A 1,114,471-nucleotide genomic window follows, 5' to 3' on the forward strand; every position below is an offset into this window, starting at 1 on the left:
AAACAAGAATTAAACGTAAAAATGTAAATATAGCCTCGAATGAAAGAAAAATACAGATATGCAATTGTTAATTAGGTAGATTAGGCCTCCAGGGGGATACAACTACTCGGGTAGAAGCACTACCTCATGGGTGGTGTGGAGTTCAATGTAAACAAAACAAATTTTCCGATAAACGGTAAACAAACAAGTCCTTCGATAATATACGTGTTAGATGCACTATAATGTTAAAATAAATTATATTTCACAACAATTTTCTTGTATGTTAAATCCAAACTGAACTAAAACTCAGAGTTGATGCGTCAACATTGCAATGTTTCGACATCACAAATATCCACGATGCATTACTATAAAACTTTAAATAGACCATATGTAATATCATGCATGTTCGTTTGCATTTTTTGTATCTTTTATCCTTATCACTGTCACCGGCTGTGCGACCATTGAACTGTAGCATTCATATATTCATGCATCTGTATGCTTCTACATATTTTACTTGTCATTTTACAATATGTACATCTTTATCCTACACATTTAAGTCTAGACTTTATATTCCGACCATGTATTTATATTGTTCTTTGCATTCTATACATGTAGTAACATTGTATACTTTATCTAATGTAAATGTGTTGTATATTGTATATCTGTAAAAAGACCCTAAATAGGTCAGGACGCTGTTGGGTCAATAATACCTAAATAAATAAATAGTCTCTCGGTTAAAGTGGCAAATAGAACGATTGTCCTTTCCTGTCTGATGGCGTAAGTTAATGATTTAATTTATGTACACTGTTGTTATTGAGACATTATCTTGAGATTACCTGCAAATCTTATAGCCTTCCCTTCATTATCACCAACACCAAGCTGATCTTGATTCGTCACCCGCTTCGTATGTGGTTAGTTTCTTTTCGGTGAATCCAAGATTATATTTTTCATTTTCAGATTTTTCAGTGACTGCCCATAATATTATTCAGTGCAGCTACAACACGCTAATAAATATTTTCAATAAAAACCGCAGAAACTTAATATTGAACAGTAAAAATGCTTCTTCCCTCTCCAACGAATATTATGGCATTTAGAGTCGCAATGTATTCTGCCTGGTTTCGGCATTTTCACTTAGAGCACCGATTTGAGATTTATCAAAACAAGCAAAGCGTTAAAACAACCTTTTCCGCTTTTTTCGGTTAATAGCCTGTAGCTATTATAATTAATATTTTGAAGAATTTTGCAGGTTTTTGACATCCGGACGACTTTTGCAGGTTTATTGGTTAACATGTTCGAATGTATCAGACAGTAGACAATAGAATGGGAAGGAAGATATTGTCCGGATTCTAAAACAAATTTAAAAATTGCGATTTGCAATATATTAAACATTCTGATGACGTGAGCTCACTGTTATTTAGAATAGACTATAAATTTTTTTTAGTTTCACTATCTTATATTGTTTTATTTCAAGTACAATAAGTGACTTTTATTGTATTAAATTTTGTTAACCAAATGAAAACAGTTAATATAAATATTAACAAAAATGCAATAACCTGACATATTTTGCGTGATCGAAAGCTTCATTTGGCGACAACGCTGACCCCGAGTGACCCAAACAAGTCATGTCAGGACACAGCTTGGGACAATCCACAATGACTGATAACAGCACCCCTTAAGAGACCCTTCGCAGCCTTGGAACAGGTCAGGGACGAATTTCCACATGGATAGCAAAGATACCGGTGGAGCGACAACCAAAAAAAAACCAAGTGAAAACAATTAATATAAATATTAACAAAAACGCAATAACCTGGCATATTTTACGTGATCGAAAGCTTCATTTGGCGACAACGCTGACCCCGAGTGACCCAAACAAGTCATGTCAGGACACAGCTTGGGACAATCCACAATGACTGATAACAACACCCCTTAAGAGACCCTTCGCAGCCTTGGAACAGGTCAGGGACGAATTTCCACATGGATAGCAAAGATACCGGTGGAGCGACAACCAAAAAAAAACCAAGTGAAAACAATTAATATAAATATTCACAAAAAGCAATAACCTGACATATTTTGCGTGATCGAAAGCTTCATTTGGCGACAACGCTGACCCCGAGTGACCCAAACAAGTCATGTCAGAACACAGCTTGGGACAATCCACAATGACTGATAACAGCAGCCCTTAAGAGACCCTTCGCAGCCTTGGAACAGGTCAGGGACGAATTTCCACATGGATAGCAAAGATACCGGTCGAGCGAAAACAAAAAAAAAACCAAGTGAAAACAATTAATATAAATATTAACAAAAACGCAATAACCTGGCATATTTTACGTGATCGAAAGCTTCATTTGGCGACAACGCTGACCCCGAGTGACCCAAACAAGTCATGTCAGAACACAGCTTGGGACAATCCACAATGACTGATAACAGCAGCCCTTAAGAGACCCTTCGCAGCCTTGGAACAGGTCAGGGACGAATTTCCACATGGATAGCAAAGATACCGGTCGAGCGACAACCAAAAAAAAAACCAAGTGAAAACAATTAATATAAATATTCACAAAAAAGCAATAACCTGACATATTTTGCGTGATCGAAAGCTTCATTTGGCGACAACGCTGACCCCGAGTGACCCAAACAAGTCATGTCAGAACACAGCTTGGGACAATCCACAATGACTGATAACAGCAGCCCTTAAGAGACCCTTCGCAGCCTTGGAACAGGTCAGGGACGAATTTCCACATGGATAGCAAAGATACCGGTCGAGCGACAACCAAAAAAAAACCAAGTGAAAACAATTAATATAAATATTCACAAAAAAGCAATAACCTGACATATTTTGCGTGATCGAAAGCTTCATTTGGCGACAACGCTGACCCCGAGTGACCCAAACAAGTCATGTCAGAACACAGCTTGGGACAATCCACAATGACTGATAACAGCACCCCTTAAGAGACCCTTCGCAGCCTTGGAACAGGTCAGGGACGAATTTCCACATGGATAGCAAAGATACCGGTCGAGCGACAACCAAAAAAAAAACCAAGTGAAAACAATTAATATAAATATTCACAAAAAAGCAATAACCTGACATATTTTGCGTGATCGAAAGCTTCATTTGGCGACAACGCTGACCCCGAGTGACCCAAACAAGTCATGTCAGAACACAGCTAGGGACAATCGACAATGACTGATAACAGCAGCCCTTAAGAGACCCTTCGCAGCCTTGGAACAGGTCAGGGACGAATTTCCACATGGATAGCAAAGATACCGGTCGAGCGAAAACAAAAAAAAAACCAAGTGAAAACAATTAATATAAATATTCACAAAAAAGCAATAACCTGACATATTTTGCGTGATCGAAAGCTTCATTTGGCGACAACGCTGACCCCGAGTGACCCAAACAAGTCATGTCAGAACACAGCTTGGGACAATCCACAATGACTGATAACAGCACCCCTTAAGAGACCCTTCGCAGCCTTGGAACAGGTCAGGGACGAATTTCCACATGGATAGCAAAGATACCGGTCGAGCGACAACCAAAAAAAAACCAAGTGAAAACAATTAATATAAATATTCACAAAAAAGCAATAACCTGACATATTTTGCGTGATCGAAAGCTTCATTTGGCGACAACGCTGACCCCGAGTGACCCAAACAAGTCATGTCAGAACACAGCTTGGGACAATCCACAATGACTGATAACAGCACCCCTTAAGAGACCCTTCGCAGCCTTGGAACAGGTCAGGGACGAATTTCCACATGGATAGCAAAGATACCGGTGGAGCGACAACCAAAAAAAAACCAAGTGAAAACAATTAATATAAATATTCACAAAAAAGCAATAACCTGACATATTTTGCGTGATCGAAAGCTTCATTTGGCGACAACGCTGACCCCGAGTGACCCAAACAAGTCATGTCAGAACACAGCTTGGGACAATCCACAATGACTGATAACAGCACCCCTTAAGAGACCCTTCGCAGCCTTGGAACAGGTCAGGGACGAATTTCCACATGGATAGCAAAGATACCGGTCGAGCGAAAACAAAAAAAAAACCAAGTGAAAACAATTAATATAAATATTAACAAAAACGCAATAACCTGACATATTTTGCGTGATCGAAAGCTTCATTTGGCGACAACGCTGACCCCGAGTGACCCAAACAAGTCATGTCAGAACACAGCTTGGGACAATCCACAATGACTGATAACAGCACCCCTTAAGAGACCCTTCGCAGCCTTGGAACAGGTCAGGGACGAATTTCCACATGGATAGCAAAGATACCGGTCGAGCGAAAACAAAAAAAAACCAAGTGAAAACAATTAATATAAATATTAACAAAAACGCAATAACCTGACATATTTTTCGTGATCGAAAGCTTCATTTGGCGACAACGCTGACCCCGAGTGACCCAAACAAGTCATGTCAGAACACAGCTTGGGACAATCCACAATGACTGATAACAGCACCCCTTAAGAGACCCTTCGTAGCCTTGGAACAGGTCAGGGACGAATTTCCACATGGATAGCAAAGATACCGGTCGAGCGACAACCAAAAAAAAACCAAGTGAAAACAATTAATATAAATATTAACAAAAACGTAATAACCTGACATATTTTGCGTGATCGAAAGCTTCATTTGGCGACAACGCTGACCCCGAGTGACCCAAACAAGTCATGTCAGAACACAGCTTGGGACAATCCACAATGACTGATAACAGCACCCCTTAAGAGACCCTTCGCAGCCTTGGAACAGGTCAGGGACGAATTTCCACATGGATAGCAGAGATACCGGTCGAGCGACAAGCAAAAAAAAGGAACAACAGTATCGTAATTTCGGTCGGAATTAATCAACATTTTAACGAGAGAGAAAGAGTGAGAGCGACAGAGACACGGAGGGGAAAGGGGCGAGAGTCGCTTTTAATTCGGACCGTTTATTGCGGCTGGCAGCCAACTGTTTTCGACGGCCGCCTTTGACTGGTGGCTCGCGAATTATCGGTCGCCGTCTCTCGTTCTCATATTTTGCTTCTTTCGCAAAATTGTTGTATCAAAAGTAATGTTTCACGAGCTTTTGCCTTTGATATCCGTGGCCCGTTTTTTTGTTGTTTCGTTTTTGTTTGTTGTACTTTCGAATCTCCGTATAACTCTAATAACTGAGATGGTCCGCGCTTAAATTCACTGAAACGCTACGGATGGTGGGATCGATTTAAATAATAATTCCTCTTAAAATTTCTTATGTTAATGTAGACGATTCAGTGCCGTCTGAATAATGTAAAATTCTGCTATTTTCAATGTTTTTTTTTTCAAGATTTAGGCAAGAGAATTTGACGATTTATTATTAAAATAACTAAGTTTTATTTATAGTTTTCGAAATTTATTCCTAGAGGTTTTTATCGACAGTCTTTAAGAATTTGAAGCTGAAACACTGAAACACGTAACGAAATCGCCTCAGTAAGACTTTAGCAGAGAACGGAACTAATTATAGTCGGATGGAGCAAAGTCCGGGCTATATGGTGGCTGCATCAAACTTGTTTGCCTAATCACTATTTTTTTTAGTTTACTAAATGTGTGAGTGATTTTCGGTATAAATACCTGTCCTATTGAGCAATTCTGGCGTTCGTTTAGAGTGTCATCATCCTTTTAGCTTCGGTTAATATATTTTCCTTATTTTATTTTTGTTTGTGATCAAATTTTCCAGTAATCGTACAATTTTCCACAATTTAATTTGGCGAGACTAATAAATAGTTCGAGTCAGAAACAGACTGCGGTCTAATCAGTTACTTCGAGCACAACAAAATAACCTTTGGCTAGTAAATTGGCGTTGGAAAGGTATGTATCGATGGTATCGATTAAATATTAAATTCCACACGAATAATTTAAATTCCAATATAAATAATTGGATACAAGATTGGACAATAAAAATTAACGAAAGTGAATCTGTGCATGTGCAGTTCACCTACAATCAGACCCTATAAGCACCAATAACATTAAATAATAATATAATTCTATATAACAACAACGCTAAATATATCGGAATGAATCTCGATGGAAAACTTCGCTGGAAGGAACATATAAAGAAGAAAATAAGAAAGTCCTAAGAAGTATTGTGGGCGCTCCCAAATACTACAGGACTGACTACCTACATCGAGACCTTCAAATACCCACAGTCAGTCAAGATATCAAGATAATTGCAAGAAGCCATGAGGAAAGACTCCATTCTCATGAGAATATTGAAGTATTGCAACTTTTGGTTACCACCAGAGCAGGACACAGATTCAAAAGTATCAAACCATATGATCTTGTGTGGTATTGTTTAGTGAGGTGCAGTTAACAAAAAAAAAAACAGCACTTACATGTATAAACATTATTTCAGCAGAGACTGAGATAGGGCCGATGTGTGATCTTAGTTATATATTTAGATTTATCATTTTATCATTAACACAAGTTGTGGGTTAGTCGGAAACGACAAATAACAATGTAATAATTAAATAATAAGAAAGAAATTAAATAGCTGCGAATAATTTTAGCGAGTTGCAGATTCACTCAATATTAATGTGGACACTGTGACTAAAAGCTTTCAAAAAGTAAATAACAATATAATGTTAGATTAGCTAGAGAGAAAACGGTCAACGTGCGAAGTGGGCGACGAATCAAGATCTCTTTGATGTTGGCTCAGTTCAGAACATATATGTTTCGATATTGTATTTTCGATATAGTCATAATTTAATACATTTATTTCAGAGATAACTATTAATATGGGAATTATTCAATGAAAAACGCAATGCGAAAAACGAATACGCAACTCCTTGAGGGAAAATTATTCAATCTGTCACTTGATAGAAATAAATGAAATGTTTGTGTTTTATTTCATTTACTTCATTTAGAAATAGGCCCGAAAATATGGTCATAGTTTCAGTATGTCGATGCTGTCTCTATTCACAATCAAATATATGAAATGAATTATTATTAATCTTTTTCGGTATTGTATTTTCGATATAGTAATAATTTAATACATTTATTTCAGAGATAACTATTAATCTGGGAACTATTCTAAGAAAACCCAGGAATACGCAGCTCCTTCAGGAAAAATATTTCAATTTGTCACTTGATAGATATGAATTAAATGTTTGTGTTTTATTTCATTTACTTCATGTAGAAATAGGCCAGAATATATTTTCATATGGCCGTAGTGTCAATATGTCGATATTGGCTCTATTCACAATCAAATATATGAAATGAATTATTATAAATCTTTTTTGACATTGTAATTTCGAAATAGTCATAATTTATTACAATTATTTTTGTGCATATTCCTGCATGTCATATATGCGAAATACATATGTTTATTTTTCTTGGACACATTTGACCTATGACACTGCACCGAATGATTCATACGTCCTTTGTGTTGACGCATTGGGTGGCTGTGGTAACATAAGTCCTTTTGACAGCATTGCCAAAGTTCATCTGTGTTTTTCCTTGTTGCTGCTTAGATAAATTTCTGCCCATAAAATATGAAATTGTTTCCTGTACCTTAATTCTTTGTATTAAAAATTTTTCTTTATAAACAGGGCATCCCCTATATCATGGAGAGTGCCCCTGTCCAAAATTTACACAATGAGAGAGAACGGTGGAGAACATTCATTTTCACCATGCGCATTTTTTCCACAGGAGGGACAAGTAGGTGCGTACCTGCAGTTCCTGCAGTACCTGCGTACCTGCAGTCCATCTGTGACACTAGTAACATCTCATTGCATTTGGAATATATTGCCTAACTCTCAGACTGAGATATCCCGATTTGATCCTATCGGTGATACGATCTTTTCTGAAGATAATGATGAACCTGTTGGTTTCTATGTTGTCTCCATTCTTTCTCGAAACAATCCGCTTGACCGATGTTAATCCCTGCGATGTAAGACCTTGCAAAATCTTCATCCGTGCACACAGACAAGTCCCAACTTGATATCACGCCTACAGAAGTTCAGTGTGGTATGTCGGGCAACAGTTACTTCTATATTAGGCAGCTTTTTAGTCTTAAAACTTTCCCTGATTGCCTAGAATTAGCTACTATTACGAGTATAGTTCCATTTCTTAACTTTTTCATGGAGTTCAACTCGTCCACTGCAAATAATACTTCCCTGTGTACAATAAACGGATATAAACATTTCAATAGATCACTCTCTGAAATTATTACAAAGTATCTAGAATATGATCTTCTGAATATGTCTTTTAAGACCTATGTTCTGGGTGCCAGTAGTAGTTACCTGCATTCCGGCATGGTCACCTACGGGAACTGCTGCTCAAACCCCACGGTCTCGACTGGTATTGGGGTTCCGAATCCCTGTACCTTAATTTTGATTTTTATTTTATGTACTTCCATAATTTATAGAAAAAGAGCTGGGGCCACACCACAGAGCTGGTGCCCCGGGGTCGTCACGACCGTACTATGGCTGCGATACATCAAGCTTGGTCAACACCTCGCAACCACAGCCCTCTGGGGGGCTTCAGTCCTCTTTATTTACAAGGTATTTAGATCTTCGCAAGTAGTATTTCATTTAGTTTGATGTCCGGTGCACACAGAACAACTAAGAAAAATTGTTCTTTCTTAAATACTGACACTAATTTAAATGGAGATATGGTATATTTTTTACTAGGTGTAATTCGAAAGGTTATTAAGATTCTTTTCTACATTTTAGTGGTATTAATCAATTTCTTCCTAAAAACCAGAATTGTTAAATATTATGGTATTTTGTCATTTATTTCACTTTAAAATAATTGAGATAACATTATAAATCTTAAAAATTAGCAGTGTGTTGCCGTCCGCCCTAAGCGTAATATTTGGAGTTTCCTGCTAAAAGGTAAAAATAATTATATATTTCGATCACATGCCTTTATTTGCTCAGAATGTAAAAAACTTGATTATATGAAAACACTGATCAGAGTTGATGACATCACTGACTGGTAAATCTGACACTTCTTGCATATGTGTATCGTCTGGCTTTTACAACTCTTGCATCTCTTCCCTTGCATTTTTTCATTGCGGATTATAATATGATCAATTTTATACTTCCTAACTGCTCCTGGCAATCTCTTTCTGCTGAGGAGTCCAATGCTGGTGTTTTTTCTATGAGGTTGGTGGTTTCCTTCCAGTTCAGATTCTTCTTCAGATTTCAATAGACTTAATGTAATATGGGATCTGAAATCGATTGACTAATAGTAAAACCTGTTGCCGGTTGGTATATTTTCCAGGCATTAACAATAACACAGTTTACACCTAAACCCAGATTTTCATTAGTCTTCTGTGAAGCTCCACTCCATTATTTGAATCCAAACGTTGTAAATAAAGAGGACAGACGGTTCTTGTTATTCTCGGATTTTGTTTGTCTATTAGGATCTTTTCTTTCACAGTTGCACATGCATTCATACTGCAACGTAAAATATAATATTACGTGATGATACTATTCCTAAACGTTTTTTATCTATACCTGCCATAACTCTTTAATAGTATCAATAATACCAGAAAGCAACACACACTGATTATAATCATATAACTTCGTTTAATAATGTTTTAGCTCAATAACTTGCGGTGTTAATATAATTCAAAATCTTGGGATTTAAAATTGCTCTGTCGGCATTTTGCGCTACACCACTGCCATATTTTGATTTTAAAAATTACGCATCGTTATTTCTGAACGACAGGAACGACGGATAATCTACCGTATAAGAGTTGGTGCCGGCAACGCGTTGGCTAAGTCCATTGAAAATAGAGGCTAAAACATTAGTTTTTATATGTTTTGTTACCGATCTAAGAGCTATTCCTGGTTGCTTGATTCGGGAGTATTTTGTTGTATGGAATTTACTTATATGTAGCGCATGTTACATAAAAATGTTTCGTCCATATAAGCTGTAACCGTGCTAAATTTCCAGGTGCTTCCATATTTTTCATAAAGGGAGGCACATTTTTTCGAAGCCAATAACAGGTTATTTGAAAAGTCGCCGGCCTACCATAGTAAATTAATTGCACTTCGGAGTGAAATGATGGAACCATGTTTCATCCATTATCGCATATCGACGCACAACTCGGGTTTATTAGGCTTGATCATCTTCAAATACTGCTCCTAATCATCAACTCGTCATTTTTTTTGATCAAAAGTGAGCTCGCGTGGCACCCACTTTGCAGAGAGCTTTTTTATACTCAAATATTCGCGAATAATCTGATATACACGTTCAGCCGATATCTTTAGAGTGTCTGCTACTTCATTCAATTTCAATTTACGGTCATTCAAAATAATTTTGTGGATTTTTTAAGTATTTTCGTCGATAAAAACCTCTTTTTGGCGTCCACTGCGTTCACCGTCTTCGGTGCTTATTTCACCACATCTAAACTTAGCATACCATTCCTTGATGGATTATTTCCCTGGGGCAGTATGTGGAAACTCGGCATCAAGCCAATTTTTTGCTTGAACTGTATTTTTTCCCTTCAAAACGCAATATTTTATCAACACGCGAAATTCCTTTTTATCCATTTTTCTCACAATAACAAAAGTTGCTTCACACAAAATGCTATAATTCACAAACTAATGATCCGACAGCTCTCAAATTTATACGCACATCTTTTGAGGGTTAGGGCTAATTAAGAAACATATGGATTTAATTTAAGAAGCGCCATCTATGTGTCAGGCCGGAGACTTTTCAATTGACTTGTTATATAGAAGGATATATTGGTTAATATTAATTTTGTTCCATCATTTTATATTGAATATATTTTATATGTCAAAGCTAAAATTAACTAAAAGTTAAAGTTGACGCCATAAATATTATTGACATGGGTTGGTTCTTATTTTGGACGGACTATAGTATCCTCCTCCTTCATTGAATCTCATCTGCCATTATAATTAGTTGCAGTTGATTAGTTTTTACTTTAAAATCAGAATGGTTGATGTCGTCGTTTCAACAATTGCATGAAATTACGACTAACATAGATTCGTCAAATAATCGCCTGTCAAACTCAACCAAATAACTGCATTTTGTTTTTGTTCGACCTTGTGTGAAGCCAAATTACATAAGAAAACAACCAAGGCAGCACATTATCTGAAACTTTTACGTAGCCGGCATGCAGAAGATCCTTGTCCTCGGCGTCGGAATATGTGTTTTAAGCCCTCGAAGCGAGGAGAAGGGTTTTTGGTCGGGAGCGCGCCCGCGGCCCGACGGCAAAACGCGAAACTCCATAATTCATGGCGTCGTTCTAACGTAAAATACGACGTTCATTTACATGTTTCGCCTTTCCGAAAACGGGCGAGAAATCTAAACATTGCAGCCGAATTTCGTTTGGCGGCGGCTCTCGCTTTCGCGGCATCCTAAATGCCAAACCAAAACACCCACCTACCTCCAGAACCGCCCCCACCCCTTCCCCACGACCGCCTCCTCTTGCCGCCTTATCAATTCGAACTTTTGCGAACAACACGGAAAGCTGTATATTTATTTTCTTTATTTACGCGAACGGTATGGCAAAATGCGGCGAAGGTTACTGAAGGTGAATTTTCGTACCTTCTCCGATTAGAACTTTGCCATTTTTATAAACCAATTTTTAGCCTTTCATTCAGAGTCCTCTCTCGTTTGAACCACAATAGAACAATCTAACTACTTGGACCAATTATTCAATCTTGACCTTCCATCTTCTGACACTTTTTGTAATAGATTTAGCCTATTTTTGAAAAACTACTTTATTATAATTCTACGTATTTACTTTAACCGGAATAAAAGTTGTTAAGGAAGATTTGTATGTGTACAAGTAGTGTTGGGAACTATTAACCAATTATTCAATCTTGACCTTCCATCTTCTGACACTTTTTGTAATAGATTTAGCCTATTTTTGAAAAACTACTTTAATATAATTCTACGTATTTACTTTAACCGGAATAAAAGTTGTTAAGGAAGATTTGTATGTGTACAAGTAGTGTAGGGAACTATTGACTGTTTAGTAATGGCACTACTTTTTACCATCGACTGTTTCAGTCGTTATTTTTTGTTCGACTGATTTTACTACTTTTTACCAGTGACTGTTTCAGTCGCTATTTTCGGTCCGACTGATTTTGTTACTACTTACTATCGAGTATTTCAATCGTACTTTCAGTTACTATTTTTGGTTCTACTAGTTTCATTCGACTGGTTTATAACGTTCAGGCTCTGTTGTCCTAGCCGAGATCTTGACAAAAATGTACCCAATTTATGCTTACATAGATTTGTATTTAATATATGTAGTTTTATGATTTTTTGATAGTTTGCTTGTTAATAACAATATACTGTATATTGGTATTATAGCATTTTGGTAGGATATTTTTCAAGATCGTTAATGTAATTGGGTAAAAAAATTAAAATTAGAAATGATTAATGATGATTTTTGTTATAAAAAATATTTGCGTTGAATAATAAATAAGGCATTTATATAATTTCATTCAGATCATTTTTAATTATGTCATAGACCAGTTTCTTTCTTTATGATTAGGTATATGTTTAATTTTTATATAGTATTTATGGTTATTGTATATTTTTAATTTTTAGATTTTGTTTAAATTTTATAGTATGGGCCATATTTATTATAGTATATTATTTAAAAATAACAATTAACACATTAAAATATAATAAAACATTAGTGGGGTATTATTTCATTCCATAGAAAAAATCCATTCATTTCTACAGATCCACAGAACATTCAAATATAAAAGTAATTCTTCGTTCAAAATTAAATTATAAATAGCATGTTATTTATTATTATTATTATTATAGTATTCAGTAATTATTTTTCCTTTTCTTTTTTAAAGTTATTTCGTGAAGGAATTTATACATCTCCGTCGCGCTTATACTACCATTGGAAAATATAAGCACATATAATATTAAGTGCCCCAAGCAATTATCTCTCTCCTTTCCTCTCTCACAATTTATACAGCAAAGGATTCGTACATCTTCGTCTGATATCACGAATTGAAAAAACTGTGGAACCCGTGCATTTAACTTTTTTCACTATCGACTGTTTCGACTGTTTTGGCTACTATCGACTGTTTCGACTGTTTTCAGTCGATAGTTCCCAATGCTAAGTACAAGTCTTATTTATACATCGGTAAATACTCCAAACAAGCTATGTATTTTAGTCTAAGTAACATACATTTAATTACGTCTAAAACATATTTAACGTAACATCAAGTCAAATAACACTGCTGATATCATTTGATGTTAGGGCCCATTTGTTTTCTTTATTATGTTTATGGGTCTCATAGTGAACGTCCTCATGCTTCACTCTGAGTGTCTAATTTATAGAAGATTCGAACGCCAATCAGATAGAAGAAAATAGGCTCTTAACTGAACTCGCTGATCACTATTGAGTGATAATTTTTTTTATTACTTTTAGTGGTTCCACAATCTGTCCAATAGGTAATAACTATTTCTCATGTTTATATAATATATATATGGCTTGTAGAAAATCACTTCTCTACAAAGTAACCTTCTGTATAAAATACTATCTCAATTAATTAGTCTTGTTCTAAAGTTTATATACGTTCAATAATCAGATGGAATCAGAATCACACGGTGTTAAACGTTTTGGTCTAGGCACTTCACTATCACGTCGCATATTTAGCAGATTAACGGGTACATTGAGGTGCACTGACACTCTTTCGAAGGACTTCACACAAACACCTTGAATTACACTCGTTATAGGTTCTAGAGGAATATTGCTTTGAATCACTTTATTTGAAACATAGTACGGAGCATCCACAATGGCACGCAACACTTTATGTTGGAACCATTGAATGATGGACATATTAAATTTACTAGTGGTACCCCATAGTTGGATTCCGTATGACCAAATAGGCTTGGATATAGAGTCATACAGCAATACCTTGTTTCCTAATTATAACTTGGATTTGCTTCCGATCAACTAATACATTTGATATAATTTAAGTCAAAGTTATTTTTGTTTAGCGAGTATGTGCTTCCTCCAGGTTAGGCGTCGATCTAAATGCATACCAAGATATTTAACATCCTCTGCTTGGGGAAGTTACCAATGATTGATAATCATTGGTGGATATGTTCTTCTAGGCAGGTTAAAATTTATAAGGGTGGATTTTGTTTCATTGGCTTTAATGCGCCATGCCTTCAACCACAGTTGTATTTGTATCAGGTGGGTTTGTGGATTCAGTGACGCTGTGACTGGATGTGCATGAGATGCTGAGATTGCTGTATCGCCTGCGTATGTTCCCGAAGTAGTTTTTTTTGTGGTGGGTAGATCGTCTGTATACGGAAGATATATTATTGCACCCAGTGGAACTCCTGACTATATTGAATCTAATTCTGTATCGGTAATTTAATTCGGTATGTCAAAAGCCTGAAATATGTCTAGGAAAGCAACCGAACAATATATTTTGACATTTAGGTCCATGTTTATTTTATTTACAACTCTATGCTGTTGTTCTAGAGTTCCATGTTTATTTCGAAACCCAAACTTATGTTCTGGAATAATTTTTATTTGTTCTATTGTATAGTTCAGCTTCTTTATGTATAGTTTCTCAAAAATTTTCGATATTATTGGTAATAAACCCTTAGGCCGATAGGAGGTGACATCTTTTGTATTTTTCCTGGTTTGAGAATTATTAATAATTTAGCTACTTTCTAATTCTCGACATTAAGACCAATTTTTGAAACGATTCTAGAAGACATCCGGTCTTAACTGGAATGGTTACTGGCGTGAGTGAGATGAATTTTCTTTGTCGGGTTTTGCACTCTTGCCTTACAAACAATAACAGTTGCAAACTCATGTTTGTATATTCATATTCACGCCCCAGCAGGACTCGAACCTAGAACGACTGTTAAATAATTTTCTCTAATTCTAGACCTGGCTCACTGGACCAAAAATAAAAAATGTTAACACATTTTCCTTCTTTCATCATTTCATTCGACATCGGAGACCCTTTTCAATATCTCTCCTAATGAAACTGCCTTTAGAGCAGTGTGTGAAGTCCTTCGAAAGAGTGTCAGTGCATCCCAATATATCGGCTAATATGCTAAATTTGCGACGTGATAGCGAAGTGCCTAGACTAAAACGTTTAACACTCTGTGATTCTAATTCCATCTGATTATTGGACATGTATAAACTTTAGAACATCTAATAAATATTTGAAATTGGTAGTTAATTTTACATTTTTATTAAATCTTCGTTCTTTTTAAAATATTTAGGGAATATTGATATGTTTTTCTATATCTTTATCTTCGATATATCGATTCAAATATCAATATATTAAAATACAGATATATTTCTTGGCGGCTGACACCCCTAACTTGAATGTTTCCTAAGATAGTTCCTGGCTGAATTATACTTGGTAGGTATACAACCACAGCATGAGAGAATATTATATTTTCCAATAAACTTCAACGTAAAAATGGATATCCCCAGTAAATACGCATAATACGCCCTGGGATGTCTTTTCCGTGAAATAACTAAGATTCGGCATAAGATGGCAATAGTATAAAATGTCCAAACAAGAGGTACGTTATTCACTAAAGACAAACTTGCAAATAACAGCCGTTGGTCCATTAAAAATTTTAGCTATCGCAACGTTAGGAAGGTCGTTTCGGCTCTCTCGCCTTGACCACTGCGTCAACCAAGCCGACAAAATATAGATGTATTTGATGCGTCTAAACCTTAATTAACAATAAGCTATTATAATATGTTAATCAAAATAACAAGAAAAAATTATGAGAAAAAATCTGTTATTATAAATCAAAATCGCGATAGCCAAAGATCCCCATCATAGAAAACAAGCTGGGGCCCTCTCACGTTCCTTGCCTCGATAAATCTCGAAAAACTGTCCATGAATAATTTCACCTTATCAACAACAGCCATATTTAAAATCGTGTTTCCCCTCCGCCCGCAACCCCAACTCCTAATAGCCTCGCTAAAGGTTGCAACCCCGAATATTTTAATATTAAAACGCGCCAGTCAATATAAATTATTTAAAAGAACGGTACTGATGCCGCTTCCGCTCGAAGGATGGAAGGAGACTTTGAAGACCCGCCGACAACATCGCCCGGTATCGGCACGAGGCGCTTTTAATAAGTCGAAAGATTGTAGCGGAGTGAAAGGGGGAGGGTTGGTCGACCGGTAGGTGTTACTATCGACGCAAGGGGGAACACCGGCACGAAGGGGGCCGCAAAAAACTAATATTTCCCTCGCATGCTACAGAAACAAGGTGGCGGTAAAAAACACGGTCTCGTGCTGATACAATTGCGTCATTTTACTGCCTGTGATTTGCTTTTGTGTCGATGATTATTTTTAATAACCACGAGACGTTCTGACAGAAAACAAAATCGCATTAGCTCTAATACCCCCAATTATTATTCACGAATATAAGCCTAAGAATGTCAACGACTTATATACTTGAACTATAATTTGCTATTGTGATCAAATAAAAGTAACATGTTTTGAAAGAAAACCTAAACAGATTATTTACTTTTCTCTATACTCTCTCTTACTAGCCTATAACTTGGGATTGCTACAGTAGATCCATATTTCAACGTCAGTCACAATCCACTGTCAACAAACAAAACAATCAGCAATAACGCAAAAACTCCACCATCAGAATGGACTACAGTCATTAAAAAAAACGATTGAGAAGCCCAGAAGAAGAAATCGCGAGCAAACAAACAAGAATAAGTGACTATTAGTCACAGAAACTAATAGAGACAAAAAACAGCTTCAGCAACCTGTCGGAAAATACTGAAGAGAATATACAATCAAGCCCTGAAACTGTTGTTCCCAAACCACCACCAATAACAGTCTATAAGGTAGGAGTAATAAAACGCATCCATGACCTATTGAAAACCATTGCTACGAACTACACAATTAAAACAGAGAGCTATGAAATAATAGAAATCCAATTGATCGAAGCGGAGCATTTTAAAGTTCTAGTAAAAGAACTAGATAAAAGAAACACCCAATACCATACATTCAGGCCAAAGTCCCAGAGAACATTTAAATTCGTGTTAACAGGACTACATCACGGGACGGACTTTAACACCATCAAGGTAGCCCTAGATGAAAAAGGCCACGAAGTCGTAAATGTTCACAATATGCGACATCGCACGACAAAAAAACCTCGGCCTATGTTCTATATTGATTTAAAGCCTAATGTAAATAATAAGGCGGCAATAAATCACCAAATTGGAAAATAATATTATTAAATGCGAACCACCAATGCACGAGTTGTTAAGTGCACGGGCACACAAAGACTTTCTGTTGCAAATCCTATGATGCGTAAAATGTGCAGGAGAACACAAGACAGGAGATTGTACTCGTAAAGTTCGCGATGCAAAAGTGAAATGTGCTAACTGTAACGAAAATCACCCAGCGAACTGCAAAGGTTGCGCAGTTCACAAGCAACTACAGTAGAAAGTCTATCCTGCCTAAGAGAAAAAAAGCATCAACAGCAACAAAAAAAAATCCACACCTACCAGTCTACCCACCAGACCAAGTCAACCAGACTTAACTTATGCCCAGATGGTTGAAAATGGTTTAGCACAAAATCAAGAAACCACATCACTACCTACTGAAACTAGTAGCAACATTTCTATATTAGAAAACATGATGGCCAAACCGTCCTCAGAAAACTTTCCTAATGCCTGAAACCCTTAGCTACAAAATCGCCATCTGGAAAGCCAATGAGCTACAACAATATGCCAGGGAACTAAAAATGTTCGTAACTGAACAAAATATTGATGTTGTAGCGACCTTGAGGCATGTCGAATTTTACATCGTGGAATAACGGTCTACAAAATACCCAGGAATATAATCCCATATGTTCAACACGGGCAGGGTGCCAGCAGCGCCAACTACAACCTGATAACGAATAGCTGGCAATCCCGAGACGTTTATTTGGGATGTTATTGAAGGGTATTTCCATTCATTCAGTGCTCAACCATCGTTTGATTAAGAGGTGCCACCATCGATTGCCCAAGCCTCGTCTCCAGGTAACACCGCTGCTTTCCGTTTTATCTAATTGTATTTTTCACATTCTATATATAGCCAATAAATAACGATCACATAATGTAAACACCACTGTTTAATTTCGTTTTACCTCCATTCACCGATCCACATCATTTACCCGAAAACTTTATCGTGGTTTTCGAAACACATTTTACGGACAAACATTATTTGAAAATTACTAAATATAAACTTTATCATACAAATCAACCTGATGATAAAGCACATGGGGCTGATAAAAGCATGATGAAGCACACGTACAGCCATAATCATTCGAGATGATATAAAGCATTTTGAAAAATAGAAATTCCGCAAAGACTATCTGTAAGCCACCAGTATAACAATAGAGGAAGTCTATGGACCATTAAAAATGTCTGCGATTTATTTCCCACCCAAATTTAATAAAAAGGCAGACCATTTTCAAGAATTCTTCAGTACGCTAGGTAATAGATTTATAGCTGGAGGAGTTTAAAATGCAAAACATTTAATGTAGGGTTCAAGAATAATAACCTCAAAAGGTAGAGAACTACTAAAAGCAATAAGGACAGATAACTTACAACATATCTCTACTGGTGAACCAACATATTGGCCTTCAGACAGAAATAAAAATCCAGATACTATAGATTACTGTATTACAAAAAATATTGATACAAAAAAGTGTCATGAAGAATCATGTGTTAATCTGTCTTCTGATCATTCACAATTTATAGTAAAATTGTTTTCAAAAATTACAATCAAAGATAAACCCCCTTCTCTATGTAATAATAGAACTAACTGGTCCTCATTTAGAGAAAACTTAGACCGAAACATCTCCCTAAACTTACCGTTACAAACTGAAATTGACATAGAAATAGCAGCAATAAACATTACAAAAAATATACAGGAGGCAGCATATTCCGCGACTGCTAACAATGAAATATTTCCAAGAAAAAATGAACATATATCATGTGCAATACAGAAAAAGATAGCAAAAAAAAAGAAAGTTACGACGGAATTGGCAACAGCAAAGGACTGAAGAGAATAAAAGAAAATATAATAGGGCAATAAAAGGGCTGAAAGTACTAATTAAAAGTGAACAAAACCAAGGCATTCAAGAATACCTAGAGAATTTGACACCAACTGAGGCTACAGACTATTCGTTGTGGAAATCAACAAGAAAGCTTAAGAGACCCCAGCCGCATAACCCAACTATTAAAACAAGCGAAAATAACTGGGCTAGAAACAATAAAGAAAAGGCGGACATTTTCTCAAAACATTTAAGAAATGTTTTTAAACCTTTCCAGTCTCACTACATAAAGATGACGAAAATAAAATTACTAACTTTATGGATTTGCCATTTCAAATGGACTTAGCGCACGAGAAATTAACGGTCAAAAAAGTTAAACAAACAATAATGAGAGAAATTAATATTAAAAAAGCTCCTGGTTATGACTTAATTACTGCTAAAATATTAAAAGAACTTTCATAAAAGGGTATGAAACTATTAACATTTATATGTAATGCCATGCTACGAATTAATTACTTTCCTTGCTTCCGGAAAGTAGCAAAAATACTAATGATTCTTAAACCAGGAAGAATACCGGCCTATAAGTTTATTACCGATAATCTCGAAAGCTTTCGAGAAACTATACATCAAGAAGCTAAACTATATAATAGAAAAAAGAAAAATTATTCCAGAACATCAGTTTGGGTTTAGCAGTAAGCATGGGACTATAGAACAAGTGCACAGACTTGTAAACCAAATAAACGCTGACCTAAATGCCAAAAGATATTGTTCGGCTGCTTTTCTAAATATACCTCAGGCTTTTGACAAAGTATGGTATACCTGCTTGCAGGTTAAACTAAAGAAACTTCTCGCTCATCCAGAGTATCTAGTCCTAAAATCTAAGTTACCAAAATCGTATCTCATTGATAGACATTTTATTGTAAATCAAGACGATGAACATATCGAATTAAATCTGATATATTCATGAGTTCCGCAAGGTAGTGTACTGGGTCCAGTACTGTATCTTTTGTATACGGCCGATCTGCCAACCACAAAAATAATTACTGTGTCAACATACGCAGACGACACTTGGCATCCCATGAATATCTGGTCACAGCATCAGTAAACCTACAAACCCACCAGGATAAGATACAATTATGGTTGAAGACATGGCGCATTAAAGTTAATGAAGAAAAATCCACCCATGTAACGTTTACCCTGCGTAGAAGAACATGTCCACCAGTGAATATTAATCATCGTCAACTTCTCCAAGCAGAGCAAGTTAAATATCTTGGTATGCACTTACATCGACGCCTAACCTGGAAGAAGCACATACTGTCTAAATGAAAACAAATTCGACTGAAATTAAATCAAATGTATTGCCTCATCGGGCACAAATCCAAGTTATCCTTAGATAACAAGGTGTTGCTGTATGAGTCTATATTCAAGCCTATTTGGTCATATGGAATCCAAATATGGGGTACCGCTAATAAATCTAATATATCCATCATTCTACGGTTCCAAAATAAAGTGTAACGTGCCATTGTTGATGCTCCGTACTATATTTCAAATGAATCCCAATGTACTCGCTGAGCAGCTAAATATGCGACGTGATAGTAATATGCGTAGACTAAAACGTTTAACACCACCTGATCTGATTAATGGACATATGTAGACTTTAGAATAAGCTTTGGAATAATAAGACTAATTAATTAAGATAATATTTCATACGCTTAATGAAGTGATTTTCTGCATGCCATGTAAATATAATATAGACATAAAAAATACTTATTGCCAAGGGCAAATTGTGGAATCAGAAAGAGTATTGCTACTTCAGCTTTTCACCTATAGATATCACTGATCAATATACATGCAAGAACTTAATAAGTTAGATGGATAAAAGGTTGCGGAATAATTCGTGTAGTATTTTTTTTTATTTAAATGTTATAAATGACTCGTTCTGTATGAGGAAGTGAATACTGATGAGTGATCATCCTGATGAAAAAATCAAAAAATAATCTCATCGACTACTTCTAGAACTGTGATGTTTTCAAAGTTTAGTCGCAAAATTATATTTATGTATTTACTTGCCATTCTGGTGAATGCTCAACTGCACAATTTTTTCACTCTAGCGTCGAAGTACCAATGAACGGTGACACTATTTGCGTAGAGCTTCCTGTGTGTTTAGTGTTCCAACTCTACTTTGAATTCAAATTGCTTCGTCAACGATAGTGTGATTATTGGCTATAATGTATTAAAAGTAAAGATTTCAATTTAAGAGATAAAAAATCGCACTGGTCAACTAGAAAGATTATCCGCTGCTGAGGGTAGGTTTTATACTATGGCATCTAGTATAGTTGATAAAAATTGTTCGATAGTCACTGTGTTACTCTAGAAAGTTAAATTCAAAAAATGCCAAGATTTATTCCAAATTCATTTGTGGGAAGGTTCAAATGCTTTGACTGAAAATATTCGAATATGAAATATTGAAAAAAACTAAAATGTTTTATTTCAAATATTTACATTAACACTGTTCAGACTATCTGTCCACCACACTTTAGTTCTTCTATGCTTTAATTCTACCCCAGATGGAACCAGATAGGCTTAATGTTATTGATATGCGAAATAAAAGCCTTTGGTAAAAAGAAGAATGCACCTACTTGGACCAATAGTTTCCAAGTGCGCTACAATAATATACAAGCCAAATAGTAGACACACTACGATTTTCTCTAAATATTCACATTTCCCTCGTATCAATAATTTGTAGTCCTCTAAAGTTCTTAACACTGATGAAGTAAGAAATAATTAAAATAATAAGAAAATTATTATTAAAACAATACGAAATAATTAAGAAACTGTTAATATAATTGTTAGTATGTTAGAATGGAATGTATCTATAGAAAACTTAAGAATATGCAGCTGTTTGAGAGATATAAGTCATCACTTGTATTTAGAGATAGGTATTTTAAATTGAAACAAAATTTAAATTGGGCCAGCCATGGCAAGATTAATAAAAACAAGTGTAAAGAAAAGAAAAGTTGATGGAAAACGTAGATGTTAGACTAATATCTGATTAGGTTTTGTAAAACACAATAGTTTTAATAACCCATTGCGGATATATTGTTCTTCATCTTTTAAACATTAATACCCCAACAAATGATATGCAAAAGCTATAATAAAATATTGGCTTGCGAAACATAAATTAAGTTTTGAATTTGAAATTATCACTTCACTACATAGTGTAAAACAAAGTCGCCTTTTCTGTCCCTATATCCCTATGTGCGCTTAAATCTTTAAAACTACGCAACGGATTTTGATGCGGTTTTTTTCAATAGATAGAGTGATTCAAGAGGAAGGTTTATATGTATAATACATGCATAATGTACTAAGGCAACATTGCTAATTTTAGAGGTTTCTAACGTGATGTCGTAAATTAACCTATTTTTTTAGGCTTATTTAGCAATTAGCAAAAACGCTGCCTAACCCTACGAGTTAGATCAAATTAATGTACTACAGTATTGTACACCATAAAAAGGTCTACAAAAAAGTCTGCGATGGTATATGTTTATCTTTTAGGGATAACCCACATTAATCATTTTTATTGTTTACTTATTGAGAAAATGGCTTATTTACGAAGCTATTTTAAGCAATACGGCATTAATCCTTATCGAATTAAGTACCTTAAATACAGTGTGCAATTAATATAGATCAATATGGTTCCTTACAGCATGTAAATTAAACAAATATTTTCGGAGATATTACAAATTTAAAATTTGCGTTTAAAAATGTGTAATGTAATAAAAATTGTATGAATTTAGATATTCCAAAGATAGCAGGAAATCTTCATAGTAAGTATAGGGGAAGAGGAATTGTTTTACTCCAAATTTAATGCGTGCAGGCCAAGGGCAGTAATGAATGAACCAAAAATACTGGATCGATTTTAATCATGTTTTCATTGAGTGACATAGGCATATATATTTTATGCCCGTGCAAAGTCGGAGCGGGCCGCTATGTTTTTATATACAACGTTCATATTTTTTCTGTAGTGTATTTAATTTAGTATCAGCATTGCACCCGTGCGAAGCCGTGGCGGGTCGCTAGTGGTAAATATAAACGAAATGTTTTATGTAATTTACCTTTTTTTAGAAATAGGCCTGACAAAATACACAGTTGATCATATGACTGTATAATATAGCCACATAGTGCAGCGTCTTTCTTCCTATCACTAAATATTCAATTAAATGGAACTTTCTACAATAACACCCTTCGATTTGGACAGTGACAACTGGTGGGATTCTGAACTAATTATTGGCTGAACTAGCTAATAGTGTCTCAGAATGTGACAGTGAGTGAATGTGCGATTATGATTCAGTGTTGATAATACCAAGACAGAGTGGAAATAACTAATGGTGAGTATATAATTAATATAAGATAACTGTAGAAAGTCATATTGTAGAGTGTGAAAGATGTATGGTTAAAATGTACGAGGAGAGAATAAATACTAACTGTTTTGCAGATGTTGTAAATATATTAGCATTACGCATTTAACTTTATCAAAAAAAAATGTACACAGAGGTAGTAATAGACGAGACTACAGTGATATAATAATGTCGTGACGAGGAACTAACTTGTGACGTGCGGCTGTTTGATTAACTGTAATTTAAGTCCTTCGATAAAAATGCATTAGATGTATCATAATGTTAAAATAACTTATATTTAATTTATATTATAATATTTTTGTTTGATTATTTTATAAATATTAGAAAGTTGTTATGTAAATGAAAGCAAAAATAGAAGAAACTATGCGAGGTGACGGGAGTTTACTGCTACTTTGGATAGACCAGATGTTTGTGAACTGCCTTTGTATAAAATGTTCGGTACTAAACTCAAAAAAAATACTATAACTGTAGTTTAATTCCTTTAATAAATATGCAATAAACGTGCTATAATATTAAAATCAATTCTATTTTATAACGTAATTTTTGTTTTACTACTTTATTTACATTAGTATTTCATTTTCACACTATATATAAACGGCTATCTATAGATGGTTCTTCTACGTAACGCAATTCACATCAGTCAACACCGTTGAACGTATTGCCAAAAGGCCTATACACGAATTCAAACATTTTAACTAAGAATTGTCGAAATTTTCATTTGTAAAGCAGCAAAATTAATTTTTCAATTTACTAACTCGCATTACTCTAGTTAAAACAGAGACAAAATGATGTCCGATGCATCCATACATCATTTCTATAAATTGCAGGAATGTTCGTCTTTGTTCAATGTTATATAAACTTATTAAATGATACATATGGTCGACGGGAGAATGGACACGATATTAGGTTATGTAAAGGAAGTACGGTAGCGTTGTGTATGTGGTACTATTACAAGGGAGTAGAGAAAAGAAAAAAGAGCGAGACGTCGTCGTCGTGGTCTTTTATAGCCGGTAACCGCATGGTGTCAATCCACCAGCGTTGCGAACCTTGACTTTGTTGTAGGTGAAGGTGTGGTGGCCTAAAAGGTTGTGCAGCGCTACATCACTCCCCTCCTAGTGGAGCTGCCGTGGAATGTAGCTCTATGTGGTGCAGGTTCCTGAGTACACACGCAATCACACAATCAATCGCCTAAGGACTGCTTATGAGATGGGGATCCCAACCTTAGTCATGAGTTTTATGAGATCAACTGCCATCGAAGATGTAGCAGGACGTCGTTCGTCTTGGGGCGTTCCGATTTGCTTGTGGTTACCTATAAATGTGGTGCCTTACGTGTCTCGTCTCGTGATGCAAGGGTGTTCATTTGTCGATGTTATACATGTTGGGCTTCCGTGGTTTTTGTTCGTCGCGTTAGTCTCGTGGGATAACGTCGAACATGTAATGTTGGTGGGCTCCGTTCCTCGTGCTATCCTTCCATGCACGTGTCAATCACCTGTCGAGTTTCTTATGTTGTGCTGGTTTATCTATTAGGCACTTCGATCACGTCGGGGTCACCAGTTGTAGGAATGTTCCTCTTGTCGGTCGAAATGTATGGCTGTCGATGCGGTTGTTTATCGGAACACCCACTGCTGTTTGTGGAAGGAATTTGCACGAGAACTCAAAACACTGGTTGAAGAAATACTTGTTTATTTAAATTTACATTTTTTCCTTAATTCGTTTAATTCAATTGTTTAATAGAGGTCAATATTATTACTTGAAATATAATATATATATATATATATATATATATATATATATATATATATATATGTGGTTGATTGATATACATGGAAGCAACTAATGTCATCCGATAAAGTACTCTGGTTCTATTATGAAAAACAACAAAACCATATTAATAGACACATAAAGTGAGATATAATAGATCACTAGAATAAATTAGAACAGTCTTTGGAATAAGTTAGGATAGACTTTAAAATAAGTTAGAATAGTATCTAGAATACGATTTAGATTACAAGTTTGTACAGCAAATCACTTACTAAAGTTCTTCACTTCTACATGTCAGGATAGTTATATTGTATTACGGAAATCATATATTATAAATTTTTATCAATATATATCGTTGATTAGTATACATGGGAGCACCTAATATTATCCAACAAAATACTGCTTAGGTTCTATTTTGAAAAACAACAAAACCTTAATAAGTTGAACACGGAATTCGTAAGTAGAAAGTCATCTATTTCCGATTAATGACATAAACAATTCTTTCTACCAATAAATATTCATTAATTTTTCTCCACCAACAAAAGTACATTTCCCAGCGTCGGTCCTTAAGTGGGTTAAGGATACGTAAAAAAATAATGCTAACGGAAGCGGAACGGCGTAAGAAGACGTAGGCAACAAGAACGGGACCAATTTTTTGCCTCCCTCCCCTCACGCTGAGCTTCGCGTAGCCCCGTGGCAATTCCGACGTCCGAGACTATCCGACGCCAGCCACATATTCGCCGCTAAGTCGACGTTTCTGTTCCGGACAAGGGGAAAATTTATGTTCCGCTCTCCATCCAAGGTAATTCCGGCTGGAGTTTTCCTTCTCGATTTCCAATTAAGCGTTTGTTTAGCGTCGCGCGCGCCCTTTGCCTGTCCGTCCGTCCGAATCGATCGCAACGTCGTCGTCGTCGTCTCCTGCGAGTAAAATATGCAGCCGCGAGAGTTCCGGATTTCAGACGTTTCGACCTCAAAGGCTGAATTTTAGATCGCGGCACATCAATGGGAATTGTTAAGCAGCTGGGAGGCATGCATGTTCAGCCTTCGTACCACCCCCTGCAACGCCTCGTAAAGTCCTAGTCGGTGTCAACCTCGAACGAGCTTTGCCAAGCCGCAGTTTTGAGGATATCAAAAAAATAACTCTGGTCGGTACTTTGATTCATTAATCACGCCGATTTTAATTTAAAGAAATTACCAGGTCATGACTTAATCAGCACAATTGCTGAAAATCTACCAAGAAAGGAAACTATAACAAACACCAACAAAACCAAACAAAACAACAAGTGATCAATGCAGAATTGTGACTAAAATGTGTCCCAGGCGTTTTGGAAATGGTTATCACTTTGCTACCAGTAATATCTAAGGTATTTGAAAAACTCTTGTGGAAAAGAATAAAACCAATTAGAGTGATGTATCCTTATAAATATTTAAAGATTTATCAACAACGTATGACATGAGGTTCATGTGTTGTTACATAAGCTATAAAAATATTACCGAAGAAACACACTAAACTATTAAAATCTTGCATTACAGCCAGCATTATTAAACTCAAACAGGAGAAAGCCTACTCTATAACAAAAGAAGCTAAAGTAGGTGTATCACCAGGAATTTGAAGCAGCTAAATAGGTTCAGAAGGTAACTAAAAATGGTAAAATTTTGGAAATAACAATTTTACTTAAAATAGTATTAAAAAACGAATTAATACAGTATTTTTTAGAATTAACAAAATACTGTGAAGTATAGTAGGTGCACCCAGATACTATAGTATTGATTACTTATAGAAAGACCTTCAAATGTCGAATGTCGGACTTAGGAAATCAAGAGAATCGCAAGAAGTCATGAGGAGATACTCCTTTCTGATGTCAATATTGAAGTAATACAACTCTTGTATAACACCAGAACAGGAGACAACATAATGAGAAGCATTAGATAGACAGAAAGACAGCAGTGTTAATACATAAGCATTATTTGGGATTAAGATAAGACCGATGAGTCCTTATAGATATATAGGTAGATATAAAAAATTATAAAGATAAATTGTAGGTTTTTCTTTAAGTACTTCCTATCGCGTGAAAACATCTGGAATCAGTTTTAAGGATTCAGTCAATGACTCATAAAATTAATTGTCTTCGAACTTTCTTGGTCCTCTGGGTCGGCCATTTGCCACCGACATCAAAACAACCTATTTTAAATTGTTGAAATCAAAACCAAAACCTCCGATTTAACTGAGAAGAATTCCCATAAGTTTCTAGTGTAGCGACCTTGAGGCATGTCGAATTTTACATTGTGGAATAACGGTCTACAAAATATCCAAAAATATAATTCCAGATGTTGAACACGGGCGGGGTACCAGCAGCGCCAACTGGAACAGGATAACGAATAGCTGACAACCCCGAGACGTTTATCTGGGAGAATATTGAAGGGTACTTTGCATCATTCAGTATCTGACCAGCGTTGCCATTATCTGTTTGAAATTTCACTTTTTTTTTATATAGTACTTCAATCAATGACGGTCACATAATGTAAACACCACTGTTTCATTTCGTTTTACCTCCCTTCATTGAGCGATATCATTTACCCTAAATTTAAAATGTTTATGAACTTTGGCAACAGATTTATTCAACGCTAACAAAAAAACAGGGAATGTCTAAAATACAATTTTGAGCGTATATTATCAATCCATCAATGGGAATTCTTAAGCATGTTCAGCCTTCGTATCACCCTCTGCTCGCCCACGTAAGCCTTAGTCGCTGTGAACCTTGAATAAGATTCGCCAAGCCGCTCTTTTGATGATAAGAAAATAACTTTGATCAGTACATCGATCAGATTAAAAAAAAATTCTGTACATTTAATCTATACTTCCACCTTACAATGTTCCGATCAACTGTGGTGTTCGAAATTATGTGTAAGATTGATTTCAGAGCCGAGACGACAATCGTTGATGATGCTTCTTCACTCCTCTTCCACATAGAGATAGATGAAATTATGCGGAAATATTTAAATTTATTTAAGATGCCACCGAGTAATAATATAGGACATGTGATGACACATACATGGATAATATAGGACACGTGATGGTAGTATTATATTTGCTGTTACATATGTTGTGGGTTTAATCGTTCTTCATGATATAGTTTATACTGCATATCATGTGATTTAATAATAACCGAAAAAAGCACCAAGATATTAACAAACAGTCGGAATACCTACAACTATATTTGGTTATAAGTTTGTCTAAAATCATAATAATACCAACGATATTCCGTTAAGGCTAGTACAAATGTCCAAATATTTGGAATCAGTAACAGCTCTCACATTGTCAACAGCATATTTAGTTTTGCAATTGTATAGTTAGTAACGTATTTTGGATGGCATTCCTTCCCTATCCCTTAGCATTAACGTTTAATAAGTTTTGTAATTCACCAAATTCATTAATTATCTCAAGCAATAGCAACACATAATTCATAAGCTATTATAGTAATATATTATATCGTTATGTTTTAGCAATTTTGTTATTAAAATATAACAATTTGTCTCTATTCAAATCTTCTTTCAAGAGGGCATTTAGAATACATTTCTGCGTTTTAAAATGAACTCCAAAAATGCACAACTCACGATAGCTCACTTTATAAGTAGATTATTTCAAGCAGTTTCTGTTTTGAGTAATATCGTCGGAATTAGAATATAACATAAAATAAGCTTGATATACGAGGATTTTCGTTTATATCTCGACATTGGGCCAAATATGTGATGTCATATGGCAATTATTACAGAGCTGGATAATTTTGCGGCATACGTACACAAATAGATGAAAAATATATTTATTTTGCTTACAGTTATATGCAAAAATTATGATTAGATATACTTAAATAAGTAATAAGTGCTATGCTAACTAACAGAGGTATTTTTTAAGTTATGCTTTATGTACTTTATTATTCTGTATTGCAAACAATCCTTTGTCTACCATCTGAATTCAACAAAATATTGATAAAACTAATAGCAGATACTCCGAAACAGCTGTATCAAATTTCCATTGTTACCCAATAAGACCAAGATGAAATTTAGACCCACAATTGTCGTGTTGTTAGAATAATTCGAGAAAAGCTTCAATAAAATCAATATAAGTTTACTAAAACCAAATAATAGTAGCTACAAAGTGTGCCGGCGTCTAAAAGTACATTGGATTGACCAGAAACCAATGCAAACTTATTTTCGAATCGAGTACGAAACAACATTACGGCAGACATAGCTCAATAACAAATAGCTCTGTTTTAATGGCTAAAACCACTAGAAACCTCCAACTTCCTCTTAAAAAAGTCGAATCGCGGTTGAAAACGTGGCGTATCAAAGCAAATGAGACAAAATCTGCCGATGTCAAATTCACCCATTGTAGAAGAACTTCGCTCTCAGTAAAATTTAATAGTCATGAGATTCCGCAAGCAGACAAAGCTAAATATTTGTGAATGCATTTTGATCCACGTTTAACATGGAAAAACATATAGTGACAAAATGCAAACAGCTTGGCAACATTTTTATTTTTAAAAAGTAACAATATCGAAAAATGTTATCACACAATTGAAGAAAATATTAAGTCTTCAAAAAAACCCATTCATGCAGTTTACTCAGCCGAGATTAATCACGACAATATCGATAGCAAAGTCATCTATCGGCGTTACAAGACCAAATTGTTCCGAACAGTAACTATCAGAAATATATAGTTAAAAATCCGATCGTTAACGACGACAAAAAAAAATTTGGCACCCATAACGAGTAAAATTGTAAAGTGTAACTATAATTGATGTTGCCTTCCCAAACAACAACACCCTATATACAAAACAGAGTAAAATAATTATATCCGCACTACCCCAATTAAGATGATATCTATTTACTATGAAACTGCTAGAAAATACTGTGGATCCGACAAGAATATCTATACAGAAAGCGTTTTATTGGCAAGATATCGAATAGTGTAAAAATTCTTATCAGTTTCAGAAACAACACTTAAATATTATATTATATCTTACAGCATGACATTTTAAATCAAACGATTTTACAGTGCTTAAATATTGGCGGTTTCCTTTGTTAAACTTATTTTCAAAGCAATATGTTAATATAGTCTATTCAAAGTTTTTTTTGTACTTACATCATCAAGATGTTCAATCTATTGCAATTTATAAATTCGTTTTACAATCAGACAATATTTTACATCTCGTTTTATTCTAGTTAAAAATGGACACATTAGTTGTTTTGTTGTAGTTTTTAGATATACTATATTGTTAAAATAAATTATATTTGATAACATTTTTGTTCAATTATTTTATTTAGATAAAAATTTTTTTGTATATCAAAGCCAAACTGAACTAAAGCTCTGAGTTGATGCAGCAACATTGCGACGTTTGACGTAACAAATTTAAATGACATGTGCTCAAAATAACTTTGAACAGACTGTATATATTAATGTATCAACTAATTATCAAATGAAAATTCTGATTTCAAATGCCGAAATATTAAAAACACCCCTCGTATTATATTTTTAATATTTTATTCCCATTTTAAATATAAAATACGCCGTTTACTATGTAGATGTAAATGAGTGGTAATGAATGCAAATAGGGAGGAATTTTAGTTTTTAATGGCATAAATGATATGAATATTATTTTTAGCATTTAGTGTCTATGAACCAGCATTTCCTAAAATATACGGCATATTTTGTACGAACTAATGAATTAATAATGTCAATTTGTATTTATATTTTGTATATTAATATTGAACGAAAAGTTTTGTAGTGTTTTATGCAGTATTTGATTAACAATTTTTAAATTAAAACTACATTACCTAACTTAGAAATAAAGTTTCGCTGAAAAATTAATGAAAAGTTGCACTGAATATACTCAAAAGGTAAAAAAAGAACGTGTTTTAGTTTTGATATTTTAGAAGTTGATGTTAGTATACTTAATAGAGAATATCATGATTAAGGAAATGTTTTGAAGATATAATAAATATACATAATAAAACGACACCATCATTGAAGGAAGATATCACTCTTTCTATGTATCTAGACGTGGCAATGTAATTAATATATGTTTTGATTATAACTCTTAAATGTTCAATAATACATGGTATATTAAAATAGTTCTAATTTCAATGAAGATGCTCATAATTAGGTACGCTTTCAGATGGTTAAAAAACACACATCACATTTTTATTACATCTTGTATTAAATACGCTTAATGTAATCTTAATTTATAAATTAATTTCCGTTATGTTTCACACTCTATAAGTTTATGTGGTTTGGTTCGCTCATTTTTCTGATTTCCTGTGTGTTGTCCAACTTCCATACGACAGTGATTTAGTAACCCTGTTTCGTGTTTTACAATAAATTATCGGATAACTTCGAAGACCCATTTAATTTCGATGTCATCATCCAATTCCTCATTGAGTACATAGCGATAAACATTATTAATTGATTATAATGCTAATTTGCTAGTGCAGTTCTTTAATTTTGACTTCTATCTGCTCAGTTTTTGTCAATTAGGCAATCAAATTACATAATAGTTTTCTTTTCGCCTATAGATTTTGTTGACCGTCAACTATACTTTTTCTGTAGCTCTGGACAATCTTTTACCATAATGGCTGTGTCATAGGTAAATGCTCAAAGAAATGTTTCTTTTGCATTCGCGTTATCAGCATTGTAGAGTAGATATAGTAGTGTTCCTAATGCACCACACTGCGAAATTTCAGACGAAATAGGTTTAAATATTGAGAAGGTATGCCCTTCATGCGAAATTATAAATTTTCATCACCTCTGCGAATGTGTGGATGAATACATTAATGCTATGGAAATTAACTTAAGTTTATCATAACCGGTCGAAGACCAAGTCTTACTTTTAATATTTCAAATAATATATCAATATAATATTGTATTTAATATTTTATATGTTTCAAAATCTCCTTTTACCAAGTATGGGTATATCTGGACTGGACTTAAAGTTTAACGTGGATTACGAACCACGATCGTCAGCATTAAGCCTACTGACTGGCGAGTGACCAACTTTATCATCTCAGAAGACATCCGGTCTTACCCAGCCTGATTACTGGCGTGACTGGGATCATTTTCCTTGTCGGATTTTACACTCTTGCCTAGGATAATCACAAACATAAATTTACGACCATGACCCAGCAGGATTCGAACCCGCGGCTATCGCAACAGTAGGAGAACCGTCCTATTGCCTTTACCACTGCGCCATCAAGCCGGCTTGTATTTAATTTATTTTACATATACCAATCGCCATTATTGTGGCGATTATAATAAACATGTCAATCTGATAGATATAGGCCAATTGAAATCAAAAATATATATATAAATTGTTAGAGATTTATTGCAGCCACCTACCGGGTCTAATTGTGACTACAAATATTGGCAAATTCACATAAATAAACGCAAAAAAATTCATCAAAATCGGTACAACCGTTTAGGGTACAACAGTTTAGTTACACAGGGCAGAAGAATTACATATAACATACAAATATTAGCAGTCATTAGTGATTGTTTTTTATTATTTTACTATTTATTATATGTATTTCGTTGTCGTTGCTGCCATGTTAGGTTATACGTTTCAATCAATTAATGGATTGACGTCTTCTAACTAATTTTGATTATTTCTTTTTGGTTTGTGAATTATAGTATTTTTTGGCCTTAATCTCTTAGCTTTCCTTCACATTTCGTTGATTTATTATATAGCTATAAAATAAGAAATAAGCAACAAAGTATATTAACATATAACAAATAATTGTATTATGTATTACTATGTACTATGCGCTATGTATTAAATCGCATCGGATACATTTGTAACCAACTTCACGTGTAATCCACAATAACAGGCTTCACATTTCCCATGTGTCATTTCGTCGTGAACAAAAAAAATGTTGTCGGTTGAAAATATATGAATTTGTACCGATCGTATGTAAGATAAAATTGACATTTGAAATTCAATTTGAAGAAAAAGGCGGCTGAAGGAATATATAATGAAGATAGAATGCTGATTCACACCGATTGACACCGAACACAAATATTCAAAGCATCCTGGACAGCCAAAAAGTCATCAGTCAGTCATTGAAGACCACGACCTTAAGGCATTGATGATTCGTGTAAAATGCAAGAACAATATGCAGAATTGGTGGAAATAACAAAAGAAACAATATTCAATCGCTTGAAGAACATGGGAATGATCCAAAAGGTTAGACAATTTTTGACAAATTAATTGATATCAAGAGACAATGAAAGGTATTTAGTCAAGTGTAAAATGATGCTTCAACGGCAAAATCGTTAGCGTTTTTTGTATCGTATTATCATTGGTGATGAAAGGGGGTCTATTAAAATAATTTAAACTTAAAGAAATTACGGGGTATGATATGAGTTGCTAAAATGTAACGAAATCATAATCGGTATCGCTATTGATTACAGTTGATGAGTTGAAGCTTAGCACTGTGGAAAAAACGACCGGAATTGGAGCAATATATTGCAAATCAAGTGAAAAAATACTTGGAAATGTTGAAATAGGAAGTGATACCTCATCGCCGTATTCTCCAGACCTTGCTTCTTCTGACTACTATTTGTTCCGACACATGAGATAAAAGATACAGCGTTCTTTTAATATGGAATATTGCCTGGCATCATCAGCAGCCTGGTTACTGGTGTGATTGGGATGGTTATATGTGGCGACAGTCGCAACAACAGAAGGACCATGCTGTCACCTTAAACACTGTGGCTATCGAGCAAATTGACCATTTAGAACCAATTGGTCCTTAGCTGATTTCGCTTCGGGTTTAGTATGTTTGGGTTTGCGGGTTATGAATGAGTTGAGTTTGTATTAGTTGGTTTTTGTGTTGAAAGGTTCCAAAGGAGAACATCCCAGTGAGCATGCTCACGAAGGCTTTCACGAACAGGACGCCTGATTCGAGGTGGGTAATCGCCTTTCTCACTAACCATAAAGCATTAACCAGAACCTAGCGAGCCTTTTTGGAACGCTTGAAGTAATGCATGTTGTCTCTTGAAAACCTACTTGCGCCACACCCGTGCTACTGATCGCATCAGTATTTTATACAGAGTCGCTTTCTGGGGGATAGGAAATCTACTTTTTCTAGAGAGGAGTGAAATGTTACAAGGACAGTACAAATATCCTTTAAAATAACGTTTTCTGGTTCAATAATCAGATTGTGGCGACTGTCACGACCCTTTAGGCCACCACGCATTCACCAACAAAAAGTTCAAAGGTTGGAAACGCCGGTGGATTGGTACCCTGCGGTTCCAGGCTATAAAAGACCATCACGACGACGTCTCGCTCATTTTTCTTTCCTCCATCCCCTTGTAACTGTACCGCTTCCACAGCGCTACCGTACTTCCTCTACCTAACCTAATATCCTCTCAATTCTCCCGTCGACCACATGTATCATTCAATAACGAAATAAACAAGTATTTCTCCAAGCAGTGTTTTTAGTTCTCGTGCAAATTCCTTCTAAAAATGGTAGTGAGTGTTTGGACAAACAATCGCATCGACAGCCACACATTTCGACCGATCGACCGACCCGACGAACATTTCTACAATTGGTGACCCCGACGTGATCAAAGTGCCCTAACAGGTAAATCAGCTCAACATAAGCCAATCGACAGGTACTTGACACGTGCATGGAAAGACAGCACGAGGAACTGAACCCATGAACATTACATGGTTGACGACATCCCACGAGACTAGCCTGATGGACGAAAAGCACAGAAGCCCATCATGTATAACATCAACACATGAACACCCTTGCATCACGAAACGGGACACGTAAGGCACCACACTGATAGGTACCCTCAAATAAATCGAAACGCCCGAAGACGAACGACCTCCTGCTACAACTTCGATGCAGGCTGATCCCGGAAAAACTCCTCGCTCAGGTTGGGATACCCATCTCATCAGTAGTCCCTGGGCGTTTGTTTGCGTGATTCCGGGTGCACTCCGGAACCTGCACCACATAGAGGTACGTTCCACTAGGAGGGGAGTTATGTGGCGACCGCCACGACCTTTTAGGCCACCACGCATTCACCAACAACAAGTTCAAAGGTTGGCAACGCCGGTGGATTGATACCATGCCGTTCCAGGCTATAAAAGACCATCACGACGACGTCTCGCTCTTTTTTGTTTTCTCCATCCCCTTGTAACGGTACCGCTTCCACAGCGCTACCGTACTTCCTCTACCTAACCTAATACCCTCTCAATTCTCCCCTTGACCACTTGTATCATTCAATAACGAAATAAACAAGTATTTCTCCAAGCAGTGTTTTTAGTTCTCATGCAAATTCTTTCCAAAAAGAGTAGTGAGTGTTTGGACAAACAATCGCATCGACAGCCACACATTTCGACCGATCGACCGACCCGACCATTTTTCCTACAAGATATAAACAGGAGCTCCACCTATCTCACGGTGGCGTAATTAAATGACGCCAATTCCCCGGAAAAAACATCCCGAAATCGCTGTTAAAGCGGGACGGGCCTGAGTCGAGACGGCGAATTATACAGAACGTCTTGCGCGCCCCGTCGGCTGCGGTATTAGAAAGAAAAAAAAACAATTTTTCGACGGAAATTCGTTTTGTCGAAGCGGAAATGAAATCGAAATTAAATTCGCCGACCATTTTTTCTCTCCCTGCCCCCTTTCGGCGCGCCGTTTACCGAAAACGAAAAAACCTATTTAAAATAATAACAATAATAAGGGCATTTTTGCCTTCTTATCTGTTTATATATTGTTTTCTTCGGAATAACGTTCAAAGCGTCGGTTTAATGGGTTCGCCTTTTTTATTATTCGTTCCCGGCTGTCGGTACGTATCGAGCTCTTTCGTTTTTAATGTGCCGTGCGGAAATGGGGCTTTTTCAATATGATTTCGCGAGGCGTTATTGGGCTGAGTTACAGGCGTATCATGAGCCATCAAGGAATCATTTATGAAAAGAATGGATCAAAATTTTGTTGTATGCCAAAGCCAAAATGAAATAAAACTCCGAGTAGATGCCGCAATATTGTGACGTCATCAATTAAGATGGTGTGAGTTCACTGTTTTATTGAACTCACATTATGTGTATTAAATCATAATATTGCATATATAATGCTAGTACAATGTAACAGAGCAAGTCCCCGGCCTGACATATAGGTTGCGCTTCTCCAACTAAATCCGTAAGATGCATGTATAAAATTAACATCTGTCGTATCATTAGTTAGTGAATTATAGCATTTTGAGTGAAGCAACTTTTGTTATTGTGAAAACAATGGATAAAAAGGAAATCCGCGTGCTGATAAAATGTTGCCTTTTGAAGGGAAAAAATACAGTTGGAGTAATAATTTGGCTTGATGCCGCGTTTCCAGACACTGTACCAAGAAAAATCAACCAGCAAGGATCGGTATGCTAAGTTTAGACTTGGTGAAATGAGCACCGAAGGCGGTGAACGCAGTAGAGGCCCAAAAGAGGTTGTTACCGGCGAAAACATTTAAAAAATCCACAAAATGATTTTGAATAACCGTAAATTGAAATTGATTGAAATAACAGACGCTCTAAAGATATCAACTGAACGTGTACATTATATCATTCACGAATATTTGGCGTGAGAAAGCTCTGTGCAAAGTGGGTGCCGCACAAGCTCATTTTTAACAAAAAACGACGACGATTTGATGATTTGAAGCAGTGTATGAAGATGATCAAGCGTAATAAAACCGAGTTTTTGCGTCGATATGAGACAATAGATGAAACATGGCTCCATCATTTCACTCCGAAGTCCAATCAATAGTCATCCGCGTGGGCTGCACCTGATGAAGCCGCTCCAAAGCGTAGGAAAACGCAACAGTCAGAATAATTTTGCTTGACTACCTTGAAAACGGAAGGACCATCAACAGCGACTATTACATATTCGAAAAACCGCCCCATTTGAAGAAAAAGAAAATGCTGCTTCGCCAAAACAATGCACTGTGTCACAAGTCAGTGAAAACGATGGCTAAAATGCATTAATTGGGCTTCGAATTGCTTCTTCATCCACCGAATTCCCCAGATCTGGCTCCAAACGACTAATTCCTGTTATCGGATCTCAAGACAATGCTCGCTGGGAAGAGATTTTCGTCGAATGAAGGACAAATCGTACTACAAAAATGGTGTCGAAAAGTTGAAGGGTCACTATAATCAGTATATCACCCTTAAACGGATTTATGTTGATTAAAAAAAAATTATTACTGCCAAAAAAACGTCTTTTACTATAGTAGGCCGGGGACGTTTCAATTGACCTGTTATTAACAAAAACCGGGAAGTAACTACCGACACACCTGGAGATGCACCATCAGTCACTGAATTTCATAGTAACTATCACTACCAACATCATTTGAGCGAATAGTTGAATGAAAAATTTGAGTTAATTTTACGCGATAATATCTGGGACACCATACAAAAGGAAATGTTAAAAATGTATCTTGCAGTAGCATATGGATTGATTCATAAGCAAGCTAATATGTAAATAGATTGGTCTAATAGTGATTTTAAAGAAATTCAACACTCCCAGCTTTGCTCTAATTTACAACTACTAATTGGAACAAACCCTATTATTGTTTTCCCGTCGAAATCAAATGCAACAGCAGCAAGGCGCTACTGCTTACCGCGTATCGGCCCGGTTTAATTACTTCCTGGTTCATCATTACACGTTACCATTTTTTTTTTCTACTTCCGCCATGATCCCCATTACTTACCAACGCGTCCCATATCGGGCCCCGTTCGTCGACATAAACGAACCGAAACCATCGAATCCATCAATGTTATTTTGCAAACAGATCGAATGGCGATTTAAATGACAAATTGAACATATGACCACTAAAGTTATTCCCGCATATGACGCTTTCTGTAGTACCGAAGTGCGTCATATAGGCACAACCTTTTATATGGCAGATCGCCATCTAGAGCCCATTCAATAAAACAATGAACTCACGTCATTTAAAATGATGACGTTAATGTGGCCGTATCAACTTCAAATTTTAGTTCGTTTTGGATCTGACATATAACAAATTGTTAAACTAAATAGAATAACGAAACGGAAATAATGTTATCGTCTGATAACATTGATGTCTATCTAAACCATAATTTGTAGAAGAACTTAAACTACAATTAATTATACTGTCATACTAGTTTGTAGGTTAGGTCGTGCTTTATTATATTCATATTTAACTCTTTTGCACATCTCCTATGAGGTAAAGTTTTAGAAGCGTTTTTTTTATGTAGTGGTATCCTCTGTAGACCCAATCGACCTAATTTAAAATTGTATATCCAAGTAATATATTTTACCTTCATTAAAGAGAATATTAACCCTATACTCACTTCTTCTTTCCTTCATTGCAGTATTTCCTTGACAATTCCTGTTATTATCTGTATACGTTTTTCTTGATAAAACAAAATTTAATCTCTGCATCCTCCCTAATGCATTTGCTATAGCTGCATATGCTACTATAGAAATACATTAAACATCTTGAGTTCACTAATAGTTTGTATTGACTTTAGGTCTGTTCTATATACGTAACTTGTTTAGTTTTAAGGTTATTGTCCATAGAATAAAATGACATAATTATCAAGCCACAACACTGCATACTTATGATTAGTTATATCCGTTAACTAAACTGGAAAGTAACTATCAACATATCAGGTAAATGCACTGCAAGCCACTAATTTACTAGTGATTAATGGAATTTAAAAAAATTACTGAATCTTATACGATAACACTAAAAGACTCAATATAAAGGAAATTTATACGAATTTCTATTCTATTACCAAATTATTGATTGATACGTAAGATCATACATAATAGTTATATCCCATAGTGATTTTAAAGAAATTAAACTCTCGTCGCTTTGCTCTAATTTACAGCTACTAATTGGACGAGCCCCATTGTTGTTTTTTTCGTCGAAATCAAATGCAACAGCAGAAACGCGCGACTGTTTACCGCGTTTCGCGACGGACAGTCGGCGCGGTTTAATTACTTCCCCGTTCATCATTACACGTTACCATTTTTTTTCTACTGCCACCATCATCCCCCATTACTTACCAACGCGTCCCATATCGGGCCCCGTTCGTCGACATAAGCGCACCGAAACCATCGAATCCGTCAATGTTATTATGCAAACAGATCGAATGGCGATTTAAATGACAGATTGAACATATGACCACTAAAAATATTCCCGCATATAACGCTTTGTGTAATATCGAAGTGCATCATATAGGCACAATCTTTTATATGGCAGATCGCCATCTATAGCCCATTCAATAAAACAGTGAACTCACATCATTTAAATTGATGACGGTAATGTGACCCTACCGACTTCAAACTTTAGTTCATTTAGGCTCTAACATATAACAAAATTTTAATCCAAATAAGATAATGAAACGAAAATAATATTATCAGACATACTTTATTTAAACATTATGGTACATCTAAAGCATAATTTATAGAATAACTTAAACCACAATTAATTATGCAGTCATAATAATTTGTAGGTTAGGGTTGTGCTTTACTATAATTACATTTAGCACTTTTCCACACCTCCTATGAGGTAAAGTTCTGGAAGCGTTTTTATGTGGTGGTATACTCTGGAGATCCAATAGACCTAATTTAAAATTGCATATCCAAGTAATATGTTTTACTTTCATCACTGAACATATTAACCATATATTTACTTCTTGTTTCCTTCATTGCAATGTTTCCTTGACAAATTAATTTTATATCACTGTATTTCTCTTTAGTTTATTCTGTTTTTACCTGTATACATTTTTCTTGATAAAAGCAGATTTAATCTCTGTATTCTCCCTAATGCATTTGCTATATCTGAATATTCTTAAGACAAACATAGAAATTACAGTACGCAATACATTAAACATTTTGAGTTCACTGAGATAGTTCACTATTATTTTGAACAGCCTTTATGTATATTCTATGAACCTAACTAGTTTAATGTAAAGGTTGTTGTCAATAGAATAAAATGACGTATGTATCATATCAAAATATTGCATGCTTATGGCTAGTACTATGTGTTAACTAAACTGGACATTAACTAACAACATATCTGGTAGGTGCACTGCAAGCCACTAAAATTGATAACAATGATAATTATCAACAACAGTTGAATGATTAATTGAATAAAAAATTTACTGAATCTTATACGATAACGCTCAATATAAAAGCGAAAAGCTCAATATAAAAGAAATTTTTGCTGGTAAATTCAGTTAGAGAGGTAATTATTGATGATATTAAATAAAATAAGTCCCTTCAAGTTTATTGAAAATGTTTTTAACCTGGTTGCTTCTGCGCTAAACATTAGTGTGGGTACTGTGAATAACATCGTTTACAAAATGAAGACTAATCGTCAGATACACCAAACAAAACCCATCTACGTACAAAGTGGGTGACGAGTCTTGACCATCTTGATATTGGCTTTATTTCAGTGCAACAGTAACACAACACAGTAAGTACACAAACTATTTTATCGATATAAACATAATTTAATAAAATTGTTTTAGAAAAATGTCTCTCAAAGTATACATTAAAGAATTGGGACACGTTTTTTGAGTGATGTCAGACATCCTTTCATTCACTCTCGCAGGGTATGGGGTTTAAATGGTGTAAAGATAACCCTCGGAGACGTTTAATAGAACTTCCAGATATTACCTTAAAAAGAATTCAATTTCTAAAGGCATAAAATAATACCAAGGTGGATAAACTATTTGAATTTGTGTATCTTGATGAAACTTGAATAATTCAAAATGGTTTATGGTGGCACTCTTGGCAAGACGGTAACAAAAAAGTGTAAAGAGAACGATAATTGATGGGAAAAGGTAAAAGTTACAATAGCATAAAATTAGGTTTTGTTGGTCATTATATTTTTTAATAATGAATACCAGATATATTGCTGGTTGCGGGGGATATTCCATCAAAAACTGTTTCGATATTTGGAAGGAAGCATTCTCAACCATAACACCTTCGGTTTGGATGAACTTGATAAGACATACAGAGAAAGTACTTAATAAATGGTGGAATCGTAAGCAGGTTTTAGACAGATTAGAAATTAACAGTTTAGTGATTGAATTGTACAGTGAGTCGGAAAGTGAAAGTGACTGAAGGACTTTCAGGATATGTGATGATTCCTTAGACAGAGTGATGAGAGTGGAAACAACTAAAGGTATGAACATAATTAATTGAATATAACTGTAGAAAATGGTATTGTAGGTCGTGAAAGGTTTATGTGCACAGATATGATTGTAATTATTCAAAATTAAACATGAGCATTAGGTTAGAACATATGAGGGGAGAATGAATACTAACTGTTTTGTAGATATGGTAAATGCATTAGACAGAAATCAGTGATTAATTTTATGAAGAATAGTGTACACAGATAGTAGCAGAAGAAATAAAATATACAGTGATACCAAGATAACTTGACAAGTAAATACACCAGCGAAAGAAACAAGAACTAATCAAAAAAGGTAAATATGCTCTTGAATGAAAGTAAAATACGTTTCTCAGATATACAGTAGTGTTCTGAATTGTTGTTTTAAGTCCTTCGATAATATATGTACTAAAAGTACTATAGTGTTAAAATAAATTATATTTGATAGCATTTTTGTCCAATTATTTTATTTAGATTAGAATTTTCTTGTATGTGTAAAATTCAGAGTTGATGCGGCAACATTGCAATATTTCACAAAGATCCATTACGCATTACTAAAAAACTTTGAATAGACTATAATAGTTTTATCCCATAGTGATTTTAAAGAAATTCAACTCTGGTCGCTTTGCTCTAATTTAACTACTAATTGGGACGAGCCCCATTGTTGTTTCCTCGTCGAAATCAAACGCAACAGCAACAACGCGCGAGTGTTTACCGCGTTTCACGACGGACAACCGGCGGGGTTTAATTACTTCCTCGTTCATCATTACACGTTACCATTTTTTCTAACGCCACCATCACCCCCCATCCCTCAGCGTCATTCACGAATAAACTGCAACAAAGTTAACAAATAATAATCCATTTAAAACTCGAACGGGTCCATATCGGGCCCCGTTCGTCGACATAAGCGCACCGAAACCATCGAATCCGTCAATGTTATTATGCAAACAGATCGAATGGCGATTTAAATGACAAATTGAACATATGACCACTAAAATTATTCCCGCATATTACGCTTTCTGTAGTATCGAAGTGCATCATATAGGCACAACCTTTTATATGGCACATCGCCATCTATAGCCCATTCAATAAAACAGTGAACTCACGTCATTTAAATTGATGACTTTAATGTGACCCTACCAACTTTAAATTTTGGTTAATTTTGGCTCTAACATATAAGAAAATTTTAATCTAAATTAGATAATGAAACGAACATAATATTATCAGACATACTTTATTTTAACATTATGGTACATCTAAAGCATAATTTATACAATAACTTAAACCATAATTAATTATGCAGTCATAATAATTTGTAGGTTAGGGTTGTGCTTTACTATATTTACATTTAGCACTTTTCAACACCTCCTATGAGGTAAAGTTCTAGAAGTGTTTTTATGTGGTGGTATACTCTGGAGATCCAATAGACCTAATTTAAAATTGCATATCCAAGTAATATGTTTTACTTTCATTACTGAACATATTAACCATATATTTACTTCTTGTTTCTTTCAGTGCAATGTTTCCTTGACAAATTAATTTTATATCACTGTATTTCTCTTTAGTTTATTCTGTTTTTACCTGTATACATTTTTCTTGATAAATGCTGATTTAATCTCTGCATTCTCCCTAATGCATTTGCTATATCTGCATATTCTTAAGACAAACATAGAAATTACAGTACGCAATACATTAAACATCTCGAGTTCACTGAGATAGTTCACTATTATTTTGAACAGCCTTTATGTATATTCTATGAACCTAACTAGTTTAGTGTAAAGGTTGCTGTCAATAGAATAAAATGACATATGTATCATATCAAAATATTGCATACTTATGGCTAGTAAATGTGTTACCTAAACTGGAAAGTAACTATCAACATATCTGGTAGTTACATTGCAAGCCACTAAAATTGATAACAACGATAATTATCAACAACAGTTGAGTGATTAAATGAATAAAAAATTTACTGAATCTTATACGATAACGCTCAATATAAAAGCGAAAAACTCAATATAAAAGAAATTTTTGCTGGTAAATTCAGTTGGAGAGGTAATTATTGATGATATTAAATAAAATAAGTTCCTACAATTTTATTGAAAATGTTTTTTACCGGGTTGCTTCTGCGCTAAATATTAGTGTGGGTACTGTGAATAACATCGTTTACAAAATGAAGACTAATATGTTAGATTCTCCAAAGAAAACCCATCTACATACAAAGTGGGTGACGAATCTTGACCATCTTGATATTGGCTTTATTTCAGTACAACAGTAACACAACACAGTAAGTACACAAACTATTTTATCGATATAAACATAACGTAATAAAATTATTTTAGAAAATTGTCTCTCTGGAAAGTATACATTAAAGAATTAGGGACATACAGCTTTTTGAGTGATGTAAGACATCATCTCATACATTCTTGCAGGGTATAGGGTTTAAATGGTGTAAATATAACCCTCGGAGACGTTTAATAGAACTTCCAGATATTACCTTAAAAAGAATTCAATTTTTAAAGGCATAATATAATACCAAGGCGGATAAACTATTTGAATCATTCAAAATGGTTTATTGTGACACTCTTGGCAAGACGGTAACAAAAACGTGTAAAGAGAACGAAAATTGATAGAAAAAGGTAAAAGTTACAATAGGATTCAATTAGGTTTTGTTCGTCATTACATTTATTAATAAAAAAACTGTTTCGATATTTGGAAGGAAGCATTCTTAACCATAATACCTTCGGTTTGGATGAACTTGATAAGACATGCAGAGAAAGTAATTAATAAATGGTGGAATCGTAAGCAGGTTTTAGACAGATTAGAAATTAACAGTTTAGTGATTGAATTGGACAGTGAGTCGGAAAGTGAAAGTGACTGAAGGACTTTCAGGATATGTGACGATTCCTTAGACAGAGTGATGCGAGTGGAAACAACTAAAAGTATGGACATAATTAATTGAATATAGCTGTAGAAAATGGTATTGTAGGTCGTGAAAGGTTTATGTGCACGGATATGATTGTAATTGTTCAAAATTAAACATGAGCATTAGGTTAGAACGTATGAGCAGGGAATGAATACTAACTGTTTTGTAGATATGGTAAATGCATTAGACAGAAATCAGTGATTAATTTTATGAAGAATAGTGTACACAGATAGTAGCAGAAGAAATAAAATATACAGTGATACCAAGATAACTTGACAAGTAAATAAACCAGCGAAGGAAACAAAAAAGCATAAAAAATATAAAGAGGTAAATATGCTCTTGAATGAAAGTGAAATACGTTTCTCAGATATACATTTGTTAATTAGGTGTTTTAGGCTTCCAGGGGGATACCACTGCACACAAAAACGTGCCTAGAAGCTCTACCTCATGGATGGTGTTGAAAATAGTTCAACGTAAACAAAACATATTTAACCTATAAACTATTATACCATATATATATATATATATATATATATATATATATATATATATATATATATATATATATATATATATATGTATATACTGTTCTGATTTGTAGTTTTAATTCCTTCGATAATATATGTACTAGATGTACTGTAATGTTAAAATAAATTATATTTGATAACATTTTTATTCAATTATTTTATTTAGATTAGAATTTTCTTGTATGTGTAAAATTCACAGTTGATGCGGCAACATTGCAATATTTCGACGTCACAAAGATCCATTACGCATTACTAAAAAAACTTTGAATAGACTATAATAGTTTTATAACATGGTAATTTTAAAGAAATTCAACACTGGTCGCTTTGCTCTAATTTACAACTACTAATTGGGACGACCCCCATTGTTGTTTCCTCGTCGAAATCAAATGCAACAACGCGCGACTGTTTACCGCGTTTCACGACGGACAATCGGCGCGGTTTAATTACTTCCTCGTTCATCATTACACGTTACCATTTTTTTCTAACGCCACCATCACCCCCCATCCCTCAGCGTCATTCACGCATAAACTGCAACGAAGTTAACAAATAATAATCCATTTAAAACCCGAACGGGTCCATATCGGGCCCCGTTCGTCGGCATAAACGCACCGAAACCATCGAATCCGTCAATGTTATTATGCAAACGGATCGAATGGCGATATAAACGACAGATTGAGCACATGCACACCTACACACGTGCGCCCCGGGCCCGGGCGGCGCTGCAGCCGTGCGTGTCCGTGCGCCACACCGATTTAAATTTAATTTACGGCAAATTATTTATTCTATTAAGTTTTCTAGGCCGCCTTCACAATGCAACATTGCGGGGTCGGGGTTTTTATGTAACAGTCGGTTGTACGTGCAACGGATCGGTCATTAATATTCCATCCAACCCGTTGTTCGGTATCATGCGCTGTTTTTTCGAGAGGTGCTACCAAGGGATGCCGAAAAAATATCGATATTATTTTCATGTTAGTATCGATAGTTGTAAATCAGAATATCGAACTTTTATTTACCACGCGAAATATCGATATGAAAAACCTGGGGTGTTCGAAGTAGAGTATCAGACTTTTGTTTCGATATCTCTCTCTCCAGGTCATCAAGGTGACTTTGATCCGTCACCCAGCTTCGTTTGAGGGAGGTGTCACTTCCGTGAGTGCAAAATTATACTGTTTTTCATTTTTTGGGATATTTTAGTCACAGGGCATCTATATGTGTCACATTATATATAATTAGGGATGCAAGGGATCCTCCTGTAAGTCAGGAGTCAAAAGTCGACCACAAGTACGAGCGGTGCACCCTTAGAATTTATAGCAATTAGCCATTTTTATGGCAGTAATGAATTATAATTTGTTTATAATTATGCAGGCTTAAAAACATTACAATCTATTGTTTTGCGGTAAAGTATATTAATCATTGGTCGTTAATTAGTTCTAAATATATCTAGTAGAAGGAAACAAAGGTTACTTGATTCGTCGCCCCGCTTCGTTTGAGCGGGTGGCAGTTCCGTGAATGTAAAATTATATTGTTTTTCATTTTTTGAGATATTGTGGCCACAGTGCATGTATATGTGTCACACAGTATATATAATTCGGGATGTAAGGGCTCTTCCTGCAAATCGGGAGTGAAAAGTCGACCTCATCTACGCGCGGTGCACGCTACACTATGCTATGTCACGCACTGGCTCTGTTAACGATGCTCAGGCGACCGACCAAGGGCGGGATAACCCGAGAGAACGGGTACCGGGCCTAAATCTCTGGTACTGCAGGTCAGGAAGGGTCGTGCATTTAATAGGGTCTGACCAAAACGCTCGACATTGCATAATAGGGGAACAGTTATTTAGTAAATGAGGTTTGTACTATTAGGGTATGAAGCATAGTGGAAATGAAATATTAGTGGTAATTAATCAACAGTGGTAAATAGGGAGAAATAGCCTGAGGGAGTCGAGCGGGTGGGATAAGGGCATCTGCTACATGCGATCGTACACGAGACGACAAACTTCAGGTCCCTGTAAACTGAAAACACGAGCTCAGCTCATTCGGGGGAAAAAACCTGTCCTTTTAGATCAAGCACGAGGGCAGCAATATCAAGACGTCCAATATCAGACAAAAATCCGAGTGACGATCAAAGCAAGTAGCGTATGAAGCAAAAAGACCTTGTAGACTATTAAGCTAGTTTAAGCAAAATACGAAACCCTCCTTAGGGACGTTCTACTTTTTCTTCTTAGAGTCGTATTGAGGCAACTTGAGATGACAAAGACGGAGGGCAGGAAGATTTGTGTGGCAACACTCGAATCTTCACGTGGGAAAACACTTGGCGAACAACAAATCAAGGTGGACAATCTAAGAACACGAGGATTCTGATGAACACAGGGTCTAGCTTATCTAAAAATTAATTAAATGTGGTAAAGATCTAAGGGGAAAGGCAAGCTAAGACCAACACGAACTGTACCAACGTGCTACGCTTCGCTCGTGGCTCTGAGGAGCGCTGAGTGGTGGCAATGTATTGTACTTGCAATGCCGGAAGGTTTTCGTGACATTGGGTAAGCCAAGTGTTAGTTTAGAAGGCCAATGTAAAGCCGAAAATTAATCGGACAAATAGCCGAAATTGTAAAATAAGTATTTATACGCATTTACACGTTTTTCACGCATTTTATTGGCAATAGGGGGTCCTCACTATCTCATTCCTGTTCGAAGTAACTGATTAGAGACAGAATCCGTTTTTGAATCAGACTATCTAATGGCTTTGGTACTTTCAATCTGAGTAATAATAAGCAGCGATTAATTATAAAATTTATCAAAACAAGCAAAGCGCACAAACAACGTTTGCATTTTATAACTTGTAATTATCACTAATATTTTGAAGAAATTTGCAGAAATTTGACACCCGGATGACATTTGTAGGCTGCCTCGGTTACATGTTCGAACCTTTCAGACAATATTGTATCTCTTTTTAACTAGAATAAAATAACAAGGAAAATATTGTTTAATTTTAATACGAACTATAGCGATAGGCAATACATTAAACATCTTGATGACATGACTTCAATGATATTTTGCTAACAGTAAATATTATATATATAAATTATATATTTATATATATATATATATATATATATATATATATATATGTGTGTGACGCGGTGCTAAGCACCCAGCATGTCGACCAGCTCGCGAACAAGCGCGTTTTCAGAAGAACTTGAGCTGAGTTGTTGTTTGTGGAATTATTGAGATATGAAGTGCTTGATATCTGGAATGTCAGTTTCCCTATGAATTTGATTATTTCTGACAAACCATGGAGCGTTTAATATTCTCCTGAGCAGCTTATTTTGAAAAACCGGAAGCCATTTGACCTGGTTGGATGTAACAAACTTGAAGTAGACATTAGATCTGTAGAGGAGTACGGACCGAATTAATTAATTAATTTTGTAAAATAAGCATTTGATCGAGATAGGAAGTCTGCTAGAAGGGCTGATCAGAGAAGATAGCAGGTTTGCTATCCCCGAAACTTTTTGGATTGCTTTCTGGATTTGGGAATGTCAACCGAACCGCCGGTTGAGGTGGAGACCTAGGTACGTGACGTTATTCAGCCATGGAATTATTGCGGTGTCGATCTTAAGTTGTGAGACGCGCCGTGCGTAACGCTTCTTTTGGAAAATGATGGCCTGGGTTTTCAGGGGGTTGATTTGTAACCTCCAGAATTTGAACCACTTGACCGCATTATCGAGCTGCTTCTGTAAACGTTCATGAATTGTATCTTCGAACCTGGCGGCCGTGAAGAAAGTAGTGTCGACAGCGTAAATGTGCTTTTTTCTCGGCAGATCTGAAATAACGAGGTTAAATAAGGCCGGAGCCAGCGGAGAACCTTGAGGTACGCCAGCATCGATTTGCTGGTGACTGGAAAGTGATTCCCTGATCTTGACCTGGAAAGATCTGTCCGAGAGATAGGACTTGAGAGCGGTTAGGTCTCCTGGGAGGCCTAACCGCACGCACTTTGCGATCAATCCGTCGTGCCAGACCTTGTCGAAGGCTTTGGTTAGGTCCAGAAGAACTGCCCTAAGTTTTTTACATTGGTCAAGAGCGTGATGGATGGATTTGACAAATGTTCTAAATAAACAACAACAAAAAGTTATTGTCCTCGCTGGGAATCGAACCCGCGACATCCGCTTGCCAGCTAAACGCTTTAACAATTACACCATATAAGCAGTTGTCTACAATGTTTTTACGGGGTCTTATGTGTTATAGTTAGTGCTTAAAAGCAAACTGAATGGCTTTTTCACTGAAGGACATCCGATTTTCCATCACATCAGCACAGCGATAACATTATACACTAATATATGATTATTTTAGATAAAAAGTATTTGAAAACTTTGTACATGCCTTTGAGATTTGAGCGTTTCCCTCGATTTTCCCCCTTTTCCACAAACAGATCCTGATTTGGTTCCTATATTTGGTTCCTTTCAATATACTTTTAAATAAGAAAATAATTATGCCTCTTTTTCAGTATAGTAATACTAATTAGCAAAACGCGGAAGAAAAACGGTTCGAGTTTAAAAGGGATTTTACGTTTTTATAATCAGACGCGTTTGATGACGTGCATTAACTGTTTTATTGTAAGAATTATACATAACTAGTTATAATATGTGTACAATGTACTTTTAAATAAAAAAATATTTATATTGACCCTTGAAAGAACCCTTGAAAGGCCCTTCCAGTCTCAGCTACATAAACATATTCTAGATTCGCAGTTTCAAATGCACTGGAAAGTAGCTAAAGTATTAATGATTATCAAACCAGGAAAAATACCAGAAGATATAACCTCCTACCGGCCTATAGGTTTATTACTGATAATCTCGAAAGTTTTCGAGAAACTATACATAAAGAAGCTAAACTATATAATAGAAAAAAGAAAAAAAAAACCAGAATATCAGTTTGGCTTTCGCAATAAGCATGGGAGTATAGAACAAGTTAATAGACTTGTAAACAAAATAAAAACTGGCCTAAATGCCAAAAGATATTGTTCGGCTGCTTTTCTAGATATATCTCAGGCTATACGGGCTTGCAGGTTAAAATAAAGAAACTTCTTCCTCATCCGGACTATCAGTTACTAAAATCGTATCTCACTAATAGATATTTTCTTTGTAAATAAAGGCTATGAACATACCGATAATTGAATCCCATATATTCAGGAGTTCCGCAAGGTAGTGTACTGGGTCCAGAACTGTATCTTCAGTATACGGACGATCTGCCAAGTACAAAAATATCTACTGTGGCAACATACGCAGATGATACAGCAATCTTGGCATCTCATGAAGATCCAGTTACAGCATCACTAAATCTACAAACCCACCTGGAGCATGTATAATTATGGTTGAAGACATGGCTCATTAAAGCCAATGAAACAAACTCCATCCATGTAACGTTTCCCTGCGAAGAAGAAGATGTCCACCAATGAATATCAATCATCGTTAACTACCCCAAGAAGAGCATGATAAAAATATATAATGATGATATAAATATATTGGTATGCACTTAGATCGACGCGTAACCTGGAAAAAGCACATACTCTCTAAACGAAAACAACTTGGACTTAAATTATGTCAAATATATTGGCTCACCAGGTGCAAATCCAAGTCATCATTAGAAAATAAGATATTGCTGTATGAGTCTATACTCAAGACTATTTGGTCATATGGAATCCAACTATGGGGTACCACTAGCAAATCTAATATATCCATCATCCAACGGTTCCAAAATAAAGTGTTGCGTATCATTGTTGATGCTCGGTACTATAGTTCAAATAAAGTGATACCACGCGATGCTCCTCTAGAACATATAATGAGTGCAATTCAACGTACTCGTTAATTAGCTAAATATGCGACGTGATAGTGAAGTGCGTAGACTAAAACGTTTAATACCACCTGATTTAATTACTGGACATATGTAGACTTTAGAATAAGCTTTAGAATAAGACTAATTAATTAAGATAATATTTTATATAGAAGATCGCTTTATAAAGTGATTTTTTGCATGCCATGTAAATATAATATAGATATAAGAAATACTTATTGCCTATAGGGCAGATTGTGGAATCACAAATAGTAAAAAAAATGACTTTTGTAATTATTTGCATAATATGTCAAATATTTTTGGATTGTTTTATTTAAATATAATTTTCATATTACACACGAATTGAAATTGTACCCTTCAGTTAAAGTTTTTGCATACATTCTATATTGACCACCTAATCTAATAGCTGATACTTGATTTTTCCATATAACGCAGCAGGCCGATGGATTAAAAATAAACGGTCAAATTATTAACGGGTAATGTCAGGACAGAGAAAGACAATTCCATCGGCGAACGATCCTAACGAAGCCGCTCTTAAAACGACCGATAAAAACGCACAACCGGCCACCGAAAGAGGATAACTCAATAAATCCATCGCGCCGGATATTCAAACGCTGAAAACAAAACCGTGTCCGCTCAGGAGTCGAACGGAACGGAAACCTAATTTGGGAGCGCGGGAGGTAGAGGAGGAGGAGGTGGGCTCCCGGCGCCCCCGTTCAACAAAGTCCATTTGTCAACGTGCCAATACAGAAAACCGCTTTACAAGGGCTAAACAGGGCCCTGTCGGTATTTAAGCGGACCCATTTAGAAGGCGTTGGGGATCGGGATAGGGCGGAGGGTTTCGGGCCCGGCGCGTCGACAAATTGCCTAAATTTAAGGCCGATATGTTACGGACCGCTAACAAATGTGCTGATTATCTGGTTTTTCAAATTGAAATATTGGGTAGCGGATACTCGCGCGTATATCGCTCGCCCGTTCGCTGGACGAGGTCAGGGTGAGAACGTTGCATCGGATATTCACGCTTGTGCTCTCGTATAAAATAACTATCAACCATCCAAAGAGGTTTACGAAGCTTTATCTTCTATAGTATTATACGCGATATACGTGCAGTCTCTACGTTACACGTGGTCTATACAAAACAGCAGTTAACTAGCGTGGGTTGAATTGATGACGAAATGTTGAGTACATTTTATCTTTGACATATAACGAAATTATAGTTTAAATAAAATAATAAAATATGAATGTTATCAAATATAGTTTATTTTAACATTATAGTACAACTAATACATAAATTATCGAAGAAATTAAAACTACAATTAATTATACAGCACAATGATTTATAGGTTAGAGTTGTTTTATTATATTTACATTTAACTTTTTTCCAAACCACCCACGAAATAGTGTTCTAGGCGCGTTTTTTACGTAGCGATATCCCCAGAAGGCCTAACCCACTTATTTAACAATTGTATATCTTAGTAATCTATTTTGCTTCCATTAGAAAGCATATTTACCTTTTACGTTACGCTTAGTTCTTGTTTCCTTGGATCAATTTGATATTTCTGTATTTCTCTTTAGTTTGTTCTGTTACTACATGTAGACATTCTTCTTGATAAAACTAGCTCTAATTACCTCATTATCCTTAATGCGCTTGCCGTAACTGCAAAACATTTAGTATTATTTCTCTCCTTATACAGTTTAAACAAATGTTCATGTATAGCCTGAACAATAACACACATGCACATAAAGATTTTACACTCTATAATACGATTTACTACAGTGAAAATATATTAATTATATACTGAACTTTAGTTGTTTCCCTTGTTGTTGTTCCTTCCAACATCCTGTCTTGGAATTGTCAGCATAAAATCATAAACCAACAGTCACAAAGTTTAATTCAATCACTGTCACTTTCTGAACCACTACTCAAGCGAATAATTAAGCTGTTTATTTCCAATCCATCAAAAACTCGCTCACGATTGTCAATTTTTTCTTCATTGTGTCTGATCGAGATCATCAAAACCGAAGGTGTTATTTTCGACAATGCTACTTTCCATAAATCCAGTCAGTTCTGGTTTGAATATCCTTCCCGACCTCAATGTTTATTGTAATAATACTTTGCAGTACCCCATACAAACTCTATTGGATTAAATATGCAGTGATAAGAGTTCAGCAATCTTATGTAACATATATCTTTCCCAGGCTGATTTCTAAAAAAGTAAATTACATAAAACGTAATTAAATATTTCATTTATATTTACAGAGTAACAATATGAAGTAGTTCATTCTTTAACATGGTTTCTTCAAAACTTATTTTATGTACTTTAAGCCATTCCTTAATTACAGCCTTTATTGATGCACTTGTTGGGATCTTCTACACCAGTGTACTATGATATGGTGCATTGTCCATAACAATAACAGATGGTTCCTCCAAATTCTTTAAAAGCTGATTTTTAAACTACTGTAAAACCAAGTTATGGTTCATTTCTCCATAGTAGTCACCCTTGGACTTATATTAAGAGGAAAATATTAATTCTACACCAGAAATTAAACCATCGCTGTTTCCAGCATGGATACATCTGCAATCAATTATTAATAAATGTTAGGACTATCAAAACCTAATCGATATTTATTCCATCGTTTAGCCTTTTCCATCAACTTTCATTGTGTTTACATTATATTTATTAACATCTTGCCATGAGAAACTCAATATAACATTCTACATCACTCAAAAAGCTACAAATCTTTCAGCATTTCGTGGATACTTTCCAGAATAACAATTTCCTCTGAAGTAATAGTTTAAATTATGTTTCGATTGAAAAAACTACTTAGTGTCAGGAGTGTGCAACTCCAATGGTAAGTAGTGGGTAAAAGTTTTGCTTAGTTCAATCATTGGCGGCGCTGACAACGTGAATTTGATTGGTTAGTTTAAAATAGTTATGTAGAAACCTGTAAGGAAAATACTTTGCTTTGATTGGTCTGCCATTTCGCTTGATTGCTTTGTGACATTTATTGGCCAATAGTATTTAAATGAAAATCAAATTTAATTTTAAAAATTAATTTATTAAAATAAAATCCTATACAAATATACATAAGTGTAAATAATATAAATATATATAAACAAAAAGCAAAAAAAAACAATTATGAACTCTATTCTAGGCAAAATTAAAATTTCTATAATTCTTCTATAACGCCTTCCCATATATGTTTAGTGCCATCAATTTTATGGGATCTGTTAGAGTTCTAACTTATCTTGATATATTGAAGGTAAACTTTAAATCCTTCCCTGTCGATATTGCATTAACTTCATTAAACCAAAAATACAATCACACCTCATAATAACTTTTAAAATTTGGTCTTGAAAATCATTATGGATTGGAGAGTTGAAACACTAAAACTGTATGTGATTTTTAAAGATATTTAGATTTTAGAGTATTTAATCTGTGTAACTACTTAATATAGAATGTAGACAAATATTGCATTTTGTCTCTTTTTCAGAAGTTTTGTTAAATAGCCTGAAATAAGACTAAAATACAATATTAGACTCTTATTTTTCTCAGAGCAAAGTTGTCTAGAACTGAAAATATAGACTCAACTGGTGATTTAACAACCTCAACTGGTAGTAGATCTTCCGTTAAAAAAGAATATAAGTTATCTAACATGTTCATCTCCTTCACAATTTTCTCCGGGAGAATGATGTGAAAAAATTGAAGTGATGATGTGCCCTTTTAAAGATTTCTCGAACATACTAGGGGAAGGATGCTGTTTCTACCTCCATGACCTCTAATAGATCCAACAAAATTATTTAAGCAATCTTGGTTAAAATTTGTTAAACAAATGTAGTTATTTGTAAATTTAGCCAAAATAGATTTCTTTAAGGTAATAAATCCCCTAAAAGTAGCAATTAAATTTTCAATTGATGGCACCGTAACAAATATTTTCTTAACATCTCAATCAAATTTAAATATACAATAGCTCTACTATAAAATTATTGAACACTGATTGTTCTAAAAATTAAAGTATTACAAATATTTTAGGAATATTTTACAATTAAAAATAGTATTTATTACAACTAATTATCCAGTTATCTTAATTATTACTTTCTTGTAAGGCTTCTTTATGTAGAGACATCACACTGACAGCATACGAACAACTTGGTAGACTAATTGAATTTTATTACTACTAATATCTTCATAAGTAGGTTCTGATTTTCTGTAAGCAAACAATATATAAACAGACATGTAGTAGATAGATAATTTTATATGTACCTGATAAAAACAATGTTGAATATATGCATTGATCCTAATACCTGTTTGTGAAGGAAGGTTATTTCTAAATTTTTCACTAAAATATCCGTGACAGACACCATGACGTTAATATATTTGCATTGTGGTTTATCCAGGTAACTTACTACTATTTACTTGATCAACCTATTTTTGGAAAGGAGCGAGATCATTCTTTGGGAAACGATGTCTAATTTCCGTAGTAGATTTTTACCCCGGTACACTACATCTTTACTACACTGACGCATTGTCATCAGTTTTTATATAATTACTCCATAATAATTAATGTAAAACAGAAAATATGCGCAACGTAAAACGAAGATTTCTTGATCTAAACAAAAACCAAAACCTTCAAACAACAAACTTAAAAATGGACGCCCATAGAAAATGCTGACTTCACACAATTTGATCGACCAATCACGTTCCATGTTAGTGGCGGCACCAGGAATTTAAACTAGCCAATCACAATTTGCGATCGCAGCGCTACCGTTGATTGAACTTAAAAAAAACATTTCCCCAAGGTCGCCTATACCTTGAAATTTCTATTTTTTCTATGCTTACTGCTCATTCCGTATATTTGATCTCTGATACAGCTAACGTCAAGCTGATATTTATTGGTAACCCGTTTCGCATAAAAACGGTTTCAATGCAGCTATAACACGCTGAAAAAAGTTTCAATAAAAACCGTAGCAATTAATGTTTAACAGTAAAGACGCTTACCTTTCTAACACATTGTACTGGCTGCAGGGGGCCTCCATTATCTTGTTCCTGCTCGAAATAATATATTAGACACGCAATCACTTTTGACTCTGACTGCGTAACGGCTTCGGCATTTTAAACCGCAGTAATATTAAGCGACGTTGAAATATATCAAAACAACGCGTTAAAACAACGTTTGACGGTTTATAACCCATAATCATACTATTTTGAAGAATTTTGCGGATGTTTGATAACCGGATGAATTTCGCAGACTTATTCGGTCACATGTTCGAACTTGTCAACAGTATTCTCTCTCTTTTTAAATAGAATAAAATGAGAAGGAAAATATTGTCTGATTGTAAAACAAATTTACAACTTTCGACAGGCGACATATTGATGACGTGCGTCACTACTGCTTTCAATAGACTATAGTTCTTATATCCGTTGATAATTTTATTAATTTAGATAAATTATTTGAATGTTCTAAGCAACCTGGGAGAAAAATTTATAATTGGAAGTGATTTTAATGCAAAAAATACAAGATGGGGGTCCAGAATGACATCAACTAAAGGCAATGAACTGCCTAAAGCAGCTACTAAACTAAGATGTGGTTATATGTCAACAGGAAAACCAACTTATTGGCTGGCTGATCAAGAGAAAACCCCAGACCTGTTAGATTTCTTCATAGTAAGAAACATAACATCCAATTATATAAAAGTCGAAGAAAATTTTGAGCTAAGTTCAGATCATACGCCAGTTATTCTGACGTTGAACGAAAATATAATAAGAAAAGAAAGAAACTCAACGTTAATAAACAAAAGAACAGACTGGGAAGGATTTGCTGAAGAATTGAACAAACGAATTCAACTAAATGTACCCCTCAAGACAACTGAACAATCAAATCTTGAAGAAGAAAAATTCGCAGTAGATATTCAACAAGCTGCCTGGAACAACACTCCAGAAATTAAGAGTAAAAGTAAAGGAATTAATTATCCAAAATAAGTGAAGGAAAGGGTAGCTGAAAAACGTAAATTACGAAAAAAATGGCAGCAAAACAGAACACCTGAAAATAAAAATAGTTTAAACAATATAACCTAGAGACTGAAAAGAGAAATACTGGAAATAAAAAACAAAACCATAAATGACTATCTTAGAAATTGAACAGATAACAAAGAAACTGATTACTCACTCTGGAAAGCCACAAAATATCTAAAACGCTCATGTCTACACAGTCCACCTATAGAGATCTATATGGGAATTGGGCAAGTGACAATCGCCGAAAAGCAGAAGCATTTGCTGAATATCTATAAAAAACTTTCATACCAAACGAAGCTAATATTGAACATAATTTACCCAACATTGAAGCTGAAAATTCGATGATTGAATTAGTCACTCCGAAAGAGCTAACCAAAGTTATTAAAACCATGACATTAACCCCAGTAAATCACCAGGCTACGATTTAATAACAGGAGAATTACTGCAAACACTACCAAGAAAGGGAATTATAAAACTCACCAACTTGATAAATACAGCATTTAGATTAAAACATGTCCCAGACATTTGGAAGATGGCGGAAATTATAATGATCCCAAAACCTAGGAAGCACCAAACGAAATAAGATCCTATAGACCTATATCACTGCTGCCAGTAATATCTAAGGTTTTTGAAAAACTCCTGTTGAAAAGAATAAAACCGATCATGGAGAGAAAAAACCTAATACCAACACACAAGTTTGGGTTTGTTAACAAAGACTCAACAATTGACCAGGTCCACAGAATAACAGATGTTATTGAAAAAACGAAAGTTAAAAAATATGCTATATTCTTAGATGTAGCACAAGCCTTCGATAAGGTTTGGCATGAAGGCCTTGTTTATAAACTACAGAAAATGCCACCAAAACAACACACCGAACTATTAAAATCTTGCATTACAACCAGAATGTTTAGAGTCAAGCAAAAAGAAGCTTACTCTACAATAAAAGATGCTAAAGCAGGGGTACCACAAGGAAGTGTACTGGGACCAATGCTTTATCTACTTTACACTTGTGATATACCACAAATGGAAAATATCACGATGGCACGCAAGTGACAATATAAATAATTGGACACAAGCTTGGAGAATAAGAATTAATTAAAGTAAATCTGTACATGTGCAGTTTACCTATAAACAGACCGTACAAGCACCAATAACTTTAAATAACACTATCATAAATATAAATATAATAATTATAATAATAAATATCTCGGAATGAATCTCGATGCAAAACTTCGCTGGAAGGAACATATAAAGAAGAAAAGAAAAGAACTGGAATTGAAATATAGGAAAATGTACTGCTAAACTGGAAGAAAATCACAATTATCAGTACATAATAAATTGCTATTATATAAGCAAATATTGAAACCTATATGGACATACCGAGTTCAATTATGGGGATGTTCTGCAAAGAGAAACATTAATAAAATACAAATTTTTCAGAACAATGACCTGAGAGGTATTGTGGGTGCACCCAAATACTATAGGACTGATTACCTACATCGAGACCTTCAGATACCCACAGTCAGTCAAGAAATCAAGAGAATTGCAAGGGGGCATGAGGAAAGACTCCATTCTCATACTAATATTGAAATATTGCACCTTTTGTATACCACCAGAACAGGACACAGGCTCAAAAGAATCAGACCATCTGATCTAGTGTAGTGCTGTGTAATGAGGTGCATATATTAAAAAATTCAGCAGTGACATGTATAACATTATTTCACCAGAGACTGAGTTAGGGCCGATGGGTCCTAATAGTTATATACCTAGATTTAAGTTAGCATAAAGACAAATTGTAGGTTAGAGGAAAACGATTAGTAACAATATATTAATTAAATAATTTTAAAAAAATTAGATAAATTTAGCAAAACAGCAATGAATACAATAACATGGACCTTTAACAATAATACACTCAGCCGGTTTCAAAGTGGCTTCCACCCGCGGTGATACACAGGTTTATTTTTTGTCGTTTTAACGGATATCCTAATATCGCCACTATAAATCAGTACGGGGATGATTTAATGGGGACGGGGACGGACTTAAAATGTATATATAAAATAATATATTAATAAATAAAACTTGATCACAAAATGACTAAAAGTATAAATTGTGTAAAACGATTTAAAACTCAATATAAGTACAAGTCAATAAACACAATTATAATGAAGTAAAGACTCTATACAGATAGCAGACCCCGAGGCCCATACCGAAATGTTAATGGTTATTTGGTCATCGACACTTATCTATGAAGATAACTGAGTTTTCGTAGAAATCCTAGAAGACTGTCTGTAACTTTTCCTGTTAAGAAGGAACTTCTAAAACTTTACAGCCCATACATAGCTCTAATCTGGGTGAGTCGAGGACAATCGTCCAGTATGAAGTAAAAACAAGGTGACAAAACTCACAGTGTGCAGGCGGGTTCGAAGTCATTAAGTGACCAGGGGAACGTAAAGAGAGGAGAAAAAAATCAGTTTTAATTTCATCGAGCTTGCTATCGTTGAACTGCTGGACCCATCTACGTTGTATCTCGGTCTTGGTGAAACACAAAACGAATGGAATAAAGCCAGTATGGAGACAAAAATTTATTATGGGAAGGGGAGAGGGGGCTGTCGGTTTAATTGTAGTATACGTGCGCTCGTTTCTAGGTATGCCAACGTAAGAAGGGATCCACACTAAGGTTGTCTTGTAGCCATTCAAATAGAGGGTATTGATTAGTCACAGTGAGTAGGTGACCAGGGAATAGCTGAACTTATGTATCAGGAAGCATTCCAGGGTTTTTCTGGAATCAGTGCTGAGCAGCCATTCTTTAACCACATGCTGTAGTCCATCGTGTTGAGATTCGGCGAGTAGGGAGACCATTCTACCGACGTAAAAGTATAAATTGTGTAAAACGATTTAAAACTCAACATAAATGTAAGTCAATAAACACAATTATAATGAAGTAAAGACTCTATACATATAGCAGACACTAGTACCCATACTGAGGTGGTAATGGTTATTTGGTCATCTCAGCATAAGCCAGATTCTACGAAAATAACTGATTTTTCCTAGAAATTCGAGGAGACTGTCTGCAATTTTTCCTGTTAAGAAGGAAGTTCTAAAACTTTACAGCCCATACATAGCTCTAATCTTTGTGAGTCGAGGATAGTCGTCCAGTATGTGGTAGATTGAAGCAAGGACAAGGTGACAAAACTGACAATGTGCAGGCGTGCTCGAAGTCATGAAGTGACCGGGGGAACGTAAAGAGAAGAGAAAAAAATCAGTTTTAATTTCATAGAGCTTGTTATCGTTGACCTGCTGGACCCATCGACGTTGTACCTCGGTATTGGTGAAACACAAAACGAATGGAGTTAAGTCAGTATGGATACAAAAATGTGTTATGGGAAGGGGAGAGGAGGCTGTCGGTTTAATTGTAGTATATGCGCGCTCGTTTCTAGGTATGCCAACGTAAGAAGGGATCCACACTAAGGTTGTCTTGTAGCCATTCAGATAGAGGGTATTGATAAGTCACAGTGAGTAGGTGACCAGGCAATGGCTGAACTTCGGTCTCAGGAAACATTCCAGAGCATTTCCAGAATCAGTGCGAAGTAGCCGTTCTTTAACCACATGCTGTAATCCATCGTGTTGAGATCCGGCGAGTAGGGAGACCATTCTACCGACGTAGTGACGTCCTGAAAACCTCATTCAGAGCGTTTTGTCAGTTATTTGAAAATTGTCTCGCATAGTAATTGTAGGTATAAAGTACTTTATTATATTTGATATTCCGAAGTTTCCGACATATAAAACTGAGAAATATGTTTATATAGAATAATATCACCGAACTAAAAAAAAATAGTGAGCGTTAGAACCGATTGTGTCCGAGTGGGACCGAATTGGAAAACCATTATCATTTTTCTGTAACACTTCTTTTAATAATATGTTCTTGGGGTTAATGTTTATTTTATTAATACGCTCTCAACGCTTGTGTTATGTGCAGAAGTTTTATTGATTGCTAAGTATGGGCACTTTTGGAATGCGTTTACATTGCTTCATAAAATATTATTGTTTCACGAATGTATATTGTTTATTATTATTACTTTTAACCGACTTCAAAAAAAGGGGGGATGTTCGACTGTATATTACTGTATATTTTATATATGTTCTTCGACTTCTCCGTCAATTGTTAACCAATTTTCAATTCTCTTTTTATTCGAAAGAGTGAACTTCCGTGGAGGCCCCTTTGGGAAACCCTCAAATTTCAAAAACACGTACAATGTTTTCACATATTTTCTTATCTAAAGTAATCAGATGTTTGTGTATAATGTTATAGCTGAGATAATGTGACAGAAGACACAACTCCTCAACGGTCGGATAGGCAATTTCTTAAAATATTACTTGGAGTTATTTAAGTTAACCAAATAATAAAAGAATAATAATATAATTTTGTGTCTTATATTTAAAATTAAATCACGAACAAAAAGTCTCTAGTTTCTTGCTCGTGCCGACTTCAGACTGATCAGTTGGTAAGGGTTAAAATAATATTGTAAATAGATAGTTAGGTTAAGGTAGGGATTAAGCTAAATTGTGTGTATATAGTTGAATATAAAATACGTGTAGTAGATAGGTTAAGTAAAGTTTTTGTTTATTTTTATTTAGTTATTATGACGATTATTATGTACATTTATGTTGTGTTAAAAATCTAATTTTGGTTATTTTATAATTTTTAGTGAGTTCCTTATTTATTTTTTGAAGTCGGTTAAATTTTGGTTATCGTAAGAATTTCGAGGTAATTTTTAAATTATAGTTGTATAGTTGTAATTTATGCTTATATTTTGTTACCAAACGAAATAGTTACATAAAGTAGAATTTAAAGGTGTGACCTTATAAAACAAGCACATTACAAATATTTTATATCTACAGGAAACTTGAAATCCTAAAGCATAATTTCTATTGACCTTAGTTTCATCTGATAATTTCTATCCATTTATTTAAAACAAATTCAGATTATGAGAGTAATATTTTGTGAGTGTGAGTATTTTTATTACTTAAAATATTACATTTTGCTACCGACCTCTGTGTTATCGAACCCATGATGTAATATAATATAAAATTATATAAAACTTTGGATATAATCGATTGCAAATTAGTCTTAAATTTCGAGAGCAAGTAGTAAAAAATGGAGTTAATTTGCATTACAATATATAGACAAAGCTTTATATATGTAGACATGTATAAAATCAATAAACAAAGATTGGATTTTAAATAATAAAATATAATATTATTGTCTTTCATGTCTAGACAACAAAATAATCTAGGATCATGATATATAAAATTAAGATTGCAGTAACTACCTAAGTTTAGAAAATATATCAATAACTGGCAACAAAGCTTAAGTAAAAGGAAATAATAGGCTATAATCCTCATATAATTTGCTTATTTGTGATACTGAGAGAACAAATTCAACCATACAGCAGCAACAAAAACTGCGTCTTATTCGTCGTAGTTATTATCCTCTTTATGAAAAGTAAAAATAAATTACTTATAACAGAATTGACGTTCGTTAAAATTTCATATAAATAACAGTAATATATCAAGTTTCTGAACATAAGCTTTTCACTAAGTATCGAAAAAAAATCATCAGTACTTTTTACCCCGCATTTCACTGCTTAATTTAGATCTAATACATTTTCATGCAGACGTTATACAGGCGGCGAAGACAAAAAATACATTCTAATCTTAGTATATCGAACGTACGTAAAAAGTGATATTGTCTGCGTTATAACCATATTAGGTATTATTTATAGCTTCCAAGAGCTTTAAACCTTATAAAGCTTGAATGGGTATATTAGAAATGTATTAATATTCGTTCGATATTTATATTAAAGCAATGTATTACTCAAATCATTTATGTACGTAATTAAAAACAGCACAGAACTTCAAAAATCAGTTGTACATTAACGTTAATTATCTGATCCGAATATTATTTAACCCTATGTATGCAAGAAAAGAACCAAAATTAGTAAGACTGGATTAATTTTGAAAAATTTACGACAAAATGGAAATGATATTCGCATGAACATTCTTTCTTAATATTTGGTTGTTTCAATTATTCGTTGAAAAGTAAACACGATTTATAGCAAGGGCTTCTATTTAGTTCAAAGACAATTGCTAAACCAAAACTTAGTGGCAACGTCGCACGAGAATAGTTCGGCTCGGTCATTGGTCATGACTTACATTTTACATAAAATAATATGAAAGTCTCATAAGGGGCCGATTTTTTGTATTATTAATTTGTATCATTCCGTACATAAATTGATACATTATTATTTTGAACTTTATTATAATGTGATAAGTGGTATATAAAATAGAGCTAATTAACGTAGTTGTCATGCAGATTGCTAGCTTATAATAGTAATTTCCATACTTGCAATTTTTTAATATATAAGATTTTATGATATGGTAAAAATAAACTGAAAATAAAACAGAAACAAAACGAGCAAGCAAGATCTAATGTCTACTTCAAGTTTGTTACACCCAACCAGGTCAAACGGCTTTGAATTTTCCAAAATAAGCTCCTCAGGAGAATATTAAACGCTCCATGGTTTGTCAGAAATAATCAAATTCATAGGGAGACTGACACTCCAGAAATCAAGCACTTCATATCTCAATCATTTTACAAACAACAACTCAGCTCAAGTTCTTCTGAAAACGCGCTTGTTCGCGAGCTGGTCGATATGCTGGGAGCTTAGCACCGCGTCACCGCCAAGCTCCCCCCCTTTTCCAGGCTGAAACGACATCATCCGTCGCTACAGTCATAACTTTTGCCCCCATACAACAGTACTCAGTTGTGTGTTAACTCAGGTTTGCGAATCAATAGAATCGCCGGGCCCTCGTGCCCAATAACGGCTGCCTGATCAGCAGGTGCCATATTCCCAAATTTAATGCAGTAGCAGTAGTGATCCACAGGGGTCAACTGTGAGGCGGTTTCAGTTTAGTGTATTAGTAAGCCCAGAGGCAGTCCCACATAACCCGGTCCAACTTGTCACTCCAGGACAAGTCTCCGCGACCAGATATGCGTCATGCATTCCACCGCATGGTTTTTAGGCCAGAACAAAAAAAAATCGACAATATACAGAAGATACAATTTTGGACCTAGCCACTAGCTTTTGAACTGAATATAATTGTTTTAGATAAGTTCATATATTGTATTGTAAACTATCTATCTGTAAGATAAGATTTCAGTAGATGAAAGTCCGTATGGGGAAGAAGTTCATTGAAGAAAGTGGAAGAAGTGTCATGAATCATTAAAATCTTGATATAGTATGATGTATTAAATATCTGGAGCTAGAAAGTAGGAGATCCCGATAAGAGGTCGCAAAGGCTGCAATTAAGGATTGGCTTGCAAAACATAAATTAAGTTTTGATGATACCATGTTAAAGGGAGAAGTATTTTAAATTGTCACTTGGTAAATATAAATTAAACATTTAGTTGTTTTATGTAATAGACTATTTTAGAAATAGGCCTGAAGAAAGGATGCACAGTAGATCAGATGACTGTATAATATGGCCACAAAGTGTAAAATCTTCCTCCCTATCACTGCATACTCAATCAAATCACAGAGAAAGATACACAGGCAAGAACTATTTGGATATATGGAAAGCTATACATTCTCTACAATTACCCTTTTGCATTTGGATGACCTCCATAAAATCATAAGATCATAAGAAGGCATTGAGACATGGGGGCATTGTCAATTAGTACTAGATTTGAAATTAACAGATTAGTTAGTGACTTGAATAGTGGCTCAGTTTGTGAATGTATGAAACTTTCTGGATGTAGGATTATGATTCAATGCTGACAATACCCAGAGGTTATATAATTATAATATAATTAGTATAGCATGACTGCAGTATTGTAAAGTGTCAAATATTCCTGTAGATAGGTATGTGTAAAATTGTTCAATCTATATATGAGCATTTAATTAAAATGTACGAGGAGATAATGAATACTAACTCTTTTGCAGATGTGGAAAATGCATTAGGAGGATTGCAGCAATTAAACCTAATTTTATCAAGAAAAATGCCCACAGGCAGTAAAATGAGACATTAAGAACAAATACGGTGATACCAGTATGATTTGACAAGAAAACACAACAACGAAGGAAACAAAAATAAAAAATAAAAAAGGTAAATATATTTTTATTGTTTTTAATGGATTAGTTGGGTAGACTAAGCCTCCAGGTAGTTTAAAAAAGAATTCAATATATATGGAACAAAATAACTCTAACTTACAAACTATTGAGGCTGCTTAATTAACTGTAGTTTAAGCCCTTCGATAATATATACATTAGATGTACTGTAAGTTTAAAATAAATTATATTTTATAACAATTTCATTTGATTATTTTCTTTATGGTAGAATATACTAAAGCTAAAAGGCGTAAAATGTCAACATTGCACCGTTTTGACGTCATATATTGAGATGACGCGACTTCGCTGCTACATTGGATTGACTATATTATCATAACAGTATTTGTGGTAATATTTTATTCATTTTAGGCTCATTTAGTATAAAATACTTTCACATAAAACAAACGTCCAGGAGATCCGCATTAAACCGTTAAAACATCCCCTTTCTCCGTGTTAAAAATGAACCCGCTCTCTATACACCTGAAACATTCAAAACCACATCCAACAATGTAAATGTTACGGCCTTTTAAGAGCCAATTCCGCTAAAATAACAGTAGGCTTCTTAGTTCTCTCTCTCGTTCTTTCTCGTTCTCGCTCCCACCCGCCCCCTCCTCAGAGCCCGATAAATATTTAACAATTTTTGACACCGGAGCAAATTCACGGACTTAATATTCAACGAATTTATCGCCGGCGAAGACGTAGCTGGATGCAGCGACGGCGAGCGTCCCCCTCCCCCGCTCCGGCGTCGCCGCTGCTCGCGCGTTTGAGCATTCACGTCGTGTGTCCGGAACGCGACACATTTTTCTGAAAAATGGAGAAATATATACGCCGGTAACAACGGCAGCAGGAGGAGAACGGCAGAAGTCCGCCGAAACGGACCGTTTGCTTTATTTTCCCGTATTAGAATATCCGAAACACGCGTCTCTCGATGGCCGCCCGTCGATGGGAGACGTCGAGGAAAATCTGCGTGAAAAATTCCCGGACGTATCCGTTGTTTCTCCAATTTCCAGAACGATATGGATACCGATAGGGGGCGGGCGTGGGGACGGAGGGCCCCGTTGCCTGTGTTTGATGGACGTGGAACTTATTTCCTAGCATTTTTCCCTTTTGGTTTATTTATCGCGTGTATACAGGGTCGCGCTAGAAGGAATAAGTTTAAAAAGAAAATTGATTAAATTAGTAATAACATCTTAGATACAGGGTGATCTTCAAATTTTAAAGTTTTAGTACACAAATGCTGCTACATACGGTGGGAACTTGATAAATACTTGAATTTTGAACTTTCCTCGCAGTAACTTCTAATGCTTCACTGTTAGTTTTAACTGTGATCTATCGATAGGCTACATAGAGTATTATATGGAGTGTTAACTTATAATTTCAGAATTGTTTTGCGTAGTTTTATCAGGACGGCCCTGAAAACGCCACTTCGCTGCATTTCATTGATTAGTTTAAATTACCGTTACATACATATATACATAATGAAAATATTTTAATCGGAAGACATTTCGTTGGTTGAAGATTTCATACGCTTTACATCACTAACACCTGACTTTACATTTTACTGACCAATTAAATTTAAGGTACAATCCAAATGTAATGTAAATATAATAAAAAAATATATTGAAATAAAATTGTACATAAATAACAAAATCAAAAATACTAATGTGCTCTCATTAGGGAAAATAAGCTTAACGCATACCTGGTTGCGGGGACTTGTCCTGGAGTGACCAGTTACAGGGTTATGTGGGACTGCCTCTGGGCTTACCAATACACTAAACCGAAACCGCCTCACAGTTGACCCCTGTGGATCGCTACTGCTGCTGCATTAAATTTGGGGATATGGCACCCGCTGATCAAGCAGCCGTTATTGGGCACGAGGACACGGCGATTCTATTGCTTTGCGAACTGAATGATTGAAATATGAAGTGCTTTATTTCTGCAGTCTCAGTGTCCCTATGAATTTGATTATTTCTGATAAACAATGGAACGTTTAAGATTCTCCTGAGGAGCTTATTTTGGAAGCCGTTTAACCTGGTTAGGTGTAACAAACTTGAAGTAGACATTAGATCCGTAGAGGAGTACGGACCGAAATAACATACTCTAAAATAAGCATTTGATGGAGATGGGAAGTTTGCTAGAAGGGCAGATCAGGGAACTATCCCCTAACCTTTCTCGATTGCTTTCTGGATTTGGGAATGTCAACCGAATCGTCGGTCGAAGTGGAGACCTAGGTACGTTATCCAGTCAATCTTAAGTTGCGAGACGCGCAGTGCGTAACGCTTCTTATGGAAAATGATGGACTGGGTTTTTAGAGTTGATTTGCAACCTCCAGAATTTGAACCACTTGACCGCTTGATTGAGCTGCTCCTGTAAACGTTCATAAATTGTAAGTTCGAACCTGGCAGCGTGAAGAAAGCAGTGTCGTCAGCATAAAACACGACGTCAATGTGCTCCTTTCTCGGCAGATCTAAAATATAGAGGTTAAATAAGGCTGGCGCCAACGGGGAACCTTGAGGAACACCAGCATCGATAAGTTTTCGACTGGAAAGTGTTAGACTGATCTTGGCCTTGAAAAATATGTCCGATAGATAGGATTTGATGAGAGCGGTTAGGTCTGGGAGGCACAACCGCGCGCATTTTGCGATCAAACCGTCGTGTCAGACCTTGTCGAAGGTTTTGGTTAGGCCCAGAAGGGCTGCTCCAAGCTTTTTACGTTAGTCAGGAGCGTGATGGATATGTGCGGCCAGACGGGTAGCCTGATGGACAGATGAGTGGTGAGATGCATTTAATAAAAAAACAGCAGCTATTAAAAACAAACAAAACAACCATTATTATACCAGATAATGAAATAGGGCCGACGGGTTCTCTCTAGGTTTAAGTTATTGTAAAGATAAATTATAGGTTAGTCGGCAACGACCAGTAAAAATGTAACAAACAAATAAATAAACAATTTGTGTTTGACAGCAACTTACAGCGGACAACCGCTCATATAAAATGGAAGAAAGTGATTTTTAAAGAACAGAAATGAATTTGTAATGCCCTTGGCGACAACCTTGGGTATTATTTTTCTTTCAACTTTGATCCCAAAGATTTTGGAATTATTCAATGAACATTAAAGTGGAATGCAACAAGAGCGTTTACACCATATAGGAAAATATTATAAATTTGAAAAGTGTGACCTTTAAATCACCAAAATGTGCGAACACGAACTAAGTCAAGATAGGAATATGTCCCTTTAACTGATCACGTTTTTACAACTGTACAGAAAACTGAGAATATACTAGGCAACCATAGACCATCGATGTCAAAGGAGTATATCCACCTAAAGATAAACCTAAAAATCCCCTTTGTTTTATTCAAAAATTTTAACTTTGATGTAATATAACCAAAAAGGAGAGAAGCCAATGAGTTACGATTTATTGGACGTAAACCAATCTGGAACTCCCAAAAAACGTTCAGACAGCTTACCGCTTGATGAATCAAGTATTTTCAGACGTTTTCATACTATGGAAACCCCCTGCCTTCGGTGATTAACTGAATTTTACGTGAGAAAGCAGGACTGGAGCGGAAAATTAAACTTTTGTTTTAAGATCTTCATTCCTCCCCCGAATATCAAGTAAAATTTGCGTGGTTTTTGGATATTTTTTTATTATCGAAATATATTCCACGTCCCACGTATTGGGATTAGCGATGAGAAGTAGCTCCAGTAGTATAATATTAAGCGTTGGTTAGATGTTGCAGGACTTGTGAATGATACAGTGTTGCAGTTCGAGTCGTAAATTCTCTCACACCCAGCCTACTTACCAAAAATAACATATCAGCTACTACATCCACTAAAATCGTTTTATCGACACAATATTGCCATGATGCCGGAAAGATGGGAAAAGTGGTAGCAATTATGAGATATTTGTTTAATATATTAAATTTAATATTATAATTAATTATTTAATATTTAATATTTAATATTTTATAACATAATTATTATAAATTTCCAATCTTCTTAAAGTGAAAATAGGATCTGAGTAAATACGATCACCAAAGAGCATTTTTCGGTATTTAAATGACCCTATTACACTACCAAATTTTTAGGTTAATACGTTTTCTAGTGGGATGCTTATACATTCGATGATGACTAAAAACTATTCATATGTTAAAAAAGAGGTAGAGCGAAACAGGCAATATTTCCAAGATTAGGTTTGTTATTTTTATATAAAACGAGTGAGAAAAATTGAAAAATTAAGTCACATCCGTAATATTACTTTTTAGACTGACAAGCCTGATAGGTTCCACTCGTCAGACGCGATGTTTCCTTTTTCCATTCATTTCGACGATTCCCGGCCGGCATTCAGTTTAATCTCGCAGCATCGAAAGACATTTCCAGACACAAAAATATCATTACTTATACATTCCGATGCAGACCGAAAAAAATCCACATTAAAAATCCCTTTTTGCCGATCCCTTTCATGGGTTCGAGTCAGCAGCACGCCGTGCAAAAAAAACCTGCCGTTTGGCTTTACCTGGCCAGTCCTTTATACCCCTCGCCTCCTCCGAAGAAAAGAAACGGGGGGGCCCCGGGTCCGATAAATCATTTTTTTTCTCGGGGCGTCCAGAGAGAGGGAGATAGAGAGCAAAGAGAGAGAGAGGAGAGACGGTGTTCCGCGGCAAGCAACAGCCGGTGCGCATCGCGTTCGAAATTCCGTCTCCAAGTCGATCCGGAATCGATGGGGGCGGCGAGGACGGTGGCGGCGGTCGGCCGCCAGTCAGTCTACGGTCGTCGCGTGTTCGGCTCGTAGGAGGGTGGAAGAGACGCGCGATCTAGACAGGGTGCCGTCGTCAAATACGACGAGCGCGGGACTTTGACGTCGTGCGAGGAATCCCCCGGAACAAAACAAACCAGTGAAGTTTTCGAGTTCTCGACGCGGTGGTGGCTGTTTTCTGTTCAAGAGTGATACCACCGGTAAGTTACCGTATTTATTTTAAAATAATGATCTGTCAATTTCAATTTATTTGACAAATGTTTATATAATAGTATAAATAATTACAAGTAAGTTTATAACTTGTTGAAGTAACATATAATATTTTGGGAAGTAAGTTTGCCTGATGCAAAAGATGATAATTTGTCGATGATGTTATTTTTAGTATTTGATTCTACTTCTTGGATAACAAATGTTAATTACACCGAATCGTTGTAAAACGTTTTTTCAATATTTTATTAAGACCTTAAAGGATTAATAAATTTATTAAAGGATATAGGCCATTACAGTAATTAAAGATATTTGAAAGTATCTCTGAATATAAAAACTCTGGTAATAAAAAAATAATAGTTACTTAACACACAAAAATAATTGTAGTGATAAAATAATAAAAAATATTATATATTATTATATTATACAAAAAACGTGTATTTTATGCATAACTTTTCAAAATAACATATTTTGGCATATTTTGACATATATGGCAGTTAAAAATGTTTGAAAGTTATTATTTAGGCTATAAAAACTCTAATAGTTACTTAAATCACATAACTGCTAGTATAATTATTAAATAAAAATTTTTATTATGCAATTATAATTGTGTAATAACAAATATTTTTTTGAAAGTTTTACTAGTTAAACTGAAATTTGACCAACCAATACGAATTAATCGAAAACTGGTAAAAGTTGTTCTCATTTTTTAAGCATTAATTAAGTTTAACAAAATTCAAAAATAATATATATATATATATATATATATATATATATATCGGTACTTTATTAAAATCATTATACGAAAATTGTATATTTTATGTATTAGAAACACGACTTGATATCAATAAATAACAAATAATAGAACATAAAACTGGTAAATTTTTTTCCAATTTTTTAAAAATTAATATAATTTAACAGAAGTCTTAAAAATGTTATATATATTTGCTATAACACATAAGTGTTTTAATAAATGAATTATCAATGCAAAAACAACAAAACAAGAAGTAATTATCTATGATGTCGCTTTCTATCGTTTGATATTTAGCTCACAAATTAAATTATATTATTGTAACATTTTTTGAATATTTTGCCAACTTTTGTATTTTGCTAGAGGAAGAATTAAGCTATTAGAATAATTAAATATATTGGAAAGTCTATTTGAAAAATATATTTAGGCTATAAAAAAATATAACTTACTTATGAATATATATAACTTATAAACAAGTACAGTTATTAAATAAACAGTAATACTATATAACTTATGACAAACCTTAGTTTGTAATTTTATATGAATATTGACAAATTCTGATTTGAAAACTTTATTAACCAAACTAGGGGTTCATCAGTCAATAAAAGATAACTGATGACTAAATGACTGATGACAACAATTCCTACAATGCACACAATTTGAATATGAATTAACAGTTGTAATTTTAATTGTAAAATGACATTTCTTAGATATTTTGATTATTTTAAAACTGATTACAAAAGGTAAACACAGTGTAAACATCACTTATATTATACACAGCCTTTCAAAATAAAAAAAGTTAAAAGAAGAATTACATATGTGTCAGTTTATAATGTTAACCTTTTAATTTCACTTTTTTACATTCAACTAATTTAATAACAACTTTTTTCAATATTTGATTAAAAATTACATTATTTATATATATATATATATATATATATATATATATCATATAAAATTACTTTTATATTTACTATTTTAAATTATTTTGATATTTGAAAGTCTGAGTCTGGGTTTGACTTTTGATATTTGAAAGACACTTAGACTACAAAAATCTATAACAATTAGTTAGAACATACTAATGACTATTAGTATAATTATTAAACAATAAGCAGTGGTATATATATGACAACAATTCCTACAATGCACACAATTTGAATATGAAATAACAGTTGTAATTTTAATTGTACAATGACATTTTTTCAACAGTTTTATTAATAAATTACGACTTGATCAATCAATAAAAAATAATCTGTAATAAGACTGGAAACAATTGTTCTGATTTTTTAAACATTAATAAGTTTATAAACAAGTCTAACTAAGTAAATATATATCATCCTGAAGTAAAAACCTTCTTTAAATTTACCTTATCCATGAGATGAGAAATTGTAAATATTAATGTTAGTGAATAGATAGTGCTGCAATAGATATGATAATATTTCCCAGTAACCAGACATCTTGAACTTGACAATTTGAAATAACAGTTGTTATTTCAATTATCAAATGACAAGTATTTTTCAGAAAGCGTTAAAAAGAAAACTAAGACTTACTAAGGTATACTAGTTTTTAACAGGCATATTACAGCGAGTTTATTTCACCGTAAGTTTAGCTTTAAATTATATCATTCCCAAAACTATATTATTTTAACGACATAAATATAGTGTTTGTTGTATTTTAAAGATATAAATATTACAAAGGAATATAAATGGGATACGTAATCAACAAAGTATCTAAATAAAGTTAAATGTAAACTGTTGAAATAGTTAAAGTAACAACATAGTAGTTTAAAGAGAACGGCTATAAATATATTTTAAAAACTATTGTTCATTGTAACTATTTTTAATAATATTTGATAAGTTTTATGAGAAGAATATAATGTACATTTATGTTAGTAAATTGTGTTAGTTAGTAAATCCTAATTTCGATGTAATTAACAACAAACAGTATACTTAAACCACAATCAAGTAATGTTAAATTATTATAAATATTAAAAGTTATTAATGTGACATGAGAATTGTGAATTAGTTTTGAGGGATAAGGAATGGTTGATGTAGCTTGCTAGGTAGGTTGTGTAAAAACGATACATATTGTATGTTTTACTATTTGGAGTATAAATAAAAATTTCTCTTGTTTAATTTTTTCTTTTATTGATTGCTCCACTGTGACAGCTTAAAAGAAATGATGTGCAGTTATTTGGATACTTGGATAACTCCACCTGAATACCACATATTGAGACTATTGATTTTTGTTGATAAAACAGTATATGCTAATACACACACGTGCTAAAGTAGATACTTTGAGATACCAAAATTAGATTGTAGGTCTGGAACCAAAAGTTAGTGTTTCAATAAACATGTTACTCTTCATATATGAAACCCAAATGCTGCCAAAAACAAAGAAATTAGACATGAACTATAACTTAAAAATGATAATGTGCATAATTTTTGTCGGAGTATTAATTTCACAATAAAAAATCCTTGAAAACGGGGTGCCGAAAAACAACCTACACAAAACTTTGACTAAAGATTACAATACGTTTTGAAAATATTTAAATATAATAGGAGAATAGTTAAATTTAAAACAAATGAGACAAAAAGCTGCTGTTATTTTAGCAGAAACTATACGTCCTTTACAGAAAAATAAATATGTTATAAAATACTGAATAACTGAATAACTGAATGTTATCTTTAAAATGATACGTCAAGTATGTTTTCATAGCTAGAAAAAAACTATAGAATGTTTCAATCGCAAAAGTTTTTTATAGGTCATATTTCGACAGGAATAAAATATTTGTGTAATTATAGTTACAGTTTAGTTCTTAATAAAAAAAACACAAAAAACTATCCATACATTAGTTTATTTTTTAAGAACTATAACTAGGGTAACTAACTAGCGTAACTACTAACTTAGATTTATTTAGGCTGGGTCTAGTCCTTAAGGTGAATTACGAATATGACCGATTAAATTTCGCTGATTCATATGTTGACTATCGCCATCTCACATCACGTCGGTATCAACAAATATACTGAAGTATCTCCTTATGGTATAGTGCGCATACCGACCTGATGTGAGATGACGATTGTCATCTATCATCATATATAATATCACCTTAAGGAATAAACTTTATATTTAGTACGGTCTCAAAGACAATATACAATTTATTTGTATATATATATATATATATATATATATATATATATATATATATATATAGCAGCGGGTCTTTTGCCCCACGTTGTATATTGTCTTTGAGACCTTACTAAATATAAAGTTTTTCGAAAGTGAAGTGACAGTCTGGGTATATTTAGGTACAAATTCAGATAAACAGATTATAGTGTCTTGGATAATGGTCAACATGATCTTCCAAATAGAAAGTGATCAACTTATAGACCATCAGAGATTTCCTGTTGATTCAGCATAATTATTGGAATATCTGGGATTATTTTTCGTTATCGAATATTACATAACTGTTCAACAAAAATTAAATACAACCCTAACCTGAGCGAGTTTTTTTTATTGCCTTTTTTTTAATTTAAAAGCTTCAAAATTATTTCACAGGGATTCAATTGATTTATGATGTTGAGTTTATGATAGTTTTCGATATATTTTTCCTTATTTTCATCACTCATGCGCTATTACTGAACTGCTCTTAAGCGTTTACCCCAAGGTTCTCATAATACTTGTCCTTAAGTGTTATTTTTTGATTAGTAACGTTTACCTAATGCACGTGAACAAGTGTAAGAATTGAAGTTTTTCTTTGGGACAATTTCCAGTCAATTTCATATGCCACGTAATCCTTATCATCCATATCACATTGACTAGGTCGCTCAATAACAGCAAAACTGATATTAACAATGTATTGATTTACTCTATTTACCCGACCGTATGTCTGGTATATGAAACTCGTAGTCTTGTTTAAACTCTTCCTCTAATGTTTATAGTTGTAAACGAAAGTATCTTTGTCAGATATAATTCAGATAACTTTCGATATTGATTGAAATGAACCGTTTTAAAGAAAATTATTATTATCTTTGTTATATAGTTACTTTAAAATGTATATTTATAAATTAACTGTTAGGATTGAATATTGGTAATTTTCAAACAAGTAAACTAATTGTCGTCTTGGTTGGCGCAGTGGTTAAGGTGACAGGACCGTTGTAGTGGCCAATTTGAATGATGCTGGGGAATGGATGTACCTAATTTTAAATATCTTTATAGACAACAATGAAATATCCCACACGGAATAACCATCCTAGTCACCGCAGTAACTTCGGCTGGGTAAGACCGGATGTCTTATGGGATGATCTCTAAACTGGCCACGGGTCAGTCGGTAGATTTAATGCCGAGGACCGTGATTCGGAGCTCACTTTACGCAAAAGGTCCAGCCCAGATAAAACCTTGTTGATATAAAGGAGACCCTATCCAGACCGAAGTTAAAAATAGAACTTTTATCAATATATATACGTCGGGTTAAAATAAAAATAAAAACTTATGCAAATATTCTACAATAAAATAATAGCAACATTTTTAACTCAAACACGGACAAAATTCAACTTACACTCGCAGCTAAATTTAAATAACAATAAAATTCTCGAAAAATATCGCGCAGTCCGATAGACCATACATTCGTGTGCCATATTCGAATATATTTTCGCCCAAATTCCGACGAATAAAATCATATAAATAACATTCGGTTCCAAAAATTCCCGTAGAAATAATATAAAAACGTATATAAAAAATAACACCCAATAAATTCACAAATAAAAGTCATGAACGTACAAATAAGTTCTAATTTTTTATTAAAGAAAATAAAACGTTGCAAAAATATTCCAGTATTTTAAGACGGGATATATTTTAAAATGTTTTCGTTTATCACTACATAGTATAAAACAAAGTCGCCTTTTCTGTCCCTATATCCCTATGTGCGCTTAAATCTTTAAAACTACGCAACGGATTTTGATGCGGTTTTTTTCAATAGATAGAGTTATTCAAGAGGAAGGTTTATATGTATAATACATGCATAATATACTAAGGCAACATTGCTAATTTTAGAGGTTTCTAACGTGATGTCGTAAATTAACCTATTTTTTTAGGCTTATTTAGCAATTAGCAAAAACGCTGCCTAACCCTACGAGTTAGATCAAATTAATGTACTACAGTATTGTACACCATAAAAAGGTCTACAAAAAAGTCCGCGATGGTATATGTTTATCTTTTAGGGATAACCCACATTAACCATTTTTATTGTTTACTTTTTACGTGAGAAAATGGCTTATTTACGAAGCTATTTTAAGCAATACGGCATTAATCCTTATCGAATTAAGTACCTTAAATACAGTGTGCAATTAATATAGATCAATATGGTTCCTTACAGCATGTAAATTAAACAAATATTTTCGGAGATATTACAAATTTAAAATTTGCGTTTAAAAATGTGTAATGTAATAAAAATTTTATGAATTTAGATATTCCAAAGATAGCAGAAAATCTTCATAGTAAGTATAGGGGAAGAGGAATTGTTTTACTCCAAATTTAATGCGTACAGGCCAAGGGCAGTAATGAATGAACCAAAAATACTGGATCGATTTTAATCATGTTTTCATTGAGTGACATAGGCATATATATTTTATGCCCGTGCAAAATCGGAACAGGCCGCTATGTTTTTATATACAACGTTCATATTTTTTCTGTAGTGTATTTAATTTAGTATCAGCATTGCACCCGTGCGAAGCCGGGGCGGGTCGCTAGTATAAAATATATCTTAGAGTTAGTTAGATTTAATCCACCAGAGATGTGAATGAATTCTGAGGATATGCAAGAGGAGGTCCCACATATGACATTACCTTTACTCGGAGCTTCTTTCGAACGCTCATCTTGCTAATTATCCTGTATAATTCCATATTACTATTGCATATTAGTACTATTCTCTACAACAGAAACTTCGACACTGTTATATTCTGGCAACCGCAAGTTTGAGGCCTTTCAATTTTGCTGGTTAAGACAAATTCTACATGTTTCTCGCCGAAATCGTATTGTAAATCAAGTTATTCGTTTAAGATGCGGCTATAAGAGCACAGTTGACAAACAAATTCAGACATGGATTACAGTGGTTTGGGTATGTCTACCGAATGAAACGTGAAGGAATTCGCCACAGACTTATATGGCGAAATGAACTGGGTGGCACACTAGACAACACAACAGCTCCCAAAAAGATATGGATGAAGGTCATTAAAAAGGATTCTAAAATTAGGAGCTTGGTAATAGGCTAGGACATGATCATAGAGAAATAGATATTTAACACTATAGGAAATTTTGGAGAAATATATCGCGACGTCCAATATGTAGATGCCGCTACTTTTGACTTATTACTTGTTTTAATCGCTATGCCATGAACCGCAACGGGATCTAATTGGTTCCCTTCGTCTTTACAGTACCTTTATTGTTTATCTGTTTCGGGTTCTATTTTCAGTGTGCCTAACTTAAGGAGCAATGCATTTAGATTTTTAAAACCTTTAGAGATTAAGTGAATAGTTCACTAGTATAAATAAGACGGTAGTAAAATAAGTAAAGTGAATTCTCGATCTAGAAAACATTGTTTACCCGAATGCTTAGATAGAAAAAATGCAAAATCGTTCATTCGAAAGAGTCATTGGCTGTTTTCAAGAAATGTTGATGGTGTTAAAAATCCCAGACCGACTGGACTAACCATCAAAGAAATTTATAATCGTTACAGCGTGTTTTGTTGTAAGTTGAGGTACGTTTATTCATATTAATAATTATATAAAATATCAAATATTTATTTTTTAATATCTGAAATCAATCCCTTTCGAAAGAAACTACACAAACGGTCATATATTTTTATTCTTGGATCAATTATTTGATAGTTGAATCTCCACTAAAATAATAGCTCCGGAATGCAAACCTTTTAAGAGAGAACCAAACATCAATACACTAGGAATAAAATAGTGCTTAAATTTTCTTGCCCAAGTAAGAACAAGTTTGTTAAAGTTAATTAAAAATTTAATAATCACCTTGAGGGGGTTCATTTAATTTATGAAAAGAAAAGTGTAATTATCTTAAAAAATATATTGGCTTAAGGCTACCTAATCCAGATAATTTGAAACTTTTTGGGTCTATTAGTGTTCATGGATTGAAGAATATACATTCTTAGGCTAGAATATTTGACAAATTATTTAAAGTGCTCATAAACTTTTTTTTTCAATTCATTTGCCTTTAGGAAATTGTGAAGAGGCTTAATTACATACTAACGGGGGGTGTATTGCCAGGAGTTGAGAAATTGCAACTTCACTTTATATCTTCAATTGCAGATGTTCCTATATGAACAAACGAGGCAAAGCAATATAACATGCCTCAGAAAATTGTTTTATTATACTGTCAGTTTTTGTTCTTTGGCCTATCTTTTGTTTTTATCGATATTGCGAGGATATCGCCACGTCGATAATATAACATTATTTGTCAAACATCTTTAAAAAGATGTGATATTAAAACCTTATGATTGTACATTATTTAATGACCTTCCAGATAGTATGTGAAAAATAATATGCACCATATTCTTTTAGGACAAAATTTTAACAGAGAAAAAATCAAAGTTTGCTTTGCTAAAGGAAACAAAAATCCAGAACTCTAATAGATCCTACTAAATTGCTGGCCCTATACAATACGAAAAAGGGAAAAAACGAAAGATAATTTTGATTTGTTTATGATTATATTTTATAGATATATTTATTTTTATACTATATTTATATTTTATTCATAATTTGCAGTTTTACAGATTATATTTATTTCATTCATTGAATTTTATTTAATAAATTTATTTTAGAATTTTTTTATATATATTTTAAAGTCTCCTTTTACCAACTATGGGTTTATCTGGACTGGATCTAAAGTTTAACGTGGGCTCCGAACCACGGTCCTCAGCATTAAGTCTACCGACTGGCGAGCGACCAACTTTAAAAATCATCCCAGAAGACATTACCCAGCTTGTTTACTGGCGTGACTGGGATCATTTTCCTTGTCGGATTTTACACTCTTGCCTAGAACATTCACAAAATTTAAACAATCACGAACATATATTTACGACCATGCCCCAGCAGGATTCGAACCCGCGGCTATCGCAACAGTAGGAGGACCGTCCCATCGCCTTTACCACCAAACCGGCTATTTTAGAAATTTAATAGTTTATTGTTGAAATTTTATTGGTCAGTTAAACGTGACATCAGGGAAGTCACGTGCCAAAATTTGTTACCAAAATGTATTGCCTATAATGGAGATTTAAATTGACCAATCAAATTACTTGAATGACCGATTTAACCTCATTTGGATTTTGGGCAAAGCAAGACTTTTCTCCAGAGCCATTGAGTTGTCTCTCTATTACTCTATCATCAGTATAGCTTCGGCGATAACGTGGCGAATATTCGAGTTCCTGAGACACCGACGGCAGCGTAATACTTGAGAGGTAGACGTTTTCTTCAAACGCTGGCTATGGATTCATAATGACACGTCATCAAAACTCTAGCTTCATAAAATAACTTAAAAAGTATAAGTAAAAAGTTGAAAAGTGGTTATCGAAATTTAAATTAATTTAACCACAAAAAAGTTTCTACTAATAACCAGTACTTTTAAAAATAAAAAAACATCATTGAGGGTTTTTTACAACACTGAAATAATATCATAATATGCAATTTCTAAGTTATTATTAATTAAAAAGATAATTATTTTTGAGCTTTTAATCTTTTTATTCGACGGTTTTATTTTTAACTGCTTCAAGTTTTATAGGCGTCGAAATGAAAAGTCTGTCGAAGTGCGCTAGCTAAGGTTCATATCGATTCGGCTGATATCGTTTTTTATTATTTTTTTATTATATCGTGTTTGATCAATGCTTATTGATTTCTTTAAATACCCTTAATGACGTAGGATTATTCACAGCCCAAGAATATTTAGCGTTTTGTTTTAACTGCTAAGAAAGTTTTTGTGGTGCAGGATTTTTATCTTTTATAATACTTTATATATTTTCTATAGATATTACGTTCACAATTTCGTAAAATGGACAGCAAAAACACAGGACTGCAAAAAATGTTCTATGTACTGATTTAGAATTTGTGAAATAATCTGTATGTGTGCTCTATCCAAAAATATCTTCCTTTTTGTGATAGAACGACAAGTTAAAGTTATTAACTATGTCAAACTATGTTAAAGGAGTTAATATGTCAATATTTCTACTTAGATTTCAAACCAATAGAGATACGTGTTTTTAAAATCTAATAGATGTTCGCTAGTACATACTAAAACATCTTCCTTTTCCCGGTAAGACTCCCCTTTATACATTTTCGCGTATGAAAAATATCCGGAAGTTCTCTCTGAAACGTCCATTCTTCTCCATCTCTCTATTGTCTTAGTGAAATCGTTTACTTTTACAAATTTTCTGGCAGTAGTCGAATTGAGAATGAAGAAAATGTACTTTTTACTCTTGAAACAGATAACTTAAAGCTATAAATGTTTTTAGAATTTTTTTTTGACGATTTTTTTTTGTAGTTATGATCTCCACGATTGTGTTAAAATGTATCTAAGCCCTTTTTAAAAGTTATACACCACTAGTTTTCAAGATATGTCGTGGTCATGAACATTCCAATGTGTGCTCTGATAAAAACACCATCCTTCACCTTCACATTTTTGACAGGCATGGAAACTTTGAAACTATGTATTTAAAGCAATATTCGTATTTGAAGTGATTCTACAAGTTGCCTCATCAATCCCAACTATATATATTATAGTGTTGGCGAAAGAGGATTGTGTGGATGTATCAATATTTCTTGGACTATACTTTTTTTCATCAGACTTGTGTAATTGTTGATGTTGAAGTATGAATTATTGGTCCATAATTGGTCCGTGGTTTTTTACAAATTAAGAAGGTAACATTATCTGTTAATATTAGGTTCTTGAATCAACCAATAATTTACATCCTATGACTCTTAAAATACGCTTTCTTGCAATAATTGTATATAGGTTTGTTAATTATTTAAACTTTCATTTGCGTGATGCGTGTTCTTAAATACTAATCACTTTCCACACTCTGCCCTCTTTGATTTCCCAGAAATGCAGCATATACTGTATTTCTCGGCTCCATTTCGGTCAGGAGATCGTTGTGGGCCAGATCCGAAAATACGGTAGATAAGGAAGCAATTCGAAGCCCAATTCATGGATTTTTGCCATCGTTTTCACTGACCTGTGGCACGGTACATTGTCTTGGTGAAGCTGCGATTTCTTTCTCTTCAAAAGCGGTCGTTTTCGGCGATTTCTTCAAACGATTCAATAACGCCATGTAATAGTTGCTGTTGACAGTCCTTCCTTTTTCAAGGTAGTTAATGAAAATTATTTCATGCACATCGCAAAATACAGACCATAACCTTGCCAGCCGGCTGTTGCGTTTTCCCATGCTTTGGATTGGATTGGATTTCCCATGATTGGATTTCGGAATGAAATTATGGAGCCATGTTTCATCGATTGTCACATATCCACGCAAAAGCTCGGGTTTATTACGCTTAATCATCTTCAAACACTGCTCCGAATCATCAATTTGTCGTTGTTTTTGGTCAAAAGTGAGCTCGCGTAGCACCCACTTTACACAAAGCTTCCTCTATACCCAAATATTCGTGAATAATATGATGTATACGGTCAGCTGATATCTTTAGAGTGTCTATTATTTCATTAAATTTCAATTTACGGTCATTCAAAATCATTTTGTGGACATTTTAATGTTCTCTTCGGTAACAACCTCTTTTGGGCATCCACTGCGTTTACCGTCTTCGGTGCTCATTTCACCATATCTAAACTTAGCATTCCAATCCTTGATGGTTGATTTTCCTGGAGCAGTGCCCGGAAACTAGGCATCAAGCCAAGTTTTTGCTTCAACTGTATTTTTTCCCCTCAAAAAGCAATATTTTATCAACACGCGAAAAAACTTTTTATCAATTTTTTTCACAATAACAAAAATTGCTTCACTCAAAATCCTATAATTCACAAACTAATGATCCCACAGCTTTCAAATTTATACATACATCTTTTGAGGGTTAGAGCTAACTAAAGAACATATGGATATAATTCTAATATAGTATCTATGTTTTTCAATTGATCTGTTATTTAATTTTTTTTCCAATATAGCATAAAAATGTCATAATAAATCCACTTTTCATTTTTAGTCACAATATGCTTGAGAAAAGTATTTTTCTCTTACATGGAAAGTAATGAATCCACATTTTTGAAACAGTTTGAAATAGAATTTTCAGTTTCAGATTCAGAAATTCGTCATTAATAGTTTCAGTTATTATGCAATCAAAATTTTGTTTCATTTTGAATGGACTGACCAACTGTTAAGCTGCCTTATGTTGTTTGATAGTCTGAGCTGGATTTTCATTCAATAAATTTTGCCACTTATAAGCCGAAATATATAAATATGGACCTCATAGACCCAACTCAAACTCTCCAAGAACTTTCAGACAGTTTAACAATTAATTAACTGAATAAACCAAATGTTTACATATGATTTTTTAATTATCTAATTATTACATTCCTACTAGTCGTTCCGAATAACCTACAACTTGTCTTTATGATAACTTAAATATAGGTATATAGGTATATAACTAGGAGGACCCATTGGCCCTATTTCAGTCTGTGATAAAATAATGTTTATACATGTCACTGCTGTATTTTTTATTACTATATGCACCTCACTACATAATACTACAGAAGATCCGATTGTTTGGTTCTTTTGAGTCTGTGTCCTATTCTGGTGGTATCCAAAAGCCGTAAAACTTCAATATTCTCATGAGAATGGAGTCTTTCCTCATGCCCCCTAGCAATTATCTTGATTTCTGGACTGACTGTGGGTATCTGATATAGGTAATCAGTGTTCTCCTCTCAGTAACACCTCTCAGGACTTTGTTCTAAAAAATTTGTATTTTATTTTTGTTACTCTTTGCAGAACATCCCCATAATAAAACTCCGTATGTCTATATAGGTTTCAGTTTTTGCTTATATAACAGCAATTTATTATGTAATGATAATTGTAATTTTCTTCCAATTAGCCAGTACATTTTCTTATATTTCAGTTCCAGTTCTTTTCTTTTCTCCTTTATAGATTCCTTCCAACGATGTTTTGCATCAAGATTCATTCCCAGATATTTAACGTTGTTGCTGCATGAAATGATTATTATTTAATGTTATTGGTGCTTTACGGTCTGTTTATATGTGAACTGTACACGCACAGATTTATTTTAATTAATTTTTATTTTCCAAGCTTGTGTCCAATGATTTATATTGTCATTTGCCTGTTGTAATTTTCGTGAATATTCTTCGCTATTGTCTTCGGCAACTATAATCGCAGCATTATCAGCAAATGTAGCCATCGTAATATTTTCCATTTGTGGTATATCACAAGTGTAGAGTAGATAAAGCATTGGTCCCAGTACACTTCCTTGTGGAACACCTGCTTTAGTTGTATAACAATTTTCTGTGGCCTACTGTTACTGAAAATGAAAAGTGATTCTATTGCTACATTCCCTACTAGTTTAACCTAAAAGATACTGGCTATAAAGTATTGCTGTATACATGGTGGAATCAGAGTAATGGAATACCAGCTGCTAAAATCGAACTAAACTATCCCTACAAGGACACTTTCTGCAACACGTTGCAAAGGTTGTGAAGGATACATTGTTGGAACTTGAAAGGAAAGTTTTGTCGCACCTATCGTGCTGATTAGATATAAAGCTTTCTTATTGGCACATGACTATGTTGATGTAGCATTAATTGGCTGGTACACGGTTTCGGAATTTTGGAAAAGAGCGAAAGAATTTCGATGATTTGATCAAAAGCAAACCAACATCGTTCAACATTCGATACGGTAGCACCATATTGTCAGAAAATTATAGAAAATAACGAAAAATATTTTTATTTTTATCTACTGTATTATATATATTATTATTACACTATTATATTTTGTTCAATAACTGCCTTTTTAAAAAGAAAAAAATTATCAGAGTAAAACTAAACGATTTAAATAACTAATCATAACTCTCGTATTATGTTACTATTCGAAACAAACATTATTATGTTTCACCAACTTTATATAACCAGAACAGATTCTTGAAAATTAACGTTAAGTTATATGTTTTCGTTCCTATTTAATGGTATAAAATTACACAATTAGTAAACATAATTTAACTTACATAAAAAAAACTAACCAAAAAGTCTCATACAATTCGGCCCTAGAGATGATCATCTGCGATAAACGTGTAAAGAAAATCTCGCCATTTATCTGGCGTCGATCTTTTTACGTGTAGATTGCCTCGCAGGGCCGTAGACACACATGTACACACACACACACACACAAAATAAAATTGTTGAAAAGCGCCGGGACATAATGGAAAGCCGCACGGATTGTAATCAAAGGGCAAAAAACACAATTTTCTGCTTTACGCCAACCTACAACTTTTAATTAGAGGTAGCAATCCAGAATTCCCGTTATTGTTTAACAACGTTCGTCAGATAAAAGAGTAGCGGCAAAGAGGTAGAATAGAAAGGGCTTATAATCACTCGAAACATTTTGTGTCATGTTATATATGTATGCAAGGGTTGAGATCACCTCTTTAGTGTTCTCTAAAACTAAATAATATTAAAGTATCCGAAATGATTAATTCACGCTAGAGGAATTAAAGAAAATATGTAATTATTTGAAGTTTGAAGTTGTTCCACTATAGTTTGCTACACTGTTGAATTCTATCGCCAAATATAACCCAGTAAATTCACCACTATATTTTAATGGCTTACAACATTGACAAACGATTTTCACATTGTCGGGACACTACGTCTGCATAATAGCTCAATTTCATTGCGTCATGCATGCTGTAGTTGTGATAGATGTGCAAAAAATGCATTGCATTCTAAGCCTATTCACTCAATTTCTAATCACATTTCTCTCTCTCTCCCCATTCCCTCTCTATCTCCCTCTGTCAATTGTTAGAGAGACGAATCAGAACTTCGACGATGTACGTTGGGTCTTATCCTTGGCCTTAGTTGATAACAAAAGTAAAGAAGTTCCCGTGTACTAAATTTGTGGCTAAGTAATAAGAAATGTGAAATACATGAAGTATATCTGATCATAAAAAGTTACTTCATATATCAACTCTATTTTTGACTTGCCTGAAATTATGACTGACGATTATCGTATCGAATACGACAATTACGGTTATCGAATCGATATACCTATCAAAAAATACTCGAAAAAAATCAAGTTGAATTTAAAATTGTTTCCTCTGCTTAATACTTTATAAATTATAAAATCTGTTAGATAATAGTGGCCGGTAGTTTTAGCAAGCATACATTCAAAATATATTTCCGAAAGCAATCATAAATATTTGATAACAAACGAGAGTGTCGATCCTCTGCGACAGTGAAACTATTGATGACAATTACAGTAACACTTTGTATAAGAAAATTACTATTTTTAATATTTTTATCGCAAATATTGCTCCCGTGCATTTCTTGATATGTTTCAGGGTTTCGAAAAGGTGTGGCACACAGGACTGCATGCTAAATTGAAAAAATTTTTGCCCCATATGAACTTTCAACCGCTAAATTATTGTCAAACAGGGTGACGAATACACTGACCTACACTCAATATATTCGGATGTTGCGCTGGGCAGTGTTCTTGGCCCATAGTTGCATTGTATAAAGCTGACCTACCAACCTCAAGAAACACTACTGATATAACATATGCTGACGATACAACGGTTTTTTCATCTTACGAGGATGCAATATCAACGATAAGAAACCTACAACTGCATCTTAATAAAGCCGAGTTTTGGTTGAAAACGTGGCGTATTAAAGTAAATGAGACAAAATCTACTTATGTGACACCCTTTGTAAAAGAAATTGTTCCTCAGTAAAATTTAATAATTATAAACTTCCGCAAGTGGATAACGTTAAATATCTCAGAATGTATTTTGATCGTTTGACATGGAAAAAACGTATAGTGACAAAACCCAAACAGCTTGGGCTTAAACGAAACAGAGTATATTTGCTGATAGGGCGTAAATCTAAATTATCATTAGATAACAAGGTAGTACTCTATAAGTCTATACTTAAACCCTTTTGGACATATAGTATTGAACTGTGGGGTACAACTAGTAAATCTAATATAGCTATCCTCGAGAGGTTCCAGAATAAAGAGTTGCGAGTCATCGTCTATGCCCCATATTACGTCGCCAACAAACTGATTCAGCGCGATATCCCCTTAGAACCCATAACGAGCGTGATTCGAAGTGTTAGTGCGAAGTACTCTGAAAAACTATTAGCCAAACAGTTAGAAGTGCACGATAACATTGTCGTGCATAGGCTTAAATGCAAACTGCCATACGAACTGATTAATAGACACATAGAGTGGGATTTAATAATCTCTAGAATAAGTTAGAATCGTCTTTAGAATAAGATTTAGATTATAGATTATTATAAGTTGTACAGCAGATCCTTAACTGAAGCTATCTTCTACGTATCAGGATAGTTATATTATATAAAGGAAATCATATAATAATACATAATTGCCCACGGGCAGCTTATTGAAGTTCTAAGAGATTAAAAAAGAAATATCGGAATTATTCCACATTTTTTTATCATATGAACCTTTCTAGAAATGCCACTGTTATTTTGAAACCAATATTAGCCAAATCGGTTCAGCCGTTTTCGAGTTTTTGCGAAACTAACAAACAGAAATTCATTTTTAACTACTCATATTCATATACTCAAAGTACATAATGGTAAAACATCTATTACTAATGACAAATATAAATTATTTATGTTGCATCTTGAGAAAAAAAACAGAAAAAAGGTTATATTAGCCCTCCAAAATTAATTAATATTTTAGGTCATTTTCTGCAAATGTGTTCTTATTTGTAAAAGGGAAGTTAGTAAGTACGGCGATTAGTAGCTTATCATCTAACTATATATTGTAACATAAAAATAAAAAGCAAAATTAGACTAATTAAGGGGCATCATATTAGACTCTGTCCCATTTTTCATTATCTTGTAGATACATTGTCCTTTCTTTTAATACCTTCTATATTTCCTCTTCGATCAATGTGATTTCCAGAAATGTATGTACCAGTTCATCTAATCATCTGAATCTTGGTTTTCCTTTTTTTGTTCTTCCTACTGGCAGCCAATTTGTTATTATTAGCTATTTCATTCCCGTTGCTTCTCATCAGTTGTCCTAACCAATTTACTGTCTATTGCGACGTTTTTGTTTATTAGTTTTAGACTGGCTTTTAACATTTTACGTCCTAATATTCTTAGATTTGTTCGATATATAGTACAATTTTTATCTTCTTCTGTACGAAAGGTCTTATTTTTTATATAATTATATCTTTGTTTTATTATTCCCAGATGTATAAATATCTATCTCTTTTTATTATTATTTTTCATATTTATATAGGTGAATTCAGTCCTTATTTTTGTTCTTCTGTTACTACTTCTGTCTAATTTGCAGTACTTGTCAACCTTGTGATTATTGTAATTGTATTTATCTTACTGGTTATATATTCTACGTATATTTTAAATAGTGTGGCCGAGAGGGAGTATACCCCTGTTTTATTCCTTTATTTATTATAAATTCTCCCTTTTCTCCCTGTGCTATAACATTGGTATTGGTTTGGCTTATTGTGACCTATAAAAGTCTTTTAAATTTCTAACAGAATCAAATAATTGTTCAACATCAATTGATAATATTTTTGCTTTTATTTTATTCCAACAGTTGTTTGTTTGGTTATTTTAATTAATATGAACAAACACATTTTAGCGTATATATAATAATGAGGAAGCAGACACAATCTCTAACGGAGAAAATCGGTTACTTGTTTAGTGAATAAACTAGTCTTCCTCACAGTTATTTGTATCATTTTTCGAAACTAGAATATATCCAATATAGTTCAAATTCTTCCGAATGAACATATTGCATTTGAAGTATTGCTCTAAATGAATTCAGCATCTGTCATATTGTAGATGAGTTAAAAATTCTCATCGGTTACTTTCCAAATATATTTTAATAGGTAAATAATTCAGCTCTAATAACAATGCAGTATAATTTCTTTTGAATAACAATTAGGATTTTGGGTATCTTGGCCTCAATTTTACTTGCTATTGGATCAGTTTAATAACTTTAAAACGTCTAAAAATTATTAGTTATGTAGTAGTTCCGAAAGTTATTCTTGTATACGACATAGTTCCTGTATGGTTTGCAGTTTCTGATCTTATTATTTTTGTAGGCAGACGGTCATTGTCTTGATCATCTACAGGAGGTCTCAGACAGAACATATCTTTTGCAAATTATAAGATAACAGTATTCTTCATAAAAGAATAATGGGGTGAAGTTACATGTAAGCTTTCAGGAAATCTAATTAAACACGTTTAATGCAGGAAAAGGTTGTAAAACTGAAAAGTAGTCTTGACTAAACTATATATATACTTGTTATATATAATATATATATATATATATATATATATATATATATATATATATTACTTTTGCCAGTAAATCTATTGGCATCAAATATTGAGAACTTATGCATATATATTATTAGGTGTTTGCAAAAACTATGTCATTTTGCTCAAAAAAAAAACATTTACTCGCCAAAAAATTGTACAATATATATTAATAAAAATACTTTTTAGTATTTACTACAACATTTTCCCATCATTCTGCCTTTTGCCAACACGTCAGCATGCTACTACAAAAAAAACCATCATGGTTTGACAGCTAGTCAACCATCCATTATTCAACCATTTTCGCACTTTTAAAATTGTGTGCTAGCCAAGCCATGTTGAATTAACATGAACAAGTGGTAATCAGAAAGTTGTTTGTCTTCTAACAACGCTGGGTGTTGTGGAACGTTTGGGCTGCATCAGATATATTATTGCTTTAATTTTGAATAATATATCATTCAGTTTGTTGCATTAACGTCGCTACTGGACATCTGCGGCAATAATTTTGTTCGGTTTTAGTAGCTCCTAATACGCCACCTTGCTGATCTACACCACTATACGAGAAGCAAGACTTTGTGGCCATAAATATTGTGGTTCGGTGTTGCTGAGAATGTTCATTCGGAAACACATGACTTCGTGCACTTAATATAATAGTAGTAGGTCGACTTTTCATAGCTAGTTGTAAAATGTGTTTGGAAACTGCTATGTTCAAACTGTTTAAAATTGTATTTTCTCTCATTTCATGTTGTAACAATTTTCCTTCCTTTTGAATCTTCTTCATGGCATATAAAACTCTGCAAGCAGTTAATTGAAAACTGAAAGTAAGTTTATGAGACTTTAAACTGGGGTTTCCATCCAGGAAGTCATGTAATTTATTTCCTACAAACTATTTTGGTTCTCCAGGCTGTTCTTTATCATTGACGTTAGGATCAGGACTTAAATAGTTAAAAGTTAAAATAGTTTAATAATTAAACATTAATTAAAAAAATAGTTAAATAGTTAAAAGTAATACTGAGAAGCGTCTTCTTTGGGTTTTGGTAAAAGATTTCTTCAAATTAATCAACAAAATAAATGAATGTCGAAAATATAATTTGGCGTGTTCTATGATTGGATTCTAAAGACACTAAATAACTCAGTAATGCTAAATATAAAACTGTTATTTTATGTAAAAAAATGTCAAAACCATCAAATATAATATTGCTGATTTACACCACTATATGATAGGCAAGACTTTATGGCCCTAAATATTGCGATTCAGTGTCGATTAGAATGTTACTTCGGGAATTACACATGCATTCTTGCACTTAATAAAATCGTAGTAGATCGACTTTTCATCGCCAGTCACAATTCTTTACAGAAAACTGTCTTTATTTGCCTTGCACTGAAAACATATTTGGAAACTGCGATGTTCAAACTGTTTAAAGTTATATTTTCTCTCATTTCATGTGGTACATATTTTCCTTCCATTTGGATCTTGCTCATGGTATACAAAAGTCTGCAAGCAGTTAATTCATCAGATGCTAAGCTGTCTGAAAGTTCTTTGAGACTTTAAGCGGGGTTTCCATCCAACAAGTCATGTAATTTATTGCCTACATACTATTTTGTTTCTTCAGGCTATTCTTTATCATTGACCTTAGGATCAGGACTTAAATAGATAAAAGGAATACACAGAAAAGTCTTCTTTGGGTTTTGGCAAAAGATTTCTTCAAATTAATCAACAAAAGTAATGAATGTCGAAAATATAATTTGTCGTGTTCTATGATTGTCTTCTGAAGACACTAAATAACTCAATAATGCTAAGTAAAAAACTAACTGTCATTTTATGTAGAGAACTGTCAAAACCATCGAATATAACATTTATTTTATTCATATTTCGCATTCATCAGTAGTTATAGCTGATCAATATACATGCTTAGCATCTTATATTACAAATGATAAGAATTTAATATTATTACACAATTATCTCTCTTTAATTTAAATCTGTGTCCCAAATAACCGGAATAAATATTACAGCAAAAGTAACAAAAGGAAAAAGGGAAAAAATCTCTAAAACAATATGTTATTTTTTTCTTGGAGTAAAGTTTGCGAGCCCGTCAAACCGGGAGATCGGAAAGAGGGGGCGCTAAGAAAAAGATTTCGAAAGCATAATCGGCTATCTGGCGTCGAGTTTCTTATTATGAGATTATTTTTTACGGAGGCAAGCTTAGGAAAGTATTCGGTAGGCTAGCGAACGCGAGAGGAAAAAAACGAGACGAAGTAAAGGCGCCGGGATAGGATGGCGAATTCCACTAGGTAATTGAAGGAGAAAAATCCTTTTATAACGCCTTGCAAATTAGCGGCCCGAAAGAACGAGTACTAAAAGATTTTTTTTTAGCTCAGTATCGAATTATATATAAATATATAAGATAACGTTTTTAATTTTTAAGAACTTTTTAAAACACTTATTTTAAGGTATTATAAATAAATATTTTTCCACATGTTCCAAGCTTATAACTTTGAGAATATGTTTTTGAGAGAATTTTTTTTAAATAAATTATTTTCGGAGATATAACTGTTTTAGTTACGCGACATCTAAATCGGCTTTTAATTAACTCGAAACCTTGGTGGTATATTAGACTAAAAATGTGGAAAAAAACGAGATTTTTATTATTTGGAATTATTTTTTAATAACGCATCATGTAAAAATAAAACTTAAAAAAAAACTTTACGAAACTTTTTTCGAGACGGTTGATATGACAGTGTTACTGAACCCCCTTACATTATTTTACATTATTATATTAGATACATTATTTTTTATCGTATCAAATTAAGTTAAATGTTATTAGTTTCTTTAGAAAATATTATGATTATACGATATTATTTTTTTAACATATATATATATATATATATATATATATATATACAAATTGAAAAAAGACCTATTCACCCAACTTCTGGTTAATCTCTAAACTCAAAAGATCTATTTGAATTAAGGCTTTCGATCATAGAGAGAAAATACCCAACACCAAGACGTTTGGGTTTATTAACACGCATTCAACAATTGACCAGGTCCAAAGAATAACAGATGTTAGTGGAAAAGCCTACGAAAGTAAAAAAGTATGCTCAACTAGATTCTTAGATGTAGCACAAGCCTTCGATAAGGTCTGGCATGAAGAATTGAAAACAACACACCGAACTACTAAAATCGTACATTATAGCCAGAATGTCTAGAGTTAAACAAGAAGAAGCCTACTCTACAGTAAAAGAAGCTAAAGCAGGTGTGCCACAAGGAAGTTTACTGTGGCCAATGCTTTAACATATCAACTCTACACTTCTAATTTATCACAAATGGAGAATATTACGATGGCTACATTTGCTGATTATACTGCGATTATAGCTGTCGGAGACAATACTGAAAAAGTCACACGGAAATTACCACAGGCAAGTGACCATATAAATAATAGGACACAAGCTTGGAAAATAAAAATTAACGAAAGTAAATCTGTGCATGTGCAGTTCACCTACAACTAAACCGTACTAAAAATCCGTATATCACCGTATATATATATATATATATATATATATATATATATATATATATATATATATATATATATATATATATATATATATATATATATATATATATATATATATATATATATATATTGCGAGATATTTAGCGTTGTTGCTACATGGAATGATAATATTATTTAATATTATCGATATATTAATATTATATATATATATATATATATATATATATATATATATATATTACAGAAGAGAACAAATGTCAAAAGCTTACCTGAAATTCTTGTTATCTTTACGTTGCTAACAGGACAATTGAAAAGTCCCCGGCCTACCATAGTAAAACATATTTTTTGGGAAAAATTATTTTTTTGTATTCATTATAATTCCCTTCAAGGGTGACACACTGATTACAGCGACCATCCAAATTTTCGATATCATTTCTATAGTACGATTTGTCCTTTGCTTCAAAATAGGCCTCAGTTTCGGAGATCACTTCGTCATTAGACGAATATTTCTTCCCAGCGAGCATTCTTTTGAGATCTGAGAACAGGAAATAGTCACTGGTTGCCAGATCTGGAAAATACGGTGGATGAGGAAGCAATTCGAAGCCCAATTCATTGATTTTTGCCGTCACTTCCACCGACTTGTGACACTGTGCATTATCTTGGTGAAGCAGCACTTGTAAATAACGCTATGTAATAGTTGCTGTTGATGGTTCTTCTTTTTCCACGGTAATCAATGAACATTATTTCATGCGCATCCCAAAATATAGATGCCATAACTTTGCCAGCCGACTGTTGCGTTTTTTCACGCTTTGGAGCAAGTTCATCGTGTGCAGTCCACGAGTGCCGATGAATGTCGATTGGACTTCGGAGTGAAATGATGGAGCCATGTTTCATCCATTGTTTCATGTCGGCGTAAAATCTCGTGTTCATTTCGCTTGATCACCTTCAAACACTGCTCCGAAACATCAACTTGTCTTTGTTTTTGGTCAAAAGTGAGCTCGCGCGCCACCGTCCTTGCACAGGGCTTTCTCATACACAAATATTCGTGAATGATATGGTGTACACGTTCAGTTGATATCTTTAGAGTGTCTGCTATTTCATTCAATTTCAATTTAGGATGATTCAAAATTATTTTGTGGGTTTTGTTAATGTTTTCGTCAGCAACAACCTCTTTTGGGCGTCCACTGCGTTCACAGTCTTCGATGCTCATTTCACCATGTCTAAACTTAGCATACCAATCCTTGATGGTTGATTTTGCTGGGGCAGTGTCCGGAAATTCCGCATCAAGCCAAGTTTTTGCTTCAACTGTATTTTATCCATTCAGGAAACAATATTTTATCAACTCGCGAAATTCCTTTTTATCCATTATTTTCATAATAACAAAAGCTGCTTCACTCAAAATGCTATAATTCGCAAACTAGTGATCCGATAGATGTCAAATTTATACACGCATCTTTTGAGGGTTAGGGCTAACTAAAAGAACATATGGATTTGTGGGTTCTATGCGATGCAACCCACACAATAACTTAGTAAAAACAAGGACCACGTGGAATTCTTTGTTGACAGATAATGGTCCGGCACGACACAAGGGGCACTTCTTCTGACAGAGGAAAAATGAGAAAGAGGGTTTTTCGAGGGTTGCAATTTGGATTTATACCTGGCCGAATGCGATGGTGCCAATTACACCAGTTGGCAATCGGCCAGTGTAAAATATAAGAAGAAGAAATACCCTTCGCTGTTGTCGGTTTTATTTTTGGGCTTTGCGCGTTGTGCAGTATGTCTGGTTATCTAAGCCGCCACATCACTCCCCCCCTAGCGACCTAGATTGGGAACGAATGTGACGCGCTTTGTTTTGGGTCCTGGATACGTTCTAATACATGATTCCGATTCTTTGTTGTTCGTTTCTTCAGCCTCTATGAATGCAGGTTTCAGTCGGTCTATGTTGATCTCTGTGTCTTTGCCGTTGATGTTTAACCTATAACAATGTTCATTAATTCTGTTTATTATCTTATACGGCCCTTCATATGGCTGTTCTAAAGGTTTCTTGACACGGTCGACTCGAACAAAAACGTGAGTGCATTCGTGGAGCGCCTTGTGTGTGAAAATTCGCGGCTTGATATGGTGTGCTGTGCCTTGAGGTCTGATTTTTCGCATGGTGGTCCGAAGATGCTCAAGGAAAATTCTGGGATCTTGATGTGGTTCCTCCTCGGTGAAATATTCACCGGGTAATCGTAGCGTGGTCCCGTATGTCATTTCTGCTGCTGAGGTTTGCAAATCTTCCTTGAAACTGTTTCTCAGTCCCAACATTATCACGGGAAGTACCTTGACCCAATCATTTGTTTGATGGGCTTTTATAGCTGATTTGAATGTGCGATGCCAGCGTTCGATCAGTCCGTTTCCCTCCGGATGGTAGCTTGTTGTCCTGATGGTCTGAGTTCCTATCATTTTAGCAAGTGCATCGAACAATCGAGATCCTCGATCTGTAGTTATCTTCTTTGGCGTTCCAAATCTGGCTACCCATGTTCCAAAGAATGCGTCGACTATGGTGCTTGCAGATATGTCCTTAATTGGTGTTGCTTCAGGCCACCGTGTTAGTCTGTCGATCATTGTAAGACAGTATCGATAACCTTGAGATGTCGGCATCGGTCCTACAATGTCGATGTTAACGTGGCTGAATCTCTCGTCCGGTATGGCAATATGAAGAGGCTCTCTGCGTACGTGTCTGCCAATCTTCGATCGCTGGCACGGCAGACAAGTGCGAGACCAGTGCTTGATTTGCTTGTTCATACCGGGCCATATAAATTTGTCGGCAATGCTCTTCAGGGTTGCGCGGCTACTTCCGTGTGCGGTGTTATGGACGACGTCGAATATTTTCTTTCGGAGAGTCTGCGGGATATATGGTCTAATGGTGGCATTCGACACGTCGCAATATATTGTTGCTTCTGTATTGTCCAATCGGAGTGATTTCAACGTCAACGACATCGGTTCTTGCAACAGTTTGTGTAATTCGGCATCTCGTTCTTGTTCACGTGCGATATCTGCAGTAGAAACTATGACGGGCATGGTGATGTCGTTAATACGGGACAATGTGTCGGCGACATTATTCTTAAGTCCCTCGATGTGTCGGATGTCTGTTGTGAATTGTCCGATCAAATCTAAATGTCTCTGCTGCCGTGGTGATGCCTTGTCTGGATTTTGGTCGAAAGCGTAGGTTAACGGTTTGTGATCTGTGAATATCACCGTCTCCCTGCCTTCGATCATGTGTTTGAAGAATTTGATGGAGTCGTATATCGCCAGTAGTTCTCGGTCGTAGGTGCTGTATCTCGCTTGTGTCTGCGAGAACTTTCTAGAAAAAAGCCAAGTGGTTGTCTGTTACCATTTGATATTTGTTCTAGTGCGGCGCCCATCGCTGAATCAGATGCGTCGGTGATGAGGAAAAGTTTACTTTGTTCCATTGGGTGTGCCAGTAAGGTTGCCTTGGTGAGTTGTTGTTTGCATTCTGCAAATGCGGCTTCTGTTTGCGGGGTCCATTTAACGGGTCTTTTGTCTTTCTTTTTGGCGCCTGCCGTGAGCCCATGAAGTGATGCTTGCGGTTCTGCTGCATGTGGAATGAATCTTCTATAATAATTGATCATACCCAGGAACCGTCGGAGCTCTGTGACTGTTTGAGGCTTCGGGAAATCCTGGATTGACCTGACTCTATCCTTCAATGGTTTGGTACCGCTGGCGTTCACTTCGTGTCCAAGATATTCTACTGATAGTTTACCTAGGACGCATTTTTCGGTCTTCAGCGTCAAACCGTGGAGCTTCAGCCTATCCAGCAACTGGTTCAGGTGGTCTCGATGTTCTTCTTCGGTCTTGGATGCTACAAGTATGTCGTCTATATAACAAAACGCAAAATCCAGTCCCCGGAGTATGTTGTCCATAAATCGTTGAAAGGACTGTCCTGCATTTGTTAGACCGAATGGCATCACGTTGAATTGGAAAAGGCCGAATGGCGTGATTATAGCAGTCTTCTCACGGTCCTCTTTGGCCATTGGAATGTTAAAATAGGCTCTTTGAAGGTCCAACGTCGAAAAAACGGTACAGCCGTGGAGTTTGTATGCAAAATCTTGAATATTAGGAACTGGGTACTTATCCGGAATCGTTGTATTATTCAAGTTCCTGTAATCACCACATATTCGCCAGCTACCGTCTTTCTTTTTCCGTAGCAGAATTGCGCTGGAATATGGGCTCTTGGATGGACTGACAATCCCATCTTCGATCCATTCTTCGATTTCCTTTTTAGCTGCTTTGTATCTTCCGGGTGACAACCGTCGTGCCTTAGCGGTGCATGGGGGCCCGCGTGTTATAATGTGGTGCTTGACGCTGTGCTTCGGTTCCCGGATCTTGGCTGGTCGCGTTACTTCCACGTGTTGTTCGAGAACTTTATGAAAATCGGCTTCGCCATTCACGGTTTTAATGGTCGGCGTCCGTGTATCTTGCGAGATTTGTCCGATGGAGGTGAGGCTGGTTTTACGGTCGATGAGTCGCTGGTTTCGCAGATCGGGTAATAGGTCGAATTCGTGAAGAAAATCGCTTCCCACGATCGGTTGGGCCACGTTAGCTATAACGAACGTCCAAAGGAATGGTCTTCTTAGATTGAAATCCAACGTCATCCGTTTTTCTCCATATCTTTTAATCGCAGTTTTGTTGGCAGCATAGAGAGTTTTTTTCGTTGGGCTCGCATAACTCGAATATGATTTGGGGAGCACTGAAATGTCGGCACCGGTGTCTATAAGGAATCGCTTGCCAGTTTTGATGTCCTTGATTAGGAGGCGTTTCGTAGCGGAAACCCCAGCGGCTGCCTCGACACGCGCTGGAGTATTTAGTTTTCCGACTGCTTCTGCGATTGTTTCTAGCTGCATGGGAGTGTGCAACGATACGCTTCGGAACCGAATCTTTGATGGTAGAAACATATCGTTTGATCCGCGTTTCGTCGTGGTGTCCGTTCTCGACTACTGGCCCTGCGTCTGTTCTGATATTGTCGTAGATTGTGTTGACGCCGTTGTGGTTGTGCTTTCATTTCCTTCACTTCCTGCCGTAGTTCTTGCACCATTCTCGTAAGTTCATTTATTTGTTGGCTATTGTTATCCGGTTGTGAATACGCTTGCGGTGTTGGCATCGTCGCCGGCGTTGCTCGTACTTGGGATATAGTCGGTTCCAACGATTCCATTATGCGGTCGGCCATTGCAGCAAGCGCGATCAGACTGGTCCCATCGTTTATCGCCAAAATTGTCTTCACTTGTTCGGGCAATTGTTCCAGAAAAATGCGTTTGACTATTGCATCTGGGAATTGTTTCCCGCCTAGACTGCGTATCCGTTGTAGGTAAACCGACGGTTTCATGTCATCCATGGGTAGCCCGCGTAGTAATTTCTTAATTCGCACGTCTTCGGAGTCCGAATGGAGGCTGATCAGTCTATCTTTCAGGGCCTCGTATTTCCCGGTCTTGGGTGGGTCATCCAGAATATCTCCCACGAGGTCCACCAAATCAGGTTCTAAATTTGATAGCACGTATCGGTATTTTGCAATATCGGAACTGATGTGATGTAACGCAAACATGTTCTCGGCCATGTCGAAATACCTGACGGGGTTATACTTTCCGAATGGGTGCAACGTTATTTTCGTCAACGCTTGGATCTCCAAACGTTCACGTTCTGCCATTCCGCTGGACAACGGTACGGATGTTGCTGCTTCTTTCTCCATGTTCTCTTCTTAGGCTGTTGTGGCTTTTCTTGTGTAATAATGTAGCCGACTGGCGTCGTGTCGGTAATCACGTGGACTAGCACAGTGCTCGGAAAAACAGAAAATGTTTTGCCGAAAAATGCTCCTACCTTGCTTTCCAATCACGTCGGGGTCACCAATTTGTGGATTCTATGCGATGCAACCCACACAATAACTTAGTAAAAACAAGGACCACGTGGAATTCTTTGTTTACAGATAATGGTCCGGCACGACACAAGGGGCACTTCTTCTGACAGCGGAAAAATGAGAAAGAGGGTTTTTCGAGGGTTGCAATTTGGATTTATACCTGGCCGAATGCGATGGTGCCAATTACACCAGTTGGCAATCGGCCAGTGTAAAATATAAGAAGAAGAAATACCCTTCGCTGTTGTCGGTTTTATTTTTGGGCTTTGCGCGTTGTGCAGTATGTCTGGTTATCTAAGCCGCCACAGATTTAATTCAAGTAGCGCCATCTATGTGTCCGGCCGGGGACTTTTCAATTGACCTGTTAGTTCCCGTACTACTTTGGGCAATATGATGCTTTACTGTTGGATTGTAAGTTTTGGATTGTCAGCGACAATAAGTGAATATAATCAATTTCAAGATTATAAGATCCATTTGTTTTTTTTTAAGAATTTGTCAACTTCTTTCTGATTCAAACTTGAATATTACTAAAACAATTATGATATAAAAACTTGAAAGTGGCCATGTACTTGTAGAATAGAATAAACGTTGCACCAAACGACATCATTTAGCAACAACTATTACAGGTTAGAATGTTGGTTGGGAAGAAGCGGTTAGAATAATTTCCCATTTCAGAAGCTAATGAGCCTAATGGAACTGGTGGTAATATCAATGTGACCACAACCTAATTCATCTCTTAGCATCTAATCTCCTTAGCATTATTAATAGTAAAAGCAAAGAAAGGTCTCGCGTAAATTTGGAACAAAACAATAACAAATGTAAAATATATTTAGAAAATAAGCCTTAAAATACATTTTTACTGCATTCTTGGAAAATGTTTTTTCAACCGCAAGTAGAATGAAATTTTAAATTAGCTTTAGCACGTAGTTATGTCATGTTTGACATATCTCAATGTTTCTTACTTATTCGAATCGTCGTACCTATTAATATATACCTATATTTGAATGAAACATAAATCATAGTAAGGTATTAAACGGCCGGTATCGGGAAATGATCTTCAATGTTTAATATATTATATATTCTAATCGCGGTTGTTAGTTTTGTTCAATATTTTCCAGTCAAAAAAAAATATCCCGTAAATATTTAAAATCCAACAAAAATACCTATCATTTGTGACGGTGACATTTTGTAAGGGTAAGGAAATTAAAGTTTTTATCATTTTCCTCAAAATTTTTCCATATTTTCTCATAATAAAAACCTTCCCAATACTTCAACAAATATTTTAAAATCAAAATTAGCTAAATAGATCCAGCGGTTTTTGAATTTTAGGCGAGACTAACGAACATGAATTAATTTTTTAACCGACTTCAACAAAAAGAAGAGGTTCTATTCGTTCGTTCGTATATATTTCTTGATGTATGTTCACCGATTTTGCCGTTAATTGTGGGCCGATTTCAAAACTTCTTTTTTTATTCGAAAGAGTGCACTTCCGAGGTAGTCTCATTGGAACCAAATTAGGATCTGTTGGTGGCAAGGGGGCGTTAGTAAATCGAGGAAAATTTTGAAGGCACGTACAAAGTATTCACATGTTTTTATCTAAAATAATCAGATATTTGGGTATAATGTTATTGCTGAACTGACGTGACGGAAAATCAGAAGTCGTCCAGTGCAAAAGCCATTCAGTTTGCTTTTTAAGCACAAATAATATCATATAAGACATAAGACCTCGTAGAAATATAGAGACCTAGACAAATGTAGACAACTTCTTTCGTAAAATGGTTAACGCGTTTAGCTCCCAAACAGAGGTCGCGGGTTTAATTCCCGACGGGGAGAACAATTTATTATTGTTGTTTTGTTAAAATATTTTTCAAATCACCTAGGCTAGGTAGCAGACCCCGGATCCTGAAGCGTTCCTTATTTTCAATCATTGTTTTTTATTCCTAGTTTTCCTCATACGGGCCGCACCTTTACTTGGTCTATCCATTGTAATATTAAATAAAATAACTACGCATTTTATTGAGTAAATATCTAAAACTAAAAGGGAAAATAAAATGTAAAAAAAAAATTAACCGATTTCAGAAAATAAAGAAGAAACTCTTTAAAAATTAAAAAACAAAAACATTTAGATATTTAACACACTAAAAGAACATTTTAAAATAAAATATGTGCATAATAATCATTGTATTAACTAAATAAAAACGAACAAAAACCTTATTTAACCTCTCTACTACACGTATTTTATATTCTACTATATACACACAATTTAGCTTAATACCTACCTAAACATATTTGTCTATTTACAATATTATTTCAACTACTACCAAAACGTTTTTTCTTGGTGTATTATATATTTAAGTATGATTATTTTTTAATTTTTAATGAGTTTTTTATTCATTTTCTGAAGTCGGGTCAATTTTTTTGTTAAAACTATTTTATAAATATATCGATTACTGTGATTACCTCAGTATCTTATAGCTAATTTGAGATGAAGTTCTATTATGAGTGTCCTTTCATCTATAGCTTTGAATAAAATAATTATTGAAATTTATCTCAAAAAAAAATTCAGATTTACAATGAATGATTCAAATCCTTTAGGTTAATTGACAGTCCTTTATTAAAAAAATCTTTAAAATAAAACGAAAAACATGGATAATGATGTTATCATCTGATACTTTACGAGTAAACAAACCGGTTCTAAGCTAACGACTCTAATAATATTTCGTATATTTTCCCGGCTATGGGTATTCGATAAAAATATAATAGAGAAATATTTTAGAGAACAGCGGCGCCGAATACCGCCTTTGAGACCAACAAATTAGATAGTGCGCGCGACGACTTCGAGAGGACGGCATCGTAGTAAATTAGTTTGAATTTTTTATAAGCCCCTTCCCGTCGTTTCCCTTTGATTTACTCTTCCGTTCTGCGAGCGAACGTTGTTTAACAATAACTACGACAACAAAAGCCCCTTTTAATTAAAAGCTGCAGTTTTACGCGACGCTGGCGACGAGAGAAAGATTGTTGCGCTTTTTATTACGAAGCGCTACGGACGAATTCCAAAGGGTGTTCCGTTACGAACAGGAGACGCGGGCACCTTGAGCGATTTTTCCTCCTTTAAAAATCGCCGTGCGACGGAAAGAGTTCGACGCCAGATAACCGATGATGCCCTCGAAATGTTTTCCTTTGTGCTCTCCGGTCTCTTTCCCGCTCTTTCGCCGGTTCCCTCGCTCCGACGCCTTCGCGAAAACTTGGAAAGACGGAAGGAATTGTATTATGAAACTTTTGTGTTTTCTGTTCGGTTTTTTTTTGTTTGTTTTTTATTGTGTTTATCGCATAACTTTAGTTTTGCGATTTTTTACAATGCCTCTCCTTTATCTAACCATTAATATGGATTTAAGAGGTCTATTGAAACGTCACCGGCCTAACATAGTAAAACACATTTTTTTGTCATAATTACTTCTCTTTATTCAACATAATTACCTTCAACGGTGATACACTGATTATAGCGACCGTCCAACTTTATCGATCATTTTTGTAGTACGATTTGTCCTTTGCTTCAAAATAGGTCTCAGTTTCGGCGATCACCTCTTAATTCGAAAATTTCTTCCCAGTGAGCACACTTTTGAGATCTGAGAACAAAAAATGCTAGCTAGTGGTCAGATCTGGAGAATACGGTGGATGAGGAAGCAATTCGAAGCCCAATTCATGGATTTTTGCCATCATATTCACTGACTTGTGACACGATGCATTGTCTTGGTGAAGCAGCACGTTCTTTTTCTTCAAATGCGTTTTTCGGCGATTGCGCCTTTCAAAAGGTCCAATAACGCTATGGTATGTAATAGTCTCTGTTGACGGTCCTTCCTTTTTTATAGTAGTCATAGAAAGGTAATCATAGGTAGTCAATGAAAATTATTCCATGCGCATCCAAAAATATAGACGCCATAATCTTGCCAGCTGACTGTTGCGTTTTCCCACGCTTTGGAGCGGGTTCATCGTGTGCAATCCACTCGGATGACTGTTGATTGGACTTCGGATTAAAATGATGGAGCCATGTTTCATCCATTGTCACATATCAATGCAAAAACTCGTGTTTATTACGCTTGATCATCTTCAAACGCTGCTCCGAATCATCAACTTGTCGCTGTTTTTGGTCAAAAGTGAGCTCGTGCGGCACTCACTTTGCGCAGAGCTTTCTCATACCCAAATATTAGTGAATGACATAATGTACACATTCAGTTGATATCCTTAGAGCCTCTGCTGTTTTATTCAATTTCAATTTAGAGTCATTCAAAATCATTTTGAGGATTTTTTAAAAGTTTTCGTCGGTAACAATCTTTTTGGGTGTGTCCACCGCGTTCACCGTCTTCGGTGCTCATTTCACCATGTCTAAACTTAGCATACCAATCTCTGATGGTTGATTTTCCTGGGGCAGTGTCAAGAAACTCGCCATCAAGCCAAGTTCCTGCTTCAATATTTTTTCCATTCAAAAAACATTTTTTTTATTAACACGCGAAATTCTTTTTATCCATTTTTTTTCACAATAACAAAAGTTGCTTAACTCAAAATGCTATAATTCACAAACTAATTATCCGACATATGTCAAATGTATACACGCATTTTTAAGGGTTAAGGCTTATAAAAAACATATGGATTTAATTCTACAACGAATTTAACCCGAGATATGTAAAAATTTCATCTCAACATACATCAACAAAATTCGAGAATAATTTTCTTACAAGGTTTTTAGATTATCAAAATCACATTATTGATTTGATTGGATGTCAGATGAAGTAAAAGAAAAAAAGCTTGTTCTTGCTTAAGGACTGCTATTAATTAATATGTTTCTGGAGACATAGTAAATCAGTGGTAAATGTAAAGGCACTTGATTAATTTCAAGTTTCAACAGCAAATGTGTTTCCTAACAAAGCGCTAACCGCATATTGCAGGTAATAAATACCTTAATTTGTAAATCTAGAGTTAAAAGGAATATTCCATAGAATACTAGCAGTTATAAAATAGTTTCATAGAATTTTAATTGAAACATATAGGAAATAAGATAAAATAGAAAGTAATAGACTTGGTGAATTTGGTGGCCTTAAACCTTGAACTCTGATGCATGCGGCAGGAATCCACGAACTGGGATTGTTGACAAATGCTGAATGATTCTAACTTGGAATAGTTTATGGGTAGGGGTCTTTGGGCATGTTGGCCACTCTTTCTGACCTTACAGCTTCCACTGCGATAATTTGATCCAAACTCTACTTAACTATACCTTTGAATAATTGCAGAACAATTGCCAATCCAACGTCAACCTGTCTTCAATTCTTGGTAGTTAATTTAATTCCGATTAACTGAATGAGTTTGAAAGAGAACAACCTTATGATGTCTCCAAAATCCTATCGACTGCGCGTTTTATTCGTAAAAAAACTATTAGGCTTCCATGAAAACTGTTTTATTATACGAAAAGAAAAGGTGACTAATAAACCGGCAACGCAAAGCAACACTATGATGCCACTGTTGCCACATCAACTCTGCGTTTTAGTTCAGTTTAGCTTCAACATACAAAAAAATTCTAATTTAAATTACTCCATTCTTGGAAACTGATTAGTCAACCGCTAGTAGAATGAAATTCGGAATTAGCTTTAGTACGTAGTTATGTCATATTTGACTTATCTCAATGTTTTTCACTTATTCGAATTGTCGTACCTATCAATATATACCTATATTTGAATGAAACATAAATCATAGTAAGGTATTAAACGGCCGGTGTCGAGAAATGATCTTCAATGTATAATACATTATATATTTTAATCGCGGTTGTTAAAATATAGTCACATAAAAACTTTAAAATTAGTGAAAGTTTACTAATGTACTATTAATAATTCATAATATCTTCTATTTGTCCTATGTGTTCCACATACGTCATCAATATGTTTAATGTATTACCTGCCGCAATTTGTAATTTCGTTTTAGAATCAGACAATATTTTCCTTCTCATTTTATACTAGTTAAAAAGAGACACATTGCTGTGTGATTACTTCGAACACGTAAACGAATGAGCCTGTTATGTTGTTAGAATGTTAAAATAAATTATATTTGATAACATTTTTATTCAATTATTTTATATTGGTTGGAATTGTGTTGTATGTCAAAGCCATGTATAATTATATAAGGGTTTTGGCAAGTTTGGAAAATAAAAACGATTAAGAATAGCATGGTTAGGCTTATCTTAAACTTTTAACTTTAATGCATGCGGCAGGAATTCACAAACTGCGGTTGTGAGCAAAGGCTGAATGTTTCTAACTTGGAATAGTTTATGGCTAGGGGTCTTTGGGCATGTTGGGTATCTTTAATCCACTCTTTCTGACTTTATAGCTTCTACTGCGATAATTTTACCTGAACTCTACTTAACTACACCTTCGAATAATTGCAGAACAATTGCCAATCCAACGTCAACCTGTCTTCAAATCTTGGTAGTTAATTTGATTCCGATTAATTGAATGAGTTTGAAAGAGAACAGCCTTATGATGTCTCCAAAATCCTATCGACTGCGCTAGTTATAAAATGAGAAAGGGTTTTATTCACAAAAAAACTATTAGGCTTCCTTGAAAACTGTTTTATTATACGAAAAGAAGAAGTGACTTATGAACTGGCCACGCAAAGCAACATTATGATGCAACTGTTGCCACATGAACTCTGACTTTTAGTTCAGTTTAGTTTTAACATAAAACAATATTCTAATCTAAATAAAATAATGAAACAAAAATATTATTAAAATATATAGTTTAGTTAAAAACCTTTTAGTACCTCTAATGAATGTTTTATCGAAGGACTTAAAATTACAATTAAGAACACAGATCTAATTATGTGTATGTTAGAGTTGGGTTATAATGTTTAATATTATAATAAGTAGGTTATAATAATTATATTGAACTCTTTTCGACACCACCCTTGAGGTAGAGTCTAGACACAGAATTTTAAGATATTTAAGTTTTCATTCGAGAGCATATTTACCTTATTACATTTGGTTCTTATTTCCTTCGATTGTTCGTGTGTTTACTTGTCAAGTCATCTTGACATCACTTTTTTTTATTTCTTCTGCTACTACCTGTGGACACTATTCTTAATAAAATTGATTACAATCATATATGTGCACACAAATCATTCACGTCTTACACTACCATTTTCTACAGTTATATTCTATTAATTATGTGCATACCTTTAGTTGTCTCCACTCTCATCACTGAAAATATATCCTGAAAAGTTTCCTTTAGTTACTTTCATTTTCCGAGTCACTGTCCAAGTCAATCACTAAGCTGTCAATTTCCTATCTATCTGAAACCTGCTCACGATTCCACCATTTATTATTTACTTCCTCTGTATGTCTTATCGAGTTCATACAAACCGAAAGTGTTATGGTCGACAATACTTCCTTCCACATATCCAAACAATTCTTGATGGAATATATGGCCCCCATATCGACTCGACTGGATATATATTCAATACAGTGAAAGGGGGAAGTCATAATAATATGTAACAATATTGTGCAGCCGTCTAATCTACTCTATAACTTTTTTCGGGCTTATTTCTAAAAAAAAGTAAATTTCAAAAAACACAATGAAACATTTCACTTATATTTACATAGTAACAATTTAAAATAGTTAAGGTTTTAGCATAGTCTCTTCAAAACTCAATTCATGTTTTAATAGCCATTCCTTTATTACAGCCTTTGTTGATGCTATTATCTCTGTCCAAAATAATAACTGATGGTTCTTCCAGGTTTTTTAACAGTGGATTTTCAAACAATAACAAAAACATGTTATGGTGTATTTCTCCATGGTAGTCACTTTTGGACACAGAGGAAAACACTAATTCTGCACCAGGTATAAAACTATTTATGAATAACAATATATCTGCAATTAATTACTAATAAATATTATGATCAAAAAAACTTAATCAAATGCTATTGTAACTTTTACCTCTTTCCATCAATTAAAAATTATTGTGGGTTGTCCTTTCTTTTATTTCGACTTATTTCAGTTGACTTATTCCCTTGGGTGCCAGCTGGCTAAAATTACCATTGATTTCAGGCAAAATTGTACCCAATACACCTATTATTATAGGGTAGAATTTAATGGAATTATTTTAGAATCGTGTTATTTCAATTCGTTCTTTTCTTGTTACTTTTGAATTACTTGTGAATCACCGGGGTCGATGTCAATAAGGGTGAGGTAAATAATTATAAAATACATAGAGTACGTTTCAAAATGTATTAAATTTTCGTACCGCTAATAAAGTCTTGAACATAAATTATTAATACATAGATTAGTTCTTATAGGCATCTGTTGAAGCAACAATAAGAGTAAGAGAAGAAATATAAATTGGTTTTCTTCAATTTTATTATATATTTGACATATTTAAGAAGATATCGATCATCGGAGTAAAATAAATATCGATTTTTTTTGTAAAAGGAGCGATATTTTTAAGATTCTTTTAAAATTGAGTACCAAAATAAACTAAACATTTAAAATTAAGCACCAATTTTATAATGTTTTGATAATGTCTACAAAATATCTTTAAAATTTTTTTAGATATCGAAAAATATCGACTGGAAAAATATCGGTGTATCGATATATCGGTTAAGAAAATATCGACCAAAAATTTTTGAAATAAATATCGATTTTCATTCGGCATCATTACCTCCTCAACGATATCGAAGCGAAATATAAATGGCTATAAAGTATTCATCAAATATATTCATCAGCAAAGTAGAATGCATTCTGTTTCTGCAGATGTCCTCCATTGTTAATTGAATAAATTGATTGATCTACTGTTGCAAAAAAAGACCAGTAATATCCAGTAACAGACGCATAGTTGAATACCTCGTACCAATATGCATTTATAAATGTCTTTTAAAATGCATCCAATAATTAGTTGCAATAGATTAGTTTCTGATGACACATAAGTGTCGTTGTTATCATTGTTGATCACATGGGTTAGAAGTATTTTAAATCTAATTATTTTGAATATAATGAATAGTGAGCTCGCTTTTTCATTAGTTTAACTATAATGTGTCACAAAAACGCACGACTGAGTACAGCGACTATAAAAATATTACAACGGTCTACAGAATTTTTGCGCATGGGATCAGTGTACCTAATTTTTATTGCTTTTATGCATAGAAATGAGAATAAGAAGAAAAAAGTATTCTGAATTTGATTTTATGTGTGAAAAAATAAAAACCAAATCAATAAAAATACTAAAATTTGTACATAAAGATGATTTATTAAAATATAACAAACTTCTATTTATTATCTATTTGTCTTTAAATAGGGTCCAAATGTTTAAAAATTAACAGTTTTATATTTTCTGTCATGTCACTGTCAAGTTCCTCTTATCAACTTCCACATATAATCCTCCATCATCCTTTCAGTATACCTTCAGTGACATTCAGTGGACATTCGAACATCAGAATTAAGTATTTCATTATTTTAACCGTGATGCCTATAAGCCTGCTTTATATTCTCTTATAAATTCCAAAATCCAAATGTTTAAAAATTAACAGTTTTATATTTTCTGTCATGTCACTGTCAAGTTCCTCTTATCAACTTCCACATATAATCCTCCATCATCCTTTCAGTATACCTTCAATGACATTCAGTGGACATTCGAACATCAGAATTAAGTATTTCATTATTTTAACCGTGATGCCTATAAGCCTGCTTTATATTCTCTTATAAATTCCAAAATCCAAATGTTTAAAAATTAACAGTTTTATATTTTCCGTCATGTCACTGTCAAGTTCCTCTTATCAACTTCCACATATAATCCTCCATCATCCTTTCAGTGTACATTCAGTGACATTCAGTGGACATTCGAACATCAGAATTAAGTATTTCATTATTTTAACCGTGATGCCTATAAGCCTGCTTTATATTCTCTTATAATTTCCAAAATCCAAATGTTTAAAAATTGGCAGTTTTATATTTTCTGTCATGTCACTGTCAAGTTCCTCTTATCAACTTCCACATATAATCCTCCATCATCCTTTCAGTATACCTTCAGTGACATTCAGTGGACATTCGAACATCAGAATTAAGTATTTCATTATTTTAACCGTGATGCCTATAAGCCTGCTTTATATTCTCTTATAAATTCCAAAATCCAAATGTTTAAAAATTGGCAGTTTTATATTTTCTGTCATGTCACTGTCAAGTTCCTCTTATCAACTTCCACATATAATCCTCCATCATCCTTTCAGTATACCTTCAGTGACATTCAGTGGACATTCGAACATCAGAATTAAGTATTTTATTGTTTTAACCGTGATGCCATAAGCCTGCTTTATATTCTCTTATAAATTCCAAAATCCAAATGTTTAAAAATTAACAGTTTTATATTTTCTGTCATGTCACTGTCAAGTTCCTCTTATCAACTTCCACATATAATCCTTCATCATCCTTTCAGTATACCTTCAGTGACATTCAGTGATATTCGAACATCAGAATTAAGTATTTCATTGTTTTAACCGTGATGCCTATAAGCCTGCTTTATATTCTCTTATAAATTCCAAAATCCAAATGTTTAAAAATTAACAGTTTTATATTTTCTGTCATGTCACTGTCAAGTTCCTCTTATCAACTTCCACATATAATCCTCCATCATCCTTTCAGTGTACATTCAGTGACATTCAGTGGACATTCGAACATCAGAATTAAGTATTTCATTGTTTTAACCGTGATGCCTATAAGCCTGCTTTATATTCTCTTATAAATTCCAAAATCCAAATGTTTAAAAATTAACAGTTTTATATTTTCTGTCATGTCACTGTCAAGTTCCTCTTATCAACTTAAACATATAATCCTCCATCATCCTTTCAGTATATCTTCAGTGACATTCAGTGGACATTCGAACATCAGAATTAAGTATTTCATTGTTTTAACTGTGATGCCTATAAGCCTGCTTTATATTCTCTTATAAATTCCAAAATCCAAATGTTTAAAAATTAACAGTTTTATATTTTCCGTCATGTCACTGTCAAGTTCCTCTTATCAACTTCCACATATAATCCTCCATCATCCTTTCAGTGTACATTCAGTGACATTCAGTGGACATTCGAACATCAGAATTAAGTATTTCATTATTTTAACCGTGATGCCTATAAGCCTGCTTTATATTCTCTTATAAATTCCAAAATCCAAATGTTTAAAAATTGGCAGTTTTATATTTTCTGTCATGTCACTGTCAAGTTCCTCTTATCAACTTCCACATATAATCCTCCATCATCCTTTCAGTATACCTTCAGTGACATTCAGTGGACATTCGAACATCAGAATTAAGTATTTCATTATTTTAACCGTGATGCCTATAAGCCTGCTTTATATTCTCTTATAAATTCCAAAATCCAAATGTTTAAAAATTGGCAGTTTTATATTTTCTGTCATGTCACTGTCAAGTTCCTCTTATCAACTTCCACATATAATCCTCCATCATCCTTTCAGTATACCTTCAGTGACATTCAGTGGACATTCGAACATCAGAATTAAGTATTTTATTGTTTTAACCGTGATGCCTATAAGCCTGCTTTATATTCTCTTATAAATTCTAAAATCCAAATGTTTAAAAATTAACAGTTTTATATTTTCTGTCATGTCACTGTCAAGTTCCTCTTATCAACTTCCACATATAATCCTCCATCATCCTTTCAGTGTACATTCAGTGACATTCAGTGGACATTCGAACATCAGAATCAAGTATTTTATTGTTTTAACCGTGATGCCTATAAGCCTGCTTTATATTCTCTTATAAATTCCAAAATCCAAATGTTTGAAAATTAACAGTTTTATATTTTCTGTCATGTCACTGTCAAGTTCCTCTTATCAACTTCCACATATAATCCTTCATCATCCTTTCAGTATACCTTCAGTGACATTCAGTGATATTCGAACATCAGAATTAAGTATTTCATTGTTTTAACTCTGATGCCTATAAGCCTGCTTTATATTCTCTTATAAATTCCAAAATCCAAATGTTTAAAAATTAACAGTTTTATATTTTCTGTCATGTCACTGTCAAGTTCCTCTTATCAACTTCCACATATAATCCTCCATCATCCTTTCAGTGTACATTCAGTGACATTCAGTGGACATTCGAACATCAGAATTAAGTATTTCATTGTTTTAACCGTGATGCCTATAAGCCTGCTTTATACTCTCTTATAAATTCCAAAATCCAAATGTTTAAAAATTAACAGTTTTATATTTTCTGTCATGTCACTGTCAAGTTCCTCTTATCAACTTAAACATATAATCCTCCATCATCCTTTCAGTATATCTTCAGTGACATTCAGTGGACATTCGAACATCAGAATTAAGTATTTCATTGTTTTAACTGTGATGCCTATAAGCCTGCTTTATATTCTCTTATAAATTCCAAAATCCAAATGTTTAAAAATTAACAGTTTTATATTTTCCGTCATGTCACTGTCAAGTTCCTCTTATCAACTTCCACATATAATCCTCCATCATCCTTTCAGTGTAGATTCAGTGACATTCAGTGGACATTCGAACATCAGAATTAAGTATTTCATTATTTTAACCGTGATGCCTATAAGCCTGCTTTATATTCTCTTATAAATTCCAAAATCCAAATGTTTAAAAATTGGCAGTTTTATATTTTCTGTCATGTCACTGTCAAGTTCCTCTTATCAACTTCCACATATAATCCTCCATCATCCTTTCAGTATACCTTCAGTGACATTCAGTGGACATTCGAACATCAGAATTAAGTATTTCATTATTTTAACCGTGATGCCTATAAGCCTGCTTTATATTCTCTTATAAATTCCAAAATCCAAATGTTTAAAAATTGGCAGTTTTATATTTTCTGTCATGTCACTGTCAAGTTCCTCTTATCAACTTCCACATATAATCCTCCATCATCCTTTCAGTATACCTTCAGTGACATTCAGTGGACATTCGAACATCAGAATTAAGTATTTTATTGTTTTAACCGTGATGCCTATAAGCCTGCTTTATATTCTCTTATAAATTCCAAAATCCAAATGTTTAAAAATTAACAGTTTTATATTTTCTGTCATGTCACTGTCAAGTTCCTCTTATCAACTTCCACATATAATCCTCCATCATCCTTTCAGTGTACATTCAGTGACATTCAGTGGACATTCGAACATCAGAATCAAGTATTTTATTGTTTTAACCGTGATGCCTATAAGCCTGCTTTATATTCTCTTATAAATTCCAAAATCCAAATGTTTAAAAATTAACAGTTTTATATTTTCTGTCATGTCACTGTCAAGTTCCTCTTATCAACTTCCACATATAATCCTTCATCATCCTTTCAGTATACCTTCAGTGACATTCAGTGGATATTCGAACATCAGAATTAAGTATTTCATTGTTTTAACCGTGATGCCTATAAGCCTGCTTTATATTCTCTTATAAATTCCAAAATCCAAATGTTTAAAAATTAACAGTTTTATATTTTCTGTCATGTCACTGTCAAGTTCCTCTTATCAACTTCCACATATAATCCTCCATCATCCTTTCAGTGTACATTCAGTGACATTCAGTGGACATTCGAACATCAGAATTAAGTATTTCATTGTTTTAACCGTGATGCCTATAAGCCTGCTTTATATTCTCTTATAAATTCCAAAATCCAAATGTTTAAAAATTAACAGTTTTATATTTTCTGTCATGTCACTGTCAAGTTCCTCTTATCAACTTCCACATATAATCCTCCATCATCCTTTCAGTGTACATTCAGTGACATTCAGTGGACATTCGAACATCAGAACCAAGTATTTCATTGTTTTAACCGTGATGCCTATAAGCCTGCTTTATATTCTCTTATAAATTCCAAAATTAAAATGTTTAAAAATTAACAGTTTTATATTTTCTGTCATGTCACTGTCAAGTTCCTCTTATCAACTTCAACATATAATCCTCCATCATCCTTTCAGTGTACATTCAGTGACATTCAGTGGACATTCGAACATCAGAACCAAGTATTCTATTGTTTTAACCGCGATGCCCATAAGCCTGCTTTATATTCTCTTATAAATTCAGAGTTGACGTGGTGTGGTATTGTTGGTTCAGATTCAATGCCGAATTCGAAATGTACAGACATAGATGAACTCCGTATTGGATGGCTACCTTGAGAGTGTAGTTGATTCTCCAATACAGGAGGAGTGGGTACGGAACTTTTTATATGGGTTTAAAAGCGTTTTCTTTGCCCTTTTTACGTTTAGGTGTATTTACAATGCAAAAATAACCATCACATGGTCACTTGGTTCCCTCCAAATTCTTGGCATAGCAAATTTTATTGCTTTGTTTTTCACCTCCGTACCATCCTGCAATTAGACGTAATACATAACTTAATGAATGGTTCCATACAACGAAAAAAAGAAAAGAAAGTAAAGTCATCCTCTAGAACATATCTGCAAGAGTTACATGACACATGTAGAGCCCATATTTGTCTTGAGATTGATTGAAATAAGCTTCATAGGCTTCGCAAATATTAAATACATAATATAAATAAATAAATAATATAAATACATATATTATATAAATAATTTTGTACTTAAATCCTACCTTTTTCCTTTTATATTAATAAATTCGCCGCAAATATAGCAAAACGAGCCAGCGTCTCCAAGGCGTTTTCGCCTGGTAAAAAATATTTTAAACACGTTATATCTTTGTAATACCCAAAAATAACTATTATATACATATAGTCTGCTCTTGCGAAAGCGTGAGCGTCCAAATACCGAGCTCAAATGGGCGCGAAAATCAAAAATGGTTAAATCGCCATGACTTTTTTGAAAGTAAATATTTTCGATGTCTTGTAGCACTTTTCATATAATTTTACTTATATAACATATATCAGAACATATTAAGTAAAACCCATAAGTGATTTTTTGTAGATCGGTGCTATAATTCCTTGATGAAATTCACATATGGCTGCTCCTGTACGCACTTACTTAACTACTAATTTAACCACACAAAAACATCCACTTTTGCTTGATAAAATACCGTGCATTATGCCCATTCGAAATCCAAACAATACAAAGCGAGGGATACCGTAACAACCCTTAGTGACTTAATGGGATTAATTCTAATTTCCTTGTATGAAATCAGAAGGGAGTGCATCAAAAACGCCACCGCCTTACCCCTTCGGGCATTTAGCTAATCAAACTTCCGCCACAGCGCACCGTGATGCATATACATGACGATTCCTGACTAACCCCTGGGCCTAACAACAATAACTAACAAAAAAAAAACAATCTTCACCGTCGAGTCTCTGGTGACTCAGGTTCCCGTCGCCTCACCCACCCCGCGTTAAATAATTCACCATTATTACATCCAGCTGGGATGGGGGAGTCCCGGTCTCAGGTGATAAATGTTTAGTTTCTTCCCACACACCCTGGGGAATGCCGAACTATTAAATTAAAAGTAGTAGGAGATCGGGAGGGTGGGGTACGACTAAATCTATTAGTTGGGCTGCTCGAGAAAAACTGTTCGGTATTTTTTATTTCAATTTCGGACGGGATGAAGCTGGAGAGATTTATAATGTCCATAATGATGCTGGGGTAGTTGCATAAAATGTGTCTAAAGTGATAAAAATTTTACTAAGTGATTGATTAATGATTTTATATTAATAAGAGTGATATAATACCCCGACGGTGAATTCATTTTGAGAGATTTACAATAGATGCACTTGTATTATAGCGCATCGAATATCTCTGTGAATATACTCTTTCATGTCGTACTTAATTTATGATGCTTGACTATAAATGCAACTGTGACAATAATCTATTCTCGTGTCTGCTTTCGTCAAAATCACCAATATAAAATAACTAATTAGCTCTAGTTTTAGAAATGCTATATTTTATATTTTCTATAATCTACATCTTTTGTTTGAAAGCGAAAGAAGAGAAAGTTTAGGAAGCTTTCAAGGTAGTAATTTCAAGGTGCAAAAGAGGTCATAACTATATTCAGTTTGTCACAGTCAAGAGTCATACACAGTAACAGGCATGGAAAAAGATTTCATCACGATACTTAGGTGATGAAACTAAGAGTATTCACTGTGGGTCCCATATACTCGATTCAAAATTTCTGCTCAAATTTAGGTGAACTTTTAGAATGAAACCAACCAAATATTTTTATTTTAACATTTTTAGCAACATTGGAAAGCTTGGGCGGGGGGAATTTGTAAATAATAGACGTACGAACAATTACTGTTGTATTCCTAAAAATATTGAGCTATTTTTTACCTTATTCCTTTTCGTTGGCCAAAAATTCAGGGACTCGAGCGGTGAAGAAAGCATTCAGTTGCTTTTTGGTAAACATATTATGAATTCTGCTGTAGTAGAAAATGGAGCGTCCGAATGATATCAGACTGCTGATCTCTAGGTTTTCTGAGAAACCTTCCAGATAGTCCCCACAAGCGAAATTGTACAAAAAGAAGCTTCGGTGGGAAAAAGTAAAGGTTTTAGTGCACGCTGATGGTCGCTTTTTTTCTATTATTTTATTTTAGCATAATATCTTTTATCTCTTTTTTAAAAATATAACTTGCTTAATATAGTTACTCAAATTGTTAAGAGAAGTGTCGTCCAATAACGAAACGAAAGTCATCTTCACACTCAATACACCCAAAAATATAAAGATTATCTCACAAAACCGAAATATTTCTTAGAATTTTTGCAGGCACGGGTAATGAAAGAAACAAATGTTCTCACATTAATTTTAATTAATATATTTATTACATAAACTTAAGTTAAATTTGAATTGTTTGAAGTGTTCCTTCTATTTGAACTAACATTAAAACAAAAAAAAACGATTACTTTTTTCAATCAAAATAGTAAAAATAAAAATTTGTTGTTTCTAGATCACAGACAGACAGACTATAATATTAGCTATCCCAGCACCATATTGCAGTCCTTCATCAGCTTCATATGTGTCATTTCCGGCTTGCTGCTGTTCTTTTCGAGTTTTTCGAGCTTCTTTACTGTCCAGAAAGCTGCACCGATATTGTCGGATTATGCGTCCCTGGTCAATTTCTTGGGCATAATTGAAACTTCTGCTATCAATGGTAACATTAAACTCATTCAGAATGGGTAATATGGTGAAAGTTCTTTCATTAAATAAGCAGCGAACACATGCCGAGACCTCAAAGATTTTTAAACCAGACTGAAAATGTTTTGGTGCCAATCGCCAAACTGTTGAATTGAAGTTTCCACGTACATTTATGTATGATCGTCTATCGCTGAATCTTCATTTTCTTCTTCTTTCTTTTTTTCTTTTCTGTCTCTTCTTTCTTTTCTTCTTCTTCTTTCACTTTATTTTCTTTCTCATTTTCACTGAAATTATTTGAGTGTCGATTCGTTTACCGATTTCCGTGAAATGATCTTTTATGACGGCTAGTACTACGGCTTGAAGCACCATGTTGGTTGATTGGATACGAAGACATTTTTGGTATACATGATATGCACGCTACGAAAGTTAAGATAGAATTGATTTTAAAATGTAAATATCCTTGCTAGGTCACTGGTACTATATACATATATATACTATAAAAATACTATATATATACACACATATGTAATACAAGATGAGCTACATGTCATAACCATAACAACCCGAGATCCACCCGGTGAGATAACAATAATTTGATTAATATTAGCTTTTTAGCAATAAAAAGAGAACAACTTTTAAGGGGAAAACCGAGGGGTAAGGGGTAATCAATTTTTATATACTTAAAATACAAGGTGGGGTCCAACGTGTACATATTAAATTTTTCTGGCACTATATCGACAACTCGAAATCAGGCACTGTTGCCGGGTTTATGCATCGTTCTGCTCATAGAATAAAGAAATTTAGAAGTGAAAGTTATAAGGAAAAATCTGGGTCCCACGTTTAAGCTTTTCGGAATTCCCGTTACGCGGCCAAATGTAAATGAAAATGCAAATGCAAAATGCATATTGAGTTATATGTGTGTTTCTCTCTGGTTCGGCCTCGGTATTAATAATTCTAACCTGAACAGTTTGTATTGTTATAATTTGTATTGTTTATTTACGTCAAGTTTTTCGATATGTGTTTTTATATATATTTGACAATTACTTTAAATTATTCTGTGTATTTTAATTTATTATTGTAATAAAAAGAAAGCCTTAAGGGGATTTCTTATGATCTCCTATGTAGGTCCAGGAAAGTTTGTAATCATTTTAAAGATGAAGACTATAGACGAAAATGTGGAAAGCCATGGCTGAAACAAGATGTAATTCCTACTAGTAATTTAAATAGTAAAAAAAGTCGTTAATTAGTTGTAAATATATATAGTAGAAGAAAACAAAGATTACTTATGGTATGACATTTAAGGGAGATATCTAACTGTATTTCAGTCAAGAGTTAAAGGACCCTATCTCGCCATTTAAAATTAATCAACAAATTAGGGGTGACTGATATATTTGGATTAAAATGTTTTAAACAGTTAAATAGTTAAGAATGAATACATTCTTCATACTTAATTATGACATAATTAATTTAAAATAATATATAAATGTCTTTATTGACATTGTCAGAATTTAAATTATATATATATATATATATATATATATATATATATATATATATATACAGTTACAATAACAAATATAAATTACATCCATGCCCTATCCCAACAGTAGGAGCTGTTGAACTGAACAGCACTGCGCCAATCAAGCCGGCTATTATTAAATACTTCGGAATTTTACTCTGACATTTCAATAGACAGTATAGTATATTCTTGAATAGTTGTACTATCGATTTATGAAACAAAAAAAAAATTAAATTTTTGAAGCCTCTACATTTATTTCCCCCCTTAACGTAATTTTAACGACAAACTTATTTTTCATTATCAACTTTCAGGGTCACCAACTTTAAACTCTCAAGTTATATACGCGAATTTTTCTGTTCCCCAAACCATCAGATCGAAAAGAAATCCCTAATACAAAATTCAATTCCGAAGAATAACTTCCGGGATACTTTTTCGTCCCTCCGACTAACTTAATTCCCTTTAATTTATATGGCAATTATTATTCATGTAAATTTTCATAATTTCCTGGCGTCAGAACTCGCTCGATTTCTTGGACAAACATTTTAATTATTAAAACAATACTTCGGTTTGGAAGCCTGAACGAAAAAGGGGGATGGACCGCTTCAACGGGGGAGGGTGGGGGGTTAGAGGCGGGAGGATAGAACACGGGCAGGTATTATCAAACTTCTGATCTTGTAATAAATAATCAGAGAATATACAGCGAGAGTTAAGGTCGGCTCGGTCATAAATTTATGGTAAACAATAATGCGGCAATAAAGACAATTACTGAGCGATATCTATGTGTCCCTCGATTAATTAACTGATAATTACCGCTGATATATTACATTTTAACTGTATCAGTTGCTGGGATCTTCTACGGAGCATCTAACTGGTGCTATTGAATCTTCAGTCATTCGTTTTGAAATATTTTTGTTCTGTTTCTATTTAAACAGAGTACAATAACATGTGCTTGTTTACTAATATACTTATTCTTTCATACTTTTTCTACTTTGTATTATTATAGTTTATATTATTTGCAAAAAAATACCATAAAATTGTAATTCAGAAAATGATCAAAGGCAAACTGTTGAAGACATGACGACCATCTACATCCCTTTTCTCACTTCTTTAGGAGGGAGCTATATTGCACTACTAATAATACACTAACAGCATAGTGTATGATCCCTGTTCAATAAGCTGAAACTTCTTTCTATAAATTGAAATATATGACTTTTTCATGCTGTTCTTAAAATCACGACTCACCTCAGGGGTTAGCAACTCTGCCAGAAAAGGAGACTCCAGATGTAATTAATTACCTGATGATGAGCCAACAATGAAATAATTGTGATCGGCCATAAAATAATTAGAGGGCCGTAAGACCGCAATTATGACGCTCAGACATCAGGAGAAGGACATTATAAAAGTCATATGATAAATAAAACTTGATAAAAATGTTTTGATAACATAGCAAAAATACAAAGTACTAAGAATTAGCAAAACTATTGAAGATAAATTTATTATAAGATAACTATATAAACCAGTGACCGCCCTGTATTCAAAATTCGAAAACTATTTATTAAAATAATCATGGTTCTCCCATAATGGAATAAAGAGAACAATATAAAAATTATACGTTAATATCATAAAACTTGACAACATTTTCAATATATGATCAGAAAATTATTTAATGTATAATAATATGTAAATATCTGTCAGTAAATTCTGTCATAATGATCAATGACGGTAGGGAAATATTGTTTCAACAGCTTCATGTGCTGGTCACACAAATTTAGCTATCGGAGACAGTACCGTTAGCATGGAAAAAGCGACAAGTGTTTCTGAACTGACAGAAAGAGTTAGTAAACAGTATAGAAACTATCGATTCATATTGTCTCTAAATTGGCGGAAGGTGTTATTTTCGCTCTGATATCAACTTTATATACTGGCCCTCACTTTGGGTGGCTTCGAAAGTTGAATAAATTCCACTAAAAATTATAGTAGTTTAAAAAACAGACATTTTTCAATATGAAACTCCTTGACGGATCTGATGTTCGCTGATGATACCGCCATATTCGCTGATGCTATTTTATTGAGACTTCTAGCATTATTCATAATATAGTTTGAACTGTAGAACTATATGGCTTAATAATTAATGAAAAAGGTTAAATGGTGTGTATGAATCAGAGGAAATATTATATTTTGCCTTGGTTAAAAGTCTTTTGAAAGCTTATTTTTCCGAAACTTATTTTATGGCTCTTACATAATCTCACAGTACGATATCTGTAGACTAACTTCTTTCAAGTGATCAATTTGAAGATATCTATGTATCCCTCGATTAATTAACTGATAATTACAGCTGATATATTACGTTTTAACTGTTTCAGTTGCTGGGATCTTCTACGGGGCATCTAACTAGTGCTATTGAATCTTTAGCCATTCGTTTTGAAATATTTTTATTCTTTCTCTATTTAATCAGAGTACAATAACTTGTGCTTGTTTGTTTTTATGCTTATTCTTTTATATTTTTTCTACTTTGTATTATTTTAGTTTGTATTATTTGCAAAAAAATACCATAAAATTGTAATTCAGAAAGTGATCAAAGGCAAACTGTTGGAGGCATGACGACCATCTACATCCCTTTTCTCACTTCTTTAGGAGGGAGCTATATTACACTACTAACAACGGTAACAGCATAGTGTATGTTCCCTGTTCAATAAGCTGTTCAAATTATTTCTATAAAATGAAATATTTTCAAAATAATATAAATATTGGGGTTTTTAAACCCTACATATTTGATAACTTCGCAAAATTACACAATGACAGTCTCGAACAAAACAGGGACTTTTTCATGCTGTTCTCAAAATCACGACTCATCTCAGGGTTTAGCAACTCTGCCAGAAAAGGAGACTCCAGATACAATTAATTACCTGATGATGAGCCAACAATGAAATAATTGTGATCGGCCATAAAATAATTAAAGGGCCGTAAGACCGCTGGAGTCAAGTAAATTCTGTCAAAATGATCAATGACGGTAGGGAAATATTGTTTCAACAGCTTCATGTGCTGGTCACACAAATTTAGCTATCGGAAACAGTACTTTTGGCATGGAAAAAGCGTGATTCTAAACTGACAGAAGGAGTTAGTAAACAGTATAAAAACTATCGATTCATATTGTCTTTAAATTGGTGGAAGGTGTTATTTTTGCTCTGATTTCATCTTTATATACTGGCCCTCACTTTGGGTGGCTTTGAAAGTTGAATAAATTCCACTAAAAATTATAGTAGTTTAAAAAATAGACATAGTTTTCGATATGAAACTCCTTGACGGATCTGACGTTCGCTGATGATAGCGCCATATTCGCTGATACTGTTTTATTGAGATTTCTAGCATTATTCATAATATAGTTTGAACTGTAGAACTATATGGCTTAGTAATTAATGAAAAAGGTTAGATGGTGTATATGAATCAGATGAAATATTATATTTTGCCTTGGTTAAAACTCTTTCGAAAGCTTATTTTATGGCTCTTGCATAATTTCACAGTACGATATCTGTAGACTGACTTCTTTCAAGTGCGATGTTTAAGGTAAATTCTACATATTTCTCTTTTTTCTAAATATATTTTGAAGTCTCCTTTTAAAAACTATGGATTTATCTGGACTGGGCTTAAAGTTTAACGTGGGCTCCGAACCACGGTCCTCAGCATTAAGCCTGCCGACTGGCGAGTGACCAACTTTAGAAATCATCCCAGAAGACATCCGGTCTTACCCAGCCTGGTTACTGGCCTGACTGGGATCAGTTTCCTTGACGGATTTTGCACTCTTGTCTAGAACAATCATAAATTTTAAACAACCACAACCATAAATTTACGACCATGCCCCAGCACGATTCGAACCCGCGTCTATCGCAACTGTAGGAGGACTGTCCTAATATATTTCTCTTAGATGCCATATTAGAAATGAAGCCAATCGTCTAAGATGCGATAGTGGACACAGAGTGTGAGGAATTTTATGTGAGGGAATCGATCATTTGAGTCGAAACAGATTTGGTCAGAATAGATTTACTGGATAATATTTTAATTTATACAGCACCAACGGCAGCATATTGGTTAAGAAGTAAAAAATCTCCCAGAGCGCCGGCTACATATTAATAACGATGACGGTGTTGAACTTTCCACCTACTCCTATTTGTCTTCTTCTTAAGGTTGTTTGTTTTTTACTAGCGCAATTTTGATCTAAAGGAAACAATTTACTACGCTATATACATTCCAACTACGCCCTTTCGTAAAGTAAAGTCTCAATTAGAAAAATTACGTAATATTTTAGGACAGTAATAATATTAATTATAAGTCAGTTATCGATACAAATATATTAGTCTTTATATCAGGCCTATAAATTAATTTTGAAACTTTTTTTTTTAAATTTGAAACATTATTGTGAAGATTCCAACGCGATAGAATCATGTATCTTTGAGACTATCCACGTGTCGATACATTTTTGTTATCTTTATAAGAAGTCAGGCGATGCTCACACAAGTCGTGACTTATATTTCAAAACAAGTACTAATCGGAAGGAGTAAGGTCTAATACTGGGGTGTCTATTAAAACGTTTTCAAGCATTTTTTCACCGGTCCTGTCTTTGGTCTTATTAAGGTCATTTCCCTTGCAGTGCTCGGCTCTAAAGTATCAATTGTAGTGGAAAGCAATCCCTACTGATAGTTTCATTAGGTTTTAGCATCTCATAGTATACTACATCAAGCTGATCCCACCAAATACAGAGCATTAGCTCGAAGCCGTTTGGTATTGTCGTTGATGATACGACCAGGTGATCCCCATGATTTTTTGCTTTCGATTATTGTAAAAAGTATTTCCGATTTGTCGTTGAAGCAGCATGTGCGAGTCATGTGCGAGTCATGTGCGAGATGACAAAACGCATTTAAATAATACCTATAAGTTTAGGATACATTTCTTAACAAACATCTCCGGATTTGGCACATGCACACATTGAGCTCTATTTATTTTTCAAATAAGGTATATACAGCTTCATTTGCTTACTCTTATATATTATATGTCCAGCCTTTCTACTTTAATAAAAACGCCATATTTAAATTAATTTACATATTTGAATAATTAAAGTGAACTTCGAGAGAACCATATACATAAATGTTATAAGACCAAAATAGTTTAGATCAAATCCAGCCAATATAGTTAAAACCAAACGAAAAAGCCACCACCATATATGAAAGCAGTTAAATTATCCTAAATATATCCAAATATAATCAACTCTGATCCCCACTGTAATTTTTTCTACTATTCTTGATCCACAAACCCCATTAATGAATTGACTACCTTGAGCTTTCGGTTGATATATTGTATATTTGTTAGCCTAAAACAAATGGATAATCATGGTTTTAAGCTGAAAGAAATTTCCAGTCAACATATTATTATAAAACAATAATTTATTTAGCTATACTCTTATATAAAAATGCGTTCTCTTTTTCTTATTTGTCATTAGGTCGTTAGGGTGTCGTCGATAGCTTTCATATTTTGTTTATTTGATAGAGCCCTACTTTTGTTAGCAAATTTAATTATTTCATAGCCTACTTGTTCAGTTTCTTGTGTAACAGTTCTTGCATCCTAGCAAAATCATGTCTAATGATACTTGTTCTCTGATTTTCTGAATTTTACATTCTTCGACTATCACTCTCAAAGTCGGTGCTAAAGTATATCATATTTAAAATAAATGTCTAATTATTTCCGGTTGCTACAATTTTTGCTACCATTCTTAGTGGACAAACCTCATCTTTGCGCTTACCTTTGCTCTTCCATATTTTAAAACCATTGTATATTAAACCACCAAGAATAACATAAATATGCAATTCTCTAAACATTGTAGAAAAAAGCTCTAAACATTGTAGATTTATTTGTACTCTTTTTCTTTGGACTCGAAAAGAATGTACCGTCTTTAGAAAAGGAAGGCAATATAGTATATTCGTTTCCATGGTTAATTATGTGCTGGATAGTCCGCAAGAATCAAATCCGGAGATCTTTGTTAAGTAAAGTATGCTTATAACCGTCGACCAAAATATTTTTGGCTGTCCAGAACACCTCTTGTCTTCGGTTACAAAATCATCACTTTCAAAACATCAAAACCTTTATTCAAATGTTGAAATAGATGGAACCTTGTGGCCACAAGTTTTAACAAGCATTCGATGACCTTTTTCTTCAAACTGAAGTAAGAGATGCAACTTTCCGCTAATATTATTTACTCGGTATCAAATTGGACACTTTTATCGCAGTGAAAAAATTGTTGTCGACGAAATGATACATCTGAAAGGTGAAACTTCTACAAGGAGCTAGTTACAAATGTACCCATTGTGATATCACCTATTGGAAATACTTTAAAAGTAATTTGTAGACCTACATTTTTCTAAATAATTATTATTTTCGATGATAATATTTGAAGCATTCATTTTGCTTCTGAAATAAATACATACAACAGATAATAATTTGTACTAAACTGAATATCTGGATTATATCTTGTGTTTAAAGCAAGTATACAAATAATTCTACTCATTATTCTATAAAGACTGAAAATATATGTCACCTTTCCAGACGAAATCCGTTTTTCTTTAATATTGGTACTCGCGTATTCGTAGACAAACCATGACATTATGAAAGAGTGCTTGATGTTTATTTAGGCGAGAGTGTAAAATATGGTTAAATCATATCTCAACAGTATTATTCGGAAATATTAAAAGTATTTTAAATTAGGTCATCTGAAAAATAATGAAAAGTACATCAAGACTAAAAGAAATTGAATCTCTATGATTGTGTGAATCTCGTGACAAAATTGACGTGACCTTCTTCTCTCTTTTGAAATAAATATATTTACTTAAAAAGATACTTACTAAGAGGTTCTGCTCAGTACTCTATAAAGATTGTGTATTTTAAATATATTGGCCACCTTTTCGACGGAAATTTGTTTTTTTTTAAGACTAGTACCATAAGCAAAACAAAATGTTCGATGATGCCGACTTAGTTGAAGCAGTAATCAAAGCGACAGGACGATCCTCCTACTGTTGCGACAGTCGCGGGTTCAAGTCCTGCTGGGCCTTGTCCGTAGTCGTTCTGTAGGCAAGAGTGCAAAATCCGACATGTAAATTAATTCCAATCGCGTTTGTAACCAGGCTTGGTAAGACCTGATTTCTTCTGAGATGATACGAGTATATAAGTTGGTATATAAGTCCATATAAACCCTAGTTGGTAACAAGGAGACTCTAAAATTTAACAAAAACATGTTTGATGTTTGTTTAGTTAAGAGTGTAAAATATGAATAAACGCTATCAATATTCTTCAAAGCCGGCTTGCTTCGCGCAGTGGTAAAGGCGACAGGATGGCCATCCTACTGTTGCGATAGCTGCTGGTTCGAATCCTGCTGGGGCATGATTGTAAATTTATGTTTGTTATTGTCCTTAGGCAAGAGTGCAAAATCCGACAAGAAAAATGATCCCAGTCACGCCAGTAACCAGGTTGGGTAAGACCGGATGTCTTCTGGGATGATTTCTAAAGTTGGTTGATTTTAAAATAAATAAAAAATATTCTTCAAAACATATTTTAAGTAAGACAAGTAACATAAAACTACAAGCAAAATGAATCTCTATGCTTTGATTCTGTGAACTGAACGTGTCTCCTGACGAAGTTGACGTGCCCTTCTTTCGTTCCATTTCTTGAATAACCTCACCCGCGTCCCCCGCCCTCTAATAAACAACCATTTAATAATGAAAGAGGGGGGGGCCGACCCGAAAAGGTGAAAATAAAGAAGCTGGGCCGTGAATTAATTTTATAGGCAACGTTTCGCAACCGTGCCCTTTTTTCGCTGGTTCTCGCCCTTCCAGGGCGCTGCCAACTACCTCCCCCCTCCAGCACGTCCGCGCTCTTTTGCTGCCGGCTGTCGAGAGAGTTTTTTCTTCTGTTTTCATTTTGCCCAGTTGTCGTTAATTGTCAGTGGAAAATGTAACGAAATTAACGCGGAGCGAAGGAGTAAGGGAGTGAGAGAGTGAGGCGGGGGGGTGGTTCGGAAGGGAAACGCCGGAGAGGGAATTGTTTACGTAGCCGCGGAGAGTTCCTTTTTTAAAAAATATAACAGTGATTATATATTTTTTTTTAATTCCGCCTTCCGTCTAATTATGAAAAATAAATTTTTCGGTTTGGGGCCGCGTGCGAATTCTCCCGCGCGATGAATTACGTTGTTTTTTTATGTTTCAGGTGATTTTTCGTGCCGTATTCGAGCGCGGGTAAATTGATGCTTCGAGTAATGTTTAGGTAAATTGTTTCAGTTTTTGTTTTTGGCTCGGATTTGCAGAATATAACAGTTTATTCGTGTCGCTTTAATGAGGGTTTCGGGCTTCATACGAAAAAAATAGATAAAACAATATTTGGAGTTTTAATCTTTACAGTGGAGTCTTCCCCACTGTAATTCATGTTATTAGTTTCGTTTTTTTACCCACAATTTATGAAAAAAACAATAGCAAAGTCTAAAACATTCCTTCGTTGAATTTTATTAATTTTTTATAAAAATATTATATCTATATATTATTATCTTTAGTATCTATATATCATTATTATCTATATATTATTATTATCTATATATTATTATTATTATCTATATATTATTATTATTATTATCTATATATTATTATTATTATTATCTATATATTATTATTATTATTATCTATATATTATAGCGACCCTCCAACTTTTCGATACCATTTTTGTAGTACGAGATGACCTTTGCTTCAAAATAAGCGTCAGTTTCGGCGATCACCTCTACATTCGATGAAATTTTCTTTCCAGCGAGCATTCTTTTGAGATCTGAGATCAGGAAATAGTCATTGGGGGCCAGATCAGGAGAATACGGTGGATGAAGGGGCAATTTGAAGTCCAATTCATGGATTTTTGCCATCGTTTTCACTGACTTGTGACACGGTGCATTGTCTTGGTAATGCAGCACTTTCTTTTTCTTCAAATACGGCCGTTTTTCGGCGAAATCAATCTTCAATCGGTCCAATAACGCTACGTAATAGTCGCTGTTGATGGTCCTTCCTTTTTCAAGGTAGTGAATAAAAATTATTCAATGCGCATCCCAAAATACAGACGCCATAACCTTGCCAGCCGACTGTTGCGTTTTCCCATGCTTTGGAACGGGTTCATCGTATGCAGTCCACTCAGATGACTGTTGATTGAACTTCGGAGTGAAATGATGGAGCCATGTATCATGCATTGTCACATATCGACATAAAAACTCGGATTTATTACGCTTAATCATCTTCAAACACTGCTCCAAATCATCAATCCATCGTGGTTTTTGATCAAAAGTGAGCTCGAGCGGCACCCACTTTGCACAGAGCTTCCTCATTCCGAAATATTCGTGAATGACTTGATGTACACGTTCAGTTGATATCTTTAGGGTGTCTGCTATTTTACTCAATGTCAATTTAGGGTTATTCAAAATCATTTAGTAGATTTTTTAAATGTTTTCGTCGGTAACAACCTCTTTGGCCGAACACTACGTCCACCGTCTTCGGTGCTCATTTTACCACGTCTAAACTTAGCATAACAATCCTTGATGGTTGATATTCCTGGGGCAGTGTCCGAAAACTTGGCATCAAGCCAAGTTTTTGCTTCAATTGTATTTTTTCCCTTCAAAAAGCCGTATTTTATCAACACGCGAAATTCCTTCTTATCCATTTTTCTCACAATAACAAAAGTTTCTTCACCCAAAATGTTATAATTCACAAACTAATGATCCGACAGCTGTCAAATTTATACACGCATCTTTTGAGGGTGCTACTTAATTCTAGTGGCGCCATCTATGTGTCAGGATTTTTCAGTTGACCAGCCGGGGATTTTTCAATTGACCTGTTATTTGTAAAATGAAATTTCTTACGAAGAAGCTTATTTGACCTTCAAAAACGTGGACTACTTTTCGTACATCTAACTGAAACTAAAAAGCTTATAACTGATTAAATGCGCAAATAAATGAGGTTTTAAATCAAGATGATATCGAATAACGAATTGTGCTCGAACGTCGATATTGAAGGTCGGCTTTGGGGCCTTAGCGTGCGAACGGCGGCATGAATATGCCGTGGTAACAGTAATAAAATGGTCATTATTCGCAAAATTAACTAGCGCGTAAATTATCTGGATGTAAAACCCTGGAATAACGTATACCTGATATAAATTATTAAGAGCTCTGATACAGTTCATATATAATCATTTCGTGTTCCGCGTTGATAAATAATTTCTTGACATAATAGCAGTTGAACGGGAACCATTACATCGATGGCCTAAATGATCTTATATAGTGAACACGCTGTTGAATATCGATGATTCGATTAAATATATAAGATCAAGGAAAAGTAATATAAGATTTTTCCAGTAGCGTCTAATTCTAGAGAATTCTAGTCTAATTTGCGCTTGATTTTGCGACGTTACAATTTATAATCCATCGGGAGTCCAACGAACTACAACAGCCATTTTGGATTTGACCCTGGCATCGGTTTCATTCCATCCAGATGTGTAACCATTCAATTTTTATTTTAATTTTGTAAATCGGATTTTAGTCTATAGCAAATTGATTATATTTTAGTCACAGTTAACCCTGCGAATATGACACGAGTAATGAGATAAATATGACTCTATGTCCTCTTTGTGAGTATGTCTCATTAAAATTACAGTTCTTTGATCATATTAATCATTCCACAACATTGAAATTGAACAAGATACCTTGAAGTTTAACTCGAAAATTTTCAAGGTTGGAGATTAATATTTTAATAAAAATATTACCACTTCTATATTTGAACGTAAATTCAGAATTTCATAAAAATATATCAAATGGTGAGAGGTGAGAATTATTAGACCAAAAATAGACGATGTGTATTATTATATAAGCCACAATATAAGTTTCTGGATACCTACTATAAAGTAATAAGTAAGAAGTAATAAAGTAATAAAGCAAAAAGATTTTATGTTAATCATAATAAACTAACGACAATATAAAATGTTAAAAGAATACAGCCATTAAATGAATAGGAATAATGAATATCGATTTGAATAGTATTCTTTGCTTGCATTGAATGAATTAACGAGAGGTTTCCGTGCTGTTTTTGCATATCGAACAGATACGTCGAGGAAACAATGAAGACGTTATTTGGTGCTGTGCAAGATATATTATTGAGTAATTTAATAAAATACTAAGGTAACTAGATGCTTGTGTTTTGTATAGATAATTTATATATGTTATTTTGTGTTGTTTTTAAAAAATATGTTCATAAAACGTTAAATAACTTAGACGAAATATATAAACTTTAAATAATAGACAGTAAACTTAGTTAAACTTGAACTTGAGTTTCTAGTGAGATTTCAAGTTAATTAGGGATTTCGATAACATATTTAATATATAATAATAGATAGTCTTCAAGTATACAAATAATATACAAAGACTAAACAACAAAATACTAAACAACAAAAATACAAAAACTTTGGTTTGTTATTGTAATGTTTACATGTTGATAAATAACACACTGTTTTATTTTGCAATGACAAAATAAAACAATATGTAATTATTTACAATTTAGATACAATATTAGTTACAATTTTTTAACAGTGACAATTCATTGTAAAAAAATTGTATCTCGACTCTGAACTTAAAAAAAAGTTAATTTGTGAATTCAAGATAAATTAATATATTTATATTACATAGATTATAGTCATTTTAGTACCGTCTATATTATATTCTTCAAATGTACGTATAATTCCACTGGCAATATTGCAAATCGTTCAATTCGTTTCGTTGTACGCATGCCAGGATTCTCCAGAAGTAGACTCTTGTAGTTTTTCTTAATAGATAGCTTTAAAGTCACATAACCTCTGTAATTCTTTGGTCAGTGAATTTTTCAATAAAAGAACATCATTACATTTTATTCACCCAAAAACGTAGGTTTGATGACCGCGTAATTCGACCTAAATCTCTCACCATCCAGCCATTTCTTCAGGTCCAAAAATAGTAAATTGCCGCAAGGGAATAAATTTGGAGATTATGCTGGATGGAATAGCAATTAATAGATCAATTAATGCATTTTTCCACGGTGACTACACACGTGTGCACTCGTGCGCTGTCTTGCTGAAAAAATACATTTCGCTTCTCCAAATACGGTAATTCATTTTCTGTTACTAAAATCTTGTCTCATGATAGACATTTCACTACAAAACAAGATGATGAACTCACTAGAATGCATCCATTATATTTATTAGTTGCTCAAGGCAGTATACTGGATCCCATGTTAAATATCCTATATAAAGTCGATCGACCGATCAAAATAATCACTAATTTGGCAACATATGCAGAAGGTATAGATATCTTAGCATCAGCTCACGATGATCAAGTTGCAACATCAAATAACGTCCAAATATACCTTGATAAAATTACAACTGTGGCTGAAGGCGTAGCATGTTAAAGCAACTGAAATAAACTCTACCCATGCAAAATCCACTCTGAAGAATACATTTCTGTAGAAACACATATTTACAAGTAATTATCAAGGCTTATCAGCTTCCTCAAGCAACTCAGGATGCTAATTATCTTGGTATGCATCTATATAGAAGCCTAACTTAGAAGAAGCACATACACATAAGTGGTCGTTGATTGTGACCGTTTAACCTTATTCAAAATAATCCATATAAATAACAATATACAATTCGATATTAATCTGTATTATATTAAGACATTTTTTGAGAGTTATTTTGATAAGAGATGTCTCTGTTGAACCTATCTCTCCGCGATTTAGAGAGAACACCATTTCTCCTGGACTCTGCAAAGGTCCAGGACAAATACTTTTCGGATAAAGATCCAGGCTACACGATTGATCATTCTCAATTTTTGCCCCGTTCACTAAAAATATTTGCGGTCTAGATACTTTTCGTAAATGATTGTCGTAGGCGGTCAATATTCATCGGCCGTAATCATTCGTTTCAAAAATATTCCAATTTCGTTTCCTTTTGGCAGCGTTTTAGAAATTGAAACTAGGTTTATTACATCTTTTATTCATTTTAGCTCAAGTATCGCAGCTGACTTTGAGTTTCAAATCTGTTTTACGTTTTTTTTTATTATTACTTTTATACTGTCAACCACTAACAATCTGATCAGTGGAAAATAGGTATTTCCTATGATTATTACAAGTTATCTGTGAAAAATGTTATGTCAATTTAGTTAGTCTCATAAAAACGTCGCACAGTTATCTCATTAGCGTGTACAATGCGGTGCACTAACCCTTTGTTAAAGTGTTTAACACACACATTTTGAAATATACTCGTTACGGATTCTGGATATATATCGCGTTGTAGCACTTCATTAGATATATGGTACGGCGTATCGACAATAGTACATAGTACATCCTCTAGCAATATCCAATAAGATTGGATTCAATTGACCATGAATTGGAAGGTGGACTCCATAAGACTACATAGGCTTAAGTATTTATTCGTATAACAATAATTTTTTAACTAAAAATAAATTTGATTTGCGCCCAATAAGCCAATATATTTAATAGAGTTTAAGTCCAAAGTTGTATTTATTTATGTATATGTTAGGCGTCTAAATTAGGCGTCTATATAGATGCATACCAAGATAATTAGCATCCTGAGTTGCTTGAGGAAGTTGATAAACCTTGATAATTACTTGTAAATATGTGTCTCTACAGATATGTGTTCTTCAGAGTGGATTCTGCATGGGTAGATTTTATTTTAGTTGCTTTAACATGCTACGCCTTCAGCCACAGTTGTAATTTTATCAAGGTATATTTGGGCGTTATTTGATGTTACAACTGGATCATCGTGAGCTAATGCTAAGATATTTATGCCTTCCGCATATGTTGCCATATTGGTGAATTTTTTGATCGGTGGATCGTCTTTATATAGGATATTTAACATGGGACCCAGTACACTGTTCATCATCTTGTTTTGTAGTGAAATGTCTATCATGAGACAAGATTTTAGTAACAGAAAATGAAGATGAGGGAGGAGTTACTTTAATTCATCCTGCAACCTTGTGTCTTATTTTGTTAAAAGCCTTAGATATGCAGAGGAATGCACCGAGCAACACCCTATGGCATTTAAGTATGATTGTCGATAATGAAAATTAATTGGACGGTTGGTAGAGGAATCTCATTTGTTTTTATTGTTTGGAATAACATCGATAGAAAGCGAGTGTTTCCAGTGAAAAGGAAATTGCCTATAGTTTAAAACTTTAATTCTAAACCTATTGTTTTAATAATTTTAAATCAAACCATCTCAAAAATTCTTACTATTAGTTCCAATTTTCATAAACAGCATAAATAGACCTATAGAGCCTCCTGCCGAGTCAAAAACTAGCCCGCAGTATCGCCACCGCAGTTTTCCAACGATTCAAATCGAATTTTCCGCCACAGTTCACCATCAGGGGAATCAATTTCTGGACCGTTCGCCCGGCCAGAATGGGTCGGAATTGGCAGCGAGAACGAAAAAAAAAGAACGGCACAATTGTCAATTAGAATCGGAAATCGGATGATTGGTCCGTAGGTTTTGCCGATCTGGAAGCGCGCTGCCGCGAGGGAAGATACGCGTGCCCCAATCGGCACTAATTAAGGCCATGGACGCGGTGGAAAAGCCATCCGACATTACTCGGAATTAATTCGTCAACAAAAACTGACTCACCGATTAACCGTTGGTGTTGAGACCGCGCTATTCTGAACGAATTGGTATGTCGGTAACTTATGATGCTCAGACATCAGGAGAAGGACATTATAAAAGTCGTATGATAAATAAAACTTGATAAAAATGTTTTGATAACATAACAAAAATACAAACTGCTAACAATTAGCAAAACTATTGAAGATAAATTTATTATAAGATAACTATATAAACCAGTGACCGCCCTGTTACCAAATTTGAAAACTATTTATTAAAATAATCATGGTTCTCGCATAATGGAATAAAGAGAACAATACAAAAATTATATGTTAATATGATAAAACTTGACAGCATTTTCAATAAATGATCAGAAAATTATTTAATGTATAATAATATGTAAATATCTGTCAGTAAATTCTGTCATAATGATCAATGACGGTAGGGAAATATTGTTTCAACAGCTTCATGTGCTGGTCACACAAATTTAGCTATCAGAAATAGTACCGTTGGCATGGAAAAAGCGACAAGTGTTTCTAAACTGACAAAAGGAGTTAGTAAACAGTATAAAAACTATCGATTCATATTGTCTCTAAATTGGTGGAAGGTGTTATTTTCGCTCTGATTCCAACTTTATATACTGGCCCTCACTTTAGGTGGCTTTGAAAGTTGAATAAATTCCACTAAAAATTATAGTAGTTTAAAAAATAGACATAGTTTTCAATATGAAACTCCTTGACGGATCTGATGTTCGCTGATGATAGCGCCATATTCGCTGATGCTGTTTTATTGAGACTTCTAGCATTATTCATAATATAGTTTGAACTGTAGAACTATATGGCTTAGTAATTAATGAAAAAAGTTAGATGGTGTGTATGAATCAGAGGAAACTTATTTTATTATATTAAAATATATTTTAAGATTCACTACTATTTTGTTGACTACATTTAATTAAAGGTAATTTTCATTAAGTTTTAATAATTAACAACGTATTGGTGAACTAAAATTACTACACTAATTAACATAAGTATCATGAGTAAGATTATTTTCAGAGTTGTAACAACTTCAGGGCATCAAACTAAAAAAAAACAAAATAAGTATATATATGATTTTTTTACATTTATGTTATGAACATAAACATCTAATTTTAAATGAAGTAATACATATATTTGTATATTAACTAAAACAATAACGAACTGAATTAGGTACTTTTTGAAATATAGAAATTACATTAAAGTAATGTATTAAAATATAGTATAATCAAAAATAATTAATTAGTATAATCATTAAATGCTCTACTGACCACTCAAAAAATAGGTCTATAAACTAATTAACTAAAATTATTCATAAATATTGAAGGAATAAAATGTCATGTAGAGTCAATTCAAAACAGCAGTGAACCCACGTGACCTAACAAAACGTCCCAATGTTCCCGCAGCAATGTTCCCGCAGCAACTCTGAATTTTATTACATTTTCACTTTGGCATATAACAAAATTCTGGTCTAAATAAACTAATGAAACGCATAATGAAGTGCATATATTATCGAAGAACTTAAAACTATATTAATTATACAGCCACAATAAATTTTAGGTGAGAGTTCTTTTATTATATTTATATTGAACTTACACACACTAGTATAGGTAGAGTTCTAGGCGCGTTTTTTATATAGTGGTATCTCCCGAAGGCTTAGTCCACCTAATTAACAATTGTATATCTGAGTAATGTATTTTACTTTCATTAGACAGCATATTTACATTTTGCGCTTAGTTCTTCTTTCCTTCGACGCAATATTTCCTCGTAAAGTAATTTTGATATTACTATATTTCTTCCTAGTTTGTCCTTTTACTACCTGTATACATTTAATCACTGCATTCTCCTTAACACATGTACCAAATATGCAAACGGGTTAGTATTATATCTCGTCATACATTTTAACCAAACGTTCATGTATATTCTGAACAATAACACACATGCTCATAAAAATTTCATACTCTATAAAACAATTTCCTACAGCTAAAGCATATTCATTGTATATTGGCCTTTAGTTGTTTCCTCTTTCATCACTCTGCCTTGGTAATTTCAGCATTGAATCATAAACCAACGTACATAAAATTTTATTCAATCAACGTCATTTTCAGAATCACTACTAAGCTGTTTATTTCCAATGTATCAAAAACTTGCTTACGATTCTACCATTTGCCAATTTCTCCATCAATGTGTCTGATTGAGCTCACCGAAATCGAGACTGTTATTTTCGACATTGCCTCTTTCCTTAAATCCAGATACTTCTGGTTTGAAAATCCTTCTCGACTTGAATCTGTATTGTAATAGTTATTTGCAATACCCCATATGGACTCTATTCGATTAAATAGTGATAGGAGGGAAACATGTATCTTTTCTCAAGCTTATTTCTGAAAAAAGTAAGTTACATAAAATACAATTAATTCTTTAACAACGGTTTCTTGACAACTTATATTATGTGCTTTAAGGCATTCCTTAAATGCAGTCTTTGTTAATACTGTTGTGGGCATCTTCTCCACCAGTGCACTATGATATGGTTTATTGTCCATAACAATAACTGATGGTTGCTCCAAGTTCTTTAAAAGCTAATTTCAAGCCACTTGAAAAAGAATTTAAAGTTCATTTCGCTGTGGTGCACCCTTGGAGTAAGAGGAAAACATTAATTCTGCAGCAGAAATTAAACCATTTCTGTTTCCAGCAAATCAAAATTAAAACCTATATTACCCAACAGTATATGAAGGGATCTTCTACATCACTCAAACAGTTGCATATCTTTTGGATTTTCCTAAATATTTTGCTGGCTACCAATTTTCTCTGAAATAATTATATTAAATGATGTTTCGATTGAAAAAACTACTTACTTTTTTTACACATTTCGTATATTTGTTATCTGCTACAGCTAACATCAAGCTGATCTTGATTCGTCCCCTGTTTAACCTAAAGACGGTTTTTTGGTGAATTCAAGGTTAATTGTTTTTTTTTTTAGATATTTTAGTGACCGTGCCCGTACACTTTAAAACCTTTAAAACACCCTGATTTCCACATCAAAAAGCACTTTGTTTTTTGATATGAGACTTCATGAAAAATATCGTTATATCTTCGGTTTAAAATTTTTTCAAAGGCCTTTACAGATCTCATTGAAATATCATTTTAAATCTGCATCTGTGCATATCGATTCCAATATTTTTTGTAGGATTTAATGAGCTTCCTCTGTACTGATCAATTTCTTGCTTGGTTATCCAATTAAAATTCATATGATCTATATTATATATATATATATTAACGAATCTGTGTAAATTGTTGGCTCATAGCCTTTCCATTTAAACATTGTAGTCACATCTATAACGTGATGTACAGCTCGAAGATATAGTTTTGTTTCTTTCCTATATATTCTTACAGTATATAAGCAAGAAGTTGCTTTATTAACGTTTAAGCGTTTTTATTGAAAAAAAACTTATCGGGAACTAATGTTTCAGCAATACTGTAATTAAAACAAACACTGAAATAAAACAAAACACGAATAATATAAATTGTTTGATAATTTTTCTAATTTAAAAATGAATAAATCGAACGCGCTAACACCCATTCGAAAAACTCGAATGATACTATTAATAGACGTTCTAATTCACCAAAGCCGACATTTTATTAATAAGCGACGTTTCTGAACGCGGTGTCAATTAAAAAGCTATTAAACGGCCCCTACGAATAAATCTTTTCCCCTTTAAATGTGTTTCTTCCCCTTGTTGCGAAACCGAATAGAATTAGATTGCAAAGTAATCGCGTTACCGGCGGTGAAGAAGATCCACCCTCATAATCAGTTCTCGGCATCCAATGCCGGCCCCCTGCCCCCCGGGCCACAGTCCCTCCTAAACATGTTCCCTATATTTTTTACTATCTTGTTACGCTGTCCTTCCGCCTTGATGTTTTCGAAAATTGACTCCATCTCCGATATAATCACCTACCTGAAAAATAAAAAAAAACATTTATTTAAATAGATTACTTTCTTCAATTTCTTCGTCGTAATTGCTTCATATCAGAATCTGTATAACATTTAGTAAAAATGTATTGTTATTGTTGTGATATAATAACGGTCCTCCAATAGTAATGTTATAATATTTGCCTATTTAATATTATGAAAATCAATTGTAGGTGCTTTATTTATTTATATACAAAATTCACTGAACTAAATAAGTTCTAATAAGTTGTATTGACTAAAAAAGGCTAAAGAATTTTAGAACATCATATATTAAAACCAATATACCCATTTGGTACACAACTATAGCGTTGTACTGGCTGGGGGTATACATATAAAAAATGCTCAAATATTTTTAAGTACGTCATTATGATCTATATAGAGAATCAGGAATCTCTATAGTAAAAGAACAAATGAACAAGATCACCGAAAGCCACGAATCCAGGCTGTACCTCTTCACAAATCATATAGACAGTACATAATTTGCAGACTGAAGGAAACCAAACAAGATCAAATACTTGTAAATATTCACCGAAAACAATTTCAGAAAAGAATGTCAGTTCATTATGTTAAGGCAGTTTAATTTTTTTGATTGTTCCTCATTAGGTTTCAATGATATCAAAACGTCCCAAGACAATGAATTGCAATAAAGCAAAGTGAAGTTTTCTATCAAGCAAGCAGCATGAGTCCAAAAAGAGATGAAGAGATAGCATAGAGCATAGGCACATCTTAAGGCCAGAACCTTCTCTTAATTATATTGCAAGCATTTCCCTATTTACTGATTTTTGATTTTGATTTTCACCACCTGAGGCAAATGTTTAATATCAGTAGGAACCTGTCAACTATCTGCTAAAGTACTTTAGATTGCCAATATATATATTTTAATAGCATGTAAATGATTTAGTTTGAATGTCTAATATATCAAGAAATTATACATGTATACTTTTGTTAGTCTGGTTGTTTTGTCTCTACATATTTTATACTACAATATTTTACACTTAGTAAATGTAGTGATATATTAGTCCTATATTAATATTATGGATTCTTACAAAACTTTGCGCTAATCTTACTATAATTCCCCATCAAAAATCAGGACAGGTATATAATTGATGCTGATACAAATAGTTAAGAGTATACATTCTCGCATAGTGTGACCAACTGGCGTCAATAAAACACCTAATTATTTTTTAAATTTTATATACTTTCCAAGTTTAACGAAATAGAAGAGTCATTATATATATATATATATATATATATATATATATATATATATATATATATATATATATATATATATACCTATATATATATATATATATATATATATATATATATACATATATATATATATACCTATATATATATACACCTATATATATATATATATATATACCTATGTATATATATATATATATATATATATATATATATATATATATATACATATATATATATATATATATATCAATCGATCACAACTATTCTGGTCTCAATGGTCAGTGGATATTTTTTCTGAAGCTGTTGCATCTTCTATCTAAAAATTCGATTTACGCACCGAAATCTAGTAGCAGAGAGAGTAAATCAACCAATCTATCATTCGAAAAAAATATTAGAACAATTTTCATTTGTATCTCTAATTATCTTAATTATCTTAATCTCTTAAACAAGTTCGGAACCATATAGAAAAGGAGCGGATTGCAATATTCCTCTGTTCCATACGCGCCAACTTAGAGAACTAAAAGCTCTTGTAGCTTGACAGGTTCTATTTATTCATTCAGTAGTAGATGCTACTTATTTCTCCTGCATTAATAATCCCTATTACAAGATCTCCTGTAGCTGCTCTAAATTACAGACAATAATCAATAGTCACTACTTTGGTCTTTTGCTAATTAATTCTGAGGCCATATGGCTCTGCAATACCAACTATATTGTGAAAACTAGTCGAAACCTATAACAGTGTTCATCATATCATATCATCCAAAAAATATGCAGCATCCTTTTTAAAATACTTTTCGCGTAATTAGCGTCCACTATTCTGTTAAAATGCACCTAACGTAATGAACGTTACTAATGGAATCATCGTAAAATGACGAAAGATGTTCAGCTTCTAAAGCTGTTCGAAGTGAGGGCCAGTGTGTAGAGTGAAAAACAGAACGAAAATCAACAAGAAGTACACTTTTTACATCTAATACATTCCTTCATAAACTAGTGGAGTGTAGAAATCTTATATATACAACTTTGATTCGGTCTAAATCCTGATTCCTCTTGTTTGTCGATTTGTTTCTTTGCGAGCACTATGAAGTGTTTGAGGTTTTAAAGCTATTATACTGACATTAATCTTACTAATCTCAAAACGACATATTAATCCGAAGACATCGAAAATTTCATGAGGTTTATACAAGGATCAGCACACAATAATTTATTAAAAACGTAACTGTCGAAATATAGTAACAATAGTTGATATATCATAATCTTATCTATAGGATTCAGAAAAGACCATATTTAACAATATAAAATAGTTATAACAAAAAAATTGGACCGACTTAAAAAAATAAATAAGGAACTCACTAAGGATTAAAAAATAACCAAACTTTGATTTATAACACAAATATTTTAATATATATTATGTACATAATAATAGTTGTTACAACTAAATAAACATAAACAAAAACCTTATTTAATCTATTACACCTATCTTATATTATTACTTATAAATACTTGGATACTTAAAAATCCAAGACAGTTCCTAATTAATTTTTTGTTCGTTTAATTGTTTTGTTAAAACTATTTTATTTTTCTCCCTTTAGTGTTAGATATTTACTAAATAAATGACGCAGTTATTTTATTAAGTATTAAGTATTAAGAAAGTAAAGGTGCAGCCTATATGAGGAAAAATAGGAATAAAAAAACAATGACTGAAAATAAGGAACGCCTAAGGGTCTGCTACCCAAAAGTTTGGTGATTTGAAAAATGTTCTAACCAAACAACAAAACAAAGTCGTTGCCCTTGCCAGGAATCGAACCCGCGACCTCCACGTGTGAGCTAAACGCTCTAACCACTACGCCATAGAAACAGTTGCCTGCAATGTTTCTACTGCTTCTCATATGATATGATTAGTGTTTAAAAAACAAATCGAACAGCTTTTGCGCTGAACAACTTCCGGTCTTCCGTTGTATCACTTCAGCAATAATATTACACCCAAATATCTGATTATTTTAGATAAAATTTGATGGTTTCTCTCGATTTCATAGATCCTGACTAGGTTCCAGTGGGACCACCTCAAAGTGCACTCTTTCGAATAAGAAAAGAATTTTGAAAATCGGTCCAGAATTAACGAAGAAATCGGCGAATATAGACCTTATTCTTTTGTGAAGTCGATTAAAAATAAAACCATTGTTAGAAAGAATAGTTGCTTCACCACATTTAATATGAAATTAGTGTTTTAAAAATCTACAATTCTGCTTATGCATACTATTGCTTATATTGGTTTTTTGATTAGGTTTATTATTGCGAAACACTAATACACATTAGGTATATTTAAATGAAATGTGATGTAAAACTTTCATCAATTGTAAAATAAATGGACATCTTTTAGTCATCCACTCAAAGATTTAATTCGAGTTATGTGGTCTTTGTCATAACAAAAGTAACAGACTTCCTTTCTTCTCACTATAGTGTAAGTATAAAAAAATCTAAATAGGTTAATTATATTTAACAGTCTATTAGGTATATCAACAAAGAAATAACAAATATAATACTTAATTACATTATTACAGTTATAACATATCTTTACCTAATACTGAGACAATATCTTGAAATTATAAAGCTAAATAAGGAATCAACTCTATGTTTCGTTGTGAATTAACTGTGCTAATATAACGTAAATTGGTTCATGATGAGAGCGAGACAATGGAAATAGAAATTATGATAACCTTTGTTTGTTTCGCTGGCAAATTGACAGAGATAGAGGGTGTCGAAAGGGGTAGCGGTAAACTATCAACTATCAGTAAACAACATGTGTTGGGCTGGGCCAGCGAATTTCCTCCAGTTTCGGTACCGACTGATGTATATTTAGGCTCAACACCTTCCTTCGAGCTGACCCTAATCTTCGGCGAGGATAATCATAGGATGTATCGCGCGTTCGGGACCCTTGTTGCTTGCAGTTTAACACAACCTGATAGAGAGTAGTCGTACTATCGATACTTTTTTGCGCGCTTTTATTTGTTTTACTATTGTTGACACATTAATTTAGATAAATAATTTACATTTTACAAAAGTCACTACAATTTTATAAGGTTTGATAAAAATATATATTACCGCATAATATTAAGTGCTTGCATGTATTCTGATCATTATTCCCTTAAAAAGGCATTTATCTAGATAAATTGGTACAATATATATTAAGCAAATCATTTTCTAAAATTTTCTCTCATCTCACTGATAACATGGCAATACCGCCTCGAAAGAAGGATGATGTGTTGCCAGCGATCTAATCATCGATACATTTTCTCGCTTCTTCAGTATTTCGTAACTATGTATGAGCTAAGCCACATTGCAACGATCTGAACAAATGGCGCCTGAGGAATACTCGACTTTTTGTAACGATGCGTCATTCATTTTGTTCAGTTGACGTTGATAGACGTCTGCAGTAACAGTTTTATTCCGTTTTACCAACTCGTTATACACCATAAACTCAGTAAGACTGTATAGCCATAAATATTCCGTTTTGATATCCTTGTGGATGACTTTCCTGGACTAATCCATTTTTCGACACCTTTTGTCTTCTCTCATAAACTTCTAAACTGTCTAAAGATTTAGCGAATGTTTAGCGGAGTTTACGTCCAATGCTCCAATGTGCGCTTTTTTGGCTTCGAAAGAACGCTCTATGTCATTGATATCAAAATCACCTCTCGTTGAAGTCAAAACCAATAATTGAGATGTGATTGAGCAGCATCACCATAACAGAAAGCGTTTTATGAGTGTTGACTGCGGATTTCTTCAAATCAAACAACAAAAATCTCTATAATACAATTTTAAGAGGTTGCATGATCAGTGTTGGTATACAATGAATAACTCAATATTGCTTTACTTAAAAAAAGTATATACCAGGTTTTGGATATTAGCAAACAAAAATAGTGAATCCAAATCAACAGCTCGTTTATTAAAATTGGTTCAGTTCTCTAGATATTCAATAAATTATTTATTTAAATATCTTTGAAAATTAACGGGAATTTATTGAATTAAAAAGTATTAACTAGAAATATACAGTTAGAAGTAGAATTAGTTCTCAAATATCAGGTTTTAAATCGCTTTTGATCAAGACGAAGTTCCTTAGCTATTTTTGCACTTTTATCTGAACAAATTGGCAATGCATTTGTCCGTACGTGGAACTGGCTTCAGCACTGATGATACGATGATATTTTTGTACTATTTTTCTTGATTTATACCAACGACACTCATCGAGTAAAAGTAGCAGTCTACGTGATATTTCTGTTCTCGCCATAACGTTGGCACAGAAAATGAAAAAATCCCAAGTACTAGGGTGATTCAAATATGATGGACAAGTTGTAGATGGTGGGGACGCATGTTTCGAAGGTCGTGGCTTGAGTATGTGATAGCTGAGGCACTTACGAACAGTGTGGCATAGTTTTCGTCCGGAGCGCATGTTTCACGCGCGTGCTACGACTATGAGTGAATGTCAAGTGCCGACCGCCGTAGCGCAATATATTGTCATTCGGTTTTTAGTATGGGAAGGCGTAGAAGGAAAAGACTGAATAGGGCTGCTGTATTTAAATGGGCCAAAGCATTCAAGAATAGCCGCGAAACCGCCAAGAATTAGCCACATGATCGTCGACCGCGAACCAGCATCTCACCAGACAACATTCACCGCGTAGAACAACTCATTTTGGCATTAGGATGAATTTTCAAGACATTTCGGCTGAACTCAGCATCACTATTGGTACTTTAGTGTCTATCATCCGCGAACACCTTTAATATCGCAAAATAACGGCGCAAAGGGTCCTCATACCGTGCCTCTCACGCTCGATACAATATAGAAATTAAGGTGATACTGCAACACGCCTTCTGCAGTCCGGATTTATCACCTTGCGACTACCAAATGTTTAGACTACAGAAGGGAGCCCTCGGAGGTCAAATATTCAACACCGACGACGAGGTTCGTAAGCAAATGGCTGTCCGAGTTGCCCAAGGAATTCTTCGATACCGGCATTACCACTCAACCAATACGCTGTTGTTGATGCTACAGAGCTTCGAATGTATATGTCACTAAACTTCACCAATAAGTCGCAAATAATCCGACCTTAGATGTGAGTGAATTTCACTGACTTCAAACTACAATTGTGTTCTTCGCATTGCTCTCTACAGATTCATTATATTGCTGCTAAAATTTGTATGACTATGTCAAGAATATATCAAGCGCTGTATATTATAGTGCTCTGTAAAAATAAATGAGAAAATCTATCAATTTTGTATGATATGATGGCTTTAATTATTTCTTTAGAATTATAAATATTGAATATATTTTATTTCGAATTTAGACAGCTGTTAAACCCTTCTTAGAAGAAAAGTAAATAACCAAAATATAATTACAAATAACAGGAAACATTATATATTCTCTCTTCTCTTGTATTAGGGCGCGTTGTAATTTAGGATTATTAGCATAGTTAATTTCTGGTTAAATGGATGGAATGAGTACATTGTTGGTCTTACTTTTGAAGCAATACATTACGCATATTGCGATATTTACTGTTCAGTGGCTTAGGAAGGCTTACGTAATTACCACTACAAACAATAGTCTCTCTGTTATAAGGATCAGGACACACATATACACATTTGAATGGTTACTTAGTCATGCCAATCAGGAGAAGGTACAGCGTTTGGATGGAATTCATTGTTTGAGTTAAAATAATGATATTCTATTACATGTTTTAATGTTATTTTTATTTCAAAAGAATTTAAGAACTTTTTGTTTAATTCTTAGTTTTAAACTAGCGTTGGGAACTATCGACTATCGACTGTTTCAGTTCATTTGGCCTAAAAATAACTGTTTCAGTTATTTTTGGTTCGACTGATTTTACTACTTTTTATTAGTGACTGTTTCAGTCGACTGTTTTCAGTCGGTATTTTCGGTCCGATTGATTTTGTTACTATTTACTATCGACTATTTCAGTCGTGAACTTTTAGTTACTATTTTTGGTTCTGCTAGTTTCATTCGGCTGATATTTAACGTTCTGGCTCTGTCGTCCTAGCCTAGATTTATATGTAATATAAATCTTATGAAAAATCTTATGATTTTTTTTGGTCGTTTCCTTGCAAATAACAATATATCGTATACTGATATAGCACCATTTTAGAACGATATTTTTCAAGATTGTTAAGGTAATAGGGTAAAAAGATTAAAATTGTGAATGATAAATAGTAAAATACTTTTGACTGGTTTTATGGCAATAATAGGTAATATTTCGTTTACTCTCTTGATTTTTGTTAAAAAACCATTTCCTTTAAATAATAAATAAAGCATTTACTTTATTTAAAAAAGCTTTAGTAGTTATGGTGCGATCATTTTTAATTATGTCATAGATTAGTTTTTTTTTATGGTTAGTTATATGTTTCGTTTTTATTTAGTATTTATGGTTATTGTACATATTTAGTTTTTAGGTTTTGTTTCAGTTCTATAGTATTCTTTAAATTCATTATAGTAAATTATTTAGAAATAGCAATTAATATATTAATATAGGATAAAACATTTTTGGAGTATTATTCCATTCCATAGAAAAATTCCATTCCTTCTTACAGATCCACAGAACATTCAAATATAAAAGAAACTACTTTGTTTAAAATGAAATTATAAAATGTATGTTAATTGCATTCAGTAACTATTTTATTCCTTTTCTTTTAAAAGGTAAGTTTTTTAAAGTTAGTAAGTGAAGGAATATGTACTTCTCCGTCTTGCTTATACTACCGTTGGAAAATATAAGCACATATAACATTAAGTGCTCCAAGCAATTGTCTCCGTCCTTTCCTCTCTCATAGTTTATGTATGACTGTTTGGACTGTTTTGCAGCAATCGTTAGTCTGCAGATCCTGTGCTTTCGGGTATAATCGTAATTGCACTTCGGGTATAATCATGTACTCATGGCTGATCAATTTTTTTACCATATGTCCTGCATTCACGATGCAGCATCCAAAAGAAGTAGATCGTTGAGGTTAGACTTCTGATGATAAAATCAGCTGTTTCATTTTTTTTTCTCTGTTCATTGGATATTGCTTGTTTACTAGTGATTATTAGATTAATAATTGAATATTAATCATGTTTGAGGAAGGAAAGAAGGACATATTTAAACTAATTGCTTGATTAGTTGATTTTTAATTAAAAAATATGAAAATTTTATAGAAGAATGATTTTGTTGGAATATTTGAGGTTAACCTTGTCTTTATATCAGTTGCGAACTAATTCAGTTGTTAAAATCACTTATTGATAGTGACTAAATTGGTACACTTAAATATAAATAAATGTAATGTAATGTATATAAATATAAAACAGTGAATTTGAAGGTAGTGTCAAAAGTAACTTAATTTCACGACTTGATCGTTATTTTAACTAAAGAATGATATATACACTTTTTATAGTTTACAAGAGTAGAATTACAAAACCAAAGGAATAATAAAGATAAAAACACATATTGAATTGTAAAATTTTGTTGGGATTTAAGAAATATTCGTGGAAAGTCTTATAGTAGAAGGAATTTTTTTTTCAATTTGCTTATTAGAATGACTTTACGAATATTTTTAATTGCATCTAATCTATAAAAGTAATTAAAATTTTCATCAAGACATCACTGTACAGAACATTAACTTATTACCTTTTTTTTTAATGGAGATGCTCTTTGTTCCATTATTCTACCTTGAGAGTAGTAGCCGTCAGATCATTAGAGTGTCGTTATAATATTATGGGTTTTTATGAAACGATTTCTCAACTTTTGTCAGCACATTTATCTTTAGAGTATTATTCTCTACCACTCTAGCATTCTGCAAAATCCTATCAACAGCTACACCTGTAGTCAATTGATATTTGAGTTTATTCCCCTCGGCTTTTGTCAGTATTTTTTAACTAATCTCATATTTATGCCCTACATCTGTCTCAGTATATTCAAGGGATACTTCACCTAAAATAAATATTCTTAATAAAACATATAACGACTAAAATATAGTTCTAATTGTTAGCAGTCAATGCAATTTTTGTTATTATCCTTGAAGGACAAAGTCCATTAATGAATGAAAATAATAGATTATACCCAGGAATGTTTTCTTGCAGAATTGACACACTAAATTCTCTCTATAACTGTTATATTTATTTTGATAAATGTATTCAAAATTATTTAAATAAAATCAATCAAAAAATCAAAGGATACTTACTTTTGTACCTCCATTTTTGAAACCAATTATTATGGCTTTTATTATTAAAAATATGCTCTCAGCCACCTATACCAGTCGCAGGCAGAGTCAAAACTGGCGATCGTCCGGCGATTATTCCCGATTGCAATTTCCGATTTTACCCGAACGCACAGGGTCTACAGGTTAACGAATACTCTGACGTCTCGACTATTTTTAGTCGATAGTTCCCAGCACTAGTTTAAACCAAATAATATAACTGAGTTGCAGATATCACAGAGCGGTAACTAGATATGAATAGTTAGCTATAAAATACATCTCCTTCCACCACGAGTTCGCACCACAAACACAATTTTTGGAAAGGTTTCTGTTAAAAGTTATTAATATTGTAGGGCTAATTTTAAACCGAAACAGTTTAACATATTTAACATTTTCAATAGTTTTAAGTGTATAATCCCCAGTGTAGAACGAATTTTTTATATACTTGATAAAATATGAACAAGGCACTCCATTAATAACCGAACAAACCCACGTTGAATACAAGCTGGTCGTTAAATAGCTTTGTTAAAAGTTTAGTACCAAAAATATAATTTAATTTAAAACAACTCGCTCATACGTAACTATAACTATCTGCGGTATATCCTTCGGGCTTGTTATTATATGAGCTTTACTGATTCAGTGAAGCATAAATATTGCAATATGCGCGTTACGGCACAGGCTCAAAGGTAAAAGTTATAGTTACTTCCCTGTGTTGTATTTGCCGATCTAATTGTTGCAAATTAAGTTTTAATCAAAAAGAGACAAAAAGTGAAATCTTCTAAGGTTAGAACGTGTTGTTTACACATTTTTGTTGAGTAAGGACTTTTTACATGTTAACATTTATTAATAATAGTAAGAGTAAGTTAATTTTTAGAGATTTATAATGGATGGTTTAACTTTTATAATGTTTCATTATTCGGTATTTCTAATACAATTAGTTCTTCTTAAAATATAATTTGTAATAGGCTTTCGAAATAGCCGACGCTGAAGTATTTTTTTGGTATCTCAAATACTTTCACGAAATTTCTGTGTATTAATTACGTTTATTAGCAGAAATTTCATGATGGATAATCAAATTCACTTTACATACACGTAGAGAATTTAAAAGTAAGTTATGCAACGAGTTACGTTGTTATTTGTTTCGTAGCTTATGAAATGATTCCACTAATACATGGTTTAACTTTTATAATGTTTCATTATTCGGTATTTGTAATACAATTAGTTCTTCTTAAAATATAATTTGTAATAGGCTTTCGAAATAGCCGACGCTGAAGTATTTCTTTGGTATCTCAAATACTTTCACGAAATTTCTGTGTATTACTTACGTTTATTAGCAGAAATTTCATGATGGATAATCAAATTCACTTTACATACACGTAGAGAATTTAAAAGTAAGTTATGCAACGAGTTACGTTGTTATTTGTTTCGTAGCTTATGAAATGATTCCACTAATACATGGTTTAACTTTTATAATGTTTCATTATTCGGTATTTGTAATACAATTAGTTCTTCTTAAAATATAATTTGTAATAGGCTTTCGAAATAGCCGACGCTGAAGTATTTCTTTGGTATCTCAAATACTTTCACGAAATTTCTGTGTATTACTTACGTTTATTAGCAGAAATTTCATGATGGATAATCAAATTCACTTTACATACACGTAGAGAATTTAAAAGTAAGTTATGCAACGAGTTACGTTGTTATTTGTTTCGTAGCTTATGAAATGATTCCACTAATACATGGTTTAACTTTTATAATGTTTCATTATTCGGTATTTGTAATACAATTAGTTCTTCTTAAAATATAATTTGTAATAGGCTTTCGAAATAGCCGACGCTGAAGTATTTCTTTGGTATCTCAAATACTTTCACGAAATTTCTGTGTATTACTTACGTTTATTAGCAGAAATTTCATGATGGATAATCAAATTCACTTTACATACACGTAGAGAATTTAAAAGTAAGTTATGCAACGAGTTACGTTGTTATTTGTTTCGTAGCTTATGAAATGATTCCACTAATACATGGTTTAACTTTTATAATGTTTCATTATTCGGTATTTGTAATACAATTAGTTCTTCTTAAAATATAATTTGTAATAGGCTTTCGAAATAGCCGACGCTGAAGTATTTTTTTGGTATCTCAAATACTTTCACGAAATTTCTGTGTATTACTTACGTTTATTAGCAGAAATTTCATGATGGATAATCAAATTCACTTTACATACACGTAGAGAATTTAAAAGTAAGTTATGCAACGAGTTACGTTGTTATTTGTTTCGTAGCTTATGAAATGATTCCACTAATACATGGTTTAACTTTTATAATGTTTCATTATTCGGTATTTGTAATACAATTAGTTCTTCTTAAAATATAATTTGTAATATGCTTTTGAAATACCTGACGCTGAGGTATTTTTTTGGTATCTCAAATACTTTCACGAAATTTCTGTGTATGAATTACGTTTATTAGTAGAAATTTCATGATGGATAATCAAATTCACTTTACATACACGTAGAGAATTTAAAAGTAAGTTATGCAACGAGTTACGTTGTTATTTGTTTCGTAGCTTATGAAATGATTCCACTAATACATGGTTTAACTTTTATAATGTTTCATTATTCGGTATTTGTAATACAATTAGTTCTTCTTAAAATATAATTTGTAATAGGCTTTCGAAATAGCCGACGCTGAAGTATTTCTTTGGTATCTCAAATACTTTCACGAAATTTCTGTGTATTACTTACGTTTATTAGCAGAAATTTCATGATGGATAATCAAATTCACTTTACATACACGTAGAGAATTTAAAAGTAAGTTATGCAACGAGTTACGTTGTTATTTGTTTCGTAGCTTATGAAATGATTCCACTAATACATGGTTTAACTTTTATAATGTTTCATTATTCGGTATTTGTAATACAATTAGTTCTTCTTAAAATATAATTTGTAATAGGCTTTCGAAATAGCCGACGCTGAAGTATTTCTTTGGTATCTCAAATACTTTCACGAAATTTCTGTGTATTACTTACGTTTATTAGCAGAAATTTCATGATGGATAATCAAATTCACTTTACATACACGTAGAGAATTTAAAAGTAAGTTATGCAACGAGTTACGTTGTTATTTGTTTCGTAGCTTATGAAATGATTCCACTAATACATGGTTTAACTTTTATAATGTTTCATTATTCGGTATTTGTAATACAATTAGTTCTTCTTAAAATATAATTTGTAATATGCTTTTGAAATACCTGACGCTGAGGTATTTTTTTGGTATCTCAAATACTTTCACGAAATTTCTGTGTATGAATTACGTTTATTAGTAGAAATTTCATGATGGACAATCAAATTCACTTTACATGCACGTAGAGAACTTAAAAGTAAGTTATGCAATGAGTTATGTTGTTATTAGTTTCGTGGCTTATGAAATCGTTGCACAAATGCTTAGAGCAAGTTACAAAAAATGCTAATTAATGCCTCGTAGTAACAGAGGTAGCAGTACTAGTAAAAATGATTTTATTATTTTTGTGAACAGGAACAGTGATCACAGTGATTCAATAGATATTAAAAATATAGTTAGATTTAGTTTTCTAAATGATAAAAGCACAAAGCTTACCGTGACTGAAGGGTATCCAAATACAACAACATTGTGTTCGACACAATATAGCACAAGCTTGTCAGAATTTGTAGAAAGATAACTTCTGAGCAGGTTTTAATCATCAAGTTTCAATCGACCTCCGCATTTTTCGATTTTGTGATATAGAAACCTTCCTTCATGTCTTACAAGCGAAATTTTCGTAAATACATCATCGTGCATCACAGTCATCGTGCAGTTCTTCGTTGGTTATTAGCGATACGCATTAAAAATTAATTGAAGAACTTGATTTTTCCACTGTTGCAGTGGTTTTATATTTAAACCAATACTTATTTTTATTAAGTACTGTATGTATTTTGATCAACCTTTTGGTAAAATATACGCCCTGTTAAACACCCTAACCTAACTGTTAATTTCAATATATTTGACATTTCTCCACAAAATAACAACTTGTGTTAGTATTATTGGGTTACACAGGGTATACGTATACTAATCAGGGTATTATTTCGTTGTCTGATTATATAGATATATCGATATTTTTGGGCCGACATTTAAAAAAAGATCGATAGTTTTAAATGAAAGTATCGAAATTCTGATTGGTATTAACATTCACGATTCGACAATATATCTATATATCTTTAATCATATAATATATATTATTACTTATATTAGGAGCTGCTGAGACCGACTTAAGTTGTTTTCGTGGCAACTTCTACTGGTGAAATCGGATTTACGGCTACATCGGACTGATAAACAAGATTTGTATCTATTTGGATTCTACATCATTCGTTTGGTATACGTTCCCTAAATGTGCTACGAATAATTCAGCTATTTCGTCGTTGCGTCGAACCCATTCATTTTAATCATTTTTAATAAGCGGTACCCTATTAATAGGTCTTTTAAATCTCCGAATTACTTTCGATATCGATCAGTTTTTGTCTGCTTCCGGGCTTAACTCTCTTGCATATTTTCCGGAGTAAATTTGTATTTTCTCGATAAATGACTTTTTGAAGTGAAACAATCATCGGAATAAATGGAAGCACCATTAAGAACAATAGAATAATTATATATAATATATATTATACTCATATTAGGAGCTTCTGAGACCGACTTAAGTTGTTTTTTCAGATGGCTACTGGCGCCAAAGAGCAGAAACAGGAAGTAAGAGATGAAAAGTCATGATCTCAAGAGTACGTTAATCGTGGATTGCTTAATGAGGCTCGTATTTGAAATATAGACCATTTGTCTATGGCTCTGGTGCTTGTTAAAGCTCTGAGCTGGTCTTTCCTACGTAAGTCTCGAGAACGGTTCACGAACGGGTCTCCGAGGGCCTGTTCTGCACCGTTGCGACGCTATTGCGCACTTCATTCGCTAATTCTCTATCGTGTTTCCTCCTTGATCTCTAACTGGCCGCTTTATTGCGCGCCAGCATTCGTCTCCTCTTGGCTGCCATCCTGGGTATAACTTTCCTCATAGTTAATTACCGTATCGGACCAGGCGTTGATCCTTGTGACGGTTTCCTTGTTGACTATTCCCTCTGCGTTCCTTATCTGGTAGTTCCCGTCGGATGTTGAGGCTCGTATTGGAATAAGTCGAAAAAATAGCCGATGATAAAAATTATCAGAGTACATGGAAGCACATAACCTTGAAAATCCCTAAATACCAATATTCATGTTTTATATATACTAGTTATTTTTAAATATCACATCATTTTTTTAGTGATTTAGACAGGTGAAAATAAGTATTTATTCATAAACTAGCGAGTTATGAAAACAAAAATTACTTCACCGACCTAAAAAATCAATTGAAAAGGAAAAGTGCATACAGACAGTCAGGTATGTATTTCCCAAATTAAAATAAAACTTGTACTTCATTAATACACAGAATTTTCGCGAAAGTATTTAAGGTACTCAAAAATCCCTCAGCGTCAGGTATCAAAATTGTATTACAAATAACTGTCTTCTGATATCATGTGTGTTGTCCAGTAGCTCTACAGCTTTTGATTTGCCGTGATTGAGTAACGTTATTTCATGTTATAAGGCGAAATCTTGGATCACCTAGGAAGTCCATTTGATTGTCGTCATCGTGCAGCTCTGTTTTGGTTACGTAGTGATGAGCATTGGTAATTAATCGTAGAATTTTGCTTTGATTAGATTACTAGTTGGTTTGATGTATTAGTGCGACCACATATTTGCAACCTATAGGTCCAAAATAGCTTTAGCATTAGTTACCAAACCAATGTATTTAATATTAGATCAACATGAGAATATTTGTTGACTAACCAGTACAGTTGCTTGATTGTGAGTCTAATCTACTCTGTATTTTGTCTAACATAATGTGTTCGAGAACAATGAACTGCAAGACTTACCGGACTAAGATCCAACTCAAACTCTCAAGCAATTTTCAGACAGTTTAGCTGTGAAAAAATCAACAATTTCCAGACGTTTACCGGCGATGGGAGATATCTAAAAAGATGGAAAATTGATAACAGACAATTACATCTTTTGCGACTCAACGCATTTTGGGTTGAAGAGTGGATCTAAGTCATCGACTAACCCAGAAGATCCATCCAGATCAAGGGCTAAGTAAAATCTTCATGGTCATATAGTTTTGCCGAGCATATGGTGGGATCAGAAAGGTGTAGTGTATTACGAACTCCTAAAGCCGAGCAAATATGTTACTGCAAATGTCTACTGACGCCAGTTGAAGAATATGACCGACGTTTAACCAGTCTATGTACATAGTTTCGAAATTCTAATGACGGGCAAATATACAGTGATGATTGGATAGCTACCAAACCAACATCGTTTTTTCGACACGTTATCAGCATGTTGCCAGAAGGACGAGGAAGCGTCATAGCTTCTCTCGATATGTTTTTAATTAATTACATCTTACATCAGATATTTGCGTAGTGCAATCATAATTTACAAATTAATTAATTTTTTTATGTTCTGCTGTAATTAGTGTTCTGTTATACTTACCAAATTAAAATAAAACTATTCTACTTAAACGAAAGTTAAGAATACACTTTTACTTAAAACAAGTTCTTTTGGTTTGTATGCTGTCAGTAGCCGTGATTTACCAACCGTATTTCATGTTTTACGGCTAAATCTTCGTTGGTTACGTACCGATAAACGTCGGTGATTAATCGTAGAACATTATTTTGTGTGCGTCGGATTAACAGCTCGGCTGATGTTTTAGTGCAGCGCAATATTTGCATATAATAGGTCCAAGTTGGCTTTAAGATTGACTGATATACCAATTTCTTCGATTTTAGATCAAGCTGATTCAGTATCTTCTGGCTAGAAGTATAGTTGCTTAATATCGAGTCTGCTTTGCATATTGTCTAACATGAGGTTTTCGATTTGACCTACCATCCAGATGTATTCTGAGATATTTAGCTGATTCTGCTTGGGGAACGGGAGTTCTTCAATTGATCAAAATAAACATGGATAGATTTTGGAGCTATAATTTTCCAGTCTCTAAACCAGACCTATACTTGTACTTTTTCGATGGCTTTAGACAGAGTTACAACTTTTGCCATGAAAAGTATGTCATTGGAAAATGTTCCAAGTACTGACTCTTTTGTTGTTGGGATATCAACTGTATAGAGCAGATACAGGAGTAGTCAAAACACTACTCTGTGGAACTCCAGCCGAAATAGGTCAGGAAGTGGCGAGAATGCTCCTTCATCCGAGAGTCTAAATTTTCTTTCGAAATTATATGATTCCAGCAGTCGACAGTAAATTCGCGTTAGCAATTCGCTTATTTTTAAGAATAGTCGCAAATGCCATACCCAGTCAAAAGATTCTAAAACGTCCAAGGATATTGCGTGGCAGCATTTCTTTTCTTCGAGTGCCTTTTCGAAAAGTGTAATCGACCAAGTGCACAGACTTATCTAGTAATGATTTCGAAAACCAAACTGGAAATCTGGTACTTCTATAAATGCTTTAATAAGTTTTAACAGCAGTATCTCAAATAATTTTGATATTGCAGGTAGCAGCGAAATATTCCTGTAATTTAGGATTGAGATTTTTTTCAATTTCTGTGGCAACTTCTAGTGGAGAAATCGGATTTACGGCTATATCGGACTGATAAATAAGATTTGTATCTATTTGGATTCTACATCATTCGTTTGGTATACGTTCGCTAAATGTGCTATGAATAAGTCAGCTATTTCATCGTTGTGTCGAACCCATTCATTTTAATCATTTTTAATAAGCGGTACACTATTAATAGGTCTTTTAAATGTCCGAATTACTTTCGATATCGACTAGTTTTTGTCTGCTTCCGGGCTTAACTATCTTGCATATTTTCGGAAGTAAATTTGTATTTTCTCCGTAAAAGACTTTTTGAAGTGAAACAATCATCGGAATAAATGGAAACACCATTAAGAACAATAGAATAATTATAACTTTTGTATACAATCGACAGCTTTAAATATATTTTCACAGACACAAACTTTCTGGTGACTTTGGCACGTAAAAATGAATTTTCATCCAAAAACTATTGAGTTATGAAAACAAATATTACCTATCCGACCTGAAATATAAATCGAAAACGAAAAGTGCATGGAGCATCAGTTCGATTCCGGGCGAACGACGTACATAAGTCCGTGAAAGTAGGTCAGATGAGTCGTCCTCGATGTGCAAAAAAACACCACCCCCGGGTTTCGATATTAAAATGTAGTTCGGATAAAGTACATAAAGAAAAAGCGCCGGTAAAACGTTATCGTTGGGCGTCGTCGGGCCTCTTTATGGGCCATCCCGACGACAGATCGAACCGATTGCGTCCCGATGCCGATGCCGGGATTTTTGCCGAAGGAAACGACAAAAAGAGGGCCGAGGGAAGAACGCCCGGCTCTTGGTGTGCTAATACGCGACGATGCGTACTTTGGATTGGTTATTAAGGTGAAATTGACGTGCACAAAGAAGGGGTGGGGGCGAAAATTACATTTTCTTTCGTTTACATATAGCGATAATGATCTTCAATGGCGTATATGTATCGGGCCTTCGCCATCTACGACCATAATTTAACTTTAAAACAAACTCAAATATTTCCCATTAAAGCTGCGAGACACGGAGCCACCAACCAATTTTGTTTTCATCATAAAATCGATGTTATGAAATTACTCTCGGATCAGTCATTGCAAATAATAAAGCAGCATCAATCGCTCTTAATAGCGAGTGTAGCGACGTAATTACATTTTGTCTGTACCTAAAAAAGATTGTTTTCATTTTTTTATAATTACATCTTACATTTATTATATAGTAGTATTACTTAGTATAATCTAAATATATAAATTAATATACTACTGCTGTTCTGTTGTACTTACATTAATACACAAGCAAGGAAAATGCTGGATCAATACATGAATATGTATATTCCAAATTAAAATAAAAAAATTAAGTATTTTTTACAAATAAATAGAACCGACTTCAAAAATAAATAAGGAACTCACTAAAAAATGATCAAACATAGATTTTTAATACAAATATTTTAATATAATTAAATAAAAATAAACAAAAACTTTATTTACCTTATCTACTACACCTATTTTATATTCTACTCTATATACACATTCCGGGCATCCGTCAATTGATATAATTAACTTTACGCAAAATTAACATGTACAGAATTGGATCCACTAAGCTTTATTTTCCAGTCTCTAGTCGATTTGCAGATCTTGTTGACCGCTACTTGCACTTTTTCTACTGCTTTAGACAAAGATAGGTTACATCTTCTGTCATGATAACTGTGTCGTCGGCAAAAGTACTGTTTCTTTTTTTGTTGGAATATCAGCAATAGAGAGCAAATACAGAAGTTGTCCCTGAAGACTACACTGTGAAACTCCAGCCGAAACAGGTTTAAATATTCGACTGGTCTCTTTATTGACGTGACCACTGAGAAAAAAATGGGCTTCATCACCCATTATCAACTTAGACGAAAAATCTTCACTTTCATCAGAAAACCTTAGGATTGGCACTACTGTCCTCAACTCGTTGTTCAGGATCTCTCGGTAATAATATTTGGACAAATTGAATTTTGTACGGCAACATTTTCAACTCAGTGTCGCCTTAAACTGCGTGCAATAGGTAACTGGGAACCACGTCCCGAATTCATGTTGTTAGAGATTCTGCAACACTATCGCGAACCAGAGTCACATTTTCAGCGTTACAAGACGTTCGTTGTCTTCCAGAACAAGGCCTGTCTACGGTACGACAGCCGTACTGTCGAAAATTCGCATGTAAACGATAAATTATGGTTTTGTATATATTTATCCATAACAAAATTTAGATGCCTACACAACCCAATGGCTAAAGCTACAATGAGCTAAACGTCACATAACCAAGATAGCTCGCAATCAAAATTGTATAGCGGAACTTTCGCTGTACAAGTAAGTTGGCGACTAAATTAAATGTTGATTTTAATAACATATACCATTATAAAATATTAATATGTTAATATTTTGTTTGTCATATTATCTGGATGTGAGACACGGAGATATATTAATTTTTGTATGCGATTTAAAAAAACAATAACAAGAATAACGTCCAAAATTGTTTATCATAAAGCCTTAAGTTTATATCTAGAACCATCGAAATTAATTCGCGATCTGTATATAATATGGCAGTAATTTGCTTTAAGTGTATAAATAGAATTAACGAGATGCAAATATTAAAAACAGAAAGGACAAGAAACAACTCACTGTGGAAATATCACCACGCTTTGTGCTCAAGTTTTAACTTCCGGGGTAAGAGTAATGTCCAACAATTACTAAGATGTAGGATACCCTCAATCTTCCATTTAGTAAAAATGCAATTATAGTCGCCATGAAATATAACTTGTCCCAACATTGTAAGAAATTACGTAAAATAATAAAAAAACATACTCGTTTAGGACCATCTCCTGTAATTTACATTATTTTTTATTGCTACTTTTGTGATATTAACATTAACTTACAAATCACCGCCCAAGTTATGCTTTTTTATGCTTGATTATAATACAGACTTTGTGTAGATATTAAAGACATTTCCATTAATAATTTTTTTAATTAATTTCTAAGAACTTCAACAATCTGCCAGCGGACAATAAGTATTATTATATGATTTCCGTTATATAATATACAACTTATAATCTAAATCTTATTCTAGATACTGCTCTAACTTATTTTAAAGTATATCCTAACTTATTCTAAAAACTATTCTAACTTATTCTAGAGATTAACAATCTGCCAGCGGACAATAAGTATTATTATATGATTTCCGTTATATAATATACAACTTATAATCTAAATCTTATTCTAGATACTGCTCTAACTTATTTTAAAGTATATCCTAACTTATTCTAAAGACTGTTCTAACTTATTCTAGAGATTATTAAATCTAACTCTATGTGTCTATTAATCAGTTCGTATGGTAGTTTGCGTTTGAGCCTATGCCCTACACTCTCATCAAGCATATTTAACGGTTTAACGAGTGCATTGAGATGCACTAATAGCCTGTAGACGACAGTAAAAAAGCTATACATCCTTGTCTATACAAGTTTCGATTGGCTAGAACTGCACATGCGTACTTCATATAATCTAACCTGAGAATTTTAACTAATTTTGTAGATTGTCATGGAACAAATGTTATTTTTATGCTATTAATCAGTTCGTATGGTAGTTTGCGTTTGAGCCTATGCCCTACACTCTCATCAAGCATATTTATGTTATTTTAGTTATTTTTATGTTAAATAATATGAAAACCGAACTTATTTGAAGATTATAATAAAAGTAAAAATGAAATATCATCATGTTTGTAAACTTTTACTGTCTATTTGATATTATATTTGATTGATTTTATAGATATTTTAAAAGATAATTCGAAGCAATACAAATATGGCAATAAAATATTTGAGCTTTAGCATTGAAAGACCAAACTCTAATACCTATCAGGATCGTATAATTATTAGGACACATAAGAGAGCAGAACATACAAAAAATAAGTATAAAATACATACAGTTCAAAAAAATTCAGGCAAATTTGAAATCGAATCGAGAGAGAATGAAAAGACGGAAGAGAAAGGAAAGACGCTAATTTTAAATATGTTCTGTTCAAACCACCGACGAGTGCAGACGTACCTTTGAGAACGCTCTTTTGTGAGAAAACATCTGAGTTACTATTGGTGTCATAAAAGTGCCGGTCAAAAAAAGTGTAAACTTAGTCTCAACCATTATAGGGTGAGAACGTGATTTAAAACGTGAACTGTGAACATGAAATAAAAAATTTAAGAAAACGGTAAATCGAGCGGGTAAAATATGAGGCGCGTAAACTTAGAAATTTAAATTAAATATTTAATAAATATTAAGTAATCTGTACGCTTAATTTCAATACATAATGGCTAATCCACAACATCTTTCTCTCGATTTATCAATTGAATCACCAATCAATATCAATATCATATTGAATTTCGAAATAGCGATCAACGGCCAATAACTGAAACCCTTGAAATGCCAGAATGGAACATACAAAAAACAAACAAAAAACGCTTGAGAAGTCCGGAAGAGCAATTCGTCCGAAAGCAAACGAAAATCAGCCATTGTGATATTAACATTGAATAATAATGAAGATTTAATTCAATTTTATTAATAGTTAAAGTGTTATGTATGATACTCGTATTTAAACACGAAAAACACTCTAGCTAAATGACTATTTATTGTAGCTTCATTTATATTATTATTTTATTAAAATGATAAGCATAACATCTAGGAATACCTGGAAATAAATAATTAGTATAATATTTTAGTTGATTCTTAACCAACTATTAATTTTGTATAGCATAACGATAACAAATCACATGATCCTGTCAAGAAACTAACGTATCTTTATCAAGTAATAAGTTCAAGACTTTTTATTATTACATGAGCAATATTCAGCCTAATTATCGTTATTTATATTTTATTCATAATATTAAAATTAATCTGAACAAAAATTCACGTCTGAATATAAAAATTGACTGTTCAAACTACAGAACAAGAAATATTCTGAAATACAGAAGGCGTTCGTGATAATATAGGGGATTTCATTTTATTTCTCTTGGAATATAGATACCTATAAACACCACTGAATATAAGAACAAACTTAATATTTGTTTTTGTGAAGCTATTAAAATATTTCTATTCTTGTCTGTCTCAACTTGCATTCAAAGTACTTAGTTATTAATAGAATTGACTAAAAATATATTGTAACACCAATCGAAATGTTCATATTCTGCTCTATGTAACATAATGTTCTAAAAAGGTAACATTTATGGTCCATACCACAAGGAAGTGTACTGGGACTAATGCTTTATCTACTTTACACTTTTGATATACCACAAATGGACAATATTACAATGGCTACATTTGCTGATGATACTGCGATTATAGCTGTCGGAGACAATAGCGAAGAAGCCTCACGAAAATTACAACAGGCAAGTGACAATATAAATAATTGGACACAAGCTTGGAAAATAAGAATTAATGAAAGTAAATCTGTACATGTGCAGTTCACCTATGAACAGACCGTACAAGCACCAATAACATTAAACAACACTATCATTCCATATAGCAACAACGCTAAATATCTCGGAATGAATCTCGATGCAAAACTTCGCTGGAAGGAACATATAAAGAAGAAAAGAAAAAAACTGGAATTGAAATATAGGAAATTATACTGGCTAACTGGAAGAAAATCACAATTATCAGTACATAATAAATTGCTATTATATAAGCAAATATTGAAACCTATATGGACATACGGAATTCAATTATGGGGATGTTCTCCAAAGAGTTACATTAATATAATACAAATTTTTCAGAACAAGTCCTGAGAGATATTGTGGGTGCACCCAAATACTATAGGACTGATTACCTACATCGAGACCTTCAGATACCCACAATCAGTCAAGAAATCAAGAGAATTGCAAGGGGGCATGAGGAAAGACTCCAATCTTATACTAATATTGAAAAATTGCAACTTTTGGATACCACCAGAACAGGACACAGACTCAAAAGAATCAAACCATCTGACCTTGTGTAGTGTTGTGTAGTGAGGTGCACATATTAAATAATTCAGCAGTGACATGTATAAACATTATTTCACCAGAGACTGAGTTAGGGCCGAAGGGTCCTCCTAGTTATATACCTAGATTTAAGTTAACATAAAGACAAATTGTAGGTTAGACGGAAACGACTAGTAACAATGTATTAATTAAATAATAATAAAAAAAAGTTTATGGTCTATATCAAAACAATAATAATATCAATAAACTATAATATAATAAACTCAATCACAGTCCAACAAGATTATGCTTCATTATTCAAATACTAAAAAGCATACATAAAACAAGATTAAAAATAGAATCATAACTATGGTGTTATTTCTATAAAATGACGTCTATAGAAATATATTTAAATTTGCTAATTGCACGAAACTTCTGAATCTGATTCTCAAGTTTTTCAGAGGCTCAAATTTGATATCGCGACACTGACAAAACCGAAGGAGAACACAAAAAATTACAGGAAAAATACAAAATTGGGGATTACAGCAGTTTGGTTAAGCTTCAAGCAAAATGCACGAATAGCAAATTCTGAACAGGTCGTTCCGAGGAACTCTTCGGTGGAAAATCCGAAGGAAAACTATTGAAAAATATGTCATGGATGGATGAATCTCTCCCTACTTCACTTTCATAGTTGTGCTTACAATACGCAGTGTTCAAAAATTTATTAAAGCATCAGCATAATGGAATTTTAAATAATTTAATAACCCTGTAAATTATTTACACCAAATCTTTATTAGTATTACGAATAAAAATATAAAATATGATTTATCATTTTGTAAAAAACTAAAGAATGACATGTATCTTAGATTTAAGGGTTTCGCATTACGAGCAAAATGAAACATTATTTATAAGAACCTTTACTCTTACTTTCTGCACGATTCAATAAATAAGTATAATTTATTAAGTGCTGCTGATGATGCTGATGATAATCATTTAGAAATATTGACTTTGGCATTTTATAAACAGTATAATTTATTCATATACATTTTAAAAATCGTTTAAATTCCAATTATAATATTTAAATGATTTATTTGATTTATTGGGAGCTTAACTATGAAAAATTAAGTTAAGCAACACGCTACAGAAAATTACTTCTTTCATTCATGAGTCATCGACAGTTAATAGATCACATGTAGAGTCTCCTGTAGAACTGTCTGAACTGCATAAAATAACAGATTCTTTAAAGATATCGACTGAACGTGTACATCAAATCATTCACAAATTATGAGAAAATTCTGTGCAAAGAGGGTGCCGCGAGAGCCCACATTTGACCAAAAACAGCGACGAGCTGATTATTCGGAGCAGTGTTTGAAGATGATCACGCGTAATAAACCCGAGTTTTTTCATCGATATGTGACAACGGATGAAACATGGCTCCATCATTTCACTCCGAAGTCCAGTTGACAGTCATCAGAGTGGACTGCACACGATGAAACCGCTCCAAAGCGTGGGAAAACGCAACAGTCGGCTTGCAAGGTTATGGAGTCTGTATTTTGGGATGCGCATGGAATAATTTTCATTGACTATATTGAAAAAGGAAGGACCATCAACAGCGACTATTACATAGCGTTTTTCGGCCATTTGAAGGACAAAATCGCCGAAAAACGGCCGCATTTGAAGAAAAAGTAAGTGCTGCTTCACTAACACAATGCACCCTGTCACAAGTCAGTGAAAACGATGGCAAAAATCCAGGAATTGGGCTTCGAATTGCTTCCTTATCCACCATGTTCTCCATATCTGGCCACTAACGATTATTTTCTGTTCTCAGATCTCAAAAGAATGCTCGCTGGGAAGAAATTTTCGTCGAGTGAAGAGGTGATCGCCGAAACTGAGGCCTACTTTGAAGCAAAGGACAAATCGTACTACAAAAATGGTATCGAAAAGTTGAAGGGTCGCTATGATCAGAGTATCGCTATAATATTTGAAGGGAATTATGTTGCATAAAAAAAAACTAACTTTCCCAAAAAAAGTGTGTTTTACTATAGTAGGCCGGGGACCTTTCAATTGACCTGTTATGTTACCTTGTTTAAAAGTAGACCGAGGGTTTGACCCAATTCACTCTCAAATCAAAAAATAGAAATAAGAAATATCAGAAATTTAAAGCGTCATTGTGTACTCAACATTACTAAACGAGAAACTATTCTTTTACGCAGAGCTAGAACCATCGAATTTTAACAATTAAGTTAGTTGTTTAGCACTTCTTTCAATCATTTTCACTGATACTTCACATTTTCACGATTCACGATTACTGATCAAAATATATGCAAGCATTTAATAATTAATATCATAATTAATTAATTAATATTATTGAAAAGTTTATCAGAACAAGTCGTCATCCACATTGATACAAATTGAAATCACGTAAAGAGTTTCAATTAGTGGACTTTGTTTGTAAACCCGAAAACACTTTACGAATGTTTAAATTTTCGTGGAAAATTGAAGACCATATCGTGATTCTAATTAAGATTGAAAATATAAGTGAACATGCATATTCTTCTGCCATTTTAAGATACCAGGTATTTTAAGCTAATTTATAATGGTTTTCCAAAACTATTTTGTGGAACAAAGATTTATGTATTCTTTATATATTTACAACTGGATTTAAATACCAAAAAATAATATTGATGTAAGTCAAAAATAATGAATGCTATAAAATTAATGAAATGTTCTTTCTATTCACGATTTTTGAAAATAATAAACATTTGGCCATTAAAACATATAAGTCATGAGATCTGCATAGTTATTAAAAGAAAAGTTTAGTAACAAGGAAAAAAATATCTACGCTTAAAATTAGATAGCACTTAGATTACCATATATAGACAAGTGACAACTCTTTATATTTTTATCCTAAATTATAAAATTAAAACTAGACAAAAAAAAAAGACTACGATCTTCCACAGTAACAATATTTCAAATATTTTAGCCCTAACATTAAGGTATAAAATGGAATCCAGCGGTTTACAAAATATGTTGCTAGCTGAAAATGGCCAACGCGAATTTGATATATTAAGGTAAATTATGTATTCACAGTTCGTCATCACGTGTGTGAACTAGACACAGTGACATATAAATATAAGAGAATGAACTATTTTTGGTGTTAATTAAAAAAACTGCAGCTGAAATGAGTAGAATAATAACGAGACATATGATGAGGATACATTAAAAATCATCGTATTCCGGTAGATTGAATATACTGCGCCAGAGCGTGTGTCCTCGATGTTAAGAATATTTGAATATTCTCATTATTGCTTGCAATGTTATAGGTTATACTGTGTTTTATTTATAACCTAAATTCTGATATCCGCATAGTATTAGTAAAGACTTAAAGAAACGTAAACTTAAAATACTAAACCGCGTAAAATATACTCTGTATTATTTTTTTAAATAATAGATAATATTCATAAGTTTTATATTGACCTATATATACCATACATATAGTGAAGGATATCACTACATAGTATAAAACAAAGTCGCCTTTTCTGTCCCTATATCCCTATGTGCGCTTAAATCTTTAAAACTACGCAACGGATTTTGATGCGGTTTTTTTCAATGGATAGAGTGATTCAAGAGGAAGGTTTATATGTATAATACATGCATAATATACTATGGCAACATTGCTAATTTTAGAGGTTTCTAACGTGATGTCGTAAATTAACCTATTTTTTTAGGCTTATTTAGCAATTAGCAAAAACGCTGCCTAACCCTACGAGTTAGATCAAATTAATGTACTACAGTATTGTACACCATAAAAAGGTCTACAAAAAAGTCCACGATGGTATATGTTTATCTTTTAGGGATAACCCACATTAACCATTTTTATTGTTTACTTTTTACGTGAGAAAATGGCTTATTTACGAAGCTATTTTAAGCAATACGGCATTAATCCTTATCGAATTAAGTACCTTAAATACAGTGTGCAATTAATATAGATCAATATGGTTCCTTACAGCATGTAAATTAAACAAATATTTTCGGAGATATTACAAATTTAAAATTTGCGTTTAAAAATGTGTAATGTAATAAAAATTGTATGAATTTAGATATTCCAAAGATAGCAGGAAATCTTCATAGTAAGTATAGGCGAAAAGGAATTGTTTTACTCCAAATTTAATGCGTGCAGGCCAAGGGCAGTAATGAATGAACCAAAAATACTGGATCGATTTTAATCATGTTTTCATTGAGTGACATAGGCATATATATTTTATGCCCGTGCAAAGTCGGAGCGGGCCGCTATGTTTTTATATACAACGTTCATATTTCTTCTGTAGTGTATTTAATTTAGTATCAGCATTGCACCCGTGCGAAGCCGGGGCGGGTCGCTAGTAAAACAATAAACCTTAAGTATGCCGTTTACTAAACTACCATATAATTGGATATATAATATTGCAAATATATTAAATATAAATAAAATTTAATAAAAACTTTCTTGTAGATAAATTCCTTTATAGTCCTCACCCTAATAACTAATTAATTACAATATAATAAAACTCGCATTAGAAAATTTTTCCCAATTAAGGCAAAGTTAATATATTTCATGGTAAAAGGACCTACCCACTAAAAAACCAGCACCATATTTAATGAAATCAAGGACTCTAGTATCTATAAAGTCAATGATGTTAATATTTTGTGTTTTTTTATAGTATATCTAATAATAATTTTAGTGTTTTATGTGCATTTCATATATATTCTGTTATTTCTTCTTAGGTCTGCCTTTCCCTTTGATATTTTGGAGGATTACTCTTCCTTATCAACAAATCATACAGCTGTAGCACGTACAATACTTTCCCAAATATTTACCTTTTTAGGATTAACGGTATGAAATATTTTTCTTGCACTTCTGCAACACCTAGAAACTGGACGATTAAGTGAAATTTCTTAAATATATAATTTCCTAATTACCTTGTCAAAATTCAATTGTAGTATCTTATTATGTGATTCATGTTGGCTACTTGTATTTGCACCAATATTGAGTTTTACAGCATTCTTAACAAAAAACTTATATAGAAAGGCTCTAATAAATGTTTTGCTTGTAACTCTTCTGGCCTTATCATACCCTATCGAATATAATAATCGAAATAATAAAGATAATAATCACATCGACAGTTTTATGGAAAATTCTACCTTGACGATTACTCCTCATACAGTTGTATATAAGCTTCTTGACTTCTTGAAACTTCTCATTTTCAAAATTCTTTAAGCAATAATTATTTTTTCTCTATCGTCCTGTAGCTTCCCACCTGCAACGCCTTACAAATTCTTGTTTAACATCTATATTATGGATCCGTCAAAGATGTTGCCGAAATTATATATGTATGGATACTAAAATCATTAAGTTGAGGATACTGAGGCGGCAGATCTCTTTCTTTTTGTCATCGGCTTTAGTTGTGCAGCAAGCTCATGGTGAAATATTTCTCCTTTTCTTGCTACTAAGCATTTCTTATTACAAACTTGACATATTAATTGATTTTCGCTGCAAAATTTAAGTCAATTAATTAATTTATCCTATTTATAACAACTGGAAGTAAACTTACCTTTTACTCTCCATATTTGTAATTCTTTTAAAATGCTGAAATGTTAAATTAAAAGGCCTTCTGAGTAACTTCTTAAATAAAAAGGAACGTCAAATTATAACTTTATAAAAAGCCATATCAAACGCTTTAAGAATTAAACAAATAAATGTCCAAAATTAAATCACAGCAATACAGTTTATTGTCATTTCTTTTGAGGAATACTTTAGCTAAATGCAAGAACTATATATACTATTAGGTAGTAAAAAGCGTATCTACTCCATTATTATTTTTGATTGGAAACAAAATATAAAAGTTAATTTCAGAAAGTTTTGTTAAATAAATTATTTTTTTAAAATAAATTACATCGATAAAGCAAATAGCCTAACGGTAAACTGGGTAACATCGACTTCTAGTATTTCATTGCGGCGAGTATATTACGCCGACCAATATACGAATAGCTCCGAAAGTAGCCGAATCTCTGAACCGCGATGATTTTTAATGCATCCTCATATGATGACGGTTGTATTAGTGGAAATAAGTATTGCGAGTGGTTCCAGAAGTTCAAACGGTTCAATAGAACCTATAGCCTAGAAGATAATATCGGCGAAAACTTGCCCACTAGTTGAGGGTTAATCAAGAAGCCAGTTCCTCTTCGTTTAAACCTTTTAGAAAGGGTTTATATCAATTAAAGCATAAACATATTAACTTTTTGGGTCGCAGAGCTTCATCACTTGAATTATCTTGAATATGACACATCAAAGTTGGCGATCGATGCAGCTGTTCTAATCCCAGACTATGTTATTTTACCTACCTAGCCGGACATTTAAAGAAACGCGGACATTACTTCAAAAAAGGCGTAACAAAGTAATCTTGTTACATAACACTGACCATCATCATATAGCTCAAAAGGTTTAACTTTATCTTGTAACGCTAGAATGGAACACCCCGCTCGATACTCCATATTCTCCATATATTACAGCTTGGAATTATCTTTGACACGATTTGGCTCAACAGCAGATTCGTTCATTTGAGGATATTCTAAATGCAGTTGAGATCTGTAAAAGTTTTTGCGCAATAAAGCTTTAAAATTCCAAAAATAACGGCGATTTCTAATTTGTTCATCTTGTGTTATAAGCAATACAACAAACACCATATTTCAATAAAGTAGTAAATGTGTAATAATTAAATCACTATGACTTAAAATGCAATAATCCGTAGCGTTAACTACCATCATTAACTAATACAAGCCACTGTAATGGAAATTAAGCGTCGAAACCTTTATAAAGCAAGACTCTTTTACATTCTAGCTCACTATAGACAACATTTTTAACTCGTAATTGGACCGCTTCCACTGCATGACTGTCGAAGATCGAAAAACTCAAAAAAGATACAAACGAAAGGGATCGAAATAGTGCAGTTACGAGTTGTTCTCCTCTTTGTTGTCGGCGTTTCACAAGATGCCCTGCAATCGTGTGGCGGGGTGTATCTCGCGCCGGCAAGAATTGCATTTTTCTTGTAGCGGAGCGGACCGGAAGCGACCTACATTCCATTAATTGTCGCGCATCCGTCTTGCTGAACAAGCAAAATCCGGACTGCAAAACGTCGGAAAAAACAAAGGCTAATTTTACGGCAGACACTCGTTTTGTTGTGCTTTTTAATCTTTACGTCGTTCTAATACTGTTTGTTTTTACGAAAGAAATATTACTCCGGCATATTTTAAAGTTATGTAATCTTTTTGTTTACAGTTTGTTGTATACTGACAAATCACATAATAAGACATTGAATAAGTTTTAAAAAACCTAGTGTTTTTTAAATTAAATTAATAATTTTAATAGACACATAAATAAAGAACCTTTGATGACTTGATCTTCTAGACACGCGAACGGAATTTATTTAAATTAATCCTTGTTAGACGCTAATACCTCTCAATACTGATTGAAGCATATATGATGTCCATATATGTCCAATTGCACCCATATCACCACCATCATCATCACATCAGTCAAACCGACGCTAATCACAAAACCAGATAAATTCAAGTGTAAATGCAGCGGTTGCGTAGGATATTTAAGTGTTTCGATAGTTTTAGCGCTTGTCTTCGTAATAAGCTAAACCCAACTCATCATCAATCCCTATCCGATTCTGGAAGAGAGCCTCAACTAACGCAGCTATCATTGCCATAGAATTTCTTCACATTCTTCACTAAATCTAGCCGCAGTTGATGATCTGCCGAAACAGTCGATAGTCAATAGTCAATAGTCAACAAGCGACTGAAAATAGTAATTAACATTTCCAGTCAAATGCACGGTTGCACTATTTTTTTCAATTCGTGATTTCAGATGAAAATGTTCGAATTTCTTCCTGTATCAATTGTGAGAAAGGAAAGGACGGAGATAATTGCTAGGAGCAGTTAATTTTTTGTACTTATATTTTCCAACGGTAGTATAAGCGAGACGAAGATGTACACATTCCTTCACGAACTAACTTTAAAAAAGTAAAGGAAAGAAATAACCACTGAATGCTACTAACATGAAATTAATAGTTTCTCTGGATCTGTAAAAAGGAATGGAATTTTTCTATGGAATAGAATAATACCCCACAAATGTTTTATGGTATTTTAATATGTTAATTGCTATTTTTAAATGATATACTATAATAAATATACACAATAAAATAGAACTTAAACAACACCTAAAAACTAAAGATGTACAATAACCATAAATACTAAATAAAAACTAAACATATACCTAATCATATAAAAACTCATAACATAATTATAAATGATCACACAGTCACTACTAGAGCTTTTTTAAGTAAACTAAATGCTTTATTTATTATTGAACGGAAATATATTTCAACAAAAATCGACAGAGTAACCGAAATATTACATATTATTGCCATAAAAAGAGTTAAAAAGTAAAAGTATTTTACTTTTTAACATTCACAATTTTGATCTTTTCACGCTGTTACATTAACAATCTTGAAATATATAGTTTCAAAATGCTACTACATTAATATAAAATATATTGTAATTTAGAAGCAAACTACCAACATATATAAACACATACTATTTTAAAACTATATATATTACATATAAATCTATATAAGCGTAAATTGGGTACATTTTTGTGAAGATCGCGACTAAGACGATACAGCCTGAACGTTAAAAATTAGTCCAATGAAACTAGTAGAACCAAAAATTGTAGCTAAAAGTACACGACTGCAACAGTCGATAGTAAATAGTAACAAAATCAGTGTGACCGAAAATAGCGACTGAAAACTGTCGACTGAAACAGTCACCGGTAAAAAGTAGTAATTCAGTCGATTTCAATCGATGGTTCCCAACACTAATCATGAGGGATTGGTTTACTTTTATTCCATTTTAATGTATTCAAACCGTTATAATATCTCAACTTGTTGCTTAACTCTGCACTGACTATCGCATTTCAAACGAAGTACTACATTTCAAGATCTCAAGTTAAAAAGGTCCAAGTCTCGGAGCTATTTAGAAAGATTAGACAATGAATGTTAGAAAGATGCGCATTTTAGTCTTAGTAATTTCTTGTACTGTTTTTTTTTGCTGTTTGCCCGATTCTGGAGTGGATTAGTTCCTTAACTTGCCTTAATTTTCATCTCGTTACGGCGAACCCTAAGTTATCTATTCTTGGTATTCTCTTCGTTGATGTTCAAGAAATTTTTGAATCAATATCAGGGAATCATCAGCAAATATCAGATCAATCAATTTGTTGTAGTATCATATTGATTTATTTCTACCATGTGCCCTTTGTTTAAATTAATATGATTCAAACCATACCATGTTAAAATGAGCGTTATTGGCATTGTATTTCTACTCAAACTGCAACCTATATCCATGTTTTTAATTGGTTCATAATAACTTTAAATATTTAAAAACTATTGTGTAGTCAAGTGAAAAATCTACATCTTCAATCAAATATTTAAAATCAACATATTGGTCTTCATCAACAAATATCCTTCGAAGATATCAATCATCTTCAGACCTTTCAATGTACCACAATAGTATTTACTTCTATTTATTAAAGTAATAAGTGTTGCGAACCAATATCTATATGTTGTTTCCAATACAGCATGATTAATATTATAAAATTCAAGTTAATCAAGTTAACATGTAGTTGTACTTATAGTGCATGCGTACTGTAGAAATTCTTTTGTTTCCCATATCACTTCCACCTGTGCAATTCTTATTAGCTTTATGCTACATCTGCCCAAAATCTACCGGATAGTGACTTAGTTCATAGTAGTCCGCCTTTAGTGATCTAATACCCTGAACTGTTACGCTTACACCATATCCACGGAGTATGGATATTTTTCTAATCATAAGTGTTTCATAATTCTAAAATTGATGGCTAGAAGTCTTTGAGTACCTTCAACCCACCTTCGGTAATCATCACCTTCAATAAATTAAGTTGCCTAAACTCCACTTAAATATGTAAAAGAATTATTCCAGTCCGTTTGTCTTTATTTGTTCTTGATAATCTGTTTTTGTCTTCATTCCAGTTAACTGAAGGAATATCTTAGTGTCTCACTGAAGTTCTATGCTAGTTTCGAAACGCTTAGGATTTAAAGCATATAAATATTATTATTAAACCGCTATATTTTCATAAAAACAAATGGCGACTTATTGAAACGACTGTATGAATGATACTGTCATCACCATACCATTTTATTATAAAATAGACCTTAAATCTTCTAGGTTATGCTTCAATGTATCATACAGATTGTTCTACGATGAATGAACCAAGCGACAGGTAAAATGTCTGAGACCTCTAAAGAGAGCAAATCGTTGGTACTACGTTAAAGAGGGCGACTGTGATAAAAAACAGCTGAATTATTTAGCGTTTCATAGCCGACATGACAAGGTACAAAACGTGGTAAAATATTACCAAGAACATAAACATTCGCTTAGGAAATAGAAAACAAAACTCACAGTTGACGGAGTCCGACAAACATTAAAATGGAATGTGGAATGTGCAGAGAGAACATGAAACTAATGCCATAAATGGGCCAGCAGAACTCAACACTCTCTTGAGTAGTAGTACTGAGGTGTCTACATACAGTAACATTCAACGTAGGGTTAAGATTGCAATTACCATTATAACAGAAACCAACGCTAGGCTGCGAAAGAAGTGGTGCAACAATCATAAAACCTCAGTAAAAGCACAGTGATCTGTTGAATACATTGTTTCCCTATAGACTACTGCGAATGAATATCTCGATATTCCCAATGATGAAGTTCTTATAATGATAAGCATATTGCTGCCAAACACTTCATATTTCGAGATGATAAGATGCCCATGGACATAGCAAAAATGATTCAGTCTTAATATGAAGAGAATCAGAATGTTATCAAATATTTTCTCTGGCTAAAACAATAGCCAGACCTGTACATAATTAAACTATTATGGGAAGAATTAGAGAAGAGAGTGAAGAGTAGATTTCCACCTCTAACATCATTGAATCAATTGGCGAATGATTAGGTATGAGAATGGAACAGTATTGCCTCTGAAACTATTCGGATACTACAGTATATAATTTTCACGGTTAACTTATATACCGTCATAAAACCATTTAAAATAATAAGCGAGATCTTATTCAAAAGCTCATTTCTCCTAACTAATACATTATTTTTGGTGTATTTATTTACTCAAATGCCAATTTTTCTAGAAGTTTGATTAGCTGAATTAATTCTTATAAATATTTTAAATGTTCTAAATATAATATACATTGTTAATATATTTTTCTCTCTACATATGACATGACACACAATATCTTGAAATACGAACTCGAGATATATTCCCCTTGACCTAATAAGTATACATTATTTATAGAAAACCCCCATTAATACTATATACAAATCCGTTACAATAATAGGAGTTAAAATCTGCCCTTTTTCATGTTAAAAAGCAGATTATATATCGACAATAGAAATATACGACGTAATTATTCAGGGATTCTGTCAAAGACATTACGGAGAAAAGAAACGAAGAACATAATCCTCCTATAGTAATCCTAATGCCATTTAGGTAGTATTCTTGGAGGATTTTCCGTTTCGTGGCGCTTACAGAAATAATACCATAAAAACATTAATAGTCTCTTTTTAGAGTAAGTATATAAACAGATACAAGGCTTAGTACGAAATCATTAATAATATATATATATCAAAAGGGTATTAAAATGTATCTAGGTCAGGTCTAACGACTTATATATAGCAAGCGCTTGCATGTATTTTGATCCGAGGTATCTATTGGTATAACTATAACAATCAAGTATTAACCTCTTTAAATTAGATGATTTTAACGTTTCACCACTTAGAGTACATAAAATAATGGTTTTCCACTTATTATTATTGAGTTATTCGGTGTTCACAGACACTTATCATGGAACGATCAACGTTATATTAACGTCAATCATTATTTTGGTTGTCTTCCGAAGACCATCAAACAATGTAAAAACTTATGGTAATGCTGTTCGGTCAGCGTCATTGTGGCATTTGGTTTCAATGATTTAGAAGTGGTAATTTTTGTAATTTAGAACCCTTTCAATATCGAGCCTTCATTAGTGGGTAAATAAAGAAGCTATACAATTTTCTATAGCGTATTTTGATTAGCAACGACAGGTTGACAGGTGGGTATTGGTATAACTATAACAATCAAGTATTAACCTCTTTAAATTAGATGATTTTAACGTTTCACCACTTAGAGTACATAAAATAATGGTTTTCCACTTATTATTATTGAGTTATTCGGTGTTCACAGACACTTATCATGGAACGATCAACGTTAGATTAACATCAATCATTACTTTGATTGTCTTCCGACGACCATCAAACAATTTAAAAACTTATGGTAATGCTGTTCGGTCAGCATCATTGTGGCATTTGGTTTCAATGATTTAGAAGTGGTAATTTTTATGCTGATTGCAAGAAAACGGTCTGGATGTCCAAATAAAATGCAAGGCAATAAATTACAAGATTTATTAGACCAAAATTTAGCTCAAGCTCTCAGGAAACTTTTAGAAAGCTTAGAGGTTGATGGCTTAACTGTTGTCAGATGTCTAAATATTATGGGAAAGATCCAAAAGAAGGCGCTTGTCGCACGAATTGACTGAAAATGCAATTTAGAACCGTTTCAGTATCGAGGTTTCGTTAGAGGGCAAATAAAGAAGCTATACAATTTTCTATAGCGTATTTTGATTAGGAACGACAGGCTCACAGGTGGGTAGTAGATACGATAATCAAATCATATTCAAAATGTTGTGGGTGAAAGAATGAAAGTGCAAATATCTAGCGATGCCAATTGAACAAAATGAATAACGTATTGTTGCAAAAGGGATCTAAAGTGAGCATCCTCTTGATGAGTATCTCTTCATCATCTTGATGGCAATGCTCGGCTCTACGTCATAAGAGTTGCGAAGGATACACTGCTACAGCCCAAATGGAAAGTTACAATTTATTCACCAGAAATTGAGATATATGTTATGACAGGAAGGACAGGAAAATCGAAAAATCGTCTTTGAAACAAGCAAACGTATGATCTGAATTCATTACTGCATCGATTAGTGACGGGCGATGAAAAGTGGATTTATTTTTTATATCACAAGAAATCATGGGTACGGAAAAGCCGGCCGATCGACTCTAAGAGAGTGACGACAGATAGACCAGAGCGGCGTTGGTGTGTTACGAAATTTTGAAACCTGGTGAAACAGTTGATAGTGATCGCTATCGACAACAATTGATCAATTTGAACTATGCATTGAACGAAAAATGTCCGGAATGGCCCCAAAGACACGGCAAAGTGATATTATCAACCGTGTATTCCTGACCTTGCCCCTACCGACTATCAGCTGTTCGCATCAATGGGACACGCGCTTGCAGAGCAACACTTCGCCAATTTCGAAGAAGAAAGAAAACGCCTCGATGAATGACTTCAACTGATGACTGAAAATTAAATTTCAGACCCTGTGAGGTAACTATAATACCCCACTGTAACACTTCGACAGCCGGCTTGGTTGGCGCAATAGTAAAGGCGACAGGATGATCCACCTACTGTTGCGATATGCGGGTTTCGAATCCTACTGGGGCATGGTCGTAAATGTTTATTTGGGATTGTTTAATATTTGTGACTGTCCTAGGCAAGAGTGTAAAATCCGACAAGGAAAATGACCCCCGTCACGCCAGTAACCAGGCTTGGAAAGGTCAGATGTCTTCTGGGATAATTTCCCAGGAAGTTCGTCACTCGCAAATCTGTAGGCTTAATTCCGAGGACCCTGGTTCGGAGCCCACGTTAACCAATAGGTCCAGTCCAAATAAACCTTTGTTGGTAAAAAGGAGACTTTATAATATACTATATTATATTAAATATATTAAAAAAAAACAATTTCATAACATATGTAAATTATACATTATTTTTTAAAAAGTGATAAAACAAAACTGTTAGTGAATATGTTTTAGTTTAGTCTTAGTTGACGTTGCAAATGGGTTTTTACATGTACTGCACGATATTTCAATCTTTCTATCTCGTGAAGGCACAAAAGCGGCATCTTCGATTTGCAAAATATTGAATCCCTCCAGCAGGATTTTCTTGAATCGTGACATTGCTGTTCGCTGCTGCAGTTGTTACAGTTTTGTGAAAATGATTGCTATTTTGTTTCTTGTTTAGAACGTTTGGGAGTGAAAACTTTTGTGTCAAGTTTTGTAAAGAAATTGTCGTGTACTTCAGCCTTATCTATAATTTCCATAAAAATCCTGAATGGTCTTCTTCAGGATGATACATGCATTGTGCGCGTAGGATGTCGATACACTGCAGGCTGTGCAGAGAAACGAAGGTAACCCACGTAATTAAATTCAGTTTTTCGTCGCAAATTCCAACTAAACTCAATAAATTGTTTAAAAATGGGCTTATTAATATATTTTAAAAGATTATCTGGGAGGAAAAAACAATCAGAATTAAACGTTCAGAAAGATATTAATAAGAAACCGTTTATGGGGTACCTAAATTACCCCGCAGGATCACGGAAATGTTAATGGGTTGAAAGATGGACAAGATGTATATAATCAAATGGACAGTACTTTTAATAAATAATTCGTTTATTTCTTTGAAAACTACCTAGTTTTTGTCCGAAAAACCGATTCATATATTCATATTCATATTCCGATGAATATACTTGTTTGCTCCGACGTGAGATATGACTGTTTAAAGCCGACAATTGAAGACCGACTAATATAAATGAAAATTAAAACACATCCGCGCCGCAAAATATTAGAATAAACCGAACGAATCGGCCCGATGCGAAATTGCGTGCATATTTTTCCGGCTAAATATCAACAATAGAGACGAGGCAATTAAAAGTTGGTCGATGGGGCCCCATCGACGGGCCGGTCCGCGTCCCCGCCGCGCACATATTTCAGCGGATTTCGTCGACTTTGCGCCAGTTTTTGCCGAACGTTTTCACCGGGGACGATGTTTGTTATAATTAGTTTGAATAATTATTCGCTTTTGTGGCATCCGCACCCACCCCAACTTTATAAAACTCGTTTTAGTTTTGAATTGGGGCCTCGCGCCGAATCGCATAAACTTTTGACGATATGGATGTGTTTCTCGGCGATTCGGCCAACAAACCAACCAACTACAGTTTGAGAGATACTATAAATGTCTGCTCATTTACTCTGCGAAATCTTTGTAATGCATTGTCTGTATTGCGAGAGCGAGCTTATTTTATTTATATTTCCTCTATGAATCTTTGTCAAACCCAATGAAGAACACGTATGTTACCATTCAAAGAAATCCATAAATCGTCATTCGATTATATATGGGGTTTTCAATAGCATCAACGATCATCCGGTTATTTCATATCTGGTTCACAATTTATAAAGTTAATGATGTTTCTCTCATACTAGTCTAAAGGGAATATAATATATTCAAAGTTTTTTTCTGTATATACGTTATCAAGATGTTTAAGGTGTTGCCTGCCGCAATCTATAAATTCGCTTATTAGTGAGACAGTATTTTCCTTCTCAGTATTTTATCTTAATTAAAAAGAGATACAATACTGTCTGATTAGTTCGAACACGTAAATGAATGAGCCTGTCAAAGTCGTCCGGTTCTCAGACATATGTAAAATTCTTGAAAGCAATAGTGATAAGAGGTTATAACTCTAACTTATAAAGTATTGTGGCTGTATAATTAACTGTTGTTTTTAAATATACTATAGTGTTAAAATAAATTATATTTGATAACATTTTTGTTCAATCATTTTATTTAGATTAGAATTTTGTTGAATGTCAAATCCAAACTGAAATAAAACTCAGAGTTCATGCGGCAACATCGCTACGTTTCGACGTCAGAAATTTAGATGACGTATATACAAAATAACTTTGAATATACTCTAACTTCTAAATAGTACGTTAACAATTCTAAAACTTGTTACCACAATATTTTTATTATAAGATCGGAAATAGATTTGATATTATAGTTATATTAATTATAGTAACAGTAACAAATGTTTAGAATGAAACATGAAACAATAGCTGAAGTAGTACATATTTCTATATTAACTAAAACAATAACGAACACAATTGAGCACTTTATTTTTTACAATATAGAAATTATATTAGAATAAGTAGTTTAAAATGTTTAACAAATTACTGATTATTAATCCATAATTTTCTCTATTTGTCTCATGTGATTGATTGATGGATAAGATTTTTATTTTTTGTATTTTTTTTTCATCTAAAATATATATTGAAAAACAATAAATTAAATAAAATACCAGACTTTTTTGATAAAAGAACAATTTCTTTACCTACTTTTTCAAATAAAATTTTATTGTTCAGGTAGATTACGACTCATATTTAGGAACAAGTTGTAATTAGATGGAGCAAGGTATGGAGAAAGGGCAAGTGGGGTAGTGCTATCTATAGATGCAGAAAGAAATATCGATATTTTTAGCCGATATATCGACATTTTTTGATTCTTAAAATTGTTACTTAATTATTAGAAAGAAAGAGAGAAGAGTTTTAAGAAATTTTAAGAAATTATATATATATATATATATATATATATATATATATATATATATATATATATATGTATATATATTTGGCTAATAATTTACTATTTTAATTTTTTCTTAAAAATATTGATATATTTTTATACTTGTTACAAAAATTATCGAAAGGATATATCAATATTTTTTTTCTGTGGCCAACACCCCTATTTAAATGTTTAATGTGTATCTATTGTTTTAATTTTTAAGTTTTCACCGGTTTTGCAGGATGTGGTAAAGCGATGTCATACTGAAAAATAAGTAACATAAGTATTTACTTCTTGAAATCGACGGAGCGTTATTGACATAAGACGCAGACAACATTCTAGGAATTTTTAATAAAATTGAAGTTAAAAAAGTAAGGCTCCCCGCAAAACTGTTAACCCGATACAAAATCAGAAAGTTTCAACGGCCTGAAAAAAAATGAAATCACACATCCACAAAATGCCATATACAGATTTTTTTTCATTTACTAGAATGGCCAGCTAGAACCAAATGGTCTTCGGCTGAAGTCGCGTCAGGTTCGCGATATGATTGTTTTGCAGGCGACAGGGACTCTGGGTTACGACTGGGACTACCGTAGTTTGTTTACTACCGGGATTTGTGGACGGGTAGGGATTTTATTAAGATGTAATCGCGTTTTAAGGTTCCTATGGAGAACCTCATACTGAGCATGTTTATGAAATTTTTCACAAACGGGATGCCTGATTCGAGGTGAGTATTGACGTTCCTCATAAACCATGGGGCTCTGAGTACCGCACGGACTTTTTTGGATTAAAACACTTAGTAGTTCAAGTTGTCTCTCCGAGACATACCTGTACCACACCTGTGCTCCATTGAGGCAGATTAGATGGACTAGCATTTTATACAGAGTCTCTTTCTGTGGGATTGGGAGTTTGCTTTTTCTGTAGAGTAGAGGAAATAAGAGACTGTACACGCCATTTCCTTTGCAAATAGCGTGCTGAATTTGGGCAGACCATTGGAATCTGCGGTTTCGTCGTAGAAGGGGATAAGGACTTTATCGATTTGGAAGAGATAGGCGCTAAACTCCTTCTTGCGGTGCAACAGAATTGCCTGAGTTTTGCTCGGGTTTATCTGACGCCAGGATTGTACCACACTATCGCTTGGTTTAGTTGTACTTGTAGTCTATTGCGCACTGCGTCGGGATAGTAACCGGTTGTGAAGAAAGCGGTATCATCTCCATAAAATGATGTGTTAGAAAGTTTGTAGAGCGGGAAATTAGCCATATAAAGGTTGAATAGGGGGGGGGGGGCTAAAGGAGCACCTCGCGGGACTCCTGCCGAGATTTGTTTACGAGAGAAAACTACGTCACCGATTCTCACCTGAAAGGACCTACCATCCAAGTATGAATCTATCAGGGATATTAGGTCATTCGGTAGACCTAGTTGTTTTGCTTTAAATATTAGACCCTGGTGCCATACTTGGTCGAAAGCTTTGGAGACATCTAAGAAGATGGCTCCTATTTTTCGACCTTTTATCATTGCCTGGTGGATAGTTGCTGCGACGCGGGCAGCTTGATGGAGGCATGAATGTTTAGCACGGAAACCGAATTGTTCGTTCGGTATTAGGTGATGTGCGTTTGTGAAATCGTTTAATGTGTTTAATATCGCTTTTTCGGCCACTTTGGAGGGGGACTAATCAGGCTGATAGGCCTGTAGTCTGAAGAGTTAAACTTGACATTTTTTTAGGAATGACAGCAACAAGCGCATGTTTGCAGGACTTTGGAAAATGCGTTAACCTCAGGATGGAGTTGATAATGTTGGCAAGTTCAGATAGTTGCTTGATAGTGAGATTTTTTAGATGGTTAATTATTATACCATTTGGGCCTGGAGCTTTTTTAGAGGACAGGCGTTTTATGGAGAGCTGAATAACTCTTGGAGAGACTATGCTCTTCAGAAGATGAACTAACTGGAAATATTTCATTATTAGCCTTTAGAGTGGGGATTGCGTTCCCTATTACGCTTTTGGCGGCGCGCCAGAGATCATTTGGGGAAGAGGTGGTTGCCTACTTTTTGTATAAATGATTCCCATTTCTTCTCATTCCAGGCTCTAACCCTGTCCCTGACTTCTCTGATTGCGCGCTGCGCCGTGCGTTCGTTCCTCTGGGTGCAGTGTGGCGCGAGCTCTTCTCGCTAATTGGTTTTTGTGCCTGATTACTTCTTTTAAATCTCTATGGAGGTTAAATTGAAACGGTTCAGGGCTACTTGTTTTAGTTGCTCTGCCTGCGGCTGTCTGAATATCTAAAGTGAGTTTCGACACGATAAGTCCCGTCGGTTGAAGCTCGAGTTGTAATAAACTCCAGTCATTAGTTTTCATGGGTTTAGGGACAATGGAACTTAATGGAAATTCGCTGATGGTGAGGGGGATTGGCCTGTGGTTGGAATCGAGATCTTGGAGTACTTGCAGGTCAGAGTCTTGATTCGAATTTTGATAGATGAAAAAGTCAATTTCTGTTGGTCGATTGGAGGAGTAGTGAGTTGGTTTGCTTGGAGCAATTAGCCCAAGTTGACATATACTGAAGAATGCGGCTACAATATTAACTTAGTTACAAATATACCCGATTTGATTTCCTAAACAGTAACGCCATCTATTGTAAATCTTTTAATAATTTATATTTTAGCTTGAGATAAAATATAAACTATAACTATTTCTTTGTTAGACATTGAAACCATAGCAAATAATAAATTATATTCTTTCTTGTCTAATGGTGGTACATTCTTTTCGAGTCGAAAAAAATCTAGAATATTTAGATTTTGTCTTACATTAATTAATAATAAAATAAATAATTAAATTGTTGTGTTATTCTTGGTGGTTTAACATAAATTGGTTTTAAAATATGGAGGAACAATGGTAAGTGCAAAATGTAATTAAATTTTTAAAAGATATGAAATCCAAACAACATCAATTTTATGTATATTGGGAATGCGAGCTGCCGAATTTATAATACATTATTTTCAACAACATTGAATAGGTATCAACATATGCTAAATATTAATGATAACAAGAACAGAGAACAAAATTATTGTTGTTCTTTTGGAAGTCGTCAAGTCATTAATGAGGTTTGCCCATCAAGAATAGTAGCAGAAAAACTGGTCATAATTAGACATTTATTTTAAACATAATATACTTTTGTATTGATTTAAATTTTATTTTATAGGTAAGGTGTAGCTAGAATTGGTTGAAAGTAAAAGTCGAAAAATGTGAAATTCAGAGAATCAGAGAAGAAGAAATTAGAGAACATTTTGCTAATATGTAAGAACTGTGTACAGTGATACTATGAAATAATTAGTATTTGAAAGTACGATAGTCCATCCATTTTAATGTAGTAAATGTACAATATGTTAATCGAAAGCTCGAGGTAGTCAATTCATTAATGGTGTTTGTGGATCAAGAATAGTAGCGATCATAGTTTATCAAATTTGGAGAATTTCACTGCTTTCATATATAGTGGTGCCTTTTTCGTTTGGTTTTAACAATATTGGCTGAGTTTGATCTAAACGATTTTGGTCTTTTTGATGGTAATGTTTATTTATATGGTTCTTGGAGCTCTTGTTAATTGTACAAATATGTAAATTAATTTAAATATGTTGTTTTTATACACATAAAAAGGCATATAGTAATTATATTTACTATTTAATTTTATTCAATCATTTTTTAAATAAAATGTGTTATATCCAAAATTGTATAATTTTTATTTACCTCCTGAACCTGCTTATATATTTTTTGATATACAAATGTAATAATCACGATAAAAAAAATGTAAGTAAATATGGCTATTTGTAAGCATGCGCCAAACTCGGATTTTTCTCTGTTTAAAATTAAATGGTGATCAATATGCGCATGTACCAAATCCGGAGGTATTTGTGGAGTAATGTATTCTGCACAAATTTCACGTTCACTATACTTGGGGAAGTAATTTTAGAAGTTTATTATTTAATATTTTTGCTTTGACTTAGTGGGGCTTGATCATTCTAGTGGCAACATATCTCGCGTGCCTTGATCGAGTGGCACGTTGACTATATTAGTCTTAGTGTCACGTCAGTCACGTTAAGCACTTTTTGAAGTATGGCATGTACCTTGTGTACGAAACAGAGGCATTAGGGAAGGAGAAGTTTCGGTACTTTAGAAGTGTTATTTTTGAGCATACGACTTCCCAACTATACCGTAAAAATTCATGGTAAAGAAACCATGATGTATCTGAATCGTTGGAAACCGATCGCAAAATAATATTCAACAGGATTTAAAAGCAGGATAATTGGATGCCGTACAAATTGAAACAACGCATGACCTTATCCCTCCCCAAAGGGTTTTAAAATTAATTAAAAATCAACGTTAATTGAATTAAATCGGATAAAAAGCACCCGTGGGCGTAAGGGCACGACCGACGATCCTCAGCGCCGCCGTCTTCAGCGTCGCCATCATCATACGGAGCCGCCTCACTCAAGCGGCGTGCATTATTAAAAGCCAACCGAAAAGTTTCCGGCTCCGAAACGCACAAAAGAGGTTTCGGCGGGAATCCGAGCAATTTACCTGTATTATTAAGCCGTCGACGGGACCGAGATGCCAACCACCCCCCCTCCCGGCATCGCCGCCCGAAGACGTTACCGTCGATGCCGCCCTTTTCCTCCACCTCCAGCTCTTCGGGAACAAAGCGTCCTATAATATGAAGGTTGGGAAATATCGACTGTTTAGTAATTGGCTACATTTTATTATTAATCCATTCATATAAGCTAAAAAGGAGCGTCAACATCGGAATGAGAAAGTTAGAGAGCTGTAAGTACTTTTAGAACCTTTATTGTTTCATAACATTTCAAAAGTTGTCTCATAAATCACATAAAATCTCTCGTCCGAAGATATCAAAGGTCAAACATTACAAAAATCAATTATTGAACAATTATAAACAGTTAAATGTGCATGATAAAAGTGAAATGCGAAGGTTCAAACGCAAACTACCATACAAACTGATTAATAGACACATAGAGTGAGATTTAATAATCTCTAGAATAAGCTACAAAAGTTTTTAGAATAAGTTGGGATAGACTTTAGAAAATTAGTTAGAGTTGCTACTCTTAGTGTATAATGCTATAATATATAGAAGTAATAATGCTAAATATAGATGCTTCTAGAATAATATTTAGATTACATACTGAATGTAGAAGATTCTTCTACATGTCAGGATAATTTTACTATATAACTGAAATCATATAATAATACTTATTGACCACGGGTAGATCGTTGACGTTCTAGGAGATTAATAAAAAAAATCTTTTGTTTCGAGTTTTTTATATATTCAACCGTTTTTTAGATAGAAGGTGGAAACCACGCAGCTCTAATCTATTTACAACATAGTGCATGATCAACCGTTGGTCCCCATTAATAATACACTGTATAAAGTCCATAAAACGTTAAAAAATATCTATAATTGCAAATAATTTTCATATTATGTTAACTACTGCAATATCTATCTGAACATTTTGCCTCCCTTTCTGAGAAAAACGGGTACACTTGGAGGCATGAAATTTAGCACGGTTAAAGCTTATATCGAGGAAGAATTTTTAGTCCTAACAAGTTGTGCAAATTGCGCTACAAATAACTAAATTCCAGTAAAACAAAACACGCTGAAATCAATCAACCAGGTATATCCGTCAAATCGGCAACCCTAAATATATAAACAAGTATTTTATTCAGGATACATTACTCCGCAACATCTCCGGATTTGGCGCATGCGCATATTGGTTCTATTTAATTTTAAAACAGAGAATAATCCGAGTTTGGCACATTTCTATATACAGATTTATTTACTTATATTTTATTGTGATTATTAAATTTAATATCTAATATATTAAGCAGGTAAATAGGTTCAGGATGTAAATAAAAATGGTAAAATTTTGGAAATAATACATATTATTTAAAAAACTATTGAATAAAACTAAATAATATAAATATAATTAATATATGTCCAACCATTCTACTTTATAAAACATCATATTACACATTGTCATTAATTTTTATAAATAAAAATTCACAAATATGGTAAATAATTGCTTAAATGTTGAAACTATATATAAAGAGATAAATGAACATTGAAAACTTTTATGAAATAGCACATTTTATTTAAAAAATTATTGAATAATATAAAATAATAAACATAAATTGTATATGCCTTTCTATTTTTATAAAAACAACTTATTTAAATAAATTTACATATTTGAACAATTAACAAGAACTCTAAGAACCATATAAATAAACATTACCATAAAAAAGACCTAAATCGTTTAGATCAAATACAGATAATATAGTTAAAACCGAACGAAACAGCCACCACCATATATGAAAGCAGTAAAATTTTCCTAAAAATCTCCGAGTAACATATTATCTCTATTATATATAACTATTCATGATCCACAAACCATATTAATGAATTGATTACCTCGAACTTTCGACTAACATATTGTACATTTACTAGTCCAAAACGAATCTATGATCGTAGTCTAAAGCTGAAAGATATCTCAGTCAATACATCATAAAATTTACAAAACAATAATTGATTTACCTATACTCTTATATAGTAATGCATTGTATTATCCTTGTCATTAAATCATTAGGATGTCGTTGATAGTTTTATATTTTGTTTATTTGATCCAGATCTACTTTTGTTAGCAAATTTAATTATTTTAAAGTATCACTGTACACTGTTCTTATTTCATAGAAAAATGCTATCTAATTTTCTTCTCAGAATTTCACATTCTTCGACTTTTACTCTCAAGAAATTCTAGCTACATCTTAGCTAAAAAATAAAATTTAAATAATTACTAAAATATATTATGTTTAATTATTATCAGTTAATACAGTGTTTGCTATTATTCTTGATGGACAAACCTCATTAATGACTTGACTACTTCCAACTCAACAAGAATCATTTTCTTCTATGTTCTTGTTATCAACACATTTTGGCATATATTGATAACTATTTGATGTTGTTGAAAATGATGTGTTATAAATTCGGCCGCTAGCATTCCCACTATAAATAAAATTGATGCTGTTTGGATTTTATATCTTTTAAAAATTACCTTTCATTCTGCACTTACCCTTGTTCCATATTTTAAAACCAATATATGTTAGACCACCAAGAATAACACAATAATTTAATTATTATTAGTATGGAATTATTAATGTTACATAAAATCTAAATAACCTAGTTTTTTTTGTTATTTTGTTCTGATCGAGCGTACCAATCGACTAATAAAGAGAAACCCGACATATGCCATAATTTCACCCGAACATAAATTAATAAAGTTCGAGAATAATAAGAATCGTCTGTCCTCTTTGTTTCTAAGATATTTTGAATTTCGAAATCAGCTTTTTATTTAACTTGATGTCTGGTAAACAGAGAAACGCTAAGAAAAATTGTTCTGTCTTAAGGATTGATAATAATTGATATGGTTCTTGATATTATTGTATTAACTTTTGATACATTTTAAAGTTCTTTAGTAAATGTATTTCTTAACAAAGCACTGACAGGTAATATTGCAGGTAATAAATAGGCAAAATTGTTCATAAACTTAAAATGAATCTTGCCAAAAATGTTAATGCCAAATTTATTATATTATTATTCATAGAAATCCTCAAATTACAAAGGCAGGTACAATATATCCACATATTTTTTATCTCAATAATCAGATATTTGCATATAAGGTTATTGCAGAAATGATATGATGGACGACACAACTCTTCAAAGGTTAGAAGTTACAAGATATTTCTTTAAATAGTATGGGGGCGTACAGACTAATTGCAAACTTTGGAGTTACTTAGATAAGCTGACGATGAAAGCAGGGACCGGATCGCTACATCTATAAGGGTTTTTTGAGTAGTTTTTAGTAAGGGTTTGCTTACCAAAGTCGTCCAATGCAAAAGCCGTCTAGTTTGCTATTTAAACATTAATCACATCACATGGGACACCGTAGAAACATTGCAGTAGGCAATTACCTTTATGGTGTAACGATTAAAGTATTCAGTTCGCACGCCGGCGTCACGGGTTCGATTCCCGGCGGCGGCAACGACTTTTTATTGTTCCAGTTTGATTAGAACGTTTGTGAGATCATCTAGGCTAGGTAGCGGTGCTCGGGTCCTGAAGGGTCCCTTATTTTCAACAACGTTTTCTTTATTCATGTTTTTCCTCATACCTGCACCTCACCAGGTGACAACCTTTACTTGACCTACCCATTATAATACTTATAAATTATAATAATGAATTTGAAGTTGGTACCGAGCCCAAACAATATAAAAATAATTGCTTAATCTTGTGACATATATACAAAATTAAATTACTAACTAAACGATTTTAATTTGTTGCTTTTAGATAAAAAGGTTTAGGTAGGTTTTAAGCTCAATTGTGTGTATATAGTATATATGTTATTTTAAAATGTTTTTTCTTTGACTTCGAAAAAGGAGGAGGTTCCATGTTCGGCTGTATATATTTTTTTAATGTATTTTCGCCGATTTCTCCGTCAATTGTGGGCCGATTTTCAAAATTATTTTTTATTCGAAAGAGTGCACTTCCGAGGTGGTTCCATCAGATCAATATCATGATCTGTTGGAGGGGAAGGGGTTTAAATCGAGCAAAACGATCAAATTTAAAAGACGCGTAAACATTTCACATATTTTTTATCTAATCAGATTTGCAGTATATAATGTTGTTGCTGAGCTAACGTGATAGAAAATCCGAACTGGTTCAGTGCAAAAGCCATTCAGTTTGCTTTTGATTGCTAGCTATAGAATATAAGACTTCGCACAAATACTGTAGACACCTGCTTCTATGATGTAATGGCTAAAGCATTTAGCTGTCAAACGGGGGTTGCAGGTTCGATCCTGGTTCGATCGAGGTTCAATTTCCGGCGGGGAAAATAACTTTTTGTTGTTGTTTAGTCATAATATTTGTCAAATCTCCTAGGCAAGATAGCGGACCACGGGGCATGAAGCGTTCCTTATTTTCAGTCATTGTTCCTTTAATAATAAACAATCCTTTAATAATAATGTTAATAGATAAATAGGTTTAGGTAGGTATTATAGTACAGAAAAATGTAAGTTTGATTATTTTTTAATTTTTAGTTCGGTTAAATTTCTTTACTAAAAATATGTTATAGCTATCGACTAGTTCGACTATTTTGCGACTATAAACCGCATTCAGTGGTAACAGGTCAATTCAAGTCCACGGCCTATCATAGCAAAACACAATTTTTTGGCAAAATTAGTTTCTTTTATTCAACATAATTCCCTTCAAAGTTGATACACTGATAATAGTGACCCTCGAACTTTTCGATACCATATTTGTAATACGATTTGTATTTTGCTTCAAAATAGACCTCAGTTTCGGCGATCACCTCTGCATTCGACGGAAATTTCTTCCCAGTGAGCATTCTTTTGAGATCTTAGAACAGGAAACAGTCGCTGGGGGCCAGATCTGGAGAATACGGTGGATAAAGAAGCAACTCGAAGCCCAATTCATGGATTTTTGCCATCGTTATCACTGACTTGTGACACTATTGGTAAAACAACACTTTCCTTTTCTTCAAATGCGGCCGTTTTCGGCAATTCCGTCCTTCAAACGATCCAATAACGCTATGTAATAGTCGCTGTTGATGGTCATTCCTTTTTTAAGGTAGTCAGTGAAAATTATTCCATGCGAATCCCAAAATACAAACACCATAACCTTGTCAGTCGACTATTGCGTTTTCCCACGATTTGGAGCGGGTTCATCATATGCACCCGGGTAACTGTCGATTGGACTTCGGAGTGAAATGATGGAGATTGATCATCTTCAAACACTGCTCCTAATTATCAATTCGTCGTTGTTTTTGGTCAAAAGTGAGCTCTCGCGGCACCCACTTTGCGCAAAGCTTTCTGATACACAAGTATCCGTAAATGATATGATGTACACGTTCAGTTGATATCTTTGGTATCTACTATTTCATTCAATTTCAATTTATGGCCATTCAAATTTATTTTGTGGATTTTAAAAATATTTTCGTTGGTAACAACCTCTTTTGAACGTCCATTGCTTTCATCGCCTTCGGTGCTCATTTCACCACGTCTAAACATAGCATACCACTCCTTGATGGTTAATTTTCCTTGGGCACTGTCCGGAAACGCGGCATTAAGCCAAGTTTTTGCTTCAACTGTATTTTTTCCCTTCAAAAAGCAATATTTTATCAAGACGGAAAAATCACATCAGAAAAGTTGCTTCATTCAAAATGCTATAATTCACAAACTAATGATCTGGCAGTTATCAAATATATATACGCATCTTTTGAAGGTTAGGTCTATAGGGTTAAAAAAACATATAATTCTAGTAGCGCCATCTATGCGTCAGGTCGGGAACTATTCAATTTTCTGATGAAGCAAAGAGAGGGACGCGGGTGTTGCGGTGGGAGGATGAGGAAGAAGCGCTTTGTTCGACAGTTAATTTATTAATTTCCCCTCAAAATCTGTCCGGGCGAAGAACGAAAACTTTTCCTTTTTTTCCGGGGCCAATTCTGGGCACCGACGCTTTTATGACGACCCCAACTCCTCTCCCCCTCCATCCCGCTGCGTGCTGCCTACCGCTACCGTCAGGCCGTAGTTCTCGTATTGTTCGCGGAACACAAGGTGAAATGGAGCCGAAAACCTCGATTGTTCTCTGATTTTATTGGGGCTGTTAGTTGTTTTGACCTCATTGCTACAGATAATGCGGGTCGTAGATCATCGAGCCAACGAGGTTCGAAGCGTATCCTACGTAAATATTGTAGGAGGTTTATCTTGTAGATTATTACTCACTTGTGAGATGTAATGGAGCTTTCAGTCAAGTGAATAAATAAGAGGTAACAATATATCTAACGACCGGGGAAAATTATCTTAGAGATATAAAATAAATGTATATAAAATGTATTTATATATGAAAGACATTTATATTTTATATAATTCTTTTGTGATGTCATCAGGTTAACATGACAATAACATGTCGAAAGAAAAATGTTGATTTGTTCATTTTCGCACATCTTCGGCATTTCAAAATGGTCTACCAGCTGCACCATCATATGTGTAGGTATATCATCATCATCAAGGTATAATTATATGTGTTCTACACTTGCTATACATGTAACATATTATATTTTATTTTAATTTCATATATTTTATATTACATGTAATATCATTTTATATTTATATCGCTCAGATGCAGAAATTAAGAGGAGAGTTAACACGATGAACTTTTGCATTAGAATTTGTTGGTGATATTTAAGCTGGATTATTAGCTGAGAGATTTTCTTTAGTTTTTTCAAAATTGAAATTAACCAAGAATAATTTAAAATTAACAATGGGTAAGGCTAACCCGTCTGACTATTCCGTTTACTAAACAGACAATGACTAAGAAATAATATTTTGTTCACAAAAAATTTTAATTAATTATCTTTTTATTGCGCAAGCTCCGAAATTAAGAAGAAAGTTAACGCCATGAACTTTTTAACTACAATAGATGATCCGTGTCAAGCAAGATAATAAGATCTCCGATGTCGATCAATACATTATTGACATGTGTACAAAAATTAGTACACGATAGATTAAGATTAATTAAGCAAAGCTATCAACAGTAACGCAGAAGTATTAACTGATATCGATAGCGATACTGCTATGTTACTGCATATGTTATTCTGTTATGATATACTGGTAATCGGCATTATATTCAAGAATAAATCAAGAATTTCGTTTACAAATACGGTCGATCAAATTATGTTCATCGCATTTAAGTGCAAGTCAAGCGCATATGAAATTAAAATGTTACTGGTGCTACATCAGAGCACTAAAACATTGCCACGATATCACTGCACGCGTGATCAAACCAAACTTAAAATCATTGATAAACTTGAGTACATAATAATCGGTATGAAAATTGACGTTATATATAAAATTTGTAACATGAACAACACGCATTAAAAATTGTTCTTGCCAAAAAGTTCTTTAGAATTACTATATATTATAATCATTTGAATTGAAATAACTATATAAGAATCACACTTCGATACTATTTGGCCACATGATTCTTCAAATCATATTGCAAAAATAAAAAATGTCAAAAATGTAATTTTGAAAGTTGCATATTTAGCAACTTTATACACTGAATAGCTCAATAATAGTAAAAATAGAAAATAGATCGAATTTAACAGTCCGGTCACTGACAAAACTTTCACCATTCGTTCAATAAACGGGTACCGGGGTACCCACCTGTAGCGTGGCAGAAGTGCAAGTCATTAGTGTACTGAATAAAAATGTTTTTTCTGTGTAAACTGGCTATGTGGCATATGAAATAGCTATAGGGACACAGTTTATAGTCCTCATAGAAATAACAATAGCGGAATGCCAAGCCAATCGATATTTAGGTACCTGAGATGTTCCTTTCTCCTTCTCATGTCGTACGAAAAGAAAGAAACGTGTTCATTCTTGGCTATTTTGATAACTTTTGGCGCTAATAACTCCAATACTGACAATGCAAGGGAAATGTGGCGGCAGTATTCATATCCATTGTATCGTACAGCAATGGGGATCAATCGCTTCCAGAATATTATTCGTTTTATTCGATTTGATGATGCCAATACTCGAGCTCAGCGCTTGGAGAATGATAAAGCTGCTCCAATATGAGACATTTGGACAATGTTGAATAGTAATTTAGCAAAACGTTGGCAAAATAAGCCAACAGAATACCTGATAAATGACGAGCAACTATATCCATACCGAGGTAGAACTTCATTCACTCAGTATATTCCGTCAAAGCCAGCTAAATATGGAATTAAAGTATGGTGGATATGTGATGCTGAAAACTAGTATCCACTTACTGGACAGCTTTACACTGGAAAATCGAAAGGTGGTCGTGAGAGAAACGTTAGTGAAAGAGTTGTCAAAGACTTGGTGGCACCGTATAGAGAATCCGGTAGAAACATTACAATGGATAATTTCTTCACTACTATTCCACTGGCAAAATTTTTACTATCCTGGAACTTGACAATTGTTGGCACCTTGAAGAAAAATAAAGCATACATTCCACCAGCAATGGCTGTATCAAAAACGCGAGAAGAATTATCCACTGTGCTTGGCTTTCATGAAAATGTTCCCTATGTAGTTATGTGGCAAAAAAAAACAAGTTAGTAGTTATGCTATCATCAATGCATCATGAAACTAAAATTAGTGATAGCGCAAAAAAAAACACGAAATTATTGATTTAACTGGTCTAAAACTAGAGTAGACACGATGGATAAAATGCTTAGTAGATATACTACAAAAAGATCAACTCAATCAACTCAAAGGTGGCCTTTAGCATTTTTTTACAATATTCTCGATATTGTCTGCCCTGCATCATATATTCTGTATTATGGGAATAATACGATTATTTTATCGGCAATTGGGCAGAGAGCTATGTACTCCATTCGTTGAAAGTCGTTCTAATAATGCACAAATTATGAGGCATCTCTCAACGAAAGTGGCGATTGAATCTCTTCTTGGTCGAGCTATTAATCCTAATGCGCATCAGAGAACATCATCTATATCATTGACACCTCAGACGCAGCTCGATTCAACTGGGAGGAAAAAGATTACTGGTTTATGCTACGAATGTCTCCAACGTAAATTTAAAAAACGTTGCAAAACTAGAAAAATATGTTCGGTATGTGAGAATCTTATTTGTGACGAACACTGTATTACAACCACGACATGTGAAGGATGTACGAAATAATTTAATGTATTTCAATTTTTATATGGCACTGCATCATAATAAATAAAATAATGTAAATAAATAAATAGTAAAAGAATGGAAAACGATATTAATAAAATAAAATAAAATAAAACGGAGTTATGTATTTCCTAATTACTATTTTTGTTATTGTTCATAATAAGAATTATTGTTTAATTATTGTTTAAATAAAAAAATGTATAAACTATATTATCTATTCTCAATTTAAAAGTCAAATTAACTAAATACTTTAATAAGCAGTCTCTTAAGTGTGTATATACCCGTCCTTTATATACATTAATCGTACCTGGATATTGAACGGGCGGGGTATCAAGTTTGATAGTTAATAACTTTTATTAATTAGTTGATTGTTAAAAAATTTGACGAAAAATGGATGTCAAATTACTTCAATTTTGGGGATCCAGACGGCCATAAAATTTTTTTAAGGAGAAGTTAATATATTTTACCTGCAGATTGAAATGGATACCTGGGTGCTCGGTCATTGACCTGACGGGTTTCAAAGTGAAATTAGGTGATTTAACATTTGTTATATTGATACTTTGCATTCATGGATATCGTTGATGAAAATTCCGGCAAGCATTTATCGCGATACAATATTATCGCTTATATCATATGTTAGAGTGATTAGTAAATTCACTAAGCGACATTTATTCATTGACGCAGAAATAAAAACTCGATACAATTTTAATAAACCATCATTTTTTGCAAAAAGGTAATAAAGGAAATTTAATTTCGATCTACTACTCCAATTTTTAGTGTAAAAAACAGTTAATGTTCACATGTCAGTGCGTTTTTAATAACGGAAATGCTTCAATTTGAATTGTATGATCGAGTAGATTCTTCACAAAAACAGGTCTAAAGTGGCGACTATCCCATAATTAGTAATTAACTGTATTTTACCGTAGAGTGAAACACTTTCATTTCAATTTAAATAGTTCCATTGACAACCAGTTCAATCAAATTTTTCATTCCTTACTAGTTTTATACTCAATGGTTTTTGCAGTTCTTGCTTTGTCGTCTCATCCACGACTTTGATTATATAAATATATAGATATATATATTTTTTGTATATTGTGTTTACTTATTATTATAGTTTTAAGTTTTATTATATTATTATATTATTATTATAGTTTTAAGTTTTATTATATTATTATATAGTTTTATTATAGTTTTAAGAATTATTCATTAAAAAGAAACAAATTTTAATAGATATATATTAAAATATATTTTCATTGTGTAGAGTGCATGCTTGAAGTTCTTCATGAACAAATAATTGAGGAAATTAATTTTTTTGCGATCACGGCGAACGAAACTAATGTTACTGCAAAAGCTTAACTAGTAGTTATTTTTATATATATTCGCAATGGTGGGCCAATTAAGACTTTTTAAAACTAAATTTTTTTATTAATCTCCTAGAACGTCAACAATCTGCCTGTAGGCAATAAGTATTATTATATCATTTCAGTTATATAATATAACTATCCTGACATGTAGTAGATCACTTCTACTGTACAACTTATAATTTAAATATTTTTCTAGATACTATTCTAACTTATTTTTAAATCAATCCTGACTTATTCTAAAACTATTCCAGCATATTCTAGAGATTATTAAATCTCACTCTAAATGTCTATTAATCAGTTCGTATGGTAGTTTGCGTTTGAGCCTACGCACTTCACTATCGTCACATTTAACTGTTTGGCGAGTGCGTTGGGATGCACTAATAGTCTTTCTGAGTACTTCGCAATAGCACTTCAAATCACACTCGTTATGGATTCTATGTGGATATCGCGTTGAATCAGTTTGTAGGACACGTAATATGGGGCATCGACGATGACTCACAACACTTTATTCTAGAACCTCTGGAGGATATCTATGTTAGATTTGCTAGCAGTACCCCGCAGTTCAATTCCATAATTCCAAATGGGCATAAGTATCGACTTATACAGCAAAATTTTATTATCTAATGATAATTTAGATTTACGCCCTATCAGCCAATATATTTGGTTTAGTTTAAGCCCAAACTATTTTTTTTTCGTTTTCTGTATATCAAGCATTTGCTGTATATCAAATGATCCGATCTTCAATTTTGGTAACTTTTTTCTATTATGTGATGCACTACGTAGATATCCTTTTAAACTAACTGCAGCAAATAAAATCGATCGAAAAAATATATCGATAATTTTAAATGCAGTATTATTCCAGTTCGAAATATTATTGATAACATCATTAGTGAAGCATCAGATGTAATAGGTAATGAGCTACCAGAAAATAAACGCAAGCGTCCTGGCAACAGTTTATTTGGTCATCGAATTTCTGCGTGAGAGGTCTGTGATGTTATAATAAATTGTGCAAAATGATCGGTTTCATTTTAAACAGCATCTACTAGTTAAATCAGTTTTCTTAAAAGTTCGGAAAAATGTAGATAGAATTGGGGTAAATTTTCTGAGGATTAACACAGAAATTCCTTATGTCCTTTTTGTCCAATACTTGCTAAAGAACAATTATTAATTGAACTGTCAGTTCAAGAAACCATTGTATGACATTAAACGGTGTACTACCACTTCTAGAAATTTTAATAGCAAAAAATCTAGGAGAGAAGTTGAAGGAGACTAGACAATTATTAGAAATCGTGGTAACCACTTCCATGATAACATCAGAGGCGGAAAGGTGTTTCTCAATAGTAAAGCGCATCAAAAAGTCTCTTAGAAATGCAATGGCCGAAAATCGTTTAACAGCTCTTCAGATGCTATCTATTGAAAAACAGTTTATCTCCAAAATAGGTAATTTTAATGACAAAATAAATCAACAAAAAAACGTAGGACGGACTTTTTTATGCAAAAATTGAAGAACACCGTAAAGTTCAAAGGTAAGGTGCCGCCACTGCATTGAGGAACCGCGCACCATTGATGTCATAAAATATTGATAACACAAAACTATTACAATAATGCACCAATAAGGCTTGTAACCATACAAATTTTTCAGGGTAAGGTAAATACATTGAATTATTGTTAAATAATTTGTCAAAATTAGTCATCATGCCTAGTGTGGACGTTTGAGACAGGCCTAAAGAAAATCCTTAAAAATTGATTCACAATTATTTAAAAACTGTAAAATGTATGGATTGGAATTAATCGGAGATACTAGACGACTGAAAGTTGCTACGAATCAAAAAATAATTGAAATCGATAGCTAAAATGCAAAAAATAATCATTAAAAATTTGATTTTATATCTAGAAAAATAAATTGTAGTAAATTTTATTATTTACGCTATTACTTCGGCCGACCTCATCGATTCCTCAAACAACCCCTTTCCGTTCGATGAAATAATTCGACGTGAGCGCCTAACAGCAAAAAAACCGAAACAAATATCTGCGTATCCGCTCGGAAACCGTTTGGTGAACCTCCCGACCACCCTCCACTCATCCCGCGACACGGGAGGAGACGCCTAATTGAAAACGAGAGCCGTGCGGACCGCTCTCCCGCGAACGATCCACTTAATTTTTTTATTTTGCCGGGAGAGCGCCGAAAAAAATCCGTCCAGCTCAACAAATAGGACGAGATTTATGATGGGCTTTAATTCCACCGGTAGGTCCCTTTCGGATGGCTTTTAGCGCACCAAGACCCCCCTCCAATGCCACCCTCGCCCATTTTCACCACCCGAAAAGATGGAAAAACATTCATGTCATGCACTACCTTTCCCTCCAGGCAACTTGGCTTTTATCCGAGGGCCGAGTCGGTGGTCGGAGACGTGGGGGACGATTATGTGATTCGCGCCACTTCCGGGACAGGTGGTCGGATTCCCTTAGCGTTGCCGCGAGAGAGGGAGAACGGGGAGAGGGTGGAGTGAAGTGCTAGTTGGGGGGCTTTTCGGCCGCCTTTGATTTTTTCTCCGGTCGGGGGTTTTTGTCGGGCTAAAAGCTGCCGACCTAAGATCGAATCGATCACTGTGTGTGTGTTGGGGTACGATGAAGAAAAGACGAGTTTATCTTCCTGTTGAATGTCGGAGTCCGACCATTAGCGGTGGGATGTATTGAAGGTTTGTGTGCGTCTCGGACGGGAAGGATGGGACAAAATGTCGACATAAAAGTCTTATGCTCCTTGCAGAGTTCGTAAATCATATACAAGAGATATACGAGGGTGATATAATACCATCGTGATCCTTTTCAAGGTAACCTTCCTGGGATACAATACAGTTATGGTACCTTTTAAAAAAACACAGTTTCTGTAGTAACATTTAGGTCTATTTTCTCAAAATAGTTAAAAAAAATTACAATAAATGTTTATTAATCAATGAAGTTCTTTATCGTGATGAATATAACCAGACCCTTGAGACCGGTATATCAGGACAAGATCAGGTCTACACCAACAAATCCCGGATATATTTAGGTTTTGTGACATCATCAATCACTTTATTAAATTACTTAGTTATTGTCAAGATAAAAGAAACTAAACTTGAAAATATTGTGCTACTTAGAAACTACTAACGATACATATCTTTTTATGTAATATACGTTAAGCACATGGTAAATGTTTTTCCTTTTTCCCACTGTTTTTTCGGTTTCTAAATATTCGCTTATGGAGGAAACCTGAAAGGTCTCACAGAAGTGTCCAATATTACTCTCATATCATCGAAACTCATCATTTTCCTTGATATATTTTCTCTATCTCTTTAATGACCTGGTGAAATAGTTCATCTTGGTGTTCATTCATATCTTTTAAATTTTCTAGAAATTAGTCGAGGTAAGAATGATAAAATTGTACGATTTAGTTACTCTTTACTTAATTCAGTTGCTCTTTTTAGATTTTTTCCGGTTTGTTTATAGTTTCTAAAAATTTCGTTTAATCCTAAGTCAAAAACCGTCTAATTTCTGGTCTGATGAAAACACCTTCCTTCAGCTTTGTTTATAAGATACCTGGAAACTCTGGAACTATGTATTTGAAGCAGTCTCAAAGTAAGTTCAAGGTAATCATTGTATTAGTCAATGAGATGCTTTATCATGATGAACATAACCAAACTGTTGAGACCATTACATCAGGATTAGATCAGAAATACACAAAAAAATTCTAGGAACTGTTGAGGCTTTTATGACGTGATATCTTTCTGATTTATCTATAGATATATTGAATACGAACATTAGTTAGTTATTGTAAAAGGACGACCCGTCCCTCGATAATTTTGGGTATAGGTTGAAAGAGTAGTTATATCAAAATAAAAGATTAACTATTTAGGAACTATTAACGATATATAATTTTTTTATCTGATATACGTTAGTGTTTTATCTAATATACGAGTAAGTGTCCAATAGTAGTCTCATATCATAGAAACGCATCATTTTCCTTGGTATATTTTCTCCATCACTATAAAAACTTCTTCAAATCGTTTCGAAACGATGCAATTTCTGGAATCTTTCGAATCTACCTTTAGATTTCAAGATTTTCAAAGAAAGAAGTTTAGATAATCAAAAGACTCGAACAAAAATCGAGACAAATTGAGACGAAAAAGTCGATCAAAAAAATATTACCTATTATTTTACTAATTATCGCTAAAATTTTTTTTGTTTTTGCCCTACTACATTAATAATATTGAAGAACAGTGCTCGAATATAGTGCTATATTAATAGACAATATATTGTTATTTGCAAGCAAACTACTAAACAAAACACAGAACCATATAAATTACATATAAATTTACTTAAGCCTAAATTCGTCATATTTTTGTGAAGGTCGCGGCTATGACGACAGAGCCGAACCGAAAATAGTAACTAAAAGTACACGACTGAAACAGTCGATAGTAAATAGTATGTTAATAAAATCAGTCCAAAAATAGTGACTGCAGGTAGTCGACTGAAACAGTCACTAGTAAAATGTAGTCAAATCAATCGAACCAAAAATAGCAAGTGAACCAGTCGACAGTAAAAAATAGTCGATTACTAAATAGTCGATAGTCGTTTTTAGTAGCTAGTTCCCAACGCTAGTTATATATAAGAGTTGTACATTAAGTGACTGATGTTGAAACATTTTGATTTATTTTTATTCTACTTATTTATCTTTCGTATTTCATCTTTTTATTACAATTGATACATTTGAAGGCAATTTGGGTGGTGCGTTGATAGTCAATTTCAGTCGAAAGTTCCCAACGTTAGTTAAAACCATCGAATTTAATAGTCACGACAGGTTATTTTAATAATATTAAACTAAGTTCGATAACATTATCGACCTACTGTTGCGATAGTCGCGTGTGTGAATCCTGCTGGGGCCTGGTCGTAAATGTATGTTTGTCATTATTTAATATTTGTGATTTTCCTAGGCAAGAGTATAAAATCAAGGAAAATAATCCCATTCACGCCAGTAACCAGGCTGGGTAAGACCGGATAACTTCTGGGATGATTTTTATGATGAAGTCGGTCACTCGCCAGTCGGTAGGCTTAATTCCGAGGACCGTGGTTCAGAGCCCACGTTAAACTGTAGGTCCAGTTCAGACAAACCCATACAAATTGGTAAAAGGAGACATTAAAATATATAAAAAAACATTATCTAAAAAATGCCACCAGATATTCCACCTTCTACTAACACAGATAATAATAAAGAACAATATTGTCGATGCGCAAGAAGCATGCGCCAGCCAGCCAGGGAGTTTCCATAACATTGACCATGTAAGGCGGCCATTGCAGCTAATTAAAAATGGCATCATTAACAGTAACCCCGTGGCAGTAGAGAAATTAAAAAATTCACCCCACCGAGGCCCGGTATGCCATTTTAAAACGGGAATATAAAGAAAATAGATGGAGAACATTCCGGCGCGAGGAACGGGTTCAAGAAAAATGCAGGGCGGCTGGTAATTCGTCAGCGGGTCTCTAACCGAAAGGACCACCCCGGCTCGGGGGCTGTTATTTCAAATTTACGAGGAACAATATTGTGCCGGAGCTCCGTGGCCCAAAGTTAAATATCGAACGTTTATTGTAATAACAGGGACCGCTTGCGTCCTGGCCTTCTGGCCATTAAAATATTAATTCTGATTTTTCTTAACCGCCGTGTTTCGCCTAATTTATGAGCTCGGATTATTCTCGAACGAGAACTAGAACTTTCGGGCTTAACGATTGCCAGGGCTTCGTTATGTGGATTTGAAAAAAATCTTAATTCATTATCCGACTTCAATAAAAAAATATATATATATATATATATATATATATATATATATATATGAGCTCCATGTCATAACTATGACAATACGAGATCGACTCCATCCGCTAACAATAATTTGATTTAAATTAGCTTTTTAGCAAACAAAAGAGAAACACTTTTAAAGAGAAAACCGAGGGGCAAGTTATTTTCAAAAATTTATATACATGCATTATTATATATTTGCAATACAAGATGGGGCCCAACGTGTATATATTAAATTTTTCAGACACTCTATCGACAAGTCGAAATCCGGCACTGTTGTCGGGCTTATGCATCATTCTGTATATGCTTCCAAGGTGCAGTGACTTAATTACAACGTAAATGATATATCTTAAATATACATCGATTCGATATTATCAGATTTGAATTAACGCCTAATAAGCGTTCACTGAATAAAATTAACTGTAATTATTTATTAACTTAGTATTTTAACAACCTTTATTCTACATATAATGTAGTAATTTCAAATTCTCTTCCGTAATAATTAAGCCAAATTAATTAATTTTGCGACAGACTGTGTTTAATATTTTATTTTTAAAAATTGTATTATCGTTATTGTTAAAAATTGGCAATATTCTCAGTTTCATAAGCATAGTCGTTTCGAAGAAATCATATTGTAGAATTTTATTTTATAATAAGCCCATTATGAATTATTAATTTAGTTCTATTATATGATTGTAAATAGTTACCACTGACATGTTTATAAAACTTTTTTAAACAACTAAGAGGTATTACATTATATGTGTATAGTTCATATTTCTGTTATAATTAAAAACAAATTATATGACATTTTGATTTTCACCATTTAACAATAAGGTAACAAAAGAAAACAAGAAAAGAAAACATAATAACTATGCATTATAGGTACTTGAATTTTTGTATTAAAAAAATGTGATTGAAATGCGTTGAAAGAATTAGTTGCCAAAAGGAATATATCGAAATATATATTATATATATCGAATATATAGGAACATATTTGGTGTAAACGAAAGCGTTTTAACAGGGATTCGGCAGAATTAATTCTTAGAATATATAATTGCATTAATATATTATAAATTATGATATACTTAATAATAAAATATTATAGTACAATTGGTCGATACTATAAATAATATATTTTGTGTATTACATATACCTAATATATTATGGCAATAATGAATTATAATTTATATTTAATTATGCATTATATATAAAAAAACATTATAATCTATTGTTTTGTAGTAATGTAAATTAATCGTTGGCGGTTAATTAGTTGTAAATATATCTAGTAGAAGAAAACAAAGATTACTTAAGGTATAAAATTTACGCGAGATATCGAACTGTATTTCAGTCAAGAGTTAAAGGACCATATCTCGTCATATCTGATCTACACGATTATCGACAGAGACCGACGAAGATTGAAAAGGATTGTGGTCATCGAGACATTATATAACACTTTTCTAAATTGTATTTAAATGAAATTTATGTATTGAGTTCTTTAGGACAATTCAGATCTACAACGAAACTATAGAAAATATTATTAAGTGGACCAAAACTGTTCATTCTAAATCTCAATCTAGTATATATCAAAATAAGGAATTGAATTAACATATGTAGAGTGGAAAGGAAGTTACCGTGAAAATAACAGTTTGGTCGCTCTGATCTCATCTTCGTCAGTCAGACGTAAATGAGAGAAAGAACATTGTAATCAAATCAGTCAATCATAAACCGAGTAGTCCTTGTCTTTGGATGGTTTGTTCTTTCTCACAGGTTAGTCTTTGATATTTTTATTTAGATGGTTTTGTGATGTTCTAGTTCGACCAACTATAACCAAAAATCAATCAGATTTGAAGCTAACTTAATAACAACAGTAGCCAAACAATTTAAATCCATATTCAGTATATAGTGTATTTGTGTCGCAAGCTTAGAAAATGCAACTTAATGTAAATATTGCTTCCTCACTTAGGTGGGTTTTCTCATTCAACATGGCGATATCATAACGAAAAACAATGTTGGTTTGGCCACAATCCAATCGTCGAGCCATTCTCGTATATCTTCAGCATCTCGAGACCGTGTGCTAGTCAAAATATGCTGGACAAGCGATGATCACGAAGCACTATGTCTGCTGAGTACGCTGACGCTGAGTGGGGGAGAACTTCCCATTCGAGATGTAACAGTGTGTCCTCTTTAAGCCTTGCAAATGTTGTGGCCAAGCATTGACATGTAAGAATATTGCTAGTCCATTTTAGAACAATACGTCTTTCAACTCATCCAATTAACGTCGGTAGATACCTGCAGTAACAATTTTAGTCGATTCTAGTAGTTCGTAATACACAGAAACTCAGTGATGCCACCATATACACAGCAAGACTTTACAGTCATGGTTTTTGTGCTCGCTGTCGCTGTGGGTGGATCCCTTAGACTAATCCATGGCTTTTTACGCTTAGATTTGTCGTAGTAGATCAACTTTTCCAATTGCCAATCACAATACTTTACAGAAGACTGTTGTATCTCCTTTCTTTGGCTAGCAAATAATGAAACGACAATGTCGAAAATACAAATTTGAGAGTTTCATAATTAATTTATATACACACTGAACAACACACTTTTTATATTTTAAAGTTTCCCGACGAGGTTTTATTTGGACTGAACATACTGGCATTAAGCCTACCGACTGGCGAGTGACCAACAAGAAGACATCGAGTAAGAAGCCTGGCCCGAGTAACTGGCGTGACTGGGATCATTTTCCTGGTCGGATTTTGCACTCTTGCCTTGGATAATCACCAATAATAGACAATCACAAACATAAATTTACGACCATGCCCCAGCAGATTTCGAACCCGCGACTGTCGCAACAGTAGGAAAACCTTCCTGCCGCCTTTACCATTGCGTTAACCAAGGCAGCACCAAATAACATTGAATAGAAAACTGTTATTTTATATAAAAATATTTAAAAAAATGTTAAATTTAATAGATAAGCTAAGTTGTTTAACAGATGTTTTTATTGATATTTCCTGCTAAAAATACACGACAACACCTTATATGTATAGAAAAATTCGACGCTTTTGAAACAGAATATAGGAAGTTTCGACTATCAAGTAACGTAAAGAGTATTTTATATCAATGGGGGATATTTTTTCAGAGTTTTATTACATATATTTAAAACAGTCCGAACCTGCATTTATAACCGGATATAGAGCGCCGAAAAAATAAATATATTTTTATATTAATGGTTTCGCATGCTGGCCCGCTTCCCATCCGACATGATGATGGAACCGAGGGCGCGGACCATTGCCGGGCGAGGGTTGCGTGTGCCATTGACGGGCCGGTATCGGGCGGCGGGTGAAGTGCGGCATTTGTAACGGTAATTAGTCCATTTGTAACCGGTCCTTCGAGCCGGCGCAAATTTATTAAAGATGCTTAAAAGCGCCAACTTTGCCCATAAATCGCGAGCGGCAGCGTCGCCTAATGAGCATCGGAATTTTCGACGAAAGACTCGGGGGCTGGGGTGGAAAGATCACGCCGGACAAACCCTTATCTTTAACACTTCTTTTTTAAACACGTGTCGCATAAGAGAATCCATAGTGATCCAATTCGAAGCTTCAATGTGAAAAACCCCTACAATGTATTTTATACAAAGTATCGTCCATCGACAGCCGTTAGTCTTCTCCAACTTTCAGAAATTTAGTCTATCTTGCAATTCCATCTGGAACATGACGTATTTTGAAGGTATCAGCGATTGACCCATAATTTGGTGTCTTTATAAGAAGTGAAGTGCTCAGATAGTTATGATCAAGTAATAATTAGAAGAATTAGGGGATAATAATAATAATTTTTAATCGACTTCGAAAAAGGAGAAGGTTCTGTGTTCGGCTGTATATATATATATATATATATATATATTTTTTTAATGTATGTTTGCCTATTTCTCCGTCAATTGTAGACCGAAAGAATACACTTTTGAGTCACATTGGAACTAAATCAGGATCTGCTGAGGGAAGGGGGGAAAATCGAGAGAAACCCTCAAATTTTAAAGACACGTACAAAGTTTTGACATACTTTTTATCTAAAATGATTAGATATATGTATATAATGTTATTACTGAGCTGATACTACGGAAAATCGGAAGTCGTTCAGTGCAAAGGCCATTCAGTTCGCTTTTTAAGCATTAACTATATCATATAAGACCTGGTATAAATATTGTAGACAACTGCTTCTATGGTGTAATCGTTAAAAATTTAACTCCTAAACGGAGGTCGCGGGCTCTATCCTGGTTCGATCGAGGTTCGATTCCGGGCGGGGACAATAACATTTTGTGTTTAGCTAAAATATTTGTCAAATCACCTAGGCTAGGTAGCGGCACCGGGGCCTGAAGCGCTCCTTATTTTCAATCATTGTTTCTTTATTCCTATTTCTCCTCATACGGACTGCATCTTTACTTGGTCTACCCATTGTCATATTAAATAAAATAACTGCGTAATTTATTGAGTAAATATTTAACACTACAAAGAGAAAAATACAATATTTTTAACAAACAAATCGAACCGACTTCAAAATTAAATAAGGAACTCATTAAAAATTAAAAAATAACCGAACTGAGATTTTTTATACAAAAACAAATTAAAATAAAATATGTACATCATAATCGTTGTAATAACTAGATAAAAATAATCAAAAACCTTATTTAGCCCATTTACTACACCTATTTTATATGCTACTATATACACACAATTTAACTTAATTTAACAAACAATACAAAAATAATAGTATAATACTGTGACAAATCTAAATTAATGTAACTGTTTGGATTCGATCGAATACTAGCTAAGCAAAATACTGCCTTGAGATTTGATATATAAAATTTTTGTACTGCACTAGTTTAAAGTATATACATATCAAAAGCTCACAGTTTAAATCGATCAATATTATTTGGATCGCAATCTATAACACAAAAGGCGTACAAAAAACATTTAATAAGTAATAATAAGCGGTAATATACTTTGAGTTGAGCGAAATGTTAATACTTTGAGTTGAGCGAAATGTTAACGGAAAACCATAAAATATACAAGAAAAGCATATAAAGCGTATAAAGATTGGTATACCAACAAGAAAACATGGATACAATTTGGGAAAAGAATGAACATATACAGCAAAAGGAACCAAAGATATTTAAAATATTTCATAATATATAAGCTATAGGTATATAAAACATAAGAAAGGAGGCTGACGTCGGTCACTGACGATCATAAAATAATAGAGGGATGAACAGAATACATTCAGAAATTACTTTGTAAGCAAGGGTCGACATATACAAATATGTTGCGAACGATACAAAAGGAAAATGCGGACACAGAGGGGAGAGAAATGCAGAAACAACAAAACCAGAAAAACAGGCCACGGTAAAATAGCACAGAAAACGTTTTAAAAAATGAGATAGAAAGCATCAGAGGTAATATAAGAAAATTACAGTAGAGTATGGGAATAAGAACGAACTCAATAAAGAATAACGATAATAAACGAATAAAGAACAAATAAAGAACGAAGAATAAAATTGGTAACGGGCACTCACAAGTCTTGACACATAAAAAATATCATATAAGGAACTGCAATAAGGATAAAGGGATTACTCTGTTGTGCACCGCTATAAAAATGTATGATCAGTTAGAGGGAACCATCTAAACTCAGCAATTTATAAGACACTAACAAATTAATGTAATACTGTAACTCAGCATAAGACAAACAATAAAAAAAATATATCTAGCATTCTTAAATTTAGAAAAAAGCATCGAACAGAGCGGGAAAAGAAATATGATGGGTTGTATTGGAACAGACAAGAGTAAATGATAAAATAGTATACTAATATAGTAATACAAATAATGTAATAACCTACAATAAGATACTAAACAACACCTACAGAATTTAAGCAAAACTGAGACAAGGATGGCTTTATTCGCAAATAATATAAATTAATTAAATAAAAGGTTTAGATAAAAGACACTCACTCAACTCAAAATTGTATATTTTCGCGAGAAAAAAACACAATGTCAGATATTTCGATATTGTCTTTTATGCTAGATCATTTAACAATTCTTGAGTGATTACTTTTGATGTAACAGATATAATTAAGAAAGCTTCTGACAGAAAAAATTGTTCAGCTATATTTGTAGGTGTAGTCCTTGATAAAGTATGGCATAAGGGCTTCTAATACAAATTGGTAAATAACTTGCCTAGTTAAATAAGCCAGATTCTCAAGGCCTACTTTCCAAATCATCACTTCAGAATAAAATGGGATGACGAATATTCAGATTTAAAATCCATCTCTGTGGATATACAACATGATATTGTCCTGTGCCAATATGGCCCTTACTCTACACCAGTGATATCCTTAATATGATGCAATGAAGTAATAATGGCCACATTTGCTGATGATACTGCACTATTCGCTAGAAGTAATAACGGACAAAAAAGTGCCGAATAAAATTGAACTGCTACGAGAAATACACTTGCGGATTTCACTTACAAAAAATAGACTACATTCCAGTGATAATTAATTTCAGAATAGTTCTGTAAATTCTGTGTCTACCGCCTAGTAGCAGTTTAAATTCCCCGTCACTAAAACAGCTATATCTCCGAAATTATGTTCTGAAAAATTCTTTGAAAGGAATATTCCTAAAGGGTTAAGTTTTGAAAGTACGGAAAGAATCGTATCTAGCATAAAATAATATATCCCTCAATGATCAGGGCTCCGTAGATTATAGATCAGGATAATTAACAACCAACTATGTTGATAGTATAGTGTAATCAAGTGATTCATAATTGTCTAAATTGCATTAATATACTTAAAATATTGTTCCATAATATATTTATTTCAATTATTCATCTATCGAATAATTATTTACCTAATAAGTAGAAATTAAAAGATATATATCATATTAATGATATTAATATATGTGTGTGTAGTGACACGATACATTAAACATTATTTCATACAAAAATAGGGTCTTATTACTTTATGGTCTTATATGGAACGACTAAAGGTAAAGCGGCAGCCCTCGCCCAAAGTGCCTCCGGCTCTATTTAGTGCCATCAGTTTCTGGCCCATTCATCTAAATTACCAACTATGGTGTAAATTGCTTGATGGATTCTGGGTAAAGACCACCCTCGAAGGTCGATGTCAAAGGGTCGCGGTGGTTTTAGAGGGTCCCAGGCAGTTACACCGTCAATTTTTTCTTGAGTGCTATACGATGGAGTGGCTGATAATTGTCAAAATTATTGAGGAAGCTCATAAGTCGATAGCCATGAATCATCGAATATGATTACTCCTATTTTTATATGTATTTCTAGAAGGGTTCTAAGTGTGGCCATTGGAAAAAAGTTGTTTTCTTAAATAATGTATTGGTCTAAAAATTAATAAAAATTTTAAAGGATTTACAATACATGATGTTCATGTTGAAGCTTCACTTTTCTGTATGTATCATTCCGCCGAGGAGTGAACAAAAAATATCATCAGTTCATTGAAAATCAAGCAATTGAAATTCATACATCAATTTTAAGAAAAAGGCGACTGATGGTCATTAATGTTATGTGAAGCTTACGACAACCATTCTCCATCGACTTTACTATGTGAATACTGATTTTGACCTATTGAAAGTGAAGATTTCGACACCAAAGGCAAATAATGTTTTGGAGAAGAAAACAAAAATTAAGACGAGGATTTGAAGGAATTACTCCACAATGAAACAATTTAAAACGTAAGATAGCAATACAAAAAATTATTTCCATTCACCTGAAGAATATGCGCATTTTTCTGCCCGTGGGCAATAAGTATTATTATATGATTTCCGTTTCATAATATAACTATCCTGACATGTAGTAGATGACTTCAGTAAGTGGTCAACTTTACAACTTATAATCTAAATATTATTCTAGATTCTATTCTAACTTCTTTTAAAGTCTATCCTAACTTATTCCAAAAACTATTCTAGCTTATTCTAGATATTATTAAATCTCATTTTATGTGTCTATTAATCAATTCGTATGACAGTTTGCGTTTGAGCCTACGCAGTTCACTATCATCGTGCACATTTAACTGTCTCGCATGGGTATTGGGATGTACTAATAAACTTTCAGAGTACTTCGCATTAACACTCCGAATAACACTCGTTATGAGTTCTATGGGGATATCACGCTGAACCAGTTTAATGGACACGTAATATAGGGCATCGACGATGACTCGTAATAGTTTATTTTGGAACCTCTGGAGAATATCTATGTTAGATTTATTAGTAGTACCCTAGTATCCACAACAGTTCAATACCATATGTGCAAATGGGCCTAACTGTTGACCTATACAACAAATTCTTATTATCTAATGATAATTTAGATTTACGCCCTATCAGACGGTACATTTGATTTAGTTTAAGCCCAAGCGTTTGATAACTATATGTTTTTTCCATGTCAAACGTTGATCGAAATGCATCCCAGATATTTAACGTTGTCTGCTTACGGAAGTTAATGATTATTCAATTTTCCTAGGGGACATTTTCTTGTACAAAGGGTGAATGTCACATGGGTAGATTTTGTCTCATTTGCTTTGGTACGCCACGTTCTCAACCACAATTCGACTTTATTAACAGGAAGCTAGAGGTTTCTTGTGGCTGATATTGGATCCTCATGTGATGATAAAACCGTTATATCGTCAGCATATGTTGCAAAAGTAGTGTTTCTTGAGGTCGGTAGGTCAGCTTTATACAATAGATATAACAATGGGCCAAGAACACTGCCCTGCGGAACACCCGAATGTATGGGCTGTAGGTCAGTGTATTCGTCACCCTGTTTGAAAATAAAATATCTGTCTGTGAGGTACGATTTCAGCAGTTGAAAGTGCGTAGGGGGAAAAAGCTTTTTTAATTTAACACGCAAGAATATGGGTATGATTAAAAAGGCAAGAGACATCGAAAGTGTTTTATTCATATGTAAAATGCTGCTTCAGCGGCAAAATCGAAAATGCATAGTACTGTTACTGGTAATGAAAAGAAGATCATTTACGATAATTCAACTACTATTCGAGAGTGACAGCACTTCGGTGTTCACATGCAGGGAGTCTTTCCTCATGTCTTCTTGCGAATTTCTAAATTTCTTCTACTAGAGCTGGAATCCAGAGGACTCGGTGTAAGTATTTGTTCCTATAGTATCTGGATACATCCACAAATCTTCTCAGGACTTTATTATAAAGTAATTTTTAAGTGAAGTGCCGTGAAGTAATATTAATTCTCACAGAGCCCATATTCTCCAGAGGTCCTCCTATAAGCTTTGGTATTTCCTCTTATTGCAGTAATTTATTAACTAAAGAAAATCTAAATTCTCTTTCTTAATGAGATAATTTATTTTATATACCAATATCTTATACCCTTATTTTATATAGTTATCAACTATATGTATTTTATCTTATTAAATTTGACGTTTCCACTATTAAAGCATTTTATGTTACCACACAAAACATATACTGTAATGAAAAAAATTACATCACACACAGACTTTGAGGCAGGTCAAAATGTACTCCAAATCCATGTTTTTTTTCCAGAGAGAAAATTCATATCGGATAAAGTAAAAACATAGAATTATTATTATAGAATATTATATAAGTATTTTTTTTAAATACTCATGTTATTTCCTTATTCACGCCAGTAACGTAATAAAAACTTTCCTTACAATAAAATATTTTTAACAAAAAATTAAACCGACTTAAAAAAATTCATGAGAAGCTTACTAAATAGTAAAAAGTAACAACAAAAAAAATAAAACACGTACATAATAATCGTTGTAATAACTAAATAAAAATAAACAAAAACTTTATTTAACCTATCCAACTGCATGTATTTTATATTCAACTATATACACACACAATTTATCTTAATGCCTGCCCAAACCTATTTATCTATTTAGAAAATTATTTTAAGTACTACCAAGAGATCGCATTGAAGTTGGTACGAGCAACAACTTAAACTCATTTTGCTTGTGATTCAATTTTGTGTATATGTTACAAATTTATATTATTATTTTTGTATTGTTTGGACTTGGCCCCAACTTCATAGTTCAACACTATAGAAGCAGTTACCTGCAATATTTTACGGCTTCCAATAAGATATGGTGAGTGCTTAAAAAGCAAACTGAACGGTTTTTGCATTGAACGACTTCCTGTGTTCAGTCACCTTAATTCAGAAATAACCCAAATATATGATTATTTTCGATAAAAAATAGGTGAAAACTTTGTGCGGGCCTTTGAAATTTTAGGTTTTCCCTCGATTTCCCCGGATTCTACCATCATATCCTTGATTAGCTCAAATGAGACCACCTCGGAAGAGTACTCTTTCGAGTTTAAAATGAATTTTGAAAATCGGTCCATAACTGACGGAGATATGAAGACATAATGAGAATGAACATGATTATTTTGAACATATATTAAGACATATTAATTAATATGATAACATTCTCCAATGTAAATAAAATTAACATTATCTACATCATCCTCTCTATTCGGAAAAAGAACTATTTAACACTCCGATGAACTGAAGACCTACCGCGACCGTTTTATTTCCAGCTTTCCACAATTTCCAGAATCCATCAAGTAATTTACGTCGACGTATGTAATTTAGATAAATGGGTTCGGAATAGATGGGCGCTAAGTAAAGTCGGAGGTGCTTTGGACGTCGGCTGATGCCTTCTGGCCTCTTTACCTCCATATTAGCGCCGCGATCTCCACAAAACCATAAGCTTAATAACATCTCACGTCGGTGTATCTGTTTCAGGTCAATGTGTGTAACATGGGGTTTCGCAGGATTGCATTTATGATGCTAGCTAGCATCAGTCATCTGGTAAACACCTTCGATCTAAGTAAGTAATATTGCCACTTAATTAAATACATGTACATTTTATATATAAATATATAAATAATAATTATTTATATATATATATATATATATATATATATATATATATATATATATATATACTATAATGAAGAATTCATACTATAGTATCTAATTTTATAATAAGCCTATTCTGAATTATTAATTTAATTCTGTTACGTGTTTATAAATAGTTACCACTGATCTTTTACAAAACTTTTTAAAACAATTAAGTATTACATATGCCTAATATATTATGGCAATAATGAATTATAATTTGTATGTAATTAAGGAAGCTCAAAAAAAATTACAATCTATTGTTTTACAGCAATGCAAATTAATCGTTGGTCGCTAATTAGTTGTAAATATATTTAGTAGAAGAAAACTAAGATTACTTAAGGTAAAAAATTTAAGCGAGATATCTAGCTGTATTTCAGTCAAGAGTTAAAGGACCCTATCTCGCCATTTAAAATTAATTAACAAATTAGAGGTTACTAACGTTTTTAACGTTCTGTAAATAGTTCTTTCTCCTTGTCAATTGCTTGTCTTTTTAATTTACAATAATACAGGCTTATAACATAATATAAAAATTTACAAATATACAAATACACATAATTGTAATTACTATATGAACCAAATACATTTCACGGCATTATAAAGAAGAAGAACTGTAAAAAGAATTGTATATTAAGATATATGTTTATGAAAAAAATTAGCTCGTTGGCTATGGATGCATTCGCTATTGAGTCCCTATAAGCAGAGTAATATATAATTAAGAAAAATCCAAAAACGTTGGTATATTTTTTGTTAAAATATTGCGTAGTTGTCACTGAATTTTAAAAGTAATAATATATAAATTAGTAAATAAATAAATGCATGTAATGTAAAATTCGTTAAAATATATTCTTATTTGCATTTAAGGTCATCGACACATAAAGAACCGCTATCGAAGTTTGTTTACACCTCTAGATTCGAACATTTTACTTGAGACTCATAATTGTGTGAACTAAAAAGTTATTAGAAGTGCTGACAGATTAGAACTAAACTAGGGCTCACTAGACATTACGGCTGTTGGAATAGGTCGCCAAGCCGTCAAGGGAAACAAAATATAATTATTGAATAGTTTCGACTTATAATTTCTGGTAAATCAAAGATGACTAACAAAAATTAAATTAGTTCTAAAACAAAAATAAAATATTAATTTTAGAGCGGCCTATATTACGGCCGTTTATATTGGCAACAAATAGTTTAACTTGGGATAGTCAACAATTTATATAGTCACAAATTACATAAAAATAAATAACAGCAAAATCTTAACAATCATCACAAATAATTATGATATCACAAATAATGATATGATTTTTTTAAACATATACATTATATTTAATTAATATATTATAACAATAACTAAATATTGTAAAAGGAACACCTTGACATATTTGTATTAAAATATTTTAAGTTAAATAATATATATATATATATATATATATATATATATATATATATATATATATATATATATATATATGTCTTTATTGACATTGTCAGATTCTAAATTAATAATGTATTTAATCAAAACTTATTTTATATGCAACTTTAATATTCTCTTTCCAAACAAATATGCTCTAAAATTAAATTACTAATTGTTTGTAAAGGTTTTATTCTTATAGGTTTATATACTCGATTATTCGTTTTCGTTTCTGTTTTATTTTCAGTTTGTATTTACCATAACATAAAAATTTTTATATTCAAAAATTGGAAGTATGGAAATTACTATTATAGTAACTATGTTAATTAATTATATTATATATACGACTTAAATTTAATGATCACTACTAATAAGATATAATATTACATAATCACATTATAATAAAGTTCGAAATACTATAAAATATAATTTAACCTAATGGGTTTTATTAGTATCCCTTTCTATATATAAGTTATAACAATTTAATAAAAAAATATGCTTCGAGTATCTTATAATACATTTAAAATATTTCAAGATTTTACAATTAACTTCAGCTACACAGTTCAGTTACACTATTTATTAATGATCATATAATCTTGATGGATGAGATGAATCAGTTAAGTTTTTCACTGATAATTCATGTAGGAAAAGAGCAATAGCTTCAGATTACGTAACCAAATGACACTACATTTATATCAAAAATTTTCTAGAACTATGGAGGCTTAGATCTTATAGGCCACCTGTTGAAATAAACCGAAATTATGTATTATGCGTATATCAAAATAACATTAATGAGTTGAGGAAGATACAATTGAAATATTTTAGAGTTTTTGCGACCTGCAAAGCGACAGGAAAGTCCTCCTACAGTTTCGATAGTAGCTGGTTCGAACTTAAATATTCCTTTATAAAGATTATAGTGATTATCCATAAAATTCCGATAAGGAAACAACTCCAGTCACGCCAGTAACTAGGTTCAGAGTCCATGTTAAAGAGTAGATCCATTCCAGATACACCCTAGTTGGTGAAAAGGAAAAACTCAAAAATATAACAAAAACAAAAAAGAAACGACGAATTCTTCTGATAAATTCATAATTCACTCACTATAGATCTACTGAGATATTTGTGCGAAGGTCAACTATGACTGTTGGCTTATTCTTCTTCAGAAGCTTCAGGCTTTGTTGGCATTTATTATTGACAGTATCAAGCAAAATGTTTATGATCATAAAGTATCGCTGCGGATATGGTGAGATCAGCAAGGCGTAGTGTTTTAAAAGTTACTAAATCGAACTAAAATTTTACAGCATATATCTACTGATGGTAATTCAAAAAAAATTGAACAACATTTTGCTAAAATGGGTCAGCAATGGCAAGTAACAGAGACGAAGTGGTCCTGTTGTATCAAAACGCTCAACCATACGTTGCAAGAGTTGCACAGGCAACCATACGAGTTACAAAGTATTCCTGTTGCACCTGAAATTACAAAAAACACGCAAGCATATGGTTTCAACATGCAGAAGAAGTGCAAAAATAACCGATGATACTCATTTTACATACTATAAGAAAGACATATTTTAAGTGAAAAAATGATCAGAATATATGCAAGCATCCAAAGCTACCTATGATTAAATAAGCTTAGATGGGAAAGTGTGTAATGTTTTTTTATAGTAAGCAATACAACGACCAAGTATCTAGATATTCTCTGAGAATATCTACATTCTAACTGCCAGAATGAAAACTTATCATCCATCAAAACCGAAAAAATTTTATCCGTCATCGACTGGTCATTTTTGGTTCGAGTTTCACAAAACACGCCCTTTATTTGATCCATTTATTTATTTATTTATCAAATTCGATTTGAACAACGGGCCCGTTATTTATGAATTTTTATATCGGACTTTTATTTTGCACCGATAATTTTTTCAGTTTTTTTCGCTTGTTCGCGAAAAACCCTTGTGTACGCTCGGATTAATTGTGATTTTTGTTCGACGTACTTTTTTTTTAAACGATATTATTCCAATTAGAAACTGGCTTTATTTAATTTAACAATTCGCCCATTGTTTGTATTAAATTCGTTCGGTTTCGCGTTATTTAGTTAGTGTTTGAATGGATTTCGAATCTATTATTCGGAAAATGGTTTTTGTTTTTTTGTCCGAATTTATTGATCGCATTATTATTATGCTTATAAATAATTAATTATTAACTTTAGTGCAAAATATGCTCTGCTCGCTCTCAGAAGGGAATTTCGATTATGCGGGGGCAGTTTGATAAGTCAGTGACTTTTTGATTTTCCCGCGTTGGTATTTTATATGCATGACCACCGCCCCCAGCTGTCATCTATTAATAGACTACTGTGACATTGAGTATGCTGCGATATTTAGTTTGTATTTGACAGCCATTGGGAATATGCAACCTGTCGAAATTTAACAAAAATGGGAAAAATTCATGTACTGATTAGGCATTATAATCGCATAAAAGCGAACAAAGCTTAATAAATACTATGACGACTTTGAACCATCAACTTCAATGATTAAGAAGTGGTTTACTGGGTTCCGTTGTGGTCGTAACAGCGTAAGTGATGCTCAAGGTCACCAAAAGACGTCGTCGCATCAGAAATCGTGAATATGGAATAATCTATGGAAAGTACATGAGTTAGCTGAGGCTGTAGGCGTCTCAACTGAATGGGTACATCTCACTTATATTATTATTGCAATATGAAAAAGCTATATTTTTTTGTTCTGGCCTGAAACCAGGCGGTGGAATGCATGACGCATACCTGGTCGCGGAGACTTGCCCTGGAGTGACAAGAGGGACCGGGTTATGTGGGACTGCCTCTGGGCTTACCATTACACTAAACCTAAGCCGCATCACAGTGGACCCCTGTGGGTTGCTACTGCTACTGAATTAAATTTTGGGATATGGCACCAGTCAACCGGGCAGCCGTTATTGTCCATGAGGACCCGGCGAAAAAACGGATAACGAAACTAATTATAGATTCTAGAACTTAAGTTAACACACGACTGGATGCCGTCGCATGGGGGCAAAACTTATGACTGCAGCGACGGATGAGGTCATTTCTGCCTGGAAAAGGGAGAGGTTAGCGGTGACGCGATGCTAAGCCCCAGAATGTCCACCAGCTCGCGAACAAGCGCGTTTTCAGAAGAACTTGAGCTGAGTTGGGATTTGTGGAAGGATTGAGATAAGTGTTTGATTTCTGGAGCGTCAGTTTCCCTGTGAATTTGATTATTTCTGAATAACCATGGAGCGCTTGAGATTTTCCTGATGAGCTTATTTTGGAAAACCTGACGCCGTTTCACTTTGGTGGGTGTATCAAACTTGAAGTAGACATTAGACCCGTAGAGGAGTACGGATCGAATTAGCATCTTGTAAAATAAGCATTTGGTGGAGATGAGAAGTCTGCTAGAAGGGCAGATCAGATAAGATAGCAGGTTTGCTATCCCCGAACCTTTCTGGATTTGGGAATGCCGACCGAATTGTCGGTCGACGTGGAGACGTAGGTAGGTGATATTATCCAGCCATGGAATTGTGGCGATATCGATCTTAAGTTGCGAGACGCGCAGTGCGGAATTCTTCTTATGGAGAATGATCGCCTGGATGTTCAGGGGGTTGATTTGCAACCTCCCGCAATTGAACCACTTGACCTCATGATCGAGCTGCTTTTGTAATCTTTGGTAACCTCGAGCCTGGAGGTCGTGAAGAAAGCAATGTCGCCGGCGTAAAACGCGACGTCAGTGTGCTCTTTTCTCGGCAGATTTTTAAGAAAGAGGTTAAATAAGACTGGCACCAACAGGGAAACTTAAGGTACGCCAGCGTTGATTTATTTTCTAGCAGAAAGTGTTTTTTTTCCTGATCTTGGCCATGAAAGATCTGTCCGATAGATAGAACTTGATAAAAGCGGTTAGGTCTTCTGGGAGGCCTAACTGCACGCATTTTCAAACCGTCGTACCAGACCTTGTCGAAAGCTTTGGTTAGGACCAGAAGGACAAGATGGGTGGTTTGGTTAACTCATGATTTCGACGTCTCGAAACACCAGAGACAAAGGAATAAGAAAATTAAAGAACAAAATAGCTAAAATAAAATGTTCATTCCAGTAGGTGTATTTGCGCAGTTTTCAATGTTACTTTGCAGTAGTCAGCACATCGAAGAGTTGTCTTTTGGTAGTTTATATTCCGGGTCTGATTTTTTAACGAGTCTTTGACAAGATGTGTAGCTTTATTTTTACGAATAATTGTAGCAGTAAAATGTCAAAAAATAATTTTGTCACATCACAAATAATTACGCTTATAAAACCTTACTACCAGGCATAAAGAATCACATTTTACAAGTCTATCTCACTGGTACCAGCCAGATATAAATGATTAGATAATCTGATAATGCTAGATTTTCAGTTTGAGGCTCGAAACTATCACACAGAAATCGACCAGATTCGTAGAATAACAGCGATTATTGAAAATGCGCTTGGAAAAAATGTTTTCCTGAACGTCTTAAATCCTTTTGACATGTTATGGTATTTCGGGCTAATCCACAAGATGAGATATTTTTTATTAATTTTTTTTCAACCACAATCAGCTGAAGATCTCTGCATCCATCCCAATGATATGTTAAATTGAAAACATCACGGTTGTCAATAAGCTCAAATATCGAAACCTAAAATTAAAAAAATGTATTCGTTATATTCGGTAGATTCTCGCAACTTGACCTAGATTGATTGAGACTCTTTGATCAGTCAATTATAAAGCTAAGTAAGGAAATTCAGCTGTTTTAGAAGCAAAATAGGTGATCGTACTAAAACAACATGTCAGCTAGGAATCAAATGCTGTCAAAACAAATCTTTTCAACAACGTACGAGCGCCCACTCGGCAACATCCGACATTCCGAAATACGTCCGAAGATTAAAACCAATCAAAATACACGCACTAGTATAGTTTTAAACACTTTTAACCTTGACTTATGTAGCATGCAATATGCAAATTAAGATTCAAATAAGCATAATGTAAGATTTATTATAAAAAAGTCTACATGTTTGGTGAATTAAATTTAAAATTGTTGATAAAATACAATAGCTGTTTGGGATAAAATAACTTTCCAACTTTACTTTAGAATCAATAAAAGATACAAAACATAGGATACCAAAAATATGTTGTAGTAACTTATCAAAAACTAAGAGGAAGACATTTAAGATATTCTCCCAAGGCAACTGGGCATATTGAACGAAGTGCTATTGCAAGGAAGACCAGAATTAGTAAGTAGTAGTTAACATGTAACAGGATTTGTAATTTCGCCGCGAAGCATCGTTCTTTCGACAGATTATCACTATATTGTCAGAAATATGGGGAAAAGATTAACGATTTTAAGTCACTATTGTATCAATTTTTCTCAGTAAATGGATTTTCAAAGTAAAACAATAATTAACTTATGTTGAGATGCGGGAGAAAAAACGAGGACGTAAGTTAAATACAATTTATTTTTCTCTTCCTTCGGTAAATTAGTACCCAAAGACTAGTCATTTATTTGAAAATAAAGAATACATACATATATATACATACATATATACATAAATATATATATATATATATATATATATATATATATATATATATATATTTATATATACAGTTAAAAAATATTAATTAATACGTCATGGGATTCAATAAGGATATTTCGACAGAGTACCACTATATTGTCAGAAATATGGGGAAAAGATTAACGATTTTAAGTCACTATTGTATCAATTTTTCTCAGTAAATGGATTTTCAAAGTAAAACAATGATTAACTTATGTTGAGATGCGGGAGAAAAAACGAGGGTGTAAATTAAATACAATTTATTTTTTCTCTGGTGGACATGTCCACCAGTAAATATCAATCATCGTCAACTCCCCCAAGCAGAACATGTTAAATATCTTGGTATGCATTTAGATCGACGCCTAACCTGGAAGAAGCACATACTCTCTAAACGGAAACAACTAGGACTAAAATTATATCAAATGTATTGGCTCATTGGGCGCAAATCCAAGTTATCATTAGATAACAAGGTATTGCTGTATGAGTCTATACTCAAGCCCATTTGGACATATGGAATTCAACTATGGGGTACCGCTAGCAAATCTTATTTATCCATCATTCAACGGTTCCAAAATAAGGTGTTGCGTGCCATTGTTGATGCTCCGTACTATATTTCAAATAAAGTGATACAACGCGATATTCCTCTAGAACCTATAACGAGTGTAATCCAACGTGTTTGTGTGAAGTACTTCGAAAGAGTGTCAGTGCATCCCACTGTACTCGCTAATCAGCTAAATATGCGACGTGATAGTGAAGTGCGTAGACTAAAACGTTTAACACCACTTGATCTGATTACTGGACATATGTAGACTTTAGAATAAGCATTAGAATAAGACTAATTAATTATGATAATATTTTATACCGAAGATTCCTTAATGAAGTGATTTTCTACATGCCATGTATATATAATATAGACAGAAGAAATACTTATTGCCAATAGGGCAGATTGCGGACTCACGAAGAGTAATTAAAAAAAATGTTTCTCTTCCTTGGGTAAATTAGTACCCAAAGACGAGTTATTTAATTGAAAATAAAGAATACATATATATACATTTAAAAGATATTAAATAATACGCCATGGGAAAAGGATTTTGATTCAAATCGCGTGTACTTACTATTAACGAAATGTGTAGATTGGGTAAAACAGAAATTCTATGATTTCAATAGTTTCTTCTCCAAACCATTCAATATTTTCTCTCAGCAATGCTTTATTGTTCTCAGTTTCAATAACACTCTTTTCCTCGGTGTTCAAGCAAATTACTGTCAGACTGTCTTCTGGTTGTAGATGCACAGTGTTTTATCGCTGAAGCTCCTCCCTCGGGTTCTTGGTGGTGGACAAGTCTAGTCCAAGAAACCCTTTTCTGTAACCCTATTGGCTGAGAATATGTGGGTGGGAAACACCCTTCCAGCTAGGAGCTTCTCACGCTGTTAAACATGTGCATTTTGGACTCTTAAGGAATTCCCAAAAATTCCATGATTTCGGGTCTTCTTGATATTTATGGTTAGGTGCCATAAAGAGTCCTCTACCAGGTCTAACATCCGACAGGTTTCGTCTAGCCTCGGTACCTGAACCCTCGTTTTCCGAAACACTCGAGCTGATGGGAATCATCCTTGTTGAACACGTATGTTCTGTTTACTTGTTATGTTTTTGCCTGTCTATATTTACCGGACGTTCAATATACTGCGAACGTTATGTTTTTTTATCAGGTCATAATTCTTTTCAATGTCATATATATATTAAAAACTTCAATTAAAAGATCTAATAAATTAGACTCCCTAACAATAGAACCGAAAGAATTCTACAATTAGCGTAACTTACATTTTACAGGGCTGTCCCAACCATTCATAATAAATTTGCATCCCAACAGCTTACATGCATACTCCCCATAATGCACCGAATATACCCAATATTAGCGAACAACTGGTTTATTTACATTCATCTTCATAAAACGTTGAAAAATTGCCCTTAAAAATACATAAAAATGTCCCATCCTAAATTATTGATTTGATTAATTAATTATTATGATTATTTTGACGAATATAGATGATATTATGGCAGAATATAATGAAGCAACATAAGCGGATTGACATTTTTCAAGTTTTATACCATCAAATAAATAATGAATTTGTAATTCCAATGACCCTGATTAAAAGCTCCATTCGCTTCTCATAAATGATTATTAATTAATCAATATTATCTTTATATACGAGTTTTATAAACAAATATCGTCTCATTTTTTAAATTCTGCATCAATTTTCGACTTAATCCGTGACGTATCCTGATTTTTTTAAATGTCAGCTTCGAATGGAATTGAGAGAATGGTTTTGTAGCTATAGTATATATAACACAGAGGACAGACAAAATAATATGAACACCATGTAATGTAGTATATCTTGTTGTATGTTAGCAACACTGTGCACGTGTAAAAAATGCGATGATATGTTTTTCTCGAACATATGTAGACTTTAGAATAAGCTTTAGAATAAGACTAATTAATTAAGATAATATTTTAAACAGAAGATAGCTTAATAAAGTGATTTTCTACATCTCATGTATATATAATATAGACATAAGAAATACTTATCGCCTACAGGGCAGATTGCGGAATGACAAAGAGTAAAAAAAAATGTTTTGCTCAGTTTACATGTTAAGTCTTGAATGTAGGATTAATTTTCAATATATTGTACGGGCGGTCGTGAAAATCAGCTAATTTGTTTTGAATTGCCACTTCACGAGCGACCATATACACGGTAACGGCAGCATACACAAAATCGTCGTAAAATATCATCGGCGAAATGCCATAGAGGGCAAAACCAAAAGTTAACTCACAGAGAGCGACGAACATTAAAAATAATTTTGGCGGGACAACATTAAACTACCCTGGCAAAAGTTTTAGCAACACAACTTAACACTGACTTGAGTAATGCCAAATAATTAACAAAAACTATACAGCGAAAGTGACACAAAGCTAATATTCATGGAATGTTGGCGATTGTAAACTCCTAGATTACGCAAGCCACATTAGCTGCTAATGAAGTGGAATAACAATATCAAAACTCGACACTAGATGATTGGAAGAAGGTATAGTCTGATAAATCATTGTTTACATTCTTCTCTATAAACGTTTATACATGGAGAACCCCAAAAGAAGCGTAGAATCCGGAGTGCCCCCTTCCTACAGTCAGTCATATAACATATATATTCATAAAGTCAATATCGTGGTATAAAGCTGGTCCCCAAATTCACATCACTGGCCGGATTACTGCCAATGAATATCTAATTATCCTAATGAATGATCAGCTTATTACTTCCAAAGGCTGCCATATTTAAAGATACACACATCGAAAAAGTTCGGTCTTTCGTCATCGTTTCGTCATCGAAAAAGAGCATCAACATTAATGAAGCAATTAGTATGCTTTGATAGAACAATGTGACAACAATCCGTTGGAGACTATTGAGACACTATTCCGAGAAGAATTGCAGCTCTTTCAACAGCAAATGGTACCCCAACATATTATTAAAAAATGAGACTAGTGTATATGTCAAATATTCATATTATTTTGTCCATCCGCTGTGGATGTTTTTGAATAACGTTAGTCTTAGCGAGGATACATTACTCCACAACCATCTTCGGATTTGGAGCATGCGCATATTGAGCTCCATTTAATTTTAAAACAGAGAATAATCCGAGCTTGGCGCATGCGTACATACAGATTTATTTACTTACATGTTTATATATAAGCAGATAGATATAAGCAGGTAAATATATTCAAATGGTAAATAAAAATGGTAAAATTTTGGAAATAACAAATTTTATTTCAAAAAGTATTGAATAAAACGAAATAATAAAATTATAATATAAAGTCCAGTTATTTTATTTTTATAAAAAAATATACACAAATTTGATAAAAAATTGATTTAATGTTGAAACTATATATAAGAAGGGAAATAAACATGGAAATTTTTTTTTAAGTAACACATTTTATTTAAAACATTAATGAATAAAATGAAATAATAAAAATAATTTCTATATGCCTTTCTATTTTTATAAAAACACCATATTTAAATTAATGTACATATTTGAACAATTAGCAAGATCTCCAAGAATCATATAAATAAACATTACCATCAAAAAGACCAAAATTGTTTAGATCAAACCCATCAAATATGATCAACTATGATCGCTACTATTCTTGATCCATAAACCCCATTAATGAATTAACTACCTTGAGCTTTCTATTAACATATTATATATTTACTAGCCTAAAATGAATGGATTACCGTACTTTTAAGTTCAGAGAAATCTCAATCAATACATCATTATTTTTACAAAACAATAATTTATTTACATATACTGTTATATAATATTGCATTGTATTTTCCTTGCCATTACATCATTAACGTGGCGTTGATAGTTTACTTGATTCAGGTCTACTTTTGTTAACAAATTTAATTATTTCGTAGTACGAATTCGTATACTGCTTGTCGTATACTGCTCTTACATCTTAGCAAAATGCTGTGTAATTTCTTTTTCTCTGAAGTTCACACTCCTCGACATTCACTCTCAACAAATTCCAGCATCTTACCTATACATTTGGTGTTCGACCTCATTTGTTTTGTTTATTGTGCATATTATTCCCTATTAATTTTATTCTTTCTTCAGTTACTACATAATATACAAGACTATATTCAATATAGTACAACTGGTTTAGCTATACAAGTCTGCATGAGTCAGTATAAGTTTCTGCAAGATTCGAATGCCAACTATGTAAAAGCAAATAGGTTTCTAATTGAACTCAATGAAGAATCTCTATTTTTCACTGCTGGCCATATCTTCTCCAAATACAAAGCAAAATATTAATTAAGTTCAAGCCTTGAACAAATGTCAATTAAATAAATAACTCATCGCTTCTTATAAACCAAATATTTCAATGGGCTCTGCACAAGATTAAGGGCAGGTTACACATATTTGATTTTATAAAGATAATATAATTTTATACCCTGATATGTGTATTATGCCAATCAGAAATTTCAAACTTTTTGAATAATACTTACGTAGTGACAATGTATGAACCAAATGATGTTAGTGAAGTCAAGTAAAGTAAAGAAACTAAACAGATATCTAGTTGAAGAATTTATAAGAAAATTGATATGCCAAAGCATATCTGAACACAAATTTTATAAAGTACTTGATACTGTAGATGCACATGCAAGATTGTTAGGCGATTATTAAAATAGACCACAAAATTACAATTTGTGCATTTTATATGCCCAAATGTTACAAGGTAATTTGATACACTACAGAGCTGCATCATCAAATATATATAATTTAAAACTTTATTTGTGTTGGGTGAATAACACTGTTGATAATCTCATAACTTGTTGATAACTTGAGATTGGATTTGTTTTGTTTTGTTTATTATGTACATGACTCCCTGATAATTTTGTTCAGCTATGTCAAATGGAAATTTTATTAACCCTGCCATCTACATTTGTATCTGTATTTTTCATCAAAAAAGTTTTCAGTAGATTTTCCATTGAAACAATTTTGATCGGACTTAGCAAATGTAGAGTACTTCATTTCAATAATATGATCTCATAGTTCCCAAGTGGCGATTGTGCTATTATTGCCTACTCTTTAGAGTTATTACTATTATTTATTAATTTTCTTGCCAAATATTATACTCATACTATTTCTAATTAATATTCCTCAATATTTCACTATATTTCTTGGTTAATGTGCCTAGAATACTCATTCACTTTAATTCTATTAAGGTTTTAGTATTATTTTCAAAATTATTATTTCAGGTACGCTCCCAAATAATGGCTCCATATCGACGAATCATTTATTGGCAAATTTGTGTTATTTGCCTTGATTAATAATGGTTGAATTATTTCATTTATCTTTTACTTCCGTTGGTTTCACAAAACCATTTTTTAACTGCAAAATACAAGATAGATAATTTAAATAAAACCAAGGAGCGATAAAATGTTAAAAGGTTGGATTGCGTAGATGATGGCTTGGAAACGATATATGACGACCAAGTTTCGTAGCGCTTCTGATTATTTCTGATAAAATCTTCTTCAATCAAAGCAATCCCACGTTTAATTTTAAAATAAATGTATTTTTAGTAATCTCTCTGTAGTATTTCATTATCATACATCAACATTTTTGTGATTCTTTATTACAGTTATCTAGCCTATTAATATTACTCTTCAGTGCCAAGTTTTATCTTTATATAACACTTTTATACCTTTTATCGTTAAAATTTTCGTATTATTGAAGCATAATCGGGAAAATGTTAAGGACTTAACCGAGATTATGCCAACAAGGACACGAAACGCATCAACATCCACTAATATAGATAACAAAAACTTTTCTGAAACTTATTATGAAGCAACAACAACGCACGCACCCCTGGAACGATAAAATAATTTCGAAAAACGCATAAAACACGCCCTAATTTGGAAACTCCTTCGGTCGGCCGTGTATCTTTTCGCGTGAATTGATGCCGAACACAAAAAAAAATCGGCAACGACTTCCCGAGCGTGAGAATTGCCGCCGAGCGAGTGAATGGAGGAAGTGGCTGTTAACGTTATCGGGCGCATTTTTGGGACCATGCCAGGCGTTAATGACGAGACTATTGGGGACCTATCTGACGATTTTCGAGCCCATAGGAAGTTAGTATGGTATCTAATGTCCTGCTAATGGCTGACAACCTTTGGTTACGATGGTCGAACAACACATCCTGCTGCTATTCACATTTTATTTTACGCGAGTACCTCTAAATAGATAATTTTAAACATGTCTTGTATATGTATATATATATATATATATATATATATATATATATAATATATATATATATATATATATATATATATATATATATATATATATATATATATATATATATATATATATATATACAGCTTTTGATTTTATTGACTGATGTATGCCTAAATTTATGGTTTATATATTATATAATATGTCACATGCATTTGGAAGATGGCGAAAATTATAATGATCAAGAAACCTGGGATGTCACCAAACGAAATAAAAGCCTATAGACCTATATCACTGCTGCTAAAGATTTTGAAATACTCCTGTTGAAGATAATAAAACCGATCATATAACCGAAAGGAAAACCTAATACCAACTTACAGTTTGGGTTTATTAACAAGCATCCAACAATTGACCAGGTCCACAGAATAATAGATGTTATTGAAAAAGCCTACGAAAGTAAAACGTATGCTCAGCTATATTCCTAGATGTACCACAAGCCTTCGATTAGATTTGGCATGGCCTTTTTCATAAACTACAGAAAATATTACCAAAACAACACACTGAACTATTAAAATCGTACATTACAATCAGAATGGTCACAGTCAAATAAGAAGAAGCTTACTCAACAATAAAAGAAGTTAAAGCAGATGTACCACAAGGAAGTATACTGGGACCAATGCCTTTTCTACTTTACACTTGCGAATACCAAAAATGGAGAATATTACGACGCCTACATTTGCTGAAGATACTGCGATTATAGCTGTCGGAGACAATAGTGAAGAAGCCTCACGAAAATTACAAGTGACAATATAAATTGAATACAAGCTTGGAAAATAAAAATTAATGAAAGTAAATCTGTACATGTGTAGTTCACCTATATACAGACCGTACAAGCACCAATAATATTAAATAATACCATATAGCAACAACGCAAAAGATCTCGGAATGCATTTTAATGCAAAACTTCGCTGGAAGGAACGTGTAAAGAAAAAAAGAAAAGAACTGGAATTGAAATATAGCAAATACTAAAACCTATATCTACATACGAAGTTCAATTATGGGGATGTTCTGCAAACAGTAACATAAATAAAATACAAAATTTTTCAGAACAAAGTCCTAAGAGTTATTGTGGGCGCACCCAAATACTATGGGACTGTTTACCTACATCGAGACCTTCAGACACCAGTCAGTCAAGAAGTCAAGAGAATTGCAAGTATTGTAGCTTTTGGATACCAACGGAACAGGATGCAGACTCAAAAGAATCAAACCATCTGATCTTTTGTAGTGTTCTGTAGTGAGGTGCATAAAATAAAAAATACAGCAGTGACATGTATAAACATTATTTCACCAGAGACTGAGATAGGGCCGATGGGTCATCCTAGTTATATATCTAGATTTAAGTTATCAGTGACAAATTGTAGGTTAGTCGGAAACGACTCGTAACAATGTAATAATTAAATAATAATAAAAATACATTAGATCATTTCATACATTTTGAGCAGCATAAAATAAAAATAAAATAATAATAATCCTTTTTTAAGGTAGTCAATGAAAGTTATTCCATGCTCATCCCAAAATACAGATGCCATAACCTTGCCAGCCGACTGTTGCGCTTTCCCACGCTTTGGAGCGGGTTCATCGTGTGCAGTCCACTCGGATGACTGTCGATTATACTTTGGAGTGAGATGATGGTGCCATAATTCATCCGCTGTCACATATCGACGCAAAAACCCGGGTTTATTACGCTTAGTAATGTTCGTAATTCGTCATTGTTTTTGGTCAAAAGTGACCTCGCGCGGCACCTACTTTGCACGGAGCTTTCTCATACCCAAATATTCATGAATGATATGATGTACCCGTTGAGTTAATATCTTTAGAGTGTCTATGTTTTCGTCGGTAACAACCTATTTTGGGCGTCCACTGCATTCACCGTCTTCGGTGCTCATATCACCACGTCTAAACTAAGCATACCAATTCTTGATGGTTGATTTTCCAGGGGCAGTGCTCGGAAACTCAGCATCAAATCAAGTTTTTGCTTCAACTGGATTTTTTTCCTTCAAATTCATTTCATTTTCATTTTTTTTTCATTTTTTTCACTATAAAAAAGTTGCTTCACTCAAAATTCTATAATTCACAAACTAATGATCTGACAACTGTCAAATTTATACCCGCATCTTTTGAGGGTTAGTGCTAACTAAAAAACATATGGATTTAATTCTAGTAACGCTATCTATTTGTCAAGCCGGGGACTTTTCAATTGACATGTTATGTACTGTTATACTAATATAATCAGAAAGATATTATCGCATGAATTTCTTTATGGTAACAATAAAATAAAAATAAAATAATAATAATCATGAAAAATTTGTAAAGATATTTTACCTTGTTTTGATATGTATAAAAATATGTAAAATGTTTTATACATCAATAGAATTACCAATATTATTTTTTCAGATTTTTTTCCAACAACGTAATTGTTCCAAACATTAAATGTATTAATTTCATAATTAATGTCATCAATCTGGCAAAAGTTATGGCTGCCAAAACAATTAGTATCCTAACTTGGTAATAATAGCGTACAGGCGTAGGCGTCACTCTCTTAATGAAGAATATTGTTTCAATATTCGTCAACAGTGGATTTTTTCGAATAAAGTATAGTTTAAAAGGCTCAAGCTTTCCGGGTAAAAGATACTGATGATGATAGCTGAAAAATTAAGTTTTTGTTGAGAGCTAAACGAGTTCCTCGAAAACTACTTGATGATTGATGGTGAAAATGATAAGTTAATTCCATAAAAATCACTTAAGACTCGAACGATGGTAGCTAAAGCCTAGAAATATTAACAGAGTCAAAGAAGCAACCCAGTTCAATACTGATGTTACAATGTATAATATTAAAACAATAATACAATGACATTAATTTAATGGTCTTAAAAAATAAAGTAAGAAAAATACACTTCGTATACCTATATAAAGAAAAAGGCATTATTTTTATGAATTACTTCCTAACATATTCAGTAAAAAAATAAAAAACTCTAAAATAAAACTAGAAAGTTTATATTGTAAATATTTAGTTGTTACCCAATATAGTAAAAACACATCTAAGTTTGCATTGCAAAAATATTTTTGAGTTATTCTGTCTTATTTAGATTTATTCTATCGCTAAAATAAAACAACAATCAATATTTCTGCTGTATTGAGGCTTTTTTAGATTGGCATAACCCTACTCAAAGTCAATCAACTAAAAATACGAGCAGAAGCCTAGGGTCTTATAAATTTAAATAACATAAATATGCATGAGTGTTTTTAAAAGTATTGTTCGCAACGAAGAAACGTGGCGCCTTGCAATTTTTAGAGCAACAAGATCTATGGCGATGAAATATTGAATATTCTATTACTATAGCTATTCGTAATATGATGCTTTCGCTCTCTTGTATTAATATTTTTAAGAAGAAGAAGAAGCTTAGTCTACAATAAAAGAAGCCAAAGCCGGTATACTACAAGGAAGTGTACTGAGACCAATGCTTTATCTACTTATGATATACCACAAATGGAAAATATTACGATGGCTACAATTGCTGATTACACTGTCATTATAGCTGTCGGAGACAATAGTGAAGAAGCCTCACGAAAATTACAGTAAGCAAATGACAATATAAATAATTGGACACAAGCTTGGAAAATGAGAATTAATGAAAGTAAATCTCTACATGCGCAGTTCACCTATAAACAGACCGTACAAGCACCAATAACATTAAATAACACTATCATTCCGTATAGCAACAACGCTAAATATCTTGGAATGAATCTCGATGCAAAACTTCACGGAAGGAGCATATAAAGAAGAAAAGAAAAGAACTGGAATTGAAATATAGGAAAATGTACTGGCTAATTGGAAGAAAATCACAATTATCAGTGCATAATAAATTGCTATTAAATAAGCAAATACTAAAACCTATATGGACATACGGAGTTCAATTATGGGAATTACTTCCTAACATATTCAGTAATAAAAATAAAAAACTCTAAAATAAATCTAGAAAGTTTAGATTGTAAATATTTAATTGTTACCCAATATAGTAAAAACACATCTAAGTTTGCATTGCAAAAATATTTTTGAGTTATTCTGTCTTATTTAGATTTATTCTATCGTTAAAATAAAAACAACAATCAATATTTCTGCTGTATTGAGGCTTTTTTAGATTGGCATAACCCTACTCAAAGTCAATCAACTAAAAATACGGGCAGAAGCCTAGGGTCTTATCAATTTAAATAACATAAATATGCATGAGTGTTTTTAAAAGTATTGTTCGCAACGAAGAAACGTGGCGCCTTGCAATTTTTAGAGCAACGAGATCTATGGCGATGAAATATTGAATATTCTATTACTATAGCTATTCGTAATATGATGCTTACGCTCTCTTGTATTAATATTTTTACTTGTCTTTTTCTAAACGGACAAGAATTTAGATTGAGTAATTGTTTTAGTTCATATACTTGATTTTACTGAGATTATTAATAGTAGTATTTTTCAGTTATAACAAAAGACATATCTCTGCTTAAAATTACAAAGAAACTACAAATAGCTGTCAAGAAGATGCGGAAATGTATATTAAAAAAATGTATTATTAATCTCTTGGAACGTCAACAATCTGCCCGTTGGCAATAAGTATTATTGTTTGATTTCCGTTATGTAATTTAACCATCCTAACATGTAGAAGTTCACTTCAATAAGTGATCTGCTGTACAACTTATAATCTAAATCTTATTCTAGATACTATTCTAACCTATTTTAAACTTTATCCTAACTTATTCTAATGACCATCCTAACTTATCCTAGAAATTATTAAATTTCACTCTATGTGTCTATTAACCAGTTCGTATGATAGTTTGCGTTTGAGACTACGCACTTCACTGTCATCGCGCACATTTAACTGTTTGGCGAGTGGTCTTTCAGTGGAATAGTCTTTCAGGGTACTTCGCACTAGCACTTCGAATCACACTCGTTATGGGTTCTATGTGGATATCGCGTTGAATCAGTTTGTTAACAAATATATAAGATAACAAAATACAGGTTAATGGTTCGAAATCCCTATATTTCATTTTAGCCTAGCGGTGAAAAGGCGGAAACCTATATACATAAGTTAAAGGACGTCCAATTCCTCGAACAGAATCAGAGAAATACTTCGCTCATCATTCTCGATGATAGCTCAGATTAGAAACATCGCACTAGAGAAAAATCAGAGCTGATCAAGCTAAAAAATCAAAAAAACTGTACTGGTTGATTGGTCAGTCAAGACACGCAGCTTGACCTAATATCAAGAAAACTGATTTATAGGGCACAAATATGAGATTGCAATAAGACAAGGATATGTTTCTCGTTCGTCATCTTCGGATTTGACGTATGCACATATTGAGCTCCATGCATGTGTATAAGCACGTAAATATGTTCAGGAGGTAAATAAAAAGGGTAAAATTTTGGAAATAACAAATTTTATTTAAAAAAGTATAATATAAAACGAAATAATAAAAATATAATTAATGTGCCCAGCCATTCTATTTTTATAAAATCATACTACACGTCATTATCTTTTATAAATAAATATACACAAATTTGCTAAATAATTGATTTAATGTTAAAACTATATACAAGTAGGGAAATAAACATTAAACACGTTTTGAAATAAGACATTTTATTTAAAAAATTAATGAATAAAATGAAACAAGAAAAATAATTTCTATATGCCTTTATATTTTTATATAAACACCATATTTAATTTAATCTACATATGTGGACAATTAACAGAATCTCCAAGAACCATACCAATAAACATAACCATAAAAAAGACCAAAATCGCTTAGATCAAACCCAGTCAATATAGTTAAAACCAAACGAAAAAGCCATCACTATATACGAAAGCAGTAAACTTCTCTTAAAAATCTCCAAATATGATCAACTATGACTGCTACTATTCTCTTGATCCACAAATCTCATTAATGAATTGCTACCTCCAGCTTTCGATTAACGTATTGTACATTTACTAGCCTAAAATGAATGGATTATCGTACTTCTCGCCTATATCGTAAATCTCAGTCAATACATCATTATTTTTATAAAACAATAATTTATTTATTTCCTTGTCATTAGATCATTAGGGTGTCGTTGATAGTTTCATATTTTGTTTATATGATCCAGGTCTACTTTTGTTAGCAAATTTAATTATCCTTACATCTTAGTAAAATGCGGTCTAGTTTCTTCTTCTCTGAATTTCACATTCTTCGACTTTCACAATCAACAAATTCCACAATTACCTCGAAATAAATGAATCAACGAAGTTATTCAAGATTTAGCAATAAATGCTAGTAACCGTCACACTTGTTAATTGATTCACGTGGACAATAAAAGTAATAATAAATTTTAACTTAATCTTAACTTAGAGAGCGCAGAGTTAGATTTAGAATTTATTTTGTCTGTTTCATAATATTTTATAAGATATAGTTCCTCTATCAATATAGCAAAATATTTATATAAAATAAGACGTGTAGTACAAAAAAATGTATTATTATTGCATGAGATTGAAAAGTTTACCACTTAGAGTTCCATTATATCGCCTTTATAGAAGCTGTCGTCCTTATTCTCTAAAAACCTGGACAGTCAATGTTCACATACCTATCTTGAGGCAATACCTTTTTTGACCAGCAAAATAGTTCATTACAAACCGTAACAGGCGGTAATCAATCAATCATTTTTAAGAATTATCGATGTGTATAGCCTGACGTTGTCTTGGTTCCACTCTTAGTGACTAAAGGTAACAAGTTGAAACAAATTAAAGGTTTAGTCATAGGGATGCAGCTTATAGAATATGATACCTTGTCAATCCCGCGTTTGACGATGTAGTAAGTTATCCACTTTTCATCGCCAGTTATCATTCACTTCATAGATGGGCCGATGTTGTTGCGGTTCATAGATGCAAATTCGGTACATGATGTTGTCTTCGTATTAATTAATGTGGAACCCAAACATCCTACTTTTTCTTGTATCCAGCCTCCTCCAAACAGTTCGAAACAATGTTTTGGGTTCCTGGACAACATGAACAGTTTTTATCAGAACCCAGCCCGAAATTTCCGATGCTTTTGTACAAATTTTCGACATTCTCATCCATATTTGACCTTCCACAATATAACGCAAATTGGACAATTTGACGGCAACATAGATGTCCTAATAATAAATAATGTCAGTTAAAGTTTCTGAATTTTGAAAATAAATTTACGGTTCCTGTTTGAAATATTATGAAAATAACATTTGTAAGAGCAATTGTCCAAATAATATTTGAACACTCCCCTAGCATCAACACCAAAAATTTGAGGCAACTAACCAAACATCATTTTCAATCTAAACTGTCCGTGTAGGATTGGTCGAAGTAATAATCGGGATGAACAAGATCTGGAAAATACGGTGAGTGAAATATAAATCGATTATTGACCTGCCATGAAGGTTTGATAATTATTTAATTCGTTTTCAGTTTTCAAATTAGCGATTTTCGGTTCAGATCAACCTAATTAAAATCACCACTTATAATATCAAAACCAATACTTGCCTATGTATAATTTCAATAATTTCATACGTTTCTGAATCAGCACTTGTATTATTAATCCCGTTATCAACGACAGTTTTTCAGAAACTCTAAACAGTTAATACATTCAAGCAAACGCATAAGAAAATGAAGAAGTTCCAATGTCGATTCTGCTATTTTACGATATCAGTCAACAAGAGAATTGAAGAAAATAAAACTTGAGTGAGTTTTATTTACGTGAGTAGTTTGTTGTAACTCATTAACACAACTAAGCTGATATATCAACATTATTTCGTCTTTCCTCTCTCTATATATTTTGCGTTTCACTGTCGTGCAATACACTTGTTACGAAACTAACTTTCAAAGTGTTTTCTGAATTACCAGTACCATTTCTGCGATGACGTAATTTTGCTAGACAAGACAAATAAGCGAAAAGTTAAAGATGCAGTATAATCAACTAGCTGGAGAGTTGACGAGACAAACACAAGACGCGAAACAGTCAAACAAATTCGACTGAATCATGATAGTTTCGTTTGGATGAATTTTAAAACTAACTAAATTGATTTGGCAAATTTACAAGAACTAGTCAGAATTATATTCTTATTGTTTGAGAATTATATTCTTATCAAAACATTTGTTAACTGATAACAAATGTTTTGATAAGAATATAATTTAGAATAACAAAAAGGCTGTTTAAGAAAATATAACCAGTTCAAAGAGGATTACAGAGAAATCAAGGATAACGTGAAAATTTCTTCTTCAAATGCCGAAAAGCATTTACCACACAATATATTCTTGATATGAGGGAATAAAAAAGTAATTTTTGAAGTATTTCTGGTGAACAAACGTTCTGCGATATTCCCAAGCATAGTTGCCACATGTCCAGTAATTTCAAGGAAACAAGTAGTCATTTGCTTCGAAGCGTTTCACGCACTAATCATATTTGTCTAATTGGGCTCATCTTGAAAAACCATAGAGTTGGTTGTTATTTTCTTAGCGGCTCATACACATGTATCCACAGTTCATCCCCTGCATAGATACTATGTACGTTTCAGATGCAGCGTGATTGTATTTCTGGATCATTTATTTACACCATTTGACACATATCTTGAACATTCCTGAGTTTTGTCAAATTATACGGGATTCAACGTGAACAAATACTCTTGACAACTAAATGTTCATCCAATATGTTATTGATGATTATCATAGTAATACTCAAGAATGACCCAATCTCACCGTAAGTCACATGATGATCTTATAATCTCGTTTTACGAGTTTCATCCCTGAGTGAACTACGGGCTCGATTAAATTCGTTATGACAACGTTTCACAGTGGCCAATGATGGGACTTCAGTGTTAAAAATCGAACTACGTTGATCTATTCACCCCGTTTTGATAATTCATGTCGAAACTTGTAAACAATCACAGCACGAAAATGTTCTCGAATTAAATTTTTAACTAACACAAAATGTTTAAGTCAAACAACACAAGTTGTACGCAAAGAACAAAACGTTCTGAAGAAGGTTATAATTATAATGGTCACTTTTCCAATTGGAGACGCCATATGGAGCCTAATAATACTTAGCATTGCAAAGGCTCAAAATATTAATAGTAACCATTGTATTAATCACTCACGACTTCATTCATGTATATTTTTCAACAACATTTTCAACATATTTTAACTAAATTCATATATGAATAGTAGAGTACTTAAGGATGAATTATGTTTATATATAGAAAGTTAAGAAGTTGTGCCTGAAGAAGCTGAGTAATCTGAGGAGATGAAATATTATTTAATTTTTATATTAACTACAATGAACAATTTGTTTATTTGATAATTCTAAGTATGAAAGATTAAAGAAGTGGTTTTATAACCTATTTTTTAACTAAAAAGTATAAGTAACTAGTATAAAAACTAATAAGTAACAATCATTGCATATATATATATATATATATATATATATATATATATATATATATATATATGATCTATTACGTTTGCTGGGAACATACATATATACATATAGCATATAAAATTATATTATACCGTATACCTACTTGCTTCATATATATCAGCTTGTATTGCTTGTCTTAATTTCTTGTAGACCTATCAAATTAAAATAATAAGGATACATTTGAAAATTTATAATTAATAAATCATATTTTCATTTTACCGCCTAATTCATTGTCAGTTTTATTTTAATTATTAGATAAATAAACATTCGATATCTTTAGTACGTACAATATTTAGTTGCTGCTGTCAGCATTTACGTGCAAACTCTGAGATAAATTAATCTGAAATGAATCCAAAAATTTACCGAAAAATCCTAAATAATAACCTCAAATTGAAGGTACACTTTATGTCATAATGTGTAACCAGAACCATTTCTTGAGCAAGAAAAATTTTCTCTTCACTGTTTTATGTCTACTAAATATTACACCAACAAATTTGTTAAAATTCAATATATATATATATATATATATATATATATATATATATATATATATATATATATATATATATATATATATATGTTAGTTCGTTATGCACGTACTTCAAAACAATTATTGATTGGCATTGGCAGAAAAATATCTTAGAATATTAAACCAACAAATTTGTTAAAATTCAATTCAGATTAATTAACTCAACTGAGTTTAGCAATACTGGAATAGTCAAAAGTAACACAAACATAACAGGTATTTAATTTTCATATAAAAACTCAATGTTGTGTCATTTCATGTTTACGTTAGAGCGTTCCTAGGTTTCAGAAACTATACGTTGGTACTCGTAATACGCCCAACAGAAAGAATGAAAGGAGCGTAAAATAGGCGACCGGAGTGGATGGTTGCCGGTTTATTATTTTATTATATAGCCTGTTCAATAAAACAGTGAAGTAACGTCTTTTAAATATGTGACGTCAAAACGTCGCAATGTTGCTGGATCAACATTGATTTTCAATCGATTTTTGCTTAAATATAACAACATTCTAAACTAAATAGAATAATGCAATAAAAATAACGTCTTCAAATATAATTTATCTTAACTTTATAGTATCTAAAATACAAATATTATAGAAGGAATTGTTTTGAGATATTTTAGTCACAGTGCAATACGCTAAGAACATTTCCAATAAAAACCGAAACTACTTAGTATTTAGCAGCATCAATATTTTCCTCTCTAACACATTTTTTTGCAAGCTCCATTATCTCGTTAGTGATAAGTGATAAAAGTTACTAACAAGCAACGACTCAAAATTTATCAAGATAAGCAAAACGCCAAAACAGCCTTTGCCGTCTTATCGCCTATAGTTTATTCAAAGTTACTTTGTACATATGTCATCTGAATGTCTGCCCTTAAAACGTCGCAATGTTGCCGCATCAACTCTGAGTTTTACTTCAGTTGGGCTTAGACATACAACCAAATCCTAATCTAATTAATATAATGGAGCCGGCTTGGAGCGATGGGACGGTCCTCCTACTGTTGCGATAGCCGTAGGTTCGATTCCTGCTGGGGCATGGTCGTAAATTTATGTTACCGCTTGTTTAAAATTTGTGAATGTTCTAGGTAAGAGTGTAAAATCCGACAAGGAAAATGACCCCAGTCACGCCGGTAACCAGGCTGGGTAAGACCGGATGTCTTCTGGGATGATTTCTAAAGTTGGTCACTCGCCAGTCGGTAGGCTTAATGCTGAGGACCATGGTTCGGAGCCTACGTTAAACTTTAGGCCCAGTCCAGATAAACCCATAGCTGGTAAAAGGAGACTTTAAAATATATGTATAAAATAATATAATTAAACAAAAATATTATCACATATAATCTATTTTATTTTAGCATTATAGTACATCTAAAATATACAGTTAATTATAAAGCCACAATAGTTTACAGGTTAGAGTTATAACGTCTTATCACTATTGCGTTCAAGAATTTTTTTGCATACGTCTCACAACCTGACGACTTTGGCAGACTCATTCGTTTATCTGTTCGAACTAACCAGACAGCATTGTGTTTCTGTTAACTAGAATAAATTACGAAGGAAAATATTGTCTGACCTTATATATATATATATATATATATATATATATATATATATATATATATATATATATATATATATATATTGAATTTTAACAAATTTGTTGGTTTAATATGTATTAGACATAAAACAGTGAAGAGAAAATTTTTTCTGCTCAAGAAATGGTTCCGGTTACACATTATGACATAAGTGTATCTTCAATTTGAGGTTATTATTTAGGATTTTTTGTCAACTTTTTGGATTCATTTCAGATTAATTTATCTCAGAGTTTGCACGTAAATGCTCACAGTAGCAACTAAATATTGTACGTACTAAAGATATCGAATGTTTATTGATCTAAAAATAATTCAAATAAGACTGACAATGAATTAGGCGGTAAAAAAAAATATGATTTATTAATTGTAAATTTTCAAATGTTTCCTTATTATTTTAATTTGATAGGTCTACAAGAAATTAAGACAAGCAATACAAGCTGATATATATGAAGCAAGTAGGTATACGGTATAATATAATGGTATATACTTTATGTATATATATATATATATATATATATATATATATATATATATATATATGTATGTTCCCAGCAAACGTAATAGATCAAATTAAAGATTATTACTTACTTATTATTATTATTTTGTTATTTGATTGTTACTTATTATTTTTATATATTATATTATATTTTTATACTAGTTACTTATTCTTTTTAGTTAAAAAATATGTTATAAAACCGCTTCTTTAATCTTTCATACTTAGAATTATCAAATAAACAAATTGTTCATTGTAGTTCATATAAAAATTAAATAATATCTCAACTCCTCAGATTACTCAGTTTCTTCAGACACAACTTCTTAACTTTCTATATATAAAAATAATTCATCTTTAAGTACTGTACTATTCATATATGAATTTAGTTAAAATATTTTGAAAATGTTGTTGAAAAATATGCATGAATGAAATCATGAGTGCTTAATACAATGGTAACTATTAATATTTTGAGCCTTTGCAATGCTATGTGTTATTAGGCTCCATATGGCGTCTTCAATTGGAAATGTGACCATTACAACTACAACCTTCTTCAGAAAGTTTTGTTCTTTGCGTACAACTTGTGTTGTTTGACTTAAACATTTTGTGTTAGTTAAAAATTTAATTCGAGAACATTTTCGTGCTGTGATTATCTACAAGTTTCGAAATGAATTATCAAAACGGAGTGAATAGATCAACCTAGTTCGACTTTTAGCACTGAAGCCCCATCATTGGCCACTGTGAAACGTTGTCATAAAGAATTTAATCGCGGCCGTAGTTCATTCAGGGATGAAACTCGTAAAATGAGATTATAAGATCATCATGTGACTTGCGGTGAGATTGGGTCATTCTTGAGTATTACTATGACAAGCATCAATAACATATTGGATGAACATTTAGTTGTCAAGAGTATTTGTTCACGTTGAATCCCGTATAATTTGACAAAACTCCAGATAAACCCATAGCTGCTAAAAGGAGACTTTAATATATATATATATATATATATATATATATATATATATATATGTATATATATATATATATATAAAATAATATAATTGAACAAAAATGTTATCAAATATAATCTATTTTATTTTAACACGTCTGACAACCGGACGACTTTGGCAGACTCATTCGTATATATATAGTTCGTTATGCACGAACTTCAAAACAATTATTGACTGGCATTTAGAAAAATATCTCTAAAGAAAACTCTACCGAACTGTCTAATTATAAACTCAGTTATATAACTTATAAAATAATTAAAATCTCTTTAAACATTGAATACCGTACTTAATATTTTATTTTAATAGAATAAAAGTCTAACATTGCCGAAAATCAACCGTCACGGATAGCGTAGCTTGCAGAAAATACATTAAATCATGCACATTTAAATAATGAAATTGGCGAAGTTCTCCGATTTAGTCAGTTTTTCGGAGTGATTGACTTTGATTAGGGTTACGTCGCTCGGAAAAAGCATCAATTCGCTAAAATCAGTTATCGCTATAGGTATTTTAATGGAAAATAAAAATGTCAAAGGCCAGCAGAAATTAAATACGAAAAGTATCACTTTTAAATACTTTTAAATTTATCCATTAAATAAATCAGGTTTGCGAATGAATGTTAATGCTACTTTCAACGCTTTTAACGACATTACTTATTTTATATTGTTTTGCATATTTCTGAAGCTATATTCATGCGATTTCGTGGCCATTATTTTATTTTTTACTCTAGGCGATATTATTGTAATTTATTATTTTATTGACGTTGCTACTAATCTATATAAAATGCTATGAAAATTTGTTAATATCAACAATCAACATCTGGCTTGGCTTTTGTTTAAAAGATTAAAAGTTGCAACGGGCTGTACAACATAAAATAAACGTCATTATCCTGGATCTCTGCTTCTGCATCTTAAACAATTTTAATCATAGAAAAAAACTAATACATGACATAATCGAAAATGTCGACACAGTAACTTACAGAGCTCTTTTAAATAAAATAAATGTTTCATTTATTACTGAACAGAAAAATGTTTTATTCTCTATTCAGAAATATAATATACATGTTCAGTTTCTCTCCCGTGATGTGATTTCTTCGATTGTTAATAATTCGGCCAGTTTTTGAAAATACTTGTTCCGAGGGGATAGATGTTGCGGGTATAGCAGAATATTTTAAATGTACTGATATAATTCAAGAAGTATCATTTTATGAGCTATAATGGTGGATAGAATTGCATTTTCAGGTACATAGCTAAAGTGTAAAGGAAGTATAAACATTTTTCTCCACCTTTGAAGAATTCCTTTGCTTGGAAACAAAACAGGAAATGCTAACCAAACAATAAATTCGCTGCCTTAATAGTTCCTTAATAGATAAAAATGGATCAATAACAATTTCGAGGCTACGGAAGTATCCATTTTGAAACATTCTACAAAAAAGTTGACCAGCCGAGAAAACCCGAAAGTAAAGGATTGAATGCTCTGACAGAAAGAAATTATCATGCATGGTTACAATTGAATACAATTGATCTATTCGGGAAAATGTTGAAAGATACATAAGACATAAGAGTACTCAGCCGAAAGATTCATAAAATCACACAGAGAAAGATGTAATGAAAAGCGCTACTCCACTGTACTCACAGCGGAGATGTGACTCACATCAAATAATCACATGTATTAATCTAAAACATTTCTTTGCGATAAAACTGAAATAGCGTTATACAGAAACAAACTATAGTCTGCTCAAAGTTATCTTGTATATACGTCATTTAAATTTGTCACATTAACACGTCGTAATGTTGCCGCAACAACTCTGAGTTTTAGTTCAGTTTGGCTTTGATAAACAGCAAAATTCTAATCTAAATAAAATAATTGAACAAGAATGTTATCAAAAATCATTTATATTAACATTATAGCACATCTAAAAACTACAGTTAATTATACAGCCACAATAGTATATAGTAGCGTTGGAAACTATCGACTGAAAATAATCGAAACATTTGATAGTAGCAAAAGAGTCGAAACAGTCGAGACTCAAGAAATTAGCGACTAAAAATAGTAATTACTATTTTCAGTCAAATACAGAGTGCGACTGTTTTTTTTTATTCGTGATGTCAAACCAATGTTCTAATTATTTCCTGTATAAATTGTGAGAGAGGAAAGGACGAAGATAGTTACTTGGAGTAGTTAATTTAATATGCGGTTATTATTTAAAACAACAGTATAAGCGAGACGGATTCACGTATTAATTTTGAAAAAGAATAGGAAGGAAATAATTGCCATGCAATGAATAATTTCAATTTAAAGGAAATAGAAATACTTTTATATATAAATGTTCTCCGGACCTGTAAAAAGGAATATAATAATAACCGGCGGCTTGGTGGCGCAGTGGTAAACGCGATAGGACGGTCCTCCTATTGTTGCGATAGCCGCGGGTTCGAATCCTGCTGGGACATGCTCGTAAAGTTATGTTTGTGATTATTTAAAATTTGTGATTTTCCCAGGCAAGAGTGTAAAATCCGACAAGGAAAATGATCCCAGTCACGCCAATAACCAGGCTGGGTAAGACCGGATGATTTCAAGTTAAACTGTAGGTCTAGTCCAGATAAACCCATAGTTGGTAAAAGGAGACTTTAAAATATATTAAAAAAAGAATAATAACCCCACAAATATTTCATTCTATTTTAATAATATGTTAATTGCTATTTTTCAATAACATACTATAATCAGGATAATACAATAGAACATAAACAAAACCTAAAAACTAAAGATGTACAATAACAATAAATACTAAATAAAAATTAAACATATACCCATTCATAGACAAAATCTAAGCTTGTCTATCGTGATGCGATTTCTTCTACTGTTAATAATTTGGCCAGATTTTGAGAAACTCGCTCCGTGGGGATAGATGTGGCAATATTATTTTTTGCTAAAGTTGCTGTAGTACTTCGTGTAATTATTCTTTTCACTCTAGCTAGTTTTTTTTATCAAAATGTCTTCAGATGTAATACATTTTTCCTCAGTATTTGTGCACTGAATTTCGAGTTGTATTACTGTATTTGTATTTTTTTTTTAGTTAGAAGGGAAGATAACTCTTTTGTGATAATTTCTTGTATCGCCTTAGTATTGTTTATAATACCAAATACTAATTTTTTAAATTAAGGATTGCATATAGCAGAAGTTGAGAAACTAGTTGAAAGAAGTTGAAAAAAATAGAAAAATTTTTTTTTTAGTAAATTATCCTCAATTTACATTATGGCCTACAAAATTTATTATTTAATTAAAGAACTACTTTTTCCGATTCTATTACACCATCTATAAACTAATCGTCATGCTGAATGCAGAAACATAACAATTTCGACGTTTTTTAATAACTTTATTTTGAAATTTATCTATTAAATAAAATATCGGATGTGTCTGTAATTCATTTCCGGTTTTCTCGCTAAAGATAACCCCTTAATTAAAATGGAAAGTTAACATTTATTAATTATTGGCCATCTGGCTCTAAAAATTTTTACCATCTCTCAGGAAATGTATAAATACCATTTCAAAAGAAAACTTGTTTTTGCAGTTCTGCACTTTCACAAAATCTAGGCCTACCAGGATGTACTTCTTCTTTGTCCTGAACGTTAAAATCGCCACATTTAAATTATCGAAAGCACATTTCGCATTTTTTATGCTTGAAGAACGCCCACCCTAAGTTTATACCAGCAAACGACGACTTTCAACGGTTTATAATGTCGGCCGTAAAGACACGTTTTTAATCACATATCTCGACCTTTTCAAAATATTACAAATCTTTGACCCATGTTTGGATAACTAGAACAACATTTCAACGAAAATAACACTAAATAATTTGATTTGTTAAAATTTTAGTATCAGCACAAGTCTATGAATGATTTTGTATAAGTTACTATAATGAACTGTTACTCTAATTATTATTTAATTGTTGTACAATATCACTTAGTTAATTATTTGAATCTATTTATAATTCAACGGTTCTCTTTGATAACTCACGGAGTAGAAAAGACAATAGATACTTCCTTCGGATGAAATAAACATTTACCTTAAAATAATTACAATATGACAACCATAATCCTTACTTTGGTTTTGCGAAAGTTGTACGGAAACAGTACTAAAAATTTTACAACAAAATCATTCTTTAATGCTTAAGTAAAATGGCTCAAACACCTTCTGCAACTGACTAAGAATTGTTTTCATTGTTCTTAAATGTTTGCACGATAGCACTCAATCCACACCAGACGGCATCCACAGCAAGTTACATCAAATAAATGAAAGTAAAATAGAAGCTTACTGAGGTTTCACTGGGGTTTAATCTACCCAAATTTCGAATAGAGAAAAAATTATGATAATATACACCTAAATCGACCTTTTCACAATTTTACAAATCTTTGACCCATGTTTGGATAAATTGAACAACATTTCAACTAAAATAACACTAAATAATTTTATTTGTTAACATTTAAGTATCAGCACGATGGTTCATAATTCAACGGTTCTCTTTGTTAACTCGCGAAGCAGAAAAGACAATAGATACTTCCTTCGGATGTAATAAATATTTATTACGTACGGAAAAAATACTAAAACTTTTACAAGAAAATCATTATTTAATGCTTGTGTAATATGGCTCAAACACCTTCTGCAACTGATTAAGAATTGTTTTGATTACTCTTAAATGTTTGCACGATAGCACTCAATCCACACCAGACGGCATCCACAGCAAGTAACATCAAATAAATGAAAGTAAAATAGAAGCTTTCTGAGGTTTCACTGGGGTTTAATCTACCCATATTTGGAATAGAGAGAAAAATTATGATAATATACACATAAATCGACCTTTTCACAATTTTACAAATATTTGACCCATGTTTGGACAACTAGAACAACATATCAACGAATATAACAATAAATAATTTGATTTGTTAACATTTAAGTATCAGCACCAGTTTATGAATGATTTTGTATCCGTTATTATAATGAATTATTACTCTAATTATTATTGCTTGTTGTACAAAATCACTTAGTTAATAATTTGAATCTTTTTATACTTCAACGGTTCTCTTTGTTAACTCGCGAAGCAGAAAAGACAATAGATACTTCCTTCGGATGTAATTAATATTTATTACGTACGGAAAAAATACTAAAATTTGTACAAGAAAATCATTCTTTAATGCTTGAGTAACATCTCAACACAAACACCTTCTGCAATTGACTAAGAATTGTTTTCATTGTTCTTAAATGGTTGCACGATAGCACTCAATCCAGACCAGACGGTATCCGCAGCAAGTTACATTAAATAAATTGGTTACATCAAAAAGGTTTCACTGGGGTTTAATCTACCCAAATTTCGAATAGAGAAAAAAATTATGATAATATACACATATAAATCGACCTTTTCACAATTTTACAAATCCATAACCCGGTTATTTTAAAAGAATTTGTGTAGATTTGAGATTAATATCGGTAAAATTAACTGAGAGAAAAACCAGAAAGTAATTACCGACACACCTAGTAAAAGTAAACAATATTATAAAAGTGAGAAAACACTAAAAATAGAATTTTACCAAACACAATAGAGCAATTTGATTCCGAAACCAATTAAGTGGTCGAAAGCAATTCCCAGTATCCCTAATTAATTACAGCCCTTATATGACAACGGCAGCAACGTTTTAAATCATCAAAATTGCATAACCTAATTATAGTCGGCGTCGGAGCGTTCCAGTCTGGATACGTATGGGCGAAGTTTTCGTAAAGTTTCTACTCGTGTAATTAGGTAAAGGTTTCGTGTAGCTCCGCCGTGAACCGACAACTTTTTCTCCGGCGACCTTGTTGTTGTTGTACCCCCGCGTCCTTATAAAAACGCTTACAATCCACAACGACGTTGTCTGATTTATTCCGACTAGTTCATGTAAATTTGTCGATCCAATTCGGCTAGTTTGGAATTTCGTGGAAGCGAACCGAGAAGTTTTCATTGAATTCGTTTTCCTTTTTGTATTTAGTTCGTCAACTTTCCGCTTATTTAATTAAATCATACCCTTAAGTTCTTTGTTTGTCTTTCAGTATACAAACATTGTGTAAAGCAAATTTAAAAACACTTTAAAAAATTTTTTCATCACTATCTATCTACCTTCTATCACCATTTAGTCTGATGAAACGATTAATTCAATCAAGTGACATGGACGTTACAAACGATAATTAAAGAAAATCTTTGTCTGATTCGGTAGGCAGTGTCCACTTATTATGACCTTCGCAAAATGGTTGAACACTTAAGACTTACACTTTATTAGAACTTTAGGGTAAATTTATATGGCTCGGTGAATGGAGGTAAGATGAAATGAAACAGTTATGGTTTACATGGTGTGACCGTTATGTATTGGCAATATAAAAATATGGAAACTGCAAATAGATAAAAGGTTTCGGCGCTGGATTTACCTGGAGGCTTGGGCAGTTAATGGGGGCACGTCTGACCTCAAATATGACCAGTGACTGAATTATCTAAAAAATCTTCAATAATGTCCGAGATAAACGGGGTTGCCAGATATTCGTTATCGTGTAATAGTTGTCGCTGCTGGCACTCCGCCCATGTTCAACATCTGGGTTTATATTTCTGGGTATTTCGTAGACCGTTAATCCACGATGTAAAATTCGACGTGCCTCAAGGTCGCTACAGAACTATGTAGCAATGAACTTTTAATACATTTACAACTCAACGAAGGAGACATTAAAACTAAGTACCAGGACGGCTTTATGCTTAAAGATATGTTAAAAACCATTTAAAAATATCATCAGACCACAATACATTATTATTATATAGTCAAAGCCCACGTCAATATGATCCAAACTTATCACTCCATTTTTTGGTATTCACAAGTGTAAAATAGATAAAGCATTGGTCTCAGTACACTTCCTTGTGGTACACCTGTGGCTTCTTTTAATGTAGCCTAAGCTTCTTTTTGGTTGACCCTAAACATTCTGGTTGTAATGTATAATTTTAATAGTTCGGTGTGTTGTTTTGGTAACATTTTCTGTAGTTTATGAATAAGGCCTTCATGCCAATTTTATGTTTAATTTCCAGTATTTCCCATTTCAGTCTTTGGGTTATAAATATTTGATGAACCGAAAACGAGAGTTAAAAGCCCCAACAAATACCATATATAGAAGATAATAATCGGTTCCAAATTATGTCTTTTGATGCAACGAAAATTGTACCGCATTTGTATTTTTTTCTGACTGTCATCGTGCCGATTAACTTAAATTCTAACATAAAGAAAAAATTGTTTAATTTTTTTGATAACATCTTTATTAGATATGCTTAATATAATCTTAATTATACATTATTTTATTACAACATTTCATTTTTACCTGGATTAATTCACAAGTAAGACGAGTGCGAGAAAATACATCAATATGTATTCCTCAATTACAAAATTATAATAACTTATAGCTATAGTTTACACTAAAGGTATAGACTTTATATAAGTCCGCATGGTTTGGTTCGCTTCAATCTCCTGACATCCTGCGCGTTGTCCAGCAGTTGTATTGCTTCCACGTTAATATTGTTTAGTAATCTTTTTTCGTGTTTCAAGGCGAAACCTTGGATAACTTCGCAAATCCATTTGATTTCCAGGTCATCCTGCAGTTCGTCCTTGGTTACGTAGCGATGGGCATTGGTAATTAATACAAGAATTTTGTTTTGAGAGCGTTGGAAGGCCAGTTGATTTGAATTTTTAATGCAGCGCCATATTTGCCCAAATTGGCTTTATGATTGTCTGATAAATCAATCCCTTGGAATTTTCGATCAAGTTGAGAGTATCTTCTGACTATCGAGCATAGTTGTTTTATTTTGGTTCTCATGTTTTGCTTTTTGTCTATATGTCGATATTTCCAATGTAATCTACCGTCAAGATCGTTATCGAGGTATTTGGTTGATTCTGTTTGAGTAATCGGGTACCCATCGGGTAATTGGGTAATTGTTTAAATAAAAATACATGTTTAAAGTGGAAATAGATTGCAGAATAACGGTTATTCTAATAATAGCTAACATTATTCCGTCCGAAATGGAAAGGTTCACAGCCCGAAAACTCTCAACAATTACGTCCAACATTTCAATATAAAAGGAGCGCAGGCAAATGATCAGAAACACGACCCGAAGCCCGAGCGAGAAGAGAGGAAAAAAAAACGCTCACCAAAGGAAAGGAACGATCCGGAAAGGGCAAGTGGACACAAATCAGTAAAAAAGGGGACGAACGAGAACGGGGAAGATGGGACGACGTTTCGAACCGTCGCCGGCACCGCCGCCCGGTCGGGACCTTAAAATATAATGGCGGATTTATGGCGGCGGTCCGCCGGATATATTTATTCGAAATAAAAATGTCAGCGGCGCGGTCACGACTAATTTATGCCAATAAAATAATGTCATGCGACGGAGATATAGGGCCCGAACACGAAAATAATTCAACGGACGGACCCCGCCCTCCATCTTACCCTCGCAGAAGTTGCGGTCTGTTTGGAAGGTTAACTTTTTAGCACATATATATTTTTTTGGAATGGATTTAGACGCCTGTATTATCGAGAAATCCTCAGTATATAAATAAAACACTTTAACTTAAAAATTAAAATAAGTTATCAATAATTTCGCGAAAATTAAATAAAAATTAACAAACAATCAATTCATTCATTACACCATATTTACGTTCAATACATTTATTACACCAATCATTAGCAGCTATTACATCTTCGTTTAGTGAAAATTCCTTTCAACGATATATGTTTTCAGGGCATCAGAGAGCTAAAAATCAAAGAATTAAACCAAGTTGATATGGTGAATAATATAGTTGTTGAGATAATCATTGCATTGATTAACTGCCTTTAGCCATCTTTTTTTTTTGAGCTGGTGTTACAAAAATATTGAAAAAGAGTGATGTTTATAAAGTTAATAGTATATTTTATGAATACAATTTTACATCCAATTGGTTCAAGAACTTACAATAATAATCAATAATAAGATTTACCAGATAGGAAGTATTTTATAAAAAATTCTCCTTACATCTCAAAAAAACTGAATCGTTGCTTTTCTGAACGTGATTTCTCTTCGAAGTTGAAGAGTCGGAATTACAGCACTTTTTAGCCTCTTGTCTTGATTCAGGGAAATAATACTGTTTGTAATGAAATTCTTGACACTTATTAGACTGTTAATCGACTGATTTTGAAAATCATGCCTTTTACGACGAATGTTGGATCAACAAATGAAACTTGTAAACGTCCTTTAAGTGAATCACCTTCAACACCAGTTTTAAATGTTAAACACATTAAACAATAATCTACCAGGGAATTAAATAATTTCTCAATGTAAAATTTTCTTCTTTTGTAAAAAGTGCATTTTTTTCTTGAATTCCTACTTTAAATTACTTCTAAGTAAAGAATAAATTGAAGTTATAAAGACTAAGTCATTGTTAGACCTTCCACCGCCTCCAGATAGTGAACCCCTGATATTCATCTTCGGTTTCGCAGAAGAACATCCAAATAATCGATTGGAATGTCACGAGCACCACTTGGCACGAGCATCATCATGATATAGCTGACGTTTTTCTGAATGTAATCATCGTGAAGGAGTTCTTAGGATATTAAAGATAAAGGACAAAGACAATAGAGAGTCTTAAGACAATAGAGGATGAGGCAAAACCATCCGCAGAAAGAAATATTTTGTCGTGGGAGGGGGATGAGACAGTTTGTGTAAACAAATATTTAAATTTCTGAAGATATTGGTATATATATAATCACGGACCTACAAAACTATCCGCTTACCATGAATTTACAATTTGCATATTGATTATATCTACTAAAATTGAACATTTAATTTACATACAACTTTATAAAAGGTAAAATGTTTAACCATTGTTTAAAAATGTTGTTTTTAAGAAACTGGAGTTGAATTATCGGAAAATATATTGGCTATTTGGAATATAATCACAATTATCAGTACATAATAAATTGCCATCATATAAGCAAATACTGAAACCTATATGTACATACGAAGTTCAATTATGGGGCTGTTCTGCAAAGAGAAACATAAACAAAATACAAATTTTTCTGAACAAAGTCCTGAGAAGTATTGTCGGCGTACCCAAATACTACAGCACTGACTACCTACATCGAGATCTTCAGATGCCCACAGTCAGTCAAGAAAAGGACATGAGAAAAGAATCAGCTCTCATGAGAATATTGAAGTATTGCAACTTTTGGATACCATCAGAGTAGTGTTGTGTAGTGAGGTGCATATAATAAAAAATACAGCAGTGGCATGTAACTATTATTTCACCAGAAGCCGATGGGTCCTCCCAAGTTATATACCTAGATTTTAAGTTATCATAAACGCAAATTCTAGGTTAGTACGAAACTATTAGTAACAATGTAATAAATAAATAATAAAAAAATAACCAATTGATTCAGTTGTCCAACATTGTGTCCAATAGATACAAAACGTGTCCAATAAGTAACAACTACGTTATTATCATCAACCAAAGTACCATATAGAGGTCACGTTAAAATTGCGAGAAAATTCACGCAAATCACCGTTCTTACGATTTTTTGCAATGCCCATTGGTATTTTAGAAAAGAGAAGATATTATTAGGTAATATTTAAATATCAAACAAATTTTATATATTTTAGATATTTTTTCCGAAAATATCAATATATCAGTAGCAAATTTCACTAGGTTTATTAAAAGTTATATCTAATTTATTTTGAAATAATATCGATATTTTTTCTGCATCTCTACTATGACTTTCGTTTTGCTTTTATTCATTATCATTCTGTTCTCCCTTAGTATCATATTACATTTATCCGAGATTTTCTATAGTTTTTCTTTAATATGGAAAAGCTTCTACCGATATTTCTCCATCTTTTCTACCTTCTTATAACATTTGTTTGAAGGTAATACGGTATATAATGTTGAGTTATGGGTAATACATTTTAAAACTAATAATAACTTAATATAATTCAATGTATACGTAGTTTTTGCATGTGATATATTGGAGAATAAAAAATATCTATATTTTTTCGGCATTCCTGATATTAAGATGTATTTAAGATGTTTTTAAGTGCCAAAAACTTAATTTTAAAGGTATACGTTTAAAACTAAATACCAAATACTTAGTAGAGAGGCTTTTGATATTAAATCATCAGGCTAGATGTACTTTGGGTTTGGTATTAAAGATAAACGCCAACCCAAAATTGCTAGTAATTTCCGGTATATATTCTGATGTTATCATTACAAATTGATTATATTATCTTAACTAATCCCTTTTTTATTACTAACTAATATATTTTTGTTTTGACAACAGTTACTGTTACTGTGACAATTACAACATATATACAACATACATATAAATTATATAATTCTTAGTGTAGCTCTGTTAGGTTGTGTGTCATTACTGTATGACACATTTCCTAAACGGATGTACCGATTCCGATTAAATGTTTTTGTGGGCTTCCAGAATTATTTAAATTAACAAACGGACCCGGTAGATGGCGTTGCGATGTGATATCAGATGTTTTAGTCTTTTAAACATTTTTCAATTATAAGAACACATTACAACGGAATCACTAACTGAATGCGATTGTGATGATTTAATACTATTTACATTATAGTAAAATCAAATTACGAGGGTGGTTCAAATATGATGGAGACAAACCTGTAGATGGCGCGCATGTTTGTTTTTAAGGTCATGGCTTGAGTATGTGATAGCTGGGTCTCTTACAAACAGTGTGGCATAGTTTTCGTCGGGAGAGCATGTTTCACGCGCGTGCTACCACCATGAGTGAACGTCAAATGTTATAGCGTTATAATATTTCAGCGTTTGCGAAATCAGTTCAGTAGTGAGTGCCTGAGTAGGGCTGCCGTGTTTAAATGGGTCCAAACATTCAAGGATAGCCGCGAAACCGTCAAGAATGGATAAATGTTCGAGACACTTTGGCTGAACTCGACATCATTATTGATAATGCAAAGTCTAACATCAGGAATATCTTCAATATCGCAAGATAACGGCGCGATGGTTTCCTAAACTGTTGAACTTGCGATACGAAGAGGAAGGGGACGGTTTTTAACGCGAATTTTTACTACAGACGAGACATGAATACATTATTATACTCCGGAAAGCAAGATGTCGTCTAAAGAGTGGAAGAAGAAGGAAAAAAGGGCGCCAGTCAAAGCGAAGACAACCAGGTCCTCGGGTAAGGTTCTGTGTACGGTGTTCTGGGACCGACGGGGCATCGATTTCCTGCACACCCAACGTACCATTAATGCAATATTTAATATTAAGGTTGGAGGTACCGAAACACCCCCCCTAGAGTCCGGATTTATCACCCTGCGACTACCAAACGTTTGGACCACTGAAAGAAGCCCTCGGAGGTCAAGGATTCAACACTGACGAAGAGGTAGAGGAGTTCGTGCGCACATGGCTGTCCGAGTTTCCTTCCGAGGAATTCTTCGCTACCGGCATCAAAAAACTTCCAGAAAGATGGACAAAACGCGTAACTAGTGAGGGAAAAAACCTAGAAAAACTATAATTATTTTCAATAGTAAGTAAACGTGTCAGAGTATTTGTCTCGATCATATTTGCACCACCCTCATATTCTTTCTAAAGAAAAAGCTAATGCTCATACGGGACATCTATTATTTGCATATAATTCCATATAAACATAAATTCGACACAGTATTTTCAAGGTCACAGCTAGTATGGCAGTATGGCAAAGCCAGAAAGTTGAAAACTAGTTAGCATAAAACTATCGAATCATACTTCAACTATTCAATAAGAAAATTCACTTAAAAGACAAAAAAAGCAAGATTAAAATATACCAAAATAAAACTCCCCGAAGACACACTCGACGACAGATTGATACAGTTCCGGCATTAACACGCATAAAAAATATACATTAAAGCAAACGACGTCCCCGGCGAACCGTTAAACCGTATCAGCGTCTTCAGATATTCCACGAGGCGTCAACCGCAAATTTATTCGCACATTAAAAATCACGATCGTCGTAAAAAAAATAATATCCCCCCGTCATTAACGACAAACAACCGAGGCCGCCAAATCGACCATCGCCTACTCCCCCCAGCCGGATGCCAGCGCAACTGTAACGCGTTCCTCTCCCCCGACGGGCGGCCCGGACCAAATATACTTCGATTCCCGGCTAATCTCGCACTCGATTTTATCACCGCCCTTCCCCCCTGCCGTCTATCCTCCCGGTATTAAGAGCTAAAAATAGCGCCACCCATCCATCTCCCCTGTCCCCCTCTCGCAAAATCCAAAATTTGGGGTAAACGAACAGCAAACGGGACAAGAAGAAAAAAAACCGAGGGCGGCGGGTGTAGGGGGTGATGAGGGACGTCGATGGCGGGTCGCTCGATTTGCCCAGTGGCCGATTGCACTTTTCGCGCGTAATTAAAAACCCATCTTGTCGGAAATAATCGCGAGATTATATTTGCCATCTGGAAAAAAAACGAGAAAGAGAGTGGGACGAGAACGGAATTGGCAATCTTTTTCAGGGGGGAAAACGGAAAATTAAAAAGTGTTTGCGTTGGGCCCCGGACGATATTGGACCGACCTACCTAGAGCCCCAGAAAACTAATATTTCCCTTTACGAGTTCTGTCTCTCTGTTGATAGAGAGAAATTAATTACTGGGTATTATCGGTGTTAATTTTATTCCGTCCAAAGAATAACATTAACATAATTAGCAACTCATCGTTCTTTTTAAACTGTTCTTTAATCGACTAAAAAATATTTTAAAAAAGTACTTAGATATATATATTATAATTAGTTTATCGGATAAATATTCATGAACTTAACAACCCATAATTTATTTAAAATTGTATCTCTACCAAATACCGTTCTATTGACACGTTATTAGATTGTGGTAAATATTTTTATTATTGGATTCAATACTTCGATAAATTCCTCCAATATTCTAACTCTATGACCTAGAAAGTGTTGTCATACCCTGGGCTTGGTAGTTCAGAATGTTGGATCTATTGGCCTTTCTATTACCCGATTTGTTAACATTTCTGAAGAAGGAAAGACACCCAGATGTCGTTTTCTTTCTTAAATAGAAACGTGCTCTAGTAAATAATAATGTAGAATTCTTAGGATATTCGAATGCGGCCCCAACGGCACATAGTTAAGAGTGTTGAGTGGGTTGATATTGCATTCGAACTACGACGACATTCGGCCTTTCTTAATCTCATTATAAATGGATAAATAAATCTGTAGATGACTAAAAATTGTCAGAGTTGTACACGAAAAATTCACTAATCGTTAAATCATTGTAGTCCGGGACACGCCAATAAGCTAGATGAAAAATTTAATAGCGTAACAGCCAAGGCTATGTCGAAGGAAACAGGTAACTTGAGCAGATTGAAAAGTAAACATTTACAGCTATTTATTTATAGCTACCTATCCCAGTTTAAATTTAAACTCGGTATCTTTTTAACTAAAACTCACTGAAAATTGTGTGCAGCCTTATCGTTCTATTGACACGGTATTAGGTTGTAGTAAATACTTTTATTATTGGATTCAATACTTCGATAAATTCCTCCAATATTCTAACTCTATGACCTAGAAAGTGTTGTCATACCCTAGGCTTGGTAGTTCAGAATGTTGGATCTATTGGCCTTTCTACTACCCGATTTGTTAACATTTCTGAAGAGGGAAAGACACCCAGATGTCGTTTTGTTTCTTAAATAGAAACGTGCTCTAGTAAATAATAATGTAGAATACTCAGGATAATCGAATGCGGCCCCAATGACACCTAGTTAAGAGTGTTGAGTGGGTTGATATTGCATTTGAACTACGACAACATTCGGCCTTTCTTAATCTCATTGTAAATGGATAAATAAACCTGTAGATGACCAAAAATAGTCAGAATATTACATGAAAAATTCACTAATCATTAAATCATTTTAGTCCGGGACAAGCCAATAAGCTGGATGAAAAATTTAATAGCGTAACAGCTAAGGCTATGACGAAGGAAACAGGTAACTTGAGCAGATTGAAAAGTAAACATTTACCGCTATTTATTTATAGCTAACAGATATCCCAGTTTAAATTTAAACTCGGTATATTTTTAAATGAAACTCACTGAAAATTGTGTTATTTAATATTTGCAGCCTTACACTAAGCAAAATTCTCTGTGTAACAACAAAGGATGAACCCTCTTCAACTATGCACATTGATAAAGTATACCCTGATTTTAATATGTTATGGTAACCAATTTAAAAAATGATTTTGTTAATATATGAAATATTTTATTCTTTTGAGACATATGTAACCGGATTGTCATTCATAGTAACTTTTACAAGGTGGACTTCGCTTGGTTCGTTTCGTTTATAATTAGTTTTGATTCAAGTCTTTTCATTTTATACGAAAACCTCAATACTCAATTACAATGAAGTATGGTTTAAAAGGTACGACAATCAAAGCTATACAGCTAGAGGTTTAACGCGACTTTCTACCGAATCGACACGACATTATAAATTTCGTATCTCAGGGTAGGTTTGGTAGGTAAGTATCTTGGTTTGGAAAAAAGTGGTACAGCTAATCATGTGACGCTTAAAATTGATTTTTCGACATCAATTAAATTCTTTGTCCGATTTGAACATATTTGTTGGTGAAGCTCATCACACAATTTTAGAAAAGGTGAGCAGCATCATCATACCCTATTTGTTGGTTTTTAATTGGAAATATTTGAAAGTTGTAATTTTGATGTCAATCACAAAGAACAGTCTAGAGGAACTGAAGGAGAGAAAATGACCACACGAATTTATTAAAAATAAAATTTCATTGCTTGCCAGGTTCAGAAAAAAAAACCTTTCATTAGTGCGATTGTAATTAGCGATGCAGAGTGTATCTAATATATCAAGAGCAAAAAGCCCCAGATTAGTTCAGAAATCATAGATATAGAAGCACAAACATCGATATTATGAGCTGTTAAAAGATAATGAAACTGTCACTGCAGATGTCCACCGACATCTATTAAACAAATTGAACGATGTATTATTGTAAAAAAAAACAATCAATAATGCAATAGAGGCAAATTAATGCTGTTACAGGATGGCTCAATGATACATTGCAAAACTTATGAAGAATATAGCTGTTGCATCTGGAATAGGAAGTTCTGCCGTACCCAACGTACTTACCAGACATAGCGCCTTTTGAATATCACGGATTTGATGTTCGGATCGATACAGCAGGACTCTGCAGACACACGGTATCGAAATGCAACCAATATCGTTCATTTGAAATGGTATCACAATGCCGCAAGATCTATAGGAAAGGTTGTAGAAAAATATGGAAAACATTTTTCTTTCTATATGTGAAAAAAATTGATATATATATATATATATATATATATATATATATATATATATATATATATTCTTGTTAATATTTCATAATTAAATTATATTCATAAGACTATAAAAAACCCAGTCTTTGGCCATATTATATGACATTATCAGAGGGACAATACTAGAGAGGAAAATATGTTGTAACATTAGATCAAGTAGAGCTTCTTAGTTAGGTGTTTCAGTGTTCATACATTCATCGCATATAAAAACGTATAAAGCAATAATGACATGTATTTGCCAATGTTGTTTATACAGTGTGAGATTTTCAAAATAATATTGCTGAATTCAGTCGAATGTTACTTAAATAAAAAATTAAACTTAAAATTTTTAGCAGTTGATGTTTTTAGCTCTCGATTAGTCAAATTCGAAACAAAATAGTATGTTTAAAAAAATATTTAAATTCGTCTTTAAAATGAAACACCATAAAATACGTTCTCTGTTGCAATTTTATCAATATTATTAATGAAATATATGATATGTTACTAATTAATTATTTTTCCGTCACTCAAATACCAATTAGATCTAGATTTATTTACTATTAATTAACGACCCAACAGCCTCTCGCATTTTTTTGGGGTCGGGGTTTACATAATTTCGTTACAATTTTTTTAGTGCTGGCAAAGTACAATAATTATAGACTAGATCTTAAGTGTATAAGTATATAGACATATATATCTTAACAGTATACAATATCAGGGCCCGCCCTAACAGTAAGAGTTATATTCCTGTATAGAAATCGCCTTAGGAATGACATCAATCTATCCAATTTTCACAGTGTAAGATTGTCCTAATCTCTAAATTCTAAATCAAACCTCAGTTTTTATTTTGCGCATTCCCTTCATTTAGTTAAAATATATTTTACTGAGAGTGCTATGTTACACTCAGTGCAAACCGGAGGAGGTTAACCCTTCAAAAGAAACTCATGTATGTATATATGAGAGACAGCTACATGAACGAAGCATTTCTAATTTAGTGATTTAATTATATCAATAGTGACCTCGGCTCATGGAATCCGTGGCAATAATGTAAAATTTGTAGTATTCTTTTTCTAATGCCTTAAAATTGGCAAATAGTTCCGCAGTCAGAATACCAGTCACTATGGGTAGAATACATTTATACACCAAGTTTGTAAATGCCGATCCAACATAATCACCTCTCTTGGAACCATCAGTAAATATGAAGTGATGATTCTGGTAATTATATACAAAATTACACTAAATATCTCTATCGTATCAATTAACACATGTCATTTAAAAATGTCATCCAAATATTCGTATTCGGTAATTAAAATAATGGTAACTGAATGTTGTAATCAATACACACAGTAAGTAACCCTTAATTATCGAAAATCGAGAAAAATAAAATAAATACTAAATTAGTTAATTAACCCCGTTGTCGAGCGTTTCGTTCGTGTTTCCAGGGTGGAATTGAGCGAAATAAAAATTAATTAACTTTTTAAATCGTATTCCGGATACGATCGTAAAGGTCCTTTTGCGTCTGCGAGAAAAAAAAAGGAGAGAATAAACGAAAAACAAATCGCCACGGACTGGCAATTTTTCTAAGCGAACAATTAAAAACCGTGTACGCCGGCGGGGAGCAGATATTGGAAATGACCTACTCCCACATCGTTTTAGACTCCCGACCCACCCGAATTTGTCCCTCCTACCCTCGATTCTGGCGATCGTTATCATAACTTAATAATATGAACGTATTCGATTTTTTACTTAAAACTCATGTTGAAGGCAGTAATTGTACTTTTATATATAAAATGTAATAGTTCGAACAATTGTTTTCTGCTAGTGAATTTTTAACCACCCATTATTAGTATAACTTTCGATTTTAGATGCCGCACATGATGCTATTAAATGTATTACAAAAAAAGAATTTAGATCTTCAAAAAACATCTCAAAGGCATACACTTAAAGGTTTTTGCCCTAAAATTATGAAAAATTGATTTTTAAAATTTTTTAAACTAGAATGTATTACGCAATTTGGATCATGTAACAAGTCAATGGAATAGTCCCCGACCTAACACATAGATGGCGCTATTAGAATTAAATCCATATGTATCATAGTTAGCCCTAACCCTCAAAAGATGCGTGTATAAATTTGACAGCTGTCGGATCAATAGTTTGTGAATTACAGCATTTTGAGTGAAGCAACTTTTGTTATTGCGAAAAAAAGTGGATAAAAAGGAATTTCGAGTGTTGATAAAATATTGCTTTTTAAAGGGAAAATATACAGTTGAAGCAAAAACTTGGCTTGATGCTGAATTTCCGGACACTGCCCCACGAAAATCAACCATCAAGGATTGGTATGCTAAGTTTAGATGAAGAAAAAGAACGAGTATCAACAGCGACACTTAAATAGCGTTATTGGAAAGTTGGAAGGACGAAATCGCCGATAAACGACCACATTTCAAGAAAAATAAAATGCTGCTTCAGCAAGATAATGCACCGTGTCACAAGCCAATGAAAACGATGGCAAAAATCCATGAATTGGGCTTCGAATCGCTTCCTCATCCACCGTATTCCCCAGATCTGGCCCCCAATAACTATTTTCTGTCCTCAGATCTCAAAAGAATGCTCGCTGGGAAGAAATTTTCGTCGAATGAAGAGGTGATTGCCGAAACTGAGGCCAAACTTCAAAATATGAAGCAAAGGACAAATCGTACTACAAAAATGGTATTCAAAAGTTGGAGGGTCGCTATAATTAGTGTATCACACTTTAAGGGAATTATGTTGACTAGAAAAAACTAATATTGCCAGAAAAATGTGTTTTACTATGGTAGGACGGGGACTTTTCAATTGACTTGTTAAGGTGTCATATTCATCTGCAAAATGAAAATAGAAACAAATTGTTAAGTACAAAGATCATTTATAATAGTAGTTCATAATAGATGCTATTTAAGCTTTCGATAAAATTTGGTATAAGGGTGTCAAGCATAAGACTAAAATACTTCTTCCTAACCAAGAGTAATATTTAACTGAAGTTACTTCGAAATGAAACTAAAATATGCCTATTACGACTTGAGGAAAATATAAGTAGGTGTGCCAGAGGGAAGTGTATTGCGACCAGTCCTTTACCTGCTGTACACTCGGGACTTGCTTATATTCAATGAAAAATCTGTTGCTATATTTGAAGACGATACTGCAATTCTTGACATTGGAGAGTTATAAACGGCTATTGCCGAAATAAAATGCTGGACCGAACAATGGTGGAGAAATGCAACAAAAGCATCAGACACAAGCCGATATATATATATATATATATATATATATATATATATATATATATATATATATATATATATACATCCTAAAAAAATACTGATTATTATGTAGATATTCGTCCTTGTAGGTATATAACGATATTTTGATTTATTAGCAAGTGTTGAAACCAGTGTGGATTTATGGCATTCAACTCTCGGGTTATACCAGCCATAGCAATAGAAATATCATAAAAAAATTCCATAACAAAATACTGCGATGTAGTGTATATGCTCCATGGTTCGTCCGACAATCTTCATAAAAATCCGAAGATAGATACTGAATGTATCGTTATCAATGACTATGCCCAAAGATTATGATCAGAGGCTCCATCAGCACATTAATATTGACGTTTTCCAGGACTTGGATAATGATTGCTCAGAAGATTAAAAATAGTAAAGCCATTTGATCTACAAGTGAAATTATAAAAAAAGTTCAGTGCACATTAAAAATCGTAACAACTATACTAGGACAAAAGTGTCTATCGCAGAATATCGCAGAACTCGTATTTTGTAATTTTAATACCATAGCAAATTAGGATGAAAACATATTGAATTGAATTGTGTGAATATATTGTGAATTTAGTACATTACTACACTAAATAACAACTTCAATTCGAGACTTTCATGCCATACTTGGACTACGCCTAGAAATCTGACTAAATAATTTTTGTTTTGTTTTAATTTTTCAAAATCCAAAGTGAAGAGCCGGAATTAGTTAACTATCTTCGATAATTGGTTTGAGGCAACTATTAAATCATACCCAGTTTTGTAATATTAAAATGTTTCTGTATTTCGTTCACTTATAGTTACTGGATTTATAATAACTACCTTTATTTATATTTGCATTAGGATAACACCCGTCCGAATAATGAAGTTGGAAAATATTTTCTAAGTACTCAGCATATTAATTCCGCCTTCTACTTATCTTTGTTTGTCCACTCTCCATTTCCTATACGGATCGGCGAATATTAGTGTTTTGGCCTTTTAAATGTTTTAACCGCCTTCCAAATTGTTAACCGTGTGCAATAGGTATATCTGTACAAGGAATACATACAAAGAGTGTGAAGTAAAGGAATAATAGTAAAAGTACACCTCAAAAAGTAGTTTTCTGAGCCATATAAACCAATATTCCTTAATCTATTAATAGCTATAAACGTCCATTACTACTTCAATTACTTTAGAAAGCTTTAAAACACCACAGCGAAGAGATAATAAAAACGCCACTTATTATAAACCGAAGGAAAAAATGAAAAATCCCATACGCCAACTCCATCGGGAATCATCAGCGCCCGAAACTTTTAATTGCCACCGTCAACTCTTCCCAATGGCAATAAAGAAGAGAACTGTCCTCATCGGCGAAAAGTTAGGTGTCGTTTCGACGACAACGAAAAATCGGTCTGGGCAACGGAAACTGCGGAGTGATCTGGCCGACCGCCGACGCTTTTTGCAGGGCCCCTTTTTGCCGCGGCCCCGGGTTGATCTCTCGAGTGGAAAATCGGCCTCGCCGAATCGGAGAAAAGGCCGAATCGGAACGACGCCAAGCACAAAGGGACCTAACTCGACGAGTGAAAACGGTTGAAAAGTTGTATACATCAAATATCATTTTGTTCCTACGCTAGCTACGTCCGACTCTCATATATTCACCAATACAATCGCGAAAGGCCCGTATTCAGAGGGAAATTTTCCGTTATGGATAACTTGATATATGTATCAGGCTTTTATGTTACACGTGTTTTAATTTTATTGGTCAGTAATTAATTAAAGGGAATATACGTCTGAATTCTTTGAATGGTATTTTGTCATACAATCCTCCACATTCTTCTGTTTTGCCCTTTTTCTCTTCTATTCCTTTCCTCTATTCCCCTTTCTCTCTTTCTCTCTAGTTCTTCTTATATCCATAATTGTTGATTGATTTCCACGTTCTTTGACTTCGACTACTATTGTATTAAATAGAATATTAATGATGCAGTAACCTTAGATCTGTAACTCCTTTTGAATTCTCATTTATATTCATTGACCTTTGTTACTTTAATTCTCTTTATTTTTGTTGTTATTACTATCTGGATTTGTTTCACTAGTAAGCTTAACAGATATGGATATGATACATTCTGTATTACATCTATGTATTACTTACTATAATTGGTAGCGTGTTATTTTTAAAAGATAGACAATACAAAAAAAATGACCGTTTGTGCCTTTTTGGCATCAGTTTATATCTTAATTTTTAATTATTATGTAGGAATATTCGTCTGGTCGGTCGAAATGTGTGGCTGTCGATGCGATGTTTGTCCAAACACTCACTACTATTTTGTGGAATGAATTCGTACGGGAACTGAAAATACTGGTTGAATAAATGCTTGTTTATTCCGATATTGAGTGATACATGTGGTCGACGGGAGAATGGACAAGATATTAGGTTAGGTAGAGGAAGTACGGTAGCGCCGTGGAAATGGTACTGTTACAAGGGGGTACAGAAATATAATACAAGTTGCAATATAAAAAGTGTAAAATACGTTCTAAACCCGGAGCAGATTATTCCTTTTCATTTTGTTGTAATTAAAAAAATGGAAATCTGCCTGACACTGTTCGAACAAGTAACCGCATCAATTTATAAGATTCGATTTGGGTTGGTATTGGTGGGTCATGTTGCCAAATTTTTATAAATTTCTTCAAAACATTAGTAGTAATACCAAATTAATCAAGTTTGATGCGGCAACATTACATCGTAAATTTTAACTAGGTACCTAGGCAAACATAATATATATTACAAAGCAAATAAAGTTTAAAAGCTCTTATATATTGTTATAATTTTTGACATTAAATAAGGATATCCCAAAACTTCTTTTTTATCTATGTACTTCCATCCTTTTTCTTCCTTGATTATTCAAATATTATGTCCTCGGGAATCATAAGTATTGGTGTCTATGTATGTAATATCTTCAACTGGCATACTATTTTTAGAAGATGGGAAGAGGCAAACGATGGACAATACTAAAAATCTGAATTTATTAGAACTCAAAATTACTTAACAACTTAACTTAATTAAATGGAATAGGTCACTTGATTTTTTCCATCGTCGCTGTCGTCTAGCACCGTAGATATACATTTTTTTCTATTAATTACATGTTACATTAAATATGCAAATTAATTTATTATCATTAATATACAAGCAAGGCGAGTACGGGATTAATATATCAATACGTACTTCCTAAATTAAAATAAACTAAACTACTTAAGCTAAAGTTAAAAATACATTTATGTACTAAATAAGCCCATGCGGTTTCGTTCGCTTCAATCTTCTGATTTCCTACCTTTTGTTTAGTAGTGTATTGCTTCCACGTTACCGTGATTTAGCTACTTTATTTCATATCTTAAGGCGAAATCTTGGATCACTTCGTGTATCCATTTGATTCCGTGGTCATCGTACAGTCATTCGTTGGTTACGTGGCGATAGGCACTGGTAATTAATCGCAGAAATTTGTTTTGGGTGCGTTGGATTACTAATTGGTTTGATGTTTTATTGCAACCCCATATTTGCACCCCAAAAGTCCAAATTGACTTTATAATTGTCTGATAAATCATTCTCTTTGATTTTAGATCAAGTTGAAACTATCTTCCGACTAACCAGTATTGTTGTTTTACATTGCTTCTAAAGTGTTATGCTTTTGTCTAACATGATGTTTCCAATTTAATCTACCGTCAAGATGAATGCCGAGGTATTTAGCTGATTCTGCTTGAGGAATCGGGCATCTATTGAGTGATATAATTAAGCGTTTATTATTTCGCTGCAATGCAAAATTAACATGTATAGATTTAGAGCTATTGTGCTTTAATTTCCAGTCTCTAGTCCATTTGAAGATCTCGTTGGCCGCTACTTGTATTTTTTCTACAGTCTTAGGTGGAAATACATCTTTTGCCATTGTGTATGTGTGGTCGGAAAATATTCCAAGTACTGTTTCTTTTGTTGTTGGGATGTACGTAGTTGTGGGTATGTCATCTGTTGTGACTTTCGTATTAACCTTCAATCCCTCGTATGGGGCTTTTCAAAGACGAGGTTTTAGAAAATTAAAAACATATACATTTGTTATCCGTCTTGCCGTCGACATCGGTGGTTCTTACGAGACTATTTGCAAATAGAACAAGACTCCTTATCCACAAGGTGTAAAAACACGTCAACATAATATAGTGACTAAACCTATAGGTCTACAAAGTGCAGCCTGAGAGAATAATACAGAAATGTTTCACATAGTAGCTTGAAAATTGCGGTCTTACAAATTTAATTGAATATAGAGCCTTGTTGGGTGTTTTGTACATAGGGGGCCACATCGTGGTCTACATAAGCCGTCGTCGAAAAACACATTTTCTTCGATTATAACAATATAGCAGCTATTTCGTCAATTCTCGGTGAATTAAACCTCCTCGTGTATTCACGCAATGTTTTGTCAGGTCTGATGAATTTATTATGGATATCAGATGGCATCTGACTCAATGCTATTTCGAATGTTCATAACCAAAGCGTAGACCGATGAAAGAACGTTTGTAGTTCTTGAACAATGGAATTAAATTGAAATTTTTAAGAATTGATGACCTAAATCAATATTTGACAACCCACAAAAACGTCGATCCTTTGTGACAGTGGCACTTTGTATGGGTAAACAAAATTGATGTTTTTACTATTTTCTTCGCCGTATTCATATTTTCCATATTCTCTCAACATATAAACCTTCCCTGGACGTTTGCAATTATTGCAAATCTAAAATCGTGCAAAAGCTAAATCGGTTCAGTGTCTCTCGAGTTTAAACGAGACCAACGAATAGTAATTCAATTTATACATAGTCTATTCAAAGTTATTTTGTACATACGTCATGTAAATTTATGACGTCAGAACATGGCAATGTTAACTATGAGTTTTAGTTCAGTTCAGTCGAGTTCACAAAATGCTAATCTAAATAAAATAACTGAACAAAAATGTTATCATATATAAATTATTTTAGCATTATAGTATAGTAAAATCACTATTGCTTTCAAGAACTTTGCATACGTCTGACAACCGGTCGACTTTGACAGTCTCATTCGTTTCCGCTTTCGAACAAATCAGACAGCATTATGGCTGTTTTTAGCTAGAATAAAATTAAAAGAGAAATATTGTCTTATTCGGAAACGAATTTACAAATTGCGGCAGGCAATACATTAAACATCTTGATGACGTATGTACAATAAACCTTTGAATAGGCTATACAAACAGATTTAATATGGAATAGAGGAGAAATGATTTATCATAGCTAACTGTTGTTATTTGTCACCTTACGTATACAATACACATGTAAGTGACCATTTTTCACCGACGGAATTTCTCCCACCCCATCGAAGAATGAAAAATGATGAGGAATATATGCATTACATCACGTCGCCGCTTACGTTCGGAGCAAATTTCCATTTCCTACGCCGTTGCCCGAGCCAACGTTTTTATTATTCCTATGACAGGCTTCGATGGGGAATCCTTTCGTCGGTTAGCCTATGGCGCCGCCAGATCGGACTTTCTCATCGAAAACGAAACTGTCACGAGGATTTACAGCACGTCCTCGGAAAGGGACGAGGTGCACGGTGGCGGCGACGGCGGCGGGCGGCAATCTGTCGCCGGTCGTTCTACGCATCCCCGTAGAAAATTGCGTGTCACTCGCCCAAGACGAATTGGCCGACGAGGAATTCGTCCGGAACGTGGAGGATTCCGGAGCGGCCGGTAATTACACGACATTTGCATTTCGATCGAGGAGGCCACCGAGTTCGTTTTTCTTCTTTTTCCTTTGTCGTCGGTAGCGCCGTATCTGGGGATATCGTTCGGTACGGTTTTCGCATGACCGAGGCCATATTCCAGATATAGTTTATTGAAATTACATCGTCACACAAAACCTTTATTTCTACCATATTTGTTATATCATGTGAATGTTAATGGGCCTCACTACAATTATTCGAAGACAAAGCGCTTATGTGAATCATGGTGATGAGTTAGTCGTCCGGGCTGCACATGCCTGCCAACATTAATTGATCAGTTGATTAATTAAATGGCGTACTGTTGAAAAAAAACGACCAGCATTCGTGAGCAATAGGTGCAAACCCATCTCCTGGATTGAGCTGGATAAAACTATATGTATCAATTTTTCTCAGTTATTAAACTGTGACTTTTTCAAGTGAAAAAATGATCAGAATACATGCAAGCACTTGATATGTTGAATGACACCCAATTGTTAAGTATTAACCCTATATTAAAGAGCACTCAGAAGTAAATACTTGAAACTAATCTTTTTAATAATTGTACCACTATTTATTAGTGTGAAGAACTATCGACTAGTGGATAGTCGCAAAACAGTCGAACTAGTCGAATATAAAAAAACTAACCACTGAAAATAGTAATAACTATTTCAGTCAAATGGAGAGTTCGGCTATTTTTGAGACAGGAAAGGACTGAGATAATTGTTTTATTCTATATGCTGTGTCAGATCAGTTAATTTTAAATAAATTGAAATTAGCAAATGGCAGTGTAAAAAAAGGAATGGAATAGTGATCCAAATATATATAATCCTACTTTAATATTCGGAAAGTAACAATAACATGATATAATAAAAGTAATTGGTTTATTTCTATTTCATTCCAACGTGAGCTTACTATTTTTTTTTTAACCGTGACATAATTAAAATGCTGTAATTTATTAGCTTCAAAACAACCGTTTCATTTTGAATGAAGTAAAATTATTTTTACATATTTAACTTGATTGTAAAGAGGAATGAACCAATGACCACTAAATTTTTGTATCGTATTTTCTCAATCAATCTTTATCAACTGTTTAATAGTTGATATAATAATATTAATAGACTAGATTTTAAATTAAATGAATGATGGTTTTAACTTTCAAAGGGCTTGAACTAACAATGCGAGATTTAGAGAATCGAAAAAGTCTATCAAATAAAGTTCCGATAGTTGTCAAAATAACATTAATGCAATAAGAATTTTTTTCTATTCATCAATCTTCAATCAATTATATTTATCTTATTACAATAATAAATAATCTTCAAAAGTAGAGTGCTAAAATGCTTCTTTATTAATGTACAATATGTTGTTATTTAGACCACAATTAGACTACAAAGAAAGCATAAATTCGTTCACATTATTTTCAAGGTCTTAGCTAGAATGGCAAAGCCAGAGCGTTAAAATCAGTCGAACTAAACTAATATGTCCGAAAACAGTAACTGAAAGTACACGACAGAAACAGTAAAAAGTAGTCAAATCAGTCGAACCGAAAATAGCGACTGAAAGTAGTTGACTAAAACAGTCACTAGTAAAAAATAATAAAGTCAGTCGAACCAAAAATATCGACTGAAACAGTCGATAGTAAAAAGTAGTCAATTACTTAACAGTCGATAGTCGTTTTCAGTCGATAGTTCCCAACGCTAGTATTTACATTGCTAGTTAAGTATAACCCTTTTGAGCTGTAAATAGCTTAATTCCTTTGTAATTCTACTACCATTTTAAGTATTTATAAGTTTGGGTATGAAGAGAAAGTCAATGCGATATTATTAGTAAAATTCAGCTGAATGTCAATTTAAGTAAAAGAACGAATAAAAAAATAGTTTGCTCTAATAAATTAAACGGTAAATGTTAATTAGATATTTGAACAGCACCTAAAATGCGATTGTCCTTTTTTAAGGCACGTATACTTCACGGTCTCTTCTTTCTCCGGGCACCCTCGAGTAGCCGTGTTATCAACAGTAAATTGTTAATCACTCGAATAAATCACTACATAGTATAAAACAAAGTCGCCTTTTCTGTCCCTATATCCTTATGTGCGCTTAAATCTTTAAAACTACGCAACGGATTTTGATGCGGTTTTTTTCAATAGATAGAGTGATTCAAGAGGAAGGTTTATATGTATAATACATGCATAATATACTAAGGCAACATTGCTAATTTTAGAGGTTTCTAACGTAATGTCGTAAATTAACCTATTTTTTTAGGCTTATTTAGCAACTAGCAAAAAGTTAACCCTACGAGTTAGATCAAATTAATGTACTACAGTATTGTACACCATAAAAAGATCTACAAAAAAGTCCGCGATGGTATCTTTTAGGGATAACCCACATGAACCATTTTTATTGTTTATTTTTTACGTGAGAAAATGGCTTATTTACGAAGCTATTTTAAGCAATACGGCATTAATCCTTATCGAATTAAGTACCTTAAATACAGTGTGCAATTAATATAGATCAATATGGTTCCTTAGAGCATGTAAATTAAACAAATATTTTGGAGATATTACAAATTTAAAATTTGCGTTTAAAAATGTGTAATGTAATAAAAATTGTATGAATTTAGATATTCCAAAGATAGCAGGAAATCTTCATAGTAAGTAGAGGGGAAGAGGAATTGTTTTACTCCAAATTTAATGCGTGCAGGCCAAGGGCAGTAACGAATGAACCATAACGAAAATACTGGATCGATTTTAAATATGTTTTCATTGAGTGACATAGGCATATATATTTTATGCCCGTGCAAAGTCGGAGCGGGCCGCTATGTTTTTATATACAACGTTCATATTTTTTCTGTAGTGTATTTAATTTAGTATCAGCATTGCACCCGTGCGAAGCCGGAGCGGGTCGCTAGTGATAAATAATCCCGTTAGTTTCTATCACTTCACCACCTGCCCATACTCATATATACCATTATACTATTAAGTATTTTATATACTGCCATTTTCATATATACTGGCTTTACAGCTTGAAAAATTGTAAGCATTTTTTAACGTAAATGTATAAATGAAATCCTAACTCAGGCAAATAAACGAGACGTACACGTAAACGATATAATAATTGCTAATTGAACATAATATAATTGTATTGGCAGATTATAAGATGAGTTATCCTTATAAAGAGTTTTCTCTTCTAGAGTTACATTTTTTGTTGTTGCTAAGTAATATTAGTTATACAATTGTACTGACAATTTAACTTTCCAGAAGCTTACTAAGATGTATATGTTTAGATTATTCTTTTGTATATTATTCTTGTATAACATCCAAAATTCAAACGCTAGTCAATGATATATTAATTTTAATTTTTACCGGCTTCTATGAGTTCTTCGGTATAATCATAATTCGGTCACCGATACCCCAGATATTTCTGGGCCAAAAAACAGAACCAAGACATTGTAGTAAATATAACATAACCATCATTCATCATCATAATCATCAATTCATTGCGGGCGTTTACCACCCCCCACCCCCCCAAATGCCTACTTCTCTTAGTTAAGCTTACGGATGTCAGAGTGTAATAATGTCCAAACCGTGGAGTCACACAAAAGAATTAACAATCATTTGAAAGAAATGGATTTAAGTCTTAATTGTAATATTTAATTAACATGAATTAGCCATCATTCAACGATTCCATGACAAAATGTTGCATACTATACTCTATTATTCATACTCTATCTCTAATGAAGTAAAATAGAGTAATATAAGAAGTAAGTTACAGTCTAATATCCCAATAGAACCTATAGGTTCGAACGAATACTGCAATTTCAGAAAGATATATACATTATTAGAAACATGTCAAGCGATTCAAACATTTCATTTCATTGTGGCTTTTCATGGCTTTAAATGAGTATATATCACATGTATATGTACATGTCAAAGCTAGCTAATTGCTTTCTATCTAATACAAGAACTCATTGCATAAAAATCTACGGAAAATTTTTATTTTGAGCTAAAAATGTTGATCAAGGATATTTAGAACAAAGCGTCGCAAAATACTCCAGAAATCAGACCGAAAAGATAGTGATTACCCCAAAGGAATCTTAGAATTAATATCAGAAAACGGGAAACAAGTAGGAAATGGCATTATTCCAGGTTTAAGCAAGACAAAACTAACCTGAATAATCTTATATCTCAAATATCAAATTAAGCAATTGGATAGGAAAGAATGAAGCAAAATTCTATTTATCGTTCTAATTCATTGCAGGAGCTGAGCCACAAATAATCAGGAGGCTAGAAGATTTACAGACTACCTCGTGAGAATATTTCAATCCCGTACTCCCCAGTACGTTAAATCATTACCCAAATGCCTACTTCTCTTAGTTAAGCTTACGGATGTCAGAGTGTAATAATGTCCAAACCGTGGAGTCACACAAAAGAATTAACAATCATTTGAAAGAAATGGATTTAAGTCTTAATTGTAATATTTAATTAACATGAATTAGCCATCATTCAACGATTCCATGACAAAATGTTGCATACTATACTCTATTATTCATACTCTATCTCTAATGAAGTAAAATAGAGTAATATAAGAAGTAAGTTACAGTCTAATATCCCAATAGAACCTATAGGTTCGAACGAATACTGCAATTTCAGAAAGATATATACATTATTAGAAACATGTCAAGCGATTCAAACATTTCATTTCATTGTGGCTTTTCATGGCTTTAAATGAGTATATATCACATGTATATGTACATGTCAAAGCTAGCTAATTGCTTTCTATCTAATACAAGAACTCATTGCATAAAAATCTACGGAAAATTTTTATTTTGAGCTAAAAATGTTGATCAAGGATATTTAGAACAAAGCGTCGCAAAATACTCCAGAAATCAGACCGAAAAGATAGTGATTACCCCAAAGGAATCTTAGAATTAATATCAGAAAACGGGAAACAAGTAGGAAATGGCATTATTCCAGGTTTAAGCAAGACAAAACTAACCTGAATAATCTTATATCTCAAATATCAAATTAAGCAATTGGATAGGAAAGAATGAAGCAAAATTCTATTTATCGTTCTAATTCATTGCAGGAGCTGAGCCACAAATAATCAGGAGGCTAGAAGATTTACAGACTACCTCGTGAGAATATTTCAATCCCGTACTCCCCAGTACGTTAAATCATTACCCTGCGTCATTAGATATGAAAGGAAAGTTTGTCACTCTGAATGAAGTTAAAAGAGAAATAATATTAGAGCAGAAGTGGCTCACGGTTTTGATCTTATTACCAAGATAGTATAAAAGGAATTTTCAATAAAAGCACTAATTAAGATCATCAACCACTCACATATAACAGGTCAATTGAAAAGTCCCCGGCTTACCTACTTTTCGTCCGTAACAGTCTCTTTTGGGCGTCCACTGCGTTCGTCGTCTTCGGTGCTAATTTCACCACGCCTAAACTTAGCAAACCAATCCTTGATGGTTGATTTTCCTGGAGCAGTGTCCGGAAACTCGGCTTGATGTCAAGGTTTTGCTTCAACTGTATTTTTCCCTTCAAAAAGCAATATTTTATCAAGACGCGAAATTCTTTTTATCCATTTTTTTCACAATAACAAACGTTGCTTCACTCAAAATGCTATGATTCACAAACTAATGATTCGACAGCTGTCAAATTTATACACGCATCTTTTGAAGGTTAAGGCTAACTAAAAAACATATGGATTTAATTCTAGTAGCGCCATCTATGTGTCAGGTCGTTGACCTGTTAACTAACCTATATTTCAGAGTCAAACAAGGAGACATCTATTCCGGCTTGATCAAAATACAAGCAGCCATAGAAAAGTATATTGGGACCAGTTCTTTATCTGCTGTATACTCTGGACTTGCTTACATTCAATGAAAATGTTGTTGCTACATTTACAGGTGACACTGTAATAGAATTTATTGAAATTAACAACACTGAATCAACCGAAAAGTTAGAAACAGATATTGCCGAAATACAATACTAGATAGAAAAATAGTGCATCAAAATTAATCAAAATAAATCAGTCTATATTGACTGCACCAACAAAAGAATCAAATACTAACCAATATGTATAAATCACCAACTAGTCCCTTAGAGAAATACGGCCAAATATCTTGGGATGAGCCTTGATGTTAAACGCAAGTGTACGCCATGGTATTATCACAGGATTCAGCAAGGTAAATTAAGCTGAATAATCTTAAATCCCAGCTGAGATATCAAATTAAGGAATTGGACAGGAAATAATGAATGAAAATTCTATTTGTCCCTCTAATTAATTTTAAATAGCAACAGTTTGTAATAGTTTTTCATAAATTGCAATAATTGAACAATTAAGCTGACACAAAAAGTACAAAAAGTGTACTCGTTATTAGGTGGATATTTAGACCTGTCAGTATATATTAAGATTTTGCCTTGCCGTCAAATATTGAAACCACTATAGCCAAAACAATAGAAATATCATATAAGATTCCAAAATAAGGTACTGCGAGATAATGTTGCTGCACGATGGTACATTTGTAACGACAATCTGCGAAAGGATCTGAAGGTAGAAACTATCGATAATATTAACAAGGACTATTCCCAAAGACATGGACACTGTCTCCATCAGCACATCAATGTTGATGTTCTCCCTCTTTCAGACAATGGCTTATTGTGTTGAATTACTATGTTAAAAATACTGAAGAGACAAATTTAATTAAATTTTTTAATTTAACAAATCAATGCACACCCACAGTCAGCGTAGTATGAAGAAGTTGATAGTTTTAACTTTACTTATTTTAACTAGCACCTTGACAATCCACACAACATTCTGAATATTCTCAAAAAACTACGCTGCTTTTCAACAATAAAATTACAGAGAAGCGCGACATAATTTTCAAAGGTAATAAAACTTTTCAAGCAACAATAATTAAAAAACATTTTTTAAGCCAATTCTTGATAACACTGAAAAACGTATGTGTACTTTGATCAGGCATTTCTAAAACTAATGTTCTAAAAGTTAAGTAACAGAAATATAAAGGGGATGGATGTATCCCCTCCGCAGAAGAACACGGGGTTTCGCGAGATATCGACGAACAATCGCACAGATTTCTATTAGAACAAAAAAGGTTCCTCTGTTGTGTTTCCCCAACAGCGACCACTAACAATCGACGTTAAATAAATAACCTCCAGAACAATCAAGAACTTTTATTGTATCCTTTCATTTGGCCCGGACCCGACCTGGCCGGAGACCTAACAATATAACGAGATCCATCCGCCCCCGCAGCCACGGTCTTCCACGTAAGCCCCCCTTCCCGTGGCCCAGAACCGCAAAACTCCTAAATTAATACGCCCCAGGACCGAGGGGGCCCTGGTTCTTACGTGATGAGAACGCGAGAGCGTGATCTCGTGGCTGCGCCGCACCAGGAGGCTTTTACCGATAACCGACCGGCGGGGTCGGGTGGTGTAGGGCGGTGGTGCTACACAACAACATCTCCGCCGCCCCGTATTTGCCGCGACTAGATTTTTACGAGCTCGCTCGCGTACCCGCTATCATAATCAATCTGGGCCCGTGTCAGAATTTATCCTTCGACGGCGGGTGATTGATTTACCGGGAGGAAGCGTGTTCTTTAAACCGAGGAGAATGGTTCAGGACCGGACTTGAACGGGGAATATTTAGTTTGCGCTTCTAACTGTACGAACTCGTCGGTTTTTCGTAAAATTTCGTCTCGTAAAATTTTTGCATTTTAAACACACTTATTACCTTCGCACAATGTCAATTCATTATTATGACAAATACTCCTATGAGTGATTATTGTGATTTATTATACACAGAATTACAGAATATACAAACTAACGGGACAAAGAAAGAATACGTATAGGGGATGAAGAAAATAATACGAATACCTGACAATATATATTTATTTATAAATAAGGTTTCGAACCAAAATTTACTTTTAAAATATTTTGAACAAAAAAATTGAACCGCCTTAATATAATAAATAAATTAGGAACTTAATAAAAATTAAAAATAATCAAACTTTTTAATATAAAATAATTTTTAATATAATTTAATATAACATTTTTTAATGTAAAATATCTACATAATAATCGTTCTAATAACTAAATAAAAATAAACAAAAATCTTATTTAATCTATCTACTACACTTATTTTATATTCTATTATATACAGGCAATTTAACTTAATACCTACCCTGAACCTATTTATCTATTTAGAATATTCTTTTAACTACTACCAACTGATTACTTTGAAGTCGATGCCGACCCAAACAGTAATATTAATTTAGATTTGTTTTGCTGGTAATTTAATTTTTTGTATACATCACAAAGTTATATTATTATTTTTGTAATGTTTGGGCTCGCGCCGACTTCAAAGTAACTTCCCCTTGGGATAATTGATCATATCCATCCTATAAATATTCAAATATTTCTTGCTAGCTTTTGTCTCTAAGTATTTTGTTTTTATTATTTTCATTAGTCTGCAATTTCTGATTGCTGCCCGCCGACATATCGTTGCCGGCAACGACACTGTACCGATATATCGGCGAGAGTGTGAAAGGGTTCCGTTTGTTTACGTGAGATTACGGGTTCACCGACATCGTTGTCGGTGTCGTGCCGGCAGATGTGAAAACGCCTTATGTTGGAATATGGTAGTGTTTGGCAGTGATATGCTAGTCATAGTAAGAACTTCATCAAAATCTTCATTTAAAATAATCTGGCTAGTGATGTGAATGAGAGGACCAGCTGGAAACTACGATATTGCCGCCCTAATCATAAAAGAACCTTCACACGCTTCACTTACCGTGGTGACTCTCGTTAGCTAAACGTTAAACAATTAAGCTGTTTTCACACATTTCACCAATGCTTGTTTCAAGCATCGCATAACAAAGCATATAATACACTGAAATATAAGTTACAAAACTTGGCATGTACGATTTACATTTTAAACCATCACTCAGTAATAATACATACTCGTCACATTATTTTTATAGAAGCATGGAATAATATGGAAGCGGAAAGATAATACGAGATCGATAAGCAAATAAGTAATAAGTAAGTTAGTAAGTAACGTAAATAAACTGCATAACTTTAAAGATGATTGAATCCGAATAATTTTATTTATAATTAATAACTGCCAAACTTTGTAGGTGTCGTTGTAAAACTATGAATGTTAAATTAACGTCGGTTTGATGTTCGGTTTTTATAAGTTGAAAGAAAAAAACCTTTAACAATAGGTATATCTAGATATTATTAAGTTTTTGCAGTTGGTTGATGATATTTTTTGCTTAAGACACGAAGAATAGCATATATTCCCTAAATAAAATTAATTTTCCACGTACTATTATCTGCACGTATTTAGTTATGTTTTAAATAGACACCACAATCATGGAACTCTTAAAATTGTACGCCAAACTCCAGCTCAAGTTATTAAAGAACTTTTAGGCAGTTTTAAAATTGTTTATCTCTAGAAGTTATTAGGCGATAGGGAAAAATCCAAAATGGTACAAGCTGGTTGCCAAACGTATTGAGTGAAAATGCCACTTCAAGCAATTTCAATATCGCAGTTTTATTGCTCTCCAAACAAGAAATGTTTTTCGTTACCATTAAGTCTTGGTATGCATATATCTTGAGCTGAACAAACTATACCAAACCAAACTATAGATACTACCATGTGTTTGCTTATTTCTGATAGTTTAAAGATAAGTTCAAATATTCCTTTTTGTTCCTAGTCCAATAGTGTCATTATTATTAGCAATAAAGCTGAAGCATATACCGGTAATTTAGAAGACATTTTCTAATCATATGAAATTGAGTTTGAAGATAATCTCTCTGAACTACAGTGCGTGAAATTTCTCCGATTAAACTTGTTGCACCAATTGAAGTTTCCAACGATAAAAAAGTGATATCAATCCAAAAGAAGTACCAGACGATGTAAAGGCTGAAAAATATAGCAATGAATGTAATAATAAAATTGACCAGCTGAAGTACATAGATTAGCCGACATTACTATTTACTAATATCTGACTCAAAAACGCAAGGCTTAGATAAAGTAAGAACATACGGGAGTCATGTATAAAATACTAAACTACTACTACTCCAAGGCAGTGTTTTGCGTCCTATTCTGTACCTACTTTATACATGTGACCTGTCAGAAATAGAAAATGTTGTTATGACTACATTCGCTGATGACAACGTGATACTTCCTATTGGAGACGATGGCGAGGAAGTAACTAGAAAACTACAATACGCAAGTAATAATATAATTAACTGGACCCAAACATGTAGAATAAAAGTCAAGGACGGTAATCAGTGCATTGAATCCACTTACAACTAAACTGTTCATATACCAATACATACAAATAATACTATTGTCCCATAAAAACCTTTGGATGAAATTTGATTCACAATTTCTTTGGAAGGAAAAAAGAAAAGAACTGGAATTAAAATACAATTATTTTAAAAATTATTTGGAGGAAAATCAAAATTATCCGTACATAATATATTAAATTTCTGCTATGAAAGCAAATAGTTTATGGAGTTCAATTATGGAGATATTCTACTAGAAATAATTTAAATACAATGCAAGTACTTCAGAAAATATTATGGATTCACCCAGATCCTAGTGGAACAATCAGTTGTTCCAGACATTCGGATTCCAACTGTCTAGAAGAAACTAAGAGAATGGAAACAAGACACAAGGAATAACTCTATTCCCTTGTCGATACCGAAGCGTTGCAAATCTTGGACAATGCTAAACTAGGTCGTAGAGAACCAAACGATGTGATATTGTGTAGTTGTATAGTTATATGCATTAAATGGTTAAAACAATGAAAGATGCTATTAACTTTTTATTTACTTTAATTTTATAGAGACCAAGTAACGGCCAATGGGTACCTAGTTATAAGCCACTGTAGCGATTCGTTACAAGTTAAACGGCAATAAATATGTCAATAAATTTAAAAACTGTAACGGTTGGTTACGCTGTTACCTTTTGGGCTTCCTGGTTACTTTCCTTAGTGAATATACTGTAATAGAGATAATAATGTAATAAAGAAATAGATCATTAAATTTGTTGTAAATACTAGCACAAATTAGTAGCTAGTAAACTAGTTTACCATAGGCTAAAGATACTTAATAAAAACTATTTTTATATACCATTTTTCACTCGAATCTGTAATTAGTTAATTAATTAAACGTAAGCCGAGATCATAATAGTGACAAGTGGATAGTAATTAATTAGCAATTATACTAAGAAAGGGTTCGCGAAGGCCAGAACCGATGAGGATGGTTTAAACCTGTAAACTAACCCGACCCTGTAGCCCGTCCTGCGTTTGGCATCTGGGTACAGGGGCGTCACTTAATCTCGCGTAATTATCGTTCAGCGTCCTCGTCGCGTCCCTAAACGGCAGCCACCTGGGGCTCGTCTGCTCGTCTTTGGTAAGTTGCGCGCGTAAAACGAACGCCCTCCATCCCGGATAGCTCCGGCGTACCTCGATCCCGCCAGGAGGAAAAAACGTCGTCAGCTACTTTGTTAACGTCATAAACCGGTTTCAATTTTCATAATATTGTCTCGTCGAATGAATCTCTCATCTTATGTGTCTATCCATAAATTTACATGGTTTTTTTTGCTTGCGACATAATTTTTGTGCGTCGGCTGTCATCAATCTTTCTTAGCCGTTTCTTATTTATTAACTTTATCATATAGTTTAACTTTTTATCAAGCACGAATATATAATAAGAATTGTTGATACGCCTTTCACACATCAGTCAGAAAACACTGAGTGTTATCTTAGGATACTGTAAACTGAAGGTAATTTCAATTTAGCACATGCGCACTTTCATTTATTTGAATTAATAGTCTGAGTGAAGAAGCGCTCTCGTGACAAACTCGCATATACCTTGGCCTATACCTTGGCCTATATACCTAGACGCAAGCGCATATACCTTGTTTTGTAACTGGTGTTTAAAATTTTACTCTAATATATTTTTCTTTGCGTATCGTTCCGCAAAGGAGAAATTTAGCCCTATGAAATTAAAAAATAATCAAACATGTTACAATAGTAAACGAAATACTGGGGATTCATTTAAAGTTTAAAGGGGACTAGTTTTTAAGTCCATAAACTATATTAATATAAAGCCTTGATATTATCTAATATTATTTAATATTATTTACCAAAATTGTATAAACCAAATTTGTATATGTAATTCGTCTATCTCAAAGTAAAATCTTCATCTTGCACACCATCGTACTTTTTACCTGAAAGAAATCACCAGTCATTATTCACTCTTCCACCTGCAGAGTAGTAGTCATTAGATCGTTAGGGTGTCATTGATGATTAATGTTATATGTTTTGTTTATTCGACTCAACTCAACTGGTAAATTTGATCTTTTCAAATTGTCGTTCTCCACTACTCTTGCATTTTACAAAATTCCACAATTTTTGCTACTATGATGAATGATGAAAATTGTTGTAATATTGTCTAGCAAGTAAATAACAATTGGGAGATATTTGGAAGAAATAAGATATTATCTCGCCTCGTTTGTTAATATACGAAAATCTGGAATTGAAGCTATAGAGTCGAGTTGCAATTTATCAACTCCTGGTAATACATATGCCGTTAGTATGGAATGTGAATTATTTAAAAGGCCCTTTATAATTTCCTAAAGGCGAATGAGGAGAAAAAAAACTTATGATGAACTCTTTAAATGATTTCTCAAAGATACTAGCCGAAGTATGTATATTACTGAATCAATGAGCTCTAATGGATTAAAAAAAGAAAATTCCAAACTATATTGGTTAAATAGCCTTAAACCAATATATGCGGATAATTACACATTTTTTCTTTTAATGAAATGAACCCCCTCGTGGTAGTTATTAAATTTTTAATTAATGACACTTTTACAAATTTCTTTTTACTTGAGCAATAATATTTAAGCACTATTTAAATCCTGAATCGCTTTACACCAACATTACTAGTGTATTGAACTTCGGTTAATCATTTCTTGAAAGGTTTGCATGAGTAGCTATCATTTTAGTGGAGTTGCAACTATCAAATAATAAATTCAAATAAAGAAACAAGGAAGAAGCCGCGGGTTGGAATCCGACTGGGATATGGTCTTAAATTTATTGTAATTGTTTAAAATGTATGATTGTCCTTGGCAAGAGTGTAAAATCCGACAAGGAAAATGATAGCAGTCACTCTAGTAACCAGGCGGGGTAAGACCGGATGTCTTCTGGGATGATTTCTAAAGTTGGTCACTCGCCAGTTGGTAGGCTTAATGCTGAAGACCGTGGTTCGGAGCCCACGTTATACTGTAGGTCCAGTCCAGATAAACACCAAGTGGGTAAAAAGAGACTTTAAAATATATTTTAAAAAATCCAAGAATACAACTATAACGCCGTTTATGGAGCTTCTTTTGGAAAAGGATTAATTTCTAAAATTAAAAAATAAATATTTGATATTTTATATGATTATTAATATGAAAAAAACTTAATACGCTGTAATGATCATACATTTCTTAAATACTTAATCTAGATAGTTTGGGATTTTGAACATTACCACTCATTTTTACGATATACGATTCTATATTTCTTTACCGTCGCGGCTCTTAGCATAGCGATTAAAACAAGTAATGAGTTAAAGGTAGCGAAATCGCTACCTTTAAGAGGTTGGACGTCGCGAAACATTTCCCCAAAATTTCCTATAAATCTAAATCCCAGTCAATCAAACCATCAGTGCCGAGAAATTATCTTCAATGTTTAATACTTTTTATAATATAATCGCAGTTTGATAATAGTCGGCCATAAGTTTTAATCAGTATACAACTTTTATAGCCACATAATAAATTTTCAAACGCATCCTTAAATATTTGGTAGCCAGCAACAGGGTGAATCTTTTGTGGCGGTGAAACTATGGATGACAGTGACACATTGTATGGGAAAACAAAATAGTTAACAAGTCAATTGAAAAGTCCCCGGCCTGACACATAGATGGTGCTACCAGATATAAGCCCATATGTTTTTTAGTTGGTTAACTCTCAAAAATGCGGGTAAAAATTTGACAGATGTGGGATCATTAGTTTGTGAATTATAGCATTTTGAGTCAATCAACTTTTGTTATTGTGAACAAAATGAATAAAAATGAATTTCGCCTGTTGATAAAATATTGATTTTTGAAGGGAAAAAATACAGTTAAACCAAAAATGTGGCTTGATGCCGAGTTTCCGCAAACTGCCCCAGGAAAATAAGCCACCAATGATTGGTATGCTAAGTTTAGACGTGGTGAAATGAGCACCGAAGACGATGAACGCGGTGGACGCCCAGGTTGTTATCGACGAAAACATAAAAAAATCCACAAAATGATTTTGAATGACTGAAAATTGAAATTGAATGAAATAGCAGACACTAAATATATCAACTGAACGTGTACGTCATATTATTCACGAATATTTGGGTATGAGAAAGCTCTGTGCAAAGTGGGTGCCGCGCGAGCTCACTTTTGACCAAAACCAACGAAGAGTTGATGATTCGGAGCAGTGAAGATGATCGAGCGTAATAAACCCGAGTTTTTGCGTCGATATATGACAATGGATGAAACATGTCTCCGTCATTTCACTTCTATGTCCACTCGACAGTCATCCGATTGTCGGATTGTCAATTGCTTCCTCATTCACCGTATTCTCCAAATTTGGCCTCTAGCGACTATTTTCTGTTCTCATATATAAAATGGATGTTCGCTAGGAGTAAATTTTTGTCGAGTGAAGAGATGATCGCCAATAGTGAGGCTTATTTTGAAGCAGAGGACAAATCGTACTGCAAAAATGGTATCGAAATGTTGGAGGGTCGCTATAATCAGTGTATCATCCTGAAGGGAATTATGTTGAATAAAAAAATTATTTTGGCCAAAAAAATTATTTACTATGGTAGGCTGGGGACTTTTCAATTCACCTGTTATTTTCACTATTTTCTTCGCATATTTCATACATTCTCCCCTCTCACAAATATGTTAAGTTATCCAAATAGACAAAGAGACGTTTTCAAAAGCCTAACGAACAGCCATTCATTTTGATACTCATATATAGAATCATTTTATCTTGTTGGAGTTCATAGATCATGTTGTTATTGTGAACTCTATTATTCTGGGAGATTACACGTACCTCACGCACAAAAATATTCTTATTTTAAACATAAGCACATAAAGTCGCAGAACAAGAGCTGTACACAAATTACAAATTAATTCACACGCCGAATATATGAGCTATCGAATCTTATTTTACACCTGAATATCGACAAATCACGCGTAAACCCCCGGCACGGACGATCGCGACAACTTTAATTTCTGCTCCATTTCCAATTTTGCCGGATCGAAGCCAAATTACGTACCACACTCGGCAACGGGGCAACATTAACTCGAAAGAAAAGGGACGAATTTATCGTTCCTACGTATGGCCGCCTTATTTATGACGAGTTTCATTTTTTTCCTCTCTGTCGCAGCGCCGACCGAAATAGCACCGGCACCGGCGAACGGCCAAAAATGCAGAAACAAGCGAAGAGGAAAGGGGCGGGGGGCGACGAGGCGGAACACAAATCGGAATTATAAAATATCTGGAGGCGGCTTTATATATCACCTTGTGACATTCGGGCGGCCGATATTGCCCCTAACATATGTTACTTTACTGGTGCTCATGCCGGGGAAATATCGCTGATTTATGCCTTTCCGATTTTAAAATTGCTTCTGTTCGAACCGAAATTCGAAACAGATAGGAGATTAAACCCCGGGACGGGAAAAAAAGAAATGGTGCGTCGGTACAGTGGCGGACGCGGGCAGATTTATAACCGACTGTTTATAACCGATCGCGATGTTTTATCGCGCCTAATCGACATCAAATCGTTTTATTTTATTTTTTCATGAAAACAACATTTTGTACGAATTTGTTCTGGAGCTAAAAGATTTCCCACTGTTGTAGTTAATATTATTATAACAAAAACAGAAAATATTAATTCATTTTAGACGCCTCACTCATATCAATCAGTCCTTACAAAATCGTGGGGCCTTCGTATTCAGAACATTATTAGTCGTGAGCTGTAACATATAGTCTATTGAAAATAACAGTGAACTCACGTCATAAATAGGTGCCCGTCGCAAATTCTAAATTTGTTTTAGAGTCAGACAATATTTTCGTTTTCATTTTATTCTATTTAAAAAGAGTATGTATATATGTTTTAACCCTCCGGTCACTGACCAAACTTTCACTATTCGTCCAATTACCCGGAACCCGGGTACCCACCTATTACACAATAGTGTGGTGAATAAATTTTTTTTTCTGTGTAAACTGGCTATATGGCATATGAAATAGCTATAGGGACACAGTTTATAGTCCTCATAGAAATAACAATAGCGGAATGCCAACGCAATCGATATTTAGGTATCTGAGATGTCCCTTTCCCCTTCTCATGTCGTAAAGTAATGGTAATGTCGTAAAAGTATGGTGGATATGTGATACTGAAAACGCGTATCCACTTGCTGGACAGCTTTACACTGGAAAATCGAAAGATGGTCGGGAAAAAAACGTTGGTGAAAGAGTTGTTAAAGACTTGGTGGCACCGTATAGAGGATCCGGTAGAAACATTACAAAAAATAATGTCTTCACTACTCTTCCACTGGCAAAATTTTTACTATCTTGGAAATTGACAATTATTGGTACCTTAAAGAAAAATAAAACATACATTCCACCAGCAATGGCTGTATCAAAAACGCGAGAAGAATTATCCATTGTGTTTGGCTTTCATGAAAAAGTTACCCTATGTAGTTATGTGCAAAAAAAACCAGGTAGTAATTATGCTATCATAAATGCATCATGAAGCCTAAAATTAGTGATAGTGAAAAGAAAAAACCCGAAATTATTGACTTTAATAACTGGTCTAAAGCTGGAGTAGACACGATGGATAAAATGCTTGGTAGATATACTACAATATTTTCGATATTACCTGCGTTGCCGATCCTTTTTCGAGGAATGATTATATTTTTAATTTTGACATTCGCGTAAACTAATGTCAATTTTTTAACACAAGATAGTTTTAGTTAAAAATTGTAGTTGTACTAATGCCTCAAAATGTTTTTGACTCAAAATCCTAGTAATCAACAATTGTTTTATAGAAGCATATGTTAACGAATAAAAGAACATAATGTTTTATCATATATGAACGAAAATTTAATAAACTGATATTATTTCAAACATTAGTGTTTAACAAAAATATATTAATTATTTGGCAATATAACTTCTTACAAAAACTGATAACCGAAGATCAGTGAGCGATAGACTTATTTAGGTATAGTCAGTTCAAAATAGCAGTGACACGAGTCTCAATATGTATCTGTCTAAAGTTGAAAATTCGTTTTACAGTCAGACAATATTATCCTCGTCATTTTATTCTATTTAAAAAGATATAGAATGCTGTTAGAGAAGTTCGAACATGTAACGGAATGAGCCTGCAAATGTTGTCCGTTTGCCAAACGTCTGAGAATTTTAAAAATATTATAATTACGGATTATTAACCGGCAAACGTTGTTTTAACGCTTTGTTTTAATAAATTTGAAATCGCCACAGTTTTATTGAAAATATTTTTGCGCCTTGCAGCTGCACTGTACATTAGTATGGACAGGGTCACTAAAATATCTCAAAAAATAAAAAAACGATATAACCTTAAATTCCCAAAAACAGAAACCCTGTTTATGCGAAACAGGTGACGAATCAAGATCAATCTTGGTGTTTCAGAGGTCAAATATACGAAATGTATAAAACAGTAAGTAGTTTTTTCAATCGAAATATAATTTAATACAATTATTTCACAGAAAATTGTCAGTCTGGAACGTATCCACAAAAATCCAAAAGATATACAGCTATTTGAGAGACGTAGAACATCGGTTCATACATTGTTGGATAATGTAGGATTTAAATGGTGTAAATATGTGTGGAGATTGATTTTAAAAAAATACAATTTTTAAAAACATATAACAAAATCAAGGAAGAGTATCAATTTATATATTTAAAAGAGACATGAATATTTCAGAATCGTTGGCTTGGTCATGGCAAGATGATAATAAATAGAGTGTAAAGACAACAAAGGTTCAAGGAAAAAGGTAAACGTTGGAATAATTATCAATTAGGTTTTCTTATTCATAACATTTATTCATTGCAGACACACAGTTCTTCATGCTGGAATCAGGAATGGTTTTATTGTAGGTATAGAATGAGTGTTTCTCTAAGTCCAAGGGTGACTACCATGATGACATGAACCATAACTTGTCTTTGCAGCAGTTTGAAAATCAGCTTTTAAAGAACTTGAAGGAACCATTATTTATTGTTATCTACAACGCAACATATATACCATATATGGTGGGAATACACTGGTGGAGAAAATCCTAACAATTTCATCGACAAAGGCTGCAATTAAGGAATAGCTTAAAGTACATAAAAGAAATTTCGAGGAAATCATGTTGAAGATTGAACAATTTCAAATTATTGCTCGGTACATATAAATAAAATATTTAATTGCATTTTATGCTATTTACTTTTTTTGAATAAAGCCTGAGAAAACATATATAGAAGATAGATTACTGAATGTTATGGCCACAGAGTATTACGTCTTCCACACTATGACTGCATTTTTAATCCAATTGAGTTGACATGGGGTATTGCGAAGAATTATTACAATAGGTATTCAGTTCGAGGTTATTAACTTGACTAGTATTTCTGAAAGTGACTGTGATTGAATGAAACTTTATGAATGTTAGTTTATGATTCAATGCTGACCGTTACTAAGACAGGGTGATGGAAAAGGAAATCACTAAAGGTCAGTATACAATTAATATAATTTAATTGTAGGGAATTGTATTATAGAGTGTGAAAGCTTTATGAGTATGTGTGTTATTATTCAGAATATACATGAACGTTTGGTTAACATGTATGAGGAGAGAAATAACACTAATTGTTTTGCAGATATGGTAAATGCATTAAGGAGAATGCAGTGATTAAATGTAGTTTTATCAAGAAAAATTTATACAGATAGTAACAGGACAAACTAAAGAAAATATATTAATATCATAATGAATTTACAAGGATACATTGCATCGGAAGAAACAAGAACTGAGTGTGAAACATAAATGCTCTCTAATGAAAGTAAAATACATTACTCAGATATACATTTGTTAATTAAATGGATTAGGCCTTCGGGGGATACCACTACATACAAAACGCGTCTAGAGCAATACCGATACTAGTGTGGAAAAAAGCTAAATGATATATATATATATATACAACTCTAACCTATAAATTATTGTGGCAGTAAAATTAATTATAGTTTCAAGCTCTTCGATAATAAATGCATTTGATGTATTATAATGATAAAATAAATTATATTTAATAGAATATTTGTTCAATTATTTTCTTTATATTAAAATGTTGTTATAATTCACAGCCTAAATGTACTAAAACTCAGAGTTGTCACTGCTATTTTGAATTGACTATATGTGTTTATTCTTATGCTAAAACATTCGTAGGATGACAAACTTTCGGAGGAACTTTTAAAGAACCTTTATATGTGTCACTTAAGCAACAATTTGAGGCTGTTTCTTAAGCAACCAGAAACTTTAGGGGGATCTTATATATATATATATATATATATATATATATATATATATATATATATATATATATATATATATATATATTTGATCTAGCATAATAAAAATAGTATTTTAATATACTTTAAAGAGGTTAGATACTTCCCACTATATAAAGTACGTGGCTGTTGAGGACGTAAATTATCATACTACGTCGTATACAATATTATTTTTTCGCTTTAACATTTGATATATCTTGTTTGTTTCTGTCTAGTTTCATGGATGTAATTTCCACTTTCATAAGGTGCCAAAAATGTAACGTTCACGGGCGTTTGAAGTTTTAATAAAAATTCAACAAAAATATTCAGACGTCAATAAATATTCGTCTAAATATTTTTCATCCAATGTATGGTGATTTCAATACATATTTAAATAGAAATACGAATATATATCTAAACGTATCTCTTCTGTCAGTTTTCTTACTATACTGGATTATTTTTTCTACTTCTTAGATCAGCTCTAGTTCGAACAACTTTGCTTTCCTCCCACTGACACCCAAGTAAAAGAACAAAAGGTACAGAAAAATGAACAAGCCTTGTTAGTCAAGAATAAAATATTTTTGTCAACCTAGTTAAGAAATATTTTTTTATTGAAAAAGAACAATTCTTTGATCACTCTAAACAAAAATCAGCATAAAAACTCTTAAAAGGGGCTCTTTGTATCATGTTTTTATGTACAACATTTAATATACATAAAAATATATATTAGAAAGAATATTATTTATTATAATTCCAAAAAGTCAAGTCAAGAACGAAAAATATTTTCATCAATATATATATATATATATATATATATATATATATATATATATATATATATATATATATATATATATTAACTTAAATTATTAATTTGATGAATAATTCACACTTCCTAATTAGCTTCCATGTGAAAAATTAAACATGATGGAACAGTTTCCTACTCTTCTTAAACCTATTGCTGTGGTCAGTTTTGTGTTTAGGGCAGAAAATACCCTAACGCCGTTTTAAATACATGAAAACTGTAACAGGTCATTTGAAAAGTCCCTGGCCTGACACATAGATGGCGCTACTAGAATTAAATCCATATGATTTTAGTTACTCTAACCTACAAAAGATGCGTCTATAAATTTGACAGCTGTCGGATTTTGAGTAAAGCAACTTTTGTTATTGTGAAAAAATGCTTTTTGAAGGAAAAAGTATGTTGACGCAAAAAGTTGGCTCGACGCCGAATTTCGGGACACTGCCCCAGGAAAATCAACCATCAAGGATTGGTATGTTAAGTTAGACGTGGTGAAATGAGCACCGAAGACGGTGAACGCAGTGGACGCCCAAAGAGGTTGTTACCGACGACAATATTAAAAAAATCCACTAAATCATTTTGAATTAATTGTAAATTGAAATTGGATGAAATAGCAGACTCCAAAGATATGAACTGAAAAGTGGGTGCCACTTTTGAACAAAAACAACGACGGGTTTATGATTCGGAGCAGTGTTTGAAGATGATCAAGCACAGTACTCCAGTTTTTGCATCTATATGTGACAACGGATGAAACATGACTTGACATCAATCGACAGTCACACGAGTGGACTGCACATGATGAACCTGCTCCAAAGCGTGGGAAAACGCAATAGTCGGCTGGCAAGGTTATGGCTTCTGTATTTTGGAATGCGCATGGAATAATTCTCATTGACTACTTTCAAAAGGAAGAACCATCAACAGCGACTATTACATAGCGTTAATGGACCGTTTGAAGGACGAAATCGCCGAAAACGACCGCATTTGAAGAAAAAGAAAGTGCTGCTTCACCAAGACAATGCACCGTCTCACAAATTAGTGAAAACGATGGCAAAAATCCACCAATTGGGATTCGAATTGCTTCCTCATCCACTATATTCTCCAGATCCAGCCCCCAGCGATTATTTCCTGTTCTCAGATCTCAAAAGAATGCTCGCTGGAAAGATATTTTCGTCAAATGAAAAGGTGATCGCCGAAACTGAGACCTATTTTGAAGCAAAGGACAAATCCTATCTTTGAAGAGAATTATGTTGAATAAAAAAAACTAATTTTGCCAAAAAATACGACAGAATATACGAATACGATAAAACAAACCTGTGTCACAAGACACAATTTTAAATATTTTATAAATTATTTCCACAAAGATTATTAATCTATTTTTTAATGAAAACGAGAGTTTATATTATATTCTTTATAAATATAAAAGAGGTTCACTTGTTTTGTTGAGTATAGTTTTATAGTTTTAGGATAGGGTATATATTTCACAATTACACATTCACACTCACACGTCCTTACATTCACGAATTGACAGTTAGCCAACTTTTAGAGTCATATATCCCACCAGTTATAACATAACTTGAATAATCAATAAACAACATAAAAAATAGTATGGATTATATTTTTGTAACTAATGCTGAGGGCTATAAAAAGAACTAGAAAAAAACTTCAACAACTAAATCGAAAATATTTAATATATGTTCAACAAATCAAATGAAGTGTTCCGAGTAGACAAAACAAACAAAAAGTAGATAAAAAAACAGGTAACAGTAATAGAATACAACAATGGCCATCAAAATAAGAATAACCGAAACAAGACTGAACCTTCTCAAGAAATAAGTTTCGATATAAAAAAGTTTTCCACTATTATTTGTTCTGCTATCATAAACGATAGATAGCAAAAAGCAGTTTTTTTTTGTTGAAATAGCTTTCTATTCGAATAACATCTCGTTTATTTTAATATCAACATATTCAGTCTTAAATGTTTTATATTTTGCGATAAAATTTCAATACATAATGTTTTATATGACATATTAAAATTACTTAAAAACAGATAATACGTTGGTAGCAGCGTACCAAGCCGACATATTTTTCTATAGAGAATGTGGAGATTGATTTATTTCCTCTCGCTAATGACCAAATATCAAAGTATTATAATACTACGTCAACTACTACTTCAAAACCCCGTGAATTACTGGGATTTCAAAGTGGTATAATTGGGAACAAAACCATCACAATTATATCCGTAGATTATTTCAGTTTGAGAATTTCAAAACTTATTGTTTTAAATAAATTGGGTTATCATAAAACAAATAAAAACTATATCTATTTTTACGATTCTACATATATCGAACCACAAGTTTTGTTACACTCTTTTCCTACAGTTTTTTCATTGCTAACCTCTAAATAAAACAGAATCGATCAGTGCCATACAATAATAGCTCTGGCTGATTAAAATTTTCTACAATAAAATAATCTATGCATTGATAAAATCGAATAAAATAAATAAATGCAAAAAACTTAATTAAACATCAAAAAAAATTTTTTTTGATAACATCTTTATTAGACATGCTTAGTACAATGTTAATTATAAATTAATTTATAAATACTTTTCATTTGTACTTGGATTAATTCACAAGCAAGACGAGTGCGATAAAATACATCAATATGTATTCCTCAATTATAAAATTATAATAACATAAGCTATAGTTTACGCTAAAGGTATACACTTTATATAAGTTCGTATGGTTTTGTTCGCTTCAAATTCCTGACATCCTGCGCGCTGTCCAGCAGTTGAATTGCTTCCACGTTAGTATGATTTAGTAATCTTCTTTCGTATTGTAACTTCGAAAATCCATTTGATTTCCAGGTCATCGTGCAGTTACTTGTTGGTTACGTAGCGATAGGCATTGGTAATTAATCCATAGGTCCCAATTGGCTTTATTATTGCCTGATAAATCTATCTCTTTCGAAATCGATTTTAGATCAAGTTGAGAGTATCTTCCGACTAACCAGTATAGTTGTTTTATTTTGGTTCTAATGTGTTTTGCTTTTTGTCTAACATGATGTTTCCAATTTAATCTACCGTCAAGATAGATGCCGAAGTGTTTAGCTGATTCTACTTGAGGAATCGGGAAAGTTGATTTTTCCATTCTTTAGTCCATTTGTAGATTTTGTTGACTGCCACTTGTACTTTTGCTACTGTCCCAGGCAGAGATAAATCGTTTACCATAATAATCGTATGGTCAGCAAAGGTTCCAAGTAGTGTTTCCTTTGTTGTTGGGATTTCAGTGGTGTAGAGCAGATACAGGAGAGGCCCTAAGACGCTACCTTGTAGAATTCCAGCCGAAATAGTTTTAAATATCGAGAACGCCATTTCGTACGATACTCTAAATTTTCTTCCGACTAAATATGACTCCAGCAGTTGACAATAGTTACGCGGTAACAATTTGCTCATCTTACAGATTAATCCCAAATGCCAAACCCGATCAAAAGCTTGTGAGACATCCAGGAATATTGACAATCAATCTTCAACAGCCGCAGATACTCTGTGCACTTGATCGATTGTTGAATGATGATTTCAAAAACCAAACTGGAGATCTGGTATTATTACAATATATTTAAGACGTTTAAATATTATTTTCTCAAATAGTTTTGATATTACAGGTAGCAGCGAAATAGGCCTGTAATATTCGCCTTTTCCTGCAGGTTTTGTACCACCTTAGAGCATTCCGGAACATGCTTCAGTATGAAAAAATGTAAAAATTGTTTTTCAGAATAAATTAAAAAATTACTCTCGAACATATAGTAATATACCAATCATATATTATAGAGAAATAAAAAATCTTAAGTGAATAAACAAACAAAAAATTAATATGTTCCCCGAAATCAATAGAATAACATCAAAGAATATAAAAAAATGCATTAAAAAAGCTAACGGACAAAGCACGGTAAACAACAAAAAAATATAATAGAGGGTGTCAAAACAAGGATAATTGAAGTCGAACCGTCCCTTTCTCGACTTATACAAAAGTTTTCTATCGATATTCGTTCAGTTATAAGCGATAAAAACATTACCAAAAAAGCCTCTTTCTACTGAAATAAGTTTGTATTGGGATCGTATTTCGCCCATTTTAATATTAATATACTAGATATCAAACCCTTCAAGTTTAATGTATTTTGAAGACCTTCATTTTTAATTGGTACGTATAAAGGCAACGATTTAAAAATATTCTTCTAATGATATTGGGCAATTTATTAAAACTAGTGATCGCCTTGTAGTTGATATTCGACCCCGATGTATTAAGTCAATTCAAGTTTCTCTCAAAATGGAGTCAAACATGAGTCGAAGAATGTGAAATTCAGAGAATCAGAGACGGAGAAATTAGATAGCATTTTGCTGCTACAGACTATTAATAACACCCTAATGATCTAATGACAAAGAAAGTACAATGCATTATGTAGATCAATAATTGTTTGTGGATCAAGAGTAGTAGCCATCAGAGACAATAAATTTAATTTTGCGTGATTGCACTATCCACTGCCCTGCAATATAGCTCTGCCTAAAATTAAATAACTTCGTTTGACAAGATTTTAGCACACTAAATTCACCTCTTAATATTATTTCAGATGTAAATTGCAGGGATTTGCCTTCCGATTCAAAATTGCCTGTCGGCATTTTCAAGTACAACGTTGCCAAATATTGCTATTTTAAAGCTTACGCGTCCGTAGCTGATTTACGTACAACCAAAACGACGAATAATCGAAGAATACTGTATAAGGGTTGACGCTAGCAGAGCGTTGTCCAGAGCCTAAAATAATTGTTTGAAACTTTTAAATTTGTCACCGATCTTACGGCTATTCCTTGTTGCTTGATTTGGGCGTATATTGTTAAACTGAAATTTATGTATTAATAGGGCATATTACATAAAAATTTTAGATCTAAACATTATTCTGCGATATAAGATTTAACCGTATTAAATTAAAGGCTTGAGCCTTTAGGTCCCCCACTTTTTCTTAAAAAGGGAGGCAACATTGTCGCTAAGTTGGTTAATATATAGAAAATATATAGCGCACGTTTATCTAACATATTTCTTATCATCGCTGAACTAACCAATAGCAATTTGTAAATAAATCTCTTGTGACTACTAAAATTGAAAATAGGGATCATCCGTAATATCTTCTCGTATTGGTTTACCACCGGAGACACCTAGTTGTACTTTTAAGAACGGACCTGCAAGTAAATAGTTTGAGCACCAGAACCGTCGTTATTTAAGTTAAAATAAAACAAATGGTGTGATTTTTCTTTAAAATACCCTTTTATTTTTACAAAAAGAAACTAGTTTAAACTTTAACCGTAACTGAATTCACACTCGGATACCCAGAACTGTATTGTATAGAACTGTATGCTTTTCTGTAAAATAAAAAAAAATAGCAGTAAGCTTGTATTTACTATAAATTTCATTCCAAACATTTCTTAATATTAGTTGAATATTCATCACACATTTTTGTTTGTTTATAATTACGTTAGTTTATAATAGATTTTTTTTATTTGTTAATATATTATTGCAATTATCGGACAAACGCTGACTGGTAAAATATGTGAAGTAAAGTTTAAGGGAGTAATATCGGAACACTTCGAAATTAAAACAGGAGGGAGGAAAGGTGTTATACTTCCCCATTACTTACTTACTTACTAGAGTGCCGCAAAAATGGTCTGATCTTGAAATTGACTAACCAACCAAAAGAAAAACCTAAATTACAATAGACTGTTTGGCTCTTGCTGATGAGCTGGCGATTGTAACTCAGACCGCCCAAACAACTCAAAAACAAATAGAAATTCTAAAGAAACAGCAGAAAATGTAGGGTTTAAAATTGTATTAACTAATTAATATCCGAATTTTTAGCAACTAAATACGGCAAAATCTAAAAAGTTTCAAATATTTGGGCGAATCTATTCAAGAAACTGGGTTGGAAGGGATCGCTAATATGGTTTGTCATTAAGGAGCTGAAGCTCTCATTCAGAACAGAAAGAGGAACATTGCAGAAATTCAAAAGATAGAAAAATTGTTAGAAGAATTTTAGGTCTAAAAGACACCGAAGAAGGCACTTTTATGGGCATGTTAAAAGAATGAAACCAATCAGATTGACCAGACATTTGGGGGAATTCTAAACTCGCAGTAAGGCCAAGGTTAAAATAACGAAATGGATGTTTGCAATTGAGGAGTTTCTTTAAGAAGTCGAAATAACACAAGAAGAAATACCGGATAGAATGGATTTTAGACGGAAATTTTGCGGCTAGTAATCGAATCAGGCAGAGAAACCTAGGAATCCTGGAAATAAGGGGTCAGATGAACCAAAAGGAGAATTCGGAGAGAATAAGACCAATATGGACTGGAAAAAAACAGAAAAATATACTGAAGTATTCTGTATGTATTATGCTTCGCGTGGTTCGGTAATCTACGGTGACTAAAATCTAGACACCGAAGACCGATTTGCCCTAGCTCAGCCTCTAATAAAATATAATATAATATAATTTGGTAACTGTTGTAACTGTTTTTACCATTTAGTACACTTTCGTAAAGTACCACGCAAGATCACACAGTTTTGTTCTATTTAGTCTGCGTCCTAGTTCATTTTTGCACAAGAGTTGCAGCATTTCATTATTAACATGGGAGCTGTGTGTATCTCGAGAGTCGCATTCGAATTATTTTTATATGCTCTTTTTATTTGAATTTTTGTACCAAGATTCATCCCAAGGTACTTCTGTCGCCTTAGCCCGTTAACCAATGACAATTTTAGCCATATCATTTCGCATTATTTGAGTATTTGTTAAACATGCTTCAATCATTAGCTTGACAAGATCTCTCCTCCTGACAAGAACCCTTTCCATCGTTTTCTCCTTTCGCCTTATTATTTTAATTTCAAATGATTTTCCATCTTTCTGGAAACCGTATCGAAAAAGTTACGATAATTTGGCAACTATACAGTCATGCAACTATTTTTGACTGAGTACGCTACGTCCTGCAACCGTGTATCCTGTAAAACTCTTGCAGCGTGTAGCCCAGTGTTGTCGTGCAAGAAGTTAACTTGTGTTTCGTAACTCGGTGTTTCTTATCTTTTTTGAAATAATACGTCGTTCAGTTCATTCAACTTACATCGATAGATATATAACAGGTCAATTGAAAAGTCCCTGGCCTGACACATAGATGGCGAAAACCCACAAAAGATGCGTGTAATAATTTCACAGCTGTCGGTCATTAGTGTGAATTATAGCATTTTGAGTGAAGCAACTTTTGTTATTGTAAAAAAATGGATAAAAAAGTATTTCGCGTGTGGATAAAATATTGCTTTTTGAAGGGAAAAAATACAGTTGAAGCAAAAACTTGGCTTGATGCCGAGTTTCCTGGGACACTGCCCCACGAAAATCAACCATCAAGAATTGGTATGCTAAGTTTAGACGTGGTGAAATGAGCAGCGAGACGGTGAAAGACGGCAAATAGCAGACACCCTAGGTCCTGCATATTCCTCTTTGATGTGAATATGGATGGCTTTCCTGAATCAGTCTATTGCTTCTCGTACTCGCGCTTATCGTGCTAGATCCTTTTTTCATCGCATTTTAAGCCTTTTCAAAGAGATATTGTCAGTCGCTAAGCTGTTTAATGGTTCTTTTAGAATATGAGTGTGAGCTTCATCCGATAAGTCTTCTTTTCAGGCAGTTATTCGTCATTAGCATCAAAATCACCACTTTTAAAACGTTGAAAACCAAACCGACAATTGGTGGTTACCAAAGTGTTTATTTATAGCCTTTATCAGAAGATTTCTTCAAATAAATTGACAGATAATTTGACCATTGCGGAGCAGCATGATCCTGAGTTCTTAAAAGTGTTCATGAACTTCATCAACAAATAAAACAGTAAAAGTAAGGAGTGTCGAAAATGTTGTTTCGAGCATTCCATGATTAGTATGTGTTACACTGAATAATTGAATAAATTTAGCAGTTATTTATATTGGTATTTCACATTTACATCGCCAATAAATAAACATTCAAGCACCTACTACAGTATTGTTTATATCAATACAATAATATACTATAAAACACTATAAAAGTATAGAAACAGGTAATCGAGTCAAAGCCAAGTAAAAAACTAATCGAAAACATAACAAAGTAAACAATAAAAGGTGTTAAAACAAGGGTAATTGAAATCGAACGGTTTCCTTCTCGAATATAACTTTTATAACGAAAAAAACTTACACAAAAGTTTTCCATCGATGTTCGTTCGGTTGTCATAAGCGTTCGGAAAAGTGGCTTTTTTCTATCCATACGGCTCTCTATTCGAATCGCATTCCAACCATTTCAATATTAATGTACTCAACGCCGTACCCTTCAAATATAATAACAGTTCCGACCTTCCGTTCAGATAGTAACGATTTTCCTACAATATTGTATTCGCTTTCACTCACCGATAGGTGGCAATTAATCATAGGATGTCTTTGAATAAAAAAGCTGTTATACATACAAAGTCATTGACACATGACACGGAAATGGCGATTAATTATTTCAAAAATTCGAGCCCGTCCAACAGACCAAGATATTTCCGGTTTGTCGAACACTAATGGCGTGGAACATTCGAGTCAATTATTGAGGTTTCCACAAAATTCGGTCGATGAATTATGTGATTTTTTATATAATAACTCAGGAGCAAAGCAAATTTATTTGACAACTAAATGGTATAGGAAGATTATTTTAGAGACTAGGTAGCCTAAGTTGGGAAAAAAATTGTTATGTACAAAAAAAAATGAATACAATATTCTTTCCTGTTAGACAAAGGGCATAACAGGTCAATTGAAAATTCCCCGGCCTACCATAGTAAAAGACATTTTTTTGGCAATTTTTTTTTATTCAATATAATTCCCTTCACTGATTATAGCGACCCTCCACCTTTTCGATACCATTTATGTAGTACGATTTGTTTTTCGCTTCAAAATAGGCCTCAGTTTCGGCGATCACCTCTTCATTCGACGAAAATTTCTTCCCAGTAAGCTTTCTTTTGAGATCTGAGAACAGGAAATAATCGCTGGTGGCCATATCTGGATAATACGGTGGATAAGGAATCAATTCGAAGCCCAATTCATGGATTTTTGCCATCGTTTTCACTGACTTGTGACACGGTGCATTGTCTTGGTGAAGCAACACTTCTTTTTTCTTCAAATGCGGCCGTTTTTCGACTATTTAGTCCTTCAAACGGTCCAATAACGCTATATAATAGTCGCTGTTGATGGTCCTTCCTTTTTCAAGGTAGTCAGTAAAAATTACACCATGCGCATCCCAAAATAGAGACACCATAACCCTGCCAGCCGACTGTTATGTCTTCCCATGCTTTGGAGCGGGTTTATCGTGTGCAGTCCACTTGGATGACAGTCGATTGGACTTAGGAGTAAAATGATGGAGCCATGTTTCATCCGTTGTCACATATCGAAGTAAAAACTCGGATTTATTACGCTTGATCATTTTCAAACACTGCTCCGAATCATCAACTCGTCGTTGTTTTTGGTCAAAAGTGAGCTCACGCGGCACCCACTTTGCACATACCTAGCATTTACCATCTTTCTCATACCCAAATATTCGTGAATGATATGTTGTACACGTTCAGTTGATATCTTTAGAGCGTCTGCTATTCCATTCAATTTCAATTTACGATCATTCAAAATCATTTTGTGGGTTTTTTTAATGTTTTCGTCGGTAACAACCTCTTTTGGTCGTTCACTGCGTTCACCGTCTTCGGTGTTCATTTCACCACGTCTAAACGTAGCATACCAATCCATGATGGTTGATTTTCCTGGGGCAGTATCCGGAAACTCGGCATCAAGCCAAGTTTTTGCGTCCACTGTATGTTTTCCCATCAAAAAGCAATATTTTATCAACACGCGAGATTCCTTTTTATCTATTTTTGTTTAGAATAACAAAAGATGTTTTACTCAAAATGTTATAATTCACAAACTAATGATCGAACAGCTTCTAAATTTATACACGCATCTTTTGAGGGTTAGAGCTAACTAAAAACATATGAATTTAATTCTACTAGCGCCATCTATGTGTCACGACGGGGCCTTTTCAATTGACCTTTTTGCATTTCAGGTTCAAAATCAAACAACTGTACTGGTTTGTCGGAAAATACTTTCAACGTAGCCCAAGATCATATATATTGGTTTATCAGTCAGTTATAGAGCCTTTTATTATTTTAATTATTGGTCAATTATTTGGAGTTACGGGGTATAAATATGGGGTTGGACATCAAACCGACTAGCAAACTAAAACCAAAAAAACAAAGTTCTTGAGTTAATTACCGATGATTATCGCTGCGTACCGACGAATTGTATGATGACCTCGAAATCAAATAGATTTACGAAGTTATCCAAGATTTCGCTATGGAATATGAAGTAAGGTTGCTAAATTATAACACCATGGAAGAATAGAGCGAAGAAATGCGCACGAAAGTATACACGTTCTTGATGCTATTGCTGCTATTGTGACGATTGAGACTCTTTTTTACTGAATTTCGCTGTGAGATTGCTGGCTCTGCCATCTTAGACTAACTTACTGTTGGAGTCATTCGCCTATTCTGAGACATCCTATCCTGTATCATTGCGAGCCTTCTTTCCAATATTAGAAATAACTTGCTATGTCCCACCTATACAATCACATCTATTCCCTTTGGCCTTCATCAAACCCTTTATCACCCCTTCCCCTTCACGTTTCCTTAAGCAGATCCCTATGTCAATTCTCTAAGAGACACCACTGTTTTGTCTACTTGTTCGAAACTTCTCACCACCTACACTCCAGAAAGAAATTCCGCCCTTTTTAAATAGTCGTCGCTTTTCATACTCATTTTACATATTGTAAAAGCAAATGATCTCACATTCAAGAAAACAAATCGCATCCAATAAATAATATCACATACAATGTATAATTGATTATCGATCAAAAATACAACTTTCAGGTATTAGCAATTTTATATTAGCATCAAATATATTTTATTTTCTTCCAGTTTTGAACAGGGTAACCATAATTTTCAGTAAATTCTTCTTACACTTCCGTCAGTAAAGATACTAAGCCATTTAAAGTTTATATGAAGATATGCATATAACCATAATGTATTTATAATATAAACCGAAAATTCCTCTTTCTCCCTCTACCGACCTATATATCGTCTGTTGACCTATATTGAGATCTGGAAGCGATCTAATGTAAAAAGCTGCGAAAACAAAAAAAACGTCGTATACGAAAACTTCATACTAATATATATTAACAAATTCGAAGATACATAGTATCATCGTCTGCCATCTAAGTTTACAGCATAACATTCTCACCCCTTTGGGTGTCCGCAAACTTCTCTTTTAGATTTATTTTATAAATTTAATTAATCTTGATATTTTTGATGAATTGGAACATTTAGATATACAGGACCGAGAAAAATATCAACAATTACTCACTTAAGAAATAATTCTAGAGAGAGTATATTGTTGTATTAGAAATAATTGTAAACGCTGCTAAACTTTTTCTATGTATATTTTGTTGCGATTAATTTAAAATGAATCTTAGATTTCTTAAGTATTTTGAAAGTATGACGAAAACAATAAATATATTGCATTTTCCTCTAGACGCCAAAAGTAAAAATTAATGTCGAAAAGACTATTAACAATAAAAAAGGAACATATTATAAATTAGAAGAAAAAATTAATAGGGCGACATCCTGACAATATGGTAACTAATTTACCTCATGCGATAAAAGTAGAGGAATGAATAAGGAAAGAACAATGCATATTTTCAAGAAAATAAGTAAATAAATTGTTCTTTTATTAAAATAAGAAAAAACAAATTATTATTAAATTAAAGACATTTACAACATACTAATAATAATATGAATTGATGCAATATATAACCAATAGAATTGATACCAATGGAATAAATAATATGATTATTATTGTAATTTAGAAGTTTATTTTTTATCAGTAAATGTAAATAATTAATAAATTAATAAATCATTAATTAATAATTAATTTATGTAGTTATATGATTTTTTCTTCCTTCAATATCTTATTACTTATTATTTTAGTTATTTACGTGATAAATGATAATTATATTAAATTTAATAGTTTTCATAATTGTCAATGGTGTTTTGTTTTGAACCTATTTCTTTCACTATTAGAAATTGTTGCAAAGCTTATCTTCAGCTATCAGAAATACACGTTTTCTTATTAAAACGACTGATATACCGATGCAGTCGAAAAATAACACTAAAAACATGCTTGTACGTAGAAATATCACTCAAAAAGTATTAGTGCTTGCGATACAGAGCAGATCATATCCGACTGAAATCATTCATTGGTTTCTATGTAACACTAGTAGTAATTCCATAATAATTTATGTAATAGTAATTATATTCATAGTTCTCACTATTAACAATTATATTTTATATTGTACTAGTTATTAGTAGTATATGGTAAGTTGCGTTTCTGCACTGATTGATATTTTAATGTTTATTTATATAGATAATTGTGGTGCCAAACAATTAAATTAAATAATTTAAAAAATATTTTGGAAGCGTTGCTATAATTTAAAGTTATTTGAAACGTTTAATATTGGAAAAACCAATTGTATAACACAAACAGCTTGGGCTTAAATCAAATGCACTGGCTGATAGGGTGTAAATATAAATTATCCTTAGATAACTAGTTTTTGTTGTATAAATGAATACTTACGCTCATTCGAACCTATGGCATTGATCTGTGGGATACTACTAGTAAATCAAAAAGCTATCCTTCAGAGGTTCTAGAATAAAGTGTTGTGAGCCATCGTCGACTTCCGTACGTGTCCTGATTCAGCGCGAACTCCCCTTAGAACTCATAACGAGTGTGATTCGAAGGGTTAGTGCGAAGTACTCAGAAAGACTATTAATGTAACTCAAACACAAACTACCATACGAACTGATTAATAGACACATAGAGTGAGATTAAATAATCTCTAGAATAAGTTAGAATAGTATCTAGAATAAGATTGAGATTATAAGTTTTTACAGCGGATCCCTTACTGAAGCTGTAAGCTTATGTAGAAGACATGTTAGTATAGTTCTATTATACAACGGAAAACATATTATAATACCTATTGCCCACGGGCAGATTGTTGAAGTTTTAAGAGACTAATTAAAAAATTATTAGATTAATAAATAATATAATTTAGAGTTATTTAAAACAATATTATATTAACACACCTTTAAAATCAAACACCAAATGTAGTATTATATTTCACAAATATTCATTGATCTATTGCTCATCAAAAAGAACGATTCCACGTTGCAAAATGTTTTATTTCAACCACATATTATTCCCTTTGATGGACCCACAAATGTGGAGAATCAGTCAATAGGTTTACACCGCGTAAACAGCAACGAATTGGTGTATATCGCGGAAAAGTCAAATAATTGATATTATTTATGCGCGTTGTGCGTCATAATTTATTTGTAATTATAATTGGAAACTAAACCTATTATACTTCCAGTGTTATTGTAACTAAACTTATTAAATAATTAAAACAATACACCGAGCTACGGTTCTAATTCCTATTTTCAATTAAATAATCGGCTACATACCGGTAAACCGTTGTTTAATATATTGTAATCACCGATATATATGAATATCTGTATGACTGAGCAGATTATTGATTAATTTCAACGAATTCTTTTAATTTATATTTTGTGCTTAAATTAATTTGCACTTACTTTCAAAGTAAAAATATATACATAAAATAATAAAATATACATAAAAGTAAAGGAAAATAAATACACAAATATTAATTTGGCTTGTTAATGATGCTTTTTCAGTCTAATTGGCTTTTATGAATTTGAAAATTGAGAAATACAGGAATATAGGAAAAATTATCATCCCTTAAGAAATTATTCTATTCTAGAGAAACAGTGTGTCATCATATTAATTAATTGGTAACTAAAATCGTTCTGTGTATATTTTGTTGAGATTAATTTCAAATTAATCTCAGGTTTCATAAGTAATATTGAAGTTAAATTAACTAACATCAAAAAACTGAAAATGGCCATGTTGTGATGCTGCATGATTTGCACTAGAATACCTACTATTACTAATCAAAAAAGGTCCTCATACTATTTCGAAGTTATCCTATACACAACATTTTTTTTTATGGATTTTATGAAAAAACGAATTTTTATGATAATCATACTTAACAAAAGAATGACAAAAACAAACTTTTTAATTACACCATTATGCCTAATTATTATAACATTGAAATAATAGTTAATTATTTTAATAATAATTTTTTAACAGTTGGATATCTGTTTACGCATCACTGACCGAAAATGAAACATTATTATTAGACATATCAGTAATAAAAAATCACAGATTCAATGTTACTGAATGTTTGTTAAAATTTTGATAATTACAACCGTAAATTATTCCCTTTATCTAATCTATTCAACATACTCCAAATTTCATAACAAAATTTAAGGTAGTTTAAGAGGAAATAACTTTGATCGACCCTTAACGAATTATATCAATATGATCATTTTTAACAAGGTTTTTTTGAATTATATATTACAAATATATAATATATTACATATATTACAAAACCAAGATCTATGAATGACTTCTGGCTCCTATCACGCCTCAAAGTAATCATATTCAAAAATTATTGATAAAAAAATTATTAGCAACACTAAATTCACGTATAAGATATATACATTTGAAGATCACCAATATATACGCGTTAGAAAGTGAATGGATTGAACAGCCTACCACGAGATGTGGTCGAAAAGTAATACTTGAAGAGAGATCAGCAGTGACATCCGCTATTATCATTGAGCATTTATAGAAATAAATGTTAGTTTACTATAGTTCAAACAATTCACGTGCTCATAGAGAGAAAAAACTAATACTAACACACCAGTTTGGGTTTATTAACAAGCATTCAACAATTGACCAGGTCCACAGAATAACACATGCTATTGAAAAAGCCTACGAAAGTAAAAAAGTATGCTCAGCTATATTCTTAGATGTAACACAAGCCTTCGATAAAGATTGGCATAAAGGCCTTGTTCCTAAACTATAGGAAATGTTACCACAACAACACATTAAACTACTTAAATAGTACAGCCAGAATGTTTGGAGTTAAAAAAGAAGAAGCTTACTCTACAATAAAGGAATCTAAAGCGGGTGTACAAATGTATTGAGGCCAATGCTTTATCTACTCTATACTTGTGATATACCACAAATGGAGAATATTACGATAGCTACATTTGCTGATGATACAGCGATTATAGTTGTCTTAGACAATAGTGAAGAAAATACACGAAAATTATAACAGTCAAGTGATAATATAAATAACTGGACACAAGCCTGGAAAATAAAAATTAACGAAAGTAAATCTACAATCAAACCGTACAAGCAAAAATAACTTAAATAATACCATCATTTCATATAGCAACAACGCTAAATAATTGGGAATATATCTTGATGCAAAACTTTGCTAGAAGGACCATATAAAGATGAAATAGAAAAGAACTGGAATTGATATATAGGAAAATGTATTGGCTAACAGGAACAAAATCACAATTATCAGTACATAATAAATTACTATTATATAAGCAAATACTGAAACCTGTATGGACATACGGAGTTCAATTATGGGGATTTTCTTCAAAGAGTAACATAAACAAAATACAATTTTCTCAGAACAAAGTCCTGAGAAGTATTGTGGGCGCACCCAAATTCTACAGGACTGACTACATACATCGAGTGATGTAATAAAAAATACAGCAGTGATATGTATAAACATTATTTCATCAGAGACTGCGATAGGGCCGATGGGTCCTCCTAGTTATATACCTAGATTTAAGTTAGCATAAAGACAAATTGTAAGTTAGACGGAAACGACTAGTAATAATGTATATTATTATGTATGGTGATAATTATATATTATAGATTGCTAACGGTTGTTTTATAAACATAAACAATTTATTTGCAGGTGTAATAAAAAAATAATAGTTAAATTAATCATGACATGATGTTAAATATACGTAATAGGTGATATAATATTTTAAATGGGAATGATGTTTATGTTTACTAATTATTCAAAATTTGTTACAATTCAGTTGTAAGAAGCTTAACCAGATTAATGAAATCATTCTTAAAATGATTTTTATTAATATTAATGAACTATAATAGTCTCTAACGACAGTATATGTTTTGATCTAGTTGAGACTTGAAGGAAAAAACTCCTTTTCTGTACCCTTTTTGGAAATATTAAAAAAAAAAACTCGCCGTGTAATCTCTCTTACACGTTTATTTGTATTTAACAAATATTTATCTTCTTATGTTGCGTTTAAGAATGTTTATTAGAATCCATAGCAGTACTATGGAGTATCGCTGTAAATCATAGGATATGTATTACCATAGGATAGTTTTGCATGATCTCAATAAAAAATTATCCTTTTTGAAGATAATAACTTTCCAGACCAAGAACTGTATTTGACAAACAACATTTCCAACTCTTTCTGCTCTATAATGTTCATCGTTATATACGTTCATCTAATTTTGGACTTTAGTTGTACTTTCTATATATATATATATATATATATATATATATATATATATATATATATATATATATATAATCTGACAAGGAATAACCATCCTAGTCACGCCAGTAACCAGGCTGGATAAGACTGGATGTTTTCTGGGATGATTTCTAAGTTGGTCACTCGCTACTTGGTAGGCTTAACTGTCGAGGACCATGGTTCGGAGACCACATGAAACTTTAGGTCCAGTCCAGATAGACCCTCATTGGTAAAAAGGAGTCTTTAAAATATAACGAAAAATCGAATAACACATTTTAGCATTACTTGAGTTCCTGTATCCGTGATTCTGTACATATTATGTATAAATTTGGGCGAATTTTGGACGTATTCACTTTATGCGGGATGACTCGAACAAATATTTCTCACGGACTGACGACCATCCAATCTCATTGATATTTGTTATGCTAATTTTCAATAATGCGTCAATCTATGAATTTTTTGAAAAATATTATGTTCAACAATTCCAAATTTCCAATGAAAACGAGAGATGACGCCCTATGACACTTGATGATGATAAGGCCAGAAATATAAATAGCGACCCTCGATATAGCAAATAATGTGCCAATTATTTTAACCATTTCGGTATAATAAGCTTTTTACTAAATTTAATTAATCATTTTTGGTGTTTCAATATTCGCTGAGTCAATTCAATTTAAATTAATGAAAAAACAACAATTTCCAAATCGCATATAATTAAACCTCGAATCCTTTGTTTTCCTTTTTTATTTATATATAATAGTATCCGTAATATCTGGTATCACTATTAAATAAATATAATTCATGGTCCAATTCGGTGATTATTTATTAATATGTCTATACGGTAAGCACGCCCGTTAAATCAATAGAATCAGTTTACCCAATTGCGATCGGTTCTATTTTCGATTTAGTATTATATGTGCGAAGATAAAGCGTTGTTTTGATATATTGTGGAGTTTTCAATAATACATAATAATGCTAATATAACCGTAAATAGAATTAACTGTGGTCGAAATTATACAGATATCAAGCTACAGTTATTAAAAATAGATATATAGACGTAAGTTTTAAAAAAATTTTTTGTCAAATATATTTAAAGTAATTTAATCATTACATTCTCTCCTAGTTTGAGAGTGTTCAGCAAACTTCTCTCTCTCTCTCTCTCTCTCTTTCTCTATATATATATATATATATATACATATATATATATATATATATATATATATATATATATATATATATATATATATATATATATATATATACCGCGACCCGCCCCCGCTTCGCACGGGTGCAATGCTGATACTAAATTAAATACACTACAGAAAAAATATGAACTTTGTATATAAAAACATAGCGGCCCGCTCCGACTTTGTACGGGCATAAAATATATATGCCTATGTCACTCAATGAAGACATGATTAAAATCGATCCAGTATTTTTGGTTCATTCATTACTGCCCTTGGCCTGCACGCATTAAATTTGGAGTAAAACAATTCCTCTTCCCCTATACTTACTATGAAGATTTCCTGCTATCTTTGGAATATCTAAATTCATACAATTTTTATTACATTACACATTTTTAAACGCAAATTTTAAATTTGTAATATCGTATGTTACATATTGATCTATATTAATTGCACACTGTATTTAAGGTACTTAATTCGATAAGGATTAATGCCGTATTGCTTAAAATAGCTTCGTAAATAAGCCATTTTCTCACGTAAAAAGTAAACAATAAAAATGGTTAATGTGGGTTATCCCTAAAAGATAAACATATACCATCGTGGACTTTTTTGTAGACCTTTTTATGGTGTACAATACTGTAGTGCATTAATTTGATCTAACTCGTAGGGTTAGGCAGCGTTTTTGCTAATTGCTAAATAAGCCTAAAAAATAGGTTAATTTACGACATCACGTTAGAAACCTCTAAAATTAGCAATGTTGCCTTAGTATATTATGCATGTATTATACATATAAGCCTTCCTCTTGAATCACTCTATCTATTGAAAAAAACCGCATCAAAATCCGTTGCGTAGTTTTAAAGATTTAAGCGCACATAGGGATATACGGACAGAAAAGGCGACTTTGTTTTATACTATGTAGTGATAGTGATATATATATATATATATATATATATATATATATATATATATATATATATATATATATATATATATATATATACCAGACTAATATCACCAGATTCTTTATATTAATCGCTTTCTAAAAATATTACTTTCTTTTAATATTAATAGATCATTCCAGATTATTAATTTCTAAGAATTAGTTAAATATAGTTTATATTATTAATTAGAAGAAAATAGTGGCAGCGTTCAAGAAATTCATTAATTTGATAGCGGAATATTAAAATGAATTAGTTAAATTAAATTAGCATGTAATGATATCAGTATTTGGAAAATATAAATAATAAAAGAGTTAAATAAATTATCAAACGCAAAGACGGGTAGGAGTTTCAAACTGACTCATAACATACAACATACAACCGAAACAAATATATGAAAAAAAAAAGAATACGATTTTACCATTTATTAATATTATTTATTATTTACTATTTATTATATATCATTTAATGTTATTATTTACACGAAGCAAGTATTTTTAGGTCAAAAATGTCCGTGCAATATGCGCTTCAAGTATATTTTTACTAATTTTAAAAATAAGGGAAGAACAAGAGTTTACCACAGAGAAAAGTACAAACAATTTGAACGTTAAACAAAGAAGAATTTTTTAGATTAGAGAGAACTCCAGATTCTACTGCAAAAATGGAGTTTGACCGAATTGTTTCTGACAAAAAATAAAAAGTAATTTCTTAAAAGTAAGTGCATTTTGTTATTTAAAATGCTAAACTCTGATAAGGGGCATTTTAACACACATAACAACAGGATAGTGACAAATTTTAATACTCTATATACCATTCCTCAGCTATACTTGTATTATATACGCAATATATTATATACAATCTTGACTAACCTAACTTGTGAAAAACACTAGCGTAAAAGATAATAAATGGTTTTGTTATATTAATGTGAATTTCTATTGATTAAGTTAGTGTTAAATTAAAACTTTAAAACATATCAAATTTTAAATGATTAAATTTAGCAATTCATGAAAGAGTTTACACAACAGACATTATTAAGGTATTCCTTTTTATGATGATTTATTTTTACAATGTCTATTCAAGCCTTTTGCTGTTAAAATTTCTTTCATTAAAATTTTAATGAATAACAATTTAAGTCAATGTTCTCTCGATTAACGATAAATAAACCCGTATTTCATAGAGGTGTTTGTAGATAAAGAGTTTATAGAGGTTGAACGAGTTGATGAAAGTAATATGAGATATAAATAATAAACAACTTGTATATTTGTATATATATATATATATATATATATATATATATATATATATATATATATATATATAACACACAATTTGTAAATTCGTCACATAAGGCAGACTAAAATAGCACTATGTTTTTCTAGCTAGAAAATAATTATCGCTATTGAAATATTTATATACATTGTTTTAACATAATGCTATTTTAGTCTGTCTTAAGTGACGGATTTACAAATTGTGTGTTTATATTACCGCAATAATTTCCTTATTCAGGGATATTTCATCAAAAACTGTTTGGATATGTGGAAGGAAGCATTGTCAACCATAACATCTTCTGTTTGGATGAAATCGATGAAACATACAGAGGAAGCATTATGTCTTTCTAGCTAAAAAACTAATTATCGTTGCTGAAATATTTATTTACATTGCAAAATGTTTGTTTTACATAATGCTATTTTAGTCTGTCTTAAGTGACGAATTTACAAATTGTGAGTTTATTTTATCGCAATAATTTCCTTATTCAGTATTTACTCTATATATAATGAGTAGAAATTCAAATATTATTAAAATACCATGAAATACTTGAGGCCATTATTCCATCCTGTGTTTATGAATCCTAAGTATAACTAAAAGATAAAATTAATTCAAATTTATATTGATCTTTGTAAAATAGTAAAATCCAGCACTTATAGTCTATTCAAAGTTTTTTTTAATAATGCATCGTGGATGTTTGTGACGTCGAAACATTACAATGTTGCCGCATCAAGTCGGAGTTTTAATTCAGTTGGCTTTGACCTACAAAAATATTCTAATCTAAATAAAATAATTGACCAAAGATTTTTTTTTATTACTCTTCGTGAGTCCACAATCTGCCCTATTGGCAATAAGTATTTCTTCTGTTTATATTATATATACATGGCATGTAGAAAATCACTTCAATAAGCAATCTTCTGTATAAAATATTATCTTAATTAATTAGACTTATTCTAATGCTTATTCTAAACTCTACATATGTCCAGTAATCAGATCAGGTGGTGTTAAACGTTTTAGTCTACGCACTTCACTATCACGTCGCATATTTAGCTGATTAGCGAGTACATTGGGATGCACTGACACTCTTTCGAAGTACTTCACACAAACACGTTGGATTACACTCGTTATAGGTTCTAGAGGAATATCGCGTTGTATCACTTTATTTGAAATATAGTACGGAGCATCAACAATGGCACGCAACACCTGATTTTGGAACCGTTGAATGATGGATATATTAGATTTGCTAGCGGTACCCCATAGTTGAATTCCATATGTCCAAATGGGCTTGAGTATAGACTCATACAGCAATACCTTGTTATCTAATGATAACTTGGATTTGCGCCCAATGAGCCAATACATTTGATATAATTTTAGTCCTAGTTGTTTCCGTTTAGAGAGTATGTGCTTCTTCCAGGTTAGGCGTCGATCTAAATGCATACCAAGATATTTAACATGCTCTGCTTGGGGGAGTTGACGATGATTGATATTTACTGGTGGACATGTTCTTCTACGCAGGGTAAACGTTATATGCGTGGATTTTGATTCATTGGCTTTAATGCGCCATGTCTTCAACCATAATTGTATTTGATCCAGGTGGGTTTGTAGGTTTATTGATGCTGTGACTGGATCTTCATGGGATGCTAAGATTGCTATATCGTCTGCATGTGTTGCCACAGTAGTTATTTTTGTGGTGGGCAGATCAGCCGTATACAGAAGATACAGTACTGGACCCAGTACACTACCTTGCGGAACTCCTGAATATATGGGATTTAATTCGGTATGTTCATCGCCTTGATTTACAATAAAATGTCTGTCAGTGAGATACGATTTTAATAGCTGATAGTCCGGATGAGGGAGAAGTTTCTTTAGTTTAACCTGCAAGCCCGTATGCCATACTTTGTCAAAAGCCTGAGATATGTCTAGGAAAGCAGCCGAACAATATCTTTTGGCATTTAGGTCAGCGTTTATTTGGTTTACAAGTCTATGCACTTGTTCTATAGTCCCATGCTTATTGCGAAAGCCAAACTGATGTTCTGGAATAATTTTTCTTTTTTCTATTATATAGTTTAGTTTTTTTATATATAATTTCTCGAAAACTTTCGAGATTATTGGTAATAAACTTATAGGTCGGTAGGAGGTCACATCTTCTGGTATTTTTCCTGGTTTAAGTATCATTAATATTTTAGCTACTTTCCAGATACTAGGGAAATAATTAATTCGTAGCATAGCATTAAATATATATGTTAATAGTTTTATAGCCTTTTCTGATAGTTCTTTTAAAATTTTGCCAGTAATTAAGTCATAACCAGGAGCTTTTTTAATATTAATCTCTTTCATTATTGTATGTTTAACTTTTTTGACCGTTAATTTCTCGTGCGGTAAATCCATTTGAAATGGCGAATCTAGAAAACTAGTAATTTTATTTTCATCATCTTTATGTAGCTGAGACTGGAAAGGTTTAAAAACATTTTTTAAGTGTTTTGAGAAAATGTCGGCCTTCTCTTTATTGCTTCTCGCCCAATTATTTTCGCTTGTTTTAATAGGTGGGTTATGCTGCTGGGATCTCCTAAGCTTTTTTGTTGCTTTCCACAACGAATAGTCTGTAGCCTCAGTTGATGTCAAGTTTTCTAGGTATTCTTGAATGCCTTGGTTTTGTTCAATTTGAATTAGATCTCTCAGCTCTTTTATGGCCCTATTAAATTTTCTTTTATTCTCTTCAGTCCTTTGCTGTTGCCAATTTCGTCGTAACTTTCTTTTTTCTGCTATCTTTTTCTGTATTGTACATGATATATGTGTATTTTTTATTGGAAATGTTTCACTGTTGGGAGTCGCGGAATATGCTGCCTCCTGTATATTTTTTATAAGATTTATTGCTGCTATTTCTATATCCATTTCAGTTTGTAACGGTAAGTTTAGAGAGATATTTTGATCTAAGTTTTCTCTAAATGAGGGCCAGTTAGTTCTATTATTGCACAGAGAAGGGGGTTTATCTTTGATGGTAATTTTTGAAGAAATTGTTACTATTATTGATGAATGATCAGAAGACAGGTCGAAACATGATTCTGCCTGACACTTTTTTGGATCAATATTTTTTGTAATACAGAAATCTATTGTATCTGGTTTTTTATTTCTGTCTGAAGGCCAATATGTTGGTTCACCAGTAGAGATATGTTGTAAGTTATCTTTCCTTATGGCTTTGAGCAGTTCTCTACCTTTTGAGGTTATTATTCTTGAACCCCACATTAAATGTTTTGCATTATAATCTCCTCCTGCTATAAATCTATTACCTAGCGTACTGAAGAATTCTTGAAATTGTTCTGCCTTGTTGTTATGTTTGGGTGGGCAATAAATCGCAGAAATTGTTAATGGTCCATGGGCTTCCTCTATGGTTATACTGGTGGCTTGCAGGTAGTCTTTGCGGAATTTTTCTTTTTCGAAATGCTTTATATCATCTCGAATTATTATGGCTGTACCTCCATGTGCTTTATCATCAGGGTGATTTGTATGATAAATCTTATATTTAGGAACTTTCAGATAATTCTTGTCCGTAAAGTGTGTTTCGGAAACCATCATAATGTCAATATTTTGTTCATTTACGAACATTTTTAGTTCCCTGGCGTGTTGTTGGAGCCCATTGGCATTCCAGACGGCGATTTTGTAGCTATTGGTTTCAGGCATTAGGTAAGTTTGCTTACGACGGTTGTGAGTAGACCAAGCATCGTACTCATTTGATCCATTAGTTTGGCCATCATATTTTCTAATTTTGAGATGTTGCTAGTTTCAGTAGGTTGAGATATTGTCTCTCGTTTTTGTGCTGAACCATTTTCAACTATTTGGGCATAAGTTATGTCTGGTTGACTTGTTCTGGTGGGTAGTGGTAGATTGGTAGTAGTGGATTGTTTTTGTTGATGCCTTTTTTCCCTTAAGGCAGGATAGAGTTTCTGCTGTAGTTGCTTGTGAACTGCGCAACCCTTGTAGTTCGCTGGATGATTTCCGTTACAGTTAACACATTTCACTTTTTCATCGCGAACTTTACGAGTACAATCTCCTGTCTTATGTTCTCCTGCACATTTTACGCATCTATATGATTTGCGACAGTAAGCCTTTGTGTGCCCGTGCGCTTGACATCTTGTGCATTGTGGTATAATTCTTTTTATATGTGGTGGTTCGCATTTAATAATATTATTTTCCAATTTGGTGATTTCATACACCGCCTTTTTATTTCCATTAGGTTTTATGTCTATATAAAACATAGGCAGAGGTTTTTTTGTCGTGTGATGTCGTATATTGTGAATATTTACGACCTCGTGGCCTTTTTCAGCTAGTGCTACCTTGATGGTGTTAAAGTCCGTCCCGTGATGTAATCCTTTTAATACGAATTTAAATGTTCTCTCGGATTTTGGCCTGAATGTATGGTATTGGGTGTTTCTTTCATCTAATTCTTTTATAAGAACTTTAAAGTGATCCGCTTCGAACAATTGGATTTTAATTGTTTCATAGCTCACTGTTTTAATTTTGTAGTTCGTAGTAATGGTTTTCAATAAGTCATGGATGTTTTTTATTATTCCTACCTTATAGACTGTTATTGGTGGTGGTTTGGGAACAACTTTTTCAGGGCTTGGTTGTATGTTCTCTTCAATTTCTTCCGACAGGTTGCTAAAACTGTTTTTTGTCTCTATCGGTTTCTGCAACCAATAGTCACTGATTCTTGTTTGTTTCCTCGCGATTTCTTCTTCTGGACTTCTCAATCGTTTTTTGTTAATGACTGTAGTCCATTCTGATGGTGGAGTTTGCGTTATTGCTGTTTGTTCTAATCTTATATCAAAGTGTGCAGGTGATTTGGTTGAATCGCTATGGTTTACCATTTTTTAATATTTTAATATTTTATTTAATTTACTTCCAGATGATAAAAAAAATAAAATAAATACATTGTTTATTTCACGCACTTCATTTTTCACTTACGTTATTTTAGCACTAGTTTTTTACTATAAATACTATAAATGAATTTCAAAAGGACTGTTGTAAAATAAGATGAAATAATTTTAAACACTAATAAAAATGAGATGCAGTCCTTTTGTCTGGTCACGTAAACACGTATTCACTACACTTTAGGTCCACTGAGAGACGGATAGCACCATCTGTTATGCGTTTTTAACACTCAATTAAATAACCGTAATAAAATACTGGGTTTTTTTAAAGAACGGTATCTTTTTATAGCTTGGACCGTATTGAAAATACGTCTTCACCCTACGAAGGTTGGGACTGAACTATATTGACCAAAGATGTTACCAAATATAATTATTTTAACATTATACTATATCTAAAAACTGCAGTTAATTATATAGCCACAATAATTTATAGGTATACGAATTTTGCATACGTCTGACAGCTGGTCGCCGTCCGGTTGTTAGATGTACACTAAATTATTCGAAATGTTAGTTATAATTATTACATGTGATAAACCGGCAAACATTTTAGCGCTTTATTTTGATAAATTTTAAGTCGCTCCGTAATATATCATATTACTTTGTTGGAAAATGCCGAAAACAATAGATATTCAGGGTCACAAACTGATTGCGGCTTTAATAGGTTATTTCGAAAAGGAACGAGATAAAGGAAGCCCTCTATTGCCGGTAAATTCCGTTGGAGAGGTAATTATTATATTAAATAATAATAGAGAGAATAGAGAGATATTAAATAATATCAGTCCCTACAATTTTATGGAAAATATTTTTAGCGGGTGGCTGCCGTGCTAAATATTACTGTGTCTACTATAAATAACATCGCTTACTAAATGAAGAATAATACGTTAAATACACCCAAGAAAACCCGTCTACATACAAAGTGGGTGACGAATCTGGACCATCTTAATATTGGTTCTATTCGAGACCAAATATACGAAATGTATTAGAACAGTAAGTACACAAACTATTTCATTGATATAAACATAATTTATTTTAGAGAAAATTGTCTCTTTGGAAAGTATGCATAATATAATTAGGGAGAGGCAGCATTTTGAATTTTAGTGGAACTTCTAGACATTACCTTAAAAAGAATTCAATTAAAGGCACAAATTAATATAAGAAACTTGAATATTAAAAAATGGTTCATTGTGGCACTCTTGGCAAGACAGTAACAAAAAAAGTGTAAAGGCAATAAAAACTGAAGGAAAAAGTTAAAAGTTATAAGAGCATTCAATTGAATTTTGATGGTCATTATATTTATTAATAGTTAATTGCAGATATATTGTTGATTGAGACGGATATTTAATCAAAAACTGTTGTGGATATGTGGAAGGAAGGGCGTGAAAGATTTGTGTGCACAAATATGATTGGAATTGTTCAAAAACAAATATGAGCATAACATTAGGTTAGAACGTACGAGGAGAGAATGAATATTAACTGTTTTGTAGATATGGTAAATGCATTAAACAGAATTCAGTGATTAATTTTATGAAGAATGGTGTACACAGATTGTAGCAGAAGAAGTAAAAAATACGCTGATACCAAGATGACTTGACTGGTAAACACACCATCGAAGGACACAAGAACTAAACGTAAAATGGTAAATATGCTCTCGAATGAAAGTAAAATACGTTTCTCAGATATACAGTTGTTAATTAGGTGGTTTAAGCCTACAGGGAGATATCACTACATAAAAAAACGCGCCTAGAGACTCTACCCCATGGATGGTGTGGAAAAGAGATCAATGTAAACAAAACAAATGTAACATACAAACTATTATACCTGTATTCTTAGTTGTGGTTTTAAGTCCTTCGATAACATATGTATTGGATGTACTATAATGTTAAAATTAATTACTTTATTTAGATTAGAATTTTTTTGTAGGTCAAAGCCAACTGTATTAAAACTCAAGAGTTGTTGCGGCAATATTGTAGTGTTTCAACGTCACAAATATCCACGACGCATTGCTAATAAAACTTTGAATATACTATATAACACATTTATCAACCTAACAAATATCTTCTTTCATTTATTTATCATAATTCTCCGTCTTGGTTATGACACGATTAGAAAAAATAAAAATATTCGTAAAAATACTTTCGATTGAAACACTGATAAGCAACTATATTTAATATAATATTATTACTTCCCATTTAATAAAAAAACAAGATAAAACATATGTGAGATCCATTCTTTTTCTGGTCTCTATTAAACAGATATCCAATTAATTATCCCTGTCGTTTTCTGTCCCAAATTAGTACGAGAAGGAATTAATACATATCCGCCTTACATTTGTCATGATTCTAAATAAAGTACAACTTCATTTTTTTTATTATCGACTGTCTTGATTCTGTAGTTCCAAATGATTCGAAAGACCATGGTTCGAATCCCATGTTAAATCACTACATAGTATAAAACAAAGTCGCCTTTTCTGTCCCTATATCCCTATGTGCGTTTAAATCTTTAAAACTACACAACGGATTTTGATGCGGTTTTTTTTCAATAGATAGAGTGATTCAAGAAGGAAGGAAGGTTTATATGTATAATACATGCATAATATACTAAGGCAACATTGCTAATTTTAGAGGTTTCTAACGTGATGTCGTAAATTAACCTATTTTTTAGGCTTATTTAGCAATTAGCAAAAACGCTGCCTAACCCTACGAGTTAGATCAAATTAATGCACTACAGTATTGTACACCATAAAAAGGTCTACAAAAAAGTCCACGATGGTATATGTTTATCTTTTAGGGATAACCCACATTAACCATTTTTATTGTTTACTTTTTACGTGAGAAAATGGCTTATTTACGAAGCTATTTTAAGCAATACGGCATTAATCCTTATCGAATTAAGTACCTTAAATACAGTGTGCAATTAATATAGATCAATATGTAACATACGATATTACAAATTTAAAATTTGCGTTTAAAAATGTGTAATGTAATAAAAATTGTATGAATTTAGATATTCCAAAGATAGCAGGAAATCTTCATAGTAAGTATAGGGGAAGAGGAATTGTTTTACTCCAAATTTAATGCGTGCAGGCCAAGGGCAGTAATGAATGAACCAAAAATACTGGATCGATTTTAATCATGTTTTCATTGAGTGACATAGGCATATATATTTTATGCCCGTGCAAAGTCGGAGCGGGCCGTTATGTTTTTATATACAACGTTCATATTTTTTCTGTAGTGTATTTAATTTAGTATCAGCATTGCACCCGTGCGAAGCCGGGGCGGGTCGCTAGTAGTATATATTACCAAAAGATTAAAAACAATGTATAACAAATCAAAAAAATTAAACCAGCAACAAAAATAATCATAAAAGTCAATAAATACGTTTACATGGAATTAAATCTAAAAATTAATAACCGACTACAACCCGAAAACTGCATATTTACAGATTATCGTATATTTATTTAATTTATTTGTTCGTAAACTGTAAAGTTTAATACGAAATATAGGAACCCATACGGAAATTATATTTATTTAATTATATCGCCAGGCTGAAACCCGAAAAAACGGTTGTTTACCGGGTTGTTTTTCAATTAACGTTCGAAAGGAAATCGAATTAATTAAAGCGCCATTCTAAACGATACGGGCGTAAGTAATTAATATTGTAATAATAACGAATCTGTTTGAAAATGAAACTAGCGAGATTATTGGTGCGACATATTTAATATTTTAGTTAAGAGAAATGGTGCTTGTTGCAGGTTAATTTTGCTGATTTTTGACCTAACGTTGAGTTTTAACCTAGAGTGTATTTAAATTTTTTTTTAGTAATGCGTCATGGATACTTGTGACGTCGAAACATTGCAATGTTGCCGCAACGACTCTGAGTTTTATTTCAGTTTGGCTTTGACATAATATTTGGCTCTAAACTACATAAAATAATTGAACAAAAATGTTATCAAATATAATTTATTTTAACATTATTTTATATCTAATATATATATATATATATATATATATATATATATATATATATATATATATATATATATATATATATATTATCAAAGTACTTAAAACTGCAATTAAGAACACAGGTATAATAGTTTGTATGTTAGATTTGTATTGTTTACATTTAACTCTTTTTCACACCTTCCATGTGGTAGAGTTTCTAGAAATGTTTTTTTTATGTAGTGGTATCCCCCTGGATGCCTAATCGACCCAATTAACAATTGTATATCTGAGAAGCGTATTTTACTTTCATTCGAGAACATATTTACCTTTTTACGTTTAGTTCTTGTTTCCTTCGATAGTGTGTTTACTTGGCAAGTCATCTTGGTATCACTGTATAGCTTGTTTCTTCTGCTTCTATCTGTATACACTAATCTTCACAAAATTAATCAGTGAATTATGTCTAATGCATTTGCCATATCTACAAAACAGTTAATATTCATTCGCTCCTCATACATTCTAACCTAATGCTCATGTTTAATTTTGAACAATTGCAATCATATATGTGCACACACATGGTTCACGCCCTATAATACCATTTTCTACAGTTATATTCAATTGATTAGATGCATACTTTTACTTGTTGCCATTCTCATCACTCTGCCTCAAGAATTTTCAGCAATGCACATCATTATCACATATCCTGAAAGTTTTCTTCAGTCACTTTCACTTTTTCACTCACTGCCCAATTCAATAACTAAACTGTTAATTTCTAATCTATCTAAAACCTGTTCACGATTCCACCATTTATCGCTTACTTTCTCTGTATGGATTCTTCTTATCGAGTTCATCCAAATTGAAGGTGTTATGGTTGACAATGCTTCCTTTCACATATCCACACAGTTTTTTATGGAATATACTTCTCGACCAGCAATATATCAGCAGCAATTAATTATTAACAAATATAATGGCCAACAAAACCTAAGCGAATTTTATTGTAACTTTAACCTTTTTCCATCAAATTTTGTTGTCTTTACACTTTTTTTTGTTACTGTCTTGCCAAAAGTGAACATATATATATATATACATATATATATATATATATATATATATATATATATATATATATATATATATAACACGGGACTTTTCAGGCCATGTGTTAAATTATATAGACTATACAATAATGTATAAAATACATAAAATGAAGTAATAAAAATATGCAGCAGTTAATATAAAACTAATTACATAATTTGCATAAGACGGTATGGAACAATTAGATTCAATTATTAACTATTAACAGTAAATTTGTAAACATTTTGATATACTGACATACTTCAAGGTATTTAACCATTAATGTCATATTATATGTTACTATATGACATCTTATTATTTGCACCTTGTGTCAATTATTTTCATTATTTACTTTAGAGACCTAAGTTTTAAAAAATCTATAGTTAATTTAATGATTGTAAATTCATTCCTTTAATATACATTTCTAAACTGTAAAAACTGTAAAAATTTAATTTCCTGGCGTCCGTAATTGTTTTAACATAAATACAAAATTCAAATATCAATTTCAAAATTGCTTTATTGAAGTATGTATTTAAATATACAAACATGTATTACGTCATTTATTATCCATATTTATGTTCATAATATAAAATATATTTGATGGATACTTATATTTGATGATGTTACAGTTCTGAAAATAATCTTACTTATGATATATTTTATAATGTTCAGTGGTATAGTAATTTATACTTAATGGAAATTAAATTTAATTAAATGCCATATAAAAAAATGTAGAGAGTATTGTTTCTTGAGATAATTTGCACGAAATTTAATATAGACATATATTATTGTAATTAATGTTATATATCAAATATATTTCTGATATTTTATCGAAAATATGAAATGAGAAAAACATGATTAACTTAGTAAATTGTGATTTAATTTAGACCACAGAACGATTACTAGAAATATTAAAAGTTGTACCTACTGCATATAATATTAATTTCAAAATTGTTTTTTTCAAGTATTTTGTGTTTAAATATACAAACATGTATTACGTCCTTTATTATCCATATTTATGTTCATAATATAAAATATATTTGATGGATACTTATATTTGATGATGTTACAGTTCTAAAAATAATCTTAATTATGATATATTTTATAATGTTCAGTGGTGTAGTTATTTAAACTTAATGGAAATTAAATTAAATGCCATTTAAAAAAATTTAGAGAGTATTATTTCTTGAGATGATTTGCATGTAATTTAATATACAGATATATATTATTGTAATTAATGTTATATATCAAATATATTTCTGATATTTTATCGAAAATATGAAATGAGAAAAACATGATTAACTTAGTAAATTGTGATTTAATTTAGACCACAGAGCGATTACTAGAAATATTAAAAGTTGTACCTACTGCATATAATATTAATTTCAAAATTGTTTTTTTCAAGTATTTTGTGTTTAAATATACAAACATATATTACGTCATTTATTATCCATATTTATATTCATAATATAAAATATATTTGATGGATACTTATATTCGATGATGTTACAGTTCTGAAAATAATCTTACTTATGATATATTTTATAATGTTCAGTGGTGTAGTTATTTAAACTTAATGGAAATTAAATTAAATGCCATTTAAAAAAATTTAGAGAGTATTATTTCTTGAGATGATTTGCATGTAATTTAATATACAGATATATATTATTGTAATTAATGTTATATATCAAATATATTTCTGATATTTTATAGAAAATATGAAATGAGAAAAACATGATTAACTTGCTAAATTGTGATTTAATTTAGACCACAGAACGATTACTAGAAATATTAAAAGTTGTGTCTACTGCATATAATATTAATTTCAAAATTGTTTTTTTCAAGTATTTTGTGTTTAAATATACAAACATGTATTACGTCCTTTATTATCCATATTTATGTTCATAATATAAAATATATTTGATGGATACTTATATTTGATGATGTTACAGTTCTAAAAATAATCTTAATTATGATATATTTTATAATGTTCAGTGGTGTAGTTATTTATACTTAATGGAAAATAAATTAAATTTAATGCCATTTAAAAAAATTTAGAGAGTATTGTTTCTTGAGATGATTTGCATGTAATTTAATATACAGACATATGTTATTGTAATTAATGTTATATATCAAATATATTTCTGATATTTTATCGAAAATATGAAATGAGAAAAACATGATCAACTTACTAAATTGTGATTTAATTTAGACCACAGAGCGATTACTAGAAATATTAAAAGTTGTACCTACTGCATATAATATTAATTTCAAAATTGTTTTTTTCAAGTATTTTGTGTTTAAATATACAAGCATGTATTACGTCATTTATTATCCATATTTATGTTCATAATATAAAATATATTTGATGGATACTTATATTTAATGATGTAAAAGTTCTGAAAATAACCTTACTTATGATATAATTTATAATATTCAGTGGTGCAGTTATTTATACTTAATGGAAATTAAATTTAATTAAATGAAATTTTAAAAAATGTAGAGAGTATTGTTTCTTGAGATAATTTGCATGTAATTTAATATAGACATATATTGTTGTAATTAATGTTATATATCATATATATGTCTGATACTTTATCGAAAATATGAAATGAGAAAAACATGATTAACTTAGGATATGGTGATCTAATTTAGATCAGAACGTTTACTAGAGATATTAAAAGTTGTATCTCCTACATATGTTATTATTATAGTTAAGTTCAACACATTTTTACATCTTGAATTATTAATTTTATTGTGCTTAGTTAATATTTTTAAGAGTTTTAAAATTACTTCTATTATCAATATTGTTTCTTTTATTTTCTAAATGATCGCCGCCTTATTGCCATGAGCTGTGATAATCTAATAACGTTTCTCAGTGAGATTGCAAAACTTATAAAGCGTTCTTTCTGCCTCCGTCTTCATAACGTTCAATTTAGACAAGCCCGTACATCTCGCTGAGAGGATTGATGGTCACGAGACTTATAATAAAAGTTTCCGCTGCCGGAACATTCCATGATGAAACACTATTTAAGTGCAACACCATACCTTCAAATCGCAGCTGCATTTTCCGGACACACCGACGAGAATAGATAATAGTCCGTCATAATCTGGCTGGTTTTGAATCAAATTAATTATTATTAGAATGTTAATTACTCGAGTCCGTGTCGTTTAAAACGATGTTTTAATTAACAAAACAGAACTCAAAGTTGTATAGAAAATAAAAAAAATAGTTTCAGTGATTCAGCGACGTTACTTGAGTGTTTTTTCTTGAAAGTTTACTTTTAAATTTAAACAAATCATAAATATTACCATGGATGGAATATAAAATACGTGTGATAGAATGATTGTTTTGTACATATTTTGTTTCAAAAATTTTTTTTGTGTCAAAATTTTAAGTTTGATTATTCTTTACTTTTTAGTGAGTTGTTTATTTATTATTAGTCGGTTCAATTGTTTTGTTAAAAATGTTTTATTTTTCTCTTTTTAGTATTAGATATTTACTCGAAGGAAAGGTACAGCCCAAGAAGATGAGGAAGAATAGGAATAAAGAAACAATGATTGGAAATAAAGAACGCTTCAGGCCCAGGGGTCCGCTACCTAGCCTAGGTGATTTGACAAATGTTCGAACCAAACTAGAACAACAAGAAGTCGTTACACACACCCCCCCACCAGAAACCAAACCCATGACATCCGCATGAGAACCGAACGTTCTAATCACTACATCATAGAAGTAGTTGCCTGCAATATTTCTACAGCTTCACATATGCTAGTGCTTAAAATGCAAACCGATCGGTTTTTGCGCTGAATGACTTCCGGTATTCCATCATATCAGTTCAGTAATTACATTACACAAATATCAGATTATTTTAGATAAAAAAATGTGTTAAAACTTTATAACTGCCTTTGAAATTTAAGATCTTCCCCAGATTTCCGCCCTTGCCCCATTCTGATCTTGACTTGGTTCCAATGGGACCACCTCGAAAGTTCACCCCACTCTTTGGAATGAAAAAAGAATTTTGAAAATCGGTCCATAATTGACGGAGAAATCGATGGACAAACATTTTAAAAATATATACACTCGAACATGTAACCTCCTCTTTTATCGAAGTCGATTAAAAATGTTATCAATGCAGCGCACTGAATTCCTAAACCATTACGCCACAGCCAGAATGTTTATATTTTCGTGTCACCGATCTAACATCTCTTTCGGATAGCTTGATTTGTGTGTATTTTGATGTATTGGAATTTATTTATTTTCAGCGCATATTACACGAAATTGTTAGGCCTATAAATTCTCCCTCGATATGGGCTTCAACCGTGCCAAATTATATATATATATATATACATATATATATATATATATATATATATATATATATATATATATATATATATATCTTATCCAGCCTGGCTACTGGCGTGACTGGGATCATTTTCCTTGTCGGATTTTATACTATTGCCTAAGACAATCACAAATATGACAAAATAATGTACCTGCGTGATAAAATATAAACTTCATTTAAATTTATTTTTTAATATATTTTAGATATCTCTTATATGTATCTCCTTTTTACCTACTATGTTTTGTTGGGCTCCAAATCATGGTCCTCGGCCTTAAGCTACAGACTGTCGAGTGATCAATTTTCGACATCCTCGTTATTGACGTGACTGTAATCATATTCCTTGTCGGATATTACACTCAAGCCTAAAGATAATAAAAAATGTGAATCAATCACAAACATAACGGCCATGCCCCAGCTAGATTCGAACCCGCAACTATTGCAACAGCAGGAGCTCCTATCGTCTTTACTACTGCGCCACCAAGCCGGCTCTATTTTCTTGGTTTTGAGCATTAATTAACCTTCCTGATTAATATACTACATAATTTGGGAGAAACGGGATGTTTTTAGGACGTTTTCCCACAAATACACAACGTCTACTGTTAATTAAACAGCGGGACAAATCTGGATCCTGGATCATAGGAGCACTGCACTTCTGGTATCGCTCAATTTTCTCCAGTTTGCTATTGTATTTTATGAGCACGAAGTCGTTCACTCTAAGCTTATCCACTTCATTTCCAGTCCATACCAAACAACTATTATCATTTTTTGTCTCTTTTCTTGTCGGCAACTATAATACGATACGAAATTATCGTTAGAAGATAATTACATCATATTTAACATATAAGTCATTGTTTTTCACTTGATTTTCACGTTACCGAAACGATAAACCGCCTGGGCCGAGAAATTACCTTCAATAATACATTATATATTCTTCAAAACAATAATCAACATTTTAGCCACAAAATAGATTTTCGAACCTACCCATATATATTTGACAACCAACAGCATATGAATATACTTTGTGATATTTTCCTCGAAATTATTTAATATTCTTTCATCATATAAACCTTGCTTGGACTTTCGTAGATATCGTAAAATTAAAATTAGCCAATTCAGTGTTGCTGTTCTCGAGTTATAGCGAGAGTAACGAGTTGCAATTAATTTATATATATATATATATATATATATATATATATATATATATATATAAACCTGTCATAAAAAAGCCACCACATTAATTATAAGTGTATTAAAATTAATCATATTTCTCTAATAATAGAGTATTTCGTAAATAATATTTCACTAAAATTGTTTTCACAGTATTTTCAATATAAGATTAGAAATGTATTTAATATATATAATTAATAAAAATAATAAATGTCTGTATATTAAAACATATTAAAACGTATACAACATTCAGTAACATTTTTTAAATTGGATTCCATTAAATTTAGTTTCCATTAACTTTCAATAGTCAACAAAGTATTAATAAATGTAAATTACTACGCCATTGAACATTATAACAAAGTACCGTAAGATTATTTTCAGAACTTCAGAGCATTAAATAATAGTATGCATGATATTTCTTGTATAAGTATGGTATAATAATGAAGTATACTAAAACTAAAAGTATACTAAAAAATATTTGTATACTAAAACAGAGAATATGTGAATAAAACAATTGAAATTTCATATTTTACTCTAGCATCTATATCAAAACAACGACAAATACATGTTAATTGTTTTTAAAATCTGAAAATCTATATTAATGGAATGTATTTACAATCATTATAATAACTATTTGCAGAACGATTTTGCAAAACTTAGGTCTATAAAGTAGGTATATAATCAAAATAACTGATACAAGGTCCAAAGCATAAAATGTCGTACAGACGCATGTTCTATTGCATTGATAATTAATATAACACCTTAATATGTATCAATACTTTAAACTGTCTGCAAATGTGCTGTTAATAATTTGTTATTTATGCTATTTGTCTTATGTATTCCATCCATGTAAATTATGTAGTTAGTTTCATTTTAAATCTTGCATATATTCATATTTATCATACACATATTTTATCCATATTTATCCATATTCTAAAATATATGGCCAAAAACAATAAATAGATCAGGATGATTAAAAGATAAAATTGTATTTTTCTTTGCTTATTTATTTCACTCTTCGATCTCACCTTGCAGAGATCACATATTTTGTTTGTCTTCTATGGCTTTCATTTGTCTGATGTTTTTTAATTTTTCTTATATTCTATGTGTCCCAATTAAACTATTTTATAACTGTTGATTTTCTATGGAATATTTATTTTACCTCTTGGTGCCCAAATTAACGTATTTATTACCTGCAATATTCGATTAGTGCTCCGCAAAAATGTAAAATATAATTTTACGTGACCATAATATTCTTAATCGCATTTTTATCCCAATATCCCATAATTCTTTAAAAGTTTCAACACCACGGCAATAACCGAAAGTAACACAAAACCTTAGATAACACTGTTTAAAATTAAATAATTTCGTTTAACAAGTCAATTGTAAAGTCCCCGGCCTACCATAGTAAAATATATTTTTTGGAAAAATTAGTTTTTTTATTCAATCAGTATATCACCCTTCAAGGGTGATATACTGATTATAGCGACCCTCCAACTTTTCGATACCATTTTTGTAATACGATTTGTCCTTCGCTTCAAAATAAGCCTCAGTTTCGGCGATCACCTCTTCATTCGACGAAAATTTCTTCCCAGCGAGCATTCTTTTGAGATCTGTGAACAGGAAATGTCGCTGGGAGCCATATCTGGAGAAAACGGTGGATGAGGAAACAATTCGAAGCCCAATTCATGGATTTTTGCCATCGGTTTCACTGACTTGTGATACGGTGCATGGTTTTGGTGAAGCAGCACTTTATTTTTCTTCAAATGAGGCCATTTTTCTGGGAATTCGTCCTTTAAACTGTTGATGGCCCTTTATTAATCAATGAAAATTATTCCATGTGCATCCTAAAGTACACACGCCATAATATTGCCAGCTGACTGTTCCGTTTCCTCACGCTTTAGAGCGGATTCATCGTGTGCAGTCCACTCGGATGACTGTCGATTGGACTTCGAAGTGAAATAATGGAGATATGTTTCATCCATTGTCATATATCGATGCAAAAACTCGGGTTTATTACGATCGACCGGCTCCGAATCATCAACTCGTCGTTGTTTTTGATCAAAAGTGAGCTCGCGCGACACCCACTTTGCATAGAGCTTTCTGATACCCAAATGTTCGTGAATGATATGATGTACACGCTCAGTTTATATCTTCACGGTAATTCAAAATCATTTTGTGGATGTTTTCGTCGGTAATAACCTCTTTTGGGCGTCCACTGCGTTCACCTTCTCCGGTGCTCACAGTGTCCAAAAACTCGCCATCAAGCCAATTTTTTGCTTCAATTGTATTTTTTTACTTCAAAAAGCAATATTTTATTAACACGCGAGATTTCTTTTTATCCATTTTTTCACAATAACAAAAGTTGCTTCACTCAAGATGCTATAATTCACAAACTAATGATCCGACGGCTGTCAAATTTCTACACGAATCTTTTGAGGGTTAGAGCTAACTAAAACATTTATGTATTTAATTCTAGTAGCGCCATCTATGTGCCAGGCCGGGGACTTGTTAATAATGCTTTAATTAGTTATTTTCCGTTTTTTTATCATTTCAAACCTAAAAAACAAGTATTCACTTAATTCTAACAAACTCCGTCCTTCATTTTATTTCATAACCTTAAAAGAAACCTTTATCAGCAGCGTGATTGTCTGGGAGCTAAACTCTTAGACCGTATGGTTAAACTTTGGCATTATTTATATAATTTGTATCACCGATCTGACAGTTATTCCAGGTTGCTTGATTCGAGCGTTTTTTGTTTTATTTGAATATATTTAAATTTAAAATAAATATTATTAAACAAAAATATTAGGCATAAAAATTATCCGCGATTCAAGTTTTAATTGTGTCATATTTCGGGCCTGCAAGTGCTCTCGATTTTTTCAAAAAGGGAGATAAAATTTTCGCTAATCACATTAATTATATATTAAAAAATAGAAGATTCAACATTTTTTACCACAAAATATATTTTCGAACGTACCCATACATATTTGACAACCACCAACAATGCCGACCCATTTTAACGAATAAATATTCTTTGTTATATTCTCCTCGAAATTATTCCATATGTTCTCATCACATAAACCTTACCTGTACTTTCGCAGATATTGTAATTCTGATTTAGCGAGACTAACGAATGACGAATTTATAGATATTGAGTATAAACCTATCATAAGAAAGCAACTACACTATTTATTTTTATTTAATTTAAAAATATAATGTAACTGTGTGAAATGTAAAATTCATTGAAAATAAATTTCTTTGTTTCAAGTACCCATTCCGATTCTACCTTACTGAATAAAACACTACATAATTTGGCAGATACGGGCTGTTTTCAACACGTTTTTTCATAAATACACAACGCATACTGTTGATTATTTTTTAAAGCAGTGGGACAAAAAATTGTTTATCCGCTTTATATGCCAATTAAACGGCTTGTTTGATGACAAAATCGTGTTAATTCGCGTCCGAGCATTATCGCATTCCCCTTAAATATATTTTTTGCCCGTCTGGTTTCCATGGGAATTTGTACCAGTTTCATGCTCTCTTTTTTTTTCGATCCAAACGATCAACGCCATACATCGGTGAGCGTTCGGCCGCTGCAGCCGGACTCTCGATTGGTCAATATTTAAAATTTAATTCCCTACCAAATTGATTGTAGAATTTAATAATGCGCCGACGTTGTCGGGCTGCAGCGTCGATTTTATCATCGTCCCTGTTTTGAATTATTTCCAGACCTATCGGATACTGATTGATTAGTAGGGTGTTGGTTGCTGCTTGTGCATTTCCAACGAGCTGTTGAATAAAACGCAGTATATTTTTTTCCTGCTATTGATTGGTCTGTTATTTTCATTATTTCTGTGAAGTTTTCTGTTATAAAGTATTTGACGTGCTTAGGATCATCATCATTGTATTCTTCCACCGATATTAGAGCTCTTCAAGCCTCTTCGATAGCTTTCGTAGTGTAACTTACATGTGACTCACGAACTGACGCTACTAACTTTAATTTGTTATTCTTGCTCACAAATTGCTCACAGCTGCCGATTTCGGCTAGTCCAAACATTGAATGTAAGAGGTCACTAAAATTGGACACGGCCAAAAATTCATTCGTTTACACAGCACATGCGTACCCTCAAAATTCTTATTAATCCGTAAGAGCGGAAACAATTGACAGAACACCACCTGATTGAAATTTTCACGTGATTTGAATAATCGCATATTTCTTTCCTGTGGTGGTGCTTACGATTGGTGTACGGACTGATAATTTTGATTAGTAATAGAAAAATAACATATATGGATAACTATGAATCTAATAAGTTGATACGGTTTTTATTTGTGAATTATGCATATAGGGATAATAATACAATTTTGTAAGTTTAAATTAACATTTTGAGGTTAAGTTACTCTCTATATTGTCATTTTATAGCTAGGAGAATTATCCTATTAAAACAATTTACTAGCAGACAATATAAAAGGAAATTTATTATTTGAAACATGTCTGAAGGCTATTAGGAAGTCTGTATAAAAATATCAGTTAGAATTAAATAACTCTAATAGGATAAGATAAAAAAGATAATATTTAACAATGTTTTTACTTAAGTATGTTTATTTTTTTACTATAATTGTAGATATCGCAAATAAATTAAGCAAATAGTTAAATAGCGTTATATCTCTTTGGTAGACTTATATGAAAATCCAGTAAAGAAATGCCGAAAGAAAAGAAAACAGCAAAGTATTTTGTATAAAAATAACATCACAATAACAAATCTTTGAAATTACTATTATATTATTAATAAAACATTATATTATAAATTAAAAAATAGTAATTAGTAATTAGTAATGATTTTACTATCATTTTATATTGCATATATTAGTTAAATTTTATTAAAATCAAATGAAAATAACTTACTAAAGGGAAACAAAAAAACAATTTGTATTTAGTTTGAAGAAACCTGTGACAAATATTGAAAAATAACACATTTTACCAGCAATTATAAAAAGTTTTACATTATAAAATACATGCTACTTCTTTTATCTCACTTTTATTTGAATATTCAGCATGTAGACTTGATCTATTCTTAATGTAAATGTAATGTGATGATTGCTCAAAACTTAATGAACGAGTCTCTATTTTTAAACTCTATCTAGACAAATTCAAGCAAAATATTGAGCGACCATTTCCGAATAAGTATCGACACTGTATTCCAACCACTTGGCTGTTTTGTTAGTTATTGGCGCTCCAATGGATTTAAACAAATTTCGAAAGTGCGCATGTGCAGTGTAAAGCAATGAGTTTTTAGCCGTGTTGAATTTTAGTGTCGTCTTTGAAAGTACCACAGTTATCTTTTCAGTGTACTGGGGTGTCATATTTACTTGAATTATGGGCAATGATTTAATTTTGTAGCCTTGATAATATTTGAGGTAATTTAGATTTTATCTTAACTTTAGGCATACCTAATATATCAAATAGAGAGAATTGACAAAATAATATGAACACTTCACATATAGTCAATTCAAAACAGCAATGACATACGTGACCTAAATTTTTGACGCAATGTTACCGCATCAACTCATGTTTTTTTACATTTTTTCTTTGGCATATAACAAAATTCTAATCTAATTAAAATAATAAAACAAAAATATTATCAAATATAATTTATTTTAATGTTATTGCACATCTTGTTTTTTATGCAGTGGTATTCTTTTGGAGGCATAAACCGCCTATTTAACAATTGTATATCTGAGTAGTGTATTTTACCTTCATTAGAAAGCTTATTTACCTTTTACGTTTGGTTCTTGTTTCCTTCGATGCAGTATTTCCTTGTAAAGTCAGTATTTCCCCTTAGTTTGTTCTGTTACTATTGTTTGTTCTATACATCTGTCTTGATAAAACTACTTTTAATTACTGCATTATCTTTAATACATTTGCCATAGCTGCAAAAGAGTTAGTATTATTTCTCTCCTCATACATTTTAACCAAACGTTCATGTGTATAATGAACAGTTACACACATTTTCATATAGCTATCACACTGTATAACATAATTTCCTACATTGAAAATATATTAATTATATACTAACTTTTAGTTGCTTCTCTTCTGTCACCCTGTCTTGGTAATTCCCAGCATTATATTTGTATTTGTCTTGATAATTACCATAAACCAACATTCACGAAGTTTCATTCAATCACTGTCACTTTCGGAATCACTACTCAAGTGAATAACTAAACGGCTTATTTGCAATCTATCAATAACTTGCTGACGATTCCACCATTTGTTTATTTCATCTTCAACGTGTTTTATCGAGCTCAGCCAAACCGAAGGTGTTATTGTCGACAATGATTATTTCCATAAATCTACACGGTTCTGGTTTGAATATTCTTCTCAACCTGATTGTCTATTATAATAATTCTTTGCAATGCCCCATATAAACTCAATTGATATAAATATGCAGTGATAAGGAGGAAGACGTATTACTTTGTGGCCATAAAGTTCTGCAATCTGACCTACCACATACCTGCCCTCACGCTTATTTCTAAAATTGTTAATTACATAAAATACAATTGAATATTTCATTTATATTAACGGATTAACAATTTGAAATAGTTCATTCTTTAACACAGTTGCTTCGAAACTTATATTATGCACTTTAAGACTTTCCTCAATTGCAGCCTTTGTTGATGCACTTGTTGGGATCTTCTCCACCAGTTTACTATGATATGATGCGTTGTCCATAAGAATAACTTGTGGTTCCTCCAAGTTCTTTAAAATCTGGGTTTCAAATCAACTTAAAAATAAGTTATGGTTCATTTCTCCATGGTAGTCACACTTAGATTTAGAGGAAACCCCTAGTTCTGCACCAGGAATAAAACCATGCCTGTTTCCAGCATGAAGAATAATGCTTCAAATAATAAAACACATGTTCCTTCAACTACTTTTGAAAGAACTCTTAACGCCTAAAATGATGTCACATCCTAATATAATACATAATCACCTCAAGTAACTTACTCAAAATGCAATGGTTTTAGAATATAATAAATTTCCAATAATCTTTTCTATGGTATCATTAAAACAATCGATTCTTGTCTGCTATTTTGAAAATTATAGCATGAGATAGAGCAGTCGTGGCAAACAAAACCATTATAGCTAAAGCACAGCCCCATCAATCATTACGACGAAATATACGAAGATGTCGCGACTCAAGTATTAGGAAGATTATTAAACCGAGAACATTGCTATATATGAAACTTTTATTATCTTATGAAATATTGCTCAATCAGTTAATGTAACAATTTCTGGACCAATTCATCATGTTCAACACGCAGATATCGTTTATGTTGGTCTACAAGCGTAAGATAAATAAGACCGTATATTTAAATACACACCAAGAAACCTTATTGTGGCTCTATTAAACTGTTGTCTTTTTTGTTTACCTTTTATTCGTTTCTTTTTCTTTTATTGAAGATGGAACACTTTATCTTTTTCTATACTTGTGGTTAATTACATCTCATATTGGAAAATATATGAACGTAGTATATTTTTAAACTTATCATATATGATAATACTTATCACATATCACATACTATTAGGTGTTTACATGTATCCTAAAATGCATTTAGTGGAAAAAATGGTTCAATTTATATTAACCGTGGATCCATTTTAGCACTTCTTCAGCATTTCACAACCGTATACCAGCCAAACCTCGCTGCATTGATCTGAACAAGTAGTAATCAGAAATATATAAATCAAGGAAAAAATTACGAAAACAGAGGATGTTATCTGGAAGGTATATTCATTTGACTAAGTACATAATACTAATTAGTAGACTCTTATCGTTTATTTATTTATCTCTGCTTAGGCCTAGTTCGATTAAGTTTATCAATATCCACACAAACATGTAAATCCAATAAAATTTAGAATTGTAAAGGAAAAGGGAATCATACAATGTTAAATTAAGATAAACATTTATGTTGCTGTTGACTGTTTACTACCATTTTATTGGAGTAATATTTACCGAAAAAATATGTTTCTCAAATAAACATCCAATGCACGTGATCAAAATGTATGATGTAAGCACGTCGCAATGTTGACACATCAAATTGGACTTTCGATCTGCAACATTCATAACCTCTAGTTATCAATAAATCACTAAGGTTTTGAAGAATTTTGTAGACATTTGACAACAGGATTGACCAATATCAGCGCGAAACGAATTTTATGGATTGGTCCAGTTACATCTTGCAACGCACGAGACAGTCTCCATTCTGTCTCTTTTTAACTTGAGTAAAATAAGAAGGAGATATCCACTCCGATTTTAAAACGAATTTTACATTCACAAGTTCCTACTAGCAATAAATTTGACGTCATTTATGTGCGTTTGCTGTTTTATTGGAAGAGACATATATTTTTTAAAGGTGAAAACTAATAGTTAAAAAAATAGTATAATTAAATTCTATTATTTGTGTAGCAATCAGATTTTATCATAACTACGTATTTCATAGGCGGACGTTTTTTTGGTACAATATATGACAATTCATGTGAATGTGAAAAGGGTTCTACCCAATATTGGTTTTAGTAATGTAGAATCTCAATCGTGGAAATTTTTTGGTCCAATAGACCTCAATATCATCTTAAGCAATAGCTTTGCTGATGCGAAAATTAATATGTATGATCTAGATAAATTCAAACAAAACTATTAACCAAACGTAGCTTTGTAGATTCATAGAATAGGTGTCTGCTTCGAAAAACACCTTTTACTTGCACGCTTCACTGTTATCGCCATTCAAGTAAGAGTACATAAAGGATAAATTGGAAAATATTCCGCATCCACCATATTTCTTAGAAACAAAACAAAAAAATATTTCCTTGTTTTCAATAATGTGATTATTGCCAAATGATTTAATAAGAAGGTAAGTGTAGCGACCTTGAGGCATGTCGAAATTTACATAGTGGTATCTACAAAATATCCAGAAATATAATCCCAGATGTTGAACGGGTGGGGTGTCAGCAGCACCAACTAGAACCCGATAACGAATAGCTGGCAACTCCGAGACGTTTATCTGGAATGCTGTAGAAGGGTATTTCCCAGCATTCAGTAACGGACCATCGTTTGGTTTAGACGTGCCATCATCGACTGCCCAAGCCTCGTCTCCAGGTAAAACCACTGTCATACGTTTTATCTATTTTATATTTACTACATTTTTTATATTTCCAATAAATAACGGTCACATAATATAAACACCACTGTTTCATTTCGTTTACCTCCATTCACCGAGCCATATTATAAACTCTAAAGTGGTGACCCCGACGTGATCTTTCGCAAAATTGGGTTTGGACTCATGCATAGAGGGTACGTGCAACATGGTCTATTTTACGTGGCCGTTATATTTTTTTTTCAATATTTTTATTCGATTTTACTTTTGTTCTTTCAATATTACAAATATTCAACATTTGTTCCTCATTAAATTTTATTTAGGTGTTTTAACAATGAACCTTAAATTTCATTTCATTGTTTCCATTTAATTTTTTATAATTGTTTGTCCAAATTTTATTTTTTTTCACAATCTTTTGAACTCTTAGATTAATCATTAGCGTCTCGACTAAACATTTCTTTCGGCACTATGTTTAAATCATAATGTCTTCCCTCGCTCGTCGTCTCCGTTATATTGGCAGACATTTTGATTTGAAATGCTTTTGGGCAGCTTCGGTCGGATACCGTCGTTACTTGTTTTTTTCTGAATTACCGTAACGTATGTGACTACAGATTAGTCATAGAGCAGCTCCAGAAGCTAGGTACCGATTGCAGTCACCGTAGACTCGTCAGTCTTCGCCGAGATACCATAATTGCCAACGTCTCGTTTTCGAACAAAATAAGTTACCACGTCGTCGAACATTCGATTCTCCCACAGCGTCAATTACGGGAGGCCTGTCCGAAAAATAGCTTGTTTTCAACGTCGTCGATGGACCACATTCAAGTGCCAAAGCGACGATGAAGCAACGGTATCTCTAGGACCGAAAGATATTAATAGCCGTACCAGATCGCAACCGTAGCAACCACAACTGTTTTGATTTATCATATGTTTCAAAGCCCTTTTCATACAGCACATTTTGTTTGGTATATCAGTATTTTGTATTTGATTTTCCGTACATTTTTGTATTTTTATTTGTTTAAAATAATTGTATGTAAAATTCTGGCTGGGGAGTTTTGTAGCGACCTTGAGGCATGTCGAATTTTACATCGTGGAATAACGGTCTACAAAATACCTAGAAATATAATCCCAGATGTTGAACACGGGCGGGGTGCCAGCAGCGCCAACTAGAACCCGATAGCGAATAGCTGGCAACCCCGGGACGTTTATCTGGGATGTTATTGAAGGGTATTTCCCAGCATTCAGTAGCCGCCGATCGTTTGGTTTAGACGTGCCACCATCCACGGCCCAAGCCTCGTCTCCAGGTAATACCGATATCATACGTTTTATCTATTTTATATTTACTACATTTTTTATATTGCCAATAAATAACGGTCACATAATGTAAACACCACTGTTTCATTATATCTTACCGAAACACTAAATAAGAATAATCATATTGTTTAGATGCTGGAAAATAACTGTGGGAATTATAAAAATAATTCGTTACATAAAAATCTATATCAATTTTACATCCAAAAATATTTTTAAACGCCAAAAACAGATATTTATGTTGCAACCCTTGTATCAAGTATATCACGAACAGCATAACATTTTTAGAATTTACTCATCAAGTTTTTATTTACGAATTTCGGATGTAATTTAATCCGACGACCGCTGTCACTGTTTCAGATTGTTTCAAACAACTACAAAAACTTGCATCTATCAGTTTTGCATGTCAATTAAGTAACTTATTTGGTGCCAAACAGAATTATCAGCGAGCTTCGAAAATAATCGTATTTTCTATAAATGTTTTCGCGTTTTTCAGTTTTAATTTTTAATTATTCCTGATGGTAGTGTTTTTGTGTATTTGAATATTTGATATAAGCTAATTCTTCAGCTAGTATAGTTCCGAATAGATATATTAACTGGATATGCTGGTCATAAATATTCAATATTTTTAAATATATCGAATTATTTAGCCATCCGTAAAATTTATTATGTTGTATATTTAAAATGTGTTTGTCATATTTCTCCATTTTTTTCTTCTAGGTTCCTATTATTGCAGGAACAACAAAAGTAAATATTCACATACTTGGATATATATTGCTTCTAGCTCTTCCATCTTCACAAAATTTCTCTTGTTTTTATCAATTACCATTTTATGTTTCCATATAATCACATTCTATTTATTCAGATTGTGTGTAAATTTTTATTCGTAAAAAATATGCAAGAAGCACCATATTTCGCGAAACCTATCAATGAAATATTTCCAAAAAGAAAGATACCCATATTATGTACAATTCGGGAAAAAATTGCAAAAAAAATGCGAATAAAATGGCGTCCTCTGAGGTCTGAAGGAATTAAAAGAAAATTTAATAATGCAATAATAGAGCTGAGATAGTTGAAATAACAAGAGAGTCAATAAAAATGAACAAAACCAAGGAATTCACAGTTCAACACTGTAGAAAAATACGCAGACGACACGGCAGTTTCAGCCTCTAATGAAGATCCAGCCATAGCATCAATTAATCTACAAACACACCTAAATAAAATACAAATGTGACTGAAAAGATGGCGTATAAAAGCCAGCTAAACAAAATCCAGTCATATAATTTTACGCGCCGTAGAAGCACATGTCCACCAGTCCAATGTATTGACTTATCAGGCCCAAATCCAAGTTACCATTAGATAACAAGATATTATTATTATTATAAGTCTATTCTTAAGCCTATTTCATCATATGGAATCCAACCTTGGGGAACCGCTAGCAATTCTAATATATCCATCATACAACGCTTCCAAAATAAATTGTTGCGTGTCATTGTCAATGCAATGTGAAGTGATACCACGGAATATTATTTCCCAAAGAGTGTCAGTGCATCCCAATGTACTCGCTAATCAGCTAAATATGCGAAGTGACAGTGAAGCGCGTAGACTAAAATGTCTAACAACATCTGATCTGATTATTAGACATATATAGACTTTATAAAATAAGACTTATTAATCATAATAGTATTCTATACAGGAGATCACTAAAAAGAGATTTCCTACATGGAATGTATGTATAATATAAACATAACAAATACTTATTGCCTTCTGGGCAGATTCTGGAACTACTAAGAGTAATAAAAAAAATTCTTTTATTTTTTTAGTGCAATAATTTTAAACCTAAAATAATGTTTAGCTTACTCCAATAGTTAGCATCTATATTTTAGTATAAATTAATAGTTGGATGTTTTAAAGAATGTTATTGAAAGATTTATCTATAAAAGTTGTGATATTTTAAGTTTAGGAAGTCTGTATTAAATTATCAAACTTTTAAGAATAGATGTTTTATTTGTAGAAATATTAGACGAAATATTAAAGTCCTTGTTTACCAAAAATTTTACGAAACGGATCCTAGAATTACAAGTTAACATGATGTTGATGTGGCATCAATATTTTTTTCATAACTTTATAAAAGAATGGTGAATCATATAATGCTAAATTAAGATAAACTAAAAAACATACTTTTATATTCACTCTATATACGATAAGGCTTTTAACATTTCATTTCAAAAATTAGGGATTAGTAACACCACAATCCAACATCGCGAATAAAATGACATACGGTAGTCAGACGGTTTTAACACGCCCACTGCCAGCCGACATAGGCCGCATGCTGTTGTAATGGTTCTAAGAAAACTACCCTTTGTAATACAGCTGTACAGCCGCATCTCAAGCGCAAATGGTATAACAACTGTTCAAATGGGTTGCAGACAAACACATTTCGCGTGTTCGCCTATTCGCATCCTCGGTTGTGAACGTATTAAAATGATGTGCGAAAGTAGATCTGACAATCCAACATAGTTCTTTTGACATGGTATCCTCAGATTACCAAAAAGGTGGGAACAAGTTGTGGAAAATGATCAAAAATATTTTAATTAATGTATACCAGTGATCGCACTGTGGTCAAAGCTCAACCGCAATTTAAATTACTACACCATAACTACATAAAATATACTGATTATTATTATAATACTAGATCATAATTAAGATAATTTTCAGAATTGTGACAACTCCAGGTTATTAAGTATTATAAATATAAACATAGTTGAGTTAAGTTAAATGAAGTGATAATGATGATAATAATTCATAAAAGATTCAAGGAATAAATTATGCTATAGTCACATATTTTATTGCATTAATCATAAAACATCTTAATATTTAACAGCAGTTTAAAATATTTATCAACTGGATCTTAATAATTCATAATTTCTTCAATTCCTTTCATGTGTTCCATCTAGGCAAATTGTATAATTGGTTTAATCTCATCTACATATTTTCATTACTTCATTCTTGTATTAATGTAATTCTTATCTTTTATACATATCTTTCAACCAAAATATATATTGATAAATATTAAATTGAAACATATATCAGTATTATTTGATAAGAAAAATATTTTTCTATATATATTTGAAAGTCTCCTTGTTACCAACGAGGGTTGATCTAGACTGGAGCTACTGTTTAGGGTCGCCTCCGAAGCACGGTCCTCGGCATGAAGCTTACGGACTGGCGAGTGACCAACTTAGAAATCATTCCAGAAGGTATCCGGTCTTTCGCAGCCAGGTTACTGGCGTGACTGGGATCACCATGGACCTTGTCGGATTTTACATTCTTGCCTAAGGAACAATCACAAATGTAAACAATTACAAACATAAATTTACGACCATGCCCCAGCAGGATTAGAACCCGAAACTATCGCAACAATAGGAGGACCCGACAGGACGGCCCTCCTTCACCACTGCGCCAGCCAAGCCGGAAAAGTAATTTATGTACCTAGATTTTTAAATAAACCATTCCACCATTCAATCTTTAAAGCTTTATATACATTTTTCGTATCATTTTATGGAATTATGGATAATCAATATTATGGAATCTCACGATTGCATATAGCTTATCTTTAATTTGTCCTTTATGGCTGTAATATCATTAATCTACTGCATTCGGCTTTGCTTACAAATATGAAATAAAAATTCACCAACAAATAAGGAATTGAAATTCTACAGAGTATTTTACGATCACTAATACCCTTTACAGCATTCATTAATTAAATTAATATATTTATTACTTGAGATATTTGTTTACTGCTTTGTTATGATATCCATTACTAATGAAACTTGAAATGGATTAGGAGTGAATACCAATAAAATTTACATAAACTACTTTTTAATACATTTTACAATTACCTTTAACATAATGATATATAATGCTTTTAAAATGCTATCAATTACTGTCAGTTCTTAAGCAATAACAATTTTTGTTGTTCGAGTTTATTAGATATCAAATTAAATAAAGTTTCTTAAAGTTGAAAATAGATTGATTAATGTTTATATGATTAAAATCAAAATGCTGCCTGCAAAAAACTACATATATTCTAAATAGAGGACAGACGAAATTCTGGGTTTTTGTTAATTTATATTAAGATGAAACTTTCATATATGTCGTGTTTTTCGTTCACAGCTGAATAAACCTTACGATAAAACGGACTTATTAATTTTGTTGTTCCTACAAAGGATGTAAAATGTCACTTTATATGATCATTCTTTTCTTGATATTTTTATCTTAATCTATTAGTCATAATCACTATATCTATTTAATAGTTCCAACAATACGGTAATAACCACATGGAATACAAAATATTAAATAACAATGCTTAAAATTATATAAAATCATTTAACGCGCTCACTTTCCCTGATAATGTCTCTTTCAAATACAAAACGTGACGGCTTTTCTTTCGATTAAAAATTGCCCTGTCGGCATTTTACAGTAGAGAGCTGCCATGTTTACGTCGCAATATAAAATAACACGTCTATAGTCGATTTTCGTAACCATAGATGAACAGAAACGGCGAATCGTCGAGGCTGGCTGCGGGTCGGCTAGGTCCAATGAAAGTAGAGTCCAAAATTTTGTTTTATTTGTCACCGATCTGACGACTATACCTGGTTGCTTGATTTGGGCGTATTTCGTTTTATTCAAACTTACTTATTCGTAGCAAGGTAAAAATTTCGCTAAGCCGATTAATATATAACAAGTCAATTGAAAAGTCCCCGGTCTACTATAGTAAAACACATTTTTTTGGTAAAATTAGTTTGTTTTATTCAACATAACTCCCTCCAAAGGTAGGTGATACACTGATTTAAGCGATCCTCCAAATTTTTAATACCATTTTTGTAGTAAGATTTGTCCTTTGCTTCAAAATAGCCCTCAGTTTCGTCGAACACCTCTTCACTCAACAAAAATTTATTCCCAGCGAGCATTCTTTTGAGATCTGAGAACTTGTTTTTTGACACGGTGCATTGTCTTGATGAAGCAGCACTTTCTTTTTCTTCAAATGCAGCCGTTTTCGGCGATTTCATCCTTCAAACGGCCCAATAACGCTATGTAAAAGTCGCTGTTGATGGTCCTTCCTTTTTCAAGATAGTTAATGAAAATTATTCCATGTGCATTCCAAAATACAGACGCCATAAACTTGCCAGCCTACTGTTACGTTTTCCTACGCTTTGGAGTGGGTTCATCGTGTGCAGTCCACTCGGATGACTGTCGATTGGACTTTGAAGTGAAATGATGGAAGCATGTTTCATCTATTGTCAGATATTGACGTAAAAACTCTTATTTTATTGGTTCATTATGCTTGATCATCTGCAAACACTACTCATAATCATCAACTCGTCGTTGTTTTTGGTCAAAAGTTTGCTTTCGCGGCACCCACTTTGCACAGAGTTTTCTCATACCCAAATATTCGTGAATGATAGGATATACACGTTCAGTTGATATCTTTAGAGTATCTGATATTTTAGTCAGTTTCAATTTACGGTCATTCAAAATCATTTTGTGAATTTTTTTAACGTTTTCGTCGGTAATAATCTCTTTTGGGCTTCCACTGCGTACGCCGTCTTCGATGCTCAATTCACAACGTCTAAACTTAGCATACCAATCCTTGTTGGTTGATTTTCCTGGGTCAGTGTCCAGAAATTTGGCATCAATCCAAGTTTTTGCTTCAACTGTATTTTTTCCGTTCAAAAACCAATATTTTATCAACATGCGAAATTCCTTTTTATCCATTTTTTTCAAAATAACAAAAGTTGCTTCACTCAAAATGTTATAATTCACAAACTAATAATGTGACAGCTGTCAAATTATACACGCCAAATTCTAGTAGCGCCATCTATGGGTCAGATCGGGGACTTTTCAATTGACCTGTTAAAGTCTTCTTAAGTTTGTCAGTTTTTTTGCCTCTATAATCACGAAGAAAAATACACGCAACAAAAGCAAAGAATGGTCAGAAAACACGCAGATAGTAAGTGTCTTTCTCGAATAATCGACGATGTGATCAAAATCCAGTGGTACCATCTTTATCGAACACAAAACATATTGGATATAATGTTTCTGGTTCGTAGTAATACGTTTTATGATTGAGCTTTTATTATATATATAAAAAACGAACACCGAGAGACACGTAAAGACAATACAAATACCATAACCAAACCGATTCTTAAGTTTATAAAGCCGAGGTCGGCCCCCGGGCCTACCTTGACGCGAACGATATCAGACATTTCGTGGTAGTTTTTTTTCTCTCTATCTCTACGCCGAACTCATATCGCGTTAGGAAATTGGATCGGTCCATTTGACGTTAATACAAAAGGCCGACGAGGTAAAAAAGAAGAGCGAGACAGGCGAGCGCGAGCGCGACGAGGACGGCGGCATCGAGACGGAAAAAATTACATCACACCCGGCTAATCCGTTTCTTTCCCAATTTCCCGGCCGTGTCCGTGCGGGATTTCCGTTTTTCCCGGGCCCCGATATTTATGGTTTTTTAATAAGGGCCCTTTGTGCGATGGAAATGGGTCGTCGCGACAACGGGCCCGTTTTTGATCTGGCCGCTCGCCGATCTACCTATTCGGTTTTTCCCGGATGCCGTCCTTGTCCGCGCGTGTGTCTGTCTCGCTCCCGCGCTCGTAGTCGCTAATTCGATCTTTTAATTGATATTTCCCCTTCAATTTTCCGCGTCGTTTGTTTTTATTCGCCGCGGCGTATTGATAGATGGCGGAGCTGGTGGGGAATCATGATTTTTTTGATCGACGGTTGATTTGCTTACCGGCAATATCAACAATATGCGGTAGTAGACAAAGGAAATGTTTTATTAGCTAGGGCCGAAAGACCTTAGAACTAATAGTGAAATTGTCCTCATGATGATATCAGAACAATAGTTTATACTACCCCATACTGACCATTACCAGGAGGATGATAATAGACCGGAAAGTCCAATAAATTTTGTATTCGACAAAAACGGCACCACTGGATTTCGATCACATCGTCGATTATTCGAGAAAGATTTACTAGCTGCGTGTATTCTGATCACTTTTCTTCTTCTGTTGCGCGTTTTTCCTTCCCGATTATGAAGGAAGAAAAAAATGGTGAACTTAAAAAGGCTTTATTTACACCATAATTAAATATTCTGCATTACGAAGAGTATATAGTTACTATTCAAAGATTGTTAAGATTGTGCGTTTAGTTATATGAAGTCTGCCTGAAGATTGTGTCTAACTAGAAGCGCATTTTATCCCTTCTTGCTCCTCCCTTAGGTACCTCGTACCGAGAAAATAGGCTTGAAACATTCGCTTCGTTCAACTCTGTACTCACCTTTATAGGATACATTAAAAATCATCGTGGTCCGGTAGATTGAATATAGTGCGCTGGCGCGTGCATCCTTATTGTTAGAAATGTTCGAATATTCTCGAGTCCTGCTTGGGACGTCGTGGGTCACTCTGTGACTTATTTATAACCAAACAGTATTAGTCTTCACACTCTGTGACTTATTTATAACCAAACAGTATTAGTCTTCAAGGCGTAAAATATCCTCTGTATTGTTTTTTTTAAATAAATGGTAATGATCATAAATTTTATATCAACTTATATATACTATAAATATATCAATATATAGTAAAAATTGCCTTTAAAAAACACTAAGATACATATTAATTTGCGAAATATTTTAAAGGAGATAAAAAGAAAAATACAGCATAATATTAAATTTTTAATTACAAACACAAGTATATAAAACATTGAACTTTAACTATGAAATAAATAACTTACAAATCCACCACATATTTGAATATACAATACTACAAATGTATTATATATAAATATAATTTTATAACAACTTCCTTAAAGATACATTTTTATACTTAATTTTTTATATTTAATATTTACTAATTAATTACAATACAATAAAAGTTGCAATAGAACATTTTTCCAAATAAAAGTAACCACCACGATATTTAAAGGAATCAAGGACCCATGTACCTAAAAACTCAATAATGTTAATATATTGTGTTAGTTTTTAGTGTATATAACCATATACCTTTCAACTATTTTCTTTTATTTCTTCTCAGATATGCTTTTCTCTTCTTTAATACTTTGGCAGATTACTCTTCCTTATCAACAAATTATACAGCTGTAACAAGTACAATACTTTCACAAATAGCTTCTCTTTTGAAGACTAAAGGTATGTATTGTTTTCCTGCACTTCTACGATGCCTATAAACTGAACTATTAATGGAAATTACTTAAATATATAATTCCCTATTACCTTGTCAAAATTCAATTGTAGTATACCATTCTGAGATTCATATTGGCTATTTGTACTTGCTTCAATATTGAGTATTATAGCATTCGTAACAAAAAAAAACTTCATCGACATTCTCCAATTATTTTTTTGCCCATAACTCTTCTTGCCTCATCGTAGTCTACCTAAAGTTCATTCGTAAGATAATATCACATCGAAACTTTTTTGGAAATTACTACCTTGACAATTACTCCTTGTACAGCTTCTGGACTTCTTGAAACTTCTTGTTCCCTGAAAAAGTCTTTCTTTATCGTCCTGTGGTAGATTGGGCCTTCCTCCAATAACTAAGTTACTGAGTTTTTAAATTTCTTGCAGTTTTGAATCTTCGAAGTGGAACGAAGACTGTGAACAGGTCAAATCTCGAGGAGTTCGAGGCATTCACAGCATGGAACAGTAACAAGTAGCATACGGCATATAACACATTTCTGACAGCTAGAAGAGACGCATCAAAACTATTAAGACAAATAAAAAGGCAGTATGAGAACAGCCGACTCTTGCAAATTGAAGAAGACTTTCAAAATGACCTCGAATTGAAAGGTTACCATAAAAAATGATTTAAGGGAGGCCATAAACCTTATCTGGTCACAAAGGAGAATGACTATAATTAAGCTATGGCATACCTGGGTAGGTTCCGATGGGGAGTTTCCGACGACAATCTGTTTCACCGTCGCTGTTCCGGACTTCACAATAGTATGACTAATTGTGGAGCCAATGTTTTACAAAAGCGACCAATCTTCTTTTCAAGAAAGGTTAATTAAATTCAATCTCTTTTATCCTCAATCAATTCAAAAGAGAATAACTTATCTCGCCAGAAACTTATGTACTACCGCATTTATGAAACAAACATTTTACTTGAAAATTATTATTTAATATTTTAAGTTTGGATCGAGAGCTCAGACAGTACCTCGGATTCAATACTTATCCTGATCTAAACGAAATCCTTTTATAGTAAACACATTCCATCACCTGATACCGAACCGGATTCTGGACACGATCGTAGAAATTTTCCTTATTAAACGCGCTATATAATATAAATATATACAAGAAGATAGATAGTTAGGGACACATTTATTAATCAGAAATGTTTTAAGTTTATTCTATCCCACAGAACAAACCCCACAGATGAAATCAATCTTTTAAATACCAACACACTATACCCCGACCGCCACGTCTCCGTCCCCCTCTTCTATCCTTCCACCGCCGGTACGTACAACGACTTCGTGCAGTGTAAATACGTCCGAAGCGAGCGGCTAATCTTTTAAGCAAAATTGCAAAACTTAAAGTGATTACACGATCTTATTTTAGTTTGCGGTAGGTGAAGGGGCCCGAAGGGCGAGGGGGACGAGGTTGTTTGAGGAAACATTAGAGTCGCGGGCGCCCAGATACGGCCGCAACGGTATGCATCTCGCTAATGACGTCGCCGCCACCATTTGAAGTACCGCGGACGCGGATCGATCTGTTTTCGATGAACGTGAAAATAAAGAAAACGATGTAGGGAATAAAACAGAAATAATCTGAGATATAAAGTTAGAGAAAAGTAATTTCAGTTTCTTCTAATCAATTCATGAAAATTCGCGTAGAATTGTTTAAAATATGACAGTCGATGTAATCTAGTTATTGTTAGGAATCACTTATTATGAAAAACACCAGTTATGGTTTTAGAACAAAAGAGAAACTCATGGCTGATCTTTTATATAATTTTTAAACAGTCTCCATACAAATTACAGCGCCCTCTACTAATTCTTCTTCTTCTTTTCTACACTGACCCTTCGATATAAATCATATATTTAACACCCCATCTCAATTTAAATGTAACTAACTACTTAACCTAATTAACATTATAAATAAAAATTTATAAATAAAAATTTTTCGTTTATTCTGTTACTATCTGTGTACATGTTTCTTAATAAAATTTGGTTTAAACACTGCATTCTCCCCAATAGACTTTACTGTTAATAATTCGTCTCTTCTCATACAATTCAAGCAAATACTTATGTATTTTCCGAATAACTCCAAACATATTTATGCACATACACCCCCTCTTAGATCATAATCTCACATCAGGAAATTTTTTTCCAAATTTCAGCCGATAAAAAATTCAAGTCAATAAATAAACTGTTAATTTCCAATTTATTTAATGCTTTTTGTCCAATCTATGGCAAAAAATTCCACCATTTGTGAATTTCTTCTTCAGTACGTCTGATAAAAATCATATAAACAAAAGGTGTTATTGTAGACAATACTTCTTTCTATATATCGTTCTCGACCTGCATTTTTATTGTAATAATTCATTGCCTCATCCCATATCAATTCTATTGGATTGAAAATACGGTGATACGAAGGAAAATATAATACTCTGTGGCTTTCATTTATATTTATCGAGTAACAATTCTTTTACCAGAGAATAATTTTCATTGACTACCTTGAAAAAGGAAGGACCATCACGACTATTACGTAGCGTTATTGGACCGTTTGAAGGACGAAATCGCCGAAAAACGGCCGCATTTTAAGAAAAAGATAGTGGTGCTTCACCAAGACAATGCACCGTGTCAAAAATCCATGAAATGGGCTTCGAATTGCTTCTTCATCCACCGTATTGTCCAGATCTCACCCTTAGCGACTATTTTCTGTTCTCAGGTCTTAAAAAATGCTCGCTAGGAAAAAATTTTCGTCGAATGAAGAGGTGATCGACGAAACTGAAGCCTATTTTGAAGCAAAGGACATATCGTACTACAAAAATGATATCGAAAATTGGGAGGGTCGCTATAATCAGTGTATCACCCTTAAAGGGAATTATGTTGAATAAAAAAAAATTGCCAAAAAATGTGTTTTACTATGGTAGGCCGGGGACTTTTCAATTGAACTGTTAAGTATATTTTAAATCTTAGATTAAGTAGATTAGTTTTATTCTAATTTTATGAAATACATACTGATGCATTAATCCCGCACTCGCCATGCTCGTATATTAATGAAAGCAAAACAGAATAGTAGTAATAAATTAATTTGTGAATTAAGATTATAATAAGCATATCGAATGTAAGATGTAATTAATACAAAAAATTTTCTCAGATGGTGCAAGTCAAAGAGAGGAGATATTGCAATTAAGATTAAAATTCTATTCTTCCAAACGTTTGTTGTGCTAACTATTCTGTCTGGCGGGAGACTTGTACACTTACAATCTGCGACGTGTTATGTTGAAGTACTTCAAATATGCCAGTAATACTTTCAAGTGTATCAAATGCTCCAGATGTTATTTTGTATAGTTCCCCTGATATAATATTAGAAGTTATTCGATCATGTTGTGTAAACCAGTGCACAGTCAGGGAACAAAATCCAGAGACGCGGATTTCAGAAGTTTGGACATGCCTGTCAAAAAAAAAAAACGAATTCTTCGCATATTTCTGTGGCGAAATCTAACTTCATGCAGCTCCAAGAAAACAATCATTTGACAGATTAATTGTCATTTGTCAGAAGCCTAGGTTAACGCGCACCAACAGCACCAGAGTACCAAGTATACATTAATGATCAATACTTAATCAAGAAGTTTCCAATCTACAATCTTAGAAAATCTAGACCTGCCGCATTTTCACCTAAACCAAATACAGTAAATCAGACATCACACAAAAAAGTTAATTTAACGAATCAATAAAAGCTAAATGGCATTTTTTTACGCTCCAATAGAAAAACTAAATAACAGAAAAAATGCATGGAATGAAGTTATACCGAAATTATAACGATTCGAAGCCGAAAAATTTGATCGAATTTTCTCTAGCGAGGACGAAGAATTTAAAACTAATTTTTACACCTAATAAAACTTCGATCAGCTTCGGAATGGGAGTCGGACAAATCGAATTTAGCGCTGTCGCCCTAAAGGAACTCCCCGACGCCGAAAGCGCCGACCTTGTGCCATTAACGAAGACAAAGACGATGACTGACCGAAAAAAAATAACGGACTCTACTTTTCATCATCCTTCGCGCTAGCTCTGAAATCAATTCAAGAAATCGAAAGCAACAACGCCATTCAGCGCGTAATTCTCAAAGCTAAAGCTAAAGCGGCCCTTAGTAGACAATACGCCACTATTGTTTTATAATAATTGATACTACTGATCGCACAGCAGTCGAAATTCAACCAGAATTTATTAACTTAATATCAAATTTCTCCCAAGATCAGAAATATATAAATATATAATATTAATTAAAGTAATATACGTACGTATGTTAAAACATATTGATGTAATAACAAAGAAAAACACAATTTAAGAAGAAACAAAATTAGTAAATGGAAGTAATTTATAACCATTAGATCATATATTAACTTACTATTTGATGAGCAATTGATAATGTTAAAACAGTAAAGAGATAAAATAGTAAAAATGATATTAAATACCATTAAATAAATAAGGATTATTAAGGATCATTATTAAGGATTAAAATAATAAGGGAGATAATTAGGCACTTCTTACAATTTAGATATGTATAATTAACCTTTTTATAAGACCATTATTAGATGTACCTAGTACAATCTTAATTATAAATTAATTTATTACTATATTTCATTTGTACATGGATTAATTCACAAGCAAGACGAGTTCGAGATAATACAAGTATTCGTTAAATTGTAGACCCCCTGCGTTCGGGTAAAATCGGATTTTGCAATCGGACATAATCGCCGGACGATAGCCATTTTTGACGCTGCCTGCGAGTGGAGTAGATCGCTGAGCATATTTTTAGTAATAAAAGCCGTAACAATTGGTTTTAAAAATGGAATCCGAAAAGTAAGCATCCTTTGATTTTTTGATTGATTTTATTTAAATTATTTTCAATAAATTTATTAAAATAAATATTACGCTTATAAAGAAAATTTAGGGCGTCAATTCTTCAAGAAAACATTCCTGGATATAACCAATTATTTTAACTAACATTATGAAAACACATCTACAATATGTCAGCCACCAGTTAGAAGTAGTCAATTTATTAATGGAGTTTGTTAGTTGAAGTATCCCTTGAATATACTGAGACACATGCGGGGCATAAATATGAGTTTTGTTAGAAAAATGGACAAAAGCCGAATAGAATAAACAGAAAGATCAATTAACTGCAGGTTTAACTCTTAGGATTTTACAGAATGCTAGAGTGGTAGAAAATAATAAATAATAAGTATAAATGTGCTGACAAGAGTTGACAAATCGTGTCATGAAAACACATAATATTAATTGTTAACGACTGCCTAATGATCTAATAGCTACTACTCTAAAGGAAGAGTGGAAGAAAGAGCCTATCTATTTAAAATAAAATTGGTAACGAGTTCATGTTTGGTACAGTGATATCTTTAATAATAATTTAAATACTTTTATAGATTAGATACAACTAAAAGGATTCGTAGAGTCATTCTAACAAGCAAATTGGAAATAACTTTTCCATTTCCATATTATTTTTGCAGATTACTCTAAAACTTTCCATGTATATTTGTTAAATCCTAATAAAATTTTAAAAGTTAAATATGTGTTTTTATCCTTGTTATTCATTTACTTTGTTAATTCTATTATTGTGAACTATAAAGAGTGTATATATCATTCTTTAATTAAAATAACAATCAAGTCAACATACATTCATCTCTACAATTTGACAAATTTATTGACCTTTATGTCAATGTCTAAATCAAAAACATATAATTATAATTACTATTTATTCTACCAATTTTAGTATCAATAAGTTATTTTTACAACTAAATTAGTTCATAACCGATATAAACACAAGGTTAAGTTCAAATATTCTAACAAAATTGTTCATTAACATTCTTTAATAAAATTATCACACTTTATAATTAAAAATTAACTACCCAACTGGTCAATTTAAAATATCCTTCTATCCTTCTTCAAACATGGTTAATATTCAATCATTAATCTAGTACCCACTAGTAAACACGCAACATCCAATAATGAACATAGAAAAAAATTATGAAACAGCAGACAACTTGAATTACCAGAAGTCTAACCTCAACGATCTACTTCTCTTGGATGCTGCATCGTAAATGCCGACAATATGACAAAAAATTGATCGGCTATGAGTACACGATTATACCCGAACACACAGGGTCTGCAGACTAACGATTGCTATCAGTACGTCAATATATATTTCTGAATTATAAAATTATAATAACTTAAGCTATAGTTTACAGTAGTTGTATTCCTTCCACGTTAGTATGATTTAGTAATCGTCTTTCGTGTTTCAAAGCGAAGTCTTGGATAATTTCGCAAATCAATTTGATTTCCAGGTCATCGTGGTTACATAGCGATAGGTATTGGTAATCAATCCAAGAATTTTGTATTGACAACTTTGGATGACTAGTTGAATTGCATTTTTAGTGCAACCCCATATTTCGACCCCATAGGTTCAAATTCGCTTTATGATTTTCTGATAAATCAATCTCTTTGATTTTAAATCAAGTTGAGAGTATCTTCCGACTAACCAGTGTAGTTGTATTATTTTGATTATAATGTGTCTTGCTTTTGACTCTAATGTTATGTGTAATTAAATGAATATATTTACAATCATTAAATGAACTATTCATTTTTCAAAACTTAGGTTTATTGATTTAGAGAATTTTCTTGATTTCTTGACTGACTGTGGCTATCTGAAGGTCTCGATCTAGATAATCAGTCCTATAGTATTTGGGTGCAACCATAATACCTCTTAGGACTTTGTTCTGAAAAATTTGTATTTTATTTATGTTACTATTTGCAGAACATCCCCATAATTGGGCTCCGTATGTCCATATAGGTTTCAATATTTGCTTATATAATAGAAATTTATTATGTACTGATAATGTGATTTTCTTCCAATTAGGCAGTATATTTTCCTATATTTCAATTCCAGTCCTGTTCTTTTCTTCTTTATATGTTGCTTCCAGCGAAGATTTGCATCGAGATTCATTCTGAGATATTTAGCGTTGTTGCTATATGGAATGATAGTATTATTTATTGTTATGGGTACTTGTACGGTCTGTTTTTACATGAACTGCACATGTACATATTTACTTTTATTAATTCTTATTTTCCAAGCTTGTGACCAATTAATTATATTGTCACTTGCCTGTTGTAATTTTCGTGAGGCTTCTTCACTATTGTCTCCGACAGTTATATTCTCAGTATTATCAGCAAATGTAGCCATCGTAATATTTTCCGTTTGTGGTATATTACGAGTGTAGAGTAGATAAAACACTCGTCCCAGTACTAGTAATAACATGAAATTGGCTTTATTGATGATAAGCTAATGACTTCAATGACTCAATAGTTTTAAATAATAATTTTATAATCATTAAAGACATAACCATAAATAATTAAAGCGATTGATAATAGGTTTAAAGAAAGAATGTACATATAGTTACATATTTTATTGCAATAATCGTCAAATTTGTCGAGGGTTTAAAATGTTAACCAAATTGCTGTTATTAATTCATAAATTCTTCTATTTGTTCTATGTGTTCCACCTAAGCTGATTATATGGGTAATTTAATTCCTGTATCTCAGATTCCGCCTAATTTTATTACTTCATTTATGTATTCATATAATCTTCACCATTTATTCATATTTCTCACCTAAAATATGTATGGAAAAATAATTAATACACCAGGCTTATCTGATAAAATAATAATTTTTACCTAAATTTTTAAATAAAGTAGCATCGTTTTACGCTTATTTATATCAAAGTGTGCGATGTTAATAAAGCAATAGCAGTAATTTTTTCTTGTCGGTAAATTTACTTATTTTAAGCTGTATTTTTTTTTTAATTAATCTGTTAGAACGTCAACAATCTGTTCAACAAATTTCCGTTATATAATATAACCATACTGACATGTAGAACTGTACAACTTATAACCTAAATCTTATTCTAGATATTATTCTGACTTATTTTAAAGTCAATTTTAACTTATTCTAAAACTATTCTAGCTTATTCTAGATATTATTAAATCTCACTTGGGATGATACTAATAGTATTTCAGAATACCTCGCACTAACATTTCGAATCACACTCGTTATGGGTTCTAAGGGGATATCGCGCTGAATCAGCGTGTTGGACACGTAATATGGGGCATCGACGATGACTCGCAACACTTAATTCTAGAACCTCTGGAGGATATCTATATCAGATTTGCTAGTAGTATCCCACAGTTCAATACCATAGGTCCAAATGGGCCTAAGTATTGATTTATATAGCAAAAACTTGTTATCTTATGATAATTTAGATTTACGTCCTATCAGCCAATACATTTGGTTTAGTTTAAGACCAAGCTGTTTGCGTTTTGTTATTATATGGTTTTTGCCTTTGACATGGATCAAAATGCAAAGAAATAATTTAATGTAACACTCTGAAATCTCCCTCTAGCAGGTAGCTCATCTTTTCTATGGCTTTCGTTATTATACGCCTTCTATTTCGTCATGTGCCCCATATGGGAACTAACAACTCATCAATAATTGAGGAATTAAAAGTCTTACGAAGCCCTTTTATAATTGTTAATATTCTGCACAATATACTAATCTTAATATACTAATTACTGTACTTATTATGCAGTATTCGCTTAGTAGTTTGTTGTCAAATTCATTTATTAATGAAACTTGTGGAATGAATGAGGAACTACTAACAAAATTTGCGGAAAATTCTTAATAATATTTACAAATACCTCTAGTGCAATGATATATTATGTCTACCGAACCATATCGACTACTATTAGTTCTTAAGCGAGTTAAGCAAACAAATAAATAATATTCAAAATTTGAATTTTTATATTATGGATTTGAAAAAGCTGCCTACGAAAATCGAAGTAGCTTGTGAACAGTGAACAAAGGATTCATGTTATTCGCGAGAATTTCAATCACTGTGTATATTAAATGAAGTTTGGCATGTCATGATTTTCTTTTTTAATTGAATATACCTTCCAGTAAAGTGGAACCATATAATATGTTGTCTCTATAATCTAAAATGTAACTGTATATTACGATATATTTAAATATTATTTGTAATAGTTTTTTATTCCAACTTTCTACTAAATTTAATAGCTTCAACAATATCAAAAATAATATATTTAATTTAATATAGCCAGTTAATAATATGGCTTAAAATTAAATAATATCGTTTAAAAATTCTTTAAATAACTGACTTTTCGTTCCAAATACAAAACGTATTGATTTACTTCCCGTTTTTAAATTGCTTTGCCGCAACTTTGCGATACAAATTTTGATTTTGAAAATTACGCGACCCTGGCTGGATAATCTATCGTGTAAGAGTAGGAGCTTACAGCGCGTTAGCCAGGTTCTATGAAAATAGCGCCTAAATATTCAAACTTAGAGTTTTAACACAAAAAAAAAGTTTTAAAATAAGATATGGGCATAACAATCATTGTAAAAATAAACAAAAAAGTTATTTAACCTATTTATTAGATTTATACTATATTCTACAATATACATACAATATAGCTCAATACGTACCTAAACATATGTATCTATTTACAATATTATATTAACTAATATACTAACAACTGATCAATTTGAGGTCAACAAATTATATTTACTTTGTTCGTAACTTAGTTTTCTGTATATGTCTCAAACATTTTATTATTATTTTTGTAATGTTTCGGTCGATTTTAGTCGGTTCAATTGCTAAAATATTTTAGTTTTCTCTTTTTAGTGTTAGATATTTATTAAGATTCATTACAATGGATATCGCAAGTAAAACTACATTCCGTATGAGGAAAAACAGTATTAAAGAAACAATGATTGAAAATAAAATATGTTATGTAACATATGGGTCCGCTACATAAGCTAGATAATTTGACAAATGTCAGTCAAATTAAAACAAAAAATGTTGCTGCCCTGTTAGGAATCCACGTCCTCCGCGTATGAACTCAATATTCTAACCATTACATCATAGAAACAGTTATGCACAACGTTTCTTCAAACTGATTGAGTTTCACACCGAACTACTTCCGATTTCTCGTCACATCAGTTCAGCAATAATACTTTACACCAATATCTGATTTGATTTAGATAAAAAATACGTAAAAACATTATACATGACTTTGAAATTTCTGCCGATATCCTCCCTTCCCCCATCAGATCCTAACTCGGTTCCAATGGGACCACCCCAGAAGTGCGCCGCTCTTTCGAATAAAAGAAGAATTTCGAAAATCGGCCCATAATTAACGAAGAAATCGGCGAACATACACTAAAGATATATATACAGCCCAACATAGAACCTCCTCCTTTTTTGATGTCGGTTGAATACTTCTGGTTGCTTAATTTGGGCACATTTTATTTTGTTGATATTTACTTATTTGTAGCGCATATTATACAAACATTTTGAGCCTAAAGATTTTTGTATTAGCTTAGCAAGTTTTACAAAATGGAAGACAAGATCTTTGCTAAGCCGACGGATTTATAGAACATGTAAAGGCAGCGTCATTCATTTATATCATCAGAAGCTCATTTTTTCTATGGTGATATGTGCTTAAGTGAACCAGAGCTAGATGTGATTTCTGGACTTCAGTAGAGAAAATGTGAAAATAATAATATAATTAAGAGATTTCAAATATTCCAACGTGGTATGTTTAAAAATCGTATGTATTGTCTCACCATAGATATTCCCATCAGCGAATTGGTCTTTATTTGCAAACACCGGGCGTCAAGAAACCAGACGTCGCAACGGAATCAAAGCCCCAGTTACCTATCCTCTCATTCCCCCCAACTCCGCGCCTTCACTGAACTAAAATAAGACCGTGTAATCACTTTAAGTTTCGGCTTTTCACTTAAAAGATTAGCCGCTCGCTTCGGATATATTTGCAGTGTGGGGAACCTCGCGTACCGACGGGATTTTCGCTTTTATGGGATGCAGTTTCGACAGGTTTCGATGGCGAACAGATTTCGCGAGGTAAAAATAAATTTTGCTGAACGTTAGAGATATTTAGAATGGTTATTTGTCAGTTTTGAGTTGGTAGAAGAAGTCGGTTTATACAGGTCTATCTCACTGTTTCCTGCCGTATCGAAATTGTTTGAAAAACTACTGTTAAAACATGTTAATCATTTATAAACATAGCTAACTTCTGGTTTGAAATTATTCGAGATCGCCATTCAACACCAAAGTGCATGTAGTAACAGTGACTATTCAAAACGCGTTTTTAAAAATAAATAGTCTATAGAATAGTCCTGGACCGAGCATGATATTTGGGCATCTAGTTTTCACTGGCCATTTCATTACTTGGAAAATATCTTCATTTCGTTATTCTGAAAAAAATCCTAACATAATATAGGCGAATATTTGTCGTTTTTAAACTTTTTGAATCATATTTCCTTGAAGTATTTTGTGATCACTTTCTTAATTAACTTTTCTATCGATTTCAATCAGAACACATAAAGTGTGTATGTAAAATAATAAATTAATAAATAAATAAAATTAATAACATAAACAAGGGGGCTAAAAGAATATACAGTGTATATATAATTTAAAAATTAACACAAATACAGGACTACAAACACAACTACAACGAAGTAGAGGTTCTATCCAGACAGCAATAAATATAACAGTCTGTTTTTGGGAAGACAGAATCCTCAATTAATTCACGAAACATGATCGCATCCACTAAAAACAACTGTATGGTGTGATATTCATGCTGAAAACATCGTTGGTCCCTATTTTTTTGAAAATGGCCAAGGTGTTGCAGTTGCTGTTACAATCACAAAGTTCGTACCACTTTGTCAGTGCGATGGTGGTCACTATATATCATTGTACCTATATATATATATATATATATATATATATATATATATATATATATATATATATATCTATATATATATATATATATATATATATATATATATATATATCTATATATATATATATATATATATGCGAGATATATATATATATATATATATATATATATATATATATATATATATATATCTATATATATATATATATATATATATATATATATATATATATATATATATATATCTATATATATATATATATATATATATATATATATATATATATATATATATATATATATATATATATATATATATATATATATATATATATCTATATATATATATATATATATATATATATATATATCTATATATATATATATATATATATATATATATATATATATATATATCATAGTGCCGTCTATTCATTATAGTTTTCGTAAATAAAAGCATTTTAAGCTTGAAAGCTTTTTTTGCTTTACAATCGGGAATAAAAATATGCGATACATTTATCGCTAAGCCGATTAAAACATAGAAGATTCTTGCTACAATCTTCAAATGGGTTGGTTTTTAATTTTATTGTTGTTTTCTTCCTTATGATGACTTTATTTATTATATTACTGACCATACTTACAATAATGTAATACTGGTTAAAGTAAGCATGTACTATGGTACTTATTCTTATAGCAATACAAAGTACTCTTCGTGAAAGAATATCCACATACCGTCGAAAAGTTATTCAAAAGACATTGTCAAAGATTGTGAAGGTTGTAAACAAGAAATTACATTTCTCTCGGTCAGTGATGAAAACCACCAAATTATCCTACGATCCAGGCTTTTCAATTGGACTCCTATGATATCGAGTTTTATCTTAAACAATATTTTTGTTGAACAGAATATACTTCTTTTTATACCTAACATAACAGGTAGTGAGTGGTTCTCCCTAGATTATAACATCGTTCCATACACTATTCGGTGCGACCTCATAATTTCTGTCCTCCTCTCCTTCGCCACCACCACCTCCCCATAATTTTTCTCGAAACGGTCCCGTGATTATCTCGTTCCGGAGGCGGCACCTCCGTGCGACCGACGTCGTAGTCTTCACCAGCAACTCCAGACCACTCCTGACAGTCAACAGCCGGCCAATTATCGCGCGAAATTAATTAGGGCCGCACAAATTCAATTAGGACTCGGTCGTTGGAGTGGGGCGGACCGTCCGCTCGCCGAGCTGTCAGAAACGTCTGAGGCTCAGGCCGGTGCCGCTAATTTAGCTCGCAACGGCGACGCTTCTGGGTTTATCTTGGGCCGATTTTAATTAGCCCCAGGGGTCGTGGGGCTTAGCGATTAAGCGGTATTGGTTTCCGCGTTTCCGGCTGTCCGCTCACCGCGCGGACGGACGACTGCTAGTTCCTGTTCAAGATCCGTTGTGATGCCGACAAATTGGATTTTGATTATTACTATGGGTGGTATTTTTTTCTATTATTTTGAGGACTACTGTTTTATCATCATTAGCTTTGTCGAATTTGGTATGCTGGCTTTTCTTTCCGAAAAATAATAGCATTTTGAGTGAAGCAACTTTTCTTATTGTAAAAAAATGGATGAAAAGGAATTTCGCGTTTTGATAAAATATGGCTTTTTGAAGAGGAAGAATACAGTTGAAGCAAAACCTTGGCTTGATGCCGAGTTTCCGAACAGTGCCCCATCAAAACCAACCATCAAGCATTGATATGCTAAGTTTAGACGTAGTGAAATGAGCGGCGCAGACGGTGAACGCAGTCGACACACAAAAGAGATTGTTACCGACGAATACATTAAAAAAATCCAAAAAATGATTTTCAATGACCGTAAATTGAAATTGAATGTAATACCAGACACTCTAAAGATATCAGTTGAACGTGTACATCATATCATTCACGAATATTTGGGTATGAGAAAGCTCTGTGTAAAGTGAGTATCGCGCGAGCTCACTTTTGACCACGAATTGATGATTCGGAGCAGTGTTTGAAGATGCTCAAGTGTAATAAACCCGAGTTTTTTGCGTTGATATGTGACAATGGATGAAACATGGCTCCATCATTTCACTCCAAGTCCAATCAACAGTCATCCGAGTGGACTGCACACGATCAACCCGCTCCAAAGCGTGGAAAAATGTAACAGTCGGCTGGAAAGTTTCTGGACCTTGAAATTTATTACCTTGAAAAAGGAAGGATCATCAACAGCGACTATTACATAGTATTATTGGATCGATTGAAGGACAAAATCGTCGAAAAATCAGCCGCATTTGAAGAAAAAGAAAGTGCTGCTTCATCAAGACAATGTATCGTGTCACAAATCAGTGAGAAAGATGACAAATTGCTTCCTCATCCACCGTATTCTCTAGATATGGCTCCAGCGACTATTTTCTAATCTCAGATCTCAAAAAAATGCTGACTGGGAAGAGGTTTTCGTCGAATGAAGAGGTGATTGGCGAAACTGAGGCCTATTTTGAAGCAAAGGACAAATCGTACTACAAAAATGGTATCGAGTTAGAGTTAGAGGATCGCTAAATGCATTGTATCGCCTTTAAAGGGAATTATGTTGAATTAAAAAAATAATTTTGCCAAAAAAATGGTAGGCCGGAGACTTTTCAATTGACTTGTTAGTGGCGTGTTCGAATCCTGTGGGGGTATGTTTGTATATTTATGTTTGTAATTGTTTAACATTTATGACCATCCTTAGGTATGAGTTGAAAATTCGACATAGAAAATATTCCCAGTCGCGCTAGTAACCAGGGTGCGTAAGATCGGATGTCTTCTGGGATGATCTACAAGTTGCTTACTCTCCGGTAGGTAGGCCTAATACCAAAGACCGTAGTTCAAAACCCACATTAAGCATCAGCTTCGGTCCAGATAAACCTTAGTTAGTAAAAAGGAGACTCTAAAATATAACACGAAAAAACATTCTAAAAAATAATGAGATGACGGCTTCGATTCTTAAAATATGTCGATATTTTTTTAAACATTTACCTAATACCACAAATACCCAACAATAAGAGTAGACATTTTTAATAAACATTAATAGACTTAATTTTAAGTAATTAGAAAATCTCAATATTAAAGGCTTCCAGAAATGTTTTCAAAATTTTTAAAACAAAATCTAAAAAAAATCCATATATAAACCTAAAATATCAAAACTTTTTTCGCATCCCTGTCAACCGCTAATTTCTCACGTCTTAATATTTTGTTGCAATATCAAAAAAAAAATAGAAATATTAGGTGCTTGTACTTATTTTGTATTTTGATCAGCTATAGTATATTCAAAATAGCAATGAACTCACGTCATCAATATGTTCCTGGCGCAAATTCGTTTTAGAGTGAGACAATATTATCCTTCTCATTTTATTATATTTAAAAAGAGATAGAGTGTTTTTTTAAAGTTCGGACATCTAGTCGAATCAGCTAAAGTCGTCCGGTTGTCAAACGTCTGCAAAATTCTTCAAAATATTAATTATAATAACTATAGGGTATAAACCACAATATATCGAAATTTTCCTTTTTTGAGTTACACCAACAGTATTAATTATTCTGTGGTTATAATCCGGCAAACGTTATCCAAACACTTTGCTTGTTTTTATAAATTTTAGATCGCTGCTTATTATTATTCTGATTCAAAATGCCGAAGCCAGACATTATAGATGTAAGCATTTTTAGTGATAATTATTAAGTTTCTACGGATTTTTATTGAAAATATTTTTGGCGTGTTGCAGCAGCACTGAATATTAGTATGGACAGAGTCAAGTGAAATATCCCAAAGAATTAAAAATATAATCTTAGGTTCACGGCAACGGGACTGTCCTTATACTAAGGGGGCGACGAATCAAGTTCGGGTTAAGGTTAATTCTACTGGAGATCAAGTATATGACGTATGAAAACCGTGAGTAGTTTTTTAAACCTAAACTAAATATAATATAATTATTTCAGATGAAACTGTTAATCCTCCGAAGAGTACCCATCCTTTTATAAACTGATAGGTCATATTTAGAGGGTGTAAAGATAATCTACGAAGAGGTCAAATACAACAACATTCAAACATTGCTTTTAAAAGAAGGAAGTTTTTAAAAACATATAATAAAATCAAGAAACACTTATTATTTCAATATGTATATTTAGATGAGATATGCATATTTCAGAAGAGGACTAATATACCCAATGGTCCCTCATGATAAGATGATAATAAAAATTGTGTTAAGACAACAACAGTTAATGGAAAAAAGTAAACGTTATAATAAAAATAAATCAAATTTTGTCAGTCATTAGATTTTTTAAAAGTTCATTGCAGTTATATTGTTCCTTATACTGGAAAGAGGAATACAAAATTAACACTAAAATTCTTAAAAGTGCTTACCTTTTTAAATAATTTTACTGACAATTTCTAACTCTATTATTTCATTCTTGTTCGAAGTAATTCATTATAAATGCAATCTGTGCTGTCTTAGCTTCGGCATTTTGAACCAGAGTAACAATAGGCTGCGATTTAAAATTTATCAGAACAAGGAAAACGTTCAGATAACGTTTGCCGATTTATAACCTGTAGTTATTATAATTAATATTTTTAGGAATTTTGCGGACGTTTGACAACCTGACGACTTTGGCAGTTTGATTCGGTTAGATGTTCGAACTTGTCAACCAACACTCTATCTCTTTTTAAATAGAATAAAATGAGAAAGGAAAATATTTTCTGAATCTAAAAGGAATTCACAGTTGGCGGCAGGCACGTATTGATGACGTGAGTTCATTGTTATTTTGAATAGACTATATATTGATGTACTGATGTACTGATGTAATAATATTGCTTAGTATTCAAATCATATTGAATTCTTCATTGAATCTTAATATAAACACACCCTCTTGTTTTTCCGAATACACAGTCGTGTGATACAACATAACCTAAAAAAACCAAGGGTATGGTCATTGGTCGTATTGATATCCTAAAGTTGTATTAAAATTATTTATGAGTATCGTCTGTACCTTTGCCATCATTTACCCTATACAGAACGTTTTTTAAAATGTCGTTGACTCCAATAATCAACGATCGAGTAACTAAAATGCTACAAAACGCTTTCAGTGGCCGTACACTGGTGACCGTCTGTACGTACACGTGGACTATAAGCTTCTGTACAAATTATAGCACAAATTATATGCTTTCACAGAAACTTCAGTCCGTCTTTGGTGACCTTAGACATTGACTTGCTCTGCTTGTGTCAAGAATACATCAACTAGGGGACTTTTTCAAAGCTTGGATGCTTCCCTATCGGAATAATTTATGGTTAGCGGTCTGTGGGTGCTTCAAATCTACCTTTTGTGGCCTTACCCCCTAGCCTATTTATGGCCCTAATTACACTTAAATACATCAAGGGATGCTGATAATAACCGCGGCACAATTTTACACTATTTTGGACATTTCACTCATCACACCATTCATTGGTAAATTATATCAAGCTTCTGGTTCCTTCGAACTCACAGTCTCCACCAGAGTCGTATCAATCGGGCGATATAACATAAACACCTGAGTGCATAAGTGTGATTTTTTTTAATTTCCATAAGACGTAACTTTTTGTTATTAGATAAATTTCTATTAATATCTTATATATACAATTCTCATGTCACAATGTTCGTTCCCATATTCCTGCTTTTTAATAGTGCTTTTAATAATTTTATCATTCTTTATTCCGCTCGATAATATCAATTATTATCACCTGGTAAGTTATTCCCTCCTTTTGTCAACCGGTGTCACTTCTCACCAAGTAAACAGCACGGAGTAGAAATGACAACGAAGATGGTCTCTTATTTCTCTCACACAATAAGTCTTGTCTCACTCACACACTAGTATTTAAGCGTCAAGCGTAGTAGTTAAACATTCTTGCTATCTCAGTGTAACTCTGATATCAAATAATTTTATCAAGTAACTTTATTATTTATTTATTAATAACCAATATTATTGAATATAATTTATTATTAATAACTAATAAAATTATTAATTTTGAGTTTAATTCGCACGATCAGTTAATTATTTCATTTCTGCACAATTATTGCATCGCAAGATGGTCTCATTGAACAAATATCTCCCGATGTACACAGGAATTACATAAATCTCGAGTGGCTTGCACAAAGAGAAATTTTAGCGGCAAAAAATGTGGATGTTGACGTTTGGAACCTGAAGATACAACAATTATTGCCGGGGGACTCGGTATCATATAAATCTATTGATACAGTTTGCAATGCTACTGAAGCTCTAAATTTTCCAACAGATTTTTTGAACACACTGGATTTGCCAGGAATGCCACCGCAAAACTTACAACTAAAGATTGGATCTCCAATTATTTTGCTTCGTAATTTGAACCCGCCACAGCTGTGTTACGGTACGCGATTATTCATTAGAAAATGGACGAAAAACGTTACCGAAACCACCATTTCAAATGGCAAGTTTCGAGGTGAAAATATAGTAATACCACGAATACCATACCTATTATAACCACAGATGTGCCAATTTAATTTAAACGTATTCAATTTCTGATTAGATTGGCATTTGCAATGACTATTAATAAAGCCCAAGGTCAAACAATGTCTGTTTGTGGCTTAGATTTGAGAACATCATGTCTTTCACACGAAAAATTATACGTTGCATGCTCTCGAGTGGGTAAACCATCAAGTTTGTTTGTATTAGCTAAAGACGGGCTAACAAAAATATTATTCACGCCGTTGCATTAAGAGATTAGTATTATGTAATGAATTAATGATATAAATAATTACTACTTAAAATACATTATAATAAAAAAAAAAAATTATATTCCCTCATCGTTCACAGCGCTCCATGCCTTTTTCAATCATATACCACATCCTTACACACTTTCAATAAGTTAGTTATATTTTTTCAACACTAGAAATTCTCTAGAAATTATTTACAGGGCAAAACAACGTTTGTCGGATCAGCGAGTTATCTAATAAATAAGAAAGGACAAACAATTTATTTTTAGAAGGAATAATTGAATCCATTCACAAAAATGTCCAACGTTCAATACAAAAAACACCCGAATAAAAAATCGACTGTGTTTATTATTTAATGCTGGAAATCATTTATGTTTAATTTCAGCGCTTTCTAAAAATAGTAACATCAATTTACATATTCAATCAACACGCCTATTTTGGTCGAGAAAAAAAGGGATGAAAAAATGACCGGAACTCGGCCAGGAAATAACATTGAAACGAAAGGGCCCGGAAAGTTTTCGAATTAGTTGGCTGTTTAGCATTAAAAAAAGAGCTAATTACGTCAAATTCGACAGACGGGAAACTTGGTAAATAAACGCCGATCTATAAAAAAACCGCTCGTATCCAGTACCTCCTGCTCTTTTATCTGCTTTTTGTGCTTCTCGTTTTTTACGATGGGTACACAACAATGGTCGTTGATAGCCCTCCTAGATTAACAAAGTTCATTCACAACAATAAAAGGGTGTTTTTAGTCATACAAAAAATATGGTAATTTGCTTTTAGTAAAATATTATAAAGTGAAAAAGTAATCGACGTTTTTATTAGCTGTTCAATTTTTTGTTTATAAAAATCACCTCAAATTTAACATAAATATATTTGTATGGTATATATGTAATTAAAAAGCACTTTTTATCAATATAGGTTTAATGTTAGGTTTATTGTTTATTCTTCTTATGTCCATGTATAAACTTCTTTAATTTTTTTTCTGTCTTTGCTCAGTTTTCTTGCTTGATCTGGAATTTTACACTGTTTTAAAGTATTTTTCTGGTACATGCTCATTTCATCATGCTCCAATTTTTTTCCTCTCGGTTCTGGCCCCCCATATTCTCTTTATCTGTCTTGTATCCTTCATGAGTTATCAGCTTTCTATGTATTCTTAACTCAAAGTGTGGATATTGAGGTATTTTCTTCTTTATTTAGTTTCCATACTCTTAATCTTTATTATACTTCTAACTCATCTGAGGTTCTATATTCTGCTGCTTGTTTCTTACCTTTAGCTTTATTTGGACCAACTTCTAATACAATTATTCATTTCCATCTACTGCCTTCCACTATTTTCTATTTCTACACCCAAATACTATACTAATATATACTAATATGTACTTATTCTCTTTACATTCTGAATTTGGATATTTGCTACTTCTGATCACCCTACTACTGCTAATATAATTTTATTTGTTCCCTTAGTATAATATTTAATCTGTTAAAAATATTCTAGTAAAGTGTTCTAGTCTCTTAGTCAATATTGTTACATCATCTGCAAAAGCTCCTATCGACGTTTTGGCTAATTTTTCCATAATTATATATTCTACATGTATTTTGTCGAATTAATGTTATAAAAAAATTCGCAATGCATTAATCCTGCTTGGTCTTGAATGAAGGTGTTTGATTTCTTGGCCATTCGGTTGTCTGCAATGACGGCATGGTATTTACACTCTATATTTCTTGAACTGTTATTATAATTTTATAACTTATATCTCATTGTTCTAATATAACCCTTAGTGTGCCTCTTCTTACTCTATAAAATGTCCTTTGGAAATCTATATATGCAGGTATATCTGTTTTTTTATTTTTTCCCCCATTTTTCTTATACCAAATAGATGGTCTGCATTCGGAATCAGACCTGTGATTCTGTTGACGTCTGATATATAATTTGCTCATACATCTACATTTTATGCTATATATTTATTCATCAACATACTTCTTTGTTGTTGTATATATAGTATTATAAATTTTACTATATTCTACCTTGAGTACTGAGACCAAAATCACTACAAGGAGGATGATTAGATAATGAATATTCCTTTGGAAATGACAAAAACTTAGAAGATTAATTACTTGCTTGACGGCCAAGGATTTGTTGTAATCACCAAATAAGTCTGTATATTTTTCATTATTATTATTCTCCATAATAACTTTCGTCTTCGCCAGATTTTCTATGACGATCTTCTATATTGCGGCGTTTTACACAAATTTGCGCGAAATTTTATCCCAATTCTTAATGTCCCCTCCACAAAGCTCAATAACCTACGTCAAAACAACTGAAATACTGCAGTCCACATTTGGCAACCTTACATTCAAGATATTACCCAAATTCCTTAGACAATGTTAGTTCACAGTGACTTTAATCTGTCTCTGGTGGATTTGTACACTGAACTACGATACTTATATCAGAAATCCACATACTAGCTATGTTTGCCAAAGCTTGGAGGTTTCCTGATTCATTTGAATCATTAACATCAATTTATTTTAAAAAGTAACAACCTCATGATCTCTCCGATATCCTAGCGATTATTTCAATTACGAAACGTGCATAGTTTAAACATTTTTTTAATCTACGTAAATGGTACGACTACGACTACGATTCAGGGTATTATACGACTTGGCAACAACTGTATATTCATTGAGATATCATAAGGTTGTTATTTTTTAGAATACATTGATGCGAATGATTTGAAATGAATGAATGAATGAAAACATCCCTAGTGTGTGGATTTCTGACATAAATATGGCAGTTCAGTGTATAAATCCACCAGAGACAGATTAAGGTCGCTGTAAACTAACATTGTCTAGAGGAATTTGGGTTTTGCAATTTCAATATGGACTGGTCCTGTCCTACTCTAAGATAAACGAGACCTTTATAATATAAACATATCGCTTGTTACGTCACGTCACCAGACACCAGACACCATTTCTTATTACCATTAATAACCAATGCCAGATTAGTTAGCACGACTGGCCAGGTCATATAAAAATAACAGGTTAATTGAAAAGTCCCCGGCCTACCATCGTAAAACACATTTTTTTTAGCAAAATTAGTTTATTTTTATTTAACATAATTCCCTTCAAGTGTGATACACTGATTATAGCGATCTTCCAAATTTTCGATACCATTTTTGTAGTACGATTTGTCCTTTGCTTCAAAATAGGCCTCAGTTTCGGCGATCACCTCTTCATTGGACGAAATTTTTTTCCCAGCGAGCATTCTTTTGAGGTCTGAGAACAGGAAATAGTCGTTGGAGGTCAGATTTAGAGAATACGGTGGATGAGGAAGCAATTCGACGCCCAATTCATGGATTTATGTCATCGTTTTCACTGACTTGTGACATGGTGCATTGTCTTGGTGAAGCAGCACTTTTTTTTCTTCAAATGCGGCCGTCCTTTGGCGATTTCGTCCTTCAGACGGTCCAATGATTTTATGTAATAGTCGGTGTTGACGGTTCAAGGTAGTCAATGAAAATTATTTCATGGGCATCCCAAAATACAGACACCATAAACTTGCTAGCCGACTTTAGTCTTTACGCCTTTGGAACGGATTCATCGTGTGCAGCCTACTGGGATGACTGTCGAATGGACTTCGGAGTGAGACGATGGAGCCATGTTTCATCCATTGTCACATATCGACCCAAAAACTCGGGTTTATTATGCTTGATCATCTTCAAACACTGCTCCGAATCATCAACTCGTCATTGTTTTTGGTCAAAAGTGAGCTCGCGCGGCACCCACTTTGCACAGAGCTTTCTCATACACAAATTTTCGTGAATGATATGATGTACAAGTTCAGTTGATATCTCTAAAGTATTTGCTATTTCAATCAATTTCAATTTACAGTCATTCAAAATCATTTTGTGGATTTTTTAAATGCTTTCGTCGGTAACAATCTCTTTTGGGCGTCCACTGCGTTCACCGTCTTCGGTACTAATTTCACCGCGTCTAAACTTAGCATACCAATCCTTGATGTTTGATTTTCCCGGGGCAGTGTCCGGAAAATGGCATCAAGCTAAGTTTTTACTTCAACTAAGTTTTTTCCTTCAAAAAGCAATATTTTATCAACACCCGAAATTCCTGTTTATCCATTTTTTTTTTCACAGTAATAAAAGTTGCTTCGCACAAAATACAATAGTTCACAAACTAATGATTCGACAGCTGTTCAATTTATACACGCATCTTTTGAGGGTTAGTGCTAACAAAAAATATATGGATGTAATTTTAGTAACCTGAGAAATGACCAAAGCCGTATTCGTGATGACGCGTGTAAAGAAAAATGAATAAATGAAAGTAATTCAATAAGGTCTGAACTATAAATAAGCTTACCAGAGCAATAATTAAAACTTCATCCTAAAAGACATTTCACGGCATTTATACATGATAGATGCACGTATATTGTATCTGTAGTTTTACCTCACGGTTAAAACATTAATCTACAACGTTTTTAAAACCAAAATTAGTGCCCCCCCGATACAATTTTACCAAAATGTTGCATAATTTGTAAGGATGATACATAAAACTACTATTTTATTTAATATAATCACACGAATTATTCATCGATTCGAAACGTAATATTAATTTCACGCTGAACTGTCATTGTGGTGATATATACAAGATAAAGATGTATTTGGCCACAAAATAATCAATAGGAACCAAACAGTTATTGTGGATTATATTAGTTCACAAGACCACAAGTATCACACGACCAAATAATGTCATAAAACTCGCGAAAACAAACTTTGAATCAATTAAATAAGTGCAGGTTTGATGGCGCAGAGGTTAAGGCGACGGGATGGTCCTGTTGCGATAGTCGCGGGATCGAATCCTGCTGCGTCATGGATGTACTTCATATTTGTGATCGTAATTGTAGATGTATTTATAGGCAACAATGGAAAACACAGCAGAATAACCATCCGAATCACGCCAGTAACCAGGCTGGATAAGACCGAATGTCTTCTGGGATGGTCTCTAAGTTGGTCACTGGTCAGTCCACGTTAAACAGTAGGTCCAGTTCAGATAAACTCTCGTTGGTAAAAAGGAGATTTCCTGACGTAAATAGAAAGTATATTAATATCATCATCATCATCAATCCATAGCAAAAAATGGGTGAGACTGTTAACTTCTTAACAAATACGCTAAAGTTGGTGCCGCAGGATTTCGAAAATTCTTCACTAAATCTCGCCACAACTGTCTCCACATCTCTTATTTCTAATAGCGCTTTTTAGGTTCATATTTTCTTTTATCATAGCTGTTTTATACTCAAAATCCCTTATTACCAATTACCATATCACCTATGAGAAAAGCATTCACCTTTCAACTAAGAGACCACAATATCTAATATTCACGTTTTGATGTAGCAACTTCCTAATCAGCGGTAACACGACATCATTCTAATTGGTTTGATTAATTGATTAAATGAATATTATATAAATGATTATCATTACTTGATTCCGCCATAAATGTTTGCAAAACATACAATCCAAACAATACTGCTACAAAGACTAATATTTTTCAATCCGACATTAATACAATATAAACTAAGATTTTCGCATTAAGATCTCTTAGGTTACATCAACTTGTTTATACTAATATTAACGTGTACACTAGCACTGTGCATTGTTTTTGCACTAACATGACACTACACTAGCTCAAAGGAACTATTGAGTCGTCTTATCTATATATTATTACGACAGGGCAGAATTTCTTCTAAATAACCAATATACTGCTCTAAATTTAATTATTCTTGACATGAGCCTTCTTGTGCAACTTCGTGCCCATTTTGCTGTATTAACATATGACACTCATATCTCTTATAATATAGCTTATACGTAAAACTGATGTGGTCTCATTCGCACTAATTCTTCACTGTTTGGTCCAAATTTAAATTTTGTATACTGAAATTTACAATTTCATTGTCGCTTCCTCAATTTCACTGAATATAAAATCAAGAAAAAAAAAACAACCCAATAATTACATTTAAATATAGACCTGGATATATCCATACTTTTATTTTCAATCAACTTCCTATTTAGAAAACGTTAATTAAAAACTTCACTAGCACGCCATTAAAAATAGAATTATCTTGAAAGGAACGTCTGTAGTACAGAAAAAAACTCGTTAAAATATAAATAATCTCCATTCTGCCTCTCATGCTATCGAATGAAATAAAGAGGAATATTGAAAAAGAAAATTAATAGCACAAAAATAACAACGTAATGTTTCCTTAATTAACCTTAGATAAAATAAATCGAATCGTTTTTGTTTAAATAAACATATCGGCTGAATTAAATTGGAAAAATTAACTGTGGATAAAAAAGCAAATCAAACGGTCCATCAGATATATTGTTGGTAATTAAAAAACAAATGCCTATAAATATATTTGAAATAAAAAATTGTTCGGATATATAATTAAATATCGCATATATTTAGTATAATGGTACTCGTATTTAGTATCATTAAAAAACTACTTCGAAATGTATATTGTTAACTAAGTACCTTAATTAACAGATACAAAAGATAACAAAGTGATTATTTATACAGTTCAGCAACAAAAGCTGTTTTCCAGTATTTTCAATTAATTGATATGTATTTTTATATGACGACAACTAAAATAATATAAAAAATACAGAATTTTTCAGGATACATTTTCAAAATACAGGATTTTTCGTAATATGCAATAAGCGATTTTTAGTTTTTTAATTGTGGCCATGGTTTAGACATCGTGAGAAAGGGTAAAGGGTACTCACTACTTAGCTCAAGAGAACGAATTGGTTTATTGGGCTAATATTGAAGGTTTAATAGATACATTTAAGATTTAGCGGGATAAAACATCATAGCGTCTTTTCATAGGTTCATCGAAAAGAAGCCTTAAAGTAGTTCTGCTTCACAACAGCGGTTTTAATGCTTATATTACTGTAGGTCATTCTATAGACGTCAGAGAAATCTACAATAACTTGTACTAGATTTTTCTCAAATTAAAATATGATGAAGGACTAGCGAATTACCGTGCTTTTTGTGTCTATGGGATAGCATAGGGCGAGCGAAACACTAGACCAAAAAGAGTTAGCCGCCAGGGATCTTAAAGTTGTTCGAAAGGACGGCTTCCAAGAGATGTTGGTATCTCCACATAAACCACTTTTACCACCGCTGCACATATTGTGGGGATAGATGAAGCAATTTTTCATATAACTTCTTAAAGAACGAAACTGCTTCAAATAGATGGTATCAAAGCTTCTAGACGTCTCAAAAGCAAAGGTGAATCAGAATGTTTTCGCCGGACCAGATATTAAACCAAATTCATCACGACCATGACAGATCTTGAAGGCGAATGATGGATTATTTTTAAGGTCACAAAGAAACTTTTAGGCAATTGTAAAAAACCTAACAATAAACAAATCGTCAAAAGAAGCCTTAGGTGGCCTAGTGAGTCTGAAAGCTAATTTTCTTCATTCCCACCAAGCGGTCGACACTTTCTCGAATTTCGCGGGATATGAGTGCAGGAGGTTTCACTAAAACATTAAAAATATAGAGAAAACATACCAAAAAAATGGAGTATTTTAATGATATCAGGCTACTGTTGGAAGCTTCGAAGATACGTTTTAGATTCGTTCCATAGGCAAAAATTTATAAAAATATGTGCTAGTGACTATATATTAAATTGAAATAAAAATTATCCTGAATTATTTGTAAATAAAATAATATTTAACAAGTTTATTATCTTGTAACTGAACGTAACAACTCCTTTAATATAGTTACCCAAATTGGAAGAAAAACATGGATAATAAGGATGCAATTTTTAGATTCAACATACCCATAAATATAGATATTACATCACAAAACCCAAACAGCTCTTAGAATGTTTTTTGCAGACTTCTGTTAATTAATTAATTTTAAAGGATTTACATAAGATTGACATTGATCAAGGGGAATTGGTTGATGGCTTAGGTGGTTGGAGATTGGCTTTTGTTAAGTTTATAAGATAAATCGGAACGGTATAAGACTTTTATTATTAGCTTGCGGATATTATGTTGAAAAGAATAAAACCAATCATAGAGAGAAAAAACCTAGTACCAACACACCAGTTTGGGTTTATTAACAAGCACTCAACAATTAACCAGGTCCACAGAATAACAGACGTTATTGAAAGAGCCTACGAAAGTCAAAAAGTATGCTCAGCTATATTCTTAGATGTAGCACAAGCTTTCGATAAGGTTTGGCACGAAGGCCTTGTTCATAAACTACAGAAAATGCTACCAAAACAAAACACCGAACTATTAAAATCATACATCACAACCAGAATGTTTAGAGTCAAAGAAGAAGAAGCTTAGACTACAATCAAAGAAGCCAAAGCAGGTGTACCACAAGGAAGTGTACTGAGACCAACTTTATCTACTCTATACTTGTGATACACTACAAATAGAAATTATTACGATGGCTACATGTGCTGATGATACTGCGATTATAGCTGTCGGAGACAATAGTGAAGAAGCTTTACGAAAATTACAACAGGCAAGTGACAATATAAATAATTGGATACAAGCTTGGAAAATAAGAATTAATTAAAGTAAATCTGTACATGTGCAGTTCACCTATAAACAGACCGTACAAGTACCAATAACATTAAATAACACTATCATTCCATATAGCAACAACGCTAAATATCTCGGAATAAATCTCGATGCAGAACTTCGCTGGAAGGAAAATATAAAGAAGAAAAGAAAACAACTGGAATTGAAGTATAAGAAAATGTACTGGTTAATTGGAAGAAAATCACAATTATCAGTAAAAAATAAATTGTTATCATATAAGCAAATACTGAAACCTATATGGACAGACATAGTCCAATTATGGGGATGTTCTGCAAAGAATAACATAAATAAAATTTAAGTATTTCAGAACAAAGTCCCGAGAGCCATTGTGGGTGCCCCCAAATATTATAGGACTGATTACCTACATCGAGATCTTCAGGTAGCCACAATGAGTCAAAAAATCAAGAGAATTGCAACGGGGCATGAGGAAAGACTCCATTCTCATACGAATATTAAAATATTGCAACTTTTGGATACCACCAGAACAGGACACAGACTCAAAAGAATCAAACCATCTGATCTTGTGTAATGAGGTGCACATATTAAAAAATTCGGCAGTGACATGTATAAACATTATTTCACCAGACACTGAGTTAGGGCCGATGGGTGCTCCTAATTTTATACTTAGATTTAAGTTATCATAATGACAAATTGTAGGTTAGACGGAAACGACTAGTAACAATGCATTAATAAATAATCAAAAAAATATATTTGCTTGTTTCCTACATACCATGTGACATTCAGAAACATTCTCTACATATTAATCGGTTTGAGTAAATGAAAAACATAACACACCTGGACATGATACACAAGTATTTTAATTGGGACAAGTAGTTTTCTTGATCTAAATAGGTTCTCGATGCACCTTTGTGGCTAATCTTACTATTTCTTCTTCAAGGTTCTGCTCAAGTTTACTATATTTTATAGATAAAATATGGCAGCAATTTTTAATAGTCATACGGATTTAAATATAGTAGAAAAACATCAAACACAAGGATTGGATGAAGTATTGGAATTCAATACGTTGGGGTTTGGCTATCACTTCTCCCACGATCGCTGGAATCAAGTGGAGGGAAATGATATTTAAAAACAAATCCTTTAATAAATACATCTATATTCAGTAGTGTAGTATATTAGGTTAGAACCGATTTAATGACAATCGGTCAGTGTTAGGCAATTAAAACACTGGATTCAACTGGGTCGCTATGTATTTATACTTTAAAAACTACACGTTAAAAGCCACGCCATAGAATTAATCAAAATGGCGGGATCTAAATACTGCCTGGGTGGATTGAACACGAACATGCGCCATAGCGTTCATACAATTTTATATCTCGAGGCCACTACTTTAACATGTTTTTATGCAACTACATATACATCAGGCATGGTGACCACATGGCACCTCCACCGAATTATTTATATGTCCGACAATTAATAAATTAAGAATTAGAATAGGAATATGTAACCAGTAATAATATAACAACTCTTTTTTTTAAAGGAAACTGTAATAAGCCTCTCGGCATGGAGTCTGGACAAATTCCAGACGACGCCATTTCAGCTAGTTCTTCATACGTACCCAACGTAGGGCCACGGAATGGACGGTAAGTTCCATATTATAAGAATTTCAATTTTTTTCTTGTAAATGTTCAATGTAGAGTAACCAAAAAAATTACAGAATTTAGGATTTTATACATAGATCTTACGTGATAGATACGTGATCTTTAAAGTTAATAATGTTAAAATAATGTTGGGAACTATCGAATGAAATTACCTCTTTAGATATCAACTGTTTAGTAATTGACTACTTTTTACCATCGACTCAGTCGCTATTTTAGGTCCGACTGATTTTGTTACTATTTATTATCGACTGTTTCAGTCGTACTTTTAGTTACTATTTTTGGTCCTACTTGTTTCATTCGACTGATTTTTAACATTCTGGCTATGTCGTCCATAGATTTATATGTAATATATGTAGTTTTATGAGTTTTTTTGTAGCTTGTAAATAGCAATATATAGTATATTACTATTATAACATTTTTAATATATATTTTAAAGTCTCCTTTTACCAACTATGGGTTTATCTAGACTGGGCCTAAACTTTAACGTGGGCCTACCGACTAGCGAGTGACCAACTTTAGAAATCATCACAGAAGATATCCGGTCTTACCCAGCCTGGTTACTGGTGTGACTGGGATCATTTTCCTTGTCGGATTTTACACTCTTGCCTAGAACATTCACAAATTTTAAACAATCACAAACATAAATTTACGACCATGCCCCAACAGGATTCGAACCCGCGGCTATCGCAACAGTAGGAGGACCGTCCCATCGCCTTTACCACTGCGCCACCAAGCCGGCTATAGCATCTTAATACGATATTTTTCAAGATTGTTAATGTAATAGGGTAAAAATATTGAAAGAGGGAATAGGAATTATAAAATATTTTGACTGTTTTTATAGCAATAATTGGAAATATTTCGATTTTTGTTAAAAAATATTTCTGTTCAATAATAAATAAAATATCTGAATGAAATATCATTTCATTCAGACCATTTTTAATTATGACATTTATTAGTTTTTTTTTTCCTATGATTAGGTATATGTTTAATTTTTATATGATCTTAAGTTTTTAGGTTTTGTTCAAGCTCTATTGTATTGTCTATATTTATTACAATATAATATTTAAAAATAGCAATTAATACATTAAAATACAACAAAACATTTGTGGGGCATTATTCCATTCCACAGAAAAATTCCATTTCTTTTTACGAATCCACATAACATTCAAATATTAAAGTAATTCTACTTCGTTTGAAATTAAATTATAAATTGCATGTTATATATAATTATTATAATAGTTTTCAGTAATTACTTTTTTCCTTCTCTTTTTTAAAGTTAGTTCGTGAAGGAATTTATATATCTCCGTCTCGCTCATACTACCGTTGGAAAATATAAACAGTTATAAAATTAACTGCACCAAGCAATTGTCTCCTTCCTTTCCTCATTCACAATTTATACAGGAAAGAGTTCGTACATCTTCGTCTGACATCACAAATTGAAAAAAACAGCCGAACCGTGCATCTGACTGAAAATACTAATTACTATTTTCAGTCGCTAATTTTTGTTTTTTTTGACTATCGATTGTTTCGACTTTTTTAAGTAGATAGTTCCCAACGCTATTCCCAACGCAATTTAACTAATTTATAATTAAATATAATAAATTAAATAATGAATAATTTGGAGTCTAACATCTTCACTCTTGTGAAGAGTGTCTGAATCTAGTAGTGTGAAATCTAGTAGTTCTAGAGTTATATTTGGAAAACACTATATAAAATTAAAGTGGATATACACTATTTACCTTATTGGATTTTGAATACATATATATCCTGAAAAATATTTCAGCTAAATCTAACATATAGTTTTGCTTTTGTTTCATACTAAGGCAATAAAAAGGTTTTGTAGTTTATTTCCTTATTTAAACTCCGTTTTGGTTACAGATTTTTTTCTCGCAACACACTCAGAGGTACCAGTTTGTCAACAAGCACTATACAGACATCTTGTGTACCCAGAAAAATGTATACAGAATTTTCAATTAATATTACATCGTAGAATAGACAAACTCAATAAGTTTCTAATTCGCCTTAATTCACGAAATCAAAACATCTACGATATCGAAACCGAATAATCAAGATATCGTTCTCGTTAAGATACTAAGTTTATAAAAAATTTACATGAGAAATAAAATCTTTAGTAATAAAGCCAAAAGAGCTTCGCCAAATTCAACAAAATATACGAAGTCTTCAGTGTATATATAATATCTACTATTGGTCAAATCTTTCGGTTCAACAAAGTCGAGTTGTAGTTATCCCGCAAAAATATCTCAAACAATTACGAAGAAGATCAATAGAATCGGTTAGTATCGTCCCTGAAGATGTAATATGTAAGGGTTGCAAAACCTCAGCTAATTATATTTAATCAACACAATCAATATTTTTTTGAACATTTCATAATAGGACATGTATTAAAAAATGTTAAATTTCACAAATTCAGTGATGAGTTCTCTTAGACACATATTAGGACCTTGCTTATACGCTAATCGTTTTTTCGCTGTAAGAATGTTTTTATTGATATCGATATATTATACATTATATTGAATTTTTATAATATCTGTTTAAATATATTTTACCATAATAGATTCCCATTTTTGGCAATATAGTGATAGCGTGCTGGAAGAATGATGTTATTTCGATAGCCATCCAGTCATTCATCCGTTCAATCGCTTTTGCAGAATTTCAGAGATAGTGTACCATACGATGCATCGACATAAACAACTGATAATCAGAAAGAGCTATGTCTGGTGAATACGCTAGATGCGGCAGAACTTCCCATTCGACCTGCCACATCCTTCCCTGTGGTAGTAATTTTCCTTCTTTTTGGATATTTTCCACCATCTGTAGACGCCTGGAAATAGCTGATTAAACTGCTTTCATGCATCAGCTGTTAAGATGTCTGTAAGTTCTTTGAGAGTTTGAACTGAGTTCTCATCCAATAAGACTTGCAATTTATTGTATTTTAAATCGTTGAAATGTAAACCTGCAATATGAGGGAGCAACATCACCATTAGTTTCTAACACTATTGGATAGGCGTCGGCAGCAGATTTCTTTTAATCGCATGATAAAAGTAATTAATTTAGAGAAGGCAATTACGAACGTTCTCTGATTAGCGTCCTTATACACTGAGTAACTCAAAAGTACTAAATAGAAAACTATTGGGCGACTGAATTTACCAGTTAGGTTAGGCTGTCTAATAGTTGTTTATAATGATGCTTCGCATTTTTATAAAAAAATATCGCTGATTCTAGGAATGAATTCTAGGTATATAAATAAATTTTCATGCCAAATGCCGATTATGCCAAATTTGCCTGACATTAAAAGTAACATCCTAATAATAAACTATCGATAATATAACTCTAAGTTATTACCGATTTTGTATCAGAATATATGTTCATCCCTTTGGTGCCAAATGCCATGTCTTATAGAGGGTAAAAAAGAAATATACATTGGGTATTTCTCTTCTTTGCGCAAATTAATCCGCAGAGACTTATTTAGTTTTAAGACATTTATTTATCAATAAATTAACCTACAATTGCAAACTTGAAATAAAGAGGAATCTAGCATTCCGAATTGGTTTATAAATGCTTGATTCCGTTCGAAAGCTTCCGCTTCAGCTCTGTTTCAAAAGTCCTGCCAATTCCATACGATCCTGACGAGAACCTCTTGCTTTAATATGACTTAACTACTGGCTTTCGTCTGAACATCGACTCTGCTAGATTACTCCTTTATCATTATAATCGACCACCTAAATGCAAGAAGTTGTTGATGATCTATGTATCATTGAAAAGTAGACTATGCTTGATTCAGTGGATAACATCTTGCTTTACCCTGAAGCTCCTCCCACAGGTTTTTGATGTTGTATAAGAAAGCTGACTCAAGAAACCCCTTTCTGCAGCCGATTCGTTGAGATTCTCACGTGGAGAAATACACTTTCAACTTTGACTTTTCCACTTGTTGTTATGGATCACAGATCACAGTAAGATCACAATTTCCATCAAGTCTAAATTGATTCGTTTGGCACGTTGCGCATGCACCAGCGTTACCCCTGCAGCATTTTTCGTCAGCTATGGGTTTTATGCTTTGCTTGGTGCCTTTCGTGTTATAGATTGGCTCTAAGAAGTTGTTTTTAAATATTATCTAAATGGGCCATACATTGGTCCTCTAAATTATATACGCTTAAAAAATGGATGCAGGTAAAGAACGAATTACAAATAGCAAAACAAATAAAACAGTATTGCTCCGCAACTTCTGAGTTGGCTTACGTGGAAAAGCTTAAATGAGATGTTTTACTATACTCCCTAATTCACCAGACGTTACTCCTTCCAATAACAGCTTATTTCCTAAGAAAGCTCATAATTTGCCTGAGGAGAATATCATGTCCGTCAGAAGAATGTGTGAATAAAACCTAAGATCGATTTTTAATCACAAATACTCAATACTTGATTTATAATAATCCGTATAACTAATTTGTACTCCCGATATTTATTTATTTTACCGAGTGGATACTGAGAAAATCACTTTTGACGTCATGTAACAACAATTAGTAAATTGTCGTAGAAGAGTACGCGCCGCCACTGGTTCGCTCATCAGATAAAACGTCACCACTTATGAATAGTAAATAATTTGGCTTAATTTTGACGTAGCAAACAACAAACGAACAAAACTAAATCCGTTAAATAGTAGCTATCGGTGCGCGAACATTTAGTTATGCGCATACATTTCACCGTCGTCCAAAATTACATTTGAATCTTCCCAATCCCCCGCCGATCCTCTCCCCCTCGGCCACCGCTCCAGTCGACGGAGCCGGCCCTCTCCCCCGAAACCTCCGCGCTCTGCCTATTCTGCGGAAGCAACACGGAAAACGCGTTAGCGAACAAATCCGTTTTATTTCCATGGAACTGTGGCGCGCCGGCAACAATAACAAAAAAAATTAGTTCAGAAAACTATTCGTCGAAGAGCGAGGCTGGGGAAGTAACAGAACGACGGATGGGGCGAGGATACGGAAATGGTCTGCAAAAAAATTTATAACTATTGATTTGCGGTATTAAAGGTTCCAAATTAATACAGGTAATTACAACGATTGTACTCCGATGAAAGGTTAACATATTTGATCATAACCTTCTTCACAATATTTTATCACTTAGCACGTTCGCTGTCGTTCTGGGATCAAATACTTTCCCTAGAAGCCCACTTTTTTTTCTGATTACAACAACAAAATATATGTATATATATATATATACATATATATATATATATATATAACTACTAAAATAAGATAAAAAAATATTCAGCAGGAAAACGAGAAAAAAATAGCTAAGTAAGTGTTACTTCAAAGAACCAAAATATTCTTTCAAGTAAATTGAGAAGTCAGTAGAAATAAATGAACGACCATAAGCTAATACGAATTTTAATTAAAACTCATAAAATAAATAAAAACCCTATTCAGATAAACATGAGAGGTCACACATGACTCATTTTTGCTTTCTCATTATCTTTCCAGCTTTCTTCTCCTCTCATATTTTCAAAATATGTTCGCTGATTACCGCTCTGGAAGTAGGTTTGGACGGAGCTTTTAGTAACATTTTTATGATAGACAAACGAAAGTCAATTGGAATACGATTGCCTGAATATTTATTGTAATGTTAAGGCACGTTTCATATCCACTTTTAGGACGAGAGGGTCCTGAGATATCGATATTTTCCCGCCATATGCAATTCTGTAATACATAGGAATCAAAAAGGAAAAAATCGAAACTAACCAAGTAAATCACTCACCTATAGTCATCAGATAATGCCGATACAACTCTACGGGTGCTACTCTACACTGCTAATGCTGAACTAAATACAAGGTTTAGAAAAAACATCGCACAAATAACGCGCGGCGGATGGAGCGTAATTGGCGTCCAATTAAAGTTAATGTTACGCGCTATTGGCTGTGAATGTATTAAGCAGAGTTTTTGTAGGTTGATTTCCTATACTGTTGTCATTTTTTCAATTTGAAAATACTTTTACTAAAAAAAATTTCGTCATTTTCCATAACTTACTTCCATCTTTATTCAATACTAGCGACCCGCCCCGGCTTTGCACGGGTGCAATACTGATAGTAAATTAAATACACTACAGAAAAAATATGAACGTTGTATATAAAAACATAGCGGCCCGCTCCGACTTTGCACGGACATGAAATATGTATGCCTATGTCACTCAATGAAAACATGATTAAAATCGATCCAGTATTTTTGGTTCATTCATTACTGCCCTTGGCCTGCACGCATTAAATTTGGAGTAAAACAATTCCTCTTCCCCTATACTTACTATGAAGATTTCCTGCTATCTTTGGAATATCTAAATTCATACAATTTTTATTACATTACACATTTTTAAACGCAAATTTTAAATCTGTAATATCTCCGAAAATATTTGTTTAATTTACATTCTGTAAGGAACCATATTGATCTATATTAATTGCATACTATATTTAAGGTACTTAATTCGATAAGGATTAATGCCGTATTGCTTAAAATAGCTTCGTAAATAAGCCATTTTCTCACGTAAAAAGTAAACAATAAAAATGGTTAATGTGGGTTATCCCTAAAATATAAACATATACCATCGCGGACTTTTTTGTAGACCTTTTTATGATGTACAATACTGTAGTACATTAATTTGATTTAACTCGTAGGGTTAGGCAGCGTTTCTGCTAATTTCTAAATAAGCCTAAAAAATAGGTTAATTTACGACATCACGTTAGAAACCTCTAAAATTAGCAATGTTGCCTTAGTATATTATGCATGTATTATACATATAAACCTTCCTCTTGAATCACTCTATCTATTGAAAAAAACCGCATCAAAATCCGTTGCGTAGTTTTAAAGATTTAAGCGCACATAGGGATATAGGGACAGAAAAGGCGACTTTGTTTTATACTATGTAGTGATATCAATACCATCTCGAAATAACGATCTTGATTTCGTAGCTATTCAAGCATCGATCTATTTTCGCACTTGATCATCATTTCGAAATCGTGTGCTTGCTAATCCGTACTGCTTCAGTCTCAACAAGTCGTAATCAAGAGTCGCTATATCTGTATGCTGGCAAAATGTCCCACTCGAACGACATCTATTTGCGAATTTTAAATAGTAAATAAGAATTCCAAAATTCATACTCCCGTAAACACCATTACAAGTATTTCTAGTAATTAATTTTAGTACAGCTTCAAACGTTGATTAGACCAAAAAGTAGTTTCGACAAAAAAACCTTGGAGGTCTTTCGAGCCTTGGAGCTTAACATTCAGTAAAGATTATTTAAAAATTTCCTTTTTCTGAAGTTATTTCATGCCAAGATATTTGACTGAATTTTCTTGTTTATTTTGTCGGTGAAATTGATATGCACTTTTATTTTAATCTTTATTCATATTGATGCATTGTTTTTCTGTCCAGCATTGTATTTGGGCAATGTTTATTTGTAACTTTTCAGATGATTCAAGTGCTGTTAGAAATATAGCAATAACATTTTCATGTAATGTAGGAAAGTCACTAGTTTATAACATATGAGGGACTGGTCGCAATACACTTCCCGATGTCTCAACTGCTTGTATTTCTCTCAAATTAGAATAAACATCCTATTGTTTGAATAAGTATAGATGACTCTAACATTCTTGAATATTCGTTATCGACAAGCATTTTAATGTAATGTTTTAAACCCTGATGTTAAACTTTACAGTTTTACAAACAAATTTTATCAGTTTGAGCAACATCTAGAATTATTGCACCATAATTTGTATATTCTTCTAGTAATATTTCAATGACATTGGCGATTCTGTAAACCTGATTTATAGTGGAATGTTGTTTCCACTATACAAAATTGACGATACGGAATAAGATAGTTTTCCTTAACAACTAGTTTTATCATTTTTATTAGAAGCTTTTCAAATAATTTAGACATTGTCAGTAATAGTGATAATGACATAAAAGCTGTTTAATAAGGTGGCTTTCTTGATTTCAGAATTATAATCACCTTGTAGTACATATTGTAATCTGAATGTAGTTTTTTTTAGGTTAATAATCTTAATTGTTCTTCTCTCTTAGTTTCTTGAATATGTCATCGCTAATAAGGTCAAAACCAGGAGTCCTTTTTGGGCTAATATTTGTTTTTTTTTTAATTTCATTTAGAGTGATAGTAGGATTTTAGTATTTTCAACCGACTTCGAAAAAGAAGGAGGTTCTATGTTCGGCTGTATATGTTGTTTTAATGTACGTTCGCCGATTTCTCCGCCAATTGTAGGCTTTTTATTCAGAAGAGTACACTTCCGAGGTGGTCCCATGGGAACTAAATAAGGTTTGTCGGAGGAAAGGGGGAAATTCGAAGGAAATTCTTAAGTAGATAACCTTTTTATCTATTTACAATATTAATTTAAGTACTACTAACTGATCACTTTGATGATCACAAACGGTTCAAAAAATAATATAATTTTACATATACAACATGACATATACAATAAATTAAATTATAAACAAAACAATTCAAAATTAATGTAAATGTTTGGGTTCGGTACCTATTTTAAAATAGTCAGTTGACAGTAGTTAAAATAATATTGTAAACAGATAAATACGTTTAGGTTGGTATTAAGCTAAGTTGTGTCTATATAGTAGAATATAAATTATATGTAGTAGATAGGTAAAATAACGTATTTTATTATTTTTATTTAGTTATAACGATTATTATGTACATATTTTATTTCAAAATGTTTTTCTTGTGTTAAAAATCCAAGTTTGATTATTTTTTTAATATTTAGTGAGTTCCTCTTTATTTTTTAAATCGATTAATTTTTTTCGTTAAAAATATTTTTACTGTGCAATGGTGTACAATAATTATTTATCGTTATCCATTATATGGGGTTGAAACATTATCTTCGAGGTGGACTACAAATCATGTGCTTTCTACTGATTATTTGTGGTCCACGTCCTATACCCATTTTAAGTCGGATGCGTTTGCATAATAGGTCTTTTTAAGTTCCTCACACCGAATACTCAGCATTAGCTCTATTATGAAGTCCACGCAGAAATTCACCCATGGTATTATTTTTTAATTGTTCTGATGTAAAATTATTGAAGTATTAGCTTGCTGAGTACTGGGGTAATTCCATTTCCTTATCGCTGTTTTTTTTTCTAGAATTAATAGTCTAGAATATCTTTATGATAGTTGTTACCATTTACTATCCCCTTTATTTCTTGGGCATTTCAAAATATGAAGTAAATTACGTCCTGTAAATTAAAGGTATAATAAAGAATGAAGTAAAGCTAGAAAAGCATATCGAAGAACGACAGACCAATATTAATAAGTTGGTAAAGTAACGGAGGATACAATGAATATAATATTTTTTCACTTTCTGAACTGAAATTGATGTTATTAATAATTTGACGAGTATTTTTTATACATCAGATTAATTATTGTTAGTACACTATTCTGAAGAGGAATATCTTTGAACAATATTTTAAAAAATGTCATCTGGTTTACTGATGTAGTTGCGGGTTAAATAGTCTCTTTATAAAAATATATACCCTTTATATTAACAGGTTAAGTCCCCGGCGTATAATATGAAAACACATTTCTTTGGCAGAACCTTCACAGGTGATACACCAACTTTTCGATACCATTTTTGATGGAGCCATGTTTCATCCATTGTCACATATCGACGCAAAAACTCGAGTTTATCTTCAAACACTGCTCCGAATCATTAACTCGTCGTTGTTTTTGATCAAAAGTGAGCTCACGGGGCACCTACTTTGCACAAAGCTTTCTCATACCCAAATATTCCTGAATTACATGATGTATACCTTCTGTTGGTATCTTTAAAGTTCAATTCAATTTCAATTTATGGTCATTCAAAATCATTTTGTCGATTTTTTAAATGTTTTCGTCGGTAATAACATCTTTTGGCCGTCTACGTACCAATCCTTGTTGGTTGGTTTTCCTGGCGCAGTGTCCGGAAGCACGGAATCAAGCCAAGTTTTTGCTTCAACTGTATTTTTTCCTTTGAAAAAGCAATATTTTATTAACACGCGAAATTCCTTTTTATCCATTATTATTTTCACAATAACAAAATTAACAAAAGCTAATAATCCGAAGCTGTCCAATTTATACACGCATCTTTGGAGGGTCAGGTCTAACTAAAAAACATATGCATTTAATTCTAGTAGCTCCATCTATGTCTCAGGCCGGGGACTTTTCAATTGACCTATTAAGATAAAGAAGATGTCAAAATATTTTCGAAAGTATAGTATGAATCGATTCTTATTTTGCGAGTGAGATACATGTTATCAACTAGTGGCGCTATCTAGAGCGTAACCTTGTTATCGTCAGAGCGTAATTTGTACAGGATATAGTGGCGCCGTTGTGTGTTAGTAAACTTATTAAATATAATGGCGGATGATGGCGAAGAAGACCCGGTAACTCGTAAATTTGTTTAAATAAAATACTGGGTCGTTCGTTTTGATAACGTAAGCAGCCGGCAAACCCGAACAATCCCTGTCTATAGGCCCCGAACATTTATCGTCGACGGAATAGTTGAAATTCATGACCGGTCGTAAATCGGTCGGTTTTAGGGTCCTCGGGGCCCCGCGCGTAAAGGCATTACCTCGAGCCGAGTGCGTGCGTGTGTACCTGTATCCCAATTTTTTGCCAAAGGCGAACCTAAACAACAAATATTAGAGGTTTCCCGGCCGGGCTGGGACTGGGGGAATCGATGACGATGATAAAGGACAACGAGGGTCGGACGCCGCCCGATTTTTCGATGATACTCTCAAAGAAACCGATCCGGACCGGGGAGATAATCCTTTTGGAGACGATGGTAAGGATATTAATTTAAAGAAATTACTGCATGTTCCAGATTCCGATGGAAAAAAGCTTAAAAAAAGGTTTAGCGAATGAAGAAAAGCAGTAGACTGTACGCAATCAAAAATATTCACAATTTAGTTATTTGTTTGTATCGTCTATCTTATTTCGAAAGAGATAACTTAAATAAAGAACGCCAGTAGGTCTCCGTATGTATTATGATAATTTTTTGAATTTAATAAGGCATTTTATTTTTTGAAAGAAGAAGGTCAATGTTTTCGAACGTTTTTGGTTCTTTGCGCTGTTCTTTATGATCGACATCAAAATTCCCACTTCTAAATCGTTAAAATCAAAATCGAAAATTGGGAAGTTTATAAAAGTCTTTGATGCGTTTCGGCAACAGATTTCTTCAAATCAAACTTTCACAATAAGCGTATATAACTAATAAGAAAACCATTATATTATGTAACTGAATTAATACGTCGAATTTTCGCCTACGTATACCTCTGATTAAAATACATGCAATCTCATCATGCATGCAAGTTGATTGTCGACTAAAAGAAAATTCGTTCCAATTTTGTCGTAAGTTAGTAGCAGTTAAAATAATATTGTAAATAGATAAATAGGTTTAGGTAGGTATTAAGCTAAATTGTGTGTTTATAGTAGAATATAAAATACGTGTAGTACGTATATACGTATACGATAGGTGAAATGGTTTTGGATTATTTTTATTTAGTTATTACAAGGATTATTATGTATATATTTTATTTTGAAACGATTTTTTTTTGTTTTTAATTTAGATTTAGCAGCTCGTATACAGCTATTCTCGAATTATAAACAGCAAGGTTTATGGACATGAACATTCTGCTTCCCTGGTAATCGATGCCATTTTAGGCCCATAAAATATTCATATTTCACCACAGAAAACTACTATTCTATTTCTTTGCCTGCCAAGCAATAAAACTGCTATATTGAAACAGTTCCAAATACTATTTTCAGTTAACTCATGTGCTCGGAGGAAGTTAATTTATCATTCGCCAAGCTTGCTGAAAGTCTAAGAGTTTGAGCTGCTTTTTGGTTCAATAAGTCCTGCAATTATTTGTCTTGTTATTGAACTTGTTTGGTCGGCTACGTCATTTATCACTGACATCAAAATCGCCACTTTAAATCGTTGATACCAAAAGCGACAATTGGGATATAATAGGACAAAACAAGCATAAGTTCTAAAAGTGTTTGATGGGTTTGGGCAAAAGAATTCTTCAAATTAAACAACAAAAATACTGAACGTCGAAAACGCAATTCAAAAAAGCATTCTGTGATTAGCCTTTGTACGATCTGAATAACTTAATAATATTAATTAAATACTGTTATTTTAATATATGTAGAAATATGCCAAAACTATCGAATCCTACAGTTAGCTTAGGTTATTTAACAATCTTTTACATTGAGATTTTGCATGTTAAGAAGAAGATAATAAGATTATTTATTTGTTTTATTTTATTAAAATGGTAATGTTTAACCTTTTTAATAAGATAAATGGGTAAAATATGTATTTGTATACTTTATTTCTGTAAGTTCCTACAATTTTCTTTCATCTTTCTAATAATCTGACGATATTGTGTCGAAAGAACGTTGGTTTGGTAGCGATTCAATCATCAATTCACTTTCGCTCTTCATTAGCATCTTGAAACCGTGTGTCAACTAAGCTATGCTGTCAGGTGAGTACGTTGGGTGCGGCAAATTTCCTATTCGAACTGCAACAGTGTATCTTTCATAACTCTTGCAACATACGGCCGAGCATTGTTATACAAGATGGTGCCTTTGTGTCTGCTACTTGCTATTTTTGGTCTTTTCTGCAACGGTGGCTCTCAACTGATATTGATATAAATCTATAGTAGCAGTTTCAGTCGATTTTTTCCAGCTGTTCGTAATACACTATATATAACTGATACCACCATACGCAGAGTAAGATTTTATGACCATCCTTCAGTGTCCATATCTTCACCGTTCCTGAACTAACCTAAGCCTGTCATCTTTTTGTCGATTGAATAAATAACATTCCAATTTTTGAAGTAATTTGTATTTCAAAATTCCACATCAAATATGCAGAGACTTTTTAATTTAAATGCCTTTTGTTGTATGTCAAAGGTTACCAAGTTCCTTTATTATCATTAATGGTTTAACACCCTGCCCAATGGGCAACAAATACTTCTTATGTTAATTATTATTTACATAATATATAGAAGTATCTGATCATAAACTATCTTATTTTAGATATTGCTGTATATACTACGGTTTAAAATGGCATATTCAGTCCATTACGTGGTAGTTAATTTAATTTATTTGAGATTTTGCATGTTAAGAAGAAGATAAAAAGATATCGCTGATCAAAATACAAACAAGCATCTAATATAACCACTTTAAGTCTAGTGCTATATCCCAGCAAAGATGAAAATGTAGCAATTTTTATTCGCCAAACAAGAAACTGCTGGAACAGCTCATAAGAATATGGGAAAGTTATCGATAAAGATTCTGAATTATAAAGGGCTGTAAGAATTATCTAAATAAGAGGAAGTTTTCATCGATACTTTCAAGGGAACCGATCCGAATCGAAAAGATAATTCTTGGCGACGATGTTAGAGATATTAATATAAAGTAATTACTAAATATTCCAGATTCCGAAAGAAAAAACTTAAAAGGAGATTTATTAAAAAATCCCTAGGAAATCCAAAATATTCGCAGTTTAGTTACTTTTTTATACCGTCCATTATATTTAAAAATAGATTATTTATATTACAGGACACTAATAGATGCTTTACTTTACTTTAAAATTGTAATTTTTAACCTTTTTAATAAGAAAAATGGGTAAAATATGTATTTATATACTTTGTTTCCGTAAGTTCTCACAATTTTCTTTCATTATTCTGATAATATGACGATATTGTGTCGAAAGAATGTTGGTTTGGCAGCAATTCAATCATCAATCTACTTTCGCTCTTCATTAGCATCTTGGAACCGTGTGCTCAACTAAGCTATACTGTCAGGTGAGTACGTTGGATGTGGCAAATTACTTATTCGAACTGCAACAGTGTATCTTTCACAACTCTTGCAACATACGGACGAACGTAGTTATACAAGATAGCCTTTGTGTCTGTTACTCGCTATTTTTGGTCTTTTCTGCAACACTGGCTCTCAAGTGATATCGGCACAAATCTGTAGTAGCAGTTTTAGTCGATTTTTTCCAGCTGTTCGTAACACATTATACCTAACTGATACCACCATACGCAGAGTAAGATTGTATAACCATGTTTCTGTGTCCACCATTCCTGAATTAACCTATGACTTTTGCATTTGGCATGTCATTTGGAATTATTGTAATAGATCTACCTTTCTCCTTTTTTTCGATTGAATATATAACATACCAATTTTTTAAGTAATTTGTATTTCAGAATTCCACATCAAATATGCAGAGAGTTTTTAATTTAAATGCTCTTCGTTGTATGTCAAAGGTTACCAAGTTGTTTTATTACCATTAATTATTTAACAGCCTGTCCAATGAGCAATAAGTACTTCTTGTGTTAATTATTATTTACATAACATGTATAAGTATCTGATCATAAAGTATCTTATTCTAAATATTGATGTATATACAACGGTTTAAAATGGCATATTCACTCCATTACGTGGTAGTTTTGATTTTTGTTGTTTGTTGTAGTTTGACATTTGATTTATGAACCGCTCAGTTTTCTGAAAATTATTTGATCTGAGAGTTACTCAATTGGATTGTCGTCCACTAAGTCTTGCAGCTCATTATATTCGAACGGTTTTGGTTATGTAGGCCATTCGTTGTGACCAAGATCAAAATAACCATTTTTAAATCGTTCAATTATTATGATTAGGGTCTCTATACATAAAGTAAAACAACGATACTAAATGAAAAAAAACTGTTTTATGTAGAATAATGCTAAAATTATCGAATTTAGCAGTTGAATTGATGTTTAACAATTCCATAGAATGGTACTTCGTATTTTCGTCAATATATATCGCTATCGCACCTAATTATCAGGAGTACTATATTGTAAGAAATTTTGATACGAGGTTGGAAATATGGCATTGATCCCAACTCCTTCATTTTATGAATTCCATCACTGCTGTGATTTTCCCGAGATCCAAGAACTCTTGCTTCTTCGTTTAGTTCCATAAAATATCAACTTCCTAAAAGATTATGACATACAATAGTCAGAAGTTTAGATGGTTTTATCGTCGTATAAGCCTTATTCATTTATAAAGTTGATCGTTGTACGATTTTTTCCTTTCAATCGGCCCATAAAGTTTAAATAATATTTTAATTTATTATAGCAGCATAATTCCGATCATAAAAATTGCAGGTCATGTACAAAATTGCTTTTAAAGTGATATTTTTTGGCTGATAGTTAATGGACGTAGATCAATTTTACACTCAGAAAGCATTATTTTTAAAAATGTTAATTTTAATTTAATTTAACAATAAAATATATACAATAGTTATATTATGAACAATATTATTAACAGTAATCTAAAATGCGCATGGCACACATATTAATATTAGTTAATCAACAAATAACACTAGCTATTTAACTACAACTATATATTAATTTTTTTTTCGTGTTGTCCTTACTGTCCAGATCTAAAATTTCAGAGTTAAACTTAATGAGCGTTTGATAAATGTATTTCCGCTGATGAACTCCAGATAAGTTAAAAACACAATATAGTTTTTACACTAATTCGCTCTACTAATTCAAAGAGTTTTTGGTCTCATCAACCTCTAGGTAACACCGTTGTTGTCGAGCAGTGGTAGTGCTTCGGCGTTTTACCCTTAGACCTTTGCAGACGCCCTCATCTCTAGTGTACCATGGATCGTTGACAATACTGGCAACAATTTCCGTTTCATAAGTTTGAATCGTGTTGATATCGAATTCCTTTGTGCAACCTCATATCTAACCTTCATCCAGAGTAGGTTCACATTAGTGTCGAAACTTCTTTATATCACAACCATTTGTCGTATAGTTATTGTCCAAGCTTCTTCCACTCATCCACACTTTTTTGAGCCACATACAAAGTTCTGCTCGTTTCTATTTTAACCGACTTCAAGAAATGAAGAGGTTTTACGTTCGATTGTATATTTTGTATGGGTTTTCACCGATTTCTCCTTCAATAGTGCACCGATTTTCAAAATTATTTCAAAATTTTTTCGAAAGAGTGCACTTCCGAGGGTAGTCCCATTGGAACCAAAACAGGATGTTATGATGAAATTCGTGGAAATCTAGGGAATTAATACGTCATGGGGAAAGGATTATGATTCAGATCGAATATACTTACTGAGAACTGGTCTGGGCTTGGCTATTATAGACAGGAATTCTACTGGTTGCACTTGGTTGGGGTTAACATTACTCTCTTCAATTATTCTGACCATATTGCTCTCAACTGTTCTAACAATATGATTTTAATGCTGTCTTCAATGCTTAATACTTTTAACAATGCTTAATTTTAAATTCAATACTTTTTCAACGAATTCAACTCAATAATGTCTTTCAATACTTCTTTCAATTCTCTTTCTTTCAGTTCTCAACAATACTTTCTTCTTCTCATTTCAACTCTTTACTTCGTTGTCGATGCAAATCCTTTCTTCATTGTCGATTCAAAAATCTGTGGTCTCGTCGTCGTTACACAGTGTTTCTTAATGGTGGTGGACAAGGCTGGTTCAAGAAACCCTTTTCTCTACCGAGATGCGCTGAGAATATCGTGGTGGGAAACACTCTTCCAGCTAGGAACTTCTCACGCTGATAAAACATGTGCGTTTCGGACTCTTAAGGAATTTCCGAAAATTAGACGATTTGGGATCTTCTTGATATTTATGGTTATAGGCACCATAAGGAGTCCTCTACCAGGTCTAACTTCTGAGACGTTTAGTCTAGCCTCGGTACGTGAGGCCCCGTTATCCGAAAGACTCGTCAACGAGCCGATGGGATTCCTCTTTGTTGAACATGTATGCTCTCTTTACTCTATACTAGTAATAATACTAATAAGAATTGCTAATTCTAAAACAACACAGTTTTCTCAAACTTATTGAAATGTAATTACGTTGCAACAGTCCTCCTACTATTGCTATAGTGGCGAGTTTGAATCCTGCTGGGGCATGGTCGTAAATTTGTGTTTGTGGTTGTTCTAGGCAAGAGTGTAAAATCCGATAAGGAAAATGATACTAGTCACGCCAGTAACCAGGCTGGGTAAAATCGGATGTCTTCTAGGATAATGTTTAAAGTTCGTCACTCGCCAGTCGGTAGCTTAATTCCGAGGACCGTGGTTCAGAGCACACGTTAAGCTCTAGGTCCAGTCACTAAAAAATCCAAGAGGTTGACGTGACTAAAAGCAATATAACATTTAACGTTTTTTTTTTTATTAAAATAAAGGAAAAAGAACCTTTTTCCGTATTCTTCTAATTATATTAATGCCTCAAAGCTTCATCGCCAACCTCTTTATCACCGAAAAAACCGGAATAAGAATGAGGCGGTCACATTTCCATAAACCAGAAACGCGTAACAGAATAACTGCCCCACACGAGCAAACGGCCAAAAGGAAAATGGAAAAACTAATGCGTGAGGGAGCGAGAGCATGAGCCACGATCCAGAAGGCTGGCGCCATCAATTTAAAAAGCTGCCCAGTCATTGTTTCGCCATAAATCTTGGCCTCTCGGACCGAGCCGCAGGCCGCGGGAAAAAATGACCATCGGTCATCGGCAGGAAGGGAAACGGGTTAGGGGTCGAATTTTCAGGGAGGTTTTAAAGCCACGGTGGGAAATACTTGACGGGAGTGGCTTTTTTTTCGACGGAAGAAGGAAAATATACGTAGCGTATTAAAGCAGTCGAAAACAAAAAGAAAGGTCAGCGCACAGTGTTCAGGTTAGGAAAACAGTTTACGTATTTGTCTGTACAGATGCCGTTAGAGTTCCACGTTTCCCAGAAAACTTGTTCTTTATATATTTATCTATAGTATCAAAGACAAGAAAACTCCACATTATTTTGCTATTCGAAAAAATAAGAATTTTTTAGATATTTTTGTTATCTTATAATTGTAAAGGTCCAGATGATGTTATAGTTTTACTTTGATATGATAGAAGAATGTATAAAGAATGTACAGAAATTTAATACAAAATTAGTTTCGGGACAGCCGCCTTTAAAATTTTGGACCAAACATGCCACAATATCCACTGAAACAACTATTATATCTCCGAAAATAATTTTAATAATTAAATAAAAATAATAGATTAAAGAAAATTAAGATATATAAATGTTAGGATTTAGAAATATGAAAGAAAATCGATTGATTAAAATTTCTAGACTAGAATGTCCACTGAAACTGTAAAATTCTACAACTAATTCTTATTTCTTCAGAAGATGCTCCATAGTATGTTTTCTATAAAGTGATACTGCGCGATCATATCCCTGGCCTGAAACCGGGTATGGGATTCCTGTTACGGATATCCCTTTAGGACACATAACGAGTGAAATTCAAAGTATAAAGACTTCAAAAACATATAAAGTGGCCCGCTACCATTTTGATTGCCCGCCACCTTGGTTATGTGACGTTTAACTCAGTTTTACTTTAACCATTGTGTTGTGTAGGCGTCTAAATTTTATTATCGATAAATATTCGCCACAAGAACCAACACAACACAAATAGTGACAATATTTATTGAAAATAATCGTTCCATTATTTCACTCAGCGGAAATGTCAAAAATATCCTAATCGTCCAGTGCCTCACACCTGAAACACTAATTCGGAGACGTGATTCACAGTTACACATTTCTGCAAGCAGTTTAAGGTGAATTTTGAAAACTGATTTGAAAATGTTCCCATACAAAATTCAATTAGTCCAAAAATTGCTACCGAGAGATCCTGATCAACGAGTTGAATACAGCAATGCAATCCTAAGGCTGTCTGATAAAATTAAAGATTTTTCGTCTAAATTTATAATGAGCATGAAGCCCATTTTCTCCTCAGTGGCCACGTCTATAAACAGAACAGTCAGTTTTGGGAAACACAGAATCCTAAATTAATTCATGAAACATCATTGGATCCACTAAAACAACTCTATGGTGTGGTGTTAATGCTGAAAAAAATATTGGTCCCTATTTTTTGAAAATTGCCAAGGTATTACAGTTACTGTTACTGCTAAATAGTACCAAGACATGATTCGATTTTTTTGTGAGAATGTCTGAAATGGAAGAGCAAGGACTACAGGACATGTGGTTTCAACAAAATGGGGTCACAGCACAGACAGCTCGTTCAATAATTCAATTACTGAATGACGTTGTTCCACGATGTCTAATTTCGCAAAATAGCGATTTATATCTCCGGATTTAACAGCACCAGACTTTTTCATATGGGGGTTTTTAAAATCAAAAGCGTATGTGAATAATCCCCAAACGATTCAACATCTTAAGGACAATATTCGTCAGGAAATTGAAGAAATTCAGCCCCAGATGTTGCAGGATATCGTGAAAAATGCCTAAAAAGAGCCAAGAGTTGCATAATGAATCGCGGTCAGCATTTAGCCGATATAATTTTTCAATTATAATGAAAAAAATGTAAAGACCATATAAACTTTTCATGAAAGCCAAACTTACTTACCTTTTCTTTGAGTAATGTCATAAGCAATCAAAATGGCAGCGATACTTTTGCCCCACGTTGTACCAGTGTACCCCAATGTACTGTCCCTACCACCAGTAAATTACGTATAATGACAGTGAAGTTCATAGACTAAAACATTTTCTACCTTTCGATGCTCTTAATGAAATTTAGAGCAAGATTTAGAATAAGTTATTTTAGACAGGTGCTCTATTATTGAAATTATTTTCTACACATTATGTATAGGAAATAGACACATAATATAAAAACTATCCAATGTAGTATATCATGTTGCAATACTTCCCTGCAAAACAATGCGATTCGCATGTACAGCTCAGTTTACGTGTCAAGTCATCTAGGATATATTTCAGTATATTATAAGTGTTTCCTGCGACCGTTGGAATAAGCGACCAGTGAAATGTATGTCAACTCAAGTATTACTTAACGTTCGAGAAGCGAGAGTATCCACGGGAATTTGTATAATAACATGCACAAAACATGCTAAAATATCATTGACGGAGAGGAATAGTGGACGAGAGCCAAGGCTATCTGACAGAGACCGACGAACATTAAAAAGTATTATTCTGGCCCAATTCCATCGTTTCCCCCTCCTCATAAACCAAAAAACTGTCGAGCATCGAATCATCTAGATCGGAAATACGTTCTAAGCTAAATAGTACAGTTACCGTTTCTATTTGATTCCTTCTCGTATTTAACAATTTTTAAAGAGAAAAATGATCAGAATACATGCAAGGACCCAATATATATTTACGTACATAAACCTTTGTTAAGATCCTCCCTAATAAGATGTTCCCTAATGTTTAATCTCTCGTATTTTTTTGAAAAGTTTAATCTTTTTTCCCGGTTCCTTTGTTCCAAGTAAAAAGTTTCCAGTGGTGTCAAGAGCGCGAGGGAGAAATGGGACGGGAGACACGGAATAATTTGTTTTAATTAGTTCGTCGATTGGTTATTTAAGGCGTTGTTGATTCCGTAAGAGCGCAGTTTATTGAGGACTTGTCGATGATACGGCTCGAGGGGGCGCCCTTCTCGAATTTATTCGGACGCCTTTAATCCCTCTTCGATTCCCGATTGTTGCATAATGCTAAATAATGGATGATTTCGTCGGTGATTTGTGTGGTTTTGCATAAAATCGCGAGTCTCGAATCGGTACGGACGGCTTCCTAAATTAACGCTGGTGGGTTTATGATAATAAGGGATGTGTTTGTGACCCTATAATTTCGTTTTCAGCATCGTATTTTCGTTTGAATAGTCACCAGAATATTCAATTAATTGGTAGATCAACCTTTGTATGTCAAAGGATTGTGTTAAAATGTTGTGAATTATATTTTATTTCATTAAATATTATCAATTAAACACAATCTACAATTATTATCCCCATCAATGCTCAATACTTACTGCAGAACAATTTTGCATAAATACGTAAATTATATAAAAACTTGCTTATTTCCACATTCCCTCAAATTTTTTAGGACACATTAAAGATCATCGTGGTCTAAAAATTCGGCTAGTTTCGGCACTATTCATAAAGCGGTCGGCGCAATATATTTTGGAGCGAACCAAAACGCTAAGTCGATGTCGTCAAATGTACCGCTATGTAATTTTAGGAGAACAATTTATTTATCTGGTTTAACAAATTGGTTTCCTGAAATTAACATATATTTTGTTTTGAAACAAAACAATAATAGAGCAGATGTGTTCTTTTAACTATATAGTATATAATATATAGTTCCCACTTTTAGATTTGGCAACACTGCAAAGTACCGCAAGCTAAACATTCCGCCAAAGAAATGACGATAAATAGCATTGGTCTGATTTAATGTTGGGTATCTATTTGTTTAATTATTAAAGCGTTTGATACAGCTTTCTATAAAATTATTTTTTTGATGTTCCTTTTTATATAAAAACAAAGCCTTTTAATTTTACATTTTAGCATTTTAACATGATTAACAAATGCGGAGGGTCAGGCGTAAGTTTAGTAGGATACATTAAGAAACATCTTGGTTTTGTAGATTGAATATACTGCGCCGCCCGCGCGTCTCCACTGTTAGGAATATTTGAATATTTTCAGTGTTGCTTAGTACGTCATGGGTGACTCTGTGTACTAATTATAACCAAACTCCTGATATCGACATAGCATTAGTCTTCAAGACGTAAAATATCCTCTGTATTATTTATTAAATTAAATGGTAATGTTCATAAGTTTTATATTAATCTATATATACCATACATACCATACTAAACCACCACATAACAGATCAATTGCAAAGTCCCCAGCCTACCGTAGTAAAACACATTTTTTTGACAAAATTAGTTTTTTTATTCTGCATAATTCCCTTCAAGGATAATACATTGGTTTTACCGACCCTCCAACTTTTCGATACCATTTTTGTAGTACGATTTGTCGTTTGCTTCAAAATAGACCTCAGTTTCGGTGATCACCTATTCGTTCGACGAAAATTTCTTCCCAGCGAGCATTCTTTTGAGATATGACCACTGGAAATAGTTGCTGGGGGCAGATCTGGAGAATACGGTGGATGAAGAAGTAATTCGAAGCTCAATTCATGGATTTTTGGCATCGTTTTCACTGACTTGTGACACGGTACATTGTCTTGGTGAAGCAACACATTATTTTTCTTAAAATGCGGCCGTTTTTCCACGATTTCGTCCTTCAAACGGTCCAATAACGCTATATAATAATCGCTGTTGATGGTTCTTCCTTTTTCAAGGTAGTTAATGAAAATTATTCCATGCGCATCCCAAAATACAGACGCTATAACCGTGCCAGCCGACTGTTGCGTTTTCCTAGGCTCTGGAGCGGGTTCATCGTATGCAGTACACTCGGATGACTGTCGATTGGACTTCGGAGTGAAATAGTTCATCCATTGTCACATATCGAAGCAAAAACTCAGGCTTATTACGCTCGATTATCTTTAAACACTGCTCCGAATCATCAACTCCTTATTGTTTTTGGTCAAAAGTGAGCCCTCGCGGCACCCACTTTGCACAGAACTTTCTCATACCCAAATATTCGTGAATGATATGATGTCCACGTTCAGAATGTCTGCTATTTTATTCAATTTCAATTCGCGGTCATTCAAAATCATTTTATGGATTTTTTAAATGTTTTTGTCGGTAACAACCTCTTTTAGGAGTCCACTCCGTTCACCGTCTTCGATGCTCATTTCACCACGCCTAAACTTAACGTATCAATCCTTGATGATTGATTTCGCTGGGGCAGTGTCCAGAAATTCGGCATCAATCTAAGTTTTTGCTTCAACTGTATTTTTCCCTTCAAAAATAATTATTTTATCAACACGCGATATTCCTTATTATCCATTTTTTTTTCACAATTACAAAAGTTGCTTCACTCAAAATGCTATATTTCGCAAACTAATGATCCGACTGCCGTAAAATTTATGCACGCATCTTTTGAGGGCCAGGGCTACCTAAAAAACATATGGATTTAATTCTAGTAGCGCTATCTATGTGCCAAGCCGGGGACCTTTGAATTGACCTGTTATTTGGATAATACAATTGTATTACATATAAATAATAGTTTATAACAACCTCCTTGTAGATACATTCACTTATACCTCTCACACTATTTACTAATTAATTATTTATCATTTCTATAATATTAATTATCATAAAAAAAGGGCTTACCCACTAAAAAACACAACCATATTTAATGATATCAACACTCAAGCATCTGAAAATTCAATGATATTAATATTTTGGTCTTTTTAGTACCTTTCAAGTATTTTCTTTTATTTCTTATTAGAAGAGAAGAAAAATGTACTTATATAGACAAACTATTTTTTTGCCCGTAACTCTTCCTGCCTTATCATAGTTTCCCTTAAATCAATTCGTAAGATAATAATCACATCGATACTTTTATGGAAATTACTACCTTGACAATTACTCCTTATATATGTAAGCTTCTTGACTTCTTGAAACTTCTTGTTCTCTGAAAATTTGTTCTTGATCGTCCTGTGGTTTCTTAATTTCAAAGCCTTTTTACGGATCCGACAAAGGTGCTGCCGAAGTTCGGTATGTCTGGATACTAAAATCACTAAGTTGAGAACACAGAGAGGGCAAATGATCCTTTTTGTCATTGGCTTTAGTTGTGCAGCAGGCTCATAGTAAAATTTTCGCATATGTCAGCTTCCTTCTCTTACTCCTAAGTATGACTTATTACAAACTTTACATTTTAATTTATTTTCGCTGCAAAATGTAAGTCGTTTAATACATTCTATTTGTAACAACTAAAACTAAATTTATGTAAAAAGTAAGGTCAGAAAATAATTTTATAAAGCCATATTATATGCTTTAACAATTAAACAAATAAATTCCCAACATTAGATCAGAGCAATACGGTTTATCGCCATTTTTTTTAAGTTTTCGGTACTCCGCAGTGTCTAGAGGCAAGAACTATATATTATTTTAAATAATACAAATCGTATAACAAACATAAACAAAAATATAACAAAATATAAAAGTTAATTTCAGAAAGTCTTGTTAAATAAATGATTTCTCTAATTTTAATTACATGCATAAAGCAAATAACCTAACGCCAAATTTGGCAACATGGACTTTTAGCGTAGCGATTTAAAGTAGACGAATTTCTGGACCACGATGATTTTTACTGTATATTAAGTTTAGTTTGTTATTACAAATGGGATAAATTAATTAGATGGCTTTAATTTTGCCGTGACAGTAAATTAATATGTCAAGTTTCTAATAATACATACTGAGCAGCAAGAGAAAGAAAGCGACATATGCAAAATTTTTCCCCCGAACTTGATGCACAAGCAAAGCCGATGACAAAAACGATGATCTGACCTCTGTGTCCTCAACTTCATGATTTTAGTACCCATACTAACTTTCAGCAGTATCTGGAGTCTTTGTCATATCCATCACATCCATGAAAAATGTGGAAGACTTTGAAATTTGGAGGTCGAAGGACGATAAAGAAGAAAGATATTATTAGTTAAATAATTCTTCGCAAAACGATGTTAGAAGTTTAATATATAGCTGTATAAGGAGTAATTATCAAGGTAGTAAATTCCATAAAAGTATCCATGTGATCACAATTTTATGAATGAATTTTAAGAGTATGAGAAGAAAGTATAATTTACGTATTGAAGACAAATTAATACTATGCAGATATCAGTCAGAGGTAAGAATGAGGATAATCAAATATTTCACTTGGGACACTCGGGCCGGCGTTGTATGTCTAATCTACCGAAACACGATGATTTTTAATGTATCCTAAATTAGTTGAGGGTTTAATCTGAAATTTCGGTTCACCAACTATGAAACTATGTTCTTAACTGTTCATGGACTTAAATCACTAACTTTATTTATGTTACTATACATACTATAGTCCTTCCAATAAAATAGCCAATGCACGTTAATTTAAGTTTTGGTTTATTTTGACTCTGACAACAAAATAATAATGTATATAAAACAAAGAAACAAAAATAACGTTATAATATAAAATTAATTTTAACGTTTCAGTACATCTACTTTATATATTTCCGAAGGATTTAAACTAGAGTAAATTAAACAACCCCAATAGTTTGTAGGTTAAAATTGTTTTATTATATTTACATTGAACTCTTTTTCGACGCCACCCTTGAGGTACAATTTCAAGCACTTTTTATATAGTGGTAACTTCTGGAAGCGTCATCTACATTATTAACAATTATATACCCACGTAATGTATTTTACTTTTATTAAAGAGCATATTTATTTTTTTACGTTTAGTTCTTGTTTCATTCGTTCCTGTGTTTCCTCGTTAAGTCGTTTTGATGTCTCTGAATTTCTCGTGAGTTTTTTTCTGCTACTGCCTCTGTACGGTTTCCTATACAAAATTAGATTTAGTCACTATATTTTCCCTAATGCATTTGCCATATCTGCAAAAGAGTTTATATTGATTTTCTCCTCATAATTTCTAACCTTTTGCTCATGCATATTCTTAAACAATTACATAAATATCTATGCACATAAATATTTCACACTCTACAATATAATTTTCTATAGTAATCCTGTTATAAGTATACACTCATCATTAGTTGTTTCTGCTCTTATCACTCTGGGATGGTATATTGCCAGCGTTGTCAGCCCAGAGCAAAAAAGCTTCATTCAGCCTCTTTCAGAATCACTATTCAAAGCAATTACCAAATGGTTAATTTCAAATCAAACACTTGTTAACGATACCAGCATCTGTCCATTTCATTTTCTGTATGTCTGATGGAGTTTATACAAAGCCAAAGTGTAACTGTAAACCAACCATACTTCTTTCTACAGTGTACCTTCTTCAGTCTTCTAAATAAGAAAATTACATGAACACAAATATTTAATTTATACTTAACGAATTACGAAATACTAACTCAGCTTTAGTCATAAAGCCATTCTGGTTTCCACTATGAAAAACAACTGTAATTAGTTATTAAAAAAAAACATTATAAGTAATAATATCTATATTAATATAAATTTTACCTTTTCTGTCAACTTTTCTGGTCTTTATTATCATTTTGCCAAGAGTGACTCAATTTTCTATTTTAAAATATACATTTCTCGGCTAGATACATAAATTCAGGTAGTACTTAATTTTGAATAGTTACTATATTTTATTATATGACGTTCCTTGCCTTGAACGTTGAAATTACCATATTTGAATTATCTAAACCACGTTTCATATATTTTTATGATTGTGAAATGATGACTTTCAATGGCTTTCCTTTATTGAATCGAATAAATTAATTAAATGTTAATATAAACAAAACTGCTACCTAATCGGGAACACAACATATATCCTATCAAATAGAATAAAAAATCTATGTTGCCTATTTCCTTTTTCATATTTCATTAGTGCTACCAATTTAAATAAGATGTTTTAAATTACCTATCTTTAAATAATACACTGTTCTAAAATTACTGCTGTCTTCTTGTTATGGCAAAATAGTTGGGTTAAAGAGACAGTTTAAAGTATTATTAACAATACAATAAAACAGTCATGAGATACTGTCTTCTCTATAAAATCAGTCTCAACTTGTTGGTCTACGAATTGTATTATTTTATTTTGTATTAATGTATTTTTTTAAATATACTTGTTATAGAATTATTCTTTCTGATTTCATGGCCATCCCAAATTATCTCGGTTAGATAATCTTAACCCATAATATTAATTATAATTATCTTCAACAAAATAAATTTGTTTAGGTAAATACGTTAAAAATAGTTTTTAATTGATGACACTTTACAAACATCTTTTTAAAGGGAAAAAATCGCTCATATATATAAGTCTATACACACATCCTTAATCTAGTTAACTTTGGTAGTTTCTTCCAAGGAATAGGACTTCGGCTTTTTATTATTTCTGAACATACACTGGATACTCAATACTTTTGCTACTGAAGATACATTATAATCAAATACTAGTAATCATAATTACGCCACAAGCATGCTGAACGTACTCTATATCTTTCACAAAAGAAATGATGTCATAAACAAACTGAAACAAACAATGGCTTTATAGAAATGAACCAATCAAATTCCTTTGTAGGGCAATTCAAACGAATCAATGAAAAGAGTATAAGAAGTAAAAATATATTGATATTTTACAAAAAATTATATCGATATATCTAATAAAAAATAAAAATAGCGAAATATTAGCCTAAAATATATATATATATATATATATATATATATATATATATATATATATATATATATATATATATATATATATATATATATTTATATCGATATTTTTTCTGCATCCCTAAGCAAAATATTTCCTCGGTTTCACCTATTTAAGTTAGACCACTGTATAAAACTCTATAGCTCATGTCAGTAAAATGTAAAATGTAGGAACGACTGCTCCGTAATTACCGATACATCTGGTATATTATAAATCTTGCAAAGTTCATTTTCAGTTCTGGTAAAACACTGATATTTTTTGGGAAGATAATGTACTAAATTAATCTAAGCCCTTAACCATATTGTTTATAACAGTATGTATATTCCCTCGACTATATTAATCGCTCTGGACCGATGGAAATAGCCAAGTACCGAACCCAACGGATGCGCTCTAAGCCAAAATCTACTCAGGGACATGCATAATGGTTAGCGGCTGCTGCACAATTACCTCCCTTATTAATTACTGATGCTCATTAGCGTTGTAGTGGCGGTCGCAGCGCCAAGGGGATGACGCCCGGCCCGAAAACAGGCATTACTATTCCGACGGAGAATCGACCCCCTATCCTCTCGCATCTCTCGCGGGACCGTCTCAGCCTGCAGGATGTTTTTAATCGCCGTCTTTTTTTATTACCGTTATTCGTTTGTTTTCTATCTATCTGCAGTACTTTCTTCTATACGATGTCAAAGTTTTTATGATACCGAAGCAGAATATTACAAAAACCAAGAGAGTGAGAGCTATAGTTAGTTTATTTTGAGTTCGACCTATAACAGAATTCTAGTGCAAATACAATAATGAAAAAAAAATGCTATCAGTTATTAATTATAATTTATTTTAACACACATACCTCGTTGTTTTCCAATCCCTCGGCGATTTTTATTAACTTAATCGGCGATCCTTAACTGGCGATCACCTTCAATATGCTCTCGAACTGCACGGATGTTACCATTTGTGACACTTGTTCGTGGATATCGCACACGACTTTCATTTTTCAAATTCTCTCACCCATGTGTACACTCGATTCTGAGATAATATAGCATACCCAAATTCTATCTTCGAACGAGTGACAATTTCCGATGGTTTAACGCCTTCATTAATTAAAACTCTATGATGATGCGTTGTGCCACAGACGAAGATACCTGGCGTTCAGTCATAGCTGCACTGTGGACAGAACTCATCAGTTTCCCCCTCCTGATAAACCAAAGAACACTCGAGCATCGAATCCTCCAGATCGGAATTACGTTCTAAGCTAGATAGTAAAATATATTTGATTCCACTTGTATTTACCCTTTTGAATAAGTGAAAAGTGATCAGAATACACGCAAGCACCTAATATATACACGCACATAAAACTTTGTTAAGATCCTCTCTAATAAGATGTTCCCTAATGTTTAATCTTTCGTATTTTTCGAAAAGTTTAGTCTTTTTTCCCGGTTTCTTTGTTCCATGTAAAAAGTTTCCAGTTGTGTCAAGAGGGCGATGGAGGAATGGGACGGGAGACGGGGAATAATTTGTTTTAATTAGTTCGTCGATTGGTTACTTAAGGTGTTAGTCTAATTCAAATAAAATAATGAAACAAAAATGTTATCAGTTATAATTTATTTTAACACTATAGTATATCAGACATATTATCGAAGGACTTAAACTGCAGATAATTATACGGATACAATAGTTTGAAGATTAAAGTTGTTTTATTGTGTTTAGATTGAATTCTTTTCCACGACACCTGTGAGGTAGTTGTTTTTATAAATTTTTTGTACGTAGTGGTGACCAGTAGAGCCCTAATTGACCTCACAAGTGTATATTGAAGTCGACATCGGCGAGTGTGAAAGGGTTCCATTTGTTTACGTGAGATTACGGGTCCGATATGGGTGTCGTGTTGGTGTCGTGTGGGTGCCAGCAGATGTGAGAACGCCCATAGAAGGATCGATTTCCCTTAAACATAGTTACTGTTATTTTATTTATCGATTATTGATAATTAATGAGTTCTTTTATCGGTTTTACATGGAATAAATTATATTTAAAATATATGTTTTTAAAAAATGGGTATTTCTTTATATTTTGTAGCTTTGATCATCTTAAATTCATATTAGGGGACCTTACAGCTTAAATTATGATAATTTTGTCCGAACTCCACTAAACTGAATCAAGGAATTCCTCGAATAACTATGGAACGATTGCTAATGCATGGCTAACTTGTCTTATTTTCTTGATAATCTGTTTCTTTACCTGATATTCCAGTTGATTCCTCTGATATATTGAATTAATTCAAAAGTGATCAGCCTTATGATCTCTCCGAAATCCTACCAATTACACCAGTTACGCAATATTTAGACTTAGAAACGCAAAGCGTAAAAACAAAAACTTTTCATTTTTATATATTGGTATAACGAAAAATACATTGTCTTTTATCTCTAAGGCTTCTCTCTCGGTTTCCTAGTGAGAGCTGAAAAGATTGTATCGAAAACCATTTTCTGCAGAAAGACGACTTAATCAATAGAATGCTGGTTCTTTCGCTAAAAAGTACGTCTTTAAATTCTCAGACATACACAATTTCCAGGGTTTTCATGATCATCATCCTGTGTCTATTGTTACAATGGGTGATATAAGGGTTATAAAACCCGCAATATTATATGGCGCAGAAATATGGGGATACAGAGCCTCGATGGGAAGGGCCAGGACAGCGCTAGCAGCAGCACAAAGGACTGCACTGTTAGCAATCACAGGTGTCTATCGAACCACATCCCTGCAGGTAACAGTAGGCACACCTCTCCTAACCTGGAAGCCGAGATCCAGGGGTGGGCGGCAGAAAAGTATGGATACCCAATGAGCCAAAAGATTTGGAACCGAAGTAAATGTCATGGGAAGAAACGTGGGAAAATCGGATGAATAGCGTCGAATCCACTAAGATATGGACAGACGCTAGTGCCAAAGTAGGGAAAACAGGCATAGGTAATGTGATCCAGACAGTAACAGCCGCGAAGGAAGAAATGAGTCTTAGAATAAAAGGCGAATCGAACTCTAGAGCGACAGAATCCGTGGCGGTACAGAAAGCCATTGAACTGGTACGGGACAGAAGTCTCCCGAGACCTATCACCTTACGAACGGACACACGAAATAAGGACATAATGCAAATCAAAGCAACCTTTCTAGATTTGCAGAAAACCGACAGGTAAATATCGCTGAGATCGTGCCGGAGGATGACAACGGAAGAAATGGTAACCGCGGACAGACTCGTGAAAGAAACCACCGAAAAGGAAGAAATAGGGCTGGAAAACCACGGATGCATCAGCACCAGAACCATCAAAAGGATCAAAGAACGGGAGGTAAAAAAAGGTGGCAGATATATTGGGAAAAGCCTATTAAAGGAAGAACCCTTCATAAATACTGCCAACAAGTGGGGATAGGAAACACAGAAATGAGCAGGAAAGCCGTGCAACTGATGACAGGCCACGGGAATATGTAAGCTTACCTGCACAGATTCAAATTGAAGGAGACCGATGGACTCTGCGAATGTCGCACAGGACCAGAAGACACTACGCATATCTTGGGGACATGCGTAATTGAAAAAAGGGTAGAGACTCGAAACAGACACCGGACAGCCGACGGAAACTACCAGTTAAGACACGAAGACAGGCTAGTCGATGAGGAAACTGTTGCAAAGATCAACGTTTGGGCCGAAACGGTGATCGAATTTGAAAATAGGGAAACCTAGAACAGCAGTCAAAGGATGCACATGCAGGCGCGCAAGAAAGCGGCCAAGCTAGAGATCAGGGTGTGAACATGAGAGGAAACTAAAGGGAAGAAAAAGTGCAGTAATGGCGCGACGGTACCCAACAGGTTCTCGAAGACTGATTCGTAAACTTTTCCGGATTTTTATGTAGGAATAACCAGCTCAGAGCTTTAACAAGAACCAGAACCAATGACAAATGGTTTACATTTCCAATGGGTGATATTTCATCTGGTCATACATGCGACATAGTTTGTCTGATTCCTGATGTCTGCATTCCATTCAACTCGAAAACTTACTGGATAATAATTCAAGCCTGTTTGTTTTTCCCGCCTGCCAGGTTCTTCATCTTGTCTTGTTCTTGTACCAATTAATAATTCGTTCAAAACTGTATTTATTTAATGAGACCTAATAATTTACTTAAAAAATTAAACCCTAAAAACTGTCTCTACTTATATAATTAGAAATAATTAACCATAAAGAAAGATATTAAATATAACAATAAATAAATAGAAAAATTTTCAGGGGCAACACTTCGATCAAACTAGCACAATGTTGAAAATTTTTTAAATTATTAGTGTCATCAAAAAGTTCTCGATGAGCTATTTTTTATGAAAATATATGCTTTTTATAAAATTAAAATAAAAGGCCTATAGTTTTCCATCATTCGCCATTAGTTTATACCATTTTCGGTTAGCACCTAAATTATATGTTGAAAACTATGTTTCGAGGCCATTAATTAACCTATATTGACATAAATACGCTAATAAGGATATGATTCAGGTTCAAGTACGTTTCCACAAGCTTTGGATCATGAGTACGAAATTTCTCATGCAGCGAAGTTACTTTGTCGTATGCGTGTCGGTCAGCTGGAGTTGAATGTTACAAAATAACCATAAAAATATAAAAATACATGATATGAATGTGCAGGTTCAATAGATAAAACCTAATTCACCTAATTAAAATTGTACATTAATTACATTTTCTGCATAATGTGAAATAATAGGTGCACCGGAAAGTCATTACCGGTTTTTCAAACAGATGTCGCTCGGCTTAAGTATGCTCTGTTATGATTTGACACATATGTCACCTTATTCTACTAATATCAAGCTTTGAAGCTATGTATGTTATACTTTGTGAAAGTAATACTGCGATAGATTTGTATATCTTTAAAAATGTCAAGATTCGTGCCTGAAAACGTTGAGTGGCGGCACGCATGACTTTTCTTATTTAATGAAAAGAAAAAGTCCGCTGAAAGTTATCTTTTGCTGGTGGAATCTTATGGTGATCAAGCTCTCAACTTACAAACATGTGCAGCGTTGAATAAAAAAGAATAATTTTGCCAAAAAATGTGTTTTACTATTGTAGACCGAGGACTTTTCAATTAACCTGTTATTATATTAATTATATGCTCAGTTGTTTTCATTTTCATCATCCTATCTTAATAATTGTCAGCAATGAATCAAAATTGCACGCCCAAAACTGTCATTCACTGTTAATTTCTATGGCATTGCTCTGTCATTGTCATTGCTATGCTATGGATATCATGTCAACCTGTCCATTGTGCTAGTTCTTTACCACATTCGATATCAATTCGATAAGAGTGAAAATGCAGTGTTAGCGAGGAAAATGTAATACACGTAATATTCTAGTGTGTATGTCATTTAAGGCCTCTTTTAAAGAAGTAAATTACTTAAACCAAACGTACCAAATAACAATCTGAAATAGTTCGCATTTTAAATGGTATCTTCAGAACTTAACTTAGTTTGTGTTGCAGACCATTCCTTAATTACGGCCAATTTTCCAATTCCACCATACAATTTTTGTTATATTTACTCTATTTTTATTATCGTCATAATACATACACTTTTTTTTATTACTCTTCGTGAGTCCTCAATCTGCCCTATTGGCAATAAGTATTTCTTATGTCTATATTATATATACATGGCATGCAGAAAATCACTTCATCAAAGCAGCAAATCGTCTGTATAAAATATTATCTTAATTAATTAGTTTTATTCTGAAGCTTATTCTAAAGTCTACATATGTCCAGTAATCAGATCAGGTGGTGTTAAACGTTTTAGTCTACGCACTTCACTATCACGTCGCATATTTAGCTGATTGGCGAGTATATTGGGATGCACTGACACTCTTTCGAAGTACTTCACACAAACACGTTGAATTACACTCGTTATAGGAATATGGCGTTGTATCACTTTATTTGAAATATAGTACGGAGCATCAACAATAGCACGCAACATCTTATTTTGGAACCGTTGAATGATGGATATATTAGATTTGCTAGCGGTACCCCATAGTTGGATTCCATATGCCCAAATGGGCTTGAGTATAGACTCATACAGCAATATCTAATTATCTAATAATAACTTGGATTTGCGCCCGATGAGCCAATACATTTTATATAATTTTAGTCCCAGTTGTTTCCGTTTAGAGAGTATGTGCTTCTTCCATGCTAGGCGTCGATCTAAGTGCATACCAAGATATTTAACATGCTCTGATTGGGGAAGTTGACGATGATTGATATTTACTGGTGGACATGTTCTTCTACGCAGGGTAAACATTATATGCGTGGATTTTGTTTCATTGGCTTTAATGCGCCATGTCTTCAACCATAATTCTATTTGCTCCAGGTGGGTTTGTAGGTTTATTGATGCTGTGACTGGATCTTCATGGGATGTTAAGATTGCTGTATCGTCTGCATATGTTGCCACAGTAGTTATTTTTGTGGTGGGCAGATCAGCCGTATATAGAAGATACAGCACTGGACCCAGTACACTACCTTGCGGAATTCCTGAATATATGGGATTTAATTCGGTATATTCATCGCTTTGATTTACAATAAAATGTCTATCAGTGAGATACGATTTTAGTAACTGATAGTCCGGATGAGGGAGAAGTTTCTTTAGTTTAACCTGCAAGCCCGTATGCCATACTTTGTCAAAAGCCTGAGATGTGTCTAGAAAAGCAGCCGAACAATATCTTTTGGCATTTAGGTCAGCGTTTATTTTGTTTACAAGCCTATGCACTTGTTTTATAGTTCCATGCTTATTGCGAAAGCCAAACTGATGTTCTGGAATAATTTTTCTTATTTCTATTATATAGTTTAGCTTTTTCATGTATAATTTCTCGAAAACTTTCGAGATTATCGGTAATAAACTTATAGGCCGGTAGGAGGTCACATCTTCTGGTATTTTTCCTGGTTTAAGAATCATTAATATTTTAGCTACTTTCCAGATACTAGGGAAGTAATTAATTCGTAGCGTAGCATTAAATATAAATGTTAATAATTTTATACTCTTTTCTGAGAGTTCTTTTAAAATTTTGCCAGTAATTTTATATTATTTAAGTCATAACCAGGAGCTTTTTTAATATTAATCTCTCTCATTATTGTTTGTTTAACTTTTTTGACCGTTAATTTCTCGGACGGTAAATCCATTGGAAATGGCGAATCTAGAAAGCTAGTAATTTTATTTTCCTCATCTTTATGTAGCTGAGACTGGAAAGGTTTAAAAACATTTTTTAAGTGTTTTGAGAAAATGTCGGCCTTCTTTTAATTGCTTCTCGCCCAATTATTTTCGCTTGTTTTAATAGGTGGGTTATGCTGCTGGGATCTCCTAAGCTTTTTTGTTGTTTTCCACAACGAACAGCCTGTAGCCTCAGTTGATGCCAAGTTTTCTAGGTATTCTTGAATGCCTTGGGTTTGTTCAATTTGGATTAGTTCTTTCAGCTCTTTTATTGCCCTATTAAATTTTCTTTTATCCTCTTTCAGTCCTTTGCTGTTGCCAATTTCGTCGTAACTTTCTTTTTTCTGCCATCTTTTTCTGTATTGTACATGATATATGTGGATTTTTTCTTGGAAATGTTTCACTGTTAGGAGTCGCGGTATATGCTGCCTCCTGTATATTATTTGTAAGATTTATTGCTGCTATTTCTATATCCATTTCAGTTTGTAACGGTAAGTTTAGAGAGATGTTTCGGTCTAAGTTTTCTCTAAATGCGGGCCAGTTAGTTCTATTATTTCACAGAGAAGGGTGTTTATCTTTGATGGTAATTTTTGAAAAAAGTAGACATTTTATAAAAGAAGACATTAAATATAACAACAAATAAATAAAATATTTTTCAGGGACAACGCTTCGACCAAACTAGAACAATGTTGAATTTTTTTTTAAATTATTAGTATCATCAAAAAGTTCTCGCTGGACTATTTTTTGTAAAAATATATGTTTTTTATAAAATTAAAATAAAAGGCCTATCATTAAAAGCATTATACTTTTCCATCATTCGCCATTAGTTTGTACCATTTTCGGCTACCATCTAAATTATATGTTGAAAATTATTTTTCAAGGCCATGAATTAACTTATTTTGACATAAATACGCTAATGGGGATAGGAATCAGGTTCGAGTACGTTTAATACTTTAATGTCACAAAATAACGATGTATAAATCTGCGATAATCATATATAAATACAAGTTAGAAATGTGCAGGTTCAATAGATACAACCTAATTCACCTAATTAATATTGTACATTAATTACATTATCTGCATAATGTGAAATACTAGGTGCACCGGAAAGTCATTACCGGTTTTTCAAATAGATGTCGCTCGGCTTAAGTATGCTCTGTTATGATTTGGCACATATGTCACCTTATTCTACTAACACCAAGCTTTGAAGCTATGCATGTTATACTTTGTGAAAGTAATACTCCCATAGATTTATACCTCCTTGAAAAACATCTTTGAAAATATTAAGTTTCGTGCCTGAAAGCGTGTTACTTTTCTTATTTAATCAAAAGAAAAAGGCCGGTGAAAGTTATCGTTTGCTGGTACTTACAACTTACAAACATGTGCAGCGTGGTTCCCAATATTCAAAAGTGGTGAAATCCATGTGCAAGACAAAGAACGTGCTGGTAGATCGAAAAGGTTTAAAAATGCGAAACTGCAAGAGTTACTCGATGAATACCCAACCTACACTCAAAAACAATTGGCACAATTATTAAATGTGGTCCAAGAAACAATTGGCAAATGGCAAATCGAAAAATCTGCTTCAGAGGTATGATGGGAAGTCATTTTTGTATGGAAGAGTGTGACGGGCGATGAAAAGTGGATTTATCTTCAAAACTAAGCGCAATGAATTTCATGCTTATCACCAGGCGAAACCAGCCGATAGAGTTCAAGGCCAAATAGATTTGGTCGGAAGATGCTCTGTGTTTGGTGGGACCAGAGTGCCGTGGTGTATTACGAACTGTTGAAATCTGACGAAATAGTTAATAGTAATCCCTACCGACAACAAATGATCAATTTGAACCATATATTGATCGAAGAACGTCCAGAATGGATCTGGATACTTCCTGTCATAAAGCAAAAACCGTACAGAAAACGTCGAAAGCCCTTAGTTGGGATACACTACCCGCCGTACTCTCCAGACCTTGCCCCGTCCGACTATCAGCTTTTTGCATCAATGGAACACGCGTTTGCAGAGCAGTACTTCGCCAATTTCGAAGAGTTTATAAAATGACTTGATGAATGCTTTTGCTCAATGGACAAAGAGTAATGGATTTTAACAGTGAAGCTAGAAATTATGGAACGAGAACTGCTTAAAAACCAATTATTGAAATATTTTAACGTTAAATTGTATAAAACTACCAGCACAGACTATACTGCAGTATTTTAAAGAGTGAATGAGGAAATGGTATCAAATTCGAAAAAGAACAAGTAAAATAATGAATATAAAAATGTAAATAAATTTTTCACTCACCAGTATACTGATATATTTAAACCCAGAGTGTAAAATACAAATTATATTTAATAAAACAATATAAAATAATATAACATCTTAATTATATAAAAACAAAGATCAAAATAAATGATATGACAACTACTTACTCAATAAATGGCAAAATAAATAAAGCAAATACGGCACTGACAGTTAAAATACAGGCAGCTAAATGTACGGATAATTATTTTGGCAGACTAGTAATCGTGACTTGTGGAGATGAATAAGAGAATGTCCTCCTTTTTATTTCGGGTGCTAATGTCGATTGATTGTGCCTTTGAGATTCCAATGAGGTCCATAAACCTCTTCTTGTCACGGAGCACTATAGGTGGTAGTTTTCCTTTTGAGTGAGTTTGAGAAGCGGTCGCCGAAGTGGTTGGCATTATTTTTGTTCTAGAGGTTAGGATTTGGTTAGTGGCCTGGCTACTTATTTACGCAGGCTGGGTTGGTCCGGTGGTGATTTGTTTCGGTGGTGACTGTGGGACTATCCTGGTTATCGGCTTGGTTTGCACTAGTCTGGAGGCGAATTTAGTTTTCGAAGGCTGTACGTTAGTCTTGGATTTCGACTGAGTGGATTGAATGGCCGGTTTGCGTTCTGGTTTGGAAATAGTTGTCTGTTTCGCCTTGTTGGCGGCCTTCGGCAGCTGGCTTTCCTGAGATGAAATGGTGGGCCCTCTCTTCCCTTTTCCCACTAAGATGAAACCATCATCTGGGTCTTCAGTTTCGTCTGACCTTTGTGCGGGTTTATGTCTGCGGTTGGTGTCTGGGTCTGGATGTCTGTGGCAGCGGCAGTCTTCATTTCCATGGCTTCATTCTTCTGTTACGGTGGCGGTGACGATTTTTATTTCTGTTTGCAGGTCTGCGGACGCCTTTTTGCTCTTTTACAGCTTTTCCATCTGTTTATTCAGGGTGTCTGTCTGGGCGTGAGCGAATATTTTCACTTCGATCTGTTTTCGTAGGCCTTCATTTTGACTTTATAAGTCTTCGATGAGCAATGCTAGGCTGTCGTCGGAAGATGATCCATCTATGTTAAGAAAACTGGGATAGTACGTGCATGACGCCATTACCTTGTCTGTAAATACTTCTCGGCTTTTTTAAGTATCTTGGCTTAGGTGTTTTTACTGATAAATAATAGTATCAACAAATACTAGTAAGGGATGGTATTAATAATCTCAATAGAAGAATATGACAATGGTAGACCATAACAATGAAGGAATAACCACGATTAATAACAACAATCTTAGTCCATTGTAGTCAAAAACATTGGCGGACAGTCATTATCACACAGACAATAGCGATAATTAATAGCAATGGGAGACTGTGCTGGGATGAAGTATGACATGTGCACATGGTACGAAGGGAAGGTAATGCATGACGTACCAGCTCATATCCTTACACTAACAACAATGGACATGCAATGAGATCTCTGGAGGTAATACGCGAGATCCTGCCACTAGGTTAGTAGGCCTCGCTAGGAGTAAGCTAAATTATCAATTAAAGTAAATAAACAGTATTGGTGCTATTGAGCACTCACTTCTCTAGCTCCAGTTATGACAAACGTACAATACGTATGGGGAAAAACCAAAAGCCACACGCTAGATACTCTGTCACCAAGAACTAACAGAAACCACTTTCGGTGGCGTTTAGGTATGCTTGCGTTATCCATAGATCATAACTACACATCAGTAACTTTAGCAGCATGCTCTATGAATAAACTCACCATTTGATGAAACTCAGCTTAGGCGGTACAAAACATAGTAAAATCAACTCAATACAGAAAAGGTATTGACTCTCAGCGTCGCGTCTTCAAAATTGACGCCAAATTCTAACGCCTTTTGGACGTTTTAAGATATCGCATCTGGCAAATACAGCCTTTAAAGAAACATCAACAATGTTGCCATTCATGGTGGTTGCAAAGTATTCGCAAAGGCGACAAATTCTATAATTAAAAAGAAGCGGCAATCCCGCCTAGTTCCTTTACATTATTGTTCAAACCTATTTTTCAAAGAACATAAACGACCTAAAATTAAGAGGTCTAAAATATCGAACTGCAAGATGGTATTCTATGTACCGAAGATATTCGGAACCATCTATGATTTCAGTGATGGTACATGTCTTTGTTTATGTTTTGAGAAAAAATTATAGAGAAAATATAAAGAATACAATTTTTAGGCGCTCTAATTGGTCCTAAGAACCGTGATTCGGAACCAAACACTAAAAATGGTTGGAAATAATATTAAATAATTGTTATCATCCTTTACAAAACTCACAACATGTACGTAGATATCTAGATCAGAATATCCTTTCAACAATAATTGAATTAAATAAAAAATTAATGAATTTTAATAAAACTGATAAAGAACCACAGTATTAAAAAATCAATTAAATTTAATGTAATAGAAACAAAGGGGATAACGTTATCTCTCCAACAATGCAGCGGCGTCGAATCGTTCGCCAGCGAAAACCCCATTCCGTTCGTCTCTTTGATCAAATTAATTACCGGACCGTCTTCATCGTCCACCAAGAACAATTTTCAATCGTCAATGTTTACGCTCGGGACGTGGATACGTGTAACGAAACCATTTCCAACCTCAATTAACGTCACTCCTTCAGTTTCCCGTTCGAGCGATGGGACATAGGGGGGCCGGTGCGGGGGAAGGAAGTCGGGCAGTGTTAAAAAACGTCTTCCGAATGACGCCGTTCAACAGGTTTCTTTCTGTTGCAGGTTAAAAGTCGAAAGAGCAGGTGGTGGATGGTGTCCGAAGCAGCAGATCGAGAAAGGGGTACGGGAGTATATTCAAGTAGACCTGCAGGAGGTGCACGTGATCAGCGGCATCGAAACACAGGGCCGTTATGACCGAGGACGAGGTCAGGAGTACGTGGAGGAGTACTTGTTGGAGTACTGGAGGCCGGGATTGGAAGAATGGAAAGAGTACAAGAGATGGGATGGTAAACATGTAAGTACTATTTTCTCATAAATTTAAAGTAAATAATAGAGTTTAATATATTGGATCTGTAAACTAGTGAAGATATTTGACTTATTGACAATGGCGGCTAAAATCATTATGGTGATGATAAACTACGTGCAATATCTAGATGGAACTATAATAACCCATTGAAATAATTTGATTGAACAGTTTAAGAATAAGTTATAGGCATCTGAAAAGAATAAATTTGATCGGTTCTTTGAAAATATTTGCATGTATAGCATGCATGCAGATATAACCATGCGGCACATGACACACAATTCATCGACCAACACAATTTAAATAAAAAACAATTTAATTTCTGAAAAAAAATTAAATAGAATTCTATAAAAATTCTATTAAGACAAAAATAAAACAGATAGTTTAGAGACCTACACACATGATAATAAAACTAATAATAAGTCTTGACGAAGTTGCTAAGTGTGGCTTGATATATTTGTTTTGCCTCTATATATCTCCTCTTTATCTCTATATCTATAAAAATCTTCTTGTAAAGTAGCCACACTCACCTTCATGTATTTGGCATTGTTCCATTAGAACTCATTTTGGGTTTATACCCTGACCATTATTTTAAAACTACAGCGCATTGGTAGGTAACAAAATGAAAAATAGGTTAAATTTCTAAAAACAACAGTATATCTTTATATAGTCATTTTAAAATAGCAGTGACACGAGTGTCAATATGTGTCTGTCTAAAGTTGTAAATTCGTTTCACAGTCAGACAATATTATACTTGTTATTTTATTCTAGTTAAAAAGAGATAGAATGCTGTTAGAGAAGTTCGAACCTCTAACGGAATGAGCCTGCAAAAGTTGTCTGTTTGCCAAACTTCTGAAAATTCTTCAAAATATTATAATTACGGGTTATAAACCGGCGTACGTTGTTTTAACTCTTTGTTATAATACATTTGAAATCGCCGCGGTTTTGATTGAAATAATTTTTTTGCGTCTTGCAACTGCACTGTATATTAGTACAGATACAGTCACTAACATAACTCAAGAAATAATAAACAATATAACTTTAAATTCGCTAAAAATAAATCGTGTTTATGCGAAACAGATGACGAATCAAGATCAGCTTGATGTTTCAGAGACCAAATATACGAAATGTATAAAACAGTAAGTAGTTTTTTCAATAGAAACATAATTTAATACAATTATTTCAGAGAAAATTGTTAGTCTGGAAAGTATCCGTAAAAATACCAAAGATATACAGCTATTTGAGAGGTGTAGAACATCCGTTCGTACATTGTTGGATACTATAGGTTTTAAGTGGTGGGTTATCTTTACACGAAGGGGTTTAATGGAACTTCCAGAGATTGCTTTAAAAAGAATACAATTTTTAAGAACATACAACAAAATCAAGGAAGAAATATATCAATTTATATATTTAAATGAGACATGAATATTTCAGAATGGTACATTGGGCTGCTCATGGTACGATGATAATAAATATTTTAAACACAACGATAGCTGATGGAAAAAGGTAAATGCTGGAATAACTATCGATTAGGTTTTGTTAGTGATAACTATTATTCACTGCAAACATATAGTTCTTCATGCTGTTACTTGGTAAATATAAATGAAATATTTCATTGCATTTTATGCAATTTACTTTTTTAGAAATAAGCCTGAGAAAAAATACATAGTAGATCAGATTACTGAATGTTATGGCCACAGAGTATTACTTCTTCCGCCCTATCACTGAATTTTTAATCCAGTTGAGTTGATACGGGATGGCAAAGAATTATTACAATAGATATTCAGGTCGAGGAGGTTATTCAAACCAGAACTGTCTGGATTTATGGAAAGATACATTGTTGAAAACAGCATCTTCAGTTTGTGTGAGCTCAATGAGACACAATGAAGAAGAAATTGACAAATGGTAGAATCTTGGGCAAGTTTTTGATAGATTGGAAATAAACAGCTCAGTTATTTACTTGACTAGTATTTCTGAAATTGAGAGTGATTGAATAAATCCTTATGAATGTTGGTTTATCATTCAATGCAGACGATTACCAGGACAGGGTGGATGAGAGAAGAAACCACTAAAGGTCACTATAGAATTAATATACTTTAGTTGTAGGGAATTGTATTATAGAGTGTGAAAGTTTTATGAGCATTTGTGTTGTTATTCACAATATACATGAACATTTGATTAACATGTATTAGGAGAGAAATAACATTAACTGTTAAGAAGAATGCTATGATTAAATGTAGTCAAGAAAGATGTATACAGATAGTAATAGGACAAGCTAAAGAGAAATATAGTAATATCATAATGATTTTACAATGATACATTGCATCGGAAGAAACAAAAACTAAGCGTAAAATATAAATATGCTCTCTAATGAAAGCAAAATACATTCTAACTTCGGGGGATACCACTATATACAAAAACATGTCTAGAACCCTACTGTTATTAGTGTGGAAAAAAGCTCAATGTATATATAACAAAACAAGTCTGATCTATAAATTATTGCGGCTGTAAAATTAATTGTAGTTTTAAGTTCTTCGATAATAAATGCATTTGATGTAATATGATGTTAGAATAAATTATATTTAATAAAATATTTGTTCAATTATTTTATTTATATTAAAATGTTGTTATATGTCAGAACCAAAATGTACTAAAACTCAGAGTTGATGCGTCAACATTGCGACGTTTTGACAGTTCTCCCATTTCACTGCTATTTTGAATTGACTATATATACAAAAGTGTTACAAAACTTTTTACCATGAGTTTAATTAAAAGCAGACTCCTTACAATTTAATATTTTAATTATATATAAAAACAAATAAGAGACACAACTATGTGTTGAGTGCGAGACGGTACATTAAATTCTGAAATATTTCTATTTCAAATTACATACCCAGCCAAGAGTGCGATGTCAACACTACGTGATATTCGACCGATGGTCAACCCTGGTCAGTGCGTGGGCTTGAAATAATTTGTCGCATGACATAATACCTTCCTCTGAAGAAGATAACCATGGAGTTGGCATGAGCTTCATTCAGCATCGTCTTGGTGGCCTTCGTACTTGTAATATGTGGAGCGACTGAAGTCTCGTCCGGTCAGTTTGGTTTTTCTTCCCTTCGTCTTCTTCGTCGGTTTTTCTGGTGGCCTTACACTTTTGATCTACAATATTTCTCTTCCAAATTCTAACAGTACACACGGCTAGGGAGTCTTCTTGAAGTGTCTTCAGTATAGCCTCAAATTACACTGGTTCACGGCTAGGGACAACTTCTTGTCCAAATTCCAGTGGTTCACGACCAGGATAACTTCTCGAAGCGTCTTCGATGTATTCCCAAAATACGGAGGTCCATGGCTAGAGACGATGTACAATCAATTGTACAACTATTTCTATTACAAATTTCATACGTAGCGAAAAGTGCGATGTCAACACTACGTGATATTCGGCCGATGGTCGACGCTGGCCGGTGCGTGGCTTGTTATTAGCTTGAGCTAATTTGTCGCATTCCATAACATGAACATATCGAATGCCTTTGTCACTCTCAAAACAGAGATTAAGACAAGTAGTATGTTAGTTAAAGTAGTACATCTAGGTATTAGACTTCACGAAACTTTTCTCCGAAATTGCCTATAGAGATGAATCTTTATTTTCTCTGTTATTAATTTATTTATATGTGAATTTTATCATTCTTTAATAATATGTGGTTTTTTAACTGGAGGGTCCAACAATTCTAGTTATGTTGGTGAAAATCACGATTCCAGTTAAAGGTTAAGTTTAGAATTACTAATGTGTAGTGACCAAATCAATTATTATACAGAATAAAAAGAAAAAGAAAACAAGAAAACATGGCTGATCTAAAGCTTTTTATATTTAACTTATATTTTCACTATTTAAAAAACATATCTACGATATATTTCTTTACGCTTTTATTAAAGATGTCTCGCCGAAGTTTTAAATAATACCGAAATCCTGCCGCACACGTATTATAGCGCCATATCCGACCGGTTGGTTCTAAAAGCCTCCTAGGAAAAATGTAATTGGAATTGTATTATAGAGTGTGAAAGTTTTATGAGCATTTGTGTTGTTATTCACAATATACATGAACATTTGATTAACATGTATTAGGAGAGAAATAACATTAACTGTTAAGAAGAATGCTATGATTAAATGTAGTCAAGGAAGATGTATACAGATAGTAATAGGACATTGAGCTAATTTGTCACATTCCATAACATGAACATATCGAATGCCTTTGTGACTCTCAGAACAGAGATTCAGACAAGTAGTATGTTAGTTAAAGTAGTACATCTAGGTATTAGATTTCACAAAACTTTTCTCCGAAATTGCCTATAGAGATGAATCTTTATTTTCTCTGTTATTAATTTATTTATATGTGAATTTTATCATTCTTTAATAATATGTGGTTTTTTAACTGGAGGGTCCAACAATTCTAGTTATGTTGGTGACAATCACGATTCCAGTTTAAGGTTAAGTTTAGAATTACTAATGTGTAGTGACCAAATCAATTATTATACAGAATAAAAAGAAAAAGAAAACAAGAAAACATGGCTGATCTAAAGCTTTTTATATTTAACTTACATTTTCACTATTTAAAAAAGATAGCTACGATATGTTTCTTTACGCTTTTATTAATGAGATCTCGTCGAAGTTTTAAATAATACCGAAATCCTGCCGCACACGTATTATAGCGCCATATCCGACCGGTTGGTTCTAAAAGCCTCCCAGGAAAAATGCATACGAAATAAAAGCGCCACGCTGGAAATCTTAAGTCGTTATCGGCAGACGGATGTTGCACGTATTCACTTAGATATTCTGACGAGGGTACGTGAGCCACGGCGACGGTACGCGACGCCTGACAAATTTCCACAGTTTCCCGCGTGTTTGTCTCCGGCGAAAATTATGATACTCACGTGTTTCCCGCTCGCCGTCGTCGTCGTTTGTTCCCCGTTGCTCCCGTTCCATCCTCGCAACTATGCCCGAAGAGATAACGGTAATCGTAACGGGAGTTTTCGTGTATCGCGACAGTTGTTGTTGGTTGAACGTTTTCATCATCTTTATTTTTACAAAAATGAAAATTATTACTTTTAGAGTAGAACAGGTAGTATATAATTGAGGAGAACATTATTCGTTTATTTACGGACCGTTTAATTTAAAAATCACTCTCCAAACAGGGCTGAGAAGCATTTCAATTATTTGTTAAAATACGTAACTGAAATGCAAATACATAATAAAATACAATACAAAATCTTTATTTGTATTTAAATTAATTTAAAAAACGTAATTTGTACATCAAATATTATACACGATATATTTTTAGTCAGTATATCAAATACTTATAAGCTGGCTTCGTTGGCGCAGTGGCCAAGGCGACAAGACGGTCCTCCTGCAATTGCGACAGTCTCGGGTTCGAATCATGCTGGAGCAGTTGGTGCAGTGGGGAAGTTTATGTTTCTGATTGTAATTGTAAATGTCTTTATGGGTAACAAGTCCGCCAAGGAATAACCATCCCAGTCACGCCAGTAATCAGACTAGACACGACCGGATTTAACAGGTCAATTGAAAAGTCCCCTGCCTACCAGAGTAAAACATATTTTTTTGGCAAAATTAATTTTTCTTTTATTCAACATAATTCTCTTCAAGGGTGATTCACTGATTATAGCGACCGTCCAACTTTTCATTTTTGTAGTACGATTTATCTTTTGCTTCAAAATAGACCTCAGTTTCGGCGATCACCTCTCCATTCGACGAAAATTTCTTCCCAGCGAGCATTCTTTTGAGATCTGAGAACAGAAAATAATCGCTGCAGGCCAGATCTGGAGAATACGATGGATGAGGAAACAATTCGAAACCCAATTCATGGATTTTTTCCATCATTTTCACTCACTTGAGACACAGTGCATTGTCTTGGTGAAGCAGCACTTTGTTTTTCTTCAAATGCGGCCATTTTTGGACGATTTCGTCCTTCAAACGGTTCAATAACGGTATATAATAGTCGCTGTTGATGGTATAATAGTCCTTTTTCGGGATAGTTAATGAAAATTATTCCATGCGCATCCCAAAATACAGACGCCATAAACTTTCCAGCCGACTGTTGCGTTTTTCCACGCTTTGGAGAGGGTTCATCGTATGCAGTCCACTCGGATAACTATCGATTGGAATTCGGAGTAAAATGATGGAGCCATGTTTCATCCATTCTCACATATCGACACAAAAACTCGAGTTGATTACGCTTGATCATCTTTAAACATTGCTCCGAATTATCAACTCTTCGTTGTTTTTGGTCAAAAGTGAGCTCGCGCGGTACCCACTTTGCACAGAACTTTCTCATACCCAAATATTCGTAAATGATATGATGTATGCATTCAGTTGATACCCTTAGAATTTCTGCTATTTCATTCGATTTCAATTTACGGTCATTCAAAATCATTTTGTGGATTTTTTCAATGGTTTCTTCGGTGACAACCTCTTTTCAGCGTGTCCACTGCGTTCGCCGTCTTCGGTGCTCATTTCACCACGTCTAAACTTAGCATACCAATCTTTGGTGGTTGATTTTCCTGGGGCAGTGTCCGGAAACTCGGCATCGAGCCTAGTTTTTACTTCAACTGTATTTTTTCCCTTCAAAAAGCGATATTATATCAACATGCGAAATTCCTTTTTGCTATAATTAAACAAATTAATAATCCGACAGCTGTCAAATTTATACACGCATCTTTTGAGGGCTAGGGCTAACTAAAAAACATATGGATTTAATTCTAGAGGCGCCATCAATGTGTCAGGCCGGGAACTTTTCAATTGACCTGTTATTCTGGGATGGTGTCTAAGTTGGTCACTGGCCAGCCTTAACGCCAAGGACATTTTATAAGTATCAGCAAAGTGTCCTCAGCTTTAGACTGGCCTTTCGAACCAACACTTGGCTTCGCCAATGCCACGAAAACCCTCCAATATAGCAAGTACAATACACTTCCTCCACTCAGCTCTGCTCGGAGCTATTTGCCAGGTGAAGCACGTTGGTACAGACCGTGATCGTCTTGGCTTACCTTTCCCCTTAACCTTTACCATATTTTCAAATCTAGATAAGTTCCTTGTTTGTCGTACCTCCGTGTCTTACGACTCATTACCCTAGAAGGCGTTTGGCCAAGTGTCTCTCGCGCAAGATTTGAGTGCTGTCACTGAAATCTTCTCTCATTCGCCTCTTTTCCCTCGATTTTCTTTAAACTATCTTGACGGTCAAGAAGGTGTTTCATCATCATCCAGTACTTGCATTGATCACCGCTCGGTTATTTGCCTGAGATTGGATATTTGATGATGATTACCGCTTTCTGTCCTAACGGACAGGTTTTCCCTCGAAACTAGCTAAAAAGCTAGCTTGTTTCCAGTTTACTAAGGGAGACCTGAGGATTGTTCCTCGCGTGCGATCGCATGTAGTAGATACCCTTATCCTACCCCTCAGCTTCTTCAGGCCATTTATACCCTAAAATTTAATTTCAACTAATATCATTACCGCATTTTATTATTTATCTCCTCTATTTATTTCATCCACTATTAAAGAAAACACCCCTTTCCAAAATGACTATTACTCTTAATTTAGTGCGTTGAGATTTCGGTCAGGCCTTAGTAAAGGTAGGATCCTTCCTGGCCTGCGATACCAGGGATTAAAGCCTGATGCCCATATTCTCTCGGGTTATCCCGCCACTAGTCGGTCACCAGATCCTCGTTGCAGAATTATTGCATAATATAGCACCGCGCAGGGAGCACTGCGCGCAGTTGGAGTTAACTTTTGATTTCAGCTTTGCAGGAAAAGCCCTTGCACCCCTATGCCAAGGAGTGTGCTACAAAGCCCACGTGAATCCGTAGGTAGAGGGCAAACAAAGAAAAATCCTTATTGCTAAGAAGAAGACTTTAAATTTGTAATTTTAAAAGCAGTGTTGAACAGTATTTGTAATTTTAAAAAAAATTGAAGCAGCAATGTGGAAGCTTGAATTTAATTAAATCTCCTTTTAGATCAAAATATGTATCTAAAATATGGAAAACGCAAAAATGATCATCTAAATATTGTGCACGTTCACTTAGTCTAAAAGGTTACAATGTTAATTTTGGTTAATTTTTTAAATAGTCTCCAGCTAAACCAAAAATTCCTACTATTAGAAAGCCAATATCTCAACCCTAACTTGTCTGGGACTGGGTTCACCACTTTTCTTCACCTATGATTTTGATTATAAATTATCCGATTATAAATATCAGTAGTACGAACGTGAATAATTTTAGAGATTTCATCATCTGTACGTTATTGTATTATAATGAACTCTGTCCAACTACATAATCTATTGATTATTGAAGACGTAATATATTTTACCGACTTATACGAGCAATGTTAGCTACATTTGAAAAAACGTATGTTGCATAAAATATTGTCGAAAAAAAACACGACTATATCAAAAGGCTATATCGCTGCTTCAGCTTGAAAATTAATATTACCTGATAGGCGGAGGGAATGATTAGCGGGAGATATCGCATTACAAAACAATAATTTCCGTTCGTTTTTTTCAATAAAGTCTTAAAATCACTTATAAGGACAGGGCATTTCTCCTAAAAGTAGCAAGGACAGTTCGAATTTCGACAAGGCATAGATGTAATTTATGTTTATGTTTGTGGGTAATTATTCAAATAAAAACCTTATTAATCACGCCAATAACCATCTCTAAGGTGGGACGACTTCTGGAATATTCTCTAAATTTTAGTGAAGTAAATACATAGTCCTTGTAGCCTTCTATTCACTAGTTTGCCTTTGATTGTATTCTGAATAACAGTCTTTTTATTCATATGCTCAGAATATACCCCGTGGAATGGTCTCTTAACTTTTTGATGAATACAAATGCCAATAGTCTACAGGTGAAAAACTGAGTTTCTGCAATCTGCAATCGTTTAGCAGTTACTCGAACCTTTCCTTTACATAGTGCAATGAAGTTAGAGCAAAAGCATTGTAATTCATGCTATAAGATCAACAAAGGTCAATGGGTGTTCATAATCCTCCATCTATGAACTATTGGAATTAACAGACATTAATGTTTATTGTTTTATTTGTTTTTCAGCACAGTAAATACAGTAAATACGTAGCACATAATAGAAAACCAACAGTTTAGAGTATATATAAAATGTAAGATAAATTAAAGACAACACATTTAGAATAATAAATAAATTAGTGTGTAAAAGGATACAATATCTAATTTCTGAGTGGATGTTATACGTGCTGGACCAGGTCAATACAGTAAATACGTAACACATAATAGAAAACCAACAGTTTAGAGTATATATAAAATGTCAGATAAATTACAGACAACACATTTAGAATAATAAGTAAATTAGTATGTAAAAGGACACAATATCTAATTTCTCAGTGGATGTTATACGTGCTGGACCAGGTCAATACATTAAATACGTAACACATAATAGAAAACCAACAGTTTAGAGTATATATAAAATGTAAGATAAATTAAAGACAACACATTTAGAATAATAAATAAATTAGTGTGTAAAAGGACACAATATCTAATTTCTCAGTGGATGTTATACGTGCTGGACCAGGTCAATACAGTAAATACGTAACACATAATAGAAAACCAACAGTTTAGAGTATATATAAAATGTCAGATAAATTACAGACAACACATTTAGAATAATAAATAAATTAGTATGTAAAAGGACACAATATCTAATTTCTGAGTAGATATTATAAGTGCTGGAGCAGGTCCGCGGCTGTCTAAAAGTTAATCAGCAGGTCTAGTCGCTCGGGTTGGACCAATTGCTTCAATAACTTCGACGTCCCGAGTTGCTACCTTAGAATCCTCCATGCTTCCGACAATCTAGCTGAGTCCAACGCTGGTCACACAGAAGTCAGCCTCGTCCTTTCAACAAGTCTTCGTGGGAAAGTCTGCAGTGCCCCATCCGCAGTCGAGCCAGGATAATCAATTTAAATCTTCTAATGTTACTTATGCTGGGAAGCTGGTGAAAGACTCTCTTTATCTCCCATAACTTATTATTCTTCGTAAAGAGGTCCCATTTTAGTTGGTGCAATTGTTTATAGAGTGCTTTCATGTATATTTTAGCGTCATCCTTGCAAAACAGCACATTTAGTTTGGTCGAGTCTTCTTTCCTATTCGCCAAAAATCGGCTATTTCATTTCCGGGTATTCCCCTATGGGAAGTGACCCAGAGATATGTAATCCTTACTTCGTTCTTTTGTAATGTTATGTACAGCTCTCTAATATATATAACTGGAGGGTGATCTCAGTCTTTGCTGATCTCAGGATCTCCAACGAACTCTTTCAATCTGTTATTATCGGTATTGGTCCTCTTATCAATGATTTTCCGCATACGGCCATATAGATAGCCAGCAGCAAAGCAGAGAAAATACTGATCATAGATGGAAGCCAAAAGTGCCAAAAGGCAGTCGTGTTTAAAAGACTCTTAGATGCAATTTTATATCTATATAGGACCGACTATAGCACAAAAATTTAAAAATAAACAGTTAATTTCAGAAAGTAAATCTGTGCATGTGCAGTTTACCTACAAACAAACATTAAATAATACTATAATTCCATATAGTAACAACGCTAAATATTTCGGAATGAATTTTGATGCAAAACTTCGCTGGAAGGAACATATAAAGAAGAAAATAAGAGAACTGGAATTGAAATATAGGAAAATATACTGGCTAATTAAAAGAAAATCACAATTATCAGTACGTAATAAATTGCTATTATATAAGCAAATATTGAAACCTATATTGACATACGGAGTTCAATTATGGGGATGTTCTGCAAAGAGTAACATAAATAAAATACAAATTTTTCAGAACAGATTCCTGAGAGATATTATGAGCGTACCCAAATACTATAGGGCTGATTACCTACATCGAGACCTTCAGATACCCACAGTCAGTTAAGATATCAAGAGAATTGCAAGGGGACATGAGGAAATACTCCATTCTCATCAGAACCACCAGAACAGGACACAGACTCAAAATAATCAAACCATCTGATCATGTGTGGTGTTGTGTAGTGAGGTGCAGTTAATAAAAAATACAGCAATGACATGTATAAGTATTATTTCACCAGACACTGAGATAGGGCCGATGGGTCCTCCCCTTAAATCTAGGTATATACCTAGATTTAAGTTATCATAAAAACAAATTGTAGGTTAATCGAAAACGACTAGTAACAATACAATAATTAAATAATAAAAAAATTCATTTACGAGATGTGTTTAGTAAAGTGTTTAAAACTAAGTGCTTCGTCTATACTAAAATAGAATTAGATAGGCAGTCTCGTTTATATAGTAGTTTTAATAAATTGTACTACTTATCTCTGATAAAATAAAATAGTTTTCAAATAAAATAATGTAAACTCTACCCCTAAATTAACAACAATCAGACAACACAAAATACATAACACTTCATCCTCGTGCCATATAATCAAACCCAGCCGAACCGTCGGTTCTATATTAAATTAAATCCCCCCCTCCCCCTCCATCACAATAAAGCAACTAAAGCAATTTGCCAGAAAACTACTTTATTACCCCAACAATTTCTTCGACCGAGTATCCGTGTCTCTATCTCGGCCCGAATAAAATCGACCTTCAATACTCCTCAAACAAATGAAACCTAATAAAGGTATCAATCGAAAGGGCGTTCGGGGAGCCCAGGCCCGATAGAAAAGGGTTAGGCGGCCGCCCCGTCGCCCCTCACCGCGCCCGATACCCAGAGCCCCCTCGCCTCGGCCCCCTCCTATCCGGTAGCACGCGAGCACCTCACTCGATCTATCGATTGGCGAAAAAGATTACGAAGATTTATATTAGAAACGGAATTAAGTCGGACTGATGAAGATATATAGTTTCTGGATAGTTTTCCGTGCCGTACGTACTTTTATCCAGTCGGATTGGCGTCAAAAACTACGGGAAATCGCAGGGATCGTACCGAGGGGCTTAGAACGTTCGCCAGGTGAAAGTTATGGACTTTCGGGGGCGAGTTTCTTGGCTTGGGATTGATTAAAATCGGTTCAAAACTTAGGAGAGTTTGATTTTAATTGAAGTTTCGACGAGCAATGCTGCAGTAATTTACATATCTGCAAATACGAATTAGTGAATCTACGGTCAGCTTTAAATCCTAACAATTTTAATACAAAAATATTAAAAAAAAAAGAAATTCACTAAAAATTAAAAAATAATCAAACATACATTTTTAATACCAAAAAAATATTTTAAAATAAAATATGTACAAAATAATCATTTTAATAACTAAATGAAAATAAACAAAAACATAATTTAACCTCTCTACTACACTTGTTTTATACTATAATATATATACATACAATTTAGCTTAATATCTACCTAAAGGTGCATATTAAAATATTATAAAGACTATATTATATGTAACATAAGATTGCAGAAGGTTAAAGAAACAAAAGCGACAAATGGGTCAATTTCATAATGTTTTATCAATATTAAAAAATAAGAAGGATAATCTGCTCCCTCTATAGACTATAGAAGAAAATTTTCATCCATACATGTTAGATTTCCACAAATATTTACTAACTTGAGTTTTCAGATTTTAAAATTTTGATGACCTTGAAAATTGGAAAATACTGATCAGAACCAAAACATCATAAAATATTTTTATCAAAAAATTGAACGGACTTCAAATAATAAAAAACAAACTCACTAAAAATTGAAAAATCAAACTTACATTTTTAACACAAAAAAAAATTAAAGAAAATATGTAAATAATAATAACTAAATAAAAATACCTTTTTTATATATTTTAAAGTATCCTTTTACCAGCTATGTGTTTATCTGGAATGGACCTACAGTTTAACGTGGGCTCCGAACCACGGTCCTCGGCATTAAGCCTACCGGCTGGCGAGTGACCAAATTTAGAAATCATCCCACAAGACATCCGGTCTTACCCAGCCTGGTTACTGGCGTAACTGGGATTATTTTCCTTGTCGGATTTTACACTCTTGCCTAGAACATTCACAAATTTTAAACAATCACAAACATAAATTTACGACCATGCCCCAGCAGGATTCCAACTCGCGGCTATCGCAACAGTATGAGGACTGTCCTATCTACTACATTTATTTTATATTCTAATAGATACACAGAGTTTAGCTTAATACCTACCTAAACCTGTTTATCTATTTACAATATTATTTTAATTACTACCAACTGACCAGTTTGAAGTCGGTGCCGAGCCTGAACAATACAAAAATAATAATATAATTTTGTGATATAAACAAAAAATTAAATTACCAACAAAACAAATCTATATTAATATAACTATTATTAACTGTTGTAACTTATTTAATTATGACAACGATTATTATGTGAATAATTAATTTCATTTTTTTTGTGTTAAAAATATAAGTTTGATTATTTTTTAATTTTTGTTGCATTCCTTATTTATTTTTGGAAATCTGTTCAATTTTTTATACTATATATATTTATATATAATACAAGTCAGTTGAAAAGTTACCGACCTAATACATAGATGGCTCTACTATAATTGAATCCATATGTTTTTTAGTTATTTCTAACCCTCAAAAGATGCGTGTATAAATTTGACATCTGTTGGATCATCGGTTTTTGAATTATAGCATTTTGAGTGAAGTAACTTTTATTATTGTGAAAAAAATTGATAAAAGGGAGTTTCGCGTGTTGATAAAATATTTCGTTTTGAAGGGAAAAAATGCAGTTGAAGCAAAAAAAATAGCTTGATGACGAGTTTCCGGATACTGCCGTAGGAAAATCAACCACCAAAGATTGGCATGCTAAGTTTAGACGTGGTAAAAGGAGCACTGAAGGCGGTGAACGCAGTGGATGCCCAAAAGAGGTTGTTACCGACGAAAATATAAAATCCACAAATGAATGACCGTAAATAGAAATTGAATGAAATAGAAGATACTCTCAAAACATCAACTGCACGTGTACATCATATCATTCACGAATATTGGGGTATGAGAAAGCTTTGTGCAAAGTGGATGCCGCGCGAGCTCATTTTTGACCAATGACCAAAAAATAACGACGAGTTGATGATTCGGAATTGTATTTGAAGATGATCAAGCGCAATAAACCCGAGTTTTTGCATCGATATGAGACAATGGATGAAACATGGCTCCATCATTTCACTCCGAAGTCCAATCGACATTCAACCGAGTGGACTGCACACGATGAACCCGCTCCAAAACGCGGGAAAACGCAGCAGTCGACAGGCCAGGGTTATAGCGTCTGTATTTTGGGATGGGCATGGAATAATTTTCATTGGCTATCTTGAAAAAGGAAGGAGCATCAACAGCGAGTATTACATAGCGTTATTGGACCATTTGAAGGACGAAATCGCCGAAAAACTGCTTCACCAAGACAATACATAGTATCACAAATCAGTGAAAACGACGACAAAAATTCATGAATTGGGCTCCGAATTGCTTTCTCATCCAACGTATTCTCCAGATCTGTATCGCAACGACTATTTCCTGCTCTCAGATCTCAAAACAACACTCGCTGGGAAAAAATGTTCGTCGAATGAAGAGGTTATCGCCAAAACTGATGCCTCTTTTGAAGCAATGAACAAATTGTAATACAAAAATGGTATTGAGAAGTTAAAGAATCGTTACAATCAGTGTATCACCCTTGAAACCAATTATGTTGAATAAAAATAACTAATTTTGTCAAAATAATGTGTTTTACTATGGTACGCCGGGGACTTTTCAATTAGATTGTTATATACAGCCGAACATAGAACCTCTTCCTTTTTCGAAGTCGGTTAATAATTAATAATAAGTTAATTTTGGATTTAATTAAAAAGCCGACGTGTTAGTTCTTCCCTCCCTTGATTATTATTACAGGGTGTACCAAAAAAGCTGCATGAAACATTTTAACTGATAACTTTATCAGCTTTAACCAGATAAATTTAATAAAACAATAATGAATAACAGTAACGTGGACCGTAAAGCAATAATATACTCAACCGGTTTCACAGTGGCCTCCTACAGCGGTACACGGGTGATTTGAAATTGATTATGGTGACTGAATCTTTGAAATTGATCCACAAATACGAGGGGGTCTTGCAGGCCATGATAGATTGTGGATTCTGACGGTGATCGACGACGACCGATGTGGTAGGAACCTCAGCAAAACAGCTCCTGTAATTGTGGTGGCTTGCGCATGCCTAACGGTAAACAGCTTCCCGTGCTCCCATCGCTCAACAAAGGCCCTACGCTTGAGTTGACAACATCTTTCGAGCCGTACCCACTTGTTCTCATCTGTGAGGAGCTTATATTTTTGAAGCTTGTACACCTTGAGGTTGAGCTCTCTTTTGGCCATTCGATAAATCGACGATTTCCATACGCCAGTCTCACAGGCGAAGTTTCTCGAATTTCAGTGCACTCGCTTCTTTATGGTCTTACGGTTAGCAAAAGTATTGACGGTGCACTTTCTTCCACTTCCTTCGATGGCGCGAGAAACAATCCACTATGTAATATTGAGCAAACGGACAAATTTATGCTTACGTTTTCCTTGGAAAAATAGCTCCAAAATAAAAACTACGCTTGTTTGACATCCCAGAAACACAACAAAAAGAGAGAGAGTCAAAGTCTTATCATAGAGTCGAAACTTAACACAAAGGTACATAAATATATAGAGAATCGAACTAAAAATTAGTTTATTACGGCACAATTACCTCTATATTAGGATAAATTAAACTTTCATGAAATTTTGGGACACTGTAATATATATAACTATAAAAGTAATCGAGCTTAAACTTTTAATTTACTTAGAAACTATTTTAATTTTAAATAAAGAGATGCAGACTTGGTCAATCGATATCATAGCCAATACTGCCGGTCCAATCCTACTCTAAGGTAAAAGAAACCCTTATAGTATAAACATATCGTTTACCACATTACTTCACTAAACACTTAATTAGTAACCAGTGTAACTAGTTTAACTACTGTAACTACTGTAACTAGTATAACCCAGTGGTCTCTCAAATTTGATTATAATTTATTCTAGTTGATTATGACTTTTTTGTAAGCTCTCCTACCAGTACCTAACAATAATTAATTAATTAATTAATTAAATGTATGTTCGTACACTAAAACTTGCTACCAATTCCAAACAACAAAAAGGGCCTTTGGTCTTGACCAAAGTTCAATATTTCAATTAATAAAATGCACTCAATCTCACCAGTTAAATATTAAAATGATGATGATAATAATAATAATAATAATAAGGCAAAAAATTATTACTACATATTTTATTGCTTTATTTAATTACTTATTCTCTTGATCATGTATTGAAATAACATGGTTCTTAATTCTTTAATATTTTAAAATTATTTTATTCATCCGAAAACTGTTCATAACTATTAACTTGCAATAAATAATTTAATTTTAAACGAAGTAGAATTACTTTTATATTTGAATGGTCTGTGGATCTGTAAAAAAGAATGGAATTGTGGAGACCGCCATGACCCTTTAGGCCACCACGAATTCACCACCAGCAAGTACAAAGGTTGGCAACGCCGGTGGATTGGTATCATGCAGTTCCAGGCGATAAAAGACCATCACGACGACGTCTCGTTCTCTTTTCTTTTCTCCATCCCCTTGTAATAGTACCACTTCCACAGCGCTACCGTACTTCCTTTACCTAACCTAGTATCCTGTCAATTCTCCCGTCGACTACATGTATCATTTAATATTAAAATAAACTGTATTGCTTCAACCAGTGTCTTTCAGTTCTTGTGCAAATTCCTTCCAAAGATAGTAGTGAGTGTTCTGACAAATAATCGACTGGTCGGTCAATCGGTCAAAATTTGTGGTCGATGAACATTCCTACAATTGGTGACCCCGACGTGATCAAAGTGTCTAACACGTGCATGGAAGGATAGCACGAGGAACGGAACCCACCAACATCACATGGTCGACGACATGCCACGAGACTAACCTGATGGACGAAAATCACAGAAGCCCATCATGTATACCATCAACACATGAACACCCTGGCATCACGAAACCGGACACGTATCACACTTATAGGTACCCTCAAACAAAGCTAAATGCCCCAAGACGAACGACGCCCTGCTACAACTCCGATGGCAGCTGATCCCGTAAAACTCCTCGCTCAGGTTGGGATCCCCATCCCATCAGCAGTCCCCGTGCGTTTGTTTGCGTGATTGCGGGTGCACTTCGTAACCTGGACCACATAGAGGTACGTTCCACGACAGTTCGACTAGGAGGGGAGTTATGTGGCGACCGCCACGACCCTTTAGGCCACCACGAATTCACCACCAGCAAGCAAAAAGGTTGGCAACACCGGTGGATTGGTACCATGCAGTTCCAGGCGATAAAAGACCATCACTACGACATCTAGTTCTCTTTTCTTTTCTCCATCCCTTTGTAATAGCGCAACAGCGCTACCGTACTTCCTCTACCTAGCCTAATATCCTGTCAATTCTCCCGTCGACCACATGTATCATTTAATATTAAAATAAACAGTATTGCTTCAACCAGTGTTTTTCAGTTCTCGTGCAAATTCCTTCCAAAAATAGTAGTGAGTGTTCTGACAAATAATCGCAGCGGCAGCCACACATTTCGACCGACTGAACGCCCCGACGAACATTCCTACAGAATAATAACCCCACAAATTTTTTATGGTATTTTAATAATATGTTATTTGCTATTTTTAAATAACATACTATAATAAATATAGATAATGTAATAGAATTTGAACAAAACCTGAAAACTAAAGATGTATATTAACCATAAATAATAAATAAAAATTAAACATATACCTAATCATATCAAAAAATAATCCATGTTATAATTAAAAATGATCGCACAATAACTACTAGAGCTTTTTTAAATAAAGTAAATGCTTTATTTACTATCGAACGGAAATATTTTTTAACAAAAATCCAGAGAGTAGTCGAAATATTGCATATTATTGACATAAAAACAGTCAAAAGTATTTTACTATTTATCATTCTCAATTTTAATCTTTTTACCCAATTACACTAACAGTCCTGAAAAATATCGTTCCAGAATACTATATTAATATGCAACATTTTGTTATTTATAAGCAAATTACCAAAAAAATCATAAAACTACATATATTACATATAAATCTATGTAAACATCATTGAGTACATTTTACGTCGCGGCTAGGACGATAGAACCAGAACATTAAAAATTAGCCAAATGAAACTAGTAGTTCCAAAAATAGTAACTAAAAGTACACGACTAGGACAGTCCATAGTAAATATTAATAAAATCAGTCGGACCGAAAATAGCGACTGAAAACAGTCACTAGTAAAAAGTAGTAAAATCAGTCGGACCGAAAATAGCTACTGAAACAGTCGATTGTAAAAACTATTACTATTACTAAACAGTCGATAGTCAATTTCAGTCGATTGTTCCTAACGCTACTTACGATACTTTAAAGTAAAATCATACGATAAGGACGTAATTTATTAATATTCTCAAAAATGTTAGATTGGACCTCGTATTACTATTTAAATACTCTAAACACACTTTTAGTGTCACTGCTAACACCACAATTTCAACATAACCCGAACGTCACGACACCTGCCCCTTGAAACCGCCATCCTAACAATACCATCAACCAGAAATCGGTAATTGCAGCGGGTAAACAATTTTACTTAACTACTACGCCACCAACTATTTGAACCCAGTTATTTGTTCAGTCTATTTCAGACGGGCATCAATTAGCTCCGTGGTTACGATTAAAGGAATTAATTTCTTGTTTGGTGAGGAACTATGGGGGTTAAGGGGGTGGCGGCGAGAGGCGGAAGGGACCGTGCTGCCTCGCATACACACAGAGGAATCAGTCGAATAGCACAAATACAGCACTTTAGTTTCGTGTGCGTTGAGCCGGCGGGCTAATTAACACGACCATTTTTCCGTTTTATTCTTCGTTCTTTTAACGAAGTCTCGTAATTATACAAACGATGATTACAGTTTTGTTTTATTTGGTTGGTTGTTGTTAATTGTATGGATAAGATCAAAGTGTTGATGACGGGGGGAATGGGCGCAAGTTTTACTAAGGGTATTAACTTTTTTGTGATATCTCTTATCTCATTGAATTTAACATTGAGAAATCTACATTAATTGAACATTAAATTATATAACTAGAGTGCGAGTCTTATATGGAGAAACTTTTAATATATTTGTAGAAAAGTAACACAAATAAAAAAATGTATCGATTAAATATTCCTTTCTAAATACGCCGACGGATATTCTAAGAATATTCTAAAAAATAAACCACCTTACTCATCAAGAAAAGTGGTTTGTTTAGATGAGTCTGATTATCTTAGTTCGGACTTCAAGATCGCCAAATGCGATAAGCCACAACTTATTACAATTAGGAAGCATCCATGTTTTGTAAAACTCCTAGTCCATAGATTCTTGCGTCAAGCACAAGCAGATCATGACGTCAGGCCATCAAAAGGTTGATTGAACTGTCTTTAAATTAAATTAGTTTACTGGAATTTTAAGAAAGAGTTCTGTAATTCAGGGTGTACGGCCATCAAAAACAGAAATTAGAGATCCGAAAACTAGAAATACTGTTCCATGTTACAATTTCGTGGATATCTGATGTAGTGTAACACCCCGACATCAAAGGAGAAATCAGAATGTAAGGTAAATTACCTTAACATTAGAGTATTGATAAAAGAAAGACAAAAAGCTAGAAGAATATGACACAAAACCAGAAATGCTGTGGATAAAATAATATTTAGTAAGATTAGAAATCAGACAAATCAAAATATTAAAGAGTATAAACAGAGTTTCTTCAAGAAATACGTAAGTGAATTAAGCCCGGAAGCGGACAAAGATTACTCGCTATGGAAGGCAACTTGGAGATTTAAAATGCCAATTATTAGAGTACCGCCTGTTAAAAATGATCAAAATGAATAGGTTCGACGCAACGATGAAAAGTTATTTAGCTAATGCATTCCAACCGAATGATATGGAATCTACAATAGACACAAATCCAGTTCATCAGCCCGATGAAGCTGTAAATCTGATTTCTCCTACGGAAATTACCACAGAAATTGATAACAACCTCAATCCTAAAAAGGCGAATGGAATTGACGATATTTCACCTGAGTTATTAAAAAAGCTGCTGCGAAAAGCAATAATCATGTTGACATATAACATAAATTTAATGCCTGTGTGCATAAGAAACTGACAAACCGGCAGAACAAGCTTGATCTTACACGCCTGTTTCGCTGTTAAGCATTATATCAAAATTATTTGTGAAACTGATGTTGACAGGCATTAAACCTTTTATAGAAATGCTAGATTTCCAGTTTGGATCTCGGAATCGCGATTCGACAATCAACCAAGTGCACAGAATAGCAGCGGTTGTTGAAAAGGCACCCGAAGAACCTAATTACTGCCCTGCAATTTTCCTGTAAGTCTCGCGAACTTGACTGGGTATGGCATTTGGGATTAATTTACAAAATTCGAAAATTGCTGCCACAGAATTACTCTCGACTACTGGAGTAATATATTTTCGAAAGAAAATTTAGAGTCTTACATGAAGATGCATTCTCAACACTTAAACAAGGTAGTGTCTTGGGACCATTTATATGTCTGTTCTATACTGCTGATATCCTAACAACAAAAGAAACAATACTTGGAACATTTGCTTGAACGACATAGTCATAATGGCAAAAGATGTATCTCTGTCTAAAGTTATAGAAATGAACAAATGAACTAGAGACTGGAAAATACAGCTTAATAGCACCAAATTGGTTCATGTTAATTTTGCGTTGCGGCGAATTCACAAAAACTTAATTATATTACTTGACGGATGCCCGATTACTCAAGAAGAATCAGCTAGACCTCGGAATATATCTCGATGGTAGGTAAAACTGGAAGCATCATGTCAGACAAAAGAAGAGCAGATTAGACTCAAAGTCAAGCAAGTGTACTGGTTAGTCGGGAGATATTCTAAACTTGACATAAAATGAAAGAGATCAGTTTATCAATCAATCATAAAGCCTATTTGGAACAATGGGGTGTAAATATGAGGTTGCACTAAATCATCAAACCAACTAATAATCCAACGCACCCAAAACAAAGTTCTACGATTATTTATCAATGCTTATCGCTACGTAACCAGCGAAGAGCTGCAACTTGACCTTAGAATCAAATTGATACACGAAGTGATCCATGATTTCGCCTTAGAACATAAAATAAGATTGCTAAATCACAACAACGTGGAAGCAACACAGCTACTGGACAAAACGCAGAAAATCAGAATATTGAAGCGAACAAAACCACACGAATTTGTTTAGTGTATAAGTGTATTCTTAACTTTAGCTTAAGTAGATTAGTTTTATTTTAATTTGGGAAATACATACTGAATAAATTAATTTGTAAATTATGAATATACTAAGTATATCTAACAAGTCAATTGAAAAGTTCCCGGCCTGACACATATATAGCGCTACTAGAACTAAAATATGTTTTTTAGCTAGCCCTAACCCTCAAAAGATGCGTATATAAATTTGACAGCAGTCTCATCATTAGTATGTGAATTATTGCATTTTGAGTGAAGCAACTTTCGTTATTGTGAAAAAAATTGATGAAAAGGAATTTCGCGTGTTGATAAAATATTGCTTTTTGAAGGGAAAAAATACAGTTGAATTAAAAACATGGCTTGATGCCGAGTTTCCGGACACAGCCCCAGGAAAATCAGCCATCAAGGGTTGGTATGCTAAGTTTAGACTTGATGAAATGAGCACCGAAAACGGTGAACGCAGTGGACGCCCAAAAGAGGATGTTACGGACGTAAACATTTAAAAAATTCACAAAGTGATTTTGAATGACCGTAAATTGAAATTGAATGAAATAGCAGACACTCTAGAGATATCAACTGAACGTGTACATCATATCATTCACAAATATTTGAGTATGAGAAAGCTCTATGCAAAGTGGGTGCCAAAAACAACGACGAGTTGATGATTCGGAGCAGTATTTGAAGATGATCAAGCGTAATAAAGCCGAGTTTGGCGTGGATATGTGACAACGGATGAAACATGTTTCCACTGTTTCACTTTAAAGTCCAATCGACAATCAACTGAGTGGACTGCACGCGATAAACCCGCTCCAAAGCGTGGGAAAATGCAGTAGTCGATTGGAAAGGTTATGGCGTCTGTATTTTTGGATGCGGATGGAGTAATTTTCATTGTCTACCTTGAAAAAGGAAGGACCATCAACAGCGACTGTTACATAGCGTTATTGGACCGTTTAAAAGACGAAATCGCCGAAAAACGGCCGCATTTGAAGCAAAAGAAAGTTTTAATTCACCAAGACAATTAACTGAGGCCTATTTTGAAGAAGAAGGACAAATCATACTACAAAAATGGTATCGAAAACTTGGTGGGTCGCTATAATCAGTGTCACTATAATCACCTTTGAAGGGAAATATGTTGAATAAAAAAAAGTCATTTTGCTAAAAAGTATGTTTTACTATGGTAGGCCGGGTACTTTTTAATTGACCTGTTAATGTAAGATGTAATTAATTAAAGAAATATATAACAGATTATATACTCTAATAGCGATTTAATTTTAGCTGCCAATAATTTTAATCAGTATTCAATATTTTTAGTTAACTAAAATGTCGATCCTTTATGACGGTTAATTGATTATTATTATTATTGTCCATCTAAATATGAAAATATTAGTAATGATAATCGGATTATTGATTCCATAAATACAGTATTTTTATTGTTACCTGTTCAAGCTTAATCGTGGATTGATATATAAGAAAACCTAAAAAAAAATCAACCTCTTGTGAACTCCAACTTTATCGTTAAACCTTGTTATTATTTCCAAGAATTCGCGAATAAAATTAAATGAGCTCAGTAAGTATATATATATATATATATATATATATATATATATATATATATATATATATATATATATATATATATATATATATATATATATATATATAGTGAATAATGTCCAATTAAATACATACATTATACATTTACTTTATAATATTGACGGCAACAACAGCGGACAATTATAAAGTAGTATAATTATTATAAAGTAGATAGTATCATATATTTTATTAAAATTCTATTTTTTTGGTTTCCCTCTGTAATATAAATATGTTTAATCTTATCTTTTAATTTTTCTCCATAGTAAATAAACCTGCTCGGCGCGCCCTCAGGTGACGTCTCAGAGAAACAAGACTTAAATACCACTCTGTACGTGGGAGATCGGATTCTACGTCTGTCTATTCTATGTTTGTTATTCGACTGGTGGGATTTATGAGCGATGTCTGTTCTAGCGGCACGTAAAACAAAGTAGGGACTTTTTGCCGTTAAAACTCGGATTTTTATCGTTTTCGAAACGATTTAGTCGGCGTCTGGAGGTGATTTGTCAATTTCCAGACGGCGCGCGCTATCAGATTTCATTATTCTTATGACGCTGAGCTCATTTAATTTTATTCGCGAAGTCTTGGAAATAATAACAAGGTTTAACGATAAAGTTGGAGTTCACAAGAGGTTGATTTTGTATTTTTTTTTAGGTTTTCTTATATATCATTCTACGTTTAAGCTTGAACAGGTAACAATAAAAATACTGTATTTATGGAATCAATAATCCGATTATCATTACTAATATTTTCATATTTAGATGGACAATAATAATAATAATCAATTAACTGTTTTAAAGGATCGACATTTTAGTTAACTAAAAATATTGAATACTGATTAAAACTACTGGCAGCTAAAATTAAATCGCTATTAGAGTATATAATCTATAATATATTTCTTTAATTAATTACATCTTACATTAACAGGTCAATTGAAAATAACCCGGCCTACCATAGTAAAATACACTTTTTCACAAAATGAGTTTTTTTCATTCAACATAATTCCCTTCAAGGGTGATACACAGATTATAGCGTCCCTCCAACTTTTCGATACCATTTTTGTAGTATGATTTGTCCTTTGCTTCAAAATAGGCCTCAGTTTCGGCGATCATCTCTTCATTTGACGAAAATCTCTTTCCAGGGAGCATTACCTTGATATCTGGGAACAGAAAATAGTCGCTGGGGGCCAGATCTGGAGAATACGGTGGATGAAGAAGCAATTCGAACCCCAATTCAAGGATTTTTGCCATCGTTTTCACTGACTTGCGACACGATGCATTGTTTTGGTGAATTATAACTTTCTTTTTCATCAAATGCGGCCGTTTTTAACCGCCATAACCTTGCCAGCCGACTGTTGCATTTTCCCACGCTTTGGAGCGGGTTTATCGTGTACAGTCCACTCAGTTGATTGGACTTTAGAGTTAAACGATGGAACCATGTTTCATCCATTGTCACATATCCACGCAAAAACTCGGGTTTATTACGCTTGATCATCTTCAAACACTGTTTCGAATCATCAACTCGTCGTTGTTTTTGGTCAAAAGTGAGCTCGCGCGGGAACCACTTTGCATAGAGCTTCCTCATACTCAAATATTCGTGAATGATATGATGTACACGTTCAGCTGATATCACTAGAGTGTCTGCTGTTTCATTCAATTTCAATTTACGGTCATTCAAAATCACTTTGTGAATTTTTTAAATGCATTCGTCCGTAACAACCATTTTTGGTCGTTCACTGCGTTCACCGTTTTCGTTGCTCATTTCACCACGTCTAAACTTAGCATACCAACCCTTGATGGCTGATTTTCCTGGAGCTGTGTCCGGAAACTCCGCATCAAGCCATGTTTTTAATTTAACTGTATTTTTTCCCTTCAAAAAGCAATATTTTATAAACACGCGAAATTCCTTTTTATCCATTTTTTTCACATTAACAAAAGTTGCTTCACTCAAAAGCTATAATTCACAAACTAATGATCTGACATTATTTGTTTCATTCGTGAATTTAAGCAACACCTAATATTTTTTTTCTTCTTGCATTGCCTCAGGGCATACACAATTAATCCTTTTAAGAAAGATCTTCATTTGCTGACATAATACATTCTTTTGTCAATAAATACAAATTCTAGAGATAGCTTCGCGCATAAACGAATTAAATTAGGTGCCTTGTGTCGTTAGGTAATATTTAAACAATATAGCATAATAGAAAAATCATTAATATATATATATATATATATATATATATATATATATATATATATATAAAATTCTTGCTTGCAATAGTATCGCATATACACTTAGGTCTTAGTATTTTTTGATACAGATTCGTCTGTTTCAAAAACATCTGCTGAGAAACAGATGTCATAATTTTCAGTTTTCAAACGTCACAATTTCTTTCTTTTCTTTAAAAACATTTAGACTAAAATTGACAAAACCTCTAACCAAATGTTATTTTAACTTTTACCTTTTTCCGTCAACTTTTATCGTCTTCACTCTATTTGTTAGCATCTTGCCAAGGGTGGCCTAATGTTCCATTTTGTAATATCTACGTCTATACGTAAATTGAAATAAGAAATCTTCCTTAACTTTATTATATGCTTTTCAAAATTGCTACATCCTGTTTTTACACATTTCATAAATTTAATCTTGAATAAAAGTGATATCAAATCATGATATCATCATCACTGATATAGATGCCTTATTTTCGACTAATCCAACATTATATTGTTTTTTTTAGATATTTATCACAGTGTTCGTACTAATACTCACTGCAGCTACAACACAAATAATATTTCCAATATAAACTCCAGCAACATCAAATATTTAACAGTATATATCTCTCTACTTACCTCTCTAACGCATTTTAGACTACAGTTGCAATCTATTTCTGACTGCCTATTTATTGTCTTCGGCGTTTTCATTAAGAATAATCACTAATATGAAGCAGCGATTTGAAATTTATCAAAAGATTTGAATTCTTTTCCATTTCTTTTGCCACGACTCTAAGATCTAAGTGATAACCAAACCGGCCATTTCGTATGTTAATTGCCAGTAACAAAAAGGTAACATAAACTAATTAGTATAGATAAATAAATAGAGGTCCCCTAAGAGCGAAATCATTATTCTTAAACATATTACCCTGTCAACTTTTATCGTCTTCACTCTATTTCTTAGCATCTTGCCAAGGGTGGCTTAATGTTCCATATTGTAATATCTATGTCTATACGTAAATTGAAATAAGAAATCTTCCTTAACTTTATTATATGCTTTTCAAAATTGCTACATCCTGTTTTTACACATTTCATAAATTTAATCTCGAATAAAACTGATATCAAGGTATATAGATGCCTTATTTTCGACTAATCAAACATTATATTGTTTTTTTTAGATATTTATCACAGTGTTCGTACTAATACTCACTGCAGCTGCAACACAAAAAATATTTCCAATAAAAACCCCAGCAACAACAAATATTTAACAGTATATATCTCTCTACTTACCCCTCTAACGCATTTTAGACTACAGTTGCAATCTATTTCTGACTGCCTATTTATTGTCTTCGGCGTTTTCATTCAGAATAATCACTAATATGAAGCAGCGATTTGAAATTTATCAAAAGATTTGAATTCTTTTCCATTTCTTTTGCCATGACTCTAAGATTTAAGTGATAACCAAACCGGCCATTTCGTATGTTAATTGCCAGTAACAAAAAGGTAACATAAACTAATTAGTATAGATAAATAAATAGAGGTCCCCTAAGAGCGAAATCATTATTCTTAAACATATTACCCTGTCAACTTTTATCGTCTTCACTCTATTTCTTAGCATCTTGCCAAGGGTGGCTTAATGTTCCACATTGTAATATCTATGTCTATACGTAAATTGAAATAAGAAATCTTCCTTAACTTTATTATATGCTTTTCAAAATTGCTACATCCTGTTTTTACACATTTCATAAATTTAATTTCGAATAAAACTGATATCAAGGTATATAGATGCCTTATTTTCTACTAATCAAACATTATATTGTTTTATTTAGATATTTATCACAGTGTTCGTACTAATACTCACTGCAGCTGCAACACAAAAAATATTTCCAATAAAAACCCCAGCAACAACAAATATTTAACAGTAGATATCTCTCTATTTACCTCTCTAACGCATTTTAGACTACAGTTGCAATATATTTCTGACTGCCTATTTATTGGCTTCGGCGTTTTCATTCAGAATAATCACTAATATTGAGCAGCGATTTGAAATTTATCAAAAGATTTGAATTTTCTTTTGCCACGACTCTAAGATCTAAGTGATAATCTTAATTGCCAGTAAAAAAGGTACCATAAACTAATTAGTATAGATAAATAAATAGAGGTCCCCTAAGAGCGAAATGATTATTCTTAAACATATTACCCTGGTGTCTAGTTAGAAGTGTGCTAGCGGGCAAATAAAAGCTCAAATATTCAAAAATCTCGCTAAACGCCGAGAAGCCTTGCGAATTATCGATTTATTTGCCATCCGGTATCTAGCCAAATTGAGGATTCACTTGATAGGCTCCATAGAGAGGAATATTCTATATATGGTACCCCTTCATGTTCATTAACCCCAATTATCACAGTCAACGTAGAAATCTTAAAAGATGCAGATGCAAGAAAGCAGAGAAACGGTACTATAAGAACCCGTTGAGACAGTTGGAGAGGCCTCGGCATGTAAAAGTAAATTATTCTCCGCTGCTAAGATAATTAAATTAGCTGAAGAGCGATACGAAGATATAAATATACAAAACCCGTAAAAACTATAGAAAATATAGAAACCTATAATAACCGCCATCTGTCGGCTTGGTGGCGCAGTGGTAAAGCCGAGGGAACAGTCCTCTTACTGTTGCGATAGCTGCAGGTTCGAATCATGTTAGGGCATGGTCGTACATTTATGTTTGTGATTGTTTAAAATTTATGAGTGTTCTAGAAAAGAGTGTACAATCCGGCAAAGAAAATGATCCCAGTCACGCCAGTAACCAGGCTGGGTAAGACCGGATGTCTTCTGGGATTATTTTTAAAGTTGGTCACTCGCCAGTCGGTAGGCTTAATGCCGACAAATTTTAGGCCCAGTCCAGATAAACCCATAGTTGGTGAAAGGAGACTTTAAAACGTATTTAAAAAAATAATGGCAATCAGCATTGCTGATATTTTCTTTATAATGGTGAAACAATGGTCTCCACCAAAATTCAACACTGTCAGAAATTTGGTAAATTCACCAATATTTTTATAGCTAAATTGGCCAGACTAATTTCAATGTTTTGTGAATAAAAGTCGTATTTAAAGGATGTACGATAGAAAGCGGGCAGCGTACTCCACGTCGCGGCATCTCCCCCTCCGCCTCCCGCCAAACCCCGTCGCCGCGACCACCGAAAAACTAATTAAATGGTCGTGGAAAAGACGAGGCCGCTGCGACCGAAAGAAATTAGCCCGCGCTCCGAGAGGTCCATTGTTATTATTAAAAATACCGAGAAATTTCGAGACAAAAAGGGCTTTTGTGTCGCGATCGCGATAACGACTGGCGCTCGCATCTTTTTGTGCGGAAGATTATTCGCGAATCGGCCGAGAGACCGGCGAAGGAACGGCCGGTGCCGCTGAAAAATACCAACTTTGCATAAAGGGCTCGGGTGGTTTTCATTATTCTCGATATGTTCGCGCTCAACTAGGCCCCAAGTCGGCGGTCGGTCCCTTCATTACTCGTACATCTCGGTCCTGTTTATCCGGCATCAGACAGGGGACTTTTATCGAAATTGGTCTGGTCTGGCTATTGTTCGCGGTCTTATTCGCTTGTGCTGTTGTTTCGGAGCAATGACGATTATAAAAAAGTTTGTTTTCTCACGACTAAATACTCGAATAAAAGCTTAATCACTGAAGCATGGAAGATTTTATATCAGAATATTCTACAGGCACTGTACCTAGAATTGATTCATAATTCTTTGAAAATAATTTGTAGAAATTAGTTAATGTTTGGATACAACAAAATTACGCTTGTTTTTTCTATATAAACTATTCAAGCCGAATGAAACCACCTATTGAAATAAGAACATTTAAGTTAAGCATTGAGTATAATTAGCCATGTAAAAAAAGTATAGTTCACTAAATAGTACTTGCTGTTACCTGTTTATGCTAATGCTTAAATTTATTCGGGTAATTTTTTTATTTTAAAGGCATTTATTGCGAAAAGTAGGTACAATATATATTAACCAAAATATTTTTCATATTTTTTCAAGTTTAAAAACTGTGTGCCGTCAACCATACATTATCGATTTGAACAAGTGACAGTCAGATGGCTGAGTGCAACTGATATTTCCATTCAATCTGCGACAGTGTATCTTTCACTGTAACTCTAGCAACGCGATCAAGCATGCAAAAAATGTTTTTCGAAGTTTATGATATGTTAATGACTTGTTATTTTCTTTTGCAGCAATACGTTACTTAGTTCATTTAATTGATGTCGGTATACATCTGTAGTAGCTGCGGTTTTAGCAACTCGTAATATTCTACATCTGGCGAGCATTATGACTATGATCATTCCATTTCGATTTTGGTGATGTGGATGAATCTCTTGCACTGACCTATGACTGCTAGCACTTGAGAATGTCACAGTAAAACCATATTGTTACGACCGTTTGAAAGAGCAATTTATTTTGAATTAGAATGCTAGTCATTTTTCTCCCATCACTTCCAACCTAATAATATACAATCCAAAATCCAAATTACACAATCAGTTACTAAGTTGTTTATGTGTTCTGGATATATATTTTCATATCGCATTTAGTTTTTTTGTTCTGACCTAAAACCAGACAGTGGAATGCATGACGCATACCTGGTCGCGGAGATTACCTGACCAGGTTATGTGGGACTGCCGCTGGGGCTACCAATACACTAAATCGAAACCGTCTCACAGTTGATCCCTGTAGGTTGCTTCTGCTACTGCATGAAATTTGATGATATGTCACCTGCTAATAGGGCAGCCGTTATTGGGCACGAGGACCCAGTGAAATAACAAATAGTGAATATGACTTTTGATTCGCGAACTTGAGTTTACATACAACCGAATACTGTCGTATGGGGCCAAAAAGTTATAACTACATCAACGGATGAGGTCGTTTTGACCTGGAAAAGGGGCAGGTTAGCGGTGAGGGGGTGCTAAGCTACCAGCAGGTCGACCAGCTCGTGAACAAGCGCGTTTTCAGTAGAACGTGAGTTGATTTGTTGTTTGTGGAATGATTGAGATATGAAGTGCTTGATTTCTGTAGTGTCAGTTTCCCAGAATTTGATTATTTCTAACAAACCATGGAGAATTTAGGACTCTCCTGAAGACCTTATCTTCGAAAACTTGTAGCCGCTTCACCTGGTTGGGTGTAACAAACTTGAAGTAGACATTAGATCCATAGAGGAGTACGGACCGAATTAACATCTTATAAAATAAAAATTTGATGAAAATGGGAAGTCTGCTAGAAGGGCAGATCAGAGAATATAGCAGGTTTGCTATCCCCGAACCTCTCTGGGTTGCTTTCTGGACTTGAGAATGCCAACCGAACCATCGAAGTGGAGACCTATGTACGTGACGTTATCCAGCCATGGAATGGTTGCAGTGTCGATCTCAAGTTGCGAGCCGCGCAGTGCGTAACGCTTCTTATGGAAAATGATGGCCTGGGTTCTCAAGGGGTTGATTTGCAACTTCCGGCACGCATTTAATAATTAAGTTAGATTAGTTAAACGTTGTAAGTCCGTCCAGTCTGCCTCTACGGAGCACAGGTGTGGTACAGGTACGTCTCTGAGAAACAACTTGCACTACTCCAAGTATTCCAATCCAAAAAAGTCTACGCGTCACTCAACGCCCGATGGTTTATGTAATGGTAATGGTAAATAATGCGAATACACAGTTACAATCAGTTACCCTGTTCGTAAAAAGCTTCACGAACATACACAGTTTGAGGTTCTCCCTAGGCGCCTTGGAACATGAAAAGTATCTCATGGGTAGCGATCAAATCCCTACCCATCCATAAACCTCGGTAGTTAAACCAAATAATATAATCCCAGTCGTAACCCAGGGTATCTGTTATCCGCAAAGCATTTCTATCCTGAACCCGAAGCATCCTGACATCAGCAAAAGACGATTTGGAAAATAAGAGTTAACGCTATTGTCAGAACTAGTTTGTTGCTTTCGATCTACGAACTTCACGTCGATGAACATATTTTTCATGTTCCATGTTGAACATGAACTGTAGAAAAAGTGCGACATCTCATCAGAATCTCATGATATTTTCAATGTTAATCCATGCGAAATACAAATGTCAAACTTCTTTTAATATCCAATTTTATGTAAATTATTCTATGGTCACTGTTTAGTTCCGTAACTAACAGGTCAATTGAAAAGTCCCCGGACTACACTTCATTCACCTCTTCATTCGACGAAAATTTCTTCCCAGCGAGCATTCTTTTGACACCTGAGAACAGGAAATAGTCGCTGGGGGCCATATCTGGAGAATACGGTGAATGGATGGATTTTTGCTATTATTTTCACTGACTCGTGACACGGTACATTGTCTTGGTAAAGCAGCACTTTCTTTTTCCTCAAAAGCGGCCGTTTTTCGGCTATTTAGTCCTTCAAACGGTCCAATAACACCATGTCATAGTCGCTGTTGATGGTCCTTGCTTTTTCAACGTAGTCAATGAAAATTATTCCATGCGCATCCCAAAATAGAGACGCCATAACCTGCCAGCCGACTGTTGCGTTTTCCCACGCTTTGGAGCGGGTTCATTGAGACAGTCCACTCGGATGACTGTCGATTAAACTTTGGAGTGAAATGATGGAACCATCTTCCATTGTCACATATTGACGCAAAAATTGGGGTTTATTACGCTTGATCATTTTCAAACACTGCTCCGAATCATCAACTCGATTGTTTTTGGTCAAAAGTGAGATCGCAAGGCACCCACTTTGCACAGAGCTTTCTCATACACAAATATTCGTAAATGGTATGATGTACACATTCAGTTGATATCTTTAGAGTTGTCTGCTATTTCATTCAGTTTCAATTTACGGTCATTCAAAATCATTTTGTGGATTTTTTAATGTTTTCGTCGGTAACAACGTCTTTTGGGCGTCCACTGCGTTCACCGTCTTCGGTGCTCATTGCACCACGTCTAAACTTAGCATGCCAATCCTTGATGGTTGATGTTGCTGGGACAGTGTCCGGAAACTCAGCATCAAGCCAAGTTTTTGCCTCAACTGTATTTTCCTCCAAAAAGCAATAAGTTCAGTAGAAAAAATCAATTATTTTTGCTTAAAATTATAGAGTTTATTTAACATACTTCAAATGATTCGATTTACGTCAAATTTGTGCCGCTTTTTTCCATAATTTATGGTCGTTTTGAAAGCAATTCCATTAAGCCTCTCTCATAGAAATTCTTGATTATAGGAATCGATTTTCACAAGCCTCTTTTGAGGAAACACCAAAAATATAGCTCTCCATAGGCAAAAACAACTAGTAATCTCTTAGTCGTGCCGAGCTAGGATTGTAAGGTAAATCCATAAAAATCTTGGTCAAGGCCCCTTCTAGTCAAGCAGAAGAACTTGGAAATAGAAAAGTAGAATTTAAACTAATTTACAGACTTTAGGCTATAAATTAATAAGTTATGTTCGCTAGTCCCTCTAAAACTCGAGAAAGACTGGATCGATTTGGCTAATTTCGATATTAAAATATTTGTCTAAGTCTAGAAAAGGTTTATATGCTGAGAAAATATGTAACAACTGCGACGAAAATAGTAAAAAAACAATTTTGTTTTCCAATATAAAGCGCTATTATCTTTGTAGTGTTATTTTCAGGAAGAACCGACATTTTTGATAGTTATCAAATATTTCTGGCAACATTTTTGAAAAATTTAAATACTGATGAAAAGTTCCATTCACTATTATCAAACCCGATTAAAATATATAATGTCTTAAATTAATATATCGGCAGTGATCGTTTAATATTTTACCACGATTTATATCGCATACAAATGTAGGTTGTTGATTGATTGATCTATTGGATAACGTAAAAATCAAATGAGAAATAATGACACCTATGTAAGATATGATACAACTATGTACCGAAATGTTCGTTAGAATTTCGAATTTATGATAAAGCACACTTTGTAAATGTATTTCGTATTTGTTATTATTTAGTCAAAAATATAGAGTATGAAAACTTTCTTCACTTTTATCATTAACATACTAAAGAGAAAAATAAGACTTGGTTGAAGTTAATCAAATGTACAACAAGCTACCTTACGTTTTAACAGCACTGGTGATCTGCGAGAGACAGAAAATTATAATAATTATTTTGGTATGTCACAGTTGCACTCGAGAGTGACTGGAAATGAAGCGGATGGACGTAGAGTGCAATGAGTATGCGCACGACTCAATAGAATTGAATGATCCTCAGACGCAGGCCATGTGATCCATGAACAAGCATCTCACTACAATCTGGCCATAAATTATTGTTACATGGTCAATTTGAAAATATTATACTATAACAGTCTCTTGATGCCACCCAAATTTATATCATAAATAAGTTAACAAAACCTTAAACAAATGCAGATATAACGACAATATAGTGCTAAATATTGTACTATATTAATTTATACTTACCGAGCAACAAAACTTAATTTACGATTTGCAAGTCATTCCTTAATTACGGCCTTTATAATGTACTTATTAGGACCGCCAGTGTACTATGGTATGGTGTATTGTCTATAACAATATCTGATAGTTTTTCCAAGTGCAGCTAGTATGCAGCAGCTGATTTTCAAACGATAACAAATACGTCTTATTGAAAAACATGGTTCTGCCTTAAGAATAAAATTATTCACCTTTCTCCTTCAACTTTTCTTTTCTTTACACTCTTTTATTAGCATCTTGCGAAAAGTGGGACAATATTTCATTCTGAAATTTCCATAATTGATCTATATACACAAATTGAAATAACAATTATAATTTTATTATATGCTTTAACAAATTATCGTCTGATGGATGTGATAGATAAAGTGTATGGGTATCTGGAACCTTTTCTTGGGTTATCTTTACACCATTTATATCCTATGATTTCTAACATAGTATGAACGGATGAGTTACATCTTTCAAAGAGCTGCGTATCCTCAGGTTTTATATGGATATTTCTGAAAATAACAGTTTCCTCTGAAATATGTGTATTAAATTATGTTTATATCGAAAAAAACTCCTGATCCTGATTCGTCACCCGCTTCGTATGTAGCCGCTTCATTTTCGGTAACTCCATCCTTATATTGTTTGTCATTTTGTGAGAGGTATTAGTCACAGTATCCATTGATATTTCACGCAGCTGCAGCACGCTGAAAATATTTTAAATAAATCAAACAGATAAGACAAAATAATAAGACAATCAAAAATACAAAAATGCAAATACAAATAAAATAAGTTTGAATTTAAAACGAATTTACAAACTGCAATTCACAATAAATTCGTCATTATGATGAGAGTTCTCTGTTATTTTGGACGGGCTGCGTGGCCAAGGCGCAGAATGAAAACATGGTTACGATTGTATGTATTAAAGTATGATTTAAAATGCTGATTATTTACATTCATTTATTTTATAGTAGTGTAGGGTTTGAATCTCCATCAATACGGTTCCGTCAATCCGTCCTCCTGGCATTGTCGTGCCGTGTACGTCCCCACGAAAGATCGCTCGGTTTTCGATGATCAATAGCGTGTGACATTTGCATAGCATCCGTATTATGTCGGCAAATTGTCGACGTTTAAAGCGAAGAACGGGATGTTCCTATAAATAGCGTGTCCTAGACGCGGACCCACTCTGTCGTGGCTTTCTACCCGAAGGTTGTGACATGCCGCGACTCGCGCCGCTTATAAATCAAAACCATTCCATCAATACGGACCCGAAACACTCTATTAGGACATGTTTAAAAGGTCACGCATAACTAAATCGTTCCGCATTCCGTGTAAAAATTGTCTGTGGTCACGACAGGTCGTCAATTTCGACGACTCCCATACGAAATCGCTGGGTAATAAATCAGGAGTTCGTGATGGATATTGTTGGCTTATGTCTTGATTACGTTTGTATGGATTTTTTGTGATAATTCATTTTAATAATGAGCTCTTTATTATAGGGAGAATACTACTGGTAGCACCTGTAGTAGCATAGTAATATTGGCTATTGTGTCATAATAAATTATTTCTTTGTAAGAATTGCCCTTGTGGCTTCGAAATAATTGTACTAAGAATATATATTAATAATATTACATGATTAATTTTTATTGTTGCATGTTTATTGATAATTTTTGATTTTCGAGAAAAATTATTGTTTATTTATAAAAATTAAAATAAAAATGTTTAGTTATAGATGTTCTAATACTAGTTATATCAGAGAAACTATAGTGCACATATGCAGGGGATAGATAACAGTTGAATTGAAAACTCCCCAGCCTGACGGGCTAGAATAAATGGCGATACTAGAATTAAATCCGTATGTTTTTTAGTTAGCCCTAACCCCTAAAAGATGTATAAATTTGACAGCTGTTGGATCATTAGTTTGTGAATTATAGCATTTTGAGCGAAGCAACTTTTGTTATTGTGAAAAAAATGGATATTAAGGAATTTCGCGTGTTGATAAAATATTGCTTTTTCAAAAGAAACAATACAGTTGAAGCAAAAACTTGGCTTGATGCCGAGCTTCCGGACACTGCCCCAGGAAAATCAACCATCGACGACTGGTATGCTAAGTTTAGACGTGGTGAAATGAGCACCGAAAACGGTGAACGCAGTGAACGCCCAAAAGAGATTGTTATCGACTAAAACATTTAAAAAATCTACAAAATGATTTTGAATTACCGTAAATTGAAATTGAATGAAATATCAGACACTCTAAAGATATCAAATGAGCGTGTGCATCATATCATTCACGAATATTTGGGTATGTAAAAGCAATGTGCAAAGTGGGAACCGCGCGAGCTCCCTTTTGACCAAAAAGAACGACGTGTTGATAATTCGAAGCAGTGTTTGAAGATGATCAAGCGTAATAAACCCGAGTTTTTGCGTCGATACAATGGATGAAACATGCTTCCATCATTTCACTTCCGAAGTCTAATCGACAGTCATCCGGGTGGACTGCATACGATGAACCCGCTCCAAAACTTGGGAAAACACAACAGTCGGCTGGCAAGTTTATGGCATCTGTACTTTGGGATGCGCATGGAATAATTTTCATTAACTACCTTGGAAAAGGAAGGACCATCAACAGCGACTATTACATAGCGTTATTGGACCGTTTGAAGGACTAAATCGCCGAAAAACGACCGCATTTGAGGAAAAAGAAAGTGCTGCTTCACCAAAACAATGCACCATGTCAAAAATCCATAATTTGGGCTTTGAATTGCTTTCTCATCCACCGTATTCTCCAGATGTGGCCTTCAGCGACTCCTTCCGCATTTCCTGTTTTCAGCTCTCCAAAGAATGCTTGCTGGGAAGAAATTTTCGTCGAATGAAGAGGTGATCGCCGAAACTGAGGCTTATTTTCAAACAGAGGACAAAATCATACTACAAAGGGAAATCGTGAAGGGAATTATGTTGAATAAAAAAAAAATTGCCGAAAAGTGTGTTTTGCTATGGTAGGCCGGTGGCTCTTGAATTGACCTCTTATATACACACAATTTAGCTTAATAGAGCTAAAGAGCTTTTAGCTACCTAAACCTATTGATCTATTTACAATATTATTTTAACTACTCCATCTGATCAGTTTGAAGTCGGTGCCTAGCCCAAACAAAACAAAAATAATAATATAATTTTGTGTCAAATACACATAATTAAATTATGAACAAAACAAATCTTAATTAATATAATATCCGAGAAGCAGAATTGAGAAGAGCTAGAAAAGCCATCGCCTTCACTTCAGTGTAAATAGTAATAAAGTAGTAAAAAGTACAGTGAGTGCTTATGACATCCAAGTCTAGCTGACATCGCCAAAAATGAGCAATTAAGACAAATTTAAATTAGCGTCAGTCTGTGAATCGATGGTGTTAATAATACAAATAAAACAAGGCTTCAAGGCTTACTTCAAGTTACACTAAGGAGTTATCAAAGACATTCATCAATATCGGTAGAAGAACAATTTTATTAACACAGCCATCAATCAAAACGTCACATCTACTATTGATTAGTGTGAAAAATAATTAAAACACTAAATCATCTTACGTAACCTTTTATATTAATATGCATAAATATATATAATTCAATATTTAAAAACAAATCAAAGAAATAACTGTTTAATATACAGATATCATATATTCAAACATAAAAATATATAAAAACAATGTTGTTGATACAGGATTGTTTCGCTACAGTTACTTTCACGGTAATATTTTACGATAGGGATGCGTGGGAGGGTGGGAAGGTCGCAAATCTTCCCCAACTCGTTACCAGCCAGGAAAGGCACATCCTCGCGCCTCGCGGACAATTAATCCTCGTTAGGGGAGTATTGTACGGCTTTTTATCGGGAAACAATGAGTTCAAATCTGATGGGAATCGATCAGCATTACGCGAGATTTAGCACAATTAGCCTCCGTTCCGATTCGGTAATTTAACCGCGCCTTGATTTGTTGACTCTAAATAAGCAACCTCGTTAGACCGCATTTGGGGTTATATCTAACCAGATAAAATAAATCCATGTTTATTACTAATAATTCGATAACAAATCGATATATTTGAAAATGTGGGTTTGCTTTCAGAACAACTATGGTTATCGAAACATTTTAAAAAATTCGTAATATCTTAATTTAATATTTAACATTTAAAATAAACACAATATATCTGGCTATACAATAATGACAAAGAATTAAACTGAAATTAAGCATAAATATAACTTAGGTAATAATACTAAGGAAACTGATAGTTGTATAAAATATATTTATTTTTTTATATTTTAAAGTATCCTTTTTACCAACGAGGATTTATGTGGACTGAACCTACAATTTAACGTGGGTTCCGAACCACGGTCTTCGGCATTAAGCCTACCGATTGGCGAGAGACCAACTTTGGAAATCATTCCAGAAAAAGTCAACCTGGTTACTGGAGTGACTAGAATCATTTTCCTTGTCGGATTTTACACTCTTGTCTAAGGACAATTACAAATGTTAAAACACAAATGTTTATATCAAGCCCTGCCAAACTTTATCGAAGACTTATACTGCGTTTAGGAAAACTACAGAGCATATTTGTTTTCCTTTTTCCCTCCAAAAAACGCTCAATGTTATACGTTATTCTATGGATCTGGTCGATTGTTGAGTGTTTTTGTTGGAGTCCAATCTGGTGGTTCGGAATTAGGTTGCTTTGTTTTGCTATTCGATTAAATAGAGAAAGGGGTCTATACGATTTGACATCATTAGGTTTTAATATTATAATTACTTCCGCTACTTTCCTTATATAAATATTAGTAAGCTTTACCATTGCAGTTGTTTTAGGATTTTTCCAGTAATTATATCCAGTTGCGTTGACTTTTTTGAGTTCATGTTTATTCTCATTGGTTAGTTCTCTTGGAGTTACTGGTGTGATAAGTGTTGATGTTAATTTATCAGTACTATTTATGATGTGGTTCGTCTGTTCGCTATTGGGAGAATAGGCTTTAGCTAAATGTTCAGCAAATAGCTCTGCTTTTGGTTTATTGTCTCAGGCCCATGGTCTGTTGTTGCTTCTTAGTGGTGATGTAGATTATATATGCCTCTTAATCCTATTGATTGAGTTTATTGAATTTTCCTTTAGTTTTTTGGATTTCTCGCATAAACATTTGAGTTTTATTATTAAGTATTATCTTATCTGTAAGATACCAAGTTTGTTGACACCTTCTTCTTCTTCTGGCTTATTTTTTCTTTAACTAGTTCTCGAATTTCTGCTGTGTAATTTATACCTTTAGTTAGTGTTTTGGTAAGCTGCTCCTTGAATAACCCTAGTAAAATTTTGAAATTATTCCTCTAGTTGCTCTATAATTTTAAGACTAGTTTTCAGATTGATGTAGCTCTAGAAGCCCATCCTAAAGCATTACTAATCGGCGATCTTATTAAGAAAGTTGGCATTTAGTGTCATTTTTATTATATTTAGGTTTAGGGTTAACACAATGGCTGTATGATCAGAATTGAGGACAAAGTTCCCTTCTAGTTGTATAAAATTGGAAGACACTCTTTTTGTTATGAAAAAATCTAACATATCAGAAATGTTATCAAAAATAAGAAAGCCAATAGGTAGACTTATCTATTGAGTAATACTTACAGCTGGTTTCTTGAATTGCTTATCTTTACTATTTGCCTTTGTTTGTGGTTAATCTTGAATCCAAAACTGTATGTTCAGAATGAATGTCTCCTCCAACAACAAATCTTTCTCCCAGGTGCTTAAATATTTCTAAATATTGTCCTTTCTTAATGTTATATTTAGGTGGACAGTAAACTGCTCAAATTCTTATTTCTTGTGTAGTTGCTTTATTCTAACTACTGTTAACTGTATCGTATATTCAAAGTTATTTTGTACATACATCATCTAAATTTGTGAGGTCGAAACGTCGCAATGTTGCCGCAACTCTGAGTTTTAATTCAGTTTGGCTTTGTAAATATAATTTATTTTAACATTATAGTACATCTGAAAGTTACAATTAATTATACAGCTACAATAGATTATAGGATAGAGTAATAGCCTGTTATCACTATTGCTTTCAAGAATTTTTCAAACGTCTGACGACAGGACGACTTTGTCAGGCTCATTCGTTTACGTGTTCGAATTAATCAGCCAGAATTATGTCTCTTTTTAACTAGAATATAATGAGAAGGAAAATATTCTCTGATTCTAAAACGAATTTACAAATTGCGACAGTCAATACAAATAAGCATCTTGATGACGTATGTAACAGGTGAAATGAAAAGTCCCCGGCCTACCAAACGAAAACACGTTTTTTTGGCAAAATTATTTTTAATCAACCTAATTCCCTTCAAGGATGACAACTTCTCGATACCATTTTTGTAGTACGATTTGTCATTTGATTCAAAATAGGCCTCAGTTTCGGCTATCATCTCTTCATTCGACGAAAATTTATTCCCAGCGAGCATTATTTTGAGAACAGGAAATAGTCGCTGGAGGCCACATCTGGAGAATACGGTGGATGAGAAAGCCATTCGAAGCCCAATTCATGGATTTTTGCCATCGTTTTCACTGACTTTTGACACCGTGCATTCTCTTGATTAAGCAGCACATTCTTTTTCTCAAATGCCGTCATTTTTCGGCGATTTCGTCCTATAAACGGTCCAGTAACGTTATGTAATAGTCGCTATTGATGGTTCTTCCTTTTCCTTTTTCAAGAAGATGATGTGCGATTTGAGATGCGCCTGAAAATTATTCTATGCGCATCTCAAAACACAGACGCCATAATCTTGCTAGCCGACTGATTCGTTTTCCCACGCTTTGGAGCGGGTTCATCGTGTGCAGTCCACTCAGATGTCTGTCGATAGGACTTCGCAGTGAAACGATGGAGCCATGTTTCATCCATTGTCACATATCGAGTCAAAAACCCGGGTCTTTTACGCTTGATCATCTTCAAACACTGCTCCGAATCATCAACTCGTCGTTGTTTTTGGCCAAAAGTGATCTCGTGCGGCACCCACTTTGCACAGAGCTTTCTCATACCAAAATAATAGTAAATGATATGATGTACACGATCAGTTAATATCTTTAGAGTGTCTGCTATTTCATTCAATTTCAATTTACGGTCATTCAAAATCATTTTGTGGATTTTTTAAATGTTTTCGTCGGTAACAACCTCTTTTGAGCGGCCACTGCGTTCACCGTCTTCGGTGTTCATTTCACTACGTCTAAACTTAGCATACCAATCCTTGATGTTTGATTTTCCTGGGGCAGTATCCGAAAACTAGGCATCAAGCCAAGTTTTTGCTTCAACTGTATTTTTTTCCTTCAAAAAGCAATATTTTATCACCACGCGAAATTGCTTTTTATCCTTTTTTTTTCATACTAAGAAAAGTTGCTTCATTCAAAATGCTATAAATTACAAACTCATAATCCGACAGCTGTCAAATTAATACACACATCTTTTGAAGGTTAGTGTTAATTAAAAAAACATATGGATTTAATTCTAGTAGCGCCATCTATGTGTCACGCCGGGGACTTTTCAATTGACCTGTTACATAAAAATTTTGAATAGACTACATATACACTTCCTTAAGGCGTATTTCTTCGTAGTGCTTTAGTGTCTTTCCGATTACAATTTCACTAACCCCTTTAGCCTTTTTATCCGAATGTAAGATATAAAATGTTTTCTAGCCTGTTATTTGAAGGATTATTTCAATATAAAAATTATTTTCTTAGATAAACCTGAATAATAGTATTATTTTCAACAAAGCTAAACACATAGAGTTAACAAAGTAAATTTAGAAAAAAAAATTTGTAATATGAATTCAAGGCAGAAAATTTTGCGAATAAAGACAGAAATCACCGGAGCATTGAGATAAACAACGCGGCGTTACTGCACCGCTAACGAAATGAGAATTTCCTCCGTCCTTAGCGTTACGGCTGTTTGTAATTCCACCCGTGTCGCGAGCGTCGTTTCTTTTCCGGCGTCTTCCTTCCCTCGGCCGCGGCAGACTATAGTTCCGATTACAAACGGCATCGCCGCCGCGTTGGTACGGCGATGGCGTCGCCAGAAGTCGCTGAGGTTGGTCGTTTAGGTTAATTGCGGATCGCTTTCGAAGTCCGTAGAAAAGATTTTAACAAGCTCTCTTATTTGTTCCTTCACAATAACCTTTACGATAAGGTTACGTTGGGGGGATGAGGGGAGAACTAGAGATTATTACCACTAAATAATCCATTAGAGATAGTCAGTTACTCTTATTTAAAGCTTTAAACGGTTTTGGGGTCAATAACTGTCATAATATTAGATACACCAAAGCCAATATAAAATAATTCAAAATAAAAGAAATATAGATAACCACGTAATTTAAAAAAAATATTTATTACATTGTTACTACTCGTTACCGACTAACCTACAATTTGTTCTTACATTAACTTCGTTCTAGGTATATATCTAAGAGGAACCCTCGGTCCTATCTAAATATTTGATATAATATAAACATTATTATTATATTTATTATATGTATTTTGTTAACACTTCTGTTTTTATGTTAAATGCGTCTCATTACATACACTGAGCCTGTGTCCAGCTCTGATACTATACAAGAGTTGTATTAGTTCAATATTGACATGAGAATGAAGTCTGTCCTTATATCTCCATGCAATTATTTTGATTTCCTGGGTGACAATGGGTATCTGAAGGTCTCAATGTAAGTAATCAGTCCTATAATATCTCGGTGTACCTACAATACTTCTCAGGAGTTTGTTTCGGAAAATTTGTGTTATATTTATGTTAGTTTTCACTTAAAATCATAATTGTATTCCGTATGTCCATGGATCTATCTATTAATTATTAAATTAATTAATTCATTAGTATATATTTCCCAAATTAAAATAAAACTAAACTACTTAAACTAAAGTTAAGAATACACAACTTATACACTAAAGAAGTTCTTGTGGCTTGGTTCGCTTCAATCTTCTGATTTCCTGCGTGTTCTCCAGTAACTGTATTGTTTCAATGTTGCTATGACTTAACTATTTTGTTTCATGTTTTAAGGCGAAATCTTGGATCTCTTGGTATATCCATTTAATTTCGAGGCCACCGTGCAGCCCTTCGTTGGTTGCGTAGCGTTAAACATCGATAAATAATCGTAGAACTTTGTTTTGGGTGCGTTGGATTACTAGTTGGTTTAATGTTTTAGTGCAACCCCATATTTGTACAGCCTGGACCAAATAGGCTTTATTATTGACTGATAAAACAATCTCTTTGATTTTAGATCAAACTGAGAGTATATTTCGACTAACGAGTACAGTTGCTTGACTTTGAGTCTAATCTGCTCTGCTTTTTGTCTGACATGCTCTTTTCAATTTAACCATCGATATGGATCGGCTGAGGTATTTAGATGATTCTACTCGAGGAATCGGGCATCCCTCAAGTGATATAATGAGGTTTTGGTCATTTTGCCGCAACGCAAAATTAACATGGACAGATTAATATATATTAACCGAACTACTTTCTAAAAATGACAACAAAGTGTTTAAATATAAAATAAGCAACAGGAACTGTCTCTCATTTAATGCACGTGACCTCTCTTTCTGTATTTTGGATCTTTTCCATCGCTTGTAACCATCCAAAAATTGCCACTCGGCTCACATTCAACTTCTCTATCAATTATTTTTGATATTGTGCTGGGTTTTCAGCAATAACTTCCGTAACTCCTCATCTGCAAACGTTTTTGGCCTACCAGAACGCTCTTTGTCGCGAACGTTGAAATTGCCACGTTTTAATCGCCAAAATCACATTTCAGATATTCTGATAGTTGGAGAATATTCACCGTAAGTCTCTACCAACACCAAGAGTTTCATCAGCTTTTTTTCTTTAATCTAACAAGAAAAATAATACGTGCCACAAATGTACATTCTCAGCATTTCCATAACAAAAACATGACTTATAATTTTGAAGTTAATATCAGTAGAATAAAATGAGATCTGTATCAGTGATAACATGGCTTATGGCATCTTGCGTATAGTCAGCGACATCTATTATAAAAATCGGAAAGTAATTACCGGTACACCTGGTATTTGTTTATATCTGTACTTGACGATATTTTTCAAACAGGGTTTTTGGTAACTTAACTAAAAATAAAAAGTAACTATCAACAAACAATATTTTCAATAATATATTTTTATTTCATTTTATATTAACTATCTTTACTCTACGAATGAACTACAAAGCTTCATGCAAAGAATATGTCAACAATATATGTCATACCTGCTGAATATCACTAAGTCTAAAAAAGTTCCGGTCAGATGATTCAGTCAAAAAAGATTAAATCCATTTGCAGTGTTCCTAAATACTACTAGCTAAACACTTTTAAAATATGAAACATATTGTGAACATAAAATGTAAAATATAACAAGTTGTTTGGAAAGACAACTTTTACTGTTACTTATACTGTGACAAGACTATATATTATATTTACTATTCTGAATATCTATTTGTACTATTGTATCTTCCAAAATTAACATTTTGTAGAAAAACGAAATGTTTCATGCATAATTTCATGTAGTTAACACCCCAAAAGTACGATATTAGAATCTGTGAAATGTCTGAATGTATAGTATCTCATTAATGTAATTTTCTACAATATTTTACTATTCCGTAAGAATGAGTGTAATTTATATATAAACATAAAATATATAGAGTTTTAACTTTACAGGGGAACTCTATGGTAGAGATGACATCTATGGCATTGTAGTGGCCCTTTCTGGTGGTTTTTTTATTTGTTTTGAATCATTATATCAAGACCAACTCAAATGTATTTCATTCGTTTATTTCATTTATATATTTTCTTAAAATGTCCAACGCTCATGAAAAGTAAAAATTTTAAATAATTTAAAGAATTTAAAAAATACAAATAAAAAAACTATTTAAGTACTAGAACACACGTAGAAGTATATACTAATCTCGTACCAAAACCAGTCAAAAATATTTGAGAACACTCAACTAGGAATCCAACCTCACAAGTTTTATTTCTCAGATGTTCGTCCGCTCGACTATCTTTGTTAGGGCAATAATCCACCTCTTATAACTCCTAAAGATAGCATTATTATTTAAAATCCAAGTTGATAGACACCCAACAATATATCAGTAATTCTAGTTTTAGTATTATACACAATAGAACACATTATTTTGAGAACAGGAAATAGTCGCTGGGGGCCACATCTCGAGAATACGGTGGATGAGAAAGCCATTCGAAGCCCAATTCATGCCCATTCATGATTTTTGCCATCGTTTTCACTGACTTGTGACACCGTGCATTTTCTTGATGAAGCAGTACATTCTTTTTCTCAAATGCCGCCATTTTTCGGCGATTTTGTCCTACAAACGGTCCAATAACGCTATGTAATAGTCGCTATTGATGGTTCTTCCTTTTTCAAGAAGATGATGTGCGATTTGAGATGCGCCTGAAAATTATTCCATGCGCATCCCTAAACACAGACGCCATAATCTTGCCAGCCGACTGATTCTTTTTTACACGCTTTAGAGCGAGTTCACCGTGTGCAGTCCACTCAAATGACTGTCGATTGGACTTCGGAGTGAAATGATGGGGCCATGTTTCACCCATTGTCACATATCGAGGCAAAAACTCGGGTTTATTACGCTTGATCATCTTCAAGCACTGCTCCGAATCATCAACTTGTCGTTGTTTTTGGTCAAAAGTGAGCTCGCGCGGCACCCACTTTGCACACAGCTTTCTCATACCAGAATAATCGTGAATGATATGATGTACACGATCAGTTAATATCTTTGGCGAGCCTGCTATTGCATTCAATTTCAATTTACGGTCATTCAAAATCATTTTGTGGATTTTTTTAATGTTTTCGTCGGTAACAACCTCTTTTAGGCCTCCACTGCGTTCACCGTCTTCGGTGCTCATTTCACTACGTTTAAACTTAGCATACCAATCCTTGATATTTGATTTTCCTGGAGCAGTATCCGAAAACTAGGCATCAAGTCAAGTTTGTGCTTCAACTGTATTTTTCCCTTCAAAAAGCAATATTTTATCAACACGCGAAATTGCTTTTTTTTTTCATATTAAGAAAAGTTGCTTCACTCAAAATGCTATAATTTACAAACTAATAATCCGACAGCTGTCAAATTGATACACACATCTTTTGAAGGTTAGTGTTAACTGAAAAACATATGGATTTAATTCTAGTAGCGCCATCTATGAGTCACGCCGGGGACTTTTCAATTGACCTGTTACATAAAAATTTTGAATTGACTACATATACACTTCCTTAAGGCGTATTTCTTCGTAGTGCTTTAGTGTCTTTTCGATTACAATTTCACTAACCCCTTTAGCCTTTTTATCCGAATGTATGATATAAAATATTTTCTAGCCTGTTATTTGAAGGATTATTTCAATATAAAAATTATTTTCTTAGATTAACCTGAATAATAGTATTATTTTCAACAAAGTTAAACACATAGAGTTAACAAAGTTAATTTAGAAAAAAAATTGTAATATGAATTTATTATTATTTAAAATCCAAGTTGATAGACATCCAACAATATAACAGTAATTCTAGTTTTAGTATTATACACAATAGAACACAGTGTAATACACATTTAACTGAATCATACATATCAAAAGTTTAATTATACTTATATTTCATCTACAACTAAACAAAAAAATTCTGAAAATAAAAAACTGCGAAAAACCTGGCAACAAATCAGAATAGAAGAAATCAAGAAAAAATTCAACAAGGTCACAAAAGAGCTCAAGGTCACAAAAGAGCTGAAAGAGCTAATAAATAAGGAACAAAATCAAGGAATTCAAAACTATTTAGAAAACTTAACGCCAACTGACGCAACGGAATATTATCTGTGGAAAGTAACAAAAAAGATTTAAAAAATAAACCTCAACAACATAATCCACCCATTAAAATTGACATCAATACCTGGGCTAGGAATGATAAAGATAAAGAGGAAGTTTTCCCAAAACACTTAAAAACCGTATTTAATCCGTACCCATCTGAAATACCCGCAACAGAAGAAAACAACATAATTGACTTTCTTAACACTCTGGGTGGTTAACTAAATGGGTCTGCCACATAAGAAATTTACTGTTAAGGAAGTAAAACAAACAATACTTAAAGAAATCAATGATAAAAAAGCTCCCCCTAATTACTGGAAGAATCTTGATAGAGCTCTCAGGAAAGTGTATCAAATGCATAAAATTCATATTTAATACCAAGACTTAATTATTTTCCTAGCACTTGGAAAATGGCTCAAATCATTATGATTCTTAAACCTGGGAAAAAATCAGAAGACGTCTCCTCTTATCGTCCTATAAGCCTGTTAGCTGTCATCTCAGAAATTTTCGAAAAACTATACATTAAGTGATTAAAATGAATTGCAGAGGAGAGAAATGTTATTCCAGACCATCAATTTGGCTTCTGTAATAAACACGGAACAACAGAACAAATACATAGATTAATCAACCAAAGCTTTTGCCCCATAAGCACTTTCAGTTGCTGAAATCGTACTTCTCAGACAGACATTTTATTGTCAAACAGGGAGATGAATACACCGACCTACAGCCCATATATTCGGGTGTTCCGCGGGGCAGTGTTCTCGGCCAATTGTTATATCATATGTATACAGCTGACCTACCGACCTCAACGAAACACTACTGTTGCAGCATATGCTGACGATACAGCAGTTTTATCATCACACGAGGATCCAATATCAGCCACAAAAAACCTCCAACTCCATCGTAACAAAGTCGAATTGTGGTTGAAAACGTGGCGTATCAAAGCAAACGAGACAAAATCTACCAATATGACATTCACCCTTTGCAGAAGTACATGTCGCTCACTAAAATTGAATAATCATGAACTTCCTCAAGCAGACAGCGTTAAATATCTGGGAACGAAATATCTTATCGACGTCTGACTTGAAAAAAGCTTATAGTGACAAAACGCAACAGCTTGGGCTTAAACTAAACCAAATGTATTGGCTGATCTGGACCTATGGTATTGAACTGTGGGGTACTACTAGCAAATCTAACATAGATATCCTCCAGAAGTTCCAGAATAAAGTGTTGCGAGTTATCGTTGATGCCCCATATTACGTGTCCAACAAACTGATTCAACGCGATATCCACATAGAACCCATAACGAGTATAATTCAAAGTGCTAGTCCGAAGTACTCTGAAAGACTATTAATGCATCCTAATGCACTCGCCAAACAGTTAAATGTGCGCGATGACAGTGAAGTGCGTAGGCTCAAACGCAAACTACCATACGAACTGCTTAACAGACACATAGAGTGAAATTTAATAATTTCCAGAATAAGTTAGAATAGTCATTAGAATAAGTTAAGATAGACTTTAAAATACGTTAGAATAGTATCCAGAATAAGATTTAGATTATAAATTGTACAGCAGATCATTTACTGAAGTTATCTTCTACATGTTAAGATGGTTATAATATATCAGATAACAGAAATCAAACAATAATACTTATTGCCCACGGGAATATTGTTGACGTTCCAAGAGATTAATAAAACAAAGAATATATTTTGCCGAAAACAATATAAATTTTCAGTAAAGGACTCTTAGAATACTTAAAATATACTAAAATACCATGCAGTTACTAAAACAACCTAGCTCCAACTTACGCTACTAAACAGTCGATTATATAGAGTCAATTACTGATATCTGAACCTCTAAACGTTTATTGAGCCAGAACTCTATCAAACGACTGTTTTAAATATTATTATTCTAGATGGTATCTTCTTAAGTACACCCGACGATATCGTATATATAGAGATATTAAAGTGAAATATAAACCTATTAAAACGAAAATAATTGAAGAGAAGAATGTTATTAGGGCGCGGCGTTATCATGGCTGTGTTATTATGCCGTTGCAGTCAGTTTAATGCATATTCTCGTTGGTAAATAATTCGAAATATTATCAAATACTGCTTAGTAATAATATCAAACTTGCGAAATGGTCTAAATTACTTCGTATATGCCATATAGTGTATGAAACTCAAACTAAAAATTCTATTTATTATTTTAAATATCTTACAATAAAAGTTTTAACCTTTTTATAATAAATACATAGAAAATAAAGTATTTATTAGGACCTTTAAAGCAGAAAAATATTATCAATTGATGCTTTAATATATTACAATTATTTTTTTACTTTAAAATAATTGATGCACTACATTTCATTTCCTGCAAATGTTTCCCATGTTTCCGGCAACATGGTGATATCGCTTCGAAAGAATAATGTTGGTTTGACAGCGATTCATTCAGGGCTGAAGAAAGAAACAGAAATCAGAAGAAATCAGAAGAAACTATGCCTGGTGAGTACGCTGGGTGCGGCAAAATGTCTCCTTGAAGCTAACTTTATCATACGTCTTTCAACGTCTTTCCAAACAAAGTCATGCAAGAAGATGACTTATATGTCGATAGGATGACTTTTCTAAACATACTCGGAAACATACGATGTTTTCTATTGGAAACATCGCTGATATCATACCGATATTAGTTGATAATTACGTTATAATTGTCATATTACTGTTATATTCGTTGAGATACGAAGAAAATACATACCTAACAATTGACACCAAACGAGCTACCAGTCATTGCAAATATAAAATATATATAAATACAGTAATTGTTAGCACTAGTGATCGCCCTGCGATCGAAATTCGACTAACATTTGTTAAGTTAATCATGTTTCCCTTATAATAAAATAAAAAGAATAATAAAATAATACGTTAATTTTAACGTTACTAAAACTTATTTTCAATATAATATCAGAAATATATTTGATGTATAATTTTTATTAAGGTAACAAACGTTTGTTAACTAAAACATGTTAAAATATATACAAACAATATCAAGAGCTGACACTCACTAACCTTTCCTAAATGGCAATCAGTCAAATCTAACTTCCACTAAGTTTCAATAACCAAAAAAGTATTGATAAGTTTAAATTATTATACCAATCAGCATTATAACAAAAGTATGATAAGTAAGATTATTTTCAAAACTGTAACAACTTCAAGGCATCGTGTATAAGTATATACGATTTTCTGTACATATATATTTTAAACTTAATTATAGAATATTAAATGAAGTAATACATGGTAATACATTAATAATAACAATCACAATTAGACACTTTTTTACAATTTAGAAGTTATATTTATGTATTTTATATTATATATTCATGTATAATTATTAAATGAATTATTGATATTCTGAAACTTCTATAAAATAAATTATTAAAATACTTCATAAAATGTTCAAAGAATAAATTGTATTATAGTTACATATATGTTTATATTAATCGTTAAATATCTTAATATTTATCAGCGGTTTCAAATATTTACCTAATTACTTTTAATAATTCAAGATTTCTTCTATTTTTCCCATGTGTACAATCTATGCAAATTATGTATTTAATTTCATTTTATTTCATTCATACAGTCCATATTTAATCCATATTTTTCGCTTAAAATATATATTGAAAAACAATAAATATGCCTGGCGATCTGATAAATAAATAATTTATTTACCAACATTTACATCATTTTTCACTTATGTATTTCACTATTCATAGCTACCATATATTTTCCTATCAGCAAATATATTTATTTCAGGCTATTATTCTATGGAATATTCTAGAACCTTACCATTGTATATAGATCATCTTTAATTTGTTTTCTACGGCTTTAATTAGTCTACTGCATTCTTGTTAATCTTCTGTTCCACATGGGGACTAACAACGTACCTACAAATAGGGAAATAATTTCCAACCAAACGAAACGGAAATAACTAAAATCCTACCTTAAATGAATGAAGTAACAACCAATGAGATAGAAACAGTTACACCAGAGAACTGACAAAAGTATTAAAGACAAATATTAACCGGAAAAAACACCTGGGCATGATCTGATTAGAGGAAATTCTTAAACACTTGCCAAGAAAAGCCATAGTAAAACTAGTTTACGTATTTAATGCAACCCTTAGAATAAAATATGTGTCTGCCTGCTAGTAAGTGGCGGAGCTCATCATGATTCCTAACTGGGGAAAATCTGTAAATGCGGTTCCATCATATAGACCAATATCTTCGTTATCGGTCATATGAAAACATTTTCACAAAATATTTATGAAAGGACTTAAACCTATTATTGAAGAAAAATTCTTAATTCCCCTGCACAAAGCTAATGAAAAACTCCAAGAAGCAATAAGTCAAGTCAATGGATGAACGAAAAACTGGCCCAATAGACTAATCAAAGTAACTTAGTGCAGTGTTTAAATTCCATTAATAATTAAAATAAAACCGTATTATTCTATATGCAAACATAGGTAAGTACCTAGTCATGAACCTAGATGCCAAGTTAGGATAGAAATAACATATTAAAATGAAAAGAGAAGAGCTGCATCTCCAATATAAAAAATTATATTATACAAGCTATTATATATAGGTATTAGCTATGGTTATTAGGTAGACACTCTGAACTATCAATTCGAAACAAGTTAATCATATACAAACAGGTACTAAATCCTGCATGAACATATGGCATAAAACTTTAGGGCTCTTCCTGTGCAAGCAATAGAGAAGTCATACAAAGATTCCAAAACAAGGTACTAAGAGGTAGTGTCAATGCTCCTTGGTAGTGAAAAAACAACAACCTACACAAAGGCCTGAGCAAGTACCTAGGCATGAACCTAAATACGAAGTTACTATAGAAATAACATACTAAAATGAAAAGAGAAGAGCTGAATCTCAAATATAAAAAATTATATTGGCTATTAGGTACACTCTGAACTATCAATTAGAAATAAGCTGATCATAAACAACCAAGTACTAAAGCCTGCATGTACATACGGCATACAACTTCGGGGCTCTTCCTTTGCAAGCAATAGAGAAGTCCTAGAAAGATTCCAGAACAAGGTACTAAGAGGTATTGTCAATGCCCCTTGACATTTAAGAAACAACACCTACACAGAGACCTGGGAATGGATGGATAGTGGCAGACAAGATAAGAAATGAAGTACGAGGAACGGCTTAATAACGAAGAAAACGCTCAAGCAATCTCGTTGCTAACCCAAAGTGGAATAGTGAGAATACTTAAAAGGACCAAAGCTTTTGAGCTAGTACAATACAGTGGTTCAAAAGCAGAGCAGAATGCGAGTTGCGTAGTTTAACCAAGAGTGAACAAAACTGAGGAAACGCCAGTGGGTCAACCTCGGTAAAAACACCTTAGCTTTCAGATATTAATCGGAAAATATAGCTCGTTGATCTTATTCTATATTAGTTGTAATTGAAAATTAATTTAAAAAATGTAAAAATAATTATCAACTTATAGCGCAAGCTCTATATTCCATATTCTATCGTCTACTTTAATATGAATATTTTGCGATAAAGTTGATGTAGCACGACAGCATAAAATGAGAATATAAAATGTAAAAAAGGAACAAGAACGAGCGTTCTCTGGTCCCTTATCCATCTTGCGCGCAATTTAAGTCCATCGCTGTGGCATATCCGGTCGCCCCACATGCTGATTATGGCGGGCCCCAGTCATCGCACACGTTATTTTGACTCGGTCGATTTCATCCCGGACCTTCCATTAATTTATAACGTAACGTGAATCGACTTTTTTAAATTCCCGCGTCCAGTTCGTTAGTTATTCATATCGCGTTAGACTGAATTTTGATTAGATATATTATTTTTAATAATACAATAGATTGAGTTTTACTTTTAACATATTTATCTCCAAATATAATTTAAAAAGGTTTTTTTTATAACATCATTATTACATACGCTTAGTACAATCTTAATTATAAATTAATTTATTACTATATTTCATTTGTACCTCGACTAATTCACAAGCAAGGCGATTGCGAGAAAATACATCAGTATGTATTCCTCAATTATAAGAAGTATAATAACTTATAGCTACAGTTTACATTAAATGTAAGCACTTTATATAAGTTCGTATGGTTTGGTTCGCTTCAATCTCCTGACATCCTGCGCGCTGTCCAGCAATTTTATTGCTTCCACGTCAATATAATTTAATATTCTTCTTTCGTGTTTCAAGGCGAAATCTTGGATAACGTCGCAAATCCATTTGATTTCCAGGTCATTGTGCAGTTCTTCGTTGGTGACGTAGCGATAAGCATTGGTAATCAATCGAAGAACCTTGTTTTGACAGCGTTAAATCACTAGTTGATTTGAATTTTTAGACAAGATAAGAAATGAAGCACGAGGAACGGCTTAATAACGAAGAAAACGCTCAAGCAATCCATTTGCTAACCCAAAGTGGAATAGTGAGAATACTTAAAAAGACCAAACCTTTTGAGCTAGTACAGTGGTTCAAAAGCAGAGCAGAGTGCGTGTTATGTGGTTTAACCAAGAGTGAACAAAACTGAGGAAACGCCATTTTGTCAACCTCGATAAAAACACCTTAGCTTTCAGATATTAATGGGAAAATATAGCTCGTTAATCTTATTATATATTAGTTGTAATTGAAAATTAATTTTAAATATGTCCAAATAATTATCAACTTATAGTGCAAGCTCTATATTCCGTATTCTATCGTCTACTTTAATATGAATATTTTGCGATAAAGTTGATGTAGCACGACAGCATAAAATGAGAATATAAAATGTAAAAAAGGAACAAGAACGAGCGTTGTCTGGTCCCTTATCCATCTCGCGCGCAATTTAAGTCCATCGCTGTGGCATATCCGGTTGCCCCACATGCCATATTTGCACCCCATAGGTCCAAATTGGCTTTATAATTGTCTTATAGATCAATCTTTTTTAATTTAAAAACGTATATAGAATAGTATCAATACTTTATGTATATACTAGCGACCCGCCCCGGCTTCGCACGGGTGCAATGCTGATACTAAATTAAATACACTACAGAAAAAATATGAACGTTGTATATAAAAACATAGCGGCCCGCTCCGACTTTGCACGGGCATAAAATATATATGCCTATGTCACTCAATGAAAACATGATTAAAATCGATCCAGTATTTTTGGTTCATTCATTACTGTCCTTGGCCTGCACGCATTAAATTTGGAGTAAAACAATTCCTCTTCCCCTATACTTACTATGAAGATTTCCTGCTATCTTTGGAATATCTAAATTCATACAATTTTTATTACATTACACATTTTTAAACGCAAATTTTAAATTTGTAATATCTCCGAAAATATTTGTTTAATTTACATGCTATAAGGAACCATATTGATCTATATTAATTGCACACTGTATTTAAGGTACTTAATTCGATAAGGATTAATGCCGTATTGCTTAAAATAGCTTCGTAAATAAGCCATTTTCTCCCGTAAAAAGTAAACAATAAAAATGGTTAATGTGGGTTATCCCTAAAAGATAAACATATACCATCGCGGACTTTTTTGTAGACCTTTTTATGGTGTACAATACTGTAGTACATTAATTTGATCTAACTCGTAGGGTTAGGCAGCGTTTTTGCTAATTGCTAAATAAGCCTAAAAAAATAGGTTAATTTACGACATCACGTTAGAAACCTCTAAAATTAGCAATGTTGCCTTAGTATATTATGCATGTATTATACATATAAACCTTCCTCTTGAATCACTCTATCTATTGAAAAAAACCGCATCAAAATCCGTTGCGTAGTTTTAAAGATTTAAGCGCACATAGGGATATAGGGACAGAAAAGGCGACTTTGTTTTATACTATGTAGTGATAATAACTTATGGCTACAGTTTACACTAAATGTATACATTTTATATAAGTTCGTATGGTTTGGTTCGCTTCAATCTCCTGACATCCTGCGCGCTGTCCAGCAATTTTATTGCTTCCACGTCAATATAATTTAATAATCTTCTTTCGTGTTTCAAGGCGAAATCTTAGATAACTTCGCAAATCCATTTGATTTCCAGGTCATCGTGCAGTTCTTCGTTGGTTACGTAGCGATAGGCATTGGCAATCAATCGAAGAACCTTGTTTTGACAGCGTTGAATCACTAGTTGATTTGAATTTTTAGACAAGATAAGAAATGAAGCACGAGGAACGACTTAATAACGATGAAATCGCTTAAGCAATCCAGTTGCTAACCCAAAGTGGAATAGTGAGAATACTTAAAAGGACCAAACCTTTTGAGCTAGTACAGTACAGTGGTTCAAAAGCAGAGCAGAGTGCGTATTATATGGTTTAACCAAGAGTGAACAAAACTGAGGAGACGCCGGTGGGTCAACCTCGGTAAAAACACCTTAGCTTTCAGATATTACTCGGAAAATATAGCTCGTTAATCTTCTTCTATATTAGTTGTAATTGAAAATTAATTTTAAGAATGTCCAAATAATTATCAACATATAGTGCAAGCTCTATATTCCGTATTCTATCGTCTACTTTAATATGAGTATTTTGCGATGAAGTTGATGTAGCACGACAGCACATGAGAATATGAAATGTAAAAAAGGAACAAGAACGAGCATTGTCTGGTCCCTTATCCATCTAGCGCGCAATTTAAGTCCATCGCTGTGGCATATCCGGTCGCCCCACATGCCATATTTGCACCCCATAGGTCCAAATTGGCTTTATAATTGTCTTATAGATCAATCTTTTTTAATTTAAAAACGTATATAGAATAGTATCAATACTTTATGTATATACTAGCGACCCGCCCCGGCTTCGCACGGGTGCAATGCTGATACTAAATTAAATACACTACAGAAAAAATATGAACGTTGTATATAAAAACATAGCGGCCCGTTCCGACTTTGCACGGGCATTAAATATATATGCCTATGTCACTCAATGAAAACATGATTAAAATCGATCCAGTATTTTTGGTTCATTCATTACTGCCCTTGGCCTGCACGCATTAAATTTGGAGTAAAACAATTCCTCTTCCCCTATACTTACTATGAAGATTTCCTGCTATCTTTGGAATATCTAAATTCATACAATTTTTATTACATTACACATTTTTAAACGCAAATTTTAAATTTGTAATATCTCCGAAAATATTTGTTTAATTTACATGCTGTAAGGAACCATATTGATCTATATTAATTGCACACTGTATTTAAGGTACTTAATTCGATAAGGATTAATGCCGTATTGCTTAAAATAGCTTCGTAAATAAGCGATTTTCTCACGTAAAAAGTAAACAATAAAAATGGTTAATATGGGTTATCCCTAAAAGATAAACATATACCATCGCGGACTTTTTTGTAGACCTTTTTATGGTGTACAATACCGTAGTACATTAATTTGATCTAACTCGTAGGGTTAGGCAGCGTTTTTGCTAATTGCTAAATAAGCCTAAAAAATAGGTTAATTTACGACATCACGTTAGAAACCTCTAAAATTAGCAATGTTGCCTTAGTATATTATGCATGTATTATACATATAAACCTTCCTCTTGAATCACTCTATCTATTGAAAAACCGCATCAAAATCCGTTGCGTAGTTTTAAAGATTTAAGCGCACATAGGGATATAGGGACAGAAAAGGCGACTTTGTTTTATACTATGTAGTGAAGATGGAGTTTTTAACTTGGAAGTTGCTACTAGCTCTCACTTTTTACATTATATACATTAATATCTTAAGTATGTTTAAACAGATAGCGACCAATTGATTCAGTTTTTCTTTAAGAAATGTGAGTTTCAGAAGTCTCTTCATATTCTTCAGGCATCGAAAAATTAATGCTTTAAGCTTTTTTTATATTGTTAATAATTAAATTCTTTGACGGAAAGAATGTTTAGCTTCCTCGCCACTGTTCGTGTCCTAGATTTAGTATCTCGTTTCTATTGCAAGTTTTATATAGTATTTTGAAAGATATTAGAAATATAAACAAAATATTTAGAGATCAACTAAGCAAAAAAAACATTTTTACTTTCCGTAGAAGTCAAAGGTTGCTCAGTTACCGAATCAACGCAGAATTAATAGTTGAAACCGAGGTTCTTTCTGGAAGTAACTAATTAGGTTCAGAAATTTACGAGGCATATCTTAAGAATGTCTAAATATTGATCGTCAGGGAACACGCTATAGTTTAATTAATAAATATCAACCTTCCAAAACCATTAATAAGAGATGAAGAAAGTTTTGACCTTTTTTGTGAAAACAGTACGAAATTCATTATAAAATCAGTACATCAATAAAATCAATAAATTTCAGAAAAAAACCTTCAAAATTACACAAAATTTCATAGTTATTGCTGGTGATTCATGGTTGGATGAATTTTGATTAATTGTGAGAATTCTCAAAATTATTTCTGCTTGAAATAACTGATATACATATCAATTAATTGTTTTTCTAATGCATTTTTATTATTAGACGGTTATTGGCAGCAGCAGTTCAGGCAATGATAGTTTTATATTTTTCAAATTGTATTCCATAATTATGTTAGAAATTCATGGATTATTACATTAAACGACTTCGTCAATCTTAGAGAGAAATAGCTAAAATGTGCCTTAATAATCCCATTTGAGAGCCCTGAATTGGTAATAATAAACAACAATAAACTCCAAATGATGTTTGCAACAAACAATGTAACGTCGTCGACTGGGAGTCGTTAGAAGAGCCCAGTGTTGTCATCATGCGCGAACTCAAATACTAGAATCAATTTTGACAGGCGGAATGATTACCTTTGTTCAGGGTATCAAATTGCGTCAAGAATCATTCTCATTTACTCGGATTAAGAAGTTGATCCGAATTTGCAAACTAGTGTTCCTAGTCAAAATATTTAGCGTTGGGGACTATTGGGGACGCCTTAGTCGTGACTAGATTTCAAAGTTCTGGCTTTGCCGTCCTAGACACGATCTTGAAAATAATGTGCCGAATGTATGCTTACATATTTCGTAATTTTTTTTATTACTCTTCGTGAGTCCACAATCTACCCTATTGGCAATAAGTATTTCTTCTGTTTATATTATATATACATGGCATGTAGAAAATCACTTCATTAAGCAATCTTCTGTATAAAATATTATCTTAATTAATTAGTCTTATTCTAATGCTTATTTTAAACTCTACATATGTCCAGTAATCAGATCAGGTGGTGTTAAACGTTTTAGTCTACGCACTTCACTATCACGTCGCATATTTAGCTGATTAGCGAGTAAATTGGGATGCACTGACACTCTTTCGAAGTACTTCACACAAACACGTTGGATTACACTCGTTATAGGTTCTAGAGGAATATCGCGTTGTATCACTTTATTTGAAATATAGTACGGAGCATCAACAATGGCACGCAACACCTTATTTTGGAACCGTTGAATGATGGATATACTAGATTTGCTAGCGGTACCCCATAGTTGAATTCCATATGTCCAAATGGGCTTCAGTATAGACTCATACAACAATACCTTGTTATCTAATGATAACTTGGATTTGCGCCCAATGAGCCAATACATTTAATATAATTTTAGTCCCAATTGTTTCCGTTTGGAGAGTATGTGCTTCTTCCAGGTTAGGCGTCGATCTAAATGCATACCAAGATATTTAACATGCTCTGCTTGGGGGAGTTGACGATGATTGATATTTACTGGTGGACATGTTTTTCTACGCAGGGTAAACGTTATATGCGTGGATTTTGATTCATTGGCTTTAATGCGCCATGTCTTCAACCATAATTATATTTGCTCCAGGTGGGTTTGTAGGTTTATTGATGCTGTGACTGGATCTTCATGGGATGCTAAGATTGCTGTATCGTCTGCATATGTTGCCACAGTAGTTATTTCTGTGGTGGGCAGATCAGCCGTATACAGAAGATACAGTACTGGACCCAGTACACTACCTTGCGGAACTCCTGAATATATGGGATTTAATTCGGTATGTTCATCGCCTTGATTTACAATAAAATGTCTGTCAGTGAGATACGATTTTAGTAGCTGATAGTCCGGATGAGGGAGAAGTTTCTTTAGTTTAACCTGCAAGCCCGTATGCCATACTTTGTCCTCGCGATTTCTTCTTCTGAACTTCTCAATCGTTTTTTATTAATGACTGTAGTCCATTCTGATGGTGGAGTTTGCGTTATTGCTGTTTGTTCTAATCTTATATCAAAGTGTGCAGGTGATTTGGTTGAATCGCTATGGTTTGCCATTTTTTAATTTTTAATATTTTATTTAATTTACTTCCAGAGGATAAAAAAATAAAATAACTCCATTGTTTATTTCACGCACTTCACTTTTCACTTACGTTATTTTAGCACTAGTTTTTGACCAAAAATACTATAAATGAATTTCAAAAGGACTGTTGTAAAATAAGATAAAATAATTTTTTAAAGAAAGGAATCTTTTTATAGCTTGAACCGTATTGAAAATACGTCTTCACCCTACGAAGGTTTGAACTGAACATATTTCGTAATGTGATTATAAATAATAATGTATAGTAATTCAATAGGGTAAAAAGAAGAATATTTTGATTGATAAAATAATATGAAAGTACCTTTGATTGTGCTTTCATTTTATACTGGCTTATACTAGATCTTTTCTGAATGGCTTTTTTTAATTTTCTAGCGTTTTCGCTAGCTTGAACGTTTTGAATGTTAAAACTTCCTTCACTGAAGTTTCAACAAATAGTGATATTAAAATATTCATAATTAACGATAAATAAAATCATTATTTTATTTAACGAGGTTATGGTAGTTAAACAATTGATAAATATTGATTCAGAAAATACAATACAAATATTTGGGGGTCATTATCCCATTCCTATTTACAATCTAATCAGGTACATAAAATATAAAAATAAATTTACATAATTCAAAATGAAAATGCTCTTTTGAACATAATAGAATCCAACAATTATCTCTTTCCCTTTTTTGTCTTTTCCAAAAAATTTTTTCCATTAATATTTAAAGTCTTCGTTTTACCAACTAGGGTTTTTCTGGACTGGACCTAGTATTTTACGTGGGCTTTGAACCACGGTCCTCGGTATTAAGTCTAGCGACTGGCGTATAACCAACTTAACGATCATCCCATAAGACACCCGATCTTGCTCACCCTGATTACTGGCCTACCTGGGATCACTTTTCTTGCTCTCTTTTGCACTCTTGAGTAAGGAAAATCATAAATTTTAAGAATAAAAACGAACACAAATTCAGGGCCATGTCCCAGCGAGATTCGAATCCGCGAGTATCGTAACAACAAATCTTTTATCGCCTTTACCACTGCGCCCACCAAGCCACTACCTTATGGCATGGTTAAAATAAAGAACATTTGTAAACACACGTTGGATACGATGAAATATACTGGGGATCATTATTAAATTTATTTTATCCACTTGCTATTTTAGCCATCTAAAATGAATTGATCTATACAGCACGAAGAATCAAACAAATATCTCCATCCTTTTCTGTCTCAAAATTAACATGAGAAGGAATTCGTATAGAAAAACAGTCGAAGCATGCATTTGACAGAAATGGTAATTAGTATGTTTAGTCTCTACTTTCTGACGACGACTATTTCATGGCTATCGACTGTTTTCGGTCGATAGTTTCCAACGCTGATAATATTAATAACGCCTCTAATATAAAGCTGTTTATATATTTATAAGGAAATCCGTCACCATCCCGTACACTATCTTGCACTCTATTTAGAGCTCGTTGGCGCGAACATTTTGGGGTCGCCCCCCACACGCTGTTTATCGTCGGCTCGCCGGACGCCGCGCGCGCTTTTTTTTTCCGTCCCCACCTCGCCCCCCACCTTTCCCTCTCTCGCTGACCATAAACAAATTTCATTTAGATAACGGGCGATCGTAAACGGGCGTCCCATAACGGCGCTAAACTGTCATAATACTTTGTACTGCGGACGGCGAACGGCCCGATAAGCCCGGTTTTATGATGGGAAATTTCCTCCGCCGCCGTTTCGCGATATGTAAAAATCCCCGAGCCCGATTCGTGTTTGTTTTGCGAGGCGCGCGGTACGCGACCGGCGGTAAACAGAGCCATCTGTCGGTCCCGGAGCTCATCCGGCGTATATAAAACCGGCTTTTTACGACGTCCGTTTATTGGAGTGGGACACGTATGACGGGAATGTAAATATGGCGCGGGGGGGAGAGCGGTTCCCGGAAAGAGATCCCGGAAAAATTGCTATCGTCGTCGGTTTTAACTTTTTCGGGGTGGTGAAAAAACGAGAGCTCTAATCCCTTTTAAATGAATGTTTTTTTTTTGTTAATATTCGTGTAAAAGTGAACTGAAATCCCTCTGACATAAGCAAACATTATTAATATTTCGTCAGTTTCTGTGGACTTTTACCGTTCCAACACTCTCTACTATGGCTTCGTTGAATAAGTATTGTGAGAGAGAATGATACATTCTATATATCCTCCAACTTTATTGATAGAAAGTCCTACCTTTCCTACCGTTTTTACCATAAGGACATACGAGGGTTACTATTTATATTTCGGGAATTGGCATCACTGCTGTTTAACATTTTTGACGATATACGTACTCAGAACAATTTGTCGCATGGACGCTACTTGTTTATTTTATATTTAGTTGAAAGTTTCGTCTCAGCAAAAAATGGAATTGAATCGTGAAAAATTTCGTGCGGGGATTTTTTACGATTTTCGATGCGGATTATCACAACAAAAGTGCATCAATCAACTTGATTTGACTTTTGGCGATGAAGCTCCACCGAAAACCACCGTGTATCGTTGATTTAGTGAACTCAATCGTGATCGTAGTTCGCTGTCCGACGAGTTTTGTGAAAGTCATCCATAATCGGCTGTTATGCCAGAAAACATGGATGCTGTTTGCGAAATGAGTAAGCAAGATCATCGTGTCACCTATTGTTATATTTTAGATTTTACATGAACACTTAGCTGTGCAAAAGTTATATTCGCGTCGGATCCCACACAATTTGAGAATCGCTCAAAAAAGCTCGTATCGATTGGTGCAAAGAAATGCTTAAGAAATTCAATCGCAGTGTTTCGAAAGACGTTTACAAAATTGTGAAAGGTGACGAATCATGGATATATTGACTTGACATTGACTGTATGGGTGTTCCAAAATGAACCAAATCCAACAAAAGTTGTTCGCGCACGAAGCACTTTAGAGAAAATGGTGGCCTGTTTCTTCGGGAAAACTGGTCAAATTGCTACAATGCCTCTAAAGGATTGTCGAACAGTAAATTCTGATTGGTGTACAATGATTTTTTTGCCAAAAATCTTCGATGAAATAAGGAAAACAAACAAGAGACGCCGAATTGTTCTTCATCACGACAATGCGAGCACTCACACATCGGCTCAAACAAGAGACTACTTGAGCACTCAAAACATCGAATTGATGGGTTATCTGCCGTACAGCCCTGATTTAGCACCCAATGACTACTTTTTGTTCCCATCCGTAAAGAATAAACTGCATGGTCAACGATTTTCATCGCCCGAAGAAGCTATTCAAGCTTTCAAAATTTATGTTTTGAATATACCTCATTCGGAATGGAATAAATGCTTTGAAAATTGGTTTAAGCGTATGACAAAGTGTATCGATCATCGTGGCGAATACTTTGAAAAATAATAAAAATATATTCGCAACTTAACTATTTGTTTTTTCCTATTCCCGGAATATAAATAGTCACTCTCGTAGTCCCTATTCAAATCACCCAGATTGAAGGTGCTATGGTAGACCATCCTTCTATCGACGTATATATAGTCTATTCAAAATTTGTTTGTATATGCGTCATCAAAATTCAAAACGTTGCAATGTTGCCGCTTCAACCCTGAGTTTAGTTTAGTTTGACTTTGACACACAACAAAATTCTAATCGAAATAAAATAACTTAACAAAAATGTTATCAAATATAGTTTATTTTATCATTACAGTACATCTAAAAACTACAGTTAATTATGCAGCTACAATATCAGTTTATAGATTAGAGTTATAAACTCTTACCACTATTGCTTTCAAAAATTTTGCATACGTCTGACAACTGAACGATATTGACAGGCTTATTCGTTTACGTGTTCGAAATAATCAGACAGCATTGTGTCTCTTTTTAAAATAAAATGAGAAGGAAAATATTGTCTGATTCTGAATACAAATAAACTTTGAATAGATATATGTAGACTATATGTAGACATATCTAAACAGTTCTTGCTTGTATATTCTTCTCTTTTTTAACATACTCCATATCAATTCGATGGAATTGTATATCCATTGATAGCAAGATGTTATACTGTATAGCCATGTAACCGAACCATGTCATCTGGTTTACAGAATAGATGAAATAGTTTACTCTTTAACATGATATCTCCAAAACTTTATTTATTTTTTGCAAGCCATTCCTTTATTAGAGCTTTCCTCGATCTATTTGTTAGTATCTATCTGTTTGAAGCAATAACTGATGGTTTCTCCAAGTTCCTTAATAGTTCATATTCAAACCAGAATAAAACTTTGTTATGGTTTAATTCTCCATGGTAATTATCCATAGACTTGGTGGAAAATACTAACTCTCTTCTCGTATTAAAACAATTCCTGTTTCCAACATGAAAAACAGTAATCTGCAATGACTTATTAAAAAAGTATTATGATCAACAAAACCAAATCATATTTTATTCTATCTTTATTTATCAACTTCTGCTGTCTTTACACCCATTTTATTAACGACTTGACAAGATCCATTCCATTTTGAAATATCTGTGTTTTTTCTACATTTTATTTCTTAATTTTATTGTATGCTTGTAAAAATTTTGTTTATTTAAATGCAATCTCTGAAAGTTCCATTAGATCTCTTCGCGGTTTATCTTTATACAATTTAAACTCAATGGTTACTAACAGCATATGAAGGAGTGATTTACATCCATCAAAGAGCTGCATATCGCATCTTAATGGAAGAAATAAATTATTCGTTGAGCTTCGAATTTGGAAAATTTAGTTGACATATGTTTGATTGTAAAGGTCTTGGAGCGATACTTTTGATCTATTCCTTAAGCATCATCTTTAAGAAACAAAAATTCCTGCAACTTGGCTAATTCTGCTTATATTCAGCTGTAGATGCTTTTTCTTCTATACTACTACTGTCAAGTACATGAGCTCCGCTACTTTGCTTGTTAAGGTTGTAAGTGGACGAGTAAGTGTATATAAGATTTGCCAAATTCATGTTCTAACAAATCAGTTTAAACGCCAAAATATTTCCTACAACAACTTCTTTCGTACGCTCGTATCTACATTTCCGATAGAAACTTAAACTAATGACGATGCCCAACAATCAGAGCGGTAATTATGGCTTTCCTGTAAAGTTGTACGTTTTCTTAAGAACGTTTTAACATTGAAGTAGTTAAAGCAGCAGCATAATGGGTATTCTCAGAATTTTTCAGTTTTTAAATTCTGTATAAATTTCGACCATGCCGCATATCTTCTGGACCTTTTATTGGAGTGGAAAACATATGATAGGAATGTAAAAGAGGCATGGTAAATCTATTTTAAACCAATGTTTTCCTGTTAATATTCATGTAAAATATTACTACTATTTCCTCACATTCTATGGACTGTTACGTTTTCAACAAGCTCTACACTACCATTGAATAAGTATTACAAGAGAATGCTACTTCCTATATGATCTCCAATCTTATTGACGAAAGTCCTGGCTTTCCCACTTTTTCGACCAGACGTAACAAAGCCCCACGTACTATAATCACTTTCTGAATTAGTATTCAAATCAATAACTAAACTGTTAATATCCAATTTATCGACCGCTTGTTCGCGTTTCCACCATTTGTCAACAACTTCCTCTCTGTGTCTGATGAAGTTCATCTAAACAGTTCTTGCTTATATATTATTCTCTTCTTTGTCATACCCTGTATCAATTCCGATAATTATCATTATCCGCTGATAGAAAAATTTAATACTCTATGACCATAATGTTTAGTGATAGAGTTCAGTACAGTCATGTTAGTCATCTGATCTAGAATGTATTTTTTCAGGCGCATTTTTAAACAACTGAATTACATAAAATGCAGTTAAACATTTCATTTATATTTACCCAGTTACAGTTTGGAATAGTTTATTCTTTAACATGATATCTTCAAAATTTAATTTATTTTTGTTTGTGTCTTGCTCCACTTGTTGGGATCTATTCCACCAGCATATTACGGTATTTTGTATTGCCCATAGCAATAACTGATGGTTCCTATAAGTTCTTTAACAAATCATTTTCAAACCAAAGTAAAAATATATTATAGCTCATTTCTTCATGATAGTCTTCCTTGGACTTGGAGGAAAATACTGACTCTGTATTAGGAATAGAATCATTCCTATTTCCAGCATGAAGAACAATATATCTGGAATGAGTTATTAAAAAATTATTATGATCATCAAAATCAAATCAGGTTTTATTATTTAACCTTTTCCATCAACTTTTGTTGTCCTTCCACTCATATTATTAGAGTCTTTTGTTTGCTGTTAACTAACTATTGTTTTAACTGTTTATGGACTTTATGCAATAATTTTAACTATCACACATTATGCTAGATGAATTATATTCTTATTTTGTATACACGACTGCTTCTTTGCCACGCTTCTTAAGACTCTATCTTAACCCTAGTTTTTTATAGATGTATCAAAACATTATATAGAGAGATGTTATATGGGAGCATCTGAACTAATTTCAACCATAGATGAAAGAAATATTGTCTATCGACGTTTTACACCACAAATAATAAGAGCGTCCTTAAATATAAAAACGCAACAGAGTGTCTACTTATTAGTCAATACGCTGCTGTTGATACAGCAACGAAATCTCCCACTAAGCAGTCGCAGCCGTTAAAAACTCTGACAACACGCTGTTTATAATTTGATATCGGTAAAAAAACGCTCACTTTTCATTCAGCAGACGTGTCTTAATCATTAAATTCTAAATCTTTGAATTTCTTAGTCAATTGTGTTGCTCGTCAATTCTTAATGGAATAGCGTCATTTCTAACACGACCTCGAAGAAAAATATATAGATTACTCGTTAAGCATCATGTTTAGAAGATACCAAGCTGACATATATCTGAGTGTAACGGTCTCCCAGCTTCAGAGACATAATTGATTGTGACTTTTCCGCTTTTTCATGAATACCATATCAGAAAAGCGAAAATTCATGAAGCTTGGCCAAGCCTCTGCCCTTGGCCTGTTAAGATTGTAATATAGCGGAGCTTACAAAGATAATTTTTTAATCCCACAGTTGATGAGATGAGAGCTCAAACAGGATGAAAATTATAGCCTTCCTGTTGTAAAATTTCTTTAAAAAGTTTTAACACTGAAGAAATTAAAGTGGCAATACCGCGGTCCGCATTTTCGGAATTCCTTAATGTTTAAATAATGTTCAATATCATCAATATAACCGTTTATGCGTGTGAGGCACGAATGACAGGAATATAAATATGCCGTGGGGGAAGCGCCTCCCGAAAATATTGTTATCGTCATCGGTTTAACATTTCTTGAAGTGGCGAAAAAAAGGAAGCTCTAATCCGTTTTAAATGAATGTTTTTTTGTGAATATTCGTGTAAAAGTGAACGGAATTCCCTCTAACATAAGCAAACATTATTAATATTTCCTTGCGTGACTGGAAGAACGACCAGTGCAAACAACCATTTATTATTTGTAGCATTTTTAAGCAGAAAGTCAAAGATGGTAATTTATTTTTTCTCTAACAACGTGAATTAATTTTGAAGTATTTGGTAGAACATACATCTGGTTTATAACATTGACTGCACAAATTAATTCTGTCAGTTTGTTTGAGGGCTGAAATGAGGAAATTTAGAAATATATAAGGGTATTAACGGCCAGAGAAGAAATTATTAGAAAGGACTATAACTGCGGAAGTTTAAGAGACAAAAACCCTGATTATGTGTAAAAACTGTGCCGCATTTTAAAACTATATGGACTGCACTATGGTGTTAGATCTAGACTGGATCAAAACAATATGAACAAAAACTAATAGATAGTTGTATTCAGTAAATAGTTGTGGTATGTACGACATGTACTTTTGAATAAAAAAAGTTTTTCCATAGTCGTGAACATATTTATTAATTGTACTATATAATTTTATTATAATTAAAATACAAATATTTTCAGGATCTTTTAAAGAACTGAAAGGATCGAACACAATATTTCAACACTCATTTTTGTGAAAGTAAAGTAATATAAGTAAAACATCAAACAAGAGAAAAATAGAACGAAAGTAAAATGGAAAAATATAACCTTCTGATGTCTACATTTTCAACGCACAATAACGTTTTGCTATGTAAGTGAATGGACACTACGTCTCTATTTAGAATTTTCTATTGACTATTATCTCTAATACCAAAAAATCTTACCATGGCATCATTGAATATGTGCTACAAGAAATATTCGATTGTTTATATCTCTCCCTATTTTATTACTAGAAAGTCCTGCCTAGCCTACACATCGTTGTCGCCATTGCTAACATAGGGCCAAACAGTATACCTGAAATATACTGTTTCAGAAAATACTCAAGTAGACTAGCGATGTTTGGAAATGTTTCAAAAAGTCATGTAAACAAAATATCACTAAAAAGCCTTGACTGTATAGGAAAATCCTTCAATGCCGTTGGTGTTTCAAAATATAAAGAAAAGAAATAATGCAAACAAGCTTTGCCCTTATTAAACATAAAAATTCATTTAATTTAAATAACTTCATACTTATTATCGGTAAATCATAGCTCGACGAATTGTGATTAATTTTAAGAATTAGTACAATTCTTTAAATATTTATCTATTATTGTTCTAACCTATTTAATTTTGTATTTTTAATACAAATGTTAGTGATTTAAATTTTTAAATTATATCAACTTAAATAATACTCAAATTTGATGAAAAATAAAAACCAATCCATAAATTAATCCATATTAAAATCAAGTAATCCATTCCAAATAAAACTGTCCTTAAATTATATCATATTGTCTTAGAGCATAAATAAATTTGTCTAGAATAAAAATGGACAATTAATTAATCATTTCTAAATGAGGCTTTTTTATTAATATACGTGTAAAAATTCACTTAAATCTCTACGACATAAGCAAACGTTATTAATATTTCCTCGCGTGACTCAAGGAATGACTACTACAAACAACTATTTATTATGTGTAGCAATTTTTCCGAGAGAAGGTCAAACGACAGTTGACAGTTTCTCTTTTAGTATGAAAATACATTCTAAATACTTCGCGACGTACAACAATACTTAATGTAGACGAGAACGTTGAGGTTACAAAGAAATAATTTTGGTTCTAAATTAAAAATGCAGACTCATTTTGGTATATAAAGAATTAAAGCAAATTTAATATAATAATTGACAAAACTTAATTCCAATTTGCATTATACTTTTTGTTAATTATCTTGAATCATATTTAAATGACTCGTTATAAAATACACAATTTAATAAGTGTCAGTTTCTAATTTATTGTTAAAACGTTTTACCGTTAGAGACTAAATAAAAGAACGCAGTTACAGAACCCTTTTAATTGTCCTAGAATCTAGATAAAACTACGTTGAATTATTACCAACTACTCCTGTTATATCTGTCATTTCCTATTGATAAATTTCGTTTTTTTTTTCATAAACTAAGTCATTTCTCACGATTTTCTATTTCTATATTTGTTGACTGGTGGATATTAACTTGCTTTAGAGCTTAATAAATGCCTTTTCAATCCCTCCAAATATTTTTACTTTGCAAATATTTATAAAGATACTCCTGGTTATAACTACGATCTTCTTCGCACGTCATTATCATACGTGATCTCCTTTAAACCACAAATTACTATTTATTTATAGTAAATAATTAATAAATCTTCTATTCGTCATATATGTTCCATCTGTGAAAATTATATAGTCAGTTTAAATTTTTCTGCATATTTTTAGTACTTAATTCATGTAGTTCAACTCAAGCATAATCATAAATTTTGTAAAAAATATTAAAACCCCATCCTAAAGACTTTCGTTCATCGGGTCGGTCGGTGGGAATGAATGGCTGTCGACTCGATCGCTTGTCCGAACACTCACTACTGTTTTTGGAAGGAATTTGCACGGGAACTAAAAACACTGGATGAATCAAACTTCTTTATTCTAACTTATAATTTATACATGTGGTCGACGTTAGAATTGACAGGATATTAGATTAGGTAGAGGAAGTACGGTAGCGCTGTGGAAGTGGTACTGTTATAAGGGGATGGAGAAAAAAAAGAGGGCGAGACGTCGTCGTGATGGTCTTTTATCGCGTGGAACCTTATGGTACCAATCCACCGGCGTTACCAACCTTTGTAGTTGTTGTTGATGAATTCATGATGGCCTAAAGGGTCGTGGCCGTCGCCAAATAACACCCCTTCTAGTGGAACGGCCGAACGGTTCCGGATTGCACCCGCAAATACGCAAACAAAAACCCAGGGACCGCTGATGAGATGGGGATTCCAACATGAGCAAGGATTTTTACGGGATCAGCTGCCATCGAAGTTGTAGCAGGACATCGTTCGTCTTGGGGCGTTTCGATTTGTTTGAGGGTACCTATAAGTGTGGTGCCTTACGTGTCCCGTTTCGTGATGCGAGGATGTTCATGTGTTGATGGTATACATGATGGGCTTCTTTGGTTTTCGTCCATTGGTCTCGTGGGATGTCTTCGACCATGTGAACTAAAGGATCGTGGCGCTCGCCACACACATAGAAAAGCAATAAATAAACCAGACTTGATAGAAGAGTATTTTTTACTTAAATTTTAAAATAAAACTGCACAGTTCTTTATTTATTTCTGCCACTCATCGGCACTCGGTTTTAGAAGAGTCGCTATTATATTTTATTATTATATTTTACAGGTAGCGCATTTTTAATGTACCTTCGTTAATCTACTTACTACCTTCGTTTTCGTTAATCTGCTTTGTCGGTACTTTCTACTTTGTCGTATTTGCACCTCATAGGAACTAAAATATTATCAGCAAATGAGGAATTAAGATTCTAAGAAGCTATTTTACAATTGTTAATAATATTTACATTCAACATTCATCTTAAATCATTTTTTTTATTATTATTTAATTAATATATTGTTACTAGTCGTTTCCGTCTAACCTACAATTTGTCTTTATGCTAACTTAAATCTAGGTATATAACTACGAGGACTCATCAGCCCTAACTCAGTCTCTGGTGAATTAATGTTTTATACATGTCACTGCTGAATTTTTTAATATATGCACCTAACTACCCAACACTACAAAAGATCAGATAGTACCCAACACTACAAAAGATCAGATAGTCTGATTATTTTAAGTTTGTGTCCTGTTCTGGCGGTATCCAAAAGTTGCAATATTTCAATTTTAGTATGAGAATGGAATCTTTCCTCATGCCCCCTTGCAATTTTCTTGATTTCTTGACTGATTTTTAAATCTTGATCACACACTAATGCATTTATTATCTGCCGTATTAGGTTAGTGCTTTATTACAAAAATATTTATTGACAAAACATGAAATGGTCTATTAATACCGATATTGCTAATGTCAAAGATATGACCATATATATTCAGAACCATAACAATTACGATCTTCTTAAGCAGAAACAATTTTTCTTAGCTTTTCTGTGATCATCACAGATCAAATTAATTAAAATTATTAATATTTTTATATTTATGAATGTGAAAAACTTGTTTTTCTCGAATATTGTTAATCTATATTAAAATGTCCTATAGCTGAACATATCTTCCAATAAAGCAGACATATTAATATCTCTCCACAAAAAATGTAAAATATAATTTTACGTGATTGTACTGTTCTTAATGGTTTTTATACAAACTTACCATAACTGTTAAAAACAAGTAAAATATAACTGTACATGATTGTACCATTCTTAACTATGTTTTATCCGAACTCACCACCCAATCAACAATAACGGAATAATGAAAAGTAAAACAGAATCTTAAGTAACACTGTCGAAAATTAAATAAAATTGGTTAATAATGTTTTAATTAACCCACTTTTCAAACGTAAAAAAGTATAGATTTTCTTTTCCAATTAAAATTGCTCGACGTACATTTTGCGGTACAACGCTGCCAGATTTTACAAAATTATACATCCGCAGTAGATTTACGTACTACTTACGTACAGAAATGGCGAATAATTTAGCATTCAAGAGCAGGAACTGCCAGCGTATCGGCCAGATCCAATGAAACTAGAGCAGAAATTTGTATTTATATATTTCGTATCATCGGCCTGACAGCTATTTCTGGTTTCTTGAGCCCATTTTGTTTTATCGGAATGTACTTGCTTGTAGCGTATATTACAGAAACATTTTAGGCCTACGTATTCTTCCTCCGTATAAAATTTAATCCGGTGACCCCGTTTTCCTAAAAAAAGAAAAGCTAAGTCAATTAAAAAATAGAGACGTTACTTTCGTGGGTGATATATGATAAGGTCGTAATCCGGACATTCATTCAATGGAAGATAAAAAGCAAAACGTGAAGATAACTGATAAGGTTCTACCGAAATTGTTTCAAAAAACTGTAGGTTCTTCTCACAGTAGATACAGTACCTCAACATATATAAGTCTACCAAATGAAGCTACGTCAATTAATAAATAGAGACATTACTTTCGTGGGTGATATATGATAAGGTCGTAATCCGGACATCCATTCAATGGAAGATAAAAAGCAAAACGTGAAGATAACTGATAAGGTTCTACCGAAATTGTGTAAAAAAACTGTAGGTTCTTCTTACCGTAGATACAATACCTCAACATATATAAGCCTACCAAATGACCAGTGTCCAACTTGGAGATCATTCCAGAAGGCGTCCGATCTTACCCAGAGACGTTTACAATTACAATCACTAACTTTTTTATCATTATTCTCTTAGCGTTTTATCTACCCAATGGGCAATAAGTATTTGGTGAGTTTCTTATAATAAGATGAAATGTAGAAGATTGCTGCAAATAAGTAATCTCTTGTAGAAACTTATAAACTAGTACTTATTTTATTTACTAACCTATGTTTTTCTAAAAACTATTCTATGTCTACTAATTAAGTAGTAACTATTTTAGCTTTCAGTGGTATCGCTCACACTCCTATGTTTGGCGAGTGTCTTCAGGTGTACAGACACACTCTTTCACAATACTTTACACGACCACTTCGAATCACATTCGTTATGGTTTCCAGGGAAATATCGCGCATAATTAATTTGTTATTTAGAATTGAATAGATTAGAATCGTTGGAGGATGGCTATGTAGGATAATAGTACTCTACAATTCGATAGCATAAGTCCGTATAAGTCTAAGAACCACAAACATAAGATAAAACCTGGTCCTGTGGGAATTCAATCCACCACTATTGCAGCAGTGGTAGGAGCAAGTAGAACCTTCATAACCATTTAATACATTTTGGAAAGGTTTGTTCCCTCTCTAGAATATTAAAATTAGTTTAGTAAAACAACTATTCCGTTTAACAAAAAAATCGCCCTCGTTCTAACTTATTCTTACTTAAACCAGTCCGTATAAAACATTACTTTGATTCATTTGGCACTTAGGGATACTTTTTTTGTAATAAACTTTTCTACCGATCGACGTATTTTCGAAGACAACGGTAAAAACAAAGGTCTGGAACTTGTTTGCCCTCTCCTAATAATCTTTTTGCCGATTCTCCAATTTGGCTGCTTTAAAAAGTTACTTAATTAACGATAGTACGGCCGCCAGTTTGTCTTGCATCGACAGGAAACCATTCTTTCAAGCAGATTTCCCAACGGGATCGGCCACGATTCCACCAGCCAAGCACGTCTTTCCGAAAGCGCTTCGGAATTCTGTATTTACACTGGTCTTTTTTGCTCGCAGATACTCCGAGGTAACAGCGATACCGCATCGGTGGAGAGTCACAAGCTGATGCCGGTCATTTTCGCAAGCAAGATACGCCTGCTGCCGTACAGCATCCATCGCAGGACGGTCTGTCTCCGAATGGAACTGTTAGGATGTTCATATACAGGTCAGTATTAAATTTTTTTTATTACTCTTCATGAGTCCACAATCTGCCCTATTGGCAATAAGTATTTCTTATATCTATATTATATATACATGGCATGTAAAAAACCACTTCATTAAGCAATCTTCGGTATAAAATATTATCTTAATTAATTAGTCTTATTCTAAAGCTTATTCTAAAGTCTACATATGTCCAGTTATCAGATCAGGTGGTGTTAAAGGATTTAGTCTACGCACTTCACTATCACGTCGCATATTTAGCTGATTAGCGAGTACATTGGGATGCACTGACACTCTTTCGAAGAACTTCACACAAACATGTTGAATTACACTCGTTATAGGTTCTGGAGGAATATCGCGTTGTATCACTTTATTTGAAATATAGTACGGAGCATCAACAATGGCACGCAACCCTTATTTTGGAACCATTGAATGATGGATATATTAGATTTGCTAACGGTACCCCATAGTTGAATTCCATATGTCCAAATGCGCTTGAGTATAGACTCATACAGCAATAGCTTGTTATCTAATGATAACTTGGATCTGCGCCCGATGATCCAATACATTTGATATAATTTTAGTCCCAGTTGTTTCCGTTTACAGATTATGTGCTTCTTCCAGGTTAGGCAACGATCTAAGTGCATACCAAGATATTTAACATGCTCTGCTTGGGGGAGTTGACGATGATTGATATTCACTGGTGGACATGTTCTTCTACGCAGCGTAAACGTTATATGCGTGGATTTTGTTTCATTGGCTTTAATGCGCCATGTCTTCAACCATAATTGTATTTACTCCAGGTGGGTTTGTAGGTTTATTGATGCTGTGACTGGATCTTTATGGGATCCTAAGATTAGTGTATCGTCTGCATATGTTGCCACAGTAGTTATTTTTGTGTTGGGCAGATCAGCCATATACAGAAGATACAGTAGTGGACCCAGTACACTACCTTGTGGAACTCCTGAATATATGGGATTTAATTCGGTATGTTCATCGCCTTGATTTACAATAAAATGTCTGTCAGTGAGATACGATTCTGATACGTAACTGATAGTTTGTTTTAGAAAGTTTCTTTAGTTTAACCTGCAAGCCCGTATGCCATACTTTGTCAAAAACCTGAGATATGTCCAGAAAAGCAGCAGAACAATATCTTTTGTCATTTAGGTAGTATTTTAATAAGACTATTTAGTTACATTAGTGATCTCCCTGTATGTATTATGTATGACCACAATGGATTAAGTTAATCATCTTTCTCTCCGAGTAAAAAAAGTAATTTAAAAATGATATTTCTAAAACTTGTTTTTACAGTATTTTGAATATAAAACCATAAATTTATTTGATATTTTATTAAAAGTCTCTATATTAAAACACACTGTTAATAATTCATATTTTTTTATTATTTGTCCTATGTGTTCCCTCTGTGCAAATTATGTAGTTACTTTCATTTTAACACCTGCATATTTTCATTACATTATTTATGTATTCATATAGTCCTTAACTTTTATCCATATTTCCCACCTGAAATTTGACAAATACATCGACCTGATTAAAACAATAATTTCTTTATCGACATTTTTAAATTAAACTCCATTGTTTTAGGGATTTCATTTATGCATTGCTTTCTACTTGGTCTTATGTCCCACGTGGGAACTAACAACTTACCAACAAATAAGGAATTAAAATTCTATGAAACTATCTTTTAACTGTTAGTACTCCGTCGAATATTCATTTTAACTCTTGATGCACAACTTAAGGTATTTATTACCTGCAATATTCGGTTAATGCTTTGTCAAGAAATGTATTTACTAAAGAAACCTGAAATTAATCAAAAGTTAATACCACTAAAATTTTCAGAAATGTGTTAACCTTTAGAATTACCTCTACCTCAATAATATATCTTCAGAACCATATCAAATAATAACAGTGCTTAAGCAACAACAATTTTTCTTCACCAGATATCAAATTAAATCAAAAGCTGATTTCGAAGATCTAAATTTTTTTGTTAATCTATTTTCATATATATCGGGTTTTCTTTCACAGCTATATATACGTTCCAATAAAGCCGACACATTCATTAGTTTTCTTTGCAAAAAATGTAAGATATAACTTTAGGTGACCATACTATTTTTAATAATTTTTATCCAATATCGACTTGGGCGCAATTCGTTTTATTTGAACTTACTTATTTTTAATTCATATTGCTCTAATATTTTAGGCCTATAAATTATTCCTCTGTATATGCTTTTATAGTATATAGATAAAAATAATATTTATTTGTAAATAAGGTGTTGAGCCACTATTTGTTTTCTTTAATCGTAAGTTCTTTTAGAACAGGTTGAATCCTTCGCTATTAATTTTAAGGGCGATTAAGATTTCAGAGAATACAGTTGGTATATATATATATATATATATATATATATTGTATTATATGCAAATTAATACATTTACGACACATACACAATATTTATTTATAAATAAGGTGTTGAGCCACTATTTCTTTTCTTTAATCGTCAGTTATTTTAGAACAGGTTGAATCCTGGAAGAAGCATAAAATAGAATTAAATTATATAAAATGTATTGGCTCATCGGGCATAAATCCAAGTTATCATTAGATAAAAAGATATTGCTGTTTGAGTCTATACTCAAGCCTATTTGGTCATATGAAATCCAACCATGGAGTACCGCCAGCAAATCTAATAAGTCCATCATTCAATAGTTCCAAAATAAAGTGATACAACGAGATAATCCTCTAGAACCTGTAAGGAGTGTAATTCAGCGTGTTTGTGTGAAGTACTTAGAAAGAGCGTCAGTACCTCCCAATGTACTCACTAATCAGCTAAATATGCGACGTGAGAGTGAAGTGCGTAAAATAAAACATTTAGCATCATCTGACCTGATTATTGGACATATATAGAGTTTAGAATAAGACTAATTAATTAAGAGTATTTTATACAGGAGATCACTTATATATATATATATATATATATATATATATATATATATATATATATATATATATATGTATATAATACAATATATATATATATATATATATATATATATATATATATATATATATATATGTATATAATACAATATATATATATATATATATATATATATATATATATATATATATGTATATAATACAATATATATATATATATATATATATATATATATATGATCACCAGATATATAGATTTCGAAGTTGAACCACTTTCTGTCAAAACCTAATCAATAGTAATATGTTTAAAAATAGACATGAATATTTTTTAACAATTCATTAATACAAAAAATAAGAATAAATAGAAAAAGGAAAAAAAAAGAAGTAGGAATAAATATAAATAAAAAAATTTCAATTTGTTTTATTTTCGTATGTATAAAAATTGAAGACCATGATTACCATTTTAAATAATATTCTACATATGCTTGTCAAATAAGGATTTATTTATTTCATAAAAACCACTTCATCAAGCCACTGTTATTAGAGAGCAGTTTTACTGTAATGTAAGTTTAGCATCCTAGTTGAAAGATCTTATGGGACAGTTTGTAAATATCTGGTGATCATTTGCAATTGAAACAAAAGAACAAGCCTACGCAATAGCCACTATCGTTAATAACATTGCTAATTTGCAGATATTTTAAATTACGATAAGAGAGGAATGAAATAAAAAGCTGTGTGAGTCTTTTCAACTGATTTATATGTATGTTTGAATGGTGAAAACGAAACTAATATGGAAAAGATATGAAATTAGCATCCTTAGATCAGGCCAATAATATGCAGCATCTCTTTATAGGTTCATTAAAAAGAAGCCTTATAACAGTCCTGCTTCACAATGGCGGCTTTTACGTTTCCATTCCTGTAGATCAACGATTTCATAAGGACATTAAAGAGAAGTGGAGCGTCTCAATGATATCAGTCTAATGTTGGACACCTCAGAGAGACCTTCCGAATTCTTCCTACAGGTGAAAATGTACAAACAAGGGCATCACTGGGAAAAAAAGAAAGCTGAAAGGCTTTGTTTGTGCTAATGACCGTATATTACATTTAAAATATATATATCGTTAATGGAAATATAGATTGCCTACAAACCTTAAACGGCTCATAGAAATTGATTTCAGTCCTGCTCAATATCATATAATTTATTATTTTTATTGAAGCAATTCATGGAACTAATATCGTATCCCAGACGATGGTACTAGTTGTTCATCAACGTTATTAAATGAAAAATGAACTGGCGGACGCAATATGCGACCGAAAACCGTCAGCCGTCAGTTTCCGACCGAAAACGTAAACAAGTGTTTGTGAAATATCGTCCGTCGTCTCTGGAAATTTCACTAATTACGAAAAAATAAACGCCGCCGACTCTAAATGAAAACGTCCCGAGACACGACTACGTCGGTCTTCGGTCCGCGTCGGTTCTCCCGAACCGATACCGTCCCGAGATTAATCACCACCGCGTCTTCGGCGCTTTTAATAAAGGATCCACGACCACGAAACCGAACCGCCCTTTTGATTAATCGACTCGTTTGTCAGAAATAATAGCGGAATATACAAAAACTCCGGTCGTATCGAGTGACTGACTCTCCAGGACCGCAACCGTGCCTGCGATGTGATCCATCATGTTCCTCCACCTGATGACGACTTTCTTTACCATAATAATCCATTATCGATAGAATTACCTTCTACGTTTGATACCTGGAGCTTGCGTAAAATTCAGTGCAGTATATGAGCCTTGAAAAATAAAAATGAATGTTATTTTAAGAAAAACAATTTATAACTCTTAGTGGTTAAACAATCAGCCCAATAGGCAATAAATATTATTTATGTTTATATTATATATATACATGGCATGTAGAAAATCACTTCTTTAAATGATCTCCTGTATAAAATACTCTTAATTAATTAGTCTTATTCTAAACTCCATATATGTTCAATAATCAGGTCAAATGATGCTAAACCTTTTAGTCTACGCACTTCACTCTTACGTCGCATATTTAGCTGATTAGCGAGTACATTGGGAGGTACTGACGCTCTTTCTAACTACTTCGCACAAAAACGCTGAATTACACTCCTTACAGGTTCTAGAGGATTATCACATTGTATCACTTCATTTTAAACATAGTACGGAGCAACAACAATGGCACACAACACTTTATTTTGAAACCGTTGAATGATGGACATATTATGGATTTATATTTTTATATTTTTTATAACTTTTTTTATGGATTTACGCCCGATGAGCCAATACATTTTATATAATTTAATTCCAAATTGCTTTCGCTTAGAGAATTTATGCTTCTTCCAGGTTAGGCGTCGATCAAAATGCATAACAAGATATTTCACATCCTCTGCTTGGGGAAGTTGACAATTATTGATATGTACTGGTGGAGATGACGCAGAGTAAAAGTTATATGGGTGGATTTTGTTTCATTGGCTTTAATGCGCCATGTCTTCAACCATAATTGTATTTGCTCCAGGTGGGTTTGTAGGTTCATTAATGTTATGACTGGATCTTCATGAGATGCTAAGATTGCTGTGTCTTCTGCGTATGTTGCCTCAGCAATTAGTTTTGTTGTGAGTAGATCGGCTGTATATAGAAGATATAGCATTGGACTCAGTACACTACCTTGTCGAACTCCTAGATATATTGGATGTAATTCGGTATGTTCTTCGCCTTGTGTTACAGTAAAATGTCGTGTAAAATCAGTGAGATACGACTTTAGTAACTGATAGTTCGGATGAGGGACAAGTTTCTTTAATTTAACCTGCAATCCCGTATATCATACTATGTCAAAACAAGGGATATGTCTAGGAAAGCAGCTGAACAATATCTTTTGACATTTTGATCCATGTTTATTTTGATTACAAGTCTATGCACTATGCACCCAAATTGATGTTCTGGATAACTTTGAAGATTATCGGTAATAAAATTATAGGCAGGTAGGAGGTGACATCTTCTGGTAATTTTCCTGGTTTGAGGAATATTAATATTTTAGCTACTATCCAGATTTTGAGGAAAATGAAGATTTCGTTGATTACAGGAAAATTAAAGGTACGATAATAACATGAGGAATAAATATTTTCGCATTTACTCGTGTTTATTAAGTCTTAAGTATGGAAAAAAATTCCTGGCCTCATATAAACTATAAATTTTGAATGAATAAGTTATATTTCCGTTTTTAATGAGTAAATGGCTCTAACTTTATGTCTAAAATATTATATTAATCTGTACCCCTCAAACGAATATACAGCTTCATTGAATCATTATTTCTACCGACTTGTGAGAGTAGATATCCAATAGGAAAAAACCGAAACTTTTTTTCTTCCAACCTGTTATTAAAACATATGCAAAATATGTTGTATAATTATCACAGGCAATTTTGGACGTTTCATAATTAGCCTCAACCAAAATCCACAGAAAATATCTAACTAAGTGTTCCAATGAAGACAACAACATAACAACAAAACCGCCCATTAATTATATGATGCAAGTTGTAGTTCACGATAAGAAATCCATAGCCGGAGCTTGGGAAGAGTGTCTACTTCTCAAACTCAACTTTAGGTAAAGATCAGGAACACCATTTCTAATCATTAATTAGTCAAAGCCGGTGTCTCTCAAGGTTCCCCACTAGTACCAGCATTATTTTTATTCATGTCGGATATTCCCATGAAGAAAAACCGCAGCACTGGAATCCGAACAATACGACACCATCAGTGGACGTTCAGTACATACCTTTCAGAGAATAATACAAGTAAAATGTGCGGCCAACTGTTTCAATTTGTGGAGGTTAGAAATCAACCCCAGAAAAACACAGTCACAAAGACATTCGCGTTGACCAGCTAACTGCAGGCAAAGTGCCATTCACCTCGGCCTCAACTTCAACCGCCGATTTACATTGGCGACCCACATTAATAAGGCAATTATTATGCAAATTAATCAAAAGAATCATTAATCTATAATATATTATATTCATGTTATCATTATCTTTCATCTATGTTGAATCTCTATGGAAATCTCTGTGGGCCCCATTGTTTGTCAGATATACCCTCTCAGATACATCCTGAAACTGGCACACACGGGGTTCGAGAATTAGTTAAAATCCTTGTATACTCCCATATCCGTAAAACTACATCAAATCCCTGCAGGAAGCGTTAGTGTCCAATTAACTCCTCAGCACTCCCACCAAAGGCGGCGAATTCCATTTACCACCTAGGACACTCGCACCCCCAGCAGACCTCCTTTATGACGCAACAGACAACAGACTCCTCGCAAAAACAGACAACGTTAGTCTCGTATTTCGGATCCCTTTCAATAATATTAGTTCATGTCTTTTTCGGAGCTGTTATTCATAAGCTAGGTCGTCAATCCAAAAGGTCAACTTCGCCACAGAAGCCTGTCAGGAATTCGTTCACTTTTCATCCAACAGGCATGTCCAAACCATTGCAATCTGCTTCTCTGAATTTATTTTTTAATTGTGCATTGATTGTTGTATCTTAAACTAATAAGCCTATTTATAATACATGTAGAATATGCTTTAGGCATCGCATTTGAAACAACTCAGCCAGCTTACACGTATGGGAATGTAACAGTATATTGGAGCCAAGCTGGAGAATTGGGAAGATAAGCGTTCGAAAGGAGAGTATCTTTGCCTTGGCTGTAACATTTCCTGCCCTCTACACGCACCATTTTTTGAGAAGCAAACGTCCTGTAGCTTGGCCATTATGGCTTATTACTTCGGCAGTATGGTAAATGCCAATTTATTTTCCCATATTACTGATCCCCAATATCTGAACTGCTGCACTTGGTCTAAAGAGATCCCGTTGAGATTTACAATATTAGGCCATCCGTCAGTTGTCAATACTTTGATTTTGTCTTCATTCGTTCGCAAACCATATAGTTATACAGTACGAGCTATATCAGGAAGTTTGTGTTTGTAACAACATATCCAAAACCATGTCTGTCCTTAAAAATATTTCATATTACTGCATCCACTACTATGTTGAAAAGCAGTGGAGAGACTCCTTGACGAACACCGACTGAAACCTCATATGAGCATTGCGACCACCCCTACTAGAGATAGACTCATTCTCCAACAATATGGAAGTTTACTTTCTAGAGTTATTACCTGCGCTTATTAATTTACTTGCTGTTGGTGTGTTATACTGATAGTGTATCTAAAATATCATTCTCTAAAATTTTATAAAAGGTCTAAAATTTGGTAGTGTTCTTTTTATATTCATCATTTCAGTCACTCAAATTTTGGTATTTACCTTAATAAATCTCAGTTCAATTTTTTATTTATGTTTGCTTTCCGTTGATTGCACAAAACCAAATTAACTATTTGCTACTTTTATTGCATTCACTGCTTTTTCAGTTAATACTAACCTTCAAAAGATAGCTGTTAAAATTTAATAATATTCTACTTATAAGTTGGTTAGTTATTTTGCTACGAGCGACACTAATTTTGTTATTTTCAAAACAATGAATCAAACATCATTTCGTGTTTTAATTTCACACTGCTTCTTGATGAGAAAAAATACCGAGAAGCGAAGCAATGGCTTGGAAAGTGTTATAAGGACTCATGATCAGAAACAACAATGAAATGTTAGTTTGCTGACTTCAAACGTGATTGTAGAGACACCGTTGATGCAGAATGAAGTGGACGTTCCAACGAGGTGGACCAGAAAACATCAAAAAATCCACAAAATCCTTTTGAATGATCGAAAAGTGAAGTTGCGTGAGTTTGATAGCATCTTAAATATATATAAAAAAAAGTGTTGGTTTTATATTGCATGAGCATCAGACTATGAGAAAGCTATATTCAAAGCGTTTGCTTACTGTCAACCGAAAACAAGAACGTGTCGATGATTCTGAGCAGTGTATGGACATGATTAAACGTAACAAACTGGAATGTTTGCATCGATATGTGACAAGGGATGAAACGTGGATTCATCACTTCACACCGAAATCAAAACGATTATCATCTGTGTGGACAGCAACTAGTGACAAGCCTATTTTGATCCAAAAGATAAATCGTTCTACAAAAGTGATATCTAAATGTTGGAGCGGCACTGAAAGGATTGTGTGAATTTTAATGGAGATTACGTTGGTGAATAAAGCCAATTTTGAACAAAAAATAGCGCGTTTTCTTTGTTACGCCCGGGACTTTTCAGGCCATGAGTTAAATGTATTTTTATTACTGTCTCTATAGTATATTATTATTATAAATCCATATTTTTGTAATTCTTCATTACAGTCAACTTATTTATCGCTACAAATTAAGTGTTAAAAAAGCTCTTTTTTGTCAATTGATGCTGTCAAGTTTCCACTATTATCTTTAACGAATAAAAAACCGCAAAACTCCCATCGCGACCTAGTTTACAAACGCCAGCAGGATCGAAACAAGTCAAAGGGTAAATAAACTTTCGCAGTATTTGTTGCTTTGTTTGTTCGTTATTAAGACGTAGAGAAACGCTTTCCACTATTGTTGGCCCAAATTCTGCCTTAATGGTAATTAACAAGAGTAAAAGGAACAATTTAACGCGGTGCTATTCCGTTTGGTTTTCCATCACTTTCCGAATGTGGTGCGACTCGGGGTTGAGAGTCCGTATTGTGGGAGGAACATCTGGAAGACATGGGGGATTAATCGTAATTTACCCTTATCTCGGATTATAATGATACTACGGCAAAAGGCTCTTAGTCAAATTATGTACGTTTGTTCCGTGAAATATGTCTATTATTCGAGATTAAGGGTTAAACGCGGCCTTTCCAACTTGCCTCGGTTATCAATCCCCGACGAGTTTTATTAAATATCAACGTCTTCGCCCCCCAACTCCCTCCGCGACCCTCCCCCCTTTCCTTATTTCAGCAGAGGCCTCGTCTCTTGTTTTCGAACGGGCAACATTCCGAAAACTTACATTAAATTCCGCACCGTGTCAATTAGAACACCATTCAGAAGCGAAATTAATTTTAACACATCTTGGAAAACTGAACGGTGAGTGGGACTAGCGATTATAGTCAATCTGGTTGGTGAAAATATTTAAATTGTATATTTATTATTTCTGGAATATAATGGCGTCGTAATCACGTTTAATAACTAGTTAAAATGAACCAAAATGTGTTTTATTTATTTAATTGAATTGTCATTTAACTTTAATCCAATTCGAATTTGACAAAGACCAACCCTTCATAACTTTATTGATAATTGTCTTCATCTGGCATATGTACTTTTAATTTACATATAATATTAATATATCCTTTGGTAACAAGGATATATTAATGCTATTATATACTGTAATAAAGGAATTATTTTCATTAGAATACGGTATATATTACATGCGAATTCGCAAATCAGCGATATATGTTGGTGAAAATCCAAATCTTCAATATAAACAACTATTAAATACTTAACCAAACTTCATCATCTTTATTTTTAACGATATCCGGAAGGATAATTTAGTGTCAATGCAAAGAATGGATTAGACAACCAAAAACGTTCGAAGACAATTAATTGCAGGACTTATTGGACGAAAATCCAGCGGATACTCCTGAACAGTAGCAACAAACAGTATATGAATCGAAGATTGAATGATGATTGACTCTCGGTGCCAAACCAACATCGTTCTTTTTACACAGCATCGCCATATTTCCAAACAGATGAGAAAAAGTTGTAGAAAATGGTGGAAAATATATTAATTCATATTTTATTCAATACATATTGTACCCATTCTTCATTCATTATTCAAATGAAAAAATTATTATAATAAACGCGTTAATATCCCTCCGTTTGTGATCAGCCAAATCTCAATGAATGAGATAATTCTTGAAATATTATATTTAACATGACTCCATTATGCAATATGTAAAAATACTAGATAATTGAACTTTACCGACTATCCAGCTACTTTCCAGTTTATCTGAAACTTGGTCACTATTCCACCATTTGTCAATTTCTTATTCAGTATGTCAGATGCAGTTCGTTCATAAACCCGAGGTGTTATTGTAGACAATGCTTCTTTCCATATATCCAAATAGTTCTTGGTTTTATACACTTCTCGACCTGCATGTCTATTATATTAATTCTTTACCACACTACATATTGATTGGATTAGATTGAATACGCAGTGATCGAGAGGAACACGAATATTCTATGGCAATATTGATCAACCATCTGATCTATTGTGTATTGTTCTTCTACTCGATTTCTAAAAAAGTAAATTATTTAAAACGCTATTACATATTTCACTTATATTAATAATTTGAAATACTTCACTGTTTAAGATACCTTCTTCTTAATTACATTTTAATTAGTGCCTTTGACGATTCATTATGGTATAGTATATTGAATCAACTGTTGCCAAACAAATCAAATGTTGAAATGTTGAAGAACTTCGAAAATTAACTGATAACTGAATCACTGCCACACCAACATCGTTCTTTTTACACAGCATCGCCATATTTCCGAAGAGATGAGAAAAAGTTGTAGAAAATGGTGCAAAATATATTAATTCATATTTTTTTCATTACATATTGTACGCATTATTCCTCATTCATTATTCAAATGAAAAAATTATTATAATAAACGCGTTAATATCCCTCCGTTTTTGATCAGCCAAATCTCAATGAATGAGATAATTTTTGAAATATTATATTTAACATGACTCCTTTATGTAATTTGTAAAAATACTAGATAATTGAACTTTACCAGCTATCCAGCTTGTTACTTGATTTGCGTAGTAAAATAACTTTTAACAATACGATTTTCTACAGTTATTCTACATTAATTGTATGGTCAGCTTTAATTGTTTCCACTTTCATCAGCCTGTCTCGGTAATTGTCAGCATTAGATCATAATTCCACATCCAGAAAGTTTCATTCAGTGAGTGTCACTATATGAGTAACTATTCAAGTCAAAAAACTAAGCTGTTACTTTCCAGTTTATCTGAAACTTGGTCACTATTCCACCATTTGTCAATTTCTTCTTCAGTATGTCAGATGCAGTTCGTTCATAAACCCGAGGTGTTATTGTAGACAATGCTTCTTTCCATATATCCAAATGGTTCTTGGTTTTATACACTTCTCGACCTGCATGTCTATTATATTAATATTCTCCATCTCTTCTAATCTATTATATTAATTCGTTACCACACTCCATATTGATTGGATCAGATTGAATACGCAGTGATCGAGAGGAACACGGATATTCTGTGGCAATATTGATCAACCATCTGATCTATTGTGTATTGTTCTTCTAGTCGATTTCTAAAAAGTAAATTATTTAAAACGCTATTACATATTTCATTTATATTAACAATTTGAAATACTTCACTGTTTAAGATACCCTCTTCTTAATTACATTTTAATTAGTGCCTTTGACGATTCATTATGGTATAGTATATTGAATCAACTGTTGCCAAACAAATCAAATGTTGAAATGTTGAAGAAGTTCGAAAATTAACTGATGACTGAATCACTGCCAAACCAACATCGTTCTTTTTACACAGCGTCGCCATATTTCCGAACAGATGAGAAAAAGTTGTAGAAAATTGTGAAAAATATATTGATTCATATTGTATTCAATACATATTGTATCCAATACTGTACCAATTCTTCTCAGTATATGTATTTTTAAAATGAAAATGTGATGACAAGTGTAGCACTAATATCCCTCAGTTTTAATCTGCAATTAATAAATCAGCAAGTTCTAAGAATGTGCAAGTTTGTGATCAGCTAAATCTCAATGAATGAGAAAATTCTGGAAGTATTATGTTTAACATGACTTCATTAAGTATTTTATAAAAAAAATAATTGAACCTTACCTGCTATCCAGCTTGTTGCTTGATTTGCATAGCAAAATAACTTCTAGATCACATTGTTTTAATTACAAAATATCATTTACTAAAATACGATGACCTTCGAGAACACATTTTTAAACTAAAATGTTACAGTTCTTTAAAAAAAACGTTATTTCGTACAAAATCCAACAAATTTGATATAAAAGTTTATATCATTTACATATAAACTAAATAAAATATATTTTTTATAAATATTAAATAAGGAAGTATTGTTTATTGATGGAAATCACATAATGCTATATTAGACAATTTTTTAAAACGCTATTAACGAATTTCAACCCCTAATACTATCCGTATGCCACAATATTTTTATTAATTATTTCTGATATAAACTAATTCCATATATAAAAATACAAAATAACAAGTGCCAATATGCAACTGCTCGGCATGGTAGGAAAATGTATCACTAAAGCACCTGTAATATCACATTACTGTATGAATTCAGTTTTTTTCCAGAAATAACAATAAACACCTATTATACTTTTCAAAAATATTTTCATTGTTAAAGTAACCATAATGTCTTGCCGTCAGCCTCATATGACCAGTTCCAAGCATCTCTGAATATATGGTATGAAAAGTCACAGGAATAGGTCACAATCAATATATGTTGAGATGTTATTTATAATACTGCTAATGGTAGGTTTGTTTTCTTTTTATTTTGCCTAAAATGGAATGGTTTAAGCTTCTTTTTTCCATACAGGAATTTTCTAAACTACCTTGTCTTATTGAGATAACTTGACAAGTTAACACAGCGGAACCTGGTTTGTCTTGGAGAAAAAGAGGAAAGGAAAGATATCTCAAAGAAAACCAAAAAGTGGAACAAAAAATCCAGAGATAAAAATGGATGCTATGCTGAGAAAAATAGGAAAAAAAGAAAATAATTGAAAGAAACAGATAAAAGAAGGAAAAAAAATTAAAAATATATTAGAAGTACAAAAGACAGTTGTGTCTGATTGGATTAAATCTGGATACTGAAGAATCTCCGATTTTATCTTCGTGCTTCCAAAAGCGGACTCGGGCCGAGTTGGTTGTCAAGTCAATTTTTCCTTTTCTTCTAAAATATATGTTCCAAGCTAGCGTTGTCACTGAAGCCTAACAATAACGATAAAGAATATATTTAAAATGTGACTGGTGTCTGCTGGTGTAATCTTTGAGGTGAGTTCGAACAACACTTGATATATATATACAATATTTGTTTATTGAAGGTGTTAAAATTTAGGATAAAACTTAAGGGTAAAATATACTGTAGCAATATTGATCAACCATGTGATCTATTGTATATTGTTCTTCAAACCGATTTCTAAAAAAGTAAATTAATTAAAACGCTATTAAATATTTCATTTATATTAACAATTTGAAATATTGCTCTGTTCAAGATACCCTCTTCTTAATTACATTTTAATTAGTGCCTGTGACGATTCACTATGGTATAGTATACTGAATCAACTATTTCCAAACAAATCAAATGTTGAAATGTTGAAGAACTTCGAAAATTAACTCATAACTGAGTCACTGCCAAACCAACATCGTTCTTTTTACACAGCATCGCCATATTTCCGAACAGATGAGAAAAAGTTGTAAAAAATGGCGGAAAATATATTGATTCATATTTTATTCAATGCATATTGTATCCAATATTGTACCAAAGAATACATTTCAAATGTGACTGGTGTCTGCTGGTGTAATCTTTGACGTGGGTTCGAACCACAATATATATATATATATATATATATATATATATATATATATATATATATATATATATATACAATATTTGTTTATTGAAAGTGTTAAAATTTAGGGTAAAACTTAAGGGTAAAATATTTGCAATTCTTTGTAGAATATACTAGAAGACTATCTGAATAGTTTCCAACCAAATTTTGTCCATTTTTGTAACAAAACATACGCTAATTCCTTCAATGATGTTGAAGATGGAACTCCAGTACTGATTTTCAGCTCTAAAACTGACTATAACGGTTTAATTATGTTGAGGTCTAATGGTCATGTTAACCAGGAAAAATGTTGATGATATTCTCATGCCCCTCAAACTAAGAGTGAACATTTTTGGCTATGTGTATGTGAGCACTATTATTTTAGAATAAGGAAGTGTTTGACCACTATGCTAATCATTGTAGAAATTATCATTGAGGCTGTCGAGATATTCCTTTGCAATAATTCGTCCAGTGGTGTGAATGGGAGAATGAACAAAATACCACGTTATTCATTCATATTCTATAGCAACTCTCTTTACATATCTCGATCGTGTGTAGGAAATGAGACAATGATTCATTGGATCATGCCATATTGATTGAAAATCGCGAAGTGTACAGATTGCTTTTATCGAAACAGTGTCAGTCAAGTGAATGTTTAATTATGCTTACAAGACTTGAATGCAAAGATAAATGCGCGTCACATTTATTTAAACGAAAGCAGTGCTGTCAACATTTAAAAAGATGTACTATACTGTAAATTACTTTGACTTTGTAATCGATAAGTTGCATTAGTCTTTAAGAGCTGAAGATAAAATATTGTGTCACAAGTCACAATTTTATACAATAATATATGCTGTTAAATTGTTAATTATGTAAATCTAAATTACCGAAAGAGGTTTTACTGATATTCAATGCTAATTTCTATAACGCGTATCAATTCCATTTACACATCCAACGTTTCATTTTATGACACGCTCCTAAATCGCATTACAATGCACGAATAACGCCATCATTTAAATAAAATCCGCCGCATAATTGAATTATTTAAAACAAAACCAGACACGCCACACACGATCGACTGCGAATAAAATTTAAAGTGTCCGCATTTTGAGCGAGCATCAAGATCGAATATCCACAGGTCATCGTGGGACTTCATCGCCCACACTTCACTTTATGTAAATTCATCTTCCGTACATTATCCGAACGCTCGACGTCGGAAAATGGAGTTTTCCACCAGACAAAGATAAGTTTTAGTTCCATAATTTCGCGGAAAATTAGATTTTTCCGACGGACTGGAAGTTCGGGTTTGTTCTAAGTTCTCGACTAAATGAGACGGGTGCGGCGCCAGTCCGTACGACTGGAGAAATAAGTCTTTACTCGAGATATGACAAGTTTATATATCTTGTTAGATAAAGTTCCGTTCGTAGTGGGAACTAATTTTGAAATGCGATGTCACTTAAATAGTAAATTCTGATGTTGCGGTTTATTCAGGTCTTATAATAACGGAAATATTATATAATCTATGAACAAAGTATATTTATAAAAATTAACATTTAGTATACTGGTATATAACGAACATTTAATATAGTGGTACCAAATAAACAACTGAAACAGATATATGGTTTTAGGGCTCCCACTCCAACTCACGTCATCAAAATGTTTGACGTCAAAACCTCGCAATATTACTCTCATCAACTTTGACTTGTTCAGAACTCTGGTAGATCTCTAATAGATTAAATTGATGGCACTAAACAAATATGAAAAAGGAAAAGACGGAAGAGATAATTTTGATTTGCAATGTACTAAACTTTTTTGTTAATGATTTTATATATATAATATTTATATTTTGTAGATATTTTTATTTTTATTTTTATTCTCATTCAATAGAAAAGCTAACTAAAGTCATCAAAATATTTGATGTCAAAACATTGCAATATTATTCTCATCAACTTTGACTTTTAGCTCATTTTGGCTCTAACATATAACAAAACTCTAAGGTAAATAAAATAATGAAATAATAAAATATCTTTAAAAAAATTGAACCGTCTTCAAAAAATAAAAAAACAAAGGAACTCATTAAGTAGTAAAACATAATCAAACTTCAATATTTTAATACAAGAAAAAACGTTTTAAAATAAAATATGTGCATAATAATCGCTGTAATAACTAAATCAAAATAAACGAAAACCTTATTTAATCCATCAACTACACATATTTTATATTCTACTATATACACACAATTCAGCTTAATCCCTACCTAAACCTATTTATCTATTTGCAATATTATTTTAACTACTACTATCTGTTCAGTTTGAAGTCAGAACGAGCAACAAATTAGACTTATTAGAATTATATCACTTATATTTTATTTATATTTTTATATTGTTTAGGTTCGGCACTGCAAAACTCTTCAGACCTCGGGATCCGCTACCTAGCCTAGGTGGTTTCACAAATATTCCAACTAACAATAAAAAAAGTCATATACCCCGCCAGGAAGCAAACCCGCGACAAACAAACCGAACGGCTTTTGTATCCATCAACTTTCTAAAAACGCTTAAGTATACATTTTCTAAAAACTTTTCAAAACCCCTGAAGAGTATAGCGGTTCGGTCCCTGCTTCTATCATCAGCTTACCTAAATAACTTCAAAGTATACAATTACTTGTCTGTACACCCCCATAATATTTAAAGAAATATCCTCTCACTTCTAACCGTTGAGGAGTTGTCTCTTCCGTCTTTGAAATTTGCAGGGTTCCGTCGATTTCCCCAGATTCCACCATCCGATCCTGACTTGGTTCCAACGGAACCGCCTCGGAAATGCACACTTTCGAATAAAAAAGAATTTTGAAAATCGGTCCACAATTAACAGAGAAATCGCTGAAAATAAATAAAAATATATTACAGGTCAATAAAAAAGTTAGCCCTAACCCTCAAAAGATGCGTGTATAAATTTGACAGCTGTCGGATCATTAGATTGTGAATTATAGCATTTTGAGTGAAGCAACTTTAGTTATTATGAAAAAAATTGATGAAAAGGAATTTCGCGTGTTGAAAGAATATTGCTTTTTGAAAGCGAAAAATACAGCTGAAGCAAAAACTTGGCTTGATGTCAAGTTTTCGGACACTGCTCCAGAAAAATCAACAATTAAGGATTGATATGCTAAGATTAGACATGGTAAAATAAGCACCGAAGACGGTGAAGGCAGTGGATTCCCAAAAGAGGTTGTTACCGAAGAAAACATTTAAAAATCCATAAAATGATTTTGAAATAGCAGACACTCTAAAGATATCAACTGAACGTGTACATCATATTATTCACGAATATTTAGGTATGAGAAAGCTCTGTGCAAAGTGGGTGCCGCGCGAGCTCACTTTTGACCAAAAACAACGACGAGTTGATGATTCGGAGCAGTGTTTGAAGATGATCAAACGTAATAGACCCGGGATTTGCGTCGATATGTGGCATGGCTGGAATGGATGGAACATGGCTCCAGCATTTCACTCCGAAGTCCAATCGACAGTCATCCGAGTGGACTGCACACGATGAACCCGCTTGGGACGCGCATGGAATAATTTTCATTGACTACCTTGAAAAAGCAAGGACCATCAACAGCGACTATTACATAACGTTATTGAACAGTTTGAAGAACGAAATTGCCGAAAAATGGCCGCATTTGAAGAAAAAGAAATTGCTGCTTTACCAAGACAATGCACCGTGTCACAAGTCAGTGAAAACTATGACAAAAATCCATGAATTGGGCTTCGAATTGCTTCTTCATCCGTAATCTCCAGATCTGGTCCCCAGCGACTATTTTCTGTTCTCAGACCTCAAAAGCATGCTCGCTGGGAAGAAATTTTCGTTGAATGAAGCGGTGATCGCCAAAACTGAGGCCTATTTTGAATCAAAGGACAAATCGTACAGAAAAAATGCTATCGAAAAGTTGGAGGGTCGCTATAATCAGTGTATGGAATTATGTTGAATAAAAAAAACTAATTTTGTCAAAAAAAATGTGTATTACTTTGGTAGGCCGGGGACTTTTCAATTGAACTGTTACATTCGAACATAGAACATCCTCCTTTTTTGAAGTTAGTTAAAAAATAATTTATTTTAACATTCTTGTATATTTAATGCATATTTTATCGAAAGACATTTAATTATACCACTACAATAGTATGTATTTTAGAGTTCTTTTATTATATTTATGTTGAATTCTTTTCCAAACCTCCTACCTGAGGTAGTATTCTAAACGGTTTTTTTATGTAGTGGTATTCCCTGGAGGACTACGTTTAGTTTCTGTTTCCTTTATTGGAGTGTTTTCTAGTCAACTTATTTTGATATCACTGTATTGGTTTCTAACTAATATATTTGACATATCTGTAAAACAGGTAGTTCTCTCTTGATACGTTCTAAACTAATGGTCATGTAAATTCTAAATAACTACACACAAATATTTCACATTCTACAATATGATTTTCTTCAGTTATTCTATATTAATTATATACCAATATAAGCTTTATTTCTTTCTACTTTCACCACCCTGTCTCGGTAACGCATCATCATCAATAACTAAGAATGGATAATTTTTTTAATAACTATTCATAGGCTTACAGAGATATTTACTTCATTGCAAGACATTTTTATTTTTCATTATTCTTTATAATGTGCCAGACGCTTGTTAAATAATAAGCAACACTGATCAAGGAGTCCTGAAATATATATATATATATATATATATATATATATATATATATATATATATATATATATATCGATGTGGAGCCTATCAAAAGTCGTTCAAAAAAAATATCCATTTTTAATTTAAAAATTGAGTATTTTACCTGTACGGGTTCCATGCGCACTGATAAACGCAACCTCTGCGGCCAGCCAGATTTCCGAGTGCGGACCGAGAGACTGAAAGAGATGATATATCAAAAGACTAACTTACCTAAAACTCTCTCTCAAAAACGTTGCCACCTCTTAGACTAGAAAATAGAAGAAAATATATTTAAAAATCGAACGTAGTACAAGCCCTCAAAATGATTCTTAGGGCTGAAATTATTATATTAAATAAAGCATTGCCTTAAAATTGTCTTTTTGGTAATTTTGATTCCTGAATTTGAAGGCCAGATTTCCGAGTGCGGACCGAGAGACTGAAAAAGATGATATGTTAAAAGATTAACTTACCTGAAATTCTCTCTCAAAAACGTTGCCACCTCTTAGACTATAAATAGAAGAAAATATATTTAAAAATCGAACGTAGTACAAGCCCTCAACATGATTCTTAGGGTTGAATTTATTATATTAAATAAAGCATTGCCTTAAAATTGTGTTTTTTTGGTAATTTCGATTCCTGAATTTGAAGGCAATCACATCGAATGTTATTGTCCCGACCGTTGTCTTAAACAGAACAACAAATAAAAGAAAGCAAGAACGAGAATAGGAAATTCAACATCTCATTCACGAGATAAAATTAAATCTCGGAACGTTCGAATGCGAAAGATTGGCGTGATTGCTTCATAAAAATGAAACATCGTCGCCGGAAAACCTCCCGGACCAAAAAGCGCGCATCGGGCTCCTCGGGCGTACCGAACGCGAAGAATCAAACACACTCCAGTAGATTGGTTTTCGATTTCAATAAGTCCGGGCCCTACACCGGCAGCGGGGACTAATTCGTCGTCGTCGACACCTCCACGGAAACCGCCGCCGCCATAGAATGCTCAGACAAGTAACCCGTTCAATAACCCAGTCAACTTACGTCATCTAAATTTACAAATAATAATTAATAATAATCTAATACATATATTATCGATGGACTTAATTTACAGTTAATTACACAGCCACAATAACTTATAGGTTACAGTTCTAGGCACGTTTTTACGTAATGGTATTCTCTGGATGCCTAGTTCACCTAATTAACAAATGCGTATCCAAGTAATATATTGTAATTTTAATGGAGATCATATTTACCTTTCTACGTTTACCTTGTCACGTCATTTGGATAACACTATATTTCTCCTTACTTTCTGTTATCTGTGTTTCTAGCTGTGTGCATTTTTTTTATTAATTACATCTTAAATTCGATATGCTTAGTACGATCTTAATTCACAAAAAAATATATGATTCCAGCAATCGATAGTAATTCCGCACTCATTTTGTAGATTAATCCCAAATACCATAACCGGTCAAAAGCTTGTGAGACATCCAGGAATATTGCAGGGCAGTATTACTTCTCTTCGAGTGCCTTTTCAACGACCGCTGTTACTCTGAGCACTTGGTCGAATGTCGAATGGTCATTCCGAAATCCAAACTGGAAATATGGTATTTCTATAAATAGTTTAATGCGTTTTAACAGTAGCTTCTCAAATTATTTTGATATCAAAGTTAGCACCGAAATAGGCCTATAAGAACCAACTTATTCGGCCGGTTTGTCAGGTTTTTTATGCATAATTATTCGAGCAACATTAAGACATTGTGGAACATGGTTCAGTCTCAAACAGGCATTGAATGTATATGTCAACATGATGACCCACGTGAAATATCATCAATTCCAGGATCCTTTTTAGGATTGAGGTTGTTATCAATTTCTGTGGCAACTTCTATTGGAGAAATCAGATTTACAGCTACACCAGGCTGATAAACAGGATTTATATCTATTGTAAATGTTGTAAATGTTCTGCAAATACTTCAGCTTTTTCATCGTTGCGTCGAACCCATTCATTTTGATCATTTTTAATAGGCGGTACTCTAATAATTGGTCTTTTAAATCTTAGTTACTCTTCATAGCGAGTAATATTCGTCTGCTTCCGGACTTAATTAACTTACATATTTCTAGAAGCAACTCTGTCTATATTCTTTAATCTTTTAATTTGTCTGATTAATCACTACATAGTATAAAACAAAGTCGCCTTTTCTGTCCCTATATCCTTATGTGCGCTTAAATCTTTAAAACTACGCAACGGATTTTGATGCGGTTTTTTTCAATAGATAGAGTAATTCAAGAGGAAGGTTTATGTGTATAATACATGCATAATATACTAAGGCAACATTGCTAATTTTAGAGGTTTCTAACGTGATGTCGTAAATTAACCTATTTTTTTAGGCTTATTTAGCAATTAGCAAAAACGCTGCCTAACCCTACGAGTTAGATCAAATTAATGTACTACAGTATTGTACACCATAAAAAGGTCTACAAAAAAGTCCGCGATGGTATATGTTTATCTTTTAGGGATAACCCACATTAGCCATTTTTATTGTTTACTTTTTACGTGAGAAAATGGCTTATTTACGAAGCTATTTTAAGCAATACGGCATTAATCCTTATCGAATTAAGTACCTTAAATACAGTGTGTAATCAATATAGATCAATATGGTTCCTTACAGCCTGTAAATTAAACAAATATTTTCGGAAATATTACAAATTTAAAATTTGCGTTTAAAAATGTGTAATGTAATAAAAATTGTATGAATTTAGATATTCCAAAGATACCAGGAAATCTTCATAGTAAGTATAGGGGAAGAGGAATTGTTTTACTCCAAATTTAATGCGTGCAGGCCAAGGGCAGTAATGAATGAACCAAAAATACTGGATCGATTTTAATCATGTTTTCATTGAGTGACATAGGCATATATATTTTATGCCCGTGCAAAGTCGGAGCGGGCCGCTATGTTTTTATATACAACGTTCATATTTTTTCTGTAGTGTATTTAATTTAGTATCAGCGTTGCACCCGTGCGAAGCTGGGGCGGGTCGCTAGTGATTCTATAAAATATTGCTTTATCTATAGCATTTCTGGTTCTGTGCCATATTCTTCTAGCTTCTTGTCTTTCTTTTACCAATTCCCTAATTTCAAGGGGGTTATTTACCTCATATTCTGATTTATCTCTTGATGTTGGGATAGCTTCTTTTGCAGCAGATCGAATTTGTTGAGTTATATTTCAGGCTTGTAGCTCAAGATCGTCTATAGTTTTGAGTCCTAGGTTTAAACTGATTTGTTCCTGCATTATAAGCCCAAACGTATCCCAGTTAGTAAATTGATTAGTAATATTAGGCTTCTTTGCTTTTTCGGAATTATCGCGCCTAGTGTTACCAATACTGGAGTATGATTAGATAGTTCGCACAAGCTCTCGATTTGTATTTGGTTTGATGAGATGCCTTTCGTAATGTAAGAGTCCAGTGGTACTTATTACTGTCGGTGGGCCAGTAAGTGGGTTTACGCCCTCACATTTTTCTTGATAAGATTAAATTTAATCAGTACATTTTCCCCAATGCATTTATCAAATCTGCAAAATCATTAGTATTCCTTCTCTCCTGATATATTATAACCAAATACTCAGATATATTTTGAACAATTACACACATATGTTTGCACAGAGTTATTATATATTAATTATATACTTACCTTTAGTTTTTTACACTCTCATCACTCTATCTCGGCAATCGTCAGCATTAAACCATTATCTCACCAGAAAAGTTTCATTCAGTCACAGTTATATTCTGAGTCTCTATTCTAGCCAATAACTAACCTGTTTCATAGCCTGTTGTAATTTCCAATCTGTCTAACCTTTGTTCACTATTCCACCATTTTTCAATTTCTTCTTCTGCATGAAATTCATCCAAACCCAGGGTGTTATTGGAGATAATGCTTCTTTCTTAAACGTTCTTCCTTGTATGTCCTCCACGACCGACATGTCCATTGTAATAATTTTTGTAACCTTATCTTTTTTTGTTACAGTTGTTACATAAAACAGAATTAAACATTTCATTTATGATTACGGAGTAACAATTTGAAATAGTTCACACTTTGGCGTTGTTTTATTCAAAACTTACATATTCCAAGTCGTTCCTTTATTACAAACTTTGTCGATGTACTTGTTGGAATATTAGCGAACTACGGTATGACATTTCTGTATGTTTTTATACATTTCGTCAATTCAATCTGCGATAGAGCTAACAGCAAGTTGATCTTAATTTACTACTCGCTTCGTATGAGGACGGGTTCTATTATTTGGTTTATTCAAGCTTATATTGTTTTTCATTTTTTGAAATATTTTAGTCACAGTGAGCATACAATTATCCAGTGCAGCTGTAAGATACTAAAAATATTCCCAATAGAAATCACAGCAACTTAGTATTTAACAGTACCAGTACTTACCTCTCTAACGCATTTTATTGGCAAGATAGAGCCTCCATTATTTCGTCCCTGTTGGATGTAACTGATTAGAGATGTACTAACTATCTCGTGGCTTCGGTATTTTCAATCAGAGTAAAAATAAGCACGAATTTCAAATATATCAAAATATTTGTCGGTTGTATAACCTGTAATTGTTAACGTTTAAAAACCAGACGACTTTTGTAGGTTGATTCGGTTATATGTCGAACGTATCAGACAACATTGTACCATGTTCGGTAAACGTAGGTAAATCTTGGCAAATACACTCAACGATGCATATTTGAAGTTCTTTGCTGTTGCTGTAATATACACTGACAAGCAATAAATATCAAAAAAATTTTATGTAATGCATGTAGAACAGATCTGTACAAATTGTCACTAGATAAAAATGTATACTTTTTGCTTTACGTACCAATATTGCGGAGAGAATATAAAAATCTATTTTGCTATTTTTATTATGTATATAATCGGTATAAATGCATAAGGTTTGAAGAATGTATAAGTTTTATGATTATTATTTATTTTAGTTTATTAACAGTCCGGGGCAGTTAAATAACCCAGAAAAATGGAATAACATAAACAAAGAACAAGTAATCTAAGTAAGACATAGTGGAATAATAAATAACACATTTATATTTCCTACGAAAAACCAAGCGTATAATATAGAGGATTAACAGCATAAAGCACCAAGTTTTTCCACAATTGTAATAACAAAATGCCGTAATTTTGCTATTGAGACCTATCTACTAAAAAAACACTACCTTATATATTTTTATTGTTTAACCTCATTTTTCAAATCGAAGTTAGTAGGGTTATTTTCTTGTTGATTACTTACTAGTTGGTCAACAAAATGCACAACATCATGGATGTATTTGTCTTTCCTTCATTTTCCATTGCAATTTTTTAAAAATTTATTTATTACATTGTTACTAGTCGTTTCCGACTAACCTACAATTGCTCTCTACAATGACTTAAATCAAACGTACCTTAACCAAATGTACCTAGGAGAAAACATCGTACCTATCATAGTATCTGGTGTAATAATGTTTGTGTGTGTATTAACACTGATGTTGTGATTAAGTTATTTTGTATCTGTTCTGGTGTTATCTAAAAGTAGTATTTCTTCGATATTGTCCCTATCCTATTGTAATTTTCATATGGCTTCTTGGCTTTCGTCGCGAGCAACAAAAATTGCAGTGACATCAGCAAATTTAGCTATAGTTTCCACTTTTGGAATATCACATGTGTACAGTAGATAAAGAATTGGCACAGTACACTTCCTTGTAGTACAGGTGCTTTATCTTCTTTTCTTGTGGAGTAGATTTCCTCCTGTTTTATTTTATTCTAGCAATTTTTGTAGCTTATGAACAAAGCCGTTAAGTCAAACCTTATCGAAGGCTTGTGCCACATCTAAGAATTTTGGCATCATTAGATTTTTCAGTTACATCTGTTGCAGGCACCTGATCAATTGTTGAATGTTTATTAATAAAAACAAAATTGTGTGTCGATAATTTTCTTCTAAAAAATGGGAGTTCATTAGGAAATAAAATGTCATCGTCATCTTCAGCTGTTGTGGCTTTGATAGACTTCTCTTCTTGAAAAGGCATACAGCATGAATGTGTTTACATCTAGACAAACATTTAATTACCTACATCTTGCTTTTACACTTTATTAAATATTCATGACACCTTTCTTTATATATCTTCTACATTTTTCCAACCTTCTCATAGATCTGTAATATTAGAAATTTATAAATATGAACGTCTACAAATATAACCATTTTTCATTCTTATCTTTACAATAATCTAAATATTTGCTACATAGCAATACACAAAAATCGGGTGACTATATTATAAGATTTTGCTAATAATTCATACATTATACGGGTCTCGTATTGTCAGCTACTAATTTTCATTATTACGTAACAAATATTTATATAAACTTATTGAAAAATAATAGAGTAGAAGTGTTGACAGGAGTTATTCGAAATATTTGAGCATGAGCAAAAGAGTATGGAAGCGGTAAACTCTCGTATATACCACCTCCGCCACCATCGTATAATTCAGCTCATCTCCGGTGCAATCGGAACCGAGATTCGGCTCCGCAACTCCTCTCTCCCCTGCAGATAAATCATCGTCGTCGGAGCTCGATTGTTGCTCCACGTACGGAGAATACGTGACTTGAAAATCGACGTCGTATCAATCGATTTGCCGTCCTTAAATCTGGTTTTATTGGAGTTTCGTTTCGTTTTTGTTGCAGATGGCGTGCTCTCTTATAGCGCCCCGGCAGCCTACGACACCGCCCAGGGACTGTACGATAGCAGTTACGACGGACACCGGTCCCAGGGGGTGCTCTTCAACGGTCTGGGCAGGCTGGTGGACGGAGAAGTCGGGCTGGACAATTACCGACTGGACATCGGTTACGGCAAAGGTGTGTATGTTATGATATTTGAAAGAAATACTATTCTACCTCTAAGTTACGGAATGTTACCATAAGAATGCTGTTTGTTAATTAACAAATAGTTTTGATGGGTTCTCTTCGAAAGTATATATCATTACGACGAGTATTCATTATTTTATGACCATTTCTACAAAAATGTAATAAATAACTACTTATTTATCATTAAGATGCGAGGAAGTAAAAAAAAAACAGAAGTTACCTGAGCTTGTACATAAGCAAGCATTCGGTTTGTTAGAAAAAAATCAACTGGAAAGCCAGCATTTTTCTATCATTCTAACAAAAATGTTATAAAATATAATTTATTTTAACATTATCAGCCCACCCGAGCTTGCTTATTTTTACATCTAATGCATATATTATTGAAGAACTTAAACTACAATTAATTAAGCAGCCACAAGAATTAATAGGTTATGTATATTCAACTCTTTTCTAAACCACTTGGTATCCCTTGGAGGCTTATTCACCTAATTAGTAAATGTACTTCTAAGTGATGTGTTTTAATTTAAATAGAGAACATATTTACCTTTTTATGTTTAGTTCTTGTTTCTTTCGTTGGCAAATCATTCTGATATCATTGCATTTCTCCTTAGTTCCTTATATTACTACCTCTATAATATTTTTCTTGACAAAATTAAACTTAAATATTTCTGCCTAATGCATTTGCCATATCTGAAAAACAGTTGGTATTTTCTCTCTTCACACATTTTACCCAAATCATCATGGATGTTCTAAACCATAAATCTTTCACACTCTACAATACGATTTCCTACAGTTATCATAAATTAATTCTCTTCAAGTCTTAAGCTGTTAACACTAGTAATATTTGTTCACAATTCCACCTTTTGATAATTTCTCTGATGGGAGTTTATCGAAACCGAATTGTTCAAGGATCTGAATTACTGCGTATCTTTTGGTACCCATTACTAAGAAGCACATTACATAAAACACAATTGTTTAATTATTAACAATAATGTTTTAATTTATATTGGGATCTTTTTGTTGGATTCCTTTTTCTAGCGTGAAGAACAATATATCTGCAATGATATATTAAAAAATATTATAATTTTTAAAACATTTCGTAAATTTATTAATGAATAGAATAACATTAAGGTATATAGAAACTTCCTTTTCGGTAAATCCTAAACTGAATTATTTTTTTTTTAGAAATTTTAGTTATATTGTCCACTCTAATATTCAGTACGGCTGCAACATAATAAAAATATTTCCAATAAAAAACCCAGCAGCTTAATATCTAATAGCGTCAATATTTACCTCCTTAATGCTTTCTACTGGCAAAAACTGACCCCCATTACCTCGTTCTTGTTCAAAGTTATTGATTGGAAACATAATCTGTTTCTGAGTGACTATTTATTTCGCATCAGCCCGAATAATCACAAATATCAAACGTTTTCCAGTTTATAACCTCTTATCATTATTAATGTTTTGAAGAAACTTGTAGACATTTGACAACCGAAGGACTTTTGCAAGCTGGTTCGGTTTTGTTCGAATGTTCGACCGTTTCAGACAGTATTGTATCTCGTTTCAAGTGGAATAAAATGAGAAGAGAATTACTGCCTGATATTAAAACGAATTTACAAACAGCAATACGTAATACATTATGCATCTTGATGACGTTAGTTAACTACTATTTTGGATAGACTATACATAATTTGACCAAACATGTACACATATATATATAATACTATGATATTATTACCTTCTATTACAGTTGCAAATTATATAATATTAAAGATAAATTGTGGCTTATTAATGTTCTACAATTAAGGTCAAAACACTAAGAAAATTATATTTTTTCTATCAGTCATAAATAAAATCATCAATATTATACTTTTTTAATATCTTTCAGTTCATCTTGGTGAAATGCGCATGCTCGATTCCATCCAATCCCAGCTACTATAACCTATGTCCATATGAATCTATCCAAATGTCCGCTATTAGAACAGTTCAATTGTTGAAGTTTTTTTCAAAGCACCGTATGCTCCCTTTTGAATAGCGCAGTACCTTCGTATAATCATCTAATAAAATATTGACCCTCTTGCCGTTGAAAATTTGAACAATATGAAAATCATACAGCGATGAATCAACATCGTCATAAAATAGCAACATCAACAATAATGCATAGCATTAGCTGATCATGTTAGCTGCATAAAAATAGGAAAAGGAAGCGTCTCTGTCTCTTTTCTCTTCCAACATTCCACTGATTTGTTCAAACTGCATATTATTGTATTTGATTTTTATTGTATTGACTTACATGAATTCTGATTATTTTTTTCTATAACTTTATCCCATCTTTTTGGAAACACGGCGATACCATGTCGACATCACTATGAATTCAACATTTCAGAAGGCTGCCAGTCAAGTCAAGCTATGCTGCCGATTCGATCAACTAGTACTGAGTAGGCGCTATGTCTGACAACTACGCTGGGTGCAGTAAAACTTCTCATTCGAGTTTCAATAATGTGTCCTTCCCAACTCTTACAACGTATGGCCAAACATTGTCATGGAAAAGAGCAACAACTATAATAGTCACAAAGTCAGATTTTATTTCAACAACGCATCCATCGTCGATAGATATCTGCAATAAAAATTTCATTCAATTTTAGCAACTCTTAGCATATTACACAGAAATGGAAAGACAGAGAAAGACTTCATGACCATGAATATAGCACTTAAGTATCGATATAAATGATTCCCCCGAACTAAGCCATCACTTTTTAGTCCTAGGGTTGTTATAAATCCACTTTTCATTACCATACACAAGTCGTTCATTGTCAAGTGCACATGCTGAATGAATAGTGAATTAAGACAACAGGGATATAATGGATCAACATCGCTATAAGTTTCTAAAAATGTTTAATGGGCCTCGGTAGCATATATCTTCAAATAAAATAATGAAATAATGTATGTCGAAATTGCAATTTCGGGCATTCCATGATTACCATCTGCACATATATAATAAATCCATAACACAAAATGGAATACTGTTATCTTGCGGAAGGGTATTTCAAAATCATTGAATTTAACAGATAGGTTACGTTGTTTAAATTGATGCTTCGCATTTTTATCGATAGATATAGCTGATCAAAATACATGCAGGCAACATCAATGTTCTTTAGTCCTTATATCGATAAGAACTAAATAATTTGACCTCGTAAATATGGGGACGCGTGGTGAAATCTTCTAAGAAATATTGATAACAATAATAATAAATAGTTTAATGCAAGATCTCTAATGAATAAATATTCTCTAAACACAAATTAAAACTTCAATATATTTAGTTACAACGTAATTTTCGCGAAACTTCTGACAAATAAATGACTAATACAAATTTGACTAGGGACACAATGACAACTATTTCCTTTGTAATTACCGATCGTAAATTGATATACAATTATTCTAGTACATTCTCAAAGTTTAGATGATAGCTATATTACGACGACATTCAGATACACCGTTATATTCCATCATAAACTACATAGTGTACATAAATCTTGATAACAATAAATTATCATTTGAAATGGCATAACGATATACACAACAATATATGCAATATACAGCATAAAGCTTTTCAAATAAAATTAACAAATATATTGATATCTTAAAATCTGAAATAATATGACATAATATTACAACTGACAAAAATGTGCATAATTTTCAATAGTGATTTCAAATTTTTAAGTAAATTTAGTTGACATTAATATCAAATTCAATTCTTGTCTCTTCCATAGCGTCCCCAGCAACTAACTTGCCTCCTTTATATATATTCTTCTAATGGTACTAATTGAGGTATCTTCTTGCCTCTGTCTTTTCTGCTATTTGAATTTTGTTTTTATCTTGATTTTGCAGTATTCATGTCTCGCAACCGAACGTTAGAATTAATTTATATATCGTTTTGTATATTTCCGTTTTCATTTTATTCGATATATCGTTTTTGATAATATAATCATGAATAAATATTAATAATCAATAAATATAAATATCAATAAGTAATAATATATAACAATAAATTCATAATTGTTCCAGTTATGATACACATTTCCTTCTGCTAGTTCCCATAAATTTAAATTTATATTCTACTCTCTTTTATTCTACTTTACTAACTATATATTTGCATATGTTTTCTACCTTTATTTATATCTCAATGTAATATTTAGTAATTTATGTTTCCCCAGTACCGTAACTTCAATTGTAGTTTTGTTCAGTATTATTGTATATACCCATAGTACAAGATTCCATCTGCTTAAAATTTTCTAATAATGTTAAACTATCAGTTATTATTATTGATGTTTTTAAATATAATACTGTAAGAAATTTGGTAAATAGTCTAGAGCCGAGTAGAGTTTGTTTACTGGGTATTTTGCCTTTATATTTATTTTTAAGGCCTATATAAGTGGATGATGTTATTGTTGGTTGCAAATGAATATTTATATTCATATTTAATATCTATATATCGTTTTATATATTTCGGTTTTCATTTTATTCGATATCTCGTTTTTGATAATATATTTATTTTTCATTGTAAAATTGGAATGTAATATAAAACTTGTTGAATTGTTCTAACAATAGATTCATAATTGCTCCAGTTATGATACACATTTCCTTCTACTAGTTCCCATAAATTTAATTTTATATTCTACTCTCTTTTACTTTACTTTACTTACTATATATTTCCATATGTTTTCTACCTTTATTTATATCTCAATTTAATTTTTAATAATTTAGGTTTCCCCAATACCGTAACTTCAGTTTTAGTTTTGTTCAGTATTATTGTATATACCCATAGTACAAGATTCCATCTGCTTAAGGTTTTCTATTAATGTTAAACTATCAGTTATTATTATTGATGTTTTTAAATATAATACTGTAAGAAATTTGGTAAATAGTCTAGAGCCGAGTAGAGTTTGTTTACTGGGTATTTTGCCTTTATATTTATTTTTAAGGCCTATATAAGTGGATGATGTTATTGTTGGTTGCAAATGAATATTTATATTCATATTTAATATCTATATATCGTTTTATATATTTCGGTTTTCATTTTATTCGATATCTCGTTTTTGATAATATATTTATTTTTCATTGTAAAATTGGAATGTAATATAAAACTTGTTGAATTGTTCTAACAATAGATTCATAATTGCTCCAGTTATGATACACATTTCCTTCTACTAGTTCGCATAAATTTAATTTTATATTCTACTCTCTTTTACTTTACTTTACTTACTATATATTTCCATATGTTTTCTACCTTTATTTATATCTCAATTTAATTTTTAATAATTTAGGTTTCCCCAATACCGTAACTTCAGTTTTAGTTTTGTTCAGTATTATTGTATATACCCATAGTACAAGATTCCATCTGCTTAAGGTTTTCTATTAATGTTAAACTATCAGTTATTATTATTGATGTTTTTAAATATAATACTGTAAGAAATTTGGTAAATAGTCTAGAGCCGAGTAGAGTTTGTTTACTGGGTATTTTGCCTTTATATTTATTTTTAAGGCCTATATAAGTGGATGATGTTATTGTTGGTTGCAAATGAATATTTATATTCATATTTAATATCTATATATCATTTTATATATTTCGGTTTTCATTTTATTCGATATCTCGTTTTTGATAATATATTTATTTTTCATTGTGAAATTGGAATGTAATATAAAACTTGTTGAATTGTTCTAACAATAGATTCATAATTGCTCCAGTTATGATACACATTTCCTTCTACTAGTTCCCATAAATTTAAATTTATATTCTACTCTCTTTTATTCTACTTTACTAACTATATATTTGCATATGTTTTCTACCTTTATTTATATCTCAATGTAATATTTAGTAATTTATGTTTCCCCAGTACCGTAACTTCAATTGTAGTTTTGTTCAGTATTATTGTATATACCCATAGTATAAGATTCCATCTGCTTAAGGTTTTCTATTAATGTTAAACTATCAGTTATTATTATTGATGTTTTTAAATATATTACTGTAAGAAATTTGGTAAATAGTCTAGAGCCGAGTAGAGTTTGTTTACTGGGTATTTTGCCTTTATATTTATTTTTAAGGCCTATATAAGTGGATGATGTTATTGTTGGTTGCAAATGAATATTTATATTCATATTTAATATCTATATATCGTTTTATATATTTCGGTTTTCATTTTATTCGATATCTCGTTTTTGATAATATATTTATTTTTCATTGTAAAATTGGAATGTAATATAAAACTTGTTGAATTGTTCTAACAATAGATTCATAATTGCTCCAGTTATGATACACATTTCCTTCTACTAGTTCCCATAAATTTAATTTTATATTCTACTCTCTTTTACTTTACTTTACTTACTATATATTTCCATATGTTTTCTACCTTTATTTATATCTCAATTTAATTTTTAATAATTTAGGTTTCCCCAATACCGTAACTTCAGTTTTAGTTTTGTTCAGTATTATTGTATATACCCATAGTACAAGATTCCATCTGCTTAAGGTTTTCTATTAATGTTAAACTATCAGTTATTATTATTGATGTTTTTAAATATAATACTGTAAGAAATTTGGTAAATAGTCTAGAGCCGAGTAGAGTTTGTTTACTGGGTATTTTGCCTTTATATTTATTTTTAAGGCCTATATAAGTGGATGATGTTATTGTTGGTTGCAAATGAATATTTATATTCATATTTAATATCTATATATCGTTTTATATATTTCGGTTTTCATTTTATTCGATATCTCGTTTTTGATAATATATTTATTTTTCATTGTAAAATTGGAATGTAATATAAAACTTGTTGAATTGTTCTAACAATAGATTCATAATTGCTCCAGTTATGATACACATTTCCTTCTACTAGTTCCCATAAATTTAAATTTATATTCTACTCTCTTTTATTCTACTTTACTAACTATATATTTGCATATGTTTTCTACCTTTATTTATATCTCAATGTAATATTTAGTAATTTATGTTTCCCCAGTACCGTAACTTCAATTGTAGTTTTGTTCAGTATTATTGTATATACCCATAGTACAAGATTCCATCTGCTTAAGGTTTTCTATTAATGTTAAACTATCAGTTATTATTATTGATGTTTTTAAATATATTACTGTAAGAAATTTGGTAAATAGTCTAGAGCCGAGTAGAGTTTGTTTACTGGGTATTTTGCCTTTATATTTATTTTTAAGGCCTATATAAGTGGATGATGTTATTGTTGGTTGCAAATGAATATTTATATTCATATTTAATATCTATATATCGTTTTATATATTTCGGTTTTCATTTTATTCGATATCTCGTTTTTGATAATATATTTATTTTTCATTGTAAAATTGGAATGTAATATAAAACTTGTTGAATTGTTCTAACAATAGATTCATAATTGCTCCAGTTATGATACACATTTCCTTCTACTAGTTCCCATAAATTTAATTTTATATTCTACTCTCTTTTACTTTACTTTACTTACTATATATTTCCATATGTTTTCTACCTTTATTTATATCTCAATTTAATTTTTAATAATTTAGGTTTCCCCAATACCGTAACTTCAGTTTTAGTTTTGTTCAGTATTATTGTATATACCCATAGTACAAGATTCCATCTGCTTAAGGTTTTCTATTAATGTTAAAGTATCAGTTATTATTATTGATGTTTTTAAATATAATACTGTAAGAAATTTGGTAAATAGTCTAGAGCCGAGTAGAGTTTGTTTACTGGGTATTTTGCCTTTATATTTATTTTTAAGGCCTAGATAAGTGGATGATGTTATTGTTGGTTGCATATGAATCAGTAAAGATTGATGTTTTGGTTCATCATCGTACAGATAATTTTACATATATATTAATATAATTCATTCTTACTAATATATTTTTTAATTTATTAATATACTTTTACTAGTCGTTGCCGACTAATTTACAATTTGTTTGTACAGTGGCTTGTATGAAAAAGTCAATAAAACTTTACAATGCTTTTATTCTTTTGTGCAATTCACTACATAACCATAGATGTCCTCGATATAATACGAGTAATCGTAAAGTTTGACATACGTATAAAGAAAAGTTAGATTTTTTATCTAGCCTTTTGGTAGTATTAAGAAATATGTTAAGAGAAACAAGTTGTGTGTGTACAAATACGAATATAAGTAATTTATAATAATATATAATAACTAATTATAATGAATAAAGTCTATAAACAGTTAAGAACATTGTTTATTCGAGCTTGACGAACGTGTAATTTCTATGTAATTAAATATTTGGTAACCTCAAATCGCGGGTTAAAAGCCCCAACAACTATACAGATCACACTGTTTGGTGGTCTGTCTCTTAAGAGATCTCTTAAATTTGCGTCCCAGTTCAGTGCTCTCCAAGAGTTGCAAAATTTCGTTGTTAACATGGGAATGGAGTGTTTCCTCATATTTTATTGCATATCTTTTAATTTCGTCAATGACAGTTGGATTCTGTCTGTCTGGGTCTGCTGGGGCATTAATATACTTTATCTTAGTGATTGTAATTGTAAATATATTTATATGAAACCGTGAAAAATCCGACAAGGAATAACCATCCCATTCAGGCCAGTAACCAGGCTGAGTAAGGGCGGATGTCTTCTGGGATGCTCCCTAAATTTGTAAATAGTCAGTCGGTAGGCTTAATGCCGACGACCGTGGTTCGGAGCCCACGTTATACAGTTTAGATAAACTCTCAATGGTAAAAAGGAGACTAAAATACTAAAAATTATATTAATATATAATATCAAGTTTCTTCATTAATTTGGTTTCACTTCAAGTTAATCTCAATTATCTACAGTTGTTTTCAATTTTAAATAAATTTAGTTAATATTAGTACCAAAACACCTGTTGTGCCACCAAGTAATTTAAGTATGTTATATTTGGTGGCTGCGTATATGTTCCCTGTACAAATAAGTTATATCCCGTTTTATCTTTTAGGCATTCTCTTCTCACTTTGGCCGGGATTTTTCTCCTCTTCTGCAGAATCTTCCTAATATTTTTGTTCCAAGTTTGCGGATATCGTCCTCTCTTCTAACCTTGCTTCCCAAACGCTGTTAAACTGTCTTGTCTCTTTCATATAATGCGAGTAGTGCCACCTTTCTTGTTATCACCAAGTTGCTTCCTTTCTATATCTACTTTTCTAATGGTTTTATATCGATGCATTTTTGTCACCTGTGTATCTTATCCCCTCCATTCTTGTTACTCTCTGGCTCTTGTAAGATACACCATTTTCGCTGTTTGGACCTTCGCTCTGTCATTATCTGTTCATTCATTTGTTCATTCATTTCTTGTTCATCATTTTGTTCTCTATTCTGTTAATACATTCATTTTTCAATGCGAAATAAATTCATAATTGTTCCAATTGTGATACTCATTTTCTTTTCTTGGTTCCCATTAATTTCAATTTATTTTTTAAATATTTCAATGAATTTTCCTTGCTTTTTAAATTTTAATATTTATTTCTTCAAACTCTCCCATTACCATACCCTTTTGCTTCCTTTTACTTTAGTTTTTAACATATTCCATCTGTTTAGGGTTTTCTCTAAGTTGTCTGAATTATCAATTGTTATCGGTGCTATTTTTAACTGTAATATTGATATGAAAATACCCTTCCGTATAAAAAATATTTTCAAAAATTAAACATTAAAAATCAATACGAGCTTTGCATTTGATAAGAAATTATATCAATTGTACATACCCGTAATTAATTATACGAAAACAATTATCCAGGCAGAATAATTATTTGACAGTATAAAATTTGACCATCAGTTAACTCAGAACATTAATTGACTCCGCGCAGCAGTAATAATTGCTGTTATAACTATCAATTAATTAGGCCCATATTTTATTTATTGTTCGTTTACGACAGATATATATTTTAACTGATATTATGTCGTATAAATTATTCTCCGTATTATTTTTAATTAAAATATGTTAGAATTATTTTTAAATATATCATGTTGTTTTGAATAAAACGCATTCGCATTTACTCGACAATTATGTTCGACTGGCGGTAGGCTTAATGCCGACGACCGTGGTTCGGAGCCCCATTATAAAGTTTAGACAAACTCTCATTGGTAAAATACTAACAATTATATTAATATATAATATCAAGTTTCTTTATTAATTTGGTTTCACTTCAAGTTAATCTCAAATATCTACAATTGTTTTCAATTTTAAATAAATTTAGTTAATATCACTACCAAAACACCTGTTGTGCCACCAAGTAGTTTAAGTATGTTATATTTGGTGGCTGCGAATAGGTTCCCTGTACAAATAAGTTATATCCCGTTTTATCTTTTAGGTATTCTCTTCTCACTTTGGCCGGGATTTTTCTCCTCTTCAGCAGAATCTTCCTAATATCTTTGTTCCAAGTTTGCAGGATGTCATCCTCTCTTCTAACCTTGCTTCCCAAACGCTGTTAAACTGTATTGTCTCTTTCATATACGGCGAGTGGCGCCACCGTCCTTATTACCAAGTTACTCCCTTTCTATATATATTTTTCTAATAGTTTTATATCGACGTATTTTTCTCATCTCTGTGTATCTTATCCTCTCCATTGTTGTTACTTTCTCACTCTTGTAAGATATATCATTTTCGCTGTTTTGACTTTCGCTGTCATTTTCTATTCATTCATTTGTTCATTCATTTCTTGTTCATAATTTTGTTCTCTATTTTGTTAATACATTCATTTTTCAATGCGAAATATAAATTCATAATTGTTCCAATTATAATGCGCATTTTCTTTTCTTGGTTCCCATTAATTTCAATTTATTTTTTGAAATATTTCAATGAATTTTCTTTGCTTTTCAAATTTTAATATTTATTTCTTCAAACTCTCCCATGACCATACCCTTTTGCTTCCTTTTACTTTAGTTTCATATCATTACATATTCCCTTAGTAACATATTCCATCTGTTTAGGGTTTTCTCTAAGTTGTCTGAATTATTAATTATTATCGGTGCTATTTTTAACTATAATATTGATACGAAAATTCGAAAACGACAGTTATAGTGAATATAAAAAATATTTTCGAAAATTAAACATTAAAAATCAATACGAGCTTTGCATTTGATAAGAAATTATATCAACTATACATACCCGTAATTAATTATACGAAAACAATTATCCAGGCAGAATAATTATTTGACAGTATAAAATTTGACCATCCATTAACTCAGAACATTAATTGACTCGCAGCAGTAATAATTGCTGTTATAACCATCAATTAATTAGGCCCATATTTTATTTATTGTTCGTTTACGACAGATATATATTTTAACTGATATTATGTCGTATAAATTATTCTCCGTATAATTTTTAATTAAAATATGTTAAAATTATTTTTACATATACCATATTGTTTTGGATAAAGCGCATTCGTCATTTACTCGGCAATTATGTTCGACTGGCGCCTACGCCTTTTGATAAAGCTCACAAATTAATCTTAGTAACATAACATAAAATTTTATGATATTATGGTCTCTTTTATAGGTAACGGATGGGTGTCCTGGAGGAACGACTCATTTACTAGCGGCTACGTCGAATTATCATTCGAATTCGATCAAGTCCGAAACTTTTCTAGGATGAATATATTCACTAACAACCTATTTTCAAGAAATGTACAGGTAAGCATGTAAATTTAACTTATACAACGTGGGGCAAAAGTCCCGCTACCATTTCGATTGCCTATAACTTTGTTCGAAGAAAAGAGAAGTTAGTTTGGTTTTCATAAGAATTTTATTTGGCCATAATATTTTTCTCACTATGATTGAAAAATTATATTGGCTAAAGGGTGACCGCGATTCACTATGCAAAGTTCGGCTCTTTTTAAGACACTTTTCATGACTTCCCACAACATCTGAGGCTCAATTTCTCCAATTTTATGACGAATATTTTCTTTAAGATGCTGAAACCTTTGGACCAGATCTGGCTGGCCATGCTAAATCATGTCAAATCATGAAAAATGTCATTCAATAATTGAATTGTTGAACGAGCTGTGTGTTCTGTGGCCCTATCTTGCTGAAACCACATAACCTCTAGTCATTGCTCTTCCATTTTGGGTACGAGAAAATTTTAAAAATAGGGACCAATAATGTTTCCAGCATAAACACCACACCACGCAGTTGTTTCTAGTAGATGCAATGATGTTTCATGAATTAATTGAGGATTCTGTGTTCTCCAAAACCGACTGTTCTGTTTATTAACATGTCCATTAAAAGGGAAACGGGCTTCATCGCTCATAATCAATTTAGAGGAAAAATCTTCAATTTCACCAAACAGCCCTAAGATTGCATCACTGTACTAAATTCGTTGATCAGGATCTCCCGGTAGAAATTTTTGGACTAATTGAATTTTATGCTGGAACATTTTCTTCCAGAACGAGGCCTGTCTGCTGTTGTACCGTACTGTCAAAAATTCACATGTTATTGTGATTTTGTGAGGCACTGAATTATTAGGATATTTTTGACGCAACTTCCGCAAAGTGGTAATAATAGAACGATTATTTTCAATAAACATTGTCACTATTTTTGCTCGTTCTTGTGACGTATATTTATTCGTAATAAAATTTGAACGTCTGTACAACATAATGGTTAAAGCGAAACTGAGCTAAACGTCAAATAACCAACATGGAGCTCAATCGAAATGGTATCGGGACCTTTTCCCTATCTGTTACTTTGTTACTTATTAATATTATGACTAAACACATTTTTTAGGTAATTGCATGTATTCTAAGCATATTTACATTTGAAAAAGTTTCTTTATTGAAATCAATTCGTACAATATATCAAATATGTCATCTTGGCAGCTATCCAATCACCGATTAATTTCCACACTTCGGCATTTTAAAACCCTGTGCTACGTAGGCTATGCAGCACAGATCTAGACAAGCGGTAGTCAAAAAGTGCGTGTTTGGTGTGTACCGTGGATGTGGTAGAACTTTCTTTTTGAGCTGTTGAAGTGTATCCTTCATAACTCTTCACTACATAGTATAAAACAAAGTCGCCTTTTCTGTCCCTATATCCCTATGTGCGCTTAAATCTTTAAAACTACTCAACGGATTTTGATGCGGTTTTTTTCAATAGATAGAGTGATTCAAGAGGAAGGTTTATATGTATAATACATGCATAATATACTAAGGCAACATTGCTAATTTTAGAGGTTTCTAACGTGATGTCGTAAATTAACCTATTTTTTTAGGATTATTTAGCAATTAGCAAAAACGCTGCCTAACCCTACGAGTTAGATCAAATTAATGTACTACAGTATTGTACACCATAAAAAGGTCTACAAAAAAGTCCGCGATGGTATATGTTTATCTTTTAGGGATAACCCACATTAACCATTTTTATTGTTTACTTTTTACGTGAGAAAATGGCTTATTTACGAAGCTATTTTAAGCAATACGGCATTAATCCTTATCGAATTAAGTACCTTAAATACAGTGTGCAATTAATATAGATCAATATGGTTCCTTACAGCATGTAAATTAAACAAATATTTTCGGAGATATTAAAATTTAAAATTTGCGTTTAAAAATGTGTAATGTAATAAAAATTGTATGAATTTAGATATTCCAAAGATAGCAGGAAATCTTCATAGTAAGTATAGGGGAAGAGGAATTGTTTTACTCCAAATTTAATGCGTGCAGGCCAAGGGCAGTAATGAATGAACCAAAAATACTGGATCGATTTTAATCATGTTTTCATTGAGTGACATAGGCATATATATTTTATGCCCGTGCAAAGTCGGGGCGGGCCGCTATGTTTTTATATACAACGTTCATATTTTTTCTGTAGTGTATTTAATTTAGTATCAGCATTGCACCCGTGCGAAGCCGGGGCAGGTCGCTAGTGAAACATATTGCAAACTGCCATGGAATTGAATGACACACTATTGCTAATTTGCAACAATCGGTCGTTCGATTTGTTCAATTTAATCGATTTTAGCCGCTTATAACACAGTACCCTTGTTTAACATTTGACCTGAATTCTCATCCAATAAGTATTGCAATTCATTGTATTTTTTTCTAAAAGTATTTTATGGCATGCTGAGTTAGGAAGCAGATTTTTTCAAATCAAACAAAAGTAATTAATAGCGAAAATGCAGTTTTGATCATTCATTTGAGTCTATATATGCTTATTTTGCTTTGTAAAATACGTTATTTTGTGTAGTCAAAACTCTAAAACTTAGCACTTAGGTTACGTTTTCCAACAGTTGTATACATTGATATATTTTCAGCAATAGATATTGCATAACAAAATAATGGCAAGCTCCTAATATATCAGTAAGAGTCTTTAAAAAAATCTGACAGAACTACGAAAGAAAGAAACAATTGTTGAGTGTACCTCATATACCTAAGTTTGCCCAACAGCTCGATATAAACAGTTCTAGATAATTCACAAACGTTTTGATTTATGAAGTATTGTTAATTAACTCGAAATTTTACGTTTATACGTAATATAATATGTAATCAATTCAAAATAGCAGTGACACGAGTGTCAATATATGTCTGTTTAAAGTTGTAAATTGATTTTAGAGTCAGACAATATTATCCTTGTCATTTTATTATTTTAAATCGAGATAGAATTATGTTAGAGATGTTCATACATGTAACGAAATGAGCCTGTAAACGTTGTCCATTTGCCAAATGTTTGAAAATTCTTCAAAATATCATTACGGGTTATAAACCGACCAACCTTGTTTTAACGCTTTGTTTTAATAAATTTGAAATCGCCGCGGTTTTTATTGAAAACATTTTTTGCGCCTTGCAGCTGCACTGTATATTAGTAAGGACACAGTCACTAAAATATCTAAAAAAAACAATATAATCTTAAATTCGCCAAAAAGAAACCATGTTTATGCGAAACAGGTGACGAAACAAGATCAAATATACGAAACGTATAAAACAGTAAGTAATTTTTTCAATCTAAATATAAATTAATGCAATTATTTCAGAGAAAATTGTTAGTCCGGAAAATATCCACAAAAGTCCAAAAGAAATACCTCTATTTGAGAGATGTAAAACATCCGTTCGTGCATTGTTGGATAATATATTGGATTGTTTTTAATAGAATACAATTTTTAAAAACATATAACAAAATCAAAGAAGAATTATATCAATTTATATATTTAAAAGAGACATGAATATTTCAGAATCGTACATTGGCTTGCTCATGGGAAGATTATAATAAAGAGAGTGTAAAGACAACAAAGGTTCATGGAAAAAGGTAAAAATTGGAATAACTATCGATTAAGTTTTGTTAGTCGTAACATTTATTTATCGCAGACATATAGTTCTTCATGCTGGAAATAGGAATGGTTTTATTCCTGGTGCAGACTTAGTGTTTCTCTAAGTCCAAGGGTGACTACCACGAAGAAATGAACCATAACTTGTCTTTGCAGTAGTTTGAAAATCAGCTTTTAAAGAACTTGGAGGAACCAACTGTTATTGTTATGTACAATGCACCATATCTATCTTATGTATATAGTACACTGGTGAAGAAAATCCAAACAAGTTCATCAACAAAGGCTGCAATTAAGGAATGGCTTGTACTTAACTTGGCTATTACATAAAATAAGTTTCGAGGAAATCATGTTAAAAATTAACTATTTAAAATTATTACTAGGTAAATATAAATGAAATAATTAATTGCATTTTATGTAATTTACTTTTTTATAATTAAGCCTGAGGAAGGATATTGCAAAGAATTATTACAATAAATATTCAGGTCGAGGAGAATATTCAAACCAGAACGGTCTGGATTTATGGAAAGAGACATTGTCAAAAATAACACCTTCGGCTTGTATGAGCTCGATCAGACACATTGAAGAAGAAATTGTCAAATCGTATTAACTGGACTAGTATTTCTGAAAGTGACTGTGATTGAATCAAACTTTATGAATGTTGGTTTATGATTCAATGTGACGATTGCCAAGACAGGGCGATGAAGGAGGAAACCACTAAAAATCAGTATACAATTAATATACTTTAATTGTAGAGTTTGAAGGCCTTATGAGCATGTGTATTATTGTTCAGAATATACATGAACGTTTGGTTATCATGTATGAGTAGAGAAATAACACTAACTGTTTTGCAGATATGGCAAATGCATTAAAGATAATGCAGTGACTAAATATAGTTTCATCAAGAAAGTTGTATACAGATTGTAACAGGACAAACTAAAGAGAAATATAATAATATCATAATGACTTTACAAGGATACATTGCATCGAAAGAAACAAGAACTAATCGTAAAACATAAATATGCTCTAACCTATAAATTATTGTGGCTGTAAAATTAATTGTAATTTTCAGTTCTTTGATAATAAATGCATTTGATGTACTATAATGTTACAATAAATTATATTTAATAGAATATTTGTTCAATTATTTTATTTATATTAAAATTTTGTTATAAAACTTTGCTACGTTTTGACAAGTCTCCCGTGTCACTGATGGTTTTGAATTGACTATATATTATAATTTTATTTTATAATAAAGCATAGGCCATACAAACTTGCGGAAATGGTGTAACCTCCGAATAAAAGTAAATTTACGGTGACCAATGACAATATTAAAAAGTGAATGGAAATACCATCATGGCATATCACAGGAATTCGTAAATATGTTAGAAGTTAGAAGGTGTTATGGTAGACAATGCTTCTTTCCACATATCCAGGCAGCTTTTGCTTATATATCTTCCTCGACCTGTATGTCTATTGTAATAATTCTGTGCCATATCCCATATCAATTGGATTGAATTGAATATCCAGTGAAATAGAGGAAGACGTAATACTATGTGGTCATATCGTTCAGTCACCTGATGTAACATGTAAATATTTTTAGACCTATTTCTCTTAAATAAATTATATAAAACGCAATTAAAAATTTCATTTATATTTACCGAGTAACAATTTGAAACAGTTCACTCTTAAGTATGGTTTCTTCAAAACTCTATTTAAATATTGCAAGGCTTAATTAACAGCTCCTTAATTACAACCTTAATCTATGTACTTGTTTGAATATGTTCCGCTAGTATACTATGACATGGTGCATAGTCCAGAACAATAACTGATGGTTCCAAGATATTTGAAAGCTGATTTTCAAACCAAAAATCAAAAACTTATGGTTCATTTGTCCATGGTAATCGCCTCGGACTTGGAGGAACACTAACTGTACTATAGAATATATATATATATATATATATATATATATAAAACACTAGAATAAAACCATTCCTCCTTCCAGCATGAGAACCATATATCTGCAACGAATTATAAAAAAATGTTACGATTTATAAACCTAATCAAATGTTATTCTAATGTCTATCTTTTTCCATCAAGTTTTGTTGTCTTTAATAACAAAAAGCTACTCAGTGTTTTTAGATATATCATAAATTTGATCTCTGATGGAGCTAACGTCAAGATGATTTCGATTCGTCACCCGCCTCGTATGAAGACAATGTTATGATTTCAATAAACCCAAGCTTATAATGTTTTCCATTTTCAAGATACCTTAGTCAGAATTTCTATGCCAATATTCAATTTAGCTGCAACATGTTAAAACATTTCCAATGAAAACCGAAGCAACTTGGCATTTAACAATATCAATGCCTACCTCTCTAACACATTTTACTGGTTAAAGGTACTCCCCATTATCTCGTTCCTGTTTGAAGTATCGAATTAGAAACGCAATCTGTTTTTGACTAATTATTTGTTGGTTGGACATTTTCAGTGTAATCACAAATATTAAGTACCAGTTTATCAAAACAAACAAAGCGTCCAATAGAACGTTTTGAAAAATTTTGCTAATTTTTTAACTAGAATAAAATGAGGTAGAAAATGGTGTGTGATTTTAAGACGAATTTATAATCTAGGATAGGCAGTCGTGAGGACGTGCGTTCACTATTATTTTAAACAGACTATAGAAGACTCTTCTGAACAGCAACGGGCACCAGTAGTGCAACTTTAATTTATAAAATATATACTTAATAACAATATAAATACTAATTAACGTTTAAATACTGAATAAAATTTAAAAAAATATATTTAGAAACTTCACAAAAACCTTACCACTGTTACGCATTTTATTGGCAAGAGGGGGCCTCTACTATTTCGTACCTGTTCAAAGTAATTGATTACAGACGCAATATGTTTGTCTAACTCTGACTATTTAATGAAATGACTGAAATAATTTGAAATTCATCAAAACAAACAAAGTTCCATACACGGTTAACCGGTTTATAACCAGTAATTATTATCACCAATGTTTGGAAGAATATTGCGGGCGTTTTACAACCAGACAAGTTTTGTAGGCCGATTCGGTTACATGTTCGAACATATCAGACCGCATTGTATCTCTTTTTTTAACCGGAATAAAATGAGAAGGAAAATATAGTCTGATTTTAAAACAATTTTACAAATTGCAATAGCCAATACATTAAACATCTTGATGACGTGAGTTCACCATTATTTTTAATAGACTATATATCTAATAAACTGACGAATTCAATATTTTGACTGTGTAAATACTAGAATTACAATATTCCTGCGTCTGACGGTTCACTGCTTCTGTACGTACGATCGATAAACAATAAACAATTAAAATCCTTCAGATAAAATCGAGTTCTTCGTAAAATATTAAACGGTCGACTTGAGCTGGAAATTCAAAATTTTATTAGAATTCGAACGATCTATTGAATCGAAACGCGTCAACGTCGATCGAGAACCATAGCTGGAGGAGTTCTGTCCGACCTAAACCGAGGCAGCTCTGGAGAAGCAGCTTGTCGTCGACCAGAAAGGTCCAATTAACGGCTGCCACTTCGGAATTAGGTCGGAAACGGGACGTTTTTTTCTCGGTTACCGATAATTATTCCGGTAATCCGGCGAGGATTCCGATTCCTCCCCGACTGATTGAACATTGTCGAGGCATTTTCCTCTGCGAAAGTTACGGTTCTCTCTTCGAGATTCCGCATTGCAAATCGTAACCAAATTAGCTGCAATCTGTCTTTGTTCGGAGTCGAGTGATCTTTCGTAGGAATCGATCTGTTTATTTTGAATTGAAATAAGCACGAAACATGTTTATTGTACCTGGATTTCTTGGGTTTAGTGTCGAAATCGGCACTTCAATGTACTATATGCTTTATTCTGGTTAAATGTAAGCGTCTGTTAATGGTAAATCGTTTGTGCTCGGTTAGCAGAACAGTCGACATAGACTTGGACAGAAAACAGCTAAATTATTTAAGGTCTCACGTGCGATAATATCCAAGGTAACGACAGAATACACAAAATATGGTAAAACGCTAATTGCGAAGAGGAATAGTGGACGAAACCCAAAGTTAACTAACAGAATTACAGTCTTTGTTGATTCACTTGTTTGGATCTTTTCCAAACTATGGTAAAAATATGTTATGGTTCATTTCTCCATGGTAGTCGTCTTTGGACTTAGAGAAAAACATTACCTCTGCACTAGGAATAACATAGTTGCTGTTTCAATGAAGAACAATATAACTTCAAGGAATTATTAATAAATATTCTGACCTACAGAACCTAATAAAACGTTATTCTAATTTTTGACTTTTTCCATTAACTTTTCTTGTCTTTACACTACTTTTATTATCACCTTGCCATCAGTGACCTAATGTTCCATTGCGAAATATCCATGTGTCATCTAAATAGACAAAAGGAAATAACAAGTCTTCTTTGATTTTATTATCTGCTTTCCAAATTTTATTGTTTTAAAGGCAATGCATGGAATTTCTATTAGAATTCCTCGTGAGTTATCTTTACACCTTTTAAAATCCATGTTTCCCAACAGTGTATGAAAAGATGTTCTACATCCCTCAAAGAGCTGCATGTCTCTAAGTTTTCTATGGATATTTTCCAGACTAACAGTTTTCTCTGAAATAATCGTATAGAATTATATTTATATTGAAAAAACTACTCTCTGATTCTATTCATTTTATAAATTTAATCTCTGATAAAGCTAATATCACGATGATATTAATTCGTTACTATTTTAGTCATAGTATCCATACTAATATTCAGTGTAGCCGCAATACACAATGATTTTTCTAATAAATACCGCAGCAACTTTAACAGAATCAATACTTACCTCTCTAATACATTTCACTGGTAAGAGGGAGCACCCATTACATCGCTCCTGTCTGAAGTATCTGATTATAGACGCAATCTGATTCTGACTGATTATTTTTGGTTTAACAATTCCATAGTAATCACAAATATTAAGCAGCAATTTGAAACTTATCAAAATAAGCAAAGCACCCAAAACAACGTGTGCAACCATTATTGTCATTAATGTTTTGAAGAATGTTTCTAACTCTTTAACTATAATAAACTAGAATAAAATGATATGGAAAATACAGTCTTATTTAAAACGAATTTACAATCTACCATAGGAAGTATATTCGACATCTTGATGATAAACCGAGTAGTCTGTGTTATTTTGAATAGATTATAGAAATAATATATAGACTATACAATATAAAAAAATTACTAAAATATATGTTTCAGAACCACATAGCATTACAAGCGGAGGAATTTTTAAGACAAACATAAAAACACCAAAAATCTTTCCACTCTAACGTATTTTATTGGCAAGAGGGGACGTCGATTATCTTACTCCTATTAGAAGTAACCGATTATAAACGAAGTCTGTTTCTGACTCTAACTATTTAAAGGCTTCGGTGTTTTCAACCCGAATAAGAATAAGCAACGATTTGCGATCTATTAAAACAATAAAAGCGTCAAAACATTTTCCATTTTATAATCTGTAATTATTACCAGTATTATTTTGAAGAATTTTTCGGATTTTGACAAGCAGATTAGCTTTGTAAGTTACATGTTCGAACGCATTAGAGAGCACCGTATCTCTTTTTAAGTAGAATAATTTTTTTAATACTGTTAGTAGATCTACCATCCGTCCAGAGGGAAATAAGTATTTGTTACGTTTATATTATCTATACATGGCCTGTGGAAAATAATTTTATTAAGTGATGTCCTATATAAAATACTATTTTAATTAATTATTCTTATTTTTAAGCTTATTCTAAGGTCTATATATGTCCAACAATCAGATCGGATGGTGTTAGACGTTTTAGTCTACGCACTTCGCTATCACTTCGTATATTTAGCTGATTAGCGAGTACATTGACATGCACTGACACCGTTTTGAAGTACTTCACACAAACACGTTGAATTACTCTCGCTATTGGTTCTAGAGGAATATCACGTTGTATCGCTTCATTTGAAACATAGTACGGAGCATCGAAAATGGCACGTAATACATTATTTTGGAACCGTTGTTTCATGAATATGTTATACTTGCTAGAGGTTCCCCATAGTACGATTCTATATGAATGATAACTTGGAATTGAGCCCGATAAGCCACATTTGATAGAATTTAAGTTCAAGTTGTTTTCGTTTGGCGAGTATATGCTTCTTCCCGGTTAGGCGTCGATCTAGGTGCATACCAAGATATTTAGCATACTCTGCTTGCGATAGTTGGCAATTATTGATATAGACTGGCGGACGAGTTCTTCTACAGAGCGTAAAAATTATATAATATAAGAATTACATGATTTGGTTGGCTTTTATACGCTATCTTTTCAGTCACATCTGAGTTTGATTTAGGTGTGTTTGTAGGTTAATTGATACTATAACTGTATCTTAGAATAAAATAAGAAGGAAAAGTTTGTCTCATTATAAAAGGATTTTACAATTAATATGGCGATATGCAATATATTCGACATCGTGATGACGTAAGTTTAGTGTTCTTTTTCAAAATGACTATAAATGACTTTAAAGTGACTATAAATTTAGTAAAATGACAGATTGAATATTTGACTGTGTAAATACTGGAATTACAATATTCTTGCGTCTGACGTTTCATTGCTTCGGTAAGTACAATCGAATCTAATGAACAATTAAAATCCTTCCGATGAAATCGGGTTCATCGTAAAATATTAAACGGCCGACTTGAACTGTAAATTCAAAATTTTATTAGAATTCGAACAATCTATTGAATCGAAACGCGTCAGCGTCGATCGAGAACCATAACTGGAGGAGTCCTGTCCAAGCGAAACCGAGGCAGCTCTGGACAAGCAGCTCGTCGTCGACCAGAAAGGTCCAATTAACGGCTGCCACTTCGGAATTAGGTCGGAAGAGGAACGTTTTTTTCTCGGTTCCCGATAATTATTCCAGTAATCCAGCGAAGATTCCGATTCCTCCCCTACTGATTGAACATTGTCGGGGCATTTGCCTCCGCGAAAGTTACGCTTCTCTCTTCGAGATTCCGCATTGCAAATCGTAACCAAATCAGCTGCAATCTGTCTTTGTTCGGAGTCGAGTGATCTTTCGTAGGAATCGATCTGTTTATTTTAAATTGAAATAAGCACGAAACCTGTTTATTGTACCTGGATTTCTTGGGTTTAGTGTCGAAATCGGCACTTCAATGTTATCATCACACACACATCTGGTTAAATGGTCAAAACAAGCAATCGGTGGAATGTGTGGTACGTAAGACTTTGCAGGAGAGTAAATCGTTTGTGCTCGGTTGGCAGGACAGTCGACATAGACTTCGACAGAAAACAACTAAATTATTTAAGGTTTCACGTGCGGCAATATCCAAGGTAACGACAGAATACACAAAATATGGTAAAACGCTAATTGCGAAGAGGAATAGTGGACGAAACCCAAAGTTAACTAACAGAATTACAGTCTTTGTTGATTCACTTGTTGGGATCATTTCCAAACTGCGGTAAAAATATATTATGGTTTATTTCTCCATGGTAGTCGTCCTTGGACTTAGAGAAAAACATTACCTCTGTGCTAGGAATAATATAGTTGCTGTTTCCATGAAGAACAATATAACTTCAAGGAATTATTAATAAATATTCTAACCTACAGAACCTAATAAAACGTTATTCTAATTTTTGACTTTTTCCATTAACTTTTCTTATCTTTACACTACTTTTATTATCACCTTGCCATCAGTGAGCTAATATTCCATTGCGAAATATCCATGTGTCATCTAAATACACAAAAAGAAATAACAAGTCTTCTTTCATTTTATTATCTGCTTTCCGAATTTTATTATTTTAAAGGCAATATATAGAATTCTATTAGAATTCCTCGTGAGTTATCTTTACACCTTTTAAAATCCATGTTTCCCAACAGTGTATGAAAAGATGTTCTACATCACTCAAAGAGCTGCATGTCTCTAAGTTTTCTATGGATATTTTCCAGACTAACAGTTTCCTCTGAAATAATCGTATAGAATTATATTTATATTGAAAAAACTACTCTCTGTTTCTATTCATTTTATAAATTTAATCTCTGATAAAGCTAATATCACGATGATATTAATTCGTTAATATTTTAGTCATAGTATCCATACTAATATTCAGTGTAGCCGCAATACACTAATGATTTTTCTAATAAATACCGCAGCAATTTTAAGAGCATCAATACTAACCTCTCTAATACATTTCACTGGTAAGAGGGAGCCCCCATTATATCGCTCCTGTCCAAAGTATCTGATTATAGACGCAATCTGTTTCTGACTGATTATTTTTGGTTGGACAATTCAATAGTAATCACAAATATTAAGCAGCCATTTGAAACTTATCAAAATAAGCAAAGCACCTAAAACAACGTGTGCAACCATTATTGTCATTAATGTTGTGAAGAATGTTTCTAACCCTTTAACTATAATAAACTAGAATAAAATGATATGGAAAATACAGTCTTATTTAAAACGAATTTACAATCTACCATAGGAAGTATATTCGACATCTTGATGATAAACCGAGTAGTCTGTGTTATTTTGAATAGATTATAGAAATAATATATAGACTATACAATATAAAAAAAATACTAAATGATATGTTTCAGAACCACATAGCATCACAAGCGTGAGAATTTTTAAGACAAACATAAAAAACACCAACAGAACTTTCCACTCTAACGCACTTTATTGACAAGAGGGGACGTCGATTATCTTGCTCCTATTCGAAGTAACTGATTATAAACGAAATCTGTTTCATTTCCCATTTTATAATCTGTAATTATTACCAGTATTGTTTTGAAGAATTTTTCGGATTTTGACAAGCAGACTAGCTTTGTAAGTTAACGTTCGAACGTATCAGAGAGCACTGTATCTCTTTTTAAGTAGAATTATTTTTAATACCGTTTACGTTTATATTATCTATACAAGGCATGTGGAAAACAATTTTATTAAGTAATGTTCTATATAAAATACTATTTTAATTAATTATTCTTATTTTCAAGCTTATTGTAAAGCCTATATATGTCCAACAATCAGATGGGATGGTGTTACACGTTTTAGTCTACGCACTTCATTGTCACTTCGCATATTTAGCTGATTAGCGAGTACATTGAGATACACTGACACCCTTTTGAAGTACTTCAAACAAACATGTTACATTACTCTCGCTATTGGTTCTAAAGTAATATCGCGTTGTATTTGAAACATAGTACGGAGTATCACAATGGCACACAATACGTTATTTTGAAACCATTGTTTCACGGACATATTAGACTTGCTATCGGTTCCCCGTAGTTGGATTCGACATGAACGATAACTTGGATTTGCGCCCGATAAGCCAATACATATGGCAGAATTTAAGTCAAAGTTGTTTCCGTTTGGCGAGTATGTGCTTCTTCCTAGTTAGGCGTCGATTTAGGTACATACCAAGATATTTAGCATCCTCTGCTTGCGATAGTTGACAATTATTTATAGAGTTGGATATGTTCTTCTGCAGAGTGTAAAAGTTACATGACTGAATTTTGTTTTGTTGTCTTTTATACGCCATGATTTCAGTCACATCTGTATTTGATTTAAGTGTGTTTGTAGGTAATTGATACCATAACTGGATCTTAGTATAAAATAAGAAGAAAAACTTTGATTATAAAAGAATTTTACAATTAGCTATATGCAATATATTCGCCATCGTGATGATTTAAGTTTACTATTATTTTCAATACACTATATATTTAATAAAATGACAGATTGAATATTTGACTCTGTAAATACTGGAATTTCAATATTCTTGCGTCTGACGGTTCTCTGCTTCTGTACGTACGATCGAATCTAATACACAATTAAAATCCTTGCGATGAAATCGAGTTCATCCAGTAAAATATTAACCGGTCGACTTGAGCTGGAAATTCAAAATTTTATTAGAATTCGAACAATCTATTAAATCGAAACGCGTCAGCGTCGACCAAAAACCATAACTGGAGGAGTCCTGTACAAGCGAAACCGAGGCAGCTCTGGGCAAGCAGCTCGTCGTCGACCAGAAACGTCCAATTAACGGCTGCCACTTCGGAATTAGGTCGGAAGAGGAACATTTTTTTCTCGGTTCTCGATAATTATTCCAGTAATCCAGCGAGGATTCCGATTCCTCCCCGACTGATTGAACATTGTCGGGGCATTTGCCTCCGCGAAAGTTACGGTTCTCTCTTCGAGATTCCGAATTGCAAATCGTAACCAAATTAGCTGCAATCTGTCTTTGTTCAGAGTTGGCAGTCGAGTGATCTTTCGTAGGAATCGATCTGTTTATTTTAAATTGAAATAAGCACGAAACCTGTTTATTGTACCTGTATTTCTTGGGTTCAGTGTCGAAATTGCCCGTGGGATATAGAGGGTTTTTCAACTTGAGAAGGAATAGAACTCTTCCTGTCTCCAGTATGCAGAACAGTATGTCTGCAATAAATTATTAATACATGTTATGACTGACAAAACCTAATCAAAAGTTATTCTGATATGTATCTTCTTCCATCAAATGTTGATATCTTTGCACTATTATTATTAGCATTTTTCTGCTGAATCACCCAATTTTCCAAATTTTCATGTGTCATATAAATATGGAAAATGAAATAACAAGAATTGCTTAATTGAATTACAGGCTTTTAAAAATTATATTATTTTCAAAACAATATCTTAAAGTTCCATTGGACCTCTTCGTGGGTTATATTTGAACCATTTAAACCCTATGGTTTCATAACATCACGGTCGTTCGCCCCCTGATTTGTTTTGTATAGCACTTCATATTCAAGCGCTATTAATTCTTGTATTAATATTGACTGCATCTGCAATATACTAAAAATACCTTTAATAATACTGCATAAATTTAATATTTAATAGTATAAATACTTGTCTCTGTAATGCATTTTACTGGCAAGAAGGGCCCAGGTACCAGAGGGGTACATTTCTACACTTTTCGAACAAGCACTAAAAGAACGCTTGCCGGTTTAAGCTTTATTTATTATCATCAATGTATTGAATAATTTTGCAGACATATAACAACAGAGTTGACTAGTACCAACAAAAATCGAATTTTATAGACTGATACGGTTACATTTTCGGACGCATGAGACTCCATTCTGTATTCTTCAGATATCTCTCTATTGTCTATCCGGAGTAGTGCTAATTAATAATAATTAATAAGAATGTTACGTGTTCATAAACCGGATTTTGGATTTGGCATTACATTGATGACGTGCATTGACTGTTTTGTTGGAAGGGCTATACATCTACGCCGAAGTGGAATATTCATGCCTATAAACTCTAGATGTAGAAATAGTGTGATCAGCAAGATGGAGCTAAAGTAAGAGAGAATGAAACTTTTGAACAAATTGAACGATGTATTGTAACAATAAAGGCCAACAGTAGCGAGTAACGGGCGCTATTGCTGATTCGCATATATAAGAACATTCAACCACAACTGAAAACATAACTGTGAAAGATACACTATTGCATATCGAATGGGAAGTTCTATTGCACTATCCATGTGTGTTATCCCCCTGGAGGCCTAATCCACCTAATTAACAATTATATATCTGAGAAACGTATTTTACTCTCATTCGAGAGCATATTTACTTTTTACGTTTAGGTCTTGTTTCCTTCGATGTTGTGTCTACTTGTCAAGCCATCTTGGTATCACTGTATTTTTATTTCTTCCGCTACTACCTATGTACACCATTCTTGATAAAATTAATCACTGAATTCTGTCTAATGCATTTACCGTATCCACAAAACAGTTAGTATTCATTCTCTCCTCATACGTTCTAATCTTATGTTTAATTTTGAACAATTACAATCATATCTGTTCACACAAATCTTTCACGCCCTACAGTACCATTTTCCGCAGTTATATTCAATTAATTATGTGCATACCTTTAATTGTTTCCACTCTCATCATTCTGTCTCAGGAATTTCCATCATTGCACAGCATTATTACGTGTCCTGAAAGTTTCCTTCAGTCACTTTCACTTTACGAGTCACTGTCCAATTAAATCACTAAACTGTTAATTTCTTAACTGTCTAAAACATGTTCACGATTCCACCATTGATCAATTAGTTCCTTTGTATGTCTTATCGAGTTCATTCAAACCTTTTATGCATACTTTCTAGATAGGCAATTTTCTCTAAAATAATTGTTTTAAATTATGTTTATATCGATAAAATAGTTTGTGTACTTACTGTTCTTATACATTTCGTATATTTGGTCTCGAATAGAGCTAATATCAAGATGGTCAAAATTCGTCACCCACATTGTATGTAGACGGGTTTTCTTGGGTGAATCTAACGTATTATTCTTCATTTTGTAAGCGATGTTATTTACAGTACCCGCAGTAATATTTGGCACGGCAACTAAAAAACATTTTCAATAAAATTGTAGAGACTTATATTATTTAATATCATCAATAATTACCTCTCTAACGGAATTTACCGGCAATAGGGAGCCTCCGTTATCTCGTTCCTTTTCGAAATAACCTATTAAAGCCGCTATCAATTTGTGACCCTGAATATCTATTGTTTTCGGCATTTTCAAACAAAGTAATATGATATATTATGGAACGACTTAAAATTTATCAAAATAAAGAGCTAAAATAATGGTTGCCGGTTTATAACCTGTAGTAATTGTAACTAATATTTTGAATAATTTTGCATACATCTGACAATCGCACGGTTGCCAGCTGTCAGAAGTATGCAATATACTTAAAAGCAATAGTGATAAGAGATTTTAACTCTTACCTATAAATTATTGTGGCTGTATAATTTACTGTAGTTTTTAGAAATAGTAAAATATTAAAATAAATTATATTTGGTAACATTTTTCTTCAATTATTTTATTTAGATTAGAATTTTTTTGTATGTCAAAGACAAACTGAATTAAAACTCCGAGTTGATGCGGCAACATTGTAATGTTTCGACGTCAGAAATATCCGCGGCGCATTACTAAAAAAAAACTTTGAATAGACTATAGATGTTCTTAGCATCACAGTAAATAATTAGCGGGTGCCACCGTGCCTCGAGACTCATCGAAGGTGTGCCTTTTAAAAGTGCAAGATGATCAGAATACAAGCAAAACCCTATTTTTTACCTAACAAACGATATTGTTAAAACACGATATGCAAAACTTAAATCTGGATTAATTGTAATATTTTTATTTTTTCTCTTTTACAGATATTCTCCAAAGCCAAAGTATTGTTCAGCATTGGCGGCAGATTCTACAATGGGCCGACATTGTCCTACGTCCACCCACCGGACAGAGTTCAGGAAAATGCTAGAAACGTATCCATTGGCCTACATAATCGCGTAGGCCGGTTTGTCAAAGTAAGACTCTATTTTGCTGATCAGCAGCTGATGCTGAGCGAGATCGTTTTCGATTCAGGTAAATCAATTTTATTTTATTCAAAAAACATCAGTTACTCTTATGCTGCGTACAGACCGCGCCAACGAAGGACAATGAATAAGATTCGGCGTTGGATACCGAACATTCGTTAGCCTTCGATGAATTGCCTAATGGCCTTCCGTACATTAGGAGCAAACGTTCGTTGGGCGTGAATTCATAATTTTTCAACGGCGGCGGCCATTATAGTACGTCTGCCGCCCACACCGCATTCATGAATTCTATTAATTTATTTTAATATTACCGATACTCTATGGATTGCAAGCAAATGCCAACAAACCTTCATTAGCCGTCGTAAAACCGTCCAAACAGAACTAAAAATATCCCAACAAACCCATTCGTTGTCTTTCGTTGGTCCGGTCTGTACGCAGCATTATAATGAAATATTTAGAACGATTTTTATCGATATTTTCGTTAAAAAGTTTAAAAATTTGATTGAGACTATTTTGGCATGATGTTTTGCGTCGTTATATTTAAAACACCATCAACAATAATTATTTATGAATATTTTCCAGGCATCAATGATGATCGTAGCTAAATTGAAATAAAATTATTATTTTATATTGTATGTAGTCTACCTAATGTCCAAGTGAAGTCACTATAAAAACATATTGACCATCAAAACTGAGAATAATTAATCACGACTTTGCTTTATAAACACTCAATACATCAATAACATGTCCGCCTTTATACATTCTTATAATCAATGAATGCAAATACTATTTCTATCACTAAATACTATCACTACATAGTATAAAACAAAGTCGCCTTTTCTGTCCCTATATCCCTATGTCTTAAATTAAATCTTTAAAACTACGCAATGGATTTTGATGCGGTTTTTTTCAATAGATAGAGTGATTCAAGAGGAAGGTTTATATGTATAATACATGCATAATATACTAAGGCAACATTGCTAATTTTAGAGGTTTCTAACGTGATGTCGTAAATTAACCTATTTTTTTAGGATTATTTAGCAATTAGCAAAAACGCTGCCTAACCCTATGAGTTAGATCAAATTAATGTACTACAGTATTGCACACCATAAAAAGGTCTACAAAAAAGTCCGCGATGGTATATGTTTATCTTTTAGGGATAACCCACATTAACCATTTTTATTGTTTACTTTTTACGTGAGAAAATGACTTATTTACGAAGCTATTTTAAGCAATACGGCACTAATCCTTATCAAATTAAGTACCTTAAATACAGTGTGCAATTAATATAGATCAATATGGTTCCTTACAGCATGTAAATTAAACAAATATTACAAATTTAAAATTTGCGTTTAAAAATGTGTAATGTAATAAAAATTGTATGAATTTAGATATTTCAAAGATAGCAGGAAATCTTCATAGTAAGTATAGGAGAAGAGGAATTGTTTTACTCCAAATTTAATGCGTGTAGGCCAAGGGCAGTAATGAATGAACCAAAAATACTGGATCGATTTTAATCATGTTTTCATTGAGTGACATAGGCATATATATTTTATACCCGTGCAAAGTCGGAGCGGGCCGCTATGTTTTTATATACAACGTTCATATTTTTTCTGTAGTGTATTTAATTTAGTATCAGCATTGCACCCATGCGAAGCCAGGGCGGGTCGCTAGTTAAATATATACTATAAAAATAAAACAATGGAACCAATATAAACTTCAAATTGAACTTTTTTGAGGTAGACTTCTCGACGCATATTTTGTACAATCGCGTCCCCTGGGGCTAATCCACATAATTAACAAATCTTTTAATGTATTTTATTTTCATTGCAAATAAAATGTACCCTATTATGTTTAGTTCTTATTTCGTTATTCGTTGCGCTATCGTCAAGTCATTTAGATATCACGGTATTTCTATTTAGTACATAGTATTACTACCTGGATACGTTTCTCTTGATAAAATTAGATTTAGTCACATCATTCTCTTAATGCAGTTAGTATCCATTCTTTATTTATAGACTCTAACATACAACATAGCAATTACAGACAAATTTTTCACAATGTACAATACGATTTTAGTTATCCGCAGTCATCCTAAATTAATTATATACTCACTTTTTTGAGTCATAAACCGGCATCACGAAAGTCTCATTCGGTTACTGCCACTTTAACTATCTGAGTCATTGTTCTACTCAATCAGTAGTTAGTTGCTCTTGGAGTTAGAGACAGAGGACAATATCAACTCTATACTACTAATAAAACCATTATTATTTCCATCATGAAAAATGATATATCTGCAATGAATTATTTAAAAAATATTATAACTAACAAAACCTAATCAAATGTTAACCTAATATTTACATTTTCTCCATCAACTTTTGTGGTTTCACCTTACTAAGGTCTGGGAATGAGTGGCCAAATGTTTCATTTTGGAATATCTATGTTTCGTCTACATATACAAATTTAAATTATAAATTTTCCTTATTCTTGTCATATGTTCTTAAAAATTGTATTCTTATGATATATGTAACAAATCAATCGAAAAGTCTCCGGCATAACACATAGATGGCGCTACTAGAACTAAATCCATATGTTTTTTAGTTAGCCCTAACCCTCAAAAGATGCGTGTATAAATTTGGCACCTATCGGATCATTAGTTTGTGAATTAAGGCATTTTAAGTGAAGCAACTTCCGTTATTGTGAAAAAATGGATGTAAAGGAATTTGTCGTGTTGATAAAATATGTCTTTTTAAAGGTAAAAATACAGTTGAAGCAAAAACTTGGCGTGATGCCGAGTTTCTGGATACTGCCCCAGGAAAATCAACCATCAATGATTGGTATGCTAAGTTTAGACGTGGTAAAATGAGCACAGAAGACCAAAATCCATAAAATGATTTTTAATGACCGTAAATTAATTGAATTAAATAGCAGACTCTCTGAAGATATCAACTGAACGTGTACATTATCATTCGCAAATATTTGGGTATGAGAGAGCTCTATGCAAAGTGGGCACAGCGCGAGCTCACTTTTGACCAAATATACCGACGAGTTGATGATTAGGAGCAGTTTTTGAAGATGATCAAGCGCAATAAACCAGTTTTTGTTTCCATATATGACAATGGATGAAACATGGCTCCATCATTTCACTCCGAAGTCTAACTCGCTCCGAGTGGACTGCACACGATGAAGCCGCTCCAAAGCGTGGGAAAGCGCAACAGTCGGCTGACAAGGTTATGGCGTCTGTATTTTGGGATGCGCATGGAATAATTTTCATTGACTACCTTGAAAAAGTAAATACCATCAACAGCGACTATTACATAGCGTTTTTGGTTCGTTTGAGGATGAAATCGCCGACCAACGGCCGCATTTGAAGACAAAGAAAGTGCTGCTTCACCGTATTCTTCATATCTGGAAACTGATGCCTATTTTGAAGCAAAGAACAAATCCTACTATAAAAATTGTATCGAAAAGTTGGGGGGTCGCTAAAACAGTGTATCACCCTTGAAGGGAATTATGTTGAATAATATAACTAATTTTGCCAAAAAAATGCGTTTTACTATATTAGGCCAGGGACTTTTCAATTGACCTGTTATAGTTATAGTTAGACCTGTTATAGTTTTTGAAACTCTACTAGCCCTTTTGATTGGTCTAATATATTTTTACTCCTTTCAAAGCCTATATTTCCTAACAGATACACATAAAATACAACTATAAAAAAGATGAAAGGATGATTTAGTTCCTTCAAAGACCTCCATATTCTTATGAATTGTAAGAGTAATTCGCAGACTACCAGTTTTCTCTGAAATAATTGTATTAAACCATGTTTATTCGAAAAAAACTACCTTACTTTTATCATACATGTCATAAATTTGATTGCCAATAAATCTGACATCAATATGATTTTAATCCATCGCCTACTTCATATGTGGACGCATTCTATTTGGTGAATCCAAAATGAAATTGTTCTTAATTTTGTTGGGGAATTTTAGCCACAATGCCACATACTGATATTCAGTGCAGATATTCAATAAAATCCACATCAACTTAATATTTCATAGGATCAGTACTTATGTCTTCAACGAAGTTAAAATAAAGGGACGAGATTCTGCTCAAAGTAACTGATTGGAGTCGCTGGCTTATAACCTCTAATTATCAGTAATGTATCGAATATTTTTGTGGATATTGCCAACCAGTGCCAACTTAAATCGAGTGTATATCAGACAGCATTCTATTTCATTTTAACTAGAATAAAACGTAAAGGCGGTGGGCTTTGTGGGCACAGTGGCCAAGGCCACAGGATTGTACTCCTACTGTTGCGATAGTCGCGGGTTCGAATCCTGCCAGGGCATGGATGTAATTTATGTTTATAATTGTAATTTTAAATATCCTTATAGACAACAGTGGAAAATCTGACAAGGAATAACCATCCCAGTCACGCTAGTAACCAGACTGAATAAGACCGGATGTTTTCTGGTATGGTCTCTAAGTTGGTCACTGACCAATCGGTAGGCTCAATGCCGAGGACCGTGGTTCGAAGCCTACGTTAAACTGTAGGTCCAATCCAGATAAACCCTCGTTCGTAAAAAGCAAACTTAAATATTCATTATAAAAAAAACCTAAAGGCAAACTCCACTGCGGGTTCAAAATTACATTTTTACAAATTGCATTTCGCATTATATTTGACATCATCTATATCGACGTGTATCAGCTGTTTTATTGAACCAGCCATAATTATACTAGTGCCTGATGTAACATAGCATAAGTTTCCCCATCTCTAAGTTTCCGTAAATCCCTAAAAATTAATTTACGAACTTGGTATTATATTTCGCATTAAATAGTAAAATCACGAGGTAACCAGACTGAGTAAGACCGGATGTCTTCTGGGATGGTCTCTAAGTTGGTCACTGACCAGTCGGTAGGCTTAATGCCGAGGACCGTGGTTCGAAGCCTACGTTAAACTGTAGGTCCAATCCAGATAAACCCTCGTTCGTAAAAAGGAAACCTAAATATTCATTATAAAAAAAGCCTAAAGGCAAACTTCACTGCGGGTTCAAAATTACATTTTTGCATACTGCAATTCGCATAATATTCGACATCATCTATATCCACGTGCATCAGCTGTTTTATTGAACTGGCCATAATTATACCAGTGCCTGATGCAACATAGCATAAGTTTCCCCATCTCTAAGTTTCTGTAAATCCCTAAAAATTTACAAACTTGGTATTATATTTCGCATTAAATAGTAAAATCACGAGGTAACCAGACTGAGTAAGACCGGATGTCTTCTGGGATGGTCTCTAAGTTGGTCACTGACCAGTCGGTAGGCTTAATGCCGAGGACTGCGGTTCGGAGCTCACGTTAAACTGTAGGTCCAGTCGAGATAAACCCTCGTTGGTAAAAAGGAGACTTAAAATATTAAATATTGAAAAAACGTAAAAGTAAATCGACTTCGGATTCAAAACAAAATTTACATTTTTACAAACTGCATTACGCGTTATATTCGACATCATCTATATCAACGTACATCAGCTGTTTTATTGAACTGGCCATAATTATACTAGTGCCTGATGCAACATAGCATAAGTTTCCCCATCTCTAAGTTTATATAAATCCCTAAAAATTTACAAACTTGGTATTATATTTCGCATTAAATAGTAAAATCACGAGGTAACCAGACTGAGTAAGACGGATGTCTTCTGGGATGGTCTCTAAGTTGGTCACTGACCAGTCGGTAGGCTTAATGCCGAGGACCGTGGTTCGAAGCCTACGTTAAACTGTAGGTCCAATCCAGATAAACCCTCGTTCGTAAAAAGGAAACCTAAATATTCATTATAAAAAAAGCCTAAAGGCAAACTTCACTGCGGGTTCAAAATTACATTTTTGCATACTGCAATTCGCATAATATTCGACATCATCTATATCAACGTGCATCAGCTGTTTTATTGAACTGGCCATAATTATACCAGTGCCTGATGCAACATAGCATAAGTTTCCCCATCTCTAAGTTTCTGTAAATCCCTAAAAATTTACAAACTTGGTATTATATTTCGCATTAAATAGTAAAATCACGAGGTAACCAGACTGAGTAAGACCGGATGTCTTCTGGGATGGTCTCTAAGTTGGTCACTGACCAGTCGGTAGGCTTAATGCCGAGGACCGTGGTTCGAAGCCTACGTTAAACTGTAGGTCCAATCCAGATAAACCCTCGTTCGTAAAAAGGAAACCTAAATATTCATTATAAAAAAAGCCTAAAGGCAAACTTCACTGCGGGTTCAAAATTACATTTTTGCATACTGCAATTCGCATGATATTCGACATCATCTATATCCACGTGCATCAGCTGTTTTATTGAACTGGCCATAATTATACCAGTGCCTGATGCAACATAGCATAAGTTTCCCCATCTCTAAGTTTCCGTAAATCCCTAAAAATTAATTTACGAACTTGGTATTATATTTCGCATTAAATAGTAAAATCACGAGGTAACCAGACTGAGTAAGACCGGATGTCTTCTGGGATGGTCTCTAAGTTGGTCACTGACCAGTCGGTAGGCTTAATGCCGAGGACCGTGGTTCGAAGCCTACGTTAAACTGTAGGTCCAATCCAGATAAACCCTCGTTCGTAAAAAGGAAACCTAAATATTCATTATAAAAAAAGCCTAAAGGCAAACTTCACTGCGGGTTCAAAATTACATTTTTGCATACTGCAATTCGCATAATATTCGACATCATCTATATCAACGTGCATCAGCTGTTTTATTGAACTGGCCATAATTATACCAGTGCCTGATGCAACATAGCATAAGTTTCCCCATCTCTAAGTTTCTGTAAATCCCTAAAAATTTACAAACTTGGTATTATATTTCGCATTAAATAGTAAAATCACGAGGTAACCAGACTGAGTAAGACCGGATGTCTTCTGGGATGGTCTCTAAGTTGGTCACTGACCAGTCGGTAGGCTTAATGCCGAGGACCGTGGTTCGAAGCCTACGTTAAACTGTAGGTCCAATCCAGATAAACCCTCGTTCGTAAAAAGGAAACCTAAATATTCATTATAAAAAAAGCCTAAAGGCAAACTTCACTGCGGGTTCAAAATTACATTTTTGCATACTGCAATTCGCATGATATTCGACATCATCTATATCCACGTGCATCAGCTGTTTTATTGAACTGGCCATAATTATACCAGTGCCTGATGCAACATAGCATAAGTTTCCCCATCTCTAAGTTTCTGTAAATCCCTAAAAATTTACAAACTTGGTATTATATTTCGCATTAAATAGTAAAATCACGAGGTAACCAGACTGAGTAAGACCGGATGTCTTCTGGGATGGTCTCTAAGTTGGTCACTGACCAGTCGGTAGGCTTAATGCCGAGGACCGTGGTTCGAAGCCTACGTTAAACTGTAGGTCCAATCCAGATAAACCCTCGTTCGTAAAAAGGAAACCTAAATATTCATTATAAAAAAAGCCTAAAGGCAAACTTCACTGCGGGTTCAAAATTACATTTTTGCATACTGCAATTCGCATGATATTCGACATCATCTATATCCACGTGCATCAGCTGTTTTATTGAACTGGCCATAATTATACCAGTGCCTGATGCAACATAGCATAAGTTTCCCCATCTCTAAGTTTCTATAAATCCCTAAAAATTTACAAACTTGGTATTATATTTCGCATTAAATAGTAAAATCACGAGGTAACCAGACTGAGTAAGACGGATGTCTTCTGGGATGGTCTCTAAGTTGGTCACTGACCAGTCGGTAGGCTTAATGCCGAGGACCGTGGTTCGAAGCCTACGTTAAACTGTAGGTCCAATCCAGATAAACCCTCGTTCGTAAAAAGGAAACCTAAATATTCATTATAAAAAAAGCCTAAAGGCAAACTTCACTGCGGGTTCAAAATTACATTTTTGCATACTGCAATTCGCATAATATTCGACATCATCTATATCAACGTGCATCAGCTGTTTTATTGAACTGGCCATAATTATACCAGTGCCTGATGCAACATAGCATAAGTTTCCCCATCTCTAAGTTTCTGTAAATCCCTAAAAATTTACAAACTTGGTATTATATTTCGCATTAAATAGTAAAATCACGAGGTAACCAGACTGAGTAAGACCGGATGTCTTCTGGGATGGTCTCTAAGTTGGTCACTGACCAGTCGGTAGGCTTAATGCCGAGGACCGTGGTTCGAAGCCTACGTTAAACTGTAGGTCCAATCCAGATAAACCCTCGTTCGTAAAAAGGAAACCTAAATATTCATTATAAAAAAAGCCTAAAGGCAAACTTCACTGCGGGTTCAAAATTACATTTTTGCATACTGCAATTCGCATGATATTCGACATCATCTATATCCACGTGCATCAGCTGTTTTATTGAACTGGCCATAATTATACCAGTGCCTGATGCAACATAGCATAAGTTTCCCCATCTCTAAGTTTCCGTAAATCCCTAAAAATTAATTTACGAACTTGGTATTATATTTCGCATTAAATAGTAAAATCACGAGGTAACCAGACTGAGTAAGACCGGATGTCTTCTGGGATGGTCTCTAAGTTGGTCACTGACCAGTCGGTAGGCTTAATGCCGAGGACCGTGGTTCGAAGCCTACGTTAAACTGTAGGTCCAATCCAGATAAACCCTCGTTCGTAAAAAGGAAACCTAAATATTCATTATAAAAAAAGCCTAAAGGCAAACTTCACTGCGGGTTCAAAATTACATTTTTGCATACTGCAATTCGCATAATATTCGACATCATCTATATCCACGTGCATCAGCTGTTTTATTGAACTGGCCATAATTATACCAGTGCCTGATGCAACATAGCATAAGTTTCCCCATCTCTAAGTTTCTATAAATCCCTAAAAATTTACAAACTTGGTATTATATTTCGCATTAAATAGTAAAATCACGAGGTAACCAGACTGAGTAAGACGGATGTCTTCTGGGATGGTCTCTAAGTTGGTCACTGACCAGTCGGTAGGCTTAATGCCGAGGACCGTGGTTCGAAGCCTACGTTAAACTGTAGGTCCAATCCAGATAAACCCTCGTTCGTAAAAAGGAAACCTAAATATTCATTATAAAAAAAGCCTAAAGGCAAACTTCACTGCGGGTTCAAAATTACATTTTTGCATACTGCAATTCGCATAATATTCGACATCATCTATATCAACGTGCATCAGCTGTTTTATTGAACTGGCCATAATTATACCAGTGCCTGATGCAACATAGCATAAGTTTCCCCATCTCTAAGTTTCTGTAAATCCCTAAAAATTTACAAACTTGGTATTATATTTCGCATTAAATAGTAAAATCACGAGGTAACCAGACTGAGTAAGACCGGATGTCTTCTGGGATGGTCTCTAAGTTGGTCACTGACCAGTCGGTAGGCTTAATGCCGAGGACCGTGGTTCGAAGCCTACGTTAAACTGTAGGTCCAATCCAGATAAACCCTCGTTCGTAAAAAGGAAACCTAAATATTCATTATAAAAAAAGCCTAAAGGCAAACTTCACTGCGGGTTCAAAATTACATTTTTGCATACTGCAATTCGCATAATATTCGACATCATCTATATCAACGTGCATCAGCTGTTTTATTGAACTGGCCATAATTATACCAGTGCCTGATGCAACATAGCATAAGTTTCCCCATCTCTAAGTTTCTGTAAATCCCTAAAAATTTACAAACTTGGTATTATATTTCGCATTAAATAGTAAAATCACGAGGTAACCAGACTGAGTAAGACCGGATGTCTTCTGGGATGGTCTCTAAGTTGGTCACTGACCAGTCGGTAGGCTTAATGCCGAGGACTGCGGTTCGGAGCTCACGTTAAACTGTAGGTCCAGTCGAGATAAACCCTCGTTGGTAAAAAGGAGACTTAAAATATTAAATATTGAAAAAACGTAAAAGTAAATCGACTTCGGATTCAAAACAAAATTTACATTTTTACAAACTGCATTACGCGTTATATTCGACATCATCTATATCAACGTACATCAGCTGTTTTATTGAACTGGCCATAATTATACTAGTGCCTGATGCAACATAGCATAAGTTTCCCCATCTCTAAGTTTCCGTAAATCCCTAAAAATTAATTTACGAACTTGGTATTATATTTCGCATTAAATAGTAAAATCACGAGGTAACCAGACTGAGTAAGACCGGATGTCTTCTGGGATGGTCTCTAAGTTGGTCACTGACCAATCGGTAGGCTTAATGCCGAGGACTGCGGTTGGGAGCTCACGTTAAACTGTAGGTCCAGTCGAGATAAACCCTCGTTGGTAAAAAGGAGACTTAAAATATTAAATATTGAAAAAACGTAAAAGTAAATCGACTTCGGGTTCAAAACAAAATTTACATTTTTACAAACTGCATTACGCGTTATATTCGACATCATCTATATCAACGTGCATCAGCTGTTTTATTGAACTGGCCATAATTATACTAGTGCCTGATGTAACATAGCATAAGTTTCCCCATCTCTAAGTTTCCGTAAATCCCTAAAAATTAATTTACGATCTTGGTATTATATTTCGCATTAAATAGTAAAATCACGAGGTAACCAGACTGAGTAAGACCGGATGTCTTCTGGGATGGTCTCTAAGTTGGTCACTGATCAGTCTGTAGGCTTAATGCCGAGGACTGCGGTTCGGAGCTCACGTTAAACTGTAGGTCCAGTCGAGATAAACCCTCGTTGGTAAAAAGGAGACTTAAAATATTAAATATTGAAAAAACGTAAAAGTAAATCGACTTCGGGTTCAAAACAAAATTTACATTTTTACAAACTGCATTACGCGTTATATTCGACATCATCTATATCAACGTGCATCAGCTGTTTTATTGAACTGGCCATAATTATACTAGTGCCTGATGTAACATAGCATAAGTTTCCCCATCTCTAAGTTTCCGTAAATCCCTAAAAATTAATTTACGAACTTGGTATTATATTTCGCATTAAATAGTAAAATCACGAGGTAACCAGACTGAGTAAGACCGGATGTCTTCTGGGATGGTCTCTAAGTTGGTCACTGACCAATCGGTAGGCTTAATGCCGAGGACTGCGGTTCGGAGCTCACGTTAAACTGTAGGTCCAGTCGAGATAAACCCTCGTTGGTAAAAAGGAGACTTAAAATATTAAATATTGAAAAAACGTAAAAGTAAATCGACTTCGGGTTCAAAACAAAATTTACATTTTTACAAACTGCATTACGCGTTATATTCGACATCATCTATATCAACGTGATCAGCTGTTTTATTGAACTGGCCATAATTATACTAGTGCCTGATGTAACATAGCATAAGTTTCCCCATCTCTAAGTTTCCGTAAATCCCTAAAAATTAATTTACGAACTTGGTATTATATTTCGCATTAAATAGTAAAATCACGAGGTAACCAGACTGAGTAAGACCGGATGTCTTCTGGGATGGTCTCTAAGTTGGTCACTGACCAATCGGTAGGCTTAATGCCGAGGACTGCGGTTCGGAGCTCACGTCAAACTGTAGGTCCAGTCCAGATAAACCCTCGTTGGTAAAAAGGAGACTTAAAATATTAAATATTGAAAAAACGTAAAAGTAAATCGACTTCGGGTTCAAAACAAAATTTACATTTTTACAAACTGCATTACGCGTTATATTCGACATCATCTATATCAACGTGCATCAGCTGTTTTATTGAACTGGCCATAATTATACTAGTGCCTGATGTAACATAGCATAAGTTTCCCCATCTCTAAGTTTCCGTAAATCCCTAAAAATTAATTTACGAACTTGGTATTATATTTCGCATTAAATAGTAAAATCACGAGGTAACCAGACTGAGTAAGACCGGATGTCTTCTGGGATGGTCTCTAAGTTGGTCACTGACCAATCGGTAGGCTTAATGCCGAGGACTGCGGTTCGGAGCTCACGTTAAACTGTAGGTCCAGTCGAGATAAACCCTCGTTGGTAAAAAGGAGACTTAAAATATTAAATATTGAAAAAACGTAAAAGTAAATCGACTTCGGGTTCAAAACAAAATTTACATTTTTACAAACTGCATTACGCGTTATATTCGACATCATCTATATCAACGTGATCAGCTGTTTTATTGAACTGGCCATAATTATACTAGTGCCTGATGTAACATAGCATAAGTTTCCCCATCTCTAAGTTTCCGTAAATCCCTAAAAATTAATTTACGAACTTGGTATTATATTTCGCATTAAATAGTAAAATCACGAGGTAACCAGACTGAGTAAGACCGGATGTCTTCTGGGATGGTCTCTAAGTTGGTCACTGACCAATCGGTAGGCTTAATGCCGAGGACTGCGGTTCGGAGCTCACGTCAAACTGTAGGTCCAGTCCAGATAAACCCTCGTTGGTAAAAAGGAGACTTAAAATATTAAATATTGAAAAAACGTAAAAGTAAATCGACTTCGGGTTCAAAACAAAATTTACATTTTTACAAACTGCATTACGCGTTATATTCGACATCATCTATATCAACGTGCATCAGCTGTTTTATTGAACTGGCCATAATTATACTAGTGCCTGATGTAACATAGCATAAGTTTCCCCATCTCTAAGTTTCCGTAAATCCCTAAAAATTAATTTACGAACTTGGTATTATATTTCGCATTAAATAGTAAAATCACGAGGTAACCAGACTGAGTAAGACCGGATGTCTTCTGGGATGGTCTCTAAGTTGGTCACTGACCAATCGGTAGGCTTAATGCCGAGGACTGCGGTTCGGAGCTCACGTCAAACTGTAGGTCCAGTCCAGATAAACCCTCGTTGGTAAAAAGGAGACTTAAAATATTAAATATTGAAAAAACGTAAAAGTAAATCGACTTCGGGTTCAAAACAAAATTTACATTTTTACAAACTGCATTACGCGTTATATTCGACATCATCTATATCAACGTGCATCAGCTGTTTTATTGAACTGGCCATAATTATACTAGTGCCTGATGTAACATAGCATAAGTTCCATCTCTAAGTTTCCGTAAATCTTTAATAATTAATTTACAAACTTGGTATTATATGTCGCATTAAATAGTAAAATCACGAATCCTTTATTCCGGACGTGTAGTTGTAAATTGTATTTACTACTTCATCGCAATGCCTGAGTAGCTAGCGAGGAAAAATGCAAATTGTAGCTAGCCAACTTGTTCGGCTTATTTAAGTTTCGTGAAGTGCAGATCCAATTGTCGAAACGTTGGATGTATACGAGGAGGAAAAGAGATCTTTCCTCGCGGACGTCGTCGGTTTAAGAATTATTTCCGGTTCGGAACTTTCGAATTAAAAAGTTTCCGAGTTTTTGATTCAATTAAATTTTCTAGTAGTGGAGACGCTAAACTACAATGAATAACTAAGGCGTTTCAGTTTCCAATTTTACGTTATGAAATTAAACGAAAACAAAACAAACTATTAAGACTCGAAATAGTAAACATTATGACATTAAGCGAATTGCTTATATACCTATAGCGTCTATATTTTGGCAAGTAAGTGAGTTGCTATAGTCAATTCAAAACAGCAGTGAATCCACGCCACCTGTTAGAACGTCGCAATGTTGCCGGATCAACTCTGAGTTTTAGTACGATTTGACTTTGGCATATATCAACATTATATTCTAAATAAAATAATTAAACAAAATGTTATCTAATATAATTTATTTAAATATTATGGTACATCTAATGCTTATGTTATGGAAGAACTTAAAACTACGATTAAATATAGCCACATTAATTTATAGATTAAAGTTGTTTTTTATATTTACAGTGAACTTTTTTCCACAGTGATGTAGGTAGAGTTCTAGGCGCGTTTTTTTATGTAGTGGTAACCACCGAAGGCTTAATCCACCTAATTAGCAACTGTATATCTGAGTAATATATTTTACTTTCATGAGAGAGCATATTTATCTTTTACACTTAGTTCTTGTTTCCTTCGATACAATATTTCCTTGCAAAGTAATTTTGACATTACTCTATTTCTCCTTAGTTTGTTCTGTTACTACATGTATACATCTTTCTTGATAAAACTAGATTAAATAGCATTCATTATTCTTAATGCATCTGCCATATATTCAAAACAGTTAGTATTATTTCTCTTGTCATACATTTTAAGCAAACGTTCACATATATTCTGAACAATGAAACACATGAATATAAATCTTGCACACTCTAAATTACAATTTCCCATAGTTAATGTATATTAATATATACTGATCTTTAGTTGTTTCCTCTTTCATCGCCCTGTCTTGGTAATTGTCAGCTTTGAATCATAAACCAAAATTCATAAAGTTTTTTTCAATCACTGTCACTTTCAGAATCACAACTCAGGTGAATAACTAAGCTGCCTATTTTCAATCTATTAAAAACGTGTTCACGATTCCACCGTTTGTCAATTTCTTATCAATGTGTCTGATCGAGCTCGTTCAAACCGAAAGTGCTATTGTTGACAATGTTTCTTTTCATAAATCTAGACAGTTCTGGTGTGAACAGCCTTCTCGACTTGAATGTCTAACATATTGTAATAATTATTTGCAATATCAATAATTAAATATAAACAAAAGAAATACAAATAATATGCAGTGATAGGGAGGAAGATGTATTACTCTGTGGCCATACTGTTTAGCAATCTGATCTACCATGTATCTTTCCTCAGGCTTATTTCTAAAAAAGTAAATTACATAAAATACAATTAAATGTTTCATTTGTATTTACCCAGTAACAATTGCAATTAGTTTGTTCTTTACATGGTTTCTTCAAAACTTATCTTATGTATTTTAAACCATTCCTTAATTGCAGCCTTTGTTGATGAACTTTTTGGTGTCTTCTCCACCAATGTACTATGATATGGTGCATTGTCAACATTGTCATTGTATGTGCATTTCAAACCATTGCAAAAACAAGTTAAGATTCATTTCTCCGTAGTAGTCACCCTTAGACTTAGAGAAAAACACTAATTCTGCACCAAGAATAAAACCATGTTTTCAACATGAAGAACTATACGTCTGCAATGAATTATTAATAAATATTATGATTATCAGAAACTAATCGATAATATTCCATGTATATCTTTTTCCAACAACTTTTCTTGTCTCTACACTATATTTATTATCATCTTGCCATGAGTGACCCAATGCACCATTCTGAAATATCTCATGTCTCATCTAAATATACAAATTGATATAATAATACTTCCTTGATTTTGTTGTATATTCTTAAAAATATATTATTTTAAAAGCCTAGAAGTTCTATTTAATGTTATCTTATACCACTCATATCTTTCAAACAACAGTGTTTGAAGGAATGTTCTATATCCCTCAAATAGCTGCATATATTTTGGATTTTTATGGATATTTTCTAAACTAAGAATTTTCTCTGAAATATTTTTTTAATTATGTTTCGATTGAAAAACTACTTATTGTCTTTGTATATTTGATCTCTGATACAGCTAGTATCAAACTGAACTTAATTCGTTTCCTGTTTCACAGAAACACGGTTTCTTTATTATGAATTTAAGGTTATATTGTTTTTCATTTTAGTGACCTTGCCCGTACTAATATTCAGTGCAGCTACAACGAGAAAAAAGATTTTCATGTCGATTAAGTTAAACAACCTTTGCCAGTTTTAAACCTGTAGTTATAATTAATATTTTGAAGAATTTTGCAGACGTTTGACAAACGAATAACTTTTGCAGGCTCATTCGTTTACATATTCGAACTTCTCAAACAGCATTATATCTCTTTCTAAAAAGAATAAAATGAGAAGGAAACTATTGTCTGACTGTAAAATGAATTTACAACTTTCGAGAGGCACATGTTGATGACGTGAGTCACTATTGTTTTGAATAGACTATATATATATATATATATATATATATATATATATATATATATATATATATATATATATATATATATATATATATATATATATATAGTATATATATATATATATATATATATATATATATACATATATATATATATATATATATATATATATATATATATATATATATATATATACATATATATATATATATATATATATATATATATATATATATATATATATATATAGTGCGTATAAACAGAAAAATGTGTATAGAAATCGACCTGAGTCTTTTTCCTTGTCTCCAAGTTGGAAATAGAATTTAAAAAAATGTTTACATATTACATCGTTACTAGCCGTTGCTGACTAACCTTCAAACTTAACCTAAATCTATGTATATATTTAGGAAAACCCATCAGACGTTAGTATTTGTTGTAATAATGTTTATGTATTAATACTGCTGTTTTTATATTAAACGCATCTCACTACACTACACTACACAAGATCAAATGGTTTGATTCTTTTAAGTGTGTCCTGTTCTGATGTTATCCAAAAGTAATTATTCGGTGTTGACATGAGGATGAAGTCTGTCCTCAATCTCCTTGCAATTCTCTTGATTTCTGAAGTAACCGTCAGTATCTAACAGTTTCGGTGTAAGTACTGAGTCCTGTAGTATCTACGTCTACGGTATTTCTTGGGACTTTCTACTGGAAAACTTGTATTTATATTATTTGTAACGGAACATATGTACTTGCTCATATATACATACTTGAACATATATACTTGATGTTTCCATACTTGCTTGTATAACAGCAATTTGTTATATACTGATATTCATGATATTCTTTCAATTAACTCATACGTTTTCCTATATCCCTTTTATATGCCTTTATTATATGAAATGATAATATTATTTATTGTTGTTGGTGCTTGTACGCTCTGATTATATGTAAACTACACATGCACAAATTCACTTTCGTTGATTTATATTTTCCAGGTTTGGGTCCAATTATTTATTCCAATTGTCACTTGCCTGTTGTAACTTTTGTGTGGCTTCTTCGCTATTGTCAATACACTTCCTTGTGGTACACCAGCACCAGCTTATTTTATTGTAGATTATGCTTCCTCTTATTTAACTTTAAATATTCTGGCTGTAATTTAAGATTTTAATAGTTCGATATGTTATTTCCGTGAGTTTTCTGTAGCTTATGATCCGAACCGTCATACTATACCTTGTCAAATGCTCGATCTACATGTAAGAATATAACTAAATGTACATTTTCACCTTCATAGTTATTTTATGCACCTGGTCAATTATTTAATGCTTGTTAATACGCCTGAACTTGTGTGTAGTTAGCCCATCTTAGGGATGCCGAAAAATATCCATATATATTTTTTGAAAAAATTATCAATATATTTAGTCGATATCTTATTTAGCGACATATCGATATTTTTGGATAGTTTTTCAAAAAAAATTAAATGTATTTCTTAAACATTATAAAAAACCTGTTAATTATTTTTAATAAATCTTTCTACAATATCTAGAAAATATCGATATTTATTATTTTATATCGATATTTTTTGAAATATCAATATATCGATATATCGATATTTTTCTCGGCGGCAGACATCCCTAGTCTCTCTGTCGAAGTAAACATCTTAATTATATTTTTTATTATTCGTAATCTAGAAGTAAGCATCTTAGTTATATTTTTTATTATTCTTAATTATTTATTGGTCAGTTAGCCCATGTTATCAAGCAATATTATACGAGTTTTAAGAGAACGCAAGTAAGTTACGCGTAAAGAAATACTCAAAATTGGGAAAAGAGAACATACTCGTACAAACATCGTATGACCAAAAAAACTAACTTGCAACGTCAGCGGTATTTGTAGGAAGGAAAACATGCTCGAACAAACATCGTATGACCAAAAAAAACTAGTGTGCAGCATCACCGGCATTTGTAGGAAGGAAAACATGGTCGAACAAACATCGTATGACCAAAAAAAAACTAGCGTGCAACGTCACCGGCATTTGTAGGAAGGAAAACATGCTCGAACAAACATCGTATGACCAAAAAAACTAGCGTGCAACGTCACCGGCATTTAGAACAAAGAAAATGTAAACTAAACCTTCTCACTAACTTAGTGTCTCAGTTTAAATCTCTATAATTTATCAAAACAGTCACAGTAGTATGTCCTTAATATTTGTAGGAAGGAAAACAATTTCGCTTTACTTAAACAATTTTATATCAAACAGAAAATATTGTCACTTACTGAATACCGAGACCAATTTACTTTTCCCGAAATATTCGGCCAATATTAAAAGCCAATCAGAAAATAAGATGGTTCTATGGCTTAAGTAATAGGTAATAATAATATGCCTGTCAAAGTGTAGACGCTTTTTCTTCTCTAAGATGGTGCTTGTGAGTTATCACCCTATCGGAAGTGTTAATTAGTTTAATAAATACTAAAATACGACTTCTTCAATATTTAGCATGACAGGACAAGTAATTCTAAAATCTGACAAATATATCCGATTTATGTGTCTCTCTATAGTTAACTGAACGAATGTCCCACGTTGCGAAACTGACCCTTTGAGTGGAAGCAGCTTCGAAAGAGGCATGAGATGTTTTGGCTGAGAGGCTGATAATGTTTTTGATGATGATGTTTTATTTTACGGAAGAAGAGGCGACTTGCTGACACTGAGGATTTTTATCTATTAGAAAACAGACTAACCCGTCTCCTCTTTTACCATTCAGTTATATTTAGAACGGATGGCCCTTGCATATGGTCATGATGGTCAGGACCGTACCAAGCCTTACATAACATATATAGTTAAGTTTAACTAGTGAACTAAATATGTAAAATACACAAAAATCAACCACTCAAGAACACGAAATAAAAGACAATTAACGAAAATATGCCGCTGTAATAAGACACAAATACCTGAGTTGATTGAAAATACTCCTGGGTTTGTTAGACTACTTACGTAAGTTTGGCGAACGGCAGATCTAATTGTCGAATCGCAGAAAGGCTCCCGTTTCGTAAACGTCGGGCCGGTGAAGTTTTCCGAGACGCCGAGTTCGCCGGAAGTTTCCCCCCAGTTTTATTAGTTCGCAATACATCGATGTAAAACTCGAATCTTTCCTTATTTATTATTTCCTCAAGGAAATTACGGATAATTGACTGGGTCAATCAAATAACATCCGAAATCCCGACCAGTTCTGATATATTTCATCAGTAACATGATGAAGAAGTGAAAGATGTATCAAGTGGATTTAATAACGTTCTATTATTATATCATGACTCATCACAAGGATCATGAAACTGAAATTTCAAACGCTCCTGATCACGAACCAACAATCGATGCTAAGAACATGCATAATTGAGTCATTAAAATATTACTAAACCAAGACAAAAATTATCAATGTTAACAGGGAAACATTGTTTCAAGATTATTTTGTATGAAACTCCCAACAAACAAAGATTTAAAACAACAAAAATCTTTATTTTACTTCAATAACTATTTTATTTAACAGAAAGTGGCGACTTGAACGGCTATGCCAAACGAGACAGAGAGTTTTATATATATTTATATATATATATATATATATATATTCCAAAGCATAAACCTATGTCTAAACATCTCACTCATCACACCATTCTATCTTAACATAAACACGCCACCTCGTCTTCGAATGCAGAGTTTCCAGCCAGGACCGTATAAGTCAGGTGATATAACGACTCCTCCTAATGAAAGAATCAAAAAGTAGAACTAAGTATAAATTAGAAGTACGTACGTATCAAGTATCACGTGAAAACGTCAATTGGTAAAGAACTTTCAGTTTTGGTATATTTAGTTTTGATATATAACAAAAACCTAATTTAAATGAAATAACGAAACAGAAATAATGTTACCAAAAATAATTGTTTTAAACAGTATAGTACGCACCTAATACTTCTGTTATAGAAGGACTTAAACCACAGTTATACAGCCACAATATATTATATTTAATTATATATTATAGACCAATCAGTCTGTGGGACTACTCAAGGTCTATTTATAGTATCACCTATCAGTTAAAGTATACAATGTTATTACAAATATGTTGCAAGATGACAAGTAAAATATGCAAGAGTATACAGTTGCATAAATATATGAATGCTACAGTATATTGGTCGCACAACCCATAACAGTAATAAGGATACAAGACGCAAAAAATTTAAACGCACATGCATGATGTTACATGGATGTACACTATTATATTTCCAGTAGTAGTCCTCTTACCGTTAGAAAATTAATCGGCTTGTCCAGGTTCTCCACCCTAAGATACTGGTCCATTTTCTCTCCTAGGTTAACCAACCGTATTTACGTGTTGTATATTCGGCATTCGATTAGTATATATTTGGTAGACAGTGAGGAACCACATTCGACGTACAGTGGTGGACTCCTTCCTCTAATGAGGAACTCATGGGTCAGTTTGCAGTAACCAATTCTGAGACGCGAGAATAAGCTTATGTTGCGCCTGCTGATGTTAGTGGTGTTAAGGCCCTGATAATACTCTTTTTTCACCTACAGAAGTTTGTTGTTTGCTGTTATAGATCCCATCTGAGTTGGTCTAGATGTCTAAAGATTCTAGTAGAGTGGTGCTTCATATCTCTACACAAGAAGAGGAAATTTTCAGTAAGGGATCCCTCCCTTTTCTTGTCTAAGTAATCCGCTCTTTCATTTTCAATGACCCCACAGTGAAAAGGGAGATAAAAGTGATAAAAGTCATAGTTTTTCCGCAACTTTCGAATTTAGAGGTTAGTTCACGGTTAAGCACTCCTAGCGGGTGTAGAGGTAGATATGGTTGGAGGCAGTTTAAGGAGCTCATTGAATCGGAGGCCATAACGAATCGTTTGTCTTGCACATGTTGTACTGAGGTACGGAAACAGTTCAACCATCGATACACTAAATGAAACATCAAATTCCCGATGTATTCTTCCGGCATCACCGACGTAAATGCTGCCCCCACGTAGTCATTGCTCTTGAAACCGTTCGAGAATATGAAAAAGGGTTCAGGATATTTCTCAGATTAATACTGATTGAATTCGGTGCTGATGTTGCTAGAGTCAGAACTATCCTTTGGTAGACTCCTCATGGAAAGATCGACAGTCCCTTGCGACAGTTGCCATGGAGGATATTTATCCGCGGATATGTACATCCGTGGAAAAGCCAGCGCTAAGCGACTACAAATAGCATGGAATCTATGGCAAGGGCACCTGTGTTGATCTCTAGCGGGGTTGAGTTTGGTTAAAGCCACAATAGTTTCTAGGTTAGGGTGGTTTTATTATATTTACATTTAACTCTTTTCCATGCCACCTATGATTCTGTATATTTTTAGACGCACGTTTTAAGTAATAGTATCCCTTGGAGACCTCTTCTACCTAATTAACAATCGTATATTCGAGTAAAATATTTTTTTGCTTTCATTAAAGAAAATATTTACCTTTCTACTTTTAGTTCTTGTTTCCTTCGTTGCTATGTTTCCATCTCACGTTCTCTTATCAAGTTCATATATTCTAACTAAATACTTATGTATATTCTGAACAATTAAGCATATATCTTTCAGACCCTACAATATGATTTTCTTTACTTTCCTATGTTAATTTTATATTCATCTTTAGTTGTTAACACTATGGTCGCCCAGTCTTAGTAATTGCCAGCTTTTCATCATAATCAGACATCCTTAAAGTTTCATTAAGTCACTATCACTTTCTGTGTGGCTAATGGAGTTTTTCCAGACTAAAAGTGTTATTGTAGACAATGCTTCTTTCCAAATATCCATACATTTACTTGTTTTATATTCGTCTTCGCCTACATGTTCATTGTAGTAATTCTTCACTCCATATCAAATCAATTGTATTAAATATGCAGTGATGATGCAGGGTGGAAGATGTAACACTCTCTGGTGATATTATTCATCAATCCGATTTACAGTAAATCATTGCAAGTCTATTTCTCAAAAAGTTTACAAATTACATAAAACGCAATTAAACATTTCATTTATATTTAGCATTTATGTGTGGCAATGTGAAATAATTCACTATTCAATATGGTATAAACGCAACTTAATTTATGTTCTACAAGTCATTCCTTAATTACAGCCTTTGTACATCCACTTACTGGTTTCTTTTCCACCAGTGTGCTATGGTATGATGATTTTTCCATAACAAAAATTGATGGTTCCTCCAAGTTCTTTAACAGCTGGTTTTCAAGGCAAAGCAACAAAATGTTATGGGTCATTATTCCATGGCAGTCGCCCTTGGACTTGGAAGAGCTTTGCTCCAAGAATAATTCGGCAATGGATTATTAAAAATTATTATGACAAACAAAACCTAATCAACTTTTACCTTTTTCTTTCAACTTCTGTCGTCCTTACACACTTTTATTAATATCTTGCGAAGAGTGGCCCAATGTACTATTTTGAAATATACATGTCTCGTATAGATACACAAATTGAAATATATGCTTTCAAAAATTGTATTATTTTAAAAGCAGTGTCTGCAAGTTCAATTAGATCTCTTCGTGGAAAATACTTACACTACTTAGATTCTTTGTTTCCTAATATTGCATGAAGAGATGACTTACATCCCTCAAACAGCTATATCTCTAAGTTCTCTATGGGTACTTCACAGACTAACATAACAGTTCTCTCAATAATTTCATTAAATTATTTTTATGTCGAAAAACATGTGTCACTATTTTCATAAATTTCATCTCGAATAACACTAACATCAAGGTGATTCGTCGCCCACTTCGTATGTGGACACTTTCTTTTCGGGAATTCAACCTTATATTGTTTTTCATATTTTGATAAATTTTAGTCACATTCCCGTACTAATATTCAGTACAACTGCAACATGCTAACAAATATTCCTTACCTCTCTAACGCATTTTACTAGCAGGAGTGGGGGGCCATTATCGTTCCTATTGTAAGTAACTAATTAGAGAAGCAGTCTGATTCTAACTATTAATGTATTGGCTTCGGCATTTTCACATCAGAGTGTTCACAATCTCTAATTATTAGCAAACCTCTAATTATTATCATTAATTTTTCAAGAAATTTGTTAATAGACATTTAACAATCAGGATAATTTTATAGACTGATTTATTATATCAGACAGCATTATATTTCTTTATAGCTAGAATAAAATAAATAGGAAATATACTATCTGATTTTAAAACGAATTTACAAACTTCGATACGCAACAAATTCGATATCGCGATGACGTGAGTTCACTGTTATTTTGAACAGACTATAGTTGTAAAATTATTTTTGAGTATCGCCTATACGTTCGACCGCCAGTTTGGTTTTGTTGATCTTCTGAATAACACTTATTCTACCGAAATTTGTATATTATAATCTGTATGGAATGGTTTCTCGAAAGTCTCTTCGAAAGTTTTAGTGACTCCAATTTCCAATAGATTACATTAATTCAGAGAAACTTCAATTCGTCTTTGGTGACCTTGCACCCTAAACTGTGAAGCTTGTGTCCGGTATCCGCGAATTAGGGCTGTTTTTCAAAGTTTGACTGTTTCCTAATTGGAATAACCTATGCCTAGGGGTCTTTGAGCATCTTCAGTCAACGTTTTGCAACGGTAAGATGCAATAATTTTCCTGAACTCAACTACACCAAGTATTGCTTCGAGTAACTATGGAACGATTGGCAATCCAACATCAACATGTTGGAGGAACGTTCGTCTTGTCGGTCGGAATGTATGGCTGTCGACACGATTGTTTATCGAAATACGCACAACTATTTTTGTGGAAGGAATTTGCACGGGAACAGAAAACACCGGCTGAATAGAAACTTGTTTATTTCGGTATTAAATATTACATGTAATCAACGGTAGGATGGACAGAATATTAGGTTAGGTTAAGGAAGTACGGAAGCGCTATGGAAGTGGTACTGTTACAAGGGGTAGAGAAAAGGGAAAAATACGTCGTCGTGGTGGTCGTTTATAGCCGGGAACCGCATGATATCAATCCACCGGCGTTGTCAACCTTTGAACTTAATATAGATGTAATAGTGGTGTCCTAAAGGGTTATAGCAGTCGCCACAATGTCTTCTGTTGATCAATAATTTGATTCCGGTTTCGGAATTGAGTTCATTTTTCCGCTATATTAATTACTATCTGTTATGAAATATTCCTGGTTTAAAATAACATAAACTTATATCCAAGTTTGTGTTATTACTTCAAAATATATTTTATTTCACAGAGCAGCGGTATACAACGACTGGGGCTTTAAATCTATTTTAACATAAACACGTTACCTCGTATTCGTAGCCAGGATCGTATTAGTCGCGCCATATAACATACATTCATTCATATCACATTCCGTTAGTTTACAGAAAATTATTGAATGTAGAAAGAGTAAGATTATTTTTTTAATGAAAATTATCATATTGATCGTCCAGTACAATTTCTTCGCCATTTCACATGTTAAGGCTTTAAGTATTCTTTGCGATGTAGTTCCATTTCAGAACCAAATGGCTACGAATAAATGAAGAAACGATAATATAAAATTTATCGCTATTTTGTAAAATGAAGTGAATACAAAAAAGTTATTAGAAAAAAAGTAGATTCTGAACGTCGTATATTTACAAATGAACTCTTATGAAGCTCTAACATCCTTTGGGCGTGTTAAGATATCACATATGACAAATACATCACCCGAAGAAACATCAACAATGTTACCATCCATAGTAATTGTCAAGTATTCACAAAGGCAACAAATTTTACAATTAAAAAGAAGCGACAATCCCACCTACTTCCTCTACGTTATCGTTCCAAACATTTCATTTCATTACACAAAATTAAATGATCTAAAATATGTAATTACCGAATGGAATTCTAAGTACCATGGATATTCGCAACGATTTATGATTTCCTTGAATGGTACGTATTTTATGCAATGAAGAAAAATATAGAGAAAATATATAATTAAAATAAATAAAACACGCTTTTACAAATATACTAATAACACTATATTAAATTTATAAAACTTTTAGGCAATTTGACATTTTTTAACAAAAAATCTTGCTAGATATTAATGGATTTGATAATTTTTTTACGAACGAAGGCCCAATTTGTTTACCTTTGAACATAAATAACGCCGACAGTAAAAAAAGGGGTTAAAATTACTTGTTGCCATCGATAAACACGTCGAAATCGACTTTACGCTGGCTCGTTGTTTACCTTTCAAAATATTTTGAAGAAGGGAAAAAAACACGATCTAGTTTCGAGCTCGAACGAGTTGTATACGAAGTTGAATTCCTTTTTTTATAGGGTACGTGCATCGATACTTGTTTTTAGAGTCTAAAATGAGAGAATAGGGATGAAATTGTAACGAAAAATGAAATAAAAACTTTTCAGATGGAACATTTTCAAATTCGCTCAGAGATAGATTTAATTGAGAAACAGAAATATAGGGTGAACTACGTAACATTGTTTTTTAATACTTTAACTTGAAACTATACCCGTTTTCGACTAATTGTTACTTTTTCCAAAAAGATACATATCAAAATATGGAAGTGTTTTTCTGTAATAGTCGTTAGATATTAAGGAAATTTTGATTATACAGTATGCATGTTTTTACTGTATACAAAAGAATGGTGTACGATGACTTCTCCTTCGATGGCGATAGGCAATAATTGTTTTAACGAGTTTTAACGAGATTGTACTCGGTTTGGCAGACCGCCAATTGAATGTGCTCGAAATATATGAGACAGTAGGTACCTCAAAAGATGTGGGTCATATCCTGCATGAAATGTTGGGTACGAGAAAGCTGTGGGCGCGATTGATGCTGTTTAAGTCCAATCCGAAGGAGTTTCCTTTCGTAGCTTTAGATGACTTTTCTCGTACCAGTGGATCCATTTATCGTCAACAAACTTGGATCCACTGATACACACCAGAGATAGTCGTAACAGTGAACTTCACCCGGCGAAAGTACTCCGAAGAAAGCAAATACTGTCCTATCAACCGGAAAGGTGATACCATCGCTTTCTGAAATTCACAATGTATGATGGACCAGCTATATGAAAAAAGACAAAAAGGTCACAAGATTGTAGTATGTCGAATTATTATAGTCGCCTCGGAGACCCACTTTGGCCCAGACATCGCGAAAACGTGTTTTTTTTTTCAGACACTTGGAGCATCACTGGATCAAGTGTGTCGAGCTAAACAACAGGTTAATTGAAAAGTTCCCGGCCTGACACATAGATGGCGCTACTAGAATTAAATCCATATGTTTTTTAGTTAGCCCTAACCCTCAAAAGATGCGGGTATAAATTTGAAGGCTGTCGGATCATTAATTCGTGAATTATAACTTTTTGAGTGAAACAATTTTTGTTTCGTGGAAAAAATGAATAAAAAAAAATTTCGCGTGTTGATAATATATTGCTTTTTGAAGGGAAAAAATACAGTTGAAGCAAAAACTGGGACTGATGCCCAGTTTCCGGACACTGCTCCAAGAAAATAAACCATCAAGGTTTGGTATGCTAAGCTTAGACGTGGTGAAATGAGCACCAAAGTCGGTGAAAGCAGTGGACGCCCAAGAGAGGTTGTTACCGATGAAAACATTTAAAAAATACACTCACAAAATTATCTTGAATGACCGTAAATTGAAATTGAATGAAATACTCTAAAAATATCAACTAAACGTGTAGATCATGTCATTCACAAATATTTGGATATGACAAAGATCTGTGTAAAGTGACAAAGACAAATCGTGCTACAAAAATGTTGGAGGGTGACTATAATCAGTGTATCACCCTTGAATGGAATTATGTTGAATAAAAAAAACTAATTTTGGCAAAAAAATGTGTTTTACTATGGTAGGCCGGGGACTTTTCTATTGACCTGTTAAAAGAGGCTATATTGAGAAGTGAATCGCCAATTTACCAAAATTGTTTATATTCTTTTGTAGGCAAGTACTTATCGAACCACCTTCATACATAACCTAACACCTGACTGTATTTTATAATTCGTATTTTGTTATTAACATTGAAGCATTATTAGTATTAAATGGATGGGAGATAATATTTTGTAATTTGTATTTTAATTAATGTAAAGCATTTATTTTGGCCAGCTCTGTATACATGTTACATAACTGGACTGATATGAGACTGGATGTTCTAAGAAATCGGTGGTGTCTAATGACGTCACATGATCAGTGTTGTATTCATAGTCTATCCAAAGTTTTTTTATATATAAGCCATCTAAATTTTTGATGTCAATGCCATATCAACTCTGAGTTTAAAAAAAAAAATTATTTTAACATTATAGTACATCTAATACATATATTATCGAAGGACTTAAAACTACAATTAAGAACACAAGTATATAATAGTTTGTAGGTTAAATTTGTTTGGTTTACACTGAACTCTTTTCCACACCATCCATGAGGTAGAGCTTCTAGGCGCATTTTTTATGTAGTGTTATCTCCCTGGAGGCCTAATCCACCTAACTAACAATTGTATTTCTAAGAAACGTATTTTACTTTCATTCGAGAGCATATTTACTTTTTACGTTTAGTTCCTGTTTCCTTCGATGGTGTGTTTACTTGGCAAGTCATCTTGGTATCACTGTATTTTTATTTCTTATGCTACTACCTGTGAACACCACTCTTGATAAAATTAATCACTGAATTCTCTCTAATGCATTTACCATATCTACAAAACAGTTAGTATTCATTCTCTCCTCATCCGTTCTAACCTAATGCTTATGTTTAATTTTGAACAATTACAATCATATCTGTGCACACACATTTTTCACGCCCAACAATACCATTTTCTATAGTTATATTTAATTAATGATGTGCAAACATTTAGTTGTTTCCACTCTCATCACTCTGTATTAAGAATTTCCAGCACTGCACAGAATTATCACATATCCCGAAAGTTTACTTCAGTAACTTTCATTTTACTACTCACTGTCTAATTCAATCTGTCTAAAATATGCCTACGATTCCACCATTTATCAATTACTTCCTTCGTATGTCTTATCAAGTTTATCCAAACCGAAGGTGTCATGGTTGACAATGCTTCCTTCCACATATCTAAACAGTTTTTGATCGAATATACTTCAGTAATATATCTGTAATTAACTATTAATAAATATAATGACCAACAAAACCCAATTGAATGCTATTCTAACTTTTACCTTTTTCCATTAATTTTTAGTGTCTTTACACTTTTTTTGTTACTGTCTTGCCAAGAGTACCACAATGAACTATCTTGAAATATTCAAGTTTCTTATATTATTTTATGCAATTAATTGAATTATTTTTAAGGTAATGTCTGGAAGTTACATTAAACCTCCCAAAGGGTTATCTTTACACCACTTAAACCCTATGCCCTGTAAGAGTGTATGAAAGTATGTCTTACATCCTTCAAAAATCTACATGTCTCTAATTTTTTTATAATTTTTTTGTTTGCCTGGATAGTATATTTTCCACAGAGACAAACAATTTAGAATTTTCTTTAAAATAATTTTATTAAATTATATTTATATCGAAAAAACAGTTTGTGTACTTACTGTTCTTATACATTTCGTATATTTGGTCTCGAATAGAGCCAATATCAGGATAATCAAGATTCGTCACCCTCTTTATAGGTAGAGGGGTTTTCTTGGGTGAATCTAACGTATTATTCTTCATTTTGTCAGCGATGCTATTCACAGTACCGACAGTAATATTTAGCATGCCAGCAACCCGCTAAAAAACATCACTACATATTATAAAACAAAGTCACCTTTTCTGTCCCTATATCCCTATGTGCGCTTAAATCTTTAAAACTACGCAACGGATTTTGATGCGGTTTTTTTCAATAGATAGAGTGATTCAAGACGAAAGTTTATATGTATAATACATGCATAATATACTAAGGCAACATTGCTAATTTTAGAGGTTTCTAACGTGATGTCGTAAATTAACCTATTTTTTTAGGCTTATTTTATATTATTTTATTATTACGCTGCCTAACCCTACGAGTTAGATCAAATTAATGTACTACAGTATTTTACACCATAAAAAGGTCTACAAAAAAGTCCGCGATGGTATATGTTTATCTTTTAGGGATAACCCACATTAACCATTTTTATTGTTTACTTTTTACGTGAGAAAATGGCTTATTTACGAAGCTATTTTAAGCAATACGGCATTAATCCTTATCGAATTAAGTACCTTAAATACAGTGTGCAATTAATATAGATCAATATGGTTCCTTACAGCATGTAAATTAAACAAATATTTTCGGAGATATTACAAATTTAAAATTTGCGTTTAAAAATGTGTAATGTAATAAAAATTGTATGAATTTAGATATTCCAAAGATAGCAGGAAATCTTCATAGTAAGTATACGGAAAGAGGAATTGTTTTACTCCAAATTTAATGCGTGCAGGCCAAGGGCAGTAATGAATGAACCAAAAATACTGGATCGATTTTAATCATGTTTTCATTGAGTGACATAGGCATATATATTTTATGCCCGTGCAAAGTCGGAGCGAGCCGCTATGTTTTTATATACAACGTTCATATTTTTTCTGTAGTGTATTTAATTTAGTATCAGCATTGCACCCGTGCGAAGCCGGGGCGGGTCGCTAGTTTCCTATAAAATTGTAGGGAATTATATCATTTAATATCATCAATAATTACCTCTCTAACGGAATTTACCGGCAAAAGAGGGCCTCTGTTATCTCGTTCCTTTTCGAAATAATCTATTAAAGCCGCAATCAATTTGTGACCCTGAATATCTGTGTTCTCGGCATTTTCAAACAATGTAATATGATATATTACGGAGCGACTTAAAATTTATCAAAATAAAGGGCTAAAATAATGTTTGCCGGTTTATAACCTGTAATAATTATAACTAGTATTTTGAATAATTTCGCATACATCTGACAACCGGACGGCGACCAGCTTTCAGATGTATGCAAAATTCTTGAAAGCAATAGTGATAAGAGAGTTAACTTTAACCTATAAATTATTGTGGCTATATAATTAACTGTATTTTTTAGATATAGTATAATGTTAAAATAAGTTATATTTGGCATCTTTGTTCAATTAGTTTATTTAGATTAGAATTTTTTTGTATGTCAAAGCCAAACTGAATTAAAACTCAGAGTTGATGCAGCAACATTGTAATGTTTCGACGTCACAAATATCCACGACGCATTACTAAAAAAACTTTGAATAAACTATATATACTAGAATATAAAATACGTGTAATAGATAGGTTAAATAAGTTTGATTTTAAAACGTTTTTCATGATTTTTTTAGTGAGTTCTTTATTTATTTTTTGAACACGACTCAATTTTCTTGTTTAATGTACACTGTCCAAAAGGATAACTTTGCGTCTGTTACTCGCTATTTCTGTCCTTTTTGCAATAATACATCATTAAGTTTGTTCAATTGACATCAATAGATAACAGTAACAGGTTATATCATTATAATAAAATACAGCTGGCTGATAGATCGATATGCAAGAAAAATTTTATAGCCATGACTATTTCGATGAATTCTTTGATGTCACCCACATGAACTAACCCATGCTTGTTCGTTGCACTTGGGATTTTTATAGCATATCTACTTTTGATTGCCTGCCTAGCTGACAGTTCTTTGAGAGTTTGAAGTCGCTTTTCACCGGTAGATATCGCTTATCCAATCACATGGAAGCACCTAATATTTCTCGCATCAACAATCAATATCCATCGACATTTCTTCAAATTTAAACAAAAAAACAACGCTCTCTGTGCAACGCTTTTTGTGGTGCCGCTAATATTGGCAATGTCATAGGACGAGTAATATATGATTGTACATATTTAGAAGGAAGTGATAAATGTAGACAAAAGATGGTGCAATATGATTTGTACACACTGGGCACTCGTTCTTATAGTTTCGTTTAGCCATAAAAATATGTAAAGCAAATATATTCATTCAAACATCAACCATAAACTCACATTATCCATCCAGTGAAACCCAGTGCACCACTTTCGACGCATACATTATTAACGCGACGATCTGCGACCCTGCGGAAGAAGATAATAGAGAAGAACAGAGCCGCAGAGCCCGGCCAGATGGAAAAAAATGATTTACCGCCGTTCGAAGGGCCGTTATTCGACAAGAAACACATTCCGGGCAACGCGGCCGGTTATGAGCGGCGCGGAAGGGCACGCATCGTGAATGGAAAACGGTCACTAGGACGGCCGGAGAGCTCCGTCGGGCCATAAAAATAAATTCCCGAGTCGCAGGTGTTTTATTTTTATGGCGGGAGATCCGCGATTTATTCGGACGGGCCGTTATTGATGCCGCGATCTCCTGATTTATTCGCGACGATCGTTTTCGCGTTCGAGATAAATCCGCGGGACGGTATGTGCCGCCCCTAGCGTCGCCGTAGCGATCGCTATCGAGAAGGATGGGACAGGTTCTAGCTATCTCTACGACTATTTCTATTTTCACCAACTATTTCCATCCGTATCCTGTTAACCGAAAATGATATAGTTTCCTATTTTATATAAAGCGACTAGTTTTAAAATGAAAGAATATCCGAAAATAATAAAAATACGATTTGTCGAAGTCGGTCATTCTTTTTGCGATGGGGGTAAATATACTACGTTCAATAAAACAGTGAACTTGCGTCGTCTAAATTTATGATGCCAGAACGTCGCAATGTCGCCACATAAGATATTTAATTCATTTAGGGTTCGACATACAATAATATTCTAATCTAAATAAAATAACTAAACGAAAATACTAATACCACATATAATTTATTTTAAAATTATAATACATCTAATGCATATATTCGAGAGACTTGAAAATATAATTAATTATACAGTTATAACAGTTTATAGGTTAAGGTTGTGTTTTAACAAGTTAATTGAAAAGTCCCCGGTCCGACACATAGATGGCGCTACTATAATTAAATCCATATATTTTTTAGTTTGTTCTAACACTCAAAAGATGCGTGTATAAATTTGACAGCTGTCGTATCATTAGTTTGCGAATTATATCATTTTGAGTGAAGCAACTTTTGTTATTGTGGAAAGAATGGATAAAAAGGAATTTCGCGTGTTGATAAAATATTGCATTTGAAGGGAAAAAATACAGTTGAAACAAACACTGGCTTGATGCCGAGTTTCCGGACACCGCCCCAGGAAAATCAACAATCAAGGATTGGTATGCTAAGTTTATACATGATGAAGCGAGCACCGAAGACGGTGAACGCAGTGGACGCCCAAAAGAGGTTGTTACCGACAAAAACATTTAAAAAAATCCACATAATAATTTTGAATGAATAAAGATATCAACTGAATGTATACATGATATCATTCACGATTATTTGGGTATGAGAAAGTTCTGTGCAAAGTGGGTACGAGTTGATGATTCGGAGCAGTGTTTGAAGATGATCAAGACTAATAAACCCGAGTATTTGCGTCGATATGTGACAATGGATGAAATTCACTCCGAAGTCCAATCGACAGTCATCCGAGAAGACTGCACATTTTGAATGCACTTCAAAGCGTGGGAAAACGCAACAGTCGCCTCGCAAGGTTATGGCGTCTGTATTTTGGAATGCGCATGGAATAATTTTCATTGACTACCTTGAAAAAGGAAGGTCCATCAACAGCGACTATTACATAGCGTTATTGGACCGTTTGAAGGACGAAATCGGCGAAAATAGCCGTATTTGAAGAAAAAGCTTCCTCATCTACCGTATTCTATATTTCTGGCCCCCAGCGTCTATTTCCTGTTCTCAGATATCAAAAGAATGCTCGCTGGGAAGAAATTTTCGTCGAATCAAGAGGTGATCGCCGAAACTGAGGCCTATTTTGAAGCAAAGAACAAATAGTACTACAAAAATGGTATCGAAAATCTGGAGGGTCGCTATAATCAGTGTAATAAAATGTGTTTTACTATGGTAGGCCGGGGACTTTTCAATTTACCTGTTATACTACATTCAATAAAACAGTGAACTTACGTCGTCTAAATGTATGATGCCAAAACGTTGCAATGTCGCTTACTTAAAACTACAATTAATTAAACAGTTATAATAGTTTCTAGGTTAGAGTTGTGTTATATTATATTTACATTTAAGTCTCTTCCACGCCAACTATGAAGTAAACTTCTAGGTGCTTTTTTTATGTAGTGATATCCCCTGAAAGCACAATCTACCTAATTAACAATTGTATATTCAATAGTAAGCAGATTTACATTTTACGCGTACTTCTTGTTTTACTCGGTACAGTGTTTCGTTGTAAAGTCATTTTGTTATCACTATATTTTCAAACCAACAACATAGAATGGACATTAGAGATAATAGCGGTAAGTGATAGCAATTATAAACTGTGCCAGGATGAAGTACGACATGTGCACATGGTACGAAGGGAAGGTAATGCACTACGTACCAGCTTATTTGTACTACATTTGTACCATATATATTCAGAAGGATCTATAATTTTTTTAAATGGTAAATGTCTTTAACTGTGTCTTAGGAAAAAAAATATATGGAGAAAATAGAAACAAATAAAACTTACCTACTAGATATCTAACAACATCAACTCTCTTCAATCAATACCTTTTGTTCAACCAATTGTTACATAATTTTTTACATTTTTTTAATCACTCGTGATCCCCAAAATTTGCCCAATAGGCATTAAGTATTTATTATGTATATATATATATATATATATATATATATATATATATATATATATATATATATATATATATACATGATATGCATACAATAACTTCATTAAGTGATCTGTATAAAATGCTATCTTAATTAATTAGTCTTATTCTAAAGTGTATATAGGTCCAATAATCAGATCAGATGGTGCTAAAAGTTTTAGTCCACTCAATTCACTATCACGTCACATATTTAGCTGATTAGCGAGTACATTGGGATGCACTGACACTCTTTCGAAATATTTCACACAAACACGTTAAGTTACATTCGTTATAGGTTCTAGAAGAATATCGCGTTGTATCACTTCATTTGAAACATAGTACGGAGCATCAACAATGACACGCAATACTTTATTTTTGAACCGTTGATTGACGGATATATTAGACTTACTAGCGGTACCCATATGACCTGTCATTGGATTCCATATGACCAAATAGGCTTGAGAATAGACTCATACAGCAATACCTTATTATCTAATGATAACTTGGATTTGCGCCCGATAAGCCAATACATTTGATATAATTCAAGTCCAAGTTGTTTTCGCTTAACGAGTATGTGCTTCTTCCAGCTTAGACGTCGATCTAAATGCATACAATTATATTTAACATCCTCTCCTTGGGGAAGTGACCAATGATTGATATTCACTGGCGGTGGGTGGATTTTGTTTCATTGGCTTTAATGCGCCATGTCTTCAACCACATTTGCATTTGCTCCAGGTAGGTTTGTTGGTTCATTGATGCTGTGACTGCATCTTCGTGAGATGCTGAGATGCCTGTGTCGTCTGTGTATGTTGCCACAGTAGTTATTTTTGTGGTGGGTAGATCGGCGGTATATAGAAGATATAGTACTGGACCCAGTACACTATATTGCGGATCTCCTGAATATATTGGATGTACTCTTTCACAATAAAGTCTGGAATTTCGATAATAAAAAAAAATAATTCACAATCCTTCCAGGCGAAAAAAAAATCAGACTAACAGAAACAAATAGACCTGCGACACAGTCACATCCGTCAAACCGACCCCATAAATCCCGCCGTTAAAACTTCCGAATCGTCGAGGGCAGAAAAAAAAGAACGCGAAAAGATAAAGTCCCCGTGGGGTGACAAAAACAGACGCGGAGACCCCACAGGATAGAACGGCACAGGGCTCGTCACTTTGTACGTGTCCTATCGCCGATCGGGATCTGCCGCCTCGACATATTCCCGCACGCTCGACAGCGTTTTACATGCCGCCACATCCTCAAACATGGCGAAACGAATTAAATCTAATATTTCGCAACGTGTGTGTGTGTATGTGTGTTGATTTTGGCGCCCGGTCCTCATTCCCCACCTGTCTTCGGTCGACGCTGCTGACGAGGAAGGAAGAGGGACATTGTACGGTGGCGGGAACATGCGCCAGTCTCTGTCGCTTGAATACTAATGGATACTAGAACGGTTCGTGCTTAATGGCGGGGTTTGTTACTGATATGTAACCCGGTATTAGTATTAGCCAGGGGGCGGTGAATGTAAATTTTCGGAAAATTTCATTTTTCTAAATATACCCAAAGCAAACGTGACCCTTTTAATTAATTTAATTGTTAGAGTATGTATTTTGTGTTATTGCGAATCTTGCTGAAATATAATTACACACAATGGAATATAACCGGGGATATTTCAAGATAACTAAATATAATTTAGCTTCAGTTACCACGGTTGGGTGTACTTAAATATAGCAAGTTAAACGAGTATTATTACTCCAGAATTGAATTCATTATTACGTAGAAAACGTAGTTAATTCATAATATATCAGAGATTTGTCGTCACGCTGGCGATTTTATTTTCTCAGACGTTATACAGGGGATAGACACCATGTAATATAGTGCAATTTGTTACATGTTGGCAACACTGCCTCCGTGTAACGCATCACATTACACTCGCATGTACTGCTCAGTTTACATGTAAAGTCTTGTAGGTTATATTTCGGTGTATTAAACACTTTGCTCTGCAACTGTTAAAACAAGCAATCGGTGAAATTCGTGATCTTTCAGACTTCGAAAGATGGCAAATCATCAATGTTCGGTTAACAGGAGCGCCTGTGACGAAAATTGTTCACTTATTTAACAGCATAAATAAAACAAGGTAAAGAAACATCAGCAGCAAAGAAGAATAGTGAGCGAAACCCAAAATGAACTGACAGAAAACGACAAACATTAAAAAGAATAGGATACAGCAAAAACCATCGTGGTCCAGAGATTCTGTTACTTTCGGCACTATTCGTATATCGGTCGGCGCAATATACTCGCGGCAAGCCGAAATACTAAAAGTCGATGTTGCCAAATTTACCGTTAGATTATTTGCTTTATGCATGTAGTTTATTTTAGGAAAAATCATTTATTTAACAAGACTTTCTGACATTAACTTTTATATTTTTTTTTTCAACCAAAAATAAAATCAGAGTAGATACTTTTTTACTATTTAGTACAATAAATAGTTCTTACCTTTAGATTTGGCAACACTGCAGAATACTGCAAGCTAATCACATAGAAGACAGAAATAGTCTCTCTATAAAAGAAATGGCGATAAACGGTATGGCTCTGATTTAATGTTAGTAAATTTTAATTTGTTTAACTATTAAACCGTTTGATATGGCTTTTTAAAAAATAATTGATTGACGTTCTTTCTTACTTAAAATGAAAGTCTTTTAAGAATTTATAGCATTCTCAATATTCTAGCAAGTATATGTAGCCAATATGAATCTCAGAATAGTATAAAACAAACCAATTTTAACAAAGTAATAGGAACAGTCGTATGATTTGTTGATAAGGAAGAGTAATCTGCTAAAATATAAATGAAGAGAAAATCAGATCTAAAAAGATATAATAGAAAATACTTGAAAAGAATATCTGTAATATACTAAAAAAACACAAAATATTAACATCATTGAGTTTTGGTACTTGAGTCCTTGATTTCATTAAATGAGTAATTGAGTAATTTATAATATATGAGTATACATACATATATATATATATATATATATATATATATATTACCATTTATTTTAAAAAAATAATACAGAGTAATACAATACTGAGTATATTCAAATATTCACATCCTAACCCATGCGACGCGCGCACCTGTTCTGTATATGCAATCTACCGGACCACGATGATTTTTGATATATCCTAAAAAGAATTGTGAAATAGCGGACCCCGGGGCCAGAAGCGTTCCCTATTTTCAATCATTGTTTCTTTATTCCTATTCTTCGTCAAACGGACTGCACTTTTATTTGGCCTACCAATTGTAATATTTAGTAAAATAACTACTTAATTTATTGAGTAATTATCTTTATTTAACCTATCTACTACATGTAATTTATATTCTACTATATACACACAATTTAGCTTAATACCTACTTAAACCTATTTATCGATTTACAATATTATTTTAACTACTACCAAGTGGTCAGTGGGTAGTAGTCGTTGGTAGTAGTAAGTCGGTGAAGAACTCAAACAATACAAAAATAATAACACAATTTTGTTTCTTATAAACAAAATTAAATTGCAAACAAAACAAATTAAATTTAATATAACTTTTACTCGTCGACTAATTTACTTTGAATCGGCAACAAAGCAATCTAATTTGTTGCTCGTACCGACTTCAAACTGATCAGTTGACAGTAGTTAAAATAATATTGTAAATAGATAAATAAGTTTAAGTAGGTATTAAGCTAAATTGTGTGTATATAGTAGAATATAAATTACATGTAGTAGATAGGTTAAATAAAGATAATTACTCAATAAACTAAGTAGTTATTTTACTAAATATAACAATTGGTATATTGGTAGGCCAAATAAAAGTGCAGTCCGTACAACGAAAAATAGGAATAAAGAAACAGTGAATGAAAATAGGGAAGGCTTCGGGCCCCGGGGTGCGCTATTTAGCCTAGGTAATTTGACAACTGTTCTAACCAAACTAGAGGAACAACTGAAGGACGTTGCCCCCGCCGGAAATATAACCCGCGGTCTCCGAGTATGAGCTGAACGTTATAAATACTAGATCATTGAAGCAGTTGCCGGCAACATTCTAAGACTTTCCATATGTGAAATGTATAAAAAAGTCAGTAGTTTTTTCAATCCAAACATAATTTAATACAATTATTTCAGAGAAAACTGTTAGTCTGAAAAGTATTCATAGAAAACTTAGATAAATGCAGCTCATTGAGATGTAGAACATCTCTTCATACATTTGTGGGTAATATGATTTAAATGGTATAAATATATAAACTACGAAGAGCTCTATATAATATATGAGTATATATATATATATATATATATATATACAGATATATATATATATATATATATATATATATATAGATATATATATATATATAGATATATATATATATATATATATAATATAAAACTTATGAACATTACCATTTATTTTTAAAAAATAATACAGAGTAATACAATACTGAGTATATTCAAATATTCACATCCTAACCCATGCGACGCGCGCGCCTGTTCTGTATATGCAATCTACCGGACCACGATGATTTTTGATATATCCTAAAAAGAATTGTGGCTAGATAACATAAAACTGCCGCAACAAAAGTGACAGCAAAGCTCAACTCCAGAATGATATGAGTAATACCGTTTCGACAAAAAGAATATGCCGAGGGCTTACGAAGCCAACGGTAAACTGCGAAAGAAGTGGTACAACGATCATAAAACCTGGACACTTCATGATTGGAAGAATGTGGTATAGTCCGATGAATAATTGTTTACGCTAGTGATTGCCCACAATTTATAAAGTTAATCATATTTTTCTCATAATAGAGTAAAAGGAATAATTTTAAAATGATATAGTTCTAAAAATTGTTTTCATAGTATTTTCAATGTAAGACCAGAAATTTATTTGGTACAAAACATTTATTATAATAATAAATGGCTGTATATTATAACATATTAAATGTATGCAAACTATATCAATAACTAATACTCTCTAAACTTTTTTAAATTACATCTAATTAAATCTAATTCCCATGAAGTTTCACTAATCAACAAAATGTTGATAAGTTTAAATTACTGCACCACTGAACATTATAACATAAGTATTATAAGTAAGATTATTTTCAGAACTATAATATCTGCAGTCCATCAAATATAAGTATAATGAATAAAAGATAAATGAAGAAATACATGTTTGTATGTCAAAATAGAGAATACATAAATAAAACTATTAATCGAAATCGATTAATTGTTTTATTTATAATAGAATAAATCGAAATTAATATTTGATTTTAGCATATAAATTAAAACAATAACGAACACAATTATGTAATTCAGTTTTTACAATTTGAAAATATATATTAAAGGAATAAATTTACAGTCATTAAATTAACTATTGAACCTAAGGTCTATAAAATAAATAATCAAAATAATTGCCATAGAGTTCAAAGAAAAAAATGTGTAAATCTATCTAATCTCTGTCTAAAATCTTTTAAATAGCTTGAAATGTATCAATACTTTGAAATATTTAAAAATTTACTGTTAATAACTCATAATTTCATCAATTTGTCTTATCTATTATCCATATTTCGCACCTAAAATATATATTACGAAAACAATAAATACACCAGGCTAAATAAAAGAATAATTTCTTTACCTAAATAATATAGTAATAATCATAAAAAATGTATATTACTTGAAGATTGTTAAATCATTAAAAATGCAAGCGGTATTTTATTAACCGACTTGATTTACATTGAAAAAAAGGAGGAGATTATCATGGCGGAATCCGGGGAAATCGAGGGAAATCCTCAAATTTCGTACAATATTTTCAAATATTTTTTGTCTAAAATAATTAGATATTTGTGTATAATGTTATTGCTGCCCTGATGTGACGGAAGACCCGGATGTCGTTCAGTTCAAAAGCTGTTCAGTTTGCTTTTTAAGCACTAACTATGTCATATGGGAAATCTTAGAATGTTGCGGGCAACTACTCTTTGGTGTAGTAGTTAAAGCGTTCACCTCATACTCGGAGGACGCGTGTTCGATTCCAGGCGGGGCAAGGTCTTTTGGTTGATATTCTAGTCAATCACCTAGTCTAAGTAGGGGACCACGGAGCCTGAAGCGTTCGTTATTTTCATTCACTGTTTCTTTATTCCTATTTTTCGTCGTACGGGCTGCACTTTTATTTGGCCTACCCATTGTAATATTTAGCAAAATAAATGCGTAATTTATTGAGTAATTAACCTTATTTAGCCTATGTACTACAAGTAATTTATATTCTACTATATGCACACAATTTAGCTTAATACCTACATAAACCTATTTTTCTATTCACAGTATTATTTTAACTACTACCAACTGGTCAGTTTGAAGTCGGTGCCGAACCCAAACAATACAAAAATAATAACATAATTTTGTTTTTTATACACAAAATTAAATTACAAACAAAACAAATTAAAATTATTATAACTTTTAATCCGTATCTGTGGACAATAGACAGCTCCTATGTTTATTTCAATACTTACTATCGTAGCTTGTATTTATTCTTGTTTTATCTCATCTTATTGGAAATGCTGTATATTTTTATATGCTTTATTATTAGAGCTGTTTCGCCTCGAGTACGTTCTTTACAAATTTTTGAGCTTTATCGAGTTGTCTTAATATACGCTACTGCAAAACAAAAAAAAGAAAAATATATCGCTAGATATATAAATAATAAATTCAATTTTTATTATAGCATCGACCATAGTTTGATACTGACTTCTGTTCATAACATACTAAGACCACATTACTTAACAGCAGTTACTTAAAATAAATAAGTACATACGCAAATTGAAATAATAAGTCTTTGATTTTCTATTAGATCTCTTCGTAGATTATATTTATACCATTTAAATCCCATATTACCCATAAATGTATGATGAGATGTTCTACATCCGTCAATGAGCTGCATTTATCTAAGTTTTCTATGAATACTTTTCAGACTAACAGTTTTCTCTGAAATAATTGTATTAAATTATGTTTACATTGAAAACTACTGACTGTTTATATACATTTCATATATTTGATCTCTGATCAAGGTGATCTTGATTCGTCACGGGCTGCGTATGAGTACGGTTTCTTTTCCGTGAATCCAAGATTATATCGTTTTTCATTTTTTGAGATATTTTAGTGACTGTGTATGTATTATCTCGTTGTTGTTCGAAGTAACTGATTAGAGACGCAATCTGCTTCTGACTCTGACTATCATATGAATGGCTGCGGCATTTTCAATCAATGTAATTGTAAGCGGCAATTTGAAATTTATGAAAACAAGTGGAAGAGTAAAACAATGTTTGTCGGTTTATAACCCGTAGTTATTATAACTAATATTTGAGAGAACTTGGACAGATAGCATCGTATTTTTTTGTTAACTTGAATAAATTTAGATTATGATAGCGGAATCCGAGGAAATCGAGGGGAATCCTCAAATTTCAAATGCACGTACAATGTTATCAAATATTTTTTGTCCAAAATAATTAGATATTTGTGTATAATATTATTGCTACCCTGATGTGACGGAAGACCCGGATGTCCTTCAGTTCAAAAGCTGTTCAGTTTGTTATTTAAGCACTAACTATGTCGTATGGGAAATCTTAGAATGTTGCGGGCAACTGCTTCTTTGGTGTAGTAGTTAGAGCGTTCACCTCATACTCGGAGGCTGCGGGTTCGATTCCCGGCGCGGGCAACGTCTTTTGGTTGATATTATAGTCAATCACCTAACCTAAGTAGGGGACCACGGAGCCTGAAGCGTTCGTTATTTTCATTCACTGTTTATTCCTATTTTTCGTCGTACGGGCTGCACTTTTATTTGGCCTACCCATTGTAATATTTAGGAAAATAACTGCGTAATTTATTGAGCAATTAACCTTATTTAGCCAATCTACTACAAGTAATTTATATTCGACTATATGCACACAATTTAGCTTAATACCTACATAAACCTATTTTTCTATTCACAATATTATTTTAACTACTACCAACTGGTCAGTTTGAAGTCAGTGCGGAACAATTTTCTCTGAAATAATTGTATTAAATTATGTTTCGATTGAAAAAACTACTGACTGTTTTTATACATTTCATATATTTGATCTTTGATCAAGGTGATCTTGATTCGTCGTGGGCTTCGTTTGAGTACGGTTTCTTTTCCGTGAATCCAGGATTATATCGTTTTTAATTTTTTGAGATATTTTAGAGACTGTGTATGTATTATCTCGTTGTTGTTCGAAGTAACTGATTAGAGACGCAATTTGCTTCTATCAAATGAATGGCTGAGGCATGTTCAATCAATGTAATCAGCAATTTAAAATTTATGAAAACAAGTGGAAGGGTAAAATAGTGTTAATCGGTTTATAACCCGTAGTTATTATAACTAATATTTGGGAGAACTTGAACAGATAGCATCGTATCATTTTTTTAACTTGAATAAATTTAGGTTATGGTGGCGGAATCCGAATAAATCGAGGCAAATCCTCAAATTTCAAATGCACGTACAATGTTTTCAAATATTTTTTGTCTAAAATTATTAGATATTTAGGTATAATGTTATTGCTGCCCTGATGTGACGGAAGACCCGGATGTCGTTCAGTGCAAAAGCTGTTCAGTTTGCTTTTTCAGCACTAACCATGTCATATGGACAGTCTTAGAATGTTGCGGGCAACTGCTTCAATGGTGTACTATTTAGAACGTTATTTATATTCCCGGCGGGCAGTCTTTTGGTTGTTCTTCTAGTTTGGTTAAAACATTTGTCAATTTATCTAGGCTAAATAGCGGACCCCGGGGCCAGAAGCGTTCCCTATTTTCAATCATTGTTTCTTTATTCCTATTTTTCATCATACGGATTGCACTTTTATTTGGCCTACCAATTGTAATATTTAGTAAAATAACTACTTAATTTATTGAGTCATTATCTTTATTTAACCTACCTACTACATGTAATTTATATTCTATTATATACACACAATTTAGCTTAATACCTACTTGAACCTATTTATCTATTTACAATATTATTTTAACTACTGCCAACTGGTCAGTTGGTAGTAGTCGTTGGTAGTAGTAAGTCGGTGCCGATCCCAAACAATACAAAAATAATAACATAATTTTGTTTCTTAAAAACAAAATTAAATTGCAAACAAAACAAATCAAATTTAATATAACTTTTAATCGTCGGCTAATTTACTTTGAATCGGCAACCAAGCAATCTAATTTGTTGCTCCTACCGACTTCAAACTGATCAGTTGGCAGTAGCTAAAATAATACTCTAAATAGATAAATAGGTTTAGGTAGGTATTAAGCTAAATTGTGTGTATATAGTAGAATATAAAATACGTGTAGTAGATAGGTTAAATAAAGTTTTTGTTTATTTTTATTTAGCTATTACAAAGATTATTATGAACATATTTTATTTTAAAACGTTTTTTGTGTTAAAAATCTAAATTTGATTATTATTTACTTTCTAGTGAGTTCCTTATTTAGTTTTCGAAGTCAGTTCAATTTTTTTGTTAAAAATATTTTATGTTAAAAATAATAATTTCATTTATATGAAAGAAACTTCCTCGATGTTTTATGTTAGTAAAAAGTTATAGCTTTAAAAATATTATTTATTTCAGAACCGGTGCCGCTGAATATTACAGAAGAGGATTCAATGGATCCACAAGAGAACGAACTAATCATCACCCCTGATGGAGAAAGAACACTTCAAGCTTTCGAAACAAGTAAGTTGTAATATATACCAGTCCCAAAAAAATTTTTTTTCGTTATCTGCAACGATATGGAAAAGCATAAATGCCATTTTTATAATTTATGGCATCACAAATCATCTGGATATCAGTAAAACATCCACCACTGTCAGAGCAGTAAAGTCGTTATTGATAAAAATCAATATTTCTATTTTAAAATGGTCCAAAAGCATTTGTGACAATTTATACTTTTTTTTTAATTAATTACCTCTTATATTAGATATTCTTAGTACAATCTTAATTTACAAATTACTTTATTACTACTGCTCTGTTGTACTTGCATTAATACACCAGCGAACATGGGATTAATACATCAGTATGCAACTAAACTGCCTAAGCTAAAGTTTTTTTTCACTCTTCGTGATTCCATAATCAACTTTCTTTATAGCAATTTCTTATGTCTATATTATATATACATGGCATGTAGAAAATCACATCATTAAGCGATCTCCTGTATAAAATATTATCTTAATTAATTAGTCTTATTCTAAAGCTTTTTCTAAAGTCTACATATGTCCAGTAATCAGATCAAGTGGTGTTAAACGTTTTAGTCTACGCACTTCACTATCACGTCGCATATTTAGCTTATTAGCGAGTACATTGAGATGCACTGATACTCTTTCGAAGTACTTCACACAAACACGTTGAATTACACTCGTTATAGGTTCAAGAGGAATATCGCATTGTATCACTTTATTTGAAATATAGTACGGGGCATCAACAATGGCACGCAACACTTTATTTTAGAACCGTTGAATGATGGATATGTTAGATTTTCTAGCGGTACCCGATAGTTGGATTCCATATGACCAAATAGGCTTGAGTATAAACTCATACAGCAATAACTTATTATCTAATGATAACTTGGATTTGCTCCCGATGAGACAATACATTTGATATAATTTAAGTCCAAGTTGTTTTCGTTTAAAGAGTATGTGCTTCTTCTAGGTTAGGCGTCGATCTAAGTGCATACCAAGATATCTAACATGCTCTGCTTGGGGGAGTTGACGATGATTGATATTCACTGGTGGACATGTTCGTCTACGCAGAGTAAACGTTATATGGGTGGTTTCATTGGCTTTAATGCGCCATGTCTTCAACCATAATTGTATTTGCTCCAGATGAGTTTGTAGGTTTATTGATGCTGTGACTCGATGTTCATGGGAAGCTAAAGTTAAGAACACACTGATATACTAAACAAGATCGTGTTGTCATGGTCGCTTGAATCTTCTGATTTCCTGCGCGTTGTCCAGTAAGTGTATTGCTTCCACGTTGTTGTGAGTGAGCAACTTTATTTCATGTTTCAAGGCTAAATCTAGGATAACTTCGTGTATCCATTTGATTCCGAGGTCACCGTGCAGCCGTTTCTTGGTTACGTAACGATAGGCATTGGTAATTAATCGTAGAACTTTGTTTTAGGTGCGTTGGATTACTATTTTATATTTAATATGTTAGTGCAACCTTATATTTGCACTCCATAGGTCCAAATTTACTTATGAGTTACTAGTAAACCAACCTCTATGATTTTAGGTCAAGTTGAGGGTATCTTCCGACTAACTGCTACAGTTGCTTAACTTTGAGCCTAATCTGCACTGATTTTTGTCTACCATGACGTTTCCGCTTTAACTTATCAGCTAGATATATTCTAAGGTATTTAGCTAATTCTGCTTGAAGAATCGGGCATCTTTCAAGTGATATAATTAGGTTCTTGTCATTTCGTAGCAGCGCAAAATTAATATGGGCAGATTTGGAGCTATTCAGCTGTATTTTCTAGTCTTTAGTCCATTTGAAGATCTTGTTACTTGTACTTTTTCTACAGCCTTATACACAGATACATCTATTGCCATTATAACTGTGCCCTCGGCAAATGTTTCAAGTATTGTTTCTTTTTTTTTTGTTCGGATATCAGCAGTGTAGCACAGATGTAGGTGTAGTCCCAAGACACTACCCTGCGGAACTCCAGCCGGAATAAGTGTTGAGAATGACCCTTCATGCGAGACGCTAAAATGTGTTTCGAATAGATATGATTCTAGTAGTCGACAATAATGCGGTAGCAACTTGCTCATTTTGTAGATTCATCCCAAATTCTATACCAGGTCAAAAGCTTGTGAGACGTTCAGATATATTGCACGGCGGTATTTCTTTTCTTCAAATGCCAAATGCCAACAACAGCTGTTACTTTGTTTACTTAATCGATTGTCGAGTAGTGATTTCGAAATCCAAACTGGAGATCTGGTATTTCTATAAATGGTTTAATACGTTTTAACAGCAGTTTCTCAAATAATTTTTATATCGCAGGTATCAGAGAAATAGGTCTGTAAGATCCAACTTGTTCTGTTGTTTGTCAGGTTTTTAAGAAAAATTATTGGAGCAACCTTAAGAATTCTGCAACATGCTTCAGTCTCAAACAGGCATTGAATATATATGTCAACATTATTATTGCCTTTCGTAACATTTCTTTTAATAACCCATGTGAAATGTCATCAATTTCAGAAGCCTTCTTAGGATTGAGGTTGTTGTCAATTTCTGTGGCATCTTCCATTGGAGAAATCAGATTTACAGCTACATGGGGCTGATAAACAGGATTTATATCTATTGTAGATTCTATATCGGGAATATTATGTTGGAATGCGTTAGCTAAATGTTCTGCGAAAAATTCAGCATTCTTGTCGTTGCGTCGAACCCGTTGCGTCTTTTAAATCTCCGAGTTGCTTTCCATAGCGGGTAACCTTTGACTGCTTCCGGGCTTAGTTCACTTGTACATTTTTCGAAACAACTCTGTTTATATAGTTTAATCTTTTGATTTTTCTGATTACCAATTCTAATAAATATTGTTTTGTCTACAGTATTTCTAGTCCTCTGCCATACTCTTCTAGTTTTTCATCTTTCATTTTTCAATTTCCTAATTTCAAGGGGCTATTTTACCTCATATTCTGATTTCTCTCTTGATGACAGGGTTAGACTTCTTTTGCAGCAGACCGAATTTTTGTTCAATTATATTTCGGATTTGCAGCTCAAGATCGTCCATAGTTTTCGATCTTACGTTTAAACTGATTTGTTCCTGCATTATAAGTCTGAACGTGTCCCGGTGAGTAAATTTGTTAGTAAGATTAGACTTCTTTATTTGTTTTAGAATTGTCAGATGATATTTCGAACAAGCTCCCGATTTGTATTTGATTTATTTTGATGAGATGCCTTTCGAAGTGTAGAAGTCCAGTAGGTCTGTTGGTTTATTATTGTCGCTGAGCCAGTAAATGGGTTCGCGCCCAGAGAGATAGTTATAATTAGTAATATTTCTTACTGTGAGTAATTCGTTCTCTTTTCCAGGTGTTCTAATAATAAACCTTGGCCTTAATTTAAAAAATAAATATATATTGTCGTTGAGTTATTTTGTATCTTGGTGGGCGGTACATAGCTCCTATGTTTATTTCAATGCTAACTATCGTAGCTTGTACTTCTTCTTGTTTTATCTCATCTTATTGGAAATGCTGTATATTTTATTTTATTATTAGAGCTGTTCCACCTCGAGCACGTTCTTTTCAAAGTTTTGAGCTTTATATACGTTGACTTTACTTATATAGTCTTTACTTATATATAGAGCTTATATAGTTGTCTTAATATACACTACTGCAAAACAAAAAAAGAAAAATATGAGTATTCAGTCAATTAATATATCGCTAGATTTCTAAATTATAAATTAAATTTTTGTTATAGCATCGACTATAGTTCGATAGTGACTTTTGTTCATAACATACTAAGACCACATTACTTAAGAGCAGTTATTTAAAATCCATGACTGATCCAATATCCCATTTTGAAATATCCATGTCTCATCTAAATACTCAAATTGAAATAATAAGTCTTTGATTTTCTATTTTAAACTCTTCGTAGATTATATATTTTACAATTCAAATCCCATATTACCCATTAATGTATGAAGAGATCTTCTGCAACCCTCAAAGAGTTGCGTATATCTAAGTTTTCTATGAATACTTTTCAGACTAACAGTTTTCTCTGAAATAATTGTATTAAATTATGTTTGGATTGAAAAAACTACTGACTGTTTTTATACATTTCATATATTTAATCTTTGATCAAGGTGATCTTGATTCGTCACGGGCTTCGTATGAGTACGGTTTCTTTTCCGTGAATCCAAGATTCAATCGCTTTTCATTTTTTGAGATATTTTAGTGACTGTGTCCCTCACTATCTCGTTCCTGTTCGAAGTATTGGTTAGAAATTAGAGACACAATCTACTTCTGACTCTGACTATCAAATGAATGGCTGTAACATGTTCAATCAATGTAATTGTAAGCAGCAATTTGAAATTTATCATAACAAGTGGAAGGATAAAACAATGTAACCCGTAGTTTTTATGACTAATATTTGGGAGAACTTGAACAGATAGCATCGTATCCCTTTTTAACTTGAATAAAATTAGAAGGAAAATATTGTCTGATCTTGAAACAAATTTACAAACTGCAATAGACATCTTGATAACGTGATTTCACTGTTATTCTGAATAGACTATATTTAGAAAATCAATAAATAACGGCCATATCATGTAACCATCACTGTTTTATTTGGTCCTACCTCTACATTCACCGAGCCATGAAGCCTCCAAATAAGGAACTGTATAAAATGAAATCAAAAACAGTTTAGGGAAACGAATACATTAATTTTCATAATAATAAATCAGTTACTTTTAATACTCAATTTACAAACAGAACGCCGTGTTTTACTGAAAAACAAAACTGTAGCGAGAGTAGTGCTTCAATATTATCGTTAGCGACGACCCAACTTTTTAGCGGTGCCAGCAACGTCAATGTTGATTTTTTGACGGGGAACGCCCCCGAAAAAAGTTCGCTACGGGACCCGAAAGTCCCCAAATTCCCTAAAGCCGCACATCTGCCCCGGCGGACGCATTGTTTTCACTGAACACAAAAATTAAAAGTGTCGAACTTTTTCCATTTTAAAAGCCCCACGATTTGTCAGTTGCAAATAGAAACACGACTCCGATGGAAAAAAAACATGCCGTCGTCGATGGAGAAACAAACAGGGACGCACAAAAGCTTTTCAGAGAAATTCTGAACAATCGCTGCATTAGAACTAAATAAACTGGAACTGGAACCGCATTTCATCTGCAGCACTCAACACGAAGTAAACATAAATGGATTAACTAAATTAAACAATCCAATAAATCTGAATTAATTATGCAGTTATCATCATCATACATACTCTTGAACAAGTTCTTTAGCAAATTTCAGCATTACTGACGATCAGCTGTAACTGTCATGGAATCATAAAGTATCAATTTTCATCAATTTCTATAATTTTAATCCACTTTTGTTAGGGTCTGAATGCTTTTAAAACTATACCAATGTATATTTTGCTAATATAATAAGCTGTGTGAGGGTTATTTAAGCTTTTGTGCTGGATTGTCCTCTATAAATATCTTAATTTATTGTCTTCAAGCTTGTTTGGTACTCCAAGTCGTTCTTTATTATTGATATCAAAATGACCAGTTTTAAATCATTGAAACCAAAACCGACAGTTAATATACGACGGAACAGTATCACCATGAGCTTTTAAAAGTGTACGATGGACTTCGGCAGCTAATTTATTGAAATCAAACAACAAAAGTAAGGAGTGTTTAATACCTTTTTTAGACGTTCTATGATTATCGCCTGTGTACACTAAATAACTCAATAGCAGGTCTACCGGAAAGTCATTACCGGTATTTCTAAAAAATATCGCTAGACTTAAGTATTCAATGTTATGATTTGACACATCTGTCATTTTATTCACCTGACATCAAACTTCAAAGTTATTGTATGTGTGAAAACACAGACAAAAACACACCAAATACAGTAGAGTTCAGCATTCTACACTCACGCATTCAACAATCAAACATTCAAACATTTTCATTAGTTAATTAATTATATAATAGTTAGTCTTAGTAAAACAGTTTTAAAGGAAAAATAGTTTCGTTCAACCAATTACCCCAAGACATCCACAAGTGGTGACCCGAAACCAGCCACGAGAGAGTTTTTTTTTAACAGAACCGGAAACGTGGTTCTACAGAATAGAGGCTCGGTTCAGGGCGGCTGGGATGAAAACAGGCGCAACCAAATTTAACTATAGTATCGCAAGCTTAAATCACGATGTCTTGAATGAGGTAATAGAAATAATTCGAAAACCACCAGACGACCCATGAAAACATATAAAGATAAAACGGTTTTTCGGCTCGCAAACTAACAAGATACGCAAGCTGATGGGGGGCATCCACCAGGTAGCCAAAGAACCTCATAATTGTTACACAAAATGTAAATTTTAAAAGAAGAGAATATCCTGAAAATGCTCTGGTTGGAACAATTGCCACAAAAAAATAACGAGAGGCGAAGATCTTAAACGTTAGCAGAACCTAGCAGACAGAACTCAAGAAACTAACGAACTATCAACAATCCAAACCATACGGGAACAAGCATCACCATAAAACGAATTACAAGAGTAAATCTCCTAATTAACAGAACAAATACAAAAGCTAACAGAAAGTCCTAACAATCAAATAAATAAGAAAACATACACCAAATGATCAATTAGATATTTGTTGGTATCAAAAACATATAAACAAAAATACAGGAAATGTGTTCAGCCCTGTAGGAAAACACAAGGGGACCTCAGTAAATGCGGCGTACAGGGTTCCCTGAACACCGCGCCGCCTAAACATTATCAACAGAAACCAAAATAAAAAGTCTTAGTAAAGTTTTTAGGCAATGCAAGAGCAGAACTCAGCCTTGTACCAAGAAATAATTACAGTGGGGCATATAACACCAATTTTAACCTTTTTCTGATAATGGCTCGAAGATCGCATCTTATGGCACAATTAAACTACCATTAGAATTTGATCTGGGAAGAACATTCGAATGGGTTTTCATAATAGCTGATGTGATGGATCCCATATTGGGAACAGACTTCTTATCCTATTATGAAATACAGATGGATGTCACTAAGAGCAAAAGAAAAACTAGTAAAACATGTGTAGTCATCATAATGGAAAGGGAGGCTGCGTTCAGTAAAATCATCTTCAAATTTCCAAACGTCATCCGACCATTAAAAGATTGTGTAAATACACATACAGTGCATCACATCGAGACAAAAGAACCACCAACGCCCGCAAGAACGAGAAGACTAGCACCCCACAAACTAAATTGTTTGAGAGAAGAAACAAAAACACTTGAGAATGAAGGAATAATTAGACAAGCATCATGGTCTGAGTCATCAATCTGGTCGAGTCCGGTCCATTTCGTAGAGAAGAAGGATGGTTCATAGATAATATGCGGAGACTATCGAACATTAAATGCAAACACCAAACCAGACTTTACTTCAAATTTACATAACAAATGGGTATTTACAACAATTGATCTAGAGAAAGCAGGTCAGATGATATAGAGAAGACAACCATCACAATACCGCTAGGGTTATCGAATATATCCGCATGTCATTTGGACTACGAAACGTTGCTCAAACATTAGAGCGATTATTGGATAAATTGTTCTAAGGCTTAGCTTACGTATAAGTCTACATTGATGGTATTCTCATCACTTCAAGCAACCGTCAAGAACATTTTCAACACGTGGAGGAGGTTTTAAAGAGACTATCGCAACAAGGGCTAACAATAAACTACGGAATTTCACCACTACCTCAAAAAGTAAAAGCCATAGAAAATATCTGAAAACCTCGAACAGTTCAAGAGCTGCAAAGGTTTTTAGGAATGGTAAACTTCTATCGAAGATAGTTACCTAAAGCAGCTAACATCATGATTCCATTAACAAACGCCTTAACAAATAATAAGTTCAAATTACAAAAAATGAAATGGGACAGTGCCCAAGGCAAATTATACATATCAGTTTCATTGGGGAATTCACAACGGATATCAGACACATTGAAGGTTCAAAAAATATAGTTGCAGATCTCCTTTCAAGACCAAACATAAATAAAATTGAACAATCATTGGATAAAGCACAAAAGGAAGTATAGGAATTGGAAAACATCCTCAACGGAGCAATGAAAACTGACCTACAGCTGGAACAACTACAACTACTAGATCTAGATGACCTTCTGTATTGCCACTCATTAAACGGTAAAATAAGGCAATATATTCCAGTAGAATACAGGCATCAAGTGTTTCAGAAATTACATCATTTAGCAGACCCATTACACTTTTAGCAGTAGAAGGTTGATAACCGCAAGATTCGTGTGGGATAATATGAATCAAGACATCAATAAATGGACAAAATAATGCATTCATTGCCAAAAATCCAAGATAACAAAACAAAATAAAACCCCTTATAAACAAATAGATATGCCAGATAACAGATTCGAACATGTGCATATGCACATTGTGGGACCATTACCATAATCCAATAATTGCAGGTATATCCTCACAATTATAGATCGATACCCTAGGTGGCCTGAAGCAATACCTATTAAAGATATTGAAGCCGAAACAGTTGCACACATATTTATAGAGCACTGTGTTGCAAGATTTGGTGTACCAACAAAAATAACAAGATATGGACGTAGACAATTTGAATCACATCTATTCAGACACCTCACGAACGCTCTAGGAATTGATCATTTACGAACTGCAGCGTATGATCCACAAAGCAATGGAATGGTTCAACTAGATTTCATCGGACCTTAAAGAACGCAAGACCGTCTGGCAACCACAGACAATATAACAGGTCAATTGAAAAGTCCACGGCGTACCATAGTAAAACACATTTTTTGGCAAAAATGTTTTTTATACAACATAATTCCCTTCAAAGGTGATACACTGATTATAGCGACGCTCCAACTGTTCGATACCATTTTTGTTGTAGGATTAGTCATTTGCTTCAAAATAGGCCTCAGTTTCGTCGATCACCTCTACATTCGATGAAAACTTCTTCCCAGCGAGCATTCTTTTGAGATCTGAGAAAAGGAAATAGTCGCTGGGTGCCAGATCTGGAGAATACGGTGGATAGGGAAGCAATTCGAAGCCCAATTCATGGATTTTTGCCATCGTTTTCATTAACTTGTGACACGGTGCATTGTCTTGGTGAAGTAGCATTTTCTTTTTCGTCAAATGCGGCCGTTCTTCGGCAATTTTGTCCCTCAAACGGTCCAATAACGCTATGTAATAGTCGCTGTTGATAGTCCTTCCTTTTCCAAGGTAGTCAATGAGAATTATTATATGCGCATTTCAATATACAGACGCCATAACCTTGCCCAGCCGACTATTGAGTTTTTTCACGCTTTGGAGCAGGTTCATCGTGTACAGTCCACTCGGATGACTGTCGATTGGACTTCGGAGTGAAATCATGGCGTCATGTTTCATCAGTTGTCACATATAGATGCAAAAACTCGTGTTTATTACGCTTGATCATCTTCAAACACTGCTCCGAATCATCAACTCGTCGTTGTTTTAGGTCAAAAGTGAGCTCGCGCGGCACCCACTTTGCACAGAGCTTTCTCATACCCAAATATTCATGAATGATATGATGTACACGTTCAGTTGACATCTTTAGAGTGTCTGCTATTTCATTCAGATTCAATTTACGGTCATTCAAAATCATTTTGTGGATTTGTTTTCGTTTTGTAACAACCTTCCTTGGGCGCCCACTGCGTTCACCCTCTTCGGTATTCATTTCATCACGTCTAAACTTAGCATACCAAACCTTGATAGTCCGGAAACTCGGCATCAAGCCAAGTTTTTGCTTTAACTGTATTTTTTCCTTTCAAAAAGCAATATCTTATCAACCCGCAAAATTCCTTTTTATAAATTATGGTAGCGCAATCTGTGTGTCAAGCTGGGGAATTTTCAATAGCACCAAATGTATGCCACTACACTGAAACTACCGCGAGAGATATCCCGGGCAACAGAAAGTAAAATCGACGAAGCAGAGTTCGTAAGGAAACTGAAGTCAACCATGAGACAATCAAAACTAATAGAAGCAATCAACCATGCTAAAGAGAAACCACATGTCAATGCAAACCTTCTGGAACTACCATTTGTTTTCGTAAGAGGAGACCAAACAAAAACACCGCTAAGCCGAATAGGAAGGACCTTTCAGAGGAGTATTGCACAGAGAAGAAAAATATTTCAAAATCGATAAAAATTGAAAAAATGATAACATTTTGGTCGATCGTTTAAAACCTGCATATATCTTTCAGGAGTTCCAGATATATTAAGAAGACTCCTACAGTCAACTGGCTATAAGACCCATCTATAGGATTCAAAATTTCCCACGACCAGCTCGCTAGAGTGGAGGGGGGCACTATGGTGACGTCAGGTCTCTTCTTCTTATCGTGAACTGACCATAGAGACAATCGACCAAATCATCAAAGACACGCGAAAAAACAGACAGCATCTGTTTCGGAGTTCAGCATTCGACACTCACGCAACATACATTCAATCAACAATCATCCATTCAAAAATCAAACGTTCATTCATTTTGATTAGTGAATTAGTTGTATAATAGTTAGTGTTAGTAATAAAGTATTAAAGGAAATATAATTTCGTTCAATCAATTACCCGAAGATATTATGTTATATTTTACAAAAGTAACACGGTCATAGATTTATACCCCTATACCTCTTTGAAAATATCAAGATTCATATCTGAAAACGTGTATTTGCATTATTGTTCTTATTTAATCAAAAGAAAAAAGTCGTTGAAAGTCATCGTTTGCTGGTAGAAACTTACGGTGAGAGTGCTCTAACCTTAAAAACATGTGAGGTGTGGTTTTCAAAATTCAGAAGTGGTTTTTTCGATAGACCAAGAATGCTCCAGTAGACCGAAAAAGTTTAAAGATGCGTAACTGTAAAATTTATTGGATGAAGACCCAACCCGACCTAAAAAACAATTGACAGAAAAGATAAATGTGGCCCAAGAAACGATTAGCGACCGATTACGAGTAAATGGAAAATAAAAGAGTCGTCTGTGAAATTCTGCTTCAGAGGTATGATCGGAAGTCATTTTTGTATCGAATAGCGATGGGTGATGAAAAGTCTATTTATTTTGAAAACTTTAAGCGCAAAAAAGCATGGTTATCACCTGGCGAAACCGGCCAATCGACTCCAAGGCCAAATCGTTTTGGTCACAAGACATTATGTGTTTGGTGAATCCAGAGTGGCGTGGGATATTACAAACTATTGAAGCCTGGTGAGACAATTAATGGAATACAATAAAGTGATTATACAGCATGATAACGTCTCAAAAAAGCAAAACTGGTCAAGGAATCGTTGAATGCACTTGGATGGGACATATTAGCGACTTACCCCCCAGACCTTGTCCCGTCCAACAATCAATTGTTCGCATCAATGGGACACACGCTTACATAGCAGCACTTCGCCAATTTCGATGAAGTTACAAAATGACTTAATGAATGGTTTTTCTCAAAAGACAAACAGTGTTTTTGGGATGTCATCCATAAATTGCCTGAAAGCTGGGCAAGATGCATAGAATAAAATGGACAATACTTTAAATAAATTCATTTTTCCATTATTCTTTAAAAATATGTAGTTTTTCCGAAGAAAACGGTAATATAATTAGTTTCCGGTACACCTGGTAATACTAATTGGAGAACTCTTATTTTATCTAAAGGAATGTCGAAACTATCTACTTTAACAATTACGTTAAGTTGTTTAAAAGTAATTTATATTGATACTTCGCATTTCCACCAGTAGATATCGCTGATCAAAACAAGCACCTAATTATAAATTATATAATGACAACAGGTGATAAGTAAAAAGCGTCCCGCTTGAGTTAATTAAATTTTAAGTAGGGACTAAAGGGACTTAACGAATTTCTTTTCGAAAATCCACCCCCGTATTTCTCCAAGGGCCGTTAATAGTAATCGTCTATGTGAAAATTTAATTAACAACAACCGCGGCAATCCCGATTAGCGCGAACTGTACCGACCCCCCTAGCGTCACCCCGCCCTTCGGGGCCGCAAAAAGTCCAACTTCGAAACGTGTAATGTCACGCCGACGTTTCCTCCCGTTTACCGACCCCCCTCCCAAGATCCCCGCCGCTATCTGGCTGCTAATTTTCGCGGAAATAATCGTCGAGGGGGCGCACACATCGATTCCCATCCCGAACAATGATCCCGCCCGACGCTTAAATAAAGATTGATGAATATTGAGGAAGTTGGATTCATTATGGCTCTGACCTCGCCGAGGCCAACAATGGCCCCGTCGTTTCGCAGAAACAATGGGGCGCCCGTATCCCCCCTCCTCCTCGTCCCCCCGTCCGCCCGCTCTACTCCAGCCGCCCCATCCTCCTCGCCCGAAAGACAACTCGCCTCTTTTTTCGCGGATTAATTAAATTTTATGCGTTGCTGGTTACACGTGCTTTTTTTCCGCCCGATTCTCCCCCGCAGACCGAAGGGGGAGGTGGAGGCGAACGCTCGCTCGACAGTCTATTAATCAACAGTTGACTTTTAATATGCAGATTTTCTGATTTCGGAGATAAACAACTCATTTATTCATGTACAATTACTAAATTAATAATGGAAATACATAAAAGAAAAATTAATGAAAACGTAATTAATGATCCAATAATATTTTGCCAATCATATCATTATATTAGGTGCCTGCAAGTATTTTTATGCTGTTATCAAATATAACTTATTTTGACATTAAAATACATCTAATGCATATATTGTCGAAGGACTTAGTACACAGTTATAATAGTTTGTAGGTTAGGGTTGTGTTTAATTATATTTACATTGAACTCTTTTCTAGTTGTATCCTCTGGTGGCCTTATCCACCTAATTAACAACTGTATATCTAAGTAATATATTTTACTTTCATTAGAGAACAAATTTACGTTTTACGCTTAGTTCTTGTGTTCTTCGGTACAGTGTTTCCTTGTAAAGACATTTTGATATCACTGTATTTCTCCTTCGTCTGTTCTGTTAACTCCTGTATACATGTTTCTTGGTAAAACTAGATTTAATCACTGCATTGTCCTTAATGTATTTGCCATATCGGCAAAACAATTACTATTATTTCTCTCCTGGCATATTTTAACCAAATGCTTATGTTTATTCTGAACAATTACAGACATATCTGTACACATAAATGTTTTACACTCTACAAGAACATTTCTTACAATTCATCACCCTGTCTTAGAAATTGGCAGCATTGAATCATAACAAATTCAGAGTTTCATTCAAGCGAATAACTAAGTCGTTAATTTCCAATCTGTGTAATTTATTATATATCTAATTTATTATATCTATTTATCTAATAACATTTCTTCACAATTCCATCATTTGTTACTTTCTTCTTCTGTGTTCATCAAGTTCATCCAAACCGAAGATATATTAACCATTCCTGTGTCCAGCATGAAGTACAATATATCTGCAATTATCAAAAAATGTTATGACTAATAAACCTAATCAATTGTTATTCAAACGATTACCTTTTTTCCATCAACTTTTGTTGTTATAACACTATTGTTGTTATTATCTTGCCATGATGACAACAATACATGCCATGACCATTGGCTATATTGGTCCCATTCTGAAATATCAATGTATCACTAAATATAAAAATTTAAATAATAAGTCATCCCTCATTTTATCGTATGCTTTTAAAATTGTATAATTTTAAAAGCAGTATCCGAATTTCCTTTAGACCCCTTCGATACTTTTCAGACTAACAATTTCTTTTGAAATAATTGTTTTGAATTATGTTTGTATTGAAAAACTTCTCACTGTTTTTATACATTTCATATATTTAATATCTGATAGGGCTAACATCAAGCTGATCTTGTTTGAATTTTTCATTATGTCAGATATTTCAGTAACCGTGTCCATACTAATATTTAAAGCAGGTCAAACATGTTAAAAATATTTTCAGTAAAAATTGCAGCAAATTAATATTTAACAGTATAAATGCTACATCCCTAACGAATATTACTGGCAAGGGGGGGTCTCCATTACCTCATTCATGTCCAAAGTAACTGATTAGAGACGCAATCTGTATTATCTAGTAAAAAACCCTTGCCGATTTATTATAACCTCTTATCACTATTTATTTGACGTTACTGAACGTATAACTGTACTTATTACACAACATTGTCTCTCTTTTTAACTAGAATAAAGTGAAAAGGAAAATATTGCCTGACTCTAAAACGAATTTACAAATTGCGGCAGTCATTACATTAATGTGTTATGTATAAAATTATACCCAAATATCTGATTATTTTAGATAAAAAATAATACAAAAGTCAAACCCCCCTCGCCCCATCATATCCTAATTTGGTTCCATTGGGATCACCTCGGAAGTACACTCTTTCGAATAAAAAAGGAATTTTGAAAATCGGAACATACATAAAAAGAATGTATACAGTGGAACATAACATAGAACCTCCTCCTTTTTTGAAGTCGGTTGAAAGTGAACGTACATCATTACATGAATTAATAAATCGACAAAAATTAAATGAATCGTTAATGTTTCAGTTGCAGCGCGTAAAGACGGAGACACCTACATCGAAATCATCATCGGTGTACTAACGGCCATCATGCTCCTCCTATTCGTCGTCTTTCTGGTGATCCTCATCATCAACAAACGCCATAAACTGCAAGGATCACCGACTCTCTTTCGAAATCCATTCGGCGTTAAAATGAACATGAAGGTAAGTTCGTTTGTAAAACAGAGAGGCGGTACGTACAGCAATTAGTACTTGCAGGACTTGCTGATGAATTTCTCCAACGGCAATGCTCAGCCTAGCGTGGCTCACAGCGTCCCGATTACACCGGTCAGTCATCCAGACAGTTATATCGAGTCAGCAACACCGATGACATATGAGGAATATCGTTCTTCCTTGGCTGGAAACTATTACCCAGGAAACTATGCAACTTTAAGGTAAAAATAATAAATAAAATTACTTTTGTCAGCTTAAATAATTAGTTGATTGCCTATTAAAAACGTCAAATTAATTACTGTTAATCACGGACAATACTGAAATCAAGAAACCACCCACAAACAGTGGCTTTCGAATAGATAAAAATCGCACAATTATTAAAAATAATAATATACAACTGTTAACCTGTCATATACAACTACCACATGACCACATAGCATGTTAGTCCAATCCCGAAATATAAAAGGCAACCCTCGACTACGAACATTGAAACTAATAGAAGGAAATCGCATAATTAATTATAAATAGCGATTATACAATTCAAAATAAAATCAAAAGTAATTGAAATTATTCAAGGGAAGACGTTAGTTTTGTTAATAAGAGGCTTCGAATCTTATATCTATTACTTACTAAAATTTGATAACAGTTTTATTATTCATAATACAAAGGCCGTATTCTCATTTTTTTTATATTTTAAAGTCTCCTTTTACCAACTAGGGGTTTATCTGGACCGGACCTACAGTTTAACGTGGGCTCCGAACCACGGTCCTCGGCATTAAGTCTACCGACTGGCGAGTTAACAACTTAGAAAGCATCCCAGAAGACATCCGGTCTTAACCAGTCTGGTTGCTAGCGTAACTGGGATCATTTTCCGTGTCGAATTTTGCACTCTTGCCTAAGGACATAAATTTACGACCATGCCCCAACAGGATTCGAACCCGCGACTATCGCAACAGTAGGAGAACCGTCTTGTCGCCTTTACCACTGCGCCAACCGAGCCCGCTTTTTTACATTAAAAGACAATTTACGGAGATAAATTAGTATATTATTTATCAATGAAAATATTATCATTTTCGACACCTTCTTTCCATCTTTCTGCTAACTGCTATTAATATCATGTCGAAATGACAATATTATGTGATGTGCATTTACGCGCTTCTTTAGTATTTCAAAACCATATACTAGGCACGTCATGTTGTATCCACCTGAATAAAAGGCACTTAGAAGGCGCTGAAGATGTATGCTGAGTACTCTGTTGTGAAGATGTCTTTACGTCCTCTTGTCATTGTCTGACTTTTTATCGCTAGTTACAATAAGCCACGTGTTGAAACTTTTTAATTCAAAATAACATTTTCTAACTATTTTCTCTCTTTTTAAATATTTCCTATAGTATTTAAATGTGTGTGTGTTAATTGATTAACTTATATTAACCGCTAAACTGTCACAAAATTTTTTGACAGTTTGTGCTTTGAGGTTTTCATGCATTAACTCTTGCAATTCAGTGTCGATTCTTTTTGTCCTCCAAGCTGTTCCCTACCTTTGACATTAAATTATTGACTATTGGGATTGATAGAGCAGCATCACCAATAAAATTATTTGATGGATTCGGTAACAGATTTTTTCAAATCAATTTTAGTTCCGAGATTAGCATTTCTATACACTGCATAACTCAATAATGCTAAACGAAAAACCAAAATGCATGGTCAAAACTATGGAATTTAATAGTTAGGTTAGGTTGTTACAGTTGTTTCCATTAATATTTCACATTTTCACCAATAAACATCACTGATCAAAATGCATGCAAGTAGCTAATAGCTGGTTTTACAAAAAAAAAGAAAAATGAATATATAACGGTGTTTAATAAACAAACTTCCAAAGTTTGAGTGCAAATAACCATATTAAAATAACAGCCCCAACATTTCACGGAATTTATAACCTCAGTTTCTTAAATATCATGTCAACTTATTGGACTGTTTCAATCACACATCAAGAGAAGAAAAACGTTAATATAATAAGAAACAGAATAACGGATGCAATTGGAAAACCCTTTGTTCGTAAGCTACAGTAAATATTATCGAAGCAACACACTATAACTATTAAAAGCTTACATGATAGCCAGAATGTTTTAAGCCAAAATAAGAAATTGTGTTGATGCCAGTTCCTTACCTACATTATAAATGTACTATACTATCAATGGAAAATAACATGACGGTTAAATTTGCTGATGCTACTGCGATTCTTGCTGTCCGATACAATAGCAAATAAGCAACCTGAAAATTACAACAGACCAGTAACAATACTAATAATTATACCCAAATGTGGAAAATTAAAGTTTTGTTGGAAAATTAAACTAAAGTAAATCTGTTTATGTACATTTTTTAACTATAATCAGACCACACAAACACCAATAACAATAAAATATCATATAGCAACAACGCTAAGCATCTCGGAATGACTCTCGATTGAAATATAAAGCTATAAAGCATAATAATTAGTTAATTGGAAGAAAATCACAATTATCAGTACATTCTGCGAAAACTAATGTAAATATAACACAAGTTTTCCAGAAGAGAGTCCTAAAAAGTGATAGTCCATATTGAGTGCACCCAAATACTATAGGCCTAATTATTTACACCCAGACATTCAAACACCGACTGCCACTTAGAAAATCAAGAGAATTGCAAGGAGGCATGGAGAGAGACTCCATTCTCATATCAATATCGAAGTATTACGACCCTTGGATGATACTACAACAAGACACGGACTCAAAACAATAAAACCCCTTTATTGTTGGAACTGGTGTAGTGTAGTGTAGTGAGGTGCATTTAAAAGAAAAACAGCAATGTTAATATATAAACATTATTACACCAAAGACTAACAGCCGATGACTACCCCTAGATAAATACCTAAATTTACGTAACGTTATTTAACAATGTAATAAACAATTGTTCTAATTGATAAACAAAAGTTTCTCTATCAAAGCAAGGCATCATTCACTAGATATAAGTGCAGTGAATTTCCAATGATGAAAAAATAACTGCCCAAAAATGTATACATTCTAACCCCGAAATTACTAATAAATCAAGCACATATTCACATATACACACATTAAGAGTTAAAATAACCATAATTCCAAAAGGAATAGAAAAGATAGATAGGATAAGATTGGTAGTTGGAAAAAATAATGGTGACCAAAAAATGAGATATATTTTAAACAGAAAAACATTATTCATTACGAAGACTTAAAAATTATCAAACAACCCTCGTATCTCAAAACATTTAAAGAACCTTAAAACATTTACAGTACAAAATTAATTAAACTACACTATCAAAGCCCAAGATAGACACATAATTCTAGTTAATTAGCGTGGGTAGAACTATAAAAAGCACAAGATAATTTTTAATTGTTGCCCGAGAATGAAACTATGAAACTTTAATTAATTTTCCTTGTTAATCACTGTTTAATAACTATGTGTCGAAATACAGCGGCTTCAAATACGTTTGGTAAATCCACAATACATATTAAATTATACTTGGCGAAACTGTTATTTAACTTTAGCCGCGTATCTGTGAAATACTTGTCAGAAGATTACTAACTGACTTAAATATAATTTAAACATCGACTGAATTGTAACATCAAATAAATCATATTAGTACACAATAAATAGAGATGGCAAAATTAATTAGCAACAAAAGTCGGGAGATATTGTTAACTTTGTCTGGGGTAAATTTGCATTTAACTAATGAACGACACTATACCTCTGGAATAATTTTCGATACTCTCTACAAAACTACTTTGATTAAAATATAATTACGTGATGTTTATTTAATTATTTAGTTGACGATAAAGGTATAACTAATAAATAGAATTTACAAAAAGAATTCTCATTATAATACGAACAAATATTTGCCTTTTGTATCATCTGTATGGTTATTCAATAATTTTTACGCTTAATTTAATAAAAAAATCTTTCATATGTTAAATTAATAATTTTATGGCTGATAGTTGTAGTATTCTGATGTCTCTTTCGCTTTAAGAAAAAACAGTGCAACATATAATAAAAATATTTTCTTTCCTTTTTTCTCTTTCTCTCTTTCTTTTTTTTTTTCCTTTTTTCTGGCAATATGGCGATGCCATGTCGCAAGAACAATGTTGATTTGGTAGCAGCCCAATCATCGAACTATTTTTGTATTTTTTCAACATTTCAAGACCGTGTACCAGCCAAACCATACTGCATCAACCAAGAAAAATGGCAATCAGAAGGCCCTATGTCTCGTAAATAACTAAATATGGTAGAGCTTTCTATTCGATCTGCAATAGTGTTTCTTTCACAACTCTTGTAACGAACATTGTCATGCAAGGAGGTAACTTTGCGTCTGTAATTGTTGTTGCCGATGTTGTTGTCTGTTACTATTGTTGGTCTTTTTGCAACAATTCTTTGCAGTTGGCGTCAGTGAACATTTACAGTGGAAGTTCCATTCGGTTTTAGCATCTCGTAATACACTAGATCTTTCTGATCCCACCGCATGCACAGCAAAACTTTATGGTCATGAATGGTATTAGGTGTCGACGTGATGACTCTCCTGTACTAACACATATTTTTTTGCGCTTCCAGTTTGCGTTTGCTTGCTTGCTTTTTTTGAATTTATTTTAATAGTGGTTTACATTATTACTTCACATTTTCACCAGTAGATATCGCTGATCGTATGTAGTCTAGTTAACAAAACTAATCCTCAGTATAATTCGAAGAGATTATTTCCTCTTGTATTTACTGTACGGTTAATATATAACGAAGTTGTCGTTTGATAAGACCAACACGATTTTATGGTTTGAAATATATTACAAAAATATTTGATTGTATTCCAAGATTCTTGTTCCAATGATCTTTTAATTTATAGATTGTATCTCTGAGAATTCAGAGAACCATCGAAGTACACTTGGCACACTTCAAAATTTCACTTTAAACATTAAATACTAGTGTTGGGAACTATCGACTGAAAGAGTCGAAACAGTCGATAATCGCAAAACAATCGAAACAGTCGATACTCAAAAAATTAGCGATTACTATTTTCAGTCAAATGCACGGTTCGATTTTTGTTTTCAATTTATAAAAACAGTAAAAAGTATTTTACTATTTATCATTCACAATTTTAATCTTTTTACCCTATTACATAACAATCTTGAAAAATATTGTAACAAAATGCTGTAATATTAATATACAATATATTGTTATTTACAAGCAAACTACCAAAAAACCATAAAACTACATATATTACATATAAATCTATATAAGCATAAATTGGGTACATTTTTGTCGCGGCTAGAACGACAAAACCAGAACGTTAAAAGTACGACTGCAACAGTCGATAGTAAATCAGTTCGGCCCAAAATAGCAACTGAAAACAGTAGACTAAAACAGTCAGTAGTAAAAAGTAGTCAAATCAGACAAACCGAAAATAGCGACTGAGACAGTCGATAGAACGACAGAACCAGAACGTTAAAAGTACGACTGAAACAGTCGATAGTAAATAGTAACAAAATCAGTTCGATCCAAAATAACAACTGAAAACAGTCGACTAAAACAGGCAGTGGTAAAAAGTAGTAAAATCAGATAAACCGAGACAGTCGATAGTAAAAAGTAGTCAATTACCAAACAGTCGATAGTCAGTTTCAGCCGATAGTTCCCAACACTATTAAATACTTTAGAAACTTAGGGTGATGCTGCTCCGTTATATCATAATGGGAAGTAGTGATTCTGTTATTAGTGACAAATAAAAAATGGATTAAAAAAGGCAGAAGATAGCGAATTGCAAGATTTACAAAGGAAAATAGCGCGTAAACATTCAGACAGCTTAGCAGTTGATCAATAAACATTTTCCAGACATTGACTATGTGATGAAAAAGATCCAAAAAGAGGAAAAATTATTTCCAGTTGAATTATGAAAAGTATTTATCTAATTGACAGACAAGAAGAGAAGAGTTGTCTGTGGTGTATTGTGGTGACCAAAAGTGGATTTACTACGACAATCCCAAATACAAAAAATCACGGATAAGTCCAGGAGACCCATCTTTCATTAACTCTGAACCGAAATATTCATGGCCATAAAGATTTACTGTGTATTTATGGTAGGCAAGCTGCGAAGTGTAATATATTAGGAATTGAACGACGATGTATTGCTCAACTGCAGCTCGAATAAGAAGTCCTGCCGCAACCAGGTTGCCCACCAGACAGAGCGTCTTCTGATTACTACTTGTTCAGGTCTTTGCAGTATGACTCTAGTACATGATTTCCAACATCATTACATTTTGCTAGAATGATTGGAAAAATTGTAAAAAATTATAGAATATAATTTGATTAATACATGTTAATAAATAAGCCTTCTAGCCATAGTCCTGTTAAATAAGCTTAATTTCGTCCATATTCAGATTATTTATCCTAATTATTATTTTCTTCTTCTTTAGATGTACAACGTCCGTCGAACCACCCCTGGACCATCCCGACGACGAAACACCACCAGAGGTACCACCGCTGCCCAGCTCGCCGGACCTGCACTCGCCCCTCAACTATCGCAGCCTCCAAAACACCCCCACCGTCAGCACCACGAAAACGGTCAGTCTGGTGAACCACTACCCCAAACCGAACAACGAAAGATCGACTACGAAGTTCTACACGGCACCCAGGGAGAAGCATCGGGTAAGGGCCGCTCCGAAGCGTAAAACGGCAGAAAAAATTCCGACACTTTTTGCCACCCCCCAGCTTCCGGTGAGCGGAGGGGAAACACGCCGCGAAATGGGCATTAACGCGCGAGCAGGCGGAAGAGGAGGACGGGAGACGACCGAAGGGGGTCAGAATTTATTATTGCCCCTCTATTTTTCATTACTTAACATCTCAAGAGTCGAGTTTTCATTTCTCCAACCTCGCGCTAATGCCCGTTAATTTATCGGGGGACTTTTGTGATTTATCTCGCCTGAAATTGCGATAATTTATGGGCGGATTTCGTCGGTTATTCATTCGTTCGGTCCCCCATCCACCACCCGCCCGCCGCTTATTAACTGGTGCGAATTTTTCCTCGTTCCTAACGGGCTGCCTTGGCGAGGGTCCGAGCGAGAGACGGCGGCCGCGGCGATAAGAGACCGGGCTGACGTCGGTTTTGGTTTTTGTCGATAGGTGGCGCCCCCGCTTATCAGCTGGAACGTCGTGCCCAGCATGGGACATCCATACGGCGGTAAGGAGGTCGAGCTGGTGCCGATACCAAGATATTCGCTGAGACCTGTCGAGAAAGTTGGATCTTGCCATGCTGGAGAGGTGAGTATTAAAAAATTATACATAGCCCGTCTAATAAAACAGCCAGTGTACATGGTAATGTACAATATATTTCACCAATATTTATGTCATCAGCAATTAACCACACTAGTTTGTAGATTACAGTTATTTTATTATATTTACATCGAACTCTTTTTCACATCAGCTATGAGGTAGAGTTCTGTACTACTGTCACTGTACTACCACTTAGTTTCTTCAATTACTACTTGTGTACACCTTTTTTGATAAAATTAGATTTAATCAATGTATTCTCCCTAATACATTTGTCATATATGTAAAGCAGTCAGTATTCATTCTCTCCTCGTACATTTTAACAAAATGTTCATATATATTCTGAACAATTATACACATATCTAACAGGTCAACCGAAAAGTCCCCGGCCTACCATAGTAAAACACATTTTTTGGCAAAAATGAAATTTTTATATTCAACATAATTCTCTTCAAGGGTTATACACTGATTACAGCGACCCTCCAACTTTTTGATACCATTTTTGTAGTGCGATTTGTCCTTTGCTTCAAAATAGGCCTCAATTTCAGCGATCACCTCTTCATTCGATGAAAATTACTTCCCAGCGAATATTCTCTTGAGATCTCAGAACAGGAAATAGTCGCTGGTGGCCAGATCTGGAGAATATGGTGGATGAGGAAGCAATTCGAAGCCCAATTCATGGATTTTTGCCATCGTTTTCACTGACTTGTGACACGGTGCATTGTCTTGGTGGAGCATCACTTTATTTTTCTTCAAATGCGGCCGTTTCTCGGCGATTTCGTCCTTCAAACGGTCCAATAACGCTATGTAATAGTCGCTACGGATGGTCCTTTCTTTTTAAAGGTAGTCAATGAAAATTATTCCACGCGCATCCCAAAATACAAATAATCTTGAGAGCCGACTGTTGTCTTTTCCCACGCTTTGGAGCGGGTTCATCATATGCAGTCCACTCGGATGGGACTTCAGATACTGCTCCGAACCATCAACTCGTCGTTATTTTTGGTCAAAAGTGAGCTCGCGTGGCACCCACTTTGCACAGAGCTTTCTCATACCCAAATATTCGTGAATGATTGGATGTACACGTTCAGTTGATACTTTTACAGTGTCTGCTATTTCATTGAATTTCAATTTACGCTCATTCAATATCATTCTTTCCCTTCAAAAAGCAATATTTTACCAACACGCGAAATTCCTTTTTATCCATTTTTTTCAGAATAACAAAAGTTGCTTCACTCAAAATACTATAATTCACAAACTAATGATCCTACAGCTGTCAAATTTATACACGCATCTTTTGAGGGTTAGGGCTAACTAAAAAACATATGGATTTAATTCCAATGGCGCCATCTATGTGTCAGGCCGGGGACTTTCATATCTTTCACACTCTATAATACGATTTCACACAATTATCCTATATTAATTATATACTTACCTTTAGTTGTTTCCACTCTTATCACCCTGTCTTGGTAATTGTCAGCATTGGACTATAATCTCACATCTCATTCACCAGTCACTGTTATTTTCTGATTCACTATTCAAGACAATAACCAATCTTTTAACTTCTAATCCATCTAATACTTGTACACAATTCCACGTCTTACAAATTTCTGCTTATGTGTCTTTGATGAAGTTCATCCAAACCGAAGATTTTATTATAGACATGCCTCTTTCCACATGTCCAGGATGTTCTTGCTTGTATATCCTCCGCAACTTTCATGTCCATTGCACTAATTCTTTGCCACGCATTTTATCAATTCGTTTGGATTAAATATAGACAGTAAAACGCAATACTGTGTGACCATATTGTTCAGCAATCTTATCTAGTCCGTATCTTTTTTCAGTGCTGTTTCGGTACAGTAAATTGCATAAAAGTTAATTAAATATTTCATAGGCGTTCATAAACGCAGAAAATGACAAAAAGGAAACAGATTTCTATATATGTAAGGTAACATACATATATAAATAATATATATATATATATATATATATATATATATATATATATATAACTAGCGACCCGCCCCGGCTTCGCACGGGTGCAATGCTGATACTAAATTAAATACACTACAGAAAAAATATGAACGTTGTATATAAAAACATAGCGGCCCGCTCCGACTTTGCACGGGCATAAAATATATATGCCTATGTCACTCAATGAAAACATGATTAAAATCGATCCAGTATTTTTGGTTTATTCATTACTGCCCTTGGCCTGCACGCATTAAATTTGGAGTAAAACAATTCCTCTTCAACTATACTTACTATGAAGATTTCCTGCTATTTTTGGAATATCTAAATTCATACAATTTTTATTACATTACACATTTTTAAACGCAAATTTTAAATTTGTAATATCTCCGAAAATATTTGTTTAATTTACATGCTGTAAGGAACCATATTGATCTATATTAATTGCACACTGTATTTAAGGTACTTAATTCGATAAGGATTAATGTCGTATTGCTTAAAATAGCTTCGTAAATAAGCCATTTTCTCACGTAAAAAGTAAACAATAAAAATGGTTAATGTGGGTTATCCCTAAAAGATAAACATATACCATCGCGGACTTTTTTGTAGACCTTTTTATGGTGTACAATACTGTAGTACATTAATTTGATCTAACTTGTAGGGTTAGGCAGCGTTTTTGCTAATTGCTAAATAAGCCTAAAAAATAGGTTAATTTACGACATCACGTTAGAAAACTCTAAAATTAGCAATGTTGCCTTAGTATATTATGCATGTATTATACATATAAACCTTCCTCTTGAATCACTCTATCTATTGAAAAAAACCGCATCAAAATCCGTTGCGTAGTTTTAAAGATTTAAGCGCACATAGGGATATAGGGACAGAAAAGGCGACTTTGTTTTATACTACGTAGTGATGAAGAAAGTATAAGTGTGCTGTGAGATTAATCAGAAAGGAGGGAAACTTTAAAAAAACACAGAAAACGCGCTTGAGAATCTGATATTTTGGCTTTGCTGTTCAAACCGCGATCTTGAAAATAATGTACCAAATTTATGGTTACATTTATATGTAATATATATGGTTTTATGTTTTGTTTGTTATATGATTGTAAATAACAATATATTGTACTTTATAATAGCAGCATTTTGGAACTCTGTTTTTCAAGATTATTTATAACAATATAAGGTCAAAAGAACAATATTTTGTTTTATAGAAAGAAAAATAATTTTGCTGCTTTTATGTTGTCTTGGCAACTATTGGATTTTTTTTGATTGGACTTTTTTCATTTTCATTATTCAAGCCTTTTGAGGATATTCCGCGTTAACGATAAATAAAATTATTATTGTATTTAAAAACAGTGAGATGGTTAATTAGATGACTAATTAGTTAATTAAAAGATTAATTAAAAACATACGATAATTTAGTTACAATCAAGTCAAATATATAAAATATAAAAATAATTTCAAAATTACACATTAAGATCATTCAAAATGAAAGTGTTATGTTGAATCTGACTCTTTTATTTTAATTTCCAATAAAACAATCGAAAAAATATAGTCTATTTATAGATATTTTATACATACGTCATCTAAATTTGTGACGTCAAAATGACGCAATGTTGTCGCATCAATTCTAAGTTTTAGTTCAGTTTGGCTTTAACATACAACAAAATTCTAATTGAAATTAAATAATTGAACAAGAATGTTATCAAATATAATTTATTTTAACATTATAGTACATCTAAAAACTACAGTTAATTATACAGCCACAGTAGTTCATAGGTTAGAGTGACAACCGGATGACTTTGACAGGCTCATTCGTTTACGCGTTGGAGCTAATCAGATAGCACTGTGTGGCTTTTTAGCTAGAATAAAATGAGAGGGAAAATATTGTCTGATACTGAAACGAATTTACAAATTGCGGCATGTAATACATTAAACATCTTGATGATATATGTACAAAAAAACTTTGAAAAGGCTATATGTACATCACAATCTTACTAACGGCATGGTTGAAAAAAATGTACATGTTGGAATGAGATAGAAATATACCAATTACTTCTATTATATTATGTCATTGTTAGTTTCCGAATATTAAAATGCGATTAAATATATTTGGGATCATTATTCCAAACCTTTTTTCACACTGTCCCTTGCCAATTAAAAATTATTTAAAAGTAACTGATCTGTACAGCATAGAGAATCAAACTATTATCTCCGTCCTCACCTCTAACAGAATTAGTACGGGAAGAAATTCGTACATCCCCGTCTGTTTTCACGAATAGGAAAACAACCGAAGTGTACATTTGTCTGAAATAGTTTTTTTTTATTAATCTCTTGTAACTTCAAAAATGTGCCCGTGGGCAATAAGTATTATAATATGATTTCCGTTATACAATATAACTCTACTGACATGTAGAATGTCGCTTCAGTAAGTGATCTGCTGTACAAACTTATAATCTTATTATAAGTCTTATTCTAGATACTATTCTAAACTCTATCCTAACTTATTCTAACTTACCCTATAGATTATTATATCTCACTCTATGTGTCTGTTAATCAGTTCGTATGGTAGTTTGCGTTTGAGCCTACGCTTCACTGTCTTTAGTCTTTCAGATTACTTCGCACTAACACTCCGAATCACACTCGTTGTTCTAAGGGGATATCGCGCTGAATTAGTTTGTTGGAGACTTAATATGAGGAATGGACGATGATTCGCAACACTTTATTCTAGGACCTCTGAAGGATATGTATGTTAGATTTGCTAGTAGTACCCCATAGTTCAATACCATAGGTCCAAATGGACCTAAGTATTGACTTATACAGCAAAACCTTGTTATCTAGGGATAATTGAGATTTACGCCAATACATTTGGTTTAGTTTAACCCCAAGCTGTTTGCATTTTGTCACTATATTTTTCCTTGTTAAACATCGATCAAAATGCATTCCCAGATATTAAACGTTATCTGCTTGCGGGACTAGTTCTTCTACGAAAGGCGAATGTCACATGGGTAGATCTTGTTTCATTTGCTCTAATACGCCATGTTTTCAACTAAAATTCGACTTTATTAAGATGAAGTTGGAGATTTCTTGTGGCTGATATTGGATCCTTGTGTGATGAAAAAACCGCTATATCGTCAGCATATGTTGCAACAGTAGTGTTTTTTTGTCGATAGTCGAAGTCGGTAGGTCAGCTGTATACAGTAGATGTAACAGTGAACCAAGAACACTGTTCTGCGTTTCACAGCAAAATGTCTGTCTGTGAGGTATGATTTGAGTAGTTGGGGCAAAAGCTTTTTCAATCTAATATGCAGACCTGTATGCCACACCTTGTCGAAGGCTTGAAATATATCGAAAAATGCAGCGGAGTCATATTTTTTGTCGTCTAAGTTTTTGTTAATTTGGCTGACTAATCTATGTATTTGTTCTGTTGTTCCGAGTTTACTACGGGATCCAAATTGATGGCCCGGAATAATATTTCTTTCTTCTATTATTATTTTGAGATTTTAATGTATAGTTTTTCAAAAATGTTAGAGATTACGGGTAAGAGATTTATAGGGCGATAAGAGGAGACTGATATTTCTCATCGTCTCACGATGATTTGATCCACTTTCCAAATGGAAAGTAATTTAGTTTTAACATGGCATTAAATGTAAACATTATTAATTTCAAGTACTTTTCTGAGATCTCTTTTAAGGTTTTTCCAGTAATTAGGTCAAAACCATGAGCTTTTTAGCATTGATTTCTTTATGTATAGTTTGTTTTACTTCCTTAACAGTAAATTTCTCATGTGGCAAATCTATCTGAAACATTAAGAAAGTAGTTGACTATATTATCTTCTTCTGTTGTGGATATTTCAGACAGGTACGGATCAAATAGTTTTACTAAGTGTTTAGAGAAAACTTCCGCTTTATCTTTATCATTCCTAGACTAGGTATTAATATCAATTTTAATGGGTGGATTATGCTGTTTATGTTTTTTAATCTTTTTTGTTAGTTTTCATAGAGAATATTCCTTTGCATCAGTTGGCGTTAAGTTTTGTAAATATTTTTTGTTTGCTTTGTTGCCTTGTTGAATTTTTTCTTGTTTTTTTCTGTTCTTATTTGTTGCCATATCTTTCGTAGTTTTCTCTTTTCAGCAATTTTTTATTTAATTGTAGATGATATACAATTAATAACCTCTTGTATAATTTTTGTAATATTTATTGCTGCTATTTCTGTATATCTTTCAGTTTTGAGAGGTAAATTTAGGGATATTAGACTATCTAGTTTATCTCTAAATAATTGCCAGTTGGTTTTAGAGTCATGAAAAAAAGGTGGTTTTGTTTTCTTGATAATAGTTGAGTTGACTGTTATAATAATGTGTGAGTGATCAGATGATAGATCAAAGCATGTTTCAGCTTTACACTTTTTGATGTCAATATTTTTTTTAACACAATAGTCTATAATATCGGCAATTTTGTTTCTCTCTGACGGCTAATATGTTGGCTCACCAGTAGAGTTTTGCTGTCACTTATGTGCCTTCATTGCTTTGGCCAATTCTCTACCTTTTGGTATTATTAATCTTATTATTAATTTATTACCTAGTGCGTTAAAGAAACCGTGGTATTGCTCTGCCTTGTTATGTTTAGGTGGACAATAGATAGTACTCATTGTTAATGGCCCGTGTACTTCTTCAATGGTTATACTGGTGGCTTGTAAATGACTGAAATAGTAATTACTAATTTCAGTTGCTAGCTTTCTCACTATCGACTTTTTCATTATCTGTTTTACTATCGACTCTTTCTGCTGATTTTCAGTCGATATTTCCCGATTTATTACTAATTTAAACCAATTTTTTAAAATAAAAAATACTTATACCTTTAAGTTTGAAATAAATTATGGATTAAGCCCAATATTAAAATATCTGAATTCAAACAATTATACGATTGTTAGGGAGGAAATATGCTGTCGAACGCTGTACTTGGGGCAAGTTGGCGCACCCAATATAATTCGGCCTCGCCGGCCCATAATGCATGTATCACGAACTTCGCAAAGTTACCCGACCTTATATAACTTAACTTGGGGCCGAACGGCAGAGAGAGTCAGCACAATGGTCCTTTCTTGTAGCCAAATTGCCTATTGATTTACGGCGAATGCCCTTTTCCTTCCGGGCCAGGAATTCACCAGCCCAGAACGGGCAGTCCATTCGTTGAAGGCAAAAAGAAATTAAACGCGTTATAGTTCGCCTTACAACATGATCCCTTTCCGTTTCTGGTCCAGCCCTTTCGCTTGGAGAACGCTTAATTTTCGGTTAATAACGATATTGTTATGGCGGAAAGTTATCCACGGCTTGGATATATGCCGTTAGGCGCTTAATAAACGAATTCGCTTCGTAACTAAGCAAATTATGATATTCCTAAGATCTATTGTTATCAATATTTCTCTAATTGTTATTGTCTTAAAGAATGGAAAATTGGAGACAAAATATACCGCTTCATTTAATCCTTTCTGAGTGACCGTTCATTTAGGGTTAGATTGACTGGAGTCCTGTCATCCTCATATTCCCAGACTAACAGAGTATGGTAAGGCTCAAGCATTAGCCCAACTCTATTCCCTTTAATTCGATCAATATGATGATACCAAAGCAGATCAAGATCCGACTTTTTGCGGATGACATTGCCTACCACACTGCCAAGACCATAAGTTAAGTTAAAGGTTACTGCAAAAATGTCTCGATACTCCACCACCATGGGCCAAAACAAAGGGATTATCGTTCTCGTACGGAAAATGTGCCAGTGTCCATTTCTGCAGAATAAGAAATTTCCCCAAAGCGAGCACCCCGACGATTGGCGGATGTTCCATGAACAATAAGCTTGACCATACATTTTTGGGACTGTCGTCTCAGCGTCTCACTATTTGACAGATATCAGTCTCCTAGGTACTTTGACCAACTTTCATTGGGCGCCCATAGGGTCGCATTACTAAATATTTATAAAGCATGAACGCTAAGCAAATTGGACTATGGCTGCCAATGTTTCATATCCGCTGCCCCCTCTTACTTAAATATATTGAACCCAATCCACAACTCAGCTCTTACTCCACTCTTACTCTTAACTCCACACTAGCCCAGTAAACAACTTGGCTCTGCGAAGCAGAAGTCCTTCCCGTAGAAACCAGACGCGAATTGCTTTGGAAAAAATATGCCAGGGATACCAAGGGATACTTCCGACCCTAGCAGTATCAGCACCCAACTCAATCAATATAAAACTGAGAAATATCCTGAAAAACTTTTCATATTCTCGGACGGTTCCAAGAGACTATGTGGAGGTATTTACATCGATGATGTCAGAAGAACATTTTAGGCTCCCCGTTTCATCGAGTGTATTGACGGCTGAACTGTTTGCCATGTATAGGGCCCTGACCTCAGTACAAGATATTGCAAGGCAAACAACTAGTTATCGCCTTCGATATTTGCCCCCTCTTACTTGAATATATTGAAATCTCTCATTACAGACATTCCTTTCCATCAAGCACCAAACTCAACCCCTCTAGGGAGCACCACAGGGATTATTGTCATAGATTCCAACCAATTTGTAGTCGCTTATCGCTGGCTTTTCCACAGATATACACCTCCGAGGATAGATTGCCTCCATGGCAACTATCCCAGGTGATTGCCGATCTCTCCATGAGGATTTCACCAAGGTATATTTCTGACCCTGGCAGTATCAGCACCCAATTCAATCAATATAAAACTGAGAAATATCCTGAAAAACTTTTCATATTCTCGGACGGTTCCAAGAGCGATGACTATGTGGAGGCATTTACATCGATGATGTCGGAAGAACATTTTAGGCTCCCCGTTTCATCGAGTGTATTGACGGCTGAACTGTTTGCCATGTATAGGGCCCTGACCTCAGTACAAGATATTGCAAAACAAACAACTAGTTATCGCCTCCGATTCAATGAGCTCCTTAAAGTGCCTCCAACCATATCTATCTCTACATCCGCTAGGAGTGTTTAACCGCGAACTAACCTCTAAATTCGAAAGGAGCGGCAAAACTATCACCTTTATCACTTTTATCTCCCTTCTTACTCTGGTATTATTGAAAATGAAAGAGCGAATTACTTAGCCAAGAAAGGGGAGGGATCACTTACTGAAAATTTCCTCTTCTTGAGTAGAGATATGAAGCACCACTCTACTAGAATCTTTAGACATCTAGACCAACTCAGATAGGATCTAACAGAAAACAACAAACTGTTGGAGGTGAAAAAAGAGTTTTATCAGGGCCTTAACACCACTAACATTTAAGCTTATTCTCGCGTCTCAGAATTGGTCACTGCAAACTGATCCAAGAGTTTCTCATTAAGGGAAAAAGTCCACCACTGTGCATCGAATGTGGTTCCTTACTGTCAACCAAACCAAACACGTACTAATCGAATGCCGAATATACAACTCGCAAAGGCGGTTGGTTAACCTGGGAGATGGACCAGTGTCTTAGGCTGGAGAACTTAAACAAGCTGATTAATTTTCTAACCGTAACAGGACTACTACTGGAAATATAATAGTGTGCATCTATGTAATATCATGCATGTTCATTTAAATTTTTGTGTCTTGTATCTTTATCACTGTTTTGGGTTGTGCGACCATTATACTGTAGCGTTCATATATTCATGCATCTGTATGCTTTTAGATATTTTACTTATCACCTTGCAACATACTTGAAATTACATTATATACTTCAACTGATAACTGATGCTGTAAATGTGTTGTATATTGTATATCTGTAAATAGACCCTAAATATTCCCGAAGGCTAATGGGTCTATAATATACAAAGAAATAAAAATAATTGTTTGTAGTTAAAATATTCAAGTATTAGGTGGTTTCATGAATTTTGATTAACGATATCTGTTGGTAAAAATGAGAAGTGTCAATGTTACATAACCTAACTCTTAAATTCCATGAATTTGACATTTCTCTAAATCGAATAACAATTTTCCATTTAATACTACTGAGTCAGTATCTAATCATGGAACTGCATGGAGCTGTTAATCATGGAATGCTCAAAATTACATTTTCGACATTCATTATTTATTATTTCGAATTGTTATATTTGAAAAAATCTGCGTTAAGAAGATTAACAAATACTTTTAAAACATTATAATGGTGCTGTACCCAATTCATATCCCCCAAATTTGTCAGTTTTGGTTCAAAGGATTTTCAAATTGCTAATTTTAATGTAAATGATAAGAACGGCCTGGAGAACAAAATAAGTTCGAAAAATAACACTGCCTGACAACTATTGTTTTCTATAACATTAAATAAAACGACTTTTTTTCCAAAGTATAGTTATTAAACACAAAATCTTAAACTGATTTTTGTAACACGTACCGTTATAAAACTATGACTCATTAATATACTATAAATAAATAAAGACAATATGAAAATATTAAATCATATTTAGTTATTTGTATTATTAATTTTATAAAAAAAAATGTAATATATAATAATTTACAAACTGACAATAAATTAAAATAGCTCAGGCTTAAGTGGTCAATATAAAAATGAGCCATATATTCTGAAAGAACATAACGAAATATTAACTACTAATCTGCTAAAATTTTAACATTCCACTTCCTTAATGACACTCATTTATCTGTCACTCACCAATTCAAGATTAAGAGGGGATCGAAATGGGAATACAAGAAATGTATTTTTAAGGACATTCTACACCCCATCGTTTTACGTTTTTGTAACAAGTTATTCACTAAGAACTCGGCACTTTCAGCTTTAAGATTGCCTAAGAATCCATCAATTAGAGATAACAAAGCTACTAACTCCTTCGCGGTAAGATTTTAATCGAAATCAAATTTTCTTAGTTATGGGACAACAAAAATGTCTTATTTTAATTTAGCATCACTTAGTTTAGAGAAAACAGTTCTCAAATACGGCCATATTTAACCATTTCAATCCATGACCTTAACACAATTTTTCATTAAACCAAGTTTTATACGTAAGGGTAGAAGAATCCCACTTTCTTGTGGAATAAGAGGTTCATGTTTAACATTTGATTTAACACAAGCAAAGTTAGTTCTTTTCAGTCAATCTTTAACTTCATAGTGGTTTCTTGGAGTCTTTGCTGTCACACAAACAAAGGAAACAACAACTTTTCAAAAAACCTACCTGTAGTCCAAGTAATATAGCAACAACTTTTTAATCAGCACAAACTTTCCAGTTGTATTCTTTATATTTGATTAAGTCTAAAATTAATTTCATGTTTTTTAATACGTTTCTTTTTTTTTCATTGTGGAGTAATGCAGCTTTTAAGAATAAATAGTATTCGCACTATTACTAAGGAACATGACGTGTTAGGCAACCATATCAACAGGCAATGTTTTTAACAATGGAGTAGGGAATTCAAAACACGTAAAAGACTTACTTATGCTAAATAGATTGTGTCACACAGTGTAATTAATTAATTGTTAGTTCATTCCATGAAAAAGCTTTCAGAGAGCTTCGCAGTTGATGAATCAACTATTTCCGGGCATTAACAAGCGATGGGCATATCCAAAAGAGGTAAATGGCACAAAAATTGTAACCAATACAGCATTTTAAACTTTTTTGAAACAAATGGTCGTCGGATGGAACTAAATCTGGTGAATCTCGCAGAAGAACTTCCCAACTCAAGAGGAGTAATCTTATGAATCGAGGCAACAGAAGCAGAGTGTTATTATGCAGTAATATGACATCCTTGCCCAGTAAATGACATTTTCTATGAGGCAGATACTCAAACCCTTAATTCCAATCGTCCTTTCGGAATAAGATAAGGTAATAAATATTCAAAATTAAGACCCATCTAGGCAACTGTACCATAAGGAATATATTTGAACCAACATAGAATTTATTCTATACTAGTGATATTCCTGAATGTGAAGGAGTAACAAGTTACAATATTGAGACAACAGTAAATACAGTATAAACAGCTGTCAATAAAATTACTGAATGAGCTACGAAATGGAGAATAAATTTTAATGCAACACATACCAAAAAATCGACTATCAGACAATTATAATTGATTCTAGACTAATTCCCTATGAAAACATAGCTATATAATACATGGTCATGACACTGAACGGCAAGCTTAGTAGAGAAGAAACGTTCTGTTTTTTATGAGGCCCATAAGATCAGACCATTAACTGACTAATCAGACTGTTAGTAAATTCGCAGAAAGCCATGATGATGTGGCCTATGGTGTGCAATTGTCACGTTGTATGAAGAAATCTAACGTTAGCAGGATCCAAACTTGCCAAAACAAAGTAAGTTACTTTATCGCCTAATGGTATATTGGAAATGGGGACATCCACAAATGGTAACAACGATCAGGGAAGAAATTAATAGGTTTGCAAACGATTTCGTGATCATAAATAATGTAAAGATATTACAGCTGCTCAGTGTAGTTACATGGACTTACATGGAAGTTGAAGAGACAGAAACCCTTTGAACAAATATAGTGATTAGCGAAAACTGTGCCTTGTTTTAAAAGTACAGGGTTGTTTAAGAGTACATCCATCAAATGTTAATTAAGTTTAGATATTCGATATGGACTTAGAAAACAATATAAAGGAAAAAATACTAGGCAGTTGTAGTAAATAGTTGGTCGTAATATACGAACCATATGCATTTAAATTAAAAAAAAAACTTCAAAGATGTCAAATTATAAAATAACAACCTAACAATATATCGTTAGAGTTGGCAAAGTTAACCGAGAGCTCAGTAATTTGGGTACCACCTTACCCGCATTATTCAGTGTTCAATTATATATATATATATATATATATATATATATATATATATATATACTATTAAAATCTCCTTTTTAGCAACGAGGGTTTATCTGGACTGGACCTAATGTTTAACGTGGACTCCAAACCACGGTTCTCAGTATTAAGAACGGAACCCACAACTAATGCAACAGGTGGACCGTCCAGTCGCCTTTACCACTGCGCCAACCAAGGCGGTAGTATTTCTTCTGGTTATAACTTTTTCTAACACTCAGTCTAGATTGACTGAACATTAATTTTGATGAAGATCTAATGAACCTAAATGTCAATGCTTAAGATTAAATTTGAATCCTACCAAAAAATATAGACTATAAAAATACATAGCGACGAGCAATGTATAATATATTTTTGAAATAATATACATAATTTCCCATAGTATAACAAGTGAACATCCGAACAGAATTAACTAATTACCAAAACCGTATTAAATTTTGCAGGTACAAGATGACCAACAAGTTTATTAAAGGACAAAAGGTTATTTGCCAAGGATCAGAAACTAAATTAGTAAAACAATTAGTAAAACGCAGCCTTACAAATAAATTTTAATTACTCGTAATACCGCTGGAGAAATAACTCCTTATTAAATATTGACTGAAATGTCTACGATAGTCTCGGTGAGTTTATTAAATTCCCAAAAAACTAATCATAATTATGTAGATATGAAGATACTTTACAATCAAAGTATTTAGGTAGAGATCATTATATTTAAATTCAAATTAATACCAAAAACAATGCAAAAACAAAACAATAAAAAAGTCAAACCTGGAATTAGTTCTCGCCTTTTTATAATCATATAATTATAATATGTTAAAATTATTAGGAATATAAGAATCTACAGTCCGTTCAATAAAGCAGTGAACTCACATCATCTGAACTGATAATATCAATTATAATTTATTTCAACATTATAGTATATCTGATGCATATATTATCGAAGAACTTACAACTAAAACTAATTATATAGTTATTGTAGTTTCTAGTATTTATTGTAGTTAGGGTTGTGTTTTATTATATTTACATTGGACTCTTTTCCATACCACTTATAAGTTAGAATTCTAGGCACGTTTTTATGTACTGATATCTCCTGGATATCTAATCCACCTAACTAAAAATTGTATATCCAAGTAATTATTTTACTTTCATTAGAGAACATATTTACCTATTACGCTTAGTTCTTGTATCCTTCGGTACAGTGTTTCCTTGAAAAGATATTTGATATCACTGTATTTCTCCTTAGTTTGTTCTGTTAATATCCTAGAGGCCTTAGATTTTCACTAAAAACGGATCAAATATAAGAACTACATGTGTGTCAGATATTAACGAAATTATAATTTTCTTATTTGGAATGCTTGTTTGTGTAATTATGTATGGAACATAACATCCTTGAAATGCGGGTCTGGGTGATCAAATTTTCAATGTCATATAAGTGAATTTAAGTCAGTTTAACTTGGACGATATATTGACTTTAAGGACTTCAGACAATTGTGGATTAGTGTCATGGACTTGGGAGTTTCGAAAATCTTATCGAGAAAAAGATCCAGTGGGCTCGAACGACATAAAATTGATTGTCAATTCACGTCAATCCCGCAATATATAACTATTCTCTCAAATTATTTACGCAGAATATCCATCGAGGCATCTTTCTTGATATAATCATTGTATTTCTCCTTAATACATTTGCCATATTTGCAAAACAGTTACTATTCTTTCTCTCCTAACACATTTTCATCAAATGGTAATGTACATTCTGAATAATTACACACACATCTGTGCACCTAAATTTTTACATTCTACAATAACATTTCCTACAGTTATTATAAAGTTAATTACATTCTCATCTTTCTTTATTCACCCTGTCTTAGAAATTAGCAGCATTGAATCATATTATATTCAGAAAGTTTCGTTCAAGTGAATAAATAAGCTGTTCATATCGAATCTATGTGTCATTTGTTCACAATTCCATCATTTGTCAATTTCATCTTCAATGCATCTGATCAAGTATATCCAAACCGAAGGTGTTATTAACCATTCCTATTTCCAGCATGAAGTACAATATATCTAGTATGAATTATTAATAAATGTTATAAGCAATAAAACCTAATCAATTTTTATTACAACGTTTACCTTTTTCCATCAACTTTTGTTATCATAACACTATTTTTATTATCATCTTCATATCAATATAAAGTACTTTTCCTCTAAAATAATTGTATTAAATTATGTTTGTATTGAAAAACTACTCACTGTTTTTATATATTTTATATATTTAATCTCTGATAGAGCTAACATCAAGCTGATCTTGATTCGTCACCCGCTTCATATTAGGACGGTTTTTTTACGGTGAATTCAGAATTATATTTTTCATTTTTTGAGATATTTCAATGACCGTGTCCATACAAATATTCAGTGCAGCTGCAACACGTTAAAAATATTTTCAGTAAAAATCGCAGGAAATTAATATTTAACAGTAAAACTTCTTACTTCCCTAATGAATCTCGTTCCTGTTCAAAGTAACTGATTAAAGACGCAATCTGTTCTGTCCGGCTTCGGAATTTTCAATCACAGTAATAATAAGCAGCTATTTTAAATTTATCAAAACAAGCAAAGCATTAGAACAACATTTTCCGGTACACAACCTCTCATCACTATTGCTTTCAAGTATTTTGCATCAAACAGCATTATGTCACTTTTTAATTAGAATAAAATGGGGAGGAAAATATTGTCTGATTCTAAAACGAATTTACAAATTGCGGTCTGAAATACTGAAACATCTTGATGACGTATGTTCAAAACTTCTTTGGATAGACTATATCTACTATACTCTGCTGGTAACCCAACAAAAAAAAAAAGAAACAGTACTTGGAACATTTTTTGACACATCTAGTTATGTTAGACAAAAAGCAAAGCAGATCAGACTTGACATACTATCAAAGGCATTAGTTTATGAGTCAATCATAAAGCCTAATTAGAACTACGGAGTACAAATATAGAGTTGCACTAAAACATCAATCTAACTAGTAATCCAACGCAGCCAAAACCATATCGCTACGTGACCAACGAAGTACTGCACGATGATATTTCGGCTAATAAAGCATGAAATATGGTTACTAAATAAACGTACAAGCAATGCAGCTACTGGAGAATACGCAAGAAACCAGAAGATTGGAATGAACCAAACTACATAAACTTGCCCAGTACGAGGGGAAAGTAAAAAATGAGGTTCCTACATTTTTCCTTTCAACGTTTCTTTTTACTTTAAACTATTTTTCTACATAGTCACCAATTTTTCTACCCAGTTTTCCTGACGAGCTATTATCCACTTCTGAAAATCCGCTTCAAGAACCCCGCCTCTATGCCGCTGATGAACTTGTTGACAGCTTCCTTCACCTCTTCATCTTTACTGAATCGTTGTCCATCCAAGTGCTGTTTCAATTTCGAAAACAAGTGGAAGTCGCTGGGACGCGATTGTCTTTGTGAGTTTCTGAAAGCATGTGGGGGATCCATCGCGCACACACCTTGCGATAACCGAGATTATAGGTCAAAATGTTGTCGATGGTTTTTTCACAAACCTCAGGAACCTGATCAACCGGTTCCCGAAGCGTTACTCTTCAATCCTCGAGGAGGATGCGCTCGATCTTCGCCACGACTTCGTCGGACACCGATGGCCTCCCGCTTGTTCGCTCGTTGTGAACGTCTGTGTGTCCTTTGGCGAACTCCCTACTCTATTTGCGGACGTATTAGACGCTGATGCAAGCTTTGCCATAAACTTCTTTCAACTGTCTATGAATTTCAACAGGTTCAAGCTCCTTCGCGTTTAAAAATCGAATCACTGAACGGATTTCACACTTGGCGGTGACGGCGGTAGCGGGCTCCGTCGCGAATTGCTAGTAGGACGGCACTGGGCATCGCAGCGATCGCTCATACAAAAATCAGCAAAAATAAATGCTGTGTTGCCATATTTCGCCTAGCATCTCGCACGGAGAGTGTACAGTATTGGGAACCTTATTTTTTATGGCCCCTCGTATATAGGTACTAAGTTACTACATACTGATGTATTTATTCAGCACTCGCCTTGCTTGTGTGTTGATACAAGTACAACAGGACAGTAATAATAAATTAAAATAGCTTAGTACAGCATATCTAAGATGTGATTGATTTAAAAATGTCTACAACTTTATCATTTTCTAATGGTTTTCTTTTTATCTTAGTTATCTTTATACGAAACCGAAAACCTAGACGACATCATACCAGACGTTTGCCGTCTGGTAGCTGTACGAACATCGAACCCGGAAAGATTCAAAGGCGACGCCGTGGAAATGTTGCGAGAAATTCGCTTCTTAGCCGGGCTAACGGACCCGAATCTTTGCAGAGTTCTTGGGGTCAGTTTCAGTGACATTTACATCGACACATGAATCTAAAACCATCCGGTTACAGGTATGCACTGCTGAACAACCACCGCTAACTATCATCGAGTACGGAGAGATGGGTGACTTGGCTCAGTATCTTCAGTTTCTGGTCAACAGGAATGGTAGCATAAGACCATCGGAGAATCAACCAATCAGGTAATATATTTTAATAGTTAATGTACTCAATATTACTTGACTATTCTCTAACTAGCTAAATATATTATTTGAAATTTTGTAGTAAAATTTAATAAACTTCACCAATAAATAACACTGTAAGTCAAAATTACCAGGAGTGTAGATAAAATTTCACTAATATAACGAAGGACATTGGGAATAGCACTAGCACTGAAATAATATTAATAAATCCTTTGAAATAGTATATGTCCAGACTAGTTCATATAGAACAAAACGTATAAATTTTGCTGTAGGCAGTAATCAAGGCAATGGGACAGACCCCCTATTGATGTGATAGTGGCGGATTTTAATTACATTCAGATAATGAGCAAAATTTTTAATTTACGTCTGTGGTTATGATATTGCTAATGATTTCTAAATAAGTAGAACAACAGAACAAAAGAACATAAACACGCAAGAAGAACATTTAAATCAAAGAAATAGTTCTTGCGTTATTTTACTTTTATTGATTATGTAAATTGTATTTTATGATCAAATGTAAAAATATTTAAATAATCCTTTTGTAGGGGGATATTCCACAATTATTAAAAATAGGAAAATCTAGTTTAGCGCAAAACTAACTATATTTCTTTTTTTTTTTTAAGGCAAAGACATGAGAAAAATTGGTACAATATATTTTAATCAAAAATATTGTTCATCATTTTTTCCAACTTTTTTTACATCATTTTTGTCATATTTCTGGTAATATGACAATACCGTATCGAACGAGTGATGTTGTTTTGAGAGCAGTCAAATTGTCTATACATTTTGCGCACTTCTTAGTATTTATAGGCCGTATTTCTAGCCAAGCCATGCTGCATCAATCTAAGCAGGTGGTAATCAGAATCAGATCAGTATCTTTGATGATTATTTCGAGTGCAGCACAACTTCCTAATTGAGCTGCAGCAATATACCATTTAGAATTTTTGAAATGCCTTGCCCAGCAACTCGTTATTGATCTTTTTACAACAATATGTAGTTCAATGTATTCAATTGACGTCGGTAAACATCTGCAGTAGCAGTTTCATTCGATTTTAACAGTTCGTAATAGACTACACATTCCTCCCGCCGAAAACACCAAACCTAAAGACAACGACACTGTCATCGACAAATCTCCATCAACTCTAAGAGACCAGTCACCCCAATCTTTCATATCAACCATCTCGTGTCTACAAAGTCTCTACAGACTATGATCGACAAACTTCAAACCAAAAAATATCCGGGTTTCCGCAATTTAACAAATCCCACATAAGCAGCTCGCGAAACTTGCACTTCATTAACACCATCATGAGGTTACAACATTTCCCGGCGTCTTGAAAAGATGCATATATAGCGGTTATTCCCAAGAAAAGATCAAAATCATCTCCATCTGACTACAGACCCATCAGCCTTCTCAATGCCATTTCAAAACCTGCCGAGAAAACAATACTCTACGCTTCCAACTTTCTCACAAAGGAAAACAACATAATTCCTGACAAACAATTCTACTTTCGCGTTTACTATTCATCCGCCCATCTGGTCGCACACATCCATCACGCTCTTGACCAACATAAAAAAACTTGGAGCAGTCCTCCTGGACCTAATTAAAGCTTTGGACAAAGTCTGACATGACGATTTGATCGCAAAATGTGCACGGTTAGGCCTCCCAAAATACCTAACCGCTTTCATCCTATGTATCGGACAGATTTCTCCAGCTCAAGTTCAGGAAAACACTTTCCAGTAGAAAATTAATCGACGCTGGCGTATCTCAAGGTCCCCCACGGGCTCCAGCCTTATTTAAGTTCTTTATTTAAGATCTGTCGAGAAAAGATCACACTGACGTCGCGTTTTACACTGACAACCCTGCTTTCTTCAGGGCCTTCAGGCTCGAGGATATCATTCAAGGACGTTACAGAAACAGCTTGATAATGCGGTCAAGTGGTTCAAATTCTCTAGGTTGAAAATCAACCCCCTGAAAACCCAGGCCATCATTTTCCATAAGAAGAGTCACTAACTGGGCGTCTCGCAACTCAAGATCGACATCGCAACAAATCCATGGCTGGATAACGTCACGTACCTAGGTCTTCACATCGACCGACGGTTCGGTTGGCATTCCCAAAATCCAGCAAGCCTGCTGATAACAAACCTGCTATATTTTCTGACCTACCATTCTAGCAGACTTCCCATCTCCATCAAATGCTTATTTTACAAGATTTGAATTCGGTCCGTATACCTCTACGGATCTAAAGTCTACTTGAATTTTATTACATCCAACCATGTGAAAACGACTTCAAGTTTTCCAAAACAAGCTCCTCGGGAAAATCTTAAACGCTCCATGATTTTTTCAGAAATAATCAAATTCATAGAGAAACTGGTACTCCAGAAATCAAGCACTTCATATCTCAATCCTTTTACAAACAACAACTCAGATTCTTCAGAAAACCCGCTTGTTCGCGAGCTAGTCGACATGCTGGGAGCTCAGCACCACGTCGCCGATAATCTCCCTTTTTTCAGGCTGAAACGACCTCATCCGTAACTGCAGTCATAATTTTTACTCCCATACGACAGCACCCACTCGTCTGTTAAACTAAAGTTCGCGAATCTATAGTTAGTTTCACTATCTGTTCTTTCATCGGGTCCTCGTGCCCAATAACAGCTGCCTGGTTAGCGGCTGTCATATCCCCAAATTTAATGCAGTAGCGACCCATAGGGGTAGATTGTCAGGCGGTTTCAGTTTAGTCTATTGGTAAGCCTAGAGGCAGTCCCACATAATCCGGTCCAACTTGTCAGTACAGGGCAAGTCTCCGCGATCAGATATGCGTCACGCATTCCGTCGCCTGGTTTTAGACCAGAAGAAAAAAAAAACACGACAGCTTGCCGATCCCCCCATATACGCAGTAAAATTTCAGTATCAATGGAAGTGGCACTTGTTTAAATATAGGAGTTGAATTATAAAATACAAGCATATTCTTTCTCATTTGTGTAAATTAATGCACAAAGATGAATGAACAACTTACTTACTATTACAAATTCTTAAGTTACATCAAGAGACATAAGATTGAAACAGTTATAAAATTACACAAAATTATAAAAGGTGGTACAGATTTTTTTTATTATTTAATTATTACTTTGTTACTAGTCGTCTCCGACTAACCTACAATTTGTCTTTATGATAACTTAAATCTAGGTATATAACCAAGAGGACCCATCGGCCCTATCTCAGTCTCTAATGAAATATTATTTATACATGTCACTGCTTAATTTTTTATTAACTGCACCTCACTACACAACACTACACAAGATCAGATGGTTAGATTCTTTTGAGCCTGTGTCCTGGCTCTGGTGGTATCCAAAAGTTGCAATACTTCAATATTCTCATGAGAAGGGAGCCTTTCCTCATGCCCCCTTGCAATTCTCTTGATTTCTTGACTGACTGGATATCTGAAGGTCTCGATGTAGATAGTCAGTCATTTAGTATTTGTGTACCCCCATAATACTTCTCAGGACCTTGTTCTGAAAAATTTGTATTTTGTTCGTGTTACTTTTTGCAGGACATCCCCATAATTGAACTCCATATGTCCATATAGGTTTCAGTATTTGCTTATATAATAACAATTCCTTGTATACTAATAATCGTGATTTTCTTCCAATTAACCAAAACATTTTCCAATATTTCAATTCCAGTTCATTTATATGTTCCTTCCAGCGATGTTCTGCATCAAGATTAATTCCGAGATACTTAGCTTTGTTGTGGTAAAAAATGATGAAGTATTATGATATGTACTTTAAGATATATTACTGGTAAAAGTTTGAACAATGATTATCAAAAATCACTGTTACTGTTTAGTTGGATATATGGCACAGACGTGTGCTAGTAAATAAAAATTTAAAATTTTCACATTTAGTTAAAAGTGTTTATTAGATTAGTTAAGTTAAATTCAAAGTGAACAAATGTTTATAATTATTTAAATTAATTCCCTACAAATCATTTTCTGTGATTTACTAAATAGATCGTAAATATAACTTTTACAAAAAATAAATATATTCCGCTTCATTGTAGGTGTACTAGTGGACTAACCTGTGACTTTTCGCACTTAAGATTGTCGTAGTCGATTTGCTTAGTCGTCTCAGAAAACTCTTCTTTTGGACTGACAAGCAATAAAACCGCGATGTTCGATTCGAAATGGCATATTCTGAGTCAAAACCGTGGAATTTATCAGTTGTTTACACTAATACATTTTTCATAAAAAGATATCGCTGATCAAGAGACGCGTAAATATCCCATTAAACGTGTGAAATCACAAGTAATTAAAGAAAACGACTCTTTTAAGCTTTATTTATGTTACAACATAGTCATAATTGAAAATTGAATTAATATTACTTAAATAATCTGCAAATTATGTTTCTTCTAAGAAGAACAATGAAGTTATTAAAATAAATTTAATCTAAATATAAAAAAAATCCTTTTAAATTAATGCCGGTAAAGTTTTCATCTTTTATTACCGGGAAACAATGCCTTTGACAGATTTAATAGTCGTTATTTCGCCCCTTTTTGTGATTTTATTTACTTTATCATTACTAATTTAATTATAACTTCTATTTTCATTTTTATAAACAATAGAGCTGAGCTCTATTTACTCCTGGATTCTTTAGAAAGTTTCTTTGAAAACTCGGAGAATTTTTAAAACAACTACGCTAATATTTTATGACTATTTGCAGTCGGAGTTATCTAATCTTTTACTGACTTAATGCAGGTAAATTAAGGGATGTTCGAAGACTAATTCCAGAATATTTAATCTAATTTATAATTAATTAGTAATTAAATACACAATCAGAAAATTATGTATAATTGATAATGGATGTTTGATTCTCTTGAAATTATAACAGTTGAAAAGTCCCCGGCCTGACACATAGATGGCGATACTAGAATTAAATCCATATGCGTGTATAAATTTGACAGCTGTCGGATCGTTAGTTTGTGAATTATAGCATCTTGAGTGAAGCAACTTTTGTTATTGTGAAAAAGAAGTGTGATTCTTGAAGGGAAAAAATACAGTTGAAGCAAAAAAAACTTGGCTTGATGCCGAGTTTCCGGATACCGTCCCAGAAAAATCCACCATCAAGGATTGGTGTGCTAAGTTTAGATATGGTGAAATGAGCATCGAAGACAGTGAACGCCCAAAAGAGGTTGTTACCGACGAAAACATTTTTAAAATCCACAAAATGATTTTGAATGACCGTAAATTGAAATTAAATGAAATAGCAGACACTCTAAAGATATCAACTGAACGTGTACATCATATCATTCACGAATATTTGGGTATGGAAAGCTCTGTGCAAAGAGGGTACCGCGCTAGTTCAGTTTTGACCAAAAACAACGACGAGTTGATGATTCGGAGCAGTGTTTGAAGATGATCAAGCGTAATAAACCCGAGTTTTTGCATCGATATGTGACAATGGATGAAACATGACTCCATCATTTCACTTCGAAGTCCAATCAACAGTCATCCGAGTGGACTGCACACGATGTACCCGCTCCAAATCGTGGGAAAACGCAACAGTCGGCTGACAAGGTTACGGCGTCTGTATGTTAGAATGCGCATGGAATAATTTTCATTGACTACCTTGAAGAAAAAAGGACCATCAACAGCGACTATTACATAGCGTTATTGGGCCGTTTGAAGGAAGAAATCGCCAGAAAACGGCCGCATTTGAAGAAAAAAAATGTACTGCTTCACGAAGGCAATGCACCGTTGCTTCCTCATCCACCGTATTCTCCAGATCTGGCCCCCAGCGACTATTTCCTGTTCTCAGATCTCAAAAGAATGATCGCTGGGAAGAAATGTTTGTCAAATGAAGAGGTGATTGCCGAAACTGAGGCCCATTTTGAAGCAACGGACTACAAAATTTTTTTTGAAAAGTTGCAACCCTATATAAGGGTTGCTATAATCAGCATATCACCCTTGAAGGTTCCCACAAGGTTCCCTCCTGGCACCCGCTTTATTTAATATTTTCTATCCAGATATCCCTAGAGATACCACAAGTTAGGCCAGCTTTTTACGCAGAAGATACTGTTTACTTTACTTTTTCAAGACCAAGACCAAAACAACCCAAAAAAAACCAGGCCATCTTCTTCCACAAGAGCGTTGCGTTTTGCACCGAGTATTTCGCGTCTTAAAATCCAGAACGTTCAAGTTCCGTAATCAGAAGAAGTCACCCATGTTACCTCAATCGCAAGTTTAAGTGGAATTCCCGGGTTCAAAGGTCCCTCCAGAAAGGTTAAGATATTGTCATTCTGCTGTTCCCACTCATCAACCGGCCCAGCAGGCTTCTTCTTTTAATAAAATCTCTCCTCTACAAGATGCTGTTATTCGATCGATCAGTTATTCTATGCGGCCAGTGTTTATATCACCTAGTCAGGTGGAACGGTTCGGTTCCGGTTCCTCAGGAATGATCAAATTAATAGAGAAACAGATGTCCCCTAAGTTCACGATTTTATATCCGAGCTCTACTCGAGATATTCCTCCACTCTTCGTCTCTCGGATAATAGATGTATTATCGAGCTGGCCGATATTTTAGGCCAATAATTCATCGAGCTCTTCGTGAATTTATTCTATCATTGGAACAACTAATATTTTATATACGTAAATGTTAAAACTATGGAATTAAACAAATTAGGTCAGATAGTTTATATTGACACTTCGCATTTTCATCAATTATCAAAATACAACCAAGCACCTGATATATTAACCGCAACTATTCGTCCCTGTCCCCCAAACCCCATAGGGACGAAGCCAGCCGGTTTCACAAAAGAGCTCTCCTTTTTTTCGCCCACTTTAAACCCGCCAATATCGCGAATTGATTTATTATTTGTGACCGGCGCAAGCTCATAAACGAAAGAACAATGGAAACGTTGTCGGGGCCATTTCGCCGATAAATACATGTTGCTGATGTTTTAACCAACTCTATGGGTCGTAAAATCAAAGAGAACCCCCATTCTAGGTTTCTGTGCGTGCATGCGAATGCGCTAAATAGGGGTAACAGACAAATAGACACAGTATTAGCTAAATTACATTGATGTTAAGGTTAGTTGCTCTTCAATTAACTAACAATACAACTAATAGACCATGTTTTGTTGCTATTTATCACAACAACTTAATTTAAAGGGATTTACAACAGATGGTATTACTTTCAGATGGTACAGATGGTAAAATTTCCGTATTCATTAAAATATTTGGAGCAAATCAACTGTAACAACTCAAAAATTTTAAATGTGTTGATACACCGATGCTATTCCAAAGGAAAAATTTGCGTGATTTCGCTTAAATCTAGGTATATAACTAGGAGGACCCATCGGCCCTAACTCAGTCTCTGGTGAAATAATGTTTATACATGTCATTGCTGAATTTTTTAATATATGCACCTCACTACACAACACTACACAAGATCAGATGGTTAGATTCTTTTGAGCCTGTGTCCTGGCTTTATAATAACAATTCCTTGTGTTCTAATAATCGTTATTTTCTTCCAATTAACCAAAACATTTTCCTATATTTCAATTCCAGTTCATTTATATGTTCCTTCCAGCAAAGTTCTGCATCAAAATTAATTCCGAGATATTTAGCGTTGTTGTGGTAAAAAAATGATGAAGTATTATGATATGTACTTTAAGATACATTACTGGTAAAAGTTTGAACAATGATTATTGAAAAATCACTGTTACTATTTAGTTGGATATATGGCATTATATTCTATAAATATATGGTTTATATAGTCTTTTTCTTAGATAGAGACGTGCGCTAGTATTAGCCTATAAATAGTGCTAGTAGTGCCTATAAATTAATTTAAAGGCATTTACAACAGATGGTATTACTTCTATTAAATCGAATCGGCTACATTTGTAACCAACTTCATGTTGAAGCCCCATCGTCAAGCTACATTTTTCAATGTGCCATTTCGTGTAAGTATGAACAAAAAATGTTTTCAGTGCATTAGAAAAATTACTGGTTTCAGAGTTTTAGAAGTGGTGATTTTCACACCGAATACAAAGAGCGTTCTAGACAGAGAAAAAAAATTGAAGGCGAGGATGGAAAAGCAGATCTCTTACTTAGTTATCTGTCTAGGAAAACTTTCAACATTGTATCGACGTAATTTTGTCGTAAATCGTAATAATTTTACACTTCCACTAGGCTATATATCATGTATCTCTCAATAAAATTTTCCTATTCATTAAAATATTTGGAGCAAATCAACTGTAACAACTCAAAAATTTTAAATGTGTTGATACACCGATGCTATTCCAAAGGAAAAATTTACGTGATTTCGCTTAAATCTAGGTATGTAACTAGGAGGACCCATCGGCCCTAACTCAGTCTCTGGTGAAATAATGTTTATATATACGTGTCACTGCTGAATTTTTTAATATAGGCACCTCACTACAAAACACTACACAAGATCAGATGGTTAGATTCTTTTGAGCCTGTGTCCTGGCTTTATAATAACAATTCCTTGTGTTCTAATAATCGTTATTTTCTTCCAATTAACCAAAACATTTTCCTATATTTCAATTCCAGTTCATTTATATGTTCCTTCCAGCAAAGTTCTGCATCAAAATTAATTCCGAGATATTTAGCGTTGTTGTGGTAAAAAAATGATGAAGTATTATGATATGTACTTTAAGATACATTACTGGTAAAAGTTTGAACAATGATTATTGAAAAATCACTGTTACTATTTAGTTGGATATATGGCATTATATTCTATAAATATATGGTTTATATAGTCTTTTTCTTAGATAGAGACGTGCGCTAGTATTAGCCTATAAATAGTGCTAGTAGTGCCTATAAATTAATTTAAAGGCATTTACAACAGATGGTATTACTTCTATTAAATCGAATCGGCTACATTTGTAACCAACTTCATGTTGAAGCCCCATCGTCAAGCTACATTTTTCAATGTGCCATTTCGTTTAAGTATGAACAAAAAATGTTTTCAGTGCATTAGAAAAATTACTGGTTTCAGCGTTTTAGAAGTGGTGATTTTCACACCGAATACAAAGAGCGTTCTAGACAGAGAAAAAAAATTGAAGGCGAGGATGGAAAAGCAGATCTCTTACTTAGTTATCTGTCTAGGAAAACTTCCAACATTGTATCGACGTAATTTTGTCGTAAATCGTAATAATTTTACACTTCCACTAGGCTATATATCATGTATCTCTCAATAAAATTTTCCTATTCATTAAAATATTTGGAGCAAATCAACTGTAACAACTCAAAAATTTTAAATGTGTTGATACACCGATGCTATTCCAAAGGAAAAATTTACGTGATTTCGCTTAAATCTAGGTATATAACTATAGGACCCATCGGCCCTAACTCAGTCTCTGGTGAAATAATGTTTATATATACGAGTCACTACTGAATTTTTTAATATAGGCACCTCACTACAAAACACTACACAAGATCAGATGGTTAGATTCTTTTGAGCCTGTGTCCTGGCTTTATAATAACAATTCCTTGTGTTCTAATAATCGTTATTTTCTTCCAATTAACCAAAACATTTTCCTATATTTCAATTCCAGTTCATTTATATGTTCCTTCCAGCGAAGTTCTGCATCAAGATTAATTCCGAGATATTTAGCGTTGTTGTGGTAAAAAATGATGAAGTATTATGACATGTACTTTAAGATACATTACTGGTAAAAGTTTGAACAATGATTATTGAAAAATCACTGTTACTATTTAGTTGGATATATGGCATTATATTCTATAAATATATGGTTTATATAGTCTTTTTCTTAGATAGAGACGTGCGCTAGTATTAGCCTATAAATAGTGCTAGTAGTGCCTATAAATTAATTTAAAGGCATTTACAACAGATGGTATTACTTCTATTAAATCGCATCGGCTACATTTGTAATCAACTTCATATTGAAGCCCCACCGTCAAGCTACATTTTTCAATGTACCATTTCGTGTAAGTATGAACAAAAAATGTTTTCAGTGCATTAGAAAAATTACTGGTTTCAACGTTTTAGAAGTGGTGATTTTGACACCGAATACAAAGAGCGTTCTAGAAAGAGAAAAAAGAAATTGAAGGCGAGGATGGAAAAGCAGATCTCTTACTTAGTTATCTGTCTAGGAAAACCTCCAACATTGTATCGACGTAATTTTGTCGTAAATCGTAATAATTTTACACTTCCACTAGGCTATATATCACGTATCTCTCAACAAAATTTTCCTATTCATTAAAATATTTGGGGCAAATTAACTGTAACAACACAAAATTTTTAAATGTGTTGACACATCGATGCTCCTCCAAAGAAAAAATTTGCGTGATTTCGCTGAAGAGCCTCAAACAATACCTTTTTCACCCTCAAGTGTTGAAATATAAAGGTGAAAGGAGGAAGATAACTCAGCTGATATACCAGCCCATAAAAACCATTCATCCTTTAGAAAATCAGTAACAAACAAAAGAACAAGCCACGGTAAAAAAACACTGTAAAAATTATAAGCAGATCGACAAATTACAACAAACTATCTAACTAATTCTACAAACACCAACATGGTTTTGCATGGTTTTCGTTGATCTAAATTAATAGTAACTAAAACATTGCCGACAATGTTAATATCAACTCATAACAAGCATCATAAAAACACTATAGAGCCTTAAAAATAAATTAAAGTGTTTCATCCGTCACATAATGTACAATTATTATATATAACGACTCAAAATAACATCATCAATGACTAAAAATAAATAAATATATAGATTAAAACTTAAGTGAAAGAAATATGCTAATATTCAAAGAATGTATATAACAAGAAATAACAGTTTAAAATAACAATGAATATATAACCTATAATAGACAAAGCATAATGAGTGACAAAAATATATTTTACACTAATATGTTATATCAAATTATCCAATTATCCGTGAATTTAATGAATGTGGATATTATACCAGTTGAACTGGGCAAAATGCATACTTTGCTTTAATTAAAATAAAAATTACAAAATAGAGTGTTTTAACAATTTTTATTTAAAATTCAAATTACATAATACGGTCTGGTATTCTGTGTCAATAGAATAGTACTAATCCAGTCCAGCCTATTAATCAGTAAAACAAAAATTTTGTTTGGTGAACACTAGATTTTTAAACATGCTAAACAGCCAGATATGAACTGAAAATACAACAAAATGTTGAGGTTGAAAAGTTTACTAAAATAAATATCAGCTTATAAAAAATTATATAACAAGAATATATTCAATAGATTTTTGAATAACAACAATAAAATATGTAACAAAAATGATAAAAATGATATACTTTCCACCGTACAATGAATACAAATATGTTTTTTTTTTTCAGAACAATAGAACTAAAACATTGCTCAACAAGTATTGTATTACCTAAAGTAATCAATAAATAAAACAATAATATACTTACATTCATTAGAAAAACAAGTATGCTAAGATACTGGAACTGTCTAAGGTACTCAGAATATTAGAAGAATTAAAACAAAAGCCTTATAATTAAAATAAATATGTTTTGGATCATTTAAATTCATTAAGACCTAAGAAATAATGATATAGCGAAACCTCATAATTATTTGATTAATTATAAGCCACAAAAAAAACAATAAACAATTAGATATAAAACAATTGAATGTAGTTTCATAAAATAATTATATCTACATATAACTATATAGCATCAATACATTTACAATATACTTACACTGGCATTATACTAAACTCTGACTGTTTTTTTTTTAGTAGTGGCAGCTTGATATACATGGCCACCCAAATAGCTTCAGCCATGAAATACCTAGAATCCAAACATGTTGTACACAAAGACTTAGCCGCCCGAAACTGTCTAGTAGGCCGTGGTTACATAGTTAAAGTGACCGACATCGCCATGTCCAAACCCCAATATCGCAAGGAATACGCCGAAATCGGTGGTCGACCACCAGCACCCATCCGATGGTTACCCTGGGAAAGCATCCTTCTGGTAAATACCTAAAATCTATTGTTAACCCAGCACCTTCGCCATAATTGTCTTTCTTTAACATGGCACTAAAAAGATATAAAATTAAGTAAAAAAGAAGGGTGGAAGTTTTTACGATAACCCTTCCCCAGTTCGGGCCGCTCTCAACAGAAAGACTCGTAAAACTTCTCGCGAGTCTTAGCAGCTGATTGGACGGTTGTTTTTTTCAGGATAGATATTCCTGCTTTAGCGCTGTCTGGGCCTTCGCTGTCACCCTTTGGGAGATACTAAACTTTTGCTGCGAAAGACCGTTCGCCAACTTGTCTAACGAAAAAGTTATCCAGAACTCCGAACACATGTACTATGGGGGAGAACTACAGGTATTTTAATCAGTATTTATACAGTTATTCCGTGATTTCTACTTTAAGAAATATCAAGTCCAAAATACGCCTGAAAATATATTAACACAATTTTTTCAGGTCGTCCTTAACAAGCCACCTCACTGTTCCACCGAAGTCTACGATCTGATGTGTTCCTGTTGGCGTAGAGACGACACGAACAGACCTACATTCAAGAATATCTGCTCATTCCTGAAACGTATCAACAAAGACTACGTCCCGACGGAGTGAAACCCGTTCTCAAACGCATAAAAATTAGATTTAAGATTAAGTGCTCATAAATAGGTGTGATATTAATGATAATTCGTACTGAAAAATGACGAAAAGGGTTGCGAAAATCGGACAATGCGAAATAAAATCAAATATCGTTTAAATCAACCTACATCACATTATGGATCATTAATATTCGTAAATTGTCTCTCACCCCAACCACTTTTCAGACAAAAATCACTAAAATTATCCTCAAAACATTTTAACTATTATAACTAAACTAATTTGAATAAATGAAGACTGGCGGTCGAAATCTACTATTTACGCCTCGAAAAGTAGGTATCTGTAAAAATAAGGTTATGTTTCTTCTAGTTGAACAATAATAAACAAATTAGGTGTAAGATTTTTTGGAAATCCCAGTATCGACAGTCAAATGAATTATCACGTAACCGCTGAAAATTTTTGAAACAGTGCACCATGTCTGAGAAACCTCAAATGTACATTTACCATTTGCCTTATGAAGAAAGGCGAAAATTATCACTTTTGTTAGATCAGGAGGGAAAGTGGATAGAATTAGGACTTAAACATATGCAATTTGATGAATACACCATAGAAGGGTTAAAACGAGAAGTAATGAAAGGAAATTCACCTTCATGCGAGTTGTTAACGCTTTGGGGTCAACAAAATCACACAGTATTAGGTGAGTTGTGACATAAGAATGAACAATTATAAAGTTACACACACAATGTTTTAGAATTATTCATACTGTTAAATCGGATGGGACTTTATCAAGGCATGAGCATTATAAAAAATTTTATTGATGAGAAATACCATGTCCTTCTAAAAGAAGACAACTTAAATAAAGCTGTTCGAAAGCTAAGAATTGCAGATAGTAAATTGCCTAGTGAAAACTTTGATAATGGCATCAAAATATTGACAAAGGATGTTAAACTGCCAGAATATACAGGGGACAGCCACGACACGACTAACATAAACCAAAAGGTAGACCGAGAAGTACTTGCACCTATAAAAAATGTAAAATCTCCTCAGGTACAGTTGAAGATAGATTCAAACAAAGTACTCACGGCGTGTGTAGTGGAAAGCGCGGGAGCCACTCCTCAAATACCATATGAAGAGCTGCAAATGGCCACTGATAAATGGAGCAAAACGCGAATTTTGGGACAAGGGGGTTTCGGTACTGTATTTAGGGGAACTTGGAAATGTACCCAAGTTGCTATAAAACGCCTTGAAACTAAGGATAACAGCAAGAAGGACCTGACAGAACAAATAAGGCAATCAATAACAGAATTACATTGTTTAAATGCATACAGACATGATAATATTTTGCCTCTTTATGGATATAGTATCGGTAGGTTTGTATCTCATTTTCAAATACAGAGAATATATAAATTAGTTTATTCTTAGGAGGGCCATATCCATGTCTTGTTTACCAGTACATGTCTGGAGGGTCATTGGATAGTAGAATTCGGACTAAAGATCAGAGGAGATTATTGAACTGGCCAAAGCGACTCACTGTAGGGATAGGTACGAATACAGAACCTGCAGGAAAAAAACTATTGTGACACCTATTTAAATTAACAGGTACAGCTCGAGGCTTACAATTCCTGCACACCACCTTGCATAATAATAAACCTTTGATCCACGGGGATATCAAAAGCGCGAATATCCTCCTGGACCCCATGGACCAGCCTCGCATTGGAGACTTCGGGCTGGCGAGAGAGGGTCCGGAACGGCACTACACCCACATCAAGGTCAGCAGGATCCAAGGCACGCTGCCTTACCTTCCCGACGAATTCCTGCGCTCCAAGGAGTTCAGTACCAAGGTTGACACCTACAGCTTCGGCATGGTGCTCTTCGAGTTGGCGACGGCTCTGAACGCCATCGACAAGCGAATGAAGTTCCTCAAGGACCACGTGCTGAACTACCCACCGGAGAAAATCCTGGAATTGAAAGACCCCAAAGTACCGGGGCACGATTTCCTGTACGGCGAGCTAATCAGGATAGGGAAGATGTGCGTGGCCAAGCGAGCGAAAGACCGACCGAACATGATACAGGTGTTGTTGATGTTGGAGGAAGTGGCGGAAAAAAATTGGGAACAGATGGTGGGATAATCAATGATAGGTTCTGAGGTTCTCAGCGTAATTATTAATGATAATCATGGTAATGGTAGGCTGTGAAGAGTACTTTGGCAACGACGTTACTGAGCATTAGTCGATTTTTGTCTGCAAAGGTTACCCGTTCTTATAATCATCTCTAGTGCTTCCATTCTTCTTAATTAGTAGAAAAAAATCATTTAAAGCAGAGATTCCTAAACCTATTACAAGTACTAAATATAATAATACAAGTAAAACTAATACAAGTAATATTTATAGATCGAATACATATATGCTTTTATAAAATTGCGTTGCAATCGTATCAGTATAGGAGTTCATCTTCAATATTTTTCTCTATTTTAAATAAATATAAGCAATAATAATTTCGCGAAACCTTGGTGAATTTTCCATGAGACCTATTTAAGGAATCTTTGCTTTAAAACATATATTATTATCTTTACACTTCTTGACAATCATCAAATCATCTCATTGTTAAACCATTAATCAATGTAGATAGTAATACAATGACTGCTTGTACAGGAACATGCATAGTTTTAAGGAATTCATTATCATTTAGTGGTGTTACTGTTTAAATATACTCTACAGGGTGAACAATGAAATATGGAATTGTTCAAATCAACGATGGATAATATAACCAGTTATAATTATTTCACATGAAGTAACATATCATTTATGGTTTACTCTACAGGCAACATGTGTGTGTTCTAATATATTTCGCTTACATTTAAATTATATACATAGCTGTAAAAAGAATAAATACTATGTAAGTTTAGGCTAAATTTTTGCCAATTGACATGTTGGCAATTTGTATATATATAATCAATGGTGTTTTGATCTCTACTAATTCTAAATGTATATAAGATAGCATCGTTAACTCCTAAGTATTTTTTAGATGGACCAACGAGACAGAAAAGAGAAAGAGCTATTTCATAAGAATATATGAATATATATATTATATATAAATGAAAACTAGTTGCTAAACTTTTTAGTTTTAAAGTCCTGTTATCTAGAGATAAATATAAATGCATATTGTATATATAGCCCTTTAATGACTTTCTACTCAAATTCTTGTGCAGACCTAGATGAAAAAAAACGAAAAGAACTAACTATTGTTACTTAAAGCTTCAAGATTGTAATGTATAGAATTAATCTTTATAAAAATAAATTCTATAGAAAAATACGCTTGTTTTATTTGATTACAAAAACAACAGAGTTGGTATAATAATTAGAAGCTGATCTATATATAAAAATGTCTTAGTAGGGTAATATCAAGGGGGGTTTAGAGAGGAAAGATCTATAATAAAATATATGTTTACACTGTAGATCCATAGTCCAAGTTTTGAATAAAATATACGCCTCCACATCTTATTTGTTGACTTTTTGAAGACTCAATAAAAGGTGTTGTATAAAGTGATAGATAGGCTAGGAATTTCAGTAAAAACTAATCAATTATAACACACAACAAAATAGTGACAGAAAACTATCTTCAAGTCCACAGGTAATTTTTTGAATTCGTTTTTAGAGAATGATTTAGAAAATACATTTTGTAAAATAAAAAGAGTAACAAAGATTTAGCATTCAATATTAAATAAGGAAAAAATAAGACAGACTTAGGATAGACTAATGGATGAGGGAAGCAGAACAATGAACTATATAAATTCTTATTAGATCTACGAAAATCTAGGTATACAGAGTAGTAATTAGGCCATTGATAGGGTGTAGCTATGAAATATGGACATAGGAGAGAAAATGTCCTAACAATATTTGGGGGATATAGATATGGAACTCACCTGAATATATTAGGACGAGTTTGGGATAAATACATCAATATGAACTGAATATTCATCCAATAACAATTTTGTTGGTGAAATCAATATGCACTGATTTTTTATGCATTTTGATGCGCCATTTATCTATCTAGAATTCTAGCTAAGTCCCGAGTGGAAGTTTCTTTAATATTTTCTCGGTAATACTGTTTGACTACATCTCTGACAGAAAATTTCAAAAGAATTAATCTTTGAATGAAAAATAGAAAACATATTCTCCACAAATGTTTTTATTAAATGATGCTTTTTAATACACTTCTTTAAACTTCGTTTAGTCATTAACTGAATTATCTTGTCTACCATTTACTTATTAAGTGTCCCATGATAATGAGGAAATTCGGACTTTCAATAAAGGGGAAATAATAATACAAACTGCTTTTAATCGATTTATTTCAAAAATATCTTTTAAAATTAACTTATACAAACCCTTAAAATTAATTATAAACTGGAATATTAATAGTTCTATACGACCTACTAATATAGCAGCATACCATACTATATATATGATATGATTGGTATTATATATACAGTAAAACATTTGTGTTCTCAAAATCAACTAAGAACTTTCTGATTTCCCTTCATTAAGCGACAGATACAAAACAGAACCAATGTTGTGGGAAATGATATTATTTCAATTAACATATATTGTACCAATATTTCCAATAAATAATTCTGAAGTATTCCTATTCTGGTTTCTATTAACTCAGTTTATGCTACATCCTGTATTAGTCTAAAGGAAATATTTCTCTATGAAACCAATAGTTTTTAGTGTTATATAATAACACTAATATAAATAATATAACATTATTCAAGTTGTAAAAGTTGATTATTTAATAAATGTATCAAAGACATATACTATATTAAAGCAGACTGTCAAGAAAATATCTTTCTTTTAATGTTTTCTGTGAATCTTATCTGTAGCTTCTAAATCTCTTTATAGCCTGTCATAAAGTCACTTGTCAAAGTTAAGTTTTATCCTTTAAGAAAGACTTGTTTAGTTTCAAGATTGACTTACGTGAGCAAATCTTGAATTATGATAACTGTAGGCTATCTTGTCATCCTAAGAAAAAGTTAAAACTACCTTCTTCAGAAGTTGTTTGATTACTTCTCCAATAGAGAATTTCAAAAATATCGAACTTTGAATGAAACATATAAATCATCTATACAAATAGGGTTTTTAATGCACTTTTTAAAATCATTAGCAAAGTTCCCAGCATTTGGAAGATGAAATCATTCATTAGGCGAAAATTATAATGATCCCCAAAAACCTGGGAAGTCACCAAACGAAATAAAAGCCTATATACCTATATCACTGCTGCCAGTAATATCTAAGGTTATTGAAAAATTCCTGTTGAAAAGAATAAAACCGATCATACAGAGAAAAAAAAACTAATACCAACACACCAGTTTGGGTTTATTAACAAGCATTCAACAATTGACCAGGTCCACAGAATAACAGATGTTATTGAAAAAGCACAAGAGCACAAGATTAGACAAGTCTTCGATAAGGTTTGGCATGAAGGCCTTGTTCATAAACTACTGACAATGTTACCAAAACAACACACCGAACTACCAAAATACATTACAGATGTTTAGTGTTAAACAAGAAGCAGTTTACCCTACAATAAAAGAAGCTAAAGCAGGTGTACCACAAAGAAGTGTACTGGGGCCAATGCTTTAACATATCTACTCTACATTTGTGATATATCACAAATGGAGAATATTACGATGGCTACATTTGCTGATGATACTGCGATTATAGCTATCGGAGATAATAGTGAAGGAGCCACACGAAAATTACAACAGGCAAGTGACAATATAAATAATTAGACACGAGCTTGGAAAATAAAAATTAACGAAAGTAAATCTGTGCATGTGCAGTTCACCTACAATCAGACCATACAAGAACCAATAATATTAAATAATACTATCATTCCATATAGCAACAACGCTAAATATCTCGAAATGAATCTTGATGCAAAACTTCACTGGAAGGAACATATAAAGGAGAAAAGAACTGGAATTGAAATATAGGAAAATGTATTGGCTAATTGGAAGAAAATCACAATTATCAGTACATAATAAATTACTATTATATAAGCAAATACTGAAACCTATATGGATATACGGAATTCAATTGTGGGGACGTTGCAAAGAGTAACATAAATAAAATACAAATTTTTCAGAACAAAGTCCTGAGAAGTATTATGGGCGCACCCAAATACTATTGGACTGACTATCTGCATCGAGACCTTCAGATACTCACAGTCAGCCAAGAAATCAAGAGAATTGCAAGGGAACATGAGAAAAGACTTCATTCTCATGAGAATATTGAAGTATTGCAACTTTTGGATACCACCAGAGCAGGACGCAGATTCAAAAGGATCAAACCATCTTATGTAGTGGGGTGCATATAATAAATAATAGTGACACGTGTAAACATTATTTCACCGCAGACTGAGGTAGGGTCGATGAGTCCTCTTAGTTATATACCTAGATTTAAGTTATCATAAGGACAAATTGTAGGTTAGTCGGAAACGACTAGTAACAATGTAATAATTAAATAATAATAAAAAATTAGCTAAATTCATTCCTCTACCATTTACTTATTATTAAGAGTATAAATATGTTATCTTGTAAGGATAGTTGGAGTTTTAATAAAATGGAAGTAATGAAAAACCTGTTTTTCAATGGATTTATTTCAAAAATATCCCAGTTCTTTTAAAATGAACTTATACAAACCCTAAAAATTAATTATATACAGGAATATTGATAGTTCTATATGAGCTACTAATATAGTAGCACAGGATACATGCATATGTAAATGTACATGATAGCTACTATATATACAGTAAAAAATCACAGTGTCCTTGAAACCAACAACAAATTTCACGTTTTCCCTTCATTAAAAAAGAATAATAACCAGTAAAGTAAAAATTAATGTCAATGATTAAAACCTAACGTTCAAAATTCTAATGTTTAGAAGAGCGGCATTATTTAAAAAAATCTAACGAATGTTTACTCTAAACTTGCTTCAAGTAAATGATTCTGTCCCAAATCTTTTTCCCCCTGAGATCTCTGACTGCTCTGAAAGCATCGTCCGGACTATGGAAACCCACCTTGGCCTCGGCGCTGGGAGTGTTGTTAGCATTGTATCTTCTGCTCACGTTCTTCGTGCAGTTGTAACCATCAAAGAAGTCGAGGATTTCGTCGGTACCTGCCTTGTAGGGCACGTTGTCCATGTAGACCGTACATCCGGGCGGCGCGTCCTCGAAATTATGCTCCTTCATGTGGGGGTTGAACCTGGGTCCTCCTCCGCGCCCCCTCCCCATGAACCTACCACCTCGCCCTCCTCTTCCCCTCATCATTGGCGGCCGCATGAACAACGGCTGGGGCATATTAAAAGGCATGTTCATATTCTGGTTCATCGTATAGTTGTCGTTTTCGTTCGTTAACATCGGAGGTCCGATAGCGACCACATCATCGTCCTCAGGGTTGTCTTCTGGGACGGTGGGGGTCTGAGATAACGCTTTCTTCATTTTTTGTCGAGTCACGGGTGCGACGGTGATATTGTTCGGCCCCAGGGAGGCGTTGTTCTTCGCCAGGGCCTTCTGAGCCTGTTCGGGCGACTCGAATTCGCAGTAAACATTGCCGGTAAAACCTAGATTATTACTGACAAGATGGATTCCGGTGGGAACGATGCCGATATCCGAGAAAAAGTCCGACACGTCCCGATCGGTGGTTTTCGTCGGAAGATTGGACAGACTCAGGCAATCGGTGTTGAGCGGAGCTTCGTGCGACGCGTCCAGCAACGCTGATTGTTCCTTGCTGATCCTTTCGAACTCGTCGTCCTTGCACGGCCTTACCGTCACCGATTTGCCGGCGATGACGTGATTCGCGCGTTCCTCCAGGGCCTCCCGCGCCACCTGCTCCGCTCCGAACTTAACGTAGGCCACCGATCCTCCCCTAGGTTTCGTGTTCAGATGGAGCGATATCAAAGGATGCTGTGAGAAGATGTGTAGGATGTCCTGCTCCTTGACGTAGGTGGGCAGGTCCTCGATCTTCAAGCAGGTGAATTCTTTGATGGGAGATTCGCCGGAACCGCCGTTGTTGAAGTACTTGGAGATGTTCTTGAACTTGGGTGCATTCTCCTCGCCTCGCCCTCCGTAGTTGTCCATGCGAGGGTGGTAGCGGTCTACCGCCTCCTCGAACGCCTGGTCCGAGATGGGTTCTATCTTGACCTCGATGTTGTTCAGTTTCTGGCCGTTCATCTTCAGCGCGGCCACTTTTGAGGGCGCCTCGCGGAACTGCACGAAGCAGATGCCAGTCTTGTGGCCGAACTCGTCGTTGATTACCTTGATGCCCTTGTAGTTGATGCTGAGCCCGTTGAAAAAGCGTCTGAGGTCCCCGTAGGATCCGTAGAATGGCTCCATCGAGATACACGTGTTGACTGGCAGGTCGCTGGGGTCGTCGTTGGCGAAATGGGGTTTCCTGGGCGGGCCGCCTTGCTGGTTCTTGTTCTCAAAGAAGTTCATCTGGTTGCGTTTGAACAGGTTGGATCTGGGACCGGAGGACTGGGACATGGGGGCCTTGTCACTAGTTTGCGAATTGTTGGCCTGCGGATTCGCCGAGCTGGACCAGTCGGGTTCCCGCAATCCGAAAGCTTGGTTCTGTTGGAACCCGTTCGAAATGGGAGTTCGCGGGGCCGCGTTCGTAAGATGGTCGATCATGTTATGCTTGGGCAAGGCGATGCCGTAGGCCCCCAACAGCGCCCTATCGTTTACCGGGGAGACGTTGAATGGGGCGGGTGCGGCCTGATTTCTTGACCACACGTCGGCTACGGATCCTCTCTGCGGGCCATTGTCGTCGTTGCGCTCCCTCTTGGGGGATCTAAAAAATAATCCTCTATATTAAAAAATCTAGGAGCGGTGTTAGTAATAGGGCTAAGAAAAATATTGCGGTTATTAATACGCAGATGATTATTGAAAGCCATCTTTAATTTTGCATATTTTCAGCTTAGATCTTAAGCATATGCCCGTAAGAGAATTTTTCAAATTTTAAGAAGTACACGATGCATGATAATCCGTTCGATATAACGGTGAACTCACTATATCACGATGTCAAATGTATCGCCTATCTCAGTATCGGGTGTAGAATTTGGGATAAATATACAAAATTAGCAAATCGCTTCCCAGTCTCGCATGAAAGGGGTATATTCAATATTTAAACCAATTTCGGCTGGAGTTCCACGGGGTAGTGCCCTGGGATCACTCCTGTAATTGCTCTATAATACTGATATCCCAACAAAAGAAACAATACATGGAACATTTGCCGATAACACAGTTATCATGGCAAAAGATATATATCCGCCTAAGGCTATAGAAAAACTACAAGTAGCAGTCAATAAGATCTACAAATGAACTAGATACTGGAAAATACAGCTTAATGGCTCCAAATCTGTCTATTTGCTGCACTGTTAATTTTGCGTTGTGGCAAAAATTACAAATATCCAATTATCACTTGACGGATACCAGATTGCTCAAGCAGAATCAGCAAAATACATCGGCATACATCTAGATGCTAGGTTAAATTGGTAACATCATGTTAAACAAAAACAGAGCAGATTAGACTCAAAGTCAGGCAACTGTACTGGTTAGTCGGAAAATTATCTCATCTTGATCTAAAATCAAAGAGATTGGTTTATCAGTCAATTATAAAGTCAATTGGGACCCATGGTGTGCAAATATGGGATTGCACCAAGACATCAAACTAACTAGCAAGCCAACGCACCCAAAACAAAGTTCTATGATTAATTACCAATGCTTATCACTAAGTAACCAAAGAAGAACTGCACAATGGCCTCGAAATCAAATGGATATACGAAGTGATTTAAGATTTCACCTTAAAACATGAAACAAGGTTGTTAAATACAGCTGGACTACACGCAGAAAATCAGAAGATTGAAGCGAACTAAACCACATGAACTTGTTTAGTGCATAAGTGTATTCTTAACTTTAGCTTAAGTACTTTATTATTATTTTAATTTGGGAAATACATACTGATGTATTAATCTCGTATTCACTTTGTATATTAATGCAAGTACAACAGAACAGTAGTAATAAATTAATTTGTAAATTAGGATTGTATTAAGTATATCTAATGTAAGATGAATTGATTAAAAAATATATTCTAGTTAAAAAGAGATATTCATTTATATGTCTGATATGTCTCAACATGTAACCGAATTAGCTTATAAAGGTCGCCCATGGTTAACTGTTTGCCAAATTATTCAAAATACTAGTGATGATCATTAGCGGTTGTAAACCGGCAAGCATCGCTTTGACGTTTTTCCTGTTTTGATAAATTTCAAATCGTTGCTTAATATGTGTGATTACTCTATCAGAAAATGCCGAAATCTAGAACTCTACCTTATAGATGGTGTGGAAAAGAGTTAAATGTAAATATAATAAAACAACTATCAGTTCCTTGTTTAATTATTTTAGTTATTAATATAATTAATAAATATATTATAAAACTCAAAGTTGATGTGGCAATATTGCGATGTTTTGACGTCACAAATTTAGATGACGTGAATTAATTATTTTTATTGATCCGACTATTCTCGGATTCTGATTCTTGATTAAAGTCATAAATCGTTTGTGTTCAAGAATGATTGAATATGCATATGCAAATGGTGTCGCATACAAAACAATTTCATGGCCACCTTGATGAGAGTTATACCATAAACGTTTTTGGTTAACATTTAAATGTGTATCAGAAATAAGTTAACAAAATCTTGAACAATTAAATAAAGCTACCAGAACACATTTATTACTTACTGGGAGTGCTGTTACCACTACCATATACAGATCATCGATTCTAACAAGTTGATATTAAGGGCATTCCGGATACGGAAATCGAAAATCGTTGTGATCACAATCTAATATGAAGCAAACCATTGTCCAAGAACTACAAAGGTTTTTTGATAGATAAGTAGATGTAGACATAGAAAAAAATAGAAAGACCTCCTAAAGTAGTGGAAATGGAACGAACATTTTTCTGAAGAGTAGCGGCAATTGATGGAACTGACTAGTGTAACAGGTCAATTGAAAAGTTCTCGGCCTGACACACAGATGGCGCTACTAGAATTAAATCCATATGTTTTTCAGTTAGACCTAACCCTCAAAAGATGCGTGTATAAATTTGGCAGCCGTCGGATCATTAGTTTGTGAATTATAGCATTTTGAGTGAAGAAACTTTTGTTATTGTGAAAAAAATGGATAAAAAGGAATTTCGTGTGATAATAAAATATTACTTTTTGAAGGGAAAAGTAATATTTTACAACAGTTGAAGCAAAAAATTGATGAAGCTTGGCTTGATTGAAGCACAAATCGTACTACAAAAATGGTATCGGAAAGTTGGAGGGTCACTATAATCAGTGTATCACGCTTGAAGGGAATTGTGTTGAATAAAAAAACTAATTTTGTTAAAAAATGTGTTTTACTATGGTAGGCCGGGGACTTTTTAATTGACCATAAAAGGATCATAGACTAACATTGAGCGTTAATAGAACGAGTTAAATGAACACAAATCTGCGCTTAAAAAAATATAACTTAAAACCTTAATATTCTTCATCGAACGCCACATCTTCCAGAACAACTTACCGATCTCTGCGCCGTTCCCTGCTGCGACTCCTGTTCCTGCTCCTGCTGCGCTCTCGCCTCCTTCGATCGCGCCTATCTCTGCTTCGGGAACGGCTCCGGTCCCTGTGTTTCCTGTCTTTGCGGTCTCGCGACCGATCCTTCTTCTCCCTGTCGCGGGATTTGCTCCTCGACCTGGAGTGTCTCCTGCCCCGTTTACGATCGCTCCTGTCGCTGTCCCGCGAGTCTCTGATATCGGGAACGGGAGCGGGAGCCACCTGGGGCACCGCGGCTGGAAGAGGCGTCTGGGCGGCGGAAGGCAACATGAAGGCGGCCATGCTCTGATTACGGGCTTGCTCTATAACCCTCTGCATCTCTTGTCTAGAGCTGAGCATCAGCTTGATCTGGATGCCTTTGATCTGTCCATCGTTGCGATTGAAGGCTTGTCGGGCGTCTTCATCCGTGCTATATATAACAACAAAATGAAATATTAGTGAATAATGTTTCGGTTAGATCAAACTTATATTAAAATGCTAATCGTCAATAGAGATTCGATACGAATTTACATTTTTTGCACATTGGCAACACATGATGTTACTGTGTATTAAATATCATCGGGTACATTTGTAACCAACTTCATGTTGTAGCTTCACTGACACGCTTCACTTTTCAGTATCTGTCACTTCATCGAAGTGTGAACAACAATGTTTTTAGTGCGTTTAAAATGTCTGAATTTGTACCAAGTATATAGCATTTGCGGGAAGTGTTACCTTTTTACATCAATTTTAAGAAAAATGTGGGTAAAAGTCAGCGAATGCTCTATAAAGCTTATGGCAATCATGCTTCATCGATTTCAAGATGTGAATACTGGTTTCGACGTTTTAAAAGTTGTGATTTTGACACGGAAAATAAAGAGCGTTCTGGAACGTCAAAAATTTTTGAAGACATTGGTGATCCAATCCATTGGCGATGGATCACATCTAAAACGCAAGAAGAATATACATAATTGCTGGAAGTAATACAAGAAACCATTTCTAATCCCTTGAACATTGGAATATTCGAAAAGCTTGGATATTTTGTGCCGTATGAATTGAAGTCAAGAGACATCGAAAGGAGTTTGGATGTTGCTTCAACGGAAAAATCGGAAAGGTTTCATCATATTGTTACTGGTGATGAAAATTACCCACTTTTCCATCCATTACGATAATTTAAAACGAAAAAAAACATGGAGGACCCATGCTCATTCATCAACATCAACGAAAAAGTCAATACTATGAGCTGCTAAAACTTAATGAAACCATCATTGGGGATCGCTGTCAACGATAATTGACGCGTTTGAGTTGAGCACTGAGATAAAAACGACCGGAATACGAACGAAGACACATCACTGTTATTACTCAGCATGACTCGACAGCAACCCTCGACCACATGTTTCAAAACCGGTGAAAACATACTTGGAAACATTAAAATGGAAAGTGATATCTCATCCACCGTATTCTCTAGACTTCACTCCTTCTGATTACTACCATTTTCGACATACGAATCATAACCTCTCTGAACACGGTGTTACTGTGTATTAAATCGCATATATTAAGATACCAAAAAATGGGTCGAGTCCTGAATAGTCTCAAAAAATACACCGTTCTTTCAAGATTGAATTCCTACCTGAAAGATGGGAAAAAGTAGCGGCTATCGATGGACAATACTTTGAATAAAATCCATTGTACAGATTTTTTAGAATAAAGCTTCAAATTTTAAAAAAATAATTTATAGGCCTAATAAAATAAATATATATTTTTATAGACAATGCCGGGTAAAAATAGTTTGCATATTAATGAGAGAAGAACTAAAAAGAACCAACATAGATCAACATAATCTTTATCGAGCCATTGGTCAATTTCAACTGAGGAGGCTAAAAAGGAGAGTATGACATTCTAAAAAAAAATAAGAGTTTAACAAACATTTTTCGATATGATTAGAAAACTAAAAAACGTGGATCCAACTTGGAATTGTTATGCGGAAGTAGATTTCGAAATAGTAATAGAATATTATAGTAAAATAGTATATTATAGGCAACCCCATATGCAATACCGAGAAACTAGGAACGGTAGTACCCTCGGACCATGCTTCTCTATATATCACAAATTTAACCTTAAACTCTTTTATTGTCTATTTTTTCATCGACTATGTATAACATCAATATCAACAAATATGTGAAACAAATTACTGTTTTTGTGTTACTTACGCTTCAACAATAAGTAAACTCGACTAACCTTTATATAAAGATTAATCTATAAAAACACAACGCCCTAACTGATGAGATTTTAATTAAAAACAAAACAGCCTGGCTTAAACATATTTATATAAAATATTATATAGTCTGTTCAAAGTTATTTTGTACATACGCCATCAAAATGTTTAATGTATTGCATGCCGAAATTTATAAATTCGTTTCAGAACCTGACTATATTTCTTTCTCATTTTGTTCTAGTTAAAGAGACACAATATTGTTTGATTATTTCGAACACGTAAACGAATGAGTCTGTCAAAGTCGTCCGGTTGTCAGACGTTTACAAAATGCTTAATAGCAATAGTTGTAAGAGGTTATAACTCTAACATATAAACTATTGTGGCTGTACAATTAACTAAAGTTTTAAGATGGCCTATAATGTTAAAATAAATTATATTTGATAACATTTTTGTTTAATTATTTTATTTAGATTAGAATTTTGTTGTATGTCAAAGCCAAACTGAACTAAAACTCAGAGTTGATGCGGCATTGCCATTGATATTGCGACGTTTTGACGTCACAAATTTAGGTGACACATGTGCAAAATAACGTTAAATAGACTAAAGATAAAACAGGCATTCCAATAAAACATGCACGTCATCAACACCATCGAAAGTATTGTCAAATTCAGTTCATAAAAAAGTAAAATCCCTTTTAAACTCGGAGCATTTTTCTTTCTCATTTTACTAATTAGCATTAATCGAACATGTAACCAAATCGGTCTATACAATGTTATTTGTGTTGGTACTGGTCGACACCGTTGTCATATGTCAATATAAATATAATAAAACAACTCTAACCTACAAACTATTGTGACTGTTTAATTAAATGTAGTTTAAGACCTTTACTAAATATGCATTAGCTGTACTATAATGTTAAAATAAATCATATTTTATAATATTATTTCTGATTCGTTATTTTATTTACATTAGTATTTTATCGTCAGAGTTAAAATAAGCGAAAACTTAAATTTGGTGCGCCAATGTTGCATTACAAATTTTGATGACGTGCATTAGCTGTTTTATTGGAAGGACTATAATATTATATTATAGTGTTTTTATATTTGTCTTTTTTATATGCGTATAGGTGACTTTTATACTTCTCAACAAATAGTGAAAGACAATACAATTATTACAAATTAATCAGAACGAATTTAAAATGATAGTCCATATTTTTCTAGTATTTTGCTAATTAAATTTAAATTAGTTCAAATAGATACTCTTGGAGGCAATTTACTAAAATATACTTCCTTCCGTAACAAAAAAGGTAGCTCAATCCAGAAATATATTAGATACTTATTTAATTTAAAGTGAATTGAGTGAATTAAAAAAAAACTCAATCACATGCTAAATTAATTCAATACTTAAAAATTATAGAAGTAATTAAAATTTAGAACATAATAATTAAAATTATGAAACAGACTGACGGAGAGATATAGAGAGAAAATTGAACTTTTGAATGTGTGGTAACATTTTTGTCATTATTATAGTAAATGGCTTTTTTTTGGACTGGAACCGGGAAACCGGACCGGAAATAGAATGACTGATCGAACCAGCATCTTGTACAGGAGAGATTTTATAGAGAGAAGAAGCCTGCTGGCGCGGTTGATAAGGGGGAACAGCAAATTAACAATACCTTGACCTTTATGGAGGGACCTTTGAATGTGGGAATTCCACCTAAACTTGCAATCGAAGACAAGACCGAGATAGGTAGCTTCTTCTGACCATGGGAATTCGGCATTCTGGCTTTTTAAGACGCGAAATGCTCGGTGCAGGACGCTTCTTGTGGAAGAAGATGGCCTGGGTTTTCTGTCTGACCTGCAACCTCTAGAAATGCAACCACTGGACCGTCTCATCGAGTTGTTTTTGGAGTCCGCTTCGGAAGCGCGGTGCTACTCTTGAAGAAGCAAAGCAGTGTCGTCTGCGTAACAAGCTGTCTCAACTTGTGGTCTCCTAGGGATATATTAATTCCTAGAAGACCTAGATTATATTAAATGGACTGTGATGCGAACAATAATACCGTTTTCTCTACGTAGGATGTGTCGTCTATATATAATTACAGTTTCTGTGTATTTTTGGCGAAAATTCCTTAAAGTATTTTTCTCGATTTCATTTAATTCTCGTGGAAGTTTATAACAGTCATGATGACAAGTCAATGATATTAAATTCTATAAAATTCCTTTCGAAGCAGGTGCCGCGTTTGCTTACACCGAACCAAAAAGAACAATAGATCAACGATTCGGATTGGTTCTTAGAGCTGTTTAAAAATAAATGAATAAATAAAAAGGTAACTTCGTGTATTTTAAATACACGCAAATCGAGTGGGCAGCAACCAATTTAGGGATCTAGTACAAGTCGTTAAGTTAAAAAAACAACATCCAAAAATTAAGAAACCCTTGAACTAACGACTGAAGGAAATTATGCTGATGAACGAAGTCAACTTTCTTAAATAATAAAAAAAATTTTTTGGTTAAATCTGATATAATCCGTTTAAGCTCAAATATAATAGATCATTACATAGAATTAATCTTATTAAATATTAGACCATTTAAAACTCAATATAAATTTCGAAAAATTTGTCATTAAATTCAAACCGTCAAACATGTAACCGTACAGTTACAACTATTATGTCTCAAATATGTGTACCATGGATTTTCTCAAAATCATAAATGAAGGTTTTCATCAAGATTTAAATAGTAAAATAACGCTTATTTAGATAATAAAAAAATTAACTAATTTAGAGTTTAACAATTGTTTAATATAAATGAGGTTATGATGTTAACCAAATGAGAGGTTATATATTTTATATTAGGATTTTTTCCAAACAAAATTTGAGTATTGGATTTTTTCAGTTTTCCAATAAATAAGAGTTCCAATAAATTATAAAACGTATAATTAATATTGCTAGTAATTATGTCTAATGTAACCAGTTAGGAAGAATTTAAAATGTAATTAAATATAGTCTACATATAATTTTATATGGTTTATAACGTTTGCTAGCCTATTGTCTCTAATTATTATCAGTAACTTTTTGAAGCATTTTGTATACATTTAACAACAGTGTCGACCGAGCACTATTTGGAGCTATTAAATTGTATTTCCTGTCTCTAGTTCATTTGTGGGTCTTATTGACCGCCATTTGTACTTTTTCTGCAGCCCTAGGCAGAAGAACGTCTTATGCCATAACGGTTGTGTCGTTGGCTTCTTTTGTTAATGAAATATCAACAGTGTCGATCGAATATAGGAAGGGCCCCAGATTTAAATGTTGAGAATGCCCCCTCATTCGAAAAAATACAACAAAAATACTCCAACATTGTCAACTGTTCTGCGGTAACAATTTACTCTTCTTGTAGATTAGTTCCGAATACCATACCCGATCAAAAGTTTGTTATTGCAAAATGTAAACGGAATATTATAAGGCTGTGTTTCTTTAAACACCTTTTCAATGGCCTTGTCACGATTCAATGTCACTTGGTCGATTGTTGAGTTGATTGTTGAAAAATAATGGCGGTTTTCAATTTGTACTTCTAATTTATTAAATTAATTTCATTTTAACTAAACGAAAATTACAACAGGCAAGGGACAATATATAAATAATTGGACACAAGCTTGGAAAATAAGAATTAATGAAAGTAAATCTGTACATGTGCAGTTCACCTATAAACAGACCGTAGTACCAATAACATTAAATAATACTATCATTCCATATAGCAACAACGCTAAATATCTCGGAATGAATCTCGATGCAAAACTTCGCTGGAAGGAACATATAAAGAAGAAAAGAAAATAACTGGAATTGAAATATAAGAAAATGTACTAGCTAATTGGAAGAAAATCCAATGTATATCCATCCGTATGTCCATACGGAGTTCAATTATGGGGATGTTCTGCAAAGAGAACATAAGTAAAACACAAATTTTTCAGAACAAAGTCCTGAGAGGTATTGTGGGTGCACCCAAATACTATAGGACTGATTATCTACATCGAGACCTTCAGACACCCACAGTCAGTCAAGAAATCAAGAGAATTGCAAGGGGGCATGAGGAAAGACTCCATTCTCATACGAATATTGAAATACTTCAACTATTGGATACCACCAGAACAGGACACAGAGTCAAAAGAATCAAACCATCTGATCTTGTGTAGTGTTGTGTAGTGAGGTGCATATATTAAAAAATTCAGCAGTGACATGTATATATAAACATTATTTCACCAGAGACTGAGATAGGGCCGATGAGTCCTCCTAGTTATATACCTAGATTTAAGTTATAATAAAGACAAATGGTAGGTTAGACGGAAACGACTAGTAACAATGTGTTAATTAAATAGTAAAAAAAATTAAATAAACTATATTTAAATAATTAAAATTGACAATTGGAATATAATGTAGCAGTATCACCGTAAGTTTCTAAAAGTGTTTGATGGGTTACGACAGCAGATTTCTTCGAACCAAATAACGAAATAAAGTAATGAATATGGAAAACAGAATTTTCACAGTTCTATAACTAGAGTGTGTATACACTGAATAACTTAATAATATTTAAGGACAAAATACCACAAATTTTATCAATATATATCGCGATATCGCTCAACTGTTGACATAAAGAATATTTTGTATACGAAAAAAAATTAAACGTAAATTAAAGCAACTGTTATTATGATTAATATTAATAATCAATTAGAAATAAAAACCGGAAAACATGCAATATATTTGTGTAATGGTGAATTAAGAATTTTTAAAATTAACCACAAACTGCTACTATTACTGAGTATTTCTGGAGAATTTTAACCGGTATTCGGTAAACTTCTGTAGTTTCCGCCTGATTTTGCCACGTTGCCATTTACAAGCAATCCAGCGCTAGAATTCGACGAACTATAATAGCTATATAATATAATATAATAGTTGATCCTGGCACTGGTACGGACTCTATTTTGTAAAGTTAAGGATTTTGTTGTTTATAGTTTATTTGTTCTTGTACTGTTCATAGTTTGAGAATATAAATGGTAGGCGGTAGTAGATAAGTCATCGATTTGTGAATATTTCGAAAAAAGCTATTATAACACTTAATCTGAACAAGCATATGAGGACATTCCATCCAGGTGCGTATCCATTCAATTTTTTAATCTTACAAATTGAATTCAATTCCATGCCAAATTCATTATATTTTAGACAAATTAGCCCTGCGAAAGTAAAATTAATATGACTCGATGTTCTTTATGTCAGTATATCTCAATCAAAATCACAACTCGTTGATCATATAGCATTAAAATTGAATAATGAACGTTGAAGTCTGTCTCGCTTGTAGAGTTTTACGGTTGAGGGTTTCTATTTTGGCACAGAAATTGCTACTTCTAAATTTGAGCGTAATCGATTAGGAATTTATAAGAGTGCATCCAAGAGGTAATAGTTATGTTATATAGATGAGAGGTGAGAGTTATTAAAATCAGATAAAAATATGATTGCAGTAAAAATAGCTGCTAAAATACCAATGGATATTATATGGGATGAAACAAACACCAACTACTTTAAGTAATGACTATTTGAAAAGACTAGATTTATTGACTCATAAAGATTTATATAATATTCAGCAAGCAAACCAAGTGAATTCCATAGGTACAAAACATAAAAGTGACGCTATAAGTGTTGAAGCAGGGGTAAATGAGGTCAAAAATACAGGATGTGTGTTTTATAAGCCACCTACCCTACGTTACAGAAAAAAGACTTTATGTTGGTCATAATAAATGAAGGGCAATATAAAATATTAAAAGAATATAGCCATGATGCATACGCGCATATTCTACATATAGGCTTAATGCAATATCGAATAGAACAACATTGCTTGCTTTTATTGAATGAATTGAGGGAGGGGTTTCCATACTGTTTTTTAATATAGAAGAAATTCGATGAGGAAACAATGATGGTATTTTTAGTGCCATGTAATATATATTATTGAGAAATTTTAGAGATAAATATAAATATATAACACAAAGAACCCACATAAACATAAAATAATAGACACTAAACTTAGCTAAAGTTAAACTTGAGTATCAAGTGAGGTTTTAGGCTACTTCATAAATTCCAGAATATATTCATATATTCATATTCTCTTCTAGTATACGAACGTAAAAATAGCTGCTAAAATACCAATGGATATTATATGGGATGAAACAAACACTAACTACTTTAAGTAGTGACTATTTGAAAAGACTAGATTTATTGACTCATAAAGATTTATATAATATTCAGCAAGCAACCCAAGTGAATTCCATAGGTACAAAACATAAAAGTGACGCTATAAGTGTTGAAGCAGGAGTAAATGAGGTCAAAAGTACAGGATGTGTGTTTTATAAGCCACCTACCCTACGTTACAGAAAAAAGACTTTATGTTGGTCATAATAAATGAAGGGCAATATAAAATATTAAAAGAATATAGCCATGATGCATACGCGCATATTCTACATATAGGCTTAATGCAATATCGAATAGAACAACATTGCTTGCTTTTATTGAATGAATTGAGGGAGGGGTTTCCATACTGTTTTTTAATATAGAAGAAATTCGATGAGGAAACAATGATGGTATTTTTAGTGCCATGTAATATATATTATTGAGAAATTTTAGAGATAAATATAAATATATAAAACAAAGAACACACATAAACATAAAATAATCGACACTAAACTTAGCTAAAATTAAACTTGAGTATCAAGTGAGGTTTTAGGTTACTTCATAAATTCCAGAATATATTCATATATTCATTATACTCTTCTAATATACCAACGTAAAAATAGCTGCTAAAATACCAATGGATATTATATGGGATGAAACAAACACTAACTACTTTAAGTAGTGACTATTCGAAAAGACTCGATTTATTGACTCATAAAGATTTATATAATATTCAGCAAGCAAACCAAGTGAATTCCATAGGTACAAAACATAAAAGTGACGCTATAAGTGTTAAAGCAGGGGTAAATGAGGTCAAAAGTACAGGATGTGTGTTTTATAAGCCACCTACCCTACGTTACAGAAAAAACACTTATAGCCATGATGTATACGCGCATATTCTACATATAGGCTTAATGAAATATCGAATAGAACAACATTGCTTGCTTTTATTGAATGAATTGAGGGAGGGGTTTCCATGCTGTTTTTTAATATAGAAGAAATTCGATGAGGAAACAATGATGGTATTTTTTAGTGCCATGTATTATATATTATTGAGTAATTTTAGAGATAAATATAAATATATAACACAAAGAACACACATAAACATAAAATAATCGACACTAAACTTAGCTAAAATTAAACTTGAGTATCAAGTGAGGTTTTAGGTTACTTCATAAATTCCAGAATATATTCATATATTCATTATACTCTTCTAATATACCAACGTAAAAATAGCTGCTAAAATACCAATGGATATTATATGGGATGAAACAAACACTAACTACTTTAAGTAGTGACTATTCGAAAAGACTCGATTTATTGACTCATAAAGATTTATATAATATTCAGCAAGCAAACCAAGTGAATTCCATAGGTACAAAACATAAAAGTGACGCTATAAGTGTTAAAGCAGGGGTAAATGAGGTCAAAAGTACAGGATGTGTGTTTTATAAGCCACCTACCCTACGTTACAGAAAAAAGACTTATAGCCATGATGTATACGCGCATATTCTACATATAGGCTTAATGAAATATCGAATAGAACAACATTGCTTGCTTTTATTGAATGAATTGAGGGAGGGGTTTCCATGCTGTTTTTTAATATAGAAGAAATTCGATGAGGAAACAATGATGGTATTTTTTAGTGCCATGTATTATATATTATTGAGTAATTTTAGAGATAAATATAAATATATAACACAAAGAACACACATAAACATAAAATAATCGACACTAAACTTAGCTAAAATTAAACTTGAGTATCAAGTGAGGTTTTAGGTTACTTCATAAATTCCAGAATATATTCATATATTCATTATACTCTTCTAATATACCAACGTAAAAATAGCTGCTAAAATACCAATGGATATTATATGGGATGAAACAAACACTAACTACTTTAAGTAGTGACTATTCGAAAAGACTCGATTTATTGACTCATAAAGATTTATATAATATTCAGCAAGCAAACCAAGTGAATTCCATAGGTACAAAACATAAAAGTGACGCTATAAGTGTTAAAGCAGGGGTAAATGAGGTCAAAAGTACAGGATGTGTGTTTTATAAGCCACCTACCCTACGTTACACCAAAAATACTTTATGTTGGTCATAATAAATGAAGGGCAATATAAAATATTAAAAGAATATAGCCACGAATGTATACGCGCATATTCTACATATAGGCTTAATGAAATATCGAATAGAACAACATTGCTTGCTTTTATTGAATGAATTGAGGGAGGGGTTTCCATGCTGTTTTTTAATATAGAAGAAATTCGATGAGGAAACAATGATGGTATTTTTTAGTGCCATGTATTATATATTATTGAGTAATTTTAGAGATAAATATAAATATATAACACAAAGAACACACATAAACATAAAATAATCGACACTAAACTTAGCTAAAATTAAACTTGAGTATCAAGTGAGGTTTTAGGTTACTTCATAAATTCCAGAATATATTCATATATTCATTATACTCTTCTAGTATACGAACGTAAAAATAGCTGCTAAAATACCAATGGATATTATATGGGATGAAACAAACACTAACTACTTTAAGTAGTGACTATTCGAAAAGACTCGATTTATTGACTCATAAAGATTTATATAATATTCAGCAAGCAAACCAAGTGAATTCCATAGGTACAAAACATAAAAGTGACGCTATAAGTGTTGAAGCAGGGGTAAATGAGGTCAAAAGTACAGGATGTGTGTTTTATAAGCCACCTACCCTACGTTACACCAAAAAGATTTTATGTTGGTCATAATAAATGAAAAAAGACTTATAGCCATGATGTATACGCGCATATTCTACATATAGGCTTAATGAAATATCGAATAGAACAACATTGCTTGCTTTTATTGAATGAATTGAGGGAGGGGTTTCCATGCTGTTTTTTAATATAGAAGAAATTCGATGAGGATACAATGATGGTATTTTTTAGTGCCATGTATTATATATTATTGAGTAATTTTAGAGATAAATATAAATATATAACACAAAGAACACACATAAACATAAAATAATCGACACTAAACTTAGCTAAAATTAAACTTGAGTATCAAGTGAGGTTTTAGGTTACTTCATAAATTCCAGAATATATTCATATATTCATTATACTCTTCTAGTATACGAACGTAAAAATAGCTGCTAAAATACCAATGGATATTATATGGGATGAAACAAACACTAACTACTTTAAGTAGTGACTATTCGAAAAGACTAGATTTATTGACTCATAAAGATTTATATAATATTCAGCAAGCAACCCAAGTGAATTCCATAGGTACAAAACATAAAAGTGACGCTATAAGTGTTAAAGCAGGGGTAAATGAGGTCAAAAGTACAGGATGTGTGTTTTATAAGCCACCTACCCTACGTTACAGAAAAAAGACTTTATGTTGGTCATAATAAATGAAGGGCAATATAAAATATTAAAAGAATATAGCCATGATGTATACGCGCATATTCTACATATAGGCTTAATGAAATATCGAATAGAACAACATTGCTTGCTTTTATTGAATGAATTGAGGGAGGGGTTTCCATGCTGTTTTTTAATATAGAAGAAATTCGATGAGGAAACAATGATGGTATTTTTTAGTGCCATGTATTATATATTATTGAGTAATTTTAGAGATAAATATAAATATATAACACAAAGAACACACATAAACATAAAATAATCGACACTAAACTTAGCTAAAATTAAACTTGAGTATCAAGTGAGGTTTTAGGTTACTTCATAAATTCCAGAATATATTCATATATTCATTATACTCTTCTAGTATACGAACGTAAAAATAGCTGCTAAAATACCAATGGATATTATATGGGATGAAACAAACACCAACTACTTTAAGTAATGACTATTTGAAAAGACTAGATTTATTGACTCATAAAGATTTATATAATATTCAGCAAGCAAACCAAGTGAATTCCATAGGTACAAAACATAAAAGTGACGCTATAAGTGTTGAAGCAGGGGTAAATGAGGTCAAAAATACAGGATGTGTGTTTTATAAGCCACCTACCCTACGTTACAGAAAAAAGACTTATAGCCATGATGCATACGCGCATATTCTACATATAGGCTTAATGAAATATCGAATAGAATAGCATTGCTTCCTTTTATTGAATGAATTGAGGGAGGGGTTTCCATACTGTTTTTTAATATAGAAGAAATTCGATGAGAAAACAATGATGGTATTTTTTAGTGCCATGTAATATATATTATTGAGTAATTTTAGAGATAAATATAAAAATATAACACAAAGAACACACATAAACACAAAATAATTGACACTAAACTTAGCTAAATTTAAACTTGAGTATCAAGTGAGGTTTTAGGTTACTACAAAAATTCCAGAATATATTCTTATATTCATCATACTCTTCTAGTATACGAACGAATTAAGTTAAAGCAACTGTTATGATGTAATGTTAATAATTGATTAAAAAAGAATATTACTAAATAAAAACCGGAAACGTCCCTAATAACAGACATGCAATATATTTGTGCGACGGTGTATTCAGAAGAAGAATAATATTAACCACAAGCTGTTACTAATCTGACAAATTACCTTATAAAAAAACTGTTTCGAAACGAAATTAGTTTGCTCTAGATCACGTTTAATTAGATTTTGGCATTTGAAATTCGTTCGTCCTTGGTTAATTATTGATTAAATAGACATATTTGTTGAGCAAAAATCGCCTAATAAAAACATCTATTGAATAATACATCGGTGTTTCACTAATTTGATCCGGTTGTCTCGAATTATAGCGACGCAACCGCTGGATATCCGAGTATATCTATTTATAGCCGGTGTTAGAATTAGGACAATAATATTTTGATATTTTAGAAGTGTGTTTACCCACAAATTTTGATTTGTAGCAAGAATATTTTGAAATGTATCTTCACTCAGATTGCTTAATTAAAGTCTAATGGTGGTAATGTTATTTTATACAGAATTGCTAGATAGAATGTTTAGTTGGGTTGTAGATATCCTATAAATAGCACGTTGCATTTATTTATAACTTCTAGAGGGTGACCTTGTGTCTGTTGCTCGCTATTTCCGATCTTTTTGCAACAATACGTCGTTCATTTTGTTTAATTGACGTTGTTAGACAGCTGCAGCAACAATTTCAATTGTTTTAACACCTTTAATGTACTATACCTTGCTGAAGACTATATGCACAGCAAGGTTTTATGTCGATGTCGTAACGGCTCGAATTTAGAATAAATTCGTGTGCTAGTCATTTATCTTACTTTAGGATGTTTCAATAAGATATAAGATAACTTGAGAATTTTCTAAAAGTGAGAACTGGATATTCGTCCAATAAATCTTGCAACTCATTGTTTTCGAACTTGTTTGGTCCTCCAGGCTATTACTTGCAATTGCCATAAAAATAACTACTTTTAAATCGTTGAAAGCAAAACAGACAATTGGGATATGACGTAACAGCATCAACATAAATTTATAAAAAAGGCAGCAGATTTCTTCGGCCAAAACAACAAAAGTAATGAATTTAAAAAAATAATTTTGAGCATTATGTAGACATGTAGCACGTCTGTAGACACTAATCAAATGGAAAAATATTGTTTTATGCAAAGAAACTACTGAGTTTAATAGTGAGGTTAGATTATTTGCATTGACACTTCGCACTTTCACCAATAGATACCACGATATCATAAAAATGAAATGATGAATATTTTAATGACTTGTTTGAATACAAATACAATGTTCTGTAAGTTAAGACAACAGTTATTAGTATTTTGAGAAGCACACAAGCATAATTATCTTAAAAGAGGCAAAACAACTCATGGAATTTATTTGAATGTTTCAGTTTTGTTATAAAAAAAGACTGTTGGTTAGAATGTTGGTACATTGACACCGCATTTTTACCAATAGATATCACTATCGGTATATATCCTCTTCGGGGATAGTTTCTTATGTGGCAATGTGAAAATATAATATATTTTCGGTACCTATATTACGGGGATTGCATGTGTGACCTTGACAGATGTCAAATGTTTGAAAAATAGTTCGTTGAACAGACTTTGTTAGAATGAAGAGAATTTATATGTTTTTAGAGAACTTTCCTAAAAACGATGAGTAAAAAATGCTGAGTGCCGGAGCCAATGCTAAAAGCTCACCAAGACTTTAAGATTTTAATTTTTGCTTGTTTTTTTTTAACAAAGCGAATAGTTTCGTACATTCAATTCCTTGATGCAGATATACCAATAATGTGTGAACGAAACTTTATTTCCGAAGCTTGTTGCTATTTCAAGTCTGCTTTCCCTAAAAATCGTGGGAAATCCTATTTTTATAATCAGATCTGTTGTAAAAAGGCTCGATTACGTGTTAACTACATGAAGATGTCCACTGTTTCAATAATGTTATCTATCCGATGGATAACAGATGTTGACAACCCAAATTGTGGTGGAAAAAAAAGCAAAAAATATGGCTTAAGGCCATATTAAGATTTTAATATTGTCATCAATAATACTAGTAGATAGGACGAATAGAGAATGTTATTTCTACAAATGTTATTTCAGTGTAGATTTAGTTTGGTGTATATCCAAATGAGTTTAGTAGGAATTTTGTGTCGTCCTTTTTAATATATTTTTTGCAGCTATTATATATTTGCTGATATATTAAAAATATAACGTTTTTTATGAACTAATTATATTTTTTGAGAACTTTTTATTGTAGCTACAGTTACAATGGTTTATTTAAAAGTAGTCATGAGATGTTAAATTGATGTAAAAATATTGTTCAAATCGTTGTTAAGATGGCTACATCCAAATGAGAAAGAAATAGTAAAGACTGAAGTCCACACTGAATTGAAGAACGTAACATTTATTTCTATAGACATTTTTTAGAAACGGTCAAATCTATTGTTTCTGATACATAACAGCTTCTTCTAACAAGAAGGAAAAAAGAAAGGAAATATGGTTTTACCCCCAAGTTTTACAGTAGAAACAGTAGACAGTTTTACAGTATATATATATATATATATATATATATATATATATATATATATATATATATATATATATAATGATATTATAATCAATGAAACAAAAATAGGAAATAAGTTTCCACTAAGAATATTTCAGTACATTCTTCTTTTAGTTTATTCATGAATAACATTAAAAATAGTAACGTTTTATTATATTGCTTAAATATTTTTGAAAAAATTAGATAGACACTTAATATAAGCATAAGTAATAAGTGAATCAGAGTGAATTTTAGTTTCTAGAATGCTAGTTTCCCTTCTAAGTTCCCTAATTCAGTTTATAGAAAATTAGTCATTCAAACCCAACCTCACTCTCTCTAATGTGTATATAACATACACGTTCTTTTAAAAAAACGTTAATTTTTTTATTAACTCCTACTTAGTATATGTATAATCGATAAATTTTTAGACTACTGAACTACCTGAAGGCTATAAAGGCATCCCCAAGTTCGCCACCCACGATGTGCACGCCGCCCTCCGGGATACTGAGGCCCTGGAAGTACTGTCTGATGTCCAGAGCGTTCGCCGACCAGGGCAGGTTTTGTAGTCTTATGATGATGCTCATCTTGCTGACCTACAAAGAACAAGGTAACGTTCGATAATGTTCGTGTTTTTTCGCCCGGTCTTCGGGAATCGGGAACGGGTATATCAATAAAACAACGTCATTTTACTACAAAGCGTATTTTATTTAATCACTACCCTTACCAGTTCGTAGGTGAAACAGTGAAAACAGTTCCGAAAAATTAATAAAAAGAAAGAAAAATTGTGTATAATAACGACAGGGCATTCTTGAAAAGTTATTCCCAAAACTAATATTTATAACTATAGATATCCAATAAAACAGCCAATTTATAACGTCAGCACCTAGTCTGTCTCCTTGTAACTAAAGTAAAATGAGAAGGAAAAATCCACTTCAAGTTCAAAAGAAATTTTACATTTTTACAAACTGCATTTGGCAGTACATTTTTTGACGTCATCTAAAAGGTGTATTGGCTGTTTTACTGAAAGGTCTACACAAAGTATATTTTAATTACAAACACTAAATCAGTTTGGTTTGGTACTTTGATCATGGATATAAAAAAATAAAGAAACCAAAATGTGTAATAGAAACCGTAAATTGCAAGACAGAATAGTTCTAAAATAGGGAGGATCAGGATTAAGACTACATGATATCCGTAAATAAACTAGTATCGTTTTTTTAACGCGATGCCCTAAGTAATTGCTTAATTTGTTAATCTGGCACACTTAATAGAAGACTGAAATATATAAAATAACCAATTAACATAAAGAAATAATTAATAATTTTCAAAATATTAGGTTATGTTTTTAAAGTTAACAACATTAAGAGTTGCCTAAACTTATATAATAATTAGTAATTAATTTTAATAAATATTAATTATAATAATCAATAATAATTAATATTAATTACTGAGTGTTATAATAATATATAGATGATGAGGCTACTTAAGTCTAACCTCCAAACATTAAGTCATAACTCAAGTTTCGTTACTTCCAAGGCAAATTGCCGTTAGTGGATAAAAATAAATTGTCTTGCCACTCACCAGTGGTAACTGGCTATTTGCACAGTTCGGGGGAAAAAGGGGAAAGAGATTTGGTTTATATGAAGCAATGAGAGCCAAAGTTAATAGTATTTTGAAAGCAAATACAAATTATACCAAATAGGCATAGCAACATTCGGAGAGAGCCGAGTGAATGTATCACAACTGAGGGTTCTTGACAAATCAAGTTAAATTTTATCTAAAAGTTGTTTTACTGGTTGGAATCGGAACTTGTTAAGCAATGTCTTATTGCTTAGAACAATATTTAATAGTTTTTGAAAAAAAAAGTGTCGAGATTAATACGAAACTCTATGGGGATTCCACACTTTCCTGGTTAGAACGCGACAATATATAGCCTCTTCAAGACGTTTGATGTATTGCCTGCCGCAATTTGAAAATTCGTCTTAGAATCAGGCAATATTTTTCTTCTTTTTCATATTATTCTAGTTAGAAAGAGACAAAATGCTGTCTGATTACTTGGAACATGAAACGAATGAGTCTGTTAAAGTCGTCGGGTTATCAAACGTATGCAAAATTCTTGAAAGCAATAGTGACAAGAGGTTATAATTCTAACCTATAAACTGTTGTGGCTGTATAATTAACTGTAGTTTTTAGATGTACTGTCATGTTAAAATAAATTTTATTTTATAACATTTTTGTTCAATTATTTTACTTAGATTAGAATTTTGTTGTATGTCAAAACCAAAGTGAACTAAAACTCAGAATTGATGTAGTAACATTGCGATGTTTGGATGTCACAAATTTAAATAACGTATGTACAAAATAACTTTGAACAGACTATAAGTATTTTCGATGAAGATCAGCTAAATAGTTCAAAACAAGAAGAGAAAGAGATGGAGAAATGGATGAAAATACCAATATAAAAAGGACATTTTGCTGGACTGCATGCCTCTCATATGAACTGATAAAGAATATTTTTCGTGCTTGCATGTATCCTGACCATTTTCTCTTGTTATAAACTTCTACATCTTTCAAGCAACATGGTTAGACCGTGTCGAAAGAACGAATGAATGAATAAGAGAATGTTGATTTGTCTAGCGGTCCATTTTCTTATTTTAACAGCACCAAATATTTCGAAACCAGGTGCCAATCAAGCCATGCTGCATCGATCTAAAGTGTGTGAACAGTAGTAACAGACACCAATACTGTATTCTTCAGAACTCTTGCAAGGTGTGGTAGAGCATTGTCATGAAAGAAAATCGCTTTGCGTCATTTTTTCATTTCATCGTTCCATTAATTTTCTCGTCTTTTTTTCAATATTACATTTTTCAATTTATTTAATGACCATAAATATTTCACTTCAGTGTTTCTAACCCAGTTTTTGCACTTAGTATTATAGTGGATGCATTTTTCATAAGCAGTCGCATTACGCAACAGAAAAAACTTCTTTTTTGCTTGGCAACCAATGAAATCACAATGTTAAAAAAGCATTTTCAGTCAATTCGTGCGGTAGCCATAATGAATAATTTCCTGTCAAATAAAAAACTACTACTTTATGTAGAGAAATGTCAAAACCAACGAATAGTTAGGTTAGGTTACTAAAAAAAATCAATTTTCACATCCCATGAATGGTAGCCATAATGAATAATTTCCTGTCAAATGAAAAACTACTACTTTATGTAGAGAAATGTCAAAACCAACGAATAGCTAGGTTAGGTTATTAAAAAAAATCAATTTTCACATCGGCTCATCGGGCGCAAATCCAAGTTATCATTAGATAACAAGGTATTGCTGTATGAGTCTATACTCAAGCCCATTTGGACATATGGAATCCAACTATGGGGTACCGTTAGCAAATCTAATATATCCATCATTCAACTGTTCCAAAATAAGGTGTTGCGTGCCATTGTTGATGCTCCGTACTATATTTCAAATAAAGTGATACAACGCGATATTCCTATAGAACCTATAACGAGTGTAATTCAACGTGTTTGTGTGAAGTACTTCGAAAGAGTGTTAGTGCATCCCAATGTACTCGCTAATCTGCTAAATATGCGACGTGATAGTAAAGTGCGTAGATTAAAACGTTTAACACCACCTGATCTGATTATTGGACATATGTAGACTTTAGAATAAGACTAATTAATTAAGATAATATTTTATGCAGAAGATTGCTTAATGAAGTGATTTTCTACATGCCATGTATATATAATATAGACATAAGAAATACTTATTGCCAATAGGGCAGATTGTGGACTCACGAAGAGTAATAATTTTTTTTTATTTTACTACAAAAACATTTTACACGTCATCAGAATTTTTGACAACAGCACGTGGCAACTTTGTTTCGAAGAATTTTGCAGAAACTTGGCAACATGGCCCACCAGTACGAACCCAAGTCGAATTTTATAGACTGATTCGGTTACCCGTTCCGATAAATCACACAGCATTCTGTTTATTTTTAATCAGGATAAAATTAGAGTTTAATTCGAATGTAAAAGAAATTTTATTGAACGAGTTATATTCCAATAAAACAGCCAATGCACGTCATCAACACCGCCGAACGTCTTGCCACATTCAGTTTATAAGAACATAAAATCTCTTTTAAACTCGCAGCATCTTTTCTTTCTCTTTTTACTTATTAGCATTAATCCAGTTAAAAAGACAGAATGAAGTCTGATGCGTCCTAACATGTAATCGAATCGGTCTATAAAATTGTAAATTTGTGTTAGTAGTCGTCGGCACCGTTGTCATATGTCAACGTAAATATAATAAAACAGCTCTAACCTATAAAATATTGTGACTGTTTAGTTAACTGTAGTTTAAGTCCTTCAAAACGTATACATTAGATATGCTATAATTTTAAAATAAATTATATATAATAACGTTATTTTTGTTTCATTATTTTATTTACATTAGGATTGTTTTTGTCAGAATCAAAATATATGAAAACTTAAATTTGGTGCGGCAACGTTGCATTATAAATTTTGAGGACGTGCATTGGCTGTTTTACTGTATGGACTATATATTAATTGTAACATATAAATATTTAATAATTGAAGATAAGATTATTTACTTAATTCAAAATTATATAGATTTAGATAATTGTGTTTCCTAAAAATAATGTAAAATAAATCATGATATAATATAAAGTATATTTTATATGTTGTGCATGGGAAGTTGCATATTCCCATATCGATTACCCCTAACCTAAAATAATTGTCTGACAATTGAGGACTACTGTATAAAGAGACACCCTGGTAAGTCGTACTGTTTTTAAATCCAGATCGTATATCGAAATTAATACCCCTGTTAATTAGTTAGTTCAGGAATTAGAACTTACTAAGTACTGAATTTTTAGCCAACCCCAAAACGTGTTGAAGAATTGTTTCTGAATAATTTATTAGAAATTTAATAGAAACATGTAATATTGATAGAGCACATATAGCCGATATCCTCAAGAAACCGATTCAACTAGTGATTTATTAATTTTTTTAACAAATCCTAAATACTGCAATAAATTAATTTTAAATTAATAATCTTGGGTTGTAAATTTGTTAGCTCATGCTTTGTCCAACCGATGGCTTCAACTAATTATACAGACCTTCAATTAAATATAAATACCTATCAATTAACTGTGTTATTAGTTATATCGACGGGATAATTTTTGTGTAAAAATTATAGCTGTTTTTGGGATAATCATCATGTTGAAATTTCCAAACCAAAGATATTTAGGCTAATTATTTTAACACTACTTCTTAGAATATCAAAGATACTCAAAACTTTCAGTTTTTACAATTGGCCACAATCTAATTTCAGAGAAGCAATATCAAACCATAATCTCGCCACTACCATGTTAAAAGTTGATTTTGTTAATTTAAGAGTAAGCATTCCGTTGGTGGATATTCCATTTTTATTCTTTATTTTCATTTCTTTATTCCATTCGGTTAGCAAAATCTAAAGTTATTTTCATCCGGTTGTAAAACTTGTTTCATATGATGATAATTCCTTATATATTCTTTCTTCTACAAGTAACAACATTGAGTCAGCTGCAAATAGATTATAAAATGCTGTCAATAACATTAGTGAGTGAGTGCGAATAAAATTAAATCTAACTAAGTGTAAGTGAAGTTGCGTGAACATAAAAATGTCGAAGTAGTAGACAACAGTAAACTTGGAGACAACTTTTATGGAGTGCACCAGTGGGAGAAGAAAAATCTGAAATCTGAAACTTTAGATCTGCGCTTACAGAATATTTAAAAAAATTAAATAGCAACTAGTTCTAATATATGAGCCATGTGATTTAAAAACGCTGTTTTTAATGATGTTTTTTTGTATCGAATAGAGTAATAGTAATTGAGTGTCACAGTCTTAATTGAGTGTAACAGTAACAGTATAAATATGTCTAGGATATTTTCTTCGAATATCGGTTAATCGAGGTAAAAGGGTTGGGACTTGGGAATTAATTTTTTTTCAAAACTATATATTTGAAGTCGCTGAACAAAGTTTCTCCTTCTCACACAAGTGTATCGATCCAACTGAAATTTTGCACACATCGTGAAGCAATTAAACTTTGTGATTTTTCTAAACTGTGCTAAAGGTTTGAAATTAATTTTTTAATATTTCGTGAAAACACAAACGAGTAATAAACATGGAAAACCCAAATCCATCAATTATCTAGACCTTTCCCGGAGAAATGTCTTTTAATGAAATCTATAATTATTATATGAAAAACAACTTCCCGGGAGCGCCAAAAGTTTCTAAATCACTATTTTTCTCCTAATAGCAGTATTTAAAAGTAAAAACAAAAGATGTTTTCCAATTTCTACTTTCCACAATCTACGTTTTAGCATGATAGAAATATCATTTCTGAGGGGCAAGTAGCTTAATCGATATTATAAACGCAAAGATCATCTCTTGGAATATTTTAAAACAACTAAATAACTAAACGACTCATACTTGTAAATTTGTTCGTGGAGATTCTAATATTTTCTAATACTGGACGAGTCACTACTGTGGATGTCAATTGATTCGAGATTTCCTTCAGAGCACGTCTCAACTTTAGATGGTCCATTGTATTGATATTATATATAACATATGAATCTCCTTGGACAAGTTTCAATCCATATCCGACGTATCTATCAGATATTGAATTTTCTCACTTCTTGATACCATATCTGATATTGTTATTCTTTAAAAACAAACAACATTTAACGTAGTTTCCTTCTTTCACGATGAATGTTTAATTCTTGACAAAAGAGAGGTGAAGATTCCTGCTATGAGCCTGTGAGGCATAATTAATCGCGCATGGTTTATTGGAACTGGGCTGCACCTAAAATTTCGGGATTCGCCTTTTGTTTAATTGAATGGGTAAAAATAGCAACTAGCTATAAGACACCCAATGTTATATAACAAGTTTAAAGTTATCTGTATATTATAATAAACCAAATTCTATAATATTAGTTTAGAACAAGATATTATAATAATAGGTAGAGAAAAGGTGACAAGAGAGATAATTAAATTCCTATTTACTGTAGACAATATCGCCAGTTTGGTCAAGCTGACATATTCCTCCTGTAGCTGCAATAAAAAGTTAACGATTTTAATCCCACAAGGGCATTGATCTGCTTTTGATGTTAATAGACGGTTGTAATTGGGATTATCAATTGTTATCCTTGTCTAGTGATCACCAGGTTTCTCACTAGTCAATATGTTGAAGGCTAAGGTAGTCGCAACCTAGCTCAAGCAATAAGTTCAGTGACCACCTAGTTCAAGAAGTTAACGTGATCAATTTAACAATTATCGATTGCGTTGACAAAAAAAATCTATAGGTAGAAATAATACAACTGTATGCACCTACGGTAACTAATTAAATCAGTCTGAAAGCAATATATATTTATAAAGTAGTACCACCAACATGTAATTTAGGAGTTTTAGAGTTTTAGTTCCCAATTTTTCATATTAGTCTCTGTAATTTCTATAGTCGATCACTTTAACGTAGACAGAAGTCCGGTTATGACTTATAATTTGAAAAACCACATCCAAACCATTGAGATCTCCTCAAAATATTATAATTCTGCAATGCTTATCTCATTCGATCCACCAACTTCGTTACTAAAAGTTTTGTTCTGAAGTCCAAGTCTTGTCTGGTTGTACACACATTACTTTACTACCAAACACATACATTACTTATATTACCAAAATTACTTTTATCAGTTCATAACGTGGAATTACTGTTTTAATTTAAAGTGGATCGTATGGAGACAAAATAACTGAACAATATGAGTACCTTTAGCAAGAAATTTAGTTTAAAACACAGGAGATAATAAATATTTTTTACTATATAAATTGTGTCTAACATTATGCAATAAACTTACTGAAGAGGCAGAACCTCAACAATAAATTTAAGAATTAATTAATCATTCAACATCTATGACAAAAGATATATTTATGCCTAGGGCAATAGAAAAAGTGTAAGTGGCAGTCAACAAAATCTACAAAGGGACGAAAGATTGTAAAATTCAACTTAATAGCTCGAAATCTGTCCGAGTTAATTTTACATTGAGGCGAAATAAAAAAAACTTGCCCGAGTCCTCAAGCAAAATCAGCTAAATACCATGGAATCCATCTTAACGGTAGATTAAATTGGAAACATCACGTTAGAAAAAAAGCAAAACACATTAGAACCAAAATAAAACAACTATACTGGTTAGTCAGAAGATACTCTCAACTTGATCTAAAATCAAAGAGGTTGATCTATAATACTATTATAAAGCCAATTTGGACCTATGGGGTGCAAATATGGGGTTGCACTAAAAATTCAAATCAACTAGTCATACAACGCTGTCAAAACAAGGTTCTTCGATTGATTACCAATGCCTATCGCTATGTAACCAACGAAGAACTGCACGATGACCTGGAAATCAAATGGATTTGCGAAGTTATCCAAGACTTTGCCTTGAAACACGAAAGAAGATTACTAGATCATACTAACGTGGAAGCAGTACAACTGCTGGACAACGCACAGGATGTCAGGAGACTGAAGCGAACAAAACCATACGAACTTATATAAAGTGTATATATTTAGTGAAAACATAAGTGTAAGTTAATAATTAAATAAATAATTATAATTTTATAATTGAGGAATACATATTGATGTATTTTCTCGTACTCGTCTTGCTTGTTAATTAATCCAAGTACATAGGAAAAGTAGTAATAATAATACTAAGCGTATCTAATAAAGATGTTATAAAAAAAATTCAACATCTAATACAATAATATCGGAGCTAAACATACAAAAATGTTGTAAAATCAAACAAAATAGATATTACAAGAACAAGCAACATATACCATATTTTATAAACAAATGTAAAACTATGTTTATATTTGCAAAAGTTTATAAAATAGTATAAACTCGGGAAACGAGTTATTCAAGATATGTAAATTTTATGTCATATTAATTGTTGCATTGAATAAATAATATCTTAGTGTGGATATACTAGATTTGGTTCATTCAACAGTCTTGCATATTAAAAGAATTTAACACTAATCTGGACAATTAGACGTAGATCTAGATGTTGTCTATATTCTATTTTATATAATTTAATTCACGATTTAAAACAAAATACTAAAAGCGTATCATAGAGTAAATATAAAGGTTTTACTTAAATAGGCGAAACCGAAGAAATTTTTTGCGTGGTCCATTCAATGGCGGCTCTGAGACCACTTTTTTGATTGGTTCATTTGAATTGGTCCACGAAGGCATTTGATTTGTTCATTTCTATAACGCGATTGTTTGTTTTAGTTTGTTTACGGCGTCATTTTTGTGTGTCTGATATAAAGTACTGTCAGCATTCTTGTGTCTTAAATGCAATCACTATTATTCAATTCTAATGTATTTTCATTCTCAAAAGTGTTGTGTATCCAGTGCATGTGCGGAAATAAAAACCAGACGTAGTTTTCGTGGGAAGAAACACCCCAAGTTAGCAAGATTAAGGATGTATGTGACTTAACATTGCTTTTACCTGGTACGTATACAATTATATATATAAAGCATTTGTGTTCATGTATATTATTATTTACAGCAATATAAGAAAAGAAATTATGAACATATTACCCACACTCTAAATCCAAAATGTTTCCAAATGGTAAAATTATATTGAATGTAAATATAATTATATCATAAGGTCACAGCAGTAATTTTGAAAATTTGAAATACATCATGTTTTAATTTTTTATTGCTGTTCTTTAAAGTATTACTTTTTGGTATGTTTTCTCCATTCTGACGTATATCATATGATTATTTAACTGTTTTAATTATCCATTCCATAATTTTCGCAACAGCATTATAAAAATAATAATAACTTGCCTCAATACATTTTTGTGTAAACAAGTAGGTAAAATATTAACAGACACAGATTTTCAGCTGTGTTGCTTTGCTTTCAGTATGAGGGAACGAAAAGATACTAGACTTTAATACATCTTATCTGAATTGATAGCACTAAAAAATATAAAAAAGGAAAATGAGCTATAGACAATTTTGATTATGTTTCCCACGCGATATGTTATGTTTTCAATTAAATTTCAGCCATTTTTATATCCACATTTAATTATATATATATATATATATATATATATACACAATAATATATATATATATATATATATATAATAATATATATATTGACGTCAGAGGTTAGTCACGTGATCGTATGAAATCGTCGACCAATGAAATGCTCTCCTTATAAAATTTTTTCATTATTCACATTTTCATAACCACTGAAATTCAGCGAAATTACGTTCTCAGCGCCTTCCTGCTGAGACCACGCAAAACAATTCTAAAATTATTTGTATTAACACTCTATATATTACTTCTATGAAGCGTATCAGATAGAAACAGATGACAAATAACCAACAATGTCAATTGACAGGCTAATTAACAAATCGGGCGACAAGCTGAATGTAGCAATCGAATACTTGACGAGTAAAATTCGAAGAATCTTTCACAGAAAAAAACAGTTATAAGTAAACGTGTTAGTCCTAACAGCGTTATGTTGAAAATACATATATAATTTTGAGGTTAAGAATTCTACTTCATTGCAAGTTAATGTTTGTTAAAGTAATTAAATCCAAAGCGTTCGCCTCCTCAAACATCATAAAAATAAATTACCCATTTCTAACGAGGAACAGTGAAATGAACCTAAGAAACCATAATCTTCTGTTAAACTTGGCCAGAAAGATGAAAGTTTAATTAGAACAAATGTTAAAAAACTGAAATACTAATACGTATTCATGTCTTCGAGTTATATTTAGTGTTTATGTAGCGTGACTATCGTTCTTTCTATTAAGCACCCAAAAAAAAAATATTGTGTTAAGTGTAGAATTGTGTAAAATGAATTACACAAGTACACTGGATACTTCATTATTCAGATTTTTAGCCTGAAATTTGAATAATTCAATAACCTAATGTAATAATCTCCAAGACACTGATTCAATTAATTATCTTAAGAATTAAGAAATGACCCAATCGGCCGAATATTTACAGATAAATCATGTGTAAACATTATTTTAATAGTAGGGTGTATGTTTGAACTACCATGTTGAAATTTCCAAACCAATGATTAAGTTGTCTTCAGTATATTACCATTTTATTCCAGATATGGTAATTTAAACCTCTAAAATCTTCAATTGTTCACCACCACCTAGTTTAAGGTTTCATTTAGTATATTAAATAAAAGTTATTTTATGGAATTAATAAAGTAAATTTAAATTACTTTAAGTCATCTGATTCACACAATTTAAACCTGCCTTCATCCAGTCATGACATTTGTTTTTGGTAATCCCGGCTCCAACTTGAAATTAAAGTTTGTTATAAGCAATCCAATCGAATCAGTGAAACGATTTGTTTTCTTAGATCTTCCAGGCTTTGGCTAAAAATCTTCGATGATGAAACAACTGTAATTATTTCCAACACCCAGTCCACTTTAATTGCATGCAATAATTCAGTTGTATCCTTTAAACTTACTTCCAGTCGCCAAATATTCACAAAAAAAAATGTATTCGTACGATACTCAAACAATTTCAACAGTTTAACGCAACATCTTTACTATTAATAATAAAAATTCAAATTGATTTATCCATTTATGTCTGTGTAAAATTATGGATTGCATAATAATATCGAAGAACAAGTAATTGAATCAATAAAAATTAATAAATATCCGTGATTTAAATGTAATACCTATTAAACATTAAAAGTATTTAACAGAAAAGTTGAAATACCTTTTACATTATGAATATCTTATTTTTGTTTATTTTTTTTATAATGGATCATAATTAGTTTTCTGTTTAATTATTATCACTAATACTTTGAAGAATTATGTAGGCATCATGTCATATAGAACAGTATCAAAACAAATCAAGTTTTATAGACTGATTATCTGTCTATCTAAGACTCTCTATCTAAAATGTATCTACGTTATAATATGGTAATCAATTTAAATTTCCATTGTAAATTTGATGCTATTTATTTGGTAATCCAGAAATATTATTAATATTTACATTTGAGATGATGTTATTCACAATGTGGTACTGTTCAATTCAGATCTTTTAAATACAAATGTATACAGGAAAAAAACATAAAATACCCAAAAAAAGCATTCTTTTATGAGTGATATACTAGATTGAAGATATTTGAATTCACAATAAGCCGTTATATAAATGAACATTAATAAAACCTGAACATTCAATAATTTAATATCCGAATATTTCGATGATATTGATTGAATTAATTAACTTTAAAGTTATTAATCAAAAAATTACCTCAGCTCAGCCATGTCTTTACAGATATCTTTTGTATAAACATTACACTACTATAATGGCTACATGTTTGAATGGTTATGTTGAAATTTCCAAACCAATGGCAACTTGTCTTCAGCATAGCGCACCATTGTACTCCTCAGGATGTTATAGAACACGAGGGTGTAGCCTCTTTTGGAATTCAAGTTTATGATCTCAGTTACAACAGATTTCAAGTGAGCTTGCTTGTTTGAAATAAACGATTTATTGGCTGGTCATCTAGCATATAATTTCTATTCAGCCAAAAAGTAATGTTAATGGATTTTCATTTTTATGTTAACAGCAGAAAATAACGGAAAAAATTATTAAAAAAATTTGGTATCACATTTAAACATTTAATTTTGTTTAGCAATGTCAATTTATTTGTCGAATTAACTTATTAACTATCATTTAGCTGTATTAATGAATTTACTTCATGAGACAATTTTTTTCAAGAAACAAGCTCTCCAAATGTATTTATATATATATATATATATATATATATATATATATATATATATATATATATATATATATATATATGTATATATAATTTATTTATCTCCACATATAAAATAACAATTAACATTTTATGACATGTATGCAGAAAAATATGTTCTGCTTATGGATTTCTTGATTTAAATATAAGACTATAAAAATTCAAAGTATAAAATTATTAATTACAAATGAGGTTTTAAAAAAATTGTAACGTCGTAAATGTATGATTGTGATTGTCCAAAAGGCGAGAGTTCAAAATCCGACAAGGAAAATGATCCCAGTCATGCCAGTAACCAGGCTGGGCAAAGCCGAATGTCTTCTAGGTCGATTTCTAAGTTGGTCACTCGAGAGTCGGTAAGCCCAATGTCGGAGCCCGCGTTAAGCAGTACGTTTAGTCCAGATAAACCCAAGTTGTTAAAAAAGAGACTTTAAAATATAAAAAACTAAAATATATCGTAATGCAGAACATTTAGATTTGAGATGCTATTCATAATACTGATACTGTAACTGACAATGCAAAAAATAGAGATTTTCTCACTAGATAAATAGACAAATGATATTGGAACTAAAGTGCTCCTGAGGAGCAAATATTTTCAAGATGTTTGATATTCAGAATTCCATTTCAGTAGTCATAGAATCATATTTTCATGGGTACATTGTTTCATTGCGTAGGTATGTGGAATGGCCATTAAAATATAAAGCTCACACAGACAAACGACTCTTGAAGCTCTTTCTGAAACCAAAACGCGCAAAATCGCAAGAATTGCTCAAGGAATGCTTGAAAAGAGTATCATTCTGCTACCTGTCTGAATACCTTCGACAAAAATTGGCACCACTTAACTGAGGGTAATTATTTACACCTCACTAATATACAAAAGCTTTTTTCTCAAGAACACCATATCTACCTATATATTAAGAATTTCAAATTTGAGTGATTTGCTATTAGATATAAATTATGGTACATCTCATTGCAACGACATTCATGTCAAGGTTTTGCCATTAGATTTTATCTTTTATTATGTATAACCTTACTAAAAAGTAAACAAGATATTTTTAACAGCTCGCAAGCCGCTACAAACCAACAAGATATGACTAAATCACGAAACACAATTTTATTTCATTAAATTAAATTGTTCTTGGCAGTTTTAAAAACACAGTAAGTTGTATGCATATTCAATTGCGACTTTTAAAAGGGTTAAGATGACTTTGTGCATCGTTTCATCGCTATGAATGAGTCTTGGATTTACACGCATAATCCTGAATCAAAAACAAGAGGTCAAAGAATGGTGTGATTTCATTTTCAGAAATCAATCATATGTTAGAGTCAGTTTTTTGGGGTGCCCAAGGATTTTTTTGTGGATTACCTCCAAACTGGTAAAACAATAAATTTGGATTACCACAGTAACCATTTAGACCCAATAGGATGCAAAAATTCGTGAAGAATTATTTAGTTTGTAAGAAAGAAATTATTTTCCATAAGACAATGTTCAGATAACTCAAAAACTATCCCAAAATCGGTGAATTAAGGTATGCATTGTTTATGCAAAGACGTTTAGTTTGTTCGCCAGATCTAGCTCTTGACTTCTAGTTCTTCTTGCACTACAAAATTGTTTTGGAATCGAAATAATGGTAGAATACAATAGTTTTTCCATTTCTGTGAACTTATTGAACAGTTCGTTTTTATTCAAATGGGTTTGCTGTGATCGATGGAACAACACCTCCAATATAAAATAAGATACTGCTCTACAGCATCAAAACCGATCTTTTCAGTTGTGTTCTATCGATCACACGCTAGTAAAAAAGCAATTAACCAAGAAAAATGCTTTTAAAATGTACACCTCATTTACACTCATATCACAGAAAAGTCACAACTCATTCAATGCAGACATTTTAAAAATAAATTAGTCCTTTTCAAGAGTAAAATTGATTACGGCGTTGATGATTTAACATCCAGCCCCACATAATTATTTTTCTTTTCTATACTTTTCAGAATAAACTGCAATTTGCCGAAAAAAATGCAAGAAAGAAACGATCGAAGAAAAGGCCGAAGTTAAATAGACAATCGCATTTATGCCGGCCAAAGTATCTTTAATCATACAATAAACTTCAACAGTATCTTTAATCCTACATAAAAAAAATACTTTAATTTAGTCATAGATAAACTAATATGCAAAATTACAGCTATTCCCACAGAACAAGCACAGAAAAAGAATGCATAAACAGAAGACAAAACACATGTTTGAAAAACAGGACAAATAAATTCAGATATAGAAAATTACATTCAGTTATATAGATTCGCCAGGAAATTTAGGGATGCTAAATTAACTATTATAAACTTATTAAAAAATTATCTCAAACTTGTGCTATTTATAAAAAAAAAGACATAAACGTAAGACGTAAACGAATTGCGATCAGGATAATTAAAACATGTGGAATTCAAACATGTAAACACACTATTGATTTTCAAGACTAAAACCCGCTATAGTTTAGAAAAAAATGCCAATATTTGTATTTTATTGGCATTCGGTTGTCTTCACTTAATTTCACTCGGACAGCTGGCCCTGGAAGCTGAACAAATTCCTATAAAAATCCTCCTTCACGTAGCTTAGAATAGCTATATCGTGCATATAAACAAGTGCGAAAAGATGTGTTGGATTCATTTGCTGTCAAAGTCGATATTCGCCAAGGGAATCTACTATTTTTTAATATAGTTACGAATGCTAGTGCAAAAAACATATAAACTTCTTAAATGATATAGTCTTGAAGTATTTGACATTGCAAAGCCACGCTGTTTAAGAATAAATGAAGAGCAAAGAGCAGGATCAACTACAATTGTAAATGCCAACAGCATCCAAGCAGGCGCAGGTATAAGTATTTACTCAGTAATGCAAGAGAAGAAAGTAGCACCCACTTATTTAAGACGAACAAGCGTGAAAGATAAATGTCAATATTAAAACTTAAGACACTGCAGTCTGATATCTGTCAGTAATCCAAATCTGACACATAACGCAAACGCATGTTTCTTTTCAAGAACGTATTAACAATGACGTTATTCGGTTATAAAAGATGAAAATCGACACAATGATCACTTCCAAAAAAAAAGTTAAGGATTAAAATCATAGAGAACGATCTGAAGAATAAAAGGTCAACAGTATTCGATTTCCAACAGTGATGAGACTTAGTAAATAACGTCCAAAGCCCTGCAGCATCAACAGCAGCGTATAGGTATAAAAGTAGTAATCACTCTGCCAGCTATGGATATACATAGATGGATATGGTGATGATGATATTTTATCAGGAGTCAATGTAGAGGGTCCCTGTAGAGCTTCTATAAAAAAATATTGATATAGTATAAAATAGTATTACTGTCACACATTTGTCAAAGTAATAAATATTTAATACTAAATAAAGTAATAAATAATATAATATATAAATATTATTTAAATAACGTAGACTTATTAATACTTTTAGGTAGAACTAAAATAATATTTATGTAGAAACAAAAGATAATCTATTTTTTGTAATATCATGCATTATCATAAAGGATGTAATTTATGATTGCAACATGTCGTACTTTATAGAATAATTCATACAAAAACGCGCGATCAATTAGACTGTTAATAATTAATAACATAGAAACAGGTGAAAATATCAATTTCTTATTTATTTCCCACATGTACTTTAATAAAAAAAAATAATTTAATTATTCAAAAACATTCATAAAGAGAATTCACTGACATTTTAAAATAAATGGTATATTAAATCTATTATTCTTAACAATATTTGAAAATGAAATTTCACTGTTAAAAAAACCTTTGCAAATTGATTAACAATGTAGTACTTTACTTCTTACTTAACACTTCTAAAGATGTGTATTTGACGTTAGAGAAGCTAAGTAATATTTAGCAATTATTAAGAAACATATTTCTATCGATATAAAAGAAATGTTATAAAATCAAAAAAAATTTAATTGCAAACCTAGTAAATTTAATCAAAAGAGAAACTTATTAAACTTAGACGTATTATGAGACTACAATTCTCATTTGTAGAAGCATGGCTTCTTCGAGACTAAAAACATTTAATTGGAAATTATGATAGTCGTTTATTCAATTCGCCTGATTAAAAAAAAAGTTTCCCGAAGGATATCAAAAGATTTAAGGTGATTTTTAGAAATCATAGTTCAAAGATAATTAAGGTACGAAATTGCAGTTAATAACAAAAAAGAAGCTATAAATGGAAGCTCTCCAAACCAAACGAAAGCCCCAAACATCATAGTCATCTTTAGGATGTTGTAACTTCCATTAGTACATGACTATAAATCAACAATGCAGCATAATACTTGTGAAAATATTCTATTCATCAAATATGAAAACGTATATAACGAAGAGAAAAATAATAGCAAGTTAATAGTATACAACAATATTTTAGCAATTAATTAAAATTTTAGTACCTTTACAATCATCATTACATTATTTAACAATTATTTTACAATTATGTAAGTACATTTCTCAAAATAATTTAAAATTAGTACGTGAACGTGTTATTATTTATAAGAACAAAAGATAAAACTTCTACACAATGATAATTAATCACTAAAGAATGTTTATAAATAATTCCAATATTTATAATAAAGTAAAATAAAGAAAATCTTTTCAGAGAAGTTTCTGTTAATCCACGAACTATATAATGAATGATGATAAAGGTTGGTTATTTTATTGTTTTGCTAATATCAATTATAATGGCTATGAATAGATCACAATAAAAAAAATCCAAGGCCGCTTACATGACCATGACCAAACACACCACTAATTTTTAAGAATAGTTCATTCGACCTTAGTGTACTGCGCGTATTACTAGTTATATTGCAGCTATTGGTCATTGATAAAATTATCCGTTTTCATAAAAAACTACAGCATCTCTGCCAAGAATGTAAAAAATAAACATGTCTCACGATATAAACGAATATATATATATATATATATATATATATATATATATATATATATATATATATATATATATATAGATAGAAATCCACATACAAAAGAGTTTAAGCACTATATTTCCCACTAATATGGATGAGTCAAAGTTCACGAATTTTAATTATCACTGAATCAGATGTACTTGAAATAATGTGGTAAAAATGCCTAACTCCTAATGCCAAAACCAAACTATTTTGCAGATACCTGCTGTAATATTTAAATTCTTTAAAACAACATATTTTATGCTGTCCAACATAATAGCATAAATTCCACCCTATATAAATAATTTCCAGTTAAATTTAGCAATAATCCCCATGTTATGGCAGGCAGCTATAACCTGTATCATATCTTCTTTTTTCATATAAGCATCCAATAAAATAACATTATTCTGAAAGTACAACGTCCGAGGAAAGAGTTCATATAGATATATACATTACATGACAAAAAGACACCATCTAGCCAAGGAGTTCAATAACATATTCAATGTAACACACTTGAAAACAGAAAAAGATACATGAACCATGATTATCATTCATAAAAGAAGAATTTTTAAGTCTGATACAAGAGCTAATCTAACATATCCATAACCAATAAATCAACAATGAACAAATTTGATATTCAATGTAGCTTTAAAAATATATATTTTTATCATTGTTCAACTTTATATTCCCATGAAACACATAATTTATATTAATTACTCATTAAGGAAAATGATAAAAAGAATATTTGCTGAAATTTTGTAATTTTAAAGGATGAAAATTTGATGTTATATACATTATGCTTGAAAGAGTTCAAGATAGGTTAAAAAAGTATAAACATAATGATGAAGAAATACCATGAATTAAAAAAGAAATAAAGAATATTAGCTCAGTTCACTTATAAATCTCTTAAAAAATAATGCATAAGAATTACAGATTAGCTATAGAAAATCTATTCCACAAATCGAATATAATATTCCACACGTTTGCATCCATTACTGACAGTTATAGTTCTTTACAAAATCAAACACTTCATTATATATGTATACCTGTAGCTAAGTAACACCTCTTAAAGGTTTGTTAAGAATATTTATGTATGCAAAGTGTATGAATATCCAAAGATGTATTTGTATCAGCTCCATCTTCCTTTCCTGTCAGCATCAGTAGTATGTAGCTGCATTTCCTGAGTTCTAAATGAATTCCAATCATAAACCAACTAAGTTTAATCTATATGTGTTTTTGGTTGCTGCTAATCTTTAATCCATATTCATGGTTAACTCATGATTGAAATATGAATTGTATGTTGATTTATCAATTGTTATGCCATATAGTTATTATAAGTTTTATTGCACTTCTGATACTTGCTCCACTCAACAGGATGAACTTGTCATAATATACCGGGTCAGCTTACAATAATAAGAAATGCTATATTGCCGTTTCTCCACCTATATGTCAAGAAAATAAGAGATGCATAAATTCATTTGAGCACTGTTTTTAAGTACCAAATTACTAGTCTAGTACACAGTCTAAATATGGCCATATCACAATCTGAGTTAGAAAAAGCATTTAGTAATTAATGTTAGAAAAAATAAATAGCCGGAACTATAGGAATATTTTTAAAATAGTCAACAGGTGAATAATACACTTATTATTTTTCAATGTTCAACCTGTTTTAGTTTATATTAGAATAAAAGTACTTTAATTGACAAATAATTTATCATATAATGAAGTGATTCAAAATAACCACTCCAATAAATAATAAAAAGTATTGTTTTGTTAAATCAAACAAAGACGTTGCTTGATGTAACATTAACACTTTCAACTAAGTAGCCTTATTTAATGTGTTTATAAAAAATATGTATGCAACTGTCCAAATCCCAGATGTTTCCAAGAAGAATGGACACATAGCCAGACATTTGACCAGCTGACATCAAAAATGTCATTGAATAGATATCACCTGAAACATTTCAAGAATAAAAAAACAAATATTTTATAGTGAAATATAGTTGTGTAATTATTCAGTCACACAAAAAATATTAATTACTCTTCCTTGAGTAGAATTAAAACATCTAAATGTTTTTCCGTATACCACACATACTTATTAAATAATATATATTTAAGTATTCACAACCATGTGGTATAACATTATACTAGAAGAGAAAGTACACATTTTCATGTAATATTATAAAACCATCAACAGAAAATGGTACCAGCTATAAAAAATCTTGAGAAAGTTTACTAGTAAAACAATATTCTATCACTATCACTTCTGATTACTGTTTATGCCTAGATCAGGATATATCATCATGGTTATGTCATCAATGGTAGAGAAAGTTGTGTGGTATGAAGTGCACCTTGTCCGTAAAAGAAAATAATATTTAATAACCAGCATTAGTAGTTTCACTTTAAGCTATTTCATATTAAACAATAAATTTCTACAGATGCCTTCTTAACATCATTTTATAGTATTTTTAAAGCTTAGCTGAAAGGAATGTTATTGCAAATTCACATTGCCCACATTCTACAATGATCCACTTAAGTCAGGTCATTGACCCATACACATTCCATATAATATGAATCACTATAGTAATGTTGGTGTTGTTATTATTACTCTACATAATAATCTTTAAATATATCAAATTATTTGATTATAAAGCATTTGGCATAGATCCGCTTTGTAATAAAAAAAATATCGGTTTACAGTGCATACATTTAAAGTATAACCTTTCTAAAAATTACTTATCTTTGTTTACAAAATTATTTTTAAAAAAGCACAAAATTTACCATATTACAATACAATGGAATCGTTGCTTCATACAAATTACATCACGAGATGTTTACAAAGAAAATGAAATAATTTATTTTACCTTATTCTGTCTCACACTTAAAAATCAATACTTGCATAAAAGAGCCACGAGCTGTTCAATTCTGCTTCTAGACGTAATAGTTACGGATTTCCGTCATTTCTAAACGTCCACGATCAAAATAGATTCAAGACTTCCCTGTACGTCAGATGCACAAGCACAATTTTCCACGTTAATTTCGCCAAGCATCAGCCAAAATGACGAACGTCCATCAAGTGTTTCGTAACTTTATTTCGAGATAACTCCAACTTACCTCGTTATACACTAAGGAAAAGTTTCACGATTGAAATAATAATCTTGTAAATATTATTTCGAACAATTTCAGCATAGGAAATAACGGAAATTAGGATGAAAAATCACAAATATTTGAATTGAAATATATGGGCGTGATGCTCTCTTCACAACGCTGTCAACATATCTGACATTTTAAACAATATGGCCGAATTGAATCTACGACACGATCAGTTAGCAACAGTTGGCATAATGAATATAAAAACTAAATATTTTCCAATAGTATAGAAAAATATTTTAAGATAATCAATACTTTATACTTCTACTCAAAACACTTGAAAAAAATTATTTATAATTGCAGCTCTAAGGAAAGTATATTTGGAACATGCTAAAATACATTCGACAAGTGGCGCCATCGGGTTTAAAAAATGTTAACTGCTAAGGATGACGTGTATTTTAAAAAATTGAATTATAATTAACAGGTAAATACTTACTGATTTTAACGCGTATATAAACGAGCTATACATAAAAGAGTTTACATGTTCTTAATATAGAACTACTGTTTTGAAAAGGAGAAGTATAACCAAAGAACGATGAGAATACGATTATAAACCGTCATATATTGACAGATCCAAATTCACAATTACTCCCCGCCACCGTTAGTCTAGCCACTCCATGCTTGGCTAGGTCACGTAGAATATTAAGAGTGATTGCAGTGTATTTTTGATTGTGATTATCGTGGTTTTCTCCGGATTTTTTCCGCTATCAATCATTTATCGTGTTATGACTTGATTCGATTGACAGTAAACGTTAAGCAATAGTTTTGTGTAGTGAAATAAACACATTTTTCCAAGTGTCATTATCGACTTACAGTTCGATTTCGACCGTGTTTCCAAATGAAAAGGGATTTTAAAATGAGGCTCACAAAGACCGACCGCAAGGATTTGGATAAATTCACAAAATTCTTGGCACTGAAGGCCACAGAAGTGATTGTCCAATCTCGATTGGGCGAAAAAATTTCAACACCATGTAAACCGCATACTAGCGGGCCAGACTGGGTAAGTTTATTTTGTAACACAAATATCAACAATGGACGAGGAAAGGTTTATTATTGGTTTTAGTTTAACCTCAACATAAACGAACCCGAAGTCGTTATCGAAGCGAAAAAAGTTCTCAATAGTGAACTGTTATTGTCAAAGAAATTTCCGTTTTGCGTCGAGATATCTTTGAAAACCGCCGAGGGTGACAATATGGTTCTGGAAACTTGGTGTGCGAGGTTGTTGCCAGAACAGTGTGATCCCAGCACAACAAATAGTCAAAGCATATATAATCGAATGGGGATTTTATTGAAATCTTTAGTGTCTGTTACCCGGGTAACACCTGCTTACAAATTATCCCGTAGACAAGGTATGGTGATTTAAATATACAGTTTGACAGTTTTAGTTGACTTGATTTATTGACCATTAGGACCAGATTCATATGTGATGTGCTACAGAATGTATATGGACGAACCCCTACAGCATTGTTTGGGAGAAGGTTACAAACATATTAATGTGGGACAAATCTGCACTCCAATAGGTACAGTGCAACTGTCATGTTCCTACAGAACAAAAATGACCATTTCGCCTACACAAACTACAAGAGATAATTCGATAATGCTTAAGAGTGACCATTTCAACACCAATCTCAGTCCAAAAAGCAGACGTTACAGCCAATGGTAAGTGCTTACTTTATTCCTGTGTGTTGAAATACATAAACTTATCCAAACGCGTGGACTTTCTATTAAGTAAAATTTAATTTAAATATCAGAATCTGACCTTAAAAGCTACCAGCTAGCTAATGACTAAGATCTCATGCTTCCTTTTAAGGGTACCCCTACACTTGCTTTGTCTTATTTCTCAGTTTCGAGATTTTTTAATCTATTCTCAGTTTACTTGAAATACTATATGGTGCAATTTAATACCAACAAGGATATTTTGCGTGCATATTCTGAAATTTCTGGTTGGATACATCTGAAAAGTGTTTTTTTGTGGTTTGTATGACCTAAATTTTCTTGCTTGGTTTCATCACGTCGAAATTTTAAATAATTTAAATTTTCGATAATAGTAAAACAAATGATTCATTCACAATGTATACAAAATAAAACAAAATATAATACAAATAATAATGGAAACTTGCAGGATTATAAGACATATAAAAATACTTTTTATTCGGAAAACTAAAAGGTCATGAAATCAATTTCCTGTGCGAACTGATTGAGTAAAATACTTATTATTATTGCTGAATTCAATAATTACTTGTTTCACTCAAAGATTCATCCCTCTAAAAGTGGTTTTAGCTTATCTGTGGACAGTGAAGTCTTGAAGAAACATAAAAGTAAAGTTTTCATGCTGTTAGAGGCTCTTCTGATTTCTTCTAGAGTCGTGTTGGCTTTGTAGCATCACATTACCAGAAGACGAAGCATATAGAAGAGGATCAGGTTGTTCAGAGCTGCGAGGCTGTTTCTTTATTATATATTTGTGTTCTATCTATATGATACTCTTGTTAGACAGTTGGAAGGTTTCGTTGCACTTCATTAATTCCAAATTATCTTGATAACTACCATGTTTATTCGATGGTTAAATGGACTAGTTTTTACGACAGTATAGTTTTGGACACTAAATTGTAAACCATAAAATTCAAAGTATGTTCTGCACTAAAAAGTATTTTTTTGTGGTTTATGACCTAAATTTTTTTGCTTGGTTTCCTCGCATTGGAATGTTAAGTAACAATTTAAATTTTCGGTAATAATAGTAAAATCAATGATTCATTCACTATGTATGCTCAGTAAAAAATAGTAGAGAGTAAATAACAAAGTAAACCCGTCAGTTTTTTTGGGTACTCGTGATTTATTAAATATTTAACAGCCCCATTAACATATTATTATAATTAACTATGTTTAATTGCAACATATAAGTGGAAAGTGAATGTTCGGAATAATTAAGACGTTTCTGAAAGTTGTTGGTCGAATGTTAGCGTACAGAAAGGAATTTTAACCGGGAGATTTTTCCTAAACCGGTTGTGAAACTCATCATGCGGCCGTTTATGTACAGAAGGCTGATCTGAGAGAGCAGGAATCGATTATATCCACCCGTAAAATGCGCTCGTCGAATCCGCGTGGGTGACCGGCGTGGGCGTGCGAGATCTCGTTTTGCATCCTGACTGAAGTGACCCACGCGTTTTCCTTTATTTTCTCCGGGGAGGTCGCGACTATTTCTGTCCCGTCGAACTCTCGAACGATAATAAACGCCAGCCGTGAACTTCGCCGGTTATTTTCGCAAATCCGCCATCGACGTAACGGTTCGCCAGCTCTCAGGTATGCAGTCGTCGCGCTTGGGATACCTTTTTTTCCTGTTTCGTTACACCGCTGCTGCAACTGCAAGCTCGTTCGCGATTCCGACCATTCGCCGAGCCTATCACTTCTACCGACGACTCTTGCCGGTGTTAAATTTGTCTGCGTTTCTATTTATAATCGATATTCAGCTCTGAATTAATTAAAAGCATTCGGTTTCGTTTCTTGTTACTAGTATTAGCTTTTATAACAAATGATTTATTTCTTTTAAGAAGTCATACAAAATGTTGGCAATTATTTTTGTTTTTTATTTAATTTCATTTTTAAGTTTAATTTATATATAGTTCTTCTGCCAGTGTGCATGTAATTGAACTCCCCGTAAACTGTTTCGATTTCTCGACTCGGCGATTTTAATAATTTTTTTATCTGTTTTTATATGAATTCGTGAGTGGTTTAGAATTACAATCGGGTTGCGATAGTGTTACGGTATTTTTATACATTTTCAAAATTTTTCAATTATAAGAACAAATCACAAGGAAATCAGTATTTTTTTATAATCATTTTGTAGTATTTGTGTTACTATAAGGATAACGTCTGTTGGGTACGCTAGTATCCTATAAGTTTATTAAGAAATTATTTAGAAGATGCAATGAAATGGAAACTATTAACACATTGTCCCAAGCAAAGAGCCAAACAAATAAAATCAGTTAAACTTAATCTGGCTATGGTCGTTGGTAAAGACTAAAAACTAAGAAAACTATCTATATTTTAAATAACGATACGGTGCATAAGTCGAACGAACAAACAATGGAAAATTGTTCATAAAAAGTGATTTATTAAAAAAACTTATAGGTACCGAAAGTAATAATTTTAATTTCAAGTAGTTCTTAGGCTAAAAAAATATTGAATTTTATACCTTTTTAATACTGGTAAATTTAGATTGGTGTTGTTTAGGTGAAGAACCCTAGATATCTCAAAGACAGTGCTTTTCAGTTTAAATTACAAATACTAACTGAAAACATACCGCTAATTAAGTTTGAAACTCAGAATGTCTTTAAAAAAAACAAACTTTATTTCAAAAATAATAATGAAGAGGTTTACAACAATTGTTACAATACAATACAATGATTAAGATTACAATAAGCGAGACTTATTATGCTTAAACACGTACAGTACAAACGGATAGGCGAGACTGGAGTACTTAACAACAGTCTTTACAAATGGATAGGCGAGACTGAAATCTAGGCATTCTGCCTTTACATTTATAGTAAAATTATGCTGTGTTAGCTATTCTTAAGTCTAAAGGTTAGTAAGTTGTTTGGGTGGACATAAATGACCATATAACTCCTCCCTCCTTAAGTATGAGAGAATGGGGTGGCATTCTCGAGTGGGTCTAGTTTTATGCTCATTTTTACATCGTCCTTTTTAATATATTTAAAGTACATATATATTCCTAAAGTTACAAATACAATACATATAATAATTATAGTTAAAATTGAAATTCCTTCTCCTACATTAAAAGAGTGGAGAGGATGAATTGATAGGGAATCAACAGCTTTTATATCATTATGCAGTGTTTCTAAATTTATTGATTTTAATTTTACAGGTTTATTTTGTTGGAATAAACCAGTGTTAATTTTTATGGATGGCAATTTAAGCCGTAGATTAATTACATTGATTTTTTGAGAATCGTAATGTTCATTTTTAACATTAACCTTACATGTTTTTGGGAAAATAATTGAAGGTTCTTTGACTATTTCAATAGAATTTTGTTTCGGACAAAATAGTGATATTCTTTCTTCAAGTGCTGGTATAATTATGATGGAGTTATCTTGCAGTTGTCTTACACTAGTTTGATTATATAATATGGGTATCATGGGACAATGATCGAATTCAGCATTAATAGTTTGGACTATACATTTTTCATCTTTATTCAAGTTAAATTTTGAGCATAATATTATTTCTTCGATTTTAATGCAATTTTCTGGGGTATTAAAATAATCATTCTTATTTAATAAAAGGAAAGGATTTTTAATAGATACAATATGATTTTGAATCGGTATAGCAAAAAGGTGGTATAATGTATATGGTATGTCCGAGATTAACGGGATCGCAACATGAAATATGATTAAACTATTTTTTATTAGAACGTCAGCGTGTGCTGTTTCATAATATTTGATTATGTTATCGAATGGGATTCGCGCCTTGGGATTTATCTGTAAGATAATTTTATTTAGGTCTGTGATTTTTATTATGCTGTGATGTAGGGTACCGGTCTCAGCAAAGTTGATTGCGGTTTGTATATTGTTGCATAAATCTGATATGATACGCAAATTACTTTCTATATTGTCCATTGTTAGGATAAAGTGTGTAGTAAGCGTTGTCATTGACATAGTTACAGAAAGATTACCCATCATAGTTAATATATTATCTTGATTTGTCTTAATTTTTGTTATGGTTTTATCGAAAGATTTAGAAATGTTTTTGAGAATCGTTTGTGTTGCCATGGTGTCGTGTTGAAGTATTTCTTGATTCGTTTGTAATATTTTAATATAATTATCATATCTTTCACCATCGCTAGCATCTAGTGTTCCGAATAAATATTTATCAATAGTTCCGACTACATTGATAAGTCCTCGTTTATGTCTTTTTGTTATAGTATAATGTCTTAAGAATTGTTCTTGGACAAGGACTTGATTTAAAAGATTTTTAGTTCTAGTTAACAGAAGTTCCTTAAATGATGTTGTTATATTTGTTATAGTATGGTTAATGTTAAGTAATGTTGTTTTAATTTGTCTTACACAGGTTTTTATTTTTGTTAAATTAACATGGTAATATGCATGGTGATTTCCAGTTACTATAAAGCTGGTTCCTTGAACAATTGGTAATATTGGGTTTGTTAGAGTTTCTATTTTGTATTGTCCATACGTATATGTTATAAAGAGGAGGATTGTCCATAGGGATTTCATCTGGAAATGATTGGTTAATTAACTCTTTTAACGTCTTTTGGATGTCGTTGATTAGTAAACTTAGTTTTGATAAATTTTGGATTGAGAGTTTTCGTGGGTAGCCTATGGGGAGTTTGAATTAATTGTTCTGTGCCTTCTGGTATTTCGGGGTCGTTTTCTCGATTTTTATTTAATTTTGCTAAAGTGGTTGCTTTTCTTGCATTTAATTTAGAGTGTATATGTTCGTTCAGTTCTTTGAAAATATTTGATAGATCAAATATGTAATCTGTCTGCATTTGATTTAGACTTCTATTGAAATTTAATTGGTAATTCAAATTTCCTTTAATTATTTGAAACGGTGTGTAATCATGCGATGAATGTATACTATTGTTATAGTTTAAGAGGGCAATGTCTACTAATTCTTGGATTGTTTTAGAACGATGTTCGTCCTTTAATGCAACTAAGCTTTCTTTTAATGTGGAATGAAATCGTTCAATTGGTGAGTTTGAATTCGGATTATAGGGAGTAGTAAAGTGAAGTTCTATCTGGTAAAGTTTACATAATTCTTGTAGGAGGTTATTTTTGAAAGAAGTGCCATTGTCGGTGGTAATAATATTTGGAGTGCCATGTTGAGAAAAGAATTTGATTAGATTTTGACATATCTCTATCGAGTTATCGTTTAGAGGAAAAGCAGAGGCAAATTTGGAAAAGTTATCTATAATCGTTAGGAATTTTTGAGATGATATGGTATATATATCCATGTATATATGTTCAAAGGGTTTAGAACCGATAGGTGTAGGTTTGTAAATTACTTTGTACGGATGTCTTTCGTATTTACTCTTCTGGCATGTTTCACATGTTTTTATATAGTCTATTACATCTCGTTCTAAGCTTGGCCAATAATATGTTTGCTTTATATTTTTTATATTTTCTGTAATACCTCTGTGAGATGTCTTTGTCTTGTGGTATTTTTCGATAATTTCCTTTTGTTTATCAGGGTTGGTTACATCTTCTAATAGAGTGTTTGATATAGTTAATTTGTAAGCATTATTTTTGAAAGTTTCTGCGAATACTCGAAGAATGAGTGGTTCCAATTCTTTAAATGGGAAGTGTAGACAATATGTATCTGGAGGTAGATAACTGATAATTAAATTTTGAATTTCTTCCGTAGTGGGATTTTCATTTACAAATATAAATGTTCTTTTCTTTTCGTTAAACAAGTTTTGTTTTACCACGTATGGTTTAATTTTATTTGTCCATTTAAAAACGATTTGGTTTTTGAAAGTGTTGATGCTTTTATTCACATACGGAGCACCAAGTATAGGATTTTCCAAAGAGGTGTGTATCGTATCGGATTCTGAAATATTATCTTGAGCATTTTCAGGGATATTTGATTCATTGGAGTTTTGCGATTTCTCTTGAATATTTGATTTACTGTAGGGTGGTCTAATTTGTATGTCTGAAATGATTTTGATCTTAGGCTTTTCTTTTATCGATATCATTGGTTCTTCCAAATTACATACAAGTATGTCAATGCTTATATTTTTAAATATGTATTCTATCATAGATTTTACTTTTTTCCAATCTAGATGGTCAAGGCCACATCCTAATCTTGGGATGGCTAATTTTCGAATGTGATTTTCTTTTATATGTTCGCTCATAAGGACTAATGTTTTCCATAGAAGTTCATACGTTGGTTTGTCTTCCGATTTTCGTTTTGTAATTAGATAATATATGTTACGGGATTCTTTTTGATCTGGCCATATAAGTATTTCTCCTTCTTTGGCCTTTTTCTCTAATAGTTCCTTCTGATTTTTATATTTGTGCTTAAATATGCACGCTATTCCTTTATTCATTCGAAGGTCAGCTGCAACACAGTGCGCTAATGAGTAATCTGTTGATTGTTCGAAGAGATTTCCTTTAATTTCTTGAATTTTTTCTGAATATTCTATATTCATCCAGTTTTTGTTCCAAATTTCATATTCACTATTATTATTGTTTATCTTTTTTGGTTTCTCAAAGACTGGCATGTGTTCTTGCGTTTCGAAAAAGTGTTTTACTCGATCAAGCCATAGGTATTGATCTTCAGTATTTACATCTGGTCTATCACTTATTTCTGAGATATGAGTTAAAGGAGGTTTGGGTATTTCTACAGGATGTATTTCAATTGAATGTTTAAGAGGAGGACGGGAAAGAGCGTCAGCGTTTAGATTTTGCTTTCCTTTTTTATAATGTATGGTAAAGTCGAATTCTTGGAGTTTCAATCTCCATCGTACTAATTTTGAGTTAGGTTCTTTAATAGAAAATAGCCATTGAAGAGGTTTGTGATCAGTTACTATTGAGAATTTTCTACCGAAAAGATAAGGGCGGAAGTATTTGGTTGCCCAAACTATGGCTAATAGTTCTTTCTCTATAGTGGAGTAATTGCATTCCGTAGTGCTTAAGGTTCGACTAGCGTATGCAATAGGTAAATCGTTTCCAATTGTGCCTTGAGATAATACAGCACCGATAGCAAAGTTCGAAGCATCTGTTGTTAAGATAAAGGGTTTTTGAAAATCTGGGTGTTGAAGAATAGGATCATTCATAAGGATATTTTTACATGTTTCGAATGCTTCTATAAAAGCTCTATCGTGATTAACTTTGGAGTTTTTCTTTAAACATTGTGTGAGAGGTTTTGTGATTTTTGCAAAATTCTTAATAAATTTTCGATAGTATCCTATTAATCCGAGGAAAGATTTTATTTCTTTAGGAGTTTTCGGGATTTCAAAATTTTTTATTGCGGATACCTTTTTAGGATTTGGTTTAATTCCTTCTGGAGTAATTACATGTCCAAGAAATTCTACTGATTTCTTTAAAAATTCAGATTTGTCTAACTGTATTTTTAGATTATAGGAGGTTAAGCGATCGAAGACTTTTCTTAAAGATTCCAAATGTTCTTGTAGGGAAGTTGAGAAGATAATTATGTCGTCCATGTATACTAAACATATTTTTCCTTGTAGACCACGTAATACGTTATCCATTGTACGCTGGAAAGTAGCGGGTGCGTTTTTTAGACCAAATGGCATTCGTAAATATTCGTAATGACCATGTTCTACGTTAAAAGCAGTTTTTTGAATTGATTCTGGGTCCATTTCGATTTGGTGAAAACCGCTAGCAAGATCTAAAGTTGTAAAATATTGTGCTCGTCCTAACTTATCGAGAATGTCGGAAATGTTCGGGATGGGGTATCGATCGTCTATGGTCTTTTCGTTAAGTTTTCTATAATCAATTACCAAGCGCCATTTTCTTTGTCCTGATGCGTCTAGTTTTTTAGGCACTATCCATACGGGAGAACTCCAAGGTGAGCTTGATGGTTGTATGATTTTATTTTCAAGCATTTCTGCGATTTGTTTTTCTATTTCATTCTTATGGACATAGGGATATCTGTATGTCTTGGCATGCACTGGAATTTCGTCAGTGGTTTTGATCTTATGTTTTACTTCGTTCGTGAATGTCAGTTTATCTCCAGTTTTATGTAAAACGTGACGGTACTTTTGTAATAATTTGAATAGACTATTTTGTTCTTCGTGGTTTAAATGAGAATGTCTAATTAGTTCCTTTAAATTTAATTTGTCGCCAATTACGTTTGATTTATAATAATTATTATTAGTTCCAATATCAAAGTTATAAATTTCAAAGTTATTTTCGTTAAATGGACTCATTTGGGGATGTTCTGTTATCGAGTACCTAATTGATTGATGTTTATTAGTTGGATTTTTAATATCCACGCAGAAAGAGTTATTTTTAATTGTTACGATAGTAGGTTGAATTGTTAGTTGGTCAGTTTTATATTCATGAATATACCAAGAAGATTCTTCAGGAAGATCGGTGAACAATCTTGTGTTTTTTATTGTATTAGGAGGAATTTCTACAATGAATGTACTGAAGTCTTCGCGAAAATAGAATGGTATTCTGAGATAGTCATTATATAATAGGTTTTCTTCTAGATTAATATTTAGGTTTAATCTTTTGAGGTCTTTGATTCCTAATATTCCATCAAAGTAATCATGGAAAGAATATAATACGAAATTGACTGATTGGGATATTCCTAAACTAAGAAATAGAGGAATTCTGGCTTTTGAAAATGCTTTTTGACTGCCTGTACAAGTGTGGAGTGTTGTTATATGAGGTTTGATTGTTTCTGGGAAATAATGTTCGGCTATAGAAGGTCTAAGCAGAGAGGCATGAGAACCTGTGTCAATTAATAATTTTAAATCTAAATTTGGGATATAGATATAAGGAAGTTGGTTGACTTGAAAAGTATTTAATTGGAGACATGATTTTCCGAAGCTTGTGAACAAAAATTTTCGTTATCTTCTAATTCTGTGGGAAAGTTTACGTAGTAATTTTGTTCTTCTTCATTTGGATATAAAAATTCTGGATTTTGGTCATCATAAGGGAAAGGATAATCATTAGGTGGATCATTCATTTCAGAGTCGTTTGATTCTGAGGATGACTCTGGTAAGTTTCTTTCGATGTGAGTTAATTCTTCTATCTTAAATCTTTGTTGACCTGGAGGGTATTGATTTTTGAAATGATTTTGATTGGTATTAAAATGTTGTGGTTGGTTTCGATATTGACGTTGAAAGTTTGATTGTTGGGGTTGTCGTGGAGTTATACTAACACCTGACATGGGTTTTGGATATTGACTTTTAACGTGAGGAGTTTGAGTTTTTTGAAAGTTTTTGCCAAATGTTGCATAGGCTGGGGGAAAATATGTTTTAACCGGTTGTGGTCTAATGGGTATTGGTTGACTAGGGAATTGATTTTTTGGATATGTTGTCATATTTTGTTTAAGGAACAAGTTACGTTTTAAATTAATGTTTTGACTTTTTGACTCAAAATTCTGTGTAAAATTATTCTTAAATCTGTCTTGACTTGACAATATTTCGTAATTAGTAATAATATCAATCGCGGAATCTAAATTTTGCGGATTTTGTACGATCAATAAAGTTCTTAACTCGTTCGATATATTAGCAAGTAAATTTTGTGTAGCTGTTAATTCGTTTTGTTTAATTAAGATGTTTCGTGCTTCTAAGTTTTGTACTTCTGTACAAATCTTAGTATTAATTTGGGTATTAATGGATTTCAATCTTTGAATATAATCTAAGCATGGTTCGTTTTTGTTTCTCACCAAGAAGATGAGCTGTTGTTGTAAGTTACATCTAGTTATTGGGTCACTGAATTTTTGTTGAAGAGCAATTTTAATTTGATCCCAAGAAATTAGATCGGGACGTGTAAGTATGAAATCTTCAGCTTCACCAATTATTTTTGATTTGATTGCTAACAGCACATATTCTTGTTGGGATTGATCATTCGTATAATATCGAGCATAAAATGTGTCTATTTGGTTAATAAAGCTATCTAATTTAGATGAAGTTCCGTCGAATGTTTTCAATAACTGAACAGTTGATCTTAATGATTCTGCCATATTGGTATCAAAAAAGTTAATTAGGTGTGAATAAATATTTTCTAAACTTTCGTCGGAGCTTTCTCTATTTCTGTTTCTAATAGTTGGGTATGTTATTCCCTCTAATTTTTTTCGTAAATCTTTTCATACAACTAGTTTATAAAAATAATGAAATTACAATATATATATGGAATGTACCAATAGGATATAACTTAATTATTATATTATATTATCTATAATTATCAAACTAAGTTATCCTTGGATTTCCTTTTACAATATTTGTTATATAAAAATAGTATATAAATATCAATGAAATTATATGGAATGCACCAATGGGATACAACTTTTATTGAATAAGTTGTCCTTGGATTTCCTTTTTTTTTTTTTTTACAATAATTGTTATATAAATCGTATATAAATATCAATGAAATTATATGGAATGCACCAATGGGATACAACTTTTAATGAATAAGTTGTCCTTGGATTTCCTTTTTTACAATAATTGTTATATAAATAGTATATAAATATCAAGATTTTCAATTCAATAATTATTATTCTTCTTGTTTCTTAATTAATCAGGATTATACCAATAAGTGACTTACAGTAATGTATTCGTCTCTGGATTGCTCCTGATGTCGTAATAGTAGAAGCCGTCTGCGAGGAGAATTCACTTCTCGACTGGTCTGCTATACGCCTTGGACACTAGCTACGCCAAGTTGTCCTGGTTCCTTATGCTAACTGCTAATGGTTGGGATTCTTTGTCCAGATCCAAAGCAGGAGTCCGCCTTCCAATTGAAGTAACAACGTTGAGTGGTGGTTCTTTCTTCTTAATTGTAGATACAAACGGTGATCACAATTCACAGCGAACTATATGATATTCCGGAAGTATCCTACCGACTGCGCCAATTAAGTTTGAAACTCAGAATGTCTTTAAAAAAAACAAACTTTATTTCAAAAATAATAATGAAGAGGTTTACAACAATTGTTACAATACAATACAATGATTAAGATTACAATAAGCGAGACTTATTATGCTTAAACACGTACAGTACAAACGGATAGGCGAGACTGGAGTACTTAACAACAGTCTTTACAAATGGATAGGCGAGACTGAAATCTAGGCATTCTGCCTTTACATTTATAGTAAAATTATGCTGTGTTAGCTATTCTTAAGTCTAAAGGTTAGTAAGTTGTTTGGGTGGACATAAATGACCATATAACTCGCTTTATGCCTTTTTTTTGGTACTGCGAATTTTATATCGATATTGTTTAGGTGGGCAACACTAGATATCTCAAAGATAGGGCGTTTCATTTTAAATTACAAATAATATGTCTAAGAAAGTAATATTTTTAATTTCGAAAAATTGGACTGAAAAAATATTTCTTTTTATGCCTTTTTGTTATATCAATATTATTTAGGTGAACACCCCTAAATATCTCAAAGACAGCATTGCATTTCAATTTAAATTACTAATAATAAGCCCGAGAAAGTAATATTTTTTATTTTGAAAAGTTCTTGACTGAAAAAATATCGCTTTCTATGCCGTTTTGGTACTAGGAATTTTATATCGATATTTCTAACCGAACAAGTCTTTATCTGTGGTAGATAGGGCATTTAATTTTGCGTTACAAATAGTATGTCTAATATTTTTCGAAGATCAAGTCAAGAAAATCCATTTGACGCCATTAAATGAGGAATTTTAAAGGTTTTTTAAGGTGACAAAACGATCGTATCATTTTAAATACTTAAATTATTGCACTAGAACATATTTTTAGCGATATACAGGTTGTGTAGAATATATTCTTTGGTGTCTTTGACGCGGAATGAAATGAAATACTGCTTCTAGATTTGTCATAATTCTTCTATTGAACCAAACATGTTTAAATATCTGGTATTTGCACTTACCTAGTTTTTCAACAATTTTCATTTTTTAATAAAGATTTTGATATATTTTTTTAATATAACATATACCTAAACCTCAGAATTTCTTCCATTTTCTCCCATTTCTTCCCACGAACGAGCACTATTTATAAATATAATTTCATAATAATCGCATGCTAAGTTCCAGTACCTAGAATTTATTTCAGGCACTTCAGCTTACTTGAAAAGCTGGACTCCTCCAATTCTGTCTTGCGCTTCATGGGCGTTTTCGCCTAAATTTAGTTTAATTTAAGACAGATGGCCTTAATTGTGCCCAATTTATTCATTGTTCGAATTTTTTAAAATATATTTAACACTGTGGTACAGTTAACAGTAATATTTTGTAGGATTTTTTAAAAAATTTCCGGTCAGCTTCGTTTTTCCCCAAGGTTTTTCGGACACAATTCTCTTTTCCACTTGGACAATAGTGCAAAGGGACAAAAAAATTATGAAAAAGTATTGTGAATGAAGGGTTGTTACACCCTAAGCACTCTGGCTACCTGATTTGCTAGTTTGGGCATGTTAATTTCAATGTTCTCGGTTAGGTACCATACTCTATACATATTTAATATTTAAATTATTTCCTTTCACCAGTATTTCTTTTTAATTATTTTTTTATTATTCAAAATTGTTGGAAACATTCTAAAAGTAGCAGTGAACATTTTATATATAGTAATAAAATGGATGGTATAATATCGTTTTAATTTTTTTTTTATGAATCTTTAATATATATGTGGTCGGGCGATATGGTAGAGTGACAACGTATTATCTCACCAAATGTATGTATGTATGAGACGACATATTTGTGTTAATTGTAATGAGTAAGATGTCTAGACATAGGGGTTTGCTTTATACTAGAATAGATTTAAACCCTCGGTGTCGTTTTGTATCGATAATCAACAAGTCGCTCTTCTTCTCGTAAAATAAAATAGTTTTTTTACAGTAAATTAAAGGCTTTTATTGTTTTAAACTCTTTATATTTCATAACTTGTTTAGTCGGTAGTATTCCGGGAATATCATAAGGTAGTTCTCTTTTGAATTTATTGAGTTAATCGAGATCAAATTAGTTATCAACAAAATAAAACGGGTTAACGTTGGATTGGCAATCGTTCCGCCTTTACTCGAAGCGTTTTTTGGCGTTGTTAAGTGGAGTTTGGGCAAAAGTATCGCAGCCTGTGAGTCTGTAAGGTTACAAAAGGTGAATTGAAGGTACTTAAAGATCCCTAGCAAAAAATAATTCCAATTAGCAAACATTCAAGCTTTGAGACCCGTTACACAAGTCGCCTTTTCTATTCATAAATAAAATAAAATAGTATTCTCAAGCAAATTAAAAGTTTTTGTTATTTTAGACCTTTCACATTTCAAAACTGATATTGCTGGCACCAAATTAATATTTTTTAAATAAACATATACTTTTTAGATGGTGTTACAGTCGGTTTGTCATGCTCTTGTCCTCTGTCCAGAGCTTTTAGAGTTAATGTAATCAATACGTTTATTTTTGCATTTAACAAATGAGATGAGTTTGGCATTTACTCTTATTTTTGCTATTTTATAATCTAAAATAATTAATTGCATTTATAGCAATTAGAAATTTTCTTGTCCTTGACCTATCACTATTTTAATACTGAAGTCTCATTTGATAGTTGAGGTAAGCTACAGGACTTCCAACGCCTTGTTGGTCTCCATCCTCTAGGTCTTTTATCAATGAAAGCATCTAATAAAATCTAGCACTATTAATCACAACATTTTCCTTAAATGCATTTGTAATAACTTCGAAAAAATTTTCTTAAAGAAAAAATTAGATTCACTTTAACAAAACGCACATTTAAAAGAAAAACAGATGGTTTATTTCCACCTACTTATTATTTATAATCCATATGTCATTGTAAACTGTGTAAATATTTTGTAGTTAATGATTGTTATTTAATTTTAAACATACATAAATGAAATCATATTATGATCTATTCGTATACTCTGTCGAGTATTTTTTACATTGTTTTCATTGACTTTATTCAAATATTCCCAGAATAATTCATCGAAATTAAGGCATCTGAGATAATAGAAAAAAGGAATTCCACAAACAATGTGGCATTTAGCAAAAGTTGTCTTCATGACTAAGCGATTTCTCGTTGTTGAACCTTCGAATGTTTCTTTCGTTCGATATTTAGCATTTGTCGATATCATTGTTGTGTTGCCATGACTTAATAGATTTTTGTGTTGTCCTACTTTTGATATTGTATTGGAGGACAATTCCTCAATGTTGTCTGAAATACTTATGAAAAAAATATTTTGACTGGGTCAAAACTAAATGATCAATATATAACTGGACTGCCAAAATGGTGAAATGGTGTTACATGGTCTCATTACTTGTTATCTGTCTGTTAACACTAGAGTTATTGTTAGATGTATATAAATAGTGATGTCGCCTTCAAATTCTTACCAGAAATGGTGGATAGTTTTAGATAAACTGCAAGGTTTGTTTGATTTTTTCCTTTAAAATGATCATGAGTTACATAATTTTTTGTGGTTTTATTTAAAAACAGTTTTAGATGTGGATGGTTCAGAAACAGTGTCATTTTTAGGTTGTTTTGTTTAATTTACTCTACTGCTAATAAATAAATCATTTTATATATTGATTATTGGCCTAATAGTTATGGGTTGTTTGCAGTTATCTTGAAATATATATGTTAGTACAATCTTAATTTATTACTATTGTTCAATTATGTTATTGTTAAATATATCAGTACGTATTTCCCAAATTAACTGGTTTGGTTTGTTACAGTGATTCTTGCTAATAAAAACATGTTTTATATATTGATTATTGGCCTAATAGTTGTGGACTTGAAGTAGTCGGGTAAATTGTCTTTTAAATATTTGAAGAGGTAATTCGAACAAAAACTTTGCTATCTTGTATTAGTTATCTTGCTTTATATATGCTTAGTACAATCTGAATTTATAAAATTTATTACTATTGCTCAGTTGTACTTGCATCAGTATATAAGTAGGATGAGTGTGGAATAAATACATCAATATGTATTTCCCAAATTAAAATTAAATTAGACTAATTACGCCAAAGTTAAGATTAAACACTTATACACTATAAGAGTTCATGTGGTTTGATTCGTTTCAATCTTCTGATGTCCTGCGTGCTCTCCAGTAGCTGTACTGCTTCCACGTTGCTGTAATTTAGCAACCTTATTTCATGTTTTAAGGTGAAATGTTTTATAACGTGAATCCATTTGACTTCGAGATCATAGTTCTTCGTTGGTTACGTAGCGATAAGCATTGGTAATTAGTACATTGGCATTAGTAATTATATTACTAGTAGGATTTATGTTTTAGTGCACCCCATATGTCCAAGTTGGCTTTATAACAGACTGATACACTATCACTTTGATTTTACGTGAGAAGATGGGAATATCTTCCGACTAAGCAGTACAGTTCTTTGATTTTCAATCTGATCTGCTTATTTCATGTTTTAAGGTGAAATGTTGTATAACGTGAATCCATTTGACTTTGAGATCATCGTGTAGTTCTTCGTTGGTTACGTAGCAATAAGCGTTGGTAATTAATAGAAACATTTTGTTTTGTCAGCGTTGCATTACTAGTAGGATTGATGTTTTAGGGCAACCCCATATGTCCAAGTTGACTTTATAACAGATTGATAAACTATCACTTTGATTTTCAATCTGATCTGCTTTGCTTTTAGTCTAATGTGATGTTCTAGTTAATAATAATAATATAGTTTTAGATTTCCTCAAGAATTCGATCACAGATTGGGGGAAGGATGTGAAAGAATTTAGAAAGGGTAGTATTAAAGCGTTAGTAATGGTTTTGGATTATGTGAATTCACTTCCAAAAATTTCACCCATAAGGCTTATATCGGCTCAAAAGATTTGGTACTTGATATTATTTCCTACTAATCAATTCTTTGGACATTGACATGATTATAGAGGTTTCTTTATACGTTGGTGTGCTTTATTTAATGTCTTCAGGAATTAAGAATCCCATGGTATTATGTTAATGTTCCTTTCATCGAAGCCGCTATACTTGAGTAATATACATGTTCTTGTAATAGTATATGTCCGGGTTCTGTGAAAATTTCTAATTTAAATGAAAATTGTTCTCAAGACGCTCTCCAGCGCTTCTTGTTAAAATATTACGGTTTTACTCATTACGGATTAGTGATAATTGTTAACCTGTCAAAGAAGTCGATGGATACATGTGCAAAAAGTGTGACAATCTTGTTGCACTTGCCGGCTTCTATGTTCTATATATTGTTAACGACAGAAAATGTCTTTTTTATTGTGCTTAAATCTTGGGTGATCGGCTACAGCTGTTCTGGCCTCGAACAATGTTGGTCTCCCATTTTCAGATCGCTTTCTATGATTTTGGCCCATTTTTTTTTCGGAGTTATTAGATTAACTAGAGCAGCTTAAATAAAGCCAATCAACTTGCCAGTACCTGATAAAGTTCCCATACCCAAAATTTTCAGGTAGAATATGACTAATGCATATTTTGTTCGTATTCATTGTGGGACCTTTTATATAGGGGATCTTGATAGTACAATATAAACATTAAATTTGGTTTCCTTTAGGTTCTTACGTAATAAATATCGTAATAATAGTTCGGTGTATTCTTATTTTTTCTTACATTAAGGGTGAAGGGGATCAATAACTGGAAAAAATGTTTATCAGTCTGTGATTTGCTTTAAGCATTAACAAAGAATTGTTAAAATTCTTGTTTTTTCTCTAAACAACATATCTTTTCTTCGTTATTTTGAAAATATTGTTATTATCATTATTATTGAGTAGTCATATATATATATATATATATATATATATATATATATATATACCATCTAGGGGTTTATTTGGACTGGACCTACAGTTTAATGTGGGCTTCAAACCGCGGTCCTCGACGTTGAGTCTTTGAACTTTGAACTTTAGAAATCATCCCAGAAGACATCCGGTCTTACCCAGCCTAGTTACTGGCGTGACTGGGATCATTTTCCTTTTGGGATTAAAATTGCTGTTATTCATCAATGTAATCTCCATCAAGAGCAGCACAATCATTCCAGCGCCGCTCTAACACCACTCTTGGAGAACGATTTCTCTTTTGTCTCAAAATAGGACTATCACCAGTTGCTGTCCACTCAGATGTCGATCGTTTTGATTCCGGAGTGAAATGATGAATCCATGTTTCATCCATTGTCACATATCGACGCAAATATTCCGGTTTGTTACGTTTAAGTATGGCCAAACACTGCTCAGAATCATCAACTCGTCGTTGTTTTTGGTCAAAAGTAAACTCGCGCGGCACCCACTTTGCACGGAGCTTTCTCATACCCATTCGTGAATGATATAATGTACATACGGTACGATCATTCAAAATCATTTTGTAGATTTTTTAAATGTTTTCGTCGGTAACAGCCTCTTTTGGGCGTCCACTCCGTTCACCGTCTTCGATGATCATTTCACTACGTCTAAACTTAACATACCAGCCCTTGACGGTTGATTTTCCTGGGACGGCGTTCGGAAATTTGGCATCAAGCCAAGTTTTTGCTTCAACTGTATTTTTTCCCTTCAAAAAGCAATATTTTATCTATACGCGAAATTCCTTTTCATCCATTTTTTTCACAATGACAAAAGTTGTCAGTGTTGTCTGTCACTCAAGTTGGCTGTCAAATTTATACACGCATTTTTTGAGGGTTAGGGCTTTTGATATTGATATTTCAACTGGTGTTAGAAATCCTACTTGTGGTGAATAGAGTCTTAAAATTTGTTTTAGGTGGCAGTTAAGATTCTACCAACTAACGAAAAAATAATATTACAGATGGTAACCATGTTAATTATAATTTGGCGAACGCAATCCCATGCAAAAATAAAGCTAAGCTAAACACGGACAATTAATTATCGCATTGTTAATTCGAGATCATGTGAAGGCTAAACCGATGACACCGAGAACCATTTACTGTTGTTTACTGAGTGTATTTATATCCCGGCATATTTATATCGGTGTTGTGTTTTCGTCTGCCAAGGATTTCCCGAAAAAGTTCTTGAAATGATATTATTTAACAAATCAACAGCGATGATGCATTCATGCGGCTTCGGTTTTGCTTTGAGATGTGTATGTGTACGTGTGTTTATCACGGACGTGAACTGTCGGTCGAAGACGACCGATATATCCGGCAGTTGTTACAAAATAGGTTATTGTGGCATCTGTTCCTTCCGCGTATACGAAGGTGATAATTATAGAATAAAGTCACATAAAATAGGTCTCCTATTGTTGAATTACTTGGTTTAATTCGCTAAGTAATAGTAGGAATGCTGGTTTAAGTCAATAAATGAGCCATAACCCGCCCATCCAGCTCGAAGGACCATGAATGTCACTTTTGCCGGTTATTTCTATCTATCCATCTTGTTGAATTACCCTGTGTAATTCATAAAACACTGGTTCATTAGGGTTAATTATCTTCTAAACATAATAATAAATCTATAATCTAAAAGTCTTCCTGAAGGATATCAGTGATTCACGAAAGTGATATAAACTAGTGCCTGTGTATTCACTATTTTTCTTGAAATAAGAGTAAATTGTATTTAATTACTTATATTATAATTATTCTGACAGTTATATTGAAATACCCGAACTATCTTCGGTCGTACGGATTGATCTTACTTGTTTAATAACTTGAAACTTTACTAACCTGAAAGTAGGGATTTTTCCCTTATTCAAATGGGCTTTACTAAACACTGACCAACAATCTGTCCGAGAGACCCAAAATACCACCATAAAGCTGTAGAAATTCAGCTATTCAAAAAAAGGGATTTTGGAAAACATTTTAGAATTTTACGAATTTATCTGTCTGACATTTTGAACATCCATATATGTTTATATTTTGGGTCTAATGGTAAAAATAAATTACTTATTAACAAAAATTATTATTAACATTAACGACAGTTGTCACTATTTTCTCTCCTACTAGTTTCATTTGACTGCTATTTAACATTCTGATTTTTCGTCTTATCCGAGACCTTGAATGTGCCGAAAATAATGTATGCTTACATAGATTTATATGATTTTATGTTCTGTTTGTAGTAAGATTGTAAATAACAATATATTGTACATTAATATAGCAGTATTTTTGAACTCTTATTTTTCAAGATCATTCAAAAAGAACAATATTTTAATTGATAAGATAGAAAAATAATTTTGACGATATTTGTGTTATTTTGGCAACTTTTATTATGCCTTCTTCTGAATGACTTTTTCGATTTTCTCTGAAGTCTCCCGATGTTTGCTCAAGCTTTCTGAATGTTAAAACTTCTTTCATTCAAGTTTCAACGAATAATAATCATAATATATTTCTGATTAACGATCAATAAAATTATTATTATATTTAAAAAGGGCGCTTAAATAGTTGATAAAGTTTGATTGAAAAAATACGATACAAATATTTAATGGTCATTACTCCATTCCTTTTTTTTTGTTCTGGCCTATAACCAGGCGGTGGAATGCATGAACCTGGTCGCGGAGACTTGCCCTGGAGTGACAAGTTGGACCGGGTTATGTGGGACTGCCTCTGGGCTTACCAATACACTAAATCGAAACCGTCTCATAGTTGATCCCTGTGGATCGCTACTGCTACTACATTAAATTTGGGGATATAGCACCCGCTTATCGGGCAGCCGTTATTGGGCCCGGCGATTCTATTGATTCGCGAACATGAGTTAACACACAACTGGATACTGTTGTATCGGGCAAAAGTTATGACTGTAGCGACGGATGAGGTCGTTTCAGCCTGGAAAAAGGAGAGAGCTTGGCGGTGACGTGGTGCTAAGCTCCCAGTATGTCGACCAGCTCACTAACAAGCGCGTTCTCAGAAGAACTTGAGCTGAGTTGTTGTTTGTGGAATGATTGAGATATGAAGTGCTTGATTTCGGTAGTATCAGTTTCCCTATGAATTTGATTATTTCTGACAAACATGGATGGACATGGAGCATTTAATATTCTCCTGAGGAGCTTATTTTGGAAAACTTGAAGCCGTTTGACCTGGTTGGGTGTAACAAACTTGAAGTAGACATTAGATCCGTAGAGGAGTACGGACCGAATTAACATCTTGTAAAATAAGTATTTGATGGAGATGGGAAGTCTGCTAAAAGAGTAGATCAGAGAAGATAGCAGGTTTGCTATCCCCGAACCTTTTTGGATTGCTTTCTGGATTTGGGAATGCCAACCGAACCGCCGGTCGAAGTGAAGACCTAGGTACGTGACGTTATCCAGCCATGGAATTATTGCGGTGTCGATCTTAAGTTGCGAGACGCGCAGTGCGTAACGCTTCTTATGGAAAATGATGGCCTGGGTTTTCAGGGGGTTGATTTGCAACCTCCAGAATTTGAAACACTGACGTAAACGTTCATGAATTGTAACTTCGAACCTGGCGGCCGTGAAGAGAGCAGTGTCGTCAACGTAAAACGCGACGTCAATGTGCTCTTTTCTTGGCAGATCTGAAATAAAGAGATTAAATAAGGCTGGGGCCAGCGGGGAACCTTGAGGTATGCCAGCATCGATTTGTTTACGACTGGAAAGTGATTCCCTGATCTTGACCTGGAAAGATCTGTCCGAGAGATAGGACTTGATGAGAGCGGTTAGGTCTTGTCCATTCCTCTTTACAATCAAGTTAAATATATAGAATATAAAAATAATATTACATTATTCAAAATCATACCGTTATTTTGAACCTGATAAATTTTGGCAATTATCTCTTTCCTTTTCTCTCTCAAAGAAAATTCTAAAAGGGATACGTACATATCATTGTCTATGGCACGGTTAAAAAAAATCGTAAGCACATGTTGTAAAGAAATCAAAATAAACCTATTACCTTTATTATATTACGTCATTGTTACTTTCCTAATATTAAAATACAATTAAATATATTTGGGATCATTATTCCATTCCATTTTTCACACTCACATCACTTGCCAATTTAAAATTATTTAAAATGAACTAACCTGTACAGCACAGATAATCAACCAATTATATCTGTCCTTTCCTCTCTTAAAATACGGGAAGGCATTCATACATTTCCGTTTGTTATCATGAATAAAAAAACAGTCGATGCCTGCGTTTACCTGAAATAATAATTACTCTGTTCAGTCGCTAGTTTTTTGACTATCGGACTGTTTCGACTATTTTTAGTCGATAATTCCCAAAGATAATTATTATCAGTACTCTTTGCATACACTTGAACCAATCTTCGTAACATTTTGCTACTCTAGTTGAAGTACCTCCAAAATATAGTTTCTGAATGCGGCAATAGCGTCTGGCGCCGAAAAACGTTGGCCATGCAATGTCTTCTTTGAAAAAGGTCTTTTGATGCCAAATCAGGGCTGTACGGAGGATGGCCCATGAATTCAGTCAAATAGGTGGTTCCTTCAGCCGATGTGTGTGAGAGTTTGCCTTGTCATGGTGAAGAATGTTCCTTCTTTGCCGCTTCTTTTTTAGTATTTCACGAAGTACTTCTGGCAAGCAAATGGTTGTGTGCCATTCAGAATTGACCAGTCTACGTTGGTCTAACGACATGGTTGCCACGTGTCCAGTCATCCCGAAGAAACAGGCAACCGTTGGCTTCGAGGTGCTTCCATAGGCATAGAAAGACCCATACAGTAAATTGTTGTTTTGTTTTGGAATCAGACGCGTAGATTTGTCACCTGTGCTGATGTTATACACAGCTTTTGACGTACCGCGATTGAATTTCTTGACCATTTTCTTGAACCAATTGACGCGAACATCTTTTTGTGTCTTTGTTAAATGTTGTGAGATCCAAGGCGAACAAACATTTTTCTCGATCTCTTGTGAACGAGATCTTTCCATTAACGCGCACAGCATCAATCTTTTCTGCTGTAACAATTGATATTTAGCTTTATTTACCATTTTGAAGTCTACATATTATGCTATACGTCTTATATTCATATTTCCTATGCACTACTTGGTTCTTGTTAACATATTTTTTAATATTCTATTTTTAACCTTATAACTTCTCTTTATTTACACGTTAATGTAATGTAATATATATTATTTTACTTTATATGTAATTATATTGAAGACTCCTGAGTTATTTTCAAACCATAGAAGAAAGAAATATTGCCCATCGACGTATAACAAATAATAAAGCATCTGAACATATAAACACGCAATACTCTTTGGAGCTTTTATTTTGTTTTTATTGTTTCTTAATATTAATTGTTTATTAATAATTGTTTTCTTAATATTCTTATTAGTTTATGAACTTTGTTTAACGATTATACGTATACCACTTCTTTCTTACTACATTTCTCGCTATTTACTTAATCTAACTTCGCCATATAAAGACCTAAAACTAATTGTGTCAATAATATGAGACTTTGCAAACCAGGAAGATTGAAATATTGAAATTCTGTATCTAACTTCAGTAATAATACTTTGTTATATCTAAAGACAAAACATTTACATTTAAACAAGTCAGTTTTGCCGTAAAGGATATGAAAATTTCGATATAATAACAGATTTTGTTAAAATTATACAAAATAGAACCAAAGATGTCCTTCAAAAGTTAGACCAAAGTATATAACTAAAAACAGTAAACCTCAATTTTTGCTTCTATACCTCCTGGGCCTGGTGTTTCCGAAGTAGCTCAGGAGCAACATCGTTTTGATTGCTTCCATTTAAGTTCCCTTTCTATGTCTTTGTGTTGAATGGTATGCGTTTGTTATGGATGTGAATTGTCGGTCGAAGACGGTCGAGATATCCGGCAGCTGTTACGAAATAGGTTACAATGGCGTCGGTTCCTTCGTCGAAGATGATAGCGAGAGGTTCCGTTCGGTTTCGACGCGCATCTCGCCAGATCCCGCCGTGACGGAAAACAGCGCGCTCTCCCATAAAATAGAACACGGGTCAAAGACTCCGCGTCAATAGGTCACCCGACGTGCTATTTCGGTCCCGCGTATTTTTGATACATCGTCGCGGAGGGCGATCGAAATATACCTGGTTGTTTTTATCGACGGGGCCGTGGGGAAATCACCAGGTACGACGGGACCGGGTATTTTTTCTCGGGTCGATTTTGTACCTGGGTTTTAATCTCAACGTATGCTGGCTGAATATTTTTTTATTCAGTTTCTTGTATCGTTCATTTTTCGACGTTATATTTTAGAGTCTCATTTTTACCAACTATGGTTTATCTGAACTGGGGCTACTGCTTAACGTGAGCTGCGAACCACGGTCCTCGATATTAAGACTACCGACTGGTCAGTGGCCAATTTAGAAATCATCCCAGAAGATATCCGGTCTTATCCTGCTATGAAATAAAAATTATTCATCCAGGTTGCTGGCGTAACTGGGATCATTCTCCTTGTCGAATCTTGCACTGTTGCCTAAGGACAATCATATATGTTATATAATCACAAACATAAATTTATGACAGTGTCCCCCAGCAGGGTTAGTTTACTTGGGAAAGAAGAGACCCTTATAAGTGGGCTATTGGTTCCAAGAAAAGGTGATTTTCGTATAGTTTCAGCGTGGGTGTGACATACACACTACCTTAAATAGGGCGAACCAAGATGTTGATTTCGGCGACAGTTGGTGTCGGTGCTGAAGCAATCTCCAGTGCTTCATGAATCTGTGAGAGCACAAAAATTAGATGACGAGTGACGAGCTCATGCTATGTTGGATTTTGATCAACATGTTCTTGAAATTCATGAAGATAACATTGATGATGAATGCTACTGGTCTGGAGTATTTTGCCTTAAAAACACTGCTGGAGAATATTTGTTCCCAAACATGAAAACTGTCCTTACTATTTAAAAAATAAATTTAGTGCCGTTAAAAGTTTAAAAACAGAGAACTAAACACAGATAACGAGATCCAAGGTGAACAAACATTTTTCTCGATCTCTTGTGAACGAGATCTTTCCATTAATACTCGTCATACTAATGCTCAATAATGACTCAGTCTCAACGTACTTCATTTGACGATCTTGCAATATCATTTCGCGCACAGCATCAATCTTTTCTGACGTAACAACTGATAGTTAGCTTTATTTACCATTTTGAAGTCTACATATTATGCTAGACGTCTTATATTTATATTTCTTATGCACTACTTGTTTCTTTTAACATATTTTTTAATATTCTGTTTTTAATCTTATAACTTCCCTTATTTACACGTTAAACTTTATATGTAATTATATTGAAGACTCCTGAGTTAGTTTCAAACCAGAGAAAAAAGAAATATTGCCCATCGACGTATAACAAATAATAAAGCATCTGAACATATAAACACGCAATACTCTTTGTTGAATGTTGATTTCGGTGACAGTTGGTGTCGGTGCTGAAGCAATCTCCAGTGCTTCATATATCTGTGACAGCACAACAATTAGATGACGAGTGACGAGCTCATGCTGTGTTGGATTTTGATCAACATGTTCTTGAAATTCATGAAGATAACATTGATGATGAATGCTACTGGTGTAGAGTATTTTGCCTTAATAACACTGCTGTAGAATATTTGTTCACAAAACATGAAAACAGTCCTTACTATTTAAAAAATAAATTTAGTGCCGTTAAAAGTTTAAAAACAGAGAACTAAACACAGATAACGTAGTCTCAGGGGAGGAATTAAGACATTGGGCGCCAGTATCGAGTTTAACCCACCAAACAAAATTATTGCAAGAAAAATATGTAAAAAAGACTAACTTTATAATTATAACATAAAAATTAATTTTATTTAGACGGTTGTTTCATTTTGTAATATAATTTTGTAGGGAGTCAGCTAATGTTTCTTCCCAATTTGGGGAATTTGATAAATTGGCATTGTAAACCCTGGTGTCTATTTCTCAACGAACTGTCAACTTTGCTGTTGGTGCAGCAGGACTTCTTCACGCGGAATATTCTTCACCAAATCTCCATTCTGCTCTCGGATATTAGTTTCTTATATTTTAGATCGCCTTCGGCCACCCAAATGGCCCATTTCCTTGGAAACCTATGAAAAAATCGTTCACTTTTCATTCGACAGGCGCGTTCGAATCATTGTAATCTGAATTTGTTCCTCAAGTGTGCTCTGATATGTTAAACGAATAACATTATTTCTAATGCGATCACAGAAAGAAATATGTAGAATTAGTCTTAAGCATCGTATTTAAAAGACTTCAACCTTCCATATGTTAGATGGTAACCCAGCCTAAGTTTTGAAACAATCTCCATTATCCGTTATGTTGCCATAGCTGCTTCTTGGTCGATTCGTCTTATTACTTCAGGGTTAGTTACCATTTTCTTTTCCTGTATTGCTGATTCCAAGTACTGGTACCCGTTGGGTTTTACAATGCAATGCGAACTTAGAGAAAGATGGGAGTTTTTAGTATCATATTGAACGCCATGTCCTTTTTTTTGAGTTTAGAGCTTATCAACATCTTCTGAGGATGAAGAAAAGTGAATTCGACTTCTGGAAATATCACAAATCCCTTACACACACTCAAATAAAAAGAAAAAAATCGATAACGATGAAATGCAAGAGATGAATTCCCAATCTATTTAAAGTGGCAATGAGTCTGTCCCAGGGACCTTCAGCTCTCCATAAAACGTCTGTCGTTCAAATAAGCTCCTGGCCCAGATGGTATAACAATAAACCATCTAAAAAACCTCACTAACAAGCAACTATCTAAACTTGCCATCCCAAAGTCCTGGAAACAGGCGCTTGTCGCTGTTATTCCTAAAAAAAACGCCAAGTCTAACCCTTCTGACTACAGGCCTATCAGCCTGATTAGTTCACTCCCCAAACTTGCCGAAAAAGCGATATTAAACGCATTAAGCGATTTCACAGACGCACATCACATAATCCCGAACGAACAATTCGGTTTCCGTGCTAAACATTCATGCCTCCATCAAGTTGCCCGCATCGCAGCAACTATTCACCAGGCAATGATAAAAGGCCGAAAAACAGGAGCCATCTTCTTAGATGTCTCCAAAGCTGTCGACCAAGTATAAAGCTAAACAACTAGGTCTACCGTATAACCTAATATCCCTGATATATTCATACTTGGATGGTAGGTCCGTTCAGGTGAGTATCGGTGACGCAGTCTCCTCTCGTAAACAAATCTCCGATGGAGTCCCGCAAGGCGCTCCATTAGCCCCAGTCCTATTCAACCTTTATATGGCTGATTTCCCGCTCTACAGACTTCTACAAAGCTTTCTTCACAACCGGATACTGTCCCGACGCAATACGCAATAGACTCCAAGTACAACTGAACCAAACGATAGCGTGGTACAAATTCTGGCGGCTTCAGATTAACCCGAGCAAAACTCAGGCTATTCTGTTCCACCGCAAGAAGGAGTTCCGCGCCTATCGCCTCCAAATCGATAAAGTCCCTATCCCATGGCTCGAGAAAGTTTCATACCTCGGTCTCCAGTTCAACCGCAGATTCCAATGGTCAGACCAAATTCAGCACGCCATTTGCAAAGGAAATGGCGTGTACAGCCCGTTATTTCCTCTACTCTCCTAAAATGCTAGTCCGTCCAATCTGCCTCAGTGGAGCACAGGTGTGGTACAGGTATGTCTCGGTGAGACAAAATGAACTACTCCAAGTGTTCCAATCCAAGAAAATCCGTGCGTTACTCAGAGCCCCATGGTTTATGAGGAACGTCAAGACTCACCTCGAATCAGGCATTCCGTTTGTGAAAAATTTCATAAATATGCTCAGTGTGAGGTTCTCCATCGGAACCTTAGAACACGATAACACCTTAATAAAATCAATACCCGTCCACAAATCCCGGTAGTAAACAAACTACGACAATCTCAGGTCCTTTCCCCCGAGGAAAGATTTCAAAATTCAAAGGCACGTACGATGTTTTCACATATTTTGTATCTAAAATAATCAGATATTTGGGTATAATGTTATTGCTGAACTGATGTGATGAAAAATCGGTAGTAGTTCAGTGTAAAAGCCATTCAGTTTGCTTTTTAAGCATTCACAATATCATATGAGAAGTGTTAGGAACATTGTAGACAACTTTTTCTATGATGTAATGATTAGAACGTTAAGCTCACAGGCGGAGGTCACAGGTTCGATTCCCAACAAGGCGGCAACTTTTTTTCTAGTTTGGTTGGAACATCTGTCGAATCACCTAGACTAGGTAGCGGACTCCAGGGCCTAAGACATTTCTTATTTTCAATCATTGTTAGTAAATTAACTGCGTAATTTATTGAGTAAATATCTAACACTAAAAAGTGAAAAATAAAATAATTTTACAAAAAAATAAATAAATAAAACGTTTTAAAATACAATATGTACGTAATAATCGTTGTAACAACTAAATAAAAATCAGTTTTAAGTCGGTAGCCCTCAAGGAATACAAAAATAATAACATAATTTTATGTGATAAACATAAAATTAAATTAGGAACAAAACAAATATAATTTAATATAACTGTTGGCACCGTACCGACTTCAGACAGATTTTTATTTAGTTGTTACAACGATTATTATGTACATATTTTTTAGTTTACTTTTTTTCTTGTGTTAAAAATCTAAGATTGGTTGTTTTTTACTTTTTAAGGAGTTCCTTATTTATTTTTTGAAGTCGGTTCAATTTTTTTTTTAATATTTTATCGTTTTGGCCTAGCATCTCTATTTAATTTTAGTTGTTTCTGAAGGCCGAAAAGCTTTCTCGTTGGTGTTTTTTCCATATATTCACATCTAAATGAACCTTTCTAAGAAGGTAAAACCTCCACTGAAAAAATAATCATCGGGTATATGTGTCAGGCTTTTCGTCTTTGGTGTTCCTTCTTATATTTGAGATTTTAATCTTCATGCCCTGAATACCTGCGAAATACCTTTTCTTGATCTCTTGTATATGTAAGAATTCTCATTGGGGCGTCGCCACAGATGCAATAGAAATAATTTATGTGTCTGGCATAAATAATAAGTGCTTTCAATACAATGGACTTTCAGTAGTCGTCGAAGAGCGTTTATAAAACATTTTCCTGTTTAGTAATTTAATATACGATAATTATTTCTTATATTTATGACAGGATATATTTTTTATCTAAAAGAAGTGTTTTTTATAAGAGAGATTTTTTTAATAGTATGGTAGCCGACATTAGAAACCAGAGAACACATTTAATTTCATTTTAAGTAGTAATTTTAACAGTGGCCTTTTCAACGAAGCTGTTACACTGTTATCACACTATTTTTTTTTTTAATTTTAGCACAAGATATATTTATATCAATCAAGAAATATGTTTCTTTTGAAAAAGATATAGCCAAAGGCACAAAAATAATTACCGAGTAAATGTATGTAAGTATTTAAATAATATCAAAATTCCTTCTTACATTTGCATTATCTCAATTTCCTGATTTATTCCTACTCAGATCATTCTGCTGAAAGTCCTTGTTTTTAAATATAAAAGATTTATTATTATCATTGTATTTGTTAAGTTGGGTATAAAATCTCAATATCTTTATCTCTGTTAGTTTAGAGGGAAGGTGCGTTATTTTTGCTATTTTTTAAAAGTATGATTCAACATATTTATTCTGTCTTAAGAAGTAAGGTTAAGTTAACGATCTTAGAACAGTAGTAATTATAAACATAACGGTAATTTGGTACATTTACCTTTTAGTTTGTTTGATTTCTTGTTAGAAAGTATTGCTTTGTTTCTATCTTGTATTTCCTCTTAATTTGAATTTTCTATTCTATTTTCCCAGATAATCTGTTAGTTCACTATCTTTTAGTATATATTGGGGTTCCAGTGATTCCAAACGATTGAAAATTAATGTATTTTTAGAATTCCCATACTGTTATCATTATTTATTTCTTCTAGCACTAATTGTGTACATTTTTCTTGGAAAAGTTAACTAGTTACAAATACATTTTTCGTAACACAGTTGTTATTTATATAACATAAATAAATCTGCAACAAAATTAGTATGAATTATCTTATCTTATATTTTAGTCAAATACACATGTTTATTTAATGTATATTGTACATGGAATAATTTACATCTCCCCATATATTTTACTCAGATTCACATTATGTGTGTTGTCTTATGCTTTTTTATTATTTGAGGACATAAGACTATGAAAGCATCTAGCCGAAAACCTAGAGTATTATTTCAGTTTTGACGTACTATGAAATTTTAAATCACTTGTATGAAGAGTTAACCTTAATCATCATGCCACTTCTTCAAGTTAGGGACAGAAGTCTAGTTACAAAACTAAAAAGGTTAATAACTCAGAGCTAACATTCAAGCTGAATATTTTAAAAGGCTCAGATTAGTTAATACAAAGTATCTTCTCCTATATGTCTTAGGATTGTTATAATAACCTTTTTCCTATATAAGATGTATATTCTCAAAGAAATCTACAAAAATGTTACAATACAACAAACCTTCACTTTCTATCATCTGCATGTGACCCAACCATCCGTGTTTAGATTTTAATTTTATTTTTAATCGAGATATTTTTCTACTGAGTTATTACAAAATACAAAAAACAACTTTAAATTTTCTTTTCTAAAATAATATTTTCAATCCATAAGCAGCAGTGAGAGAGTGTGTGTACTTCTCAACCTATACGCTGCTGTTAGTACTATAGGACTTTGAACGTTCTTCGCCAAACCATTCTAGCCTAGAACCTTGGACCTGTGTCTCTATTTCTCTTATTTCCCGCAAGTCTTCTTCTAACATAAAGAGAACCATGTTCAATAAGTATCAAATTTGGCGGATGTGTTGCTGCTCCCGCTTATTCATTCAGCTTTGCCGATTTGGCTTATTGCTTAAATAACAACGCTAATTTAGAACAATCGCGAAATAGAAAAGACAACACCAGCATAAATATAAATACTAAATACTGTATCTGAAATATCATTTCTTCTCAATCTTCAAAATTATTCTCTTACTTATGGTTTTAACATCTTATCTGTATAAATACGAACATGTTACATGTATTAGTTGAAATTTGCTAAAAATTTGAAAAATGTTTTATAAACGCTCTTCGACGACTACTGGAAGTCCATTGTATTGAAAGCACTTATTATTTATGCCAGACACATAAATTATTTCTATTGCATCTGTGGCGACGCCCCAATGAGAATTCTTACATATACAAGAGATCAAGAAAAGGTATTTCGCAGGTATTCAGGGCATGAAGCATGGCATTCATCTCAAATATAAGAAGGAACACCAAAGACGAAAAGCCTGACACATATACCAGATGATTATTTTTTCAGTGGAGGTTTTACCTTCTTAGAAAGGTTCATTTAGATGCGAATACATGGAAAAAACACCAACGAGTGATTTCGAGTATTTCCCGTGATTCTCCCAGTTATTAATGTAGCTGATGAAATTCAAATACTGAATAATAGGAAAAATAATGGTTAGACATGGACAGTATTTTGAAAAATAATAAATTCACTATAAAGTCGTAAATTTACTTTAAAAATCTAACTTAATAAAATTAAATGAAATATATTCAACATATTTACACCTTAGTGCTATTGTGAAATTAAATATTTACTATAATATAGTTTGGAAATATAAGCGAACAAGAATACATTTTGGTCTCCGAATTATCCGTATATTTTATCTTCACATCATTTGCAAATACAAGTGTTAATGAGAAAAAATACGTAGCATGTGTATTTGTGCAATATAATACGATAAATGACCCTCTGATGCGTGTTAGTCATACGAGTCACAAGTTTTTCAAACCCTGTTTCCCTTCCTGCTGTTTCCATTTTAAGCATATGGTGCGTGTCATCATGATTCACTTTGTTTCGTTTTGTTTTTAGAACGATCCGTTTCATTGAAAAGATATTTGATATCATTAACTTTGATGGGTAATAAATATTTATTTATTTGAGCCAGTTGAGCAGCTGCAATGCAGGCTCTAATGGTTTTTCCCCCAGTATAGTTATAAAATGTTGAGTCTCTCTTAGTTTTATAGCAAAGTAGTTAATGTATTTCGTCGAGACTCTACTAATAAAGCGATTTATTAATTACTTTCAATGATGAATTATTTTATATTGGCGTATATGATATATAAATGGACATACAACACAGCTAAAAAGACATCAAAAGTTGTTTTGACATTTTAGATCAACGTGGCCTTTACGTGAACACCCATGTTTATATAAGTTTATTATATAGGTATTCATCTTCGGAATTGTATGATACATAGACAGTTATACAAGATTTTTTACTGACTATAAGCCAAAAATAAATATATTGTTAGTTCAAATTTAAGGTCTCAAGAACTTTTCCCTCCAGTAATCTTTGTACTTAATTTTTTGCAGTTTTATTTATTTTTTTAAGTTATAAAAGGATCCATCAGTGCGGTGCAAAAATTATCTTACTAAAACAAAAACAATTCAGCGCGTTTTAAAAAATATCGATATGTCGCAACACTATTAAAAGAAAATTGATAGTTCTTTTTAACAATATCTATATTTCGTCACTCCAGCCCTACTTTTCCACGCAAAATTATTTTGGCAGATGGAGGGGAGAAATCTCAAAACAACCTTAGGTTTTAATATCGATGTTTTTCTTTGAAACTGAAAGTTCGAAATACTCTTTCACAACTATCTATGTTTTTCGGCATCCCTAATGCAGTCATCAAGCTGATTCCGATGGTGTTCAAAGTATTTGAGAAATTATACATATAGAGGCTTAATAATAAATCTCCTTTTATAAAAAGTGGCATATAGGATTGCAGGTGAAATGAACAATCTTCCCTTTAATCCTAACTTCCAGTTACTTAAATCTGACCTCATAAAGACCTTTTACCACGAAACAAGACGATCAACACACTGTTATATTATATGAGTTATATCCAATATATTCAGGAACTTTTACTTTCAGGCTCAGTAAATCTACCCATGTAAGTTTTACTCATCATAGAAGAACATGCCCACGAGTGAATATCAATAAATAATTCTCAGCACAGATTCTCCCTTCCCGCCTCATTATATCTTTTAGAAAATATCGATATTTTTATATCCTTTTAGAACCTAGAAGGAGTTAAATTCAAAGTATTTATATTAAGTACTTTGAAAAAGTGTTAGTGCATCCCCATGTGCTTTAGCTGATTAGCAGCTAAACGTGCGACATGATAGTGAGGTACGTACAATAAAAGGTTTAGTACCATCCGTCTGATTAATAGTCATATATAGGCTTTAGAGTAATATTTGGAATAAGATATTTTACACAGGAAATCACTTAATTTTATTCATTATTTAATAGTGTAAGAAATACTGTAATGTTGATAATTAAAATACTAACATCAATAAAACTTTATAATGGCCACTATCTTGACAATTTTTAGCAAAAGGTTTTACAATGGTGATTACAATAACATTCGTCTATAAACAACCTCAACACTCTTCAAAAGGCTCTAAGAAACTATAACATATGGGCTGAAACGTCCCGGGCGTAACAAAGAAAACGCTGTTTTTTGTTCAAAATTGGCTTTATTCACCTACATAATCTCCATCAAGAGCCACACCAGCGAGGCCTGTCACCAGTTGCTGTCCACTCACTGACATCGTTTTGATTCCAGAATGAAGTGATGGATCCATATTTCATCCATTGTCACATATCGACGCAAAAATTCCGGTTTGTTTCATTTAAACATGGCCAAACACTGCTCAGAATCATCAACACGTTCCTGTTTTTGATCTACATTGAGCAAACGTCGCACCCACTTTGAACAGAGCTTTCTCATAATCAAGTGCTCATGCAGTATAAAACGAACGCGTTCCTTTAATATCTTTACGGTGTTAGCTAACCCACGCAACTGCGTTCTGCATCATCGGTGTCTCTACGACCACGTTTGAAGTTAGCAAACCAACGTTTTATTATTGTTTCTGATGGAGCGGAGTCCTTATAACACTTTTCAAGCCATTGCTTCTCTTGAACGGTATTCCATCAAGAAGCAAGTGTAAAATTAAAACACGAAATTGTTTTTGATATTTTTTTTTTTTGAAAATATCAAAAAGTAGAGTCAGTCTTAGCACAATAATTCATGAGTAGAATATCATGATATTTTAGCTTTTTTTTTAATGTTGATACTAACTGAAAAAGCGGCGAATGCAATAAAGCTAGCTCCATCTATGCCCGGGACTTTTTAGTGCATGTGTTATATCAATTCGGTCATTTCGGTATTTGAAATTTAACAAGCTGTCGGCCGTTTCTTCGACAGGAATAGCAAGTCAATCAGTCGTAACAAATCTCAGCTTCACTGCGTATTTTCTTGGTACAGCAACTCGAACAATGGCAACTCCACTAGTAGAAGGAATCAGTCTCTCTGGCTTTGCGTAAAACATCAAACCGGACAGTCGGTCCAGACTTAGCATCAATAGATATTGATAATTTATATAGTTTATGGTATAGGTATAGTTTCTTAGAGTCTCTCGAAGAGTATCTTGTGGACATAATTTATAGACAAATGAAGCCACATCGACAGCCACAGATTCCGACCGACCAGACGAACATTCCTACACAAATATTATTATTTTGCTATAATCACCGTTGTATTTTTTGTATTTTATTTACCAAGAAATAAAAGTATTTCTTACCATAGTATCAGAAGAATTACTTAGTGTCCACAGGGCAGATTGTTGATTCACTACGGATAATAATAAAAAGTATATTTTTCAAAACGTTATATTACATCGTATCTTTTACTAAAATTACCGCTCTGAATCAGAATTGATAGATGATATCTACAAAATTTCGTATTACCATTATGATGCTTTAATATGTCACATAAACTGTTGATATGTGTTGACCGTGATTCATTCATTATTGCTCTCAATTTGAGTAATGTAACTACTTAAAGTAAGCGAGTGAAATCGATTCAACCATCCCATAATGGTTGTCTCTCCATTCATTGACCCGACTCGTTAAACAATTACCTTTATCGAAATGTCACGTTAACATTCTTCGAGATAAATAACGTGCTTACGTTCGTTTGTGTCCGGTCTAGAGTTGAACAAACACCGTAAACATATCGGGTAATTGTTATCGTCCTCGATCGCTCTTTAAACAGGACCGCAGAAGTAGTTTATCGGGTCTAAGACACGCTCCGATCTGTGATATATATATCAGATATCCCCGGTTTCGATAAGTTTATGCTGGGTGAATAGGGCAGATGTTGTGCGTCATATATTACGTGGTTAACACCGAAAACATGTTGACTGAGATAAATAAGATAATGTTCTGATTTTGTGTATATAAGTTATGCAACGTACGAGTTTAAAAATAAATTTTAATTTATTAGAAAACTATTCTATTTTCACAGAAGCAAGCAGTAACTTGTACAGGCAATACTGATGCCCCAATTCTATTCTAATATAAAAGAAAACACTTAATTCTAAACACTTCACTTATCACATCGCACAATTCGCACACACAGTTTTGTTTTTCCAATAATCAGTGTTATATCCAACACTTTCATCTTAAAGAAACGGCCAAAGGAATGTTTGTGGTCTGGTCAGCTTACGATTATTTGTTCATCACCAGTTTGTCTTACCCAAATTTCCATGGCAGAGCGTGTATTTCCAAGTAATTTCAGTAGTCTGCGATTGAACAATTAAATTACTTCATTCCACCTTTGATGGCCGTGCACACTGACCTGTGATACTAGTGCGGATAATCCACTGACTAGGGATGTTTTTCAAAGCTTGACTGTTTACTAATTGTCCTATGAGTTAAGTAGTAGAATAATTGTACAACTCCAATAACAGTGGCCTTTAATAGAAAGTGCTACCAGAAATAAAACATGCTGCCGGTTAGAAAACCAGAAAAACAACGAATAACGTTACTAGTTTGTAACAATGCTAATGTTTCACACAAAAAGCTGAGAGCGAGAATGGATCAATTTTTATGATGTATCTGTGCCGACCGAACGTAACAACAATATCAACAATATCAAAATTGCATTCTGGTGTATTGAGTAACATCTCTATTAAATTATAAAATTGAAAATGCCGAATAATTTTAAATTTCGTACTATACATTAAGGGTGTCGATAGTGAAGAAAATTATTGATATATCCGAGAATAAAGAAATATCGAAGCTTTTAAATATATCCACATTTTTTCAATAATGATATTAAATATTTTTTCGTATAGATCTTTAGGGTAAATGATGTGGCTCGGTGAATGGAGGTAAAACGAAATGAAACAGTGGTGTTTACATGATGTGACCGTTATTTATTGACAATATAAAAAAATGTGAAAAATACAAATAATAAAACGGATGGCAGCGGAGTTACCTGAAGACGAGGCTTGGGTAGTCGATGGTGGCACGTCTAAACCAAATGAGGGTTGAGCACTGAAATGACCGAAATACCCTTCAATAACATTCCAGATAAACGTCTCGGGGTTGCCGCCAGCTATTCGTTGTCGGGTTCCAGTTGGCACCCCGCCCGTGTTCAACATCTGGGATTATATTTCTGGGTATTTTGCAGACCGTTATTCCGCGATGTAAAATTCGACATGCCTCAAGCCTTAACCGACCTCAAAAAAGGAGGAGGTTCTATGTTCGGCTGTATATATATTTTTAATGTATGTTGGTCGATTTCTCCGTCAATTATGGACCGATTTTCAAAACTGTTTTTTTATTAGAAAGAGTGCACTTCCGAGATGGTCCCATTGGAACCAAATCAGGACCTTTTAGGGGATGGGGGGAAATCGATGGAATCGCTCAAAGTTCAAAGGCACGTACAAAGTTTTCACATATTTTTTACCTAAAATAATCAGATATTTGTTTATAATGTTATTGCTGAGCTGATATGATGAGAAATCGGATGTAGCTTTTTAAGCACTAACCTTATGATGTGAGACGTCGTAAAAACGTTACTGTTTGTATGGTGTAACGATTAGAACTTATTTTCACACGCGAAGGTCACGGCTTCGATTCTTAATGGAGACAGCAGCTTTTTTTTGTTCTAGTTTGGTTGAAAAAATTGTCAGATCACCTAGAATGCTTATTTTCAATCATTATTTCTTTATTCCTATTTTTCCTCATATGGGATGCATTTTCAATTGGGCTATCCATTGTAATACTTATTACGTAATACTTAACAAGTGCTTAATTTATTGAGTAAATATCTAGCACTAAAAAGGGAAAAATAAAATATTTTTAACAAAAAAATTCCGAGCAGGAAATGAAATTTGTTTTGTTCGTAATTTAATATTGTGTATATGTCACAAATTCTTCGATTCTTCGAAAAGTCGATTCATTTTTTTTTGTTGAAAATATTTTTAAAGATATATAAATCTATCGATACTGTACATTTTGCCATATAAAAACAATAAATAAAAGATCAATAATGGTGGATAAGGATTCCCGGAATATATACATATTATCGTTAGATTTTACATTTTGAGTTTACAGCCAGGATATGATAATACAACAACAACATAATTATAAATAAGCAGTCCAGCTTATAGTAACTTCACATGTGTTAATGTTGTGGTCGACACGTATGTAATATACAAAACCAATCGCTACGTTTCTCCAGGAACGAAAAGTTAACTTGCATCAAAATACTATGTTGTGATAAAACGAAAAACATTCCCAAAAAGTATCTTTCAGAGCGTCCAATATACGATTCGGATCTTTGTTCCTCAGAAGTAATGGAAAGAGCCACCATATCAGGCTAGGCCAGCGTGTTTAAAGGTTCAATAAGATGACTCGGCTAATTTAGGTCATCATAATTAGACAATGTTTGCGTCGGCGGGTTTTGGTAAACTTTAAATTAAACGATAGTTTATTGGCGCCAGTTCAGTTTGTTAAGTGATATGTTAGATAATTCAATAATTTTCCAATAATTATAACATTTTTGATATATATTCCTGGATTTAGTATTAGATATGATCGTTTAAAATACGAAATATAAAAGTAAAATATTCGTTCGTAAATCTAGTTACCTCATCATTTCATGTACGAATTAGACACAGCGTGATATACGTCTGAGTGACAGCGAGGCTATCCGTATTTGTGCATCACCAAAAGAGCCAGCCATGCAAAACATATCAATCTATCTGTTCTTATTGGCCTGAATAACACCCACGTCCCATATACTAACATAGTAAAGTTTGTGGATATGACCAGGTTTGGGCAGTATTTGAATTACTTGTAATGAAATTGGTATTTTCAATTACTTCTTAGAAATGTAATTTGTAATTAATATTTGAAATACGTATGCCTTGAAAATACATTTAAACATAAGTATATTTAGAGATTTTATGAATTGGGTGCGTTGTACCGAAAATAACGGTCGTAGTTTTTTTTTTCTAAATAAAATGTTGACCGCTGATGGTGTCAAGTATCTTGTTAATTGTCACATTCATTCTTAAACAGTTTTTTTCACGAAACTTAACTCCATGTGTACCTCTACGATGTCTGACGTCGTCAGGATTACTGCATCCCAATTAAAAAATCTTAGAAAGGAAATTTTACTGAAATAAATGGAGCAATATTGGCATCATGCTACACTAGTATCGTAGGCGCTAGTTACAAAATGCGTTGTTTGCTAGAAAGCTTCACAGCAGAAGAGGGCCAAAGAATAGAAAATCTTGCAATTCATGCTTTAGAGGCAAATTACAAAACATGAAACAATGCTTGGAAGTAACAGGAATGGTAGCACTAGTAAAGATGATAATTTTATGATGATTTTGCGATGAGGGTAGTGACCAGTGACAGACATTACAAATTGATTTAAGCAATTAGAGCTAGTCGGATTCCTAAATGATAAAAGTAAATGGGTTATCATCCTTAAGTTATAGAGATGATATCTATATATCGATATTTTTAGAAAAAAAATTGGATCGATTAACAGTTGTAAACGAGGCTATCGAATTTTTAGTTCCTAAGTAAAATATTCATGTTATAAACCTATAGTTTCGAAGGAAAGTGTCGAACTTTTATTTTGAAATATCGATCAAGGTAGAGATGCATGAACTCTATTTAAATATAAAAAGGTCATGCAATCGTCAGTTGTATCGGTCAAACACAAGTTTCTGCTTATCAAGACCTGTAGAATTCTTTAGCAGTTTTTATTCATTCACATCAACAAGACTTCAAAGAACTTCATCCACTCTGGAGCACCAACAGGCCAACAACCGCCGATGCAGGCATGGCCTGGGGAATAGACGAGATGAAACTTGGACTAATAGCTTCAAACGATTCAACTCACTATTCCTCCGATGTCACTAAACAGTCAACAATTATTGACTGCTTCATTTCACAAAATACGAATCAAGCTTCCGACGAAGTTCCGAAGTTCTCAAAGACCTCGTTTCTGACCACAGGCCTATCCTCCTCACGATCAGCGACTTTCTTCCATAAAATCCAAACCCCAGAATACCACCGATTGGAAATTGTTTCATTCCGAACTGCAACGAACAAGACCTATCCCAAGTATCAATTCTCCAGACGATCTAAAAAGAGCAGCCTCCAAGCTCACTCTAGACATCCAATCAACCGCAGACAGAGCTACAAAAACTCGCACCTCTGAACCCATTCAATTTAACCTTCCAAGAGAAATTAAAGAGCTAATCAGGTACAACAAGCGATTAGCGAGAAGAGCTCGTGCCGCACTGGACTCTGAATATTTTCTTCAGTCTAGGCAACCCCACTGCTCCTTATGACAATATAGAGAAATATACCCCCCCCCCCCCAAGGCCGATTCCTCCACAGATATAACAAATCCGGAAGAGGCCGAGCTCCTCGCTAAAACGTTCGAGAACCAAATGAAATGCAACCCTTCACTTGGCTCACTACAACATACGTTAACCTTCATAACTGACACTATCCCCTCTTTGAAGAGGAAAAACTTCGTGTCAGATCATCTTCTAAAGAAATAAATCTTCCCGATAAAACGTCTATCCTCGAAAAAAGCTCCAGGCCCAGATAGAATCATGAATATCATAAACTCCATCCTGAGGTTAAGACATTTCCCAAAAATTGGAAACATGCGCTTGTCGCTGTTATTCCCAAGAAAAAAGTTTAGTCAAATCCTTTCGAGTACAGGCCCATCAGCCTGATTACTTCACTCTCTAAACTTGTCGTAAAAAAGATTTTACACAGTCTAAACAGTTTCACTGACGCGCACCACATAATCCCGGACGAACAGTTCGGTTTCCGTGCCAAACACTCAAGCCTTCATCTAACTGTCCGCGTCGCAGCAACCATCCATCAGGCACTTATAAAAATAATTTTCCTGATTCACTCATACTTGGAAAATTGATCCTTTCAAGTAAAGTCTCCTCTCGGAAACAAATCTCTGCAGGAGTCATGCAAGGTGCTCCACTAGCCCCAATCTTGTTCCATCTGTACATGGCTGATTTCTCACTTCCCAAACAATCACATACAGCGTTTTATGCAGCCGACACAACTTTCTCCATCACCGGTTACAGTCCCGACTCCATCCGCGACAGGCTCCAGGTCCAACTCAATTAGGCGATGGCGTGGTATAAATTCTGGTGACTGCAGATTAACCTGAGCAAAACTCGGGCTATTCTGTTCTATCGCAAGTAGTTCTATCGCATACCGCCTCCAAATTGAAAAAGTCTCTATCTCCTGGCTCCAGTTCCAGTGGTCAGCCCAAATTCAGTACGCTATTTGTAAAGACAATGTTGTATACAGCCTACTATTTCCACTCCTCTGCAGAAAAAGCAAGTTCCAAATCCTCCAGAAAGCGACTCTGTACAAAATGCTGATCCGTCCAGTTTGGCTTTACGGAGCACACGTCTCCGAGACACAACTTGCATTACTCCAAGTGTTCTAATCCAAAAACTTACTCAGTGCCCCATGGTTTATGAGGAACGGGAATACCATACGTGAAAGCTTCACGAATATGCTCAGTGTGGGGTTCTCCACAGGCGCATCCTTACAACCCCGGTAGTTAAACCAAATACGATAACGTGGTCTATGGTCTATGTCGCTTGCAAAACATAACTATCCTGAACCCGAAGCAACATCAGCAAAAGACCATTTGATTCTAGCTGGTTATCCTGGAAAAAGGAAAAAGACATCAACAAGAGGCTATTTATGTGATACAGATTTATGAGTACATTCAAACATCTTGATGAGAGGAAATTCTCCTTTTACCAAGTAATGGCTGGACGGATAATAGCTGAGCTGGATTAGTTCTATTTACATAACCTGATCTGTAATCTGTAACATCTGACTGTATTTTTAAAAGCTAAATTATGTGTATATAGTGGAATATAAAATACTACATGTATTTTATAGGTTATACTTTTTTTGTTTATTTTTATTTAGTTATTACAACGATAAAAATGTTCATATGTTAGAGTAAAACCTATTTTGTTGTGTTAAAAATCTAAGTTTGATTATTTTTCACTTTTTAGTGAGTTCCTTGTTTATTTTACGAAGTCAGTTCAATTATTTTTGTTAAAAATATTTTATTTATTTTATATTTTCATTAAAGCAGAGCAGTTGTTTTTCCCCAGCTCTGGGTATGACTTTGAACGCTAAGCTGTGTCAAGGATTTACAGAAAGAAAAGAACTAGACAAACTAGACACTCAATAAACAATAAATTACCCATTACATTAAATTAATAAAAAGTATAAGTAAAATCTGAAGCTCGTGTGATAAACATCCTATGATTTCTCCATATTTTATTCCGTTATTGATGACAAAAGAGTTCTTGAAGGTGAAATTTTAACTACCCGCTACAATGGCAAAAATGCTGATTAATTTCTATAAATACCAAGTATCCTATTCATTAGTTGCTGTTCGAAATTACTGTTGTTCGGTGCTTATGTTTTCGACCTTCGGGTTTCGTGGAACGAGCGTATAGTACATGCATTACAGGTTATTTATACCCGTATATTTTAAGTAGTCACTGATCCTGGTGTATCTTAGCCCGCACTCAACTTAACGGCTTCTTTATTAATATAATCCCCTAGGAGCCTAATCCCTTGATGCCAGACGTAATTTTTAAATCAAGAGTCATATTGTATTCGTCTAGAAATCGTTTAGTTTTGGAGGTTAAAGTAGAATCGATAGAGCTGATGGTAAAACGTTTTTCTTTGTAGCAGTCTTAACATGTTGCAATGCAGTCTTAGCAATGTTGAACAAAAAAACGTGCCCAGCATTCGTGTGTTGGCAATATTATTTTTCTTCTCTGTATATTTTACTTAAGGGGATATTATAAGTATAAGAGCTTTTTTCATATGCTCAAAGCTAACCCGATTTTTTTTATAAACCCGTAAAATTAAGTTTTTGTTACTTAATTTTTAATATTTATTAAAGATAAGGCTACTTTTTAAAATGTTAATATGTTTTTTGATCCGAGACATCAATATTTTTGTTTTAGGATATATTTTTTTTATTCTCCGATATTTTTCTCCACAACTGACATGGCTAATCGCAATTTCTGCGGAACCGATTTAATTAAATATATATAAATGGTATAGTAAATTTAGCGAAAAACTTTTTTACCTTCATACGAAAATTATTTAATTTTTCAGTAATCCTCTTAACTGTGGATAATTAAACTTTGGAAATATTAAAAAAGAAACGATCTGTTTAAAATTCTAAACTAGTTTTAAGGTTTCGGTGAATTGAGGTAAAAAGAAATGAAACAGTGGTGTTTACATTATGTGACCGTTATTTATTGACGATATTAAATAAAACGTGGAAAATACAAGTGATGAAAGAATCAGCGCTGGGTGTACCTTGCCTGTAGACTAGACGAGGCTTGGGCAGTCGATGGTGGCACGTCTAAACCAAACGAGGGTTGAGCACTGAATGAATCGAAATACCCTTCAATAATCGACCAGATAATCGCCAACTATTCGTTATCGTTTCCAGTTGGCGCTGCTGCTGTGTTCCACCTCTGGGATTATTTTTCTGGGTACTTTGTTGACCGTTATTCCATCCACGATGTAAAATTCGACATGCCACAACGTCGCTACACTAGAATATCCTATTAAGTAAGTTTACTAGTATACTATATATAGGTACTGTACGCCGAATCAGACAATCACTACATAGTATAAAATAAAGTCGCCTTTTCTGTCCCTATATCCCTATGTGCGCTTAAATCTTTAAAACTACGCAACGGATTTTGATGCGGTTTTTTTCAATAGATAGACTGATTCAAGAGGAAGGTTTATATGTATAATACATGCATAATATACTAAGGCAACATTGCTAATTTTAGAGGTTTCTAACGTGATGTCGTAAATTAACCTATTTTTTTAGGCTTATTTAGCAATTAGCAAAAACGCTGCCTAACGCTACGAGTTAGATCAAATTAATATACTACAGTATTGTACACCATAAAAAGGTTACAAAAAAGTCCGCGATGGTATATGTTTATCTTTTAGGGATAACCCACATTAACCATTTTTATTGTTTACTTTTTACGTGGGAAAATGGCTTATTTACGAAGCTATTTTAAGCAATACAGCATTAATCCTTATCGAATTAAGTACCTTAAATACAGTGTGCAATTAATATAGATCAATATGGTTCCTTACAGCATGCAAATTAAACAAATCTTTTCGGAGATATTACAAATTTAAAATTTGCGTTTAAAAATGTGTAATGTAATAAAAATTGTATGAATTTAGATATTCCAAAGATAGCAGGAAATCTTCATAGTAAGTATAGGGGAAGAGGAATTGTTTTACTCCAAATTTAATGCGTGCAGGCCAAGGGCAGTAATGAATGAACCAAAAATACTGGATCGATTTTAATCATGTTTTCATTGAGTGACATAGGCATATATATTTTATGCCCGTGCAAAGTCGGAGCGGGCCGCTATATTTTTATATACAACGTTCATATTTTTTCTGTAGTGTATTTAATTTAGTATCAGCATTGCACCCGTGCGAAGCCGGTGCGGGTCGCTAGTATTAATATAAATTAACGGATGCTGATGAACAGAGTAGTGTAATATGACAAACAAGAACAATGCACTAAATTAATCAACACTGTTCTTTTATTTTTAATTTGTCGTGAAATCGAATATACGACTTTTGCACGACCGGCTTAAAATTTCCAGTACTCAAAATTCAAAATTATTACAGAAAAGCAAGAATTACGTTGCGTAACTGATAACCGGCAAAAGAATCACTATACCAAGGTGCACTACAATAATTATTAAATACTCAATTCAGATTGAACTTTGAACTTTGCTAGTTTAGCAACACAGTTGTGGAAGCGATGGTGAATTGTTGCTTTGATGTTTAATAACAAAAGCTTAAAACCCCACAAGCAATACGAACTCATTTTGATAAATTAGTGACTTTTTGAATTTCCCGCGCTGCCTTAACCTCCGTCTATTAATAGACTTCTGCGAGATTTTAAGAACGTTATTTAGTTCATGTTTTAATAGCTCTTGAGTTTTAACAAAAATAAAAGAAAAAAAAACATAAATTTATTTCCTCCATTTATAAGCTCGAGCTTTAGCCCCCTGTGACTATTTCTTGTTTCCTAACCAAAAGAAATGACTGAATGGTAAGAGATTTGGGTCGAATGAGGAGATCATCACTGAAACAAACACGTATTTTAAGGAAGTAGCCTGCCATAAGATAACCTATTATTTGGAAGGAATAATGACTGAACTAGATATAATTTTTTTTGCTAAAAAACTATCTTTCATTTATTCAAAAATTCAAGTCACTGATCCTCGTTCAACATTAGGTCCGATTAAGTTAAGTTCTAACTGGTAAAAAGAATTTTCTTATTTTTTATTTTAAATATATTTTAAAGTCTCCTTCTACAACTATGGGTTTATCTGGACTGGACCTACATTAGAAGCCTACCGACTGGCGAGTGAGCAACTTTAGAAATCATCCCAGAAGACATCCGGTCTTACCCAGCCTGGTTACTGGCGTGACTGGCATCATTTTCCTTGTCGGATTTATTACAAACATAAATTTACGACCGTCCTTTTGTCTTTACCACTGTGCCACCAAGCCGACTATTATATTCTTATTAGGAGCACGTATTAAAAACCGCAGTTATTATTCGAGTTATAAAAATTTATTACGCAAAACCTTGTACATATTCATTCGAGGAAATATTTAAAATAATAGATCATACATACCCGATGGCACAGCAACAGTGTTCATTCATTAAGATTCTGACACTACTTGATGCTGAATTCTTCTTAAGTTAAACATTAATAGAGCTATCAGTGGTACCATCACTGATTTCAGATATTCTACTCCATGAATTGCCAGCTATCACTTCACTGTTAAATTAACCAGTTTTGTTCGCGTTTATATATATATATATATATATATATATATATATATATATATATATATTAAAGTCTTCTTTTACCAACTGTGGGTTTATCTGGGCTGGACCTAAAGTTTAACGTGGGCTCCGAACCACGGTCCTCAGCATTGAGCCTACCGACTGGCGAGTGACCAACTTTAGAAATCATCCCAGAAGACATCCGGTCTTACCCAGCCTGGTGGTTACCTGGCCTGGTTACTGGTGTGACTGGGATCATTTTCCTTGTCGGATTTTACACTCTTGTCTAGAACATTCGCAAATTTTAAAGAACCACAAACATAAATTTACGACCATGCCCCAGCAGGATTCGAACCCGCGGCTATCGCAACAGTAGGAGGACAGTTCCATTTTGTTGGCATTAAAATAATTTTCATATTTGTTTGAAAGAGAAATCAACAATATTTGTTCAATAAACAAAGAAAGAAACAGTTTACACTGCGGATGATTAGTATTTTAGGTATTTCTTCTACATGCCATAATCTTTGAACAACGGCTTTTGTTTTGTTTCGTCTGAATATTTCCATTGTGCTTAGTTTATGAAATAATGTTTCTGGCTATTGTGATGTTCTAATTAATATCTGTGATAAAGTATTTGATGATTATATTTTACAATATTCCATTTTAAATGTTTATTAATATTAATTTATTATAGTAAGGCTTGTTTAAAAAGAAATATATTTCAGAAAATTGCTTTATGCTATGGTTCAATTAACAGGTGCCATACATACGCGATTTTTACGATTATAATTGTAAATAGCAATTAAAAATTACGCCTTAGTTCGTTAAAAATATTATCGTACATCAAGACCTAAAGTTAACGACACCACAAGAAGAACAGGAAACACATGATGCGAATACATAATTGACACAATGAGATACTAGAAGATTCGAGAGAAAGAATTAACATTAAAATTACAAAAGGCAAAGTAGGAAGAATACACCCAGTATATATTAAGTATTATACGCTACTACGGTATACTATATACTATCAGACACATACACATCGTAACATAAAGAATTTCAAAGTCTTTTATTAAGTTTTTGTTTACCCTTATTGCAATATTTGTTTGTCTATTTATATGGTTTTTTTGCGTCAATTTTTCGTTTGTTAATATTTATCTGTATAAATACGAATATATATTTCAAACTAAGCTCGGTATTACACAGTTTGTCCATACAAAATTCGATAATGGTTGCATTTTACGAACTTTGTTCAGTATTTGTTGCACAATACTCACATTGTATGGATTCTTTTGTGCAAAATGTTTGTTATTTTGCTATACTCTTGATAAATCGACCGTAACAATATGTGTTGAGGATTTATTGTATTAAAATAACAATTTTCAACAAACAACAATGGATTCTTTATTGAATTAAAACTTATAGGTAATAAATAGGAGTTACTCCTGTCGATAGTTGTTACAGAAATAGGAATAATTAAGCCTTTTTCAAGATATAAATATTTTTTGTTTTTTTTTTTGAATATTTTTTTGTCTATACAATATTCTGTAATTGTCACATTTTAAATTTTATGTACTCATATTTCTCATTAGAATATATTTTGTTTTTGTTTTTTTCCAAAAGAATTTCTTCCTGTCAATTTCAAGCACTAATCAATGATAAGTGTGCTATTTTTATCATTGATATTTTACTACTTTTTTGCTGAACCAAGAATTTCATTACTGTAGAATTTATGACCTTTTTGAGCAAAAATCTGCACTGATTCTGAGCCAATCTTTTAATTTTTACCGTATCATTGCAGATGTGTGTGTCCAAGCGTTCCTGCTACTAAACGTTACTAGATTTCGCACTTTTACTATTGATAAATTCTGTTCAGTTTTTCAAAATCAGCTGCTTCAATCTCAGTATATTTTGACAGTAAAGAGTGGGATTAAATATTTGACCCTGTTGAAACAGCTCATTCATCATGAGCTTTCCACCAAATGCTTAGCATTGCTTTGCTTTGCGCCAATGTGAGCATTGCAAAATTATAATCTTTTTGTAGCAGATATTCACAATTGGACATTCGATCCATTGAATTTTTCAATGTAAATTCGTGCGAATCCAGTCTTATATAAATGGTTTTATATTGTTTTATGTTTAATCTTTAGATCCGTAATGTTGTCACAACAGAAGTTTGTGTTTCATTAATAATTTTACATCGAATTTTCCAAAACCAAATCCAGCAAACCAATTGTTACACTGGCTAAGTGCCAGGTATTCATATAAATTATTTTCTCTGGCAAAAATACAATGAATATGATCTTTTGGAGATATATTAGTATTTTTATTTTTTATTAAGAATATCGATATAACTTTTGTAAAATATCGATATTTTTGTCGTAACCTCGTGAATCTTAATTTTCTAAGCGTAATAATATTTGACTATGTATATGAATTATGGTACATTTATATTTATAATGTTCTTTAGAAATCATCCTATAAGACATCCGGTCTTACCCAGCCTGGTTACTGGCGTGACTGGGATCATTTTCCTTGTCGGATTTTACAATCTTGCCTAGAACATTCACAATTGTTAAACAATCACAAACATAAATTTACCACCATGCTCAAGCAGGATTCGAAACCGCGGCTATCGCTACAGTAAGAGGACCGTCTCATCCCCTTTACCACTGCGCCACCAAGCCGGCTTTATAAGGTTCTATGCACTGTTACCATTCAAAGGCGCTGTTGTTTGGGTTATTTGAATAAGTTTTATAAGAATTATACGACTTCAAATGCTTCTATTAGGATAACTGTCTATTTCATTTGACGCTATTTTTCAATTATCATCAAAATAACTTTACGTTTACATGTTAAGGTATATAAGTATTTCTGAATTAACGTCCTATTCGCTAAACTTACAGTTACGTTTTCTCAATTTTTTATTAGTGAGTTTTATGGGCAATTAATATTAAGAAATTTGGAATGAGGAGCGGACTCCTCTGGAAATTAACCAGGCACCAATTTAGTTTCGAAAATATACTTTGTACTGTGGTTTACTGGAATAGGTTAGGTTAATTCAGATTTCCTTATATTTGCTTCTCGTTTTTACAACTAGAACTAAGCTGTGGTGTGTTTTTTTTTTTTGTTCTGGCCTAAAAACCAGGCGGTGGAATGCATGACGCATACCTGGTCGCGCGGAGACTTGTCCTGGAGTGACAAGTTGGACCGGGTTATGTGGGACTGCCTCTGGGCTTACCAATACACTAAACCGAAACCGCCTCACAGTTGACCCCTATGGATCACTACTTCTACTGCATTAAATTTGGGGATATGGCACCCGCTGATCGGGTAGCCGTTATTGGGCACGAGGGCCCGGCGATTCTATTGAACCGATTCAACACACAACTGGGTACTGTTGTATGGGGGCAAAAGTTATGACTGTAGCGACGGATGAGGTCATTTCAGCTTGGAAAAGGGGGAGAGCTTAGCGGTGACGCGGTGCTAAGCTCCCAGCATGTCGACCAGCTCGCGAACAAGCGCGTTTTCAGAAGAACTTGAGCTGAGTTGTTGTTTGTGGAATGATTGAGATATGAAGTGCTTGATTTCTGGAGTGTCAGTTTCCCTATGAATTTGATTATTTCTGACAAACCATGGAGCGTTTAATATTCTCCTGAGGAGCTTATTTTGGAAAACTTGAAGCCGTTTGACCTGGTTGGGTGTAACAAACTTGAAGTAGACATTAGATCCGTAGAGAAGTACGGACCGAATTAACATCTTGTAAAATAAGCATTTGATGGAGATGGGAAGTCTGCTAGAAGGGCAGATCAGAGAAGATAGCAGGTTTGCTATCCCCGAACCTTTTTGGATTCCATTTTGGATTTGGGAATGCCAACCGAACCGCCGGTCGAAGTGAAGACCTAGGTACGTGACGTTATCCAGCCATGGAATTATTGCGGTGTCGATCTTAAGTTGCGAGACGCGCACTGTGTAACGCTTCTTGTGGAAAATGATGGCCTGGGTTTTCAGGGGGTTGATTTGCAACCTTCAGAATTTGAACCACTTGACCGCATGATCGAGCTGCTTCTGTAAACGTTCATGAATTGTAACTTCGAACCTGGCGGCCGTGAAGAAAGCAGTGTCGTCAGCGTAAAAGGCGACGTCAATATGCTCTTTTCTCGGCATATATGGAATAAAGAGGTTAAATAAGGCTGGGGCCAGCGGGGAACCTTGAGGTACGCCAGCATCGATTTGTTTACGACTGGAACGTGATGCCCTGATCTTGAAAAGATCTGGAAAGATCTGTCCGAGAGATAGGACTTGATGAGAACGGTTAGGTTTTCTGGGAGGCCTAACCGCACGCACTTTGCGAACAATCCGTCGTGCCAGGCCTTGTCGAAGGCTTTGGTTAGGTCCAGAAGAACTGCTTCAAGCTTTTTACGTTGGTCAAGAGCATGATGGATGTGTGCAGCCAGACGGGAAGCTTGATGGACGGATGAGTGGTGATGTGGTGTGTTTTATAACATGGCCGATTCTGTAGATCCATTAATCGATTTAACTTGACTGGCCGACTGTTTTCCAACTCGTAATAAATACATAACTAAATCGATCGAAAATAACTTATATAATTTTCAGTATTATTTCTTATATAAATAATAAATTCCCCAATAAAAATCCCGAACATTCTTTTTACTTATTTGTCTGTCGTGTCTAATAACAAATGGCGTGTTTACAGTTTCAGGTCATGAAAAACAAAACTATTCTACACGATAGAAATTATTTCTGGGCAAATATTTACCGAGTAAAAACTGAACAGTAGTTCGTTTTGATAGCAACGAAATGATTAATGATCAAGAATATAACCTTCTATTCTATTTATACCGAGTAATATTGTAAATCATTCAATCGCTTGCGTACTATTCGTATTTTCGTAAGTATATGAACATATTTAGCGTTAATGCTATCAAGGATACCAAGAATTTTGATGTATCGAATGTTTAAAGACGTGTTAAGTAATTTTGTGCGTTTTTTTCTGTAATAGTAAACTCAAGGTTGCCTTATGAAATATTACGTATGTACATCATTGCAATCACTGTTTCTCCTTGTTCTGACAGAATTTAAACTGATAAAACTGGTACTGTTTCGCCAAATCATGGGGTATCAATCTGAACAGGTGATGTCTGGTTGGGACAATATCTAGTGAATGCTGTGTGTTGTATCAACAATGGTTTTCCTTCTAATGCCAGAATCACCAGAACAGATAAACTAATAGCTAGATTTAACCTTAAAATTATTTATTTATAAACTTTTTTGGGTAATAAAAAAAACTTTTAAAACACCCATACTACTCCAAGGCTACTATAGTATTCAACAATATTCGTTATTTACCTAAATGTGTTTTGCTTCTAATTTTTTATTATTATTGCTAGCGTTGGGAACTATCGACCGAAAACAGTCGAAACAGTCGATAGTCGTAAAAGAGTCGAAACAGTTTATAGTCAAAAAAATAGCGACTGGTAATAGTAATTACTATTTTCAGTAAAATGCACGATTCGACTGTTTTTTCCCATTCATGATGACAGACGAAGATGTAGGAATTCTTGTCTGTATAAATTGTGATATAGGAAAGGAGGGAGATAATTGCTTGGATCAGTTAATTTTATAGGTGCTAACTTTAAAAAAGAAAAGTAAAAGAATATATTACTAATTTCTATTAACATCTAATACATAGTATAATTTTAAAGGAAGTAGGATTATTTTTATACTGAGTGTTCTGTAGATGTGTAAAAAGGAATAGAATAATAACACCACAAATGTTTTATCGTCTTTTAATACATTAATTGCTATTTTTAAATAACATAGTATAATAAATATAAATAGTATAATTCAACTTAAACAAAACCTAAAAACTAAAGATGTTCAATAACCATAAATACTAAATAATTGAAAAATTTAATCCATGAGGAACCTAAAAATGATCGTACAATAACTACCAGACCCTTTTTAAATAAAAGTTTTATTTATTTTTAAACGGAAATATTTTTAACTGTACAGGAATATTATCGTGTTCAACTTTTCTCCTGTGAGGCGATTTCTTCGATCGTTAATTATTTGCCCAGATTTTGAAAAAATTCGTTCCGAGGGGACAGATGTTGCGGGTATAGACAAATATTTTACGTGTAACTGATATAATTCAGGTAGTGTCATTTTATGGACTTGCCAAAAATCCAGTGGGTTTTCTAAACGCCCAATAAATGGCATTTCCAAATACTGCTTAATCTATAAAATTGCTGCAGTACGTGAAGTAATTACTTCTTTCATTCTAGCCATTTTTTTATCAAAATATCTTCAGATATCAATATATTCTTGATCAGTAGTTGTGACTTGAATTTTGAGTTGTGGAACTATATTTGTATTTTTTGAAGTTAGAATGGAAGAAAGAGGTATTGTGATAACTTTTTATATAGCCTCAGCATTATTTGCAATACCAAATGCTGCTTTTTTAAATCTAGGATCTAAAAATTTACATTTTCCGCATATCGTGTTCATTTCTGAAATTGCCAGTCTTTTATTGATGACATCTAATAGACAATTTTGTAATTTTTTTCCTCACTAACTTGTTAAAATCCTGGATTTGATGGGATGTTGCAGTCCTCTTATTAACGGTATAATTAAAGACATCGTGGGATATCTTTCTCCAGATAACTCGGTGGTCATTATTTCAATGGGCTTTAAATGTCGAACACATTCTGTTAAGATAGTCCATTCGTCAACAAATAAAATCTGGCGATATTCTTAATAGCCATCAAAATATTAAAATTTAAATTGAATATTAAAGTAGAGTTTTCCTATCAGAAAATGTATTTATTACAAATATTTAATATACTTTATTCACCTCTTTACCGTTAATATTTTTGAAAGAAATTTAACAACTGCTACTGCAAAAACTACTTTAAATCTTTCGGAATCGATGCAATTTCTGAAACCTTTGGGACCTATTTTTAGTTTTCAAGATTTTTAGGAAAAAAGTTTTGACAAACAAAAGGCTTGGCCAAAAATCGTGAAAGTTTATCAAAAAAGTATCTTACTATTTATCATTTACAATTTAATTTTTTTGCCCTCAAAAATTACCTTTCCAAAACGCTGCTATATTAATTTACAATATATAGTTATTCACAAGCAAACTACAAAAACATAAAACCACATATATTACATATAAATCTATACAAGCATAAATTCGGAGCATTATTTTCAAGGTCTCGCCTAGGACGGCACAGCCACTTTGTTAAAAATCAGTCGAATGAACTAGTAGAACCGAAAATAATAACTAAAAGTAATCGACTATAACATTCGATAGTAAATAGTAATAAAATCAGTCCGACCGAAAATAGCGACTGAAAACAGTCGAACCAAAAATAGCGACTGAAACAGTCGATTTCAGTCGATTGTTCCCAGCACTAATTATTACACTTAGTGGTCCCACAATCTGACCAGTGGACAATAAGCATTTCTTAGGATAACTGTTGCGTACATGACATGTAGAAAATCGTTTTATTAAGTGATTAAGGCTATTTTGTTATGAAACCAGATTTCACTATCATGTCGCGCATTTAGCTGATTCGCAAGTACATTCGAATACAGTAAAACTCTTTCGAAATACTCCTCTAGAACGGTTCTTATTTCATTAAAGACAGTACTGATGATCGACAATGACATGCAACACTTTATTTTGAATCCGTTTAATGATAGCTGTATTCTACACTTGCAAGTGGTACGCCATGATTAGATTCCATATGTTGAAATAGGTCATAGCTTGTTAACATCTAACATATAATTATAACTTGAATTTGCGTCCGATACGATACATTTGATATAGTTTAAGCCCAAGTATTCGTTTACCAATTATGTGCTTCTTCCATGTAGGCGTCAGTTGACAACTGTTGATATTCTCAAGTGGCAAATTCTTCTACGCAGAGTAAAAGTTTATTTTATTTGCCTTAATGGGCCATGTTTTCTACCACCGATTGTTGAAATGCATTTGGAGGTTCTTTGATGCTGTTATTGGATCTTCGTGTTATGCTAATACTGCCGCATATGTTGCCACAGCAGTGATTTAGGTGGTCCGTAGATCTAACTAAAAGATGCAATATCGCACCAAGTGCACTACCTTGTGGAATCTCTGTCATGTATTATGTTATTATATTTAAATAAAATAAGACTTTTATCGATATACATTTTGACCTAAAAACATTTTAGGAATAATATTGATAAAGATGCTCCAAAGATATGCCATAATTGGACAGGTGTTTTACAACAAGCAACTCGAATGTAGCTTGATTAACAATTTGATTTTTCTCAAAACAAATGTTTGATAGTTTCCTTCAAAAACCCTAGGTTTTTATTATCGATATTTTCATTTGAAGCTCAAAATTCAATACACTCTTTTACTATTCGTATTTAAAAAAAAGATTTTTATTAAAAGTTCCGAAATTACTACTATCAGTCTACCACTATCTATCGCTATCACTATCACTACTATCAAAAACAGTTGTTTCTACGAGTACCGGTTCCTCTAGGTTTTACCCCTGCAAAATATCGTTTTTTTTTTTTAAAATTATCGATATTTTTTCGAACAATAAAAAATATATATTTCTTTATGATAAAATATGTTAAATAAAAATCATTCGGATAAAATATCGCCCAAAGCTATTGATATGTCTATAGATTTTGGATAAACCTAGTCTATAGGTTTAATGTCGAGAACCATGGTTCGATACATTGGCAGAAGAAACCAGATCATTACTAGCTCGTAAAATGGAGACTGAAATATTATGTGTGTGTGCAAAATATTTTGATCAGCGACATATTTTAGTAAATATGCGAAGTGGGGTTGTCTACCGCTGAGAAAAGTGTCGATATATCGATTTCAATGTTTTAAAAAAACATCGATATATCAGCCAACAAAAAAATATCGATACTTATTATCGATACTTTTAGTATCGATATTTCTGCACTCCAGCATTAGTTTTCCACGTAAAATTCCATTGATGGCTGCGGGGAGAAATCTCAAACAAAAGTTCGATACACCCTTGGTTGATTATTTTAATTGATATTTTATTTTACAACTCAAAAGTTCAATACTAAAAAAATCGATATTTTTTCAGAGAAGTGCCAATGTAAACAACTATTAAATTCGATGGTTTTGACATTTATCTTTATTAAATAACAGTTTTTCCTTTAATATCATTGAGTTGATTCAGTGTATCATGTTGCTCGGTCAAAATTGCATATTCGGAATTCATTATTTTTGTTTAATTTGAAAAAGTCTCGTGCCAAAGCGCATTGAACACTTTTAGGGTCTTATGGCGATGTTGTTTGATGATATCCCAATTATCGGTTGTCGGTATCAACGATTTAAAAGTAGAAGTTTTGATGCCAATAACAGAGAATTGCCTAGAGGAGCAAATAAGTTCAGACAATGAATTTTAACATTTATTGGATAATCACCCAAAAAACTTTCAATAATTGACGACATTTACTCAATAGTTTCGACAATATCCAGATATTTACGTGCGAAACGAGGGAGAATAATTCTTGAATTAACTAAAAATTACATTTTGAATTGTTTCAACATTGTCTGTTCAATGATGGCCAGCAAAAGGGTTTTCTGTGGCGATACCTAGCGCAAAATGTCATGAATTAGTCTAGCAGAGCAGTCCACATCGGCAATTAATGAAGTTACGAAATCCTTATAAGAAATAATATAAATCAGAGCTTATTTATTACGATAATCATTTTATTATGATTTTTGTCATATTATAATAAAACATTTTCGAACTGAAATGTTTCAATTTTCATTGTTTCCTAGTATTTTTGTCAGATCTGACGCAATGGCCATTGAAAAATGTTTTTTTCGTTCACATTGGCCTTATTATGATCGAAAAATATAAATAAAAACCTTAGAAACATATTGATGTAGTAAAACATCGCAAGCACGATCGGCCTTTATTTTTAACGAAGTAAACAGCGTAGATATTTTCGTCAGAGATTACGACTTTGTTATTCAGGCGGCCGTTGGCTGTTTTGTTTTTTTGGCGATCCGACCGTAGAGGCCTACGTGTCGTTCTGCAAGCCCGGGACGAGACAACCTTGCTCCACGATGGGGACCTCTACGAGCCTTGAAACGCGTCTCTACCGTAGAATGCATAAACTTAAAATAGTACCGGTCTGAGTTATCGTTCTGCTGGGCTCTTATCGCCAATAACGAGAACGAGGTTGTTTGGTGAATATTTACGGCTAATATTTTTTCACTTTCTAGTCGAATATACATAGTTCCATATCGGTTTCGTTTGTTCTTTTATTGTCGTGATATCATCCGTTTGACCCTGATAATGAGAACGAATTTCTTGTTTTTGTTGTCGGATTTGTGTTACAAAATAATATTTAGGATTATAACCTGGACCTGTTGGTTCTTGAGGCCTTAGTTTGGGGCAGTATTTAGGACATAATTGTTGACGAATTACGTCAAGAACAGGAAGTATCTTGTTGACACGATTTAGAGACCAATGTTCTAGTATACATTATATTAGGTGCTCCGTACTCTGATCATTTCCCCCATCTTTCTGGCAATATAGCAATATCACGTCGGATGGTATTGGTTTCGTGGTAACGATTCAATCATCTCTTCAGATTTTCGAAACCGTGTGCCAGCCAAGCCATGCTGCATAGATCTAAGCAATTGATCATCAAAAGACGCTATGTCTGGTGATGGACACTGAACCCGTTGGAACTGCAACAATGTATCCTTCACAACTTTTGCAACCCGTGGTCGAGAGATGTTATCCAAGAAGATGAGTATGTTATCACTGTTGCTAGCCTTGTTGCAGCAATACGTTGTTCAATTGAATCCGGTCGAAATTTGAAATAACAGTTTCATTCGGTTTTAGGAAATCATAATAAACTACACCTTACTGATTTATTCATATACAGCGTAAAATGTTATGGACATAATATTCCGATGGAATTAAATGATAAATTGGCGTAGCATACACAGATTTACAAATTCGAGTCAACTTTTGAATCCGAGCAAATGAGAACGATCATAACATTATTTGATGCCATGAATTCAGATTGGTTCTAGTTTTCAAGTTAGTACATGATGTCAGCTGACGACGTTGCATAAAACATCATTTGGAACTTGGGCTATGAGAGTGCTTCGGAACGTGTGAAAATTCAAATACATTCAGTTGTAAAGTCGATTCTAAAAAATTCACTTATAAATGCATATTTGCAGTACTTCGGTTTTGCTGTAGTAAGCACTGACAAGGCCATGGCTACCAAAATTGTTTTGCAACGCATGCAGAACAAAGTTATACCACTGATCACATGGTGAAAATGTACACTGTTCATTTTCTGTGACTGAATGTGGTGATTTGAATTTATCGAAACAAAAATCGGAATTGCAGGTTGATAGATCATTTCTAGGTGTTTACAACTTTCTTAACTACAAGCACCTAATCGTCAGTTAGTTACAAAATTACTACAAGATTGGAATGTCTCTCAAAATACATTTTCTGCATTGACATCTTGATTTTTTCAAGCGCAGTAAAGAGACCGGCCACACTAAGATATAGCAAAAATTGAAAGAGATACAAAGGATTTTGGAACGAAGGCATGAGCGTTTACTGTTGGACCTAATGAGACAGAATGAAACCCAATCAGTATGAAAGATTCAGTTCAACCTGTGTTCATTTCCGATTTATACTTTTTAATTCAATAAATGGTGGTTAATAGTGAAAAATAGTAAAACAATTATTTTATTGAAGGTTTCGAAAACTAGAACGAATTTTAAAAACGGATTTGGATGATTTGGATTCAGCCGCCCAATTTATCTTCTACACTTTGGTTGCTCAGGTCCAAAACTGTATATACTTGTAATATCGTTATTTTCCATTGTCGTTAATGACATTTACAGTCAATTCGTCTGGGAACCATTTTCCGTCCTTTTCCAACAGTTTATTGGCTATCTAGTAAACTGTCTGAAATTTCTTTGAGAATTTGAACTGGGTTGGCGTACAATAAGTGTTGCAATTAATTTATCCAAGAATTTGTTTGGTCCTATTTTTTCCATTGACATCAAAATCGCCACTTTTATATCGTTGAAACCAAAACCAAACGAATGATTGAGATATAATAATAAGAGCAGCATCACGCTAAGTTTCTAAAAGCTTTGGGTGGGCTTCGACAGCATTATTAACGCACAGTATGATTAGCTTGTATAGAGACGCTCAGAAGAACTTACATTTTAGACATTTTACGTAGAGAAATGTCAAAATTATCGAATTTAACATTGATATTCATGGTTTTATTCACTAATAAATATCGCGAATCAAAATACATGCAAGCACCTAATATAATTAACAAAAGGTCAGATTTTAATGCACCAGATAAAGAAATTTGTAGTACTTAACCTGATAAATACTGCATTATATAATGAAAAATCATTTAATTTGTTAACTATATTTGCCTCTTCTCTATAATTGTTTTAACTAGACCCTCGTATATGAAACTATACATAAACTATATGGTATAATCGTATTTCCAACTATACCATATAGTTTGAATTGAATGAACGGTCCGAAATGTAGTTTGGTTTAAAGCTGAACAAAAACCTGCAATGAATGAGTAATTTTACGATCAAGGTCATAGAAAACTTTTCCATGGTCACTTGTACACGCGGTAAAGTCACCGTGGACTAGCTGATGTTTACGCAAACTGATCACGTAATCGCCAGTCGAAATTGGACCGCCTGTTTTGGTTGTTTCTAATCGGAATTCTCCTTTTAATTGGAGGTACTTTCGACGACAAATATATTAATATGCATTCGATATAAAATAAAAATAGTTTCCAGTATGTTTTTATTGCAGATAACTATATTATTAGTAACGCTTAACCGACAAATTTCTTTTTGTTGATATAATATGGAAAGTATACTTCGATACACCTGATTTGTTGGTTCTATATTGTTTTCTGTATCTTCCTACATTAAATTTGTTGATCGCATATCTACCTTGAATTGCTATTATCTAACCATTCATATGATTATTGTTATCTTTTTGTCTTATTAATATTGCAGCTACACTGCATTATGGTGCACTTGCTTTAGCTTCTTCTTTGTGGAGTAGGCTTTCTCTTGTTTGACTCTAAAACATTCTGGCTGATATATAAGAGTTTAGGAATTCATGGCAAATCTTTTTAGGGTAAAATGATGTGGCTGGGTGAATGGAGGTAAAACGAAATAAAACAGTGGTGTTTACATGATGTGACCGTTATTTATTGACAATATAAAAAAGATGTGAAAAATACAAATAAATAAAAACGGATGGCAGCGGAGTTACCTGTTGACGAGGCTTGGGCAGTCGATCGTGGCACGTCTAAACCAAACGAGGGTTGAGCACTGAATGACCGAAATACCCTTCAATAATATCCCAGATAAACGTCTCGGGGTTGCCGCCAACTATTCGTTGTCGGGTTCCAGTTGGCACCCCGCCCGTGTTCAACATCTGGGATTATATTTCTGGGTATTTTGTAGACCGTTATTCCACGATGTAAAATTCGACATGCTCAAGGTCGCTACAATACTCCCCTGCCAGAATTTTACATAAAATTATTTCAAGCAACAAAAATACAAAAATGTTTGAAAAAAATATCAATACAAAAAAATATATACAAAACAAAATGTGCTGTGTAAAATGGGCTTTGAAAAATATGATAGTTCGAAACGGTTGTGGTTGGTACGGTTGCGATCTGGTACGGCTGTTGATATCTTCCGGTCCTACAGATACCGTTGCATCATCGTCGCTTTGGCACTTGAATGTGGTTCATCGACGACGTTGAAAACAAGCTATTCTTCAGACAGGGCTCCCGTAATCGACGCTGTGGGAGGATCGACTGTTCGACGACGAGACGTTAGCAATTCTGGTACTTCGGCGAAGACATAACGAGTCTACGGTGACTGCAATCGGTACCTAGCTTCTGGAGCTGCTCTGTGACTAATCCGTAGTCACATACGTTAGGTTAATTCAGAAAAAACAAATAACGACGGTATGCGACCGAAGCTGCCCAAAGCCTTTTAAATCAAAATATCTGCCATTATGACGGAGACGGCGAGCGAAGGAAGACATTATGATTTAAACTTAGCGCCGAAAGAAATGTTTAGCCGAGACGCTGATGATTAAGCAGTGATGTAAAAATATTCAAAAGATTGTGAAATAAAAATTTTGACAAAAAAAAATTTAAAAAATTAATTGGAAATAATGAAATTAATCGGAATAAAATGAAAATGAACCTTGAAGGTAAAATTGAAGACGAATCGAATTAAAAATATTTAAAATTTTGAAACAAAAAAAAATATAACGGTCACGTAATTTATTGACAATATAAAAAAGATGTGAAAAATACAAATAAATAAAAACGGATGGCAGCGGAGTTACCTGTTGACGAGGCTTGGGACGACGAGACTCAAGGTCGCTACAGACTCTAAAGCATTCTGGCTGATATATAAGAGTTTAGGAATTCATTGCAAATCTTTTTAGGGTAAATTGATATGACTCGGTGAATGGAGGTAAAATCAAATGAAACAATGGTATTTACATTATGTGACCGTTAGTTATTGGCAACATAAAAAATATAGAAAATACAAAATAGATAAAACGGATGGTAGTGGTGTTACCTGGAGACGAGGCTTGGGCAGTCGATGGTGGCACGTCTAAATCAAACGATGGTCGATTACTCAATGATTGGAAATACCCTTCAATAACATCCCAGATAAACGTTTCGGGGTTGCCAGCTATTCGTTATCGTGTTCTAGTTGGCACTGCTGGCACCCCGCCCGTGTTCAACATCTGGGATTATATTTCTGGGTATTTTGTAGACCGTTATTCCACGATGTAAAATTCGACATGCCTCAAAGTCACTACATCTTGTTGAAGGTTTTGGATTACATTTAAGTGTATAGCTGAGCGAACCTTTTTTTAATCTTCGTAAATCACTAAAAAATTATTCAAAAATTAAATTACAATCTTTCCAACGACGTATGTGATTGGCCTATTGTCGGTTAGTTATTCATTAAGCCAAGTTCATTGGCAGGTATTAGATTTTTTTCTATAATTGCTTTTATTTTTTTCAACAGGAGTTAAATATAATAACCTATTTTCGGTAGCAGTCATATAAATAGGTTTGTAATTTTCTTGATTTTAGGTTAGCAACACATGTTTAGAAATTCAGATCCACTTTAGCATCTGAGAAAATAAGAACGAAACTTAACGTTATTTAATACCCTGAACTCAGATCTTCAATACGTGTGTCAAGATGGGTTCTAGTTTTCCAGTTCGTCCATGGGGACAGCACTAGACTCTTATAATGGATGTCAGCTGACCACGTTGCACTAAACATGATTTGGAACTTGTTTTTGTGTTGTGATTGTGCTTCGGAACATGCGGAAATTCAGAGACAGCATTGCAAAGTCGATTCAAAGAGTTTTTGTTACGTTTGCGGATGTTATATGTTCGGTAAACGTGGAAAAATCGTGACAAATGCTTTCAAAGAGGCGTATTTGCAGTACTGCGGTTTTGCTGTAATAAACAATGACATGGTTATCAAAATTGTTTTCTAACGCATGCAGAACAAAACTGTTGTGGTAACTTGGGAAACACGAGCGACGAACAAGGAGAGCGGCTACATTAAGATATAGCGAAAATCGAAAGGCGTTACCAAGGATTTTCGAACGGAGGCAGGATAAGCGATTATTGTTGGATCCTAATAAGTGAAACAGATCCCAAACAGTATAAAAGACTTCAACCGGTGTTCATTTCTGATTTATACTTTTTAATTCAACAAATGCTCATTAATGGCCAAAAATAATGATTTTATTGAATATTTCGTAATATAGAACCAATTTTTAAAAACAGGCCGCCGATTTGAATTCAGCCTCACAATATACCTTAAACAGTTTTTAGTTGCTCAGGTCCAAAACCATGTATGTAAACCTTGTGTAATTTCAACCTTCTTCGAACCATCTGCTGGGACATGTTTTAATCGAAATGCATACGTCGAAATCCCTTTTTTGGTAGATTTTGCAGCACATGTCCATTTATTGGATCATAAACAGTTTCTACAACTTCGGCGTAACAAGAGGAAAAAAGATCTACGATCTAATAACTATATTTGTAAACATATTGATATATTGTCGTTTATTGTCGAGTTTTTGTTACCGAATAAATCTTATTATACAAACCACAGAGTCGTATGTCAATTTGAGTTAGTAACAGGTCAATTGAAAAGACTCCGGCCTACCATAGTAAAACACATTTTTAGGCAAAATTAGTTTTTTTTATTCAACATAATTCCCTTCAAGAGTGATACACTAATTATAGCAATCCTCCAACTTTTCGATACCATTTTTGTAGTACGATTTGTCCCTCTTCATTCGAAGAAAATTTCTTCCCAGCGAGCATTCTTTTGCGATCTGAGAATAGGAAATAGTCGCTGGTGACCAGACCTAGAGAATGCGTCCTTCCTTTTTCAAGGTAGTCAATGAAAATTATTCCATGCGCATCCCAAAATACAGACGCCATAAACTTGTCAGTCGACTGTTGCGTTTTCCCACATTTTGGGGCGGATTCATCGTGTGCAGTCCACTCGGATGACTGTCGATTGGACTTGGGAGTGAAATGATGAAGCCATGTTTCATCTATTGTGACATATCAACGCAAAACAAGGGTTTATTACGCTTGTTTTTGGTCAAAAGTGAGCTCGCGCGACACCCACATTGTACAGATTTTCTCATACCCAAATATTCGTGAATGATATGATGTACACGTTCAATTGATGTTAGAGTATTTTATTCAATTTCAATTTACGGTCATTCAAAATCATTTTGTGAATTTTTTAAATATTTTTGTCGGTAAGAACCTCTTTTGGGCGTCCACTGCGTTCGCCGTCTTCGGTGCTTATTTCACCATGTCTAAACTTAGTATACCAATCCTTGATGGTTGATTTTCCTGGGGCAGTTTCCGGAAACTCAGCCAACTCAAATCAAACCAACTTTTTGCTTCAACTGTATTTTTTCCCTTCAAAAAGCAATATTTAATCAACTAGGAAATTCCTTTTTATCCATTTTTTTTTACAATAGCAGAAGTTGCTTTACTCAAAATTCTATATTTCACAAACTAATGATCCGACAGCTGTCAAATTTATACACGCATCTTCTGAGGGTTAGGGCTAACTAAAAAACATATGAATTTAATTCTAGTAGCGCCATCTATGTGTCAGGCCGTGGACTTTACAATTGACTTGTTATTGCAATAAATACGAGTATCGTAGACGTACACACACACAAAGAAACAGATTTACCTAAAAAATTTACAGTATCCTGTTTCCGTGAGACCCATTCAACTTAATGGAGAGCCTCCGGGCCAAATTGGTCTGTTGTTGTTCTTTTCACTTATCCGCCAATTCAGTCCGAATCACCAAACCAACGAACAATCTGGTTTCAACGGTTCGTTACGTGATGCTGTTGCGTAACCATCTGGCGCTTTGTGGCAAGTGGCTCTTAGTATACAGCGCCTACCGGTGATCGTAGACAAGTTTTCTACGACCTTGATGGTGAAATCGCCCGTTTATTGCGGGTTTTTTTTTTCGACGCTACGCTAACGATTACCACTGTCCTAGAATAATGTTGTTTTTCACAAAATTGTATTACTATATAATCGATTTTTATCGTTTTGTTTATAGGCGTGTTGTTTGCAGTCTTACTTCTTTGCATACTTTAACTAAATATTAAGTTGTTTATCGCTTTTTTTTTAAAAGAAATACCATAAAGATGACGAGAATTGAAACTAGATATAGTGTATACGAGGGTTGTTATTTGCATATTTGGTGTTGGTAACATCAAGTGCTACTATTAGACACCATCTGAAGATTTTATTAGAAACTTGGTATTGTTAGACATAACCTTTGGAACATTTTGTAATTTGACTGCGATTAGTATGGTTTCACTCAAAAAGTGAAATAAATTGAAGTTTGTATCTATTCTTCCATAACTTTTCAACATGTATTATCAAGACAACAGCATGTTAGTACGAATGTATAGCATCTGCGCAGTTGACGATTCGTGAATATATTCCTGTGATCACGAAAATAGAAATCGACTATATGATGGGCTTTTTAACCGAAGTTGTGAAAACGGATGAAACGCATCGCAACCACAAAATATAGAGATAGAAGGGAATTCTCAAGCATTACCAGAGACTGACTATATGAGTAGCGGTAAATTTAAAATGTTTTAATAATAATAATATCAGTAATAATAATAATAATAATAGTAAAAATAAAAATGTAATAAGTTTAAAAATACATTTTATTTAAGTATGTATAAAATTAACATTAGTAATATTATTTGAAAGGATAATTCATATAATTTTCTACGTTTAAATGACAATATATTATACTACCAATATATTAAAACGTACTATAAATAAATTGACAAAAAACAATTTATACTTTTAAATATACAAAGTTTAATAAAATATTGAATATGGAACATTTTTTATTATCTGATCCAAATACATACAATCCATAACTGATCCAAATATAGAGTACAGTACAATATATATGTTGAAGACTATTTATTTTGGAATCTTTTGAGTTATTTTTCTTTTGACAAATATTTATTGTAAATATATAATTGTAACTCATCCTTATAAGTTGTGTTATATTTAGATGTTGCAATAAGAAAAATTAATTTTTGCCTTTTGATATTCTGTTCACTTTCCTCGTCCACCAAAACAAACACCTAACTATTAGCTTTGTAATCACATCTCGTTGAGAATGCTCAATGCAGTTGATTGTGTTGAAAAATACAGGCCTTTGCTGGTATGAAATATTGGACACACTGCTTGTTAAGATAACTTTTGCATAATAATAATGGAATTAAATAGAACAGTCGAGACATCATTTATCAAAAAAGTAAAAAAAGTCCCTGGCTTACCTGTGAACAAGTTTAGCATTCATATGCAACCAGAGACTGACTATATGAGTAGCGGTAAATTCAAAATGTTTTAATAATAATAATAGCAGTAATAATAATAATAATAGTAAAAATAAAAATGCAATAAAAGTTTAAAAATACATTTTATTTAAGTATGTATAATAGTAAAAATAATTCATATAGTTTTCTACGTTTAAATGACAATATATTATACTACCAATATATTAAAACGTACTATAAAAAAATTGACAAAAAACAATTTATACTTTTAAATATACAAAGTTTAATAAAATATTGAATATGGAAAATTTTTTATTATCTCAAATATAACTGATCCAAACATAGAGTACAGTAAATACATATGTTGAAGACTATTTATATTGGAATCTTTTAAAATATTTTTCTTTTGACAAATATTTATTTAAGTATATAATTGTAACTCATCCTTATAAGCTGTGTTATATTTAGATGTTGCAATAAGAAAAATTAATTTTTGCCTTTTGCTATTCTGTTCACTTTTCTCGTCCACCAAAACAAACACCTAACTATTAGCTTTCTAATCACATCTCGTTGAGAACGCTCAATACAACAGTGGATTGTTTTGAAAAATACACGCCTTTGCTGATATAAAATATTGGACACACTGTTTGTTAAGATGAATTTTGCATAATAATAATGGAATTAAATAGAACAGTCGAAACATCATTTATCAAAAAAGTTTAAAAAGTCCCTGGCTTTGTCAAATTGCATGTATCATACTGCCGGCCTTCAATAAATTCCTTTTCCTATGCCACAGCTAAAATAGGGGCATGTTATATTTTTCAAATCAATTACACACCGTTAACATTATAAAAGACTTAACATTTTAAAAAACTGGCAACCGCATCCCTGTTGAGCAATGCTCTTCCATTTTTCGGTTTGTAGTCAGCCTGTATAAAATGTACGCCTTTTGCTCTTATCTAAGACCTCACAAGAGATTCCCATCAGTTTTTTATTATTTGTTACTAAAAGCCATTTCTGATATAGAGCAGAATTCCTGCGGAAAGCTGTGCATTCTATTTGAAACGGTACCACATCATGGGACGTAATATCTAAAATGTCTTCAGATTTAAGCAAATCACTTTAACTAAAAAAGAACCATAAAACACAGTTAACAAAATAAGAATATTAAACAGGTAAGTTTTTCAAGTTTGCTTTGTCAGCCGTGTTGAGATGCATCTAATTCCAAAGAGACGCTCTCGACAAAAGTTTTGTCGAAAAAAATTAAACCGAAATTATTTGTATATAAATCAAATTGTTTCTATAGGAAGTATATAATTACCAAAAAAGTCTAAAAGATCCAGTAACTAACTAAACACATGTACTCTACGTCTTATCTTCTAGAACAGTCTTCTGAAGGTTGAATATGTCAAATTTAACTTTGCTTTGCAATTAAAACACTGTTTCACACGCGCCCATTTAAGATCTTTTTCTAAATTCTCTGTATTTTGTAATCTAAACAAATGATTGTTTGTCTCTTCGACATTGGCATTAACGAACAGTTAGTTCTGACAACGAATCGAATTATTCCCGATCACAGCAATCTATTGGCTTTTTTATTTCCACGCATTAAAAGCACATTAAGTTATCACTTATTTTCGAAACTCCAAGAAACGGTTGATGTGTTTAAAACACGTATTTTAAAATTACCTCTATCGAAGTGGAAGAAGTGCTACGAAAACTCCTTTCAGCACTTGGACAAATGCCACGATTTACACGAAGAAAATGTTAAAAAGCAGTAAATGCAGTTTCCTCTATATTTATTTTTTGTTAAAACTGTTAGACCTGAACCTGAAATATAAGTAACAACCCTTGTATAACTAATGTGCTAATTGAAGGTTGCTAATTGCAGGTGAATTAGAAGCTGGACTTCAAATTTGTGTACATCATTTAAAAATATCCCTCCCATATGCGTTCGATGAAATTTAGCTGCAGTTGCAACGGATTGTAATGACGGTACAGTCAAGACTACCCTCCAATCCAATCTTTTAATATAAACGAAATCTTTAATTATAAACACTTCACTCATGATATCCGAAAGCTAGATTAAACACAATTTGACAACAACCATAGCTATATAACATATATATGCTAATATAATCGTTCATTAGCAAATATGCGTCATATTCAATAAAAACTCTAGGTATTACTGGTTTCATTTACTACATTTAAGTAATTTCTCATAGATGTTGTAGTTCTTCCCCAAATTCTCATTGTGAAAAAACTTGCGTGTGACACTTTCACCATCGTAAAACGTTAAAGAGATTTACTCATATTAACAAATCACTAACCACCCTCTAACCTCAAAATTCCCGTGTCTTCATAATTCCGCTAATATTATTTCTCGCAGAACATCTTCATAACTGAATTCCATAGGTCCATATAGGTTTTAGTATTTGTACAACTTATTATGTACGGATAATTTAGATTTTCTTCCAAATAACCAATAATTTTTTTTATATTTTGCGACGAAGTTTTGCATGGAGTGTCATCCTAAGATACTTAGCACTGTGAAGTACTTAGAAGTGTATGAAATAATAGAGCTATTCATTTTTATTGGTATGTGAATAATTTGGTTGAAGGTAAATTCAATATGCACTGATTTACTCTCATTGACATTTTTTCTCCATGCCTCGGTCCACTTATTGTTATTATTACTCTGTATGTTCCAGTTTTCTGGTTGCTTCTTCGCTATTATCTCAAGCAGCGAATATCGAGGTGTCATCAGCAAATGTAGCCATACATTTTCTATTTGTGATATGTCACATGTATAGAGTAAGTAAAGAGCAAAACCCAAAACACTACTCTGCAGTACTCCTACTTATATTTCACTCATTGTTGAGTAATCCTCTTTTTTGTTTTACTATAAACATCCTGGCTGAGATGTAGTTGTCAGAGTTTAATATATTGCTTGATATTCCATTAACAATTATATATACCTTTAGTAATAGTCACTCCAAACAAAATTGTAGCGAAAAATCATCCAAAAGACCTGCTTGTAATTACTTTTGAGGAATTCATTATTGTATCGCATTCTTTCCTGATTTTTGTTTTAGTTTGTTATGGGGTTTAATGCCAAGGTATTTTCAAAAAGAAATTATATAAAATTTCCAACCAACCATAAGCGAAGAAAATAATCTATAAAATATTGAAGTACTACAACTAATCGACAACAGTAGATTTACACCAAGGTTGAACGTTCAAAATTTCTTGAATTAGTTTAGTTAAATCATTTATAAAAAATGTGTCTTGTTTTAAACTTATGTGGAGTGTACTACTTAGAGTACCCCTATCAAATGCTAATTAAGTCTAGATCTGAACTTGAAGAACATTATAAAGGAATCATTACTAGATCGTGAATAACTAGTTGTAATAGGAGTGCCGTGTACTTTTTAAATTAAAAAAGTCTACTTTTACCTCGCTTCACTTCTAATCGATCTAACGAGACTGTCAATATAAGCATCACTAAGACATAACTTCTCTTGATATCGGCAGATCTTTTACTATCTAGTCGGTTTTTCAAGTTTGGAAAGAGAAATTAAGACCGAGGAGGTTAAATCTAGCCGAGAAAGTGGCGCATTAATTTTAGCCACGCGATGTGTGGACGAGTGTATTATCGTGCTGAAAACAAACTCTCTTTTTTGCCAAATACGGCTGTGTGTTTTCATTTCATTTCATTTATTCAGTTGCTGCGATAAGATAATCAGATAATCCATGATATTTTTTCCACGCTTTTATCAGACAAACAGGCATCATAATAGTGATTACGGAAAAGTGACCTTCTTTGCATATTCCAAGTTCGCTTTCGGTACAATGTTTTTTTTGTTTCTTATCTTCAGGTTTAAAGTTCTTGCTATTGGCCAAGTGTATTGCTTTTTTTTATAGTGAGTAGATACGCCCCCATTTGATCACTACCTTCCCAACGTCCAAATTGCAGCCAATATGCAAAATAAATAAACTGTTTTAATGTCTACTGTTATTTTGTTGATTTTTTCATCATCTTTGTGAACAAAGAAGCAGACAGTCTCAGAGAAGATACTAGTAAGGAAAATAAATACAAGCTTACGCTTTATAGAATTAGTACTTTTAGTGGCATTTCATTTTCATTGTTTTCCTTTCGATAAAGGGAGACAAACCACCTCCAACTACTGCGCAATCAACGTTCTTTTCGGTTCATTATCAGGAAATCTCCTCATTGAAACTGAGAAAATGAGAAACATCATCGAAGATGAGCAGTTAGGGTTCGAGTCATATTAAAACGTTCTTTTTGATCAGATTAAACAGAAGAGAAAAATTTACTAATTCCAAGTTCCCTTCAGATGTCATTTTATAATGTCTTTTCAAAATATTGAGCAACGTGTAATTTTATGAATTATAACACTTTTTTCCATTTCTTTCTTGCAAGCATTTTGCTTGATGGGTTAAATTTAACACCGCCGCCCAATGTCTTAATTCCTTCCGTTGTTGATTACGCTACAGAAACACATGGGCTGAAAAATCGGGGATAACTCATAGATGACGCTGATTTTATTATATTCAAAAGTAAGCTGTTCAAATTTCATTATATTCCACTCATAAGTTTGTGAGTTATTGTGCTAAGAGTAACACTAATGGATCAAAAACAATTTCGTGTTTTAATTTTACACTGCTTCTTGATGGGAAGAATAAGTTTCAGCGAGGCGATGGCTTGAAAAGTTGAAGAGGACTTCGCTCCATCAGAAACAACAATAAAACATTAGGTTGCTGACTTCAAACATGGCCATAGAGATACCGATGATGCAGAACACAGTGGGCGTCCAAATTAGGTGGTAACACCAGAAAACATCAAAAAGGTTCACAAAATCGTTTTGAATGACCAAAAAGCGAAGTTGCGTCATCTAACATAGTAAAGATATCAAAAGAACGTCTTGGTTTTATATTGCATGAGTATTTGACTATTAGAAAGCTCTTTTCAAAATGGATGCCGAATTTGCTGACTGTTGACCAAAATCAAAAACATGTTGATGATTCTGACCGGTGTTTGGCCATGTTTAAATGTAACAAACTGGAATTTTTGCATCGATATGTAACAATTGATGAAACATGGATCCATCACTTCACTTTGGAATCAGAACGATCGTCATCTGAGTGGACAGCAACTGGTGACAGGCCTATTTTAAGGCAAAAGATAAATTGTTCTACAAAAGTGATATTGAAATGTTAGAACGGCGCTTAAATAATTGTGTGGTTCTTAATGGAGATTACGTTAATGAATGGCGTCAATTTTGTACAAAAAAATCCGCGGTTTCTTTGTTAAGCCCATGTGTTATGGTATTGACTTATGGGGAGTATTGAAATATGGAAAGTCGTTTGATATCTATAAATAACCTAGGAAACGTTTAGAAATAATTGTGCAGATATTTGGCCTTCTTGCACCAATGTTCCGACATGGACTATAGATATTGTATTTACGATGATATGTCAAAATACCCGCATTCTCCTTGCATAATGTCAATCACCAATTAACATGAGATTTCGCGTAGATTGGGAAATTCGTCGTAAGTTGACAACGCTCCACTTGTTGTACTTACTGAATAAAGCTAAAAATCTAGTGTAGCGACCTTTAGACATGTCGAATTTTACATCGTGGATGGAATAACGGTCAACAAAGTACCCAGAAATATAATCCCAGATGTTGAACACGGGCTGGCACCCCCAGACGTTTATCTGGGAGATTATTGAAGGGTATTTTGGATCATTCAGTAACCGACCATCGTTTGGTTTAGATGTGCTACCATCGACTGCCCAAGCCTCGTCACCACGTAACACCGCTGCGATCCGTTTTATCTATTTTGTATTTTCCACATTTTATTTTAATCGTCAATAAATAACGGTCACATAATGTAGACACCACTGTTTCATTTCGTTTTACCTCCATTCACTGAGCCATATAAATTACCCTAAACTAGAAATCCCTTTTTTCTGTATAAATTTAACTAACGGTTACAAAGAACAAAAAACACTTGTCACCCTAATACTATATTATAGACCACAAAAAAAAAAAACACTTTCAATTTCGTCGAACAATATTGTACACTGGTTACTGGAAGAATATTGTATCGCGAAAAAAACACTCCAGGCCAGTAAAAACCTTGGAGATTGTTTTTTTTTCTTCCTTCGACCTGATCACATGCTAGGTAATAGTCTAATTGACCTTCCCAGTTTGTTTTCTATCCGCCTTTAACGTTTAATTGTGGTTACGGCAAAGTGCCATTGGCAAAATGAATTTTCTCATTACCGTGAGCAACAGACGACCAAAACACCTCTTGGTTGGCGTGTGACCAAAATCAGCGAATTAAAGAGTTCTTCGAAATTTCTCAGTTTGCTTTTTATGAACGCGTATTTGTTTCGTCCATTTCTGGGAAGCACGTGATGGTCTTATGTGGTTAAGGTTTTTTTTATAGCCAAACATACGTCAAGAGTCTGCAGATGGTCCTTTATGTTGTAGCATACTAGTTCTGGAATTTAGAATAAAGTTAGTCCAAAGACCGACGAACATTTCATTTTTTTAATGATTTTGTTGATCTGTCATATACGAAATGCTGCTTACCGTAAGAAGTTCTCAGAATTTTACTGCTCATAACACTACCATGAATATTGCTTTTTAACTTTACTTTTTTCAATAAAGTTTTCTTATAATTCAAGCATCACTTCCTAATACTAAACCAAGTTTACATCGCATTAGTGATCAAATGAACCCAACGAACACAAAAATAATAATATAATTTTGTGACATATACAAAAAATTAAATTACGAACAAAACAAATCTAATTTTTTGCTCGTACCGACTTCAAAGTGATCTGTTGGTAGTACCAAAAATGATGTTGCAAATAGATAAATAAGTTTAGGTAGGTATTAAGCTAAATTGCGTTTATATAGTAGAGTATAAAATACGTGAATTTGATAGGTTAAACATTTTGTACAAACTTTTTGTTTATTTTTATTTAGTTATTACAACGATTATTATACACATATTTTATTTGAAAACGTCTTTTTTTGTGTTAAAAATCTAAGTTTGATTATTTTTTAATTTGTAGTGAGTTCCTTATTTATTTTTTTGATGTCGGTTCAATTTTTTGTTAAAATTTTGTTTTGACTTCCTATAGCTTACAGTTTTGTTGGTTTGGTCAGCACTATTATTTTTTATCAAAATATACAACGTAAAGAAATACCATCGAAAATGTTAATATTTTTTAACATTTGAAACCATCACATAGTCAAATGTCAATTTTTATTTATTACAAAAGAAAAGCGGAGGGAAATTAATAGAATTTTTCTGTTTTCCCTCATATTTTTTAAATTTGGAAATAAAAGTCGCTAGGGGTTAAATCCGGCGATGATTGATGAATGATTGTTATATTGATGTTAATGATACGGACATTATTTCAAAATATATTCTCCCCACTTATTGTTTTTCTTATACTTAAAAATATTAGTTATGACACAAAATTAAAATCACTGTTCTTTGTCATATGCCTCTTGCTTCTACTGGACTTTCCGAATGACATCCATCTTTTGAGATGTAAGGCTATATACTCGTTTACCTAATTGTAAACAATCGGATAGCAGCAGATGTGTACCGGTGAACCTCATCTTAACTTTTACTAACTTTAACTTGAACTCTTTCTTTGTGTCGTTTCTTAAAATAATTGTAAATATTTTTCATGTTTCTAAATAAACAAAACTGTCTTTAATTGACAATAAAAACGAAACTATACGATGGAACCGACCTCTGATCTCGCATAATGTTAGTCTCCTATTTATGAAGTCGCTCTTTTTTATTTCGCCACAAAAATCTATGAAGAATTCGTTCATCTCTCTCTCTGGATTTGTTGACCAACTGTACACTCATTTCCACATTGTTTTAGTATATTAACTAATATAAAATAAAACCAATATAACCAATATATTACATATCACTTCATAAGTCTCCGATCTGAGGCGGATAAAATAAAAAATGTTAAGAGGTTTAGAACACAATAAAACTTTCAATTTCCTTTAAAAAGCTGTTTTATTCAAGGCGAGTTGTTGAACGGCGATAGAAACCGACCCTAAGATTCTTTTATCTATTACAAAATAGACCTAATTCATCTCACTCGTTCACCATCCAAGAAGTCTTTATCCTTGAAGATGGTCCTTGCCCGTGACTGCTATACGTTGCATTATATATAACCTATCTATACTATCGCAGTCACAAGACCATCGTCAAGGATAAAGACTTCTTGGATGGCGAACGAGTGAGATAAATTAAGTCTATATAATCTCATCTATATATATTACATATATATATATATATATATATATATATATATATATATATATATATATATATATATATATATATATATATATATATATATATATATATATATATATATATATATATTATTTATTATATTTAAAGCAAACTATTTATTGAACGTTTTTTATAACTGATGTATTAGAATGTATTAGAAATGTTATATTATGTAGCACTAAATCCCACAACGTTCATTTCAGTTCTCAGGTTATAAATTTGCGTGTAATAAAGTTAAATCGTTAAACAAATTATGCTACCTGACGTTTTTTGCATTTTTAACAATAGGAATTTCAACTTAAATAAAATCAATACGACTAACACACCCTGGTACTCTATGATAATGTATTATTTGAGTAAGATTCCTTTGTTCCCAAACGTTACTAACTGAATAAATAATGAATAGGGGTTATCAAATGAATAATAACAAATTATGGTGACGTAAAACTATTTATATTTGCGAAAAAATATTTAATTCATGTATTCAGCACGCAGACATCACTGTTTTTTTAATAGTTTTTCGTACGTCTCTTGATAATTTCTTTTAATGACACGATCATGGTTCACTGATCTAAAGGGAGAATCTTTCACCAATCACGCACATGGGAACACGTGTTCGATGACGTTCAAACATGTCTTGGTCCTCAATGACGATGACCTTGAGAAGTTCTTTTTTTCAGTATGACAGCAAGTAATATACGCCTTCCTCATAGAACTTGACCTAAACCAGATGTGACGTGAATATTGACATTCTGGGATTATTGTTCAGTTATGATTAGCGTTAATTTGTTAATTGAGTTCTATTGTTGCCTAATATTATTTCCGAGAATGTTAATCTATTGTTTTTCATATCTCTATCAATTATACATACGCCTGTGATGTTGCATCTTTCAAACAAAAAGTCAGTTTTATCAAACAGTGGGGAGGACCTTTCGTTTAACAGATATGGCCAAGCCATTTTACGTTTCTGGATTTGTTCCTCTATTGTTGTATTGTTTTCGAATATTACAACTAAATATCTACATGCATTGGCCTAGAATTATTAGGTTAAACTAGCATAGATAAAGTGGTGCATAACCATATATTCCAGGTGTGTTGCATAGCTCATATCACATCACTTGAACAGCTTTAAACAGTATCAAATGCATCAAAGCTGTTGACTTTTTTAGGTTTTCCTAAATAACTACCAATGACTGCAACATTCAGCATCATCAATTTTTAAAATTTCTCCGCAACGCTTGACAAGTAACTGTTTAGCTTAAAATATCAAACATCTATGTAATCTATGTGCCGACACCAGATATTTATTGAGTGATATATTATGTGTATGTTTCATGATGATGTAATACAACATAAATCAGTCCAGAAGACCTGTCTCTAAACATAGAAAATGAAGAATTAGTTCTATTGCTACCTTATGGGTCATTTTATTAGATTCGTATGGAAGACAATTTGTACTACTTTTTACCTTCTATCTAACCTGTATGTATAAAAAAGGTTTCTATTGTAGCGACCTTCCCTAAACTATGTTAAATAATCGGGATGCTATTGTTATTGCGAAATAATTTCTCCTCCAGGTGGAGGATGCTAAATATCTTGGAGTGCATCTAGAACGACGTCTATCTTGGAAGAAGCGCATACTTGCTAAACGAAAACAACTTTGACTTGGAATCCTATTATGGGGTACTTCTAGCATATCTAATATAGTCATCATTCAACGGTTCCAAAACAGTGCTGCATAGTATATGTTAGTCGATGCTCTGTATTATGTCTTTAATGAAGTGCTACAGTGTAATATCCCTCTGGAACACATAACGAATATAATTCAAAGTGTTAGTATTGTGTACTTCGAAATAATGTTAGTACTACCATCCTATCTAATTAATGAAGATTTTAGACCAAGATTTAAAATAAAATATCTCAATACTGTACCCATTGGTTAACACCACTGACGCTACACATACTCAAATCGTTTTGACGTAAGATTGCTATTTGTGTCGCTTATAGTAATTTGAAACAAATATTTCCTCGACTAAAAATAACGATTAATTAAATTACTTAAATAACTTGTGGAATTCGAAATGAAAGCGACACTTTTAAATGATTATATTTGCAGCCTTCCATGAAAATGAATTGCATTGTATCGTATAATTTGACTATTAATGATTGTTTCAATCGTGGCTTCTATCGCGATAATGTAAACCCTGGCGTATACGTTTTTGAGCACTCTCTATATTGATATGGTGTATCATTATCAACCGGACCCTCTCAACTTCATGGAGAATACCTGAAACCAAGTTAATAAATGATTACCTGAAACCCCCAAATATAAAGGGCAACTAAAATTATAATATAATAATGCCTATATTTTAGAATTTTACTTTTGCCAGCTGGGGTTTATCTGAACTGAACCTGCTTCACTGCGAAACTGGAGTTGCTTAACATGGGCTCCAAACCACAGTCGTCGGCGTTAAGCCTACCGACTGGCGAGTGACGAACTGTGAGGTGACGCAGCATGAGCCACGGCGAGATTTTGTGGGTTTGCTTCGCTGCGTGTCGTGGCGCAGTTTTAGCTAAGGTGATCTTGCGGAACGCAGAGTTCTTGTCGCAGTTTCGCGCCTAAAGTCACTGTGTTTAAAAATGGAAGAGGAATTAATTAGTTTTGTACGATACAAGAGGATTAAGTTCTTTAATTAAAGTAAATTCTATTCTCCGTAAGTCTTTTCTTTTTAGATACAACTTCTCACTTAGCTTTTATTACCCATCGGGGAGTTAAATAGGAACAGTCGTTATTAGCGCAGTATCATTTGTCATTCTATCAACCCTACTACTGTGTACAGCTTTACTGCGATGCGAGAACTGTAATCGCATTTGCGCGGTTTCGGCACCTGGTAGTTCTATATCCCGCGTACACTCGCCGTGACCCTCACTGCGTCACCGCACCAAGCTGCGTCCCATTTTATGTCTAGCCTTACTGGCGTGACTGGGACTGTTTTCCTTATCGCATTTTACACTCTTGCTTTTCGGACAATCACAAACATAAATTTACTACCATGCCAGCGCAGGATTCAAACCCGCGACTAACTGTAGGAGGACTGTCCTGTCACCTTGACCACTCACGCCACCAAAACCGGCATGTGTTTTGTTGAATTTTGTAATATATCGGATCTAATCTCTTTCGTTTACTGGTCTCTCACGTTTTTATGATGTCAAGGTATTCTGCCAAGTTTGCGTAAGATCATAGGTCCACGCTAATCATTTTTATTCGTGAAACTGATGCAGACAGATATAGAGAAAGTAAAACCCACTATGTTAAGTTGTGTAAAACGCAAAACGAAGAACACATCTTCCATGATATTTTAAATGAAATGAGGAAGTACGGATTATATATTTGCACTTCCGTCTGTCCCACATCGACCAACATAATCTAGTAAACAAACACGAACCTACAATGTATCGCTTAATTATTAATATTTATAAGTCATTATAATATGCATTCAAAACAAAATAAACTTCTTCGGCCTTCCTCAGAAGAATGCATCATTGAAAATATTTAAATCATCACCGAACAAATAAATATACAAAAAATCCCCGTCCTTTTCACCAGCATTGATATTTGACATTTCAAATGTAGAAATTAATATTCTGAAACGGAATAAAGATGCTTTGCTAAAGATAGTTTCTGTTACGAAATGAACGGAATATTTCATCTGATTTTGCAATATGCAAAAGAAACAGTTAACTTTGTGTAAACTGAAGAATAACTGAATGTTAAATTTAATAAGCTCATATTAAGAACATCAGTTTTTAATATTTAAAATAAATTGGGATGTAGACATAATATTAACAAGTACATTAGAATTTTGCAAAATGGTTTTTTTTTTAATTTTTTTTAGGAATTCAAAACATCGCCTTATATTCGTACATTGTTCTTCGTTCTACTTCGGCCTTGCAGGGCCAATGTGTCAATTATGTATGGATCTTCATTGAATTCAGTGCTCTAGAAAAGTATAAGTTTATTTAACCTCCCGAGAGTTGAGATACATTTATAAAGTACTATAAACGATCCCGAAATATTACAACTCTATTCTTTATAAATGGTTACTCAGCAGCAATTAGAAGACGATTTGGAATTACCATTGGCGCATAATTATATCTTATTTGACATATATGCCATATTTAGGCTTAATTCTCGAATCGTTATCGAATGGATGAACCTACCAAAAAAACCTATGTATTCAGCACGCAGACATCACTGTTTTTATTTGACCTAAACCAGATATGACGTGAATATTGACATTCTGAGATTATTGTTCAGTTATGATTAGCGTTAATTTGTTCATTGAGTTCTATTGTTACCTAATATTGTTTCCGAGAATGTTAATCTATTGTTTCTCATATCTCTATCAATTATACATGCGTCTGTGATGTTGCATCTTTTAAGCAGGAAGTCAGTTTCATCAGAGGATGGGGAGGACCTTTCCTTTAACAGATATGACCAAACCATTTTACGTTTCTGGATTTGGTCCTCTATTGTTGTATTGTTTTGAATATTAGAACTAAATATTTACATGCATGGGCCTAGAATTATTAGGTTAAACTAGCATAGATAAGTGGTGCATAGCCATATATTCAAGGTGTGTTGCATAGCTCATATCACTTGAACAGCTCTAAACAGTATCAAATGCATCAAAGCTGTTGACTTTTTTAGGTTTTCCTAAATAACTACCAATGACTGCAACATTCAGCATCATCAATTTTTAAAATTTCCCCGTAACGCTTGACAAGTAACTGTTTAGCTTAAAATATCAAACAACTATGTAATCTATGTGCCCAGACCAGATATTTATTGAGTGATATATTACGTGTATGTTTCATGATGATGTAATACAACATACATCAGTCCAGAAGACCTGTCTCTAAACATAGAAAAGGAAGAATTAGTTCGATTGCTACCTTATGGGTCATTTTATTGGATTCGTATGGAAGACAGTAAACGATTCCTAAATTTTTTAACTCTATTCTTTATAAATGTTTACTCAGCGGCAATTAGCAAACGATTTGGAATTACCATTGGCGCATAATTATATCTTATTTGACATATATGTCAATATTTAGGCAATATTTATTAATTCTCCAATCGTTATCGGATGGATGAACCTACCAAAAAAACCTACATTATTATGAAATATATATAGTCGTAGAGTATTAAAGGCCCAGTGCCGATAAATGACCTCCTGTTCGACATAGAAATACATCATATATTCTAATCACGATTTGTCAGTAGTAACCGGTAGTTTTAATCGACATTTTAGGCAGAAATTAAAATAATTTTTTGGAACATACCCATAAATATTTGATAACAAACAACAGTGCCAATTCTCTATGACATTAAAACTATTGATAGCAGTGCAGGGCACTTTATATGAGAAAACAAAATTTTTGTTTTTACTATTTTCGCCGCAACTATTCCATATTTTCTCATTATATAAGCCTTCCGGCGACTTCTACAAATGTTACAAAACCAAAATTAGCCAAATCGGACAGACTGTTCTCGAGTTTTACAAGACCAGGGAACAGCAATTAATTTATGTATTTATATAATGGATCAACATCTGTAAAATTCGAAATACGTATACACGAAGTCAGGATATATTTTTACTATATTTGAATATCAGCTAGACAGAAAAAAAGGATCTCTCACACTATCGAACGGTCATATGTTCTCAAAAAACAGCGATAAATATGATAATTGACATACAATTTTGCAAAAAGCCTCCGTCATACTTTATCAAGTCTTGATTACAAAGGCCAATGAGCAGTTATTCAAGTCAAATATTTGGTATCTTGTACATCAAATTGTTTGATTAATTATATTTTACAATGAATATGTAGTCTCTTCAAAGTGTATTTATATATGCGTCATCGAAATTTGTGACGTTAAAACGTCGCAATGTTGCCGCATCAACTCTGAGTTTCAGTTTGGACATACAACAAAATTCTAATTTAAATAAAATAATTGAACAAAAATGTTATCAAATATAATTTATTTTAACATTATAATGCATCTAAAAACTACAGTTAATTATACAGCCACAACAGTTTATAGGTTAAGAGTTATAACCTCTTATAATTATTGCTTTCAAGAATTTTACATACTTCTGACAACTGGACGACTTTGACAGGCTCATTCGCTTACGTGTCCAGCTAATCAGACAGCATCGTGTCTCTTTTTAACTAGAACAAAATGAGAAGGAAAATATTGTCTGATTCTAAGACGAATTCACAAATTGCGGCAGGCAATACATTAGACATCTTGATGACGCATATACAAATAAACTTTGAATAGACTATATGCATGTGTTTGGTAGTAAAACTCGCTTTTACACTGGGATACTTCAGAATCTCAATATATTTTTTTTATAACATCTTTATTAGATACGCTTAGTACAATCTTAATTATTATTATTACAATTAATTTATTATTACTTTTCCTATGTGCTTGGATTAATTAACAAGCAAGACGAGTAGGAAAATACATCAGTATGTATTCCTCAATTATAAAATTATAATTATTTATTAATTATTAACTTATAGCTATAGTTTACACTAACAATACACACTAAATGTTCACACAAGTTCGTATGGTTTTGTTCGTTTCAGTCTCCTGACATCCTGTGCGCTGTCCAGCAGTTGTATTGCTTCCACGTTAGAATGATTTAGTAATCTTCTTTCGTGTTTCAAGGCGAAATCCTGCACAACTTCGCAAATCCATTTGATTTCCAGGTCATCGTGCAGTTCTTCATTGGTTACATAGCGATAGGCATTGGTAATCAATCGAAGAATCTTGTTTTGACAGCGCTGTATGACTAACTGATTTGAATATTTAGTGCAACCCCATATTTGCACCCCATAGGTCCAAATTGGCTTTATAATTGTATTATAGATCAACCTCTTTGATTTTAGATCAAGTTGGGAGTATCTTCCGACTAACCAGTATAGTTTTTTTATTTTGGTTCTAATATGTTTTGATTTTTGTCTAACGTGATGTTTCCAATTTAATCTACCGTCAAGATGGATTCCAAGGTATTTTGCTGATTCTGCTTGAGGAATCGGGAATCCATTGAGTGATATAATTAAGTTTTTATTATTTCGCCTTAATGCAAAATTGACGTGGACAGATTTGGAGCTATTAAGTTGAATTTTCCAATCTTTTGTCCATTTATAGATTTTGTTGACTGCCACTTGTACTTTTTCTATTGCCCTAGGCAGAGATATATCTTTTGCCATAATAACTGTGTCATCAGCAAAGGTTCCAAGAAGTGTTAACAATTTAATGAATGTTGTTCATTTATCGCCAGATTGTAGCATTTCTTGGAGCACGTATCGCGCGAGAAGTGACACAGCGATTGATAAGCCGTCTCGTGATCCGAACTGGTACCAAGAATCGGCGGGTACGACACATACATAGCGCGAGCACCACGAAAACTCCTCGCCGAATCGCTAATCTGTTTGTCGCGTTCAAAGTCCCGACGCGTTGCCCCTCCGCAACTTTTCAACGGTCGCTGCAGTTCAGCATCGGTCGGCCTTCGTAGTGGTCGCGATCCCGGTGACAGGAAACGAACGGTTCGTCGCGTACGGGGGCAGGAATGCGAAGTATTTCGTTTCAGACTGTGTACAATCCACCCGTTAAAGCTAGAACAATGGTCGGCACCAGGTTGAGATACGCTTTTCGGTAAGGATTCACAATCTAGTAGTAAGCCGCACAGACCGGATCTAGCGCCGCGCGAATTTTTCACCCATTCGTCACTGCCCGCTTGATGCATGACATTAGCATGATTTCATTCGAATACGTCTGAATCTCATTCGACGACGTTGAGTAACGTGCGGCTGTTTGATTAGTATGGATCTTGTCTTTTATGGTTACAGAAGAAATGCGCGGTTCGAGAACTCTTTGGAATGTCACTGTCTTTTATATTCACATAACGTTTGCATAACATTTATCAGCAACACACAGTATCAGTTATTTTTAATATTCGCCATCGACCAGATTTAGTATCAGGTGATTTTTTCGACTATTATACTATTGAGATTATTGATAAACGTGCTTGGACGATACACAGTGGAATTCAGTCAAATACATTGTCGTGTAATCGCTCTGTCAATACTACTGTGATCGAAAAATCATTATTATGATCTTCCTGCCAAAAGAAACGAGCTTACAGGCTGATTAGCTATTTCTTAAACCAAGAAAAACGACCTCGAAGGCATTTATTTGTAGTGAAATGGTATCGAATTCAACTATTGTTCTCAACACTAGACAAAATGTTGGTATAAATAACAACATACGTGTACATTTTATTTCAAAGGTCTTATTATTTTTTGATCACAGTAGTATATTTGCTTGTTGAATTATTGTTCTTACTCGATGTTCTGTTAACATTTTAGGATTGCTATAATTGATTTTAATCAGATTTTGCATCCGATGATTTTTTAAGTACCAATTTGCCAGTTTGAACCCTTTACGATGGAATTGAGAACATTATCGTGTAATAAACAAAACGTTTTCAGACTTTATTATTGTATTCGGTGTCTGGTGATTTATTTATTGATATAATAGCGTTAACTTGGCTGATTTCTATTCAGTCCTATTGAATGAAGCGATTTCATTCAAATTAAAGAATTACACGTAGTGCTCGTATGACCATCAATGTACTTTACAGAGAACGGTTTCTATTGCCAAATTTCAACTCGTTTACAATCTGTTACATAATAAATTATAATGATTAGCCTGTATATTACCCATTGTTTATGTCATAAATAAACATGATCATTAGTTGAAAATGATAAATTCGAAAAACAACAATAATCGCTTTTGAAGTATGCCCATTGTTTATTAAATAGATAAACGATAAGACAGAAAATAATTAATAACATGAATTATCTACAATTACATTTATTTGATATTTTCAATCTTATAAACCCAAAACAATAACATTAAAATCTATTTTCGATATTTTTATTTTATGGGTTAATAAAACCTTATATGGGCATTTACTAACGTTAGCTCGTTTCGTATCCATGCTTTTACGTGTTTCGTACCAAACAATTGAGGCGACAGGACGGTTCTCCTACTGCTGCGATAATGGCGTGTTCGAATCCAGCACTGCGTGGATCTACTTTATGTTTGTAATCGTCATCGTAAATGAATCCAGGTAATAGTAGTAAAATCCAACAATGAATAATCGTTCCAGTCAAGCCACTAATCAGGCTGGGTAAGACACAACTTGGTCACTGGGAAATTGGCAGGCTTAATGTTGAGGACCGTGGTCCACGTTAAACCTTTGGTCCAATCAAGATACACCGTAAAGGGCAAAAACGAGAACTTAATATACATATACGAGGACTGTTTGATAAGTCAGTGACGTTTTGAATTTACCGCACAATAACTTTCAATCACTGCTACCTTCATCTGCAGGTAAAAAGGAGACTTCATAATATAATTAAAATTTCTTATATTGTTCAGTTACTGGGTGGTTCGTTGAAATTGAATATATTCTTTCATAATTCCAGCGCTGGGATTCTGGAGCTTTGTGTCAACATCATGAGTCTTTGTTTATCCTGTAAAAGTTTCTAGATAAAAGAATAAATGGTCATATGTAGACTGTTGTTAGCTAAGCCTGACTTATTAAAATCACTCCAAAATATCTTTAAGATAGCCAAATTCAATCACGTAGTTCATTGATCGATTATTGATACAGAGTGAGATATATAGTAGAAAATAACGGAAATGGATATTATGCACCGTTGGATACTGTGCACTTGTGTCATCTTCTTCTAGTTCTAAAAGCACTTCTGGAAGTCATTATGTTGCGACAACCTTAAGAGTTTTCAGCGATACACTTTTATCATCATTGGGCACAGAGAAAACTCATACGGGGCCATCTCTGACGAATACAGAGGCTTGTTTTTTTGTTTTTTGTATTGAAGTTCTAAACATTCAATATCTAAATCGACAACCCAACTAAAATAAACGTTACAATATCCACAGGCGATAGAAATTACCAATTTAGAGATTATGGATTATGGATACATGATGTGACAGTGATTTATTGGTGTTATAAAATATTATATAATAAAGAAAAAAGGAATGGCAACGCAATGTTACTCTAAGAGATGCTTGGGCAGTCGACGGTGGCACGTCTGACTGAACGATGGTCAGTGACCGGATGATATAAAATACGTTTCAATGATATCCGAGATCAACGTCTCGGGGATCTTCGTTGTGCCTACTGGTCATCGTTGCTGGCACCCCGCTTGTTAAAACTTCTAGGATAATATTTCTGGGTATTTTGTAGGACGTTATTGAATGATGCATAACTCGACATACCTCAAGGTCGTTACACCAATATAGTTGAAAATATTGCGTGCACTTTTTAAACACGCCTCGTATACATAGATGCAAAGATCAGTTATCGATAATATTGATCGTATAAAATAAACCAGGCGCACTGGCTTGAAACATTTAATTATACAATGATATTTCAACCGATGAATTTACTTTCATGTATGTTATTTACCTTCGCTGAATTATTGTAATAACAATAGACTCATGAATGGACCATGAAGAAAAAACCGGGAAAATCCTCAGTTCGTATTACCATTTGATTTGCACAATATAATCATTAATTCGTCACGTTGTTTTGAACGGTATTTACTCAATGACATTGACACGAACAAAATTGATTTTGATTGCATTTAAAATGCTTAGTGGAAGAGAATCGTTCCCATATATTTTATTGTGTAATTTAGCAGGCTAAATATAGTCTTCGGGGAACTACCTTGGTCAACATATTAGATAACGTGAACAAGATAAACGTGTCATCTTTGTTTTTTATTAGTGAAACGTGATTGTTAAAACTGGAAAACCTTTTTTAATAAAAAAGACCAAAACTGTGATACACAACTAAATAAAAAAATAAAAACTAAGCAAATTAAATAAATAAATGACATTGAAAACCTGACAACCTTTTCTTCACTCTTGGCTCTTCACCAGCATTTCTACCCACATATAGCAGCAAGGTAACGCTCTTGTAATCATTCCTCTCTATCCTCCAACGATGACTTCACGTTTCTCTTCACTCTTTAAATATTCTCTTTCAAAACCCTACCTTTCTTGCTATTTGTTTATAACCTTATTTTCTCACTCTTTACATCAGTGATGGTAGTTTTATTTAACTTTTTTAGATTACACGATATACCGTTGGAAGTGATTGATATTTATTTAATATTTATCATTTGTTCAGTTCAGATAAAGTGATAAAAATACCATTTCGTGAATTGTAAAAATGTTTTGATCTTTATATATATATATATATATATATATATATATATATATATATATATATATATATATATATATGTATATCACTACATAGTATAAAACAAAGTCGCCTTTTCTGTCCCTATATCCCTATGTGCGCTTAAATCTTTAAAACTACGCAACGGATTTTGATGCGGTTTTTTTCAATAGATAGAGTGATTCAAGAGGAAGGTTTATATGTATAATACATGCATAATATACTAAGGCAACATTGCTAATTTTAGAGGTTTCTAACGTGATGTCGTAAATTAACCTATTTTTTTAGGCTTATTTAGCAATTAGCAAAAACGCTGCCTAACCCTACGAGTTAGATCAAATTAATGTACTACAGTATTGTACACCATAAAAAGGTCTACAAAAAAGTCCGCGATGGTATATGTTTATCTTTTAGGGATAACCCACATTAACCATTTTTATTGTTTACTTTTTACGTGAGAAAATGGCTTATTTACGAAGCTATTTTAAGCAATACGGCATTAATCCTTATCGAATTAAGTACCTTAAATACAGTGTGCAATTAATATAGATCAATATGGTTCCTTACAGCATGTAAATTAAACAAATATTTTCGGAGATATTACAAATTTAAAATTTTCGTTTAAAAATGTGTAATGTAATAAAAATTGTATGAATTTAGATATTCCAAAGATAGCAGGAAATCTTCATAGTAAGTATAGGGGAAGAGGAATTGTTTTAGTCCAAATTTAATGCATGCAGGCCAAGGGCAGTAATGAATGAACCAAAAATACTGGATCGATTTTAATCATGTTTTCATTGAGTGACATAGGCATATATATTTTATGCCCGTGCAAAGTCGGAGCGGGCCGCTATGTTTTTATATACAACGTTCATATTTTTTCTGTAGTGTATTTAATTTAGTATCAGCATTGAACCCGTGCGAAGCCGGGGCGGATCGCTAGTGTTATATATAAAATATTAAAAAGTAATTTGTGCATATATCTTAAAGATACGTCAATAAAATAAAAAGCGAAAATATATAAATTACCCGACATGCATTGCATATTTAGTATAATTCGTTAGGTGAATAAATTAGATATTTTCATCTTGGCAAAGCACTGCAATAATAAAATAATATTAAGATGCAACCCATCTAATGCCAACAACCGCTATATTGAGTTCAACTCAATAAGTATTATATCTTCCAGTTTTGAGCCACTGTAAATTTTGTGTATTAGAGACAAGACATTATTTTCAGCGTAAAAGTCGTATTGAAAAGCTAATAATAAATCATTGGAAGAATCAACATTAGATAACTTGGAAGAAGTTACATTAACAGATAATATAGTAAACATCGTATTATTAAATAATAATAATTCAATCATTAGTTCCCCAGATGTTGAGCTCATATCGCAAATTCAATGGCCTGACAAAGGTTTACAAAGGACTAGTGAATTTGTTACATTTGTTTGCGTAATTATAAAATTGTGATTAGCTAATGAATAGTAAAGAGGGTCTAATGTGGGTAAAGTAAGAAATTATTCATAATATACTATTTTATTATACAACTAGCGATCCGCCCCGGCTTCGCACGGGTGCAATGCTGATACTAAATTAGATACACTACAGAAAAAATATGAACGTTGTATATAAAAACATAGCGGCCCGCTCCGACTTTGCACGGGCATAAAATATATATGCCTATGTCACTCAATGAAAACATGATTAAAATCGATCCAGTATTTTTGGTTCATTCATTACTGCCCTTGGCCTGCACGCATTAAATTTGGAGTAAAACAATTCCTCTTCCCCTATACTTACTATGAAGATTTCCTGCTATCTTTGGAATATCTAAATTCATACAATTTTTATTACATTACACATTTTTAAACGAAAATTTTAAATTTGTAATATCTCCGAAAATATTTGTTTAATTTACATGCTGTAAGGAACCATATTGATCTATATTAATTGCACACTGTATTTAAGGTACTTAATTCGATAAGGATTAATGCCGTATTGCTTAAAATAGCTTCGTAAATAAGCCATTTTCTCACGTAAAAAGTAAACAATAAAAATGGTTAATGTGGGTTATCCCTAAAAGATAAACATATACCATCGCGGACTTTTTTGTAGACCTTTTTATGGTGTACAATACTGTAGTACATTAATTTGATCTAACTCGTAGGGTTAGGCAGCGTTTTTGCTAATTGCTAAATAAGCCTAAAAAATAGGTTAATTTACGACATCACGTTAGAAACCTCTAAAATTAGCAATGTTGCCTTAGTATATTATGCATGTATTATACATACAAACCTTCCTCTTGAATCACTCTATCTATTGAAAAAAACCGCATCAAAATCCGTTGCGTAGTTTTAAAGATTTAAGCGCACATAGGGATATAGGGACAGAAAAGGCGACTTTGTTTTATACTATGTAGTGATTTAGTGTTGTTTATTTATTTTTGTAATGTTGGTGATTCATGAAACAGAATTATACGAAATGGTAAAGTATATCATGGATAGTAATATCTAAAAAAATGTTCTTTCCTTTGACATTTTTAATGTCAATAAAATATATATATAGTAACTACACAAGAATTACCCACTATCGATATGATTGAACAAACTACTAGATTACTGCCAGAACAATTAGTTCATGTTTGCAACCAAAAAAATATATTTTTCTTTTAAAATTATCTTCAAGTAGCTCGGTAGTATGTAATGGCTTCAAATAATATAGTTTTATCGACTAAAGTCTTTGTAAAACATGTAAGAAAGCTCTAAAATCACAGTAACCTGGAAGCAAGAAAGTCAGTGGACAACATGCAGGAAAGTAGAAGGTTGAAGCGAACCAAACCACACGAACTTGTTTAGTGTATAAGTTTATTTTTTACTTTAGATTAAGTACTTTATTATTATTTTAATTTGGGAAATACATCCCATACTCGCCTTGATTATGAATTGTATGAATCAAAGTATAAAAGCAAAATAACAACAAATTAACTATAATAATTAAGACTGTAATAAGAGTATCTAATGAGAGAAGTTATATTAAAAGTATCGTAATTGTAACAAGTAACAAATATTATTGATTGTATTTATGTATGATGTCGCGGTGTCATATTCATCGACTATCGTGAGAAGGGGAATACTATTAACAGTGAATATTATATAGGGAGAATTATATTGCAAAGAAATGGCCGCATAGTGCAAAGAAAAAAAAATGTTTCATGAGGACAACGCACCGTGTCCCAAGTCAATCAAAACAATAGCAAAACTTCAAATTGCTGCCACGTCCACCGTATTCGCCACATATGCTCACCGAAGAAATTTCGCTTGAATGAAGAGGTTATCGCTGAAATTGAGGCGTATTTTGAGACAAAAGTGGTATTGAGATGTTAGAGCCGCGCTGGAATGATTGTGTTGCTCTTAATGGAGATTATGTTAAAGCCAATTTAAAAAAAAAAGGCGTTTTTTTTTTGTTACGCCCGAGTTTTTCCAGTCTTGTGTTAATTATATTTCAACCTACAAAATTGGAATAAAGTTGTCAACTCTGACATCGTTGTCATGGTCAAAGCTCCACGACTGTCATGTTATGTACAGACAAAAAACGCAATGTCTAGAACTATTATAACATTAAAAAATAGAAGAAAATACGTCAACCGACCTACGTCAGCTAGCATTGCGGTAAACAACGCCACCCGATGGATACATCAATGCGATATTATTTTTATTAGCACTCATTCCCGGAATGGCCAGCTGTGCGTGTCATAGATCAAAAATATTATTCCTCTCGTCTAGATTTCTGGTAACTTTTTAATACACGAGTCCCACGCGGTTAAATAGAACGGCGAAAATTGATTTCTATGCGCGAAAAAAGTCGAAATATTGCCCGAAGCCAATTACTATTCATCTCCCTCTAACCATCGAATGCTTTTTCGAATTCCGCTAATACCCGTCGAGGGATAAAATTTCGGTTGCTCCCATCTCGCCGAGTTTGAATAGAAAAGGAATAAAATGACGTTTGTATTGTATTAGATCCCTGCGGCCTTTATCCTGCAACGGATCGATAATGACCAGGACGAATGGTATTTTATGATGTCACCGATTCACCTGGTTTTGGGTCTCTTTCGTGGGCGGTTTTGATTCGTTCCTTTTACGCTCGATCCTTGATTTTTCACTTCTATTCTTGTTACCGTGGCAAAAGTAAGTTTCTGAAAAAAACTAAAAATTTAAAAGTAGACTGCGTATATATTGGATAAAACAATAAACTCACTTCATCAAAATGTATGACGTCAAAACGTCGCAATGTTGCTTCGTCAACTTTGACTAAGTTTATTTTGGTTTTGACAAATATCAAATTCTTGTGTAATTAAAATAATAAAACTTCTATTTTCATTCTACGTGATGTTACCTTGACTGGAAGCTATTCGTGTCCACTACCCCTACGCATTGTCTAATAACTGCACTTCTATAGACACATTTTTATATAGTCCTTCCAAAATAACAGTGAACTCACATCATCAAAATTTACGATGTTGCAATGCTATCGCATAATCTTTGACTTTTTAATTATTTTGGCTTAGACATATAACATTGTATTCTAAAAAATAATAAAACTTCTATTTTTATTCTACGTGAAGACACTTATCCAACGTAGTGTCCAATAACTGCACTTCTATAGGGCCATTTTTATATAGTCCCTTCAAAATAACAGTGAACTCACATTAAAATTTACGATGTTACAATGTTACCGCATAATCTTTGACTTTTAGTTTATTTTTGCTTTGACATATAACAAAATTCTATCGTAAATAAAATAATAAAACTTCTATTTTTATTCTACGTGAAGTTCCATTGACTAAAAGCTAGTCGTGCCCACTAATCCTACGTAATGTCCAATAACTGCACTTCTGTTAGAGCATTTTTAAATAGTCCTTCCAAAGTAACAGTGAACTCACATCATCAAAATTTACTTTTGTTTATTTTGACTTTGACATATAATAAAATTCTATTGTCATTAAAATAATAAAACAAATTTTATTTTACGTGAAGTTCCATTGACTAGAAACTAGTCGTACCCACTCTTAAAGGAAAATACTGATAAAATATTTCCAAAATAACAGTGAATTCATGTTATCAACATTTATGATGTTGCAATGTTGTCGCATAATCTTTGACATTTAGTTTGTTTTGGCTTTGGCATATAACAAAATTCTAATGAAATAAATATAATGTTATCAAATATAATTTATTTGAACATTATAGTACATCTAATCTATATATTATCGAAAGACTTAAACCACGGTTAATTATACAGCCATAATAGTTTGTAGTTTGTCTTCTTTTCTTTCTTCCACACCACCTATCCCCTGGAGGCCTAATCCACCTATGCATGTTTACATCTTGTACGTCCAGTTCATGTGTTTCCAAATTTCCAAAAATTGTCAAACCATTTTAATATCCCTGTATATCTCCTTTGCAGTTTCTTTTGTAGATTTAATTACTGCATTCTTCCTAATGCCTTTTCCTTTAATCTACAAAATAGGTAGTATTCATATCTTCTCATAGATTCTAACCAAATGGTCCTTTATACTCCGAGGAATTACACACAAATCTTTCATACTCCACAATACGATTTTCTACAGTTATCTTACATTAATTATATACTCACCTTTAGTTGTTTCCGCTCTAATCACCATGTTTTAGTAATTTTCAGTGTTGGATACTTTTTTAGGGTACATGATGTGGCCCGGTGAATGGAGGTAAATCGAAATGAAACAGCGGTGTTTACATTATGTGACCGTTATTTATTGGCTATATAAAAAAATGTGAAAAATACAATTAGATAAAACGGAAGGCAGCGGTGTTACCTGGAGACGAGGCTTGGGTAGTCGATGGTGGCACGTCTAAACCAAAGGAGGGTTGAGCACTGAATGAATCGAAATACCCTTCAATAATATCCCAGATAAACGTCTCGGGGTTGCCGCCAGCTATTCGTTGTCGGGTTCTAGATGGCGCTGCTGGCACCCCGCCCTTGTTGAACATCTGGGATTATATTTCTGGGTATTTTGTAGACCGTTATTCCACGATGTAAAATTCGACATGCCTCAAGGTCGCTACACTACTCCCCTGCCAGAATTTTACATAAAATTACTCCAAGCAACAAAAATACGAAAATGTATGAAAAAATATCAAATATAAAAATATATATATATATATATACCAAAGAAAATGTGCTGTGTGAAAAGGGCTTTGAAAACTATGGTAAATCGAAACAATTGTAGTTGGTACGGTCGCGATCTGGTACGGCCGTTAATATCTTCCGGTCCGACAGATACCGTTGCTTCATCGTTGCTTTGGCACTTGAATGTGGTCCATCGACGACGTTGAGAACAAACTATTTTTCGGACAGGGTTCCCGTAATCGACGCTGTGGGAGGATCGATTATTCGACGACGTGGTAGCTTATTTTCTTCGACGACGAGACGTTGGCAATTCTGGTACCTCGGTGAAAACATGACGAGTCTACGGTGACTGCAATCGGTACCTAGCTGCTCTGTGACTAATCCGTAGTCACATACGTTACAGTAATTCAGCAAAGACAAATAACTACGGTATCCGACCGAAGCTGCCCAAAGCCTTTCAAATCAAAATGTCTGCCATTATGACAGAGACGGCGAGTGAAGGAAGACATTATGATTTAAACATAGCGCCGAAAGAAATGTTTAGACGAGACGCTGATGATTAAACAGTGATCTAAAAATGTATATGAGTTCAAAAGATTGTGAAAGAAAATTTAAAAAAAATTAATTGGAAATAATGAAATGAATAGGAATAAAATGAAAAGGAATATTGAAGGTAAAATCGAAAACGAATCGAATTAAAAATATTTAAAATTCTGAAACAGAAAATATAACGGCCACGTAAAATACACCATGTTCCACGTACCCTCCATTCACGAGTCCAAACCCAATTTTGCGAAAGATCACGTCGCGGTCACCACTCTTTCAATAACTGGAAACAATTGATTCACCAACTCTAATCGTAAACATCAACATTATTTGGTTTATTTTCTTCTAATTAAACCGAAAAAATAACTTCCCATAAATATTGTTTTATTTTCAGTCCGAGAAAAGCGGAATTACAAAAATATCCGATAAAATATAGCACATCATTCAAATTCATTCAAATCGTAGTATATCTGTGAAGTGAAACGAAATAAAAATCGTCTATCTTGTTTCCTGCATGCTTAAGTAAGACATTAAAATAATTTAGTATTCATTTTTGAGTTTTTTTTAAATCGTTTCGCAATATCCACAATGAGGCGCCGAAAATGCGAACTGCCTCGAACCAGTATATTTGGTCATGGATCATCAGATGGTCGGGAACTTTGTAACCGAGCCACCGAAGCTAAATATACACGCCAACAGACAATAGTCACAGCACGGCTGTGTGCACGGAGCGTAATGTCATAACAATTAATGAATCCGAATAAACGATGATTGGACAAATACGAGATAGGCGGCGATGTGAACGACATTGAGATTATCAGTTATCGCAATATGTGAGTTAAACAGATGCAATCTGAATTGTATCGTACCAAACCGTACATAAAAGGAAACCACAACAATAAGCGAAGCGATAAGGAGAAGACTAAAAACAATTCTCTCAAGGATTACGAATTTTTTTTTATAACACTCATCTGATAATATTATCGGATTTTTTTTAAATAAATAATACAATCTGCTTTTGTTGCTATGTTCGTTATGACCTGTGTGCAAATATCCAAAAAAATACTAGCTTTTTTTTTTGGTGTCTTGTAAATATTAGGTTATAGTTCTTATAAAAATTATACAACAGAAAAATATTTCTAATAAATATTTAAATCTAGGTCATAGAGTAATGGAGAGTAAACTCGATAGGGGTCTCTGGCGAAGAGTTTTGCTTTGCCCAACATCCAGATGGGGTTAAATCGGCTAGTCAAGTAATTTGAAAAAAATCGTTGTGAAGACATTTGATTAGTTCACCAATAAAATTTTAATAAAAAAGAATTTAATTTCTGAAATAAATTTATTAATTCAATCAATAAAATAAATATAATCTGGAAAAATTAAAATATCTATACAATATAAATGTTATATATATAAAATCGTAAATAAAGATCTTTGTAACTAATCAAAATTATTTCTTCAGACTTTTCCATTTTTAGATTAAGGATTTTAGATTAAGGATTTTAGATTAAGGATTTGTCTTTTTGTTTTCTTATACTGAAAATAAACTTTTGAGTCTTTCTCTGTTAAAATTCTGTTTACCTATTTTATCCAAAAGTATATTTTTTTTATATAACATCATTATTAGATACGCTTTGTACAATCTTAATTATAAATTAATGTATTACTACTTTTTATTTGTACTTGGATTAATTCATAGGCAAGACGAGTGCGAGCAAATATATCAATATGTATACCTCAATTATAAAGTTATAACTTATAGCTAGAGTTTACACTAAAGGTATACACTTTATATAAGTTCGTATGGTTTGGTTCGCTTCAATCTCCTGACATCCTGCGCGCTGTCCAGCGGTTGTATTGCTTCCACGTTAGTATGATTTAGTACTCTTCTTTCGTGTTTCAAGGCGGAATCTTGGATAACTTTGCAAATCCATTTGATTTCCAGGTCATCGTGCAATTCTTCGTTGGTTACTTAGCGATAGGCATTGGTAATCAATCGAAGAACCTTGTTTTGACAGTGCTGGATGACTAGTTGATTAGAGTTTTTAGTGCAACCCCATATTTGCACCCCATCCAGGTCCAAATTGGTTTTTTAATTGTCTTATAAATCAACCTCTTTGATTTTAGATCAAGTTGAGAGTATCTTCCAACTAACCAGTATAGTTATTTTATTTTGATTTCTTTTTGTCTAACATGATGTTCAAAAAGTGTATAGCATACCTTATTATTGTTAATATTCTATCTGGAAAATAATTATATTATTTACAATTACAATAAAGATATTTGACAAAAATATGTTATATTATCGGCGTAACAATATCGCGGAATAAAATGAAAGAGAGCTGAAAGACCTACTAACAGTATAATAAAACAATGGGACATGAGATATTGCCTTGACATTTTTGTTCGTACAGGAACATCTGGAATTAAAGTTTAGAGTCGTCCCGTGTTAGTATGGAATGTAAGTTATCTTAGTGTGCTTCAAATGATTTTTCAAACATACTAGCCGAAGGATGTATATTCCTGAATCCAGGAGCTCTAATAGATAAAAAAAATTCCAACCTATCTTGGTTAAGTAGCCTTAAGCTAATATATTTATTCGGGTAATTATACTTTTTTCTTTAATGAAATGAACCCCTCAAGGTAAAATTTTGTGCTGAGTCGCTTTACACCAAAATTCCTCGTTGTTTTGAATTTCGGTTAATCCTTTTTTAATAGGTTTGCATTTAGGAGCTATTATTTTAGTTGCAACTATTGAGCCAAGAAAAAAAGTAAAGTAGTAATCCAATCGGTTTGGGATTTTTAAGATTCTCAACCATTTTTTAATGACAGCCAAATAGTTATTCGAAGGATGGGTCGATAATTCACTTTACTTATTGTACTACCCACTTATATATCTTATATATACTAATGAATCGATAATTTAATCTCTAAACTTTATAAAAATCTAAACGCACTATTCCTTACGTCAGATATACTGAAAATTGCGCACTATAGAAACGATGTGAGCCAATCAGATCCCGTTGCGGCTCATAGCATAGAGATTTAAACAAGTAATTAGTTAAAAGTAGCGACCTCTAGATGTTAGACGTCGCGAAACATTTCTCCTAAATTTCCTATAAAGTTAGATCTCTATTTCTCTATGATCTAGGTATAAATTTAGCAAAACCCATCGGTCCTAACTTAGTCTTTAGTCCAATCATATTTAGATGTATGAACACTGCGCTTATTTTAAGTCTGTATCCTTTTAATCTGTAATACTTCGATATTGTCCTGAGAATGGAGTTTCTCATCATGTCTCCTTGCACTTCTTTTGATTTCCTGAGTGATAGTCGGTATCTAAAGATCTCGGTGTAAGTAATCAGTCCTATATTATCTTGGTACACTTACTATGCTTCTAAGGACTTTGTTCTGGAAAACTGGTATTATATTTGCTATGCTATGTCGAATAGATAGTATTATTTATTATTATTTATATTGTCACTGGTGGCCTGTTGTAATTCATTGTTGTCTCTCTACTATTGTCTTTGACAGCAAAAATCGCAGTATCGTCAGCAAATATAGCCATCGTGATATTTTCCATTTGTGGTATATCATATGTGTAGAGAAGGTAAAGAATTGGCCCCAAGGCACTTCCCTGTAGTGGACTTGTTATAGCCTCTTTTATTATAGAAGTAGACTTCCTCTTGTTTGACTGTGAACGTTCTGGCTGTGATGTAAGATTTCATAGTTGAGTGTGTTGCCTCGATAACACTTTCTGTAGCTCAAAAACAAAACCGCCATCGAAGGCTTGTTACATCTTAAAATATAGCTTAAAATTTTTTTAAAAGTATTTTTGATTTTTGATCAGTTGAATGTTTGTTAATAAACCAAAACTGATGTATTGGTATTAGGCTTTCCTCTCTATGCAGATGAAATAATGAGGTTATCAGGAATGTTTTACCTTATTATATCAAATATATAAATATATTAATCGTATATAAACTAAATTCAGGATTATATGCATCTATATTATTATATGCATATAAATATACATCAAAAATGATCTATTATACGGTTTAAACCGATAATGCACAATATTCACTTGTGATAAACGAATATTATGATAAATGAGATTTTATGTTTATCAAAAATATATTTTTGCACCATTTTGGTGCCAGCCAAGTGCAGTACAAAAGTTTTAAAACAATAAGATAATTGTTTTTAAAAAACTTCTATAAAATAGATAAGTTATGATTAATCATACCTTAGACTAACATTTAGTTAAAGTTAGTTAAATGTATTTACTACAAATTAAAAATAGTAAATATATTTTTCGTTAAATTTTGGTCTCGTTAAAGCGGTCTTATTTGTACTTACTTGTTAACCAATTTTACTCATTCTTTTTATTGAGTCGTTATTCGTAAGTGTTTAGTGATCAATAACAGTCGATTATAATAACAATCGATCGGGCATCGATTCATCGCTTTTCGATCAAGTTCATCCCGTATAAATTCCATAGGAGAGTGGTTTTGTGGCAAAAATGTTTCGTTTCGTTTTTGCTCCAGGAACCCTTAATACCATTTTGGTGAATGTTTGGCGTCATTGTCTTGCTGACATAATGTTTACCAATTAGATTCACTCCAGATGGAATTGTGTTTTCGTGAAGTATTTTCAAATAGCCTCGCTTATACCGAGACATCCTCAAATAATCACCCCACGACCACCATACTTAACAGTCTGCACATTGCACGGTTTTAACGCCCGTTCGCCTTTTGATCGGTGCACAAAAACACGTTCTTTTGAAGATACCAAAAGTGTTACCCGGAAATGGGCCAAGGTTTTGACTAATTGTGGACAATATTTCTCCGAATAAATATATTGCTTTTCGTTAAAAAAGCTTAAAAATTTTAAAAATAGGGGCGGTTTTCAATTTTTATTCCTAATCTAAAATTAAATCATATATTAATAATATATATGTAAATATATTTGTCAGAGAAATATGGAAAACAATACGCTATCATTTTAACCTTATATTGAATAATATATCGAAAGACGGATGTTTATTTATAATTAAGTATGACACATCAAATATATCAATATTTAATGCAATAAATATTAATAAGTCTATTAAGGGGTTATACTATCTTGGCGCCTGAAAAAATTATTGAAAAATTGTTTTAGTTTTTAAGGAAATTGATTTGAATTTACGAAATTTTAAGGTTAAATGAAAATATCTTAATAGGTCAATTGAAGAGTTCCCGGCCTACCATAGTAAAACAAATTTTTTTGGAAATTTTTTTTATTCAACATAATTCCCTTAAAGGGTGATACACTGATTATAACAACCCTTCAACTTTTCGATGCCATATTTATAATACGATTTGTCCTTTGCTTCAAAATAGGCCTCAGTTTCTGCGATCACCTCTTCATTCGACGAAAATTTTTTCCCAGGGAACATTCTTTTGAGATCTGAGAACAGGAAAGTCTCTGGGGGCCAGATCTGAAGAATACGGTGGATGAGGAAGCAATTCGAAGATCAATTCATGGATTTTTGCCATCGTTTTCACTGACTTGTGACATGGTACATTGTCGTGGTGAAGCAGCAGTTTCTTTTTCTTTAAATGCGGCCGTTTTTCGGCGATTTCGTCCTTCAAACGGTCCAGTAACACTATGTAATAGTCGCTATTGATGATCCTTTCTTTTTCAAGGTAGTCAATGAAAATTATTTCATGCGCATCCTAAAATACAGACGCCATAACCTTGCCAGCCGACTGTTGCGTTTTCCCACGCTTTGGAGCGGGTTCATCGTGTGCAGTCCACTCGATTAACTGTTGATTGGACTTAAAGCCAAATTTGATGTGATAACATAGCAACCTACTGACATCATACATTTCGATGACGTATATTGGCTGTTTTATTTTATATAGATATTATAATAAAATACCAAAATAAGTACCAATTTAAATGGTTTATATAAGAAGTATTTTTATGTCTTATGTCTTAAATTATATTGATTGAATAATATCTCAAAATATAAATAATATCGGGATTTCATCAATATTGTAACGTTTATATACAGTTATAAGTATACTATATCGTATATATCAATCTAAATTTATTGACTTCTTAGTAAAAGAGTTAAAACATCAACTAATCAGATAATATTAATCCAAATCAATCATATATGATATATGATAAGAAATAAAAACGCATTTCCTGGAAATAAACATAAACCCAGTTATTTGAATTAATTTTATTTGAAAACTGATAAAACGTATTTGAATTTCTGAAGATTAAACGCACTTCTGCATATTAAACGCACTTCTGCATATATTTATATTAATGTATATATTTTGTTGTTTAATTAGTAATTTTTTAGATCTTTGTCGGTGTTATATGGTTGATATTCTCGTTCTGGGACTTTTTTCAAAGTTTTCAATACAGATAATAACATACAGACATAGATCCTCTAATACGAGGGTTGCCTTTTATACTTTGGGATTATGTTAAAATGGTTAAAATATCAGTTAAACAGTGTTATATATGTATGATAAATATAAAATATATAAATATAATAATAAATATATAAATATAATATATAATAAAAAATATAAATATATCAAATCAAATAAAGAACTAAATAAGAACTAAATAAAGAACAAATTTTTAGACATCACACGAACATTTGGTCAGAAATTTGAAGATGTGGTTTTGCAATCGATCGAATATTGATCTTTTCTACATCAAGCTTGCGATTTTTGAAATATATCTCGTGTTCATTTAGCGCCCAATAACGCTGACAAGCTGATGGTTGGGTGGATATGGGTGAGACCCCTGAACTCCCAGGTAATCCGTTTTGATTAAAACTAAGTAACAATCTACAAGTTATAAAAGTGTTAACTACATCCTACATTTTTCTGTTATAGAAAATACGCTACTAATAAATGTATAAAAGCGCCACAAAAACTAACTATACCATATATTCGGCCTTTTAAAATGAATATGTTTAACATTGAAACTCTTACCCCATAGGACAAAATGCTACATAACAGGTCAATTGAAAAGTTCCCGGCCTACCGTAGTAAAACACATTTTTTTTTGACAAACTTAGTTTTTTTTATTCAACACAATTCCCTTCAAGGGCGATACACTGATTATATCGATCATCCAACTTCAAAATAGGCCTCAATTTCGGCGATCACCTCTTCATTCAACAAAAAGTTTTTGCCAGCGAGTATTATTTTATCTGGAGAATACGGTGGATGAGGAAGCAATTCGTAGCCCAATTCATGGATTTTTGCCTTCGTTTTCACTGACTTGTGACACGGTGCATTGTCTTGGTGAAGCAGCACTTTCTTTTTTTTTTCAAATGCGGTTTTTAAGATTTTAAGTCTATATCCGACATTTTTCCGTATTCATATTGTTGTAATCAAAATATATTTTTTGAAGGTCAGTCAAATTGATATAAGGACTTCGAAAATTAATTCAAACATATGTAAACTAGATATTCATTCGACCAAAATATATTCCTGGCATAGATATTTCATATTATTCTGCTCAAGCAGTCAATTTCCTTCTCCTTGAATCTTTAGAATCGAAGCAGTGGGGTATTTTAAAAAATCGCTCCTGTCGTGTCCGTAGCACTCGCTATCTCGACATTTTTCTCCAGCGATTTCAGGATATTACTTTTTAATTAATTACTTAATTACTTTTTTAAATAAAATTTATTTCTTTATTGCAAGCAAGGCGAGTGTGATATAAATACATTAGTATGTATTTCTCTATATGTTTTATGACGAGATCTTGGATAACTTCGTAAATCCATTTGATTTCGAGATAATTGTCTTGTTCTTTGTTGGGTATATAGCGATAAGAGTTAGTAGTTAATCGAAAAATGTTGTTTGGATTATAAGTTGGATTGATATTTTAGTGCAACCCCATAAGTCCAAATAGACTAGTCAGATAAACCTATCTCTTTGTTTTTAAGTCAAGTTGGAAGTATCTTCCGACTAACCAGTATAGTTCTTTGATTTTGCATTAAGTAGAGCTGAATTTTTGATGACATAAATCAAATAATGTCGACGATTTATTTTCTTTTCTCTACAAAGTCTTGGATAATGCCTAACTTTTTGCTGTTTTCTACAGCAGATAGCGGTCTTGGAATGACAGTACTGATTGATAAGGCATATAATTTATACAGGCATTTTACATAGGTCATTTTTGAAACAATACTCATGTTCTTATCTATAAAAGTTGACGTCTGTATTCAATATACTGTAATGTTTTATGATCAAATAACTGCTTCCATAAAATTCAGATTTACCACTTATGTTTACTCGTTATTATAACAAAGATAATTGCAAACCAATGATGTACGTGTGTTACAAAAGTAATCTAAAGAATGTGGTCTGTTATTAATTAATACAAAAGTAAATATGCATATATTTAGTGGTATTTACTGATATATTTGTGGGTTATGTTTCACAGAAAGGAATTGTATGTCTGTTCGAGGTAGCACTACGTTCCTTCTTTGTTCCCCATACGGGGTTTGGGGGCGTTTAATAAACAGGTGCTAGACGGCACAGGTAAATGGATTTGGACTACCTAGACGTTTAATGATCATGTTTCGTTAGAAAAAGCAATATAAGAAGCTTCAGCTCTTTTCAAGGGCACAAAAACGTCCATCGGTTCGAGATTTCGGTCGTGACGTTCAGCTGGCTTTCGAAGAATCTGACCTTTCGTAACAGTACGCCGGTTGTAATTTTCCCGTGTTGTCGGGTGAGCGAGCCTACGTTGTGATCGCTCTAGAAAATTCCAAGAGATTATTTGCTTATTTATTTTAGCTCTCGAAAAATTTTAACCATGTTTGTGTCTATACGTTTAATTTCATTAATGGTAGATTCAACGAAAAGATAAATGTCCATCAACTTTTAAAATAATTTTAAGTGTTTCAGAATAGGGAACGACGAGTAGGGAATATTAGGAATAAGAAATGTTACGAAATAGAGAAAAAATATCGATATTTATTAAAACAAACCTTTGAAATTATATTTCTGGTACTTTTGCGTTTTTGTTACATAATTTTAAAGGTCTAGTATATACAGTACCTAATTTTAAAGGTTCCGAAGCAATATGAGGGTTGAATTAATGTTTTTCACGTTGGCCTCCATCTGACTATTCCAACTAAAAGTTTCACTTTTATAAGGTTCTTCAGAACGTTTTGTCATTTGTGCAATGGTGTTATTGACTGATTGACCCATATTATTTGACGGATTTATTTAATGATTTGGAAAAAGTTACCTCAATTGAGTGAAATAAGTGGTGCGAAGATTGACTCAAGCGCATGCAATAGTGTGATCATCAAGAAGGATATTTCGAAAAAACGTAAAATCATTTTCCTTAATAAATTATTGTCTCTTCATTATTAGGTTGGTATTAAGAGCAAGTGGCTATCTTAACAATAAGAAAACTAAAGCAGATGTACTAAAATTATTATATTGGTGTAAGTTTTTTATTTATTTTACACATGTTATGGAAATGGAAAATGTCATCATGACTATATTTGTTGATGATACATGCTGTTATTATAGACAGAAAACTCCAACGCGCAACTAACAATCCAAATACATGGACCTAGACATGGATAATAGAAATAAAAAGGTTAAGATCTGTATTAAATGCATATACTATCAACACTAACTGTCTTGAGATGAATGTTTATGATATATTAAAATCAGCACATCAGAATGAGAGGGAATCAACACCAATTCAAATGACAGGTTGCTGTTGAATAAAAAAGTTTTAAAACCTATATGGCCCTGATAATTCCAGTTATCAGGAGATCCTTTGCAGTTACATAAATTTAGTATTAGTACTTTAGAATAAGTCCTTAAGAAGTATTATCAACCCACCCATATACTACACAAATAACTAGACAGGCACTATAGGTACTTACACCCAGTACAAAACCTTCGGATTCCAATTGTTACTCTGGAAGACACAACTCCTTTTTTAACATCGAACTATTGCAATTTTTGAATTAAACTGAAATAGAGCGCAGACCGAACACAATCAAAACGATTGATTGCAAGAACATGTATCCCTCCTTCTATTAATTAATAATAAGCAATTATCCGGCAGCAACTAGTAGAAGTTTTTATGGTTTTAATATAATTGCCCTAGAATGTTTTAAAGGTTAAGATATTGAACTATACATTCCAGTCACTTGTAGAAGATACAGGAAAGATCTTCATGTAATATACAGACACTGGGTGAATTGAGGTATTAATCTGAATGAATGAAGGCTTTAATTAAGTAAGTTAAATATTCTGCTATTTTATGTTATTATTTTTCAGGGTATTGTTGTTTGGCATTGGTCAGTTTTTCCCATTTTTCTGGTATCATTGGAATTCCATGTCGCAAAAGGAATATGAAATGTGAAAGGTCAAATTGTAGAGAAAGTTTGGAAAATATCAGTGTTAAAAAGTAATTTGCCTTTGATAGCATTAGTTGCACTGATACCATATTTTAGTGCAACATTCGTAATATATTCAACAGTCATAATTATACAGCCAACCCAATTAGTACACTTCGATAATTGTAAAAATAATAACCGGATGCTACACAAAGAGCGCTTCTACGTCATAACATCGTTAATACATACACCGACTTCATCATAAAATATGTTTTATCAGATAGCAAAACTAGTTTCGCATAATCGCGAAATATAAAGCACTACCCTATTTATCGTTTTTGGACGGATTAAAATCTTAATAGAATAAACGTAATTAGATCAACAATTCTTTGAAATATTTGTTTGTTTTAAAAGGCATATACTAGCAAATAACGGAGATGCATACATCGCTAGAAATGATAAGAATTAAGTAAACACTATGATTTTATAGAGTAATATACAAACGGACGGTTCGGATACAGTTGGAAGAAGGACCTTCATACTGAACTTGATAATATGAATATAGAAAATACCTAACAGACCATAAACAAACAATCTTTGACGGAACAGCGATTAAATTGTAAACAATATACATTTATAGCAGTTGTTTACTTAGGGATCTAATTATCTTACGGCCGAATAGATTAGACGCCATAAACAATATAATTTTGAATGGAAATTTGTCGTTTTCGTGACCTCTATGTGTCACATTAACCTTCTACTTTGAGCTTGCCCGAAATTTGAACGCCCCCATAAGCCAAAAACAAGCAAAAATTGACGTACAGAACAGGGTAAATACATTCCAGGACTTATGCTACTTAATACATAGTTGTATTATCAAACAAGAGTATCTTTATCTTCATTATGTCAAATGGTGCTGAAATAATCAAATTTAAATTTCCTTATCGCAAATTAGTTCATCGCCTTTAAACGTTTAGGGACGAGTAGGAAGATGCGAGAAGATGATGATTTTCTATTTAATGATATCGATTTATTCAATGTATATAGACGCTAATCATGTATTGCTTAAAAATTTACTATCGAGATTCATAATTTTTGTTTTAATTTGAAGAAATATGATGCCGGAGATCATCAAACACTTCTAGAAACTTCAGCTGCATAAAGTATTGCTATACATATAATAAGATCAGCAACTGCTACAAGAATATATTACTACAAATGTCTACCAACTTATATATCACTACATAGTATAAAACAAAGTCGCCTTTTCTGTCCCTATATCCCTATATGCGCTTAAATCTTTAAAACAAAAACGCTGCCTAACCCTACGAGTTAGATCAAATTAATGTACTATAGTATTGTACACCATAAAAAGGTCTACAAAAAAGTCCGCGATGGTATATGTTTATCTTTTAGGGATAACCCACATTAACCATTTTTATTGTTTACTTTTTACGTGAGAAAATGGCTTATTTACGAAGCTATTTTAAGCAATACGGCATTAATCCTTATCGAATTAAGTACCTTAAATACAGTGTGCAATTAATATAGATCAATATGGTTCCTTACAGCATGTAAATTAAACAAATATTTTCGGAGATATTACAAATTTAAAATTTGCGTTTAAAAATGTGTAATGTAATAAAAATTGTATGAATTTAGATATTCCAAAGATAGCCGGAAATCTTCATAGTAAGTATAGGGGAAGAGGAATTGTTTTACTCCAAATTTAATGCGTGCAGGCCAAGGGCAGTAATGAATGAACCAAAAATACTGGATCGATTTTAATCATGTTTTCATTGAGTGACATAGGCATATATATTTTATGCCCGTGCAAAGTCGGAGCGGGCTGCTATGTTTTTATATACAACGTTCATATTTTTTCTGTAGTGTATTTAATTTAGTATCAGCATTGCACCCGTGAGAAGCCGGGGCGGGTCGCTAGTATTGAACAAATTACACGTTTTGTTGCAAAAAATGTCAGCAATAGCAAATAAGTCATGCTTTTGCATGACAACACTCGACCGCTCATTACTAAAGTTGTGAAAGAAGCAGCACCCAGCGTACTCACCCGATATTGCTTTTTCCGATTACCACTTATTCAGGTCAATGCAGTATGGCTTGTCTGGCACATGGTTTAGAAATGCAGCAGTAGTGCGAAAATAGGCGATGGTTTAAACCAGTATCCATATTTCGACACAATACGACCATATTGCCAGAAAGATTGAAGAAATTAGACTTAAAAAATGATGGCAAACATTTTAAATAAAATGTATTTTACGAATTTTTGTTCATAAACACCTTTTTAAAATGAAAAATTATCATAATCTACGCAATTACCTAGTAAGTCATCTCCGATACAATTACAAGAACTGTTCCAACTGCTGCAGGATTTGATTTTCACAGAAGCGTTTACTCACATGTATCAATTTCAATATGTAGCAGCCATTCATGATTATCTAATCCACTTTTGGTTTCTACTACGTTTTTCATTCAACTCACGACAACTTGTTTCACTTAACTCTTCATTTTCGCCTTCAGTACCTTTTGCTTGAAAATTAATCATTGTGTATTATCTACAGATCTTCGATTCATATTAAAGAAACTTGTATAGGAGCAAAGAAAAAATATGGGTATATCAATTTCAAGTAATCAAGCAGTTCTTAATTATATAACTGCTAGAGTCCCGTATTGTTGAACGTAAGAGACTTATTTGTACTCCTAATAGTTTTGTGACATCAAAACATATATTTGATCAATTCGATTTTCAATGAGTTGAATATACAGAAATTTGTCTGATAAACATGAAGATTAATTGGTAACATTTGTTCAGTACATGTTGCCTGTTGATAAACAATTAATTACTACAGAAGTAAAATATTTTTAACAAAAAAAAATTAACCGACTTCAAAAAATAATTAAGGAATTCACTAAAAATTAAAAATAATCAACCATAGATTTTTAACACAAAGAAAAACATTTTAAAATAAAATATATACGTAATAATAATGTATTAATAATTGTAATAACTAAATAAATATAATCAAAAACCTTATTTAATCTATCTACCACACGTATTTTATATTCTACAATATACACTCAATTTGGCTTAATATCTACATAAACCTATGTATCTATTTACAATATTATTTTAACTACTGCCAACTGATCACTTTGAAGTCGGTACTAGCAACAAATTAGATTTGTTTTTCTTGTTGTTTCATTCTTGTATTGTTTGGGCTCGATTTTCCCCTCTTCCCCCAATCAGATCCTGACCTTGTTCCAATGGGACGACCTCGAAAGTGCACTCATTCAAATAAAAAAAGAATTTTGAAAATTGATTCATAATGACGGAAAAATCGGTGAAAAAATATACAGTCGAATATAGAGGTCTTCCTCTAAAGCATAGAGCATTGTAAGAACATCTAAGCTAGAGGAAACCATTGTTATTACTTTTACTGAGGAATACAAATTTATTTTTAATGATCCCTAAACTTTCAAAGATTATTGACGGTATTTAAGATCTGATCGAAGAATAATGACTCGTCAAGTTCATGAAGGTGAATCAGTCATGGTCTGGGGCGTTATCACCGGGTATCTAAAGACAAAATTGCCAATTTGTGGTGGTCGATGAACACTACTAATTATTAAAAGCTATTACACGGTTATCTTTTACCGTTAAATACCTCGACTTGTCTGTAGAAGATGTTTTTTTCCTACACATATTACCAACCAACTGTAAGATATATTGGGAATCAAACTATTGTACAATATTTGGGGTTAACGCGGTTCTTTACAATAGCAAAGCCTTGATGCAATGTTGAGTCATATATCACACCACAATAAATTTATCAGTAAGATTAGATTGGTCTGAGTTGCACTGACATTAAGACGTAAATATAGATACCATTCAATATTGGGAGTCAATAAAGTATATATTTATATAGTATATATTTATTTATTTCTTTCACAGATTGCATAAATAATATGCATCTAAATTCTAAAAAAACTGCAATAACTAATTTTTGGATGTTTCTAATTAATGTTATTTAGATTTGTATTTAAAAATAGACGTAAATTATAACTACAGTTATAAATTTTGTACAAAATATCCGATATAAAACAGACAAGACCTGAAGATGAAAGAGAAGATCCTCTCGAGACGTGGTCAACTGAGAAACATTAAATATTTCTCAGAATCTAATGATGAGAAAACCTGGAAAATATCGCCATGTTACATTGTCAATTGCTGAAGTCATATACTTCCGAAAGAAATATCCACTGGTACTATTCCTGTATTAACTCTACACTGTCGATATTCCAACAAGAAATGGAACAGTAACTGAAAAATTTGCCGACATAACAGTCATTACTGCAAGTGACATAACTCCACCCAGAACTATACAAAAACTATAAAATATTTTTAAGAAAAAAATTGAACCGACTTAGCTTTTAATGCAAAAAACATTTTATAATAAAATATATACAAAATAATCGTTGTAACAACTAAATAAATAGAAACAAAAACCTTATACTTCTCTACTACACGTATTTTATATTCTCCTATATACACACACTTTAGCTTAATACCTACCTAAACCTATTTATCTATTTCAAATATTATTTTAACTACTACTAACAGATCACTTTGAAGTCGGTGCCAAACCCAAACAGTTTTATTAATTTAGATTTGTTTTGTTGGTAATTTAATTTTTTGTATATGTCACAAAATTATTTTATTATTTTTGTATTGTTTGGGCTCGGCACGGACTTCAAAATATCAATGTTTGACAGTATATTACCATGAAAGAAATGTAGAGTGACATCCTGCAGAGTCCGTTTCTTAAAAGAGTTCTAAAATAAAGAGCTTATTACTGTTAACAATAAGCATATCGAAGTCTCTTGGTGGACATTTTTAACATCCTCCAGCAGTTTATTTCTGCTCGCCTGATCAAAAGGAAAACAAATAACTAATGTGTCTCTAATTATTATGAATAGGTTTAGTTTGTTTTGAGTTATATTAACATGCAAAAAATTGTTATGAAATAATACGTTCCCAGCTTACCCAGAAATTATAACCAGTTTTACAAGGTATTTGACATCAATTATCAAAATAATTGAGGTTCAGGGTATTTTAAAAAGCTCATATTCTTTAAAGGAGGTTCGAAGAATTATTTTAACGAGTTTTGGGACTTTTCCTATGGTCTACTCCCAATACGTTTGATTAGTTTTATCCACAGGTAGCCATTGTTGGCCCGAAATATTTCAAACGCTAAATTATTAACTTTATTTACTACTTTTTACATGTAACCTCATCCTTACCGCACTTTTTACTCGTAGCACCTTACTTTTTATGACTAACGTATGAAACTGTAAAAATATTTAGGATAGCCCTAACTTGGGTGTTTACATGGGAATGGAGTATTTCCTTAGATCTTGTTGCGAATCTCTTAATTTCCGCTGTGACAGTTGGAATCCGAAGGTTTCAGTGTAAATAATTATTCCTGCAGTATCTGGGTGTATCCACAATACTTCTGAAATACTTGTATTATGTTGATGTTACTTTTCGCAGAACATGGCCATTTTCATTCTTAGAATTCATAGGTCCATATAGGTTTGAGTATCGGTTATGTACGGATAATTTAGATTTTCTGCCAGATAACCAATACATTTTTTGTATATTTTAATTCCCGTTCTTTTCTTTTTGATATGGTTCTTTTAGAGAAGTTTTCTATCAAGAATCATCCCAAGGTAATTTGACCAAGGTATATTGGTATATGAACAGTTTGGTTCTAGGTGAATTCAATATGTCTGGGTCCACTTACTTATTTTATTACTTGCTTGTTGCAATTTTATAGTTGCTTCTTCGCTATTATTTACAAAAGCAAGTATCGCAGGTACACCTACTTTCGTTTCATTCAATGTTGAGTAAGTTTCTTCTTGTTTAACTCTAAACATCCTGGCTGAGATTGATAGGCATTTAAGAGTCCAACGTATTTCTTTGGTAACATTTTATAGAGTTTATACATCCCTTATGCCTGACTTTATCGAAGACTTGCACCTCAAGAATTTAGCCGAGCAAAATATGTTTGTGTGATACTATGTATCTGGTCAATTCTTGAATATCTTTTAGTAAAACCATACTGATACGAGTTTTCGAATAAAAAACTATATTATAAAACGAACGCGCTTGATAGAATATTTTATTACACAGATACTGTACGTGTTGATCAAATTGTACAATTGAATTTCGGCATTACATGGCGGAAATTCCTTCGAACATAAAAAAATAAAAGCGCCAACATCTATTAATAGCGCGAATGAACAATCGCCAGCCAGCCAGCAAAGCAAGGTCGTACATTGGCGACCTTTCCATCCGTTCTCTCCCATTTCCCCCATCGCCGGCACGATCCGTCCGCTGCACCGGATTTGACTCCGCGCGATGTCGTACTGCCGACGTCGTCGAACCGAGCGCAGAAAAAATAGAACGTCCTTCGAATTTAGCGACTCGTATTAGAGAAAAAAAAAATGAACTAGAATGCGTTTTCGCTCGAACTGGGTTAGTTTTTTCTGAAACAAAAACATCTACTTGTAATGTGTGTATAGCAACAGTTACATTCGAAAAGTGTTCTAATGAAATGCACTCGTAATGTTGAAATGGTTTTAATTGTCTCGGTGCTTGTTTTAAGAGTGGAATTCTACTACTTTCACTTCTTTATATGAACGACAGCTAAGGCGGGTTTTAATTACCACTTGCTGCTGGTTCGTGACGTGATCAGAAATTATCGACGCTTTTCAATAATGTCGTACGTTTATTGGGAGCGTGTTTGTTTTTACTCGTTGATCAAAACTGTCTCAGAGATATGTTTTGGACGTGAGGGTGTTTGGTCTTCTCTATAAGGTCGTTAAAACAAATCAAGTAACAGTTATCAAAACTATATTAAAATAATCTCCTAATTATTATTATATTAAAATGCAATGAAGGCATCTCCAGTTGTAGTTTTTTTACTCCTAAAGTCCGAGTCTCCGAGCTTTTACGTTTTTCTGGATAGATCTGTTTTTCATTGCCACTCACCAGGTTTTCTTTTACTGCTTGTTAAGCAATGAAACAGCCAAATGGCATTTTCAGTCAATTTGTGTAGTAACCATTTTCAAACATCAACTGCTAAACTATCTGAATGAGTTAGACCCCAGGATACATTACTCAACAAATATCTCCGGATTTGGCGCATGCATATATACAGCTTCATTTACTTACTCCTTTTTGATATATAAAATATTTTGTATAAATATATATACACAAATTTAATAAATAATTGATTTACTATTTAAGACTATATATAAGGAGGAAAATAAACATAGAATTTTTCTGAAATAACACATTTTATTTAAAAAAATATTGAATAAAATGAAAGATCCATAATAATAAACATTACTATAGAAAGACCAAAGTCGTTTAGATCAAATCCAGCCAATATCGATGAAACCAAAGGAAAAAGCCAGCACTATATATAAAAGCAAAATTCTCCAATATGATCAACTATGATCGCTACTGCAATTTTTGCTACTATTCTTGATCCATGAACCATGAACATTAATGACTTGACTACATCCAACACAACAAAAATCATTTTCTTCTTTATTCTTGTTATAATTAAATTTCGGCATATATTGATACATATTAGGTGTCGTTGAAAATGTTGTTATTAATTTGACAGCTAACATTCTCACTATAAATAAAATTGATGCTGTTTGGATTTGACTTAATCAACAACAACAAGAATTTACCACCATTAGAAAGGGAAGACAATTTAGTTTATTCTTTTCTATGGTTTTCTAAACGTACAGGATGGTACACATGTTCCTAATCTGGATATATTTGTTGAGTAATGTATTCTGTTTGACCAGAGTTTTTGTCCGATATATGTTTTTCTTTTCATTGTTTTGGAACTTCTTTGGTCCTTCAGGTCCTTTTCTGTTCGAATGAAAACTAACAAATGGCGTGTAAGGAATCGGCACCAGCATACATTTATGAGAGTCTTTTATGTAATTCGGCAGCAGATTTCTTCAAATCGAACGGCAAAAAGTAATGAATGTCCTCAGTTCAATTTTGGGCACTCCATGATCATATATGCATCTGTATACATATTACATAACTTAATACCACCGTCAAGACCATCGAATTTTACATTTAGTTTGTTTACATTGATACTTGACATTTGGTGAGACCGATAACGCTGATCAGTTGTTGTTGTTCGTTCGATATCTATAAGTAGCCTAAAAAATCCTTGAAATAGTTATGTAGATATTTGGAGTTCTTGTAGAAGACCGCAGATATGTCAAAATCTCTACATTCTCTCCGCATTATCTCGATCCTCATGAGAATGAGGATCAACATGAGATTTCCCGCAGAATGGGGAATTCCCTACAAGTTGACAACGCTGTGTTGCCCTAAAATAATAATTGTGCAGTGTAAATAAATAACCTTCTTAAGTCACATCTAAAATCATGAATTATAATAATAAAAGGTAAACATCAGACTGATTGTGTTTTTTTTTTGTTACAGTGACGACAGAACATCGTCGTTGTCCGAAACGATGAAGATCGGCGCCTTCGTCGATCGCAAGAAGAAGCACTTCGAGGACCCGCAACTGGATATGCCGTTCTGCACCTTCTTCGCGGACAAAGTTTCCCTGAACGACCACAACGTGGAGAGCGAGACCAACAGCCTGGCCACGTCGCCGGACAACGAGCGCGTCAACGGCAGCAGCCCCGCGGACGAGCCCGTCACCCCGCTGCGCGAGGAGGCCGAGAAGAACGGCAACGGGGTCGAGCAGCAGGACATGTCGATGGTATCCACCGGCGACGACTTTATCATGCTAGACTTGGTAATTTTATTTTTATTAGACTGTAACTTAAGCGCGAGACAGAGAGATCTGACAGAGAATATCTCATCGATGTTAAACGAAAAAGTACAGAAAATTGGCCGATAAAACACAAAATGTTTATTATTTATCCAAATTTATTGTTCATCGAACAGGACAGTGGTTTTGGCCAAAAAATAATTCACGATAGTCTTATGAGATGGTATGCTGTCTTGTTTCACGATTCACGCTAAGCCTTCTGCGATATTTTCAAAATCTCAGCACACCCAATTTCATTAGCAATGCAATATTTAAAACAATTTCCGGAGACATTGTTTTGTCCATTGCAAAAATTGAAAACACCAGTTAAAGAAAGCCACATTTCTCTTAGAAAAACACCAGGAAATTGATCATTTCAACACAAGAAGTTTATTATGTGTTCACAATAATCTTATGAGTTGGTTCGTTGTCCTGACTCATGATCTAATGGTTGTATTTCCATAAAGTTGTTTTTTTTTTCTACGCCATAAACTGATGCCTTAAATGATGATTTCACAGCGATGTTAACTTCAGTTGAAGGCGTTGAGATTCGACCAGAGCGAGCTAAATATTTCACCACATGTGGACCACTAATACACCTATTTTTCATAAACTCTATTATCAAGAATCTTCCGCAATATTTTCAACGACTCAGTAGCATTTGCTAAACTATATTCCAAATAAATTCTGACACAGACAAAATCGAATGACTTAAACAAATTCCTCCTAACTCAGCGTAAACATAGAGAAAAGTCATATAAACAGTAACTGTTTAAGCGAACTTTTCAAATGATCAATTTTTGATTTTTTTTTTGACAGAATGTTTGTTATCAACTCCTGGTATTGCTGTTGTCTGTTCGTACCACCATCTTTTTCCTTTAACAACCTTTAAATGGTTACTTCTAGGCTACTGATATCAGTTAAAGAAAGAGGAGTCTTATCTATATTCATCATTTTCAACATCATCATCATCATCATCAAAAATCATTATTCCCAAAAATATTTATAATCTTCAATTCATAAAGTATACTATATTATCTTAATAATGTGTTTACTTTAAAAGGACATTTATTTAGAAACATTAGTACAATGTGTATATTGCTGAAAATATGTCCATCATTTTCTACAATTTGGCGATACCGTGTCAAAATAACGATATTGCTTTGACATCGAAACCGTAACGCAGCCAAGTCATGCTGCATCGATCTGAACAGGTGATAAACAGAACTTTCCGTTCGAGCTGCAACAGATACACTATTACAGTTCACAACTCTTACAACGTGTAGCCAACTGTTGTCATACAAGAGCATGACCTAGCGTCTGTTACTCACAATTACTATTTTTGCAACAATAACTCGTTTAATTTGTTGACAATTGACATCGATAGAAATCTGTAACAGCATCATTCGGTTCTAGTAGCTCGTAAGACACTACGCCTTGCTGATCCCCACCATATGCACTGCAATATTGGCCATAAATACTCCGATTCGGTGTAGATGCAGATGGTTCCCCTGGACTAACTCAAGTCTTTTTGGCTTGGGATTGACCTAGTAAATCCATTTTTCATCGCCAGTAGCAATATCCCACAGAAACCTCTTCTTTTTGTCTAGCAAGCTATGAAACCACAATGTTGAAATGGGTAAAAATTATATTTTCAGTTAATCTAGTTAATATCACGCCTCCTTTTGGATATTTCCCATCCCATATAGACATATGGGAACAGTTGCACAGAAGCTAATGAATAGCTGCTAAAATACCTGAAAGTTCTTTGAACTTTGAACTGAGTTTTCATCCAATAAGTTTTGTAATTCATTATCTTCGATCTTTTTTGATATCCAGGCCGTTCTTTGTCATTACTTTTGCCAAACAACAAAAATTTCATGATTAGAGCGTGTATGTACTGGATAACTCAGTAATACTAAATGGTGAATTCTTATTTTATGTAAATAAATGTCAAAACCTTCGGATTTAACAATTAAGTTAAATTGTTTAGCAGTTGTTTACACTGACACTTCGCATTTTCATCAACAGATATCGCTGATCAAAATACATGCTAGCACCTATATGTAATATTATCAGTCATTTCGATTATTTGATACAACATTTATTTCTGAATTAATTTTTTTTTGTTCTTTGTGATTCCACAATCTGCCCTATAGGTAATAAGTATTTCTTATGTCTATATTATTTACATGGCATGCAGAAAATCACTTCATTAAGCGATCTTCTGTATAAAATATTATCTTAATTAATTAGTCTTATTCTAAAGCTTATTCTAAAGTCTACATATGTCCAGCAATCAGATCAGGTGGTGTTAAACGTTTTACTCTACGCATTTCACTATCACGTCGCATATTATCTAATTAGCGAGTACATTGGGATGCACTGACACTCTTTCGAAATACTTCATACAAACACGTTGAATTACACTCCTTATAGGATCTAGAGGAATATCGCGTTGTATCACTTTATTTGAAATATAGTACGGAGCATCAACAATGGCACGCAACACCTTATTTTGGAACCGTTGAATGATGGATATATTAGATTTGCTAGCGGTACCCCATAGTTGGATTCCATATGACCAAATAGGCTTGAGTATAGACTCATACAGCAATACATCTGCTTCTTTCAGGTTAGGCGTCGATCTAAGTGCATACCAAGATATTTAACATGCTCTGCTTGGGGGAGTTGACGATGATTTATATTCACTGGTGGACATGTTCTTCTACGCAGGGTAAACGTTACAGGGGTGGATTTTGTTTCATTGACTTTAATGCGCCATGTCTTCAACCATATTTGTATTTGATCCAGGTGGGTTTATAGGTTTATTGGTGCTGTGACTGGATCTTCATGGGATGCCAAGATTGCTGTGTCACCTGCGTATGTTGCCACAGTAGTTATTTTTGTGGTGGGCAGATCGGCCGTATACAGATATATGGGATTTAATTCGGTATGTTCATCGCCTTGATTTACAATGAAATGTCTATGAGTGAGATACGATTTAAGTAACTGATAGTCCGGATGAGGAAGAAGTTTCTTTAGTTTAACCTGCGAGCCCGTATGCTATACTTTGTCAAAAGCCTGAGATATATCTAAAATAACAGCCGAAAAATATCTTTTAGCATTTAGGTCAGTGTTTATTTTGTTTACAAGTCTGTGCACTCGTTCTATAGTCCCAAGCTTATTGCGAAACCCAAACTGATGTTCTGGAATAATTTTTCTTTTTTCTATTATGTAGTTTAGCTTCTTGATGTATAGTTTTTCAAAAACTTTCGAGATTATCGGTAATAAACTTATAGGCCGGTAGGAGGTTACATCTTCTGATATTTTTCCTGGTTTAAGAATCATTAGTGTTTTAGCTACTTTCCAGATGCTAGGGAAGTAATTAATTCGTAGCATAGCATTAAATGTAAATGTTAATAGTTTCATACCCTTTTCTGATAGTTCTTTTGAAATTTTACCAGTAATTAAGTCATAACCAGGAGCTTTTTTAATATTAATTTCTCTCATTATTGTTTGTTTAACTTTTTTGACCGTTAATTTCTTGTGCGGTAAATCCATTTGAAATAGCGAATCTAGAAAGCTAGTAATTTTATTTTCCTCATCTTTATGTAGCTGAAACTGGAAAGGTTTAAAAATATTTTTTAAGTGTTTTGATAAAATGTCGGCCTTCTTTTTATTGCTTCTAGCCCAATTATTTTCTTTCAGCTCTTTTATTGCTCTATTAAATTTTCTTTTATTCTCTTCAGTCCTTTGCTGTTACCAATTGCCAAACCGTCGTAATTTTCTTTTTTCTGCTATCTTTTTCTGTATTGTACATGATATATGTGTATTTTTTCTTGTAAATGTTTCACTGTTAGGAGTCGCGGAATATGCTGCCTCCTGTATATTTTTTGTAATATTTATTGCTGCCATTTCTATGTCAATTTCAGTTTGTAACGGTAAGTTTAGAGAGATGTTTCGGTCTAAGTTTTCTCTAAATGAGGACCAGTTAGTTCTATTATTGCACAGAGAAGGGGGTTTATCTTTGATGGCAATTTTTGAAAAGACTGTTACTATTATTGCTGAATGATCAGAAGACAGGTCAAAACATGATTCTGCATGACACTTTTTTCTATCAATATTTTTTGTAGTACAGAAATCTATAGTATCTAGATTTTTATTTCTGTCTGAAGGCCAATATGTTGGTTCACCAGTAGATATATGTTCTGAGATATGATATGAGAAATTATCTGTCTTTATTGCTTTTAGTAGTTCTCTACCTTTTGAGGTTATTATTCTTGGACCCCACATTAAATGTTTTGCATTGCAATCTCCTACAACTATAAATCTATTACCTAGCGTACTGAAGAATTCTTGAAAGTGTTCTGTCTTGTTATGTTTGGGTGGTCAATAAATTGCAGACATTGTTAATGGTCCATGGACTTCCTCTATGGTTATACTGGTTGCTTGCAGGTAGTCTTTGCGGAATTTTTCTTTTTCGAAATGCTTTTTATCATCTCGAATGATTATGGCTGTGCCCCCATGTGCTTTATCATCAGGATGATTTGTATGATAAAGTTTATATTTGGGAATTTTCAAGTAATGTTTGTCCGTAAAATGTGTTTTGGAAACCATCATAACGTCAATATTTTATTCAGTTACGAACATTTTTAGTTCCCTGGTGTGTTGTTGAAGCCCACTGGCATTCTAGGCGGCGATTTTGTAGCTAATGATTTCAGGCATTAGGCAAATTTGCTGACGACTATTGTGAGTAGATCAAGCATCGTACTCATTTGATCCATTAGTTTGGCCATCATGTTTTCTAATCTAGAGATTTTGCTGCTAGTAGTTTCAATAGGTTGTGATGTGGTTTCTCGATTTTGTGCTGAACCGTTTTCATCCATTTGGGCATAAGTTATGTCTGGTGGGTAGACTGGTAGGTGTGGATTGTTTTTGTTGCTGTTGATGCCTTTTTTTCTCTTAAGGCAGGATAAAGTTTCTGCTGTAGTTGCTTGTGAACTGCGCAACCCTTGTAGTTCGCTGGATGATTTCCGTTACAGTTAGCACATTAATGAATTAATAGTAATAGAATTGTTCATTTTCTGTATTTCTATTCCTCTTTACTTAATTATTACTGTTGTCTATATAATACCTTTCGTATTTTTGTGACTGTTTCCTTGTGATATAGTTTTTACCAAGATTTAGGTTTTATTTCATTAGTCTAATTGCTGCTATGTAACTGACGAGTGGAATTTATTATTTTGTTGCATCTTTTATTGGAATCTCGAATAAATTATTAGCATTTACCGTATGTTTAAAAGATTATACTTTGTTGTGCTTATAACTTGTTAACAAGTTTTTTGCTTCATCTCTACGTCTTCAAATAACTATTTTTGATGCAAAACTTACAAAAAAATCTCTTTCAGGTTTCACGTAACTGAATTATTAAACTGGCTTGTAGAAGCATTGCCGTCATAAGATACACAAATTCTTTTCAAGCATGAAATTATTGTACCAAAAATCAAGTTACCAGCAAAATATACGTATTTTTTTACAATTAAAATATGTGTTTTTATTGCTATCGATTATATCAACTTCTGAAATAATAGAAATTAAACTATAAAAAAGCAAGATATATACCCAATTTATGACCTAGTCGCTTATTTACTATTTACTATAACACCTCATGATTTTATGCATTTATTCGAGATATTTATGAGTGCAAAGGCCTTGGAAATAGTTATCAATTAAAATCTTATATATTTTCGACGACTATAAAGATCCGTGAATGAATTTACGGCAATTTAATAACGATTGACATAATTAAGACATTGCTGATTAATTTATCATTTACATTATGATTGACATTTATTGTTTTGTAGTTGACACGAAATGCATATATGGGAATCACATGTAAATGTGAAAAAAATTATAACAGTGGGTTATTCGAACTACTGATCTATAATTAATTTATATATAAACTCTTTCGGATCAAATCTAGTGTAAACCAATCAGATTTTTACAGCGGGAGATACAATTTATTAGAGCACCCTATTGGAGAAATACTGAATTTTTTCTACTATAGCTAATATTTACAATCTACATATATTTTTATTAGCATGTTTGTTTATTGTCAATAACTTGGTCTCTTGGGGATTTATTATTGCAAGGAATTATTGTTGGTCGAATTCTCACAGCTGAATGGATAGAATAGTTTAATAGAAGGCCAGCAAAAGAACACATAAATCAACAAACTGAAGAGGATATGACGTATCAACGTTGCCAAGACCAGAACCACGGCCGTTATTCGGAAATAAGAGCCGCGTTATTTACGGAATCCTCATTGGTACCCACAAAAGCGTACTGACTTCCTGGCCAAGTGGCGACATTAGTTTATAATTAAAAGTGTTTCATTAAGGAATATTCAGAGCTCTGAAAAAAAATATAAACTCCTATATTTTGTTACTGTTTAGGCATTTAAGTGTAAAAATGAAGCCGCAAGGTTGTTTTGCTCTAGTGGCCGAGTGAGATTGGCGCCATTGGTAGAGTCACCAGAGTCACTACATAGAATAGTTCGCATAATTTTTTTATTCTGTGTTAGAACTGGTCACCTAGCTTAACCATTAATGTCACTAATTATCCATTCATTAACCATTGTCAGTCAGAATGTCAAGTTTCGTTAATTTTGCATGTTCAACGGCAACTTGAGTGTTAAATGAATTGTTCAACCGCCCTCCAATAATGTAGCATATGTAATGTGGTTCCTGCAATACCTGCTGAAGCAAGTGCAAGTTCAATTCTAATATTTTCCGATCGAATAGTCGCCAAAATCATTAATGTCAAAATCCTTTTCTGAGTAACTCAGAGAGCATCTGATAAAAATATTCGTTTACTGTCTTCATGAGCGTTTCGTAGGCATATTTTTGTTACTGATCGAAAAGGGACATATCTTTGAACGGTTTTTCTCGATGCCTCGGAATCATATTGGGTTTCACATCTAAATTCTTGCTTAAATGCGTTGTATATTGGATGTTGTCATTAATACTATACTTGTATTAATTAAAGGATAGAAAACCGTCGATGTGTCCGCATCAGAAAACAAAACCAACATTATTGTGCGTCAAAAAGCATTCAAATTGTAATTGCAAAGAGCATTATGTATTCAACTTCGAACTGAATATTCATAACTCAAACAATACATCTATGTGGTCAGCTAATCAACTTGACAACATTTTAGCACACCACACATTTTACATTACAACTCTTAATAAAAATAAATTCTTAATTTTTCAATTCCACGATTAAAGACGGTTAGTCATAGTGATTATGTAAATATTACTACGAGATAGCCGTTGTTTACTTATAGGTTCCATTATAGTAAAATCGTGCAGCTCGAAATACGCGACAAAACTATAGCACAGTTATATTAAAATAACTGATTACATTTTATAAATGACATTTTTATTTCAGCAATTGATACATCCTCCAATATTTTTCACAAATTCGATCAGTCCGAGGTAGGTTTCTAACATAACAGGTCAATTTAAAAATCCCCGGCTTTACACATAGATGGCGCTACTAGAATTAAATCCATATGTTTTTTTAGTTAGCCTTAACCCTCAAAAGATGCGTGTATAACTTTGATAGCTGTCGGATCATTGGTTTGTGAATTATAACATTTTGAGTGAAGCAATTTTTGGTATTGTGGAAAAAATGGACAAAAAGAAATTTCGCGTGTTGATAAAATATTGCTTTTTGAAGGGAAAAAGAACAGTTGAAGAAAAAACTTGGCTTGATGTCGAGTTTCCGGACCTATCCCAGGAAAATCAACCATCAAGGATTGGTATGCTAAATTTAGACGTGGTGAAATGAGCACCGAAGACGGTGAACGCAGTGGACGTCCAAAATAGGTTATTACCGACGAAAACATTTAAAAAATCCTCAAAATGACTTTGAATTACCGTAAATTGAAATAGCAGGCACTCTAAAGATATCAACTGAAAATGTACATCATATCATTCATGAATATTTGGCTATGAGAGAGCTCTGTGCAAAGTGGCTGTGACGAGTTGATGATTCTGAGCAGTGTTTGAAGATGATCAAGAAAAAGGAAGGACCATCAACAGCGCCTATTATATAGCGTAATTGGATCGTTTGAATGACGAAATCGCCGGAAAACGGCCGCATTTGAAGAAAAATAAAGTGCTGCTTCACCAAGACAATGCACCGTGTTAAAAATCCACGAATTGTGTTTCGAATTGCTTCCCCACCCACCGTATTCTCCAGATCTGGCCACCAGCGACTATTTCCTGTTCTCGGATCTCAATAGAATGCTTGCTGGACAGAAATTTTCGTCGAATGAAGAGGTGATCGACGAAACTGAGGCCTATTTTGAAACAAAGGACAAATCGTACTGCAGAAATGGTACCGGAAATTGATAACAAAAAAAGGAATAAAATTAACAATATAATTAAAATAACGTTGCATCCCAAGTATCAATATATATTTTTAAAAGTGTACAAATTAGTATTTACTAATTCATATGTTCTTTCAAAATAATTTGGAATATTTGATAGGCGTGAATAACTATAAACTCATTGCCACTTACCACAGCTTTTTAAATGTATTTTCTAACAGTTTTTGTCCGCCTGAAGTGAGGCATAATGAATTGAGGTAATAATAGTTAATCCCAACAATGAAAGTCGTCAATTAATGTACATTTCTATATATGTTTCCGAGGTTTTAGTGCAACTGGGTTTATAAATATTTACTTATTATTATTTTTATTTTATAAATATGCACAGTTCAGTGTATTTTAAACAAAACATTTATGTTCTAACGTCGAGGTGAAATATTTTGTACAAAAACTATCACTCTGTGCCATATTTGGTTTAGTTAAACTTTTAAAACACTATAATAATTTTGTCCATTACACTGTAAAGAATAATATTCGCATTCTACCAACAAAGTTTAAATTATTTCCGCCGGATTTAAGAGCTCGATGGAGAACCAGAATCTGCGCGCTCGTGTGGTATTTCGATTTACTCTCAAATCGTACTTCTTTTTAGCCGCATGCATTTCTGCCTTTGGCTGCAGCGGCATCTGAACCGGTCGAATACCTCCAGAGCGAGTTTATTTCTTTCTTATATTGAATTAATCAAATAGCGCCCAGACCCCTCGTATAGATCGATAAGCTCTCGCAGAAGTGGTATTTAATTTCTAGGGTTATATCTTGTAATTGTTTTATCAATTATTATATTCATTTATATATATATATATATATATATATATATATATATATATATATATATATATATATATATATATATATATATATATATAAATGAAGCGCTGAAAGGTATATACGCGCATAACTTTCAGTTGCCGGTTTGGTGGGGGAAAAGTCGATAGGACGGTCCTCCTACTGTTTCGATAGTCACGGGTTCGAATCTCGCTGGGGCATGGTTGTTAAATTTATGTTTGTGACGGTTTAACATTTGTGATTTTCCATAGGCAAGCGTGTAAAATCCGACAAGGAAAATGATCCCAGTCACGCCAGTAACCAAGACCGGGCGTTCTCTGGGATGATTTCTAAAGCTGGTCACTCGCCAGTCGGTAGGCTTAATGCCGAAGACCGTGATTCGGAGCCCACGCTAATCTGCAGGTCCACTCACTAAATTAAAGAGGGTGGCGTTATATGTGCAGTTAAATTAATTTATTCAGCTAAGATCAAAAAGGAAGGAAGGCATTTTTAACTGCAGTTAGGAATAGACAATTAAAACAAGCTAATTCAAAATGTTATTCCACCGAAGAACGTAGGGAAGCTGCTTGAAGGTATACCCTATAGAGTCATCATGCAGTGCATAGAGAAGCTCTTAGTCAAAGTGATCCTGATCCTGAGAAGCATATAAAAAGGTTATTAACCATTCAATGACAAAATTATAAATATGTTATGGGAATTCGGTTACCTGAACCTGTAATTATCTCTCTACCCATCAGGATATACTCTCAGAATATTTTCTATCTACGATTCGTAAATATAATACAATTTTTCAAATGACATCTAAAAAAATTTATTCTGATTTTGATATCAGTGACAAAGAACGTCCTGGAAGACCAAACAAAAGAAGTAAATAATTTTAAATTCTCTAGTAACATTGAAATTTTCAATCTATCTTTATTATATCAATTACAAATACTTATTATGTATTCGCATTTCAATAATTTTGCCCAACCCAACTGTGTTTATGAAGAAATTCGATATGAAATTAGGGTGACCAATCTGCAATCTATATTTATGCTTAACCATTATATATTTATTTATTACCTGAAATATGTCGAATTACATTACAGCAAGTGATATTTAAAGAACACGTTATTGTTATGCTTTAATAAAAAGAAAGCTAAAGTTGGGTATTTAAAGATTCCCACTTATATATTGAAAATTGAACCATGTTGAATAAGCTCTATCGATAATAAATTTTAAACGCTGCTTTTCGAGATATGGATATGAATATTTTAATGCCTAAATATAATTAGTGTATATAAGCGATGAAGTTGGATGAAGGTCCAGGTTAAACACACGCAAGTTGTTCAACTTGCAACGATATTAAATATCACTCTGAGGCCATACGAGTGATTTTCAAGGAAGAAGAATGGAAGCCGCGTCATCTGACCGAAAAAAATATCAAAAGCTAAAAAGTTATTAAATTTCGTATGAAATCTGTACAAATTTCTACTGAAAACTGTTGTGAGGAGTTCGAATTCCTTATCTTCGTACATGTTCAGTTAACCAAAGTGTACTTCGTCAACTATATTTTCGCCTTTAGAACTTCGAAACCAACAATCACACAGGGCAGTGACTTTTTCTTGATTAAAATATGATAAGTAAAACCGCAATTGATGGCTTCGAATCTGAGAAAATATATTGAGTCTGTTTCTTAAAATAACATATATGTTAATGCAATAAGATATAAATTATGCAATAAAACATAATATCCCTTTAAAAGCAATTTACGCTTATAGCAAAAACTAAGTGCTTGCATATATCTTGATCAGAGATATCTTTGGTAAAAATGTCAAGTATTAATGTAAACAACTGTTAATTTCGATGGTTTTGACGTTTCTCTACATAAAATAGCTATTTTTCATTTAGTATTAATTTAATTATTCAGTGTATACATAGGCAAACCTATTTGATTTGAAGAAATATATTGTCAAAACCCATAAAAAATAACCACCAAAAGGCCTAACAAAGAATAAAGAGTCTTTTTTTTTATTCAAAATTGGCTTTATTCATCTCCATTAAAAGCTACAGAATCAATCCAGCGCCGCTCTAATATTTCAATGCCACTTTTGTAGAACGATTTATCTTCTTCCGCAAAATAGACCTGTCACCAGTTGCTGTCCACTTAGATGGCGATCGTTTTGATTCTGGAGTGAAATGATGAATCCATGTTTAATCAATTGTTACATACACTCTAAACACCGCTCAGAATCATCAACACATTGTTGTTTTTTGGACAGCAGTGAGCAAGCGCGGCAAGCACTTTGAACAAAGTTTTCTCATAGTCAAATGCTCGTGCAATATAAAACCAACACGTTCTTTTGATATCTTTAGGATATTACCTAAATCACGCAACTTCACTTTTCGATCATTCAAAACGATATTGTGGATTTTTAAAATGTTTTCTGGTGTTAGCACCGCATTTGGACGTCCACTGCGTTCTGCATTATCAGTGTCTCCACGGCCACGTTTGAAGTCAGCAAACCAACGTTTTATTGTTGTTTCTGATACAGTGGAGTCTTTATAACATTTTTCAAGCCGTTGCTTCGCTTGAACGGTATTTTTTCCCATCGAGAGGCAGTGTAAAATTAAAACACGAAATTGTTTTTGATCCATTGTTTTGAAAATAACGAAAGTAATGTCACTCTTAGCACTATAACTCACAAACTTATGAGTAGAATATCATGAAATTTTAACAGCTTTCTTTTGTGGTGAAAGCGGTGAAAAAGTGGTGAATGCAATAAAACTATTGCCATCTATGTGTTAGGCCCGGGTCTTTTCAGCCCTTGTCTTATTATTGCTGTAGGAATGTTCGTCGGATCGCTCAGTCGGTCGAAATGTGTGGCTGCCGCTGCAATTATTTGTCAGAACACTCACTACTATTTTTGTGGAAGGGATGTGCACGAGAACTAAAAACACTGGTTGAAGAAATACTGTTTATTTCAATGTTAAATTATACATGTAGTCGACGGGAGAATCGAAAGGATGTTAGGTTAGGTAGAGGAAGTACGGTAGCGTTGTGGAAGTGGTACTATTACAAGGGGACGGAGAAAAGAAAAGAGAGCGAGACGTCGTCGTGATGGTCTTTTATCGCCTGGAACTGTATGGTACCAATCCGCCGGCGTTGACAACCTTTGTGCTTGCTGGTCGTGAATTCGTGGTGGCCTAAAGGGTCTTGGCGGTCGCCATATTGCAATAGCGAATAACAGGCATCAATTATATCCTTAATTGAATAACAAAATCATCACCTTGTAATGCAAGGCTCGACCGCACGTTCCAGCTATTTCAGCTCTACATAGACAGTTCTTCTGCACCCACCATACTAACCAGGCATAGCACCTTCTGATTATCATATGTTCAGATAGTGGTAGTCTTCGAAATACTGAAAAGTGCGAAAATGGCTCGATGTAAGGTAAAAAAAAATGTTGATCAATATATATCGTACCAATTTCTCTCAATAAATCCCTTTTTAAAGTGGAAAAACGATCAGAATAAATACGAGCTCCTAATATATTGGGACTGTCAGTCAGATCGGAATCTTTTCAATCGATATTTTATTTCTACAACTGAAGTAGTTCTTATTTTTCTGCAGCTTATGAATATGTTATAAGTACGGTATTGTTTTGTGAATTTTTTCACACAGATACATTCCTTAAAATAAATAAGTTGATATATTTAGCAACAGTAGCACTCGTAATATGTAATTTCACTGAAGGTCGCTGATAAATACGTGAACTGCGATTTGGCAAATTGCATAATTTTGCACAGTTCCACATTCCTTCGTGACACTATTGTTTTACGGTGGAGCGTGTTAAATAAACGTCGTCCTAAGCGAACAATACATAGTTAAGCCAACATTTCATTAAACCGTATTAATTATGAACAGGTTTGCTTTGAAACTCAGTTCAATTATCAAGTTAATAAACACGGTGATGGTAAGCACCGGTATTGAAAGTGGTACCAGCACACACCTGTGGTATACAACATCAGCAATCCCAATATTTTTCTGACGATGTATTACTAAAACTATTCATTACTCTGAAATGTTGGAATATTAATTATTACATAATTTTTTAAAAATATTATTTCGAAAATAACAGGTCAATTGAATAGTTTCCGGCCTGACATATAGATGGCGCTACTAGAATTAAGTTAGTTAGCCCTAACCCTCAAAAATTCGTGTATAAATTTGGCAGATGTTTGATCATTAGTTTGTGAATTATAGCATTTTGAGTGAAGCAACTTTTGTTATTCTGAAAGGAATGGATAAAAAGGAATTTCGCGTGTTGATGAAATATTGCTTCCTGAAGAGAAAAAATACAGTTGAAGCAAAAACTTGGCTTGGTGCCGAGTTTCCGGACACTGCCCCTGGAAAATCAACCATCAAGCATTGGACTAACTTTAGACGTGGTGAAATGAGCACCGAAGGCGGTGAACGCAGTGGACGCCCAAAAGAGGTTGTTACCGACGAATACATTTAAAAAATCTACAAAATTATTTTGAATGACCGTAAATTGAAATTGAATGAAACAGCAGACACTCTAAAGATATCAACCGAACGTGTACATCATATCATTCACGAATATTTGGGTATGAGAAAGCTCTGTGCAAAGTGAGTGCTTCACCAAGACAATGCACCGTGTCACAAGTCAGTGAAAACGATGGCAAAAATCCATGAATTGGGCTTCGAATTGCTTCCTCGTCCACTCCAGATCTGGCCCGCAGCGGCTTTTTCCTGTTCTCAGATCTCAAAATAATACTCGCCGAATGGAGAGGTGATCACCGAAACTGAGGCCTATTTTGAAGCAAAGGACAAATCATACGAAAATAGTATCGAAAAATTGGAAGGTCGCTATAATCAGTGTATCACCCTTGAAGGGAATTGTGTTGAATAAAAAAAACTAATTTTGCCATGCTGCGCTTTTGCCAAAATGTGTTTTACTATCGTAGGCCAGGGACTTTTCAATTGAGCTGTTAAGTTCTTTCGGAAAAGTTATGAAGTGTTGAAACACTTTTAATATACTTTAATATACTATTTTATTTACTGGAAAGAAGTGGCGATACAGAACAACAACAACACTGAGGGTCTTAATCTATTACAAAACAAACCAAACCTCAGTCTCTATGCCTATTTTTTAAACATCTCAATCATTACCCCATTCACTCTTAACATAAGCATCCCCCCTTATCTTTGAATACACAGTATAGAATTATTTTCATTTTTTTTGAAAAATATAGATATATCAAATAGAATATTTATATCAGAATTACTTGGAGAAATATAGCTTTTAACATTTTTTCGATAATCCTATATATTGTAGATTACTACTAAAATAACCAAAGAGAGTTTAAATGTGGATATTGATAGTTTTTGGAATTATTATGTTGACGATCAAAAAAAAAACGATGACATATAATTAAATAGATTTGTTTTATCAGTATAAAAGCCTATTTAGACTTGTGGGTTCAAATATGTGATCAAAATATATCCAAAACACAAGGAAGAAATCAGGGTTCGCTTACTAAACCATATGAACTTGTACAGGTTTAAGTATTTAATCTAAACTTTATCTTAAGTAGTCTAATTTAATTTTAATTTGTGAAGCAAATACTTATGTATTTATCACACATTTATCCTGGTTATATATTGATAATTGATAAACAACATAACAATAGTAATACATTAATTTTATAAATTCAGATTGTCCTAGGCAAGATATGTTTTTTAAAAATACGAATTTTGATAATAAAATACCTGTTTGTTGATATTATGGAAAACTATCGGTTTGTTGATATTGACGAAAAAATATCGATATCAACAAACCTAAAATATATCTACTTGAACTATGGTTATCTATCTGTTTCCACTTTGAGGATTGGAGAAATTAATAAATAGAGAAAATATGCTAATAAGTTCATGTCCGTGTATCTAATTCGTTAATTTCGCGCCTGGCCTAAATGTAATTAGTTATTACTATTTTATTTGAATGTGTTAGAATTTAAAAAAAAAGATAGATAATGTATCCATCAATCTTTATCAATTATTTAGCTGCCACTCATTCTTTAAATAATATTATACTTATATTTATCGCTAATAGTTATAGTAACATTTATTTATTTTATTTTTATTTTAAAGTCACGACTAGTAGGGATGTCGCCCGTGGAGAAAATCGGTATTTTAAATAATATCTTTTAATTTCGAAGATTACTTTCAATAGTTGCCAACGTTAATTACCATCATAAATTACAAACGCACAGTACGTTGTGTTGGAAAACAGCGAGAACTTTTTCATCTATAATAATTTTTAATTATATACTCATGTGTTACATGGTTTTCGTTTCATCCGAATCACCGAATTATTTATAGAATGTCAGAAAAAAATGTTTTACTTGATAACACAAAATAATTATATGTTAGTTTATGTATGTCTGTGTGCGTATGATGATCAAGCATCGATTACGACCACCAAAAACTTGTTGACCAACCGCCAAACTGATACGTTATCGCAAATAGAAACATTACGAATTTTTCCTTCAATAACTTATAATAATTTTCGTAATTGTTTTGCCAAATCGTTTACATAACATAACAGCAACAATTAATTGGTGTTTTTGCTAAAGTGTTATCTGACCTTAGATCGCATTTTCGAGGATGTTTATAATTGCAACGGTTTCAATCGATAATATTTTGTGTTGGAGAGAGAAACGATGTCTTTGAAAAATAAACAATACCTGCCCACCAAGTATGGCGACCGACGACGTACAGTGATAACGGTGGCGCCTATCATTATCGTGCTATTCAAATTACAATTTCTAATGATTAAAAACAACTGCTTGCGTCATGACGTGTGTTATCGTCGACAATAGCGAGAAATTAAAATCGAACAAAACATAAAAATCGTCGGTAATTTTACACAACTCGTAATGGTGTTTGTTATAAAATTCTCTATTAATATCGTGTTTGTATAAGAACTCATCTCAAAATAACATTGTTTTTATTCAGTGGGTCTTACATTAATCAACAATATTATTATTTAAGTCACCTCAATCCTGTTATGCTATTTAATGACTATAATAATAGTATTTTTATGCATCAAAATACACAGTTGACGTTATATATTTACATATTCTGAACATTTTTCCACTTTAAACAAGCCTTTATTGAGTCAAATTAGTACTGTAGATAAATATAAATCTTTTCCATCGTTTTCTACAACTTATTACCATATTTGTAGTACTGTGGTACAGACCATACCGTGTGGAAAGAACGAAAGAATAAAGTATGTATGAAAAGTATGTTTGTTGATATTTAACAAGAAATATCGATATCTTCTAAATTTGTTTCTGAAAATGTGATTATTTTAAAAAATCACTTTATTGGAAGAAATATCGATATTTTTTCAACAAACATAATTGATGCGTACTTAAACTTAAACAATGGTCATCTATCCATTTTCGCTCTGAAGATTGGATAATTTGGACTGATTTTGAGCCTAATCTGCCCTGCTTTTTGTCTAACATGACATTTCCAATTTTATTTATCGTTAATAAGGAGTATTTTATCGTTAATAATATTATTATTCGGTAAAACTTGGATGAAAGAAGTTTTAAGATCCAAGAAGCAAAAACGAGAGACTTAGAAAATCGAATAGGGCAATAAAAAAGACCCAATAGTTGCCAAGTACAAAATTATTTTTCTGTTTATCAATCAAAATGTTCTATTTGCCTTATATATATATATATATATATATATATATATATATATATATATATATATATATATATATGGTTTTAGCTTATATATATATATATATATATATATATATGTGTGTGTGTTACATGTGAATCTATGTAAGCATAAATTTCACACATTATTTTCGAGATTACGGCTAGGACGGCAAAGCCAGAACGTTTAAAATTAGTCGAATGTAAAATGTAAAAAATAGTCAACGAGAAATGTAGTCGAACCGAACATAGCGACGGAAAGTAGTCGACTGAAACAGTCGATAGTTCCCAACGCTAAATAATACTTTAAATAAAATACATTGTACCTAATTTTCACAATAAAGCTTCAAATTTAAAAAAATATATCATTTAAAATTAATTTATAGGTCTAATATGAATAACATTAACAAAATACGTGTACATTCTTAAAAATAACTTTTATTTTCTTTCTTTGCAGAAAACACCATTCGCTAAACCATCCGGCGAGAAGATCGAGCTCACCAAGTTCTTCCGCGAGTGGCAGCAGGCGCCCCTCCTCGAGACCTTCAAGGACCTGCCTCCAGTCCAGGTCACAGATCTACAAAAACAGCTGGAGACCTACGAGTCCGACATGCAGGAATTCGACAGCATCGTCTCCAGCTTCTGCCAGGGTTCGCCGAACAACAACTGAACCCTCGCCCCACGATTGCCCTACGATGCTAAGGCCCTATAATCTCTATGCGATTGGTTAGCGAGCAGTGCGATCGTTTTAGATCGGGCGTCATCGGCCCGTCGTCGTCCCGGACCGTTGGTGTTCGCGCGCCCTCGGGTCGAAGTCGACGACGGGCGGGGGGTAACGCGCGAAATTCGAATGTGCGTGGTATAATATCGGTTGATTGTATGTGTGTGGTCTGGATGGGTCTGCGTTTTGTTGTTACGTTTTTCTTTTGCCGCTTTAAGGGGATAAATTTAGAATTGTTGGTATTAAAAACGGGGTGATTGCGGTGAAGAGGGGGTGAATACGGTTGGCCGGGCGTTTTTTCTAGATGAATACTATAAATAAATTTGTTACCTAGTGAATTGTTCCTAGATGTTTCTATTTTATTTTAGAGATATAAAGAGCCGGGGATCGTTGACGTAGTGAAATTATTATTAGCTCGGGTAATAACTCGGATCCCACCGTCTCTGCTGACGTGGGGCCGGTAGGGACGACGGAGGAATTCTCTACCACTGTGTACCTCTTTGTGATACTAAATTGTAGTAGGTAACCAAATCGGGGAAGAAATTGCGAACCCATATTCCAAAACTGTTTAAGCTAGGTGTATTATATTTATTTATTTATTGGTTTTTCGAAAGAGATAAAATCGAAAAAAATCGTTTAATATAAAATTGAGAATAAAAAGAACGGTAATACGAGGACCGTGATTAGGGATCGACGGACCAGACGTCCGTCGTTGATCGGACCGTATTATCAGAGCCCTCTCCCCAATGGATTCGTTTATACGCGTTTGACGTATATTCCGATCGACACCTTTTGCCAAAGACTGACTGAACAGGCGTGAAAAACAGTTACTAATACCTATTGTATATAGTTGTATAAATGCCATGGAGGAGTAGATCGTCAACTCAATGGATGACGTTGAAAAATTATTTTTTGTCATGGTCCGAGCACTAGAGGCACTGCGATCGTTTTTTTTTCAGACTTTGTTGGCTTATGTATATTATTACGACAGATATATGTAAAGAAAAATATCAATACATTTGATTGGTTCTTCTGATTATTTAATTAAATTAGTAAATGTTAAAAATTCATTCTCAAAACTGCAAAAAATATCAGATAACATTCAATAATTAAAAAAATATACATGTAAAATGGATAATAGGAAAAGAGAAACAAATGCAAAAAGTGTGGCATATTTTTCAAAATACATTACTCTATTTTGACACAATAAACTAGTGTTTCGCTATGCTTCATTTTTATCTGAAACCTAAAAATATAAAAATAATGATGTAGTATAAGAATCAACATATATCATAATACTACCTAGTTTGGCTATGATTTTTCATTTGTTTTTTCAATTTGCAAGAAGCAAAAAGGCTTCTATGTGTTTCGTTTTTCTCTTTGTCTTAATAACATTTCAAGATATTTCATAACTTTTCTATTAATTCTTTCAATTTTCAAAATGCATCACAATTAAAATGATGTAATAAACAACATATAAAAAGTATCAGCTTTACAAATGTACAGGTAAATATGCCTACCATAATACATATTATGAAAAGGCAGACAAATGCAAAAATGTGCAGTTCTTCGTTTATATTACTCTATTTGAACACAATAAGCTAAAACGCTTTTGTCTTAATGATATTTCATAACATACAAGGATACATAATATAAAAAGACAAATAAATGTAAAAATGTACCTGTTCTTCAATATACATTATTCTACTTCAACACAATAAGACTAGAGACTTATTTATTTTATGGCGTTGAAATAGTGAAGTCGGATAATTTCAAATAAACCACTTAAATGTTACTTCGGTCTTTTGGCGAATGTGCAAACCAATCAGTTAAAAACTTCGAAAATGCGACCGCAGCGCCTCTAGTGGCCGGACCGCGCTGGACAGCACTCCACGGTCATCCATGGGGTTGACGGTCTGGTTCTCCATTATAAACGTCTACTCATCATACTCTTCGGAGACGAAATTCGGGATTTATTTGGCGTGTATGCGAAGGTGAGATTGGCGCGCGCGCGCAGTGTTAATGAGCGAGAATTGAGGTATCTGCTTGTAACGAGCTCGGTATTAACGTTTTTTAGGTGACGAACGGGAAACGGCCAAAATTTCATTCGTTATACAGTACCGTACCTAAACTAGCCTCTATTGAATTTGTGAAATTTTAACGCGGTTAATATTGACTTTACGAATGTTATGACGCGACGGTGGGGAGGCGATCGACGGTCCTGGTCGTCGCGTGCGACCAATTAAAATACTTTTCATACTTTCAAAGGTTGTACGATTACCTCGGCAGAGCTCGACGCCAATACGGATACGCCACGAGGTGGCGACGCCGAAAGTCGAGCTCTGGCGATCGCGCCGACGGTGGTACGACCTTGTACCGGCGACTTCGACCGCGCGGACGCTCCCCCACCGAATCGCCGCCTATCGTGTGTGGAAAATTGTGTTGTTTTATCCGTTTCCGATTTTTTTTTTCTCTAATTATTTACTATTCTGCTATTGCTTACGTAAAATCCCCAATTTTGTTATGTAATGTTTATTTAAGGTAACGCCCTTTTCTATACATGTGTTTTTTTTGCTCAAATTCCAAATTTCGATATGTATTTTTGTAGCTTTTCAGATATTATTTTTTATTTATAAATATGTTCGAAAAAATGTATTTTATTTATATAATAAAATATATACATAATCACCGTTTGGTTGTTGATTTATCCCACCCTTACCATTTTCAGACTGAGGGCATTTTCAACATTATTCATTAGCACATATTATGCCATGAAAATTGTATAACAGTAGTAACTGTTAAATCAAGCAGATACGGGGTTACATTAGTTACAATATATCGTCCCTCAAGATAGAAAGAATTGTCCCAAATAACCTAGGTGAAAAATGTATAATTGGTGTTGATTTCAATGAAGAAATACATGATGGATATCTAGAATGACGGCAACTAAAGACAATAAACGTCACAAAGCACCTGCCGAGCTAAGATATAGTACATGTCAACCGGAAAACCAACTTATTAGCTGACGGATCCAGAGAAAACATCAGACCTTCAATTTAACATTTCTTCATAGAAACATAACATCCAGCTATATGGAAGTCGAAGAAAACTTTGGCCTAAGATCAGATCACACACTAATGATTCTGACATTTAGTGAAAATATAATAAGAAAATAACAAACAAGAGAATGGACTGGAAAATATTTGCTGAAGAAATTAACAATCGTATTCAACTAAATGTACCCCTTAAGACAGCCGAACAATTAGATTTTGAGGCAGAAAAATTCGTTTTAAATATCCAACAAGCTACATGGAATAATACCCCAGAAATTAAGTGTACAATTAAAGAAATTAATTATCCTAAAAGAAATCAAGGTAATGGTAGCTGAAAAAGGAAAGCTACGAAAAAAAGAAATCCGCAATTTTGTTATGTAATGTTTATTTAAGGTAACGCCCTTTTCTATACATACGTGTTTTTTTTGCTCAAATTCCAAATTTCGATATGTATTTTTGTAGCTTTTCAGATATTATTTTTTATTTATAAATATGTTCGAAAAAATGTATTTTATTTATATAATAAAATATATACATAATCACCGTTTGGTTGTTGATTTATCCCACCCTTACCATTTTCAGAGTGAAGGCATTTTCAACATTAAGCACATATTATGCCATGAAAATTGGATAACAGTAGTAACTGTTAAATCAAGCAGATACGGGGTTACATTACTTACAGTATATTGTCCCTCAAGATAGAAAGAATTGTCCCAAATAACCTAGGTGAAAAATGTATAATTGGTGTTGATTTCAATGAAGAAATACATGATGGATATCTAGAATGACGGCAACTAAGGACAATAAACGTCACAAAGCACCTGCCGAGTTAAGATATAGTACATGTCAACCGGAAAACCAACTTATTAGCTGACGGATCCAGAGAAAACATCAGACCTTCATTTTAACATTTCTTCATAGAAACATAACATCCAACTATATGGAAGTCAAAGAAAACTTTGGCCTAAGTTCAGATCACACACTAATGATTCTGACATTAAGTGAAAATATAATAAGAAAATAACAAACAAGAGAATAGAAGAAATGAAGAAATTAACAATCGTATTCAACTAAATGTACCCCTTAAGACAGCCGAACAATTAGATTTTGAGGCAGAAAAAATCGTTTTAAATATCCAACAAGCTGCTTGGAATAATACTCCAGAAATTAAGTGTACAATTAAAGAAATTAATTATCCTAAAAGAAATCAAGGTAATGGTAGCTGAAAAAGGAAAGTTCCAAAAAAAGAAATCCGCAATTTTGTTATGTAATGTTTGGAATGCCCTTTTCTATACAGAGTTTTTTTTGCTGAAAATTCCAAATTTCATTATAAATTTTTGTAGCTTTTTAGATATGTGTTATTATAACTACGCTCAAAAAAAATTATCTTATTTATATAACATACATAATCGCCGTTTGGTTGTTGATTTACCCCCAACCCCATCCTTTTCAGAATGAAGATATTTTCAGATCAGGTAACAGCAGTAACTATTAAATGAAGCAGATACAGGGTTACGTTAGCTGCAATTTACTGCCCTCCAAGATATAATCAAAAAAAAGGAAAATTATTGGAATGTCCTAAGCAACCTGAGAGAAAAAATTATAATTTGAGGTGATTTCAATGCAAAAAATAAAAGATGGGGATCCAGAATGACCACAACTAAAGGCAATGAACTGCATAAAGCAGTTGCTGAACTAAGATGTAGTTACACATGTCAACTGGAAAACCAACTTAGTGGTCGACTGATCAAGAGAAAACGCCAGAGCTGTTAGATTTCTTCATAGTAAGAATCATAACATCCAACTATATAAAAATCGAAGGAAATTTTGAGCTAAGTTCAGATCGTACGCCAGTGATTCTGACGTTGTGCGAAACTATAATAAGAAGAGAAAGAAACCCAACGGTGAACAAACGAATTCAACTAAATGTACCCCTCAAGACAATTAAATTTTGAAGCAGAAAAATTCGTAGTAGATATTCAACAAGCTGCTTGAGATAATACTCCAGAAATTAAGAGAACAAATGAATGAATTAATTATCCAAAAGAAGTGAAGGAAATGGTAGCTGAAAAACGTAAACAAACAAAACAGAACACCTGAATATAAAAATAGTTTAAACAATATAACCCAAAGACTGAAAAGGGAAATGCTGGAAATTAAAAACAAAACCTTAAATGACTATCTGAGAACTTTAACAGATGATAGAGAAACTGATTACTCACTCTGGAGAGTCACAAAATATCTAAAGCGCTTATGTCTCACACAGTCCCCCTATAAGAGACCTATGTGGGATTGGGCACGTGACAATCACCAAAAAGCAGAAGCATTTGCTGAATATCTATAAAAAAAACTTTTAAAACGAACGAAATTAATATTGAACATAATTTGTCGGACATAAAAGCTGAAAATTCGATGATTGAATTAGTCACGCCGAAAGAGCTAACCAAAGTTATTAAAACTGACATTAACCCCAGAAAATCAGCAGGCTACGATTTAACATAACAGGAGAATTACTACAAAAACTACCAAGAAAGGGTATAAAACTCACCACCTTGATCAACACAGCATTTAAATTAAAACATGTCCCAGGCATTTGGAAGATGGCGGAAATTATAATGATCTCAAAACCTGGGAAGTCACCAAACGAAATAAAAACCTATAGACCTATATCACTGCTGCCAGTAATATCTAAGGTTTTTGAAAAACTCTTGCTGAAAATAATAAAACCGATCATAGAGAAAAAAACTTAATACCAACACACCAGTGTGAAAAGAAAACTCCAAACCTTTTAGAATTCTTCATAGTTAGAAACATAACATCCAATAGTATGAAAGTCGAAAAAAACTTTGACCTAAGTTCAGATCACACGCCAGTGATTCTGAGTGATACAGAGTGAAAACATAATAAGAAAAGAACAAAATCCAACGTAGACAAGCAAGAGTATAGACTGGGAAGGATTTGCTGAAAAATTGAAAAATCAAATTCAACTAAATAACCCCAACTAGGTACCCCTTAAGACAGCCGAACATTTTGAATTACATTATGAAGCAGAAAATTGTGTTGTAAATATCCAACTTCTTGGAATAATACCCCAGGAATCAAAAGTACAATTTAATAAATTAATTATCCCAAAGAAATCAAGGAAATGGTAGCTGAAAATAGAAAGCTACGGAAGAAATGGCAACAAAATAGAAAGCCTAAAAATAAAAATATTGTAACAATATAACTCAAATTATTAGATGCAAAAATTATTAGACTCAGTACACATGGCAGTGTACTGGGTCTAGTATTGTAACTCCTGTATACTGCTACGCAGACGGCACCGCATTAGCATTTCACGAAGACTCAGTGATAGCTCCAAACATACCTTAATAAAAATACAACGGTGGCTTAAAATTTGACCTATTAAAGTCAACCAAATCCACCCATGTAACTTTTATCTTACGTAGGAGAACATAACCACCAGTGAATATATATAATTGCCAACTCTATCAGGAAGAGGATGTTATATCTTTACTTGCATCTAGACCGACGTCTAACTTGGAAGAAATACCGAATGTATTAGTTTACGGAACACATATCGAAATTATTATTGGACAACAAAATATTGCTGTAGAAGTCAATATTTAAACCCATTTGGTCCCATGGAATCCAACTATGAAGTGAGATACTTCTAACAGTTCTTCTTTATCATCAACCATTATTCAACGGTTCCAAAACAAAACTATAGTGGATGCCCCGCATTGTCTTTAATGAAGTGGCACAGCGTAGTATCCACTACTTCGATAGTATCAGTACTGATGTACTGCTCAATTGGCTATATGTGAATGATAACAGTGAAGTACATAAACTAAAACATTTAGTAACATTCGATATGATTGACAATAGAGAGTGAACTGACAGATATAGACTTTCGAATAAGATATTTTACGCAAATAACTTACTGAAGTGAAGTTTTTATAAGAAATACTAATTGCTGACTGGGGACATTGTTAAATTAATAAGGGTAATAAAAAATTTAATATCATTTATTTGTGATCGATGATTATCCGCAATGTGGGCAAGAGATATAAAAGTACCGCCTTTTTCTTGTCTTCTTAAAGTCTTTTTAACCTGCTATTTTTTAATCAATAGCTGATGCCAAATTACAATGGCAAGTTACACAATTGAATTACATCCAAATTATAAAATTTTATTATCAAAATCAGTTAATCAAAGACGAGATGACTTTTTGAAGAAATAACTGTGTTAACAGGCATATTCAGGGTGCACATTTGTTACAATTCCATGCATATTATTACATTTTTTTGTCCTATCAATGTAACGCTAGCATATATTGATAACTGCTCCCTTTTGGTCCGAATTAAAGTAAGTATAGTATTTCATGCCTTTCGCGTAAATTGGCAAACAAGATTGTACGTATTAACCCCTCTAGGCATTTTCTTTTCGGATTTTCTAGTGCCATTGATCTATGCCATTTATTATGTAAGATGATATTTGCCAGTTAGTGATCGATGATTATCCGCAATGTGGGCAAAAGATATGAAAGTACCGCCTTTTTCTTGTTTCCTTAAAGTCTTTTTAACCTGCTATTTTTTAATCAATAGCTGATGCCAAATTACAATGGCAAGTTACACAATTGAATTGCATCCAAATTATAAAATTTTATTATCAAAATCAGTTAATCAAAGACGAGATGACTTTTTGAAGAAATAACTGTGTTAACAGGCATATTCAGGGTACACATTTGTTACAATTCCACGCATATTATTACATTTTTTGTCCTATCAATGTAACGCTAGCATATATTGATAACTGCTCCCTTTTGGTCCGAATTAAAGTAAGTATAGTATTTCATGCCTTTCGCGTAAATTGGCGAATAAGATTGTACGTATTAACCCCTCTAGGCATTTTCTTTCATTTTCTAGTGCCATTGATCTATGCCATTTATTCTGTAAGATGATATTTGCCAGTTAGTGATCCCCCTCCCCACTATGGAAGAAAAAGTAGGAATAGGCCGACCCCTCCTTCTTATTTAATATACATTAAGATTTTGTAATTTTATTTATGTTTTATTAATATTACTAGTCGTTGCCGACTAACTTACAATTTGTCTTCACAGTGACTTAAAACTATGTTAGGAAGACCCATTGGCCTTTAATTAGTCTCTAATATAATAAAAAATTAGTGGCCCTTTTCACGATTTTTACCATTTAGTACACTTCACTTCAGAATTACACAAGATCACACGGTTTAGTCCTTTTGAGTCTGCGCCCTAGTTGCATCACTTCAGTATTAACATGGAAGTGGAGTCTTTCCTAAAGTCTTGTAGCGAATCTCTTAATTCACCCTTTGTCAGTTGGAATCCGAAGATCTCCGTTCCTATAGTTTCTAAGTGAATCCAGAATGCTTCTCAGAACTTTATTCTGAAATACTGGTATTATATTGATGTTACATCTCGCAGAATACCTCCATAATTGCGTTCCATAGGTCCACATAAGTTTTAGTATTTGATTGCACATCAGCAACTTATTATGTACCAATAATTTAGATTTTCTTCTAAAGAACATTTTGATTCCAACGAAGTTGTGCATCAACAATCATCCTTAGGTACTTAGTATTATTACTGTATGAGACAATACAGTTATTCATATTTATTGGTATGTGAGTTTGGTTTGGTTTAGTATCTGCTTTTGTTTCCTTCATCATTGAACAAGCTTCCTTCTGTTTAACTAATTTCTAACAATTTAGTGGCTGATTATAGTTTTATAAGAGACTAGCTGACCCGGCAGTCTTCGTACTGCCTCAATCGATAAATAAAAGACCTAATAATCTGTAATTAATAAAAAAATGCTCGGTATGAATGAATTTTTATCATTATTTTCGATTAATTACACATGATGTTTCTTACTTAAAAAAACAGAGTTTTCTTGAAATACTGGCTATTTATAAGGTTTCAATTAGATATTTACAGACACATACAGTTATGATACAGTTTGTTAATCAATTTAAAGCTTTCTGATAAACTATATTTTTGGTTTTGTTTTGTGGTCCGTAAATAAATAAAGATGACGGTTTTCCGACGCGCGAACACGCTACGTATAATTGTCCATGCGCGAAACAGGGAAACTCCAAGTTGGTTCTACAAACTTCCAACGACTGGCTTTGAGATTTATTTATGGTCATCGCAAAAGCCAAACGTACTGGAAATTGTAAACGTTTAAAATCGAATGGTAAATTCGTTGGAATCATCGGTATAAAAGGAATCAAGACATCCTCTCCTTTGTATTTTCCCTTTATAAATATTGCCTCAATGACGTTATTCATCATCTTTTTCACAGCCAGTCGAGGTTGATTAATGTTACGCAGCATGAAGACAACTGATCCTACTTTTACTGCAAATTGTGATGTGGTAATCCAGGTAATTCCAGTGAATTTAAAAACTCCGTGGTATAGTTGACTACATCGTCCTGGTTCATAACGGTGTCGACTGATTGGAAGGAAACCAAGAGAGAGATATCCTCGACTTTTTTCCTCCAATAAATGGACTACCAAATAGACTACTGCAGGGTGTCTTTCATGGATCGCAAGTGTAAAGATACGCCAAACTGCTTCATTGTTACTTACATAGCGACCCATCTGGTACTGTGATATTTCATCATTTTCATTGGATACAGCGAAGACGGCCATATCACCTTTGTTAACATATTTACATATGAACTTTATCGACTTCACAGAGTTACAATATTCCACATTGATGTGAGTCTCAAAAGCTTTGGATAATATTGGCGAGTATGGCATGATCCAACGATTGTCTACATCAACATTTTGTCCTTTTACCTTCACAACTACCGATCGCCCATTGTCCGCAACTGATCGCCAACGATACAATGGGTATCCATCATTTCCCGTTATGGTTTCAGCAATCAGGTCTCTTGGGTATCGCTTGGAACACTTGCCGTCAACCATACAGGGTGAATTGTAGTTGAAAACTTCGCAAGGTCCATGTATCATGTGTTTGGTAATTACTGCATGCAATTTTGGGTCAACTCTGAGAAAGTGGGCATGAAATTGTCCTGTATAATATGTTTAGCGACAAATGATGTCATTTGGAAACAGCTGTTATATTTCTGAATCTTCGCCAAGAAGTGCTTAGAATCATTTCCAATCTCAGAAACTAAAGAGCGTAAAGGATCTGGTGGTGGGACCAATTGTGACAATTTTACTTTGCCTCCAGCACAACATAACCCAGTAGATTCACCACTGTATTTTAACGCCTTGCAATATTTACAAAATATTGTCATATCCCCAATTGTTACCGAATTGTCGACACAATAATCTATTGCCGCATATTTTTATATATTCATAGTGGAATGCAGCTCGTTCCAGGATCACAGGAGCACTGTGTCTGCGGAATCGCTCAATTTCATTATGTCGTGCTTGCTGTTCCTGTGTTTGATGTGCACGAACTCGTTGCATTCTAAGCATATCTACTTCATTGTCACTCTCTAAAGAATGCAATTCTGACATAGCAATACGACTATTTTCTTGATTTGTCTCTCTCTCTGGTCATCAGTGCGGTTAGCACGTGAGGTAGCTCTTCGCACATTTGATTGACTGCGACGACCTAAGTCAGGTCGTCTTCTCGGCGTCGTAAATTGTAATTAATCAAAGTGAGAAAAGTTCTCGCGCACTTAGCAGCAAAGTGTCACTATCACAAAAAATCAACAAAAAAAGAGCACATAATTTCAAATGACACTATCACAAAGGATCACCGAAGTTAAGAAAGTTCTCGCGCACGTAGATTGTCGGATTCAATCCTCGACATCAAAGAAAAAACAAAATTGTTGTTTTTATTTAATTTCGAGCATTTTCATATTTATTCACCTTTTAAACCTTTCCTGGACTTCCACAAATAATTCAAGACCAAAATTATCCAAATCGGCCTCGACGTCCTCGAGTTTTAGCGAGACTAACGAATAACGATTCATTTTTATATACATAGATAATACATATTCTTAAAAGTCGCGGGTGTAATAAAGAAAATTCGTTTTTTGTTCAAAATTGGCCTTATTCATCAACGTAATCTCCATCAAGAGCCACACAATCATTCCAGCGCCGCTCTAACATTTCAATACCACTTTTGTAGAACGATTTATATTTTGCCTCAAAATAGACCTCGCAACCAGTTGCTGTCGTGGGTAATAAGTATTATTATATGATTTCAGTTATATAATAAAACCATCCTGACAGGTAGAAGATCACTTCAGTAAGGGATTTACAGTACAACTTATAATCTAAATCTTATTCTAGATACTATTCTAACTTATTTTAACGTCTATTCTAGCTTATTCCAGAGATAATTAAATTTCACTCTATGTGTCTATTAATTAGTTCGTATGGTAGTTTGCGTTTGGGTCTAGACACTACACGCATTCTAGATCGCGTGCATTTAACTGTTTGGCGAGTGCATTTGGATGCAGTAAGAGTCTTTCAGAGTACTTCTATGGGGATATCGCGCTGAATCAGTTTATTGGACACCTAATATGGGGCATCGACGATGACTTGCAACACTTTTTTCTGGAACCTCTGAAGGATATCTGTTAGATTTGCTAGTAGTACCCCACAGTTTAATACCATAGGTCCAAATGGGCCTAAGTATTGACTTATGTAGTAAAACCTTGTTATCTAATGATAATTTGGATTTACACCCTATCAGCCAGTACATTATATGTTTGTGTTTGTTTTATCACTATATGTTTTTTCCATGTCCTGTTTTAACGTTGTTTGCTTGCGGAAATTCATGAATATTCAATTTTACTGAGGGACATATTCTTCTACAAAGGGTTAATGTCACATGGGTAGATTTTGTCTCATTTACTTTGACACGCCACGTTTTCAACCACAATTCGACTTTATTAAGATGAAGTTGGAGGTTTCTTGTGGCTGATATTGGACCCTCATGTGATGATAAAACCGCTGTATCGTCAGCATATGTTACACAGTAGTCTTTCTTGAGGTCGGTAGGTCAGCTGTATAGGATAGATATAACAATGGGCCAAGAACACTGCCCTGCGGAACACCCGAATATATTGGGTGTAGATCAGTGTCAACCTGTGTGACAATAAAATGTTTGTCTGAGAGTTACGATTTCAGCAATTGAAAGTGCGTATGGGACAAAAGCTTTTTCAATTTAACATGCAGTCCAGTGTGCAGCATCTTGTCGGAGGCCTGAGAAATATCGAGAAATGCAGCGGAGCAATATTTTTTATCGTAAGATTTTGTCAATTTGGTTGACTAATCTATGTGTTTGTTCCATTGTTCCGTGTTTATTACGAAAGCCAAATTGATGGTCTCTGAGTCTCCTAAAAAAAGGTAGTTTTGTTTTGTTGAGAATATTTGAGTTCACTGTTATAATAATTGGTGAGTGATCAGATGATAGATCGAAGCATGATTCAGCTCTGCACGTTTTGGAGTCAATATTTTTTGTAACACAAAAGTTTATGGTATCGGGAATTTTATTTCTATCTGACGGCCAATATGTTGGTTCGCTAGTAAAGATATGCTGTAAGTTATGTGCCTTCATTGCTTTGACCAATTCTCTGCCTTTTGCTGCTATTAATCTAGAACCCCACATTACATATTTTGCATTGTAGTCTCCTCCGGCAATGAATCTACTACTCAGCGTGTTAAAGAAACCGTGGTATTGTTCTGCCTAGTTGTTGTGTTTGGGTGGACAATAGGTAGCACTCATTGTTAATGGCCGTGCACTTTTTCAATGGTTACACTGGTGGCTTGTAAATATTCCTCGCTGAATTTCTTTCTTTCACAGTGTTTCATGTTTTCAGATGGCTCTTTTGTATTTGCTGTTAGTTATTTTTGGTTAGTTGGGTCTGACTGTTGGATACTCCGTATGCGTATGAGATATGAGGATGTTGTATTGGTGCTTTAGACGAATTAAATGGTATGTCTTGGTATTTAAGTTTTTTTTTTCTCAGTGCTGGATAAAATTTTTGTTGCAACGCTTTATGGACTAGGCATACCCTATAATTTGCAGGATAGTCACCGTTACAGTTACTTTATCGTCACGTGTTTTGCGCGTGCAATAATTGGTCGCATACTTTCCTGCACATTTTATACATCTATACAACTTGCGACAGTATGTTTTGGTATGCCCATATTCTTGGCATCTGGCGCATTGTGGAATGATTCTTTTTGTGTATGGTGGCTCACATTTAATGACATTTTTAGCTTCAAATCACTATAAAACATTGGCAGTAGCTCCTTTGTTGCATGATGTTTAATATTGTGTATATTTACAAATTCGTGGCCTTGTTCAGCTCGGGCTGTTTTAATTGTGTTTAAATCTATAGCGTGATCTAGTCCTTTTTTGACGAATTTAAACGTTTTTTCGGACTTTGATCAAAAAGTATGGTATTGCGTGTTTCTATTGTCCAATTCTATTATTAAAACTTTGAAATGTTCAGGGCCAAACATTTGAATCTTCATTGTCTCAGATCCGATTGTTTTTATTGTGTAATTATTACATAATGTCTTGAGTTATACAGATGTTTAACAACACCTACCTATATTGTTACTGGGGGTAGTCGGGGAATTGCTTTTGGTTGGTTTTCTTCTGTCTCTTCTGTCAGGGCACTGAAACGGTAGTATATTTGGGTGGGTTTTTGAAGCCAGCAACTATTGGCTTGGGTTTTCGCCTGTTTTCCGGCGACTTGTTCTTCCGGACTTCTCAAGCGTTTTTTGTTTGTAACGATGATCCATTCTGGCATTTGAGAGGCTTCAATTATCGGCAGTTAATCGTTATTTCGAATAATTCAATTGATAAATCGACAAAAAGGTGTTGTGGATTAGCCATTACGTATTGAAATTAACAATACAGATCACTTAATAGTTATTAAATGTTTAATTTAATTTTTTTTACGCGCGTCATATGTTATTCGTTCGATTTACCTCTCCGAAAATATGTCCGGCACTTTTATGAAACCAATAGTAACTCAGATATTTTTTTTACAACAGAGCGTTCTGAAACGTGCGTCTGCACTCCGCGGTGGTTTGAACACAATTTAGTACAAACTGAAAAAGCGATGAATGCAATAAAACTAGCGCCATCTATGTGTTAGGTCCGGAACTTTTCAGCTCATGTTATTTATGTAAGAAAAAGTAAGATTATCGAACCCCTCCCCTAAACCGCCTTACGTAATAAATCAATGACGCGACAAAGTCGTTATAAACTTTTCTTCCGTAAACAAGAATATATAAAAAAAAATCTCAGAAAAAAAAGCTATATTTCTACACTAAAACAGTAACTAGTTAAATTTAACATACATGGTGATGAAAATATTGTGATTACACGGTACTTTAAAATATAATCAAATGTAAATCCTATGAGTCCTTTAAATCGTTTAGTTACTAACCTTCAATATGAATAATGTAACTCAGAATTATTTCTGAATAAATTAAACAATCTCTATATACATATAAGCATAAAACATAGGGCACTAATATGTTAAATATACATATAAATAGATAAATCATTGAAAAATAATATACAAAGGAAAAAAATCACATTTGTTCGCTGGAAGACCATTAAACATAATTTTTGCGTTTTTAAGGCCACGTGTTTATTTTGCGATGCAATGATAACTACGAATGAGCCAACGTTATTGACAAAAAGTCATATGACTTGGTCAAACTGCAGTTGGCATACTTATTTTTAAACAAACTCATAAGGCATCCGACAGCCTCACTATTTCCGCCCGTAATCTTTATAATTGTTTCGCTGAAATAATCGTTTTTGATGTTTATGGCCCAGTCAATTTCGTCCCCTGGCTTGAAGTACTTCCATATATTGCTGCAGCACGTCAGGTTCAAGTACACCAAGTTCTTTCGTTCTAATAACCTACGTAAACTGATCGAGGTCAGATCGGAATTGTAGGACAGATTCAAAGACGACAAATTCGGAGCGATTCTGCAATAGAAATGTACCTAGAGCTTCAGGGCTTTCATTAGTTATCGTGATTTTACCTTAAGAGCTGAAATATTTCAGAATCGGTTACAGAACACCGCGCCAAGCCGATTGTTTCCATTGCCGTTGTAAAACTGTTTTGTTGACCGACAACTTCTGCAATACCTTTGAGTGAATTGTTGGATATGTTCAGCTCTCTCAAAACTGCGCCGTCGGTAAAAGACAGAAGCTTCCCGATATCCCGGCTATCTAAATCGTTATCGCTCACGTCTAAACTGACCAAAGTCTTCAAACAAAATTGATCGGACATAGTAGCAATACCCTTGAGCTTTATACCTCGTAACTTCAAGGTTTCTATATTTATAGCTCTCGTGATGGACGCCACGTCCTTTAAACAACCAATACCCAGATGTAAATTGTCGCTGAGGTCCAACGATTTCAAATTACGGAAAACTGAAGAATGGTTGACGATGGCGTTGGTGAGTACGGTAAAATCATGCATATGGAGACCGGTACAACTAAGATTAAGTGACCGTAAATTTGGTAATGTAAGAATACTATTGGACAGCATCGTCAAACAGGAAGCGGTTAAGAAATTTCCAGAAAGATTGATTTCCGTTAAAGACTTCTGATGATTTATGGCCTTCAACAACGGACAGAGCTGGGGTCCGGTTATACCACGGTTGAATAGATCTAAATTAACCGATAACGCTTCGATGATTTGACACAGATCCTGGACGATATCTGGAACATAAGAAACCAATGTAATAATCCAAACAATATCGAGACACGCCTTACTACTAACCTACTGCCAACTGATTACAGGTTTCCTTGTATCTCTCGATTAAGGGTGGTAAGCTCCATTCTATTACTTTTGCAATAACTTTTTCCGCTTGAGTACTGCTCATAGGAAACAACAGACTAAGGAGGTCATCGTCGGCAAGTACAGCTCCGTTTGCTGTTTCAAGTTCTAGAGTCGGTTTCATGTATTCTTTGCTGAAACATGAGTATAAATTAACTTTAGATTAGTAGTGGTCAAATATTGTAATTTTATTGGACAATCAAATGTTTCGTATTTATTTTCATCAACGATATTTAATGTTGAAAATGCGAAAGGTAACAATGTAAACCTAACTGTTAAACAATTTTCCGTAAAAAATTCCGTAAACAAATGCGTAAAATAACGGAAAATTATTGAATTATTAGTGTATATAGACCCTAAAGATGGAATTTTCGACATTTATTAATGTTATTGTTTGATTTGAAGAAATCTGCTGCCAAAGCCCATCAAAGAATATTAGAAATTTATGGTGATGCTACTCCGTCATATCTGAATTGTTGGTTCTAGTTTCAATGATTTAAATGTGATGATTTTCATATCAATGACAACGAACGACCTGAAGGATAAAAAAAGTTCGTTTCTATATGTAGCTGTCTATCTTGTAAAACAGTGGGCACTGAGATTTACACTTTGGTACCTGTTTGAATAGCAGTATAAGTCATAGAGAAATAGATATTTAACTTTGGAAATTTTGGGGAAATGTTTCGCGACGTCCAATATCTAGAAGTTGCTACCTTTAACTTATTACTTGCTTTAATCGCTATGCTATAAGCCGCGACGGGATCTGATTGGCTCACTTCGTTTCTATGGTACGTTTGTTGTTTATTTATTTTGAGCACTATTTTCAGTATGACTGACATAAGGAATAGTGCGTTTAGAGATTAAATTATTAGTTCATTAGTATATTTAAGTCGGTAGTACAAAAAGTAATGCGAATTATCGATCTAGGAAGTGTTGTGTACCCGGATGCACAGATGGTAAAGAAATGCAGAATCGTTTTCGTTCGAAGAAGTATTTGGCTGTCATTAAAAAAAGATTGATAATGTTCAAAATCACAAACCGGTTAGATTAAGTATCAAGGAAATTTATTATCGTTACAGCATGTTTTGTTGTTGTAAGTTGGGGTAAGTTTATGCATATAAATATTATTTATTAATAAATATAATTAATATATATAAATATCAAATATTTACTTTTTAATTTTAGAAATAAATCTCCTTCCGAAAGAATCTATGCAAACGGCTATATACTTTTCTTCTTGGATCAATAGTTGCAACTCCAATAAAACAATAGCTCCTGAATGCAAATCTATTAAGAGAGGGATTAACCGATATTCAATACACGAGGAATTTTGGTGTAAAATGTATTGCCCAAGTAAGAACAAATTTGTTAGTGTCATCAATTTAATAACTACCTTGAGGGGTTCATTTCATTTAAGGAAAAATAGTGTAATTATCCAAATGTTTATATATATGTTTTTACAGATGCCTATAATGTAGATTTGAACTGGCCAATCAAATTATTTGAATAGAAGTACTTGAATTACTCTATGGTATAAGTTCGTTATTATAAAAAAGTATTTCTCTTTTTTAGAATTAAATTTTGTTGGGGATGATTTTCAAATATATCAATAATTTTTTTTTATAAATGGTATCGTTCTGCAAAGTTTGCTTTTAAATTTAAAAACCAATGGAAGGCAATGTAAATTTCACTCTAGATTGTCTGAACAATGGACAATAATAATACTATTGCAATTTTCTGTTATATAATCAACTTGTCATTTAGTTTCGTGAAATATTTAGAATTTGTAAGTTTTGTAAAGAACTTATCTCCATCCTATAATTTAAAGTCGGTATTTCACTTCCATTATGTTGGATGAAATATAAGACACTTGGGTCAGAAAATCCTTGAATTTCTGAGGGCCTTCATCACTTATTAGTGAAACTTGTTCCTGTTCTGAGGTTTCTGCTACTGACTTTGACATGTAGAGGAATAACAGAATATTTGAACGAAAAACGAAAGTGCTAAAGGCACATGTATATAAATACAACCATGCCAGACAAAATATTGTTAATGAATTTGAAGGCATATTGCCGTTAAGGATATAAGGTTTAATATCTGGAATGTGCTTCATGCAAAAATAAAAATGCATTAAACAATGGCTGAAAGCTCAAAACATTTTTGCAAGAATTGAGTAACAATTGTTACTATAAGAATTTAAATATACCATCCTTTTAAACACATTTTCTTGAAATAATGAAAAATTGAAAATTCGTTTTTATTTTTCCTATTATTACCATCCTATTATTCCATTAGCTTCGTGAGTTGAGATCCGACTCTTGAGTTTGGATGCTTCTCCACTATTTTACAACATAATAGTGGATGTAATTATGTGAAAAGTTTTTAAAAATAGATATGGCGTTCGGCACAATGTTACAATACAATATTAGTATACAGATGTTCAAGCTTCAAGAATTCGTCTGCTACTGTAAATGTTAATAGAATCTAGTTAAAGCAGCAAGTGTAGGAGTTCAAGTTCTTGGGATCCGCGTAATACCAAAGAAAAGTGGCATCCGTCTCTTCTGAACGTTTATCGAGTCAATCATTCTGCATGCAATTCTAATATTTACAAATTTGAGATTTTAAGGCAAATTCTACATGTTTATTTCCAAAATCATCTTATAAATAAAGTGAACACAGTTGAAGAACAAATTCAATTACAATGGTTTAAACAAGTCTGTGATTTTGTGGTAAAATCACCTCTTCGGTGGAAAATAACACGAATATCGAAGAAAAGAATTGGATAGAGATAATAGAAAGCAATTTGTAAAATAGAAGACTTACATCGCCCAGGCCAGATCTCTTTCGGCCGATGGATCGACAACTGTTGCGAGATTTAGTGAAGAATATTCACTAAATGAATGTGGCCTCAATAGCAACGTATTGGTTGAGAAATATATACTCCCCGAATACCGGCTATGGTTATTGATGATAATGATGGTGGGAATGGGAATATGAATATTTGTTATATTATGTATTCTCAAATGGAAGGAACATGAGTAAAAAGAAACAAACAGAAATGTGTATGAAGCTCAAAAAATATGGTGGTTACTTAGACGACAATCCGAACTAATACTCCACAAACTTTTATTATACAAACAAATTTAAAGTCAATTAATTGAGGTTGCATGAAGAAATCCAATGTTACGATCCAAACTTATCCAAAACAAAGTTCCTCGCAACATTGTTAACGCCCTATAGTACATTAGAAATGGACATTGACAAAGGTCTAGGGATACCAATGGTCAGCAAACAAATTAAAAGGTTAGTGAAAAAACATCAATAAATATTGCGTAATCACAAAAATATCGTGTGCTACAACTGCTCGACAACAGTGGATTTAACCTCTTTAAACTAATATAGTAAATCAGCGTGAGGCTTATGGCACCCATGTTCCATCGATTTCAACATGTGAATACTGATTTCCACGTTTTAAAAGTGGTGGTTTGACACCGGAGAGAAAGGCAGTTCGGGACAGCCAAAGAAATTTGAAGACGAAGATTTGAAAGCTTTACTCGATGGTGATACGTGTAAAACGCATGAAAAATATGCGGGATTATTGAGAGTAACACAAGAAACGATTTAAAACCATCAAAAATCATTTTCATGATGATTGTTTGATGAAATACTGCTTCAACGGCTAAATCGGAAAGGTGCTTTTGCACCGTATTTGTTACTGGGGATGAAAAGTTGATCCATTACGATAATCGAAAACTAAAAAAATCATGGGGGCTACCTGGTCATGCCTCAACATCAACAGTACAGCCGAATATCTATTGTTTCAAGCTGATGCTTCGTATTTGGTGGGATCAGCTTGGTGTGGTATACTATGAGCTGTTAAAACCTAGTGAAGCTATCAATAGGAATCGCTGTCGACTACGATCTATGTGTTTGAGCTGAGCATTGAGACACAACAATGCTATTCTTCAGCAGGACAATGATCGACCACCGATTTCCGAAATCGGATAAAATACCTTACGACGGCAATAACATTTGTTGGCATTATTAAAAACAATGTGCCCTTTTAACATCATGGATACAATTGTTAATTTATCCAAACAGCTAACTGAGGAGGACCAATTTGTAACGATTTAGTGGTTGAATTTTACCTGGCATAACGCAGCGCTGCTTCCTCGGCTAGCCACTTTATAGTCTTATTATGTATTTGTGACAGTAACACTGGTACTCGGAACAATCTGCCCTCGATTTGAACATCGACGAACAGAGTTGGCTCCAAAACGCTCTGGCTTGACTCCATAGATAAGTTGTTCGGCATTCCTTCAATCGACGACGAAGCGATTTGATTGGATCCGGGAGTCCTCGTCTGACTACAAAGCGAATAATTAAAAAAATAACTTTACTCGGCCATATTACATACCCCTCCACACTAGATCGTTTCATATTGGTTTTCATAAGTCTAGGCGAGGTGCTATTCCTTTGCCTACTGAAACCCGCGTCCAGTAATGTAGCTTGAGTCTTCCTCCTCGAACTGTTAGAACTTCCCGTAGTGTCATCCGATATGTTTCTGGCAACCGGAGAGGTCTTTGATACGAAATCGTTGTTGGATATACTAGCCGGACCGGCTTCTTCATCATCTAAGAATACAATGGTCTCCACAGTTTTTTGCGGCGAATTTTTCGAATTATTATCCGTTCCAAATGATGAGCTTCTTCTAGCAAATTGAGGACTGTCGCTGGTTTTTCTCCGCTTACTTTTACTGGGTCTGATGTCATTTTCAAGCCAATCGTCGTCCTCGACATAATCTTCGGCATCGACGTAGGCCGTCCTTTTTGGTGTCGGCTGAGATTTAACTGGCGTTGTGTGATTTTTATGACGTAAAGATTTCATCACGAACTGGTATTCGCTAGAGGCATCCTTATCGTCTTGAGTGCTAGCTGAGCTTGGTTGGAGGTTGTCATCTTCTAAAATATAATATACGTTTTAATTAAAGACAATATCTAAATAAATCTTGATTTAAAAAAATTAACACCAAATGAGCTAAAATTGCCAGATTGTTAACAAATTCGAGAAAAATGAACGTAATGTTTTGCGAAAACGTTTCTAATAAAACCAATATCAAGACCACCTGACTACCACTTGAAAATATTACAGAAGCTTCCAAGAAAAGCACATCATTACGATCATCACACCTACCTAATCTACAAACACACCCAAATCAAATACAAATGAGGCTGAAAAGATGGCGTATAAATGCCAACGAAACAAAATCCAGTCATATAACTTTTACACTGCGTAGAAGAACATGTCCATCAGTCTATATCAATAATTGTCAACTCCCGCAAGCAGAGGATGCTAAATATTTTGGTATACACCTAGATCGACTCCTAACTTGGAAGAAGCACATACTCGCCAAACGGAAACAACTTGGACTTAATCACTACCTATATATTGGCTTATGGGGCGCAAATCCAACTAATCATTAAATAACAAAATATTATTGTATAAATCTATACTCAAGCCTATTTGGTTATATGGAATCCATCTATGGGGAAGTGCTAACAAATCTAATAAATGCATCATGCAACGGTTCCAAAATAAAGTGTTGCGTGCCATTGTCGATGGTCCGCACTAGGTTTCTAATGAAATGATAGTACGCGATATTCCTCTGTAACCAATAACGACTGTAATTCAACGTGTTTGTGAACACCATCCGATCTGATTATTGGACATATATAGACTTTAGAATAAATTTTAAAATAAGACTAATTAATTAATTAAAATAGTATTTGGTACAGGAGATCATTTACTGAAATGATTTTCTACATGCCATGTATATATATAATATAAACATAACACTTATTGCCCTCTGGGCAGATTGTGGAACTACTAACAGTAATAAAAAAAACCTAATAAATGCTTTATTCAGACTACATTATGTACCTTAACTGTGGAAAGTGACTCAAGTAATTGTGATTCGTAAACTAGCAGTCACTTCATGAAACAGCATCATATCGGCCACTACACTATTGCCGACAATGTCCAAATTATTTGGAAAACTTCTATTGAAAAGGGTAAAATAAATTATTGAGGAAAGAATCTTATTCCGGACCACCAATTTGGTTTCAAAAAGCAACATTCTATTCGATAAAGTTTGACATTAGGGTTTAAAGAACAATATTAAAATGCTTCTCCCTGATCAATATTCAAAAATGTTAGAGTCATATGTAACTGACCAATACTTCAGAGACGGACAAGAAGATGCCTATTAACATTCTAACTTGAGAAAAATACAAGGAGATGTTTCACAGGGAAGTAACAGGTTAATTAAAAAAACCCCGGCCTGACACATAGAGGCGCTACTAAAATTAAATCCACATGATTTTTAGTTAGCCCTAACCCTCAAAAGATGCGTGTATAAATTTGACAGCTGTCGGATCATTATTTTGTAAATTATAGCATTTTGAGTGAAGCAACTTTTGTTATTGTGAAAAAAATGGAGAAAAAGGAATTTCGCGTGTTGATAAAATATTGCATTTTGAAGGGCAAAAAACAGTTGAAGCAAAAACTTGGCTTGGTGAAATAAGCACCGATGACAGTGAACGCAGTGGACGCCCAAAAGAGATTGTTACCGACGAAAACATTTCGACAAAATGATTTTGAATGACCGTAAATTGAAACTGAATGAAGTAGCAGATACTCTAAAGATATCAACTGAACGTGTACATCATATCATTCACGAATATTTGGGCATGAAAAAGCTCTGTGCAAAGTGTTATCTTATCGGCCATAAATCGAAGCAATCTCTTCAATAACAAGATATTGCCCCACAAATCAATAAATTAGACCAATTCATAAGCATCATTCAATGGTTCAAAAATAAAGTATTATGTACCATTGTCAATGGTGTGACAGGGATGCAGTATATCAGTGCGATATGTCTCTAAAACCCATAATGAATGTATTACGAAGTATTAATGTTAAGTGCTTCCAAACAGTGTTAGTGCACCACTATGTACTTAACAATCAGCTTTTGTGCGTGATGACAGTGAAGTGGGTAGACTAAAACATATTCACATATTATATAAAAACATTCGAGCATGATTTAGAATTAGATTTTTCGCACAGGAGATAACTAATGGAAATCATTTTCTGTATGTCATGTGTACAATAGTGATCGGATTGTTTTGAAATTAGGGCTTTGCCAGCAATTCGATACTCTTATGGGAAACTTTATCAGAGCCTACTTACCATCATATGAAAGCCGCGGATTTCGCCGTAGACGTCCAATAGGAGATATACCGGACGTGCTAGCTTTCACTGGACTCCCCATCGGACTATCCGTGCTACACATGCTTGTTCTTTCAATCCTTATGTTGTTTTGGCCAGCACGACTTACAGTTTCTGATAAACGTATAATCAAGTCCTGGTACAGGGCCGTTTGTTCTGAAGTAAATGCCGGCCGAGTTCTCGCATACCTAAAATGACAATACGGCCCGTCACACAAAATTCGCTACCACCAAAAGTGTCTTACCAACGTTGTAACTCGATCAGCGGGGTATTTCCGTTGTCAGTTTTTACCAAAGCTGACGCTCCTCGATCTAGCAATAATTTCACGATGTCCAGATGGCCATTACTGGCCGCATCGTGTAGGGGAGTAATACCATTGCATACGGTTCCACCCCGGTCATTGATAGCCGCCTTGTGATCGAGCAATAAACGTACGATCTCAGCGTGTCCGTGAATGCATGCCTCGTGCAACGGCAACCAACCAGCGTTGTCCCGAACGTTAACAGGATGATCCACTTTTAGCCAATATTCTACCTGATAAGAAATGTTTGTACATTTGGTTTGGAGTTAAGTTAGTTTATATAAGGAATTTTTTTAATTTGAAGCTTTATTGTGAAATATGGGTACAATATGTTTTATTCAAAGTATTATCCATCGATAGCCGCTATATTTTCCCACCTTTCAGTCTATTTACTAGCGTTGGGTTTCAGTCTATTTACTATAACTATCGACTGAAAACGACTATCGATTGTTTAATAATTGACTACTTTTTAGTATCGACTGTTTCAGTCGCCATTTTCGGTCCGATTGATTTTTTTACTATTTACTATCGTCTATTTCAGTCGTGTACTTTTAGTTACTGTTTTTGGTTCTACTAGTTTCATTCGACTGATTTTTAACGTTCTGGCTCTGTCGTCCTAATCGCGACCTTGACAAAAATGTGTCCAGTTTATGTACATATATTTTTATGTCATATATATAGTTTTATGATTTTTTTGGTAGTTTGCTTATAAATAACAATATATATAATAGTATAACAGCATTTTAGAACTATATTTTTTAAGACTGTTAATGTAATAGAGTATAAGGATAAAAATTGTAAATGATAAATAGTAAAATAATTTTGACTATTTTTATGGCAATAATAAGCAATATTTCGATTGCTCTCTGGATTTTTGTTAAAAAATATTTCCATTCAATAGTAAATAAAGCGTTTAGTTTATTTAAAAAAGCTTTAGTAATTATTGTGCGATCATTTTTAATTATGTTATGTTTTTTTGTATGATTAGACATATGTTTAATTTTTATTCAGTATTTATGGTTATTGTACATCTTTAGTATTTAGGTCTTGTTTAAGTTCTATTGTACTGTCTATATTTATTATAGTATATTACTTAAAAATAGCAATTAACATATTAAAATACGATAAAACATTTGTGGGGTATTATTCCATTCCATAGCAAAATTCCATTCCTTTTTACAAATGCACGGAACATTCAAATATAAAAGTAATTCTACTTCGTTTAAAATGAAATAGTAAATTGTAAATAATTCCTTTCCTTTTTTAAAGTTAGTACGTGAAGGAATATGTACATCTCCGTCTTGCTTATACAATCGTTGAAAAATATATAAAATTAACTGCTCCTAGCAATTATCTCCGTCCTTTCCTCTCTCACAATTTATACTGACATCACGAATTGAAAAAAATTGTTTTTAGTTCCCAACGCTACTATTTACGGATTCTATCTCGAAAGAACGATCTTTTTTAAGCTATCCACAAATCGAACCTTTTTTTGGTATCTTCATAAGAAGTGAAGCGCTGCTCAGACAAGTCAGGACCCATATGTGGAAACCAGTTAACAATCAGAAGGAGCAGGGCCTAGAGGATACGACGGGCACGGTAGGACTTCTCATCGGGTTTGAAACATGTGGTCGAGCGTTGTACTTCTGAAGAATAACAATGTTGTGTATTTGCTCGGATTACAGCCATTTTTCTCACAGTGCTCGGCTCAAACGCATCAATGATAGTCGATAGCGATCCCAATTGATGGTTTCATTAGGTTTTAGTAGCTCATAATATACCACACCAAGCTGATCCAACTGAATACAGAGCATTAGTTCAGAGCCGTGGATGTTCAATTGTGGTTGATGTTGATACATGACCAGATAACGGATCACTTTTCATCACCAGTAATAATGCGATACAAAAAACCTTTCTGATTTTGCCGCTAAAACAGCATTTCACACATGACCAAACGCCTTTCAATGTCTCTTGGCTTCAATTCATACGACATAAAATATCTAAACTTTTGGATCCTTCCCATGTTCTTCAAGCTATTGGAAATGTTTTCTTGTGTTACTCCCAACAATTCTGAATATTCTTCTTGCGTTTTACATGAATCATCATCGAGTAGTGCCTTCAGACTTTTTTGACTGCGCAAAGGGCCTTTGTCTTCGGTGTCAAAATCACCACTTTTAAAACGTGGAAACGGAAACCAGTATTCAGATGTTGAAATCGACAGTTCATAGTTGCTATAACATTCAGCGGCATTTTTTCTTCAAATTGAAGTAGAAAAGCTTACTTCCCCGCAAATGCGATTTACTCGGTACAAATTCAGATATTTCCATCGCGCTGAAATTTTTTTGTTCACACTTCGACGAAGTGACATACTGAAAACTGAAACATACCCCTGAGGCTATCATATGAAGTTGGTTACAAATGTACGCGATGCGATTTCATATGCACTAACGCTATCTATCGTAATCCTTTAGAATTAATTTTATATAATATATTTATATATTAATTTATACAATAATTCTAATTACCATACACTAAATTAGAGGTGTTGGCCATCGAAAAAATATCGATATTTCGATATTTTTTTAAATATATAATATTTAATATATATAGAAATATCGATATATCGTTTTCGATATTATTTAAAAAATATCAATATTTTACAAAAAATATACCGATATTTTTAAGAAAACATAAAAATAGTGAAATATTTTTTCTGCATCTCTAGACTAAATACCATTTTTTGATCCCCTTTAATACAAGCAACGTGCAAAGGCCATTCTCCGTTATAGTTTCTCTTAAATTTATCCACCGCTTTATTTGGTATGCGGCGCTTAGAAGTCAGGATCGTGTTCGACTCGGGTACCTCATAATCCGAATCTTCGGATAAATCTGAAACAATTCGTCACATCGTCATGAACGACATACATATTATACAAATTAAATACCGGTGATGTCACTGAGGACAATGTCGTGCCCCACGTGAACTTTAGTCTCAAAGTCTTCACTTTCGTATTCCGAGGATGAACTTGTATCATCATCTCCAATTTGTTCGCTCAACACACCCAGACGTCGTTCAACCTTAAAAGCCTCCGCATAACACAGGGATCTCTTCAAATAATACATATATCTGCAAAAGGTAAAAGTTAGAATAACATAGGTTTTGTTATTTATGTTTTTTTTTAATAATTTACTGCAGATATATTATTGTTCATAGAGGAAACAGGTTTGGCTTTATTCCTGGAGCTGAATTAGTGTTTTGTCACTCGTTAAATATAAATTAAATGTTTGTGTTTCATGTAATTTACTTTTTTTAGAAATAAGCCTGAGACAAGATGTACTATGGAAAGAAGTGTTGTCTACAATAACACCCTCTCGTTGTATAAACTCCATCAGGCACACATAAAAAGAAATTGACAGATAGTGGGATCGTTACAAAGTGTTCGATAGAATTAGAAATTAATAATTTGGTAATTGACTTGAATAGTGATTCTGACAGTGAAATAGACTGGATGACCGAGGAAAAAATGAGTACATATTAATTAATATAAGATAACTGTAGAAAATTATATTGTTGAGTGTGAACACGCATGAGCATTAAGTTAGACCCAGGCAGTAACAGAAGAAGTTCGGGAAAAATTCAGAGATATTAAAATGACTTAACAAGGAAACAAAGAAATCAGAACTAAACGTAAAAAAGGAAATGTGCTCTCCAATGAAAGTAAAATATATTACTTGTATATACAATTGTTAATTAGCTACGACTTAGAGGGGATACTACTACGGTAAAAATGTGCTGAAAACTGTACCTCATAGTTGGCGTGGAAAAGAGTTCAATGTAAATATAATAAAACAGCTTTAACTTACAAACTATTATGGCTGTTTAATTAACTGTAGTTAAAGTCTTTCGGAAATATATGCATTAGATGTACCACAATGTTAAATTATATTTGATAACGTTATTTTTGTTTAATTACATTGTTTACATTAGTATTTGGTTCATCGTGTGCAGTCCACTCGGATGACTGTTGATTGGACTTCGGAGTGAAATTATGCAGCTATGTTTCATCCATTGTTACATATCGACGTAAAAACTCGAGTTTATTACGCGTGATCACCTTCAAACACTGCTCCGAATCACCAACTTGTTGTTTTTGGTCAAAAGTGAATTCGCGCGGAACCCAATTTGCACAGAGCTTTCTCATACCCAAATATTCGTGAATGATATGATGTACACGTTCAGTTGATATCTTTAGAGTGTCTGCTATTTCATTCAGTTTCAATTTACAGTCATTCATAATCATTTTGCGGATTTTTTTAATGTTTTCGTCGGTAACAACCTCTTTTGAGCGTTCACTGCGCATTCACCGTCTTCGGTGCTCATTTCACCACGTCTAAACTTAGCATACCATCCTTGATAGTTGACTTTCCTGAGGCAGTGTCCGAAAACTAGGCATCAAGCCAAGTTTTTGCTTCAACTGTATTTTTTCCCTTCAAAAAGCAATATTTTATCAACATAAAGTTGTCTAACTCAAAATGCTATAATTCACAAAATAATGATCCGACAGCTGTCAAATTTATACACGCATCTTTTGAGGCTTAGGGCTAACTAAAAAACATATGGATTTAATACTAGTAGCGCCATCTATGGCCATCTAGGCTGGGGACTTTTCAAATAACCTGTTACGTTCGAATATTCTGGAAATTTTAAAGAAGCGATTCTTGAGTATAATGCGTTTAATGGGTGCTTATTTTTACATGTTGATGTGTTCATCACATTTTAAAATGTTTGCATTGTTGTATGAATTAAATAAAATTAGTTGGCAAACTTAATATGTTCATGTTGTTAATAATTATTTTATATGAGATTACTATTAAACATCTTTTCTCTCACCAGTTGTGAAATACTTTTTTCATATTATTTCACAAATTTTGTACTATGGAGAGTATCAATAAATGCAATTCCCTTCAATGAAAGATAACAAAAACAATTCATAATTTTGACACGTTTTTTAGTAATTATCATTTGCAAAATAGAAATCAAAATTAAATATTATTTCAGATATCATAATAAGATTCCTACAAGTAAAATATAAATGTTTTAATTTTTCGTGGTTTTTTATGAGGTTTTTATATAATTATATGTATTGTTATTAATCAATAATAGATATAAAACACATATTTATCAGTCAGACATCTTTATAATAATAATTAAATTACAAGGGAAAATAGGGTTATTTTATCGAAACCAAAACATATGTCTTCATAATATCGCCAATTTTTCCCACGTTCGATCAAATTTGTTGGCCAGATCCGCGGCTACTGGAACTGCGTTCTGTTCGTCGCCAAGCGCTGAAAATTATTGTGGCGAACACTGGAACTAAGCAAAGTGCATGCGCCCTACGACCGAACCAATTTTGAAACCTGTTGCTCATGCGCATTTTCGGTTTGTGAAGGTTCAAATAGAGTGTATTATTTTCCTGGTGTATTATTTCAAGGATTCTGATCTGGCTCAGAAATGATTTTTAAAAGTAAACAATGATCAACTTAAGATAATCTCTTGTGAAGTCCTACATAAATACAGGAAGACTTGTTCTCCGCATTTCAAATCGGATGATTATAGACCCAAACGTGAAAAAGAACTGCTTAACCAAAATTAAATTCCTAATTGTAATTTAGATAATAAGAATTCCGATATGTCGGATGCACATAATTAAATAGAAACAAATAACGTTTTTATTCAGACCCTTTACCCTAACCTCTTGAAAAAGCTAAGTTCAATGTCAATCAGCAGAAGTTGATGTTTTCAAATGAAGTAAAAGTTTGATAACTGAAAATTGTAGTATATATCCTCAATAGATTCTTTTGAAATAAACGAAACTGTGCCTTAAACTTCATGAATGAAATGAAACAAGCATGAATTGTTACCTATATTTGTACATACTACAGCTTTTGATTGTTACACTTTAATGCTATTGTTATTACGTTGTGTTATTATCTACTCTATTTAACGGCAGCAGGGAATACGAATATATTCTGATTTTGTTATCAAAATTATGTACCTAAACACCTAATTTAACTAAAATAATAGTGCAATAAGAAAAATAATAATTGTTTTTGTGGCTGAGAAAAGTCACTTGAATTCATATATTATGTATTTTCATATTAAATGTTGTGGAAGTGAATTTATTTTACTTACTATTAATGTTATTCATAAGTGATCGAAATTAATGCGTTCAACGCAATGACGAAAAAGCTGAATAATTACTCTGTGTAATCTAGCATCTAATACATTTAGTTCACTCTACAGATATGCAATCTATAGGTGATATACAACACCTATTTATCACGGAAATTCACAACAGACTCAAGTGCAAAAAGGCTCCTGGATTGAATGATATTTCACCTGGTTTAATGAGAGAACTGCCATGAAAAGCAATCGTCATGTTGACATATATATAGAGGTTTACTTAAAAAGGCGAAATCGAGGAAATGTTTTGGGTGGTCAAACCAATGCTGGCTCAGAGACCACTTTTTTTTATTGGTTCATTTGAATTTCCTTATAAAAGCATTTGATTGGCCAATTTCTGTAACCCGATTGTTTATTTCTGTGGTTTGTTTAGGACGCCATTTTTGTGTGTCTGACATTGAGTACGATCAGCATTTTTGTACATTATTTGTGTATGTATTATTTTTGTATATTAGTTGTGTATCCAATATATGTGCGGAAATAAAAAAACCAGACGTCGTTTTCCTAGGAAGAAACAAACTAAGTTAGCTAGATTATCGATGTGTGTGTGATTTAGCATTGCCTTTACCTGGTACGTATACAAATATTCATACAGAGCATTTGTACTCATATACATTTTTATTTACAGAAATACAACAGAAGAAATCATGAAAATATTACCCACCCTTTAAAACCAAAATGTGCCCAAATTGGGCGGTTGCAAAATTACATTGAATGTAAATGTGATTATAATACATGAAAAGTTTTAATTATCCTTAAAAAAGTTGCTTGTAAAGCCATCAATTAAAAACTTAATTATTTTTAAGGGGTTCATTTACTTGAAATAAATGGATGTTGTTTAGGATACCTATAATTAATATTTTGGCTTAAGGCTCCTTAACCGAGATAACCTTTTCAACAAAGATGTTAAAAAAATACATCAATACAAAATAAAATAATACAATTTGTAGATCAACAAGATGAGCTTGTTTTTATAGACAAGAGGCTATCATGCTTGTTTTATTTTATTGTTAATAAATCATTAAACTGTCTCTTTAACTCCTCAATTTTACCATAAGAGCACAGTAGTAATTTCGATTTATATCATACTTTTTAATTGTTTGTTGTTCTTTAAAGTATTACTTTTTGATACGTTTTCTCCATTCTGACGCATATCATACAATTTAACGGTTTTAATGGTCCGTTCCACAATTTTCACAATAACATTGTAAACATAATTATAACTTGTCTCAATACATTTTTGTCTTAAACAAGTAAGTAAAATATAAACAGACACAGACTTTCAGCTGTGCTGCTCTGTTTTCAGAATGAGGGAACAAAAAGATAGAACATTTATTACATCTTATTTAAATTGATAGCACTAAAGATATATGAAAAAGGAAAAAAACCCTATAGAGAATTTTGATTATATTTGCCAGGAGATATCTTATGTATCAGTTAGATTGCAGCCTCTCTTTATATTCACATTTAATTATTTTTTATTTATATATTTATATTTCATTATTTTTTATTTATGTTCATTATATACTTATATTTTAGCTTTATGATATTTTATAATATTTGTATTTACATAGAACTTTATTTGAATAAATTATTTTGAAAAATTACAGTTGGGTTTTATTTGAAATTTAATTCAGGTCAGTAGAATGTGACGTCAGAAGTTAGTCACGTGATGCATATGAAGTCCTCGACCAATGAAATGCTTTCCTATTAAAATATCTTCCTTACAAGTGCATGTAATGGTAATTTAAACCAACCAATGAAATTCAGCGAAATAACGTTCTCAGCGCCTTTCTGCTGAGACCACGCAAAACAATTCTGAAATTATTTGTATTGAGTTATATTAATCTATGATATATATTTAATGCCTGTTTGAGACTGAAGCATGTTCCGTCATATTTTAAAGTGACGCAAATAATTACCCCTAGAAAACCAGGCAAACCGGCTGAGCAAATCGGATGCAGGCTCATTTCGCTATTACCTGCGATACACAAATTATTTGAAAAACCGCTATTAAAAGTATCCAAAAAAATATAGAATTGAATATTTTAGATGAAGTTGACACACTTACCTAATAATTATTCGTTTTTCCTCCTTCAAATTTTCTTTAATTCTACAGTTTTCCAAAGCTCGTTCATATACGTTTTTCACTTCACTAATAGGACTTTTGGCTAGTTCCTTTAAGTCTGCAATTTTGCACAGAGTATTCAGACTATCTTTCAAGCTATTTTTGCACAAGTCATATTCCTTCTCGAAATAGGCTTCGGCTTCTTCATATTGGCCATTATCCTTGTATGTCTCACCTAAGCTATAATAACATACTCCAAGTTCTTTGTCACTTACTCCTATCCTCTCCGCAGTTTGTAGCATTTTCTTATAGTATTCAATAGCTTTAGAAAATATCCCTAAGTCACATGAACCATCACCCATTTTTTCATATAATAATTTCAATTCCATGTTATCAGTAGTTGTTATAATTCGATCTTCAAGTTTACACAAAGCAGCGACTATGGTAATATTATAAGTAATTACATGAAGCATAAAACATTAACTTTACTTAAAATGATAACTTACCAACTCTTAATTTTTTTTCAATGGAAATCTTGTCTTTTTTATTAGGTGTTATAAATTTATATGCCTTTCTCAAATAAAGCTTAGCACCACTGAAATCTGCTAACTTGATCAAGGTTTCTGATTTAGCTAATAGTGCAGCGCAAACTAGTTCTACCCTATCAGAACTTAGTTTCTCTACAAATGTTTCTCTAGAATTTTTCGAACAAATCCACATTCAGCCTAAGTACTTACTAGCAACTTCAATGGCCAAATTATAATGTTGCAAAGTCTGTTGATATTGTTCTTGTTTCTCAAATAAAGTAGATATAGATATATATCCTCGATATAATTGTTCATACAGCTCATTATTTTTACAAATTTTAATGCTTTTATCAAAGAGGCTATGAGCTGTTTTGTATTCTCCTAATGATTCTTTCACTAAACCTAAATTTGAAAATAGCCTAGCTAACATGTCCTGCTTTTCTATACCATCTGGAAGCATTTCACATTTTTTTAGACTTTTCATAAAATATTCATAAGCCTTGTTCAAGTGAGTTTTATCCGCTACACTTGCTAACTCTAAATACCATGTTAAATACATATGCCCTAATTGGGCAAAAGCTCTTTGTTGTTCTAGTAAATTATTTTCTTGCTTAGACATATCTAAAACATAATCTTATTAATGACATAAGGTATATTATCATTTTAAGTACCTACCTAAATATATTCCAAAATGTTTAAGGGCCTTTTCATATTCATGTAATTCCATATAAGCTTCACCAATGCCCCTGTTAGCTTGTCCATATAAAAGCATTTTATCTTCGGATTTGTAAATTTTACTCACAACCTGATATTCTCTTATAGCTTCTGGAAATTTTTGTTCCGAAAAATAGTACTGGGCCAAATCGGTACAAACAGACACCAAAGCATTATTGTTTCCAGTAACTTTTTCCTTTTTCTTTAATAATTCTAGGGATAAACATATGACATTATCAGTAATCAACATTCAATATATATGTCCTTACTTCTCTCCTCCATTGTAACAATAAAAAAGCAAATTTATATATTATATATAGAAATAAACCACTAGTACTACGCCTCTTCCAAACAAAGCAAATATAAAGAAAATACGTCAGGTTATGGTTCGATCATTGGCGGTAAATTATTTAAAACATTATGATAGGTTATGTTTTACTAAAAATACGTCTTAAATATACAGACATGTAGAAATAACTAAATATCAATCTCGGTAGGACAAAAATTATGAATTGAGACTCATTATTATGTGTATTGATTAACATCTAGTGATCAAAATATGTAGGTCTTATTAGTAAAGATAAATTAAACATATTTCAAACCCGAGCTTCTGCTAAAATAAAGTAAAACATTTTTATTTACAACATGTAAAATTGGCAAGAAAACAACTTAATTAGAAAAAAGTTTCTATTTTAAAAGTTTCTATTGGAAACATATTCACGGAAATCAATATCAACCTTATTAAATTAAAGTAACCAGATACTTTAGGCATTATTTGCACAGCGAAAATAAAATGTAATATATAAGGCATCCAAGCTGCAGCCTGAAAAAACATATTTAGACTCTATGTATTAATTTTCAAATTATAAACTTGAATGGGACAGAAAAATTACATGTATTATCTCGGAATTTATTAGATTTAATCCCGAAATCGTCGGAACTATTATTTATAGTACAATCATATTTTATAAAATTAATTTTTTACTAAGAACATCAAGTAACCTTGTAAATCCATTTGATTTTGAGGCCACCGTGTTATACATTAAATTAAAGCATTCAAACATTGGTTATTAATCGAAGAACTTTGTTTCGGCAGCATTGGATTATTGACATTACAGACTGGTTGATGTTTTAGTGCAACCCCAAGTTCATATAATCAACCTCTTTGATTTTAGGTCCAATTGGGAGTATCTTCCGACTAACCAGTACAGTTCTTCGAGTTTTGATCTGCTTTGCTTTAGGTCTAGCGTAAAATGCCTAGCAGAGTATTTTCAAACATATCATTGTTCCAACTTTCGATAAGGTCTGGTATGAATGACTACTATCAAATGCTATAAAACTGGAAATACACCTCGAGTTCTAACTAGATAACAGATCGTTTCATGGCATGAAGAATTGCTCACCAAGAAAGAACCCAAGGCTTGTGACCGGCAATGACTCTCCTCCTGCTCAATGTGGAATAAGATGAAAACAGATCCAGTTAAATGACACAAATTAACTGCCTCAGATTCTTCAAGACTATAGGTGATTTTATTTAAAATCCAAGCTCTGAATCTGTTATTGACAAAGTACTCATATGTTGACTTCAGAAGATCATGTATATCTGTTTATACCTCGGCTGGCTATTGTAATGGTCTCTGAAACATCATCAGGATTTTCACACAGGAATCAGAGAAGCGCAGACCGATCATACCCTCGATCTTATTGCAGCCCTTCCAATTTGCCAATCCAGCGGAATTCGTTCTTCTTCCCATACTCTATTGTAAATTTCCAAAAATGTCATACTTTCTTAATACACGCTATGAAATAAGTTCAAAATATTTAAAATAATGCCTCGTTGCCTTCTGCTCCCTTTTACTAAAATAATTCCTCAATTTTCATCTTTTCTGTGCCTTCATTTTGTTCTCTTATTAGATATGTTCTCATTATTTGATATATAACACTGTTTATTAATTTTCTCGTTAATTATATCTCTACTTAAATTATATATTTAATTTTTTGCTCTTCTGCGAGATTTTAAGACTTTTAAGCTTCTGGTTTCCTTTACTGTTTGATTCTTCTTTTCTTAATACCAACGGTCCATTTTGGAATAATTCTAAAGTTATTTGTCCTTGATCTCTCTTTTGAATTTCTAAGTTAATATTTCTGCATATTTTTACTTGCAACTGCTCACTTTATAACTTGTACATTCTTATAGTTTTTATGTACCTTTTCTTGATTGATTGTTTATATTGTGAGCCTGCAGTGTGTTGTTTTTTCGTTGTCTCTAGTAGGATCACTTCCAATTTCAGGATCAGATCTTACTCTTGTGTCCATTACCTCCTTCTACCAATACATAATCTATTGGGGATTGTCGGTTCCTGCTTTTTATTTCTCTTTAATGATGGAATTTCTTGGTAATTTTTCTTAGATACCAATTTGTTATTATGCTATTCTTATGGAAGCTTAACATACATTAAACGGATTCTGATCTGGCTCAGAAATGATTTTTATAAGTAAACAATGATCAACTTAAGATAATCTCTTGTGAAGTCCTACATAAATACAGGAAGACTTGTTCTCCGCATTTCAAATCGGATGATTGTAGACCCAAACGTGGAAAAGAACTGCTTAACCAAAATTAAATTCCTAATTGTAATTTAGATAATAAGTATTCCGATATGTCGGATTCACATAGTTCAATGTCAGTCAGCAGAAATTGATGTTTTCAGATGAAGTAAAAGTTTGATAACTGAAAATTGTATCCTCAATAGATTCTTTTGAAATAAACGAAACTGTGCCTTAAACTTCCGGCAATACAGCAACAAAAAGACCAAGAACTAAGTACATATGTGGTAATATTCAAGCATGAATTGTTAACTATATTTGTACATACAACAGCTTTTGATTGTTACACTTTAATGTTATTGTTACTACGTTGTGTTATTATCTACTTTATTTAACGGCACCAGGGAATACGAATATATTCTGATTTTGTTATCAAAATTATGTACCTAAACACGTAATTTAACTAAAATAAGTGCAATAAGAAAAATAATAATGTGTATAATTAAAATAATAATAATTTTTGTGGCTGAGAAAAGTCACTTGAATTTCAAAGTGTAATTTTACATGTATTATTACATTAAATGTTGTGGAAGTGAATTTATTTTACTTACTATTAATGTTATTCATACTATTATAAGTGATCGAAATTAATGCGTTCAACGCAATGACGAAAAAGCTGAATAATTACTCTGTGTAATCTAGCATCTAATACATTTAGTTCAGTCTACAGATATGCAATCTACAGGTGATATACAACACCTATTTATCACGGATTTATTCAGTGTGTTGTTTTTTCGTTGTCTCTAGTAGGATCACTTCCAATTTCAGGATCAGATCTTACTCTTGTGTCCACTACCTCCTTGTACCAATACATAATCTAATGGGGATTGTCAGTTCCTGCTTTTTATTTCTCTTTAATGATAGAATTTCTTAGTTATTTTTCTTAGATACCAATTTGTTTTTATGTTATTCTTATGGAAACTTAACATACATTAAACCTGATTTACAGAGAATAAAAGTCACACAGGATTTTTTTACAAGGTATATTATGCAGTATAATATTGCACTAGCTTATAAGTAATAGTAGCACCGGTTAAAATAAAGAATAATAAAAAGGAGGTAAATAAGATGATATACCAAAATACTTTTAGAATAATACTTAATAAGAATGGAAATAATATTGCTTCTAGGAAGCGCTAAACTTATAACGTTTGAACATTTGTACTATATCGACGGTTTTTGAACGGTTGGGCTAAGCGACTCCCGATGGTCTCCACGTGGAATCCGATTCTGAGGAGGTTGTTGTGGTCCAGGATCTTTCTCCCGTCGAATATGTGCGCTGGTTTCATCATTTGATCATAAATTTGTTCGTAGTCCAATGTCTGAAACATTCATTGATATTATTTGTATTCTGTTGAAAAGGTACTAATAAAAAAAACTTACTATAAATTCGTCCCACTCTGTACAAATCACTATGGCATGGCACTCTTTGGTTGCTGTATAAGCATCCCTGAATAAAGACACGTGGCTTGCTATACGTTCCGATGAAACACCCACGTATTTCAAGTCTTCGTAGATTTGAGCATCTTCAACCTTTATAACAGTATTTGTTAAGAAATTAATGATTTTCAGTCACACTTTCGTACTGACCTTCGGATCATAGATGCTAATGGTAGCACCCTCGTCCAATAGAGTTTTGGCAACGTATATGGCAGCACTCTCTCTAGTATCCCCGGTATTCTTTTTGAAGGCAAATCCCAAAATGCCAATTTTCTTCCCGCTGACGGTGTTGAAGAGCGACTCGATCACTTTGGCGGTGAAGCGGTGCTTCTGATGCTCGTTCATGTCGATCACGCTTTGCCAATACGCGGCTTGCTGGATTAAATAACAAGAGTTTAGTACCATCGATGAGAGGAAGTACGGACTTACCTGAGGCAGATTCAGGCATTCGCAGATGTAGACCAAGTTCAAAATATCCTTTTGGAAACAGCTCCCGCCAAAACCCGTAAGTTGAAATAAATCACTTTAGTTCACAACGTTCTCGATAATAATAACACAAATTAAATTTACAAAGATGTGTGTTAGTCAATGAAAGAGCAACGATGTTAGTTTTTGTATTATTATTATCATTTTTTTCTACAGGGAAGAATAGATTGCACACTTGATTGAATTAAATATCCTTCTCGATTAAAAAAATAACAGTAAATTTTTTATAAGAGAAAAGCTTAATCATCATCAATATAACGTTATTTTATAAAAGACATGTTTATATATTATAGAAAAAAAAAGGTTCTTTGGCTGGAAGATATATCTTATTAGATATATTTCTCGTCAATTATGTCTGCTTAAATTTTATATGGACGTGTGATGTTTTTTGTTTTCAGCGAGATTTTAAGACTTTGTTGTGAAAAAGCTTATGGTTTTCTTTACTGTTTGTCTACAAGCTCTCCCCAAATTATATTCATGTTTTCTTCATTGGCTCTTGCTCTACTAAATCTATTTTATGATATTAGGATTTTTTAAAATTACATATTATATTAAATATGATTGATACAATTTTAATTAATAAATTAATTTATCACTCTTGTTCTGTTTTGGGAAATACATACTGATATAATTATTCCACACTCGTCTTGTTTATAATAAATAATAATAAATTATTTAATATTCTGATATCATGTACGTTGTCTAGGATCCGTATTGCTGCCACATTATTGTGACTTAGTAACCTTATTTCCTTTTTTTAATTTGTCATCTTGTAGTTCTTCGTGGGTGACGTAGCGACAAGTACTCGTTCAAGAACTTTGGCAGCCTTGGATTACGAGTCGGTTTGATATTTTAGTGAAAACCTATTAGCAAATTGGTTTGGATTGACTGATCAACCAATCTCTATGATATTAGGTCAAGTTGAGAATATCTTCCGACTAACCAGTACAGTTGCTTAACTTTAAGTCTAATCTGCTCTGCTTTTTGTCTAACATGATGTTTCTAATTTCACTAGCCGACACACTACTTTCAATTCATGATTCCACCAGTTGACAGTAATTCCGCGGTAGCAATTTGCTCATTTTGTGGATTAATCCTAAATGCCATATCCAGTAAAAGCTTATGAGACGTCCAGGAATATTGCAGGGCAATATTTCTTTTTTTCGAATGCCTTTTGAACAACCTCTTTACTTTGATCACAGTTAAGTGGTGATTTCCAGTTGAAAATCTGGCATTTCTATAAATGGTTTAATATATGTTAATATATGGATTGTCAGGTTTTTGAACAACCTTACAACATTCCGATTATTGCTTTTCGTGGCAGCTCTTTCAATAACCCAGGTGAAATTTTATTTCAACTCCAAGAGCCTTTTTAAGAGAGGTTGTCAATTTGTATGACCAGTTTTATAGTTATTTCAGATTGATAAACAGGTGTTGTATACGTTTTTTTTATCATTTTATCTGCGTTTATCATGTAGTGCCATGTATCACTTAAACACGTTATAATTCATAATTAATACGCACATTAATGTTCATGCTTTCACGTCCAATTTATTTATTACCACTTATATTATTATTTACTACCATATATCTTCAGGAAAATAATACTAATTTTTCAATGTTAGTCATTATCCAAATATACTCTATGTCCAAATATTACTGGGTCCATATTTTAACAAGTTCTCTGCCAATTCTTGACGGACATTGTCTAAAAAGCCAATCTCTAAACGTTCTTGGTTGAATTTATTCTCAAGCAAAACAAGCGTGGGGTAAATACATTAGGACTTATTATCCAAGAATTAACATTAAAGTAGAATCACAAATATATAAAGCATAGAAGGTGATCTCAAACAAGCTAATCAAAGTTAAATTATTTTGTTTTGCCGCTAGGCGATAATAGAAATCCAGGACGCCTACAAAAAGGTCATGGTATAGCCAGCTTTCTGCATCCTCTCATTTGCAGAGGCAGCAGGCTATCCACACCAGTCAAGTATGTATGACGGTCGATAATCTATTTCAAGTTCGCACATACAGCACAATTTAATTTTGTTGTCTCTCTTTGTTTTTTTTTGCTATTTCTTATCTTTCTTTGGCCTGGCGTTTATATAACAAACTATTGGCGGTTTGTATAAAAGCATATTAACATGTCAATTCAAAAGTCCCTGACCTGACACATAGATGGCGCTACTAGAATTAAATCCATATTTTTTATAGTTGGCCCTAACCCTCAAAAGATGCGTGTATAAATTTGACAGCTGTCATTAGTTTGTGAATTATAGCATTTTAAGTGAAGCAACTTTTGTTATTATGAAAAAATGGATAAAAAGGAATTTCGCGTGTTGATAAAATATTGCTTTTTGAAGGGAAAAAATACAGTTGAAGCGAAAATTTGGCTTGATGTCGCCTTGATGGCCCCAGGAAAATCAACCATCAGGGATTGGTATGCTAAGTTTAAACGTGGTGAAATGAACACTGCAGACGGTGAATGCAGTGGATGCCCAAAAGAGGTTGTTACTGACGAAAACATTAAACAAATTCACAAAATGATTTTAAATGACCGTAAATTGTAACTGAATGAAATAACAGACAGTTTAAAGATATCCACTGAACGATATCTTTAGAGTGTAAAAGATAATCATATTATACACGAATATTTGAGTATGAGAAAGCTCTATGCAAAGTGGGTGCCGCGCGAGCTTACTTTGGCCAAAAACAACGACAAGTTGATGATTCGAAGCAGTGTTTGAAGATGATCTCCAGTTTTTGCGTCGATATGTGACAATGGATGAAACAAGGCTCCATCATTTCACTCCGAAGTCCAATCGACAGTCAACCGAGTGGACTGCACAGGATGAACCCGCTCCAAAGCGTGGGAAAACGCAACAATCGGCTGGCAAGGTTATGATGTCTGTATTTTGGGATGCGCATGGAATAATTTTAATTGACTACCTTGGAAAACGAAGGACCATCAACCGCGACTATTACATAGCGTTATTGGTTCGGACGAAATCGCCGAACAACGGCCGCATTTGAAGAAAAAGAAAGTGCTGCTTCACCAAGACAATGCACCGCGTCAAAAATCCATGAATTAGGTTTCTTTGCTTGAATGAACTGCTTCATCATCCACCGTATTCTCCAGATCTGGCCCCCAGCAACTATTTCCTGTTCTCAGATCTCAAAAGAATGCTCCCTGGGAAGAAATTTTCGTCGAATGCAGTGGTGATCGACGAAACTGATGCCTATTTTGAAGCAAACGGCAAATCGTACTACAAAAATGGTATCTAAAAGTTAATCAGTGTATTACCCTTGAAGGGTATTATGTTGAAAAAAAACTAATTTTGCCAAAAAAATATGTTTTACTATAGTAGGCCGGGGACTTTCCAATTGATCTGTTAAAGGGATATAAAAGTAAAATCTATAAAAAAAAAGTTAAGAATGCCGGAGACGTTACTCAGCATTTAAAAATAATTATGGAAAATGTCAATGAAGTGAAATTGATGAATAGGATGACTGTCCCAGCAACAGTAGAAACCACTGTATATAACAGAAAACGATTGTATTTTGGTTCGGTTGTGTTTTGGTTGTATATGACGAAAGGTTCCTGAATTTAAGTAGATATTAGTTAGTTAAAAATAGTTCTACTCTAACTATATAAGTTTTTCAGGACTATCTTGCTAACGTGCAAGAGAGCATAAAGTAATTAAAACATGCAAATTCATTAAACCATTATGTTAATGTATTTATGGTCAAGGAAGTTTATCAATAGCGGAAACAATCACTTGGTTATACATTTAGCGTTGATCTGATAAAGGTAATGGATTTATAAAACATTTAATTAAGAACATAATTCTGATAAATGTACCAAAAAATGTTAATTTGAGTCTTAACTTTTTGTAAATTCATTTGAATAAAAAAGAGGATTTCCTTGTACGCAGGCCATGATTCTCCAGAATTAAATTTTTGTTAAGCATTCAGATATTTCTATTTTAATTGATTTGTTAAATATGCCAAATATCACAATGGAAAATGTTAAAGTGATTAAATCGTCTGTTTTTGAAAAAACATATTAGAGTAAGAACTTTTTAAGGGTAAGGAGAACTGGCAGATGAGTAAAAACAACAAGAAAGTCTTACGAGTAAAAGCGGGAAGAAGAGCAGCACATTAGCCTGAACAACGGCAAGAATAAAAAGATCGACGGCTAAGATCCACGCGGAAGCAATATCTGAATAACTAAGCTACGTATGATTGAATTGCTTTTTCATACGAACCGGATATCCTATACTATATCTCATTCAAATTTTTTAAATGCAAAAACTAGACAAAATTTATTTTCAACAGCCTACGGCACCACTGAAAATTTTGTTAAAGGGAATGACTGCCAGTCAAAAAAACTTTATACAATATAGTTCATGTTTTCCTGTGACTTAATTTGGTGCTAACGTTATAGAAATGCATTTTGACTGACACTTAAAAAACTGGCTCTCTACTACCTCTTCACACCAACAATAACAAATTTTTCCAAATGCAGATCTAGGGAATCGAATCATTTTTTAAACGAATGATAATGGACCATTTGGTACAGTCCATAAGAGACCTAAGTGGAGATTGGGTGGGCAACAGTTAACAAAAAGTTAAAGTATTCACTGGCCATTTAAAACCTACCTTCAAACTAAACAAAAGTGAATATGAATAGAATCAAACTCTAGACACAACAATGATGACATTGAATAATACTACTATCGCTTATAGCAACAAATCTCGATGCAGATCTTGGAAGGAGCACATTAAAGAGAAAATAACTGGATCTCTGGATTCTATCTCCAATAAAAAATCGACAAATTATATTTCCAAATAGAACAAATTATTAGTTGAGTGTAAATCTCTACTGCAGTTTGTACGATGGAGAGAATACAGACAGGTTCCTGAATTTAAGTAGATATTAGTTAGTTAAAAAATAGTTCTACTCTAACTATATAAGTTTTTCAGGACTATCTTGCTAATGTGCAAGAGAGCATAAAGTAATTAAAACATGCAAATTCATTAAACCATTATGTTAATGTATTTATGGTCAAGGAAGTTTATTAATAGCGGAAACAATCACTTGGTTATACATTAAGCGTTGATCCGATAAAGGTAATGGATTTATAAAACATTTAATTAAGAAGATAATTCTGATATAACAAGAATGTGGTTGCCATAGTCCTTGATTAAGGGAGTGTTATAAAAAATTGTTAGGAGGAACAAAACAAAATATTTTATCAGAAGAAAAAAAGGGAAAAAGGGAATTCTGGACTAATTAATTAATTAGTTAATCAAGAGGAAATAGCCCCAAAAGGAAAAAATGGGACCATATTGGACAACTCTCCGTTCCAACATTATTCTCTGCAACTTTAATACTAGTCCCTATTCATATTTTAAAATATAAAAAAAAGTATATTGCAAAGAAATTTTAGAACATATATTTCTGGATTTATTTCTGTTTTCTGAAAGTATTAAATATTAACGGATTGTAGGGTTGTTTTTTAATGTGTTGATAAATGAAGTAATATCTCACCTTTTCTATTATTCGTTACAAAATTGTGCATATTTAATATAACATTTTTTACACACACTTTAGTAATATTTTAATCAGTGAATATGTGCAATTTTTTAAACAATAATGTTCCACGCGATATTTTGTATCAGTAAATATGTGCATTTTTTCGAAGAATAATATTCCACCCGACATTTGCCAAGTATTGTTTGTTTTGATCGAATAGAAAGGTCAATAAAATTGCAGAGGACAAAATAGAAAGCAACTTATATGGATAATGTTCAATTATTAACTTATAATAAACATTTATCACAGAACATCCAAAAGTAAACACTCTTTGTGAATAATTTTTTTTTAATTTCAAATTGCCGTACTTAAAATGTATGGTATTATGTTATATTTAAGTCCGTTATGTACTAATAAGAAAATAAGTTATCACCGTTATCAGGGAGCCTATTTTGTTTAATTAAAAATAGAATATAATCTATAAATTTCCTTTTAAATTGTAATAAATATTTTTTCATATTTACATAAGATATTACATGAGATTATTTTTACATGCGATGTCAGTCATACAGATAAAATTATATAGTATTTTATTACTTATATTGCATGTTTATTACTAATATTATTTTATTATCGGTTTTTAAATTTCCGGGTATGAATATTTGGCAACTGTCGCTCTAATACTAAATAACACTTTCTTAACATCTCCTGTATTTATAATACACTATTTTATATTTATATTTTTGTGCTGCAATATTCTGATATTGTTAATAGTGTATCAAAACAAAAAAAATGTTGAAAAACACTAGTCTCAGCCAATGCAGGGTCTTAAAGACGAAAGAAAATTAAAGACGTTTCCATACAGCCAACATTTAGGCTTTCATTCGTGGTTTTTACTGGTTGAATAATAAAACCAGCAAATAATCTTTATTTGGTTTGAGAATCCACATTACACTATCGAAATCATTAAATTAGCAAAAGAAAAATTAACAGTGTTGCGAGAATCTACGGCTTGACAATAAAATGAACGACATTGACGTTAAATATTAAATTATAAAGGGACTTGTTTTCAGTGCCACCTGTCAATAAAATTAAAAATTATTATCTCCCACACCTAGTAGAAGGAAAAGGCTGTATTGAAAAGAATGTAGATAGAGAAGACGTAATTAATTTGAATAAATAATACGTGCGCTTATTTTTTTAACGTACAACGATTCATAGTAAAAATGTCTTAACTATATTTGTTTAAATACAGACTTTTTCCAAAAATCTAGTATTTTATAATCTCAGATAAAGTATGCAAATATTGTAGTATGTTATTGGATTATATGTTAATATGACAATAAATTATATTTTTATTGTTTCGTGCTGATGATCAAGTACATTTTTCATTCAGGAACTAAATTCAATTAACACCGAGTTTTGAACATTACAATTCAATCGCGTGTATAATTTTTCAAGGTTTTTCTAAATTATCAAGACTAATTACCTATTGACGCCTGCAAAAATTTCGGTCCTATCCGAGAGTCCAGTCCTACAGCTCTGGCCACTTCGGTTATATCAGCACCAGTTGCTTCACACACAGCAGATAACGAATTTATGCTTGATATTCTCTGAGCTAACATGGCATTGGCGGCCTGAAAATAATTTCTAATATAATCTTTATATAAAAAAATCAGTTTCCATATGTTTATGTCCACAAAACTGGGGAAAGTAGTGGATGGATAAAGTTGAAAATTTCATATAATTTTGCATTTTACTAGAATAGTGTTTCATCCACTTTTCAGTCCAATGGAGACAGAAAATTAAAAGCCTTTTAAGTTGGGTTCATAGAGAAATAGAGATTTAACTTCATAGGAAATTTTGAGGAAATGTTTCGCGACGTCCAACATCTAGATGTCGCTACTTTTAAGCCGCTACGCTATAAGCCCCAATGGGATCTGATTGGCTCGTTTCGTTTCTATGGTACGTTTGTTGTTTATTTATTTTGAATACCATTTTCCGTATGGCTGACATATGGAATAGTGCGTTTAATGATTAAATTATTAGTTCATTAGTATATATAAGTTGGTAGTACAAAAAGTAAAGTGAATTATCGATCTAGGAAGTGTGTACCCGGATACACATATTGGATGCACCGATTGAATTCAGTCTTTATAAGTACATATATGATTGTTACAGTATATTTTGTTGTTGTTGTACGTTTATTCATATATATATATGTATATATATATATATATATATATATATATATATATATATATATATATATATATATAATATTTATTTTTAGCCGGCTTGGTGGCGCAGTGGTAAAGGTGCTGGGGCATGGTCGTAAGTTTATGTTTGTGATTGTTTAAAATTTGTGAATGTTCTAGGCAAGAGTGTAAAATCCGACAAGGAAAATGATCCCAGTCACGCCAGTAACCAGGCTGGGTAAGACCGGTTTTCTGGAATGATTTCTAAAGTTGGTCACTCAGTAGGCTTAATGCTGAGGACCGTGGTTCGGAGCCCACGTTAAACTTTAGGCCCAGACCAGATAAACCCATAGTTGGTAAAAGGAGACTTTAAATATATATATATATATATATATATATATATATATATATATATATCTATTAATTTTTTTAATTTTAGAAATTAATCCCCTTCCGAAAGGCTCTATGCAAATGGTTATATACTTTTCTTCTTGGATCAATAGTTGCAGCTCCAATAAAATAATAGCTTCTGAATACAAATCTATTAAGAGGCGATTAACCGATATTGAACACACGAGGAATTTTGGCGTAAAATGTTTGCCCAAGTAAGAACAAATTTGTGATTTGTCAAATAGTGTCATCAATTTAATAATTACCTTGAGGGGTTCATTTCATTAAAGAAAAATTTAAGTGTAATTATCCAAATAAATATATTGGCTTAGGGCTACTTAACCCAGATGGTTTGTTTTGAATCTAGCTCATGGATTCGGGAATATATATCCTTAGCTAGTATGTTTTAGAAATCATTTAAAGCGCTCAACATAAGTTAATTTTTTTCATCTCATTGGCCTTTAGGTAATTGTGAAGAGGATGAATATGAGGGCTATACATATTTACATTCTATACTAACTGGGGATGAAATGAAAATACGTAATGAAAGTAAGTCTTTAAGCTGTCTCTTTTATTTTATTTAGCGATTTTGCCACGTCGATAATATAACAAAATGTTGTCAAATGTTTAAAAAAATTGTCAATTGTACACTCCATAATGATCTTTCAGATAAAATATTAAAAGTAATAACAAGGTGCGCTATATACTCGTAAGTGAAACAGGTGAATAGAATTTTAACAAGGGAAGACTCACAGCTTGCTTTCAGTATAAGAAAATAAGAAGACAAAACTCTGATAGATCTTATTAAATTGATCGCAATAAACAAACATGAAAAAGGAAAAATACGGAAGAGATAATTTTGATTTGCAATGTACCAAAGTTTTTTGTTTATGCTTTTATATATATGTGTATATAATATTTATATTTTATAGATAAATTTACATTAAATAATTATGTTTATATATTGTTATAGATTATATTTATATTAATTTATTTTTACATATATTTTTATTTATATTTTATTTAATAAATTTATTTAAGAAAAAATTGATTTGTATTTAAATTTCATTGGTCAATTATACATGACGTCAACGCTGTCACGTGCCAAATATTACTAATAAGCCAATCAAATGTTTTCACAGTAAAACATTTCTCTTATAGGTGCCTATAATGGAGATTGAAATTGACCAATCAAATTACTTGAACGGCCAATTATGGCGTCCTCTGGATGTTGGGCAAAGAAAACTTTGCGCCAGAGTCCCTTATTGAGTTAAATCTCTATTACTCTATGGTTGGGTTATAATTTGTCATATTTACATCACTACAGTAGCCGTTATTATGTTAACTGTAGTTATGGAAATTATAAGTATAAATAGTGGCTAATTTTGGAGAATCACAGCCGGCATATACATCAAGCAAACCCCTTGAATTCCACAAGTAGGAAGCATAAAAGTGACGCTACAAGTATCTGCATTTCATTGGTTATATTGAATGAACTGAAGAGGAGTTGGTGATGCAGTTTGGCTGGAACCATCTAGAATTTGCCACTACTTACATACATTATTGAGTAATTGTAAAGATAAATGAATGCGTGTGTTTTTCTTTATTGATAAATACATTTTATATTTGTTATATTACATTTATTATATTATAAACATTGTACGCCAATATGCTTAGTTAAATTTGATGTTGAGTATCAAGGGAAAATATAGGTTAATTTTTGAATTCGAGAATATATATTATACGAAAAGTTACAAGATCTATAACTTTAGTCTGTTATTGCAATATTTATATATTGATAAATATATAACAATTACATGTTGTTTTATTTTCTCTTTTTCCCCTTTAGAATGAAATATATTGATAAAAAGTTCTTCATATTAATTTTTTTTATATTACAAAAGGAGATGAAAAATGTACCAAAAAATGTTACTTTGAGTCTTAACTTTTTGTGAATTCATTTGAATTAAATTTTTGTTAAGCATTCAGATATTTCTATTTTAACTGATTTGTCAAATATGCTAAATATCACAATGGCCAATGTTAAAGTGATTGAATCGTCTGTTTTTGAAAAATAGTGAACATATTAGAGTAAGAACTTTTTAAGGGTAAGCAGAACTGGCAGATGAGTAAAAACAACAAGAAAGGCTTACGAGTAAAAGCGGGAAGAAGAGCAGCACATTAGCCTGAACAACGGCAGGAATAAAAAGATCGACGGTTAAGACCCACGCGGAAGCAATATCTGAATAACTAAGCTACGTATGATTGAATTGCTTTTTCATACGAACCGGATATTCTATATTATATCTAACCTACATTTTTTTACATGCAAAAACTAGACAAAATTTATCTTCAACAGCCTACGGCACCACTGAAAATTTTGTTAAAGGAAATTACTGTCAGTCAAAAAAACTTTATACATTATAGTTCATGTTTTCCTATGACTTACTTTGGTGCTAACGTTATAGAAATGCATTTTGACTGACACTTAAAAAACTGGCTCTCTACTACCTCTTCACAACAACAATAACAAATGTTTCCAAATGCAGATATAGGGAATCGAATAATTTTTTAAATGAATGATAATGGGCCATTTGGTACAGTCCATAAGAGACCTAAGTGGAGATTGGGTGGGCAACAGTTAACAAAAAATTAAAGTATTCACTAGTCATTTAGAACCTACCTTCAAACTAAACAAAAGTGAATTTGAATAGAATCAAACTGTAGACACAACAATGTTGACATTGAATAATACTACCATCGCTTATAGCAACAACACTAAACATTTTGGGATGAATCTCGATACAGATCTTGGAAGGTGCACATTAAAGAGAAAAGAACTGGATCTCTGGATTCTATCTCCAATAAAAAATCGACAAATTATATTTCAAAATAGAATAAATTATTAGTTGAGTGCAAATCTTTACTGCAGTTTGTACGATGGAGAGAATACGATGATCAATTTTTTTTGATAAATGTACCTAGTATGTCGGTAATTACTTGCCGGTTTTTGTAGCTTATACAGTGTTATGATTTTATATACATTCATTTTATTCTACTGACAACCTCAAAGCTCCACAAGTTACGTTCGGTCAAAATAACAGAGTTAGTTTTATAATTTTTTGAAAATGTCGAAATGTTGAAAGTATTGAACCTGAAAATGCAAAACGTGTAATGTGGGATTCTAGATTAATAACATCGAAAGGAAGAGAATTGGTCAAAGCAATGAAGACACATAACTTAAAGTATATTTCTACTGGTGGCCAACATATTGGCCGTCAGATAGAAATAAAATTCCCAATACCATAGATTTTGTGTTGCAAAAAATATTGACACCAAAACGTGTAAAGCTGAATCATGCTTCGATCTATCGTCTGATCACTCACCAGTTATTATAACAGTGAACTCAAATATTCTCAACAAAACAAAACCACTTTCTTTGCATAACACCAAAACTAACTAGCCATTATTTAGAGAGAAATTAGACAGTTTAATATCTCTAATTTTATCTCTCAAAACAGAAAGAGATACAGAAATAGCAGCAAAAAATATAACAAAACCTATACAAGAGGTCGCATGGTACGCAACACCTAATAGCGAGACATATCGAAAGTTTAATTATACATCATTATTCATTCATCTACAATTAAACAAACAATTGCCAAAAGGAGAAAATTCAACAAGGCCACAAGAGAGTTGAAAAAGCTAATAAATAATGAACAAAATAATGAGGAATTCAAAAAACTATTAAGAAAACTTAACGCCAACTGATGCAACGGAATATTCTCCCTGGAAAGTAACAAAACATATTAAAAAACCTCAACAACATAATCCACTCATTAAAATTGACAACAATACTTGGGCTAGGAATGAAAAAGATAAAGCGGAAGTTTTCTCTAAACATTTAAAAACAGTATTTAATCTGTACCCGTCTGAAATATCCGCAACAGAAGAAAATAACATAGTTGACTTTCGTAACACTCCGTTTCAAATGGATCTGCCACATGAGAAATTTACTGTTAAGGAAGTAAAACAAACAATACATAAAGAAATCAATTCTAAAAAGCTGCTGGTTTTGACCTAATAACTTAGGAAGAATCTTAAAAGAGCTGTCAGGCCTACATCAAATTAATAACATTCATATTTAATGCCATGTGACTTAATTACTTTCGTAGCACTTGGAAAGTGGCTCAAATCATTATGATTCTTAAACCTTGGAAAAAATTAGAAGACGTCTCCTCTTATCGTCCTATAAGCTTGTTACTTGTGATCTCTACACCATTCGAAAAACTATACAATAAGAGATTCAAAATTATTGCAGAGGAGATAAATATTATTCCAGACCATCAATTTGGCTTCCTTAATAAACCCGGAACAATAGAACAAATACATAGATTGGTCAATCAAATTAACAAAAACTTAAACAATAAAAAAAGAAGAAAATGTCTCTCAGTAATATTGAATAAACATGAACTTCCGCAAGCAGACAACGTTAAATATTTGGCAATGCATTTCGATCGACGTTTGACATGGAAGAAACATATAGTGACAAAATGTAAACAGCTTGGAGTTGTATTGGCTGATAGGACGTAAATCTAAAGTTTCACTAGATAACAAGGTTTTGCTGTATAAGTCAATACTTAGGCCCATTTGGACCTATGGTATTGAACTGTGGGGTACTACTAGCAAATCTAACATAGAAATCCTCCAGAGGTTCCAGAATAAAGTGTTGCGAGTCATCGTCGATGCCCCATATTACGTGTCCAACAAATTGATTTAGCGCGATATCCCCATAGGGCCCATAACGAATGTGATTCGGAGTGTTAGTGCGAAGTACTCTGAAAGACTGTTAGTGCATCCCAATGCACTCGCTAAACAGTTAAATGTGCGCGATGACAGTGTAGTCTCAAACTCAAACTACCATACGAACTAATTAATAGACACATAGAGTGAGATTTAATAATCTCTAGAATAAGCTAGAATAGCTTTTAGAATAAGTTAGGATAGACTTTCAAATAAGCTAGAATAGCATCTAGAATAAGATTTATATTATAAGTTGTACAGTAGATCAATTACTGAAGTGATCTTCTACATGTCAGGATGGTTATATTATATAACTGAAATCATATAATAATACTTATTGGCCACAGGCAGATTGTTGACGTTCTAGGAGATTAATAAATAAAAATTTAATGATATTTAAATATTTTAGGTCGAAAATATGGTAGTATTTTTGAAAAGAAGCTAAAAACCAATTATTGACTATTGCGAGTATTTTTCTTCCCGATTGTAAAGGAAGAAAAAATCGGCAAACTTAAAATTATTTTACTCACTATAAATTTAAACTACAATGAATAGATGGGTACAATGATAAGTAGTGACAACCTTCACATTGACAAACTGTTTAGTTAGTTTAGTTATGTGGAGACTATAAAGGCCGTGTATGGAAATTGTGAAGATTGTTTTTAATTAGACACATCGCATTTTATTGCTCCTCCTTTGGGTATCTCGTACCAAGAAAGTGGCTTAACTGTTCTTCTCGCCACCTGATTAACAGTTATTTCTAGGGAGGGAAAGACCTATCCAATGACGATTCTCTCGTTTCAATGAGAAATATATACCCAAAATAGTTTTCAAGGTCAATACACTTCTCGGAATATATTGGTTTATTTACAACATCGGATGTTTTTAGAGGGGATGAAATGTTAACGTACTCCGCACTCACCTTATCTTAAGTGTTATGCGATTCTAAATATGCCTGGTTTCCCACCTGATTTTTTACATTCTTAAGAATCGAAATTTTAGAAATTAGCTTATCTGAATGTTCCGAATTAATGTATGTGGGTTTCGAGTATTTTTTGTTGTCGAAAAATAATTCCGTCATAGATAAACTTCACACAAACAAATACCAAACACAAATACATTAGATGATTGATACATTGTTTGATACATTTTAAAATGTTTGTATTGTTCTATGAATTAAATAAAATTAGTAGTAATATGACATTATTGTATTTTTTCAATCTTTTTCCAATTACTATTTATAGTATTTGCACAACATTCATATATGTTCTGAACAGTATTATATTAAAGAATAATGTCCCAACCACCCTTGGTAAATTTAACTTTTTATGTTATTAATAATTATTTTATATGAGATTATTATTAAACGTCTTTCCTCTCACCAGGTGTGCAATAGTTTTTCCATATTATTTGACGAGTTTTGTACTATAGAGAGTGTTAATAAATGTAATTCCCTTCGATTCACTGAAAAATTAAAAAACCATTAACTCATAACTCAAGATATTATTTTATTTTTATGACACGTTTTTGATATAACTGACATTTGCAAGATAGAAATAGAGTTAAATATTATTTCAGATTTCACAAGATTCTTGCAAGGAAAATACAAATATTTTAATGTTTCATGCTTTTATATAATTATATGTATTATTATTATTAATCATTAATACATATTTTTATAACATCTTTATTAGATACACTTAGTACAATCTTAATTATAAATTAATTTACTACATTTCATTTGTACTTGGATTAATTCACAAGCAAGACGAGTGCGAGAAAATACAACAATATGTATTCCTCAATTATAAAAACTTATAGCTATAGTTTACACTAAAGGTATACACTTTATATAAGTTCGTATGGTTTGGTTCGCTTCAATCTCCTGACATCCAGCGCACTGTGCAGCAGCTTCCGCGTTAGTATGATTTAGTAATCTTCTTTCGTGTTTCAATGCGAAATCTTGGATAACTTCGCAAATTCATTTTATTTCCTCCAGGTCATCGTGCAGTTCCTCGTTGGTTACATAGCGATAGGCATTGGTAATCAATCAAAGAACCTTCTTTCGACAGCGTTGTATGACTATTTGATTTGTACTTTTTGCGCAACCCCATGTTTGCACTCCGTAGGTCCAAATTGGCTTTATAATTGTCTTATAAACCAACCTCTTTGATTTTAGATCAAGTTGAGAGTATCTTCCGACTAACCAGTATAGTAATTTTATTTTGGTTCTAATGTGTTTTGCTTTTTGTCTAACATGATGTTTCCAATGTAATCTACCATCAATATGGATTCCAGGGTATTTAGCTGATTCTGCTTGAGGAATCGGGTATCCATTGAGTGATACAATTAAGTTTTTATTATTTCGCCGCAATGCAAAATTAACGTGGACAGATTTGGAGCTATTAAGTTGAATTTTCCAATCTTTCGCCCATTTGTAGATTTTGTTGACTGTCACTTGTACTTTTTCTACTGCCCTAGGCAGAGAGATATGTCGTTTGCCATAATAATTGTGTCGTCAGCAAAGGTTCCAAGTAGTGTTTCTTTTGTTGTTGGAATGTCAGCAGTGTAGAGCAGATATACGAGAGGTCCTAAGACGCTACCTTGTGGAACTCCAGCCGAAATAGTTTTAAATGCCGAAAACGCCATTTCGTGCGATACTCTAAATTTTCTTCCGATTGACAACCGTTACGCGGTAAAAATTTGCTCATCTTACAGATTAATGCCAAATGCCAAACCCGATCAAAAGCTTGTGAGACATCCAGGAATAATGCAGAGCAGTATTTCAAACGCTTTTTCAATAGCAGCAGTTATTCTGTGCATTTGATCGATTGTTGAATGGTGATTTCGAAAAACAAACTGGAAATCTGGTATTATTACAAAATTTTTAACACGTTTAAATATTAGTTTCTCAAATAGTTTTGATATACACACATGGTATGGCTAAATAGGTAAGATTCAACTTGCTCTGCAGGTTTGTCATCATTTTTTGAGCATAATTATATGTACCACCTTAAAGCATTCCGGAACATGCTTCAGTCGTAAACAGGCATTAAATATAAATGTCAACATGATGATTGCTTTTCGTGGCAGTTCTTTCAATAATCCAGGTGAAATGTCATCTATACTAGGTGCCTTTTAAGGATTGAGGTTATCAATTTCAGTGGCAACTTCCAATGGAGAAATTAGCTTTAGATCTACACCGGGTTGATTCATAAATATTAAGAACATACTTATCATTCAAAATCATCTTTATAGTAATAATTAAATTGCAAGGAAATAAACAGGGTTATTTTCTCGAGGCCAAAACCTACGTCAATTGCTATTTCTAGTATCTGCACAACTTTCATATATTCTCCGAACAATAATATATCGGAAAATAATATTCCAACAACCTGGCAAACTTAATATTTTTATGTTATTTATAATTATTTTTTTACCATTTGCAAAATACAAATCAAAGTTAAATATTATTTCAGATTTCATAACAAGGTTCGTGCAAGTAAAATATAAATATTTTAATTTTTCGTGCTTTTTTATGAAATTGTTAAATTATATGTATTATTATTAATCATTAATATATATTAAACATATATGTATCATTCAAAAACATCTTTATAGTAATAATTAAATTACAAGGAAATACTGGATTCTCGAAACCAAAACATATGTCATCCATAATCCCGCCAATTTTTCCGATGTTCGCTCAAATTTGTTGGCCCGATCCGCGGCACCCAGAACTACGTTCTATTCGTCGCCAAGCGCTGAAAGTCATGCGGCGAACACTGGACCTAAGCAAAGTGCATGCGCACTACGACTTTGAACCAATTTTTAAACCTGTTCGGCACGAATTCAGTTCTGCTCAAGCGCATTTTCAATTTTCTCACGAAATTCGCGCCGAATGCTCAGGTCTGTACCCACCATTAGGCGGTACGAAGTTCGCCGGGTCAGATGGTTAATAATAATTGGCAACGTCGCAAGAATTAGACTCTTGTATATAAAGTATTTTCTGTAGCGAAAAAAAAATGGAAAGGAATCACCGACACACCTGGTGCATTCGCTTAAATAACTTTTATTTACTCCACCAGTAATTAACCTGAAATGTTTAACACTCACCAACTTCGATAATTCGCTGGACCAAGTGTTTGTGGTTAATATCTTCTTACGCGGTATCCAGTGCTCGTAGATCTGGCATAATTCCTCTATGGCCGCTTCGCCCGCGGGGGATTCCTCGCCGCCAATAAGGACCCTGTCGGCGTTCAGCAGGTCGTTGATGGCCGTGCCCTCGGCCAAGAACTCCGGATTGCTGAGAATCTGATACGAAACGCCGGGCCTCTGGTTGGCTTTCAGGATCTTCATGATGCTCTCGGCGGCGTTTACGGGGACGGTGCTCTTCTCCACCACGATTTTGTTGCTCTGCGCGATGTCGGCGATCATCCTGGCGGCGCCCTCTACGAATTTCAGGTCGGGAGCTCTTCCCTAGAGGGAAATAAAAGAATTTAAGAAACATGAGATCAAAGGTTCCTAACGTGAGTTCCGCGAAATCACTTATTGTTATTTCGAAATAGTGGACAATATTTAATGAGTACGATACATTACTGTCATTTATGGAGGTAGATAATAACGTTATTCAAAGAAAAAGAATATATGACGGCTCTTATTTGTCCTTTGGGTTTATATCCGTTAGAAGTACTGATGTATTATTTGCAAAAATCTATAGTTAATTGAAAATAACAGTGAACTCACGTCATCAATATATTTAATGTATTGCCGGTCGCAATTTGTAAATTGGTTTTAGAATCAGACAATACTTTCCTTCTCATTTTATTCTAGTTAAAGTGACACAATGGTGTCTGATAAGTTCGAACCTGTAACCGAACCACCCAGCAAAAGTCGTCCGACTGTCAAACGTCTGCAATATTCTTCAAAATATTAATTAGAATTACAGGTTATAAATCGGCAAAGGTTTGCTTGTTTTGATAAATATTAAATCACTGATTACTACTACTCTGATTGAAAATGCCGAAGCCAGACAGAACAGATTGCGTCTCTAACAGTTTTATTGAAAATATTTTTAGCATGTTGCAGCTGCACTAAATATTGGTATGGACACACTCACTGAAATATCTCAAAAATGAAATATATAATCTTGGATTCAATGGAAGAACTGATTTTGATGAAACAGTATGAAATGTATAAAAACAGTGAGTAGTTTTTTCAATATAAACATAATTTAATAAAAATTGTTTTAGAGAAAACTGTTAGTCTGAAAAGTATAGAAGAGGTCTAATTGACCTTCCAGGCATTGATTTTAAAGAATACAATTTTAAAAAGCATGTAATAAAATCGAGAAAGACTTATGATTTTAATTTGTGTATTTAGATGAGACATGGACATTTCAGAATTGGACCAATATACACAATGCTTACTCATGACAAGATCATAATAAAAATAAATAAGAAAAATTGATGAAAAAAGGTAAACGTTGGAATAACAATTGATTATGTTTTATTAGTCACAACATTGATTAATAATTCATTGCAGATATTGTCTTCTTCGTGGTAGAAATACGAATGGTTTGGATGAACTTGATTAGACACATTGAAGAAAAAATTGATAAATGATGAAATTGAGAACAAATGTTAGATAGATTGGAAATTAGCAGCTTAGTTGTTCACTTGAATGAGACTTTCTGAATATGGGATTATGATTTAATGCTTAAGGAAATCTTATTGTAGGGTGTGAAATATCTATGTGCACAGATATGTGTATATTTCAGAATATACAAGAGCATTTAGTTAAAATGTGTGAGCAGAGAAAAAATACTGAAACTATTTTGCAGATATGGCAAATGCCTTAGGGAGAATGCAGTGATTAAATCTAATTTTATCAAGAAAGATGTATACAGGTAATAACAGAACAAACTAAGGAGAAATAATGTAATATCAAAATGTTAAGGCAACACTGTACCGAAGGAAACGAGAAATAAACGTAAAAGATAAATATGCTCTCTAAAGAATGTAAAATATATTACTTGGATATACAATTGTTAACTAGGTGGACAAGGCCTTTATTGGATACCACTACATAAAAACGCGCCTAGAACTCTAACTAATACTCTAGTAAAATACGACTCTAACCTACGAACTATTATAATTGTATGATTAATAGTAGTTTTAAGTCCTTCCAATTCTAAGTCCTAAGTCCTATAATATATGCATTAGATATAGTATAATGGCAAAATAAATTTTATTTGATAAAAATATTTTTGGTTATTTTACTTAGATTAGAATTTTGTTGTAGGTTAAAGTCTAAATGAACTATAGTCTATTCAAAGTTTATTTGTATATATCATCAAGATGTTTAATGTATTGCCTGTCGCAATTTGTAAATTCGCTTTAGAATCAGACAATATTTTCCCTCATTTTATTCTAATTAAAAAAAGAGACAATGCTGTCTGATTAGTTCAAACACGTAAACGAATGAGCCTGTCAAAGTCGTCCAGTTGTCAAACGTATGCAAAATTCTTGAAAGCAATAGTGATAAGAGGTTATAACTCTAACCTATACACTATTGTGGCTGTATAATTAACTGTAGCTTTTAGATGTACTATAATGTTAAAATAATTTATATTTGATAACATTTTTGTTCAATTATTTTATTTAGATTAGAATTGTGTTGTATGTCAAAGCCAAACTAAACTAAAACTCAGAGTTGAAGCGGCAACATTGGGACGTTTTGACTCCACAAATTTCAATGAAACATGTACAAATAAACTTTGAATGGACTATATAACCCAGAGTTAATGCGGCAACATTGCGACTTTTTGATGTCATCAATTGAGATGACGTGAGTTCTGATCAGTCTTTTTGATGAAAACGGCAGAACCGTGAGGCCTGAAATTTGGCAGAATTTTTAGACCTAATATTTTTGTGTAATATGCGCTACAAATAAATGTATTCCAATAAAATGGAAAACACCCAAATCAAGCAACTAGGAATAGTAGTCGGATATGCCACTCAAAATATATAAACAAACCCAGCGGGTAGCCGTGCGGGCTAAGAGTTTGGCTCGTCGACAATAACGTCCTAGGGCTGAATCTCGTTGGGACTAAAGGTTTTTAAAAAAAAGTTTATAAAATAAAATAAAGGATAGGGTTCGTTAAAATTAAATGAGTTTGTCAAATCGCTAGATAACGCAAGTGTGTTGGGGCGATTATAAATAAATAAATTTAAAAAAATATACTTGAACAAATATTTTGGGCTCTCAACGCGCTGCCAGCTCCAACTCTTATGGTGAGTACAGAGAACGAAGCGAATGTTCGAGGTCCGCGTGAAGATTGGGCGAAAATCTCTCTGTTCGCGGTGATCGAAATCAATTTGTGGGGCTTCGTTTCTTCTCGGAAAGTTTCGGTCGGAACTTATCGGAAGGTATAATAAAGAAAAACTTGGCATATGTAAAAATTTCATCCTAACATAGATATCCTCCAGAAGTTCCAGAATAAAGTGTTGCGAGTCATTGTCGAAGCCCTATATTACGTGTCCAACAAACTAATTCAGTGCGATATCCATGATATGCGATATTTCAGATCCTTAAAACCCATAACGAGTGTGATTCGGAGTGTTAGTGCGAAGTACTCTAAAAGACTATTAGTGCATCTCAATGCACTCGCCACAGTTAAATATGCACGATGACAGTGTAGTGCGTAGTCTCAAATGCGAACTACCATACGAACTAATTAATAGACACAGAGCGAAATTTAATAATCTCTACAATAAGTTAGAATAGTTTTTAGAATAAGTTAGGATACACTTTAAAATAAGCTAGAATAGTATCTAGCAGAGCACTTACTGAAGTGATCTACATGTCAGTATGGTTATATTACATAACGGAAACCATATAATAATACTTATATGAACTTGTATGAAGCCGCAGAATCAAATTTGCATGAAATTATAAAAACTAACAAGAAAAATAGATGAAACATAGAATAGATAATAGAATCTCGATCTAGTAAACGAAGTACTGTTATCAAGAAACCGGGTATGTTAAAAATAGTTGACTACATATTCGGAGAAGGCGAAACAAAAAAGTTTGGACAGTGAATTCACAAAATATCTGGCCACATTCAAGACAAAACTCATACACCGATTGAATTCTTTCGATGTTTGAAAAGCAATTTGATGAAAGTGATGCCTGTCTATCGAAGACAATTTATTATTCTGCAGACAAAGTTTCAAATGAATTACTTGGAAAATGGTTGAAATCATTATAATTTTAAAACTTGGAAAACAACCTGAAGAAATCACCTTCTAGCGGCCCTTAATTGTGTGATATATAATCCTAAAGTTGTTGAGAAACCATATCAAGAGGCTTAATACAATAATTGAAAATAAAATTATTTTTCCTGAACATTAATTTAACTAAGGAACAAATACATAGTGGTAAAATAGGCAAAAAGGTACTGTTTAGTTGCAATCTTGGATATATCTCACGTTTTTGACAAAGTATGGGTGCAGGTTAATAATCCTATAAAATACGACGAATGCGCTGAATTATATCCAATCTATTGGCGTTCCACAAGGCTGCTGATCTACCAACCCCAAAAATCAATAGTGTAGCAATATATTCAGATACAATTCTTTTACATACTTTTAAACTAAAGCAAATGTATTGGCTTATCAAAAGCAAATTGAAGTATTGATAACAAAATATTACTATACAAATCAATATTTAGACGCATTTGGACTTACAAAATACAATGGAACACTTATAGCCATCATTCAATGGTTTCAAAACAAACTATAGTGTGCTGTAGCCGATGTACTCCATCAAACACTACGTTGATAATGAAACAATAGAGCTTGATATATATACCAGCGACCCAATATCCACAATATCTTTTCAATGCTTATTAGTTATTTGTTGTCAAAGAAAAATATATTTAAACATTATTTTTTTCTCTTGGTTTTTCCTCCTGAATTTCTGACAGCCAGTGTAACAACAATTATTCATGGAATTCAAGGTTTGCTATTTTATTTATATATAAGTCGAAAACTGCGGTTTCCATATTACTATGTCTAATAATATATTGCATCATAGTTGGCTGTTCGTTATCTCTATATTAAAAAATAAAGTAAGACACGAGTTTCACTTTTGAAATATTTTAAATAAACTTTTTGTTCTTGCTTAAATTATAGTATTATTGAATTGTAATTTTTTGATGTGGGGTTTCATAATTAATTTATTTCGTATTTGATGAATGTTTCATTACCTTAAAACTTTAAGAAGCCTCATATCAACTATTAGACAAGGTGAAATACCTGGAGGCAATCTCAATCAAGGATGACTAACAAATTACATAATTTAAAATGAATGATTAATCCCCAATATAAACAGAGGATGAGGTAATTCTCATAAAAATAGATTTATATACCTTGCCATTCCCAAATGTTTTTGTAGGTGTGTTAACAGAAATAAATATTAAATCTGCCTCTAAAATAGCTGCATTACAATCATCGGAGAAGAAGAGGTTTTTGCCTCTACATGCTTTTACCACCTCATCTAAACCTGGCTAAAATTATGATTTCAATTAGACATTTAATAGGGTTTATATCAACTCATAACTTTACCTCATAAATAGGCAATTTATCACTGTTCCATTGAGCTATCCTCTCTTTGCTTTTATCAACTACAGTTACTTTGATCTCTGGGCATTTTAATGCAATCACACTACATGTCGGACCTCCTACATAACCAGCTCCAAGACAACAAATATTCTTAACAACCATCCTGCTTCAAGAGTATTACAGTAAAGTATCAAAATTTTTGTTCTAAAATTATTATATAAAAAATATTTAAATAACAAGATTAAAATAAATAAACTCGTAGATTATATTAAAATGAAACTTGCCGTATACAGTAAATATTAAAATTCGCCAGGTCCTCAATATTATCTCCCGAAATTCCACACCAAATAATATTCCACGTAGATTTACCAATGTTTTAAATGAAACTAACGAGCCTGCATATGTGGCATTGAAGATAATCACGTCTTTAACCAGTAGACACTAACAGATTATTTTTTTGCTGCGAGAAAAGCTTTTAATCTTTTCTGCAAATTCTGTTTACGTGTACAGCATATAATGTACATAAAACATCGGTAAAGGAAAACGGCATTTTGAAGGTTATGTATTGTTTGACAACTTTAAGGGGTATTCACAATTTAACCCATACTATTTTAGAAGCATAACGTTTCAGTTGTTAAAGAATTATTTCGTATTCTAAAGCTAATTCTATTGGTTTAAAATATAAATATATATAAAATATTCAAAATTTATATGTGTAAACAAACCAAATTAGACAATGACAGTTTAAGTAAAACATAACCTTAATATTCGAACGTTTCCTGCTATAACAAATACATTTTAAAATGAGTCCTTTTAAGCTTAATTTGGGCAATTCCGAATTTGCAGATAGACAGAATAAAATTTTTGGCCAAATTGAAGCATTGGAAAGTAATAGAAATACAATTATTTCAGATGACGGTAAAAAAGAAACCCCATATGTGGTTAAAAGAGGTGTACAAAAGCACGAAATGAAACACTTTAGAGGAAAGGAAAGTATTTTTAAGAAGCCTTTAAAAACTGCACCTCGTAATTATATCAACAGGTTAGTAAGTCATTAAGTACTAATTCAGATTTAACTAATATTTTTATTTACTTAGAATGCCAGATTTTAAGAAAAATCCTCACAAATGGACTAAATACTCTTTGGAGGATGTGCAAGATATGACTGAAGAGAGTAACAAAAAATCGGCTATGGATTTTTTAAAAGATTTGGAAAAAAGAAGAAAGTCAGAACAGGACATTGCTGATAAAGAGTTTGAAGAAACACCAACGAAAATTGTATTTAACAAACACATTAAAAGGACAGAAGGACTGTTGGAAGGTAAGTTGGGTATGTTAACACATCTTTCACTCAGTTACCCTTGTAGGAGATATTTCAACAGCTGACAAGCCTGTAGATTTCAAAACCTCATTTAGGAACTCTACTTTGATAATGCCGGAGTATAATATTGGTGATAGAACCATGAAAAAAGTTAAGGGCCCCAAAAGATCTAAACCAGAGAAAGGTAGGGAATTGAAACTTGATCACTTGACTTTTGATGATGACAATGAATAAAAGACAGATTTATATATAGAATATAAGTTTTATTCTAAAAATGTAACTAGTTTTAAATACATAATGGGATAAAAACAGGTATTTTCTTCTTTTACCTTTAAAAAATTTAACAGGAAACAAAACATTTATCAAATTAAAAAAACTTAAATATCACTAATGTTTTTCATTTGTTGAACTTTTATGTTCAAAAGAAAATATATTAAGTCTTTTATTAATACAGTAAAAAGAATCATGCATTTTTTAAGTGCATGTCTCAACTATTCATGAACAGTGCCTATATATAAAGTCAAAATAAAGGTCTCTCCAAGAACAAAGAGATGTTTGTCATTTGCAAATAAACCCAGTATATCTTCGTTAGGTAAATTAAATACCTTTTGCTGGGCCATGCTTCCAATATGCCTACCAGTGGAGCGGTGTCTTAGTTCAGTGGAAGAAACGGGCTTGTTTTGGTGGTATATGAAAATATGTCCCGAAGATTCGCTGATTGCTGCATATTCTAAATTGGGCGAGCACGTGGTAAATTTTCTGTTCTGTTTTGAAGCCTAAAATAGCCAAGTGTGATTTGAATATTAGTCTAGGAGCTATTCGAGTAGAACTAACGTTGGGAACCATCGAACGTTATTTGTCTATAATGTTTAGCGTTTTTAACTCACTATACTTTTAATCTATGGTTTTATGTTTTATTTGGAATTAAGAAATAATAAATTACATCAACATAGTGGCTTTTGAATTCAGAATTTTTATTTTTTTTGTTTATTTGTAAGTGTAATTGTATAGTTAGTGTTAGTGGTAGAAATAAAATATCAATAGGCGAAGTAAAAAATAAATAAATTATCAATTAATACAGACCGCTCTGCGGTTTAATAAAGCCTAGTAACGACATAAGTGATAAATATTTAAGTATCTGAAGATTATTGTTAACTTGGTAAGTAGGTAATGCTCTTTTTTTAATATGTATTTTTAATATAAAAACAAAAATCTTTCTATTTTTACCATCTTAAAGAAACAGTAATACATAAAATTAATTTTACACTCATATGCATATATGACTGATTGTGAATAAAAGAGTTATTACTATTTTCATTGAACTTGTTTTATAACTATCGAATGTTTCGGTAGTCCCCATCGCTAACTACGACTTAGTAGATTAAAATATACCATCAACCTGAACATATCCAAATGCTAGCAAGGTTCCCTGATGTTTAATTGTAAAATCATCATTTTCTACACTCGGTTGCCATAAACACACATCTACGTCATGCCTGATTCCCATGGCAGGAGACTGGTTGGTAGCCAAATATGGGCTTAATACAATATTGTAAGAACCCAAGTAAGCCTTGTGAGTGGTAGTATTCACTATTCCACTTATTCTTCGGAATGTTTCTGATTTTTCCTGTTCATAATCACATTCTTCGATTTGCTGTGAGTTAAAAACCGCACCTCCTTGGGGTACTGCCTTAAAATTAAAACAAAAATGATTACTGTGTAATTAAATATTAATGAATAAAAAACAATACATCTCTATCGGTCGAATAATTTCCTAAGATATCATTAGCTGTGGTGATTGCATAGGAGTCCAGCACATGTTCTCCCCCTTTATCTGTCTCAACTAAGTCAGACCAATAAGAATTTTCAGATTTATTTAAAACTACTTCAAGAACATCACCCGTTAGGGTCCAAACGGTCAGATTTGAATCAATTGTCTTGAATAACTTTCCAGTGAGAAGGACCTGCGTTTCATACTGAACTGTAATATGGTTTGATTCCGTTGCTACAATAATTAAATCCTTTTCAACCTCTGCTGGTAGTTTGAATTTGACTGTAATGTCATCAATACTCTGATACCAACTATAAACTTTCCTTGGGTCAGTCGTGCGTTGCCTTATAGGATGTTCAGAATTTACTTCAAACCTCACCTCATTGTCCGAAACAATATAAATGTTATTACAGTTTTGCTCTAGCTTTAAGTATTGTACTTCTCCTTTAATTTTTAATCTTCTCAATGCTGTTTGACCCCAAATAGAGTCTTCGCGCATTCGTTTGAATGTTAACCAATGTATAACAGACACGAAATGATCGACAGTGTCATCTTGTATGTGTAGCAGTAAAACATGCAATTCACCTCTTTCCTCGTGATAAAGCGAATCAGTTATTATAAAACCTTGATCATCGATATCGAGAGGCTTTGTGGAAAACACACTTTCAAAATAGTCGTCATCCTTTTTATCTCTGGTTTCCAAGATGTACAGCATACCCATTCCATCGGAGAGTACTGCATATGTCAGATTAGCAAAATGTAAAGTAACGTTATAATCACCAGACTGTGGTTCTCTGCAGGGTGGAACGTTAAATACTGTTACCGGAGCTACAAGCTCATTTGTAAGCGTATCAACGTAGGTTTTCTGAACGTTGCGATTTTTGTCAACAAAATAAACAGAGTTAAAATCGTCATACCGATCTGCAAACAAGTGGTTATGTAAACCAAATAACTTGGCGTGCAAAAAACTGTACTGAGTTGAGTTCAGTAAAATTTTTTCGACGGGCGCCTGGAGTTCTTTTCGAGAAATCCGAATTTCTTCCAAAGACAGCCTGTATCCGTCGAAATTAGAATCCAATAATAGCCGATCCGGTTTTAATTCCAACACAGTAGAACTCATCTTAACACCCTCTACGTAACACTGTTATTACAAAGTATGTAACGCAATCTGGTACAAATCAACACTTTAGGGCTATTGTTATTGAGGTTATGTTTGAAAAAATTATCTATTCAAACCATTTGACTAAACACGACATTGCCAGATCGCTCAAATATTTCACTGTTTTATTATGTTAATATAAATAATATTTTATAACAATATATCAATCTCATTTATATCAATTTCTTTCTAGATAATTAACAATTACCAATAAAGACTAATTTGTATAAATTGGTAATGATACTATTTAGATTATATTGTTAGTAATATTATTATGTTATTACTGCAACCAATTTTAAAAAAGTATAAAACAAAAGATTTAATAGAGCATTAGTAAATTACTCATTTTCTTTTCCTAAAGATTAAACTGATTGTAAGTGAGTTAATTGAATTTCGATTAATTTTATCAAACAGATTCGCTGCAATCAAGACTCGATCAATTGAACTTCGATAAAATTTTATATATATATATATATATATATATATATAAAATATATATTGACAACCATAGAAAAAATTGACAATATTTAAATTTAAATGCACAAAATACGAGAGCATTAATTAATCTGTGCATAAATTGCTTTATTCCATATAAATGGCTGACATCACAATATAGGGAGAAGATAAAGAGATTATTACATATAATAGACAATATTCTCAATGGTTTGTGACTCTTTTGAAAATTAGAAATGAATTAGTTAAATATTAAATAAAACATTATCTTTTTGTTTAATTTTATTTTTGAAAAATGAACATTCTTAATACTATTTATTTCACGATATTTAAGCAAGCTTCTGACACAGTAGGGTACTGAAATTTAAACCCTAATTCTTGGGCTCGTTGAGGTAATACCTTTTGGCCTTCGGTAACCATTTTGGCTCTATCATTTCCCAACATAATATTAAAAACTAATTTGGGCACTGGTATGCAGGCTGGACGTCTCAGTGCTTTGGCGAAGGCCTATAGAAAAATATTTAATATATATTTATACAATAATCACTAGGTTTCTTACATTTGAAAACTCTTTATTAGTACATGGACTTGGAGCTACACCGTTAATTATACCCTTCACTTTATTATTTTCTATTGCAAAAATAATAAGATTCACTAAGTCAGCTATGTGTATCCATGGTAAGAATTGTGAACCGTCTCCAATAGGACCACCCAATCCCAGAAAGAAGGGCAAATATAACTGTTTGATCATACCTCCATCTCTCCCCAACACAACTCCACTGCGTATTGACACGACTCTGCACTGTTTCTGAGCTTCATTATTTAACGATGTTGCCTTTTCCCATTCCAAAACCAACTTTGAAAAAAAATCAAAATTCGATACATGACTGCTTTCTGTATATTGTGTACTTTTGTCAGGTTTATAGGCTCCCACACCTTATAATAATACCGATAATGGAAATATTCAGTAATTATCATAATGACTTGCCTGACATTGATATAAAAGCTTGTGGTTTAACTGATGCTTCATTTATCGCTTTGGCTAAAGCACTGGTTGTATTTATTCTTGAATTGAATACATTCTGTTTAAAGCCCGCAGACCAACGCTGTTTAAAGTCCATCACATTTTGTCCTTAAAAATTAAATGGTTAGTCCTGCAAACAGAAATTTAATTTATTCATTACCTGCTAAATTAACAACTGCAAAGGTGCCTTGGGGAAGACCTGACTTATTCAAATCATTCCACGATATATGTTGAGGACCTGGCATACGAGATATCACAGTAATAGCATAATTTTTATTTTTAAGGGCATTAATTAAATGTTTCCCGACAAAACCTGTTCCACCTCCTAAAAACAATATGAAAAGCGTTAGAATTAAACAAATGGCGTATTTAGATTACTATACCAATGACAATGTTTCCAGACATTTTCAAAATATTTTGTTAAATTATATATTTATATAATATTGTATATAAATATACAACATATTCTGGGTCTGACAATGCATTCTACAAAATTTTGACACATTAAGTACGTTTGTTATGCAACCAAATTTTTTTTTTTTTAGTTTTTTAAAGAGTTTTGGAATTTTAAAGAAATAAGACTATTAAGTGTTACTATGAAGTTTCTTTCTTTTAATACTCTAAGTTTATTCATTATTAAATGAATATGTTTATGTTACCATTAAAACATATCACTGTCAAAACAACCCAAACATTGTGGAGTTAAAAACGTAGTGAATAATTGTTGTACAGATCATTTTCTTTTTTTGTTGTCCAGATGTCTGAAGATAAAGAATTTATTGTTAAACATATTTTGCATGCTGGTAGAGCTCCTATAGATTTCAAAGATGGAACCAAAGTGAGTTTTCCTGTTAATGTTTTTTTGACCTGTTTAATGTATTCTCTGGTTTTAGATATTTTTTCATTTTCAAACTAAATTGTGCGATAAGACACAAACAATTATTGATGATTCAAGGAAATTAGGAAAAAAAGAACCAATGCAGCTGGTTTTAGGAAAAAAGTTTAAACTGGAAGTTTGGGAAGCTATATTACAAAAAATGGCTTTAGGAGAAGTTGCACAATTTACTGTGGATAAAAGTGTATGAGTATTGCTAAATACTAAATTTTTTTTAACACACTTTATTCTGTAGCTTGTAATGGAATACCCATTTGTATCAAAAACCCTTAGAGATATAAATAATCCTAATAAACATAAGCATGTCCATACATGCTCTATGACTTTACAAACTGAGGGTATCGGCTATGATGACTTAAATATGCTTATAAAGAAACCCCAGAATTTGGAATTTATCATGGGTATGGATTATATAAATATTTATTTAAACTAGGATTTAAATTGGAGTTTTTGTATTCAAGAAATTGTAAATGTGGAACAACCTGGGCAATATGAAAAAGAGACATGGCAAATGGATACAGAGGAACGTATAGAAATGATACCCAAGTTGAAAGCTGAAGGTAATGAAGAGTATCACAAAAAGGACTATAAAAAAGCAGGTGAACTGTATGCAAAAGCTATTGGCCTTTTGGATCAACTAATGCTTAAGTAAATATTACTTTGATTTTGTTGATTTGAATATTGTGTTGTACCATCTTTTAGAGAGAAACCTCATGATGTTGAATGGAGTCAGTTAAATCAGCAACGTCTCCCCATTTTATTGAACTTTGCACAGTGTAAACTAAATGAGGGAGATTATTATGCTACAATTACCCATTGTACTGAAGTGTTAAAATATGACAAGGGTATGTTGATATGTATTGAACTTTAAAAAAGATACATCTTGATAATTCTTTCTAGATAATGTAAAAGCTTACTTTCGTCGAGCAAAAGCGCATATAGAAGCGTGGGACCCTAAAGAAGCAAGGGCTGACTTGGAGAAAGTTATGGAATTAGATAAAAGTCTCATTGCCTTGGCTAACAAAGAATTGACCAGATTGGAAGCACTACAGAAAAGTAAAGACCTTCACGATAAAAAGAAATTAGAAAAATTATTTATGTAAGTTAATATGCATATGTATTTATAGTTATTGACTTTTTACAAAGAGTTATTGTGTTAATTAATCTTAATGTTATTTGGTTATTCGCATTATATACACAAAATATACAGATATCAATGTTTTGTGATTATATATACATATGACACATAAATATTAGGTTATGATCTCTGTTAGATGTAAACAATAAAGGTTATGTTATTTTGTCATAGTGGTTTGTTAATATAATGTAAGAATGGCTCCTGTGTTTAAACAACTGGATTTTTTTAAACTATCTGGCAGGGGTTATACTAATTTTGCGTGTACATTATCTGATGATGATCGTGTTGTCATTTTATCCGAAATCGGCCTTTATGTGGTGGCCATCAAACCAAACTTGGATAATTCCTTCACAGAGCTTTCTTGCCAGAAGACTTTCATACCTATTTCCAAATACTCTATATGTGACAACGTAGAACTGGATCTAAATACATTTGTTCATGAACTTCCAAGGGAATCAATATATGAGAGCATAGCTCGTATTGAGTTGTCTTCCAATATGAACGGTACGGCACTCGTTGAACCACTGGCGTTAACTGCTATATGGTCTAACAGCGGTATGGTAGAAGGTACAGATTGTCTTTTGGGTGTATTAACTCAATTATATAGTTTAGACATATATATGAGATATGTCAATGAAAGTGAAATGACTGAATATCGCATTGTTTTAAATATAACAGAAGAAATTTTAAAACGAAAGAAAAGCGATTTTATATATAGCAATCGATTTCCGGTGATACAAAAGTACATTGAGTTTAAAAATCGTGTCGACTCTGTGGCTCCTGTGGGTAAGAAAATTTTTAATTTGTTTTCTAGCATGACTCTAATGTATTTTAGCTTTTTGTTGGAGCCATACCTATAACGTAGATAATCATGCAAACACAGTTATTTTTGCTGGACATTTACATGGTTTTATTAGTATTTGGAAGGTTTTCTGTTCACACACTAATAGTAAAGAGTTAGAATGTGCATTTTTAGGTGAATATAAAACTACATTAGGAGACATTAGCTGTGTACATTGGTATAAAACTCAGGAGTTTGGTAACACAGATTGTTATGGTTAAAGTTAAAAAAATAAAGCTTTATTGCGTTTTAGGAGGTGCACTATGTGTAGGTGATATCGACGGAAGAATTGTAATACTGCAAATAATAGATCTTGATAAGAGTCAATGTGTTTGTGACAATGAGGTACAATTTTGTCAAGACAAAGATCACATGGTGGATAAACTTACTTTGTTTAATATTAACGAATATACTGTGTTGGTCGCGGTAAAACAATGTTATTTATTTTTTTATGTAATTAATGGCTCTGGAAGTGTTACAGATTTTTCCGTGCACAGCGTAGAAAATTTATACATCACAGGTTAAAAAAAATCATGGTTTTATTAAAATTATGTTGTAAATTTATTGGTGGATTTTTCAGGTATTTCATATTATGATAAGAAACTCCAGGTACTTACTTTCACTGGTTCATTTAAAGAATTGACATTATCTATACACTATGGTAAGATTTCCATAGAGGAAAAGGTAATTCCACTCAAAATAGAACCAGGTATGTAACTATTGCAATATGCATTACCAGTTTTTTTGTGTCCTCTAAACTCTCTCTTTCTAGGATTCAGAACTCATGGATTCATAGTAACAAAGCAGAGAATTTTAACTGGCATCTTTTTAAGTCCTTATAAATTAACCAATTCCATTAAGGGCAAACAATTTGTGTATTTTAACTTATTTTACGACTCCAATATAAATCCCCTACAAAAATTAATGGATAATGAGAGTGGCACATTGGCAAAGCACTGGGACTGTATAGAAACCCTCAGGTACATTTTGCTGCTATTAAAAATGCTTTGTTTTGTGAAAAATTAATTTTAGGTTACTCTGCCTCAAAGAACAGAGATTCCCTTGGCTCGGTATAGATCCATTGATGGATTATGACAGTTTATCATTGCATAAGCTGAAAGTCATGAGAATAATTGCAAAATTGTCGGAGACTGTGTTTGTGGCTGTTAAAGAAGTTAGAAACTACGACATAAAACCGTTTATTCTTCTGCAGTACCTCGTTGATATTAAGCTAATAGTTGAGCGATTAGTTTACTTGTTTGACCTTATGTATTCGGGGAAGAAGTTGAGCCCATTCCAACTAACAAGTATGGAACTGCAAGTAGGTGTATTGTTCAATGTTATTTTTGATGCGTTGATACATGTTTGGCTCTTGTACTGTAGGTATTTTTCCTAAAAGAAATCGTAGTGAGTGGGATTTTATTGCGAGCCGAGGTTGGAAAACATTTTATTGAAGAAATAACAAAAGTCCTTCAGGTGGCCAATGAACTGACATTTCCAGATATGATTCGGTGTAGGTTGTGTGGTGAGAAAGTAAGAACTAAATATGTTACACTTAAAGAAACCATTTTTATTGCATATTTGTATCTCTAGCTAATCGGTGCTACGTGTTTACCACCACACTCTGACGCTCGCTGCTGTTTAACTATGCATCCCATTTTCTTAATGCCTACTTATAAATGTTACATTTGTGGTTCTCTTGCCCACCACGAAGCATTTCTGGAAAGGAAAGACACCAGTTGTCCATATTGCGATATCCCCATGCAGAAAATTTCCATTGAACCGTCCATAAAAAATGCGATCAAACTTGATAGTGACAAAGACGTTAAATCGCCCTGTTTTACCGATTGTTTGACAGATGGTGTGGACTATGAAGAGTTGGAAGATAACGACATTGAGGTGCTGTTTGTTAGCGACGATGAGGTCGAGGAAGAGGGTGAAGCTCTGATTGATGTCTACTCGCGAATATCCAAATTAAATTTAGATGACACTAGTGATAATTGGCATGTAGAACCCGTTTCCAATTAGCCAAATAAAATTATTGTACAGAAAACTATGTTTTATTTCCTCCGACAATATTAACCATTTCGAATGAACATATGAAACGTCCAAAAACTAATAAGTTACATGGAACTTTGCTAGGGAAATAACACTTCATTGTTTTTTTGACTTGTTTTTAATTAATTCGAAATAAATACAACACAAAATGTTAATAAAAAATAGGACTAAAAATATAATGGCAGTCTTGTGTATCGCGCGTCAATCAGGATCGCGCGATAAGTATATGAAATGTCAAAAATTATAATATAAAGGTGTGAAAATCGAAGTAGGTGTTGGAAAAGTTAAAAAATGAATGTATAACATCGGCCGATCTCGCCCGGACGCGTGCCTATCCGATAGTTTAAACGTGGAAACAGTTAAGATCGAGTGTTTCGACTAGGCGGGTTGTTCGACTTTATGCTCGACGACTTCTATTTCCTCTTTAACCCCGTTCAACGGTTTCTTCAGGTGTTTCTTGGCGTGCGACATCATGGTTGATCTGGTGACGAACGTTTTGCCGCAGGTTTCGCATGGGTACGGTCGCTCGCCCGTGTGATTCCTCCGATGATTGGCCATGGGCGTGAACTGTGTAAAAGTTTTCCCACAAACATCGCACCTGTGAATACAATTTAATGAAAAGTTCGCAAGTGAAAACAAACAATATTTACCCGTAGGGTCGTTCGCCCGTGTGGGACCGTCTATGACACTTGAGTGCGTCTCTTCTGGCAAAAGCCTTTCCACACATCTCGCAAACGTACGACTTTTCGCCGGTGTGCATAGTTAAGTGTATTTTCAGATCCACTCTTGTCAGGAACCCTTTACCGCAAACCTGGGTAAGTACTGCATTTAAATACCGTAGCAAAAATTGGTTTAGCGCGATTCTTACCTCACACATGAACGGTTTTTCGCCCGTATGAATCCTCGAATGCGTTTGCAGATAACTTTTGGACACGAATCGTTTTTGGCAAATTTTACAAGAGTATTTTCGGTTATCCACGCCGGTGTGGGTTTTTTCGTGTGCTCGACACAAAGCTAAAGATAAAACATGATTAGTTTTAGGATATACGATTCACTATAATCGGGATAAAGTTTGTTACGAAGCAACAATGTTTTTGGCTGTTGATTTTTGTTCTTTTTTGTGTTTAATAGTTCTCAATATGTGTCTTGTATGACTGATATATTCGGTCTGTTTTTTTAACACATAAAAACCTTAAGTGTCGTTTTTTTATCGTCGTTTTAAGGTTCCTTTTCTTTCTATAAAATAATTTTTTTTAAGTGAATTACTAGTTTTTGTGTTTTAAACCCTTTAACATTTCACAATTAGCGCAGTCAGGATTATAGCAGCAACAAAAGGCTTTTCAATTCATTTAATTAACAGGAATCAAATTAGTTATCAAGAAAACAAGACAGGTTGGCGTTGGATTGGCTATCATTCCCCAATTACTCGAAGAATTTCCTGATGTAGCTTAGTAGAAATCGGGCAAAAGTATTGCAACAGAGGCTGTAAGGGCACAAAAGGTTGATTGAAAGTGATCAAATACTTCTAGCCATAAACTATTACTATCAGGAAAAATTATATGCGTTCTCATCATCCACGATTATAAGGAGGCGTATGGCCTGTACCACAAAGAAACGTACAGCATCAGACGTACTTCAGAATATCCTTTCATGAAGCAACGCAATCAGTATCAAACCGAGCGGGGTAGACTCTTGCCAGGATGCCTTCATCAATTTTACACCAAACTGGCAGAACAAGTCGGATCTTATAGGCCTATTTCGCTGCTAACTGCGATATCAAAATTATTTGAGAAACTGGTGTTAAAACGTATTAAACCATTTATAGAAATACCAGATTTCCACTTTGGATTTCGAAATCACCACTCCACAATCGACTGCAAGAAATACTGCCCTGCAATATTCTTGGACGTCTACAAAATGAGCAAATTGCTACCGCGAAATTACTGTCTTTTTTTTTTATTGCTCTTCGTGAGTCCACAATCTGCCTTATTGGCAATAAGTATTTCTTCTGTCTATATTATATATACATGGCATGTAGAAAATCACTTCATTAAGCAATCTTCTGTATAAAATATTATCTTAATTAATTAGTCTTATTCTAATGCTTATTCTAAAGTCTACATATGTCCAGTAATCAGATCAAGTGGTGTTAAACGTTTTAGTCTACGCACTTCACTATCACGTCGCATATTTAGCTGATTAGCGAGTACATTGGGATGCACTGACACTCTTTCGAAGTACTTCACACAAACACGTTGAATTACACTCGTTATAGGTTCTAGAGGAATATCGCGTTGTATCACTTTATTTGAAATATAGTACGGAGCATCAACAATGGCACGCAACACCTTATTTTGGAACCGTTGAATGATGGATATATTAGATTTGCTAGCGGTACCCCATAGTTGAATTCCATATGTCCAAATGGGCTTGAGTATAGACTCATACAGCAATACCTTGTTATCTAATGATAACATGGATTTGCGCCCAATGAGCCAATACATTTGATATAATTTTAGTCCCAGTTGTTTCCGTTTAGAGAGTATGTGCTTCTTCCAGGTTAGGCGTCGATCTAAATGCATACCAAGATATTTAACATGCTCTGCTTGGGGGAGTTGACGATGATTGATGTTCACTGGTGGACATGTTCTTCTACGCAGGGTAAACGTTATATGCGTGGATTTTGATTCATTGGCTTTAATACGCCATGTCTTCAATCATAATTGTATTTGCTCCAGGTGGGTTTGTAGGTTTATTGATGCTGTGACTGGATCTTTATGGGATGCTAAGATTGCTGTATCGTCTGCATATGTTGCCACAGTAGTTATTTTTGTGGTGGGCAGATCAGCCCTATACAGAAGATACAGTACTGGACCCAGTACACTACCTTGCGGAACTCCTGTATATATGGGATTTAGTTCGGTATGTTCATCGCCTTGATTTACAATAAAATGTCTGTCAGTGAGATACGATTTTAGTAGCTGATAGTCCGGATGAGGGAGAAGTTTCTTTAGTTTAATCTGCAAGCCCGTATGCCATACTTTGTCAAAAGCCTGAGATATGTCTAGGAAAGCAGCCGAACAATATCTTTTGGCATTTAGGTCAGCGTTTATTTTGTTTACAAGTCTATGCGAATAATTTTTCTTTTTTCTATTATATAGTTTAGTTTTTTTACGTATAATTTCTCGAAAACTTTCGAGATTATTGGTAATAAACTTATAGGTCGGTAGGAGGTCACATCTTCTGGTATTTTTCCTGGTTTAAGTATCATTAATATTTTAGCTACTTTCCAGATACTAGGGAAGTAATTAATTCGTAGCATAGCATTAAATATATATGTTAATAGTTTTATAGCCTTTTCTGATAGTTCTTTTAAAATTTTGCCAGTAATTAAGTCATAACCAGGAGCTTTTTAATATTAATCTCTCTCATTATTGTATGTTTAACTTTTTTGACCGTTAATTTCTCGTGCGGTAAATCCATTTGAAATGGCGAATCTAGAAAGCTAGTAATTTTATTTTCGTCATCTTTATGTAGCTGAGACTGGAAAGGTTTAAAAACATTTTTTAAGTGTTTTGAGAAAATGTCGGCCTTCTCTTTGTTGCTTCTTGCCCAATTATTTTCGCTTGTTTTAATAGGTGGGTTATGCTGCTGGGATCTCCTAAGCTTTTTTGTTGCTTTCCACAACGAATAGTCTGTAGCCTCAGCTGATGTCAAGTTTTCTAGGTATTTTTGAATGCTTTGGTTTTGTTCAATTTGGATTAGATCTCTCAGCTCTTTTATGACCCTATTAAATTTTCTTTTATTCTCTTCAGTCCTTTGCTGTTGCCAATTTCGTCGTAACTTTCTTTTTTCTGCTATCTTTTTCTGTATTGTACATGATATATGTGTATTTTTTCTTGGAAATGTTTCACTGTTAGGAGTCGCGGAATATGCTGCCTCCTGTATATTTTTGTAAGATTTATCGCTGCTATTTCTATATCCATTTCAGTTTGTAACGGTAATTTTAGAGAGATATTTTGGTCTAAGTTTTCTCTAAATGAGGGCCAGTTAGTTCTATTATTGCACAGAGAAGGGGGTTTATCTTTGATGGTAATTTTTGAAGAAATTGTTACTATTATTGGCGAATGATCAGAAGACAGGTCGAAACATGATTCTGCCTGACACTTTTTTGGATTAATATTTTTTGTAATACAGAAATCTATTGTATCTGGTTTTTTATTTCTGTCTGAAGGCCAATATGTTAGTTCACCAGTAGAGATATGTTGTAAGTTATCTTTCCTTATGGTTTTGAGCAGTTCTCTACCTTTTGAGGTTATTATTCTTGAACCCCACATTAAATGTTTTGCATTATAATCTCCTCCTGCTATAAACCTATTACCTAGCGTACTAAAGAATTCTTGAAATTGTTCTGCCTTGTTGTTATGTTTGGGTGGGCAATAAATCGCAGAAACTGTTAATGGTCCATGGGCTTCCTCTATGGTTATACTGGTAGCTTGCAGGTAGTCTTTGCGGAATTTTTCTTTTTCGAAATGCTTTATATCATCTCGAATTATTATGGCTGTACCTCCATGTGCTTTATCATCAGGGTGATTTGTATGATAAAGCTTATATTTAGGAACTTTCAGATAATTCTTGTCCGTAAAGTGTGTTTCGGAAACCATCATAACGTCAATATTTTGTTCAATTACGAACATTTTTAGTTCCCTGGCGTGTTGTTGGAGCCCATTGGCATTCCAGACGGCGATTTTGTAGTTATTGATTTCAGGCATTAGGCAAGTTTGCTGACGACGGTTGTGAGTAGACCAAGCATCGTACTCATTTGATCCATTAGTTTGGCCATCATGTTTTCTAATCCTGAGATGTTGCTAGTTTCAGTAGGTTGAGATATTGTCTCTCGTTTTTGTGCTGAACCATTTTCAACCATTTGGGCATAAGTTATGTCTGGTTGACTTGTTCTGGTGGGTAGTGGTAGATTGGTAGTAGTGGATTGTTTTTGTTGATGCCTTTTTTCCCTTAAGGCAGGATAGAGTTTCTGCTATAGTTGCTTGTGAACTGCGCAACCCTTGTAGTTCGCTGGATGATTTCCGTTACAGTTAACACATTTCACTTTTTCATCGCGAACTTTACGAGTACAATCTCCTGTCTTATGTTCTCCTGCACATTTTACGCATCTATATGATTTGCGACAGTAAGTCTTTGTGTGCCCGTGGGCTTGACACCTTGTGCATTGTGGTATAATTCTTTTTATATGTGGTGGTTCGCATTTAATAATATTATTCTCCAATTTGGTGATTTCATACACCGCCTTATTACTTCCATTAGGTTTTATGTCTATATAAAACATAGGCAGAGGTTTTTTTGTCGTGTGATGTCGTATATTGTGAATATTTACGACGTGACCTTTTTCAGCTAGTGCTGCTTTGATGGTGTTAAAGTCCGTCCCGTAATGTAATCCTTTTAACACGAATTTAAATGTTCTCTCGGATTTTGGCCTGAATGTATGGTATTGAGTGTTTCTTTCATCTAATTCTTTTACAAGAACTTTAAAGTGACCCGCTTCGAACAATTGGATTTTAATTGTTTCATAGCTCACTGTTTTAATTGTGTAGTTCGTAGTAATGGTTTTCAATAGGTCATGGATGTTTTTTATTATTCCTACCTTATAGACTGTTATTGGTGGCGGTTTTGAAACAACTTTTTCAGGGCTTGGTTGTATGTTCTCTTCAATTTCTTCCGACAGGTTGCTAAAACTGTTTTTTGTCTCTATCGGTTTCTGTAACCAATAGTCACTGATTCTTGTTTGTTTCCTCGTGATTTCTTCTTCTGGACTTCTCAATCGTTTTTTGTTAATAACTGTAGTCCATTCTGATGGTGGAGTTTGCGTTATTGCTGTTTGTTCTAATCTTATATCAAAGTGTGCAGGTGATTTGGTTGAATCGCTATGGTTTGCCATTTTTAGATTTCTAATATTTTATTTAATTTACTTCCAGAGGATAAAAAAAAATAAATACATTGTTTATTTCAGGCACTTCATTTTTCACTTACGTTATTTTAGCACTAGTTTTTGACTATATATACTATAAATGAATTTCAAAAGGACCGTTGTAAAATAAGATGAAATAATTTTAAACACTAATAAAAATGAGATGCAGTCCTTTTGTCTGGTCACGTAAACACGTATTCACTACACTTTAGGTCCACTGAGAGACGGATAGCCGCATCTGTTATGTGTTTTTAACCCTCAATTAAATAACCGTAATAAAATACTGTGTTTTTTTAAAGAAAGGTATCTTTTTGTAGCTTGGACCGTATTGAAAATACGTTTTCACCCTACGAAGGTTGGAACTGAACTGAAATTACTGTCGACTACTGGAATCATATCTTTTCGAAAGAAAATTAGAGTGTCGCATGAAGAGGCATTCTCAACACTTAAATCTATTTCGGCTAGAGTTCCCCAGAGTAGTGTCTTGGGACCACTCTTCTATCTGCTCTATATTGCTGATATTCCGACAATAAAAGAAACAGAACTTGGAACATCTGCTGACGACACAGTTATATTTCGATGGTAGGTTAACTTAAAAACATCATATTAGACAAAAAACAGAGCAGCTTAGACTCAAAGTCAAGAAACTGTACTGGTTAGTCGGAAGATACTCTCAACTTGACCTAAAATCTAAGAGATTGGTTTAGCAGTCAATCATAAAGCCAATTTGGACCTATGGAGTGTAAATATGGGGTTGCACTAAAACATCAAATCAACTAATAATCCAACGCACCCAAAACAAAGTTATACGATGCTTATCGCTATGTAAGCAACGCAGGAAATTGAAGTCACCTAGAAAGTCTTGCGGAGAGTTTTGAAATGAAATAATATTTTAGATTTCGATATGCTCATCCCAAACTTCAGCTTTGCCACTTTGCATATGTACCGCTCGCGCCGCCATATTGAAAGATGGTGTCTAAAAGCTGTTTTTGGATAATACCTACCCACTTAACAGATCAATTGAAAAGTCCCCGACCTGACACATAGAAGGCGCTACTAGCATTAAATCCATGTTTTTTAATTAGCCCTAACCCTCAAAAGATGCGTGTATAAATTTGACAGCTGTCGAGTCATTAGTTTGTGAATTATAGCAATTTGAGTGAAGTAACTTTTGTTATTGTGAAAAAAATGGATAAAAAGGAATTTTGCGTGTTGATAAAATATTGTTTTTTTAAGGGAAAAAAATACATTTGAAGCAAAAACTTGGCTTTGAAGATGATCAAGCGTAATAAACCCGAGTTTTTGCGTCAATATGTAACAATGAATGAAACATGACTCCATCATTTTACTCCGAAGTCCAATCGACAGTCATCCGAGAGGACTGCACACGATGAATCCGGTCCAAAGCGTGGTAAAACGCAACAATCGACTGGCAAGGTTATGGCGTCTGTATTTTGGAATGCGCATGGAATAATTTTCATTGACTACCTTGAAAAAGGAAGGACCATCAACAGCGACTATTACATAGCGTTATTGAACCGTTTGAAGGACGAATTTGTTTCACCAAGACAATGCACCGTGTCACAAGTCAGTGAAAACGATGGCAAAAATCCATGAATTGGGATTCGAATTCCTTCCTCATCCGTATTCTCCAGATCTGAACCCCAGCGACTATTTCCTGTTCTCAGATCTCAAAAGAATGCTCGCTGGGAAGAAATGTTCGCCGAATGAAGAGGACAAATCGTACTACAAAAATGGTATCGAAAAGTTGGAGGGTCGCTATTATCAGTGTATCACCCTTGAAGGGAATTATGTTGAATAAAAAATATAATTTTGCCAAAAAAATGTTTTACTATGGTAGGCTCAGTACTTTTCAATTGACCCGTTATTTTACAATAAACAAATTTATATACAGAATGAAACCAGAATAAACTTTATGTAACATTTTTTTTTTGAAAAAATGAATGGTTAACCATTAATGATAATAGTAAACTATTATACAAGGGACAGATAAAATAATATGAACATGCGATATAATACATCTTCTTGCATGCTCTTGAGCATATATTGCTTAGTCAAGTCGATCGGTGAACTATAGTCTATTTGAAATAACAGTGAACTCACGTCATCAAGATGTTTTATGTAGTGCCTATCGTAATTTCTAAATTTGTTTCAACACCAGACTAGTTTTTTCTTTCTTATTTTGTTTTAGTTAATAAGAGAAATCAAGCTGTCTGATACGTTCGAACACGCATGTAACCGAATCAATCAGCCTACAGAAGTCGTACGGTTGTCAAACGTCTGCAGAATTCTTTAAAACATTAGTGATGATAATTATGGGTTATAAACCGAGAAACGTTGTTTTGGTGTTTTGAAACATCTCAAAAAATAATTTTAAAATTACTTGACAAGAAAACAAGAACTTAGGTCAATTAGGCCTCCAAAAACGCTCTTCGAACTCTATCTCCAAGGTGGCGAATTGGATTTTTTCATCTTATTTCCCTTCTCATTCTATCTCAGATAAAAAGAGATGGAATGATATCTGATACGTTGGAACATCGGATCATATTACATTCTACCTATCCAAAGTGTCCAAATTATGTGACATTTGGCAACATGGTCCACTAGTACCAATAGAATTTTATAGGCCGATTCGATTATATGTTGCGATGTATCTGTACCACTTAACATTTCAATACGACTTTTATAGAACGATTTATCTTTTGCCTCAAAATAGGCCTGTCACCAATTGCTATTCACTCAGATGACGATCATTTTGATTCCGGAGTGAAGTGATGGATTCATGTTTCATCCGCTGTCACATATCGACGCAAAAATTCCGATTTGTTATGTTTAAACATGGCCAAACACTGCTCAAAATCAACACTTTTCTTGTTTTTGATCAACAGTGAGCAAACGCGGCCAGTTTGAACAGAGCTTTCTCATAGTCAAATACTCATGCAATATAAAAACAACCACGTTCTTTTGATTGTGAAATATATGACTTGTCTCGATACAAGAGCTAGTATAGAAAAAAGGAAGAAGAGTAAGATTTGTGGCACAGACGATTAGGACATGCAGGTAACGACTCGCTTTATCAACTGGGACTTAAGAAGATGGATAAACATTGTTCTATATGCGTAGAAACTAAAGCAATCAGGAGTCCTTTCTACAGCAAGGAGAGGAGAACAAATGCAATCGGAGAGTTAATTCATTAGGATATTTGTGGGCCAATAAGCCCAATATCTGAAGATGGAGGAAAATATTTCCAGACAATACTAGATGATTTCTCCCATATTACCAGAGTAAAAATCCTGAAGACAAAAAATGAAGCTGAAGAGAATCTGAAACAATACATTAATGAATTAGAAATGCAGCATGGGGTAAAGGTAAAAGCATTCAGATTAGATAATGGCGGTGAATTTAGCTCAAAATTATTTCAGCAATTTTGTAAGAAAAAGGGGATTCGCTTAGAATATACAATTCACCGCAAAGTAATGGAAAGGCGGAAAGATTAAATAGGACCTTATTAAATATGATTAGAACAAAAATACTTGAGTCAGGGATTCCAAAATATCTCTGAGGAGAAGCACTTAAATGTTTTGTATACGAACTAAATAGGAGACCAACCGCAGCATTGCCAAGAGGAAAAACACCATCAGGAATATGGAACCGGCGAAATGATCTAAATAAACTTAGAATCTTTGGATGCCGAGCATGGTACACTATCTTACCAAAAGGCAACAAGCAGGAAAAAGCAGCTCAGCAGCCCAAAAGCAGGAAAAGCCGTGACGGTGAGCTATACAGGAGATTACACTATACCTGAGAAACAAATGGTCATAAAGTGGCGAGAAGCAAGGTTTGATGAAAGTACATTTTATAAGACGTGCATAGAAAATTCCAAAGAAGAATCTGTGAGTTAACCGACGCAGGCAGTTTTGCAAGAGGAAGAAAACAAGAATGTGAATGATGATGAAGAAAGCATTCAAGAGCAGACAACAGACAGTGATGACGAACCTGATGAAAATGATATCTTGTCTAAATTGGAGGAAACTAATTCGGGAAGAAAAACCTCGAGACCAAGCAAACTAGACGACTATGAGCTATATGTCGCCTATTGTCTGCTTACTTCAACAGAACAGAATACCAACAATATTTAATGAGGCTTACGAAAAAGAATGGATAGAAGCAATAAATAATGAAATAAAATCACATGAAAGATTAAGAACATGGAGCCCGACAGAGTTGCCAGAAGGAAGTAAAGCCATTGAAACAAAGTGGCTATTCAAGCTAAAAGACGATGATACAAACAAGGCAAGATTAGTAGCTAATGGATTCCAAGTACCATTTAATGGTGAAGAATTCAGTTATGCCCCAGTGTGGAGGCTACAAACAATAAGAATTTTAATATCAGTGTCTATTCAAAAGGACTGGAAGATACAGCAAATCGACGTTCCAACAGCATTCTCGATTGGTACAATAGATAAGGACATGAGGGCTAAGATACAGAAACAAAATATTTCAAGTTAAATCGAGCATTGTATGGTTTGAGAAATGCACCTAAATGTTAGAACATTAAATTTAATGAGGTAATGAACAAGCTAATGTTCATCTTGTTGTATTTGTTGATGATGCCCTAATAACAGGACCTGGAGATCAAACAGCAAACTTGATGCAACATCTGTATGAAATATTTAAAATTAGAAGGATAACCGAAGGTAAACGATTTCGCGGAATGGAAATGGAGAAGACAACCGATGGACATGAAGATATGCAAGACGGTAATACAATTGCTATACCAATGGAAGTCAACTTTCATGTTGATGAAAGTGAAGAAGTTATTAAAGATGTACCGTTTAGAAAATTAGTATGCAGCCTCATGTATATATCTTTAGTTAGATATTGCATACAGTGTTTCGTATTTAAGCACATTTTCAGATAGACCAACAAAAGGAGCATGGAAAGCTGCAAAAAGGGTACTACGATACTTCAGTGGTACAAAGGACTATGGATTGTTATATAGTAAGGGCAACAGTGGATTACAAGGTATGAGCGAGGCAGATTGGGGAGGTGATCGCACAACATGGAAGAGTGTTAGTGGTTTTATAGCTTTTCATAACAGTAACCCAGTGGCGCGGCATTCTCGGAAACAGAACTGTGTAGCGTTGAGTTCAAAGAAAGCAGAATACATATCTGCAGGTTTAGCAGCACAAGAATTATTGAATCTCAAAGGACTTCTAAGAGACTTAAATGAAAGTAAAGAGGTGAGGTTATTTGTTGATAACCAGAGTGCTATTTCCATGATCAAAAATTTTTAAAACTCCAAAAGAAGCAAACACATCAATATAAAATATCATTTTATAAAGGAACTCTGTTTAAAGAAAGAACTAGTAATTAAATATGTTTGTTCATCTGATAATTGTGCCCTAAAGTCATTAAGTAAAATTTAGTTTACACAATTCAAAGAGAATTGTCTAAAGTAGGAAATTGATTGTTACCTTTGTTTATTATACAATTGTGTAAAGTTTATTCGATTAAATCATTAAGTAAAGTTAAAATTCTCACAATATAGAAATAGAACAGTTCTAAGTTAAAACAAATTTATATGTACAATGTAATAGTTTGTTCAGGCAATTTAAATGTATTTCTGTAATTTTTGTTTACAATCTCAATTAGGTTAAGTTATTTAGTACATTTAAATTGAAGGGGAGTGTTAAATATATGACTTGTCTCGATACAAGAGCTAGTATAGAAAAAAGGAAGAAGAGGGCGCGAAAACTTGTATCTAGTCGGTAGAAAATACCAGGGTTAAATTAAATCTTTTATCTTTTGTTTCAAGGTAATAAGTAGTGTATTAATTCCGTCCCGAATCATAAGTGATTCGTAAAATTGATATCCTTACGCTCTTAGCTAAATCACGCAAATTCACTTTTCGATCATTCAAAACGATTTTTTTGATTTTTTTTATGTTTTCTGGTGTTACCACTTCATTTGGACGTCCAAATCGTCTGCGTTCTGCATCGTCGCTGTCCCTACGACCACGTTTGAAGTCAGCAAATAAGTTTTAATGTTATTTCTGATGGAGCGGAGTCCATATAACACTTTTAAAGCCATTGCTTCGCTTGAACGTTATTTTTTCCCATTAAGAAGTAGTATAAAATTAAAACACGAAATTGTTTTTAATCCATTGATTTTAAAATAACGAAAGTAGTGTTACTCTTACACAATAACTCACAAATTCATGAGCTAGAATATCATGAAATTTTAAGTTTTCTTTTGATGGTTAGTACTAAGTGAAAAAGTGGCGAATGAAATAAAACTAGTGCGATCTATATGTTTAGGTGTTAATATTTTTCCCATGTGTCATGCGAAGTGGCAAGGTTGCAATTCTATAAAAATCGCCCATTTTCAAATCTCCCGGGAAACTCTCGAAGTAAAACTATGAAATAACTCTACTATTAACTTATTTTATGTTGTGGTTTAAATTGTGGCGTCAACAAATGTTAAGAATAAACGTTTCCTAAAACTATACATTACACTAACTCTTACACTTCAACAGTGTGTTTGGCAAGAGTGCGAACGACAAAACTGGAAAATATGTGATTGCTACGCCGCTTGTAACTCATATAACAAATGTTGATATCTTTCTATTCTTTAGATATATTTTTAAGTAAAGTAACTACCCTAGCACAAGCTAAAACTGGCACTGCACAGTTTAGAAGATAGGTTGCCATTTGAACGTCAGTCTTCTCGAAATTACCCAAAGTCCCTCTTATTTTACATACACAATTGACCGATTAAGGAAGAAGTTGTTCAGCCGTTGACTAAAGAATCTAAGTATCGAAGACTGAAAAATACTTCTACTTAGTGAACTAATGGAATTAGGAAAAGTACCCTCTAATTTTGGTTTGAGAGCATTTGGATAATAAAACGATCATAGTTTACAATTTACGGCCACCAAAATCACACTAGAGTATTGGAATATTGGCTTGTGGAACATTTATTAACCTAGTCTACTTGAATTTATGAAGAACCTGGTAATTCAAAATTAATAGCCACTAAATTCGGACTAAAGGACGAAAATACAGAAAACCTCATAACATGAATATTAATTATAGTGAATAATAATAGAAACTTATTTTTATATTATATTGAGAACTTTGGAACACATAAAATTGCTAAAATTCTGCTTCTCCAATGTCCGGTAAACCATTCTGTTATCTTCACAATGCCACAATTTGGCAGATTATCGCTATTTTACTTCAGAATGGTATTTTATCTATTTACTAATAAAACGCTCTCCTATTAACTCAATCCATTGACCATAGAGTAAACCTCTTTTTAATGGAAATTATTTTTAATCATTAATATTGAAGAAATTACCTCCTGAAATTACATTGCTTACACTATGTCTTCTTGAAACGAACTTTTCGTTCGCGAAGGAATTTATTTCGTTTCATTTTTCAATCTACTACCATTACCGCGTTTTTCGAGTATTTATTCAAATTTTTTCATTCCAAAAACAAGGGAAACTCCTGTATAAGGGTATAACATATTGTCAACAATCGTGGTTCGAAAAAACTAGGACAAGGAATTAATTGTTATCATTTGTTTCGCATTTAGACATTTGTCGAGAAAAACTGGAAAAAGATAGGTTCAATCAAAATGTTTTTTGTCGCGATTTTGTAGGACCATGTTTTCGTTAAGATAGTGATAGTGTTGGTTTTAAAGGGGGATAGCAAATCAGGATCCCAGATTTCGAAAATATCGGATCAAATGAAAGACTTGAAATCCTTGCAACAGCCTGAGTAGGAATATGAAAAGAAAGTTGTTAGTTGTTTCAACGTTAAATTATCTGCACCATTTGAAAACACATTTTTATTTAGGGAATTAATCGCTGCCAGTAAGTTGATTTTGTTGAAGATCTTAAAAGTGGGTCCTGTGGGTACTCTCATAATGTGATATACTCCAGTGATTGATTAGTGGGATAATGGGCTGAAACTAGATTTTAAAAATACTGCTTAATGCATATTTCTAATGATGGCTATTTTGATATTTTGACTCTTAATAAGAAACAATATTTTTTGTAATAGTTATAAAATGCTAAACTATTATAAACGTTCTTTTACGTCAAATTAGTCTTGATAGATCGCAGTAATCACTGTTTCATTTTGTTTGTGACCTCATTACTTAATATACAGCTTGAGTTTGTGCTTCTTATTTTTGATTATCATTGGATTATATCTAGTGAATTTTAAAATTTGAATTGTTTTCTTTAAATTATCAGTTAAACTTGATTGGATATTCGATGTGTGTAAAAAATAAATGACATAATCAAATTATGACTGATAATAATTTATTGGCCTGGGCTGGCCGTTATATGTTGTGTTTGGTTGTTGGATGCGCAAATTGACATTTATTTCCAAGGCAAATCAAAGATCCGTGATTAGAGACAGATCTCGTCATTTTTAAATTGCTTTACCTTTGGTAATGAACCCTCTTCCACATATGCTGCATAAGTGAGGCTTTACTCCCAGGTGCCTGTTTGTGTGATCTAATAAACTCTGTTTTGTCTTGAAATTTTGGCCGCAAGTGGTGCATGGGTAGGGCTTTACATCTGAATGTACCTGGTGGTAAAAGTATATATATATAAAACAGGAACCGGAAATACTTATTCAAACTAACTTACTCTTTGGTGAACCATTAGATAACTTTTGCATTGGAATCCTTTTCCACAGGTTGGACATGAAAAGTCATATTGTCCTGTGTGGGAGAAATTAGTAGTACTTATCGTGCCTGAATAGTAAGGCGGTATTCTGGCCTAGAGTTTTGATTGTTTATTTTTTAGTTTAGATTCTTTCAACTTTCAAACTTTTCAGAATTATGTTTAAACGGATTTTTAAAAATTTTAATTATTTTCGGAGATATAGCTAATTTAGCAATCCGGCATTATAAAGATCTCCCGACTACATGACCTCAGGTTCTGCATCAAAACTTCCATTTAAAAGGCGATTAACGGAACGTGTATATGCATATACAGTCTACTCAAAGATTATTTACGTTTGCATACGTCATCAAGATGTTAATGTATTGCCTGTCGCCATTTATAAATTCCTTTCAGAATCAGACGATATTTTCCTTCTCATTTTATTATAGTTAAAAAGAGACACAATGCGGTCGATCAAATTAATGCGAACACGTAAACGAATGAGCCTGTCAAAAGAAAGCAGTAGCGATCGGGCAGAGTTAGACTTGAGTTTTAGACTGTAGACATGTTATCTCTAGTTCTATTGCGATGTAGTTTAAATTTGGTGGGAAACTTCTCCATACATGTCTATATAATCTATATAGGATTTGTAACAAACCTTAAAATTTGCGCTGAAGTTAAAAATATACTTTAGAAAAATCCAAGTAGTTGGGGTTCATAAACACAAATTATCGATTTATATACTCGACTGAGAATGGGACATAGTAAACTGACCCACTATCTTTTGTAAGGTGAACATGAAATCTAAGCTACACTACAACCCTAATCATCAAGCATTTATTGGCGAAGTGTAGCAAGTTGGGGTAGCGAGATAATAATTTAACATTGGTGATAGCTTGCAGAAATGTTACCTCCATATGAAAAATGTTATCAATTTGTTGAACTTATATGTAATGTTGCTATTGTCTAATAAAAATGATACTATTGACTAATAAAAAAACAATTAATTGAAAATGGAGATTCCAAATGGCCATTTTCACTGCACTCTTACTATCGAAAATGGAAAAACGCAGTACAGGCTCATCGAGGCGGTATGGCGATGGCAAATAATGGAGCCATCGTAAGATACCTGCAGAACTTTCATCATTTTTAGGGGAACATGTTTAGCTTCCCAAGTTGCCCAAAATGAAGTCAAGTGTATACAGATGAAAGTAGACAAAAAATCAATAAAAACGACAATCGTACGCTTTCCACATCTAAAACGCTCCTCCATAAATTGGCGAAGTGTGAAAAAGCTGGTCTAAATCCCTCCTGCTCCATTCAGCTATCTCTGCAAGGTCTCTCAAGTCTCATTTTTATGATTCTCATAAATACTTTTATGACAATTGATAGGAGTTATACCGTGATATATCTTGATTTAGGCGACTCCATCTTTCTTATTTTCCAATATTTTCTGGAATGAATCCCACTTTTTCCTTTGGATACGTCCACTGTGATATTTTTAACAATTTTTTAAATCTCACCACTATCACTAATTTATTCATATCCCAATCTAATTACTTTATGAAGTATTGTAATTACATTAGTGTAAAATCACTGAAGTGACCTCAAAAAGTCCATAAGGCTAATGGGTCGTTAATAAACATATGTATCTGGACCAGAATGCCCGCTATATATAAGTATGGTTTTACCTGTATGCTTCGCTTCATGTTGGGCTAATCCGATTTTCGACCTGAAAGCTTTCTCGCAGCTTTTACATTTGTACGGACGCTCTCCCGTGTGTTTCTTCATGTGTTGCGCCAACTTATAATTAGTAGAATAACTCTTGCCGCACTCTTTACACACTTTCGCACCTTTTTTGGCTTTTGGCTGGATGCTCTCAGTCAGTTCGGGTACATAGGCAACATCTAAACTATTACTATCATCGTTCGGCCAACTGACGAGTAACAAATAAGTTATTTTCACTATAACACCTTGCGCTTGTGTGTACCCACCTTTTAACACTATCAAATGTTGGCCCTTCATCAGTTCGAGTTACATCAACTTCAGCATCATTACTCTTTGAATTATCCTCGTTGCTTGAAATTAGATGGCTATCGTCCAATTTCTTATTGTTCTCTATGTCTAGTTCAGGCATAAATCTGTACTTAAGTAGATGGTTTTGACAATGACTTTCTAAGGTCGTCCTGTTATCGAATGATTTCCCACACATGTCGCAGCTGTAGAAATTAGAAGGTAAATCTGTAAAATCTGAAAGATGAACGTGTCGTAGTGAAAGCATATAAATGTAGAAGACTTAACTCTAAAATACCTCAATACTCTATACAAAAACGTACCATCTGTTTGATTATGATTGTTCATACCATCATTATCTAGTAGATAGCTTTCCTTTCCTATAACCGCACTGACATTACTAATATCCTGTTCAGCCAGTATATTAGGATTGCTATCACTTTCATCGTGCTGATGTAACTGATCGATTTGGCTATCACTTGAGTATGAAATTATATGATTCAAGTGAGTATCAACTTCAACACCTAAAGTAGTGAAACAGAGATAAATATAAATGAAAGATTCAGAAAATAAAATTAGAAGCCTACCTAAACTATTATCACTTAAATTTGAATCTACTGCTAATGAGGTTTTGGAGTTTGAATAATCTAAAGTATCATCCTCTTTCACATAATCATTATTTGGTGGTACATTGTGTTTTATCTAAAAAAACAAACTGTATAACATGAATTTAATTTTTTATCTGTAATTACATTTTCTGTATAGAGTGAATGAGGTCCAGCCATTGGCATGTTATTAACAAATTTGAATTCTTGATGCAATCGAAATTGGGCTTCATTTAATATTTGCTGTTGCATCTGATTTAGGTTTACTTCATTGAACCTCTGATCAATCTGTGTAGGCATCACTGATAAACTATCATGACCACCATGTAAACTTTGGTTCGATAAATCTTGACCTTCAAAAAAATCAGATGCATTTACATATTAGATTTACCACAATACAAATACCTGGTAGATCATGATTGTTTAACTCTAAGTTTTCCAAACCATGAGAGTTCAAGTCATGATGATTATGCAGAATTATTGCATAATTTTCTGTATTCTCCCGATGCCCCAATTGGGAAATATCTATATTAGGAACATCTTGTATATTTTCTGTTAATATCTGATGATGAGGAACTAAAATATAGTAAGACAAACCATGATGAGTCTTTACTGAACATAAAGCTTACTTTGAACTATTAAACTATTGGAATCTATGGAAACAACACATTGTTCCTGCGAATTTTGTCCTCCGTCATTGACAGCATCTTTGAATTGTTTATATAAGCCATGCAATAACTGTTCAGTTCTAAAAGATTTATCCTTAAAATCCCAAAACATTTCAAGCTTAAATAGGCAATTTTCACAAATAATTTTTGGCAGTTCATCTTGCTGGTGAACCTAGAAGGTAGTAATATAAATGTTTTTTTGTATTATTGTAGACAGATTTTATAATATTGTTGGTAAATTGAGAACACTTATATTTACCTGAATTTGAAGGCAATTGTCGATTTTTTTATTTAATTGTCTTATGGGACCCTCACCCTCAAATATATGCACTGAAAGCATCAATTCGGTTTTAGCGGCACACAAACGGCACAATTCATGAAATTTTGTGTTTTGTAAAAAGGAGGTTGAGGCCATTTTTAATTTTTCTCACTGCTCACCACCCTATTTTAGGCAACTTATGTAGTTTACGCCATTCGCACTATATTAAATATTAATTTCTAATACATGAATATTGTGTAAAATTTAATTGACAAAAAAGTTTTATTAAACAAGTTTTATTATGAAAATATTTTCCCATAGTTCCATTGACATTGATAAGTATGAAATTTAATTGACATTTGGAAGCTAGTTATGTAACTCAACATACGTTTTGTGTACGTTTATGCAATTTTTATATTTTTTGGCACAAAATAGATAATTTTCCATGTTCTGTGTTTTTAGGTTTATATCTATTTCTTATATTCCATGTAAATTATGAGTGATAATTTAGAAGATTCTGTTATTGAAGCTACTCCGGTCCGAAAGAAAGTGAAAAAGATGAAATATCACCCAAAGCGTGAAAAGAAAACAAATGATCTTCCAGTAGAAAATTACCCTACAGCACAATTAGGTCAAAAAACATGTACTTTGAGTGAGAATAAAAATCAGAGTGACATTAACTATGTTTGTAGCGATATAACTGAGCCGATAGATAGGACGAAATCAAAAAACCTTTATAATCATTATGTTTTCTATAGTATAGAGGAAATTTTAAAATTTACTTTAAAATCTTTTCCAGTTAATAATTGGGTTCATTTGATGGGTGTCCACAGCCTTTCTACTGATTTAAATTGTTCAGTTTTATGCAGCACCATGACAGTTTATAATAAACAAGCTGAAGTTAAATTGCTCTTTTCTTCTATTACTACAGTACCTAAGGAAGGTGAACATATTATAGTTTATGGCTTTTTAAATATTGATTCTGATTTACCTGGTGTATATGTAAATTTCTTCCAAGTTTGTGACATCAACTATAAAATATATATCAAACTAATGCTAGAATTAAGATCTACAGTGCCTTTACACAATTTTGCTACACAGGATATTTCAAATGATGCTTTATCAATCGATCAGAGTTTATTAGCATGTAGTAGAAATGATTTTTGTGACAGATTTGAAGGACTGGAAGAGACTTTCAAAGATACTTCTATTTCTGACTCACAGTTATGTTTATATGCTGATGATATTATATAGATTGTCTGTGTAACTTATACATGATGTAATATACTTTTTGAATATATTTGTTGTTGTTTTAAAAAAGAACCAATAGACATGTAAAATATAACAATAACTCCGAGAATTTTGGAAAGGGACGAAATCAAATGAAAGTGTAATAGGTATAAAGTATATAGTAAAAAATACATTTATTTTATTCTCTAAATAATTATAGTATTTTATATAACAATAATTTAAAATATTTCTATTCTAAACTGGGCAAGAGGTTTTCTTGAGTTACTAATGGGTCACATTTTGTTGGCTTATCTGTTAAACATAAGCTGCTTAGAAGAGTTAAATTATCCATCTCGTCATAATTGAGCTCGACAACACTATTTCCAGCCAAATCAGGTAATAGTAGATTGGGATCAGCTTTATTCGAATTATCTTCATTTTCAGTGATGTTCTGATTGTGTCCGATGATTAAGTCATCGTCAAATAACAAGTTTTGGTCCTCATTAATTTCTTTGGCTAGTTCAACATCGGCGTCGTCATCTTCAACGAAATCCTGAAAAACAATGATTTGAATTCATGGATCCACAATGCGTTTAAGTCCGCTTACTGGTACTACAGGAGTGGTGCTTTTGTATTGAAACGCGCTGTTGGAGAGGTCGACTTCTACAGGAAACAACGGTTGACCGGATAAAGCTTCCAAATGCTGGTTATGCATGTCGCTTAGAGATTTTACAATTCGTACGAGTTGACCACCCAATTGTTGAACATGTTTACTATCAAGAAGTTCCATTTTAACCAAAACGTCCGCTCTTAGTTTCGCAAAACGAGTTCTGGCCAGCTGTCGACAACGCAAGATCAATCTAGAAGCATCAGAATTATTTTTTTATGGTTTTGTAAAAGTTAGATTTAATTAGTTATTATTAATATGTTCTTAATCTTTGAATATAAAGTGTTTTAGACTTGAGACTCTACTGTCGCTGATAATTGAATTGTCGCTTCCGGACTGTAGCCACGTTTCTTAACTAAAACTAGCCGACGTTTCGCAATTCTTACAGATTACACCTTCAAGGTCGAAGCTCTCCCAATAAGGTTATTCTACTCCTATTAACCAACTCCCTGTCATAATTGAGTAAGGTACAAATGATGCGTTTTTATGGTTTGTTAAATAATTAAAAAACTTGGAGGATGGTTCAGTCTCAGTTTCGATGTTTTTTTCTCAATATAGTATTATAGAATGGCTAAATGATTTAAGGAAGATTATTCTATCGGATTTGCAACACTGTATCCATTGTGTCCAGACCTTCTAGGGCGATTGTATGTATTCTGATCATTTGATATTGAGAACAATTGGTATAATATATGATAATCAAAGTATTTTTAATAAATTTTCACCAACTTTTACTCTTTTTCTGAAAACATGACGATACTGTTTTGAAAGAACGTTATTGGTTTAACAGCGATCATAGAGTAAACAGCGATCCAGCTGATCATCGATCCATTTTCGCATTTTTTTAGCATATTGATATCGTGTGCCAACCGTTCGTGTGCATCGAGTCCGAGCTATGTTGCATGGATCTCAACAAGTGATAATTAGAAGGAGCTATGTCTGATGAGTACTCTTGGTTCGGTAAAACTTCACATTTCAGCTTCAGTAGTTGATCAATGTCATACAAGAGGATCACTTTGCATTTGTTATTGTCGCTTTTTCAACAATATATCCACAAATCAAATCGAATTTTATAGATGGATTCGGTTACATTTTCCAACGCATAACTGCATTTGGCAGTTTTTTAAAGGTCATCTATTATGTGTATGGACTGTTTTAGTGGAACGACTATTTGTCTGACTATTATATTATCTTCGTGACTTACCTGTATTCGTAATTTCCGGTCTCTACCCTGTATATCGGTTCTTGTAGAGCAGCATAGCTGCATTCCTCGTCGTCCATTTCTTTGACCTTCAAACAGTACGCCAGATATTCAAATTTTGCGTCCGCGTATTTCTTCACCGTTAGCCTGGTATCCGGTATGGCCTTGTGTAGGTAGGTTCCCATGTCGGACAGTACCGGTTTCACCTTCTTGATCATTTCGTGGCCGGCTTTCTCCATGGCCCTGTGACGTTCGCCGAACAGTCTGAAAGCCTCGCTGGCCCTGGGCTGTGGTTCTCGCACCGCCAGCGAGGCGAACACGTCTCCCATGGCTTTCATGGTTTGGATCAGTTCCAGATGAGCCTACCGAGGATACAACGCGTGATCAAAAGACCAAATTAAAACTAAGAAGCCTAGTCTTACTAATAAATTTACTAACTATTAGACTTTAGACTTCTAATACAGGAAAAAATCAGTTTAAATGTAAGACTCAAAAGTATAGAGAATCTTGAGCAGCAATCCCGAAATATAATTGAACAAATTCGGTCTGCTACAACGGAAGCTACCCCGACGTCAAGAGAGAAATCAGAATAGGAGGTAAATTATCCTTTTGAATTTAGGGAATTGATAAAGATAGGCGAAAAGTTAGACTGTAGTAATGCTGTAGATAAAACAATATTTAATAGAATTAGTAATCAGAAAAGTGAATTAAGCCCGGAAGCAGAGAAAGATTAGTCGCTATGGAAAGCAACTCGGGGATTGAAAAGACCAATTATTAAAATACCGCCTATTAAAAATGATCGAAATGAATGGGTTCGACGCAACGATGAAACTTCTGAATTATTCGCAGAACATTTAGCTAAAGTGTTCCAACCTAATGATATAGAATCTACAATAGACATAACTCCTGTTTATCAGTCCAATGTAGCTGATTTCTGATTTATTTAATGGAAGTTGCCACAGAAATTGACAAGAAACTTAATCCTAAAAAGGGAAGCGATGATATTTCACCCGGGTTATTAAAAGAGCTGCCACGAAAAGCAATAATCATGTTGACATATATATTCAATACCTATTTGAGACTGGAACGTGTTCGGGAATGTCTTAAGGTTGCTCGAATAATCAAAACCTGACAAACCTGCAGAACAAGTTGGATCTTACAGGCTTATTTCGCGGCTACCTGCGATATTAAAATTATTTGAGAAACTGCTGTCAAAACGTATTAAACTATTCATAGAAATACCAGATTTCCAGTTTGGATTTCGAAATCATCCCTCGACAATCGACCAAGTGCATTGAGTAACACTGGTCGTTGAAAAAGTATTTGAAGAAAAGAAATAATGCCCTGAAATATTCCTGGACGTCTCACAAGCTCTTGATTGGGTATGCCATTTGGGATTAATATACAAAATGAGCCAATTGCTGTCGACTGTTGGAATCATATCTTTTCGAAAAAAAATTTAGAGTCTCGCATAAAGGGGCATTCTCAACAGTTAAACTTATTTCGGCTGAAGTTCCACAGGGTAGTGTTTCAGAACCACTTCTGTATCTGCTGATATCAATAACCAACAACAAAAGAAACAGTACTTGGAACATTTGCCGACGACATAGTTATCATGGCAAAAGATGTTTCTCTATCTAAGGCTGTAGAAAAAGTACAAGTAGCGGTCAACAAGATCCAAACATGGATTAGAGTCTGGAAAATACAGCTTAATAGCTCCAAATCTGTCCATGTGAAGTTTGAGTTGCGGTGAAAAGACAAAAATCTAATTATATCACTTGGCGGATGCCCGATTCCTCTAGCAGAATCAGCCAAATACCTTGGCATACATCTTGAAGGTAGGTTAAATCGGAAACATCATGTTAGACAAAAAGCAGAGCAGATTAGACTCAAAGTCAAGCGACTGTACCGGCTAGTCGGAAGATACTCTCATCTTGACCTAAAATCAAAGAGACTAGTTTATCAATCAATCATAAAGACAATTTGGATCTATGAAGTGCAAATATGGGGTTGCTCTAAGACGTATTTTTTACGTAACCAACGAAATGATGCACGATGACCTCGAAATCAAATGGATATACGAGGCGATTCAGGATTTCACCTTAAAACATACAATAAGGTTGCTAAATTGAAGCTACATGGAAGCAATACTGGACAACACGAAGCAAATCAGATGATTGAAGCGAATTAAATCACACGAACTTGTTTAGTGTATAAGTGTATTCTTAACTTTAGCTTAAGTAGATTAGTCTCCTTTTAATTTAATCCCATACTCGCCTTGCTTGTGTATTAAAACAAGTTAAACAACAGGATAGTAGTAACATATTAATTGTTTGTACTAAGCATATCTAATGTAAGATGTAATTAATAAAAAAGTCTTACATGTAAGACTCGTTTGCAGTGCTCGACAAGGCCGCGATACATCAGCTCGGTGTCTTGGAGTTCTTGCATTTTTTTCACCAGGGTGTCATTGCACAGAATCGCTCTGTTGAAACACATTTCAAATATAAATAATAAAAAGTTATAGTGGAGGAACGAACCGAGAGAGACCCAGGGCGTCCGCGGTTGATGAGCTCATGTTCTCCACCAGGCGGTGTTTCATCTTCTTCAGCACTATGTCGAGACTCTTGCCTTGCTGAGGGTCGGCGTGTAGCTTGTTGTAGTTTATGACTACTTCCTCCTGAAAATAATGTCGTATTTGGTTAAAATATATCTAGACGTTATCCATTCCAGTATCACAGCGTGGAAACCTGATGATAAAACCTGATGACTCAACCTGGGACAAGCAAATCGCTTTATTGTGAGACCGAATAACCATCAGACTTGTTGGTGTCTATTATAATAATGTATATACTCTTAGATATCTATATTCACAGAGTTAATAACGCAACATATACACTATTATATGTAATAGTAACAGGTCATTTGAAAAGTTCCCGGCCTGACACATAGATGGCGCTACTTGAATTAAATCCATATGTTTTTTAGTTAGCCCTAACCCTCAGAAGATGCGTGTATAAATTTGATAGCTGTCGGATCATTAGTTTGTGAATTATAGTATTCTGAGTGAAGCAACTTTTGTTATTGCGAAAAAAAATGGATGAAAAGGAACTTCGCTTATTGGTAACATATTGCTTTTTAAAGGACAAAAACTTGGCTTGATGCCAAGTTTACGGACACTGCCCCGGAAAATCAACCATCAACGATTAGTATGCTAAGTTTAGACGTGGTGAAATAAGCGGTGAACGCAGTGGACGCCAAAAAGAGGTTGTTACCGACGAAAATATTTAAAAAATCCACAAAATGATTTTGAATGACCGTAAATTGAAATTGAATCAAATAGCAGACACTCTAAAGATATCAAATGAACGTGTACATCATATCATTCACAAATATTTGGGTATGAGAAAGCTATGTGCAAAGTGGGTGCCGCGCAAGGTCACTTTTGACCAAAAACAATGAGTTGATGATTCGGAGCAGTGTTTGAAGATGATTAAGCGTAATAAACCCGAGTTTTTGCGTCGATATGTGGCAACGGATGAAACATGGCTCCATCATTTCACTCCGAAATCCAATCGACAGTCATCCAAGTGGACTGTACACGATGAACCTGCTCCAAAGCGTGGGAAAACGCAACAGTCGGCTGACAAGGTTATGGCGTCTGTATTTTGGAATTGCTTCCTCATCCACCGTATTCTCCAGATCTGGCTCACAGCGACTATTTCCTATTCTCAGATCTCAGAAGAATGCTCGCTGCGAAGAAATTTTCATCGAATGAAGAGGTGATCGCCGAAACTGAGGTCTATTTTGAAGCAAAGGACAAATCGTACTACAAAAATGGTATCGAAAAGTTGGAGGGTCGCTATAATCAGTGTATCACCCTTGAAGGGAATTATGTTGAATAAAAAAAACTAATTTTGCCAAAAAAATGTGTTTTACTATGGTAGGCTGGAGACTTTTCAATTGACCTCTTAACCTTAGACGCAACATTGCAGACATATTTCGCAACGTCCAATGTTTAGATGCTACTACAATCGCCTTTTGGAACCATTTTGTTGGTTAAAAACCTTTCAAACCGGCAGAACATGTCGGATCTTACAGGCCAATTTTGCTGCTATATGCGATTTGAAAATTATTTGAGAAACTGCTGTTAAAACGTACTAAACGATCTATAGAAATACCATTTTCAGGTTTGCGGTTTAACAGAAATCACTCTCACAGAAATCAATTTTTTAACTCGATGAATGGTTTTGCTCAAAGAACAGTTTTATTTTGGGATACTATTCATAAATTGCCTGGATGGTAAGAAGGTGTATATACAAAAACCGCAACTTATTGTTCCCGGTATACCTGGTATGTTGGTTTTATTCGTCTAAAGAATTCCACATAATGACGTAATTTTCGTTTCTATTACATCTTCAATTGGTGAATGTATTGCCTACAAAATATAATTTACAATTATAAAATGGTGAATGCCCGTGTACATAACATGGTGAAGTTGTCAATTATGAAAAAATGGCGAATGCGCTGTATATATATTCTAAATTAAAATTGATTAAAAACTCACTTTGGTGGCTTGGATCATTTTAGCTACCTCCACTTTCGTTTTTCCCTTTACGGACTGTCCATTAACCGACACCAGCTCATCGCCAGACTGCAGGGTCCCCTCTCTGCTGGCGGCGGTATTGTCGAAGATTTGAACGATGTAGAGACAGGGACAGTGGGGCGCACCACCACCGATGCTGATTCCTATGAGATTGTTCTCGTCCTTCCTGATGGTGACGCTGCCCGACGTCACGGTCATCCCCCTAGAAACACATCTCCGTTGCGGTCAGTTTCGACACGATACCAACCAACTATTTACATTTTGTCTTCGTAACGGATAGGAATGTAGCCCGTGTAAACGGGCACGGATTGATAGTAATAATACGGAAATGCCATGTTCGGAACAAAATCGAGCACGTACTAACAAATACGGGCAAGGCAGGCGAATAAATATATAACATTATCTCTCGCCCACAAACGTACATAAATATTCCCGATAATTCTTTCGCCGGTTTAAAATTAATTTACATCGACGGCGATGCGGGCCGTTAGAACTCTTTTGAGGAATATTTACATATTTTTGTCGGCGTTTGTACATAAATCGGCATACATTCACACACAATAGAAATATGGAATGGGAACTTAAGTAGGTATGCCCGTAACCATGTTCTTAATCTGCGTTTAAGCCACTAGAGGGTCGAAGATTGGCCACCAATAAAAGTATCGATATATCAGAGAAAAAATATCGAAATCTTTTAGCAACAACTAGGAAAAATATCGATGTTTTACCAAAGATATATCAATGTTTTTAAGAAATGAAATAAATGAAATAAAATGATAGATATATCGGTCAAAAAAAAAAATAGATATTCTCTAAACATTTTAAAAATAGGCATATTTTAAATACATATTTGAAATTAAATATTAAAAATCACTAAGTTTTTTAAATTAAGTATTAAAAATCTTATAATAATTAAAAGGTTTTGTAATTTTAATAATGTTTTTCATTAAAATCTACTTCGATAAATTAATTTAGCGTTGGGAACTATCGAGTGAAAACAGTCAAAAAAAGTCATCGACTGAAAATCGTAATTAATATTTCAAGCCAAATTCACACTTTGACAGTCTCTCCAATCGTAATAATACATGGAGATGTAGGAATTCCTTCTTTGAGAGAGAAAAAGATGGAGATAATTGCTTGGATCTGCATGCCATATAGCCGTTTCAGTTTATTTTAAATAATTTTGAGCCGGTTTAGTTGGCGCAGTGGTAAAGTCCCTACTGTTGCGATAGTCGCGGGTTCGACTCCTGCTGGAGCGTGGTTGTAATTATGTTTGTGATTGTCCTAGGCAAGAGTGTAAAATTCGACAAAGAAAATGATGACTTCTGGGATGATTTCTAAGTTGGTCACTTGGCAGTCAGTAGGCTTAATGCCGAGACCGTGGTTCGGAGCCCACGTTAAACAGTAGGTCCAGTCCAGATAAACCCTTGCTGGTAAAATGAGACTAAAAATATAAAAAAATATCTAAGAGAACACATCGTGTCTTACTGTAATATCCTTACTGTAATCTGTAATAGTTAAAAACTAACTATTAAATAATTTTGTTGCATTACTACTTACTAATATATTTCATATTATTTTAATATTTGGAAAGTAACAATGTCATAATATAATTGGTTTATTATTCCCTCTTCCTTAAGTATTTCTTCCCCTTACTATCATCAGTTTCATTTTGAATTATGTAAAATTATTTTTATATTTTATATATTTTATTTCATTGTAAAAAGGAATGGAAAAATGTCTACCAGATATTTTTAACGTATTTTCTCTATCACTCTTTTTATCACATTTTTAAACAAAATAATAATTTTGTTTATCGTTAATTAGGAATATTTTTAAATTATTATTCATTGAAACCTCAATGAATGAAGTTTTAGCATTTAAAAGACTTGAACAAATATCGAGATACTTAGATTATCTTACTTTAGAAAAAGTCAATAAAAAAGACCTAATAATATCCTAATACTTTTTACTTCTTTTTATTAGTAAATAATATTGATCTAATTTTCCCAAAGTCTACTATATTACTGTATATTGTTTTTTGTTGCAATTACATTATAAACAAAGCATAAAATCAAATATTTACATATAAGCATAAATTGGGTACATCACTTTCAAGGCTAGGGATAGGATGGCAAAGACATAATGTTAAAAACTAGTAACAAGTCTATTCACATTTTTTTCGTAACTACGTCATAAAAATGTTTAATTTAATGCCTTGCGCTATTTGTAAATTCGTTTCAGAATCGTATAATATATTCTTTCTCATTTTATTCTAGTTAAAAAGAGACACAATGTTGTCAAAGTAGTCCGGCTCTAAGACGTATGCAAAATTATTGAAAGCAATAGTGATAACAGGTTATAACTCTAACTTATAAACTATTGCGGCTATCTAATTAACTATAGCTTTTAAATGTACTATAATATAAACTATATTTGAAAACATTTTTGTTCAATTATTTTATTTGGATTAGAATTTTGTTGTATATCAAAGCTCAACTGAACTAAAACTCAGAGTTACTGCGCCAACATTGCGACGTTTTGATGTCACAAATTTAGATGACGTACGTACAAGATAACTTTGAATAAACTATATGTTTATATTCACAAATCTTTTCTGTTAAAGTTAATCTCTTCCGTTTTCTGAAAAGAATTGCAATCCGTGCGTTCAACTTCATGCTGATAAGAACCAGCCAGTATAGTAACACCAAAAAGATTAAGAATGAAATGTATATATGGTAGTATTGCAAGCAAGAGTTGTTATGTATATTTTTATGACTCGGCTATTATATTATATAATCTAAATGTGATTTAATGGTGTCAGGAACCTATTTTAATTAATTTATGTGCGAGCTCTCACTAGACTTTTTTATTTGTTGGTAAAAAAGCAAAGAGTGATCAGTTTTAAAAAGATTAATTTTTAACTACATTCTGAGGAAAGGCAATATAACGAGAAAAATAATAATTAGTTGTTCCTTGTTCTGATAATACAAAAATAAATAAGATTATAAAGGTCGAAAAAGTAGTGTTCAATTAAAGTAAGTATCTTAATGTAAAGTAACTAAATAGTCATTCAGATAATATCTCAGTCAGAAATTGGTGACAGTATCCTAAGCAAAGCAATATAATGAGACAGATAATAATTAGACCTTGCTCGTCTGGTGGATAAAAAAAATAGGATTGACAAAGAGTGATCATTTTTAAAAAGATTAATTTTGAACTACATCCTGAGGAAAGGCAATATAATGAGAAAAATAATAATTAGTTGTTCCTTGTTCTAGTAATGAAAAAATAAATAAGATTATAAAGGTCGAAAAAGTAGTGTTCAATTAAAGTAGGAATCTTAATGTAAAGTAAGTAAATTTTCATTCAGATAGTATCTCAGTCAGAAATTGGTGACAATATCCTAAGCAAAGCAATATAATGAGACAGATAATAATTAAAACTTGCTCGTCTGGTGGATAAAAAAATAGGATTGACAAAGAGTGATCATTTTTAAAAAGATTAATTTTGAACTACATTCTGAGGAAAGGCAATATAACGAGAAAAATAATAATTAGTTGTTCCTTGTTCTGGTAATGAAAAAATAAATAAGATTATAAAGGTCGAAAAAGTAGTGTTCAATTAAAGTAGGAATCTTAATGTAAAGTAAATAAATTTTCATTCAGATAGTATCTCAGTCAGAAATTGGTGACAATATCCTAAGCAAAGCAATATAATGAGACAGATAATAATTAAAACTTGCTCGTCTGGTGGATAAAAAAAATAGGATTGACAAAGAGTGATCATTTTTAAAAAGATTAATTTTGAACTACATCCTGAGGAAAGGCAATATAACGAGAAAAATAATAATTAGTTGTTCCTTGTTCTGGTAATGAAAAAATAAATAAGATTATAAAGGTCGAAAAAGTAGTGTTCAATTAAAGTAGGAATCTTAATGTAAAGTAAGTAAATTTTCATTCAGATAGTATCTCAGTCAGAAATTGGTGACAATATCCTAAGCAAAGCAATATAATGAGACAGATAATAATTAAAACTTGCTCGTCTGGTGGATAAAAAAATAGGATTGACAAAGAGTGATCATTTTTAAAAAGATTAATTTTGAACTACATCCTGAGGAAAGGCAATATAACGAGAAAAATAATAATTAGTTGTTCCTTGTTCTGGTAATGAAAAAATAAATAAGATTATAAAGGTCGAAAAAGTAATGTTCAATTAAAGTAAGAATCTTAATGTAAAGTAAGTAAATTTTCATTCAGATAGTATCTCAATCAGAAATTGGTGACAATATCCTAAGCAAAGCAATATAATGAGACAGATAATAATTAGACCTTGCTCGTCTGGTGGATAAAAAAAAAATAGGATTGACAAAGAGTGATCATTTTTAAAAATATTAATTTTGGACTACATCCTGAGGAAAGGCAATATAACGAGAAAAATAATAATTAGTTGTTCCTTGTCCTGGTAATGAAAAAATAAATAAGATTATAAAGGTCGAAAAAGTAGTGTTCAATTAAAGTAAGAATCTTAATGTAAAGTAAGTAAATTTTCATTCAGATAATATCTCAGTCAGAAATTGGTGACAATATCCTAAGCAAAGCAATATAATGAGACAGATAATAATTAGACTTTGCTTGTTCTGGAGGATAAAAAAATAGGATTGACAAAGAGTGATCATTTTTCAAAAGATTAATTTTGAACTACATCCTGAGGAAAGGCAATATAACGAGAAAAATAATAATTATTTGTTCCTTGTTCTGGTAATAAAAAAAAAAGATTATAAAGGTCGAAAAAGTGGTGTTCAATTAAAGTAAGTATCTTAATGTAAAGTAAGTAAATTTTCATTCAGATAATATCTCAGTCAGAAATTGGTGACAATATCCTAAGCAAAGCAATATGATGAGACAGATAATAATTAGACTTTGCTTGTTCTGGAGGATAAAAAAATAGAATTGCAAAGAGCAAAAAGAAAAATCTTGCATGGTTACATATAATACGGATAGTGTCCAATTAAGTACCTATAAAAAATGTATGAAACGTAAAAGGAGGTTTCATAATCAAAATTGTAATTTGTAATTACATATTCAGTACATTCACTACAAATATCGTACTGTTAAGTATATTTAGGTCAAATTATCTTTTAATTTATAGTTTTCTACTTTATAATATTTGAGACAATAACAATGTGTAATTAGGAAATAAGTTATCAGTTGTCAAATTAGACATTGTCTTTTTATATATACCATTTAACTCATCTAATGAATCAACACCAACATTCTCATATATTACACACACACTCAGTAATCAACAGTTAGGTTCAACCTAATACGCAGACACCACTGAACCTGTAAGTACTATTAATATATTAGATGAAATGATGTGTAAACTTATGGAGCAAATCAGTACAATGCTGAATTTACTCACTGTCGTTGTTAGCAAACTAGCCTAATGACGATAGCCATTGCAGCAATTACAAAAAAGCCGCCTGGAATGCTAATGGACTCCAGCAACATGCCAGGGAGCTTAAAATGTTCTTACACGAACAATATATTGATATTATGATGGTATTCGAACATTTATAATTATCCGTGAGAACATAAAACACCATGAAAGAGAGAAATTCAGCGAGGACTATTTACAAGCCACCAGTACCAGTAAACCACTGAAGAATTACACGGGCCATTAACAATGAGTGCTATCTATTGCTTACCTAAACAAAAAAAGAAGGCAGAACAATAACACGGTTTCCTTAATACGGAGGAGGCTAAAATGCAAAACATGTAATGAAGGCACAAAATCTACAGCATATCTCTATTGGTGAGTCAACATATTGGCCGTCTTTTGTGTTACAAAAAATATTGACACCAAAACATCCCGAGGAATGTTCCTTGTTGTGGTAATGAAAAAATAAATAGGATTACAAAGGGCAAAAAGTAGTATTCAATTAAAGTAAGTACCTTAAGGTAAAGTAAGTAAATTTTCATTCAGACATTATGTCGGAAAATGCTTGTTCTGGTGGATGAAAAAAATAATTAGGATTGCAAAGAGCAAAAAGAAAAATCTTACATGGTGACATATAATACGAATGGTGTCCAAATAAGTACACTTGAAAATATATCAAAAGAAAAGGAGGTTTCATAATGAAAATTGTAACATGTAATTACTCTCTTCAGTACATTCAAATATCGTATTTTTAAGCAGCAATTTTGAACAAATGACTTTTTAATTTATAGTTTTTTACTTTATAATATCTGAGACAATAACAATATACAATTAGAATACAAGTTATCAGTTGTCAGATTAGATATTGTTTCTTTATGTATATTGAAAATGTTTTATAGAAATGTTAACTAGTATTTAAATAAAATAATTTATTAAAATCTATTTTTTAATTTTCCCATGATCGTGTGTAAATAAACCTGGCACGCCCTCTGGTGGTTTAGACGAACGAAACTTGGTTACAATTTCATACCTGGGAGATTCAGTTCTACGTCTATCTTTTCTAGGCATACATTCATACGATTTAACGTAATACAGGAGACATGTACTGTTACATTTGCATATGCGACAATTTCACTGTGAAAACAAAGATTACCTGCGATATTTAGTTATCTATCAAATCGAGAACGTCTACATGCACAGGACAAGCGGATAAACAAAAAAATCGATAAGCGGTGGCATACGGCTACAGTAAGGACCTACTCACATTTTGTCTTCTTCTAAAAAGTAATCGTACTCTAGGTCCAGCATGCTAGCAAAATCTGGCTAGTTTACCATCTAATTTAATGGGTAAAAGTGGGTTTATACTTAGTTTTCTTGTATTCCCTTCGTAGAGAGCCGCCGCCGTGTTTTTACGCTGCGCGCTGTTGCCGGCTGACAGACGGTGACATTTGGGCGGCAGCTGATCGCGTCGCCGCTCATGCCCCTTTTCGTTCTCTGGCCTCCTGGATTTTACAGTGGATGATTATTAGATTATTATTAGGTCATTGATATATATTTTAACTTTGGGTATCGTTATTTTATGGCAGAAGAATTGTTTCTGTAATATTACAACATACATATACAACAGAAAACATATATATATATATATATATATATATATATATATATATATATATATATATATATATATATATATATATATATATATATATATTTTTTTTTTTTAATGTATGTTCGCCGATTTCTCCGTTAATTGTGGGTCGATTTTCAAAACTATTGTTTTATTCGAAAGAGTGCACTTCCGAGGTGGTCTTGTTGGAGCCAAATCAGAATGTTCTCTATATATTACATTCTATTACCAAGATCTTTGTCCTCATTTGCTTCTTCCACTATGACAAGAGTATACTTTTCTTGTAATATTCTTTTAATTTCTTCCTTATTTTGATTATCAATTCCATCATTTTCTCCTAAAGCACCTGCTACCTCTTGGATAAAAGAATTAGTGTCCGTTCTTTCCTCAAGAATATATACAAAATGCACATCTTACACAGAGTATTCTTTATCGTCTACTCTAGAGAGCTACTGACAGATCTAGACACACAATTCTTACATACTCTACTATATAGTATTTTATAATTATTCTCAAGTAACTTTTATAACTATTTTAGTTTGATTTACCTTTATATTATGTTTTATTTTGACATTTTATTTAAAATTTTTCTGAATGTTGTAACATACATTGTTTTCTTATTAGCTGTTTCTAATTTTCTCTATAAAATAGTAAATAATTATTTTACCTCAACAAACTTTTGTCAAAATAAAATTAACCTAAAAATACCTTTTAACCATAACTCTCGCCTGTAAACAACAACGCCTACTTTGGAAATTTGTCAAGTTGGTTTCGAATGAATGCGCAGCCCACACACCTTTCTGACTTTTGCTGTCAAGATTCGTCGTCTGTCAAGATTCGATTCGGTTCGATCTGTCGTCTGTCAAGATTTAATAAGAATTAAGAAGAAAGTACAATTATCAAGAATGTAAGTCAATAATCAGGACCAGTAGAATTCTTATATGTCATGTATATAATCATCAGTTGGGTCATCATCAGTATTATCTTAAACCAGACAGACGATTTACGAGTAATAAGTCATTTCAATCTAATTCATAATTCTTTCACTATTACGTATAAATTTAATATATTTAATTGTATATATTTTTATATTATTAATTTAAATAAACAAAGTCGTCTTGATGCATTATTTTACGCAAAGAAGGGAGAAAATAATTGGTATTTTATTTACAAAATATTTGTCTCACCTTAACGAGTCAACAAGCTCTTTATATCAAGAATTGTCTTTTTGTTTGTTTTCAAAGACTGTACCATTTTTTTGAAACCCGCACTTCAACACCCTGTAACTTTTTGGATTATTATTTTTTATGTGGTCTTTTAAACTTTAATAAATATCCAGTTAAAAATGGATAGTAAAATATTTAATATATTCATTTTTAGAATTAAATTTAAAATACCCAAGAAATGGTTTAAAATAATATTGGATGTTGTTTCTTTACGGGCGGATTTTAGTTAATAGTAATCTACATGATAACTGACAAAAATGATATTTATTAAATAAAAAAGCCTTAAAGCAACGAACTGGTGTGCATGCGGGATGATGTCGCATCATACTCGAGAGATGTGTTCGCAAAAGCTCAAAAGAAACCATTAAAAAAGCAATTTTTAGGAACAAAAGTGGCATGAGTAGATTTTGTCTCGTTTGCTTTGATACGCCATGTTTTCAACCACAATTCGACTTTGTTTAGATGAAGTTGGAGGTTTCTTCTGGCTGATATTGGATCATCGTGTGATGATAAGACCGCTGTATCGTCAGCATATGTTGCAACCGTAGTGTTTCTTGAGGTCGGTAGGACAGCTCTATATAATAGATATAACAATGGACAAAGAGCACTACCCTGTGGAATACCTGAATATTTTGGGTATAGGTCAGTGTATTCTTTATCCTGTTTTATAATAGAATGTCTGTTTGTGAGGTATGATTTCAGTAGTTGAAAGTGCGTATGAGGCAAAAGCTTTTTCAACTTAACTTGTAGTCCAATGTGCCACACTTTGTGTAAGGCTTGAGATATATCGAGAAATGCAGCGGACCAATATTTTTTATCACTTGAATCTATTATATTTTTTTGAAACCCCCTCTTCAACAGCCTGTAACTTTTTGGATTATTATTTTTTATATCGTCTTTAAACTTTAATAAATATCTAGTTAAAAATGGACAGTAAAATATTTAATATTTTCATTTTTAGAATTAAAATTTTAATACCCAATAAATGGTTTAAAATAATATTGGATGTTGTTTCCTTACAGGCGGATTTTAGTTAATAATAATCTACATGGTAACTGACAAAAATGATATTTATTAACTAAAAAAACCTTAAAACAACGAACCTGTGTGCATGCCGGATGATGTCGCATCATACTCGAGAGATGTGTTCGCGAAAGCTCAAAAGAAACCAATAAAAAAACAATTTTCAGGAACAAAAGTGACATGAGTAGATTTTGTCTCATTTGCTTTAATATGCCATGTTTTCAACCACAATTCGACTTTATTTAGATGAAGTTGGGGGTTTCTTCTGGCTGATATTGGATCTTCATGTGATGATTAGACCGCTGTATTTTCAGCATATGTTGCAACAGTAGTGTTTCTTGAGGTTGGTAGGACAGCTCTATATAATAGATATAACAATGGACCAAGAACACTACCCTGTGGAATACCTGAATATTTTGGATGTAGGTCAGTGTATTCTTTATCCTGTTTTATAATGAAATGTCTGTTTGTGAGATATGATTTCAGTAGTTGAAAGTGCGTATGAGGCAAAAGCTTTTTCAACTTAACTTGTAGTCCAATGTGCCACATTTTATGTAAGGCTTGAGATATATCGAAAAATGCAGCGGACCAATATTTTTTATCACTTGAATCTATTATATTTTTTTGAAACCCCCACTTCAACCGCCTGTAACTTTTTGGATTATTATTTTTTATGTGGTCTTTTAAACTTTTAATAAATATCTAGTTAAAAATGGACAGTAAAATATTTAATAATTTCATTTTTAGAATTAAAATTTAAATACCCAAGAAATGGTTTAAAATAATATTGGATGTTGTTTCTTTACAGGCGGATTTTAGTTAATAGTAATCTACACGATAACTGACAAAAATGATATTTATTAACTAAAAAAACCTTAAAACAACGAACCTGTGTGCATGCCGGATGATGTCGCATCATACTCGAGAGATGTGTTCGCGAAAGCTCAAAAGAAACCATTAAAAAAGCAATTTTCAAGAACAAAAGTCCCGGAAAATAATTAATGTTCGTCTCACTTCGGCGGTTTCTTTGCGGATTGGTTCGTTTTCGATTGTTTTAATCGCGTGGCGGTCGAGAAACAACGTTTAGAATTACCATTAGAATTGTCCATTCGTATATTTCAATCTTATAAATAGAATTAGGATTTTTATTAACAGTGAGGTTGGTTATGTTGTTTATGCGTGGATTGAATGTGTTTTTTTTTGGGTTTGGTTGTGTGATGGTTTACAAATATATGTCACTATTAGAATAATATAATTATACATTACGATTTCATCAGAAATTGGCAATAACGTCAATCCTATAAAGGTTCCTGGAATTGATGATACCTCACCTAGGTTATTAAAAAACATACGTATTTAATACCTTATATATAATAATATTTTATTGTATTAATATTTTAAGGTTACTTGAATAATTATGCTTAAAAACATGACAAACTGGCAGAACAAGTTGGTTCTTACAGCATATTTCGTTGCTACCGGCGATATCAAAATTATATGAGAAACTGCTGTTAAAACGTATCAAATCATTCATAGAAATACCAGATTTCCAGTTTGGATTTCGAAATCACCACTCGAAAGTCGATCAAGTGCACAGAGGTTTTTGAAAAGGTATTCGACGAAAAAAAAAATTACTCTGCACTATTCCTGGACGTTTCACAAGCTTTTGACCGCGTTTGGAATTTATAATATGTCTCGATGGTAGGTTAAACTGGAAACATCATCTTAGACAAAAAGCAGAGCAGATTAGACTCAAAGCCAAGCAACTGTACTAGTTAGTCGGAATATACTCTCAACTTGACCTAAAATCAAAGAGATTGGTTTATCAGTCAATCATAAAGCCAATTTGGACCTATGGAGTACAAATATGGGGTTACACTAGTACTCTAAAGTACCCAAAACAATATTGTACTACTAATTAAAAATGCTTATCGCTACGTAACCAATGAAGAGCTGCACGATTACCTCGAATCAAATGGATATACAAAGTAATACATGAAGATTTCGTCTTAAAACTTGAAATAAGATTGCTAAATCACAGGAACATGGCAGAAATATAGGTACGTGACAACACGCAGGAAATTATAAGACTAAAGCGAACCAAACCACACGAGCTAAACAAGCAGGTGTATAAGTGTATTCTTAAATTTAGCTTAAGTTGATTAGTTTTATGTTAATTTGTGAAATACATATTGATGTATTAATCATATACACACCTAGCTGGTATATTAATGCAAGTACAACAGAGCAGTAGTAATAATTAAGATTAAGATTGTACTAAGCATATCCAATGTAAGATATAATTAATAAAAAAAAATTCTGTAAATGGAATACATGCTAATGGAATGTTAAGCTGTAAATAATATTCTTTGTATTGTCCCTACACGATTTTTTGTCTATAAAATTAAAATTACTGTAGATTAGTTCAATTTTATTTTTTGTTTGATTTAATAAATAGTTTTTATCTCCTATATTTCGGAGTATATTTTTGTTTATGCGCCAATTTTGTCGATTGTTTTTTGCACCGATTATTGATACCATCGTCATTTATTTAAAGAAATTTAAGAACAATGAGGTTAAGCCCTGAATAATGTTTATTTTAATTGTTTGTTCAATTGATTGTTTAATTCAATTGACTGTTTGTTTAATTGATTAGTTTTAAAGGATTTGAAGCTTCATTATTAAAAATTGGTAAAATATATTTTATTCCATCGATTACCGCTTTTATATCCGTTCTCTCAGGTATTTTACGGATTTCATCTCGAAAGAACGATGTATATTTTGAAACTATTCGCGAATCGGCCATTTTTTGGGGGTAGCATAGTATGTTTTTACCGATTTTGTAACAGATAACACACATAAAACTGTTGTGTCGTTGCTCCTATTCGAAGGCAAATCATACTCAAAGGCGTCAACTATAGTCTATGCCAATTCCTATCGATGGTTTCATTAGGTCTTAGCAAGTTGTAGTATACTACATCAAGCTGATCCCACCATATACATTAGTTTGGAGCTATGAATATCCGGTTTTCTCTCTGATGTTGATGGGTGAAAACGTTGAACTCTTTTCTACACCACCCATGATGTAGAGTTCTAGACGCACTTTTTTTAGGTAGTGGTATTCCCTGGAGGCCTAATTTACGTAATTAACAATTGTATATTCAAGTAATATATTTTAATTTAATTAGATATCATATTTACCTATTTACGTTTAGTTCTTGTCACCTTCGATCTGTTTGCGTTTTGTCACTATATGTTTCTCCATGTTAAACGTCGATCAAAACGAATTCCTAGATATTTAACATTGTCTGCTTGCGGGAGTTCATAATTATTCAATTTTACTGAGAGAGTTCTCCTTTTTTTTTGTTCTGGCCTAAAAACAGGCGGTGGAATGCATGACGCATACCTGGTCGCGCAGACTTGCCCTGGAGTGACAAGTTGGACCGGGTTATGTGGGACTGCCTCTGGGCTTACCAATACACTAAACTGAAACCGCCTCACAGTTGACCCCTGTGGATCACTACTGCTACTGCATTAAATTTGGGGATATGGCACCCACTGATCGGGCAGCCGTTATTGGGCACGAGGGCCCGGCGATTCTATTGATTCGCGAACCTGAGTTAACACACAATTGGGTACTGTTGTCTGGGGCAAAAGTTATGACTGTAGCGACGATGAGGTCATTTCAGCCTGGAAAAGGGAGGAGCTTGGCGGTGACGCGGTGCTAAGCTCCCAGCATGTCGACCAGCTCGCGAACAAGCGCGTTTTCAGAAGAACTTGAGCTGAGTTGTTGTTTGCGGAATGATTGAGATATGAAGTGCTTGATTTCTGGAGTGTCAATTTCCCCATGAATTTGATTATTTCTGACAAACCATGGAGCGTTTAATATTCTCCTGAGGAGCTTATTTTGGAAAACTTGAAGCCGTTTGACCTGGTTGGGTATAACAAACTTGAAGTAGACATTAGATCCGTAGAGGTGTACGGACCGAATTAACATCTTGTAAAATAAGCATTTGATGGAGATGGAAAGTCTGCTAGAAGGGCAGATCAGAGAAGATAGCAGGTTTGCTATCCCCAAACCTGCTTGGATTGCTTTCTGGATTTGGGAATGCCAACCGAACCGCCGGTCGAAGTGAAGACCTAGGTACGTGACGTTATCCGGCCATGGGATTATAAAGAGAGTTCTCCTACAAAGGATGAATGGGTAGATTTTGTTTCATTTGCTTTGATACGCCACGTTTTCAACCACAAATTGACTTTGTTTAGATGAAGTTGGAGATTTCTTCTGGCTGATATTGGATCCTGGTGTGATGATAAGACCACTGTATCGTCAGTATATATAATAGCTTTATATAATAGATATAACAATGGACCAAGAACACTACCGTGTGGGATACCTGATTATTTTGGATGTAGGTCAGTGTATTCGTCACCCTGTCTTACAATAAAATGTCTGTCTATGAGGTATGATTTCAGTAGTTTAAAGTGCGTATGAGGCAAAAGCTTTTTCAACTTTACATGCGGTCTAATGTGCCACACCTTGTGGAAGGCTTGAGATATATAGAGAAATGCAGCGGAGCAGTATTTTTTATCACTTAAGTTTTTGTTAATTTGTTTGACTGATCTGAGTCTTTGTCTGTGTGGTTTTTGTTTTGTTGTTCCGTGTTTATTACGGAAGCCAAATTGATGGTCTGTAATAATATTTATCTCTTCTGCGATTATTTTTAGTCTCCTAATGTCGAGTTTTTTAATAACTTTGGAGATCACAGGTAACAAGTTTATAAGACGATAGGAGGAGAATAAAGGAAGATAAATAAGACAGTAGAGACTCAAACAAGGGTATGTGTTGAAAAGTGGTTAAAACGACACTACAAATATAATTTCAGAACGTGGATGCCAATGATTTGTCGAGAAGATAGTGTAATAAGGAAGAAAATCAGACAGGAGGGTTTGCAGAAGTTAACAAATGGAACATTAACTAATTTACCACAAATTATCTATAAACGCCCCTTTAAAAGTGAAAACATCCCTTTATAACCTGCTTTGGCATTATTTATAAAATTTGCGTTTTTAAAAATATTGAGGTTAGGCTCGAAGAGTTTTCTACTTACGCCAGATTTTGATAAATTTTATTATTTTTTACCACATAAATATACGATCTGAGGGAAGCAACTTGAAAGCCGGCGAATTAATAAAAGACGGTTTAGTTCAAGGGTCGTAAAAGGGCAATAACACGCCTGCGAAACAAAGTTACAAGGTCGAAAAAAACCGGATTTGTTAGCGGGGGTTGTTGGCGGCACCTGCCACAGCCGCAAAAAAAACACACCTGCGGTATTGGGCGTTCAACACGGTCAACTAGACGTTTCGGTGGCGTTACCGCTACTAGCGCGTCATAAAATAGACAGACATATAATCTATTCAAAATAACAGTGAACTCACGTCATCAAGATGTTTAATGTATTGCCTGTGGCAATTTATAAATTCGTATTAGAATCAGACAATATTTTCCTTCTTATTTTATTCTAGTTAAAAAAAGATACAATGCTGTCTGATATGTTCGAATATGTAACCGAATTATCTTACAAAGGCGTCCGGTTGTCAAACGTCTGCAGAGTTCTTCAAAATATTAATAACTGATAAAAGTTTATAAACCACCAAATGTTGTTTTAATGCTTTGTTTGTTTTTATAAATTTCAAATCGCTGCTTATTATTACCTTAATTGAAAATGCCGATCCTTGACAGAACAAATTTCGTCTCTAATCAGTTATTTTGAACAGAAACGAGATAATGGAGTTGCCCTCTTGCCAGTAAAATAATTATTATTAATATTAAGTTGTTGTGGTTTTTATTGAAAATATGTTTGGGGTGTTGCAGTTGCACTAAATATTAGTATGGGCATAGTCAGTGAAACATCTCAAAATGTGAAAAATATAATCTTGGATTTTCACTGAAAGGAAACCGTCCGCCTCCGAAGTGGTTGACGATTCAAGATCAGCTTGATGTTAGCTATCAGAGATCAAACATTGAAATGTATAAAAACAGGGAGTAGTTTTTTCAATATAAACATAATTTCATACAATTACTTCAGAGGAAACTGTTAGTCCGAAAAATATCTTTAAAAAGCTTAGAGATTTGTAGCCCTTTGAAGGATGTAGAACATTTCTTCATACACTGTTGTATAATATATGATATGAAGGGGTAAAGTTAACCTACGAAGAGGTCTAATGGAACTTTCAGTTATTGATTTTAAAAGAATTGAATTTTTATATTATACTTATTATTTCAATCTATTAATTTAGATGAGATATAGATATTTCAGAATAGGAATACTGGTCAGTGGACAATAAATATTTCTTATGATGATATTATATAATATTTATGCATTTCATATATATATATATATATATATATATATATATATATATATATATATATATATATATATATACATATATATATATATATATATATATATATATAATGTCAATATTTTGTTCATATAAGAACATTTTAAGTTCCCTGGCATGTTGCTGGAGTCCACTAACATTCCAGACGGCTATCTTATAGATACTGTAACGGCTATCAGTCACTAGGCTAGGTTGCTTAAGACGACGGTGAGTAAATTTATCATTGTACTCATTTGCCCCATAAGTTTACTCAATATTTCCTCCAATTTACTAAATTTTGCTTACAGATTCAATGGTGATTGGTATTATCTGTGTATTAGGTTGGGTCTGACTGTTGGTTACTGCGGGCGCGTATGATATATGGGGATGTTGTATTGGTTCTTTAAGTCTATTAAATGGTATGGGCTATCGTTGCTGGATAAAGTTTTGTTGAAATTTTTATGGACTAAGTATTTCCTATAATTTGCAGGATAGTCACCGTTACAGTTGACGCATTTTACTTTATCGTTACGTGCTTTGCGCGTGCAATCATTCGTCGCATGCTCTCCTGGGAATTTCACACATTGCTATAACTTGCAACGGTATATTTTGATCTGTTTTGGAATGGTTTAACATCTGGCGTATTGTGCAATCCACGAAAGATAGCACAAGCTAAGAATAATTGACAACAGGTAAAAACTGCTAAATTAAACTAAAATTCAATAAAGCAATGAAAGAGCTCGAAGGGTTGTTTCAAAATGAAGAAAACAAAGATCTGATTAAATATATTGACTTGTTGGGCGCAAATCTAAGTTATCATTACGTAACAATTATATGAATAAATACTTAAGCATATTTGATCATATTAAATCCAATTCTGGGGTAATCTTAGCAAGTTTAATATAATGATAATGTTGCAACGCGATATCGGCCTAGAATCTATTACGAGTGTAATACAAATAGTATATGTTAAATATTTTAAAAGGATGTTGGTGCACTCCAATGTGTTCGCTAACCTACTAAATGTGCGACATGATAGGGAAGATTGTAATGCGCATATTAATAAAAATGCTACTAAAATAATGCCATAACAACAAATTTCCTTATAATTATAGACAAACAAATTAAATAAAACCTATGATGTCTTATAAAATCTCAAATCTAAAGAAAGAATAGAGATCTGTCATATTTTTACCTCCGGCCCTCTAGTGACTTAGATGCACAGTAAGAATATGGTTACGAGTTTGCCCAACCTACGTTTATGTTTTGTGCTCATCGTTTGCGATGACCTCTTAACGAACGTGTCCCATTTAATTTATTCACTTTTAATTCACAGTTAATTTATTCACTTGAATGAAACTTTCTGAATATGATATGATTCAAGGCTGATAATTTCGAAAACAACTAAAGTTGAGTATATAATTATGATACGATAACTGCAGAAAATCTTATTATAGAGTATGAAATATTTATGTGCAGAGATACGTGTATAATTGTTCAGAATATACATGCGCAGTTGGTTATAATGTGTGAGAAGGGAAATAATACTAACTTTTTGCAGTATTCTGTATGCAGTAGCTAAATCTAGAGAGATATATGCAGGCAGTAACAGAATAAATTAAGGAGAAATACACTGATTCCAAAATTACTTTAAAGAAAATACTGTACCGAAGGAAACAAGAACTAAACGTAAAAGGTAACTATGCTCCCCAATGAAAGTAAAATACTTTACTTGTTAGATTATTAGACAGTTAGATTAGGGCCAACCAAGATTAGGAATACCACAACATAAAAGACGCCCCTAGAACTCAAACTGATAGGTCGTATAAAAAAGAGTTTAATGTAACTATAATAACAACCCTAACCTACAAACTATTATAATTGTGTAATTAACTGTAGTTTTAAATCTTTGATGGCTATGATGGTCTGTGGCATTGATGTTAAAATAATTTGATAACAGTATTTTTGTTTAATTATTTTATTCAGTTTAAAATTTTGTTGTCAGAACTAAAATGAACTAAAACCAGAGTTGATGCGGTAACACTGCGATGTTTTGACGTCATCAATTCAGATGACGAGAATTCACTATATAATTGAATGGAGTGTATATGCATCTCTCATGCTCGAAGTTGTAGACAAGTCTTGCTCGTTTAAACCATCTGAGGGCGATCCAAGTGGGTTTATTTACTACGGGGGGATATTAAAAATTAGAATTTTTATGAAATATTTTATTTAAATACTATTTAACGTTAGTACAAAACATTTTCAAAAGGCATAAAAAATAATATCTAATCTGATGATAATTTATTTTCCAATTGTTCATTGTCATTTCTACAAAAAATTTTAAAGAAAAAAACTATAAATTAAAAAATGACTCGCTAAAATATACTTAAAAATTCAATATTTAGATTTACTGAATATAGTAATAATATCTTACAATTTTGATTATGAAACCTTCTTTTCTTCTTTATATATTTGTAATATGTACTGAATTGGACATTATTTATATTATATGCAGCCATGCAAAATTTGTATTTTTTAACACCTAATTATTATCTTTCTCATTATACCGTTTTGCTCAGTATGTTGGAATGATGTGGAATATCTCAACGAGAATTTTCGTTAAATATGATTTTATACATACTTTTGGTAATAAATGAAAAAGTCTAGAGATAACTTCACAAACAAATAAATTAAAATAGGTTTCTGGTATCCTTAAATAATATTTAGATAATGTAACATAGTAGCAGAAGAACAAAAATATATATAACAAGACTTTTTAATGTTACACTGTCTGGTTTTTATCAGCATGAAGTTCAAGGCACAGATTCATCGGTCTCAAAAACATCTTCGGAAAAATACTTTTTTAATTATTACTCTTAACCTCTAAGAATCTAACCAGTATTGGTCAGTGGGCAATAAATATTTTTTATGATGATATTATATAATATTTATACATCTCATATATATATATATATATATATATATATATATATATATATATATATATATATATATGTTATTCTAAAGTAAACGAGTATATATAGCCTATACAAAGAAGTTTTGTACTATCATCAACAAGATGTTTAATGTATTGTCTGTCGCAATTTGTAAATTTGTTTAAGAATCAGACAATATTTTCTTTCTTATTTTATTATACTTAAAAACAGAGACAATGATGTGTGATCCTTTGGAACGTGTAACCGAACTATGCAAAATTATTCAAAACAATAGTGATTCAAGGTTATAAACTAGTAAACATTATTTTAATGTCTCGCTTATTATTACTTTGATTAAAAATTCCGAAGCCACAGAGAACAAATTGCGTCTCTAATCAGTTACTTTGAATAGGAGTGAGATAATGGAGGCTCCTTATTGCCAGTAAAATTCGTTAGAGAGATAAGCATTTATATTAATTTTCTGCGATTTTTATTTAAATAGACTATATGTCCTATAACCAGATCGGATGGTGTTAAACCTTTTAGTCTACGCACTACACGTCCCTATCATGTCGCACATTTAGTAGGTTAGCGAACACATTGGGGTGCACCAACATCCTTTTAAAATATTTAACATATACTATTTATATTACACTCGTAATAGATTCTAGGTCGATATCGCGTTGCAACATTATCATTATATTAAACTTGCTAAGATTACCCCAGAATTGGATTTAATATGATCAAATATGCTTAAGTATTTATTCATGTAATTGTTATGTAATGATAACTTAGATTTGCGCCCGACAAGTCAATATATTTAATCAGATCTTTGTTTTGTTCATTTTGAAACAACCCTTCGAGCTCTTTCATTTTAGCAGTTTTTACCTGTTGTCAATTATTTCTTAGCTTGTGCTATCTTTCGTGGATTGCACAATACGCCAGACGTCAAACCATTCCAAAACACAACAAAATATACCGTCGCAAGTTATGGTAATGTGTGAAATTCCCAGAAGAGCATGCGACGAATGATTGCACGCGCAAAACACGTAACGATAAAGTAAAATACGTCAACTGTAACGGTGACTATCCTGCAAATTATAGGAAATACTTAGTCCATAAAAAGTTCAACAAAACTTTATCCAGCATCGAGAGAAAAAATAAACTTACAACTACCAAGATAGCCCATACCATTTAATACACTTAAAGAACCAATACAACATCCCCGTGTATCATAGGCACACGCAGTAAGCAACAGTCAGACCCAATCTAATACACAGATAATACCAATCACCATTGAATCTGTAAGCAATATTTAGTAAATTGGAGGAAATATTGGGTAAACTTATGGAGCAAATGAGTACAATGGTAAATTTACTCACCGTCGTCTTAAGCAACCTAGCCTAGTGACTGATAGCCGTTACAGTATTAATAAGATAGCCGTCTGGAATGTTAGTGGACTCCAGCAATATGACAGGGAACTTAAAATGTTCTTATGTGAACAAAATATTGACATTATTCTCGGAATTCGAAATACAAACTATATCATAAAAACACCCAGATATTATAGCACATGGAGGAACATCCATAATAATCCGTAAATATATAAAACGCTACGAAAGAGATAAATTCAGCGAGGACTATTTACAAGCTACCAATATAACCATTGAAGAACACAACAAGATAGAACAATACTACGATTTCTTTAACACACTGGGTAATAGATTCTTTGCCGGAGGAGACTGCAATGCAAAACATGTTATGTGGGGTTCCAGATTAATAACGCCAAAATGCAGATAATTGGTGAAAGCAATGATGGCACATCATCTACAGAATATCACTACTGGTGAGCCAACATATTGGCCGTCAGATAGAAATAAAATTCCCGATACCATAGACTTTTGTGTTACAAAAAAATTTACACTAAAAAATGCAAAGCTGAATCATGCTTTGGTCACACACACTCACCAGTTATTATAACAGTCAACTTAATAATCTTCTTTGTATAACACCAGAAAAAACTGGTCATTATTCTGAGGGAAACTAGAGAGTTTAATATCCCTAAATATATCTCTCTAAAACTGAAAGAGCTACAGAAACAGCAGCAATAAGTAATAACAGAAAATATACAAGATGTCACATAGCACGGAACTCCTAGTAGTGCAACATATAAAAAAATTACTTATTTTTATATATCATTCAAAATTAAACAAGATGTTGCTGAAAAGAGAAATCTGAGAAAAACCTTACATCAAGAGAAAAGCCTTATAAGTTAGAACGGAAGGAAACAAGAGAAAATTCAACCAGGCAACAGAAGGAGCTAGTAAAAAATGAACAAAATCTAGGAAATCGAAACTATTTAGAAAACTTAACGCCAACTGATGCAACGGAATAGACTCTCTGGCAAGTAACAAAAAACATAAAAAACCTCAACAACATAATTCACCCCCTAAATTTGATAAGAATATCTGGGCTCGGAATGTTAAAGATAAAGGGGAAGCTTTCTCTAAAAAAAGTCTCTAATCCTTACCCGTCTGGAATATCTGCAACAGAAGAAAATGGCATAGATGACTTTCTGAACAATCCGTTTCAAAAGGACCTGCCACATGAGAAATTTACTGTTAAGGAAGTAAAACAAACAATAGTTAAAGAAATCAATACTAAAGAACTTTTGGCTTTGACTTAATTATTGGAAGAATCTTGTAAGAGAACTTTAGAATAAGCTAGAACAGTATCTGGAATAAGGTTTAGATTATAAATTTGTACAGCATATCACTTACTGAACCGATCTTCTACATGTCAGTAGAGTTATATTGTATAACGGAAATCATAAAATGATACTTATTGCCAATGGGAAGATTGTAATGGGAATATTAATAAAAAATGCTACCAAAATAATGCTATAACAACAAATTTCCTAATAATTATAAACAAACAAATTAAATAAAACCTTATAAAATCTTATAAAATCTCAAATCTAAAGAAAGAAAAGAGATCTGTCATATTTTTACCTCCGGCCCTCTAGTGACTTAGAGGCACAGTAAGAATATGGTTACGAGTTTGCTCATCCTACGTTTATGTTTTGTGCTCATCGTTTGCGATGACCTCTTAACGAAGGTGTCCCATTTCGGCCGACGTATTTCTCTGATTACGTCGGGAGCGAGCGCCGCTCGCCCGATTGGATCGGGCGCCGTCAGGAACTGGAAAGGTTAAGGCCGATTTTTCACGGCTTCCCGGACTTTGGCTATGCCGGGTGCCCAGAAATTGATTTTCGGTTCTTCGGGCCGACGTTCGAGAAGATACAACTGATTTTTATCACTGGCGTTCTCGAACTGTCCATAAATTTTATTTTATAGTATCGGTCGCGATCTGATGTTAATGTTCGGAAAACAATCGAATCGTTTTTGATGATCGTTTTATTAAGGCAACTGTTATGGTCGATTCGGGAAATAACTCTCATCGTTTTGTGCCTGATTGGGTATTTATAAGGTTGGGGATAAATTAATTTTAGATTTTGCGCTACAAATGGATATATTCCAATAAAATTCTTTTACTCTATTATGAGATAAACAGGGCCAGTCTATAGCCTTTTCAAAATAACAGTGAACTCACATCATCAATAAGTGTCTGTCGCAAATTGTAAATTCGATTTAGAGTCAGACAATATTTCCTTTTTCATTTTATTCTAGTTAAAAGCCTTATCTGCCTGCCAAAGTCGTCCGGTTGTCAAACGTCTGCAATATTCTTCATTATATTAGTTATATAATAATGATAGGTTATAAACCGGCAGATATTATCTGAACGCTTTGCTTTGCAAATGATTCTTATTCCTTGATCGATTTTACAATGCTTCTTTTTAACTTATTCCGGACTTTAACACTATTAAGATAGCCCTAGGTGAACAAGGCCACGAGGTGATAAATTTACAGGACGATGTTTAATTCGCACGACAAAGAAACTCCCTTCGATGTTTTAGATCGATATAAAAACCAAGGAAAACAATAAACTAGAAACAGTATTATTGAACAAGGAAAACAGTATTGTTAAATGCGAACCATCGCACACGAAAAGCATAATACTACAATGTACAAGGTGTCAAGCGTATGGGCACACAAAAACTTACTATCCCAAATCATACAAATGCCTAAGATGTGCAGGAGACTAGCTAACGATGGATTGTACTCGCAAAGTTCGGGACGATAAAGTCAAATGCGCTAACTGCAATGGAAATCATAAGGGCTGCGTCGTTCACAAGCAACTTTAACAAAAACTATATTCCACATTAAGGGAAAAAGGCAACAAAAACCATTCACACCTACCACTCCATCCAGCAGGCCAAGACAACCAGATATAACATGCACAAATGGTTCATAATGCCTCAAGTTAACACCGAGAAACTACACCACAAACTAGCAATAACATCACTAAATTTGCATGATAACTAAACTAATGGAATAAATGAGTATGATGCTTGGTCTGCTCGCCACCATCGTCACCAAACTTCTGAAAAGATAAAGTACAAAATCGCCGTCTGGAATGCCAATGGCCTTCAACAACATGCTAGGGAACTAAAAATGTTCCTAATTGAACACAATATTGATGTTATGATAGTTTCCGAGACGTATTTCACAGTCAAAAGCTATCTGAAAATTCCTAAATATACGCTTTATCATATAAAACACCCAGATGAAAGAGTACATGGAGCTAGAGCCATAATAATTCGAGAGGATATAAAACATTTTGAAAGAGAAAAATTCAACAAAGAATGGACCAATAACAATGTCTGCGATTATTTATTTTATTTATCATTATTGCCTACCTAAACATAATAGCAAACCAGAACATTCCCAAGCCTTCTTTAATAAGTTAGGTAATAGGTTTATTGCCAGAGGAGATTACAATGGGAAACATCTAATGTGAGGATCAAGAATAATAACCACAAAAAGCCTGGAGCTGCCGAAAGCGATGAAAACGAATCACTCACAATATATCTCTACTGGAGAATCAACATATTAGCCATCAGACAGAAATACAGAAAAGCCCGATACTATGGACTTCGATATCACAAAAAATATTGATATAAAAATGTGTCGGGGAGAATCATGCTTCGATTCTGATCATTCACAAATAATAGTAACAGTTTCTTTAAGTATTATCTTCAAAGACAAACCGCCTTCTCTTTGTAATAATAGAACTAACTAGCCATAACAACGAAATTGATAGCATGATGAATATTACAAAAAAATATGGAACAGGAAGCAGCATATTTCGCGACTCCTAACAGTCAAACATTTCTAAAATTACATACACATATCAATTGCAATTCGGGAAAAAATTGCAGAAAAGAGAAAATTGCGAAAGGAACGGAAATAGCTAGAAACTGAAGAGAATAAAAAAAATTAATAAAGCAATAAAAGAACTGAAAGAGTTGATTCAAAATGAACAAAATCAAGGCATTCAGGAAGGCACCAGCAGCATAACTATTAAACTCACTATTAAAATAGATCAAAATAATTGGGTTAGAAGCAATAAAGGACTTTATTGAATTGAATACTTTAAACCTTTCCCGACCGAACTATCTCAAGATGATGAGAATAAAATTACTAGCTTCCTTAAAATTAATTTACTACTAAAAATAAAATTACTTACTACTTAAAATCATTGTTAAAGAAGCTCAATAAATAATAATCAGAGAGGTTAATTGTAAAAAAGCACCTGCATCTAATAACCGAAAAAATATTACAGGAACAGTCAGGGAAGGGAGTAAAATTATTAACATTCATATTAAATTCTATATTACGAACTAATTATTTTCCCAGCATCTAGAAAGTAGCTGCAATAATAATGATTGTCAAACCAGGGAAAACACCAGAAGATGTCATCTGGAATCCGACTATGGGGAAACGCTAGCAAGTCTAATATATCGATCATGCAACGGTTCCAAAATAAAGTGTTGCGTGCTGTTGTTGATGCTCCGTACTATGTGTCAAATTAAGTGATACAGCGCGATATTCCTTGAGAACCAATAACGAGTTCAACGTGTTTGAGTGCAGTACTTCGAAAGAGTGTCAGTACATCCCAATGTACTCGCTAATCAGCTAAATATGCGAAGTGGCAGCGAATGGCGTAGACTAAAACTTCTAACACACATATAGACTTTAGAATAAGACTAATTATTTAATGTAGTATTTTCTACAGGAGATCACTTAATGAAGTGATTTTCTATATAACATAAACATGACAAATACTTATTGCCTTTCGACTCCAGTGGTCTTACCATGTTCTATTTATTTATATTACTGATTTAGCAAAGCAATATATATGGTTTATATGTAGTTTACGATTTTTTTAACACGAAGTAGACATATTATCTGTGACCATCCAACAAAACAGTCAATGATGACCTACGATATAGTGCCAATTCCAGGTTATATAAATGTAAAATACTGTCTGATGCGTTTGATGCGGAATATGAAATTGAATCTCAGTCTATAAAATATTATTTGGGTTTGTACTGGTGGGCCATTTTGCCAAATGTCTGCAAAAATCTTCAAAACCTTATTGATACTAATTAGAGGTTATAAACTGGCAAACGTTATAATGACGTGCATTGGATGTTATATTGAACGGCCTATATGAACCGATTTGATACTTTCTAATGGTAATTAAAATTGGTTAATTTAAATAAAAATGATAAAATGTGAAGGGGTTTATAAAACAAAAACTATAGCTATAGCTAAGAGGAGACTGGTTGAACGGAGATGCAAACTGACACTGAGGGTTATCTGTTGGAAAATAGATCAATCTGTATCACTCGTTTATTATTAAGAAACTTTTAAAACAGATGGCCGTGTTACATAACACCTCCCTCTTAAAGAACTAATCACAGGACTGTATAGTCTATTCAAAGTTTTTTCGTATATAAGTCATCGTTACGTTACCGTTACCAGCGCGCTCAACGTCATAGAATAGACATACATATATATTCAAAACAACAGTGAACTCAGGTCATCGAGATGTTTAGTGTATTGCCTGTTGCAATTTGTAAACTCGTTTTAGAATCAGACTTTCCATCATCACTTTCCTTTTCATTTTATTCTCATTAAAAAGAGACACAATACTGTCTGATTAGTTCGAACTTGTGAACGAATGAGTCTTTCAAAGTCGTCCGGTTGTCAGTCGTATGCTTGAAATTCTTGAAAGCAATAGTGATAAGAGGTCATAACTCTGACTATTGTGGATGTACAATTAACTTTAGTTTTTAGTTATATTATAATGGTAAAATAAATTATATTTTTTGTTGTATATCAAAGTCAAACTTAACTAAAACTTAGAGTTAGTGCGGCAACATTAATTTTTGTTGCTTTTTTGGAGCGTCAGTTTCTCTGTGAATTTGATTATTTCTGATAAACCATGGGGCATTTAAGATTATTACTCCGAGGAGCCTATTTTAGAAAATTTGAAGACGTTTCACCAGGTTAGGTGTAACAAACTTGAAGTAGACATTAGATCCGTAGAGGAGTACGGTTCGGATTAACATCATCGTCATTAACATGATTGTAAAATAATCATTTGATGGAGATGGAAAGTCTGCTAGAAAGGCAGATTAGAGGCGATAGCAGATTGCTATCCTTGAACTTCTCTGGATTTGGGAGTGCCAACCGAGCCGTCGGTCGAAGTTGAGATCTAGGTACGTGATGATATCCAGCCATGGAATCTTGAGTTGTGAGACGCGTCTTATGGAAAATGACTTGGGTCTTCAGGGGGTTTACTTCCAACCCTCAGTATTTGAACCAACATGATCAAGCTGTTTGTGTAAACATCCTTGAGCGGTATTCTCGAGCCTGGAGACCGTGTAGAATGTAGTGATAGATCTGAAACGAAAAAAAAAATTAAATAAGGAGGACTGCTTCAAACTTTTAAAAGTTAGTCAAGAGGGTCTCCCGTCAAACCCAGAAACTTTTGACACACTTTGAGTGGACTGTCATGCTTCACCCACCTTCTAGTCCGGACCTCACGCCTAGTGACATTTCCTGAGCAAGTATGAAGTAAAAGTAGAAGTAAAGCGCTTTCTCAACGGTTTGATGACATAATTTTCTATGACAAGGGGTTCAACATCTTCTTTCAACGATGTGAATTTCCATGAGAATAGACAATGTTGTCTATTTGTAAAATTGATGGGAACTTTATTTCTGGATCCCTCGCACGTTTATTACTCGGTTACCGAGATATTCAAATTAACTTTAATTGCTAAAAAAATGTTAAGCTAAAATTGCTAAAGAAATAACTAAAGATTTATAATAACTCTGTTTAATAACATTATTTCATAATAATATAGCAGATAGTTTCCTATTGGTTTTAATATATGAAGATATTTAATGGTCTAGCTATTAGACATTAATATTATAACTTCTAAAAAAGTTACATCTCTGAAATGAAATAACTTGTGAAAAATATTGTGTTTATAATTCGTAAAATATCTTTTATTTCAGAGAACAGATAATTAACTTAATCTTATTGAAATCTATAAAGATGTTTCACTATAAAAGCTACTATATTAGGGTGTTTAATAGTTTCGTGAAACTAAAATTAAGGGATTGTTGTAAAAATTTCTCAAACAACGAGGAATAGCTCTTAGATCGGTATCAAAATATATAAAAACGTATATTTTAGCCTCTATTTTTATTGGACCTAGCCGACGCGCTGCCAGCTCCAACTCTTATAGACCACTCGAAAATGCCTTGGGCGATTTTCATTTGTTTACATTGAGCATGCGCACCTATTAAATTCGCTTAAATTTTATGGAATGGGTATAATTAACTGAACATTCACGTGATTGAAATAGGGAAATTTTCTTCAAGAAGCTGTTGAAGTAGAATTTATAAACTTCTTAACAAAGCACGTATATAACTTTACGCTAATATAACTACGTATTAATGGGTTTTTAGGTACTATTTAACAGATAAGGAATATATCAAAATCGCAAAGATGCATGTATAAATACAAACATGGTAATATAGATGTTAAGCAATTTGTTTAAGACAAGCACGCAGTATAAGGCGAATTTTGAAAATTGCTACCGAGAGATCCTGATCAACGAGTACAGTAATGCAGTCCTAAGACTGTCTGGTGAAATTGAAGATTCTTCGTCTAAATTGATAATGAGCGATGAAGCCCATACTCTTCTCAGTGGCCACGTCAATAAACATAACAGTTAGTTTTTGGGGAACACAGAATCCTCAAATAATTCATGAATCATCATTGCATCCACTAAAAACAGCTGTATGGTGTGGGCCCTTATTTTTTTTTAAAAGACCAAGGCGTTGCCGTTACTGTTACTGCCGAACGTTATCAAGGCATGATTCGAAAATTTCTTGTGCCTGAAATAGAAGAGCAAGGACTAGAACACATACGTTTTCAACAAGATGGGGTCACGGAATAGACAGCTTGTCCAACAATTCAATTATTGAATAACGTTTTTCCATGAAGACTAATTTCGCGAAGTGGCGGTTTAGTATGGCCAGCCAGATATCCGGATTTAACAGCACCAGATATTTTCTTATGGGCTTTTTTTAAATCAAAAATTTATATGAATAAGCCCCAAACGATTCAACATCTTAAAGACAATAATTTTCATGAAATTGAGGAAATTCAGCGTCACTTGCAGGAGGTCATGAAAATGCGAAAATCGAATGAAAAGCGCGGTCACCATTGAACCGATACAATTTTTCAATCACAACGAAAAATAAATATAAGGACCAGGTAAATTTTCTATGAAAATCAAACTAATTTATCTTTTCTTTTAGTAAAGTTACAGGTAATCAAAATGGTAGCAGGACTTCCACCCCACGTTGTATATCGGTACAGGACCGGTCCCAACACACTACCCAGCCACACTTCTATTCTTATTTCTTTCCTTTCCAAGTGAGCATAAGGATATAAAATGAAAACTGTCTGAGTAACATTTTGATTAGTTTAAAATCATTTAAAATCATCAGAAATCATTTAAATAGTCCACGCCACAGCTGAAAAAATGACATACACTAACAGATCAATTGAAAAGTCCCCGGCCTACCATAGTAAAACACATCTTTTTTGGTAAACTTGGTTTATCTTATTCAACATAATTCCCTTCAGAATAATACACTGATTATAGCGACCCTCCAACTTTTCGATACCATTTTTGTAGTACTATTTGTTCTTTGCTTCAAAATAGGCCTCAGTTTCGGCGATCACACATCATCACAGCGAGCATTCTTTTAGGATCTGAGAACAGGAAATAGTCGCTGAGGGCCAAATCTGGAGAATACGGTGGATGAGGAAGCTTTTCACTGGCTTGTGACACGGTGTATTGTCTTGATGTCTTCAAACGGTCGAATAACGCTATATAATAGTCGCTGTTGATGGTCCTTCCTTTTTCAAGATAGTCAATGAAAATTATTCCATGCGCATCTCAAAATACAGACGCCATAACCTTGCGACTGTTGCGTTTTCCCATGCTTTCGAGTGGGTTCATCTTGTGCTGTCCACTCGGATGACTGGTCGATTGGACTTCGGAGTGAAATGATGGAGCCATGTTTCATCCATGGTCATATATCGACGCAAAAACTTGGGTTTATTACGCTTGATCATATTTAATCACTGCTCCGAATCATCAATCATCATTTTTGCTTCAACTGTATTTTGCCCTTCAAAAAGCAACATTTTATCAACACGCGAAATTCCTTTTTATCAATTTTTTTCACAATAACAAAAGTTGCTTCACTCAAAATGCTACAATTCACAAACTAATGATCGGACAGCTGTTCAATTTATACACGCTTCTTTTGAGGGTTAGGGCTAACTAAAAACATACGGATTTCTTTCTAGTAGCGCGATCTATTTGTCATCGTTTTCAATTGACCTGTTATATATTCTTCACATGACCCTTCAATTATATTCGTGATTTAATAAATTAAATTTAAATTTACAATTATAAGACAAACAAACATTGTCGGACAGCCTAACATTCGATATTAGTGCAAAATCAATTAATTTCTAACGAAAATTAGAAAACTAAAAAGAAAGGGTCCAAAAAAACAACGAGGAAAACTTCACTATGTCTCCGGGGCAAACGGAACGCGCCTGCTGGATCGGTCCCATAAAACCGTCGGAAAAAATTGGAACTCGGACCAAAAACCGCGTCGATGGGAAACCGTTTTCCGAAACGAAACACGTTTATTAAGAGGTCATCGTCGAGTTGGCGGTGATAGACGTCCAATATCGCAGCTGCCGGTGACAGTTCCACTTGCAGCTGTCGCAGATGCTCCCGAAAATCCCGGCTAACGTGTCCTGGCCTATCTGGGATGGCCCCTTTTCTCATATATATTTTTTGTTAGTAGCTCTGGACTAAGCGTTATTTAGAACATAATCAGATGGTATATAATGAGATAAATATTACATACTAAATAATTTGAATTGGTATTACTTTCAGAGGATATGTAAACGATTAATGATTGTGATCTCAGATGCAAAATGTAGAATCACTAATATACCACCATGGCAGTTCTCAAGAATACACATATACCTCTCTATGAAGGTTCTGAATAAGGAAACAGATAGTCCTTCTACAATAAAAAGACAGATAATCGAAGAGAACTGTTCAAATCATTTTATCATCTGCACGGATGGTTCAAAACGTGAGAACTTTGTTGGTGCTGCTTATACGTCTAGTCTACTCGACACTTTTGGTTTCCATCATTGACTAGCATTATTACCGCGGAGTTGCTGGCTATGTATATGGCCCTATCTGCCTTGGAAGAATCACAGATTAGCGAATCCATACTAGTTGTAACGGATTCTATGAGTTCCCTAAGGCGTTTAGACATCGTCAAGGACAGTCCACCCTCTGGTCACATACATCAGAGAGATACAGACAATGTTACAATTTAGGGTTGTAAGAATAATACACCTCTGGGTCTCCTCCCATAAAGAAATATCTGGAAATGAAAGAGCCGACCATCTGGCAAGTAGGGAAGAGGAGTCGATCAAGTTAAACGAACTGTTTAGTAAAAAAGATGCCAAAGTCTACATGAAGGGCCTAAATAGGCAATTGACCCAATTAGAATGGGACCTTCTCATAAAAAACAATAAATTATGGGAAGTCAAGAGGATCTTTTATCAATCTATAGACCATAATAACATCAGTAGACGCAAGTCAAGCGTCCGGGCACGACTGCGAATAGGGCACTGTAAACTGACACATGAATATTTGTTGAAGGGACTGAGCCCGCCCTTATGTGATTTCCACCAGATTCAACTTGGCATCAGACACATCCTACTGGACTGTCAAAAATATGATGATTTGAGGAGACAACTTGAGATGGTAACAACACTGGAATAATTGGTCCAACCTGAGCAACTGAATCTGCTGATTGACTATCTAAAGATCATAGACCTACTTCAACACTTGTACATACGTTTATTATCGTGTGATTGAAAAATTTTATTGTGTATATTCTACTGTTTATAATCTACTGTGTAGTATTGTAAGCTGTTAATGTTCATATAATGTATTGTAATTCACCCTAAATAGCCCAAGAGGCTGACGGGTTTAAATAAATAAAATGAATCGGTATTATTTGACTGGCATATCATACACAACCAGCGAAAATGAAATATAAATTTAAATATGTTAAGTGCTTGAATAATCTTTGATCGGCGATATCAGTTGGTGAAAATGCCAAGTATCAATGTAAGCAAATGGTAAGAAACCTAACCTAAACTGGACGATTGATATTTATTTACATAAAATAATAGTTTTGCCTTTAATATTATTCAGTTTATCAAGTTATCAGTTTATTATTATGTAGTGATGCTAATCATAGAACGTTCAAAATTGCATTTGCAACATTTAGTACTTTTGCTGTTTAAATTGAAGAAATTTACTACTGAAGCTCATTAAACACTTTTAGAATTTTATTATATGTATAAATGTGAAATTGGTCCTAAACCCGGAGCGGATTTTTCTTTTTCATTTTATCCTTAGTTAGAAAGACGGCTAATGCTGTCCGATTTGGCCTATAAAATTCTATTTTCGTTGATAAATGTTTGAAGAATTTTTCAAATCACTGACTCTGTTTCACAGCATTATTAGTGATAAAAATTAGAACTTACATTTGTAAGTTAGGCAAGGCAAGGGTAGTAAATTATAAGTCAAATTTGATGCGGCAACATTGCCAAGTCATCATTATCAATTAATAACCGGGCAAGGGTATCTACTTCTTTACCAATATGCTGAATTTTGCCACGGTTGTCGATCGGCCGCAGTTGTTCTGACCTTAAACAAAGACTGTATTCTCCTAAGTCAGATCCTTTTCTATGATCTTGATCCATTTTTTTTTTGGAGCTGCTCGTTGTGTCTTCCACCCAAATATTCGTCAGTTTGATGTCGCTATAGAGGCCTGTGACGAATTCATTCACCTCTATTCAACAGACATGACCAAACCATTGTAATTTGCATCTCTGAGAATGTCCCTCAACTGTGATGTGTTATTATTGCATCTTAAACGAATGACCTCGTTTCTAATATGATATCGGAGCGAAACATGCAGGATTTGCCTCAAGCATCGTATCTGAAAGATCTCAAGTTTACATATGTGAGACTTTAACAGAGTCGAAGTCTTGGAGCCAAATAGAAGAATTGGAAAGATGAGTATTCGAAAGAGGCATATTTTAGTCTTAAGACTTCTACTCTTCCACAAGCACCGTTTTAGGCACTTATTATTTCGACTGTAGATGCCACTTTTATATACTTGAACTCTTGCAATTATTCTAACCGGATTCCGTTTAAAATTAAAATAGCCGGCGACTTCAGTTCAGGACTTTGGTATATTCTTAATTAATTCTCAAGCTATATAGTTTTGTCAGTGCGAACTATATCATGAAGAATGCTAGGAGCCTCTACATATATATCGATACAAGTAGCGCTATCATCAACGAAAATCATATTGGGCAAGGAGTTTGTAGCATCATATTGAACACTATGGACGTCAAGTGGATTTGTCAAATCATTTCGCACTTGCACACAAGTAATAGAACAATCACAAGGCACCTCAAGAAGTCTCTTAAATTTATTTACTTGTTCTATTTTTACATTCTCAATCATTGGAGAAGATAATGTTAGTAAATTTAGTGAAGGTGTCCAATATGTTTTCAGGTGAATCTTACAGGGATGCAATTTCATAGAGTGATTTAAAACGTACAGCAAAGAAACGTTTAAGAGTCAACAATTTTAAACCCCCTTGTGTTCTTCGATGCGTACAACCAATTCGTGTCCTACAGGCTGCTATTTTAGCGAGACTATCCTGCACTTTTATCTTACAACGTTTACATATTAGAAGGATGTTAAAAAATTATCTTCATTCTGGGAGAGCCTGCATGTATTCCGATGATGTTTTTACTTTAAAAAGGCATTTATTGAGACAAATTGGGTACAAAAAATATTAATCAAAATATTTTTCTTCCAGAAATGTCTCAATGTAAATGAAATATAATTCCGAATGTTCTAAGATTAGCGTCTGTTTACATTGAATAACTTGATAATAGTTTTTTAAAATTAATCTCTTAGAAATTCAACAATCTGCCTGTTGGCAATAAGTATTATTATATGATATATTATATAATCTAAATCTTATTCTAGAAACTATTCTAACTTATTCTAAACTCTATCCTAACTTATTGTCAAGACTGTTCTAACTTATTCTAGAGATCTCACTAGACTCACTAGATTGATTGAGGTACGATTAAATCTCACTCTATGTGTTTATCAGTCCGTTTGGTACCTTGCGTTTAAGCCTACGAATTACACTGCCATTCCGCACATTTAACTGTTTGGCGAGTGCATTGGGATGCACTAATAAACTTTCAGAGCACTTCGCACTAATACTTCGAATCACACTCATTATGGGTTCAAAGGGGATACCGGGCTGAATCAGTTTATTGGAGACGTAATATGGGGCATCGACGATGACTCGCAATACACTATTGTGGAACCTCTGGAGGACAATTATGTTAGATTTGCTAGTACTACCCCACAGTTCCATACCATAGGTCCAAGTGAGTCTAAGTATTGAATTATATAGCAAAACCTTGTTTTCTAATGATAATTTAGATTTACGCCCTATCAGTCAATACATTTGGTTTAGTTTAAGCCCAAGCTGTTTGCGTTTTGTCACTATATGTTTTTTCCAAGTCAGACGTCGATGAAAATCCATTCCCGGACATTTAGAGTTGTCTGCTTGCGGAAGTTCATAATTATTCAGTTATACTGAGGGACAAGTTTTGCTACAAAGGGTTAATGTCATATGGTTAGATTTTGTCTCTTTTGATTTGATACGCCACGTTTTCAACCACAATTCGATTTTGTTAAGATGAAGTTGGAGGTTTCTTGTTGCTTATATTGGATCCTCGTGTGACGATAAAACCGCTGTATCGTCAGCATATGTTGCAATAGTAGTGTTTCTTGAGGTCGGTAGGTTAGCTGTATACAATAGATATAACAATGGGTTGAGAACACTGCCCTGCGGAACACCCAAATATATTGGATGTAGGTCAGTGTATTAGTCACCCTGTTTCACGATACAATGTCTGTCTGTGAGGTATGATTTCAGCAGTTGAAAGTGCGTATGGGATAAAAGATTTTTCAATGTAACTTCCAGTTCCAGTGTGCCAAACCTTGTCGAAGGCTTGAGATATATCGGGAAATGCAGCGGAGAAATATTTTTTATCATTTAGGTTTTTATTAATTTTGTTGACTAATCTATGTAGTTTTTCTGTTGTTCCGTGTTTATCACGGAAACTAAATTGATGGTCTGGAATAATAATTCTCTCTTCAACGATTATTTTGAGTATCTTAATATATATATATATATATATATATATATATTATATATTATATATATATATATATATATATATATATATATATATATATGTATATATATATATATATATTAAGTTCAGTATAGTTTTTCAAAAAGTTTAGAGATCACAGGTAGTTTAGAGGTAACAGGCTTATTGGACGATAACATTAGACATCTTCCGATTTTTCCCAGGTTTTAGAATCATAATGATAAGTTAACCGTACTTAATCACTTATTAGTTAATTAAAATTTAAATGTTTAAAGCGAAACTAAGAAAGAAAATTCCTAGAAGGTAGGGCCGTGTTTATAAAAAATCTCACCCTGCAATTGTTGAGACTAGGTTTTTACTTTTTATCACCGGCACTTTTATAATACCAAATAACCGACACCAATAATAACTTAGATGTTTTTAACAACAAAAGGGTACTTCTGCAGGCGGGCGGTGGTTTGAACAGAACTATTCGATAATCGCATTCGTTTGTTTAATGGTTGTCTACGTTAATACTTCGCATTTTCACCAACAGATATCGCTGAAAAAAAAGTGAGCACTGACATTTAACACATTTAACTTTTTACTTTGTATTTTTTTAAATGTGGTTGTGTTCCTTTGTTTAAATTTCTGAATGAATTTCATAAAATTCGATAAGATTGTAAACAAATCATCCACATATTAATTTTTACTTTGTATTTTTTAAAATGTGGTTATATTCTTTTGTTTAAATTTCTGGATGAATTTCGTAGTAAAATTCGATAAGATTGCAACAAATCAAACAAGCATACTTCTTCATTATTGGAATCGGTGATATATTGAAATTACCGAATAGTTTCCTTTCCGACCTTGTCCATAAATCTGCGCTAATGGATGGAGGCGAGGCAAAACGGTGAGTAATTCTACTTTACGTATCTTATGTAATAAATTTACCCATCCTTAGTAGGTAGAGGAGTTATTTATATTGAGGAATTATTTTATACTGCATGTTTTATTAAAATTATTCTAAATTACTTTTATAATGTTGTCTTATATTCGTTGTTTTTGCTATAGTTTAACCTATAATTTGTTTTAACAATAACTTAAAATATAGGGATGCATTTAGCAGAACTATTTTTATATTTTTATGCTAAATACACTTCAATAGGATCAAAACGAAATACATTGGTAATAATATGAGAGTGGAGTCTCTTTTCATGGTTCTTTGAGATTCTATTGGTTTCCCTGGTGACAATTGGTACCTGAATGTCTATGGGAATGTAATAATTCCAATAGTATATATGATTATCTAATATATTTCTTAGGACTTGTTTGTTTCGTTCTTAACATGCTGGCAGATGCGTAAGACTTTAAGAGTTAAGTGTGTTGGTTTGGTAAGATTTGCTGGGGCTTGTAGCTCACAACGCATAACAAACTTTATCTAGGGCATGGGCTATATATGGGAATATAAATTTTCATTTTCGTATTTTTTTCATTGATGCCTGTGATTCAACGCATTATTAACGCAGAACTAGTGAATTGCTGAATATTTAATAATGAATAGAAAAGTTAAATAAACAAAAGTAATAATATAAATAAATTAATTGAAATAAAATTTACATTTTCAAATACCTTAGCTATATGCTTTTATCAGCGGATATACGCCAGCGCTTTTATTCCAGATTCTGGATATTTTAAATACATTTGAAAGCATCATTAAGTTGTTCAATAAATATATTTAAGCTGTTCAATCTATTTGTTAAAATGTATTTCTTATGATAATATAACGAACATTTTATGTGGTGTTCTTTGTTTACAAATAGTATAAAGTCAAATAGTTAATCGTATCAAGTAAATGAATTCTTATAATAGCAATGCCACTGGAAATAAAATAAAGATAATCATCTTGCAGCGATATTCCTTACACACAAAATTTAGAAATTATGGATATTCATACCGAATTGGTATATATAGTCTACCCTATAGTATAGGTAGCAGTGAACTCACGTCATGAAGATGTTTAATGTGTTGCCTATTTCAGTTTGTAAATTCGTGTTAATACCAGTCATTATATTCCTTCTCATTTTATGCCAATTAAAAAGAGGTACAATGCTGTCTAGTAGGTTCGAACATATAACCGAATCAGTCCGCTAAAATCGTTTGGTTGTCAAATGTTTGCAAAATTCTTTAAAACATTAGTGGCTGCTTAATGTTTTTGGTTACTTTGTTTGAAAATATCGAGGCTAAATAAATGGTCAGTCAGAAACAGATTAATGGGAGTCCGTTCTTACCAGTAAAATGGGTTAGAGAGGTAAGTCTTTATACTTTCTAATATTAAGCTGTTGGGGTTTTTATTGTAAATATTTTTATGATGTTGCAGCTGCACTGAATCTCTCAAATTAAAGAAAAATAATGTAACTTTGGATTCACCGAAAAGAACGGATATTTATATACCTTGATGTTAACTATATTCAAGATTACATTTATGAAATTTTTAAAAATGGTGAGTAGTTTTTTAAATATAAAAATAATTTAATATAATTCTCTAAGGAAAACTTAGGGATATGCAGCTCTTTGAGGGATATAAGTTATCACTTCAAACACTGTTAGGAAACATAAAATTTAAATAGTATAAAGATAACCCACGAAGAGATTCAATACCATATAATAATTTCTAGGCATTAGAAAACTTATTATTATTCGTTGTTTCAATTAGTGTACAGGCATAAGTATTTCAAAATAAAACAAGAGGCCACACTTGGCAAAACGTTAATTAAAATGAGTGTAAAGAAAACAAAAGCTGATGGGGAATGGTAAAACTATTTTTTAATAATTCATTGCAGATATATTGTTCTTCACGTTAGAATCTACCAAAAAGATTAATGTGGCTGCAACTAGGGATTGGCTTGTAAAACATAAATTGATTTTGAAGATACCATGTTAAAAAGTGAAATATGTCTAATTATCACTTGGTAAACATAAATTAAGTTTTTAATTGTTTTTGTTTAATATAGAATAGTTTAATTGGAAATAGGCCTGTAAAAAGATATAAAGTAGATCAGATGGTTGTATAATATGGTCACAGAGTATAACGTCTTCCTCCCCGTCACCGCATATTCAATCAAAGTTTAGATATGTGGAAAGGATTGTCTACAGTAACACCCTACGATTTGCATGAACTGCATCAGACACACTATAGAAGAAATTGCCATATGGTGGAATTATGAACTAGTTTTAAATTGGAACTTGAATTAACTTGAATAGTGGCTCAAAATATGATAGTGAGTGAATGAAACTTTCTAGAAGTAGGATTATAATTAATATTAAATTAAAATATATTTTATAACATTTTTATTTCTTTATTTTATTTATATTAAAATGTTGTTATATAATGAAGTTAAAATAAATTAAAATGCGTAAAATATCAAAGTTAAAAGCGGCAACAATTCACTGTTTTGACGTCCTAAATTGATATGACATAAATTCACTGCTATTTTGGATAGACTATAAGTGAGTTGGCTCATTTAAAATTAGACGCATAAAATTTGAAGACAACGTATCTGATGAACGATCAAGAACTACATCAATACTCGAAATTCCATCAAAAACACACGATATATTTTTAGAAGAAAGACGATAAGTATAATAGATAGGTAAAGGCGATAGGACGGTCCACCTACTGTTGCGATAGTTTCAGGTTCGAATGCTGCTGGGGCATGCTCGTAAATTTATGTTTTTGATTGTTTAATATTTGTGATTGTCCTTATAGGCAACAGTGTAAAATCCGATAACGGAAATGATCTCAGTCATGCCAGTAACCATGCATGCATGGGTAAGACCTTTAAGTAACCAGTAACCTGTGCTGGTTAAGGTGTTTTTTGAGATGATTTCTAAGTTAGCCTCTCGACAGTCGTTAGGCTTAATGCCGAGGACCGTGGTTCGGAGCCCACATTAAAGAGTAGATCCAGTGCAGATAAAACCTCGTTGGTATAAAGGATATTTTGAGATATAAAACAAGAAGATTGACCGAATGAGATTTAATAGAGGTTAGTAGTAAATTGAGTAAAATATTATTATTAATATAATAAATATAAATTATTAATATTAATAAATAATTAATATAAAAAAATAAATTAATAAATAAAGTAAAATATTAATCACAATGCCGTCTTATTTCTAGTTTATTTTATTATTTTATTATATATTGATCTATTTTTGCTTAATTAATTTGTTTATTGACCTAAGTGGAGAAACATTAAAATTATCGAGATAAACAGTTGTTGAACTTCATATTTCGCAATTCCACTAATGGAAAAACTGGGTGTGTCATAATTTAATAGTCTATGATATCCCGATTATGTTTTGCTCAACATTTATTTATATCGATACTTTTTTGAATAACACTAATTTATATCGCTGGTCAAAATACATGTCAGCACTTAATACACATTCTGAAAATTTGTATTTTTAAGAAATGTAGCTGGATTCTCTTACAATGCGTGTGTGTTTTTTATATCTGAGTTTACTTTAATACTATTTATGCATTTGACCAAGCTAATAGATATTATTTATCAAGATAATCTAAGCTATCATTTTGCATTCCAAAAATATAGCTGGTTTCTCTTATGAAGCGTACTTTTTTATATATTTAACGAGGTATTGTAGTCAATAGCCATGTATTCTAGGGTTTTTGAAGTGAAATAGAAAATATTTTAACTGTTATTTTATTTAGATATTAATATAAATAACCGGTGTCTCATAAACTAATGGTTTATTTTATGATGCGCCGATTATCTTTTATTTAACAAAATAGTCTAAACAAATAATACAAATTGTGAAAACAAGTATCATTGTTTGTATTCCCAAAAGCATAGGTAGTTTCTCTTATAAAGCATACTTTTTTAAATATTTAAGGAGGTTGAAGTCTATAGCCATGTGTTCCAGGTTTTTTGAAATGAAATAGAAAATAGGGAAACTTATTTTATTTAGATTGTAATATAAATTACCAGTGTCTCATAAACTAATAGTTTATGATGCTCCGATTATCTTTTATTTAATAGTGGTTTACTTTAATACCTTTTGTATATTTTGACCAAGATAACAGATATTATTTATCAAGATAATCTAAGCTATCATTTTGCATTCCAAAAATATAGCTGGTTTCTCTTATGAAGCGTACTTTTTTATATATTTAACGAGGTATTGTAGTCAATAGCCATGTATTCTAGGGTTTTTGAAGTGAAATAGAAAATATTTTAACTGTTATTTTATTTAGATATTAATATAAATAACCGGTGTCTCATAAACTAATGGTTTATTTTACGATGCGCCGATTATCTTTTATTTAACAGTGGTTTACATTAATACTTTTATGCATTTTGATCAAGCTAATAGGTATCACTTATTAAAATAGTCTAAGAAAATAATACAAATTCTGAAAACTAGTATCAATTTTTGTATTCCCTAAAAATAATATAGCTAGTTTCTTTTATGAAGCGTACTATTTTATATACTTAAGGAGGTATTGTAGTCTATAGCCATGTATTCTAGGTTTTTTGAAGTGAAATAGAAAACAGGGAAACTGTTATTTTATTTAGATGGATAAATAACCGGTGTTTCATAAACTAATAGTTTATGATGCGCCGATTATCTTTTATTTAATAGTGGTTTACATTAATACTTTTTATGCATTTTGATCAAGCTAATATATATTACTTATGAAAATAATATAAGCAATTAATACAAATTCTGAAAACTGATATCAATTTTTGTGTTCATAAAAATATAGCTAGTTTCTCTTATAAAGCGTACTTTTTTATATATTTAAGGAGGTGTTGTAGTCTATAGCCATTTATTCTATGTTTTTTTAAAACGAAATAGAAAATATTGAAACTTATAATAATCTAATAGTTTATGATACGCCGATTATCTTTTATTTAACAGTGCTTTACATTAATGCTTTTTGTGCATTTTGACCGAGCTAATATATATTACTTATGAAAATAACATAAGCAATTAATACAAATTCTGAAAACTGGTGTCAATATTTGTGTTCGTAAAAATATAGCCAGTTTCTCTTATAAAGCGTACTTTTTATATATTTACAGAGGTGTTGTAGTCTATAGCCATTTATTCTAGGTTTTTTGAAATGAAATAGAAAATATTGGAACTTATAATAAACGCCGATTATCTTTTATGTAACAGTGGTTTACATTAATACTTTTTATGCATTTTGACCGAGCTAATATTTATTAATTATTAAAATAATCTAAGAAAATAATACAAATTCTGAAAACTAGTATCAATTTTTGTATTCTAAAAATTATAGCTAGATTCTCCTATAAAGCGTACATTTTTATATATTTAAGGAGGTATTGTAGTCTATAGCCATGTGTTCCAGTTTTTTTGAAATGAAATAGAAAATAGGGAAACTAATAGTTTATGTTGCGCCGATTATCTTTTATTTAACAGTGATTTACATTAATACTTTTTTGCATTTTGATCAAGCTAATAAATATTACTTATCAAAATAATCTAAGCAAATAATACAAATTGTGAATACTAGTAACAATTTTGGTATTCCCAAAAATATAGCTAGTCTCTTTTATGAAGCGTACTTTTTTAATATAATTAAGGAGGTATTGCAGTCTATAGCCAAGTATTCTAGGTTTTTTGAAGTGAAATAGAAAATAGGGAAACTGTTATGTTATTTAGATAATAATGTAAAAAGCCAGTGTCTCATAAACTAATAGTTTATGATGCGCCGATTATCTTTTATTTAACAGTAGTTTAAATTATTTTTTTAAATGTATTTTGACCAAGCTAATAGATATTACTTATGAAAATAATCTAAGCGAATAATACAAATTATGAAAACTAGTATCAATATTTATATTCCCAAGAATATAACTAGTTTCTCTTATGAAGCGTACCATTTTACATATTTAAGGAGGTATTGTAGTCTATAGCCATGTATTCTAGGTTTTTTGGAGTAAAATGGAAGATAGGTAAACTTATAAAAAACTAATAGTTTATGATGCGACGATTATCTTTTATTTAATGGTGGTTTACTTTAATACTTTTTGTGCATTGTGACCAAGATAATAGATATTATTTATCAAAATAATCTAACCAAATAATACAAATTCTGAAAACTAGAATCAATTTTTGCATTCCAAAAGTTATAGCTAGTTTCTCTTATAAAACGTACTTTTTTATATATTTAAGGAGGTATTGTGGTCTATAGCCATGTATTCTAGGTTTTTTTGAAGTGAAATAGAAAATAGATAAACTGTTATTTTATTTAGATGGTAATATAAATAACCGGTGTCTCATAAACTAATAGTTTATGATGCGCCAATTATCTTTTATTTAACAGTGCTTTACATTAATACTTTTTATGCATTTTGACCGAGCTAATAGGTATTACTTATTAAAATAGGCTAAGAAAATAATACAAATTCTGAAAACTAGTATCAATTATTGTATTCCCAAAATTATAGCTAGCTTCTCTTATAAAGTGTAATTTTTATATACATTTAAGGATTTATTGTAGTCTATAGCCATGTCTTCTAGATTTTTTATAGTGAAATAGAAAATAAGGAAAATGTTATTTTTTAGAGAGTATATAAATAATCGGTGTCCCATAAACTAATAGTTTATTTTATGATGCCCCGATTATCTTTTATTTAACAGATGTTTATATTAATTCTTTTTATGCATTTTGATCAAGCTAATATATTTTACTTATGAAAATAATATAAGAAATTAATACAAATTCTGAAAACTGGTATCAAATTTTGTGTTCATAATAGTATAGCTAGTTTCTCTTATAAACCGTACTATTTTATATATTTAAGGAGGTATTGTAGTATATAGCCATGTATTCCAGGTTTTTCGAAATGAAATAGGAAGTAGGGAAACTTATAATAAACTAACAGTTTATGATGCGCCGATTATCTTTTATTTAACAGTGGTTTACTTTAATACATTTTGTGCATTTTGACCTAGATAATAGATATCAATTATCAAAATAATCTAAGCAAATAATACAAATTCTGAAAACTAGTATCAATTTTTGCATTCCAAATAATATAGCTAGTTTCCCTTATGAAGCGTACTTTTTATATATATTTGAGGAGGTATTGTAGTCAATAGCCATGTATTCTAGGTTTTTTGAAGTGAAATAGAAGTTCGGAAATCTGTTATTTTATTTAGATATTAATAAAAATAATCGGTGTCTCATAAACTAATAGTTTATGATGCGCCGATTATCTCTAATTTATGAGTGATTTACTTTAATACTTTTTATGAATTTTGACCAAGCTACAGATATTACTTATCAAAATAATCTAAGCAAATAATACAAATTGTGAAAACTAGCATCAATGTTTGTATTCCCAAAAGCATAGGTAGTTTCTCTTATAAGGCCTACTTTTTTATATATTTAAGGAGCTATTGTCATGTATTCCAGGTTTTTTGAAATGAAATAGAAAATAGGGAAACTTATTTTATTTAGATTGAAATATAAATTACCAGTGTCTCATAAACTAATAGTTTATGACGCTCCGATTATCTTTTATTTAAGAGTGGTTTACTTTAATACTTTCTGTGCATTTTGACCAAGATAATAGATATTATTTATCAAAATAATCTAAGCAAATAATACAAATTCTGAAAACTAGTATCAATTTTTGCATTCCAAAAAATATAGTTAGTTTCTCTTATGAAGCATACTTTTTTATATATTTTACGAGGTACTGTAGTCTATAGTCATGTATTCTAGGTTTTTTGAAGTAAAATAGACAATATTTAAACTGTTATTTTATTTAGATATTAATATAAATAACCGGTGTCTCATAAACTAATAGTTTATCTTATGATGCGCCGATTATCTTCTATTTAACAGTGCTTTACATTAATACTTTTTATGCATTTTGATCAAGCTAATAGGTATTACTTATTGAAATAGTCTAAGAAAATAATACAAATTATGAAACTAGTATCAATTTTTATAATCCCAAAATTATAGCTTGTTTCCCTTATAAAGCCTAATTTTTTTATATATTTAAGGATTTACTGTAATCCATAGCCATGTATTCTGTATTCTTTTTTTGAAGTGAAATAGAAAATAGGGAAACTGTTATTTTGTTTAGATAGTAATATAAATAACTGGTGTCTCATAAACTAATAGTTTATGATGCGCTGATTATCTTTTATTTAACAGAGGATTACATTAATACTTTTTATGCATTTTGATCAAGCTAATATATATTACTTTTGAAAATAATATAAGCAATTAATACAAATTCTGAAAACTAGTATCAATTTTCGTATTCCCAAAAATATAGCTAGTTTCTTTTATGAAGCGTACTATTTTATATATTTAAGGAGGTATTGTAGTCTATAGTTATGTATTCTAGATTTTTTGAAGTGAAATAGAAAGTAAAGAAACTGTTATTTTGTTTAGATAGTAATATAAATAACTGGTGTCTCATAAACTAATAGTTTATAATGCGCTGATTATCTTTTATTTAACAGAGGTTTGCATTAATACTTTTTATGCATTTTGATCAAGCTAATATATATTACTTTTGAAAATAATATAAGTAATTAATACAAATTCTGAAAACTAGTATCAATTTTCGTATTCCCAAAAATATAGCTAGTTTCTTTTATGAAGCGTACTATTTTATATATTTAAGGAGGTATTGTAGTCTATATCCATGTATTCTAGATTTTTTGAAGTGAAATAGAAAATAGGGAAACTGTTATTTTGTTTAAATAGTAATATAAATAACTGGTGTTTCATAAACTAATAGTTTATGATGCGCTGATTATCTTTTATTTAACAGAGGTTTACATTAATACTTTTTATGCATTTTGATCAAAATAATATATATTACTTTTGAAAATAATATAAGCACTTAATATAAATTCTGAAAATTAGTATCAATTTTTGTATTCCCAAAATTATAGCTAGTTTCTCTTATAAAGCCTATTTTTTATATATTTAGGGATTTATTGTAGTCTATAGCCATGTATTCTAGATTTTTTGAAATGAAATAGAAAATAGGGAAACTGTTATTTTGTTTAGATAGTAATATAAATAACTGGTGTCTCATAAACTAATAGTTTATGATGCGCCGATTATCTTTTATTTAACAGAGGTTTACATTAATACCTTTTATGCATTTTGATCAAGCTAATGTATGTTACTTATGAAAATAATATAAGCAATTAATATAAATTCTGAAAACTAGTATCAATTTTCGTATTCCCAAAAATATAGCTAGTTTCTTTTATGAAACGTACTATTTTATATATTTAAGGAGGTATTGTAGTCTATAGTTATGTATTCTAGATGTTTTGAAGTGAAATAGAAAGTAGGGAAACTGTTATTTTGTTTAGATAGTAATATAAATAACTGGTGTCTCATAAACTAATAGTTTATGATGTGCCGATTATCTTTTATTTAACATTGGTTTACATTAATAGTTTTTATGCATTTTGGCCGAGCTAATCGATATAACTTATCAAAATAATCTAAGCAAATAATACAAATTCTAAAAACTAGTATCAATTTTTTCATTCCAAAAAATATAGTTAGTTTCTCTTATGAAGCATACTTTTTTATATATTTTACGAGGTACTGTAGTCTATAGTCATGTATTCTAGGTTTTTTGAAGTAAAATAGACAATATTTAAACTGTTATTTTATTTAGATATTAATATAAATAACCGGTGTCTCATAAACTAATAGTTTATCTTATGATGCGCCGATTATCTTCTATTTAACAGTGCTTTACATTTATACTTTTTATGCATTTTGATCAAGCTAATAGTAGGGAAACTTATAATAAACTAACAGTTTATGATGCGCCGATTATCTTTTATTTAACAGTGGTTTACTTTAATACATTTTGTGCATTTTGACCTAGATAATAGATATCAATTATCAAAATAATCTAAGCAAATAATACAAATTCTGAAAACTAGTATCAATTTTTGCATTCCAAATAATATAGCTAGTTTCCCTTATGAAGCGTACTTTTTATATATATTTGAGGAGGTATTGTAGTCAATAGCCATGTATTCTAGGTTTTTTGAAGTGAAATAGAAGTTCGGAAATCTGTTATTTTATTTAGATAGTAATAAAAATAATCGGTGTCTCATAAACTAATAGTTTATGATGCGCCGATTATCTCTAATTTATGAGTGATTTACTTTAATACTTTTTATGAATTTTGACCAAGCTACAGATATTACTTATCAAAATAATCTAAGCAAATAATACAAATTGTGAAAACTAGCATCAATGTTTGTATTCCCAAAAGCATAGGTAGTTTCTCTTATAAGGCCTACTTTTTTATATATTTAAGGAGCTATTGTCATGTATTCCAGGTTTTTTGAAATGAAATAGAAAATAGGGAAACTTATTTTATTTAGATTGAAATATAAATTACCAGTGTCTCATAAACTAATATAAATACTAATATAAAAATATAAATAACTGGTGTCTCATAAACTAATAGTTTATGATGCGCCGATTATCTTTTATTTAACAGAGGTTTACATTAATACCTTTTATGCATTTTGATCAAGCTAATGTATGTTACTTATGAAAATAATATAAGCAATTAATATAAATTCTGAAAACTAGTATCAATTTTCGTATTCCCAAAAATATAGCTAGTTTCTTTTATGAAACGTACTATTTTATATATTTAAGGAGGTATTGTAGTCTATAGTTATGTATTCTAGATGTTTTGAAGTGAAATAGAAAGTAGGGAAACTGTTATTTTGTTTAGATAGTAATATAAATAACTGGTGTCTCATAAACTAATAGTTTATGATGTGCCGATTATCTTTTATTTAACATTGGTTTACATTAATAGTTTTTATGCATTTTGACCGAGCTAATCGATATAACTTATCAAAATAATCTAAGCAAATAATACAAATTCTAAAAACTAGTATCAATTTTTGCATTCCAAAAAATATAGTTAGTTTCTCTTATGAAGCATACTTTTTTATATATTTTACGAGGTACTGTAGTCTATAGTCATGTATTCTAGGTTTTTTGAAGTAAAATAGACAATATTTAAACTGTTATTTTATTTAGATATTAATATAAATAACCGGTGTCTCATAAACTAATAGTTTATCTTATGATGCGCCGATTATCTTCTATTTAACAGTGCTTTACATTAATACTTTTTATGCATTTTGATCAAGCTAATAGGTATTACTTATTGAAATAGTCTAAGAAAATAATACAAATTATGAAACTAGTATCAATTTTTATAATCCCAAAATTATAGCTTGTTTCTCTTATAAAGCCTAATTTTTTTTATATATTTAAGGATTTACTGTAATCCATAGCCATGTATTCTGTATTCTTTTTTTGAAGTGAAATAGAAAATAGGGAAACTGTTATTTTGTTCTGTTATTTCTGTTATCAATTTTTGTATTCCCAAAAATATAGCCAATTTCTCTTATGAAGCGTACTTTTTTTTATATATTTAAGGAGGCATTATAGTCTATAGCCATGTATTCTAGATTTTTTGAAGTGAAATAGAAAACAGGGAAACTGTTATTTTGTTTAGATAGTAATATCAATAACTGGTGTCTCATAAACTAATAGTTTATGATGCGCCGATTATCTTTTATTTAACAGTGGTTTACGTTAATACTTTTTATGCATTTTGACCGAGCTAATCGATATTACTTATCAAAATAATCTAAGCAAATAATACAAATTTTAAAAACTAGTATCAATTTTTGTATTCCCAAAAATATAGCCAATTTCTCTTGTGAAGCGTACTTTTTTTATATATTTAAGGAGGCATTATAGTCTATAGCCATGCATTCTAGGTTTTTTGAAGTGAAATAGAAAATAGGGAAACTGTTATTTTATTTAGATAGTAACATCAATAACTGGTGTCTCATAAACTAATAGTTTATGATGCGCCGATTATCTTTTATTTAACAGTGGTTTACGTTAATACTTTTTATGCATTTTGACCGAGCTAATCGATATTACTTATCAAAATAATCTAAGCAAATAATACAAATTCTAAAAAGTAGTATCAATTTTTGTATTCCCAAAAATATAGCCAATTTTTCTTATGAAGCGTACTTTTTTTTATATATTTAAGGAGGCATTATAGTCTATAGCCATGTATTCTAGGTTTTTTGAAGTGAAATAGAAAATAGGGAAACTGTTATTTTGTTTAAATAGTAATATCAATAACTGGTGTCTCATAAACTAATAGTTTATGATGCGCCGATTATCTTTTATTTAACAGTGGTTTACGTTAATACTTTTTATGCATTTTGACCGAGCTAATCGATATTACTTATCAAAATAATCTAAGCAAATAATACAAATTCTAAAAACTTGTATCAATTTTTGTATTCCCAAAAATATAGCCAATTTCTCTTATGAAGCGTACTTTTTTTTATATATTTAAGGAGGCATTATAGTCTATAGCCATGTATTCTAGGTTTTTTGAAGTGAAATAGAATATAGGGAAACTGTTATTTTGTTTAGATAGTAATATCAATAACTGGTGTCTCATAAACTAATAGTTTATGATGCGCCGATTATCTTTTATTTAACAGTGGTTTACGTTAATACTTTTTATGCATTTTGACCGAGCTAATCGATATTACTTATCAAAATAATCTAAGCAAATAATACAAATTCTAAAAACTAGTATCAATTTTTGTATTCCCAAAAATATAGCCAATTTCTATTATGAAGCGTACTTGTTTTTGTATATTTAAGGAGGCATTATTATTTATAGCCATGTATTCTAAGTTTTTTGAAGTGAAATAGAAAATAGGGAAACTGTTATTTTATTTAGATGGTAATATAAATAACCGGTGTCTCATAAACTGATAGTTTATGATGCGCCGGTTATCTTTTATTTAACAGTGGTTTACATTAATACTTTTTATGCATTTTGACCGAGCTAATCGATATTACTTATCAAAATAAACTAAGCAAATAATACAAATTCTAAAAACTAGTATCAATTTTTGTATTCCCAAAAATATAGCTAATTTCTCTTATGAAGCGTACTTTTTTTATATATTTAAGGAGACATTTTAGTCTATAGCCATGTATTCTAGGTTTTTTGAAGTGAAATATAAAATTGGGAAACTGTTATCTTATTTAAATATAAATAAAAAAATATAAAAGTAAATATAAACAGTTGACGTACATTTGGATATGTAGTACCAATCTATGTATTTTCAATAGATTTAGCACGATTCGCTTATAAGGTGTTCTGTTATTATTCTTTTAAGGGGCTATTCTAAGTTAGAGGCATGAATTTTAGAGATTTTTTCAAGTGGAATGAATAATTGAGAAGCTGTCAAGTTTAACGTTTGTTTTTATAGATACCTACTCAACAACATAAATACAATATATATACATATTTCAAACTCATAGTTTATAATACAACGATTATCTTTTTTTCAATAATTATTTATATTGATTCTATTTATGCTTTTTATGTATTTTTCAAGTGAAGTAAAAAATGAAAAGCGGTTATTTTAGTAGATATCAACAGAAATAACCACTGTGGCATAATATCATAGTTTAGTATATACCTATTGTCTTATGTTCAACATTTATTTATGTTAATGCTTTTGTCTTAAAAGAAAAATTGGAAATCTATTGTTTTATGTGAGGAAATGTTAAAACTATCGAGATTAACATTCGTTTGCATTGACAGTTCGCATTTAGCTCTAATAAAAATAACCAGTCTGTCATAAATCAATAGTTTCCAATACAACGATTATCTTATCTTGTTTAATAAATATTTATATTGATACTTTTTATGCATTATAGGAATTTTTTCACTTGAGAAAGTGAAATAAAACATTGCAAAGGTGTTATTTCAGTTAATACCAATAGAAATAACCAGTATGTCATAAACTAATAGTTTATGATATACCTATTATCGCCTGTTCAATATTTATTTATGTTAACACTTGCTGTCTTTTTTTAAATTGGGAATCTATAATTATTTAAATTGATACTTTTTATTCATTTTAAGTATTTTTTCAAGTGAATTAAAAAATTGGGAATCTATGTAAGTTATTTTAGTAGATACCATTAGAAATAACTAGTCTATCATAAACTAATAGTTTATAATGCAACGATTATCTTTTGTTCAATAAATATTTATATTGATTTTTAACTGGACAGATTGATGGATATCGTTGATCAAAACACATATAATCATCTAACATAAATTCTGAAAATTATATCAATCTTTATATTCTCCATAAATATAGCTCCATTCTCTTGCTTTTAAACTTTCTCGCTTTATATATTAAAAAAATCAGTTCGAATCCGTTTTATTAACATTTGCTCCGAGAGAACCTTTTCCTCGATACGGCCTGACATTACACCCCCGACTTACCTTTCATTTTCGCCATGGACATTGGCTTTTTTCCCGTGCACCGGACCGACGGAGGCGACACGCGGAGACACGGCGATTTTTCCACGACCTTGTCCTTTCTTCGGATGAACGAAATGGGTTAAAGCGACGCGTCCATCAATCAGGTAGCAGCGCGGCGTCCGTAGGTGCATTGGGGAGGTGGGGGCCTCGGTGGCGGCGGCGGCGGCAGCGGTGGCGGCGGCCGTCTCCAGCGCGGGCCCGGACCAGTACGCTCCGGGTCGTCGTGTGAGACGATCGGAGACGGCGGGGACGAGAGCGGGCGGCGAGGTTGTCGGATCGATGCAGCGGGGGCCCCCGCATGGCCCACCGGGCCTGCGACGCGCTCGATCCCGAGCTATTGCAGCACATACGAGAGTGTCCCTGTCCCTGTGACCATATGGGATATGGCAATTTTCTCGATTACCAGGTGAGGCTTTCCACGGCTCCGCTTTTCCGCTGTTTGTTCGTTCGCTTCTCTGTTTTTTTTCTATTCTCCGTTTCGAATAATAAATAGAACTGTTTTTGCAATCAGAATTCGACTGAAAACACCAATAAAAATAATAAATAACGTTTTTTACTTTAGTATAGGTTTATTATTTCGAATTATTGTTTAAAATAACTTTTTCTCGTTTTTAAATGGTGTCAATATAAAAATATATTTTCTGCATTAAGTCACTATAATTAAAATTTGTTAATATTTGCTAGGGAGATAAATAGCATGTTTCATTCTCTAGTTATATTTACGTACTAGCAGACTCGACAGATATTATCTTGTTCAAGGGTAATTTTTCATACAAAGTGATGTGTAATCAAGTTTATCAACGATTTTAGTTCTTGTTCGAACACACTTGCAGCGATATCATGCAGATATATTGATGTTTGACCTGGTAACAATAACATTTTAATTCAATCCTAGTTTGGTTTGCATGTAAATGTGAGTTTATCAGACCTGGTTGACCGTATGTACCCATAACAGTTATGGCGTCTTGAATATACTCTTGAATATGATGCGGACTACTAGTGATGATGGAAGAATATATGTGGTAGCGATGTTGTCGATCTCAGTTGTTCCAATCTACGATACTGATGATTGGATCACGCTCTCATTTAGTACTAGTACTCAGAACGAACTTGCGCTTGATAAACTTGATGTACCGTAATAGCTCATATTCAATTTTCAAACACATATCAACAACGTATTGAGCTGGTTGCATGGGAGACTATTACATGGGACACGGATCATCAATCGGTATGCAATTTTTTTTGTTAATTTCTGCGCCTACACAATCCGTATTCTCCTTTGCAAAATATCAATAGATATTGAATATGTTTATCGTAAGAACGATGATTATCTTGGATCATCTGCCCATTGTCATCTTTGTGATCTGTACTTATATCTGGACGTTTATCTCGTGGGTCGCTAGCTATTACAACTGCAGCTTCATTGACTGCTGGTACGTTGTCCCTATAGTCTATTCAAGGTTTTTGTGTACGTACGCCATCAAGATGTTTAATGCATTGCCTGTCGTGATTTATAAATTCGTTTCAGAATCAAACAATATATTCCTTCCCATTTTATTCTAGTTAAAAATAGACACAATATTATCTGATTAGTTCGAACGCGTAAACGAATGAACCTGTCAAAGTCGTCTGGTTGTTAGACGTATGCAAAATTCTTAAAAGCAATAGTGATAAGAGGTTATAACTCTAACGTATAAACTATTGTGGCTGTATAATTAAATGTAGTTTTTAGATGTACTAAAATATTAAAATAAACTATATTTGATAATATTTTTTTCAATTATTTTATTTAGATTATTATTTTGTTGTATATCAATGCCCAACTGAACTAAAATTCAGAGTTGAAGATACATCATTGGGACGTTATGACGTCACAAATTTAGATGACGTATGTACAAAATAAATTTGAATAGATTATATAGGCTGTTCATATACTATTTTGTCAGGTTTAAAAATATTAACGTAATATATTGGAAACAGTATTGAAGAACTGAACCAATGAGTTATGATTTTTCAAAAGCGTCCCCAAAGTTTCTATAATTTCTTTTTCCTATATCTGCTCGATGTGATTATATACCATTTATATAACAAGGAACCTCACTTGATGGCAAACTTGGTCCTCATTCTTGATGCTGATCAAAAATCATGACCATCCTAATTCTGAACTAATTTTGTTGATTAAAATTGTGTCATTTAGAAGTAAGAGTTTTTCTTTGTTTCTAATAAAAAAGAGTCGCTTTCGAAATGGGTTGACTTGGTGTGTTTGAGTGTTTGACTTGGTAGTAATTAACAAAATTTTAATTTAATCCCAGTTTGGATCGCACGTGAATGTGATGAACGAATCTAGTCGACCGTATAAACGAACAAAAATTATGCCATCGTGAATATATTCCTGCATAGGATGATGGATGCGGCACCTATGTTGTCGATATTAGTTGTTCCATCTATGTACTGATGATAACATTAGGCAAATGCATGTAGTCCTTAGAACGAAGATCTAAAATATCTAAGCTTGATTAAACGTAGTCGCTCACTTTCAATTTTCACACATAAATCAACAACGTATTAATGGCGGAATTAGATAATGTTATTAACTTAATTGGCAGGAATCATCAATCGGTATGCAACTTTTTCATTACTTCTGTTCTTTCGATATACAAATAACTTATATAAATGATTAATAAGATATATCGGTTACTGGATTTTCTTATTTAATGTTTAAGTGATATCTGTCCGTATTATCTTTACAATGCTACAGTGTTATGTTGCTACATCTATACGTATATATCGACATTTAACTTATGGGTCGTTAGCCATTTTATTGTAACATCATTAACGGGTGGTAAATTGTATCTTCCTATATACTCTCCATATGCTATTTTGTCAAGTTTAATGAATGTCGCATTGCAATTTGCTGGAAATAGTATTGAAGAACTGGGGCAATTGGTTATGATTTTACAAAAACACCTCAAAAGTTACAATTGTTCGATAGGCATAAAATAGATTTGCAAACATTTGGAATCAGTTATTGAAACGATAAAACCTCATTTGGTACACTTAACCCTCTTAAACGTTGATCGAAAATTATGACCATCTTTATATCGATATTTGTTGCTTAAAATGATGTGATTTGGAACAGAATTAATTTTTGTTTGTTTCTAGTAGCAAATAGAATTGATTTAGCAATTTGTGTTTTATATTAGAACTAATTTGTTGTTTCAAGTTGTTGTTTAAAAAATATTTCTTCCCGTTATATAATGGAGTCATTATAAAAATACATATTTTAATTATTTCATTAAAATACAATAATTAAATATATATATATATATATATATATATATATATGTATATATATATATATATATATATATATATATATATATATATATATATATATATATATACATATTTTGTACAAGTGCCGTGGTGTCATAGCGATACATTAATGTTTGATCTGGTAATAACAACATTTGAATATAATCCCAGTTTGGATTGCACGTAAATATGATTAAGAGATCTCGTTGACCCTATGAACGCAGAAAGGTTATGGCGTCTTGTATATTTTCTTGTTATAACGCGAAGTACCAGCGTATATAGGTCAAATGAAAAGTCCCCGGCTCAAAAGATGCATGTATAAATTTGACAGCTGTCGGATCATTAGTTTGTGAATTATAGCATTTTGAGTGAAGCCACTTTTGTTATTCTGAAAAAAATAGATAAAAAGGAATTTCGCGTGTTGATAAAATATTGCTTTTTGAAGGAAAAAAATACAGTTGAAGCAGAAACTTGGCTTGATGCCGAGTTTCCAGACACAGCCACAGGAAAATCAACCATAAAGGATTGGTATGCTAAAGAGGTTGTTACCGACGAAAACATTTAAAAAATCTACAAAATTATTTTGAATTACCGTAAGTTGCAACTGAATGAAATAGCAGACACTCTAAAGATATCAAGTGAACGTGTATATCATATTCGGAACAGTGTTTGAAGATGATCAAGTGTAATAAACCCGCGTTTTCTCGTTGATATGTAACAATGGATGAAACATGGCTCCATCATTTCACTCAGAAGTCCAATTGGCAGTCATCCAAGTGGACTACACACGATAAATCCGCTCCAAAGCGTGGGAAAACGCAATTCATTGACTAACTTGAAAAAGGAAAGACCATCAACAGCGACTATTATATAGTGTTATTGGACCATTTAAAGGACGAAATTGCCGAAAAACAGTCGCATTTGAACAAAAAGAAAGTGCTGCTTTACCACACCCTGTCACAAGTCAGTGAAAATGATGACAAAAATCAATGAATTGGGCTTCGAATTGCTTATTCATCCACCGTATTCTCCAGATTTCGCCCCCAACGACCATTTCCTGTTCTCAGATCTCAAAATTATGCTCGCTGGGAAGAAAATTTCATCGAATGAAGAGGTGATCACCGAAACTGAGGCCTATTTTGAAGCATAGGACAAATGGTACTACAAAAATTGTATAGAAAGTTTGAGGGTCGCCATATTCAGAGTATTACCCTTAAAGGGAATTATGTTGATTTAAAAAAAACTAATTTTGTCAAAAAAATGTGTTTTACTGTGGTAGGCCGGGGACTTTTCAATTGACCTGTTACGTTACTGATGACAGTATCACGCAAACTTATGTAGGCCTCAGGACGAAGGTTCGCTTGATTAAACCTAATATATCGTAACCGTCTCCTGTTTATTTTTGCGCACACATATCAACAATGTATTGATGCTGTTGTTATAGGAGCATGTTATTGTCTTCATTGGCGCGGATCATCAATCGGTGTGCATAGTTTATTGCGTAGATTTTGTTGTTAATTTCTGCGCTTAAACAATAAGAAGATAAATAAGATACGAATGGATTATTTGTATAAAACAAATAACGTATTTACTGTACCTGTCACTGAAGTTCTTTGTTTGATATCTAAGGAATATACATCTTTTCCTTTCCAGTATATTAATGGATATTGTAAATCATCGTTAGACCGATTTGTATTATCTCGGCGTTCTATAGGCATATCTCCACTTTCAAATAGGTCGCCAGACATAACAATTGTAATATTATTAATAGTAGGTACATTATATTTTACTATGTGTTCTCCATATGGTACTTTGTCTGGTTTAATGATAGTAGTGTAGTTGTCGTTTTGAAATCTATTGGAAACAGTGTTGAATAACTGCACTATTTGTTTATAATTTTACAGAAACCTTTCACGTCTCCACAATGTCTTTTGTGTCATCTGCTCGATATTGTTGTTTAGACAAAATAATTTTAGCACTAAATTCGTGAATAAATAATAATGCATATGAAATAAATACATTTACAACATTTGCTTTACTGTAAAGAGTCACTACTTACGGCGAGTCTATTCCTGGTAAATGTTTAACGGACCTCTATTAGAATTCGATTTAAAATTATCGTTAGCACATAGTCTTACAATGTGTGATATGTGTGTCATTATTTTTCACTTCATTTGGTGTTATCGAATAGAGCTGTACAAATACTTATTTATATATTATACTTGTTTTATGAAATATAAACCGTTTTAAGGTTTAAACGGTCAGTGCCTCATTGTTTAATGTTAAGGTCAGTAATTCAATCTTTAATACATTATACACTCTAGTAGCGGTTGGATAATAGTGGGCGATTGTTTTAATCAATTACATTTCTGAATACAAATATTTGACAACAAACCAAAGTATTTATCCTTTATGACAATGACACTATTGATGATAGTGACTCTCATAGAAAAAATAGAAATTTCACGGTATAGGCGACCTTGGGGAAATGTTTTGTTTAGTTCAATCAACTGTAGCGCTGCGATCGCAAATTGTGATTGGCAGTTTAAATTCCAGGTGCCGCCACTAACATGAAATGTGATTGGTCGATCAAATTGTGTGAAATCAGCATTTTCTATGGGCGTCCATTTTTATGTTTGTTGTTTGTAGGTTATGGTTTTTGTTTAGATCACGAAATTTTCGTTTTACGTTGTGCATATTTTCTGTTTTACATTAATTATTATGGGGTAATAATATAAAAATTGATGACAATACGTCAGTGTAGTTAAAGATGTAGTGTACCGGGGTAAAATTCTACTACGGAAATTAGACATCGTTTCCCAAAGAATGATCTTGCTCCTTTCCAAAAATGGGTTGATCAAGTAAATAGTAGTAAGTTACCTGGATAAACCACAATGCAAATATATCAACGTCATGGTGTTTGTTATGGACATATTAGTGAAAAATTTAGAATTATCCTTCCTTCACGAACAGGTATTTGGGTAAATGCTTATCCATCATTGATTTTATCAGGTACATATAAAATTATCTATCTACTACATGTTTATATATTGTTTGTTTACAGAAATTCAAAAACTTATGAAGATGTTAGTAGTAATAAAATTCAATTAATCTACCAACTTGTTCGTTGTCAGTCTGATGTCTCTACATAAAGAAGTCTTACAAGAAGGTAATAATTAATATAACTGGATAATTAGTAGTAATAAATACTACTTTTAATTATAAAATATCCCTAAAATATTTGCAATACTTTAACTTTTTAGAACAATCAGTGTTCAATCATTTTATAGTAGAGGAATTATATATTTAAATTTGATTGCCTTGTTAAGAAAATATTTGTTATGGTGCCATCAATTAAAAATTTAATTGCTACTTTTAGGGGATTTATTAACTTAAAGAAATCTATTTTGTCTAAATTTACAAATAACTATATTTGTTTAACAAATCTTAACCAAGATTGCTTAAAGATTTTTGTTGGATCTATTAGAGGTCATAGAGGTAGAAACAGCATCCTTCCCCTAGTATGTTCGAGAAATTTTTAAAAGGGCTCACCATTTCAATTTTTTCACATCATTCTCCCGGAGAAAATTGTGAAGAAGATGAACATGTTAGATAACTTATATTCTTTTTTAACGGGAGATCTAGTACCACTTGAGGTTGATAAATCACCAGTTGAGTCTATATTTTCAGTTCCAGAGAATTTTGCTCTGAGGAAAACAAAAGTCTAATATTGTATTTTAGTCTTATTTCAGGCTATTTAACAAAACTTCTGAAAAAGAGACAACATGCAATATTTGTCTATATTCTATATTAAGTAGTTCCACAGATTAAATACTCTAAAATCTAAATATTTTTAAAAAACACATAAATTTTTAGTGTTTCGACTGTCCAATTCATAATGATTTTCAAGACAAAATTTTAAGTTATTCTGAGGTTTGATTGTATTTTTGGTTTAATGAAGTTAATGTAATATCAACAGGAAAGGATTTAAAGTTTACCTTCAATATATCAAGATAAGTTAGAACTCTAATAGATCCCATAAAATTGATGGCACTAAACATCATATATGGGAAGGCCTTATAGAAGAATTATAGATATTTTAATATTGCCTAGAATAGAGTTCATAATTGTTTTTTTTTTTGCTTTTTGTTTATATATATATATATATGTATATTATTTACACTTATGTATATTTGTATAGGATTTTATTTTAATAAATTAATTTTAAAATTTAAATTTGATTTTTATTTAAATACTATTGGCCAATAAATGTGACGTCACAAAGTAATCAGGGGAAATGGCAGACCAATCAAAGTAAAGTATTTTCCTTACAGGTTTCTACATAACTATTTTAAACTAACCAATCAAATTCGCGTTGTCAGCGCCGCCAATGATTGGACTAAGCGAAACTTTGCCCCACTACTTACCATTGCAGTTGCACACCCCTGGTGACTCTGTAACACTTTTTATGGGAAAACAACAGTGATATATTTACTATTTTCTTCGAAATTATTCCATATTTTCTCACTGTTGCCGTTGCTGTTTTCATCTTACAACATAATTGAACTGTTAAACTATTCAGATACTCCACGTAAATGGTGGTTCAACACCTAAATGGTCAGGTATTTATATTATTTTGTACATAACTACAACATCGTATTTTGGGTACATCTAATTATTAATAACTGTGAATTAATTAATTTTTAATACTTTTAACGTAAATGTTTTGTACAAATTGATATAATTAGTTTTTTGTGTAAAATAACAAAATTGAGAATTAGAATTTAGCATGAAATACCAATAAACATGAGAAATAACGTTTTTCTCATATTAAAACTACCTCCTGATTCCAAATAGTTTAATTGATCAAAAAATAATGTAATATCTCAAAAAAAATATGCTCTACTTTGGTTCTTATATTATCCTTATTTATATCTTTTCTTTATGTATGTCAGTTATTGGATTATTAATTAAGAGTTAGATTATACATTAATGTTGATAGTGAAACGTTAAGAAACATTTTATTTTTTCGAGAAAATCCGTAATGTATTTATGCAATAAACAATTCTGATTAGAAACATCAGTTTTTTAAAATATCATTGATAAATTGTACAGAGTAAAGTTGATCAAGAGAAGAATATTAATACATTATACATTCTAATAGATGTTAATAGTGGCCGGTTGTTTTAATTAATTAAATTTCGAAAATAAATACATATTTTAAAACAAACAAAAACGTTTATCCCTTGTCACAATGAGACTATTGATGACAGTAACAATGACATTAGGTATGGGAAAACGAAATTGTTATATTTACTACTCTTTTCAAAATTATCCCATATTCTCTCACCGTATAAATTTTCTCGAGAACTCTACAAATATTTTAAGACTAATACTAGCCAAATCGGTTCAGCTGTTCTCGGGTTTTAGTAAGACTAACGAACAGCAATTCATTTCTATCCATGTGTATCTTATTTCTGATATTTCTGCGGGTGTTACATGTTTAGAGTAGCATTCCGGACTTCTATCCGTGTTTATTTCTTCAAAGAACCTTTAAAATTTTCACGACATTTCTGCAGATTCCCATCAGGTTTTGATTTCTTTTGTTCTATTTGCAGTATGTTCAACTCATGCAATTCACATTTAATACATATATTATATAAGGACTTAAACTACAGTTAAATATATAGCTACAATAGTTTGTAGTGTAGGGTGTTCTTTTAAAAGTTTTATGGTTTCCTTCGTTATTGTGTTTTCATCTTAAGCTTCCTTGTCAAGTTATTTGACTTGTCCTTAACTTCTTCTGTTAGTATCTATAGTCTATTCAAAACAGCAGTGAATCAACGTGATCTGAATTGCAATGTTGCCGCATCAACTCAGAGTTTTACTACATTTTGATTTTGACAAAAAAATTATCTAATATAATTTATATTAATATTATAGCACATCTAATGCATATATTATTGAAGAACTTAAAACTATGATCAATTATTCAGTCACAATAATTTATTTACATTGAACTTTTTTCCACACTAGTATAGGTAGAGTTCTAAGCGCGTTTTTCTATGTAGTGGTTTTCCCCGAAGGCCTAATCCACCTAATTATTAATTGTGTATCTAAGTAATGTATTTTGGTTTCATTTTAGAGCATATTTACCTTTTACGCTTAGTTCTTGTTTCCTTTGATGCAATGTTTCCTTGTAAAGTCATTTTGATATTACTGTATTTCTCCTTAGTTTGTTACTATCTGTATACATCTTTCTTGAAAACACTAGATTTAATCACTGTTTTCTCCTTAATGCATGATATGGTATATGGCAATCTACAAGACAACAAAAGTTCACGTATATTAAAGGCTTATTTCTAAAAAAGTAAATTACATCAGATAAAATTAAATATTTCATTTATATTAACAACTTAATGTAACCAAATAGTTTATTCGTTAACATGGTTTCTTCAAAATTCATTTTATGTACTTTAAGCCATTCCTTAATTGCAGCCTTTTGATGCACTTGTTGGGATCTTCTCCACCAGTGTACTATGATTAACATTGTACTATGATTGGCATTGTCCATAAAAATAACTGATGGTTTCTCCAAGTTCCTTAAAAGCTGATTTCCAATTCACTGCAAAAACAAGTAATGGTTCATTTCTCCATGGTAGCCACCCTTAGATTTAGAGGAAAGCACTAATTCTGCAACAGGAATAAAACCATTCCTGTTTCCAACATGAAGAACGACGTGTCTTCAATAAATTATTAATAAATATTATGATCAACAAAACCTAATAGATAATTATTTCAACGTTTACCTTTTTCCATTAACTTTTGTTGTCTTTACACTATATTTATTATCATACTGCCATGAGTGAGCCAATGTACCCTTCTAAAATATCCATGTCTCATCTAAATATACAAATTGATATAATAATTCCTCCTGGATTTTGTTATATGTTTTTAAAAATTGTATTTTTTTAAACACAGTGTCTGGAAGTTCCATTACACCCCTCCGTGGGTTATCTTTACACCACTTAAATCCTATATTACCCAATAATGCATTAAGGAATGTTCTATATCCCTCAAATATCTGCATATCTTTCAGCTTTTTATGCATACTTTACAGACAAACAATTTTTTCTGAAATAATTGTATTAAATTATGTTTCGACTGAAAATAACTACTTACTGTTTTTATAAATTTCAGTGCAGCTGCAACACGCTAAAAATATATTCAATAAAAACCGCGACGATTTGAAATTCATTAAAACAAAGGCTCAAACAAGGATTGCCGGTTTGTAACCCGTAATTATAACATTTTGAAGAATTTTGCAGATGTTTGATAAATGGACGACTTTTGCAAGTTCATTCGGTTATATATTCGGACTTGTCAAACAGAATTCTATTTCTTTTTGTATAGAATAAAATGAAAAAGAAAATATTGTCTGACTGTACAACGAATTTAAAACTTTCGACAGGCGCATATTGATGACGTGAGTTCACTGCTGTTTTGAATAGACTATATGTACATTTTGTAGTAAAATTTTACCGATTTCCTTTACATCTTTTGATTAATGGAATGTTTCGTTCAGTCAGTTTCATTTTTATTACTTAAGTTAATGTTCATCTCAATCATTAAATTGTTAATCTATTTAACACTCCACGATTCCACCATTTGTTAATTTCTTCTTCTTTTTGTCTGATGGAATTTATCCAGACCAAAAGTGTTATCGACAATGCTTCTTTCCACATATCCAAATAGTTCTTGTTTTTATATCCTTCTGAACTTGCAGATCTATTGTAGTAATTAGTTTCCACACTCCATATCAAATTCTATGGGCTTGAATATGCAATGACAGAGTGAAAAGCGTTATACTCTGTGGTAACATTGTTCAGCTCTCTGATCCACATCGTATCTTTTTGGACTATCCATGTTTAACCTAGATAGCCAAATTTAATTAATGAATATTTCTTAATTATTCGTGTGTTAGTATATGCTTTTTAAAATTGTAATATTTTAGAAACACCTTTTTTGAGTAATCACCTTTCTGGATTATCTAGGATTTTGGGTATGAAAGGATGATTTGTATCCTTAAGAGTTGCATATTCCTAAGTTTTCTAAGGATATAACAGTCTAGAACAGCTTTCTCCGAAATATTTTTATATTATATTAATATCTCAAGAACTTTTTGCATACATTTCATAAATATGATAGCAAATATAGCTAACATCAAGATGATCTTGATATATCAAACGTTTCGCATGTTGTACGATTTTACTTTGGTGAATCCATATAATAAATCCTCTAACGCAGTTTAGTGCAAGAAGTTGCTCGTTCGTGTGTGAAGTAAGTGATCAGAGACGCAGGTTTATAGCGTCTAATTATTATGACTAATGAATTTTATAGACATTTGACAACAGGATGGACCAGTACCATACGATCGACTGATTCGGTTATATGTATCTCTTTTTAAATAGTATAAAAAGAGGAGGAAAGGTCTGTTCCGATATTAAAACAAATTTTTCATTTTTACAAATTGCAATTGGCATATATTTGACGTTGTCATTGACGGGCTTTGATTAATTTCCATCTTAGAGTTGTGGGTGGTTCCACAGGTGCTTTGAGGCTTTGCAACCTGAGGAAATGACTAAAAAAGATGTTAAATCAGACGCTCTAGAATCTAAATGACCAGTAAGTATTTTTTTAACAGTGCAAATCCGTTATTCTTTCAAGTGCTGACTCGTTTTATAATAAATAACAGACATATATATATATATATATATAATCCTATATATATAAATTATTATGCATATAAATGAATATTTGTTTGTTGAACTTTTAATCCAATTGTGGTGAAATTTAAGTGTGTTGTTCTTCGTATGGCCTTGAGGGTTCGTAACTGGAAAATTCTATATGAATACAATATATATTTTTTAGTTTGTATTTTAACTATGAAAATAGAAATAATTAAAAGGTAATTTAATATTTGTTATAATTTATAAAACTAAATATCTACAGGAGATGGATAAAATAATATGAATACATGACATATACACAACATTTTTTTTTGTTAATAAGAAGTTGAGACACCATTTATCTTTAAAACTGAGGCTGAATAGTTTCCATTGGACTGTTTTCCCATTTTTGTACCAAAACATCTGCCAATTGCTTCAATGATGTTGGAGATGGAAAACTACTTCTTGTAATCTTCTACTAATTAAATCTTCCCATAACAGTCCAATTACAACATGGGGCAAAATTCTCGCTACCATTTTGGTTTGGTTTTCATAAAAAGTTTATTTGGTCTTTAATTTTTTTCGTTATGATTGAAAAATTATATCGTCCAAATGGTGACCGCGATTCGCTATGCAACTTTCGGCTCTTTTTAACGTATTTTTCATGACATCCTGCAACAACATGAGGCTAAATGTCTTCAATCGTGACGTTGTTGACTATAAGATGTTGAATCGTATGGGGCTTATCGAGAGAAGCATTTGATTTTAAGAAACCTCATAAGAAAATGTCTGGTGCTGTTAAATCCGGAGATATGGATGGCCATACTAAATTGCCACTTGGCGAAATTAGTCTTCGTGGAAAAACGTCATTTAATAATTGAATTGTTGAATGAACTGTATGTGCTGTGGCCTCATCTTGCTGAAACCACATGTCCTCTAGTCCTTGCTCGTGCATTTCAGGCACAAGAAAATTTCGAATCATGTCTTGGTACCACTCAGCTTTAACAGTAACTGCAACACCTTGGTCATTTTCAACAAAATAGGGAGCAATAATGTTTTCAGCATAAATAACACATCATATAATTGTTTTTAGTGGATGCAATGATGTCTATGAACTAATTGAGGATTCTATATTCCCCAAAATCGACTGTTCTCTTTATTGACATGGCCGCAGAGATATCATCACAAATCACTTCATCGCTCATTATCAATTTAGACAAAAAGTGTTCAATTTCACCAGACAGCCTTACGATTGCATTATTGTACTCAACTCTTTGATCAGGATCTCTCGGCAGCAATTCTTGGACTAACTGATTTTTTTACGGGAACATATTTAAATCAGTTTTCAAAATCCGCCTTAAACTGTGTGCAGAAATGTGTAACTGGGAACCACGTCTCCAAATTTATGTTTCTGGAGACTTTGCGACACTATCGCACACCAGAACCACATCTGCAACGTTAGGAGATATACGCCGTCTTCCAGAACGAGGCTTCTCTGCTGTCGTACCGTACTGTCGAAAATTCCCATGTAAACTATATATAGTGATTTTGTGAGACACTGGACGATTAAAATATTTTTGAGGCAATTTCCGCTGAGTGGCAATTTCAACGATTATTTTCAATATGTATTGTCACTAGTTCTGCTCGTTTGTGTGGCATATATTTATCCGTAATAAAATTTGGACGTCTACTCAACATAATGGTTAAAGCGAAACTGAGCTAGACGTCACATAACCAAGATGGTGCCCAATCAAAATGGTAGTAGTTTTGCCTCTGCTTTATTATAACAGATCAGTTGAAAAGTCCTCGGCCTACCATAGTAAAACACATTTAAAATTTTTTTTTATTCAACATAACTCCCTTCAAGGGTGATAGATGCACTGATTATAGGGACCCTCCAACTTTTCGACATTTCACCACAGTTGTAGTACGATTTGTCCTTTGCTTCAAAATAAGCCTCAGTTACGGCGATCACCTCTTCATTCGACGAAAATTTCTTCCCAGCGGGCATTCTTTTGAGATCTAAGAATAGGAAGTAGTCTCTGGGGAGCAAATCTGGAGAATACGGTGGATGAGGAAGCAATTCGAAGCACAATTCATGGATTTTTAACACGGTGCATTGTCTTGTTGAAGCAGCACTTGTACGCTATGTAATAGTCGCTGTCCGTCCTTTTTTCAAGGTAGTCAATGAAAATTATTGCATGCGCATCTTAAAATACAGACGCCATAATCTTGCCAGCCGACTGTTGCCTTTTCCCATCCTTTGGAGCAGGTTCATCGTGTGCTGTTCACTTGGATGACTGTCGATTGGACTTCAGAGTGAAGGAGACATGTTTCATCCATTGTCACACATCAACGCAAAACTCGGATTTATTACGTTTGATCATCTTCAAACACTGCTACGAATCATTAACTCGTCGTTGTTTTTGGTTAAAAGTGAGCTCAGCTCGCACGACACCCACTTTGCACAGAGCTTCCTCATAGCCAAATATTTGTGAATGATATGATGTATACGTTCAGTTGATATCTTTAGAGTGTCTGCTATTTACTCGATTTCAATTTACGGTAATTCAAAGCCATTTTGTGGATTTTTTAAATGTTTTTATCCGTACCAACCTCTTTTGGGCGCCCACTGCGTTCACCCTCTTCGATGCTCATTTCACCACGTCTAAACTTAACATACCAATCCTTGATGGTTGATTTTCCTGGGACAGTGTCCGAAATCTCGGTATCAAGACAAGTTTTTGCTTCAACTATATTTTTACCCTTCAAAAAGCAATATCTTATCAACACACATAATTCCTTTTTATCAATTTTTTTTCACAATAACAAAAGCTGCTTCACTCAAAATGCAATAATTCACAAACTAATAATCCGACAGCTGTCAAATTTATACACGCATCTTTTGAGAGTTAGGCCTAACTAGAAAACATATGGATTTAATTCTAGTAACGCCATCTATGTGTCAGGCCGGATAGTTTTCAATTAACCTGTTATATATGGGGGCGTAAATATTGTGTTTTTTTCAGGTGTTTATATGATGTTGTCTGCAGCTACAACATGTAATTATGCAACTTAACATGATATAAAAGCAAGCACTTTTACCTTACGTGGTATTGTAAGGCATTCTGCGTACATATAATTATTAATAAATGTGAATTAATTAATTTTTAATGTTTTAAACGTACGTGTTTTATACAAAATGATCTAATTTGTTTTATGTATAGGATAGTAGAATTAAGAATTAGAATTAAACAAGAAATAGTAATAAATATGAAAAATGACGCTTTTCTCATATTAAAACGAGTTCCTGATCTCAGATAGTTTAATTGTTCGAAAAAATAATATAATATTTCAAGAAAATACGCTATTCTTTGATTTTTATATTATGCTTATTTAGATCTTTTCTTTATGAATGTCTGATATTGGTTTATTAATTAATAGTTAGATTATATATTAACGTTGTTAGTTAAATGTTAAAAACATTTTCTTTGTTCGAGAAGATCCATAATGTATTTATGCAATAAACAATTTTGAAACAGTTTTTCAAATTGTCATTGATAAATTATACAGAATAAGTTGTACAAGGAATTTCGCATCAGCTCTATGGCTAAACACGCCTTAATGTTATACAGTTTAGAGTTTAAACAAATTATTTCATTTCAAATATAATCTCGGAAAGAAACATGTAGAATTTGCTTACAGATACCGTCAGACTGTAACAGTATCCAAGTTTTGGAGCCATATAGAAGGATTGGCAAAATAAGCGTTCGAAAGAAGAGAGTTCTAGAGAAGCAAACGTTCCTGTAGCTTGACCGATTCGGCTTATTATTTCGGAGATAGATGCTACTTTATTTTCCTGTATTACTGATCTCAAATAGTTTAATTGCTTGAAAAAATAATATAATATTTCAAGAAAATACGCTATTCTTTGATTTTTACATTATGCTTCTTTAGATCATTTCTTTATGAATGTCTGATATTGGTTTATTAATTAATAGTTTGATTATATATTAACGTTGTTAGTTAAATGTTAAAAAACATTTTATTTGTTCGAGAAGATCCATAATGTATTTATGCAATAAACAAATTTGGAACAGTTTTTCAAATTGTCATTGATAAATTATACAGAATAAGTTATACAAGGGATATCGCATCGGCTCTATGGCTAAACACGCCTTAATGTTATACAGTTTAGAGTTTAAACAAATTATTTCATTTCAAATATAATCTCGGAAAGAAACATGTAGAATTTGCTTACAGATACCGTCAGACTGTAACAGTATCCAAGTTTTGGAGCCATATAGAAGGATTGGCAAAATAAGCGTTCGAAAGAAGAGAGTTCTAGAGAAGCAAACGTTCCTGTAGCTTGACCGATTCGGCTTATTATTTCGGAGATAGATGCTACTTTATTTTCCTGTATTACTGATCTCAAATAGTTTAATTGCTTGAAAAAATAATATAATATTTCAAGAAAATACGCTATTCTTTGATTTTTACATTATGCTTCTTTAGATCATTTCTTTATGAATGTCTGATATTGGTTTATTAATTAATAGTTTGATTATATATTAACGTTGTTAGTTAAATGTTAAAAAACATTTTCTTTGTTCGAGAAGATCCATAATGTATTTATGCAATAAACAATTTTGGAACAGTTTTTCAAATTGTCATTGATAAATTATACAGAATAAGTTATACAAGGGATATCGCATCGGCTCTATGGCTAAACACGCCTTAATGTTATACAGTTTAGAGTTTAAACAAATTATTTCATTTCAAATATAATCTCGGAAAGAAACATGTAGAATTTGCTTACAGATACCGTCAGACTGTAACAGTATCCAAGTTTTGGAGCCATATAGAAGGATTGGCAAAATAAGCGTTCGAAAGAAGAGAGTTCTAGAGAAGCAAACGTTCCTGTAGCTTGACCGATTCGGCTTATTATTTCGGAGATAGATGCTACTTTATTTTCCTGTATTACTGATCTCAAATAGTTTAATTGCTTGAAAAAATAATATAATATTTCAAGAAAATACGCTATTCTTTGATTTTTACATTATGCTTCTTTAGATCATTTCTTTATGAATGTCTGATATTGGTTTATTAATTAATAGTTTGATTATATATTAACGTTGTTAGTTAAATGTTAAAAAACATTTTCTTTGTTCGAGAAGATCCATAATGTATTTATGCAATAAACAATTTTGAAACAGTTTTTCAAATTGTCATTGATAAATTATACAGAATAAGTTATACAAGGGATATCGCATCGGCTCTATGGCTAAACACGCCTTAATGTTATACAGTTTAGAGTTTAAACAAATTATTTCATTTCAAATATAATCTCGGAAAGAAACATGTAGAATTTGCTTACAGATACCGCCAGACTGTAACGGTATCCAAGTTTTGGAGCCATATAGAAGGATTGGCAAAATAAGCGTTCGAAAGAAGAGAGTTCTAGAGAAGCAAACGTTCCTGTAGGTTGACCGATTTGGCTTATTATTTCTGAGATAAATGCTACTTTAGATCCCAAATACTTGACCTTCTGCTCTAACCGTTGAGGTTTACAATAGGAGACGATCCGTTAGTTGTTAATTTTCTTTATTAATTCTTAAGTTATAGGCTCTACAGTGCGAACAGTAGACACTTCAGCATTTGTATGAGCGAATATAGTACTAGCCAACATCAGATCAACATCAGAGTGTGTAATATTATTTGAAAACTATGCCTGTCTTTAAAAATTTTTCACCTTACTGCATCCGCTACAATATTGGAAAGCAGCAGAGAAATTACCTCTTCTTGGCTAACACTGGCTCAGATCTTAAATAAAAATTGGAATTCAATATACTGCAGACTCCTTGACCGAAACGAAATAGAGGAAATATTGTAAACAAGACTACAATTAACCTACTTACGCTTATCTTATAATTCCTTCTTGGACACTCTTACAGTCTGACATCTGTAACTTGTAGCAAATTCTGTGATTTTCTATGTGACAGGCACAAAATAATAAGATAAGATTAGTTATGAATGTTATGAAGTGATACAAAATTAGGGAAAATTGTGCAAAGAGATTTCTGGTATGAATACATCATTAATTTGATACAAGAATCTATTGAAAACAAGAATATATTGCTCTAATATGACTTGACGTTTGACTTCGGTTTTAACTGCAATTTTTTTGCTTGGTTGCTTCTTAATCATCATAATCGACCGCCCTGATGCAAGTGTCTTGTTGTGTATGGAATGAGAATCTTTATTGGTTTAATTCAAGCTTGATACATCCAGGTGGATACACCTTGGTGGTGGCTGAGAATGTTGGCTCTATAAATCATTTTCTGTAGCCCGATTAGTTAATATTTTCAAGGATGGGAAGACTATTCTAATTACGACATTCCTCCATGGATGGAAGACAGCGTACCTTCTTGAGGCTTTATGGCTACGATCACAACAGGAAGCCTTTCATCAAGTTTAAATTTGAACATACTTCGTCTAGCGGTTGACGTTTTACCCCCATCGCCTGGAGTACTTGCTATTATCCAGCCATGTGTTTTGTACTTTGCTTGGTACCTTTACACTGGTATGGCTACACCAGACATGCAATCGTTTAGCTCTATCTCAATAATATGTAAATAATTTCTCTATAATATTCCCAACAAGTGGTTTTTAAATATTATCCAAATAGCCATAAACTAGACCTATAACTGCCTATATTTACAAAAAAATTAATAGATATGTAGAATTAAATTAAAAAAATTAACAATAAAATATTATGTATACGAAACATACATTAAACAAAACAATATTTTAATAAACATTTTCAAATATTAAAAATTTGGTTTGAACATTTGTTTTGAAGTAATATACTATATTTTTCATGATAATATATATGTATGGAATCACAGAAATATACGTGCTAATATGATAGATAATGATATAGGACGAAAAAGTATGAAAAATAATGAAAATTTTCATGTAGTCGCAAGAAAATCTAGCAAACAGCACTAATTCATGACTTGTGCCATTATAGTAAAAAAAAAGCAGAAAAAATGGATTGGTCATGAATGAAAACCGGTTTAATCGCAAAGGACTGTAAACATCATTATACGGGCATTTATTTATTTATTTTTAAAGGTATATAGAGAAAAACTCGATATCAAAAAATTGTTGTTCGTTCTCATTAAAACGCCCACTGGCCCATGTTCTGAATACTAAAAAGCATTTTTTGTATCAATGGAGTCCTTATCAGTTTACTTAACGATGATACTAACAAGATATAACTTTGATTAACTCAATAATGAAAATTTTGTTCAGAAATAATTTAATAATAAATTATAGTCGGAGTATTTAAGGGGTTATATAGGGTGAGAAAGATGGAAACAATTTTTTTCCGATATAACAAGACAATTGTTTATGTTGACGGTTTTAATTGTATAACATAGCAATTTTAAAAGTAGCAGCTGGTATTTGATTTTAGGAAAAAGAAAATAATATGTTGAACTTTGAACTTTTTTTTGCCAATTGAGATTAATAAGACCTGGACTTACTCATTAACATGTGATTTGAACCACTGGCTCTTTAAGTCGTCTGACTGGCAAGTAATATTAAGGAAGGTTTTTTTTTTCTGACCAGCTCGCGAACAAGCGCGTTTTCAGAAGAACTTGAGCTGAGTTGTTGTTTGTGGAATGATTGAGGTATGAAGTGTTTGATTTCTGGAGTGTCAGTTTCCCTATGAATTTGATTATTTCTGACAAACCATGGAGCGTTTAATATTCTCCTGAGGAGCTTATTTTGGAAAACTTGAAGCCGTTTGACCTGGTTGGGTGTAACAAACTTGAAGTAGACATTAGATCCGTAGAGGAGTACGGACCGAATTAACATCTTGTAAAATAAGCATTTGATGGAGATGGGAAGTCTGCTAGAAGGGCAGATCAGAGAAGATAGCAGGTTTGCTATCCCCGAACCTTTTTGGATTGTTTTCTGGATTTGGGAATGCCAACCGAACCGCCGGTCGAAGTGAAGACCTAGGTACGTGACGTTATCCAGCCATGGAATTATTTCGGTGTCGATCTTAAGTTGCGAGACGCGCAGTGCGTAACGCTTCTTGTGGAAAATGATGGCCTGGGTTTTCAGGGGGTTGATTTGCAACCTCCAGAATTTGAACCACTTGACCGCATGATCAAGCTGCTTCTGTAAACGTTCATAAATTGTAACTTCGAACCTGGCGGCTGTGAAGAAAGCAGTGTCGTCAGCGTAAAAGGCGACGTCAGTATGCTCTTTTCTCGGCATATCTGAAATAAAGAGGTTAAATAAGGCTGCGGCCAGCGGGGAACCTTGAGGTACGCCAGCATCGATTTGTTTACGACTGGAAAGTGATGCCCTGATCTTGACCTGGAAAGATCTGTCCGAGAGATAGGACTTGATGAGAGCGGGTAGGTCTTCTGGGAGGCCTAACCGCACGCACTTTGCGAACAATCCGTCATGCCAGACCTTGTCGAAGGCTTTGTATTAAGGAAGGTAAAAGTGTTAAAATCATTGGTCCAACATAGAAGAGACTAATCACAAACGATTACAAAGATATTAGGTGCTTGGATGTAGTTAAATTATTTTATTACTGTGTAATTTCCGAGACAGATCTCTTTAAGAAAAGCTGTAAATTTAGCATTAAACGGTATGCAGATTTTGTGTATGAAATATACGAAATACAATCAACATCCCCTAAATTTAGTACAAAATCTAATGAGAATACAGTTGTTATATAGAACATATCAACCAATTACATCAATATTGAACACAATTTTGATGTATTCTCAGATAACGTGCGAATTATTATGGCTATAATTATTGTTTTGCATTGCTAATAACCAAAATGGACAGACTGGAATTAATTTAGGATGGATCCGGAAGATAATATTAACCAACATGTTCCCCTGAAATCGATTAAACAAATGAACATGGAAGCAGAATAAGTTTTTATCCTTTTACAACATTTTACAGCATGGAACAGTACCCCAGCATCAAAAAACAAAGCACCAGGAATAAAAACAATGCAAAATTAACTAGAAAGCAATAAAGCGTAAAGCAGCAATAACATAGCAACAAAGCAGAGCGTCAGCTCATAAAACTTTACTGTACTGTTAACAGCGCAAACAGAAAATTTAAATTGCGAAAAGTGAGATGTTTCCTTAATTTCTCAAAAACCTAACAAACGTTCAAGAGTTGTGATATTCTCTTTGGAAGGGTTTTACATTTCTATTTTAATTACTTTTAGTGGTTCAAAAATCGACCCAGTGGGCAAAAAGCATTTCTTATGATTATATTATATGCATACCATCGTAGAAACTCGCTTCATTAAGTGATCTCCTGTGAAAAATATTGTCTTAGTTAGTCTCATTTTAAAGGTTTAAGGTAAAGGTTTAAAAGTATTCTAAAGTCTATATAATATATATATTGCATATCTAGCTCATTATTGAAACCTAGTGAACCCAACGGTTCACTAAAGCTCTTTTAAAGTGCTTAATACAATCGTTATGAATTATACTCGTTATGAGCTCTAGAGGGGTATCGCGTTGAATCATTTGATTAAAGACATCGTACGGAGCGTCGACAGTGGCACGTAACACTTTGTCTTGGAAACGTTGTATGACGGCTATATTAGACTTGCTGGCAATACACACATTTGAATTTTATATGACCAAATAGGTTTAAGTATTTGCATTCGTAAAGCAATGCCTTGTTGTCTAATGATAACTTGGATATGCGCCCGATAAGTCATTACGCTTGATACAGTTCAGTCAAGTGCAAGTTGCTTTCATTTACTGTGTTCGTGTGCTTTTCCACATTAGGCGTTGGTACAGATGCATACCAATATCCTGGTCATCCTCAGCTAGCATAATGTTCTTTGGGCATGTCCTTCGTAAATGTAAAGTAATAACATTTACATGGGTATATTTTGATTCATTTGATTTAATACGCTATATATTCTGTGTGTTTAAAGGTTTTTTGATGCTATTACTTTGTCGTTTACATAGGCCACAGTAGTGATTTTTGTGGTCGGTAAATCGACTGTATATAAGCGATACATTATCGGATCCAGCATATTGCCATACGGATGTCCTGAATATATTGAATGAAAAATTCAGTGAATTCATCGTTTTGTTTTATAGTTAAATGTCTATGTGTGATATAAGATTTTAGTAACTGAAAATATGAATGAGGGAGCAGTTAAGTCTTAATTCAATCTACAGCCCTGTGTACCATACTTTATCAAAAGTCTGAGATATGTCCAGGAATGTTGCCGAATAATATATTTTGTTATTTAAGTCCATATTTATTTATTTTACAAGCCTATGCATTTGGTCTATGATCCCGGGCTTATTACGAAACTAAAATGTTCTAGAATAATATTTCTTTTTTCTATTATATTATTAAGCATTTTTATGTATAATTTCTTAAAGTATTTTGAGATTATCGTTAGTATACATATAGGCAGGGAGTAAGTGACATCTTCTGGCGTTCTCTTGGTTTGAAAATCATTGCTATTTTTGCGACTTCCACAATGCTATGAAAATAATTTATTCGTAGTGTTTCCTTAAATATAAATGCTAATAATGTTACATATATTCTGATTATTGAGTGATATTTGCGAATTTTTTAAAATAATTTATCTCTCCTATTGTTATTTTTCAATGTAATGTTTTGATGAGGCAGGTCCATTTGAAATGGCGGTTTTAGGAAGCTGGTAAATTTATTTTCTTTGTCTTTGGATAGCTCAGGCGGGAAAGATGTAAATACATTTTTGAGTGGTTTAAGGAAAGGTAAAAAAAATAAAATGGCCAAAATACCGAAACTTGTCGATCGGCAAATAAAATTGCAAGTTGTCTAAAAAGATAATGAGAACGTGGAATTATTTGCTGAGTACTTAGTAAATTATTTTCAACTTCACCCTGCTGGTGGATGTGGCATCTTATCTAACCCAAAAAATGAAAGTATTAATAAAAACTCAAAAACTCTAAAGGAAATCGTCAAAGAGACTTAGAAATATTTCAATAACGAAAAATACCATGGTTTGACGGAATAAGTTGCAATATGTGTTTATGTAGTGGAATTATCCCTAAATCTGTTAAGTTGTAATGATAAAACATCATATTGATCGATAGTGTTGCTACCAATCATATCTAAATTACTCGAGAATATTCTTAAACCTCCTCAAACTAATCTAATTATCGATGGAAAGCAACTCATTCTGGCTCATCAGTTTGGATTTAGAAATAAACATTCCATAATTGTTCAGATATGCCGCCTTACATTAATTTGTTTAGTTTTATATCTACACGTGGCCCGATCCCTTGATATAAGTATGGCATGAGCGTTTTCAGTACAAGTTGGCTAACAAATTACCTAGATAGATGAGCCGGATTTTCAAATCCTATCTTTAAAATCGTCATTTCAGAAAAATGCGAGTAATATTCAGATTCCAAACGATGCTGTTGTAACGCAAGATAGTGGAGAGTTAATATTATCATGAGACCGATATTGATAAAACTGTTTGGGGCTCAAAAATATGGTGGTTGCTTGAACAATAACCTAAATAACGATCTACAATCATGGGATTGCACAAAGAAATTTATTATTAAGTTGATCCAAACTAAATCAAAATTTTTTTTGCAGCGTTGTTAGTGTATAAAGAGCGAAGAAACATCAAGAAAGATTATGTAATCACATAAACGTCGAAGTACAGCAACTGCTGGACAACAGTGGCCTTACTCGAAGGTCAATGAAAAGCCATTGAAGACTATAGTTATTTGTGAAAACTATGCTGATGATTTTTTGATTGATAACATGGACGAGATGTGTTATTTGATTAGAAGAAAACTTCTTCCGAACTATCTTCGATTGAGGCTGTAGTATTTTTGATTAAATTTTTTTACCAATGATTTCACTCAATAGCTGACTTAGTTTATAGTATTAAACAAGAAAAAAATTATATTTACTTAAATAGAATATATCATTAGAAAACTAAAAGCTGTAAAAAAACTTACTTTCTAGAGAATGAATGAGCAGTTAATTAATATTAAGGTCTTAGCTTTGTCAATGATATTTTGGTGTTACATGCTGATTGAAATAATAAACTTAAATAACAACGTAGCATAAATGAACTATTATTTTAAAAAACAGTGATTTTCTCGAATTAATCTGAAAATTAAAGATTTTGATACTAAAGAATATTTCAAAGTATATGACGAAAGTATTATAATTTCTGTTGCATAAGCTGTTATGGTATACCGATTGTTTCTATTAGGAAGTCTCAATATAAACAACTGTTAAATTCTATGGTTCTAAGTTTCCTATATAAAATAACACTTTTTCATTTAGTATTAGTTATTCATTACATACATATAATATGACATATCTAACTTTTAAAAACTTATGGTTACACTCCATTATATATCAATTTCCGGTTTTTGTTTGAATGAGGTAAAAGTTGCGTTAATGACGATCAACGGCCAGGAAGACCAAAAAAGTTCGAAGACATTTAAATGCAAAGATTATTGGATGGATATTCAAATCAAATCGCAAACAAATTTTGAGGCAGCTTCGCAGTTGATGAAGAATCTGTTACGAGGTACTTACATGCGATAAAAAGATCCGAAAGCATTGCTATCATATGAATTTACTGCAAAGGCCATTTCTACTAATTTGATTATTGTAATAAAATATCAAGCGCTAAAAGTTATTGGCAAGTTCAGGAGAGTTATCGATGTGAAGATATTGAAGCTGAATATATTTGACTATAAAACATTACTTGGATATACGTGTCTGATGTGATCAACAAGGTGTAATGTGTTGCGCACCGGTGAAACCTAATGATGCGGTTACAGCAGATGTTTATCGATACGTATAGTTGCACAAAAACAACTCTAGTGACGAAAAATATTTCCCTTGCATGACAACGCTCGGTCACACGTTGCAAGAGTTGTGAATGATACACTGTTGCAGCTCGAATATGAAGTTCTACCGCCCCCAGGATATTCACCAGATATAGCGCGTTCTTATTACCATTTGTTCAGATCAAAACAGCGTTGTTTAACTGGGATGGACAACTAAAGCACGTCATCAAATTTATAAGGCAACGCCAGATTTGCCGTACCAAGTTTTCCTTTATTTTGACTCTTGCAACAAAACAGTAATGTAAGTAAAATAACGAAATAAAAATGACGTTATAAAAATAATATATTTTAACAATGTACTACATCTAATGCATATTTAAGGACTTAAACTGCAGTCAATTAAACAACCACAATAGTTTGTAGGTTAGAATTATTTTATTATATTTGCATTGACATATGACAACGGTATCGATCAGTATCAACACAAATCGAATTTTAAAGACTGATATGGTTACAAGTTCGGATGCATCAGACTGGAGTAATGTTAATTAGTAAAATGAGAAAGCAAAATGCTCTTAGTTTAAAAGGGATTTTACGTTTTTATAAACTTTGGCATTAAGTTTGACGGTGCTGTTCATTGGCTGTTTTATTGGATGGACTATATATGAATTTACAACAATAGCGAATTGTCATCCGTATGATTCAGTCTCGGTTGAAACAAATGATAATTAGAAAGTATAATGACTGCATAACGCCGTGCATTGTCTTGGTGAAGCAGCACTTACTTTTTCTTCAAGTGCGGCAGTTTTTCGGCGATTTCGTCCGTCAAACGGTCCAATAACGTTATGCATATAGTCGCTCTTGATAGTCCTTCCTTTTTCAAGGTAGTCAATGAAAATTATTCCATGCACATCCCAAAATACAGACGCAATAACCTTGCCAGCCGACTGTTGCGTTTTCCATCGCTTTGGAGCGGGTTTGTTGTGTGCGGTCCACTCGGATGACTGTCGATTGGACTTTGCAGTGAAATGGTGGAGCCATGTTTCATCCATTGTCACATGTTGATGCAAAAATTTGTGTTTATTAAGCTTGATCATCTTCAAACACTGTTTGAATCATCGATTCGTCGTTGTTTTTATTCAAAAGTGAGCTCGCGCGGAACCCACTTTGCACAGAACTTTGTCATACCCAAATATTAGTGAATAATAACCTGTACACTTTCAATTGATATCCATAGAGTGTGTGTTATTTCATTCAATTTCAACTTACGGTCATTCAAAATCATTTTGTGGATTATTTTAATGTTTTCGTTAGTAAAAACCGTTTTTGGGCGTCAAATGCGTTCACCGTCTTCGGTGATCATTTCACCATGTCTAGACTTAGCATACCAATCCTTGATGGTTGATTTTCATGGGAAAGTGTCCGGAAACTCGGCATCAAGCTAACTTTTTGCTTCAACTGTATTTCTTTCCTTCAAAAAGCAATATTTTATTAACACGCGAAATTCCTTTTCGTCCATTGTTTTCACAATAACAAAAGTTGCTTCACTCAAAACGCTATAATTCATAAACTAATGATCCGACAGCTGTCAAATTTATACACGCATCTTTTGAGGGTTAGGGCTAATTAAAAAACATATGGATTTAATTCTAGTAGCGCCATGTATGTGTCAGGCCGGGGACTTTTCAAATTACCTGTTAATAATAAAAGTGTTCTTGTTTTTATATGATATTACTATGTTTCTCCTTAGTTTGTCCTGTTACTACCTGTATACATCTTTTTTGATAAAACTACATTTAATCACTGCATTCTTCTTAATGTATTTGCCATATCTGCAAAACAGTTAATATTATTTCTCTCCTCATATATTTTAATCAAACCATTTTATTTCCAATGTGTCCAAAAATTGCTTAAAATTCTACAATTTATTAATTTCTTTTTCAATGTATCTGATCGAGTTCACACAAACCGAAGGCGTTATTTTCGACAATGCCTCTTTCCATATATCCAGACAGTTCTGGTTTGATTTCCTTCTCGACCTGAATGGGTATTGCAACAATTCATTGCAGTACCCCATATCAACTCAATTGGATTAAATATGCTGTGATAGGGAGGAAGACGTAATACTCTGTGGCCATAACGTTCAGTAATCTGATCTACCATGTATCTTTTCTCAGGCTTATTTAAAAAAAGTAAATTACATGAAATGCAATTAAATATTTCCGAGTAACAATTTGAAATGTTTCATTCTTTAACAAGGTCTTCTCGAAATTTATTTTATGTACATAAGCTATTCTTTAATTGCAGCCTTTGTTGATGCATTTGTTGGGATTTTCTCCACCAGTGTACTATGATATGGTACATTTTACGTAACAATAACTGATGGTTCCTCCAAGTTCTTTAAAAGCTAATTTTCAAACTACTACCAAAAAATAAGTTATGGTTCATTTCTCCCTTGGACTCAAGGGAAAAAACTAATTCTGCACCAGGAATAAAGCATTCCTGATTCTAGCATGAAGAATTATATGTATGTAATGAATTATTAATAAATGTTATGACTAACAAAACCTGATCGATAGTTATCCAACCTTTACCTTTTTCTATCAACTTTTGTTGTCTTTACACTATGTTTATTGTATCATTGTATCATCATCTTGTAATAAGCCACCCAATGTACCATTCTGAAATATTCAGGCCTTATTTAAATATATAAATTGATATAACAATTCTTCCTTGATTTTGTTATATGTTTTTAAACATTCTATTCTAGTATTCTAGTATTCTTTTAAAACAATCTCTGGAATTTCCATTAAACCCCTTCGTGGGTTATCTTTACATCACTTAAATCCTATATTACCCAACCGTGTATGAAGGGATGTTCTACATCTGTATATATATTGGCTTTTTGTGGATACTTTCCAGACTAACAATATTCTCTGAAATAATTGTATTAAATTATGTTTGGATTGAAAAAACTACTTATTGTTTTTATATATTTCGTATATTTGATTTCTAATACAGCTAATATCAAGTTGACCTTGATTCAGCCGCTTCGCACAAACACGGTTTATTTTTGGCGAATTTAAGGTTATATTGTTTTTTATTGTTGAGATTTTTAACCGTGCCTGTACTAATATTCAGTGCAGCTATAACGTGCAAAAAATATGTTCAATAAAAACCGCGGCGATATGAAATTCATTAAAAGAAAGTGTTAAAATGTTTGCCGGTTTATAACACGTAATTATAATATTTTGAAGAATTTTTCACACAAACGGACTACTTTTGCAGTCTCCTTCGGCTCAAAATTCTCTAACAGCATTTTATCTCTTTTTATATAGAATAAAATGAGAAGGAAAATATTTTCTGACTTTACAACTTTCGACAGACACATATTGATCACGTGTGTCACTACTGTTTTGAACGGACTATGTAACCTACTTGGTAGAGTTGGTATGTATACTGAGTACTACATACATGAGAATTATTTACATGGAACCAGTGTTGCTAGCATGAATCAATGTGTACTAGATTGAATGGTGTTGATATTATTGTATTTATCCCATGTATATTTCAATTTATGTAGTTATTTTTCTTTATTAACCTTTACTCGACTTGATTTTTACAAACGTTTTTGTGTGTATATATTTCTAAAAGGGCGTCAAAGTATGGCTTAGCGTATTAATGTTTTATTAGGTAAGGGCACATAATTAAACATTATATTAAACATGTAACGCTTACGCCGTAGCCTCATGAAGTGTATATCATCAAAGCGTTTGGTGTTCGCACAGGATACCTACTATCTGATAATATTTGCTTTTCGTAAGTTATTCGCGATATAATTTAATTTACAATTTTTGTAGGCTCTTATGGGAATTAAAATTTTTCTTTTTTTTTCCCTTTTTTAGAACATATAGTCGTTTAGTAAAGTTAGAAGTTAATCAAAAAATATTGTAAACCTAAAACCATCCATGATACTAAAAATATTTTTTTATATTATTTAGTAATCGGAACTTGAATAAAATAATTAAATGCCCATACATATAAGTTTGTGAAGGGGTTTAGTAAAGAGGCTATTAAATTACTTGAAAATATTATATGTATCGGAAAAAGAGGCGACTTGTTTAAGGCCGATACAAAGCGACACCGGGGGCTCTTATTTATTAGAAAACAGACCCCTCCGTCTTACTCTTTCATCACTTTCATTTTAAACAGATGGTCGGATAGTCAGGACCGTATTATATAACACCTCCCTCCTAAAGGAATGGCCACATGGATGTACGTGGTTGTTACTCCATCTGGGCAACTCATAGGTATTGTAAAATTATATTTAATTGTCGTCTGTAGCTTCGTTCGTCAGTTTACCTTTGAAAATCTTCGAAATGGGACTATTTCTATCCAAATGTTGGTGGTATGCCTCTATGGAATAGTTTCTCAGCTGCGGTGACTCCAGACTCCAGTAGTTTACGGCTAAGAAACTGAGCTGAGTCTCTCCATTTGGTAGCTGTTCACCCTGAACTGCAAGCTTCTGTTCAAATTCCAGTAAACCATGTTAATCATTATTTCCCTTCATTGCTTTAACTAGTTCTCTACTTTTTTGTGTTATTATCGTGAGCCTCATATTAGATGTCTAACATTGTAGTCTCTCCGAGCAATGAATTTATTAACTAATATCTTAAAGAAACCATGCAGACTTTCGTCAATGTTGTTAGGTAATTATTTGCCTTCATTGCTTTAAGTAGTTCTGTACTTTTTTCTGTTATCAATTTTGAGCCTCATATTAGATGTTTAGTATTGTAGTCTCCCTGAGCAATGAATTTATTACCTAATGTCTTAAAAAAACTTTCAAGCAAACTTTCAGCCTTGTTGTTATGTTTAGGTAAATTCAAACTTGGCTATGAAATTATTCAGAATTTTAAGGATGGGGTTGGGTACTACAAAATTAATTCGTGGAACCGATTCTGTCTGTGTTATCGTCAGCTCGAGATGAATTACTAAATATAATATTTAGCATCTGCAAGAATTGCTGTGGATCAGGTTGTGGGTACAGAAAATCGGGATTGCACTGTTCGCTCACTTATGGTCAGTGTAGTGAACAAGCTTATCTCAATGCATCACTGTACCAGAGCGATCTAGATGGAGATAATTGTTCTGAGCCGGAAATCCTTGAAGATCTGAAGACCAACTTAAGTCCGGCTTTGGTGGCCTTTCACCTTGAACAGTGATTCATGTGCTGGGAATCCACGGACTAGGGTGTTGTTCAAAACTTGAATGCTACTTACTTGGAATTGTTTTTGGCTGGGGGTCGTTGAGCACTTTCAATCCACCTTTTGTGACTTTACAGCCTTCGCTGCGATGCTTTTGCACGAACTCCACTTAATTAAGCTAAGAAAGGAACGCTTCGAGTAACTTCGGAACGATTGCCAATCTAACGTCAACCTGTCTTCTTTTTCCTTATAATTAATTTGATTCCTGTTAAATTAATGGTTTCAAAAGATAGTGAAGGGGTTTAGAAAACAAAGATGATTATTTTACAATTACTACAGTTGGGTGATACAAAACAACACCGAGGGCTCTTATCTATTAGACAACAGACCCCTCTGTCTCACTCGTTCACCATTCAGGCAGTTTTTACGCAGATAGCCGGATAATCAGGACCTAATTATGTTATACTATATAGAAGAAACTAAATCTAACCTCAAATTTTATCGATAAAATTACTATATCTGCTATATATACAGGAAATGTCAAACTTTATATAATTAAATATTTTATATATCTACATATATATAAAATATTTTTTCATTGGAATATTAACAAACAACTTGTATTAAAGACTTGTGTATCATATAATGCATAATTATAACTTAAATTAAATATGTCAGCTCAACTTGTAAACATACAATTTTTCCAGTGTTTACAAAAGCTTAGACAAAAGTCATAGACGTTAGTGTCAATTTCAAACGTTTCTTTCTATGTATCTATCAGGGGTGTGCAACTGCAATGGTAAGTAGTGGGGCAAAGTTTCGCTTAGTCCAATCATTGGCGGCGCTGACAACGCGAATTTGATTGGTTAGTTTAAAATAGTTATGTAGAAACCTGTAAGGAAAATACTTTGCTTTGATTAGTCTGCCATTTTCCCTGATTATTTTATGACATCACATTTATTGGCCAATAGTATTTAAATAAAAATCAAATTTAAATTTTAAAATTAATTTATTAAAGAAAATGCATGCATTACATGTGTAAGTGTAAATAATATAAATATATATAAATAAAAAGCAAAAAAAAACAATTATGAACTCTATTCTAGGCAATATTAAAATATCTATAATTCTTCTATAACGCCTTCCCATATATGTTTAGTACCATCAATTTTATGGGATCTATTAGAGTTCTAACTTATCTTGATATATTGAAGGTAAACTTTAAATCATTCCCTGTTGATATTGCATTAACTTCATTAAACCAAAAATACAATCACACCTCATAATAACTTAAAATTTGGTCTTGAAAATCATTATGGATTGGACAGTTGAAACACTAAAAGTGTATGTGTTTTTTAAAAATATTTAGATTTTAGAGTATTTAATCTGTGGAACTACTTAATATAGAATATAGACAAATATTGCATGTCTCTTTTTCAGAAGTTTTGTTAAATAGCCTGAAATAAGACTAAAATACAATATTAGACTCGTTTTTCTCAGAGCAAAATTTTCTGGAACTGAAAATATAGACTCAACTGGTGATTTAACAACCTCAAGTGGTACTAGATCTCCCGTTAAAAAAGAATATAAGTTATCTACATGTTCATCTTCTTCACAATTTTCTCCGGGAGAATCATGTGAAAAAATTGAAGTGATGAGCCCTTTTAAAAAATTTCTCGAACATACTAGGAGAAGGATGCTGTTTCTACCCCCATGACCTCTAATAGATCCAACAAAATTCTTTAAGCAATCTTGGTTAAGATTTGTTAAATAAATGAAGTTATTTGTACATTTAGACAAAATAGATTTCTTTAAGGTAATAAATCCCCTAAAAGTAGCAATTCAATTTATTGATGGCACCATAACAAATATTTTCTTAACAAGGCAATCAAATTTAAATATATAATTCCTCTACTATAAAATGATTGAACACTGATTGTTCTTAAAAGTTAAAGTATTGCAAATATTTTAGGGATATTTTACAGTTAAAAGTAGTTTTTATTACTACTAATTATCCAGTTATCTTAATTATTACCTTCTTGTAAGACTTCTTTATGTAGAGACATCACACTGACAGCATACGAACAACTTGGTAGATTAATTGAATTTTATTACCACTAACATCTTCATAAGTAGGTTTTGATTTTCTGTAATCAAACAATATATAAACAGACATGTAGTAGATAGATAATTGTATATGTACCTGATAAAACCAATGATGGATATGCATTTATCCTAATACCTGTTCGTGAAGGAAGGATAATTCTAAATTTTTCACTAAAATGTCCATAACAAACACCATGACGTTGATATATTTGCATTGTATTTTTTTCCAGGTAACTTACTACTATTTACTTGATCAACCCATTTTTGGAAAGGAGCGAGATCATTCTTTGGGAAACGATGTCTAATTTCCGTAGTAGAATTTTACCCCGGTACACTGCATCTTTTACTACACTGACGCATTGTCATCAATTTTTATATTATTACTCCATAATAATTAATGTAAAACAGAAAATATGCACAACGTAAAACGAAAATTTCGTGATCTAAACAAAAACAACAACCTACAAACAACAAACATAAAAATGGACGCCCATAGAAAATGCTGATTTCACACAATTTGATCGACCAATCACATTTCATGTTAGTAGCGGCACCAGGAATTTAAACTAGCCAATCACAATTTGCGATCGCAGCGTTACAGTTGATTGAACTAAACAAAACATTTTCCCAAGGTCGCCTATACCGTGAAATTTCTATTTTTTCTATGATATCATTTTGTATATTAAAAAAAAACTATTATTTTAATGTGAATTTGAAGGTTTTATAACAATGTTAAAATGATCCGATTTGGGTTAAATTTACTTGTTATTGTTCATGTGGCCAAAAAGCTGCTACATTTCGATTTTGAAATTTGATTGACTAAATGAAAAAATAGTACTAACTGGGATTTATCCAGGCAAATGACCTAATTTTGCCCATATCGATTCGTTGATAATGTGTGACTGTAACTAAAATAACAATTTTAAATAGTATACTATAAATATTAAATAATTGAGTCAGCATTATAAACATTAACGTAAGTAAGAAATTATATCAGTATAAAACTTGGCGAGAAAATGAATAAATGCAGTTAATAACTCTAAAGAGTCTCTAATAATAGCATAATCGTTACTTGCGAGCTTGGAGCATAGTATATATTTGCACTATATCTGCTAAGATAAATCAAAATTGCATCAACGGTAAATTCACTGAAATATTTTATGATAATAATTTGAAGGTACAGATGCAAATGTATTTGACAGACCTTTAAATTGTATACATTCAATGAATGTAGGAAATTACCTTGTAATATTTGGATAAAGAAAATGCACAAGTTGTAATTTGAAATTCATTTTGATAATAGTCTTACAATCTTATAAGGATGTGCTAATACAATACTTCATCAAATACTTTTCCTTTTCGAAATCTAAACATGATGAGATTTGATTGGTACTTATTGAAGGCTTGGATTTAATTTATATTATACTTTGTATTTTAAGAATTTTGAGGTCGTTCAGTAGTGAACAGCAGTAAGTGTTCAGTGAGATTACTTTTCCATCTTCCATTTTCCAAGCATATTTTCTTCTATCTACTTCGCATATGAATCTTAAAGAAACATATACTGTCTTCTTTCACACTTATACGACTAAATCAGACACATTATTTGAAATATTTTTTTTTATATTATTTGGTAACTGAAAAAAGAACAACGTTGTTAGGGGCTCATGTACACAATATATTAAACAAATGAGGCCCCGTCTTAAATATCATAAATAGGCGTTATTTACCTCGATATTACGTTAATTAAATTTCAGACATAATTAAAGGTCCTTAAAATAGTGAATACTTATATTAGAATAATCTTATTGCTGTAAATAACTACCGATGTTCTAACTATATTAGCTGGTTCTTGCCTTATAAGGTTTAATCCCATTTTTATGGGTTAGAACTAAGACACACGACTTGTTCGAAGTTTTTATCTATGCACAATTACGTTAGAGACTCCCACACTATCGGTACACATTAAAATGTCTAATTATAATACAGAATTATTAAAATAATGTATGAATAAGACCGTACCAAAACAAGCCGTCCAGTGCGGCCAAAACAACTACGTCACGCGCATATTTGGGGCGTTCTAGCGCGCATGTAAAATTTCAATATTTCAAACGTTAATTTTTCCTTCAAATCTATTTTTTATGCAGACATAATCATTATTCCGTGTAAAATAAATACGAAGTATTGTTATAAAGTAGAATTTGAAAAAATAGTCATCTCACTTATTAAAAAAAACGGTAATCGCTAGATTCACTTAACAACTTTACTTATCGCTCAAACTTTTTTTAAAGAACGTTAATATTAGAGCAACGATACAAAGCGACATAAACATAAACGGCTCGAAATTAAAAGGTGTAAAAGATCGAATTACTAGATGGAATCGTAAGTACCATAAATATTCGGAATGATTTATGATATCCTGTAATGGTATATGTGTTTGTAAATACGTAAATATATAAAATAAATACATACATACATAAACATGTCTTAAAATATATGAAAATATACATATAATCCGTTCAAAAAAACTTACATCATCTGAATTGACGCTGTTAGAATGTCGCAATGTTGCCGTATCAACACTGAACTTTGGTTCATTTTAGTTTTGACATACAACAAAACTCTAATATTACATATGGTATTCTTTCCCTACTCGCATATTTTAATCAAATGCACATAAATGCATACATCATACATATTTCACACTCTACATATTTCCTACATATATTTCCATATATGTATATCATATATATCATATATTTCCTACAGTTATATTATATTAATTATTATACGTATCTTTAGTTGTTTCCATTCTCATCACCCTGTCTTGGAAATTTTTAGCATTGAATTATAACCCTATAGTCAGAAAGTTTCATTTAAGTAAATAACTAAGCTGTTCATTTCCGATCTACTCAGCATTTGTTTGCAATTCCATCGTTTATCAATTTCTTTTTTAATATGTCTGATCGAGTTCGTCCAAACCGGAAGTGTTATTAACAATTCCTGTTTGACTCCGACACATAAATTATCTCAAGAATAAATGTTTGGCAGACATAGGTCTACTGAAGGTCCTTTCCAACATCAATTGGGGAGCACACAAAACATCGTTGAGCAATATATATCAGGCGCTGATAAGAAGCAAATTGGATTATGGAAGCCAGTGTTATATTACCTTCACATATCTTCATACCTATATCTTCACGCGTGAAGAAATTGGATCCCATACAAAACGTCGCTATGAGAATCATACTGAGAGCATTCCGCACTAGTCCGGTTGAAAGTTTGCAGTGCGAGGCAGAGATTTCATCACTCGAGTCACGGCGAGAGCTCCTGCTACTAAACTATGCAAGCTCCCTCAAATTCCGTCCAGAGTTGGACCAGTTCAATACCTTTTTCCTACCTAAGACAAACTGGGCCAATATAAGGAAGAGGCACTTAAACCCCTCATTAATCTTCCAGAGGATATGCAAACTATTAATGACGGTGATCTCAGATGCAAAATATAGAATCACTAATATACCTCCATGGCAATTCTCAAGAATGCACATAGACCTCTCTATGAAGGTTCTGAATAAGGAAATAAAAGAAAAAAAAAGCTTCTTTAGACGGATAATCGAAGAGATTTATTCAAATCATTTTATCATACACACGGATGTTCAAAATGTGAGAGCTTTGTGTGTGCTACTTATACGTCTAGTCTACTCGAGAGACACTTTTGGCTTCCATCATTGACTAGCATTTTCACCGCGCAGCTGCCGGCTATATATATGACCCTATCTGCCTTGGAAGAATCACGGATTAGCGAATACATACTAGTAGTATCGGATTCTATGAGTTCCCTAGAGAGTTTAAGATCGGCAAGGACAGTCCACCCTCTGGTCACATACATCAGAGAGATACAGACAAAGTTACTATTTAGGGGTGTAAGAATAACATACCTCTAGGTCCCCTTCCATAAAGGAATATCTGGAAATGAAAGAGCCGACCATCTGGCAAGTAGGGAAGAGGAGTCGATCAAGTTAAAGGTACTGTTAAGTAAAAAAGATGCCAAAGTCTATATGAACGGTCTAAATAGGCAATTGACCCAATTAGAATGGAACCTTCTCATAAAAAACAATAAATTATGGATCAAGAGGATCTTTTATCAATCTATAGACCATAATAACATCAGTAGTCATAAGTCAAGCGTCCTCGCACGACTGCTAATGGGGCACTGTAGACTGACAAATGAATATTTGTTAAAGGAACAGAGATTGCCCTTATGTGAATTGTGCCAGATTCAACTTGGCGTCAGACACATCCTACTGGACTGCCAAAAATATGATGATTTGAGGAGGCAACTTGAGATGGCAACAACACTGGAACAATTGGTCCAACCTGAGCAACCGAATCTGCTGATTGACTATCTAAATACCAGAGACCTACTTCAAAACTTGTAACATGCATTTATTATTGTGTAATTAAAAAAATTTATTGTATATATTCTATAGTATACTTTATAATCTACTGTGTAGTATTCTAAGCTGTTAATGTTCATATAATGTATTGTAATTCACCCTAAATAGCCCAAGAAGCTGACGTGGAGAGGTTTAAATAAATAAATATATAAATATATCTTGTATAAATGTGGAAATAAATATTAAGACTAATACAATCTAACCAATTGTTATTGTTTACCAATGTTTACCTTTTTCTTAACTTTAACTTCAAATTCAAACATAAACTTTTGTTGCCTTAATACTATTTTTATTATCATCTTGCCATAAATGACCATTGAGTATATAGGTCCCAATTTGAAGTATCTATGTTTCATCTATTCATATATAAATTGATTATTTCAATTCAAGTCTTCCTTTTGTTATATGGCTTTAAAATTGTATTCTTTTAAAGGAAATGTCTGTTGTCTGCTATCCTTACACCTTTTAAATCCTATATTCCATCCAACAGTGTATGAAGGAAATGTTTTACATCCCGCAAGGAGCTGTATATTTCTAAGTTAAGTGTGGATACTTTTCAGACTAACGATTTCCGAATAAAAATATGTACATTAAACTACGTGTATATTTAAAAAGCTATTCACTGTTTCAAGCTGATCTTAATTCGTCATCCGCTTCCTATGAGGACGGTTTCTCTTCGGTGGATCCAAGAATATATTATTAATTTTTTTGGGATATTTCAGTGACCGTGTCCATACTATTATTCAGTGCAGCTGCAACACACTAAACATATGTTCTATAAAACCCCAATAACATATTATTTAACAGTAAAAATGCTTACATTGCTAACCAATTTTACTGGCAAGGGTGGGCCTTACATGTTTGAACGTTTGATCAGATGGAATTATATCTCTTTTTAACTAGAATAAAATGAAAAGGGAAATATTGTCAGATTCTAAAACGAATTTACGTATTGCAGCAGTCAATATATTACACAATACAACAATATTTGATGACGTGATTTCACTATTATTTTGAATAGAGTAAATGTTACATTTCCTGATATGAGTATATTTTCGTAAGACCATACACGCCAAACTTGACAACAATGAATATGGTTCTATTTCGAACTAAAAGCCGAGGCTTTTCAGAAGTTGACACGGAAAAAAAGGAACGCATTGGATCATCGCGTTGTACGCCGTAACAGGTGGCCGTTTCAACGTTTTCAAATCAGTTTCGCTGCGAGCGACGATACAATAAGCGCGGAAATTATACCGGCGGACATCGCGGCCGTTCTCGCGAACAATAGACGTCGGATCTTGACGCCAATCGGCAGGCGTACATTTAAAACATGTACCGGATGTTTGGAAAAAGGCTGAAAGTTATTATGATTCCGAAACCTGAAAAATCATAAAAAAATAAATTTATCTATTACATTGCTACTAGTGTAGGATATCTTTTAAACCCAGGACGTAAAATAAAGTTATATTTAATAAAACAATATAAAGCCGGCTTGGTGGCGCAGTGGTAAAGGCGTTGGGACGGTCGGTTCTCCTGTTGCGATAGTTGCGGCTTCGAATCCTGCTGGGGCATGGCCGTAAATTTATGTTTGTGATCGTTTAAAATTTGTGAATGTTCTAGAGTGTAAAAGCCGACAAGGAAAATGATCCCAGTCACGCCAGTAACCAGGCTGGGTAAGACCGGAAGTTTTCTGGGATGATTTCTAAAGTTGGTCACTCGCCAGTCGGTAGGCTTAATGCTGAGGACCGTGGTTCGGAGCCCACGATAAACTTTAGGCCTAGTCCAGATATTTGGTAAAAGGAGACTTTAAAATATATATAAGAAAACAATATAAAATATAGTCACATATTAAATATATAAAAATAGAGATCAAAATAAATGATAAAACAATTATTTACTCAATAAATGGCAAAATAAATATTGCAAATAAGCGTGCGAGTTCTTGATGTTCGGGTGATAATTCTGCAAACATAAGAAAACATACCTGAGCAACTAATTTTCAATGACGGGTGAAATTAATATATAATTGACATATTACGTAGATAGGTGCTTCTATTGTCAGGTAATTAAAATATAACGTTACTGGTAGTCAAAATACTGGTAGATATAATAGTATCGTTAATACTGGCATGGATAAATGAATATATCGACAAATACTGGTAATGGATGATATGATAATCTCAAATAAAGGCGAAGACAATGGTAGGCAATAGAATGATAGATCAACCAGGATGATTAGCAATAATCTTAATCTATAGTAGCCAATAATTGACAGACAATCATTATAAAAACAGAAAATCACTATAAAACAGACAATAACGGTAACTGATGGCAATGATAAACCGTGCTTGGATTTAGTATGACACGTGCACACGGTACGAAGGAAAAGTAGCCAGCTTATGTCCTAACACTAACAATAATGACGTGGAATAGATAAAGGGAAGTAACGCGCGAGTTCTGCTGACACTATGGTTAGTAAGCCTCTCTGGGATTAAGCTAAATTCTCAAAATAAATTAACAGTACTGTTACTAGTGCACTCCAGCTCCAGCTATGATGGACGTGCAATGCGTACAAGAGAGAAAGCTAAAACCACACGCTAGATACGCTGCCACCAAGAGCCAGTAGAAACCACTTTCGATGGCGTTTATATATGCTTCAAGTTATCTACAGATCATAACTACGCATCAGTAACTTTAGCCATTTTGACGTTAGTTTCTGGATTATAAAATAGTTATAATTTATATTTACAGATGAAACAATAAAGCTATTATTTTTGATTAGCCATAATATAAGAATTATGAGGAGAATATATGATCAGTCGAAGAAATAATAAAATAGAGTAGAATAAAATATATAACGATGGATGGATAAATAAATAAATAAGTAGAGCATAATGAATAAAGATTGCTAAGTATCAAATAATAAATAGAGAAATTAAAATGAACAATAATAAAAGGAAAATAATAATTAGAACATAATATATCGAGATTTAATAAATAATAAATGATAAATTAAAAGGGAAATCTGGAATACTCTGTGAACAAACTCACCATTTGATGAAATTCAGCTTGTACGGCTCAAAACATAATAAAATAAACTGGACAATGAAAACGTAGTGACACTGATTGTTGCGTCTTTAGAAATTGACTTTTATGAAGTTCTAACATCCCTAGGAAAAAAAATCCTAATATAAATAAAATAACTAAACTGTTAAAAATACGAAATTTCAATATTATATTAAAAAATACTTTTAAAAATATAATAAAATATTATTAAAGGACTTAACACTACAATTAATTATATAGTGTTAGTAGATTTGAGATTAGGGTAGTGTTTTATTATATTTACTTTTATTTTTTTCACCTATGAGATAGAGTTCCAGGCATGCTTTTCTATGTAGTGGTATCCTCTGGAGGCCTAATTCACTTAATTAACAATTATATATCCAGTAATATGTATTACTTTTATTAGAGAGCAATTTACCTTTTACGCTTAGTTCTTATTTCCTTCAGTACAGTGTTTCCTTGTAAATTTATTTTGATATCACTATATTTCCCCATAGTTTATTCTATTACCAGCATACATATTGATAAAACTAGTTTTAATCACTGCATTCTCCCTAATGCATTGCCATATCTACAAAACAGTTAATATTCTTTCTCTACTCGCACATTTTAATCAAATGCTCATGTATATTATGAACAATTACACATATATTTGTGCACATAAAAAACTTTCACACTCTACTAGGATTTCCTACACCTATTGTATATTAATTATATTCACACCTTATTGTTATATTCTGAAAGTTTCATTCTAGTGAATAACTGAGCTTCTAATTTTCAATCTATCTAACATTTTATCACAATTCCATAATTCTTCAATATCTTCGTCAATGTACCTAATCGAATTCATCCAAACCGAAAGTATTATGAACTATTCCTGTTTGCAGCATGAAGAAAAATAGCGCATAATCAATTTTTACTCTAACGTTTACCATTTTCCACCAACTCATAACACTATTGTCATAACACTATTTTTATTATCACCTTGCCATTAGTGGCATTGATTTTATATGGGCATATTTGTCTCCTTTTGGAATATTGATGTCTCATCTAAATACACATATTGAAACAATAAGTCTACCTTGATTTTATTACATGTTTTAGAAAATTGTATTATTTTAAAAGCAATATCTGGAAGTTCTATTCGACTTCTTCGTAGGTTATCTTTACTCCATTTAAATCCAATATTACCTAGCAGTTTAGGAAATGATGCTCTACATTCCTTAAAGAGTTGCATATCTCTAAGATTTCTATGGGAAGCCACGAAGAGATCCAATGCAATTCAAAAATCGAGTATGAAATATTTATGCGCATTTATATGCGTGTAATTGTTCAGAATATATTATTATAGATATAAATGCATTAAACAGAATGCAGTGATTAAATCATATATAATAATTTTATCAAGAAAAATGTACAAAGGTAGTAACAGAAGAAACTAAGGAGAAATACAGTGATATCAGAATGTTTTGACAAGAAAACACAGCAACGAAGAAAACAAGGACTAAACATGCAAAGGTAAATATGTTGTCTAGTGAAATTACAATATTACGTTCAATTAATTAAGCGAAGTTCAATTATTAATTGAATGGATTAAGCCTCCACGAGATACTACAGGTGGTTTAGAAAATATTTCAATGTATATAAATGAACATATTATATTATAATAAAATAGCTCTACAAACTAGTGTGCATGTATCAGTAGTTTAAATCCTTCGAAAATATACATTAGATGTACTATAATATTAAAATTAATTATATTTTATTAGTATTGTGGCTAACTTCGACCAAAATTTATTAAGTAAATCTTTGTGTCAACTAACACTCACAAAACTTATTAAATGCTGCTTAATCAAAACTAATTCCCATTAAGTTTAAAAAACCAACAAAACAAAAGTATTGGTAAGTTTTAAATACTGCACCATTGAACATTATGTCAAAGTATCATAAGTAAGATCATTTTTAAAAATGTAACAAATTCTACATATTTGCTTTACATCATCTTGTAATCATCCGATAGGTATTTGTAGATAGATCATCTTTAATTTGCGTTCGTTCATTTATTTACTGGTTCTTGCCTTGTCTTATAAGCTACTACTACTACTTAAGCTATAGTATAATTGTTAATATTCCTTGCAATATTTATTTTAACTCTTAATCATCAAATTAACTTATTTATTACCTGCAGTATCCGGTTAGTGCTTTGTTCTTCTTCTTAAAAAAAAGTAATCTTAATACAATGATATACTATGTTTCTAGAATTATGTCAATTACTATCAGTCCTTTCTACTATTAACTGTTCTCTTTTATCAGAAATTAAATTAAAAACTGATTTAATAATTCTAAATATTTTGTAAACAAATATTACAGGCGATTCTTGTTATTCTCAAATTTTGTTAATCTATGTTGGGATTACATTTTCGCATATATATAGTTTTTTTATTTTTGTTCTCATTTGTTCCCTATAGAAAAAAATGAAAAATATAATTTTACTTCATCATACTATTACTAATCCTTTCATAAAGTTTAAAATGTAAAATTTAAGGATTTGTCTCCCGGTCCAAAATTTCCGGGCAGAATTTTTCGGTAAAACGTTGCCAGATTTTGATTTTAAAAATTACGGGTACGTAGTTGATTTACGTAAAACAGAAACGACAAATAATCTATCGTATAATCGGCCCGAGTCCAGAACATTTGTTTATATATTTGTGTCTCCGATCTGACGGCTATTCCTGGTTGCTTGATTGGGGTGAATTTTATTTTATTGGATATTATTTATTTGTAGCTCATATTACACAAAAATTTTAGACCAAAAATTTCTTCCTCGGTATAAGTTTTAAACGTACCGAGCTTCTCTCCAGATGCCCCCGTTTTCCTCAAAAAAGGGAGGCAAAATCTTCACTAAGTCAATTAATATATAGAAGATTAATCAGTGGTTTCTGTCCCCGTGCAAATTCCTACCACGAAATGGTAGTGTGTGTTTGAACATCAAACAAAAAATATCAATACCGACAACAAAGAACACTACTATAATTTAATACACAGTAACACCACCTGTTGTAATTTTTTTAAATCAATTTATATTTGTAATGAAAACAGAAAACTTGGCATACATTCATTGGCCAGCCTGTGCGCGACTGAATGCTGTCTATTGTTCCAGGTCCCTCCATGCCCTCGCATCGCCTCACCCTCTCTGTCCAGGGAGACCACGTTCGGCGTTCCCCCGCACCCGCACTACTCCAGACCTCCCCAGTACATCAGAAACGTACCGCCCGAACTGTACTACCCCTACGACTACGATTCCTGCTCGTGCAGCTCAGGTAGCGACACTGCCCGGTATGTTCCCATCGCTGGTTCTCGGGCATGCTTTGATTATTGACGGTTTTTCATCAGCAGGGTCAGTTTCCGAGGTCCCTGGTGCGTGTGTCTCGTCGTCTGCGTGGTGGTCGCAACTCTCACTGCCGGTCTAGGACTGCCCTTAGCCTTAGGACCTCATCGTAATGAAAACGCCTCCTCTGAAGAACGTCTACAGCTGGTATTGCGTTTAAGAGCCGATGAAATTTTGCGTTTCTTTTAATTGGTTGGGTTTTTTTTTTCGTTTTACAGGTGCGGAAATTGCTGAAAGACTCGCCACTTATAGACGGACATAATGACCTGCCTTGGAACCTGAGGAAGTTCGTGCACAACCAGCTTAATCAATTGAATCTAAGCAAAATTAAGGAGGAAGATCCGTGGCTGACGAGCAAATGGTCTCACACGGATATGCCCAAGTAAGTAACATTGAAATCAATTTACAAAAGAAGCACACGACAATAGGCTAGATGATTGTAATAAAAAATCACAAAAATATCGATTTATAATATTAATATACTACATAATTTATAATGTCGGTCATATGTCCGATTAATTTTCGGCGTTAGACTGGCCATTCAAACCAATACTTGGCTTCCCCAATGCCACGAAAACCCTTCGGTATTGCGAGTACAATACACTACTACCACTCTGCGCTCCTCGGAGCCATTAGCGATGCGGGACACGTTAACTCCTTAGACCTTCACCATATTTAATTAGTTTCTAGATAAGCTAGGTCCTGTGTTCATCACAACCCTCGTGTCTTTCGAGTTTCTACCGTGATCTGTTGTTCGCCAGGTGTCTTCCCACGTGAAGATTCTTCCTTTCTCTCTGTCTGCGTAATAAATAAGGAGAACGTCCTTAAGGACGCTCTTCCATTTTGTTTAAACGACCTCAACAGTCCACAAGGTGTTTCCGCTTCCTCGTATTTGCTACTTGCTTTGATCTCCACTCGGTTTTTTTCCTGATATTGTATGTCCTGGCGTTGCTGCTCTCGTCTCTGGACATCAGGCTCAGGTCTTTTCCCTCGAACAAACTGAGCTCGTGTTTCTACTTTACTGGGACCTAAAGGTTACCTCATTGTGTACGATCGAATGTGCCCTTATCCCACATACTCAAAGTCAAACAAATGTAGTGGTTAGTTGGAAGACACTCCTAACTTGACCTAAAATCAAAGAGATTGATTTATTAGTCAATCATAAAGCCAATTTTGACTTATTAGGTGCAAATATGGGGTTACACCAAAACATCAGACCAACTAGTAATTCAATGTACCCAAAACAATATGATTAATTACCATTGCTTGTCGCTACGTAACCAACAAAGAGCTTCACGATGACCTTGAAATCAAATGGATACACGAAGTGATTCAATATTTCGCCTTAAGACATGAAATAAGGTTGATAAACTACAGCAACGTGGAAACAATAAAGCTACTGGACAACACGCAGGAAATGAGAAGACGCGAACCAAACCACACGAACTTATTTAGTGTATAAGTATATTCTTAAGTTTAGCTTACATGATGATGTTTTAATCTTGTACTCGCCTTACTTATCTATTAATCCAAGTACAACAGAAAGTAGTAATAAATTAATTTTTAAATTAAGATTGTACGTATGATTGTAAGATTGTCTAATGTAAGATGTAATTAATAAAAAAATAGATGGTATGTTTTTGATGTGTTACAGCAATCGTTGATAATGATGAATAAGTGAAAATTTTGCATTAATTAATAATTTTGCTCCCTGGTCTTTGTAGATTATTGGCAGGAGGAGTGGGAGCCCAGTTTTGGTCCGCTTACGTGCCTTGTAAATCCCAACACCGAGACGCTGTTCAGATCACCTTGGAGCAGATCGACGCGGTACAGCGGCTGGTCCAACGCGAGAAGAAATACATGCAAATGGTCCGGAGTTCGGAAGAGATCAGGACCGTACATCGCGAGGGCAAAATCGCCTCTCTAATCGGCGTTGAAGGTTTGTACTATGTCTTATTTATGTTTATACGAATACGAGTTGAGTTTGCGCATCCACCATATCATCATAGTGTAATTATTATATTTTTAATTATGAAGATCTTTTTGGTCTTCATTTATAAATTTGTTTATTATTATTAATATATTATTACTAGTCGCTGCCAACAAACTTACAATTTGTTTCTACAATGACTTAAAACTAGATACTTATCTAGGTAGACATCATGGCCCTTACTTAGTCGCTAATAAAATAAAATGAAAGTTAGTAACACATAGTTTCTTTATCATTTAGTATAATTCACTAGAAAACCTTACAGGTTATATGACTTGGTTCTTTGGAGCCTGCGTCCTAGTTCAGAATTATCCAAGAGTTGCAGCACTTCTGTGTTAACATGGTATTGACGTTTTTTACTCATTTCTTGTTACAGAATTCTTAATTCAGTCAGTTATTGTTCTTGGTCTTGTCATCTCGGTGCATTTATTCCGAAATACTTGTAATATGTTGATATTACAAGCTTGCTTCTCGTATTATATTAATATTATCAGGTTAACTAAAAAGTCCACGGCCTACCATAGTAAAATACATTTTTTGGCAAAATTAGTTTTTTTTATTCAACATAATTCCCTTCGAGGGTGATACACTCATTATAGCGACCATCCTACTTTTCGATACCATTTTGTAGTACGATTTGTCCTTTGCTTCAAAATAGGCCTTAGTTTCAGCGGTCACCTCTTCATTCAACGAATGATTTTTTCCCAGTGAGCATTTTTGAGATCTGAGAACAAGCAAGGGACGCTGGGGAGCCATATTTGGAGAATACGGTGGATGAGGAAGCAATTCAACACTCAATTCATGGATTTTTGGCATCGTTTCACTGACGTGTGACATGATGCATTGTCTTGGTAAAGCAATTTTCTTCAAATGCGGCCGTTTTTCGGCGATATTGTCCTTCAAACGGTCAAATAACGCTATGTAATAGTCGCTGTTGATGGTTCTTCCTTTCTCAAGGTAGTTAATGAAAATTATTCCATGCGCATCCCAAAATACAGACGCCATAACTTTGCCAGCAGACTGTTGCGTTTTCCCAGCCTTTGGAGCGTGTTCATCGTGTACAGTCCACTAGGATGACTGTCGATTTTAGTTCAGAGTAAAATGATGGAGCGATATTTCATTCATTATCACATATCGACGCAAAAACTCGGATTTATTACGCTTCATCATCTTCAAACACTGCTCCGAATCATCAACTCGTCGTTGTTTTTGGTCAAAAGTCATATTGTGGATTTTTTAAATGTTTTCGTCGGTAATAACCTCTTTTCGGCGTTCACTGCATTCACCGTCTTCGGTGCTCATTTCACCACGTCTAAACTTAGCATAGCAATCCATGATGGTTGATTTTCCTGGGGGCAGTGTCCGGAAACTCAGTATCAAGCCAAGTGTTTGCTTCAACTTTTTTTTCCATTCAAAAAGCAATATTTTATCAACAAGCGAAATTTCTTTTTATCAATTTTTTCACAATAACAAAAGTTGCTTCACTCAAAATGCTATAATTCACAAACTAATGATGCGACAGCTGTCAAATTTATACACGTATCTTTTGAGAGTTTTGAGGGTTTTCAATCGTCCTGTGGGTTCTCGTGATATCAACATAACTGAATTCCATATAGGTTTTAATTTGCGTCTCTCGAAGCAATTTCTTATGCAGGGATAATTTAGATTATTTCCCAAGTAATTCTTCCAATGAAGTTTAACGTCGAGGATTATTCCAAGGAAATTAGTATTGTTAATGTGTGGGATAATTGGTTGTAGGTGAATTTACCGATTTACCTTTGTTGACTTATTATTTTTGTCTGGGTCAATTTATTTATATTACTACTTATGCATATTATATACATATTAAGTCATAGCGTAATTCATTGTATTTATATAATCTGTTATAACATGAAAGATTTCTTTTGGTGTAACAGGTTTAATAGAAATGTGTTTCTTTTTGTGACTGAGTTTCATTCTTAAATTGGCGAATACTTCAGCTCTTTGGTAATTGTTGAATTTTAAATTTTACTTCGTTCGAATATTTTTTTCTGTTTTTAAATCAATAAAAGCTTCTTGTGTTTGCTTCATTTTTTGCTTCATCTTGATCAGCCAGATTTGAGTCTGTTGATCATAAACAAATCAAAAACATTTATTTCAACTCAATAGTAAAAGGACTGAATACCTGCATATGCTAATCACTTGTTGTTTAACAGGTAAGAAACCAGATGCTAAAATGTTTAATTGGCAATATTCGTTAATCTTCATGAAATATATTGTTGTGTGTTATAATTAGGAATTTTGGTCCATCACCATGACTCCGGACATATACCGTGACCATATTTGTCTGTCATTTGATATACAGTGAATGTTCTTACAAACATGTCTTACAAACATTAATTTTATATTTACCGAGTAATAATTAGAAATAGTTCCTTCAAAGAGCTGCATATTCGTGAGTTTTCTGAAAAAGTATTAAATTATGATTTTATCGAGAATACAATATCGAAAAAAACTATTCACTTTTTTCATACGTTTTATATATTTGATTCGGAATAGAGCCAATGTTAGAATGTTCTTCACTTTTTGAGAGATGTGAATTATAGTGAATACGCTAAAACATGTTAACGCAATAAAAACCACCAGCAATTTAATATATAATAGTATTAATACTTACCTCTCTAACGTATTTTATATTCTGTAGATAATATTGTGGAATGTTCGTCTTGGTCGGTCAGAATGTGTGGCTGTCGATGCTATTGTTTGTCCGAACAGTCACTGCTATTTTGTGGAAGGAATTTACACGAGAACTGAAAATACTGGTTGAACATATACTTCTTTATTTCGATATTGAATTGATACATGTGCATATTATGTTAGGTAAAGGAATAGTAGCGTTGTAGAAATGGTACTGTTACAAGAGGGTAGGAAAAGAAAAGAGAGCGAGACGTCGTCGTGGTGTTTTTTTATAGCCGGGAATCGCATGGTACCAATTCACCAGTGTTGCCAACCTTCGATTTTGATGTAGGTGAATGCGTGGTGGCTTAAAGGGTTGTAGCGGTCGCTACATCACTCCTCTCCTAATGGAGCTGCCGTGGAACGTTCCTCCATGTGGTGCAGGTCCTTGAGTGCGCCAGCAGTCACGCAATCAATCGCCCAGGGACTGCTTATGAGATGAGAACCCAACCTTAGTTAGGAGTTTTACGGGAGCAGCTACCATCGAAAGAGTAGCGGGGCGTCGTTCATCTTGGGGTGCTCCGATGTGTTTGAGGGTACCTATAAATGTGGTACCTTATGTGTCCCGTTTTGTGGTGCAAGAGTGTTCATGCGTTGGTGTCATACATTATGGTCTTCTGTGGTCTTTGTCCATCGCGTTAGTTTCGTGAGACAATGTCGATAATGTGATGTTGTTGGGTTCCGTTCCTCATCCTATCCTTCCATGCACGTGTCGAGCACCTGTCAAATGGCTTCTGTTGGGCTGGTTTACCTGTTAGTCACTTCGATCACATCGGGGTCAACAATTGTAGGAATATTCGGCTGGAATGTGTGGCTGTCGATGCGATTGTTTAACCGAATACTCGCTATTATTTTGTGGAAGGAACTCACACGAGAACTGAAAACACTGGTTGAATAAATACTTGTTTATTTCGATATTGAATTGATACATGTGGTCGACGGGAGAATGGACAGCATATTATGTTAGGTAAAGGAAGTACAGTAGCGCTGCAAGAGTGGTACTGTTACAAGGGGTTAGAGTAACTGTAAAAAAATATCGTCGTGTCTTTTATATAGCCTTTATGGCTAGGAATCGCATGATACTAATCCACCAGCGTTGCCAAACTTTGACTTTGATGTAGGTGAAATGCATAGCGCTCGCTATAGTATTATTTCATTATGTACACGCAAATACATATAAAGAAAGTTTGTTTATTTATATCTTGTGCGTATATACGCCTCCACATGGATTTATATGCTGAATCTGGGATGTAACATCTCTTGAGCCTCACTGCTATTCACTCTTATTCCACTCAGCGGCGATACCATTGAATGTCGTATATCCAGATTGGCTTGATGATGCTTTTATATAGATTCATCATATCATATTGCTATTGCTCGCTGCTTAAATATGAATGACGACATGTTAACCAATTCATATTGAGCCTGCTGTCATATTGTTTCTGCTTGGTCCAGATATGATTCTGTCAAGTTAACCTGCGATCCAAGTGAAGACACAAGTATTTTGCATGTTCCTCGTGCAGGATTTTTTATTTTTTATTGTCAAAGTATAAGTGGCAAGAATGGACTTAATTTGGTTTGCTTTTATTCTCCGTTGGTTAGACCATTTTTCGATGTTGTTCAGATGGTACTGGAGTAGTGGACGGGAGTGTCATCAGCATAGGTCGCAGTTATAGGTCAACATTGCTCTGTGGGTCACTCGAGAGCGTATTTTGTACAAAACAGAATATTCATCATTATATTTAATCATGATTCATGATTAATCATTTCGATTGAGGTAGAATGAGAGTTTATGACAATATCAATATGGAAGCGTCTTTTTTAGTTTATATGCCACATCAGTCAGATTTTATCAAAGGCTTAACTTGTGTCTAAATATACACAAGAATAGTATAGTCCATTTTACAAGTATCTACTGATGATGCCTACACGACGTTGGTGCAGTAAATCTGCCATGATCCCCACATAATTCAAATTGATGACTGAGGATTATATTGTTTGAGTGCTATTATTTTTTTCCATTATTCTGCCAATTACTGGTAGAAGGCCTATAGGTCTATACAACAGGACAGGATCTTGTGGTGGTTTGACTGGTTTAAGCATCATTGCGACTTGGGTGATGATACATTGTCTTGTTCGAGATTAAAGCAGATTTTAAATATTTGACTAGGCTCGTGATTTCCTTGTGTAGTAGATTTTTCAAGCGAGTTGCGTAGACAAGATTGTAGCCTGGTGCTTTCCCTTCCTGAAAACCTTCAACTTAAGGTACATTTGTAGAGGTTATTTCAGATATTCTCTTATTTCGACTGTATGTTCCTTCGGATATGTTATTTATTTAAAAAAAAAAACATCGGATATATTTTTTAAAATCGTGATGTAGAAAATTATATTTTGCCATTTTATTTTTACTGATACTCCCGTGCTGTTTAAGGTGGACATGCGTTAGGAAGCAGTTTAGCAGTTTTAAGAACATTCTACAACTTAGGAGCTCGATATCTGACCATTACTCATTCCTGCGACATTCCCTGGGCTACCGGACAGGACACCGTCACCAATGAGGGCCTGAGCGACTTCGGCAAGATCGTGGTACGGGAGATGAACCGGCTCGGTATGATTGGTAAGGACGAAAGTACTCTAGCTCTTATTTAATCTTAATATGTGTAAAAAAAATCTTCCAGTGGACTTATCTCACTCATCCGTTTACACTGCTCGATCGGCCATCAACGTGTCATCGGCTCCGGTTATCTTCAGTCATTCGGCGGCGTATTCCCTTTGCAATTCATCGAGGAACGTGCCCGATGACGTGCTGAAGCTGGTGGCGCAGAATGGGGGTCTGGTGATGGTGAACTTCTACGCTTACCATGTGGCGTGTAGCGTGAACGCTACCATTTCCGATGTGATCCGCCATATTAACCACATCAGGAAAGTAGCGGGAGTAGAGCACGTGGGTAAGCACGGAAATCTATTGTCATTAGTAAAAAAAGTAAAGTCCTAAAACAGCTAGTGCACGTCATCAAAATTTATAATCTAACGTTACAGACAAAACGTCAAATAACATCAAATTTAGGTTTTGGAATAGCGTTATTATCTCTCAATACTCGCCATAATTTTTATGGTCACTTAAATGCATTGCTTGAATGTACTTTAGTCACAATAGTCCCTTAAACATGAAAAACGTATTTCTTCTAATCTGTCCACTAACAGATTCTGTTCGTGTAATTACATATTAAATACCTATAAATATAATAAATCGTCAAAGTCGTTCATTTAAAAATCTATGATAAATAACTCATTGCAATCTATAGTCTATTCAAAGTTTTTTTAGTAATGCATCATGGATATTTGTGACGTCGAAATATTGCAATGTTGCCGAATTAACTCCGAATTTTAGTTCAGTTTGGCATTGACACAAGAAAATTCTAATCTAAATAAAATAATTGAACAAAAATGTTAAAATCAAATAAATATAATTTATTTTAACATTATAGTACATCTAATAAATATATTATCGAAGGACTTAAAACTACAATTAAGAACACAGGTACAGTAGTTTGAAGGTTAGATTCGTTTTGTTTACATTGAACTCTTTTCCACACCATCCATGAGGTAGAGTTTCTCTGCGCGTTTTTTATATAGTGTTATCCCTCTGGAGGCCTAATCCAACTAATTAACAATTGTGTATCTGAGAAAACAATTTTACTTTTATTCGAGAGCATATTTACTTTTTACGTTTAGTTTTTGTTTTCTTCGATGGTGTGTTTACTTGGCAAGTCATCTTGGTATCACTATATTTTTACTTTTTCTGCTATTACCTGTGTACATCATTCTTGATAAAATTAATCACTGAATTCTGTCTAATGCCTTTACCATATCTACAAAACAGTTAGTATTCATTCTCTCCTCGTATGTTCTAACCTAATGCTTATGTTTAATTTTGAACAATTACAATCATATCTTTGCACACAAATCATTCACGCCCTACAATACCATTTTCTATAATTATATTCAATTAATTATGTGCATACCTTTAGTTGTTACCACTATCATCACTCTGTCTCAGGAATTTTTAGCATTGCACAGCATTACACATATCTTGAAAGTTTTCTTCAGTCACTTTCACTTTACGACTCACTGTCCAATACAATCATTAAACTGTTAATTTCTAATCTGTCTAAAACTTGTTCACGATAATACCATTTATCAATTACATCCTTTGTATGTCTTATCGAGTTCATCCAAATCGAAGGTGTTATGGTTGACAATGCTTCCTTCCACATATCCAGACAGTTTGTGTATTGTAACTTCTTCCATCAATTTTTATTGTCTTTACACTTTTTTTGTTACCGTCCTGCCAAGAGTGCCACAATGAACCATTTTGAAATATTCAAGTTTCTTATGTAATTGTTTTTAAGGTAATGTTCCGTTAGAGATGTCTGAAAGTTCCATTAAACCTCTATGGAGGTTATCTAAAGATAATATCTGATCAAGGATCAAATTAAAGATAATTATCTGAAGTTGAAACACCACCGGAACCCTTGAACGGTTTGCTTATCGGCACAGATCCAGATTCTAACGTGTTCCTTTTCATTCACATACCACATCCTTATACACTTCCAATAAGTTAGTTAATTTCTTTCTACACTATAAATTCTCTAGAAATTATATACATGGCAAAACAACGCTTGCCGGGTCAGCTAGTGAAATTATATAATGTTTCGTTTTCCTAAAATAAAAAAATATTTACGTCTTCATTTGTCCCATATATTTTGCGTCTTGTTCCATTGTTTTTCGTATTCCTTTAAAAATAGCTTTTATTTGCGTTATCGAGTTAAGTCGTAATTTAAACACAAATCTTTGACATTCAGCTAGCAGCAAGTACAGAAAGGTAAGACAAATATGGTATTAAAAAAATATTGGCGAACAAAAAAAGCGATAGAATTAAGTTTAAAACTCGGAATTTCTTTAAAAAAACAAACTTTATTTCAAAAATAATAATGAACAGCTTTACACTTGAAACAACAATTGTTACAATACAATATTTAAGCGAGACTGAAGTACTTAAACAACAGTCTTTACAAAGGAATAAGCGAGACTAAAATCTAGGCATTCTGCGTTTACATTTATAGTAAAAATATGATGTGTTAGCTATTCTTAGGTCTAAAGGTTAGTAAGACGTTTGAGTGGACATAAATGACCATATAACTTAGTTCCGGCAAACACTTAAAAATAACTGCCAAAAAGTGATAAATCTTTAATATTGAATACCAAAACCGCTATGTACATTTAAAATAACATGCCAAAAATGTAATTTTAAATTTATTTATTGTATATTAATTTTTTATGTATCTCATGACTCTGCTAGTAAGTTTATATATATATATATATATATATATATATATATATATATATATATATATATATATATATATATATATATATATATAAATTGGCATTCTATAGGTGAAGATATTGTCGAACCAAAATCTAAAAGAACACGGACAATAACAAAGGGTATGCGCACTGAAGATGGAAAATGGATAGTGTATTATTGAGTCATGAATTCAATATAGTGCACCAATTTGAGGCTTTTAAAACAGGAAGATAAATCCTGACTGAGAACGATCCTTACTATACACGCTGTCTCTAACGAAAACTATCAAAAATATGCTGAAAAAGTGCAATACTATAATTTCGAAGGGTCGAGACAAAGATTGATATGCACACAGTAGTAATCTGCACCAGAGAAGTTAGAGAAATAAAAAAAATACATGTTTTACCTTTGGCTCATTTTCAGCCAAAACTTGATTTCTTCAGCTTGGCAACAATGTTACAATAGTTTTACCATAATCAGATTAGTTTCACGTGGAATTCATACGAGGTCGGTCACGAAAATAAAGCTCCAGATGTGGTGGGTGTAACTTATAAAAGTGGCTCCCATATTTCGTTGTTGGAAAACTTATCCCAGGCACTTCTGAAGAGGATTCAGAAAAGCATAGTTTTTACCATTGATGATATAGATATTTCGAACAACGGTTGGCACACTTGTTGAAATTAACGGAAGTGTATTAATTCCCAATCTTTTTAAATGCATTCATGTTGAATTAGGTATCTTGGATTATTCAAATGTTCAAAATTTAAAGTTTTATTATTATGTTACTAATGGTTGTTTGAAGATTAAGTAATTATTATCCAGTAATTAATCATTATATATTAAATAAATAAAATTTATTCTCAAAACAGTTCGTTTTCCTTCTAAACAAACGCTGAAATCCATCTCCTGCTTATAAATTATCCCACACTGTACATCTAGTATCTCCCCTGTATTGATCTATTATAAAACAAGATAGAATTAATGAATTGCCCGGTTACCTAGCAGACATCTATAAATTAGTTGTTTTAGTAAAACCTATAATTGTTCTTTTAAAAAATATTAAATTCTAACACTTATATCGTGCCGCTTTTCTTAACGAACGAGTACCTTTTAACTTAGAATGATACACTACGATTAGTTTTAAAAGAAAACTACTTTATTAACATCGACATTATGTAGATATTCATCAGCAAACTTTTTTAAAGCGAACGATTTCCACTAGTAAATGCGAACACAGTTTAAATAACCCCATACTTTAATGAAAATGCAATGAAAATATAAACCATAATATCCGCATATAAACATTAGAAAATTCACTATGTAATTATGATGGTTTAGTGTTAATTTTGTTTCTCTTAATTGAAGAAAAGGTCATACATTTTGTTTGGCCATACTTATCAACTGCGATATTCTATTCAAATTATATTCTACTTATTATATTCAAAGCACAATCCAATTCGGCTACACCGTTATTTAAATCACTTTTTTGAGAAATAGGCATTTCGATTTTTGTGGCCCTCTTCCGCTTCTTGATTAGCAACTAGCAATACGAATATGATAGTTTCAGCATAGGTATGGCAAAACCATGATCAAAGATAATAAATTCTTCCAACTCAGTCGCTTGTAGGTTGAATTCTTCTTGAACTCTTTGTCGCGTAGTAGCATATTCGGCGAGTGGCAAGTCATTGTTTTCATCATCACATCACACTTTTCACATATTTGATTTAAAGTTTTGGAAATTATTTACATGGTTTCTAACACGTCAATTATAGTTGATGTTTGGTGTTCACCATCAGCAAAATAGAGTCTGACAGCTTTTCGATATGATATTTTGAATCTTAATATGATGCCTTGGACTAGTGATTGAAGTTTTGAAGTGTTGTTTGCAGGAAAGTATTTTATATTAAGATTATGTCTATGTGTCGTATAATTATCGAAAAATATAAAAGTTTTCTTCTTTTTTCAGACATCTCCTTACCAAAACTTTAATGTAAGTTCTTAAAAGCATCACAGGTCTTAGTGTTTAATATATGTAATCAATTCAAAACAGCAGTGATCCCTCGTGATCTGTCAAATAGTCGAAATGTTGCCGCAGCAACCCTGAGTTTTAGTACATTTTGACTTTAACATATAACCAAATTCTAATCTAAATAAAATAATGAAACAAAAACGTTATGTGTTCATTATGCAGTCACAATAATTTATAGGTTAGAGTTGTTTTATTATGTAGTGGCTTAATGCATTTGTCATATCTGCTAAACAATCAGTATTCTATCTCTCCTCATACAATTTAACCAAACGTTCATGTATATTCTGAACAATAACAGACATGCTCATAATACTTTCACACTCTGTGATACAATTTCCTACAGTTAAAGTATATTAATTATATACTGATCTTTAGTTGATTCCTCTTTAATCGCCCGGTCTTGGTAATCGTCAGTATTATAAAAATAAGCTAACATTCATAGAGTTTTGTTCAATCAGTGTCACTTTCCGAAACACTAATCAGGCGAATAACTAAGCTGTTTGTATCCAATCTATCAAAAACTTGCTGACGATTCTACCATTTGTCAATTCCTTCTTCAATGTCTCTGATCGAGCTCATCCAAACCAACTGTATTATTTTCGACAACGCCTCTTTCCATAAACACAGAAAGTTCTGGTATGAATATCCTCGACCTGAATGTATATTGCAATAATTCCCCATATCAACTCAATTGGATTAAATATGCAATGAAAAGGAGAAAGTCATAATAATCTGATCTACTATGTATCTTTTCTTCAAGCTTATTTGAAAAAAAGCAAATTACATAAAATGTATTTAAAAATTTCATTTATATTTACCGAGTAATAATTTGAAATAGTTCATTTTTTAGCATGGTTTCTTCAAAACTTATTTTATGTACTATAAGCCATTCCTTAATTGCAGCCTTTGTTGATGCACTTGTTGGCATCTTCTCCACCAGTGTACTATGATATGGTAGATTGTCCATAACAATAACTGATAGCTCCTCCAAGTTCTTTAAAAACTTATTTTCAAACTACTGCAAAAAAGTTATGGTTCATTTCTCGATGGTAGTCACCCTTGGACTTAAAGGAAAATACTAATTCTGCACCAGGAATACAACCATTCCTGTTTCCAGCATGAAGAACTATATGTGTGCAATAAATGTTATGACTATCAAAACCTAATCGATAGTTATTTCAACCTTTTCAATCAATTGGTCAATTGTCAGTCAAGTCAATTTAAGGTTTTACTGTTTTTTATTTTTTGAGATATTTTAGTGACCATGCCGGTACTAATATTCAGTGCAGCTGTAACGCACAAAATGTTCGCCAAATATTTGTAGAAAATCCTGTTTCATCGAGGTTAGACACATATGTTCTTCAGGGCTATATCCCTCAGTCTGGTTTGCGATTTTGGCTTTTCATTCATCATATATTTCTTCATTTCCTTCTGTAATTTCACCGCATATTTTTTGCCAATTTATTAACTTTTCTTATATTATTAGAGATCAAGGTAGATACAGGGGAGTGAGTTGTAGGATGCTTTATGAAAAGAGAGTTTTTACAACAGTAAAAATAAATAAACAACGGCTTTTGACGGAAAACGAGCTATTTTTAAGAATCAACTATACACAACTATGCACGAACAATAGCAAATATACAAATAAAATAAAAAATTGCTTAGCCTTAATTCTTAAAATGGACAGACCAGGGAGGTACGTTTTTCATATTTAAGGTGGTTTTGTAACAAAGTTCATAAGCTCATAAGATATATGCATACTTATATTCATATATATATTTATAGTAAAAATGGCCTTTAAAAAAATAGTATAGTACAATATGTTAATTTAGAAAACAATTTATAAAAGGTAAAAAGGAAGAAACAGCATTATATTAAAATTTTAATTATAAATTAAAGGTATTAAAACAATGAGCCTTAACTAATTCATAAACCATTTACTAAACTACTACATATTTGGATATAAAATACAAAAAATGTATTATATATAAATAACATTTTATAATAAGTTCTTTGAAAATATATTCCTTTATACTTCCCACACTAATTACTAATTGATTACTATACAATAAAAGTTGCGATATAATATGTTTCCCAATGAAGGCAAAATTAATATATTTGGTAGAAAAATGTACCCACTAAAAAACTAATCACTTAATGAAACTTTTTCTTTTGGTAAATAGATACTTTTTAAGTATTATCGTTTATTTCTTCTTAGGAAAGTTGGTATGCTTTTCTCTTCTTTGATATTTTGGCATATCCTTCTTCCTTATCAATAAATCGCACCGAGTATGTCTTATTAAAAACGTGACGTACTAAATAAGTTTCACTGCAAAATATAATTAATTTATCGTATTTGTAATAACTGAAACTAAACGTGCCTTTGACTTAAAATATTTATAATCTTGTTAAAACGTTGAAATATTAAATTAAAGGGATTCATATTAAATAAAAACGAACGTGAAAAATAACTATATAAAGCCGTAGCAGACGCTTTAATAATTAAGCAAATACGTATCCAACAATTAATCAGATCAATGCCATCCATAGAGTAATATACTCTATGATGCCATCTGGAGCCATTTCTTTTGAGGAATGCTTAGCTTGTAGTGCTGTCTAATGTTGCCAAATCTAAACACAAAAACTATATATACGTTCTATTCAGTAAAAAAAAACTTATATACTCTAACACTCTTATTTATACCAAAACAAAATATATGTTAATTTGAATATTGCTAAATAAATTATTTTTCTAATATAAATTACATCTATAAAACAAGTAGCCTAGCGGTATATTGGGCAACACTGACTTCTAATTTTGGTTCGCCGCAGAATATGTTACGCCGGTTGCAATGTCATTCGATTAATGAAGAATGTAGCTGAATCTCAGGACCACAATGATTTTTAATGTACTCTGATAGTCGGATTCGAATCCTGCCGGGGCAGGTATGTACTTTATGTTTGTGATTGTAATTGTAAGTATTTCGTAGGCAACAGTGTAAAATCAGAGAAGGAAAAATGATCCCAGTAACTCCAGTAACCAGGCTGGGTACGACTGGATGTCTTCTGGGATGATCTCTAAGTTGGCTACACGCCAGTCGCCTCGCTTAATGCCCAAGACTGTGGTTCCTAACCCACGTTAAACTGTAGGTCCGGTGTAAATAAATCCTCGTTGGTAAAAAGGTGGCTTTAAAATACTTGAAAAAAGCAATGAAATTAAGTGACCATAAATAAGATGCTGGGTATCGACACATAATTCAGAGAACAAAATTCCAACAAAATTGTTTTTGTATGAAGTACTTTGAAAGTAACTCTAAACGAACCTTAAATTAAAAAATTTATATTATTTTTAATTGATCTATATATATTAGAATCTATAATTTTTCTCAGCACTGTAAAAGGCAAAATTAAAAACGGAATCTTGCGACACCATCATTGTCTTCAATTCGTACCAATATCGAAAAGATAAAGTAAAAGCGACCGAGCGTGGAGAAAATATGCACGTTTGATCTATCGCTATACTTTCAAACCAGACAAATTGGTCTCCAGACTGCTCCTGTAGGGCCACGAAGAGTCATTATAATTTCAACGACGCTCTCGGGTCTTACGGCGACATAAATAAAGCGAAAATCCGAAAAAAGCGAACCCATTCAAAGCCTCCCCCTTTTACGTAACAGGCAACCGGCGTTACGTGTTGTTCTCATTACTTGATGAATCAGAGATGGGAACGTGTCTAAGTAGCGTACACATTTTTGAAGGCACAATCTCACCAGCATATGGTTTCAAATAATGCACGTGTTATTGTTATTGCGTAGTATCTGGTTACGGTATTCTCAAAATTGTGGTTACAGTATTCCTTTATTTACATATTATTACTAGTTGTAACTAACTAACCTACAGTCTGTTTTTATGATAACTTAGAAACTATAGTCAATTCAATACAACAGTGAACCCGCGTGATCTGTCAAAACGTCGCAATGTAGCCGGAGCAATTCTGAGTTTTAGCACATTTTGACTTCGACATATAACAAAATTCTAATCTAAATAAAATAATGAAACAAAAGCGTTATGCGTTATGCGTTATAACTTATTTTAACATTATAGTAGATCCAATGCACATATTATCGAAGAACTTAAACCTATAATTAATTATACAGCCACAATAGCTTATATGTTAGACATGTTTTATTATGTAGTGGTACCCCGTGTTTAGCATCAATAGTCAATTCAAAACAGTTGTGAATCCACGTGATCGGTGAAACCATCGCAATGTTGCCGCAGCAACTCTGAGGTTTAGTACATTTTGACTTTGACATGTAACAAAATTCTAATCTAAATAAAATAATGAAACAAAAGCGTTATGCGTTATGCGTTATAACTTATTTTAACATTATAGTAGATCCAATGCACATATTATCGAAGAACTTAAACCTATAATTAATTATACAGCCACAATAGCTTATATGTTAGACATGTTTTATTATGTAGTGGTACCCCGTGTTTAGCATCAATAGTCAATTCAAAACAGTTGTGAATCCACGTGATCGGTGAAACCATCGCAATGTTGCCGCAGCAACTCTGAGGTTTAGTACATTTTGACTTTGACATGTAACAAAATTCTAATCTAAATAAAATAATGAAACAAAAGCGTTATGCGTTATGCGTTATAACTTATTTTAACATTATAGTAGATCCAATGCACATATTATCGAAGAACTTAAACCTATAATTAATTATACAGCCACAATAGCTTATATGTTAGACATGTTTTATTATGAAGTGGTACCCCGTGTCTAACATCAAGAGTCAATTCAAAACAGTTGTGAATCCACGTGATCGGTGAAACCATCGCAATGTTGCCGCAGCAACTCTGAGGTTTAGTACATTTTGACTTTGACATATAACAAAATTCTAATCTAAATAAAATAATGAAACAAAAGCGTTATGCGTTATGCGTTATAACTTATTTTAACATTATAGTAGATCCAATGTACATATTATCGAAGAACCTAAAACTATAATTAATTATACAGCCACAATAATTTATAGGTTAGACTTGTTTTATTATGTAGTGGTACCCCGTGTTTAGCATCAATAGTCAATTCAAAACAGTTGTGAATCCACGTGATCGGTGAAACCATCGCAATGTTGCCGCAGCAACTCTGAGGTTTAGTACATTTTGACTTTGACATATAACAAAATTCTAATCTAAATAAAATAATGAAACAAAAGCGTTATGCGTTATGCGTTATAACTTATTTTAACATTATAGTAGATCCAATGCACATATTATCGAAGAACTTAAACCTATAATTAATTATACAGCCACAATAGCATATATGTTAGACATGTTTTATTATGAAGTGGTACCCCGTGTCTAACATCAAGAGTCAATTCAAAACAGTTGTGAATCCACGTGATCGGTGAAACCATCGCAATGTTGCCGCAGCAACTCTGAGGTTTAGTACATTTTGACTTTGACATGTAACAAAATTCTAATCTAAATAAAATAATGAAACAAAAGCGTTATGCGTTATGCGTTATAACTTATTTTAACATTATAGTAGATCCAATGTACATATTATCGAAGAACTTAAACCTATAATTAATTATACAGCCACAATAGCTTATATGTTAGACATGTTTTATTATGAAGTGGTACCCCGTGTCTAACATCAAGAGTCAATTCAAAACAGTTGTGAATCCACGTGATCGGTGAAACCATCGCAATGTTGCCGCAGCAACTCTGAGGTTTAGTACATTTTGACTTTGACATGTAACAAAATTCTAATCTAAATAAAATAATGAAACAAAAGCGTTATGCGTTATGCGTTATAACTTATTTTAACATTATAGTAGATCCAATGCACATATTATCGAAGAACTTAAACCTATAATTAATTATACAGCCACAATAGCTTATATGTTAGACATGTTTTATTATGAAGTGGTACCCCGTGTCTAACATCAAGAGTCAATTCAAAACAGTTGTGAATCCACGTGATCGGTGAAACCATCGCAATGTTGCTGCAGCAACTCTGAGGTTTAGTACATTTTGACTTTGACATGTAACAAAATTCTAATCTAAATAAAATAATGAAACAAAAGCGTTATGCGTTATGCGTTATAACTTATTTTAACATTATAGTAGATCCAATGCACATATTATCGAAGAACTTAAACCTATAATTAATTATACAGCCACAATAGCTTATATGTTAGTCATGTTTTATTATGTAGTGGTACCCCGTGTTTAGCATCAATAGTCAATTCAAAACAGTTGTGAATCCACGTGATCGGTGAAACCATCGCAATGTTGCCGCAGCAACTCTGAGGTTTAGTACATTTTGACTTTGACATGTAACAAAATTCTAATCTAAATAAAATAATGAAACAAAAGCGTTATGCGTTATGCGTTATAACTTATTTTAACATTATAGTAGATCCAATGCACATATTATCGAAGAACTTAAACCTATAATTAATTATACAGCCACAATAGCTTATATGTTAGACATGTTTTATTATGAAGTGGTACCCCGTGTCTAACATCAAGAGTCAATTCAAAACAGTTGTGAATCCACGTGATCGGTGAAACCATCGCAATGTTGCCGCAGCAACTCTGAGGTTTAGTACATTTTGACTTTGACATGTAACAAAATTCTAATCTAAATAAAATAATGAAACAAAAGCGTTATGCGTTATGCGTTATAACTTATTTTAACATTATAGTAGATCCAATGCACATATTATCGAAGAACTTAAACCTATAATTAATTATACAGCCACAATAGCTTATATGTTAGACATGTTTTATTATGAAGTGGTACCCCGTGTCTAACATCAAGAGTCAATTCAAAACAGTTGTGAATCCACGTGATCGGTGAAACCATCGCAATGTTGCTGCAGCAACTCTGAGGTTTAGTACATTTTGATTTTGACATGTAACAAAATTCTAATCTAAATAAAATAATGAAACAAAAGCGTTATGCGTTATGCGTTATAACTTATTTTAACATTATAGTAGATCCAATGCACATATTATCGAAGAACTTAAACCTATAATTAATTATACCGCCACAATAGCTTATATGTTAGACATGTTTTATTATGTAGTGGTACCCCGTGTTTAGCATCAATAGTCAATTCAAAACAGTTGTGAATCCACGTGATCGGTGAAACCATCGCAATGTTGCCGCAGCAACTCTGAGGTTTAGTACATTTTGACTTTGACATGTAACAAAATTCTAATCTAAATAAAATAATGAAACAAAAGCGTTATGCGTTATGCGTTATAACTTATTTTAACATTATAGTAGATCCAATGCACATATTATCGAAGAACCTAAAACTATAATTAAATATACAGCCACAATAGCTTATATGTTAGACATGTTTTATTATGTAGTGGTACCCCGTGTTTAGCATCAATAGTCAATTCAAAACAGTTGTGAATCCACGTGATCGGTGAAACCATCGCAATGTTGCCGCAGCAACTCTGAGGTTTAGTACATTTTGACTTTGACATGTAACAAAATTCTAATCTAAATAAAATAATGAAACAAAAGCGTTATGCGTTATGCGTTATAACTTATTTTAACATTATAGTAGATCCAATGCACATATTATCGAAGAACTTAAACCTATAATTAATTATACAGCCACAATAGCTTATATGTTAGACATGTTTTATTATGTAGTGGTACCCCGTGTTTAGCATCAATAGTCAATTCAAAACAGTTGTGAATCCACGTGATCGGTGAAACCATCGCAATGTTGCCGCAGCAACTCTGAGGTTTAGTACATTTTGACTTTGACATGTAAAAAAATTCTAATCTAAATAAAATAATGAAACAAAAGCGTTATGCGTTATAACTTATTTTAACATTATAGTAGATCCAATGCACATATTATCGAAGAACTTAAACCTATAATTAATTATACAGCCACAATAGCTTATATGTTAGACATGTTTTATTATGAAGTGGTACCCCGTGTCTAACATCAAGAGTCAATTCAAAACAGTTGTGAATCCACGTGATCGGTGAAACCATCGCAATGTTGCCGCAGCAACTCTGAGGTTTAGTTCATTTTGACTTTGACATATAACAAAATTCTAATCTAAATAAAATAATGAAACAAAAGCGTTATGCGTTATGCGTTATAACTTATTTTAACATTATAGTAGATACAATGCACATATTATCGAAGAACTTAAACCTATAATTAATTATACAGCCACAATAGCTTATATGTTAGACCTGTTTTATTATGAAGTGGTACCCCGTGTCTAACATCAAGAGTCAATTCAAAACAGTTGTGAATCCACGTGATCGGTGGAACCATCGCAATGTTGCTGCAGCAACTCTGAGGTTTAGTACATTTTGACTTTGACATGTAACAAAATTCTAATCTAAATAAAATAATGAAACAAAAGCGTTATGCGTTATGCGTTATAACTTATTTTAACATTATAGTAGATCCAATGCACATATTATCGAAGAACTTAAACCTATAATTAATTATACAGCCACAATAGCTTATATGTTAGACATGTTTTATTATGAAGTGGTACCCCGTGTCTAACATCAAGAGTCAATTCAAAACAGTTGTGAATCCACGTGATCGGTGAAACCATCGCAATGTTGCCGCAGCAACTCTGAGGTTTAGTACATTTTGACTTTGACATATAACAAAATTCTAATCTAAATAAAATAATGAAACAAAAGCGTTATGCGTTATGCGTTATAACTTATTTTAACATTATAGTAGATCCAATGCACATATTATCGAAGAACTTAAACCTATAATTAATTATACAGCCACAATAGCTTATATGTTAGACATGTTTTATTATGAAGTGGTACCCCGTGTCTAACATCAAGAGTCAATTCAAAACAGTTGTGAATCCACGTGATCGGTGAAACCATCGCAATGTTGCCGCAGCAACTCTGAGGTTTAGTACATTTTGACTTTGACATATAACAAAATTCTAATCTAAATAAAATAATGAAACAAAAGCGTTATGCGTTATGCGTTATAACTTATTTTAACATTATAGTAGATCCAATGCACATATTATCGAAGAACTTAAACCTATAATTAATTATACAGCCACAATAGCTTATATGTTAGACATGTTTTATTATGAAGTGGTACCCCGTGTCTAACATCAAGAGTCAATTCAAAACAGTTGTGAATCCACGTGATCGGTGAAACCATCGCAATGTTGCCGCAGCAACTCTGAGGTTTAGTACATTTTGACTTTGACATATAACAAAATTCTAATCTAAATAAAATAATGAAACAAAAGCGTTATGCGTTATGCGTTATAACTTATTTTAACATTATAGTAGATCCAATGCACATATTATCGAAGAACTTAAACCTATAATTAATTATACAGCCACAATAGCTTATATGTTAGACATGTTTTATTATGAAGTGGTACCCCGTGTCTAACATCAAGAGTCAATTCAAAACAGTTGTGAATCCACGTGATCGGTGAAACCATCGCAATGTTGCTGCAGCAACTCTGAGGTTTAGTACATTTTGATTTTGACATGTAACAAAATTCTAATCTAAATAAAATAATGAAACAAAAGCGTTATGCGTTATGCGTTATAACTTATTTTAACATTATAGTAGATCCAATGCACATATTATCGAAGAACTTAAACCTATAATTAATTATACCGCCACAATAGCTTATATGTTAGACATGTTTTATTATGTAGTGGTACCCCGTGTTTAGCATCAATAGTCAATTCAAAACAGTTGTGAATCCACGTGATCGGTGAAACCATCGCAATGTTGCCGCAGCAACTCTGAGGTTTAGTACATTTTGACTTTGACATGTAACAAAATTCTAATCTAAATAAAATAATGAAACAAAAGCGTTATGCGTTATGCGTTATAACTTATTTTAACATTATAGTAGATCCAATGCACATATTATCGAAGAACCTAAAACTATAATTAAATATACAGCCACAATAGCTTATATGTTAGACATGTTTTATTATGTAGTGGTACCCCGTGTTTAGCATCAATAGTCAATTCAAAACAGTTGTGAATCCACGTGATCGGTGAAACCATCGCAATGTTGCCGCAGCAACTCTGAGGTTTAGTACATTTTGACTTTGACATGTAACAAAATTCTAATCTAAATAAAATAATGAAACAAAAGCGTTATGCGTTATGCGTTATAACTTATTTTAACATTATAGTAGATCCAATGCACATATTATCGAAGAACTTAAACCTATAATTAATTATACAGCCACAATAGCTTATATGTTAGACATGTTTTATTATGTAGTGGTACCCCGTGTTTAGCATCAATAGTCAATTCAAAACAGTTGTGAATCCACGTGATCGGTGAAACCATCGCAATGTTGCCGCAGCAACTCTGAGGTTTAGTACATTTTGACTTTGACATGTAAAAAAATTCTAATCTAAATAAAATAATGAAACAAAAGCGTTATGCGTTATAACTTATTTTAACATTATAGTAGATCCAATGCACATATTATCGAAGAACTTAAACCTATAATTAATTATACAGCCACAATAGCTTATATGTTAGACATGTTTTATTATGAAGTGGTACCCCGTGTCTAACATCAAGAGTCAATTCAAAACAGTTGTGAATCCACGTGATCGGTGAAACCATCGCAATGTTGCCGCAGCAACTCTGAGGTTTAGTTCATTTTGACTTTGACATATAACAAAATTCTAATCTAAATAAAATAATGAAACAAAAGCGTTATGCGTTATGCGTTATAACTTATTTTAACATTATAGTAGATACAATGCACATATTATCGAAGAACTTAAACCTATAATTAATTATACAGCCACAATAGCTTATATGTTAGACCTGTTTTATTATGAAGTGGTACCCCGTGTCTAACATCAAGAGTCAATTCAAAACAGTTGTGAATCCACGTGATCGGTGGAACCATCGCAATGTTGCTGCAGCAACTCTGAGGTTTAGTACATTTTGACTTTGACATGTAACAAAATTCTAATCTAAATAAAATAATGAAACAAAAGCGTTATGCGTTATGCGTTATAACTTATTTTAACATTATAGTAGATCCAATGCACATATTATCGAAGAACTTAAACCTATAATTAATTATACAGCCACAATAGCTTATATGTTAGACATGTTTTATTATGAAGTGGTACCCCGTGTCTAACATCAAGAGTCAATTCAAAACAGTTGTGAATCCACGTGATCGGTGAAACCATCGCAATGTTGCCGCAGCAACTCTGAGGTTTAGTACATTTTGACTTTGACATATAACAAAATTCTAATCTAAATAAAATAATGAAACAAAAGCGTTATGCGTTATGCGTTATAACTTATTTTAACATTATAGTAGATCCAATGCACATATTATCGAAGAACTTAAACCTATAATTAATTATACAGCCACAATAGCTTATATGTTAGACATGTTTTATTATGAAGTGGTACCCCGTGTCTAACATCAAGAGTCAATTCAAAACAGTTGTGAATCCACGTGATCGGTGAAACCATCGCAATGTTGCCGCAGCAACTCTGAGGTTTAGTACATTTTGACTTTGACATATAACAAAATTCTAATCTAAATAAAATAATGAAACAAAAGCGTTATGCGTTATGCGTTATAACTTATTTTAACATTATAGTAGATCCAATGCACATATTATCGAAGAACTTAAACCTATAATTAATTATACAGCCACAATAGCTTATATGTTAGACATGTTTTATTATGAAGTGGTACCCCGTGTCTAACATCAAGAGTCAATTCAAAACAGTTGTGAATCCACGTGATCGGTGAAACCATCGCAATGTTGCCGCAGCAACTCTGAGGTTTAGTACATTTTGACTTTGACATATAACAAAATTCTAATCTAAATAAAATAATGAAACAAAAGCGTTATGCGTTATGCGTTATAACTTATTTTAACATTATAGTAGATCCAATGCACATATTATCGAAGAACTTAAACCTATAATTAATTATACAGCCACAATAGCTTATATGTTAGACATGTTTTATTATGAAGTGGTACCCCGTGTCTAACATCAAGAGTCAATTCAAAACAGTTGTGAATCCACGTGATCGGTGAAACCATCGCAATGTTGCCGCAGCAACTCTGAGGTTTAGTACATTTTGACTTTGACATATAACAAAATTCTAATCAAAATAAAATGATGAAACAAAAACGTTATGTGCTATAATTTATATTAACATTATAGTAGATCTAATGCACATATTATCGAAGAACCTAAAACTATAATTAAATATACAGCCACAATAGTTTATATGTTAGACTTGTTTTATTATGTAGTGGTACCCCCTGTTTAACATCAACAGTCAATTCAAAACAGTAGAGAACCCATGTGATTAGTGAAACCATCGCAATGTTGCCGCAGCAACTCTGAGTCTTAGTACATTTTGACTTTGACATATAACAAAATTCTAATCTAAATAAAATGATGAAACAAAAGCGTTATGCGTTATGCGTTATAACTTATTTTAACATTATAGTAGATCCAATGCACATATTATCGAAGAACTTAAACCTATAATTAATTATACAGCCACAATAGCTTATATGTTAGACATGTTTTATTATGAAGTGGTACCCCGTGTCTAACATCAAGAGTCAATTCAAAATAGTAGTGAACCCATGTGATTAGTGAAACCATCGTAATGTTGCCGCAGCAACTCTGAGTTTTAGTACATTTTGACTTTGACATATAACAAAATTCTAATCTAAATAAAATAATGAAACAAAACCGTTATGTGTTATAATTTATTTTAACATTATAGTAGATCTAATGCACATATTATCGAAGAACCTAAAACTATAATTAATTATACAGCCACAATAGTTTATAGGTTAGAGTTGTTTTATTATATAGTGGTACCAGGTGTTTAGCATCAATAGTCAATTCAAAACAGTTGTGAATCCACGTGATCGGTGAAACCATCGCAATGTTGCCACAGCAACTCTGAGTTTTAGTACATTTTGGCTTTGGCATATAACAAAATTCTAATCTAAAGAAAATAATGAAACAAAAGCGTTATGCGTTATGCGTTATAACTTATTTTAACATTATAGTAGATCCAATGTACATATTATCGAAGAACCTATAACTATAATTAATTATACAGCCATAATAATTTATAGGTTAGACTTGTTTTATTATGTAGTGGTACCCCGTGTTTAACATTAATAGTCAATTCAAAACCGTAGTGAACCCACCTGATCAATGAAACCATCGTAATATTGCCGCAGCAACTCTGAGTTTTAGTACATTTTGACTTTGACATATAACAAAATTCTAATCTAAATAAAATAATGAAACAAAAGCGTTATGTGTTATAATTTATTTTAACATTATAGTAGATCTAATGCACATATTATCGAAGAACCTAAAACTATAATTAATTATACAGCCACAATAGTTTATAGGTTAGAGTTGTTTTATTATATAGTGGTACCAGGTGTTTAGCATCAATAGTCAATTCAAAACAGTTGTGAAGCCACGTGATCGGTGAAACCATCTCAATGTTGCCACAGCAACTCTGAGTTTTGGTACATTTTGACTTTGACATATAACAAAATTCTAATCTAAATAAAATAATGAAGCAAACACGTTATGTTTTATAATTTATTTTAACATTATAGTAGATCCAATGCCAATATTATCGAAGAACCTAAAAGTATAATTAATTATGCGGCCACAATAGTTTATATGTTAGATTTGTTTTATTAAGTAGTGGTACCCCGTGTTTAAAATCAATAGTCAATTCAATACAGTAGTGAACCCACGTGATGTGTGAAACCATCGCAATGTTGTCGCAGCAACTCTGAGTTTTAGTACATTTTGACTTTGATATATAACAAAATTCTAATCTTAATAAAATTGTGAAACAAAAGCCTTATGTGTTATAATTTATTTTAACATTATAGTATATCCAATGTACATATTATCGAAAAACCTAAAACTATAATTCATTTTACAGCCACAATAGTTTATAGGTTAGAGTTGTTTTATTATATAGTGGTACCCCGTGTTTAACATCAATAGTCAATTCAAAATTGTAGTGAACCCACGTGATCGGTTAAACCACCGCAATGTTGCCACAGCAACTCTGAGTTTTAGTAAATTTTGACTTTGACATATAACAAAATTCTAATCTAAAGAAAATAATGAAACAAAAACGTTATGTGTTATAATTTATTTTAACATTATAGTAGATCCAATGCCAATATTATCGAAGAACCTAAAACTATAATTAATTATGCGGCCACAATAGTTTATATGTTAGATTTGTTTTATTAAGTAGTGGTACCCCGTGTTTAAAATCAATAGTCAATTCAATACAGTAGTGAACCCACGTGATGGGTGAAACCATCGCAATGTTGTCGCAGCAACTCTGAGTTTTAGTACATTTTGACTTTGACATATAACAAAATTCTAATCTAAATAAAATAATGAAACAAAAGCGTTATGTGTTATAATTTATTTTAACATTATAGTATATCTAATGCACATATTATCGAAGAACCTAAAACTATAATTAATTATACAGCCACAATAGTTTATAGGTTAGAGTTGTTTTATTATATAGTGGTACCAGGTGTTTAGCATCAATAGTCAATTCAAAACAGTTGTGAAGCCACGTGATCGGTGAAACCATCTCAATGTTGCCACAGCAACTCTGAATTTTGGTACATTTTGACTTTGACATATAACAAAATTCTAATCTAAATAAAATAATGAAGCAAACACGTTATGTGTTATAATTTATTTTAACATTATAGTAGATCCAATGCCAATATTATCGAAGAACCTAAAAGTATAATTAATTATGCTGCCACAATAGTTTATAAGTTAGATTTGTTTTATTAAGTAGTGGTACCCCGTATTTAAAATCATTAGTCAATTCAATACAGTAGTGAACCCACGTGATGTGTGAAACCATCGCAATGTTGTCGCAGCAACTCTGAGTTTTAGTACATTTTGACTTTGATATATAACAAAATTCTAATCTTAATAAAATTGTGAAACAAAAGCCTTATGTGTTATAATTTATTTTAACATTATAATATATCCAATGTACATATTATCGAAAAACCTAAAACTATAATTCATTTTACAGCCACAATAGTTTATAGGTTAGAGTTGTTTTATTATATAGTGGTACCCCGTGTTTAACATCAATAGTCAATTAAAAATTGTAGTGAACCCACGTGATCGGTTAAACCACCGCAATGTTGCCACAGCAACTCTGAGTTTTAGTAAATTTTGACTTTGACATATAACAAAATTCTAATCTAAAGAAAATAATGAAACAAAAATGTTATGTGTTATAATTTATTTTAACATTATAGTAGATCCAATGCCAATAGTATCGAAGAACCTAAAACTATAATTAATTATGCGGCCACAATAGTTTATATGTTAGATTTGTTTTATTAAGTAGTGGTACCCCGTGTTTAAAATCAATAGTCAATTCAATACAGTAGTGAACCCACGTGATGTGTGAGACCATCGCAATGTTGTCGCAGCAACTCTGAGTTTTAGTACATTTTGACTTTGACATATAACAAAATTCTAATCTAAATAAAATAATGAAACAAAAGCGTTATGTGTTATAATTTATTTTAACATTATAGTAGATCTAATGCACATATTATCGAAGAACCTAAAATTATAATTAATTATACAGCTACAATAGTTTATAGGTTAGAGTTGTTTTATTATATAGTGGTACCAGGTGTTTAGCATCAATAGTCAATTCAAAACAGTTGTGAATCCACGTGATCGGTGAAACCATCGCAATGTTGCCACAGCAACTCTGAGTTTTGGTACATTTTGACTTTGACATATAACAAAATTCTAATCTAAATAAAATAATGAAACAAACACGTTATGTGTTATAATTTATTTAACATTATAGTAGATCCAATGCCAATATTATCGAAGAACCTAAAACTATAATTAATTATGCGGCCACAATAGTTTATATGTTAGATTTGTTTTATTAAGTAGTGGTACCCTGTGTTTAAAATCAATAGTCAATTCAATACAGTAGTGAACCCACTTGATGGGTGAAACCATCGGAATGTTGTCGCAGCAACTCTGAGTTTTAGTACATATTGACTTTGACATATAACAAAATTCTAATCTAAATAAAATAATGAAACAAAAACGTTATGTGTTATAATTTATTTTAACATTATAGTAGATCTAATGTACATATTATCGAAGAACCTAAAACTATAAGTAATTATACAGCCACAATAGTTTATATGTTATGTTTGTTTTATTATGTAGTGGTACCTCGTGTTTAACATCAATAGTCAATTCAAAACAATAGTGGATCCACGTGATCGTTGAAACTATCGCAATGTTGCCGCAGCAACTCTGAGTTTTAGTACATTTTGACTTTGACATATGACAAAATTTAATCTAAATAAAATAATGAAACAAAAGCGTTATGCGTTATGCGTTATAATTTATTTTAACATTATAGTAGATCCAATGTACATATTATCGAAAAACCTAAAACTATAATTCATTATACAGCCACAATAGTTTATATGTTAGAGTTGTTTTATTATGTAGTGTTACCCCGTGTTTAACATCAATAATCAATTCAAAACTGTAGTAGACCCACATGATCGGTTAAACCACCGCAATGTTGTCGCAGCAACTCTGAATTTTAGTACATTTTGACTTTGTCATACAACAAAATTCTGATCTAATAATTTATAGGTTAGTGTTGTTTTATTATATTTATATTTAACTTTTTTCCACACTAGTATATGTAGAGTTCTAGGCGCGCTTTTTTACGTAGTGGTATCCTCCGAAAGTCTAATCCACCTAATTATTAATTGTATAATTGAGTAATGTATTTTACTTTCATTCACCCTAATCAAGTGCATAACTAAGCTGTTATTTCCAATCTGTTAAAAGCTTGTTCACGATTCTACTATTTGTCAATTTCTTCTTCAATGTGGTTGATCGAGCTCATCCAAATAGAAGGTGTTATTTTCGATGACGCCTCTTTCCAAAAATCCAAACAGTTCTGTTCCTTCTCGACCTGAATTTCTATTATAATGATTCTTTGCAATACCTTACAATAATTACATATGCAGTGGCAGGGAGGAAGGCCTAATACTCTGTGGCCATATCATGCAGCAATTTCTCAAGCATATTTATAAAGAAGAAAATTACATAAAATTCAATTAAATATATCATTTATATTTACCGAGTAACAATTCGAAATAGTTCATTCTTTAACATGGTTTTTTAAAAACTTATTTTTTGCACTTTAAATCATTCCTTCCTTAATTGCAGCCTTTGTTAATGCACTTGTTGGTATTGGTCTTCTTCACCATTGTACTATGATATGGTTTATTGTCCATAACAATAACTGATGGTTCCCTCAAATTCTTTAAAAGCTGATTTTTAAATCACAGCAAAAACAAGTTATTGTTCATTTCTCCATGATAGCCACCCTCGGACTTAGAAGAAAATATTAAACCTGCATCAGGAATTAAACAATTCCTGTTTTCGGTATGAAGGAATGTAATATGTCTGTAATTAATTATTAATAAGTATTATAACTAGCAAAAGCTAATCGATAGTTACTCGAATGTTTACCTTCTTTCATCAGCTTTAATTGTATTTACACTATATTTATATCATCTTGCCATGAGAGACCAAATGTACTATTCTATTTTACTGAACTATTCTGAAATATCCATATCTCATCTAAATATTCCAATTGATATAATAATTCTTCCTTAATTTTGTTGTATGTTTTTGAATATATTATTATTTCAAAAGCAATGCCTAGACTGGTTTCCATTAAACTCAAATAGCTGTATATCTTTTGTCTTTTTATGGATACTTATAATAATAGATGTATTAAATGATGTTTCGATTGAAAAAATTATTTATTGTTTTAATGCATTTGGTATATTTGATCTCTGGTAGCTAGCTAACATGAAACACATCTTTATTCGTCACCTGTTCCACATAAAGACGTTTTTTTTTTGGGGAATATAAGGTTATATTATTTTTTATTTCTTGAGACATTTTAGTGACCGTGCCCATATTAATATTCAGTGCATCTGCGACACGTTAAAAACATTTTCAATAAAAACCGCGGCGATTTGAAACGTATTAAAACAAAATCGTTAAAACAACGTTTGCCGGTTTATAGTCATAACTATAATATTTTGAACGATTTTGGTTACGTACGTTTGGGTACCTGACAAGTTAGTTCGGTTTCACTTTCGAACTTATCAGGACGCATTATGTCTCTTTTTAGCTAGAATAAAATGAGAAGGAAAATATTGTCTAATTCTAAAACGAATTTACATGTTGAATAGTATGTTGAAAAAATCTTTCAATACACTATAGATTTCTCGTACCGTTAAATAACATTTATTAACATTAAAACATAATAGCAAAATCATAAAAATATATGTGATGATTTTTACATGCAATATTACCTCTATACATGGCAGTACTTTGTCTTTTTGGTGTTATGCTGTCTGGTTTTTATTAGCATGAAGTTGAAGGTACATGTTCGTCCGTTCCAAAAGTATCTGCGGAGGCACGTATGTTATAAACGTCGTCCGTCGTCTTCCAATCTCTCAATTTACTTTCTTTTAAACATATATTATTTTTCGGTGTAAATTTTAGTGAAAGACTTGCTATTAAAATTACCATTAGGAATTGCGTCATAATCATTGTTTGCTTTCGAGTGTTAGAGCAGAATCTTTTAGCATCAGCAATCATCAATAACAGGGTTGTAACAACGACCTAATGCATTTATTATTGAAGGGCTTAAACTAGAGTTAATTTTACAGCCACAATGGTTTGTAGTATAGAACTGTTTTATTATATTTATATTTATTTGAATGTGTTGGTATCCCCTGGAGCCTAATACAAATTAACAATTTTTTATCCAAGTAATGCTTTTAATTTTCATTGGGAAGCATATTTAGTTTTTTGTATTTAGTACTGGCTTCTTTCATCGCTATGTTTCCATATTTGTTTCGTTTCCTTGTCACAAAGTTACAAGGTCACAAAAAGTGGACTGAAGTTGCTCAAATATCCCTAGCCATAAATTATTTCAAGTAAGAAACGTTCAAGCTTTAAAAATACCCCTAATCCGTAGATTGTCAGTACATGGGTCACAGTTTAAGGTGTAAAACCACCTGTAACATAGTCTATTGGAGTTTGGATAGGAGCTTGTAATTTAGAGTGAACGGCCATCAAATGCGGTTTACAGTAGATTGGTTTCTTAATCGTCAAATATTTTAATTTGTAATCACCAAAACTTGGAAAACGATCCCATAGAGGAATATGGTAGAAATTTAGGTAGAACAAGTGTTATTTCGAAGCTATTTAGAGACAAACTGGCGAACGAAGTTACAATCGATATTTACAAACAATTCTTATAACTAGAAACTGTCCAGACGAAATAACAACCACGTACATCCCTGTGGTCATTTCTTTGGGATGGGGGTATTATTTTATGTTAGTTTCGGCCGCAATCTATTTTAAGTAGCGTTGGGAACTATCGACTGAAAACAGTCGAAAGAGTTGGAATATATAGTTGGAAAACAATCAAATTACTAGCGATGAAAAAACTACGAAAATCCACGGATTTACTGCTTGTTCCGTTGGTGATGTTAAACGAAGATGTATGATTATGATTCTTTCCTATATAAATTATGAGAGAGGAAATGATGGAGATAACTTCTTGAAACAGTTACAATGTGCTTATATTTTCCAACGGTATTATAACCAAGACGGAGATGTATATGTATTCCTTCACGTACTAACTTTAAAAAAGAAAAGGAAAAAAATAATGACTGAATACTATTAACATACAATAAATAAATTCATTTTAAAGGAAGCAGAATTACTTTTATATTTCATTGTTCTGTATAAGGGAATGGAATAATAACCCCTAAAATGTTTTATCGTATTTTAATATGTAAATTGTTATTTTTAAATAATATACTGTAATAAATATAGACAGTACAATGAAACTTAAACAAACCCTAAAAACTAAAGATGTACGATAACCATAAATACTTAAAAAAATAAACATACAACTCATCATATCATAGAAAAACTAAACTAATACATGATATAATAATGATATAATATAACAATGATAGCACATTAACTAGTAAAGCTTTTTCAAATAAAATAGATGCTTTAATTATTATTGAAAAAATTATTTTTTAAACGATATTCAAAAATTTAACATAAATGTTCAGGTTTTTCCCGTGATGAGATTTCATGGCATGTTAATAATTTGGCCAGGTTTTGAAAAAGCTTATTCCAAGTTTATTGATGTTGCAGGTATAGCAGAATATTTTAAATGTAACTGAAATAAATCAAGTAATATGATTTTATGATGTTACTTGATATTTTCTAAGCTCTGCACTTGGAAAGTGACATTTTCAAGTGCTGCTTAATTTGTAAAGTTGTTGAAGTACCTGGTATAATTATTTCTTTCATTCTAGTTAAATTTTTATCTAAATGTCTTCAGATTTAATATATTCTTCTTTAGTATTTGTGTCTAGAATTTCGAGTTGTAGTGATGTGTTTATATTTTTGAAGATAGAATGGAATATAGCTCTTTTGTATATTATTTATTATTCTTACTCATTATTCTTCATTCTTCTCATTATTTGTAATACCAAATACTCTTTAAATGGAGGATTGCAGAAGTTGACAATTTTCATTCAAATTATTCTCAAATCATCGAACATTTAGCTGAATACGTCATTGTACTGAAAAGTTATAAAATAAAAAAATAGATTGTAAAACAAATACTTCTGCCTTACCTGCTGATAAAATAAATCTTAACAAAAAAGTGTCGCGATCATCACTATTTTCTTGTATTTTTTAGTGGCCAAGAAAATAAATTGTTGAATATTTAAAAAAAAAAGTTGTCCTATCAGAAAATGTATTTATTAGAATTATTTAGTATGTATATTGAATATAGTTTATCACCTATTTACGGTTAATATTTGTTACGAAATTTAACTGTTACTGTAAAAACTTCAACTACTTTCCAATTGATTCAATTTCTGGAACCTTTCGAATCTAAATTTTGTCTTTAAGATTTTAGAAAAGAAGTCCTGATAATCAAAGGACTTGAACAAAAATCGAGAGAGTTAAATCGAAACCGAAAAGTGAATTTAAAAAAAATACCTATTATTGCCATAAAAACAGTCAAAATTATTATATTATTTATCATTCATAACTTTAATCTTTTTACCCTATTACATTAACAATCTTGAAAAATATCGTTCCAAAATGCTGCTATATTAATATCAAATAACTATAAAAATCAAAAAACTCTATATATATATATATATATATATATATATATATATATATATATATATATATATATATATATATATTAAAAATATTAAAAAAAATTCCTAAAATCTTGACGACAAAATTTAGATTCGAAAGGTTCCAGAAATTGAATCAATTGGAAAGTATATATAATATATATATATATATATATATATATATATATATATATATATATATATATATATATATATATATATATATATATATATATATATATATATATATTGAAACTTGTAGAACCGAAACTAAAAGTACACGACTGAAACAGTCGATAGAAAATAGTACTAAAATCAGTAGGACCGAAAATATCTGCTGAAAACAGTCGACTGAAACAGTCACAAGTAAAAAATAGTAAAATCAGTCGAACTAAAAATAGCGACTGAAACAGTCGATAGTAAAAGGTGTACACTGGCTTTGTGTTAACAAGTCGTCTCTAGCATTTTGAAGTAAACTTATAGTTTTTTTGTTTAAAACTTTTTCCCATTTTATAACTTATATTTTGATATATAATTATTGGTGATTGAGTATTTTTTGATTTTATGATTACAATATTTAAAAAAAAACTAAAAATGGACTCATTCCCAAACTCATTATAATTATCTACAACCATTATGTCGATTTTGAAAATAATTTAGAATGATTAGGGCTCATTAACTAGGTTAAGTGATCCATTATCAAAGCACCATCACTGAACTCAATGTTCAATGATTATATAATCATCATAAATAAAATAATAACAATGTTATTTTTTTTTAGGTATAGGAGCAGGATACGATGGTATCAACGTGACACCATCGGGCCTGGAGGACGTTTCCAAGTATCCCCACTTGTTGGCCGAGCTGCTCTCCGATCCCGACTGGTCGGAGAAGGATATCCTCTCGCTGGCCGGCTTGAACTTTCTGCGGGTGTTCGAGAAGGTCGAAGAGATCCGGGACCGGTGGAAGAAGGCCGAAATCGCGCCGTTCGAGGAGCTGGGTCCAAAGAACGAGCTGGAGGAGTGCGTGTCGAAGAGCTCCTGACGACTGCTTTTTGTACTGGTACAGAAAAGAGTGACTAGGTTCACATTAAGTTATATTTTTGTGTAACGTACAACCCCCCAGAACCCCCTCCCCACCGCGACAACTGCCGCAAGGAGATAAACCAGATCCCCTCGGAAGAGGATACGTCAGGTAGCGGGGGCAGGTGAAGGCTTAAACATATTTTAATCGCACAAATTATGTGTTCAACATACTGAAGAATGTCGACGTTATTATTATCCCGAGAAATAGTTTTTCCATCACTTATGTATCAGCATAAGGATCGTTTCAAATATTGGTAATACAGTTCAGTGTTCCATATAAAAAAGTCAGCAGTGAATGGGGGCGACTTTTGAAAATTTAATTCAAAACAAAATTCACACTATTCTGTGACATAACAATAATAATATTATTAAAAAAATTATTTCAAATATTAAGTATTTGGAAAAAAGTTTGTGGCGTTTATAGTAAACTCTTTTGTTAGCGGTGCTTCGTATCAGATATTGATAATAAAGTTCAATGTTCCACACGAAAAAAGTCAGCAATGTATAGGCGAGTTTCATTGAAATTAATAATCCAAAACAAAACAAAAAAATGTTAAGTTTATGGCAAATTATTTTGTTAGCAGTGTTTTGTTATCTTTCCAGTAGAGCTTTGATGTCATCGTTGAGGAACTTGATCAGAATATTTTGTGGTTGAAAGACTGAATTAACATATTTTAACAAGCTTTTTAAAGATAATTCTATTGAGATAGTTGTACATAAATCCGAATCAGTGATAGTCAGTCAACGTGGCCATGATGTTCGAGTTTTTGTTGATGGCTGAGAAAGCTGGTTCAAGAAACGCTTTTCTGCATCCCGATTCGTTTAGATTTTCGGGGCGGGGAACACTCTTCCAGCAAGACCTTCTCAGGCGGATGGAACGCGTTCATTAGAGATTCTTATAAATACTCAGATATTTAAAGGTCTCGTGTATTGTTGAGTTTTATAGTTATAGCCACTATAACGGTTCAATCAGGTCTAATTTTCTCTTGGTATTTTAGTCTAATATTATTGAAAAATGTACTATAATTTTTCAGTGTTTTTCTTTATTTTATAACTTTACAACCAAATTAACAGTTTTGGTCATTTAACAGTTAGAATAACGCTCGAAGTGTGACTTTTTCAATGAGCGTTTATCGATATCGCTGCGATTTGTATTTCATTATTTTGGATTTGATAGGAGTCATCGGAAAAATCGCCACGAACTTTTTCCCTTTTTTTTTGGTGGAAAAAAGTTTTTTCTTTGTTCCTTTTGAAAAATATTTTCTGTTCGTGTAGTATTGATGTTGCTTGTATTGTACTGTACGGTATGTACCTACTGGTCGCTTTTGCCTTTATTATTTTCATTATTCGATATGGCAAAGACCTTGGAGCAATGATGGATTGTAAATATCGATTATCGTTCGATTTTATTTATGGTTTTCATTCTTCAACAGTGCAAACTTTTATTACTTCTAATTCAGGAGTACATCATTCAGTCGACTAATTGTTAGTAAACTTTAGAGTTTAGTAACAATTAGTTGATTGAATGCAAAATAAGACTTCATTTCGCGGTTTTTCAAGTATAAGTATTATTATCATTCCCACTATTTTCCATATCGTAGCTGCACATTTTAATTCAAAAGAAGGTTTAATCGAGCTTTATGATTCTTCCTGTACTAAAACCAAATCAATGAAACTTTCTAGAGTTGATTTTCTCTTTTATATCTGTTGCACTTTCTCCTGTAAAAATAATGGTAATAAGTAACTTTGAGTAGTTGGTCTAATATCTGTATCTTTTATGATTCGTTTCTGCCAATTAATGAATGAATTCTCACTCGAGTGTAGTCATTTCGAAGTGGTCAGCATATCTACTAGCTTTTGTATAAATAATAATTTTGCCCAAGTACCGTTTAATTTTTTTATTGGCGCATTCAGTAAATATTCAGTAATTCAGGATTATATATGGCCATCCAGTTTTCTTAGTAATAGTTCTTAGTTAGTGTTCTGGTTAATGAACGGCTTCATCACTTAATATACACATTTTTTATGACTTATATCATTTCAATTATTTGTTATGGTCAACAACTTATAACAATCTCTATTTCAATCGTTCAACCTCGTTCGTGCTTTTCAACCTTCAAAAATTTCAAATCTTATTCATTTTGATTCAGTCCTATACTTTGGAAATTACCAGCAATAAAATGATTGGATGCAATCATTCATCTCATTTGTCGATTTTTCGAGTGTATCAATACCATTCCCGCTATTTTTCATATCCTAGGTACAAATTTTAATTCAAAAGAGGTACTAAGTAAGGGTGTAGGTTTTACGATTGTTTTACCCGGGACCTCTTTAATATTCCTCCTATATTCAACCAAATCCATAAAACTTCCTAGAAGTTTTTGTTGCATTTTATTTTGGAGTAGTGAGTCTAATGTCTGTATCTTTTATGGTAACTTTCTGTCAATTAAAAATGCTCATTTGGTTGGAAGTAATTTAGAAGCGTTCAGCATAACTTCTAGAACGAACGTATTGCCTTCCAAAACGACTGGTCAGGTTTAGTATCGTTTGACAGCTTACCTAAGTAGTTGCGAATATAGTTAATATTAACACTTTAGGTAACCCGTTTGAGTTGCAGTGTGGCATTTTTTTGGACTAGTTTCATCTCGTGGGAATAAGTGCTTAATTCCTTTAGGATTAGATGTCTTTTGGAGGTAATACTAGAGGATTACACCTAGAAGATTGTTGAATATTGGTAACAAATTGCTCTGTGTTACAGTCTAACTATCTACATAGTGACGCTATAATTTAATACCGGATACAGGTGCTCGAATACTATCACTCATAGTAAGAAGAATCAATATCATTTATAGATACATTTTGTAACAAGAAGAAGTTGATTAAATCTGATTTTGAGTTTATTTGAATGGGTGTTGCCAGTATGTTGTCTTGCCAGTTGATAATGTTGTGCATATGGGTTGGGTGACTGTTTGTAGAGGTTACTTTCCTATGTGGCCCACCAAGATAATTATGTCATACGTTTAGTCAAAAATCTTCGGTATTTTTTGAGTATTAGTTAATGAAAACGACCATTAATATTAGTGAAACGATCATTATGCTATATAGAAGTAAACCTAGTTAATATAGACCCTAACGCTGCAGCAATTCTAGCAGGACTAATCCAAAGTAAACGCCAAAGTAAAACAAATAATAGAACCCTTAAATTGTGATCAGCCTGTATAGAGTATATATTATATCTTTATTATAAGAATTTGATAATAATAGAAAATTTAGGTGACTGATAAGTTTTTATAATACATTTATATACGTTTCGACACCATCGGACTTTTATAAAACGAAGAAGAGAGAAAAATGAATATTTGTATCCATTTTAGAAATATTCGAAGTCATATTTTTCGTGAGTCTACCAACTGTAGATGTGCTTATCAAGATACGATAGGCGATACGTTTTTGTTTAATTGATGGGCTTTATCGTTAGGTATATCGTGTGTACCGACCGGCAGGAACCCATTTTGATTTCTTGCGTAAGCTTTGATTCTATGTAAATCGTCTAGCGAGATGTGATCGAGGGAACCAGAGAACAGAGTCAATATTTCTTTCTCCGTTTCTGCGGTTAGTCGAAACGCAAAAACAAGTACAACAGAGTGGAGATGCCGTTCAAACATTATGTGTGGTCGCACATGTAGTTGATGAGTAATCTTTTAGTTTATCATAAAGAATTTATATGTCGTTGAGTTTATATGGTTATTAGATGAATGATCTCTATTTATGTAGGTTAAATATACACCAATTGAGACTAAAATATGTGTTTTTTTACCACCCGTAGGATTTTTGTCAGTTCGTTGATAAAACATTTGTAGAAGATTTAATTATGTACAAAGAATGCACTCTTTCGAATAAAAAAAGAATTTTGAAAATCTTCTCCGTCAATTGTAGACCGATTTTAAAAATTCTTTTTTTATTCGAAAGAGTCCATAGCCGAGGAGGTTCTGTTGACACCAAGTCAGGTTATGATGGTGTAATCCGGGATAAACGAGGGAAATCCTCAAATTTCAAAGACACGTACAACGTTTTCACATATTTTCTTAAAATAATCAGATATTTGTGTATAATGTTATTGCTGAGCTGATGTGACGGAAGACATAACTCCTCAACGGTGAGGAGTTGGACGATATTTCTTTAAATACTATGGGGACATACAAACAACTAATTATATACTTTGAAGTTAGTTAGTTAAGCTGATGATGAAAGTACGGACCGGACCGCTATACCCTTCAAGGGTTTTTGAGGAGCTTTTATTAAGGGTTTACTTACCAAAGCCTTTCGGTGCATAAACTGTTCAGTTTACCTTTTAAGCATTAACAATATTATACGGGAAGCCGTAGAAATATTGCGGGCAACTGCCTCTATGGTGTAGTGGTTAGAGCGTTGAGCTCATACGTGGAGGTCGCGAGTTCGATTCCCGGTGGAGGCAACGACTTTTTATTGTTATTCTAATTTGGTTATAACATTTGTCACATCTTGTATACTTGGTAGCGGACGCCAGGGCCTGAAGCTACTTATTTTCAATCATTGTTTTTTATTCCTATTTTTCTTCACTCGGGCTACACCTTTGCTTGGTCTAGATTTTTAACACAAAAAAACTTTTCAAAATAAATGCATAATAGTCGTTTATGGAAACCTTATTTAACCTATCTACTACACGTATTTTATATTCTACTACATACACACCATTTAGCTTAATACCTACCTAAACCTTTTCATCTATTTACAATATTATTTTTGATTACTACTAAGTAATCAGTTTGAAGACGATGCCCAAGCAATACAAAAATAATAAAAAGTTAAATTGCGAACAAAACAAATTTAATAAGGCCAAGTAAGTCAGCCTTATCGAATAACACGGTAAAATGTAGAATTGTGGAAAAAGTAAATGACATTGAAAAAATACTTGTAAGCCATGTGAAATCATGTCATTATTTTGCCGTGCAAATCGATGAAACTACAGACATAATGCCAATCTAATATGTTGTGTACGATACCATTTTGAGATATACTATTTAGGGAGAGTTTTTGTTTTGTGTAAATAAATGGGAAATGATCACGAATATCTTACTTTACACTGTGAGGTGCGATGGTTCTCAAGAGACAATGTTTTAAGAATACCTATTGAATTATAGAAGTTATTTTTTTTAGAACAACATCCCCAATAGACAGCGAGGAAATATTTGAATTCAAGGACAGATTTTATAATGTTAACTGACTGAAAAAAATGTCTTACATATCTGATATTTTTGAAATTTTAAATCTAAACATGACACTGCAAGATAACAATAAGTGCAAGACAGGGTAAAGGTTGCAATAAAAAAGCTTAATGTGTGGATACAACATGCGGAAAAAGGGAGTTTCAAAGAATTTAGTAATTTAAAAACAAACAACAAAAAGAGTACAATGTGATTACATTGCCACAAGACATTTTAATTGAAATTATAGAAAATTTATTAGGACCGGCGAGGAATCTTTTCCTTAAGAATATATCCCTGCAAAAGACAGTAAAGTTTAAATAAGAAACCTTTACATTCAAGTTAGATTACGAAACTAATTTTTCAGATTCAGATGTCTACTCTTTAATTAAATAATAACACTTAATTGACACAACACTCAAGAATATATTTGACACAAGACAATCGATAGATTTTTGGTCAAGATTTTGTCGTCAAGAATACATATAATTTGCTCATCAAGCAATAACTTTCTTAATGCCTTTTGTCACAACTTATAAATCTAAACTTATAAATTTCAATACTAGTTTACCTTAAGAATGACTTTAGAAACAGACTGGAAGTGGAACCAGGCCTTACGATAAAACCTTCGTAATTTTTCGCCAAATTCGATTCTTTAGTAAAAAATGACCAGCAGTTCTATATTTCGCACTAATAGTGACCAAAATATGTAGTATTAATAAAACATTTTTTGATGCCCATCAGCCTCAAGGGCTATTTAGGACCTATGCAATATATACATTTTAATATTACAGAACAAACAATATAAAGAACATAACTAAAAGAGCTTATAGTTAATTACCATAAGTATGAGAATAGTATGGAGTGAACAGTTTAAATAAGTTAACAGCTGTAGTATTCATAGTCTTTTATTGTATATTTTGGAGTACTTCGATGGCAGCCAAATAGTTCATCAGTTGTTCAAGGTTCTTCAATTGTAGAAGTTGTTTCATGGATCCATTCAGGCCAGAGAGTTGTCTTTGGTGAGCGTGCCCTTGGCGTTCAACTAGGATGTGTTTGATGTTCAGCGGGGATCTACATTTATCACAAATGGGCGGACTTTCTACTTTGAGTAGAAACTCGTGAGTCAGCCAACAATGACCTATTCTGAGTCCGGAAAAAATACGCAATTTACGCCTACTAAAGTTACAGAAGTTGATACCTTGGTAAAATTCTTCATTTACCTTGCACAATTTGTTATTAATCCATTAAGTCTCAATTTAGTTGATCCAGTTTTTTATAAAGTGCTTCTTTAGTACAGATAATCTTCCAAAAGTGATTCTTCCCTTTTCCCAACAAGATGGTCGCCCTTTCATTACCTTCGATTCCCATGTGGGATGGTACCCACATGTAGGTAATATTCTTGCCGCTGTTACGAGCGGCAGTGTTTAATTCTCGAATGTGGATTGTCAGTAGATGATGAGCTTGTGCCGATTTTAAGCTCTCAAGAGAGCTCATAGAGTTAATGATGATTACCGCCGAGATCATATCTGGATTGTCTTGAACGCATTCAAGAGCCTTATATATGGCCAACAATTCTGCAGTAAAAACACCCGTCAAAGAGGGCAATTTGTAATTTTCTTCTTTCAATGTAGATGTATATGCAGCTTCTGTATATTCATCGTTTTTGGATCCGTCTGTGTAAATCTGATGGTGTTACGGTACGTTCTGCCAGGAAGGTATTTTATTCGTTAATTTACAGATGGTAGGTGTTTCTAATGACAAGTGATTGCAGATTTTCCGGAAGCAATAGCCAGACCCTTTGTATGTTCCCCCTTTAATTTTGATACTGCGGTTGATAGGTAAAAAATGCCCATACTGAGATAGCACCGGCTTGAGCTTTAATGAGCTTGCGTACCTTAGTAGCAAAAGTTCTCGTCTAGAGTCTAGGGAAGAAATCTCCGCTTCACAGAGTAGATTGTCAATAGGACAGCTTCTAGAGCAATCCTTAATACTGTGTTCTGGATTGAATTTATTCTCTTTATATATGAGGGAGTCGCAGAAATGAAATACTGGCAACCATAGTCCAGCTTACTCAAAGTCAGTGCTCTGTAGATGTTCAGAAGAGTCGTTCTATGAGCACCCCAGTGAAAGTTGGCTAGGGGTCGAAATAGAAGGCTAATATCAGTCAGGCATTTGTTTTTTGTATGTTTGATGTGTAGAAGTCAGCTGTGACGTGAGTCGAATATAATTCCCAGGAACTTATGCTGAGGTGTGTTGTTTATGTCATTTCCATCAATAGACAGAGCTGTCATTCGGGGAGAATTCCCTTATTCTGCAGTAGTGCACACTATTCGATTTAGCAGTTCAGAATCGAAGGCCATTTGTTTTTGCCCAAGAAGGGAGAGTATCGAGGCATTTTTGCAGAATTTTCTGACTTATTTTATGATATGAGCATGAGAAATGACAATGTCATCAGCGAAAAATCGTGCTTTAATTTGCCAAGGTATGTGTTCTCTGATAGAGTCAAACGCAATTAAAAATAAGGTTGGGCTTATGCTGAAGCCTTGAGGTACACCATTTATTTGTGAAAAGGATGACGATATTTTGCCTTTGACTCTAACCCCGAAAGTTCGATCGCTTAGGAAGGATGAAGCAAATTGATACGTATTACCACCTATCTTCCATTCTTGTAATTTGCTCCGAATTTTGGATGTTTTGATGGAGTCAAATGCTTTTTCTAGGTCTAAAAAGACTGCTGTAATATGCTGCCTGTTATTGAATACTTCAACTATCTCGCTTTCAAAACCCACTAAGTGATCCAAAGTGGAGAAACGAAGCTTAGTTGATGTTCACTCAATAGACTGTGTTTTTGTATGATATACGAGAGTCTATTATTAACAATGCCCTCCATTAGCTTACATAGGTGGCTGGTTAGCTCTATTGGTCTGTACCCATCCATCGAATGTCTGGGTTTACCTGTTTTGTGTATCGGGATCAATACTGAACACATCCACATAGTAGGTAGTCCATTGTTCCATGATGTTGTATATGTTCAACAGATATAGCTTTTGAGTTTCACTAAAGTTTTTAATATATATTGATCTAATACCATCTAGATCAGGAGAATTTACCTTTACACTCTAGCTTTACATACTACTTGAGAGAGTTCATCGTATGTTATAGGATCATCCAAGCAATTATAAATGTTTCTAGTTTTCAGAGTGTTCTTCATAATTATATCATAGTGATGTTCTGTAAAAAGGATATGATACTGTTTACCAAACAGTTCTGCTAATTCCAGTAGGTCTTCTATATAGCGTGTCCCTTCAACGATCATTGGTGATTTAGATATAGGTAAACGCTTTAGTTTGCGAACGCTCATCCAAATATCCTGAGTTGGGGTTTGGGTATTTAAATTGTTGGTGAATTCCGTCGAGCTTTTAGCTTCTGACTCCCTCATTTTTTTCCTGGCTAAAGCCTTCAATCTCTAGTATTCTATAAAACAGATGGTAGATGGTTGATTTCTGAATCTGTGCCCGCTTTCTACTTTCTATGGCTCGCTTACAGTCAATATTCCACCATGGCACAGGGGGCTTGCTGTTTTTGCGTATAATTCCAGAAGCGGACAGTCTGACGGCTCTGATGACAGATTTAGTAAATTCTTCCACTATAGAATTTATATCCATATCAAAAGGTAGTGTGATGAGTCGCCTGTATTTATTCCAATCAATATTGCGCAGATTTACCCTTGTTGATTCAATAGTAGGGTATGTGATATCTTTTAATTTAGTGAGTTTGGGATAGTGGTCACTGTCATGCAATTTAACCAAAGTAGTTTCGTCATGTGATCTTTTTCCGCATCATGGGCAGGTTGGCTCAAAGGTGCAATTCATAGAAATATGTCTAAATTTTTGTTTAGGCACGTATTGCCTAACCCTTAGGCTAAGATAACAGGCTCTAATTCTCTTAGGGAGACAACTTTTACGAAAAGTTAGTATTAAGCTATTGGTGGGCGTTATAATAACATCCTTCCTAGTGGTGATACGTCTCACGGAGACCGCTCTCTGGGTTTTCAAATTCTGCAATATTTCTTCTTCAGAGCAGACTGACAAGTGGTTGCTGTAAATCACTCCCTTGCAAACATTTATATGTCTATATCATATACAGTCTATACATGCAATCTTTTTATTTTAATAACCCTATAAGATTTTCTGTAATATGCAGCTACAACCAATAATGCGCCGTTCTTCAGTTTTCCGACCGACTCAAACTCACCTACAGCTGCTACAAAGCATTTGTATATTACAAATGGCGAAATCCTCATCAGCGATTCGTTTATCGTTAAGATTACAAAATATTTATCAAAATACATGGAGTTATATTTTGTGAATTCTATTTTCTTTGTCCTGGATCTTTTAAAACCAGTGCAACTAGCTGTTACCTGCACTCCAGTCTGGTCACCCACCGGAAGTGCTGCGCAAACGAGTTCCGAGTTCCTGCACCGTAACCAGATTCTCCCTGTGGTATACCTCCATATTGAAAAAGGGAAAACAAAAAAACACGCAAGGGACATCAAAGAACTACACAAAACTGGAGCCCCGGGATCATTACACCCGTACTATGGCCGCGGACCATAGACCAAAGTCTATACCCCGCAACCACAGCCCCCCGATGCAGACTGGGGCTCCGGGGTCGACACATCCATGTTGGGGTCGCAGAGTATCAATCATGTTTAACACTCCACGATTCGCAATCCCCTGGGGGGTAATCTAATAAAAGGAAATATATTCAGAGGAACTATCAGAGAGGGGAAGACAATTATTAACATTAATATTCAATGCTATATCATGTACTACCTATTTTCCTAGCATCTGGAAAGCAGCTCAAGTAATAATGATACTCAAACCAGGGAAAACACCAGAAGATGTCACCTCCTACCGGCCTATAAGTTTATTACCATAATGTTAAAAGATTTTGAAAAACTGTACTTAAAGAGGCTCAACTGTATAGAGAATAAAGAAAGATTCTTTCTCAAACATCAATTGGGTTTCGCTATAAGCATGGAACAATTGAACAAGTGCATAGGCTTCTTAACAAAATAAATATGAACTTAAACGCCAAAAGATATTTTTCAGCTGCATTAACATATCATAGCAGTTCAACAATCCACCCATAGGGCAATAGTGTAGACATATAAGACATATGTCAGGCGGCTGATAAAATATAGCATACAGGAGTGCAGGTTAAATTAAAAAAAATCTCCCTCATCCGCATTATGAACTACTAAAATCTTACCTCACAGATCGTCATATTATAGTAAAACAAGGCGATGGACACACCGAATAACATGCAATATATTCAGGAGTTTCGCAAGGTAGTGTACTGGATCCACTACTATATCTTCTACTAGCGACCCGCCCCGGCTTCGCACGGGTGCAATGCTGATACTACATTAAATACACTACAGAAAAAATATGAACGTTGTGTATAAAAACATAGCGGCCCGCTCCGACTTTGCACGGGCATAAAATATATATGCCTATGTCACTCAGTGAAAACATGATTAAAATCGATCCAGTATTTTTGGTTCATTCATTACTGCCCTTGGCCTGCATGCATTAAATTTGGAGTAAAACAATTCCTCTTCCCCTATACTTACTATGAAGATTTCCTGCTATCTTTGGAATATCTAAATTCATACAATTTTTATTACATTAAACATTTTTAAACGCAAATTTTAAATTTGTAATATCTCTGAAAATATTTGTTTAATTTACATGCTGTAAGGAACCATATTGATCTATATTAATTGCACACTGTATTTAAGGTACTTAATTCGATAAGGATTAATGCCGTATTGCTTAAAATAGCTTCGTAAATAAGCCATTTTCTCACGTAAAAAGTAAACAATAAAAATGGTTAATGTGGATTATCCCTAAAAGATAAACATATACCATCGCGGACTTTTTTGTAGACCTTTTTATGGTGTACAATACTGTAGTACATTAATTTGATCTAACTCGTAGGGTTAGGCAGCGTTTTTGCTAATTGCTAAATAAGCCTAAAAAAATAGGTTAATTTACGACATCACGTTAGAAACCTCTAAAATTAGCAATGTTGCCTTAGTATATTCTGCATGTATTATACATATAAACCTTCCTCTTGAATCACTCTATCTATTGAAAAAAACCGCATCAAAATCCGTTGCGTAGTTTTAAAGATTTAAGCGCACATAGGGATATAGGGACAGAAAAGGCGACTTTGTTTTATACTAAGTAGTGATACACAGTCGATCTATCTACAACAAAATTAGCCACCGTGGCAACATAAGCAGACGACACAACAATCTTAGCATAAGTTCAAATATGCGAACGAAAAAGAACGTAGGATGGATTTAACTCATAAAAAATAGATTAAAATTATGATCAGGAGTTGCCACTAATTTATGTCATCGGTTATACACGCCAAGTCTAAGAGACCATGTGAATTGTCCATTTGACATATTTATTCAATCACTTATTAGTAGTAATATAGTAAATATTGGATATAAGGTATAAAACAAGGGGGTAGTTTCCAAAGTCGGTCCTTCGGTATTAAAATTTCAACATCACGATTCAAATCTGTTCCGCTATATGGCGCAATAATATTAAGAAATTGTTCTGAATGATTGATTTAATGCTTTATTTTAAAAATTATTATCAATACTTAATAACACTTTACATACAATAACTTGCATACCCTTGCTATAACATAATTACAATACAATATAATTTAATGAAAATATTGCATGTATATTCTTATACATATTATACAATATTACAAATATATTGTCTATTACTAAATGTATTTTGATCAGTGACATATCTTGGCGTAATAACAAGTTTTATTTCTCGATATTTTTTTTCTTAAAATACAAAGACATATACCATTTAAGGAAATCATAAAATCTTTCGGAATATGTATGGTACTTACGATTCCATTTGGTAATTGGAAATTTCAGATGTTTTTAATTTTGGGTCATTTATGTTTTAAAGAGGTTTAAGCGAAAACCTAAAGTGAACTAGGCGGAACTGCCGTTTCTTTTTACTGCCGTTTCTATTCTTTTCTTTTGTGGTTCTTGTCAACTCTGCAGATACTCTTCAAGAGAAACAATTATTATGTGTCCATATTTCTAATGTGTTTTCGTGGAAGGTAAGTAGTCGTTGCAATATTTTAAACATATCCAAAGGGACGTTATAACTTCGTATGAGTTAATTTGGGAATGCCCGACGTTCATAGTTACTACCTTTTTATTCTGTAATTTATACTGTGTTTTATGTTGCCCAACCTTGTTTCTGCAAATTGTGAATTCATTCTATTTATTATACTTATTATTTTCTATCCGCTTTATTATTCTTTGGCTTCTTCCCTTGTGTGTATTCCACGTTCATCATAGCGGGAGCTAGATAAGTGAGTGCACAATAGCAAGAATGAGAGAAAATTGTCCATATCTTATCGTTCTCTTCGCGTTCCTTCCCTTCGTCACCATGCCGTAACTTTGAATCGACTGAGATTGGGCCACTGTTGTTTCTGGCTCAGTCACCGTATGACTTCAAGGCCCATTGTTCACTGTACGTTTTGTTACCGTGCCCCTATTTCAGTCTGCCACATATTGAACGACTGTCCACAGCTGACCCAGATTAGTGCTAAGTATGGGCAGCAAAATTTTAGAAATACCTTAACAGGAGAAAATGCAGACAGACTCCTCGAATTTCTACGAGACATCGATATTCTCCATAGAATCTAGCCTATGCTAAGTGCTGACGTGTGTTGTCTAGATATAACCTCTACTTCGTTATGGCTATGTTTGTAGTCTTATATTTGTGTTCATTTTAAAATGTTGTGTATATTATTCATATTTTTAACCTCCCTGTTTGTGTCATTAATTTTATTTATTTAATTATTTGTTATTTTCTGTATACCCTTTTGAATCAACACTGTACTATTTTATAGTCCCAAAATAACAATTCCTGTCAAAACGACAAAAAACCATAATGTTGCTTATTTATTTATTTAAGATTTTGGATTTACCCTAGCGAGCCCTACTAACTTTAGTGCCAAGATCTCTCAGATCTGCTTCTCTTGAGCTCCTTGCAGATCCATTTTTGTTAGTGTAGTAATTCGTATCTTTTCTTCGTACAGTCTGCACATATCATACATCATCCTAGCATAGATTATTATTGCTATCATTTATCGTTACTCTACGTTATATGCTATGATTGTTCCTCAATTTTATTAACTATTATGGACTAAGATTGTTGTTATTCATCCTAGTTATTTTATTCCTTTTATTTTTATTATTATCAATCAATCATTACCAGTACCTTTGCTTGTCGATACCTTTGTTTTTTGGGTAATATTGTTCATTAGTACTATGATCAGTCAGCATAATTAATTACCCATATAATTAACTAGTACTATTTACTTTCAGTATCATTATATTTCTAATACTTGATAGTAAAATTATCATGGTAATCACCATTTTTTAATATTTTATGTGTATTTTTAATTTCGCCATTGTTATTGAAAATTGCTTACTAAGGTTCATTTAATTTTCAGACCTGTCACACCAACCACTCAACATCAAGATCTCGCACGCTTAGATTTTGCATATTTATTTATTTTGCCGTTTATTTTGGTGTAACTGTTAAAGCATTCATTATGATCTCCGTTTTTATTTTTTTAAGACTTTCATTGTTTTATATTGTTTTATTTAAATATAATTTTTATTTTATGCACTGGTTTTGAAATTATATTGAATACGAAAGATAAAATATGCGTATCAATGTAAATATCTGGTAGATAAGTTTAACTAACTCTCAAAAAGTATGGTTTTAACTTAAAAATAAAGGAATTTACTTTCTTATGTAATTCTTTGGGCAATGATTATCATATCAGCACAATATCAAGTTTATTATACAATTAACAAATACTTCACCCCCAAGGAGCAATCGAAGGATTGCTAAGATGATTGCCACCATATAATATATATAAATTCGTAACACTATATAGTGCTTGCTTCTATCATCGACAAATTATGCCTATAAATTTTGTACCCCCAGATAGAGATACATTTTCTATTTACTTTGTGTGCGTGCTGTTTTCTTGTACGTCTACAACGTTATGAAATTTCCTCATATGTACAAATCTCGTTAGAAATCTACAAATAGAATACTGAAGTTTCATAAACATAAGAGTCTTATGGACTATTCTTAATTTTCTTATCCCCATCCTATTCTCTTATCGTATCTTTATAATCCTCAAACCATTTGGATTATTATTTTTGTTAGTTTAATCTTTGTTTTAATTGATTGATCTATTGATCGGTATTACTAAGTTTAAAGTCTTTCCAATGCTTTAGTATTTTTTGGACACTATCAATATATACCAAGAAATATTAATGAAAACTGAGAGGCAAGTGCCTCTCCGTCAGTTGCGCCGTCCAATTCCAAAACTCAAAAATAATAACCAAACTTTTACAAATGTGGCGACCGCTACGACCCTTTAGGCCAGCACGCGTTCACCTACAACAAGTTCAAAGTTTGGCAACGCCGGTGGATTGGTACCATGCGGTTCCCGGCTATAAAAGTCCACCACGATGATGTCTCGCTCTCTTTCTTTTCTCTACCTCCTTGTAACAGTACCACTTCCATAACGCTATCGTACTTCCTTCGCCTTAACCGAACATCCTGCCAATTCTCAAACCAGTATTTCTTCAATCAATGTTTTTAGTTCTGGTGCAAATTCCTTCCAAAAAAAGCAGTGAGTGTTCGGACAAACAATCGCATCGACAGCCACGCATTCCGACCGACCAACCGCCTACATAAAAGAGCCAGATTTTGAAGCAAGAACATACTGCTCAATAAAAAATGGTTTTCTATTTATCTGTTATGAATAAATGCTTATATACCTTAATTCTTTATAGTTCAATACTGTAGTCTCTTATCTCTCTATAGACTTTGTATTTCACGCATATATTGACAATTTTACAAAAAAAACTGATAATGTTTCTATTTGATGAGTGCTTTACGTTACAAATAAAAAAAAATGTTTTTTCAAGAGTTGCAAATTATAAGAAACACTTATTGTTATCTTAGCTGATAAATGTTCTATTTATATATAAATTAATAAGTAATAGTACGTAGAATTTTCCCTTCTTTTTGTGCATTTAAAACGCATCAAATTATAATGGATACCATATTAAATTAATTATATTTCTCTCATAATAAAAGTAATGGGACTAATTTTGATATGTTACATTACATTACATTCTATATTAACTTGATATATTTGTTTGATATTTGATAATAACAAGTTGAACCGACTTCAAAAAATATATAAGGAACTCACTAAACAATAAATTTATTTAACCTATCTACTACACGTATTTTATATTCTACTATATAACTGGTCAATTGAAAAGTACCCGGCCTACCATAATAAAACAAATTTTTTTGGCAATTTTTTCAATTGTTTTGCAATTTCAAGGGTGATACACTGATTATAGTGACCCTCCAACTTTTCGATACCATTTTTGTAGTACGATTTGTCTTTTGCTTCAAAGTAGGCCTCAGTTTCGTCGATCACCTCTTCATTCGACGAAAATTTCTTCCCAGCGAGCATTCTTTTAAGATTTGAGAACAGGAAATAGTTGCTGGGGTCCAGATCTGAAGAATACGGTGGGTGAGAAAGCAATTCGAAGCCCAATTCGTGGATTTTTGACACGGTGCATTGTCTTGGTGAAACAACACTTTCTTTTTCTTCAAATGCGGTCGTTTTTTGTCGATTTCGTCTTTCAGGTGGTCCAATAACGCTATGAAATAGTCACTGTTAATGGTCCTTCCTTTTTTAAGGTAGTCAATGAAAATTATTCTATATGTTTTGACTGTTGTGTTTTCCCACACTTTGGGCGGGTTCATCGTATGCAGTCCACTCGGATGACTGTCGATTAGACATCGGAGTGAAATGATGGAGCCATGTTTCATTCATTGGCACATATCGACGCAAAAACTCGGGATTATTACGCTTGCTCATCATCAGATACTGCTCCGAATCATCAACTCGTCGTTGTTTTTGGTCAAAAGTGAGCTCGCGCGGCACTCACTTTGCACAGAGCTTTCTCACACCCAACTATTCGTGAATGATATAATATACACGTTCAGTTGATATCTTTAGAGTGTCTGCTATTTAATTCAATTTCAATTTACGGTCATTCGAAATCATTTTGATGATTTTTAATGTTTCCATAACAACCTCTTTCGGACGTCCACTGCGTTCACCGTCTTCAGTGCTCATTTCACCACGTGTAAACTTAGCATACCAATTCTTGACGGTTGATTTTCCTGGGGCAGTGTCCGGAAGCTCGGCATCAAGCCAAGTTTTTGCTTTAACTCTATTTTTTCCCTTCAAAACGCAATATTTTATCAACACGCGAAATTCCTTTTTATCCATTTTTTCACAATAACAAAAGTTGCTTCACTAAAAATGTTATAGTTCACAAACTAATGATCCGACAGCTGTCAAATTTATACACGCATCTTTTGAGGGTTATGGCTAACTAAAAAACATATGGATTTAATCCTAATAGCGTCATCTGTGTGTCAGATCGGGGACTTTTCAATTGACCTGTTACACGTAATTTAGCGTAATACCTACCTAAACTTATTTATCTATTTACAATAATATTTTAACTACTAATAACCGATCATTTTGACCTTGGTGCCAATCAACAAATAAAATTTAATTTATTCTATATATCACAAAATTGTATTATTTTTGTTTTGTTTGGGTTCGGCAGCGACTTCAAACTTCAAACACAATTTTGAAAATTCCTTTTTCGAAGTCAGCTAATAAAAATTATATGTTACTGCTCAGGACGTCAGAGAGATAATTTATAAAAATTGTTAAATATGTTTATAAAATTTGTATATGTATTTCTTAAAATGCCGTTTTTATAACGTCTGCCTTTTTATAGCCTTACGATGGTATTTTGAGTTTTTCTGGCAGAACATTTTATTGGCACTGCCTGGCCTCTAATATACTAGGGAAAGGAAAAAGCCGTATATGTGGACTATTGGATGCAAGAGAAGGTGAACTTGGGTTGTCGTATGGTTTCAGAGTGGGTGTGACATACACACCACCTTGACTAGTGTGAACCAAGAGGTTTGCAAGCATTCACGACCAATTGAGTATTTTAAGCGTGAATTCTGTTAAAGGAGAAGGTTGATGGTTTGTTAAATTGTGAACAGCAAGAAGATCGAATTGGTGTATGGTGAAAAGACAATTTCGAGCAGTTGTTTAGCTGATAAGTAGGGACTAATCCTTGATAACTACAACGGTACGCGAGATGGTTTTGTTTGATGAAGATGAATCAGTTGAACGAGTATAAAGAATACTTTTAAATGTTTATCGAGAACTTTGAGAACTTTCAATAAGAAGAGACTGTACAGTGAATAGTTGTTACAAGTAGTTAAGCTGGAAGAGACGATAAAGTTCGGTGCTTTAATAGACAATATCCATCGTGTGTCAGAGACTATTTACCCAGATTGAAGTAATTCAGCAAACGTTTTGATGATGGACACTGTAAATATTCATGTAGAGAAACGAAGTAAATTATTAACTGCGGTAGTCTTGAACAAATCGTAGCATTTCCTGGATTCTGCAGTAAATTCAGTGATTCCGTACATTATGCAAATTGGGTTAAATCAAAGACAAACTATTTGATTGACAATGAAAGTTTAAACGTATTTATTCCACTGTGTGTTTGAAAATCTGGAGAAATATTTATTAAGTGGAAATTAAATCCGTCGTAGTAGGATTTATTTTTGTTTTTTAGGAAATAGTTTTGATTTTCTCTTCTCCGATATTTTGGCAAATTGTTCTTGCTTATTAACATATCATACAACTGTAGTAAGTACAATACATACAATAACATACCATATTTCTTTAAGTAAAAGGCCTTTAGTCGACAAAAATACTGGTTTATTGGTCCGACTGGTAAGACATGGAAATGTGTTTCAATCAATGGACCTTCAAAAGAGACAAGACTGTTCTAGAACCATTCCGTGGTGCTGGCCTCGCTCATTTATGCTTATTACTCATCCTGCAAGCTGTGGCGTCCTCGCACCATATACCAAAAAACAAAAAAATAAAACAAATTTGCTTAGAAATCAATTATTATTAATAATGGCTCTGGAACGACTGAAATAAAATATTTCTAAAAATCAAATATTATCAGTAGTAACAGAAGTGCTGGAAAATATGTAAAGAAGAATGACTAAAAAGAAAATTTTAACAATAATAATAAAAAGGTTAAAAAATCTGAAACGAAATATTCCTAATAATCAAATGTTATCAATAATAGTACACGTGCTGGACAATCTGAAAAGGACTTTGCCTAAAAGTCAATTGTTTTTAATAACATTACAACAGCTGAAAAAATATTAAATGAAATATGTCTAAAAATCAAAGGTTATCAAAGGTTAATGCAGCTACTGAAAACTGAATTCAAATTTTCCTAAATGCCAATTATTAATAACAACAGCACAGGAACTGACAAATCTGAAAGAAAATAATATAGCAAATAAGTAGAATTTTTATAAAATTAATTTCTTTATAAAATTCATCGTATTTGCAAAGAATTTCTATAATAGGTGCACCTGCCCGTTTTTAACTATTTAGTCAATTTTTTTTTCACCAGAGGTAGTGTCTCTCATATAATTTAACTACCGGTCCTCCCGCCCTGGAAGTTTCATAAGAGTTATATTAAGAGGAAGCGCTCGATTTTATTTTACCAGCGGTACTGCCGCTCTGAAACTTCCACCAGAGGTACTACCACTCACAACATTTTTTTCTAGTTTGGAAAATACATACCGATATATCACTACATAGTATAAAACAAAGTCGCCTTTGTATATCCCTATGTGCGCTTAAATCTTTAAAACTACGCAACGGATTTTGATGCGGTTTTTTTCAATAGATAGAGTGATTCAAGAGGAAGGTTTATATGTATAATACATGCATAATATACTAAGGCAACATTGCTAATTTTAGAGGTTCCTAACGTGATGTCGTAAATTAACCTATTTTTTTAGGCTTATTTAGCAATTAGCAAAAACGCTGCCTAACCCTACGAGTTAGATCAAATTAATGTACTACAGTATTGTACACCATAAAAAGGTCTACAAAGAAGTCCGCGATGGTATATGTTTATCTTTTAGGGATAACCCACATTAACCATTTTTATTGTTTACTTTTTACGTGAGAAAATGGCTTATTTACGAAGCTATTTTAAGCAATACGGCATTAATCCTTATCGAATTAAGTACCTTAAATACAGTGTGCAATTAATATAGATCAATATGGTTCCTTACAGCATGTAAATTAAACAAATATTTTCAGAGATATTACAAATTTAAAATTTGCGTTTAAAAATGTTTAATGTAATAAAAATTGTATGAGTTTAGATATTCCAAAGATAGCAGGAAATTTTCATAGTAAGTATAGGGGAAGAGGAATTGTTTTACTCCAAATTTAATGCGTGCAGGCCAAGGGCAGTAATGAATGAACCAAAAATACTGGATCGATTTTAATCATGTTTTCATTGAGTGACATAGGCATATATATTTTATGCCCGTGCAAAGTCAGAGCGGACCGCTATGTTTTTATATACAACGTTCATATTTTTTCTGTAGTGTATTTAATTTAGTATCAGCATTGCACCCGTGCGAAGCCGGGGCGGGTCGCTAGTATGATATAAATCGCACATCATCGCCCTACTTGAGCACTAACAAGTACAATAGAGCATCATTACAACGTTGCGTTAAAACAACGTTTGTTTATAAACTTTTGTTACTATAACTAATATTTTGAATAATTTTGCAGAGAACCGGGCGTCTTTTGCAAGACGATTTGTTTACATGTTCGATCGTACCAGGTAGCATTTGTCCCCTTTTAATTGGAATAAAACGAGAAGGAAAATATTATCTGACTCCAATAAATAAGGTACTGATGAACTAATAAACCTTGTGGGAATAAAAATAGGAAAAGATAGTGTTTCTTTCATAAAACAGACAATTTATTCAGTCCCACAACAACACGCATTTATATTAAGCCTACATAAAACAAAATTTAATGTATATTCTTAATTTTGCAAATTTCATGAGGATATTCTAAATTTAACTAAAGTTTCTAAAGTTTCAAATTCGAAATATTTATTTTTTGCAAACTCCTATATATACATTCCGATTTATATTGAATTTGGTTAATAAGAACAATAATGTCACCATAAATAGTAGTGAAAACCTCAATTTCCTCTATATTTTTTGTGTTAAGTCTGATTTTATTATGACATAATTGGTATTCTTAAAATTCTATATTTAATTCGTTTTTTTCACCTGCAGATAAGATATCAGCTTCAGTTTGGAGAATTCCGTTGTCATCAAGAATAAATGTTGTTTATTTTAATATTACAGTGTATCTAAAACTACAGTTAATTATACAACCACAATAGTTTATACGTTAGATTTATCCCATATTAACTTTTTATCACTATTGCCGTCCGGTTGTCAGATGTACTCTAAATTATTCAAAATATTAGTTATAATTACTACAGGTTATAAACTAGCAAATATTATTTTAGCCTTGTGATTATTTTGATAAATTTTAAGTCGCTCTCTAATATATCATATCACTTTGTTTGAAAATGTCGAAAACAATAGACATTAAGGACACAAATTGATTGCGGTTTTAATGTTATTTCGAGAAAAAAAGGAACGAGATAATGAAGGCCCCCTTTTGTCCGTAAATTCCAATAGAGAGGTACTATATGCTATAGGAGTATATTATAAGTTGCTGCAATATTATTGAAAATGTTGTTAGCGTGTTGCTGCTGCACTGAATATTAGTCTAGGTAGTGTGAATAACATCGCCTATAAAATGATGAACAATAAGATAGATTCTACCAAGAAAACTTTAACATTTTGATATTGACTCTATACGAGTTCAAATATACGAAATGTATAAGAACAGTGAGTAAACAAACTATTCTATCGATATAAACATAATTTAATAAAATTATTTTAGAGAAAATTGTCTGTCTGAAGAGTATACGTAAAAGAGTTAGGAACCTGCAGCTTTTTGAGGAACGTAAGACATCCTTTCATACACTCTTACAGGGCATAGGGTTTAAATGGTGTAAAGATAACTCTCGGAGAGGTTTAACAACACTTCTTCTGGAACTTCCAAACATTGTCTTAAAAATAATTCAATTCTTAAAGGCATAAAATAAGACCAAGGAAGATAAACTATTTGAATTTGTATATTTTTATGAAACTTGGATATTTCAAAATGGTTCACTGTGGTATTGTTGGCAAGACAGTACAAAAAAAAGTCTAAATACAACAAAAATTGAAGGAAAAATGAAAAAGCTGCAATAGCATTCGATTAGGTTTTATTGGTCATTATAATTATTAACAATTAATTGCAGATATATTGCTGGTCGAGAAGGATATTCCATCAAAAACTGTTTGGATATGTGGAAGGAAGCATTGTCAACCATAACACGTTCGGTTTGGATGAAGTCGATAAGACATAGAGAATAGTAATTGATAAATGGTGGAATCGTGAGCATGTTTTAGACAGATTAGAAATCAACAGTTTAATGATGAAATTGGACAGTGAGTCGGAAAGTGAAAATGACTGAAGAAAACTTCCAAGATATGTGATAATGCTCTGTAATGCTTTAAATTCTTGAGACAGAGTGATGAGAGTGGAAACAGCTAAAGGTATGCACATAATTAATTGAATATAACTGTAGAAAATATGGTATTGTAAGACGTGAAAGATTTGTGTGAACAGATATGATTGTAATTGTTCAAAATTTAACATGAGCATTAGGTTAGAACGTATGCGCGGAGACTGAATACTAACTGTTTTGTAGATATGGTAAATGCATTAGACAGAATTCAGTGATTAATTTTATGAAGAATGATGTACCCATATAGTAGCAGAAGAAATAAAATATACGGTGATACCGGGTTGACTTGACTTATATATGCTTTCAAAATAATACAATTATTTACACATTACATTACACCTTATTAAGAAATTATTCATAAAGCGTAAAACAAAAATAAAACTTTAATAGCAATCAAATCAACCAAGCAATCTGGACCCTTTTTTAATGGCTTTTGGAGCACACCCCATCATAAAACTAGAATAATTTTTGTTTCGTTTCTTTCACTGCACAAAAGAAGTATTCTTTAAATTAACTCGAATAATACTTATCTACTGTCTACCTAAAAGAGAAACAAAAAGTCCCAGCCTTCAACCAAAACCGAAAGTGATTTTATCCTACATTATAATAGAATCGAATGAATATACCCCAAGTCGTAAGGGTGGATTAAATAATATCGGGTTCGAGACCGAAATAGCCACGAACCGTATGCCTACCTCTCGGGATCTAATCGGGAGGGACGGGAGGTAGCGTCATCACTGGTTCGTCGACGGCCTTCCTCATTGATGACCGATGAGAAGGCGACGGAGTACTTAATATCGTGGCCAACCCATCGGTTTTCTCCCATTTCGGCGACGGTTCATGAGCAGGTGGCGATGGCGTGAACGGCAACGATATCTGGAAATTAGAAGGGATCTTGGGGAGCGGTACCGGTGTCACCTCTAATCATAACGGGCGAGCGCCAAGACCGCCGATTTGGAGATCGGCGTTTTGTCTTGGAGTGGCTGGTTTCTGATCTTCTCCCTGCTCGAGATGCGAAATTTGGCAAGGTTAAAGCCTATATCCAAATAAATACAAATAAATATACTTCACTTAAACAAAAAACGCTCATATCAAGCAACCATGAATAGCCGTCAGATCGGTGACACAAAACACATAAATAATGTAGCCGTGTAGATCGCCGACAATATCTTACTAGGATCGAATCTCGCCAGGACTATTTTTTTTTTAATTTTTAAAATAAAATAAAAGATAGTGTTCATTAAAATAAGTGAGTGTTTGTTTTTTACATTTAATACGATATTGAAACGGCAAGTGAGTGGTTAAAACATTATTAAATAAGTTATTTAATTGTAAGCAGTGTTGTTTAAGATTTTGTGTTACTTTCGGTTATTACCACATTGTTGGATTTATTAAACAGTCATAGCAAGTTTGGATTTAAAGTTATATTTCCCATTTTCTGCGTAGAAAACAAATTAATTTACTCGCTTTATCGAAAGGTATATACAGTTGAGAAATAAAAACCCGATATATGTGAAAATTTCTTCCCAACGTATATAAAAAGAATACATATAATAAACCCATATTGCTAGAATATTAACAGTTTTAAAATAGTTTTGTAAAACTTGTTGGCGAGTTTTTAGATGGGCGTGGGGCATAAGACAAAGTAGAAAACAATAAGGAAAAGCCATAAAAGACAAACTAAAGATAATGAAATATATAAACAAAAAACAATGCTTAATTTTAAAATGCTGGTAAAGAAATTGTTCTTCTAATCAGGTTTTAACCTGGTGTATATATTGTTTTTGTAATATATAATTTAGGAGAGAAATATGTATATGGGCTATATGAATATATAAATAAAGTAATGTATATATTTATGAGTTAAAATGTTACATCGTGGAATCACTGTCTACAAAATACCCAGAAATATAGTCCCAGATGTTGAACACGGGCGGGGTGCCAGCAACGCCAACTAGAACTCGATAACGAATAGCTGGCGGCAACACCAAGACGTTTATCTGGGATGTTATTGAAGGGTATTTCGATTCATTCAGTGCTCAACCATCGTTTGGTTTAGACGTGCCACCATCGACTGTCCAAGCCTCGTCTCCAGGTAACACCACTGCCATCCGTTTTATCATTTGTATTTTTCACATTTTTTTATATAGCCAATAAATAACGGTCACATAATGTTAACACCTCTGTTTCATTTCGTTTTACCTCCATTCACCGAGCCACATCATTTACAATAAAAACTAACTACATAATTTTCATAGATGGAATACAGAGGACAAATACAAGAAAGTATTAATTATTAACAGTAAATTTGTAAATAACTAAAAGCATTGATAATATTAAGGTATCTAATGATTCATGCAATAAAATATGTGTATATGTAACTATATGACATTTTTCTCTTTGAAAGCTGCATTAATTATTCTGATTATTTTCGTTAGAGATTTAAATTAAACTACACAACTGTGTTCATTATTGCTTTAATATACACGCTAAAGTTAAACATCAATTCCAATATTGTTTCATTCATATATGCTCTATTTTATTATATAAACATGTTTATGTTTACTATATAAAAGTAAAGAAAGTACATGATCTTTCTTATATTTGTGGCTCTAAATTTATTACTGTTCTGAAAGTTAATCTTACTTATAATACTGTATTATAATATTTAGTGGTGTAGTAATTTACATGAATTAATATTTTGTTGATTATTGAAAGTTGATGTAAATTATATTTAATTAATTGCAATTTTAAAAAAGATATTGAGTGTTAGTTTCTGATATAGTTTTCATACTTTTAAATAAGTTTTAATATACAAACATTTATTATGTTAATTAATGTTAGGTATCAAATATATTACTGACCTTGTATTCAAAATACTGTGAAAACAAGTTTTAGTAATATATCATTTTGTATTAACCGATTTCGAAAAAGGAGTTTGATATTCTATGTTCGATTGTATATATGTTTCGCCGATTTGTCGGTCAATTATGGATTTCAAAATGTTTTTTATTCGGAAGTGTGCACTTTCGAGTTGGCCCGTTGGCACGAAATCAGGATCTGTTGAGGGAAAAAGGGGAAACAGGGAAAAGGGAAACGCTTTAATTTCAAGGGCATGCTCAAAGTTTTCACATATTTCATATAAAATAAACAGATATTTGTTTATAATGTTATTGCTGAGCTGATGTGACGAAAAATAAAAAGTAATTTAATATTAAATCATTCGGTTTGCTTTTTAAGCACCAGCCTTATGATATGAGAGTTCGTTGAAACAAAAAACTAACAGTTTGAATGGTGTATCGGTTAGAGCCTTGTGCCCTCACGGGGAGGTCGCGGCTTCGGTTCAACGGGGGCAGCAATTTTTTTGTTCTAATTTGGTTGGAAATTTGTCAGATCACCTAAAAAATTAGTTTGAAGTCATTGCCAACTCCAAACAATACAACAATAATAATAACATTTTGTGACATAAACCAAATTAAATTACCAATAAAACGAATTCAGTTTATTGCTCGGTACCGACTTCAAAATGATCAGGTAGGTATTAAGCTAATTATAAATTATGCTCATATTTTATATTAAAATGTTTTTTTTGTGTTAAAAATCTATGTCTAAATTATTTTTTAATTTTTACTTTTTATTTTTTTATATATTTTGTTGAAGTGGGTTCAATTTTTTATTATCAAATATCAAACAAAAATAAGAAGTTTATTTGGAATATAATGTATGTTAATGTAATATAAATGCAACATATCAAAATTAGTCCTTTTACTCCATTATTAGAGAAACATGATTAATTTAATATGATATCCATTATTGTTTGATGCGTGTTAATTACATAAAAAAGAGGAAATACTATGTACTCTTACTTATTAATTTATATACAAATAGAACGTTTATCAGCTAAGATAACAATAAGTGTTTCCTATAACTTGAAGCTCTTGAAAAAGACATTTTGTAATATATTAAAAAAATATTTGCAACGTAAAGCACTGATCGAATAAAAACAATATCAATTTTTTCTGTTAAATTGTCAATATCTAAATACAAAGTCTATAGAGCGATAAGAGACTACAGTATTACATATTAAAGAATTAAGGTATATAAGCATTTATTTAGAACAGATGAATAGAAAACCATATTTTATTGAGGGATATGTTCTTGCTTGAAAACATGGCCCTTTTGTATAAGTTTGGTTGACATTTAGAGTTCTTAGGAAAGCACCACTCATGGAGAAGAGCTTGTCTCCCACTTTTCATTAATATTTCTTTGTATGTGTTGATACTAAGCATTGGAGAGGCTCTAAATTAAATCATACCGATCAATAGATCAATTAATTAAAAGGAGAATAATTAAACTAACAAAAAAAATAATCCAAATCGTTTGGGGATTATAAAGATAAGATAAGAGAATAAGATAGGGATAAGAAAATTAAGAATAGTCCATCAGACTTTTATGTTTAAAAAACTTCAGTGTTCCATTTGTAGATTTCTAAAGAGATTTGTAACATTGACAATGTTTTAATAATCCAAAATGATCAAAAAATATTATAGCTCCAAGAGATTGGGCTGTATATAAATATGAGGAAATGTCATAATGATGTAGACGTACAAGAGAACAGCACGCACACAAGGTAAATAGAAAATGTATCTCTATCTGGGTGTACAAAATTTATAGACAACAGAATTTGTCGATGGTAGAAGCAAGAACTATATAGTGTTACGAATTTATATGTGTTGTATTGTAGCAATCATCTTAACAATCATTCGATTACTCTTTGGGGAGTGAATTATTTGATAACTGTATAATAAACTTGATATTGTAGTGATATGATAACCACTGCCCAAAGAATCACATAAAAAAGTAAATTATTCGGAATATAAAATAATTTATGTATACTAAGTATTTTTAAGTCAAAACAATAGCATTTGAGAGTTAGTTGAACTTATCTACCAGATATTTACATTGATACGCATATTTTATTTTTTCTATGGCTAATTTTAAAACTAGTGCATAAAATAAAAATTATGTTTATATAAAACAATATAAAACAGTTAATGTCTTAAACAAATAAAACAGAGATCATAATAGATTGTTTAGCAGCTACGTCACAATAAACGGCAAAGTAAATAATTAAGCTAATTCTAAGCGTGTGAGATCTTGACGTTGAGCGGGTGAGGTGACATTTCTGAAGACTAAATAAGCCTAAGTAAGCAATTTTCAATGGCAATGGTGAATTTAAAAATACACATGAAATATAAAAAAACCGGTGATTACAATAACATTTAATATCAAGAATTAGAAATATAATGATACTGAGAGGAAATAGTACTGCTAGTTAATAACATGGGTAATTAATTATGCTGACTGATCATTGTAGTAATGAATAACAGTATCGCAAAAAAAACAAATGTATCGACAAACAATGGTACTGATAGTGATTGACTGATAACATCAGAAATGAGAACAATAGAATAACCAGGATGATTAACAACAACCTTAGTCCATAATAGTCGATAAAATTGAGACAGAAATGATAACAGACAACGTATAGTAACGATAAGTGATAGCAGTAATAATCTATCCTAGGATGATGTATGATATATGCACACGGTACGAAGGGAAGATATGGACTACTACACTAATTTGCGAGATGCTGACACTAGAGTTAGTAGGGATCAATAGGGTGGTGGATCAATCTAAAATCTCAAATAAATAAATACGCAACATTCTTGTTTTTTTGTTCCTCTGAACGGAGTCGTTATTTCGCGACTATACAATAGTACGGTATTAATGCATAGGGGACGAGGACAGGCATAAAATGTATATATAAAATAATAAATAAATAAATTAACAAAATTGATGACACAAACAGGGGGATTAAAAATATAAATAGTGTATATACAATTTTAATACGAACACAAACTACAGGCATAAACATAACGATGTAGAGGTTCTCTCCAGACAGTACACGTCAGCACCCACTCCGAAGTGATAATGGTTATTTGGTCAGTAATACTAAACTTAGGCTAGATTCTATGGAGAAAATCGATCTCTCGTAGAAACCCGAGGAGTCGCCTTTTTTTTTCCTGTTAAGGCATGTCTAATATTTTGCAGCCCATGCTTAGTACTAATCTGGTGAGCCGTGGATAGTCGTTCAATATGTGGCAGACTGAAATAGGGGAACGGTTACAAAACGTACAGTGAACAATCGGCCTTGAAGTAATCCAGTGACCGAGCCAGAAACAACAGTAGCCCAATCTCAGTCGATTAAAAGCTACGGCATGGTGAAGAAAGGAAGGAACGCGAAGAGAGTAAAAATATCAGCTTTAACCTTAAAGAGCCTGTTGTGGCTGGCCACCTGGGCCCATCGACGTTGTACCTTGTTATTTGCGAAACAACAAATGAATAGGATAAGGTCGGTCTAGACACAAACATCCCTGATGGGAAGGGTGGGGGGCTAATGTACGATAAAGCATTGATTATCGCGAAGACTTCAGCGGTCAATACCGAACCCTGTTCAGCTTGACAGGAATGGGAGCTTGAAAGGGAATGCCCGATTGTCAAGCCGGCTGCGAAATTTGAAACCATCGGCAATATATGTGCTTGTAGTAATGTTCAAGATGAAAAGTAAGTAAGGGTGGAGAAAGGGTGGAAAAGTTCACATAATTCGAATCGAATAAATTATCAACAATTTTCTATCATTCTTGCTATTTTTCTCTCACTTATCTAGCTCCGGCTATGATGAACGAGGAATATACACAAGGGAAGAAACCAAAGGATAAGAAAACTATCAGAGAATAATAAACGGAATAAATAGAATGAATTCACCATTTGACAAAACTTGCTTGAAGTTGGGCAACATAAAACACTAAGTATAATTAACAGAATAAAAAGGTAGTGACCCTGAGCGTCACGTGTTCACAAACTAAAGCTTAGAAAGTTTTAACGTCCCTTGGATATATTTACATTTTTGGCAAGTACTACTTACATCCCACGAAATAGCACTAGAAATGTTGCCACATAGTAATTGTCTCTATTGGAGGGTATCTGAAAAGGTGACAAGTAACAGAATTAAAAAGAAACGGCAATCCTTCCAAGCTACTTTCGATTCTCGCTTAAACCTTTTAAAAACATAAATGACCTACAATTAAGAACATCTAAAATATCCAATTGCCTGATGGAATTGTAAGTACCATAGATATTCGGAAAGATTTATGATTTTATTGAATCGTACATATCTTTGTATTTAAAAAAAATATTGAGAAAATACAAAAAAATAAAACTCGTTATTACGCCAATATGTGTGGACCGACTGTGGAAACTACCCGTTTGTTTTATAAATTTTTGTCCAATATTTACTATAGAAGAGTATGCTCCCAATATTCATGTGACTACTACTATTCCTAAGGGAAAAATAAATATGTCAAATGCTCATTCGAATGTCAACCATTTACCTGGTCTCTCGGGCTTGTTTTGTATAACCCATGACATAAATTAGTGGTGGTCTCTGATCAAAATTTTAATTCATTATTTTTTTTTAGATTTTAAGGGCTTGTAATTTCTGCAAAAAAAAATTATCTATTTTTTATAGATTAAATACATTCTACTTTCATTTCTGTTCGCAAATTCGGTAATTACTTTTTTATTAAATTTTTTATTTTGGATATAAACTGTTTTTTAGCAGATTGCATAGAAAAAGCTATTAAATGAACTTCGGCTATTGAATTTCTGATAAACGTTTTGATGCGCTTTAGTGTTGAGAAACAACACATACAAAAGTATTCCAAAAATAAAAGGGATGCAACTACAAGATGCTCTTTAAAATGGAATAGATCTCTTGCACAATTTATTATAACATCACATAACTCTAATGTAGAAATTCAGTGATCAAATATATTCAACTGGTTGAATTCTCTGGACGTTTGCGTTTATTTTCTATTGGCTGATAACTTGTTATATCTGATACGTTCCTAATGATGTTCAATATTTCGTAGCTTCGACTTTTCTTTGCTGCAATTGTTTAAAAAGGATATCCACGTGGTGTATAAACACAAGCTATATCACACATAATACCCAGATACTGAAGCACATGGAGGAACATCCATAATTGTTGGTGAAAACATAAAACACCATGAAAGAGAGATATTCAGCGAGGACTATTTACAAGCCACCAGTGTAACCATTGAAGAAGTACACGGACCATTAACAATGAGAGCTATATATTGTCTACCTAAACACAACCACATACCAACATGGCAGAACAATACCCCGGTTTCTTTAACAAGCTAGCCAATGGATTTATTGTCAGGGGAGAATACAATTCAAAACATGCAATATGTTGTTCTAAATTAATAACACCAAAAGGAACGGATCAAAGCAATGAAGGTAAATAATCTACAATATATCTCTACTGGTGAGCCAACATACTGGTCGTCAAATAGAACTAAAACTCCCGATACCACATACTTTTGTGTTACAAAAAATATTGACACAAGAAAGTGTAAAGCTGAATTAGGCTTATGTTAAATCAATCATCAGATCACTCACCAGTTATTATAACAGTCACCTCAAATATTATCAACCAAACAAATCCACATTCTTCGCATAACAGTAAAATCAACTGGCTATTATTTAGAGAGAAACTAGAAAGTTTAATATCCCTAAATTTACCTCTCAAAACAGAAAGAGATACATAAAAGTGGTAATAAATATAACAAAAAATATAGAAGTGGCCCCATGGTAGGCAACTCCTAATTAAACAAAACACTTACAATTAAACAAAAATTGCTGAAAAAAAAGTGTAAAAAATCCGACAAGAAATAAGAACAAAAGAAAACAATTCAACAAGGTAACAAAGAAGCTGAAAAAGCTAATAAATAATAAACAAAATCAAGAAAATTAAAAATATTTAGAAAACTTAACGCCAATTGATGCAACAAAATATTCTCTCTAGAAAGCAACAAGAAATATTAAAAAATCTCAACAACATAATGATACGAACGATAAAGATAAAGCGGAAGTTTTTTTGATCGACGTTTAATATGGAAAAACTTATAGTGACAAAACGCAAACAGCTTGGGCTTAAACTGAACAAAATGTATTGGTTAATAGGGCGTAAATCTAAAATATCCTTAGACAACAAGGTTTTACTGTATAAGTCAATACTTAGGCCCATTTGGGCCTATGTTATTGGATACCACTAGCAAATCAAACATAGCTTTATTTCAGAGGTTCTAGAATAAAGTGTTGTGAGGCTTTTGTACTCTTTTTTATTACTCTTAGTTGTTCCACAATCTTTCCCGCGGGCAATAAGTATTTGTTATGTTTATGTTATATATATGACATATAGAAAATCACTTCATTAAGTGATATCCTGTACAAAATAATATTTTTATTAATTAGTCTTCTATAAAAGCTTATTCTAAAGTATATAAATGTTCAGTAATCAGATAGGTTAGTGCTAAACGTTTTAGTCTACGGACTTAAGTGTCACTTCGCCAAAATACTACTACAAAATACCCAGAAATATAATCCCAGATGTTGAACACGGGCGGGGTGCCAGCAGCGCCAACTAGAACTCGATAACGAATAGCTGGAGGCAACCCCAAGACTTTTATCTGGGATGTTATTGAATGGTATTGCTATTCATTCAGTGCTCAACCCTCGTTTGGTTTAGATATGCAGCCATCGACTGCCCAAGCCTCGTCTCCAGGTAACACCGCTGCCATCCGTTTTATCATTTGTATTTTTCACATTTTTTATATATCCAATAAATAACGGTCACATAATGTAAACGCCACTGTTTCATTTCGTTTTACCTCCATTCACCGAGCCACATTCATCATTTACCCTAAAGGTGTATATCAAGATATTTACCATTTTCTGTTGTGGGAGTTGGCAACTATTGATCTAGACTGGTGGACATGCTCTTTTAGGCAGCGTAAAAGGTACATGACTGGAACTAATAACATTTAAATAACAATTTAATTTCAGAAATTTTTTAATAAATAAAATTCAATACAAATATAAGAATATACATCCATAAAATATAAAGATAACTGTATGTATAAAATATAAATATATTACAAGATCATTACAGTACTGTGCAATTAGAAAAAAATGTGTTATATTATCGAGATGGCAATATCCAAGGATAAAATGAAAGATCCCAAGATCTCCCAAGAAGCCCAAAGATCTACTAACGGTATAATAAAACAATTTTTTTGGAGTCTGAAGTATAATATATGACTCATAATTGAATGCAAACAAAAGATACGATTAAGTTGTTTGTTTCAAAAGTTTAACTAAATAACCTGAAATATATACTATGGTACAACGTAAAGTTTAGTTCGTTCATATAGGAACATCTGGAATTGAAGGTACAGAGTTAAGTTGCAATTTCTTAACTCCTGGTAGTACATCCCCTGTTAGCAAGGTATGGAAATAATCTTAATAATCTCTTTAGATATAAATAGTAATATCTTCTTATTTAATGATGACTTGGATTTGTGCTCGATAAACCAATACATTTCGTAGAGTTTAAGTCCAAGTTGTTTCCGTTTGGCGAGTATGTGCTTCTTCCAAGTTAGACGTCGATCTAGGTGCATCGACAATTATTGATATAGACTGATGTACATGTTCTTCTACACATTGTAAAAGCTATATGACTGGATTTTGTTTCGTTGGCTTTTAGACGCCATCATTTCTGTAGGTGAATTGATGTTATGGCTGGATCTTCATCAGAGGCTAAGACTGCTGTGTCGTTTGCGTATGTTACCACAGTGGTTATTTTTCTTGTAGGTAGATCAGCTGTGTACAGAAGTTGTTATTCGGTGTGTTCATCGCCTTGTTTTCCTGTAAAATGACAATCTGTGAGGTAAGAGTTTTTTAGCTCATAATCCAGATATAAGTGAGAAATTTTTTTGGTGTTTAAGTCTATATTTATATTTTTAACAACCCTATGCACTTGTTCGATTGTTTCACGCTTTTTGCGAGAACCAAATTGGTGTTCTGGAATAATCTTCCTTTTTTTTATTATACAATTGATCGAACTGATTAATAGACACATACAGTAAGATATAATAATCTCTAGAATAAGTAATAATGGTCTTTAGAGTAATTTAGGATAGTAATTAAACTAAGATTTAGATTATAAGTTTGTACAGCGGATCACTTAGTCAAGCGATCTTCTACATGTCAGGATACTTATATTATATATCGGAAATTATATAATAATACTTATTACCCACGGACAGATTGTTGAAGTTTTAAGATAAGAAAAAATGATGGAAAAAATGTAGTCAAAATTTATGGCGAATACAGGCTGCTACAATACAAACTGTGTTGCTGGAGAATTGATATTCTATTTTATCCATGTTTTCAAACAGATATTTCTATTTTCGTAGTCAACATTAATAGTCCATATATTAAAGTTCCAACGGGTTGGAACAACGTAGGGTTCGTTTTGTTCACAATTTTGTTCAACACTTCTACTCCTTGGGGTGAATTATTAAAATAAATCCAGGAATGTCTTGTAGATTGCCAAACAATACACGTACTTGTTTATTCGTGGAAACAGCTTTATACATAATAAATTTAATTGTTGTGCATAACAGTTATATAGTGAGCAAGGGAATATTTCTTAAAATAAATGCTTGGACGCCTGCATGTTGGCCGCACATCACCGCTACTCCATCATAGTTTTGTGCAATCAGATTGTTGGGCGAATATTGAATTAAATTATCTATAATGCTTAAAATCGTTTACTAAGTATTTCTGCATCACATTTTTCAGGAATTGAGTAGTTCCAAAAATGCTCATTTGGATCACCATCACGAACATATCTAAAAAATACTACCAGTTGAGATTTTGGAGTAACATCAGCTATTTCGTCCGCCATGATCACCAAGAATGAAGAACTATTAATTTCCTGAATCATTTGTTCATGACAAATTTCAAGCATACACTGCAATAGATTGTTCTGTATTTCTTTGGAGGTGCCTTTCGATACCGAAGCATTCTTTAAGTGTCCACTTAGAGTTGCATCTAGTTTAGTCGGAAAATTTATAAATCCTCGAGATATCAACCGATTCTGGAAAGTACCGCTCTCATCATCTCCTCTCCATTTAAACGCCCCACTAAATGTAATGCAATTTATAATTTTTGGTAAAACATACCTTTCTTAACAAAACGTAGAATCTAACTGAACCGTAATATTAGGTGACCCTCGTAATTTTCAAGCTAAAGAAGCTCCCAATAAAATTTTTGGGAGCTTCTTTAGCTTCCTTTTGCAACAGCGCTTATGTACCAGCCGCCACTGACATAAACATTTAAATACAAACACATTTTAGTTGAAATTCTTGTATCAACAAATCTCTTTATTATTATTGTCATCTTGGTGACGCAGTGGTAAAAGCGACAAATTAGTCCACCTACTGTTGCAGTAGTGGCGTGTTCGAATCCTGCTGAGACATGATCGTAAATTTATGTTTGTGATTGTTTAATGTTTGTGATAATCCTAGGTAAGAGTGCAAAATCCGACAAGGAAAATAATCCCAGTCATACCAATAACCAGACTGGGTAAGTCTGGATATTTTCTGGAATGATTTTTTAAGTTGGTCACCCTCGAGTCGGTAGGCTTAATGTCGAAAGCGGTGGTTTGGAGACAACGTCAAACTGTAGGTCCAGTTCAGATAGATCCTGGTTGGTAAAACGGAGGTTTTAAAATAAATAAAAAAAAATGTTTATTAAAATGGCACTTTTGGGATTAACCTGGCAAAGGGATATAGTCACGTCCCAGTTAGCTCGTTCAAATCTTGATTTATTACGTATAAGTGAGTACATATTTTTTTAAAGTATCGCTATCAATTTGATTTTACACAAATTGATATTATCACCTGTTTCTACGAAAAAATGATCGTACCTAATATAAATTAGTCAAGTAAGATATAGATAAAAAAATGTTTAAAAGTAATCAGCTTCGATATATTTTATATTATTTAAGAGCCTCTAGTAAACACAACCAACAAATTTTAAATAACTAATTAAGATATCAAAGATGAATAAAGCACCTGTTATTGGAATCGATTTGGGAACATCATTTTCCACTGCAGCCGTTTTCTTAGATGCCAAACAAGAAGCTATACCGAACAAGGAAGGACCACGTATAACTCCGTCTTTCGTCTTTTATAACGAAAACATCTCAGACATCTCTGTTGGAACCTCCGCTGATTATCAAGGTGTTAGCTGCATCACCAATTTTTTCTACGGTAAGCACATCATTTTTGTACATTTTTCAAGTAATTATTATATATTTATATGATCTCCTCGGTTACATTTGTTGGATGGTGTGTTTACTTACGAGTATATACAATGGCTAAAGGATTCAAAGATTCTAAATTATTTGCTATTGCTAATAAGTTACGATATACTTTTCTTAAGGAGAATAAACTAATAAATGAGGCATTTTGTCGATGTCAATAGTTAAAATCATAAAACTGAACTGTTGAATGGCAATTAGAGTCGATTTCTTAAAGTTTATTCAATTGTTCTGGTGGACTGTAAATTTATTTTCTTCTTATACATAGTTCTTTGGTTTCATTCTGTCAACATTTCTAAATGAAAAAATCTTGCTTTAGATGTTATTTCTTTTAGTGACCTATGTTTATTCGGATTATATAATTGAACTGTCGTTCATCTCTAAGATGCAATATTTTTAAATTTATCCCTTCTACGCCAGATAGGCATCCCACAAACAATGGTATAAGTAGTACAACTCCATTGATAAGATCAAATACTTGTCGTAATACCATTTTGAATATGATATCAGAACATACTTCTAATATCACATTCCCTACAGCCCAATCCAATCTCTAAGATCTTGTATAATTTTTCCCTCCCAAAATTTCAGTATATATTTGGTACATATAATGTACATATAAGTATGTATAATTGCCATCGCATACTGAAATATATAATAATTATAGTTCGTAGTATACATAATAATAGTTGTAGTATACTTAAATAATTTTATCTAATCTGGACTGAAAAAGCCACAACAGATACTATTATGTCCATAATATTCTTATTATTTTAAGTAAAATCTTAATTAAAATTCACAAGATCTCTATTATTTTTGTTGCAGACGCGAAGAGGATCATCGGCCGTAAATTTAACGACGTAAATGTTCAGAAGATTAAAAACAATGAACATTACCGTTTTAACATAACCAATGACCCTGAGGGAAATGCAGTCTTCAAACTTACGCATGACGGAAAACTTACGCATAAATCACCAGAAGAAGTTAGCTCAGAGGTACTGAAATATTTGAAGGAATCAGCGAATGTATACTTGGGAACAGAAATTAAGGAAGCAGTTATTTCTATTCCGGCTCATTTCAATAATTCTCAAAGAAAAGCCACCCGCAAAGCAGCTGAATTAGCTGGTTTAAAAGTGTTAAGGCTCATTACTGAACCAGTTGCAGGTGCATTGTTTTATATTAGTGGAGGTACCAAAATGGATGGGAAAGTATTAGTTTATGATTTTGGAGGTGGGACTTTTGATGTTTCTATTATTGACGTCAAGGACAAGGAGATTAATGTACTCAACGTGGAAGGAGAAACCTTTCTTGGTGGTCGAGATATGGACCAACTACTTGTGGAACATTTTATGGAGCTATTAAAAAAGGAATACGGCGATAAAATTTTAACTTCGAAATTAATGAGACGTTTAAAAGAGAAATGTATTGTGCTCAAGGAAAAACTTTCTATTCAAGATCGTTATTACCTTCCATTAGAATGCGTTGATGGAAGCGATAAAGATTTTACATTGCATATGTCGCGTACACAGTACGAAGAAATTATATCTGATATAGTAGAAAAGTCTATGGTTAAGGTAAAAAAATGTATTGAGGACCTTAACATTCCTCCAGAAAATATAACCAATGTGCTACTTATTGGTGGCGTTACGAGAACTCCAATGATACAACAAAAGTTAAGTAGGTATTTTGGCTGGAGTAAACTTAAAACTGATGTTAATCCTGACGAAGCTGTTGCACTTGGTGCAGCTTATCAAGCAGCTATGTTAACAGGACAATGCAATCAAATTAGACAAATCACTGAAGTAACTCCCTTATCATTAGGAGTAACTGTATATAAAGGATTGGTAATTAAAGTAATTGAAAAAGGTACAAAACTACCAACTGAAAAGTACCAAACAGTCCAAACATTAGTCAATAATCAAAGGTTTATGAAAATCGAAATATCCGAAGGAGAACGAAAAAATAGAATTTACAATAACGTTTTAGATGAATTTTATTGCATTGATCTGCCAGAAGGTAAAGCTGGTGATGTTCAAATTACAGTAACATTTATACTTGATAATGATGGAATTCTTAAAGTTGAAGCTGAGGTATTAGCTACAGGTAAAAAAAAGAAAGTAAATATAGAATTGCAAGAACCCCAAGTACGTCAAAGTGATATCAAACGTAGCATTGAAGATGCAGAGAAAAATAAAAAAGATGATGATTTATTTGAGGCTTTCGAGCATATTTATGGCAACGTTATCTTTCTTATAAACCGCATTCAGTATGAACTAGAAAATATAAATAGGAATGTCGATCAAGAATTTGTAAAAAATATAAAAAATATAAATTATAGGACATCTCTGGAAGAAATACTTAATAAATATAAAGCTTTTAAAACATCAGTTGAACATTCGGTGCTCGTTTTTGACATGGATGTACTAAAGCGTTTGATGACCCTAGAGCCTATGATAACTGAAGCAATTGAAAAGTTTATTTAAATTTAGAATATTCTAAAATATGTAAAACAGAAAATAGAAAATATATTTTATGTAAGCTTAATATAATTGTGTTTTATTACTAATAAATTGAGTATATAGTAACAAACACTAAGTTTTTCCACGTTTCTTCTCAGGAGGTCTAATCCCACATCAGCATTTTCTTTATAGGAGTCCTGAAAAGTGTCATTAAAATATAAACCCTTTGGTTTCAAACGCATAAAATTAGACAAATTATATAAAGAACAAGTAGTTAATGAGTGGTGAAAGGATATCATCATACATTTTAAACAGAAATGCAACTAAAGGACCCCAAATATAACTAATACCCCCTATATGCTATATTGGCTATGAGCTAATGAACAATTAAAAAGTGTTTCTTCTTATATTATAGAAAGAACGCGATTTCAAGTTATTGAATTAAATGTTAATAATTATTATTAAATGCTAATAGTTAGATTACTTAACGGAGATATACGTTGTCAGGTGGTGATCTAAAGAATCATTAATGCCCCAAATAAAATTATCTGTTTAAAAACAAAATTTCTTGTTTTTATATAATATATACGCAACCAATGACAGTGAATTATATTACCCCTTCCACAGAAAAAGGAACAATAATTCGATACAGCTAACCAAATATTATATTCAAGAAAGCATACTGTTGTGATCTATGTGTGTAGAGTTGCTTATAAATAAAGGCGTAGAATAAATATTATATTTAATAAAACAAAAAAAAATAATCTTACAACTTAAACAAGTAAAACAGAGATCAAAATAAGTGATATAACATATAATTACATAATAAATAAAGCATATAATCGTGTGAGAACCTGATATTCGAGGTGTTTGGGTGATATTTCTGAAAATATAATAAAAATGTATCTGCGCAAACTAGAAATGGTTATTATTACGATATATATTTATATTATTCGGCAACATTGGAATAAAACAGCACTGACAGTTAGTATAGTGACAGATAAGTGTGCGGGTAATTAATTATGCAGGCAGATCAAAATATTGAAAAATAATAGTGTCGATACATAAATGTATCGACAAATACTGATAATGGACGCTATTGATATTCTCAATGAAGGATGAAACAATGGTATGCAATAACAAAGCTGGAACAAGGATGGTTAACAATAATATTAGTAAATAGTAGTCAATAACATTGACGGAAAATGATTATAATAACAGACAATATTGGTAACTGATAGCAATGATAAACTATACTAAGGTGAAGTATGATATGTGCACACGGTAGGCAGGGAAAGTAAGGCACAACGTACCAGCCTATATCTAAACTTTAACAATAGTCGTCATGCAATGAGATCAAGGGAAGTAACGCTTGAGACGCTGCCACTTTGGCTAGTAGGCGTCGATAGGATTAAGCTTAAAACTCGAATAAATAAATGTAATGCTCAGTTGCTATTGTAGACTTACTTCTCCAGCTACACTTATGATGAACATTCAATGGGTACGAGAGGAAAATCCGGAGGTAAACACGTTAAAAACTGAACGAAGTATGATACGTGCCCACGGTACAAAAGGAGAGTAACGCACGACGTACCAGCTTATGTTCAAACTTTAACATTAATGGACATGTATTTAGATCAAGAGAGGAAACGTGTGAGATCCTGCCACTAGGGTTAGGAGGCCTTGCTAAGATTAAGGTAAGAACTAAGAAGAAATAAATACACACATCTCCGTTACTATTGTCCAGCTCCAGTTAGCATGAACATGCAATGCGACGACATAAAAAGCCAGAGGCAAACACACTAGATACGCGGTTATGAAGGAACGGCAAGAACCACAATTGGTAGCATTTCTGTGTGCTTCAGCTTGCCAATGAACCATATATAATGGGTAATAACGATAATTGATGGAATCATAAACTGTGCTAGGATGAAATATGACATGTACCCACGGTATCAAAAGAAGATAACGCACGACGTAACAGTATATGTCTAAACTTTAACAATAGTGGTCGTGTAATGAGATCAAGGGAGGCAACGCGCGACACTCTGCCAAACACGCTAGGGACTGTGCTAAGATTAAGTATTATATAGGCACACGTTAGTACCAGTGTATCTCCAAACTTTAACAATAGTTGCCTAGGATTAAGCTAAAAACTGGAATAAATAAGCAATGCTCTGTTGCTATTATGCACTCATTTCTCCAGCTCCAGTCTTGATGAATATGCAGTGCGTACCAGTGAAAAAGCCAGAGGCAAACATGCTAGGGACTGTGCTAAGAAGTAGTATTATATAGGTACACAGTACAAAGGGAAGGTAACGCGCGACGCACCACTGTATGTCTAAACTTTAACAATAGTGGTCGTGTAATGAGATCAGGGAGGCAACGCGCGAGACTCTGCCACTAGGGTTAGTACTCGTCCCTAGGATTAAGCTAAAAACTGGTATAAATAAATAAGCAATGCTCTGTTGTTATTGTGCACTCATTTCTCCAGCTCCAGTCTTGATGAATATGCAGTGCGTACCAGGGAAAAGCCAGAGGCAAACATGCTAGGGACTGTGCTAAGAAGAAGTGTTATATAGGCACCTGGTACAAAGAGAAGGTAACGCACGACGTACCAGTGTATGTCTAAACTTTAACAATAGTGGTCGTGCAATGAGATCAAGGGAGGCAACGCGCGAGACCCTGCCACTAGGGTTAGGTCGGCGTCCCTAGGATTAAGCTAAAAACTGGAATAAATAAGCAATGCTCTGTTGCTATTATGCACTCATTTCTCCAGCTCCAGTCTTGATGAATATGCAGTGCGTACCAGGGAAAAGCCAGAGGCAAACATGCTAGGGACTGTGCTAAGAAGAACTGTTATATAGGCACCTGGTACAAAGAGAAGATAACGTACGACGTACCACTGTATGTCTAAACTTTAACAATAGTGGTCGTGCAATAAGATCAAGGGAGGCAACGCGCGAGACTCTGCCACTAGGGTTAGATCGGCGTCCCTAGGATTAAGCTAAAAACTGGAATAAATAAGCAATGCTCTGTTGCTATTATGCACTCATTTCTCCAGCTCCAGTCTTGATGAATATGCAGTGCGTACCAGGGAAAAGCCAGAGGCAAACATGCTAGGGACTGTGCTAAGAAGAAGTGTTATATAGGCACCTGGTACAAAGAGAGGGTAACGCACGACGTACCACTGTATGTCTAAACTTTAACAATAGTGGTCGTGCAATGAGATCAAGGGAGGCAACGCGCGGGACCCTGCCACTAGGGTTAGGTCGGCGTCCCTAGGATTAAGCTAAAAACTGGAATAAATAAGCAATGCTCTGTTGCTATTATGCACTCATTTCTCCAGCTCCAGTCTTGATGAATATGCAGTGCGTACCAGGGAAAAGCCAGAGGCAAACATGCTAGGGACTGTGCTAAGAAGAAGTGTTATATAGGCACCTGGTACAAAGAGAAGGTAACGTACGACGTACCACTGTATGTCTAAACTTTAACAACAGTGGTCGTGCAATGAGATCAAGGGAGGCAACGCGCGGGACCCTGCCACTAGGGTTAGGTCGGCGTCCCTAGGATTAAGCTAAAAACTGGAATAAATAAGCAATGCTCTGTTGGTATTGTGCACTCATTTCTCCAGCCCCAGTTATGATGAATATGCAAGGCGTACCAGGGAAAGGCCACAGGCAAACACGCTAGGGATTGTGCTAAGAAGAAGTGTTATATAGGCACCTGGTAAAAAGAGAAGGTAACGCACGACGTACCACTGTATGTCTAAACTTTAACAATAGTGGTCTTGCAATGAGATCATGGGAAACAACGCGCGAGACCGTGCCACAACTTATCTTCCCTCTCCTTGTTTTATGCTTTTAAAAATTGAATTTTTTTAAAATCAATGTCTGGAAGTTCCATTAGACCTCTTCGAGGGTTATTTTTACACCATTTAAATCCTCTCCCCTGTAGGAGTGTATGAAATGATGTCCCTCAAAATATTTATATCCTCAAAACATCGTTATATCCCTCAAAAAGCTGCTTTTATTCATACTTTCCAGACTAACAGTTTTTTCTGAAATAATTTTATTAAATTATGTTTATATCGATAAAATAGTTTGTCTACTCAAACGTTCTTATACATTTCGTACATTTGAACTCGAATAGAGTCAGTATCAAAATGGTCAAGTGTTCTTGGTTGAATCTAACTTATTGTTCATCATTTTGTAAGCGATGTTATTCACACTGCCTAAACTAATATTTAGCGCAGCAGCAACACGCTAAAAACAGTTTCAATAGAATTGCAGCAACTTATAATATTTAAGATCATAAATAATTATCTCTCTAACGGAATTTACGGGCAAAAGGGGGCCTTCATTATCTCGTTCCTTTTCGAAATAACTTACTAAAACTGCAATCAAATTGTAACTCTATGAATATCTATTTTCAGAATTTTCAAACAAAATCTCAGATTTGATGCGGCAATATTGCGACTTTTTGATGACGCATATATAAAAAAAACTTTGAATAGATTATGTAATGTTATTGTAAGCTATATCTTTTCGTTCTCCTTCAGATATTTTCCATGTTTTTGATTATTGACAACTTTGATTATTGTATGGAGTACGGTATATTCTGTGCCTTTTAGTTGGCAGTTTTGTACCTTTAGGAATAATTGTATCTACCAATCCCTTCAGTGTAGTTACTCCCATTGATAAAGGTGTCACATCACTGATTTCTTTTATTGCTTTGCGTTGTTCAGTTAAAAAGGCCGCGCGATATGCCGCACCAAGCTCAACAGCCTAATCAAAATTAAGATCAATTTTCAGTTTATTTGAGCCGAAATACTCATTTAGTGTAAAAAAATTATAGATCAATTGAAAAGTCCTCAGCCTACCATAGTTTTTTGGAAAAAAATAGTTTTTTTTAATTCAACATAATTCCCTTCAAAGGTGCCACACTGATTATCGCGATCCTCCAACTTTTCGATAGCATTTTTGCAGTGCGAGTTGTCAAATGTTGTTCTTGTTTGCTTCAAAATAGGCCTCAGTTTCGGCGATCACCTCTTCTTTCGACGAAAAATTCTTCCCAGCGAGCAGAAATTCGAAGCCCAATTCATACTTGTGACACGATGCATTATATTGATGAAGCAGCACTTTCTTTTTCTTCAAATGCGGCCGTTTTTCGGCGATTTCGTCCTTCAAACGGTCGAATAATAATGCTATGTTATAGTCGCGGTTGACGGCCCGTCCTTTTTCAAGTTAGTCAATGATAATTATTCCATGCGCATCACAAAATACAAACACCATACACCTTGCCAGCGGACTCTTTCGTTTTCCCACGTTTTGTAGCGGGTTCATCGTATACAATGCACTCGGATGACTGTCGATTGGACTTCGGAGTGAGCCATGTTTCATCCATTTCACATATCGACGCAAGAACTCGGGTTTATTAAGCGTGACCATCTTCAAAAAGTGCTTCGAATCATCAACTCGTCGTTGTTTTTGTTCAAAAGTGAGCCCGCGCGGCATCCACTTTGCACAGAGCTTTCTCATACCCAAATATTCGTGAATGATATGATGTATACCCTCAGTTGATATTTTTAAAGTGTCCGCTAAGTTATTTAATTTCAATTTGCGGTCATTCAAATCACTTTGTGGATTTTTAAATTGTTTTCGTCGGTAACAACCTCTTTTGGGCGTCCACTGCGTTCACCGTGTTCGGTGCTCATTTCACCACGTCTAAACTTAGCATACCAATCCTTGATGGTTAATTTTCCTGAAGCCAAGTTTTTGCTTCAACTGTATTTTTTCCTTTAAAAAGTAATGTTATTTCAACACCCGAAATTCTTTTTTATCAATTTTTGTTCACAATAACAAAAGTTGCTTCACTCAAAATGCTATAATTCACAAACTAGTGATTCGAGAGCTGTCAAATTTATACACGCATCTTTTGAGGCTTAGGGCTACCTAAAAATATATGAATTTAATTCTAGTAGCGCCATCTATATGTGTGCATTTTATCCCCCATTGCTCCTGCCTTGGATACTTTGTATTGAGGACGTAGGCTGGCTTAACACAGATTTACCTTTCCCATGGGTTCAGTCAGTACGCTTCCTTGTATATATCTGTATCTCTTGGCGTCTGCACTCTCCATATCTCAGGTGTTTTGTGTGGTCTCAAATATGCCTGGTTACACAACTAATTTTTTACACATGTTATAGGACTGATATATTAGAAATTAGCTTGTGTAAATATTCCGAACTAATGCATATAGTGTATACAATTGTTTCAGAGGAAACTGCTAGTCTGAAAAGTATCCATAGAAAGATTAGAGATATGTGGATCTTTGAAATATGTAGAACATGTCTTCATAGACTGTTGGGTAAAATTGGATTTAAATGGTTATAATTAAATGGGAAAGATGACCCACGCAAAAGTCGAATTGAGCATCCAGATATTGCTTTTAAAACAATGCAATTGTTAAAAGCATATATAAAATCAAGGACAACTTATTATTTCAATTTAGGTAATTAGTTCAGACATGAATATTTCAGAGCGGGACCAATATTCCCAATGGTCGCTCATGGCAAGATAATACTAAAAATGGTGTTATTACCACAAGCATTGACTTTAAAAGGTTGGACTAACAATTGATTAGGTTTTCATGCTAAAAACGGGAATGGTTAATAACACCTTTGGTTTGAATGAATTCGATTAGACACGTTAAAGAAGAAATTGAGAAATGATGGAATCGTGAACAAATGTTAGATAGATTTGAAATTTATGGATTAGTAGTTCACTTGATTGAAAATTTCTGGATATGGGATTATGATTATGACATAGGTAATGAGAGTGGAAACAACTAAATGTAACTATATAATTACTATACCATAATTGTAGAAAATTTTATTTCAAAGTCCAAAAGATTTATTTGCACTGATATGTGTGTAATTTAACTGTTTGAAAATATGGCAAAAGCATTAGGAAGAATGCAATGATTAAATCTAGTTTTGTCAAGAGAGAGGTATATAGATGGTAAGAGAACACACTAAGGAGAAATATAGTGATATCAAAACTACTTTTTAAGAAAATACTGTAGCGGAGGAGGCAAGAACTAAGCATGAAAGATAAATATGCTTTTATAAATAAAATACGTTATTGTGATATACAATTTGTTAATTAGGTAGACTAGCCCTAAACGCGCCTAGAACTCATAGATAGTATGGAAATTATATAGTATGGAGTTTATTGTAAATATAATAAAGCACAACTCTAGTTTAAAAACTATTATAACTGTATTATTAATTGCAAGTCCTTTGATAACATATCCGTTAAATGTATTAAAAAGTTAAAATATATTGATATATTCAGTTATTCTATCAATTTCGACAAAAAGTTTGGTTTCGTTTCAAATCCAGTGGATAAATCTGTGTTCGAACAAAGATTTCTTTATTTCGCGATTCTGCCAAATTACGACCCTCTGGTTATGGTAACAGAAATAAATAAGTTTGAACTAAAAACTAATGACCATGGGCAAATATGTATGGCATTAGATGATGATGAAATAATGTTTTGTATTTATTACGTAATCTTAAATTAATCGTAAAATAGCATTATGTCTGCCTATCAACAATTAACAAATCATATATATATATATATATATATATATATATATATATATATATATATATATATATATATATATATATATATGTATATATATATATATATATATATATATATATATGTATATATATATATATATATATATATATATATATGGTAAGCAATATATAAATTGTCCTCCCTTTTTTCAAGAAAACGGGCACCCGAAGTTTATATCAAGGACGAAATTTTAGGCCTAGTATTTTTGATGTAATATGCGTTACAAATAAATATATTCCAATCAAAGGAAAAAGCGCCTCAAGTAGCTAGTAATAGCCGTCAGATCTGTGACTTATACCGCCAGTAGCGTTCTAGGATCAAATCTCACAGGAGGTAAAGTTTCTTTTAAAAATTTTATAAAGTTTTTAAAATCTTAGTGAGTGGTTAAAACATTATTAAAAGAAACTATTTAATTTTGAGCAGCATTGTGTATTACTTTCAACTTTTCCCGTTTTGTTGGAATTATTAAAATTTATTAACAGCTATAGCGTGTTTTATAGGATAAAATATGCTTAAGAATATTATGGTTATGTAAAGTTATATTTTACGTTTTTTAGAGCAAACAAATTAATGTGCTTGTTTTATCGGAAAGTTATGCAGATGTTACTGAAATACCCGACCTATGCGAAAATTTCATCCCAACATAGGTTGACAAAATTTGAGAATAACAGGAATTGTCTGTTTTCTATGCTTAAAAGGTTTATTTAGATTTATATTTTATAAATCTGATTTTGAGTTGATTTTATGTTTGCTGAAGTAAAAACTGTTGACTGTTATTAATTGATGTCGTTCTGAAGACATAGTATATAATTGCACTAGAGATAATCCTAAAGATTAAAACAGTTTTCTGTAAATTTTAGTGGTACTGACTTCTATTAATAGTAGATGAATATTTTAAAGCATTGATTGGATTAAATAATGTTTAATTCAGGTCTTTCATGATTAAAGCAATAATAGATATGACTATATGATATTTCATTTTTTGAACTACGTGTCAAATAGTTTGCTTATTTACTTTATAGACCTAAGTTTTAGAAAATTAATAATAAATTTAATTATTGTAAGATCATTCCTTTAATATCCATTTCCAAACTGTAAAAAATAAATTACCTAATTTTGTTCGTTATTGTTTTAATATACATGCTAAAGCCAAATATCAATTATAACATACATTGTTTTATTCATATATTCTCTGTTTTAATATACAAACATGTATTATTTCATTTATTATTCCATACTCATGTTTATAACATAAAAGTAAAGAAAGGGCATGTACACTTATATTTTTAATGCTCTGAAGTCGTTATAGTTCTGAAAATAATATAACTTATGATATTTTATTATAACGTTCAGTGACATAGTAATATACACCTATTAATACTTTAATGGAAATTATAATTAATTAAATGCAATTTAAAAAATTTTTGCATATTCTCCAGATACCTTATTAAAAATTATAAAATGCATAAAATAAAAATAAAATTTTAATAACAATTAAATTAATCAAGCAATCTGAACCCTTTTTTAATGGCTTTTAGAGCACACCCCATCTTAAAACTAGAAGAATGCTTGTTTCGTTTCATTCAGTGCACAACAGGAGCATTCTTTAAATTAACTCGAACAATACTTATCTACTGTCTACCTAAAAGGCAAACAAAAAATCCCAGCCTCCAACCAAAACCTTAAGTGCATTTATCCTACAGTGTAATAGAATCAAATAAATATACTCCCAAGTCGAAAGGGCGGATTAAATAATATTGGGTTCGAGACCGAAATCGCCAATCGAAAAAGTAAATTTATATGTCAATTTTTAATATGACATTTATTTATGAAACATATTTAAGGAAGTTAAAAGAAAAAAAAGAATAATAATAAAATTTGTATTGTATTCATTTATATATTTTAAAATTTAACATTAATTTTAATTTATAAATTAGAGGATATAAAACAATGAACCTTAGCTATGCTATAAACTATTTACTAAATTACCACATATTTGAATATACAATACTACAAATGTATTATATATAAATAAAATTCTTAATACACAAATAAAATTAACAATTTTCTTGTAGACACAGTCCTTTATACTTTTCACACTAATTACTAATTAATTACAATAAAATAATATAAATAAAGGCAAGGTTAATATATTTCATGGAAAAAATGCTTACTCATTAATTAACAACCACCATGTTTAATGAAATCAAGGACTCATGTACCTAAAAACAGAATGATGTTAATATTTTTTGTTTTATTTTAGTATATATATAAACCTTTCAACTATTTTTTTTTATTTCTGCTTAGATCTGCTTTTCTCTTCTTTGTTACTTTAGCAGAGAGATTAGTATTCCTTATCAACAAATCATACAGCTGTAGCAAATGCTCTACATGCTTTTCTAAATAACTACCTTTTCAGGATTAATGGTATGCAATATTTTCCTGCACTTCCTCAAAGCCTATAAACTGGACGATTAATTGAAATTACTTAAATATATAATAGTTCGGTCCCGACCTTCATAGAGTCAAGACGTGTTTTTTCTTTCCCGAAAACGAGTCTCAAGAGTAAATATCAAATAAAATATATCTATATATTTTTTACGGCCAACTTCGGTTAACGGTTTCAAAGAACTCCCAGATACGGGATACGGTGAAACGGCAAACCCAAAGTGAAGGAAATACGTGCTCTCAAAAAAAAGACGTTCTACGTTTTCCAAAAAGGGGAAAAAGTGAAAGTTAGTGAAAAAAACATTTAATTATAACATGATGGACAACAACATGGATTTGAATATATTATTGAAAGAAAACAAAGAATTAAGAAGGAATAATGAGCGTCTGAACCAACAACTGTTAATTGCAAGGCAAGGCTTAGTGCATCTAAGGATATGGCTGCTCTCCGTCTGCAACTGCAAGGTCACAAGCAAGATACACCAAAAAGGCATACTAATTATGCAGAAGACTATTACACTGATGAAGACGAACTAGCATTAGAGGTAGGGTAACAGTCTGACTGGACCGAAGTAACAAACAAGAAGGATAAAATCAGAAATAAAGGGAGTAGCCTATGACCGAGTGCAGTTTAAAGCTTTCTCTAACAATGATATTAACGTAACCCTTAGCAATGAAACAGACTATAGGGATGTAAAAAAGCGTCTCATTGAGATGAAGAAAAACAATTCATTCAATAAACTCGAATATCACACTTATCAGTTAAAAAGTGATAAGTGGTATAGAGTAGTCATTAGAGGATTACCGTCCACAACAAATCAGGACGATATTAAATCGGAATTACAGGCTTGCGGGCATGAAGTAGTGACAGTCACGCCTATAGCGAAAAAGACAACTAATGTAAATGGCGAAAAACAAATTAAAACTTTTCCGTTGTTTTACGTAGACATGACACAAAAGGAAAATAATAAAAATGTATACGACATAAATTATTTACTAGACTGTAGGATAAAAGTGGAACCTCCGAAGAAAAATAATAATATACCACAATGCACAAACTGTCAAAATCTTGGACATACTAAACATTTTTGCAGTAGGGAACCAAGATGTGTGAAATGTGCCGGTAAACATCACACAACTGAGTGCAGAACACAACGCAATAGTGTAGCGACATACGTGTTGTGCAATGAAAAAGGTCACCCTGCCAATTATAAAGGATGTGCAGTATATCAAAAAAAAAATAAAAGAACTCCAGCCAAAGAAAATTACAGCAGAACAACGCTTAAGACAAATTAACAAAGCCAAATACTCTGAAACAACATCTACCATTGAAAATAAAAAACCCATGAAACCGTAAGACTATCGGTCAAAAATAGAAACGCCAAAATATCAAATGATAAACAAATTGATACGAAACCGCAGAAAGCTGCGGCCAACGAGCCAACTATCATCCACATGATGAAATTGCTCCAAGAATTCCAGACTGAAATGAGACAGAAATTCAGTCAGTTACAAGACAGGGTGGAAAAACTGGAGAAATCCGGATTGGGGAAAACTACCCAAAACAAGCTAAAGAAAAACAAAAATGAACGCACACGGACTAAATCAAAGAGTCCGGGAACTAGAATTATTCTTAAAAACAAATAACATAGATATAGCTCTCATATCGGAAACACATTTTTCTAAAAAAAACTACATCAAAATACGGGGTTATGTGCTTACTGGACACTACACCCCAGTGAACGGGCTCGAGGGGAACAGCTTTAATAATTAAACAAAATATACAACATTTCGAACAAGAAGAGATTAAAAATGAAGAAATACAAGCTACGATAATTAATATCGAAAAAAACGGGGCTGAAATAAATATTGGCGCTTTATATTGTCCACCAAGACAGAAAATGACACAACAACAATATAAAGATATCTTTTCAAAATTAGGCCTACGGTTTATTATTGGTGGAGACTTTAATGTTAAACATACAGCTTGGGGTTCACGAATAATAACACCTGGAAAAGGAATTTGACATATTGATTTACTTTCACTGCAAAATTGGAGTCATTTAGTAGGGTTCATCCTATTTGTAGCAACTGAAACTAAACCTACCTTTGACTCTTCATATTTCGAAATCCTCTCCATATGCCTCCATATCCCGTTAAAACGCTGAAATATTAAGCAAAAATGCCTCCCTTTTAGGTAAAAAAGAACATCACAATATAACATTAAAAATGCCATATCAAACGCTTTAATAGTTAAACAAATAAATGTCCAACGTTTTATCAAAGCAAAACGGTACATCGCCACTTCTTTTACAAGACGATATATTATACTAAATACAAAAAAAACGTATCTACTCTATTATATTTTTTTTTCATAACAAAATATAAAAGTTAATGTCAGAAAATCTTAAGACTTAAGTCTTTAAGAAATAAAATACATCCATAAATCAAATAGCCTAGCTGTAAATTTGGAAACATCAACTTTTAGCATTTCGGATTTCGACGAGTAGATTGCGCCGACAAATATAAGAATAGTGCCAAAAGTAGCCGAATCCCCGGACCACAATGATTTTTAATGTATACTGATATATGTGAAAATTTCTTCCCAACGTATATAATAACAATACATATAATAATCCAATATTGGAAAGAATACAAACAGTTATAAAATAATCTCATAGAATTTCAATTCCTGGGGTGTGGATGTGGGACATAAGATAAAGTAGAAAACAATAGATAAGGAAAAGCCATAAAAGACAAACTAAAGATAAAGAAATAAATAAACCAAAAAACAATGCTTAATTTTAAAATGTAGGTAAAGAAATTGTTCTTCTACTCAGGTTTTAACCTGGTGTATATATTGTTTTTGTAATATATATTTTAGGAAAGAAATATGTATATGGGCTATATGAATATATAAATGAAGTAATGAATATAATATTTAGGTGTTAAAATGAACTAAAGGAATAAAAACTAACTACATAATTTTCATAGATGGAACACAGTGGACAAATACAAGAAATTATTAATTATTAACCGTAATTTGTAAACAATTAAAAGCATTGATAAATATTAAGGTGTCTAATGATTCATGCAATAAAATATGTATATATATAACTATATGACATTTTACTCTTTGAAAGCTGCATTTAATATTCTGATTATTTCGTTAGAAATTTAAATTAAACTACACAACTGTATTCATTATTATTTTAATATACACGCTAAAGTTAAATATCAATTTCAACATTGTTTCATTCATATATGCTCTATTTTATTATATAAACATGTTTATATTTATTACATAAAAGTAAAGAAAGATCATGTAGACTTATATTTGTTGCTCTAAAGTTATTACTGTTCTGAAAGTTAATCTTACTTATAATATTGTATTATAACAAGTAATGGCGTAGTAATTTATATGAATTAATATTTTGTTGATTATTGAAAGTTGATGTAAATTATATTTAATTAATTGCAATTTTAAAAATGATAGTGAGTGTTAGTTCTTGATATAGTTTTCATATTTTTAAATAAGTTTTAATATACAAACAGGTATTATGTTAATTAATGTTATGTATCAAACACATTACTGACCTTGTATTTAAAATACTGTGAAAATAAGTTTTAATAACATATCATTTTGTATTAACCGATTTCGAAAAAGGAGGATGTTCTATGTTGGATTGCATATATTTTTCGCCGATTTCTCGGTCAATTATGGATTTCAAAATGTTTTTTATTCGAAAGTGTGTACTTCCGAGTTGGCCTCATTGGAACGAAATCAGGATCTGTTGAGGGAAGAGGGGAAATTCGAGGGAAACGCTTCAATTTCAAGGGCATGCTCAAAGTTTTCACATATTTCATATAAAATAATCAGATATTTGTTTATAATGTTATTGCTGAGTTGATGTGACGAAAAATTAAAAGTAATTTAGTGTAAAAATCATTCGGTTTGCTTTTTAAGCACCGGTCTTATGATATGAGATGTCGTTGAGACAAAAAACTAACAATGGTGTATCGGTTAGAGCCTTGTGCCCTCACGGGGAGGTCGCGGCTTCGGTTCAACGGGGGCAGTAACTTTTTTTTGTTCTAATTTGGTTGGAAATTTGTCAGATCACCTAAAAATTAGTTTGAAGTCGGTGCCAACTCCAACCAATACAACAATAATAATAAAATTTTGTGACATATAGAACAGATTAAATTACGAACAAAACGAATTCAATTTGTTGCTCCCTACCGACTTCAAAGTGATCAGGTAGATATTAAGCTAATTATAAATTATGCTCATATTTTATATTAAAACGTTTTTTTTGTGTTAAAAATATAAGTTTAAATTATTTTTTAATTTTTACTTTTTAGTCTTTTATATGTTTTTTGAAGTCGGTTAAATTTTTTATTATCAAATATCAAACAAAAATACGAAATTTACTTGGAATATAATATATGATAATGCAATATAAATGCAACATATCAAAATTAGTCCTTTTACTCCATTATTAGAGAAACATGATTAATTTAATATGGTATCCATTATTGTTTTATGCGTGTTAATTACATAAAAAAAGGGGAAATACTATGTACTCTTACTTATTAATTTATATACAAATAGAACGTTTATCAGCTAAGATAACAATAAGTGTTTCCTATAACTTGCAGCTCTTGAAAAAGCCATTTTGTAACATATTTGAAAAAAAACATATTTGCAACGTACAGCACTGATCAAATAAAAACAATATCAATTTTTTCTGTTAAATTATCAATATATAAATACAAAGTCTATAGAGAGATAAGAGACTACAGTATTAAACTATAAAGAATTAAGGTATATAAGCATTTATTTAGAACAGATGAATAGAAAACCATATTTTATTGAGGGATATGTTCTTGCTTGAAGACATGGCCCGTTTGTATAAGTTTGGTTATTATTTTAGAGTTCTTAGGAAGGCGCAACTCATGAAGATGCGCTTGTCTCTCAGTTTTCATTAATATTTCTTGGTATGTATTGATAGTAAGCATTGGATAGGCTCTAAATTAAATCATACAGATCAATAGATCAATTAATTAAAAGGAGAATTTAGATACCAAAAAGAAAATCTAAATCGTTTGGGGATTTTAAAGATAAGATAAGAGAATAGGATAGAGATAAGAAAATTAAGAATGGTCCATCAGACTCTTATGTTTATAAAACTTCAATATTCCATTTGTAGATTTCTAAAGAGATTTGTAACATTGACAATTTTTTTAATAATCCAAAATGATCAGAAAATATTATAGCTCCAAGAGATTGGGTTGTATGTACATATGAGGAAATGTCATAATGATGTAGACGTACAAGAGAACAGCACGCACACAAGGTAAATAGAAACAAAATGGGGGTACAAAATTTTTAGACAACAGAATTTGTTGATGGTAGAAGCAAGAAATATATAGTGTTACGAATTTATATGTGTTGTATTGTAGCAATCATCTTAACAATCATTCGATTACTCTTTGGGGAGTGAATTATTTGATAACTGCATAATAAACTTGATATTGTAGTGATATGATAACCACTGCCCAAAGAATCACATAAAAAGGTAAATTATTCAGAATATAAAATAATTTATGTATACTAAGTATTTTTAAGTCAAAACAATAGCATTTGAGAGTTAGTTGAACTTATCTACCAGATATTTACATTGATACGCATATTTTATTTTTTCTATGGCTAATTTTAAAACTAGTGCATAAAATAAAAATTATGTTTATATAAAACAATATAAAACAGTTAATGTCTTAAACAAATAAAAACAGAGATCATAATAAATTATTTAACAGTTATGTCACAATAAACGGCAAAGTAAATAATTAAGCTAATTCTAAGCGTGTGAGATCTTGACGTTGAGCGGATGAGGTGACATTTCTGAAGACTAAATAAACCTAAGTAAGCAATTTTCAATGGCAATGGTGAATTTAAAAATACACATGAAATATAAAAAAATGGTGATTACAATAACACTTTTTAAAATCAAGAATTAAAAGTATAATGATACTGAGACGAAATAGTACTGTTAGTTAATAATAAGGGTAATTAATTATGCTGACTGATCATTGTAGTAATGAGTAACAGTATCGCAAAAAAAACAAATGTATCGACAAACAATGGTACTGATAGTAATTGACTGATAACATCAGAAATAGGAGCAACAGAATAACCAGGATGATTAACAACAATCTTAGTCCATAATAGTCGATAAAATTGAGGAATAATGATAACAGACAACGTATAGTAACGATAAGTGATAGCATTAATAATCTATGCTAGGATGATGTATGATATGTGCACACGGTACGAAGGGAAGATACGAATTACTACACTATCAAAAATGGATCTGCAATTAGCTCAAGGGAAGAAGATTTGCGAGATCCTGACACTAGAGTTAGAGTAGGGATCAATAATGTGAATCTAAAATCTTAAATAATTAATTAATTATTAAATAATTAAATACGCAACATTCTTGTTTTTTTGTTGCTTTGAATGGAGTCGTTATTTCGCGACTATACAATAGTACGGTATTGATGCATAGGGGACGAGGACAGACATAAAATATATATATAAAATAATAAATAAATAAATTAACAAAATTGATATCACAAACAGGGGGATTAAAAATATAAATAGTGTATATACAATTTTAATACGAACACAAACTACAGGCATAAACATAACGATGTAGAGGTTCTCTCCAGACAGCACACGTCAGCACCCACACCGAAGTGATAATGGTTATTTGATCAGTAATACTAAACTTAGCCTAGATTCTATGGAGAAAATCGATCTCTCGTAGAAAGCCGAGGAGTCGTCTGTATTTTCTCCTGCTAAGGCATGTCTAATATTTTGCAGCCCATGCTTAGTACTAATCTGGTGAGCCGTGAACAGTCGTTCAATATGTGGTAGACTGAAATAGGGGCACAGTTACAAAACTTATAGTGAACAATCGGCCTACTTCAAGGCCAGAAACAACAGTGGCCTAAGCTCAGTCGATACAAAGCTACGGCATGGTTACGAAGGGTAGGAAAGCGAAGAGAGTAAAAATATCAGCTTTAACCTCAAAGAGCCTGTTGTGGCTGGCCACCTGGGCCCATCGACGTTGAACCTTGTTATTTGCGAAACAACAAATGAATAGGATAAGGTCGGTCTAGACACAAACATCCTTGATGGGAAGGGTGGGGGGCTAATGTACGATAAAGCATTGATTATCGCGAAGACTTCAGCGCTCAATACCGAACCCAGTTCAGCTTGACAGGAATGGGAGCTTGAAAGGGAATGCCCGATTGTCAAGCCGGCTGCGAGATTTGAAACCATCGGCAATATATGTGCTTGTAGTAAAGTTCAAGATGTAAAGTAAGTAAGGGTGGAGAAAGGGTGGAACAGTTCACATAATTCGAATCGAATAAATTATCAACAATTTTCTCTCATTCTTGCTATTTTTCTCTCACTTATCTAGCTCCGGCTATGATGAACGAGGAATATACACAAGGGAAGAAACCAAAGGATAAGAAAACTATCAGAGAATAATAAATGGAATAAATAGAATGAATTCACCATTTGACAAAACTTGCTTGAAGCTGGGCAACATAAAACACTAAGTATAATTGACAGAATAAAAAGGTAGTGACCCTGAGCGTCACGTGTTCACAAACTAAACCTTAGGAAGTTTTAACGTCCCTTGGATATGTTTAATATATGTCAAGTACTACTTACATCCCACGAAATAGGACTAGAAATGTTGCCACATAGTAATTGTCTCTATTGGAGTGTATTTGAAAAGGTGACAAGTAACAGAATTAAAAAGAAACGGCAATCCTTCCAAGCTACTTTAGATTCTCGCTTAAACCTTTTAAAAACATAAATGACCTACAATTAAGAACATCTAAAATATCCAATTGCCTGATGGAATTGTAAGTACCATAGATATTCGGAACGATTTATGGTTTTATTGAAACGTACATATCTTTGTATTAAAAAAAATATTGAGAAAATATAAGCAAATAAAACTCGTTATTACGCCAATATGTTTCGCTGTTTAAAACACATTTAAGCGCCTAATAATAGACAATGTTTTTGTAATATTTTATAATATGTATAAGAATATAACTGCAATATTTTCATTAAATTGTATTGTGATTTTGTTATAGCAAGTATTTAAAAGTTATTGCATCTAAAGTATTATTAAGTATTAATAATAATTTTTAAGATAAAACAATAAATAAATAATTCAGAATAATTTCTTAATATTATTTCGCCGTATATGTTGACATTTTAATACCGAAGGACCGGCTGTGGAAACTACCCGTTTGTTTTATAAATTTTTGTCCGATATTTACTATAGAAGAGTATGCTCCCAATATTCCTGTGACATGGGACTACTACTATTCCTAAGGGAAAAATAAATATGTCAAATGTTCATCCGAATGTCAACCATTCACCTGGTCTCTCGGGCTTGTCTTGTATAACCGATGACATAAATTAGTGGCGACCTCTGATCAAAATTTTAATTCATTATTTTTTATTTATTTTAAGGGGTTGTAATTTCTGCAAAAAAAAACTTATCTATTTTTTATAGATTAAATCCATTCTACTTTCTTTTCTGTTCGCAAATTCGGTAATTACTTTGTCATAAATTTTTTCTATTTGGATATAAACTGTTTTTTAACAGATTGCATGAAGAAAGCTATTAAATGATCTTCGGTTATTGAATTTCTGAGAAGCGTTTTGGTGCGCTTTAGTGTTGAGAAACAACACATACAAAAGAATTCCAAAAATAAAAGGGACGCAACTACAAGATGCTCTTTAAAATGGAATCGATCTCTTGCACAATTTATTATAACATTACATACCTCTAAAGCAGAAATTCAGTGATCAAATATATTCGACTGGTTGTGTTCTCTGGACGTTTGCGTTTATTTTCTATTGGCTCATAACTTATTATATCTGATGCTTTTCTAATGATGTTCAATATTTCGTGGCTTCGATTTTTCTTTGCTGCAATTGTTTAAAAAGGATATCCAAGTGGTGCATAATTTGACGGAAAAACAATTCACTGATACTAATTATTAACGGATTTCGAAAGACAAGCTATATCACACATAATACCCAGATACTTCAGCACATGGAGGAACATCCATAATTGTTGGTGAAGACATAAAACACCATTAAAGGGAGAAATTCAGCGAGGACTATTTACAAACCACCAGTGTAACCATTGAAGAAGTACACGGACCAATAACAATGATAGCTATATATTGTCTACCTAAACACAACCACATACCAACATGGCAGAACAATACTGCGGTTTCTTTAACAAGCTAGCTAATGGATTTATTGCCAGGGGACACTACAATTCAAAACATGCAATATGGGGTTCTAAATTAATAACACCAAAAGGAACGGGTCACAGCAATGTAGGCAAATAATCTCCAATATATCTCTACTGGTGAGCCAACATATTGGCCGTCAAATAGAACTAAAACTCCCGATGCCACAGACTTTTGTGTTACAAAAAATATTGACACCAGAAAGTTCAAAGCTGAATTAGGCTTATTTTAGATCAATCATCAGATCACTCACCAGTTATTATAACAGTCACCTCAAATATTATCAACAAAACAAATCCTCATTCTTCGCATAACAGTAAAATCAACTGGCTATTATTTGGAGAGAAACTAGAAAGTTTAATATCCCTAAATTTACCTCTCAAAACAGAAAGAGATACATAAACAGTGGCAATAAATATAACAAAAAATATGCAAGTGGCCCCATGGTAGGCAACTCCCAATTAAACAAAAAACTTACAATTAAATAAAAATTGCTGAAAAAAACAAAGTGTAAAAATCTGACAAGAAATAAGAACAAAAGAAAAAAATTCAACAAGGCAACAAAGAAGCTGAAAAAGCTAATAAATAATAAACAAAATCAAGAAATTCAAAAATATTCTAGAAAACTTAACGCCAACTGATGCAACGAAATATTATCTCTAGAAAGCAACAAGAAATATTAAAAAATCTCAACAACATAATGATACGAACGATAAAGATAAAGCGGAAGTTTTTTTAAACGATAAAAAATATTACTCTGCTGCATTTCTCAATATATCTGAAGCCTTCGACAAGGTGTGGCACACTGGACTGCATGTTAAATTGAAAAAGCTTTTGCCTCATACGCACTTTAAACTACTGATATCCTACCTCACAGACAGACATTTTATTGTGAAACAGGGTGACGAATACACTGACCTTCATCCAATATATTCAAGTGTTCCACAGCAGTTCTTGGTCTACTGTTATCTCTATTGTTTAAAGCTGACCTACCGACCTCAAGAAACACTTCTAGTGCAACATATTTTGACGATACAACGGTTTTATCATCACACGAGGATCTAATATCAGCTACAAAAAACTTCCAACTTTATTTTAAAAAAGTCGAATTGCGGTTGAAAACGTTGCGTATCAAAGCAAATGAGACAAAATTATCCATGTGACATTCACTCATTGTAGAAGAATTTGTCCCTCGTAAAAATGAATAATTATGAATTTCCGCAAGCAGAAAACGTTAAATACATGTAAATGAATTTTGATCGACGTTTAATATGGAAAAACTTCTAGTGACAAAACGCAAACAGCTTGGGCTTAAACTGAACAAAATGTGTTGGTTGATAGGGTATAAATCTAAATTATCCTTAGACAACAAGGCTTTACTGTATAAGTCAATACTTAGGCCCATTTGGACCTATGTTATTGGATACCACTAGCAAATCAAACATAGCTTTATTTCAGAGGTTCTAGAATAAAGTGCTGTGATTCCTTTGTATACTTTTTATTGCTCTTAGTAGTTCCACAATCTGTCCAAAGGGCAATAAGTATTTGTTATGTTTATGTTATATATATGGCATGTAGAAAATCACTTCATTAAGTGATATCCTGTACAAAGTAATATTTTTATTAATTAGTCTTCTTTAAAAGCTTATTATAAAGTATATACATGTCCAATAATCAGATAGGTTAGTGCTAAACGTTTTAGTCTACGCACTTAAGTGTCACTTCGCATATTTAGCTGATTAACGAGTATATTGGGATGCACTGACACTCTTTGGAAGTACTTCACACAAATACGTTGAATTACACTCATTACTTATTTTAGAGAAATATCGCGTTGTATCACTTTATTTGAAGCATAGTACGTAGCATCGACAATAGCACGCAATACTTTATTTTGATACCGTTGCATGTTGGAAACATTAGACCTGCTAGGGCTTCCCCATAGTTGGATTCCAAATCACCAGAAAGGCTTGAGTATAGATTTATACAATAAATTTTGATTATCAATTGATAACTTGGACCTGCGCTCGATTAGTCTAAGGTAGGCGTCTATATAGGTGTATATCAAAATATTTACCATTTTCTGCTTGCGGGAGTTGACAAATATTGATCTAGACTGGTAGACATGCTCTTTTAGGCAGCGTAAAAGTTATATGACTGGAACTAATAACATTTAAATAACAATTTAATTTCAGAAATTTTATGATAAAAAATTCAATACAACTATAAGAATATACATCCATAAAATATAAAGATAAATGTATGTATAGAATATAAATATATTACAAGATCATTACAGTGCTGTGCAATTAGAAGGTTTGTTTTTTTCCTTTTTCTAGAATATCTGACTAAAAGTGTGTTATATTATCGAGATGGCAATATCCAAGGATAAAATAAAAGATAGCCCAAAGATCTACTAACGGTATAATAAAACTATTTTTTTGGAGTCTGCCGTATAATATATGACTCATAATTGAATGCAAACAAAAGTTACGATTAAGTTGTTTGTTTCAAAAGTTTAACTAAATAACCTGAAATAGATACTATGGTACAACGTAAAGTTTAGTTCGTTCATATAGGAACATCTGGAATTGAAGGTACAGAGTTAAGTTGCAATTTCTTGACTCCTGGTAGTACATCCCCTGTTAGCAAGGTATGGAAATAATCTTAATAATCTCTTTAGATATAAATAGTAATATCTTCTTATTTAATGATGACTTGGATTTGCGCTCGATAAACCAGTACATTTTGTAGAGTTTAAGTCCATGTTGTTTCCGTTTGGCGAGTATGTGGTTCTTCCAAGTTAGGCGTCGATCTAGGTGCATTGACAATTATTGATATAGACTGATGTACATGTTCTTCTACACATTGTAAAAGTTATATGACTGGATTTTGTTTCGTTGGTTTTAGACGCCATCTTTTCTGTAGGTTAATTGATGTTATGGCTGGATCTTCATAAGAGGCTAAGACTGCCGTGTCGTTTGCGTATGTTACCACAGTGGTCATTTTTGTTGTAGGTAGATCAGCTGTGTTCAGAAGATGTTATTGGGTGTGTTCATCGCCTTGCTTTGCTGTAAAATAACAATCTGTGAGGTAAGAGTTTTTTAGCTCATAATCCAGATAAGTGAGAAATTTTTTTGGTATTTAAGTCTATATTCATATTTTTAACAATCCTATGCACTTGTTCGATTGTTTCAGTCTTATTGCGAGAACCAAATTGGTGAACCAACGAGAACCAAACAAAATTATACAATTGATCGAACTGATTAATAGACACATACAGTGAGATATAATCATCTCTAGAATAAGTAATAATGGTCTTTAGAGTAATTTAGGATACTAATTAAACTAAGATTTTTATATTTAATGATATTATTTAATAAGATTTTATATTAAGTTTGTACAGCTTATCACTTAGTGAAGCGATCTTCTAGATGTCCGGATACTTATATTGCATAACGGAAATTATATAATAACACTTATTACCCACGGACAGATTGTTGAAGTTCTAAGATATGAAAAAATGATGGAAAAAATGTAGTCAAAATATTTGGCGAATGCAGGCTGCTACACTACAGACTGTGTTGCGGGAGAATTGATATTCTATTTTATCCATGTATTAAAACAGATATTTCTATTTTCGTAGTCAACATTAATAGTCCGTATATTAAAGTTTCAACGGATTGGAGCAACGTAGGGTTCGTTTTGTTCACAATTTTGTTAAACACTTCTACTCCTTGGGGTGAATTATCAAAATAAATCCAGGAATGTCTTGTAGATTGCCGAACAATACACGTACTTGTTTATTCGTGGAAACAGCTTTAGACATAATCAAATTTAATTGTTGTGCATAACAGTTATATTGTGAGCAAGGGAATATTTCTTAAAATAAATTCTTGGACGCCTGCATGTTGGCCGCACATCACCGCTACTCCATCATAGAGTTGTGCAATCAGATTATTGGGCGAATATTGAATTAAATTATCTATAACGCTTAAAATAGTTTACTAAGTATTTCTGCATCACATTTTTCAGGAATTTTGTAGTTCCAAAAATGCTTAATTGGATCACCATTACGAACATATCTAAAAAATACTACCAGTTGAGGTTTTGCAGTAACATCAGCTGTTTCGTCCGCCATGATCACCAAGAATGAAGAATTATTAATATATAATTTCCTCAATAATTTGATCATGACAAATTTCGAGCATACACTGCAATAGATGGTTCTGTATTTCTTTGGAGTTGCCTTTCGATACTGAAGCATTCTTTAGGTGTCCACTTAGAGTTGCATCTAGTTTAGTCGACAAATCTCTTTATTATTATTGTCATCTTGGTGACGCAGTGGTAAAAGCGACAAAACAGTCCACCTACTGTTGCAGTAGTGGCGTGTTCGAATCCTGCTGAAGGATGATCGTAATTTTATGTTTTGTGATAATCCTAAGTAAGAGTGCAAAATTCGACAAGGAAAATAATCCCAGTCACGCCAGTAACCAGACTAGGTAAGCCTGGATATTTTCTGGAATGATTTTTTAAGTTGGTCACCCTCGAGTCGGTAGGCGAAATGTCGAAGGCGGTGGAAGGTCGTTGGAGGCAACGGCAAACTGTAGGTCCAGTCCAGATAGATCCTGGTTGGTAAAACGGAGGTTTTAAAATAAATTAAAAAAATATTTATTAAAATGGCACTTTTGGGATTAACCTGGCAAAGGGACAGAGTCACGTCCCAGTTAGCTCGTTCAAATCTTGATTTATTACGTATAAGTGAGTACATATTTTTTTAAAATATCGCTATCAATTTGATTATACATAACTTGATATTATCACCTGTTTCTACGAAAAAATTATCGTACCTAATATAAATTAGTCAAGTAGGATATAGATAAAAAAATGTTTAAAAGTAATCAGCTTCGATATATTTTATATTATTTAAGAGCCTCTAGTAAACAGAACCAACAAATTTCAAATAATTAATTAAGATATCAAAGATGAATAAAGCACCAGTTATTGGGATCGATTTGGGAACATCATTTTCCGCTGCAGCCGTTTTCTTAGATGCCAAACAAGAAGCTATACCGAACAAAGAAGGACATCGTATAACTCCGTCTTTCGTCTTTTATAACGAAGAGACCTCAGGCATCTCTGTTGGAACCTCAGCTGATCATCTAGGTATTAGATGCATCACCAACTTCTTCTACGGTAAGCACATCCTTTTTGTACATTTTTCAAGTGATAACTATATATTTATATGATCTCCTCGGTTACATTTGTTGGATGGTGTGTTTACTTAATAGTATATACAATGGCTCAAGGATTCAAAGATTTATTATTTGCTATTGCTAGTAAATTACAATATACTTTTCTTAAGGAGAATAAACTAATAAATGAGGCATTTTGTCGATATCAATAGTTAAAATGGTAAACTGAACTGTTGAATGGCAATTAGAGTCGATTTCTTAACGTTTATTCAATTGTTCTGGTAGACTGTATGTTTATTGTCTTCTTATATATAGTTCTTTGGCTTCATTCTGTCAACATTTCTCATTAAAAAAATCTTGGTTTAGATGTTATTTCTTTTAGTGACCTATGCTTATTCGGATTATATAATTAACCCGTCGTTTCTAAAGTTATTAAAACTCTAAGATGTAATGTTTTTAAATTAATGCCTTCTACGCCAAATAGGCATCCCTTAAACAATGGTAATAGTAGTAGTAACTCCATTGATAAGATCAAATACTTGTATCACAAATACTTGTCAAAATACCATTTTGAATATGATATCAGAACAAACTTTTAATATCACATTCCCTATAGCCCAATCCAATCTCTAAGATCTTGTATAATTTTTCCCTCCCAAAATTTCATTATATATTTGGTACATATTTAGGTATGTATAAATGCCATCGCATAATTACTGAAATATATAATAATTATAGTTCGTAGTATACAAAATTATAGTTGTAGTATACTTAAATAATTTTATCTCGTCCGGACCGAAAAAGCCACAACAGATATTATTATGTCCATAATATTCTTATTATTTTAAGTAAAATCTTAGTTCAAATTCACAAGATCTCTATTATTTTTGTTGCAGACGCGAAGAGGATCATCGGCCGTAAATATAACGACGCAAATGTTCAGAAGATTAAAAACAATGAACATTACCGTTTTAATATAACCAATGACCCTGAGGGAAATGCAGTCTTCAAACTTACGCATGACGGAAAACTTGCGCAAAAATCACCAGAAGAAGTTAGCTCAGAGGTACTGAAATATTTGAAGGAATCAGCGAATGTATATTTGGGAACAGAAATTAAGGAAGCAGTTATTTCTATTCCGGCTCATTTCAGTAATTCTCAAAGAAGAGCCACCCGCAAAGCAGCTGAATTAGCTGGTTTAAAAGTGTTAAGGCTCATTACTGAACCAGTTGCAGGTGCTTTGTTTTATATCAGAGGAGGTACCAAAGTGGATGGGAAAGTATTAGTTTATGATTTTGGAGGTGGGACTTTTGATGTTTCTATTATTGACGTCAAGGACAAGGAGATTAATGTACTCAATGTGGAAGGAGAAACCTTTCTTGGTGGTCGAGATATGGACCAACTACTTGTGGAACATTTTATGGAGTTATTAAAAAAGAAATACGGCGATAGAATTTTAACATCGAAATTAATGAGACGTTTAAAAGAGAAATGTATTGTGCTCAAGGAAAAACTTTCTATTCAAGATTTTTATTACATTACATTAGAATGCGTTGACGGAAACGATGAAGATTTTACATTACGTATGTCGCGTACGCGGTACGAAGAAATTATAGCTGATTTAGTAGAAAAGTCTATGATTAAGGTAAAAAAATGTATTGGGGACCTTAACATTCCTCCAAAAGATATAACCAATGTGCTACTTATTGGTGGCGTTACGAGAACTCCAATGATACAACAAAAGTTAAGTAGGTATTTTGGCTCGAATAAACTTAAAAGTGATGTTAATCCTGATGAAGCTGTTGCACTTGGTGCAGCATATCAAGCAGCTTTGTTAACTGGACAATGCAATGAAATTAGACAAATCACTGAAGTAACTCCCTTATCATTAGGAGTAACTGTAAGTAATGGATTGGTACTTAAAGTAATTGAAAAAGGTACAAAACTACCAACTGAAAAGTACCAAACAATCCGTACATTATTCAATAATCAAAGTTCTATGAAAATCGAAATATCCGAAGGAGAACGAAAAAATAGAATTTACAATAACGTTTTAGATGAATTTGATTGCATTGATCTGCCAGAAGGTAAAGCTGGTGATGTTCAAATTACAGTAACATTTATTCTTGATAATGATGGAATTCTTAAAGTTGAAGCTGAGGTATTAGCTACAGGTAAAAAAAAGAAAGTAAATATAGAATTGCAAGAACCCCAAGTACGCCAAAGTGATATCAAACGTAGCATTGAAGATGCAGAGAAAAATAAAAAAGATGATGATTTATTTGAGGCTTTCGAGAATATTTATAGCAACGTTATCATTCTTATAAACCGCATTCAGTATGAACTAGAAAATATAAATAGGAATGTCGATCAAGAATTTGTAAAAAATATATGCTTCGAATTTGAAACATATATAAAAAATATAAATTATAGGACACCTCTGGAAGAAATACTTAATAAATATAAAGCTTTTAAAACATCAGTTGAACGTTTGGTGGTGGTTTTTAACATGGATGTACTAGAGCCTTTGATGAGCCTAGAGCCTATGATAACTGAAGCAATTGAAAAGTTTAGTTAAATTTAGAATATCCTAAAATATGTAAAATAGAAGATAGAAAATATATTTTATGTAAGCTTAATACAATTGTGTTTTATTACTAATAAATTGAGTATTTTATTAAACAAACACTAAGTCTTTCCACGTTTCTTCCCACGAGGTCTAATCCCACATCAGCATCTTCTTTATAGGAGTCCTGATAAGTGTCCTTTTATATAAACGTCCGTATCGTCGTATATGTCCCTAATATAAACTCTTTTGTTTCAAACGCTTAAAATTAGACAAATTATATAAAGAACAAATAGTTAATGAGCGGTGAAAGGATATCATCATACATTTTAAACAGAAATGCAACTAAAGGACCCCAAATATACCTAATACACCCTCTATGCTATATTGGCTATGAGCTAATGAACAATTAAAAAGTGTTTCTTCTTATATTATAGAAAGAACGCGATTTCAAGTTATTGAATTAAATGTTAATAATTATTATTAAATGCTAATAGTTAGATTACTTAACGGAGATATACGTTGTCAGGTGGTGATCTAAAGAATCATTGATGCCCCAAATAAAATTATCTGTTTAAAAACAAAATTTCTTGTTATATAATATATACGCAACCAATGACAGTGAATTATATTACCCCTTCCACAGAAAAAGGAACAATAATTCGATACAGCTAACCAAATATTATATTCAAGAAAGCATACTGTTGTGATCTATGTGTGTAGAGTTGCTTATAAATAAAAGCGTAGAATAAATATTATATTTAATAAAACAAAATAAAACAATCTTACAACTTAAACAAGTAAAACAGAGATCAAAATAAGTGATATAACATATAATTACATAATAAATAAAGCATATAATCGTGTGAGAACCTGATATTCGAGGTGTTTGGGTGATATTTCTGAAAATATAATAAAAATGTATCTGCGCAAACAATGATCAATAACAAGGGATAAATTAAAAATACACATAAAATAGAACTAGAATTGGTTATTATTACGATATATATTTATACTGGTCGGCAACATTGGAATAAAACAGTACTGACAGTTAGTATAGTGACAGATAAGTGTGCGGGTAATTAATTATGCAGGCAGATCAAAATATTGAAAAATAACAGTGTCGATACATAAATGTATCGACAAATACTGATAATGGACGCTATTGATATTCTCAATGAAGGATGAAACAATGATATACAATAACAAAGCTGGAACAAGGATGGTTAACAATAATATTAGTAAATCGTAGTCAATAACATTGACGGAAAATGATTATAATAACAGACAATATTGGTAACTGAAAGCAATGATAAACTGTACTAGGGTGAAGTATGACATGTGCCCACGGTAGGCAGGGAAAGTAAGGCACAACGTACCAGCCTATATCCAAACTTTAACAATAGTCGTCATGCAATGAGATCAAGGGAAGTAACGGTTGAGACGCTGCCACTTTGGCTAGTAGGCGCCGATAGGATTAAGCTTAAAACTCAAATAAATAAATAGTAATGCTCAGTTGCTATTGTAGACTTACTTCTCCAGCTACACTTATGATGAACATGCAATGGGTACGAGAGGAAAATCCGGAGGAAACACGTTAGAAACTGAACGAAGTATGATATATGCCCACGGTACAAAAGGAGAGTAACGCACGACGTACCAGCTTATGTTCAAACTTTAACATTAATTGACATGTATTTAGATCAAGGGAGGAAACGTGTGAGATCCTGCCACTAGGGTTAGGAGGCCTTGCTAAGATTAAGCTAAGAACTGAGAAGAAATAAATACACACATCTCCGTTACTATTGTCCAGCTCCAGTTATCATGAACATGCAATGCGACGACATAAAAACCAGAGGCAAACACGCTAGATACGCGGTTATGAAGGAACGGCAAGAACCACAATTGGTAGCATTTCTGTGTGCTTCAGCTTGTCAATGAACCATAATTACAACATATAGCCAATAAATCATATATAATGGGTAATAACGATAATTGATGGAATCATAAACTGTACTAGGATGAAATATGACATGTACCCACGGTATCAAAAGAAGATAACGCACGACGTAACAGTATATGTCTAAACTTTAACAATAGTGGTCGTGTAATGAGATCAAGGGAGGCAACGCGCGAGACTCTGCTAATAGGGTTAGTAGGCGCCCCTAGGATTAAGCTAAAAACTGGAATAAATAAGCAATGCTTTGTTGGTATTGTGCACTCATTTCTCCATCTCCATATATGATGAATATGCAAGGCGTACCAGGGAATAGCCACAGGCAAACACGGTAGGGACTGTGCTAAGAAGAAGTATTATATAGGCACACAGTACAAAGAGAAGCTAACGCGCGACGTAACAGTATATGTCTAAACTTTAACAATAGTGATCGTGTAATGAGATCAAGGGAGGCAACGCGCGAGACTCTGCTAATAGGGTTAGTAGGCGCCCCTAGGATTAGGCTAAAAACTGGAATAAATAAGCAATGCTTTGTTGGTATTGTGCACTCATTTCTCCATCTCCATTTATGATGAATATGCAAGGCGTACCAGGGAAAAGCCACAGGCAAACACGCTAGGGACTGTGCTAAGATTAAGTATTATATAGGCACACGTTACAAAGAGAAGGTAACGCACGACGTACCAGTGTATCTCCAAACTTTAACAATAGTGGTCGTGCAATGAGATCAAGGGAGGCAACGCGCGGGACCCTGCCACTAGGGTTAGGTCGGCGTCCCTAGGATTAAGCTAAAAACTGGAATAAATAAGCAATGCTCTGTTGCTATTATGCACTCATTTCTCCAGCTCCAGTCTTGATGAATATGCAGTGCGTACCAGTGAAAAAGCCAGAGGCAAACATGCTAGGGACTGTGCTAAGAAGTAGTATTATATAGGTACACAGTACAAAGAGAAGGTAACGCGCGACGCACCACTGTATGTCTAAACTTTAACAATAGTGGTCGTGTAATGAGATCAGGGAGGCAACGCGCGAGACTCTGCCACTAGGGTTAGTACTCGTCCCTAGGATTAAGCTAGAAACTGGTATAAATAAATAAGCAATGCTCTGTTGTTATTGTGCGCTCATTTCTCCAGCTCCAGTCTTGATGAATATGCAGTGCGTACCAGGGAAAAGCCAGAGGCAAACATGCTAGGGACTGTGCTAAGAAGAAGTGTTATATAGGCACCTGGTACAAAGAGAAGGTAACGCACGACGTACCACTGTATGTCTAAACTTTAACAATAGTGGTCGTGCAATAATATCAAGGGAGGCAACGCGCGAGGCTCTGCCACTAGGGTTAGATCGGCGTCCCTAGGATTAAGCTAAAAACTGGAATAAATAAGCAATGCTCTGTTGCTATTATGCACTCATTTCTCCAGCTCCAGTCTTAATGAATATGCAGTGCGTACCAGGGAAAAGCCAGAGGCAAACATGCTAGGGACTGTGCTAAGAAGAACTGTTATATAGGCACCTGGTACAAAGAGAAGATAACGTACGACGTACCACTGTATGTCTAAACTTTAACAATAGTGGTCGTGCAATAAGATCAAGGGAGGCAACGCGCGAGGCTCTGCCACTAGGGTTAGATCGGCGTCCCTAGGATTAAGCTAAAAACTGGAATAAATAAGCAATGCTCTGTTGCTATTATGCACTCATTTCTCCAGCTCCAGTCTTGATGAATATGTAGTGCGTACCAGGGAAAAGCCAGAGGCAAACATGCTAGGGACTGTGCTAAGAAGAAGTGTTATATAGGCACCTGGTACAAAGAGAAGGTAACGCACGACGTACCACTGTATGTCTAAACTTTAACAATAGTGGTCGTGCAATGAGATCAAGGGAGGCAACGCGCGGGACCCTGCCACTAGGGTTAGGTCGGCGTCCCTAGGATTAAGCTAAAAACTGGAATAAATAAGCAATGCTCTGTTGCTATTATGCACTCATTTCTCCAGCTCCAGTCTTGATGAATATGCAGTGCGTACCAGTGAAAAAGCCAGAGGCAAACATGCTAGGGACTGAGCTAAGAAGTAGTATTATATAGGTACACAGTACAAAGAGAAGGTAACGCGCGACGCACCACTGTATGTCTAAACTTTAACAATAGTGGTCGTGCAATGAGATCAAGGGAGGCAACGCGCGGGACCCTGCCACTAGGGTTAGGTCGGCGTCCCTAGGATTAAGCTAAAAACTGGAATAAATAAGCAATGCTCTGTTGCTATTATGCACTCATTTCTCCAGCTCCAGTCTTAATGAATATGCAGTGCGTACCAGGGAAAAGCCAGAGGCAAACATGCTAGGGACTGTGCTAAGAAGAACTGCTATATAGGCACCTGGTACAAAGAGAAGGTAACGTACGACGTACCACCGTATGTCTAAACTTTAACAATAGTGGTCGTGCAATAAGATCAAGGGAGGCAACGCGTGAGACTCTGCCACTAGGGTTAGATCGGCGTCCCTAGGATTAAGCTAAAAACTGGAATAAATAAGCAATGCTCTGTTGCTATTATGCACTCATTTCTCCAGCTCCAGTCTTGATGAATATGTAGTACGTACCAGGGAAAAGCCAGAGGCAAACATGCTAGGGACTGTGCTAAGAAGAAGTGTTATATAGGCACCTGGTACAAAGAGAAGGTAATGCACGACGTACCACTGTATGTCTAAACTTTAACAATAGTGGTCGTGCAATGAGATCAAGGGAGGCAACGCGCGGGACCCTGCCACTAGGGTTAGGTCGGCGTCCCTAGGATTAAGCTAAAAACTGGAATAAATAAGCAATGCTCTGTTGCTATTATGCACTCATTTCTCCAGCTCCAGTCTTGATGAATATGCAGTGCGTACCAGGGAAAAGCCAGAGGCAAACATGCTAGGGACTGTGCTAAGAAGAACTGTTATATAGGCACCTGGTACAAAGAGAAGATAACGTACGACGTACCACTGTATGTCTAAACTTTAACAATAGTGGTCTTGCAATGAGATCATGGGAAACAACGCGCGAGACCGTGCCACAACTTATCTTCCCTCTCCTTGTTTTATGCTTTTAAAAATTGAATTTTTTTAAAATCAATGTCTGGAAGTTCCATTAGACCTCTTCGAGGGTTATTTTTACACCATTTAAATCATCTCCCCTGTAGGAGTGTATGAAATAATATCCCTCAAAATATTTATATCCTCAAAACATCGTTATATCCCTCAAAAAGCTGCTTTTATTCATACTTTCCAGACTAACAGTTTTTTCTGAAATAATTTTATTAAATTATGTTAATATCGATAAAATAGTTTGTCTACTCAAACGTTCTTATACATTTCGTACATTTGAACTCGAATAGAGTCAGTATCAAAATGGTCAAGTGTTCTTGGTTGAATCTAACTTATTGTTCATCATTTTGTAAGCGATGTTATTCACACTGCCTAAACTAATATTTAGCGCAGCAGCAACACGCTAAAAACAGTTTCAATAGAATTGCAGCAACTTATAATATTTAAGATCATAAATAATTATCTCTCTAACGGAATTTACGGGCAAAAGGGGGCCTTCATTATCTCGTTCCTTTTCGAAATAACCTACTAAAACTGCAATCAAATTGTAACTCTATGAATATCTATTTTCAGAATTTTCAAACAAAATCTCAGATTTGATGCGGCAATATTGCGACTTTTTGATGACGCATATATAAAAAAAACTTTGAATAGATTATGTAATGTTATTGTAAGCTATATCTTTTCGTTCTCCTTCAGATATTTTCCATGTTTTTGATTATTGACAACTTTGATTATTGTATGGAGTACGGTATATTCTGTGCCTTTTAGTTGGCAGTTTTGTACCTTTAGGAATAATTGTATCTACCAATCCCTTCAGTGTAGTTACTCCCATTGATAAAGGTGTCACATCACTGATTTCTTTTATTGCTTTGCGTTGTTCAGTTAAAAAGGCCGCGCGATATGCCGCACCAAGCTCAACAGCCTAATCAAAATTAAGATCAATTTTCAGTTTATTTGAGCCGAAATACACATTTAGTGTAAGAAAATTACAGATCAATTGAAAAGTCCTCAGCCTACCATAGTTTTTTGGAAAAAAATAGTTTTTTTTAATTCAACATAATTCCCTTCAAAGGTGCCACACTGATTATCGCGATCCTCCAACTTTTCGATAGCATTTTTGCAGTGCGAGTTGTCAAATGTTGTTCTTGTTTGCTTCAAAATAGGCCTCAGTTTCGGCGATCACCTCTTCTTTCGACGAAAAATTCTTCCCAGCGAGCAGAAATTCGAAGCCCAATTCATACTTGGGACACGATGCATTGTATTGATGAAGCAACATTTTCTTTTTCTTCAAATGCGGCCGTTTTTCGGCGATTTCGTCCTTCAAACGGTCGAATAATAATGCTATGTTATAGTCGCGGTTGACGGTGCTCATTTCACCACGTCTAAACTTAGCATACCATTCCTTGATGGTTAATTTTCCTGAAGCCAAGTTTTTGCTTCAACTGTATTTTTTCCTTTAAAAAGTAATGTTATTTCAACACGCGAAATTCTTTTTATCAATTTTTTTTCACAATAACAAAAGTTGCTTCACTCAAAATGCTATAATTCACAAACTAGTGATTCGAGAGCTATCAAATTTATACACGCATCTTTTGAGGCTTAGGGCTAACTAAAAAATATATGAATTTAATTCTAGTAGCGCCATCTATGTGTGTGCATTTTATCCCCCATTGCTCCTGCCTTGGATACTTTGTATTGAGGACGTAGGCTGGCTTAACACAGATTCACCTTTCCCATGGGTTCCAAAGTCAGTACGCTTCCTTGTCTCTGTATCTCTCTGTATCTCTTGGTGTCTGCACTCTCCGTATCTCAGGTGTTTTGTGTGATCTGAAATATGCCTGGTTACACAACTAATTTTTTACACATGTTATAGGACTGATATATTAGAAATTATCTTGTGTAAATATTCCGAACTAATTCATAGAGTGTATACAATTGTTTCAGAGGAAACTGCTAGTCTGGAAAGTACCCATAGAAAGATTAGAGATATGTTCAGTGATATAGTAATATATACCTTATAAGTTAATGGAAATTATAATTAATTAAATGCAATTTTAAAAATATTTGTATATTCTCCAGATATCTTATTAAAAATTATAAAATGCATAAAATAAAAATAAAATTTTAATAACAATTAAATTAATCAAGCAATCTGAATCCTTTCTTAATGGCTTTTGGAGCACACCCCATCTTAAAACTAGAAGAATGCTTGTTTTGTTTCATTCAGTGCACAACAGGAGCATTCTTTAAATTAACTCGAACAATACTTATCTACTGCCTACCTAAAAGGCAAACAAAAAATCCCAGCCTCCAACCAAAACCTGAAGTGCATTTATCCTACAGTATAATAGAATCAAATAAATATACCCCCAAGCCGAAAGGGCGGATTAAATAATATTGGGTTCGAGACCGAAATCGCCACCTCGCCTCGTCAAATGCTTACCTCCGGATCTAATCTGGGAGGGACGAGAGGTAATGTCACCATTGGCTCCTCGACGGCCTTCCTCATTGATGACCGATGAGAAGGCGACGGAGTACTTAATTTCGTGGCTTACTCGTCCGGTTTCTCCCATTTCGGTGACGGTTTGGGAGCAGATGAAGATGGTGTGAACAGCAACGATGTCTGGAAAGTAGGAGAGACCTTGGGCGACGGTACGGGTGTCAGTTCTAATCGTAACGGACGACAGCCAACGGCGCCGATTTGGAGATAGGGGATTTATTTTGGAGTAGCTGGTTTCTCATTTTCTCCTTGCTCGACCTAACAAAACATATATTAATCGGCTTAGCGGAAATTGTGCCTCCCATTTGAAAGGAAACGGTGCTACCTGGGGGTGTCAAATTTGGCACGGTTAAAACTTATATCGAGGAAGAATTTTTGGGCCGAATATTTTTGTGTAATATGCGCAACAAATAAATATATTTCATTTAAACGAAAAACGCCCAAATCAAGCAACCATGAATAGCCGTCAAATCGATGACAAAAAACATATAAATGAACTAATCAAGTAGCCGTGTAGATCGCCGACAATAACTTACTAGTATCGAATCCCGTCAGGACTATATTTTTTTAATTTTTAAAATAATATTGTTAGGATAGTGTTCGTTAAAATTAAGTGAGTATTCGTTTTTTACATTTGATACGATATTGAAACGGTAAGTGAGTGGTTAAAATATTATTAAACGACGTTATTTAATTCTAATCAGTGTTATTTAAAATTTTGTGTTACTTTCGGTTATTACCGCATTGTTGGATATATTACACAGTCATGGCAAGTTTGGATGAAAAACAATTAAGTATAATATGGCAGCTTAAATTTATATTACCAATTTTTTGCATAGAAAACAAATTAAATTACTCGCTTCATCGGAAGGTATATACAGTTGTGAAAGAAAAACAGTATTCATTAAAAATCATCGTGATCCGTAGATTCGGCTAGTTTCGGAACCATTCGTATATTCGTTTGCCAATCTGCTCTACTCGCCGCTAGCCAAAATGCTAAAAGTCGATGTTACCAAATTTACAGCTAGGCTATTTGCTTTATGGATGTATTTTATTTTAGAAAAATAATGTATTTAACAAGACTTTCTGACATTAACTTTTATATTTTGTTTTGAAAAAAATAATAATAGAGTAGATACGTTTTTTTTGTATTTAGTACAATAAGTAGTGTTGCCCTTAGGTTTGGCAACACTGTGTGGTATTGCAAGAAAAGCGTTTCTCAAAAGAAATGGCGATATACCGTATTGCTTTGATTAAACGTTGGGCATTTATTTGTTTAACTATTAAATTCTTTTGATATGGCATTTTTAAAGTTATATTGTGATACTCCTGTTTACTTAAAAATAAGGTCTTTTAGTTTAACATTTCAGCGTTATAACAGGATTGCACATATAGATATTCAAAGGTAGGTTTAGTTTCAGTTGTTAAAAAAGGATAAATTTATTGAATGAGTTAAATTTTGCAGTGAAAGTAAATTTATATGTCAATTTTTAATATGACATTTATTTATGAAACATATTTAAGGAAGTTAAAAGAAAAAAAAAGAATAATAATAAAATTTGTATTGTATTCATTTATATATTTTAAAATTTAACATTAATTTTACTTTATAAATTAGAGGATATAAAACAATGAACCTTAGCTATGCTATAAACTATTTACTAAATTACCCCATATTTGAATATACAATACTACAAATGTATTATATATAAATAAAATTCTTAATACACAAATAAAATTAACAATTTTCTTGTAGACACAGTCCTTTATACTTTTCACACTAATTACTAATTAATTACAATACAATAATATAAATAAAGGCAAGGTTAATATATTTCATGGAAAAAATGCTTACTCATTAATTAACAACCACCATGTTTAATGAAATCAAGGACTCATGTACCTAAAAACAGAATGATGTTAATAATTTTTGTTTTATTTTAGTATATATATAAACCTTTCAACTATTTTTTTTTATTTCTGCTTAGGTCTGCTTTTCTCTTCTTTGTTACTTTAGCAGAGAGATTAGTATTCCTTATCAACAAATCATACAGCTGTAGCAAATGCTCTACATGCTTTTCTAAATAACTACCTTTTCAGGATTAATGGTATGCAATATTTTCCTGCACTTCCGCAAAGCCTATAAACTGGACGATTAATTGAAATTACTTGAATATATAATAGTTCGGTCCCGACCTTCATAGAGCCAAGACGTGTTTTTTCTTTCTCGAAAACGAATATTTTTTACGCCCAACTTCGGTTAACGGTTTCAAAGAACTACCAGATACGGGATACGGTGAAACGGCCAAACCAAAGTGAAGGAAATACGTGCTCTCAAACAAAAGACGTTCTACGTTTTCCAAAAAGGGTAAAAAAAAAGTTAGTAAAAAAAACATTTAATTATAACATGATGGACAACAACATGGATTTGAATATATTATTGAAAGAAAACAAAGAATTAAGAACGAATAATGAGCGTCTGAACCAACAACTGTTGCAATTATCTAAGGATATGGCTGCTCTCCGGTTGCAACTGCAAGGTCACACGCAAGATACACTAAAAAGGCATACTAATTATGCAGAAGACTATTACATTGATGAAGACGAACTAGCATTAGAGGTAGGGGAACAGTCTGACTGGACCGAAGTAACAAACAATAAGGATAAAAAGAGGAAGAAGTCTCAGATGACGTCTTCGTCAATCGCAAAAAGTGCTATAAATATTTAAAAAAAGAAGCAAGAAGACAAAATCCCTCTGCTCCCTCCGATCAAAGTAAGCAATGTTGGCAACTTTAATTTATTTATATCAGAAATAAAAGGAGTAGCCTCTGACCGAGTGCAGTTTAAAGCTTTGTCTAACAATGATATTAACGTAACCCTTAGCAATGAAACAGACTACAGGAATGTAAAAAAGCGTCTCATTGAAATGAAGAAAAACAATTCATTCAATAAACTCGAATATCACACTTATCAGTTAAAAAGTGATAAGTGGTATAGAGTAGTCATTAGATCATTACCGTCCTAAACAAATCAGGACAATATTAAATCGGAATTATGGGCTTGCAGGCACGAAGTAGTGACCGTCACGCCTATAGCGAAAAAGACAACTAATGTAATGGCGAAAAACAAATTAAAACTTTTCCGTTGTTTTACGTAGACATGACACAAAAGGAAAATAATAAAAATATATACGACATAAATTATTTACTAGACTGTAGGATAAAAGTGGAACCTCCGAAAAAAAAATATACCACAATGCACAAACTGTCAAAATCTTGGACACACTAAAAATTTTTGCAATAGGGAACCAAGATGTGTGAAATGTGCCGGTAAACATCACACAAATCAGTGCAGAAAACAACTCAATAGTGTAGCGCCATGCCTGTTGTGCAATGAAAAAGGTCACCCTGCCAATTATAAAGGATGTGCAGTATATCAAAAAAAAATAAAAGAACTCCAGCCAAAGAAAATTACAGCAGAACAACGCTTAAGACAAATTGACAAAGCCAAATACTCTGAAACAACATCTACCGTTGAAAATAAAAAACCCATGAAACCGTAAGACCATCGGTCTTACGGTTTAGTTACGGTAAAATAGAAACGCCAAAATATCAAATGATAAACAAATTGATACGAAACCGCAGAAAGCTGCGGCCAACGAGCCAACTATCATCGACATGATGAAATTACTCAAAGAATTCCAGACTGAAATGACAGACACTTCCAGACAGAAATTTAGTCAGTTAACAGATAGGGTGAAAAAATTGGAGAAATCCGGATTGGGGAAAACTACTCAAAACAAGCTAAAGAGAAACCAAAAGGAGTAATTTGTTTTTAAGAATTATAACTTGAAACGCAAACGGACTAAATCAAAGAGTCCGGGAACTAGAATTATTCTTAAAAACAAATAACATAGATATAGCTCTCATATCGGAAACACATTTTTCTTAAAAAAACTACATTAAAATACGTGGTTATGTGCTTACTGGACACTACACCCCAGTGAACGGGCTCGAGGAGGAACAGCTTTAATAATTAAACAAAATATACAACATTTCGAACAAGAAAAGATTAAAAATGACGAAATACAAGCTACGATAATTAGTACCGAAAAAAATGGGCTGAAATAAATATTGGCGCTTTATATTGTCCACCAAGACAGAAAATGACACAACAACAATATAAAGATATTTTTTCAAAATTAATCCTACGGTTTATTATTGGTGGAGACTTTAATGTTAAACATACAGCTTGGGGTTCACGAATAATAGCACCTGGAAAAGGAATTTGACATATTGATTTACTTTCACTACAAAATTGGAGTCATTTAGTAGGATTCATCTTATTTGTAGCAACTGAAACTAAACCTACCTTTGACTCTTCATATTTCGATATCCTCTCCATATGTCTCCATATCCCGTTAAAACGCTGAAATATTAAGCAAAAATGCCTCCCTTTTAGGTAAAAAAGAACATCACAATATAACATTAAAAATGCCATATCAAACGCTTTAATAGTTAAACAAATAAATGTCCAACGTTTTATCAAAGCAAAACGGTACATCGCCACTTCTTTTACAAGACGATATATTGTACTAAATACAAAAAAAACGTATCTACTCTATTATATATTTTTTTCATAACAAAATATAAAAGTTAATGTCAGAAAATCTTAAGACTTAAGTCTTTAAGAAATAAAATACATCCATAAATCAAATAGCCTAGCTGTAAATTTGGAAACATCAACTTTTAGCATTTCGGATTTCGACGAGTAGATTGCGCCGACGAATATAAGAATAGTACCAAAAGTAGCCGAATCCCCGGACCACAATGATTTTTAATGTATACTGATATATGTGAAAATTTCTTCCCAACGTATATAATAACAATACATATAATAATCCAATATTGGAAAGAATACAAACAGTTATAAAATAATCTCATAGAATTTCAATTCCTGGGGTGTGGATGTGGGACATAAGATAAAGTAGAAAACAATAGATAAGGAAAAGCCATAAAAGACAAACTAAAGATAAAGAAATAAATAAACCAAAAAACAATGCTTAATTTTAAAATGTAGGTAAAGAAATTGTTCTTCTACTCAGGTTTTAACCTGGTGTATATATTGTTTTTGTAATATATATTTTAGGAAAGAAATATGGGCTATATGAATATATAAATGAAGTAATGAATATAATATTTAGGTGTTAAAATGAACTAAAGGAATAAAAACTAACTACATAATTTTCATAGATGGAACACAGTGGACAAATACAAGAAATTATTAATTATTAACCGTAATTTGTAAACAATTGGAAGCATTGATAAATATTAAGGTGTCTAATGATTCATGCAATAAAATATGTGTATATGTAACTATATGACATTTTACTCTTTGGAAGCTGCATTTATTATTCTGATTATTTCGTTAGAAATTTAAATTAAACTACACAACTGTGTTCATTATTATTTTAATATACACGCTAAAGTTAAATATCAATTTCAACATTGTTTCATTCATATATGCTCTATTTTATTATATAAACATGTTTATATTTATTACATAAAAGTAAAGAAAGATCATGTAGACTTATATTTGTTGCTCTAAAGTTATTACTGTTCTGAAAGTTAATCTTACTTATAATATTGTATTATAACAAGTAATGGCGTAGTAATTTATATGAATTAATATTTTGTTGATTATTGAAAGTTGATGTAAATTATATTTAATTAATTGCAATTTTAAAAATGATAGTGAGTGTTAGTTCTTGATATAGTTTTCATATTTTTAAATAAGTTTTAATATACAAACAGGTATTATGTTAATTAATGTTATGTATCAAACACATTACTGACCTTGTATTTAAAATACTGTGAAAATAAGTTTTAATAACATATCATTTTGTATTAACCGATTTCGAAAAAGGAGGATGTTCTATGTTGGATTGCATATATTTTTCGCCGATTTCTCGGTCAATTATGGATTTCAAAATGTTTTTTATTCGAAAGTGTGTACTTCCGAGTTGGCCTCATTGGAACGAAATCAGGATCTGTTGAGGGAAGAGGGGAAATTCGAGGGAAACGCTTCAATTTCAAGGGCATGCTCAAAGTTTTCACATATTTCATATAAAATAATCAGATATTTGTTTATAATGTTATTGCTGAGTTGATATGACGAAAAATTAAAAGTAATTTAGTGTAAAAATCATTCGGTTTGCTTTTTAAGCACCGGTCTTATGATATGAGATGTCGTTGAGACAAAAAACTAACAATGGTGTATCGGTTAGAGCCTTGTGCCCTCACGGGGAGGTCGCGGCTTCGGTTCAACGGGGGCAGTAACTTTTTTTTGTTCTAATTTGGTTGGAAATTTGTCAGATCACCTAAAAATTAGTTTGAAGTCGGTGCCAACTCCAACCAATACAACAATAATAATAAAATTTTGTGACATATAGAACAGATTAAATTACGAACAAAACGAATTCAATTTGTTGCTCCCTACCGACTTCAAAGTGATCAGGTAGATATTAAGCTAATTATAAATTATGCTCATATTTTATATTAAAACGTTTTTTTTGTGTTAAAAATATAAGTTTAAATTATTTTTTAATTTTTACTTTTTAGTCTTTTATATGTTTTTTGAAGTCGGTTAAATTTTTTATTATCAAATATCAAACAAAAATACGAAATTTACTTGGAATATAATATATGATAATGCAATATAAATGCAACATATCAAAATTAGTCCTTTTACTCCATTATTAGAGAAACATGATTAATTTAATATGGTATCCATTATTGTTTTATGCGTGTTAATTACATAAAAAAAGGGGAAATACTATGTACTCTTACTTATTAATTTATATACAAATAGAACGTTTATCAGCTAAGATAACAATAAGTGTTTCCTATAACTTGCAGCTCTTGAAAAAGCCATTTTGTAACATATTTGAAAAAAAACATATTTGCAACGTACAGCACTGATCAAATAAAAACAATATCAATTTTTTCTGTTAAATTATCAATATATAAATACAAAGTCTATAGAGAGATAAGAGACTACAGTATTAAACTATAAAGAATTAAGGTATATAAGCATTTATTTAGAACAGATGAATAGAAAACCATATTTTATTGAGGGATATGTTCTTGCTTGAAGACATGGCCCGTTTGTATAAGTTTGGTTATTATTTTAGAGTTCTTAGGAAGGCGCAACTCATGAAGATGCGCTTGTCTCTCAGTTTTCATTAATATTTCTTGGTATGTATTGATAGTAAGCATTGGATAGGCTCTAAATTAAATCATACAGATCAATAGATCAATTAATTAAAAGGAGAATTTAGATACCAAAAAGAAAATCTAAATCGTTTGGGGATTTTAAAGATAAGATAAGAGAATAGGATAGAGATAAGAAAATTAAGAATGGTCCATCAGACTCTTATGTTTATAAAACTTCAATATTCCATTTGTAGATTTCTAAAGAGATTTGTAACATTGACAATTTTTTTAATAATCCAAAATGATCAGAAAATATTATAGCTCCAAGAGATTGGGTTGTATGTACATATGAGGAAATGTCATAATGATGTAGACGTACAAGAGAACAGCACGCACACAAGGTAAATAGAAACAAAATGGGGGTACAAAATTTTTAGACAACAGAATTTGTTGATGGTAGAAGCAAGAAATATATAGTGTTACGAATTTATATGTGTTGTATTGTAGCAATCATCTTAACAATCATTCGATTACTCTTTGGGGAGTGAATTATTTGATAACTGTATAATAAACTTGATATTGTAGTGATATGATAACCACTGCCCAAAGAATCACATAAAAAGGTAAATTATTCAGAATATAAAATAATTTATGTATACTAAGTATTTTTAAGTCAAAACAATAGCATTTGAGAGTTAGTTGAACTTATCTACCAGATATTTACATTGATACGCATATTTTATTTTTTCTATGGCTAATTTTAAAACTAGTGCATAAAATAAAAATTATGTTTATATAAAACAATATAAAACAGTTAATGTCTTAAACAAATAAAAACAGAGATCATAATAAATTATTTAACAGTTATGTCACAATAAACGGCAAAGTAAATAATTAAGCTAATTCTAAGCGTGTGAGATCTTGACGTTGAGCGGATGAGGTGACATTTCTGAAGACTAAATAAACCTAAGTAAGCAATTTTCAATGGCAATGGTGAATTTAAAAATACACATGAAATATAAAAAAATGGTGATTACAATAACACTTTTTAAAATCAAGAATTAAAAGTATAATGATACTGAGACGAAATAGTACTGTTAGTTAATAATAAGGGTAATTAATTATGCTGACTGATCATTGTAGTAATGAGTAACAGTATCGCAAAAAAAACAAATGTATCGACAAACAATGGTACTGATAGTAATTGACTGATAACATCAGAAATAGGAGCAACAGAATAACCAGGATGATTAACAACAATCTTAGTCCATAATAGTCGATAAAATTGAGGAATAATGATAACAGACAACGTACGATAAGTGATAGCATTAATAATCTATGCTAGGATGATGTATGATATGTGCACACGGTACGAAGGGAAGATACGAATTACTACACTATCAAAAATGGATCTGCAATTAGCTCAAGGGAAGAAGATTTGCGAGATCCTGACACTAGAGTTAGAGTAGGGATCAATAATGTGAATCTAAAATCTTAAATAATTAATTAATTATTAAATAATTAAATACGCAACATTCTTGTTTTTTTGTTGCTTTGAATGGAGTCGTTATTTCGCGACTATACAATAGTACGGTATTGATGCATAGGGGACGAGGACAGACATAAAATATATATATAAAATAATAAATAAATAAATTAACAAAATTGATATCACAAACAGGGGGATTAAAAATATAAATAGTGTATATACAATTTTAATACGAACACAAACTACAGGCATAAACATAACGATGTAGAGGTTCTCTCCAGACAGCACACGTCAGCACCCACACCGAAGTGATAATGGTTATTTGATCAGTAATACTAAACTTAGCCTAGATTCTATGGAGAAAATCGATCTCTCGTAGAAAGCCGAGGAGTCGTCTGTATTTTCTCCTGCTAAGGCATGTCTAATATTTTGCAGCCCATGCTTAGTACTAATCTGGTGAGCCGTGAACAGTCGTTCAATATGTGGTAGACTGAAATAGGGGCACAGTTACAAAACTTATAGTGAACAATCGGCCTACTTCAAGGCCAGAAACAACAGTGGCCTAAGCTCAGTCGATACAAAGCTACGGCATGGTTACGAAGGGTAGGAACGCGAAGAGAGTAAAAATATCAGCTTTAACCTCAAAGAGCCTGTTGTGGCTGGCCACCTGGGCCCATCGACGTTGAACCTTGTTATTTGCGAAACAACAAATGAATAGGATAAGGTCGGTCTAGACACAAACATCCTTGATGGGAAGGGTGGGGGGCTAATGTACGATAAAGCATTGATTATCGCGAAGACTTCAGCGCTCAATACCGAACCCAGTTCAGCTTGACAGGAATGGGAGCTTGAAAGGGAATGCCCGATTGTCAAGCCGGCTGCGAGATTTGAAACCATCGGCAATATATGTGCTTGTAGTAAAGTTCAAGATGTAAAGTAAGTAAGGGTGGAGAAAGGGTGGAACAGTTCACATAATTCGAATCGAATAAATTATCAACAATTTTCTCTCATTCTTGCTATTTTTCTCTCACTTATCTAGCTCCGGCTATGATGAACGAGGAATATACACAAGGGAAGAAACCAAAGGATAAGAAAACTATCAGAGAATAATAAATGGAATAAATAGAATGAATTCACCATTTGACAAAACTTGCTTGAAGCTGGGCAACATAAAACACTAAGTATAATTGACAGAATAAAAAGGTAGTGACCCTGAGCGTCACGTGTTCACAAACTAAACCTTAGGAAGTTTTAACGTCCCTTGGATATGTTTAATATATGTCAAGTACTACTTACATCCCACGAAATAGGACTAGAAATGTTGCCACATAGTAATTGTCTCTATTGGAGTGTATTTGAAAAGGTGACAAGTAACAGAATTAAAAAGAAACGGCAATCCTTCCAAGCTACTTTAGATTCTCGCTTAAACCTTTTAAAAACATAAATGACCTACAATTAAGAACATCTAAAATATCCAATTGCCTGATGGAATTGTAAGTACCATAGATATTCGGAACGATTTATGGTTTTATTGAAACGTACATATCTTTGTATTAAAAAAAATATTGAGAAAATATAAGCAAATAAAACTCGTTATTACGCCAATATGTTTCGCTGTTTAAAACACATTTAAGCGCCTAATAATAGACAATGTTTTTGTAATATTTTATAATATGTATAAGAATATAACTGCAATATTTTCATTAAATTGTATTGTGATTTTGTTATAGCAAGTATTTAAAAGTTATTGCATCTAAAGTATTATTAAGTATTAATAATAATTTTTAAGATAAAACAATAAATAAATAATTCAGAATAATTTCTTAATATTATTTCGCCGTATATGTTGACATTTTAATACCGAAGGACCGGCTGTGGAAACTACCCGTTTGTTTTATAAATTTTTGTCCGATATTTACTATAGAAGAGTATGCTCCCAATATTCCTGTGACATGGGACTACTACTATTCCTAAGGGAAAAATAAATATGTCAAATGTTCATCCGAATGTCAACCATTCACCTGGTCTCTCGGGCTTGTCTTGTATAACCGATGACATAAATTAGTGGCGACCTCTGATCAACATTTTAATTCATTATTTTTTATTTATTTTAAGGGGTTGTAATTTCTGCAAAAAAAAACTTATCTATTTTTTATAGATTAAATCCATTCTACTTTCTTTTCTGTTCGCAAATTCGGTAATTACTTTGTCATAAATTTTTTCTATTTGGATATAAACTGTTTTTTAACAGATTGCATGAAGAAAGCTATTAAATGATCTTCGGCTATTGAATTTCTGAGAAGCGTTTTGGTGCGCTTTAGTGTTGAGAAACAACACATACAAAAGAATTCCAAAAATAAAAGGGACGCAACTACAAGATGCTCTTTAAAATGGAATCGATCTCTTGCACAATTTATTATAACATTACATACCTCTAAAGCAGAAATTCAGTGATCAAATATATTCGACTGGTTGTGTTCTCTGGACGTTTGCGTTTATTTTCTATTGGCTCATAACTTATTATATCTGATGCTTTTCTAATGATGTTCAATATTTCGTGGCTTCGATTTTTCTTTGCTGCAATTGTTTAAAAAGGATATCCAAGTGGTGCATAATTTGACGGAAAAACAATTCACTGATACTAATTATTAACGGATTTCGAAAGACAAGCTATATCACACATAATACCCAGATACTTCAGCACATGGAGGAACATCCATAATTGTTGGTGAAGACATAAAACACCATTAAAGGGAGAAATTCAGCGAGGACTATTTACAAACCACCAGTGTAACCATTGAAGAAGTACACGGACCAATAACAATGATAGCTATATATTGTCTACCTAAACACAACCACATACCAACATGGCAGAACAATACTGCGGTTTCTTTAACAAGCTAGCTAATGGATTTATTGCCAGGGGACACTACAATTCAAAACATGCAATATGGGGTTCTAAATTAATAACACCAAAAGGAACGGGTCACAGCAATGTAGGCAAATAATCTCCAATATATCTCTACTGGTGAGCCAACATATTGGCCGTCAAATAGAACTAAAACTCCCGATGCCACAGACTTTTGTGTTACAAAAAATATTGACACCAGAAATTTCAAAGCTGAATTAGGCTTATTTTAGATCAATCATCAGATCACTCACCAATTATTATAACAGCCACCTCAAATATTATCAACAAAACAAATCCTCATTCTTCGCATAACAGTAAAATCAACTGGCTATTATTTGGAGAGAAACTAGAAAGTTTAATATCCCTAAATTTACCTCTCAAAACAGAAAGAGATACATAAACAGTGGCAATAAATATAACAAAAAATATGCAAGTGGCCCCATGGTAGGCAACTCCCAATTAAACAAAAAACTTACAATTAAATAAAATTTGCTGAAAAAAACAAAGTGTAAAAATCTGACAAGAAATAAGAACAAAAGAAAAAAATTCAACAAGGCAACAAAGAAGCTGAAAAAGCTAATAAATAATAAACAAAATCAAGAAATTCAAAAATATTCTAGAAAACTTAACGCCAACTGATGCAACGAAATATTATCTCTAGAAAGCAACAAGAAATATTAAAAAATCTCAACAACATAATGATACGAACGATAAAGATAAAGCGGAAGTTTTTTTAAACGATAAAAAATATTACTCTGCTGCATTTCTCAATATATCTGAAGCCTTCGACAAGGTGTGGCACACTGGACTGCATGTTAAATTGAAAAAGCTTTTGCCTCATACGCACTTTAAACTACTGATATCCTACCTCACAGACAGACATTTTATTGTGAAACAGGGTGACGAATACACTGACCTTCATCCAATATATTCAAGTGTTCCACAGCAGTTCTTGGTCTACTGTTATCTCTATTGTTTAAAGCTGACCTACCGACCTCAAGAAACACTTCTAGTGCAACATATTTTGACGATACAACGGTTTTATCATCACACGAGGATCTAATATCAGCTACAAAAAACTTCCAACTTTATTTTAAAAAAGTCGAATTGCGGTTGAAAACGTTGCGTATCAAAGCAAATGAGACAAAATTATCCATGTGACATTCACTCATTGTAGAAGAATTTGTCCCTCGTAAAAATGAATAATTATGAATTTCCGCAAGCAGAAAACGTTAAATACATGTAAATGAATTTTGATCGACGTTTAATATGGAAAAACTTCTAGTGACAAAACGCAAACAGTTTGGGCTTAAACTGAACAAAATGTGTTGGTTGATAGGGTATAAATCTAAATTATCCTTAGACAACAAGGCTTTACTGTATAAGTCAATACTTAGGCCCATTTGGACCTATGTTATTGGATACCACTAGCAAATCAAACATAGCTTTATTTCAGAGGTTCTAGAATAAAGTGCTGTGATTCCTTTGTATACTTTTTATTGCTCTTAGTAGTTCCACAATCTGTCCAAAGGGCAATAAGTATTTGTTATGTTTATGTTATATATATGGCATGTAGAAAATCACTTCATTAAGTGATATCCTGTACAAAGTAATATTTTTATTAATTAGTCTTCTTTAAAAGCTTATTATAAAGTATATACATGTCCAATAATCAGATAGGTTAGTGCTAAACGTTTTAGTCTACGCACTTAAGTGTCACTTCGCATATTTAGCTGATTAACGAGTATATTGGGATGCACTGACACTCTTTGGAAGTACTTCACACAAATACGTTGAATTACACTCATTACTTATTTTAGAGAAATATCGCGTTGTATCACTTTATTTGAAGCATAGTACGTAGCATCGACAATAGCACGCAATACTTTATTTTGATACCGTTGCATGTTGGAAACATTAGACCTGCTAGGGCTTCCCCATAGTTGGATTCCAAATCACCAGAAAGGCTTGAGTATAGATTTATACAATAAATTTTGATTATCAATTGATAACTTGGACCTGCGCTCGATTAGTCTAAGGTAGGCGTCTATATAGGTGTATATCAAAATATTTACCATTTTCTGCTTGCGGGAGTTGACAACTATTGATCTAGACTGGTAGACATGCTCTTTTAGGCAGCGTAAAAGTTATATGACTGGAACTAATAACATTTAAATAACAATTTAATTTCAGAAATTTTATAATAAAAAATTCAATACAACTATAAGAATATACATCCATAAAATATAAAGATAAATGTATGTATAGAATATAAATATATTACAAGATCATTACAGTGCTGTGCAATTAGAAGGTTTGTTTTTTTCCTTTTTCTAGAATATCTGACTAAAAGTGTGTTATATTATCGAGATGGCAATATCCAAGGATAAAATAAAAGATAGCCCAAAGATCTACTAACGGTATAATAAAACTATTTTTTTGGAGTCTGCCGTATAATATATGACTCATAATTGAATGCAAACAAAAGTTACGATTAAGTTGTTTGTTTCAAAAGTTTAACTAAATAACCTGAAATAGATACTATGGTACAACGTAAAGTTTAGTTCGTTCATATAGGAACATCTGGAATTGAAGGTACAGAGTTAAGTTGCAATTTCTTGACTCCTGGTAGTACATCCCCTGTTAGCAAGGTATGGAAATAATCTTAATAATCTCTTTAGATATAAATCGTAATATCTTCTTATTTAATGATGACTTGGATTTGCGCTCGATAAACCAGTACATTTTGTAGAGTTTAAGTCCATGTTGTTTCCGTTTGGCGAGTATGTGGTTCTTCCAAGTTAGGCGTCGATCTAGGTGCATTGACAATTATTGATATAGACTGATGTACATGTTCTTCTACACATTGTAAAAGTTATATGACTGGATTTTGTTTCGTTGGTTTTAGACGCCATCTTTTCTGTAGGTTAATTGATGTTATGGCTGGATCTTCATAAGAGGCTAAGACTGCCGTGTCGTTTGCGTATGTTACCACAGTGGTCATTTTTGTTGTAGGTAGATCAGCTGTGTTCAGAAGATGTTATTGGGTGTGTTCATCGCCTTGCTTTGCTGTAAAATAACAATCTGTGAGGTAAGAGTTTTTTAGCTCATAATCCAGATAAGTGAGAAATTTTTTTGGTATTTAAGTCTATATTCATATTTTTAACAATCCTATGCACTTGTTCGATTGTTTCAGTCTTATTGCGAGAACCAAATTGGTGAACCAACGAGAACCAAACAAAATTATACAATTGATCGAACTGATTAATAGACACATACAGTGAGATATAATCATCTCTAGAATAAGTAATAATGGTCTTTAGAGTAATTTAGGATACTAATTAAACTAAGATTTTTATATTTAATGATATTATTTAATAAGATTTTATATTAAGTTTGTACAGCTTATCACTTAGTGAAGCGATCTTCTAGATGTCCGGATACTTATATTGCATATCGGAAATTATATAATAATACTTATTACCCACAGGAGATTGTTGAAGTTCTAAGATATGAAAAAATGATGGAAAAAATGTAGTCAAAATATTTGGCGAATGCAGGCTGCTACACTACAGACTGTGTTGCGGGAGAATTGATATTCTATTTTATCCATGTATTAAAACAGATATTTCTATTTTCGTAGTCAACATTAATAGTCCGTATATTAAAGTTTCAACGGATTGGAGCAACGTAGGGTTCGTTTTGTTCACAATTTTGTTAAACACTTCTACTCCTTGGGGTGAATTATCAAAATAAATCCAGGAATGTCTTGTAGATTGCCGAACAATACACGTACTTGTTTATTCGTGGAAACAGCTTTAGACATAATCAAATTTAATTGTTGTGCATAACAGTTATATTGTGAGCAAGGGAATATTTCTTAAAATAAATTCTTGGACGCCTGCATGTTGGCCGCACATCACCGCTACTCCATCATAGAGTTGTGCAATCAGATTATTGGGCGAATATTGAATTAAATTATCTATAACGCTTAAAATAGTTTACTAAGTATTTCTGCATCACATTTTTCAGGAATTTTGTAGTTCCAAAAATGCTTAATTGGATCACCATTACGAACATATCTAAAAAATACTACCAGTTGAGGTTTTGCAGTAACATCAGCTGTTTCGTCCGCCATGATCACCAAGAATGAAGAATTATTAATATATAATTTCCTCAATAATTTGATCATGACAAATTTCGAGCATACACTGCAATAGATGGTTCTGTATTTCTTTGGAGTTGCCTTTCGATACTGAAGCATTCTTTAGGTGTCCACTTAGAGTTGCATCTAGTTTAGTCGACAAATCTCTTTATTATTATTGTCATCTTGGTGACGCAGTGGTAAAAGCGACAAAACAGTCCACCTACTGTTGCAGTAGTGGCGTGTTCGAATCCTGCTGAAGGAT

General features: G+C 33.1%; 17 protein-coding genes and 3 long non-coding RNA genes across 30 annotated transcripts; 11 read left to right on the forward strand and 9 right to left on the reverse strand.

Moving 5' to 3' along the window:
• Window positions 1–69,659: 69,659 nt before the first annotated feature.
• On the forward strand, window positions 69,660–625,142 carry LOC143203794 (discoidin domain-containing receptor 2). The gene is made up of 18 exons (XM_076416074.1): window positions 69,660–69,838; window positions 206,367–206,451; window positions 362,290–362,392; window positions 401,882–402,113; window positions 474,639–474,786; window positions 500,789–500,959; window positions 512,504–512,637; window positions 529,527–529,734; window positions 572,898–573,002; window positions 587,543–587,718; window positions 587,773–587,948; window positions 594,191–594,422; window positions 594,897–595,034; window positions 612,040–612,210; window positions 612,266–612,393; window positions 624,161–624,395; window positions 624,602–624,751; window positions 624,851–625,142. The coding sequence occupies exons 2-18, from the start codon at window positions 206,382–206,384 to the stop codon at window positions 624,998–625,000; spliced, it is 2,727 nt and encodes a 908-aa protein (XP_076272189.1). The 5' UTR covers window positions 69,660–69,838; window positions 206,367–206,381; the 3' UTR covers window positions 625,001–625,142.
• Window positions 625,143–625,314: 172 nt separating this feature from the next.
• Window positions 625,315–628,292, forward strand: pll (serine/threonine-protein kinase pelle). Its single transcript, XM_076416075.1, has 4 exons — window positions 625,315–625,679; window positions 625,734–626,348; window positions 626,405–626,524; window positions 626,582–628,292. The coding sequence occupies exons 1-4, from the start codon at window positions 625,457–625,459 to the stop codon at window positions 627,109–627,111; spliced, it is 1,488 nt and encodes a 495-aa protein (XP_076272190.1). The 5' UTR covers window positions 625,315–625,456; the 3' UTR covers window positions 627,112–628,292.
• Window positions 628,293–631,621: 3,329 nt separating this feature from the next.
• LOC143203796 (uncharacterized) lies at window positions 631,622–673,168 on the reverse strand. Of its 2 annotated transcripts, none has more exons than XM_076416076.1 (4): window positions 672,997–673,168; window positions 652,491–652,642; window positions 636,605–637,045; window positions 631,622–633,830 (listed from the first exon to the last, which is right to left on the reverse strand). In XM_076416076.1, the coding sequence occupies exons 2-4, from the start codon at window positions 652,631–652,633 to the stop codon at window positions 631,964–631,966; spliced, it is 2,451 nt and encodes an 816-aa protein (XP_076272191.1). In that variant the 5' UTR covers window positions 652,634–652,642; window positions 672,997–673,168; the 3' UTR covers window positions 631,622–631,963. The 2 variants fall into 2 exon arrangements, with proteins under 2 accessions (XP_076272191.1, XP_076272193.1); XM_076416078.1 differs by lacking the exon at window positions 672,997–673,168 and adding an exon at window positions 672,747–672,871.
• A 223-nt stretch (window positions 673,169–673,391) lies between these two features.
• Window positions 673,392–804,993, forward strand: Atg13 (Autophagy-related 13). 2 transcript variants are annotated; one of them, XR_013007437.1, is made up of 6 exons: window positions 673,392–674,032; window positions 674,096–674,381; window positions 674,442–674,691; window positions 783,345–783,666; window positions 801,135–803,939; window positions 804,845–804,993. XR_013007437.1 is itself a non-coding variant. In XM_076416079.1 (5 exons), exons 1-5 carry the CDS (start codon window positions 673,871–673,873, stop codon window positions 801,345–801,347), a joined length of 1,233 nt encoding a protein of 410 aa, XP_076272194.1. In that variant the 5' UTR covers window positions 673,392–673,870; the 3' UTR covers window positions 801,348–804,086. The 2 variants fall into 2 exon arrangements, 1 of the variants encoding a protein (XP_076272194.1); XM_076416079.1 differs by lacking the exon at window positions 804,845–804,993 and having other exon boundaries at window positions 801,135–804,086.
• On the forward strand, window positions 693,228–699,318 carry LOC143203798 (uncharacterized). The gene is made up of 2 exons (XR_013007438.1): window positions 693,228–698,473; window positions 699,214–699,318. It is a non-coding gene; the product is annotated as an uncharacterized LOC143203798 (long non-coding RNA).
• Window positions 763,325–763,816, reverse strand: LOC143203799 (uncharacterized). Its single transcript, XR_013007439.1, has 2 exons — window positions 763,523–763,816; window positions 763,325–763,466 (listed from the first exon to the last, which is right to left on the reverse strand). It is a non-coding gene; the product is annotated as an uncharacterized LOC143203799 (long non-coding RNA).
• Window positions 804,994–815,746: 10,753 nt separating the features above from the next.
• On the reverse strand, window positions 815,747–834,865 carry LOC143203800 (tonsoku-like protein). The gene is made up of 14 exons (XM_076416080.1): window positions 834,713–834,865; window positions 834,405–834,656; window positions 833,940–834,350; window positions 833,709–833,882; window positions 833,206–833,641; window positions 827,833–828,014; window positions 827,622–827,776; window positions 824,831–825,120; window positions 824,548–824,774; window positions 821,717–822,260; window positions 821,448–821,666; window positions 817,243–817,433; window positions 816,497–817,181; window positions 815,747–816,440 (listed from the first exon to the last, which is right to left on the reverse strand). Exons 1-14 carry the CDS (start codon window positions 834,723–834,725, stop codon window positions 816,116–816,118), a joined length of 4,104 nt encoding a protein of 1,367 aa, XP_076272195.1. The 5' UTR covers window positions 834,726–834,865; the 3' UTR covers window positions 815,747–816,115.
• Window positions 834,866–838,016: 3,151 nt separating this feature from the next.
• Window positions 838,017–862,069, reverse strand: sgl (UDP-glucose 6-dehydrogenase sgl). Of its 2 annotated transcripts, none has more exons than XM_076416086.1 (9): window positions 861,820–862,069; window positions 861,539–861,739; window positions 861,343–861,480; window positions 856,023–856,385; window positions 846,004–846,152; window positions 838,920–838,986; window positions 838,641–838,865; window positions 838,434–838,583; window positions 838,017–838,372 (listed from the first exon to the last, which is right to left on the reverse strand). In XM_076416086.1, the coding sequence occupies exons 2-9, from the start codon at window positions 861,695–861,697 to the stop codon at window positions 838,193–838,195; spliced, it is 1,431 nt and encodes a 476-aa protein (XP_076272201.1). In that variant the 5' UTR covers window positions 861,698–861,739; window positions 861,820–862,069; the 3' UTR covers window positions 838,017–838,192. The 2 variants fall into 2 exon arrangements, with proteins under 2 accessions (XP_076272201.1, XP_076272200.1); XM_076416085.1 differs by having other exon boundaries at window positions 838,920–838,991; window positions 846,003–846,152.
• A 196-nt stretch (window positions 862,070–862,265) lies between these two features.
• Window positions 862,266–863,165, forward strand: LOC143203803 (U5 small nuclear ribonucleoprotein TSSC4). The gene is made up of 3 exons (XM_076416087.1): window positions 862,266–862,577; window positions 862,633–862,856; window positions 862,903–863,165. Exons 1-3 carry the CDS (start codon window positions 862,339–862,341, stop codon window positions 863,088–863,090), a joined length of 651 nt encoding a protein of 216 aa, XP_076272202.1. The 5' UTR covers window positions 862,266–862,338; the 3' UTR covers window positions 863,091–863,165.
• Window positions 863,099–866,245, reverse strand: LOC143203801 (nudC domain-containing protein 1). 2 transcript variants are annotated; one of them, XM_076416081.1, is made up of 3 exons: window positions 864,608–866,245; window positions 864,256–864,546; window positions 863,099–863,632 (listed from the first exon to the last, which is right to left on the reverse strand). In XM_076416081.1, the coding sequence occupies exons 1-3, from the start codon at window positions 865,745–865,747 to the stop codon at window positions 863,348–863,350; spliced, it is 1,716 nt and encodes a 571-aa protein (XP_076272196.1). In that variant the 5' UTR covers window positions 865,748–866,245; the 3' UTR covers window positions 863,099–863,347. The 2 variants fall into 2 exon arrangements, with proteins under 2 accessions (XP_076272196.1, XP_076272197.1); XM_076416082.1 differs by having other exon boundaries at window positions 864,249–864,546; window positions 864,608–866,244.
• A 258-nt stretch (window positions 866,246–866,503) lies between these two features.
• LOC143203807 (epimerase family protein SDR39U1) lies at window positions 866,504–868,005 on the reverse strand. Its single transcript, XM_076416094.1, has 6 exons — window positions 867,923–868,005; window positions 867,647–867,749; window positions 867,424–867,588; window positions 867,228–867,371; window positions 866,799–867,175; window positions 866,504–866,746 (listed from the first exon to the last, which is right to left on the reverse strand). Exons 2-6 carry the CDS (start codon window positions 867,666–867,668, stop codon window positions 866,555–866,557), a joined length of 900 nt encoding a protein of 299 aa, XP_076272209.1. The 5' UTR covers window positions 867,669–867,749; window positions 867,923–868,005; the 3' UTR covers window positions 866,504–866,554.
• On the forward strand, window positions 867,588–869,466 carry LOC143203806 (AH receptor-interacting protein). Its single transcript, XM_076416093.1, has 6 exons — window positions 867,588–868,101; window positions 868,157–868,342; window positions 868,394–868,559; window positions 868,620–868,806; window positions 868,861–869,003; window positions 869,059–869,466. Exons 1-6 carry the CDS (start codon window positions 868,021–868,023, stop codon window positions 869,259–869,261), a joined length of 966 nt encoding a protein of 321 aa, XP_076272208.1. The 5' UTR covers window positions 867,588–868,020; the 3' UTR covers window positions 869,262–869,466.
• On the forward strand, window positions 869,408–872,190 carry LOC143203805 (uncharacterized). 3 transcript variants are annotated; one of them, XM_076416090.1, is made up of 9 exons: window positions 869,409–869,851; window positions 869,909–870,082; window positions 870,132–870,335; window positions 870,391–870,657; window positions 870,718–870,846; window positions 870,910–871,117; window positions 871,170–871,458; window positions 871,521–871,670; window positions 871,731–872,190. In XM_076416090.1, exons 1-9 carry the CDS (start codon window positions 869,491–869,493, stop codon window positions 872,163–872,165), a joined length of 2,217 nt encoding a protein of 738 aa, XP_076272205.1. In that variant the 5' UTR covers window positions 869,409–869,490; the 3' UTR covers window positions 872,166–872,190. The 3 variants fall into 3 exon arrangements, with proteins under 3 accessions (XP_076272204.1, XP_076272205.1, XP_076272206.1); XM_076416091.1 differs by having other exon boundaries at window positions 869,464–869,851; window positions 869,904–870,082; XM_076416089.1 differs by having other exon boundaries at window positions 869,408–870,082.
• A 100-nt stretch (window positions 872,191–872,290) lies between these two features.
• On the reverse strand, window positions 872,291–890,776 carry LOC143203804 (uncharacterized). The gene is made up of 13 exons (XM_076416088.1): window positions 890,434–890,776; window positions 890,136–890,346; window positions 889,912–890,082; window positions 889,654–889,859; window positions 889,489–889,603; window positions 889,225–889,425; window positions 888,883–889,138; window positions 888,580–888,824; window positions 886,871–886,944; window positions 886,664–886,808; window positions 873,064–873,209; window positions 872,846–873,006; window positions 872,291–872,793 (listed from the first exon to the last, which is right to left on the reverse strand). Exons 1-13 carry the CDS (start codon window positions 890,587–890,589, stop codon window positions 872,574–872,576), a joined length of 2,307 nt encoding a protein of 768 aa, XP_076272203.1. The 5' UTR covers window positions 890,590–890,776; the 3' UTR covers window positions 872,291–872,573.
• Window positions 890,777–891,824: 1,048 nt separating this feature from the next.
• PICK1 (protein interacting with PRKCA 1) lies at window positions 891,825–904,994 on the reverse strand. 3 transcript variants are annotated; one of them, XM_076416096.1, is made up of 8 exons: window positions 904,945–904,962; window positions 904,844–904,888; window positions 898,099–898,339; window positions 896,072–896,211; window positions 895,914–896,016; window positions 893,535–893,893; window positions 892,271–892,523; window positions 891,825–892,216 (listed from the first exon to the last, which is right to left on the reverse strand). In XM_076416096.1, the coding sequence occupies exons 2-8, from the start codon at window positions 904,885–904,887 to the stop codon at window positions 891,914–891,916; spliced, it is 1,443 nt and encodes a 480-aa protein (XP_076272211.1). In that variant the 5' UTR covers window position 904,888; window positions 904,945–904,962; the 3' UTR covers window positions 891,825–891,913. The 3 variants fall into 3 exon arrangements, with proteins under 3 accessions (XP_076272211.1, XP_076272212.1, XP_076272210.1); XM_076416097.1 differs by lacking the exon at window positions 904,844–904,888 and having other exon boundaries at window positions 904,945–904,994; XM_076416095.1 differs by lacking the exons at window positions 904,844–904,888; window positions 904,945–904,962 and adding an exon at window positions 898,396–898,551.
• A 43,365-nt stretch (window positions 904,995–948,359) lies between these two features.
• On the forward strand, window positions 948,360–1,029,689 carry LOC143203809 (dipeptidase 1). Of its 2 annotated transcripts, none has more exons than XM_076416098.1 (8): window positions 948,360–948,539; window positions 991,061–991,236; window positions 991,294–991,435; window positions 991,507–991,670; window positions 993,013–993,227; window positions 998,425–998,610; window positions 998,672–998,941; window positions 1,025,595–1,029,689. In XM_076416098.1, exons 1-8 carry the CDS (start codon window positions 948,432–948,434, stop codon window positions 1,025,855–1,025,857), a joined length of 1,524 nt encoding a protein of 507 aa, XP_076272213.1. In that variant the 5' UTR covers window positions 948,360–948,431; the 3' UTR covers window positions 1,025,858–1,029,689. The 2 variants fall into 2 exon arrangements, with proteins under 2 accessions (XP_076272213.1, XP_076272214.1); XM_076416099.1 differs by having other exon boundaries at window positions 991,297–991,435.
• Window positions 1,029,690–1,046,360: 16,671 nt separating this feature from the next.
• LOC143203810 (uncharacterized) lies at window positions 1,046,361–1,050,096 on the forward strand. 2 transcript variants are annotated; one of them, XR_013007441.1, is made up of 4 exons: window positions 1,046,361–1,047,190; window positions 1,047,246–1,047,308; window positions 1,047,649–1,047,946; window positions 1,048,102–1,050,096. It is a non-coding gene; the product is annotated as an uncharacterized LOC143203810 (long non-coding RNA). The 2 variants fall into 2 exon arrangements; XR_013007440.1 differs by having other exon boundaries at window positions 1,047,246–1,047,946.
• Window positions 1,050,097–1,060,220: 10,124 nt separating this feature from the next.
• LOC143204323 (chaperone protein DnaK-like) lies at window positions 1,060,221–1,063,769 on the forward strand. Its single transcript, XM_076416914.1, has 2 exons — window positions 1,060,221–1,061,186; window positions 1,062,062–1,063,769. The coding sequence occupies exons 1-2, from the start codon at window positions 1,060,976–1,060,978 to the stop codon at window positions 1,063,717–1,063,719; spliced, it is 1,869 nt and encodes a 622-aa protein (XP_076273029.1). The 5' UTR covers window positions 1,060,221–1,060,975; the 3' UTR covers window positions 1,063,720–1,063,769.
• Window positions 1,063,770–1,079,582: 15,813 nt separating this feature from the next.
• Window positions 1,079,583–1,102,852, reverse strand: LOC143203405 (uncharacterized). The gene is made up of 4 exons (XM_076415523.1): window positions 1,102,820–1,102,852; window positions 1,102,697–1,102,722; window positions 1,098,392–1,098,615; window positions 1,079,583–1,079,707 (listed from the first exon to the last, which is right to left on the reverse strand). The coding sequence occupies exons 1-4, from the start codon at window positions 1,102,850–1,102,852 to the stop codon at window positions 1,079,646–1,079,648; spliced, it is 345 nt and encodes a 114-aa protein (XP_076271638.1). The 3' UTR covers window positions 1,079,583–1,079,645.
• Window positions 1,088,100–1,090,983, forward strand: LOC143204207 (chaperone protein DnaK-like). The gene is made up of 2 exons (XM_076416694.1): window positions 1,088,100–1,088,351; window positions 1,089,247–1,090,983. Exons 1-2 carry the CDS (start codon window positions 1,088,141–1,088,143, stop codon window positions 1,090,926–1,090,928), a joined length of 1,893 nt encoding a protein of 630 aa, XP_076272809.1. The 5' UTR covers window positions 1,088,100–1,088,140; the 3' UTR covers window positions 1,090,929–1,090,983.
• Window positions 1,102,853–1,114,471: the final 11,619 nt, after the last annotated feature.

The sequence above is a fragment of the Rhynchophorus ferrugineus genome, unplaced genomic scaffold (genome assembly GCF_030347505.1).
Source record: "Rhynchophorus ferrugineus isolate W39M unplaced genomic scaffold, kcgeb_rfMv2 rfM10, whole genome shotgun sequence".
Taxonomy (NCBI): Eukaryota; Metazoa; Arthropoda; class Insecta; order Coleoptera; family Curculionidae; genus Rhynchophorus; species Rhynchophorus ferrugineus.

Excerpts from the sequence above, each read along its gene's own strand:
- LOC143203794 (XM_076416074.1), top strand. The coding sequence starts at position 206,382 with ATGGGGTTTCGCAGGATTGCATTTATGATGCTAGCTAGCATCAGTCAT. Across the intron at positions 500,960-512,503 it reads GGACATCGGTTACGGCAAAG|GTAACGGATGGGTGTCCTGG; the intron begins GTGTGTATGTTA and ends TCTCTTTTATAG. Across the intron at positions 529,735-572,897 it reads CGAGATCGTTTTCGATTCAG|AACCGGTGCCGCTGAATATT; the intron begins GTAAATCAATTT and ends TATTTATTTCAG.
- pll (XM_076416075.1), top strand. The coding sequence starts at position 625,457 with ATGTCTGAGAAACCTCAAATGTACATTTACCATTTGCCTTATGAAGAA. Across the intron at positions 625,680-625,733 it reads ACAAAATCACACAGTATTAG|AATTATTCATACTGTTAAAT; the intron begins GTGAGTTGTGAC and ends ACAATGTTTTAG. Across the intron at positions 626,349-626,404 it reads TCTTTATGGATATAGTATCG|GAGGGCCATATCCATGTCTT; the intron begins GTAGGTTTGTAT and ends GTTTATTCTTAG.
- LOC143203796 (XM_076416076.1), bottom strand. The coding sequence starts at position 652,633 with ATGAGCATCATCATAAGACTACAAAACCTGCCCTGGTCGGCGAACGCT. Across the intron at positions 637,046-652,490 it reads GATGCCTTTATAGCCTTCAG|CACGGATGAAGACGCCCGAC; the intron begins GTAGTTCAGTAG and ends TGTTATATATAG. Across the intron at positions 633,831-636,604 it reads AGGGAACGGCGCAGAGATCG|ATCCCCCAAGAGGGAGCGCA; the intron begins GTAAGTTGTTCT and ends ATTATTTTTTAG.
- Atg13 (XM_076416079.1), top strand. The coding sequence starts at position 673,871 with ATGAAAAGGGATTTTAAAATGAGGCTCACAAAGACCGACCGCAAGGAT. Across the intron at positions 674,382-674,441 it reads CAAATTATCCCGTAGACAAG|GACCAGATTCATATGTGATG; the intron begins GTATGGTGATTT and ends ATTGACCATTAG. Across the intron at positions 783,667-801,134 it reads ACTTTATCATGCTAGACTTG|AAAACACCATTCGCTAAACC; the intron begins GTAATTTTATTT and ends CTTTCTTTGCAG.
- LOC143203800 (XM_076416080.1), bottom strand. Across the intron at positions 833,642-833,708 it reads TGAAAAAAAATTAAGAGTTG|TCGCTGCTTTGTGTAAACTT; the intron begins GTAAGTTATCAT and ends ATATTACCATAG. Across the intron at positions 817,434-821,447 it reads GCAGCGCTGCGTTATGCCAG|CAAAGAATACATGAAACCGA; the intron begins GTAAAATTCAAC and ends CTCATGTTTCAG.
- sgl (XM_076416085.1), bottom strand. The coding sequence starts at position 861,697 with ATGGTTGTTAAGAATATTTGTTGTCTTGGAGCTGGTTATGTAGGAGGT. Across the intron at positions 861,481-861,538 it reads ATAAATTGCCTATTTATGAG|CCAGGTTTAGATGAGGTGGT; the intron begins GTAAAGTTATGA and ends TCATAATTTTAG. Across the intron at positions 846,153-856,022 it reads CCAGCGAATTATCGAAGTTG|GCCGCCAATGCCATGTTAGC; the intron begins GTGAGTGTTAAA and ends AATTATTTTCAG.
- LOC143203803 (XM_076416087.1), top strand. The coding sequence starts at position 862,339 with ATGAGTCCTTTTAAGCTTAATTTGGGCAATTCCGAATTTGCAGATAGA. Across the intron at positions 862,578-862,632 it reads CCTCGTAATTATATCAACAG|AATGCCAGATTTTAAGAAAA; the intron begins GTTAGTAAGTCA and ends TTATTTACTTAG. Across the intron at positions 862,857-862,902 it reads GACAGAAGGACTGTTGGAAG|GAGATATTTCAACAGCTGAC; the intron begins GTAAGTTGGGTA and ends TTACCCTTGTAG.
- LOC143203801 (XM_076416081.1), bottom strand. The coding sequence starts at position 865,747 with ATGAGTTCTACTGTGTTGGAATTAAAACCGGATCGGCTATTATTGGAT. Across the intron at positions 864,547-864,607 it reads ATTATTCGACCGATAGAGAT|GCAGTACCCCAAGGAGGTGC; the intron begins GTATTGTTTTTT and ends TTTAATTTTAAG. Across the intron at positions 863,633-864,255 it reads TAGCATTTGGATATGTTCAG|GCTTCAAAACAGAACAGAAA; the intron begins GTTGATGGTATA and ends TGGCTATTTTAG.
- LOC143203807 (XM_076416094.1), bottom strand. The coding sequence starts at position 867,668 with ATGTCTGGAAACATTGTCATTG. Across the intron at positions 867,372-867,423 it reads TGCAGTTGTTAATTTAGCAG|GACAAAATGTGATGGACTTT; the intron begins GTAATGAATAAA and ends TTAATTTTTAAG. Across the intron at positions 866,747-866,798 it reads CTAATAAAGAGTTTTCAAAT|GCCTTCGCCAAAGCACTGAG; the intron begins GTAAGAAACCTA and ends ATTTTTCTATAG.
- LOC143203806 (XM_076416093.1), top strand. The coding sequence starts at position 868,021 with ATGTCTGAAGATAAAGAATTTATTGTTAAACATATTTTGCATGCTGGT. Across the intron at positions 868,102-868,156 it reads ATTTCAAAGATGGAACCAAA|ATATTTTTTCATTTTCAAAC; the intron begins GTGAGTTTTCCT and ends CTCTGGTTTTAG. Across the intron at positions 868,560-868,619 it reads GAATTTGGAATTTATCATGG|AAATTGTAAATGTGGAACAA; the intron begins GTATGGATTATA and ends TTTGTATTCAAG.
- LOC143203805 (XM_076416089.1), top strand. The coding sequence starts at position 869,491 with ATGGCTCCTGTGTTTAAACAACTGGATTTTTTTAAACTATCTGGCAGG. Across the intron at positions 870,083-870,131 it reads CGACTCTGTGGCTCCTGTGG|CTTTTTGTTGGAGCCATACC; the intron begins GTAAGAAAATTT and ends AATGTATTTTAG. Across the intron at positions 871,671-871,730 it reads GTAGGTTGTGTGGTGAGAAA|CTAATCGGTGCTACGTGTTT; the intron begins GTAAGAACTAAA and ends TTGTATCTCTAG.
- LOC143203804 (XM_076416088.1), bottom strand. The coding sequence starts at position 890,589 with ATGGCCTCAACCTCCTTTTTACAAAACACAAAATTTCATGAATTGTGC. Across the intron at positions 889,139-889,224 it reads CAATCATAATCAAACAGATG|ATTTTACAGATTTACCTTCT; the intron begins GTACGTTTTTGT and ends TTCATCTTTCAG. Across the intron at positions 886,809-886,870 it reads ATCTAATGGTTCACCAAAGA|GTACATTCAGATGTAAAGCC; the intron begins GTAAGTTAGTTT and ends TTTTACCACCAG.
- PICK1 (XM_076416095.1), bottom strand. The coding sequence starts at position 898,472 with ATGGCATTTCCGTATTATTACTATCAATCCGTGCCCGTTTACACGGGC. Across the intron at positions 896,212-898,098 it reads AAATGATCCAAGCCACCAAA|GAGGAAGTAGTCATAAACTA; the intron begins GTGAGTTTTTAA and ends CATTATTTTCAG. Across the intron at positions 892,524-893,534 it reads ACCGGAAATTACGAATACAG|ATTGATCTTGCGTTGTCGAC; the intron begins GTAAGTCACGAA and ends TGATGCTTCTAG.
- LOC143203809 (XM_076416098.1), top strand. The coding sequence starts at position 948,432 with ATGGCCCACCGGGCCTGCGACGCGCTCGATCCCGAGCTATTGCAGCAC. Across the intron at positions 991,237-991,293 it reads TCAGGTAGCGACACTGCCCG|CAGGGTCAGTTTCCGAGGTC; the intron begins GTATGTTCCCAT and ends GTTTTTCATCAG. Across the intron at positions 991,436-991,506 it reads CTGAAGAACGTCTACAGCTG|GTGCGGAAATTGCTGAAAGA; the intron begins GTATTGCGTTTA and ends TTCGTTTTACAG.
- LOC143204323 (XM_076416914.1), top strand. The coding sequence starts at position 1,060,976 with ATGAATAAAGCACCTGTTATTGGAATCGATTTGGGAACATCATTTTCC. Across the intron at positions 1,061,187-1,062,061 it reads CATCACCAATTTTTTCTACG|ACGCGAAGAGGATCATCGGC; the intron begins GTAAGCACATCA and ends TTTTTGTTGCAG.
- LOC143204207 (XM_076416694.1), top strand. The coding sequence starts at position 1,088,141 with ATGAATAAAGCACCAGTTATTGGGATCGATTTGGGAACATCATTTTCC. Across the intron at positions 1,088,352-1,089,246 it reads CATCACCAACTTCTTCTACG|ACGCGAAGAGGATCATCGGC; the intron begins GTAAGCACATCC and ends TTTTTGTTGCAG.
- LOC143203405 (XM_076415523.1), bottom strand. The coding sequence starts at position 1,102,852 with ATGGAGAGGATATCGAAATATGAAGAGTCAAAG. Across the intron at positions 1,102,723-1,102,819 it reads CGAAATATGAAGAGTCAAAG|GTGCTATTATTCGTGAACCC; the intron begins GTAGGTTTAGTT and ends TTCCTTTTCCAG. Across the intron at positions 1,079,708-1,098,391 it reads CTCCCAGATTAGATCCGGAG|TCTTCAGAAATGTCACCTCA; the intron begins GTAAGCATTTGA and ends AGGTTTATTTAG.